General features: G+C 39.5%; 78 protein-coding genes, 9 long non-coding RNA genes and 1 pseudogene across 196 annotated transcripts; 40 read left to right on the plus strand and 48 right to left on the minus strand.

Annotated features, from left to right (window-relative positions):
- The first annotated feature begins 3,486 nt into the window (after positions 1 to 3,486).
- Positions 3,487 to 4,984, plus strand: LOC135164780 (uncharacterized). 2 transcript variants are annotated; one of them, XM_064125451.1, is made up of 4 exons: positions 3,487 to 4,166; positions 4,236 to 4,404; positions 4,515 to 4,715; positions 4,782 to 4,984. In XM_064125451.1, the coding sequence occupies exons 1-4, from the start codon at positions 3,977 to 3,979 to the stop codon at positions 4,972 to 4,974; spliced, it is 753 nt and encodes a 250-aa protein (XP_063981521.1). In that variant the 5' UTR covers positions 3,487 to 3,976; the 3' UTR covers positions 4,975 to 4,984. The 2 variants fall into 2 exon arrangements, with proteins under 2 accessions (XP_063981521.1, XP_063981520.1); XM_064125450.1 differs by having other exon boundaries at positions 3,511 to 4,166; positions 4,512 to 4,715.
- Positions 4,985 to 5,057: 73 nt separating this feature from the next.
- Positions 5,058 to 7,779, minus strand: LOC135164776 (uncharacterized). 3 transcript variants are annotated; one of them, XM_064125438.1, is made up of 2 exons: positions 7,587 to 7,779; positions 5,058 to 7,510 (listed from the first exon to the last, which is right to left on the minus strand). In XM_064125438.1, exons 1-2 carry the CDS (start codon positions 7,599 to 7,601, stop codon positions 5,492 to 5,494), a joined length of 2,034 nt encoding a protein of 677 aa, XP_063981508.1. In that variant the 5' UTR covers positions 7,602 to 7,779; the 3' UTR covers positions 5,058 to 5,491. The 3 variants fall into 3 exon arrangements, with proteins under 3 accessions (XP_063981508.1, XP_063981509.1, XP_063981510.1); XM_064125439.1 differs by having other exon boundaries at positions 5,058 to 7,495; positions 7,587 to 7,776; XM_064125440.1 differs by having other exon boundaries at positions 5,058 to 7,495; positions 7,568 to 7,776.
- A 144-nt stretch (positions 7,780 to 7,923) lies between these two features.
- Positions 7,924 to 10,091, minus strand: LOC135164779 (tRNA (cytidine(32)/guanosine(34)-2'-O)-methyltransferase-like). Its single transcript, XM_064125449.1, has 5 exons — positions 9,736 to 10,091; positions 9,481 to 9,550; positions 9,151 to 9,377; positions 8,685 to 9,079; positions 7,924 to 8,276 (listed from the first exon to the last, which is right to left on the minus strand). The coding sequence occupies exons 1-5, from the start codon at positions 9,854 to 9,856 to the stop codon at positions 8,007 to 8,009; spliced, it is 1,083 nt and encodes a 360-aa protein (XP_063981519.1). The 5' UTR covers positions 9,857 to 10,091; the 3' UTR covers positions 7,924 to 8,006.
- Positions 10,092 to 10,226: 135 nt separating this feature from the next.
- LOC135164778 (battenin) lies at positions 10,227 to 15,973 on the plus strand. 5 transcript variants are annotated; one of them, XM_064125446.1, is made up of 10 exons: positions 10,227 to 10,399; positions 10,480 to 10,743; positions 11,695 to 11,852; positions 13,783 to 13,955; positions 14,033 to 14,181; positions 14,326 to 14,484; positions 14,563 to 14,893; positions 14,964 to 15,113; positions 15,190 to 15,330; positions 15,409 to 15,973. In XM_064125446.1, exons 4-10 carry the CDS (start codon positions 13,821 to 13,823, stop codon positions 15,538 to 15,540), a joined length of 1,197 nt encoding a protein of 398 aa, XP_063981516.1. In that variant the 5' UTR covers positions 10,227 to 10,399; positions 10,480 to 10,743; positions 11,695 to 11,852; positions 13,783 to 13,820; the 3' UTR covers positions 15,541 to 15,973. The 5 variants fall into 5 exon arrangements, with proteins under 5 accessions (XP_063981516.1, XP_063981513.1, XP_063981514.1 ...); XM_064125443.1 differs by lacking the exon at positions 11,695 to 11,852; XM_064125448.1 differs by lacking the exons at positions 10,227 to 10,399; positions 10,480 to 10,743 and adding an exon at positions 10,824 to 11,606.
- LOC135164777 (actin-like protein 6B) lies at positions 15,641 to 19,000 on the minus strand. Of its 2 annotated transcripts, none has more exons than XM_064125442.1 (6): positions 18,832 to 19,000; positions 18,560 to 18,754; positions 18,045 to 18,482; positions 17,650 to 17,984; positions 17,350 to 17,445; positions 15,641 to 17,279 (listed from the first exon to the last, which is right to left on the minus strand). In XM_064125442.1, exons 1-6 carry the CDS (start codon positions 18,899 to 18,901, stop codon positions 17,115 to 17,117), a joined length of 1,299 nt encoding a protein of 432 aa, XP_063981512.1. In that variant the 5' UTR covers positions 18,902 to 19,000; the 3' UTR covers positions 15,641 to 17,114. The 2 variants fall into 2 exon arrangements, with proteins under 2 accessions (XP_063981512.1, XP_063981511.1); XM_064125441.1 differs by having other exon boundaries at positions 17,650 to 17,990.
- A 75-nt stretch (positions 19,001 to 19,075) lies between these two features.
- LOC135164775 (cell adhesion molecule Dscam2-like) lies at positions 19,076 to 78,164 on the minus strand. Of its 4 annotated transcripts, XM_064125434.1 has the most exons (24): positions 77,876 to 78,164; positions 70,190 to 70,518; positions 66,892 to 66,990; positions 44,599 to 44,919; positions 42,820 to 42,981; positions 40,801 to 40,950; positions 37,542 to 37,867; positions 36,902 to 37,148; positions 34,397 to 34,541; positions 33,989 to 34,251; positions 32,201 to 32,362; positions 28,221 to 28,556; positions 27,096 to 27,401; positions 26,585 to 26,884; positions 26,387 to 26,518; positions 26,157 to 26,296; positions 25,815 to 25,978; positions 24,978 to 25,192; positions 22,712 to 24,024; positions 21,830 to 22,265; positions 21,425 to 21,579; positions 20,694 to 20,913; positions 20,446 to 20,536; positions 19,076 to 19,984 (listed from the first exon to the last, which is right to left on the minus strand). In XM_064125434.1, the coding sequence occupies exons 3-24, from the start codon at positions 66,947 to 66,949 to the stop codon at positions 19,726 to 19,728; spliced, it is 5,901 nt and encodes a 1,966-aa protein (XP_063981504.1). In that variant the 5' UTR covers positions 66,950 to 66,990; positions 70,190 to 70,518; positions 77,876 to 78,164; the 3' UTR covers positions 19,076 to 19,725. The 4 variants fall into 4 exon arrangements, with proteins under 4 accessions (XP_063981504.1, XP_063981503.1, XP_063981505.1 ...); XM_064125433.1 differs by lacking the exon at positions 70,190 to 70,518; XM_064125435.1 differs by lacking the exons at positions 28,221 to 28,556; positions 70,190 to 70,518 and adding an exon at positions 31,091 to 31,372.
- Positions 78,165 to 93,426: 15,262 nt separating this feature from the next.
- LOC135164265 (uncharacterized) lies at positions 93,427 to 104,646 on the plus strand. Of its 4 annotated transcripts, none has more exons than XM_064124446.1 (3): positions 93,427 to 93,475; positions 93,543 to 93,761; positions 101,104 to 104,646. In XM_064124446.1, exon 3 carries the CDS (start codon positions 101,177 to 101,179, stop codon positions 104,630 to 104,632), a length of 3,456 nt encoding a protein of 1,151 aa, XP_063980516.1. In that variant the 5' UTR covers positions 93,427 to 93,475; positions 93,543 to 93,761; positions 101,104 to 101,176; the 3' UTR covers positions 104,633 to 104,646. The 4 variants fall into 4 exon arrangements, with proteins under 4 accessions (XP_063980516.1, XP_063980519.1, XP_063980517.1 ...); XM_064124447.1 differs by lacking the exons at positions 93,427 to 93,475; positions 93,543 to 93,761 and adding exons at positions 97,351 to 98,552; positions 99,168 to 99,275; XM_064124449.1 differs by lacking the exon at positions 93,543 to 93,761 and having other exon boundaries at positions 93,448 to 93,475.
- LOC135164266 (uncharacterized) lies at positions 101,713 to 104,839 on the minus strand. Its single transcript, XR_010299264.1, has 3 exons — positions 104,738 to 104,839; positions 104,415 to 104,642; positions 101,713 to 101,883 (listed from the first exon to the last, which is right to left on the minus strand). It is a non-coding gene; the product is annotated as an uncharacterized LOC135164266 (long non-coding RNA).
- An 11,676-nt stretch (positions 104,840 to 116,515) lies between these two features.
- Positions 116,516 to 124,499, plus strand: LOC135164415 (solute carrier family 41 member 1-like). Of its 3 annotated transcripts, none has more exons than XM_064124724.1 (10): positions 116,516 to 116,822; positions 119,351 to 119,470; positions 119,562 to 119,648; positions 120,478 to 120,765; positions 121,304 to 121,524; positions 121,726 to 122,050; positions 122,292 to 122,586; positions 122,669 to 122,874; positions 123,264 to 123,412; positions 123,509 to 124,499. In XM_064124724.1, exons 4-10 carry the CDS (start codon positions 120,480 to 120,482, stop codon positions 123,695 to 123,697), a joined length of 1,671 nt encoding a protein of 556 aa, XP_063980794.1. In that variant the 5' UTR covers positions 116,516 to 116,822; positions 119,351 to 119,470; positions 119,562 to 119,648; positions 120,478 to 120,479; the 3' UTR covers positions 123,698 to 124,499. The 3 variants fall into 3 exon arrangements, with proteins under 3 accessions (XP_063980794.1, XP_063980793.1, XP_063980795.1); XM_064124723.1 differs by lacking the exon at positions 116,516 to 116,822 and adding an exon at positions 117,343 to 117,666; XM_064124725.1 differs by lacking the exon at positions 116,516 to 116,822 and adding an exon at positions 119,120 to 119,138.
- Positions 124,500 to 124,806: 307 nt separating this feature from the next.
- LOC135164413 (FYVE, RhoGEF and PH domain-containing protein 4-like) lies at positions 124,807 to 128,978 on the plus strand. Of its 2 annotated transcripts, none has more exons than XM_064124719.1 (4): positions 124,807 to 125,335; positions 125,917 to 126,372; positions 126,611 to 128,344; positions 128,584 to 128,978. In XM_064124719.1, exons 2-4 carry the CDS (start codon positions 125,918 to 125,920, stop codon positions 128,696 to 128,698), a joined length of 2,304 nt encoding a protein of 767 aa, XP_063980789.1. In that variant the 5' UTR covers positions 124,807 to 125,335; position 125,917; the 3' UTR covers positions 128,699 to 128,978. The 2 variants fall into 2 exon arrangements, with proteins under 2 accessions (XP_063980789.1, XP_063980790.1); XM_064124720.1 differs by lacking the exon at positions 124,807 to 125,335 and adding an exon at positions 125,413 to 125,551.
- Positions 128,979 to 129,767: 789 nt separating this feature from the next.
- On the plus strand, positions 129,768 to 135,568 carry LOC135164411 (RNA exonuclease 1 homolog). The gene is made up of 6 exons (XM_064124708.1): positions 129,768 to 130,107; positions 130,703 to 132,691; positions 132,759 to 132,907; positions 133,252 to 134,174; positions 134,297 to 134,556; positions 134,658 to 135,568. Exons 1-6 carry the CDS (start codon positions 130,008 to 130,010, stop codon positions 134,741 to 134,743), a joined length of 3,507 nt encoding a protein of 1,168 aa, XP_063980778.1. The 5' UTR covers positions 129,768 to 130,007; the 3' UTR covers positions 134,744 to 135,568.
- On the minus strand, positions 135,410 to 146,412 carry LOC135164416 (solute carrier family 41 member 1-like). 5 transcript variants are annotated; one of them, XM_064124729.1, is made up of 7 exons: positions 145,266 to 146,412; positions 144,918 to 145,007; positions 139,090 to 139,417; positions 138,735 to 138,914; positions 137,768 to 138,207; positions 137,330 to 137,550; positions 135,410 to 137,272 (listed from the first exon to the last, which is right to left on the minus strand). In XM_064124729.1, exons 1-7 carry the CDS (start codon positions 145,268 to 145,270, stop codon positions 136,929 to 136,931), a joined length of 1,608 nt encoding a protein of 535 aa, XP_063980799.1. In that variant the 5' UTR covers positions 145,271 to 146,412; the 3' UTR covers positions 135,410 to 136,928. The 5 variants fall into 5 exon arrangements, with proteins under 5 accessions (XP_063980799.1, XP_063980801.1, XP_063980800.1 ...); XM_064124731.1 differs by having other exon boundaries at positions 145,733 to 146,263; XM_064124730.1 differs by having other exon boundaries at positions 145,082 to 146,263.
- A 606-nt stretch (positions 146,413 to 147,018) lies between these two features.
- Positions 147,019 to 151,729, minus strand: LOC135164418 (solute carrier family 41 member 1-like). Of its 5 annotated transcripts, XM_064124733.1 has the most exons (8): positions 151,305 to 151,701; positions 151,044 to 151,225; positions 149,711 to 150,134; positions 149,155 to 149,626; positions 148,944 to 149,091; positions 148,673 to 148,875; positions 148,431 to 148,579; positions 147,019 to 148,344 (listed from the first exon to the last, which is right to left on the minus strand). In XM_064124733.1, the coding sequence occupies exons 3-8, from the start codon at positions 150,095 to 150,097 to the stop codon at positions 148,159 to 148,161; spliced, it is 1,545 nt and encodes a 514-aa protein (XP_063980803.1). In that variant the 5' UTR covers positions 150,098 to 150,134; positions 151,044 to 151,225; positions 151,305 to 151,701; the 3' UTR covers positions 147,019 to 148,158. The 5 variants fall into 5 exon arrangements, with proteins under 5 accessions (XP_063980803.1, XP_063980807.1, XP_063980805.1 ...); XM_064124737.1 differs by lacking the exon at positions 151,044 to 151,225 and having other exon boundaries at positions 151,573 to 151,729; XM_064124735.1 differs by lacking the exon at positions 151,044 to 151,225 and having other exon boundaries at positions 151,305 to 151,703.
- Positions 151,730 to 151,901: 172 nt separating this feature from the next.
- Positions 151,902 to 159,945, plus strand: LOC135164419 (uncharacterized). Of its 3 annotated transcripts, none has more exons than XM_064124741.1 (3): positions 151,902 to 152,699; positions 152,978 to 159,191; positions 159,493 to 159,945. In XM_064124741.1, the coding sequence occupies exon 2, from the start codon at positions 153,042 to 153,044 to the stop codon at positions 154,503 to 154,505; it is 1,464 nt and encodes a 487-aa protein (XP_063980811.1). In that variant the 5' UTR covers positions 151,902 to 152,699; positions 152,978 to 153,041; the 3' UTR covers positions 154,506 to 159,191; positions 159,493 to 159,945. The 3 variants fall into 3 exon arrangements, with proteins under 3 accessions (XP_063980811.1, XP_063980809.1, XP_063980810.1); XM_064124739.1 differs by having other exon boundaries at positions 151,904 to 152,699; positions 153,020 to 159,191; XM_064124740.1 differs by lacking the exon at positions 151,902 to 152,699 and having other exon boundaries at positions 152,706 to 159,191.
- Positions 154,883 to 161,234, minus strand: LOC135164417 (alkaline phosphatase 4-like). Its single transcript, XM_064124732.1, has 8 exons — positions 160,959 to 161,234; positions 159,509 to 159,597; positions 159,220 to 159,440; positions 158,825 to 159,017; positions 157,881 to 158,047; positions 156,678 to 156,992; positions 155,797 to 156,223; positions 154,883 to 155,660 (listed from the first exon to the last, which is right to left on the minus strand). The coding sequence occupies exons 1-8, from the start codon at positions 160,967 to 160,969 to the stop codon at positions 155,446 to 155,448; spliced, it is 1,638 nt and encodes a 545-aa protein (XP_063980802.1). The 5' UTR covers positions 160,970 to 161,234; the 3' UTR covers positions 154,883 to 155,445.
- A 2,971-nt stretch (positions 161,235 to 164,205) lies between these two features.
- Positions 164,206 to 206,195, plus strand: Siz (schizo). 9 transcript variants are annotated; one of them, XM_064124714.1, is made up of 6 exons: positions 185,163 to 185,303; positions 192,153 to 192,578; positions 200,545 to 200,877; positions 201,000 to 201,549; positions 201,882 to 203,607; positions 204,027 to 206,195. In XM_064124714.1, exons 2-6 carry the CDS (start codon positions 192,358 to 192,360, stop codon positions 204,296 to 204,298), a joined length of 3,102 nt encoding a protein of 1,033 aa, XP_063980784.1. In that variant the 5' UTR covers positions 185,163 to 185,303; positions 192,153 to 192,357; the 3' UTR covers positions 204,299 to 206,195. The 9 variants fall into 9 exon arrangements, with proteins under 9 accessions (XP_063980780.1, XP_063980779.1, XP_063980785.1 ...); XM_064124711.1 differs by lacking the exon at positions 185,163 to 185,303 and adding an exon at positions 185,310 to 185,711; XM_064124713.1 differs by lacking the exon at positions 185,163 to 185,303 and adding an exon at positions 187,004 to 190,685.
- LOC135164422 (uncharacterized) lies at positions 180,496 to 182,742 on the minus strand. The gene is made up of 3 exons (XR_010299293.1): positions 182,648 to 182,742; positions 181,697 to 181,803; positions 180,496 to 180,829 (listed from the first exon to the last, which is right to left on the minus strand). It is a non-coding gene; the product is annotated as an uncharacterized LOC135164422 (long non-coding RNA).
- Positions 206,196 to 206,439: 244 nt separating the features above from the next.
- On the minus strand, positions 206,440 to 242,426 carry LOC135164420 (ELAV-like protein 1). Of its 18 annotated transcripts, none has more exons than XM_064124744.1 (10): positions 232,951 to 233,765; positions 231,890 to 232,162; positions 224,268 to 224,504; positions 223,307 to 223,366; positions 222,128 to 222,231; positions 221,887 to 222,040; positions 220,474 to 220,512; positions 218,899 to 219,157; positions 217,900 to 217,941; positions 206,440 to 216,786 (listed from the first exon to the last, which is right to left on the minus strand). In XM_064124744.1, exons 3-10 carry the CDS (start codon positions 224,461 to 224,463, stop codon positions 216,462 to 216,464), a joined length of 1,179 nt encoding a protein of 392 aa, XP_063980814.1. In that variant the 5' UTR covers positions 224,464 to 224,504; positions 231,890 to 232,162; positions 232,951 to 233,765; the 3' UTR covers positions 206,440 to 216,461. The 18 variants fall into 18 exon arrangements, with proteins under 18 accessions (XP_063980814.1, XP_063980813.1, XP_063980816.1 ...); XM_064124743.1 differs by having other exon boundaries at positions 231,890 to 232,330; XM_064124746.1 differs by lacking the exons at positions 231,890 to 232,162; positions 232,951 to 233,765 and adding an exon at positions 241,961 to 242,426.
- On the plus strand, positions 217,269 to 219,004 carry LOC135164424 (uncharacterized). Its single transcript, XR_010299294.1, has 3 exons — positions 217,269 to 217,546; positions 218,274 to 218,370; positions 218,876 to 219,004. It is a non-coding gene; the product is annotated as an uncharacterized LOC135164424 (long non-coding RNA).
- LOC135164414 (cytosolic carboxypeptidase 6) lies at positions 231,397 to 241,936 on the plus strand. 2 transcript variants are annotated; one of them, XM_064124722.1, is made up of 7 exons: positions 231,397 to 231,768; positions 235,082 to 236,666; positions 238,914 to 239,706; positions 239,842 to 240,045; positions 240,239 to 240,462; positions 240,547 to 240,742; positions 241,305 to 241,936. In XM_064124722.1, exons 2-7 carry the CDS (start codon positions 236,648 to 236,650, stop codon positions 241,618 to 241,620), a joined length of 1,752 nt encoding a protein of 583 aa, XP_063980792.1. In that variant the 5' UTR covers positions 231,397 to 231,768; positions 235,082 to 236,647; the 3' UTR covers positions 241,621 to 241,936. The 2 variants fall into 2 exon arrangements, with proteins under 2 accessions (XP_063980792.1, XP_063980791.1); XM_064124721.1 differs by lacking the exons at positions 231,397 to 231,768; positions 235,082 to 236,666 and adding an exon at positions 236,679 to 238,555.
- Positions 242,427 to 243,435: 1,009 nt separating the features above from the next.
- On the plus strand, positions 243,436 to 244,230 carry LOC135164269 (mitochondrial import inner membrane translocase subunit Tim10). 2 transcript variants are annotated; one of them, XM_064124454.1, is made up of 2 exons: positions 243,436 to 243,593; positions 243,746 to 244,230. In XM_064124454.1, exon 2 carries the CDS (start codon positions 243,901 to 243,903, stop codon positions 244,180 to 244,182), a length of 282 nt encoding a protein of 93 aa, XP_063980524.1. In that variant the 5' UTR covers positions 243,436 to 243,593; positions 243,746 to 243,900; the 3' UTR covers positions 244,183 to 244,230. The 2 variants fall into 2 exon arrangements, with proteins under 2 accessions (XP_063980524.1, XP_063980523.1); XM_064124453.1 differs by having other exon boundaries at positions 243,439 to 243,597.
- A 101-nt stretch (positions 244,231 to 244,331) lies between these two features.
- LOC135164268 (regulator of chromosome condensation) lies at positions 244,332 to 246,871 on the minus strand. The gene is made up of 5 exons (XM_064124452.1): positions 246,632 to 246,871; positions 246,430 to 246,513; positions 245,940 to 246,319; positions 245,022 to 245,661; positions 244,332 to 244,931 (listed from the first exon to the last, which is right to left on the minus strand). Coding segments are annotated over exons 1-5 (1,296 nt in total). The 5' UTR covers positions 246,633 to 246,871; the 3' UTR covers positions 244,332 to 244,740.
- A 542-nt stretch (positions 246,872 to 247,413) lies between these two features.
- Positions 247,414 to 299,899, minus strand: LOC135164320 (nephrin-like). Of its 2 annotated transcripts, none has more exons than XM_064124557.1 (13): positions 299,598 to 299,899; positions 266,778 to 266,905; positions 256,293 to 256,476; positions 255,687 to 255,822; positions 253,557 to 253,759; positions 251,482 to 251,748; positions 251,164 to 251,272; positions 250,893 to 251,079; positions 250,238 to 250,376; positions 249,964 to 250,151; positions 249,706 to 249,839; positions 249,373 to 249,610; positions 247,414 to 247,641 (listed from the first exon to the last, which is right to left on the minus strand). In XM_064124557.1, exons 1-13 carry the CDS (start codon positions 299,641 to 299,643, stop codon positions 247,534 to 247,536), a joined length of 2,067 nt encoding a protein of 688 aa, XP_063980627.1. In that variant the 5' UTR covers positions 299,644 to 299,899; the 3' UTR covers positions 247,414 to 247,533. The 2 variants fall into 2 exon arrangements, with proteins under 2 accessions (XP_063980627.1, XP_063980629.1); XM_064124559.1 differs by lacking the exon at positions 247,414 to 247,641 and adding an exon at positions 247,713 to 249,042.
- LOC135164476 (uncharacterized) lies at positions 293,337 to 294,358 on the plus strand. The gene is made up of 4 exons (XM_064124869.1): positions 293,337 to 293,355; positions 293,451 to 293,763; positions 293,890 to 294,040; positions 294,155 to 294,358. Exons 1-3 carry the CDS (start codon positions 293,337 to 293,339, stop codon positions 293,903 to 293,905), a joined length of 348 nt encoding a protein of 115 aa, XP_063980939.1. The 3' UTR covers positions 293,906 to 294,040; positions 294,155 to 294,358.
- A 7,210-nt stretch (positions 299,900 to 307,109) lies between the features above and the next one.
- On the minus strand, positions 307,110 to 307,817 carry LOC135164350 (cuticle protein-like). The gene is made up of 2 exons (XM_064124613.1): positions 307,806 to 307,817; positions 307,110 to 307,724 (listed from the first exon to the last, which is right to left on the minus strand). Exons 1-2 carry the CDS (start codon positions 307,815 to 307,817, stop codon positions 307,110 to 307,112), a joined length of 627 nt encoding a protein of 208 aa, XP_063980683.1.
- Positions 307,818 to 313,822: 6,005 nt separating this feature from the next.
- Positions 313,823 to 314,946, plus strand: LOC135164353 (larval cuticle protein A2B-like). The gene is made up of 2 exons (XM_064124616.1): positions 313,823 to 313,888; positions 313,969 to 314,946. The coding sequence occupies exons 1-2, from the start codon at positions 313,877 to 313,879 to the stop codon at positions 314,353 to 314,355; spliced, it is 399 nt and encodes a 132-aa protein (XP_063980686.1). The 5' UTR covers positions 313,823 to 313,876; the 3' UTR covers positions 314,356 to 314,946.
- Positions 314,947 to 316,681: 1,735 nt separating this feature from the next.
- LOC135164343 (cuticle protein 21-like) lies at positions 316,682 to 317,647 on the plus strand. Its single transcript, XM_064124604.1, has 2 exons — positions 316,682 to 316,713; positions 316,906 to 317,647. Exons 1-2 carry the CDS (start codon positions 316,702 to 316,704, stop codon positions 317,623 to 317,625), a joined length of 732 nt encoding a protein of 243 aa, XP_063980674.1. The 5' UTR covers positions 316,682 to 316,701; the 3' UTR covers positions 317,626 to 317,647.
- Positions 317,648 to 318,479: 832 nt separating this feature from the next.
- LOC135164347 (cuticle protein 19.8-like) lies at positions 318,480 to 319,514 on the minus strand. The gene is made up of 2 exons (XM_064124607.1): positions 319,461 to 319,514; positions 318,480 to 319,224 (listed from the first exon to the last, which is right to left on the minus strand). The coding sequence occupies exons 1-2, from the start codon at positions 319,470 to 319,472 to the stop codon at positions 318,604 to 318,606; spliced, it is 633 nt and encodes a 210-aa protein (XP_063980677.1). The 5' UTR covers positions 319,473 to 319,514; the 3' UTR covers positions 318,480 to 318,603.
- Positions 319,515 to 320,433: 919 nt separating this feature from the next.
- LOC135164781 (larval cuticle protein A2B-like) lies at positions 320,434 to 321,017 on the plus strand. Its single transcript, XM_064125452.1, has 2 exons — positions 320,434 to 320,445; positions 320,544 to 321,017. The coding sequence occupies exons 1-2, from the start codon at positions 320,434 to 320,436 to the stop codon at positions 321,015 to 321,017; spliced, it is 486 nt and encodes a 161-aa protein (XP_063981522.1).
- Positions 321,018 to 321,632: 615 nt separating this feature from the next.
- LOC135164782 (uncharacterized) lies at positions 321,633 to 325,672 on the minus strand. Its single transcript, XM_064125453.1, has 9 exons — positions 325,464 to 325,672; positions 324,533 to 325,216; positions 324,354 to 324,370; positions 324,227 to 324,238; positions 323,637 to 323,716; positions 323,106 to 323,314; positions 322,631 to 322,799; positions 322,510 to 322,544; positions 321,633 to 322,334 (listed from the first exon to the last, which is right to left on the minus strand). The coding sequence occupies exons 1-9, from the start codon at positions 325,473 to 325,475 to the stop codon at positions 321,633 to 321,635; spliced, it is 1,920 nt and encodes a 639-aa protein (XP_063981523.1). The 5' UTR covers positions 325,476 to 325,672.
- A 982-nt stretch (positions 325,673 to 326,654) lies between these two features.
- Positions 326,655 to 332,553, minus strand: Smc6 (Structural maintenance of chromosomes 6). The gene is made up of 3 exons (XM_064124570.1): positions 332,120 to 332,553; positions 331,838 to 332,030; positions 326,655 to 331,772 (listed from the first exon to the last, which is right to left on the minus strand). Exons 1-3 carry the CDS (start codon positions 332,231 to 332,233, stop codon positions 328,840 to 328,842), a joined length of 3,240 nt encoding a protein of 1,079 aa, XP_063980640.1. The 5' UTR covers positions 332,234 to 332,553; the 3' UTR covers positions 326,655 to 328,839.
- A 432-nt stretch (positions 332,554 to 332,985) lies between these two features.
- On the minus strand, positions 332,986 to 333,957 carry LOC135164352 (prefoldin subunit 2). The gene is made up of 3 exons (XM_064124615.1): positions 333,738 to 333,957; positions 333,502 to 333,625; positions 332,986 to 333,303 (listed from the first exon to the last, which is right to left on the minus strand). The coding sequence occupies exons 1-3, from the start codon at positions 333,884 to 333,886 to the stop codon at positions 333,118 to 333,120; spliced, it is 459 nt and encodes a 152-aa protein (XP_063980685.1). The 5' UTR covers positions 333,887 to 333,957; the 3' UTR covers positions 332,986 to 333,117.
- Positions 333,958 to 334,196: 239 nt separating this feature from the next.
- On the minus strand, positions 334,197 to 340,178 carry LOC135164329 (probable ATP-dependent RNA helicase DHX35). Of its 2 annotated transcripts, none has more exons than XM_064124576.1 (13): positions 340,008 to 340,178; positions 339,719 to 339,833; positions 339,434 to 339,648; positions 337,255 to 337,434; positions 336,868 to 337,008; positions 336,519 to 336,681; positions 336,280 to 336,441; positions 336,064 to 336,210; positions 335,804 to 335,945; positions 335,427 to 335,713; positions 334,951 to 335,256; positions 334,726 to 334,879; positions 334,197 to 334,399 (listed from the first exon to the last, which is right to left on the minus strand). In XM_064124576.1, the coding sequence occupies exons 2-13, from the start codon at positions 339,747 to 339,749 to the stop codon at positions 334,273 to 334,275; spliced, it is 2,055 nt and encodes a 684-aa protein (XP_063980646.1). In that variant the 5' UTR covers positions 339,750 to 339,833; positions 340,008 to 340,178; the 3' UTR covers positions 334,197 to 334,272. The 2 variants fall into 2 exon arrangements, with proteins under 2 accessions (XP_063980646.1, XP_063980647.1); XM_064124577.1 differs by lacking the exon at positions 340,008 to 340,178 and adding an exon at positions 339,908 to 339,954.
- On the minus strand, positions 337,521 to 339,437 carry LOC135164337 (ceramide phosphoethanolamine synthase). Its single transcript, XM_064124596.1, has one exon. It carries the CDS (start codon positions 339,178 to 339,180, stop codon positions 338,020 to 338,022), a length of 1,161 nt encoding a protein of 386 aa, XP_063980666.1. The 5' UTR covers positions 339,181 to 339,437; the 3' UTR covers positions 337,521 to 338,019.
- Positions 340,179 to 340,757: 579 nt separating the features above from the next.
- LOC135164341 (delta(3,5)-Delta(2,4)-dienoyl-CoA isomerase, mitochondrial-like) lies at positions 340,758 to 342,550 on the plus strand. Its single transcript, XM_064124601.1, has 6 exons — positions 340,758 to 341,025; positions 341,111 to 341,252; positions 341,372 to 341,588; positions 341,668 to 341,948; positions 342,056 to 342,182; positions 342,253 to 342,550. The coding sequence occupies exons 1-6, from the start codon at positions 340,977 to 340,979 to the stop codon at positions 342,349 to 342,351; spliced, it is 915 nt and encodes a 304-aa protein (XP_063980671.1). The 5' UTR covers positions 340,758 to 340,976; the 3' UTR covers positions 342,352 to 342,550.
- Positions 342,063 to 343,737, minus strand: LOC135164348 (dynein regulatory complex protein 8-like). Of its 2 annotated transcripts, none has more exons than XM_064124610.1 (5): positions 343,542 to 343,722; positions 343,287 to 343,409; positions 343,071 to 343,191; positions 342,782 to 342,992; positions 342,063 to 342,204 (listed from the first exon to the last, which is right to left on the minus strand). In XM_064124610.1, exons 1-5 carry the CDS (start codon positions 343,603 to 343,605, stop codon positions 342,196 to 342,198), a joined length of 528 nt encoding a protein of 175 aa, XP_063980680.1. In that variant the 5' UTR covers positions 343,606 to 343,722; the 3' UTR covers positions 342,063 to 342,195. The 2 variants fall into 2 exon arrangements, with proteins under 2 accessions (XP_063980680.1, XP_063980679.1); XM_064124609.1 differs by lacking the exon at positions 342,063 to 342,204 and adding an exon at positions 342,583 to 342,720 and having other exon boundaries at positions 343,542 to 343,737.
- Positions 343,738 to 343,816: 79 nt separating this feature from the next.
- LOC135164324 (cleavage and polyadenylation specificity factor subunit 1) lies at positions 343,817 to 348,635 on the minus strand. The gene is made up of 3 exons (XM_064124564.1): positions 344,448 to 348,635; positions 344,232 to 344,361; positions 343,817 to 344,079 (listed from the first exon to the last, which is right to left on the minus strand). Exons 1-3 carry the CDS (start codon positions 348,385 to 348,387, stop codon positions 343,893 to 343,895), a joined length of 4,257 nt encoding a protein of 1,418 aa, XP_063980634.1. The 5' UTR covers positions 348,388 to 348,635; the 3' UTR covers positions 343,817 to 343,892.
- A 73-nt stretch (positions 348,636 to 348,708) lies between these two features.
- Mrn (marionette) lies at positions 348,709 to 351,009 on the plus strand. The gene is made up of 7 exons (XM_064124585.1): positions 348,709 to 349,517; positions 349,704 to 349,828; positions 349,889 to 350,094; positions 350,150 to 350,323; positions 350,383 to 350,469; positions 350,561 to 350,776; positions 350,848 to 351,009. The coding sequence occupies exons 1-7, from the start codon at positions 349,001 to 349,003 to the stop codon at positions 350,927 to 350,929; spliced, it is 1,407 nt and encodes a 468-aa protein (XP_063980655.1). The 5' UTR covers positions 348,709 to 349,000; the 3' UTR covers positions 350,930 to 351,009.
- A 69-nt stretch (positions 351,010 to 351,078) lies between these two features.
- LOC135164342 (cyclin-C) lies at positions 351,079 to 352,721 on the minus strand. Its single transcript, XM_064124603.1, has 3 exons — positions 352,454 to 352,721; positions 352,264 to 352,370; positions 351,079 to 352,082 (listed from the first exon to the last, which is right to left on the minus strand). The coding sequence occupies exons 1-3, from the start codon at positions 352,483 to 352,485 to the stop codon at positions 351,421 to 351,423; spliced, it is 801 nt and encodes a 266-aa protein (XP_063980673.1). The 5' UTR covers positions 352,486 to 352,721; the 3' UTR covers positions 351,079 to 351,420.
- A 462-nt stretch (positions 352,722 to 353,183) lies between these two features.
- Spred (Sprouty-related protein with EVH-1 domain) lies at positions 353,184 to 360,066 on the plus strand. 4 transcript variants are annotated; one of them, XM_064124595.1, is made up of 5 exons: positions 353,184 to 353,572; positions 354,380 to 354,674; positions 355,145 to 355,313; positions 355,624 to 355,823; positions 355,893 to 360,066. In XM_064124595.1, exons 1-5 carry the CDS (start codon positions 353,553 to 353,555, stop codon positions 356,400 to 356,402), a joined length of 1,194 nt encoding a protein of 397 aa, XP_063980665.1. In that variant the 5' UTR covers positions 353,184 to 353,552; the 3' UTR covers positions 356,403 to 360,066. The 4 variants fall into 4 exon arrangements, with proteins under 4 accessions (XP_063980665.1, XP_063980661.1, XP_063980664.1 ...); XM_064124591.1 differs by having other exon boundaries at positions 355,624 to 360,066; XM_064124594.1 differs by having other exon boundaries at positions 355,657 to 360,066.
- Positions 360,067 to 360,504: 438 nt separating this feature from the next.
- Positions 360,505 to 361,858, minus strand: LOC135164351 (adrenodoxin-like protein 1, mitochondrial). The gene is made up of 4 exons (XM_064124614.1): positions 361,602 to 361,858; positions 361,428 to 361,479; positions 360,863 to 361,110; positions 360,505 to 360,806 (listed from the first exon to the last, which is right to left on the minus strand). Exons 1-4 carry the CDS (start codon positions 361,708 to 361,710, stop codon positions 360,703 to 360,705), a joined length of 513 nt encoding a protein of 170 aa, XP_063980684.1. The 5' UTR covers positions 361,711 to 361,858; the 3' UTR covers positions 360,505 to 360,702.
- Positions 361,859 to 362,032: 174 nt separating this feature from the next.
- LOC135164349 (methylosome subunit pICln) lies at positions 362,033 to 363,949 on the plus strand. 2 transcript variants are annotated; one of them, XM_064124612.1, is made up of 7 exons: positions 362,033 to 362,358; positions 362,410 to 362,641; positions 362,734 to 362,857; positions 362,923 to 363,071; positions 363,150 to 363,311; positions 363,443 to 363,535; positions 363,610 to 363,949. In XM_064124612.1, exons 3-7 carry the CDS (start codon positions 362,739 to 362,741, stop codon positions 363,699 to 363,701), a joined length of 615 nt encoding a protein of 204 aa, XP_063980682.1. In that variant the 5' UTR covers positions 362,033 to 362,358; positions 362,410 to 362,641; positions 362,734 to 362,738; the 3' UTR covers positions 363,702 to 363,949. The 2 variants fall into 2 exon arrangements, with proteins under 2 accessions (XP_063980682.1, XP_063980681.1); XM_064124611.1 differs by lacking the exon at positions 362,410 to 362,641 and having other exon boundaries at positions 362,036 to 362,358.
- On the minus strand, positions 363,753 to 368,965 carry LOC135164325 (regulator of nonsense transcripts 2). Of its 4 annotated transcripts, none has more exons than XM_064124566.1 (3): positions 368,808 to 368,965; positions 367,849 to 368,446; positions 363,753 to 367,639 (listed from the first exon to the last, which is right to left on the minus strand). In XM_064124566.1, the coding sequence occupies exons 2-3, from the start codon at positions 368,358 to 368,360 to the stop codon at positions 364,723 to 364,725; spliced, it is 3,429 nt and encodes a 1,142-aa protein (XP_063980636.1). In that variant the 5' UTR covers positions 368,361 to 368,446; positions 368,808 to 368,965; the 3' UTR covers positions 363,753 to 364,722. The 4 variants fall into 4 exon arrangements, with proteins under 4 accessions (XP_063980636.1, XP_063980637.1, XP_063980639.1 ...); XM_064124567.1 differs by having other exon boundaries at positions 367,849 to 368,453; XM_064124569.1 differs by lacking the exon at positions 368,808 to 368,965 and adding an exon at positions 368,659 to 368,795.
- Positions 368,966 to 369,288: 323 nt separating this feature from the next.
- On the plus strand, positions 369,289 to 372,934 carry LOC135164331 (carotenoid isomerooxygenase). Its single transcript, XM_064124582.1, has 8 exons — positions 369,289 to 370,404; positions 370,511 to 370,657; positions 370,739 to 370,889; positions 371,049 to 371,199; positions 371,363 to 371,583; positions 371,769 to 372,239; positions 372,359 to 372,457; positions 372,627 to 372,934. Exons 1-8 carry the CDS (start codon positions 370,088 to 370,090, stop codon positions 372,834 to 372,836), a joined length of 1,767 nt encoding a protein of 588 aa, XP_063980652.1. The 5' UTR covers positions 369,289 to 370,087; the 3' UTR covers positions 372,837 to 372,934.
- Positions 372,935 to 373,162: 228 nt separating this feature from the next.
- On the plus strand, positions 373,163 to 376,926 carry LOC135164335 (SHC-transforming protein 1). Of its 3 annotated transcripts, none has more exons than XM_064124588.1 (10): positions 373,163 to 373,828; positions 374,231 to 374,340; positions 374,403 to 374,473; positions 374,711 to 374,771; positions 374,837 to 375,010; positions 375,078 to 375,241; positions 375,355 to 375,584; positions 375,649 to 375,795; positions 375,917 to 376,155; positions 376,268 to 376,926. In XM_064124588.1, the coding sequence occupies exons 2-10, from the start codon at positions 374,251 to 374,253 to the stop codon at positions 376,400 to 376,402; spliced, it is 1,311 nt and encodes a 436-aa protein (XP_063980658.1). In that variant the 5' UTR covers positions 373,163 to 373,828; positions 374,231 to 374,250; the 3' UTR covers positions 376,403 to 376,926. The 3 variants fall into 3 exon arrangements, with proteins under 3 accessions (XP_063980658.1, XP_063980660.1, XP_063980659.1); XM_064124590.1 differs by having other exon boundaries at positions 373,163 to 373,786; XM_064124589.1 differs by lacking the exon at positions 373,163 to 373,828 and adding an exon at positions 373,858 to 373,876.
- A 43-nt stretch (positions 376,927 to 376,969) lies between these two features.
- Positions 376,970 to 382,262, minus strand: LOC135164327 (uncharacterized). Of its 3 annotated transcripts, none has more exons than XM_064124573.1 (17): positions 382,123 to 382,262; positions 381,589 to 381,846; positions 381,217 to 381,501; positions 380,759 to 380,879; positions 380,353 to 380,702; positions 380,085 to 380,218; positions 379,820 to 379,995; positions 379,688 to 379,757; positions 379,529 to 379,620; positions 379,327 to 379,433; positions 379,022 to 379,197; positions 378,871 to 378,947; positions 378,656 to 378,795; positions 378,451 to 378,556; positions 378,158 to 378,394; positions 377,820 to 378,038; positions 376,970 to 377,726 (listed from the first exon to the last, which is right to left on the minus strand). In XM_064124573.1, exons 2-17 carry the CDS (start codon positions 381,799 to 381,801, stop codon positions 377,509 to 377,511), a joined length of 2,721 nt encoding a protein of 906 aa, XP_063980643.1. In that variant the 5' UTR covers positions 381,802 to 381,846; positions 382,123 to 382,262; the 3' UTR covers positions 376,970 to 377,508. The 3 variants fall into 3 exon arrangements, with proteins under 3 accessions (XP_063980643.1, XP_063980642.1, XP_063980641.1); XM_064124572.1 differs by having other exon boundaries at positions 376,970 to 377,729; XM_064124571.1 differs by having other exon boundaries at positions 376,970 to 377,759.
- A 324-nt stretch (positions 382,263 to 382,586) lies between these two features.
- Positions 382,587 to 386,386, plus strand: LOC135164330 (protein fem-1 homolog B). 3 transcript variants are annotated; one of them, XM_064124578.1, is made up of 4 exons: positions 382,587 to 382,721; positions 383,281 to 383,458; positions 383,670 to 383,887; positions 384,158 to 386,386. In XM_064124578.1, the coding sequence occupies exons 1-4, from the start codon at positions 382,587 to 382,589 to the stop codon at positions 385,574 to 385,576; spliced, it is 1,950 nt and encodes a 649-aa protein (XP_063980648.1). In that variant the 3' UTR covers positions 385,577 to 386,386. The 3 variants fall into 3 exon arrangements, with proteins under 3 accessions (XP_063980648.1, XP_063980651.1, XP_063980650.1); XM_064124581.1 differs by lacking the exon at positions 382,587 to 382,721 and adding an exon at positions 383,050 to 383,190; XM_064124580.1 differs by lacking the exon at positions 382,587 to 382,721 and adding an exon at positions 383,057 to 383,190 and having other exon boundaries at positions 383,257 to 383,458.
- A 205-nt stretch (positions 386,387 to 386,591) lies between these two features.
- LOC135164338 (probable ribosome production factor 1) lies at positions 386,592 to 388,008 on the plus strand. The gene is made up of 3 exons (XM_064124597.1): positions 386,592 to 387,327; positions 387,446 to 387,710; positions 387,781 to 388,008. Exons 1-3 carry the CDS (start codon positions 386,748 to 386,750, stop codon positions 387,956 to 387,958), a joined length of 1,023 nt encoding a protein of 340 aa, XP_063980667.1. The 5' UTR covers positions 386,592 to 386,747; the 3' UTR covers positions 387,959 to 388,008.
- LOC135164334 (tRNA (guanine(6)-N2)-methyltransferase THUMP3-like) lies at positions 387,809 to 390,225 on the minus strand. 2 transcript variants are annotated; one of them, XM_064124587.1, is made up of 6 exons: positions 390,110 to 390,225; positions 389,729 to 389,984; positions 389,072 to 389,653; positions 388,626 to 388,804; positions 388,016 to 388,521; positions 387,809 to 387,948 (listed from the first exon to the last, which is right to left on the minus strand). In XM_064124587.1, the coding sequence occupies exons 2-5, from the start codon at positions 389,820 to 389,822 to the stop codon at positions 388,051 to 388,053; spliced, it is 1,326 nt and encodes a 441-aa protein (XP_063980657.1). In that variant the 5' UTR covers positions 389,823 to 389,984; positions 390,110 to 390,225; the 3' UTR covers positions 387,809 to 387,948; positions 388,016 to 388,050. The 2 variants fall into 2 exon arrangements, with proteins under 2 accessions (XP_063980657.1, XP_063980656.1); XM_064124586.1 differs by lacking the exon at positions 390,110 to 390,225 and having other exon boundaries at positions 387,812 to 387,951; positions 389,729 to 390,049.
- Positions 390,197 to 392,175, minus strand: LOC135164340 (palmitoyl-protein thioesterase 1). Its single transcript, XM_064124600.1, has 7 exons — positions 392,041 to 392,175; positions 391,435 to 391,544; positions 391,235 to 391,362; positions 391,005 to 391,163; positions 390,806 to 390,923; positions 390,578 to 390,736; positions 390,197 to 390,448 (listed from the first exon to the last, which is right to left on the minus strand). The coding sequence occupies exons 1-7, from the start codon at positions 392,156 to 392,158 to the stop codon at positions 390,290 to 390,292; spliced, it is 951 nt and encodes a 316-aa protein (XP_063980670.1). The 5' UTR covers positions 392,159 to 392,175; the 3' UTR covers positions 390,197 to 390,289.
- On the minus strand, positions 392,098 to 399,195 carry LOC135164344 (uncharacterized; annotated as a pseudogene).
- A 2,184-nt stretch (positions 399,196 to 401,379) lies between these two features.
- LOC135164356 (uncharacterized) lies at positions 401,380 to 403,950 on the plus strand. Its single transcript, XR_010299278.1, has 2 exons — positions 401,380 to 402,412; positions 402,515 to 403,950. It is a non-coding gene; the product is annotated as an uncharacterized LOC135164356 (long non-coding RNA).
- A 590-nt stretch (positions 403,951 to 404,540) lies between these two features.
- Positions 404,541 to 407,247, minus strand: LOC135164332 (probable RNA-binding protein 46). Its single transcript, XM_064124583.1, has 4 exons — positions 406,056 to 407,247; positions 405,732 to 405,906; positions 405,138 to 405,574; positions 404,541 to 405,043 (listed from the first exon to the last, which is right to left on the minus strand). The coding sequence occupies exons 1-4, from the start codon at positions 406,758 to 406,760 to the stop codon at positions 404,846 to 404,848; spliced, it is 1,515 nt and encodes a 504-aa protein (XP_063980653.1). The 5' UTR covers positions 406,761 to 407,247; the 3' UTR covers positions 404,541 to 404,845.
- A 63-nt stretch (positions 407,248 to 407,310) lies between these two features.
- On the minus strand, positions 407,311 to 408,977 carry LOC135164345 (uncharacterized). Its single transcript, XM_064124605.1, has 4 exons — positions 408,752 to 408,977; positions 408,199 to 408,368; positions 407,946 to 408,083; positions 407,311 to 407,734 (listed from the first exon to the last, which is right to left on the minus strand). The coding sequence occupies exons 1-4, from the start codon at positions 408,834 to 408,836 to the stop codon at positions 407,471 to 407,473; spliced, it is 657 nt and encodes a 218-aa protein (XP_063980675.1). The 5' UTR covers positions 408,837 to 408,977; the 3' UTR covers positions 407,311 to 407,470.
- A 217-nt stretch (positions 408,978 to 409,194) lies between these two features.
- On the minus strand, positions 409,195 to 413,551 carry LOC135164339 (uncharacterized). 2 transcript variants are annotated; one of them, XM_064124598.1, is made up of 3 exons: positions 413,236 to 413,551; positions 411,502 to 411,812; positions 409,195 to 410,486 (listed from the first exon to the last, which is right to left on the minus strand). In XM_064124598.1, exon 3 carries the CDS (start codon positions 410,440 to 410,442, stop codon positions 409,489 to 409,491), a length of 954 nt encoding a protein of 317 aa, XP_063980668.1. In that variant the 5' UTR covers positions 410,443 to 410,486; positions 411,502 to 411,812; positions 413,236 to 413,551; the 3' UTR covers positions 409,195 to 409,488. The 2 variants fall into 2 exon arrangements, with proteins under 2 accessions (XP_063980668.1, XP_063980669.1); XM_064124599.1 differs by lacking the exon at positions 413,236 to 413,551 and adding an exon at positions 411,970 to 412,195.
- Positions 412,313 to 416,869, plus strand: Mgr (merry-go-round). The gene is made up of 3 exons (XM_064124606.1): positions 412,313 to 412,332; positions 415,652 to 415,799; positions 416,285 to 416,869. The coding sequence occupies exons 1-3, from the start codon at positions 412,328 to 412,330 to the stop codon at positions 416,771 to 416,773; spliced, it is 642 nt and encodes a 213-aa protein (XP_063980676.1). The 5' UTR covers positions 412,313 to 412,327; the 3' UTR covers positions 416,774 to 416,869.
- Positions 412,344 to 413,228, plus strand: LOC135164355 (uncharacterized). The gene is made up of 2 exons (XR_010299277.1): positions 412,344 to 412,680; positions 412,760 to 413,228. It is a non-coding gene; the product is annotated as an uncharacterized LOC135164355 (long non-coding RNA).
- Positions 416,625 to 417,833, minus strand: LOC135164354 (c-Myc-binding protein-like). The gene is made up of 3 exons (XM_064124618.1): positions 417,675 to 417,833; positions 417,449 to 417,570; positions 416,625 to 417,332 (listed from the first exon to the last, which is right to left on the minus strand). The coding sequence occupies exons 1-3, from the start codon at positions 417,687 to 417,689 to the stop codon at positions 417,191 to 417,193; spliced, it is 279 nt and encodes a 92-aa protein (XP_063980688.1). The 5' UTR covers positions 417,690 to 417,833; the 3' UTR covers positions 416,625 to 417,190.
- Positions 417,834 to 417,948: 115 nt separating this feature from the next.
- Positions 417,949 to 426,562, plus strand: LOC135164328 (exonuclease 1). The gene is made up of 4 exons (XM_064124575.1): positions 417,949 to 418,586; positions 418,676 to 418,795; positions 418,888 to 423,160; positions 426,161 to 426,562. The coding sequence occupies exons 1-3, from the start codon at positions 418,423 to 418,425 to the stop codon at positions 421,175 to 421,177; spliced, it is 2,574 nt and encodes an 857-aa protein (XP_063980645.1). The 5' UTR covers positions 417,949 to 418,422; the 3' UTR covers positions 421,178 to 423,160; positions 426,161 to 426,562.
- Positions 423,449 to 424,852, minus strand: LOC135164783 (probable replication factor C subunit 1). Its single transcript, XM_064125454.1, has 2 exons — positions 424,665 to 424,852; positions 423,449 to 424,579 (listed from the first exon to the last, which is right to left on the minus strand). Exons 1-2 carry the CDS (start codon positions 424,731 to 424,733, stop codon positions 423,449 to 423,451), a joined length of 1,200 nt encoding a protein of 399 aa, XP_063981524.1. The 5' UTR covers positions 424,734 to 424,852.
- Positions 426,563 to 426,642: 80 nt separating the features above from the next.
- On the minus strand, positions 426,643 to 428,030 carry LOC135164785 (uncharacterized). Its single transcript, XM_064125455.1, has 5 exons — positions 427,895 to 428,030; positions 427,400 to 427,714; positions 426,917 to 427,092; positions 426,820 to 426,873; positions 426,643 to 426,760 (listed from the first exon to the last, which is right to left on the minus strand). The coding sequence occupies exons 1-5, from the start codon at positions 427,967 to 427,969 to the stop codon at positions 426,643 to 426,645; spliced, it is 738 nt and encodes a 245-aa protein (XP_063981525.1). The 5' UTR covers positions 427,970 to 428,030.
- An 800-nt stretch (positions 428,031 to 428,830) lies between these two features.
- Positions 428,831 to 431,748, plus strand: LOC135164857 (polyubiquitin-C). The gene is made up of 2 exons (XM_064125583.1): positions 428,831 to 428,990; positions 429,592 to 431,748. Exon 2 carries the CDS (start codon positions 429,599 to 429,601, stop codon positions 431,426 to 431,428), a length of 1,830 nt encoding a protein of 609 aa, XP_063981653.1. The 5' UTR covers positions 428,831 to 428,990; positions 429,592 to 429,598; the 3' UTR covers positions 431,429 to 431,748.
- Positions 431,481 to 438,754, minus strand: LOC135164853 (NPC intracellular cholesterol transporter 1 homolog 1b-like). The gene is made up of 21 exons (XM_064125579.1): positions 438,113 to 438,754; positions 437,745 to 437,962; positions 437,554 to 437,684; positions 437,118 to 437,256; positions 436,819 to 437,005; positions 436,651 to 436,740; positions 436,342 to 436,559; positions 436,067 to 436,165; positions 435,759 to 435,937; positions 435,045 to 435,447; positions 434,816 to 434,932; positions 434,379 to 434,687; positions 434,034 to 434,285; positions 433,576 to 433,739; positions 433,367 to 433,497; positions 432,976 to 433,121; positions 432,706 to 432,902; positions 432,297 to 432,528; positions 432,097 to 432,210; positions 431,868 to 432,030; positions 431,481 to 431,798 (listed from the first exon to the last, which is right to left on the minus strand). The coding sequence occupies exons 1-21, from the start codon at positions 438,321 to 438,323 to the stop codon at positions 431,731 to 431,733; spliced, it is 3,768 nt and encodes a 1,255-aa protein (XP_063981649.1). The 5' UTR covers positions 438,324 to 438,754; the 3' UTR covers positions 431,481 to 431,730.
- A 132-nt stretch (positions 438,755 to 438,886) lies between these two features.
- Sif (still life) lies at positions 438,887 to 473,555 on the minus strand. 13 transcript variants are annotated; one of them, XM_064125565.1, is made up of 31 exons: positions 472,671 to 473,555; positions 471,012 to 471,666; positions 467,300 to 467,939; positions 466,311 to 466,495; positions 465,605 to 465,723; positions 465,318 to 465,528; positions 462,891 to 463,144; positions 462,249 to 462,801; positions 461,608 to 461,991; positions 461,416 to 461,472; positions 460,967 to 461,150; positions 460,281 to 460,508; positions 459,809 to 459,938; positions 454,276 to 454,418; positions 453,929 to 454,196; positions 453,387 to 453,530; positions 453,099 to 453,281; positions 452,687 to 452,941; positions 450,444 to 450,614; positions 450,188 to 450,374; positions 449,428 to 449,682; positions 448,825 to 449,108; positions 448,545 to 448,739; positions 447,982 to 448,090; positions 447,707 to 447,886; positions 447,492 to 447,610; positions 447,216 to 447,392; positions 446,784 to 446,971; positions 446,306 to 446,706; positions 445,700 to 445,921; positions 438,887 to 444,126 (listed from the first exon to the last, which is right to left on the minus strand). In XM_064125565.1, exons 3-31 carry the CDS (start codon positions 467,458 to 467,460, stop codon positions 443,948 to 443,950), a joined length of 6,126 nt encoding a protein of 2,041 aa, XP_063981635.1. In that variant the 5' UTR covers positions 467,461 to 467,939; positions 471,012 to 471,666; positions 472,671 to 473,555; the 3' UTR covers positions 438,887 to 443,947. The 13 variants fall into 13 exon arrangements, with proteins under 13 accessions (XP_063981635.1, XP_063981637.1, XP_063981638.1 ...); XM_064125567.1 differs by lacking the exon at positions 472,671 to 473,555 and having other exon boundaries at positions 471,012 to 471,335; positions 471,413 to 472,601; XM_064125568.1 differs by lacking the exon at positions 471,012 to 471,666.
- A 2,648-nt stretch (positions 473,556 to 476,203) lies between these two features.
- Positions 476,204 to 479,062, plus strand: LOC135164858 (inosine-5'-monophosphate dehydrogenase). Its single transcript, XM_064125584.1, has 2 exons — positions 476,204 to 476,708; positions 477,283 to 479,062. Exons 1-2 carry the CDS (start codon positions 476,382 to 476,384, stop codon positions 478,525 to 478,527), a joined length of 1,572 nt encoding a protein of 523 aa, XP_063981654.1. The 5' UTR covers positions 476,204 to 476,381; the 3' UTR covers positions 478,528 to 479,062.
- Positions 479,063 to 479,767: 705 nt separating this feature from the next.
- Positions 479,768 to 480,967, plus strand: LOC135164867 (eukaryotic translation elongation factor 1 epsilon-1). Its single transcript, XM_064125616.1, has 4 exons — positions 479,768 to 479,976; positions 480,091 to 480,300; positions 480,467 to 480,562; positions 480,670 to 480,967. Exons 1-4 carry the CDS (start codon positions 479,890 to 479,892, stop codon positions 480,799 to 480,801), a joined length of 525 nt encoding a protein of 174 aa, XP_063981686.1. The 5' UTR covers positions 479,768 to 479,889; the 3' UTR covers positions 480,802 to 480,967.
- A 765-nt stretch (positions 480,968 to 481,732) lies between these two features.
- LOC135164856 (integrator complex subunit 13) lies at positions 481,733 to 486,327 on the plus strand. The gene is made up of 9 exons (XM_064125582.1): positions 481,733 to 481,948; positions 482,020 to 482,094; positions 482,286 to 482,563; positions 482,650 to 482,740; positions 482,886 to 483,093; positions 483,168 to 483,547; positions 484,220 to 484,381; positions 484,477 to 484,808; positions 485,883 to 486,327. Exons 1-9 carry the CDS (start codon positions 481,733 to 481,735, stop codon positions 486,157 to 486,159), a joined length of 2,019 nt encoding a protein of 672 aa, XP_063981652.1. The 3' UTR covers positions 486,160 to 486,327.
- Positions 486,328 to 490,643: 4,316 nt separating this feature from the next.
- Positions 490,644 to 500,325, minus strand: LOC135164861 (uncharacterized). Of its 4 annotated transcripts, none has more exons than XM_064125600.1 (5): positions 500,055 to 500,325; positions 497,751 to 499,238; positions 495,175 to 495,271; positions 494,758 to 495,073; positions 490,644 to 494,493 (listed from the first exon to the last, which is right to left on the minus strand). In XM_064125600.1, the coding sequence occupies exons 2-5, from the start codon at positions 497,897 to 497,899 to the stop codon at positions 494,051 to 494,053; spliced, it is 1,005 nt and encodes a 334-aa protein (XP_063981670.1). In that variant the 5' UTR covers positions 497,900 to 499,238; positions 500,055 to 500,325; the 3' UTR covers positions 490,644 to 494,050. The 4 variants fall into 4 exon arrangements, with proteins under 4 accessions (XP_063981670.1, XP_063981668.1, XP_063981669.1 ...); XM_064125598.1 differs by having other exon boundaries at positions 499,943 to 500,325; XM_064125599.1 differs by lacking the exon at positions 500,055 to 500,325 and adding an exon at positions 499,902 to 499,918.
- A 13,240-nt stretch (positions 500,326 to 513,565) lies between these two features.
- LOC135164864 (growth factor receptor-bound protein 2) lies at positions 513,566 to 520,379 on the plus strand. Of its 4 annotated transcripts, none has more exons than XM_064125607.1 (6): positions 513,576 to 514,530; positions 515,116 to 515,213; positions 515,291 to 515,410; positions 516,766 to 516,931; positions 517,236 to 517,409; positions 517,747 to 518,596. In XM_064125607.1, the coding sequence occupies exons 1-5, from the start codon at positions 514,453 to 514,455 to the stop codon at positions 517,407 to 517,409; spliced, it is 636 nt and encodes a 211-aa protein (XP_063981677.1). In that variant the 5' UTR covers positions 513,576 to 514,452; the 3' UTR covers positions 517,747 to 518,596. The 4 variants fall into 4 exon arrangements, with proteins under 4 accessions (XP_063981678.1, XP_063981677.1, XP_063981676.1 ...); XM_064125606.1 differs by lacking the exon at positions 517,747 to 518,596 and adding an exon at positions 519,769 to 520,379 and having other exon boundaries at positions 513,577 to 514,530; XM_064125605.1 differs by lacking the exon at positions 517,747 to 518,596 and adding an exon at positions 518,608 to 520,379 and having other exon boundaries at positions 513,582 to 514,530.
- A 184-nt stretch (positions 520,380 to 520,563) lies between these two features.
- Positions 520,564 to 521,898, minus strand: LOC135164865 (DNA-directed RNA polymerases I, II, and III subunit RPABC1). Its single transcript, XM_064125609.1, has 2 exons — positions 521,349 to 521,898; positions 520,564 to 521,253 (listed from the first exon to the last, which is right to left on the minus strand). The coding sequence occupies exons 1-2, from the start codon at positions 521,648 to 521,650 to the stop codon at positions 520,923 to 520,925; spliced, it is 633 nt and encodes a 210-aa protein (XP_063981679.1). The 5' UTR covers positions 521,651 to 521,898; the 3' UTR covers positions 520,564 to 520,922.
- Positions 521,899 to 522,095: 197 nt separating this feature from the next.
- LOC135164862 (RNA exonuclease 4) lies at positions 522,096 to 524,161 on the minus strand. Its single transcript, XM_064125602.1, has 3 exons — positions 523,735 to 524,161; positions 523,335 to 523,659; positions 522,096 to 523,161 (listed from the first exon to the last, which is right to left on the minus strand). Exons 2-3 carry the CDS (start codon positions 523,629 to 523,631, stop codon positions 522,610 to 522,612), a joined length of 849 nt encoding a protein of 282 aa, XP_063981672.1. The 5' UTR covers positions 523,632 to 523,659; positions 523,735 to 524,161; the 3' UTR covers positions 522,096 to 522,609.
- A 19-nt stretch (positions 524,162 to 524,180) lies between these two features.
- Ire1 (Inositol-requiring enzyme-1) lies at positions 524,181 to 529,863 on the plus strand. Its single transcript, XM_064125580.1, has 4 exons — positions 524,181 to 524,317; positions 524,396 to 525,183; positions 525,965 to 527,747; positions 527,866 to 529,863. The coding sequence occupies exons 2-4, from the start codon at positions 525,052 to 525,054 to the stop codon at positions 528,933 to 528,935; spliced, it is 2,985 nt and encodes a 994-aa protein (XP_063981650.1). The 5' UTR covers positions 524,181 to 524,317; positions 524,396 to 525,051; the 3' UTR covers positions 528,936 to 529,863.
- A 155-nt stretch (positions 529,864 to 530,018) lies between these two features.
- Positions 530,019 to 533,209, minus strand: Stl (stall). The gene is made up of 3 exons (XM_064125581.1): positions 532,795 to 533,209; positions 531,417 to 532,339; positions 530,019 to 531,173 (listed from the first exon to the last, which is right to left on the minus strand). The coding sequence occupies exons 1-3, from the start codon at positions 532,915 to 532,917 to the stop codon at positions 530,030 to 530,032; spliced, it is 2,190 nt and encodes a 729-aa protein (XP_063981651.1). The 5' UTR covers positions 532,918 to 533,209; the 3' UTR covers positions 530,019 to 530,029.
- A 135-nt stretch (positions 533,210 to 533,344) lies between these two features.
- On the minus strand, positions 533,345 to 535,981 carry LOC135164860 (dnaJ protein homolog 1-like). 4 transcript variants are annotated; one of them, XM_064125594.1, is made up of 3 exons: positions 535,720 to 535,981; positions 535,309 to 535,502; positions 533,345 to 535,219 (listed from the first exon to the last, which is right to left on the minus strand). In XM_064125594.1, the coding sequence occupies exons 2-3, from the start codon at positions 535,322 to 535,324 to the stop codon at positions 534,144 to 534,146; spliced, it is 1,092 nt and encodes a 363-aa protein (XP_063981664.1). In that variant the 5' UTR covers positions 535,325 to 535,502; positions 535,720 to 535,981; the 3' UTR covers positions 533,345 to 534,143. The 4 variants fall into 4 exon arrangements, with proteins under 4 accessions (XP_063981664.1, XP_063981663.1, XP_063981667.1 ...); XM_064125593.1 differs by having other exon boundaries at positions 535,293 to 535,502; XM_064125597.1 differs by lacking the exon at positions 535,309 to 535,502 and having other exon boundaries at positions 533,345 to 535,216.
- A 426-nt stretch (positions 535,982 to 536,407) lies between these two features.
- LOC135164863 (F-actin-capping protein subunit beta) lies at positions 536,408 to 539,085 on the plus strand. The gene is made up of 4 exons (XM_064125603.1): positions 536,408 to 536,643; positions 536,982 to 537,193; positions 537,495 to 537,867; positions 538,375 to 539,085. The coding sequence occupies exons 1-4, from the start codon at positions 536,641 to 536,643 to the stop codon at positions 538,609 to 538,611; spliced, it is 825 nt and encodes a 274-aa protein (XP_063981673.1). The 5' UTR covers positions 536,408 to 536,640; the 3' UTR covers positions 538,612 to 539,085.
- A 995-nt stretch (positions 539,086 to 540,080) lies between these two features.
- Eef5 (eukaryotic translation elongation factor 5) lies at positions 540,081 to 544,706 on the minus strand. 2 transcript variants are annotated; one of them, XM_064125617.1, is made up of 4 exons: positions 544,566 to 544,706; positions 542,343 to 542,638; positions 542,129 to 542,263; positions 540,081 to 541,830 (listed from the first exon to the last, which is right to left on the minus strand). In XM_064125617.1, the coding sequence occupies exons 2-4, from the start codon at positions 542,616 to 542,618 to the stop codon at positions 541,759 to 541,761; spliced, it is 483 nt and encodes a 160-aa protein (XP_063981687.1). In that variant the 5' UTR covers positions 542,619 to 542,638; positions 544,566 to 544,706; the 3' UTR covers positions 540,081 to 541,758. The 2 variants fall into 2 exon arrangements, with proteins under 2 accessions (XP_063981687.1, XP_063981688.1); XM_064125618.1 differs by having other exon boundaries at positions 544,428 to 544,568.
- A 196-nt stretch (positions 544,707 to 544,902) lies between these two features.
- On the plus strand, positions 544,903 to 545,829 carry LOC135164869 (uncharacterized). 2 transcript variants are annotated; one of them, XM_064125620.1, is made up of 2 exons: positions 544,903 to 545,044; positions 545,312 to 545,829. In XM_064125620.1, the coding sequence occupies exon 2, from the start codon at positions 545,323 to 545,325 to the stop codon at positions 545,716 to 545,718; it is 396 nt and encodes a 131-aa protein (XP_063981690.1). In that variant the 5' UTR covers positions 544,903 to 545,044; positions 545,312 to 545,322; the 3' UTR covers positions 545,719 to 545,829. The 2 variants fall into 2 exon arrangements, with proteins under 2 accessions (XP_063981690.1, XP_063981689.1); XM_064125619.1 differs by lacking the exon at positions 544,903 to 545,044 and adding an exon at positions 545,098 to 545,209.
- A 135-nt stretch (positions 545,830 to 545,964) lies between these two features.
- On the plus strand, positions 545,965 to 608,237 carry LOC135164851 (midasin-like). 2 transcript variants are annotated; one of them, XM_064125563.1, is made up of 8 exons: positions 545,965 to 546,402; positions 547,096 to 547,202; positions 547,306 to 553,281; positions 553,707 to 553,835; positions 596,441 to 596,588; positions 597,215 to 597,438; positions 598,106 to 598,317; positions 598,577 to 608,237. In XM_064125563.1, exons 2-8 carry the CDS (start codon positions 547,116 to 547,118, stop codon positions 607,935 to 607,937), a joined length of 16,137 nt encoding a protein of 5,378 aa, XP_063981633.1. In that variant the 5' UTR covers positions 545,965 to 546,402; positions 547,096 to 547,115; the 3' UTR covers positions 607,938 to 608,237. The 2 variants fall into 2 exon arrangements, with proteins under 2 accessions (XP_063981633.1, XP_063981632.1); XM_064125562.1 differs by lacking the exon at positions 545,965 to 546,402 and adding an exon at positions 547,013 to 547,028.
- Positions 553,891 to 631,341, minus strand: LOC135164859 (uncharacterized). 7 transcript variants are annotated; one of them, XM_064125587.1, is made up of 12 exons: positions 598,550 to 598,690; positions 598,148 to 598,299; positions 597,188 to 597,364; positions 574,152 to 574,410; positions 573,141 to 573,476; positions 561,605 to 561,806; positions 559,601 to 559,853; positions 558,497 to 558,751; positions 558,135 to 558,251; positions 557,082 to 557,264; positions 556,249 to 556,551; positions 553,891 to 556,153 (listed from the first exon to the last, which is right to left on the minus strand). In XM_064125587.1, the coding sequence occupies exons 5-12, from the start codon at positions 573,148 to 573,150 to the stop codon at positions 555,968 to 555,970; spliced, it is 1,509 nt and encodes a 502-aa protein (XP_063981657.1). In that variant the 5' UTR covers positions 573,151 to 573,476; positions 574,152 to 574,410; positions 597,188 to 597,364; positions 598,148 to 598,299; positions 598,550 to 598,690; the 3' UTR covers positions 553,891 to 555,967. The 7 variants fall into 7 exon arrangements, with proteins under 7 accessions (XP_063981657.1, XP_063981656.1, XP_063981659.1 ...); XM_064125586.1 differs by having other exon boundaries at positions 597,188 to 598,299; XM_064125589.1 differs by lacking the exons at positions 597,188 to 597,364; positions 598,148 to 598,299; positions 598,550 to 598,690 and adding an exon at positions 630,981 to 631,341.
- Positions 631,342 to 655,025: 23,684 nt separating this feature from the next.
- On the plus strand, positions 655,026 to 771,507 carry LOC135164873 (uncharacterized). Of its 2 annotated transcripts, XR_010299399.1 has the most exons (5): positions 655,026 to 657,460; positions 722,355 to 722,498; positions 732,392 to 732,608; positions 754,869 to 754,949; positions 770,574 to 771,507. It is a non-coding gene; the product is annotated as an uncharacterized LOC135164873 (long non-coding RNA). The 2 variants fall into 2 exon arrangements; XR_010299398.1 differs by lacking the exons at positions 655,026 to 657,460; positions 722,355 to 722,498; positions 732,392 to 732,608 and adding an exon at positions 736,788 to 736,899.
- On the plus strand, positions 673,357 to 696,355 carry LOC135164752 (transcription factor Sox-11-A-like). Its single transcript, XM_064125400.1, has 2 exons — positions 673,357 to 674,351; positions 689,722 to 696,355. The coding sequence occupies exons 1-2, from the start codon at positions 674,247 to 674,249 to the stop codon at positions 690,856 to 690,858; spliced, it is 1,242 nt and encodes a 413-aa protein (XP_063981470.1). The 5' UTR covers positions 673,357 to 674,246; the 3' UTR covers positions 690,859 to 696,355.
- On the minus strand, positions 736,691 to 737,440 carry LOC135164870 (histidine-rich glycoprotein-like). Its single transcript, XM_064125621.1, has 2 exons — positions 737,050 to 737,440; positions 736,691 to 736,841 (listed from the first exon to the last, which is right to left on the minus strand). Exons 1-2 carry the CDS (start codon positions 737,315 to 737,317, stop codon positions 736,798 to 736,800), a joined length of 312 nt encoding a protein of 103 aa, XP_063981691.1. The 5' UTR covers positions 737,318 to 737,440; the 3' UTR covers positions 736,691 to 736,797.
- Positions 771,508 to 813,684: 42,177 nt separating the features above from the next.
- Positions 813,685 to 814,733, minus strand: LOC135164318 (uncharacterized). Its single transcript, XM_064124553.1, has 2 exons — positions 814,522 to 814,733; positions 813,685 to 814,405 (listed from the first exon to the last, which is right to left on the minus strand). The coding sequence occupies exons 1-2, from the start codon at positions 814,536 to 814,538 to the stop codon at positions 814,054 to 814,056; spliced, it is 369 nt and encodes a 122-aa protein (XP_063980623.1). The 5' UTR covers positions 814,539 to 814,733; the 3' UTR covers positions 813,685 to 814,053.
- A 23,273-nt stretch (positions 814,734 to 838,006) lies between these two features.
- LOC135164226 (uncharacterized) lies at positions 838,007 to 842,593 on the minus strand. The gene is made up of 3 exons (XR_010299251.1): positions 839,525 to 842,593; positions 839,032 to 839,168; positions 838,007 to 838,712 (listed from the first exon to the last, which is right to left on the minus strand). It is a non-coding gene; the product is annotated as an uncharacterized LOC135164226 (long non-coding RNA).
- A 51,338-nt stretch (positions 842,594 to 893,931) lies between these two features.
- LOC135164236 (uncharacterized) lies at positions 893,932 to 915,492 on the minus strand. The gene is made up of 3 exons (XR_010299254.1): positions 914,779 to 915,492; positions 914,339 to 914,675; positions 893,932 to 896,323 (listed from the first exon to the last, which is right to left on the minus strand). It is a non-coding gene; the product is annotated as an uncharacterized LOC135164236 (long non-coding RNA).
- A 1,692-nt stretch (positions 915,493 to 917,184) lies between these two features.
- Positions 917,185 to 921,191, minus strand: LOC135164871 (uncharacterized). 3 transcript variants are annotated; one of them, XM_064125624.1, is made up of 4 exons: positions 920,925 to 921,191; positions 919,259 to 920,784; positions 918,951 to 919,148; positions 917,185 to 918,577 (listed from the first exon to the last, which is right to left on the minus strand). In XM_064125624.1, the coding sequence occupies exons 2-3, from the start codon at positions 919,402 to 919,404 to the stop codon at positions 918,989 to 918,991; spliced, it is 306 nt and encodes a 101-aa protein (XP_063981694.1). In that variant the 5' UTR covers positions 919,405 to 920,784; positions 920,925 to 921,191; the 3' UTR covers positions 917,185 to 918,577; positions 918,951 to 918,988. The 3 variants fall into 3 exon arrangements, with proteins under 3 accessions (XP_063981694.1, XP_063981695.1, XP_063981692.1); XM_064125625.1 differs by having other exon boundaries at positions 919,259 to 919,371; positions 919,825 to 921,191; XM_064125622.1 differs by having other exon boundaries at positions 919,259 to 921,191.
- Positions 921,192 to 924,179: 2,988 nt separating this feature from the next.
- LOC135164866 (uncharacterized) lies at positions 924,180 to 925,776 on the plus strand. Of its 5 annotated transcripts, none has more exons than XM_064125611.1 (6): positions 924,180 to 924,252; positions 924,338 to 924,396; positions 924,611 to 924,647; positions 924,845 to 924,906; positions 925,192 to 925,344; positions 925,405 to 925,776. In XM_064125611.1, exons 1-6 carry the CDS (start codon positions 924,195 to 924,197, stop codon positions 925,630 to 925,632), a joined length of 597 nt encoding a protein of 198 aa, XP_063981681.1. In that variant the 5' UTR covers positions 924,180 to 924,194; the 3' UTR covers positions 925,633 to 925,776. The 5 variants fall into 5 exon arrangements, with proteins under 5 accessions (XP_063981681.1, XP_063981680.1, XP_063981685.1 ...); XM_064125610.1 differs by having other exon boundaries at positions 924,180 to 924,248; positions 924,334 to 924,396; XM_064125612.1 differs by having other exon boundaries at positions 924,191 to 924,248.
- A 6,435-nt stretch (positions 925,777 to 932,211) lies between these two features.
- Positions 932,212 to 940,342, plus strand: LOC135164874 (uncharacterized). Its single transcript, XR_010299400.1, has 3 exons — positions 932,212 to 932,351; positions 939,471 to 939,582; positions 939,735 to 940,342. It is a non-coding gene; the product is annotated as an uncharacterized LOC135164874 (long non-coding RNA).
- The last annotated feature ends 13,506 nt before the right edge of the window (positions 940,343 to 953,848 follow it).

The following is a 953,848-nucleotide window of genomic DNA, read 5'->3' on the forward strand; positions in this document are numbered from 1 at the left end:
TCGCGTGGGCTGTTCTTGCAGAGATGCGTGTACAAAAGGATATACATACGTCTATGTATCGTGTCTTTGAATTTTAAGCAAACATCAAGAGACTTTCTGATATGCCTTGTCTGGAGAAATTCAATTTTATTTCAATGTCATTGCCAACGACGTGAAAAACAACCTATCAGATTGTGAATGGTAGTCTTGTTGGTGAACTACGATTATTTTATTTTCTTGACTATTTGCTGAGCTCGAGGTTCTAGATGACATACAAAAAGTACATCGACTGAATGAATCTCCTATAAGCGGGTTTTACAGCGTGTTTTCCGCTTTATTGCATCAAACTTCCATTGCAAATTACATATTTTTGGACTAAAGTGGAACAGCTGTTGAAATTTATCAAATTTTTCGCTTTCTATTCCAAAGCTTCAAAAGACCGCCAATCGGTAGTTCGAATGAAAACAAAATATTCTGTTAGATCCTCGGGAAATAGAAATATAAGAGTCATGCGAGTGAGTGAGAGAATGGAAGTGCTATCGTTGAGACGAATCGAGACTCGAGATCAGACGGATGGAGGATATAATCGATAGGCTAGAGGGAACTGATTGACCTCCGACTCGATCAGCAATTTTTACCCCCCTCTATATCTCGCCTTTTTGTTCAGTTCCTATCGCACTTCAGATTGGCTTCTCGTAGAGTTTAAACGCCAAACGTATCCGACGTGGAGTTTGATGAAGACCCGGTAAACTCTCGTGCGGGCAATCACAAAACATCCGAGGGAAATACGTCCCTCTGCATCACGCCACGCGCGAGAGCTCGCGTGACCAAAAACCTTGAGTATTTTTTATATTATTTTTATTCCTCCCTTCTCCTTTCCTACGTGAATTCGTTGGGTAATTGTAGGAAGAAGAAGATGGAGAAAAGAGGGATCTCCACGATGGGAATCCTTCATCTAGATTAAACCAAAAAGAGCTTTCAAACTCACCCCTCAATCACGCATTCTCAATCACAAATAGAAAATTCAATGGATCATAATAATTTCCCCGAATATCCAACATTATCTAAAATTTTCAATTATCTATTATTTTAATGGAATTATGATCTATGATTTGAAGTTCGAAAATGCTTCGCATATCAATTAATAATTGCCAACGGTGCAAACACCATCGGAAATTCAATTTTCAAGGACAAAATTCAGTTATCAGACATTATTTCACCTCTTGGCATAAATTTTTTCACAGCACGCCTGACTACTAGCATTACTGGGGTCATAGTTGACCCATTCGTCGATTAAATCTCACGGCTTTCTCCGACCTCTCTGATCTCCGAACACACATCCTGTACCTGAACACAGTGTGTGCCCAACGGACACGCGCCGCGCGTGAACCATTGCGCCAATGTCCCATAGACTGTTGGATCTACTCACCAGATAATAAAAAAAAAAAATAAAAACCCATTGTTACATTAAACCAGCACGATCCGTGCCCCCACACATGAGAATTTATCCAAATGCTCGCCTTTCAAATATCTCGAGTGGATTTTTCAAATGTCGCATTAATGCTTTACCGATTATGACTAGGGTGGGCGAGAAAAATGGGAAATAGTCAAGAAAATAATTGTGAGCAGGTCACGAGAGAAATGATAAATTGACCGCATGACAAATGCCAGTGAAGAAAGAGCCAATGCTGTTACCTAAATAGTCTGTTCCAACAAATTCCCCCGATTCGATCGTCAAAGCAATAAATAAGTTCAATAGTTCCAACGAAAATATTCAAACGTTCAATTAACTCATTTTTATTTTCACTTCAATATTTTAATATCCTTCCCCTTTGGATGTTTATCCTACTTCTAGTCTCGTGGACGAGGGAAAGGCGGTGAGATTTAATCTCAACGCTCTGTGCCTCTGATATCTCTACGTCTTCTTTTGTAGAGCGATTTGCATATACACTGAGCTTGTATACCTCGAAGGCGCGTGCTTAATTAACGTACGATAATCATTAATACCCGCGAGAGATCAAAGTCGCCTACACTCGGCGGTGCCCTCTGGCTGTACACGCGCCTCACGTGCAAAAACAGTGTCAAAATAAAAATTATAACGATTGATGTCAATTGTCTGGGCAATTTGTTTCGCCTCTGATCCAGTGAAGAAATATTGTGAATAAATATTAACTGAAATTTGTACATTGAATTTTAATAATCAATTAATGCATTTGAAGGATGCAATTGTGAGTCTCTCGTTTTACCGCGAGAAGAATTCGGCCATGACCCATGCTAGGGGGGGAAAGCCACGACCCCCTGACCTCGCCGGGGGACTAATTGGGATGAGAAGCATCGAAGGGATCCTGGGAGAGTCCAATCGGCTCGGAAGGACTGCGGAAAAAAAGCTGCACAAGGTAATAATGCCAGATCAATAAATAAAGCAAAAGTAAATGAGGGAGAATTGAGGGCTGCAGACCCTCTCATTTTGTACTGAGGGCCACTAGATGTGCGAATAATTTATGCGAGTTTTATCCCAAAGACTCTATTGGGGTAAATTTAATTATTTTCCCGCATCGATATGATCGATTTATATTGATCTGTTGGACATAGGACAACAAAAAAATTGGGATTCGAAACATTGAACCTTCACGAAACGGTTTTCACAGAAGTGTGAATATTTTGGATTCCCAAAATGTCAAGAAATCCCCCGAGACAATAACCCCTACAATCACTCTGCCATAATATTCGGCAGTAAATAATCTCTCGGGTATAATCCTGTTGATTTGCGAGTAAAAATGATGGTTATGGAGGGATAAAGGTGGAGCGGTCCCATTGGCTAATTAAGACGTCTTCTAACGCCGTATGGCTCAAGAAGAGCCTGACGAAATCGTCGGATAAATCATGAGCAACGTATGCCAAGATTTATGACCACCACTCGGGGGTAGAAGACGTACGTTGTACCTCTCGCGTGACGCTCTAAGCGCACATACCGTATGTATTTCTATCCCGTATGTTAAATCTTAAATATGCATATGAAGGTGTTTTGCACTTATCGAGGGGCCTCTGGGACTCTTTCTCTCACGTGCCCGAGTAATTAACTGAGTGCGTCGGGGTTACGATGCCGACACACACATACTCCAGTGGTCCATTAATCGCTTTGGACGAAATAAAGAATGAGATGGAATGTTTGGGGGATAGGGGAACGTGGGTGGCACGCCCTGGGCTCTTGTGGAGGCGCAATAATAAAGGAATAATAAAAACGAGTGTTGACGTTTACGCAAAATTAAACCGGACATGTGCGATTGGAATGAAATAGAATGGATTGAAGATTTGGAATGGAAAATGGTTTCGCATTGCGAATAAAATTAAATTTGAGCGAAATCGGTCGGCATAACTTGCCTGGACGATTTTTATGCAAATGTCTAAGAATGCGGATTTATAAAAAATGTCAATAGAAATAGAGATTATATTCAAATGAAGGGGGAATAAAAATCGTTACTCACGAGTCTCTGTGACATACAGAAATCGCTACTTACAGATGCCGTGAAGCATGAGGTGTCCACCTGTAGCACATAGAGGTATCTACCTTAGAAAGACTCTAGAGATATACGGGTTCCGTCTATCGCACAGAGCGGTCACTACTTAAATTAGATTTGTAATTATTCATTAAAAAATAAATGAGAAACGGAAAGAACATTGTAAGCTCTGTGCAAATGGGCACAAACAGGTCCATACTTAGTGCAGACGATAGAATTAATTTATTTTAGAAAGAGCAATCACTTGTTGGCTATCTCTGCATACAAATGTTTTTTTGAATTTTTATAAAATAAATTTTAAAGCCTGTGCCGCCATCTTATATATGTACAGTGAAGTTATTTGCGCGGGAATACATGTACTGGGACGAATTCATAACCTAAATTATCGAAAAGTGCTGTAAATAATTGGATTGCATATTTCTCAACTGAAATTAGTTAATTTATTGGCATAACATTCACCAAGTGGTTCTCGTGATTATATGAAAATGGATTCTTGTGAATTGCTGGAGCGAGCAACGGCATTACTTGGGAGCACAATCCGTAATTTTTCGATTGGAGCAGTGACATTGAGTGATTTCAAACCTGTTCAGGAGAAAATGAAAGATTTGAGGGAAATTATACGATGTTTGACTGCTAGGATTCAATTGCTGCGGGCGACCAATGGAGCAAGTGGGTAAAAATTTCACTGGTGCGTTGATTTATGATGAATTTACTGACGGAATTCTTATCTTTCGACAGGAGCAGCTCCTGTACTGTCATCAGCACAGCCCAAAGAATTGGAGAAGAGAATGCATGAGATTGTGTCCTCGAATTATTTAATTAAATATGATGTATTCAAAGATGCCCTTCATTCACATGCTGCTGAGAATCTTTTGTCTAATGAAAACATTTCCCCAGAGATGAAGAAGTAAACGTCAATTGTTATTAATTCATTTCTTTATTTATACTATGATTTTTTAAAATGTATTTTATCTTTCAAAATTAAATTATGTTGAATTTCCAATTATTTTACAGTAGACTGAAGGCAGTGATGGCCAAGCTCTACAGCCAGAATGATAAAATTATCGTTCTCCAGGAGGAGATGGAAGCTTTACGCACAAAGGAGAGAAAACTGCAGGCAGAAGTGGCAGCAGGAATCATTGACTTCCAAAATTTCCTCAAGGAACAAGAGAAAATTCGAAATGAGAAACTGGCAGTATCCAATCCCGATGTCGCAAGGTATGATGCACCATATTTATTTCATTTCGTAAGTCACACAAAATTGCAAAGCTATTGATATTTCAGGAAGAAGCAGAAACTGAAGAAGCTTATAACAAAGATAAATATCTCGAGGCGAATAATCACGAGCATCATAAGTGCTGTTAGTACTACAATAACTGATGAGCCAGAAATGCTGAGGATGTTGAAGGACCATCGAGATATAGTGGATGCAGAGACGATCATGGAAATGGCAAACGGTCGAGTAAATTCAACCTGAATCTTCATCATAAAATCTACACAACTAAATCTGAAAATGAAAAGCTTTGAACTATACTTTGATAGGGATGTTTTTAAAATAAATTTTATAATTATTTTCTTATGAACTTCGTTATTGTATTATCAAATTGAATTAGAAATATTTATAAGTTCTTTTAGCACAGCCAAATTAACGTTATACTTCGAGACGAAACGGAAAACCTCTGGTTTTAGACGACCACAGATGTAACCGAGTATCTGTCCCAACTTTTAATACAGCAATTTTTTCACCTAGTCATTATCTAAAAACAATTCTGTATAAAATTTCAAATCATTATATTAATCATCTCAATTTCCCGGACCAAGCACTAAAGTGAAATGTCCGAATGACAAAGAACGATCTAACAAATTTATACCGGAAATAAATATACCCACTGCAATTGCAATGAGGGCAGCAGCTGAGAGATTTAAACTACAATGTTATCCCGATAAAACAAAAATTCACAATTATTGGCACAAGAACCTTTATCATAGACTATTTAATGATCAGTCTGTGTCGATTGATGAGCCCGAGAGGGCAGAGGCAAGACAGTATCCCGGGCGGACAACGATCCCTGCCTAAAGCACTGTGTTTCATTTGAGATTCCCCTGTTCTGTAGTATCGTGTCACCCCTCATTCTAGCAATGGGTTCCCTCCCTCGTATTTGTCGGTACCAACCTCGAAGTCTCTTCTGCTCTGGACTGCGGATATCATTGCTCGTTTCATCATCATCGATTTCGGTAGCTTCAGAATCCATTGAAATCATAGCTTCACGTGATCGTTTCAAAGGCCTTGGAGGAGGCGTCTGCGCGGGAGGATCTATCTTAATCATGGGAATGGACCCATGGGTCTGTTGCTCTCCCGCAACAGGTCTAGCTGAAACCACTTCTGAGATATTTTTAAAGGCTGTTCTAACAGCGTTGGCAACCGCTGAAAACAAGCCACCACTCTCAGTCTTTTCAGTTCTTATCCTGTGGTCCGATTCTTCCGAGGGAGGTTTGCGGTGGTGTTCAATCGACACACTCTGATAAGTGTCGACTGACATCACGAGTTTCTTATGCACTCCAGAAGTCTCTTCCAGTAGAGAGGGCCCTTGCTGTCCAGACTTCATACTCGTGGTCACCGATTCTAGCGTTTTCAATCCAGAATTAATAAGAGGAGCTAGATCCACGTTACCACCGGCTCCTGTCTTCTCTACCAGCACCATCATTACGACTCTGGAACTGTCAGAGACCGTCTTATCCGTCAATTTATTCCCTTCATTCTGTTTCGTAGAAGTGGGAAAGCCATTCTCGATGTTGGTGTTCAAAATATTCTCCTTATTCCCTGGACTCTTGTTCTCCTCGTGTTTACCCGAACTGAAATCAATCAGTGGTTGAAAGGTGGAGATGGGCGTGACATCCTCCTGATCGGGGTCTTTGCTTCCCTCAGGTGGCATTTTAGGACTGGTGACAGTGAACTCTGACAGGCTCTGTCGGGCTTCGAAGAACTCCTCAGTACCACTGACGGAAGATCTACTCGAGCTTATCTCAGGTTCCTCTTTCACCTCAAATTCATCTGAGAATCTGACTCTCTTTCCAGAGTCTCTGCCTCCTGTTAATTTGACGACTTCGTCCGGAGGTGCCTTCACTTCTTGATTGAACAGATCAGGTGACAGAGGGGTTGAACCCTGGGGGTCTGTCAGGTCCATATCAGCAGTGGTTCCTTCCAGTTCCAGCATTTTGTCTCTTTGGGTCTCTAGATTCTCCACTGACGATCTGCTCATCAGGATCGACTTCAGAGAGGACTTGACCGAAGCGTTGGATCTTATCGACGGAGAAAAACTGAGGTAAATGGAGTCGGACTGCTCCAAGAGCTCCTGGAGATTACTGTCCCTCGAGGACTGCTTGTTCTGAATATGAGGGGTACCTGTGTGACTGTAAACACTTTTACTGCCTTCATTGGGTTCCTCTGTCTTGTTTACGCCCTGCGGAATGGACGTCGGGGTCTTTAGAGAGAAATTCGGGCTTCCTGGGGGTTTAAAAACAATACTTGTCGTCTTTCGGGATAGCCCAATGTGCATCGGTGTGCTAGTGTTTCTCGTGAATTCTGGAGGGGATATCAAGCTCTGGAACTTCGCGTTGTAGTCTCCCTCAATTGAATATCCTTTGACCTGGTTCACGGGGTTCAGGGGCGTTTGGGTCAGTGGGGACGGCCCGTGGGGGAACTTTGACTGCTCTTCACTGACGTTGTCTGTTCGTTTTGATGGACGGCGTGAGCAAGTCCCCAGGCTTTTTAAATCATCACTGCACTCAAATAAATTTCCACAGGTGCGACAGTGCAGAGGTAGGTGGTTGATCACGACGTGGCACATAAAGTGAGGATTATCAAAATTTCGGACAATGAGGAACTCGGAACGGCAGAGGGGACACTCGGATTCACGGCCTGGATGCTTATTTCTTATGTGATTTGTGCAGCAATCGATGCAGCAGAAGAGTTTCTTGCAGGCGTAACAACGATTCGGCTGTAATTCAGGAAGCTATTGTGAAAATTAAGCTCACTCAGATCTTAGTGGGATTTTAATAGCTACTGATACCTGTTTAATGGGTTTATACCTCGAACTCAGCCATCTTTGGTAAACACGTTTGCTCCTGCTTTATCACTGGATTTACCGAGACTCAATTCGATTTATCTATTCACTTATTTTCATTTTACCCCCACTCCTGAAATCCTTTGGCTTGAGTGTCCTCTTCTCGGGCAATTTATCTCGACGTACGAATAATAGAAAATTCATTTATATTTTTTTTGCCGTTCTCAACAGTTGTATTATCGTGGACTTCCGTAATATTTTTCTCGAAAATTCTCTCGCGGTGTACTATTTTTGTTGCCTTTCGTATTTGTTATTTGGAGGGTTAGTTTTTTTTTCATGTGACATCATGCAAATGTCAAAAGTATTTTTGATGAAATTTTTATTTTTTCCAAGCATTCCAATATAATAAAAAGTTGATTGAACCATAGAATTATTTGTAGCTTTGTTATTCTGTGACATCTAAATGGACAAGTGCATCACAACATTTACTAACATCGCTTTCACATTCATTCGGGGATGATTTTTCTCCTTTGGTTAGGGGCTTTTTAGATGACTCTTCGATATCTTCGGTGGATTGTGCTTCATCGTGGTGAATAACAACACTGGAGTCTATTTTTCGCAGGTCATTTCTAGCAGCAATTTTTATTGCTTCTTCGTACGGGGATTTCAGAGGCCCTTGGACGGGCTCGCGGTGGTGGTAGGTTTTCCCGTCAAGCTAATGAAAATCAAACAGATAGGAAATAAGTTGAAGACACTGATACGACTCGTTAAGAAAAATAATTAGATAAAGTGTATCGAGCATGCACAAGGTAAAGAGACTTAATGGGGACAGAACGTCGCGTCATGATTAACATTGGAGATTAAAGAAGTGGGTCAAATATTAAAAAGAAACGCACAATCCGTAACAGTAATTTAATGGAGGCGCTGTGTCAATCAGTCTTTAGTTTTTTGTAATGACTACTGAAGAAATAACGATTACATAGTTCTGGATTAATTTCCAGTTAGACTTCATACGGGAATTATCAATGTAAAAAATATAATGAGCGCTGTGGAGAAAGAAAGTAGTTAATTATATTTTATCGCGACTTTTACAATACAAATAAAACAAATATATTGAACTTACGTTTAGAGGATAACACGCATCGGCGTCTGGTTGTGTTAGATCACCACAGACGACGAATGGTACAACATATCCATTTACTCCCGTTAAGTGGTTGTAGGGTAATGGTTCGTGGGTCAGGAGAGGGTTGAACATGTGTGGTTCATAGCCGTACGGTGGTGAATAATTTCTGCAAACAACGAATGCTTCAATGCTTGAATTTCTCGAACTACTGGGTTTCGCACAGTATACTCGATCGAAGAATATTTTCAATTGTGCGTAGAGCATAGATGCCCCTTTAGCTCGAAATATTTTCGCCACAAACATTCCCCCTGGGCGCAAGATGTGCGTTGTTATGTTCAGTGCTGCTAACAGCAACTGGGATTGAATGTAGATGTCCATGTCATGCAATCCAGTGACTGAAAATAATCTCATTAATTAGTTTGTCCCCTCATTTTGGAGATGAGTGATCCGTAGGATGGGATTTTACCATCTGGTGCACCATCGCAGACGACCAAATCAGCTTTTGTGTTACCAAAGTGCCTGATTATTTCCTCAGCAGTGGAGGTTTTCGTTATGTCTCCCTGGATCTGTATGACTCCTTCCAAGGGAGCCATTGCTTGGAGATCCACGGCGATGATTTTCGGACGATCTATTTCGAGGGTCTCAGGCTTCTCCAAAGCATCTCGCTTTTCTAGGGCTAGTCTATAGTTTTCACTGCAATAATGTACGGTAGCATGTCATATTAATATCAATTATTGCAGTGGGTTAATTACGAATGGAATGAAAAATTATTAGTAATAATAAAATTAGTACTTACTTCAACTTTCGTGATAACACTTGGCTCCAACTGCCGGGAGCAGCACATAAATCCACGGCTTTGGTTACTCCTGAGCAAGAATGTTAAAGAATGTTAGAGAATTTTGGTGGAAATATCTTTTTTTCAGTGAAAAAATCGTCTGACGTTTCATTGGAACTATCCCTTGCTAAAATTTCACTATGAGTTTACTGACAATCTGGAGGAACCTCATTATGGTAAACTATGGAATGCAATATTACAATGTAATGTACATACCCTTAAATATTTCGAATTCAGCACCAATTTGGAGCAGCTTAAATGCACTTCTTGCTCTCCAACCCTCCTCCTTCGCTTTACGATAGTAAATATCCCTCTTATCTTTTGATGTTTTCCCCATTGTTAATCGTAACTAGTCCAGCTGTTACATTCACAACAGACTCCGAAAATCGTGACAGGTATTATTCTATCTCCTTTGAGGTTAACCTCCAAATACGGACTGAAACGATTTCCCGATGACAAAGAGCCACACGACCATCAATTTTCCTTCACTCCAGAAATTTCCTAATTCCGATTATTTTTATCTGAACAAAAGTGATTTATAAATGTATCATAAGTATCCGATAAATTGTATTTGACGTCACACTAATTAAAGCACACGTGTTGCGTAGTTGACGCTGGTGGCGCCACCTAGCAAATTTGTTTTGAAAATATGAGTAGTTTTGCGGTAATTGTTATGACAAAGTGTCAAAGAACACCCCTCGCCGATCCTCCTTTGATTATTGATTATTTTTTTTTTTAACATATAAAGTTTCTGTTCACCAGTCGTAGAAATATAACTCATGCTTCACACATTCATGGGTTCATGGGGTGAAGTGGCAAGTGTTGAATGTCCCGATAAGAAAACCAAATAAATATTTTTTCCTGTATACAGTAGAAACATGTGAGTTGCACACATGGAATGTGTTTTTCTGGTCTTTATTTTTCTGCCCATTAATCGTACAATTGCTGATTGATTAATAGAGTTGCGGAAAACCTGATGATGCCGGGGAGACTCGATGTTCATGATTTCCGAGGAAACATTCGGTGAAGAAACTTATACCGAGTGTATCGTGATAAGGACTGCCAGTGTCTCTATCGCGCCTGATACGATTGGTTGTGTTCAGTGGTTTGCTAGAGTTCTGTTAAATTTTCAAGAAACACTCGGATATTATTCAATAAATAAATTGCATCGAGAGTAATTGAAGTGAGGAATTGCAAACTGGTGCATGATGGATGTTAAGAAAGGTAGTTTTAGCGCATAATCAGCATTTTTCTTATCTCTCGTTCCTCTTTGTCCATCTGCTATGTGCGAGGAATAGAATTACGGTGTACGGGGAAAAACAAATCAGCAGAAATTATCGTACCATTCGGTAATTGTCCTGCAATCGGTGCAAATTACCGCACCGCTTAGTGAATTTGTCGACTGCTCGGTAAAAGTTACGTGATCATCCGAGAAAAATTACCCAACAACTGGTAATTTATTTCGAATGACTAGATAACTGTTACTAAGCACTTGACAAATTTTTGTCCACGGTGCAGTAATTTTTTCTGAACTGTTCTCCCATGTGGAGAAATTATTACAAACGAGTTCATTTTCGGTCTTCCTTCACGGGTCATTAGTCCGGTAATTCAGTTCATTAAAGATAGAGAACCATTATAGGACTTTGTAAATTCTTGTGACGGCCAGTGGTGACATCCGAGATATTAATGACACTCTTACCGATATTTATGACCCTTCAGGTATTCAATTCACTGTAGTTTTACTCAAACAGTCGCACGTGGTAAAACGTGAAATTAACGTTGCGAAGAAGCCCCCTGGGGATTTCAGAATCTACTCAAGGACGATACAATTTTCTTTCTTTCCCTGTCTATACTGCTCGAAATTACAGTTATTGGTCAATCAATTTGATTGTTAGGGACGCTCAATCATTTCTCGGAAAACAGTTGAGTGGAAACAGATGTTCTTTGCCTCTGTCTTCATGATTCACTGTTTAGTGCAGTCGTCATTCAATTGTATTATTTACAATCTTCGGGTTTAATTTTACGTTTTAATTTGGGACTAAAAGGGGGAAGAAATTTACCGACCATTTCAAGCAATCAGGGCCAGGGTAATATATTTATTATTATATGAGGCTTTTCGGCCCTCAAACATATATTATCTGAAGGTATTTATATAAATAATATTTGACGTTGCAGGATTTTTTCCCGTTTATATTTTGTTTTCATGAGGCACCGTGGCCTCCACCGTAGATTTCGCACGGGAAATCAATGGCACGTGAAGACGATTCGAGGATTGCGTTTTGAATAGATTCATGGGGAAGGTCAGCTCATTGGTCTCAATGACGATGTAATCGGTAAAACACACGTTCATGGTCTCGTAATTTATTTTTGTTCCCCATAGGAATACATTTCTGTTTACATTCACCTTTAAATTTATCAAATAAAATTTTTGCCTAAAGTCTAGTAATAAAAAATTATGTCAGATAAAAAATACCGGCGAATTGAACACGAAAAGTCAATATAAATGTTTGAAGCCTTGAATATAAGGTGAGAATATTGTTACTCTTCCATAGTGCCAGTGAATGTTTTGAAAGAATAATAAATTTTAAACCAAAAATGTTCTCCGAGCATAAAACTTAATTTGGGTAGATGCGCCGTATGGAAAGTTACATGAACGGGAAATATGCGGAACATTCCACGTAAAATTTTATTACCCCACCATTTTTCGTCTCTTTTTGAGGTAATGGTTGTGGCAAGAAACAAACAAATAAAATTCTCACTTTTTCTTCGCTCTTTAAAATGAACGATACTCCATCTAACCGCCGAATATTCATAGCGCGTATTTATTGCGTTATTATCCATCTTATGTATGTATCAGCACATATATATTTTTCTCGCAAGGGGTTCCTTATCAACCTGAAATATTCCGGAGATGTACTCATTCATTCACTTATTAATTCGTTCAATTGTATTCGCGATAAAAAGAGATAAGATGGGATTTCTTAATTGGATAGTAAGTCGATGAATTGACTCTGCAGGAGTGAGATAGCCGATCGATTAATGTGATGTATGGAAAGACGCCAGTTACCTCTGTCAAGGAATTATTATCTCGGGAGACCATTTGATTTTTTACCAGTGTTTTTTTCCGAGTCACGCATTATCAGATGGTGCATGTCCACACGGAGAAAATTATTTGGAATTATTTGGTGAAATATAGTGACTGGGGTGAACTAATGGTCACTCCAAACGTTGTAGAGTAAACTAATCATAATGCAATATCGCACAGAAAATGAGATGGGTGGATTCGTCCAGTGGACCTTCGTCAATTGAACCCTTCGGGGCAGATCAATCGTATCCAATTGAGAGTTTCACGTGATATCGTTTTATTCTTGTGATTGAGCAACTCTAGAGTTACAATTTTCCAAAGTGTTGTGCACCTAAAGATAGATTTTCCAGTTCAATGAATGCCAGGAAAATATGTCAGGTGAAAATATAAAGGCTACGAACGAGTGAAAATCGTACTGGCGAGGACAAGGGTATTATCATACACAAATACGAAGATCGTGTTCCCGTTGTTTTCTACTCTGTTGATACGACGCGAATGATAATAAATGAAGCCATGACACGGGATATCAGTGACCATCATCCAATAGTTATTAAATTTGATAAATCTCGTTCGAAATTCCATTGACCCTATTGCGTACGATCACGAACTTATAATGAAAGAGTGTCGAGGATTTCATGCGGAAATTACTGACTTTGGCATTCGAGAATGGCCACCGAGGACATTGGTAAACATCAGACAGTTTTCCTCATCAAATTGGTCGAGCGCTGTCTTTTCAATATGAATTAACCAGCGGATATAACTGCCTTTACGCAATGTTAGATGAAGAAATTAGAATTTATCATTCATAGAATAGGTAGATCTGGTGGGGGGGGGGGGAAGGTTGTTCAGACAAGTATCTTTGCTCAATGCAATATAGCTGAGTAGCTGACATTGAATTTAATTTGAAGGGGAAAAACTTTTGAATGCCTGCATTTTTTCGCATTATTAATACAACAAATTTTCGATTTTGCTATCAAACTATTGATGCTACGGATCCAACTGCGCTGGGTTTTTAATTCGCAATTGAAGATTATATTGACTTAAAATCTACAGTTTCTCGTGAATTTCTAGAAAAATTTAAATTGTTTAGCGGTGTGCGTCAGTAGTTCTAGTATAATGATTTTTTATAGTCGTTCATCAATATTTTGAATACGTTTAACAATTACTTCAATTATCAGCGATAACTTCACATCCAAATGATAATGAATTCAATAATATGGACTCGAGTTCAACTGGAAAGAGATGGAGAAACCTTCTTGCCTTCTGGATGCTAGGACTCTGCAATAATTATGGTTACGTGGTGGTGCTCACCGCTGCACATGATATATTGGTCTCTAAGTTTGGATCGAATGTACGTCCAACCAGAAACAGTCATTTTATTTTACAAAAAAAGTCATTATTCTGGAATGATTGGTATTGGGGTTTCAGGATCATGATAAGACCAATAGTTCGATAACGAATACAACCATTGATTCCCGCGGCTGTAATGCAGTATCAACAGGAGCTATTTTGCTAGCGGATATAGTTCCCTGTCTCCTAGTAAAATTAATGGTACCATTTCTACCATTTTTCGTGCAGTAAGTATTGAACCACATTGGCGATGATTTCTATTATCTGCAGATGTAGACAATCGGTTGCACCATGAACAAATCTTGTGGGTTCATGAGCCAAAGTTCCTCGATGTCTCATCACGGCATGGCCGTCTTATTCGACAATTACAGTATCCGGATGGCGACCTGTGTCCTGTGTTCAATTGCTGGATTTCTAGCTGTTTCTCTTGGTGAATCACAATGGATCACCGTTTTTGGGGTCATCTTGACATCCATTTCCTCGGGTCTTGGAGAGGTCTCCATTGTCAGTTATAGTCACAAGTTTGGAAAGTAATAATTTTTAACTATTCGATTTTCTAGGGAATGTATACTCCTGTGAATTTCCTCATTATTTTCTTTATTTGTTAGAGAAAGCATAGCTTCGTGGTCATCCGGTACTGGGGGAGCTGGAATCATAGGTGCTTTCTCCTACACTGGACTAACTATGATTATGTCTTCAGAAAATGCGTTACTTGCAATGCTCATTGTCCCTGTCATCCAAGCAATAGCTTTCTGGCTTCTGATGGTACATCCAGAGGAGCGACCAATCGTCAAATATGGTATTGACAGTCAAGAGGAGATTGTGAAAATGCCCAAGAAGTCGATTCCAGAGAAATTCCAGCTGCTGCCAAAGTTACTGGTTTACTTGATACCCCTGACTCTCGTGTATTTCTTCGAGTATTTCATCAATATGGGTTTGGTGAGTGGTTCAATGTACAGCGATAATCATTCGTATAGCAATATTGCAAATTTTTATCTTCTGCCCGCAGTACGAACTCATTCAATTCGATGGCATTTGGTTGAGTCACTCCGAGCAGTACCGGTGGCTGCAAGTTGACTATCAAATTGGGGTTTTCATCTCAAGATCTTCAGCTACTTTTATCACTTTCAAAAAAGTTTGGCTGATGGCAATTCTTCAGGTAATATCAGCTCCGGTATTGATCGAAATGGATATACGTTATATAGTGGTACTGATTATGTGTATGTGTTTTCAAGGGCTTGAATGTCATCTTATTCTCTACGGAGGCAATCTTCTTTTTTATTCCAAATATTTGGATAATTTTCGTCGTGACGTTTTGGGAAGGACTCCTTGGTGGGGGAGCCTATGTTAATACTTTTTACAGTATGGTTCAAACGGTAAATTTTCTTCATTCAATTGCCCGGATTTGACACAAAAAAATGATGTTGTAAGGAATAATTTATTCTTTTTTATAGATACCTGCCGAGGACCTTAAAGATTCACTAGGAATCGTTACCATGGCCGACTCACTCGGAATAACATTAGCAGGATGGACAGCCATGGAGGCTCATTCAGCAATCTGTAAGCTACCTCGACCAATTCGGTGATGTTCATCAGTACGAATTGTCGATTTCACACTTCGACTGATGAACTCAAATCCTTGAGAATGGTATTACGCTTAAAAATCTCATCCTCCAGGTGTGGAGATTTTTTTTTGAGTATTGCAAATGTTTTATTAAGGATAATTGATGTAACGTGGGCGAGAATGAACAGAATGCAAGTGCGAATGCCTTTGTGGCACAAACCGGACGTATTTTTGATAATCACGCTCAGTGGTTCCTATGGGTACCACAGGGATAATTTATTCCAGGTATAGTTATCTTTAATTTCATGTACACGGAGAATTTATTGTGACGACAACTCTATCATGGGATCAACGTCCGCTTCGGATACCATGATTCGATAAGCTTTTATTAGGATCTTTTATTATGATTATACAAAGAATAAATATGTGCGTACATGAGCACATGGTCATATTTTTTTTAGTCGTAATACACATTCTTACCTTTTATCACTCACCGAACAATGTCTGTCTATGACGTTTCAATTATTCTTTGTTTCACCAAGTGAAACTTCTCTCGCAAATATTATTACTCATCAGACTTTCCATACATAGTTGCATTAGTGTTGCGTTGCATTTTTTTGTGCATGCCAGCATTGACTTTCACGTACAAAATACATTCTTTGACATAATTGTGATGCATCACTATTGATGGACAAAAAACGGTATTCTTTATGCGAACTTACATGACCTGTTACGTCAAAATCACCTGTCAAATAATCGAATTATCCGCATTTAAGAGGAAAAATGCATTCATCAAAAATTCCAAAAGTTTCAGAAGAAATGGGGTTTTGTCATCTCATTTCGTCTGAAGCTACTTCTCTACGTAGGCGATGAATGATCGAAAATTCAAGAATATTCTGGAACATTCATCATCATCGGTCATTACTAAGGTACATCAATCTTAAAAAAGTCTCTTAAGCTTTGACAGAGATCGAGGAGCTTTAAGAAATCCATTGTATTCCCGACTCCGTTGTAATATGCTAGAAAACATTCAGAACTTGCAAAATCGGCTTTTTGAAACTGAGTAACGAAGGATTTACAAAGCCATCATCAAGAGCTTAATGTCAACATTACGACGTTTACGCACATACAAAAATCTATACATGAGATATGGAAATTGTTTTGAGCATATGTGATAATTTGAGATTGCGTAATTGCTAAATGATTGCCACGAATGTTCAGTCATACTTGAGCGATGTAGTATTTTTTTTCTTTATAAAAATAGGAAGACGACGAAAATTGATGCGGCTTACGAGTTAACTTATTTGAAATATGTAATCAAAGTATTCTTAATGAGCACCCGCGCTTATTTTGGCACTATCCATAAAAAATTACTTACTCTAATTCATAATTCATCACGATAAACTTCCGCGTAGGAAAATATCCGAAGAGCTTTATGGTAAGCTGGGACGGTCTCTAGAAGGCCAATTCTTCCCGTCTCACCAGAAAGACTTTCGGAACAATCGTTGAAAAAGATATCCCACAGATCATTTCTATGTGGACTGTATCATTAAGATTAGCATTAAAAAACAATGCAATTGTTCTTACTCTCTGAATTTAGGCGCATTTATCCAGTATTCGCTTGCCAGATTCCTCGTACTCTTGTCGCGATAGCCACATTTGTTGAAATGTGCCCAAGGAGCTGAGTATGGATCCTCCGATCCATGCACCAAACCTTCGTTCGCTCGAGCTATTGGCACTCATTATTTTCAGTCGCATACTCTGTAACAATAAAGGGGATACAGAGACTCCTCGTGTAAACACTCTCGGTATTAGACGTCTCTTTTATTACCGGTGGAGTTTTGCTGGATAAATCTCGGTTGAGACGATCACTGAAGCCTTGTAAACAAGAATTACCACCCGTGACAACTACGCTTCCATAGAGACTCTGAAAGTAGGTCGTGAAGAACATTTTTATTGCAAGTAGTAAGAAAAATGCACTGTCAGACATTTTGCGGAGCTTTAACCGTAAAACGTGAATTTCCGATGTTATTAATTTTATTTTAAATTATTGGCTCAAAAATCCAAGATGTTTTACTTAAAATATCAAGAGCTATTTTCCCATAATGAAGAAAAAAAAAATAAAACTCACAGGTCTTATGTCCATATCGCACATTCCAACGCTGGTGGTGACGAGAGGGCCAATTCCAAGAATGCTCGCTCCAACCCCCTTCACATTACTAGGATCGAAGAGAGCTTCTGGTATCATAAGCCTTACCGATCCATAATCATCATTGTACCCAGTGGGGAATTCGAAATGCTTCATTGGTAGAGCATTTGCAACGTCTTCGTCGTACGGAGAATCTGCGACTTGAAGACAATTCATCTGAAAATCCTGTAGTAATTCTCGAACCATGTAACTGAGCCAGGTGGATGTGGGTGGAGGGCCGATTTTCTTTGTCCATCGTGGATTATCCCTCTCCCTAACTATATCTATAAGCGTTAATAACTGTAAAAAAACATCTCGACGGGGGGAGAATTATGTACCTTTACTGGCTACCAAGCAGGCGGGCATCAGTTCAATATTTTTCTCCTCGAAAAATTGCCGGCACTGCATGGTAATGAAGTCACCGCCTAATGGACTTTTTACAATCCCTTGAGTAATGACATATCCATCGTGAACGGGCACTGCACTTGTGTGGGTGGCACCGCTGTCAACGACCATTGCAGTTGATCGTCCATTAGCGTAGGCAGCTAGCACAGCATTTTTGCAGATGTACATAGCAGGAACATTGAACTTCTCGAACATCAACTCCAGGAGTTTTTCCCGCTTGACTCGCGTGTTCCAGGGACACTCGGTCATTAGGATCGGGTGGTGCTCGGCAAGAGCATGGAGACGCTGCTTGTAGGTGTACTCGGCTAGACGTTCGAACATGTCCCAATCGTCTATCATTCCGTCTTTCATCATGCTGACTATCTCCATATCTGGTAGATATCGTTAATTATTTTTTTATTAGTCGAGAACACTATTCTTTATTCGCAATCGACCATCCAAAATTTACCTTTCCGGCGCACTTGTATCGCAGTAACATCGATGTTATATCGCTTTCTCGGAGTGTGTACCCCGTCCGTAGCCTCCGCCGAGTCCTCCCACACCCCCAGACTCGTCGGAATTTCGGCTTTTGGGCTGTCCTCACCTCCATAACCAACTCGTAGACTTTGATGCCCAATGTCGAATATAATGGCGCCAACCTCATCTACCCAACACGTGGATCAACCATAGATATACTTTTGTTGATGATTATTTGTGTACAAAATATTGTAGATGTCTTACCACCACCGTAGACACCACCGCTCATAGCGAGACCGACGCCGAATGAACATTGAAATGTTCGCATGCGCATTCATCCCTCTTCTTCACGAAGAGACTTGCGTGGTGAGAATAGGGTGGTGGCCCAATATTACCCTATCGAGCTCATCAAGAGTAGCTGGATTTTCCATTCAACTCTCAAATGTGATTTATGCTAATGAATGGGTCGGGGAAGGGAACATCAATTTTCATGAAATTCGTGTGGCCATTGTTCAATCAATATTGTATATTTTACAAAGTAAATATAGAATGTAAATAATCTACAGTTCACCTAAAACACAAAAGTGTTAATTGTTTTTTGTCCTCCGTGGTAAATAATTCATATATAATAATAAAGTATATATAATATATATAATATATCAACAGGAAAAACCATCAGTTGGCGTACTTTTGTTCCGAGACAAATGGAAAAATTTGTTTTACGATTAGGAAGTTAGTATTGCACATGTGTCGAGCAGAACAATATTGCTCACTTTTTTTGCATTTAACTTACAGATAAAGTTTTTTTTTTATCTTTTACATTCTAACACCGTTTTAAATTTGTTTGTTTTTTTTATTTCATTCGATTCATTCTTTCGTTAATTTTAACAGCGCTTGAGTATAACAGTAGTTACATCGACACATCGGTATGTTTGGGACACATTTTCATTTGCCATTTATTTTTATTATTACGATGATTTTTAATTCCAAGGAGGGATGGATAGAGAGGGTTTATCTTTTTTCTCAGCGTCTTTGTCTCTTTCTTTAGTCATTTGTGTGTTTAAAGTTAATATATCACGGGTGTTGTTTATCTTTATTTAATGATTGATTGGGGGGTCGGAGGGATGAGGGGGGGGGGGGTAAATTTTGCACAGTTATTTACACCGCTATAACAAAGTCACGTATATGCCGATGGCCGTGATTGCCTCGGTCAATGTCACACTCAGCTTCGCTTAACTCAAGTGCGTCGGAGAAGCCCGAGGGTGGATCCAACTTGGGGACGAACAGGTTTCCTGATCCTGCATCCCCCTGCTCTCTACTGATAATGCCCGACTGGTGCTTGGAATTGCCAGGCCTGGGGATTGTCCCGAAACTTGTACGGGTCTCCTCGCCGGTATAATGCGCCAACTGTAGGATCCTGGAAGGGATCACTTGGTGTTACATGTGCGTGAAAATGACTCCATACGTGGAGAAAAATATTTTTTTTTTCTAATTACGAAATTCCCAGTTTAAATGAGACTGACGGAGAAAATATTAGAATATTTGACCTAGTGAATCGCGAGTTGGGGAGTTCCGGATTAAATGAATGGAGAAATCGTGGGAAGGAAAATATTCATATATTTTTGAAGTGCCACCATCGCCTGGTTGCAATTGTAATGAGTTTGGGAAGAAAAAGTGACCTCGACTTCTTATTATGAACTTTTATTATCGCTTCGAGAGTATCATCTTCTTTTCAGAAAGAATAACAGTTTATCAGCGTTATGTTAGAGAGCAGGCATTTTTTTTGCTGAAATTTATCGTGGAATGTCTATTGCGCTGTTCGCCAATCGAAATTTTCAAATGATTTTCTTTCCCTCCGTTTAATCCATCTGTACTCACTTGGGTCTTCCCCTTCCAGGAAACGATTTTCTCTCAAATATCGGTGAGGGTTCCGTAGACGTGCTAGATTCTGGTCCATGGTACAGGAAGTCTGGAAAAAAAACGTGTAAAAAAATCATTCATCCCTTGCACCTGTGATAATCTCAACATTACGTGTCATGCAGTTTTCGATAAAATAGAAAAAAAAATATGAATAAAGTATTGACAAAAAAACGAGAGAATGTGAGAAAAAAAGGAGAGTGGCGCACTGTGGACACGCGCGTCGGCTGTAAATGCCGAGTGATGCGAATCGACGAGGTGATTAGAAGACTCAGTTCGGCTGCTGGTCCCGACTTCCGTGTCGCTGTCCGAGCCCAGGGTGTCGTATTCCTCCGACTCGGACTTGCCGTGATTGGTCTTGTGAGTTTTATGCAATGGCGCTGAGGTCGAACGGCCTCCGCGCACCTTAGTGTACCGGTTGCAATCCGACTGCAATCAGACGGAATTTTTTTTTGTTTTCAGCATAATTTTTTGTTTTTTTTTTCTTGTCTTGAACTAATTTAACGGAGCAAGCCACATAATCGTGGAATAAATCCGTCCTCTCTCTGTTATAATTTATGTGTTATCTTTGTGATAATAATTAATTTGATTGTTGAACGATGAATGTTTTATGCTGCGAAACGAATTAAAGGGACCAGCAGTCGTGTGAGATAATGAACTAGCCATTTGAATTTGTGTTGTTCTTGAACACATGACACAAGACGTTTTCTATCGATAATCAATGTGACAACTATACGAGATGACGATGAAATGATTGTGTTAACGCTAATGGTATTGTTTTGGGGCTCTAGGTGAAGTACACGTGCATGCGAGTTTGAAAAGTGCCAGTAGTGCAAAGTCTAGGTGATTTTATGTACCATGTGATAGATAGAGAGGAATTTATTTTACATTTTTTTAAACAGTTTCTATCGTTTATTAACTATCGGATAGATTTTTTTACCTCACGCAACTGCAGTGTATCAGCTGAGGACAGTCTTGGATCATGATATACGAAGGTTTGGAGGGGTGCGGCTGAATCACAACGGCTGTCACCTCCAGGGGGAACGCTCTCTTTCAACTGAAATGTTGCGTATGGGTAGATATCCTGGGGATACTCTGTAAGTTGTTAAAAATTGTTTCAAACAAATGTTTAAATCTACTCGAGGTGCCATGTCAAGAGAAAAAACGACTGAAGAGTGTAGCAGTACACGGGACAAGTACGATGATATTTTTCTCTCGTCTGAAATTGAAAATGAGCTGATCGAACTTTTGTGGTAATTTTTCAGCTGTGGAAGTGATTGCCGTAATACTCCGTTGTTTTTTCTCTCAGTTAAGAAATCAATTCGGTATAAAAATCGACACTCACCCGGAATTCTCTCGAGCGTTGCCATCTCGTGGATGGGTGATCTCAGGGGTTTTCTTACAGTAGCGTAATACTGTTCTCGTTGCTCCATATTTTGTTTATTGTCCAGTGCGGCGGCACTTTGAGCATCACGAAGACTACCACTATCGCCTAATAATGGACGTTTACGGAAACAGTAAAATACTGCCCCGGCTGCCGCAATTATGGCAAATGAGCAAAGTATCAGTGGAACGATGAGTTTGAGGTCAGCCAATGCGGAATTGTTCTGGGGTATATACTGATCTATCTCTATGCCACTGGGGAGAGTTGTTGTAATGTGGGGCTGAAGTGTTGTTATCTTGTACTCAGCCGTTGATGAGCCAGCGTTATTGTGAGCTCTAACACGTACATCATAGGTGGTTCCTGGTTGGAGATCACTAAGGGTGTACGACTTTTGAACCTGCAATAGCAGAGTTTATGAGGAGAATTGAAGGCAAAATGTTGGTGCATTTTCTATGGTAGCTTTTTCATATTCATTCAAATGTTCATGTCAATAAGTAAAAAAAATCGTGCAATATTTGACGTCTTCGTGCGTGTGTTTTCCGACGAATTTTATTGCATGTTCATTGAAATTCCTGCGCCAATCGATTGGGGACTATCAGTTTTTCCGATTTCAAAAGAATATTCATAGGAAAAGATCGATACGTTCAAATGTTTCCATCCTATCAATATCAAATTTATGAAGTGCATAATTAATTTATGTTTTCTGTTTTGGATGACAAAGGTCTCCGAAAGAAACCGAAAAAATTACCATTGACGTTCACTTTCCAAAAAAAATAGTTTCACAATAAAATGCTTTGCAGAACCAAAATGTGCTATTAATCGAATATTCAAGCGAGTAATTACCTCGATATTATTGGATACTAATGTCCAGTACTCTTCCGCATGTCTCTTATACTGAAGTTCAAAGCAAGTGATGGGACATCCCCCATCATTCCAAATATTCAGATGAAGAATGATCCACGAGACGTTGAGGGTGATAAATTTTTCGGCACTGCCCGGTGAATTAGCTGGCTTCGAGCCCTTGGTAGTGGCCTTAACCGTCGTACTCGATGCGCCCATTCCAATTTTATTATACGCTGTCAAATGAATGTGATATTCAGTTCCACACCACAGCTGCGAGAGAAGATATCCGTTGTTCTTCTGGGACACTTTAACTTCATCCCAGTCGCCAAAGTTTCGCTTGAAGTGCAGTATGTAGCCCCTTATGATAGCACCCCCATCATCCCCCGGCTTCCATTGAACACTTATGGAATTACTTGTGGTACCAGTGGCTAGTAAAAGCGGAGCTGCTGGTGGTACCTGAACGATTAGTTTATAAGTTATCTGATCGGAGCCATGAAGATTTTCAACATGACAAGTGTAATTTCCACTGTCTTCGCGGTGAGGCTCGGATATGTGTAGCGATCCATTAGCACCAATGGAAACTCTTCCAGATGGTTTGACAATTTGTCCCCATTGCTTCCAAAGGAGGGAAGGTTTGCCAACACTTTGACAGGGCAATGTTACGTCCTGTTTACATGGCACTGTCAAACTCTTACCAAATGAATGAATGGCAGCATGGACATGACTTGATGGTGATGCACTTACTGAATGTGTCTTGGGCCCTTCACCCACTGACGTTACAGCTGTCACGTAAAACGAGTATTGAGTACGTTTATGAAGATTCTCAGCTCGATAGTATGTTTCGTGAGCTCTTAATGTTTTTTTGTATCCCTTTTCATCACTGTCCGGACTGGTTCTGTACACATAGTACGATGTTATTATACCATTGGCTTTCAGTGGTGGTAACCACGAAACTATTATCGATTCGTTGGAACTGGCAACGGCTTTTATTCCAGCTGGTACTTCAGGCAAATCTTCCTTGGTCATGCAGTAAATCGGTGAGGATTGAACACCATCCCCTGGCTTTGTCATTGCTGCAACTTGAATCGAATAATTTGTATATTTTTCAAGACTACTGATGACGACAGTGAGAGCTGATGTTATTTTAACATCAGACTTTCCGGATTCTGTTAATGAATCCATGCTCTCCCAGCTGACTTTAAAACCCCGAAGTATTCCATTCAGACTTGTATTCGGTGGTGGCTCCCATGATACTTGCAGGGACTGGGATGAAAGCGCTGTACAGCGGATATCCTGGGGTGGGCTGCTTGGTACTGAAAAGCAGATATATCATGATAGCTATAATTGAAATTTTAATGAGTCTACGTAATTTTCCATTTTCATTCTCATTTCCAGGGAATCATTGTTTTTATTTCCGATGGAGAGAAGTGAAATATTGTGCATAAAGTATTCATGAGGAGGTTACTAGTCTGGTAAGCAAGTGTGAGAGACGTAATTTGATAATGATGGGTTTAATAATTCACGTGAGATAATGGCGATTATAATCTTTTATCACAATGTACACGCAGCATGGTACTTGAAAATATACGGGAAACATGAATGGTTGGTGAGTAGACGATTTTCGAGTACCCATTGGCGAGTGAAGAGATGCTATGTTTTACTCGCTTTTCTCGTAGGAACGTTGGTGAGGGGCTTTATGATTCTCGTTTGTGAGGATTTACGATAAGTAGAGGCGCTGTAAAAACCGTAGAAACTTGCTTCGGAAACTTTGACGAGCTAGTCCATAAAGTTGATGGTTAAGGATCGATGGAAAAAGTATATGGCTGTGACATATCTCTAACGAATAGGTATCATGTGTTTATCGTCTTCTTGGGCAAGGTATAGATGGTGGAAATGCACTCACAGGAGAAACGAGATGTTGCAAAAGGGCTGTGTGCAAGGTGTGCAGCAAGGAAAGGGGAAATATTGAAGCATGTAGTAAATTGCAAGGTGCTGAATTGAATTAGAAGATGAGAAGTGGTGGAGAGATTGGAGTGGCTGTAGACATTGGCAGAGTAGGCTAATAGAGGTGCTCAGGCAGCTACTAAAAAGAAAAAAAAAAGTTGTGTGATAGATTGAGAAGAAGGGAGAGGGATATACAGTGGTGAAGAGAGACGAGAGTGGTGAAGATTGTAGGGAAAGGTGGAGAGTAGTGGAGTTATTTATGATAGGTAGTAGTGACTTTCCTGGCAGTTAGGTGACAGAAATTTGAATTAGAATTGATTACCATCTTCTAGAGTCGTTGATATGGCTTCTGTTGTCATTGGACCTGGACCTAGGGCATTGTAGGCTTGCACCACGATACTGTAACGGGTGTATTTTCGTAGAGCTGTCAATTGACATTGGCGGCCTGGTATGGCAGTGCGAGCAAGGCCGAGGGTTGCACTGGCAGTGATTGGTCGACCTTCTACAGTCTTGTACGTATACTGTTCAGCTGACAGTCTGGGAATGGAAAATGTGGGTTACTGAGTTGTGGAGTTGGTCATCCTGTCTTTGATTGGTGATGGGAATCGATGATAACGGACATGTTCCTTTTAGATCGTTAGGTAATGGAAAATTGATGAGTTATCGACAGCATAGCTTTCTCACTAGTTGCAACGGCTTAATTTATCATCATTTCGGAAAATAAAAATACGTATCCAATATGGATAATCGCATTTCCATATTTCATTATGTTATTTAATAAACAAATTTATGCAACAACGCCAGTGGATTGATGAGAGTCGATCGGGGCATGTGCGGATTTATCATTTGGAATAATTTAGATCGACTTGGGGCGGGAGTAAATCGATTTCAAATAATTTTAATTATTCGCACAATGTTAATCGTATGAATAATTTCAATAATCCGAATATTCAATTTGCCTTGACTATAATTGTATCTGGCAGCCATTAGCGCATTGATCATTTACAGTTTCGAGGGGAACCGCTTAAATCACTTGATAAAAAAATAGGTCTGCGATTTTTACAGATCACCTTAGTCATCAATCAGTCCTAATCGTAATCAATTTTAATTAACAAATTTGACAACAGAGAAAGTATTTAGCAGTCAAGTCTGACTGTACCTGTGCTCCTTAAATCCCACATGATACCCCAAAATTTCGCCGTTCCAAAGATCGGGATCGGGTGGATCCCACGAAATTTTTAATTCTGTCGAGCTAATTGCTTCGACCTTGAGATTCCTGGGTGGTCCTCCTGGTTTCTCTCGCTCAGTCGTAACGTCCAGTATCTGAAACCAAACACATTAAAACTAATTGTACATCCGAATCGTTACAAAGGTCACGATGGTTATTTCAGCGCTATGAAAATCAATAGGAGGGCTTTAAAAGGTTATTTACGGATTACGGAGTGATGGGTGGAGGGAGGGGGAGGGGGTCGGGGAGGGGTGGCTAGATCTATATACCTACATCGCTCGCTTGACTGCGACCCAATTCGTTCTTGGCAAATACCCGAAACTGATATGTAGTTGCTGGTCGCAGACCGTTGACGTGTCCGTATGTCTGAGTCCCTAGTACCTCAGTGTGGAATGTATGATCGTGCCACATTTCTGTGGAATCGAGGGAAACAAGGCGTGAAGAAAATGACAAAGATCGTGTAACTTAAATAGCTATCGATAATGCAGCACGAAAAAAATTACCAGAATCTTTTTTATACTCGATGATGTACTTTGTTATTGGACTGTTTCCATCTTGGCTACTGGTCCAGCCCAATTTGATGTACCGACTCTCACGTTTCAGTACCTCAATATTCCTCGGAAAATCTGGTGGCTCTGAAACAATATTTTCACATCAAACAGTCCACATTGTACCAGCTGTTTATGTTACTCTATAGTTACCTTGTATATACAAATGCAGGGTCATTTCGTCGCCTCCATAGGCATTGGAAGCTGTGCAGAAATATAGTCCACTGTCTTCCCTGGTTGCACTGATGAGCTCGAGTACACTAACGGCCCCGTCTGTGGTATTCATTTCTTTGACCATGTACCGATAATCAGAGGCTGCTGGCTCTAATTGGGAACCCGCTCGACGCCACTCGATATTCAATGGATGATCACCTTTGGCATCACAACGCAGAGAAGCTCTTGAGCCCAGCGGAGCAGTTTGGTTTCTATGCTTATCTATGATTCTCGCTGGCGCTGCACAACATAAATATTTCGGGTGAAAATTACCGAGCAGCTGATGAATGTTGACACGAGGATTCAGAGAAAAAATATTTGTAGGAAGATGCTACGATTTTTTGGGGATTTATTGGTAATTGTACGCTGTGAGACTGAGTCTGACCATTGACAGACTTTATCACTGAATTATCGTCGAACAGTTATTAAAGCCTGTGAATGAGTTTCGTACCATTGACTGTCAGGTAGACGACTTTGCTGAGCCCAGCACCAATTCCATTGACAGCTTCACATAGGTAGTATCCCTCATGATCCTCTTGAACTCTTCCGAATACAAGAGAACCATTCGAGTGGATTCTCAATTCTTGTGCATGCTCATGACTCGAGATATCGTGATAGCTTCCCGGCTTTGTGCCAGTAGCTCGACGCCAGGTAACAGCAGGTGTTGGGAAACCATCTGCGTGACAGTGGAGGACCAGTTTCGAGGTACCTTCAGGCGCATGTACGTCCTTGGGCTCCATTATCCAACGTGGTGGCACTGTACATGGATAGCTCATTATTTGGGAAGTTAATTTTCACAATTTTTTAAAAGCAATCTCAAGTCTAGAGTCTGGAAATAATAATTCATAGGAAATTAACGGTTACCAGGATCTTAATTGTGTAGTCAATTTTTAATTCTTGATTAAAAAAGGTCTCAACTCTCCAGACGTGTCTTGAGATTGCCTCTGTCATTTTCCACAGACAACAGAAAATTTCGAGTTCCAATGAATCATTAAGAACCCAATATTTTCAACTGACAAAATGAAAATAAAAACTGCTTTACGTGTGTGTGCATTTACATAAACGGCAAATAATGGAAAAAATAGAAGGTGATTTAGTGCAGTAGACGGAAATGGGATAACAGAGGAAGAAAATTCAATGTAGACTTACCAAATGAGGTGCAGATAATTAAAACTTTGTTTACATTAAAGTGTGTGCAGGATAAAAGTTGAAAGAAAAAACTCATTACGTTTAGGATAAGGTGCAAGTAATTGTGCGTGATAGAAAGTGCCCAAGTGTAATTGAATGTGCGAATGTGCTTTGCAAAATGTGCGTTTTATTCGTATAAGATTAATTATTTATTTGCGTTAGATATTTGCAGTTTGCGCCAAGTAATATGTGCGATGTGCGATATTTGGCTTCATTCGTTGTGCGCTATAGCTCGCTGTCTCTAGTTGCTGCTCTTTTAAAAAAAAATATATATATAAAAATGAGAATATTTATTGTCAACACTGATAACAGTAAATAGTCAGGTGCCTCGAAATGTGCAAATGTGGTAATATTCCATCGACAGATATTGTTAGAGTTTGTCATTTACCACGAACAACTAATTGCGCTGTGGATGAAACCTCGGCAACAGAGTTACGTGCAATGCAAGTATAATTGCCAGCGTGAGCTGCATTGACACGATCAATTGAGATGGTACTAGAGTGTTGGTCCATACTGGTAACACGTAGACCGGCAACAGTCTTGTGAGAGTTTGCTGTTACAGGACTGTTAAAACCAGGTGGTGAAGAGGTTCCAATGGGTTCACCATCCTTTAACCATATTATCGTGAAGGGCGGATCTCCCTTTTCAATAACACAGGCAACCTGGGCACGAACGCCCTCCGATAATTCCTTGTTAAAGCTAAAGGGAGCTATGTTAGGTGGAACTGTAAATGCAATAAGAAATATCGACTGTGTCAACTTGAATTATTGAATTATCATGAGTCTGAATAATTTTAACAAGTTATCTAATAGTAAATGTGCCATTTCACTCGGTTGAATGGCAAATTCCTTCGAGTTTTTTTTACGATTTCTAGCTGCCGGTGAAAATAAGATGTAAATGTACATCAAAGTGTTGAGGAAATCATCCCAGAGAGCTCCATAAAATCCGCCTTATTCCCTGAATCCCCGTTTTATTGATGTTGCAGTCGGGAAACAATAAATTCTCATGAATATAACATTTATATCGACAATAGAGGATGATTTTTTTTGATGAATGAAGAAGAAAATTTTTCGTTAAATTGTCTTGTGAATATTCTTACGTGAGAAACGTGATTTCACTCTGTTAAACATCTAGACTCCTGTGGAAGACGTCAAGATGATGAGAAATAGATAGATATAGGAGAGTAACGGTTAAAGCTGAATCTCAGGAACATTCTACTGGCTGCATCTCGATTGTTCGCTCGACCGGATTGCATCCCTTAAAATTGAATTACCACAGACGTGTTCGGGGCATGATGCCCTCGGGGGCGATTCATCGAATACAGAATCGTTGGGAGTTGAGTGCACACTTAAGAGCCAAACTTTCTCGCCATTGCAATTCATTAGTTTTTTTACCCCCTGCGTGATAATTGTTTCTCTAAGTGCAGTTGCGCACATTGAGGAGAAAAATCGAGGAGACACCGTGAAAATAATTTCTTTAGCGGAGAAAATGTATTTTCCCGTATCCTAACATCAGAAACAACAAACATTTTTACAGTCCATAAATTTTCACGCGCTAATTTTACGATGCGAAGGGTAATCGAGTAGCTCCACAAAAGAAAGTTTTTATGGAGGACATCGTGCTATTAGTTCGATTTAAAAAAACGTAACTACGAATGAAAAAAATCCCGGTGGTCTGCAGTAAATTTTTCGAAACGTTAAGGGATTTTTTTATACTGATGGGTAGTACATGGGAATGTAGTCACAGAAAAAATCTGCCGTCTCTATATGACTGACTACTTCGTGAAGTAGTTTTGGGTGGCATGAACGGTGTGTTTACATTTTTCGGCACAAATTACTATCGCATTCAGTAAAATTTTTCAAGCTGGCAAAGGAAACTTCATTATTTTCTCGCAATTCCACCCCTATACAGAAATTCAGAAAACATTTCATTCTATTCAGCTCTTTTATAGTGTCTCAAAAATGTTGGCAAAACGTGTGGGAAATCCAAAAATTAATTAATCCACGTGCGTTTCGCTTCTCAATGACGTTCGGTAATTTCTCTCCATTTTTCTTTGCTTTTGGAAAATTAGCTCTGATGTTAGGTCATTAATGTTTCTCTCACTGCATTAGCTTCGGTCTAAATTATCGTTTGTATCCCCCCACGCATCCATGTTCCACGCAAATTGAACACGACAAAATGAGATATTTGTCACACGCGTGTACACATGCGGCATTAGCGTATGGAAAATGTTTTTTTTTTGTCGGGCAATTCACGTACTCCTATATCCCTATTCCACTGACATCTGGTGTCTCACGTACATATACCCCTGTGCATGTATTCAAATGATATTATGTGTGTGTATACATGTGTATATGGTGGATGTACTCGATGAATGGCTTTTCTGCATTGTTGGGGGAATATTCGCGGGTGTTCTCTCAGTCCTTGCGTGTCTCGACTCTGTTCACTCGGTCTATGTAACGGACAACAATGCGAATCATAATTATTCAAGCGTTTCCTGAGCTGACAAGGGTGCGAGATGATGCTCAACGCCATTATTATACCCCAAATTCAAATTATTTACCACACGATAGTTCTCTGAAGATTAATTCATAACAAAATATTAAATGCATTATGCTTACTAATTAATGAAAATATATGAGATTCGAATGAGAATAGAGGACCATTTGGTCTCCCATTGAAAAATATTGAGTGTGATTCCGGGTAATTTAGGTACGAATTTAACCCCCCGCTGTAGCACCTGCGGAACAAACTCAAAACAACAGGATTATGAGACGTCTATCGCTTGAATTGCATTTTTGTTTGTTGAAAAAAAAAAAAAAAAAAAACCAACTGACGGGAAATCGCCTGTGGGTCTGTTGGTCGAATGTGTAGAGGGATAAAGCAGGAACGAATAAAAAAAAGGGGTTCGCTCGTTCCGTTTGCCCTGATTTGTTCGTCTGTAGTGAGATACTGGGAGGGTAAAGGGGATGTTGAATCAGAAGCCAGACGCGTTTTTCTCCCGTGTGAGAATATGAAACCCGAAAAGAATGTGAAAACAGAGGGGACAGAGGTAGATGAAAAATTTTCATGTTAAAAATAGAGGGACAAAAAAAAAAGAGGTTCTGTATTCAGAAAGAAAAGTTGAGGTGTAAGTATTTCGTTTGACGTTGAAAATTGAAAGGATTTAATAAAAAAAAAATATATGTATGTGTCTGTTGCATGGTTTTGTTGACTGGACATGTGAACTACATTTGGTGGGGTCACATTTATTCGTACCATGGACCAATAAAGGTGCAGTACGAAAGACTTTAGCTGCATCATTGCTAGCAAGACAGGTGTAGTTTCCATTGTGCATTGGCGAAGCGCTTGCTATTCTCAGTGCCAAATCGTATTCGTCTATCTGGTGGGTTGTTGCTTCTCTGGGTTTCAGGGGATGTCCATCCTTCAGCCATACGATCTTTACCGGCCCATCACCCTCACTCACCACACAAGTCACATGTACTCGTGCACCAGCGTGAATATTGGTGGGAAAACTAAACGGATCGATTCTGGGTGGGACTGGAAATTTAATGAACGTATATGAAGAAATAAAAAAAAAACAACGGCATTTAAAAGATACATCTGAGTGCTATAAGAGGAGAAAATGGATGATTACTATCTGCAAGAGACGTAGCATGTGCTCGTTCAGTCGTAAGATAAGACAAGCAAATAGTAGTAAAATGGAAGACGACTTTGCGCTTTTCCTTTAACCTCGTGGTGAGGTTGAGGTCACAAATGAGACAACTGATGATACAATCGCTTATTTACTTCATCCCCTTCATTTTTTTGCATCTCAATTGAATGGTGTTTTTTTTTCGAAAAATACTGGTAGGGGACTCGTGAAATAAACGCAATTGAGAGAAATTAATTGAAATGTAATGATTTTGTTGAAGTTGCTAGCAGGTGAAATGAACTTCGATGAAATGGAACAACTCTTTGTGACGAGGGATTTCCCCAATGGAGAACAAGGAATATAATTTTCCTGATGAATGATGGAGCTAGTGAGACTGAGGGGAAGCCATATGTTTCGCTGTTTCAAGGGCTGCTGATAGACCTCTTTCCTACATTTCTCTCCATCTCGCTCTCTTTCATATTTTTCCTTCACCTCAGTATTATTCCTCTACTCGCTGCTATCTCGGGGCTTGGAATAAAACAACGGTAAAGAGACAAGAGAGATGAAACCTAGATTGCCTGAAATATTGATTAGTAAATAAATTATTCAGGGGAATTGTGGTTGTCTCTCCTGCAGTTACATCTCTCCAACATCACCGACAACTCACCTGTTAAATTTTTCAAGTGTTATCAACATTACAAATGATCCCACCACTTATTTATCTTAACCCTCACCTTTAACTTCTATCTGGACTGTTTGTGAGTCATGATGTCCTTGCTTATTCTTCGCTGTACACGTGTACGATCCACGATCTGTGCTACTGTCAACATTATGAAGAATCAGGGTACCATTTGGAGATACTTCCTGCCGTCTACTCGTTGGCAATACATGTCCGTCTGTTCAATGAAGGAGGGGGAAAAACAAATATTATCATAAATCATAAATTTCTCGATGCCGGAGGGAATAAATATCACTTGTGACGTTCACGAGCGGTTATAGGGAGAACTCGGTTATTCTCTCAGATGAAACTTGCAGAAAAGTTGCGTTGGGGAGTGTGAGGGAGTGGCATTGATGGCCAACGTTCAGTCCAGACTAGACTCTCACTCTTTCTTGTCAGGGTGGAAAAGTTTCGCAAAGTTCAACGTTAGAGCACAGTACATTTCCAGCAAGTTCCTCCCTCTTACTTAAAAGCTCGAACGAAACTCAAAGGAAAGAAAGCCGATAAGTCTAGCCAGCACTTTACTCTCGTCTGTTTCATCTTCGTTCAACTTCATCAACAATGACGATAAAGTCTATTTCATTTCCATTTTCAGTGATATGGATTTTTCATTTACGCAAGTACATAATTTATAAGGGAAGTTTATTTTTAATGTAGAGTAGTGATCTCTGATGAAGAGAAGTGGGTATTAAAGGTGGACGGAAATTAAAAAATAAATTAGTAATGGAAATACATATATGAGGTACAGGGTGGCATATACTCAATTGCGATTTTTAAATCCGTCTTTAATTAGCGGTATTCAATCCATGGACAAATTAAACGCTTGAATGATTAAACAATGGACGTTGCATCGCTATTTTCAATTTGTTGCGAGAAAAATTAAAATATTGTGAAACGGAAAATATGCGGAATTGATGCGTCCTTTTGGAATTAATTGTGATTATAATATCGACAGTCATCACCTCTTTTGTTAATCAATGATTTTATGATGTACAAATCGAGAAAAGCCGCGCAACTCACTGTGAGACCACTCTCGTGATAGGAATTGGTCGGGCGACGTCGCCAACGTGAGTGTGCAGGGGTCACCACTCGAGGGTTGAATAAATTAATTTTTAAACAAGAGTTTTTATTTGGAACGGTTTGCAGTAATCAATAAATTAAATTGTTAAATAAAAAAAATGTGCAATCCATTTAGCTCTTGTCATAAAATCTTCATTTTCAATTTGGTTAATATATGAATATGTCGAATGTTTTCCCTGCACTGGATATTGAATATTGCGAAATGATGACATAGTGACGTATTGTCACAATGAATGAAAATGCCGCACAAAGAGGGGAAATGAGAAAATATGGAATGATATTGAGTGACAAAATTCAGTTGAATCAATTAGCATGTCAATTAATAAATTAAATCCATTGGAAACGACAAACTACTAGTTTTCTTCGTTTTCTAAATTTTGCAATCATTATTTCAAGCAACATTTAAATAAATTTAATTGCATTTCATTGAGGTCCTCATGTAGCAAGTGAGCTTATTAAAAAAAAATCAAATGTACAGTCAGATTTCCTCTTGTAATAAATTATAGTCCATTTTCGTTAAAAATACCCATATGTCGAATGAAGCGTATTGGATACAATTGTTAAATAATAAAAAACTGCCTACGCCACTGACATAGTCCCCCAATGAATGAAAATAAAGCGCAAAAACGTGAAACGGGAAAAAATGGAATGATATAGAGTAACCGAATGGAGTTGGGTTGATTTCAGTGTCAGGTGATAAATTAAATTCATCGGTGACACATACCTTTTTCCCACGTTATACTGGCGATTGGAAAACCAGCCACAGGACACTTGATGACCGTGGTTTCTCCAGCGACCGCTGCATAGTTGCCCATGGGTCGAACATGAGGCAGACCGTAGATGTTTAGACGAGCGGAGTGATGGACTTTCGAGACACGATTCACAGCTGTACACCGGTATTCACCCCCATCCTCCACTCTCACTGTACTGATATTAACGTGGGATATTACATCCCCATGAACCGTTACGTACTGCCCAATCATGAACCTGAAGTATTAGAGGAAATTGAGTTTTCTCCTTATTTGCTCGACTCCTTTTCCCTGACTTTCTATCATTCCTTGGCACACCAAGATCGATGGAAATATCGTCGCACTTACACTTGATACTCTTGTCTCTACTACTGGTTACGTACCTCTCATTCTGTGGCAATGGAAATCCATCCAGACTCCAGGTGAAATGAGGTGTAGGATTTCCGGTTGCAATGCATTTGAGGGACACCGAAGGACCCGATTGAATTGTCTGTTCGATGAATTTATACACAAGTTGCGGTGCCGCGTCTTTAAAAAATTTGATTTTTCGTTACTTGCACCGAATGTTAGAAGTAAAACATTAGTTTTTAAAAATATTTATAAAAGTTTCACTCAATCTTCTGTGACACCTGAAATTTTCTAATCTTAAACTCGTAAATCGCATTCGGTCCCACTGCCCTGAAAAATAATAGTCAACTGTCCGTGTAATTTCAGTTTTTTTTTTCCAATTGTAAGAAATTCCCGACCCGAATGGAATACTCCGCACGTAAACCCATCTATTTTTTCATGAATATATATCCCACCAGCACAATGCATATAAGTAGGTAAATTCCGCCCCAGAAACCGAGTGATCGGATCTCCGGGGAGATGAAAGATCGTCACACTGGACACGGAAGTATCTACTGCGTGACATTTGCATGACGAGCTTCGTGGCTCAATGTCCCTTTCCTGAATGCCCTGTTCCCCGGGCTATTGATCTGTGGCTTGATGCCTCCAATTCTACCCTAGTCGACAGCATTAACGGGAAATCAGAGGAACGATAATAATAACTTAAAACGGCCTGGATGCAGAGTAGATGCAAATGACGAAAGCGAGCAGAAAACAGAGGTACAGAATTTGCTAGGGGGTGTGAGGGCCACATAGGCTGTCGGCGTATTTAACCAACTCCCTGTTACGGCGTATATTGTTGTTACCAATTGAGGCCATGCTCCCCAATCATGCATAATCCCATTTATATTTAACTGCGAATCGTTGCAGTTTGTTATTAAATCAGTTCCACTGAAGCGGCTAAAATTCTCGCGCTGCAGTCGTTCCCACGCAGCTCTACTAATTTGTTTGAATATTACAGAGAGACTTTTTTACAAAAAAAAAGCTCAACATTAGTGGAAATACCAATTAATTGTGTAGGCCGTGCTAACAACTGTAATTAATCGAAAGGTGTGAGAATTTTCAATTACTGGAAACAATTACGAGTTGAAATTCTCAACTCGAATTTCTATCGAGAATTCATTTTCACAGCTATCAAACCCCTGCCTGGAGAAATGGGGTGCAACAGGACTAAAGGACTGAGACACGTCGACACTATTCGTTTGTGTCTCCCGAGAGTTTCAGCTTTTTACGTCTTTTAACATGGGTCAAAAATGTCAAACGAATAAAAAAATGATGTATGTGATAGTCGAATCACCAGGTCCAGGTAATGAATAAGATAAATGCTGGATGTTTGTGCGTACCCGGGTTGGATAAGCATTCATCATCATTCTGATACACCAGAGAAGACATCAATTAACATCGAAAATGTTTGTCATGGGAGCACCGAAATATTTGGCTGTTGTGTGTGCACGAGTTCACACGCGATAGCATTGGTATGTTTACCCTATATCACGATGAAATTTCCGATGCTCTCACACTCGGAAAATTGAAAGTATGGTAGATCGAGTGTTTAATCGAGCAGGTCCTACCAAGTGGGCATGAAAACGTATATCCAATGAAAAAAAAACTGAGTCGCTTTACCCCCTCCAGCAGACGGAAAAATGAAGATCCAGCCAGGGGATCCGTTGCCATCGTATCAGTCGATTTCTCACGAATGGAAAATGGAGAGAGCCGGCATTGATGCTCACGTCTCTCAGTTCTTCTGCATCGATCGCTCGATTGGGTCGTTGCCCATCCAATCAGTCCACCCCTTTCACTTCCTCTACCATCTCTCTCTTGTCTAGGCAGAGCCTTTCGGTTCTCTGTCCGTGTACGTCATTACGGAATCTTGGTTCGAGATACTCGACCAATCCAACAACTGATCGCGGAATTTAGCCTAATTGCTCCCAGCAACATGTCAAAATTGTTCGGCTAACTTTAGACTATATATCGAATGTCGTTTCAGGGTAGGGAGATATTGACGTTTTCCCCAAGTTGTTTTGCCACACCTTTAGTTATCGAACTGCGGAAGTAACTGGTTTACCGTGAGAAATATTTGTTCGAAATTGTCTTTAAACTGACCTTTCGTAATCTAATCAAGACAGTAATGAGAAATGCAATTATTTTCGTATAAAAGTCGGGATATTTGGGTGCAATTTCAACTTGGATATTTGAAATTTTTCCGTAACACGTAAAAAATACCTTTGAAAATTTAATATGTCGACATATGAGTAGCGCACCATTAGCATTTCTTTTTTCTTCTCATCAACCCAGCGAGTTTTGTCTCTGCGCAGAAAATTTCTCCCTATCATCTAACAATATGTGGAATCTTCGTATGACGTGCTCGACCAATTCAAGAACTGATCTAGAAATTCCTCTTAATTGCTCCGAGCAACTTGTCAAAATTGCTCGTCCAACTTACTTCCTATATTGTACGACATTTTACCCCCATCCCAAGTAGAATGAATGAGCCAACTCACCACCAAGCCGAAGTTCGGCAGTTGCCTGAACCATCTCATAGTCATTTTTGGCAAAACACTGGAACATGCCCTTGTCGTCTCTGGTAATTGAAGATATGTGTAGAGTTGAACCGCCATTTCCGAGTATTTTTATCCTTCCTGCACCTTCTCTAATAGGAAGACCATCCTTTGCCCAGGATATCGTTGGAGTTGGTTGGCCGGTTATCACGCACTGGAATTTAGCGTCTTTGCCGATGTCGATTGTCACCTGGAGAAATGACAAGCCCTGAATTTTCTGACTATTTTGTTTAAATGATGATGTTATTCATTGCCACGAAAAAAAGTTTCTGGTTTCCAAATTTCAGTTCAGACCCTGAAATGTCCTTGAACGTCATGATTTTCGTGAAAGCTATATCATTTGGAATTAATCTGGAATTCAATCCCTTTGGTAATTGTAAGTTCAAGAACGCGTTCGTTATTATCACAAAAACATTCTTCGCCGAAACTAAATAACCAATTTTCCAAGTTTCTCTTCAGAAATTGAGTAAACACTTTTTGCCTCTCACGACAATGGAGTTCAGAACCTCAAGTATCTTAAAATCACCAACTTTATTCTGAAAACTAGAAACTTTTTCCCCCTGCATGGTTGTGATGTAGTAACCTGCTGTGGCGCCAAATGTATAGACAATCCACTTATGACGGATACTTCTAGTTCAACTCTCTCTGAACCAGCTGTGTTGTTTACATGACAAACGTATCGACCTGCATCTTCAATTCTCGCTGATTGTATGATCAGTACACCGGCTCTCGCGTGAATCCTCTCCGAATTAACGATAGCGTCGGTACCACCGACAGACTCACGAAACCAGAGATACATTGGCGGTGGATTTCCCTGGGAGATGCAGGACAATACAATAGTATCACCGGTACGAATGGGTAATGGGTTGACACGGTCGTTGATCCGTGGTGGTTCTGGATTACGGTGCTCTGTGGCAAGAAATTCATTAGCAATTTAGATGAATTTCAAATTCAAAATTTTCGAGTTTGAATGCAAGTTTGACACATTAATGTGTGGGTTGAATATCTAAATTTTCACTGGTAATGGGTAATAACATTTGTGACAATAATTATCATCATTTGTATTCCACCTGGGCATTTCGCGTCCTACGAATTACGGTTGATTAGTCAATTTACATGGCAAAATAAGGATGGAAGTATCGATTGTCGTCAGTGGTTATTATTAGTGATGAAATTTGGATTCATTATTCTATTAATTTCCATTTGCCAGGATTATAATACTGATAGTCATATTAACGAATATTACTTGATGTGGCTCCAAGGCTTTACTCTAAATTTATTCTGCATTGATAACAGCGATACGTTCATCTCATCCATTCTTGAGGGAAAATATCAGTGAAATAATAGATTAACATTAATCATATTTCACGAATAGTCAGCGGTCATGAATAATTTACGAGATTGTAAAATTATTGTCATTTTTTTCCCCAATTTAACGGGTTTATAATTACAATTACGATCCACTCGTTCAATCCCCAGATAAAATAACGATAAAAGTATCAATTATCGTCGATAGTATTTTATAACGTTGGAAGAATAACGCGCTTGGTACAGTGTCGCTAGTCGGATAATTGTAATTTGAGCCGATGATGTATTGATCGCTTGGAAACTAGCCAGAAATATATTGGGTGGTGAGGTGGCCAGAGACGAAGAGAATGGGGGAGAAAACGATGGGAAGTGTAAGTGGAGTCGACCTATGCTGTGATTGTAACATTAGTCAGGAAAAAATTGAGGGGCGGATTTTGAGCATTAACATATGCGAGGGAAAATCGTAGGAAGAGATTAAGTGCTTCCTGGCCTTCCAACATCTTCTGATTCTGCACGGGATAGCAGAGACCCCTCATTCACCTCAAAGACGTTGACATCCCTTTAATCTAAACGATTTTTTGTTTGTGGAGTTGAATAAAAAGCGAAAAGAGAATTTATTGTGAAGAGACAAGTGATAATCGATTATCGGAAAACTTTCTGTTGAACGGGTTCAATCGTCTGGCTGAGTTTTTTTCCTTCCAATTCTCTAGAAAATTGTCATCTGTTTTTGTTATAATATTCTATCGTTGAGGAGCATTTGAGGTTTCTGTTTTTTTTTTTTAAACTCTCGCTGCGAGGAGATAGAGACCACGGGAATGTGCACTGAGCTATGGTTATCCTGTAACAATGTTCGTGTAGTTAAACTGCCACCTGAGGCACTGTGTCAACAGTGGTAGTACGCGTAGCTTACATTGTCCAGTTTTCCAGTGTCCGTACTGGAGTATTAGCTAAACCGTCATAATTCAACATTTTTCGTCCAAAACTCGTGAATCCTGACGAAGCAGTGAATAATAGGATTACGCGGATTCATCGGGTTTGGCATTGTTGACACGCCAAAGTACACGGGGAGATAAAAAAGCTGGCGGATAACTAGATCATGTGTCTCGTGGAAGTGAACTATCGCTGTATCGGACTAATTTAATTGTAGATAATAGAAAATAATCATGAAAATTTCTGTCGTGGTTTTCCAGAAATAACTACCAGCCCGAAAATAATAGACGACTATTCCTGTGGAATTGTTCGGAGAACTTAGTTGTTAAATTAATTATAATAAATTAAAAAAAAATTACTAGCCTTGCATAATGCTTTCATTTTTTGTTTTATAGAAACGTTTCAAATGGTCTCGACTTAAGTATCTTTGTCGTAGAGTTCAAGTATTCCCAAGTAGAATAATCTGTTGTAGTCAGACAGATATGTTCATACATAATATACAACTTCTCGGCGGTACTGATTTTTCCGTTCAATGCAATTTTTTGCAATTGTCGGTTCTTGCTGTTAAATGCAAAAATCTACTCGTCTGTATAGCACACAATGAAATTATTCAAGTCCCTACGGTATGCGACCAGACGCTGAGGTGAGCATGAGAATCGATATCGTGATAAGTCAACGACCCTCAAATCTAAATAAGTGAGCTTCTAGTTTATTGAGCACAGCACAGTCACGCTGCGAACGCCGATCATTAAAATGTTTGCGGAAATTTTTCAAATTCCAGACGAAAAATACATGGCCGACGGGGTCTGTCTCGACGCCGTTAAAAAGTTCGTGTTGAAATTGTCCGTACGGTTGCGTGGAATTTTTATGAGAAAATAGCTACTCTCGAATTTCGATGCTTTTTCCATTAGTGCGTTTCGCCTTGACAATTAATTAATAATTTAAAATATTGTGCCAGAAAATTCGTGTTAAAAAAATGAAACAAGACTCATTATTATCCCCTTTATTAAGATTTAATTCAGTATCCCATTAATTAACAACGAATTTTCACTCTCGCCAACAGAAATCTCAATCATTAGAATAAAAATTTGCGGACAAAATCCTTTGACTTAATAAATTTGTTATTTCTTTCATCACCATAAACTCCATTCAGAAAGTAATATGCTACGTAAAACAAAAAGTAATTGTTATCACCTAGAAATTATTTTCCCCGCATATTCGTAAAAACTCACGTAGAGGGCCGAGTAAAATAGCTTAATAATAGGATTTATCGATTTGGCCGCAATATTCCGGCTTTTTCATGCCGTATTTTAATTTCGAGAATATTCGACGTTAGAATGGAACGTTTTGCCAGCGCGTCGTACTCCCACCGGAGGGATGCCGAGGCAGCACAGAACAGCTATTTTTCACATGATCAATTCCCTATGGACGTCCTTTGAAAGAAAATACAATCTTCCTGGGAAACTGGTATTCAAACATACCATGAAAAACAAGGAGAAACTTATCGATACCATGACAGTAGTTGAATTTTTCATCGACAATACACCGTAGATCTAATGATTTTATATTGTCATCTTATTCATGAGGGAGAATGCTATTCTTACCCGTAACGATGAGTCGAGCATGACTTGAACTCTCCACGGTGTCACCTGTGACATGATGTACTGTACGGCATCTATATCCATAGTTGGTGTCCGCTGGTGTTGCTGAGTATACAAGTAACTCACCCGTTGGCAGCATGTGATACTTTCCGTCTGAAAGTACACATTACAAAGTATATTATATAAGTAATATTATAAATTCATCGAATATCACGTAGAGGAAATGGATGGCCACTGTTTGCCCGATAAACCATCCACTGGGGATGAATGTGAATGGAAAACTAGAGAGAATGTGTCTTGAGGACGAAAGAAAGCAAGTAGATGAGGGTCCAGACTCTATCAATATGCAAATTTTCTTAATGGAAAAGCTCTCTGTTGTTACCGCTCTCACATACACGTAGGCAGGTAGGAATAGAGGACCAATTTAGGAGTGAAAGAATATAATAATGGCCCGGGGAGGACACGGAATGCCCTCGTAAACGTCGTCCACTGGAATAACATTAAAAATTCTGTTACTCTGTTTTTATTTTCATAGTCGTACGACCAAAAAATAATAGCTTATTTTCACATTTTGAGGATATCCTAGCATTTTTTTCCCCAGAGGAATATTTAGCAATTTTTTAAATGGACCATTAGCATTTATTCAACTTTCATTTGACTCTCGGTTTCCGGACATTGTAGACTGATTTTATTATTCACACACTTCTGAAACTCATAATTCTGAATTCAAGACGGTCCATCTCAAAATAAAGTTCATTTTATTTTTGATGTACTTTCTGTCTTTTTTCTCCGGTGAACATATAGTGATGAATCGAATTACATTGCGATGCAGAACTCGCGTATATTTCATAACATTTCTTCCGTATACTTATCTGTATATCTTTTCTTGTTACATCCTTTTTCACCACCACCTATATCACCCTCTGGAGGTTTACCGTTTGCGCTTGTTCCCGACTTCCTTCAACTTTTCCTCGCTCGTGCGACTCGAATAAACGTCAACGAATGGTACCTACATCTGGCTCCCACAACTTCTACTGTACTATCTTTTCCACTCCCCGACTTCAAGTTGCGACGTTCAACAATCCCAGGCGTTTTTATATTTTTCGGCGTTTTATTTTGATTCAGCAATGCCATTTGTCGCTGTTTTCTCGAAATGGCAATGATTTCATATCTTCTAACTCATATGTTCTACGTAACTCGACGATTTTGGGAAAATTTCATGAAGATATTTTTTTTCTTTTGTACCGAGAAAACTATTAGTCCTTTAAGAAATGAGTGTAACGGATGCTGAATACGATAACCTTATGAAATTTCTAGCGAAGTCGTAAAGCGAGATGAGTTGACCTATCTCTCACTCGAGTTTTCCACCAATATCTTCGAATTTAAGAGAGATCGCCATTTTTTTATAACGACACTTGTTACAGTACTCAATTCTCTCCATAAGCAGAGTCGCATTAAAAAATTTTCTCTCTCTCCTACATTGCGAGATATTTATCAAAAAGTGTTTACCACTTCGCTACCGAACAGAAAAACTAGTTTTTTTCCACTGAAGAAAATTTATTGATCGCTAGCAAATGAACCCACCGCTTTTAATTTATAAAACACAGGATTCTTAATTCAAGTAAAAAAATACCACACGACATTCGCAACAATCCACTATCTCCTCTGAATCCCAAAGTTTTTCATCGAAAATATTCGTATGGAGGTCGGTAATTAAAAGAGCAAAGTTTCGTGTGAATTACTGAGTCATGGTGGACCCCAGGCGAGAGACATTAAACCGCCCGAGGGTTGAATTTATGGCTGGAGTTTGTTTCACGGTGATTCGAAAATATATGAATAATTAGAAACACGCAGTTCACTTCCCTAATTCCCGGTTAATTAATTTTCAAAAGACAAGATAAGAAAAACTTTGTAATTCGTAAGTAATTATAATTTAATGATTGACGTAAAAACATGTATCAGGAGAAAAGGATGGATAATTAAAGTTTAACACTGGGGGTATGTGCTGCAAAGTAAACTCACCGCTTACAGGCGCTGGGAAAATGTTAAAAGCAGAATCTTGTACCCATGAGGTAACTACAACATATTCTTTTGTGTGCGCTGGTATGTCACATCTCAAAACGCCAGTATTACCAGCGAGTACATGAGCATCTTTAACCCCAACTTGATATTTTTGACGGACAACTGTAATCATAAAATTTTCACATTTTTCCTTCACATCAAGCGTAGAGAATTTCTCTTTTATTTTGTCCATCACTAATTGGTAAAAATCCATCTCCAATTTTTTGATTGAATGTTTGGTTTAATTCCACTTTTAATTGGTTTGTGGTTTGTCCATATTTTTCTTTACTTACTGCAATAGGTTCATGACGTCATATAGTTACGAATCTCTGTATACAGGAAAAATAATAAAATAAAATGGCCGCCAAAGGTCAAGTTCTTTGTAAAAGACGAAGAGGGAACTGAATTAAAAACATGAATTATATTTATTAAAAAAAATTCCATCATCGAATTTGGGTGAAATCGTTATATAATATGAGGTAAATCATAATGATTATTATGACTATTTTAAGTAGTGGTCATTTCCACCAACCGCTGATGCTCGATTATCAAAAATCAGCGCAATATTTTGAACCATAAAAAAGTGGCTTTCTCTCCACATTAAATCCAGTAAATTCAACCAATTAACAGCGCTTCAAATCTGCATCCGACTGATCCCCCCCCAACTGGCAAATGTTATCCACGTGGATTTCCATGGCATGTGCGTCAATCAGTTCAAAAAATATAAACCCGTGTTGATTTGAAAATTAATTGGAAATTCAGCTCTCAATTTATCAATACATGCTCGTGGTTTATCCGTATTTTATCATGCAATTGTTATATTTTTAAATTACTGCGATAGGAAATCTTCGATTATTGGGAACAAGGGATAACCAACTCGTTACAGATAGAACAAATAACATGAGAATAGTAACGCTCGGCCACGGGAAATTCCCATCTAGCTCCTGGCAGACAGTCCATATCGGTAATTAACCGCAGTAAGTGCCAAGTGGGCTTAATGGCTTTTGGCAAAGCTATGGGTACATTTATGAATTCACAATTGGAGTAGTCTGCTCTTATGCTGATAGTCAACCGCATTCGGGCGATTCTTGCAGCATCTTCCACATGGAAATTTGTTGGGATCGAGTTGTAAATTTCTACAAAAATTGCTTCTGAAATTTCAAGTAAAACATAATGCTATTTTTAACGACGCCCCGTGCAGAAAAATATTTTCCGAAGAACTAGCAAGAAATAAAGTACTCCTGGAAGACATTCTGAAGACAGATATTGTAAAGAGTAAAGTCAAATAACAACTCGGTTTCAAATAAAGAAAAACTTCAATTTAGATTAAAAATTCCGATTATTTCTCTTGAAATTTGTAAAGAGCTCAACAATTTACCCGTCAGGTACTGTTTTTCACAGATTAAAAAATTTGATTAAATCGCGCTTTAATTAACTCCGCAAAATGATTTTTCCCTCTAAAATTCAATTCTATTGAAAATTTCCTGAAAAATTGATACCATCCATAAAATTTTCAACGTCTGCTTTCAGCAGTCTGATAAAACAATCAAACTATGTAATATTAAATGGGTTTTAAAGTTTCAAGGTATTATGACAATAAAAATGACTGCACGAAGAGAAAGTTTAATAAAAATTACCTACAAAGTTCGATAACTTTGAAGTGAAGCAGCATTCAGTAAAAATACTTAACAAGAGAATTGTTTTTCAATTGAATCCTATTAGATAAATCAATGGTCTCACCAGCTTTGACGTAAACTTCCCGCCCCAGGACTCGTCCCACAGTATTCGACGCTTGACACCTGTACACAGCAAAATGCACATCGTGCCGATAACTTTCAGCTCCGAATGGAAGAAAATACATAGAGCCATTGACCAACATCTCCCTGATGTTGGGAATCGGATGCACTGGTGATCCATCACCCATGAGCCAGTCAATACGTGGCCCAGGACTCCCTGTTGCTGAACAATGCAGCATTACTCCAGTGTCATTGGAGAATTCGATGGTTGACCGCGGCTCGGAATCCAAAACTGGTCCTTGGCTGTCCAGCACGTTTCCTCGGCCTGTAATCACGTTAATGAGCCGAGTTATTCGATTGCGTCGCATAAATAACCTTAAAAAAACTATGGCAATTATTTTCAAAGCTCTGGCAATTATTTTCTTCTGCCAATACTTTTGAGAAAATATTAGAAACGTTCTATTTTTGAGAAAAAAAAACAATAAGACCTTTGTATGCACATACAATAGCAGTCAACCATATTATCGCTAAGAATTAATCGTTCACCCACGAGTCCATTAGTTTTCCAGTGTACATTATTGTCCATATTAAAATTGCAGGGGAAAAATCAATGTTTGGGACGGCGGACTAGGCGTGGAATTTTTGATTTGTGCGCAGAGGGACAAATAATTTCTACTCTGGTAAATGTGGCCCCGCGCTTAATGCAGTATCCCATGGGTCTCGACGAAAATTATTCTCGCGTTAATAAATTATGTTGGGTATGGCATCAAAGTGGTAGTGCGCCGTACGCCACAAAGCAGTATGGCCGCACACCATACTACCCCTCTTTTGCCAGTAAATATTAATTTCTCGGTGGAAAATGTCTCATTATGTGGACCAGGAGAATGCTGTTGGAACCACAAGAGCCTTCTTTTTCAAATATTCGTGGATACAAATCAATGTCATTTTAATTTTATTTTGTATTTGTCTACCACAGCATTGCATACGATGAGTGAATGCTTTTGAACTCTTATAAAATTCATAAAAATCTGGTATTTATCCAGTTTTTTCTCTCTAGTAACGTTTTCTGTTTGGTAGACGGTCTATAGTATTTTTCAAGCTGTAATGATTTCGAAAAATACGGTATCCTTTTTCATTCATGTTGGCTTTAGGTTGCCCCCGAGAATTAATTTTCGAGGTTGAAAACGTTTCATTGAGTGGACCTGGAAAAACAGGAGTTTCCAAATATTTGTTGAGACAAGTAAACGTTATTACATTTTTACTATTTGATAACGTTCATCGTAGCGTTGTCAGAGTGAAATTCAACAAAATTGTAATGAATTTCGCGAAACTGCAGGATTTATTCGTCTTCCCCGGTGCAATAACGGTTTGTTATTTCTGAACATTCTAATGTGTTTACATCTTTTCTCGAAATTTTAGAAATACATATTTCATCTGGCTGATGGTCGTCTCTTGCTACCAAATATTAATTTCTGCTTGCAAAATATGTCGAGACTTCAGTAAATGACACGATTCACTCAAAGTTCGTAAATTCTGGATTTTTTTTACTCTTTTCTCTCATAACAATATTCGGATCTGCTGCAAACATTCTCGATTGTCCTTAAAATTTCTCATAATCTCTCTCTCGCGCGAGTATTCCTAGAAATATTCTCTGAGTGATTTTGATGCTCGTTCAATAATTCGTAGTATTTGCTCCAGCTTCGTGATCCCATTTGAGGGATTCCGAGAATTTTCCGAGTTTTCCAATCATCCAGGAGAATCACAATTATCAAGATTGACAAGAATTTCACAAAAGCAAAGCGTTGTCCATCAAATTTAATATATTTTCCGTTAATTGTATCTTCAAACTTCCCCATCGTGAAATCTCCTGTTACCCTACGTCATCATCACCTACCCCCCTCACAATTTACCGGTACAGTCTCCGTAGTTTGTCACCAATTGTTCTTCCCGTGTATCCGTTAAAAACAAATAACTCCTCCACATCATTACGATCTTACATTCGTACAAAATGCAGTCATAAGCATCGGTTCTAATGATAACCATACGCGCGAGAGAGCACTAATGCAGTACTGAAATGGTTCGAGAATTCTCTGCAATTAAGGGTGGATAACCGAGGGAGAGAGGGCGAGAGAGTGAGACAAAGAGCTGGGGAAAGGGGGTAGTGCACTTGGAGGGTAGATATAAATAGAGTAAACTCACCCGGTGGAATTTACACGGTCCCATGATTCTTGGATATACCCCTGGTTTCGGTGGTGACACGGGGTTTGTACTTTTACAGCAATACTCAACTGCATACATATACGATGCAGAGCCCATACACAATGCGTGACTCTACATGACGCGTGGCTTTGACGGCAAATGGTTGGGGCGTAAACTGGGCACAGGTGTAGACAGACGGGGACCACAGAGCACTGAGAGTACCGTACATAAATGTCATTTGGCCGTGTGTGTATTAGACCAGAATCAGTATATCCCAAGTTACGAGCTTTCCGTCCATATGTGCTCTAACGTCCGTCATTACCCCCAGGATTAATAAAATATGAAATTATGTAAATGAATTTTGAAAGTTTGAAGTTGAGGGATGTTTCCGTGTGGTTAAACTCCATTTAGCTTGAAGGTGAATTCAACGAGTTAGTTCTTATGGTAATCCTCAGTGCGGTCTTCAATTGTTGACATTTTTCTTAGAGGTAGTTTCAACCTACCGCCCATGTGGGGAGAATGGAGCAGCAAAAATTGTCGTCCATGGGTGAGAGGGTGGAGGACCATTAGTAAAAGGGGTGTCAATTCATTAGGTATAGTAATTCGTACTATAGCACATCGTAAACGCGTTAGTAGTCCCTGGAATGCTTAGCATGTCCCATGGGAATGTTTACTATGTCCACACGGGAATGCCTGCCAAGTGCATCAAAAATCATTTCAAGGACATGGGATGGATCCCTGGTAATACATGATTCAAATTTGAAATGGACTCTTGGTGCGGTGTTCGTCAAAGCAGAGGTTCAAAGCTTTCCGTTCGGGGACAGACGGAGAGAAATTACCCTTCCGTTTGGTGAACTTATTACAAATATTCGGCACCAAATACTTTTCGGAATGCGAAACGGCTTGGGGTGGGTCCAGGAAGCCTGTGATTCCAGCCTGTCACGGTCCTGGAGAGATTCGATAGACTGAAAATTTTAATCCCGTGTGATGTGTGTGAATTACGACCCGGGATTTTTACCCTTGGACTTTCTGTGTCGTTCCATCGAGTCGAGATCGAATATGGGTCAACTCAAGGGTGGGGACTCTTCGCTATGGGCTACATAATCGTGGATTAGTTGTGTCAGGTGTTGGGTAGGAAAATGTACGCCTAAACCAACGATGGCTTAGGTGGCTTTGGATATACTACGAGGATTGGGGAGTAGTTGCGCTCATATATCGAGATAACTGAGATCTAAAGTCAACTTCATCTTCAATGAGGACTATATTTTTATAGCCTGCGGTGGATGATGAACGCTGATAAAAGTACGGAGAGAGTTATCCAGCCTCTTGCGAAAGTTCGTCGCGAGTTTTTTTTTTTGTTGCATTCCTGTCTCGAATGTTTATTGGAATTCACAATACCCTAGTTAACCTTTTTAATAATATTTCCAGCAGAATTATGATAACCTCGCGCGTGAATTTTCGATGAAAATGGTTGTGACCAGTTTAAGGTGAAATAGAATTTTAATTGGGCAACAATTGCTTAATAAAAAATTCCCACAATGCATGTGCATACAGTTGTAATTTTAATAGAAGTATCCATGTTCCCCGGATGGTGAGTAAATAAAGTTCCTGGGAAAGGCGTTCAGGGATTCAGCCTCATAAGTGGCTATATTTCATCGTATATACATATTCGAGAAAGCATCCCTGCTTTTATCATTGTTACTGCCACCGTAATGCCTATGGGGGAGGCATCAGTCTGGATTTTTGAAACAAAGGAGAACATTTCATTCCCATTGTCGTGCCATTGAAAACCCAAGAGATCTTGATTTTACCAGCAAAAAACGAAATCAAAACAACGTAACAAAAGAATTGTGAAGGGTGGCTTGGAAAGAGGCAAACGATTGTGTCGATACCAGCGGTTGTTAACATACTTCTGCTGTCACGTGAAAGAGTTGTGTATGGTGAAAACAAGGAGCGCATGACTGTCAAGCTATGGCAAAATCCGTCGAGATTCCTCAGGTGATGAGAGTGCCAGTGGCACTGGGGACCCAAGTACGCTAGGGCAGAGCGACCATTCACTCAACACAAAAGAGGCCTGCACGGAAGTAGAATGCATTGGTCCATGGATAGCTAGGGTATATGGAGGAAATATTTTCGTCTCGTGTTTTTCCTCCTTCTTATTCATATGAAAAGGAGAGAATTTTTAGCGATGAGGGATCTGTCATTCCAACCAACAAACTGCCCAAAAGAAATACAGTCTTAAATTGAAAATCCTTCCGTTAATTAAAATTATCGAATTAAAATGAGTAAAATGCTTGCGAGAGGGAGGGGCATTCTCCTGAACAACTACTAAGATGATTCAATTAAACTTGAGCTTAAGCACATTGTTGGAAATTTCTGGGAACTTGAGGAACAGTGACACGTGAATTTGTAGTGTCGGAAATGTCAATTTAATTGAATTCTTGAAAATTGAAGAGCAATTCTTTGTTACAATGATAGTTGGAATTTCTCAATTCATTATGGAAATTAAATAGTTGGATTTGGTGAGTCGTGAGGAAATGAGGTGCGGTTAAATGCAATTTAATCCATGGGAGTTCGATAAAAGTAAGTTTTCAAGGGACAGTAAATGAGAATTTTCGATGCAGGAAATTTAAATTCAATTTAACTCCTGAAAATTCAAGAACAATTGTTTATTCTATTGACAGCCTGAGTTTTAAACTCATTCAGAGAATTGGACCTTCGATTTTATTAGAGACTGAGCAAATCGAGAATTCAGAATAATAGCTTCTGGAATTTGGAGAATTTTTAAGCGTGTAGGCTTGAGTTTAATTACATTCGTACAAATGTTACAACTGCTCGAGTAATCTAGGAGTAACTGCAGCTGTTGTCAATGATGTGCGGTTAAATTCAATTTAATTTATGGGAGTTCAATAAGAGTAAGTTTTGCAAGGGACAGGGACGAATAAATTTTCAATCTAGAAAATTTAAATTCCATTTAACTCTCTGAAATTCAAGAACAATTGTTCATTTTATTGACAGCCTGAGTTTTCAACTCATTAACAGAACTGGACCATCGATTTTAGGGAGGTACGAGGGAATCCAGTGCTCCAAATATTCCAAAATTTTAAACGTTCAACTTCCACTTAATTAAATGGCCCCTAATTTTCTGGTATTTTTAATTCACTGAATTTAATCCGCTGCAAATCATCCCTCAATGATCCCCTGAATAACCAAGACAAAGCACATCCTCTTTTTAAATTTCCCTCTGAATTTTTCCCTCCATATTCTCGACATCAAAATTTCCACCCCCATGTGTGATTCCTTCTTGAATAATGGAGCGACTGAAACATGAATAGAAGTCTTTCTCATAAATGTGAAGAAACGCAGGAATATCGAATAATATATTCCCCGGAAGAGCGGTGAAAATGAGTGCAGGCGATTATCCCTCACTTTCAGCACGAGAGCGCGATAAAAGAGTATGAGGGTAATCGATAGAATCGAGAAATTGAAAACGAAGAATGAAACCACAGTGGGTACACGAGCATTTTCGTTGTGGGTTAATCCCCTGATGCCAGAGTAGTCTGCCTCGATAGCTGACAATTCCAGAGTTCTTGCAATATCTCACATACAACCAACAACCCTCAAAAGAAATACCACACCATCGCTATCTCGACTTTTCAACGATTTCACGTACATCATTTCGATGCGATTCATTCTATATTGTAATACACCACCATAGGATACGGAACAAATAACCCGTATGGAAATTCTACCCCTAGAATTGCCGGAATTGTCGAGTTCTCATTAAACTAAAATGGAACTGGAATTGGTATATATCATTTGTTTGCAGTGTAATACAACTTTTCACATATGTTTTCCGTCTATCGAGAAAAACTTTTCTGGAATATGCTGAACAAATTCATGTGTCTGACCATCAAAATTTATTACTGAAAGCAGAAAAGTTGTTGAGGGGGCAAGTTTTCATACCTGAATGATAGTAGAATCGGCGCGGGGGTGGGACGAAAGAAAAAAAAATATTTCCAGCAATGTCTCCATGGAGGAAGGAATACAGACAAGATGAATGTGTATTGCACACTGTTGCGGTCGCAGAGTATCACAACAGTGCGGGCAAGTTGGAGCGAATACGATTTCCCCTCGGTGTTGGTATACATATAGGTATATTCGGGAGAATGAATGTTGGCTTAACTACTTTGTTCGCTCCTGACGGATAACCCAACGCACCAATAATTTGTTCGATGTCGAGTGCATGGGCGATGCTTGAAATTCTATCGTTGAAATTTCATTATAGATTATTCTCGAGTGAAAATATGTGGATGAAACATGTCTCTGAGCCTGTTTATCAGGTGTACATGCAATATTTCGATTACCAAGTTTGTATTCATAATATTTGTCCTCCACTGGCCTATTTCCGTGCGCAATCTAATTAATATAGCTTATGCTTAACCATTTCATTAGTGTATTTTATGCTTGAACATTTTTGAAGTTTGCGATAATGTGTGTGGAGATATCGTCGATTTCTATTACTGTTGAGTTTTGGAGTTGACCAACCGTTAACATAACTCTCGACTATCTAATTATTGTTTTCAAAATTAATTATTTCGGAATTAGTGAGGCATAACTTGATCGTATAAGTGCACTTGGAAATCAATGATGATGAAATTATCGGAGACTATATTCTTATATTTTTTAATTAGTCTAGGGGTGTAACAATCTCAACAAACTAATCATTTTTTAATATTTTTGATTTTACCGTGAAGTCTCGTTGTTGAAGAATAGCTATGATAGCCGGAACGAACCTTAACTACTTTGTTCGCTCTTGACGGATTACCGCAGGCATTAATAATTACTTCAACGTCAAGTGCATGGCTAGGGCTTGAAATTATATCAATTAAATGCTATTTCTAATTATAGTGGAGGGCCAATCCCATTGAATTAAACTGAAGGTTCAATTTTGGGTCAACTCGCCTGTTTCGAAACGAGTGATTGTAAAAGGGAATTCCAAATTTTTTTATTTGAAATATTAGAAGTAATTTTCCAATAGTGAATACGAAACGTGTCTCTCAACTTGTTTACTAGGTATACATACAAATTTCGATTACGGAGTGTGTATTCAAAATATTTGTCTTCCCATGTCCTATTTCCATTCGATATCTAATTAGACGAGATTGTATTTATTGTGGTTTTCAATAACTTTCGTTTCATAATGCACCCCTTAATGGAGGTTATCAATCGATGAATTATGTAAGCATTTTATTTCTTCCATTATCCGCATTGCGTAATACCTATTGTCAATTAATGGATCACGCAAACTCAAAACCTCCCCCTCTTTCGCCATTGCTTTCAATTAATACAGATGATAACGACAAAGAGATTGAATTTATGCATAATAATGAAAAGCGATTTCTCCCTCCCCTTCACCTTCTCTGCAATATTTGGTGTTCAGTCGAATGAATGTGAAAATATCACCGATGATATAGTGTGTACTCACATCAAACAATTGTATTCCCATGAGTAGTTTTCCCTCTGTGAATAGCTACGAATATATCTTGAAAGCCAACAATATTTGAGCCCATGAATTCCAATAAAATCACGTTTCCACGAACGATTTGTTGAGTGGTCAACAACCCCCATCCCCTATATAATCTGAATACATAATTCCCATACGATTCCGCGGCCCATTTAGGTTCCATTCTGCCTGAATTTTACATGATTCTATGATCTCAAATATTGAATCTCTGGCAAAAGATTTCTCAGAGAATGGATTGATGAAAATCGGAGCATTTGTGGGCTGATTATGAATTCCATGGAATTTTCAGTAGTAATACTCCAAGAGGTTCAAAATTATCGGTGATTTCCCGATGGCTGAAGTGCAAACAAAATGAACAGGTCAAGATTCACTGGAAAAGTGCTTTACCCTGATTTTTTCCAGAAACTTGAAATTCTAGTGACTTGTTCAGTCAAATTATTTCAATTTCAAAATTCCATTTCACATCGATATGAGTCCCATCATGTTTTGGTACTTGATATCCCTGACCCTCAATGTCTGTGAATTCTGGAGATATCAGACAGGTGATTATTTCACGCCGATATGAAGATGGTTATACGATTCAGTTGTTCGAAGGCATTGGGTGGTCAAGCGGCAAATCGATTGTAATCGTTGCCATCGAGTGGCTGTGCAAGCTCGAGAATCATTAGCACAGACCGACCAATTGCAATGGCGTTTGGTGTTCTACATGAAACAACGTGATGTATGAAAGAAGGACTTTAAACACAAGTTCTGGAACAGAATGACTTTGAATCAGGATTCGAGGTCGATCAGACTGTGGCCGGTGGTTGGTTAGAACCAATAGGGGAGGCATCGAGGCTGGCATAGCTTATCTATCGCCTATTTGCCCGATAGTACCTGCTTCCGATTAATCAGTAGCACGGAATTAACATGCCACTACTACAACCACTAGTTCTCCACTACCATCTCGACAGTCCCAACGGAGAGTGTGTGGTTCTCCCTCCCTCTTCAGCATTGTGCTTCGGCGATCAAAGGCCCCAATGCTCTTGTTACGTTCTTGTTACAGTATACCTCTCCACGAAGCACTTCAATTGACATAGTTGCATTCTTTCAATATCTCTTCATTTACGCGGATCAATGGCATTTTACAATTTCCAGGGGATTTCAACCCACTCGTGATATTTAAATTTTGTAGAATAATTATCTTCGTCGAGTTTACCGACGAATTGTGAAGGTAAGACCATCAAGGAAAGTCAAAATGTGAATACGAAGACGGGAATATCTGAATAAAAAATACTGAAAGAAGTACAAACCAAAATATTTGGAAATTTGATAAAAATATTCTCTGATCAGTCCTCAAAATTCAGTTTCTGTTAAAATTGCCGGAAAATGACTTTATGGAGAGCACATATACCTGGCGAAGGTAATTTTTGTGCCGGTAGATTGGCTGAATAATTTATGCAGTGAAAACATGTGAAGTTGACCGAACCATACACTGAATGGCAGATATTTAATGTCGGTAGCGGTACAATTTATTAAATAGTTCACGAGTTTGTAAATCTCTTATTGGGTGACGTACTTCGGTGCCTCACATCGAAATTATACTGAAACACTGAAAATGTGTTGATAAAGGCAACTTTTATATTAAATACAGCCCCAGGAAGCGATTTGTTAAAGCGCATCCAATATTCCAATATGTAATCCATTTATGACATTTCCATTAATTATTCTTCATGAAATATTCATGTGATTTAAATAATATTATCATAATTTCGAAATCAATTCAAAAGCACTTGGACCAAATACTGAGATACCCACAGAAAAAAATGTTATTGAATTCAGTATAAGTTGATACTTAAATCAAATATATTAATTTACTTATTTCAAATATTTTTTTTCTTGAAAATTCTAGTGAACTGCAAATAATCGATTCAGCATTAAATGCCAACACTAAAAATAACAAACAATTCGCATTACACCCGAATCATTTTCATTAAATCAAATCAACCAGAGGTGAGAGTAACTTGATTGAAATGACTATTCACTACCCCCTAAACTGTCGGCTCTCTCCATTTTTCAGGATGAATAAACATCTCATCAAAGGCAAAGAGCTTACGAGAACTACAACGTATACATTAAATGAAGGAGCTCATGCATTTAATCATCTCTTGATTCGTGGTATTAAAATTCCCAGCGTGTTTCTCGGGGTTATAAATCACCCGAGTGAAAAGAAGATGCAAATGAAAGGCAGTGGGGGTGAGCGGTGGGGGTGAGAAAAAAAAATCAAAAGCATTGGTGACGTAGAATATTGCACCGATATCCAACTAATTTCATTCGATTAGTGAGGAAATGTGCAGAATCCGGACGAAAAAAAAAGATATTCACACGTTTGCCGTTTGTGTGCGAAGGCTTTACGGGTACATGGATGACTAACACCCAACCAATTGTATATATCCTCAATTATTGTAATATCATATAACTTCAGATCGATGGAGTGCGGTGCGCCTGTGCAAACTAAATTGTGAAATCCCACGTTATCGCATGTGGAAATCATGGACCAAACGTATGCGGATTCTCTTGCAGAGGACGGGGGCGAGAGGGATTGCGGTGGGGGGTTGGATGAGGTCGGAGGGATTGCGATGAGGGGGGAGGGGGCTGAAAGGGTACAGAGATGGTTTATCCGGGGATATCTGTAGATTCTATAGATGCGTGAACGGACCAACGTGGATGGAGTGCACACGCTATCACACCGGGAATGGACATACAGCGGTAAAGTAAGAGGGGGGGTTGGTAGGGAGGGAGGGAGGTAGGAAGGAGGGATAGTAGGTATATCTGTACAGTGGCTATACGGATTGGAATTGCGTGTGTGCGGTAGTGCAACTCTCCTCCATGGAGATGGTGCGAGTTGATATTGATTGGTGGGTGGTCTCGGCAGGGCACTGTGCCTAGCAGCTAACCCACTGGAATGTTACGCTCATCGGTTCACAATATTAATAGGACTAGCCCCGAGCGTGTCACTAAAAACCCATGTTTCATGATCAATATAATAAAGAGAGAAAAACGAGTTCAATGTTCACAGAGCGAAAGTCAACTTTTTGCTGTAAACAGAATCCTTGTGATGGTTTTTTTACGCCATATTTTATTAGATATGTTTTTTTACCCCAAATTCAAAACGTTTGTTGATATTTGTTTTACCGCTGGCAGATTATTATTGTTTATTTTGAGTAACTTGTCCAATATTCGTTGTACTGACAGTCGAGGGGAATGCATTCCCTGTGGGCAATTCAACGATCAATCACTGTAACGGTATGCACTTGCTAACCGAACACTTGGAATAGGTATACGATATGCGCCATCAAACACCATTCAATTATTTGGTGCGCACTGTGAGAAAATATTGCAGATGAAATTTATAGTTCTCTCTTTCCGCGGGGAGAAGTTTTCGATAAAAATTGTGTTTCATTTTTGCATTTATGGATTTATTTTTTTGCGATCGAATGAAGAGTCAGATATTCTGCGTAAACGGTTATTTTATTGAACTGCCGTTTGTAGAACTCTTCGCGTGCAAATATTTGCCACGATTTTCATACTTTTTATGGATACGGCGTCGCCGTGCATCTCTTTTATAATTATATTCAACAATGTAAAGTCAAGAGTGAGGCTATCTAGGGTGGGTTAAATATGATGTACGCAATATCCGGGTGCAGCAATTAGCAGATGATATTTTGCTTCCGCTTGTCATTATGATACACTGCTCAGTCACAATGGAGGTTGTGGCGTGCACCTGAAGGCTTCTTCAAATAGCCTCGTCTCATTGATATATCAGGGTTAAGATTACACGCGCATATACAGAGAAGCACTTTATCTTTTGTCCACAGAAGCGCGTCCGACATCGATGACAGCCTTCTCTCCGTTCAACGCAACCCTCTCTCGTCTTCTGGGTTGACACGGGTCTCAGCCTTTCAACTTAAAGTACGGGGTATCTGGTCCTCCTTCCCCTATCTACGTGCAACCTCCTGCCAGTGTATTCCAAACAGTTGCACTTCCACTGAGATTCCATTATGATAAGGGAACTCAACATCATGCCGAAGCCACTGAACCTAATTTTACACATCTTTGAAATAACAGGCAAAGTATAGGGGTACGGAAATTCGATATCCACCTGGTACTATGAAATTGTACGTCATCGGGTGTCAGTATCTCTGGCTCATTTGCCGTGATACCGTGAAACTTTCCTCTAATGCTGCACATCGAAGATTTCAGACTATATCTACAGATTTATAGATTTTCTCTTTATATTACCGCGTGTAAAAATTGGTACATCAAATTTTCAGGTTATTTTGTGGTACATGCAGAGGAAAATCCCGGAAAAATTACTGTCCTATCGCGGTAAAATGGGTTCATCGAAAAAAATTCACGGCTTAGCACCGGACAATTTCTATAGCCTAGAGTAGAAATACTGCAGCTGACACCAGAAACGAACTCGAAAGGTCACTTTCCGGTGAACAATTCCATAAAATTAATTTGACCTCTTTTTACTGCTGAAAAACGAAAAATTTTCGTCGAATTTCGGTGAAATAGGAATTTCACGATTTTTTATCACATATAATACCACAAGTGGTTCAAAATTATCGAATATTTCCCGATAGATTCGTTGCAAACAAATGAAGGAGTCAAGTTTTTCAGGCTAAAAAATCACGAGTGCGAAGCACGAGTGATTTTTCCTGAAAAACTTGACGACTTCATTTGTATGCAGGGAACCTAGAGGGAAATATTCTATAATTTTGAAGCTCGAGTGGTATTCAGGGGATTATTTTTCCTATCCAAATTTCGGCCAAGAGAATTGTGCCATGACATGAAAAGAGGTTTATTTGGTTATGTGTCGTTTGTTTACCAAAATATTCAAAAAATTATCGCTGATATTCGAGGTAGGCTATACAAAATATCAACAAATGGTGCAATTCTATTGGCTGAAATTTGGGTGGGAAAAATAATCACTGAAATATTGCCCTCATTTTACGATCGTCTCATTCCATCATTCGAAAATCCTCCTTTATAATGAAAATGATTACACCCGCGACCCCGCATCAAATACCCCCTTCATCATTCCAATCGACGATATTCCCATTTATTCGGTTCCCCACCCCAAATTGAGTTCATAATGTAGAACGAGGAAGAAGTGGAGGAAAAGCGAACGAGATAATTCCACTAACTTTCCCGCTCTTCCAAAGCTGGAGGAGAGAAGAAATAATTAGATCAAGGTCTATAAGCGCTAGTAATTCCTCAGGTGCATGCGATGAGGCCCCTCACTGTCAAGATTCAAAATCACCTGGAATGTCATTCGAAAAGAAATCCATCATTTATCCACTCGGATCACTTCGATAAATCTAGCGAAAATCACGAGCATTTGTCATCTCCCCCCTGTAAAATTAAAAAAAATTGATGCTGCCATCGAATCCTCAAATGGAGAACGGTTTTTGCTCGTCAAGTGGTCCAATTCATTGCAAAATAAATTCACCTCTGAGCCCATGTTGTTACTCATTCCTACGCATTGAAATTTTTCCATAAATTTTTCAATTTTCAATTACGAAATTCCAACCAGTTTTAACCAGCATTTTTCATCAGTGCACTATGATAACAATTTATCATTTTCATTCAATTCTACACTAGTATTGCTATTCTACCGTACACGAGAAGAATTATCTATTAAAAACTGCCGAATTGTTTAAATAATGCGTAAGAGGAAAACATGTTCCAGTAAAACGAATTTTTTGTGGCCTTCTATAGGAGCATTTAGCCATATTTCTTAGAATTATTTACAGAAAGGATAACCGTGTTTCCACTCAATTTACATAAACAATGACTCCATAAGGAAAAAGAATAGAGAGTCTTTTTAAGGTGTGGAATTTTCTTTTGGTCATTGAGACCAGTCATCATAAATTTTAGAGAGATCTGTGGAGTACAGATCTTTCTTCCTCCTGCCAATTATTGAATACAGCAATTACAACAATAAATCCCCTGTTTTTTATATTTAATTAAACCCATATCCAATATCTTCCGCTAAAATTTCATGATTCGTACAATTTCACTTCCAATTGCGATTTTGTATTGAATTTCATTTCCCTCGCGGATGATGTTTTGGAATTGAATTATCAAGAGATGAATCAATTGCAATGACATACTTTATTTTCAATGTAAATTTCAATATTCAATCGTGAACATTGTAGATTCGCAAAGTATCGAATAATAATCGAATAATAACACGTACGTTATATTTCCACACAACGTACGTATTAAATTTCTGAAATACCTCACCGTAAATTCCCATTTTCGTCAAATATTTCATCAAATCAAGTATTCAAGCTTCGAATTGAGGAGATATTGCACTCGTCAAGCTCTCCAATTCATTTGAAACCGTATCCACCTCCCTGACAGTCACCTGACCCGGCATTGCCACTCACTATCAGTCCCACACATTGAAATTTTCCCTTCACTTTTATTTTCGAAAACTGCCAATTAACGATTCGTCCTCCAACGTTGCAGAACCACTAACATATCGACTGTTCAAATTGCGTAGTGATATATACACATTATTGTTACCCACCCCCTTCCCCCCCACCCTTCTCCACCCTGGATGTACGCTCATCCGTATAAGAAAGACAGAAAACAAAAAAAAAAGTGGAGTGATGAACGAGCCTGTACTGTATATATTCCCGGACTGAAGAGATATGGTGAAATACTGGTAGTATGGGTGAAGCCGGAGGATTCTTTTGAGCACGCTTTTACGGTGATTACTCGATGGCTGCATCCGCGCATTTTACATCGGAAATTATTTCGCGCCCAATTAAACCATAGAAAACTGCCAGCCCTCCACGACTCGGCAACTTTCTGTTGATTCAGCCACCGCTGTTCCCCTCCCTCACCCAGCAATATTTCAACACGGTTATATTCTCAACTTCGTCTGACTGTATATTCATCCACACCCCCTACCCCCCCGACTCAACGCATTTTCTAACCTCTTCACATTGCTTGTGCGCGAGTATTTTTTTTCCCCCCATTTCTTTTTTTTTTACTCCAGCCGGAGTCAAAGCTTTTCATTCGGGGGGAATAAGGACGGAGAAGGCGAACGGAATTCGAATACTCGAGGCACGTAATCCCACCCTGGAATGCCTTACGAATTAAATTCACCGGAATAGTGCTAAATGTCTCGGGTCTGAGGTGCGACACTTGAAAATGAAATATCCACCCTCAGTGATATTCCCACTAACTCCAGGATTACCATTCAAATTATTACAATTAATCCGTCTTTGATGGTTTCACTTGTCCTCCATAACTAACTGACGATTGTAATTGTATTGCGGGTGCTCGAGCGAACGTTAACCGTAGCTGAGAAATCAATACGGATGATGAATTTCTCATCATTATTGCAAACTGAGTGTTGGAGAGTGAGATTCGAGGATGTAAAAAAAAATTGAAGTAAAGGAAAAAAAAAACATTTCAAGTGGGTAAGAAGAGTTACCGCACGCTCAGTAACTCTTGAACTTGTTAATTATCGACTGGATGAATGCGCGAGGGTGACGCTCGTTGTACAGCACTGGGGTCTGTACCTCCAACTAGAAGCCTAATCACCTTCACTCCTTTCCAACCCCCCGCATTCCTACCTCGTTGAGTCTCTCGTTCAGCTCGGGCTCGAAACAGATGGGGGGGGTGGGGTGGGTAGGGGGTGGCAAGGGGACCTTTGTATCACAGCGTGTTTTAACCCTCTATGCTGCGCTTGACTCAGCAAGTTTCACGATACCCAACCAGACATCTCCAAGAGTCTGCATTGCACACGTCAAAGTCTCTTTGTTAATGCATTGCATAACAAATTTATATGGCTTGTGTAATTTGCAATTAACGGTAGCTATCCTGAAAGTATAATACGTTCTATTATTTGGTAATTGTACTTGGAGTAAGTGCGAACTCTGGATGTTGAGTAAGCTGGGGAATATTATGTACATTGACGGTGGTGTCGTTGTGTAGGTTCAATTTGTCGCTTCATGGAAGATCAATATTAGAACGGATATTGTACTAAACCCCACCAACTTCCGATCGGCTATTGACCCATTGTTGGAAGCCTTTAGCCTCTAATTACACGTGTTCATATTATTCCTTCGCGGGATTTTCATGTTTTAGGGACGCAAGGAGTGCTATTACGCAACGCGATATTGATGAGGTGATAAAACGTTGGCTGGGGGAGGGGGTGAAAGGGATGATGGAGAGGAGCTTGTTGTATTTCATAAGTAAAGAGTGCTACAATTTTGATCCTTATCTGCGTAAAGTTTAATGGACTGCACTGGTGGAATGACTTATTTGTTCCAAATGACATTCGTTAACGGTTAACGAATTGTGGAATTAACTATGATGAAATGAATATTCGCTAATGATTCGCGGACGGTGAAAGTCAAGGCAAACAGGCTTCATCAAATGTACGTTGATTATTAACGAATGAAGGTTTGGTGAAGCCAAATACGCTCTAATTGACAACTAAAACCCGCTCCATCAGCGGCGAATGTTGTAATTTACTGTGTCAGAATAAAATTTCTCTGAACCGAAATACGGCTTAACCATCACGTAACATTGTTTATTTAATTTCGAGATAGAAATGTGGAAACGATGACTAATGATGATAGACTCTTATAGAATGTAAAGTAATTCTTGTAGAAAATACTTCGTATTTTTCACATAGACTTTGTCACTGTGACTAAAAAGAATTTTTCACTATGAGACTGAGAATGTCGAAAAAAATAAATATCTCAAATATTTTGATATGAAATCGATGAGCTTGCGAATTTCCCCATTCCAGGCATATTACAATACAAATGCACCAAAGAAAATCGAAATGTCACTGACATGAATTACTTAGCGATGTCTCGAGAGTCTCTTTCTGGTGCAACTCGAGGACAACGGAACAAAAGATAAAAAAAGTATTAAACAAAACTAAATTTGTCACGACAATTTATTCTTCCCTCCTTCCTCTCGGCTCCATCTTTGTTTGCCATTACCGCTTCGTGCAAATGCTCTTGCAGAAGAGCTCTCTTTTGATGCATCAATTCCATTGTTTATGCATAACCAAATGAGAGGATGTAAAAGGGAAGTTTAAAGTGTTTGGTTTTTTCTGTTGTTTTTTGGAATTTACATTTCAAAGAACACACGGGTATTGACCTGCGGGAACGCTCAGAGCTCAGTGATGCTGAGTCAGGGTATTCGATTATTGATCTGTTTTTCTAATTTACACATTATATCATTGCGTATTTCTCCTCTTCCCTCCCCCTCAATTTTCACCCCTTTATTTTACTTCACGGCGCTGGTGCAAAGTGAAAATTTTCACCCGCACAACAGGAGGAAAATTCGTGTAAAAATTAATTGAGGGATCTCAGGACATGGACTCTTTTATATGTATATCAAACCCGCAGTATTGATTCAGAAAAATATTCAGCCATCTGGCAAAAATGGAAGAAATATTTTTTTCTCCCAGAAAACTTTTTCTATCAGTGCGGACGAAGCATCTTCGCAAATATACGGCAGGCTATTCATGATTCAATTCACATCACATGGATTTCGAAGAAATGCATCATGTGCATGTAGAATTACATGACTCCAGCGAATCATTACATCCGGAGCCTGAACAAATAGTGGAAAAGATAATATCCTTCCCCTCGGGATCACTGGAGATTTTGTGGAGATTCACGATCCACAAGGGATCCCTGAGTTTGTTTTATTTCAAGCTGACCAAGACAGTTTCAGAGAGCTAAGCCAGGTGTTCCAAACTATGCTCTGTTCTTGAATAGCCCGCTGGGAGTGTACTCAATACTTAAGGTCTCCCTCGCCGCGTATTCAGAATACGTGATTATCGATAGTCCTTTTTGCACTAGTTGGATTCTGTATTAGCACTTGGGCGTAATTTCAGACGAATCTTTGGAGCACTTGAATCTGCGGTTGCACTTGTGGTGATTCGAGGGGGATTCAAATATCCTGATTCACACGATGAATGATTTATCCAGTTGGCGAACAGCTTGAGAATCCAAGAAAATGTGTTTAATCTCAAATCTATTATTTGATGCACTTCAAATAAAGCAGTCAATTAATGGAGTCATTACAGTGCCATTTTTTTATAATTTGTAAACTGGAAAATTAACGAAAACAAATGATTATCTTCGCACCTTGATTTTCAGCGTGAAATCCTTGATGGGGACGTGTAATTATTTTTAATACGTTCAGTAGAGGATTAGAACTTGGAGACGACTATATTTTTAGTCATTCACGGATGGAGGTAATGTCATTAACCCGAGCATCGCCCTAACACCACCACAACATGGAGTCTGCGGTAAGCTTCTGCAATTGAAATGAGTTGGCATTCGCCAGCGTTGATCCTAATCCACTACGTCAGTTAATTTTCCAGGCAAATTGATGTTCACAGGAAAATAAGGAGATGAACCGAGACGATATTCCCCCTTAACCGAGGAAGCTCTCTGGTTTTTTTTTAACCACGTGTGTTAAAGTAGGCGGAAACACGGGGGCAACAGACTTGGTGATACTCACAAGAGTATTTTGTTGGTGTACAGTGCATCAGTGAGTGGAAAGAAATTTATGGGCTTGCCAGTATACTTTGTCAGTGCACAGTATTGTTCCGAGTTGAACTCGGAAGCTCCTCCCTGTTTGTTTTTACTTTTATTGGCCAGTTAATGGAAGGTCCTTGTAGAAAGTTGAACGCCGTCGAAATTTAAAAGTTCAATGGACAAACGATAATACCGGAGGACACACGATATGAGAAGGAACGTGAACTTTTCAAAATTTTCTTGAATTTTTCGTTGCACTTTGGAATTGTTTATCGTGTTAAAACTCGACCGGAAGAGTGAGAGAAACATTTGTACTTTGAATTTGACTTTAAAATTATCCCAATGTCACTCCTGATAATCTTTGATTCGTCCTCGTTGGGGCACCCTATTAGCAAAGGGTCGCAGCGCGTTATCGTTAATGATCCGTTGATTGGAAAAATTGAAAAAAAACTTGACTTTTCCAATTAAAATGTCTAGAAAAGTGTAGTTGCTGTAGAATCATGTAACTTAAAAAATTCGTAGAGTAAAAAAATTATTTCCAAGAGGAAAATTATTTTTTCCCTCTGTAAAATTGAAGTTACTCCCTGAGTGAGCCTTCCGGGCGAATTTGGAAATGAAAGAATACAAATGACGAGTGAAAAATTCAACAGAAACGATTCACGGTATCCTCGAATAATGAGAAGATTAGCATAATCCTTCCAAACAGTTTGCCTCCCCATCTGTTTTTGTTAAACGAATGAAACACGAGACTCATAATATAACAATCCGAAAATCAATAATATGGGTTTGGCGAGATTTCCAGTGTGATGTGATGGCTATGGACAGGGAAGCTGAGTGAGACAGTAGATGTGGATAAAGGGTGAATGCGCATGTCTGGGATGGCCTAATTTGAAATGGCCACGTAGCACGTTTAACGAGGCGCGTTAACAATGCACCAAGCGAACGCAACATTTCACACGGGGGAGCGAGAATAGATGTGCGTTGATGTACGTGCAGGCGTCAGCCCTCCCAGTTACATATTCCCTCTCACTCGTTTTACGAGTGAAAACACCCGAGGGACTCACAGCCTCGTCAGCGGCTCCGAGAGTTCTCAAAGGACCAAGTTTCCTCGTCAACCATTTCAGACTTCAAGACTCAATTGTGTTGGATTTGATGGTTATTTGGATATAAGCGAACCATGTGGTATAATTGTTTTCCACATTACGCATTATCCACTGTAACAATGGGAGATACAGCATGACTCCTGTTGAGAATTTAACTTTTGGATTTATCGTTGAGTGAAGTACTACTGACCGGACACCGGGATAAACTTTGAATGAAAGTTAAACCGTTGAAAGTTGGCCTCTACGGCTGGTCCGTCAACACCAATTTCCGTATTTTTGTACTCAGTACCAGTAATGGTACTTGAAACTTATCAAAGTGCAGCTCAGGTGTACTTTATCAAAGAGAAAGAGAAATACCCAAAGATGAAGTATATTTTTCATCCCTATACCCATCCGAGCCCATAAATTCCGCAACATAATGCACCCCTTGAGCAAGTCAACTATGAATTATTACCCATAAAGTGCCTTCAGAACTTTTGATGGATAATGTTTCCAACGAATGCGAGGAAAAGAGCGTGCAACAGTGAAGGATATCACCGCCGGAAAATCCAATCAGGCTAGTCTCCAATCGGCTATCAATACCTGGTTACTGTCTACACCAAGTGGTGCAGTGGCCAGTGTACAAAGCCCCGTAAAGCAGGAAAGAACCCGAGCCAATCGTGTAATCGAGGAAGATCACAAGCTCGGCAATTCGTGTGTGAAGTTCTTAACGCATCGGGTGTACTCGCACCTTCCGATAAATAAATAATCCAGACCAACAGACTCGACCGGTCAACAGTCGTGAAATACAGTGTGTGGAGAAGTTACCTATACTGCATTCACAGAGAATTACTCTGCAAGGGCGGGGGCTGGGGGTGGAAAAAACGTCGGTTCTACAGCGGAAAAGCCCATAAAGGAGAGAATCAATTCGATTCCCAACCCAGCTTCGTCCTTCACGACTTATCCCCTGCCTCCCTCCAACTCAACCCCAGCCTTCACCAAGCTTTTCCTCACCTTTTGCGAGCTTTTTCCGCCGGCAAACTATCTACTCCCAGCCATCCTGCTTCCCCCATCTTTTTGGCATCCTCGTCGTACTCGGCTCGATTCCGGATTTGGCCTTTCAGTGCAACAAGTGCGCCTCGACTCGCATCTTTAAGAAAGCCCCACACTAAGCGAGAGCTTTCCTTCCTCCGATCCCCCCCCCCCGCTAGTTCCTCGTCTCCTCTATCTTCTATTCTGTTCACTTCCGCCCTCCCACCGTCTGGCTCCTTTCCACCTACCACCTCTCACCATCATCACTTTTCTCCTCTTCTCAGCTTTTCCAGGCACTTTTTTTTCCCCTCCATTTATTCTTTTCGTTTCTTCACTTCCTGCTTACGTTTCTCACCACGAGCATCAGCAAATCAGCTCCACGAGTACACATTTTCTTCTGTACTTTTATTTTTTTTCATCTCTCAGACTTATCGTTATGAGTCTTAACTCGGGAGCTGAGATTTTTCGCAGTAAACTGGTTGTGAAGAAAGTGTACTGTGTATTATCTGGTTTCTATTGTCGTTGGATGTTTTCAATTCACAACATTTATCTTTATCTTCTTCAACCACTGTTTCTTTGCTAGTGGAGGCTACGCTGAATGCGAGGGCTCTCAGAATGTTACTGGGTAGAATCTCCGGTGAGGAAGTGAGGAAACTTTCCAAACTCTCATTCCCACAGCACCCATCTGTTCTCCATACGACTCGCGGGAATTTCAATGTTCGAAATGCAAATTTTGACATCTCCAGGCGTTATTCTGTTCAACGTTTATGGAATTGAATGTCGAGGAGCTATTAAAATGATTAGGTCGAAGGTAATACATATGCAGCGACTATTTCTTGATGGATCAAGTGGTGACAATGTCGTTCGAAATTAAGAACAGGGGACTTTCCAAATTAGGAGGAGATGGAGAGTCGTGAGACAACAAGAAAATTTCTTGCACAAAGTGAGCATTCACAGGATCATTTCCTTTTGAAAAAAAAAATTACCTAGCGGATTTCTAATGTTTCAACGAGGAAACTCATTAAGACGAATTTTCATTCAGATTGACGGAGGCCAGGAAATATTCATCGGATTATCGAACGTCGAGTTCTAGTAGAGTGGTCAGATGCGAACGATGCTCCATACGATTTACCTTATGCTTCATTGATCAGACTGATAATGTTCACCGACATCAAGAATATCATATTTTTCGAATTCAGGGTAGATGGAGCATATTCCATTAGATGGAATTGATAGTCGTGGAATCAATGATGCGAGTAGAAAATTGTTAATACAGTTACCGCAAGCATTTTTCGCATTCTTTCCTTTAGAAAGAATAATCATAAAGGACACTCTCCCCTGTCCTACGCCAATTTGCAGCGCATGGATATTAAAAGGACATTTTTTTCGCACTCTTTAGATATCCAGATAAAAAGTAGACTTTTCAATTATCTAAAAATCTTGCTTTATTCCGATTTTATCTTTAATTCTTTCTATGGTAATCTGTTCAATGCTCCTATCATTGAATATCAAATTCCATTAGACTAGTCAGCTCCGAGGAGTAGTCTCCATGCACCACCTATTTCTCATTGGTCAAGACATTCGTAGTCGGGGCGAAACGTACATTCATAATTCAACGCTTCCAACACTCAGTAACCTTTCCTCTTTCTCCGTTTTTTTTTTTTTATTTCCCCGGACTGGATGGCGCGGCTAAAACGATTGCCAACTTTTAATAGCTGCGGGTGAGTAAAATCCGTGTAAACTTTGCTAAATGAGACGAAAAGCCGTAGATGTGGAGGTACAAATAAAATATTGAAATTCACTGGATAGTTCTTATTCTCGGTGAGTAAAATAAAATTGTTCTTATCCGTCAGACGAAGGGTAAAGTATTTGAGACTCACTGCAAACGAGGCCAAGCGTGCTGGATAGGAGTACAGCTTTCAGCAGCCAACTGGCCATCCCGTTTCAGACCAGAAACGTTACGTCGATTCAGCTTCCTCCTGAAACAATACAAGCGTATCCAATCAATCAATCTATGTAGAGAATCTTGTGTCCCGGCCAACTTCCCCTCAAATTCCTCTTACAATATGGCAGCTTGCCCTCTCCAATACACTTATCGTAGTTGCCATCCCTGGAAGGTGTATCGATCGTTTTTATCCCCCTTTGTCTACCGCGATTTTAATCTCGATTAGACTAGCTGCTGAAAAAGGCCGGCTAAGTGGTAGTGCTCCGAGAAGAATACCGGTGGAGGTTGGAAGCGAGGGAAAACTTTACTCTGGAATTAATGATACATCCGGCAAGTTATTGAAGTAAATAGCTCCAAGAAGATCATTTTGGGGGGGGGGAGTTGTTTGGAAAAATAATGAAGACAAATGTATTTTCAGCTTTGTTACGAAGAATACTGTGCATTACTCGTATAGTGTATGCTTAGAAGGGGAATTGAAGACAGGGACAGTCACAAAAAGTCAACAGTTAATGGTACATTATTAGCAAATCTTTAAAAAAACAAGAAATCGTTGTCAACAGCGGTTTTTTTTCTGGGAATAATTGTATTGTGTATTATCCTCAAACGAAGGGAATATTTTCTGCATTATGGTCGATATAATAGACAACAAAGACACGTTTAGCATAAATTGTTGAAAGAACTATAATGAAACCTTTGTCCACGCATAAACAATTTTCTATACAAGTATTGTTCTGTTTGCGCTTAGTGTCAGGGCCAGGATCTTTAGACTTTAAAATGCAAAACTCTCTGGGGTGCGCGCTACTGGAGCTCAAAATTTTAAGCCGCTTAAAAACTTGGGGAGGAGAAAAAAGCGTCACAAATGAGGGTCAGTGGGTGGCGTGGAGCGATCTCGTTACGAATATAGTAATATCCTGGGAGAAGCTAGATCCATGCCAAGTATTATGACGCACATTCTGCATTAATCCAAAGGTAAATTTATGGGCTCTTATTTGTTTACGTGTGCCCCAGCATATCTCCATGATCGTTAAAGTAAAAAATTCTTGAATTGAAATAGACGGCTTGACGAGAGGGATTTTCGGGTGTAGGTGGAGTAGAGAGGTACCGAGCAATGATCAATTATACCGCGAAAGACGGAGGAACCGCACCACAATGACAGGGTGATGTGGAAACAATGGCGACGTGGGGAGCAGACACGAGTGTTTGAAACTATGCGAAATGATTTGCATATACCGTCTCGTTCATTCCCCATTGCCCTTCACTACTACCACTTGTAATTTGTCGTTGGTATTTTGTTAAATTACTTGAAAACGGCTCGTTCCGACGGTTTCCACGGTTATATGGAGGAAGTAGACTAACCCCGCCAATAGTCAGACCATTCACGTTTTATTGTACATCGTACAGATATGCATAAGTAGAAATATAATTTAAATAATTTTAATTTGCGGATGACTTAAAAAGGACGACGATAGGCTCACAAATTAATGTGCATCAGACACTTGTGGCGCATCAAACTGCCTCCGTGAAACGGACTTTGTCAGTGGGAATTTGTCATTCTCGTTTTCATTCCACTCTTCTGATTTTTTTTCTGACTTATCTCTGAGCTCCTCAGATTTTCAAGTATTTTTTTCCTTCGGAGAAGCATCTTTTTCGGCGAATCACTCAGCTCTTTCTTGTCCTACAAAACATCTCTCTCACGCTCTCTCCGAGTTTTTGTTACAACGTACCGAGAATGCCACTTCCATTTACTGGATGTTTCCATCATCTGTCATGTTCTTTAACCGTCACTCTATGTCAGAAACATACATTTTTAAAATAATTAATTTGCTATCGGTAATTCCATTTAACGTCTCTCATAGGGATACTTTAATTAAAGGAAGTTCATCATTTATTTATGCCGCGATAGTGCATCCCTATTAGAATTAAGTGCTCGATTCGTAAGAAGCGAAATATGTTATGCGAATATTTTCTTGTTCTTTGAAGTATGGTATTGAATATCGTTGGCCCGGATATTTCCGAGAAATTACTCAATACTTTCGAACCCATAAAAACGATAAAAAATAAAATAAAGGGCGAGTGATTTGGAAGAAAGCGGTGTATAAAGTCGGCAAAATGATGAGAAATGCAATGAGCACAGCATACGGAAATGGAGGCGTATATGTATAGTGACTGCAAGTGAATTGATGCTGCAAGGGCCTGTGGTGTGGGGTTTGATCTGTGTGACGGTACATTTTCCACGATCCGCGACGTCATTTATCGAGGATTGAAATTCGAAGACCGCTCGGCTTGGCGGGAATTTCATTAAAATTATTACTGAGATATTGGAGAGATAGAGGAGCCTAGTACTTTCTCTATCTATGGGAAAAGCCGTACGTACGCTGTGGCTCGCGAATGTAGGAACGTGAACCGACTCATAGTTGGAAGTAGCTCTATACTCTGCGGGCATGACGCTTTCGAGAATTCTCGAGCGAACAAAATGCCTCTGCGAAACACCCTTCATATTTTTATAAACGATCTCCCGTGCTTCTGCTCCTATCGTTCAATGAAATTGAACCAAGTACAAATGGCGATTCATAAACAATAATTCAGTTCATAATAAAAACAAAAAATTATATTAAAATACATAATGATAAAGAATTTATAAGTTATTCATACTCACTCACACGGAGAAAAATATTCCATTAAAATTACCAGAAAAGAAATATGAAAATTACATTATTTAATTCAACAATTACATAATTTTTGCATAATATTCTTCTCCATCCATTCAAACAGAATTTGTAAAATTTTTTAGTGATACAGTAATTTATTTTTGAACCATCACAACATTTTTCGAAATTGTAAAAGGTTTCAATGGTTTATTGATCTCGGTGAAAGCAGTATTCATTTAAAAATCACTTTGAAAATATGGCTGTGATTCAGATACCATCGTTTGACATTTATTTCAAATTGAAAGCCAGTTAGCAACATTGAAAACCCAACCGTATCTGATAAAAATTAGAAAGATGAATAGTGAGTGTGTGTCAAAATCTCTCTGTAAATTGTCAGTGAAAAACCTGAAAATGTTAACAACGACTGATTCGCATGAAACCTCTATCTGCATCCCCTTTGACAGACTAATCAATCAAAGGGTCAATTCAAACGTTGTCGTTTTCATTGAACAAGTTTTAGTTAAATTGGCATTAGTCATGAACTGGAAATCTCTGCAGGGCTGGAATTATTACGTTACGACTCACCCAGTTCAGTGATATGAGTAGATCTATTGGCCGACTCCAGAGAAGTTGATTCTACTGCATATTACGCTTCTACACAGACAGGACGATTCAGTTGTTGTTAACGAGCTTCTTCATTAACTATTAACTGCACTCGTTAATAGTTAACGAAGGTCTCTATTAGTTGATAAGGCTCGTTAACAATAAACAAATCCCTGGTCTTTTATTGTTAATGTTCAGTGATGTATGACGTGTTTGACGTGCACACAGAGAGGATTTGCACAGGTCTATCGGTCGTCCCAATTTAAGTACATTGATCCAAGGTTGGGTGGTAGTTCTCTTTTATCAGTGGACTGAAATCCGAGAAAAAAAGGCCACGTCAACCATTGTCTCACTAATTACAGCACTATTTCATTAGGCTACTCTTTGACGATGCAGGTGGCTTAATGAGAGAAATAAAAGAGAATAAAAATTGTGAAAAAGTTGATTTTTACTCGGCTCAACATATTCCCTTTTCCAGGGAAACAGTAGTGAACCATCATTTCCAAGATTTTATTAATTCTACAAAGGCTCCTATTGAACGCCAATTCATTCATGAAGTGCTCTTCTATTGAGTCAGCACGATACCGGGGTTCCTTCAGAATGATGAATACCCGACGTTGTTAAGATGCGATGCATTGATTACGTGCATTATGGGAACGCAAAGTATGTATTTTAGAGACTATCCGGAAATTACGAAATCGCTGGAGACAGTGAACCATGTTGTCAGTAATAAAGTTATGTCGCACTAATGCTGGCAAATGTGAGGTATCGCGGTTGGTATGAATTTCACCTGGTGCTTGTGCTGAACGATCGATATCATTTCGGAAGATGTGCCCTAATCGAGATTGCCGTAGGGAGGGAAGATGGTAAATGCAGTCTTGAGTGGTAGCGCATTGACTTTGATACATCAAATTTTTCACGTTTGTCGCATGATTAGTTTTCATAAACTGCTTCACTGGCTTCGATACTGATTTATATCCTTTCGAAATGGAAAAAAAAAGAAAATGTATATCTGCTTTCTACAGAAACAATAGTGAACCAATAACCCTTTTCTATTGAATAATTTGGTCCTCCAAAAATTGGTTTAAAAGCTCTTCAGAAATTATGAAGTCGTTGGAGACGGGGAACGAGGTTTTCCATCCGAAAATAAATTTTAAGTAAAAATTAGACCTTTAGGGGGCGAAACGAGAGGCGAAGATCAGTTTTATCACAACAGTTACCCTCCCAAGTCGAATTTTTCGGAAGATACTTCACCTAAAAAGTGGGAGATCGACGTTTCGCCCTCGAGAGGTCTAATTTCTATCCAAAATTTCTTTCCCCACAGTAATAAAGTTATGCTGCATCAATGCTGGCAAATGTGAGGCATCGTGGTTATGCATTTCATCTGGTATTCATGCTGAACAATCGATAGCATTCTGATGTACACACATCAAGATTGCTATGGGGGAGAATGCACCAAATGCAGTCGTGAATAGTAGCGCATTGTCTTTGATGCATCCATCAAATTGTTGTGAACCTCACGTTTTACTTCGGGGTAATTTCGATGAACTGGTTGACTGCAATGTTTACATGGGTGGGTACTCCTCCATTTTCATTTGATATTGCAAAAAAGAGGAATAATATATCTTCTGGGGAAACAATAGCGTAGCATCACTCCCGTTCTATCGAATGTGAAGTCATGCGTAAAGTACTTCCTCATTGAGTGAACAGGATATCGGAGTTCCTCCCGAGTGATGCGATGAATCGGTTATAAGTATTATGGGAGGGTAAAGTTGGTTTTTAGAGGCTCTCCAGAAATTACAAAATCACTGGAGCCAGTGAACGATGTTGCCGACGATGGAGTTATGCCGCATTAATGCTGGCAAATGTGCGGTATCGTGTTGGTTATGAATTTCACCTGGTGCTCATACTGAATAATCAATATCATTCTGATGATGAACACACATCAAGATCGCCATAGGGGAGAATGTTCGAAGTACAGTCTTGAGCGGTTATGCATTGACTTTGATAGATATATCACATTCGTATGAACTGCACGTTTTTCTTGTGAATGGATTTGATAAACTGGTCGACTGAATCGCTCGCATAAATACGTGCTCGTTCATTTTCCGTGGAAATCTTTTAAAAATTGAGGTAGTCCATTTTCTTTTGTGGGAAAACAATAGTGAACCATCATCCCCCGGGATTTTACCATTTTTACAGAAAGTTCTATTGAATGTCTACCTACACGGAACTACATATTAAAGAGAAAACTGAAAAAAAAAATATCGTTGAATTAACGGCTGTGGGGTTGGAACTCCTGTAGCATAATTTCACTCTTTATCACCGTAGTTCAAACTTCACGTATCGCTCAAACAAACAAGGCAAATGAATAACTCAATAACGTTCAGATCACTTGCGATGAATGGAAAAAAAAAGATTTTTCCAGTGAAACTTAATTTTCAGCTGCTACGGAAGTGGCCGAGAGAGCTTTTCCGCTGGCACACGTGCACCTCCGGAAATTACGCGCAAAGTACCTGGGTAAAGTCGATTTTACGCCAGTCGATATACATAAACCTTCAGAGAATAAAGTGAAGTAGTAAATGCACCCGACATTTTGACGTCATTGCGACCTACCAGTTTAACACTAGAAGAAAATAAAATTCTTTTGTTCGATTTGAAGTTCTCCGAAATTCCATTTTCCTCCAGGTGCGATGAGACTCAGTTGAAAAACCGTCTTCCAAGAATTTCAAGAACTAACGTTTCTATTTGCCTTCCACATCAGTTGCGTTACAAATTATGTTCCCTCAACTCTGATACAATTTAGACAGAATTCAATAAAATTCCTTGTCGAAAGAGTCTATTTTTCAATAAAATTTTTTCGTACGTGTTAAAATTCACCTCTACATCTACAGCACGGTGGGTGAAAAAGTCACCCCGGATGAGCGAAATTCTGCGAGAAAAAAAAAGCCGATCTACGGCGAGTGTGTTGGGTATACACTCGGGTCGGTTCAATTTTCTCCAATTAAATTCTATTGGTATTCGCGCAAATGCCAATACCGTACGGAGCAACCCTCATTGTGCTGGGGATAATGAGAGAGGGCCGTGACGGAGGAAAACGAACGGTTTAACGGAGGTACAGTGCACGCAGAATAGTAAATGTGTAAGTGAGGCTACTAGTGAAGGGGGCAGCAATATATATAAATGAAACCGACTGGCCTCCACATCGCGTCCTGAATTTCCACTGTCCCCTCTCCATACATAATAGTCCCTTTCGGCGTTCAGCTCACGTACGTGTTGTTTTCGCACTCCCGAAAGAATTTCAGTCCTTCCATACCTATAATTATCCACTTCAGCTCTGAATTACGGTACCATACCCCTGACCCTTTATCCGCTTAACACCGCCATTGAAATCCAATGCGTTACCACTTGAGAATTTTTAAGTAGTATAACTCTACTCCAGTTGAACCGTAAGCTGTGGTGAGAAGAAATTCATTTTAAATGCTCATAAATATAAACAAATGTTCATCTCTGATAATTTCTCGTCAAATTACAAAAGAGAGAGATTGGAAGATCACCCCTGGTGATGATTTTCCATCGACCCTAGACCCTTATTCTCATTGGCTCTAGATTTTAATCTCCCTCCCGCCCCCAAACAGTTCCTCATCCTAAACCCCCGTCATAATCAATTATTACCAATGAGAACCTCCTTCAAATTGCCCACAAACCCACATAAAAAGCCTTTATGCATATGACTTCTCATCCAGAATTAATTTCAGCTTTAAATCATGAAAATGTTCGTTACATTTACACACCTTCAAGTACTGTTTAATATCAACGGACATGAAACGATAAACGAGAATTTTCAAAAGCATAAAACGATTCTATTGTCAGTATTACACGCATGAAAACCACGTTATTCGCGTGTGTCGTGTTTACACATGCGCTATTGCACTTCTCGTCTGTTTCGTCACACTTTTGAGCAGCTGAAGTACGGTAAAACGCAAGCGCAGACGACACCGAATGCTCCGGGCGTGTCGGTGGCACTCGTGCTAAAGCTCGCGCGCCGTTTACCAAGTACTCCTGCCGCGTACCTCACACTGCAAAGAGAAGAAAAAAAAAATACAGCACACACAGACGCATATACACATTCACACACCTTTTTGACCCTCAAGCAATGGCCTCCCCCTGCCAGCGGGCAGGGGTTTGAAAATTCAATGCACTCATAATGGGCTGTATGCATAACTGAGCGAAAACACTGAGGGCTGTCGTCTCAACCACTTTAACCCCATACAAATGGTGACTTTGGACACAAGTTTTAGCCTCGATTTTACTGATAAGTATGCCCCACCCCATTCACCCTCATTGTGTGCATCCCTCAGCTCACTTTCTCATTTGGGTTTCTATCGCCCGGACTACGTTTCCTATGATAAAACCCACACCACTCGACAGAGCCAACACCCCCTTACCAGGGGCGCTTTCTCTTCTCTTTCAAAGTTACAGAGCAGGCCAACCCCTTTCTGCCCTCGGTTCGACACTCCACCGTCTGCTTTTATACCACCCGAGCGGCCCACTAACCGTCAACGTACTCACTCGCACTAGAATAGAATTGTCCTCTGCATTATTTACTCAATATCGCACTCTCCCATCCACACTGTCTCTCTCATTTTACTCCTTATTGTGCAGGGGGTTCCTGCCGCTGCGAATCTCTTGTCAAGACATTCGCCATGAATTTCATTCAATCTTCTCCTGCCCCCCGCCTCCCTATTCCCCCACATCCACTCCATTTTTCAGTAATCGACGGTGAGACGAGTCTACGAAACTCGGAAATTCGTGTCAATTTTTAGAAGATTCGTATACCAGTGGGGGAGAAATTCTCGATAATAATTATTCTATTATTGGTTTGGTAAAAGGGGATCATGAGTCATCGATGTTTATTTTTACCTCGACATTCGGGAAAAATTAGTGTGCAATGTGTTCATTTTTATTCCAGATTGGAGAAATTTTATTTTGACGTGTGGAAAATATTTCTCAGGAAAAACGTGACATTTTATTAAAATGGGAATTTTGTTCATAGTTCCAAGAGAGAATAAATGTATTGAATTGAGAAATAAAATTTCTCGAAATACGAAAGTCTAGTACTGCTCCCCATCTCTTTTGAATACCTCCTCCAGGAATGTCATTCAACCCTTTCAGCCTCGACTTTACGAATCTCGTAGATTCATATCGATCCTTACGGTATTCTTCCTCAAATGAATAATCAAATTTATAGTCGAAGATATTGCAAGTTGGTGGATCAAATAAATTGATCTATAAATTTTCTCCGCCAATTTCCCGAGCGTCATAAACTTTTTCGGACTCAATATTCGGTAGGATAAATTCCCAAAAAGGGGGAGTCAATATCATCTGGTGATAAAGTGCAAGAGAAACAATTATTCGAGGCCCAGATAAACGGGGATAATGGAAAAAAAGTAGTTAAGTGAAGCATGGGATTACTAAGTTGGATAACATAAAAAGAATAAAAAAAAACACTGAAAACGAGACTTCGTCAGTCTTTAAATGCGTGAAAAAGATGTAAAAAAGGATGTAATGCAGCTACTCAGAGTTGAGACGAGAGGGAAAAAGCATGAAAAGGAGTGAAACTGTTTGAGTTTGTGCAAGCGGCCTCGTAAATTTTTCATTCTCAGTCGTCTAAACACCTGAAGCGGCAGCAGAAGCCACAGATTCTGAGTGAGCCCATTAAAATTTCATAACGTTAAATGCTCACGCGACCGGACGAATGAAAAATATACAACGATTTTTTAGGTGTGTTGAGTGTTAAGCCTACATACTTATGGTACAGATACCATACCTTTGGTATGGGTAAAATTTTTGGTGTGACGAGTCACGTGAATGAGAGCGGGAGGATTTTTAACGGGTCAGTGAGCTGAATTAACCGTATTCACGGGAGCACGATGACAACGTTCTCAATTCGTCTGAAAATTCGTTAGGGACGTTTTATCATTTCTACGGTTTTTTTTTTAATGGAAAATACATAGAGAGAAAAAATATTGTTTTGGCAAATTTATTTACATGACAGAATTGTTGATTTTTTTCAATATCAAGATTTTATTGGAGTCACAAAAAAATCAAACGGTTTAATGGATTTTTCCACACAAAATCAAATTCAATTCAGCAGAATCGACCTTAAGATCACGCTTTAAGTCATAATTCTCAAGTTTCTACCACAATAGTTCCAATAAAATTGATTTCTCGGCGTATTATTCCCACTGCGATTTGCCTCCAGCTGCATTTACCCCGATTCAAACATTTTTAAATAGTTCTTCAGGGAGAAGAAGGTGTGGAGAATGGTAAGAACTTTCAAATGTGGATAAATTCGTCTGGGGAGAGCTTCAGCTGGAGTAATCGAATTGAATTTAGTTGATCGGGCTCGCAATCAGCGGCAAATATCACGGGCCGTTGAGCAGATCAGAGAACTTAAAGGCACCATCCATCCTCCCACCGCCCGAGAAAAAGAGAAAATCCTGACTGCATTGATTTTTTTAAAGCTGCTAATGGAAAATATATCATCCCGCGGAAACGTTCTATCCGGTCCAATTCATTTCTGCAAAACTGCCCTTCCGAATGCCCGAGTTAAAAATAATAATAAGACAATATAAACCATATGAATCATTCGCTTCACTCCTTCATCCGGCAATTAAATTTCAGAACAGACCGATTCATTTTACCTGACAGCATTTTTTTTTTAAAGTGCTCATGAAAAATATATCATTTCGCGGAAATGCTTTATCCCCCGCGATTCTTTCCGATAAACCTACACTTTCAAACGCGGGCATTATTGAGAAAAAAATGCAAATACAATATAAATCGTATGAATCTCGAAACTCCTCCCTTCGTCCAACAATCAAATTCCAGACAAGTTTTGATTAATTTTATTGTGAGTTTAATTTTTCAGGAATTTTCTCATTGAGCCACGGCTTCTGAATCGAAAAAAAATATGGATAACACAGGCAAAACGCTCAGTAGCGTCGACTGGAGGTATTTGATAGCACGATAAAAATTCAGTGGAATCCTTTAGAGCGCGTTCAGCGGTGAGAACAGAAAAGAGAAAAAAAAAAGATTAAAAATGAAGGAGAGGAGATAAAAAAACCATGATAACATTTGAAAGATGAAAAAATAAAATAAAATAGAGGTCCCTTCCAACAAATAGATCGGGAAGAATCTATACGCCGCTGCTGGAGGTTCTTTCACCTTGGACTTCAGAGAATTCGATTCACGCCGGAAATGTCTGCAGCGGAAGACTATTTCAGCCTCTAATGAGATCGGTGGCATCCGTTCTGCCGTCTGTGATGCAATAAGGGCTGAAAAGATCACGGCAATCTAGTCACGTATAACTCAAAGATATTTGCATCCAAGGGTAAACTTGTGAATCTACAATAATCATGGTATATTTCAGTTTAGAAGTATACGAGAAATTTTGTGATGAAGAAGACGTGATAAAATTTGCATATTCCTCTGTAGTATTAAAATTGTCAGACCAACTCCGTTACGACATTCATCCTTTGAGATAAACAATTCAGCCACATCAAGGAAATAATCATAAATGTAGATATTACGACTAACGACACAAAGAAAATGACTAAATTCTGCAAACAGATGTGAATATTAATTCATAAATTCTGTACTCACATTGTAGCTGTTTGTTAATCCGTTCATGCTTGTCAGTGACTCGTGTCCAATGCTCACAATGTATTCTCCGTCTACTTGTTCGCAGTTGTTCAAAAGTTGAATAAAAAGATGTCCAATTGTTCACTGAGAACGTGAGAAATTCATCTCACTTACATCGATGGTTCAATTAATAATATTAATTTACAACGTTTTTGTGATTCAATGAGCTATCGTGGGGGAAATGAATATCGTTATGGGCACCTTTCCCCATGGAAATTGCGCGGAGAACTGGCACCTTGCGAACGCGCGATCCAGCATCCCTCTCAGCATCCAACCACTGAGTAGATCCGGGCACGCGCGAAACTCCATCCTCTCCATCGCCCCCCGTCTCGTCGCTCCCTCACTCACTCGTTTCCTCTCTCATTCACTGGTTCTACCTCAACCCCTTTGGTTCTTACCACCTCTTCACTCTGGGATACGTTCGTTTTATCCCTTTCCCCCTTATTTCACCTCTTGCCTCGTCTCTTTCGTTTTACCCTCACCAAAAATTTCATCCACCGTTAGGTCGCCCTCTCTTTTTTCGCACCCGTTGCTTATTTCTGCCGCGCGTGCCTCACACCCCGTCGTGACGCGCGGACCACCTCAACGCCGAAAAGACGGTCAGGGGTGGGGGTAATATTGAAGGAATACAGTCTTGAATAATTTTTCCTCCGGTTGAAAGGTTTGTCATTGTTTTCCTTCCATTCGCCGATTTTTTCTGGAAATGACTAGATAGATCACGAAACGTGAAGAAATTACGCTTTAAAAAAATGTCTCCATTTGTGTGATCGGAATTTTCAGTGAAATCTCAAATCTTATGATTTTTTCAACCTCTGAATCGATGACTGTATTTTCTATTTTGGCGGTGTGTTATAAAATTTTAAAAGTCCTGCAGAACTTGGTCTATCCATTCATATTGATGAGAATAACCGCCATTATTTCGCAAATACTTCTAATTGTGTGTTACGTTCCCCAGAATGAAAAAGTTTAACAAAAACTCTTCGACCCAACAAATACAGTTTTCATGTAGTTGGTCAAACTTTCCCCAGCACTACCTTTTCTCTTCTCAGATTCGCGACAAGTATGAAAGCTGCTCACGGATTAATTATTAACAATATAATACACCTCGGTGGAGCACTTGGTAAAGTTAAATTAGGGAGAGAGAGTCAGGTTACACTGTGAAAAGTTAAGTATAACGAATGATTCACCGGACTCTTGAGGCACGGCTGAGACATATCCACGGAGGTTATAGCATCTTTGGGAACTCCCAAAGATCGTTACAGTGAGTAAATTTTTCAAGTGTAGACTACTGCACTTCAAACTCAGACCATAGAAATTCGCTTAAAGGAGAGCCTGGGGTTCAGATCTTTTTACTGTGAAAAAGTGAGTGAAGAGAGGATTATCAGCATTGAGAATTATTTTCCCAGTGCAAATTTGATTGAATAAATTAACCATCAACTTTGCCCTCCTTCTGCCCAACATCTCATTATTCTGTGGAGTCAATTTATGGGATAACGAGGAAACCAATTACAGTGTATACGCATGCACGATGAATAGCCATTTGCCGCTTCCATAATGATTGATTTTTAAATTACCAGTAATTAACCGAATACTAGAGTATTCCTCCACCAAGTAGATATCTAATTGGATATATCCACTTCAGTCGTCAATTTTTTAATCATTAAAATTTATTCTCAATTGACATTTAATTTAATTTAGCCCTGTGGTTCGGTCCAAGTGAGTTTTTTAAGCAGATAAACTAGAAAGTGAAAAAAATTGTTAATAAAACGAACGCTTTCAGAAGTTGAGGAAGAAAAAGTATGGTGCCCGGTGAGGAAAGAATAGCATTTGATGTTTAAACCCCTCTGGCAGACTCTCATGCCTCTCATTTTCATTCCTTATTATTTTCATTCCCGTTATGAAATTAAATTCCATTGAAATTCGTAGTTTAAATTAATTTTCTCTCTAAAAATTTCGCAAAATCTCCGCTGAAATGGCGAACGAAAATTCAACCTGTGACGTCTGACAACTGTACTCCCCTCAATAATCGATATGACAGATCAATGATTGGTTAGATTTTTTGCTGGCAAATGAATCGATAAGTCCCCAGATGTTTAATGATGTTATAATTACCGAGCTAGCAACTGAAGAAAGTCTATCGGGCAGTTTTATTGCTCTCCCTATTCGGCATTGTCGATTGTTCTCATTCGGACTTCAGACGGAATTTTACTCAGACCGATTGTCTGGAAGAAGGGAACAAAAACAGTGGGTGTAAGGTAGAGGTTTCTACAGACGGGTGGGTAGACAGGCAGACAGGCGGAAAAGGTGGCGTACCCCTGTTGCCAGTAGCAGAGAGAGAGATCGATTCGCCAACGGAAATGGGCGGTTTGACGGAACTGGACAAAGGACAAACCAGTGAAATTCCATGGGATGAAAAGGAAACTGGAGAGATTAGAGAATCAATGATTGAACGGCGATAACGAGTCATATCGAGTATCGGAAATGTGACAGCTCGACTGGCAAATGAAAAATTGTGGTGAATAGAATTTGCGGTGGAAATCATTCGGGTGACTTTATTTTCATCATTCGCAGCTTCATAGCTCATGGACTATTATCTGGATACCACTGGCAGTACTCGAGTTTGATTACGAATAATGTCCGAATGAGTATGTACGAGCTACTGAAAGTATTACTTACCATTGGGGAAGAAAATACTTTTGTGAGAAACTAGTGGAGCCGACAACAACGATTTTTCAAGGGAATTAAGTTCCGACGAGCTCACAAAACCGGAGATTAAAGTGGCGGAAATTATGTAATTAATTTTCCAGGGCTCTACGTCTTCTGTAATGGTATTTCTACAGTTTCTACATGACTTAGGCGATGACTGTGGTAAAAATCGCTCGGCATTTACGTGAAAACGATTATTAATGGAATTATTTGTCGAAAAGTCACTCTCTAAAATAGCAGATACTCTGAATATTTGAAAAACAAATAAAAATATTTTTGGAAGGATTTTTAATTCTCACATATTTTACTCAAAAGCTGGTGGAATTTCACGCAGCAAATGAGTTGAAATTGCCTTCGTTTGATAATGCATTCTGCAATTTATGTCGTCATTAAACCCAATCGAAATTTAAAAAATTTCACAATGAGAATTAACAGTTGGAGCGTTATTTCCTCAGTGTTTATTTCAAAATAAAATCATGCAGCGTCCGAGTTTTAATACCAATATATCATAATCCCTAAATGAAAGCTTTTTGCCTGATACTTTCTGGACGGGATGCTCGTAAATTCGTGTCCAACTATCTTCCGTTGGTCCAACAAAAAAAAAGTCTGCCCCCCGGGGCTATAACTCGCCGTATAAAAGAAAACTTTTGAAAATGTATGCGTAAATAATGCATTGGGATTGCCAGAAGGCACACGTTTATTGAATTTGTAATTACCCTCAGCGAATTTAATGGAATTATGTCAGTTAGCGATGGCAACAGTCATTTCCATCACTCTAATAATGCATCAAACGTAGTAGCATTTCGTTATGCTGCAACAGTCCTTCAGAGATGGGTCAGCAATGGTGAAAATCACCATATCACAACAAGAGACATTCAATTTATTTGAAACGTAAATTATAGCATTGAAAATATAAACATATTATCTTTTAAAAAGCAAGCTTTTAACGAACCTGATATGCCAGATATTTGCACTGAAGACTAAAAGCTTTTTTCATAAAAATTGATTAGAATAAAAATTAAAATTCGACCACACATTAATTTTCGCATTTTAGTTTTCTTCATTATCGATTCGCGATGATTATTGCTGTTTCAATTCGAGGTATGGGATATTAATTTGTCAGCACGAAATTACTACTCTCATCAATCAAAGCTATGAACTATTTAGAGTCTATAATACCTGCGGAAATCTCATGTTCCCGCGCTTTCTATAACTACAAAACCAGTCCCTTTGGGCATAACCCTGAAAGCATTCACTACTCTCCAATAGGGGACCCGCAGGTTGCAATTAATTATAATTGCGGCGTTGAGGTTGGAATTGTTCGTGAATACGTCGACCGTGGAAGCTTATATAGGTCCTCAGCCGACTGGCACAAGTACTGGTAATAATACCCTGACCCACCGAGCCACCAACCCCAGATTGTTCACTTCAGACGTAAACAATGCGGGTCATAAGGGAGAGTCATTTGATTCAATTACCGTCATTTCTCTGGGTGGAAAAAAAGTGCGCGAAAAATTGTGATGAAAATGCAGAAAAAATTACTCAACGGTGCGCCATAAAAAATCGATGGAGGGGCGGGGACATCCATCGGTCTTTCGTCAACGTTATACCCAACACCTCGCATATCTCGCACTGAGAGAAAAATTTTTTTTTGAGAAAGGATTACCTGACATCATAAAATATTCACTGGTCGGTGTTAAAAATATTTTTTACCCAGTCAGTGGTATTTTGGAATGAAAAATAAAATGTCGCTGCCTAAATGTCGAAACAGGCCATCATTTATAGCTCTACCTCTGCGGGTGCAGTCGAGCTTTCTATAAAGTTTCGAGTCCGCTTGAGGTACGATTATGCAGAAAATATCTAGCAGCTACAGGTACTCGGGAATTCCTGCTCTTTTAGCAGAAACGTTGCTTGCCTCAGGGCCCTACACTGATCTTACAAGTCGTACTATATCGGATTTATATGACGGATGCAGAATGTACGAACATCTTCAACTGTCGGAATAAGGAAAACAAGGGTAAACTTTACAGGATAAGGCTTGCACATGCAGTTTAAGTCATCCGTGAATTTCGTCTCCGTCAGCCAGTGAAACGAATGAAATTTAGACAGACCGATGCACATTCTCACTGACGATAAATGAATGAAGTCTCTCGCCTACGAATGAGCCACGTGAATGACAGCACGTATGATCGATGCCAGGAGAGAGAGGAGATGGAGATAAAGAGTCCATAGCAAGAGTGTTGAGTGAATTAAGGAGAAGAAAAAAAATTGATAATGAAATAAGTCAAATCCGCACTACAGGAGACGGTTCATGTGAACATGGGTTTAAATTGTTAATTGCAAAGAAGAAGTGGTAACATGAGATACGTCCGGTTACTTCGCTTATCATTTCACAGATGAAATATTTTCATTGAAAAAAATTCTTCACGGAGATATTGTTTTAACGGATGTGCCAGTTAAAACAATATTCAATAAAAATTACGGAACAATTACGCATTTTTTCACTGAACGTTCCATATTTTTGCCTGAAAATTCACTGAAAAAGTGCATAATGGTTCCGTAATTTTTTCCGAATATTATTTTAACCGCAGATTACAGAGCAGGTACGTAATTTTTAAACAATTTTTCTCTCCGTGCGATAAAATGTTAATATTTTTAGCTGGATCGTAATCCATATATTCATTTCTCAGTGAATTCGCAAGACCTTTCCATGAAATTTCATTGAAATTTGTTCCTGACAAGAGTGACAAGTGCGCCCTCTTTCCACAATCAAGGAAAAGCGAGTGAGGGGGATGGCTATCATTCCCCAGTAGTCCACAATTTTCGTGAGACAGACGTCGATCGCATCGTTCGGGTACAACGTGTCAGTATAGCCCCATGGCCCACGATGTTCAATAACAGCCGTCTAAAACCGCAACACCACACTGCAACGGAAGACTGTCCACCGTTGGGAGTTTACGTCACGCTGACTGATTGGACCCTGGCTCCATATACCTATATATATATACCATATTTTGCCTATTCTACATGCAGAATATATTAGTTTCACCCCTGGGGTAAAACCCGTGGGATGACAAACGAGTCAAAAACTCAACATATACTGTCTTTCCGGTGGATATTGATGATATTTCAATGCATGCCAAACACGAATAAAATAATCAATTCCGTGAGGCGAATTCATTCATATTTAATTATTATTTATTGTTCCAATATTTTCTTTGCACTCCGTTGTGAATAAAGAGACGTCAGGGGGTGGGTGTGAATTAAAATCGCGGAGAAAGGTGGTTTGCCCGAGTGTTGTTATTATCAAGAGAATTAATTGGTAGTTGATCCCGCCCTCACTGCAGTACAAAATTGAAAATATTTCTGGACCTTCCGAATATTGTTGAGTGAATGAAATAAAAATGTTTGTTTGTTTGAATCTTATTTAAATAGAAATAAAAACGTTGAATGATGGGATTCAATAGCCTTTACATATTAATTCATATTTAAAACTCAGATCAATTTTCGGAATGTTCATCAAAAATTTATCTCTTAACTCCACAGTCAGGAAAATTTATTAAGCAGCAGATGATTTTTCTTTCTTGTCCCCTGCCCTACGATTTAACCAACGAAAAAAATTATTACATGTTTTTAATTATCTTGGGAATGAGGAGACAATTGAAGGTGGATGAATTAAAATAAAAATCTCAGAGAAAAGCAGCATCTGGCGCATTATTATCATCGGGAGAATCAATTGTTGGTAGATCCCCCTTTTCAGCTTTCTACAGGTCACCGTGCTCCCCCAATCCCGCCTTATTCACTTTCACCACTATTGGAAAGTCTATTGCAGTTGGAATATACCACTTCTGTTGGAATATTGGAAATAGGAAACGGAGGCAGAACAGTCTGGCTGATTATTCGATTATCCGTTTCTCCGGAACATTTGCAATTTGTATTCGGAATTTAGCATTGCATCTTCCGTTGTGGGAACATATGTCAGGGGATTTCAAGATCCGCTCATATCAATTGTTAATATCGAGTTATGTCACTTTTATGAACGTCAAATAATCGAATAAAATTCAAGGAAAGGAAAGGGTTTTCCCTTCACGATGAATTTTCCATGTACATCGGGAAAAATTCCATTTACATTTTTGTCTTGAATTCTATTCATGCAACTATTCACCTCAGCAATTGGCGAGAATGCCAAAGGGATACGAATGATTATACCCTCGTCTCGATCTCCAACCAAGGTCGATGAACCTTTCGTGGAGAGGATTGGAATGAAGGTTTCCAGTCGAACAGATAAAAAAGAGATAAACAATGGGAAAATAAAATTGCAAAGAAGAGTTGAAGAGACCCACGATAACAGAATATTCGGTTCGAGCTTTTGGTTACCATCGTATAACTGATTATTCCATTCGAAAGGACTGGCGCATATTTTTGAATATTTTTTCGTCTCGTACAGCTTCATTTTCTTCAACCAACCCCATATGCCTTCCCGGACTTTTATTCGGATTCCTTGATTCCTTCGATCTTCTGATTTATTTAAATTGTGTATCGCCATGATTTTTGGACGTAAATTTACATTTATGGGGTAAATAAATCAGAGATTACAGCTTTATGGAAAATAAATGATATAACGAGCAAAAACTCATATTCAATTTTTAGAGAGATTTTATTGTCTATTGAAAAATATAAATTACAATAATGAAATTTCCATCAATCGTAATCCATTTTTAATGGCAATTAATTTTTGACGTGGAATTATATGCTCAATAATAAATTGTAAATATATCGATCTTTTGTGAGACTCTTTAAAATAAAATTTACAAAAAATAATATCGTCCCCGGATTGTACCTTATTATTTTAAAGGTCGATTAATTGTTAATAGCTCGAGAGCATGAAAATTTTAATTTGCATATAGTGCGGTGATAGCCCAAAACCGCAGCTATTTTAAGATGAAAAAAAAATGCGGGTATGGATTTGTGCTTGACCTCATAAACACGTTTTGGCTTTTGGGAATTCGAAGCACCACAGGGCTGGTTATCGATGCCATTACCGTGCGTTACCCAATTTTACTATAGACTATAGGTGCACACAACATAGAGTGTGCTGCACCAGTCGGCCACGAAATTGGAAGATAAAACTTTACAGCATCCCCCATGTGTTTGGCCGAGTCTGGGGTGATAATCGATGCACCAGGAGAGTAGAGCGAGGATTTCAACGATGTGTTGTAGTCTCCCCCCTCTCCGCCCCATCACAACCAAGATTAAATCACTGCTAAAATACTAGGATCAATTGTTCAATCCTGCCGGCATACTTTCCTCCCTATTGACCGAGATTTTTGTCGAATATGAAAAGCCCGAGGGTGAATATCTCAAAATAGATTTTGCATATGTTTACAATAACCCCAGCGATCTTTCATCATTCATCACAGCTTATTTTCATTAAGCTGTGGGTAAAATGGCGCGTTATTCATGCTCCACATGCGTTAAAAAACACTTTTCATCGCATGTCGCGAGACGTATATTTTGATCCAATTGGAGAATGTCCTTTACTTTTGTGGAGCTTTCACAAAAATTGAAGTAATTCAATAATGAAAATATCGAAGCCGACGAACGTCACTGGCCGCAGTAAATTGTATCTCAATTATATCCCCCTCATTCACAATTGATCAAGCGATCGTACACGATGAGTTAAAAATAACCACAAGGCCATTGCACCCCTGATGCAGTATAAAATCTATACTCTTTGATACTGCAACAAGGTACTTGATAGCCAGGGGCTGTATTGAGACCTCGGGAAGAACTGTTCCTTCAGTATCAGTCAAATCCCCTCTTCACATGATACCCCCGAGGCAGTCACGTTTTCATTGAGCATCAATGACCCGACCCTCTCCCCTCATTCCCTCTTTTTTTTCTCCTTCAATATTGATCCCGCCCTTCGATGATCTCAGCAACTCCACCACAACCGAAAAATTCAATCCGCAGATCTAATTAAATGATAAATAAACGATAACACTTCGTGCAGAGTGAAAACTCGGAATGATTCGCGTCTCGAATGAAATACTTTGCTTCTGGCTAACTGACATGACAATGTTGAGAGCGCTATAACCCAGAGCCATAGATATACATATAGATACATATATTTTGCGTTATACAGATATACTGTTGGCTGTGCTCAGACACTCCAGCGTAGAAACGCTGGAGCATCGCGTCGAGCTTTTACTGCCCGAGGTGCCTGAGAGTGAATATGGCTGGCTCGTAGAAGGGGTGAAGTGAGGAATGATGCCAAGGGGCTGGAGGTGAGGTAGCAAGAGTGAATAAGAGTGAGTGTGTCGTTGGGTAGGTGGTGAAGCTTCCCCAGGCGATGAAGCACGTTGTTTCCACCAAAGAATATGGATTTTATGCATGAATAAAGAGTGAAGCGCCTTCTTCCCCCAGTCAACTCACTCTGTCCTCCACTTTCTTTTTCTCCCTTGTACATCTCACACTTGCACAGCCCTGTGTACACACCCTTCTACGACACGCAACTGTCACCCGTCCTACCCCCCCAGTATTTTCGTGTCTTTATATTTTTGCAGGGGCACAGGTGGGGGACAGGAGACGAGAAACCAAAAAAATATGAATTTTTTTCCGACAGCGGAGAGTGCCAGGAAAACTTGGGGAAGATTTAGTTTTAGTCACTAGGAAAGATAACGAACTTGAAACATTCACTGGAAGCTCTTCATGGGGAGGAATATTCAGTAGAAATTAGTCATCCATTTGGTAATTGTGTTGTGCTTTCACCGGTTGAGGACAGTTAATGGAATCGCTATTAGCGATATTTCGTTGGAAATTTAATAAGTAAATTTCATCAGTTTCTCTTAATTTAGAAATCGGGCGAAGTCAAGTTGTCAATTCACCCGGACGAGATCAGAAGAAATTATGGAAAATTACAAATGGAGTAAGCTCAGGATAATGTTTTGGAGTTAGTGTCTGCCTAAAACAGCAGTCAGAAAATTTTCACCACCGCAGCTACTCTCGTGATGCATATCAAAATCTCACTATTAATCATGAACCTCCGGCTGTACAGACGCACTGAGCTGATGAGTATTAAAGTACTGCATTATTCAAACCGTTCATTATAACCTTCCTGAATACCGGTGAAATCCAGCTCAATCGTTGGAGTTGTAATAAAAGAGCTTTTTTCCAGTAATCTCCACGGTGCAACGAGGCGCTGGGGGAAGGGAAAGGGGGGATGAGGCACTCTCGATGAAATATCAATCGTTTTGTTGGTCTGCGACATATAGATATTGAGTTTCTCCAAGTTGGTGTATACAATCCCCCTGCGTCTCTTTCAACACCATCGCCAGTCGGGGGCGTGCTTCGAGATAAAATGGAAACACCTTCTGCTGGGGCTATAGTTTCAGTAATGTACTTCGAGTATCTTCTTTCTACGTTTTTCTCGTTTTTTATTCGTCACTCCTTCCTCAATAGCCAACGTGCTCAAATATAACGTAGCGGGGGGGTGTAATAACGCTTCCTACTTCAAACGATTACCTGGACGCGTCGATCAAGTGGATTTTTTCCACTTTTTCTGAACATATTTTGTATTATAAAAAATACTCGAGTGAATGATCAGTAAGCTAGTGATTGGGTGTACTTTTGAGAGGAAAAAAATTTAATATAATTTTGTTATTTTGTATTGAACATGAATGTAATGTCATGGTGGACTCACTTGTAGTTTTAATGGTGTGATTTTGAGTGAAACTTTCCGGTTGTGTGGGTGTCAGTGTTAACGAGGCTGTTTAACTATTAATGCGATTCGTTAACTATTGACGAGTAGCGTTGATAGGTAAGGAGTCTCGTTAGTAGCAGTTGAGTCGTTCTGTCAGTGAAGAAACCGCTGAAGATGTTAGCTCTGCAGCTCACCAGCACACCTGCCGGAAATTTTCATGGCTTTGTAATTATACCCAAGTTTCAAGGAATTTCATCATTTAAAATTTTAACTTTCAAAGGAGAGAGAAGGGAAGCCGCGAATTTCATTTTTATTGTAGCATGAAAGTTCATAAAGGCACAGGGCTTTGAAAATGGATTTGCCCTTCGGATAAATATGTTACATCGAGGACGGTTACCATCGGAGTGGAAAATATGAATTCAATGTCTTCAGACTCACAAAATTATCCCCAACACTCTAAATCATGACATCTCTCATTTCTTAATTACAAGACACAAAAATTGAATTTTTAATCTAGAAAATAAAATTTAAATTCCAACTCTGATGGCAACTGCCGTCAAAACAATGATTTGTTTATAGATTGAAGGTATTATGTAAATTCCAGTTGTACCCTATTCACGTCTGGACCTGAAAAATAATTGAATATAAATTTAAAAAATCCCAGACTATTCGCCATATCATTTGCAATGGCGACTGCGCGACCCCTTACGAGGGTTAAAAGCTGAATCTTTGAGAGTGAAATTCTACTTTCTCGGCCGTCATTGAGAGAATACGATGTTATCCACTGTCGATGTTGTATTAGCTGCAGGAAAAACTCCGAATAACCGATGAGACGCTCACCTATTTCAAAACACAATAGTCCTATTAGGTGAAGAATGGGGAAATCCCCCATCGGGGATTTCTATCCCTGTAGGATCTAACTTCATAAAAACATGGAATACACAGTTGGCGAATACAAAAGCGATGGTCAGCATCGATTCCATCATTACAAAAGACTAGCCGTCTCGTTTTGAGTTACTTCATTTCGAAAAAAACCGTGAAAAATGAGCAAGGGAAGCGAAAAAAAAGAGATAGCAATCGATGGAGAATTCGGGAGGTAGGAACTGAGAGGCATTGTCCAGCTGTCCCCGATGCCTGCACACGACTGGACCCTTAGTTTGACCCATCTAATAATATGGAATTGATCCGGAACGCTCCAATGATTGTATTTCAAGTCGTCCTGACACACGGCAGGAACGTGGTCATTATATTTTATCATACACACGATGTTGAATGAATTAGAAAAAAAAGTTTTTTCACAAAAAATTGAGTTTTTCATTGGATTTTTTCGATCGCCAGCCAGCTGGATTTTTTGCTTTATTTTTTCCACAGTTTTTTATGGATGTCCACCTCTGAATGCACATCTGCTGGTCAGTTTTCAATGAGACTAATCTAGTGCACACGCCATAGAACGCGAGTTCATGTTTTAATGAAAATGATCCTGGAAATGTGGAGGTATAAAGAGATAGTTTTTGGTCAGGATTTTTGCGAGTTGCGACCCGGGGAATGAAATTAACTGGTGTTCAGAGGGAGATAAATTTTTAATAAAAACTCCGGTATTACGAGTGCTGGGAAAAATGGCAACCCTTCGGTTATGACAAAGTCTAATGCTTTCGACGTGAAATTTCCGGTCAACTTGCCGGGAATTTCCGATCATTTTTTCGGAGTTAAAGACGAAAAACCCGAATCCTCCAGAGAAAAAAACATGATGCCCTCCATTGTTTGATGGACACGTGTCCTGACATTGGATATTATCACCTAGATGGTGCAGGGTTCTTCTCACTGGCTCGTTGTATTGAATGCTAGCAATACGAGCCCGATTTGCCTCTCTCTCTCGTTCCTCCCGTGGTGGGGCCATCGGAGAAAAAAAAACTACGAATTCGTTTCCACGGGTGACATTCGTTTCCCTGTTTTCCATATAAAATTAAACACAATGCACATGTCCCAAAATGAGCCACAGAATGTATCACCGTACAAGGCATTGCTGCCAATACCATCGTACCTCACGACAGGGAATCGCGTGACAAGTGAGCTATCCGCGAAGCGGAACACCCTCTCGCACACTCATGCAAGTATCGTACTACAGTGCCAATTGTCCATATCCGCATACTACCCGATGTCCTTACTTTTTTCTTCCATAATTTATTGTCAACCTCTGGGTGCGAAAAGAGGCCCCTGTGATCAGAGGTTTCTCCACTATTTCCTTTTTTCTATTTTATCGCTTTGATCACAAGGAAAAGTTTTAAAAGTCATATTTTCGTTTTCGAACTTTGAGGAAAATTCCGAGAAGAGACGAGCCATTTTGCATTTTTCACATTTTCTGAATACGAAACTTTCAGAAACTTTTCATTTTATAAAATTTATCATCCGGATGTCACAGCAGGTGGAGAAACTTGGAATTTATTATATTAAAATTCTGCCCTTAAACTGGAACAATTTTTTTGATTTCAATCAAAATTAATTTTTGCACTTTAAATTACAATAAATGAATCGCAATCAATTAAATAAAATTCTGTCATTTTTATCCGTTTCTCGTGGATTTATCGCTGTTTCGAAAAACCAATACAGGTTTTTATTCACCGTCCACAACCCCCCGATCAGATACACCCCCATTATTACTCTTATTAACATTTAATTGACATAATTAACTGCAGGAAGTCTCCTCGCCCATTAAAATGGAGACTTTATAGTGACATCTGTGCACTGTCCACTACCGTAGAATCGTCCGCGCATTCTATCGTAAATTTTTAATATATTCTCATACATAACTATGGCTAATGGGTGAAAAGCGGAGTAATTTGTAGAGGGGTACGAGGAGGTGTAGAGTCCAGTGGGGTGACACAGGTGAAGGATCGAGCGTCGGGGTGATTTTCGAGTCACTCGAATGAGAACTACGTTCAACTCCAGTGTAACCGCCCGTCCACGGTCTACCCTCTGGCTTCACATACATATGTATATTTCAATACATACACTGTTGAATACTTCCCCCTTCATTGATGTAGGTATGCTTATGAACATACAAACTAGCGCTAACGAGGTGCGACCGGAGGTGTTTCCGTTCCACCCATGTACTAATTGCTTTACACTCTAACCTGGTGATTAGATGATTGCATGAGAATGCTTTTTAATGTCTGTATATCGTGCTGTGTATTATGATGACAATTTAAGCTTTCATTCTTACACTGAATGAAAAAAATTAAAATTTCATTGGCCGGTAAATTTTATTCTAAATTGCTATATAATATACCGTACAGATATATGTTATGAATTATTATAAGCTGAATAATAGTTAGTAATCATCATAATTATTTTGTCCGGTGAAACAGCTTTCATTTTCATAATTTGGGGAATGATAATCTCGCTGCGGTTTCGCATCTCCACGTGGCCGAAATATCTTGAAAAAATTCCAAATATCGAATGACCAACGCCTCCCGAAGACTCGGTAGTTCAGCAACTAGAAGGGAGAAAAATTGTGAACTGGGGTAAATGTCCACTCTATAGCTAGCAATCGGCCTCGTGTCCGACGCCCCCAGAGAACAAAAAAAAATGGAATTATTGAGGCTGCGGAAGGAGAACCTGTGCACGAAGTCCAGTGAGTTTTACTTTCGTTTTTCTTCAAGAACTTGCCTGTGGGTTTTTTCTTTCAGCCGGAGGAGAAGGAAAAAAAATGGTCGGAGGGTGGTGAAAGATGAAAACAGAGAAAGTGAAGGGGAGTCAGTCGCGTGCGGGTGGGACAACATGATGAGGGAGATGGAAACTCGCACGATGCGATGTCTAATGCGGAGGAAGGGATAAGAAAGACGTGTGTGCCAGTGGTGGCGAACAATCGGCGAGTCCCCTTCGCTTCGTTTTTTTTTTTGATTTTTTTGCCATCAAATGAAGGTGGACAAAAATTTTTTGAAAGTGCTCTAACGTTAGGAAATCGTTGGAAAAATTGTAAATAAAAAATTGTGGCATAATATTTCTGTTTATACCAATAATAATTGCAATGTTCGGGTCTCCTTGTAATTCAATTAAATATATTGCAATTTTGGTAATTAGCCGGAGGAACAAATTTGCTAAAATCCCAAGATGAATAAGAAACTCTGCAAATGAGTCGGTCTTAAATTGAATTCAGGCTCAACATTGAAATTTTAATGGGGCTATTACATAAATTTAAAAAAACTTCATATCAGTGGTGTTGGGGGAGAATTTTAGAATGTAGTAACCGCAATGTAAGGTGTTGTCTACCACTATTCGAGGAAAAATTGAAATCTCATGGAAAGTTAAGTGGTAATTTCAGGAGAGTGATATTGAATTTTATCTAAGTAGATAAAAGTAATTGAATTTGAAATTCCCCTGAAAATTTAATGAAATTCCAGGGGACACTGTGACTTTAATTTTCTATCAAAAGATGAATATTCAGTACCCAATTAAATTTACCTGAATGTGCGCATCTCTACTCATTTTCGTGAAATAATTGAATAATAATTCACAATTCGTAGTGAAATTGACTACAAACTGCCAATTTTCATTGACGGAATTTCTAGAATTTCAATCCGACGTCACTCATGGCTCTCAACATCAGTTATTTTTAATTACTTCATCTTCATGATAAAAATCATCCCTAGATGTCTATCTAAAAAAAACTCTGAAACTACCCGTTAACCAAAGGGGAACTTTGACAAAAAATTGCTCTCCATTTACTGTCCTCTCAAAAGTTCGTTCACCGGTGAAACAACTGAAATATATAATAATATTTCTAAATCGAAAATCCATGTTCGATGGTCAACATGAAGGACTCAATGTCATCGTAAATGTTGAGGTTGATGGGGGTGTGGAGGGGGCGTAGAGGGGAGAGTTTGAGAAACGAGCGAATAAGATGGTAAGACGTGCATGCGCGCGCGAAAAGACCTTATTCACCCCCTCAACGCGAGTCAGACCTGACTTTGGTGGCCCTCCTCAGATGTGAAGAGGGGAGGTTGGCGCGTTCAACGGGGGTGACTTAGATAGAGGGGGTGGTCGAATCAGCGCGGGAAGCAGAGGGGGAATTAGTGGACAGCCTAGCGGACAATGTGGGGATACTTTCTCATATCTAGCATGGCCGCTATCGCAGTATGATGGCTAAACCAGTTGTAAGTAGTTTCCTGTTTTTTTTTTCATTTCCATTCCCAAGTCTTCTAAAATGATTCGATCTGTCAGAAATAGGAAAACGTGGTGAATGGCATTGTGTGCTCTCCAATTATTCTCATGTGACACGAATGATGTGCTTGTGGCTCCTCAACTATCCACTGTCCCATCGAAAATGTGATTGTGTAAAATACAAGAAGATCATTATCAGGAGTTTTGCCGTCATTTTTTAGTGCGAGTAGAGTTTCGATAGTGCTACCGCGTGTAGACGAGTCGTCGTCCCTACAACAGGTATACATATATATTTTTTTTTGTTCTCGAATCGATTTAATAACGCCGGAAAGAAATATCTAAAATGGTTTAGTATCGGTGGGGCGTGAAAACCTGAATGTTTAGACTTTCCATTGGTTTCTCATCAAAAATAAATCCCATCACTCCTACTCATGCAGCTAACGAAGTGCATGCAAACACTCCAATTGCACCCGTGAACTCAGCAATAATCCTTCGACAAGGGACATGTGCAAGTGATAAAGTGACAGTGTCTAAATCGAGAACAATTCATTTGAGTTCGTCTTATCGTGATAACGTCCTTATGCTTTCCCCGGCACTTTGAATATCATCTTAATTTAGATACAACACCAGACGTATCGAGATCACCGACGATTGTCGCCCGTAAATGATTCAATGCTGTGATACCGTTTAATCGTTGCGATGAGTCGGGGGAAATTAAATATCCAGACGGGTAAAACGATCCTTCACGGATAAGCGGTGAGAAGCGACTAAAGAGCTACCGTGCGCGCCGACTGAGCTCTTTTGCATGCCAATATACAACACGTGGCTTCATCTGCGATCGAGTGTACGAGCTGCGCAGATGCTCTGTCCTTTATCATTCTTATTGCCATTCTTGGACCACTTTTCAGGGGTTATTTACACCCTATTTGACCTTATGTAAATTCAACCTATGGATCATCCCTCAGTTTATAGTAGATCCAGACGGATAGCGAGTTACGACGAAAAAATCTCGTATTTCTCGAAGGGGTAGGTAAAAATTACTGGATGGGATGGCGGGAGGGGGGGGGGTAATTATTACTGCAACTATGTTGAAGTGATTATCATGTTTTTTTTTTTGCGGACTAGTACGAATTAATTGGAGTAAATACGATTCAGAGATTGGGTTTGATTTTAAGTCTAAGTAATTACGAGTATTTACGGCAGGTGCGTATTAAAAGGGCGTGGCTAGACTTGATCAATTGAATTTTCTAATCACTCTATCGACGTTTCCAATAATACCCACAAGGCTGGACAACTTGTTGACATTAGCGGTGTAATCTAGATAAAAAAAATCGAATGATCGAGAGAACGATTGAATCGATATCAGGAATACATTGGACCGGTGACAATATTCCAATTGTAATGCGCATTTGGACGAGATACGCAAACAGATCCCGGGGAGGTACAACGATTCGGATGAAAATAGTTGGAGGGCTCGAGAGACGGGAATTACAGAGGCAAATTGAGTCAAATTATAAGGGAGGGCTACATTACACTCGACTAAAGGAGACGGATTTGCAGGACTGGAGCGATATTTGTCTTGTTTAAGGGAAGACTTATGCGCGTGTGCCGGCCGCAGAACTTAGCGTCCTCGATCAATAGGCCTGTACTGAAATCTCGCACACATACCGAGAGGGATATGAGTTTGCGAAGTGAAAAGAAGTTGTTGTCTTCAACAATGCCTTCTCCAAATTCGTTACACCTTTGAGGTTTGAGATAACTCTGCCCTTAGGATAAGTTCAGGGATCGTTGAAAATCGAAGGGAATTTTGGAACAACTCGAGGGGATGCAGAATCCCTTTTTTTTTAGTTTAAAATGCGATTTTGGTTAGTAGATGTGGAAATATTTATAGACATTTAATACTTTGTGAGAAAAGATTGACACGTTTTGTCAATGAATGGCATGATTTAGTTGTGGGAAGGAAATTCTCGAGAATTGTTGCAATCGCATAAGTTTTCACATTTTTCTCACGCAATTAGAGCATAAACGCATTAATTGCGGTGAATAAAAATGTCAGGATAGAAGGAAGAAAGGATGGGACGAAGTCCAGCCAAATGCAACAATCAATCCCCAAAATTCCACCATCGATTCGACTCTCGCGATGTTCACATGGCGATGGGAAAGGATATGTTCATTAGCGCAACGCGAGCTTATCGTTATTGCGTGTTATGTATGAGTTTGCGTGACGATAGCACGCTGTATACATCCATGGTCACACTACTCGAGGATTCAGAGACCGATAGGATCTCAGTTCAAGTGTTAACACTATCCAAATCATGACAGTCGATCTTGGGCATAATCACCGCTGACAAATCTTTTACAAATTTATTCATTAACCTTCTGACACGTACAAAAACGTTTTACGTGTCTGAATCGGAGCAATTAAGCAATTTCCGGGGGAATAATGAAGTGTCGTGTTGAGGTTTTTTTGCCCATATATTGGACGTCAATCACTGATAAGATAAGCGATATTTCCAGAAATTTTATTCTCCCGTCAGATTTTTCGTTGTTTGCTTACAATTTTTAGGGGTAAAATAAACTTTAGTTTATATGATTAATGAGGATGGCGAGCTGTCAATAAATGGGATCCCTTCTAGGATCCTTCCTCCCCTTTCCGCCCCTCTCGTAACCATTCCGCGCATTTCTTTCACTCTCCTCGTTGGTGATCGTAGCCAACCACAATAAGGATAGCACATATATCGTCAAGAAAATGTACACAAGGGCGAGACGAATCCAATGAGTTTTCACATGGATGGATTTCGTACACATACACACTTTATAGAAGTTCATCAAGCTCAAAGTTTTATAGGAGCAATATGAGGATCAATAATAAAAAGTATAGCAGGAGAGCTTTCTGACGACTATGAAAAAATGTGGCTGAAGATTTATGAAAATTTCACGTGGAATTAGTTCGGGAAAAACATTGATCCTATTTTTTTTAACTGATGAAACTGAAATGGAGTCACAATTTATAATCATGTTTACCGGGAATTCCGAGAATAATTTTTTAACAATACCTTATCGCAGAAATGCAATGAAATGTCATTCAGGTCGTGAAATGCCAATCAATTGTCTGAACTGTTTTATCAAGAATTCAATCGATAAAGTCAAGAAAGGCAGCGGATAAAAATTGTGAAAAAAACAGACACTAACATGAGAAAAATAATAAAAATGATATCGCAATTACCCACACAGGTACACGCGTGATATCTCCGCAATTCCAAAAATTGAGTACGTGAATTCATCGTTTCCGTGAAAAGTTTGAAAATTCGTGCTCTCCTCAATGTATTCACGGAGGGAAATACTACCACCATTTCTTTATTTTATATATTCGTGGAGAGAGTGCGAGGTGATAGCCTCATTCGGATAAATTATAGGGCTCCCCACTGGCTGTTAAAAGTTTTATGCATTTCCACAATTCCTTTCTTTTTTCGTGATTATGAATTTTTGATGGGATTGTGTCGAGCGAAAGCTTTCACCTACGATATCCCTGTAAAAGACATGTCTCAATCATTTAACGTTAGTATTTACCGATACTATAGAAACTTTAAGAGAAATTACCGTGTAGAAATCAGACGATGATATGAAGAGAGCATAAGTCAGGGGTGAAAAGAGGAAAAGTTTTTCTCTGCAATTATTCTCTCAATTGAAACAATTAATTGAGTAATATTTTTTGCCACACGAGATGTTCATGTATTATTCCTTCCAATAATTTTCAAAGTATGGGAAAACAATTAATAATAAATTAATGATAAAATACCATTAGCCCCACAATTTTAATGGCAGATTCATTTTAAATAGATTTTTCACTTTAGCGACATATTTTTAATTGAATTCAATTAATGAGAAAGGGTTCGCTACGACGTAACTCTACGTCTCGTAAAAATTATAGCTCAATATCGTGTCACCCTACCCCTTAAGTCTTCTCCACCCTCGTCCACTTTCACCAGCCGCCTTTTCTTTTCATTTCAAAAACGGCCACAACATGTTTTTCCCGAATCATACCCTTTCGGTAACGTCGTGATGTCACCCCACTACATTTTTCTCATAGTGTTCTCCTGATGGTGACACACCCCACCACGGGCACAACCCTCCATCCACAATTCCAACCAATCAAACAGCCAGACCGACGTACATAACCCAGCGTCAAAACCTTTATACAAACGTACATCTATTTCGAATAAAAGATCGAACCTTTTTCCAGAATTCTGAAATCGAACATACGGGCATATTTACGAGTATATTTTTTGTCTCCATAGTTTTTTTTATTGAAGATCTGTCAAACGACACACGACTACCAGTGTACACAACACGAGCTGTGTCATATGTGGTTTTTTTTTTTTCAAGTTAGAGAAAAGAGAAAGTGAGGGACATGTGTGTTTGCCACGGCACCTTCCTCAACCCCTCTTTGGATTACCCAATACTCACATAATTTTGCATTCATGGCTGTGCAAAATACCTACTCATACTTACCATTCCTGATTACTATAATTTTATGAATGATATAATGTGAAATGGACATGAATGGTGGGGTTTACTGTGCGTTCGAAGAAACCGCACAGTGAAAAGGATGAATATCTTCAATTGACAATTGAATCACTGATGATTTCACAATTAAAAATCTTCCCATTCGATCTAGAGTCTGAAAAAAATTATAAATAATTTTCTGAGCGTCTGTAATTACCGAGACCTTTATGGACGATTTCTTCGATTAATCACCTCTCATGCACAATCGGGCGGATCGACCAAATGCACTAACGAGAATAAATGAATAGTCATATGCGGTCGTAAAACGAATACGAGATGGGGACTTACACATGCATAAATTCTGAGCGGTGAAAATTCGGGAAAAATATGACAAAACGAATAATCCATGGCTCAAGGGGGTGGGGGAAATCGGCGCTGGTTCGGCGGTAGGGACGGTAAAGCGATGTGACAGATCAGCACAGGGGGGCACATGGAATTGGTTGTGGATACAGTGTGGTGGTGAATATCCAGAGAAGGACCCAAAAACCGCGTGCAACTGGGGAGGTAAAAATTCTAAAGGAGAAGAAGACAAACGGGCGAAGAAATCGGTGTACGTGTGCCACTTGTCAACTCACCCCATTTTCTTCACGACATATTGTCCTCAACACCCCATGATTACCCCTCGCCCTGTGAAATTTCCCCTGGACATTTTGACATTTCCCATTTTCATGGAAAAATAAAGAATACTCGACTTTTATTTTCTGGTAATCTTTAGCCGGTGAGGGCTATTCCTTCGGGAATTTAAGGCATTGTCCGCCAATCGGCGTTGCCGGGCACCCCAGAAATTCCACTCCCCTCACTTCTTTCCTCAGTTTCGCCGGCATCCCCTCTCTGTCAGACCTTTTTTTTTCTTTCGATCCACCAACTGACCGATCTCCCTCCCCCTTCCCCACCTACGAAATCGTGCCACGTGCCGATAACGCCCTTCTCCGGCGAGAGAGAAAAGAACCCGGCAGGAGTTTTTCGACGACGTCTTCCGCGTCAGCACCGTTACAACGGGGCGGAGGGGGCGGAGGGGACACCAAAAACTCGCGCAATGTGTGAAATCCAATTTTCCCTGTGTTTGTGATACTTTTTTTTTGGTTTTACGGAGACTCATTATGAACTTTTGGTGTTTAGGGGATGATTTTTGGTGATGTGAATACTGTGACTGGAAAATTTATTGCTGTGATGTCGTGAATTAATGCCAATGGTTAAATTGATATTTATTAACCTCAAGAGAAACAGGTGAGAATTGAGAAACGCGTGGAGGGAGTAGTAAAGAGAAAATGAAGTGCTCACAAAAATTAATTTAATCAGTTTTGGGAATATTCGAAAAAATTGCGAGAAAGAATATTTTGCAGTATTTCGCTTCGTAATGTTTCTATCGACCAAGCTCCCATGTAAACAGAGGCGGGAGGGTGCGGACGAAACGCAAAAATTACGGTTTGGCACACGATCGCCATGGAAAAGGAACCAATGAGTTGCGACCGTTCACAAATTTGTGAAGAAAACGTTCCTTTGAAAGAAATTTGAAATTTTTTAAATAGTTGTGTAGACATTATCAATAGGATAGTAACCAATTTTCATCATCTGAGTTGATTTTGGCACAATAATTGAATTGTAATTAAGAAATTGCATTGGTTTTTCTATCAAAATGTAAATTAACAGTCATGAAATTTTTCAACATTACCGGCGCGACTGTCAACCAACGAAAACTGCCCTCTCCACCCTCTTGACAGAAGAGTAATGCTTACAAAATTGTCATTAGACTTCGCGACTATATTTTATTATCATTATATGTACATATTTTTTTAAGTTTGATACATGAACAGGTGGAAATAATTTTGAATTAGGTATGAATATGACAACTCGTGACAGGCCCATTCAATATTGTCAAGTGCTTTGGTAAATGTTCCCATGGTTTTCCAGTGTGTTTTATTTGAAACAAGAAACGTGGGTAAAACGTATCATCTAATTGCGGTGACATAGCAGGGTGCTTAATGTCGTTGGGGCTATCGAGTGCTTACCCGCACATATCTCCTTTCTCACACGCCAGGAAGTGACAGTGCTATATTTTTTATTTAATTTTCTTCCGTTATGCTGTCGAATTATTACGATCTCGTTCCATGCAGTTAAAATATTCAAACGAATAATTCGAAAAAATATGATAAAAGCTCTTTAACAATTCCGGAAAATTCACCCCATCGATCACCCGATTTATAATTCATCAAACTTCCGGATCATAATCATACCGTAATGCAATCAACACCAGAACACGGGCCCCAATATTTCTAATCAATCAGTTTGAATTCAAATAAAACTCTTCTGTTGTCTTGGGCATAAATTTTCAATTGCGAAGAATTCCAGTCATCCCCATTACATTTATCATTCATTACAACTTCCAATTGCACGAACATCACAATGAGATAAAAAGTAAAAATATCCTGAAACATATCTGCGAGTGATTGATTACAATCACACAGTTCTGACATAAATATAAAGTCCCCGTTTTCCGGCGAAACATTTCCAATATATTCTGAAATAAAATCATCTGCGTTTTCAGAGTTTATCCCCAAAAACGAGGGCGTACACATGACTCATGTGCACCCCCGTTCACCCGCCTCTCTAGTCCCCGACCGCATGCCTATCCATTGGACAGAGGGTGTCTCACATTCTAGTTTTTCTCTATCCTGACAACTTTCGTTTTTCTTTTTCTTTATTTCTCTCTCCCCCCCAGTGCACGGTTTTTCCCTCTTCGTTCAAATGATGTCGGTGGCGAATACTCGTTAACCACCCCTGACAGGCGTCGATTTTTCGTTGGGCCTAAAATCATTATAACATCCCAAATTAATGCCACCATGTGCATTAGTCCTCCTTCTATTTGCTCACCCCTCACTCGTTTTTCTAATATTTCCAATAATCTATTAAATCCAGTGGGATTGATGCATCAGAAGATTCATTAATATATAATCTAATGGCCACCCCAGTACCTTCCCTCAGTCCAGTGGTTTTGAAAATTTAATATCTTCTGTAATAACTCACACCAAATAACAAAGTCAATTTTCATTTGTAGCACGTCGAGAATCAAAGTGGTGCTGGGCCACGCGTATGACGTGGAGAAAATATCACGGGTATAGGGCTTCAAAATGTCGTCAACAGCTCTCCCGGAGGCGGTATTAGCATCGAGTGAGCTGGACAGTGAGAGTTCAAGTGTTGGAGATGAGCGCGACACCCAGAAGCGTACGCGAGAGGACACCGACTCGTGTAGTCCAAAAAAACGTAGAAAACAGACGACACCTGTGCGAGTGCCAACATCCCTGTCAACTCCTACTGAAAGACCCGAATCGGAGGAAGACTTTGAGAGCGAGGGAGATATCAATGGTATAAACAGACTAGACGAGACAGCCGAGTACAAAGTTAATACACCGGATGAGCCGACCGGGCCCACAGCCGAGGAAAATCCAAGCGGCGAATTCGAGACTGAGGACATCAACAGTCCAGCCTCATCATCAGGGCCTAGCACTCCCTTTCCCAGTAATGTCCGAATAAAACTCGAGAACCCGACTCCGGAGGAGCCGGAGAATCCCATGAATCTATCTAGTCTTAGTATAAAGAATTTTGCAAACTCATGGCTGTCCGGTCATTCGCAGCTTCAACAGCAGGAGGCCACAGATTGGACTGGACAGAATGCCGTGACATCAGTTGCCAATCAGTTATCCGGTCTACCTTTTCCCGGAGCCCTCGCTCAGTACCTCCCGGTCCCGGGATTCTCACTGGATCCTGGTCAACTTCCACGACTTCCAGTTGGCCCAGCGCCCATAAGAATCTTCAATCCCGACGCCTACTGTGATCTCTGTAACAAAGAGTTCTGTAATAAATACTTCCTGAAGACGCACAAAGCCAATAAGCATGGAATCTACGTTGACACACCGCAGCAAAACTCGAGTGACAATAATGGAATGCATTATTCTAATTTACCGTTTCCCATGGGAATCGGTAAAATTGAACAAACCTTACCACCACCACCCCCACCACCTCCGTTAAAAATGGAAATGCCAGTCACGCAAATGATGTCCTGCGAAGTCTGTCAAAAGCGATTTAAAAATGATGAGTCCCTCCGTAAACACAAACAGAGGTGTCACATGGAGGGCTCGCAGAGTGATTTACAGGCAGATTCACAGGGAGTCAGAGATTATAACTCATCTCTTGGAGGTGATGACAAAGATACCTCGGGAAATAGTCCTAGTGCTATGGAGTCACTTTTCAAACAGGAGTATGGGGTAGAACAGGAGGATACGAAGTTTATGCCAGCACCGAGACATCTGTCCCCTCAATCGAGTCAGCAAGCGCGTGAATCGGGCTTCAGTATTGATAGACTTCGACGTCTGGGAGTACTAAATATCGAAGCATTCTGTGAAATATGTTGTAAAGAGTATTGCAATAAATATTTCCTAAGAACGCACAAGATGAAGAGACACGGAATTATCATTCAGGATAATGAAAAATCACCGAGTAATCCCGGTGCTGCAGCTACCTGGCATCAGATCCAAACGAGTCCCCTCAATCTCATTGTCACCGACAGCAATCCAGGGGGATCAGAATCCAATGATAAGTCCGAAGAGTACGAGTGCAAATCATGTGGAATTAAATTCCAAACTCATGGTCTTTACCGCTTACATCGAGCAAAAATGCATGAAACTAGTGATGATGAGAAGTCAACGAAGCAAGACGCAGATGAAGAACGCACTGATTCGATCTCCGAGGACCTCCAGAAGTTGCAGACAATGATTCTCCAGCTGAATGGCTTGAATTCTAGTAAAACAGCGACATGTGAAATTTGTGGAAGAGAGTGCGAGAACAAATTAGCTCTGAAAACTCACATGACCTTGGAGCATGCGGGACATCTGCAAGATGAACAGCCCTTGTCACCGGGTCAATTGATCGAAGGTTCGTCGAATAACGCAGGTGGGAGCACATGTTGTTCTGTCTGCGAGAAAGAATTTGCGAGTCACGAAGCATTGAAGCAGCACATAGCAGAGGACCACCACAATCGACAATCATCACCGATGCTGAAGAGTACACTTGGGTCCAATAACTCACAAAATCATCCTGTACTTCCAGGGACCCCGTCGTCCCTGCACCCACCAACGTCATCAGGTGCGCCAGTCCCACCGATTCCTCCACCGCCAGACAAGAAGCTCTCGTCATTAACCCCAACATCTAGCTACTGCGAAATTTGTAATAAAGAACTTTGCAACAAGTACTTCATGAAGACCCACATGCAGAGAATGCACGGCATCGAAATTGAAAATGGTTCCCAGATCGGAGGAGTTATTTGCAACATATGTAATAAAGAATTGTGCAGTAAATACTTCCTCCGAGTTCACAAACACAATACACATGGGATAATCGATGAGGGAACACCAGTGAACAGTAGTAAACAAGAGAGCTTCGAAGCACTGCCAAACATCGATGACATAGCGCTGAAGCCCGATCAATTGGGCGATCTCAGTCACCGATACTTTACGCATTTCAATGAAGTCTGTCCGATATGCAATCGACGATTCCGGAGTATCAAATGGCTCAAAGCCCATTTTTTGAGTGACCACGGCAAGGCAGGAGTTGACAAATGGCGTGAACTGGAACAGCAGTATCAGAATACATCTAGAACGAGACCAGGACCGACCGGTTCCTCCACCAAATTAACTCAACAAAATCCGAACATCAAAATTCCCAATGGCTTAGACATTACCCAGACCGCGAAAGCGGGTGACTATGGAGGACTGGGAAATCAAGTGCTCTCGACCCTATTCGGTGGCCATGAGGATCAACAGACCAAGAACTACAGATGCTCATACTGCAGCTTCACAACACCTGTTCTACCTTTCTTATTTCTTCACGAGAGATCACACATGACGAATCAGGAGGGAATAACCACTGAGAACAATCTCCAATGTCCAATTTGTTCTCAGACATTTCCGCAACCGGAAGCCCTGCACCATCATCTAGTCTCTCGTCACCAATTCTCGAATTTACTGTCGCAGTATCAGCAGCTGGTGGGTAATGATTCAAGAACTGATGGCCCAGAGCGCCAAGAGGATCAGAAGGACGCGGAGTTGAAGGAGGAACGATCCGTTGACAGTCAAGGAAGCTCACCCATCCTTCCAACAGAATCATCGAAAAACCCCAAAGAAGAGTCTGGTGTTGTCAACGTAACTGCTCAGGGTGCCTACAAATGCGCTGAATGTGGTTTTGCAACGGCAAATCTTCACAGAATAAAGGCACACGTGAAGAAGAATCACAAGGCCAGAGGCGATCCGACGGAGAGTGTCATTGCTGAACTGAGTAAGACACTTCGCGAGGTGGCTAATAAGCACAAAGTACCTGCTAGTTATGCAATGCCACAGGATATGAACTCAAATCCCGATGCGACGATAATGCAGCCATTCATCCTGGAGGAGCGAAATTTCACATTTGGCGATGAATCATCCAGCAATGACAGGAGATTTGCACCAGCACTGGTTTATCTGCCGGTACGTACACGTATCAACGGTGTCATGACTGCTTCCTTTACCCTTAGTCCTGCCTCGATCATCTCGTAGTTATTCTTCGCTGATTCAATGTGAGTATCACACCAGATGATCATCAATTAGTAAAATGAATATTTTTTTAACAGTAACGAGGGGAAAAAATGACGAAACAATTACCGGTTTATTTAAAGCGGTCAGTTGTTAGCTTTTATTGTTCTCGGGGTGCCTCAATGAACCCACTTTGAAGATAATTCAAGGGATCCTGAATGATTCTGCATTTGAAAGCTTCGTTGTTATGACTAGATTCTAATTGCGATGTTATATTGTACATATAAATTAATAGCTATCCAGTTATATAACCGAGAAAAGCAAGGATGATCAATAAAGTTCCTATGTCAAATGCGAGTCATATTGAAGATCTCTCGAGTATATAACGTGGATTGATAACAAGTTTGATAACATCGACGCGGAAGAGAATTGAGAATTGAAATTGCTCTCGTTGTGACGCACAATAGATACAGGAAGATGCTTATTTTTACCGTGTGTAAGCAATGATATATCGTAAGAAAGATACCTAAAGAACTCAGAAATAAGTATATGAAGAAATTGTGAACTTAACTCAGGGTGGACACAGTATAACCCGCAACAAAAGTACAATCGTATACACAGCCAATGCATTATAATAGAATTTAAAATACGTTAAAGATAAAATTGACATGATGAGAAATATGTCGACCAAAGATTTAAAAAAAAACCAAGTACCAAATTAAATTAATCTCAATTATTGAATATCTCTTAAAGGCAGTATTTACGATCATGGGGATTTTGTAATTAATGAGAAAAGTCTAGTCAGAAAAATATTCAGTCTATAGTTTTACGAGGATAAAGATCATCACGCCCAGCGCTCTTGTATTTATTGAGAGGCAAATTTACCAAATTCATTGTAGGTTTTCAAGTGACATTCATATACTGATAATGCACCGTGCCTTGCATCTCTGACTTTAAAAATGTAAAAACCAATAATATTTCACCCGAGCTTAACAGAATATGAGGGGATATTGTATGGGCCGAGGGCAACGAAGTGAGCAACTTCCTCCCAGTGGTGAATATAATTTTCTAAATTCATAGACATTATCAAAAATGTTCACTGCACTTTCGTGCCATTTTTTTTAACTAACAGATGAGTCCGTTTGCATGATTGCTTGGGCAAACCTTTCGTGGCAAGTTTATTGGAAAGTGGGCAGCTGTGCTCGCAATGACCACTCGCGTTCTTTCGCCGGTTATTTAGTTTGAAACGCAGCCGGCCTAGACTAACCCAACAAAACAGGGGTCCCGCACGCTCTCACGAGACATCCAAAAACCAAACGCACCGCCATGCACCGGTCAGTCTCAATGGATTAAACTAGACGAGGAGAAAATCCAATGACAGGGCGCACGCCAAGCCCGCATTTTTCACATTTAAAATTTTTTTTCGATATTAATGAAGCCTTCAGAATCTCCTAGATACGGCGACGTTGATCAATTTAAAACTGAAACTATTAACATGAAAATAGAATAAAATAAAATTTCATACGACACTAATATTTTTCATGTCATTTTTTTTCTCTCGGTTGTTAACCCATCGGTTACGCCCGGATGAATCGAGTCACGCGAGTCTTCATGTATTTTTTTTTTTTACTTTGTTTTAGTTAAAATGCCCCTCTGGCCACCACGCAATGTATTTTTTGCTATTTTCGTATTTGATATATTTTATGTGTCACTGAAAGATTAATACAAAACGCATAAAAATATTAAATTTCATACTTCATCGGGAGAAAAACCCTTGGCACGAGTCCTAGGGTGAATTGTTGCGAGCTCTATTGTCTAGATAGCCATAAAAATTTCCTTTCTCGTATCAACGGTGTACACCCCATCCGTAGACCCCCTCTCCCCCCCTCCCAACACCCTCTCTAGCCCCTCTTCAGAACAAAGTAATGGGAGACTGTGTACGCGCATGAATCATCATTTAGCTCGGGCACACGGTTTATTTCCAAAAAATTGGAAAGAATTAGTATATGCTCGTGCATACATTAACATACTGTAGGGGAGGAAGTTGTAGGGCCATTACTACTGGCAGAATACAGTGAATAGAAGTGTGCCCATAGAGTGGGAAGTTAGAAATGAGAGGGAAGAATTTTTCAACGTGATCATATATGCAGGGAATTAAAGGGAGATGGAGAAAATAGATTTTTCAGGAAGCACGTGGACCAAGGGGGTGGGGGGGCGGAGTATCGGAGAGAATCTGCATCTGGTATGATTCCTCCCTATTTTTTTTTGTCCATGGAACTAAAGTGTGAGGTCAGCCGTCGTGACCTTGAGTATACTCGCGAGGGGAATTTTTAGGGAAAAACGTGATCGTAACCCCTGGTCCATTGTCCGGAGATCTATGACTGCATATGAATCCAAAAAAAGACACAATGACATGCAAAATGGGCGCCCTGATGCAAATGGCCATAACTGTTTTTAATTGCGTCGCTCAGGCGCAACGATAAATCCATTTTCTTTTGTACAGAATTAATGGTTTTTTCTGGGCTTTTTGGCACTGCACGCCGTTGAAAGCGATTATTTTAATTGTTGAACGGATATGGGACAGTATTTGTGATAGCGCATGTGAACGTTGTTGATGGATCATCAGCCTTTTTATTATTGTCACTTCGACGATCGAGGTACACTGGTAGAATTTTTTGAAATTTCCGGGAAAACAGATTAGAACCTGGTTTCACGCAATATTTCAATATCAATTATTGAGTGTCACGTTCAATTAAATTTTAAATAGATTAGGAAGCAAGAGTTCCACCGTCGTCATTTTTTTTAATTGCAGTAACAATTCAATAGTTTGAGAAACTATGAGAAATGTGTCCTGAATTTTCAAATTTTTAATTGAAGTGAATGTTTACAAAATTAACTGATAGTCTATTAATTATTTGTTGCAAATTTCAAGAATAATTCTGAAACAGTGTAGACCATTAATCATGGGATGTGGGTGATGCATAGAAACTGTTCTGGAGAGCTCCATTAAGATGGAACAGTCCAATCCATCATGCAAAAGTATAAATATTTTAATTCAATTAAGTAGAAAGAGAAACTCACACCTGACACTAGCATTGCCTTGATAAAATTAACTCAATGAGCGCAAATCAAAATTTATCTTGGAGGAAGATGAATTAAGAATTCTTAAGTATATATGAATCATATATTATCGATTGAGTATATTTATGGGAGGTAGACGATATAGGAGGGAGTGATTTTGGAGGTAATAAGAGTGTGGACGTTGTCGCATGTGGAGAGCATTCTCATTTGTATGATATTATTGTAGTTAAGTTAAGGATGATTATGTGGATGACAGATATTACTGCGAATTTCAGCGTAAAGGAGAGGTCTATAAGAGAAGTTATGTATCTAGTCATTTTTGGAAACAATTTTACAATACTCCAAATTGAGATAATTAACCTAGTCCAACATTGTAGTCATTTTTTCATTTTTTCGAATTTATTTATTAGTCTACATTTTTAATTTATGTCTTACCATTATTTATGATTTTTTAATAAAATTCGTTTTATAATTTTAAAATGTTTTCTTTTATTTTCACTTTATTTCATGTTTTTTTTAATGAGGCCCTTGGACAAATGGTCGAAAAATGTCTGATGTCTTTTTATATCTTTATCTACTTCGTCATTAAATTCAGTAAAAAATAATCAACACACAAATTACAATTTTTCAATTAGGCGTGACATATTTACCGGCTCAGTGTACATATTTATGTATGCCAAGGGCACTCCAATACCGTACAATATACCGTTTCACCCACTTTAAACATCAATGAATTCCCCGAGCATTCCCATCTTTAAAGGGTGCTAAACTAGGGAGGGTGGCAGTGTCTTTTTTAGCGATTTTTTTCCCCGTTAAATAGACCCCTGGGATACAAGTCCCACAGACAAATGAGAGAACAAACAGTTTTAAATCGACTATCCATTTAACATGGGACGTGGTGCGTTCTTTTTACAGTCGTAAAACTTTATCCCCTCGTGTAGATTCCAAATTGGTCTTCACGCCAAATTGAAATACGAAAGACCATGTGCTATACCGTTATGATTATTTATTCATATCCACTCCTCTCTAGAATCGTTAAAATTTAGAACAGCGCGAGGTGAGAGAGCGCGAGAAAAACTTCATCGCACGTCATACAGAAATAGTCAGTCTCCACTGAAGGGTTGAAAAACCTCGCGTGAGGGTGAATTTTCTCCACGATCGATTTTACGTCATTACGGAAAATGACCGCTTCCCTCATTTTCGCTTCCACCGGAGAGGAAGAAATAAGATAAAGTACGGGTATGAACAAGGGGGGGAAAAAAAATGAAAAGAGGAAGAGATTTTCGAGAAAATGACATCCCCGTTTTACTCGTCTTTTCTCCCACTGTGTCTCTCGCCTCTGGACTCATTCCCCCTTTTCCAGAATTTTTCCCCCCTACCAATTTCTCTCACGCACACAATGAGGTACACACGCCCACGCAGAAACACCACCGTCCACCCAACATTCTGCGGGCCATGTATAGAAATCAATAATATCTTATGTTTTCCGAGAGCACGGAAAATTTTTCGAGGGTAGACCCTTATTCAGACAGTAAAAATATATTTCACTCTCATTTCGTTGATTATCTATGACAGGCACAAGGGAGAATTAATTCATCCCGTCTTTGTTAGACAGATACGGGGTTGAATAATCATTAAGATAAATTCGAATAGAAATTTTCGAAAAAGTACATTTCCCTGCAATTATTTCCACATTTATTTATCATATTAAAATCAGGAGATCTGTACAATAAATATATCTAATGGTCTCAATAATATGAGATATGCCCACAGAGTTATATATTTTTATTTGGTATTCGCGATCAGAATGACGAGTGTAATAAATCAATAGCATCTTCGACCCTTACCCGAATCGTAAATATATATTTCATTTTTATTTCGTTGATCATCTATGACAAGCAAAAAGAATAATGAATTCCCTCAGTCTCTGTTCAATAAATACGGGGTTGAATGATCATCATCAAGACTTCTCATAAAAAAATGCCAAACTCGGTATGAAAAGTGAATTCTTTTCCTTTTCGAAAATCGGGAGAAGCAATGATGAAGAGAAAAAAAATTCTCCCTCTCGCTTGAATATGTATGCGCCTAACGAACCGTCGGAAAAATTATTCTGACGCGTTAGAACAAGATATCGAGCCCAGTACCTTTTTTTTCTTCTCATTTTCTTCAAGCTCGCCCCTACGGATCCCTTTTCCTGTGTCTCATCAAACCACCCAGGCTGACTCGCGGGAATGGATTACAATTATCAAAGCGTCTCCCTCAACTTTCTTCGTCCCTATTTCCCTCGTCAATTCCCCTCCATTCCAGCTCTACACTTTTACCCTAAAAATAAGCACGACTTTTTCTTCTCAGTCTCGCACAATTTTATCGAGATCACTCGATTCTAGCCGTTTTCCCCCACTGGCGACCCCTCCCTTCGTCATCCAATGCCAACTTCCAAATTTCATCCTCACTGTAATGATCCACCCACTCGACGATTGCTCTTATTCTTTTCAATAATTTTTCTCTCTTCCTCTATCTCTCTCTGAGATGCAAAGAACGAAATAATAAATGGAAAGGAAACTACATCGAGAAACAACATCGGATAAAAAGTTATCAGAAAAATGAGATAAAAAGTAGATTCGGAAATTAGCAGGCTATTTATATGGACAGCTATCACATGTCGGGCATATGGCTATTGAATTCAATAAAATTATCATCTTTCAATAGGGAAAAATAAATAGAATAAATTGCAATCGACTTTTATATAAATCGCGACATGTTTTTCTCTCCATGTAGTTCACTCCTTTCGATGACAATCTAGCAAATTGCGTCCTTGTCCTTCTGATCAACCCTTCCCATGCGTGAAAGTTTCATCTCCACAGGGTTAATCCATTTGTCTCCACAACATCATACTCTTCACGGAGATAATTCCAATTTCAACCAATACCAAAATTTCGGAAAGGGCGAAGACATCAGTTGAATTAAACATCCACAAAAGAGCACAAATATCAAGCGTGCAAAATTTCAAAGGGTTCATTCGACCCTTTCACATTCTCACTTTTTATCCCAATTTTTTTCCCCCCATCGGAATGAAAAAAAAACGTTTTTACAACCACGCGCCAACGGCTTTTCGGAACAACAATGAGTGTCACCGGGGCTGAAATTTTCGTAAAACTGGGAAAACCAGTGGACAAAAAAAGGGGTAAAAACAGAAAAATGATCGCGAGAAATCTCAATGGAAAGCTAACCCTTTATTTATACAAGGGTGAGAGCCTCGTGCGCACGTTATTATGTGGATTTTGAGGGAGGGTCTCGGAGAAATAAGGGGTCGTAAGACTGATCTGATGTTGGGGTACCCAACGCGTTTCTCATTTCTACATGTTTCACCCCAAAATTTCAGCTGCACTAGTCACCGCACCACGTACCAATGGAATCGATTGAATTTTACAATTATTGTGCAACCCTGATTTACACAATATTTTGGAAATCCTTTATATGCTCGAACCCCTCGTGCACCGGCTTAGCGCGAGGCGATTCTATTGTTGGGGAGGCACGAGACGAACATATGGGAGATTTTTCGATCATGGGCACGAGTGCCTAAAAGATCAAATTTGTTATTTTTTGCTTTCCCGTTTTCAGAAAAAAAATTAATTGAAACTGTAAAATTGAGGGGAATTCCTTCCTGTTCAGTGACTTTTTTTTTATCAGTTCTCCCTTTCTCTTTTATTCATTTTGACGTACAAGTTGGACACGTGTCAAGTTCCTATTTATCTCCAGTAACTCAAATTCTTCATTTCAGCCATAAACTTAATATTTCGATTAACAAACATTAAAAGTCTCGGCGTGAGTAATTAATTTATTACACCGGAGGATATGATAACCGACCACGTACAATCGCTATTTCCATTTTGATTAAAAACAAATTTTTTTTTCTTGGTTTTAACGCACAAGTTGGACATGTCTAAAGTTCCTATTTATTTTCAACAACTCAGGTTCCTCGCTCGTGCGATAATCTTCGTCTATCGACACAAATAAAAAATTGTGACGTAGTTAATTAATCTGTAACATAGCAGAAGATATAATGATGGGCCAGTGCCCACATCAATTAATACATGGAACATTCTATGTTGACCCAGTCATCTCTGTACATCGGACAACTCAATTTTTTCGGTAATATTTATTTTACATTCAAGGGCCTTACGCTGTTGAATGAACAATCATATGTTATGATGAAAGATAACGATAACGTCACTATTTGTTTTTATAATGGAAGTTCACTATCGAGATGTTAAGAGTGAATGAGTTGACATTGATGTTCCCCTAGTAATTCAGGTTTGACGCCAGAATACGCTGAATAACACACACATTTCATGGATTTTATACGAGCAGACATTGCACAACCATAGATACACTATATTTTACAACAGATTAAATTAAAAAATCGAGTAAGAGTGAGATAATAGTGCGGAGGGAAAAAAATGTGACGAAAAAATGATGGATGTACAGATTTTCGAAATATTCGAGAACGATATTGAAACCCAATCAAAACATTTTTGTACAAAAAAATTTTTTTTAAACAAACCTCTACTGCCAGAGCGGAAGAGAAGATCGAAAATTTGATCGGGGAAAAATTCTGGTAGTATCAGTAACGATTTCATGGCGGATAACATGAATTTTCCTCTATATATCTGTAAAAACTTCACGGAAAACCGGAAAACTTTTATCTCGACAGTATTGGAATTTGACTAAAAAAATTCTGTCGGTACCGGTAGCCCGGGAAGTTTTTTCATTTCGATATTTCTCCGGAAATTCTCATCATACTTAACGACAATGGAATTGTTGTCAGGCCCGTTTCTCCGTCTGTTTGAAAAACAGCCGCATTTTTAATTAACGGAAAAATTCCGATTAGAGGATAAATGTTGTCTTTCGCAACGCAATTCTTCACAAATGAACCATTAAATTTCGAAAGTATTCGGAAAATTATATTTTAAAACAGATAATTTTTACTTATTAGTTTCCCTGGAATTTTTCGCCCAAATTTCTCCCTCCGTAAATAATTTTAGAGGACGAATGACGAGAGGAGTGCAGCGCGCACAATTAACCGAATGCTTATGGTTGAAAGAAGCAAAAAATCAAAATTAGATTTAAACATCGTAGATTATACAAGTGTAGTCAAGATAAATATTTATGATATAAAAAATATATATTCTTAAAAGAGTTTATGTATTCCGAGAATAGATTAAACGTGTTTTAATATTCAGGGCTATAATGAATTGAAAGACGATAGAAGGACAAATGGTAATTGCTTCGATGAGAGGAATTAAAAATTCAATAAGAATGAATTTGTAATAATTGATGCATTCACAGCGGGTAGGTGAGCATAATTAATGAATACTAGATTGACAAACGAATTGTGGATATTGTTAGGCGCACTTGTAAATACCGATGGCAAAATGACCTTCAATGACTAATGAAACAAACCAGAGTAGTTGAGTTGGAGGAATTAACGAAGAAAAAGTCGATGATTCCTTGACCCTAGTATACTTTGTAAACTCTTTGAAATTGTATATAACTGTGACATTTAATGACATTAGAAACCAAGTATTCTCATAAATTAACAGAGAGAATGGAGAAATGAATGATTGATGCGTTCGATAGATCAGCCTCATTGACTCAAAACCGTAATGACTGTGATTTTCAGTTTTTCTTTAACAATTTATTAAAATCGTCAATAAATCGGAGTGAAATTAACATCTACAACTGCATCAGCTCCAGATAATAATTCAAATTTTGTGCACTGATGAATTTATAAACGAAACAATTCACTTGACGGCAATAACTTCAGAATGTATTTACATATTTGTAGGAAGACTTGAATGATGTATAATTTAAAAACCTACTATTAAAACAAATTAGGCTAATATGAGCAAAAATCAAAAGAGAAATGATCAAAATTAGTTTTAAGTATCTAAGAACATGACAAAGTAACTTGTTAGATGATAATGTATTGATGCAATTAAATGAGGGAAAGTTCGTAAATTTTAATCATCGGTAAAAATATTCAACAATTTATGATATCGATTTTCCATCATTATACGTTGAATTATTAATGGCGAATTCTCATATTTCTGCATTATTTAATGGAGTAAAAGTTTATTATTTTCTTTCTTTACGTCATATCATCGATCGATGGTTTTGTAACATTTTCCTGAGACTTATGAATGATTATATACTATGAATAAATAAAATTAAGAACAGAAGAATGTTTTAGTGATGAAAATATTTTTCATCCGGAATTCCCTGTAATCTTTTCCAGTAATTCGTCACATGCATGGTCTACGTCACGTCTGATACTTTCCTCAATTTATTGACTGTCGTTTCCCTGGGCGAGGTAGAGGTTGATTTTTTTATTGAAATATTCTCAGCTAGATGGTTTTAACACAAAAAAGTCCGAAACATTTCTGCTCCTCATATCAAGTAATTTTTTTTATTAAAAAATACTCCATTACCCTGCGGTATAATATCATATTCTCATAATGTATTATCAACCGGTTGCGTGCTCACCTGGATCGATCCGACCTACAATTTTTGTTGAATATCTGTCTCGATTCGTCCAGTGAGCTTTATTTTCATTCCCCAATAGAATTTTAGCTTGACTTGTTCAAATGTTTGAAGGATTTTTAAAACGTCCGAGGCGTATCTCTTTTCTTCCCAGATTGGAAAAACAAAAAATCGTCAATTCAAGTCTCTACCATATTCTCGTATTTTCCAAATTATATAATATCCGGAATTCGTTAAAAAAACTAATTATTCATGAGCGACCAACATTTGTCTCACAATAAATGAAATCATCGGTTGTGCGACGTTGTCGGAAGTCCGTTGACTACACCCGATAAATGTAGAGTGAAATTGGCAACACTCAAGCTTAAATAACACAGCAACAAATCCCTGAGAAGTGATAAAACCCGTCGCATAGGAATGTTCATATTTTAATTAAAGTTTCAGGTAAGTTAAGGAATTCCCTCTTCTCCTCAGACTAAATGGACTGTCATTCTTCCATAATTTATTGCTAAACTGGTTATGAACTTTTATTTTGTTTCTGACAATACACTTGGCACTAGAATTTAAGTGAAAAAAATCTACAAGGCCTACGAGGGAATTTCTCTCCGTGCAATTAAATCCATGAACTCGTCCTTCTAGTAATCACCATAAATGTAGTAACAATCTTGGTGGCTTCCGTTAACGACTATTGTCATTACGCCATTCGCGAACAATATGAGGCAAGAATACAAAAATAATTCAACTAGAGAAACAGCATCATCGACTTCCGGTGGATCGTGAAGTGGAGTTTTGACCATGATTGATTGATTTCAAGATATTGAACTGAAAATGGGGGGAGGAACGAGATAAGAACATCAAAAGGATAGCTCTTTGTTATTTTTTCTCAATACGTCATTATCAACATGGGGGAACTCCCTTTAGGTATTCCCTCCGGGATCATCAGTAGTCAACGGATTCATCAGAAGTGCACATTGTCGATGCGTTTCAGGTAGTCGTATTGACACATAAATTCCCCATTTCGTAAAGAGAAATAAATTGACGGAATTCACTATTGCACTGCCGCTATGACTGTGATCTGAGGTACATTCAGGATTCGTAATTACTCATTTTTCTTTTTACGTCTGAGATTGGAGTGGAATCGCTGGAAATCCCCCGGTGCTTTATTGTTACCGGGTAATGAAATAATTATCTGATTGACAATTTGGCGAGTACATACAGTGAAATATGAAATCTCGATAGAATCTACCCACAATTATGTGGATTAACGATATCGCCATATGCCTTAAAGACTCTAATGATTTTACTTTCACACTTAGTGAGATAATTACGTCGATAATTACATTATTTTTCAAGAATCTATCCCAGAAATATTATAATTTTTACCTTTAGCGAAATAAAAAAATATACGCGCCTGGTGGATAATTTAGTTAGGGGTTTTTTTCATCCAATTTTCTCATTAAACATTTTTTCATATAGATAAATAAAATATTTCAAAATATAATCAAAACAAGTCAGCGAGATTTATCACTTTGTTACTGGAAAATTTGTGTACTCATATAATAAGTCCATTTAATTGAAACACAGTTCAAATAAATGATTTCCGACAGAAATTTTAGATAAAACGTTTTATTCAAATGCGTAATTACACTGAGTGCAAATTTGATGAAGGATTTGGCGCGGCGCACAATGGAAATTACTCACAATATCAGAGAAACATTTCACCAATGGAAATGAGAGTGTTTGCATCAATCAAATGATTGAGGCTCATGCCTATATAAGTTCCATCTATTTTCGGTTTATCAAGGTATTGAACAGTCCTCATTACTTATCCCCACAAAACTAATGTAAATATTGTGCCACCGGCAGAGGAATCAAAGGAACAGAATTAAAAAAAAAATGTCTTTACCCAGAAGTTGTCACAATCTACCTGAAGTCACCAGGCATAGAAATCTTGTCAATTTATCAGTGGACATATATTTGTCAGTGCTTTAGTGCAGTTAAACCTCTGAATGACTTATCTCAGTGCAGGTAATGTCAATGGAGGAATCCCCACGTCATAAAATATGACACCGTCCAGGAAAGTACAATGGAATAAATTTGTTAAAATAGTCAGAATGGGTAATTTAATGGTTGTGCAAGTTGGTGACACTCAAATAAATTCAACCACAACAATCACCCTGTCACAGTAAAATAGATTCACTTTGTATTTTCCTATTTCATAAATTGACTCATCATATAATACTATGTACAAAACACTCGAGATGCCAGAGCCCAGGGATATTTGATTGCGAATTCGTGCCGATACGAACGAATTCTCAGCCGAATCGCCAACTGATCTCTATCACATGCTGATAATTAATGAGATTGGGACTGCAGGGCATTTGGTTATATAAATTATTTCACGATATAATGATCCAAAATCGAGTGAAGCGTATCGAGTGGTGCACATGGTCGATGTGCGGCTGTAACAGATCCTCCCCATCAAAAGTGCCTAGTCAATGGTATGATACAATCATTTTACAATACAATTGCAACAATGACGGAGGTCTACGATCATCATCCCAGCGACGTTTCGTGCTGTTGGGAATATGTAAGTTCATGTAATCCTAGAACTGTAATTTTTCTGTTGTCGTATTCTCAGAAGAAAAATAATTGAGCAGAGTCCAACGAACAAAAACCAGTGAATAGTTAAGCGCATTGAAAATTAATTGGCTCAAGGGACAGATCAATGTAATTGATATTAAATCCACATTATCTCAATGGTTAATTCGCTCTTAGAAATTAATCGAAAATGCCACTATGTGATTTCTCGTATCACAATATTGATCTTAGAAAATTGTCAGATAAACCGCCATCTTATATCTTACTATCAGCTTGATAATGCTGGTATAGAAGGAGGGAAATCACATGTTTGATTCGATTGGTAATGGGATGAAATTGGGATTCTATTACATTTTGTGACAGGAAAAAAAAATGATAATTTTCCTTGTGATCTATCGGTAAAATCCTGTCCCCTCTTCATCACTCATTCCTCTCGCACTCGTTCTATCGTGCTGTCTTTATCAGTGATATCACACGTGTCTCTGCCGACACCAAGTGTCGCTTCATAGTGCATATGATTCCAGACTACAGGGGAGTTACACAGAATAGTCTGAGGCATTTTTTATCAGTCAAGTGTGGTCGCGTGCAGCTAACGCACGACTCGCCGTTCCTCCAAATCGTCTTTTTGTTTTACCGCCGGCTATTCGGAAATCATTTGCCTTAGTCCCTTTTATTTACAACCTCATTTCAGTGTAATTTGTTTCCTCGTATGTTTTTTCAATTCTGGAATTTCAAACGGTCCGCGATATCTCAAAAATTGTGATTTGGGTGATATTTTATGATCTTTTAACGATTCACTTGACAACGATCAACACACTGGCGCTACATATCTCGTAAGTATTCATTGATGAATTTCCTCAGAAGATTTAATGATTTCCACAGCATGAATTTTTCCTGTGGTTTTTTTTTAATGATTTGTTATGGAGCTTCGATTTTACGTGAGATCTTTGGTGCTCGAGTACGCGGAGAAAAAAATCCGGGAAGAATTATCCTGATAACAGGGTAAAGTAGGTTCGTTGGGACTGATTGAGGAAACTGTACGCGCCAGCACTGGAATTCTTATTGGGCGCGGCAGGAATTCTTCTTGAACTAGCGTAAAAAAATCCTACAGCATCCAGTAAAAAATTTCGGTGGTGCCACGTGGATTTGTCCAGGTCCAAGCGCCTAATTTAGGTTTAAGACACCGTAAATTTCCGGCGCTTCTACGTGAATATTTCTGCTTCTACAATTTTTCTCAATTTTTTTTTCGCGCTCTCTTCCATTAGTTCAAAGCCCCCAAATATAGCATAAGCTGAAAGAATCGGTAAAATAGCAACAGAGGTAGATGTTAATCTGGACTTTAGTAAATTTGCTGACGATGGTATCTCATAATGGACGCCCTATTAGCGAAGAAAGGAAAATAACGATACATTTGATAATCATCGCTAGGGCCGCAGTAGGAACTTGATATCGATATATTTAGTGAACGACGGCAATGTGAAAATAATGCAACAATGAAGAATTGACACGCGCTCACGTCTATTGTCATTGGAGACGGGCGAGACCGTGAGTGCGTCGAGAAATAAATTTTTCGCTGATTCTAGAAGGTATTGAATTTCTCACGTAGCAGCGGAAACAGGTCTAGCCGCATCACTGATACTAGAGTTCACGCACGAGCGTATGAAAGGGAGACGATGACGTCCATCCACCCGCCGACGAAAGAAATACTTCTCGCGCTTTCAATCGTCATGAGAATGCGATTAAAATTAGCGAATTACTACCCTAGTAAAGACGACACGTGTTTAAATTTTTTTTCTCTGTCTCAAGAAATTCATGAAAAAAAAAGTTCATGACCGCGAATGAGTCATAAATAATTTCAAGATTGTTCGTTGGAACTTGTAGGATTTTTAACACCGCCCATTCATCAATGACGGAATCATCAGTCATATCAGCAATTCGTAATGTCAATATGCTTCCGCCTGACATCTCAAGTGTCAAAGAATTAAATGCATATCGGAGCCCAAGGATATATCGGAATGAGGAGATTATTAGGGTTTAGCTCAACAAGTAGAAAACTGGTACTTGAACCCCCGCCAATCGGTTTCACAATACTGTGATAAGGCTCGGAACCAATCCACCACCTGTCAATGACATATTTCCCCGTACCAATATCGAATCGTCACAAGTGATAACAGAGACATACAATTTCTCTCCCTCTTTATTATTGTCATTTAGTTGAATTTTTTTAATCGCGCTATCAAGCCCCACGGAGGCACGACATTCCACGGGTATTAAACAAGATCAATGATTTCGCGAACCGTACAGAGTGAGTGCTTTTTCCAACTTTTCAATTATCCCCTATTGTCGATAGATTCATCACTCGATTATTATTTTTTTTTTTTTCATATCTTCTCGTATCCAATTAGCCGATCAACTTTTGACCTCCCACAGTGCTAACAACTACAATTGGGTCTCCAATTATCCACAGACATGGAGTAAATTGTAATTGACAATTGATAATGACACTCTTATTTTTAGGTTTAACAAATTAAGGCTGGCAGGGAAAAGAGAAACAGAGACGAGTTTGTCACAGGTAAAACCTGGAAGGACATGCTCGCTCATTGGTAATTTCTACAATCAGTATCAGCGCCGACCTCGGTGAGTTCAATCAAGACATTCCATCGAAAACATCATTTGTTGCGCAATTTTTTTTATCTCTTATTGGCAATTTTAAAAAAATTTTTTTCAGCTCCACCAGATTGTCCGTAGTCGGGAAAGCCGAGACCAAGTTCCCTCAAGTAGATCCTGTTTGAAACCATTTTTCAGTCAAGCTCAGGTATGATATAATTACTTGATAAAAATTGAATATATATAAGAAGCTGCGCGTGATTTAGCTGCTACTCAAACAATTAGAAATCTCAGGAATTCTTTAGTAAAAGTCAGTGAATGTTCGAGTGTAAAAAATTACAATAAAAAACCCAGGGAAATTCCGCATGATAAGACTTCTCCGAAGACGTTCTAATTGCAATTATTTGAGGTTTAAAAATATCTCTCTCTCAATTATGTTAAGTTCTCCTCATTGTTATGTAATAATCGCACTAAAGGATAAAGTTTGCATCGTTAAAGTGGTGAATTTATTAACGATATTACCAAATTCAAGTGAAAAATTTTCAAGAGTGTCGTCAAGATAACATTTGGCCTTCAAGTAAAAATTGAAGGTCACATTAGACGTATGTACCTGGTAAAGCAGAAGTCCATCCATTTGTTATTGCTACTGATATACTATAAACTACTGTCTCAACTCATTGCAAAAGATTTCTTATCCTTATCGGCGTTCCAAATAACGTTCTCCACATGCATGCATAAAATAAATGGTCATGACATTGTTGCAAATAACTTACTGAAATTTTCATTCGCCTACAACGAGTGCGGCTCTCGTTTTCCTGACAACACTACTGTAAAGTATTAAGACATTCAATCTCCGAAGAAAAATTCACTTCCATAAAATCCTGCTGTTTCGGGTTTCGTATCAGACGGTCCTTGTACATTTAATTAATTTTTCAGTGAGATTACAATTAAAATGATCGTAATAGGCATGAGGATATACAAGTACCGTAGAAACCCAATGCGCTTTGAAAATTAATTATATTCTATTGAACATTCAGACATGGTCAGATTACCGCACACGACGAATGACCCTCAGCTGGTAGATGAAGAAGAGTTGGAGAACGATCTGCAATTAAAAAGTAGTCAAGAGCATCTGGTGACAGATACCATCGATGCTCCATTGAAACATACGATTATCATTCCAAATCTAGGGATGCCATCCGAGAAAAAGAACAATCAGTGCTTCGCTCTTGCTTACAATCAGATGGATTGTAGCAGACCACAATTAAACTTAGAAAGTCCAGTGGATGATCCAAAAACCGACAAACGTAAGGAGAAAGCTGCAGGTATTTATTCGAATTTTTCTCTACATTTTTTGGTTGTGGATATTTTGCAATAATTTTATTCAGTCAAAGCTAGAAAAGATTTTTACAAGGGCGCTCCCATTGCAGTTTCATAATTAGGGTTTTAAAAGAGTTAAAAAAACCTCAGTGGCTTATTCATAAACTCATTTCCCAAAATTTCCGAAAGAAATAATTTTTCATAAATTGATTGGAATGAATTCTTAAATCTTGCGATTTTTTTATCGAAAAAATTAGTGATTGATCAGCGAAAGCTAATTAAGGTGTTGAAGTTGGAAGTCTGACGTCAAATTCGTGTTAGCTATATCACAATCGTCGGTTAGATTCATTTCATTTTGATAACGCGTGGAATATTTTATTCTCGCTCTAATTGATAACCTCGAGTTACTGCTCCAACGTTGTCACAATCTTCCTGCAGTACATCATGCGGTCATTAAATCGTACTGCGACACAAACGCATGAACGGTAGACATCACAATGTATAATAACAGCCGGAAATCGAAAATTTACACACCTCTTCTAGGTGGAGATGGTTCGCTGTCAAGTGGATGCTCAATAGTGACGATCTCATCAGCAGCCAATTCAGAGCCCGATCCAGCATCTCCAGATGGGCAAAATACCCTGGGGAGAAGTCGAAGTGTTCTCGATGAGAGATGGCAACACACTGCACTTCAAGTATCTGTACCATTCTTCATCGCCGGTGTTGGTACCATTGGAGCTGGGCTGGTGCTAGGTACCGTTGAAGTGAGTTTTTTCACCGATAAAATTTTTATATCAATACTAAATAAAGTTTATTGACCTGGTTTTATTGACAGTAACAACTTTCATTCCCTCGGGAGAGAAAAAATTACTCCGCTAAAACCTTTCGCATGTTGATACCATAAAACCGAGGAAGTACATGCTTTAAAAAGTATTCATACGTTAACTTATTACATTTGATTTCAGAAATGGGAAGTATTCACCAAAGTCTCTCAGCTATTTATCCTTGTTCCATCACTTTTGGGCCTCAAAGGCAACTTGGACATGTGTCTAGCATCACGACTTTGCACTCAAGCTAATTTAGGAAATATGAACAGTTACCGAGAGATCGCGAAAATGGTAGTTGGTAATTTGGCACTTGTACAAATACAAGCCATTGTCGCAGCAATTATAGTTTCAATATTTGCATCGGCTGCCCACGCCGCTATGAATGGGGTTTTCATCTGGGATCATGCACTACTTGTAACCGCTTCCAGTCTATGCACTGCAACCAGTTCCTGCTTCGTTCTCGGTAAGTCTTTATTAAGTAAGAAATCCTGCGAATTGCGGTGCAACTGCCATATGATCCATTTTCAGATAATGAATTTCCAAAATTCTCAACTTTTTTCCTCATAATAATATGAGTTAATTATTACAATCAGTCATCAATAATTAGTGATGGAAAACTCTTGGTATATCTTGTTTACTCTAAAATATCTGGGAAGATTCCTTCAGTGTATGTCGTACTCATAAGTGCAACGTTTATTCCCCAGACCTAGTGATGATTGCGGTGATAATGGCAGCTCACAGATGGAAAATGAATCCTGATAATTTGGCAACACCTCTGGCAGCGTCATTTGGCGACGTCGTCTCTGTGAGTGTTCTAGCCATAATCGCGTCAAATCTTTTCATTCGTATGGAAGAAGAAGTATTCATACTCTATCTGATTATCGGTGGTTATCTACTGATTTTACCCATCTGGATATGCATCGTCCTGAGAAATAAATATACCCGGAACATTCTAACGTCTGGATGGGTGCCAGTCTTATCCGCCCTGTTTATCAGTGGGTGAGTGGCACTATCACAGAACCCGTCGCACACACCATAAATTTTCATGGAGAATCGTAATTATTCATTTTTTCTGTTACAGACTGGGAGGATTGATTCTGAGTCAAGCCGTCGATGTACTCTCGGGATTCGTTATCTTCCAGCCCATAATCAACGGCATAGGTGGCAATCTCGTCTCAGTTCAAGCCTCGAGAATCTCTACAACCCTTCACCAAACTTCAATTATGGGAATAATACCACCGTATACTAAAGTACTCATTAGTCCTTTCAAAGCTCTGATAAGAGGAGGTAAATATCGCTATGATTTTTTCAATTCTACTCGTTTATCAATATTTTTACGGTCGGATATGAAAGTTGGGTGAGATATATTAAACTTGATTAACAGAACAAATGTGAAATTTTATGGATACTACTTTTACTTTTTACAAGAGGTAGTTTAGAACAAAAACCATAAAAGTTTCAATAAAAATTCAGGGGAATGAAACAATTCGATGATACTATTGAGAGGCAATTTGAAATTTTATTCAATACTTCATCAGTACTGATCAATTTTTCATGGTCTTAAAACTAATCAATGCGACAACGATACCTCAAATAAAAAAACATATGGCATGATAACAATATACGTTAAGCCATTGCAATTAAAAAATTAATAATCCATTATTTCCATTCCTCAGTTCCATTTGCAAAAACTGCAAGACTATTGATCCTGATGGGAGTGACAGGAGAAATTGTATTCATATTTGCCGCAGACTACATCGAACAACGACAATCGACGTTGCACGTTTATTTCGTATTGTCTTACGTTATCGTAGCATTTTTACAAGTGAGTAAACCCAATCAATCCAATTGCCCCATTAATGACTTACCCTTGGATGATATCATTGACTGATGTGAATCGTGAATTTTTTACCTTCCACAGATAATGCTGCTTCTGTATGTAGCTCACATAATAATTCATGCCATGTGGAGGTTCAAAATCGACCCCGACAACTCGGCGATTCCTTACTTAACGGCACTCGGTGACTTAACGGGCACAATGTTCTTAGGGGGTGCCTTCTGGTTCCTCAAGGAGATTGGCTATCCTTATGCCTTCAACGTTAAGACCTAAGGGGATGCAATGGAGGAATTTATTAGGAATCTAAGCAAAGGCTCAAGGGCATTAGGACAATGGCTTGTTGATTTGAGATTCAATTCAATATCGCAATACTCGATGATTGAGGTATTTGAAGGACAGTTATAAAGGACCATTGATTTCCAATGTAAATATTCAAGAAACGAGTACAGTGGAAGTATTAACAGAAGAAAAAGTATTTCAAACTTGTTATAATCACGTTAGAATGATATAAATGGGAGGAGTGGGAAGATGAACGAACTGAGGGGATAGATAACTCAAACTCACTCTTTCAATATCGGATATTTCTAACTCATGTTTACCAGAGCAATGAAAATGCAATAGACATAATCATGGGAGACCGATGTTAAGATGGCACTTCGTTAATTGAAGTGGAAAATGAAAACAGTGTGGTAGAAATCCTCCACGTTTACCCAATGGAATTTGTCGTTTCTGCTTTTTTCATACGGAATCGTATATTCATAAATCAGCATGCAATACTCAAAGGGGAGTAATACACTATTTGATATTTATTTTATTGTTGTAAATGTGAACGTGCGATGTACGCACGACTAAACTCAGAAAAAAATGAACATAAAAATGGATTCATCTCGAAAATGCTGAAGCCTCACAGTGAACAGGATAAAATGTAGTATAAAATACACTTTAAACTTTGTAAATCATTTGTATATAATGGTAAATGCTAACTGGAGCGATTTAAGAAGGCAATATTTGCTAAATGAGATGTGTATTTGCTTCTGATTGTTTTTATTTTCTGAATAAAGGAAATTAGCCAGAAGCCTTGCACGCATGAGTTTTTATATTTTATTTGATTTCAATCAAATTTCACGATTTGTCACCATTAATTAAAGGACAAAGTACAATTCAATCTGTCATCTTCAATAATCAGAAATGGACATTTTTTAAATTCCATGAAAATTAAAAAACGTACAAAAATACATACTGTTTAATCCCCTGACCAACTGCGTCTCATCTATTCATATCTCCTCTTCTGAACCAATAAAGTTCCCTCAGTTCCACATGTTTTTTTAATAACATACATGTATATACAAGGGCCAGGGTCTCATGCTTGTTCAACTGACTGAGTCAGTGTGCTTCCGTTCGCTGCCAGCTGAGGACATACACACAACTAGCGCCCTCGTCCGTGTGGCAGTATTGTGTACCAGCATTTCAATCCCCAAAATTTCCACCTCGAATACCGGGAATTAACGATAATGATCTTGCGTGATAAATCGTTCTAATTAATAAAGTGAAAGAGCACAAGTGAATAGCACTAACAACCATTGTCATGCGGACGAAAAAACAGGGTTGACATTAAATTTTAGGGGTCGCTGCAGTCGCCCAAACGACATTGATAATTCACTCGTTGATAATAGTACGTTCTCATCATATGTGCACGGGTAATTGGCATTTTCTATTGAAATTGACGACACTGTGACAGTGTAGTGGTGATAAATATCCTCACGAGTACCAGTAACCGTGAAATTGTAGCGGTTCTGGACGAGTAGTTGATCGTAGTTACTCGGAGAGACACGAGTGGAGTAATTATGCCAGCGATAAGGTGCCAACAAACGTCACCAATACACGGTCGTACATTGAATTACGCCGGAAAAGGTAACTCATTGGTTTTTTTTAAAGTAACGTTCAGCTTCTTTGACAAAGTGTATGAGGACGTCTTTGGGGGGGGATTGATAGTTTATGGGGGGACACACCTACTCATTACTACACTCTGTTTTGTATTTCAAGCATCGTCGATTTATTTAGAATTAAAGTGATTTGATCAGAAAATCGTGACAAGGACGATCCTTCAGTGGTCATTGGAGGGGAAAAGTAACCAGTTTTTATCGATAGTTTGATTTCACTAGCGATCAAGGGAGCGTGAATCTGTTGCATCATTGCTCACTGTTGATGATCATTTTATTTATGAGTTATTTTGGTAACTCATTGTTGAATGTTTTTTTCAATTAAATTGACAGAAGCATTAGAAGTTTAAATATTATAAAATTAAGATTTTAGTCAGAAGCAATTCAGTTTGGGAAATTCCTTACACACTACTTTGGTTGTTGAGATTTCTTTACTGAGGAATTTAGCAGTAAATGAATCTTCAAATGGTCGATGAACTTCGTGATTTCCTGTATTCCATCCTTCGATATACTTCTTCCCTTTGGTCTGATAAAATATGATTTTTCAATCAGGATGCAGCGAGGTCAGTTGAAGGACATATCGTCCTGGATGGCCCGCCTGCTCCCAGAGCCTCTGGACAATTTCGCAAAATCCGAGAGCCACAAGATGTTCGGTTCTAGAACCACCGGATCAAGCACATTCTACACAGATCTAGAGGAAACCGATAATGAAGAGACAATACTCCGAGAATTCCATAAGAATCAGGGCTCCCAGGACTCCCAGACGACGAGTGAGGATGGGAACTCTCAGGACTCTGATTCAGCTGTGTGCGTCGAGGAGCAACAAACACAGCAGCAATACACAAGTCATTCCTTCCATAGAATTGCCAGTTTTGGGGGCTTTCCAAGGTTCCAACCATTTGTCATGTCAACCTCGGCTCCTGGTGAATGCACCACTACGGAGCGAATCGAGGAGACAACTTCCATTGTCCAGATGTCACATAGTGTGCTGGAGTATCGGAGTAGCAGGTAATTATGCTCTTTAAACGGTTTAAACGATGGATGACGATTAATTCAATTAGAATGTATTAAAAACAATTGTCATGGTTGTTACATCACAACAACTGAAACATTGAGCTCAACCTTGTTATAGTTGCACTAAAAATATCGTGCACTTTAATACTCTCAGAAGGTGGGACAAGTGTTCCTTCGAATGTCCGTCATTTCCCTCTATCAGATGAAATTTTATTTTCTATCCATTTTACAGATACACAACTTCATCGAAGCAAACCACCAATCAGTATAATCTACAATCTTATGAAAACAGTGAATCAGAGAGTGATGAGGAGTCCGAAGATACCCGATCATCAGATACGGAATTACGAGTAATTCCCGACGAAGGAAACGTCCCTACTGAATTAAAGTCCTCTGCACGAATAGACAAATATGATTCCAAACGACATAAAGCACAAAAAGTTGCTGAAGAACTTCTCAACACTGAGAATAAATACGTCCACATTCTTCACCTGATCGACCAGGTATTCCAATTCCGAGTTGACCAGGAGAATCGAGCACACCCAATGTTTCCCCCCGAGACTGTTCAACACATGTTTTCCAACATTAAGTCAATTTACAAATTTCACAACGACTTCCTGCTGCCCCAGCTTGAGGAGAGAATGAAGAACTGGGATACAAATCCAAGAATCGGGGATATCATGAAGAATTTTGCACCTTTTTTAAAAATGTATACGGAGTACGTGAAGAACTTCGATTATGCCATGAACTTGATAAGTACATTACAGCAGAAGGTGCCACGATTCGCCTCTATTGTCAGTGAAATTCAGAAGCTCGAAGAGTGCGCTAAACTCTCTCTGTCTCATCACATGCTGAGCCCCATCCAGAGGCTCCCTAGGTACGAACTCCTTCTGAAGGACTATCTAAAAAATCTCAGCGACGACAGTGAGGATTACGAGAACACTAAAAAAGCCCTGGAGCTCGTCTCGACAGCAGCGAACCATACGAACGAGGCGATGAAAAAAATCGACAAATTCAAGAAACTTTTGGAAATTCAAGAAAGTATTTACGACGCCACTGACCTAGTCAGCGCGACACGTGAACTCGTCAAGGAGGGTCGCATTGTTAAGATTTCAGCGAGGAGTGGTGATCACCAGGAGAGATACTTATTCCTATTTAGTGATATTCTGTTACTCTGTTCGATAAGACTGATACCAGGGCCATTGTATCGATTGCGAGCCAAATTTTTCATCGAAAATCTTGAGGTCGTTGAGGGTGATAATTTGGAAACTGCTAATACATTTTACCTGAGGTACGGAAATAAAAGTATTGAATTGTACACTCATTCTGCTACGGAGAAGGCGACTTGGTTGGATGCACTCTTTCAAACTATGCAAGAAATCATCAAGAGAAAGGCTAGTTTAAAAACAGGTAGCAATAAAACCGCTCTCGTCAAGACTGACGATGTCCCCAGGTGTATGGTATGTGAGGCCATTTTTTCAGTTATGAAGAGGAAGCACAACTGCAGGGCTTGTGGAATAGTCGTGTGCAGCAAGTGTTCAAATCAAAAATTATTGTTCGAGGACAATAAAAATATGCGGGTGTGTCGTTTGTGTCATGCAGCATTGACTCAACCCCTGACTAAGTCTCCGTCTTCACCAGCTGGCCCGGTGCCCAGTCTTCTTCAGGTCTCTGCTACAGCACCGTCCGTATTGTCCGGCTATCTTTTATTGAAAACTCAAGCGAGTAAACCGTGGGCTCGCAGGTGGTTCTCACTGCACCCTGATTTTGTTCTATATACATTTAAATCGGAGACTGAGAGCTTGGCACTCACTGCCACCCCCATGCCGGGGTACACGCTCACTGAGGGCAATGATCTGCCTGATGAGGATCCACTCAATCCCAGGGATAGGAAGGGAACTTTTAAAATTCATCATTCTAGGAAGTATTATTATCTTCAAGCTTCCTCGCAGCAGGATATGGACAGGTAGAATTATTTGCATTTTATTCGATTAATATGAATATTCGCCAATTGGATTATCTATTCATCACTGAGATATTTTTAATTTTGTGATACATTTCCACTAAATTATTGGAAAACTGTCTTCATTCAAACCTCGATGCATTGAATTTCCAATTTTATGAATTTAAATTTGATGTAATATCAAATGGTCTCGAGCATAAAATTTTATTGAGCTGCAAATTCATGCTACATTTAATTTTTAGGTGGATGCATGCTCTCAGTCTAGCTACCAAGGCCGAGCTACCTCACCCACGACTAGAAAACGGTGCAGAATCATTAGGTCAGCCAGTGGGGAATCCAGATTCCTTGCACACATAGAAAAGTAGAGAAAGAGAATGAAGAAACATATAAAGAGAAAGCAACGCACAAAAGAGCTAACGTTTTTGTACCTTCGTATTTATAAAATTGAAGTAGCCAATTTTTACATATTTAAACACATCATCAGCATTAGCTATTTGTACATTTAAGTGAGAGTTGAATTATGTTATAGAAGGTGATTTGTTGGTGAAAATCAAGTCAATTGACTATCGCAACTGAAGCGCTTGTTGTTTTGTAATATTGTGTTATAATATATTTAAATATATATAATTACATCTAAGTGCTCGTATGCTTCGAGGAATTAAACTGCCGGGTTTCAACTGCACGAAAAAGGAGAACAACAGGAAGAAGCGCACGCGGAAGAGTTTCCCTTTGATTTTAATTCGAAATTCAAGGAACAATTGTCTAATAGCTTGAGTATTGAGTAAGATGGCTATCAAAATTCAATTCTGGTTGATTGAATGAGCCTCAGAGATCTTCAAGCTTAAAATCAAGTATTCTTCTTCTTGAAAAATACATCATTGAATCCTACTGACACGATTTGTGAAAAGTCGATGAAAATTAATAAATTCCCCTCATCTATTGGACGAAGTAAAGAATATTTTTTTATGAATCTCCCACTTTCCTGTCATTGACATTTGCCACTCAGTCCGCAATAGGAGAAGATATCAAATCAATGAGCGAGAGAGAAATATCGTTCTCCCTCTCTCTGTCTCACTCACTCTCCGTCATTCACGTCAGTAGTACTCGTGGCGCCCCGTTTCCCGTGGGGTGAAACTACGTCGGTAAAGTGGAGTGCTGGCGTCACTCAAACCCCCAGAACTGAGCCTCTACTTTAGTCGATCCTCTTTGGTTAGGAGTCTCCCCTATAAGCGTTGTCTATCGGTTTAATTTTTTATTTAACGATAAATGAGAAATTAATTATATATTTTATGTGCTGTACAAATAGCTGCAAACCTACTACAAACGAAAGAATTAATTTAGTTTGAGGTAAACAATCACCTATTGGCTGTCTGCACACTAATGCAGTAACACTCAAGTAAAGTGTAACCTCATAGTTAGCCATCTCTCCAGTAATTCCTGCAGCTATCAGTCGCCTCGATTGTTTTTCTAACGCCAATGTCTCTTAATTATCTTTGATAATTTACAAAAACGCGAGACCTTCAATTAAATATTTCCCCGAGACTGTTTCAACTGTCCCACAGTGTTCTCTTGCAAATTTCGAATCACTGGAGACTCGAATGATGACCCTGTGACGCTCTGAAATTATGAAATTGACGAAGGGAGGAATTTACGCAATGAAACAGTGATGCTTCCTTCAACAGGCTACTTCAAATCAATAAACTGTCCATTTTATGACAGTGGCTCTTGTGACAGGCCCTACTGCCACTTCAAGCACGTGCGAAAAGGTAATTGTTGCAACATTTCCATAATGTTTACCACGATTCTCATTCCTGCGAAAACAATAGATCATCATTATACCAGTAGAAGTGCTTCAATTCAAATATTATTGACGCTACTCCTGGGTCATGCCCTGGATCAAGTCCAATGCAGTTAATCCTTAAATGAATTCGGAATATTTTTTTTAATCCATAAAATATCAACGTCTAATCTCAAGTAAAACACATCGTTGCGAATGCGCATGTTTTCCAATCCCATAAATGTTGTGGTGAAATATAATAATTCAGAACCACAAACATTCCTGCAGGGTCGTGTACTCAAGGCCATTTAATAGATTGATAAACAATCAGTTCCAGAACTCTCAGGGGTCATGATACTTATTGGATAGGACACAGTTTTCGTCGAAGTTTTTTCGAGATTTGTCTTTTTTTTTACAAATTAATTTTTCTATTAAAATCCGTTCAGGCTCTTCGCAAAGACCATGAGCAATATTTTTCATTGAAAGGAAAAATATCTCATTTTATAAACAATTTAATTATTTTGTGAAACCCCGCGAATGATCGAAAACTTTGAATGAAGAATTACGTAAAGTCTGCATTCCAGATGATATCTCCAATCCAGCCCCCTCAATCCTTGGATACCACACAAATCATGAATCCCAGAAGGCCGTTGAATCAATGGAGAGGGGTGAAAGGAACAAAGCCACCTCCCTACAAAAAGCTACAAATCCTGAGATGATACAGCTATTAGTTTCTGGTGCAATCAACAAAGCTCTCGCTGATCAGGGGGGCACTGATTCAGAAACAGCCTCCAAAGGCATGGTTCCCACAGTAGTTGAAGGTCTAACGCCAGCATTGACACCAACTATTGGTAAACACAGTGGTGTTCCCCAGTCAATAACCAAACCTCCTTGTGTATATAATCCAACACCTATATCAGAGCTGAGAAAACGACACATCGCGGTGCCTGTTTACAATCCGATGAGAGAGAGCAAAGTTTCAGTGAAGAGAAAATCCACAGATGATTCGACAAAACCATGGTTCAGTGCTTTACCTGAATCCATTAAAAATGATCAAAAGAGAATTAATGAAATAACTTATAAGCCCACTGCAATAGTTCACGAGGATCGTGGCGAAGGACTGAATTATATTCCCACATCCAAGTCAGATGAGGGTAATTCGAGTGATCACTCAAAGAGGAAGGAGGTCTACTACCCGAAGTGTAAGAAACGTCGAGAGGAGTATGTTCCCAAGAAAGTTAAAGCTCCTCTTCAATCTGTACATGACGAAATGGCCCTCGACTCTTTTGATCCTGAGTTCAATCTGTTGGATGATATTTTCATTGGTAACCAGAAAAGTGAAAAGAGTTACGAGAGCAGTTCACAGGATATATACAGTATTGACGGAAAATTTTCGGACGAAGAGGGTCGCGATGCCACTGAAATAACTGAGACGATGGAAGTACCAAAAACTGAAATAACTAACACTGAAGGGACGATTGTTACCGATGATCTGGGACAAGAGACAAATAATAAATGCGATCAGAAAGCAGAGCACAATAACATTGCTTTCACCAACAAAGCTGACGATATTTCTGAAGAAACAAGTCTTGCAAATGAGCAGCGCATGAAATTCAATCATAAGGACGAGTCCAGAAGATGTTCGATTAGTTCGGAATCGTCGAGACACAGTGAGACACGAAAATCGAGGGAGCACTCAAACAAGGAAAATTCAACGGAGAAAAAGTCCACAAGCAGTCACAAGAGCAAGAGCTCCAGTAGCGATAAAGATAAAAAGAGCTCACACAGTAGGAGAGACTCCAAGGAACACGAAAGATCTCATTCACACAGATCATCATCAAGTAGGCGTACAGATAGCAAGAGTCGTAGTAAAAGTACTTCCCACAGTTCCCGAGATAAATCAAATGAATCTAGATCTCGTGAGGACAAATCATCGATTTCCAAAGAAAATAATCACCACAAATCGAGTAGACACGATAAGAAAAAATCTTCGAGTTCGTCACGTTCTAAATCCAATGAGAAATCATCCTCAAAGTCATCGGGGCGACGAAGCTCGAGCTCGAGTGGCAAGTCCAAAGAATCGAAAGGAATTTGTAAATCAGCGTCAAATAACGAGATAGATCACTCAGATCATGACTCAACCACCGAAGTCTTCGATAATTACATCGGTGAGGAGCTTTTGCAGTCATCGGATTCTGAGCACGATGTTGAGAAGGAGTGCCTCAAGATCTTCCAGGAGTACCAGGTCGCCGATACACCAAAAATTATGACTACGAAGCAGACGATAAAAGCTGATGAAGTGTTTGAGGAAGTAGGTAAAAAAAGAGTCGCTCATCCATCAGCAGAACACTCTGTGGTTCGTAGTGCCGGACCCACTCAACCCCTGAAGAAGGCGTCCAATCCACAGCAGACAATGTACGAACGTTGGCGAATGATGAGGGAAGCTGTTGCTGAGAAAGCCTCCAAGCAGATGAACCCTGTGAGAGAAATAAATGATGAAAAAATTGAGGTGAAGAGTACCACTTTTTGTGCTACGAAACCAACACCTTGTGATCCTCAGGTCAATGGTAACGGTAAGAGCACTTTGTCAAATGTTTTTATTCCAACAGAATAGTAGATAACTATTTCCATATTTTTTAGGCCGTGTGAGGATAGCACATGTACCTTACGCAATGTCCCTGGCACTGTCGAAAAAGAAAGTAGTTGATGCCACATCGAAACCAGTAGAATCAAAGACCGTTGCGCAGACGACAAAAGGCACTCCACGTATCGCCCACATCCCACAAACTGTGAGCAGTATTTCAAAATATCTCTTGAGTAACGTTCAAAATATTTATTCAGTGTGATGATCTTGAGGTTTTAATTTCCGATTATTTTTTTCGCTGACTTCTGATAAACATTAAATATTCGATTGGGTAAGCAACAATTGACCTTGTGTTCACCGAAATTGAAAATTAAAGTCCAAAACTCGTCAGGCCTAGGTCATAACAGATTTGAAAAGCCAAATGGGGGAAAAAGTTGCTATGCAGCAATAATCCGACAAAACAACGAAAAATAGACAAAAATGAATGAATATCAACAACGAAAAACAAACAATGAACACAACAACAGTAAATATTGTTATTAATTGCAGGTACCAACGCTGGTTCGGCCAGAGCCTTTGCAAGTGTCAACCCAGAAGTTCGCTATAAATGTTCGTCAGTATTACGTTAACCTGATGCACGATATCTGTGTGCAAATATACACCAATGGTGATGACGCTGCACAGCGTGCACTGCGTGAGGAGCTTGCCTGTCACGAGCGTTGTAAAGCCCTGACAGTTTACAAAAATTCGTGTATGCTGGCAGCTCACAGACTTAGAAAGGAAGTTGATCAGAATGTGCCAGATGGATCAGCGCCTTCTGCAAGTGGAATGCTATCGCACGATGCTGTACTTGCCGGAAAAACCAAGGGTTCTTGGAGTGTTGTCAAAGTGAAGAAGGCAGTAACAGATTTCAAAGGTTCAGCTCTGTACTGCATGCTCAAAAAATGGATCATGACTGAGATACAGCTGCGAGATAATGGCTTTCCCCGGGTCCATCCTGAGGGCCCCAAGGGCCGAGCCAAGTATTATTCAACAAGAACTCAGCCGTTGATTTCGAAAGTGCCTAATGAGAGGATCTGCATTCGGTGCGGGCAGACGTACATGGTCGATAGACGGGGCATTTCAGTTACGGAGCAGAACTGTATTTATCACTGGGGTCGCAAGTTCACGGTCAGGGGGGAGGGAAGATACAGCTGTTGCCAGCAATATGGCTCGGCTGGGGGCTGTGCTGATGCTAAGAATCATGTCTGGGATTATGTTGATTATGAGAATCAACGGGGATATGTTTCGACGTTACCTAAGGACTGTTCTGGCGAGCCAGAGGAACAAGGAGTCTATGCTCTCGACTGCGAAATGACCTACACTACCCAGGGGTTAGAATTAACGAGGGTTACTGTTATTAATGAGGACTGTCAGGTCGTTTATGAAACACTTGTGAAACCGGATAATCCAATTATCGATTATAATACGAGGTGAGTTATTATTTATTGTTTTCTAATGATTTTTTGAAAATTTTATTGCTTTTACACAGCATATTCCTTTGAATTCCCGAATTTTTTATTGGAAAAAAAAAATTATTCCCTTGGAATTGCAGATTTTCAGGTATAACCGAAGACAACATGACTGGAGTCACAACAAGTTTGTTGGACGTTCAGGCTACTTTATTGACAATGTTTTCGGATCACACGATATTAGTCGGTCACAGTCTGGAGAGCGATTTCAAAGCGCTTAAACTTATTCATAACACAGTTGTCGACACAAGTACGATGTTCCCCCATAAAAATGGACCACCCCATAAGCGTGCCCTGAGAAATTTGTGTTCCGAGTATCTACGTAAAATCATTCAGAATGATGGTGAGTATTATGATGTAATAAAGAGGATAGTTTAAAAGGTTTTCATATCTATATTGTCGTACTATTATCTAAATTGATGCTGTTTCACGCCTCGTTTAAAGTCGGAGGTCATGACAGTAACGAGGATGCTGTCGCTTGTATGGAACTGATACACTGGAAAGTCAAAGAGGAAGCCAAACTTCAGTGAGTGAAGGATTATCCTCGATAAATGCTGCAAAGTCATTCATCAGTTCCCTTCACTATCGATTTATATTGAAATCTTTACTATTGTACTGTCCATGACATTGCCGAGTACTTCAGCATCGACTTTTTCTCGATATAATGACCCATGGTACTCAATAAAGTCTTCATTTGTCAATATTTTCGGCGTTTTAGATTAACTTTGTCTGCGGAAGACACAACCCTCGCATTCTAATTACTTCTGATTGCTACTTAATCGAACAGTATCAATCCAATTGCACATTATTCAATTCAAAATGGAAATGTCAGCAGTAGCTATTAACCACGAATAATCGGCAAATCAATAGGAATTAGAAGAACAGTTCGGAGAATTTTGTCAAAGTTAGGTGTTCTGTTTAGTGGTTTTACAACTGGCAATATAATGTAATTAGTGTCATCTGTTCATTTTAATTGCAACGTATTTATATTCAATTTGTAGTTCCGGTAATTAGAATGTGAGAAAGAAAATTTCTCTATACGAGATCTTGCAAATCATTGTATGTTATAAGTCATTTTGTCGAGGATAAGCTGAGTACGGAAGTATGCTGACATCACTAACTCACTGTATAAATGTGTAATATACGTAATATAATAAGGGAGCGGCTGATGCGAATACAAAAATGCAGGATTACTCTTGTTTATACTTGAATACACGAACATTATCAGTTTATTTCGAAGAATATTGTCCACGAACTTCAGTATACCTACATGATTATCATTCACTCGACTACTATTTTTGTACTTCGTTGGCTATTTATATTCACACTGATTAAATGTTATTAGAACAATGAAATTCATCATTTATTATTTGCTTTTACAGATGAGAAATTAATTAACATGTTGTTATCAAAATTAGATTGTGAGACTTTGTCTTCTCTCCATGAAGCAGCATCATCAAGTAAATACTCTATCACTCGGATGACTATTTTCTGTAGTGCCGCATAAATTGATGACTCATTCATATTTATCTATTTCGATTGAAAAATATACTGAATATTTTTCCTACGACCAAGAATTTATATTTGTCGCATTTTGTATTGCACATATATCTAATCTAGGGTCCGTTCCATCGAACTCGATAGGAAGTACTTTCGACGGCACAGATTATTGACATTTTCTTCAATTTAACACTTCTGGAAATGCACAGATAGTTCCTTGGTATTCTCCAACTCGTCTTGGCAATTTATTTATCATGAAGTTTATACAAAATATGATTTAATACTGAGAGCTGTCTTTATCAAACTCAATTGTCAAATCCGTGATGTGAATGGTGTTACATTCTCTTCATTCATAAATATATACGTCCTCCAAAGAAGGACGTGACATTCAGGTGTATGTATAGTATTTACAGTGAGTTTAATCTACTACTTAATTCAAAATTTCTATACACTCTCGTGATCTACATCACCTGGAGATCTATTGTCTCTCAAAGATATAGATGAATTTTTTGATCATTGCACATTCCACTAGATTGCCTGAGTGTGATTCTATCCCTGCATTTATCATAAAAATCGCTGATCTCCATGGATCTAGACATATCCTATACATCGAGACTAGTCTCAATGAGATCTTACAAATTAATATCATACGTTTTACACGAAATTTTTCGGGCATTGCTCACTTCATTAGATACTATCATGAAAAATAGAGGGGATTTTTTTACAGATTTGGGGATGATTTCTATGGACAATTCCTCTCAAAATATCGAAGGCCATTTTACTAGACTTTTTGCTCACCCGAAGTGGTGATAAAAAGGCAACTATGACAAGATACTTCAGTTTCATTGAAACTTTTCAGCTAGTTAACGATTTTAACACAACATTCATTAACCGTAATTGCATTGAACAGCTAAGTAGGTTTTGTTTGTTCGTTGCATGCCTCAACTGTCGCTATATTGAGAGCCAAGGATTGTTAGGTTCTGCTGTCATCGTAATTATGTTTTCGTGGTCCTATGACTAGTCAACACAATGAAAAAGCGAGCTGTTAAAATTTTAATTTGTTGGAAATTATTGGCGGATATCTACAGACTTCTCTACTATCTTTTAGCTGATTCTAATCGCAAATTAGTGTTGAGTTTGATTAGTCATGTAACCATTATCCTCCATGATCCACTTCGTTTTCTTCACGTATCGAGAAAAATACTAAACTAATTTCTAAGGCTTCAAAGTTTCGTCGTCGTACTCCTGATCACCGACGAGATACAAAAATTGGAAAGCTATAGCAAGCAAACTAATACCTAGGAGATCTCCCATGGCAGTTAGATAAGGAATCGCTGAGTTATCTGGATCAATTCTCCTTTTCCACATCCAGTGGATCATGATGTAGGCAATGTACAGGAGTGCTGCAACCTGGAGCATTGCAGCACAAAGATAAACGAAGACGAAGAGTGGTGTTAGTGAAGTGTCGCCGTCCTTCATGTATTTGATCATGTATATGAAAATTATGTGACCAGGTATTACCATGGCCATCAAAACTCGTGTCGTTCGAGCGTGCAAACCTGAAAGACCAATATTTGTTATCGGGGAATATGTGGAATGCAATTGCGTGGTATCACCTTTTCCAAAGAAATTTGCGATTGGAGTGATGAAGATCACCGGGTGGGTGTGGCCTGGTGGAATCAGAAGGGTTCCCAGATCTGCCTGTTTGTGAAGGGCTGTTGATATTCTACTTGCTTGCACTGCAACCAAGTTGCCACCGACTCCGTTAATTACTGGTTGAAATACTGTGAGATTCTCGAAACGAGAGACCATGAATTCTAGGATCAATCCTCCGCAACTGAAAATAATTGAGTGAGTATAATTCAATTATTAGGGAGAAGAATATTTTTTCTAATAGATCCACATTTAGACTCAGACACGATTGGGAATCATCTGGACGTTTTAATTTATGCATTGATAATCATTTAATTGATTCTCTCATTCGAATGTGATGAATCATACGTCGTATTCCGCTTGCCACGTAATCATGTCGTCAATCAATGCAATTTACTCACCTGCTGATAAGCATGGCAACCATGACCGGTGTCCATCCCGAGTAAAGCACATCATTGGTGTATTTATTCCTTTTAGCAATCCACACCCACAGGGGAGTGATGAGAATATAACACGCGATAATGAGGGGTGCTAGCCAGTCCTGCTTGTCAATTGCCTCATAGAGAATCGTGGATATCCATGAGAGCAACGCCAGAGAAGTGATATCCCCGAGACTGGCAGCAATGGGGGTTGCCACGTTATCGGGATTTATGTGACAGTGCCTCGAGAAGACGATTACTCCAGCTGTTATTAATCCGAGAACAAACGATGCAAGAGATGCTGTTACGAGACTGCTGGCACAGAGGAGGTAAGTATGGTCCAGTGATACTGTGCCATTTCTGAAGGCCCCCATCACAATCGCTACCACCGATCCTAGGAATCCAACTACGATTGCCTGGCACTGCAATTATTAGGAGTCGTTATATTCACGAAGATTAGAACTTGAGGAAACTAGATCATGTAAAATACTAAATAGTTATTGAAAAACATGCATTCGTGCGAGGGCACACTGTTAGAAATTTCTTGAAAGTTCAATTTTCAAATGAAAGGGTCCGGACAATTTTTCATTCATGTTAATGTCTATATTTGTTTATTTTTGCATTGTTGTGTAACTCAGGGAATAGAAGAAATTTAATTTTGAGATTTCAAGAGTAATTATCTAACAGTTCATGAGAATTGTATTTATCAGGGTGGGTTTAAAAGGATTAGTGAAAAACATGGTGTCAATGTGTTTAACGCACGAGTCAGAGATGATGGCAAACATAATGAAGGTCGAGTGAACGTCACAGACCGTGAATACATAATGAAATAAAATCGTGGCGCCGATGATAAGGATGTATCAGTCCAAATGGAAACTTCTGAAATGGTAGACATTTGGATTTATACGTTTTCCAAAATAATCTTGTAACTGTGACGATAATATTTCACCTGAATCAGGACTAAATTGCCGACGATCATGTACCACTGTTGCTTAGGTGCATCCATATTACCGAGATTGGCTTGGGTGGATAGACGAGAGGCAAGAGTCATCTCCAAATTTCCTTTTAATCCTAGCAGCGCTGGTACCAGAATCATCAATTCACTGACTTTTTCGAATACTACCCAATGCTAGAATCATTAATATTGCGAGCGATTACAAATGTGCAGATTTTCGGTAAAAATTCTCAGGGATTATAAAAAATCATGACTAAAGGCTGTGGCGGGGGAAATACAATGAAATGAGTTTGCATCAATATCAGTATCGATTGAAAAACAGACGGTCCATAAATATTCGAATATTTACCTGAACAATATCTAAAACGAGACCAGCTCCGACCATTCCAAGTCCAGCAACGAGAAATGGAATAAATACTTGAATTGTAATAGCGAGATAGGACTCAACAGGTTCATTGGCACCACCGCAGAGCCTGCTCTCGGCGACGACGTCCGGCAATCTTCCACCATCTCCATTTTCATCGAGTATCGTCACCTCTTGACAATCATCACCGGTCAGCGGTGCTGCCAGTGCAGCAGTCGTATTTGTTTCGGAGACAGTGCGAGATCGGTTACCGGTTGGTGTCATTCTATACGAGTTGCGTTTACTCGGTAATAGAGGCTCCTTACATGGTCCACTGCCAACAAACAAAGAAATTAACTCGACTATTGTCACATTTAACGTACGTCAGTTGAAAAACTTTGAGGCGCTTCATGTGGATGAAAATTCATCGTACTCTTCGAATTTTACTGAATTACTAGTGTGCGGTTGCAGTTCGTCCCCAACACTATTTCGATAGTGAATATTTGAACTTTTAGGCGTCTGATTGTCCTCCAGCATCTTATGAACAGACTCTCTCCCGTCAATCTTTTAACCAGGAATATGAAACAGTTGTACTTTTACGAATAGAAATGATAAGAAATACATGAGTGTGAGTTGTATCATACAATAATGCAAACACACGAGAGTACTCGCATGAAATCGGAGGTGTTTGTGTATCTCTGCTGATTGCCGTCGTGTTGTAAATCTTTTCACCCCTTCTGTCTTTGAAAAATCAAGGAATTTTTTTTTAAGACACTTTCCAAGGATACGTCAATAATCTGTTCGGACATAATGACAATTTGTATGATATGGGGTTCCCAGTAGAACAGGTCTGATCAGTACTGATTTCTATCACTGAAATTGAGTATATGGAAATTAATAATCGAAGGTCAGTGATAAACATTAGTGATAACCGGCGAATTGTTGGTGATAAATTTGTGAAAATTCGTGACATATCCCGATGATGTATTTGTCCTTGATTCTTCAAAGCTAAAATTCGATTCTCGTGGCTATTTTTACCCCCGACGAAGTCAAGGTACAACTTGTGGTATTACTATTCGCATGAATAGTCACATCGGTGCTACTTGAATTACTGACCATGCGGAGCTTCAGCACGTGGTTGCTGCACGATATATTGCAATCATTTGATGAGAGAATTCATTAAGTGCTCATAATTGTGCAATAGGTAGTTCCGTCAGTCTAAGAATATAATTGGTTTTTTTTTCTGTGAAAATTGCAGTCTATCGAGCCAAGATATTGTTATGTATTCAAGAGCATCCGCAAAGAGCGAATTCCGAAAATAGCCATCAAATTGTGTATAATATTAGGCCACAAAATTTGAAGGGAGTAAATTTTCTGTCGGACATTTTTGCATAAAAGTTCCAAATTTTTCCATTTTCCTGGTTTTGCTCCGTAAATATGAAATAAAATTCTCACCTTACAGGAAGAAGAATCTGGCAATCGTGAGAATGAGCATGAGGAGGCGCTAATTGAGGAACTGAAGTTTCAATATTTTCGCGGAAGATATTCGCGAGAATTGTTGGTGACAGTACTCGAGTATTAAACATCGAGTGATTCTCCTCGCAGGCCACTCGAGGGGCCGTATCATGATACGGTTACATCGCGACTGACATATCAGACGAGAATAGACGAGTTGAAAGAGCACCCCCAAGTGTACCGCCAACATGACGTAGGACTCGATGTAGGCAGGCGCATACTTATCGATCACAGGATACGATTGACGCGAGTGGGGCTACAATAGTCCAGTAGCGAACGGTACTGGATTTTCCATGGATTTTCCTTCTGGATGTGGGTGGCAACATAACATGGGGACTATCCTGTCGCATCGATGCGTAGGTGCAACAATTTTCACGAGAAGCAGGGAGGTATGACATTTAGATCGCTCGTATCTCAGCACATGCGGGAGTGGGTGGGTGGAATAACGTTTGAACTTTCAAATTGTTCAGGATCGAGTCAATAGAAGAATTTAATTCTTTTTCGCTTTGATGCAGTATTGGTTCTAGTAAAGAATATGTACAGTATGATATCGCGTTTTATTGGAAAACTGGAGACATAAATTGCGCTTCAAGATTTGTTACTTGATTGAAAAAAAATAATGCACTGGATTAACCGTTTTCAAATGTAGTTTGTTATGCCGATGGGTGATTTTTTTTTAACTGGGGACGACAATGCGAAATGAATTGGTCTTTCAAAATAATCGCGGTGATGTCAAAGGGAATAATTTAATTATTTTCCGTCCGAAGCAGCAATGATTCCAATTAATTGAAATGACGGATCAAGTGATATTCCATTATATTGGAAAACATCAAACGAATAATTATTATATAATCCAGGTAATCGGAGAGGAAAATTGCGTTTCAGGATTTATGATTTCATATTGCAGAGAAACATATGCGCTAGTACACTTTTTTTCAAATGTATTTTGTCATTACTGGTCGATCAAATTTCCGAGCTTTCATGACAGAGCACGAAAAAAACGGAAATTATATTCGCGCTTCCGATTTCATCGTGACGTCAATGGGAATGACGTAATCCTCTCCAGCGTTAATGCAGCGATGATAGCGAGAAATTAAAATGTCGAACGAAATGATAATCCATATTAATGGAAAAATCAAACAAACAATTGTTTTGCAGTCTTGGCTGCGGGAGGGGAAAATTGCGCTTCGGTATTTTTTATTTTGGTTCAAGAAAGATAAGTTTTCCGTTATCAACAGATATTTTCCATCAGAATCATCTCGGGATAGAGCTTTGTGCAACAAGTGCGGCAAAGATTTTTCTGAATCCATTGGATCCGTAATAGGTACCCGCCTGTTTGATGAGTCCTCACTGGGGAGAAAAAAATTGAGGCCGTGATTACCCTCATCGATAGAGAAATTTGAGAGGAAGGAACCTAGCAATAATTCATCAACTTTATAAATTTTGTTCAACATAAAATTTTTTTTTACTTCACCCTCACCCTCGAATAAAAAATGGGAGATCGACTTTGGCTGCACTTACTTTTAGCCCCTATTACCCGGACTAAACCCTCTCATCAGTACAATTTTAACACGCGGTCCATACGTTAAATATACCCTTTTTCCTATTAAAGTATGAATTTCGCAATCACAATGAACAATCGGTGTATTTGTCACGTAAATGGCCATCTCCGGTTGTTAACTTTTGACGTCCGGTTCGACCAAAAAAAAAATTTCAGCCCAACGTTAGCATCGAACAATAAACACAGTATTTTTTTACTGACGAAGGGTTGTCTGCTAATGTAGAATCGTATGAACTAGCGTATCAGCGTTTATGTGTCGATTGTGTTAGTTGTCACAAGTTGATATTGAGCTCAGTCGGTGGCTGGTGGTTAGTAGTAGCAGGGGCAATTTGTATTCTGGTAACTTCTGGACTAGGTCACATCCATGGAGGCCCACTTTTCTGATTACCCGGTTAAACGTGTGGATTTCGTTCTAATTTTTCAACGTCAACGCGGTCGCCAGCTGATGTCTCTGTATTATCTTATGTTAGGGCCAAAATTGCGGTCTTTATTGGTGCTGGACTGGGGGATGTTATTTTTATTTCAAGTGTGAATTGACTTGTACAAAAAAAAATCAGTAGGATAACCCAGTGTATTCGCTAGAAAACTCTAATACATTTAGTTTTATCTAAATTGAATTTAGTTCAATTTAATTTTATTGCGAATTCTGTTGGTTCTTTACGATTTTATAAATCCGTTCGGGATTTTCCCATTTTCTTATGACTCGGTGAACAGTTTCCAGAATCTGTATCGTTCGACGATATTCCCTTCGGTAAAAACTCAAGGCTCTTTATGAAAATGTTAGAACAAACGTCGTAGACACACGTGGTGGGAAAATAAACCCGTTTCACTGATTATACGTTGCAGTACTGAAGAAAACGATTAGCATATGCAGTTGATGTGTTGCTAATAATCGTTATAATTTCAAAAAATGGATAAATCGGATTCGGATGTGCGCATCTGGAATTCCATTGTATAAACAGTTTATATCAAATAGTCTTCGTTTTTTCATTATCTCCGTCATCAAGGAACCGCAGTATTCTCTTTAATTGCCGATGTAAAATGCAATTGCTATTATTTTTTTTTCTCAGCCTTGAATTATCGTAGTAGTTTGCGTGACGACGTCATTTTAATCTACATTCATTGATCATGAGGTGGGGCTGACTGAGACATTGCAATCGATACGTTGGTTTTGGGAAATAAATAAGCCACTTGAAGGTCCTTTGAGCATTATGCACCGAAATAGAGTATTTGGTTGAAGGGAATCGGGGGCTGCCAGATCTTGAAAGGGATATTGTATGGAAATTGCGGGGGTTGAAAATTACTAAAGGAATGATGCAGTCATGCGATAAATAGTGTTTGGAAGAGAGGATTGACAATGACAATTGTTCTACAAATATAAATATAACTTACCTAACAAAATCGAACTCCGGCAAAATAAACTTAATAAAAACATTTGAACCGACAAGTTTAAAGCAATGTGACCTGAGACATCATGATTACATTGTAATTGTATGGTGCGTGTAAATTAAATTTCCAAGATTTAAAAATTCTTAGTTTAAATAATACAAAACCCCCTTAAGAATCGATTCCTTACTCCTTCCGTATATCGTGACCAATAATGAGGACACACAGCAAGGAAATGAACTTGTTGTCAATAGCCCCGAGCCAATTCGATTAGAAAATTGCAAAGTTGACAATAAAACAACAGCTGGATGCACTCAAATCTCAGAGATCAATTCAGTAATGGATTATGACGACTGACAGCGAATCATAAAAAATTATTATTCGTCACGCAAGGGACATAATCTTTAATCAAGAATTATAATTTATTCTTGAGACAAAAATACTCATTCTGAACTCAAGAGCGTTACGATTCTCAATTTAAAAAGCAAAACCTTAATTTCACGTTTTTTTTAGCTCTCTGCGATCGATAAATCAATAGATAGTGCCAAGAAAATGGAAATGTTTTTATCATCGATATGTAAATTTGATGGGAAAATTGAATTATTAATTAGGGAGCAATGAGTGGGGTAAATTGATTTTTTATGCATAAAAGTGAGTAGAAAAACGTATCAAAATGGTGGGGAAACTACCCAGCTCAATGATGATTAGTTAAATGCCTTTAAACTGTATAGTGGTGCGTTACTCTCCGTGACGGCGGGATAGGCTTGCGGCCACATCTAATTGACATTGTCACTGATGTTCAGGGCCGTTTACGAACCACCGTGAATCGACTTGGTTCGTTTTGTTCCTCGAGCACGTGGTGCTACCGCCCATTGTTCCCTACACTGTTGCGCTGTTACTGTTTGTTATTCCCTGAGTAAACTGTCTTCAGAGGAAAAGAGTTTTGATTTTTACGAATCTATTAGCTAATACTGGTGACATTATTGAACATTTGGGACTGATACTTCCGGTCCAATTCTTGACAAGAAAGAGTAGGAGTTTCCGACGTACAAGTGCCTAGGCATTTTATTTTATTTTTAATATGGAAATAAATTTTCCTTTTATCTAGACTTTTTTAGTGTCAGAAAATCGTCTGCGAAAATTCGAGGCATTAATGATGTTCGTGACGGAAATTAGCGATAATGTCATTAAAGATTTACTACGAAATCGCGGAAAGTCAGTTTTTACTCATTAAAATTCACACTCGGGAATCTTCACTGATTGGGGGGATGAAGTTTGGGAAAATCACTGGCAGTTTTCCAACTATTAGACCTTCTTTCTCAATCTAGATAATACAGTGTAAATGATTCAGATGGGACTAAAAGGTACTCACCTCAGAGAACGACTCCTGCCTCGATTGTTGGCATGAGCGTTGAGCATTTCCTTCTCCATTTTGAAACTCATTTTAGTGCTTTTGGAAAAACTGTATGGAATACAATAATAAATTATTTCACCTATTTAATTAAATTTTTAAAAAACGCAAGAGTGATTCCTCACCCGTTAAAATCACCCTGCGAACTGTCCCTTTTCAGCTATCATCAATTATTACGTAAATTAAATTATCCAAAAATTGCAGCTGTTTGCAACGACTTTCGTCGAAAATAAATAAATAATGTAAGAGTGATTGCCTTTTAAATGCGTTATCTTTCGCGTTCTCCCCTATCTCATGTGTATCACTCACCTCATCAGCAGACGAATCGTAAAATGTTCGAATTTTTTGTCTCAAGAACAGTTAATTGGATCTATTTAAATTTAGACCAAATGTTTGATTACTGATATGACGAGTTATGAAGCAATTCTTCAGTCTCGTAGAATTTTCTCTCTGAATCTCACGACACTAAGTAGTCCTCATCCACCCAGCAATGACCACACTCGCATCTTCACCGAAGACTGATTCTCCCGTCATTTTGGTGAATTCACAGAGAAAATCTCGCGCAGGTAGCGATCGAATTCAGCTACTGATACCGTACGGCTGAGGTAATCCCAAAAAAACACGAGACAATTCTCCTCAAATATTAGTTCTATAATTCCCAAAAATTGTGTGTAAAAGGCCTGCGTAATTGCCTTGTTATTTCGCCCACTTTTCGAAATCATTGCATAACTAAAGATGAATTATTTAAACCAAATGTGAGAATTCAGGGGACTTACGCCGATTGGTAGTCAGCTTTCGACAGCAATCGTAACTTGAAAATCGCTCATTTCGATTTTAATTTTATGTAACTGTGCAGATTCCTCACCCAAGTCTTTTCTCCCTCAAAAAAAAAAAATCAAAAACAAGAACTCAAAACACTTCGCACGATGATGAACCGCAATTCACCCAATAGCACACCTGACTAAAAAATTCCACAAGCATGAGATCGTAGACTCATTCGTCCTGTCTCCGACTGTTGATCGCATTTTACAAGTTTTTAAAAAACTCAACATTTTTCACGCTCACAAATCACAGATAATTTCAATCATTGTCATAGTTAAATGTGAAGTAACAGCTTTGAAGGGCTGATTTTTTTTGACAGGTTTGAAGATTAACGATCAGATTCTATCGTTCAAGATACTGTCTGCTACGCGATGGCAGAGTTAGTTGGCACTGACAGATCTAACTATTTCATTCACAGTTGCCAGTGCTTCGCTGTGGCACATCGCTATCGTGTTATACGCTTGGTACACGCATGAATGGGGCACGTATAAACGCATGCGATTACCCGGTGTTAAGATAAAGAGCATGTCAGAAAGACAAGGATCAACGATATTGGAGGGGGTGTAGGTGGGCCAGGGGAGCGGGGTGCGTAATATCAAAGAGTATTTACTTTTGAAGAATTATTATGTGAGAGTAAAATGGCACAACTGCTGGAGCTGCCAAGGTATCGATTCGGTCCAGCTCATTTTCAATCTCGGAGACGACTAGATATCAACGAGACAACTGATTCAAATGTTTCGACTAAAAATAGATAATAAATCATTCGCTAAAAAACACTAATTAATCAATTAATCAACGTTATCTTATCAAAAATTGCCGATAATAATATGGAAATTTTCCCAGATCTTTTTCCTTTGAATGCTTCATTATATTATTGTCGGTATTAATTTTAGCAGCTTCAGTTTCAATTGATCTATTTTTTTTCTGTCATAAATAACAATGTTGTATCGAAGGATACATGGATGTACGAATACTCGATTGTGTACGTGTATATTACGCGTGGAGGGGCTCTAGGTGTTAAAATAGCCCTTTGCCACTAACTCGATGCCAGCCTATTAAAGAGTTGAAGAGACTATTGTGTATAATAATGGTGACAGGGAAGATGTTACTATCAACGGTGCACATTTATCGTAACGAGATCGTGATTTCGTGCAATGAGGTGTTCCGCGTCAAGATGCCATCATCAGTTTTATTTAAAACGGAAGACATGCTCTTTATGCTGTCGAGTAAACAATCACCATTGAAATTTTCGTTTGCTCTTTATTATCGTCGTGAGTTATGCAAAGATAACAGATATGGCATTTTTGCATTGAACTGTAATTATAAATGTATTAAATTGAATAATTATTTACATACAAAAGGTCACACATTTATTGAAAATATCTCTGCTTCGTTGATTGTGGTGGTAATGTAATTTTTATCATTACAAACCATCCGATACTGGCCTAGTATGGACAAACGTTATGAATTCTAAAATTTTCATATAAGTCATAGATTCTTATCTTTAGTAACAATTTTCGTATAAAGTCCAATGATAAATCTAGGAATCACAGCAATTTGTTACATTAGAGCAATAGTACTAATTCTTCAAGCTCAAAATTGCGTAGTGCTTATGTATAAAATCAAATAGTCGTTGACTTCAAACTGAAATCAATATCATTTATCAACATTTCTGTTTAGCACCGTATGGATATGACAGGATGGGTGGAGCGAAATAGATATTTTCGATTTTTTAAAATGTCATTAATCTGAATATGCTCATTTTATCCCACACCCTTCTTAACTGAGAAAATAATTTTTTTACCAAGTAATTTTCTGTCGCAGCAGGGATTACTTTCAAAAGGGTGTTTTTAGAGCCAGTCATATTTACAGAACTAATAGTTAGAGTGCCACAGGTCCATCAAATGATAAGATCATCATATTACATGCTATCTAGAATGCATTCTATTATCAATTGTTATTATTCATAATCATTTCAAATGCTCTTTTGGAAAAAATAATTTCTTTCTCATTGTAACGTCTACTCATAAATTACTGCACTCATAATTATCAATACTTCACGCATTCAAATACTGCCAAGATCATTCTAAGTACATGAACGCTTCATGCCAAAATGGCATAGAAAAGTCTTAGTTTACATGTTAATTACAAATTTTAACTACAAATTGGCTAATGCGAAGAATGGGGAAAGATACCAGCGTCTCTATGTAAATTGTGAACTTCAGAGGTTTTTTCGAAAATCTGTACACAAGTATCAGGTACAAGTGATATTTGACCCTGAATTACTGTATAATTTATATCGATTACCGGAACAAATGAAAAATCATTCGAAGAAAAGCAGCAAGAGGAATAGCTGGTACCCGTGACAATCAAACTTATTTCAGTCGCCAACGTCGGAATCACCATCACCAATGGCGTCGAGAATGTGGAAGGCTATTCCGAGAAGAGCAGTGCCCAAGAGATCACCGGCAGCAGTTAGGTAAGGAATTGCTGAACTATCGGGATCCATACCGCGTCTCCACATCCAAACAACCATCAATTGGCCAATATATAAAAGAAGAACAACCTGAAAAATTAAAATGATACATAAATAAATTGATCAACTGTTTTTAATGATCGGCCTTCAAAAACTATAATCACGGGAGTACGTACCTGCAGCATTGCAGCAAAAAGATAAACAATTATGAAAGTTGCAGTAAAGGAGGTGTGACCAGCTTGAAGATAACTAATGGTGTAACTAAATATTAAGTGCCCTGGAATGACCATCATTAAAAGCACTCTGGCAGTCCTTGCGTGTCCACCTGTTAAAAAATAGAAAAGATAGGGAAACAAATATGTAATAAGCTAATCATTTTTTTATGTCATTTTGAAAATCGGTCCAAGACGAAAAATACCTGGAGCTAGAAAAACAGAAACTGGACTAGCACAGACACTAGGTAATTTGTAAGTCCCACTGCGTTGCTCTTTATGAAGAGCAGTAGATATCCTACTGGCTTGTACAGCCACCAAATTCCCACCAACTCCATTAATAACAAGTTGGAAAACTGCAATGCCCTTATAACTCGAAATTGTGTAATCGAGAATGAGTCCACCAATGCTAGAAAGACGAGTCATCATTAGAGTCGTTAATTAATATTTATCGAGACCTAAAACACCGATACAAACCTGCTTATCAGCATGGCAGATATGACTGGAGTCCATCCATAATCAAGTACTTCCCTCGTGTAAGGATTTCTCGCCGCGATGTATCCCCAGACCGGAGTTGCCAGGAGACAACAGACGATTAATGTGGGGGCAATCCACGACTGTTGACCTGTAAAATCAAAACGATGGGACGTGCAACGAATGCTATAAATCAAAGAAATGAGTGATTTACCAATAGCATTGAACAGAAGCGATGCAATCCAAGAAAGTAATGCCAATGTCGTTAAATCCCCCAGTGAAGCGGCAATTGGTGTTGCAACATTATCAGGATTGATGTTCATACTCCTGGAGAGGAGTATAACAGCAGCCATAACAAGACCAAGCAGGAAACTGGCAACTGACGCTGTGACAAGTGCACTTGCACAAAGTAACAAACCATGATGAATATCAAATTGTGCCTCTGGTATCCAACCGAGTATGACTGCTGCCAAGGACGCCAACAGTCCAACCACCATAGCTTGACACTGTATCAGGGCTAGATTACCAATTATTAACGTCCACTGTTCGTTACTCGTGTCCATGTGACCTAAATTTGCGTGGGTTGACAGACGCGATGCCAGAGTCATTTCTAAATTCCCCTTCAATCCTAACAGTGCTGGCACCAATATATACACCTCTGTAATTTTGAGGTAAACTGGCCAGTGCTGAATAAACAAAAAATCAAAGATGACTTCAATTCAATCCGAAGCATTTCATGACTCCTGTTGATGAGAGATAATTAGAAGTACCTGCACTACGTCCAGTAGGAGACTAGCAGCAACCATTCCAAAACCAGCCAAGAGAAAAGGTATGAACATCTGCACTGAAATTGTCCAGACATTCTCCTCGTCAGTTATCTCCGAGTGCTTGACACTCTTCCCACCCTTTTTACCCCCCTCGGGATAGTGTCGTGGAGCACTTGAGAGTAATCTGCTTGTGTCACCGTCATTCCCTTCATTATCACTATCCACAGTCAGCTCGGTGGATACGTCAGCAAGGGCCTTACTGAGGGATTCTCCACTACCAAAACCCACCATCTTAGATATAGTACTGATACTCTTTGATCCTGGCTTTTTTCTTTTGTGCACCTCGCGATTCTCCGGTGTATCAAGCGTGACAATCCCAGCATGGCTCATTCTTGTTCAGAAGATGGATTTGAATGGCTATGCAGCACTGCATACAAGAATTATTTAACAATTAAATATCTCATTTACTTTTTCGTTATTTTGAAAGCAAGCAGAGGAGTATGGAGATCAAAACCTGAGCAGCGTACGCTTAATTACAGTAAGCATTTCCATCGATCCTACTCTATAAGGACAGTCACATATAGTCTGTATATACCCAGTCTTAATATATGATATTCAGAGGATCTTTGCAAGCATTCCATGAATAGAAACTGAATGAATAGAATATGTTGCTAGTTAATTTCTATGAGCATTTTATATAACTTTTTTTCTACGTAGAAATTGATCCGATTGTCATGGACGAGAAGTGTATGACAGCCATGTACTGTGGACTGGCATATGTACACTGAGAGAAAAATAATATTTTCTGTAATAAATCTTCACTGAAAAAATAGATTTAGCTCTTCTCCAAAATTATTATTCTTTGTGGCAAAGGAGTGTTGTATCAATAGTATTCCATTTTGCCTTTTCAGTTATTAGAGATAAGCGATAAATTTTTAAGTGAAATAATGATAATAAAATATATATTACCAAATATTGAATTGAGGACGAAAGCCGAGCATTTATTCATGTTTGAGACTTTTAAGTTAAAAACAAGCAATATCTCATTCTCGTAATTTTTAATTTATCCGATAATTTATGCTTTTCTCTGAACGGACGATTGTTTCCTATGTGAGGAGTTAAACAACTAGACTGGGAAGTCCCTGGCGACAAATTAACTACTGAGATAAAGCAAAAATAAATGAACTGACCTGACCCGGCTCCCTATATAGAAGCCCAGTCAGTGCACAAATAATTTTTTTTTTCAACGCACATTTTGGGAATACAACAAAACACTAGCTCTGTCTAGACAGTGTGGCATGCTAGATTGAAGCTATAAAAACCTGGTACAACTCACCATTTGGCTATTAGGATTCCGCATTATCATTTTCAAGTGGCAACAGCAGAAGAGGAAAATAAAAATTGTTAGACTCAACACGAATGTTAAACTATGTTAGAATTTCTAAGAGAATCGAACAGGAACTACGAATCCTTCATCAAACGGAGGCATCAACTGATAAAAGAATGATAGTATTGTCGCTATTTGTGGAATAAGAACAACTGTTTAAATAATGGAATTAAATGTCCAATGTTAACCTCAAAAGTCACTATCACTCACCCCTGCTCCATCAATATGTTGTGTTTCGTGTTCAATCATTCACGTGATTCGTTGCAATTCGAGTAAATTCGTGATGAATAAATGCCTCGCGATAAGCGAATCATCGGGATAATACAGTGTATGACTTATTTTAATCAAGAAATTTCCCGGTATGAAAATGTTCGGTACATCATTTGAAATTTGTTGATGGGACGTTCTCAGTTTTGTACTATTCAATTAACGATCTCATTCCTCCCATAAAAATTGTACATATTCACTTCGTAATTACCAAAATTATTATCACCGGAACTGCGTTACTTTGTGAAATGTTGGAATAAAAATTTCAAAGAAAAAAATAATGCGGCAACAGCGCCCAGAGCTTGACTGTCACGTCGGTATTTAACTCGAAGGGGCGCGCATGCGCGAGAACAGCGCTCGGGGCATTTAAACGCACGTACATTGTTATCAAAGTTTATAATGGGAGAAACAAAACCGTCACTGATAGCTCCATTTGTAATAACAATCGTTTCAAGAATAAAAACAGTCGATAATTCTGGGGCTCTTTCTGTCTTTTTTTTTATTGCTAAGAAAGAGCGAACACAGGTGAATAATGTACTGGAAATTATCGTCTTCAGTTTGAAATATTACTATTCCTTGGGGCGGTTCTGTTGCATATGTATTACGATCGTTCTGTGAATATTTACAATTCACGACTTTGACTTAATCACATGGATTATGATGCAATTGTGGATTATAAATTATTGAATACAATATATTTTGAATTACATCATTGCATCATTTTTCATCATACTAATCACGTTACTGCGTTCATCTGAAGAATTTTTCAAATTCCTTCCACTCATGTGTCTAATGTGAATTAATCAATCGTCATGAATAATGCTGAATTAATACGTCGTATCAAATGATAAGAAAAACAAGAGAATAATGAATTTCCGATTACAATGTTGTTACAATGTAGACTGGAGTTTTATGGAGCAAAGGAAAAATATTTGATGTTCTTTGCAATCATTTCGTCAAGCAATATATAATTCGCATGGCAGAAAAAATCTAAACCTAAAATAACGCAGTGACAACATTTCTAAATTTTATGGTAGATATTTCGTGGCGTTGCTATCAATCATGGTCATGGATGAATACTATTGCATAATCGTTCAAGTACTCGCGGGGGTAACATGAGATTGAAACTGCCCGGGTGAAGCTGTGGGATTGGCAGCAAGGGTCCAAGTACTCCTGAAATAAATTCTCACTACGAATGGTGTTCATTCTGACTCTGCGCATGAGCGACGGCGTTTTTTTCAGACGTACTATTTTGAAAGTTTTTTTTGAAATTTACATTGTGCGCGGGGCCTCAAAGGGAATTAAACGCATATAGTTGAGTGATTTCGAGTGTTAAAGGTTAGTTAAAACCCTGAAAAAAATCAATGAAAAATTACTGTTAAAGTTCAATAGGAGAAAAGCAAAATTGCGTTTTACGGATTTTTATTCTAGATTTGGAAAAAATATACGGAAACGATAAATGTCCGTGTCGTAATCTTATTTTTACAGACGTAGAATAAAATTCGCCAGTTTTTTATGGTTCAATAAGGAAATAAATAAATTCCACGATAATGTCATTAAAATTGTTGATTTTCCTTTCCTTTTATTGATTTTTTTCTTCGTGAACGTGAGTGAAGGAGATTGTCCTCGAAATTAAATGAAATTGCGTGATTGAAAAGGATTCTAGAAATATCCAGGAGGATGGGACGTAAGAGAAAGCCAGTGACTAAAGCAAATGGTGCAGTGAATCTTTCCAATAATTCAGAAACATCGATAAATGGAAGTTATTCGAACGAGATCGATCAGTCAACTTCCCAAACATCAATACTCGATATTTCTTCACGTTTGACTCTACCATTGAAACCCTTCGGTGTTGACTTGTCAGCCGACAGTGACGATGAGGAAATATTGGAATTCCAAATAAGACCTCGTTTTTTTTACGTGTCAAGTTTGTGCTTAGTCTGCATGAATCAATATACAATACATTGCAACGATTGTGGAATGGTGTCCTATTGTTCCGAGAAGCACAGGGAAGAGAATAGACGACAGCACGCGGCATTATGCAAAGTTCTATTGGAAATTTGTGGAGGAATGGAAGGATTCTCCCTAGCGAAAACACTGCCGCCTGATTTGTACAGATCCTTCCGAATAAAAACAATTAACTTAGTCGAGAATAAAATGAAGAGACGTCTGGACTTGTGGGAGAGGGAGATTATGTTGTACCCAAAAATATGTGGATCCTGTGGAAAAGTGGATAATTTGATCTGCTGTCCCGTTTGTGGAATGGATTTTTACTGTGAACGTCATGAGCAGAATCACGGGAAACGGTGCAAAGAGTTTCGAATATTTCGGAGAGTCCTCTGGATGCAGCATAAATACGGATTCATCGAGCCCGAGGCTCCCCTTGTTCATTACAAAGATCCCCGCGTGCTACCGGAAAATTTCGACTTTCTCATTTACGACATGTATAAAAATAGTCCAAGCTATAGGAGAATTGACAGCTACACTTACGCCTGTCTGTCCCATGTCGCTACCGCACCACTGACAGCATTGTTTGCCATGCAAAGAGCTATTCCTGATTGGACGACACGAACTCAATTTCGGGTTCACATAATTGGAGCTGAATTTCAATTTGAATGCTCTTTACTACGCGTGTGGGAGAAATTTTTCATTCATTTTCTACCACGTTTGAAGACGTTGGCTATAGAATTCACTGGGCCCGAGTTGTATCTGCCACCGGCACCACCAGCACTCCTGGGAAAAATAAAAATGTGCAGATCTTGTAAATCCGCTGGCAAGAGGATTCAAATATCATTTAATCCCCAGAGACTGTATCACGACGTGGAGCATGGAACGCAAGTGGATCTGATATGTCTCTTCAATCCTGGACTTTATCGAGAAACTGGTTTCGATAATACGGATACGTGGCCTGATACGATAATGAAATTTTGTGCTGCAAAGGTCCCAGTTGTCGTCACGTCGTACACTGAATTTGAGATACCGAGGGATGTTGAACGAATAAAGTCTGTTAGAGATATCCAGGTGCTGCTGGAGCCCCAACGTAATCCTTTCGGGTCAGTCAAACCCGACAGGAATTTCGTTAGTGATGATGTCGTCCCACTGATGTACAAGAATTACTGTATCAGTATTGTGAAAGGATTGTGATTCAGAGTCGCCTATTATTTTATTTCTGCTCGTTTAATGGCACACAAAAGTGTTCCATTCCATCCTCAGGAATTGTGGTGGCGATGGCTGCATTTGTTACAGAAAATCACATGTGCTACCGGAAAATCTCGCCTTTCTCATCCACGACATGCGTAAAAATAGCCCGACTTATAGGAGAATGGATTTGGATATCTATACTTACACCTGCTTGTCGCATGTCACCACTGCACCGTTGACTGCATTGTTTATTATTCAAAAAGCTATTCACGATAGTTATTGCCGAGTTGCTATGAATGTTCCTTATTGCCATTGTAAAAGACGTTTTTCTAATATATTTCTGTATATTGGAAGGAGATGGTGATTCTCAACAGATATGATTATTCGGTTTTGACTCTTTTAATTGAGCAAAGTTATGACAAATTCAATTCTTATGCACAAACATTTTGCGACTGTATGAGTATAAATACATTGTTTAGGATAAAAACAAATTTATATAAAATATTTGATATGTATTCTGATAGAAAATGGTCCCGCATTTTCATAGACTCATGTATATTCATGATATCGACACACGCTCATTAAATAAAATCCACGGTCTGGACATTCACTCGTTCTGCGTCAACATTTTTCCCTTCATCATAATGAATGAGCACTTATAATAATACTAGGAAAATGTTTAACATGGTTATCTCCAATTCATTCATCAAACACACTCAATATAAATCTCATTGCATGAGGAATACTCTTGATATAAAATAGCACTGGATTCTGGAAGCTTGCAATTTCGTGCTTTCGTGGGGTGTCGATTACATTTACGATCTAATTAAGTTCACTATAAAAGTAGAAACTAGAGGAAGAACGTGATAGATTTACGGTAACAGGGTTGGAAATAATTTCAAATTGACTAAAACTTCCCAATGATTTTAGCACTCTCTGATTCTCAAGTCAGACGGAGCACAGCGAGCAATGCGGCGATGATGACGGTGGAAACGGGAGTGGAGAACATGCTCGGCGAGGAGTTTGCAACTTCGTAGTAAAATCGATTGTAAGCACGATCACAGTGGGATGGCCAGTCTTTCAGGCAACTGGCGTAGGCTACAGCATGGGCGATGTAGTTTTGTTCGAAAGTACCTCTGAAGAGGTGCGAATAGGGTCCTGAGGATAAAAATCATAGTCTTTAACTCATTATTTCGCTAATGGAGCTTTCATTAATCGGTCGAATATGGAATGAAAATGTGAAGGACCAACAGAGTCTAGGATTTAACTAAAAAATTCCAACTGTGGGCCATACCAATAGCATAAACTCCAACGTCTTCACCGCCATGTGTGTCATCCTTCAGGTACATTGGAGAGAAGAATCTGTAGAAAGGCTTTACCCTGTTGGGATCATCCTCAACTCTTCTGAAGGTATCAGTGGAATTGGTACTATTCAACTTATGATACATGAAGCCGGGACCATTGGCATAAGTCAGGGTTTCATAAGGTCTAATTTTTGGATCGAGTTTGTTATTTGCCAGTCCGAAAATATCGTTGCCTCGTTCTGGATAGCCGTTCATGGTGAAACTGTGAGAGTGGTCAGCGGTGACGATGATCAACGTTTCTTCGATGTTCACTTGACTTAGAGCCATCTTAACCGCTTCCTCCAGCTCCGTCACTTCGCGGAGCGCCAACCTTGCGTAATTTTGATGGTGGGCGATGTCAATTTTTCCACTCTCGACCTGGGGAGATTCATTACATTTTTAGAAAACCGGTAACGAAACTGGTTGTCGTAGATTACGTGTTTTTACAGACTATGGGATAGGATACGCTTCAATTTATAGTTTCACGGTGGAGAATACGTTTGAAAGTGACATGTGGCCTTGCTTGATATCCGGGAAGTATCGCAGATATCCGTAAATTATGAATTCACCGATTTTGCTGTCAACGAATAATTAGTGGGAAGGAAATAAGAGGAATGATATCAATAAAGGCAGAAGGAATGCAAGATTTTTCTCATGTTTTCAGATAAGGGGACGTCCTTCTCCTTATCTGAGATGAAATTTTTTTCAGATTTCCGGATTACTTTACATCCAGAAAATTACGGCTTCAAAAATCTCAATGAAAAAATATTTCATGGCATATTGGAGTAAAATATTCTTAACAAACTAATAGACAAATAACCAAATTATTTACCATGAGGAAGAATCCGTTCTTGTTTTTCCGGAGCATTCGAATCGCCTGGAGTGTCATGTTCGCTAAAGTCGGAGTATTTTCGGTTCTCACTTCATGGTAGGGCATATGACTTGACGCGAAGATCCCCAGGAGTTTCGATGATTTGGCGATATCCAACGACATAAGATCAGATGCATTTGTTACGAATTTTCCCTGAGGATTGAATTCTTTCCAAATCGCTGTTAGATCTTTTCCATCGTCTCGTACACAAGTCTCGGAGTCGAGGGGATCGTTCACGGGATGGCCCATATTCTGACCACCGCCTCCCATAATTACCTGCGTGAATAGTAATTATTGAAGACAAATCAGTTTTATAAATTTAATCCTAGAATGAGAACATGCGCCAATTTTTTGGATTCAAATCATGATGGACACTGCGCCCGCACCGGTAGGCCCATAAAACGTGAGGATTGTAGGTCTCAGTGTATTCTTCCATTGTAAAAACTGCCTCCATGCCCCAATTTACTGATTATTTTTCAACAACAAGATCCAGAAGCTCTGCTAATCCAGTCTTTTCAATTGCGAGATTGAGCTCAATGAAAAGGCCGGATATGTGGTACGATAAAAGAGTCCTCCTCTAATTGGCAGTTGGCCTTGACCTTTCTTCTCCCAGGTCATTAACATATATTCTCAAATTCACACTACGTCTGTCACGTAATCACTCACGTTAATTGTCTTCCGAACGGTAGGATCTTGACATCGTTCGTGATATATTTACTGATTGCCTCTTCAATAACGAGAACTTTTTTCCGAATGCATCGCGACCGACTCATTATTGCCTTATTTTTTATTGGAAATTCACGGTCCAATTTATTAAATTGAAATTTCAAACAATTTCAAAACTAAAACATCTATGGAAACTTTTTTTTTTATATGACAGTAAATGCGGTTGTTAAATTATTCTGCGAAAAATCCGAAGAATAAAAGTAAATATATTCTCGAATTTTTCATTTGAAACTCCGGTTAATTTGATACTAAATATTCATGTTCTTATAGACTGTTCAAGTTAGGGAAATGGCGATTTATTGTTTCTGAGAAATGTGGAATTCCATTAAATTTCTAATTAAGCCTGAAACTCCATTGTTTTTCCCTGTTAGTTAACAGTCATCGTCACCTAGAATTTTCATTTCTTCTGACTCTACATTTTGATAAATTCCAACTCACCTTGAATTTATTTCCTGGAGCATCTTCAACCAATTGGCGTGCAATATCCTTCGCGCAATTCTTGTATTCCCGCGGAATATTGCTATTACACTCCCAGTCTCGATTATTTACATGAGCGTAAAGTGCTGCCGGGGTGGCATGAGTTATCCTCGTCGTTGTCACAAAACCTGAAACCCATTGTCTCCATTATCATCTCAAAAAAGAAATGGTGAGAAACGAAAGGAATTCCGATATTGGAGTGAAAAATTCAGTCGTGATAAATATCGGCGTTTGGATCGTGACCCCGACCAGGGCGAAGGTCGCCCTGTGGCCTTTAAAATTCATTGAACATATTCCTATTATAGATAATACTAACAAGGTCCACTCAACCACACATTGTCTATTGAATACCCAGTTCGGTGGCTATGAATAACTCCTGTTTTGTTATCGTATGCGGTTATCATTTTGTCTAGATAGCGTCTGAGCATTTAGAATCGCGGATAATATCTTCAAAGGACAACAGCAACGCTATCAATCTGAGTGCGTAAATATGAATACCCGAACAAATTATCATGAGCATATCATAATTTCCTTAACAATGCATAGATCAATAAAGTGGAGTATTGGTTCCAAGAAAATGCCAACTCCATAAGAAGTACCCGACGAAGCATTTTCAAGGATTCAATCAAAATCAATTAGTTAATTGGGACTATTATTAATTTGCGCGACATCAGCATCGATGTTAAAATCTCCGAGATTGGGAAAAACGTGTCACTCATCTCCGAGATTCCTGGAGATGAGTGACACGTACCCGACAAGCACTGACGTACCCCTGAAATTAAAAACGATTTCCCTCTGCTCTCGATAAATTTTCCAATGCCGCATGATTTTTTGCACGAGCCAATATCACCAGTAAATTTAATCACCATGAAAATGTCAATGAAAATCTTAATTTCATATTTAACCTGTATCCATGCCAGTTGCTTGGGCCCAATCGGCCAAGGTCGGTAGTTTTCTCGCTTCGTTGACAGTCGTGTCACAGGAATTGTAGGAGGCCTTCGCATCTAAACCAATGACCTTGTACCGGCTCTTGACGCCGGAAAATATTGCAGTCGCTGTACCAGCCGAATCCGGCACCTGCTTGTCCACGTTGTAAGTCTAACGATAAACGACGACGATTAAAAAAAAAGATTATGTAAATCTGGTACGTGTGTATCTCTAACTAAATTTCAAAATTAATTGTTTATGTGTTACAGAATTAGGTAAAAAAATTAGTTACACGAACGGAACAGCCGGGTAATTAACGAGGAGATCCAGAGGAATGTAAATCATGTGAGTATTTCATATTTCAGTGATTTACCTTCGAGAATCCAGTGTTTGGAAATTCTTCGAATACTAATTTATATTCTTCACCGGCGAAACCTTTTCGCTGACCAGTCAATATTCTCCCTGATGTTATTGATGCCATTCCCATGCCATCGCCGATGAATATTATTATGTTTTTCGCACGTTTTTCAATATTCCTCAAGCCCAACACCCTCTGCAAATTCTTCTGGCCAGATTTCATCCAGAATGATGTGTCTGATTATCAGAATTAATATGATTAATCTTTTTCAATTATACATGCTTAAAGTTTATGAGAAAATTACCCTCGTAGTCGGTGGATCCTCGGCTGAGTGAGAACGAATGGTGGAAACTAACAGCCAGGCAGAAGAACACGAGACAACAGTCCATAGTTCTGGAAGAATAGTTTACTGCAAATCTTCTCTGGTGATGACATTTCGATTTGACGGATGAGCAGGCAAAAATTAATTGATTGCATGGAAAGTTTGTGATTGTTGAGAGCTCTTACGCAATGAAAATGTGGATTGTTTCGGAATTTTAAGCAACAGTGGAAATTAATGGGGAAAAAATAATAAAACGAAACTTCATTTTCCTCGTAATGTGCGAACAATCTGGCAAATATACTTTTCTCATGTATTATTCTGGACAAAATATTTTTCGAATGATATTTAAGACCAAAGTCTAATACCGAAATGTTAGGGAATAGTAAAACGACGGACAATAAAATGAGGAATTCGTTAAATTTTCGTTCAATGGAATTTCAGTTTTATGGAACAATAAATGAAAGCCGTAAATTTTATTTGAATTTTTGCGAAGAATTTGATAAGCATTTGTCAACATCCGATAAATATACTCAAAACAATGAGACATGCAGCGTAATTTCGCAATGAATATTCGAGTGTTTGTGGAAAATTGCAATTAAGTCATGAATTTTCCCTAAACTTCAACGATTCCCTTGAAAACCCCTTTACTATAATTTTTATAAAAACTAGTCATAAAATTGCAATTTATTTCTAGGAATGTATCCGGTAATTTATCCTTCGCCTCGTATTTTTTGCAGTTTTTGCTTTCTAATAAAAGTCGCACCGTAATTTTTCATACGATTGTTCTCTCCCCGTGCTACCTGGGAAAAAACAATCTATGAATGTCGATCATTCTTCTACTGCAATATGCGAACTGGATGTTGAAGCGCGACGTGTTTCACCAATTTACATAGCTAAACTGCACCGGACGAAACTGATCACAGGGTCCAAACTAAAAGTGTTACGCTGCAATCTTTATATTCACTCAATCCGAACACATTCCCATTTACGACCGGCCATTTACACCGAAATAAAAAATTTCCAAGTCAGTGGACCATTAATAAATCCGTTAGTGAAACCGACCTCCACAGTCATTGATTTATTTATTGAATGACAACTGAAATTGCAACTAAAACTCCAATGACAATTGAAGTTTCCCTCGCGGCGACCTAATCGAATAAATCATAAATAATAAAAATAAATCGTTACACGGCTGGAATTTCGTGCACAAGCGAATGTCAATTACCAAAAACAATATAATTCCCGATAGTGATTGGAAAAAATGGGCAATCGCCGATCTCTTTTCGACGACAAATCATATTTCCGGTGAATATCAATCAAATAAATCACGAGTGATGAAAATAAATCGAGATGATGATTGCATTTCGAGATGATGTAGAGATGGGAATTCGGATAATGAAAAACAATTAAATTGACCTGATGACCGACTTACGAGAAGAACATTATGAAGCACGATGAGTCGTACAAGGGGGGACTTAGCCGGTAGTTGAGTTAATCAGGCGTACGAATTTCCGGTGGTAATGAATCCTTTCAGTGTGTCTCCATTCCTTGACACTTGTCTCAAATGTCTGACAATGATTTATCAATTCCTGGTCCTCCTGGGTCTCCCGACTCTTGCCAAGTGATGAGAGCTTGACGATGTGCTGGCGCACGTCGACTAGTACGACAAAACGTGCAAGTTTGTCACTTTATATAGCACGGCATGCGGGGGCTCGGTTATATCGGACTAGAGCCGAGAGAGTCTGCGAGTGTCGATGGTAACGTGACGTTGGATTGTTTGGATAATCGTGTACACGGGCTGGAAACGCGCAAGGGTACCACGATGTGGATCAGCAAGCACATCGCTTCCCCGACCATTCAGAAACACGCCTCGGGGAGAGGAGGGAACAACCAACACACTCAGAGGAAAGCGCGTTGGATTGAGGAGACCATTTAGAGGGGTACAGAGGGTTCTCTTTGCCTCCAGCCCCTCTAGTCTAATCTCTCGGTGATAATTCTCCCGACGCAATTGCCAGTTCCAACTTTTCCAGCATTTTCCGAAACTCAGGGATTTTTATCCCATTAATTTTTCAATTTTTCCATCAATTTTGTGCTGTTCATCAAATCAATTAGACAAATACACTTCAGAAACATTGTGCAACGGAATTCCACTGTTTTCCGGAATTTTCCTTAATTATCTTTATATAATGAATTCGTTATTTTCTACATAAATTTAATGACGATTTTTTTACAAATGTTATTTGAAGAACTCATTCTCTCGCCGTGGAATTCCAGATTAAAAATATGAGTAAAGAAAAAAAAATGCGAGAGCCTCGGCATCAATTTGCTGCCACCAAGTGATAAGACATCACTTCTTACTGGACATCAGTGCAAGCTCCTGCTCCTGATCGCAATGAAGCTCGGCACCTCTCGTCGCATCGTTTATATACTCTGGTCATGTCGATATGTACACATGTGTCGTGATTAATTGCAATGACTCGTCAGAAATTATATGATTCTTCAATTGACACACGTGATTGCATTGATCCAGAAAACGTGCTGGATAATTTCTATCTTTTTTTCAACACGAATCAGATGCGTGAGATTTGCTGGCACTGGCGTGTACTTGATTGTGTGAATATATTTGTGACGGTGTTAATTCGGAAAATTTCATCTCCTCTCGTTCGGAGAATCAAACTTGCGGGAATGATGCAAGGGTGACATGACTTGAGTAAACGTGATGAATGATTTCTACTTGCTCATCACAATCAATTCCCGGATATTTTTGTTAATTGTCATTCTATCCTAGATATTAGGCAAAGGTATTCCTTGAAAAATTCACTCATTTTCCTTCCTCCTGTACGAAAATAAATTTATCTATTAGCTAATGAGGAAAAAATTTGTATTACTAATTAGCGAAGAGATAAGCACACGAAAAACATGATATGATTATCTCGAATTCGAGCCCTCCAGCATTGGCACATCGCTGGGTCATCATTGGTGCATGAGAGACACATCCCGAAATATGGAAGGAGTTGAGCAGTTGTTCAAAGGTCATCCTATTACGATTACTTTGGAGTGAATGTTCAGCGGGTGTACACGCTCCGACGAAATCTGTCGGACATTTGCGGCACGTGTTTCTTCGAGCGTTATGACGCTCCATGCGTTAATGCGAACGTGATCATCCCATGGTGATTTAGTTTCGGGAATCGCAGTGAGGAAAGCAAATATTCATGCTGTTAAATATAAATCCTCACGTTATCATATTCATGAACAAACAAGAAGGCCGATGAATGGCAATACCATTTTTATTTGATTAAGGGTCACTGACTTTTGATGATTTTTTTTTTTTTGAAAAAACGTGGAGATGAATTGTAGGAAAAATAGCGGAGATTGGCGCTGCATTTTCTTGGATTTTTATGCATAATTGGGTGGGGGGGGGGGGAGACTTGAAATGGAGTTCCCTTTTTTTCATGAATTAGTGCTCTAGCGGTCGATGGCTCATTAGCGGAGTGATAATTTGAAAAAGATTATCGATATGGAGTTTTATCGGGGATTAATCTAATCTTTGTGGCATTAAGAGCTTTTATTTAATCAGAGGGATAAATTAATGAAAATGGCTCGATAAAGTTAAAGTTTCACAGATAGTAGGCTGTAATTTTGAGGACAGTGACGTTGAACCCGATTTTGGGGGAATAATTAGGGAAATTTTTAATAGTCCTGAGCGTTCTAATCTGCACCGAAATATATTTGAAATATATGTGACTAAATATAAATCAGACATATATTCTTAATGTTTAAATGTTCAAATTCCCAACGTCACGCAGCAGAGTCGTCTTTAGTTATTCAAATAAAATTATCCCCACAGATAAGATGCGATTTTGCATACCAGATTGTATCGAAACAAGCCTGTTTGAGCTCATCAGGCGCTCGCAAATAATTTACCCAGCAAAAGTCTGTGTTTTAAGTCAATTCGATAATGTCTCAAGTATTCGTCGGAGCATATCTTCTCTTCTCGTATTCTAAACAGTTTAATCGCTTCATGTGACTATATCTTCTCTGCAACGGAAGGTGGGAGAGTTCCTTAAATTATAGTGTCACGCGATATTGATTTTTCGATTTTCAAATCATTCTACATAAGTGCTATTCTGCCTGTGCAAAAAAGTGCAACAATTTGTTCAGAATATTCAATAAATTTTAAAATTTTGTAACGACGAGCGTTTACCAAGTTAACAATTACTGAACTGTTTCAGTGTCGCATAAAGATTTAACGGTTTAAACCAGTCTCTCCTTATCTCTGTTATTTTCAATTCGTTATAGCAAGGCCACTTGCAGATTTCGAAGTATAATACCCACCGATCCGCATTTGCGACAAATTGTAGTAAAGAAAATTTGAAAAGCGCGCTCACCAATATTTGAACGGCCCCTCTCTCCGCGGCCGCTACTAACTCGCTTAAAAAAAAACGATTTACCATTTCACCAGGTAAATGGTATTACCGACTCCACTCATGGTAACCACATACGGTAAAAAAACCTCTTCACGCGCAGTCAGCTTATCTCTAGATGTCGCTGTCACCCATCAAAAGAATAAGCAGCGAAATGCGCTGCGAACGACCACCGCGATGTTTTGGATCACGCATGCGCAATACCATTCAATAAACTCTGTTCCGATACGCCTGACATTACACGGACCGGTGAGAGCCCAACAGGGACAGAAGAGCCAGACCCTGAACTGGTTCGACACGATCCTCGAAGCAGCCAAGATGGCGTGTGTTGTACGACTTTGGTAAGCAGCGTGGACTCACATAAAGGGGATAAATTTTTTATTGATCCTCAGTATAAAATAAATCATAAAACACGTGTTAATTGACTGTCCCACGATGCCCAGTTAAGTGTTGTAACCGTGGATTATGCGATCATTTTTATTCAACCGAATGATGAACGAAGAAATTGATTCACAAGTGGTAAAAAAAAATGTACGTTTTTCCCGCGAGAGCATGAGAGAGGGAGGTTGAAGAAATAAAACTAAAATATATATATATACACATATATATATCAGGTATAAAACGGTTTAGTTTTGGGGTCACACCCCGAGAAATTCAGTTGCCGTTGGGATTTGTTGACACAGCCGGTTGAGTGGTGAATGTTGACAGTGAAAGTGTGAAAAAAGACAGTGCAAAGGGGTAAACAAAACGAAATGAGCGCTGTGACGCCAAGCGTTGTCGAACAACCGGTGGAATCGTGTCGTGATAGTACTGAGAGTGATGTTGATGCTATTATTGAGGAGAAAAATCGGTTGATAACGCGTCAGTATGCAGAGATCGAACGTCTTCAGCGAGAGCTCACCGAGATCATCGGGGAGAGAGATGCATTGCTCTGCGAGGTATCAAAATTCAAATTCGAGCTGGAGATATCGGATCTCAAACGCCTCCACGATGACAGGTTAGTCTTATTCCATTTTTTTTTTAAACCATTTACAGTCTCTTTTATCATCGTATTGGAATTGTTTTTGGAGTCAGGGACTCCGTGAAGCAATCCCTGGAGACATTTATTTTTAGGGTATATTTATATTCCATTTCGCAACGACTCTGAAGGATGAGAATTGTGTGGTAATCGTGATGTTTATTCGCGAGAAATTTCAACGCTTTTTCTATTCTAGTCGCGCTTGTTATTATTCAGGAGAATGATCCTAGTGGATTAGTCATGATTTTCCCTTCCCAATTTGGTGGTTTTACGCAGGCGTTGTTTCGACATTTCATTTCACTCCTCGAAGTATCGATAAATCAATTCGACACATGGGCAATTAGCTTCATGGACTGGGGGGAAAAATGATGGAAATGTAGACAAACTTGGTTGTTCTTGCCAAGTGAACTCAGGCAAACAGCCAATAGCCCAATGTTAGAGATGGGTAATCGAATTAGTGTTTGACTGGGTGTGCGTCGTTGGCGCGATTTTTCATTGATGGATCAGTTCTTTTACCTCGTGTTTTTATTGGCTCCATTCACACTGCACTACGTGGAATATTATTCCTGTTCTAGGAGCGCTCGGATGCATTCAACTGCAATGCACATCTTTTGTTCAATATTCTATTGAGAATTGTTCGATCTTTTTTATTGGATTTATATTTTATTTCTACTGTGACAGAGGAAACAATTTCAGTGAAATCCACAATTTTGTTATCCGGAAATGACGTTTAGTTCCACTGCCTCAAGCGGTGGTTTTTTTAAATTAAACTTTGTCATTTATCTTTCGAAGTGAGAACTAGCTAATTCCTGTAACTGATTAAATGTTGTCTCAATAATCGCCGCTCGTTAATGGTGATTACTGATTGAGTGAATGTGGATTTCATTAATTATGAAGAACAACTAGATTTCTCCATTACAGTTTGCACCGATCCCTATTTGAATTTAATCAAACTGTAAACTGGCCATGGAATCACTTATTTATCATGATAGCTCGCGGAAATGGAGCTTCCCCCCTTAAACGTTCGTTAATATCTCCAAATAAAATTGAAAATTGAGTATCAATCGAATTCCTACAAATCTTCGTCATCACACAGACGCGACAATTGGCTCCGAATTTTTTTCCTTTCATCTCCTGAAATTTTCTAAGAATTCTGTACCAAAATTCATCAATAACCACTTGCTTCATAATAGTCGGAATGATTATTATCATATCACGAGTTCCAATTCGATTTCAACGTGCACAAACCATTATTACTATAAATATGAAAAAATCAATGTTCCTCATATTTCCTCGTCCCAATCATGCCATCATTTCCGAGCATTTGAAAGACATTTCTCCTTTCTACAAATATCCCTCTGATAGCGATATAATTTGAGCTGTCAGGAGCAGATAGATCCCCTTATTGGCATCGCCTGGGAATCGGAAATGTCAGGATTCGAGTAGAACGCCAGAGAGCAAGCGTAAATCGCTCGATAGTGTTGAAAGCCATCGGTACGTTAGCTATGATCGTTCATCGGCCTATCCCCCCAGTCATATTACGACCTATTTCCAGTGGCCAATTAACCTCCTGGGATGCACGCGCTCTTGCTTCCGAGTTACCGTGATTAGTTCTCCCTGTTTAGCCTCTTGGGTGCGGTCAGAGTGATTAATTTTCCGATTCGGTGGTGATAGAAAAATTGATTAAATCGTCAATCACAGTTTCGTCTGGCATTATCTCTCGCAGAATATACGAGGGAATCCCAGAAAATTCCCTTGTTGAAGGATTTATTCGTAAACAGACGTGTACAGCTTCGTGAGAGGGTTGAGGATATCACGTATCGTCGGAGACGGGGAGTAGAAATAAGGGTGAGAGCGAATAAAAAATCGAGCGAGACGGTCAAGTGTTCCCATGACGTCTAGTGCGTCTGATTTGAATGAATGCACAATTGTAATATCAGAATCGGCGATTTTTAATTATATATTTTAATTATTCCTTCGGGTTTGGCTGATAAAATGGTGACGGACATGTGATAACATTTGGGGGACACAAATGAGTGACTTTGTGTCCCATAAAATCAGTGTTTTTGAATTAAGGTAAAAGAGAAAATGAATGTGTAATATTTTAGTCTATATTTTAGTGTACGATTGGGTAGGATTAGGTCACCACAAGATGACACCTTAACAAGCCGAATGATAATAAATTAGAGAAAATATAGACGTGACTTTCTAGCGCCTCCAGAAATCTAAACTTAGCCAATGCTCGATAATATATTTCAGGAGTGGGTGCCAGGGGATGTGTACAGACTGTGTACAATGGTAGGTAACATAAAATTGATGTGGTCTTTGTGACCTCTATTTGCTCAAACTGACTAAAACCGACAAGGACGGCTCTATCGATCTTTCACTCAAGTCTATCCTATATTCATGCTACGGCATGTATTGACCGAAGGATGGACTGAGACGTGTCACAAGATATCGTCCTCGTATCAAATGACATTGATTACTAAACAAGTTTGTTTTAATTTCTTTCCTCTACATTTCACATGTCACTGCAGATGCTCTAGCAGTCGTGATTACTCTTCCAAGAAGTTCGGGGAATGTAAATTTCAGGGGTTTCGTGGGGAAAGTCAGACTAATGGGGGAAAAATAGAAAAAATAGGGGAGGACTTTTTAAGTATGCTGCATCGTTAGGTTTTTTCGATTTTTTGTATCTGATCATCGACAAAGAAAATAATTAAATTTGTAGGGTTAGGGGTGGGTAGAATGGAACGCCAGGGCCCCTCTCTTTCGTTTTGTCACAAATTCTGTGTCCGGTCATTGCCCCAGGGGCCTTCCGTCCACCCACGTATAGGTGTTAGAATTTTTTTTTGAATTTACTAACAAGTTATTCGGAAAAGTAATACGGGAAATGACGAATTTCGGGGAAAATTCTGGCTATTGAGGGGAGTCATGAATGTGGTTTATATTGACGACTGAATGGACTGAAACGTGCCGCAAGATATTGCCCTCGGATTAAAGGGCATTGCGTAGTAAGAAGTCGGTTATGATCTTTTTCCTCTATATTTCACATGTCATTGCAGACGCCTTTAGTCTACAATGGGGTTTACAGGGGAAACAACTTCGAAAAATGGGATTCGTGTAAAATTCAAAATAGTAAAAAACAGGGCTTTCATTCGGAAGCAAAAAGCAAAAAATTCCGGGAAAAATACCTGTAACTTGGATGTCCCTGGAGAGCCTTTAGCTATAAAAGCGAAATTACCTCGCTCTCAATCAGGGAAATGTCGGCGAGAACAATGAAACTCCCATTCCATTTCGCCCTCTGGAGAAATACAGATGAAACACCTCAATATCACAAGATAGCGCAATGCAATGTAATGTTCATCGAGCCAGGATATACCGGTCTTGAGTGGTTATTAATGGGGTACGGCTGATGCACGTTATCAAATCAAGATGAAAATGATATGAAACCTTAAAGTAGTTGAGACCCCACCAACACCAGCCCCTCGGGCTTTACCACTGTTTTACATAACTCGAATGGTCACTATCCATTTTGTCAGCTTCGATCGTTTTCGATGTTGAGTGTAATAGTGTAGAGACTTTTGTTACATCATTTCGGTAAAAATGATACCCTAGGGGTGCACCTGGATCTCTCATTTGCATGAGCATCAGCATAAGTTGTATTATTCAAATACTATTATCCGAAGAATGGTAAATTGAAACGAGACTAGGGGTTTTTCAAGTATTTCGTTGGTGGGAATTCTGGGGGTTCGATAACACTGGAAAATACACATTTTGCTGAAAGGTCAAGTGATCACTAGAGTTGAAAAATCCCAGAGACTTCTGGGAATCCGAAACACATTGTCAAGCACTGCATTTCACACATACTTTCAACATCTGGCGTTGGCATGTGAACAAAGTGCCTCGGTCTCATCTTCACTAGACCCCTCGACGGAATTGTGGATGTCCCAATTAGAAAAACAAAACTCACTTCGTCTTTGAATTAGTGGGTTTCTTATTTTTATGGTTATTATTTCAGCCATCGGGTATGAAATTATAATTATCTCTCGTTCTTTGACGTGTGGTTGTTCCATTTTCCATACACGAGGGTCAATCTTCGTTATTTGGAGTATTTTTGGGGGGTTCAACGCTTTGATGGTCATCTAGGAAGTTCACAGATAAGGAATCAACGGACATCTGTGGGAAAAGTTTTCTATTTTTAATTGAAAAAACTCCGATGTTGAATATTTGTATTTTTTCCTCGAATATCGCATTCTCGTATCGAAAAATTGATTTTAGTTAATTAACCCACTACAATGTTTAGTTATTGGATAAAGTCCCTGGAAAATTCCTGTTGTATTCTGAACCACTGGCATTAGAGTGGCAGTCGGGAATTTCATATCCCCCAGTGAAAAATTAACCGCAGTTATCCGCCTCTGTAAATTCCATTAAAACTTTTAAACCTCATTGGTTTTGGAAAGGTATCATATTAGCTCGTGTAAATGTGGTAAGCAATAGGTGTCCTTTCGAACCACCATATTCATAAGTATCTTATCTCCCACGAGTACACCATATTTCAGAATATAATCATATCACTCTTCAAACATCAAAGCCTGTACACTCACTCTCTTTTCCTCTCGATGGTCTGATGCTTCACAAAGAGCCTCGGTACCGCCATCAATTGCCGCAGGCCCTGGTAGTGTAGGTGCTCTTGATGAGTCCCAGAATTCAAATAGCTCGGGCTCTATTTTTGAGCCCTAACAGAAGCACTAGAGTAAAAGCCGTATGTTAAAAAGAGGGTGATGATGAACCTCGAATGTTCAAACACTCGAGTAAATTTCGTCGCACGCACTCAAATGCGGGGGCCACACGTGGTGTCCCTAACGGCGAGACTACGTGAGCTTTTGTTCAACACGTGTCACTTTATCCCGCTAGAGAAAACTAATATCGAAATTTATGGTTGTGGATTTTCATTTTGTGTTTTGTTTCCCGGTTTTTCTACCGGAACACCCAGCGCGATAACATGTGCGGATTTCTCAAATTTCTGGATTTTCTCCGAAATTCCATGTGGTGACAGTAAATTATGTAACGAGAAGGGCTCGCTCGACTTGTCGTGAAGGATAATAAACTTTTCAGATGAAATTTCTGAAATTTTCATTGAATATGACAATTAAATGACATGAGAAACGCTTTTCAACAATTTTAGCTCTCGTTTCGTTGGTTTTTCTCCGGAAAATCTCGAGTTTTTCTTTTTCATTGGCGCTGTGTGATGACAATACACTGAGTAACATGGAGAGCCACTCAATTTCTCACGAATGACAGTGAAAATGATGGAAGTTTGAATAGTACCATGGAAGAGCGCTTCTCAACCCTTCCATTTTCACTTTTCCTCTCTCCAGACACCAGAAGCTAGATCAGTGAAATTCTACTCATGACGTGGGACGAATGACTGTTGAAGAAAAACATAAAAGAGGCAAAAGTGGAAACAAAAAGTATGTACTGTATGTACAACCTTCATGAGTCTTCCTCCGCTACTTTGTCATCCGCTGCAAATTACTCGTATGGCCGCGAGAAGAACAATGCGACTGAGGGGTTGTCTGCTGTTGCCATCTGATATTAAAAAATGCGACATTCTGGGACATTTACTTTTTATCCTCAAGTCTTGCATGTACGATGTATAAACAACAAAATACAATCAGAATGAGAATATTATCCTCAAAGTGCGGGGATTGTTGTTCACCCTTGTTCATTATCCAGACTTTTTGTGTGGGAATTTATTAATTCAGTTGGAGTGGGGGGAATATATACGATGGGGCTCAGGCCTCCTGTGCCTCACAGGATATTAATTAATATGCCCGGACATGTGCGTCATTTTTCTGGATATCGCACTGAGAAATCTGGAGGTAATCCCTTAATAGCATGAAGGCGCAGAGTGGAGGAAAATGCCGATGGAGTACAGTAATTAAGGAAGGATGAGCTGGAGAAAAATTGATACAGAGTTCAACTGCTAGGGGGGAAAGCCTCCATTACACTATTAGAAAATCACTAGTTAAATTTTCAGTTAAAATATTCTTACAGTGACTCAATCAAAAGATTCAGTCACGTGATTTTTCAAATTTTCAATTTATAAAGTTCGCTAACTATTAACTCTCGTGCAGAATTCACATACAGTTGTCATTGGAATATAATTCTCGTTCAACTTATGGTGAATGCAGGGGGTTTAGACTTTCAATTTGATACATTTGAATAATAAGAGGCCGTGAAAAATGTTAGATAGTGAAGTAAATGTTAACATCAAAGACTCATTCGGTTGCAATTACTTGGTGTGTATAAGCAGTCGAAAGGAGTCTCTTTTGAGGGACGTTGTACGTGCGAGAGAACCTGGGATGGGGGTTTCTATTTCAAGAGGCTTGCGCACGTATAACTACGACGACGTGGGAGAGAGCGTTGTACTTAGCTCTGGGGTCTCTTTAAGAGTCACAACCCGACGGGAGTCAGAAGTCCGTGAAGAGGAGATCGGTCGTGCAAGTTCCCCTTTTTTTTTTATCCTCTTTCATGTGGGTAGAGAAGGCCAACGGAATATATTCCAATTTTATTTTTGTACACCAAGTTTTTCTTGCCTTCTATGAACTTATTTCGATGAGCAATTAATGACGTAATTAATTGATGTAGCAGCATCATTAATTCACGAAGCAATCCATATAAAGTAATGGCAGATTCTTCTAAATTTATTGATGTTATTGACTGATCAATCAAGATATTTTTCAAGAACATGAGAAACGTGAAAAATTGTGGAGCGCAATGGGAAGTAAAAATACATTTTACTAAATTGTCAATATCTGTTAACTGGACATTACCATCGGAGAGAAGAGGGGGGGGGGGGTTCAAGGGTCATTGTGAAACCTAACAAAATATTTTTAAGAAGAGAAACTTCGATGATATCTATAATTAACTTGATATTTCTTCAATCTTATTATTGACGATTTCCAATTCGGGAAATTTGACATTTAAAATCTATCAATCAGTCTATCGGTGCTCAGACGAGTAACTGAGAGTTTTATTTATACAAACACATCACTACGTACATGAAGAGATGAAAGAATTGTTTAAATTTATTAGTACCGTTTATTCATCTGCCAATTTATCTCACAGGCAAATAGCGCATGGCAAATTGAATATCAAAGAAAGTGGAGTAAAAATAGAACTTCTCAATAGAAGTGGAAAGAAAATTTCAAGCCATCAATATGTCCTGTTCCATTGATTCCATTACGATCAATCAAGTCTCCTCTTCAACCACCAACGAATGCTTTTAAAATGTATCGGAAAGTCTTGCACTTCTCAGAGTGGACCTGCGACCGAATGATTTTTTCAAATGTCACTGCCACCGAAATTAATTGGTCAAAAATAAATGAAGTTTCTTTAAAGTGTAAAAAAAAACCTGTGACATCAAAGAGAAGGATATCAACCATGAATCGGTCACGACTCTATAGGTTTTTCTGTCACCACCATTGAATGCACACAACGTAAAATCGAAAAATATGTGTGGCGGAACAAAGGGAGCATCGGCCGACGCTGCGATCGCGCAGAATCCAAAAGGGGCGAGGGACTGCCAGGGATAACGAGGGGACAGAGAATTTCAACGCGCATACAAAACCCTAACGTGTAGACTGAATGGAGACATGAGTGCGATAGAGACAGACATTGGTTGGCTCGACGTCGCGACGCTCCTCTCGTTCACCCCTCTGACGTTCCAGCGATGACGTCGAGCCCGGTCTAACGATTCCGTTAACCATCGTACCTTCAGTTGAAGTCCCGCAATTTTTGTTTTCCTGTGCCCTTTTTCTTTTTTTTTCTCTTCGTTCCGCATTCGTGCTCTCGCGCCCTTTTTACCTGCTTTACCGGCCCTTTTTTTATCGTTCAATGATCAATGAATATCTCTGGAATTGCGAATCTGGATTCTTTGGTATAACATGTGAGTTATAATTCCCTCCAGCTCTGCACAAGCGCGCATAGTCACACTGTGACTACGCACACGCGCACTTGACTCACATAAGAAAGGTTAGAGGATAGATTATATATAAAATATAAGTTTCATGTACTTGAGTTTTCCATCTTTCTCGGTGGAAAATAGTTGGTCCGTATCCACGGCAAAAGCTCGACCGCCATTCGTCCTCTCCTCGGCTTAAGCTTTTATTTTTTCTTTCATTGTTCTCACTTGAGCTTTTAGTATTTTATACATATTTTTTTTTCCTTCTGTTCTTATCCATAGACTCCACCACTCGCTTTTTTCGATAATCTTTTACTTTTTAGTTCACTCTTGCTCCCGTTTTTGTACCACTTTTTTTGGTGAATGTGCGCGTGGAACGGAGGAGTTACTTCGAAAAGAGAGAGGTACAGAAGTGCTGTGAAAGAGTCTGCATCGCGACACATCAGAGCAAGTAGAAACGGCCTTCTTTGTGCGGCTTCTGAAATTTTCCAAGTGGTTACGCGTTCGTTCAAGAAAGAGCTTTATAGTTTGAGGTGTGTGTGTGTGTCTATGTGTGTGTGTTGTATGTCTCTTTGACTTTACCGATATTTTTTTTAATGCACCGGTGAAGACTTTGAGATTATTCCTTTGAGGAGTTTTTGTGATAAGTGACAGAGAGGTGGTGACGATGTGGTGATGATTGAGCTGCTTTCCAGAGGCAGACGTCAATGTAGCAAGAACTTATCAAGGTAATGGAAATAATGCTACTGAGGAAGGTAACCTTCGCCGGGAGCAACTTCCTGTGCGTTCGGCGAAATATTTATTATGAGTACATTGGGCTTTACGATCTTCTTTGCTCGGAAAGGGATGCCAACAATTATAGGGAGCTATGTTGTTGACTATCGCTTGAGGGCATATTTCATACCTTTCTTTGGGTCTCTTAGCGAGTGGAAATTATTGTCTCAGTAAAAAGACCAGATTTTTTGTTGTGATTTCAAGGAAAACTTCATTAAATCTCAAACTTCATTCTGAATTGAAAGGAATTCAATGTTTTTTTATATTAAAAATTCCATGATGTTTTGCATTTTTCGGGCTTGTTGAGGATTAAGAGCTCTTGAGATGCCAGACATATTTTTAAAACGCAGGTCACAGTTATGAGAATTTCTTGAAAATTAGTTTTCAAGTAGCATTCAACGCACGGATAATTCTCATATTCTCGGTATCACTGCGTGTTTCGTTTTTTTTTTACTGAACTAGAGCAATTTCAACTGTGAGGCCTAGATTTTACACTCCCATAGTGCTGGATGACTAGAGTAAAGAAAAAAAAACCGGAAAACTCGACTAACTCGCGTAATTTAACACTCCACCTTTATGATTAGGGAATTCTTGTATTCCTATCAGTAAAAAATTATAATTTCACTAACGTCCGAAGTACCACAATTTCTCTGGTAAAAAAAAAATTCAATGTCACTCTCCCGAGAATTACTGGTCAACTGCCCATGAAATTACCATTTTTCTCCGACCGCGCAATAGTTATTTTTCACTCCATAAAACGTCAAAATTCCCTCACGCAATGTACTTTTCATCAATCTAAATTTCACTCACCGATTACGTATCGAGCGTTAAAATAATTTGTTCTGGGTAACGGTTGACAAGGCAGAAATTCATTGACAGTCGATCGGTGGAGTTATCTCGTGGTAGAAATGTCAAGTATAATAGTTATGCCTCGTTTTGAAAGTTACCGGGTATGTATCTAGTGCCGCGTGACTATGTAACAATACAAACAAACTGAAGTGTTCAATTATAGCGGTTACTGTTCAGTGACGGCAGCTCAACCATCCAATCAACATTACAGCCAATACATGCAAACAACTGAAACAGAATAAATAAAATATCGGGGATAACAGAGAGATAGAGACACCGAGGCCGCAGACAGGTAGACCAAAGTGAGATGCATTTGGTCGGTGTGTCCGATCTCGATGGCGTGTTAAGGCACACGATAATATTCGCGATAGGGTAATGTTCATGCTTTCGGTTTACAGTGACCCAAGGGAGTGGGCGGATTTGCACAGATATTTATCACGTGTATAGGGAACATGTGCAGTTTGATTTCTGAGAATTTGGAAAATTCACAATTGGCCGGAGTAGAGTAATTATTCTGAATCAATGGAATACCGTAATAGACTTCATCGAAAGATTAATCTGGCAGCGTTGTGTACCTTAACGGGTGGGTATTATGCATGTAGCACTCCATTGACCAGGTTGGAGGTGTGCCAGGTAATTCAGGACTGTTTAATTTACTACCGTGCCCCTGGAACGGCTGGCCTTGGTCTGGCGCTCGATCTCCCTTCTACGTATGCAATTTTTTTTTTATACTGAGAGGAAATTTGCCGGCCGTTACAGCGGATCTTTTGCCGAGTTGTGGAGGAACAATGAAATATATTTAGAAATTTTTTTTTGCTAGGAAAAGTCGGGTATTTCTAGTTTTTTTAAGTAGACGAGAACGTCAAGAGAGATTGTCAGTTTTGGGGCTGAATTATTGGATGAAAGTGAGAGAAAGGAAGAAAATTCAAATAAATATGAGCTTGAATTTTAAATTAATTGGAAGATTAAATTAGGTGTGGAATTCCTGGGTGATTTTCACTCGAAATTATGTAAATATTCTTTTCATCTTCAAGTTGTACATAAATTCGTTCATTCGGTGCTGATGTGATTATGTTCGGATGATTGTCTTCTGAGAAATATCATTGTTTTCCCAATTCTACAGCAAGTTGTATTCAATTCAGACGATGATCGTTTAAAATTGATGTTTTATTGTCTCGTTGCCAAGTTGGCGTCATGCCACTTTGTCTGTTGTATCTCACTCACTGAAACAAGAAATGCCAGATAAAAATAATGCACTAAATAGTGATAAATTTATCCATCGAAACTTTGGAAAGCTCCCCAATACATCGTGACGGTGGGTAACGTAAGAGCGAAGAGCGAAAAGCGTGCAATTACAGTCTTCGTGTACGGTAGGACGACTATTGATTGTAGCAAAGCTCCAACAGGGCAAGGGGGATGTTGTCGGATGCATTGTCGCCCCTCTTCGTCCTTTTCACCCCCACCAATGAGCAGTCTATATTGCAGTGTACACTTGGTTCTTCTTTCATTACACCGTTCGATCGCGGTCGAGACACGCAATTACACGACGGATTTTTTTGGGATTTACGCGAGTGTATGTGTGTATGTGTGTTGAATTTTTTTAGTGTCTACGATGTCATCTCGTGGGTAAAGCTCACGCTGTTTTCGTAAAACATCTTTTATCTATTCGCTTCGGTGGCTGAATAAAATCAACGATGCGGAGGCAGTGCCAATGCTCCCCCCGAATGTGAGTATTGAAAGAAAAATATTTTGAATACTATTCCACCCCCAAGTTGGGAGTAGCCCATCCAACAAAAATATCACGTGATATTTTTCCTTGGAATCTTTCGATCGGTCAGGATGATTGAATATGTCACCACAGGGGAGTTGAGCCCTCGTTCTTACCAAGATAATATGAAAGATTGTTAAAACTCCACTTGCTGGATATTGGAAACCCGTGGGGTTGGGGGTTTATCGATTTTTAATACAGCTGCGGCGGCTGATTGAGCCCGAGAGCGAAATTAAATTCAATTTGGGAGAAAAAAAATTGTGAAATTTCAAGCGTCATTCAAAAATTAAACATCATTAAATCCTTAATGATTTTTAAATTGAGGAATGTATTTGCCTGATGTTTATGGATTCCCATTAATTCATGAATGTTCAATACTACGTCAGGTGACAAAAATTACCAAAATATTTACCGACGTTTTTCTCGGAATCTTTATACCTCTCGGGATGATTCAATGTGTCATCTCCGAGGACTCGGGTTTCGTATTTTACCTAGACTAGAATAATGTGAAATATTGTTAAAACCTCCAGCTCTCGGGTGCTCGAAACCCGTGCGGTCGAGGTTTTATCGATTTTTAATACAACCACGTTTTCCCATCGGGCCGTTGAAGAACACGGAGGTTGATGGCGTTACTGTAAGAGAGAGCGAAGAGAAATGACAGAGAGAGGACATAGACCAACCCTCCTGAATCATGCAGCTCGGACTCTTCCCCTTTTTTATTGCACTCAACTTCGGTAAAAGGCATTCTCCCCTCGTACCACCACCCTCAATGCTTTTATTTTTACGTTCTAGCGTCAAACGGTGTGCGTTTTGACGTGTCTAAAGCCATTACTATTGGTTCAACGAGTGATTCACGAGGTGCGTCTGTCAGTAAAAATAAAAAAATAATTGTGAGAAGTCACACGTCTGGTGAGCACGTGGGTGAATTCACGCACCCATGATTTCCCTTTCGCATGGTAATTGGACATTGGTTTACTTCAGTGATTGTTTAATTGCATTGTTGTTTAATTGCCTCTGGATTTTTTCTTACATGAATGGATGGCTCTCGCTGGTGAAAATTCATCTGGTTTATTTTTGTCAATCAGACGACTGACTCATTGAAATTTCCAGTCATTTAATTAATTGTAGTGATCAACAGCACTCCATAATCACACAAAGCTCGATGCTTATTGAATTTTGTAATGATGCGTACGCCCAATTGAATTATGAAATCCTCATGTATCTGGGGAATTCCTCGATTTTTCTCGGTGAATGCTATTCAAAGGCAGTTTGCTGACCACCACTACCACATAATCCCCGAAATTTCAATCGATTAGCAAGCGTGTTTGTCGTATTTTCCACTTATTCAATTGCAAAATACCTCGGATAAATTAGTATTGAGGGGTTAGAAATGCAAGTGGTCTCTCACATGGATGAAATACAATCGAAATAGGAGCAATCTCCGAAATTACAGTGGCCCATTGCATGTTTCCATCGCAGCAACAATGCCAGTATCATATGAGATTATTGCATACCCCAGTATTGCGGTGTTCACATACACAGGAAACAGTCACGAGGGATTGTACTGTACACTTTCACTTTCAAATCCATTCCGAGGGGGTGACTCTCTAATGCCAGGCAAATGGGGAGAGGGCAGACAAGGACACATGGACTGCGATGAGTTGTACGGGACATCCCCTATAATCGCAAGTGAAGCCTGCTATGGTTTATATTGATCGGTCAGAACAGCCGCGGGGGGATTTACGATCTTAACGTGCGACTTCACACGAACATATGATATATTAACAAAAGTTCTAGTTGCCATTCGCTACATACACTGATTAAAAAATGTTTTTTGAGAAGTGCATGTTTTCGTGGGTCACGAAACTAATGGCTAAAACATTTATAACTTTATCATTTCATGAGCTGAGGAAACAAAATTTTTATCAACATATTTTGTGTTACTTCGAGGTGCAATGGAAACTGTTTTTTTTTCTATCAAAAAATGTTGAGTTTTAGATAAGAAAATTTGAAAATAATTTGATCGGTTGAGAATGTATTTCAGAAATTCCGTTTTTTTGTTGTGAATGAAATTGCTTCGTCTTTAGAACGAGTATAAATTTATTGAATGAAAATTTTTCGCCTTTCAATGAGAGATAGTATTTTCGGAGAAATTTCTTCTTTCGTTTCTCGACTCCAGAGAAGATGTTCTTCTCAGGAAAAATTATTTTCCATCAGTGCAGTGGACGCGGCAAATAATCATGCTTTATTCTCCATTCACGTTCTTCTGTGGGTGCAGTGCAATTTTCGAAAAATGAGAGAACAGGCATTCGGAGATAGTGGAATTATCGGTGGTAACGAGAAGTGGAGGAATAGTGGGCGTTGCTCGAGTTTCAAAGAGGGCGTCAATAAAATTCCTACTATCGGATATCGAGCCCACGTGCGGGAGCAATCGGTTTAGATGCAATGCGGTATTGATTATTCCAGGGAAGCTCATTACAATTTTATACTCCTGAGATTTATCCGCATGGTAATCTGGGGATTATGGAGGTGTGAGAAGGTAACACCTTCGGTGGGTTTTGACGTTTTTATCGTCTTCGAGAAGTTTTCTAACAGAAATCAGGATTCGTTCGTTCAAATGAACAAAACAATTTATTTACCGCTTCTGGAGGTCTTTATCCATAAAAGAAGTAAAATATTTACGAATAATTCAATAATTCTATTCCATCTCACGGTATAAATATTTTTTTTTCACAACTTTATAAGTTTTCATGGTGAGTTCACCTCAAAATACTATAAAATGTAAGTAAAACTGTCGACTGATAAAAGTTGTAACACCTATAGACCACTCTCTTTACAAATCTCTCATAAATGAAAATGTTGCACCTGTATTGAAGGCATCACTTTATGAGTACATATTTATTACATCCCCACCACTTTTTTCCTCACTTATCTCTTCTGACGTCGGCTGATAAGATAAGTCTCTTTCATTTGTATTCACCAAGACGCGTTTGTCGGTAAATATACGACCAATAGCCCCGTGCGGTAGCAATAGTGAACAATCTGTAAAAATCGTGTCTAATTATAGATGTTTTTTTTCCTTATCACAAATTTTTGAGTGAAGTGTTGGCTCGTCCAATGCAGTGTCTCGTGATCCCAGAGGAATATTTATGCTAATATGTGTATTATGAGACTGTTTTGCTCTGGGAATGCTTACAGGTATAACTGGGAATAACCAAACTTTTGGGAATTCAATCAATTAATTAAAGTTTCTCGTAATTACCATGTCCGTAAATTGTCCCGAGGGGCCTTTCCATTGACACATCGCCCTTTGATATCGCATAATTAAATTCTCAAGTAACTAATCAAATTTTTTCTTTCTCTGTTTCAGGTGAGTCGTAAATCTAGCTTCATTTCAATTTGACTTGGTAATTTGAAACGACTGACAATAAAGGTAACAATTATTACGTTTCTCAAGAAAAAATTATGAAGAATGCTCTCACACTAGGAAATCAAATTTGGGGCGAAAAAATTGGCTCCTAAAATGAGACATTTTAGGACGCGGTTTCGGGTGTTTCATTCGTAAAAAGTTGGCGAACTTGCCAAAATCAAGGGCTGACCAACCACAGGGATGAAAAATCCTCATCGCATTAGGCATGAATAATATTACGCTATTGGCCCTTCTCCAAACTCATAAACGTAAAAATCTCAACGGAAAAATATTGTCCATGATTTTTTTTTCTGCTGTCTTTGTACGTCATGTGATTGGCCAACTTCACACGAGTAAAAACCTCACTGCACTCGTCCTGAAAATAGATGGTTTCCACAGTGTTCTTGACTTTTACGAGTTTAGGGAATTCTCAGTGCCGGTCTCCGGACGATAAACAGTAAAGAGAATTACGGAAAAGTTGGGTTTTCTCCCAGTGCCTTATTTTTCCTCGCATAACACCGTATTCATTCTCTATGACTAATAGAAGAAATGTTAAATTCAGGGAAGTCTTCAAGTTCTGAAAAAAATCCCCATTGTTTCCATTATTTAACATCCTCGAATAATTATGCAATTTGTTGATCCCTGATAGACAATAATTAGGCATGTTACGCTACAATAATTACGTGGGAATTGGGAAACTAGTAGGATTTGAGACGTGTATGAAAGACTCCATTGTCCAGCACTCAATGTTGTGTATCGATTTTATTATTTTGAAATCGTTAGATTTACCTATTCATCTGTGTTTAATCGCTGATGCTATTAGCAATTATAACATTTTCTCGTGATTAGAAAAAACCGTTATTATGGCGTTATCGTTTTACTGCTGTTCAACTGGCCCGATTATTACTACCATTAGAGGCGACGTTTTCTTAAGATATTGCGAGCCTAGTGCACAGTTCTATTGGATCCAGTCGGTGAATGGTACGACTTGCAGACTAGGTCACTCTGTGCAACGTTGCACAATCATAGACAAGGTCGTTTCTACTTGTCCATGTTCACTCTATCTGTCCCGAATGCTTCAACAGGATTTTGACACTGAAAATAGATTTTAAAAATTACTAAGAAAAATTCAATGACAAGTAATGACAATTGTGGGATTAAATTTAAGTAAATTGATGGCTTTTTAGCAGAAATGAGGCTGGCATTTCACTGTGATTTATTTGTTGCTCTGCATTTGGCATAAATTTAATTTTCATTCATAGCATTAAATGATTAACTTCAGTTGTTACTGGAAAATTCAATAGTGTTGAAAATTCAAGCTAAAACTCTCAACTGTGTTGGTAAATGCGTTGTAAAATCCATTGAAATGGAAAAGTTGCTCTTTCTCAATTCCGATAACACCGCGAGTAAATTTTCCGGTGGATTTAGTATCCGTGCATCAATTACCGTACTAACTTGAGTCAACTCCATGCAAAACTAAATTAACGCGAACGTAACATCGGCAGTGCTCGGTGTTGCGAGCTTTTATTGTTATTCCTTCATATACACAACTTTCCCATCTCCGGGAGTCAACGGAACTCACTCGTTACTCATACACTACCGTCAGTTTTTCACTGACTAGATGTGCAACAGCACTACTATCGAAATAAAAACGTAGTTTCATTTCATTAGTCGCATTATCAACACTCAATGCTCTACGGGCTGTTGAACCGGAAGTTAATTCAACGAAATTTGTGAAAGTTCGTTGACACAGTTGGATTGTATCAGGTTTATTTTCACTTTGTACTCCATTCAGTTTTCGATAAGTGACAAGACAAGATAGAGTGATTACGTCAAGTGAGAGAGAAATGAGGAACCCTTCACCTTCGTGGAAAATAAAAAAAAAAATCACAACCGACGGAAGGAATATACTGTATTCGTGGGAAACCAGTGACTTTGTTGTTCAGTCGGTTGTTGACTCACCCACGCTAGTATCTAGCATTTTGTGATCGTCTGTAGGAAGTGTTTAATAAGCCAGGAACTGTTGAAATCAACGCTCTCGTCGACTTATAGCCCTCAAGCGTCAATGTCTGTTGTAAATAGAAGAATCTTGTGGTTTTATTCACTCCCTGGTAACGATCGAATTGGGATCAAGAGGAATTTTCTTTTTTTTTCTATTTTTGTCAGCCAACGGGAGAAAAATGGAGGATTCGTGTGAAAAATGATATTCTTTAGGGCTTGTGTGTAACAAAAATAATAAAAAATCGGGGATTTCAGGAGAACTTGATTGTCGAGGCTGTATTGTTATGGATTATTGTTCAGAAAAATGATATCATGATATGGGATGATGTGATGTTGATAAATGATGAAATGATGAGGATTTTATCTGGGATTAATGATTCGATTTTTCGTAACAATTACTGAGAATAAATATATGAATTTATCTATTGCCAACAACAATTTTGGTGAAATGAGTGGAAAAAGGTCAAATCAATTTCTGTGAGTGTTCTAAAAATAGAAGAGCGCTTGTCATTCTCATTTACTTCGATGAAAGATACAGAAAAAGTTGTTTAATCGGTCGTGCGTGGGCTGGACGAAAATAAATGACAAAAAGATATTATTTCTGGGTTTACATTCCAAAAAAATTTCTGTTTCACAACAGTTTAATTACTGGAGAAATTTTTTATTCGAATCAAATATGCAATCTTTGAGTTAAATGTGTGGGTTCGGTAATTATCAATTTTTTCTAAATAATTAAATCGGAATAAATGAACGATTTTTTTCAATAATTCCACAATTTTTTTGCGATTACGATGTGCGTTTATCGATGATCACCGGAAAAATATTAATTGATCCCACATAAAAATAGTTAATCCCTGATCATTGTCATTGACTTCGCTGAAGAGACAGTGGAAAAAAGTAGTTTAGTCGTACCTGGACGGTCTTGAGAAAAAAAATCCTCGTGTTGCAACTGTTCGATTACGCCTCCGTCTGTTACCGACGTATAAGGATTCTCTGTTGAGTCGTCAGATACCGTGTGCATTGCGGGGGAAGGGCTGACGAGCAAAAAAAAAAACTCCAGTCGTTCTTCGGCACCGGCTGAAAAACGGATATAGAGACGTGGGAGGGGAGAATTTCTCGGGTATTTCGATATAGCGAACAAAACGGGTTATATTCACCGTGATATGGGCTTTTCCAAGCTTCTTCACATATATTCGCACAAGTACAGTTTGCGGTCTATTCTCATACCGTTATTTTTCACCATACATTTTGCCCGCTGCTCCCTCGCTCTTTCAGCAGCAGCGATTTGCTCAACTTGTATTTTTTACCTGTTTGTTTATCTTAAAACGTGTCACGCCTCTGGGTCAGAACCATTGTTTACGAAGAAAGTATGCATTTCATCACGTTTTTATTCAACGTTGGGGACAATTCTGTTATCCGGTGATTTCTTTTTTTTTTATTATCGCGAGAAGGGAATCCTTTATTTTACAAAATAGTAATTTATGGATTGAGGAGTATTCAGGTCATATCACTGCGAAATTATCTTCAATTCGTGGTATTTTACACGTCTCCTAATCAGGGGTCAAGACCCCCAGGAGAAGAAAGTCTGCACTGCCGCTTGCTTTCTGTTTTACAGGCTGTTCTAGACGATTCTTGTTTACATATCCGCTTTTTTTTAGTAGGAAATGGGTAACCAAGGAGAATGAATTATACAGTAGTTGACTGCACGAATAGCTTTGAGGACGAAATTATTGGAAATCACGAGGAGCGAGACGTGGGGGTTAATGGGCACTCGTTTTTTGGGTTTTAGTGATCGGAGTTACGGGCAGTTACATTTAACACGAAAAAAATAATTCATGTGGCGGAAATAATTAGTTTTCTCGAGGAATTCGAAATATTATGTTGTCTTAAAAATGCCGTAACATTTTAGACAGTATTATTGGAAAAGTCAATTATTTTTTATTGCTTCGGTCAGCCCGTTAATGGCAATTAATGGGGAACGAGGTGTTGCAGCGTTGTGGAATATTTCAAGAGCAGTATTCTTTAATTGTTCTTTAATTGTTCAGGGGAGGAATTTATTTTATGGAGGAACTTAAAATTTTCCTTTCACGAAATGTTGATTCAAGGAACACATTTCGCTTCATGATTATGCATTGGATTTAACATGAAAAATTCAGACAAGGATCTGAAGTCTGGAGTCAGTAAACTGCATGAACTTGTACTAAAACAATACAATTGAAAATTATTCAAGAACATTCAATCGATGTATATGTTATATGGGGGTAGATAACTGAGGTGGATACATCCATAAACGAAATTCAATGCCTCATTGCAGATGCTATGTCATTTAACTCTGATGCCCACTCAATAATCCCTAGAATTCATTGATGAAACCCGTATAATCCGACATTTATGGAGTGAAGTCATAGACGAGGGCAGATGTTGGGAATAGAAATGTTGCTGGCGCATTTTGTGGAACGGAACTAAACGAAATTACAGATGATTGCAGGCTGTTAATCAATATTTCAATTGAACACTTTCACATCTCATGCTTCTATCATTTTTCAAATACAGAATGCATTGTGCAGATAATGACGGTACGTTATTTTTAACACCAGCGTGAGAAATTTGCTGATCTGCTTCCGCTTGTCAGCAAAATTTTTTTTCCACACTGGTGATTTTTTCGTTGTTGGATTTTTTTTTTGCCGTTCACATTGAATACTCCAATCGGCTTGAAAGGCATTGACAATATTAGCTTCGCACGAGAATACCGCATGACTGGAGTTACCACATGAGAGGCCACTTCAGTTGACAAGATTTTTTAGCCTCTCGTCGGTTGAAAATCTTTCGATGAAATTTCTCAGGATTGGAAAGTTTACCAAGTAGCAGTTTTACGGCAATTTCAAGACATTTTAGATTGGCAATACACTTTTTACCCGACAAATCACTGGAAAGTATACGTTACAGTTCGATAAGAAATTGCTCGTAAAAAAATCTGGTAAATGTTCTTGAAATTTGAATTCATGGAAAAGTTGGTGTAATTGGCTGCTAATAATCAAAAATTCAACTTTACTATTATACATCAATACATTTGAATACATCAAAAGTAACTACCCAACGGTCCCAGAACCATCATTTTTATTTCACCCAGACTTCCACCTATTTATGGAATCCTCCAATTAAGTGACTCTCGATTTGTTTTTATTTACATCATTTACACATGTGGGAGTCAGCAGCTCTCGTCATGCGACATCTATCGTAATAGTTTGGCTGGTTTAAGTGTGCGTTGGAGAGATCGTTGGGGACTGGGATGGTGAATGTAGTTGGTTGAGTACAACCATATACTTGTATATGTACTGGGTTGTACTCGTCACGGCTCCCCGCGAACGCGAGCTCTACTGCAGAGGTAGAGAGGGGTATCAGTGAGTTGTATTGGAACAAGCAACATTGCGCCGTTCCAGGGAATATCGTCGCGGCCAGTCAGCCTTAAACCGCGAAACGAAACCGCACAAGTCTACCCTGCTTGTACGTCATAAATTATTCCATGAATATACCTGACTTTTGTTAATAGACGACGATAAAGGTGGAGGTGAGGGATTTAAAAAAATATAACGATTAGTCATTCCGGGGAATTCAATGTATTAGTGATTTTATTGGTGATTACTGAAAACATCCGCGAGTTTTCATGTGATAAAGAATTGTGCGATGCTCATGCTATGCATAGCACGAATTGTGGAAAATTGTGATTTTAAATGTGACGTGAAATGGGACTTATCTATCGGATTTGGATGATTCAACCGTCCCCATCACGTCATCATTGTTTTTATTTTGATATTGGTGAAAAAGAAAATGATTTTTATCGTGGGTTTTAAAGATTAACTGGAAACAACTATCGCATAATATTATGCAGCGAGTAATGCTTAGATTGAAAGAAAAAAAAATGAACACTTCTTCGCGAGTCTGACTATGCGTGAAGGCTCTACTGCAAGACATCAGGGTCAGCTGTTTTCACTTACCTCTCAACTTGTAAACCCACGCGCATTGGTTAACTGTTCGATGGCATTAATAGCGTTGATTGGCCTGAAAGATGATGGCTCTTGACTAATGGAATCAACCTCGTGATGCATATTAATGATTCCGTTATCATTAAAGTAAAATAGAGCGGTAAATTGTGTGGAAATCTGGCGAGTTTATTGAGATTGAATCGTATCATGAGACTTATTAGGCGCAACTCGAGTGGTTAAAAAAATATATTCAGTACGAAATTTCTTTTAGCGCTCGACTATCCATTTTCACAAATCATAAAATTCAATGGAATGGAAAAATACCCAGTGAATCGAAATAAGAAGAAAGTAGGCTCTGTATCATGCTAATTTAGTTCAAGATACGAACGTATTATAAATTATTTTAATGAAGTCAATCGAGAATTTCTAAATTATTTCAGCAAATTTAGAGGAAAGTCGGAAAAGGGAATAATTTGGTTGATTCAAATGAAAATTTTTAACATATTAATAGATCCTTTATTAGTCGTCTTTGGATTAACTTTGGAATTACCATTTTTTAAATTCAATCAAAAAATAAATATCAAAGTAAAATATTATTTTGTGTCAGTGAGAATTCGGATAGAGATGGGGTTTAAATGACAATCTCCAGTTACAATTCAAGTTTATTTTCTTGGTATAATGTTTCATTCATTGTGCGACAACCAGCAATCGTCAAAAATTCACAATTCCATTATCAAGACTTTCCCTCGAATACTTTCGCTCGGTATCTGAATGCCCACATAAGCATCATTTCTACACTCTGTTTGTTGCAGTCCTCGTGGTGTGTAGTGAAGCATAACAAAAAGTAGCTTCATTTCTTGCATTAGAAACCAAAACAAAATCACGTAGCGTGCGATAATTATCAAAATGCCCCTGTTTCTCTCGAGTTATTAATAATTATTATCATCAATATGAAATCAAGAGTTTGATATTTATCACGTGATTTTAATGAAACTATTTCTCAGTATCCTCTCTGTTCATTGTAGTTCTATAATCCCAGTACAGCTGCATATAACCCACTTGTTGGAGACTGCAGGCGTGTAACTCGGGGCTAAATAGACCAGTAACGACTAGGATTCAAAGTGAGCAAGTGAGATCAAACTGTCCGGGGACTTTCTCTTCGATCCACGGACTTTTACTTTTGCCACGGGCTCATTTATCAGCATCTTCATTGGAGCGTAAGCACCTCTTGATGGCCTTGCTATTCGAGAATAGATTTGCCAATGATTACTTCTGATGCATTCACTTCTGTGAATTTTCACCTGCATATCACGATTGCACGATTGATCATTATAGGGAATCGCCAGTCGCAATCGATGAAAATTTTACATAAATATAACGTTCATTTGATAATTTAAGAGCCTTTTTATCGAATTATCAGTCCAAGAGGGCTGCAATCAGAGAGATGATGAGAAATATCGCGTTTTCGGGCTTGCATAATGTCAATGAAAATAGAATGGTCAATCACCAGGAAATAACTCTTATCCAGAAGGCAACTTACGTAATATCTCTCAATTCTGAGCAGTTCAGATGAGATGACTCATCGTCGTAATACCCTCTAGTGGAGTCCCTCTGCACGCTTTATTCATGTCATGGTTGCGGCATATTTACGATATTGATTATAAGTGTGTTAATGGGGACGATTGAACCCACTGTTAAAATATTAGTGGAATGGATGTTTTTTTAGAACAAGTTCTTTTATTTTTTTCTGAAAAGACACAAAATTTTTCGAGTTTTGTTCTTTAAAATATCTTCTAATTGTCAAAAATCAGCCAATTATTTCTTATTTTTATAGTTCGTTTCTTTTATGTCTCTTCAACTATTCTAGGAAAATTAATCTCAATAATAAAAATTCGGAGTTATGACAAGGGATATATTCACCCTCTAATTACAAATCCAAGCAGATTAGGGAAGATTCATTTTAATTCTGTTGGGGAGAAATTTCTTAAATTCAATTTTTTCGGACAGTCTAGCAATTTAGTGGCGTATGTTAGTTTTGGCTCAAAAATAAATCAAAAATACGAAATAATTCAGTTAGCAATTTTGCCATTTTTTTTTCATGTTTTGTTAATTATGTATCTATCTATCTAGGCAATCGCAGACAATACTTTAGTGCACGGTTATTATTCACCTCTCGATCTTACACTGTCACATTTAGAGACAACTTCCCTGACCATAATCGTCAAGTATAAGCGCTCGTCGAGCCGCATAATTTTTTTCCGGTGACGCGCAAGTCACTGGTGACTCACCGGGCACGTCCACTCGTTATTTTTTTTTTTTTGTTTGAAAGGAAAAATACATAAATAAGTATTTCCAAGGTATTAAGAAAATCCCCGATGAGCATGCGTATGTAAACAAATGGACAAATCCAATCCAGTTTAATGTTAGATCGCCGATTTCAGGCCTTTCGCTCATCTTATTGCGCATGTTCAATTAATTTATGCTGTGGCTATTCAATTCATGTCCTCTATTATATTAATATCAGCACTTTCGGTGACCGCAAATTGTTCTGCACACGCATAGGCACCACATACCATTCCCTTTGTAAATCATAACACGGTGCGTATGTGCATCCCATGCTGTAGGTGGGCATTCGAGCACGTAATACAGATTTCTAAATACTCCGTTACGTACATCCGTTCGCATCCTCAATGGTGGTTATCACACCCTTAATAACAATCTCGCATCTCCGGTGATCCAGTACTGTGTGTACCGTTCCAATGGCTGTTAATCTTTACAGTTTTTTTAAATGGCAACACCGCGGCGCCCAATAACATTGACGATTGCAAAATTCGTTATACTTCACGAGAACATATTTTTCTGCGAAAGATTCATTTTTTCCACTCGAGTATTGGGAATGGTACATGAATACATAGTCTAGCGGGTAAATAGCCAGGGTGGAAATCCCAGGAGTAATAATAGTAATGCCTTTGACTGCTGATCAAAATGAAAGACTAAAAAGTTCTGAATTTTTAATTTAAAACGTTAGGAATAATAAGCAAGGTATTCCCTTGTAGTCCAACAAACGCGGTACAAGGGACTGGGGTAAGAGGAACATCGTAAAACGTCCAGAGAGTACACAAAAGAAAAAATTAAATTTTTATTAAACTATTAAAATTAAATTTAACTTCTACTAAAAACATAAATTCTCTGAAATCCCACATCAATCGTAAAAACTCACCATTATTTTTGCCTTAAGTGGAATTCAATGTCGTTTCTATGAAGAATATTGTTGGGTTGTCCATGAAATTTTAATTTTTCCTGCCGGTGACGGATTTATTTGTTATCAGCAAGCCTCGATAACTATTAAAAAATTTCATGGTTGAATAGAAATAAGTGAAAATTTTATCGTCGTTGACGAATCGACCTTTGTCAACTAGTTTATTCGTTAAATGTTCCTCAAAAATATTGATTTACTGATAATAAATAAACCCGTTTAACAGTGATAGTTATTGCGCAGCGACGTGTGGTATTGGGGAATTTTTTAACGAAACTTGGATAGATAGTGCAATAACTAGTAGAAATTACGACAAGTAAAATGAACTGTCTTTATTCGTCGATATTTCGAGAACACCCGAGTGAAATTGGCCAATATTTTTTATTGTCGAGGTATTTTTGAAGACTTCAAAATAAAATGTGATTCCTACAAATTGCATCATCCCATCAGGATATTGACAATCGGGAGCAGTACCTTTCAATCCACTTTTCTCTTTCCATAAGTTTACATTTCTTAAATCTTGCTATATTATTCTACTTCGCTTTTATCCAAAATTTGCGCAATTTACAGATGAATCGTAAATGCAAATAGAAATTCTCACTTTATTCCATCGTATTAATATCAGGGCGGGCGAAAACCAGTTAGGTTTTCCTTTTAAAATTTTTTTACATATATTTCCAAAATTAATTATCGAAAGTTTGATTTGAGAAATTGTATTCATACTCGTATATCTAAACCGGATCGGGTGCACACGCATGAAAATTCACGACCTATATTTCTCGGACTACTTCTCATCGCTGAGTACTACTAGTAACGATGAAAATTTGGTTTTCAAAATCTACGCACCTGTAAAAATATTTTCTACGGAATATTTTCACACAAGAACGAACGAATAAAGTATTCTGAGTGAAGAATAAACAAGAAAGGCGGTTATCGGGTCTAGTAAAGAAAAAGTAGTGGCGGATTAATGTGATAACAATCCTTGTCATCGGTTCGGATAAAAACCCAGATAGTACTTCTATCACTTGAGAACATAATGCACGATTTTTACCCTCAGGGGATGCGCTTGTTACCCTCGAAAGGTTAAAATTACACTTTTCCCACAATTTTCAAACATTATTTTTCATCGCAAGCTATTCCCAATGTAATTTTCATCCAAACGTTCCTATCAGTCACTAGACAAATTTTGAAAATTTGAAAACCCATCGTAGTCCTAAATTTATAATCCCTCCAAAATTTATAACATCTATAAAATTCCAATAATCTTCAAATATTCGATACCAGAATTGGACTCTCATCGTAACTCCTGACTTATGATTTTTTTTAATCCCTCATTACTCACAGAGATTACAGTGATTTCAAAACAAAAAATTTCTTTTCTCAGTACAGCATTATTTAAAATTCAGAATTGAAATTGTTTATACATGAGAATCACTCTGAAGGATACACGATAAGATTGACTAGCTTTCCATGTACCTGGAAGACTGTTAATTTTCATGAAAACGAGCCGTCATCGCCATCACCAATACATTGTCAGTAACGTAGGCGAAGGTATTACGATTTAAACCTGTGGTGGGGGAGACACTTGCCCCACCTCCCACACTGTACCCAAGTGTTTGACAGTTCCATTACCGTATCACACCTAACGGCAGCGTCTAGTTCATCGCGAATAGTTTATATTCGTCCATCGACGTGTGTGGTGACCAGTAAGGTACTCTTTCCACTTGTCCATTCCATTTTTCACTAGTATTTCGACATATTTCCTATAAGGATTTCTCACGGTTGCTTGTGTTTCGTGCGAGGAAGTGTAGTAACAAGAATAAAAAATTCAGTGACGTAAAATAAATATGAAAAATGGGTTTTTTTGAGGGAAAATAAATTTTGAAATTCTTCTTTATGATAGATTCTATTCTTAAATAGATCTTTAAATGGATTCAATGAAGGAAATAGTATTTTGGAAAGCTGAAACAATTGTTTTGGAAACCGATTCAGTACTCGTTACTATTCACTGACATTAATCGGTACGTGTGACCTCGATATATCGTGGATTAAAGAAGAACAAACGGTATTGAATGTTATTCAGTCTAGAAATGCAGTGCTGACATGGAAAAATCACTTGGCATCGAATTCTACAGTTTATTATCGAGTTAAAAAATATAGATTCCGGGCAAGACATTTTTTTTTTAATTCTGCACCCTTCCTTATCATTAATATATATTTTTTTCTTCAGAGCTATATTTTAAATCCCCAAACAATCACAAGACACAGGAAGTAAACCGTATTTGTTCCTTTTTCACGTCAAGAACAATCTCCACAATTGAGCGCCAGACGTCTATACTTTTCAATCCAATAGTGTTATTTAAAATAATGATAATGATAGTTTGCGTGCTGGTTTCGTCGTTCGTCACGAGTGCAGTACCTGGTAACCGATCGTAAAAGTCCACATAACGTTGATGGCCTGATAAGAGGTGCTGTATCGAATAGGAGAGTCTTGCGAGACATCGAAAAATCTTCGAGCCATAATTCCGTCAACGAGGTCTCGACGCTAGTCGCGATATTCAATTCGGGGATAAATAGACGTCAGACTGATGTGTTGATTATGAATTCGCGCCACTTACGTATTTCCACTGACGTCTCCACTGACATTCCTACGTTGATCAGCCATACTGGTCTTGATTGCCCATCATTAGAAAGTCTTAACGCCCCATTTAATTAAGAATCGATTTGTAGAAAGTGACGGGACCAATCAGACCTTCCTGCTTCGTGGAAAAATCGTGTTAAAGGAGAGTGTTTCACTAAATTTCTCATTTTTTTTTATCGGCACGTAGGACTTTGAGTTCTATAATAGAATCAGTCGATGATTGAAGGTCTCTTTCGGAAAAGGTCATGGCGCGGGCTCTTTGCCGTATTAACCTCCTTATCGCAATTACCATCACTTCATTTGAACTATTTCTTAGAACGAAGGTCATCGAATTATCAGACACTGTGAGGAAGAAATTGGAATCTTCGTAGTTAAAAAAAAAACGTTGTTACAAAGTAAAAAATTGGAGAATTGTTCGGCTGATCGTTACGCTGTTGAACAATGCCGAGCAAATAATTCACCAAAATTAGTCATCCAATTTAAGTAGGGGCTTTTAGCCAGTGAATTAATGGGGGGAATTTTCCAAACATTCTTCAGGTCCGATGGATACAGTACTGTATCTATAAAATTCAGGATTCACGAGGAAAACCCACCGTAATCAATCAACTAAAACTCCACAATCAATCGAAAATATCGATACGGAATGAGTCGAGAAAGCGTTGGATAAAAAAATTCCAAAAAAACATTAAACAATTAGTGGTGAGTGTTGTGTGTCACGGGAGACAAATAAGAAAGTGAAATCATGTTCAGTGTGACAATGGTGGAGCCACGAGAAAGGCTAGTTGCGTGTACATCTCAAACGCACCATCAGAATAATTGTCATCGCCATCACTATCACCACGTTGTCAAGACAACTAGAATACATCAGAGCTCAAGGAGTAACAGAGTTGTAACTGTGCAGGAGAAAGTGATAAGATCACGTCTGCAGCTTGGATATTCAACACCAACAAGCTTCATTAATCGGTATATATTTTCCACATAAATTAATGACACCGTACCCATACATTAATCACACAATTAGTCAACATTATTGTCCTCGAATATTCACGAGTCATCGCTCCCACCCAAAAATACTGTTACGTCATTGTCAACATGGTAAAACACTTGTCGGTATTCTTGTGAAAAGGCGATGTTGCATGGATAATACAAATTTACTCGGTGTGGGATGTTACGCAGGTTGTTCTCCGTGATTCGGCATGTCTTCTGCACGTTTCATGCCAACGTTTAGGTATGGTAATAGACAGAATGAGAAAATACAACGGACGCCGGAGATTTACGCAATTCTTCGTAAACTTTGACTCATTTTATTACCATAAATGCATATTTTAATTGCTGCGCGGTTATTCTTGAAACTTTAAGAGAATTCTTTTTCTCAAACAAGCCTTCCTTGAACCAAAAAAATTGCAAACTACAAATTATGAAAGATCCTAGGATCGAAAGGATGTGCTGCAACACTTTACCCTGGTACTCCCAAAATTCTTAATTCTCTAATCAAGTAAGCACTGTCATTTCGACAAATACGTCTTCGTTATTCAGGCTCTTTCTCATTTTACGCAAATCATGGAATCCATAAAAGTTGATTATTAAATAACATAATGACACTGGGGACTTTCGAATTCTAATGAAACTATTTCCTTTCTGGTATTGAGTAATTTTTAATGGCAATTTTTTTGGCTCCAACAATATCAATTTAAAAACTCGCTCAGCCCTGAGATTAAACCCGTTGATATTTCAGTGGACGATAAAAATGTGTAATCTATTTCTATTGACTTTCATTGAGCAAAGTTCGCACATCTGAGCTACAATTACTCATGAGTATAAGTGACAATCCATTGCTAATGAAGAAGCCATCATCACATTTTGATTGCATAACATCTCAAAGTTTTTTCCAGTTTGTTATTTTCACTCCTTTGTCTCTGCATTTGAATTCAGATCAGTGTTTCCATTGAAAAATGGGAAAATAAAGGAGTGAAGGGGGTTTGGTGCTTCCGTGTAGGAATATTTACTGGCGTTCGTGTTTCCGGAGTTTTGAATTTTCGAATAGAGAGGGACAATGGACTCCCTGGTGAATGTAAATTATCCACTTTTGTGTACTTCTCTCATCTTTTCATATGAAGTCTCTTAATTTGTGTGGAAACCATTGAGAGGACAAGAGCAACCAGTACCAAGAATTCGTCGCATTTTTTCTAGAAACTGTTTTTTTACTGTAATCGACAGATGGTCACGACCTCACGAACTTTTACCCATCTCAGGAGAAAAAATAACCTCGGGGCTATAGTCTTGCCTTCCTCAGGGTCTGGCCATTACGTAGATGAAGCTAAGTGGTGTTTGTGGGCGTAATTAGCGGAGTCGATTGAGTATTATTCGTGTCAATTAGTGGTGAACATGGGGCCTGTTTACACCAAGATTCAATTGAGATGATTTTTTTTTTTCAAGGATAATTATAATACGGCAGTTGTGGTTTTGATGTGAATCTGTGGGGATTTATAACTTGAATACTAACGAGGAACACGAAGATATGTGTTGCAGTACTGTGATTTTTCTCATTTTTTCTCTGCCACAAAAATTGGAGACTCTGAATTCGTTGGAGTGGGCCAGCCTTTTGTTTAATAGTTTGAAGGTAGAGGTATATATAGAATATCGAGTATTTTATTGCAGACGGCTCTTCTTTTATTCAATACGTCTGGTATTCCAATTGAATGCGCCCCAGTAATTCACAAACTGAATATAAAGAGGCCGCCAGTTGGCTGCCAAGGTCTTACTCTCAGTACATTCAATTGAACTATTTCTATGTGTATAAAAAGCAACTAAACGTAGTTAATCAAAAATGAAAATTTTCAGATGTGCCCTAGAATTTAGTCTGTCCGCAACTTCCGTTTATTTCCACCGGATGCTGAATAATCTCCCACATGCGTTTGTTTGTATCGTATTACTCTCTACCAATGACAATTTTACATTTTATATCCCCGGTGAATTGATCCTTTCCTGTATCGGCATAACAAAGAGTACATATTTCGTTATTACTTTTTTTATATTCAATATTATGAATGCAGTTTATGCAATAACGGAAGCACTTTGTTCCGAGTTTAATTTCGTTTAAAAATTGTTACATTTTTTCATTGAAATAACTCTTTCAACTTCTCGTTGACCCTAGCCTCGTGCATATTCATCTGATATTGGTGACGCTGTGATAAAAGAGTCCACCAAATCACATTGAAAATTGATTCATGAACTAATGACCGGAATTCACCGTAAGCTTTTTTAGTCGGGAACTGACAACCAGGTTCATTCATCGATCCAAGTTTTCTTCAACGTCTACCACAAATATGTAATTTATTCTGATGGAATTACCTCGCTCATATGTTTCTACTTGTCAGATGTGACCTTTACATTGACTGGAAAAATCCGAATTATAAATAACTCTCAATTTTAAAAAATCTACTTCAAAGAAGATCTGCCTTAGTAGTCGATATTATCGGACCAAATGATACGATTGGGTGTGTCACATCTAATTTTGAAGCTTCAGAAAAATTTTTGCACAGAGGACAAAGAGGCAAATCAATTTTATTATGTTCTTCGCTCCAGCCGAGGAATAATGAAGTAGTTAACTCTAACCGAGCTGATGGCCTAATTGAATGACACGTCGAGTATGTCATGCAGAGTGATGAAAAAAATCTGACCCTCGAATCACACCCGTCATTTCAAACGACCCGAAACAAATGTGTCTCTGCTAATTAAGACTATTTCTCTGAGTTTTGTATTGGCCCTGGGGCTCCCGGTGATTCTCACTCTGTCTACACCCACACAAATGCCGGTGAATCGAGAGCCGCCAGACCGTTATCTCGGAGTATTGTTACATTTAATTCACCACCATTTTCGGTGTACATATGCATAATGCTGTGTACTTGGTAACGGGAAGAGTGAATTAAACTGCACTGTACGTATTGCGTGCTTCAACTGGACTGTGATCATTGAATTTTACTGGTGTCTTATAGGAGTTAGGGAATTGGAGCATTTCACACTTAATTCACAACTAGCATATGCATTGGAAGTTCATACTGCACTGTATCACGCCATGTACAGCAAATAAAATTAATTTGAGGAAGGTAATGATTGAGATTTTTCGAAGAACTAATTGAATTTGGAGTGTTGATTTATTTAGATAGAAAATGAATATTTATAGATTTATTTTATGCGTTTAAAGGAAGCTCGGATAATTACAGTAGAAGTCGCCTATCGGTGGAGGTGAGCAGGTTGTACCAATGATGAATCCAGAGTCCAGATGAATTGGCGAAATTAAGTCTTCTTTTACACATAATTATCGACAATAATACATGTTGTTCTTCCTGATATTTATCGTATTTTGATTGAAATTTATGTCTCTGGAGGTCCGCTGGTCGCACAAATGATGATTCCAGAGTCTAGATGTGCTGGGAAAATTGAGTTCTCATTTGTATGCTATGTACAATATAGTTATGTACAATATTGGATTGCCACGTTGTGGATGTACTCAGTGCAGTGAAATTGAGTCTTCGAATGAGTCGACAAGTGTTGAATGAGTTACTGGTTATAAGTGTTGCAAGTACCTAAAATTTGACGTGCGAACGCGATTTGAAGATGTGAAAGGAATTAGGGAGTGAAAATAATTGTATATTTTTTGTATTTTTGTTTCTTTTGGCGTTGTTGTATATTTATTTAAAAGCTCTGGGCTTAATACGTTAAAAAGGTACCATTTTGGATGAAAATTGAATGAAATGACGGTCAATGCCCTACGTGATTAATAAAAGTTGGAGTAATTTCCAAGGGATTTTCCCCTCGGTTTACATCTGGTGCCTCGAAATGGAGTCCATTTGTAAATGTTGTTGTCTAAATTTCTGTTGTCGTAATACCCACAAGGGGAGAAAATTCCACAAATATACATGTCAGGAACATACAAGAAAGGAAAACTTTATCAATGAGTATTCTGCATTCGTACGCTGAGAGAAAAATGTAGGAAAATGGAAGAATTATTTTTGACTCACACCCTCAGTCTTTTTCAATAATGTCAAGGGAATAATCTATTGACACGGAATACGCCCTGCTTCGATAACTCATTCTCAGAGCCTCCACTATGCACCTCATGGTTCAATTCAATAAAATATTTGGCCCTAGCGATCTCAACTCCCATATTATCAGCTAAAGGATTGTGTCTGTTACGGTTTCCACGGCGCGTGTCCAAGTGGTGAACGATATCCCTTCAACAGAGCCCATAGTGTGTCTGAGAGCTCTGGTTACTGTCTCAAACTTGATGTTTCAAGACGTCCCCCAAGTAGCATCTCTACTCAACTTTTTTCCCCCTTTCTTCATTCACTTCCACTTCCGCCTCTTTCCTTTCTCCCAAATTGCTACCAGATTTCCGCTCTCTCCCCCGTGAATTTTTCCCCACTGTGTTTGTATTCATTCTCGTTAAAGTGGTATTCCTCCGGGCTTTCATTCGAATATTTATCACGGACGAACCCAGATTGTACCTCATGCAGTATTCCACGTCCCGTGAGCATTCACTAGGAAGCAGGTGTTCTCTCATTATGGGACACGTACATTCAGAGTTGTTTTTCTCTTATGTATTCATTTTTATCATTCTAATCATACTTGCGATTGATTGTTTTCCATGATAATTTTTAGTTTTTACTTATGAAAGAATTTTAAAACTTCGACGAAACTGTCTCTCCATGAAAGTTTTCAACAAGTTTATCGGAAATAGGGAATAATATTGTGTAAAAGTCTCAAGTTTCATTCAATCTATAATACGGTTCCCTTTTACTTATTAATAACCGGCTAAAGTAGTTGAAACAGAATATCACCGATATCATAACAGGTCAAGTGGAAAACTTTGGGTGCAAACAAGTTTCTCAATTGAATCAATGATTAAATTTATTGACTAGTCTTATCAGATTCCGTTATTGCGGTTGACCAGTATCAAAGTTCTCCCGGTTTACTTTTATTAACCGCAAAACGGAAGACTTTTTTTTTGTTCCCTCACTTCCTCGTTGTTCACCTTCCGGGAGGCATGACAATTTTCTTCACTGCAAAATACCAGCATCCAACAACTGTCGCAAACAACTTTTATTGACGTATTCTGTTATAAAAAAAAACATTTGAAAAAGCCGTAAAATATGAAATATGCGGTTGAAATGAGTCGAATCATGAGGGGGGAAAATTTCATCGTTGAAAAAGTGACGGGGCGCCAGGTGCACCCCGAGGAGGGCGAGGAGCCTGCTCGGGGAGCAGCACGAGTGCGTTGTGCGGTGAGGTGTATATGTGGAGCGTGCCACGAGGCCCTCATATCTGTTAACAGCAGACGTTCCAAACGGCAGATGTTTCTTCTTGGTGTCTTCAGCATTATGGGGAAAAGATAACCAGGGGGAACGAGGAAGGAAAGAAACATCAAGTCGTTTTCTTTGCCCTCTCGTGTTCTCTATCATCTGCCTCTGCAGCTCTCTATACAATAAAAAAAACTTTCTGAGAGAATGGACTGTGGAATTGGGCAGGTGGAAGTTTCAGGGATTTTGGGGACGGGGGACTTCTAAAATCACTGGGCTGGAGATTTTTATCTTCGGGGACGGGATATTTTGGGCCCATGAGCAAGTGATGCAGCAGTTTTAACTCTAAATTCATCATTCTATGAGGTACGATAATTAACTGCAACGAATTGCATTGGAAAACATTTCAAAGAACGAATTTTCCTATCGAGAGTTGCGCATAACAATAACAATTATTCGGAAAAAAGTAGTTCGATTATTGGAGAATCGCTGGGAAAACGATTGGAACGGTACCATTACCCACATGTTTACAGTCCCACACTTGAACTAATTAAAGTTACCGTCGCTTTTAGCTTCTTTTTATTCAATTGGTGGGCCACTTGCTCATCAGATATACCTGCTGGCACGTGTATTGTACTTCTGTTGAGTTTATAACGCGCAGACGTCCGAAGACCCACAATCTTGCTGCCGGGTTTTTTTTGTGTTCGGTTGAATTCACCTCCTCTTCGCATTTCCTTCTGCCCACCTTTACGGCAATTGGACTCCTGCCACTGAGACGCAAGAGGATTCTTTTAGGAAGCAGCTGCTCCCCTGAGCCCTTCAAATTCAGTCAACCACCAGCCACGGTATCCTCCGGACGCGTTCTCTCTGGCTGTTAAGTTATTCAGCTGTCTTGAAATATTCAGCATGAAATTTTTTGAAATTTAATTGTCTTTTGTATCGATCGATTCCTATCTAGATCCAGTGGATATTTTTGTATTGAGAATTCGTGTCAAGTGGGGGAGGATTCCACAGTTGTTAATTGTTGTTTAGAGATCATTCCGAAGAGCAAAGATGATTATCTGTATCTCAGGATTTTTAACGGGGTATGTTTTATTATTACGTTTTAAGAGTGAAATTCAATTTAAAGAAGTGAGTGAAACTGAGATAGCACGAATCACCCAGTAAATTCTACAATTTGTTGCGTAAAATTGACAGAATCGTCTAAGGACACCGCCGTAGGACAACTTCCGTAATTTTTCTCCAATTATTGAGGAATTTTACAACACAATATTCCGTAATTTATTTGGGATATTTCTCTCTTCGTGTAATTTTTGTTAGAATTTAACTAAAAAATTGCGATTGTGAGGGTCTTTTCATAAAAATTAGTCTCCACATGTCCTCAGCAAAATATAAACACCTCCCTATCTGGATGATGCTGTTTGGGGTGAATTATTCTGACTCATGCAATGATTCATTGCAAGCAGTAGCCTGTGGCTACACCTATTTCGACCACCTGGCGTGGCAACATTGTGTGTAACACGAACAAGTCGACATTTAATTGCCGAGCCCTTTCGAAAACCACCCATGATGCAGAACAATATATTGTACAACAATGCAACCACTCCAAGAATTGAGAACGAATTATGAAGTGAATCGAATAATTCGACATAATTGAAAAAAAAAAAGATTTTTTTTTCAATTACCATTTAGCCCTAGGGGGATTGATGATATTCAATGCATTTCCCCAATGATAATTTTGCATTATTATTTTCATATTGATTTTTCATTCAAGCGCAGTTCAACAGATCTGCCAGACGCATATGCATTACTGCCGGCAGAGCACCCCCACCTCCTTGTCACAGCTGGGAAAAATCTCTAGGCTATATATTGATGTATACAATACAAATAGGACCTGCCAGGAAATTATGTCTGATAATCACCGAGTTCAACCAACCTCACGGTCCGGATATTGAACGCCGTGCTAAATTCGTTTTCATATCACTACCAATCTTCTCATATTATTAATTAAACCAGCGCGCAATATACATAAAATTATCCACAACGAATCAGTGAGCGGAAATATTTTTTGAGAAATATATTCATTTATGATTAAAATATACCATTGCCCACATGTTTGTTGACACCTAGGAGATACAAAAATTGATGAAATCTTAATTTCAAAATTATATCAAAATTTAATTATGAAATATAATTTTGATTTTCCCATTATGGTCCCTCCAATTCCTTGATTACCATCTAGAAGAGGGAAACGAGAAATCAATCGATGTCACTTGACGTATAACTTGATGAAAGTCATCATTTTGACATTTGTATCGCCTCCACTCGTCTGATTATTATCTACGGTTGATGGAAAAATTTAATGGTTACCCGGGGATAATCTCGGATCTTGTCATGCCCTGGATTGACTTACGACTCAGTCGTAAGCATTTTTGTTGGGAAATTTCTGTCAACTTTACTTGACATTTATTCAAGATGGAAATTAATGAGAGATCACCGGCAGTATGCTAAAAAACAATTTCAAAATAGAAGATATCATGTGTATGGGATTGAGAATGCTCGTCTCTAGATCAAATGGCATTACGAAATTTTTTCTGTTGTAAAAAATAAATAATATTATATGATTGCAGTTTCCCCCAGAAGATGGACCGTCAGAACCACAACGTCAGCTTGGGTCAGAACCATGGAGGCAGTACACACGGGGTTTACTCATCTGGAAGTCAGACTTCTCTGTCAGCCTCCTACATAACAGGCCAGTCATATATACAGGGTCAAAATTATGCAGCATATCCACCGGCGCAGACAGTGCAAATTTACCCACACGCGTATAACCAACCACAGAGTTATGGCACAATGGTACAAGCTTACGGTGGACAACCCCAATCAGGTTACCAACAGGCACATCATAAAAAAGGAACAATTAGGAATGGGGATGTCCACAAGCGTTGTAGGCTTCAAACTGCGTAAGTATCAATTACTCGTTATTGCCTGAGGACATGAGCCCTTTTCAAGTCCTTCAACCATATTTATTCCATTCTAATTCATTGATTGGCTGTTAATTGACCTCTCATTTCGTCACACGCAGCAGCTACGAGCTCTCCCAGGATCTCCTTGACAAGCAGATCGAGATGCTCGAACGGAAGTACGGAGGTGTTAAAGCAAGAAATGCAGCGCTCACTATTCAACGTGCATTCAGAAGGTACACATTACTGAAGAAATTTGCTGCAATAACAGCAATGGCCAAAGCGGAAAAACGGTTAAGTAGAACGATCCAAGAGAGTGCTGACCGGCCGGGTGACCACGACAGGATGGTGTACCACAATCAAGTTTACATTCAACAATCACCGCAGTCAGCTAATCGGCCTATGCCCATAAGAAGTATGTCACTGAGAGAGAGAAGACATGTTGAAAATTCAGGAATGCCAAGGAGCCTGAGTGGCAGATGTGAGGTGCAAGTTATGGGCCATCAAGTTAATGCTGGACATCAACATCCAGGGTATAATCTACATCAGAGTGGGAGGCATACACCATCACTAACACCGAGCCCATGCGCTAGACATCAACCACCACCTAGTCCTTGCTGGGATACTAGTTCGCAAGAGAGTGGCTCAAGCATTCACTATTACAATCCTCAGGTATGATTACTGTACTGTTCATTGAAATTATCCGGAGAATTTATGAAAACAACTCATCTTTCTCAAGACGTTTATCACTTTCGTAGAGGAGAACATAAAATGAAATGAAATTAAAGGAGATTATGCTGTTTATGGGTAGAGCGAATAGTAAATAATTTTTTACTACTGTTGCAGAGAATGAATAACTTTCAAACAATTGTAATTTTAGATTTCATTTTAATTAAGTTTCCAAAAATAATCGGCGGACAATATACGAGAATACATAGGATCATTATCATCATCCTCTGTAAATATAATGCAGTTATAATAACGTTAATTAAACTAATTTTCAGGAAACTCTATGCGGACTTCGTCAAGAAACTCCACCTCGTGATCTCCACCGCACTCCCTGCACATCCCCTTCAACCCCTCACAATCTTCAAGCCCCGTTAACACACAGTTGGGGCAACAGTTCGCAATTAGGTTCCGGTGGGCGTTCACGGGGATCCACAAAGAAGGTGCCTCCCGAAGTACCTAAGAGAACGACATCAATAACCTCGAGATCGATGGAGCAACGCCACAATGGTCTGAGTAAAAGCGTTGAAAATGGAAGTTTGAGTTCTGTACAAAGTTCTGGTAGTGATTCGACCAATTGCGAGAGTTCAGAGGGTGACGTCCAGCGTGGTTCGCCAATCTGGAAGCATAAAGGGATCTCCAGTTCACCTGAACACCAGGAATGTCACACGACAGAAAACACAAGTTTAATCAATAGTGGAAAGGATCTGAGCAATTCCCACGCTGGATCTGGCTATCAATTACCCATGATCGATCATACGGAGACTATTCCGCAGACAAGTTACAAAGTCTCTGAAACGGTGCGAAAGCGCCAGTACCGTGTTGGTCTGAATTTATTCAATAAAAAACCCGAAAGAGGAATAACGTATCTCATAAGACGTGGATTTTTGGAAAACAGCCCTCAGGGAGTTGCCAGATTTCTCATCAGCAGAAAAGGCCTCTCAAAACAAATGATTGGGGAGTATCTTGGCAATCTCCAGAATACTTTCAACATGGCAGTCTTGGAGTGCTTCTCCCACGAATTAGATCTTGCTGGAATGCAGGTGGACGTGGCTTTGAGAAAATTCCAGGCATATTTTCGAATGCCAGGGGAAGCGCAGAAAATTGAACGTCTGATGGAAGTATTCAGTCAGCGATATTGTCACTGTAATCCCGACGTTGTTGCTAGGCTCAGATCACCAGACACTGTATTCGTATTAGCATTCGCCATTATCATGCTCAATACAGATCTTCACACACCAAATCTCAAGCCCGAGAGAAGAATGAGAGTCGAGGATTTCATTAAAAATTTGCGGGGCATTGACGATTGTGGGGATATTGATCGTGATATACTCATCGGAATTTACGAGAGGGTGAAGGCTAATGAGTTCAAACCGGGCTCCGATCATGTCACACAAGTTATGAAAGTCCAGGCTACTATTGTTGGAAAGAAACCGAATATGGCACTGTCGCACAGACGACTTGTTTGCTATTGCAGACTTTATGAAATACCGGATATTCATAAGAAGGAGAGACCAGGAGTGCATCAGCGCGAGGTCTTTCTTTTTAATGATCTTCTGGTTGTTACCAAGATTCTTAGCAAGAAGAAGAGCAGTGTTACGTATACCTTCAGGCAGAGTTTTCCCCTGTGTGGAATGGTTGTCACACTCTTTGATGTTCCACATTACCCATACGGTATCAGATTGTCTCAACGCGTCGATGGCAAAGTACTAGTCACATTCAATGCTCGAAATGAACATGATCGATGCAAATTCGCTGAGGACCTGCGAGAGTCCATAAGTGAAATGGATGAGATGGAAACTCTTCGCATTGAGACGGAATTGGAGAGACAGAAAAGTAGCAGGGGTGCTCGTGGAGGATCTGAGAATAGAGATTCAGGGGTAGCTGATGTTGAAGTGTGCCCGTGCCCTGGCCCTTGCTCTGAGAGAACAGAAGTCGCTGATTTGGATCCACAGCTAAAGAGATCTGCTCTTAGTAACTCTCTGCTCGATATTCACGAACAATGTGAGTATTTTTTTTCTTCAATTTTTTTTCTTTTATCTACTTTCAGTTGAATTGCGCTATTTTTCGCGAAAAAACAAACGAAATAAACAGCATCACTTTTTTTTTATTTAGACTTTTGACTCGTTTGAATTTCAATTTTTCTATTTTGAATGATAAAATCAGTTTTTCGTTTAATTTTAATTTTGTTGAAATAACAAAACACCCACTGACACCTTCTATTCTCGGCATGCAGAGTTTTAATTGCTTTGAAACATAAACCCTGTTGTTTCGTTTTAAATTGAAACGGAAAAAAACAAATTTTTTTTTATCTCTCCGCTGCAAATATTGTAATCAATTTTCAGTTTGATCATTGTGTTCTGGAATGTTCTGGTTACCCTGTGACTGCGAAAAAATACCAATTCATGATTATTAAATTTCAGTTGCTGGGGAAAAGCCACAGAGACGAGGAAGTGTTGGCTCACTGGACAGTGGTATGTCAATTTCATTTCAATCAACTTCAGCGAGTTCGATGAGCCAGGGAGTTAAGCATTCTGGACAAATTCATCCTGTACATCCAGGTGCTACGATCCCCGGTGGTGGTAAAGGAATCGTACAGCAGCCATCTTTTCTAGGAGGCCTATTCGCTAAACGTGAACGAAAATTATCCCAAACCGAGGAGTCAACACCGTACAGTCGTACCACCGAGGTCTAGAATTCTACGTACATCACTGAGAGAAACATCACACGACGGAGGATGATAAATTTATATTACGAGATTTATTCGGTAAGCTCTAAGACAGACATCCGCTATTCGTTTTTCTCAATTATTTTATATTGATCATGCGTTAATAACAAATAGGAGTGAAGCTAATTATTGTAATTGGGCAGGATCCGATTATGTAGGAGATAAATCTGCATTCCTTTCGTCTTTCTTTTTATTATTATTCTCTTTTCGCAGGCACGGTTATAGTATTTATTGGCCTAACTGGGGTCCGGCTCTTTTATAATGTTATTTATAAAGTAAAGTGAACAGGCAAATGAAGAAATTTCTAGTTATTCTTGATTGGTTTTGTAAATATTTTCATTCAGGGAGTAACTGATTTTATTTGTATTCATTGCAACCTAGATTTTATCTTCGGTAATGATGAATTTTTAATTGTAATCAATTGTACTGATGATGTAATCTCAGAGTATGGCCCATTAGAATTGTATTAAAATGAAAAAGCATTATGTAAATATACCTGAGTATTTGTAATACGAGGTAGTTAAAGTTGACCATTAAAACACGAGAGAAATTAACGTAGTTTAATGAAAATGAATAATTTATATAAATAATCATTGAAATGACGAGAAAATTTACATTTATGGAGAATATGAAGTAAACGGTTGGGATTTATTTGAAAAATATAAGCAATTGATGGTTTTTCATCGACTCAACGTCTCAAATGTCCCTAGAATAAATTTCAACCGTCCAAAACCTTGAACTCTAGTCTATCTTGTCAATATAGCCTCACATTTTGTTTTCTGTAGAATTTAAGTTTAAGAGTATCTTCTGTAAAATATTGAGAAAAATGCATAACTAAAAATATTGAAGGCATTCACGAGACTAAATTTCGTATCGCTTGTGTAAACTTTGTCTCAAACAAACTCAGTAATTAACAGATAATGATCGCGTCAACTTGTTGGAAATATTGGGAAGTGCATGGGGGAGGTTTGAAGTAGAAATTTTCCGCGGAATAATTATTACAATGCTGTGATAACATCGTGATTGAAGACTGATCGAAACACCACGGAGAGTCTAGATAGCACATGTTCTCATAGAAACTTTATGTTTAACACATATTCAAATTGATAAAAAAGAAACCTGAGTGTCAGAAATACTAGACTTTTAGACTCAAAAACATCGAATTTATCAATTAATCAGGAAAATCGATCGTGAATAATATCAACATATTGATACAGCTCACAATAATCCATTAACAATGTATGCATGATGAGGTTAACTCATGCAAAGAGACAATTTGACGCGATCGCCTAATAAATCCATCTAATCATTGTTTCCAAAATGTGTTTTGTGTTAATTCCAATGGAAAATTCATAATGGTAAACAATAATAATATTGTCAAATGAGAATAAAACAAATGTGTGTTCCAAGAGATAAACGACTTATCATACGTAAATATACATCACGTAAACTCTCGTTAAAGTCTGATATTATGAGACCTTATTTCAATAAAGTGAAATTCTGTCATATCATTGCGAAATACAAATTAACAATAATCTGAGCATTAATGATGAGAGTGATACATACATTGATGCTTGGTCAACCTGTCGCAATATCGATTTCAGCAATGAAAACGTGACAATATAACAGTAGAAAATAATCGAAATGGGATAAAAGATAAAAAAAAATGAATCTCGTGTATTATAGTTGAAATTGTACATATTATCGAATTGGAATAAATATTAAACTATGAATAATGAATTGCGCGAATGATAGTAGGTGGTTGTAAAATTCATAATCGTGATTTATTATTCGTTATATGTACTGTGTAACTCCTATTAATTTATGGAGATGAAGAAATAAAAGATAAACCCATAATTCACAACTGTCTTGTTTTTTTTACACCCTTTTAATTGACCAGCTTCTGATGACTTGGAGGAATCATCGAATAATGAAGAGATAGCGTTAGAAATTACGAGTCATGCCTACGCAGACAATAAATTTGTTTCCAGTTATCAAATCTATAACTGATAATAATGTTGTTTATTTCATAATAATATGCAACTGGTCAGTAGGAATATTTTTTGGATCTCATTGCAGGTGAACGAATAAATAATAACTCGTCTATGTGAAAGTTTGTTAATATAATTTATTGTATATCGAGGTTTCAACATGGAAAAGTACAAATATTGCAAATAGGGCCCGTGAGCTCTCCTCGGGAGGGAGGGAGGGAGGGATATTTGCAGTACAGTTACACAAGGAAGGTGTTTTTAAACGGGGACTATATTGTTGATTTCAGTTTTTTTTGTGCTTCTCTTCTCCATATATCACGCATATCTAAAGTCTCTCTCTAATGTTTCCTTTTATTCACACATGGACGACTCGCATTTGTGTGAATCGCAAATTACCATTCCACTTTGTTGTATCTGTTGTTTCTGAGAGGAATGGGAAAGAACAAAGATTTTGAAGAAAAGATAAAACGATTTAACCAGTGATTATTGATATCACTGTTATAGCCAAGATAGCGGCGCGATAAATCATTATCAAATGAAGATAATTTTTCAACGGATCCATAGGCGCCGTTTGTGCTCGTATGTTATTCACGTTGGACGTCACATTGATAAATATATAATTCATTTCTATGCGGACGATATAAGGAAGAGGTTCCCTCCTCTCCGCGGCCCCCGCATATATTTAATACTCCTTACTTCGCCCTTTGCGCGCTCGTTCCTCGTCAATTTTCCCTTCCTTTTGTGCTCTCCGTTCATTTCAATTATCATTTATTTATCCATCATTATTCATTTCCTAAACTTTATTTTCCGTCCTAATTCCGTTTAAAAGAGACGATTAATCAAAACTAATAAAAAGGAAAGAATAGGGGAGATAAAGGAGTGTCAAAAATAATGACCACTAATGTCAATTGGAGATGAATTCGAGCGCGCTAAGGTGGCAATATTGAACTATGATTTTTTTTTTATCCAAAAGTCACAGCTCGCTGACAATCTCATGCGATCAAAGCAGTCGATTTGAAAGATTTTACGCTGTTGGATTATCGCTATTACAATTTTAACCGTTTTTTTTTCTCACCGAAGACAACATCGAGTTTCGACTGCGATGACGAGAACAACATGATGAGAATCATCAGCGGAGCACGTCCCAAGATTGGAGTACTGCATATTATTCTATCTTTCATACTGTCTGTTCCACTCAGATGATTTTTATCCCCATTTTCTTAATCTTTTGTTAATATTATCGGCTGGAGACGCGTGCAATTTTGCGCGATTACTATTTCATCAGCTAAACTCGGATTTTTGCATTTTAAATAATCTCTCTCGTATTTCTAGCGCTCTCAGAATTCTCTTCCCAGTTCATTTCTTTTGTTTTTTTACGCAACACATAATGCAACTAGGTAGTACAGGTTAATAATTAATAATTAATATCATTAGTTATACAATAATAACATATGACTAGACAATGCAAGATAATAATTATATTGTAAATAGTAATAATCATGGATCGCAATGTATGTCAACAATGTGATGATCTGTTTTAATTCAGTTTAAAAGGTTTGTTTCAGTGTCACTGTTGTTTGATGGTAATTTTTGTATGCTGTGTACGTCTTCGTTTTGTGTTTAGGAATTTATTAATTTTTCGGAAAGACGTGTGCGTTTTGTTTATTCACGGATATAGCCCAATGTGATTGAGTAGTGATTAGTCATTCCTCTTCATTCAGCATTTTTTTCTTCAAAATAAACCCTAGCACGTAATTAGGAATACATCGTGCATGCTGTACTCATAATTAACACTTTCCTATTACTTGATGAATTTGATGTCCTTGTCGCATTGCAAGGGGAAGCCTTTATTCAATCACACTTCAGTACTCTACATCGTGTTGTGCTTTATGCTCTCGTTATTACCGTCAATGACCACATTGGGTCCAAAATGTTCATGATTCTCGTGTATTTCATTCGTTAAATTATGCTCTCAATGTTATGGGCATACTCAGATCGATCTCAACACTGCGGAGGGGTTGTGACCAGGGATATTCGGGGTGCGGACCAACTCTCATTACTCATTTAATTTTATAGTTGTTTGACTCAACTCACTTTAAGGGACTGATTTATTCTCCTTTATCAGTGTTCACTGATTATAAAAATTTATTTATTTTTTCCTCTTTTGATCCAATTACTTCACTTGCATTCTTGGTGAAATGAAAGCCAATCTGTATTTATTTCGCGGGAGATTTATAAAATTATAATATCATTTGTGCACACGCATGATTCTCTAATCGCGTTATTTTTTTTATTCATTTCAATTGGAAGCCTATGCGATTGGATTCGTTGGTAAAGACGGCAGATTAAGTTTATCATAACAAGTTTATGTTCCTCTCAACGATTAACGATTTTACTATTTAATCCGCTTATTCAATTCATCAAGAACGCCGAAGATCACGCCACCGGAATAATGACGAAAGAAAAATATAAAGAAAAAGCACGCATGACGGAGTTAGTTTTTTTTTCGTCCAGCGAAGTTCAAGTTACGCCAAATTTTTATTTTTCATGTCAATATCACCCTAAAGTCTTTCATCACTTATTTAAAATTCTGGTCAGCGTAGTTCATAGTTTTTTTTTTACCACAATACGATTAATTTATCATTACACAATAATAATCTTACGTATAAACCCATTACAAAATATATTTGTTTTATATCCGCGTAATATGCCATCTGTTTTTTTTATTTTTTTTTCCGTTACTCATTTTTCTCCCGTTTCACTTTATTCCTCTTTCTTTACCCTATATTTTCACTCACCCCCAAGAGTATTACACTGATTCACCAGCTATTGTATCTATGCAAGTGGATTTATCGTCTTTCCAATAGTACCCTCACATTTCGCCTATTTTCGAGCATTTCTTCGTATTAATACTGAAATTACAATAATCTTGCTAGTGAATTTCACACCTGCATTGCATGCGGAGTCAATAAAACAAACAAAATTGTACCTATAAATCCGTACGCTTTATATACAATCGTTATTGGTATGATTATTATCAGTTATTTTAGTTTCGTTTATTCATGACGCTGTAAACTGCTGTTCTCGGTAATGGTGGGAATGTTCAGAGGAATGTTTTATTATAATCGGAATGTATCGAGTATTACAGTGGTATGATTCACCTCGTCAAATTAAATAATCATTCAACTCCCTCACGACACGGAAAATTAAATGAAGACCTTGGAGCGACAGTCGCATTAACGTATTGGGGTGATTAACCGGAAGCCTTCGAGTTTACATTCACTCTTACTTTTAATTTTTCAATATATTTTTTTTTGCTCTCGCAATTATTCACTGTAAAATCGCCCCGAAAAACCGTAGTCGCGCCCCGACGCACGTGTGTCAAACTATTAAGGATACATTGGAATTAAATATTTTTTTATACACCCATTGACAGACTAGCTACCACGTTTTTTCGTTTAAATATAGTTTTTTTTCATAGATATTCAATTAATTCATCCGTTAATTAAGTAATAGCTCATTATAAGTATGATAATAATTAATAATTGGAATAATTAAAACATGTACAGAAGGTTATAGAATATTTTTCACGTTTCTCTTCAATTAAACCTATCAATGTTCATTATTTTGAGTTTTCTTGTTGTTTTCGTCTGTTGAGTTTTGAGGAATAAGAGTTTTGCTGTCGGGTATTGTTTGTATGTTGATCGTTGTGACTCGCATCGGAGTTAATTTTCGATAATTTAAGTATATCTCCCCGCTCTTCACTTCTCCTCACCATCTCATTCAATTACAGCCATTCACGCAGTTTCGCACCCTCTTTCTGCGATTTTTTAAGTTTTTATATATTTTTATTTTTATTTTTTGCATTGCTCTTTTCAATGCAATTTTTTATCGTCCTTGTCACTCTCACACTGATAAATTTAGAGTACAATATGTATATCATTTTTTTTTCACCTTTTTTCTTCACATCTCATCATTTAATTAGGCCTACAGTGAGCTAGAGCTGTCATGCCGTGATTTCAACCTCGTATTCTCAACATTGCTTTGCATCATCACACTATAAAAAGTTATAATAAACCGTAGTCACGCACTTGACCGTTTTAATCTTGTTAACGAGATATATTCACTTGCGCGTGGTGATCTCGCTTCAATCTAACGTCCTCTTATCATCTCGTACATTTTCGTATTTTTAATTCTCTTAATTATCGTTTTCTCATTTTTCTTTACAAGTATTTGGAATTATTCTGTCTTTTCACGTCGACGTAGATTCAATGTACCAAAGGGAAAAATGAATCTGTCTACAGCACCATTTCCATTCCCCCCAAAAAAGGTAGGAAATATTCGCGATCGCATATAAAGTCAAAAATTGAATATATACCCATAGTTGTATTAATATAATTTCAATTTTCACCTCAACCCTATTTTAAAGCCTAAATTCAAAATTTCAATTTTGAAAACAACCTCCACGTACCCTCCAGCCCCTTGAAGACCACACGGGGCATCCCAATTATTATTTTTTTCGTATAATAGTATCTATTTCGTTTAATCTTTCATCATCTGAATTAATTAGTGCAAGATTTGTCACTTTCACTCAGCGCCCGGTCGACGAAAAAAAGAAGAAAAAAAAACATGGTGTGTATGTCTCCTCCACGTCTCTACTATTTTTTTTTCTCGACTTTTTTCACTCCCTCCGTAATTGTGTAGCACGAGTACTAGTAGTAGTACAATAATACAACGAGTCTAATGGTTAATATAATAATCAATAAATGTAATATCATAGCGCTTAGACAAATAAGCTAAAACCCGTGTTCACGCCTCATTTGATAACTCGTAAGTTCTTTCATCGTTACTTCCTGCAATCACGGATTTCTATTTTTTCATTTTTCCTTCAAACTGAGTTTATCGTATCATTGTTTAAAAAAATAATAAATAAATCCTCGCCCTGCACTGCGATACTGATGTTACCGTGGCATTCCCTAACGATTGTTAACACTCGGAAAGAAAAACGCGCACAACTGTCCGAAAAACTCAGTCGAATATCATCGTGAGGATTCGATTGTTTATCTCTTTTTTTTTTGTACGAATAACCGACATAATAATCGTAGCGATACAACTAACAACGATTATTGGAGACATAAATACAATACACATAATAATGTATATCTAACGTAATAATCAGATGTAATATTATAGATTAATTAAGTAGATTAGCGTGACTCTAACTTGATTTATTTCGTCTTTTATTCCATCATCACTGATTTTAAAAATTGTTTTTGCGCTTTGTTAGCTCGTTGTTGCCCTGTCTTCAATGTTTTATTTTTTTAACACATGGCTGGGAAAAATTCCATGTTGCACGTTGAAAAATCGTTCAGCTGCGAGCGCGTTGATCTTGCGAAATTCATTACTTCTGTGTGATAAGTTTATTTCTGTCAGTATAACATGTCAATGTGGTGTTGAATGTACAAATGAATTGTCATATGTGTGTGTGTGTCTATGTGTGCGTAGGGCTTTCCAAGGGTCCGGGCTCACACTCTGTCTAGTCTCCTTATCCAACGAACATCTCAAAATTAAATTCATCAAACGATAATTTGAAATAATATATCAAAAATCGTAGTCTCCCATCTCGTCCTTCAATCGTCTTTAATTATCATTTTTAAGGAAGAACGATTAGTGTCAAGTTGAAGGCTCTATCGAGACGAGAAAATACATGAGTTAATCGAAAGACGTCATTGGAAAGGAGATCAATAACTCTAAATCTTTCGTCTTGTGCGCTCACGTCTTCCTATACAAATTTCACTTGGACATTCTTTAACTATTAATCTAACGAGATCTTCAATCATAAATTTTTATCACATTCATGCTTCCATGTTCATCTTAAATGAGTTATGTTCTACATGTGCGTTATTCACCTGCTCCAGGCACGTCGAGTGTACGCATTTGCTGTGTGAGATAATAAAACAACGAGGGACGCGATGTCGAGGAAAAATTGTGGAAATGATGTTAGGGACGAGAGGGGGTGAGGTAGGAAAATTTGGGAAATTATAACTGAAGACAAATAAAATTAAAAGAAACCAACGACCATTGAACCAAACACAAATCAGTTTAATCCTCAAATAAAACATAATTTTTTTTGTTATGTTATAATAATTAAATAAATAAATAAATAATCGGTGGTGGTAGTAGTAGCGTAGTAGCAGTAAGTAGTTACGTGATGGTGAGAAAGTAATTATGGCGAGCGTAATTTTCATCATTGTTAATCATTTTAGTCAGATTATCGTTTTGTTTGGCTTTTTTTTTTGTTTTAGTGATGACTGTATATATTATGCACTGAACTCTGTTGGGACTATGCATGTATCATGTTGACTATATATTTTTTTGTTGCTTCATAATCATATTTTGTCAAATGCATTTATCGTGTAAAACTTGTTAGATGTGTGAGTAAAGCGATGCTAAGTTTAACTAATGTGTTATGAACTAAATTATAAGACGAAAGATAGACATAAAAAGTAATATAAATGATGGCGACGAATAATTATACTATAATAATCATAATAATCAGTAGGCGAAAAATGGTGAATGACACTGAATTATGTCATAGTAATAAGAGTAATTGTAATTATATAGATACTGTGCCAAAATTGACCATGAACAGTGTATTGGCTTGATTTATTTTCACAATAAAACTGCCGTTAATACACTATTTCACTCGACCATTTTTGGTGGATAAAATGAAAGGAAAAAAAAATGTAAAAGATTTGAAATAATAAACGGAGAAAAAAAAATAAAAAGGGGATAATACCCTACACGCTAGTCACGCAACAACACCGACGATAAATGGATATAATGGACGCTGCAATAAATTAAAATTCATAAGAGAAGTATTTTCGTTTTTTTTTGGATAGTTGATTAGTACGAATTATTACTTTATGGATACTCACGTTCAAGAAAGAAAACAAAAAAAAATTCTCATCTCGCTCTCTCTCTCGTTATTTTTCTTTAAGCCGAGGCGGAGCTGATCCGTTCCTCGAGGACTAGACACATAGAGGTACACATAAATAGGACACGATATACAATATCTCACGTTATAAAATACACTTAACTCTGCTTTGCTCATTTCATACTGTCAATTAATGTCGGGATGTTCGTCGACATTGACCCCCAAATATTCATTGTCCTGCAATTCTATTCTAATCATTGTATAGACTCGTGTGAGCTCATCATACTGAACGTGGACTAGAGGTAACTTTTCCAATTTTTTTTTCAACACTAATCCATACTATCCAATATTCACCATTGTTAAGTTTCATCATCAGCGTTCAACGAGGGATATAAGACATTTAGTTATTATTGTTTTGTTGAGGGAAGATTATTATGAGTTGATGATAAAATCGATCTTCACCATGTGGCGTTCTCGTTCACTCACAGTAGCCTCCCCTCAAGTCCCATTATCAGCGTTAAACGAGGGATATAAGACTTTGGTATTGCTTCTTATGGTAATGGGATCGTCACCGCGATCGAGTCAACTCAATAACTACTACTACCACCACCCATCGAATATCTTTCAAGTAATCATCATCTGAAAGGGTATGTATCGGTATGATCAAAGGGAAGTTGTTTTTATCATAGTAACCCCACTGTTAACTAGTATATAAATTGTTCCGATCGATACGATCAATTGCATAAAGTAACGTCAGATTAGGTTCATAAACTATTCTGTGTAAGAATCATTAATTGAAAAAAAGAATTTTATCAATCGGACGTTAGAGCGGTCGTCTTAAATTCATTGGTTCGAATGTACACTCTAATACATAGGTATATATTACTCGCATTAATAAACTTTTATAAATATGACAGAATCGCTAAAATAATTTACTACTAAAAAGATTTCAGCTTATCGACTGAAGCAGCAGCTCGAGTATCTCTCGCTAGTGTTTCTTTCAGTAGATTGACTCGATCGTTGTGATCGCCTAAATAGTTTAATTTTTTTTCTCTCAATCCCTGCGTTCTACATTTAAATGCACTCTAAGTAGCATCCTGCACCAAAAAAAATCGAGATTAGGAGCATGTGTGGAAAAATAGACACTTGTAACTTCATTCACATCTCGATAAGTCATGAATATTTTTGTAAAAACTCTTTTTTTAATTATCTAATTGCTTCTGAGTTATGAACATTCAAAAAAAGCTAAGCCTCCATTTTACCTCACACTTCTCCACAATGGGCCTTTCAAATCTTCCATTAGGTTTTTTTAAACACTTAATTCAAGTCTTTCAAAGACTCTTATTCCAAGACCTTCGAAATTTCAATGCATCTTTTTTTTGGGGCAAGAATGAGATACCTTTCGAAGCTAATATGACTAACACGCAGACAATGATATACACAAAGAAAGAGAATATCTCAACGTAAAATAATCGTGTGTTGCTACCGGTGCGCTTCTTCGTGTAAGTGTTGTGTCCCTCTCAGTTTTGGTATCACATTGTCGTACTATCGACGGCCATTAAACTATTTCGCGTTCATTCTGCTTCATCTCAATTGCAATACGACTTGTCTTCGAACATTATTTATCAAATAATTTCTCCGAGACCTTCGATGCACGGTACTCATTAATATCAACTACAATTAAGTACATTATTGGCCGCGTGGCTAACCATCAGATATCCTGTTTCTCTCTCAATACTTTTCACTCGGTTCTTCTCACCTAAATCATCTATGTGCGAGCCCCGACCCAAACATATCTTAACAGTATATCAAGTTATTTCATTTCGTTTGCCTCAACTTGTGTTCATTTCGCTTAATTAATAAATTCATAATGTTTTTTCTCATTTTTCATATATCGTGAGTGTAAAATACCACCCGTGAATCGTTATCAGCTATTGACTAAAAAATTTCTTTCAATCAAACAAACATTTCGTACAGTTTGGAGAAATATTTGATTGATTTTAATAATTTTTTGGTCCACGGTATGGAGTGACTCTAGTTATTACTTTTTTCCATTTTCAATTTCTAGATTTGTCTCGTCTTCCACTCAATCTTTTGCTCTCTGTATATTTTCATATTTTCCATTCTTAAAGTAATGTTAAAGTACAATATTCTAAAACTTATACATAAACGAGTATGTATAACTGGGCTATCATGTTCTGGCTGAAGGAATGTGGGAAAACCGCCGATTATCCCGTACACAATTTTTCACGTAATCAATTCAATTTCAGTTTCGATGTCATTAAAATCGTCATATTATCTAAATTTAGGTTTACAAATTTATATCAGAATGGTAGATAAACGGCGAGAAAAACCTCCCCACATGCCCTCTGCTAAACATAACACTAGTATGTTACAAGAGGAGTCACAGTATTTTATTTTTCCCTCGTGAATAATCCTCAGCCTTCTGAATTATTTTTGGTAAAATCTCTCCAACTCTATGGTTATTCGGCCCTCGATATTCCTTTATCCTTTGTTTTACCAATAGGTACATGTACATAAATCATAATGTATGTACAAAATACGCAGGCAGCAAGTAACCACAGGATTAAATAGACGCTTTGTTTCTATCTATCATTCTTTGTAATACCCCTGTCTCGCTTATCATAACACACTAACATACGTCTCATCGTTCATGATTGCCTCTCCCCCCCATCAAGATTCATTCGAACCTCAGGAAAAAAAAATGTTCTTTCCCTCGAAAATATCGAATGGCAAATTTCAAAATACCAATCAATCAGGGAGAATTTTCACTAACGACGAGCTCCTCATTCTCTCCCTCCCATTCATCCAAAACAACGTCATAATCATGCGTTCCTAATACTCATATTTTTTTTTGTTGTATCCCTTAATCAAACTACGTCTTATCCATTTTCATAATCTGCTGCTGGACTCTTTTATTGGCATTATGTGCTGCCACAACGGGTTTACTCATCAATGATCCAAATGTACGATGCTGCTGATACTGATACTGCTGGGTTGTCGGATGAAATTGCAATTGTTGAATTTGTTGGCGTTGTCTCGTAACTGGATCAGCTGTTCGTCTGTGATTTCTACCCGTTATAAGAACAGCCATTTCGTCCCAGTAGTCTTTAACAGCGGCAAGACGCCGCCACAGATCATCATCCGTGACAGCGGCTGATGTATGATGATCGTCCGTGTCCTACGCTGCCTTGCTCTTATTCGTCTTGAAGCTGACCTGAAGTACTCGTGTGCCGAGATTATAGCCATTCAAACTCTGTATTGCAACAACAGCTTCCTCGTAATTCGTCATTGTTACGAAGCCAAAGCCCTTGCACTTGTTTGTCTGGAGATCACGAATAACTTTCACCGATTGTACAGCACCGAATGGCCCGAACAACTGCCACAGCACATTCTCCTCGGTCTCTGGTGCAAGATTGTAGACGAAGATGCACCAACCACTGCCGTTCATTGCATTGCCTGGCAGCATTGAGTTTGCAAGTAAGTCTCCTGCCAAGGGACTGTACCTGTAACAATAGTCAAACATTTCACATGATGTTAACAGAAACGTTGATTATTGTGGTGCCAGGTGTGGTATTTCAGCAGGGACCGTGATGAAGAGGCTTTAATATATTTCGGTCTAAAGGACTAAACTATTCTTATTTCTTCGCATCCAACAATAGATGTACCTAAATATTTTATATTTTTATGACAGGCAATTACTGATAATTCAATTACGTTTGAAGTAAATTACTGGTATGATTGATTATTTAATGTGGATTAGAATAACAAATTATAGAGATATATCTAATTCTCAACTTCAATCCACATGTAATTGACCATTAAGGCATGAATCATATCCCTGCAATAGCCAGGGACTTCTAAAACTGATTGTAGTCTCCCTTTAATACACTGAAAATTGACACGGAACGTCAGGAATCCGGAAATACGTAGCAGGCACAAAATGCTTTGAAATTCATCTGACTGTCTTCTGCAAACTATTATTTTTAGCAGCCACCGCCCCTTGAATATCTCCTTGACGTTTATGAAAGTGCGTTTCGAAATTCACTAGAGTTGAAGCCAAAAAACTAATGTTCAAAGCTGTGGAAATTTATTACTTGTATTATGCCAATGTTACACAAGTATTTTTTTTTTCGGGGGCACTTCATTCAGTACGAATCGCAAAAGGCATGCAGATATTTGGAGAAGAGTAGAATGTAGGCATTCGAATGGTATTTTACGTACCTACTTGACGTCACAAGCCGCGTTAAAAGAGGGCACATATTGGTGAGTACTCAGTACAAATGACAAGTGTAATAGCTAATTTCAATCTTAAATCCTTTATTCTTAATTGAAGGCAAGAGATGATAGAGACTAATGGTTGTGTATGTTCGTGTTATGTAATTCATATATTTTGAATTAAAAATTTTTAAATGATACGCACTGCGCGTTTTGTGATTAGTGGCAATCTCAGAGAAGAGGGACAGAGTGAATTCATAGAGGAAGTCGAAATAAAAAATAACATGAAAATAAAAAACTGGGGAAGCAAGAGAAGCCACAGTAATCGGAAGTACAGCGATGAGAGGGCGGAGAAAGCCTATGAACGCACGTGAAAATAGTATAACAAAAAAAATACTGACCTCTGTAAGCCTTTGTTAATGGCAAGCATGGCCTTGCCAGTGCTAAAACAAAAAAGAAAAAAGAAAAACGTAAGAGAATAAATCATATGATTAAAAGCCGGGCCGAAAAGAAAAAAGATGAAGCAATATTTTTCGACTACAGTGCCTCATATATTTTCTTCATACTCGCTGGTAGCTGGGAATTATGAATAAGCGGATTAATGTTAGGAGAGAGGATTTTTGGATGGAAAGAAAAAAAAATTGCGCAGAATATTTCTTTTCTTAGTATTTGACTGTCAGTTGATTGAATTTTTAAAAATATTGAAATATGTTATGATGTGAACTGTGTTTTCAAGTGAATCAACTAGTTATTTTTCTAACGATTGTGTTTTCAGGATGATCGCTCGTACGCAAAAATATCCTGTTACGTAAAAAAAAACTTTGACTCGTCTACATCAGAGATTGCTCGAGTTATCTAGCTCGAGGCTCGAGGTAGGTAACTTGTGGTATTAGGATGGAAGCTGATATGAGATTATGGGCAATGATTTATTTCCTATTCTGTTAACAAAATTTGGTTGAAATGTCTGGTATAATTTTCGAAAATTTGTGATATCCAATAATTTCGATGAAATTTCCAGTGCAATCGATCCACGAAATTTCGATGCTCTTTAACAGAAAACAGTATCTACAAATTATGCAAAATAGAATGGGATAGAAAGTGGACAGTGCTCTCCGAGGATACGGAAGGCTCGCCAATGTATATTGTCCCTCAACTGTGTATACGAGAAGTGCAGGGATGGAAAGAGTACTTTGACCCTCAGAGAGACAATGAGTCAGTGTAAAGTGTTTGAAGTTGTCTCTGAGTAGACGAGCAAGCTTTAACAGTCTCTATAGAACCCAGGACCCAAATTATGATCCAAAATCACGAGAATTTAGTCTCCATGTAATGCATTATTATTCTCTCACAAGGAAAATAATGTTTTTTTTTCTTGGGTAGAGCGAGTAGAGGCGAGTAGGTACCTGGATAGTGGCGACAGTGGAATGTACCTGAAGCGGCCGGTTGGATGGTGGATGGGGCCGCCAAATCGACGACTCGCTTGTGGTGTCAAGTATGCTGCTATCGGTGGTATCGCCTTGTTGTTGTTGCTCGGGTTGTTGGCAAACTTGACGGTGATTGGTTCAGACGAGCCCTTCGGTATGGTTCCATTCAGCTCCTGGATGGCACGTTCAGCTTCCACACGTTGATCGAATCGAATGAATCCGACACCTTTTGACAGTCCTGCCAAGTTCATCCCGCGGAAAACAATCGAGACGGACATATTTAAGATGAGGGTGGCGGAAGCGAGATCTAATTAGTTCTGCTGATTCTTTTTCCATTTTTTTTATTCAAATTTTTAAGCCAACAAATTTTACTTGAACGTGATAAATTTTGGGAGAGGGACCGCGAAAGACAGTCAATTTGTCTTATCTTCGAGTATTGAAGGCTTTTACTTTTTAACTTTAATATGGAAAAAGTTTGATATCCGTTATTTTCTTAATTCGTCGTAGGAGTTTGTGGAAATTGGTACACTCATATGCATCGCAATGAATACAAAGAAACGTTGAATAAATAATTTTATTTTATTCAAAGGCATCATTGCTCTGAATGATGGTTCCACCATTGGAGCCATATGGAGTATGATAGCCAACCACAGATGAGACAACGGAGACATTAAAATTCTTCGGGCTTCCTGACACTTTCTAAGGTATCTTAATCTTTCCCTCATTTCCACATTCTTCTATTATATTTATCGCCGGCTGTCAGCCCTCCACGTTCACCATAAAAATCTTAAAGTAATGCACCTGAAGAGTCTACCAAATTCCACAATGTCGCAGTGAGTCCGGAAAAAACGGTGAAACATTCGACTATATCCGAGTTGTTGATTTAATGATTTCGATTATTGATGAAACAGTCACGACACGACGATAGGGGTGTCCGAGCGAGTGGCTCGGTGCGCGCAATGATTCCGATCTCATGTAGTCTGAGAGATACGGATAATTTTGGGTCTAATGAGGGCTTTCATTTATCCATTTTGGGATTTAATGACAAAGAAAAATATGCTCATGACCGATGGGGAGGAAAATAATTCATGGCTAACATAAATCTAGATTAAGAATTATCGATCGATGGGGGAATGAGGCACTAAAGGGATACAAGTGTAGCTATAGTTTGAGTTCCATTAATTACACTGTTAAAAATTTTATATTGAAATTTCGAGTACACGTATCGAATTTTTATGTTGCATTACAGCTCCTCTGGAACTTCGGAACATATCCTCTAATTTTTAACTGATGAAGAATCATCTGTGATTTGATTGCCTGAACTATTATTAAAGAATTATCCAAAAAATTTCAATTGTTCCAACAGTGTATTTAAATGAGATTGTCCGGGATTTTAGGGTAGAGAAAAGGGGGTAATCGTTCTGAATGTGCGTGTATGATCGGTTACTAGGCACGTTTTCCTTGGCGCGCCATAAAAAAAATAAAAACTAACAAACCCAAACATTGTTTTATCTAGGGTGAAAAAGAGAGGAAAAGAATCATTGATTTACGTACCGGGCAAATTGTCTCCGCCGCCAGTCACAAACTGTCGTACTAAACAGAAACGAAAAAAATCATATTCTCGTTAAAAATTATCGAAACAACGAGGATGCGTGTAGTCGTCTCTGATTCGTTGCTCTCAAAGTTTATTCTTCATTCATTTAGTCAAATTATAATGGAAATATGTAGAATCGGTGTAAAATCTGTTGCCAGCGTTAATTTTTCATTAAAAAAAATAAATAAAGTCATAAAGAGGAGAAATATGAGAAAAAAAAACGAGGAGCCGAGAATCAGAGGCGATGTTTGTCGTAATTTTGATGTTCGTATCATAAATAAATTATAACTATTGTTTGTCCTTAAACGTAAATTTATACCATGAAAAATATATTCAAATATAAAAATTTGCCAAGCAATTGCAGTAGTTGTCATCGCCAATCCAAATAATATGTTTTGTTGAGTGCACTTGAAAGAAATCGTTGATTATCAAATGGAGGCGAAGGCTGTGTTCTGCAGGGAATTACTGATGAAACAAATACAAATGGGCAAAAGTCGAGGAATAATACAGAGTCGAAATTATCCGAAGGCAAATAATATTTGAAATAGGGAAGAGTGTACGCAGTGTCTCAGCAGAGAAAAGAATAATGAATAAATAATAATTGAATAGACTCGAATTTGACGATTTTGTCACGATTATTTAGCATTCAAATCAGGGATTAATTGTGATCCATTCGATCTTTCATGAACCCGAGCAAAAAATGAGAGGCGCACCGATCCACCCCTCCCATCTTCATGTCCGTAAACGCTTTATCGTCTCACGGAGGGGAACGAGCTCTTAAGATTGAGAAGAACAAATTCTGTGTTGATTATTGCACCCTAGAGGCTCGTGCCATTTTGTCCATCTTCAAAATAAACAGGACTTTCAGGTAATTACTGTTGGAATAAGTATAACTGGACATAACTCGAGGGGTATAACAAGAGCCGAAACTATCTGTTCTTTGCTAATCGAAGAAGCGAATAAAATTGCGGAATAGTGGGCACAGTGTTTCCGTTGAAAAATACAAAAAGAACCATAAATGACTAATTACGAATTTGAATTGGAATTCCGACGCGATTATTTGAGATGGGGTATTGATCGAGACCAATTCGATCTTTTATGAACACGATTAAAAATGAGAGGCGCACCGATCCACCCCTCCCATCTTGATGTCCGTATACGCTTCATCTTCGGGATTTAGAGGTTCATCCCCTCAACAAAAGACGAATCTTTTTGTTAATTGTCTCGACCGTCATTCACCAGCCAATCATCTCATGAAAGGGAATGAGGTCTAGACATTGAGAAGAACAAATTCTTCATTGGTTATTGCACCCTAGAGCTTCGCGCCATTTTTGTCCATCTTCAAGATACAGGTAACTGGTACATAGACTTACCCGTGATGTTGTCACACAGGATTCGTGACGTAATGATCCTTCCGTATGGGCTGAAAAGATTTTCAAGGTCCTGTTGTGTCATGTTCTTTGGCAAACCACTGACGTAGAGATTGGCTCCCTTTATCGCTTCACTACTGGGTCTTGCATAGGAAACCTGGTATATTAATGAATCGTTAATGATATTTTAATGAATCGTCAAGTAGAGAACTATTGTGCGTGATAATTGACGTGTAAAGCTTGCCTTAATCGTCTTATTCTGTAGCCGAAGACCATTGAGGGTGTTGATAGCTTTCTCAGCATCCTCAGGTCGATGGTAGTTCACGAAACCGTAGCCAAGACTTTGGCCTGAAATGCCACAAGAATCTGTCACATTTTCCACCAAAAATGTTACTTATTAAAACGGGTTTCATGTAATTAAAAAGTTAACGAGACTTAATATTACATTAATTACGATTAAATTACCACAAGTGCAGTGTTAGAAATTTCATCACTGAAATGTCAAAGTTATGTTGACATTGGTAATTAAAAATTTTTCATTCCATGATAAATTTCATGGAGTTCGTTGGAAACTTGCAATTGTTCGGATCTTCAGTGATATTTGAAATTTCATAAGTTATTTTCCTCCAATCGAATTCAATCTCATCCTTCTTTAAAAAAACTATCAAACTGTCCATAATAATTCAAATCTTTTCTAACCGCCCACGACACACGATCGAACGAAGATGCCGTGGCGCCGGGTGAGCTTGACAGATTGATAATCCCGATAGAATCACGTCTGGCACACGATCTCGATGATTATTCACGTACGAGTTTAGCAATCAACTCGAAAAAACAACCGAATAATTCCAGGAATTCAAGGATCTACAGCTCATTCCTGCAATTGATCCTTATGTAGCTGAAATATTGGTCGATAAACCAAGTTTTGAAAGGAAAATGAGCCCAGTATTGAGCCACTATAGAACAACTTTGAACTAAGGAAGTCTTCGAATTCAACGCCCCCGCGTCTTTAGGACAAAAATAGAGTTGTGTTCACAAGCATAGACACAGATTCGCACCCCTACAGAGTCACACACTCACGTATGAATAAAAATCCGTGTGTAGTTGTTTTTTTCCCTTCCTTCCTCACTTATATTATAAATGGAAAACCGACGGATGTGCATGTTGTGCGGTAATTTTATGACCTAGTCTGGCTTTGCGGATATGCCGGAATTTCGTCGCAAAATGTTTAACATTATGCCAAAATTGATAAACAATAAATATATTAAATGATCGATCAACACTAATGAGCGTAATGATATCAAACATCATGATAACTCATAATTTTGAATAAATGAATAACATTTTTCAGAAATAATAATATGACTTAGTAAAAATAATTTTGATTTTCCGGTGATTTAAAAAAAAAAGTGTTTATCCTTACCAAAAGAAAATTGCCCCGGGGATAACGAATCTCCGGCAACCGACAAAGCTGTGGTGACCTCTATATTGATTGAGAAAAAAAGGAAAAACAGATATAAAAAATGTGTCAATACGCTTTTTGATGAGGTAGAGAATTAACTTAAGAACAGATATTAAAATGGAATGATGCCCTTATGTAAATTAAACTAACAGAATAAACCACCAAATAGCGAGACCGCGTGTGATATTACAATGTTATTTACCAATACAACCTGAAATTCAATGATACACAGCTTGAATAATCAAGCACTGCAAAAGGTCTCTTTGTACTTATACACTGAAACGATCGATTGAGTCTGACGTATTTGTGGAGGGTCGAGGACAAAACAGAAATATCACGCATTAACTGGAGACGAAAAAAAAATTGCACAAAAGAAGGTAGAAATTCCACAGGGAATGACGAAAAAAAATGATACATTTAAATAAGACGATTTCTTCGAACAAATGGTAAACAGAACTAGCGGAACGATGAACGGTGACGAATATTTATAAACACAGCCAAAGGACGGATTGTTAAATTCCACTGGCTGCCATCTTGAGTAGATTTCAGGGTGAGCAAAAAATATTGAAGAGATAGTGAGATATCCTGTATTGTCGCTCTTAAAAAAAATGAAATTCCTAAATTATTCCGGTCAAAAAAAAAAAAATGTCACATTACATTCAACGACACTTTGACACGAGCGAAAAGTAATTTCAAGCTTCGGTGATGGCGATGCTCCGGAGAATATAGACCGCTTGTTCGTTAGCGCTCACGTCTGCTGGTGATTGGCATTATGGCGCGCCAACTAATCTCGAGTTGAAACTAAATTCTCTTTTCCGTAATGGTGGCTCACACGTAGATAAAGGACACGAAGATAATGAACTCTTTGTAGGTAAACCGAGTGATAAATGTACATTAGAAAAATAGAAAAAAAATAACTCACCAGTTACTTTGTCACGAATGAGCTTGCAGCTCTCGACCTCTCCAATACTCGAAAATAGCGAGCGTATCTCCTCCTGGGTCATGGTTTGTGGCAGATAATTGACGATGAGATTCGTCTTTGACTCCTCCTGGGAGGTTTGGCCAATATTTGAGCCGCCATTCTGTTGCACAACCGTATCCATTCCGTTCGCCATCATTGCACTAGTTTTGACAATCTTCGTCTAACTACGTACGAAATCTGAAAGCAAACAAACAGGGAAAATCATTAATCGATGAATGAGGAGGTGAATAGACAGAGAAAGGACTCGAAAATTCCACTTCGAGGGCTCTCATCACTCAAGGTTATTCGAAAATTAAATAATGCCAAGGTAGAAAATTTGTGGTGAATCTACCACCAGTTCCTATCTCATGAAATGTACGCGGAAGTACACTATACAATCTAATTCTAATACATCTAATAATAGAGTACATTCTATTCCTGCGTAAAGCCATAGTAAGGCCTATACACAGTCTATAAATGACGGAAAAATAATAGAATCTCAAACGAGTTCACTGAATTAATTAACACCTTGTCAATCAATGAGTGTAGCATCGACGGATCGATGAGAAATTGTAATTAAACCAATCCCGTAATTGCACTGTGATCTATGTTAATGTTCATTGTATGGGACACGTCAAGTTTGAGCACAATGGGGTACCAGAATCAAATATTGGGAGATGTTCTTAACTTCTCCCTAAGCCGCTCTGACATAACCAGTTTCGTTACACCAGAGATAAAAATGAATGCCAACTACCCCCATGGATCGAAGTTACAAGGGGGCATTTTCGCATGACGTTCGCAGAAGCTATCCTCTCCCCCCTTACGCACTGGCTCAACTCCCCTATTCATTGAAAATCCAAAAGTCCTGGGTCAGTGACTGCCAACACGACCTGCCCTTCAAACTTTTGCATTTGCGTTTTTGGGGCTCGAAAATCTATACTATTTCCGGGTAATAAATTATTTAATTCAAAAAACAAAACGACAATTAACAATTTTATAATTGAATTTGAGGTCAACTCATATTAAAAGAGATAATTAAATCTATTAATATCCCGGCGATATAATTTTCGATAATTAATTGGCTTTGTTGGAGTATAGAGTGTTTTAGTTAATTGAATATGAAGAGCAGCAAATAGGGCGGAATGAAATTATTGTTTTTTTTCTGGTTTTTGTTCAACAAATAAATTTATCAAGGGAGGTCTGTTCAGGCTTATTCGAGAGGAAATAAGAACAAATTATAAATATAGAATAGAACTTACATGGAAAATATTAACATTAAAATTGTCGAGATGTACATAAAATGGATAGAATTGAGAGTCACTGAACCTCGTATGATACCGTGCGAGTTTAAAGGGGCGACGAACCCCGTCGGTAGCCATTTAAAATGGTCCTATGGGAGTGGGTTCAACCCCCCTCGCCATATACCGTGTCCAAAACTACTCATAAGCGCTATATGTACATCTATCGGCTATATACAAGGTACGAAGAAGATATAAAGGGAGGGGAGAATTCGGGGGAGTCTGGCTAGGGTGGTTTTTCGAAGGGGGGAGAAAGGAGGAAGCATAGTCCCGGGTAGGTCGCGGGAGAGCACATACACAGCTGCCACATATATATCAGCCGGCACGAGCCCTCGCCTACGTTCCAATTTCTTTTTTTCCAGTGGTTCCCTACGTTTTTTTTTTTTTACATAGTCACTCGTTCGTGTCTACGTTCTCATTCTATTGACAACGTGTATGCATCAGCTGTCCCCATATGTGCACCTTTCGACTCCAGGTTAAACCCTTATATCAGTCAGATGGTGGTTGCATGCTAGTTCATCTACTATTTTTTTATTGTAACATATTTTCAAGGAAAAATAATGGACAACTGCTCAAGGGACTAATGTCTTTTGTTCACTGACTGCTATCATTTTGGGGAAATTTATGATAGAGGGCTAGAGCACTAGAGCCATTTCATAACGGAATTTTCTTGACCACTATAAATGACCGGAATCGAGAATCGAGGTTTCTACAAAAATTTTATGGCAATTTCTACAAAGATTTCCCTCACATTCGCCGAAATTTCATTATTGTACCGCGTTGCTACTGAATCATTCGATCAATTCTCCCATTCAGTTCCCATTAAGATAATTAAATATTGCATGCAATACGTTAGTGCATAACATTAGAAGTTGCATTGACTTGAGAAGGGAAATTTCCATATATATTCAAGAAATCGACAACCCTGGTAAAAAAAAGACGAAGATCTAGAGCCGCTGTCCACAAGAATTCCCAACTACCAAATTAATTCGTTAACAAATTTTAAAAAAACCAATACAACTGTCCATAAAAAACTAACTGCCGCATCTATGGCACAGCCTTTGAAATCCACGCACAGTACAGAGCAGTGGAGCTCGAGTTGTTTATCGATCCGGGGGCTGCAGTACAGTCTACTCTACATACTATTCGCTAAATCGACAAAGCCACCCCGGTAATCCTCACCAAGCTATCCTCCCAACTCCAATTACGTCCGCTCGTCAACACCGGCTCAATACCCGAATAATCCAAGTTATTGCCTCCAAATAATTACGAGCCTCGTAATAACGTACGACAGCTCCTTCGATCAATAGGCAATCAGAGCAAGATAATTTTCACCAGCAATTCAAATTAAATTAATCCCGTTCCCTTTCCCCATGATATCAGCATCTGCAGTTTAAAGTATTTTCAGGAAGTGTGAAAGTCAGATAGGATCTTTCAACGTTGGCCAGGTGGTCATGGCGACACATCATGAAAATCGCGCGGCAGTGAACGATCAATACCCTGTGCACCCTTCCCCCTCTCTCATCCCCTCCCCCTACCGCCAACCACCACCCAACCCCCTAGTCTACTCGTCTCAATCCCTCGCGAGGCATTAACAGAAGGGAAACCCCTCTCGTACGTCCCTTTCCACGCACGACAGGAGCAGCCGCACACGCTCTCGCGTACAGAATGACGTGCACGCCGGTTTAGTCACACTCACACATACAACTACCTCAGCATCTGTAGAGAAAATTTATACGTGTGTTAGAGAAGTTGACTGCACGTGAATTGAACGCAATATTCCTGGCTAGCGGTGCTCCCTCAACAACAGCAAAAGGAGCACGTGCTCCAGAAAATGAGGTGCAAGAGGAGGGGAAAAAAAAAGGCAGGAGATACTTAATGCAACGGTCTTACCTTTTAATCACAGTTCACTCCAATTCACCGACTTAAAAAGTGAATTGAAGTTATGGCTTTGGTTCTATATTTATTACACAACTCCTCCCCCTTATTCTGCCGATGCTGCGATCAGGCGGATTGCTTTATTTCTCGGTAATCTTGGGACGATGATGATTAGTTTGAAAAAAAATCAAATTATCACCCTTGAATGTCAAAGACGTGGGCGCTAACTCGGTGAATGTATTGTGTACGCGCTCTCTCTCGTTCTCTCTCTCACCACCGCCCGAAACGAAAGGAAAAAAATCAATAGAAGTGAACTACGGTGCCAGCGGTAAATCAGCATTTACACATATACGCGCACATATATCACATTAATAGATAATTTGAATTTGTTGTTATCACTTTGTCCGTTGACTTTGTTAGCTTGATGGTGTTGATGTACCGATTAGTCAGTGAAAATCAAAACTGAAGACGCCCGTCATCTGGATCTGTACTCCATTCTGTTGTTGCATCGATGCAGTTTATCGGTTATTTATTATTACAATCGGTTGTGTGATATCAGCGACACTTTTACCCTCAATTATGGGTATGAGGGGGGGAGGGCCGACAGTGTGACACGCGCGTGACAGACGTGTTGAAATAAAGAATGGTAACTAGACTAAGGAAACAAAGAAACAACGTTACGGGCGGAGGCTGCCTAGAGACTGAACACAACGATATCGAGACTTTTCGCACAGCGTCGATCCTCATGTCTCCCCCTTTTTCTTTCCCCTCCGCGGAGTGATGCCAACCCCTCTTGAGGTTTCGTGCTACCGCTACCCAATACAACTCGGGTTATTTCGTCACTACTCGGCCCTCAACTCCCCTTCCACCATTACAATTTGTGGAGCGTAGTAGACACTTCGCCCCTACGAGCAACAGCTCCCCCGCCAAGAAAACGGTGGCTTTATTTTCACTGGCCTATGCCAAAGGTTTGTTTTATCTTTTTTTGAGATTTTCATCGTTTGCGGACCGTTCAGAATTTAAATTATCGATCGAAACGATGAATTCTTGGAGAATTCCTTTGTCTGCGGTATTATGAGTGTGGTTGAAAAAATTTAGGCGATAGGGGAAGGGACCGTAGCGTTTTTACTGGAGCAACGGAGAATCCCTTTTTTTGGGGTTCATCTTCCAATGAAGATCCAATGAAATTCCGATTTTTTTCAAGAAAGAGAGAGAGAGAGAGAGCGGAATGCGGAAATTCTATTTAGATACAAAACAGGAATAATTCTGCAGATTTTTATTGTTTTCCGTGGAATCGTTAAACTTTACTTGAGTTTATTCAGGTTTACCACAAAATGTTCACTTTTTCCAACAGCTCTTACCCGTTCCCGATATTATTAGGAGCTAAGACAATCTTTTGGAAACGTAAAATTTCCAATTTTAAATAAAATCAATCTGGACTATTCAATATTCAATAAGCCATTGGTTATCGATCCCCCGCGGGAAAATTGGAGCGTTAAATGCTCGGGAATTCATTTCGGAGTGGTTGCTACTACAAAGGTCACCGGGAAGACTGATCGATCGGCCGTGAAGGAAGTCTATATCTCGTGCCACGTAACCTTCTCACCTGCCATAATACGCGAATCGTTCGAAAAATCCTCTGTTTACATTTCTTCGATGCTAAAGCCGTCAGGTTGGTAAATTTTCAGGAAGACATTCTCAACCCTGACCTTATCAACGACCCTGTCCAATGAAAAAAAAAAAAGTAATAGAATGAAATACCTGTGTTCAACGCGAATACGATGACAACTCAGAATTATGCGCGCCTGGCGAAATGAACCGAGTAAGAGTTGGCTCCGAAGCCAATACAGCGTAGCCAAGCAACACATTTCAACAGTATCACTTCCTAGAATTAAAACTCCGTCCTACCCCACCTTGCGATCGCAAAGAAACAATAATGAGCCTCAAAACATGGAGAAAGTCTCAACGTCTGGGGATGAGATTGAGAAGATTATTTCCGGGTTGAAGAAATAAACACGAGCTGGAGCTTCACGTCGTGCGAACCAACGGATTCCTTGATACTGGTGCACCACTGATTTTAGAACTTCACTGATGAGTTGACAAAGACTCAGGGATTTTGGTTTCTTTGGACATGTGTTTGAGTGAGCGCAAACTGTCCACGACAAAATTATAAATACATACTCGTATAAACACTATAAATATACGAGTTTTGTGGTCAGGAGGAGTATGAGGTGGGTTCTACTGGGTTCATACCTCGTTTATGATGTATGCAGTTGAAAATTTTCACAGAGATAAATTTTTAAAAATTAATGTTTTAGCTTCACAGACGTGTCACATTGGTGCTCTGCTCCTGAATGTTATTTATTCATGAGAGCACAAGGCCCCACGTTTATGGTTCCAACACATCAATTTTTGGTGGTTTTTTTTGCTGTGAAACATAAAAAATCGCAATTTGTAACGACACATTGTTTTTGGAAAAATAGTGGAGATGTGGTTACTGAAAATATAGTCTATAGAAAATATAGCCATTCACTGGTGTGTTCAAGACTCAAAGAATCTTTAACGATGAAAGAATTCTTTCTTCATTTATTGGTAGATTTTTATAAATTTGAGGAACAGCTGCTTGTGAATTTCCATTGGTTTGGTTTCGAGTTCAATTTAGAATCAGGTCATCGACGAAAGTTTGGATTAATTTCGTACCGGCAGTAGCATTACGAGAGACGATATTCTTGTTGGCACAAGCACCCTTAATTAATGCGTTAATGAACCAGCATGTCTCCAATTTGTATCGACCGATCGATCCACATTACCGGCCACTCAATGTTCACTAATCACCAAATGGCTGAAAACCTCCGAGACTAATAGATGGCTATCGTCCTAATTTGAAAATTTCTGATGATAAAAAGGGAAAATAAAAAATAAAGCCCCAGAGTTGAGAGTAAGAAGCGTATTCCCCTACGGTGGGTGTTTAGCGTCATGTGCTATTTCGTACCGCCCACGGTATTCTACACAAAACAAATGTACGGTAGAAATTACCTAACCATTTGGTAAACCCATTGTTTGTTAACCGTTCCGTTTCAAACTTTTAATATGAGGAATTGAATAAGGAACAGTATCCACAAAAAAAAAATCAATGCCAGTAAAATTCAGCCAAAAAAATTGGATTTATAAAAAAATCACGGGCTAAATATTCTTCTTAATTTTTATCCTCCAAATCGAATTGGAAATGCTACGCTCACATCGTAATTTTTAATCCTATGTTCTGTCCGTATGTACACCCGGATCTGCACCCCTCACAGAGCCCTAACACTCCCAACTTGTTATGAAATTCCGGAAAGATGCCAGAGCCGAATATTCGATATAATGCCATTCGATATGATATATTTTTTAATTTTCTCAGATTTTTACAGGACCGACACCAATTTAGCCCGAACAGCGATTTATTTTCTGACAGACTGCAAAAGTTTCTGCCCCCAAATGAACTTCCCCTTACATAAAATCAAATTTCAAAGTTGCTCTGCTCACAAAGTATTTTTCAACCCTAAATTCTCGCCCCGTATCCACGAAGGACTGTAGGTCCCACGAGGATGCACAGGCTAGTCGCTATAAAATTCTGACGCAGTGCCGAAGGCACACGATTCAATATTTTCAGAAGTAGTCTCACCAAATTGCCAGAAATTATGGGTATAAAGGTTAATTGATGCAGGACATGTTTGAACTACATGAATAGCCATCGACCGCGGCATCATATCAGCCATGCATCGCCGGATTTCCCGTTGAAGTACACACGAGAGCGACAGAGTACACCCAAGTAGGGGATACATACACACGAAGATGTGTACACGTTCAACGGGGGCTCCATTGATTGCCACCCCTCGAAATAGGGGTGTACGAGGTTGGAAATACCGTCGGCATTGCAAGCCAGGGGTATATGAACCCCAAGCCCTCAGTCTCCTTCTTCCCCATTCTACCCCCCTTTCCTGCTTTTAATTTCACTCCCCACCGGCGGCTCGCCCTCGCAGGTTCACCCCCAACGCTGCACGCACGCGCGACACATGGACCCAGAAAACGATCAATACGCAGCACAACCGAGTCTCTCTCGCGATCGACTATGTTTTCCCTCTTAACAATTCCACCATCAGTTCTCCCTCTATCACTTTATTCACCACCCTCTCCACGCCCGTTCAAAACCCACCCTGTGCAAAACAATGCAACCTTCATCAAGAGTGAGGATTAATTATTCAACTGGGCGAAAATATTTTTCTGTCGTGTAATTAGCGTTCAAGGTACAGAAAATAAAAAATCTGTAATCATTGATTTTACCTCAATTGTCGCATGCAAATAAAAAGAAAAGTTGAAAAGTGAGCCACACAAAACATAAGGCAGGTTATGCGATGTACTACTTACGTCAGTATTTTTGTTTCCTTTTTTTCATTTTTCTTTCAACTTTTTTTTTTACATTTTTCTCTCGATCCCTCGCACCCCGGCATACCCACCATTGCCATTGAGACAATACTTTGGGGATATTTAGGATAGGATAACGGGGAGAGGAGATTATGCCGACTCCGATGAACCGTCGTACAACGGCTTTTCATCTTTGGTGGGATTATTTTTTTAGTCATGTACATTATCGTCAAATTTTTGATGAGTGCTGGAGTATCTTCGGAGTTTCTACGGGCTCTGGGTGATAAATAATTGGGAATTATATTTTTTTCAAGTTCCATTATTTTTTAGGATTGAACGGGCTTTGTTGGTTGAGATGGGGGTGGCAGCGACGGGGTCGCGCTGGGGTCCTCCGTCAACATCGGAGTCGGCGTCGTCGCTGTGCGTTCAACGAAATGCCACACCCTGGCAAATGACAGATAATGATTTTCCGGAGAATATCGTGAATTATTATATTCATGAGTTAAAATGTGTCGTGTCAGGCACAGAAAAAAAAGCTTCACTTCGGGTGAAGGGATTTATAATTTTGAAGAACAGAATCAGAATTTGCAGGGATCTCCTTTTTTCGGGGGACAGAGACAAAATGTTTTTAAATAAAAATTATGTCGCTAGGGGATAGCAAAAAATTCCCAGAATGTCTTTAGAAATTGAGATAAACTAGAACTTTTTTCTCTCCACGAATAATATCAAATTTTTGCCAGGGCGTTTGGTTTTATTGATTGAGCAGCCAGACAGTACTTCATTCAAAAATTGAATGCCTATCTTCGCTGAACACATGAGCGGCGCTCGGTTAAGCCATTAAAGAAGGGTCAACAGAACCAAAATAGATAATGCGTGGATGAATTCCCAAAAAATTCATTGGGATCATCGATAATCAACTCAATCAACTCAACTCGTACGTAATCATATAATAATAAAACATATCATTTCAATGAATCAATAAATGTAATAATAATAATTAATCAATAAATATAAAATTCATCAGGCAGATACAGAACACAAAGTAAAGAAAAAAATGAACATACCGGTTAACGATGAAAATCAGTGGTTGGAGGATGCTGAACTAGCGTAGAACGGAACGCAGTGATGGGTATTTACTATTTTAAAAACGGTGTCTCTCAATTAACGAAACAATAATCTAATGACAACTTCGTCTCACGCCGTAAACGATTGTTAAAGTTAAACTCATCAGAAATACTGATAAAATTAATATCAATTAATCATGTTAATATTATTGACAAGACACCACAAAATCTTCCAGTTGACGTATGCTCTGACGAGCCAATGGTTTTGTTAATTCATAAAGCTATTTGATAGCCAGCACCATAATAACATTTGGCTCAGGTTTGTTCTTTCCTCTTTGTTCCCGTGGACAAGTACAAGGAGAAGAAATTTATTTTTTTGTTAATATACAGACCCGCGAGCGGCGTGATACGGCTCTCAATGTATAATTATACTTTTTGCGTGTTTTCGCTTCAGGGAGGGGAGAGATAACGGGGTGATAATGATTTTTTTTTGCTGTTTTGGTATTTAATTGAAAGGAAAATTCTAGAGGAATGGAGGGACCAAGGAGAACGTAATTTTCCAATAAAACTCGCGACAAAAACTAAGCAAAGAACGACGGGAACGTTGCTTGCATCTCTGGTTATTCTAATCCCGGTTGCAATGTATACATATATATATGGAGATATGTGTATACATGTGTTGATAAGTATGGAGGAGTAGGTTCAACAAACGACAGAACGGATTGATTGATTAATTAATTAATAAAGGTAATAATATTGCGGGTAACTGTGTCTACAACGCAATGCCTTATGTGGTGCGGTAACTAAACTGGCGATAGCAGAGGAAAACCGGGCGGCTGCACCTAGTTGGAGCTATTGCGCCGGTTCATGGAGTCAACGCGAAACCTCCCTTTGGCTGGGTGAGGGGAGACGGAGACGGAAAAATGGGGATTTTCAGGGGTTATCGCGCCACTGAGGAGGACAGAGAGGCTGGATGATGGAGTTTTTACACCCTCTGATATGCGCAAACTCGGGAATACGTGGAGATGCGCGAAACGCGAAGGGGGTTGGGGGAGGGTAAAAAAAAAATGTTGGAGGATCGGAGCTGATGGACGCAAGCGCGGGATCCGTGAGGGTTACGGGGCTTCGAGGGTGACCAGCGTAGGCGCTAGAGGGGGTGCTCGATGCAACCAACGCCATTATGACCGTGTGAAAATTCATACCATCGTTCTCACAGAATTCTTCCCTGAGTTTTTCTGGGAGCTTAGGAATTTCGAGGACGCGGAGTGGAGGAATTTATGGGAAATATGTTCGTAGCTGTGCTGAATTTTTGACGGAAATTTGCGGGAAATCGGTGGAAATTTTTCGGTCATTATGGTTTCATTAAAATTTTCAGGAATTTCGTCATTCTAAAATCATGAAAGCATAGTCTTCATTTTAGGACAATTGATTGTTAAAAAATGTCTCGATAGAAATTCCATCACGAAGAGTTCATGAAAATTCAGGTACCCTCCCACCGAATTCTCAGATTTAATCTTAAAACCCTTAAATTTGAAATTAGGGAGTTTTTTACAAGATTTTCGCGCTCGTTATTCAATTCGAGGTCCGCTAATCTCTTCCATCCATTTTCATATTTCTCAGCACCCCGTACTGCTACTGTCCAACCATAAACGTAAAAAATGAGAGAGCGATCTTGTGGTACGATAATTTTTTTAGTTTTATTTCTCATGAGGGTGCGACCACCCGGTGTAAATCGTACGTTCATCGAAGATGTATGTGAGACGATAAAGAACGGAAAACCCGCATAGAAAGCTTTTCATTAACATTACCCCCCGGTTCAACTGTTTAGTACAAGGTAAAGGTGTAAAAAAAAAGGTTGACGTATGGACGGGGAAAATATTTTCCACATCCCCATCCAACCTTTCTCATTTCTCTCCGAGGGAACTGAGTAAGGTCAGGTCTTCCATTTCATCCGAAGATAACCGACGCTATTCCGGTCCCCCGATTCCTTCCATCCCTTCACAATAGCTCACACTGTAACTGATGGATCACAGGACCCTCCCTTTTCCCTATCGCCAGCTATTGCTATAAAACTGTCGTCATCGTCCCAGACTTACCCATGTGAAATACATAAATTAATTTATAATTTCAGGTTGACGACTTGTACACGCCCAACGGAAATAACGAATTCCTGTGCTGTTGTTCAAACAACTAATTACCATACGCGCCGAATAAATTCTTCACTTGAATTATTTTTACATGGATAAGCGGTTATGAAGAGTGTATTCGATTATCGATCGTTGGCGCGTGCTCGGTCATTCATTTTGTCATACGCCTCTGTTGGCTTGCCAAGCTTACCAACTACATCCCCGGCGTCAACGACCACCCACTATCTCGTACTTCACATACACCCTTTGCCAAAGGCACAAGAGCCACTGAGAGCGCATGATTTGTACTGATATATATATAGCAACCAAAGGGTGCTCCCCGTAAACATAATTTATAGTTTTTAACTCTTTAATAAACGATTTCTTCGCATGTAAAGTTATCTTCAGCTCACAGCCTCTGTACGTTAATTTGTATTGAACTTCTCTCTTCGTGTAGAAGGGAGGTAATGACTATTCATGATATACTTTTATAGAACGCTAGGGTAATGTTCATGAAAAATTTCTCTGTGTGTACAGACGCGCTATTTTTGCTTTGTCGATTGATAGCGTTGACGGAGTTGAAGGGCCTACTGTGAAGAGAATAGTTCAACTTCGTATTGAATAATATTGAAGTGAACAACAAGAGCATTTTGACAAAATCCCATTTCCATAACATTGCTGTTAAAATGACAATAAAGTGGGCGCAGAGATTCAAAAAGTTTGAAGCTAGTCAGAAAAATTCAACCGAGAAGCTCTAAAATCCCTCTTTTATACTGACAAGACAAGAAAAATCAAGTTCCTTGATATTCTAATTTCGTATCCCATTCTTCCCCTCGCCACCATAAAAATTCCCTATTATCATAGAAGAGGCTATTCTTTCTCCTCCATCCCTCGCAAAAGAAGAAGAGATCAAAAGGCTCTCAGTCTTTCAGCCTGAATCTACCCTGACCTTTTATCTCCACTATTTTCCATCCCCCGATCTCTTGTCGGTCTTTTGCAAATTACTAATAATCTGTCAAGAAAATTGGATTTTCTTCCCTCAGTACAGGACAAAAGATGGATTTTTCTCGTTTATTTCGAAGAGATAATCTCCCCGTGAACAGAAACCCCTGCATTTAAAAATATTCCCACCAAAATATTATTAAAATGGCATAAATAATCGCGAGTACCCATTAAATCCCTCTTTTACTCTCTACCGATTGGAAAATTCAATTTCTCTTTATCACAAATCCTTATCACTACAGAAACCGCTATTCTTTCTCCCCTGTCTCATGCAAAGGAAGAAACGATATCAAAAGACTCTCAGTCTCTCACCCCGAATCAGCCACGAACCCTTTTTTTTCACTTTTTGCAACTCCTCCGGCCTCCCTTGTGTCCTCCCCGAATGTTTGTTTCTCCTATTCGTATAATTTGCGGTGGGACCGGCCCGGTTCTACTACAAACCTACATATATTGATTCAACAAACCCCGGGAAACGGACACCAAGTTGAGGGTGAGGTGAAAGAGTACAACCAAAGTGTCGCCAAGTTGAACGTACTGCGAGTAACGTTGGTTCATCTGGTTTATTCGATATGTCGGACGCTGATTCTGGTACGTAGTATTCAATCATAAAACCACTTCACTATTTTTCAACGGTAAAGTACCTATTCAGCGATAAATTCTCGTGAGTTTCACATGTACACGACATATTTCAAATTTTACCTTCGTTCAGGCGATACGGGCATGAGGTGCCAATGTGTGGTATAGGGAAAACGTTATTTTCGCCCCTGCGACGACACGAAAATCCAACATTCGAAAATGGTTTATCTTCGCAGTCACGAAATGCAAGTTGCATTATTGTTTTGCTTCACTCCTGCTGCACAATTCTCTTACTTGGACTCTTCTAATCTGTTATGCTGTATAAATCCTTGGTAATGTTCATATTAACACTGGAAATATCACGAAACGTGCGTTACAACGATTTTATCTGTTGAGGGAATGAAACGTTTACCCGGAATTCGAATTTTGCGAATGTGCATGGGGAATCACGCGAGATATTTCGGGAATTTTCACGATAATGGTGTTTAACCGGAGCATCAATAATATCGTGATTTCTCACTGTAAAAATAACATTCTGGCCGCTCCTTTTTCACCGTGAACCGAGTGGAAAACGTTATCAGACACAAGTATCCAAGTTTTAATAGCTATTTCGGATGTGCCCACACACGCGATTTCGCTTCCTCTTTTTATTGATGAATTTCGGATACTTGGCGAAGCAAATGTTAATTCATTTCTTTTAATTGATATCTGGTCCTGCAATTCTTGATTAACAAAAACGTCGAGATAATTGAGTGTTTAATAATCATGTTCCGACAAAAATTTCAACTTCGTCACACCCCCCACCGTAGCTTTTTCATGAATTTTTTTTCAGTAATTATTTACTGTCTTGTTGCTTCCTATTTCCACCAGGTACTTCGTTTTACCCCCTTCTTAGAAGTCCCTTCGCGACAAAGAAGAATCTTCCATCACCCTCATTCACCCGTACCCAATACCCAATACAATTCCCACTTCTTGACACAGCAATACCACGCGAGAATTTGGATTCTCGAGTGGTATAGACACGAAAAAATAAGTGCCTGAAGATTGCTCGAGTAACGCGATCGTGCAGGCTTCGCATGGCATCACGAAATCACTTTTCAATTGCACTTTGGGCCAATTTATCGAGGGAGCGATATTCATCAATGAGGTCATTAGGATTTATCGTTAGTGGGCCAATGAATTATATTGTACATTCACTCAGTATGATCTTTCACTCGAGAGTTGACAAGAAGGAGTGGAAATTCACATTCTACCTGTTGTGCTCATTGTATCCATTAGCTTCAGAAATTATATATTCGCATTAATTAACCCAGTGTAATTAAAAGACTCATTACCTCATTGCACTTAATTGTTTCAACCTGCACATCGAGTGTACTCTTTCTTACCGAAATATTTTTTTGGCAAATCACTTGGAGTGTAGAAGGCGTTTGATTTAAATAATTACGAATAATTTTAAAAAATTAAATGAAGATTTTTTAGAATTATATCGGCTATGGAAATTCATTCAGATTCGATTGAAACTCGATTGATGTGGAAGCTCGTGAGAGAACGTCGGCGTGAAGTCATGTCACTTCATGCCATGACCAAGAAATGTTGACAGCTCATACGGCTGAAATTTCTATACAACCGTCGGGCACAGACACGAACTGCACCACGAATTGGTCTGAAAGATTGACCGAAACGCGATCCCTGACACCGAGGTGTTATAACGTTGGTGCATAACGTGCGGGTTTTCTACGGAGTTTAAACGGGTTTCGAAAGGTCGACTGTTCGCAGCTGCTATCAGTCTTGTTTGGCGTCTTTTCCGAGTCAGTCAGTTAGTGGCAGTGATCACTTAACCATCATCAGGATGATGGAGGGCCGCGATCCTCTCGAGCACACTAGTCTCTATCAGCGAGCTGGTAGATGCATTATCCTATATCGATTATAATAACGACATCGGGAGTCAGTTTTCCCTGGTTTTCTCCAGGATTTTCATAGCGAGTGGAAAATCTGGTGGAAATTATGCCTTAATTATAATATCTCTTGGTCTGTCGAGACGTTTAAAGAAGACTTTCTTCTCAAAAATGAGATGTCTAATGACTCAGGGCAAAATAGAAGCACAAATGTCTTCCTGAGAAACTCAAATTCAATTGAGAATCAGCGAAAAATTGGGTTGCGACGAAGGACAATCCATCCCTTGCCTCAAATTGCTCCCTCATTACGAAAATTTTCAATCCAATTTTTCGTCGTGCATAAAAAAATTAATTATACTTCCAGACAGTGATGATAGCGACGCAGAAGGAGGTCTTGGTAACGTAAGTAGATTGATAATCCGCCCTCCGGGACACAGTGGTAAAGCTAAGAAGGGTCACCTGTGCTTTGACGCGGCTTTTGAAACTGGGAACCTCGGTCGTGTGGATTTAGTATCCGAATATGAGTACGATCTCTTCATCCGGCCGGACACCTGCAGTCCTCGTCTCCGTCTGTGGTTTAATTTTACAGTGGACAACGTTAGAGCTGATCAAAGAGTCATCTTCAACATTGTCAACGTATCTAAAAGCAAAAATTTATTCCGAGAGGGCATGACACCACTTGTCAAGAGCACTAGTAAACCCAAGTGGCAAAGAATACCCCGAAAGCACGTGTTCTACTACCGATCAGCGCAGCATCAGAACCATCACGTTCTCACATTTGCCTTTAACTTCGATCGGGAAGACGATGTTTATCAATTCGCCCTGACTTATCCCTACTCCTACACGCGTTATCAGGGGCATTTGGATAATTTATGCGCCAAGTGCTCGTCAGTAAAGCGCGAAACACTGGCATCATCAGTTCAGAAGAGGAAAGTGGAACTGGTGACAATCGGATCTAATATCGAAGAACGCCCCCGAAGAGTTGTTGCTGTTCTCAGCAGAGTCCATCCCGGGGAATCACCCTCGTCATTCGTCTGCCAAGGACTCATGGACTTTCTCGTCAGTGGACATCCGATAGCTCAGGTCCTCAGGGATTATGTTGTTTTCAAAATTATCCCCATGCTCAATCCGGACGGTGTTTTCCTGGGGAACTACAGGTGATCTATTTCCTTATATTCTCTGTAATTTCATTTTACAGTTTGATACGTCCTCACCACCAATTCCCTTGCTTTTCCACTCTGTTGGGAATTGTGCCTGGGCGAAGTTTGATTGAATTTATTGATCTCCTTCAGATCCACTTTGATGGGAGTCGACTTGAATCGTGCATGGAATAGGATCTCTGATTGGATTCATCCGACGTTATCTGCTGCTAAAACCCTCCTCGAGACGTTGGATAAAAATACGAATATTCCGTTGGACTGTGTCTTGGATCTTCATGCTCACACCAATGCTACGGGATTATTTGTTTATGGAAATACTTATGATGATGTCTACAGGTAAAATGAATGCACCGGTGAAAAATTAAGTCTTCGTAGATAATATTGAGAGAATTTTTGAGGGAAACAGTGATTGGAAACTTCAAGTGAATTTAGAGAGCTACGTAAATAGGAGCGAAAAATTTTTCAAGTGTATGAGACCTCTGAAAATCCAAATTTGTCAATTGTTAACTCACAGTTGTCAGCTTTTCAGGTACGAAAGACACATAGTACTTCCGAAACTATTGGCACAACACGCTGAAGACTACGATTCAGGGAACACGATGTACAATCAGGATCCTCATAAAATGGGCACTGCCAGACGTTATTTATGTTCAATATTGAGTGAACACGTCAATTGTTACACTATTCAGGTGTCGATGTACGGATATTGTCGGACAGGAACTCCTGAGCTCCTACCATACACCGAGGAGAGCTGTATCCTTCTACCCTGATAATTTAATGCTTATGATCTTTATCGGAGTTATTTTTAATTAACGACTTTTTCCTGACTGAGTGAAGATTATCGAGTGGGGCGTAACCTAGCCCGAGTTCTCATGGAATACTACAAACTTACGGGATTAATACCTTCGGGATTACCAGATCAACCGTCAAACAAACGCGGGCGTCAGTCAAGGCAGAGGCATCGCCAACCCCGGGATCCACGACCCCGGACGGCCAGGACGCCTGCGCCCCTGCACCTCGCCAGCATTCACGAGTAAATTCATTAAATCTTTTTAACGGGATATGGAGAAGAGAGATCAGGGTGAAATTATTTTTGAATTTTAATTATTGAATGGGGTCTTAACGTATTGACTTTTAGGGTATCGGTTTTATAGAATTTTCATTGAAATTTACGAGTAAATTTAGTCCGAAAAATCTAGTTGTGAAGTTACCTCCAAATTTAGGTTGAAAATATCTGAATTTTTATTAAAGTGAGAATCATTAATGAAAGTTTCTTTAGAAGAACTTGAACTTCAGAAGAATCTAGGTATGATTCAATATCTATCATAATGTCGGAATTTTTATAATTATCAACTATTTTCACTGCCAAGGGGAGTTGGAAGTTGAAATAATTATGAATAAATTCTTATCGACGAGATTCTCTTCTCGTCAAATTTCCCAGCAGAAAAATAGACCCTCCGCATAATCGTAAAAATGGGCACAAGTCAAAGTGGAAAAAATGTACCTTCCTTTCAAAGAAAAATAATCCCTTTGACTAAACAACTCGCCCAGTAATTTTACCCCAACTTTCTCTCACACCGGATCTTTTCACTCAGATATTTCACGGAGGATGTCCTGGAATTGCCGAACGTTTCCCGTCACCGTTCAATAAGTGGTACTCGAACAAACGTAGGTCCAGGAACAGCCAGTGTCTTCGGCACCGGAAGTGAAAAATACCCAAGCTATAGGTATCGAAGTCCCGGTGCCCCAACGAAACCGGCAACAATGATAACAACAGATCAAGAACCTCGTCTAGCTATTATTGATTTTAATCAGCTGACACGTGGTGGTCTCGACCTGGCCACAGGAAAAAATAGGGCGAAACTTCCTCGCCGGTCACCAGATCGCTACACCATCAAATTCCGGATATAATTCAATCGTCTTTTCAATAACTTCCACCGTTCAATCAATACTCTAATACTCAAAGAAAATGAAATTAATTAATCTCGAAAACCTAAACATTTTCCCCTCCATATCGTCACGAGAACTATTTCATTGTTATTGTATTGCCCAGCCACGCCTTGAAGCCCAATGTTACCCCCAAGGTCCAACTCGGCCCGGACCCCACCCCTTTAACCTATTGTGCACCAGTTATGCATATTCCTGTTTTCACTTGAAATATATTTATACCTAACAATTAATCAAAAAAGTTGAATAAATTATTGAATTATTTTACAAATGAATTTAACCAATAAATCATCATAAAACATACCTGAGGACGAACAAATTGGTCTCACAGTGCTCTGTAAATTGGCTAAATAATTTACACCGCTATCGCCTCAATCTCCAGGAGTCCAACCACCTCGTACAATCAGCAGTGATCTTGCGAGATGATTGACAATGGCGATGATACCTCCTACGTTTCGATATATCTTATCAACAATTTTTTCAATGCATGTACTCTAAGAGTACACACCAACAACGTTAATCAATACCGTCAATCGTTAATATTAGTTGAGCACAATTACAAAAATAAAATAAAAGGGACACCGACCAACGAACCGGTACTTCTACAATATCCGGTTAACCGCACGTTTTAAAAATCACGCTATTATCGATTCTCCGGTTGAATTATTTACAATAATCAACTCGAATGATAAGAACGCAATTTTAATGGAATCAAAAATGGAAATAAAACGTAAATAAATGAAACTAGCGAAAGAAGGGAGCAGACAAGCAACCAGTAGCTTCTACCCCTGGGCTCGACAGAACTGGATGGCCTGGGCTCGGGGCTGCTGCTTCTCACCCCCTCGATATAACCGAGAGAGGGTGGTTTCACTTGTCCTCTCTCGCTCACCCCTCTGATTCCTCCTTCTGCCGGCGTTCATTGCTTCGCTGAATTTTTTTGCCATTTTTTACGTCCACCATTTGCGAAAATCATGTGGCTCCCTCTGCACGATCCCGGAGATGCACACACGCTCTACTTCACCCCTTCTTCGCTCCTCGGGGAGCATCGTGTTGGGGTTGGACAAGACCAGGGCGGTGGTCGTTGAACCGATCTATATAGCTAATGTATCTGCGTGGTTTCGTTGCGCATTGGGGAGGGCTCTTTAACTTTTCGGTGGCCTTGTTGGAGGTGAGGTGCATCTGTCTTGTTAGTCATTCATTTTGTTTTGTCGCACATATTAGAAACGATTGGGTTCGAGAATGGGAGATTTTTCGTCAGTAGGGACGGATAGGCAATTTCTACTCTTTGGTCTGGAATAATTAACATTAATATCGGTTTATGAATTTTTAATTGTTGAATTTTAGAGATTATTTCAAGTTTTTAACGTTGAATTATGATATTTTGTCAACCCAGACCGGTGGTTACTCCTCTTCATTAATTATAATGCACTTCGTTTATGTATATGAACAAATCAGAGATTGTTGTTACCTGGAAATTCTTGTTTAATTAAAAAATAATCTCTCAGGAGATATGAACGTCGAATATTTGCCTGCAATCAGTGAATTTATTCATAATATTCTTCATCATGAATTCGTTTTACTTCCCCCAGACCAATGAATTCTATTTTGATGGCGGAAATGGCATTAATTATTAATTCATCTTAAGACTGACTATCTCATTAATTTATTTATGTCTAGATGAATGAATTTTAGCGAGATTATGATAGATGGTGAGCTAATATGTTATGTGCAGCGAAATTTTTTTTCCAATCTCCGCGCTTTTTACCGATGCCAACAGCGCCCTCACGTCCATTATTACGAACCTCACCACACATGGGTTAATGTGCTGGGTTCTTCACATGTTACGTGCGTGTTTGAAAAATACTGATAATTATTAAAATCTGAGATATTGGAGGAGATATGTTTGAGTCGAAAGCATCGAAGATATTAACTTGTTGGTAGGTACGTACTAATGTTGTCATCTGTTATATTTCTTACAATAGCATTACCAAATGTGATATTCTAACCTGTACTATAAATGGTACGCACTTCTGATCCTTATCATCATCTGATTTTCTCCAAACATTGCTAATGACATAATTATTTGCAGGCTAATCACTAGTACAGTGGGTTTGTCCCTATTCATCGTATCAAAAAATTCAATCAACGAGAAGCGTCGTGAGGAGATGATAAAGAGGAGACTTGCGAATCAGGAGTCAACGAATTAGATAAACAAAAAAGTGGGAAAAAAAATATTATTTGAGAATGGCAGGTCTACCACAATTGGACGAGGCCAAGTTGAAATTGGTCCAGGATTTGGAAATTGAAATGATGTCTGACATGTACAACAGAATGACGTCGGCGTGTCACAGGAAATGTATATTACCAAAATATTCTGAACCAGAATTAGGAAAGGGAGAATCGGTGTGTTTAGATCGCTGTGTTGCCAAGTACCTTGACATACATGAGAGAATTGGGAAGAAACTCACCCAGATATCCATGAACGAGCAGCAGAAGACTAGTGATAATGCGATAGCATCGTCTTAATTTTATTACAATGTAATAATTATCTAAGATTAAATGCATTTAAACTTATCTTACCGTTTGGTGAATTATCACTTCTCCTTGTTGATACTTTTATATACCATTGAATAATATATCAAATTCACACACTAGGTTGATCAATACGCCAAATATCATTTGAAAAATATCTCAATTGTTATTCAGTTGATTTCAATAATAATGAAAAACAAATGCTGTTACAAATAGTCAAAGATCAACACAAAATGAAAGAATTACCTTTTACCGAGTACCTTACAATTAGGTATAATTACGTCATTCCTACTGATAATTAAGTAGAAAATTTATTAACTCAAAATTGTTTCTTTCAATATCGTGTCACAGTAATCCAACCAATGATTTCATAACAAGATGAGAATTAACGTGTGTACATAACTCCACTCACAAAAAAACTACAAAATCAATCTTTCTTAAACAAGAGCACTCGTTGCAATTGAAATCCATTAGTTCCTACGAACGATGAAACGTTCAGTACAAACGTTCATGGGGGCACTTCTTGATTTTATTTAAAGGGTGGTGGAAGTGTTAACCAGCGGTTTTATCCTTCACTGGGCGACTATTTGCGAGGACGAGGGTGTGCTGTCCACCTCCAGCGACTCTCACTACCGTCTTTCCCTCCAGTTGTTTACTCTTTATTAAAACTGGAGTGTCAACATCGTCTTCTTCCCCTGTGCCTAACTGTGAATTACTTCCCATTCCCCATGCGTAGAGTTGGCCTGAAAAAATGTATTTTAAAATTAGAATTTCATTCGGAGATAGAGCGATCAGGATGTAGTCAAATATTTTCGTTTGCTGTATGCACGCACCTGAATTGGTAATAGCAAAAGATTGTGCACTGCCGGCTGCAACGTCAATAATCTTCTCAGTTTGAAATTTATCAATTTTAGTCAGGACATCGACGTCAGTTGCATCAGGTCCAAGTCCAAGTCTCCCATACTCTTTACGTCCAAGTACAAACACTTCCCCATTATCATCAAGAGCAATTGTGTGATGCATTCCAGAACTGATGAGCTGCCACTTATTTCCAAGGAAGGCTTTTGATAGTTTTGGGTGGAAGTAGGGAATAGTGTCCTCCAAGCCAATCTGATGATAGTTATTCAACCCAAACACGTAGATATCTCCCCTCTTGTGCTCCTTGGCGAATGTACAGTACGATCCTGCCCAGATATCCTCAAATTCCAGTTTCTTTGACACTTTGAATTCAACTAAATCTGGTTTTAAGAGGTGCTCAACCCCATGACGATTGTGCCTATCTGCAGTTCGTGATGCAACACGGCCCAGTTGTCCTTGTTCACCACAACCACATGTATATACACGACCATTCTGAGTTAACATGACTAAGTGATCAGCACCTGATGCTATTTTTGCTATTTTTATTGATGGTAATAATTCTACTGGGAGGCGTTCGTTACCACGAATTGTCAAACCCATTGCTCCATGTGCGTCCTACAATGGGAAATAGAAATTCATAAATCTAAAAATATTTACATCACATTTTTAATTGTTCAAATGTCAGGTATACACGATAATTTAAGGGCCATCATCAAATATCAATTCAAAGACGAAAAAGAATACCACAGTAATCATTATCACATTATGAATCATAAAAAAAATAAATCGACAATTCGTTGAACGACTGATTAAACTCGACAACTCTCTTATCATCATTCATGGAAACGCCGACCACGTTAAATTAAAAGAAATTTGAATCTGTAAAATCTTACCCGGAACGACCCCCAGGCGAAGACTCGTCCATCATCGAGCAGGGCAGCGCTGTGAGAATCCCCAGCCGTTACCTGCACAACCTTTCCATCCAAATCAACAGGTCCTGGCTCACACTCAGATCCTTCCACCGACGTATCTCTACCCAAGGCCCCCTCATCATTGCATCCAAATGTCAGAATTTTTCCTGCCTTCGTCAAACAAACATTGTGCATACCCCCAGCAGCAATAGCTATGATTTCATTGCAATGTGGAATGACTGCTGGACGTGTCTTCTCCGGAATATCTTCCCCTAACCCCAACTGTCCCACGTCGTTCTGACCTACAGCCAGGACGACTCCGGCAGTGGTCACATGTCGTAAGTCTGGTTTTACAATCAGCTCTGGGAATGAGAATAAAATGATACTATAGATCGAATCATTGAAGGATTTTTCGTGTTATCCTGACTGAAATTATGAGTTTCGTCTATTTATACTCTGATATATGACGTACCTTCTTTCTTTCTGGGGTTCTTTGAGGGCTTTCCATCGCTTGATGCTGATGAGGCAGTCCGTTTGAGACCCTTCTTTGGCGGCACTGAAACAGTTTTGAGGTTATGCTTGCGATTTCGCCAATCGGACGGTGTTTTTATTCTAAATCTTAAGATTTTTCAGAGTGCGAGTCACTCGATATTTCGATTCCACTAACTACTCACTTTTTTCTTAATTTCCAACTCAATAACGATATTTTTCGGTGGAAAAGTCGGTTGGCGCCAAAAATCTGGTTGTTAGCACTCCGGACGGTTGAAAAGTATTTCGGGCAGTTGGTCTCAACGAACTGAGCGCACTAAGAACATATGTTTCCGGTTGTTCGAATCTACTAGTAGTGTAGTGGAGTAATTCATGGGTAAACTAGAATGAATCTAAATTCTTTGATTTTTCTAGGGCCACAAAAATTTTAAGAATTTTAATCGCTAGTTATTTATAATTAACAAGAAGATTATGTTGCTGTAGATATGGAATTCATAAGTAGATAGCCGACAGGTGATTTTCTTTCGCAGAATGAACTGATTCTATCGTTTGTACTAAATTTGTCCCCATTTGTACTAATTTTCATACGTTTCGTTAGTTTGCATTTATTTTTAAATAAATCATACCAGTAGTGACCTTTGTGTACTACAGGCGGAAGCCTCATGCCTACAGTGCATGTTTGACCGACGGTGTGTACAGTAATGCAGGTCAACCATGCACATGAGTTTGGCCTTCTATACCATTTAGTTGATGGTCGACACGTCTTTGTGTAGGGGACGCCACCGTCGAGTCTGGCAGCGGGAGCAACGAGAAGATTCGAATCTAGATATCCGACAAGTGCTTTCTTTTCGAAAAATGAACTCATTCCATCGTTTGTTTAGTTTTGTATTCATTTGTACTGAGCTTATAATGTTCTCATTTTTTGTATTTTTAAGGCATGACCGAGTCATGGGGGTATGACTAAACTTACAAACCCAAGTAAGCCATAAATAATTTGTAAATCATAATTAATTATTCATAAATATAATTTGATTGAATGCCATTTATTTCTCCTACGCATATCGATATAAAATAGATAACAAAATCTTCAATGTGTCATAGTGGGTTTGAACGTTGTATATTGCGGTGTTTTCTCCTTTTTGTTCTGGGGCTTCAACGTGGCAAGACGCTCTGGTTTCAGAAACAGCTGCTCCGCCTGCACAGTTATTCATCAACCGCTATCTTACAGAGATTTTTCGCTTTTTTTCTATTTATTCAACAATGGACTATACTATGGGTTCTACTGAGGCCTTATTTAACAGGGTTTCTTTGTGGTACTATTGCGGCTGCGGGGTATCTAAGGAAATAGCAATGGATACAATGCGCATTCAGGATGGTGATAATTTTAATATCATAAGGTACAATCAATTTTTTTACGAGCAATAAATAATAGAATATTTTCAAAAATCATCAGGGAGTGACCCACACGGTTACTCTCCATTTTTACTCAATAATTTGTTGTTCCTGTTATAGAAATGAGATGAAGGAGGTTTCGAAATGAATATAATCATGACCATGTGTGAGAAGAGGAAAGTAAATATGTGACTAGAAATATATGTCGCTTTTATTGGTTTAATTGATCAGAATATTTAGTCACGTTTAGGCCCAAACCTCCGATAATCCATAATCTGTGATACAACTAATTGATTTATCATCTACACGGTTAGAAATGTTGAGGAAAAATAATCGTAATTGTGAAACTAAACGTAAATAATAAGAGAAACGGATTTTTCATTCTCAATTTTTATTTCTGAGTGTTAAGAAATGAATATCAATTCACAGAGGAAAGTTGTGCCTTTTAAAATAATAAATATGAGAATTCACTGCAGTAAATGCATCCCCTACGGAAATTTTCGATGGCATTCCGCATAAGTTTTTATTACAGAACAGATTACAAATTCAGACAGTGAATTTTCAGGATTAAGCAGAGAAGATTCATCATCCCATCTCAAGTATTTCCCCTGGCAAAAAGTAAGAAATATCCAGAACAAAAATTCGCCCCCAAAAATAATTAGTTGATATCTTCCGCAATTTCCCTCCGCGCATAAGTCTGTAGTGGCAAACAGATCCCATTTGAACACAATAATTCGGCTGTTGGCAAGCCCCAGAATAATCTTAAAATACGGCAGTGAATAAAAGTTCGATGATTCGAGTAGAAAAATGATCTCGAATTGAATAATACACATTGTCACAAAAATTTTTACAGTCAGCAGTTCACCATCGAAATGCATTTATATAATACAAATGAATGAAATCTCTCTGGAAGTTGACGCTTGGGCAGTCTGAACGTGTCACCGTTAATAAATTATCCTCTCTTCATTTTCACTTTTGCATAATATTATCATTAACAATAATAATGTCATTTTGATTTAGTTACACATTTGGAAGAGCGTCACTGGCTCGGTTGAGCGATTCCATTAATAATACTATGTTGCTTCAGTACCACCGACTGAAGTTGTTGAACAGTTTAAAGGTCTTAGGTCCTGTAACGAGGTCGCGAAACGTTGCGGATTGAATTTGTTTCATTGAGTCTTTCTGTCTTGAGGCCAGTTCCACGCTGTAACCAAAACAAATACTTCCTTCCAGGCATAACGACACAACCGTGAATTCTCTTCAACCCTTAATGATGCAATGTTGGTGGAGGAGTTGGAGATTATTTGGATGTACTAACGTGCTTACAAGCTATCTAATCATACCAAGATCTTATCGTCTGTGCAAAGTCAATAGAATCGACGAGTATATAAACAATAAACAGGATGATGAAACGAAGAGGTGGAGTACCCATTGGTGAAATAAAGAAACTAATTCTACATGGACAAGACAAATTTGTTGCGAGGTCAAAACGCTCCACTGATTTGCCTCATTAACTCGGTAATTATTATCTGACCTGGAGAGTGTACTGGGGTCCATGAAGACCCTGACTGTGATGAATATGCCTCTGGTAGTGTGATTCGTGCGATGGTTCGTGTCTGCTTAGCTGATAGCAGTCTTGTTGGTACTGTTGAGTTGGGACGGGTTTCAATACGTGATTCTGGCGCTTCTCCGAGGCGAACTGTTGCGACGTACGGTCCATTGGGTCCACTGTTAGTCTTGGATCCTCTATCATAGCATTAGATGCTTTTGTACTGTGACCAAAAGTGTCAGTGGTTAGGAGAGACTCGGGAATATAAGTTGCAAATTCAATTTAGAAAATGTATCATGAATAAGTATGTTCACTCACCAATGGACTTGCTGAAGTGCTGGACCTGTGTTTCTGGGCACGCAGCATCTGTCTGATCGCATAAAACAGACGAAGCCCATTACCAAGACGGCGAGAACAGTGAAACCAGCTACGGCGCCGATGACTAGGGGAATCTGAAATGAGAATTGAGACAAAGTGGATAAAATCGAGAAAGGAAAAACAATCTTAATTATTGGATGAGGGAGAGGGGTTCAGTGGTGCAGAAGTAAGGGCCATTGATTCAGAGGGATTAATTACCTGACCCGGCTCATTTACGCGCAACATCAGAGCTCGTCTGTCGCTTCCACGCTCATTTTCCACGATGACGTAATATACCCGTTGGTCCTCTCTCTTGGTTGTTGTAAATTCCAGAATTGCTAAGTAGCAGTCTTCCATTGGTAAGGGATGTAGATCCAGTGCTCGGTATCGCGATTCTAGAACTTCACCTTGAATGATACAAGAGAGGATGAGAATGGAGGGTTGGAAATAGTGAAGGGTTTCGCATTGATGAATAGATTAAGGGTAGTCTAACCAGCGTGAAGCCGCGTACTGCCCCATTCCCATGCAACAAGACGGGGTTTTGGATTAGAGCACAATCTGATTTCCAATCGCGCGGCACTGCCTTCTGTCGTAGATACGATGTATTTCTCGTTGCTCAGCGGCTTCACCACCTGTAACGAGTACAACGTATTTACCGAGGGGGAAAAACGAGGGAATTATGGGAGCAGAGACATCCAGGAGAAATTGATAGGGAAATCATTTAACATTTCTGAAAATTCGTCAAACACCCCGCGGACAGGGTGAAGTGAATTCCGCAACGCTGACGCTTGAATAATACAACGACGAATCCCCGATGAGGTGATTAGGAGTCGCAGGGTCATGTTAATAACCAGACAGGGATTCAGGAGGAATTCCTTGGGACTTTCGTAAAATATTCACGGCCATTTATCGCTGGCCGTTCTTTCGTGTCTTTTGTTCCCGTTATTTCTGGAAACTCTGGAGAATTTCTCTCCATATGCAGATTCGTGGAGGTGAATAAAAATTACAACTTAGAGAGGTGAACTGACCTTTCGATAACTAAACATCAAAGGGATTTTTTTTTTGTTTTACTTAGTCACACGGCGAGTAATGTTACCACAATTTTTTTCTCTCAGTACACGAGAAAATGATAGAACGGAAAAATTTACCCTCGGGGCACCAACGACTTCCAGAGATACTGGTGAGCTTTTGACTTCCCGGAGCTTTCCGTTTATCGTGTTAGATGCGAGGCATATGTATTGACCCTGTTGCTCGTACGTTACGTTTGTGAGGATAAGACGCGGACCCCGACCGCATTCAGCTGGTGGACGGCCGTCAGTGAATACTTGCTCCCATCTGAAGCGAATAGTCACATTGTCAATCCGGGTTGTAGTAGGCAGATTTTCTATTGAGGGTGGTCTGGGTTCGGGGGTAATTTACCTGTACTCGGCGGGGGGCATCGCGTCCGCGTGACATTCGAATGATGCACCAGAGTAGAGGAGAGCTGTTGACAATCTATCTGGACCGACTGAATCAATCTTCGGTGGATCTGTAAAGGGAAAGGTAGAGGTGATTTTTGGGGTTTCGCTGATGTTAATGGGTTCTGATGTGAGTTTATTATTTACCTGAAAAATTTAATTTCTTATTTAATATTAAAGAACAGCAATTTTGTGGTTTTTGGAACCTCGGCTGTCCGGGTTTTTGGAGCATTTCGGACTGGGAATATGTGGGTTCCTGGTTATCTCGGTGAATACTCACAATTGACTGATATTTGGATGGATAGCGGACTGCTTTCACCCTCACTATTTGACGCCTCACAGACATAGGTCGCGGCTTGATTTCTATGAATCGGAGAATACATCAGTGTTTCCCCGTTGCTTACGGCCTCCATGTCGGCTCCTTGAGCACGTTTCCAGACAATAGAAGCGGTTGGATTGGCATTAGCTATACATCGAATTTCCAGTTTATCACGACCCTCTTCCAATTGTCCAGGTGGAACTCCGACCAATCGTGTCTCTGGTGCATCTGAATTTTTAACCACGCACCCGGTGAATTTATCATATCCATTGAAATATTTCAATCCATGGTAAACAATAAGGAAGGGAGAGAGCAATTGAGAGTTTTATTGAGTTGAAATTGAAAAGTAAGCCAAAGATATAACTCAGTCGTATGGCATGGCAATTAATTTTTTGTTGGCTATGGAAATGTGAGAAGTGAGGAGATGGGGCTAGAGTTTCCTACCAAAAAGTCGAACTGGGATAGCTTGCGCAGCTGTCCATTTCACGTAACAATGATTTCAAAATACGCGCGAATGAACACCCACTGACCCATTCACAATTTCATCCTTTCTTCTCTATTACACGCAGTCCAAATTTCGCAAGCAGTGCAAAGTTCAGCGCATCAGTGCAAGGCGAGACTCTTTTTTTCTTTCAACAAATGCTATTTATTCTTCTCTGCTAATTTTTAATTTCTTGATAGGATTTTTTTATGCAGATACGAGTCGAATCATTTAGGGGTGAAGTTTTATGAAAATTTTATTAAAAATGTTCCTCGCTTTTCGCCCCAATTCTATTGAAATCCACAAATCCACGAATCCACGAATGTTGTTTTTTCGCTGGCGATTTGTTTACCAGAATTCCTGTGCACGCATTTCCATAGTATTTTTATTGAATTTCGATATGAGAAATGAAAAAGCGTAAAAGAGAGAAACTGGAGACACTTTAGCGCTCACCTATACGGAGAAAATTACCTTCTGAAAAGTTTATCGAAAATATTGTGAATTTAGGAAGCTTATATAGAGAACACAGTTCTGAAAGAACCGCGATAAGTTTCATGATAACTCTATTGATATTCCTCGAACAATAGATAATGAAAAATTGAAATAAAATGATGTTTCAATCTAAATTGTGAGGACACGCCGTTTTTTATCGTGACCATTCCAGGATTCTCCCCTAAAACAAAGTATTCTATTATTTCCGAATTCGACTAGAGTAGGGTTCCAAGTCTCCAATGGAAATTTGAAATCACTATTCTCCCTTGCTCGGAATTAATTCAGGGGATAGTTTATTCAGTGGCTTTTTCGGAGGAATCGAGCAATGGAATCCCAGTCAGCGGTCACGTAGCAAAACCTCAAGATCGATGGCGATTAGAGGTGAGTAGACAGAGGTACCTATATATATTTATATCCGTGTAGATATAGAGGATAGTGTCACCGTTGATTCCAAATGTATTTCACCCCAGTGTGGAGAATGTTGCGTGTATGTGTGTGTATATAGATGAGCAGGGTTGGGAATGGGGAAGGAGGAGAACGGTGAGTGCAAACATGATTCTGGGAGAGTGCTTTCTGTCTGGTCCGGTGTCCACTATATCAAATAACAGTCACAAAAATAATACAACTTGACAGATAAAGACAAATGTTTCGACCAATTTTTTCCTCCGATGGAAGGGTAGCGCGAAGTTTTTCCCCTTGTTTTCTTCGTATGAAAGTTCCATTTTGAGGGTGTTTGGGGATGAAAGGATGTTTTTCATAATTCATCTGTTGATTTATTGATTTATTATGGATTTATATCTCTTCTGCGTTCAAAATTTATTGGGGAATAAATAACAATAAAATAATTTGGGTAAAATTATTGTTGAATGAAAAATTGATCGTCTTTTCGTCACAAAATGCGACGAATGGTAATGTAATTCGATCAGTTTTATTGTAATTGATTTGATTAAAGGAAATCAATAGCATAGTAAATCAATGTCGATTAACTGGTGCGCCGAAAATGTAGGAAAATATTTTCATGGTAATGACAGCTGTCAAAAATTGAAAATTCGATTATACTCACATTTAACATCAAATCGAACGTCGGTGTTCGAAGACATCATGGGGTAGGCCGGATGAATGGCTTCGCAACGCACCATCTGCCCATATCTGGATCTATCAGCCGCAATATTGCAGATACTCTTTGTCGACCACGTACGTGGATTATCAGTCTCCGTTGTATTCATCTGGGATCCCTGCGGTCTCAGCTCCGTATGACTCAAATACCTGCTGGCACATTCACCAATTTGCATCTTCCACAATGTAAAATCCCGCATTTTCCTTTTCCCCCTTTATCCTTGAAACATCAGGTAAATGTAAAAGCCACCTGAGTACCGCATGGAAAATCGTACACTTTGTCCATTACTTTTCATTAACAAGAAGCCGTTGCGAAAAATAGGGGATTCTTTTTCCGTCTTTTTGTCCCGTTCTTTTACGATTTACCGAGATCTTGAATTTTCTTCTACTCATTTCCTCCTGTCTCAGCTCGCCGGGAGGTCGATTATAACGCACGATTGGGCAGAAAAGAAGGACGATTAATTGCAATGAATTATCCGTAGAAACTCAGTCGGTTGAGGATTACTGCTGAGACATTTAGCCCTTAAAAGATATCCGGGAGATATTCCTAAATGCTCAGTGATGGAATACCCGTATGATTTTTTTTTTCCCAACGAAAAATTCTTCTTTCCAAAATTTTCAGATAAATCATTGAAAAATATTAAAAACAAAATATTCATAACAATTGTGTTGCTTTTGGATGTAGTTATGGGTCTCATCGCATTGCAGTCGAAAAATTACGGTGCATTTTTCATCCCCTGAAAGACATTTCGAGAGATGAATCAGACGAACATCCCTAAATGCTCGATGATTGAATATTCAAGAATGAGACTTGTACGTGAGTGCATGTATGAATGCCTGCGTGAATTTTTTTTTTGTGGTGATGGAAGGCCTCGAGAAGAGATTTCGGAAATAAACGAATGGGATTTTTATACGAAAACGTGGAGAGTCGATTTCACAGGATAGACGAGGCTCGATTGTGGGATCTCTTTTATTCTCAGTAGAAAGAATTCACTGGTATATGTGTATGCGAGTAAGCTGAAAGTATTGAGGCCGCCTACCGCTCAATGTGTGTATGAGTTGAATGTGTGTATTTTTTTTTTTCATTTTTTTCCACCCGAAACGTGAATTTAAAAGCACGACTGGTGGCGCACACCGGTATGCCAATGGCACATAGTCTGCCAGGAAATTTCGTATTCCACGTGTAGCATTGAACGAAAAATGCAACGAGCAACAAAACAACTGCGTGAAGTTGAAAAGAAAAATTGCAGCTGGTAACTATGCCCCGAGCCAACGAAAACAGTCCGTATATGTGGTGAAAAAAAAAAAGTAAACAAAACCATTAAATTAAAACCATAAACAAAAAATCGATGATGGAAATGCATTAACAACGTGAATTATACATCACAATGGGATTCCACATGCACCTGAGGTTTTTAGAGTAGAATTATTTATGTATTGATAATTCCGAGAGTGATAGCCATTTGATTTTGCACATCGACCTTTTGTACTATTTTTCCAGATACCGAGGGATGCCGTGGAGAGCGGTTCGTGGAGATTTTTCTTACGGAGTGCACGTCTGGAGCTCACCAATGCTTTAATAGAACATGAAGAGCAGGGCTATGACTATTCATGGGGTGTGAAGTGGAGGCACAGGGGCTGTGTCGTGTGGCTACATTTATAAGATATTCCCTGAAAATCTTTGAGGGTGTGAAAAAGTCTCATCAAAATCTGGGTAAATTTCAGGTACACAGAAATTGCGTTGTTATATTTACTAAAATTTTTTTGAGCGATTTTTCTTGAGGCAAAATATCTGATATATTTCGGAGAAAACTTATCGAATGGCAATTGATGTTGAACCTGCTCGAAAATTTCAAATCCAAAATTCTATTGTGCACCCGAGGAGATAACATATTTTACACTTCCATTCATAAAATTATGAATTATTTATCCATCCCCCCATTGATAACGCCACGAACCTGATTCGTGAATTTCCAAGAAAAATATAACCGGAAAGTTTACCAATAACCGATTTTTCCATCAGTTCCGAACTTATGAGTTAAACATTAGAGAAGCGTAAGGTTTATCAATTACGAACCATTTAATCAGAGGCGGAGGATTGCCATATCGGGCCGTACAAGTGAGCGTTGCAGTCTCACCTGCTCGGGCTGTGACATTTCCACCGGGTAGAATTACTGCACCGGCGTACTCTATCTGCGGACGATGAGGGCTCACTGGAATGAGACAATTAGCGATGATTAATTCGTAATTCACGTTGCCCTTCCGCACTCGGTGCTCTATCCTTTCAATTCGTCAGTGCGTGGTATAGCTATCCATACTTTTGTGGTGATGCACTGGTGCCTACGTCCAATCGTAACCTCATCAACCTTTATTCAACGGATCTTGGTGTCCTCTGCAGGTCCCAGGTCCATGCACCAAGAGTAAAAGAGAAAGACGATGTGCTACCCACCTCCCGCCCCCTCTCCCTTCTATATTATGAATAATTAATGATTTATTGACAACGCCGAGGGTCGTGTACGTCGCACTCTCGATCCTGGCCATCGATCAATGTCGGCCAACGGTTTACGACCCTGGAAACCCTCGAGACGCATAATCGATGAGCTTGAAATTTTTATTTTTCTCATGCTGCGGCGTAAACACTGCAAACGAGGATTTATATGGCTTAGGAGGATTTATTTCATACCTCGTACAACGAGTCTCGCTGGTTCTGAGGTTAATGCATCCTGCGATGTGAAATCACTCGGTGTTACTTGACACTGCCAAAGACCATCGTCAAATTCAAGGGTCGCCGCTCTCACCCAGAGGGAACAGTCACCAACGTCCGGAGAACCCACCCATTCGTATTTCTGGAGGTGCATTCCAATCGGCTGAAACATTATTTTAATGCATCGGGGAGCGGTTATTGCTGGCTCTCTTTATTTCCTTTGTTCCATCCAAAAATGAAATTTTCTAAATTTTTTTTAACAAATAAATCTTGTCGGTCGAGAAAAAAAATCGGAATGCCAGAGAAATGTATATTGACGCGTGTGTCTGTTATTAAGGCGTCGATATGATGCGAGTAATGCTGTCGAAATGAAAACAAAGCCCAGTTACTTCTACGTGATATATGAATTTCAATATTTTTATTCCTTCTCTGATGCTCTCCAGCAAATATTGATGGAGTGAGATCAAGTGGATGAAATAGACTGCACGAATGCATAATGCGTTCAAACGAGATTGGATCACGTTTTGGAATACCCATCGAAAAACGTCATTCACCCAATGCATCCGTCATTCTCGTATGGCATACACGTGTATACATTGGTGTACGGCGATTGGATCCGACAAGGATTCACTGCCACAATTCACGTGTACACTCTTGTCATTTTCGCATGTAGTCTGATGAAAAGTGGATTTGTATAGCAAGACACATTCTGTTTTGTGGCATTAGGGTGAATATGTTCGATCCATTGTTTTTACAGTGTTGCCAATGTTACGGGTGTCGTACATTCCCATAAAGGGGGGGTGGGAAATTCCATTTCTGATCCATCTAAAACCGAATGAGTTTTCTCTTTCGGAGAAATGTTTATTATTCGTAATAATTCGTATTACAATAAAGATGCGCTCTACAGCACTCATTAAATTCAAAGTTCTCAGATCCACTTATGGATTTTCCAAGGAGAATTTTTTAAAGACAGAAAAGTTTTTATTGTTGTATAATAAAGTATCCTCCATCTTATCTGAGTCTATATGCCCAGCATGCCGTAAATTTCTCAACAATTCACCCACCTGAAGGTCAAGTAATAAAAGCTGAGATACGGTTTTCGATTAAATGCACGAATTTCGAAAATAAAATAGAAAATTCCGAAGAATTCCACTAATGTGAGTAAATGACTGGTATTACTTCAACCTAAGAGATAATAAAAAACTCCAAGAAAAGCAGAGCAAGTCTTACCACAATCGTATTTCTACCACTTGACGCTGCTGGATGCCCGCACGTTTGCCTACACCACTCTCTTCCCGACCGTTCGCCACCTCAAGGATGAAGCTACATCTCCGTGTAGCACATAACCACAAGTCACGGAGTAACAAATGCCCGTAGTTTCCAGAAAAGTTGGGGAAATCAATAATTACTCGAACCGCACGTACTTCCCTTTTTTTTTGTTACACTTCCCTCCGATCGAGGTAATGAACTAATATTGAAGTCACGTGCGAAACTCTTTTACTTAATCACTCGCGATGACAACTGCCATCCGGAAACGGTTGAATATCCCCTGATATTACGGTCTGACTCCCCCAACAAAAAATCACAGTCCAATATCTGAATAAAATTTTTTTTCATTCCAAAAAAAAACGTTTTCATTCCAAAAATTTAAACTTCATAATTTCCGTCAAAAGTGACGATGATGGACGAGTCTAAAATTGTAAATACATTGTTGCAGACATCAATGTATTGCAGATATCAAAAATAATAATTCGGATACACGTGCGATCGGATATTCTAACTCGCGCGATTGTCAGCCCTGGGCTTCGCCTCGGGCCGCCGACTCTGCCCTGATTGCAACTTCGGCACAGTTTCATGGAAATTCTCATTCTATAAATCAAAACCCAGCTTTAGGGATTGCACCCATCTCATATGAACATGTGTACCACCGAAAAGACCAAATAAAATCCAAATGCTAGCGCTTTGTTCTTTCATCTCCATTAAAAAATCCCCCTGTGATTTTGAAAATTCTCCGCGGTCCCCTCTTGAATCAAAGAAAATCTTCGAGATAATTTATTCTCGAAAAAGCTAAATACTTATCCCGCATACACGTTTCATTTATAAAGATATAAAAGCAGCGCTACTCATTTAAGGGATTAAAATCCGTGCAAAAGAGTGTGTACTCACTCAGTGTGAAGAGACGAAAAAAAGAATTTCAAAAGAGAGTAGTTTGCGTCTCCGCGCAAGCCCACAGTGGAAGGGGGTGGATGGGTGAGGGTGAAGAGGGAAAACTCTTATTTCCTTTCTCCTCAGCCGTTGAGATAGAAAAAGAGTGAAGGTGGGGGTCATTCGGGTGCTCATCGGCACGCCGATGCACCTCCACACCAATGTGAAATGCTCCTGCTAGCTGTGTTCTCCAGAGGCTGTGAGCAGCAATCAGCGTAATGCACCCGCAGACACTCCCCCTCAACCCGGTAGCCCTCACCTCGTCCTGCGCCCTTTTCGTTCAACTCTACGCGCTGAAAACAGTCATAGAGAGGGCGGCAAGAGGGGCTCTAAAGTACATAGCCGATAGCGGCTACCGAAGGGGTTAGTGGGAAGAAGGAGGGGGGCAGGGGCCCCGATAATGTTCTCTGCAACTGCGTATTCGGAGGCCAGGCAACGTGCACACGGCAATCACATTGAGAGCCCCAACCAAATAGATCGCCTCCACGACTCCAGGAATAAAGTGAAAGAAAGAAAAAGAGGTAAAATCTATCGGTCGAAGCCTCAGCAATACCATTCGCTTTAATCCCCAAAGAGATTTCCTTTTTATGTTGCATTCGGTATACACTGAACCTAGAATGGAGCGAAAGAGTGACGGAGATTCTGTCATTTCCACGTGTAAATTATTGATGCTTTAATGGATTTCCCTTGTCACCACATTTTGCATTAGATTTAAAAAAAAAAAAAGTGATTGCATTGAATCGCTTCAACGTCAATTTCATTCCGTTAATGTATTATACTTATAACATTAATTTTTTTCTTTCTGTGTCGTAGATTTTCTCGTATCCGCTTCATGTGGAATATTGCACACATTACTGCAGCATTATTGTTATGCATAGCGCAGTCAGTGGTGTGGGGGATATTTAAAATGAAATCAAAAGCCGCAAGGTATTCCCATGATGTGCGCTCCAAATCAGAGACAACGACGTCATATTCTCGGGAGAATTTTCTCTCGCTACGTGGATACAGGGATGGTATCTATATGTGGTTAAAGGAGAAGGAGCAAGAATGCCCTGAGGGTGCGCCACCCCTAGTCAGCCCGATCCCTCCGGTTATTTACATCTTTCATAAATATTCAGCAGCAAAAACGCAAGCACATACTGGAAAAAGAGGAGAAAAAATATTGGAGGTTTTTTCATCGCCTAGATGTGATAAAAAATCATTGTACTTGCTTATTGATTTTGGTGAATGTCAGCAACATGAAGACGTCGAGGAGTTTGATGGCCTACTGATAATTTATCAGTGCAGTTATGTTGGTATGATTTTCTCATTGAAAGCAATAGTTATTTCAAATGAATAATTACTTCGCCGACGAGAGCAATCGATTCTCGAAAATAAATTAATATTTTTTTTATGCAAGTGGAGATTTTACTAGTTGGAGATTATACCCAAGTCTGTTATTTTCCATTAACAATGTCGTTGAAATAAATCATAATGAAAATAAAACCTCAACTACAGAGGTTTTATTTCATTGAAATGTGTAATTCCTCTGAGTGCAGAGTAGAAAAACCAGGAACGCAATAATCCTCTGTCAATATTCCCCTCAATTTTTTTTCTCCCCATGCATGTAATGATTATTTTAATCCGCGATGTATCCCGTACCGGAATATATATATACATATATTTTTTCAAATTCCCCATGTCCTTCAAACAGATTACTCCAACGAATTAATATGGAAATTAATGCATACTCTATTCATACAAGACTGGGCGGAGATGAGAGTCTCTATTGCCTCCCTCATCTCCTCTTGAAATATATTTTGCCACAGGTACCCTGGAGGGAGTCGTTCACGTATCCTTTGCCCTATCTCTGTTCCACTCTGGGGAGACCACAATAGTTTTACAAAGAGGGGGACGAGGGGGGGGGGGGGTTGAGGGGAAATTTTCGGGGGCATCGCATTCGTCGAGTGCATACTCACCCACATTGTCGCAGTCAACATCGAAACTTACTGTACATACTCGGAATATCTTGTGTGTTGGTGCACTGGTGGTGCTGGCATATGTGTCGGGACGGTCCGCTCGGCTAATCCAGAGCGTCGTGTTGAGTGCATGGGAATGGGTAGGGGATAAGTGCACCATCCCCCGTCCTCCCTCTTTTCCACCATCGTCTCTAACCCCCCCAAGTCAAGTTTGTATATTTCGTGCAAATATTTGGTTCACCCAGCAAACGGCATAATCGCTGAGTTTATCAACATCCGCCTCTCCTTGTTTCCCCGCTATTCTCGTTCGCTAATACTCGGGCTCATTGTTATCAAAAAAGCTATGATCCTGCAGAATTTATATTCTCTCGTTCTTTCCATTTTTCATCATCGTTTTTTTAATTCATTTTTTCGTTGAATGCGTATGAAAACTATGGCGGGGAATTACACGCATTGCAATTAAAATTATTTCATATAAGTCTGTCTTAAATTGGAAAAAAGGTGAGTGTGTATGTGTCTGGTTCGTCGTAGAGCGGAATTTTATGTCTGATAATAAATTGCAATGGTAATGATATATTTTTGTATGTTAACAGCTAAATTTTATCTCGATGTGGATTTTCCGGAGTTTCGGGATAGAAATGGAAAAACGAGATTTTATAATTACTTTTATGGAACGGTAGGAGAAATTTTATAACAAATTTCTCTACGTCCATATGATACCGTAGAAATAATATTTCCTCGTTCCTTTCATTTACCATCATTGTTATTTTTATTTAATTCTTGTTGAATGCGTTACGGTTTTTGACTGTAGTAAAGAATGACATAATTCTCAATTTAATTAATGGAAAAAAATGAATAATGTCCTTTGTTGTTATATTGGGCGTTGCCTAGTTTTTTTCTTCATTTCGTTTTTTATTTTCACTGTGCATTACGAAATTGAGTGTGTTGCGCGAATACCTGGTCCATCAAGGCAACAGAATATTCGCGTAGTTTATCTGCCCTCTTTCGACTCAGTGCCATTATTCCCAAAAACACTATGTGATGCCGCGAAATTTATATTCTCTCATTTTTTCCATTTTCCCTCATCTTTTTTTTTCATTATTTGTTGTTGAACATTGACGGCACACAATATTCAGTTACACGAATGCGGAAAATATTATCGAATCGAAAACGAAAATTCAAAACTACGGTTCGTGCAACTTTTTAAAGAGATGAAAATAGAAACAATACCTTTGGTACGTTGAATATATTTTTTTATATTGTTGTATAATGCGTTACGTAACCTTTTCATTCCTCTTTTTCATTGTTTATCACAAGTTTGTATGCGTCGCGGAAATATTCGCTTCACTCAGACAAAGAAATAATCGCCTAGTTTCGAAATAATCCCTTTCCCTTTTTCAATTCAGCCTCATTGTTACCGAAAACACTGTATGGCCCTGCAGATTTTAGAATCTCTCGTTTGTTCCATTTTCCATCATTTTTTATTACTGTTATTTCCAATTAGCCGAATGTCGAACGTATTTTTATTTATCGAATATTCAAGTAAGTGGAAAATAGGATTAATTTTTTCAACTGAATCGTTTGTTGTCATGACAACTTGGAAAATAATCGACATAGAGACTTGAAACTTTGTATAGTTCTAGGCCTCGTGATAACAAACTTTCGTATTTTGAATGGACGAAATTAGACCAGCAGTCGTGGAGATATCCAACTTTGAATGTGAAACTTTATTCTTCAATATTTCAAAAGCATCTCGGTCAAATTCATTTTTTTTTTAATATTTGTTACAAAGGTGCCTATCCCATGTCCTCTTTTTATGGGATCAGTTCATTTTGCTACTACTCAACAATTGGGGTTTGAATGTTTCACTCATTTTCATTTACCATTAACCACGAGTTTGTGTGCTGCAAATATTTAATTAACCTGGGGAAGAAAATAACTTATTTTATCCGCCGCTCCTTCCCCCCAGTCTGATTGTTATCGAAAAACAGTGGTGCAACCAGAGGTTAAACGCGCCAGCTTTTTTATTCTCCATCACGGTAAATCATTTTTTTTTCGTTAAATTTGTTGTCATATAGTTCAGCGGGGATTGTATCCAATTAATCGAACGTACAGAATACGCCTTTGAAACGAAAATCCATTTTTTAAGAATTAATTTTGTTTTTACGTGAGAGCACAATGGAAACAGTGCATTTGTTAACATGAATAATTTCTTTCTAATTATGCTCAAGCATTTGTTGCCCGAAGGTTTCAATCCATTTCCTCCGCTGTTTATTGGACGTTGTTTGGTTTTGTGCACATATTTGGTCCATCCGGGGAGCGGTTTATTCGTTTAGTTCGTCAACATCAGCCCCTCTCTTCATCCCCATTCATTGTGAGTGAAAAAAAAAAGTCTTCATCATGGGTTTTCAATTTTTTGTGCATCACAGCATTATATCCCAGGGAACTCCCCAATTTTTAACGCGACAAATATTAAAAGTACACTTTTGCACTGAATGTTGAAAAAATTATTTGATTCTTCCCTTCCAGCAACTAAAAAAAAAATGTCTGTTTCGTGTATCCAATTTTTCACTGTCAATAATCTCTCTTCTTAATTACATTAATGTGCTCGTTTTCAGGGCACCATGAAATAATTTTCAATTAAACAGAAGTAAAAAAAATATTTTTCCTTGATTATGAAATATGTTTACAAGGTGTTTTATGTTTTATAAAATCTCTCTGGAAGCGTCGTTAAAGAAAACATGGAAATAATATAATCAACAGTTTCGCGCGCAGTGAAAAGAAATCTTTGTGGGGATTCAGTGTCTTTTTCTCTCTCATGTGGACACGCTACCAAGCGTTATACTAGTCTTTCGGTTCTGGTACTTGAATTCTGTACACAGGCTTGTACATCTTTACGAGTATATGTAATGGGGGTGGCAAGGTGTTCACTCAGACTCTCTCTGCACCGTTACATCTCTCTGTGGGACGTAAACATATTTCATTCACACAGCTTGCGGATTAATTTCTGTAGGAACTTATTTGCATGACATGGGAAAAAATAGTAGCTCGGAAATAACGACCTCACCATGGAGTGCCACTGGTTCCCACTATTTTCCATTTCAATATTTGTTTGTGTTTTTTTTATTCCTTGAGATAGCAAACGGTGTTATATCGCTCGAAACTTGACTATTCACTGTCAAATAATTAATTCACACTATTAATTTTGAAGTCCTGTCATTGACATGTCTTTCTCGCTTTAATTTTCGAATGATTATTTAACTCTGGAGTTTCTCCAGTGAAGTATTTGAAATGTCACCGATTATTTTACAGTTCCACGATTTATCGAACAATTTTAAGGCCCATAAGAAGATTGACGAGGTGTTATAGAGTTTTTGTCAACGAGTGGAAGAGTAATAGTTGGAGTTGCTCGTGCAGATCCACAAAAGCGATTCAATCTGTGAAGAGAGGGCAGTAGTGGCCGAGTTGTAAGAGAGGGAACTATCGTCTCACATCTTGAAAAGCACCGCTGATTGAAATTTATGTACAACGACTCTTGCAGAGGTTTTACCCCAACCGGGGACTTTCAATACGCATCTACTCGTTTTGTACTCGTATACTGCAGCTAATCGATTTTGCTCTTCATTCAGCGACGAGGGGAATGGATGTTGTAACATTGCAACGCCCATTGATGCTGAACTTTTGTTATTTATTGAAAACTTCAATCTCATCATTCGTGTGTGGTACACTGTGTCACAACGATTTTGTTAGATTGAATTTTTTAATCACTTCCGTTGAAAAATTGCAACTTCCGGGGGCTTTTAGAGTGTTGCATTCATTGTACCGTACGGGGTCTGAACGGAGGGAAAAGTTTGATAGAAATTTCAGTACTGTTTTATCATAGTATCGCCACAATCGCAATTGAGTGAATATTCAATGCGGAGGGATTTATAATACCACGAAATTGGAATTTATTCTGATTTGGAAAGCGAAGGTTGGAAACGGTGAAGGTAGCGGGGGGAAATAGTTATTATATGGATAAATGGGAATTTTACGGACCGTTTAGGAGACATTTTGAGATGGGTCATATTCCATCCGATTAGTGAGACAAAGATTTTTTGGACGTCCTTGAACAATAGTAATTAATTTTTTTACACAAATTTGTCGTAGAACTTTATGTAATTCTCTCCGATATTACTAGACGACAGTCCACGTAATTTCAATCTCTTGTCACCAGTGTGACCCACAACTGGAATTGCCGGAACAAGTAGAAATCGACTTGAATTTCACCGCATCTCCACCTTTTCCCACCCAGACTTTCCGCTAATGGTCTTTTCTACCCTGAATACATATTCCACGATGTTATTCATTCAGGACGGAGACGCTAACTTTGGTTCGTCCTTGCATCCATATCAATTGATGCATCTCTGATATAGTTTGTCCATGGCCAAACAGTTTCCATTCAATCATGGTTCCATTCATCCTCACCGAACGTGTCGAATTGCAGCATAAATAAATAAATGAGTAAATCAAATGTCGAAATGAAATGGCTGATTTCCGTTGGTGAGCAATATTTTCAAATGGAGAGATCGGTGAAATTTCCTAACCGATAATTTGGCTGGTGACCTCAAAACGAGGATAATTGATAGGTGCGGGTCATGGACCGAGCCAACTTCAATGCTCAACTCCAAACTACCTCCTGGTTCATGCACAAACTGCTGGGGCAAAAGAAGTGCTAGCATCGATGCCAAAAACCCAAGTAGCATAAAATCTTTCTCACCATATCGGTAAGTTCGCCCGCTTCTCACAGCGAGGACCCCCTCTACACGTGAAATTGCCAATCGTCTACTGAGCGAACGTTCATCAGTTTATATTCCAGAATTATAGCCGCCATTATTTGATGGGGTCTTCAGATTTTATATTTTATGATTCATTTTTTTTTTCTCACCCGGAAAAAATTCTTTATTGCCGCTTCTAGTTTTCGAGATATTCACGTTTTTATATCCGCAACTCCCATTTAAATTGAACGGCCTCGCCTGCACCCCACCCTCTCCCATTTTGCGGTTGTGTATGTGCAAGGGAATGGGATTTTTCTTATGGCGCACTAACACATTGACAGGCTCCCTACTCCCCTTACACCGGGACATTTCGCGAGTTACGCCCTTCAGTAGGTTAAAATAATATTAATTTATCTTTTGAAAGCTTTTTCCACCTACTTTGGTCTTAAATCGTCTGAAATACTAATTTTATACTGGAAAAGTTGATCGATTTTGTGTTTGCGAATTTTTACACTAAAGCTACTGCAATTGATGTTTGAGGAAAAATCAGGTCACATTTTGATATCAAATTAATTTATTTCTCGCAGAATAATGAAGTCCGGTGTAAAATTGACTGCATATGACAGCGAAACGTTTGCAGGGAAATTATTGTTTGAATATCACAGCCAATATTTGACATGGAAATCTGTAGAGTTAGTCGGATAATACGTATTTATGTACTGGACTAACATCATGACAATGAACAAAGTGTATCTCGAAATTTTAAGGGAATATATTTTCGGTAAAAACTTGGGAACATATTTCTCATTTTCGAGTGCCAAACTCCAACTGGGGCGAGACTTTTCGAATGTTGAAAATGAGCCAGCAAGCCACATCGATTTTACCGAGAAAGCTGGACATTGATGAATAAATGAACTTCACGCGGATGAAAAGACGATTATGAAAAATGGAGCACTGTCTGACTGGAGCTTCGAAGTGGTAGTGGTACGTCATGCGAGAAATACGAGAATTACGATGTGCAGGAAACGTTAGTGACGTAAAAAATCCAGGCAAAATATACCGTTAGGGCAAAAACTTTCTACATAATTTACTTTATCTGTTGAAATGCTTAATCAAAATGAATGTACGGTACCGAATGGTTGGGGGGGTGGGGGTAGGACGGTAGAAGGATCTTTTTGAAGTATTTAATTGGACAATCGCATTTAAAATGAGTCTGGAGTATAATTTTTCAGCTGAAGATGTTTCCATCAAAGCCCGAATCGAACGAAAGCCAAATAGCCCGGAGCTCCTGTTCCTCTGAGATCAAGAAATATGAGAAATGAGAAACCAATCTATATAAATGTGAATCCTCCGTCTACTGTTGAATGGCTCGCTCAGACGGACAAAACCAGACTCAAGGCATTCGAGTCGAGTGTACGTGATAAGCATTTTATGAAACAATTCCTCGGAATAACTCGTCCTCACATTACAGAGAAATCACTATAACAATTTTCTCGAGATACTCTGGCTCGTAATAGGCGAACTAAATTATTGAGGGAACGAACCTTTTGATCCTTCTGCCATATGCATGTGCCACGTTTCCCAATAACTCGACAGATGAGTTTAGCATCTTGTCCGGGATTTACCTCTGTGTATTGTGGTGTTTCGTCAAAACTCTGGATTGCATTGCACACTGTAACAGTAATTAACAATCCAATTAAATTATCTACCATTAATTGCTGTGTGATACGAGCCCACAAAATTATTCAACCAAAAAATACGAGAGGAAATGGGCTGGAAAATTTAGTTTTTGATTCGTTACGATTTATTGTGAAAAGAGAACTTTCCATCTGAATTTTTCGCTTTATTTCAATAATATATTTGATTGGAAATTCCTGAGCAAATGACCAATATACCTGTCAATGAATATATTCCATATTTTTTTAATTATCCGAGAAATCGTTTTTTTATTCTGTTCTATTAAACTGATTTTTTCCAATGAATTGAAATACATTAACGGCTCATAATAGGCTGATATAGCGAAAAATCCCCAACTCAAATTTGAGTTGGAAATCTTCCACTCGGAAGTACAAGTTTATTTGTTTAAAAAATTAATCATAAACAATTATATTAGCGATTTTTATGAATAGCACATTGTGAGACTATAAAAATCACATGAATTTAATGACTAGATCCATTGACACCTCACATAACTCCCAAATTACAGACTGATAGTCCTATAACAGTCCGAATAACGACAAATTAACTGACTCCGTCATTCTTTATTACGAAATTTTGGAACGTTGAAACTGGAATTTTGGAGCAAGTTATTCCAGAGGTAAACGAGTGATTGCATTCGAAAATTGAAAGGACCGAGCAGTATTGGGTCGTATAGTTTTTTGAGTATGGACACGTGCTATAGTGGAATGACTGAGGAGTCAGGGGGAACATATACGACCGCTCAAATTCCATGAATTCCAGAATCCCGTGGGAACGGGAACGTTCATTTGGTTGAGTCTAGCTGTACGTGGCTTTCCCGGATTTTCCTGTACTTTTCATCGCAGAAAACCCTCTCCACTCACATCCTCCGTAGTCTCTCTCACATTTGCAACAAAGTATATACGAGCATCACAGACCAGCTCGCCAATTGCAAAGTTAAAAATTCAATTTTTCACTGGACCTAGAATTATTAATAAAGCGCTTTTTCACGTACAGGAGGTACATAGAGTGTGACTTGTATACCCAGCGGTCTATGCGGAATAATAAGTGAACAAAAAGCGAGCTAAATGTTTTTTTTAATCAAGAAAAAAAAACTGTGTGACTGCGGTTTACGTTTATACATATACTGTGCAATAACATTCAACCGTCGTCGTCAGACTGTGAACGATATAACCAAATCCAATGGCCAGGCTTTCCCAAATGATATATACAGTCCGACATATAGGTCACGAATTTTAATCGAAATGTTTTCACATGCACATATTGGTCGATCTGTCGAGATTATAAACAGAGATATAGGAATATTCATTTTTATATTCAGATTTTTGTCGCTCGTACTTTACACTACTCCAATCACTATCAGTTTTTATCCGCTTGAGGCCTTCTACTTTTTTTTTTAAATAAACTCCCTGGCACTCATGAATACGTAAGGTGGAGGAAGTGTTTGTTTTATCGTGTGGATTTTATTCGTCGAAGCCGGGGGAGTACGGAGAGAAATATTCAGGGAAAATTACGAAACAATTCAGTAGCGAAGTACTCAATCGGTTTAAGTCGTTTTTTCTGCAATAAGTTCTTTACGTGGATGTACGATAAGAGGTATGACGCATCTACTGCCGAGAGGATTTGAGCACACAAGAAGATTTGGGATTTTTTTAGCAATAAACGACAGTTTATGATGAAAATTAATCATCGTAAATTGAATACCTTCAAGTTGTATAGTTTTATTGAATGGTAGGGTAATTTTGATCGAAAATTTCCCTGCATGTCGTTTAACTCGACATAGCTCGAAAGGTTTTTTACAATCGACGAGATAAGTCTCGTCTTATCTCTTTAACTGTGAAAAACATTTTGAGTTGAGTCACTGAAAGTGGAGGAAAAATTGTCTGCAATCAGCTAAACTTGTGACATTAAGAATTATCTCTTCCGAAAAAATCATTTTCTTGGACCGCAACTGTCTGATCACTTCGCGACTGAATTCACTTCATCTACGACGAAGAATCATCAATTTGGCTTGAGCTTTTTACGTTCTCATTAAAAAATAAAGTTGCAGACATTTATGAGTACATGAAACAAAGTTGTTTTACTGTTTGGAGTTGGTTCATCTCGATGTGTTTATCAACACCAAATGCCGGCTGACTTTTGATCCTTCGGCAGAGAAAGGGGGACTTCTGAGTGTAGTTTTCATTGCACTCGAATGTCCTTCTCCGAGTACTTGAGGAGTCTTATAAAATGTGACGCTGTGACGCGTCTCGCACTTGCCCGTTATGAAGCTCAGCCACGAGGACTGTATATCACTCTTGAAATGATGCAGGGGATGAAATTCGAAGAGTCTTGAACTGCACACAGTAGTTATTCTGCGGATCTTCTGCTAGACACGTGCGAGTGACTACTGAGAGTCCTTGGGTTCAAGAGCCTCGAAAATCCTTCAATGGATTTGACGCCACGTAGTTTTGTGTTTCTTTATTATTTATGAGATTGGCAATACTCGAGGAATATCGGAGTGCAGTTGAATCAGAGAAATGGGTCATTCCAATTAATCAAACTATTTTAATTTCCGCTGCTGTTCGAATTATAGCAAATAAAATTTCAGGTACAGATTTTTACATGAAATTGATATTTTAAACGAGTTGATATTAATCATCAAATTTTACTCAATAATTCCCACAGCTGCTTTTTCATGAATCCATAAATTATTCATGAGCTACTGTAACAATGGATTGAATAATTTTTCCAACAATGGAATCCTAATACTTCTTTCCCTATGGATTTTTTTAAAATGCGGGGGAGGTCATTGGCACGACAATAACTCTGCAATCATCACAATACTTCATAATCTAGACTCGATCTGGATTACTCGGAGGTACTCTACTCGACATTTCTGCACTTCATTTCCTCTCATATATGCTCATAACACCGGTCTCCTCTTTCACTTCTACCCCGTATATTGTCGGCTACTCGCTGAGGCTCATAAAATATGAACTCAGCTCATTTCGAAGCCCATTCAGTCAAACCGCACCGTTACGGACATTTATCAAATGCGGGACAATTAGCTGGGCGAACAATTCATTGGAGTCTCGCAACCCTTTGCTATTCGTACTCGCTCTAATGTCATTATCGTAATGAATGAGAGGACAAAATATTGTGGATATGTACGGGTGGTTCCAACAAAATATGTTTAATACGATTCAATCAATAGGCACTATCAATGGAATAAATTCAAATCGAGTGGTTGGAATTATTATTATTTTTGTTAAATTCATTTGTTTATTTGGTTAGGAATTTATTCTTTATTTGTTATAAAATATAAATCTAGTCACATAAAATCTAGTCACATCCCCGTGTCCGACGGCCTAAATTATGCCCTCTGAAGGCATTCGTTCGCTTGCTCATAATGATAAAAATAACATCAGATAGATATGCACTTTTTCCTCCACTAGAACGTGAAATTTTACCTGACATTCTTAAAAATTCACTACAACAGAGAGCAATCCCCATTACATTGCATTACATTTCCATTCCGCCTCACAATTACATTCTACCGCTGGGACAATTTTTATTATTTATTTTGTTCAATGTGCAAAATCTTCAACCAAACGGAATTCGATGCACCAAAGGCGGAAGCTTTTTAAAAAACCGATTGATCGCATGTGCGCTGTTGAGAGGGAAGCGAAAAAGTGGAATGAAAAAATGGAGTAATAATTCAGTGGCCACCTATAGTGGAACACCGGGGTTCACGGGGAAATGGAGTCAACGGTAGGGGGCTAAATAGGTTTGTATCCCCGATGAAGAGTAAATTAGATTACCGCGGAACAACCCACGCGACCTCTCTGCGTTGTGTATGCGACAACAACTAGTCTATGCCATGAACATTTCTCTATATCTGTAGTGCGGTACACTTTATACATTCATCTGCGCCGAAATAACACATATGTGTATGCATTCAGCATTACAAGAGCCACATGCAACCGCATAAAACATAGAGTGAAGCTGACGGGTCATAGGCGCACACAAATGCATTTGAGGGTGACATCTAGATTGTTGAAAATACCATGTTTTTTTTTCCATTGAAAGATAATTCAAATGGAATTTGGAATGCGGGAGAATATGGCTGGGTATTTTATTCTATTTATGCATCCACTCCGGCAGTTTCGGAGACCAAACAACCCGGGGGTAATGATAGGACAAGAGGAGATATCAGGATTGATAAAGTCGAAGTGATGGTATTTTTCGCAAATATCGATAGATTGAAAATAAAAATCGATAAGGTTTTAGTTTGAGGGTTTCAAGGGATGTAAGGTAGATTATAGATGTACGAAAAGTCGTTTAAGGGTAAAATCTAGATTACCGGAGATAGCATTCATTTTTTTGATTGAAAAATAATTTGAAAGGGGTAGTTCATGTGGTAGGGGAATTTAGCTGTGTATTGTGTTTTATTTATGCATCTATTCCGGTGGCTGGGAAGGCCCAATAACCGGGGGCTAATGGAAGGGTCAGCGCAGTGGTCGCTGGATTCTCTCTCGAAAATACTGAGGAAATAACTGAAATTTCAGACGCAGTTGAGTGGCAATTATGACGAGACCCATCGCAATTTCTCATTAATAACAGGATCACAATTTTCTGACTTGCCTGACTTTGAAAACAAACATGAATATGTAATATTAAATCAAGTCAGCTGTTCCATAAATTCGAGAATATATTTCATCGAATTTCCATGATATTCATTACCTTTCATGGAATAATTAAGCGGATATTTAGAGGTTCCATCGGGTTTGTTATTCAATTTGAAATTATGGATGGAAAAATTCTATAAAACATTTATTTGATAGTCAATTTTGCAGATGTTATTGTCAATTCTTTGATATTCACAATTTTGAAATTCAATTGTGGTACCCTTCCACCTGGAAACCCCATTATCAGAGAATACTTCCCATGTGGATACACCATTTGCCAGACCGCTATTTTCACGAACCAGAGTAGTGCCTCACAAGACCAATATAACCTTATTAACCAAGCAACCCACTTCGTGATACCTCATCACAACACTCCAACCCCCTGGATTTCGCGTCAAGCCTCTTAGTGCGAGACTTTGATACTCAATATCAATTATGAATGTATGTAGGTAGGGGCCAATAACATGAAGAAATATTTTTGGGGGCGCAGGGTGTACTCTGAAATTAGTAAAAAAGTCACGGCCAATTGATGCTGATGAATTAGCCGAGTTCCATAATTATGAAATCCTGATAATTGACTATAAATTACCAAAAACCAGTGATATGTCCTCGAAAATGAACAATTTGTCCCTCTGCAAAGGTGGAAAATCATTACCAAAAACAACTACATCTCTCATAAGCCGTGGTCTGTGTGGATGATATTCGTACCCAATTTGTCAGCATTGCAAACGTAGACAGGTACCATCAGTCGCAGTGAACATTGGGATAAACAAACAGATTAATCTGCGTTATGCACCGAACGCACGAATGTCCGAGTCACCTGAATGGCGGAGAGTAGCCAGTGCTCTACTACTTGAATCTCTGTGTACATGGCCGTTTAGCATCCACATACATCAATTAGGTCGGGAAGCCCTCGAGTACTCGAAATCCCCCGGAATTATTAAAGGACAACGAGGTAATTAATAGATCAGTCAATTTTCGCTAATGGACGTCTGCACTCAAAAATGAGAAATAATGAATCTAACGGTCAAGTTATCGAGCAATTTTGGCAAGTAATGTCTGCTTTTTTTTCTATCAATATTCATTAAATTATAAAGCCGCTGTTTACATTCAATTAAAGCTCCTCATCAAAGTATGAATTGTAAATAGTTAAATTCTAGGCGAATTTCAGTGGAAAATATCAAACACTGGGCCGGCGATGTGGGTTTAGGAATATGAAAAACATATTCATGTTTTCATCCAAAATTTGAGGCAGCACATTCAGAGATTTTAACGGATCGAAAAAATGAAAATGCCATGGGATTATCCGACAAATGTGACATTTCAATTTTTCGCACAGTGAAGTCAATCTGCCACTCCCTGCGATTCCCGGTTATTGGGAATAGTCGAGTAATTTGGTCAAGTGGTGAATCGGAAAAACGATGGGAAGTACAAACTCGTTATCCATCGCTGATGGGAAAATGTGGGGTATTAGTGTGTCAAGGAATACTCTAAACGAATAAGGCCTGGATCATTCAATTCTTGTGAACCCATTACTCCCCCATTACTTTTATTCCTCACTTTTCTCTTCGATTTCGCTGTCTCACCCCAGCTGAGGCGTAATCTTCCACTTGAAATGGGGCACCAGAGACGTAATGATTTTTGGCGTGAAAATATAAAAGCCCCGGTTTTCATATTCTTGCCGCGTATTTTATTCCCACTGTCGTTGTTCCGTTCGCAATCCCCTCTCAAGATTTTTTTTTGCCCACTCCTTGCGTGGTATCTCGAGAGAACATAAAAAAAAAATATATACGTCCCTGTGTTGATGTGGACAAAAATTCTCCGCTCGCCAGTTCAGGGGTGTTAACTGTTAACGTTGGCAGAATTATTCCATCTCGTCTGTGTATTCAACGCCAACCAAGGGAGGAACTAAGGCACAGAAGTGTGGGGATATTAAAGCTCGCTGATGGAATAAAAATCCTTGTTGCACTGCGGGAAAAAGTATGAAAGATACACACTAAAGAAAAAATGACAAAAAAAATGGGGAAAAAGAAAATAGTGAAGTACACTGGGTTTTCACGAAGAGATTACAACTCGATATTTCCTCTTGTTTGTCTTTGCTGCTATTCTCGATGCCAAATAGTATTAAAACTGTGATAGTATCTGCATTTGTCCCTCCGGAAATTAATATCAATGATAAGAATAATAGGACTTTTTTACTCGCGAGTTAACGGAATTTTCTTTGAATATTTTGTTAATACAAAATTAATAAGTTTCACGAGAGTTCTATTAATCATTTAATTCTCCAACCCACAGTCTATTCTTTAAATATTCACAGATCGGTGGGAATAATAATAACAGCCCAGATGAATAATAAATTGAGCTTTAATTCGTAACATTAAATATCGAGACGGTTTTGTGTTTAAAATGAACAAAATTAACAGTGTGCTGTACGAAAAAAAATTAGGGTACATAAAAAGTCAATATTTCAAGAATAACTCACCTGTAGTTAATAATTTAATCCATTCATTCAATGGAAAATAATCAAAATCAGGCAAATTGAACGTATTCGAAATTTCATCGCAATTTCATTGGAATCTGAATATTTATTATTTTTGTCCGGTCAAAATGAATTTCATGTCATTCACCTGAAGATTACTCGTCCATGAAATTTCATTTTCATTTTAATTTGATTTTTTTTCCTGACAATTTGCTATTGTGCGATTTTTTGAATGCGTGAATACCCCAATAATGAAAAAATGTGCAATTACTTTGCGCCGAGTGAAGCCGAGAGAAGTTCCGCAGTGCTCCCTAGAACAATGTGAGGGGTGCATAAGCAAGTGAAATCAACTAGTCAATATTCGCTCGAACGAGTACTGAACAAGAGCAATTCCCAATTCTCACCCTTCCGATTAATTCGGAGCAATTTCTTAATGAAGAAAATCCGGCCAAAGCACCGCTTAATCGCGGAATATACACACACGCCTAGTAGTATACCCCCACAGAGTCCCAAAAGTCAACATTTAAAATGGCCGCGCACATTGAGGGCAGTTTGATGCTTCAATCTCAATAACCGGGCCAGATATATCTGTGAAAAGCTAAAATATTTGAACTTCTGTGTGCGCTCTGAAGGACACAAACCGCCAGCGTTTTACATACTCCGCATATGTTGGATAGTTGAGGACAAATATCGCGGTAATTACCACTTTGAACTGCATAATAGCTAATTATGGTCATTTAATTATCGCATAGTAGTGGACGAGAAGTATGAAATGCAATGGCCCCGATATGCTCTAAGATTTTTTTTGTCTCTGTCTTTTGTCAATCGACGTATCAAAAAGCTCACACTGTTGTTGAAATTATGTTTCAAAAGTCATCGGTCAGAAGTTAGAGAGTTGTGTACGTGTATATAATTTTCTCTTTTAATAAAATAAATAATTTGTCGGGTTTCCACAAAAATATTGTGGTAAATGAGTGCGTCATTCATTACATATGATAAATAGAGGGCAATTATCATTTAGCAGATGCAATCATGCAACGATTTTAGTTCCTGGGCTTCCGCTGTCTTGATTAATTGTAATATCATTGGCACCCAGGTGGATATCGCATTTCACTTCAATATCAACATGTCATAATCCCTGTTACCAATAATTTATCAACGTTTTGCGGTTTCCAATAAAGACAAAATAATAATTGCCATTCAAATCGATGGGGCATAAAATTTGTATGGACTCGGACGAGCGAGTACCGCTCGTATAAACAACAATTGGAAAAAAATTACCAAACAAAACGGGTAATTGTGATTTTTAATATAAAAAAAGTGCGCGATGCGTTTTGACTCCCCTGGGCCCGGAAAATTAACTTAATGTGCGGGTGACTTTTACCGAAACTACAAAAATTTACTCACTACACTCAGCTACCACTTGGTACGCATTTTCCCCGGATAATGTTTTACCAATTAATTGCGAATCATTTAGTGTGGGTATGTGGAGCAAATGCACGTATACGTACAATTCATACTGGAGAGCGAAATCTATTTGGCGGTACTATCCACTGGTCAGGCGTAATACCAATTTCGACTCCGGTTATCCAAATTAGCTGGCTGCTACTCGAAAGCGTGAAGGAAGACAATAAACCATATTGTGTCATTGTGTACACGTGCCAGTGAGGAGTATAATTTGCGATTGACTCGAGCATTGATATCTAAGGGCTATGTCAACCGTATATCGATGCATAAGCTCCATAAATTGCTTCAATTTTCCATTGAACGTGAAAGGGGGGAGGAGGGATTTTAAAAAATATCTAACAATGAAAAATACTTAATGGATAGTTAGTAAGCAATTCCCGGAGAGTGACCAGGAAGAATCCCTTTATTCTAGGGCATAGTCTCTTTTTAAAATCATCTATAAAAAAAATCCCAGCATAGAACGGCGTCCAAAAACAATAAAATTTTAATGACTTCCCTCGAAACTCCACATAATTTTCTAGCCAATTTGCCTGGACATTCAATTAACCAGTTTCACATGCAAAAACTTAACTATCAATAGATGCCATTTAAAATTTATTTCCCATTGACTCAGCAATCAATATACGAGAGCAATTTGAAACGTCTCATTTCCTCTCAAATTCCCATATTTTTTTATGTCTTCGTTAACGGTAAAACGGAGACAATATTCCCAGGATCCACAGAGGTCATTTTATGTCCCCATTAGCGTTCCCAGTAGGGAATATACGGTCACCGCTTTCGTTTTCCCGCTGTTCGCAAGATCCGGGTGGTTTCCACGTTAGAACAACCGCAACAGTGGATATCACCGGGTGTCTAACGGTCGACCCATACCGAGCTCACCCACTTGCCCCTCAAATTTAGTTCACAACTTTGCCATGTTTATGGCCCGAAAAGTGGTTTTGCCTGTGGTATGAAAGAATAAAAAAAAACAGATTAATACGTTGCGGCATAAAATGATAAATTTTTCAAACATTTATTACACAGTGCATAAATCCACCTTAGTATAATGGGTCGTTTTTTGCCTCCCTTCGTCCTCTGTCTCTACACTATCGACCTGTACTCATCGCTATTTTCCACGATGCTTTAATCCCCCGAGGGAAAAGTAGATACAAGGGACGTATTTCTGTGTTGTTATTTCAACGTTTTACCATTTTTTTTTCTTCGTTTTCACCTGCTTGAAATGGAAGCATCCTGATGCATATCTGCTGTAGGGGATTTACGTGCCCGCACGTCCCGATAAATACGGACGAAGAATTATTCCACAGATGACGATGCAAATATGGGAGAAAAAAGAAATTAAAATTTTTGATTTTTTCGACTTTTCGTATTGGAATTTATCGGAATGTCCTGACCACTAATTCCCAATGTGGATTGCTACGTTTTTAGACGTACAGAGTATTTTTTGATTCCCAATTTATCCTTTTTTCAGCTTTATCACAATTTTATTCGGTGGAGTTTATGTTCAAACAAAATTCGGTATTTTAATGAGGTAAACACATTTATTGGAAATTTTGTCATTCATCCCTGCCATATTCCTGCTATTGTTGCAAATTAATGAACCCATACAGTGCTTCCGATGAAAAACTTTTGTATGAAATTAAAATTGCAGTCGAGCGAAGCAAATGAACCGTTGGACAGACGAGATTAGTGAGTGCTAATGGACTTTGGTGATTTGTTATCTCGATAATTATTTAATTTTTAATTACTAAATATCTTTTAGTTAATGAATTTTTAGTCGATGTAAAATTTGATTGCCATTCAAAAAATGAAAAATCAGTAGACCGTATGAACAATGTTGTCTATCGCACTGTCGATGAGCTTTAACGCGAGATGAAAAGACGATAAGAAAACCGTCGAACCCGACAGAACGGAGGAAGGAGACGAGTCCAGTCTAGAGGTGGCTTAATTGCCCGGTAATTGCCGCTGTCTGTGCCACCCCAGCTTCGCTTCACTTCCCTCTCTCATTGCCATAACAATAGAACAAGAAGATTGGAGCTGTGGAAAATAATATGACTTGGTGTAAAGTTGCAAATAAACTTTTAACACTAATAATTTTATTTTAATTATTAATGTTTTCGGGAATGGGGCGGCACTCGTAGTAGGGGAGGGGTTAGGGGGGGCAGTAGTTTAATGTGTATACGTGGGCGGTGGTTAAAAGGTGATCAGGTTAGTTCTCAAGGGTTTTGCTAATAAATTGTGAAGCTCTCGTTTGATCCTCGAATGCTCAAATCTCAAAGTTATGCGTGTTGAATTACCGTTCGCTCCAGTGAGCCGGTAAAAATAATTAGATTCAGAGGGCAGGTAGAGGGCGACAAGGAGGGAACAAATGGAAGGGGGAGGCATGGTTGGTGCAACTGCATAGAGAGGCGAATGAGGGGAGGTGAAGTTGGCTTTAAATTAATTTTATCGCTTTAATGAGCTCGCTTTTCCGAGGTCCCGAGCCACCGGCAGCTGCCCTCCCGCAGTCGGCGTGAGCGAGTTTTTTTCCCAATTAATGAACGGTAGGAAACCTCGGCCAAGTAACTAGTTTTCCACATCGCTCGTATTATAGATGTCTAAGAATTATTAACCGCTTGCCGAGGACTATGCTCCAGCGATGGAATAACTCTGCGGTTGAGACTCCACCTCTGGAGTTTGGTAAATTTTGTTGAAAATCATATAGTCGGCAATTTGCTACTGACATGTCAATGATTTTCTACCCCTCATGATTATTTTTCCACAGCCCGATGAGGCTCATTGAAATGAAAATTCTCCCCATTCCAATTTTTCATACCTTCCAACAACATTTTTTTCTCATTCAACCAACTTATTTAATTATACGAAATAAATATATTCCTTCTCTCCACCGCATAATTCATTATTCTTCATCCACCTAATGACTTCTTGTAAATCTCAGAAAGCGCCCTAGTGCTCGTTAAATTGTTAACCAAAAAAAAATAGCCTGAATACTACAAAGAGGGCGAAAAAAATCCGTTTCGCTCTCTGCCAGCCGCCTAATTTATCCCCCACCAACCCCCTACCCAACCTGAGAAATTTCGGGGCAGTGATAACCTCCCATCGTCGATCAGTCCCCCCTCTAACCAATATACAACCAACATCTGCAATCTTGTTATTTAGGTATTCAGGTCTCGGGGATTCAAATTAACATCTTAACCCAACCGAAACACGATTTAATTCCACGTCGTTGAATAAACCCTCACTTAATATGTATATACATAGAACACGAAATATCCGCACTACCTCTTTCCCGCATTACGTGAATGTTTACTCCATTACATCTTCCTAATTGGTGGGGTTAGTTAATACTCGGTAACATTCCACATTGAACTCTTATTGGTTATGCATATGAACTCACTCCAGTCAACTAGAACTCTTCTCATTTCATTCCAGTGGTACCGCGTTGACACACGACTTCTTTTTTTTTTTCCCTCCCCCTCCTCTCTCTCTATTCCGTACATTTTCATCTCCCTCTTTTTTACCCTTTCTGGCCCTTTAGTTTTCATTTCTCCTCCGTTCACATCGCTGGGGAAAAGCGAGACAGGGCTTGAGTAACGTAATTATTATTCTTCCACGGTTGAATGAATGGTGAAACGCCTTGAGAGCTACCGCTGTATATATGTATATCAGCGGCTTTCTTCGAGTCCAAGAGACTCGTGTAGTATTATATATATATAGAACATCAGAGGGCCTCGGTGTATAAAAGGATATTCACCCTCTCTCTGCTTCCATTTATCCTTTCTTCTGTCATTCTTACCCACTTTATCATAACTAATTTCTTATAAATGGTGTGACCCGAGAGCCGAGCAGTTTTCAGCAATTAAGACATCTTTTGTTACTGATTGTGGAGGAGTTTTTAATTCTTCTCATCCACTGAGAGAAATTCACGGTAATCGTTACCGTTCCATACGGTAAATGTGTATTTAGGAATAATTTTTATAGATAAAATCAAATGTTCAATTGCCAGGGGGTGGATTTATGAAGAGAGAGGCAATTTTTATCCATAATTTCTCTTCACGTACATTACAACAGTTGTGGGTGGAAAATAATAGCTATGTGGGAGTATCTTGCAGAGAGCAATTCGGATTTTGTTTTATTCTCGCATTTTTCGTTACATATGCGCTCGAAGGGCAAAAAAAATGATGTATATAGCGATCCGTCAAGCCACAGGGGAATCTCGTGTTTCACGGAGGACATAGGGATGGGAAGGACAAGGGGGATTATAACGTAGAGCGATACATCACGAAACTATCCAATTTTCGCGGGAAGGTGAGAGAGACGAAGGGGGTGAGGGGGTGGCAGGACGAAAGGCCAAAATGAAATTCAGGAGGAAAAACGGTGACAGGGTGCCACTTGTTCTCGGATGAATTGTACCTTTTTTTGGGACATTTTACTGGTTTCTATTTAATGAGTACTTTTTCGATGAAGAATATGACGGCGTCTTTTACTCCAGATTTTTATCTATTTAATTAATTGTCGGGTATAAAGAGAATGGGGAAAACGGTTGAGTAAACATAATTTTTAGTTACTGACATTACCTAGTTATGGGAAAATCGAGGGATGAGATTTTTTTGTGTATTAGGACCTTCATTAATAAGTAGTGAATATACTCTTCATTGGTATTTGCCTAGAAATTAATGGACCCAATGGATTCGTAATAAGTCAGAATAAAAAACCGTAGGGTGATGTTTATTAAAAAATGTCTCCTCTCCGCGTCGACTAACCCCGAAGTTGTATTTTTTTACGTAAAAACAATTTAAGTTTCCATTCAGCTACTGCAGTAATATTACCTCATAAAAAATAGCCATTGAATGCAATAAAAGTCCGTGATTTTTCTCATTATAAACGATATTGTATTTGAAACGAGAAAAAATAATGATGTAAAATGAAGAAAGGTCGTGATAAAAAAGAAAAAGGGGGACGAAGGGAAGAGGTTAGTCGGAAATAAAGTTTCTGTCCCAGCGAGTAACTTTCCAAGCGTTACAGGGTAGAAACATAGGTTAAAGAAAACAAAAATACTTGAGAAAGAAAAATATTGCGCTTGCCCATGCATTCCCTCTGAACCTTCTTTCTTCTTCCGCAAATACAAAATCTCCTTTGCATATCCCGAGTTTGGACAGTCTTTCAGACTGAATGGACAGGGAGAAAAATGCCGAGGGTTGGAAAAAGCCTTCCTGACAGACGAATACTCGAATTGTCGTATTAGCGGATGGCTGACAGTTACTAGACTGAAACTACTGTCGCAGGGGTTTTGAATGCCCATTGTGCAGACCAACTCCTGACTATTATACGTATGCAAAAGACTGGCGTCGAATGTTTCATTCATATATCACAATTTATTTATTATTTTATTGTCAACAATTACGTTTGGTACATGCGATGAGGTCTTCACCTATTCTCCCCCACCACAAATTTAATGAGCTTAACCGAACAAAATTCCTGGTAATTATTTCATTTATTCAATCGCAGTGACAAGAATAAATCAAAGCCTGTTTTAAAAAGATTAACTGCGGACATATAAAGCAGAATGGAACGAGACAATTGGAATATTGAAGTGTCATTAGCAGAATCGAATGCGTCGATTGTATGAATCCATAAGGTTCGCGCATCGTCCACACGATAATGCAACCGTCCGTTGTGACCCACAATTCCGCAATTCCATATCGTTCGCTTTATCGCTTCAATAATACGACTATACAATTGCCACTATACAGATATATGTTAACGGTGTGAATTTTCCGGTATGTAAAAACCTATATTGTAGGTTAAATATCAGTCACGGCGACCAAATAATCGGTTTTATTCTTCTTAAATAATGACTGCAACGAAGGCACTTCTTTTCCCGTTATTATTTTTTTTTATTTTCATTCGTCGCATCGGTGAATCATTTGATGGTTTTTTTTAACGGATCATTTCCCGGTAAATCATTAAAAAAACGCTCATGAAATCAGGGAATTCGTTATTACAAATTACCACACACATGAGTCGCAATTCAATATAACGCATACACTCGCTCCATCGATATCAGCCTATTTACGCATCCCCCTCGCCTCTCAGTTTATTCCCACCCGGTTCAATCGGAAGCACTGCGTTAACTCCTGATAGGAAACCTTTTAAATACTGGTCAATATTGCGTGCATATATGTATATGTATATATATGTGCATCGCTAAAGGACCAAAATTGCTGTAAAACCCAATATTATTGCTCTGTCAATATCAAATATCAGTGCCTCTCTGTTCTATTATCTACGATCGGTTCTATCATTAATGATACGTCATTAAGGTACATAGATAACAGCGGCACGTGAGATACCTTCAAATGTTATTTCCACGTATGAGTTCATGAACAGTAGAAAGATTTGGCAGAATTTGGGGGGATTATTACCACTAATTTTTACCCTGCGAAAAAAATTATTTTTGCCAATATCCATTTACTTCAGGGAAATATTTCTTTTTTCATTTCCTTTTTTCCGAAGTCGAGTAACTACCTGACAATCGTAATTACGTTTAAATTGCGTTAATTATATTATTCTAGAACATGATCACGTGATTTACATCTTTGAGTAAACTCCCGCAATAATTATGAGCATTAAATAATTAATTAAAATTCTTCTCTCAAGAAAATCCGAAATTTAGAAAAACTGAATAATTATCACTAGAGTTAATTCTCAGTCAGGTAGAAAAGACATCTAGACTAATATGATTATCGTCAGTGACTAGACTGGAGAAATACAATTTTGGAAAAATAAATATTTCTCTGAAGTAAATAGATATTTAGCAAAAATAATTTTTTTCCTCTGTGTATCAATAATCCATTGTGTACCAATATATTGTCCCCCACCCTAGAAATTTTCCATGCAGGTTTGTTTAACAGCCAATCGCTTCAATGATCCAACATTTAATTTTTTAAAACATCAATGAAATCGATGAATACCTGCCTGCCGATGCATACACAACTGCAAAGTGTCTCGTTAAGTGGTAAATCTTGTCCCCAGTAGAGAAGTCGGGGGTAGTGGGTGGGAGAGGGATACCTTGAGGTTCTCGGTAAAGCGGTGACTAAAGTTGATAGTGGTTGCGGGACCCAGAGAGTTCGCAACTTTGCCTGGCTACATCTCGATCGAATTCTCAGGGAGACTGGGCACATTCAGTAGTAGTAGTACGGTATAAAGCGGCGAGCATGTAGTGCGTCTGGTCGATTCCTCCTATATGCCTCTGGCACATATAAATAGAGTAGGGTAACGAAGAGGAGAACAAGGATGCGCTGCGCGAAAGGGACCAACGGGTAACGCGGGTAGATACATAATGCAAACAGTTTGGGCCGAGCCCCGGTCACAAGTTTAACTTAGTTTGCTACATAGGTCGGGGTAATTGCATTTACTCTGACGTCTGTGGCGTTCATTCGCTCAACGCTAGACGATGGTGTGTGACGAGGAGTTGGGGGGGGGGTGAAAGAGGGAGACAAGGGAAAGACAGGGAACACCCCTCGGTGCGCCTCGAAAGGACTCGTCAAACGAAGATTTCCAAAACTGCCCTTACGCTTTCTCAGACCGAGTTTCTAACCTGCTAGACATCAATAACAAGTACGAGTGTCTCTCCAACTACTAATTGAACTTGTCCCGAGTCTTGCCATGTCCTTATCTCATTCGGTCTTTCGTACATGATAACACCAAATACGTTCGTCAATACTCATTCATGAATATTGGCTTATCGGCTCCCACCTCGGGATAATTTTTTTTTTTTGCTGGGGAATTTGAAAAATCATCGGCTCCGCATATCGAATTACTCAAAACGATTTCTCCAATTTTCCCGGATGTATGAGCCCTCACTGCTCGATCGTGAAATGAGACTTTTATTAATTTCTCACCCTCCCCGTTCGCCTACATATCCTTCCCCCAACAAGTTTCGGAGTTGCCTATCCCAGAAGTGTGATATATTTTACCACCAAATATGTTGAGTAATAAGATGTAACCATTCGCTGCGAAACTATTACGAAGGGTGTATTCCCATGTGCAGCAATACGTTCCACTTTTCTCCCACCCGTTATCTATTTCTATAAAACTCTGGCGAATGAAAATCTCCTCGCTCTTCGGAGAAAAAATAAAATTTAAACGACAAATATTGAATTTAATTCAACCCAAGTAAAAATATCACGTAAACAGAATCAATAAACAATTGTGGGGATTTCAAAGGATTTTTTGAGTTTCATATCTTCGATTTGGTTTCGGATAATTTTGTCGAGCCTTCGGTAGATTAGAAAAATATTGGAGGAATTTCACCTCAAGTCCAATGCAATATCGTTCTCATAAAAATTCCGGGATTAAAATTATAATAAAAATTGAACAATGCATCGTGTATTCCCATGTGCCGCAACACGTTTCCCTTTTATCTCTTTTATCTATCTTTATGAAGGCCTTCCAACTGAAAATTTTCGTCTCATCCTTTCTCCTCAGGGCGTAGACTCTTCGGATAAGCAAACACACAGTCTTTTCGTTTAACAAATACTGAATGTGGAGGAGAGTAAATAATGCGGTAATGAAGAAGTATGGAGACACGTAGATTGAGGAGGGCAAGGAGAAAGACTTTTTCCGGTTTACTTGAGACTCGGACATGAAAATCTCATTAGTGGTATGAAACTGTTGCGAAATATTCACCGCTGAGACGAGAGGAAGAATAAACACTCGGAGAAAATGAGGGGGTAGACGCATCCACTCGAGCGTTCACAAGCTTTCTATAAGTACTTATATATTCGTCAATGGCTCTTCTAGAGGGTCTGTGAATGCCCAAGCTCACTGGGTGCTAGTTGAAGCTGGCAACTGTAAGTGTACTTTCTCGAGTTTTGACGAAACAAAAAGACCGGATGAAAAGAGAAGAATTAACATAATTGCAAATGTCATTTTGGAGGATTATGTAATAGTTTTGATATCAGCCTTTGGGATCATTAGATATTAATTTAAACTCGAGTAGAAATCGTGGTAATTCGAGAGTTGAGTTTCCCAATTATTTTGGAATTCACCATAATTGAATTTTTCGAGCTCACCGAAGGGAATATCACAGGAAATTGAATATTGCATAGACACAGTTGGAAATATAAAATTAATATTCCATTTTATTTTTATAGTTCGATGAATGATGGTAGACTTTTTTAACATTTACATTTTTTTTCTCAACGATATATTAATTTGGCAAAAATGTAACATGATATTTTCATGATATGAATGTAATGCGATAGTTCGTGAGCTCCACTGGCCTCATTCACAGCATTTTGAGATATATTTATCAAGCCACAGGCTCCTGATTTTCATCATCGAATGAGCAACGAATAACAAGGCATTGTTGTTGCTACTGTCACCATACATTTATCCCCGAAGTCAAAATGCAAACGAGTGTTTGTGAATGACAATAGATATATCTACAGTGGTCTCTAGGACAGGACTTTTTCAGTCGGCGGTCGAGTGCAGTACTCGGGCGGGAGTATAGCGTTAGAAAGGGTGGGATTGGGCGAAACAATGCCAAGAGACGGGGCGACAGCCGGTTTAATTAAACGCATCGTCAGCTCTGTATGGCAACAGTCTATGGTCTACGACAATGTGTGGAAATACGTCGAGTGCAACAACGCACAATGTGATGTCACACGAGAGCGCATTTTATTATACTCAATGTGTACATATGACTGTAGCGCAATAAGAGTAGATGAAAAATAATGTGAACGAATGCAAGTCCGGAACAAAGGGGAACACATAAATGAAATGTCAAGAGCTCTTCATGAATCCCCCGATGCTTCATTAAAGATGTATATTAGGGAGTTTCATAACGGAAAAGGGGTGGTATGAAGTGATCGGTCTATCTTTTACTTCCGAAAAAAATACTGATTCAAGTCGACGTCGGTTTGAGTCGACCTGCGCCGAAACGATTTTTCGACTTGATTCGAGCCGATTTGGGGCTGTCGGGCTCCGTCAACGGGAAGAAACTTTTATGTAGGGGATCTTGATGTTCGGGGGGAGAAGCTTTACTAGATTATTGATGTACACCCTCCCCCCTACCTCTGATATATAAGGCTTCGGAAAGGGATCTCATCGACAATGTACACCGAGCATTTGGCAGCAAATCAACCTGAACCGAAACGAAGTTACTCTGAATCAAGTAAATGTTGACCAGAATCAGAACCAACAATTAGACATTCAGAAATGTCACAATATTCCAGCCTTTTCGACTTGATATTGATATCTCGACTTCAGACAAAGAATTATTCCTAGGAACCCTGGAAAATTCGGGACAACCCTTAACGATAAAGTACGACCCCGTTTCCAGAACATCAGCTCAAAATTACCACCAAAAATACATCACCACCCCACCTACCCTCCACCAAGTCAAATGAGTAAACGCATTAGACTTGTCCCTCAATTTATCCGGCGAAAAACCAACAAAACTTTAAAAAAACAAACACCCCAGTGGAACAACACAAAACAAAATAAATATGAAAATAGCATTCACCGTGGAAAGAAAACACGGAAAGGGTTAGTCCACTCAGGCCACTGAAAATGGAAAGCTCCCCCGAAAAGCCCATTCCGCAGTGAAAATATTTCAGAAAGAATGAGGGCAAAAGAAAGAAGCCAAAAATAAAATAAGTTGTTCATCTTTTCCCCCTCCCTTTCACCTTTTTTTTGCCATTCGGTATTTTGAAGCGGGTGTACAAAGTCCCACCTTTTACAGTGCCCCTCCTCCGGCTGTTGGACTTGGTGAAATTTATTCGTCTGCACAGCCCCTTAAATCACAGTGTTCACCCCCCTTTTTTCCCCAACTCCCCCTACCCCTCAACAGCCACTACTCTTCACCTCGACCACCTTGGACCCACCGAACTCTCTAGCGCGGGAACAGCAGTGCATATTTTATTTTCGAAGCCGGCCGCATTGACAATTTGCAGCGGCGTTATGGAAATGCGACGTCACGTAGGTTCCTCTAGTGGTGGAATACGAAGCTGCTAGTGTGGTGGAGATGGGAGAGAAAAAAAAAAAAAGATGAGAGAGCAAGAGAGGAGGGTAGTTGGAACTGCCAGACTACGAGGGATAAAGTTTTGTCCTGGAAAATAGTCCCGCAATGGACGCCATTGTCGTCTGCACTCGCATGTATATATGATTTGACGAACAGTGACTTTTTTTATTCACCATCCACGCGATCGTGTCGGTGAGGGGATGGTGGGAGCGGGAGGGAGGGAGGGGAGCGACACATCCGGCTTCAGGCTTTGATGAGTTGTGTAGATTTACGGGGCGAGTTTTTTTTATGCACTATTTACAGCTACGAAAACTCTTGGTGAAGAAATCAATTTTCCGGTGTATGACTTTATTCACCTCCCCCGCCCTCCCCCTTCTACCCCCCAACCCTTTTGTACTCACAAAATAACTCATGAATAACGGGGACTGTAAATCGCGAGTGTCTCTCGGGGTTAAATTGTCGCGAAAGTTTGAAGAAAATTGTTGAAACTTAAATAGCTAAAACAAAGGGAAAAGAAAACGGAAAAATGGAGGTGCTGGGGGTTTATGTTCGAAAAGGTGACTCTCTTGAGATTGTCTACAACCGTTGTGACGGAATGTTATAAAATTAATGGAGGCTTTGTAGTTTTTAAGGGTTGTGAGAATATTCAACAGTGGGAGGGTGATTTTTAATGAATTAAATCCTTTACATCCGCGGGGGAATAACTAGATTGAGGGGATAGTGTTGATTGATAGTAGTCGATGAAGAGAAATATGAGTTAATGAGATTTGACTGATTAAGCTGATGTGGTGAAATTTTTTGGGAATTCTGGGATTTTAGGAGAGACCTTCTGACGAATATTTTCCACAATGGATATAATTACGGGAGAAGGTACGACAGGAATAACAAGATTAGTGTAGAAAAGCAACAACTAGAGCATCAAACACACCAATCCCCTTAGTGCAACTTTTGTCCGCTCCCTATGGTACTGAAACTACTTACCGCTGAATGAAAGGATCATCCGATACCCACAGGTACCGCTCATTGGTATCGAAAAAAATTGTTGATTAAATGTGAACAGTAAACAAATTTAACTTGAGATAAAATGTTGAACACTAGGCATTGGAATGAACCCATAGATTTTATTTCAATGCACGTTCATTTAATCCGAATGAACCATTTCTCTGCATACAACATGTCTGGGTGGAAATCAGAGTCGTAAAATATCTCTCGGGAAATGGAACATATGAAATACCGAATTTTGATGGAATAAAATTTTAAGCCAATACACGAAAGACTATACAGCAAATGGGAGAAATTTTTATGACCTTTTTTCCTTCATTTCCCGAGAAACAGGCTGGATATAGGTGTGAGGAATAAAAAAGGGAAAAGGCAAAAGCTTTCAAGCGAGGTCATAAATCGAAGAGCGGAAGAACGTAGAGCTCCCGACCAGTAACGGCAGAGACTTGTGGTTTAAGCTTTCTTTCCTCTGTCTCTCTCTCCATCCATTTTAAAAGAATGTTTTTTACCCCTGGAATTGCGTCGCGAAATTGCAGTAATGTTTTGTTTGCGAATCAACAAACTCACACCAAAGCACCTGGCGCACCTCAGAATATCGTAATTAATAGATCACGTCTATCACGAAAATGATGAAAATTCAAAATTCATGTCATTATTTTTTACGGCCATTTGGCTTTCAATGGATTTATTGTAATTAAAAATTCATAAATCCCTACCATATTATTTTGCCGCTGAAAATTCGGATTTGTATAGGATTATCAGTAGAATTACCCACTCCATCATTTTACCCGTTCAATTGAATTCAATGTCTCGATCCATTTTGACCCATCGCTCCCACTCACCGTACCCCACTGATCGTCGTATCGTGGTGAGGTGCGTGCGTTGCAAGCTCCCTTACGATGCATTAATCCCCGGACAGATCCCCACGTCACCCACCCCCGAACAATTGCGAAAGTTCGTGCGGCAAACAGTTAAGAAAATTTTTTTTTTTCCAAAACTGCGTCGCTAAATTACAGTCATGTTTTATTCGTGAGTCAACAAACCTTCAGCAAAACACTCAAGGCACTTGGCCCAGTTTTTCTAAATAGTCGACTTTTTGGTGCACAATTTTGCAAATAGTACGCTATAATGTATGACATCTATATTGCCGGTAATGAAAATTCAAGATCTCCGTTATTATTTTTAATTTTATAGAGTGACGTTTAGATGTTTCATCACGACGCAAATACGCTGGAAGTGTTGCCGTAAACATCAAGTACCGCGGCGGGAAGTTTTATATATGGCATAAAACCGGAATATGGAAATATAGTAAGAGGAGAGAAGGTATAAAGGGCGCAGGGTATTCGCTCCGTCGCGCCTCATTATTTGCAACGCAGACAAGCTTTCCATAAAAATATGCTGGCCAAGCGTGCGCTCCGTTGGTTAGAATGCTGTTATAATTTTATGTATCGCGCAGACGAATTCATAACTTTTCGTAATTATTTGTAATTCTACGGCTGGGTCATTCGGTTCAAAGAAGTACAGATGAAAGCCGGTATTTTCCGTCGCAATCGTGACCCTTTGAGATGTTCCCAGTATTTAAGAACATTGTGAAAGCTCTTTAAAGAAAATTATTTTGTCGGCCGTTTACCAGTAAGACCTACACACGGAGAAAAAAATTATTTAAAAATTACTCGCCTGTTCGGTAATCTGCCAGTCACAACAGTAATCATTAAAAATAACGGAATAGTTACTAATTTTTTCGATGAACAGTAATTTCGCTGTTCAGTAATTTTTACCGAATATTATTTTGACTGACAGATTACGGAACTCGTCGAAATCGAGATGTCAAATGACGATCACATTCACTTCGTTTTCTCCGCCAAAAATTTAAAAATCTGTGACATAGGAAACAATAAGTGAAGAGGTCGATCTACGCGATGGCATTTTATCGCAATGTATTTCCATAAACCGCTTCTCTCCTTCCCCGATTCCCGTATAAACTTCACGTACCCGGAGACACATATTACCGCAGATTCCAACATAACTCCAACTGTGTATATACATTGACCAAACGTCCAGAGTACTTTACAGAGCGCTTATGCAGACTTGGCTTCTCATATATAAATTCAAACGTTTATTTCCATTACCACGAATTCTCCTGCTACAGTTTGTCTCTCAGCTCCCCCGAGAATACAGTGAATTCTTTTGCGGGACGAGGGCGCACCACTTTAGGTGTCTATGGAGAAAACGAATCAGCGCAGCCCCAGGGGACACCTTTCTCTCATCTCCGCCTTATCTTTTACGCTCATCCGGTAGCGTCAAAGGAGCCGATGGAAATCGCCACAGCGGATCGATTATAACACCTTTCACAGTCGGGGTAAAAATAAAATTCCCGAGAAACAAGCAATCGTATTTACAATAGAATAGCGAAAAAAAAACCTGGAAAATGGCGGCCACTAGTGCCAATATTAAGCAAACAAAATTCAGAATCGAATGGAAGGTGAATGAATCTCGATACTAAAACTCCATTAACCCCGTTTCCATTTTCTCCAACCACGAGCTATATCCGACGTCGAAAATGGCACCTCGCAAATTCTCCATTTCATTTTCGATCTAAACGTGTTCACATATCCGCACGTACTCTATTTATGATCGTATTTTTCTGCTACACCACGAAAGTCATATTCTCAATGTCTCTTTTTTCTACGGGTGAATGAACGAAAAAAGAGTTTTAAAAAATGGTTGAAAAAATGAACGGAAAAATACGATGAAAATTCACCCGTTAGAGACGTTGTATTGATACTAGAGTAAGGTCGGGGTAAAAAAATACCACCGTCAGGAGAAATATCCGAATTTTCATCTTCATTTATCAAATACTTCGGAAATTTTTATCAAGGGATATTTATGTTAAAATGGCAGAGTTTCACTAGTGGAAATTCAAATTTTACTGGTTATGAAATCAATGGAAAATTAATTTAATTTCAATGATTTTAATCAGTGGGGAAATTCGGGTTCTCTCATTTCATTTTCAATGTAAAAGTCTCGTATAGTCTAACATTTACACGTATCCTGACCTCTCAACATCATTAAAAATTTATCCCTATGTTGAAAATAAAGTCAAGGAACACAGTGACTTTCAATGCAATTTCCAGCGAATAAATTGTTCGCGTTTTAATTTAAAGTTCCAGCGAATGGGAAACATTCCCGTCTTTCTATTTAATTTTCAATCTAAATCTGTTCACATAACCGTGCGTCCTTTATTTACCATCGTTTTTCTCTGTTCACCACGAAAGTCATATTCTAAATGTCTCGTTTTGCCACAGCCGAATGAACAAAAAAGGGGTTAAAACGAATGTTTAAAAAAAATGAACTGAAAAATACGATGAAAACATACCCGTTGGAGAGGTTGTATTGACACTAGTGTGTAAGCTCTGGAAAAAAAAGCAACAAAGAGCAAGAAAAATATCGGCACTTTGTTTTTACGGGAGAACGTACGGGAAAAAGTTTGGGGTGAGCGGTTGTGTCATCTGTCTTTCTTCCTTATACCTTTCATCTCGTCTCGTTTGTATTCGCCTAGCAACTCTTCTTTATGTATACATTAAAACGAATCCATACATTCCCATTCTTTTAAAACATTCACACTCACGCTTTCATTCACATGTGCAAAAATCATATAACGTATACGGGTGAATTTGAAATAATGCACACGCAGGGTCTCATCTCACAGACATCGCATAAATATGCAACCGTACATATATGTACTTGTAAATCTTCGTGATTTCAGCCGGCACACGTTACGTAAACGGAAAATATTTTCTCTTATTCCCGATATTTCTGATATGATTTTTTTTCATCTCTGATATTGTTGTTTTTACGATTCAGAAAATAACTGTGTGAACGCGAATAGTTCAATTTTACGGTATTCATAAGATTCTGCGAGTATCACTCGTCGCATGGAGAATGTGTACACTGGTAGAAAAAAAAAATAAATTTTATGGGCAGTTTAGTTGCAATTTTTAAACCACACTGGGAAAGATCTAGAGGGGAAAAATGATAAAGTTCGAGATGCGGTGGAATTGTAAAGTTTAATAGCGAGAAGAGGAGAATTCCTTGACTCAGGCGCAGCGTTACTGAAAATAAATATATTCACCGTCTAATTTTTTTATTAATTGGTCTGCAATTTGGCGAATTGTATGCAAGGAAATACCGTGATATTTCGATGACATAAAAAATCAGTTGAACATGACGTTTGATGGACTGTTGGGATTAGTGAGTATGTTGTATGGAGGGAAGTGCGCACAGGGGGATAGAGGGAAATTTCATGGACAGTTTAGCAGCAATTTTTGATAGATATATGGAGAGAGGAAAAAATTCTATTTGAATGTTGAGCATCGAAATGGTGGATTTTTTAGAGGATTTTTGACGATATTAAACATTTAATTTAACCTGTCTTTAAATTTTTTTTATTCATCTTTTATTCCTACTACCTTCCCACGTAGGAGATGAGCACTGGGCCAGTATCGGCCAGTATTGGCCGATACTGGCCCAGTGTCGGCCAATACTGGCCGAGCCTCGGCCCACTGTTGGCCGTTCGTCATCTCCTACCAGGGTTTGTGGCTTTATAGGCGCCCCATTTCGTGAGTTATGTCGCTCCTCCTCGTCACTCCATTGTTTTCCCCTTCTAAGTTTAATTAATTTTTATTAACTCCTGTTAACCTGAAATCCATAGTCTTCTCTGATTTTAGCATCAGTTTCGCATTTTTAATGACGAAATTTTAAGCAGTTTTAGGTGAACTATCACTACCGCGGAATTTGTTCACATAATGATAAACAAAATAGTCGATCAATAACTAAGAAAAAACCTGTATAAACACACCCTTTATTATCAATATTTTCCATCAGATTTTTTCATCGGTCGTATTGTTATTCTCGTTATGGACAAAGAATAATTTCAACACAGCGTTTGTCAGATTCACATGATTCTGTGAGTATACATCTCCCCAGCGTAAGGGGTTAAAAAAAAATATAAGGGGGAAGGGCCTTTGGTAGTCTTCATGGTCTCGTGGGTTCTCCCCTGCTTCTCCGGTCGTGTATACAGTATCAAACGTCCGCTTTTGCCTCGGTTTCAAGCGATTCCCTATACATATCCCCATTTCATATCATCCCCTAAACGATATTCACCTGGATTCAGAGCGATACATAGCACTCGCGACCGACTTTTATGTTACATTCGTTATAGATGAGTGTACACAGCATTTTTTCACGAGTTTTTCAGTTCGAATTGAGTTGCTCCACAATTGTAATGACTCTTTTGTTCTTTGTGAACGTGTCAATACATGGTATCGGGTGTGTCGACAAGTTCATTGAAATTATATTTGCCTCAACGAAAATAATTAGAATTTTGTATGGAATGTTTTGTTCATTCATGTCGACATGGGAAACAAAACATACAAAGTCATCTTCATTTTGTGATTAAATAATTCTAAATTAATTTGGTCATTTGTTTATGAGCAGCAATTTTAACGAATATTTTTTTCCATCATATTTACAAGTCTCAAAAATCAAAATAAATCTCGAGAAATTTTACCTGACTCCCAGGCATGTGCTAAGACATAATTGTATCAAGTTTATTGGCAACTCATTGAAATTGTTTCCTTCAAGAAAAAGGATCAGAAGTTTCGGGGAAAGGTTTTATGCGGTCGTGGGGATTATGAAAGGGGGTTAACTGATACAACTGATATTCACCAACAATTGTAGGTTTTCATCAATTTCGTAGTGAGATATGCGGATAGGATATGTTGGTGTGTATATAGGTGAACATATTATGAGTCCATAAATTTGTTACGGCCGGTCGTCACTCGACCCACACATTGAATTATGAGTATCCGTATACCAGCACTATATATGCATGAATGTGGCAGCGTACGAGTTAGTACCCCAGAAATTCGAGGAATATACTGTCGATCGCACCGATTTTCACGTCCGGTGACATCAACTATTGATAAGCAACCGGAGGATCAACTCCGCGGGCTTTTTTTATTTCTCGGTTTCGCAATATGCTCTTGTATTGCGTCGAGAATGATGACATTTCTGCACTCCACCATGTACCTTCTACTCCCGTATTGTGGTGACTTAGGGGCAGATCATTGTTGGATTGCACTCTCGAGAAGAATTCGAAATTTCGAGATTTCATTTTCAGAAGAGGAAAGGTGATTGCGACTCGTCAATGCACCATTAAATATTAAAAATATTCAAAGCTTTAGAATGAATTTTCCTGGAAGCCTCAGTAACCGCATTACAATTTACGCGTCTCATGAAATTCTGGGGATTTTCAGACGAAACGTCGCTTAGAGTAAATCTCCACGTAAAAGAAATTGGACCAGTATTACTCCTCAAACACATGCAGTTCAACACGACTCATCTTTTCTCTCACCTAATCCAATTCTGATGCCCTCAATTTGTCCAGAAATTTCCATCCAAATTTTGGTACACAATGTATATTCACACTATTTGAATTTCAATGTCTGTTAATCCCATTAAGCTCATCAACACAAAACTGAATCTCATAACTATTTAAACTTTTTTACTCATCGTTTTCAGGGAACATTCCACGTACCGCTATAGTTGAAAGTTATTCACTGATGGTGACAACGAGCTATCTATTTATTGGAGGATAAAGTTCTACGGCAGCTTGCGATTCATCAACTTCGCCGTGTTTGGTATTCATTAGAATGTGTCCGAGAGCAAAGTTTTAATCATTGAGTTGTGTATTGTGTGGTCAGACAAAAATAAATATCATATGGTTTTCATTTGAAAAGTTATATTTCTGCTGAAATGTTCTCTATCTCATGTATTTGCGATGGCCCGAGATTTTTTCCGCACGCGTTAAAGGACCAAATGTTTGATCTTTTCCAATAAAATTTCAGAAGCCTGAAATTTCCAAATCGAACATTCCCTAATTTATAGTCAAAGTGAACTGAGAATTTCAATTAAATTATTAAAAACTTTAGTAATTAGTTCCTCGAAGTGTTAATCAGTGTATTCTTAATGCGATAATGAGTCCCTTTCATTTATTTCATATCTACATTCATATCGTAGTCGAAATTTCTGGAACCATTTTTGAAGATTTACAATTGAATGAAGTCATCACTGAGTACGGTAAATTTCGCTTGATTTTAAATATTCATTTCTCGTTCGCTGATTCAACGATAAAGTGATGGAGAGGTAAAGGATCAACTTTGGAATGAATTCACGTGAAAAAATGTGATCGCAATTTTGGCCCTTCGTACAGAGCACATACATATATATATAATCCCACCAAACGGCAGCTTTTGTACCTCACTCTCCCTTCATACCCTTTCTGCACCTTCTTTCATCCACTTTTTATGATTCTTTCTACCCTCTGACTGTGCGTAGCGTCAGCACGAGAATTTAACCACGCTCGTACTCATCTTTTTTCCTTTTAATTTTCTTCTCTGCATGTAAGCCATTCTCATTCAATTTTTTATTCCTTCCTCTATTTTAATGCCCCATTGTCCACACTTCTGTTCTCTCAGTTTAATTGTATTATATCGGTGGATTAATCATGGAGGTTGAAAATGGAGCGATACAGAAATCATTGTCTCACCAATCACTGCTGATAAATACGCTGCATTATGAAATTTCAATGAAAAATGAGAGAGAAATAACGCGAGAAATGCGTGTCAGTCACCGCAAAATGCATAATAAACCATAATGCTTTAGACTGCCATATTGGTATCGGCTTATCGAGGGAGAACACGGTGAAGTCTTCACGATAACATTATTTTACAAATACAGCCAAAAAATATGAAACAAAATGGACGCTGTCACGAAAAAGTTGAAATTTTGTTGACAGTCGACGATGCATTTTGAAGAGAGACTGACGTTGAATGAATTTCAAGATAGAAAAATCATCAAATGTTCAATTTCAATTCCTCTTAATTGAACAGTGATGATATTAACTGAGACAAAAATTGCGACAAAAATTTCTAACCGTTCAACAGCTCATAGATCTCCTCATCCAGCACTTCACGAGCTTTTCTCCCTCCTCTCTCTTGTTTCCCCATTCTTTTTCTCAATTTATTATCTGCGTACGGTTCTCCTCCTTGAGAACTCGTTTCGTTATGTTAATTAACTCCGTTCTCGCCCAGCAACTTTCCTGAAGCTCGGTGTTTGTTACTGTAGCCTTATTTATTTCCCTTTAAATTCTCAAGTGGCAAGTCAGCATTATTATTCCATCGCCGCGAGAGACCTCTTGAGCTTGAATCCAGCGCATAAAAATAAATTTCATTTGAGAACAGAAAGAAGAGTGAGTTGTATAATCATAGAATTCACTGTGCAATTTTTTTAACGCTCTGGAAAGGAGAAGGAATGTCATTCTTTTCATGCGATCGTGATTTTTCATGTTCCTTTCTGAGTAATAGACGTATTAGGCGGCAGTAACTATTCCTCTACTCAGTCACGAGTGAATCTATATATTCGTTGCACCACACGCCAGACAACGTCACCATGAATGGTGTCACGTTCAGATAAATTCAAATGGATTTTTCGTAAAATACGATTTTACGTGGTAGATTTCTGTGGTACCGTCAATGTCTCTCGTATGCGCGGGCTTCGCTAGTTTGTCGGGTATTTCATATGACATATTGATGGATCATGCGAAGACGAATGTTGCGCAGGGGAAAAAAATCAGAAATTCTAAAAAATACATTCACTAGTGAACACCTCAATGTTTCATTTTCCACGATAATTGGAAAATTATTGTTGAGGGGCAGCACCGCCAAGGGGGCTCCAAATAATTCAGAATCTAAATAAAACCTTAATCGAAGGGAAACAACATGAAGCTACAATTTTCCACTTCCCTGAAATTTTCAATCAATCAGGAATGTGAAAAGGTGGTTAATTATTGAAAATGTAATTTAATTACATGGGCTAAAAATTAACAATTGAATTTCATAAGCAGAAGTATGAAATTTAATTGTGAAACACCAGTTTTTCTTTTTAGCAATGAAAATCCAAAAATTTCTCACTGCACTTGAATTTAAATCAACGACAAAAGCAAAAATCCACTGACCTGAATATATCTGATTTATATTTATGTTAACGGAATAATTGAACTGAAATTTACAATTCCTCGGATCTGCCCTCCCCTGGGCCCGGCAGAGTTGAGTATTCAATAACATAAAATACATTCCAAATAAACCAACTGCGGTTATTTGTCTCTAGCTATTGATAATTTCCCTTTAGCTCTGCATTTGTTTCTCTAACCAAATAACTGTCAAATATTATCCTGTAGAGTAACTACATCAACCACCGCACTTTGCTTGACCAGATCCGATTACCGAAAATAATCCGTCGAATGCCGCTCGGCCTCGAAAATTAGCCAACTAGTTTCCTCATGTTTTCCAGTGCATCAACGAACGCGATAATTATTCCGCAAAAATCCCTCGCGATGGGCGCTTGGGATTTGAATCTCCCAAACTTCTCCCTCTCGTTGCTACGCAACAAAATAATCGGGAAATATTCGATAATTTTGGAGGCACCGTGTTATCAGTGAACATCTCAGTAAAAAAAAAATCCAAAAGCTTTACAATGGACTGTCAACAGTGTGCGAATGAGTGGTCATTGGAGGAGAAAGGCAGGGGGTGGCTCATAGGGTTTCCGCTCATTGAGTAAATAACCAATAATTATCGGCGTGCGTTGAGGCAAAAAAACCCTCGGCCTATTGATTATGCCACTCAACTTCCCAAAAGACTTCTGGATGTAAACAAAAAATGTTGACGAAAACAGACAGATTGATCTCACCGTAGCCGACACAAAAGGTAAATTGGTGTTGTGTTGAAAAATATTTTATAATTTTTTTTTCCAGTTAATACTCCTCGCGGATCGCCAATAATTTCATATTGATGAGTAGCAATTGATTAAAAAATATCCTGTTAATTTTTCTTATCAAAAAAATTCTGCGTTATTGCACTGGCTCTTTCCTATACTTTCGGCGATGACTTATACCTAAATGTACACCGATTTACTTCGTCCGACGATACGCTTTACCAACTAATACTGTAAGCTTTCCGAAACAAGAAAAAACTTTACTCTCCTCAGGTTACCATACCTACGGTCCGTCCCAGCATCTTTTCCAACTCGCGCTCTTTATTATGTTCAAACTTGTGAAATTCTCATTCTATACCTCATTCTCTCTTTTCTCAGCGAAATACGTTAGTTTGTGTCTCCATTGAAATTTCAAAATTTAGTAGTTTGCCGAGTTTAGGACACTGCTGTGCACGGCTGTGTTTTCTAGAGGTGGGTCGCATGCTCTGAGAATATTTTAATCAAACTTTTAAAGGACGAAAGGACTTGCCAACCAGCGTTGCTTAAAGAATAGTTTTTTTTTTTTCAAATGGAATAGTCAAATTAATGAGTTGGCAGACACAATATGCGGAGACTTTGTGTCTTTTGTCAGTCATTGCTGGAGGCCATTGCTTTCGATGATTGTTCGAAATATTTCGGGAATACCGAAATCGTCGATAGACGAAAATTGTGAATGACAATGGGAGTTATTGAGGTTTTAGACAACTCCTCAGATTCAATAAATTCAAGTTCAGCCATGAATTTTAAAATTTTAATCAAACTTCTGAAGAAGGAGAAGACTTTCTGAGCAGACCTGGTTATACCTTATTACTGAGTCACGAGACATAATAGGAGTGGATTATTCTACTTTTGCCAATCAATACAAGACAATTTCTAAATTAATTTTTTTGCTTCGAGCTGATGGGTGACGTTCTAAAGTGCTCGATGGTACTTGATAATTTTTCATTATTAAATACTATTTTAATATTTATATGAGACTGAAACTTAAAAATTTGAGCAACGGTTTTTTACGCAATTGAATCGGATGTTCAATAAGTTCGAGGTCACCAGAGAATTGAAAATTCACCGTTTGGCATGAAATACTTGATTTTGTGAAATTTCCAAGATGAATAACCGATTCCATGAATGATTTGATCCTCCATTGAATGCAAATTCACCCCATTGGGAATGCAAATATCGCTATTATTTACACGAAGAGAAATATTGAATAAAAACTACGTGTCATCGAGGTAATTCCGGACCGAAATGTGGTTAAGGAAAATTTCATGATAAATCGGGAATATGCCATGGGTATGCGGATTGAAATCTCCGATCTTTGCCGAGGAGTTGATCCACGACTGGAATGTAGTTTTCTCCACATAATTCCTGGATATACCCAGAATAATGAATTGAAAGATGGAATTGAAGTGGATTTGCCCTCTTCCCCACCGAAAAATACATAAATAATATGACAGTGGCATTCAATCTTGAATATTGTCCCTTGCTTGTATCGTTATTCAAAGTTTTCGGAGCACGAATGGAAGCCCGAGAGTAATTTGGCAGGTTGGGGAGTACATTGTTACCGGTCCAGCACTGGAAGCGCGAATAGACGAAAAAAAAGTAATAGAGAGTGAGAAGGGACGATACAGAGAGGAATCACGAACGAAAAGTGATTGGAATTATTCGGACGAGAGTGGAGTTTTGGGGGTACGAAGCTAATTCGAACGGCCGAGAAAACACGTGTCTCGGTATAACCAGGGTAGATAGAACGGCTAACTCGCAATCAGTGAACCAACCCCCCATCACCCGTCTCTTTTCAACGAACCGGAGAGACGGTATTCCGTACTTTCAACTGTATGGTATAGTTTTATATCCCCTAACTATACTCTGTTCTACCTCACTCTCAGTGCTTTTCCACGCTTGACGCTTGCAATCAACCATCGGAAAATTTAACTTTTCACATGTGCATCACATGAAACAGACATTAAAAGTAATATCATGTCCTCACCAAATTTTAGTATCATTTCAGTTGGAAAACTCGCTCATCGGGTTTTACGCTTCATTTCACGGCGATTGTCAAATTTTTTTTTTCCATCGTAGTGCATGCAATAATTGACATAAATATTGATGTTGAATCATTGGAGTGGAGAGTGATTGTTCAAGTGTTCATACTGACCTGCAGTCATTAAGACAATTTTGATGAATACTGCGAGCCCCCGCATTGTTGCTTTTCAATTGGCATCAAGCGAAGGAGAAAAACAAATGCAGAAATTTTTTTAATGTCTTATTACGATAATTTATAGTCACTGATTACTTAATTTTTTTGCTCATTTGATTCTCAAATTTGATTGTTGAGGTAACTTTGGGAATGAGTGGAATGAAAACACCGATCTTGGAGTTCAACTGTGCCGATGAAGTTGAATTTCAAAGGGTGGAAGCTGCGCGGGCGAAGTCTCGCCACCAACTGGCTTGCGCGCCCTCGCGTTTCCACCGCCACTGGATAAAGCACACCCTCTCTCTCTGGCCGCGCTCACTCACTGAGTGAACGAATAACATTCAACCCCCATTTTAACACCGCAGATTCACCCTCTCTGGTGTATCTATTTACAAACAAATGTGGCATTTATTCGAAATTAAGGGGGCAGGGGGTAGGTATCGATGATTTTGTCGTTAGAAATTTTGTGGATTTTTCAATTTATCAGCTTTCTTCAAGAAAATGGGGAGATCAAGAGGAAATGCGGTATCAAAGACAACATGTGTATTCATGAATGAGCGCCTCGTTGACTTGGCACAACCAATAGCGGAAAACCATTGCAACGGTTTACCTTATCGTGCGGTACGCGCTGGGAATGATTTGAATGTTTTATTTTTCAAAATGTCAGTCTTCGAAAAAGTAAATGTTTTTAATGGAAATTCTGGAGAGTCAGTCTTCACAAAAATACTCGATTGGTTACTGTAATTAATAGAATACGTTATTGAAGTCTCGTTCCAACAATTTATAGAAAGCAATTTGGGAATAAATGTTTTTCCACAAACTCACATATCCCAGTTTATCTATTCCCAACAGATTTAATGAGAAAATCCTGGGAAACTCCAAAGGTCAGCTCACTGAACGTGAGTCAACCACATGATAGAGAAATCCAGGGAAAATATGAAGCGAACATTCATGCTGGATTTTTTTTCATTTATATGAGTAGTCAAAGCATTGGGTATTAAAAACCCTTTAAAATTTCAGACCTTAACTCCTGCAATTTTTATTGAAATGTTTTTTAAATTAAATAATTAAATTAAATTAAATTAAAATAATTAAATAAATGTTCTTCACATCAAATTTCAATTAATCGACGAAGACATTACGGGATTCCTTTTTTATTTCTATTTAATGGCATTGGAAACTACCGCCACGTGAATGATGGACACGTACAGAAATTTTTTCATTTATCTCCAAAATTTCCTCTGTAATTTTCCAACACTAAGTATAGATGAAGAATAACTGGGAATATCTGTCTCTCACACTTTCTTTTATCGAATATTATAATTTTTCTCCTTAAGCAACTCCATTTCTCCTCTCGTAGTTCCCGGAAAACTCGTTATCCCCGGCGAAAAGTTTTCCGCCTGGATTTTCATTCTCTCTCGTTTCGACTCGCATCGAGCATTGGACGATGCTGAAAGTCAATTTCTCAACAAACATCCAATGATGTTTTTCTGGTTCAAAAGCAATCATTATTCCGGATTAAACAAACTCTACGATAGAAGGGGAGAGTCTGTTGTTGCCTCGTTCACCGAGATAATTCAGCAGAAGAGACTGGGAGGAGGAGGAGGAGGACGAGGAGAGGTATATCGAGGCTTCCTAGAGGAGTCCCTGGTCGGCTCAAGTCGGAAACTTTCTTGGCAACGTCGGATTGTTAGAGCTACCGCACGTATCCTAAAGTTCTGGCTTTCTTTGACCTTAGCAACATGTAAAGCTCCTCGAAGGAAGAGTCCTCCTCGATAATTGATAGACGGGATGTTGCTGTGATCTCTCCCATTCTATTCCTCGGGGAACAGAAAAAAAATTCCCAAAATCGCTAACAAAGTGAATTCAATATCACCTTTGAAATTATAAAATCAATGATAAATCATTCATTATAAATTATTTCATCTGCTGTGGGGATACAAGAGAGGTCGTCAACCACAAATTACATGGCATATAATTAAAATTACGACGTGAAAAGCGAAGAACTGCAAAAATAAAACTTTGACAGATAATTTAACTTTAACAGATTAAAAGATAATAACATTCTGAAAATACAATTAAACTTAACTATTATCTAAATTGTGCTGTAATTTTATTTCACTATGAAATAAAAATTTAGTCATTCGCTTGGGAGTAAAATGCAGTTCTCATATAAATTAAACGTGAAAATTGAATTATCTTTTATAGGAGTCTCACTTTATTTGGAAAGCGGAAGCAGCTTCATGAAATACACTTTCAAAGTTTGTTCGTTGTATCTCCCCCGAGCGGCGCACAACATTTACTCCTCACCTCTCACGAGCGCGCCAAGTTGAGTGGCATGATTAGATACAAACTACCTTGCTATCGCTCAACATTCACGTAACCACATTAGTGTTGATATTCCGTTGCACCGTTGATATGAAATTAATTTCAAATACATTAACACGATTGTTCGGAAGACTTGATGTGTACATATCCACATCACAAATCTCGTTTGACTGGTGGATCGCTGGGGGGAAGAAAGTACAGGGGTAGCGCAGGGTAGGATCTCAGATTGGGAGATGATTTGATGATTTTTTTTTATTCTGGGGGAAGAAAACGAAATTTGTGGTGGAGGGATGCGATGCACCGTGCGGTAATACCTCCACCGATAATTTACCGGTGGACAGCTGGAGGGAGACGAGCGTTTTGGGGACAGGTTACTGGCAGTAGAAAGGGTCACTGCTAGTAAGACCCCGGGTATTATTGAAAGGCGCCGGTAGGTGATCCAGCAGAAATCAGATTTTTTAAATTTCCAAAGAAACGATTTGCTGAGGAACTATTTTACCATTTTTTTGGCTGACATTAGGTATTACCTGGAGTTTAGTCTGAATTTAACAAGAAGAAAAATGACTTTCCACTTATGGGAATGTTTTATCAATTTTTAGTGATTGTGAGCATTAAAAGGAATAAAATCATCAGTGTTTTCCGCGGAGAAAAATTCTAAGACAAATTTTACCGCAAATATTAAAAAATAATCCACTGGCTGTGAAAATTTTTAGTCTTCTCAGTGTGATACCATTCTTTAGCGAGAGATTTTCTGTAAGTTTTCTTTTTCGAATTATATCCGGGTAGCGCCGGCGATGGGCTTCAAAGTTTCCAATTGGATTCCCACGCAAAGTTCGTTCGGAAATAGATACTCTAAAGAAACAGGGTTTACAAAATAATTCGAGGAGAGAACGTTTCTCCTGAAAATAATACAAATGAAAATGTGTACCTCATGTTAAAACGGACAATCCTCACCCAATTGCAACAATTCCTTAATTCTTAAAAACAATTCATATCATTTTATTATTCACCATTACAGCGTCGAAGAGAGCTACAAAAAACGATGACTCCACGGATGTGATTGTTACCATTGATTTCAATTCTGGCAACTTGAAATTGTCCACGTGCGATGCGTACTAACAAACATGTCGCGGAATACTTTCACTACGATCGCCTAAATACAAAACTGGGCCACATTACGGCAATAGTGGTGTACATTGTAATCGCATGTGCATGGAAGAAGCAATTTAAAGTATCCAATTCAGACAGCATTACAGGGGGGCGGGGGGGGGGCGACTCCTTCAGGAAATATCGAATGTATTATTATAAAATTTATTCAATGAAATTGAGACCTCAAAACGAATGACCTTGAGAGATACTTTCGACCACCGCTGTAGTTCGTTCTGTAATAAGATCGACTTTCCATGCTGCATTAATAAATCATGATAGCAACCTGCACTCCGGGGTATTAATTCATCATCTTCTGCATTATTTGATGGTGGGCGATGAAGAATATCTTCATCTCCACCATCTCCCTTCATTTCAACAGGAGAATGATGCAGTGAAAAATCCGCTTATGCGAATGGTGGACTTGTTACGAAATTATTTTATGAAGAGTTTGTTAACCGTGAAATGAATAGAATGTAATCAGAAAGTTTTCATAATTGGCAGAGAAAAATTTCCACTTGTTTCTGTAGTGGTTCTTTGCGCTATGAGGATCTAACAGATACTAGTGGACATACCAGTTTGAAAAATTAAAATTTTCCATTCCCCAAGAGTTCAAATGTCACCTGACGTTTTTCAATATTTACGACAACAATTCCCATTACATTGGGCGGACGTTCAGTTTCATTCGGTAATTTCTACTCACATCTCCAAAGCAATTTCCATTACACATTTTTCGCCCCATTGACAGTCCTCACCTGCAAATGAAATAAACCACAGATGACCGTGGTCGTCGGATAAGAAACCCGATGAAAAAATTAAAATGGACTCGGACATATTTTCATGATATTGTTGGCACCTCTTCTCTTTTGAATGATCCGGAACCATTAGGCTGCATTGTAATTCCATATCGAGTTGCGGCAATTTCACGATAAATAAACCCCTGACTGGAAAGTGGCAATGTAATGAGCTCGTTCCCGCCGAGACACCGGTACACTCTGGCCATGTTCAAGGGCAACCGGTTAACTCGCCGGTCTCTCGAACAATAAGACACCGCCCTGGCCCCTGGCTACAATGAACATTCTCCACTAAAATTGACAGAAAAAAATTAATTGTTCGATTCAATTAATACATTTATACGATCACGATAAAAATAGTAAAACGCCCGGAGAGTAAAATTGGGCAATGGCCAATGAGAATAACGATACTCATAGTGTGTCCCAGGTGGGCACATGATAAATTGATAATCGTCAGTGCCCCTGATATTTCGTAAACCCAAAATACTTTGCCCTGAAAAGAGAGCCCTCAACCAACGCATATCACTGATCTCGGAATTAATCTGTTACAAATGACATACATTTGCCTATTGACACTAACAAAATTTCAGTTAAAAATATTTTTAAATGTCCCCCTGGGGCATACGTATGGTACAGCTGTACGTGACGCAACAGGCGATCCATACACCACGCCCCAGATTTTTGGGTGGAGCCATTTGGATCAGACACCTGATCCACTTTTCTTTTTTTCATACAACTTTTGGTAACGTAACATCTCGCCCAGCATAACTCGTTTTGCTCATTGCTTACATCACAGCTAATTATTTGGCCTCTCATTAAAATGTTATTATCTCTGTTTGCACTATTGAATATGAAAATTTACCTGACATTATCGAAGGGCACAGGCCAATCATTCGAGAAACTAACATCCTTGAATGGCTTCACTGCTGATGAGGCCTTGTGTACAATGTACTACGCGCAATCGAAGAACTAAAATGCCAACGGTGATACATCACAATTTTGGATTGTGCTTAGTTGTTTATTAATTCGTATTATGGAAGCATAATGCCTTGTTTTAGTGTTATATCATCTATGACTGCCCAGGGCTGAAAGTAGATTGTCTTTTGGTGAGAGGTATAAATTTTCGATGCCAGACCAATCATATATAAACTCATTCAAAAATTGACTAGACATCAGTTTTGGTCCAGCAAGCAGTCCAAGAATAACTACAATGGCATTCAAGGTATTTACCATCATACATTATATATTTTTCTATCACACCATACTTAACAATTACTCTCAAATTAAGCATAAAGTACCGAATAAAATTTGGAATTATCCTTCGCAGCTCATCGTCCTCGCGGCCGTCCTCGCCGTTGGCAGCGCCGGAATCCTTCCAGCCTACCACGTGGAGCACGCAGCTCCCCTTGTCTACGCCCAAGCACCCGTAGTCAAGGTGGATGCTGAGTACGATGCCCACCCTGAGTACAAATTCTCGTACGGTGTCCACGACTCGTTGACCGGTGATGCCAAGAGCCAGGAGGAATCCCGCAACGGTGACAAGGTTGAGGGTAGCTACAGTGTCGTTGAAGCCGACGGCAGCAAGAGGGTTGTTCACTACACCGCCGATGACCACAATGGATTCAATGCTGTAGTTGAGAAACAGCCAGCTGTTCACTCCGCTCACGTTGTGCAAGCTGCCCCGGTTGTTGCTGCTGCACCCGTTGTCATTAAATCTGCCCCAGTGTACCATGCTGAACCTGCATACAAAATTGCAGCCCCTGTTGTTCACTCCTATAGCGCTCCAGTAGCTCACGCTTACAGTGCTCCAGTTGCTCAGGTCTACAGTGCTCCAGTAGCTCACGCTTACAGTGCTCCAGTAGCTCATGCCTACAGTGCTCCAGTAGCTCATGCCTACGCTCCAGCAGTCTACCACCACTAAAATATGTATTACGTTCCTTCAGCTTTAATTTTCATGTACCACCACAATTTGAATGTACATAAATGACAATAGCTCCTGAATTATCTCTTTTGTTATTGAATGTGTTTACCCTGGCGTTCATTTTGTCATAGAAAACTTTGTGAATGTTCTTTGAATAAATACAAAAATGAGATTTTAAAAAATATTCAATTATTATTCAATTATAAATATGGGGGTTTACGTCAAGAGGACTGACTGTAGCAGTATTCATGTTGAATTCGCTCTGATATTGGGAGTAACTCCACGTTTTTGAACATTAAATCGATCATTGAAGAATGACTTTGCAAAAGGAAACTCAAAACATGATTGATTCGTTCGATATTGGCTTCAATGCTAGCTGACGAAAGGAGAAAGCCTATAGATCGAATAACACAGCCATAGGATTCTTCATACATGAATATCTACGCTGATAGACAACCATTCATTAAATTTCAAGGGAAAAATCTTGAAAGCTTTAGTAACTAGAAGGTCACATAATATTTGTGTTGAATTTCTTATTAATTAATAGACGGAGAGATTCTCGAATCATGTGAATAGGATCCACCAAACGAAAGCCCTATCGTTCACTATTATACATATGTATATGTACATATGTAAGTCTATTCACCTGACAGATAATTATGAGTCTACTTATTTCGTAGTTATTCCGTTTTCCATATCAATGAGAACTTGATTAATTTAATTTCTTGACGAACTACTTATAGGGGATTTGTAATGTGATATGCAAAAGTATTCTCCCCTTATCACACTCGTCACAAAATCTTTACCCCACCTGTGGTGTATGCCTTTCTGTCAAATTCAATCATAAGTTCATCAGAAATATACTTTTCAATGTTTATAATCAATTCCGAATTCGTTTACGTTTCGCACTTTTCAACACGGGTTGAACATGACAGCAGTGACAAAATAGTAATACATATTATGGGAGCGATACATGTTTGGGTCTCGATAATCTTATCTGATTGGGAGAATGACAATCAAATTTTTTAACTGATCCGTTATTAGGATCGGAACTGCGATTTAACCGAGCGAAGTGATATAACAACCGCAATTCATCGGTCATTTTTTTAATTCAATTTTCATATCGAGTTATGAAAAATCGAGAAGCTCATTCCAATCTAATTAAAAGACAGGATACAATTATCAAGACAATACAAAGAGTGATTGAGTAGCTATTGTGATTTATTTACATAAAAAAATTTGGAGTACAGGAAGATTGAAATCGATAGAGAAGAACAAATGTTTTTAGTGGTGGTAGACTGCTGGAGCGTAGGCGTGAGCAACTGGAGCGCTGTAGGCGTGAGCAACTGGAGCACTGTAGACCTGAGCAACTGGAGCGCTGTAGGCATGAGCAACTGGAGCGCTGTAGGCATGGGCAACTGGAGCACTGTAGGAGTGAACAACAGGGGCTGCAATTTTGTATGCAGGTTCAGCATGGTACACCGGGGCAGATTTCACGACAACGGGGGCTGGTTTAATAACAACGGGTGCAGCAGCAACAACAGGGGCAGCTTGCACAACGTGAGCAGAGTGAACAGCTGGCTGTTTCTCAACCACAGCATTGAATCCATTGTGGTCATCGGCGGTGTAGTGAACAACCCTCTTGCTGCCGTCGGCTTCAACAACACTGTAGCTACCCTCAACCTTGTCACCGTCACGGGATTCCTCTTGAGACTTAACATCGCCAGTCAATGAGTCGTGAACACCGTACGAGAATTGGTACTCGGGGTGGGCGTCGTACTCAGCATCAACCTTGACTACGGGTGCTTGGGCGTAGACAAGTGGAGCTGAGTGCTCCACGTGGTAGGCTGGAAGGACTCCAGCGCTTCCAACGGCGAGGAAAGCCGCGAGGACGATGAACTAAAATAGGAAGATCGAATTTAATCGGTAATTGGGACGTCTGATATGACAGCAGAGAATGCAATTGATAAGAGTAAATACCTTGAATGCCATTTTAGTTATTCTTGGACTGCTTGCTGGACCAAAAGTGATGTCTAGTCAAATTTTCAATCCCTTTATATATGATTGGCCTCACACCACAAAATCAAACCTCTCACCTGAAGACAATCTACTCTTGGCCCTGAGCAGTCATAGGTGATATAACACTAGATCATGAGCGATTAATTCTTCCATAATACGAATTAATAAGCAAGTAAGCAAAAAATCTAATATGGAAATCCAATCTTCGTACGTTCCATCATTATATTCAGCGGAAAAATGCTGGGCCATAATGGTATTTAAATTGGTGGGAGAGATTGCTAATTATCAGACGATAAAAATTGTATACCGGAAATGTTCGAAGTATTACCTAAAAAATGACATCGGGAAAATGACTAGTTCGACATTCGTAAATTAGGACTACTGAGAATTTAATTTGAAAACCCATTTAGACACTTTCCATTGCCAAGAACATAATTTTCGAGTTGCCCCTGATGATGTTCATGATATCATATCTTTGGGGATGGAGTCGAAATAGCGAAGTATATGGAAATCGGGACACCTTCATACGTGGCACATTTCATTTGAAATTATGCATTGGGACCATTCTCTCGATTAGGTAATTCGAAATTTGGGTGGAGTCTATTTCTCTCAATCCGGATTAATACTAAGACTATTCGATCGCAGGTATATAAGTCGATTTCGATTAAACGTCAGTATCAGTCAAACGATCCCACTCGATCACTGAAAATGGCTTTCCGGGTACATAATTTAATATATCTCAGTTATTCATGGAATAGTAGATCATTGTAACAAGTGTGAATGGTATCTAATAATAAATTTTCTATTGCAGTTTGTCGCTCTTACAACTCTTCTGGCTGTGGCCAATGCTGGCCTTCTGCCGGCAACTTCATATGCGCACTTGAGTCAGACACACTCGAGCTATGAACACGCTGCACCAGTTCACTATGCACCATCAACCGAGGCAGCTCCGGCTAAAGCTGTTGAGGCAGACTATTACGATCCACACCCAAAGTACAGCTTCTCCTACGAGGTCCATGATTCTCATACTGGCGATGTGAAAGCTCAGGAAGAGTCCCGCGACGGTGATGTTGTCAAAGGCTACTACAGCTTCATCGAGGCCGACGGAAGCCGACGTGTTGTTCATTACACTGCCGATCATCACAATGGATTCAACGCCGTTGTCGATAAGGAACCTGCTCACGATGCACCAGCAGCCTATGCTCAACCTGCCTACCACCCACAGTCTAACTACAAACATGCGGATGATTCTCACTACTATTACTAAAATTTTCTGCTCAAAGTGGTGTATGAATGAATTGAAATGTTTTCAAATGTAACTGTTGATTCGTGCGATGAATAAAGATGTATTTTTCTATCAACTTTTGGACTATATTAATCAATGTTCCTTATCATATGTCTATATGCGACCAATACTAATCCACTAGACGTTCTTTTACTTCCAAAAAAGAAAAAGATTTGAAGCTCCATTTTGGACATTTGTGCTTGTCTTTAACTCGTTTAATTTTCAAGTCGTTAAAAAAGAAATGGAAATTTTTGATACAGAGAAGTATTATTCAATTAAAAAATTCCCAATTTGAATTTTTCCTAGAATTGAAACAGAAATTAATTGAAAAACTGTTCATATAATAGTCTTGTGAACTTGTAAAAAAATTATTTCACGTATAGCACTATTCCTGACACTAGTTTCAAATAAAATTTTGAAGCAATTAATTGCTCTTGTCTCCTTCATTCTCCTCGTCGGCGTTTACCCCAGAGAAAAACGGCGGTCTGATCGAGGGAGGTAGCAGAATATTTCTAACTTAGGGAAATAAACTGAAGGATCGTCAGCCCCAAATGCAATTTCCGACGGAGCCGAAGGGGTGCTCATATATCAACCTAAACGCCAACTATTTGCAACACTAACAAAAACTATTTGTAGAAGACTAGAAAGGATATTTACCTCCCATTGCCCGGAAGCAAATCACCGATTTAATTGAGATGCAGGAAATTAATGTCAAGGACGAGGGATTTCAGATGAATATTTTCCAAAATTATTCAATTTAATCTGAACTTATTTTTCCTCGTTTTTGCAATTCGAAAATTACTCCCAACCCAAGCTGAAACCATTTCCAAATTTTGGAAGTGGGTCGGAAAAATGTTTTTATGTCGCAATACGATTGATAGATTAATAAATCTCCACAAAAGTTGATGTAAAAAAATATATTTTTATTCGTCACATATCAACAATTACATTTCAAACCATTTTCACATATTCACACATCACTATGAGCAGAAAATTTTAGTGATAGTAGTAAGAATCATCCGCATGTTTGTAGTTAGACTGTGGGTGGTAGGCAGGTTGAGCATAGGCTGCTGGTGCATCGTGTGCAGGTTCCTTATCGACAACGGCGTTGAATCCATTGTGATGATCGGCAATGTAATGAACAACACGTCGGCTTCCGTCGGCCTCGATGAAGCTGTAGTAGCCTTTGACAACATCGCCGTCGCGGGACTCTTCCTGAGCTTTCACATCGCCAGTATGAGAATCATGGACCTCGTAGGAGAAGCTGTACTTTGGGTGTGGATCGTAATAGTCTGCCTCAACAGCTTTAGCCGGAGCTGCCTCGGTTGATGGTGCATAGTGAACTGGTGCAGCGTGTTCATAGCTCGAGTGTGTCTGACTCAAGTGCGCATATGAAGTTGCCGGCAGAAGGCCAGCATTGGCCACAGCCAGAAGAGTTGTAAGAGCGACAAACTGCAATAGAAAATTTATAATTAGATACCATTCACACTTGTTACAATCATCTACTATTCCATGAATAACAGAGATATATTAAATTTCGTACCCGGAAAGCCATTTTTTAGTGATCGAGTGTGATCGTTTGACTGATGCCGATCTCTAATCCAGACCGGCTTATATACCTGCGATTGGAAATTTACAGTTCTAATGTCACCTAATAAGATGCATACTCTCCACCCAAATTTCGAATTACCTAACTAAGAGAATGGTTGGCATGACCCAAAAAAAAAATTAGGTGATACAGAAAAAGTGGGGACAATATACAGATATCATTCGCCCTCGGGCTCTCCACGAGTTTGAAAAAGTGGCCAGCGTAAAAAGGCACTTAAATCTCTTTTCTATTATCGCAAGTGACAATGATATTGAGGCGAAAATTTTCATGTATTGAGTACGCAGAGTATATAATATATATCAGAGATTACTATAGAAGAAAGGACCCAGACTGTTGATATAATAAGGCCCAGATGACGGCCAGACAACCCATGAGTTACGTAATAGCGTTGCGTGTACGTGCCCCGCTGTTTCGGACTGCGAATTTTCGAACCTCTCGTCCCCATTAGTTGAATGGACCATCAGGAGATTAAAAAAAGTGGAGGGGTGATGAACAGGGGTATAAAGAACGCAGGATGCATGGGTAGTGCATTCAGTTTGGTGCTCTGTTTCAATTCCCAACGAGTCGTCTACAGAAACAATAATGACACTGAAGGTATGATCTCCATCTCAACGTTTCTCATTTATCAATAATCACAACAAACAAAAATTCGATCTCTAATTGTCCCTTTACAATCAAAACCTGTTGAACAATCGTAGCAAATATTTAATTGGCTAAATTAAATTCTAATAAAAATTCTAATTAATAATATATAATTCCTCTTCAGTTGGTCGTCCTCTCCGCAACCCTGGCGTTAGTGAACGCTGGTGACCTTCTCACCGGTCACTATTATCACGCACCTCAGCCTCTGGCACCGGCTGCACCGCTGGCTTACGCGGCTCCAATAGCCAAGGTCCTGTCCCCAGTGGCATACGCCACCCCAGCTGTCGCTAAAGTCGCAACTCCCATCATCACAAAGCACATCGACGAGGAATACGACCCGAACCCACAGTACAGCTACGCCTACGACGTCCAGGACTCCATAACCGGTGACAACAAACAGCAGCACGAGAGCAGACACGGTGACGTTGTCGAGGGTAGCTACAGCTTCATTGAAGCCGACGGCAGTCGCCGAATCGTTGAATACACCGCTGATCCTCACAATGGATTCAACGCTGTTGTCCATAAAGAACCAGCTGTTGCTAAAGTAGCACCAATTGTTGCACACACTCCAGTTGCCTACGCCGCACCAGCCCTTGCCAAACCTTTGGCCTACGCTGCACCAGCTCCATATGCCCATTTAATTCACTAAGACTAATCGACTGAGCATGACTGATTTTTCATGGATCTGATGAAGTTACGTGTAATTGAGTACTCGACATGAATGATAGTTATTTATGGAACTGCACAGACTGTTTTAGCGAGCTTTTGATGAAATAATTCAATAAATAATTGTAAATAATCGTGAGAGACCATTTTTTTCAATCGAACGCCACTTTTTCCTTTTATAATTCTTCTTGTTTCTCTTATTTCTTTTAATTTTCTAAATTTAGAACAACGAACCATTTGATTTTCATTCGTGTCTTTAGTCACATCACAAGAATCATCTTGTTGTTATTGCAAATAATTTTTTCATTCAGATGACAGGTTCATTAGATGAATTTTAGCATTAGCAACGCCAGCATTGACTCTGTGAGACATTTTTGTCTATACACATTCCATGAATGAAATCAGTGAAAGTATTTTGAGTGCCCTATTATGACAACGACTCCTCGTCACGAAAGTAACCTGAATTATTTATCCCCCACCCCTCAGTTCTATTTGTGCACCTGCCATCGGCTGTCAGATACCCATTAAACCCGTTTCAATTATTCAAAAAGGAGATTAAAATGATGTGAGATAAGCACCTGATTTATCAGGATTTTCGGCAGCTGCAAATTGTAAGAACCATTTCGTAAGTAGAAGAAGCCCGCTATAGGTGAACGACCGAGTAATTGAAGATGCCTGAGGTGATGCGAGTTCCTTCACCAGCGAGGATGAATCGACGACCTCGTGCGGGTGTTCGCGGTCTTATGTAACACGCTGATTCTTTTCCGGAAGATCGTGAATAAAGATGCTCAACGTATTTTATCTTGAGCGCGACGACCCGCGCACTTGCTCATCTGAAGATCAAGGTTACTACGCTCGTCTTCATGACTCATTTGGAATCGTCTTTTTATCGAGGAATCCTGTAACACCGGATGTGAAAGTCGGCTCCATATCTCTTTAATCGTGGCATTGACATCGCTGTGTCTATACATCGCCGATAACGTCCTCATAAATGTTAAAACATTTGGACATTTTCATCGCGCCTGAGTTTCACCGAATATTCGGAAAATTCTTAAAATTCTCCTAATTAAACTGTGAAAATTTTAATTCCAATATTCAATATTTTTTTATTGAAGATATGACCGAGTGACGGATTTCTTTTCGTACAAATTATCGACCCACATTACATGCCTCATTAACATAAACCGCAATCGGCGAGCGAATTATTAACCGCGAATTTATTTAACTCGTAACAATTTAATACATCGATCTCTAATAACAGTAATCACTCATGTTCAGTATTCCCAAACAGTTGTGAAGTACCACGCGTGACGGAAGTGTTATACTTCGATGTTGACTCGAACGTTCTTCCTTGCGTAATTGGAGAAAGCACGTGACGGTTTGAAAAATTATTGACCATTTTTGAGGATTATCTCCAACTTTAATATGCAACACCTCTCGAATTTCGTATTTTAATAAATGCATGAATCTGACAGCTTGATGGACGATATCAATCATTTCTCGTTGAAACTCGCTGTGATTCCATCGGCGAGAAAAAAATTTTCGGTCGAGGGAGAGAAAAAAAAAGCGAAAGCATTGGTCACGTAAATTGGAGCGAGCGAAACTTTTCCTGACAGCCCATCACAGCCATCACGTACGACTCGGTCAAACTGTTTGCAATGCATGTAGGATGAATCCAAACCCATACGGTATTGCACAGTCAGTGGCTCCTCCTCTGAACCCATTGTTGGTTCCTATAAATACTAAGGTGATGCTTCATCGAACCATCAGTTTGGTTTTTGAGTCAGTTGACTAACTCGTCCACTTTTCCCTGTAATTATTGTAGTCAATATGATAGCCGAGGTGAGGCCCTGGGTTTAGAATAATTTTCTTTCCAATTTCCGTAATTAAAAATCATCTCCGGATATTTTCCGTGTTCACAGGTCGTCGTTGTCATCGCCCTGTCCGCCGCTGTCTCCGGAAGTGTAATCCCCGCTGCGCCTGTAGCCCTGGGACCAGCGGTACCAGTGGCCCCCGTATTGAAACCCGTCCACGAATACGATCCCCATCCGCAATACACATACGCCTACGACGTTCAGGACGCACTAACCGGCGATTCCAAATCCCAACACGAAACTAGGAACGGAGATGTCGTGAGCGGAAGTTACAGCCTCATTGAAGCCGACGGAACCCGACGAATCGTGGAGTACACAGCCGACCCCATCAACGGATTCAACGCCGTCGTCCATCGGGAGCCAGCGGTCGTTAAGGCCGTAGTACCGGCGGTCGCGCCCATCGCACCCGCTTCGGCTCTCGGCTTCAGATTTTGAATGACAACTTCATAATAAAAAATTCGGTGCCGAGTTCCTACGCAGTAGAAAAAACTGGCCGTTAATAACTCCGTAAGGGGTTAATCCCCCCATGATCAGACCGACACCTCATAGCAGTTCAATTCATATTCGATGAGAGCGACACAAAAAGCCAGATATGGGCGATCCATTTTAGGCTTGATCACCATTTTTTGGCCCTCATATACATTTTCCTGGGTACGTGGTAATTATCATGTCCTTGTTGACACCCCGACGGTGTCAATTTTCACCTCATTCATTACTCCTTTCCGAAATCAACGTACACCTTGCGTTCACGCCAAAAACGGTGACTTGTTCTCACTCCTTTTGGTGTGGACGCAGAGACGAAATTCACTCAGAATTTTTTACCGTGTGGTACACTGATTGGAGTACAATTACCACCAGATTTCACATGGCGTCGTAAGGCGTAATTTCGCCGCCGGAACTCTACACCATATTTTTACAATGTATTAGACCATTCATTTGACTAGTCCTAGTTACATATATTGACATTTGTACATATTAGAAAAAATAAAAGTGCATATTTTTACGTTAATAGTGGACAATAATGCTTGGCTGATATAATACACAAATGTTGGGTAAATAACAATGACAATATTGTAATAATGTTTGTGTGTTATCAATAAATAAATGTCTTTTTGAGTAAATAAATTTAAGAGTAATTTTATGGCATCAGTGACTCCGTTCTTGAGACCTAGAAGCCGTATAAATTAAAGTCAATAAATGACTTCTGTCTCTACATAAACAAATTCAACTTCATAAAATTTATACCTCAGTAGAAATGTGCTGATTCCCAATTCGCAGCGTCTCTGTGATACGTAACATCAATTAAATATTAGCGTACATTTTGGTTACATTTTAACTTACGAATTAATTTTAAACGAATCAATTCAAAGGTCTGCCAAGTCTTACAACACGTCACGTATGCCTCCTGGTGACGTGCAATGAATTCCAACGATTTTTTGGAAAAAATCGAACTTGGGCAATAATTGAAGAGTCGCATTCAAAATAGTCAGTCTCACTGCAAATAGGCCGTTGGCATTGAACGTGGTACATGAATCTAGTCAAATATATCATATCGAACTGTTTATCGTGAATAAATAAACCCGTTACAGGCTGTTATCCAGTCCCTCATTTCCATGTGAATTCATGAAGGAGATTGATCGACATATGAGTTCAGCTGGAAACCCCCTGTCAATATTTCTCCATGAACATTGCGAAATGACCACTACGAGGCTGATTATGCAAATTTGGGAGTATTTGCTGGTATATTGGGGAGATTGTTGTAATGGCAAAATTGATAGAAACTTCGAACAATTGCCTCAAGGTCTTTGTTTTACCTCAATATCCAGGGGGAGGGGGGGGGGGCACGCGACGGGCCGCGCAGCATAAGTGATCATCCACTATTCATGACGTAATTTTCACTCGTATGATGCAACCGAACGATAAATTTTCAATTTGCCGGGTCATGCCCACCATAAAAGCGTTATTCCCCAAACAAAGTCGTTAAAAATTGCCAAATTCGTATAAATATTTCAATGTATTGGACTGTAAAAGAGGTCATTTCATCCCAGTGTGAAGAGTTGATTCCTTTTTATGATTTTGTTGTGATGCGGGAGAAAAATAATTCTTTAACTCATTTTTATTTTTCGTTTTGGATCGCCCAGTTGACCCTCAGTTCCCCGGCACTCCTGGGGAGGTAGTCAACTTCCTTTCCAATAATCGAGTGACGTTTTATCATAATCGAACTGATTAAAACTGGGACTTAAGTTGAAAATATTTTTGACACCGACTCGAACGATCGACCCGTTGCAAACCTCCCAGGGAATAACGAAGAACACTCAGGTTGTTTATGACGTAAACAGCCCAACACGTGGACTAATTAATAATTTGCAATGTTAAGGGTCTAAGGGCTTAAAAATTCCCTGAAATAATATTTTAATGAGTGTCACCGAGGGTCAGTGCCTCTATTCCTCGATGGGTGACCTTCTGCCAAATTCACTAGACAAAATGAAGAACGCAGGGATGTCTGATTGTTTATGGCGAAATCGGCTTAACTGTTAGTCCGATGTGCACACGATGCGACGCATGTTCGCGAGCCCCGGGACACACGTTAATACAAAAGAGTTGATATGAAGAAATTTAGTTATGAGGAGGTCACACGTTCAATTGAGGATTAGGGTGGGGGGGAGTGCTACAATGCACGAAATAGTTACTCCCTGGGTTGGTAGCATCCTGATGTATATAAGCACGACTAATTTTACCCTGGGGCATCAGTGCTTCTGGTGATCCTAAAGCGAACAAAACATGGCTTACAAGGTATGAAGCACGAGTCTTAGAAGAGAATATCTTCTCATCCTGACAGTTGTACAATTTACATTTTCACATGCACATGAATTTCACTGTTAATCAAGTACCCTATTTTAGTAGTAATTTTCGTCACACCTATATTGAGGCCCTTTCGGAAGGAAAATCGACCGATAATGACCGATGATACATTTCCTCTTACAGTTTATCGTGATCCTGGCGGTAGTCGGGCTGGTGCGAAGTGCCCTGGTGCCTGTGGCTCCTGCTGTCGCCCCAGCAATCGCTGTGTCCGCTAAATTAGAAGACTTTGATGCTGCGCCCCAGTACAGCTTCGCTTATGACGTCCAGGACGCCTTGACGGGAGACTCCAAGGCCCAGTACGAGACCAGGAACGGTGACGTCGTCCAGGGAAGCTACAGTCTGATTGAGGCGGACGGTACCCGCAGGATAGTCGACTACACAGCGGACCCCATCAACGGATTCAATGCAGTTGTCAGCAGAGAGCCAGCGTTGGCAGCCATCGCTGCGCCCGCGGTACCAGTTGCCGGTGTCGGCGTGTCTTCGATTGTCCCAGCGGCCGGAGCTACTCCAGGCGGCATTCCTCGGCCTCAGATCCCAGCGAGCGGTCCCGACTCCGATGTGGAGGTCATCGAGGCCCGCTCCGGGCCCATCAGGCAGTCGCCCCAGAAACTCACCCAGCAGTCGGTTAAACAGAACCAGAGGATAACGGAGGGAGTTGCGGAACGATCAGCGGATTCTCCGGTCAGAGCTGTCGCTTCGAACCTCGTCGATACTCCTGTCAGGGCTCCCATTGTGTCCGCACCTCTTCAATATCCAGGATATGCTGCGTACACCGCGTACTCTTCGCCAATCGCTTTCACCGGTCCATTCGCCGGACTCACCTACCCCCAAACTTATGTATAAAATCCCTGATCTGTTGTGACACGTCAATATTCTGTCATCCGTGGTATTATTCAATAAACGTTTGTAAGCCCATTCTGAATTGTTAATTTTAAATCCTGCGGTGGTGGATGTGTTCGGCTGATGATTCACCCAATCAGTGGGTAGAGAAGGGTATAGATACGAAGTATATATTAATTATATGTACATATAATCCGGCGAAAGCTGGAATATGTCAGATGTGTGGAGAATACATGGGAGCATATATCTATGTACATAGACGTGAAATATATTCACGGCAAAGGAATTAGTCACATATATGTCGTATATACTTGTTAAGATATACAATATTTTTCTATGTGGGAATCCGTTGGAATGAAATAGAGATTGGTTGGAGTTAAACATAAATTTTATTAATCAAATGAAATACATTTTTCGACGGAATTAGAAGAGCACAACCAATTAATTCATGAAGTACAGAAAAATATATCTTTATCAGATTTTCATTAACTTGAGAGAAGTATTCGGTGTTGGAAAAATTATATTTCTTCGATTGATCTTGAAAATTATTATGTGCACATGGTGAGGAAGAAACCCCATTGATGATTATTCATTTTTTATAAATTTCTGAGGTTCTACAAGGAATACTTCCCGTAACTTTTTTAACGTTCATAATTATTGAAGGACTTCACTAAAAATTATAACTAACTTGATCATATCCTAAGGTAGCATAACTTCCATAATTTAATTCTAATAACGATTGCCTGTTAACAACTCGGCCGAAGAAGTTCGGTATTGAAATCAATGGATCAATATTTAGTAACAATTTCGTTGTATAGTAGAAGAAATCAATTCAGAAAAAACAGATTAAATATGTTTGACAACTAGATTTTATTCATAAAAACAATATATTTTCGCTGTCGATAACAATCGACGCAACTGTAAAGATAACAATCAATAGAAAACAAGAGGAATCCTCGATTTTTCCCATCATGTAAAATTCTACAGGATCGTCGTAGCATGCACAGGGTAATTCAACGCAGCGGAGTAAATCGGAGCGGAGAATCTGCTCGCCACGGCGCGAGGTAGCGTGTACCCAAGATTTTGCACAACGACTGGAGCTGCACCAGGTGCAACAACTGGGCCAGCTACAATGGGTGCTGAAGCAGCAACGGGTACACTAGGGAAAACAGTCCTCGCTACCGCTGGAGCCGCAACCACTGGACTCCCTGGAACGACACTCTTCGCGACGACTGCTGGACTGCTGACGACAGGGGCTGCGGGTAGGACGGCTGTGGCCGCGCTGGCAACGGCAACAGCTGGCTCTCGATTGACAACAGCATTGAATCCATTGACAGGATCAGCAGTGTAATCGACGATTCTTCTGGTGCCATCCGCCTCGATGAGGCTGTAACTACCTTGCACTATGTCACCATTTCGGGTCTCATATTGAGCCTTGGAGTCCCCGGTCAGGGCGTCTTGAACGTCGTATGCGAAGCTGTATTGTGGAGCTGCGTCGAAGTCCTCGAGCCTGGCGAGCACCGCTGGTTGGGCTGGAACTGGCACCACTGCCCCATTTGCGACGCCCAGGGCGAGCGCTGTCGTCAAGACGATGAGACTAGTCTGAAGTGTTTAAATGTACGTTGAAGGACATTGATGAGAAATTAGGGGAGAAACGAAAATTATACGAGTAAAATATTCAGTAAAAAATTAATAAAGAAGTTCTGTGATCTTCAGTGAAAAAGCCATGGAAATGGAACCTGATATGTAATATGTTTTTAAATAATTATGTTTATGGGGATTGGACCTGAAAAAAAATACTGACGAGGTACTGAGGTATCCGTTGAGCAGGGACTTACCGAAGAAACCATTGTGAAGCAATTGAAGTCACCAATCACTAACGACTTGATAGAACTGACGATGAGCCTTCAATTTCGCATACTCTTATATCCGTGAAGATGTCACAACTGAAGTGACATCCCCACTTGGAAGATCCTGAGAGTAATGGTAGTGGCAATTGCGTAGTATCGCAGTTACTACGTGAATCCTAGGGTAGTTGACCGAGGCCATATCGGCCACACCAGGACTACTTAGAAAGTTAGTGTGGCTGAGTGGATAATTGTTCAATTTCACCCGAAGTCAGTCAGTAAGGTCCGAATGGGTCAGTCCAAAATATATTATTTAATAATTATTTCTGGAAAGATCCCGTTCGAGCACTCGATTTGTTACGTAAAGAATGATTCAAATTCGGACTCGTTTACGAAAGAACAATAAATGTGTCAATGCGTAACGGACTCGACCTTCGGTCACGTCTGCTGCATGTCAATTGTTGACGGCTCAATGCGAGTACCAAATTGTTTGGAGAATGTCCAATATGTAGTGATTTCTACTTTTAGTGATTTAGATATCATATTGATCACATGCAGAGACAAATATTCGATAAAAATCACTCCTCCCTTACAATATGGATTCAAATACTTTTAACGCAACGTAAAAGGGGACAATGGGCTCAATAGAAAAGTCAATAGCTGTGGAATCCTTCAACTCCTCAATTCGACTTTGCCGAATGTGCCCACATAGTCATTCACTCCTTAAAAAAACATGCCAATCAATTTTACCTGTTGAATAAGAAAGCAAACATTCTCCTAGGATTGGTGAATGGTTCAGCAAAAAAAAAACACGAAGGATCAAGTTTTCGGGGATCGCAGGAGGCGGCTCTCAATGTTCTGAGCCCATTACGACATGTGAGGGGTATATAAATCGAATGGAACAGTAGCCAGCATCAGTCCGTCATCCCGAGCTACCCCAGGGAAAGCAAAAACAGAGATAAATATGTTTCTAAAAGTGAGTTAAATAATAACAATGAAAATCGGAATATTCAAATTGAATTTCGTTAGAGTAAATTAACAATTTAATATGGAAACTCATGATCTTGTTTTTAGGTGGTAATTGTCAGTGCCCTGGTGGCAGTGGCCAGTGCTGGATTTCTTCCAGTGGCTCCCACGACGGTGGCATATCAACAAGCTCACGCTCCCGTGATTTATCATTCAGCACATCAACCTGTCGCTTATCACGCACCTCCAGTGGCCGTAACTTACGGACATCCCTCTGCAGTGTCCGTTCAAAAGATTCTCAATCCAGAAGATGATCCACATCCTCAGTACAGTTATACGTACGATGTTCAGGATGCTACCACCGGGGATTTCAAGAATCAGCAAGAGACTCGGGATGGTGACACAGTGCGAGGTAGCTATTCCCTCCTCGAGGCCGACGGAACCCGGAGGATTGTCGAGTACACTGCAGATGCTATCAATGGATTCAACGCAGTTGTTCATAAAGAACCTGCCCAAGTTGCTGTGAAGACTGTCCATGCAGCTCCTGTTCTGCATGCAGCGCCTGCCTATATTCATCATTAGAAAAAATGTCTAAAAATTGATATCTCATTACCCTGTTGTATTTGGATTATCAATAAAGAATGTTAATTGTGCAAAATGAATGGATTTTTTTGATTATATATAATTACCTAAAAAATAGCCTGCGACAATTTTTAAATTCGAATGAATTGTTTTCACGTTGAAATTCAGAGGAATATCCTCTTTGCAAATTCGGTAGAATTTTCAATTAAATATTATGTGAAAAATGTGTATGGGAACCGTTACATTGGAATAAAATTGTGGTAGAATTGAAAAGCCGAAAATATCACACACAGTCGTGAATAAAACTGCTGTACAAAGTTCCAATTAATAGAAAGATGAAACTCAAAGTTTAAATTTTGATGGGAGTAGGATAGAATAAAAAAAAATTGTGTCGCCGACAGGATCACGAATGACAACCAAATAGTGTTAGAAATGTAAAAATCATATATATTTTACATATTGGTAAATAAAACCGCAGTACAAAAAATAATCATGGCCAGTCATAAGCTTCTTCTGTTATAAATTAAAAGAATAAAAATTACAGAATCTATAGCACATCTCGGAAATGGCACAACGGTTACATTCAATTCCACGATAGAAATTGAATTTTCAATTCTAATGTGAGTAAGAGAATAGAGGTGTCGTATAGGTAACATGAGCAATGTAGGGATGAGGAGTGTATTTGGCCACTGCAGGGGTTGCGTATCCAACAGGGGTGCTGTACACCCTCGCAGGAAGGGCTGCAGCGGAGTAAGTCGTGGCTTCATGGGTAGCGATGGGTGTTGCCAATTTAGCGACAGCGGGAGGTCCATAAGTCAGCGCCGGTGACACCGCGATGTTGCTGTGAACCGCGGCGGAGAGTTGGGGGAGAGCCGGGGCATAAGTAGCTGCGGGTATCGGCACTGGATACTTTGCTACTGTTGGCGGACCGTAGGCCACTGCTGGCTGCACTATTGAACTGGCCAAGGGAGTTACCAACTTCTCGCCGATTGGCTCTTTATGAACTACAGCGTTGAAACCATTCTGGGAATCGGCCGTGTAATCCACCGTTCTGCGTGTTCCATCCGACTCAAGGAGGGAGTAACTCCCCTGGACGACGTCACCGTCGCGAGTCTCGTGCTGACTCTTGAAATCCCCGGTGATCGAGTCCTGGACGTCGTAGGAGTAGCTGTACTGGGGATGCGGATCGTAGTCGGCGTCGAGGGTTTTGGTCAGAATCGCTGATGGGGCGATTATTTTTGCTGGGGCCTGATATGCCACTGGGGCCCCGAGGTATCCGGCACGAGTCAACGCCAGGAGACTCAGGGAAATAATCAACTGAAATGGAAAATATTTGATTTGAGTTTTCAAATTTTGGGAATTTGTGAATAATATTCCCTCGTAGAAATTGAAATGGAAATTTTTTTAATTATGCCACTGCGCTGGGTTTTTTTTAATTAAAAGAATTATTTTGTTTATTAATGATGTTGGGAATATTCCCAGCAAAAATCACGCTAAAAATTGAATGCTTAAAGATCAAGTAATTCGCTAATAATTAATGAATCGAGGTAATAGTGGAGAAGCCACGTTTGGGGCAACTAAACTGCTCTATCAGTGCAAATAACTTTTCTCACCTCGCGGAATGCCATAATTACAACAATTGGTGTGTGATGCAGTTGACAATTCCACCGATACTGAGATGATGATGGTTTTTTTACCCGTATTTATAGGTGGTTGAAAAGCAAAGTACGGGATATGCAACGCCTCCGATCGAATCGAACCAGGGCAGTGGTGGTAGACAATCTGTGATGTAACAACTGCACAACCGTTGCACAAAAGTGCGCCGTTTCAAAATTTGCAGCATCCACGACGAGAAAAAAGAGCGAATAAACAAAAATGGGAACCATGGGGCGAATCCAGTGCAGGGAGTGACCGCCGTACGCATGAATACTTTCACTGCATAAACAGGGGGTCTTGGGGCCGGATTTTCGGACGCGGGAGATAACCGCACCCAATGCCAAATCGGTAAATATAATGGTATTGAATATCGTTTAATGAGTAGGACCCTCGATCAATTCGATAATAAGTAGTTTTGGGAAATTTAATTACAATGATCAATGGAGATGCCTGTCGACGGCTCGTCAAGTAAATGGGAATCGTAATTGAGACACTACTTAATTGATGGTGTATCGACCGAATGCGAAAGAATTTTTTAAACCGTGGACATTTCGGGAATACCCAAATAATCAAGTGCCTTTCTCCGAATTGCGATTGTGCGTTTTGCGAATGTTCATGATGTCGTGCCTCACACCCAATGTCTCCGATCATTTTTATTTGAGAAATTTAGTGAAAATTACCCCACGTTTAGGAGTCACCCAGCAGTGACCGCACGTTATTTTCTCCCGTTTATCCTACGAAAATGTTGGAATTTTCATTACCAGGCGGAGGTTGTTACTAAACTTTCAGGCGTTTTTGACACTTTGAGCAACTGATGTCAGTTTTTAATGAATATCAGAGTGCTGATCAATACTTTGATTATTTTCTATCGCTGATTGTTGTATGACTCATCTGCATGCACTAATGAAATTACAACTTCCTGTCTCTCCTATTTTCCTCCTCGAAAAGAAATCATATTATCACCCCATGATCGCGGGCACGTCGTCTCGCTTTCATTTGTCAATTGACTTGTACATGAATCACCCTCGATCGATTCCCGTGATCTTATCGTAATCCATCAAACATCCGCGTGTTTTCCACACGCGGAAAACTTAATCTGCGCAGGGAGAAATTTTTAACGAAAATTGCTGGACTACAGGGGTAACATTCATTATGCAAAAGAATAAAATTTCTCCAGACTCGTATAAAACCTTTTTATCATGTGTAAATCTTTACAAAATTTCAATATACGACTGACGTAACGATGAAGAAAATTGTTTTTTTATTTAAAAATGAATGTGCTATTTCTCTTGACGTATGTCTAAGGTTCCCATCGAAATAAATACTCCACAGAATTATACAAAATCCTAATATACCGGTCGAATAATTTTTTTGTCCTGAATAACTCCATTTTCTCGAAATATTTTTAAATACAATCATTCCCCCATTTACTGCAAAATGACATCAATTTCCCCAAAAGTTTGGCTGGTAAAAGGAGACCAAGGCGTGGTCTCCTCGATTGCCGCAACACCGAAAAAAAAAATAAAAAACGAAAATGAATGTGTGATTGTTACTTTTGCAAGCAACTGTGTATTATTATAATAGTTACACAACATGAATTTCATGAAGAAATGTGATTGTCCAAGAGTGTTTAGTTAACAAAAACATCAATCAACGATGAGTTATAAATCTAATAGTCACCTGAGAAAAGCATTTCCCTTCCCTCCCATCAAATTTATGTAAAGTCTAAGATTAAAGGATGAATAACAAGAATGTGAATATTTTTTGAAAAATCATTTATTCATTTGCTGTGAAAAATTTTAGGGAATAAATATTAATAATGGCAATCGCAGAGGTAGCTAGAATCAGTGGAGGTAAGCTGGAGCGGCGGCGTATGCAGCGTGAACAGGTGCAGCAGCGTATGCAGCGTGCACAGGTGCAGCAGCGTATGCAGCAGGCGCCGAATACGCGATGTGTCCAGGTGCATATCCAAGGGGTGCGGCAACCTTGGCATAGGCAGCGGGTGCAGCGTATGCCGCTGGTGCAGCGTATGCGGCCGGTGCAGCGTATGCCGCTGGTGCAGCATAAGCCAGGGGTGCAGCGTATTTGGCGACTGGTGTGGCAACGGCAATAGGTGCATGAGCTATTTTGGCATATGCTGGCTGGGCAAGAGCGATTGGCGCAGCAGCTTTGACAGCCAGAGGAGCCACTGCCTTGACGGCAACGGCAGCGGGTTCTTTGCGAACAACAGCGTTGAATCCGTTGATGGGATCGGCAGTGTAGTCGACAGTGCGACGAGTTCCATCGGCCTCGAGGAGGGAGTAGCTACCCTGGACAAGATCACCGTCGCGAGTCTCGTGCTGATTCTTGAAATCACCGGTCAACGAGTCCTGGACATCGTAGGCGTAGCTGTATTGAGGATGAGGATCGTAGTCGGCGTCGACGGTTTTCGTGAGAACTGGTGCAGCGGCAACTTTAGCTAATGGAGCTGCTGCGTAGGCCAGTGGTGCCGCTGGGATGAATCCAGCATTAGCTACTGCCATTACGGCGAAGAGGGTGACGAACTGCAAATGTAATAATTAAATTAGTGATAATAATCGCAGAGAGAAAAAGTTAAAATCCGGAATTAATTTAAATAATAAGAGACGGGAATGCGAATTTTGCAGCACGTGATTGATATCGAGAGGGCTCGTCTAATTAATATTTAATGCGATTTGAGAATACGTAGATTGAATTTGACAATTTTTAGACTGATTTTAAGTCGATGAAATCGATCAGGTGAAAATGAAAAATATTCGACTGCAGACATACCTTGAATGCCATTGTTGAATAGATTTTGTTGGATTCAGTTTGAATCAACTTGGTTTTGTGATGTCTTCTGGTGATTTCGCACTGCCTTTTATACTCAAACCATACTGTTACTGACCACCAGACAACCAACCCCCTCCACTGTTCACCCTCCAGACGTCTCGTAAAGACTTTCCCACAACCGAAAAACGATAGGCGGAAACCGCACTTGAACTTGGCCGGATGCACTGTGGAGGCGACGCTTTTTAACCAGTCACCAGCCAATCTCCAATCTACAATCTCCAACACGGGGTAAAGGTATCCCTCGAAGGTCGTTTGGGGGATACCTTTTATCGTCGTGACGTTCCAGGGACTTTCATTACACGCCACACATCGAAATTTAGTGCCCGCCCAACATCGGGACAATGCATCCAGCCAGGAGACGATCATACCAACACTTGGGGAATATCATTTCAAAGGGGGAAGATACTAGAAACGAAAATTTTAGTGCTTCTGAATTTGTCCAGCATTATTTTATTGAAGGATCCATCATTTTCGGAGCAACATAAAGGCATTCAAAAGCAAAAAGCGAAGACAATAAATAACAATTGTTTTTGCACTTTAAACAGAAATAATAGTTTATGATAAAAGTAAAATATTAGCATTTAATTAAGTATCCAAATTTATTTATTTCCACCGGGAATTTGTTGGTGAAAATGGAAAAAATTTCGAATGGGGACTTGCCTCTGATTCAGAAGTCCCATTTCACCAGGTGCGCCTTTATAGGATCATTACACATTCTTGCCAACTATCCACGTTAATCGGAGGAGGCATCAGTGCAGGGTAAAAACCCCGACGATTGATATCAATTAATGTCTAGTCGTTCACAGGATATATCTTCGACTTCATTTATCTCATTTGGAGAATGCCAATTAGCATTACCGCGTATGAATCGTGAGGGCAGCCTTGTTGTCCAGAATTCCTGATGGCCATGAAGGTGTACATGGGCCATTGCGATGCCGGATCCTTACCAGCTAAGGAAAGGGGAGCCAACTTTTTGTCTCACATTATTTTTATTTTTCGTCACACGGGGAAAATAAAGTATCAGCGAGAGGAGACTGGGCGTATCGACAGATTTTAAGGGAAAGGATACGAAAATAAAGGATAATAAAAATTGATCGAATAATAAGAACATATTTTATTTGCGGCTTGAAGAGTAATATTACTTTTACTAAATGCAGGAATTAAAATAATTAATATCTAAACACTCAACACTCAATAACTACGATATTACTGGTATTGGCAGATGACAGCGCGTGTCTAGCCCTTCGCAGGGAATTATGTCAAATATAGTCATAACATGAAATACTAAATAAAGGGATCTGAATTAACTGAGCGCCACTAAATGGCTGGACCTAATTCAATCAACAGAATTTTCGATTCGACGTGGCAAAGTTGAAGTGCAAGTTGGGCAATTGACAGCAAGGACGCGGCCTAGTCCGGTCATGCTGTTACACTTTATCAAAGCACGTGACACGCATGTGGTCCTGGTGTCGCTTCGGAAGCGAATAACACGTTCTCCAAGGGGATTGGGCGTAAGTCTCCCCATTGTCCTTAAAACTCAATGATTACGTCAGACTTACCCTCCCGGAGTGGACTGCATTCGCCATGATATTAAGGTTCTCCAGGTTCGGGTATTCATCGCGCGTATATAAAGTGAAAATTCATGCGACAATCAACATCACTTGCTTGATCTCATCGCAAGTGAATAATGTTAAATTCATTATAGCGCAGTCAGAGCCACCGCTTTGATCAGACGTACGTGAATTATCTCTTCTTGTCCTAGCAGATGCATGAAAATTTAACTTTCTCCTCTACAATTACATGAAATCCAAAATTGAACCGGATTTTGTGGAAAACCGAGGGAATAACGAAAACTTTGGGTTCAATTGCAGAGATTGAGCTCTATAATTTTTATTTTCGTCAGTCGTGAATGAACATAATTGAGGATTAGGGTCCGAAATAATGATAGTAATTCAGTCAAAAAATGTCTAGACATACAATCACTCGAATATTTTCTCAAGGATTGTAAGTTTTTGGCACTAGTGGCCTTCAAGATTTCGCTCAACATTCCAGAGCACTTTCTCCCAATGTCTCGAACAGTTACCTAATTACAACCACGCCTCGCCACGCACCATATAAAATATCAGGGTGCATGTACATAACATCTGAAGCGTGTTACGTCTTTCATATCGCCAAGTCCAGGACCTTGATCCACTTATGACGCTTCCTTCGACAAATGTGGAGAATGGGATACCATTTGCGGTGCAATAATGACAACAATTTCACGTGAATAGGTTTTATTACTTGAATTTTGGTAATTCTCTTAGAAAAATAACTTGACTATTTTATTTATTCAAAGGCGTATTTATCACGTTGTGAGCCAGTGTCACTTTTTCCAAATTATGATACATGTGGTTAATATAATCTATCCATCACACTTCCAGTGCTTTATCAACATCTAATTCAGTATTTTTAACAATAGATGAAGTAGCATTGAGATGGCTAGTGAAAATACGCCAACATCGAACAAACTTAAACTTTGCATAAACACACAATAATAGTAACTACTATGATGCATTATTATCAAGTAAATAGTTTTAAATACTGTTTGCATAAGGTCTTTTGGAACGAGCGAGAAAACAACGTCTGGATACCCTCAGAACTAGACGACTGTCCTACCAAACTAATGGTATTCTAGGAGCTTAAATTTGTTGAACAAACAAAGGACACGATAAACGATAAACGTTGACAAAGAAGGACATGAAAGAAGCGTGAGAGACCTGACATGTTTAATGTGATACGCTCGTCAGAGCTTTAGGTTCATTAATGATAAAACAATCACTGGATTCGAAAGCATCAATTACCACGTCCTTCCAAATACTTAAAATTCAGTGGGTTCAACTGTAATTTCACATACATATGTATGGCCTCTACTACTTGAATTTTGGTAATGCTCTTATAAAAATAAATGTTGATTATGTTTTATCTTTATGCGTACTTATCGACATAAGATTTTCCGTTATTTAAAAAAATGATAAACTATATAAAATGCTTCGCACGACCGTTTAATATTTAATGTAATCACCAAACTTCACGAATCTTTGTAAACTTCATAATTTGTACTGTTTGAGAAGAATCTACCCTCAGAATTTGTCTTGACCACAACCGCATTGCGGTTGATTGGGGAACATCTAGCACCAGGATCCAAAAATATTAAATATTATTACATACTCAAAACATTGGAGAGTGGATTTTTTACACAGAAAAGTACGAAACATGAGCGACAAAAAATCAATGACAGAAAAAAAGTGATTAATTGCAGGAACTGGAATTCCCTTCACTGGGCCCTCTGTGTGAATCCACGTTCTGGTGCCTCAAGCTGATGAATGGTCAAGAAATCACTGGCTTCGACAATGGATGCATCCAACGGTGTGAAGAAACCAAACTGGCTATTCGGATGATTGCGAGTGTGCTCCAGCAGGAAGGCCATGATGATGCGACGATTGACTTTATCCATGAATACATCGAACTCGTCAAGAAAGTAGAACGGAAGAGCGGTGCACTCCCAGAGAGCAAGAACGAAGGAGACAGTGGCATAAGAGCGCTCCCCGCCCGACAGTGTCATGGTATCATTTTGCTGTCGTCCAGTAGTATTCTGAGGTATGACCTCGAGCTGGAGAGTCTTACTACCATAATCAATCGTCAAGGATCCCTTGTAGCCCCTCACTGTGAGAGCTTCACTGAAGGCATCACCAACTTTACCTCCTATTTCAGTTCTCATGTTTTTGTACTCCCTCCTCCTGCTCTCGACTCTCTGGAGATGTTCCTCATTGGTCGCCACCAGTCCAGTGAGAACCTCCTGGACCTCCATATATTTGGTCTTCTTACTATCCAATTGCTCATAAAGTTCATCCCTGGAACCATATTTCTTCTCCACCGATGCAATTCTCAGTCTCATCCCCTTTAGTTTCTCATTGATGGATTCTTCAGAGCGCTTGGTCTCGATTCTCGTCGAGTGCTCTTCAGCCGCTTCAAGATAAATTTGAAGAGTTCTTGCCTGAAGTTCTTCCTCCGCAATGGCCCTCTGAAGATCGTGCCGAGCAGCGAGTATTCTCTTATCAGTCTCCTTCATCTGTATCTGACACTGCCTCTTCTGCTCCTCCAGCTTTCGTATCTCAGTCTTCAGGGGATTTATCAACTCGTCAACTCCATTGACTTTTTCACGACAGCGCCTCAGTTCAGCCTCGATCTCGTTGGACTGCTGTTGTAATTCCTTCACCTCATCACTGACACGTTGATCCACGTGTTTCAGTTGCTCGAGTTCCTTCTTCTTATCAGCCCGAAGAGTGAGAAAATAGGGACGATTATCTACAGCCAGATCCTCCTTATCCTTTAATTTGTCCCTGAGTTCATCGGCTGTGTCCCTCAATTTATTCTCCATCGTACGGAGCTGCGATATTTTTTTCGTCAAATGCTTACACGTAGTCACACTTCGAGAGACAGCTTGAAGAGCGGCATTCATATGCTGTCTCGAATCCACCAACTCAGTTTCAATCTCTCTAATGTCCGTCTTAAGACCTTGAATAAGTTGGGTTACCGACGCCTCAAGATATTTCACAGTTGGAACTGAGCCTCCATAAGTCCTGAAATTGGGATCAGGATAGAATGTGTCACCACTTCTTGTGAAGGCCATTCTGCACCTCTGAGGAACATTCTCACTGTACTGCAACAGTGCAATGGCTTCTTCACTCGTGGGAATCAGGAGAATCGACTCCGGACCCCGCTGATCAATCAGACAATTTGCAATAACTGGATCTGACACCTCTATAACATCGAACATGTTGGGATACTTCTCAGTTCCCGTAGAATTCCTACGAACATCGTGAATCTGATCGAGGAATTTACTGCATATTATTTCAGGTCCCCTCTGACCCCCGTAAATCTCCTGAATAATTTTTCCAAGCAGCTGAGCATCTTTATTATTATCAACACAAAATCCACTGATAGCACTGCCAATGTGTCTCTCAACAATTGGAGTCCAACTATTGTCCTTCATTTTAATATATGCACCGATGGGTCCACGTGGTCTATGTCTGAAACGTCTACGCTTGTCTTCCTCGTCAATTCGTCTCACAAGCCTCTCTATATATTTATCATATCGACTCAATAAATCATTTGAAGCTGAGGAGAGTCGTTGAAGTTTTCCCATCGATTGTTTTAGTTTGTCTTCTCTGCGTTTTACCTCTCCGGAGTACTCCTTCGCCTCTTTTTCCAATCGCAATTTGTCGGTATCATTGTGCATTTGCTCGACCTGTGCGGTGCGAATCCTTTGCTGCACCTCACGCAACTCTTCCTCAATGGTATTTAGACGTTGCTCCAGTTGGGCTTTCTCGTCGTGTGCTTGAGTGCTCACTGAATCCAACCTTGTTATTTCTTGATTGACTTCGTCAAGTTCCCCCAGCGTCTTCTTGATTGCTCTCCTCGTCTCCTTCAGTTCCCTCTGCTTCCCCAACAACTCGTCCTTCTTCTCCTGGGATTTATTTCTGATTGCATTGCGTGCTGCCTCACACTCCAGAGCCTCCTTCTCGGACACCTTTATACGTTCTGAAATCTCTGCAATAGAGGCATCGATCTCCTCAGTTTTTCCACTATAATTATGATCAGCACCAGCTACCAGCTTCTGAACAGTTTTTTCTCCTCTTTGAACAGCTGCTACAGCTGTATTGTGAGATACTTCCTGAGCTATAACACGTGCCCAACGAGCCTCGCACTCGAGCTCATGGCATTTATCCTTCTCAGACTCCAGATTATCTATCGCCTTGATCTTTGTTTCGATTTCATCGATCTCTTTTTTGTCCCTCTGAAGATCTCTCTGGGTTTCTCGCATCTTCGTTTGCGTTTCCTTACTGATCTGCAATGCCTCTTTGTAGTTCTCCCCAATCGTCTCCAGTTGTGTTGCCTTCATAAAGAGCTCATAGAGCTTCGATGGCTTTGGCTGAATCAGAAACTCTTTTGCATTTTTCTGAGTCAGTATTGATATGGGATTGTCCACTTGAATGTTGAAGGCAGCAGTTATCTTATTTAGATCTGATTTTTTTCTTGACACAATGTGATCACGAGAATTCTTCGTGATAACTGTTGAAGAACTCTGGGTTACTGTGCGTGAAACCTTTATTACATTACCGTATATCTCTGGCTCATACGCTTTGGGGCCTTCGTTTGTCAGCGTCACCTCGACGGTGAATGAGGACTTTCCGTTCTTTATGAAGGCTGAAAATAATCGTGGACGTTGTAAAAATCATTGATTGAAAGTCTGACTAAACATGCAGACTCACATTTGAAGGAATCACCGCGTTGAGTTGTGGATGCTCGTCCCCCTAATCCGACTGTGATAGCGCTTAATATTGCACTCTTTCCACTGCCGTTGCGTCCGACAATGAAGTTAACATTTTTGTTGAAGTCCATGATCAGATGATCGTGACACAGGAAATTACGCAAAACCATCTTTTTGATCCTTCCAGCAGTCTCCTGCGAATAGGATCAAGAGAAATCGCTTGATGGCTTGTCAACAAAATTATCTGAAGTCAAATCATTACTTAATCCTGATCGATACTGACCTGCGAGGACCCAGATGAATTTTCTATATCCTTGGGGCGTTTGGCATTTCCAGCCTCCTCGTCAAGAGGATTCGGATTCTTACGTTTCTTCTTCTGCTGCGAACGACTCCCCATGATGAATTATATCATCAACGCGCACTCAAACTTAGTAATACTTCACCTGAAGGATTAAAGGATTTGTTTGGAAACGCACTGAGGTTATGTCATAACCGTTTCCTGACACTTCTCTTTGTCTAATTTCCGATTTACCAATTTCGACAGTCGATTAAAGCTGATGGATTACATTACCGAGAGGCTGTTGTTTGCACGTTTGACGAACAAATTAACCGGAAAAACACAAGATCTTCTCATCTAAATGAGCTCCCGCCAGATCCTCGTTTGTTTTCGAGGACAGGTTTCGACTCGTTGAAGTCCTGACGGCCGTTATAAACACGGAGATGCGCAGGCGCGATACTTAAACCCTCGAATTACTTGGTTGGCTCGCCAATAAACCGCTTTACCCCGGGAGTATATGAAATTGATCAAAGGTTTCGCAGAGAAAAGACAAATAAATTTTCGCCTCCAGACTTTGGAAAAGTGTTCAAATCGATGGTAACCTTTTTTTGCTGCGGGGAGGAAGGGGCAGGTCGAGGGTACAGGGTCTCCTTTGACCGCCGACGAACCGGCTCAAGTAGGGGAAGGTCATTCATAATAAAAACGATAGACTGAATAGTGTAAAAAAGGTAAATCCTCTTTATATTCCTGAGGGGAACCTGAGGATAATCCCTGATCCTTAAAAATTCCCCGAGGTTGGAGTACAACAATTTATTATGTCGAAATTGTTTGAAATGAATTGGAAGGGAGAAGGAGAATAAATAACTAAAGAATTAGTAAATGCATTCTTTAATATCTGACGACGCGCAATAAAATGTAACTTCGAGAGACAGTGAAAAATGTGCTGAATAGTTGTATCTGATTTTAATGAAAATATGGTCGATAGGAGAGTATCATTTATCGAATCAAGCCTCCAGAGGGTTCACCACGAGTGCATTTCTCTTTGAATCATTGGTCTCCTTCGCCTCCTCCTCTGTTTGCTGTAGTTCATCAATCCCTCGTATCCTTATGTTGTGTTTTTCCTTGAATTCATTTATTTCAGTGCCTTTCTTGGTTAACTGATCCTGAAGTGATGCTATTACTTTTGTCAACTAGATAGAATAACAGAACATAAAATTGATTTGTACTGCTTTCTGACTTTGTGCTCAATTTTTTATAGAATTTATTATAGATGGACTATGGCGGAGGGAAGAGGTTATATTCAGGAAATTGTCAGAAAAGAAATAGTTTTGGGGCCCGGGCATATGCACAATAATTTGTCTAAATATTTATCAATAAGAAAAAGTTACCTGCTCCTTATTGGCTGTGAGATTGGGGAGAACCTCGCCAACGACTTGCTCACACAAAATTCCCCCGATCATTCTGTAGCATTTCCTCTTGGGATCCACAGTCTTCAATGTATCGATGACAATTCTACACCATATTGTCCAGTTAATTAACAATTAATGTGAAAAGCATTGATGGATACTCGAAAGAGATAATATAAATCACACGAAAAGTAAGGTTATGTGAATGTTTTCATTACTTGTGCTCGTTCAACTCCATTTCCATCTCTGACAACTTGCTGGCCATCAATCTCTGGTCATTTCGCAGCGCCTGGAAAGCAGCGAGAATTTCTTCGTTCGATTTTCCACCCTTAGTTTGTGATTTTCCGGTTTTTTTATCGCTTGCCATATTTGGAGTTGATTTCTTGTCAGTGACACATATAACCTCTGCACACAATACTCCACTCGTGGCGTGCCGAGAAGAATTGGGACAGGAAGGGGAACCATGCGCCAGAACGACAACGCATTTCTCAAATTACTACGGAAAAAAATGTATTGAAGCGCTAAGATTCTCCAAAAGTATTAACAAGACAAAAAAACTGGCAATATTTTTTTTCCAATTAAATAATGTAATAAAAAATTTTCCACATTCTTCTCACTCATTCTCCATCTAAATTGTAAATAGGGAGAAAGGATTTCATAAATAATCAGAGACGTGGTATCAAAAAATTTTTATTCACACAATTTCAATCTTCAGCATCAGTTTTTTTAATTAACACAATAGCTGACTACTTCTTATACACTATTGAGATTCGTCCGTTGATAAAAGTGAGGAGCCAACTCTAACAGCCACTCCGATTTGATGACCGTCAGCTCACGCATGTAAATTTTGTTCGTCTGCAGAATTTCGCAGAATAGTAACCTGTGAACAAAAGTAGTTAGTCTTCTCTATTGTTATTGGAAATGCTGCTAAATATAAATGCTATCCTAGTGAATATAAATAAAAGTTTTCCTGCACAATTTACGCTGTGCCAAAGCTCACTGTTTATGCTAATATTCCCTAGGAAATTCTTTAAAATAATCGATTATCGAAAAACAAAAAATAAACCAATGATCTATTTGTTGATCCGAACTTGGACAAGGCCCAACAAATATCTTGACAAAAATAAATGTGAATAAAAATCCGTAGTGACTAATGCAATGACTTAAGAACCACGTGCACCCGGGTGATTCGCACTTCCCACGTACCACTGCGGTTGTTGAAGAGTGTATAAACAGCTATTGGGATGAATATACAAGTCCTGATTGCCCCTTAATGTTTTGTAGACTCCACTGTAATGCAGATACGCAGCATTGGGAAACAGCCCTGTCGTTATGCATTTCAACAATCGAGTGATGTCGCCTAAGAAAAATTATTTTCGTTCAAATTTCACTGGTTGAAAAATTCAAGTTAATTAGATTTACAGAACTCACCTTCACAAGAATGTAACGGAATGTTCAGTGTTTTTATCAGACGTCGCATTTGCGTTCGGATCTCTGAAGCACGTTTCAGCGCTTTGGAATTTAAGAAATGTTTCTGACACCAACTTGACGATTTGTTCTTCTCATATGCTGTGTAAATATTCAACAGAGTTAACAAATCCCCCTCTTCAACTTCAAATTTACGATGAGCTATTCGTGCTCTTATCGACGCTTGCCCTCCACCCGGCCGAATTAATACGTTCTCGACTTGTAGCATAGCTAGAATTGTTGTTATTTCATCGGAACAATTCATTTCTCCTGGAAAGCAAACATTGAATAATACTACTTCCTGGGAGAACATTCCACTACGTATTAATAATCGAAATTTTCTACTGATTATTAATTAAAGTAAAGTCTGAAATCATGAACTAAATTGTTGGCTGGTAAAACACTACAGAATGACAACAATTTTAGATTTCTTAGATTACCTGCAGCAATCAAACACTTAGCGAATACCGGTTCCAGAGGCATCTCAGCCATAGTGATGCCCACAGGGTTCGTCAATAATCCATTATCATCAATAGCTCCCAGAGCGAATAGCAGTTCAAAACCGGCTAGTAGATTTTTACTGGGTGGGACAGAAGGAAAATTAAATCGAAGAACATTGTCGATGCCCAACGCTTTCAATTGAAGGATCGCCGGGGCAAGATCGGATCTCTGCATTTGCGAGGGTGTTACATCTATCAAGTCGTCATACGCTTTTTCCGTGTAAAGTCTGTAGAATGTTATCAGAAAATAGAAACGAAGAATTGGATGATCACTCGGGGAAATCTATTTTACAATAGAAATGAAAAATTTTTGTTACCTATAGGCTTTCCCCGACTGAACTCGCCCGGCTCTGCCGGCTCTTTGATTCGCTGATGCTTTTGAAACCGGGGCCACAATGAGACTGTCTGTTTGGGTGTCAACGTCGAACCAGGGGATTTTTGCGAAGCCGCAGTCAATTACTAAAAAAATGGGAGCGAGACTGAGAATTCAGAGCTGTAAATTTGTTTGCGAAATGTAGAATAAACAAAATTTAAATGAAAAATCGATTTCTGATTTTCCCGGAGAATGGCAACTCACCATAAACAATATTGGAGATGGTAATTGAAGTTTCTGCAATATTTGTAGCTACAATAATTTTTCTGGTATCTTTGGGGGCTCTCCAAAACACTTTCAGTTGCTCGGCATTCGGTAAAGAACCGTACATAGCCAATGGCATAATTTTTTCTGAAATAAAATCCCTCATCAACGGCTCATACCCAGAATTTTTTCATCTCAGTCTTCCCCTGAACTCACGTTTTCCTTCTTTAACGAGTTTTCCGTGTTCCTGCAATAGTGATACCGCGCGATCCACTTCGTCCATGCCAGTTAAAAATGCCAGAATATCCCCCGGCTCCTCGTTCTCATGGATCTTCAAAGCCGTATCAACTACTCCTTTCACATAATCGGGAACTGGTTCTGAAAGGAAAAAATCATTTCGTTTTTATCGAGTCATGAACGACGAGATGAGGAAAGTCGAAGAAAACCGTTATTACCCGCCACGTAGAATATATCTACCGGATACAAGCGGCCCTCGACACTCAGAATACAGGCAGTATCTCTTCCAGCATCCTTGCTAGTATTTCCATTGAAAAAATCTCGAAGTTCTTCAGCATCTACCGTAGCCGACGAAACGATGATCCTCAAGCTTTTGCGTTTCTATAAATATGAATTTTTTCTAAGATCATTCTAATTCTTCCCCTTTTTCTTCCTACTCCAATATAACACTGAAGCCATAAAAGGGCTCAAGGTGAGGCCACCCTGAGCTATTTTCAAGGAATATCACGGAATTTAGAGAGCCTCAGTGAAAACTACTAATCTATTTCGCTTTACAACTATTCCCACCTTTAGAATTTTCTTCAAGAGCCCCATGATTATATCAGTCAGCAAAGTTCTCTCATGAACCTCATCCAGGATAATGACGGAGTATTTAGTTAACAAGGGATCACCCATCATTTCTCGTAGGAGAATCCCTTCAGTCATGTACTGATCAAACAAAAACCATCATTTTATTAGCAACAGTGACCGAGCAGGGGAAGCAGGAAAAGATGGAGCAAAATGGACACTTCAGACATGGTTTTCGGTACATTAAACTCACGAAAAAATTGAATGGTCATCTAGAGAAAGATTTGAATAAATCATTCCACTCCATCAATGAATTAATGAGGCTTTAACATTCGAAAAAAAGTCTAATGTCTTTTTTGCTCGCTGCGGCGGAACGAGAAGGGACACCTTGATTTTTGTAGTGTTGTCAGTGGAGTCATCGAAACGTATCGAGTACCCGACGTCTGTTCCCAATATGCAGCCTCGTTCATCCGCCACTCGACTAGCCAGAGATGTTGCAGCTACTCTTCTCGGCTCTGTTATTCCAATGATTTTCCCATCTGTACACCACCCTGCCTCCAGTAAATACTATGCGAGGATAAAATATGGAATTGCATAAAAGTGAAAAAAAAATCTCGATGACACGTATTGAAATTTAATGAGAAGCCTAATACTTTCTTAGAATGAATTTTTATTGCGTTACTGTTGGAATTCTATTGGCATTCTATGAATCATTTATCATCTTTGGGCCATGCGTTTTCCCTACATTTTTTTTCCTTAAAAAACTCAATTACTGCATGTTTCTGTTTCACAAGCAGTAGATGTTTCGATTAAATGTTTTAATCCATAAAATTTAATCTCTTCGGAATAATTACATGAGTATTATGCTATTATTAATTCATACAGTAAAATCAAAATCTGTTTCCTGATTTCCGCAAGATAATAGAACTACGTGAAGAGCAGAAAACATGTTTTCGATATAACTCTAGAATAAAAAAAATAATTTCATACGTGTATAAAAGCATTGTACGAACAAACAAAAATCATTGTATGGAAAAATTAATTATATATTCAAAAACGGAGATTATATACGTACAAAAACATGTTTCTTATTACAGTTAATAATATATAATTTTTACATGTATATTCTGTACAATGGAAAAATTAATAGTATTAAGACACAGTACTATTAGCATTAATTTCTGAAACAACAGGAGTTCCCATCTCCATAATGAACCTACTACTCTGCATGTATTGAAACTCCGTATAATAAACTACGACGAATATAAAAATATACCCAATCCACCGGATGGAATGCATGTAAGACCACAAACGATCGACAAATACCGCAGCCAACAAATAATCTGTCAATGCATGAGGATTAATAAGTCGCCAAAGTGTAGTGGTAATCAACAACGAGTTCTGTCGTAACACTTGAGTTTGTTTGGTGAACAACTCTTGTTGAGTTATGGAAACACTAAGATTATCTGATTCAAGAAGATTTTGATAAAGATCAATGTAACGATTCCACAAAGCGCTGGATATTATCAATTCCCCGGTAACAAGTAGAATAGTTGGTATAACTCTGATATGACGTATTTTTTTCTTCTGAACAACGCACGAACCTACTTGGCTACCAGCAACAGGCAATATAGGCTCTAATTTCATATAACCCGAGTACTTTGGCATATTGTTCTTGAGATAAATAAATATACCAATCAATAATGCAGCTGTACCAAGTGTATCACAGATTGCATCAACAAAATATCCTGTACTACCAACATCGGAATGTTCACCATAAATATGATGTATCTGTCTAGCCACAAAACCATCCAGATCATCGAGCCATGATCTAACTTGAAATGCCACAACTCCGAGTCGGCGATGCATCAGTGATTTTCTACTGATCAATTGTCCAGCTACAATAGCAACAAGCACGTGAGTTACACTTATCAGATTGGGCGATACCCACGTGCTCTGGCTCAATCTCATTAGTTTCTCGGTTAGTCCAGCCAATGGGCCAAGTATATAGAAGTTTATGTAATCTAATGTAAGTCCTTTTATGGTAACAACACACAGTGGATCCAAATCACATGGGATAATGTTCGATACATAAATGGCTTCACTGGCATTGTTCATCACTCGTACACTGTAATTTTGCATTCGATAATGCAATCTAAGATCCATAATAACACAAAATAGGATATACATTATCACTGCGGTTAGCCACTGACGTTTTTCCGAGTGTGCGAAGCCCATTTTTGTACGATATTTGGAAGAATAACTTTCCTTAGTAACTTCGTTACACTTTTTTAAATTAATCACCTTGTCCATTTCATTTCTTTTACTCTTTCTCTCACGCACTCGATATTTGTTATCTTATCTCTTTGAAAAATATTGTCAACTGCTCTTGACTAAAGAATTTACTCATTTATCTCGTCTCTCTATACATAGAAGAGTGGGTTTAAATTCTTGATTGATCGTGGGTGAATGGTCTTGCGTATTCATGTCAATTGGATACTCATAGCAGCAAACCCTTTTCTGCATGATCTTCTTTTATTTATTGATTCTTTTAGGGAGTAATTACCTGAGGCACCTGAGTGCTCTTTCCACATCCTGTTTCACCGATTAGAACGAGAGATTGATATTTCTCTAAAAGATAAATGATGGCGTTACGGCTTTTATAAATTGGTAGACGCTGACGTTGAAGATCTAGGGCTAGTGATTGATGTGCATTGTAAACAAATTGCGTTGATGAGTGGGCATCGATATCCGGTTTGTCTTCACGCCATGAATTCTCCCCTTCGAATTAATAAATCATCAAAAGTCACACATTTTATGAGTCATAACCTAAAAACAGTGCTCAACTCACCTGGGGCGATGAATTTCACTTTAGAAAACATTGAGTGGTGGATAGATTGCAGGAGTCACTTCTGGAGGCATCTACCTGACGTATGTCGATTAAATAATCAGGTCGATCTGACACACTGCAAATTCAAATGATGGGAACTTTGTTATTTTTTATTCGTAGTGTTGTGATGTTTGCAGGGTGAACACCGACAGGGTTATAGCACCGCTCGTCGACATTGAAACCAGTGCACGAGTGGGTGGATTACTACAGAATGACTGGGGAGAAATTTTACCCCAGAGAAATACTCAACCTCGATTCCCCCACCAGTCTTCTTGCTGAGGTGGCCTATACAGTAGGCAAGTTGAAAAGAGCCTTCTTTGATCGTCGATATCTTGTAAACAAATACTCGAATTTGCATTATCCATTGCGAAGTCTCATTTTGAAGTCACAAGAAAGGGGTTTGAAGGGAAAAAAAAATTTTTTTGAACATCACTCTAGGGATCTCGAACGATTGATGTATGAACCTGAATGAGGAAAGAGTGACGTTGACTTTCAGATACGGGAGACATTTATATGAATGAGGGATTGATGGAATAGGAGCATCACATCAGTGTGTGGCAAAGTGGTTTGGAAACAACCATTTTTATTGTTCCACATGTAAGATTTCAACGACTAATTATTAATGATGGTAATGCTGCGATCTTTGGAGGAACGGAGCGCCTTTAATTAGCACATTATTATTTCACCGAGGTGGAATCGATGGCAGTAGAGAGCCCTCGCAGCTCCGGCAATTCGCAAATCCAGTGAACGATGAAGGTTAACATTGTCTGATCGATTGGCAGACAAACTTCTCTTTCCAGTGGCCACCAGAGATTAAAGGGGAGATTGCTGGTGCGTATGGGGCGGCTTTAATTTCGCGAAATTTCGTAGCGGTGGCGCATGAACTACGATGGTGAACGTGCCCGTCGGTAAGATATTACGAAGAATAGGTAGCATTCCCTCTTCATAAACGTCAATAATCTTCTCCTCGATAATCTCGGTGACCCGTCACTTTGTCCAAACCCCACGAACTCCCACCTCTGAAGACGTTGCAACGGACTCGTCAGTCTACGTGTAAAAGAAATATACCCTCCTGACATTATCGGATCCTCCATTGGCTGAAAATTCCCCCTTCTGCCCATAGATCACGATTTAATTTAAATTGAATAAAAAGAAACAAATTGTTGCATAAGCACTTCAGGTAACGTAAGTATCAACAAGTTGTAGAAACGAGGATAAAATGTATACATCCGTTGGAGTTGGCAGATCTGTCTTAAAAGCCATTAAACGTAAGAGAAGGTTGCTCGTCAGGGACTTAAATAGTCGCCGTTAAATTTACAGTACTGATGGAGGTTTGCATTGTTTCAATTTCAGCACTGCAAAATTTAAGAAATTCTTCCGCTATGTCATCTTTTAATTTTGAGACTATCTCGGTATCGAGTCCTAAAGAGTTTGTGTACAAAGTTCAACTAAACAGACCAGATAAAATGAATGCAATGAGTCATGCAATGTGGCTGTAAGTATATTTGTAATTCCCAAAAATCATTTTTTTGACCATTTCAGATTCTTTTTGACACGTTATAAGTACCTCAACCAATTAAAAAAAAATGTCATTCTAATTCCCCTGTTTCATAGAGAAATCGACAAATGTTTCAAAATGCTCGATGATTCCGACGATTGTCGAGTGGTCATGATCACAGGAGCGGGCAAGGCATTTTGCGCTGGATTAGATTTGCAAGAGGCTATGAACATGGGACAAGATATCGCACAGCACGAAGATGTTGCACGCAAGGCTAGAGCACTCGAAAAACGAATAAAGATATATCAGGACGCATTATCTTCACTCGAAAAAGTATATTGAGATGTGCAACTAATCATTTCCCATTCCTTTTGAAATTTAGATAATTATGAATAGAGAAAGTAATTTGTAGTGTCGCAAACCCGTGATTGCTGCCATACATGGTCTTTGCATAGGAGCTGGCTTCAACCTCATCTGCGGTGCTGACATTCGATATTGCTCGACCAACGCTTGGTACGCCCTGAAAGAAGTCGATTTGGGACTGGCTGCCGATGTCGGTGCGCTGCAACGGTTCCCCAGGAATATTGGCTCCTCCAGCTTAGTCCGGGAGATTGCCTTCACTGGACGGAAATTATCCGCTGACGAGGCTTTACAATGTGGCTTTGTCAATAGACTGTTCCAGGATGATGAGAGGTACTCTAATCTTTCCTAATGAATAATTGTGTGATTGAATCACCGGGAGAATAGGTCAATTTCTACATTTTTTTTTTAATGTCAAATCATCGAATTTTCCCCCCTAGTTTATGGACAGAAACACTAAAACTTGCGGAAGAGATCTCCAAGAAAAGTCCAGTTGCAGTGCAGAACGCCAAGCTAACACTCGTTTATTCAAGTGATCACACTGTTCAAGAGGGTCTCGATTATATTGTGAGCATCACAATTAGTCCACCTAAAATTGAACACAAATTCGATAAATTAATGTTGCATTTATTTTCAGAGAAATTTGAATCAAGCGATGTTACAGAGTGAGGACTTCGTCAAGGGTGCAGTCGCATCGGCCACCAAAGGGGAACGTCCTACATTTTCCAAATTGTAAATAGCAACGGAGGAATGGGGTATATTTTCTCACGAACTGAAATGGACAGGAATTGGCCAATGTTTAAAATGTTATGTATTTTATAATTTTTTTATACATTTATGAAGCAATTTAAGAGAAATCGGAGTAAAATCGGAGGGCTTCCTTTATAAAAATTGGTTCAATAGAATTTTATAATAAATTTTTATACGTTAAATAATACCTTGTATTTTGATATACTGTTCCGAAACCATCGATTAAACTTTGAAAGTATTTTATTAATCATATCAAGTCTTTGAAAAATATATTTCGTTTTGGGGCAGCGTCCATTTTCGCAGCCTCTATGGCCTCACAAATCGAATAAACATCGGCCTCTTTGGGAATTTTGGGCTGGAAAACTCGGACAAGTAGGAAAGGTAAAAGGAATACAGAACTGGATTTCTGTACTTACGATCAGCAAATTTATGTAATGCTCGTAGTTAATTTTATTAGTTGTTGGATCGCACGCCACCGACATCATCTCGTCTATCTCTTCCTTGGTAAAAGGCTCCCCAATTTCCATCATCGCTTTTTCCATGTCAGCCCGCATTATATATCCATTATTCTCCGGGTCTAAAAACTGAAAGGCCCGCAAGAGATCTTCTGGGTCCGCTGGTTTGAATCTATGATATCATAAAATCAAATAGCAATTGCAATAATCGCAAGTGTGTCAATTATTTTTTCACTCGCTATGATCTTACTTTCGTTCGCAAATGGCTTTCGACATGTATTCGACGAATCTCTCCTGCGTCACACAGTTATTCTCAACGTCCTCTACCTGCACCTGAATCTCCTGCAGTTCAGCCTCACTCATAACACATCCTATGCACAAGAATAAGAATTTTTATTTAATATGAAAGTATTAAATAAAAATTCTTCCTCTGCTATACTTCATATAATTGATTGAATCCACTCACCGAGGGATCTGATAATTGTACCCAACTCTCTCACATCTACCTCGTGGCTTCTCGCATTGTCAAATACATCGAAGGCGTCGGATATTCTTTTTTCGAGGAGTGAGGGCTCCAGTGATCCTGACACTAAATGAAAAAGTATAAAATGTTAATGAGAAATCGATTATTATGAACTTATGAACAAGTTCTTTACAAACTTTTGAATCACCGGTTTATATTCTACTGAGTAAATTATCATATGTTAAATCAATACTTTACCACGCGACGTACGGATCCTTGACTTCCTGGTGATACGAGGTATTTCCGAAGTGCTTATGCTCATTCTGTCGGGCTAGTTCCCACTAAGCGTTTACAACATTTCACTCGACAAGAATGGAAAATCATTAAAATAAATAAATAAATCCAAAATTATAAATCAATGCAATAAATAGTGTCAATAGTACACAATTGGAATTAGCCAGAGGAAATTGAACGTCCTCCCGAGAGAGAAACAATTGGAGAATAAAATTGAAGGATAAAAAACAATAGAATGATTTATCAAAGTGTATCGATCAATTTTACTGTCATTCAAATATATACATCACTAGATAAAATAATTTATTGAGAGAACTAAAAATGGGCGGTTTGGCGATCAATCTCAACGATATCCTCAATGATTTCTTGCACTCGAGTACCAATTTTCTTAGCTACATCGACTTTTTCGTTATTTGGCAAATGTAGATACTTCCAAACTAAGTCACCATCAATTATTCCACGAGCTGGGTTACCCTGCATTCGAACGTGGCTCTTGTAAGTTCTGAAATAGTAAATACTATTGGTAAGAACTTTATTTTAAAAAGATACAAATTAAGGACTTCTTTAGATCTTTACTACTGGATGTGAAAATATTTTATTTAGTATGAACTAGTCCATTCGACAATTTCCTAGACTAATGAAAAATCCACTGACCTGTAGGCTTTTGGATTTAATCCAGCCATATGAGAAATATGCGTAACAAGGACATTCTGCAGCATGAGAAGTCTTCTGTACGTTTTTTCAGGTACTGGAAGAATATAACCAAGGCTTCCATCCAAGGTAGCTAAAACAGATCATGAAAATGGAAGTGAAACATCAGATCGTGCGATAAAATTTTCGGGAAGATTTTTTTTCTATTCAACTACTCACCATACATCGTAACATGTCTCTTATCAGCTCCCAAGAGGCACCTCTTCCCATTTCCAGGATCACTGATCTTAGCTTTGATCCTAAAGAAGGTATTAACCTTCTGACCGAGATGAAAATCAGCTTTCCTGATCAGTTTCTGTCCCCCCGAGCTCTCCCTAGACTCAGGCTGATACATAAAAAGCACTAGATTGCTCTCTCCATCAGCCACAAGGAACCCCAGATTAGAGTTATCAATCAAATACTCTATCGTATAAACCTCAGCTGGACGAAAATCTCTACTGACAAGTGACAAAGTCCTGTACTCCTCTTGAAACCGCAGAAGACTAATCGATTTATATACATCAGCAACAAGAATGAGACTCTTGATGCTGAGCATTTGATGAATATATATCTGCGTATCAATGAAAGCAACTCCCACAAGATCATTATCCTTGAGTTGCCAGATATAAATTTTCTGACCGACAGCAGAAACCAAAAATCCTGATACCTGAGTGATAGCTGTAATCGGCCCTTTCTGTTCCTTCGCATAAATCTGCTTGAATCTGTTCTTGGTGAGGGGTTGTCCAGGCTCAGGCACAACCTCAATGATATCAAAAATCATAATCCGTCCTCTACTAGTAATATCCTCCCCATAATTGTAATTAGTCCCAAGTACAATGTACCCCTTGAGGCCCGATCTAGTACCTTCATACGCCAACGATACGTTCTTCAGACAGGTCACATGCTCCCACTGATCCAAATCAATCCTAGTATTCGGAATGGTCTCCCACGAAACAGGTGAAAATAGAACAATACTGAATTGCTCCTGGGTGGGATACAGGAACCTCTCGGGTCTCTCTTCCTCAGTAAACTCTTTGTCCTCCCCATTGAATCTATAATAACTCTTCAACGGTTCCGAGGTACTCATAATCACGCAATACGTTTTACTTTCTACATGATAAGTAACGAAATGTGGTGTGCACCGCAGAGGAACCTTCCTCACAGGCCAAGGGGCATCGTACGACAGATGCGTAGGTAAAACACAGATCCTGAGTTCTTCCTTTTGATTGAAATACAGAAATCCTTGAGGACAATTGACATTATTAAACGGTGTGAACGAGCCGATGGGTCCGTCTATCCCCATAGGATGTGTTCTGAGCTCCCCACGACTGGTTAAGAAGATCCAATGGGGATAGTCTCCGCAGATGAAGACTCCATTGTAGCCAGCGATATTGCTGAAGTACCTCATCATGGATACACGTGTCTGATTCATATTAAGACCTTCCTCATCTTTTGACTGTGCCTTCGTCTGTCCATAAACAATTCCGTGCTCTAGCTTCTTGAGCCTTAATTTGAGATTTCCCTTTGGATACCTATAGGCCTGGTAGATTTGCAATTCATTGTCGAGACGCACCAGGAGAATTGGCCTGCTCCCATGGTGACCGAGTGCCACCATCAGGATCTCCCGAACTTGCATCTCTGGATTTGGTAATTCAGTGGTCGAGGAAGGTTGGAGAGTGGTTGATTCCATGCTGTCGTGGAGGACATGCTGGCCGAAGCCGAAATTACGAATTAAATACGATAACTTGAGATCGGGAAGAGAATAGATCTCCAATGTTCCATTGTCACGATAAACCAACAGCCAATAAGTCGGCTTTATGTCTTGAAGATGCTTTTGCCACCAGGAGTGCTTCTTGGGGGCTTCTTCTGGAGCCTTTGGCTGAGGCTCGATAGGAATCGCTGGCATCTGGAAGGCCGTACCCTCTCCATACAAAAGATCGTCCTCGTTGTCGATGTTATTAACCATCGATGGCTCATCGAGGTTCTTGTCATCTTCTACAGGCTCGTCGTCGGTTTCCTCTGGAATATTACTGACAAAAAGTCCACTGAGATCACGATAAGCGCAGAGAGTCTCAATCTGCGGCCGGAAGAGGAGATTTGCTTGCTGAGCGTGCAGTCGAAGGGTGCCCCGTGTCTCCTTAAGTGTCAGCAGCACCACTTGTCCATCCTCAGCGAGTATAACCACGTATGGGTCTGCACAACTGGCGTAGACAATTGGGCAGCCTAGATCCATTGAAATATTCTGAATTTGTTCAGAGCCTTGAAGAAGTCTCACATTTATTTGAGTTATTTGAACGATAAATCGATTGGCCCCGAGGTTTCCAGCGAATATCGTTCTACCTTGGGTACCAAAGCCACTGCTCTCGACTTCATTGATCTCCTGCCCCGTCTGTAAAATCATAGTCGAGTCTTCGTGACTGAGAATCAAAAAAGCATGATTTGCTTCGTCTCTTCCCTGGGGATCCATCCCAGGTGCACCAATCACAGTCCACATATCTTCGCATCCAGGAAGCTCAAAAGTCGTGACAATTTGGGGACGAATGGAGCGTTGCAGAACGCACAGAGCTCCATTCTTCCCATAGCCAGACGTCGTCACGAGCTCGACATCAGGATCAGTATTGTGCGAGAACTCCTCCGATAAAAACGCTGGCTCTCCCATTGAGATGTTTCCACAGGGCCCAATGTTCAGTAAACTGTCACAAACTTCGAAGATGTACGAAGTTATTTGCATTGAGGTCTGGGTTTCACTGCCATAAACCTCCAATTCCTCGGAGTCCTTGATCTCGAGGACGTCAGAAGCCATCCAGTCCCCGAGATAATCCTGCTTTACCTTCTTAGCCGGTGTTTCTCCCGTGTCATTCGCCGGATCCTCCGGAATAATCTGAACTTCAGATGATAATTGTCCCTCGTCTGGCTCCTTCTCGGTGAACCGCAGTAGCAAAGAATTACCTAATCTAGACCCTAGGAAGAGATAATTCTCATCACAAAGGCACATGCAGGAGGTGAGAACACTGGCTGCTGCTTTGTCAAAGTGAAATCCCCTCACCGACCTCATGCTGTCAGCGAATAGAGACAGCACATACAGCTCACCAGTTTTCAATGAAATAACGAGACGATCTGGAGATATGAACGACACCTGGCAGCCCTCGAGGCTCATCTTCACGCCTTCTTGGGCCTTCAGGGGAAAATTTGTGCTTAACTCGGCGAGGCTGTTCAGGGACACTCCGTAAGGAGGTATACTTTGGTTCAGGTAAATGAGCGAGTTCACAGCCATTATTAGAGTTCCGCCCAGTGGCTTCTTAACAGGAACTGCTTGGTAACAATCAAATGGTAAATTTGATACCGACCAGATTATCGGGTGGACTTTCTGCTGAATATTTAAGGATATTGCCACCATCGCACAAGTATCTTGTCTAACAGCTATACGACCAGCGAACGTCTTCACTGGTTCATAGAGAATCAACAGAGTGGGCTCGTAGTAGCCGTACAAAAATTGAAGGTCAATTATGTTGTCGATCTTCTCCTCGAGACTTTTTAGAACAATCATGTAGGAGGACAAAATGGGAGTCTTGTTCGACTGCGATTTTGTGATGTCCATCAGATCGCTATCATCAATCGTGGGATCTTTTCTGAATGGCAGGACAACGAGTTTTCTTCCATAAATTAACATAATAGCACATCTACCTTCTGGATCTACCCGGACTATGGGAATATGGTGGTGGTGGGTCCAACCGTCCCTCATATCCTCCTCCTCGAAATAGTGCAGTGAGACTGTTCTCAAGTCGTGATTCTCCAGGTCGTACTCTACCACTGACAGTTTTGCATCTCGGAAGCTGAGGAGCAGAGAATCCCGTTGGGATCCTACGAGACTTACTGCCTGCATCGACATTATGTTACCGTGCACTGTGTATTGACTCAGACATTCCAGCTTCATTTTTGGGGGCCGAAGATCTGTGAATTTTTCTTTCTTGGAAGTATCGACATCGGGAATCAAACGAAATACGCGGATCACGTTTGCACCGGCCACTACCAGACATTTTTCACGACGATTGAAGAAGTAACACGTTATCGCGTGCTCCACACCCGTACCTGGGTGGGTATTCTTGCAAATTGAATACATTTTTCGGGGTTTTATTAAGGAACAACACTTTTGGAGGGTAGATACATGGGGTTAGCACATATTTGGGAGGTTAGGTTTTCAATTGTTGAGACAATACTGGAATTAGTACGTACACAATTATTTCTAGGGGAGATGTTTGGATAGTGACGGGGGTTTAAAGGATGCAGTTGGTTAAAAACTTTATTGTTGTCACATTCACTTGACTTTATTCATGTAAACAATGTATACACCATACATCTGACACCGGATGCAACCATGCTTTTGTTTGAAACAAGTGGTGCCATGGCGGAGAAAAGTTGTGTTTCTGGTTCCGCTTGTGGTACACAGAGGTTACTTCTTTGGATTGTTAATTATTTATTTAATAATAAGTGAGTAAAAATAAACTATCGAACCATTTTGAGCTCAGTGCAAACGAGTACAAACCTACTATAAACGATCAAATTAATTAATTTTGCGAAAACCAATCATCTGTCGACTATTTACATCCGCATCATTACGAGACGACATGCGTTCGGCTGCTGTCAACCAGAGTGATTACTCCAGATATAAACATTAATATTAAGTGTAGCTTCTGTGTAGAAACATAGTAAACAAAATCAGTGAATTCATAACAATGACAACACCAGCACTAAGTGGTCAGAATCTCCTACGTCCCACGAGATTACAATGCAAGGATCTCCATGAGTATTTGAAATCCGTATCACCAGAAGTCCTGGAGAAGCTGTATCACAATCCTCCGATATGCCTGGCTGTCTTTCGCGAACTTCCTGTTATCGCCAGGCACTATGTCATGCGTCTGATCTTTGTGGAACAGCCAGTGCCTCAGGCAGTCATCGCCTCCTGGTGCTCCAAACTTCATTCTGAAGAGCATCAACGAATTGTGCAGGTTCTTAATGAGTTGAATATTTGGAAAGCGGTGTCCATATCTGGGGGATTACCAGGATGGATCTTCAATGCCACATTCAAGAAAAATCTTAAAATCGTTCTGCTTGGTGGTGGGAAACCTTGGACAATGTCTAATCAGTTGGAGACTGATAGTAAACCTAGGGATATTGCTTTTCTGGATTCTTATGCCTTGGAGAGATGGGAGTGTGTGCTGCACTATATGGTGGGTTCTCAGCAGCAGGAAGGTGAGTCAATTTTCCAAGAGGAGTCATGTTCTCATGAACATGTAGATCAGAGTTTGGCAGAGTTCTGAGTCTGGTGGGCAGAGGGGAAAATCATAAATAAAAGTTCTCTCTATGGATTTTTTTGTATCTATGAGAATACATCATAATTTTGGTAATTAATTGGCCGGGTTATGTTTTTGGTTATAGGCATCTCGGCCGATGCTGTCAGGATACTGCTTCATGCAGGCCTCATGAAACGAGACGAGGAAGATGGTAGTCCTGTTATCACACAAGCAGGATTTCAATTTCTTCTTCTAGACACAGCATCACAAGTAATTAAAAAAATGAAAAATTAGATTTTTTTTTACTAAAGTTCATTTTATATTCAACAGGTATGGTACTTCATTCTTCAATATCTAGATACCATTCAAGCCAGAAGTCTAGATCTCGTTGAGTGTCTAACGTTCCTGTTTCAACTAAACTTCTCCACACTCGGTAAAGATTATAGCACAGAGGGAATGTCAGAGGGATTATTAACATTTCTGCAGCATCTTAGGGAATTTGGACTCGTGTACCAACGAAAACGAAAGGCTGGGAGGTACAAAAAATCTGAAATATGGTCTAATGCCATTCCTAACTCCATATATTTACAGGTTTTATCCTACGAGATTAGCGTTGAATATAGCAACAGGCAAAAATAAGCCACTCGTCAGGGATATTGACAAAGAGGGCTACATAGTTGTAGAAACAAATTACAGAGTATATGCATACACAAATTCAAATCTTCAAGTTGCGTTACTTGGTCTTTTCTGCGAAATGCTTTACAGGTAATAAAAATATTTATAAACATTAATTTTTCCCCATAACAAAAGATTTTTTACTCTAGATTTCCAAACTTGGTTGTGTCTATATTGACCAGAGATTCAGTACGACAAGCCCTGAAGAGCGGAATAACTGCAGCGCAAATAGTCGGGTAATTTTTTAAAGTCTCAGTTTCAATGGTCACTTTGTCACTTAAATGATCATAAACAAATTAACCAATAATCCTAAATTGTCACACGTAGCTATCTGCAACAACATGCTCACAGTAAGATGATGGATGCTGGCCCTCCAACACTGCCACCAACAATAGTTGATCAAATTAAACTCTGGGAAAACGAGAGAAATCGTTTCTCATTCAGCGAAGGCGTTTTATATAGTCAGTTTCTGTCTCAAAACGATTTTGTCGTCCTTCGAGATTATGCATTGTCTATAGGGGTTCTTATTTGGCAGAGTGACAGGTAAAATTATCTCAACATAATCGTAATTTATCAACAAGAGACATTACAAAACTAAAAAAAAAATTTCACAGAAAACGAACTATGGTGGTTACCAAAGTGGGTCACGACGATGTCAAGAAATTCTGGAAACACCACTCGAAGGGCTCAAACTGACGGAAATAATGATAAATACGGTATTTTCAAATGTACAGAATAAAAATTTAATCAATAAATTATTTTTTAATGGCTTAAAATTGATTCGTCATCGCTAAATTCATTCTCATGTCGTTATTGTAAGGCAACATTCTGTTTATTCTGAAACATTTCATTGAAAAGAATCATACGTCAAAGTTTATTAAACAAACAGATTCTATTGAATTTATATGACAATGGTACGCAATAAAAGTAAATCATAAGAGTGAATAGTCGTGTAATTAAATTTTTATCATAATTCTATAATTTTATAGAAAAATGTCAATATCTCTGAAGGGTTTACTAAAGGAACGATCTTAACTATATTAGTAGAACTTGAATACAAATTCTTAAAATATTAGCAAAAAGGCCCGAGATTGAAATAATGTCTTATTAAAAAAATATATAGAAAAAGAGCTTATGCAATAAATTATTTTTCACATCGATTCGTAATGGCTAAATTCACCCTCGTGTCAGCGTTGCGGGGCAGCCTTCGGTTTTGGCATCTTTGCAAGTAAACTCTGAATCTCCTTCTTCTCGTCATATGTTTTCCACAGTTCGTAGAGATTTATTATATGTCGTGCTATCTCCTGAATTTTCTCCATATCTGCATTAAGTTCAGCAAACCATGACTTCAGATCTTTTTGAAGTATTACACAAGCGATTTGCAAACATCCTATGGCAATTTGATATGGTGGATAAAGAAGGCAGACATCGGTCCTCAAACTATCATTGATAATTCTCCAGGCAAGAGTTAGCAACTGATCATCAGGCCCCACATCCTGGATCAGAGTCAAGAGGGGTCTGTATGGCTGATAAACTATTAAACAGCAATCTAGATGCTCCAGCAGATAAAATTCACACTCTAAAATATGATTCGTTCTGTACGGAAACTCCTGGGCATAGGCATAATTGAATTTGTTTTTAACTACAGTTTGACAGGTGGTGATCAGACGGGTATTGGAGATGACTCCAAACTCTTCGACCTTTGATGCCAGAAATACCGATGTGGGTGCCAGGAGAAGAGGGTCGATGCATTTTAAACTATTGCGAGCGTAAAATCGTTTGAAATAAACAGTTGCTGTTGCTATGACCTGTTGTCTCAGTTTTAACTGCTCACCCAATACTTGTATTACTGTAAAATAATAATATAAGTCACTTAATTAAATAGGACCACTTCAATAGCCCCTCTTTGATGCGTTTGAAAATTAAAAACACTTATGAAGGAATACTCTTTTCAAGTGTATTCCTCCATAATCTGTATTGCTTATGTTGTGAGATCCGTTCGAATACTAGATAATTGAAAAGGTACTCACAATTAGCAAAAAAGATGAAGAGCTTCTGATACTCCTCTTCGGTGAGTATCGAGATATCATGTTGGCGTTCTCGAACTAAATCTTGCTTGTCAAGGAGCCACTGCTGACTGTTGAATCATAATTACTAAGTACTGACTTGACAAATTTTTATAAATGGAAAAATTAGGTAGTGAAACTGAATAATTCTTACTGGTGTGAGCTCTGCCAGAAATTTCCAGCCATTCTTCAAAGTCCGAAATCGACTCACAGGTTAACCTAACCTGCACGAGGTCTACAAACCCTTCACAACATGTTTTACTATCTACAAGAAAATCATAGAAATTTTGATGCCATGCTGATTGCCCTCATAGGAGATATAAATTTTTAATTATAAATGGAGTGTGTGATCTGTCCGATTTTAATCCATTTGTTTTCGGACGATCAAAAGCCGGTTCTCATAAAACTACTATCACAACCCAGGAATGCCTAGTTTATAGGTGGACTAAATCGAGGAGATTCTCGATACTCGGTTGTGACTAGTGACCTCTGTGTGCCACGAAAAGCAGCTTTCTGCCCACAAAAAAAACGCGAAAAATCCGTGTGAAATTTTGATAGTTTCATATAAAACAATATTTGTGTAAAATTGCAAATAGATCTATTCTATGTCATCAATAATAAGAGAATAACTGCTGGAATATCATGGACTAACGCTAACATCCTCTGGTCAATGTCTTCACGTTGCCACTAATACGCAATCAATAAACTATCAACAATAATTATAAAAACCGCGACGCGCCATCGCTAATTGGAGACGTAAAAGGACAATATTTCTGCGGATGGCGGCAGCTATATGCATCGAGTTGCACTGAGCACGCGTAGAATGCCTCAGACGTACAGACGATTCCAATTGGTATGTGCTGTTTGAGTCGCAGACTGGTTGTGTTGGTGGCACGGTGGAGAGGGGAGACCGAGAGAAAAAGCTACATCCAGGGTAGAGACAGCTACTACGAGAGTGTAGTGATGTCTGTGCACCCGATAAAGATAAAAGACTTGAAAAGGACAGAGTGAACGCGGCGGAAGATTGAGTTTGGAGTTACACGGAGGCTAAAGCAGCGTGAGCGCCTAGAGGGAGGAGCAGCAGCCAAAGTGCTGTGCTTCCTGTCGTTGGCGTTAGCCTAAAAAACTAAGAATTTAGTTAGTTCCCAAAATTAAACGGTTGTCATCAGCGACCGAATGTCTCCTCAATGCGACGAAAATGGTGAAGTGTGGGGTAAAGTGGGTATTGAGTAAGGCCTTGGACATCTCGAATCATGACAGAGGCCTCGGAAGAGTAAGTCCAATTCACTGTAATTAAACAATCACTTGTTTCCATGTTTATTTAGTTTATTTCCGTTCGCTGGACGGATGCGGTTAATGGGGGTGTTAATTGTCAAAACGCTCCGAAAGCGTCAGGGAATGTCACTTGTTTTTTATTCCTATTGATGGTCGCGACATTTATTTATCTGGTACCCAAAAGGAGCAGTTGAATGTGTCAAATGATGTTCTCACTGTTTGATTTTTTTTCTCACATCTCAGCCTTGAACATCATCAAATGGCCAACGGGGGTAACATTACCGATCGTTCTCTCCACGGGTACACCCACACAAAAACACGTATATACACACAACTATCGGCCATTGCAGACCCCTCTACATGAAAATGTGTCACACACGCTCTCCGGGCATTCATGAAGAGAAGTCATGCGCGTGTGTTAGTGCGTGTATGCACGTTGTCTGTTCATTCATCGAATCGATGTCAATGCGTACGCCTATTTCCATTGTATTTCCGTCAATAATTGTTATGTCAAATGTTTTGGAATTATTTCAATGGCCGGTGGATGATTAAGAATGAGGGGAATTAGAGGGGGAATGTATCATTAATACGATGCATCAATGTGTCGAACCGCGAGAATTCTTTGTGCTGTACGCCAACTGACCTGAGTGATCTAATGGAGTGTGCGAGTCCAGGGTATGGGCGTATGAGTCTTCATTATTATTGAATTTTATCATTATTATGAATATGCCTGGCGTATTGAACGGGCAATGGTAAAAGACTGGTGGTTGGATTATTGATTTGTTGTTTGCGGTGATTTTAACAGTGGTAATTATCTGGTGAGGGTACGGGCCCAGGTAATGACGAGAGATGACAGCTCTGGGGGATGGGTACCACTCAGTGGTGGAGGACTGGCTAATGTTTCGGTCAGGCGTAGAGCACCATCAGCTGGATCTGGTTGCAGCACTGCTATTGGTACCAGTTGTGGTGCAGCCAGTGCTAATGCAGCTCCTGGCTCGTCACCCGGTAATAATTCAGCTCCGTTGAGCACTTCACCTCCCAGTGCAGCTAAGAGAAGACACGAGTACCTTATTTATGGAAAACGCATCACTGATCAATCGGTATGGAATTTTTTCAGATTTTTATTCATAATGAGTAGAATTTATTTGACAAGTTTAGTTTGCGAAGTAAATCCAGGAGTCTTTTGTGTGAAGTCAATCGAAAATCATAAAAACGTCTGACAGAGGAAAGCTGATAGATGTTGCTTTATCAATATTGTAAAATTGTTGGTAGAAGTTTCATTCGTTTCTCATAATGAAATCCATGAAGAATGAAATTTTGTTTATACTTGAGAAGTCCTGTAAGAAGAGTTTCAATACGATAAGATTCATCGAGATATTATTTCCATTTTTCCCTCTAGAAAAAAATATCTACTGCGCAGAATAAACATTTCTTTTATAGAATTTTATTCATAGACGTTCATTGAGAATTTAATAAAGCTCAGGAAAACACGCAGTCTTTTCAATAAATCATTTTACATGTGAATTGTTCGATACACAATTAATAAGCACGAATGACTTTTCTCTGGTAGGTGGTTCTCAGCTGTACAATTAAGAAGGACTTTCAATACAACAAAGTGATGCCAACATTTCATCATTGGCGTACTGGAGAGAAAAAATTTGGATTAACGTTTCAAACTGCTGCTGATGCCAGGGCATTTGACAAAGGCGTACGAACAGCAGTAGAAGAGCTTTTAGAAGGTGATATTCCATGAATATTGAATAATTTTCATAAAAAGCATTCAATAATCCCAGTGTTCAAATAACTATTTTTCTTTTTTACAACTCCCAATTTGGATGAATAATTTCGGTGAGACTCACGATGAATATCATTCTGAAAACATTACACGTACGAAAAACTCATTAAATAAGTGTTGAATTACGAATTGTCCAAGAAAATTTCACTGGATTTTCCCCCGAATATTATTTTTCGTACGTGTATCAACAAAATTTAAAGATAAAAATCCAAATGGAATAAATTCAATGTGACCTTGGATTTTCAACTTCTCAGGATTGACGAATACAACATTAAATGGGCATCCAGACGTCGGTGATGAGAGTGTATTCATGGCGGTTAATTTACCAGCAGAGCCACCGGATTCTCGTCAATCGTCAGGATTGGTTCGTGTACCGAATTATCATTCCCAGTGTGGCGATATACCAGATGGCCACAAATCAATTCATTATATTAGTAGTGATCCATCAGCCAAGGTTGTACCATCACACCATCCACTGGAGTCTAGTGGTGATGTGGGCGTTGACAATTGTCCTTATGTGCAGTTGACGACACTCAATCACGATTATCTGTATCCAGTGATCGATGATCACAAAGGAGCCAATACAACAGAGCGTCGTGCATCGAGTGGTTCACTCAAGAAGCCTGATATAATAGTATCACAACCGGGTAAAAATACAGCTAAAAGTCGAGGTAATAATAGATTGAGATGTAAACACTGTCAACAGACTTACGGTGAGCATGATAATCCGAGGGGTGCGTGTGAGTATGCACCTGATTTTATTAGTCGTGGTATAGCAACTGTTTCGTGTCTTCTGTGCGCCAAATGTATGCTGTACCACTGCATGAGCGATGCTGAGGGTGAAAATTCTCACAATCTGGAGCACAATCCGTGCACATGCAGTACAGAAGATGGTTGTGGTAGGCGATGGTTTGGTCTTGCATTGTTGTCCCTCATTGTTCCATGTCTATGGTTGTATCCACCACTACGGGCTATTCACTGGTGTGGTATGGCCTGTGGTATATGTGGTGGAAGACATCATCCAATGGAATAACTGGAGGAACCCTTTGATATCTCTGGCCCGTTCACCATTGAGCCACACTATATGGCAGCAATGCCCAGTGGGGCTGTGGCTAATGTTTATGAATGCCACGATCTAAGTATGGGACGGTGTCAGAGATACCAAAGGGGTAGACAGTTACCGGTACATGCGCTTATTCATCAACGTCACCTGTGATCAAATATTGCTCCAGGGTGTATCAACTTCAGGGGTTCGCTGAACTTTATTCGCTTCTTTCAGTCATTTTTTGGTATTTTATTTTCAATTTTTTTGGAGCTCTGGGGAACAAAATGTTCTGGAAAGTTTTTGATGTATTTAGATATGTTCAGGCAGTACGAAATCTAGTATTTATTTGTTGTGAAAATCTGGAAAAATTGAAGGGAAAAACCTAGTGATTTCTCTGAGAAATTTCAATGAATATCAAAGGGAATTGAAGCAAGAGAATAATAATTTATTAAGGAAATTACAAGATTTCTCTATGAAGTCCCCTCAAACAAAATATTTTCAATCAATTCTATAGAAAAATTCCAGATTTTCCGACAATTTCTGGTTTAAAAGTCGGTTTCACCATGACAAAAATATTTTATCACCGTAAGGTGGGCCATGACGCACACTAGTATTCAATTATTTTTAATAAATTCCTTAAAAAGTTGGAATTTCTACGGGAACCACACAAATTCCACTCAACCAAGGGAATATAGATGGGATTTAAGACAATTAGCGACAACAACGATATGCTCTATGTTGAAGTTTGTGCCTTTCCCATTTGGCTGGGAGGCGAACAAGGAACACGTGGGAGAGTTCGAGTCGAATGAGGCAAGGCCAATTCAATGTTAGGTAATTAAATGGTCCACGTCGAGTATCAGGTGTGGCTTCTTGACACTGACACAGACCTCGAGTAGCTTTTGCCAAATTCAAGGTAGTTAGGATATTGCGATGACCAGCTGATGAATGTCCACGTGGAGAAGCTAGATAGATTTTGAGGGATACTTGTATGCATTATAATGTTCACTTATCAATTGTTATGCATTTGACAAAAAGAAAATCGCGGGAAAAGCTTACGCTTTCTTCGGGAAATTCTCTCTCTTGTATTTCTATTTGTTTCTCATAATGAAGAAAAAAGAGACTTTTAGCCAAGAATTTAACAGAAAAAAAATCAACAAAGAATTAAAACCTTTAGACTTTCGTCCGCCAGCACTGGCGGAGAAGAAGATAATTTCTTGAAGAAAGCAATGACATTTTGTTATTAAATATTCTCATACTTGTATTTATTTTCCTTGTTATTGATTGTTGATAATCATCCTCATGGCATTCTGCGCATCATCTTTTTTCTTCAGATTATTTATCGTCTTATAAATGGATATAAACGTGTATATCAGTTCTGAATGTTTCCAAATTTATGTATAGATTAACAAAACAAAAAAATTCCGAGTAACTGTTTCCCCATTACAACTTAGAGCATTGTCAGATGTGTGGAAGAATATGTATTTCCCTTTGATTATTGAAAAACAACCAGAAGCAGCAGTTCCGTTACCCGCTCTGTGTTTCTAGGATTCTACATAATTCCCTCAAGCTTTCAGTGTATAATTCACGTGCATAACGAAAGAGAAATATGAAAAATTTGAGAGTTATCGTAATAGTTCAAGTTAAAAACTTAATCTATTCGTGCGTTTCTCTTTTATTGCTTTGGCGCACATAAGACATGAAAAAAAAGAGTTAAGCACATGACAAACAGAACAAGTGCGAAGCAACAAAAAATTATTTTTTACATTTCTTCCATTAATTTGTTTCCCCTTTATGATGGCTGTGGGAACACGATTGAGCTTTAATATCGCCCAACTTCGAAATTTAAAAAAAAAGTATAGAAAATCCAGTAACAAGATACAGAGACGATATTATGGGGTGAGGGGGAGGGAGGAGAGGAGAGAGAGGAACATGATCGTTAATTCTAAAAGCGTTTAGCTGAGATATTTTTACTTTTATTGATTTAATTATTAGGTGAGAATAAATAAAAAGCGATGGAAAAATTCCAGGGTAATTGTCGTAGATGAAAATATAAAACATGCATTAAGGGAAAAATTAACGATGAACCACATTTGATCGAAATTGACTAAAATAAAAGAGATACATATTTATTTTATTGGTTGAACGAAGGAGCAACTTATATTTACATTCATCCTAGCACTAACGTATACAAAGAGAGTACAGAGAAATTAACAATTGCGAATGTAAGTGCGAAGGCTTTTTTAGATTAAAATGGAAATAATAATAATTAAAAGAAAAACAAAGAACGTTAGTGTATTCGATTTTATATTGACTTTTTTACAGTTTTGTATATTCAAAAGGTGCCAGTGTATTCCTGATGGCTCAGAGGGAGTACACTTTGATACTTTTTGCTTTAGGATAGCACGTGTAGTGGTAAAAAGAAAAAAAAAGTTACTTTGTACACTCGTATGCGCACTCCCATGCACAACCGATATACAAATTTAGTTGATTAGTCGGTGAATAAATATGTGTAAATTCAATGATTCTCTCGAGAAGAATGGGGGCTTTAGGGAAAGGGATTGGCAATAAATAAATTATCCAAGAGCGAGCGATGGTAACACGAGATTTTGGAATTTAATTGTAAGTGAAAGTATGTGGAAGAGTTGAATCATGATGCCAGCGGGATGTAGTGCTTCGAGCATTATTATGTTTCGATCATAATCATTAATTCAGAAAAGTGCATGCAGTTGTGTTATTTTCATCAATCCCAATCATGTTTTTTTATTTTTTTTATTTCATTATGTAATTTCGTAAGTGTTGATGCTTTATTTACTCCACGCTGAGGCGAGGTGATGAAAATTGGTAGAACATGAATAAATTTCTGATTGTCAGTATCAACCGAATGAAACGCTTGATTAAGAGGTGAAAAGTCTTCGAGATGACAGATAAATCACTTAAGAGATTCAATTTTTCTCAATCGATGTAAATATGATGTATTGTTTACTGCCATAACTAACTATTGTTTTAATCCTGTAGAAATACCACGTTTTACCATCCCGAGTTTCACATTTGTGCTAATTTTGAGTATTAAATTGTGAAATATATTCGTACGTTGACGATTATTTTCACAATCATAAGGGATTGAAGACGAATACAAATGGTAATGAGCGATAAGAATAAAAACACTCATCTTTTAATTTATGAATAATAAGTACAAAAGCTATTTTCCCAATAAGTCCATTTGTGATGACTACCAAATGTGGATACCTGTTTAATCGTCTCGAGTATTCCTAGTGGATTTTAATGTGCGAAATCCCAAGATAAAGATTTAAAAAACGAGAAAAATAATAAAATACAAGAATGAATAGTTAAATATACACATAAATAAGTTTATGAAATGGCTAAATATAATGATAATGAGTGAATGGGGAGCACCCGATGGTTACGAAATGTGATTTGAACGAATGAATTTCCTTCCTACTAATTTAAATTGCTTCCTGTCAAGTGTATGAATGGTGAAAATAATAAAACGTGTTTTATGATAAACACAGGAATGTGTCTATGATTAGCGTAACTATTCACGTAATATATATTCAATATTACGGATTGAATGATTGTGAATAACGATTGACGATAAAAACAAATGCTGCTATTATTGATGCAGAAATGTTAATGTAAAAATTTTAAATGGAACAAAGAGATAATGCAGATATAGTATTCATTGGTGAATACTTGTTAATTATAAAAATTATCGTCGAGTTACAAATCTGCCACTGACGATTAATGAAAAATGATAAAAGTTGATGATTAATATTATTGATTGAATGAATTTAATTACAAATATAACTTTTAAATGTGACAGTGCTGCAGTGTCATGAATTTTCTTGGTGGACCCAAGCTTTCAGGTTATTCTATCCTTAAACGTTAATTGCTGCAAGCCCATTGAATGAAATTTTAATTAAATAAAGAAGAAGGGAGATGAAAAAATACAAATTCATTATATCATAAATGTTTAAATCTTGTATTATTGTAATTAAAGGAGAAAAGAAATGCGAAAAATATGTACCATAATCCCAATGTACGAAAAATAAATATATTGTATCATGAAGGATTCAACGGTAATTATCATTTTTATTCTTAATTTATTATTAATAAGTAGGAATTACGGTAGTCTGTACAGGGTTTTGATTCAGCCAGAAACCAAAATTTGATGGAAAAATCTTGGCAACTCCATTGGTCTCTGTTCTTCTCCGGTAAAAGCTCTAGATTTCCTCATTAATATTTATAGTACATGACATAATCTCATATTTCAATGAGGTGTCGGTTTGTGCCCGTCGACGTAAAAGTTTCTCGTGGCTTTTGGTAATTCCAATTCAATCCCATCCAACTCTTTCGTTAGAATTATTTGGCAACCTGTTAAAAATAGCAGAATAGATTTCACGTTGACGTGAGAATTACGGAAGTGATACCTAATCTAGAATTCTCCTTGAGAAAAGGTGCCAGATCCAACAGATCTTCTTCCTGATCAGTTGCCATTGGAAGTTTGTCGGTATAATCGTGGTGAACGTAGACGTGACATGTTGTACACGCTAGGGATGCCTCGCACGCACCTTCCATGGGAATTCCGTACCTATGAGCTAGATATAAGGCGTTATCGCCAACTTTTCCACGTACGCTTATTCTTTTTTCGTCTTTGTCGATGAATGTTACGTTGACTCTAGAGAAACGATATTTAATTCACGTCTTCAGAGAATTACCTCCAACTAATGTAAATGAGAATTGACAGAAAGATTTCAGTTGGAAAATTCTGTTGGATATTTCTCTGTAAATATTTTACCAAAAAAATTCCAGAGAAATTTGTAAGAAAATTCTAAATATCCTACATCAGTCGTATTAAATATCTTTGTGATAATAATACAACAACAAATTTGTGAAAATATTTTTCAAAGATCAGAAAATCGTAACAACGCTAGGCGTACAACCCAATAAAATTTTTTATCAGATCACTTGAGTACTATTATGAATGATACTTACATTTCTTCCTCTGATTTTGGATCCTGGAATTCATATTCTCCATGAAGAACCCCTTAAAAAAGGAATACAAATTTGTCTCAGTTTAAAAAATATTCCCGCCTTTGAAATGCTACGCAACCGACCCTCGCAACTCTACGAAAACCAAATTGACTGCAGTATTTCAGTTCCACTTACATTTCGTTGTTTGCAATTGACGAACTGTCTCACTCCTCAAATGTCTCGTTCCAACAGACTCTGCTCTCCTGGCACTTCTCATTATTAAATATCGCAGAATAAACGTCATTATTGTCGTAAATTTATGATTTCAAACGGATAAAGGTTAGCACTCGCTCATTTGCGAACTCTATCTCTCTCTCTCCTACATGTAGCAGCCGTTCAGAGAAATATTATCTACAGCCCAGGAATAAATATTCGTTAGATGAAATAAATCATCCCGCCGATGTCATTAAGACTGAGCACTCGGCGCGGATGAGGTTGCCCTTCTATATACTTTATTCTATAATCGACCTTGAAGCTAACTAGTGACCTCTGTGTGCCACACTTTCGACTAACCAATAAATGCAAAATAGACACCAACAACGCGCGGCTGTTTGCGGCCGCGGTGGCGCTAATGAATAAAAAATTCGTGAGTGCTGATTACTTATCCCAGTCAATGTGATTGAGTGTCAACAAACGAGCAATTATCATCTTTCACCTGCTATTGTCCATCCAATTCCAAATCCCTCAAACTCCACTGAGAGTTGAGAAAAAAAAACCTGTTGATAATAGTGTTGGTTGCACCAGTGCATCAGGAGCATTCACTGCGTATTTTGCAAACTTCATTTACTTGGATTTTCGTGTTCAGAAATACAAGAGAAACAAAACCGAGAAATCTCTTGAAGTACGAGGGCCGGAGCCTGTGATATCTGTCAAATTTCAAGCACTACAGAAGGTAAATACCACATGCGCAATTATTTTCACGATTGAGATTACGAGTTCACAGCCAGGACATCCAGTACATTACCGTCATCAGAGCTACACTGGTTAGGGGGTCGTTTCCAGTGATGAACCCTCACAAACGTATTGACGTTAAAATTGACGGAGATTTTCCAGCCATTTTTTCATGTGTTTTTGTTCACATTAACTTGATGTTGTGGAGGGTGGGGAACAATGTCAACTTTTTCTAATGTTCATAACTGAGGAATAAATGTGACCAGAATTCGACCAGAGTTTAAGTAATTTTTCGTGTGAAATACTCCGCGTTATCGTGTAATAATTCAACGAACCTCCGCTGAAGAATCTCATTTGAAATGCTCTTTTTCTTCAGGAAAAATGGTTATATTGAGCAGTTTCTTCGCCCCTCAGGAAGGAATTAGGCACGAGGAACAAAATACGACGCTCTATGTGGGTGAGAACGAAATTGGAAAGGGCACACTGTACATAACTGAAAGGTGAATTGAGTTGCAATTTCATTAAATTCACTGGTTGATTTATTCTACTAAAATTGTTTCATCAGTGCCCTAGTATGGCTGAACAGCACAACGCAGCTAGGTTTTGGTCTGGAGTATCCAAACATCTCACTGCATGCCACCTCTCGGGATCAAATGGCCCATCCACGCCAGTGTCTATACATCATGGTCACTAATAATAACCTTGAACTATCAGGTACTGGGAGTTTATTGGACATCACACTCTACTGCTATCCTGTCTTTTCACATTAATCTTTTTGGAATGTTGAACTAGACGAAAATGACGAAAATGACTCCGGGGATGATGAGGATTCCGAAACATCCATCACCGAAATGCGATTCGCTCCTGACAATGTTAATAATCTCGATGCAATGTTTCAAGCAATGAATGAATGCCAAGCTCTTCATCCGGATCCTCAAGATAGCTTTTCTGATGGTACATTATAATATATAAAAATACAACTGTTGGAATTTGATTCTTCTTATTCCTCCCAGGAAAATGACGGATCAAATTTCAGCATTGTCTGAAAACATCTTGACATATAGCATTTTTGATTGTCATTCTAGCTGAAGAGGATATCTACGAAGATGCTGAAGAAGAAGACGATTTCGAGTACTACGAAGTTGGAGGTGGCGATGCATCTTATAGTTTACCGACAGGTAAACCGATCACAAATCCATTTCTTCCTGACCTCAATGGATAGTGAATAAATAACCCATGTACGTTTTTTTAGAAGAAACAATAGGAAATCATAATGGTAATGATGCTGACGAAGCGATGGATGTCGAAGCAGGCCAGTTCGAAGATGCCGAGGAAGACCCGTAAAATGCGACGACAAATCAACTGAGATCAAGGGCTATAATTACTATGCATTAGGTTCTATTGTTATTGTATTATTTTCTACATTGCTGGTTAAGAAGAAAAAAACAATCACAATGTATCGTTATTAGCTAACGTCGATGGTGTGTACTAATATACACCCGCCATTCTCGAAGCACTAAAACTTTATTTATATTCATTTTGTACATGGCAATACAATGATTTCATAGAAATAAACATTAATCATAAAACAATGGAATTGTTTGTACCTGATTCCCATATATTTCAACTGATTTAATTCTCTGTATTTGTTTGTAAAATATATTTAAAGGCGAAAATAATTGAATATAGTTATTTCTAGTGGATTCATTCTACAAGCAGTAATCACAGATATATTACTAATTACTTTCAGTGACTGAAGGAGAGCTATGGAGATGTGTAATCCTATTTAATTTCAGAAAATTGAATTCCCGGAAAAAAAACCTTTCAGATAATAAGTACGTACAGGAATAATTTTTTATAATTTTGTTGAGAGCTTTGATGAGATTGTTATCAAATTAGTGAGAAATATAATGAGTGTAGTTAATGAAAAACTTCTGCGCAGAGTAATTAAGGGATATGAATCTATGGAAGCTTGCGAACAATGAAGAAAAGCCTATGTCTACGTATAGGAAGAAATTTTACAGAGAAATTTAAAGTATTTTTATCTTTCTATACAACTTATTCTGAAATTATTCAAACACTATCGCTCCATGTACATTTTTACAACTATGAAGTACAAAAATGTTTTATAGACTTATTTTTTCTAACTGTGAAAAGTAAATCGAATAGTGAGAGAAAAAACGCATGAAATTTATGCTCAAAATTTAATAAGATAACGTAATGTTTTAGGGCAAAGTATGCAATAGAATTTTCAAATAATTCCAATAGAAATCCACCGGAATTATTCAGAAAAACCGTTAGATTCTGCTACGGACTATATCCACCTGTCATATAGGGGGGTGGAATAAAAAAATTCGCCGATTCCTCATCGAATTTTCTTGGGTCCAAATATGAGATCAGCATCAGGTGCTCCTTTGGGATGATTATATTTCTGTCGTCTCTCGCGGTTGAGATTAACCGTAACTGGTCTTGTTCCCTGATTAATCGTCTCCTGGTAGTCCTCCTCCTCCTGTCTCTCAGTGATATTCAGCGTCAGCCTCTTAACCCGTTCCTTCTCCTCCTTCTGCTCCTGTTCCCTATTTCGCAGATTCATAGCAAGTTCCGAAGAGACTGGAACTGCCAGATTTTTGTACTGTTGTTTGTTCCCTTTCCTCAGCATGAGAACAAAATCCACCGTGGAGTTGTCTGATGGCCCCTCCTGGAGTTGTTCATAAGTTTTCTTGGTACTCTTCACATGAATGGGAACTGAAATATCAACTTGTTGAGCCTTGACATTGTCCCGCATTCTATCCTGAATATTATCAGAGACAATTTTGTCGAGAGCCGAAAGAAAATCGTCGTCCTCGGGACAACTGACTCGTTTGGGCCCGGCTGGTAGTGCAGCATCCAATTCAGACGCATCCAGAATCACTCCTCCTTCGTTGATCCCCTGGGACAAGCTCTGATCCCCTTGTGTATTATCACCAGTCTCGTGATTCTCATCCCTTTCAGGATCCATAATCCAGTCTTCGTCAGAGTGTGCCTCTGAAATATCCTCAGACTCATCGAAATGAAGATCACCAATAACCGGAGTTTGTTCTTCATCAGCTTCCAAAATAGTACCCATATCACAATCAGACTCTCCTCGTTCGCCATCCCCTCGGTTAACATCCAACATTGGATAAAGAGTGTTTTTCAACTCTTCAATAGCAGTTTGAGTCTCTTTATAACTCTGGAAGAGTTGGATTTTAGGCCTTAGCATGACCAGTGTGTCCCTATACATATAATCAATTCCAATTGGAAAAGGATTATCCACTGTCCAAATAGAATCAGTGTATTTGAACCAGTAGTAATTCTGAAAAAAGATGAGGAAGTAGTCCAGCTTCTTTTTACTGGAACCACCGCTAAAATACTGACCGCAGGTCTCCAGCAGCGTACACACGAGTCTTATTCGAAACAGATGATCCGGAGGGTCGAGAACACTCGGTGCTCCGTGATCCATACTCACCCCAAAGGTTATCAAGAGGAAGAGAGTCCTGAATATGTCGCCACTCTCCACCATTCTGTAGTTATAAAGTTCTCCTAGATATTTCACCATAGCAATGCGACGTTGATTGTACTTCGGAAGATTTATTTCCATGCACAAACGTATGTCCTCGAGGACACCGTCAACTACATTCGGACCTATGGCCTCATAGTGAGCAACCAGTCCAGCTAGAAGACTTCCCACACATCTTATATTCAAGTATTTCACGTTATAGGCAGCTGTCAAACACTTTATCGCATACATCGAGATATTTTCATTCTCCCAGTCCAGCTTTCTCATCCACTTGAGAACTTTATCTGTATTCGTCTTCGATAGATCTTGATATAACAGTTTCCTTATGAATTCGTGCATCGGGGGACGCTCCTTTCTTGTGACACCCCCGGTAGACTCTGGTGGATTCACGAAATAATAAGCATTCTCGATTATAGTGACATAGCGAGAGTCCAGAGCAGTCACAGCCTTTTTCCGCATCATCTGTTCCAAGTAGACTTTCGTCCTCTGGTGGGAATCCGTCGAGCAGAACAGAAACCTACCACACGTCTCCAATAAATTACAAGTCATCTCAATATGATGATGGGTGAAATCGTGGAGTAAAACCTTGAGGCAGTAGAGAGCTTCAATCTTGGAGTAAAGTTTAAACTTTACCAATTCTCCGATGTACCTGACGACTTTAACTTTGGACTCAATATTAATTTGATCTTTTTTTCTCACGTGGTACTTGAAGTCTTGTTTGAGCATTGTACACAGTTCATTCCCCACGTCCGGCATGACTGGGTAGAGAATGGCAGCTATTCGAGAATAAAATGGCAAAAGATCCAAGCGAATTCGCGAAACACCGAAAAGAGCTTTTATCAGTTTCTTTTTGTTGTGCTTGGTATTTAAATTTATGAGGAAATCAACAGCAGCATTGTCAATCATCTCTCGATTTACACAATTGGGTAGATGAGTTAAGAAAGCATCGAGGAGAATTTTATTACTAATATTTGCCACCTGGGGCTCCTCGATCTCAGCCTCTGGCTCCTCCACCTTCTCAATTTCTTCGAGTTCATCAAACGTTATTTCCTCATCGAGTGCTTCTTCCGTAATCGGAGTTTCTGCTTTAGATACTTCTTTGAGATAAGAGCCGGGTAGGAAAACAGTGAGATCAGGTAGAACTTCATAAAATCGCCTGGTCTCCTCGTCCCCCCACATATCCTCCATTGTGCTGTTCTCCTCTCCCTCGCTGATCATCTTCAAGGACTCATCTGTCTCAGCTTTGATCTCACTATCGACTGGCAATTCTGGAATGTTCTCGTCCAGAGTCTCAGAGAAATTCTGAACACACGTCATGAGGCGTTCATAGGAAAGCTGGAGGGCTTCGAACTTCTCTTTCCTCTCTGCACTCAACTCACCCCTTGTCTGGAGAATTTTTCTGTTCTGCTTTTCAAACGCCTGCATGTCCTTGTGTTCCTTCAACAGGTGCTTGCAGAGGGAGTTGTAGTAGTCTCGCAGCAAAGTTCGAACATTCTGCTGCTTGTCTGATGATAGAAGTTTGCTCTTGGGAATTGATATGTTAAGTTTCTCTGACTGCTGACGCACACGACTTGGTACTAGACCAGCGTAATCCTCGCCACAGTGGCGACAAAAGCTCAAGATTATGCTGGCGTTGTTGTGTTCCTCCTTGTCCATGTTTATCAGCACTGTGAGCACTGACCCCAAAAGGGAGAGACCCTGCTTGTAGGTGAAAATGCCTGCATTCACCAACTCAGCATAGAATCTGTAATGATATTCCATTCGCACCCGCCATGTTTTAAACTTATATAAAGAATATAAACAATAAACCAGGAAATAGTGACATGAGGAAGTTTAGAAACAAATAATAATAATTGAGAAATTTTGAAGAAGACGTCAAAGGGCCAAATTGGCCAAGGGATGGTACTACTTAGACAAAAACACTTCTATTGGTTAATTAAAATCTAATAATACCTGAGATCCACACGAAGTTTACTGGGATTGGCGATTTTGTCGCCGACTTTGATGGACAGTACTCTCTGCCAATTCTCGAAAAACTGACTAGAGAATTCTGCGTACGTCTGGTGGAGGAATGAGCATGCTTTTACCGCTGGCTGAACGTCGGTCATCTTGAGTTTGGCATCTACTAAGGCAGTGGCTATTTCACTTATGTATTTTGTCAGATTCAAATTACTTATGTCTTTCAAGAGCTGATCCAGCTGGGTTGCACTGAAAGTCTTAAGTTTCTTCACGAGGGTTGTGTTTTTCTTGAGATTTGAGTCGAGTTTGCTGAAGAACGAATCTGGCGGTCTCGTTGGATTAAGATTGGCCAACCGAATTTCTTCCTTGGAGGCCAGTCTCTGCTCGAGTTCTTTGATGTAGTCCATGAGGAATTGTCTGTCCTCCTCGATTGTGACATCAGGGAGTTTGTCAGGCTCTGGAGATTCTTCATCGGTGTCTTTTATGTTTTTATCTTTCTCAGTCATCTTTACTTCTGACTTTTGGGGCTCAGGGATTAACAGTGAGGTTAGGAACAGCTTTCAACATATTGAGTCAATCATCACTGTCATTTCTGCAATCTATGATTATAAATTCGTGTCACACCGAAAGAAAGGCGTATAATATTGGGGGAAAAAATTGATGATAATGGAAATGAGAAGAAGAATGCAATTATTCAAAAGAATCTAGCACGAAAGATTGGATTAGCATACTGTTAACCTTCACGAAAAAATGAAAGCAGAATTCAACTGCTTGACTACTTTTCTTGAATAATTAACCGCTAACCTAATTTTTTCACTTTAATTCATTATTTTTGGATGAACCAGGAATCCAACTGTTCAACCTCTTGCTCCACATAACCAAATAGACATTCGTCTTGCGATGATAAAAATGCAGTGATACAGTAACAACTACAATAATAATAAGAAAATAACCTGGAAAACACGACCGCACCATTCAAGTGGAAAATTGTTATTTATTTGCAAGTATAGGCAAATTGACGAGTCCGTTTTCTCGATATCAGAGGTGGGAGACGTGAATATGAATGGAGATTAGGTAGAGTGGGGAAGACAGGGCTACTCAGCCTAAATGTGTGTTACTTTGTTTTCCTATTGGCTATTTGGGTGCATGCACATTGTGACCTCTGTGTGGCATACGTAGAACCCTCAAATTAAGCTTAACTTCAAGATCGACCAGCGAAAAAGTGAAATATATGAAAATAAATGGAAGGGCAAACTCATGCGATGATTGGCCTGCTCTGCTGCACCCACCCTAGGTCAAACGTGCAGTAGGAATTAGGATCGATGGAAACCAGAGATTATAGGGTAAATGGCCGACGTTTATGGGGCGGCTTGTCTGCATTATTTGTTGACATATCCACGAAAAACGGGGTGATCGCAAAGTCGGGCCCTCTTCGCCCTAGGCGGCCGAGGAGCCGAGGAAAACGTGAAACCCCCACGACGTAGGAACCGACTTTATAAAATTGCAGGAGCTCTAGAAAAATCGTAAATCGTCTCACGAGTCCAATGCCGTTGGTTAAATTCCGATATCTATATTATTTCCTGAAATATCGGCGAAAAAAGGGGTGACCCCAAAGTATCGGGCCCTTTTCGCTCTAGGAGGCCAAGGAGCCGAGACAAACAGGAACAACGTAAAAATGGGTATGCGAATTCCTCAGTGCTATGTCCACATTTCCTATGGAACGTGGAAACCTCGATTTTTCTGTCATCCCGATACTCCCAAGAAGAAACCATGTTACCACGAAGAGAATAATAAATCAGTTCAGCAATAGCTCCATCAGGGACATCAGACACCACGTGATGATTCAATCAATATGAACCTTTCATCACGAGTTCGATTCCTGCGCAGGGATAAACACGTGTTTTTTAATGCCTGTGACATTGCTTTATCCGGCTTCTGAAGTCAATGTAACTAAAGTGATTAAGTCAACGTTTTTAAAGGCCAGAGTATCCGATCCCATGACGTTATTCATTGCCCTCACCGCGAATAGTTACAATACCCCTACGAGTCCCTCCGACTTGTGGTAAAAATCATCTTCAAGGTAAACAAAGTTGGTATGGATTTCACCCACAAGCGAATCCACCAAATTTTGTCAGCAATATTAAAACCGCTTATCAACTCGGTGATTGATGATAATAATCGGCTACCGGCGAACGAAGAGGACAGTGAATAAATTGTAATAATAAATAGGAAAATGACACGAGAAATTTTCCGAGAAGTCGACGACTTCTGTCGCAAGGAGAAGTCATCGCATCACTGGGCTGATAATAATAATAGGGAGGGAACTTTTGATAGTGATTGTGATGATGAGGTGGATTACTACCCGAACTGTGACCCCTCGGTTTGGATGAGGTCCTGCGACGAGGAAGTCATTACTCCGATGTCTGGTGAACTGCGCGGGGTCATCCCCGAGTGGTTGTGTGGTACACTTTTAAGAAATGGACCGGGAAGTCTAAAAGTTGGAGATTATCAGTTCGACCATTTGTTCGACAGTTCAGCTCTTCTGCATAGGTAAGAATCAGCGAGACAATTGCATTATGATTATATAATTATGAGTAATTGATGTTCCGAGTCGTCTCTACTTCTAAACTTCTAAGTAAAGAAATTCTCTTGGGAGGTTTCACATTTCCGGTGGACGAGTGACATATCAACGGAGATTCGTCCAAACGGATGTCTTCAAGAGGAACCACCAAGCGAAGAGAATAGTCCTGACTGAATTTGGAACGAAATCGGTGCCCGATCCCTGTCAAACGATATTCCAACGGTAGAACATCCATCTTTTCACCTTGAAAATAATGAAACTCTTCCTCGATTTTTAATTTCACTTCGGTAAACATTTACTCAGAATTGCGGCAGTCTTCAATCCTGATCCTGGATGGGGGTTATCCGATAACTCCATGATATCGGTGTATCCATTTGGAGATCAGTACTACACCTTCGCCGAGGCTCCATTCATCCATCGGATTGATGCTGAGACATTGGAGACTAAGGATCGAGTACGAAAATTTTCAATACAAAACGTCCAAAATATTGATTAGAACCTTCGCATTCTGTTGAGGTTATCAATTTCAAAATTATTCTCTCAATACTATTGAAGGTTTTGCAATCAGAAATGTCCCTAAATTATGTATTCATGATTCCCTCGATTTCTTAAGATCTGCGTTTCGGATTACATTGGTGTGGTTAACCACACTTCACATCCCCATGTGACGGATGATGGGACAGTGTACAATGTTGGATTGAGCATAACTGCAATGGGACCTGCTTACAGTGTTGTATGTTTTCCATCAGTTCCCTGTGATACTGGTTAGTAAATCAATGTTCTAAGCCGACCGTCAAGGTTCCCACCTCAATTGAGAACTCATGACATAATTTTTTTCACTCTCTGGCCTTCCAAAATAATGTTACTTTAGAAAATTGTCATGCAGGAGTTTTCACAGAGATAGATTGAAGCAAAATGATGTTGCAGGGAGTTCCAATGACAAATCCATGTTCGACAGAGCATCGATAGTGGCCAGTCTTCCAGCGAGATGGAAATTAAACCCCTCGTACATGCACACCTTCGGCATTACCGAGAACTATTTCATCATCATCGAACAGCCCCTGGCAGTGTCGATGGTGACAATGATGACATCTAAATTAAAAAATGAACCACTTAACTCGGCTCTCAAGTGGCACGACAACGATAATGTAATTTGATACTTTGAACATCTGATTATCTCAACATTTTTCTGAGAGTACCAGGAAACCACTTAACAGAAATAACTTCGCGAAACAGCTAGACAATTCTACGGAATTTTTATGAAATTCTGTCAAATTCTTTGGCTCAAATTTTCCAAAAATAATTTCGTACGTATATACATTGATTTTCACAGACATTAATTCACGTAATATCTCGTGAAACCGGTGCCCTGGAAAGGACGTTCATCGCTGCCGCTTTATTCTACCTCCACATAATCAATCAGTATGAAACAGACAAAGGGGATTCAATCGTCATTGATATATGTTGTTATCGAAATGCCAAAATGTTGGACTGTATGTACGTCGATGCTATGAGAAACATGCACAAGAATCCCGATTATTCGAAATTATTTCGAGCAAGACCACTGCGATTTGTCCTACCCATGACGGATAAATTTACCGATATCAAGCCAGACGCGAAAGCAAATATTTTCGAGAGGATAGCCTGTGCTCGTAGACGAGGGGACGGAGCCCTTTTGGTAAATCCGGAATTAATCTGCAACTTGGGGTGCGAAACTCCCCGTCATAATCCGAAGTACCTGGGGAAAAAGTACCGATATTTCTACGCTATTTCCAGCGATGTCGATATAAAAAATCCTGGAACGGTAAATTAACAATGATGATGATATTTTTTTCGGGTCACATATTGTGATGAAAAATTCCAGACAAGAATAGCACAATTTATTCTTAACATTGAATGATTGATTAGAACTATTATTTTCAGATAATTAAAGTAGATACAGTTAAGAGATCGTCATTGACGTGGAGTGAGGATGGGCTTTACCCGAGTGAACCGATTTTCGTGGCTCATCCAAAAGCACAGGTATGTTGAGACTAAGTTCGAGGGGAAGAAATGATCGAACCTGAAGAGTAAAACCGATAAAACGAAGTGTAATACTTCAAAAAAATGTATGATATTTTCCCCTTTAAGAGATAACAAAATTCACGGCTTCCTTTTATTCTGCTAATCAATTCTTTCTCTATAACTCAAGAATGAAGATGATGGAATTATTCTGAGCGCTGCAATATACGGGAAAGGAAGAGAATGCGACATATGTCTCTTGATTCTCGAGGCTAAATCGATGATTGAGATAGGAAGAGTAACATTTCACACTCCAGGAGCAGTTCCCAAGTGTCTACACGGCTGGTTCACCCTCGAAGCCTCCCAAAAAAATAAAAATGATGATAACAACAATATTTAAATCTACAACATCAAGGGAAATCCGAGCGAATCTGGAACATTAAGTAAACTAAATGGTGCAAATAATTCTCAGCTTTAAAAAAAATATTTTCAACAAAATTAACGATTACGAGTAAAATTTATTCCCTCACAACCTTTCCCAAAATCTGATGGAACTACTCATTCATCTTCACGCTCATCCTAACGAATGAACCCATTAAATAGAAGAAATTATTTATGTTGAGCTTCCACTTCAAATATCCCGCGCTCACCGAGCAGAGTCAGCACTCTCCACGGGCCAATCACCCACTCGCTTCCAATAAAAATATCCAGACTGAAAGTCTCCACACAATACCACAGCTTAGATATTTACGACAAATACGACATTCCAAATAGGTGTGCTGTGTCTAGTAGGAGTTCTCTATACACATAGAATCTGAACCCACGCAACATAAAGTCCGGTGGAAACCTAAAACATTGAGTTCCGTCCATGCGCAGAGGTTCCCCTGGAATGTGTCATTCGTTCCTGTATCAGCTGTCAAACCCCATTGACGCCTATCCTGGTGCTACGGATGTGTATTTAAGTTTTTTCTTGACCGCAGAGGAATACAGCACGTAATATCACTGTGTACATGAATACACAACTGTTTATTAAGTGTATTAGTATCGATGACTCGGTTGTTTTCCAATGTAACGGGGTGCATCGTCAATAATTCAGACTGAGTGAATATAAACATTGTTGCTCCGATTTTTGCAGCACTGGTCAGTGTAGTAAATAATGTTTATGTTGCTCATGTCGACACGCTTAGAGTGAATATTATTCAGTACTGAGTTTATCGCGGATGTAACGATGATTGAAGGTTAAATTTTTTAACGATAATTGTGCATGGGCGTCTGGAAATCATCATTGGATGTCACAACGTATGGAAAAATAGTACCTTTCACCCGGGACATTGGATGCAGATTTTCATAGTGAGTTTCGAGGGAACTTCGGTGAATTCAACTGAGTGCCATGTAAGCTATGTTTGAATCACTAGTAATTGGCAATTAGTCAGACGTATGGTAAGTCATTAGTCATTTTCCATGGCTTATGAGACGCCCTCGAGTGAAAGCTTTCAGAGAACGAGCTGGGAAATTCTCGTAGTTTTTTTTACTGATTTTATTGAAAATACATTTTCCAATTTTCTTGTGACGTATTTCAACTAAAATATTCAAATGGAATTCGATATCTTCTGGTAGAAAGGAAAGGGGGAAAGGCGGAAAAAGTCTCACAAAATTGCCTGTAGAAGTCCAAGACATATTTAGGGGAAGATAAATGTACATTAACATTTACTAGATAAATATTTTTATTGATTGACTCATTGACTGATTGATCGTGGTGATGGTAGAAGGGTTGAATGACAAATTTTTATTCAGTTTCAGAGTGGAATGCAGCAATGGCCAGTGGAAGCTTCATAAGCAAGCCGGCTAGAGGATGGCTCCATGCAGATCATCTGGTCGAGGAGGGAATCACTTACGCTGTGCGGGTAAGAATCAAGCGCATGGGGGTAATAATGAACCATTGTGATTTATCAATTTCATGTTCCAGTACATTGGGTGTCTGGAGGTCTACACGTCTATGAAGAGTCTGGATTTTGAAACGAGATCATGCGTAGCAAAGTATGACAAAAACGTTTACATCACAGTCTTCAAGAATGACTCATGATTTTCTTCGTAAAATATTGTGGCTGACAGTGTTGTAGGAAAAACGAATAGAATTTTCGATACTGTAGTCTTTCCAGCAAAAAATTTCTCTTTATAAAATACTAGATAATTAATTATTTATTTTATCCGATCTGAGTCATTGTTGATTTTCGAGAATAGCGGGGAAATGAAGAGATGATATTGTTTTTTCAGAAAATGTATCAACCGAGTCTGTGATGCAGCGGGGTTAAATTCTGCAGTCAAAAGAAGACGGGTAATTTCGTATTTTTCACTGAGAAAATTATTTATTCGTGAAATTAATCAAGAATACTTTCTCAGGTTAACAGAACAGTTCTACAAGCAATCGCTAATACACCGTTCATGGAGCATGCGGGCTCCAATATAAATCTGACAATCAGCAGCACTAGTCTGACACTTACGTCCCTTGAGACCGGTCATGTCATAGCTAAACACGAAATGCCGAGGATTTCATTTGCTTCTGGGGGTGATACGGTTAGTAATATGGATAAAGAGCAAGAGAAAGAAAATTAAACGCTAATTGTGTTATTTGGCATCCTAGGAAATACTGGACTTTGTCGCGTATGTAGCAAAAGATGTGCAAGACTGGCGAGCGTGTTTCGTATTGGAGTGTGGTGGTGGTCTGGCCCAAGAAGTCATATCAACGATTGGTCAGGCATTCGAATTGAGATTTAAAGAATTCCTTACAACACCTTCTTCATTGCAGTGAGTACTTTAGTAGCAATGAAAATTATAAATCACATAACTATTGCTATGGATTTAATTTCGAATACCTATATAATGGTATTTTGTTGGAATTAACTGGATTTTCTCACCAGTCCGGCGTTGAATGGAATTCGAGAACCAGACCGGGATTACTACAACGATTTACCCGGAAAAGTCCCCCCCGACATCGGACCACCACCGGTGCCACCACTTCCTGCCACGACTTCAACTCTACCCAATCTTAAACATCACCATTCTTCACAGAATCATGCGCTGTCGAATCATATTCAATGCACATTTGTCAATGGTCGGAGACGGCAAGCCCCTGGACAACCGTGGACAGGTATAACAATCGAGCCTATCTCCGCTTTAAATGCGGTTGATGCTATGTCTGCATTTTTTTTTAGAAACTGGTAACTTAATTGATCTGAGTTCGGACGGTGCTGCATCTGCTCAACCAGAACATAATTATGTTAATGACACCGTCGTTGCAACCAGCCATGAAAATAGACCTTCGCCGCAACCCTCATCGCTATTTGATGCATTCGACATGCGTAAGCACTCATGCAATTTTTAAACGAACGAAATAAACAAAAAATATCAGATCCATAACAATCCACCGATTTCCATTTTCTCATCCAGAAATTAATTCATTTTCATTGAATTTAATTTCAGAGCCATTCAGCACAGCAATATCAGAGATGAACAAATTGAGTCCGCGTTTTCAACAGAATCAACTGAAAACAGAAGCTTGGTACCACGGCAGTGTCAGTCGTCCGGAAGCAGAATCAATGCTGACTAAAGACGGTGACTTTTTGGTTCGTGAGTCCCAGGGCTCACCGGGACAATACGTCCTTACAGGGATGAATAATGGAACCCCAAAGCATTTACTTTTAATTGACCCCGAGGGAGTTGTAAGTTAATATTTTGTAAACTACGTTAACCAGAAGAGAAAAGTCTCCATATTGCCTCTTGTTTGCGATTCCTTATTCATTAGATGTAACATATTTTTTACCTCTTATGTAGGTTCGCACCAAGGACCGTATTTTTGACAGTGTCAGCCATCTGGTGAATCACCATTGTGACAACGCGCTTCCAATTATATCAGCAGACAGTGCGCTTGTACTTCGATATCCAGTCCCACGAAGAAGCGATTATTGATGGAATCGTCTCTGATCTTCCTGAAAAAAGAGAAAGTGTGAAATATTGCTATCGAGTCGTAATGTTAGCGAATGGGTAATACAAAGCCAATAGGATAGAAGAGAAAGTAAAAATAATTTAAGAATGATTTTTACCAGTGCCACCAATTCCCAGCCCTCAAGTAGTAGAATGATTTATTTCCCTGCTGATATTTTTTAAAAATAATTTTTAGGCTCATTTCTTCCATACCCCGTTTGACTTTTGCCGTTGGCTCGTGGCATGCTGTGCTTATGGATGACAAAGTTTAATTAACAAGTCTAGCACTTTCTCCTTGAAATTCTATTGGAGTTCAGTGGAAATTTTCTAAAATAATTTTATTAATTTATTGCAACAGTTAAATTCCACAGTATGAAAATTTCATATGACCTTTTTGACCAAAAATTTTATAGATATAAATCCATAGATTTTAATTTCCTATAGACATTTGTTGGCATAAATTTCTGATGCTCTTATCTTTGTACTGAATAAATAACTGCACTGAGACAGCCCCATGCTTCGTATTTTCCCTTGCTGGTAAATCGAGGAGCATGTGTGTCTAATATTTTGCATTCAGTTTTCCACCCAACAATTTAAAAAAGTCAATGCACAACTCCAAGTTCCTTTATGTCTCGAAGTCTCAATACCCAACATTTTAAACAGGGCTATACTTCGGTTACTTGGATGATAATTTTATTTTTGTATTGTATTTCAGCGGTGATAGCACGTATGAAAGACTAATTATGGGTATTTAAATTTTACAGTAAAAGATAGAATAGAACAAATCAGGTTTCATCTTATTACTTGCCGATGAACAAATATGATCGCGGTGATGAACTCTTCACAACACTTTTTTTATAATATATATTTTAGTACATATATATTGGTAATAGAATACTGAGTCCCGCAATTCGTAATGGCTTTTTCTTTATAAAATCGAAAGATACTTGATACAATGTATATTAACGTTTATTGAAAATTTTTAACTTGAATAGAGATGAATGAAGTCCACCTGAATCGTTGGATTGTAATCATGAGTTCATTGGATCGTGTCATGAATAAAATATTTTACCTCACAATCTATAGAATATTCACTGATCAGTCTCAATCTCATCGCCGAAACCTTTTGACGCGGATGACCGCACGGTCAAGTATATTTCTGAGGGATAGGTGTATTTAATTCTCTGTCTGTGTAACTGGTCATCTGTTCTCGGTAAGTCATCCCCTTTTAAATCTACGGTATCAGCGACTCTGATGACTAGGGAATTTGGAAGGAAACCATCAAGGTTCAGACTGCGCTTGCAAACATCTGCTGGTAATTTCGATTCATCAGAAAACTCTCCTAAATAAAATGATCATAAAATTCCAAAGAAGCGACGTTCATTAAAGCTGTTGACATTACCAATCATGTGGGGCTGCTCCGATTTATTCAACACTTTCTTAATTTTTTCATACTCTTTCACATAGTTCCAGATATCATGTGAATTAATTCCATTTTCAATTCTCGAAGAGGGCCTGATCATTTCGGCAATGTGCCTTTCCCAGTCATCGCGATCCATCACAGCTCTTACTTTCACTATTTTCTGGGCCCGTAATATATTTTCTTTGATTCCTACAATATCTGGAGACAAATAATTTCAAGATTGTTTTTACAATCATGTGAAGGAAAATATTTCGAATAGCGAATTTGTTGGATTTTTCACAAGAGCTAGAAAACTACTAGGGTTTTTAATTACTCGCCTTCATCTCTGTACTCCAATTGTACGCACATCTGCTCCTTGAGAATTAGCTCAAGACCCGGAGTATCTGTTTCTGGATCCAGCGAACCAAGAGGCACGCTGCTGACCGGATGCAGCAGTTTATCATCAATTAAAAAGGATGTATCGATTGATATAGATTCTGAATCATGCATTTTTTTCTCTTCTACTTTCTCTATCCCATCACGTAAAATTTGCAAACGATATTTCGGCGATAAATCTGCAAAGGAATTGCGGGAATAACAATATTCAACAGGTACGAGATTAGCACAGTACAATTTTCGTAAGGAATCCGGTAGAGGTGTTTTCCAGCGTTGAATACAATATCCCCGAGGAGTGAGGAAAATGTTATATGTGATGTGCAAATATTTATTTCTAGTATCTGAAAATATGGGGTTTAGTAATGGATTCAGTATTCATATTATCTCGGGTTTATTCGATTTGATTTCGCGAACTCTAAGTCCTTGAATTTTAAATAAACCTTGACTAGATCATTTTGATGATCCCATATACGTAGTGAACCATCCATCGATGATGTAGCACATAGTTGAAGAGATTCTGATGTGGCCAGTGCCACAATTTGCTTTATGTGATCTTTTGACGGGTGGTGTTCCAATTGTCCTGGGCACGAAGAGGGAAATTATGCGCAGCATATTTGCAAATTACGATTAGTTCGGGAGAAAACATCACTCTTACTTCTCTCGACTGCATTGTACATAAATAACTGATGACATTGGGAAGATTCGGTGCTACTGACGACACAAATGGTGGACCTGTTTTAATTTTTAATACGATTTTTATTACCTAAATGTGGTTCGAGAGAATGTAGAGGAGAGGAGAATCTCACCCGAGAGATCCGATGCAGGTGATTGGAGTGGTGTAATAAATGCAATGCAGTAGCACCAGGGGATTCAACGTATCGGAAAAAATCCTCCAAATTTTCAGAGATTTGTCCACACTGCTGGAGATAACTTGACGAGAGACTATCGAAGAATGCAGGTCAGTTATTTCCGCACTATGGGCCTGTAGGAGAACACATCTAATTAGCCAGAAAAATTTGTTATACTTGCAATTATAAATTTGAGGAAGAAGGTCCATCGAACATGAACAAGTGACGTTATTGTATTTTTTCTACTAAAAATTTCCACTGACTGAGATGGAACTTTCGTGCTTTCCGCTTGTGTCTTCAATGGATATCAATTCCCCTTTTGCAGTTCCAATAAGTATTCGTGTACAAATGGGGTTGACGAATTTTGAGTCTAGACAAAAATCCAACGGATTCATAGAAAATAAAATACAATTTGACGATAAGTTATCGAGAAACGTACGGAAATTTGTACTGCCCTTGGCTTACCTTCTGCTTCACTATGGGATGCACGAATGGCTTCGTAATGATCGTAGACCACGAGACAGGTGATCATTTGCTCTCCACTGTCCCACTCGTCTCTATAAGAGAAGATCGAGATAAAAAAAGTCTAAACAATAAGTTAAATCCAAAAGAATGATTAAATACTCGATCTTCATAGGATTGATTTTCGTGTTCACTACCAGAATCCCATTAGTACCCAGGATGTACATGCGACCTGGATTCGAGACAACATATTACCAAATTGGATCGCAATACCGTCCAGATTAACAAGATCACCTGTGATGTCACTATGTGCTACTGTCATAATTGTAGAATAAGTTGGAAGGATGTGAATATTGAGCTGTTTCCCTGACGTGGATGACAACATTCTGACAATGTTATCAGCACTGCAGACAATGACCCGGGTAGTGTCAATGGGACTGGTCGTCGCAAATAATTTCGTCGGGTGAGCTCTAGATAAAAAAATGGACGGACTAATACCGTGACTGGACTATTATATCTTAATATGCAATAATGGTGCTCATGTGTTTTCGATGCGTACGTCAATGGTGAGTAGAAGGTATAAATCTGATGCATCTGGAAACAACTTAGTTTAGTGCCCACTGTCGCTACTGATGAAGCAGATTCATTCACTGCCATGTGAGAGACTTCCCCAAGCTCACTGAATACCTCGATCTAGAATTTCCTGGAGTTGAAAAAACTGAGAACGATGGCTTAAAATATTGTCCAAAATTGAGTGATCGACTATCTTTGTCAGATGCGAGTGGAAAACGGAATGAAAGTACTCAAAAAATTGAACTTTAGAGCACCTTTTGTCTGAGATTACAGCTCCAGACTTGAACTATATCATCTTCTCCACAAGATATAAACCCACATATAGATGGATGCCCCATAATGATTTTCACAGGGCCTCGATGACCACTGGGACAGTCGATCATGCATTCCAAATCTAAATTCCATGCACTAACGCTTCCTCGCTGGTCACCGGTGATTATCCATCGGCTTGTTGAATGAAAATACAGAACAGTAATCGCGGTTTCCATTGCGTTAACTTTTCTTGCTAGAAATTTAACGGGAACGCTGTTATCCTGGTCTTTATCAGCAGCCAGGGGAATGACGTAAAGTGTTGTCAGGTAAGATCCGGCCAGTCTCAAGAGGACTGAAATTAATTTCGTAGGGTTTATCTTCGTGACGACAGATTTATTCAAAACTTACGTGGGTCGTGTTGGATCAAATAAGAGTATTCTAGTACCCAGGTGGGACCAAATGAGCTATCTGATATATTCACTGTTTTCCAGGAATTGAGGGTCTGTTCTTTGTGATCCAGAGGGAATCTCTGATGGGGATTAATTGCTTTATGGTTTCATCAATGTATTCTAGTAGTGAAACTTAGTGATAAAACTTGAGGTAGACAATATCGGTCTCGTAACGTAGACATTGATGCCTTTGAAGGGGTTCATGGAGCGAAATATTCAACAAAAATTACGGAATTGAAGGTCTTTAACCGATTATGGAAGTGACTAGGGAAACCGAAGTAGAAATATAGTATTTTTCTACAGGAAAATCAGATAAAAATTATGGAATACTCCCGTAAAAGTTCCAAAATATTTTGTAAAAATTACGCTAAAGCAACAACTATTGAGGAATATAATTCAACAAATTGAGAAATTTACCGTCACTTTTGTGGACCCGATGACAAGCATTTCATTAGTGTAGGGTATATAGAAAACATTTTCAACCCTAAATTCATTCCTCACGATTTGTATCAGTTTACACGTAGGTTCCAATAACCAGATTAAATCGTCGTGAGGGATAAAGCCGACGAAAACCTTTGATTCTTGAAACCACAGAAATTTTGTAAACGCCATAGTGGAACTTAGATTGAAGGGGGGCTGCACTGGTTTACCCTGAATGGAGAATCTGTGGATCACAAATGCCGTGTCCAGCAGAAGATACTCCTGAGGAAGAATGATTTATTTCCATTCACTATGGTGCCTTATTAATTAATATGCCATTATATTAGTCAAGAATCGCAACTTGATTACTTTGCTGTCATGGCAGTAGCATATATGCAAGAAATTTCCCATAATCGGTGCTGAGGAGATCAATTTCAACCCGTGGTATAATTTCATCTCTCGAATTCCCCCCGAAGATGCGTCTTCACATCGCAATCTCAAACGTTCCTTCATGCATTTTATGCTTGTCATCCATAAGTGTTTTTGCTCAGCAATTTTTGAAGAGTCAGAACTACCTTCCATGTTTTTTCGCCAAAAACCTGAATGTTCAAAAGGTTCCAGCTACTCCTGAAGTAGGAAATTTATACCAATTAATCTCATACAGCTGATTCGTCAATAATGCAAGAAGGAGGGTAGAATTATCAACATCCCATTTAATCTCGTGCCTAAGTGACCACATGGAAAATTAGAATTTTAAATCATCAGTATCATAACTTTTTGTTACTCTCCCTGACGACATCGGAACTGCCATAAACTTCTTTACTTCAAAGTCTCACTATTAGAAGTGTCAAGTCGTAATGATAAAATGCACAGACCATGATTCATTTCGATACATTTACGTACCTGTACGTTTCCATACACACAAACAGGGAATGATGTTTCCAAATATTAAAAAACATTCATAAATTCATGGGGTGATTTAACAATTTCTAGACAGACGCGCTTACACTCGAGATGGTGTTGGTATCGGATTGAAAAACAAAAACATCAAAAAAAGATGAAAATTCCTCCGAAGAGTGACGTTCTCTAACCCAACAAGTCACTACCTATCTATTTTTGCAACCAACCACTATCGATACATTTTTGCCGTTTAAATTAACTCGAAATAGAAGGCTATAACATCTCGTCATGTATTTATATCGTAAATAGAACGATGGAAGTGGCTTTTGAGGTTAGAGTTTCAGTGAGCAAGCACCAAAGCAACTTGTGTTCTTGAGGTGTCCTTTTATCAACTCTACTTCCACTATTTTATAAACTCAGTGCAATTAACTACGGAGAGGAGTTGATATTTTTATAATTTATCGGCGATGGCAGAGAAGTCGGAAATTCATCAGGATAAACTCCAGAGGGTGTATTGTATGGCTAGAGATGGCCTGTCAATGACTCTTTGTGCTCATTTGGCTGAGAAACCTCGAAAATTGGCGAATAGACTGATAAACGAGGTAATCACTGATAAATATTGAACAACGTTGTGTCGTGAAAACTTTTTATTCATAACAGTTAGATTTTAACAATTTTTTTCACACATGAAACATTTTTTCAATGCGAGCTGACATTTTATGTTTTGACAAATCGATGGGGAAGTCGAGTTTATCTTCATGGTCACTATATATTGTGTGGAATTTTCCAGTGAATTCACCAGTGTTTCCTATCCGATTTTCTCGCACATGTCACAATAATACAACGGCAATTTGTTTTTTGTAGCACAATTCCCACCTCTGCTACAATATAAATTCTATTTCATGCTGCAAGTGATTAAAATATGACGTTGAATATGATTTTTTTTCCGTGGCAATGATATAAATTTAATCGACACGTGATGCCCATATTCTGGGCTCATCGCCCTTGGCGCTATTCCAACGGTTTTTACGTATGACACTGTTGAGAGACAAAGGAATACACGGAAGCGATGTACGTCTTTGTCAAGCAGCCACGGAAAATTTTCACGTTGCATTAGTCTAATTGGTTGTATCACAGATACAATGTTTATATAATTTACAGAAATTCATAGATGAAGATGGACAAAGGAGCACTCCCTTCATTGCAGCAGCTCGCTATGGCCATGATAAAGTTATAAAAATGCTATTGGATAAGTTTGAACCTGCTCTTGAGCAAGGGGGAACTGTTAAGTTTGATGGAGATATCATCGAAGGAGCTAGTGCTTTGTGGTGTGCTGCAGGTATGACACGTGTCTTGGATGAATCAGGTCTTTATTTATAAAAAAAAAAAACAAATTATTGAACAAAGAAGTTAAACTCGTCAAGAGCAGTAGGATTTCCCATCGAATGAATCAGGTTCTCCATTAACTGTATTTATTCGCTAAAAGTTGAAGAACAGACCTTCACAAAAAAAATAAGAATCCCTTGTTGAAAAAAGTATAATTCATGCAGGAGCTGGGCATTTGAACGTTATTAAAACACTCGTCAATGCTGGTGCCGATGTCAACCACGCAACGCATACAAATTCCACTCCTCTCAGAGCAGCGTGTTACGATGGCAGATTCGATATAGTAAATTATCTTGTCAATCACGGGGCTGATTTACACATAGCCAATAAATATAACAATACCTGTCTAATGATCGCCGCGTACAAGGGACACGTGGATATCGTAAGTCGAATTCATTGATGTTATCCCCCTTCCCCCTCCCCCAGGAATGGTCACTTCACAAATAATAAATTTCATTTGCATCAAATGACTGTGTTCACTCACAAATTTCCTTTTATTTCTTAAATTTGAATCATTTCCATGGAAATTAACAACAGAGTCATCAATTCCCACTAAAATACTGTTCAATTAACTAGAAAATTGGGAAATAAATCTTTCACCTGGATGTAGGATAGAGCAGAACGAATAATGCATGAATATTTACAAATTTAGCTGACATTTTTATTGGAGCAAGGTGCCAATCCCAACGAGAAGGCACTCTGTGGTGCGACAGCTCTTCACTTCGCAGCTGAATACGGTCATTGCAACATTGTATCCGAGTTGTTGAAATACGGTACGACAATAACGAAAAATGTCAGTGGAATGACCCCACTGATCGCAGCAGCTGAACGAACTCGAGCCAATGTAGTTGAATATTTGATATCCGAAAATGTCGCAACGAAGGAGGAGGTGATTGAGGCCTACGAACTCCTCGGTGCATCATTTGCAAACGACAAGGACAATTACTGCTTGTCAACAGCGTACACTTACCTCCATAAAGCCATGGAGATGAGATACAGTGACTCAGCAAACATAATCCGCAAACAAGTGGCAGAGCCTGTGCCTGCATACGAGAATTGGAGAGAGAGTGAGACTTTAGAAAGACTAGAGAGCTTAAAAAATGATGCAAATGCGCTTCATATGGAGTCATTGGCCATCAGGGAAAGAATACTAGGAAAGTACAATCCAGAAGTGCCACTTCGAATTGTCTACAGAGGAGCTGTTCTCGCTGATAATGCCAGATTCGATAGGTGTATTGACTTATGGCTGCATGCACTTCACCTACGACAGAGCAATAGCATGTCTTCTGGAAAAGATCTGCTAAGATTTGCCCAAGTCTTCTCTCAGATGGTTCACTTGGGTATCGATCTTCAGTTTAACCAACTTCTGGATGTGCTTGAGGCCAGTGTCGTTGAGCTGGGGAGAAATAAGGCGAGAATGCTAACATCTGATGCTAAAGAGGACACAGAACAGTATCTCGAGGAAACAGAGCCCAATATCATGACGACATTGTACATTTTGACTATTCTTGTGAAACTCATGGCACTCAATGAGAAAGCGTACGATGAAGACAGTGTTAAAAAAGCTAGGTTTCTTGTCCACAAATTGTGTGCACTCAAGATGACTTTGAGAGATGGACAGACTCTTCTTCATCTCGCTGTTAATTCTAAAACCCCAGTTGATGATTTTCATACCAATGATGTCTGCAAATTTCCTTGCTCAGCCACTGCACAGTTGTTGATTAACTGTGGTGCTGATGTAAATGCTATGGATAATGAGCGGAACACGCCTCTTCATGTTATCGTTACTTATCAGAAACCAATTAGTGATTTTATGACCCTGCACAGCATCGTACTGGAGCTGGTTGATGCTGGCGCGCATATGGATATTGTCAATAGTCAGGGAAAAACACCATACGATGCTGCCACAACTGGAGTCGCTGAGATCCTACTCAGGACTCAAACAAAATTGTCACTTCAGTGCATGGCTGCAAAAGCAGTCAAGACGTACAATCTTTCTTATTCGGGCAATGTACCGAGATCATTGGAGAGTTTTATCGAACTTCATGGGCCAGGTCTACATCAGGGCTAACCATTACCTCGACGATTCGACGTCGATGAAGATATATTCTTCGATATACTTTTTTAATGAGCCAAAACCGTGGCTGTTTGGTATGTGGAGTTCAGTATGCAATGTATATTGTAATAATCTTCTAATTAATTTATTTTCATATTTATTTGTTAATGCTTGCACTATCGCTGACTGTTCATAGTGCAGACTTTTGTAAAATTTATACGTTACGACTTCTGGGTACCACTGGACATTGTTCCAGGCAGCTAAGCATATGCCTTGGTACCATTTTAAATTTCATTAAATCTTTTACCTTCAGGGAAATGCTTTTCTACTTTTGTAATTGAATTTGAACTCTCACAACTTAATCTCAATGCTCACATTTAAATTTCCTGTAAATAATTGATAAATAATTTCTTCTGATTTTCCTTCTACCGGAAATTAATTTCTTGCTGAACTGTAAGTTCAATGCCCCTGAATACTCGTGACTTGTTTTAAATCTTTTCTCACGCAATTTACTTGACAACTTTGATGATTGAAAAATCGCGAATCTATAGAGTTGCCGAAATATCTTTAATCTAACAAATAACTCATTTTGTTGTATAATATGGGAAATAATTCAAATAGCTTCAAATACATGAGTGATTCCCTCCTTCTACAATTAGAATAATAATTTGGTAAAGGTCCTTGTCCTATACTGAAATGGATATTTGTACAGAGAACATTTTTTACCGTAAAAAAAATTTCTTTAGTTAAACAAATAAGATGATGAACCGATGATGGTAAACTCATGCTGTAAATGTATAAATATATACCATTAGCATAACTAAATGTGTAGAAATATTCAGTTGAAGCCCTAGAAATCCTTAATTCCTCGCCGTCTTACTTTAAAAATACATAACCACTCAAATATTTTGAACCGTATGATAATTTAAAACCCTCAAATATATGCGACTTTCTCTCAAGTTAATATTTTAAACATCAATAATGAGTCAAAATAAATCTCTATTTAAATCTGCCGCTCAAACTAGGGAGTATGGCGGCCTGTCTAGGGACCCTAATTGTAACCAGGGTTAAACAAAATCAAAACAAAATTCCGGCCAGTTACTCGTGATTGATCAAGTCTTAAGCACATGGTATACTAAAAACATTTCACGTTCATTATTCATTTACATCATCCAGTTCCCCAAAAATGAAGCTGAAAAACCTTCGGAAGAATCCCTTCAGTGCTGCGAAACCAAAAGACGATGTGGTGGAAGTTAAAGAGGAAAGTACAGAGGAACAGGCACCAGAAGAGGTTAGTTTCCCACAGGATACAAATTTCAATCACATAAAATGCAAAGCTGTGAGGCAAATGAAAGTTCAAAAAATGATGAAAGCCAAGACAAAGGCCAAAAAAGAAGCGAAGAAAGCTAGAATTCAGTCTGGTGCCCCAAAACAAGTGCCCCACACAATTGAGAGTCTTCGTGAAAAAGACGAGACCACGATTGATGGGGATCTTGATGCCGAGGAGAATGCAGAACTAAAAACGGAATTGATGAATGATGAATTCGCTGCCTATTACAGAAAAGATTATGAGCCTAAAGTGCTGATTACGTATTGTGATAATCCAACGAGAAAAACACGAATTTTTGGGCGAGAACTCACTCGTATTATTCCTAATTCGCTATCTCTGTATCGAAATCGTTCAGGGGTTAAGAAAATGGTGAAATCGGCGACTGCAAGAGGATTTACTGATATCATAGTTATCAATGAGAATCAGTGCCAGCCCAGTATCCTTTTACATCATTAAAAATATTATCTGTTTTTTAAATATTTGAATAATATAGAAAATTTTTTGATCTTGCCCTCGCACAATCGAAGATTTTTCCTCAATTCAATCTTGTTCAGATGGTATGTTAGTTGTCCACTTACCGGATGGCCCAACAGCGCAATTCAAGTTGAGTAACGTTAAGATAACTCCAGAGTTGAAGAGAAGCCACAAAGAAATTAGTGAACACAGGCCTGAAGTTATACTGAATAATTTCACAACACGATTGGGTTTCACTATTGGGCGTATGCTTGGAGCTCTCTTCCATTACCAACCAGAATTCAAGGGACGTAGGGCAGTTACCTTCCACAATCAACGTGATTATATCTTCTTCAGGCACCACAGGTATTAAAGCGATGTTCAGTATGGAGTCCAATTTCTGAATAAATACTAAAAAGCCCTTTTGAAATTGCAGATACGAATTCAATTTGAAAACTGGGAAACCCCGTTTGAGAGAATTGGGACCTCGATTTACATTGCGCCTTAGATCCCTCCAGCATGGAACATTTGACAGCAAATATGGAGAATACGAATGGATAATTCAGGGCAAACGTCATGCGATGGAAACCAGCAGGAGGAAATTCTTCTTGTAAAATAAAAAAATGTCTCATTTTTTGAATAAAGAATTTCTCTGAGAAAAAAATGCCTACTTTATTCAACTGTTGCTTCTGGCACATCCCCATTGTCAAGAAGACTTGGTAACATTGTTGGCAGATAGTTGGAACTGTTCGTACGTCAGTTTAGTTCGTTTTAAAAGGTAAACAGCAGCGTTGAGTCCACCCATGCTGACTCCAAGCATTTTCTTCACTTTGAGCAGGTTCTTTGCCACCTGCAGAGCTCCAACCATACTTCGACGATCATAAGTGAGTAGAACTAACCTGCCATGTTGCACTCTGACCGTTCGAGCTAATTCGAGAAGATATTTCTTGTAGAGAACCCTATTGTCGAACATCGATCCCATTCTCTTGCCAAATGGCATGTCTGTGACAAAAGCATCGACATAGGAGTTCTTGAATGGCAGTTGCATAACATCCCACCTGATTAAATCAGATTTGAAGGATCCTTCCAGGGCTTCGAAGTTCAGTCTAGACCTCGCAACTGCTTTTTCGTGATTATCGCCACCGATTATAAAAGAGTGACGTAATTCTAGAGCTCCCTAAAATTGGAAAAATTTTGACTAGTATTTATTTTGTTAACAGTGGGTTGCTCACAGTTTCCTAAACCGTATACTGTTTTTTAAATGGCATTTTGAAATCTCACCTCAATGGGAATAGATCCTCCACCGCACATGGGGTCAACAATTATATCCCCTGGTTTCGGGTCGGCTAAGCTCAATAAATTATACGCTATAGTAGCCCTAAGTGTTGTCGGCCCAAAGTATTTGATATTCCTTCGATGGAGAGACTCTGGTGTGACTCTTAGCCCCATTATCACTTGCCCTAAACATTTATACGAACTCGTAATCTATTTTAATAGCCAATAAATATTAAAATTATCTAAGTTTCTCTGTGTAGCTCTAAACATAAAAAATCATGAAAATTAATTGAGATAAGGTGGATGAATTTGGACACCTAGCAGGTCAGAATAATAGACTTCATCCAGTTCAATTAATTATTTAAAACTGCTGTCCACATTCCCCCACCTTTCCTCTCAATCCCTGACATTTTTCGCTACAAGAAAAACAAACGCATAATGATAAAACCCACCATGAGTAATTTTATACAGAACTTCGAGCTGGTAACTCGTTAGATCCACGATCCAGTGGTAAAGATCTTGCATTTGACCTCCAACAGCACAAGCAACTTGACTCGACTCGAAATTATGAGTCCCTGTTCTCTCACATGAAACCCTGAATGATAATACATCATTTTCCTCGCCCAACTTCGGATCGCAGCCTCTTTTCTTGCTACCAGGAACTTTGTCGTCATTTTTATTCTGTTCTTTTTTCGCTTTATAAATCTCAACAACATTTTGGTAATCCTCTAACGTGGGATATAATTTACCGGGGAATCGTGTGATTTCCTTCCAAGCATTCAAACACTTCTTCAATTGTGAACATGTCTTCACAGATTCTTTGAATAATGTCAGATTGGTATCTGCATTTTCGGTGTTGTAAGTCAAGTATTGAATGCTGGCGACAACATAAATATTATCGACTGATCTTAATTTTCGGACTTTAGAAAAATCTTTGGAATTCACATTGAAAAATATCTTTCCTCTATCCTTTACCACTCGTAGATGTGGGGATATCTTCTCTTTGCATTCGTCCACCGCTTGCCATTCAAAACCTGGGAATGGTCCATGCATTTATATTGTTGAATTGAGGTTATGTTTGGAATTATTCAGATGGTCACTTTAATTACCTGTATCCACAGTCGTTTGCACTGTTAACAAGTCACTATCGTTTGTGGATATATCGAAGAGCCTTTCTAAATCACATTTGAATTCCTCCGACATTGTCACGGCAAGGGATTTTTCATCGCCCGGAAGAACTTTTACAGATTCACTCAACTGTTGCGTTCTGTCATGTGGCGCATGAGTCTCAAGGTACGAATTAAATTTCAAAAAGAGCGAGTGCCCCTTCGGTGGAAGACATGTGTTTCAGTCAACTTATCAATTCTGCAGGAAAGTGGTAAAACATGATTGTTCTCTTGCAGAACTTATTTTGTTCTACACACAAAAGTTATAAAAAATTGTGTCAAAAATATTTAGCACAAACGAAAATTGAAGATAAATTGACTTACGTCGTTGTACTACTTCACTCCAGAATTATAAATTTCCCTTTGGCAATTGTCTCAATTTTCCTTAATTTAGAATTATACGAAAAAACGTTGGGGACGAAGAAATTCATTCAAATTAAAATTGACGTAGGATTACAAAAAATGTTATAAAAAAATAGACATATAAAGTATTGAAGAAAACATTCAGAGTATTTCCATTGAATATTTTAGATTGCTCGGCATTAAATATTTGTGGATGATTTCTTCCTTCAGCCAGTGGTCAGTGAACTGGAGGTGATTAGTGTCAATCGACAAGAAATCAATCTGTCCGTTGTTGTCCATTTCCTGCAGTCCCAAACGATCCTACAATTGTTACTTATCAGAATCACTCCTTTCTCTCAACACGTTAAAAATTAAACTGTATTCAGTGATATGACAATTGCCTAATAAAATCACAGCACTATTCTAATTTCGTCAATTCTCCAATCTTACCTCAATATAAAGCGCAGATTCCTGGAGGGTCTCGAGTTCCGTTGCTTGTCCCGGCTTATAAAATCCGAACCACTCAGTCTCCCGGGGTTGAACCATCGTGTCATTAGCAAATTTAACAAGAACCAATTTTTCAAGAGCCTTCAAGTTATTTCTGTAGCTCTGAAAATTTCGGGATTCAGTGGAAGACATAGGAAAAGCTAGCGAATTAACATACGGAAATATCTATACCTCGTTAACTATCAATTCATTATTGATATCTGCCAGGAAGACACTTCCGCGTTTGTACACTTCCTCCTTCAGCGGGTCGTGCCAGTATTCAGCCTGAACGAATCTATTTTGAATAATTCTGAAGCAAAAAAAACAGTGTGTCACTTAATATAACGCTTTAAACTTTCCACGTGACTTTTACCCCACTACCCAATATTACTTGTAATAAGCTGCATAATTAAGAACTCTCCGAAGATAATCGCAGAATCGATGCTTCATAGACCCACAATCGGGCAACCCATAAACTCCCTGATGCTGCCCTCCCAACGAAATCAATGTCTTCATCTGGGGCACTGGACACCTTTGAGCTACTGCACGTCTGCATAAAAAATAGAGGACTTATTCCAGAGTAATGTTAGACATATGCGACGGAAAATGTTTATTATTTACAAGAATTGTGCTCCTTGGGAGAATCCAATGGCATTGTATCCATTCTGCAACTTGTCATCGTTGGCCAGGTCCTCGCAGACCTCCCGAACTTGCTCGTTAACATTCCTGAAGTAACTGTTCTTCACGTCCTTTCAATATTGTTCTTAATTAATGGGATGTAAATTGAGGGGGGAATCATTCGACTGAATTTTGTTGAGTACCTCGACAACATCGTTTCCAATTCGTACGGACTTAACGTAGACCCCAGGTATTGTCTCTTCTATGATTCTTTTGATTTGGCCCAGGCTGAAGGAAAAGCAACAACTGTCCCCTGATGCCCGAGAATTTTGCAATAATGAAACAATCCTTGATATTTGTTAATGGAAAAATTCAGATAACAATGGGCGAATATTCATTTTTATTTTCGCCTATCGATACCTTTTTGTTCCTTTTATTTCCAATAACTTTCATCTCAATTCTGCAAAAAAATTCTCTCTATTCTCATCTATAAAATTTGAAAATGGTATTACTCCACCTTTGTGACTGTAATTAAAAATCAATTTTTCCTTTGTGACATTCTACAATCACTTGTAGGGAAATCCCTCTCAATTGTATTATAGAAAATCAAATCCTCAGCTCACGCATGCTCTCCTCCACCGACGGATTTCCACCAATGAGAGTTCAATACCACGGCCATGACAGTGAACACACGTCCCTGGGTATGATCTCTTTCACCTCACCTCACCCAGGAATAACCTTCGTTGACTCCAGTACAGCTGTCTCTCTCTTTTTCCCTCACCCCCCGAAAAACTGAAGAATAAACTTACCCATGCCATGCCACAGGACAATCGGCACCGGCGCCTCAGGGAATCCAACACCTCTCGTATACTGATAAGCATTTATTAGAAAAAATAAAAATACAATTTTCAAGTTGAAAGTATACATGATGGAAGTATTGAGTATTTCTGTTTTAAGTCCAATTAACAGCACAATCGATACTAAATCATTGAAATACTTCTGTGTTGAGGGTTCCCGTATAACTGATGATATTATAATAATTCCTGAAAAGCTTACTACTTGCTGAGGTCACAGTTGCGCCACTGGACGGACTCTCAGGAAACCTCACGTATTAATCCGTCGCATGTGCTCCTCAGATAAGTTGAATGGGTAAAAATAAAATTGACAATTAAATATTATTGAATGGGGAGAGAGGGGCAAATGAATCTCTCCAAGTGTGTAATTTCTCCAGATCTCAAGCTAAACTTCAATTAGTTAAAAAGATCCATTTTACCCCTTCCTTTCCCGGTGACTATTAGTAAACTCTTTTCTTCAGTCTCTGGTCAGATCAACTGTCTGCAATCACATGGCACGCTACACACATAATAATGTCACAGACAGATAAAGAGATTTCGATAGAAAATTCTGTTTAATCATTCATTTCTACTAAATTTCTATAGGAGAATTTTGGAACTTGGAGTTTCGTAGAAAAAAATAATTATATTTTCTTTTTCAGTAGTACCAATGAAAGTATTAATGAGCCGCGATTTCTTTAATTGAATGAATCAAAAATTCATAGAACGCTGAATTTCACCAATCCTTCAGAATTGTCTATCGAATTTTTTCAATTTTCCTATGAAATATCTTCTCACATGTCACCTTTATCAAATAACAAATTTCTTATTCCATTTATAAAATAAATTCTCTGTCAATATATTCCGATCGTAAATTCTCTCCGAAAATTCTATTGCATTTTTTACAACTTTGCTATTCTACTGAAAAATTTATATTGAAACATTCTCTGTAAGGATTTCCCAACATAAATTTTCTCACTCTATCGGCTCCATGTTCCTTTCCCTTTCATAAAAGCAAGAAAGATAAAGAAACATGAAATTATGAGCTTTATTACGAATTTTTACAAAAAAGTCAATATAATTTTGAGGCATATCTGTTAGGCGATTGAAGGCATTTTTTTCACACATTTAAAAAATATATTTTCTATCAATAAATTCTCGATACTGAATTCTCTCTTCGATTACATTCTCAAGTGTCTTGATATTTACTCGCAATTTTCTTAGCACGATCCCTAACATTGAAACTTATCACAAATGGAGAGAAATCATTAACAGTAATACTCTTTAATCGACACATAAATCTTTCATATTTACAATCACCCAATGAATAATCTGAGAATTCCCTCCTTCTCAAGGCAACACTAGTCTATCCAAGTAAAAATCGCCACCAATGAATGAACAGTGAATGAATAAAGAGAAATCAAATATCAAAAATATCTAGCACAACCATCAATTATCGCCAATTTTTCATTCCCCATTCTCCACTGACATTAGACTAGTATTAATTTAAAGCTAAAACGATTAACAGAAACTCGAGACTGATGATTTTCAGTCTTAAGTGCGACGTGTTAATATTACGATTCACGATAAATAACCCCGTAATCTGTGGATCCATCTTTCTTGTGCATTGATTCTGCTCTCGCTTCAATTGCATGACAAGTACTTAAACGATCATACGTTCCCCTCAGATTTTCTCAGATCGTCGGTGTTATGTCGACTTGTATACGTGAGTGGGCTCGACATGCCAGCTCAATCAATTCACGGTTCAAACCATTGAATCGTTTTTCGAGCCTCAGGTGATTAAGAAATTTATCTTTCTTCGATCTACTGAAGTGACCACGTCCAACTGTCATCCTGAACGCTGCTTCCTCAGCCGCAGACATCGTATATTCTTCTGAACCCTCTGTAGGTCTCGACACCGGACCCTTGCGCACATCAATTGGCCTAAGTTCGAATCTCACGTCTGAATCTGAGTCTAAAAGTATTAGAAATACAGAGGAAATGAATAAAACATTACACTAGCCGAGAAATGTAGGTGACTTTATCACAAGCTAATACTAATCATTTGCGCAATATGTAATATTACCATTATTTATGAGATGAAATACATTCAAATACATTCATGTCTTGACACAGAAATTTTTACCTATTAAAATAAATGGCGTTCATACAAGCATTTTAAAAAATGTCAACAAAAATTTTGTAACGCTGAATGCTGGAGAAATTGCTGGAGAAATTTTTCATTAATTCCAGTGTTTTGTTTACCTTCGGTTGACGAAGTGGTGGAAGCTGACGAGGCCTCCCAAGCAGGTGCTTGTTGTCTTGTTAAAGTACTTGGTGTTGAGGAGACAACCCTCGTCGCGGTGGTACCAGTTTTATTGACGTTTGTCACGATAAGTGAGGCATCGAAACTCGAAGGTCGTTTCCGTCTGTATCTTCGCTGCGCAGCCCTTCGGTTCCTATTCTCTTGATGAGTTGAAATGCCCTCCTCAGTCTTCACTACTGACTTACTCAGATCCTCCATCGTGGGATCCATCGGCTGCATGTTGTCTGGCGAAGGAGGCGCAGGAACTGTTTTCGGCTCGATATTTCTGCTGATGAATAAATAATATGAAGTTTATAGGCAGAAAAGAAATTCTAGCCCGATAATATGAAATAGATAATATAGATTTACTTTTGAAAAAACAAATTCTACTCTCAACATATCCTGAAGCTTCTTAAAATATAGCCACTGACCCCGGTAGGAAATACGAAGAAAATGAAGGTCATTGATGAAATCGACGGAAATCCGTCGCGACAAAAATTGCCAGGAAAACTATGTAAGGCTAATCACGATTGAGATCGACTTCCGAGTGCTATGTGACGTGCTCTCCCCTGTCGGTGAATAGCCCCTCTCAATTGGCAAATCACGAGTCTCCCAAAGTTCATGTCCCTCAATCAGAATAAATTCAAGTGATTCACGCACGAGTACTTCGACCCGAGCTGGCCCTAATCGCTCCCATTGATATCGTATCCAGACGTCTGGAGGAGGTGCCTCTTTAAATGAGTTTTCGATTGCTGAATAACAACCGGATTGACTCGGGAGTTAGGTTGAACCGAGGGACGTTGGAAATGCTGGTGTTGAAGGGTGACGTGCAGTGGAGGTCAGTTCTGTAATTGACTTACAGGAGAGCAAAATAAAACTCACATCGTGCATTAGTCGGTTCCTCCAATCATGTTCGTATCCATTTATGTTTTGTTATTTTTATATCAGCTTTAAAAACAATCTCTCGAGAGTTTCTACGACAACCACTCATTCTTCAGACAAATGTTGCATTAACGCAAAGAGGAACATTAATTTATGGGACAGTAATTTAATTAATGGATTGTCGCAAGGATTATCTTCTTCATTTTTTACAGTTCTCTGATTATGACACAATGACAAAACACAGCTTCTGGTATTTTCTCCTGGAAACACTGGTAAGCGCTGTGAATGCAGAATTAATGATAATTATACTATCAACGGAGGGTATTTTTTTTAATGAAGAGACCGGTATAAACCTGACAAATAATCCGATGATGAAGGTCCTGGCCTCGAGCACTCTCTCAAGTTTTTGCACAACTACGTGATGCTGATTCTGAAATAGCGTCACACCTCCCCTCCTCCCCCCCCCCTCCCACATGGGATATTCTAAATAAAATATTCCGCATCATGAGACGTATTTGTTCCATCCACCACCCGGAGGGATTCGCACATTTGTATCAAACTTTAACCCATACACCTCCTACTCGGTTTTCATCCGTTGCGCAGAAGTGCTCATTGAAATTCGTGATGAATTTCATATTCATGGTCTATGACGCGGTTGATAAGATTTTGCTGTTGTTCCAGGTGCATTCGATCGTCCGCAGACATTTGAAAACATGACGATATCTTCGAAAATGAATTGATTACGAAAATTATGATGATTCATTAATAACAACACCCGAATATCTTTCAAAAAATTTTGAAATGATCGATCTTGTTGCATTTTTGTTAAATGCTATTCAAAACGTGTTCCATACAACAAATTATTTGAGCTTTAGGTCGTGGAAGAGTGTCAGCTGACAATTTTTCTTATTAAATCCTTCATCGAATTTCAACTTTCTATTTCCACTGATAGCAATTATTTAGGTCACGAAGACAGAAATTTATAATCGAATAATGAGATAGTTTCCAGTGATGGAAAAATTATCATAAATTAACAAATCTAGATATTTTTTCAAAACCTCTCGATATTTTTTCTGCGTGGTAACATTTGGCTTTTACTCCAATTTTAAGAGAAAGTTCTGAGCTCCGGTCAGGAAAAAACTTGAGAAAAAAACGCAGTCTCGCGTGACATCATGTCGTATAAAGTGCCAAGGTCACCCACTATCACCCATAATCACAGCGACAATACCGTTCATGTCGAATCATTGGGTTTGGTTGAAGGCGTGGATTCTGAACGATAACGAGTCCCCTTTCGCTGTCTCATATAACCCGTCACTTGAGAAGATTAATGTTACCCAACACGTTCGCACAAAACTCTAGCTAATCAATTTTCCTCGTTATTCCTCAAACAAAAACCTTTGTATTGCTATGCCTAAAGCTTTGCTGATTACACCATGCAGGAGATTCCCTTAAGATGGATTTACAGGAGCTCAGGTAGACGAACATAATGCTAATATGTCCATTGATAATTTCCGAATTAATCCTGCAATACTTTCTTGTTGTTTCCTCGGCTCAACTATTTCTTAACAATTGTCTCTGCTCAACTGAGCATAAAATGAAATTCCTCATTTATATTGACGCGCGTTCCTTATCTCAGCTGAATGTAACTAGTGCTAGCAACATTATTCCTCAGATATAGTGCACTGAGTCATACTTGAAGGAGTGATCTGAACGACTTAAGCGTTAAGGAACGGAAATGTTCCGAGCGTAGATTGCAGCCGTCCTCGTTTCTAACGAGGAAATGAGTTTCAAGGATTGTTTATCGATGAGGGGAGAGCCGTGAACTTGAATATGCCACTTCCCATTTTACGGATCCAGAGCATACGATATTTCTTAAATAATTGATTCTGTCAGATGTTAATTTTTCATTTACTTTCTAGACTTTTTCTGAGAGGGTCGGAATCGAACTGAGCTGGCACTGCCAGCGAGAAAATGGATTAATATTTTTCTTTTATTTTCTTCGAGGATTGGCATAACTCTTATGAAGAAAACTTGCAATCATCATACCTGAGTTATCTTAATCCTGAAAAAACAAAAAATATGTTAATCCTCCTTTCTCACTGGTTGTGCCAGCTTCAGTGGATTTTAGCAACAAGAGTTCAAGTATGTTACACTGACTGCGACAACTTCAAATACATGGGGAGACCTAGGACTCATCGATTTTACTTAGCAGATAAAGTGGAGGAAGTGATAAGAGGTCATATTATCATTGCCAAACTCCAAGATTTCTTCAGGGATTCCCAGTAGGTTGGCGATGAGAGGATTATGGAAATATTCGGATAATTGAATTTGTTTTTGGTCCTTCAAAAAATTTTTCGCGATCGATCTATTGATCGCGAAGATATTCAAAGTAATGTGATAATACAAAGTAATAATACTTTATAATAGGATGAAAAATCATTATACTATACTACGTCTCCCAAAACTTTGATGAATTCATGTGGTAGGAATTTTTTATCTTCTAGGTTTCCTCGACAAACCACAAGGAAACTTGTAGTTATCTCGAGAAGTTTATTTTTCCCAAATTTTATTCACAATGGAGTTACCCAAATTACTATTGCAGAACGATGCTTCATATACTTATTTTCGATTTCGCAAATTTTGAACATTCCAATTTTTTAGGAACATTGAATATATTTTAAGACCTTCTACGAATAGCAGTGGAAATGACTCCATAGCTTTTGCAGTACAATCTATTTGCAATGAATATTTCAAAATTAGCCAAAGTCACAAGTAGTCTTCTACAAGTAAAACACTTTTTTATTGGATCATAAGAGCTGTAACGCTCTTAGTTCAATTTTTACATGTATTATTCACGGTATGGAATGCGAATAGATCGATACACAGGTTGTAGAAGTATGAACTGTTTTTAACCTGAAATAACTCGAGGTAAATGGCAGGAAGTTAATCAAATGGCGATTATTTTCAAGATCTTTCTTTTATTGAAAAATTATGAGATTTGTCGAGATTCTCCGGTAAATATTGCTCTCGAATTCCCACAGTGAAGAAAATTCATGCAGTCGAAAACGTTTTCATCACGACAATTGCCCAACGAACCCACAAAAAAATCAGCTCTCACCCCAGGAAGTTAAATTTTCCCAACTTTACATATTCACGCCAAGCACGAATAGTGTTATTACATGCCAACAACTAGACACGAAATATAAATATTATGAATGCTCGCTCGATAAATCGTTCTATTAAATGGCGATACACGTTGAAAAACGACCTTGACTGGTCATAAACCCTTTGTCACCAAAAAGTGGGTAAAATATCCCTGAAAATGTTTATGGCAAACTTTGTAACTTAAAATTTTGCAAATCATTCTATTTCAACCGGATGACACGAATGGCGTAGGACTATCTCAACCAAATCTCCCCAAAAGGATACGACGATTCGCCAGAAAAAAAAATCTACAAACCTGTATCGTGGATCCAGAAATCTCTGGAAGTTCCAGGCGAATTGAATGGCGAGTGAAAGGAATGTAGACGATACAATCCCCATAATCCTCTTCTTATTTTCGTCGCACCACCCTCGGCTTTCCCGCTAAATCCACAATTTATGGCTTTCACCTTTCTCCTCTCACACTGTACCACAGTAATTTAATTTTTCCTCCTTCACGATACTTTCTTTTCATTAATTAAATTGTTGATGAACTTTGGATGTTTGAATTTACCGGAGATAGTCACTTGTCACTGAAAACTCCAGGCGTCGCTCTCACATATCGATACGAAACAATAAATCGCGAACACAAACGAAGGGGCTGAACAAAAATACAGGAAAGTGGAGAAGAAATTGAAGTTGGGTGAGAGCCGTCGGTACGGACTCGTATGTGCACGTGCAGGGAGTGGCTTTTTTGTGTGACGCTCGACTCGTTTCATACGAGCGACTGATGGAAAACAGGAGGGAGAAGTGTAGTTGCCCCCCACTACCAACCGATTTTATGCCCTCTGATATTATAGCCCAACATAACGTCAACGTTCAACCACGTGCTTGTGTTTGTGGCAGGATATCTCCGGTGAATATCAATCACCGGGCAATTGGTGCAGTTGAAAATTTCCATTATCGCTGTAAATTGTTGATGATCAACATAATGTTTCATTTAATTTAAAGGTCGAAATATATCGAGAAATTCCATTGCACTCTCGATTGCTTCTCGTCTCTCCTATTTGCTAACTGTTCCACTTTTTAATTAAAATATGTTAATTGTTAATCTACGCTCCAGGCGTGTGAATATTGTCATGATGCGTAAATACTTGTTTAATATGAATTATATAAAAGCTTAAAATGAAAAATTATTAGGAAACTAAGTCCTACCTGGAAAATTATTATCCAAATGTTTTAATATGCGAGATCATATGTACAATATTATATTAATATTTTTTTATCTGTGAAATAATTTGCATAATTAGTATTTGATACATTAAATTTAAATTTAATGTTTTAGTATATTCTAATGATAATCTACGTCTATCGCAGGCGAAATAGAATGGCGACGACAGAAGTTATTGCTTTTTTTAACAGGGGATTATATTAATTGCTAGTTTTGCTAAGTATAGTGTTCAATACTTAATGTCAACATTGACTGACGTGTTTGTGGTAGACGTTCATCAGTGCATTTTCATTGTGGAAATTGGCGCATTAGAAAAATTGCATTACGGATAAAAAGGTTGGAGTTGTTAATAATTAACTGAACTAGCAGTTTTTTACGACGGGGCGTAGTAACGTACTTGTGTTTAGTTACTTTCAACGAGTGTCATTGCAATCTCACTTTGTAACATCGCTCCACACATTCTGCTAATGGATTTTGTATTTTTGATAAAATTGCCTGAATTAATTTGCCTGATTAGCCTGTTTCAACCATTAATTGATGTAATTTCCTAAGCTTCAAATTGATAATAGCTCCGTAATCGTGTTATCATCACGCAACGTCGACGGTATCTGATTGTGTTTAATATCTTCACTGAATTTCATACAATATAGAATTAAAAGTTGAATCTACAATTAAGAGACATTAAAAACTCACATTACTATCGAGAGCCGGAGGTCTTGAACAGTTGATGTAATATTTTTATCTTCGAGAACTGAATACCAGGAATGTTAATCAATTTCGACGGATGCAATTACGATCTTCATTCTTGTAATCCACTTCCTCGTTCAATGCAATCACGTTAATTAATTTATCTCATTAGGCGCATTAGGCGATTCAATTATTTAGAGAATTTCTTATTTATAGTAGGACATCAATTCAAATGAATTTTCCTTTCAGTTGTATACCCTTTCCCATTTTTACGACTTGTTCCCAACCCCAGGGCTGTACTGCACCTGCCATGGGATAAGGGAAAACCTCATTCTCAGGAGAAAACCTTAGACCAGGTAAGGTAGTCATTTACGAAACATTTGTTCAATAATGAAACCGAGAAATTACAGGCGGCAAAAAAATGGGGTAGCGCATAAATTACTACACAATGTTTCAAGTGAATTCTTTATTTTTCCGGGAAACATCAATTTATTGGCGATCAACAGAAATTAATACAATGAATTACTGATGTTGTTCCGATAATTAACATTAATGCGACGTCTACGTACAGGATTGAAAAGATGATTCATTCGATAGAATGGTTTAATCCAGAATAGAAATGTGTTTATCGAGTTATCAGGAACTCGCGACAAGCCCGGAGAATCTAGATTCGGTGGAGCTATGAGTTACGGATACAATAGCAAACTTCTGAATAAATAACAGCTGTTGTCAGTCGGTGGAATAATCCAGGAAGATATATGTAGAGCTGCTTGACATTTCAATTGACAGCGCGTCAATTGGATATTAATAATACGAGATGATGTTGCTAAATAGTGAGAAATACACGTGGTATTTCAGTTCTCCCTCATTGTATCGTTTCTAATCAACATCTCGGAAGCCTTGAACTGTAATTTTGCAACTGGCATATGGTTATAGAACGTCAGTGAATATTCATCACCATCTGGGTAATCAGTGGGCAATAAAAAAATATCAAGTCACAATAAGAATCAACTCATTCATTTATAAACAATGCGGACATTCTACTGTTTAAATGGACTATCGTTTTGGAGGATGAAATTACGTGAGTAAAGTGTTAAAGAATCAGAACTAATTGATAAAATATTGAAGCGAAACAGCAGGTGATCGATCTCATTGTTTAATTCAGTACTGAAGGTCTTTGTGGTAAAAATGAAGAGAGAAAAAAAACTGCTGATGACGAGACATTTAGCACTGAGTGCTGCTGCACTCAGAGCTAGAGGATCGTCGGTGGCCTTCGATAAATTCACTCTACATCGTAGTGCTCCCGTCAATGACTCATGCACGCACACCGGTGATTCATTCATACACAGGTCACAATTTTTTTCGCGAAGGCTGATAACTGGAGTATAAATATTACCTTTGTTTAATTGAATAAATGAACAAGTGGGTGAAATTGGAATTAATGAGAATTGACGCCTGAACGGAAGTTTGGGTGATCGAAACTTTCCTATCGAAGTTTATTTTCGTATCGGAATGAACAAATCGGACAGCTGCCAACTCTATTTTTCGGTGTGAGATATGCAGACAATTTTTTCTTGCAACACAAATGATAACAAACATGAAGGAAAAACATTCAAATTGTCACTGTATTATTAGGGAAATTATGTAAATAAGTAAAGTTCCTGATGATTATTCTCGAAAAAATTGAAATGGAAATTCATAAAAAATATGTGCTCGGCGGTCCGTTGTCATTTGAGTTATAATGAATATTATTTCTGCAGGCGATGAAGGAATAAATCAATATTTGGAAACAGTCAGGCGGATGACTCGCTAGCGTGGGCGACCGGAGTGCGATTTCCCATGCATTTGAGCTTATTCTGAATCAGTTAATTGCAGTTACGGTGATCTATGAATTAAATCACGAAATTAACGTTTAATTAAGATACAAAAATTTGACCATTTTCGGGGATAAGATAAGACATATCATTCCTAATTATTGATTGAGAAGGCACGTTAATTTGTAGGAGGTGATGATGAGGATCAATGTGTTGGGACTTCAAAAATATTAATAAGTCTGCCTTCTGTTGCTCCTTAAGACCCTTTTTGGCTAGAATTTTTCAACCGTAAGTGAGACTAATCGATTGGCCCTGAATCCCCGAACAAATTAAACCGTATCAATTTCAATCCGAGATGATTAATCGTTGTTTTCGCTCAATGTTAACCAGGAAATACCCGGCACTGTGATGTAACAAAAGATTTACAACGTAGTACTCGAATAATTGTAACCGAACTTGTAATGAATCAAAGTCCACTTTGTCGTTGGCCGATATTTCGAGATGATGCTTCAAGACTCGCGTGCTAATCTGCTCTTTACGTCGGAAAATCTACTTGAAAGGAAGTTATTCATACCAGCTTATTGAGAGGTATCAATAGACACTCATTTTCATTTTTACTCCTTCCAAAACCTCATGAATATTCATACTGAGTCTTCAAGTCTCTGTCAGCTTTCGATGAGACAAAAGAGCCGTTGTGATGTTGTGAATGCCACACCCTGGTATAATTCAACGCGTGGAAGCACCTACACCCACTTGTTGTGCATGAGTACACGTGCACTTGGTTATGGCTCGCTTGGCGTGCAGCAGAATCATAAATTCCTGAATTAGATATTGGGACGAATTCAATTAAGTCCTCTGGTATAATGGTAGACGTACGAAAATCCTTAGGAGAGTGCGCAAATTATGTTATTAATTTGATAAAATCGTCCTGAATGTCGGCATAATTGGTGTTAATGGGGGCATGGGAATTTCAAGCGAAAATAAATCAATGAGAAAATTGAACATAATTGCCCACTCTATTTTTCAGTGTGAGAAATACTCGACATTTTTTGATGGATAGTGCTGGAATTTTCCAAAATTCTTTACATTTTGATTCTTGAGTGAAAATAAACTACGAAAGACACTTGAGAGTAAGCATAAGTTGTCAGACTTTCAATGAATATTTGTGTGAAATTCATAAAAAAAGGACAAAAGTATTCCTACGATTTCGCGATACTTCAGTAAAATTTTGTGAATTTTGGTTGGCATACATCCAGTATCATGAATTCTTGAATTAGATTTTGGGACGAATTCAATTTGCTGCACTAGTTTGCGATAAAATGGTGCCATTAATTGATCAACATTGCTCGGAATAATGGAATAATCAGTGCTAACGTGGGAATTAGAACTTTCAAGCACAAAAATTAATGAATGAATGGAAATTCACTGATAAAGCAGTTCCATTTGGCATAGCACATTTGCAAGTGCACAATAACTAGATCGACTGTCCCACTTCTTTCGTTTAATTCATTAAAGTACAAATGTATGCTGTACTGGTTTCAATTAGTTATGTTAGGGGTCAAACGATTTTTGTACAAGTCCCAGCAGCTAAGGGATTGCACACGACTGAAATAGAATATTCGAGAGGTTTTATCTCACACAACTAACGAATGCCAAGAAAAAATCAGAGTGCTAGTGTGGTCCTTGTATACTTTGGATTGATTTACTATTGCCATTGTTATAAATAGTGGATGTGTTTATTGCCGACAACATCAGTGCTGAGTGGAACCAATGGAAATTTTTTTTAAGAAAAAATTGTAATTTCTCCTACGCGGAATGTTAGTGATTATTTTTCCCACCCAAATTTCAGCCAATAGAATTGCACCATTTGTTGATATTTTGTATAGCCTACCTCGAATATCAGCGATAATTTTTTGAATATTTTGGTAAACAAACGACACTTAACCAAATAAACCTCTTTTCATGTCATGGCACAATTCCCTTGGCCGAAATTTGGATAGGAAAAATAATCCCCTGAATACCACTCGAGCTTCAAAATTATAGAATATTTCCCTCTAGGTTCCCTGCATACAAATGAAGTCGTCAAGTTTTTCAGGAAAAATCACTCGTGCTTCGCACTCGTGATTTTTTAGCCTGAAAAACTTGACTCCTTCATTTGTTTGCAACGAATCTATCGGGAAATATTCGATAATTTTGAACCACTTGTGGTATTATATGTGATAAAATATTAAGTATTTTCGAATTAATAAAGCAGCATTTTCAGACTCATTCAAGAAGGTCAATGATTAGACAAATAATTATAATGATTGTCATTAACTAGAAATCAGTCTGAGATTATCACTGGCGAAATCGCATAAATAGAGTTATCGAAGGCGTGGACAGGTGGCTAGATATTTTAGTTCGAGAACTTAGCAAATAACTGGTCCGCAAAATTATAATAAATATTGATAATTCACATTCTTTCAACCTATTTCCTTCAAAAATATTTGCAGACGAAGCCCTTAAATTTTTGGGACTTCAGCCCCTGTCCTTCCCACCTCAACATTCACGAAATCAAATCATTTCTCTCTGCAGAGGGATGATATCCCTCCCACTAAAATTATCAGAATGAATATACCTTTCTCATCGTGAAAACGTTATAAAAAACGAATTATAAAAGAGTAGAAAATATTAAACTAAAAATTATAAAAACCTCGGCATTATGAATACGAAAAAATCAGATTAGTGGCAAGGCTGGGCCCTATTTGGGTGACAGGCTGCTGGTGAATAAACTGGTACTGGATACGCTGGTAACTCTCCAAAATCACTGCTGAGTCGATAGTAGGCATTTCGAGCTGTTAAATCCATCGCCAGGGCTTGGGTGATCATGACATCACCTTGAAATTCGTACAGAATGTGCTCCTCATGGACGATTGAAACCTGGAATTGAAATCAAATTTGCCAAAAATTGTCAAATTTTTCCATTTTTCAAATGTTCTCTGACTTCACACAATTAAGAAAATCGGATATTTACCGTGCAGATATATCCTGGGGGTGTGTACACCTGCGTACAACGAAACTGGCAGTGCGCCCCCAAGTTTCTCATTACAAAGTGCTCGAGAAGCTTCTTGAAATCCAGTAAATCAGGATTTTGCATTGGTACGCCCAGCGAGAGTAGTCCAGGACCAGATCGTGGACTTTCAGAGGAGACAGTTCTGTCGACTTCTTGAAAAGCGTGTCTGATCTCGCAGGGGATCTCTCGGGGTGCCTCCACCTGTTGCTTGCTGGTCTTCTTTTTATTGCGTTTGCTGTTGCCCTTTGGTGGGACATAGACTGGAGGCTTGAGATTCTGATTGAGGGAGGCTTGGACTGCCTCGTGGATGGAACGCTGTCTCTCGAGGATTTTTGATGAACTAATCGGCTTTGCCCAGCGAATTTCCCACTCGTTTTGTGCAGCAATCCCTCCAGGTTCTGTCGAATCAAAGGAAATAGCTGTATAAAGTTATGGGAGAGGAAAATTCGACAAATAAATGATTTTGCATGGGATTGTAATCGATTTGAGTATAAATGAAGAATTTTTAATAATCTGACAAATTCATTGTTATTCCAAAGAAATAAAATTACTTACGACTCATAATCTCAAGAACCTTCTGAGCCAATTCACGAGTTTCATAGTGAATAAATGCAAAGTGATTGATCTTCTTGAATTTCAAGATTGGAATTCCAGTTGTTTTCTGGAAAATGTCTCGAATCTTGTGATGAGCAGTCTCAATTGGTAGATTACGAACGAAAAGAGCAGTTACCTGAACAATCAGATTCATAAACAAATAATTAGGAATTAAATTGTTTTATTCAATTCAGTTTTCATAAAATATTGAAACTCAATTGTCCCTTCTCTTCCTTCATCACAATATTTAAGGAACCATTTTTTCCTTAAATTTTCGTTACTCACCGTCTCCATTACATCCTCATCAACCGGATCCCCAGGCTCTGGATCAGCCCAATCGACAGCAACCTCGTGATCCCATAGAGTGATTCGCCCAGGCATGAGCTGGCGCCTGGCCATAGCAGCAGACCGATGATCCTTGAACTCCACGAAGATGAATCCTCGATTTTGCGTGCGATCCTGTGCATTCGGGTACAGATAAACATCCAAGATACCGTCGAGAAACTTCCCCAGGTCCTCCGCGAATTCCGCCTTGGTCTTGTCCTTGGGGACACCCCCGAAGAAGAGTCGACAGTTGTCGATGGACTTGACGACGCCGATCCTGTGCCCCGGACGAATCTCGTAGCCATCTAGCAATTCACAGGCCCTGCGAGCCACTCTAGAGCTCTCGAAGAGGGCGAATGCGTACCCTCTCGTTGTCCCAGAGAAGTCGAGCATCAGACGAAGCTCCAAGAGTCTTCCGGCGCGATCCAGCACTGGCATTATTTCGTCCTCGTAACAGTCCCTCGGCAGGCGACCAACGAACACTTCAGCACCTTTCATGCTGCTCCTCAGGTCTGATGTTAACTCCGGGGCGGTGAGACGACGCTGGCCGTTCTCTTGGATGAGCTCGTAGTGCGTCTGCTTCATCAGGTCAAGGAGACGGGCCGTGATTCGATAGTCATCTACAGGCTTTTCTGGAACGTCCTGGTTCATTTTCAAAATTTCCATAACTTCACTTCGGCGTAATTTTTTCCTTTGAAATTTATCACAACCAAATTATGGCGATCCAATGTTGATGATTATTTATTAATTAAGTTAAAAATCGTCTTCTGGTGATTTGAAACTATTGAAGGACCATCAAAAGTGTAGAAGAATACCCGAACACTGTGATGTTATGCTTCTCGGGATGAGGACCCTACTGAAGTTGAAATGAAGTTGATACCCAAGCTTTACTTCGATTTCGAATCCCAAGAATCCCCCCATCGTGTTACCATCCAGCTCGTCCAACGGGAGCTCTCCTTGTCCCCACGATTTCTCGGAACATAATACAAGCAAACACTTTTGCTACATTGTAACCAAAAAGTAAACATCAAGGAGAAATAATTAGAACATGTTCGTTGGCGATTTCTGGGTAATTGTCCACGCAAATTGGCACAAAAAAATACTTGAAAGCTTTATAGTTTTATCACTTGGAGTGGGGCAAAATACTATTTTAGTTACTTTACTTTCGTCGAACCTGAAAAACATTCAGTTTTGAAGACAAATCGAAATGGATCAATTTTAATTTCTGAGAAACGTGCCACAGAATTTTATTGAAAAGGCAATTGAAAATCTTCTACATTAGTTTTTGACTTTATAAAGACGTTAATAATATGATAGATTTAGTTATGTACAAATTTACAATTGTTTTTTTAAGGCTTTTTTGCTGTAGATTCAGTCTATGGAAGGAGATCGATGTCGAGGTCCTGGAGGGGTTCGTGGTACTCTCGTCTCAGGTAAATTCCAGGTGGGTCCTGCACACTCCTAAGCTGTCGCACTAGGTCTTGGTAATTCTCAATGAGTTTTATTATGGTTCTACTGGTGTCTGGCACCTGAGAAGCATCTTCGATGATTTTGCACAGCTTATTAACGTCTTCTAATTTGTTTTCAAGATCAGTGGCTACTTCTAGCTCGTCTTTGAGGGTCGTATTAAATGTTACAGCCTGCAGAAAAATTATTCATTAATTTTAATGCTTCAATTTCATCTTGACATCATCTCTTGGGGAAAAACCTGATATAATTTTTAATTTAATTTTTTTTTTCGAATTATCTTTGAATCAAAAATTAAATAATTCGACAATTATGGATCCTACATTTGCAATGAATAAATTTAAATAACGAATTTTTCCAGCATTTGTTAATGTTGAACTTCACCTTTTTCAATCTTTTGTGTAAGTTTTCCAGCCTTTCATGCTTCTCTCTGAATTCTGTATCACTGTATTGTACAGCCTGTACCTTATCCTCATCCAGCAGCACATGCGAAGGGACACAAATAATCCTATTCACGCAATTCTGTACAAAAATCATTCAGACATGTGAATTTAACCCGTGATTATTGTATCGATGGGACGTTATGTAAGAAAATGAGAGTGAAAAATGTCAATAAGTTGGGTCAAAAGTTAGTAACCTCGAGCGCTGGCAAATGAGTTCTAGTTGCACGATAATAACACTTTGTCAATTTTTTTCCATCCCTCAGTAGTATCTTCAGGCCCTCCTCATCAGGCTTATATTTGTCTTTGATTGTTTCTGTGAGTTGTTGGCATTTTGATTTGATCTCGTCTTCAATCAGGGACAGTACTGTAAATTGAGAGGTTCCAGATGAGCAGGCATTGTAAAAGCATCCGGAAGTTAAGGAAAAAATGTACTCATTTCATTGGAATATTTTTGGGAATTAGAGCAGGAGTGGAAAAGGATAATTTATTAAATAATGTAATAAAAATCATATAAAATTAATAAACAAGTGGAGAAAATAATTCCAATCATTGGACGAGTGTGACTCTAGTCATGATTCTAATTACACATGACACTAGAGCTCACGCGTCCAACAATCAAAACAAAAACTTAAAAAACCATAATCTGAAAATAAAAAGATCCAGGGGATGGAATAAATCTGGAAGGGTAAAAAAGATCAAGGGAAAATATGGGTGAAATAAAATCAGATAAGTTTCTCGGCGTCTTACGAGTATCATAAACTATTCTCGAGTGAAAGCCGAACAATTGCATCTCATATTCCTCCCGATTTCTCTTTTTCAATTCTGCCGACATTTTTACTTTATTCCATTAAACTGTACAAATCGCTCGTTAATAATCACTTTAGTTTTTTTTTTCAATTGAAAATCGTTCGCAATGTCACATTTGCAGCCCGATGCGTTGTAGAGTCCGTTGACAAATGAACATGGCGTCGCTTGCTTGCGTACGTTCAGGCGTCCTTTGTCCCGTTGCGTTCTAAAATTCATCAAAAAAAAATTTCCTAGAGAGAATCTCATTTGGCCACTCTCGACCAATGGGGTGAGATGGTGGCTGGAAATTCTGGAGGTCAGCTGCAGGTGGCGGATCGATAGCTGACTCATACTAAAGAAAAAGATGCCAGCTTCATCTGGGGGCCGTACATTGAATCACCTTTTATTCATATTGCAGAACTCGCTTGTCGCTCGGTTACCAACTCTTATACTCATCAGAAAATTTTTACCGCACTTGTTGCGGAATATATTATTACCTATCTTGAATAATCGTAACACAAATCAATTGAAGTCACTGATTTTTATTTCTCTATTCTTCTCCATACAATTCATCGCTTTATTTTCCTGGAAAATAATGTACCTCGATAAACGATCCAGTTTGAGATTATTAACAGTAATTAAAATATTAACTGATCATCCGGAATAAATCGTTCAATAATAATATTACAATTGTCCACTCAATTCATTATGTTCTGCTCCAAAGTCTCATCCTGTATCGTAGAGTGCTGGGCAGATGTGTCTTCTCTACTAGAATCAATATCCGGCATAAAAATATGCAGTTGTGGTTTGTCCAGAGGTGTCCACCCCGATTGCGATGACTTCCTAGACTGAAAATCATTAGACGTTCCTTCGGAGACATCAATCTTCAATTCTTCAATCAAGTTTTCATTGTTCTCACTCTCAACTTCGGTTATAGAATCTTCAGATTTTTTTCCAGACAATTTGTAATGCTGAGCAGTTACTACATCACGAAAAACAGCAGAATTTTGCCTTCGAAATGAACAGACTTTAGCTTGAACAACAGATTTACAATTTTTCTTATCATTTTTATTGTGAATTTGTTTTTTCTCACTATGAGTTTTCGCACATCCTGATAAGTCCATCCACTGCAGCACTCGTTCAGATAACGGATTAGAATGTTCATTACTATCATGAATATGCTCCAACACATTTGAAATCATCACACAATTTCTGTCCAAATCATTGCTCATGTAATTATAATTTAAATCCTCAATTTTTTCCATATATCGCACTGGACTGCTCCTATCAGAATCCGTCTTTTTATTACCCCCCATGTGTAGAATGCCATTCAGCTCCAAATTCAATGATTTTGACGTTTCGATGCGGCGTATTGGTGCTGATTGTCGTCGAATCACATGCTTCCTCTCGACCTTAACGTCTTTTTTGTGCACAACCACGTGGAAGTTGACGAAACAGCGGTCCGAGCTCTTTGGTTTTCCAACGTATTTAATTGGGTAGGAATTCGATTTTGTAGACGGCATTGACGGTTGAGACGATCGTTGACGGGTTAAGATTGGATCGTCATGATTTAATATCGCATGTCGCACTCCATCCACCCAAATGGTCCGCACTGATATGGGAGATTCCGAAGATGACCATATCGGTGACATTGTCAATCTGGGAGCTTCCACAAGCTACTCCAACTGCTAATCATCTGATCCACCGCAGTTCAATAGTTGAGTATCATAACAGATAAAATTCGTCTTTCACTGTCGTATAATTTACCGAAATGTTTTGGGCTTTCAACGACTTGTGAATAATTAATTAGGGGTTTTTATTTGCATTGTTTCCATTACTGTTTTCCATTTCTTTCCTTTCAATTCATCAGTTCATGAGGAAAGACTATTTAAAAAATTTTCAAGTCATGTAGACTTCTGGAATGATGGAATCCGTTTATAATGTTGGAAATAAAAAAATTTTGATTCGCTGAACACAACTAAAAATTTTTACTGAAGTAAAGAAATTCTCGGTTGAGTGTACGATGAAAAATGAAAAATATATACTGATGCCCGTCGCGGCAAGCGGACGCGAGGTATCTACTGGTTTTGTGACATGCGATCTACAACTGTACAATCCCTGTGACCGTCGCGCATGCCACCACATCAGTTTATACCCTCTCCCCCGCATCGCAGTACATGAACTAGGAAAGGGATGTTCGTGTGAACTCTTTTCTTAATGACATAAAACATAAATTTAGTTTTATGAATAAAACTCAAGCCATTTTGGCTCTCGCAGTATCACTATTGTTGTTCATTATAACTATTGAAGAATTCAAAGGGGGGAAGAAGTATTACAGCTGAGAAATTCAGGAGGAAAGTATGTGAGATGACTTATTCCCAAGTTTTCCAGGCCTAGACGTAAATCGCGTGATAATGTCAATGAACGGAAACTATATTTTTGCGGACGCAGGTGTCGCAGTAATCGATGTAATGCGGTAAATAAAAAATTAGCAGAATAACCATTAAGTTGGTCACAAGTTTTACGATGAAAAAATCCAGTTTCAACTAATGGAAATTCTTTGGTTGAAAGTTTTGAGAATATTCGCAGTCGTTATCATGTGACAAATTTTAAATGTCACCGGGTCTAATAATTGTTCCGCAAATATATTTCTTTCAACAGTACTAACTTCGCAAAACGTTGGAAATTGGTGTCATCGTTAAAATGTCTACCTTAATCCTAGATTGGTCCACCTCTGCAGGGAACTGCTATCCATGTTATTCTGACCGAATCATTGTCGAAATTACTCTACTTCCCGCAACGTCGAATCTCAGGTAATTTTAGGCATTATCTGGTCCTGTACCTACTGTAGCCGTCTAGATACTTCAATTGGAAAAGTATTTTTTTTTAATTCCTCTGATGATCGAACTCGTCGTCATTAATAAAAAACATGTTCACGGAGCGTTGGAACCTGAGTTCTATCTCTTCAAAATTCTCCTGCTCACAAGGTAATCCCCAGGCATCCAATTGGTGTTGAGTGTATCTAAGGGAAAAAACATAAATAAATTATTGACAACAATTTTTAAGGATTCTGCTCTCTCTTTCCTCCAAGTAAAAAAATGCTAACATCAGGCACCACCCGACGGCCTCAGAATATCTAATTGTTTTTGAAATTACAATTATACATATGCGAAAATCACCTGATTCCTCGCGGATTACCTATCCATCACGACCACATCTGAAATTTAGATCGACTCATGTCGTACAGCATATGGAGGAATCATTGCAGGAATTCTACACAATTAGTTGGTCTATCGTCTGTTACATGACACTTAGCGATAGATTTCTCTAGCCGCCTCTAGTTTTATTCAAGAATTGAAAACTTTCATGCTACGGAAATGGATCGGAATCCTGCCCCTCTCTCAACGCCCGTTCGATTAAACCAAAATTGATTCGTGCCGGTGTCTACCAAGGGGTGAAAGTATTGAAACCGAATTTATTGGGTTCGACAAGAACTCGAGTGCAAATGGATGCAGAGCGTCCGTTACAGGCTTACTGATGGGGTAAGGATTATAGCGTGTCAGAACCATTTGAATATTGCCATTTCCTTCAGTCTAAAATCGCGTGTGGCTTAAGGCAAATGAGTCTGTGCTTTTGGTATTACTTTAACGTCTGTTGGGCGCGCATTTTCCTGTACGGCTTGCTAAAGGGAATAGAGGATTGTAAATGATAATGTGACCTAACTTGGCTTTTACCATTTGTTAATATTATTTGTGCTTTGAATAGTTATAATTATTGTGGTTTTTAATTCGTTAACGCATATCGAAGCTGTTTTGTTTCATGTCGAAATGTCAAATAAACGCAAAGGACGTCCAGTGCATGATTTATTAATGTTTCAACTTTGGCCCATGGTTTGTTAGACTTTATATGAAATCTTGCTAAAACACCATCTAAATTCAATATGGATCAAGTACTTTCTGAAATTGATAGCGTGGAGTGTGGCGCAAATTCCAACTTTAGGAGAATGGAAATCAACTAACTGCAATCTCGAGGATTTCGTGCCACCTAGTACTTAGTCATTGTAATGAGCATAGCCTACTTTAAATGGATAATACATTTTGCGCTCTTAATCACTCCGACGAAAGTTCGACGGAACAAAGCAGGGCAATAACAGCAGACAGTCTGTACTTGAGAAACTGATTAATTTCAAGTTAGATGTAATTTTTATCACTCACGGTACTTTTTTAGGATCAGATGGAAAATCGGGAAAAATTGGTAGGGAATGCGAATAGCCTAATGCTGTCATAGTTATTTTTAAGGTATGCAGCGATTTCTATATTTTACTTGTTCAAAATAAAATTAAAAGTTGGCTGAATTGGCCTTCGGGTGATGATCAATTGTAAATTGAAAACAAAGAAATAAATGAGATAAAAAAATACTTGGAAGAGAAAAACTGGAAGACTTACTTTTTACTCCCAGTACTTGCGTCCATTTATCCTCCAGGAACTCCAATGTCTTCTCCGGGATCTCTGGAATCCCGTTGTTGTTGTCCAGTCGATTGGTTTCCTCATCTTCACCTTTGGGAGATTCCAGCCCCGTTTTTATTTATTATGTTCGAACTGTGGAGTCTTTTTCGTACTTTTATATTCACCAGGGTACCAGTGCTTTTGTTTTCAACAGTGGTCAATTTTTTTTTCACCCGGGTACTCATGATTGTCAATCGATTGTTTACGTTGCGCGACAGGAGCACTTCCGCATCCATGAGAGTGACATAACCTCACTTTTTGCGAAGAACAAGGGGAGCACTTTGTCACGTGATCTCTAAACAAACATCCTCATGCGTTTGTCATGAATTATCCTCAGGCGGGAAAACATGACTTTCCGCCCTCGAGGCAGAATATACTCTTTTCACGCGGTGCGATAAAAAATTATAAACATTTAGTCTGAAAGGATTGAGTAGAATAGGAATCGAATGAAACGATGGATAATTAGTCAGCTAATCATTTTGTATTCTCACAACGATATAACAATCATACTGACATGGCAATAAATTTTTAATTAAATTAATCACTGAAATTTATCGGAGAATTCATTGGGTGCCGGGTGTGACCTTCGTGGGCTGCTGGGTCGAAGATTCTGGAGCCTTATCACTACGAACGAAATTCAAGCTCTCATCATTACTATCCTCTTGTGCGGTATTGTTCTTCTTTGACATAAGGATCTTCAAGAGTACTCGGATGGGCAGCTTGGAAAGTATCATGTTAGTCTTCACTATTTGTCCTCCAGCATCGACCACGGCCTTTGCAGCATCGACACCGGTATCAACTTTGGTTTCATAACTCACGGCATATTGATCCATGTTATCGAAGGCAAGTTGTGTGATTTGGTCGATTATCTTCTCAGGATTGCCCCCCAGTAACTGGAATAAATAATTTCTTCATTAAAGACGGATATAATTATTAATTATATAATCGTTGTGCAATTTAAAAAATATTAGTGGAAAATTGGCATAATTTTGTGGTCCTCAAGTGTCAGAAGTCTTAATTTTGCTACTTTAATACTTATTTGCCACTTTTTAGGGAAAATATGTTTTTGGAAATATTAAAATTTGTTTTCTTACGCTGTGTTTCGGTGCTGCATGCACCAAAGTGCAGGCGATGAGGGTGAGACACAATAATTTAATAGCCATCTTCTTCTGCTACGTAAAATCTGTTTAGTGAATAACCGTTGACTGATAGAACAATCCTGAACCGATTCATATTTATATGAAAATTCAAGATGTGGGTCAAATATGAACAAACATTGGGCAAACACACTGGTAATGAAATCAAGAACATTCTTCGATGATAGTTTTAACGTAACATGTAGTCTGTAGCGTAATATTTTTGAGTTTACATGCCCTCCAAAATTTGGGCTTTGTCAATACGATAATTCGGTCCCCCAGATACGAAAAGTTGAATTACATTCACGTGCTCTAGATCCATTTCGTATTTCGTCATTTTTGTTACTGTCCACTAATTAATATTCCCTGAAACATCATCAGGATGGGATACTGCAGGATAATTTAAATGTAATTTTTTAAATATTATTTATATTTTTTTTACTACATTTCAGTGTGGCCTGAATTTCCTTCGACTGCGGCTTGCGCATCTTAACGCATAGTAACGATATCATTATTTGCTCTTGAATTAATGTCATCAGAACTTTACCTTGAATCAGGCCCTTATTTAGACGAACTGACCTATATTGGGAGCTCATCGTTTTAGTATTGGAATAACTAAATATAGTTTGTAAATTCCTAGCCATGAATTCTAGACCGGGGATTATGTACATGTGATATATATGTATCTAGGTGATTGACTTGTCAAGAGTTTATCGATAATCAAACGACCGCGTGTTATTGACATTTCCCCAAATTTGATTTTTCAATGATACTTCAATAAGTGAGTGATGAAATCTTTCTACTCGTGTCCTAAAAAAATCATTCGAAGAACTTTGATAGTTGTCATTTTATCAATATCCAATGGAAGTTGTTGCAGACAATTTTTTTAGCTCGTTCTGCATTTTCAGAATACAGCAGTTTAAATCTCCGAATGCGCAGCACTAATACGCGCCGCGCATCCGATCTCACACCCACACTATATTTTCCACAGCGAGCTGTTTTATCGGTCGCTTGAGACAACTCCGACATGTACATTTTGTGTTGTTGATTGAACCCCAATGTGTTTGGACTACGAGGGGTTGAAAATGGGAAAACTAAGTAATGTACATAATTGTACATCGTTCGTAGATCATTGTACATGTATTGACTCTGTTTGTAGCCCTGTTCATAATTAATAATCATCATTTTAACTTTGCCAATGATTTCTATTCTCCACCTAGTCTGCACGTGTCCTCATACTCACCGGGTGATTTTGTAACAACGAAGTTGAAGAAGCGTTTCAAGATGGAGGAAGGCGACAATAAAATAGAATCCGAGCTGAATGACCAGAAAAAGTCATACAGTGGCATCCCGGAGGCACAATTTGTGGTACAGTATTTTCATGGTCATGTCTAACATCATTGAGCCATCTCCAGGTCATGTGTCAAAAGTTTGTGGTTACAATTGTGTTGTGCGCCAAATATGGGCATGAATATCAGACTCATGTCATCGATGTGATCAGTGATAAGAATTTTTATTTTATTGTCATCCATAGAATCCATTAATTTATTTTTACTGATGCCCTTTAAACGCATTCCCATTTATTGATACTACAACGATAATCTTTCTTTCGAGCTCTAGTTCATCCGAAATCTCTGAACCTTCTAACTTTATTTTATTATATGAGTTTTAAAGGTCTGAATGTGAATCTCGACGTTGAACCACTAAACATTTTTTTTTTGTGTAAAATGTAATTTGAATGACACGAAATATTCATCATTTGATTCCACCGAATCAAATTGAGACAATTTCTCCCTGTATGAATGCTTCCTTATCAAAACCAGAAACTCTCATTCGATCTCACTTCCTTGCAGGAAGATGTTGATGCATTTATGGCTCAGCCCGACAATACGGAAGTCGATAAAGTCTTAAAAAAACTTGATGAGAATCACAGCAAGTACAAATTCATGGAGTATAACCTGGCGAACAAGAGACGTAGACTAAAGTCCCAAATTCCCGAATTGGAAAGATCTTTGGAGATGATTAAAAAACTGCAAGCCGAGAAGGACAGTAGTCATGCCATGGAGACGCAATTCCTACTGTCTGATCAGGTGTTTGCAAAAGCTATAGTACCACCCACGGAAAAGGTGTGCCTTTGGTTAGGGGCTAACGTTATGCTGGAGTACACCCTGGACGACGCCCAAGATCTGATGGTAAAGAACATCGACTCTGCTAAAAAAAATCTCAATCATGTTGACCACGATTTGGACTTTGTGAGAGATCAGTTCACAACAACTGAAGTTAATATGGCGCGTGTTTATAATTGGGACGTTAAGAGAAGACAAGCAGCAAAGGCGACATAAAATTTATGATAAATATTCAACTGTCTAAATTCTCATGCACTGTATTATGGAATAATTTGAATGAAATTCAAAAACTTTACACTCTTAATATGAAAATTTATTTATATGTCATTTTATAATAATTTCATAATAATTGGCCAGTTCATATATATTTATCAACGTTAATAAACTTCAACACTTTGTACTTTCTCTCGTCTGAGGACACCTAATTTCCCAATGAGAAGCTAGTAATTTGAGCAAATCGATTGCTTAATGTGTGTACGAATTTTACTTATCATAAATTTTGGAATCTCATGGGGAAATTTCTAAATAAGTGGACTTTAATACTATTAAGGCACAAAGTTCGATGGACCATTCGAGTTTAAAAATAAGACTAGGCGGAATGGTTGAGTTGTCGCATTTAGATTTTTAGTCAGTCTATTCGTCACCATTGAGGTCCAGTTTAGCTAGTTTTGCTTTAAGTTCTCTGTTCTCAGCCTCGACGTCCTCTAATTTCTTCTGGAGCCCCTCCACCTCGACAGTCGCCTCAGTTATTCCTCCGAGGTATTTACGAATGAATCTGAGTTTTTCAATAAGTTCAATACATCAAAATCCTTCTATTTTGGGATGGAAAGTAGTGGAATGGCTGTTAGAAAAATAATTTGATTCTTGGAAATATTGAATGATAAAGGATACTCTAAAGCATCGTCAGGCTTCTCAGGTTCTTCGTACAGCATTACGAGGACCTTCGTGAAAGCATCGAGCACGCCAGCACGCTCTAAATATCTCCTGAATTCCTCCCTCTTGGATTCATTTGGCTGAGGACAATGAAATATCGGTATATCGAATGTCTCTCAGTAATCTGCCTCAGGTTAATTCTAAAATTTTTATTTGTCTACATTGATTATCAAAAGTAGTTTACCTTGTAGTTTGACATTCTTCTGCCTTTTTTGCTGCCCCTTTCAGACTAAATTTGCTGGTATTTTTATTGGACGCTAATGTCAATTTATTCGATGACGCGAAAAAAAAGAATTCCGAAATAATAGAGCTATTCTATCAGAGATTATAGGGGCGATTGCTGACGCTTATGGAGCGGCTTCAACCGCAAAATTTCGTAGCGGTGGCGGGTGAACTACGATGGAGAACGTGCCTGTCGGTAAAGCATGGAGAACATGGTGAACCTGGCTAGCCTGGAATTTTTGCTCTAGGAAAATCACCTCACGAATTACATGGAACGTACTCCGTGGGAATGCCTTACCGACAAGCACGTCCTAGTTCATGCACCATCGCTACGAAATTTTGCGAAATGAATTTCCAGTCGCCAGAAATTTTGCGAAGGAGAAATGAACTTCCAGTCGCAAGACCGGTGTATTGTAAATTCGCCCTGTTGCTCCCTCTTGGCTTCATCACGTCACACGTTGTCTTTACGCGCCTAAATGTTTATTCACGTACACAACTGACAGAATATACAAAAGAGACAAATATTTTTATAAGAGTTGGTTTCGCAAAGCGTTCTAAATAAAAAAAACGAAACGTGTCGTCTCGAGTAGTGGAAGTAGCAGTGGTGTGGAACAAACTTCCAGTTAAATGAATAATTAGGGTTCAGAGAATGTATCAACAATAAAGCAAGAGTCTTTGTCAAGTGTGCACGAAAGTCAGAGACTTGCAATATGGGTATCACTGGCTTACTCCCATTTTTGGAAAAGAAAACTGCAAAAAAAGTGTCCCTCCAGGATTTCTCTGGGGGGACAGCTGCTGTTGATACTTATTGTTGGTTGCACAAGGGTGTTTATACTTGTGCTGATAAATTGGCAATGGGAGTGAAGACTGATGGGTAAGAAACGAGAGGAAACTCCGATATTATTGACAGAAACTACTCGGCTATTCAAAATCGTTTATTAATTCTGTACTCTGTTGATTCAGATATGTCACTTACTGTATGAATTACGTTACCCTGTTATTAAAATTCAAAATAAAACCTATTTTGGTATTTGATGGCCGCCACTTGCCCGCTAAAGCTGAAACTGAGCTTAAACGAAGAGAGTAAGTATAAGAATATTAAATTTTTATTCCTCATGGTTTTTGCTTTCCCTGAATTTCATTACTATTCCATTTTATTCTCATTCTCCCTACAGACAGAGAGATGCAAACCGCAAGCGAGCTACAGAGCTGATGAAGATGGGTGAAGTTGAGCAAGGAAAAACCCTATTGAAACGAGCAATTGACGTGAGCCATGAAATGGCTTTAAATGTAATCAAGAAATGTCAGGAATTGAACATCGACTGCATCGTAGCCCCTTACGAAGCTGATGCACAATTGGCGTACCTGAATATCTCTGGAATAGCTGATTTTGTCATAACAGAGGATAGTGATCTCACCCTCTTCGGTTGCAAGAAAATTCTCTTCAAAATGGATAAATTTGGGTGCGGCACACTAGTGGAGCAAGACCGCCTGTACCTCTCGATGGGCCTTCGTCAGGATGACTTCAGCATTGATAAATTTCGTCACATGTGCATTCTGTCAGGTTGTGACTATCTCTCATCTCTTCCAGGCGTTGGTCTTGCGAAAGCTCTGAAATTCGCCCAACGAAACAACGACGAAGACATCTACAATGCCCTGGGTCGTCTAAGTACATATATCAATAAAAACGTTGTCATCACCAAAGAATATCGTGAGGCATTCGTAAGAGCATTGGTGACTTTCAAACATCAGTTGGTTTACTGTCCCTTGCGCAGAAAACAAGTGCGACTGAGTGCAGTACCTCCAGAGGTGACTCCAGAACAACTTATTCATGCTGGAGAGCCCGTGGACGAGGATTTGGCTTATCAACTAGCTCTCGGCAACTGCAATCCCTTTGGATTCAAGAAAGTCAATGATTTCGATCCTGATCATCGATTGCCTCCAAAAAAGAAGACAAATGGCTGGCTTGAGACCCCTTCTGCGAAGCATTCGAGCATCTGGTCCAAGAATTTCAAGGTAAGAACTCCTGTAATAGAACCTGCGCCTTCTGAAGCCACCAACTGGCCAGATACAGTTGGCAAGAGTGTCATGATGGACACCAAGAGTGTTAGGAGAAAGATCAGCCCTTCTAAGCAGCGAATAAATTCGAAAAGTTCATGCTCTAGTCCTGTAAAACGATCCTCTGAGCATTTGGATAGAGAATTAAGCAAGGAAGATTTATTCAAACTGTATGGAAACACCAAAATGATGAAGAGTAGTGAGAAAGAACCGGACCAGGAGGAAGAGAAGAGTGAGAACGATGACAACTTCTCAACACCCACAGCTTCACCGAGAAAATTCAATCCGTTTTTAAAGAAGTCAGCAGGCACGGAAACCTCCCCATCGTTAGTTCCACGAGGTCGAAGACGTCCTAAACACACTATTATTGCTCTTCACCCCACAATTGTGGATGAAACAGTTGTCACTGCGAGTAAATTTTTTTCTGGACCGGGCATCAGTGGGGAACATAAAGAAGATGTGATAATCCCAGAGACTCAGGAGGAATTAATATCTCCGGTTTTACGGCTGAATGTTGAGAGGAAATATATCAGGAGAAGTATCATCATTCCAGAGACTCAGGAGGAGATCATTTCTCGCAATTCAGAGGCTGAAAGATTTCAGAATCATGTGATAATACCAGAGACTATCTACACTGAAATTAATGACGAGATGGTGTCTTCGCAAGTCCTGGAAGTCACAGAAAAGATAAAGGAAAATGTGATAATTGCAGAGATGAGGGGCGAGAATGAACCGTTGAAGAATAATTTAGGCCGCGAAGAGGTGAGAAGAAGAGGCGATGATTACCGAACCCCTAGGAATAGTATCGATGGAGCGAAAGTCAATGTGATAATCCCAGAGAGCCCTGAGGACGAAGAAGAGCTACCTTGCAGTCAAGGTTCTTGCAAGGAGAATGATGATAATGTAAATGTTTTGGTGAAGGAGATAGTCCAGCCTTCGGAGAAAAATTCTATATCGAGGACAGACTCCGGTGTTGACATGAAGGAGGATACGACTGAAAAGAACATCAGCCCGGACTGTTCTTCCTCAGAGTTCGCTGCTAATTTTGCAATAGCTGAGACGAGAACGTCAGGATTGAACATTATGATCAAGAAATACGGTTTGAAGAGTCCCGCTGAAAAAAATAACCGGGCTCCAAGTCCTGATGACTTCGAGCTCTTCAGGACTACTGAGCCGGTCAATAATCTGAGGAGCAATTTTTTCAATGGATCGAATACCAAAAGCCGGGATAGTACGACGCATTTTTTGAATCGTAGAGTCAACTCGCAGAGTAAAATGAACTCACAGAGTAGTAAATCGAAAGGCGCGAGGCGTTTACAAGCGTCAAAGAAACTACCTTCGGTTGACTCTCAGCAGAGTTTACTGAATATGTATGGATTTCGAAAGAAAGATACTGTTACACGCTGATCTGGTCAGAATTTTACGAGAGATAGCTGGTTCTGTCTTCAGACAATTGAAAGAAACAGAATCGTGGAAGGTACAAATGGAATGAGAAGGTTATTGCAAAGTATTTTTTTTACAATTATTGTTTATTCGGAAAATACCTTTTTCTGTGATAACATTACATCGACGGCATCACATTTATGTTGAAGCCAATTATTACTCAAGGGAATGGCTATCCATTCCATTATTACATTTTCTTCCGATAATTGTAGAAACTTTTGGTATTGAATTATTCCACGTGAATTATTATTTTGGGGATTATTAATATTGATACTCTATTTCAAGACTGGTGCAGTCCATGACTCAAGGAATACGCGAACAAACGAAAAAAAACTGCCAATTGCATTTTTTAGTGGAAGAGTGTAGTTCCTCTGTATAAGCAGAATTTAATGATTTCTCATGATCGAACTTCATAAATTTTATGTACAAATTCATTATTTAATTTTCACATTCCAATTTATTTGTTTTCATCGATCGATGGGCAGTTCATTATGTATCTACGATTTTGATAAGAGTTTTTTCATAAAGATATTGTTACAAATTATGCTGACTGGTTGTTTTATTCATGCAGTTGGTGTCCGTCGTATGTAAAGACCCTTGATTATACCATGAACTCGACCCAGATACTCAACTGTTCCTAATAAAACAAAGACAAAGATCTTTTGATTCTTTGAAAATTTCATTTGTCATCACTTATGGGTAAAAGGAATTTCTGCCACGTTCTGGCTAAGGCCAGATAGCTGGTGTGAATGTACTAAAGAATTACCATGTGCCACATATAGAATTGACAGTGCAAGTATTAGTTGAATATCATGTAAAAATACAGAATATGAGTGATACTCACCTAACACAGAGGAAGCTTCCAACCAGGAGGACACCCTTGTCCATTCATAGGTACAGGTGTTCCCTGGGCTAAGGAAATACATCCGATGCCAATAGCAATCACGAAGAAGGATATTTTCAGGAAAGACATATCGCAGCTGCAGAAATAAAATTGCACGAATAAAAGGAAATATTTCCACTGTTGAAGTTGTTATGATTTCTCCTGGCTCGTACTCGAGCTTATATAGATCCGAATGAGAGACTATTAGCGCTGTCAATTTTAAACATACGATGACATGAGTTCCCGATAACTTATTAATACATGAAAATACTATATCAACATGACAGTGACTATGAAAAAAAATGTTAGAGGTGCCACGACACTACTTGTCAGGGAGAATAAAGGCTCCATTAATAAGACCATTAGACTCATAACGAGGACACTTGCCTAATTCCCATAATGAAACATTCCAGCTTCATAATTGAGTTGAAAAAATGGTTCTACGTTTTGTACAATTTTCCAATCGTTGAAGAAAAATTGCCGAACGACTTAATGTTTTGACATCAGTGATTTATCCGATGGACAGTTTCACACTCTCAGCTGGGCAATTAAAAAGATATGACTCACCCATGCCCCCCGCCCCCTTCCGTCATAGAGAAACGTATTATTTTTTCATATCCAAATGAATTGAACATTTAATTTTTTTGATACAGTTGCTTCATTATGAAAAGCGCTTACATTTCTGGCCAGTATTACAATTAATTATTCGAATCAGGCGTTACTCTTGACGCGGGCATTTCGCAAAAAATTTTATTAATAAATTCATCAATTGTCCAACTAGGGTTGATGACTGAACTATTGCTATAACTTTGGCGCGTTTGTTATTGACGCGTTTGTTCTTGACAAATTACCGACACGTGTTATCGTATGTTTAGCGATACATATTTAGCGATGACTCCGAGCAATTGGGTCAATATAAATCGAAGTGCGACTCCGGGAAAAATATTTCGAACTTCAGCGTTGGAAGTATAACATCAAAGATGTACAATTTTGTTTGTAACGCTGAGTTTGGCTCTCCGAAAGAGCATGGGTGTCGACCACCCTGGAAGTTTCCTTTGTGTTGAGTGAGTATCAGTCATATTCTTCATTTTTCCCTGATTAGCCCCTGAATCCACCCCAAATTTTTCAATCTTCTTTCATCTTACCTTCTCCGTGTTCGATAATAAAGCAACGCCATAAAAAAATTAAAATGTTTTATTCGTCTGGATATAAAAAATAATACTTACATAGCAACAAGAACATTTGCAATTCTGATATGACCACCCCAAATGCCTTGAGAGCAACCGAGGAAAATATTAGCCATATATCAATCATTTTTTATCAGTATCACAATAAATTATTCCAATCAGTCGCTATTCTTGACGCGTGAATTTGGATAAAAGTAAATACAATAAATCCGCATCAGATTCGTCAATTAAGAATTTTTCATCAATCAGTTCGTCGATTGTCCAACTGGAATTGGTGACTGGAACATCGTTGGGAGGTTTCTCTGGTACCTTGGCTGGAGTCTTATTCATTGATTCCTCCAATGTCTCCGTTAGAAGCTCCTCTCCCAGTTTCGTAGACTCGTTCACTGGCTTCTCTGAGTGCATAATGAGTGATTCCTCGGTAGGTACTTCTGTCTGATTAACTGGCACCACCTTTTCGAGCTGCTCCAATGTGGTCTTTGTGGCTGTTTCTGGCAGCGAGGACGGAATCTCGGTCGTTTCCTGCTGGAATGGCTGTTTCGTTGAAACTTCATTTAAATTAGGCGTCTTCGTCTGGTTGGCCAACACCTTGTTTTTAAACTTCTCCCTCTGCTTCGTCGGCATCTTCCCATTGAACTTTTTTCGATGTTTGGCAGGAATTTCATTGTTGGGTTTCTTTGACTGTTCAACCAGACGATTACCTACTGGATCCTCTAGCTGTTTAATTGGAGCCTCAGTTATTGACTTTTCTGCTTTTCTGGCTGGCGTGGAGTTGGTAAAATTTTCGGACTGGTTCGTTCGGGTTTGGTTTGTTGTCTGCTCCAGCTGTTCGGACGAAATCCCAGTTGTTGTCGTCTCCAGCTGCACGGGCGGAAGCTCGGTTATGGACTCATGTATAAACTTCTCTGGCTTTCTGCTCGGGATTTCTTTTCTAGGCTTCACGGCACGCTTAATGGACACTTTTTTTGTGAGCTTTTCTGGCTTGTCCATGGGGGTGCCATTTGTAGACTGCTCTGGTTGCATTGTCGTGACGTCATTTTGAGGCTCGTCTGGCTTTTTGGTCGTGGTTTCTACTGATTTTTTGGGGCCTTTTCGAAACAATTTTAATGCAAATCGGAAAGGTAATTTCGCAAGTGTTAATGTGGAGTTTAATGATTGTCTAGTAGCGTTGAAAATGACTTTCCCCGTCACAACCATCGAGTTGAATGTATCCTTAGCATGCTTTTCTTTCTCCTGGAAAACCTTGACAGCAGCTTCCCCAATTTTTTGGAATAATCCACCTTGAACTGTTAGCTTCTGAAATTAGAACAAAAACGAATTCTCATTTGCAATACGGAACGGAAAAATAAATATGAGGTTTTTAGAAATCAAATTTTCTTACGTGAGGTATCGGTAGGACCTGATCAATAGCGCAAGCAAAAAGTATAATGAATAGTCCTTTATACATCATTTTATTTTGCGTGAAATCTTCCGGGTAGAGAGTAACTGTCAACTGATAGATCAGGTCGTCGCAGCCCTATTTATATTTTCTTCAAAATCGGGTTTCATGTAGGCCACATATGGACAAATATTGCGCAAGCATTGTGTGCGAAGAAAAAATTCCAAAATGAAAATTCCAAAATTTGTATGTGCCAGCACCGAAATTTTAACTGTTCGTGAATTAACGTCTTCGACACAATTTTGTCATCTCAGCTTTTTACACAGATAAAACGGCTTCTTAGGTTCGAAAATCCTCACCTTGTCCCATAGTATTCCCCTTGAGCCACAAAATTTTGGTTTTTCTAGGAAAAAGTGCTTTTCCTCTGTATTTTTGTAAAAGTTGTACACAAACTCCTGGAAATTCCCCTTTAAACAATAGGAATTTCACTTTTACACCTCATAACTTTTGATTTTTTCGACTACTCGTGGAAGAGCATTTCTACAAAAATTTGTCTTCCGATAATAAAATAGTTGGGAACATTCTTTTTTCGGAATTTCTTGCCTACTATAAAGATGACAATTGAATTTAAGACCCCCTAATCTCTATGAGGCCATATATTAATTTGGTTGTGATTTTAATGGAGTGAAATGATGCAATAGCAGGTGAGTTATAAGAAAGCAATGGAAATTTAAACCATGAAATACTTTCTGGTGCGCTAGTATAAACACTATAAACATAAAAATACAAAAAATAACGTTAATGACAGAGGAGTGCCATACGCGACTTTTTATTCGACTGATAATGAACGAGCGTTGCTATCCAAATATAATAAAACTGGTAGAATTCATCTCCCCCACTTGACCCGTTTGAATTGATCTAGTTTAATGCAATCCAAGAGAAATGCGTTTGTTCTAATTATCTAAGCAATATTAGGGTAATATTTGCCCACACGTACTGTACTCTACATCACGTAAACATCCTCAAATTTTGATATAAATAGACAATATGAATGTTCTTTTCGTTAGTGAACACTTATACGTCAAAGACAAGATTTCAAATAACAGTAGAAGATGGTTTTCAAAATTTTGTGCATTACCCTTTTGGCCTGCGTTGTGGTTCACGCAGCACCGAAATTTGATGTAAGAAAATTTAAAAAATACTATTATTCCTGGCGATTAGATTTTTATTAAATAAGATTTAATTCTTATCCTTATGTATCCACTTTGAATATTTTATAAATTATTAGTTTAACATTCCCTTAATTATAAATCTCTATTGGACATTATTTTTTATGATTATTGTGATTATAAAGGTATTTCGTTGCCCAATGTTCAGACTCCTCAAGAAATCATAGTGAGGGTGCTTAGGGCACCCTAAAGAGGGCTTTCCATAATCAATTATCATGTGTGAGCGATATTCTGATGAATCTGTCGACTAAGAATCGCTTTTTTCCACAGTTTAAAAAAGATGCCAACGAGATGTTCAAAAAAATCGGGGATCTTGCCAATGAGACGATGAAGGGAAAGCAGAAGGCCTTGAAGGACAAGATTGATGCTGCACTGGACTTTAAAAAGGCCGCGTTGAAGAGTGTCGTACAAACGGTGGATACAAAGAAAGCTATCATTAAAGAAGGTTTCAAATTTAAAAAAGGAATGATCGGCGTATTTGTCGACAAGGATGGCAAGGAGGACATGCGTCTGCCTGACGATGATGCCGAACCTGTGCCCGCTATCAGCGAACTTAAAGAATCTGATGAATTATATTACCAATAAATTACTCGTCAGTTGCACCGACATGGACTCTGTCATAGAAATACGTTTGATTGATTTACTGTGATAATAAAAGAAAATTGAACGATATGAGCCTTGATTCTTCATCTTTGTCTTTCCTCAGTATATAATTTAAAGCAGTTGATATGTATCAACTACATCAATGATTTTCACGTTGTCATTAAAATGTAATTCTTCAATGGTCTATAACCAGTCATGATTGTAATTAATTTGTTAATTGGTTGACTCTGCTTTTCATGTTTTCTCATCCGGAGATTGGCAGTGGGCCTTCCTCGAATTAAAAAAAATGAAAATCATTATGGAAAAATATAATTCATCACTATTGCCATAGGGAATGGTGCCCCCTGGCCTTGTGGTCCTTGCCTTTGGTTGGGACGAAGCTAAACGACCAAGAATCCCTACAGAACTCGTTCTTAAATATACTAGTGTGCACTAAGTGCGTAAAACAAGGACTTTGCGCACGCTAAATCGTTTCGAATGTGCCACAAAAAATCTATTCTCAAAAGTTCATCCCTATGAGCGATTTCTGCTGAATGGACTCGTATTTCGGCATTTTGAGTGGATTTTTTGGATAATGGGGGCGGGGAGAGGTGGTTCTGCTACTCAAAAATGGGAAGAAATTTTTTTTTAAGGAAATTAAGTCGATTAGTATTTGAGTAAAATACTTAGTCATGAAAATCTCCCGACGTGTCATAAACAAGGAGGTGGGTGAGACGGAGCCTTTCGCTTTATACTTTTCAGCAGTAGTTTCTTGACTGGCCAGGATGAGTCGTTTTTAGGGTGTGGCAATTGAATATGTAATTCAGTTTTTTGTTCATGGACATAATTTATTTACGTACATTATTATTACTGAAGACATTTTTAAAGAAACAACTCGGTTGTTTACATGAATTTCTAAGGACTCACTGGGGGAACGGCAGCGGTAACAGATTCAACATCACTGTCCTTCTCGGGCTCAGGAGGGGAATCTATCTCGGGTTGGCCATCTGACTTATCCTGGTTGATGATTATGTCGAATACCCCTTTTGCGAAACCCATTGGCTTCTTTATCTTATCTTTTTTAGTTTCTGCAGATTGTCGCACATGGCCGCTAAAGGCCTTCACCGCGTTTGCCGCGGCCTGTAGCCCGTCTTTTTTCGCCTCCTTTCCCTCGTTGTGGGCCTCTTTCAGGGCGATTCCAACATTTTCCACTAACTCATGGAAATTTGGTAATTTTTTGAACTGCACAGAAATAAATTTTGATGAATAATTACAGAGTTCATTGATAGGGGTTGTAATACTTCGTACGGAGGAGAACCAGTGAATTTTAAATAGAGACAGAGATGTCTTAAAAATGACAGTTGGGTGTTAGTGATAATGTGGCTCATTTTTAGGTGGATAGTTGCTTATTGTTCTACTTACCACATGTTCGAATTTGGGTGCAGCTTGCACAGCAATACAAACTAGGAGGATAATGCAGAATACTTTGTAAGCCATCGTTGTGTGTTGCTTAGAATCTTTTGTTCGATGAAGAACTATGAACTGTTAATGAGTGAGATGATCGCGCTGTCTATTTATACTAAAATTGATAGAATTCTACCTGATGTAGGGCATATCTGGGCAAATATTGCACCAACCTTACAAACAATTTCATTTGTTTCTGCGTAATCCAAGTAGGTCACCCTAATCGGGTCAAGTTAATGGGATAAAGTGACTTGTACCCAGGTTTCGTTTTATTTAGATAATTGTGACGAAATCATAATGTGGATTTATGATAAGCCAAAATTCCATCTAACCCTATGGGAATAATTCAGTTCAATTAACGTGTGGTATATTCTTGGACTAGAGACAATTAATGTAAGTGCATGAATTATTTATTTAAATCAACTATTGAACAAAATTCATTGTTTCGACATTTTAAGAAATTCATAATAAGTTCTTTCATAGTTCGAATTGTATAGAGAGACTTTTGAAAATGTCTATTATAAATGGCAGTGATAAAAGTTGTCATCTTTTTTTATTCAGAAAAAACCCGCAATAAAAATTACCCAAAAAATTCTCCTCTGTATGTTTTTCAGAATTTTGGAACTTTACTATTATTTCAAATATTGTATGTAATTCACATTTAGTATAATTTATATTAAACAATTGTTTTATTAAATCGAACAATTGCTTACGCTTCATTACTTCATATACGCATGCATTCTTTTCTGGGTAATGAGAAAGGGGAACAGGATTATCGTGGAAATTAAATTATAAGGAACATGAAAATATTTCAAACGTTTAAAAAAACTTTCAATGAGTGGTGCCGCCATCTAGATTCATAAGAACGCGCCCGTATAAATTTTTCATCCGTGGATTGGTAACGACGGGATACCCTCGATAAAACCCACTGCGTAGTATAAGTCGTTCCTATTAACTGGTGGGCCAGTGACTTGACATCAACTATTCCTTCTCGATTGAGCGAAAAAACTGATTATATTTTCGATTGAATTTTCGTGCATTAAACCTGGTATTGGTAAGTTTTATTCATTTATTTCTGATCAACTAATAAGCTTGATCGTATTTTTATGGATTTTGAGAGAGTTTTTGTTCGCGTACAGCTCCACTTTCCTTTGTTCATTCGTCAGCCATTTTATGTTGCGTCAGTTCACTTTCGAGAAAATCAATAGTGTAGAAAATTCGCTGTTATATTTTCGGTTTACTAAATTATTATCCTGGTTATTTTCCAAGAGAATCCGATAGTTTCCACGTAATTCTAGAATTTTCGACCCAATTAATCATCAAGAAAAATATTGCAACGTTTAGTTTTATTGGGTGAGTCATAAAAACCGTCATTTGGGGCAGTATGGCGTCATGCTGACTGTAGATGCTATAAATATTTCTTATCGAATTCCGCTGAATAATTCGAAGAGAATATTTATATTTCCAAACTGAAAATTTGTAATTTCTTTCGTACATGTATGTCGTGACCTTTCTGAAGGTTAATTCTACCAGCCGATTTGACTATTTACTGACGCACTAATGGCATTACCTCATTAATCTTGTTTAACATTTATTATTATTATCACCTGCAAGCCTTACACCATTCTGATTTTCAATTGATCTTTTTTTTTCAGTTTCAATATGCAGATCTTTGTGAAAACATTGACTGGGAAGACCATTACGTTGGAGGTTGAAGCTTCTGATACCATTGAAAATGTCAAAGCTAAGATCCAGGACAAGGAGGGCATCCCTCCAGACCAACAACGTTTGATCTTCGCTGGCAAGCAGCTCGAGGATGGCAGAACCCTTTCTGATTACAATATTCAGAAAGAATCTACCCTACATCTTGTTCTACGTCTTCGAGGTGGCATGCAGATCTTCGTAAAGACTTTGACTGGCAAAACCATCACTCTGGAGGTTGAGGCTTCAGACACAATCGAAAACGTTAAAGCCAAGATTCAGGACAAAGAGGGAATTCCCCCAGACCAGCAACGTTTGATCTTCGCTGGTAAACAGCTTGAGGATGGCAGAACTCTCTCTGATTATAATATTCAGAAAGAATCTACCCTTCATCTTGTACTGCGTCTGCGTGGTGGAATGCAAATTTTCGTGAAGACCCTGACTGGAAAAACCATCACACTGGAAGTAGAAGCCTCCGACACAATTGAAAACGTCAAAGCCAAGATCCAGGACAAAGAGGGAATTCCCCCAGACCAGCAACGTTTGATCTTCGCTGGTAAACAGCTTGAGGATGGCAGAACTCTTTCTGATTATAATATTCAGAAAGAATCTACTCTTCATCTTGTACTGCGTCTGCGTGGTGGAATGCAAATTTTTGTTAAGACCTTGACTGGAAAAACCATCACCTTGGAAGTCGAAGCATCTGACACTATTGAGAATGTCAAAGCCAAAATTCAGGACAAAGAAGGAATCCCCCCAGATCAGCAGCGTTTGATCTTCGCTGGTAAACAGCTTGAGGACGGCAGAACCCTCTCTGATTACAATATTCAGAAAGAATCTACCCTTCATCTTGTCCTGCGTCTGCGTGGTGGAATGCAAATTTTTGTGAAGACCTTGACTGGAAAAACCATCACACTGGAAGTAGAAGCCTCCGACACAATTGAAAACGTCAAAGCCAAGATCCAGGACAAAGAGGGAATTCCCCCAGACCAGCAACGTTTGATCTTCGCTGGTAAACAGCTTGAGGATGGCAGAACTCTCTCTGATTATAATATTCAGAAAGAATCTACTCTTCATCTTGTACTGCGTCTGCGTGGTGGAATGCAAATTTTCGTGAAGACCTTGACTGGAAAAACCATCACACTGGAAGTAGAAGCCTCCGACACAATTGAAAACGTCAAAGCCAAGATCCAGGACAAAGAGGGAATTCCCCCAGACCAGCAACGTTTGATCTTCGCTGGTAAACAGCTTGAGGATGGCAGAACTCTCTCTGATTATAACATTCAGAAAGAATCTACCCTTCATCTTGTACTGCGTCTGCGTGGTGGAATGCAAATTTTCGTTAAGACCTTGACTGGAAAAACTATCACCTTGGAAGTCGAAGCATCTGACACTATTGAGAACGTTAAAGCTAAAATTCAAGATAAGGAAGGTATCCCACCAGATCAACAGCGTCTTATCTTCGCTGGTAAACAATTGGAAGACGGAAGAACTCTTTCAGACTACAACATACAGAAAGAGTCCACACTCCATTTGGTACTTCGCCTTCGCGGAGGAATGCAAATATTCGTGAAAACTCTCACGGGAAAGACGATCACCCTAGAAGTTGAAGCCTCTGACACCATTGAAAATGTCAAGGCCAAGATCCAGGACAAGGAGGGTATTCCTCCAGACCAGCAGCGTTTGATCTTTGCTGGTAAGCAGTTGGAAGATGGCAGAACTCTGTCAGATTACAACATACAGAAAGAGTCCACACTCCACTTGGTCCTTCGTCTCAGAGGTGGCTTCTAAAACTACCATTATATAATGGGTGATATTACGAAAGGAAATTAATAGTACTGATAGACGTAATGCTTTATTATTTTCATTCCAAGTTTTTGTTCGGCAAATAATGTTTTTCTAATGATTTTACAAATAGTAGGTTATTTAGATGAGCCTTTGGGCTGCGGGTACGATTCAGTAAATGTTCCATGTACTCAAATTCTTTCATATCATTTCTTCAAACTTGTGAAAAAAATTAGTATCTGCTCTTTTAAAAAAACTTGTTTATTCATTGAAAACTATTTACACGATAAATTCAGTCAATAAAATATTCAATATTGCGTCTCCAATTTGCTCGATCTTCCATTTTCCTGACCCGAATTCTCTGTTCCCCTCGGTCCTGAAAGGAGAGGTAATGCTTTTATAAAATAGAACTAGTCAGGCCTGGTTTACGAAATTGTGCTCTCACCGAAAAATCTCATCGCAACCGGTAAGAATATGAGACCGTGAGTTGCACCAATGATTAAAATACCAAAGTACATTCTGAAGTAAAATATTTGAAATATTTTTGTCTTTGCAAATGCCAGTATGATAATGCCCACCAGCTTCGTCAAAGTAATACCTGAAAACACCTGAAACGAGGAAGAAACATCAAAATTTCAAACATAAATACAAAACTTAAAAGTATGACAACTCACAGAGCTTCCCATCGCCGATAATGCCATCGATGCCCTATCAAGACTCGATTTTTTCTTTGAACTTAAATAAGAGTGTAGAAGGTGACTACAAAACTCCACTGAAATTCCGACAGCCTAGAATATCAACAGAAAATATCATTCCCATAAAAATTTATCATTTCTAAGAAAAAGAAAGACGTAAGAAGTTTAAATTATATTACCATGACTAAATTGACAAGGGAGACAGCATTGAGACTGATACTCCACCAGTACATCAGTCCAAGCATGTTGATGATTATCATAGCCACAGTGATAAATACCATTCCAGCAGAAAAAAGGGAAAATCCAGTTAAAATGTAAGTAGCAATGAAGACAACGCCAAGAGACAGAGCCAGTGATATCATTGTTTCCTTCCAAATCGTCAAATACTGCTCGTAAAAGACGTAAAAAATACTGAAAATAAATAATGCCACAGGATTCACATCAACACTTCAATTCAATACTAGGATAGGGCTTAAACTATTTAAATTGACTGCTTATTAGTGGCCCCTCAAGTCACAGATTCATAAAGAAGAGACTCAATCCGTTTTTCTATTCTTCATACGTCGGCTCAATTCTTTACTTTATTACCTGTATGGGAAAACACTGATATGAGTATCAGTGAAGTTATGGCTGTTAATCGTAGCAGTTATATTGTCAGCAACCACGCGAGCTGAGGAAAGGGCTCGGTACCAGTCCGATTGTTTTTTCAGAGGTGTGTGATAGCTCATGAAGTAGGAATCTCCAACGTCAATCATTCCATATCGATCATATGTATACATCATTGCCTGTATATAATAATTGGAGTGAGATTATTACCATTTTTCGGCTGTTTTCGCTTTCCACAAGGATTTAACTTACATCAAAGTAAGCTGCTCTACCTCCCTTTGCACATGTCTCATCAGGCACATCAGATAAAAAATAAGTTAGATATTTGCGAAAGTCGGACACTTCTGGTCTCAACCCGAATTCGTTCTTCTTTATAGGGCATCTCTCGCAAGACAACTCTGGAACAGCAATTTCACTCCAAATTTGATTCTGATTAGCGGTTCGTACTATTCGAACGTGCGGCGCGCATGCGCACCATACCGTAGCAACGACGGTGGATTCACGCCTAACTTCATAGTGACGCGAGACGCGAGTGCAAACGCGGGTTGAACATTTGATCGTATTGTCGTTTACCATCTCAATAAGTGACCTTAAAAGTGACCTAAAGTGATCTCATATACGTTAAAAAGTGTTCTGAGTGTACCTTCATCATCTACCCAATGATTGTGAGGACAAAACGACGAGTTGTTCGGGAAATACTTGCAGCAGCCATCAATTACAGCCCAGTCGAAGTAGTCATCAATCCAGGAGGATGCCGGCTTCGCTAGGTAAGTACTGTAAACACAATTTCATAACATCTATAGTAGGCAACAGACCGTGAGTCGAACCCATTGGAATGTGTTTGGTCATTACATTGAGGGTTGTTTTGATGCCGAGAATATCTGGGCGTACAGGGAGTCAGAGTTGCATGTTTGTGCTCCGCATATTGCATTCTGAACCTCAGGTTTACTGTAGTTGAGGCCACCTTTGAGAACGAAGTACACGGGGGGTCCCATTGACAGCAGTTCCTCCATGAACTTATTGAAAACGAATCGCAGAATTATTAAATCAATTCATGTATTTTGGCAATTGAATATTAATTTCGAAGTCAAGTAGTTTAACGCAACAAGTTCAACGGTGACTTCTTGATGGAAATTCGTCACGTGATAGTCCTAACGTTGATCAAAAATTTATATTGGCTTTCTATTGAAAGCCAATCTCAATAATTCAATCAATTGTCTCAATTGTCTATCAACTATTCGCTTGTATCATTTTTTTTTCAACCAGAATATTCGATAGAAAATATTTTATTCACAATCACACATTCGTACCTCAAAGTATTTGAGAACATAGGAATCCTCAGGCATCGAGTATTTTTGATCCAAACCGATTTCGATTTGCGGTCCTGCAACAGCATTCGTTACCACTGCTGCCACAAAAAAAAATAGTATTGCGATTCCAACGGATTTATTCATTAGCAAGGGTGTGTAGTACTTGGCGAAAAAATTGTGAATCATCCCTGGGCCTGATTTCACAGCCGTAATATTAAGTTTCAGGCAGCATAAAAGATCCACACGTCGATCCTACAGGAGAAATAAAATACATGCATATGCAATACATGAATAAATACCGAAAAGTGCTAATTCTAAAAAATAATATTGGAACAGAGATTATACCTCATATCTTCTGGTATCCAGGGCTAGAAGACTGACAAATCCAGTTATTTGTAGAAAAAAATTGAAGGCTATAGCAACTGATGCGAATAGTGCGAATGTTTTGACAGCCGGCATTGATGAGATAGTTCCAATTGAGAAACAGAGGGACTCAGAGACACTTGTAAGGAACATGGACGGTCCCACCAAGCTCAATATTCTCCCCATGTGGTGTGGAATACTCTCTCCAGGTCGTGGGGGATTTCTTTGGTGTGTTTGGACGAGAATGAAAATGTTGTCAACCCCGACAGCGAGAACCAGGAAAGGAATAACCTGGGGAAAATTATGGGGAATTAAAATTAATGAGTTTAATTATGGCTTTGATGAATATACTAGTCATCTGAGCTGGAAACGGAAAATTCCAAGTTTCTGCAAACTTTAACGCACTTGATTAATATTACCTCGAGTGTTAGAAGAGTCGTAGACGTCTGGGTGTACCCGAAGACCCCGAAGGTACAGGCGACCGATGCTAAAACGGTTATTATGCCACTTATGCTCAGCATTGCTTTACTGACAATCTATTAACATTAAAAACACTTCACTATCATTTCCGCGCAATATAAATATTCGAGGAGACCTTCGGGTTTCCATTTATTCGTGAAAAAACATTTTTTAGAAAGAAATACGTACGAATGTCTCTGCAGATGCCTTGAATGTCCCCAGCGAGAAAACGATGTACACAAACATCACAATGTAGCTGATGATAATAGTTTTCGATTCGGCAATTGAAGTGCGCTCCAATTCATCTTCAATCGATCTTTCTGATGAGTATGCGATATCCATGAAATCCGGTTTCTCGTGCTCTTCCCAATGCCTCATAAAATTCAGGTATTGGGTCTCCCATTTTCGCATAGGTTTCAATTCATCTTTATCAGCTTTATTCTTCACCATGAATGATAGGATCACCGCTGTTGCTTTTATGTAGTCTGAGGCCTCGTAATTGTTTTTACCCTCCACCAAGTATCCACCGATTGCTATGTCCGGTATAATTGGGCCTTTGTAAGGAGCTAGACATTCTGGAAGGAATGCATTTCTATGGAGAAATAGACCAGATTAATCCCTCATGCATTAGGACAATGGAATTAATTGAGTAACGTTCGTGAAATTTGAGAGACTTCTCTAGGTCTTAGGAGTCCTTGAAGGGTTGATGATTGATCGCAGGCACTTGTACTAAATATTTTATAAAACTAAAATTGCATCAGATTTTTCGATGAGGTACAATTGATCGCGTTCATTGTTATTCTTATGTGGCGCCATGTGTCATAAACTTATTAATAAACTAAGCCCCAGGGTAGACTGTCAAATTTCTTAGATATTCTTCAGTTATTATTGCTCTTCACGTACTGCAAACACATGTACAAGTGATCCAGGTAGTTAGTTTTATTGAATTTTTCCAAATCATTTTGAAAATATCCCCAGACACTCTGCACTGTGCAACGATCCACTGTTATTGGTCCCATGAATTCATTTTGCACGGGGGCATAACAAATTTTCTCCAGTCCTTCGTCTGTATCTCTGCCAATCTAGTAATTCCACAATCCATTAAACAATTAGTTCAATTAAAAGATTTGTATTTAAGAAGTGATTGAGAAACTTCTAACGCATGCAGAGCAAATTCGATTCAGGATTCTTTCGTGCCTTTTATGTCTTACCTGCTGAATCTTCTGTTGCAAATCGTACACGGCCAACATGAACTGTCTTTGGAATATTGGACCAAATTCCAAAACTCCATCTGACATTTCCTTCGTTATCTATAAGAATTTGTGCTATTGAAGGGGCTACTATGAGTTTAAATATTACTGGTGATTCAAATGCAAATGCCATAGATGAAAAATTAGCAACAAATAGATCGATCGCTGAGGGAGTAGCAATAATAGGGCTCAGTTATCAAATTAATTGATAAATTCTATAGGTCAAGTTTCATTACCTTTTTGAGGTTGACAGCTTTGATGTAAATCTGCTCAGTCCTGTAGAAAGGGGTGAAATGGCTATCAAAATATTCTTTTTCGATACGCGATCTGCTTTGAGGGGAAGCCCATATCTCGATAGGATCCACCGTAATCTTCAGATTAGTTCCACCCCAGCTAACTCCAATAATTACGTAAGAGAGCAGCGATAATGTTAAGATGGGGTGTTTTGCGAAATCTAGAAATGCGACGTTAAATACAATGCGAATTATTGCAATCAATGACACTCGAATATGACATATTTTAATACTTTCGTCAGAGCATATTACCATGTCCAAGTCTATAGAATATTTTCTCGAAAATATTGTGATAGTGTTGACGCAACTGATCACTCCAAGTTAACACCTTGCACGATTTCTCTGGAAAATAATTATCGTAGGTGTTAATTATTCCATAGAAGTGGTTAAATAAAACTGATGATACTTTAAAATGTTTACTCGAGGCACATCGATCCCTTCCCCAGGTCCAACCAATCGCAAAACCAATGCTGATTCCCAAGATAACAGCACCTAATAGTACTCCAGATCCATTGATACCGAAGAATGTGAAAACTCTGTGATTTATTGTCCATTCAAGTAGAGGACAAGCTGTTGGGCAGTCAACGCAGCTGCAAGCCGATGCATTCTAACAAAAAAAAATTACTGAAATAATTATACTGACGAAAAACTTGCCAATTGCTTGTCAGAGCCTTTGGAAAAAGGAATTCAAAAGAATAATGTTGAGATAGGATATTAACAGCAAAAGATTGATTGCACGGTTTAAAAGGAGGATTCAATGGATCCACAAGTCCACGATCTTCATCTGGCTTCCAGACGTAATCGATTTGAAATGGCACCAGGTTATTCGTTTCTGCGTCCCCCATGTATTGGTACCACCTGAAGTGAAATAAAAAAATTTGGAGATTATTAGGAGAGATTATGAATAACATAGCTAGGGTAATTTGGCCAGTGCCATTCGATTCGTGAGACGATTTCCGATTTTTCTAGGGCTCCAGGAATATTCTAAAATCGAAGTAGATTTCATAGTTCATCCCGGCTTTATACTCGATTCAACCCTTTTCACTCATTACATTTTCTAGCTAAATTACGTTCGAATAATGGAGTAGAGGCCAATAGAATCTTCGATAGAATTCGTAGATATTTTTTCATAGAAACCAATGAAAAAATTCTCACCGTTTCGGGGTACATTTACTCGCTCCATATTGCCCACAACCGAGATCCATTGCTAATTTACCACTAGCTGGATGGACTACGTTACGACAGGAATTGAAAACACCATTTGCAAATTCTTCACCAATGTATATCTAAAAAAAATATCTCCAATTTTTTATCTGTCACATTTGAAAATCATAGTTTAGTATTACCTCAATACTATTGATGTATTTACTACCATCGACTTCCCATGTCCCAATGTCGGTTGGAACCATGAATCGACTCTGATCAGGTGCACATGTGAAATCACAGATTGAACGAAATAAATTACGTAAACACGATGTGCAACGTCCGTAAACACCTTCAGCCTGTTGCATATTTGTGTCCATTGTCTGTATTATGGCGCTGTCGCAACAAGTCAGGGGATGATCTAGAAAGGGGAATGTCAGTAATCGTAATTAGAAGCAATGAATGCGCCTCAATTTTAGCCTTATGCATTTTTGAGAAAAGGCAACTTTTTTTGCGTTTATTCGATTATTTTGCATCTACGCGATGAAATATAATATTGCTGAATGAATACCATTTTCTTCGAAGAAGTGCGGGCACCTCCGACGCAATTTCTGCTCGGCATATGCATCATTGATCGGTTGAGCTGAATCATTTGATGGACAATTGTGCCGATGGGGTGCTGTTGGCCCACACTCACCATACCAGATACAAGTATAATCTTTCGTTAGTACTATCGAATGCAATCCAGTGAAAACCAGAAAAAATATTGCATATTTATTCATTCTATGAACGAGGTGGAATTATTATTTACTTTGGGTGGAACGATTGCCAGAAATATTTTTAAACGTTTGTAGTAAATCTGTCACTAGTGGATTCTGAGTATTTTACATAAAGTGGAAGTCGACTCAGTTATCTTCGAAATTGTATTTTGATGAAATTGAGAGGTAACTTCACTTATGCAATGGGTTTCCATTCAAACCGCACTCATTCAGACTGGGATGATTTTGAGTTCACTGAAGTGAGAGTGTCCAATTCGTTATCATGTTCGAAAGATACGACGATTTATCATGTACGTGAACGGAACGGACGGATTTAACGATCATAAGAAACCTTTTCTCTGGACACCTGTGGTGTATTTCCTTCATGAAATGCCAGGTGTTTATCAGATGACAGATCTTATGACAGATAGGGGAACAAAAATCATGTAATAACACGAGGTATTGAGTGTTAGTCATTGAGAATCAATCTCAGAATTTATTTCTGAAGTAAGACGTGTTCCGTATCACAAGGTGCAGAAAATTAATTGGAAAATTTCAAAGGAATTTTGGGATAAATGAATAAACACTTTGATAATTTTTTCATAATGAGTAATCATATTTTAATGTCACGCAATGATTGTACAAATGGAATTTCTCGTAAACGTTTCTCCCATGTAAACCGAGGAACGGTAACAATAAGTACAATAAATGTAATCAATAATTGCAATGATACCTCACAATAAATATCATTTTTTTTGTGTGTGTATGTGTTTTTGTTCATCACTACTAAGTTTCGAACTCAAAAACAACACTTTTTTTTCTTCATTTTCATTTTCATTACTATAATACATGCCTTTGGTTCACCAGTTATACTCATGAAAACAAAAGAAAGATTTTTCATTTTATTGAAGTTTTGTGGATTGATTTTTTTTTTTTTCATTTTCTTTTTTTTCCCCCTCTGGAAAGACTCGTTACTCTTTATAATTTAATTCTTACCTAGTATTTTTTCGTTTATTTTTTTTTTCACATCCATTAGGATGTTACCCTTGTTCTAAACGAACTAAATACTACATTAGTCGATCCATTGAACGTCACGAGTATCGAGCGCAAAAAACACATTACCACACGATTTCATGATATTTGTTCTCATTAATGTGGATACAGACATATCAATAATATTTCCAATCGTCGATTCACTTATGTGTCAATTAAATTGTGGACATTAGGAATCAAAGGTTGTAATATCTTGTGTATCGCACGTATTTACATTAACGTACGTTATTGCATGACTGCATTCACATTATCATCAGTTTCTTAATTTCTCGCAACGTGTCATAGATCATTCACTTTGGTTTCATTAATTTTCATTTTCAGTTAATTACTTCATTAAATTTACCCGTCCTCGTGTTCAAATACATCGTCAACGGTAGCGATAAAGTTTTATATCAATAAAATTTCTCGAAGTATATCAATAATAGACGATAATTCAATAATCCAATGGCAATCCGGGTACTGTGGGGTGAGGGGAATGAAAGGAGGGCGGCAAAAACATGATACTCCGGTACTAGGCCAACTATTGGGACGCCTCTAATCGAGAGGGTTTCGTTACTCGTCTTTCATTATTATTTATCCTTTCGTCAACTTGAGTTTTATCTCGTCTTTATCCCTGGTTTATTTTATTTCTCAGTTCTGACGAGATTTTTACCTCTCATGGAGCCAATTAGTGCGTTCCTATTTCATATTAAAATTTATCATCTCTCTGCTTCGCTAGTTAATTATATCTGTTAAAACTTTCGATCGATATTTTTTAAAGTTTTTTTTTTTTTCTCATCAAAGTCAATCCCAATGTGCACAGGAAGATAGACAACGACGTAATTTTTTTTCTCTTTTATTATTACTTTTTTCTTTATCAATTATAAATATTTCAATGTCGTCTCTTTAGTGATTTTATTTCTCTAATGGTTGGCTCATACAAAAGGAAGTGAGTGGTTTTAAATAATGACAAAGTGAGTGAAATTAGTTACTTTAAACAATTGCCTATTAGGTAAAAAAATTCTCCTTGGTTGAAATATTCTGTTAATCGTGTTACTTCACTCTTAGGTTTGGTTGGTTTATCGAAGCAAATGTTGCAGAGATGATTATCAACTTTCGTACAATATACTGGATTTACTTAAAAATATGTGAATGAGACGAGAAATAGTGATAAATTTATCATTTATCATTTTTAGTTTGTATTCACCTGGAATAAAAGAGCGAACACTCTCGATCGGAGGACGCGCCTCGACAGAATTTATTACATAAAATTTATATATTCAGATAATGCAATAATTCGAGCAACAGAAGGTCCATTCTTTGTCATTTAGTTTTATTTTTCCTTCATTATTAGTACGATTAATTCTTTTTTTTTTTCGCCCTCTTCGTCGTTAATACTTTTATGTGCGCCAACCGCCTATAATAATTATTTAATAGGTATTTTCTTATTTTTTTCATTTTATTTAAGTTTTTTTTTTGCATTTTTCTTCGCTGTCAGATCTTAAACGATATCTTAATTATCTTAATTAGATATACTTTGACTTAATATTGAATATTTTACTAGTGTTTTTCCTGCACCGAGCGACCCAGTGTATACTAGTAAGGTTTATTAGACCTTAAATTACAGACTAGAGGGCAACCATTGTTTTTTCCTCATTTTCCTGGTCTTTTATACCGATAGCCGTTATTCAGCATTGTTTTTATCCATTTTTTTCCTTAAATCTTACATCTTCTGACATTGAGGTCACATAGTCTGGCTTCACATTAACGACGATCGACAGTTATTTATTTGGTATTTCTTTGTTCTTGGTGTCAACAAATGCAAAATTTATTCAGCAAAAATTCAATATTGACCGATGCAGTTAAAAATTCACAATGAAGAGTGTGAAAGTAAAATCAGAAGATTCATTTTATTATTCAATCGTAGTTTAATATCAAACTTAGTGGAATCATTCAGTTACTTTGGCTTGATTTACTCAATTAAAATTGATGTGAATCATTTCAATAACAAAAAAAAAATTCCACGTTAATATGATTTAAAATTTTTTTTAGACTCGAAACATTTAACATCAGTGATGTTGGCCATACAAGAGCACGAATAATCGATTATTATTCGCTGATAATTTTCACCAGTTCTCCATCTCGTTGTATTCAAATCTAATTTTAAATATTTCCATTGACGAGAGTTTTGAGTTAATTTATCGAGTGATTGCAAATTGAATAATTTCTCTTGTAATTAACGAACATCACCGATTTTCACTGTATTTCGTCATACGCGGCATCCCTACCTTCGATAACACTCAATATCCAAATATTCATTCGAATAATTTCAAAAATCGCACTCTACTCTTCAAATTTCAGGCAAATTCAAATATTAAAATTAATATAATAACACTAAATAGTCTCTCAGCATAGAATTTAACAATTAATAGTTCAATTAATCATTACAAAACATAATTTACGGTAAAAAATATCGTATAAAATTAAACTCACAGTAAACTGTCGATGATGGTTCGAGTTCCTGGAAGAGTGTGAGATTAATATCCTGAAAATTCAACTTCGAGGAATTAAATTATTAATATATCAGAAATTTCTACAAATGTTTTACCAACGACCGATAGTTTTCTATGACATATCCTCGTTGAGAGATAATCGGCGCTTATGAGTGAAGTAAAATTTATCCATAAGGAATTTTAGTAATTATCGGGTTGAAAAAAGCCCCAGTCATTATCAGCTTTTTTTTTTTTCATTTCCCCTTTCGTTTTCTCTCTTTCTCGTTTTTACATCGAACCGGTCGAGATCGCCGCGCGTAACGCACGTAATCAACATCACTTCGTTTACCTTGAGTATACGTATATCATAACTTTATATTCATATATATATTTCTCGTTTAAGTTTTATGATTTTTTTTTTATTCATTTGTGGATAATTTCATCTATGGATACTTTCTGTTGTCTAATTCACACGAATTAATGCTCCTTTGATATCAATCTTTCAATCTTAATATCAACAATTTCATTGTTATATATGTTCCGATGACATTCAATGAAATTTATCAACGAAATTAGTTAATATCAATTATTCCTCATCGTTAATTTTTTCCATCCTCTAATCGTACTCTTTCATCGATAATTCCCAAAATCTTCAAGGCAACTCAATGCCAGTCGAGTTCGGATTATTCTTTAAGTAATGTTAAAAATAAATGAGCTATGTAACTCGCAAGGCATTGAGATACACTGAAATTTGTTGAAAAAGTGTTCTGGGTGTCTTAAAATCTTTCTACATAAGATATAACAATGGATCTATACGTCAACACCGTCTCAGTGTCCACATATATATTCATGAATATATCAGTCTCATGAATATAATCTTCAATCCATAATTCCTCTATATTGCAATGTATTACATTCTCAGCATTTTCATTTTTCAATCCTTTCAATTGAGTTTTGTTATTACATTATATACAGAGTTAATTATCTTTATTTTTATGTTTATCTTTTTAATATAATTGCTGTCCACACTGCAGCATCACTCGATCTTACGTATTTCCACTTTTCTATTTAAAATTTAATCATTCGTACAAATTAATGAATTAATTGGAGACTGATATCACCTGGATATCATTGACTAGAATCGGTTAAAGCTCTTACTTTCCATGAATTGAAGAATGAATGGTTTATTGAAATAAATTTGACGTAAAATATGGGGTAAAAATCGATCTCGTTAATTGTGCATTTGTGTGAAAGAGTGGCAACCTTAAAAACGTTTGAAAATCATCACTTTGCATTATACATTATCTCGTAAATCTTCAAACTTCATTTTCACATAAAATTCAAAACCCTGTAAGTTATTATTTTTTTTTCCTTTTTTAAATTTATTTTTATCGTTTCTTGGGCTTCCTATTTTCTATTTAATTATAAATATTCTCATAAGAGCTATAATATCTAACAATGAATTCATTTACTCGTAAAATCTTGCAAAGTCTCTGTGCAACAAAGTCTCATCTTTCAATATTATAAAGTATAATGCATTAAAAAATCTGCATCGGATTGTTGAGATCAGTCGGCATGTATATATTTTTTTATTTCTTTTATATTAGGAGGAGTCTTGTTCTTTCACTGAAAACGTGTTTAAATAATTTTTTTTTGTTTAATCCCCTGTCTAATTACGTATATATTTCTTCATCAGTGTACAACAATACAGCTACTATTTCACACATAGTTTTTAACCATTTTTCAAGAGTCGATTCTGGTATTTATCATACCAAATTATGGAAATAATACGTAATATTGATACAATAAGAATTGGAAAGGAGAGGAATGAATATTTTTTGGAAAAACGGAAGAGAGAAATTTAGTTATAGTTTGCAGCAGAGGACAGCAAAAATAAGAAAAAAGGAAACACTGACTAGATTCAAGTTACACGATATCGAGTTATAGCGTTACCTCAGTATTTTTTTTCTTTTTTCTGAAATCTACTTAATCCATTAATATTAATTCAATAATTATCATAGTTTCTGTTATCCCTTCTTTTCTCCTGGTAATAGGTATTTCACTGTTCTCTGGATTCTTATTTTGTTGGATTTTCCTCCTAATTTCCTCTGGTTTTTAATTAACTTAAACGTGATTATTAAAGTTAGATTGTTGAGCACAATTATTGATTTCAATGAGTGACTTTCGGGAGGCGCTGTGAGCCGAGTTCATATCATTGAATTCACCGGCGGACTTACCCTTCCGCGGCAACGTCGTGGCCTCCCCGAGTGATGGTAGCTCCCGCGGCTTCCAAATTGGCGAACCTGATTGACAAGAATTTATCTGTCGTTTTTCTTTCTTCTATTTTAACATTGACATTTTTTAGCATTCCATTTCCTCATGTAAATTATTATTATTGAAGTCTCTTCTATTGGCCAATTGAACAGTTAAATTAATCTAATATTTCATTGACGAGGATTCAGGGGAGGATTTTCTACGCGTTTCGTGATCAATTTGCATTCTATGGGACAGCTTATTGCGTATATCTGTGATGGGGGAGGCGAAATGATGAAAATAAAATAGAGATAAATGATAAAATTGATGAATAACTGAAGAAAATTGTGAAACGAAATAATTTACACTCATTTATCTTCATTCATAGGCGCCGACTTATCTAATTTGCATTGTCATTCTTATTTATAGTGTTCAATGATTATTTATAACAATTGAATTATCACTACGACGAATCTGTTTCAATGATTTATCAAGCTTATCACTCGCACCCTTCGGGGAAAACGAATCATCAGGCAAATTTATAACAATCTGCAAAGCACACAATTTTCACCTCCACTTATCTTATTATTATTTATTAATTTTCGTTTCATCTCTAAGATACCATAATTAATCTTCAAAATTTTAGGCATAACCATGGGTGCTTCATATGCCCACCGAACTTTTTTTTTTCTCATTACTCTAATAGATAACAACAGATGCACAAATAAATACATGAACAACTTCACTAGAGTACAATTCGAGAACACATGTGGGGCTAAAATGTCTAGAATATTTTCATCTCTCCAAGGTAGTACCATTTATCAATACTTTTAAAAAGTCAAAGTATCAGACTTTTAAATTTGGAGAGAGAATGAGGCAAATGGATAGTCTTGAATTTTTTTTTTCTATATCAATAGTTCATTGAATTTTCTAATGACATGGGGTTGTGCTCTGCAATGAGTCTAGGCCGGGTTCAGTTAATTAAGAATCCATTTTGCTCTCTTCTCCTTTGACGAACCCCCATTCAAGCAATCAAAGTGCTTTCAATTCCAAGATGATTAATAAGGCGTTAAAGTGTTCAGAATTCAACAATAAATTGTTCATATATTTTCTAGAACCATTTTTTTGGGGGGGGGGGGCGGGGGGTCGGGCAGGAGTAAATAATATATACGGCGTGCGCGAGCAAGCGTGCAACAAATTTTAGACATATGTAGAAAAAAGGCTTACATATGTTTAGAATTTAATCCCGAGGGGAACCCGAGAAGTCGACGCCTATGACTCAGAATAAAACATGCAAATTATATTGTTCTCTCAATTCATTATTTCATTATATTTTATCTTCTCACTGAAAATTCTGCATGTAGTAGTACGAGACAGATGGTTGTATGCAGACTCTACATTAGCTAATTTACTTGTACATAACCTACGCTCTACTTCATAATTAAAATCACTATGCAAAAGTAAATGAATCAGGTAAAATGAAAATAATTGATGAGTAAATGAGGATAAATGGTTTTAAAAAAAAGAGGGAAAAAAATGTTGTGCGTTAAAACTAAACCGCCAACTCATTAAACTTATCTAACTGTTATCCAACTTTTTTGGGTAATTTTGGGCGCCTCTTACCGAGCTCCTTAACCATGGGTGGCTGATAAGTCTCGGGTTGATGAGAGGATTGAATAAGTTTTGCTTGACTCCCAGTACTCCCCGCTGATATTGTTGATGTTGTACTCAGCGTGAGATGATTTGGTGTTCTGCCCAGACTAGTCTTCTTCTCGCATAAAAATCCATGTGAGTCCTCCTCACCTTCCGATTTCGTTCCTGAATCCATATCAACTTTTACTTCACCTAAAATAATTCATTAGAGAACACCAAACATACCAAAAATACGTATTTCCGTTTTTTCTTTAGTGAAGAGGTGAAAAAAATGAAAATACAATGACGTCAAAGTGATCCGATCAATCTAGAAGAGTAAATCGGTACGCCAATGTGTATCTGATCTTGAAAATGATTTTAGATAGTCATTACATATTATTTACTTGAATCTCATTAATATCTCTAACATCCCGAGGTAAATGAAGTTACTGTTCTTGTTGTTTGAATCACCTTGAGTTTTCGTCTAGTTCGGTGCAGAAATGATTGATCGATGCCATGAATTGATGAATTGCTCATGAAAAATCAATGATATCTATCTGATTATGAAATAACTAAATGAAAATGACATGTAAGCACCTGTTGTATCACTGATGGTTTTGCTCCGTGTACGAAATGATGTATGATGATGATGATGATGATGAAGTGGTGGATCCTCACCCTCTCTGTCCTCCGAGCTCTCATGCTCTACTGACGCCTTTGATTGACTATGTTTTCTCCTCGAGTTCAATGTATTCGATAACATTTGCTGTTTCACAGCCTTCTTTGACAATGTACCAGTATTACCATTACCATTTTGACTCTGACCCTGTAATTGTGACTTATCGAATTTCTCCACCTGTCCCGTTGACATTCTTGGCGCCATTGACATTGGTGGTTGATTCACATTCTGCTTAGTCGATGGTATACTCATGTTTCTCACGGATTCACGAATAATCTGGCGAATTGTCTTCAGGAACGCATTTCTAAATTCCGTTAAGCTATTGCATGAATTATACGAGCATAATATCACAATTTTATTTAAATTATAATCAACGTCACAACGAATGACAATTACCTGTTTGATAAAACATACACCTTCTCGGAGCGCCTCTGTAATTGACTCCTCAGATGAATCAATTCCCATAGAAAATGTTTTTCCATGTCTTTGGCAGAGCTGGCACGAACCTGCACTTCGGTCACTGGTATCAGTACTTGATAACGAATTATTTCAACTTCACTGGAATTTGTTTTTGTTGAAACCCCCTGAAATTCAATTCCCTCAGATATTCGATGAAATTCGATTAAATTCAACTGGTGAAGTAAACAAATTCTGTAGCAAAATGGTAAACTAGGACAAGTGCATTTATTTCGATTTTTTTTTTCCTCGAATGGAGTGCGCTCTCGAACATGATCAAGCTTTTGAGTTTCCATGAAAACGGTTCATTTTTTTATTTATCCCAGTTTACTATTTCGCTACAGAATACTGGAAATTATTTTGTATTTTTACCATCAGCTTCTTCTTCTGCCTCAATCGCTCTTTACACAAGAATACCACCGCCGATTTGAATACAAAACACATAGCATGTAATTCCAGACCTTTTTTAATCTTCCCAAGAAAATCAGAAATATTTAACCATTCGACACCACCGTAGGAAAGCAGATCCCCCGGGCTCAAATCGATTGGCTGAAAATTGTGTGAAGTGGAGAAATAATTGTATTTAGTAATTTGTTTAAACGCCCATTCCTCAATAGTAGACGAGGATTTATTTTCGAATGTCATTACCTGCTTGCAAGATTTCTGATGCTGCCTGAATAGGTGATCGAAAATTGCTCCGTACTCCTCATGAATTCTCTGCATATCATTTATATGCTCAGCAACTTTTTCCATACCCTTCAATGCCTCTGTAATAATTCAGAGCGTACGAGAATAGATAGTGGAGTGAGCTGTATCGATTCATCAAATTTAATGATGCATATTCAAGGTAACGGAAAACATACCAATCAAATGTTGATGCTCATCGCTACGTTCGTCTGTAAGATTCTTCAATTGTTGAAGAAGAAGTGGATATTTGAGTATCCTTTGAATGGGCTTTATCAGATAAGACTCTAGAGTTGATGAGTGCTGTTGTCGAGGGTTCCTCGCTTGTAGAAATTCTTGCAATGCTTGATTTCCCTCATCTTATTTTATACAAAGAATAAAAATATGAATTTCCAATTATTTACAAATAAAAAATGAATCACTTGATTCATCTAAACATGGAAATGATACTGACTTGGATGTAATACTTTTTGGGCCTTTGAGTGACTGGCGCAGAACGAGCTGTACAACTTGAAGTGATTCACGTAATGTAAGAAGGCACTTCCAATGGAGAACAGGACACCCTGGATAATAATTAATAATTGCAATAAAAATACGTTTCTAATTTTTCTTGAGGATTTTGGGTACTCTGTGTTACCAGCATGAAAAGTTCAAGGTTGTGGGTAAATAAACGCGGATGAGGTGCACTGTAAAATCAACTTTTCAATGATCTGCTTAAAATTACATTCAATATTTGCGTAATTCCAAATAATTGAACGAATGCAGAGGGAAACAGAAACGCAAATAAAACGCCGGGATTTTATCGATTTTTTGCATAGGCCAGAGCATAATTATTTCATGCGAATTTTTATTTTTCATCGTACTCTCCGCAATAAAAATATATAATTTTATCGATGAGATTTAGGGCTTTCAAAATGCCCAAATGAGCTGCAGCGTTGACAAAATCGTATTATTGGGCCAGTGTTATTACATTCCAAAAGTCCATTATACCTCTCTATTTTATTCTGTCAAAATTACCTTAAATTGACTTGAATGCTCAAAGTTGTTAAAATCAGCCTCTACTTCAATGGCATGATCGAGATTCTGTAAAAACTGCCTCTGAAATGTTACAATTTCCTGAATATTGCCGAATAGCGCAGTGATCTCGGCATTCGACAAAAATGTCTCTCGTTTCAACGGCTCCAAATAATTCTCCAGTAGATTATTTAAATTCTGAAAATTTCACATACCACGTGAATATTGACGAGCCAAAAATCCCTAACAATTAATTAAAACACAGGCGTCTATATCAACTGACCTTTACGTATGTCCGCTCTGTTTCAATGAGTTCACATATGACTTTTTTAAGCTTTTCAGCATCAGTGAGCTGCTTGCTCGGTGTCAATACTTGTGAGTGTGAGCTCACTACACTCCCAGTTGGACTGGATTTTCTAGTATCACCGGGAGAACGACAAATACCAGTTACTTGTTCAGCAGTCTTGAGAAGATTTTCAATCTCAAATGAATTGGTGCGCGATGTTTGCTTTCCATTATCAAGGTGTGAACCTGGGATTATACACTCTTGCATTATACCTTCTTTGCCTATAGTTTGAAAGAACATCAATGGATCACCTTTAAACATTTTTCCATCGTATTTTATTTTTTCTTTAATTCTCATTGTTTTCTTTTGACAATGAAATACTTGGGAGGATGGAGCTGCAAGGACTATTTGTTGCCCACTCCTCATTATCATTAACTCAAAAAAAAAGGAACTGAATGAAGTTCAGGTGACTAATGAGATCGTTACAAAGTCCAAAGAAAATAAAAAAATAAAACTTTCAAGGAGACAGGATGGAGGAGGAAAAATGAGCGATGGAATGGGAATGAAAATGGTGTGAAATTTTGTTGATAAAGTACTCACTACGCCCCGGTGCTGGCACAATGAGTCCGGATATCATTTCTTCGCTTATTACTGGTGGATCTGTTGGCGGTGGTGGGCATACCAGGCTATCAATATCATCCATTACTCTCATTAAATCCGGTGGTTCTGTTCTTGATGAGCGCATCATCATGCATAAAGCAAGTTCTTCCTGAAGGACACTCTCCAGATACATCATATCGAGATCACTAACTATAGCACCGTTAATTACCATGATCTCGTCACCTTTTATGATACCTAATACGATAACAATCACATTATTGGGAAAACGGTAGATATTAATCGGGTAATTTACATTTCCATTCCTCACCCATGACTGGGTATGGAACGTAAATGTCTATGGGGTGAGAACTAAGCGTGCGTTAAAGTGTTTTACTACTTCATTATAACCATAAGTACGACCCTGGGGTGCATGAGAGATATTTTTTTTTATTATCAATAGACCATCGGAGCGCGCATAGGGCAACCTTTGCTTGACCATCGATGAGTAAACGACAAGAAATCAATAGATTCTAAAATACCGTTTTCTTCATCATTTTCTATTTAGAATACGCGCTTCGTCCTTGTAAATTTACGACTCGGACATTTTTTTTTTCTCGTTTTACTCTTCATGAATTAGCTATATTTTTATAACGCAAGTGTCAGTCTTCTTCCGGTGTTGTAGTCACGATTGATAGAGAAAAATCAGTGGAAATATTATTTTTCCCAATTCTTCTATTGCTTGGGCCTTTTAAATAATTACCATTGTGCATCGCGACACTTTTATCTTCAACCCGGCTGACGTAACAGCACAATTCATCCTGTCGATCGGAGTTCTCAATCAATTCTGCCTCAACGGAGAAGCCCCACATCTGGTCAAGGGTATTACGCTGCAGTTCCACTTGATAAAGTATTTTAGCGCATACCTCCACCATCTCGTGAGTATGCAACTGAAATTATTTCGATGATATTTTGGTTTTGACAATCTGTCAGTGGCAAATTTTCTCGCATTTACTTACATAAGTCTCTATTCCATCATTTCTATGAGGCACAAAATAATTATGATCCTCCATATCTCGACGTTTCTTCACTCGGACAAAATGCTCCATTGGATTGAGGCCCTTTCTACTACATGCACTTGCTAAGAATTCTTCTACTGTCATACTTTCACGTAAATACACAGAAACAAGCTGAAAAGGAGAGAATTAATATTTATTTTATTGCGTCGTGATGCTATTGTTGAATTATTTTTTCTCTTCTCTATTTGTAAATAATTGTCATTCTTATTTTGGGATTCTATTGCATTCACGTTATCCTTGTGAACTTGGGGATATCCTGAGAGTTTGTGAGTTTAATTAAATACTTCACTATTCGGAGACGATAATTGAAATTGTGAAGGGATACCGTTTATCATAAATTCTTAAATAATCCTTGTCTTCAGAAGGTGAGATAAAGGATTGAGGATGATCCTATCCATCTACTTAAGTACCTTCCTGTGCAGGAGGACGACTTGTAACGACGGAATTTATATTGCGTAACTAAACCCAGAAAAAGGGACGAAATCGCCCTTCATAGCACCCACATAAATTGAAATATATGAGAACGATATTTTCGCATCACGATTTAGTCAATAAAATCATAAATTTAAAGTGACTAATAATTGATGAGACGTCGTGGCTCACGGTCATAGAAGCACTTCAACATTTAATTCATTTTATTTATCTGATCAAGTAGAAAATTAATGACTAGCAGTGTTGATTTACAGTTACGAAGGGCTTTCATACGCTAATATTTCCATGATAAATAAATCACGATTCGTAATTAACATGATAATTGAACCGAAGCCTAATTAAACCTACAATGCACCTAATGTGTGTGATACGGGCTGAAGGAAGCAATGTTACCCAAGCAGCTTTGGTATCGATTACTCTGGTGTTATCAGTGACGTTTGTATTGCAGTCTAGTTCACAAAGCACAGACGAAATTCGTCAGATCCTCGTTCCATAAATACGGTGCATCGCTATCACCCCTGTGATTTTTTTTTCTCTGTGTCGTATCATGCGATCATGCATTTTTCATGATTTAGCCTTTTTCTAGTAATCCTTCTATAAAATTTTTAATCAATCCTCAGTTTTATCCTTCATCAAACGCTGTTTGATGCAAACAATTCTCTGAACATTTTTTATAATAAAATTCGACGTTATTTCTCAATATGTGCGCCCTCTATTTTCAAATAACCCGATAATTCATCTCATATGAGTCAACTTCATCGAATCTCTCTCCATCCGCTTCCAACCAATTAAATACAAGAAATAGCTAATAATGAACCGCCAGTTAATTACCAGACAGTTCATTATTAAATATTTATGGCGTATTTTTTGCATCATTAGAAAGATTAATCTCTCGATTTTTGAAATGCCCTTTCACGTAAACATTCATTGCCTCTTGATTTTTACTATTGAGTCAATAAGTAGCTTCAATTGCTTCTGTCTAATTAAAAGAGGGGGTGAGTCGATCAAGCCATTAATCATACGAGGCAATTTGACGCCAATATTAGCAGTCTCATTACATTCTATTTTTCTGACTTCTGTAATGGAGCTATTCCAAGAACGTGAACATGATCGTCATATTTTCTTTATATAATCGAAATAGTACGACTGAATGCGTTAATTTATTCCGGAGTGAAATATAGCGAGTGGGGAGAAACTCGACACTGATGTGGTGTCAAAATCAACATATGAACCAGGGCAGCTGGGTATGAAAAATTAAAAAACTCATAAAATCAAATAAATTGACTCTGTGCCAAAAATCGGACTCCAGGCGAGGGAGTTCATTCTGACAATGATTTTGACCCTGTATAATTGGCCATGTGATGACAATTTTGTTACACGCAATTATAATGTTATTTAACGATGGAATATGATCGTCATAAAGCAATGCCGTCATAATTTTATCACATGGTAAATAAAACTCATAACTGGGATCTGTCCCATGATAATCATGCGTCCTATCAGTGACTTCTCATCACATTTAAACATATTTCTAGGGCGCACACGCCATACGATTGACTCACTTCACATGTCGAACTGTCCTTGACATTTGTACAACTGTGTAAATTATGTAATCATCAAACGGTGGTATTTTGTCGGGAATCATTATTCGTTGGATCTCTAGAAATTTTACTGTTGAAGTACGATGGTCACTGAGCTCTTTTAATGACTTCTCTTTGATTAAAAGTAATAGATGAGTTGATCAAACTTACTTGATTCTCCGGTACGGAAACTTTGACACTCTTCTCGTCGTCCCTTGAGGATATCTGTAGTGATCTACGACTAGAGCCACTGTTGGATCTTGACAAGAGTGGTGGCCTTCTCTTTGTGGCACCACGACCCGCCAGCAAATTGTTGAGCAAGGATGGGCTACGTGCACAGATGAATGCGTGAAAAGATGATACGGTGAATACACCGAGTTTGTTTAAGGTCTGCTTCGTAGCACGAGACACGTGGGTCAACAGACTCTGTGGAAAAGCATTCACCAGATTCATGATCCGAGGGATTTTCGGGATGATATACAGACAGGGATTTTAAACTTTCCAAACAGAAAGAAAAATCAATATTCAGGGGTAAAATTTTCATTTGAATTCAACTTTTTGATTAATTTTAATTTCATTGTACCTTGGGATTTGGCAATTCACCACTCTGCAAACTCGCCATATAACAACGTAGCCGGAATTGTTCGCAGTGCAGACGCTCAAGATTTTCCTCCCACTGAACAATCTGATTATTAATTTCCTGCTTTGTTTCGACATCGGAAACAACGGACTGCTGGAGATCAGCCATGTGTTTCAATTTGTAATCCTGAAAGGATTTTTTTTTTTTTGAAGAGTCAACAAAACTGGAGATAAAACTTCAACATCTCTCGTGAAAATTCATTTGGATTCTACAAAGGAATTATTGACTAACCGATTCAATAGCCTTTTCCAAACGGAATATTTCCTCCTGGAGAAGATGGAGGGTACCAGTTTTACCACGGTGTCTAGCAAATGCAGCGGCACACGCCGAGTGAATACTATTCACCCAATTCTCAAGTTCAACTTGACATGGCGCCTGGGAAGAGTGAAAAAAAAAAGGGGAATGAAAACACAATGGTCCTTATAAGCAACGCAGATTCGATGGTTCATTGTCCCCACCCTACCATCGTCAATAAGCTCTCAGTGAGAGAGTCTGTTGAGATGGAATGGCGAGTGGGAGAGAAGAAAGACTACCTAGAGTGGTAATGCTTTTCATAGTTCACTTAGAAATAAAGGGAAAGACCACGGAAAAAAAGCTGCAGAAAAAAGAAAATGAAAAATTGTAGTTCAGAGAAGGGACGGTCTATTTTCTTTGAACTATGGAAAGTGGTCTCTGTAAAGTATTTAAAAAAATGCGCGATAGCTTCGCTCTCTCTGTGGAAATAAATGACCATGGAGAAGACTCAGTTATTTTAAAATTTACTATTCACTTACTTGGAAGAGATACGCATCCCCAAAAGCTGTACTCAGACAGAATACGTGATCCTTCTTTGGATGTTCAGGAATTGGTTGCATGATAGCACCATCGACAATAATGAGGTGCTTCGGTGCTGTCTCAATTGCTCGGCTCTGGTGTGCATCACAGGGATAGAAAAGAAGTGTCGTACCCTTCAGACACACCCAGTAGGCCTTCCAGCCCCGTTTTCGGGCCAATTCAATTTGATGCTTTTTACGTAGCAGCCATTTTTTCACACTCAGACACCTGAGCCCCGGAAAATTGTGTGATAATTACTTATGCCATGGAAAATACTGTTTGAAATGGTCTCTTTCATTCAACTTACCCAGCCTTTCGCACTGCTCCAGTGCAATTGAACGAAGCAGCAGTACCAGTCTGCTTAGCCCTGTACGGTGAATTCATGACACTCTCACCATCATCATCGTCGCTCACTGCTGTCGTCAATGACATCCTATCGTCATCCGACATCTGTCAAAACACAAGATAGAGAAAAACAAGTAGGGAATTATTGTGGTATTGGATATGGTACGATTATTTTTGATAATAAGCAATTTCTTGCGAATGGTCATCTTGGAAAGTTTCCTTCTATCATTTATTATCATCATTTTCCTTATTGTATTTTTCCCGAGGGCTATTTCTTTGCTTAATCGTTCGTAGAAATGATAATAGAGTGGTTATAAATTTGTGGATAAGATCGCTGGAGTTCTGATTTTCAACAAATACAGTTTTTTTGGAAATTTAAGAATAAATTGAAACAACGATGATTACTATTGCGTTTATTTTCCAACTTGATAGAAGAATATCCAGATAAATTTTCTTTAGCTATCGCAGGTCAACCGATTAAATAAATAAAAAAAATGAATAAATCAACAATAGTTTCATTAATATGCATGAATAGAGGTCAACAATACATACATTTATGGAAAATAAATCATGAAATGCCATGGATTCATTAGCGAGGAATTGAACGGAAAATTTTGCTCGCTCATATGTATATGTAGATATACATATGCATGTCGGGATAGATACAGACACGGTCAAAAAATTGTTTTTTTCTCATTTTTTGGACAGTTAAATTTGAAAAATTACAAAACTTCTATTCGGAAATAGAACATATAGACAAATTTCAACTGTTAGAATGAAGTAGTTCACTTATAATGTACCTTCTTTGGACCCGTAAGCCCATTAGTGACCCTAATCTCAGGATCGAAACAAATGACCTTTTTCAAAAATTCAGCATTGCAATCATCCGCCGTCAAGTGCGGATGATAATGACAATAACAGCTCTCCTTGAGTAGCTTCATATTCTTCTTCGACGATCCATTCATCTTGAACATTATTCCTTTTTTCGCCTGACTGAGACCATCAATATACCGATGTGCCCATGCACTCAATGCACCATTTATTATTTTCAATATCTTACTGTAATATCCTTCACTATCAGTCTGATTGACTTTCTCCTCCACACTCTTACAATTGAACCAGTAAAATTTTTTCGTATCATTGATATTTATGACACTTATTGTATGACGTTTGCATAGACAAAAGTAATTTTTGCACTGTCGTTTGTGAAGTGTTTTAAGATCCGTATATCCCTCGGAAAGACTACTGCCACTTGCACTGAGCAGATCTGGAAAGCTAGACGCACCACCCAATCGCCATCCCTGATCTACCATACTTTGCCAAGACGAGACGTTTTATGAAAAAAAAAAACAGACTCCCCAATTGGAGATCTGGGTGAGGAGAGTGGGGGGAAAAAATCGCCACTCAAGTTAAAAACCAGGTGGACTCTGTGGACGAGCCATTATCACCAATGTATACATTCGTGTCGTTATATTGTCGACTTTTATCTCAGTCGTTGCTCCAAATTTTAGCAATTGTCTTCGATGACACTGGATGGATTCTTCGTCTCGCTGGGCTTTCATTATTGTCCTCGAGTCACTTGGCAACTTGTGTGTATGTACGTGTGGATGTCGGTTGATTATCGAAGGGAAAACGAACAACTCTCATATAGAAATTTTTTCTGATGTAGATATAATCTCTATGTACATTTATAGATTGAATTGGGATGAAAATAGGCGCTGAATTGTACCCTGTAATCGCATAAAGAGTCGACTCAAGATTGTCCTCATTGAGGATTAAATCGGCCCCTCTTTTCCAATTTAATTCACCCTCTCTCGGTTTTGATAGACGTGTCCCTTCCTTCCTCTGATCACTCGAGAATTATGGACACAATCCCTCGGGGGACAACTTCCCTTCTTCAATGTCTCTGTGATGCTATGGACGAATTAGCAGTGGGGATATTTTTTTCTGTTTTAATTACTTTCTTTCATGCTTCACTCTCCATTGTTTATGGTGGCGTGGTTTTGAAATTGTGAAACTGTTGGAATCAATTTCCACTGTACATTTCAAGTGCCTCTCGCATGATCACACTCACAAGCGGTGAGAACTCTTTGATGGCAAATTTCAAGCCACAAATGACAAGTGTGTACGTTACATAAAGAGCAAATATTTTATAAGCTCTACGCATCTTACAGTTTTTCCCCCAAATTATTTCGATGACGTTATGCACTTTGATTACTCTCTAATATTCTCTCATAATTAATTCATAATTTACTTATATCTCCAACGTTAAAATTTTTCTATTATTTTGATCAATCCGTAAAGCTTCTGTATCTGTAGTTGTATATAGAATATTTCTCTTGAATATCGAAACAGACTGTCCATATAAAAATAATGACCTTTTTTCGTTTAAATTTTCTATTCCCTCTAGTACTCTGCCTTAGTTTGTTATTTGTATTAATTACATCCCTCTCAACATCATCGCTTCTAGTGAATAATACAATATTGCATATTAAGTGGATACAACAACTAGCCGCTGATGAGTGTCAGTTTAACAAACTCCACAAGTGTTGAATCATGTCGATGTGCCAGATGAGGGGAAAATGGCATGTTATAGTATGATAGGAAGTTGTTGGCTAATGGGTGAAACGAGCCAATCGTTCACCAGCCGGATGTCAGGGCGTTAAGTTCGAACAATCAACACATCCAATTTCTAATTTATCAATTATGAAGTGTGATCTGTTCTCCTTGAGAATGGGATTTTTTCACGAGTGTCCCATCGATATCCAGGTACTAGGGCAATTTCGTTACTTGCACTGTTATTAAAAATGACAATGTTAATGTTGCAACGTGCCTCGTCTCTCCATTATCATTGAATTAAACATTTATCTTTATATTTTGATTGAAATATGCTCCAATAATGATGTCAACATATGGATGAAATTGAATCACTCCACATTCATCATAATCAGCTATAATCCTCGGTAAATTTAAAATTCTCTCATCTAAATTTGTAAATATTTTTTTATCATCATTATTCACGATAATCTATTTAATCAATCACACTGGTCATACATCACAGTAAAAGTTTAAAATTTTTTAATCTCTGTATCATCGAATGTGCGCACAAATAATCTCAAGTGGGTGCATAGAGAGCGGTGTGACGATTGGTTAACATGAACCATGTAAATTCTCCAACAAAGTATTCCAATGTGTCGTAGTTGTTCGTCAACAAGGAACATGAGTGTTGCAGTGGATCACTCACGAGAGCCAAACGGCGACTCACTGAGCCGCTCATTGGCTTGCATACTTGATAAATTAATTCATTTATCCAGTCTCCTTGCTGACACTGAAGCAAGTATTTCTTCTTCTTTCAACTTGTCCCTCTACCTCGACAACTTCTCCGATTAAATCACCGTGTCTGACTAAATTCAATCCTCTACTACTTCAATAGTACTGTCAAGGTGAAAAACTATTGGTACTTGACTTTCTCAGTACTCCCCGGGGGGCACTACGCACGTCAGATGATAATATTGGAAGAAATGACAATGAACACCAGGTGCAATGAGTCCTGTGCACATATAACAAACCGCGCCTGTCCGTAAAATAGTTTGTATTCCCTCTTTACAACCGGTAAAAGCGGGTTATAACGAACAGGGGAAAAGCTCGATTTGTTTTCCCTTTGCAGCAGACCTCCAGACTGCGCTGATGGGAACTGGTGGAAATTGTGGAACTAGGTAGGCGAGCGGAATGGTGGGGTGAAGGGTGCCCAGGGGGTTGGTGGAGGACGAGGAGGAGGAGGAGAAGAAGGGGGAGGGGGTGTGGAAACAACACAGCGGGTTCCAAGTTCCTCCTCTGTGTACCACCACCTCTTGCGCCCAATCCTCCTTCTCCCTTCACTAAATCTCTCTCACTCGCTCCTCTGTACTTTCATCCCACCATGAGAATCAATACTGGAGCCTGATGAGAGCTATGTCGACGTCCGCGAGGGCGCGCAAGCGAGAAGTACACAGAACATTACATGAGACGATGTGGTTTATTTTTCATTTTTATTTTTCCCCTCTTTTTGATGCAACGTACATCGCATGTGCATCGGGCATATTGGAAGGCTCCCCCTCATGACATTCCCGTATAGACATTTTGCGAGAGGGGTTGAGAGTCAATGCAAAAGAAACACTCGAAGAATGGGGATACAGGGGTGTCTAGTTATCTATGCGGTAACAAGCAAGGACGTTATGCTCTGCATACTCCATCGGCAACGCTATACTCCTTTTTTCCCACCTATTTGCAGTGCATCACGGGCGTCTGCTATACCTTTGGATGGTGCATTTTTCACTGCATCACTCTTTTTTTTTTTAATTTTTTTTTTTTTCGTTCTGTTTTTTACTCTTCTTTTAGGCTTGGGAAATGTGCAATTGCTGGGGACGACCTCGACTATTAGCCGAGATATGCGTTTGCGCATGTACCTGTTGGCAGCCCAAGTTTTGCACCCTCTTTTTATGCGCCACTCAACTCGGAACAATCTTTTGTGTTCGTAAAGCATAACAGAGCAAAACGGGTCATATTATTTTATGTTTTTTTTTTACTATTCGGCCTCTGTTTGATTTCCTCTTCCTAATTTTAGGGGTTTTTTTGTATTCGAGGTTTTTGTGTTTTTGTTTACGTGCGTTAGAGTCCCTTGGGATTTGTTTGCTTGGGGCTAATAGATGAGGAGTAAAGCTTAAATGGCAGGAAAAAAGTACTGGGGGGTAAATAAAAGTGGATTGGCATACAGGAGGATGCAAAGGGTGAGTGAGAAGCGTGAGGGCTTTTAGGTACGAGTTTCTTAGTCACTCTGATATAAAACCTGGTGCAGGGTCAGTAGGTTATCGATATTTGTCCTTGCCTCAGTTGTAAAAATAGAGTCACGGGGCCGGGACAACTGCCTCCGGTGGATTACGGTTGCTTAGAATTTTTTTATAGTATATATTCACGGCTCAAAAGCTCAAAACGCCGGTGAAATTTAAGCTATTAAGTCCTTGGAAATTCGATAGATGAAAAATCAATAGCAATTTCATATGAGTCCTTCGCATCTATCATTCCTCCATTGCTGGTAAATTTAACGTTACGTAATGCTACCTCGAGTTGAAATAAAGTATTTCAAAGACTGCGAGTGAAAAACTCACCAAAGAGACTTGAGTGTAATGCACTTCTTTTAAAACATATTCCCGACCCTTTTTCCTCACTTTTTATTTTCGAATGTGCTGAAGCGCCAAATGTGTCCCCCGAGAAATAAAATCTCAAGGATGAACATTAGTTGCGAAAATAAGATTGAAAATTATTGAAATGCGAATGGGGGATACTGAAATATTCATCTCGGCGATGTCAGGAGAATCATTGGGGCAGGAGGGATTCAATCATCGTCGAGTTATGCTGCATGAGGATCGAATCAAAATGGAAAGGGATCTCTAACTAGATACTGTATACCGTGTCTTACTGTTGATAAGGTCAATGGCCCACTCGATATGCTAACTCACCTCTGACGAAGTCAAGTAGCACAGCCTTGAGTCAGTACTCTCTAGTGATGCTTGTTGCACTATACCATATCTGCCTTCTCTATCAGACATGTAATCCGACCGCACACTGTCCTGTCTATCAAATGTTCCCCTGGAATGTAGAAAATGAAAAGAAAAATTGTTTGTTGGTTAAAGTAATTTTGCATCCAATTACTCAAAGTGCATGCTCAACTCTCCTTTCAGAATTGGGGTTTTTTTTTCTTTATTCACAACTCAACTTTCCTTGAGACTTCGACATGAAACTAATTAATAAAACTAGTTTGAAGATTTCAAGTCAGTGAAAAAGTTTAGACCCTCTTTGCTCCAATTCTGCTCTCTATGCTCATAAGCTCCCCTTATTGACAGATGTCCAATATATTTTTATGAGTTTAAGAAACTTCGAAGTGAGTTTCTTTCTTACTCGTTTCAAAGCCCAAAAAGACACTCAACTCACCGATGCTCTAGGGAGTCTGTTCTATTGGACTTGTATCCACTGTCGTTGAGACTTCCCTCGTGACGAAGTGATGGTAGAGAATCCCAGGCGGAGTCTCGCCTATGTCCACCATAACCAGGGTTTATGGAATTGGATTGGGCTGAGCCCAGTGTTGAGCTGCCTGATTGCCAACCGTCCGAATGGCGAAACCATTGGGCCCTGGCAGAACTTCCAATGCAGCTTGCACAACTGCAGGACAATATTTTTTTCTTTATTGACTTGACTGTTTAAAAATATATTTTGCATATTCTAGTCAATCGTGGAAAATGGACAATGTCATGCTGTGAAGGCTAGTGAACATTTAAAAAAAGAAGTTTATATCGGTGGAAAATTGTGGGAAAGGGTGTTCAAGTTCCAAGGCGCCCCCCCCCCCCTTATGAATTAATGAGTTCAGTTGGAAAAGACATTTTTTCTGAGCGATTATCTCCCGACATAAATCATATCTCGCGAAAAGAAGACTAAATTTCTCATAATATTTATAATTTCTATATTTTCTCTGTGAAGTTTCTGCTAAAAAATGCCACGGGAAAGTAATAATTTTTTCAAATCAAATGTTCTCCGTTAGATTTCTCAAATAGAATTTCAAAGAAAATTCTTACAATTTAATGTTCGGTTAATAAAATTATCATAAAATGTGCATTACTTACTTAGCATCATACTTGGAGTTATAGTCACTGAGATATCCACGCTCCCTCTCTGCCTCACGGTCTCTCTTCTCCCTTATAATTTCATTTCTGTCGCTATAATAACCATCCCGATCCTTGCTGTTCTGTCTCTCATTGCAATAACGATAAGACAATGGTAATGTCGATGATTTATTAGAATTTGAGCCTATATTGCACACAAAATTTCCATCATCATTAGTATTAATAACTTGTATCTCTTCATCTTCATTTTTAAAATCAAACAATACAGTTTTTTCAAAACGTCCAACAAGTTTCCAAGCGTCACGCGATGGAGACTCGAATGACAAGTACCAAGAGGCGATACTTTGTCGACGACGAAAGCTCATTATCGGTGGTTTAACTAATTACCACCTCGTCTATGATAAATATTGTACAGGATTGGAAGAATAATGGTTCTTTAATATACTCACGCCTGCGCGATGCATGCGGTGTGCGTTGTACGTTAAGTGGGATATTCTCGGCAAATTCTGCAAGTAATTAATCGATCGAGTTTATTATTAAGTGAAGGTTTTCTCCATTAGTACGAAAATTATAAAGGTTTAAAAGTAGTGGCTCAACGTCACAAGCCCTTTAAGAAATCACATGTGTTAACGGATAATCACCTAAGTTCTCCATACTCTGGGTGAGAAGTGCCTCAAAAGTATGAAGACTGTAGCTCTCAGCATCCATTCCCTTGGCCAATGTATTCCTGAGATGCATCTCATACTCCAGTAGCAAACGACTGGATGGACTACCAGGTGTTGAGGCCGACTGCATATTCTGCTGGTGATGATGCTGGGGTTGCTGATGATGATGATGATATGGCTGGCCCGTATTGTAACGACGGCTGTTGCAGTGATTTGGCTGCTCCATATCTGAATTACCATTCGATGAACTTGGCGTTGTAGCATAGCACTGATTGTCGAAGATAACGTTGTCTGATGGTGGGGAAATATCACCTGCGCACCGATTACGTTCCAAATCTAAGTACATCCTCCCTCTGCCGCCTAAGACAGAGCAGATGATTGCTACGTGCAAATACATGAAGAGAGAATTGGTGCAAAGGATTGTCTCGATGAATGAAGAGATCCAACACTTGATTCTAATGATCACGTGAATTATGAATTATTTGTGATTAATGATGAAACTAGTTTTTGCGATGGTTACTGGACTATGCATTCATGCTAATGAATGATCAAACTTCTAAAGCAATTAGGCAAGCAAGATAATTGAATAAATAGGGTGAAAATCACAGGTATTGTACCGGTATAGTGACGTCCCATATCGTGAACACTCCTTGACCCTTGGAACTTGTTGTTGTAGGGACTTCTGTATGGATGAGCATAATTCTCATTCTCCGCTTCAGAATGTGTGTACTTCTGATTATTGTTATTGGGGTGGTAATGATAGGGATGATGACTGTGACGTTTTCTCGTCATCTCAGGTGATGTTGCTGGACTATCAATACTTGACATTGGTTTGAGCATACGTTTCAGTGTATTTGGATCAAGACTTATACCACCATTCTGAGCATTCTCGATTCTCATGTCATCTGTACTCTTACTCTTAGATTTTCTACTGTGATTGTTATTGACAATGTTGAAGATATTACCATTTTGCATTTCTAGTTCGGTATAATCGGCTGATTTAGTGTGATGAAGTTGTTCTTTACGATGAGACTTACTGCTGTGGAGGGTACCACCTGCCTGGGTACCCTCGGATTTTAGGCTTTCACCACCATTCTGGGTTGCACTGTCCTGACGTTTTATTCCCTTCTGGGGGGAAATCGAGGTGCCTTTGTCGTCTGGGCTGTCGATCTGTGGATCAATTATGCATTTAGTAGGTTCAATCATTAATGGACAGTCGTGTTAATCATGGTGATTGGTTACAACCGATAATAATGTACCTGAGAACCCACCGTTGCTGTGCCAATACCGATGTTGGCGGTTTTTGGTGTTGTTTGACAAGTTTCATTCTGCTTGTCTTTGGCAATGTGTTTGCATGAGTCACCAGATTTCGATGTTTTGCCCGGTGTATCACCGGTATTATTGACATTATCGTAAAGCGATGCACTCGATGTTGCTGGTGCTATCTTGTCACGTCCAGGCGTCATCTCCATTTCTGAGGTGCGGTTCATGGTTCTAGGTAGTGTTGATGCGCCTGCGCATAATTTATCATTAATTAATTGTCAATAAATAAACGACCCAAAAAATTATTGAATGAATATATCGTGGAGGCGGGGTTATTGTTGGAATTTTTTTTTTTAAGGGAGATTGAGTTTGCACTCATTTACATTGCTTTGTGCTGGTGTTTTCCGAGTGCTGGGTCATAAATTTTATTTATTTATTTTAAACTCCATTCATTGTGATTGAATTGTACGGCAGGAGCATCACTGCTGGGGAAAGTTTTTCCGTTATTCAAGAACTTTTGATTGATATTTTCATTGATTCAGATTTATTGGTAAAAATTCAGACTTTCGGCTCCTGCGAATTGCCGAATTGATAATAAAATAGAATTTCAGTTTTACGGGGCAGCGAATTTGTTATCCATTGAAGCTATAGATAAATGGAAATCAGCGTGTGAGGGATAAATGTCAGAAAATGACAATTATTGGGGGATGTCTATGCTCAGGGATTAATGAAAAAGTTTCTAGGATTTTTAAGAACAATTGAGACGCCTTTACGATGCCAGAAAAAAATGAAACTTGAATAACTGGAGAGCTTCTGAATAATTCGTGAGTTTCACAGAAGATTCTGCCTGGTTCTATGACTTGTCAGAACATTCCATGATTTTTCCGGATAAACCCACCTCTTAAATTATATGGAGTACATTTACTGACAATTCTATGAAAAGAGAACATATATTCTGGGAAAAAGTACAATTTTTTCCAAGTCAGATATTCATTTGTTAGATTTTTAAAATAGAATTCTTGAGGAAATGGATCGCGATGTGGTCTTGGATTTAATCGCACGCTTGATTAAACGACAAGCGGATATCTGGAATTGCATCCAGTACAATTACTCGCAATTCAACGAGAATCTGACAAAAACCTTGGTGAATTGGGAAATTTAAAAAGAAAATTATTAATGGTATTGGATATTGCTTCGTACACGAAAGAACAACTCTGATGCATATCAGTGCATCTGGGTGAAAATGAATTTGAAATCCCTTGAGCTTTTCATCGGACAAAGAACACTACTGATAGAAACTTTGAGAGATGTTTGAAATTCATGTAAAAACACGGAAATAACGCTTGAATTCTGCAAATCCCACATTTTCGTATGAACGTGGATAGTGGATAGTTTCCAGGGAGAGTATTGGCAAAATGAGATGGTACATTGAATGCGATCATGAAAAGGGTACAGTAGAAATTATGACTGCTGGCGGAAAAATGGAGCTCTGGATTTTATTTGAGACTTAGCGAATGTAGATCACTCTCGTAACACCATTTTTGAGAAATCAATGTGGATTTCGTTGAAGGCATACATTACACATTGAAACTTGATTTAACGGGCACAAACACAATGGATGAGAATTGCTTCATCACAATGGATAATTACTTTTTCAAGATTGGCTGTCAAAAGTGAAGTTTTTCCGCGGAATATTTTGAATGAAACCCTATCCATATCCTACTCATTGCATATGACATGATCGATTAACAATGAAACAGTATTTCAATTAATCTGAATCAAGAGGAACCGATCTCGCAATGTCAATCTTGTTCATCATTCTTTTATATTGGATTCATAGGCTAATTCTTCCAACCTCGCCTCAGGAGTATTTTTATTACAATCTTGCTATAAAAGTTTCCAGCACTGGACTCATGAAACTTAATCCTATGACTTATATTTTTTTAACTTTCGGTGAACCTTAGATTGTCCCTGACCGTCTATCGATTGGCCCACTTACCCTATTGAAAATTTTTCATCAAAATTTATTGTTTTTTAATGGAAAATATTCGATACTTATTCTACAAAACGACACAACCAATATTGCCATCGTCTTTATCTTCAAAGCCAATCAAAAGGTCTTCCAAATATTTTCCTCAAGTCATTAAATTTTTTGTGCAATAATTTTTGGAACAGATTTGGAACAAATGTTTCAACGATATTTACAGTAAATAGGTGTAGATTGACGTACCTAAAAATTGATTCCCCAGATTTTTAGCATCAAGTTAAGTTTATCAAACACGAAAAAATCTAAAACTTGTAATTTAACGATGAGTGAACTTTCTCTTGGGAGAAAAAAAAATCCACTACCTGACTTATCTCCATTCACCACTGCACCACTCACTTATGAAATAGAATATGAATGAATGCAAAGGATATCCTACCATGGGATATAAATCTTGGATCTCGAGTGCGAAGCCTAGCAAATTGCTCCGGTGGCATACAAGTGCACTGTGGTGCTTTGGATCTACTCGGTGATGCTGGTGTTGACAGTGGCTTTATACGTGGTTTGACCTTTTGCTTATTGGGTGGTTCGCTCGGTAGCTTGAGGGAGTAAGATGAGGTCGCTTTCCTCGGTGTCTTGGTTGAGGGTGACTGGTGAACAGAATGCCAAAGATAAAATGCCAATCATTGAACCTTTATTGAATGTCAATGAATATACGTCACTTACACAGCAGTCTTTGAACTGTTTAGCATCAATGGGTGATGTAAAGTTGAGACCCCAGGTGTCATTGGTCATCGTGTCCTTCCAGTAGATGAAGCACTCCGATGCCTGGCCAATTCTTGTACCTTAAAAATTATTCAAGTAGCTTTTACAGCTTTGCATAGATCAATTTCAAGAAATCGCCATTTTTATTCGTTAATCTTCCTCCTGAAGTAAAGTTAATATTTATTCTAGTATCCAAAAATTTATCATGTCCTTTACGAGTTGTACTTGAAATTCATTATGCCGTTAATTAATCCGATTAATTAGTATGCAGTCAAAGTTTTAGGGAAGGTTAATGAACGGTCCAGAGTTGACAAACAGAAATTTACTGAAATACCATGAATAATGTAAATTAAAATCCACTATATATTATAAATCATGGAATCTAAATTGAAATACATTATTCATCTGACTTAGCTTCTAAGTTAATTCTCCGGATAATGAGAATGTATATCCAAAACTAGTGAAATATTCCACTGAAGATAAAAAACATAAATCCATCACGTTCTATTTCTTTCAAACTAAAAATCCAAGAAATGAAATTTTCTATTCCAGGTGAATGCTTCATTACATTCCATTCAACGAAATATTCTTTTCTTCCCCTTTCACTCAAACGTATGATTCTTCCGGATGCATAGAATCGTTGGTGATTAAAATGAAATTCATTTACCTGGCTGCACAAGTCGTACGTCCAGAATTTTATCAACCTGGCTATTGTAGGCGGTGATATGGAAGACCAATTCAGGTGAATCCTGGAGACAACGTATGTTGACAGGGACAAGATCCTCGGAGACTTGTTGCCATTTGACAGTACCAGTACCACTGGCACTTACGTGAAAAACTTCAGCCCATAGTCTAAAAATGCTCATTATTATGTCATCATTGTTATCAACAGTTATTGAACAAAATTTATACAAACGATTGCATTGCGTGAATGTGCAATGAGAAATGGAGAATGGTGAATGCCATGCCGAAAGCATGAGCATTTTGTTGATTCTATAAATAACTAATGCTACCAACTATTCGGCCAAAAGCGGTGAGTGTAGGGCTGCAAAGAAAAGCACGAGTAAGCGTGTGAAAACATCTGTACTCTCAGAATCTTCCTCTCTCTCATTTCCCTGTTTGAGAATAATTTTTTTTCCGAGTGAACGAGCACATGCGTTAAACAATGGGGCAAGCAAAACCGGGAAAAATGATAAAGAATACATAGGCGCATGAGAGCAAATGGCAGTGAGTGTTATTTTTTTTTTTTTTTATTTTTCTCTTCGTTTAAAAAATGCAAGATCTATCTTTGATATCAAAGGAGTACTCCAAAAATCTTTCAGCATCCAGTTGAAAATTCTCGTCAACTCAATGGTTTCAGGTGAAAAAAACAACAGATGTAGAGTACATGGAAATCCATAGTCGGATACATACGTATACTTTATCTCAATTGGTGTACAACAAAGTCATAGAGAGCATGTGGAGGTGGATAAAAATGAAAAATAAGACACAGATACACGTGGACACGTGGGAGACAGAGATATTGAAATCAGTTGATGGGTTTACAAAATTATTTTATAAATTTGACAATAGAAGTTAGAGGTGGGCAAAGGGATAAAGGGCAAATCTAGAGTGTATGATAAAATGAAGTGGCTGAATGGCAATGGTTTTGCGCACCTCTTCTTCTCTATTCCGCACCTGAGCAAAGGGCCCGAGTCACTCCTGTGACTACCACCACCCCCACCACCCCTTCCGCCAGTCTGCCATGGTGAATCCTCGTCCCGATAGCCCCGTTTCGATAGTGGTGCACAACTGCAGGCTGAGAGCTTATTGCCCATGTTTTTTTTCCCTCTTCACTCCTTATTTAAATTATAATTTTTTTGGCTGTTGAACGTACAATTGAGGTTTCGTTGATTCTTCAACGTTATTTTGTTGACTTATTTCGTCCTCTACATCAGTCTACTTTCATCTCTGCAATATTTTCCTTCTCCCCGAAATCTCTTTATCTTTTTATCTCTCTCCCACTCTCTTTGACACTATTTTTTGGCCCAGTTATTTCTTTGGTCTGTTATTTCTTGGCTTTTTTTACTTTGGCACTGACTTGAGAAGTGTACTTCAATTTTTTTTTTATTTATTTTGGTGATTTCATTCCTTTTTTTGCAGTTTAAAATTCTTTTTTGTGATAAGGAAGCACTGGAGTAGCATAGAGGAGAATCCGATTATGATTCTCCGATCATAGAATATAGAAGGGAGGTATCCATTATTGTCACATCATTGCTGGCGACTGGTGGTTATCAGCTCCTCCATGGTATCATCACTGTGGACACACCATATTCGGAAAATCAGGTCAAATAATGCCAAAAGTTCATTAACGCTTAGCCATTAATCAATTGCATTGTCATCTGGTGAACTGACTCAATTCATCACTCCGTACTCTGAATTTAATATGATATTTATCAGAATTTCTATGAATCCTGATAGATATAATTCTCTTCCGAAATTATTGGAAAATTAAATTAGTCCATTATCTGGGAGGAGGCGAATGATTGATTGTGAATGTAAGGAGGAGGGAATTTTTTGAGGGGGATCGAGTGAAGGAGGAAGTCGAGTGGACAGCCGTGTTATTTTTTTCCAGGTCTGCCAGAGGCTACGGTCAATGAAGGTCCGTAGTAGTAACGCCCAGTAGTGTACAGCCCACCTACTCACCTCTCTCGGTGAAGTTGGCATTAAAAAAAATCGACTTCCCACAGAAAACGATATCTCGAATTTAAAAAAAAATGCCTGAATTATATTTTTGCATTTTTATCCCTCGGACAGAAATAGATGATAATTACTGGCAAATTTGCAGCTGCCAATCATTGTTACTGTGCAGTAAAAAACCGTATCAAGTTAAATCTTTGAATTTCGAATTATTTTATTATTCATTAATTGAGAGAACGGACAAATGTCGAGTGGACGAGGTTGCAATCAATCTAGATCACTTTAATATTGGAGAATGGAATTTTGATGGCCATTCCTACCCGCGCACCTTTGATTTTCATGCGAGAAATGGTAGTGGAAAATTCATCGATAGTTCCGACTCCAAACTCAAACTATTCCAATAAATCTTTTGAAATATATTGAGAATGGAAATAAGAGAATGAGTGGAAGAAGAGGACAGATTAAAGGTCAGAGAAATAAGAGAATCCGAGACAATGAGGAAATTGATAGAGGATGAGAAAAAAATCATTGGGATAAAAAACATCATGAAATGACAATGGCCATGGATGTGATGGTAATAAGACTTTGAACGGAAACGAATCAGTCGATGTCAGACATTCAGATATATTTACAATGGATACTTCCATCAAGGAATACCATTTCCGAAGCCCCCTCGGTCTGATCGAGTGAAATTGCATCCCGAGCTGTAGATTCGACCAATACCGCCATTGCTATCGTGTATGTGAATCCTTACAAACTCAACATCGCCACGTTACCTTGAACTGAACGTGACATTCTAATGAAGAAAAAAATCCGAATTAGTGTCATTGAAGTAAATAAAAAGTTGCTCAATTTCCCATTTTCACCCTTAAATTATCTATTGTCGCACTCGATACAGAATATCAAATGAAGATTTTTATTTGATTCTCATTTGACTGTCAAATAGTTTCCTGAATTTAGCATTCAGTTACCGAGTATAAGCAAACAGAAAGAGCCTTCTGATGTTGAAAATTTACATGTCATTATCTCCTCATATTTCTCAGATAAAAGCGATGGATTTAATTGGATGGATGTTATTTCAGTCGGAATATAGGGGCTCCCGGAATTCCCCTATCCCTGAAAATAACATGTTTCATGAATCACCGGCATTGTGTTACCTGAATTGAATAGAAAATGCCGCCACAGTATAAAATATATATTCTATAAATCTTCCATCTCCATCGAAAAATAATTCCCAATAAATATTCATTGACCACTATTGGCCGGTAGATTTTGCACCAATCTGCACCCTTAATCGAATAACAACCCCTCAATTTTGCTGGAAAAAAATATCTACAACATTTCAGGGGGCTTTTGTCAGTACATCCCATTGATAAAAAAAAATTAACTAAAACAAACAAGTTTCAAGCTAAGATACAGTAAGGGCTGTCGCACACGTACGTTATACACAATCTATACAAATGCGGTTGAGGGAGTGCAAGTGGGGTGGGGCACCTCTCTCGTGTATATACGGGGTTTATGTACGTCTAGTTGTGCGGTGGTGTTATATCCCCTTTTTCCCACCCGGGTGGTGTGGGGCGAGGCTGTATATATCCTTCCCTCGGTAGAGGGCATGAGCCCGAAAGCTTCCCACCACACACACACACATGTACACACAGTGTCAGAAGAAAAAAAATCATTTGGGTGGAATTCAGGTCGAAGTTACAAGTCAAGACGCAAAAATTGCCCCATTTTTCGCCCCTTCTCCCATCACATATGGAGGGATTAACCCTCGAGTACTGTATTCCCAGCGGATAACACACGCAGAATGGCGAGCAAGTGGAGTGAATTTAATTCTCAAAATCCCCGGAGATGCACAAACAGATGGATGTTGACTCCAAATTGACTGGCTCCTGGGTAATACGCGTGGGTTAAACAAAACCCTATACTAAACGCTATATCGATCCCCCACCGATGCGTTCACCTGTCGCCCTTGTCCCTGTGAATATTTCATACCGCCCTATTGCAATTAATTCCCCTTTCCTTATCCCAAATCGCAGCCACCCTATATCACTCATCTTCTTCCCCACTCGTGATCTATGATATTTCGTTACCTGTCACGCCATCCCCAACTACTTCAACACATTTACCCCCCTCACAGCATCACGGAGCAATGGTTCGTTGACTCTGGTAATAATGCACTCACCTAAACCCCCGTGATACATCAACCAACTGAATGAAATTATTTTTTCACCCCTACCCTCCCCCAACACATAGCAAAACAACTAGACATATACACTGGCGAGTGAACGATGACGCCCGAAGGTAAAAAAAAAATCAACCCCTAAAATTCCAGATGAACCTCCAAAGCCACTGCGTAACACAAAATCTCCACCGAAATGTCAAACTTCACTGTGCAGCAACATCACAAAAAGCCTCGTCGATAAATGGATTTTCATTCCTGGTCCACCGCAGTATTGGACACGATGTCAATGTCTCGCGACCCCTTTTGGTGCCACAAAAGATACACGACAAGAAATTATGATATAGAACACCAAGAAATATTGCCAACTGACGCAGTGATCCTAAACTATCACTGAATTTACATCTCCATTATATACGTTACAAAATGTAGTGAATTTATTCAGTACGTTATGATTTAAGAGACAGTGGAATTTATGTTGATAAAATGAAAAGTTTAACGACTTACGGTCGACGACATCCTCGGAAGCGCGTCGAGAGAGACCTCACCCGCAACACACCGCCATATCAGGGATGATGCACAATAACATAGATATAGGGGGGTCCGTAGAAAAGCCGTGAGAGGGAGAGGGGAATCAGTGGAGAAGGGATGAGGGTGAGAGGTAGTATTGGGTGGAGCGAATGGGCAAAGTTGGGGGAGGACAAAACCCTTCGAAATCCAGTTGCGAGGGCACACGAAAATCACAACCTGTCACTGTGCACCCTTTTAAATTAGGCACTCAAACCCTCTCTCAACGCTTTTCACACGTTGTTATCATCCCCACCGGCTTCCCTAAAAAAAAAATCTCCAATTTTTTTCTTGCTACTGCAGAATCGTTGGATTTTGTAGAAATTATTTGAAATATTCACTGAGTCATTGTTTCACAGTATCGCGCGCTGTTTTGGCGCGATTTTATCGAGAGCGTAGCCATGGATACTGCGGCAGGAGAATCAGGGAAGGCCCTGGACTCTGTGAGCACCCCTAGCCCGAAAATGTCAATATTCACCGCGCTACGATCACGCCCGTAGTGTGCGCCGCCTTTTTTCGTACTCCTCCTTCATTCCCTCTTATTTATTTACCTCATCCACTCTCATCCCTTTTCTCCCCCGCCCCTTGCTGTCGCCTCAGTAACACAAATTATATTCACTGGAATATCACAACTGAGATTTTTCAAACTTAAAATTACTCTCGCTCACTTGGCGATTCAATTGACTCGGATGAATTTCAGCTCCAGTTGAAAATATGAACAAGAACACTTGATTATTATGATCATAAGGCTTATTTCAATTCAATGGTTGATAAATTAATAACAATTGAAGCCGGAGGCCTATGGAAATGAAGACAGGTAGAATGAAAAATCGGTGAAAGGTTATAAAACTTGGGGGGTATGATAAAACGGCACGACGTTGATGGTCCAGACCGATGGTAAGTGTGGTTCTCTCGAACGCGGGCTTGGGGCTTTTTCGGTGGACGAATTTTCGTCCGTACCGGACTTAACCGTTGAGAGATGAAAGAGAGAGGGAGAGAGACAGCTGGAAAAAAGATGGTGTAGGAGTGAGATGTACAGAAGGTTGGGTACCAAGGGGTGGTGGTGGTTTGTGATAGAGGTGGGTGATATCAAAGTGGATGGGGGAGAGAGTAAGAGGAGATGTACGGTGGGACTGCAAGCACTGTACACCAACGGTGAAGAGGAGGACTGGCGTAACCATGGCGATAGACGATCGATCGGCGACTTGCGCGCTTCCGCGTTACATCGCGAGCAATGGCAGAGGGTGACGAACAGAGAGGAGAGAGGAGAAAAAAAAACATTTTTTTTTTGAGCGAAGGTAACTGGAAGATGTGAGGATGGGGTGGTAGGAGTATGGAGGGATGAATTCTTCACTCTCTGTTCCTGTGTCATCTTCGCTCACTTCCCTTATTCTTCTACGTGGTTAATTTTATTTAATCGTCTTGTATCGCAAAGTTTTGCGTGATGTGCGGAAGATCAACGGAGGAAGTTGCATAAAAATTCAATGGTAAATGGATGGAGGAGAATGAGGGGTTTTGGGGGATCAAGGGTGAGGTGAGGGACGGGATAATGAAAGCCTGACAGGGTGAGGACCGTATCCAGGCGCGGCACCCTTATACCTTTGAATCTCGCTGTTCTCCGCCTGCGTCGCTGCACACCGCTGTGTGGATATATACGGTTAAGGCGTCGGCCCAATGCCCCTCCCGACTACTGGTCTCGACAACGGAGGTCATCGTCATTTCACCCCTTTCTCTATTTTTTTTTTTTTCTTACTCAATATTTTTTTGCTCTACAGTGGTAATACCCAACCTGAACTGAATTGGATCTATCGCGCGGGTCAGAAGGGTAAACTGAGGGGGAAGTACTAGGAGAGACTTGTCAACAGAAGGCAAAAGGGTTCCCTCGTGGGACTCAAGTTGCAATGGGGGCAAGTGCACTACCACTTCACTTTTACACGTAATGTACAGGGTAAGAATACCGCCACATGGGTTTTATGGATTGTAAAAAGATATTGATTTGGTTTTATCCATAAAATAGGGCTTTTTCAATGCATCGAATGGAGAATACGGCAGTTTGAGTAAATTTATGGGCCTGAGAATTGTTGTCAATTTTCACTGCCAAGTAGATATTTTATTGGTATTCACAGGCTATTTCGACATTAACGATCGGGGAGGAAATTTTAATTAACTGTAGGTAATTGAAAGTTGAAGGGGAACTCGATCCATTACTCGAAATCTGAAAGGATTACAATGGATGATAAACTCGTCTTTTTCAGTGAAAATATCATTCTCGTTTTCGTTTTCGAGATGACATTGGTCTGTAGCACAGAGCAGGGAAGTTGATGATAATCATCAATTTATTTGTCTTTTAACCTTAAAACACCAGTGCAAACTCTGAGCTTTTATTTACAGTATCGGGTGAGACAGTTGCACAACCACTGTTGGTATCTTTTTGGCAAGTACAAAAGTTAGTGACAGTCATAGTAACTTATTATCTTGTTACAATGGATTTATTTATTTTATTATCCATTGTCACTAGAAATTTTTAACCCCAAAGGTTTAATAAACTGTTTTTTTTTAATCAGCAAGTGGTGACATCTCATGCAGGCGGACTATACCAAGGTTTGCAATGACTGATGAAGCATAAGGCCAAATGATGTTTTCATTCATTAAATTTATGTGCAGATTCTTCAAGTAGGTAACTCATTCTTAAGAGCGTTATGGACGACTTCCTTAGCTCCATATGCCCTAATTCAGTGCCTTGAATTTTTGTCTGCGAATATTGATAACGTTTTTTTGATACGGCTGAACGTCAACAATTACTTTGAAAAAAATCAGAGCTGATTCGGTGGAAAATAAAATTTAAAATTTTCTTGTTTTCTTGGGAATCCGCATCCTCTCGTAGGTGACTGATAGAGGAATAAAAAAGTTATGATCAGAGGATCATGGGAATCACGTAACAGTTACGTTTGCAACAGTAAAGTTCTGGAACTTGCAAAACATCATTTCTCGCTCCACACTTTTTGCGTTGTTACGTAAAAATATGCAAACTAGCATTTTTCCGGAAATCTTTATTACATATTTTTCTTTGAACAATCCTTCTGTTTTAACTTCTGAAAACCAGAATTGAGATATCTCGTAAATAGTTCTCATCGACCATTTAAATTTTCATCCCTTCTGTTGTTTGTGTTTGGCCCGCACTAACAAATATTTAGGCCAATACGGGAAAATATTCAGCAAAAATGCTGTTTCGGAAAATTTCTCATGCGTTGAGCAAATATTTCGGAATTTTTTGTCACCACAGCGGTGAGCCATCAGACGGGTGCTTAAATTTTACGGAACAGAAAATAGAATTTACGTCGCCACATATAATTTTTATTGATTTTTATTTCCCTTGCGAGTTACCTTTTGAGACATAATTTTCACTGTTTTTTTTTCTCGTGATTTTTATTGCATTTTTGTCTCCGTACACCATAAATTCTTGAGAACATTTTTTAAAGTCCTGTACCACAATGAAGGCAGATGAATACTGATTCATTACCTCTTAGTCGTAAAAAATATAAAAAGCGACAGAGTCTTGAAAATTCCTCTGGGATAATTTGATTTTATGGAAAATTCCAGGATAATACTGGAGCATGAGTTTACTGAACGAGTAAACTACTAGTAACACTAATCCATCAAGTCATCGTATTGAATAAGTGTGGATAAAAAGCGTTAAATGGTGATATCACGCAAATATCCCGAATGAGAACGGAAATTTTCGGATAACACACGATTCCATTTAGTCACTGTGAAAGTGGATAAAAAGCGTTAAGTGTTGACCTCACGCGATGTATGCTATCGAAAGGGAGCTTCGCTCATAATTGACCCTTTGCGTGATATCAACCCTCAACGCTTAGGTAATTTAAAAATATAGTGAACATGTACATGACAGCCCCCCGACGAAAATGCTGAAATATCGCACCCTGAGAACTGCTAGGAATTGACTCAAAAAATTATAACAATCGTATCACGATTTTTTACCTGTAATTCCGATAAAAATTACGAAGAAATTTGAAAACAATCCAGAGTCAAACAATTCCCCAACATTCCAGCAAATTCTGTGCTTTCCTGAATTTTTTAGAAATCATCCCCAAGATGAATCCCCTAGAAACCATAAAACTGCAGAACATTTTCATTTTCATTTATTATTTTATCTTATTGTTTAATCAAGTATGTTACATTCCGTGTTTGACTAACAGATATTCTATCGAAATAATGAATGTCATTTGGATCGAATGTTCACTGAATCGTACATATGGAAATTACACATTATGAATTGGACAACTTGAAATTGCACAACGGGGATTTCCATTATACCCACCACAAATAGATTGGTACATTCCAATACCTGGATCCTCGAATACACTCGACTCTCCCCAACTCTCCACTTCTCCAGCTGTCCGAATTTCACCCAACGAGGTGAATATTGCCCTCAATAGAATATGTGAGGTCACACAGGTGATACATCTTAAAGGAGAGGAAGGTTTTGGGACATGAGGGCAGCTGTAGCCCATTTTATGGCAATGTTTATTCAAAAATTCACTTTTCGAAACCATCTAATGTTCGTAAAGTACCTGTTTTACCCGTCACGGGGATATTTAACTTTAAATATGAACTCGTTTTCCCACACCCACACTGATGCACTCATTACCAATGTCCTCATTATAGTGATGTGCTCATTATCTTAAGATAACAATTACAGAGTAAACTGATGTCACTGACTTGAACTAAAATTATCATATTTAAGTTCACCTCAAGTCAACATCACAAATTATTTGAATTAGATGTGAAAGAAAAATTTAGAAACTTTTTATCGTAGAACTAAAGGGACACATAAAACGGGGTAATTACTATTATAACGATTGCACCATTAAATAAAATAGAAAACCTGTAAAAAATCATTGAAAATTAATCTGGTTAAATTTAATGAGATGTATAAGAATTTTTTAATTTTGCCTCCTCTTATCGACACTCATCTCTATCATACCGATGAGTCTGCGAACTTCACGAGTAGTTCGCGGGAATTAAAACAACCGCCACAATCGCTAGTCCCCGATGTCCCACGGTATTGCCGCTCTAGAATTTTCTACTCCTCCTATATAGTCGTCCCGCGCACGTTGTATGCGGTCATTTTTCTGTCTGCCTCGAGTGTGCGCGACCGGAGCCTGATTAACTCAAGCCACGTGTTGACGCTCTAACTAAATTAAGCCTAAATAAAATTAAATAAAATACTCGAGTCGCGTTCAATTGTCAGTTTGACTGAGAAAAAAAACACGAATTTGAGAGATAATGGCTGACTACGTCATAGGGGATTTAAAACCAGCTGATTTACCAGTGCCAGAGGATGGTCTATCAGCAGCGCAAATGTTCAATGCTGGTGAGGGTCTGACCTACAATGATTTTATCATCTTACCTGGGTACATAGACTTCACTGCTGAGGAAGTCGAACTTGTGTCACCTTTGACGAGACAAATTACCCTGAAGGCACCTTTGGTCTCGTCACCAATGGACACGGTTACCGAGTCCGACATGGCTATCGCCATGGCGTTGTCAGGTGGCATTGGAATCATTCATCATAATTGTACACCGGAGTATCAGGCCTCTGAAGTCCACAAGGTAAATCAATTTGTTGACATTTAAATTTGTTGAGATGGAAAGTGTTCGTTGCCCCTTTGTCATTTCAGAAGGATTGAATGATGTTTAAGGTACTTCCTTTGTCACTAGTTCATTTTGGGAATCGTGCAATGTACGAAATTTCGATCAAATGTTGTTGAGGTCCTTTAAAGTCAATTCCTAAAATTACTATGGCCATTTTGGGAATAGAATGGATCGATCAATTATACGATACACCAAAGAGAAACTCCTGAATGGAAAATATTATGGCGAAGCGATGAATAATTAAACTAAGCGGTCCCTTTGATTTATTAAAGATCGTATGTCAAGTATTACAGTATTTTTCCCTGATAGAGGAAACAGATTAATTCCTGAAGAGTCAAGGTGACATGGAACCCCTGAGAAAAACAATTTATTGGGTGAAACGTCTATACTCATATCATCCAAGCAACGCTGGGTTCAAAATATTTCAAGGCCAAATAATTCACTTGCAGATAACAACACTTTCTTCGAGAAATTTCGTACACCCATGGGTTATTCGCTAAATATAATCTCACGAATACCCAATTTTTTTCAGGTTAAAAAATACAAACATGGTTTCATCAGAGACCCAGTGGTCCTCTCCCCGCACCACACAGTACGAGATGTCATCAACGTGAAGAATGAGCATGGGTTTTCGGGAGTGCCCATAACAGAAAATGGAAAGATTGGTGGCAAGCTAGTGGGAATAGTCACCTCCAGAGACATTGATTTCCTGGAGGACACCCCCAACCAGGCTAACCTCAAGCTGAGTACGATAATGACACAAACCGAGAATCTTGTGACAGCAAAATCTCGTGTAACCCTGCAGGAAGCAAATTCCATTTTAGAAAAATCTAAAAAAGGCAAGCTTCCCATTGTCAATGACAAGGGTGAGCTAGTGTCTCTTATGGCGCGAACTGATTTAAAGAAAAACAGAAGCTATCCCAGTGCCAGTAAAGACGAGAACAAGCAGCTATTGGTGGGAGCTGCAATTGGTACAAGAATGGCAGATAGAGAGAGATTGAAACTCTTAGCATCGGCAGGTGTTGACGTTGTTGTTTTGGACTCATCTCAGGGCAATTCTAGCTACCAGATAGAGATGATTAAATTCATCAAGTCTGCATTTCCAGAGCTGCAGGTGATTGCTGGAAATGTTGTCACTACAATGCAGGCAAAGAACTTGATTGAGGCTGGAGCCGATGGTTTGAGAGTGGGGATGGGCTCAGGCTCAATCTGCATCACTCAAGAGGTAATGGCTGTTGGAAGGCCACAGGCAACAGCTGTCTACAAAGTGGCTGAGTATGCCAGAAGATTTGGAATTCCAGTTATTGCTGATGGGGGCATTCAATCCATAGGACATATCATTAAAGCCCTGAGTCTTGGTGCAAGCACTGTTATGATGGGATCGTTGCTTGCTGGCACATCTGAAGCACCAGGTGAGTATTTCTTCAGCGATGGAGTTCGTTTGAAGAAGTACAGGGGAATGGGATCACTCGAGGCCATGGACAGAAAGGATGCCAAGGGATCAGCTATGGACCGTTACTTTCACAATGAAATGGACAAGATGAAGGTTGCTCAGGGTGTCAGTGGATCAATTGTTGACAAGGGAAGTGTACTCAAATTCTTACCCTATTTGCAATGCGGTATTAAGCATGGATGCCAGGATATTGGGGCTCGATCAGTCTCATCGCTTAAAGCATTAACTTACAGTGGTGAACTGAGGTTCGAGAGACGATCCACATCTGCCCAACAAGAGGGCAATGTTCACAGTCTCTTCTCATACGAGAAGAGGCTCTACTAAACATCGGCATTAGTTTCTACAATTTTTGTCTCCGTGTATTATATTTTTTTAATTCCAACTTTCACCGTACCTGCATTTCTACCAAATCGCCGGATTGGTGGATTTGGCGAGCTGATTCAATAGGAACTTTCTGTTCAATTGGAACCCAGCATTGGAATTTTTCCCGCATAATAGAAAGTATTGCATCTTGTCCTGGAAAATCAGCAAATCTATGGGATCATCAACTTTAAAAACTATCTGTTTTTTTATACAATTTACCAGAATCAATTCAACTGTCGTCCAGATTATGACTCTTTTTCGACGAATTTATTGTGTCAAACTCGAGGTAACCCCAAGACATTTTTTTTTTTGTGATATGAATTTGTTGAAACATTTTGGACCCAATTGTCCATATCATTGACGCTTTTTTTAGTACGTATGAATATTATAATTCACAAGGAAAACATCAAAATTTATAAATGTCTAGTGGATATATTTTAAAATAAAATATTATATGAAATAGAAATTTCCATGAATAAATTAGACTTATCCATTATCCGTTCAGTATTCTCAAGCATTGATAATTTATTTTCTTGTCCTTCGTATGAGCTTCTCCTTGCCACAGAAATTTTTTATAGATGAATAATGTATTCCAGGGTTGCGGTTTATACTAACTCTTGGCATCCGAAGATATAAAAATGTTTTGCGTGAATTTTTTAACGATTGATTTTATTGCTGAGGTTGATTAAATTTTTTTTTCATCACCTACAATTGTCAAATAAATTTAAATATGTGTTTTTCAAATTTTCAAAGTGCTCTTAAAATGCAGCTCTAGTCGGTAAACTGTCGGTTTTCTCTCTGTCAGTTCCATGGCCCCATCACTATCATGTCACTGTCATTCAAATGCCGCGCCTGTGCGTGAAGACGCAATTGCTACATAATTCCAATTTTTCGAATAATTTGTTCAAGTATCTTCCTCAAAAATTCCGCAGAAAAATATATAATTTATATGTATTCTTAGGATGAAGTGTGTCAACGACTAATTTTTCCTTAATATTTCTCTTTTTGCGATCGTACAAAATTTCCCTAATTGAGAACAAAGTCAATCCGGAGATTACAGTTGGAGGGAAAAAACTTTCATTATTTTTCATGTTCAGACTGAGGCTCAAAAAAATAGGAAGGACTTCTCAATGATGAAGTATATTCATAAATTTCTCCCAAAAATTTTTCCTCTGTTTCATAGTCTAAATTTATCATAAGAAATACAACTGTGCTGCCATCATTGACGCTCCAGCCACTCCAAAGCAACGCCGGTGCTTCGTGACTGGAGCATACCATCAAAAATTTAGATAATAATTGTCATTGCTCTGTAAATTTAAAAAAATGGTGCTGTGTAGTATTGAATGTGTTCAACGAATCTCTGAATATTTGGAAATCCCACCGGGTAAACTCCAAATAACACAGAACAACGTACGTATGCAAGAGATTCGAGGTTATTTAACCTTAAATATTCAAGAAAAATATTCCCAAATACCAATATTAATATCGTTCTCAATTAACCGTGTTGATTGTCCATGTTAATAGACAATTGCTGCTGATAATCTAGTCAAAAATACCTCGATCGAAGGATTCAGCACCATAATTCAAGCATATGCAAATCTCTCGAAACAACAAGACCTGCATCTTGGAAATAGTGACAGGATTACACAAACATTAGTAAGGCAATGGTTGGAGTATGCAGTTATGTGCATAAATTATGCTGACATGCCTGCGAATGCTAAAAGAGTGCTCAAGGTACAGTATTCAAAAGACAATGATCCACTCGATATTGAAGCGTTGGAAAACATTACGAAGCTTAAAAATTTCGTTTGGGAGGAAAATCCATGAAATAATTTACATATTATAATTTTGAATATTACGTGGACTGCCCCCATTGAATATCAGAAAATTCTTATTTCAGGAACTGAATACTGTTTTAAGAGACAATACTTATGTCACTGGAACAAGCAAGACGATAGCGGACGTGGCCCTGTATTACGCCCTACATTCAATTATGGTAATGTCTTGTAATATCGTGGAGATTAGAAAATATACTCGATGAATCCACACCAGTGAACTTCAATCGATGTAATCTCTGAGAATATTTATATCTTTTTTTTTCAGAGTGCGCTCACGTGTCAGGAGCAGGCTGAGCACGTCCATGTCTCTAGGTGGTTTGATAATGTGCAGCAAGAAGCCAAATTGAGACAAAAATTGAAAGTGATTCAGTTTGATCTCATGCATTTATACATCTGAGGGGAAAGCCCTGCAGTAAAAAGTCTACGGCGTTTCTGATAATTTACAATTTAAAACGACCATCTTATCATGTTTATTTCTGAATTTTTACTGTATCAATGAAATGTTTTAGATTATTTTTGAGGCTCAGCACTGGATCATTAAAGATCGATCCTAATGGAAGAAACTGTATTGTTTAGAATTGTTGTTAAGTTTTACAGGTGAGAAGTCTTGAACTTCTGGCATCCTTAGACATTCATTGAGTTTACTCAATTTTAATCAATAAGCATTCGTATCCAAAAGGCTGACCGGTGATTGCTTTTTGCAAAGTTAACTGATTCTATCGTTTGTAGCTCTTTGTACGGAGCTCAAAATATTTCGTTAGCTTCCCCATTTCTTTTTACATGATTAGAAAATTCGTAAGGGTGGTGCATGAACTACAATGGTGAACGTACCTGTCGGTAAGGTATTACCACGAAGTACGTGGCATTTAATTCGTGAGGACATTTGTGATTTTTCTAAGGCTCCATAAATTCTCTGAAGTCCGTTCGAAATTTTGCTGTTGAAGCCGCTCCATAAGCGTCAACAATCCCCCCTATAATCTCTGTAGAGGATATGTTGACTGTATGCGTATTGTTGGTAACCTCCGGCGATCCTAAAACAACGTCCTACATTGTCGATCCCCTTGCACTGTGTTCTTTCTTATCAGTGACGCACCAAACAATGTGCAACTAGTGATGTTCCAAAACTTCAATCATTAATTAATAGTATTTGTCTAGTGACAATTTCGTGGTAACCTGTGATCTCCTTTCACAATACTTCCTGCACTGTAGTATCACCTTGTGCGTTACTATTATTATTACAACGTACAACTATTTCAGTCACACATAACCTCAAAATATACTAAACATTGAGTGTTAGCTCGAGTGAATACTGAAAAATGCTATGAAAAATGTATCCAGCAAACCATAAAACTGTTTTTGTATTGGATCACACTCCGTACTTTGGAATCTCCACAGAAAGCCCGTTAGAGTTTGAGTGTTTGAAAGGTAGAGGCCAAAATCAGATTCCCTTGGCACCAATTTGTAAATCATTATGGACGACGAGTGTGGAATCATCGATGGAATACTGTCGAATTGTCTGGGATTTATTTCCATCGGGAAAATTAGTAAGTATTGATTTGTTCTATGATTTGCAGGACTTCAGTTGTATTTCTAATTCTTTTTTTTCACGTTTCAGGTGAGGTTTGTTGTCAGCGACCATGCAGCCCACATTTTGAACACTTGGAGTCCGCTCCAGCAGAATTTATCCCATGTAAGTTATTATTGTAGTGTAAATCACAACCTAATGTATCCATTTCTTGACACAAACCCATACTAAGCTCAATGGAATTTTTCAGTTTTTGTGGCTAATTTTACTAAACGAGGAGAAAATGTATAATCCAAATGCTCAGAAATCAGTCATTTTAACTGCTAAAATACCCAGTGTATGTTGATCTCTTACAGATAATGAATGGCATGGCGATTATTGGAGTTCCACCGCGAGGTCACCAGCCGGGAGTTGACTTTTCGGTGATCCATGGTCTCAGAGTTGCCATCGAAGCCCTAACAGAATGCTCTGACATCCAAAACAATAAAAAGACAGAAAATGCCTCGAAACTATTGAATAGAGGTCGAGTTATTTGTATTACTAGTGCTCGGGATAATATCAATATGAAGAGTTTGGAGAATATTTTTCTCAACCAATTAACGCAGCAGAATAAGGTTGCTTCTGGCTCCGATACGTAAGTGCAAAGATAATGTAATTTCAATTGTTGAAATATTCACTAGTCATGGATTATTTATTCATATTCTTTTTTATATCCCTCAGATCCATACCAATTCATCACTGTCACCTTGTCATCTTGAACATTTTCCCAGTCAACATAGAATCTCAAGTTACGAGCCAAAATCCAAGAGAAGTAAGTCATTGAAATTTCGCTGGTTAATTTTTCATTCAAGCTTTACACCACGTGTCTACTTACCTCCAGAATTTTCTAATGATATTTGACGTGATAGACGGTGTTGAGTTCAAACAATTAAGCCCCTCATAATTAATAATTACAGGTGTCTCCATTATTGACAATGGAAGTCCATTCCATGAAAGCAACAGCCCTCCACTCCAAATTATCCCATCTAATATTATCTCACTATGACTTAGCGAGTACTACAGTCACAGGTATACCGATGAAAGAGGAACAGAATGCAAGTTCATCAGCTAATTATGACGTTGAAATATTTCATTCTCTCAGTGCTCACACATCCATTTTAAACGGTACGTGATAGCGTGATGAACCACTTTTTCCAATAATTCATTTGCTTTTTTAATCAATCACTTTTATTATTCAGGCAATCCCCAAGACTCGGCTCTCATAAAAACATTTAGGAGATTCGAGGAGGGCTCGGAATACGAAACTGTGACATTGAAATGGTGCACACCGAGGGGTTGCAGTGCTTCGGAGATGCAAAATTGCACAGCCATGCACAGGATAACTCCGGTAGACGTAAATAGTCGGCCATCCTCGTGTCTCATCAATTTTCTACTCAACGGACGTTCTGTTATGCTTGAGATGGCACGAAAAAGTGGTGGAAAAACGATATCACATTTACTAGCTGCTCACGGGGGTGAAATATTCATTCATACGTTATCAACAGCAAGAAGTGTCTTGGAAGATCCACCATCAATCAGTGAGGGATGCGGAGGAAGGGTGACTGATTACAGAATAACTGTGAGTAATACTTCATTAATTCTAGTTATTAATGTCTAAAATGGTAATTACTCATGCCAAAGAGAAATCTATGTATTCTGGTAAAAACGCGTTATTCATAGAAAATTTGAAAGAAATTCTCCTCATTTTTGAAAATATGGCGGTCAATTTTTCGAAAATACAAGAATAAGTCGGGTATGTATAATGAAGACGCTTATATTTACGCTTGAGGAGATCTCTTTACATAGTATTTCAATATTAGATTGAGTTTATGCCGACTGTGATTGACTGCCTTGAAAAGATAAACTGACGCGACTGACCGTTTCATTTGGCAGTCTGCGCAATGGATACCTTCTGTTATGAAAGGTTCCAGAAAGGTATAGAAATATCGTGAGTGACAAAGAGGGAATAATATTTGCCTCAAATACGACAACAGAGAATATTAGTGACACATCTATTGAAATTCGGAGATAATAGTTGCTTGTGGCTAACAATTGTAATTTTATGTAAGATATGTATTAAAAGGGGCTAGAGGAAAGGGAAACGAAAGGTAAAAACCCGAGAGGGTATACTTATGGGCAATAAAATAATTGCTTGTGGCTCGAACCGAAAAAAACAGAAAATACTAAATCTTAGTAAAATTGATGGCATTCCCGTAAGTGATAAAAACTGTTTATTGTTTATTCATTGTAGGACTTTGGTGGTCTAATGAAAAGCAACATTTTGGTGCCACTCAAACGCTCCTCTAATGAAGAAGGAGATGGTACGTCAGCACCCATGCGATCGAGACTGGAGAAACACACGAGATATTGGCCAATGACAATTTCCAGTACATTGATATTTAATTTGAAACAGGTAATCACTTGTCTCCCACGATAATAGCCTTCTTATATCAATAACGCTAACTAGAGAATTAATTATTGATGAATACTTCCCACAAATCCTTTCAGATAATTGACCCATTACCAGAACTAATGGTGAAAGACGAGCTATCTAAAGACGAGCTGGTTAAATGCAAACAATTGTTGTTCAGTCTCCTTCAGCTCGAGTCAAAACACGAGACTCTGTCACTACCAAATCTAGGGGGTGGCAGAGGCGGTAAAAGTGGGGTTCGCAGAGAAGAGCATTATCGTTTATTGTGGGAGGAATTAGAGAGGCTTTTGAAGGCTCATGCCGGAACTTCACCAATGCACGCGGAAGTGTTGAATTGTCTCCTGGAGGTGCGAAATAAGGACGATAAGGACAAGGTCGAATTGGATCAAGCACTGAGAGAATTGGACAGGTAAACGAAAATTACTACTCATCTTAACTCCGCTTTCCAATAATCGTTTATTGCTAATGAAATATAGATGCACAGTTTCTACTACCTGGGGTAGGATTTTCCTCTAAAGTAGGATTTTTTCCCGTGAAATTCGATCAAATTTTTTAGCTAAAATTCTTTACTCTGACCTGCACAGAATAGCGTTGCGGTGTCGATAAAGCGAAGTTGAAATTTCTGGCCACATCCAGAGGAATCACGTCAAATCTCACATTTTCCTTCTTGGTACGGGTTATTATGTTCCTCCATTTAATACCACTTTATTAGGCTTCTCCAGCTTTGAAAGTTATTATTACATGCAATTCAATCGGTTACCGATACTCCATCATGATTCACCGAATTCTACATTGGATTGAATTTCCAACAGGTACTCGTACGGTACTAACTGTTTAATGATTCATACAAATTTTATCAGGACTTAATTTGGTCATATTCCACTCTTTAAGATAACTTAATCGTTTATTGTAAGTTACGTCGAAATTGATTTTTCCATCTTATACGGAAACAGTTCTTTTCTCGTCGTGAAATCTGAAAACCTCCATTTTCCGATGCCATGACATGAAAAATAATGTTCACGCCTCGCCATGGAAACATATCACCCTCCCCATGCCCAAGATTGCTCTCAGAGCCGAAGGCGAGGATGGCAAGCACGTGGGGAAGGTAATCTGCTTTCCAAGGCTTGGATATGAAATATTCTATACTGGCGTCTAAGACGACAATTCCATGGTAGTTTGATGAATTCTAAATACACTCAATTTCTTTAGCAAGTGATAATACATAATTTTTAAAGAATTGGATCACTCCACGTTCTGACGTGCATTATATTAGCGAAACGAAACATTAAAAATGAGGAAAAGTGAAATCGATCATGAGGCAAATCGTCTTCTAACTGAAGTCTCGTGTAGGTCTCATGAATCTCATAAATTGAATCATTGAAATTTTTTTTGATATTCATAATTGCTTTGAAATATGTGTATGTAATAATATCTGTCTATGAGACCCAATGAATACAATTGAATATCTTTCTTTATTCATCAGCATTGGCAAAGAAGAGCCAACGCGTGCCAGTGTGATTCGCGCAACGACAGACTCGCCAATGTCTCCACCTTCGATAACACCAACTCCTCTTGCAAAACAACTTCAAAAAAGTGGAGCCCCGAAAAGCTTCCTTGACATTTGGCTCCAACGCAGTGCTCCCAAAGAGAGACGGCCTGAGTTTCACGGTCGTCTTAACAGTGACGGACCAAAAGCCAAACTTTATCCCAATCTCAAAGATGCCAACTGGGAGCACCGCGAGGCCATGCTCGAGGCATAAATCTCATCAACTTCTTACCCCGAAGAAACATGGTATGTAAATATGTCACGTAAAAAATTGGATAATCCATTATGAATTATGTACATAAATTATACAAGCATAAGGTAACACAAATCAACCATACCGAACAAGAATAATAAATAAATTATTTCTACCAGCAACAACAAACGTTTTTATCAAATTGTCAGAATTATCAGAATCAGTTAAAAAGTGGTACCTCGAGCTTAAGAACCACATGAATCCTCTCATACACTGATCAAAAATAAGACCCATTGAGTGGGTATTAATGAGGCTTCCTCAATCTTCCATTTGTGGAAATAGCTATCGAGTGCCTTTCAACATATTACGTGGTAGTTAAAAAACTAAGACATTTTTTATACCCAACGCATTCTACCTCCTGCGTCAGGGGAAACATAGTTTTTCGCTCTTTAAACTTTCAAATGTACCTGACACAATTTTTATTACATTCAAAGTTATTGTCTTCAAAGGGTTCATTACGCTAATATTCAACTGGATCATAAGAACATTATTCATTTACAATTATTAATTCAATTACTCATTCTTTCTTGTTGCCGCGCTGTTACCCACAAAACGTTAAAAGAAGTAACCGTGAGCACAAAATTGCATTAAAAATTATACAGAAACCGTAATTTTCTGTTACTCCTTACCGAATCATAGCAACAACCAAGAAATCTCGTCAACAGTTAAATTCCTCTATCAGTGTAGAAACATTCCTCAACCTAAACAATCCCCCCCGCCTCCCCCTGGCTCGTCATCGGCCTACAAATCAATCGTAAAACAAAACGTCATAAATACAGTGCAACGAACCATAATGTCCTTCTAGCTACACACATCCATCGTTCATGTCTAGACGATGTCTCGTTCAACGATACATTGACCCCCAATTGAAAACTATATGGACAGTTATTCCCCAGTGTATCACACGTAAAACTGTTTAGCGGAGAGGGGGAGTCGGACGAGGAAGAAAAAAAAAGAAGTGGCAATACAAATACACAAATTACACACGATACTCTTTACGACAGAGCAACGAGAAGTGACGTCGTGTTACGTTTCTACTATATATAAACCGATCGGTTGTACCGTAGTAAAAAGAGGGGGTGGTGGGAGGTGGAATTGGGCGAGTGGATGACGGAGGTGGAGGAAAAGGACGAAGTGGAAAACGATAGAGCCGAGAGGAGGAGGAGGAGGAGGTGGTGGAGGAATGAGGGACACACGGAGAGTGCAAGTGCGTGACGTAACGGTTCATTCATCCCGGGACAGACGATATCCCGGTCAATGGTAGGTATGTATTCACTTTGTACCCGTAGTTTCCCCCACACACACATTTATTTTGCTTCGCCTCTTCCCTCCCCCCCCATCCCCCTTTGGTTCAATCCACCCCTTTCCCTCCTTTCCGTTGCTATCCTTCGAAACCACAATGCGTGTATATGTGTATCAACACTTTGACTTTGGGTAACACCGTCTCACCGCCTTTGTGCAAATGTATTGGTGGGATACTGATCCGTTTATATCAGCGAACACGTGACACGCCGAGACAAGGATGTATATGTATATTTTTTTAATCGAACACCAGTGCATATCTTTGTTCGTTCGTTTTTTTTTAATGTATTCGCACTCTCGTGTCGTCTCACCCCTTTTGGGGCCATCAGCCCAGCCGCCTGTCACTTTTGATAGCTGTCAGTAGCACGTGTATACGATGAACAATTTACAACTGTGACGATGGGTTCTACGTCACGGTGAGACATATGCGGGTATTTTCCACTTTCCTGGAGTGGAGTTGGTTTCGTGGTATCTCACAGTGTTTGTAGTCAGGGGAAATAGAATGTCTACATGAACTTTTGGAGCTTATACAATTGCTGTTATACAAGGTTTTGTTATTACGTATGTTTATCATGCTTTTTCGTTACTCAAGAAATTCTAACTGCATTATTTAGTAGGGGGGATATTAAATAATGAAATACATGGTTCTACCACGCGACGCATAGGCCGAACAAAAATTAAACCTTCCCCGGAACTCGATATTTTTAATTTATGAGAAAATGTTGCTTACGTAGTAAAAGCGAATGTTGAAATTTTGAACATTGTCTGTAGGTATTTTCCAGATGCTTTAGAGTGGTAAAGTTCCGCATTCTGGTACTAGCCGATGGAAAATAGTTTTTCAGGTAGACATGACGTGGGTACAACTTTTTGCTCAACTCAGAGAAGGGAATTGCATTAACGGGCAGGTGTATGGACATTGAAATTGTTGGATGAGTCCGAGGCATTACTATTTCTGATGCACCTGTTCTATAACATGCAATAGCCCCAGCTGCCTGCAGTCCCATCGACCGAAGCTCTATTACCAATTCCCAAGTGGACCTATAGTCCGTGAATTATCAGGCCCTAGTCTGAGATCTATACCTGAGATATAAAACGCAATGAGGATGAATATGGTAAAATAAACAGCAAAATGTGAAACAGACGATGGACAGGAGAGGCGTGCAGGTCCGCTGGGCATCGATAATGCATGTTGCTATTGATCGGCCACCGGGAGTTGTGCCGCGGGAAAATAACGATCCAACTGGCGAGGCTCGCCCTCCAACTCGCCTCTATAATTTACCAGAAAAAAAAAATAATTTTTTTTTCTCTTCATCCAAGTTACGCTCTCCATCGACTACATTAAGAGAATTGTAATCACCGGTGAGCCACCAATTTTTTTTTTCTCCTCTTTTCGTTGAAACATTTGAACAAAGTTGAGAGAGAATTGAAACAAAATGTAGGAGACGGAGTTCAGGCAGAATAAAAATAATCTCCCAGCAGGGAGTTGGCGTGCAGGTCAGTTGGAAAAGCACGGAATGAACGCCACTGGCATCGGCGATGAACCCAGGCTACCCTCGTCACAACGTCAGGGGGCTATATACCGAGGGGTTTCATCCTGTATATACAGAATAGAAGGCCAGCCAACAGAGGACGTTATAACTATGGTAGGCAGCTGCTGCCTTGGTAACACGAGTGGAGAAGCTGTCCCTCGGTGTATAGCCCCGTAGGGTCTTTTCCTGCTTGTATACTTAGAAACAATGACAGAGGAATACAAACCGTTCCCCTGACCCTTCAAAAGCCCAAATCTTCTGATCATCATCAGAGGACACGAAGGCCTTCCTCCCGATCCTTTTTGCTACAGTAAAATCCTAAATCCTGAGTACAACAACCGTAAGCTCACAAACCATATTCCAGGGACCGAAGAGCCCAGAATTTACAGTAAAATCCCTATCCCCTCTGAGTCACTCTCATAATGGAAACACTAATAATGGAAATTTCCATGGAAAGTCCCATTAAACATAAACACATTGGGGGAAAAAAATGGTGAATTGAATCCGGGAGTGGAAGACTGACTGAAGGAATGTGGATGCGCGTAGACATATACTGGGACACGCATGTACTTTAGTAGGTCAGACACGGAAAGAGAGATGAAGGGCACTGGGGTGTCGACGCCCCCGCCCAGTTCGTGGTGAAGTCGCACGTGCTACGTCACTCAGTGTGTTTACAGATACGAAAGCCTACACAGATACAACATCACACATACAAGACAAGCCTTACTCGTGACCTTGTGTTTTGTATATATCATCCGGCGCCTCTGTTCGTCCCTCCCTGGCACCCTCTTTCACCCCCTTCACTTCCAAGCCTCGATGCCTCCCTTTGCAGCCCATCCAAAGCTACAGTTGACTGTGCGCGCGCTCCATCTTTGTCTCTGCTCTCTCGTCCACCGATTCCATATTCCCCTCCACCCCCGCAATCTCCGGAATTCCCCTCTGAGAGCACCCCAACAACCCCCCCGCCCCCCCCCCCACATCACCTCTTCATCGTTGGCAACCAGTTGTTCTGTCTGTGACGTAACTCGTGGTATCACACAACCTGTCGGCAAAATCTCCGTCTTTCTCCTTCTCTCTCTTCTTCACTCTTTTCTTCATCTACGCTTTTCACTCTCCTTTCAGCCATCGAAGCCGCACTCGTTGCAGTACATCGATTCCCCTCTCACTCCCTCACTCCTTCACATCCAATTCTCCGTCTTGTTTCTTCTCATCATCATTTCCCTTTTAATCCCTCCGCAGTGCGCATTCACTGCTTAGTTTCTCCATCTCTGTTGGCACTGGACTTGTTCGTATTTTGCAACACTGTCCTTCAATGATTTTCTCCTTGTCTAGCAGCACCTCATCTCTCTCATTTGTCTGGATGGAATGCCGGGGAATCCCATGCGTCCGAGACCTTTACCTATACATACCCAATTTGAACGCCTAGACGACGACTGGGAAACACTCACGTTTCATTCTATCTCACTCGTTACAACCACCCGTCTCCCCTTCCCCTTTCCTCACTCCAACTGGCTGCTCCAGATATTATTGGGTCATTGCACCGCTGCTTTGTTTACATTTCACGATCTCATTGAGGTAGGTTTGCTCTGGTGTTATTAATAGATATGCGCAATACTTGAGATTCACCGTGTAGTTTTTATTTTTTAAATAATCCTTCGCTACAATTATTACGTCACTCCAGTAATTACAATCAGTATTATTTTCTAGTCATTTTTTTTTTGTTCATTATAACGCCAAATGGACAACCGCCGTGACACCCCATGCTTTAGTTGTTCTAACGCAAAGTGCGTGGGTTCTATTCGATTCGATTGGCTTATTTCTGCTGTTTTTATTCGTTCAACAGTGTAATAACGTCGTTATCCTTGCATTCTTTTATTATGCAGTATATATATATATTTTTTTGTGTATATCGTATATATTCATAGGTATATCACGCCCGCAATCAGCGCACTAAACGACACTACGAGCGGATGCTATTACGGAGATGTTTCTTCATCGATTCACACGAATCCCATGCATTCATTCAACTTTCTCACACCCATTATCAATTTTTCTCATCGTTACGCTCTTTACAATTAATATCTTTTTGTTTTTTTTATTACTTACGTTCGAACAACCAGTAATGAATACTCGTTAAATAACTAATGAAAAAAAGATAACACAAACTAGTGTTTTTAATGAATCGGTAGTTCTTGCATCTTGCTTATTTTCCGTTTTCCTCGTAACTGCATTTTAAGGCCATAAGTGAAATATCTAAATTTATAGTATCCAGCGCTAGGATAATGTTTTGTATTTTTTTTAATCATTCATTTTATATATATATAAATTGTTCCAGGATCCTAATACGAGGTACAATATGAGAAGTCTTTTTCTTTATTCATTTATATATAATATATTTATTCATTTTTTTTGTTTTATACTCATTCATTCTATTCCATCAGTTGAAAAATCGATAGAACGATTTTATCTTAACATCTAAACATTTGTCATTTCCTTCATCAGTATTTTTGTTTCTCTGCATTTAACCGCAAGCACATGAATTTAGTTGTGTATATATCACGTATCACGTTCATTTATGCATATATCCAACCCAGGGGGATGTCGTCAGGCAAGTCGTTCCGTGGCAGTGCTCCGCACATTTTTATGTTTTTTTTTTTAAATATTACTCTATATTTAATTATTCACTTAATCGCTACATTAACGTTCGTAAAAACGTTCACGCCCTGAAACGATCGCACAGTCACCCTCGGTTTTTCATTATTTTTCCTCGTACTTCGTGCATATGAAATATTCATATTCATTAATGATAATAATGATATAATGCCATTTCGGTAATTGTCGAGATGTCTTTTTGTTAATTACCATGATGAAAGAGTGAAGCTGTTGCAAATTGCGTGTCTTTGTAATCAGTGCTCTGGTAATCGTGAAACAGGAGTGGGAGGAGGAATTTGAAAGATGACAGGGGTTGAGGGGGAGGAGAAGAAGAGTACGAGACTCGCCTCTCGACGTTTCCGCGCCAATCAATACCGGAAATAAACGACGTTTCCCATCCACCTTCATAACTTCCGTCTGAGTGAAGTTATGACGATAAGAGCAAAAGAAATGGAGTAATAATTGTTCAAGCCCTCGTGGATCGATGCTATCGACTCTCAGAGGCGTGCGTACACCCCTGCAAGGCGGGGTGGGGAAGGGCTGCGTGTATCCAATGCCCGTTTGGCTATTTCTCTCAATTGAAATGTTAATCATTGTGGAATGTTGAGTTCATCGTGAGTTAATAATAAAATTCCTCTCGATTCGAGGAATTCAATTGATTTGAAAAATTTTGTATGAAATAAAACTGTAGACTTGCGCTTCACACCATTTCCGTAGTGAATAGCATAATAAAATGAAGTGAGAATAATTGCTCGTGGATATTGAAACAACGGGACTTGTCTCAATTATTGCAAAATTATGGATTTCTTTTTTTTTCCAGTTTTATTTTACGTCATTAGACAGTGCGCAGCGGAAAATAGCTTCCGTAATTCGAAATAGTCTGCCCTTACAAATGGATTTCTCTTCATCTAAATCGCAATCTATGTAGTTTATGTTTAGATGTTCTCATCTTTATGATAACCAAAAGAAACGACTGTCGTATGATCGTTAATGGCCAAGCCTTAATTATTTAATTTTAGTTTATTCAAGGGAGAGAAAGGAATAATAATTGTTCAGTCACTCGTCATGTGCGCGAACAAAAAATAAATTATTCATGCGTCACTTGTAGATTCGGTTGAAACACATTCCTGCAATTCTTACTCCCGTTTTTTTTTTGTTGTTTTTCTCTAGTGAGTTATGTTTATTTTTCTTTTTCATTTTTATACCTCTCGTATTTTTTACGTTTTCTCATTCAATTATTATGCAAAAATACTAGTTAAATCCCTGTACAGAAAAATCTCGACATCGTCTGTAATGGTTATGTGTATTATGTATGTGTGGATGTGCGGATTTGTTTTTTTCATTTCACATCAAATTGTTGATGGACATTTTTGCTAATTTGTTTACTCCCCTGGAATTAATTTTTTTTTTCGTTCATTTTCTAATGATTTACTTACAAGGTATTTGGTTTAACTCCATGCATCACGACATGTAGTTTCAGTTTTTTTTCTTTCATTTATTGGTTTTTTACTTCATCGTGTAAGGTATATAAATTATGGTAATGATTTCGGTATTACAATTATAATTATTATTAATCATTAATATTATTATTTTATCATCATAATCAGCTTAACGCCGTCGTGCCTGGTCACGGGTTGGTGCATTATTATTATTATTATTTCCATTCATCATCTAGTAAATTTCATCATAATTTTTTTCATTTTCGATTATTTTTTGTCACTACAATCTCTTCCTCACTCGATCATCATCTTTTACATTCAAATGTAGAATTAATAGAAATAATGAATTCAACGGTCTTGACAATTATCAAATTAATCAGTTTCCCTCAGGAGACTGCATCAAATAGCTCAATAACTCTCTAATAACTTTATACTCAAAATCTCAATACGATCAGAGTCAAATTTAGAGACGTCCTTTAAATGCGTGAAAATGAAATTCAATATACAAAATCACCTACATAATTACATAGTTCCACCAAACACCTGATGAACATAAAAAGCCATAGTGAAATAAATTCTCGAGCTAAGGACGCATAAAAAGAAAATCCATGTTATTTTTGTCACCAGAAAATCCAAAGTGTCGATTCTGTTGACACGAAAAAAGTGTAAACGAGTATAATTAAATACTACCAGAGTCCTATATTAATAGGTAATTTCCACAACTCTGAGGGATATCGGTGATGATAAAGAGCAGGAGTTAAGTGGATAATTATCGAAATAATTTCAAATTACTCAGTTGGTTTAATTTTCTGTTGCTTCGAGTGAATTTTGACAAAACACAGATTAGAAGCGTCTTGCCGTGATGGGTGTCATATTAGCGGCCGACACGAGGCTATGGACAGGATGTTTAATAGTATTATGGCCCTGGGGTCACTTCTTAGTTTTCTTTGCTGGTGGCTCCTGTGCGTCCTGCGAATCCTCCGTATCCTCACTGTCAGTCGGTCTTGGTGTATTGCTGCAGTCCTCATTCTCATTAGTTGCAATCGAATCATTAGTATCTTCACTTGGTACAGCGGCTGTTATGGGTGTTGGTGGTTTGTCAAGTGAATCCTCAGTGAATGATGTTGTAGTGCTGTTCTCATCGATAGCGGCCGGATTTATTGTTGATGGCTCCTTACCATTGACAACAGCTACCTCTGAATTACTGTCGTCCGATGGTTCTGTTGCTTCACCATTGCTCGATGCATGAGTATTACCATTTTCTGTTGTACCTGGAATACCTTCCAACAATTCTGGCTTCAGTTCTGAGGCAACGTAGTGAGTCCACAAAGCCAGCTCGACTCTGTGAGGACTCCAGGATTTTCCATTTGTCGCTGAAAACATAAAATAAAAAGAAATGGATAAATTTATAATCAGTCAGCAAAACACGAGACAAATTGATTGCATTTTACAAACGAAAAAAAGTTTTCTTGGCCCTTAGTTCTCACATTCCCTAAAAGTTATCCTCCTTTTTTTAGTGGAAAAGTGACTCAGTTAACGAAGACTGACTCGATAGGCCCTGTACTTATTCCCCATTCGATTCAACAATCGCCAGAAAAGAGGAGAACATTGGGAATTAAGTAAAAAAAACTACTCACTCTGTTTGTTGAGCCTCTCGACTGTATTCTGAATGTGTTGAACAAAATTGAGGTACTCCTTGGTCGTATAGTCAATTCCTTCGATCTCGGGTATCGCCATAAGACATTCATCAGCCATGAATGGTGCATTCTCGGGTGATGCTGCAGCCAACAATGCCGATGCCATTGTTGTACCTACACCTTTGAGATTTGACAGTGCTGTTATAGCTTGTTCCAAATTTGGTAATTTTTTGAATGCCTTTTTAGTTTCAGCCATCACTGCACGCGGTGTATTTACTTTAACCAAGTAATTCAACTGTGGATAGAACTTTCCACGCTGAAACAGGGAAAATTCAATTCAATCGTGAATACGACAGTGCCATTTTCAGTGGACAGATGTCCTGTTCGATGAATTAATTCTGATAATGTCATACTCACTGTCTGTTTCCATTTCATCGTCTGCACAAGCTCCTCGTGAATGAGATGGGCGTCCTTTCCACGTGACTTGATCGTCTTAGGCAGTTCATTTTGATACCTGTTGGAGAATTGAAAAATCCTATTAAATAAATGTCTTCAATCAAGGCCATGGGGATCAAGGACAAAAAACGAAAAAGCGTGACGTACTGGGGATCACGCATTTGAACTCACAATTGCGAGCGTCCGTCTATATCTCCCACTATGACGCAAGCATTTGAATGAGGGAATTTTAAATCATTTCCTTATGATTATTTTTCTCCCAAAAGTCACTGCAAACGGCATTCAATGCTCGGTGAAAAAAAATGCAAGCCTCGATAAAGTGAAAAGTTTAATTGACCGCAAAGCAGAGCAATGCAACCGGGGTCAAAGATATCAAATCATTCATGAAACAAAACGAGAGATAAAAAAGTGAAATAGAAAAAAATGTGTCTGACAAATTTAATTCGTGTATATGTAATTGGAAAATCCTGGTGATAATAAAATACATTGAATATTCTGTGCTGTGGAGAAATACAGTTTGAGCACGGCTGACGCGGCAGCGCTCGCGTCCATTTTGAGAGGCGCTCTCGGCACGCAACCGCGCTCCAACAAAAACAGCCTTGACACAATCGCGCGCGGAGCGCTTTTATAAAATCTGCTTGGCAGTGACGATTCTCACTGTGGGAAAATAACCCGAGGCGGGAGGGAAAAATATACCGAGCAAACACCCACAAAATACCGCTACGAATTCTCTCCCTTCGCAATAAACATGAGCAAATAATTGGACAAGGGATCCGTAAGATAGAAAAATATTTATTCGAAAAAAATTTAAAATGAAATAGGTAGAAAGGGAAAAGTGGCACACAGGTGCGCAATAAGTTGTCGGTTTATATGATTTCGAAAAATCCCTCATGGCATTAGTTGGCTCAGCCCAAAGGAGTTTGTGGATGAGGAAAAAGTGGTGGCTCTAGTCGTTGTCTGCAACAGAACAGACAGTACGAGTTTGCTCTCTGGCACTGTACCACACGACGAAGCGTTTCATAAATGTCAGGGCGTTACGGACGCGAGACAAGCGCCAGTTCTCCTCTACCTCAGTCAATATCTATTCCCATCCTACACTTACCAACCATCAGGTTGCCGATCAATACAATTTTTATGCTCATCAGGCTCCACGATAGGACAAATTACCCAGGATCGTTAATCGTTTTGAGTGGCAAACAACGAGACACACGATAATGAAAATTAACGAATTTTCAATGGTTTAAATGGTTTCCACTGAATACTGATGAAAGTTGGCAAAGTGATTACGTGTTATTCAAAGCGAGAGGGAATTCAAAAAGACTGAGCAATAAATTAAACATAAATACAATGAGTCATCATATGCGGTTGGCGCTCTCAGGGTATTCCCTCATTTATCATTCATGGAATCGACCATGTACGAACTGTAATGCGGATAATTAACGAGGGTTATTAAACGACGAATGAATTTTCAAGCCCCATCGACATAGGTTACCACACCGACAATTCAATTCACCCTGTTTGTTGAAAAATTTGCGATTATTCCATTGCCTCCTCTCATAATTTTCATGCAATTATCTATTTTTCAGTGAAATTATTCGAGACTGAAATTAATGACATTCAAGTTCAATTGGCAATGCACGATGTGAAAGAATTTTCTCACTCCGTATTAGTAAATCTCATTTGGAAATATAACGAGATGAGTGAGACCAAACTCATGAGCACCTCTGTTAATTGAGAAAAATGAATTTGATCAAGATGAATATTCCGCCCCGGCTCTCGACTGAATTTGCATTGATCCACCCTAACGAGATATAAAATCACGTCATAAAAGTAAAAGATTTAAATGCCTCTGCAGCAATTTACCATAAAAATGCTTGAAACATAATTCTCAATTTCATTGACAGGTTGGCCAGTCATTAAATACCAAGGTTAGGAGAATGTTGCCCTCAAGATTTGTTCAAAAAATTGAAGAAAAAAAAGAAAATGAAATTCCTTTCGAAATCTCGAATTCACAATCTAGAATTTACCCAGTAGAGTTGAAAAGAAGCCGATTGCCACGTGCCCACGGGCCGTCGCATAGCCACCCAAGTGTTGTATCTCCCGTTCACCCACCTCTTTCACACATGCGTAAAATGCCTCATCACAAAGATCCATCGACAATCGGAAGTAACGTGCTAATAGAGACCAAACAAAACGAAAAAAAGCCGGGAGAAGGGGAAAAATAAACGTCGACGAGGGGGCAAACTAAGGAGATCGGAGCGTATGCGCTCAAATATACGTTCACAGTATGCTACGTGCTGGCAAACAGTCGAGGCACACACACTTGAGGGGGGTTCATTGTACCCAGTTGCCGACGTGTTGGAAGGCCCCTTCACGAGTAAAACCGGGAGAGCTAAATCGTGTTCGTTACTTGGAGTTTTGTCGTGAATATACCCGTGGCTACCGGACGTTACGATATACCAGTATATTGAGAACAATAAGACAAAAAAAAAAACCAGAGAAAAACGTTGAAATATCATAAAATAGCTGTGACTCACCAATCGTCCAATTTGACGAGCTCCTCGGGTTTTTTCTTTTTCCTATCCGCTTGTAATCTGAGGGCCTGTGGATACAATTTTAATACGTGTTCGAATTGACTTGTCGTACCCTCAGTGAAGAAAGTCGCCGTGTCTTTCACGGAAGCCATTGTGATAAACTATGTTGCTTAATATGTCCGTGAGATGGCGTATTGAGAAGAAAAAACGTCGTTTTATATCTCACTGGTTTTTTTTCTTCCAGCCTCTGTCCCTCTTTTTCTTCTTCCTTCAGCCCTCGAAAGTATCCACTGCTGTGAGTTATCACAGCGATTGAACCTATATTTCTCCTTCTTCAATGCAAATATGTGTTTCTCACTCAGTGAGTTGTTTCTTTTTTAGCAACTCCTCCTTCACTCCGCACGCGCGTCTCACACTGCCCGGCGCGAGATATTCTATTTCACCCTCTGTCTGGTTTGAATCCCCTTCGTTTAGCCGGCGGCGGCACAACGAGCGCGGACATACGAGGATTATCCACGGAAAGACAGCTCTGTGGTTTGTGCGCGGCGCGCTTCTGGATATTTTTTTAATCCTTCAAAATTTCAAACAACAACTACTGAACTATTTGGAAATACCTGTCCAAATATTTCACTTTAGATTTTTGTACTGTTCAAAGCACACAAAATAGTGAATCCACTACTGCTTCCTTTATCCCACCTCAATTGACGTGAGACTGTTTCCTCGGCAACTGGTTTTTCACTCTCTCAACTCGATTTATCCCGCAAATTTTCGTCAAAACGAATGACGAGAAAGACAGTTCAGACCGTTGAATACCGTGTCCAATGTGATTTCAAATATTTCCTTTGAAATTACGGTTTTTCCCTCGGTTTTTATTGTTATGTTGGCTTCAAACTGTGCACCACGAGCGATATCACGATGTGACTCGTGGGGCGCAATACACTCCGTCAGTAGTGCTTGCGAAATTTTCATAGGTTTCAAACGTCCTGTGGTGGGGAATCGCGCGATCGAGCTCTAACACGGCACACTCTCTTGGAAACCCCGTTCTCCTCTGGGGCTCTACGTACTCCTCGATGACTGTGTTTCTCCCGTCTCTCTCTCGCTCCCTCCAACACGATCTCGTCCTCCCTCTCCCCTTGGTTGGCCAGTGGTGGGGGTTAACACAAGGTTTGAGCCAATAGGGGGCAGCACTGCACGGGGCCTTTATACCCGCCTCTTCGCAATGCTACGGTGCCTCTCTCGTTCTCTCCCTTCCTCTTCCTCTTTATCCCCACTGCTCGTATCCAGCAGTGACTCTACACATGCACCCTCAGCACATATATGGGTATATAGATAGATATATATATATATATAAATATATACGGCGTGGAAACCAACTAAAGCACCTCGTATATTATATACGAAAATTTCGACCGTGTCACTCGCCGCGACTGCCACCGGTCTCGGCTGAACGATCGCTCCTCGCACGTTGCTTTCCTGGATATTTTTTACTCCCTGTTGAATTAAAAAAAAAAATGTAACTTGCAAAATTTAATGTTGAAAAGCCTCGGTAAAATATTTTTTTTTCCACCATTCAGAAATAAAATGTCTAACACGAAACTCCTTTCTCCACGTAGTCGTTGAGATTTATGTTTGCTATTATATCAGTCTCTTATTTTTGTCGGTAAAAACTACAACTCTTCAATTTTATTACCCTACCAGAATTCTCAATTTCTCAAAATATGTGAAGAAACTCCGCACTGACACTTTTTCATTTCCAGTTACTTTACGATCAAGTTTGATTCTGATGGACAACTGTTATAATCGAGGTATATGTATATTCATTCAAACTTGTCCTTGTTTTTCGATGTCACTCGTTTCATTTATCCAAAATAGTATACATCACTCAAATACGTTGATGTTAAAAAGAAAAAAATCTACCGCTGTTAACTAAAATGATAAATTTACACGACGGCACGGTATACACACCTGGACCGAGCATTGGACAACGATACATGGTAGTTATATAGAATCAAAACGTTTGCAAATAAAAAATAAGCCGTGTTTTTTTGCTCCCTCTCGCTCGTGTTCTCTCTCACTCACTCTTTCTCTCATACGTATTATTATCTTTCTCTCTCTCTCTCTCTCTCTGAAATATATTCTCCCTCTCTTTCTCACCGAATCCTATTCAAAATGCCCCCGGCTTTGCGATTGCTCACCAACTTCACAAATTGTGATAGAGCAGCAGCAGTACAGTCTCCTCTGGAGCCCTCACCTCCTGCGCCTCACCTTCAAACTACGGGGTATATCGGCAATCACACTCACACTCACTTAGTTATTTGGTTCGGGGCCTCTCTCTTGTTCGGTTTGGCTTGTGGAATATACGCCTTGACGAAAACGGGAACACAGAGTGTGTGTATCTCTCGCGCAGAGTCGATTTGTCCGTGCGTTTAGCTGTGGAGGTAGTAAAACGGGCGACCGTCTGAGGGCAGGCCATTCGCTCACTTCTCTGTTATCCCCCACTCCAATGCCGATATCTGTCTCTGTCTCTATATCTACGTTTTTAGCTTGAAAAACCATTCCCAAGCGGCTCACGCTTCTGTGCTCGCGCAACCGTCCTTCCTCGCCACCAGCCCCTCCTTCCTTCCCCCAACCCATCCATCCATCCATCCATACCCGTCCTCGCGCCCCTGCCCCACCACTCGCTCAAAGCCCATTCGTCCATCTCTCTCACCTCCTGTCCACTACTATTTTGCTCATGAGAGAGGTAAACTGCAGTGGATTTTGCACCCTTATTCAGGGGCCCCGTTGGAAACATTCCCCTTGCCCGCACCCTCCTTCTCCCCCTTGGGTCCTTGAATAGTCCGCTGAAAATACAAGCCGACTCTCCCTCTCTCTCTCCCTCGCTCGACTGTCTTCAAAAGAATTCAGCCGGAAGAAAGAAAATATTTAAAAGCACCAACGGCCCCCTCAGCCTCTGCAGTTGGCACAGGGAGCTGTGTGAGTGTATATACATGTCTGGCCCTGACAAACGTGTACAGCCGGCTCTCTGGGTGCCTGGATAGCATAGGCGGACTGGAAATCGATGCTAAGCCTGGGAGGCATGCCAGTGCCGTACCCAACCGACGGCCTGGCACTCAGCCTCTCTCTTGTCCCGTTCCGACAATTCAGCCCTCCCCGTCGGGCTCCCATTTTCTATCTGCCTTCATCATCGGCTTGAGAATAGGGAAGGTTCTCTTGCTGAGTGGATATGTACATAGAATGTGTGTGCGCAGGCGCCCAGTACATTAGACACAACCATTGTACAAGGACTTCGGCTTCTTTCTCCACAAATACACGCACACACCTACACATAAATCCCTCCATGTATGCTGTGCACAGAGTACACGTGAAGTGGATTTCAGGCTTGTACAACCTCATTCGCACACAAGCCAGAACGGGGGAGAATTGGCAAGAGAGAGATCTGTAAATAGGTTGGAATAGCGCACAACGGGAGGGTTGGGATACATATTGCCTGGGAATCGTATTCGCATCCGAGCCCGAATGCTTCGCTAAACTAAACGTATTGGCCCGTTGATATCGTTGTATTTGTGCCAAATGCACCCATACACTGGTGAGAATATGCATAAACCCCCTTATGGGATTGGGTACATTTGGATGAAACAGTACATGGGACCCAAACGTATTACCCTTTGTATGTGCACGAGGGTGTCGTCTGTTAGCGACGGGGCGTCTCGACGCCACGCAGCACCCACTGGCTTTTTGCAGACACGTGTGTTATATACTGAATGTGAGAAGCGAAATATACATGTACATGAGGGACATGTCAAATGAGAGATACAGTAATGACGCGTGTGCGCGCGCATACATTTCGTTATATATAGGTTTTAACGAGTGTGCGAGTAGTCGCCAGTTGTCCGTGGAACGTTCGTGGTGGTTGGTTACGTGCCTGCCCTCGCTATATCTCTCCTTCGACGCCAGTCGCCTTTATCCCCACTCCACGGGTACCTCCTCTCTCCACCCCCCCCCCGCCCATACACCCCTCGGCACATCGTTGACGCGCTTCCTCTCTCTCACTCGTCACTCCTCCACCCCTCCCTCTTCCTCTCTCGCATTAAGCATGTTTCCTCCATACCACCGTACTTGCCAGCATCGAACCCACTCTGTCTCTCTTCCACTGACGCTCGTTTACCTTCTCCCCCTATCTCTTTGTACCTATCTATTTCTGTCTGTCTCAGTTCCACCAACGTGATATCTATCTCTGTCGTACACACACCGGTAACAGTGCCCCTGGCACATACTAACAACACTCCCGGGCTCTCTCCATCTCGCTCTCTCTCTTGCTGCGCCTCCATTGCTGACGGTGACTCTCTCGTGGTTGAGGCCAGGCATACTGATGGAAAGTACCGAGCGACTCATGCACTACCGCTGGCATTGTAAAGTTTTCAACTTTGAAGCGTTTGACGTTCCTGCGAATGAAAAAATTCTCCTCATGATTTTACATTTTCAAGAATTTTATATTTTTTTCTCCCCTTTTCCCACACATTTGCTCGAGCATTTTTTTTTTATTGTTACACCGTTTTTTTAAGCCCATTGACATGGATGGAACGAATTCTCGTACGATCAATAAAATAGCACGTATTCGTTCTATGTATTGGGTATCTATGGGTTTTATAATAAATACAGGTATTCCAAAAATTTCAGGTATATTCGTTCCCCGAAGACTCATAAAGCTGTCCCTTTTCCACCCCGCGGCCGTTGTAGGTAGAAAGTTCAGATTATCATTGTTTGAATAATGTATGGACTGATCCCCGGAAATGTGCGCAAATTGAATATTTATAATTGAAATATTGATTCTATAGATGATTCCGCGGGGGAATAATTTTCATTAGCCCTCGTTATTGTCTCTGTATCCACGGTCTACTGGATATTGACTGAAAAAAAAAAATAATATTCAACCGACGTTGAGAGAATTATATTCGAGCTTGGGGTTTTTTGAAGTACCAGGCCTGGTGGAACTCGAACTCGAGGCCGAGGAAGGGGCCGTCGGGTTTTCCACTCTGTTTGCCCGCCTACCAGGCGGCCATAAGCCCGCAGCATGGCCGTCGACGCACCGTTATATTCCATGGCACATCAGCGGTGAGAGAAGCCCTCGTAGAAGGCCCCCCTTATACAAAGCAACCAACTGAGCCCCCTCGTTCCCGCAAGCGTTTGAAATTCAACCCCGCACACTTGGCCTCATCCACTTTCTACACAGGGTTGCCAGACGTACTTCGACAATGATTTTTTTTTTCCAGTCAGGGGGGCCTTTGGATTTTTACCTCACAAAATGTGGGGAGTAAATTTGAAAATAGGTTTTTGTACGTGAATATGTCTATCGTCCTTTCGTGCTGAGAACAGCCGTTTCAATTCAGCTGAGTGAGAACCTCTCTTTGTTGAGCTAACCTCAATTTCCGAGTGCAAACACGCTCTCTCTCCTCGAATTGCACTTTCAGTATATTTATTGTTCAATTGAATTCGAACAAAGAGTATACAAGAAAGTTCAATCGCACTCAATTATTTATTTTTGCTATTCATTTTTCTCTCCTCTTAATTATCGAATTTTACTTCGAATGTCAGTGGTATTTTTCTTGTTTTATACCTCAGTTCTCGTATCTTCACTCAGCCATACCACGATAACGTGCGCCCAGTGGCTCTCAACTCGAGGCATAGTCGATAATCTGTACATTTGGCTTGGTGTTTCACTCTGTATTGAACTGTTGACGGGATTTTATTCCACGAACTTTTATGACTGTTTGTGTTGTACAAAAAAATATTTGTCTTTTTTTTACAGAAATCCCAGTGGCTCCAAAATAAATTGATTCGGCCATCGAGGCTGAAAGAGAAATACAAGATGGGAGGGGGAAGAGCAGTTGTTTTTCAATTTTCATCGCAATTGGAGAAGCACTTGAAAAACTTGCTCAAGTATATCTATGTGTTGAATCTAGCTGTGCAATTGAATCACTGTATAACCACTCTCCTTTCTCACCCCACATACACCACCCCCGTTCTTCGATGCCATGTGCTTTCATACCCCACTTGAGAGTGTGACCCTATCGGTTACTAATTGCCTGCTGTCAGCAACAGGTCAATTTCAAATTCTCAACTTCAGCATAATCAACCCTCTCCCTCGTCACCTTCTTCTCCTCCTCCTACCCCCTCGCCCCTCCCCCTTACCACCCGGAAATGAGCATTTCCCCATTTTTTCTTCTCACCTATAATTACGAATGAGTTATTTTCATCAGTGAAAGGAGAGGAGAATTTCCAACGTCGTTATGATAAAAGAAAAAGCCCAATCAAGTCGTAAGAAAATCCCCCAGAGGATGTTACTTTTTTCTCCATTTGCTTTCCCCACGTTACTCCCAGCTGAGTAACTATACACCCAATGGAAAAATGAAAGAAGACGTTCTACTCTTATTTCTCTACTTCTTTACTAGTAAAACGTCACTCTCAATACGACCACGTGTTTCTTTCACTTATAACGAACAAGCTGGCAGTTCAGCGAATAGGAAGGAGGGTGGGTGGGGGTAAGGAGGTGAAAATTCGCAATTTCTCAGTCTCGCGTGTCGCGCTGACTTTGCGATTCTCGTGCTCAGAGCGGCCTTCGGATTTATCGTTGGTCAATCCTGGACTTGTGCTATGGCCTTGACGTACCACACGGTGAAAAAAAAAACTATAGGGATTAAAACGCGACAACCCTCCGGTGGAAGAATTCAATGGACATCACATGTCTCATTGATGATGGAAAAATACTTTACATTTCTGAAGTCTTATTAATGATATTGTTTTTTCTTATTTATTTTTGTCTTATCATCGACGTAAGGGCGTCGTATCTGCATCGCGACATCGTCCCAGTAATTTGATATTTAACCGATGGAATGGGCAAAGTCTTATTAGATTCTCTCCCTCGTGATGTAAGACTCCCCCAAGTCAGCCGGTATAACTCGTGTTCCCTCAGGAAGAAATTCTCATAGCCGTCCTGGCAAGTTAAAGTCACAGTAGCATAACCGAGGAAAATGTTTTTATCGTTTTCTCTTATCCCGGCCTGTCACGTTGAGGCAGCCGTTCCACGTGGGAACAGTATCCAAGTGTAGGGGGGATATTTTTCCGATGAAGATCGATATCATACGCTCGTCCCTGGTCTACAACGCTTTTCAATGATGGAAAAATGATTTTTATAAGTAAATAATGAGACTGAAAGAAAAGGAAAAATACTTCTTCGTTGTGCAATGAATAACAAATGTAAATTAAACGTCACATTAACTTATTCACATTCAGTGCACAGATGAAGAAATATAAATACAAAAACCAGGAAAAAAGAGTTACGTGATGCACGTATGATTTCAGGGTCAGTCGAGTCGAGTGGGAGGGGAGATCGAAGGATAGAGAATGAAAAAAATAAATGAAGACAAAAATATATAAAAACAGTGGAATCCCCCGGTAACGGCGGTCGTTCCCTTCGACTCCGATTGTCATTCATGCGTTGTGAATCGGCAGCTTATTTTTAGAATGACTGAATGAAAGTCGAGTACCTACGGATAGTGGAGTAATGCCCGTGACAGTGGTAGATAAGAGGGGAGAGGGGGTGATGCTGTTTGTTGAGAGTGAGACGAAAAGATCACCGGAAAAAGAGAACGATGATCTGCTTCACTGCTTCTTATTCTCATTTATTCTCATCTCTCTCAACTCTAAAAACCTGCGGATTCTCGAAATACAGATGTGAGGGGGGGAGACGGCTCCATTGATCACTCTCTATGAAACTCATATACCCTCACAGTATGAAAGTCAGAGTGAATTACGACTCTAAGTTCATATAAAAAGGGTGAAAATAAGTCCACACCGTTTTCAATGTGATCGTTGGGAGTATATTAAGTCTGAAGTTGAGTAATCAATGGAAGGAAAATTAACACCACAATGGAATCAATATTAACGTAATAATCGATACTAGTTAATGATGAAAATTATAAAAATTCACTCGGTACCATAAATTGACTCAGAACTCCAGGAGACGTGAACTGTAAAAAAAAGTTGACTTTAATACCGGAATCGTTAATCCCTCATACTGAAGACATTACCACTGTCTTTTTTTACTGGTTGGCAATCGTACCGACAAATTGGCAATGTGGAAATGACGGTCATATTTTTTTGCCATATAACAAATTTATGACGATCTTGTTAGATCCCACTTTTTCCCCGTAATTTGAGTGCCATGACGTTATTTCCGGTATTTAGATAGGAGATGATGGTCGTATAAAATCAGCGTAAAAATGTCACAAACGTGAGAAGTCATTACGAAGTGTCGAATTGTGACATTTAAGGGTATTCGAACGCAATATGATTATTATGGAAGGTACTAAAACGACCATAATTGAGCAATGTGAGAAGAATTTTGCCTGATTTTTACTGATCCCTAGAATATAAAATTTTGGCTCATCTCCGAGATGAATGAGCGTCTGGGAGGAACATCTGATGAGTAATTTGTCAGATCGAGATGACGATTCTCATTCATATCGAATGTCTGCGAACCGACAAAGACACCCTGCTATTTGTAGCACTTGTTTATTCGCGTGTCCGCAGACTCCATCCAAAAATACACATCTTCAGTCTCCCCACTGAAACGATGGTTAGATTTCTTCGGATATACATTGTGTCTATTGATCGATAAATAGTGAGAATAGTAGATCAAAGTGTAACCAATGTATACAGTTGTATTACGACTGACAGTTCTTTTATTACCCAAGGGCCCACCAACACATGTCGTCTCTTCCCCTCCAATGAAAATCCGAGATTACCAAAAGTTGTGTGTAAAACTGACCTTGACCCAGGTCAGTAACACCACTTGGGTCTTTCAATGTAAACATCGCTCTGAGAGAGCCACGTGACGTTGCCTGGGATCACTCATACCACCTCAAGTCACCATCATGCATGCACATACGTATGACCATATAGCATGTGCTTTTGTTTTCTCGAAAACAATGACTCGACCATTTGGCTCTTCCGTCTTTTCCTCTTTTTTCCCTATTGTTTATTTGTCACTCAACGTGTTATAACTTTAAATAGCAATGCACTTCACTCCCCCCCCTCACTCTCTCTCCCTCTCGCCGTCCTGCGCCTTTTTTTTTCTCTTAGATAAGGAAATGCTTTATGAATGAACGGTCGTGGGCTACACTGGTGAATGAAATTGTGAAAACGTAAAATTAATTGCCAACGTCCTTCAGAATGAATCGGCGCAAGAGGGAGGGAATCTCGATTTGTTCTTGGCGTAACACTGCCAGTATGCAGGGGATCCATGTGGCTCTCTGTCGCGATATGTGTATATTCCCTTCTCATGTTTGTGTGGCTGTATGTGTGAATGTTTTGTTGCACTCTGTGTTAGTTCGCATCATGGCACGTGGTGCCTACCTCTGTTTATATGGGTCGTGTCCACGACAAACGACGTTTCTCATCCCCTCCCAATTCTCAGGAAATAGCGGTATCTGCGAAAGAGTAAACGGTGCTTGTTCACCCATATAATGCCAGTGGGATGTTACAGGCTCATCTGACTTCACGGCTGATCCGTGGCTCACGTTTAGCCATTTAATTTACATTTTTTTTTCATCATCACTCGGGATTTGAGGGCCCAGGGATAACATTGTTGAGTGAATTTCAACGACCAGTTGTCGAGTCTCAATAACGGGTTTTTTTTAATGCAATTAGTTTTTCAAATTAGCTTGTCAGTTCGGCAAGTTCATCGGCGGATGGTTGGGAAAATTGACAACCGAGCGGTTTGTTTATTTTATCAATGAGTTGGTAAAAGTCAAAACCCGTCGTTGATAATGACAAAATAATTTTCTTCGTGTTCTCCACATACCGTCGGAAAATTCGAACAATTTGTGGATAGGTTCAATCTTATCTTGCGGCTTGAGGGTATGCGTGTGTTTTGAGTGTAGAGGAGGCGATAAGATAGTATCCAAAATCACAAGATTTCTCTTCGTCAACGATAGGAATTTGTTAATTTCTACGTTTGGCGGTATTGGAATAGTTCATATATCACGTGGTTTATTGCGATCTTCTGATGCAGTAAATTCGAGTCCAATTCGCGGCTATTAATTATCGAATTTCATATTTGAGTGAACAAAAGTCGAGAGCCCTCGTTAAACCCGATTATCATGATTATTCTTCATTGAAAAAATTCAATAACCGCTAAATTTCCAAATTGACATTTTGATTGAATGACTTTAAAACTTGATGAAATTGGTGAATAAAATCGTTGATTAAGGCGTCCCTCGGTTCATGTGACTCGTTTCGTCGGTCAGTGTTGCTGAGAGCGAATCGATGCATCAAATAAACTGGATGATTAGAGATTGAACCCGATTAGCCGGCTAATTGCCGGTCCCTCTTCAACTGTCGATTGTACTCGTTCAATCAATCTCCGATTCACTTATGAGACACTTGTCTCTAGCAAGAAGGAAATAATTCACAACGTATAATTGAATGTACGTCGAGTGGAGAAGAAATTGAATTATACTGATAAAACTGGGGAATTTCCTTGTGAATTGCGCGGTCGGCAAGCTGCGATTTATAATGATAAAAACGTCATCACTATTTGCCAAAAATATCTGTTTTCCATTCATTTCGTATGAGCTTAATCTACAAATTGAATCAAAAACAGACAGCAATTAATATTATTCTCCTTCGATATTGAATTAAGGTTTAACTATAGCAGCTCTATTCATAACATTGGATAACAATGAAAATCTTTTCTCTCATATGATAATTAAATAGTTCATAATGTGCATCTGCAAAATGTCCACCGAGGCAATCATTCTAATTTCCTAAAATGGAATCGCGACCGTTCAAATATGTGTATGAGCCAATTGTTCTTTGATTAATCGCTAATGAGCTAATGAAATTGCTTTATTTCCACGTGGCAGTATTGTGTCCGCTGACCTTTAATTAATTTGTAATTCGTTCATTAATGTATTGTATTAATTTTTAATTTTTTCCGTTAATTGGTTTCTCCCGATAATTATAGAAATTTTTTGAATTGGTTAAAGGACGGCTGCGGGAACTTGTTCAGATTCCCTTTCGGGCCAGGAGAAGGCGATCGCAATTATGTTTATTTCAATTTGTTTGAAAATTTTCAACAATTCGGTATTTCTACAAATCAGAATTCTAGTAACATCGTTGAATATCAGGCTTCAAGCACTTTCTGTCATTGCTTATAATACCTGCCTAATGCTATTAAGTCCAAGTTAAAAGATGATTACGATAGCGATATTGGTTGATTTGATTTTTATGACGATTGTTGAAAATCCGAAATTTCTCGAGAAAATCTCTATAAGAGAACTTCGATGGTTTCTTCAAATGTGACGTTTTAAATTCATTCGAGAATGTCTAACCGGAAATTTGATATCCAAAATTTCATGGAAAGGTTAATAAGTGGATTTAAATTGCGTTGGTGTAATCAGAGTAATTATCTCACATTATGAAGTGAAATACCAATTGGAAGTTAACTATGATTGTCCTGATGCACATATGAGCAAATATTTCGACAAAAAAATGTTAACAAATTATTGGGGGCTTCCGTTAATCATGAGAAAATTTGTGACTCACATGACCGCCACAAGACTATTCCACTGGGGCATACGATACGATCTCAAAAACGACGATGATGTTGGATTTTGAACGATTTGCCTCCGTCCAACAACAAAGGAAATTAGAACTCCATGATATCCCTGATTCGGGTTAAAAGACAGAGACCATGAATTGTGGCTTTGAGGATCGGTGGTTCTTGAGGGTTGCACAGGAAATTCCATGCTTCGCGGTTCGCGTTAATGAACCGAGAGGAAACTATTCATCCACGGTTTTATGTATCTCGAATGTCAATTTCTTCGTTAAACTGTAATTTAATGAATTCCAAATCGTTGGAAACATCAAAGTCCCTTCCGATAAAATTTATCTAACTATGATCCAATAATATGGAAATAACTAAGAGCATAATCACGCTAATGGCCAGTTTGGTGAGTATCTGAGAGTGCAATTTTATTGTCGTTATGTCAGACCTCTTCGTGCCACCTGTGAAGCCCCTCCTCCGGACGTGAGAAAAACACCTGTTACAACGCTTCCAAGTTCTGATATCTGCATTTATTTCCGAGTATATGCGATACTCTCAGATATTTAAATATACTTGACCATTCTTTTTCCGAAGATCTCGTCTTTACCGACTGCGTTTCAACTGCCAGAGGGCAGCACCTCTCGTGCGAGCGCTTGTGAGATATCTCATTGATGAAAAATGCAATATCGCTACTTAATTCATCGTTACTCACCGACTATTCCGATGAACATGTATTTATGGATGTGCTGGATTGATTGTGGAATTTGATTTTCCAATCTCCGGATGAATTCGTGCATATCAAATGGCACTTTTTGCGTAACATATGGCGACAAAATTGGAAAACATTTATTCCAATGAAATACGCCATTTTTTTCAATTAAACATCCAAAAGATCGGGGTAAAATTGAAGATGAGCGGGTGCACTAGTCAACACCTAGAAATAGCGAAAATGCATGTGTCAAATTGCTGACATTTCGGGCGCCGAGGCGGGACAGACAGGCGCGGGCTAGAGTATAGATTCCGTATTGGGTGACTTGGGTGTTGCTCGTTGGATAACACACGAGCTACATATAAAACTCATTGCTCACTAGTATTTCTCTGCGTCATAGGATGACGTCAAGCGTACTCTGGATGGGATTTATTCTGTATCAGCATCATTTGGAATTCAACACGAAACAATTACCGTTGATGGGGTTTCTGTATAACACCTGTCTTTATATAAACATTTGGTGGATATTTTTAAATCGACCTGATTGCACTAATGGAATTGCGAACGAGTTGGAGCACGAGGGAGGCGCTCAAAAAATTTGGCAATTTAAATTTAAAAGCACCCACCAATTCTGGATGCTCCAGTTTACCAACGAGTTGAAATGGCATTCCTATCTTTTTTATGATGAAAGAGTATTGCGTGAGAATTTTTTTTGATAAAACTAAAAAGAAGATGAAAAACTATGGCATCATATTGCACTGTTCCCCCAGTTTTTGTTGAGTATTATCCTTTTACGTTCATCGATTCAGTTTTTATGGACCATGGGAACAAGTTGAATATTATGCAATGTCCAATGACTCGTATTTCGACGGTCGTACGATGACTGGTGAAATGTTTTTTTCTTTTTCGCAATTCGAAAACACCGAATTATTGGGCAATAAAATATGTGGGGGCTGGAAGACCCCACGAATTCTTGTTACAACGGAGAAAATGGGATGTAAAAATTTCAAATAGATAAGATTAACGCCCACAGGGGAGAGAACGAGCAGAAGTGCCTGATCACACGTGGAAGAAACTAAACGAGTGAGTATAATACGTATCGGCATTCACCTCTTTGGTTCCTCTCGTAGTCGTGTCCGCCTCCTCGGTACGAGCAACTCTCTACGTGACATTGGGCAAGGAAATACGGCTGACTCACAGCTGTAGTAGAATGTTCTTGAACAGCTCATATCACGGGTAATTCGGCGTAAGAATTCGCTGGGAGATTCCCTTGCCATTTCATGGGGAAAAACTGACCTGTAAAAAATAAATAAATTTTTCCGCCAGCGTGAACATCGGTGTTTTCAAAAAGATGAGTGAACATTCACAATGGTAAAGAATTTGCAGAAATTTCATAAATTTCTCTAATAGGGAGTGCATGTCTGTCAGTAATGGGGAATGGTGGTAATGCTGAGTGGATCAACCACTTTAAAGGCCGAACATTGATGGAAATTTATAGCATATTTGATTGTCCAGTGATAAATGCACGAAATGATCTGAGGGAATACGAGAAAATGAAATGTTCATTATTAACATTCTAAATATCAACAAGAATAGTTTCGTCGGTGGGAATGAAGAACCACGATAAATTCCTGGTTGCCAAGAGGTTCATATGAGAGCCACCATGTAGAATCAGGCGAGGTCGAAATTGCACATTTTTTTCTCTTTACTTTCCTCATCTTCCCCTTTTTCCTTTGCCCGAAGGCCAGACGAAGCTTTCTCGCTCATGAAACTCACGTCGCAAGCCTGAGAAAAGTCGGCTGTATGCGTGTACCGGCCTCCCGATGGGGGGCCTATACGATCTCTATTCACGTTGGATACACGTGCGCCAAGTTTTTTTTTATACGTGTAAAAAGAATGATTTTTCGTTGAATGCTTGTAGCAGGACAAAAGTACAAACAAACGAATGTGTACAGTTGCGGAAGTTCTGTGTTCTCGTAATTGCAATGACGATTGTTGCCGGTAATGAGGGTACCAAGGGTACGCCTCGTTTGTTTAAAATTCTAGAGCTCAGTGGCTGCAGTTTTCTGCACTTCAAATTGTCATCGTTGTTTGCGTTTCTTTTATTTATCCTCGTAATAAATAATGTGTCAGGCACATGTGCATTCCGAGGGTTTTTAGAATCTATTACGATTGATATGAAATTGGAATTATTATATAGTTGATAGGAAATGTGTTAAAAAAGGCGTGTTAAAAAATACACTATAAAAGGCTGGAGCTTCCAAATATTTTTTACTGTTGTTTTACCGTCAAATAGAATATACACGACTTAATTATTCAGATATAATCTGTACTCACTCATGATAGGGACATGTGCCAAATGGGCATCGGGATAGCTGAGGGAGCGTGGGCGCGATGGGATGTGGAACTTATCACATTTACGGAGATTGTTAAACAAAAACTGTCGATCAATTTTCCTTCCAAAGTACACAATCTTATTCGTCTTCAGATTTGTAAAAGGTTTCCTACCGTTTCAAGATCGAGCTTTAAATTCTAACCTGTTAAATTTAAGCAATGGAATAATCACAAAATGTTCCCCGGAGTCAGGAATCACTTATGGTATTTCATGTACAATTGGCGCATAAATAATCAAATCCACGCATTTCATAGTCATCTCAATCGAATCGTATATGAACGATACACTGGATTTTCATTGAGCGTGGGTAGTCGACTGTGGCATAGGGCACATAGGAAACGGGAAGTTGTCCGAGCAATTATTCATGAATCTGCTGAGGAACGGTAGCCAGGGAACACTACCTAAAAAAAAATTTACAAATGTATTTGTTGCTTTTCCTCTCCCCCCTCGTCCCTTAATCACCCTATGCCATGTAAATTTGATCACTTGCAACCAATAAAAATTTACAAATTGCCGAGAGATGCACATGAAACAAAAAAGTTATCCAATTTCCGTGCTTCCGACTCTGGTATTGGGGCTCCCCAGTCTATACTTTTAATTCCCTGGTAAAAACACAACGCTCGTACATTCAAACAAGAAAGTTTTCGAACGCTAGCGAACATTCCTAGTTGGCAAATAGCGCCAACCGAATAACCTACATAAACAATAAAAATTTTGTTTATGGAAAACGAATTACACGAGTGCCCGTATATTTCACGAGACATTAGATTAATTTCCCCCTTATTTTTGTGCATTCATAAAAACCACAATGAAGCTATGAAAAAGCTGAAGAGCCAGATCATAAAAAAAATATGTGAGAATACCTCCGTTATCTGAACAGCTGTGTGGGCCTTACAATACTCCTGAGGGACAAAAATGTCCTAAAAATAGATGAAGCAACTAAAAATAAATGAATCATTGTCTCGAGTTATTAAACCATAAATACATCATGGGAATAATCGTGACATGGATACCATCTCGTACAGAAGAGGAAGATGGCGATATATATACAGAAAAGAATCGCTTGAGTGCGCAGGCGCAGTGGGTGGACAGTCGGGAAAGCAGTGCCCTCCCTTTATTTGCCTGGCTCGCGACAATTTCATTGCGATATTAAAAGAACAAAAATGCATCATAAAGTGGACACAGCCATCGTAACAGCCTCATTTCCCCATTAACTCAAATTCTGATAAACCAATGACGCAATTACAATCGATCAATTGATTAGACGATGCACAGTACGAGGCGATTAATCGAGATTGGCCAAGTACGTCACTGCTGTACATGAGAGCATAAACGAAAAAAACAACCAAGAGAGAAGGTACGGGCTCGGCGCAGTGGTCGCTGCGCAGGAGTGGTTTTGTACGTATATTTGGGTTTTGGTGGTGGTTGAGTGAGTGAGGCATCCCATCCACTAGTAAAATACCCTAGTGAGTGTAATGTCTGATAAGACGTACGATGGATATCCGTGAGTGTTGAAAACAGACATTTGTGAATAATCATTTTAGTTTTTCATTTGACAGTTTTCAAAGTACATAAATTTCATCAATCAGTTGATCATTTATATTTTAATATTCACTGATAATACTGGTGTGCGAGTTGGCGGTTGTGTATCGAGAGACAAATTTCTTTTTCTCGATTCGTTCTTTTTTTTTTTGCGTGGCTAAAAGTACGATGCCCACGGAGACATAGGCAGTGTCGAGAGTGTTCGAGGCGACAGACGACACACACACGCACAATCGTGAACGTTTTTAGTTAAATTGATTTTCATTCAGTAAAGAGTTTGGTTAATTATTATTGTGCAAGTGAATTCAGCTCTTTCTCCGTCTGTGGGAGGATAAAGGTTTTTTTTTCGTGGAGGAGAGGAGGCTTACAGGGGGATATACTTGACTGTGATACAAGGGTCTTTCTGTCCTTGGCGTTTCGGAGAGAATTGAAAAATAATACATTAATAATGGAGGCTGTTGCTAAACACGATTTTACGGCCACAGCCGACGATGAACTCAGTTTTCGTAGGAATCAAGTACTCAAGGTTTGTTAATTTATTTTAATTCTCTGCAACAAATCATTCAGGAGTCTCCTGAGCCATAAATTGAACGTTAAATGATTTGCTTGTCAGTCGGTGAAAATTATTTGTCAATTTCATCAATCATATGACTGAAAAAGGCCCAACGAACCACGAGAGAGTTCATGGTATGAGTCAGGTGGTAACAAGTGGATTTGCTTCACCATCGGTCTCCTTATTTAGCCTTATTGTTCTTTTCCATCAATTTAAATTCGCTCGTCGATTGAAAGCACTGTTGAATGCGTCGAGCGTTCATTGACGCATTACACGCATTCCAATAATATTTTCCGAATCACATTACCCTGATATACTGATTTGACTAGCAAAAAGCCAACTCTTTGTTTGATCGTTTCTTAATTCTTTATTTTCACTGATGGAATTCAATCCGACACATGAGTTCAGTTCAATCAATTCACCTTTTATGGATGGCTCGGTGGAAGTTGGTGTCAGGGTGGCATAAAGTTCACTGACATGACGTAGTGGTGTGTCTATACAATGTGGAATGTCTCGATTGTTGATGGATTAACAGCTCAATTCAATATTCCTTGGCAGATTCTTAATATGGAGGATGATATGAACTGGTACAGAGCGGAATTGGACTCTCGGGAGGGCTTGATACCGAGTAATTACATAGAAATGAAGAACCATGAGTAAGCTATTGTATTTGCATTGAGTGTGATTATTTCAACGTCAAGATAGTATCACATAATTGTTTACTCCCTTTCAGCTGGTACTACGGACGTATCACGAGAGCAGACGCTGAGAGACTCTTGTCGAACAAACACGAGGGTGCCTTCCTGATCAGAGTCAGTGAGAGCTCACCCGGTGATTTCTCTCTATCTGTCAAGTAAGAATTATTGCCAATGCACTATCGACGAATTAGTCCAGATAATCGGGTCTGCGGTGGTGTTAGTTTTTACTGAATTATTCATTATTTTTCCTAGTATGAGAAAGGGAAAATTGATTTAGTTGGCAGTTCAATTTTCGAGCAATATGACGTCAATGGGATTATCGAAAAATTGGTGTCTTTGTAAACGAAGATGTTAGAACTTGTAGGGTCTGTCGAATTGTCTATTTTGCCTCATTCTCCTTCATAACAACAGTGTTGTGAAGAATTTTCATATCTCTTTTGCCAATCTTGTGAGTGATATTTCTTAGAAACTCGACTAGGAATTCTGTTGGATAATTAATTTTTACGATTGCACTCCTAACTCGGCCAGTGTTGGACGGGATTTTTTTTCAAATGAAGTCGCCGTTGGCTGTCGTCCAAAAGTCTTCAGAGCGGTATATATTAATCACGAAATCAATATTTCTTTTAATGGAAATCTTATACTAAAAGAAATAACATCTCTGCATTCAATTGAATTTTTCTGGAGAACGATTCAACAATTCTTGTTTTTCATCACAGGTGGATAGAATGTAATGAAGCATTCCCCATTGGCTTTAATTTTAATAGCTGCTCTGAACTTTAAATTGCAATATCAATAAGTGAAGTGCTCCTCGATACCCTAGAAAAGTATTTTCAGACATTTTACTGTCTCTTTTATGAAGAGTAATATTTCTCCAAAACTCAGCTAAGCATTCCGTCAAGTAATTACCTTTTACGATCGCACTACTGACTCAGTTTATGTTGGACGCGTTTTTTCTCGCAAACGGGTTTTCAATTGGCTGTTACCCAAAACTTCAGCAGAGTACTACGTATCACTGGCAAAAAAAATTCTCACCCCGATGCAAAAAAAAAACATTTTTATTGAGATGCCTTTCTCTTATGACAAGTATTATATAGACCTGAATCACTTTCAAATAAAATCGTCCTCTGAAAATCGATTATTTCCTTTTCGAAGACATTTACTTGGATCCAATAAAAGAGTTTTTGGTCTCATACCGCATGTGCTTATCACACGAATAGAAAAGTTCTACTTCCTCTTTGACGATTGTCGAGTAATTAAAAACGAGAAACTGTTGATATTGAGCTCAGCCTGTTAGAGATATTTTTTGTATTAATCTCTCACTGTCAAACGCTGACAAAGGTCTAGGTTATACTTTCATTATCCCAAAACGAGACATCGTCTCCACCCAAACAGAAACAATGAAAGAAATGAAATAAATTTTTCCTCGAGACAAAGGATGTGCTAATTTCACCGAAAAAAGTGCATTGTGTTGACTTATTATTAACTTAGTTTTTCTCTCATCATCTTCCAGGTGTTCTGACGGTGTCCAGCACTTCAAAGTGTTACGAGACGCCCAAGGAAAATTTTTCCTTTGGGTCGTTAAATTCAGTAGTCTCAACGAATTAGTTGAGTATCACCGTACAGCCTCTGTTTCCCGTTCTCAGGATGTTAAACTGCGTGATATGGTGCCAGAAGAAGTAAGAATTATCAGAATCGCAATTCCCAGTGAACCCGGAAACTCTTAACACTGCTTACGACCTTGCAATGCGATTGTATAATTGTAATTTATTATTTTCCACTGAATGTATTCCCTCAGTTGTGTACAGACGTTACGTGATTCACAGAAATCATGTGTAAAGTTTTTCATGTGCTGATACCAACTGTTACATGCGCAATTAATTGCGTAAATTGTCCTGGTTATTTTGAGGGAAAAAATGCACCAGTTTATATGCATTATTAACTCTAACTGTAATGCGTTGCGTGTTGTTATGATTGTTTCAGTGTTTAGTACAGGCATTGTATGATTTCACACCGCAAGAGCCAGGTGAATTGGAGTTCAGGAGAGGTGACGTTATCACTGTGACAGATCGCACCGATCAGCACTGGTGGCATGGAGAAATTGGTAACAGACGAGGATTATTCCCATCCACCTATGTTACGCCTTATCACTCATAGGTGAGAGAATTCATTCATTTTATATCTAAATTGAATTCGCATAAATTTTAAATCACTGCCCTTTCTGGAAACACTCCTTCGGAAGAAATATTTTAATACTCAGCCTTCTCAGAAGTGTTACTGGAAATTATATGCAAATAGGCGTTTATGAGAAAAAAACGAATGAAATTGAGATCATGAACGAAGGTATCTCAACGTCCCATGAATTATCATTTTGAATTGAATGGATTCATAGGTTTGCAACTTGTGCCAACGCATTATCAGTGGGAATTGTTTTAGAAGTGTTTTATCCCGGGTGGACGGCGCCTTATAACAAGAAATATTTTTTGTGTCACAGCCATGATGTTTCTAATTCCTGTGATTGCAGCCCGAGCTGTACATGAGTCATATTCGCCGAAGGATTTTTTTTCTATCTTATGAATCATAAAAAACCAAACTCTCGTCTTTTTCCGGGGACAGTTCAAATTTTAGGATTGATTTTCGGAGCGATGGTTAAAAATTGATCTGATAACTGGACATTTAATGCACAATTATTTGAACAAAAATTGCTTTTCGATCATAAGACCCGCATTATTTCAACGCCATTTCAGAGCTATCTGGTTCCCCAACACGAAGTGACCTCAAAAATCAGAGTTGACATAAGAAATTCATAACGCCATCCTCATTCAATATCGAGGAACGAAATTGATTAAAATCGATTGACCATTCAATGCCATCATCTCTCCGCCTTAAATGGAAAAGGGGATATGATCTTTATCGGAGAAGAACGTTTGATTGACTCCCCCTTTCTTTCCTGATAAGTCATAAGCATCGGAGATAAAAATTTTATTAGAGTTTTTGCTTTCAAGTACCCATACATTTGAAACCCATTTTAAGGTATCCTATATAATTGATTCTCCATTTTCATCGTTATGATTGTTTTTAACCAAATAATACTCGATCCTGAAAGTCAACTACCAATTTCACAATTAGTAGTATTACTTCATGGGAAAAATGACCGTAGATGAATATTTTTTTTTGTTTTTGTGAATTATTTTCCTTCATTACACGCAATGACTCAACTAGAGTTTACTTATAATAGTGCAAGTGGTGGAGTTGAGATACGTTCTTGAGGAATTTCATTTTGAGATAGGCGTTTCTCTTTGGGATGCTTCACTGCACGGAAGAATGAAATACATGTCTTTCATCTTTTTTCCAGACCCCTTTTTACAAGTTCAACGGACCACGCCATTACACTCCCCCTCAATCATCACATGTACAGGATCAGAATTGAAAATCGAAGGAAGAAATATTCAGCATTATCATTTAGCAACAATTCTCATGCTGTGGGCTATGGAAAATACATTTGTATCATCAATTCTCGTAATTCAGTAGCCATTCAGTTGCCATGTTGTATTTAATCTCCACTGAATCACATTGTTGATAAACAACGATTTGTAATTAATCATGTCTGCAGTAATTATGAATTACTTGGATCAAATTTTTCTTCGATTTTCCGAGGAGTTAGTGCAAAAATATAAATTTTTGTAGTCCCACCACCCTCTTCAATTGCAAGAAAACAATTTTTATTTCTGGTGATGAATTTTTGACATGCATTTTTGTACTTTTTTAGCAAAAGGGTATAAACCAGAAAATTAAATGTTCTAATTTTAAGAGAATTCGTCAGGTTTTCAGTAATAATGCTATCCAAACAGCCTGACAGTGTCAGAAAAAAAAAACTATTGAGGTAGACAACGATTTGACAACCCTCGTAGCCCACTCTGAGTCATAAAAATAATAATTTCACTCCTTAGGCCATATTATATAAAACAAGTACATGATGCTTTCTTCAAACGTGCTATTCTAAACCGAAAATATTATTTTGGACAACTGCAAAGGCCTATTCATCTCGTTCAATGTTTTAAATCAGAACGAAACTATGTATAAAATGCAATTACATGTTTTTACGTTTGCAAATCAGCGTTAAACAAGAAGCTTATATTATTTTAAGAGTCGCAATGTTTGCATCCATAAATGGTTAGATTAAAAATTAAGTTATATCAAGATTGCAATGATAATTTCAACATCAGCAAGTTTTTATTGGTTTTTCTTTTCGATGGAGGAGAACAAATCGACTTTCGCCTGAAGGGTTTTTTTATTTTTAAGTGAGAGCAACTATGAATGTGTGTGGAAGAGAAAATGAAAAGAATATAACCAGAAAGATAGACAGGGTGTGTTGAAAAATGATAAATTAATATTGAAAAACCGTAACTAATTTGGATATTTTTAATATGAGTCAAATGCAAGTTCACGATTCCAATTTTTAGCTGCTCCAAATTCGTGAATAATTGACGATTGTTTATTTGTTATGATTTGACAGCCCTTTTCACGAGTCCAAGGAGTAATCGCTGTGTTCGACTGATTAATGCACAGAATCGATCTAAGACTTTCATTGTGATTTTTTGCAGCCAAAATTCATGTTACGTCGAACGACTCGAAATACTGGCGGGTGTCATCAACTATGTGGTTTATATTGATTTATCTTTTTGTGTAGAAAAAAAAGTGATTGTGTGCCGTGCGCAGATGCAAACAGTGTGTATATGAAGGAGGAGAATCCGTGTTTTTCTTTTGAAGAAAGAACAAGCTTCCCCACATTTTGTTTTATTATCGTTGTACACAAATTAAAATGAAATCTCAACTCTTTATCGTGTAATTATATTATTATTACGTTATGTTTCAATTTTATCAATGACAATATATTATATTAACCGAATGCACAAGTTATCCCTCGGTACGAAAACGAACTATACCTTAGGCCTCGTCTTTATACTCCGAATTTGCTTCAACTTACGATAACAAGGTATATTCGAAACTTCAATAGTTTTTTTTATGATTAAGATAAATTTTATTTGTATAATATATCATTTACAATAAGAGAAAAATGTTTTATTTTAATTTTCGCTGGAAATAAACAATAGAAAGTAAAGGAAATATCTTGGTTATTTTTATCATTTAATTACCCGAATGTTTATCCGTGTTATTAACTGCACTTGGTAGATTGAAGTTTTTATTAATCTGTAGGAGATACTCGTCTTTCAATTAAACACACAACAATATATTTTTTAGGGGCTTGAAATTTGGCAAATGCATTCTCAGAAATTAATACAGCTAATGATTTCCTTAAAGTATACTTTATTTGTACAGTTCTCTAGAGAATAGTAATTTAATGGATGAATGATGAATTTTTCGGTCTAAAAATTTCACAAGAATTAAAGTACTTCTTCAATCATTTATTCCCAATGAAAACCCTGCAACGTACTAAAGACGGCTAAAGTGAATTACATGCTGTTGAGCTCACTCAGATGCCTTCAACATCGTTAAAAAATCTATTTTTGTTTTTCTAATGTCTGACAATTTATTTAACATGTAATCCTAAGATTGTGTCTTGAGTACGTTTCGAAATTTCTACCAGATGATTCATTTTCTATTTGATAAAACAAATTCTGTGCGATAAGTAAAAAGTAGAAATCTTAATTAGCAAACGAGCCTGTAAGAGATGTATCTCCCAGCAGTTTCTGACGGTCTTATAATCTTGACAACCTGTCCGCGTTTCAGTCCGAAGTACCTAGCCACGGGGTCCCCAGCTTGAATTCTCATGAGCTGATTCTCTTTCAATTTGTATCTCATCAAAAGTTCTTCCTTCTCGTCCGGCGTTAGAACAATATGCTCAGGTACTAATTCATGCTCTGTGATATTAATCAGCAGTTCTGATTCCAAGAACTGTTCCAGAATATATTTTGGTGCCATGTCAACTAGCGACTGTTTGGCTGAGGGTGTCATACCTTGTTGGACAACAATGATGGCTCTGAAATAAATTGAACAGATGATAATTTGCTGGGAGATTTTGCTACAGAAAATATCAAGATATTCCCAAAGAAGTTTTATTCTGTAGAGACTAACCTGTGGATTTTTTCTTCCTGCATACGTTGACAATATGTCTTGATAGTTTTAATCCCAATTTTCGGCTCATCCGGAAAGAATACAAACAATTGATCTGTGGGGTCATCATTGTGAGCAACCAGAACAATTAAGTCACTTCTAGCCGGCCTCTTTTCACTCGGTTTGTCTCCAAATTGCTCCTTAAAGTGCTCCAAAGTCTGATCCAATTCTTCCTGTGTCACCAGGTAACCTCTGTCGTGGCATAACTGCATAACTGTTTTCCTGATTCTCCACAACTTGTACGTCTCCGCTTCGTCATCCATTTTAACTTAATAAATTCTTTGATTACGAAGAAATGTTGATAAATTTCAGAATAAATCTTCAATTCTTCCAATCACAAATATCACGTTATATAGATCCTCAATGAACCCAACAATGAAATTCCAAATAGAATTCTAACCTATAAATGCACCACGCGCGACACTATCGGCACGGATTATATGAGAGATTGCTAACACTTATGGAGCGGCTTCAACCGCAAAATTTCGTTGCGGTGGCGCATGAACTACGATGGTGAATGTGCCTGTCGGTGGCGCCTTACCCCGGAGTACGTCCCAGATATCTTAGAGGAAAACATTGATAATTGAATATATCTACCCGAAATTAGAGGATCATTTTATCTACTTATTATTGTCTTCATTAAAAGATGAGGTTTTAGATGTTAGAGTAAAATTATATGTGTGGTATTAAATCATTGAGTAGTAATAATTTTAATGTGTAACTAATTATTTTTATTCTTCCATTTAATGAAAATAAATCTTTAACACTTTGGGCAATATTCAAATTTACGTATTTATTGTTATGTTCAACTTATGTGGTACGGTTCCCTGATGTTTCCATCAGGGTGGACGCTAGCATCCGCTTTTGTAAATCCTCTGCCTACTGTAAATCGGACAGAGAGTTTGAAGGCAACACTGTTGATGCAATTTGGCCAATAATAATTATTTTAAGTTATTCACAGGAAATTGTGACAAAATTTTCCAAGTAACAAAAATTCTATAAAATCTACAAAAAATTGAGTGGAAATCTTTGCAAATGGAACGAAAATCTTACATGCATTTAAAGACTGTCAAACGAATTCAGAAAATGAATTTTTGGAAATGAAAAACTTTTTGTACATACGGCTATATGAAAAAATCACATCCATTGTCCAAAAATTTCATTTCCCTGAAGGGGAAAAATACTTTGTTCTGGGAATTTATCTCTGTGCACACTGTCAAGATCATCTAGAACGGATGTCAGTTTCCCAACGTTTCTTATACAACACATAAAGCTGCATTGCAGTTCTAGCATCCTCCACAGAATTATGCTCACCAGTCTGAATGTCAATGCCTAACAACTCCGCAGCGAGTTTCTTCAAACTTGGAGTATTGCCTTTTGAGATGTTCCTAAACAGAGTGTACCTTGAGGTGTCTCGGAGATGCCTCTTTTGGTGTGACAGAAAAAGGACAGAGAGGTCATTTTTCAGTGCATGACCAACCAGAATCCTTCCTCGAAGGATATTAGCTACTTCTTCCTGAACTACGTGGAATTCTTCACCACTTTGGAGATGGTGGGGTCGGATTCCACTCACTGGGGTGCGATAGTCTTGAACAGTCTCTCTGGGTTTGACATATTTGTCGTAAATACAGGCTCCATGACGATTGACTAACGACACTCTTGCTAACATACTCTCAGTACCGTCCCCAATACCAACCATTTCACAGTCCATTGCTACTTGATTGGTTAACTCCACGTTGTCCAGATCCATTTTTGCCATTACATTGGTTACCGCCTGGAGTAAAAAGTAATTTAGATGATATTCAAGTGCAGAAGTTGCTGGCGATAGTTTTATGCTACTTTCGAGGTATATTTTTAAAAAATGGTACTATTATTGGGGAGAAGAGAAATTAAAGGAATGTAGACACTACTTTAACGTTTACCATACTTATCGATAATTTAACTTACAGATTTAACCAAATATGTGATTTTTTTCCCTTTGGCCACTCTCTTGCGCTTGTGAGGTACTTCAGAATTTGTTGAATGGCGTTTAGAAGGTGATTTCTGTGTTGCAGGTGTATTGACAACGTTTTTATACTGGTCCCAATTAGAATTTGTAGTTCTGGATGGAGGTTTGACGTTCGTCGAGTTTTTCTGTGGTTCTCTATTATTCTCCTTTGATTCAACCGCTGCACGTTTCATATTATTCTTAACAGAATCGGCATAGCATTTCGCCATCTCAGGTGCCATCATTTTAGACAACATTCGGCGTAATTATTTTTGGTTAATGTTCCTTTAAATTCCAGTTTGTTATTATTGTATTCACTAAAACTTTTTAGACAGAAAGATTGAGCTTGGAAAAACGTACGTCTATGCAGCCATTCGCTTCCACGTGCTTCTGTTACGTTTTTTCTATCTACAGTTGACCATATGCTGTTGTGAAATGCCTTGTGTTCTTGTTTTCATATTTTTAAGTCATAGGTAACATATTCTTCATTTCCTCCCTATATTGTTAACTTTCGCGTGGAATTGTTTTCGAGTTTGCTGAGCGTTCCAATGTAATTTTCCTTCTAAATCCTCAAATCAGCCGCAACAGTTGTTTGTAATGGAGTGTGAGGTTAGACTGCACATTTGATTATTATTATTATGTGTACTAATTAGTCCCGTTTTCATGAAGCGGCTTAATTTGTCACCGCGAATCTGTTGTATGTCGATGGTCGGCAGGTATTTCTTGTCACAAAGTGAACTAATATCGTTTCTACTGAGCTTAAAATATTTTGTTAGTTTTCCATTTATTTTTAAATAAATAATAAAACATGGGATCAAAATAGTGACCTCTGTGTGCTATGGACGGAAGCTACGTACATAGTATAGTATAGTATAGATAAACTATATGGATAAGTTTGGCCTCCTACATCATTTTTTCTACGGTCGGCCTAGAAGCTACTAGTGTAATTTGTTGTTCATTGTCAGTATTTATTCCCATAACATAAAAACAAATAGTCCAATGATGAATATTTTTTCAACAGCCTTGAGTTTTCGAACCTAACTATTGCGACGGATTTGCCAGCAGTTGGAGAACTATTCCAAGGACATTATCCATTTTTCACCTAATAAAACGTCACGGTTGCCTATTGGTCGAGTAACTGATTCACAATGATAATACACCCATTAAAAATAAAAATATTACCATACACACTGTGTCTTGTGGAAATATAGTTGGGAAACATATTTTAGTGTGCCGTAATCGCAGAAATGTGGGAATTATGTATTACTGGATTGGTGGACAGTATTGTGAGTTGTACAACTGCATAACCAATTTCAATTGTGGTTAGTGGTTAATTCGTGTTATGTCAAATCGTGCTCATGCTCAACCTAGAGTGACTTGAGCTCAATGTCCACGCGAAATTCAAGGTGTCGAGATGATATTACTGGTGATGCAGGGAGCCTCGATAACCAAGGTTATCCAACCATTCGGAGGTTGTCATTTCTCGGTGCAACATTGAGTGATAAACATTCTTTCATAAGGCGATAAATAATGCAGTGAAGAAGTGACGCAATATGTCAGATTTTTGGGTGTCTAGAGAAGAACGAGTTGTGTGCCGAGATCCCAAGTTTATTGTCATCAGCTGAGCATAATGAGCAACAATTGCTGTTGTCAGCACACTTTTAGAGTACCTGAAGAATGTTCCACCTCAGTATGATCACAAGAGGAGTACAGAAATTGTCGGTATCGAGACTCTTGACAAATATGCCTCGTCTCTTTCTATTTTTTATAATCCTAAGAGCCTGTGCGGTGAATCCTCAGGGGAATGAAGTAAGTCGAAGAGGTCAACGTGCATGTGCATTAGGGTCTTCTCATTTACCTCTTTTTTCTTTCTAACGTTTTCTCGATTCATATTTAAAGTTTCTATTTCATTATGTTGACTGTCCGGGATTTATCAATGCGCCACGAATTCCGTTGTTAAGGACATGATAAAAACTCTTTTAATGTGGAAAAAATCGAATTCGAAGTGACCAACAGCTGTTGTCATGAATAATTTCCTGAACAATAATGTGGACTAGAACCCCACATTTTCATTATTCATTAACTCCTAAGTTGTCTAGAGTAGTTAGTCAACTTTCCTTTCGACAGCCAAGAAATGTTATCAAAATGATCCAAGAAAATAAATGAACCTTACATTTGCATATGTTATTGAGCATATCTAGAAACGGTGTCCAAAATTTCAAGTATTTTTCAACACTATAAATTGATGACAGACTTCCTTATAGTTGAGAATAGCTTGAAACTTTATCTCTCAATACCAATAACTCTCAGCAAATACTTCAGGCATTTACTGCCACTTTAGGGAAGCTGTAAAAATTTCAATGCTTCGAATAGCTCTGATTTCTACGCTTACAACTAAAGAAAAATCACTTAATCTCTCGGTGCAGATTGCGTGTAATTAATCGTAGAAAACGTGCCATTTTTGTCCACTGCTCTTTTTTGTCAAAACTATTGAGTTTAGGAAGAAACCTCTCCAAAATTTTTCTTGTAAATAATTTGATAAAAAAATGGTAACGGAAATATATTAGAATGTAATATTTACTTTTTTCAGGATCCAAATACTGGACTCATTCCCGAGGGGGATGACCCCCTGCTCCTGATTTCGACCCTCAGTGGTTGGTTTATGGGGATTGGGCAGAGAACAGGGGAGATTCGTTGGCGTCAGGACAACGAACCAGTGGTGAAAGTCCCGTACGATGTATCGGAGCGACTATCTCCAATGTTCCTCCCCGATCCTAAAGACGGATCACTCTACCTTTATGGGGCTGAATTTGATGTCTTGAAAAAACTTCCCTTCACAATTCCCCAACTGGTAGCGAACAGTCCCTGTCGGAGTAGCGATGGAATTCTCTACACAGGTCGTAAAATCGACACTTGGTTTAGCATAGACCCAGTGACCGGTAAACGCGAGCAACTCTTAGGTTTCGAGGAGGCCGACAACACCTGTCCCCTAGACATTCAAGACGCCATTTCCATCGGACGTACAGAGTACAATATTATTATGATAGACAGCAAGCAGAAGGAGCGAAAATGGAACATAACGTTCTACGATTATTCAGCATTGAAAATCGATGATGCAATGGATGATTACGACCTCGTCCACTTCACAACGAGTTCCACTGGTCGAGTTGTCACCCTGGATCGAAGGCTGGGAATGGTTCTGTGGGAGTTGGACCTCAGCAGTCCAGTTATTGGCATGTACACTATGAGTAAGGATGGCTTAGTAACTGTTCCCTTCACCAGCGTGGCCGAAGAGACCCTTGACAATTTACTCCAGCGGTTTAGCTCCAAGCCCAGTGACATTCAACTATTTCCAACCTTATACATTGGAGAACACATCCATGGATTGTATGCTCTACCATCACTAGTTGATTCGTCGACAGCTACAATCTCCAGCAACAGCGGACACCTGCTGCTCGAGGGCCCAGTTGTCGTTCCTCAGATTGGAAAAAATGATAATGAAGTTTCCCATGAAGAGACTGCAACTGTTGGAAATGAACCGTCCGGGGATCAGTCAATGGAGGACGTTAATCAAGAGAAGAATATCATTGTTCTTGGTCACTATAAAGTACCTTCAGAGTATAAACATCAGAATCAACCCCTGCAAATAACTGGACGCTCTGATCCAGTTATTCGATCATCGCAAGCGCGAGCTAATGATTCCAATAAAATTACTATCGTTGTCCAGAGCCCTGATGAGCTGGACAATAGCACAGATCATAGAGGATGGAAGAAGGCATTTGGTGGAGTATACAACGGGGCAAAGAAGTGGCTGAACCAGCAGGAGAATAAAGGGTTGAAGCTAGCGCTGATCATTCTGGTTGGATGCGTCATTACGATGTTCTGGTATTTGAATGCTCAGTTTAAAGAGTTTCAGCAATTATCTCAGGGCTCCAGGGAAAACAGCAGAACCAGCAGTACTGGGGGGAGAAGTGGAATAGTGACAGCACCTGAGGAGATTGGCGAGGGGACAGTTAAAATTGGAAAGATTATCTTTCACATTGATAAAGTGTTAGGAAAGGGATGTGAAGGAACTTTTGTTTACAAAGGGGAGTTTGATGGGCGATCTGTCGCTGTGAAACGACTCCTGCCTGATTGCTTTACGTTTGCTGATAGGGAGGTCGCATTGTTGAGGGAATCCGATGCTCATGCGAATGTTGTGAGGTATTTCTGTACTGAGCAAGATCGAATGTTCAGGTATATTGCACTGGAACTGGCTGAGGCGACTCTGCAGGATTACGTCGTTGGGAATTATGACAGGCAGACTATTGCTGTTAAGAATATTCTGGCTCAAGCGACTTCTGGATTAGCTCATTTACATTCTCTGGATATTGGTGAGTTGATCATTGATTATTATCCATATTTATCATGTCAATTGGAAAAATTCCGTCTGTCCCCTTTCCTATGCGTCAATTCAACATTGACTCATGTACCACATCTTCGTTTTTCCAGTTCACAGAGACATAAAACCGCACAATGTGTTGCTGTCATCACCAGGACCGCGGGGTGAGGTGCGCGCCATGATTTCCGACTTTGGTCTCTGCAAGAAATTACAATTGGGACGGATGTCATTCTCTCGGCGATCAGGCGTAACTGGGACCGACGGCTGGATAGCCCCGGAAATGCTAAACGGTGAGCGTACGACCTGCGCCGTCGATATTTTCTCACTCGGCTGTGTCTTCTACTACGTTCTATCAAATGGAAGGCATCCATTTGGTGACACCCTCCGCAGGCAAGCGAATATTCTGTGCGGAGAAAGTGATCTTTCATCTCTTCAGGATGTGGAGGACTACGGAAAAGAACTGGCTCTTGTTCTAATTCGAGCAATGATTGACAGTGATCCTACCAGCCGACCTCCAGCTGCCGCTGTCGAGCGCTTTCCATTTTTCTGGAACTCCGCGCGGATCCTCAACTTTTTCCAAGATGTCAGTGACAGAGTGGAAAAGGACGAACCGGACAGTCTAGCTTTGATGTCCTTGGAGACTGGAGGAAGTCAAGTAGTCCAATCTGACTGGAGACTCTGCATTGATCTCGAGGTAGCCAACGACTTGAGAAAGTACAGGAGTTACAGAGGAGAGAGTGTCAGAGATCTCCTCCGAGCTCTGAGAAATAAAAAACATCACTACAGAGAATTAACAGCAGAGGCACAAGCAAGCCTCGGAGAGATTCCTAAAAAATTTACAGAGTACTGGTTGTCCAGGTTCCCCTGCCTTCTTTCCCACAGCTGGTGTGCAATGCAGAGGTTCAGGCGAGAAGCAACATTTCAGGATTATTACGATTCTGAATACGAATTTACGACGTATTTTGCTTACGAACAAGTGTGTGACGTGTTTAATAGAGTGAGCAAGGAGGAAGTGCCTTCAGTGAATGTTCCACCATCCCCACGGAACCCCAATTGGAGGTTCCAAAATGGGGTCGATTGGAGTCCCAATCGTACGCGATTCAGAACGTATAGGAAAAAGAATCAGGAGAGAAGAAAAAATGAGGGCGCAGTTGTATGGACATTACCGCCCGCTAGTTGAGTTCTTTGTTCCTTCCACTCGTCGTTTGTTATCGAGGTATGTGTGTAATAATAAATTGTGATATTTCTTATCGTGAAGGATGTGATCTATTCATTATTATGTACAATATAAACATAAGTGTGGATACCTGTATTTATCCAGCAAACCGTTTTTTGTTTGTTCTAGTAAGATAATGAAATATGTACATGGTTTGTTCCTGATGTAATGGCATTATTTTTAATTTTTATATGATATATATTTACCAGAGTTCAACAGAAAAATATTAGTTGTGAGAGAAAACAGTGGGCACACACAGATTTATTATTACAAATGAAAAAATTTCATTGAATGTACATAATGTCAATTGTAAATACTATATTTCTGTATATTTTACATATTAATTGTATTTCACTGAATATTCGCTGAATATATTGTAACTTTGAATATCAGAAGGTAAAGGATATCTAGGATAAGCTGATCAATAGACAGACGGTTATGGGAAATTCGAGGTTTATCGAGAAAAGAAAAATAGAGTAATCATTTAATTGCGTTAACAATGGACTCAGGTTTGCCACAATATAGATGTCAAAATCACACACTCGTAAATTTGATGAGGGAAAAATAATTTTTGAGAACATTATTTCTAAGATTTATTTTATTGTTCAGTTATCATTGGTGCAGAGATGGTGAATTATGGATATAAAATTATTATAATTGTTCTGTGTTCGAGTGATTTTGCCAGAGCCCATTCGGGCATTACTCCACGGTTTTTTAATTACTTGGATTAATTTATTTGTTATCGACAATTGTAGTAACTTTAGCCACTAGAATTGCTCGATTGGACATCACTTGATAAGGCCAGCCAAAAAAGTTTATCAAAATTGTATCAATGTGCCATACGAAGTTTTTTCAAAAACGTTTAAAAAATACACAGAGGAATTAACAAAAATATTTTTCAATTTATCAGTCCTTTTTCCTCTCAGGATTAATTATTAATTCTGTAGTCAAATGTTACAACCGAATCACAGATTTTAAGAGCATTTTCTAGCATACCCTTTGTTAATCAATGGTCCTCAATCAATCCTATCTCTGGATTATTTCAGTCCTCTCATCGTTCACAAAAAAGCAGGAAGTTCGACATAATCATGATCCACCCACTCATCCCCGTCCTCTGTCTCTGAAACCCCTTCAGGAAGAATTTTCAACAGTGGACTTCCATCACCACCCAGGCTTAAATATTTCCGCATCTCCTCCGAGACCTCATTCCCCCCTGGTCGCGCATTCTGTGGTCCCAGATCAAGGTCACGATGATTGTTCTGCAACAATGAATTCTTCGCGAATTGAAAATCGCTGGGTAAACAGTGATGCTGCAAGCAGAAATAGTCCTGATCGTTGTTATTATGGCACCATGTGCCATCGGGAAAGTAGGGATCAAGCCCCAGATCATTGAGTTCAACCCTGGGGGTGTAGTAGGAGGCGATGTGTCTTTGTTTGCAGAAAATGGCGCAGCCCATCCAGGGCCTATCGGCCTCGTGAGGTGCTTGAAGACCGCGAGCCTCTGCATCGAGCTCTGGGATTCGAGCACTGAATTCCCTGCACTTTAATGTGGCAAAATCCTCGGATGTTATGCGTTTCTCGCAGAGCTTTGAGTCGTCGCAGAGGTCAACCGCGAAGGAGAGACCTTTACACTCACTTGCACTGTCGTTTCTGCAGGTTCTTCGCTTTGCCCTAGCGCCCCTGGATTTTTTAATGCACCCACTCCTGCATTTTCCTTCGTTCCATTTACTCCAGCCAGTTTCGTTGAGTCTGGGCTTGGTCATCAGGAGCTTATCCGAGGGAAAATGCAGAGCAGGAACGCACTCACCTCCTCGACACTCCATCCCATTCGCACAAAACGTTCCCTCTAGGGCTGGTCCTGAATAGTAGTAACCACTTCGGTGCGGACTACTGCACTGCAGAGACTGGCAGGCGTTGGCGAACGTGACAACCGATGCGTCTCTGTCTCTCAGCAGTAATTCGCATTGTCTCTTGGCTGTCCACTCGCGACCGGGGAGGGTATAAAAGCGCTCGTGATCGAGCAATTTGTCGGATCTAAGGGTGGTTCGGTCGAGGAGACACGGTTTCTTCTGGGGGAGATCGAGGACCACCTGACGGCTGCAGACTGACCAAATTGTTTCGCCGGTTGTTCCTCTACTTGGAGACATTATGTAGCCGTCTCGTGGGCAGGGGTTGCCGGTTGAGTCGTGGTGCATTCCTAAACTGGAAAATGGAGGCTTTCATGATAACCAAATCTCTAATTAATATACTCAAATATTTTGTGACGAAATATAGATATTAGCAGAGCTATCACTCAGTTGAAAAATGTAAAAAAATGTAACTGAAAAAGACTTTTGCTAATCGATTCAAGGCTTAGTAAGAGTATTGAAGATTCTTCAGGTGAATTGTCCTATTACGATTTTTGATAACGGATCACTCATTGAAAAATGCGGAGTAATTTCTTACTTATGTCCAATTTCATGAGCAGCAATGTAAACCGATGTGAATCCAGCGGATGGATATGGTTTCCCCAACCGATTAGTCACACCCAGTTCAGCAATGACACAGGAATACTGATGATAACATGAGCCGGATACGGTGGCAAGGCCCATCGTAACGCCATTCCTCTTTCCGTTCTCGTCTGCGTAAAAATCTAGTCCCGACACGTATAAGCCGATGTCCCAGTGATTGGGATGCTCGTCGTCTCTGGGATTGTTGATAGTCGTATAATTGCAGAATGAGTCTAGAAGTTTCTCCCGTTGGCCATCGTGGTGGGGTAGAGTCAGGGGTTGTTTCTTCATCAAATCCAGGCGTACAAGTGCAATGTTGACCCTTGAGCCGAGGCTAGGGTGATAGTAGAGGGCTTGAATAGCGTTTACGTAAGCGAGCAGCATATCTCGCATTTTTCTCTCATCGTTGTTGAAAAATGGGGAGAAAAGCTTGTAGGCTGGTTCATCAAAGAAAACAGCCAACTCTATTGTTAATTCGGGTGAGGCACCTCTTCTAGACCTAGGAATCGCATCCAATGGAAGCTCCACGTAATTTCTACTAGTCTGAAAGTACTCTGGAGGCGAAATATACGATCGCTTGACCAAGTGAGGAACTCCCTCTCCGGATATTGGGATTTCTTCCAACGGCGAGATTTCAAGTGTTGCATTGGAGTGCAATATCACACCGTGGAGTCCATCCTCGCAGATGCTTAAAGCCGCTGTACTGAAGTTATCTTGATGAAGATAATGACAGGGACGAGGTTTACTCAGCTCTGGAATTTCTTGAACGGTGTTAGAGCCCTCGTGACGCCAGACTTGGAAATATGGGGCCAATAGTTTGTCGTTGCGCCTGAGTCTGAGGTTGAACTTTTGATTGAATGCGGTGAACTCTAGAGGAATCTTTAATACAATCGGTTTTTGAGAATAGTTGGAAACTGTTAGAACATTAGATAGACGTTGGAATAATTTTGATAGAATTAACTGAGAAGAGAAATTATTTGAATGAAGACTGGTTATGACAATTATATTCTTTTAAAACATAATTATTTTAGATATGTTTATTTATCATTATGTTTTATTGAGTTTTTAGTTTGCTTACTATTGTCTTCTGTATCTAAAAAAAATTAAAAACAAAGATGGCAGCTCAAAACTTGGTTGCACTGAGCTATTATTTATTTTAAGAGGCTGGTGGGTCAACGAACTGTTAAACTATTGATCGAACCAGTAAAGTATTCATTTTATTTGCAGTTATTTTAATGCAATTCATGAATCGATTTCAACTCTTTTCAGAAAAACGTCTCTCATTTAGCTGTTTGGAAAATATATATTATCTTATTGTAATGAATAAATGATACCTCAGCAGTTCTCGAACTTCGTCTCGTAATAAAAACCACATCAACATCGTCTTGACAATTACCAACGACAACAGAAAAACAAACGAGTAAAATCAGTGGAATAATTCTCAAAACATCATCCATAATGATAAATGGAAGAACTACAGAAAAATGCTAGTGAGTCCGCAAAATCGCTGCATTTTATAAACTCCAGGAAGCCCTTCAATGTTTTGTTTCGTTAATTGTCATAGAAACAACTGAATAGCCACCTAAATAAGAATTATGCTGGTGCCTCCAGGGTTATTAACCACTGTTGTGCATGGAGACTGCTCTTTGTTGCACACGAGGCCAATTGCCCTCGGCGTATCATGAATTTAATTTTTATATGCATCAGTATCACTGTCTGGTCACACGATTCCCGAATCGTGGCACCCACGTTGCCTGACTATTTTAGGAGCGCGCCGAACGACCAATGAACAGAAGGGGACACGAGGAGAGAGTGGATCCAGGAAAATGGTATAAATGATTTAAAATCTCAAACAAAAGTAAAAAAAACAAAACACTGATCAAGTAACTTAAAGTATCTTCATTATATTATTAATGTGTACAAATGATTTTCACTTAATCATCTTCTCGAATAATTGATTACATTTCATAAATTTTCCCCAATTATGACGCATTCATCGAACACTATCACACAACTAATTCTCCCATTGATGAAAAAAAAATTTATCACGACAGTGAGACCCCCCATAATTATTGTACCAATATCGTTGAATATTCTACAACTCTCGCTTCTGAATTTCACCTTCGTCCTTCACAATTCGTAACTCACGTGGCAATTAAATAAACTGATCCTCCCTCATAATTGTAATAGTCTACCTAAAGTCATAATAATTGTGACTCACGCGACATTCACCTTGGTATGCCGAAAAATAGAAAGGGAAATTAAGATGAAATTCGAGCATCATTACTACGATTCCTCCATCCGCACTAACACTTAAAAAAAAGACGAAAACCAATCATCTCTTGACACAACACGACACACTCTTTTCTTCTCCCTCTTTGCAAATAAAAACCGGTTAAGAGACCTTCGATTAAAGGGGGATGGCCAGTGTTTAATGCCAGAAACGTTAATCAGTCGATTAGCATTTATTGGCTCAAATCCCGTGTATATATTTCATTGTTTTTATATCATTATTTACGCGTTTTTCTTTCAACGTAACAATGTACTACAACGTACACCCTTCACGATTATATATCTAACTGCCATACGTGTCAATTGATCGTCCCTATTCATATTTATATTTTTCTCGTTGAATTATTTTCAATAATTTTTATTATAAAATAAAAGCAAAACAAGGGACTTTTCAATGCGGTAATGTATCGTACAAAATGTCTTTAGCACTTTGTGCCAATGTATCCGGAAATTTGATGTCAAACGATACTAGCAAATCACCTCTGCGCGATGGCTCTTTAGGGAATGGCAAACCCTGTCCCTGAATTCTCTTAACCATATTTGGTTTAACAACGTCCCTCGTCAGATTGAGTGATATTTTTTCGCCACTTAACGTTGGCACATCAACGACAGTGCCACATAATGCTTGTTTCAAGCTCAATTTGCACGTATATCTGATGTCCTGACCTTCGCGCCTATATAATGGATGTGGTTTGTCCCTGATGATGAATACAATGTCAGCTGGCACCTTACCACGTCCCTGATCGCCCTCCTTTTGGAAAGTTATCTTGGTTCCTGCTTTCCATCCTGGTTTTACATTAATCGTCAGTACTTTGTCCTCTTTCTTGGTTGTACCATCTGGCTGAACAACTCTCCTAGATATCTTCATTTTCTTCAGGCAACCCTTGGCAATGTCCTCGAGAGTGACGTAAAGATCGTGTTCAATAGGTGGATCCTGTCCCTGATCCTTTTGCCCTGGCATACGACCACCACCAGGTGCAAAGTTGAACGAGTGTGAACGGAATGCACCACTACCACCACCGGGCCTCTGTCCGGCCATCCTCAGCTCGAATGGATCCTCCATGTCCATGTCATCACCAAAGGTGAATCCACGGCTGTTACTACCAGGTCCAAACTCGAAGAATGTGGCGAATGGTGATGCTGAACCAAAGAATTGGGCAAATGTTGCTCGAGGATCACCATGGAATGAGTAGTGTGGACCACCACTGCCTCCGTTATTACCCGATGGTACGCCAGCCTTCAGGCCTTCTTCACCGTATTTGTCGTACACTTCGCGTTTTTTCGCGTCAGACAGTACTTCGTAAGCTTCAGCAATTTCCTTGAATTTCTCCTCAGCTCCGGGACTTTTGTTCTTGTCTGGATGATATTTAAGAGCTAACTTACGGTACGCCTTCTTTATCTCGTCGTCACTCGCACCCTTGGCTATTGACAGAGTTTTATAGTAGTCTGTACCCATCTTGGAAGCTTCTAGAACAGAAAACAACGGGTGGCTCTAGTAATTGCAGTGTCTAATTAACTATATGTCAAATCAAAGCTCAACTTGAAAAACTTTTTACTGCTGATTTCTTCCATCTGTGTGTTAACTTCATTATCTTATTTTTAATGTGCCGATCTTTTCTCAGTCCCTCGACAAACCACCTACACACGAATATGTATCGTCTATTTCGGGGAATGATCGCGGGTTGTCTCTCTTTCTGAGAGCGTGGAGAGACACGACAGGTACTTGTAACTGATGGACTCAGCTTTCTAACTGAATTATTGAAGGGAAAATATTAAAAATAAATCCAATGGTTAAGCCATCGACTCATCGCTCCGAAATTAAACCATATTTCTGTTTTATTTGAGCAACAGAAGCAGAAAAACACGTCCGAAAATTTCTGCTGACACCCATTACGAACCTGATGAGATAGCCCTACACGTCAATATGTTCCAACACTTTTTTCACTTATTTATTTAATCATATTTACCTTTTTCCTATCAATGAGACGAATAATAAGACGTAGGATGTATAACACTATTCACACACAATAATAATCCAAAAATCTTACGATTTTGTCGTAAGAAAAGAAACTCGGAATAACGTGTATAAAATCAGGTTGAACTCTCAGTATGAACTGAAAAGTGGACCAAGCTGCGCAGCCTCATATATATAATTTTGCTTCTATTACATTCTGGAACCTTCGAGAACGAGCGAGAACGACGTTACCATCGACTTCCGTGGTGTCTCTCTGCGCCTGTCGTTCTTGGGGCTTTAACCCGCTACTGACGTCAGTCTAGAGACCCTAGGCAAACGTTGATGTTTTTGCAAATAGACGGGGCAAGGGAGATAGAAGCCTCGGAATCGATGATTCGACAGAGATGAGATGAAAACCAATTTTGCAGTGAAATTTGTCAATCAAAGTTTTCGGAACGCGCGACACGAGCCAAGCGCCATCTCCAGGTGATTCTCACAGCCGCGGCAAATTTAAAATCGTAAATTTGTTCTTACGGAAAGTTTATGCAATCGCCGAAAAATCCCAGGGGATTTTCTTCTAATTTTTTTACAATCTTTGGCTCCTTTGGAGATCGATTGGGATTTGTGGAAAAGAGAAGATCGAGGAGGTAACCGTTGAAGCGGATAAAAGTGGAAAAATCGCGATATTAAGAATGTGCATTTAGGAACACTGACGTTCTCACCAATTGCTGGTCACATCGACACACCCTCAAGGCAGTTCCTTTTTTTTTTATTTCGAATGCAACCGATACAGTCAACAATTAAACAATATTTATCGTATTGTAATATTACGTTTAAATTTTATATTAATAACCAATTGCATTATTGGAGGGCGAGTGAATTAACGTAAAATTGTAGTGATAATTTGTAACAAAGTGAAAGTTTACTGGACACAATGGTGAGTCATATCTTGTGAATTATTATTTTAGTCGGTTTATATTTGTAAATTAAAAAATGACAAAAGTGCTGTTGAGCTCTGGAGCATAAAAATGGAGGAGATCTCTCAGTGTTTGTCCTTGATGATTGATGATAATAATTTTATTGACGTTGAAAACAATGTAATACGATACCTAACCCAAAAGGAAACAAAATGTCAAGATGGTGCATCGAGTTTACTCAGGCATTATCTCCAGAATCAGCTTAATCGTGGCTGCCATCATAATTGCATGAAGATATTAAAAATATTATTAATTGATCATTCGAGGCAATATTTATATTTATTTTATTATTCATCAGAGTGAACAGCAGATGGACTGTGCACTTGATTTGATGAGGCGTTTGCCACCTCAGCAGATTGAGAAAAATCTGAGTGACCTAATTGATCTTGTACCATCACTGTGTGAAGATCTACTGTCATCAGTAGATCAACCGCTCAAAATAGCCAAGGACAAGGAGTCTGGAAAGGACTATTTGCTCTGTGATTACAACAGGGATGGTGACTCGTACAGGTACTCCAACTGATATGACAAAATGAAATCAATAGCAAAAGGGTAAAGCGGTTAATCGATTTTGACTATTGGCCAGTTTTCAATGAATGTTTCAAAATTGAAGGGAGACGTAAATATTGTTGTCACTGCCTTTATTGTAGTTCTTGATTCTATCCAGAAAATAGGTCATCCCCAAAAATTTCATTATGTTGCTTAGACTTGAAGACATGTTTCGAAAGCATCGATACAGGTTACATTTACTTTTATTGGCTTTACTGGATAATGAACAAGTATTTTCTGGTTTGTTCCGTTTGTGATGAAGATCCCCGTGGAGCAACACGTACGACCCGCCCCTGGAGGACGGCTCAATGCCCTCAGAGAGATTGAGGAAAATTGAGATAGACGCAAATCACGCATTCGATCAGTATAGGGAACTCTACTTTGAGGGTGGTGTGTCGTCGGTTTATCTATGGGACTTGGATCATGGATTTGCCGGTGTTATTTTAATTAAAAAAGCTGGCGATGGCTCGAAGAAAATTAAGGGCTGTTGGGACTCTATACACGTTGTTGAAGTACAAGAGAAAACAACTGGTAGGCATGCTCATTATAAGTTAACGTCCACCGCTATGTTGTGGCTACAGACGAATAAACATGGCTCGGGGACTATGAATCTTGGTGGTAGTCTTACTCGACAGGTAAATTCAATATATATACCCTCTCTTATGCTTAATTTACTTATTTAGCTCTTGAAATTATTTACTTGTGAAGTTGAGGAGTTAAGACAATGGTATGCACACCATTAAAAGCGAAAACGCTTTTATGAGGGGTTCCTTTCGTGAAGAATGTGGACATCGATTTTTATAAGGTCTTCATTATCACCTTTGCATTGTAAGGTACTTGAAAAAATCTATTGATAAGGCGAATTTAATATAACACTTTGTGGTACCTCTACTGTGCCCCCATGATTTGATTTATCTAGCCCTCGAGGTAATTTAACCGTCAAGTTGAATAACAAGATAAGGCGATGGAGTTTAGAAATAGCCGATTTTGCAAAAAATTTTCGTACTAACGAATGAGTTAGTCTTGACAAAAAACCCTTTCACAATTTTTTTCGACAATTGATCTCAATTTTTAACTGATTAACCATCTAGTCCCCTGGATTTTTCCAATTTTAATATCTTTATTTATTCCATCTGTTCTAGGTCGAACAAGACTTGTCAATAACTGATGTCTCATCTCCACACATTGCAAATATTGGCCGCATGGTTGAAGACATGGAGAATAAAATTCGTAATACACTGAATGAAATATATTTTGGTAAAACGAAAGATATTGTCAATGGCCTGAGGTCTGTGCAATCATTGGCAGATCAGAGACAGCAAACAGCACTAAGACAAGACCTTGCTGCTGCTTTACAGAGGCGAAATGCTAACAATTGATCTCACGATAATCATGAGAGCTTTCAATACCATTGTGATTAGAAAATGAGGAAAATAAAAAAAAATGCAAAAACTAATATGAAGTGATGAAAGGAGGAGCATAAAACATTGAGGATACTGGCATAAAAAAATACAGACATAAAGGACAGATGAAAATATCACACGTTGCATTCAATTAATACAAAACACACAGACAGTTGAAAACATCATGTGGACTCGATTACAATTGATACCCAGTTCAGTTGCGACACTTTGTTATTATTCTCTAGATTTAAAATAATGCGGGGAATTTATTATGGGGTTACTTAAAGAGGACACTTATCTTATTTGTTTGTTTAAAAGTATTTGAAGAATTAATTAAACGAGAAAGAACAATCGTAATTGCATAATTGGTATTTAAGTGAGTAACGTTGAGGGGAGCCAACGATGAAGATGTATTTGTATAAATAAATTTCATTTTGTTATAAAGTCCTACGCTTGACTACAAGTTTTCATTATTTTTTCTTCTGTTAATTCTAGGATTTTTCGTTTTGTCGCTGAATAATAATGAAATACTGACTATTATTTAAAATCAATAGCATTTGATAAAAAACTTCTAATCAAAACATCCTCTTAAGGAACTCCTTAAAAGGTGCCTTGGGTTTTTCCATGTCGTTTCTTGCTGTTAATTAATTATTAGAACTTTCAGTATTTTTGTGTTCGATGCATCTACGAGATAAATGACACTGTGATTTGGCATAATCGATTCAAAACCATAGGCGCTGGAGACTGATATTTTGCATTATCAATTATCATTTTTCCCTCACTGAACAATTTAAATATACATAATATTCAATTGAGAAGAAAAAAACTATCACTTGTTAAAAATTTTTATCTTACAATAATTAAGAGTCAAATGTGTTTTCACTTACCATGTAAAAAACATAATGTAGATAAAGATTTATAAAGTAATCTAATGTCAATCGAATGTCGCTGCTATTTTTCTTTCATCTTTATAGATGTAATGACTCCTGAATTATCCATTTACTTGGACGAGGAATATTTCTATTATTTGTTCAAATGAATGTATGGAATTCTCAATGGTGGGCTGCCTGGTAATTAGTGCTGAATAATTAATGTTTTTCTTCATGAAGCGAAGGGAGTTTATGAATTTTTTATTGTCATACATCAAAGGACCGGAGTTTTACTTATCCTTATTCGGAGACCGCTCATATTTTAATTCAATGCTCTAGATTATTCACCTCCAGCTTCGATCACTGATCAAGTGAATTTAAGTTTACTTCACAGCATTGTCCTGATAACGCTGGATGATAAAAGGAAGAGATGATTTTTGGAATGTCTTCTCTGTTGCTTTTGCTATAATATAGATCCGAAAATTGCCTCCGAGATGATTCGGACAATTCTTCAGTTCGAAAGATGAATGAAAGTAATTAACAATGTGGGATTCTATCGAATTGAATTCATGGAGATTAGTATTCTTAGAAAGCGTTTTATTTCATTTTTTTCTTCGTATTTTTCAAAATTTTCGTAGTACCTTTCTGTGACAGGTCTAATTATATCCACGCATACATATATATTTCGTATTTTTATTCCATTTTTTTCGTATTTTTCTTGTATTTATCTATATAATTTTTTTCAATATTTCAGGCTGTGTGACTTTGAACTCTGAATATGATTGACAAATTAAACTGAGGATATCGATCGGGAAAAATGAAAAGAAATAATTCTAATGATTCGCAATGTACGCTGCAGGTATTCATGTTGTTTTCTTTTATTGTTCATTTGAATTTTAATTTTTCACTTGGTCCTCTCTCCAAGTTCATCTACATTTCCACTTGCAATTATTGAGAAATAGAAAAAGAAAAGGAACGTGAGGTAACACGAAGAATTCTGTATTAAAAGTATTTTGAAAATTTGAATTTTCCATTTCCAATTTTTGGAGAGAAACTTGTGCCAGCCTTTAACACCCAGTCTTATGTCCCCTTCTACCCGATATGGGTTCAGGTATCTCTATATTGTTTTATTCAAAAACCGTTCATTCGTTTCACTTGATACGAGAGAGAAGGCAATGTGACACGTTTGTAAATGTTCATTGATTTTCATCGTATTCATAATTAATCAAGTGGATGTCAAATAATCAGTAAAGAGAGATGTTTCTCATCAAATTCCTAACAGCCTAGTTTTATTCGGCCCCGAATAAGCTTTATTCATCAAAATTCAAGAGTCACTAAATGTAATTATAGGCCAAGAGGCTGAGAAATACTCAACGGAAAAGTGAGTTAATTAAAAAATAGTAAAAAGTATAAAGATGAAAGTTTCTTTTTGGATAAAATAGGTACTTAACATTCCCAACTAAAGATAAAATCAAAAATTATAACTATCAATTATCCAGATAATATTCATTTGTTTCTTTTACTCTAGTCAGCGTTCAGATGGAATTCATGTATATGATCTAGCAGAATGGCATGTTCCCTGAAAAAATGCTCTTTTCCTCATCGCGAAAAAAAACATTTGCAGGAGCAATTCTGTGATCTTCGCCTCTATTGATTTCCGTCATAAATCATTGTGCAGCTATTGTGGGTACAATATACTGCTCTCAGTTAAGATGAAATGAAGCAAAACCAATGGAAAACAAAAATGTAAAAAAAAGAGATTTTTTTTGAAGGCTTGTCCAAGTTTTATTTTCAATCAACCCTTTTTTTGATGAAAAAATTGTTTCTGTCGCCCTAGTCTCTTATATAACAAACAACATGTGTGTAAATGTGTATTTGTTTTGCGCTTCGCATTCTCCTAGCTCAGACTGTCCATCGTAAATGTCGATCCAGCCAACTTATTACTTACACTGCTTAGAAACTTTGTTAAGCACATGTTCATTCGGATATTAATTATTACCCAATTAGCGTATGTTGTTGTTTTTTTGGTAAATGATTCAGGTGTTGTTTTATACTTTAATTAAAAGTTGTTTTATTCTCCCTTTTAACCACTGCTGAGATTTGATGTTGGTTGGAACTATTGGTTCGTTATTCAAAGTTGTTTTCTTTATTTTTTTTTTTTCGTTATTATTTCTTCTTTTTTTTCAGTTTACCAATGATTGAGGTGTCGATTGGCTAAGCGGGTGAGGTTGTGTACGGCTTTAACTGAACACAATTATTTGTCGAGGGCAGTGTTGGTTTTGATGGCAATTACCACTTCTTCGTTACAGGCTTTTAGAACAGTGCACTGAAAATAAAAGATAATGAATTATAGACATGATGTAGAGGTCTGTTATACTGTAAAAGTTAAATTGGTAAGAGAAGTTTGCAAAGTTTTTTTAAAAGTCTTGATAGAAAAATGCTTAGACCGTTTCAGCAGAATATTCTATTTTACAAGTGGTATTTTGAATTACCGAATGACGTCAGCATTTACAAGAGGCTAAGTATGAATTATTTGCTGCTGAGGCATATTGTCTGCACAAATTGTAACCTCAAGTTTCTCATTACCCTTTGCTTTACAGATTTAGAAATAATAAAGTATTTACGAGTATGTCTTTTCCAGCTTCATAGTCGGCACGGAGCTGAGCACCTAATTCACCATCAGGGACCTTGAGATCCTCACGGAGGTCACCGTTGTCGGCCATCAGGCACAAGTAACCATCGTCAGATATGTCTGTCAGCTGGGAAGAACAAAAAAATTAAAATGTAACTTTAAACTCTTAAATGACGAATTTTGCAACGGATAAAAAAATAATCTACCTGATAGTCTTCTCGCTTAACGAAGGGTACATCCATGTTGTGTGTGGAGGGACAGATATCTTCGTATTTCTTCGATGTAAAGATATCAATACCAACGAGATGTACCTTGGCATGGCCGTGTTTACCAGTTTTTGATGTTGACATCTCAACAATTTTACATGGTCGTGATTTCAACATGACAAATCCATTTTTACGCAGTGCTGAACACTGCATGGGATAGGTCACTGATGCACCGGAATCACCGGTCTCGAAGTGAGTATCCTCAATATCTGCCATTGTTGGGTTTTACTGATTTTCTGTAATTTATTAAAAGTACTTTTCATTTATCACAATCGGTATTCAATTATTAGATTAAAATATACAAGAGGATGTTAAGATTAATTTTGCAGCCGAGGGTAATCGTTATGAAGAAGGTATAAATAAGAAAATCCATTTACACTTCACGTCTTTATGGAACTTATCGTTTTCATCATTTTTTTCAAAAGAACGAATAAGAAATTGAAATTAATTTTTAATTGTGAGATAATAATAAATAAATATAAATAAATGATAGAAATTAAAAACCCTATTTTCTTTTGGTATTGTGCGGTTGTCATTCCTAATACTGATAATTGTGTAGAAGATATAAATTAAAAAACTCATTTGCATTTAATACCATCGATTGAGAGTTCAATACTCTCCTCAGGGCGATTTAATTCCACACATATGTATATATAAATATTTCTTATCTATAAAATTAAGGGCACAACATTCCAAGAATCACAGAAATCAGATTGTATTGATTTTTCATTTATATCTTTTGAATATTTACTAGTAACTTATTAAATGAACCTGGGCGGATGTAGCAATTGAGCACGGTTTTCTAGACTATTAATCAGGTTGATTAATAATCACACCGATTGAAAATCAAAATGGCAATATTATTTCTTACTGATATTCTTTGCCCGATTAATTCAATGCGACTCCGGAAATTTCCCCAAAGTCATCAGACCCCACTTCTGATCAGAAATCCTTTCTTGTACATTATCTGATACAAAATATATCAATTATCAGATTTCTGATTCATTAACGCGACAGATGAAGTATTCAAGATTTTGTGTGCTCTCCCAACCCATTCACCAACAATAAAAATATTAGATTTTCTTCAATCGACTTATCTCAATAATATAATTATAAACATTTTAATTATGAGATAACTTCATGACGTTTAGGGACTGCAAAATCTAAAATTACACGCCTCCTCAGATAAACCCGTTGACTCTTCCACCCATTCCCCGTCAATTGCCTCAAATTTCTGGAACTAATTTCGAAAATCCCAGAGTTCATCATGCAAATCTCTCAAATAATTTAGCTCCGACATAAATTCATCTCAAACGTCAATAATTCTCAAGACCAAGGTAAGAAAATGGTAGTGCCTCGTGGCAAGATAAATGCTTCCAATTGCCAAAATAAGACACGAAAAAACAGTCAAGCACCGAGAAAATCTACAAAAAAAATAAGACAAAACTGACAAACAAAAATAATAAAAAAGACATTTCGCCAACTGTGGTATACGTAAAATGTAGCGAAAAGCTGCGGATGACTGTGACGATGGCTCCGGGGATACCGAAGCCATGTGGCATATTCCAGCAATAATCCCGACAAAATTCTGTCTCACTAACCAATAATTTTCCCGTATAAGGTCCTAAAAAATTCAACGAATTCCAACGAGGTTTGAGTCAATGGCCGGGTCCAAAGGCTGGCCTTAAAGGGATTGGATAATGAAAAATAAGGAGGAAATAAAAGAAAAAGGCCATAATGCTGGTGCGGCTCGAGACACGGGAGCACACAGACGAACTAACCAAGAATGGGTAGCGATGGGAGTATTCGAGACTCCAGTGCAAGAAAAATCATGGATAATGAGCAAAACATTGTTTGAATATGAGAAATAACATCAGGGCCACAATCTAATAATTTATTTAAACAATTGAATGCCGTATTTGATGCAAAAATGTGGAAAGATGGCGCGAAACGAGGCGCCAGCCACATTGCCATCAGGTACCGTTTGTCATCGTCACAGTCGCCTTTTAATTATACTGCTAATACCTCGGTAAATCAAGCACTTTTTAGCCAATTAATACGACCGTATGTGTACACTGTTAATTTTAGGAATGTATCCGGTGTTAATAGTATATTATCACAGTATAATATTCACAAAAATCAGCAACAGCTCAAGATACTCACATGTGATCAAAATGGATACTCTAACCAGAAGAGCTGATGGCGCTTGCGCAGTGCACTGAACGAAAGAGGGGTCCTCTACACTGGAATCACGGATTTTCTGAACCGTCTGTCCCAACCTTTCTACCTTTGCCGCTTCAGAGTAATATCTCTGTCTCTTTCTACTTTCGTTTTTTTCACTACTGTGGCATGAGATTTTTTAATTTCGGACTGATCGCTGGTTTAAATTATATTTCGAGTTGATTCGGTGACGATCAAAGGTCAAAGAGGGTGCCTTGTCGGCTGCTGTGAATAATTGTTTAGGGAGCTGGGCACGATGACATCAGTTTGTTGATGTCATTGTCAAGGATTTGACTAGAATTTTTTCAAGGTGGGAGGAGTGGATAGAGACATCTGTTGAACGTGCGTGTTCTTTTTGTGTGTTGATATTTCCAGCCAATTTTCCTGAAAAGAGGTTAATCATTGATGTAATTATATCAAAGGTATTCATTTTTTGATGCTAGTGATTTGTTATCAATTTATGTGCTATTTTAGAGTGAAGAAAATTGAGGGGGGAATCGAATTCATTTGATTTTTATTTCCGCTATCCCATACAACGTAAAACTCAATCTACAGTCCATTTGTTATTAAAGTATAAAGAAATATGAGTTCGTATTTTTTATGATATGCAATCATTCGAATGATTGAGTGTTCACCCCCTTGGACAGTTTCAACTAAACAGTTGATTTGTTTTGTTTCTTTGGTTGCAGATAACTATTCAATGAAAATGTCATCACCTGACAAGGACGATGTTGACGTTGAACTTCTGGAGTCAAGTTTCACATTTCACGACTATACTGAGATAGTTGAACAGTTTGCTTACACATGCCAAATCATGAAGATGGAGGACAGCTTCTATGTTTACATTGGACAGTCTGAGAACGAGCGTATGGATGGGCTTATCTATGCGTTCCTCTCGGCATACGACAACCTTCCAGTGGCTGTCAGACTTACCGGGCTTGCGGAGCAGGAATGGTCACTATCTCTTGCTTCTAGACTTACGGCGTTGTCTGGAAAACATGTTTATATTAGTTGTAACTTGGAGGTTCCTTGCTATTTGAAGGTTGCCATTGGGAAACGTGTTACTGCGGAGTTCAAAAAACATATGATTTCGTAAATATTATTGGGGGAATGAGTATTGAGGAGTCTAGTTACCAAAACAAAAAAACATTTTAAATGAATGGGGAGAATAAAAATGATGAGAATAAATGTACTTTTTGAAATTTTCGATGAATATTTTTCACTTTTAATGCCAGTGAGAGTTTTTGGTGAGAGCGAGGAGTGATTGTGAGACTAATTGCTACTTGTAGCTGGAAAATTTGTGATGCCTTTAATTTAAGCTTTGGATTTCCACTTGGATCGGTTTTTATCTCAACTTGAGGCCCATTTTTGAAATGATTACTAAGGTTGACATAAACAATTCAGCATTTCCAAGTAATATTATTATTTAACCACTCACAGAATTTTATTGCCACAGAACAATGGTTTTTACATTTGCACCACACTTCAAAAATCCATCAAACGTTATCAGAAATGTACAAAAATTGTCTACAATTCTGAAACTCCATGAATTATCGAATAACGATAAAACTAAAAGCGATATTTTTTTACATTAATCTGATCAATTCCCATAAAATCGGAAAAACATTGAAAGCCGAGAAATATATCAATAATACCTTCTTAAACATTTTAAAGTACTTGAACGTACCAATACAGATGGCGGTGCTGTTATTGGTTTCAATATGGCCGCTATGGAGGTACCGTTGATGGCGTTTTTTTTGCAAGAAACATATTTCATGAGGTAAACAATGTTTCTAATTCACCAAATCTCAATTATCCTGATAGGAGATAAAAACTGGTGCCACATTGGCCGGAGCCTGCCCAATGTTGGCCAAATCGGGGCCAATTTGAGGCTCCATGAGTTTTTTATCATCTATCAGGGTTGACAATTTAGCAATAAAAACGTTTTCTTTGAGAGATATTTGTATGTTATCTGAATAGACGTTGCATTCGCGAAATACCATTTTGCGATAGAGTAATACTAAATTTGGAGGATTTGTTATAGAGTTGTGTTGGAGTGTCTGAAAAAAAACATCAATTTGCTTTTGCGCCTTTTTCTGAAACAAATTTCGAGAAGATTCATTTTTCTCATTCCAATCTATTATCTATACAAAGTTAAAAAATCATTATCAATGTTGAACGATAGCCAACAAATCGGCAATCACACGTAAATAGGAGTAGACAAATCTGACAAATGCACACGAATGAGAGTAGTTCATGTAGCACTCATGAGGGGGCCATTGTTTTTAGTCACTGGGGGGCGCTCGCAGACCGCCTTTACACAGCCGGTCCTTATCTAAACACGTTCCACAACACAACGCACGTGTATCGGCTTGCCATAACCTTTTAATCGTTTCCGGCTATAAAGTGTGGATAAATCTTTGCCTCACCTACAGTTAAACAATATAAACCTAAATAAATGAATTTTTCGCAGTGCTATACGAATTTTCAAAGATGTTACGTGACAATTTCGCCAAATATATCGAGAACAATTCCCACCTGAAAACATGCGAGCAATTTAGAAATTTCATCGACAAGGCGGTGAGTATTTTTCTGCATTCGAATATCGTCCCTTCGAGCTTCTATTTGTGGAAAACAATTCCAATATCCACAAATAATTAATTCCTTTACTGGACATTTTCAGGAATTCACCGAAAATGATCGTCAACAACTACTTGAGCTCTTATCTGATCGTCTCATCAACGAGGCTAGTTCGACCATTGTCGTCAATTTTCCCCAGTTTTTTCCCATCATGCTTTCGATGACAATACCCCTCGAGCCCTCAGAATTGTCCACAAGACAAAGATCAACATTGCCCCATGAGAAAAAATGTATCCTTTTGAGTGAATGGTTAAACCACCACCCAGATGTCTTGGGCTATACCCTCCGGTACTTCGAGACTCACCCAGCGCCCTTTGAATCCGTCACGGAGAACCCAAAGTTTGTCAACAAGCGTCCGAAAATACAGAGAAAAGCATGCACTCCCGTTAACAAACCCAAAGAGCCTTCCGACCACGACATTGTTAAGGCAACTTACAAAATCCTTCTGGCATCTCCTCCTCACTTTAAACGCAAATGGAATTGGTCAAACTTTTACCGGTATTTGGATCACAAAAATGACGAAGTTCGTTTTATCGTCATCAAATGCTTGGGTATAGTCCTGGAGATGTCAGAGATGAGGACAATGTCCTGGATTAAATCATCGATCCCACATTATGCAAACAGCATGCCTAAATTTGCCCTTGGGAGTCGCGTCAACTCACCTGTATTATTGACAGAGGATTACGACCTGAAAGAAGTTGAGGAGTGCCTCGATGATACTAATTTAGTATCAATTGCCGGAGTTTTGTTACCCGCCTTGAAGAAAAATGATCCAACGTCCCTGAGTCTCATCACAGTTCCCTCGATGGAGTCAAATCTACGAAATCTGGCACTGGCAGTTGCATCAAGACAGGCTGTATGCCTTCAGGGCCCAGTTGGCTGTGGAAAGTCAGCTCTCGTAGAGTACCTGGCTCAAATAACTGGCAGGGGACAATCAGACATCATCAAGGTCCAACTGGGGGATCAGACAGACTCGAAAATGCTCCTTGGGATGTACAGGTGCACTGACATACCTGGGGAATTCGTCTGGCAGCCCGGTGTACTGACGCAGGCTGTTTTATCTGGGAAGTGGCTGCTGCTGGAGGACATTGATAGTGCAGCTTTGGACGTTGCCAGTGTTCTCAACAGTCTGATGGAGACTGGAAGCCTCTCCGTACCTGGATATCGTGATACAGTCTACGTTAAGAGTGGATTTCAACTGTTTGTCACTCAGCGACTCATCACAACGATGACTGGGGCCTTCAAGCAATCCTCAGGTGCATCTGGCTTGATGGAGAACCATTGGTTGTGCGTCCATATGGAGCCCCTTTCAAAGGAGGAATTAATCACAGTGGTGCAGACACTTTTTCCAGTTCTTTCGACCATCGCTACGAAGATTGTTAATGTTTTCCTCCTATTCTCGAGTGGTAATCACGAGGCTGGAAGCGAAAATCTTTCCAGAGCTGCCGGAAGGCTGATATCTACGAGGGATTTAATCAAGTGGTGTACTAGAGCTATCGTCGACTTCAAGGTTTCCTCACCAGAGTCAGCTCTGAAAGTTCTTCAAGATGCTATTGATATTTTTTGCTGTTCAGTACCAGATGTAGCTCTGAGACTTGAACTAGCTGTGTCTATCGGTAATACTCTGGGGATCATCAGCACAAAAGCAGAGTATTTTGTTAATTCCCATAAACCATCTATTTCTATCCAACCTGAGACATTCGGAGCAGGGAGAGCTAAAATCAATCGTAAAAGTGCGCGTTCAGTGCAATTGGATGATACTAAAGTGAAATTCTCATTTACGAGGCCCTCGGCCTCACTTCTTGAGCGTATCACTAGTTGTGTAGCTCATAAGGAGCCTGTGCTACTCGTTGGTGAGACAGGAACTGGTAAAACTAGCTCGGTTCAATTTCTGGCTCGTAAAACAGGCCACAAACTCATCGTCATCAACATGAATCAGCAGAGTGAGAGTGCTGACCTCCTTGGAGGATACAAACCAGTTGATATAAGATTATTGGTAACGCCTATAAGAGAAGAATTCGAAATTTTATTCAGATCCTTCTTCGCTATTGAGCCTAATAGAAAATTCTTGGATCACGTGGCTATTTGCTACAGGGATGGCAAATGGAAGACTTTGGTGAGTTTGATGAGCCACAGCACAAGAGCGGGTATTGAAAGACTACTCAACGGCAAACATTCATCGTCATCTTCCTCGAGGAAGCGAATTCAAGAGGGTTCGAAGACAATTTCCCAACAAGATGCAGAATTGCTTATCAAATGGGAAAAACTGCTGACTAAACTGCAGAAACTGAAGTCACAGGTGAAGGCAGAGCTCTCTCTGGCATTTGCGTTTATCGAAGGGAGCTTAGTGAAAGCCCTGCAGGACGGACACTGGGTTCTGCTTGATGAAATCAATCTAGCATCATCAGAAACCCTGGAGTGTCTCTCGGGATTGTTGGAGGGGTCTTCAGGGTCCATCTCTCTCTTGGAACGTGGGGATAATGAATCAGTCAAGAGACACCCAGATTTCACAATGTTTGCCTGCATGAATCCAGCTACAGACGTAGGCAAGAAGGAGCTGCCAGTGGGGTTGAGGAACAGATTCACTGAGTTTTATGTCGATGAATTGACGGAACGATCAGATCTTCAGTTACTTGTGAGCTCTTATCTCGATGATTTGAATATACCTTCAGTCAAAGTCGAAGCAATTGTCAAATTGTACTTAACTGTGCGAAATGAAGCTATGCAATCGTTGAATGATGGGACTGGGCACAAGCCACATTTTAGCTTGAGAACATTGTGTCGAGCCCTGAGTGTAGCTGCTAAGAACCCTTGTGGAAATGTTTTAAGGTCCCTCTATGAGGCCTTCTGCTTAAGCTTCTTGACTCAGTTGGACCAGAATTCATATCCAGTGGTCCACAGACTGATTACCCAAACCATCTTGGATCAAAAAACCATGAAAGGCACGTTGGGAGCTCCAATACCAAAGCCAAAATGTGGAAGGGACGAAGACTACATCAACTTCGAGGGTTACTGGGTGGTGAAAGGAAGCTTGGAGCCAGAGATTCCTGAGAACTACATTTTAACGAGTTCCGTACGTCGAAACCTCAAGGATCTTGTGAGAGTTGTATCCATCGGAAAGATGCCAGTTCTTCTTCAAGGTGATACATCAGTGGGTAAAACTAGCTTGATCACTTACCTGGCGAAGGCGTCTGGTCATGTCTGTGTTCGTATTAACAATCACGAGCACACAGATCTCCAAGAGTACGTTGGGAGTTACGTCGCGAGTGAGACTGGTAAGCTGGTCTTCAAGGAAGGGGTATTGGTCGAAGCCATGAGGAAGGGCTACTGGATAATCCTGGATGAGTTGAATCTCGCTCCAAGCGATGTACTAGAGGCCCTCAATAGAGTTCTCGACGACAACAGGGAACTCTTCATTCCAGAAACACAACAAATAGTCAAGGCCCACAGCAATTTTATGCTTTTTGCTACTCAGAATCCTCCAGGTATTTATGGAGGAAGGAAAGTGCTATCCAGGGCTTTCAGGAACAGATTCGTTGAGCTTCATTTCGATGAGATACCACCAGCTGAACTACAAGTTATTCTTCATGAACGTTGTCAAATGCCTGAGTCATACTGCAAGCAAATCATCGACGTTATGACTGATCTACAAATGAGGAGAAAGAGTACAGCAGCTTTCTCCGGTAAACATGGATTTATAACTCTGCGGGACTTGTTCAGGTGGGGTGAGAGATTCAGACTGGCTGAAAATAATGAAAAAGGATTCTATGACTGGAGCCAGCATATGGCTGATGAGGGGTATCTGGTGCTGGCTGCCAAAATCAGAAAGCCTGAGGAAGCGGAAGAGATCAGACAAGTTATTAGGAACCGCCTCAAGAGAGATGTCGACCCAGGGAATCTTTTTTCACTTAGTGACAAAACTTCGACAGTGACCAAACCAATCCTCGAAGCTATTCTAAATAAAACAATTCCTGGATTTGAACATATCGTGTGGACGTATCACATGAGGAGAATGGCAGTGCTGGTGATCAAATCCTGTCAGTTTAAAGAACCAGTCCTGCTGGTGGGAGAGACTGGTGGAGGGAAGACCACGGTTTGTCAGTTAGCTGCTGCTATGAAGAATAAACATTTGTGGAGTGTCAATTGTCACATGCACACTGAGTCCTCGGACTTCCTGGGAAATCTGCGACCGGTAAGGGATCACAGCGATGATAATCAGAAATTATTTGAGTGGGTAGATGGTCCACTGATAACTGCCATGAGAGCTGGAGATATTTTCTTAGCTGATGAGATTTCTCTCGCTGATGACAGTGTACTGGAGAGGATGAACTCATTGCTGGAGCCTGAACGCAGTCTTCTACTTGCTGAAAAAAGTACAGACTCCAATACTACGTCAAATGAACTGGACAGCGTCATTACTGCTCATGAGGACTTCTGCTTCGTTGGAACCATGAATCCAGGGGGAGACTATGGAAAGAAAGAGCTGTCTCCAGCACTCAGGAATAGATTTACGGAAATCTGGTGTGAGGGCTGCACCGACAACTCTGATCTTCAACTTATTGTCGAGCATAATTTACGTTCACGTCCTCATGTAGACAATCAGACAATTGCAACAGCTATGATGATCTTCTTGGATTGGTTAAAGTCCTCTGAAGTCGGCAAACGTTTCTCTGTGAGCATCAGGGATGTTCTGACTTGGGTTGATTTTATGAATTCTTCCTCTACACTATCCACCAGTGAGGCCTATTATCATGGAGCTTGTCTAACGTACATTGATAGCCTGGGCTCTGGTGTCACTGGGACCGAGAGTTACGAAAAACTAGAGTCATTCAGAATAACGGCCATTAACTTTCTACGGCATCAGACGCGAGAAAACTTTGAGACACAAGAAGAAAACATGATGGCAACAGATCCTGAGCTGAAATCTGATGAACTCTTTGGTGTGGCACCTTTCTACATTCCAGTGGGCCCAAGTGGCAAATTGGACGACATTGGTTTTACATTCACAGCTCCAACCACAGGAGGAAACGCTCTGAAGGTATTACGCGCCCTTCAATTGAAAAAACCCCTGTTGTTGGAAGGAAGTCCGGGAGTTGGAAAGACCAGTTTAATATCAGCAATAGCGAAAGCCTCGGGACACTCGTTGTTGAGGATTAATTTGAGCGATCAGACTGATGTGTCAGACCTATTTGGAGCTGATTTGCCTCTAGAAGGGGGCAAGGGAGGTCAATTTGCGTGGAAAGATGGCCCTTTTTTGAGAGCTCTGCGAGCTGGAGACTGGATACTTCTTGATGAACTGAATCTGGCGTCACAGTCTGTTCTGGAGGGCCTCAACGCTTGTCTTGATCATCGGGGCGAGGTCTACATTCCAGAGCTGGGGAAGACCTTCACTGTTAAACGTGGAACTAAGTTATTTGGCTGTCAGAATCCACTGAGACAAGGGGGAGCCCGACGAGGACTTCCAAAGTCTTTTCTGAACAGATTCACTCAAGTTTTCGTCGATGCTTTGTCTGACGATGATCTGAATATAATCACACAATGCCAGTTCCCAGAGTTGGGAGAGGACCTTGTTCGCAAAATTGTGGAGCTTAATTCGAAGGTTTCCTCACAAGCTGGACACACCTGGGGGCATTATGGTGCTCCTTGGGAGCTGAATCTAAGAGATATCACGAGACTGTGTGAATTAATTAACTCTTACAAGACGAATTCTTCGTTGGATAAATGCTTGTTTGAAGGTGTCGCTCTCATTTATTGTAGTCGATTGAGAAGCCCACATGACAAGGATGAAGTTTCAAAAATTTGTGAAAAGGTCTTTGGAAGAGATGAGTACCAGATATTACGGCAGCCCAAAATGCCAATTCTGAACGTCACTGATGAGCACCTTTACTTTGATAATGTGATTGTTGAGAGGACTGATAAAGCTCACTTCGAAGATCGTAATTTGCTGATCTTGAGGAGTCACATGTCTGTGCTGAAGGGACTGGCTTACTGTGTCAACATGAATTGGATGCCTATTCTTGTAAGTATTAGAAATAACTTGATTTATTTGACTTCCTTAATGCATTGATCAAGTATTCATTGAACGGAGTTGAATCGATTCAGAAGGAACAGATTTATGTGATTTGGTTGATTCTGAGAATTGACGTCACTGAAAGGGAGAGGTGTAGGGCAATCTCTCTGGGGCCTAGGGAATCTTCTAACTTGAATTTCATTGTTCCCAGTATCTCTCGAGCTTTGCCTCAATATTGTCTCACCCTCATGGAATTAATTAATCAAATTAATCGAACGGAAATTATTTTGCATTTCTAAAATCATAGTCCTGCCTTTTTATAGTTTATTCGCACTGATGTAACTTGTTAAGTTTTACCGTCCATAAAATTTCTTTCATTCTCAATCAACAGTTTTGCATTTTTTAAATTTAATTTCCTTCAATTTTGGAAACAGGTGGGACCATCTGGAGTTGGGAAAAGCTGTGTAGTTCGAGTGCTATCACAACTATGTGGACAAAAACTCCGCTCGATTGTCGTAAATTCAGCCATGGATACTACAGAGATTCTCGGCGGCTTCGAACAGGTGAGTCACAAAAATAAATATTTCTAAATAATTATTAGGGCGTACAGCGTTCTCCCAGTTTTACATTGAATATTTTTATTGAATAATCGAGTCATTTACACATGGATTAATGACGATCCACGTTCATGACAATAATCGACTGCTCGGTAGTTCTATATTCCATTCTCGTAGGCACATTTTTCAGTACTCGCAAAAAAAACGTTAATTCCGCAATTTCAAATGCTCAATTATCCACTAAGTAGCCCCAGAATCTACGACATTCCTCTAAATTACATGATATTTATTCCAATTTAACTATTTTTACATCAATTGAAAAAAATAACTATATTAGGGACGGGCGGGGCAAAATGGACACTTTAACTTTTTCCCAATAGAAATGAGTCTAGACATATTGTAAAATGAAGAATTATTTTTTTCACGGTTGAAAAAAATCCATTTAATAGAAAAGTTAATGATTAGTTAATTTCAAAATAAGTTCCAAGGGTGCATTTTGCCTCACTTTGCCTCTAATTGAAAATACTGAGATAGTATTTTTATACAAAGTGGACCCAAGAGGTGTCAGTAAAGTGCACTTCTATATCGAATTCAGGTGCAATGAAAATTAACAACATGTAAAAAAAAAATTGAATTTCTATTCTCGCGAAATAAATTTGAAAAATTTATCTATCGTTACATTGAATGGGGATGATTAAACATTGGCATCTCCATAATGATCTATCAACATGAATTTACAGTAATCTACATCGCTAATTGACAATTCGTTTATCTGTTTAAACACTCCGTTGGGCGGAATACATTTAATGAGCAATTTCTCCTTAATGATTAACCTTTGAAAATAATATCCTTCACTTGGCGCGTTAAAACAGCATTAAATTCCTTCATCATTTACGCTAATTAATGGTACAGCCTTTTTAAACCTAACGCGAAGAAAGAAGACAAATTAACTTTGCTAATTTATTTACAATATTTGACTTTCTCTTTATTCAGATAATTTTAGATTTTGTGCTTTACCTTTTATTTAATGCGCATTGGAAAATGCATATTCACATTATCATGAATATTTTGCGAATAGTGGGTATTCGGAAGTTTAGGGTTTATTGCAGGAACTGCGAGGGTAGTTACACATAATTTTGTTGTTACAGTTGAGTTATAAAAATCATTCTAGACACTGGCGAATAGACAATAAGCCATGAATATACGTACCACATCAGAATTTACATTCATAAATGATTTTTTTCCATGTGATTTGACGTTTAGTCAGCCACAAGACACGTATAATTTATTTAGAAAGGACACCAGTAATTAGTAAATTGTCTCCAGTTACATTTCACATAGTTTTCTATAGTTAGTACGAAATTTGGCTAGATCTAATGATAATAAATTCGTTGGTGCAGTCATAGAAATAGGGATGGAAAGAGGGATAGGGACTAAACAGATACAAGATAGAAAAATAATAGATAAACGTAATATTACATCATAGACTCAGCAATTACGCGTCAACGATTTGTCTCGAAGATTGAAAAATCAGTCTGTGAAGATATCAATATTTGCCTATACGAGTGCTCATTGAAATATGGAAGATATAGATATTTTTTCTCCATTTGCAACTTGAAATGCTTTGTAAAAAAATAATTCTGCGATGCTGTTGGCTACGTTTTATTTTTGAGTTTTTGATAACCGAATTTCTAAGAAATGCCGTTTATTTTACTATACATATACTCCATCAGAAGTTGGGGGGTATATTGGAGTGGAATGGGAAAGTTCATACAATTTTGCGATGCAGTCAATGGTATTACACTATCAGGTGAAAAGACTCACGTTTTTGTAAAAATGAAATTTATAGTAAAACTATTTTGAATATCTTGGGAAGTAAGAGGTTTACGGAAATTCTCTGGAATTTCCTGGGAAAAATGGTGTGAACGCCAAAAAACTGAAATTGCCTTCGATATCTATACGATCAGGGATATTTGCAAATTTATTTCATTCCACTCTCTTGGTATACGATTTTATTTCGTCTCAATGGCCATCAGAATACGACGTGGATCTTTCCACCAGTGTGTTCTTCTATAAAATACATTTATGAGAAGTAAAAAATTCATAAATTCCACTCGAATATTTAATAAACCGAAAAATTATTCACTAAGCATATCACTACTCGTTGGGCTGACAGCAGTATTTGCGTCACTCATGCTTGGTGGAGCTGGAAGCATTAAGCTCGGCCGTCTTGATAATTTCTCCTCGTACAAGCTTGAGACACTCTTAGGCCGTGGTATAACGATACTCCAGGGGTCCGGTGTAATACTGATAGGTTCATCTTGCTGTACATAAAATTTAATGAATTATTCAGTGTCTCATCCTGTCTTTTAATTGGTTGAAAATTGATATTTCATTGAATTCATGGGAATTGCCTTACCGGGAGATATTTAGCTGCTGGCGGTAAGGGAGGTTTTAACTGTGCAATGTCACTGAGATCACAGGCTGATACTGCTGTGGGTAGGGGTGGGGCTGGTGGTGAGGGAACATTCAGTGGTGGCTCGTATCTGGGGGGCTGTACCGATTGTAGAGGACTGTTTGCTGTTGATCCAAGGATCCATCGGGCTATGCTCTCGCAACAGCCACAGCAAACGTCTGAAATCCCTTGGCGGAGACCTCGATGAAGGGTTAAAAAGAGAGCCGGATTTACGAATGCATGGATGTAGGCGATGTGCAGGGTCACCTGTAAACAGATTACAAATGAGATCGTAAGGGAGGAAACATTTCCTGTTCAGTTTCAACGATGTTTTTTTTTCGAAAATCATATTTTTCAATTTCCGAGAGAAATTCTCCAACTTTTTCAACTGATGGAAAAACAAATACTATTCAAACGGTTGGAACAGTTTTGTATTTGTCCGAAATCAACGTTTTTGAACGGGGGTGAAAAATTGATTGGAGTAGCCTCGATGAAATGAATACATTTGTTTTCATATGCATATGAAAATATTTGGCGGATCCATAACTATCTTTCCAACTATAATGGAAAAAAAAGAATGATTTTACCGAGTCAATCAGTAGATAAGTTTCTCAACTGAATATGTCACAGGAGTAAATTTTAGTTATGGTTTTCTTTTATCCGTCGTAGTTATAGGAATATTATATTTTTTTTTCGCTAGAATGTTAGGGAGAGTAAATGTTTCTGAGAGTGTAAGGGCGATAAGAGTGCAGCGTCGATAAATTAATGTCTTTTTTATATTGATTGAACTTGATTACCTCGTAGCCGGTGGTATTTCCAATCACCGGATGATGTACCAAAGTCACGAAAAAAAGTGGCCCCCAGAAAATAACATAGGCAGCAGTAATGACCAGGAACATCTTCACCCTCTGCACACCCTCGCGCTCCATCCTCCTCAAGTAATTTCTCATTTTCCGGTGCTCCTCGAGCGCACCACTCCGCTAGAATTTACGAGATCGATGATTCAATTAAGAGTGTTTCTGTTGCCCCTCGGCGTTGAGAAAACTTGGGGATTTTACTAACAACTATGTTTAAGCTTAATTGAACGATACTGCGGGCGTATTTGTGTTGTTGAAAGTCGCGATGTTCTTTGGAATGGGAAATTTGTGTGCTTATTCAGTCTCTTCATCAACGGATATTCCATTGATTGAATTAATTAGCAATAAAATCATAATAAATTTCAATACTTCTAATCAGCAAAACTAAATAACTCAGTGAATTAACGAATTTGCCCCTACTATCTTCGACTTCTGAATAGAAATTCTTAAAATTCTAAGCACTTGAACTCGTGCAGAATTATAATAAATTTTACGGTTGACAAAATGTCCAGTCTTCCTTGTTGCATAAATTGATTGAATTAAAATTCACTCTATCACTATTCAAAAGCCCCATTCACCTGAATTTTCACAATTAATTAAATTTGATGAGCAATACGCTCTTCAATCCAATGGACAGCAACAACCTTCGAAATTGCCATGTTGGTGGCAATAAAATGTCGATAAATGCTTTCAGTCAATACACAATAGAATGGACATTAAAGATGCCATATTGTCTCATAACTATCATCATCCTCTACACCCTGTCGAATATATTCCCTTTCAAAACTCCTAGTCAATCTGCAAAAATATTTTTTATCACTCCGACCACAATATTCTGTCAGTGTTCAAACGACTCTGTTCCTCGGTAGTAAAACGTGAAAAAGCATTCCCTTTCGTGGATGAACTCCCGACATCGTTACTGAAACCCGTAAAACGCTATTTCCACCATAAAAGGATGCTTCGTACGCAGGAAATGTCAATGACGAATTTTACCTTGGGCGTTGTGCCATTCCTTTGGTCTGTCGTTCCACCATCTGCGGCTGGATTTGCACTGCTGTGGCCACCGCCCGTCACGTTGACAAGCGTTGTGACAAGTCCTGCTACACGAACCTGGATAGAAAATCACCATTATTGTCACACGTGGAGAAATTTAACGCTAAAACAAACAAACAAACATGGAGTGTATCTTCCGCTGAAATGCTCAATGGACTTTATCTGAGGTACTGGTGAAGTGCACTTCACCAGATGCCTTTGAATAAGGCAACATAGTGCCTCTTCAGCTGAATGTGGCAAATGAATTATTTCAAGTTGATGTGCTAGTGTAAAAGCCATTCACTATTCGGTTATTTACTCACAGCTTCGACATTGGCTTTGGTTAAATCCCGATGTAATTTTCTCAGATGAAATAACGTCAGTGAGACGCATATCACGTTAATAACAATCCAGAGGACATTAAGTATATAATGTCTGAATGGTCCATGAACAAGAGGGCAACTAGGTGCATTGTGACCAGACTCGGTATTTGCTGCGAGTGCACCACTGAGGAATGTTGGCCCGAGGTTTATCGTGATACTGGCGAACCATATCATGAAAGTGCCGAATAGAACGCACTGAAAAGGTGAATAGAACAGGAGTTACGATGACATAAATTTGAGAGTTTGAATTTACTTTTTATGTCTGCATGGGGGTGAACTTCTCCACCAGCCGACTCGGACCTGTACAATTGTTTATTATTATTCTTGATTAATGCAACTGGTTAATGTGCATTGATGTGCCGGTGGAAATTATTCAGGTGAATGAAAAATTATTCATTTTTCACGATATGTCAATTCTACATTGATACTGAAAATATGCAACTTTTTAAATCATTATTGATGTTGGAAAAAATTGTAGTGTCATGTATTAATGACATTGACGACATTGATTGATGTCCTGAATGATGTTCAAGAAGAGGACGTGGAAAGGGACTTGGGGAAAAACTTATGAGCGTTTAAATTTCATCGAACATGCGGTGAAATGCCAAATTTGTCACTAGAAGAGCAAATTTTCTGTTCTTCCGTCTTTTATGGATGAATTTTGAAATTTTTTTATGGAACTCAAATGTGATAGTGATATCGTAGGCCTCCTTTCATCCTAATAATTCCAATCAGCTAGATTTACCATTGTGGTCTGTATCACCATAGTTTGACCGTAAAGTGTATATCAGTACCTAAACCGCAATCAGTCACACCAAATCTTCGATCTCTACTATGTATCGTGCAAATTACTCCCCAAGGTGAAATTTGAATTCGCTGGTTGACATGTAATCATTGCCACTAATGCAATGAGGTGATTAAAAACAGCCGATCCCAATCTCTCCCGGGACTTTAAATTGACATTCGCGTAAATTGAATTCCCACAGATTTTCCAGGTTCAATCAATCAATCAACGAATTAATCAATTACCCGGTGGAAAATTACCTGAGGTGAATCCATCAACAACGGTGCTGTCAGATCAGCTTCTTCGTCACTCTCCGGAAATACTGGACTATCATTGAGCACTGTCGTCAACATATTGACAGTCGACACTGTCACCAGTAGTAGAAAAGCTGTTTCAACGAGTGAACACTTGTGCACTGGTTGACAGTTGAGTATACTAGAGCCCAGTGGTAATAATATAGCAGCTCGAGCACAGTCTACCATTGCCTGATGAAACAATAGTCCCTGCGACCACCTGAAATCCAGACAATAGGAGAAACTGTTATATCCACAAGTTTCCACGACCACCAGCGTGTTTGGGGGCGTTTATTTCATTCTGCTGGAGACAAGCTCGAGGGAGCACCTCGATTAGTCCCACCATCTTCTTTTTTTGTTAGCCTATCTCGGTTCAGCCGACGGACAGGCTGTTTGGCCATTGGAGATGATAATGTCAGAGGCAATCGTCCTCTGGCTTCCTCGATATTTTAAAATCTCTTTTTTTTTCAAGTTTTGTCGGGAGTTTTCTTCTTTTTATTCCTCTTAATTGTTTCTGCTCACACAATTGTGGCTATTATTCTGTTGAAACTCTGTTCTGAAGATACTTTTCGGGAGAGGACAGGATTGTTAGGATTCTTCATGATTGTTGCTGTATCAATTTACACAAACGGCAATTGCATTCTGTATTTTATTTCCACTTCCGCTATTTTCCTGTTCCTTTTATTGTCTCAGTCTTTTAATAGAAGAATTATCGATCAGGGAATGGTATTTTGCAATTCTAAAAAGTTGTATATTTATTCTGATGTTAACATCTGATTCCAAGCCGTGACCTGTTAGAATTGTGTGAAAAGTTGAGTGGAACTCGTTTCTTTAGGTAAAAAGGTGGATGAGATAGGCACCACTCTAGAAATAGTTGATGATGTACCTAATCAAATGCGGGGGAAACTGTGAAGTTGGCGCAGTTGCTCGGGCGTGGGTGATGGAGATCTCTTTCTTTCGGGCATTTGTAGTAGGAAGGCCAGAGAAAAAGGGGAAAAACCACATTCACTGCATCGTCTGCAGAGTCAAGCTACTGTGCAATGCCACGTAATCACACGATATGCAATGAATTTCTTGCATGTGAAAGGGATGAGAAGGTTCTGGGCGAGGCTTAATCTTCAGAGGGGATGAGGGTGGATGGATCTGTGGCATCAAGTGGCTTTGGCTCGTGCACCATGGCACTCCAGATCCTCCACATCGCGACAGACAGCCTGTCACACACCTGTCTACTGCTGTTAATGGTTGGTGGTACGTGTGCGGCACCAGAGGGATGAATATATTATGTGATGCAACGTTGAAAGCGCAATTCCAGATTTTTCGGGGGAGCGGCGGGGGGGGGGGGGATTATTGATCATTATGGATGACGGCGGTTGACTTTTGAAAGGCAGAAGCCATAGAAAGATTGGAAGGGAGAGTGACACATAATTCAATTATAATAAAAACATATTTCGAAAGCTGTGGATGTGCAAAATACTTCTAGACTGAGAAAAAAAAATTCAAATTGTATAGGAAGTCGATAATTGATGAAAATCGTTCATTGAGTTAAATAGTCGCAAAAAATTCAATTAGAAAATGATCCAGTTTCAATGTATTCGAGGGAGAAATAAATTAGTGCAGTATCGAATTTTTTTTCACATCATGGATAATTCAGAATGTCAGTGTCTGGTTTGATTAGTGTCGTTATTTTCCGTAACCGAATCCGTTTGATTCAAAACAGAATCCATGGGAGCAATAGAATATTCATTCGTCACATGAAGAATATATCGTTTCATATCGATTAGTGAGAGACACTGGTGGGAAAAAATTCTATTCCACGTCAAACGAGATTCTTTATTGCCTGAGTTAATCTTTATTAGATTTCCGGTTTAATTGAATTGTCTTGAATTACGTATCGGTAAATGTAGAACAGAGTTATCACGATTTTTAGTGGGTTATTGGTGACTTTGAAGAATGTAGATATTAATTGCTCACCTTCTGAGATGTCGCTTTGTTAAAATGAGAATCATTAGGATTATATTGGCACCCATTCCAAGGGCGCCTAGACTGAATATCACTGTTGCTTCCGTTACTCCACCAGGATGACACTGAAATACTTTTGTGGAATTGGATGTCACATTACCAGATGCTCCGATGCCAAATCGTAGATTGGCACCAATCATAGCCACAGCGGATCCTAAAAACAAGATGATCATTTTTAAGACGACCATGAAAGTTTGGGGAGAGGGAAAATTTTGGAGCAAGTGCCACTAGGAATTCGGAATTCCATTAATTTGTTTGGTATTTTTTGGAAATTATTGTAGATCTTCTCATGTAGTTTCCGTGTAGTCTCCTGCACTCCGTGCAGGAGGCATTCGATACGTAAATATTTATTTATTAAATTCGAAGGACGCTCCACGTAAATTAAAATTAATTTGCAAATCAAATTTAATGAAAGTTAATATAGCCGATAATTCATTAAAATACCATGAAATATTGAAACAATTGTTTCACATGCTTCACTGGATTATTACATCATGCATATATGATTTTCGCGTATCATAGTTTTTCCGGTAAATCCGCGAGAACACCGTCCGTTATTTTCGAATCAATCGAGCGTTCATTCATTGAACTAAGGGGGGAGGGAGAGGTAGAAAACGCTCAATTGGTCGCTCATTCGATCGTGTGCACAGGTGAGAAAGATATCCACTGTCAGCACACACCAGTCGGGTAGTTTACTAATGCGACGAATGAAGAGGAAGCCCTTCTTCGGCTCTCCCTTTTATTATTAATTTTTCATTGTCACATCGGATTTTTCTGATGTCAATATTGATCGTTTTTAGCGTTCACTCTTTACTGAAATATTGTACCTCTCAATTTAATATTTTCCCCTCAGTCTTTACGGCATTAGGGAGTCCTCATCCTGACGATAAATTTACCTGCCAAATTATGAATCTGGTTAATTGCTAATGGGTCTCACCTAATTAGCATTATACAGGAGATTGCCTCTCTATATCGAAGTCCTGCGTACCTTCTGTAATTCATAGAGGAGGGTGGAGAGGGTGGGAATGGTAAATAATAATTAAGAATAGTGGAGTCAGGGTAGAAAGAGTATAACCGAAGAAGTACAAATGGAAAAACTTCATCAGACTCCGTAGCCGTAACTCCGTTACTCCAAGATTGAAAGAATTTGTTTTTCAAATTTATACAACCCCGAAATATCGTTATGCATTTCCGAGATTGTAAACAGAATATTTATCCCTGCATTCGTAATATAGTTTCCATAGTGTGAAGTGGAATAATTAAATTCGTTACCAATGTTCCACATTAAAATTGAATCATCATATACATGAATATGCATTACGAGATATCTCGACGTGGCGTTACCCGGGGCTTTCTATTCGTTTGCTGGTGGCAGGAGTACGACCCAGATGAGATTTCTCATTAAAAGATCTTAATGACTCGTTGGAGAGTTTCTCAAAGTTTGATAACAGTACATTCGTTTCTTTCACCGCAAGAGTGATTTTCCTCATCATAACAATGATTTTTCACTCATCGGCATTTATCGTTGTGCAAAAAATCTTTTGCTCATTTTTGCACTTAATACATCTGTGGGGGGAGGAGGTATTTTTCATCATGTAGATGGGTCTCGGTGGATGAGGAGTATACTGATTGGATCCAATTCGAGATCCAATTATGCAGACGCAACTAAACTCGTTAAAACAGAGGGCACTCTCGTGGTCTCATCCCCTTTCTTCTTTATTCTTCACTTCTTTTATTTTCTCCTCGCTGTCATTCCTCCCTGTCTTCATTTTTCCACCGGAATATTTTACGACTCATTCGAATGTTCTTGGACGTGGGCTTGAGAGTTTTCTGACGGCTTGAAAGTTTAATATCCAGGCGAATTAAAGATTAAAATGTCGGTTTTATTATGTAGGTCTTAATTTCATACTTTTAAGTTTTGCAAATTGTGGCTTTTACTGGGGGTGCATTTGTCATGTCCATGACAGGAAGAATTACTTTTGTGATGGGTTTTTAAAAAGTTTCCATTTATGTGCAAATAATTCAGATATTTAGACAATTAATTTCAGTTCTTCGTAAATTGCATTTGTATTATTTCGTGAATTTTATGGTTTTCCCCATAATAGCGAAACAGAACAAAGAAAAGTTTTGTATTACTGTAGTGCAGAGGAGAAAATGGGCCGGTCACTGCGAATAAAAAATTCCTCTGCTCATTATAATTCAAGCTGTAGTCATTACATTCTATTTTTCTCGGAATTTTCTTTATGAAGTCTGCAGAATTAAATTGAAATTACTATGGTTTATATTTTTTTTATCCATGATGATTTTTTAAATTATTTTTACACCGTTAAAATGCCTTTTATACTGCTGAAAGTCGTAACCAAGCCCATTGTCGTGTGGCTTTAACATGAAAGAAATCGTGGTGAAATGCTTGAGACATCAAAAGAGGATTCACCGCTTCGGGGGTGCATGCCTCGGAAACCGACAAATTACTGTTGCGAATTCTGAAAGACGACTCCTTAACGGGTAACTCACTGACAAAACAAAAGTACTTGACCTGTCCACATAGTTTAGCCGCGATAGTGTAAATTATAGGACTGGAAAACTCTTACTTTAATTGCTCAATTTAGGGTTTTAATGGGGCGATCAAGATGATTGATGATGATGAGTTATCGATTGGAGGGGAGAGAGAGATGATTAAATGTGTAGAACAGTCAAATGATAATTGATAACTGGGATATGAGAAAAGCACAAATAATTCATTTCTGTCCACCGAATTTCGTCGCTAATTTATCGATCAATGAATTCATTTCTTTTAGGATTCCAAATTACTCAGGTCCTTTGAATTGATTTCCTACTATTTTTCGTACTGAAATCTTTATGATACAGTTACGCGGGTCTTTGGGTCACCGACTTTTCTCAACTTCACACCAGTCAAGCGTGGGAGTTCGAATTCTATCCAAATATTCAATAACCATTCTGTTGACATGGATGGTTGTTGACGGTGTAAGTCGGTCGAGATTAAAAGGGCCGAATGGATATTAAAATTCGATTTCAGGCTAGGGAGGTGGTGGGAATAAACGGCGGATCTGATTGAAAAATATCTGAGTTTCTTCATTTATTTTGGTAGAAAGTTTCTCTGGTCGACAAAATGTTACCTCAATTCATTTCACTCCTATGTCCGAATTTTCGCTGCATCCATGTTCGAAAACCCTATAATTTAGACAGCCATGTGGAAACAAAAAAAAGTGGGAAATAAAATCTCAATCGATAGGAGAAAAGCCCCGATGGAAAATCCACCCAACTCATTGAACTGTGTACACTTCTTTCTCCGTGTCCGCAAATTCTTGAAATCTCTCTCCATCGTCCCTCTGTCTCGATAGAGAGCTTCACCTATTTCAATCGTTGAAATACATCAAGCGTTATTGCAGCTTTTAACAAGTGGTTCTTCATCGGTGTGTGATACAAAGAGAAGCTTTTTCTCATTTTCCCAAAAATACGAGTGAATAAGAAAATAAAACTTAAAAACAACGTGAAATAGGGAAAAGATTTTTCATTACGTGAAAAGTTAACGGGAGAAATGAAAAATTGTGTGAAGAAAGTAGTGTGGGGGAGAGGTTGGAAGTTGGTGGGTGAAGTGAGCCGAAGTGAATTTGAAATTGGTATGAAATTGCAATGTATAAATGGACTTGAATTTATACTGGATGGTAAATGTAATTCAAACGTGTGTGTTGACATGTACGATTTTCATTTGGATGGGCAAAGAGGTGACTGCATTTACCAAACTTGCTAGCTTACGTTGGTAGAATGGTATTTCCATTACAAAGCTCACATCACTCGGCTTAGCCCGACAGACAGCCGTTAACATGCTGGTGATCTCCAGTTTCCACTGTTATATCGTACCCTTCATCCATGAACTATTCGAAAAGGAACAAAATTTTGCCATTTGAATATCCAGCGTGCCATTATTTCACTGTACATTTGACAAAGGACACTCTCAATTTGCGTTGTAATGTCGATACTTCCACTCACCGATGGGGACAAGCTCGTATCGATCTACTTCAATTTATACGTGCTAATGCCCTACACACCTGACCGAGCGTGATGGAGACCTTGTAGGATGGGTACCTCTCAAGTGACATTTGAAGCACGTAATGATGCATCGTGCATCTTGAGTTTAATATTATGCATCAGATTCTCCATAGACTGTGGAGATACGTTGTGAAGTTATCAAATTACTTGAGCCAATTTTATCCGAATTTTAGTGTCTTTGAAATTATCTGGGAATTGGGGAGATGGAAATTTTTTTCCCTTCTTCTATAAAAAGAAAATTAAACGCGATGTTGAGCTGTTACTTTTTATAGCTCTATTAGTGAAATGTTTAGATGTCGTTTTTTAGTTTCTTGCCGGAACAGTGACAGCTGCTTGGGAATTCAATTTACGATAAATTCAGTCATAAAATTCTGCATTCTTCGCGAAAATTCCGGAAAATTGAATTTTTTATCGTGAGATTTCTACCCTGCGAGCAAAAAAAAACTCTGACAATTAAATATTCTTCCGGTACGACTTTAAAGTGAGTTTGCGACTGGACAATTTGCTTCCCCGAAACAAATATAATTGGGAAAATTAACTGTTTTTTCATCGTTACATTTGATTGGATATCGATCGTATGAGAAATGCGAGAAAATCAATGCTAGAATGTGCTTAATTTCCATTTTCATGCGAATCTCAAATGCATATTTTTGATTGACGAATGTCATTCAAACCTTTGCTTCGGCTGGACTTGTAAATATCACACTCGCCAAAACTGCAATTTACTAATTCGTCAGATAAATAGCATTACCAACCATCGCGGGTACAAATTGCCAATTTACAGGCTGGCGTAGACCAATACTCATGCACCAACGCTCAATCATCAATTTAGAAATAATTACAACATTTAAAAAGCTTCGAATAATCCTGAAACTTTGAAGTATTAATATTCGAAAAGTGTTGATAATAAAGAACATTCCATGAGGAGAATGTCTAGGTTTTACAGGAATGACACGAGTCATCTGTTCATTAATCATTGATGGAATGAATTTCCCACGGTTCCTCCTCTTTTTCTTGATAATATACTTTTCGCATATTCGACAGACGTTGAAGCGATAAAATCCGTGCAAGTAAATGGATACGTTTTCGATACCCACGTCTGTAGCTGGGGCTCCGTAAATCCTTGGCTTTATAAAGCGTAAACCGCGGATAAAAAAAAAAATCTAGAATAAAGAAGAGCTTCGACGAAGGCACACAGCCAAGAGGCGAAGAATCATTTTCTTCCTGCGACGGGATTTATCCAGTTCTCTGTTGGAATGTATTCCGCTTGATTTTTTTCTATAGAATTTTTCATTAAAATTCAATTTATAGTTGACCACTTCAGTTCCCTCTCATCGTTTTTCAATATTGTTCATAGTTCTGCAAATAATAGGGTTGAAGGGAGCCCTTGAGCTGTCAGTTATACTCCCTTTTTATTGTTTGAACTTTATGATTTAATGAACTTTCACTCGTTACAGAGAATAATTGATTTGTCTAGTATTTTTATTTGCTATTGTACATCAGTGATTTGCCTTTTATATTCTCCCCAGTTTGAATCACTTGTGCATGAACTGGAAAATAATTGTAGATCTGTTTTTCGCTGAACCCATCATCTGGCACAGTTGGGTATCTAATTATATCGACAGCCACTTCTTTTCCCATTTTCCGATAAAAATAAATGTACTCGAAATGTATTGCCCTGTACGAATAACCCAGCAAAATATCCCGCAGTGATTGAATTTTCAATCTCCACGTGGATTAGTTGTACAGGATGGCTTCCCTGTATTTACTAATGGAGAGCAAATCCTCTCATTTATTTGATTAGGTCAAAAGTGTCGACGATCGTCCAATCCCCTACATTTGCAATGCTCTCTGTGAGGGACTGATTACCGTTAAGTAGACAAAAAAAAATTTAATCAACTTTTTCATGTCCCCTTTTTGAATCCTTTCATCCGTGTTACATAAGTTTTAGGGTTGTAAGCTGAGAATGCCTAACATCCTACAGACATTGTAACTGTTTCCTCTTTCATTTTCTCCTCAATGTTTCGGGGGAAAACTTTGCCGAGTACCGACTGTTCCCCTTGTTAAAATGTGCATAAATTTATCTTCCCCATTTTTCCTTCATTATAGTTACTTTCTTTCGTCTCTTTTACCACTAGTCTCCTGACGGCCAAAAAAAAAATTCACGGTAGAAATGAAATTCTCGGGTGGAGAAAGTTTGCTTAAAATTATAAAGGAACTCTGAAAAGTCTGGTACCCTGTGATTGGATTCATTGGTCCCTTTTCTATGCAAGATTAATCGTTGTCATTTTTATCTTTCTTTTGTGTTCCTCAATCTTCCTCTGACTGTCAACAGCTTTTCTAAGCTGAGGTGGCAGCTTACAGTGGTGAGAAAATTGAGCTTTTGCGTAAACTTTTATTATTGTTGAATGGAAAATACCACTGGATACGTGTTTTTTTATGTTTGATAAATAATGAAGAGTTGATGGAGGTAATTGACAATCATCTGATTTTTATAACTTGAATGGATCAACTGCTTTCGTGTACTTGACGTTCTTTACGAAAATCCTTTAATCAAGGAGCCAAAAAATTCTGTCAACCCCTGGGCAATTCTAGAAGAGCTCTCTGCCCTCTGCCCTCTGCATCATCAACATGACCATTCATATGTAAATCTAATTGCGGTCTCTTTGCGAGATCACGGTGCTCTCTGGCCTGACTGGATGGTGTTGAAACCTGTTAAACTGTAGAGTGCATAACGTTCACACTATTACCTCCATTGTTGGGCTTCCCTCGGTAGAAACAGCCTCATCATTAAGCAGACTCAATTATTCATATGAAATCAATGACTGTGACCTCCAGACTTCTTCCAATCCATTCGTTTGATCGAGGAAAAATAATTTTCCAACTTCGGAGGGATGTGAGTGGTCCTTCAGCGAATCGATTTTCAAGCGTCAGTGGATTCAACCCTCTCGCTGGATAAAACGAAAAATCGAGATAGAGGAGATAGTTGAAATGACTCCTCGAGAGTTGTAATTCGCAAGATTCTATCTTCGGGAATCTTGGCCCACATTCCACTGGCCACAGCAGTACTGAGGTCTACGTAGACAGGGGTTTCAGTTAAATATGTTGGGCATGAGAGCTCTGGTGGTAAACAGAGGCCGACGGTGTACTAGAGTTACCTTTACAGTTGCTATCCAGCTAACGTCAGAAGGGTCAAGTGGATAATGTAAGTGTGAGGAGATGCTGTTCAAGTTTGCCTATTCTCCAAGTTAGGTACAAGGCTCGGTATAATTTCGTTATTGCTGTAACGCTAGCTCTATTTATCGAGAAATATAATTTGCTGTTCGTAGTTAATTGTGAGATATAGTGGTTGAGGGTGGTAATAGAGAGCATTGAATTCTGAACAAGGAGAATATTTAGTTGGCGGGTTAATGAGTAAATTAGCAGGTTTATGAGCAGCTCGGTAATTTTTTTTAGTGACTTCTGGGGGAGTAATTATTTCGTGGGTGGTTCATTGTTTCCAAATAATATGACAGATATTTTCCATCGCTTGGAGACATGCGTCACATGACCTTAAACACAGCCCTCTTTAGAATTCATGGGGTGTTTCCCTGAAGTTTTCCTGCATATCAACGATGGAGATAAGTGATGCGATGAAACCCCTGGTGCTGCGCGTTAGGGATGTTAATCTGAAAAACTGATTACTCGCATCGCTATACAGCAAAACTTTCGAGAAATATCTGATAAATTTGAAGATCTTGGGGGTTTTATAGCTGATAATTTACCGTTATTGCCATAGAGTGGCAGGAGAATCTTGTTTCGACTTCTTATTTTAAAAATAGGTTGTTTCTGTCAGTGTAGCGAAAATTTGACATTTGCCGTTGTTATTTTAGCGACTCATTGACATGCATTATCGATTGCTCCAATTGCTGGTAATGGATTGTAATTAGTTTAATGATAATTCGATGATTTGGTTGGGTCATTCCTATTTCGATGTGTCTGGGTTAAACTCAATCTGTTAAAACTTTGTCATTCCATCCACCGAGGGCTTTATTTTTCCTTTGATAATTTGAAGAGGAGGGTACAAAGAATAATGGCTTTAAAAATTTCCTGGAGTACCCACTCGAGACGATATCAGCCCCATATTTTTTTAAATTGAGTTTTCAACTCTGTGTCTCGCATTTAGCTTTCAAGTCTGGGACAATTAATCAGCGTGAGAACGGAGGGCTCATGGTGATGGGTGAATTTCAGTGTTGGGGGAATTGTCAATACTTGAAGAGTGAAATTCACGCTGATAATGGGTTTACTTTTCTGATTATGCGATAGTATTTTGTAAGCAAGTACTAGAGAGGTAGAACGAGCTTTTCGGGAAAATCAATGATAAAAGTCGATGGAGGAGGCGGCAAATCATGGGCAAATGGGAAAGTGGTCTGTGGTATTGCAATGTAAATCCAGCAGCGAAAATTTCTGTTGGATTTGTGCCATAATGACATTTTGTAGGAAGTTGAAGATAGGGACTGAGGGAAGGACCGAAACGTCTATCGCAGACAGACAAACTGAAGTGACAGAGGAGGATCCTATTGAATGGTGAAAATGAACGATAAGAAAGTGACGACGTCAGATTCAGGTGATCGTTAAGTCTGAACAAGCTGGAGCTTCACAAAACGACACCCAGAGAAAAAATGAGTTGGACCAAAAAGTATAGGTTACTTTTGCGAGATGATGGTAGTAGTTATTCTCGAGAGATAATTTCACGTGGAACAGGTGTGGGTCTGTCAAAATTTTGCAAAAATCAGCATTAGTAAATTTGAAAATTGGTTGGAGACTTATCGACGAATGTCAAGGGAGATCAACATTGTCGTGGAACTTAGTAATTAGTGGGAGACTTGTGGTATTGACCGCCTTCACTGCTCAGTTGATACAGTACAGTGGACTGGATAAAGTTTTTAACACTTGTTAGAGTCTTTGAAGTTTTGTTTTGAGCACGCAACTCTCGAACATCACTTCAAGTCAACCAATACCAGGCGAGTGTGTGCAATGGCCCTCGAATAAAAGTGTTGGGATCAGTTGCAGAGGTCATCATCGATACTTCAGTATCAACACTAAAACTAGTTGAAGAAACATGTCAAGAATTTACAATTCGCTCATGTAATTCTACTGCAATCTGTAATTTAATGACTCCTATTGTTTCCCGGAAATTGCAGTGTATATTTACCTTTTTAAGTAAACCTGCACTCTCTTTGACAGCCATTCATGAGAATGATTCTTCGTGAGTCAGGTGAAGGTTCAAGTGGTATGTAGACAAGAGCCAGCTTGTTGTCGAAGTCATGCACTCGAGACACTGTGCAAAAACTTTACGTCTTATTTATTTTTTATTTACAAGTACCACTGAATATTCATCGCGTTCCTTCAGGCGTGTCTCTAAGTTTTTTTTGCTTTTATTTCCCGGTGAATTCAAGTCATGTTCACCAAAATCCTCACCGAATTTTGTCCCATCGCTTGTGTTTACTTCTGCTTCTTTTCTATTTTTCCCCCCTCCGGGTTTCATAGATCTTGTAGTCCTTGGAGGATGCCGTTACGCTCCACTCACTCACTCACTCAGTTTTGATGAGGATGATTTTGCATTCAAGTACTATAATGTGGGAAAAAAAGCCATCTCATTCGCGAAGATTCACTCGCTGGTACAGTATCGATCGATTCCTTCTTTCATTTTTTTTATTCACTTCCATCGATTTAGACGGACCAATCGCTTTTCGCCCCAGTGTACTCGTCTCTCTTGCTATCCCCATCTCGATGGATAGATGTATTCTGAATTTTTCATTCCATCTCGCTACCCCCGAGGAGCCCATATTGACCAGGGGCTGTTATAGGGCCTTTGCTCTTTACAAAATTTCTTTCGGTTATGTCACGTTTTTAATCCCGACTTTCCGTATTCCCCAGGGCTATCCAGGGGAAAAAATGATTTTATGGAATTTCAAAGATTTTGAACCAAGTGATACGCTGTATAATCATGATGCTTCTGGTGGTGATGAATCACGAATACACAATGGAAGACATCATGGATATTCCCCATTTAATGTCCACTGTCATCACAATAACATATTTTGGATCGGGAAGTTGCAAAATTGATTCACACAATCCTATTATTCGCAATTTCCGAAAATAATCAAACTATAATGTAACTTCCCTTGTACCTGAATATCGACCCTGTATGGACTATGCCTTCAGCCAACAGGACCAAAGTTTATTGGTGCCAGTCCGAGATAGAACATTAATCTCTGCCCTTACACCGGCTGTAACATGTGTTTAGATCAAAATTACATGGCTACCGTAACGAAGCTGTATAACCATGTATTTATCGTACCCGCGGGATATTAGGATTATAGCCCTACCCAGTTACCCTTATCCAGCCGCAAATAAAGGTTAATAATAATGAATCGCTTCAGCGTAATAAAGTTGAAAAATTCATTTTTGAGGAGAGAAAAAACGTTAAATTAGCCTCCTGTTTCCTTACGACACCATTCGTGGCCACTACATGGGGATGAATCCCACTAGGTGCTTGGTATATATATTTTTTTTAACATAAAAAAAGTACAGAAAGAGAGAAAAGCATGTAGCGTTGGGGGAGGGGTGGAACAGTGACGGCTACAGAGGTAGTTCAACGACGCGCCATAATGAGGCACGCTTTGATGACCGGATGAAAGGGAAAATGTAGAGTGGAAGGAAAATTGAAAAAATAAAAAAATGAGAGAATAGAATCAAAACCATTCTAGTCTATGGAATGTCAAAGGAACAAGAGGTATGGGCCCTTATTGGTTGCGCTTTTCAAATTTATCATTATTTGGGTTTGAAATATCTTCTCGAGTTCTTTCAACTCTAGCTACTTTGTCGTAGAACAGTTTGCACGAATGTATTTTGGATTGAGGAGGAAATCGAGAGAAAGGATTATTGTGTTCTCAGGGACATTTTTATTGTTGAAAGTCCGATACGGAAAAAGATGAAGGATGAGGACTCATGCTTCTTATCAATTCCCTATCCACTGCGATATCTCCGGGAGATTAGATCGAATTAAATATTTGCTACATGATGTAATTTATTCTTCCGGTGAATGGAAAATTTATTGAAAATTGGGCGGATTATAAATTATCCTAGTATGTGTACTAGATTATTTTGATAAAATTTCTATTCGTGCGGTGATAATGTGGAATTATCACATCATAATTGGTAATCCCGGTTGTTACTTGGGATCCTCTATGGAGAAACTAATATTCTATAATCCCAAAAGATTACTTCCACTTATCTGAGATTCTTCCCTTCTCCTCAAGTTTGTAATCGCAACAATGGAATTACAGATTTTCCTAGGAACTCTTTGCATACTCTCCAGCCCTCATAGGATTAAGTCAGTGAATTTGTAACTGTGTAAACGAAAGCCACTTACCGGCAGCCATTTCGTTATCCGTCAGCTCTAGTGTTCACCGTCACTTCCAGGTCACCTTTTTCCCCTCTTCCTTTTTAGGCGGATGTGGTCCTTTGTCCTCTGATGCCTTTGGCGCCCTTTCCCACCCTCGCACCACACGCTCGGTCTAATTGGCCTGGCGGCGTCTCGACGCTCGTAACGCATAAACGGTAACTCTCTGATCGATCCTAGAGCGATCTACTTGCATCAACGCCCCGTGTCGTGATGGTCACCTTATTCTTATCAACATCTTATCTCTAGTGGTTTTCGGGGAAGCAGGATGCGAGAATTAGTCCTGGTTGATCCACTCTAGAAGATCTAGAAGTGACAAATTATCGTGATGATGGTAACGATTAAATTATTCGTCAGTGTTAAAAAAATACTCTTAAAATTCAAATGAAAAATTTGACGTTTTTAACTACCGGTCATTCACAGGTCATTTGCAGGTCCAAATGATCCTGGAAATTATTCAACAATTGAAAAATTGAAATAATGATTGCCCATTCAATTCAAACTTTAGATTTCATTGAAATATTTGTGGTAATTTGACATGCAAAAGCTCCATTATTCTGAAAATTAAAAAATTAATCCACGGATGAGTCTATTCCATCAACGATCTGGTCTTAAATTGAAAATCGAAGGGCAACTTTTAGTTAAATTTCAATGGCTAAACTTTCTCAGCTATCCCACGTAATTAGGAAGCTATTTTCCAAGGCGAAGCATTTCATATTAGTGGTTAAATTCAGTGGTTGGAGTTAATGCTATCAGCGCAAGTGACGATGAATTTCAACAGCTATTCATCGCCCTCAATTTCTGTCAAGTAATTCCTGATAATTCTTAACTAGGAAGCGTTTAACGATAATGAAAACGGCATTTCGAATGAATCTCCAATTTACGCAAACAACGTAAGTTCTTGACAAAACTTTCCTGCTTATTCCACTTAATTACAGAATATGATTGCAAGTTCAAGTATTTAGGTGTTATTACACTCACTCAACTCTTGGGAGTTCGTGTATTCATGCGAAACAGCTCTTCCCAGCGGTGTGCTCACTAGCATTATTCGTGATTTCTTTCATGACCCCGCAATGAGCCATCGGGGAAAATTTCATCTCAATTCAACCAATTTTTTTTTTCGTCTATTCTTTCTTTATCTGGACTTGTTGGTCGATTATGTGTCTGGTATCTTGGATTATGTGCTATCTCTTCCACTCGAGTGGTCGTAACTTTCTTCATCTGTTACAAGTCAGTTCCCCTGGAAGGAAAGCAAATGCAGTGATGAAAAGTCATTGGAAATTATGTGAGGGACTATATCCTGTGGAAATCAATGTTACAGGTGCTTCGAGGATATCGCTCATATCTTGTGATCGAAATGGCGTCCGGGAAGTTGAATTTTTGAGAGCCACTTCACCACAAAAAATTATGCCGCATTTACTATCAGTTTATGGCGCCTGCAGTTTGAGAAAAAAAAATCCTCTCGAATATTCGAAATTAATTGATCTGAGTTTGGAAATTCATGTAGAATTATCTTGAATCACGAAATGTCTATGGAAGTGGAAGATTCACGTATTTGTTTTTGCGGTGTCGGTTTTGCCGAGGGCCATCAACTTCCCACTCGTGAAAATTCCTTCCCTTATCGAAGTACACAATCTTTGCACAAATGAATGAAAGTAGTCTCTTCACACGTAAATACAGCAGACGATAAGGGATGGTAAGAGGGTATTTGGACCTACATTCGGAGCTCATGAGATCCCTCCCTTTTTGCCGGGGTTTCGTGTCCCGTAGTATATTGAATAAATAAATGTGAATAACAGCCAGATCAAAGAAGCTTTACTCTGATTATATATAGTCCGAGCGATACATATATAACCTCAGAGAAATTTCGTTACTATAGTTTCTATCACGAAACGGTTGATTCACAATTGGAACCATGGAAACGGAATGATCCCAGGAGCTAAAGAGATTTCATTCTATTCCAATATAATTGAGCTCACACATTTGGTTCGTTGGAACATTCTTTATTGAATTGCTGTACGGCTCTCTCTTTTCATTTTTGGATTTCATTATCAGCATCGTTGTTTAACATGACGATACTACGTTCGTTTAGAATTTATTTCACATTTAAATCTTCAAAAGTTGTGTTGCGTATGGGCTGTGCCCATATTCTTAACTTATGACTGAAGTGATATAAAGTACGATCGGTCGAAAAACAAGTTTGGTGATACCCAAGGGGTCGGTTTACAGCTTGTACCTATCCCAGGTTGCCCCGGGCTTCTGACAAATGGTCATAACGACCATTGAGGGACAATTGATCGAATTCGCAGTCGACACATTCTCCCTCGTTTTGCCACACTGGTTTTCATTATTTGCAGTCCATCAAAATCGGGGGTTCGCGTGTAGACCGGATAATACAGCATCAAAATTGTTGCCCTACATATATGAAACCAAATTTCAATCGAGCGATTGAATTTGTGGTTATGGGAAATTATACAGGTGCTAAATTGCTCGTCTCTTGATTTATTTTTTTTCATTATTTTAGTCGACCAGGAATTGAGTTTGTGATTTACCGGGGATTCAGAAGGATTTTCTTTTTAATTGAAATCGGGGGAGTTATATTGTTAGTATAAATCAATTAATTTGATTTGCTATTTGTTTATTCATTGAGTTGAAAAAATGAATAGATGAAATATTCAATATTTGCTTGGTACAAGTTTAACTGAATGTCAATTAGGTTATTAATATTTTAAAATACATGTACTGTATGATTGTGGAAATTCATACAACATTTACAGTCACTGGAATTAGTTCAATTTGATTTTATGTGGCATATCCTGTTTGCTTAAGTTGAAACCACTTCAAATTAATTATGCACGTAGAATTAATTTCATGGACACACATGACATTACATTTGTGCATTGATTGTGATAATTAATTACAGTCATCACTTTAATAAAGTCATCACTCGAAATTGTAAGAACTATGTCATTCTGTTGAATCGATTCAGTGGTAGACACCAAATGAATTTCCACCTAAATTTCCGTCGCTATTTTGCTGTAAAATTGATGTTTTCTGAGTAAATACGTTGGCTCTAGACAAAATCATATACAAGTCTGACTCTATCAAGCGATTATCACTGTATGACGAGGGTATGTCTTTGTTCGGTGAACAGCTATACTATTCAAGTAAAATACAAGTTCCAAAGCCTCGTCAGAATACTTTGCTGCGGTGCTACGATTAAATAATTTTCACTGGAATCGGTTTGATCTCATGAAAATATCAATATGAATCTTTTTTAATCAAATAATTCATCAAAATGACGAACATTCAATTACCCCCTTAACCCTGATGGTTATCGAATTACAGGCATTCCTGTTACATCAATATTCCCTATTTCATTCATGTAAATTAATGAGAATCCGCGCGATAATTCTTAGTCCGTGAACATGGGAAATATCCGAGGTACAAACACGGCTTAACAACCGCTGCTGCAACGAGAGTGACGAAGATACTCTCGCGAGTAGAATAAATCGATTATCGTCAGCCCAACAGTTATCCAGTGGTATCTCTACTGAGCTATCCTCACGATTGTTTGTCATTTTACAAACGAATAATTAATCCATTAGGGCATAATACCAGTACTTCAAATGATGATAAAATATTTGATAAGGTCAGACTGGTAAAGGAAATATTAATCTCAATTTAATTGAATGGCTGCACGTATACCAGAACAGATATTCACACGGTGTAACGGCAGTGGTAAAGGGCGAACATATATTCATCCACATGTGGAATAACCCTGGGTCGGTGGTGGGCATTAGCTCACAATAATTCCCTATATGAATTTCACTAATCACTCTGGAAGCAGTGTAGAAGGTACATGTGTGTATTGTACTCCCTCTGAGCTTCTCGGTTAATGCTACATGAGCTTGTAACTGCTATTATCACAGCTCCTATTGTGGTGCTTCAAAGTACCTGATTACGTCAAAATGAAGTTTTTATCAAGTGGGAGATTGTTCAAATGCATGAGGAGGTCTGAATATATATTTTTTATCTTTTTGATGATCCTGTCTCGACCACATGCTGGTAGAATTTTTTTTAACATTCAGGGGAATGTTCTTTTGGTATTTTTTATATTTATGCGCTTGGAAAAATTTAATTTTCTCGAACAAAAAAAAAAGGGATCACTGATTGCCCTGACCTTTTATTCTCCAAGAGAATCAGACTCTTTGTTCTTTTTCCAAACATATTTCCTTATTTTCAATTAGTTTTTGCTACTGGATATTTTTCTTCTCAACCGAACAAGGGAGCGGAAAACTTATAGCATCGCCAGGTGAATAGACCACCTCTAGCGTAAAAAAGGAAGAGAGTTGAATTGTAAGCAAAAGAATACCTTATGCCGCATGAAAATCCCCCTCTGCTATTGGATCCGGTAATTCTTTGAGGCCATAAATCTTTGATTATTTTTGCAGAGTAGGAAAATGGTCGAAGCAATTATTTTTCACTATTTTCGATCATTGTTGTCATCGGTGCGAATATTCTTTTATCGTGCACACGTTCAGTCTCATTCATGTTCAAGGAGAAATTCTCTTCATTCTCTTTGAATTCTCAGCTATCTCTTACTGCATTCGATTTTTTTTGTGTTCTGTGAGCATTAAGATTACACGTTATGTAGGCATATCATGCAATCTCGGTATTTTTATGATCCCCTGCGAATTCTACCAGCTGATGTATTCTCTATACAACGATGGTATATCCTATCTAGTCAGACTCGAGGGTATATTCATCGTAAAATGTCACTGCGCGACTGTGACTCACGGCTGGGTATAGAATCCCCTGTCTTATTACCAATACGCTAGCACAGATTTTTTCTTTCAATTCCTGGGAGATAATACTTGGAGCAGGAAATTCTGTTTGAGCTGAAAATTCGACTAGGGCTGGGAACGCGAAAAAACGAGTGCAGTCAGAAAATTGTTTCTGTTATTTCAAGTAAAAATTTTTGAGAAAAATCACAATTATTGATTCACTCAGGCTTTCGGTATTTTGAGAAGTTGTTGTTGTTGCTGTCTGGGGAATTCTGGAATTCGCGAGGGCATTACAATTTTTACGGAATATTCATCAGCGTCGAGTGGGGGAGTTTTTGAGATTTTGCTTTGGGTCGGAAAATTTTGCGCTCCAGTCGCGGTTGAAATTTCGAAGGCGCATAATATTTTCTTTGTTGAGTTTTTATGCTAGAGGAGCTCTGGGAGGGTCTCTCGCCAACTGCGTTCTCTGAGTACATTGAAGCGAAAAATCCTTTGTCACCGCGGATGCATTCGTCGTCAGTTCATTGATACAAGAAATTCCGGTGCAAATTCTCCTCGTTCGCTTGTCGTTTCTGAGGGACTAAAAACAGTTTCTATTGTTATATGAAGTGGCTTTTTTAAAATAGTTTATTTCATCACTCGACTTGAAAGGAACATCGGATTTTCACGTCAGGAATTGTATTGGAAATTCATTCATTCATTCGAGGATGTAATGATTGAATCGATGAAGCAATTTCATAACTAAAAATTGTTAAGTGTTGAATAAAATTGAAGCGCAGGAGAAATAAGACAACTCGTTCGCGATTTTTTCAATTCTCTTTGAAAGTACAGACAGAGCATTAATTCTCCTCCTCTTCTCTGTGAAGTGGATTCCGATTTCTTTTATTACGATATCTATCTCAGTGATTATAAACGCGGGGAAAAAATAGCGCACCCGGTTTCGAGGAGAAGATGTTTTTCAGTAGAAGTTTAATACGTTTTTTGATTATTTCTATTTTTTTTACCAATTCATAGCCCCAATAATCTAAAGTACGGAATTGTGTACATGCCGGTGGGTGCTCAAAATGCGAGGGTCTTCCTCAGCGTTGCACGGGTGTTACATTCCCACGCTCCATGTGGAAGTTTATTTGAGTGATGTTCCTTGGAAATGTAACATCAGAGAAAATTTCTCGCTGAGTCGAAAATAATGATGTCGAATGTTTTAGTTACACTGACCCATTTTAGAGCATCTCGGAGATTATCTCTCCATGTGAGAATTCCTTATAATTAAACGAGCCTTTTATTGTCACAGTGTTGGAAAATTTTTGACGTAATTTGCTGCAGACTTAGTCTTTAAAAATTTCATTTCATTTATTTTTCATGGTAAATCAGAATTAATATCTCTTCTGAAAATGACCAGTCCACGAATTGTTCACGAAATTCATTTTTTCAATGATTTTAAAAAATATTTTTTCAATTTCCGTCAATGGTCTTTCTGCCTCTCGATGTTGATCGTTATCATCGTAAATTTTTGGTATTAGTTTTATGATAAGAAAAGAATGAAGAGGGTGAATAGGTACTGTGTCGTGCAATTCATACCGATGATCCGTGGAAAATTCGATAATGGGGGTTTATGGGAATGGGGTAGGGTGGGCGTGAGGTGGAGCCCCACAACGAAAACCACATGACATAGCTTGACACGTATGAATGAACTTGGAAGATTGGATAGTGCGGGTGAACGACAAGGATTTTGCTGTCGACGGTTGAAAATTCAATTTGGCTGTTTCAATGACAGACACCTAGGAATAACTAACGACGCTGTTGAATGAATTTTTCTTGTGTACCAGGGTGATGTTGAGCACGAGATAAATCGTTGTGGATTGAAGACAATATTGAATCGATTTTTTCATCCCTGGAATATTCAGGGCAATCTTTTATCTTATCTGAAGAGTCCATTCAACTTTCTGATGAGTCATTCAAAAAAATAGAGGTGATGTGGTAAAATGTAATGGATTGACTCATTGTTAAGATGAGTTTCTCGGGGATAAGGGGTTTGTTAAAACTACGTACGATGAGCACATGTTTATGAAGCATTCTCTACAGGTTTACTGAATTTGAATTAAAAAATGAAAGATGCTCTTTAAAAAAGTTTCACAGCTTTCTCCACATTTCCAGATATTAAAAAATGAGTTGATGTTCGAGTCAAATAAATCACTTCAGCCAGTCACTTCAGTCATAAATTGAAAAAGTTAAGAGACATATCAACCTTTACTCAAACTTTGCAATTCAAATTAACGTAGTGTCAATACTCAGTGAATTTTCGGGTGAAGTCTAGTTCATAATATCGTGAAAATGTCCGGGACAATGTAAAAAGTGAATTTGAATTTTACATTTCCGCAGTAAACTCGGAGTGAAAAATGTAATAGTACACCATGGAATGGGTTGAATACCGCTGAGTTTCGCTGTTGTTCATGTTAATTAGTTCATGTACATAAATAATTTTTATTGAATTTTCGTGTTATACATTAATGAAAAAATGTTTCTCCTGTGGATATAAATATAAATTTCTCAACTTCCCGAAATGAATATTGAACAATATATGATTAATTAACAGTAAATTGATTCTCTCGAGACATATACCCAGTCCTCCAACTCCCCCAGTGGTCATCGGGTATGGAGGATACGGAGATAAAAAAAAATATTCGTTTAATCAATTCCCCGTAGTTTGAGAGGAAAAATTTAAAAAACAGTGCTTCAGCAGAATGCGCTGTTAGGGGAATTCGCATAGGGAGAGAAAGAGCTTCGACGTGTTAGATTCAACACATTAAAAAAATCGCTTGTGTACGTAGTGCATCCAGTGTAACAAAGAGTTTTTAAATTTCGTTCGATATAGCTTATAATAGAAGCCCCTGGGTTTTCCCAGGGTAAATTTTTCGAGCGCAAAATTTTTTTTATTTATTTAGTTGAGCTCCAATTGAACTAGAGTATTTTTCCATATTGTTTTTACATCATTCAATACATTGCGGAATAGGACGGGGATAAATGGGGGAAATAAATGTTTTATGTGACAGCAAAAAATTTCTTCTGCACCTGAGCATATTTTTCTCCGTTTCTTCGCATGTCCATTTCATAAAAATATCAGATATGTCTAGCCGAGGAGTTCACACTCGGGGTGCTCGCGGAATAAAGAATATTGTTTTCCACTTCTCTGAATCTTGATTCCCCATGCAAATAGTAGAATGAAAGATAGATACTGAGAGAAATTACTTGTTGAAATTTTACAAGTAGTTGCGGATTCATTCGTTTCTGACACGGACTGTTGAATTCTAACATTTACTCAGGGGAAAGAAAGTTTCCTCAAGGTGGATAAATTTATTTCTGTTTGAAATTGAATGTCACAAGTGGTGAGTCGAAGAAGAGATAATTTCTTATCCTTCAGTTATTTCCAAGATATTGGAAAGTTAATTCCGTCAGTGACGGCTTTCTTAGTGATATATCCGAAAAACAACGGAAGTAGAATAAGTCATTCTTTTTTGGATCTCAAGTGCGAAGTCCTTTCCCATGGAAAATTTTTCAATTTTAAGAGAATATTTCGGAGAGCTGCGAATGTCACGGATTATGGAAATGAGAATTTCCACATTTTCCGTACATTCAAATGCAAAAGTTGATCATTCGTGTGCACGGTGAGGTAAATTCAGTAAAAATTATGGAACTATTCACGTTATCCGTTATGGGACATCATTTTCCGGAAATTTTTATTGGAATGAAAGAAACGAAATCTGAAAAGTTGAACAAATTCCTGGATTCATCACCGAACAAAGCACGAAATAGTCTCGTAATTTCAGGAAATTTTCATTTGAATAAATTATTGATAAAAGTTTCAAGTAGTTTAGTTGACTTTTCCGGAGTAATTTTCTGACAGTGAATTGATTCAAGGAACTAAAAGACTTCTCCAGCATAGCATGTAATGTTTCGGCAGAACAAATTCTTTTCTCTCGTGGGGATAAAGGAAAACCATAGGAATTCGCACTCCATTAACCCGTGATATTTAACACTTAGGGTGGGATATTTATTTCACCACTGGCTCCAATTGAATGAATTTATTCGTGTGGAACCGAAATAACAACAGACGCCTCACTAAAATATGAATATTTCCTCACGCCTAAAAATTGAATTTTAGTAATTATAACTTGGGGGAGTAATCGAATGAATGCCCGAGTTGCTAACCGAGTTTCAACCCATTGCACTCCCGGTAGTCGAGCTTTTTTGAGAAAAACAAAGTAGTTTATCAGTCCAGCATCGGGGGAAAAAAAGCGGAAACTTTAGATCACAGGAGTCCATTTAGATTACTCAATCAGAGTATCACTGTATTCACAGCTAATGGCTCATGAGATTTACTCATGAGTTCAGTAATCAATCGTGAAATTAGTAATGCTAAATTGGCAGTTGCACCTGCAGCGTTGGGCGAATTACATTTGTAATGTGTACGGTGGAATTCCTCGGCAAGTTCGGGAGGAAGGGTTGAAGTTTATTATGGGTCTTTGGGGTTGGTCAGTGCGGTGGGAAAGTTGTGATTAGGTCGTCAAACCTGGGAACAGTTTGTCAACGTATCACGAAGTTATCAATTCTAATGACTCTTCGGTGTTGCTAACATTGTAGAATGTCAGTCATACCCGAAGTAGTTTTAATTGCCACATTAATATCTCCTTCGAAGCATGCACAAAGATATAAAGTTTCGAAATTACTTGAAGTGGAATAGGAGAAATACGAACAAATCGTTTCCTTTAACGAATTGCGAAGAGCAAATTACTTGAGCTATTCACGACGAAAATACGTTACATCAGCAATTATTAGCGATCCTTGGTGACGTAATGATTGGTTTTCAACAGTTTTCATTGCATTTATGTGGACATCAATATATTTTATGGGAATACCTTGAGATAAATTTTATGTGAGGGGAGAAAATTATTTTCAATGGCGTAAATCTCATAATGTTTGCGCCGCACGGAACGCGAATAAATTCTCATTCATCACTATCGTGTCGTGTTCCATGGAGAGAAATCCTTCAAAAAAATTCTAGTGCCGTTGAGATAAAGATTATCGAGATTACTAGTAAAAAGAATGGATTTTTTATCTCGAAAAAGCCCTTTATCCTTTCAAATTCCTACGAATTTTGAAACATTGAACTTTTCATAAACTCTTGACTTATAATTCAAATTTTCAACACGATGAAGATTGTTATCATCCCAATTGTTATATTAAATCGTAAATTCTGAGAGAATATTCACAACTATCGAGGGTTATTCAAAGCTATCGATTCATTCCTTGTCCAAGTTGATCCTGCATTTTTCACTGAAATTGATTCTGTCATGACTCTAATTAAGTTATTTTCGGAATTCCAACACTTCCTCTATCCCCTCAATACCGAAACTATTCGCTCTCACCCTCTTTAATTACTATAAATGGCAATGAGTTCCACAGCGAACTCAGCACAAACAGGGCGTGACGATATTGCAAGCAGAGGAGAAAGGAGGGGATTCGCACTTTTTGCAATTCGAGTCAGTTCCTCTTCCTCATTCTTCACCGCCCTCAAATCTCCCACATTCCTATGCGTTGCCCTCGACGTCAAACTCGACGATCCACCTTCACCGTCATTCTCAGTGACACCCCAAAATTCTGCCATTTCGCCCCGTCTCGTGAATGTATTCTTCAAGACTTGTTGACACGATCATTGTGTATAAATCATTTTTTTTCTTGAACCTGCACACGCTGATGGATGATAACTGTGGTGGTTTTGAATGTAAATCACGTCAAACGGGAGTGTCCACTTGGCATTGGTAGATGGCTCCTCTGAGTCCAATGCTTCTTGGCAGGCTAACACTGAGATTTATGTTGATAGAAACCATATTTACGACTATTACTGGGTTTATTTACCCTTTATCATTCGAAAATATCGGTAGTAATGGCAATCATCTGATACTGATAACTATTGAGACAATAATATCCGTTATTTATGACCAAAATCATAAGCAAAAACCCAAAAATCACTCTTGAGAATGATTTTCTTGGGAGAAGAATTTAATTTTGGAAGTCTTTTTCCTCGTGACAATTACTCTCAGGTGGTTCAAGTCAATTTTAAGATAATAAAATCATGTTGAATAATTCAACATAATCGCGACCACTTGGAAATTGCAGGCCAAGTAAAAACTGTTGAAAGAATTGATTTTTCTCTCCAGAAAATGATTCCACGGCAAAAATAAGTTTTTTTTTCTCGGTGTAATCATAAATCCCGTCCTCATAACGTTTACTACATTTAAAGCTCACTTGTACTCGAGATTACAGTCGTTAGATAATATATATTGGAGGTTTAAGTCAACCCCTTCGGGTTAAACAGCTTCGTCTTGGCTCCTATCTGGGTTAAGTGTTGCAAAAGTTGCGCTCTGAGCAATTTTTTTCATTGCTAAATCTTCTCCACTGAATTTTTTCTATCCCAGATGGATCTTTTTTTTTTTGTTTCATTATTTGACAGCCCTCTCGACAAATGGGTAGGAGGGATTGTGAGTGTGCATTTAACATTTGGAGGAGTTCACTTTGCATCCAACGCACGTGAGCCACCCCCTATTTACTTACCATGATAAATTTCATTAGCGGTTTTATATTTTCCGAGTTGATGAGAGGAAACAAAATGAGTCGACAGGAAAAATGAAAAAAAGAAATAGCATTTACGGAAAAAAAATGTTAGTTTGTAAATGGATTATAATTTAATTGAATTCGTGCACACGTCATGTGGGAATTAATTTATCACTTTAGGAAATACTCTCGACCCATTATTCCCGACTTTCCCCCGATAAACCGATCTTGTGGCTTGCAACACTCGGGGATTCTATTGACTGTCAGGTACATATCGTGACAGTGGTATACGAAGAAAAAAAAAAATCGAACTTTCCCGAGTGGATGAAGAGGTGAGAAAAAAGGGGAGGACAAATAAAGAATGAAGAATGGAATGAGATTTCACAATATAGATACTTGAGAGGACCAATTTTCGTTCTTCGCGTTTATCATCAATTTGCTGCCTTCCTACTCTAGTAAATCCAATAATAGATAACCTTTTGTCCATTATAACACGGTACGTCGCTTTCAAATGTATGCCCTTTTCACATCAATCTGCCGCGGACTCGATTCTCACTCAACTTCTCAAAATATTGGATACTATTTTTGAAATAAAGTTCATTTCCGGGTTGCATTTACTTCTCCTTCTTATCCGGTCTTCTGTGTTTTATAGTTGTACCAATTTCACGGTGAGATTCACTTCCCTGGGATTCAACAGTGGAATTAGTTTCGCAGTTTCTAATTGATTAGACTTTCATAATTTCGGTGAAAAATAAGTAACTTCAAATGTTGTGAAAATGAAAATGTCAATTTTCAGGTTGAATGAAAGCTCGACATTCATTCTTCAATTTAAAATTGAGTTGACATCAATTTTCCCCGGTTTGCATTAATCTCCATGAAATTATTAACGTAAAATCTACAGTTTTACGAATTTTTCAATCAAACTGTGGATTCAACAACAAAGTTTCTTGAAATATCAACGGAACTGTCGTCCGATAAAAGTTTTCAAGAAGTGCACTGAAATTCTCAGCCAAAAATTTTTAATCGTGTTACTAGGTTAGACGGCTCCTGATAAATTCCAGTGAAATTTCAAGAAAACTTCTTGTCGGGTTTCCACTATCCGATTACCAAAAATTTTTCACCCCCTACACTACGCACCCCCACGATTTTCCCCTCACTGATCATATTAAGCTGTCCAGTAACCCCAGGTTCCAATCGACTCAAGGCGCATCTCATTGAAGAACAAATAATTAATAAAAAATAGTGCTTCTATATATTTTTATGTCTCAGTTATGGTATAATGGAATTCGAACGTTTACATTCATAAAAATAAATAAAAAATGGTAATCAACATTGACCGATGGATTTAACCTCCGGCGTTGGATCAACATAGACGTGATAAATTGTCAAGAGCATGCCCCATATGCAAAATCCTCATTTGTGTTTCTTTGGATAAAAGGGGCGTGTGCAGGTGGCCGCATAATCGCTGCACTAACCAGAAAGACAAACCCAGTGCATCGAGGTACTGTGCATGAGTGAGAGCCGGACGGCGAGTGTGTTGTACAAACAATATAACCGAGAGGTGGTGAGAGGAGAAGGGGGTGAAAAGGGCAAGCCTTGGATAACCAAACTAACACGACACATATACACTCAGGCTACTTATGCCTCGTTGACTCCCGGCTTTACCTCGTCGGCATCATGTGGATGAAAATATCCCCTTTCTCACCGCCAAGAGATCGAAAGCCACTTTGGTACGTGATATTGTATCGGCTCATCAAGTATGAAACAAGATCACGAGTAACAAGAGGTTTCATCTCATGATTTAATTAACTAGTCGTCGACATCTATCCCTTTCACCTTTTATCATCTATCAGAAATTATGAATAATCAAATTTGCCGTTCGTTTCTTACTTTTTCAAACAAAGGGCGTGTCATCATCTTGAGAGGAGTCAAATTGAAAAATTTAAATTTCTTCTGAACCAGTGAAAATCCGAGAATATGACTTGATTCAAAAATCATCTGCTCAATTTGCTGATTTTTGACTTATCAGGCTTTTTGGTTTACAATTTTTAATTTTTAATTCACATGATTTGATGAACGATTACGAGTGTTCGCGCGCGAAATTTTCACCCCCGAACAATTTGTCGGTGTGTCCCGTTGACTCGGGTCGCGAGGTAGGACTGCGTACTTCACTGAAAGCAAGCCCCGTTTCGAACCTCCACCCATCTACCCCCAACGTTACCACCACCACTACTACTTTCCCTCACCATTTGCTCTCTCCTTTCTCTCAAAATCTGTCTTTGTTACACTCGCGTGTGCGCTTTCGTTCTGTCCTACAAGTCGTCTATCCAACCATCCTCCTTCACCCCCTTTACCACCCCATACCACAATTTCCCTCAGCACATATCCCACCGGCATGTGTCCGCTGGTTGCTCCTTGCGTTCAACTAACGTCATCATGAACCTTAGTACGGTAATGCATCTCGCCAGCCTGAGGTTCTCTTCATTTTTGTTCAGTTATTCAAATTTCTACGACGAAGGGAGAGGCTGTGTGTGGATGTGTGCTGGAGAGCTCCCACATTTTCAGGAACGAATGGAGAGTGAGAGAGAGGAGACGCCCTGATTGCCCGGGATGTGCGGTGACACCTCTCGCTGTAGTTTATTTTTTTTTCTAGTTTCGACGCCTCTGGTATTTCTCTATTATTCCGCTCTCTGTCACTTTCACGTGGGGCAAATTTAAATACTAGATTTTTAGTCTTTAATTGGAATGTGGGAGGAAGAAACGGTGAATTTACTGAGGGCTTCTGGTGAGGAGGGAAATATTTAAGGGCATTAGTAATGTTATGGTGAAATATTAAAGAACTTTCCCGAGTGCGGACCTTTTTCTCTTTAACAACTGGCTCTTGATGGTTCATTCACGAGGTTCCAATGTTCTTCGTTAGCTTTGATTATTTAATTGCGTATGAAAAAATTATGTAATACATTATTTGATCTTTGGTACATTATTTACTGAGCATATTTTTGCATATTCAAACATGGATTTCGTAAAATGTCCTGCATTCTTCAGTCGTCTTCATATTTCACTGCGAATATTACCTGAGAAACGTTCAAGGCTTTTACTCAAAATTTAAGTGAAAAATTTTCCAACTGCACAGTGTATTCCACCTTTCCAATAACGGCGTTGTCGGAAATTGAAGGGGAAACTTTGGAATACTCCCATTACACCAGTTCCCATTTTTTCGAAGCTCTCAAACTCATAAATAGAACCCAAATTGCCTGTCGTTTCTTGTCCACGGTCTATCACAAAAAAAATGCTGTGTTAAGAGTGATCTTTTATTCGTTGAAAATACCGAGCCAAAACAATCCTGATACATCCATTCATTCTCGACAACCTCTACCTTCTCCCTTTATTTCTTTCGAGTGAGAAATAAACATGCAGAACACCATGGAGAATGCCTCTTTCGAGTGCTGGAGGATTCATTGTTTTCCAATAGTGCGAGAATGTACCACCTGGGGCATCATTGATTGGGATGCTCAACATTTTACTGGTTTCCCTCCAGTGGGAATCTCAACGGTCGGACATTGAGGTCTCTCATAAGGTGAAGTTTATTTATCTGGCAATGAGAATTTCCCGATTAATTGGAATAATTGAGGGGGTGGGTGAATTAAATATCGGTGGAATGAATATTTGGACATTGGTATTAATTAAAATTCTCGGAAATATCGTCTACGTAATGAATAATTATCTACTGAGGTATTTTATCACACGGCTGACAAGGCCATTTTTGAATATTTCCATTTTCCATTATTTCTTCACCTACGCCCATTGAATTTTACGGGGGTGCGCATTGAATAATTCCAACGCACGGAGGAACCACTAATCAAAATGGAAATAATTTTCGAACCCTCCAATATATCAGACCTTGACACGTATGTAAAAACACCGAAATCGTATTCCCCCTTTTTCGAGGTGAATTCTATCCCTCGTGTTACCTATTTTTATCTAACGGAGAAAAGTTGCAGGTGAAGGAGTGATATTTATTGAAATATAAAAGTCCCATTAATTCTCAAACTCAGTCGATTGTCACCAGACACCAATTACGCTCTCTTATCACGTTCGCAACCATCTGTTTGAGTGGTAAAAACGTATTAACTTTATGTGCCATAAAAAACAAACTTGCGAGGACCAATCGCCGTTCAACAAGACTTGCAAAAAAATTCAGATTTTTAGGACAGTGGTTGGTTATTTGCAGATCTCATTTTTTCCATTTGTTTTCCATTTTTCCTGCAAATTTAAACAGCCAATGTAAGCTGATTCGGTTCACTTTTAATTAATAATTAGTCGGGCATTTGAGAGTTAATTGAAGTATTATAAATTTCAAAATTGTTATCGCCGTTACCCAAACGATTTAATCCTCAGGTTTTTTACTTCTCGTATTTTCCTCCATTTTCTTCCCATTTTTCAGGATTTCTTCTTATTGCCCCAAAGCTCACGGCCTTATCGATGGGTCGACGGAGATTCTGTTTATCAGTATCATTTGTTCAAGTCTACCGTCCTCTCGGTAATGTGTCCCTCAGTCATGACCTTTTAGTGTAGTTGCCCCTAATTCTTGAGGATAACCTAGACCTCTTAGGGCTTCGCACTAGCGATATCGTATATTCGGAGATTTTCGTGCATTTATAAAATAAATCGGTTGAGGTAGATTTGATAGGTACATGGATCAGTGGCAACGGGATCCCATTAATGATGTACCTCGTTGAATTTCCCCATGAAGCGCTGACTTTGCAACTGCTTCATAATTGAAGAACAACCCAATATCCAAATACACAAAAATTAATAATAATAAAATATATATAATGTTGACTTGGAATAATTGGCAAACTAAAATTTTACAGCTATACAAATTTGAAAAATTTTATTTGGGGAAAATGACACACAATTCAATTTATTTATAAGCACGACTATAAAAAACTCACAATCCCCAAAATTGCTGATTGCCCATTCCTCCCTCAAACTTCTCCAAACTAGAGACGTGTCTGCCCTATCAAATAAACCGTTTATCCCACTGGATCCCGTAATCGTCGGTGAAATTTCTCGTGAACATTTTCGGGAAAATATGATAAAAGGCGTAGGTAGAATTTCCAAGGCAAGAAGCGCTTTCACTCGGCAGTGTATAGGCATCCATTTGGGGGCTGCCATGAATCCATTTGTGGTAACCATGCAGCTGCGAGTAGAATACGTAATCTGAATTTTACAACCGCTGACTGGGAAAGCATCTAGACACAATTACCCCGAGGTATCATTGGGAAATCTGCGAATGTCTTGAAACTGTGTCAACAAGAATTACCAATGAAATAGGAAGAATGCGAGGGGTGAATATTTCGCTCTTTAATTTCGGCTGGATTCAGGATTTATATCGTGTTTTATTTGACTTGGGGGGGAAAATTCCAGGGAAAACTGGCGGAAAATAATCATATATTTTCTCCTCTCGTGTTCAGCTCAACTGTCAACCGTTGTTACCAACGAAAATATATGAATACATGTGGGAAATGCGGATTGGAGATGGTTTTAAGGAAAAATGAGAGGAGTGAAGGGGAAAATTCAACGAGCTGGTTCCATGTCTTCAGTAATTCAAATGTAATCAGTAGTTATCGCTTGTTGAGGCTTCATCTCACACGGATAGATTTTAATACAAAGAATTGCCTGGACTTTCTTGACTTCTTTTTACTTGTAAAATCCATTTGTTAACGGTAACTAATCCTTCCTATCAACGTAGGCCGGCTTCGCCACTCTGTAGTGATGTTTTAGCCTCCGGTTTTAACACGTATGCACTTTTTTGTTGAAAACTTGCGCGTATCGGTGGGCAAAGCTGTGGAAGACTTTTTTTCGCGTAAACTTTTTCCCTGAGAAAGTGCTGAAAAACGAGCAGTGGAATGCGACGTGCAGCAACTATATTCGGCACTAGAGAGATTTTTCACCTTTTCCGGTTGGTGCTTACACCGTAGTTTGAAGTAACACGGTTTAACATGTACATGTCACAAATCATTTAACCTCCGAGAAAAATACCTACAGGTTCCCTAACCCCTGGCATACGCTGGAGAAAGATAAAATATATATATGAAAGACGTGGAATAATTTCTACCGTCAAATACCATCAGGAGTTCATTACGCTGATGGAGACGTTGTACTTGGCCGGAATGGGTGAAAAATTGGGTAGGATTTGTTTGGGGATTTTACCAAGTTTTATCTTGAAATATTTGTGGATAAAATACACGTCATGTACAGGATTATATTCCCTTGGGAATTGAATTCTCGAAGTCACCTCGGTTTTTATGCGAAAATATCAGTTCAAATTTTGTGAAAACTCTCTCATGAATTCAATTCAACGCTCGCCACGTACATATATTCAACACAATATTGACGCTTCACCCCCGTCTCCCCAAATTTTCTAGAACTATGCAAAGGGTTGAAAAAGTTTTAACACAGACTTCAATAACGTGACCTCAAATTTATGATCTATTCTGGGTAACATGTAGCGTGGAATAAAAGTGGAATATTTTTTCGTTGCCGTTTTCGGACAATCTGATAGGACAAATGTCATGGTCTCCTAGGAATACCAGACGATTTGTTTTCTCGATTCAGGAATAAGATATGAGGGTGGTAAATTGTGGTATTTAAGACGGGTTTAACCTCGGAAAATTCGAGAAAAATTTACCTGATAGATTGAACAGCTGAATCCACCTGAGTGATCATTCGAAGGTTGATATCTTCAAAAAAAAATCTTCATTTTTTCAATGTGCTCAAAGCACTCTTGGAAGTCGAGGAATAAAGAATCCCAGAAAAATAGACACTTAAATTCCATTATGGTTTGATTCCTCCAGTGAAACGGAGAAATAAATAAAAATCAGGGAGAAACTTTATACTGCTTTGTTCGCCGCATGGGAGAGCTTGCACTGTTTCCTGAGAGTTGTCCAGGATACCTATAACTTTACGTGACTCTTTGGAGCATTGAAAAATGCTCCTCTAGCTGTGTCTTTCTTACCACTACTATCCACAAACAGTACAAACCAGGCAATCCTTACTCCGATACCATTGAAATCTCTCGTTCAAAATGAAAGAAATCCTTGGGTCTTCCCTCCACCCACTCTGGGTGCGATACCATCGGGAATTCTAGGCTTGTGACAATACCACAGCTGCTTTGCTTTCAATTCTCCTTACTTTCTAGTATTTTTTTTCATTAAGTTATTTATCTTGTGTTTGGCAACTTTTTACTTATTTCTTTGCATTGGTTTTAACACCTTGGGGATAGTCTTCGCCGCTATCACTCTCGATATTTCAATGAAAATCTGTACAACTCTATATGTGACATAGATTCCTACCTAACAAATGAATAGGGTATTTGGTTTCGCTATTTTCAAGGAAGAATCATCAATAATATAAATTCTCGTACTGGAGAAGTACAGAGGGCGAAGTAAATATTCAACGAACAGATATCGACAGACAAAAATATTAATAATTACAGTCGCAACCCCTGTCTTAGTGTACTCCCATCGAGAACTATTCTAATCGTTGTTATTCTCAACCTATGATACAATAGTGTAAGGATAGGTCTCCTAAATTTTTTTATTTACTCATTTATCTAGCTTTGTGGGTTGTCTCACATCCCACATCATGATCTTGCAAATACACAAGTTGGGACGTGCTGGGTAGGAATGGTCCAGACGTCAATTGAGTTGAATGTATGGTTTCCCATCGAAGTTCCGTCTGCTCCCAAGGGATGCCACCCCCATTCCCTCGAGATTAATGGTTTTGTGGATAGACCCATTTTTGGGAAAATTGAAACCTTCAAACAGAAAATTTGTGAACTTCTATTTTTCTTTAAGCGGAACAAGACAACTCAACTGAAAATTGAGTGACGATTGGGACGAAAAAAAGCCAGAGTGCTTCAATATTTTTATTCTTATCAGAATTTTCCTTGAGTAAAGAGGAATCGTGTTCCCTTTAAAGCTTCCAGTATGAAATATTAGATATATTTACTTTGAGAACAGTGTTGCAATTTTGATTCCACAAGTTTATTATCTAATGAAATAACCGTTATGGTGCTGTTGGAAGAAGAAATGAGTGCAATGCCACTGGTCAAATCATAATATCATAAACCCATCACACTCATGATTCACCGTGTGGCGCGTGCTGGCACGATAAAACCATAACGATGGATAGAGAAGGAGACCGCAGAGGATGGCCCATTCAGTTGTCTTGCGCAGGACATCCTCTGTGAATCCACACCCGTTCTCCAATGTGCAACTATCGTTGAGACTATTAGGTGCATACACATGTCAGGAGCAAACAGTGTAAAGAAACTTCAGGGTACAAACTACCTGTCTTACCCTGAAACAATATGGGAACACATTGTTCACGAGTGCATCCCTGTTTTTGGGGCGGGATTTCCTCGTGGGAGTTGAGTTATCCATCATAAACTGTGGGAAACAATTAAGGGAGATGAAACTTTTAGAAAAAACCTATTGCTTACTGGACCATCTAGTGATGAATACTCCAATCAAATGAATTGAAAAATATTTTGAAAATTTTAAGCAGCTTTAATATTTGTATTTTTTCCAAATATCGATGATATTTTCATTCAAGAGAAATCAATTCATTATCGTGTTTATAATTTCGGTGCAGGATGTGGTATAATGAGTGAAATACATCGTTTTTAATTGATTATCTCGTCGCACCACTTCACTGCGAAATTCTCCATTGTCGTGCAGAGTCAATAGTATTTTATAGGATCGTGTTAATTAAACATTAAATTCCAGTAATCATGTGAACGTGATTAATTCCCTCGGGTCCATGGAATTAATAAAAATCCACATAAAGCATTTCTGCTATGCGATGGCGTTCCTGAGTTGAGTAAAAACGTTCTGCGTTGAAGAATGACTTTAGTTCCACACACTGTCCTCCCCAGAGACCTGCGATTAATCTTCCAATTCGCGTCTCTTCCCTCTTCATCTTTCTGATGACTCCAGTGAATTGAAAAACGCGGGATGCAATTGTGGAGAGCGAAAAACTGGAAAATTCTGGAAAACCCTTGTATTTCATACGCTTGAAATAAAAACGCTCGTGCTCGTTTTCCCAGCCAACAGAAGCATATTGGTCCACATCATCACTGTCAATTGAACCCCACAAATATCACTGATTGAACCACCCTGCAACAAGTGAATTTACCGAGAGAAAGGAAACCACTCGCAAAGGGGAGTAAAAGTTACAACTGAAACCAGTAAAGTCAAATAGTTCGATTCAAAATGATCAGTAAAATTGCATGAATGGCTGCAACCTCTGCGATTTTTGTCAGAATCATAACGAGTAAATGGTACTTAATTAGCGCAATAGAAAAAGTAACGTTAGTATCTACGAATTGGAGCGAAATCTTAATCTTCACTGGAAGGTCCCCTAGAAATTGTCTAAAAATCCAATCACCAGGGAAAATATTTTCCCAACTGTGATATTTGCCGCTTGGCCCGTCCATCGAAAGAGAATAGGGTCAATGGATTTCATCCCTCGAACCCCTCAATTATTTTCCCCAGGCTACGTAGATTCCTTATCTGGCAGCCAGAATAGTTCCAACCATTAATAATTCCTTCCAGGTCGATGTACTACTGAATTGGTCCACGAATACTTCACATTATTTTACGAAATGGTAATTCAATATTGTGTTATTGGTATCATCAAATTTACTAATACACAGTACATTTGCAATTCTCCATGGACATTTTCTCCATGGATATTTCTCCTGAACGTTCTGGACTTTGTCCTGAAAGGTCACTGAAAAAGTGCATTGACTGAGTATTCAGTGAAAATTACGGTACAGTCATGCAGCCGGCTGGCATTTCAGGGCCCAAATGTCTTTACCTAGAACACCGTTTAGGTGCTCACACTAGGTATCACCTTCGAACCCAATGCCAGCAGGTTTATACGTAGACAGCTTGGTCCAAGCGGATCACCTTCCCAAGTACGAACGCATTGAATTCTACTTAGTTTGGACGGCCACCGGAGCTGCACACTCCTCGTATGACCACTACTGGCGTTCTCTGACTAGATTTATTTTCAATCGATTTATTTCAAACATTGTGACCACCCGTAACTTGATGAATCACAACTCTCGTTGACAAACGGCAAAGTGTCTCACTGCACAATTCGCTATATCTGTTGGAGTGGTGTTGAGAGAATGAGATTCTATCGCACTGTCGATTGTCAGAAACAAGTTTGGGTGGTAATTCCAACAATTCCGTAGCACTCGAGCTCTCGTTTCACCATGGCCTCCTCACTCCAATGAATTGCTGACAGCACCAGGGGGATAACAATGAATTTTATCCAATTGTAAATATGATACCGTTGACACAACATTGCGTTACAGATTCCGAATTTCATTGGAGACATTCTTGGGTAAAACAATGCTGAACACTATCCAACAGTATTCTAAAAGCGTCCAGGAGCATCCAAAAAGTTCATCAGGATTAATGAAGTTCCCTGGAATTTCCGAGGATTTCTCTGGTGACGTTTTCTCGCACACTTGAAGTGACGTAGTTTTTTGCGGGGTCCAGGGGAGCACACCCACCCAAACTTTTTCACGTTGGGTTATCGATTTCCTTAGTAGAGAACGCTCGAAACTTTACTCGAGTTTTTTTTTTATTTCTCGTCTTATCGTGTTGCTCTTTTCATCATTTCTTTTTTTGACCTCTTTGTGGCATTCTCTTTTTGGTTGTGATGTATGGTGCACCGCAGGCAGCCGTTCAGATGCCTTAGTTTATTGAAAATATGCTGGTTACTCGGAACTTTCATTTACCGGTGGTAATTGAAAAGTTTCCATGCATTTTTCCCACTCATCGAATATACACCGTGATTATTTGGTAGATCTTGCGTAATATAATATGGTCATTCCAGTCATACGGAGACTGACGATCATTCTCGAGAAAACCAATTTTCCCAGGTTTCATAACGACATTACACCTCATGTAACAGCTGGACATGTTGCAGATAGAGTATTCTGCTGTAAAAAACTGCTTTAAATCTCTCACTCAGGTGAACCACAAGGCAACTGAATAAAATACCACATTCTTCTCACGTTCGCACCTCTTGAAAATTAATTTCTAATGAATACATCAGCAAAACATGATGTACTGGCCATCAACTTTCAAGAACAAGAACACCTTCTAGAAGTTGTAAGATTAAATCTGCGAAGCGTGTGTCACTGCAGGTGTTACTTCCATAAAGGATAAGGAATAAAATGAAATAAAAGTGGTGCCTCTAGCCATTGAAAAGTCATTAGACTCGTGGAGTGTCCTCGAAAATTGTCAAGAACTTTTCATCCCCTTTCCCCAATCGTCCTACATTCGTTCTCTCATCGCAAATACAATGATTCGCGAATTCTCTTGGGATGTACCACTGAGTTCCTAAAAGTGACGTATCGGTGTTATCGACCCTTGGTATATTTGAACGTATGGAATGTCATATACTGATCCAAAAAGCTAACGAAATCGGATATGCTGTGATGGGCGCTAGTGAGCATGGGAACCAAAGCTGAGGGAGGGAAAAACTGTTGGTAAAGGGAAAAAAGAAAATCAACGTAAATCCACAGGCGAGAGGAGTGAATTGAGGAGGTACTCGAGAGACCCGTATCAATCATTTTGATTCATGCGGGATAGGGCCTGCCGCGAGGCTGGGGGATTATCCTGCCGGATATCCGGAGGAAATGATGCCCATCCCACTCACCCATTGGCCCAGAGAAATGTTCTCCTTTTCTTTTGGCATAACTCGCAAAGCGAAAAACTAATTCTGGGGCTCCCTCTCTCATTTACTTTTCTTGTATTGATTTCTTTCCTCTTATTTTTGTTGCAGACTGACTACAATCGACACTTGGAACAGCTTATTGCGGTAACTGAGGATCTAGTCATAAGATCGATAACGGAAAATCTGGAGAGTAATCGCAAGGAAGTATTTGCCGATCTTCATGGTCAATTGGAGCTTGTTAAGGGATTATCCACTGGTAAGGGGATTGAGTTGAGGATTGTCAGGTTTATTGATTCATCGGGTTTATTGATAAATACGCTAGCAGTTTGAATGCATTATGGCTTCGCTCACTCTACGGGAACGAATGATAAACGATGTGGTTTCTGAGTTTGCATTAAATTTCGAAGACTTGAGAGGTTTTTTTTCTCCTCCAATCTCCTTTGAGTGAATTATGATTGAGTTCTAATACTGGCGGAATTTTCAATTCTCTGAGTGCTGGGGGATCGGATGAAAATGACATTTCAGACGGTCGGAATCTATAAAAAATGATGGAAATTCTAGGACAAGAATTGGATGATAATTTTTCAATGCTGATTTGCTTTCGCTCCCAGGATCTACCCGAGGTTCCAGGGTAATTCTAAAATAGCGGGGATGAAGTTCGAAATTCTCGTCTTGTGTCTACCATAAAACATGTTATACAGAAGTGGAAAACTTTTTTTTTATGAGAAAGAAGCGCTCAGTCGAATAGATTAAGCCGGTGGGGTTTTATGTTTCTTTGATGTTTCATAAGGAAATAAAATACATCTACAGTTTCCGCGAGTACTCGTATGGCCATAAAACAAATAATTTACTTACCGGTTTATTTGTTTGTAAAACTTTCAGGTGATGATCTGCCCAGGACAATGGCCGACGAGATCGAACTCTTTTTGCAACGTATTGAAAAACTTTTGAAGCTGACTTCAACGATCAGAGGGCTCAGGTCGACAGAAAACAGTGGTCTGACTGAACTCGAGACTAAACTGGAAAATCTCGCTGCAGTTGTGAAGGAAGAAAAATGTTTGAATGCGGGCGGTAAATTCGAATGGATCGACAGTGTATTGGTGAAGGTAAAATTAAAACTACAATCAATGAAAATCTGAGGTGCTGATTCTATTAGAATGAACATCAACACCTTTCGCAGCTGTCAGATTAATCACGAACAAAATGACTCGTCCATTCGAGCATTTTCAGGTCAATTGACCCGATAAAATAGTAGTTTGTTATTGTAGGGGTGAAACAGAATGAATGAACTCCAATATGCGCGGAGAGATATCTCGGATTCTAAGGGAGGAAGATCCCCACTAAAAACCTTTATCACAGTCCCTTCTGCAAAGGCGATCTCATGAACATTACCCCATCTTTCTTTTGTCTCAAGACGTTCTCCAAAAATCGTCTCAATGTAAAATTTACGTGTCTCGTTTTCTTTCGCAACTGAATTATTCAACATATTCCAGTTCCTCTAAAACATACACCTCCGAGATATCTTTTTTCCATAACCATGAGACGTCATAAATTGTTTTCGCAAATGACTGATTTTAAATTAATTATTCCAAAACATCTAGTCAACATTTTTCCATAATTTTTGCTGCTCAGTAATGATAAATATACGAATCGGAAAATTAGAAAAAAAATTGAGTAAATTTCTTATTGTTCAAGTACTGTCGGATCTGTATAACATAAAAATGAAAGAAAATGGAATTGCTCTCATGAAATATTGATATATGATGTTTCTAGTGTTTGCGTGATGGCACGTGGCTCCTCGTGGACCAAGTAAACCTGTGCAGTCCAGCAGTTCTCGACAGACTGAATGGCCTCCTCGAGCCGAATGGCGTTCTCACGATCGGTGAACGAGGTACTGACTCATCTGGCAACGTCCACACCATAAAACCACATCCGAATTTCCGTCTTTTCCTCACCATGGACCCCAACTACGGCGAGATATCAAGGTAACCTTTCATGCTCAAATGCATGACTATTTATTCTTTGTAACGTACTTTCACAATGCAAGTACGAAAAAGTGTTGGTCCAGTTACAGAAAAATATAAAAATATAATGCTATGAACGAGATCTCTCCATAGGATAATTCTATAATTATTGACCAACAAAAAATTTTACTTTCAACTATTTGATTCCTGAAATATAGTATTATTCGTACATAAAATTGACAAGATTACTCACTGGTAACAATAACTTTTATATCCTCAGAGCCATGAGGAATCGAGGCGTAGAGATTTACCTCTCACCACGAAGGGATGATCCTGAATCCAATACTCTGGACATCAAGTCCCAACTATACGCGCTGGGGCTCGTACGTGTCAATCATCAGAACGCATTGATCGATATCAACCGGAAAATATCGAGTGAGAACTTGGGTGGAAAACCAATTGTCGGAGATAATGAACTTCTTCAAGCGGCATTTCTCATCGCGCAGCAGGTAAATCGAGGTTTTCCTGTCAATAATGCCTTCAAAATGTCGTGCATAGATGTTTACATAAAATCCAGGAGCATTCATGATTCCATCATCAAACAGACCTTGATTCAGTTGATCGATAGTTCAATTGCTTTTCACAAACTTATTGAAGCCGGGCCATCGTGTCTCGAGTATTCAGAAATCACCCCCAATATTCAAGACTTCTTGGCCGATGCCAGAACATGTCTGTTGAAACAGCAAAGCACGAATCTCCAGGCGATATCCAATAAATATAATGACTGGTGCAAGACATCGCACACTGACAAACTTCTAATCGATTTCCTCGATGAAAACTACTTCTCTACTATCTTGAGCCCTATCCAAATTGATTATCCAGTTGCCGAACAAGTGTTCCTACATTTTTTGGTAAATTTCTTGGAGCGAAGTAGTGTGGAGGATTTCCAGTGGAGGATCGATTTCCTCGAGAACAGATTATCCAGATCAATTTTCGACAGATACAAACATCTCTCGGACAAATGCAAGCAGTTAAAGTCGATTGTCGATGATGCAAGCAACGGATTCCCCAGTCGTTCCCTTCCCTGGCATCCGCTGTCGTCCGTTTGTGAATTCACCCCTGATCAATACCAGTTGGCCCTCAAAATCTCTCTGATCAACTACATCAAGATACATCTGGTGGAAGCAGACACTCCCAGTGGCGGCAACCGTGCCTACACTAAAGTGACAGTCCAAGAATTCTCCCAAATACCAGCGAACACCCTTGTTCCTCATGGTGCCCACCTTGCATTGATAAACATGTTCTCTCCAGTTGCTGAAACCATAAGCAAATGGATGCAGACTTATATCCTCGAAGCTATCGGTGATTTCAACTACAACAGCTGGTTGAATTTCAGAAGGAATCTGATAGGTCTGAAGCGATTCTATGATCAGGGGAAACAGATCGTTTTTGACAAAGATGATAATTCGAATGATACGACTGACAGAATCGATTTTATCACCAGAAATCTTCATGTCCATTACGAGTGGGTATTGAAATTTGTGGAGGAATCCCTCGAGAAATCAAAAAATGTTACGAACAAAAACGTAGAAAGGATGAGCAAGATAATGTACGATCTTACGACTGAATTAGGTCCATTTCTCCCTAGAGACAACGATTGCTATAGAAAGTTCGCAAAGGATCTCCGAGAGCATATGAAATTTCCACCTCCATATAAGTCAGTTGAGATAATCGCAATGCACAATCAATACCAACGAATTATCACCGAATTGTCACCATTGGGTGACACTGTCTCACCCTCTTCATTCGCTTGGAAGCTGAGATTAATGATTATCGAAATGAAAGAATGTATAGCATTAAGGGAGAGTCTTATTAGAACCTGGCAGAATATATGGATCGGTCAAAATCCCGAGGAGACGACTGATGTTATATCTGCAGTGGAAAATGTCACTGATCATAAATTGTCGCTCAATACTCACGAGAAAATGTCCCAGACCCTGGACTACGTTTTGTCGAACAGAACAGCGAAGGAATTGAACGAGTCTGTCATGAAAATTCAGCTATTACCCATTCATGAATACCTGTTCATCTTGCTGGCCAACAAATTACACCAAATCGCTTGCGATAAAATGATCAATTTGCCGACTCAACCGGTGCATCGTGATAGATTTCTACAGTTCACCAGAATTCCTAGCCTACCAATCAATTTGATCGCAGTACTTGATGCAGTTCACATGACCGAGAACAAAACGGATAATTCACTCGTGTATGAATTATTCTATCAGCTCAATAATTTCAAGAACACTTCACTAGCTTTCCGAACCCCAGGAGCTGTCCTCAACTTCCCTGGAGTGAGCCGGAGCGATGCTGATATGATTGAAACACCCGATGGAGACGGTGAAAATGATTTATATTCCTTGCAGCAACCCACCCTGATTCTCCTTTTATCCAATCTAATCGGCAGTAAAGCTGACACTAACAGAGACACTTCAATAATGAAAACAGTAAGTCTGGGTTCCTGCACAGAGAAAACTAGACAGCTGAAGTTGCTGAATGATACTGTTTGGCATAACAGTCTTGCACTGAGCTCCAAGGAATATGAGTTTCTTAGCATGGATTTGAAGGTATTGAAGGCTCATTTGGCTCATTACGTCGAAGTCGTCGAAAAAATTGGGACTGAACTAACTATAACAGAAAATACGTCTCCATCAAGAGTAGACAGATACACGTTTCAAATGAGAAACAGGGTGGGGTTCTATGACCCTCTGTTGAAATTTAAGAGGTATATTACGTGCCCATCTACATTTGCACCGGAGAATTTCAGCATCGCCGAGCTAGGAATAACGTGGGCTCAACTAGGCTTTCACCAGTTGTTCCTATTCCTTCATATTGACATAATCGACCCAATGAAGAGATTGGATATTAAGATTCAGTTCATAACAGACTGCATTGTAGACCTGGAAAATATGATCTATTCGCTTGACATGGATGCCGTGGTTTTGGGTGATGACACAGTAAAAATTCGCGATCCACGGGTTCTGGAAGCTCGCAAAGCTCTAGACAAATTGCACATCGAGAAGGGTGAGTTGCTTCAAAGGAGGGGATTCAGGGCTCCAACCGCCAATTACCTCTCTCTCAGACAAAAACTTCAGACTGTCCAGGACCTCTTGAATTCACCACATGCATATTTTCAATCAATTCAAGACTTGCACAGTATGTTATTAGCTGGATCACCGTTAGAAGACAGATCAATGGCCATATGGCAATCCTCGATAGATGCAGTTAAGGAGAAATATATATTTTTGCGCGATTTCTCATCTAAACTGCGAGATGAATTCCTCGCCAATTTCCGAGATATCATTCAGCCTATTTTGATATCAGTGGCCCACTTGCAGCATGGAATGAAGATTCTGATTGATGAGAGTACAAGATGGGTGGCAGAAAACCGATCGAAGTTTAATTGGTCAATGACTGCTGAAAGCTTTCTGCACAACATCGTCAGATTCCCAACTGTTGGACGTGAACAGGAGAATTTACTTCATCTGATTGACTTACATAGTGGCATCGGCACTACAAAATTTGTTAATAGTAAAATAGATGAACTGAAACTAGGAGCAGAATTGGCAACGATTGAGGTTTTCAGACGTCTGAAGAATTCTCTGTCTGAACTTTATAATTACACAAGTCTTAATGGGAGGGTGACACCACAGATATGGCAAGTACTTAACCAACTTTCATTGCAAATTGATTTATTCCGGAGGAAGGAGGAAGTTTTCAAAAAGCAAATCAAGGAGGAGAAGGAAGGTTACTATAGATTTACTGGACAAGCTACGCGGGAAGTGTCAACAGAAGAAGAAGAGATCAACCTAGAACTGCGTAGATTATTCCCAATGCATCGTGATGATGACTTCAGAGAGATTGATGACAGCCAACCTACATTAGAAGCCAGAGTTTCCACAGATGAAGACCCAGAAGACTGCAACCATGTATCGGTCTGCGATGGTACTATGATCGTGGAAAATGTGATAATTGATGAAGATATATATGAAGTTTACGAGATTTATTCCAAGCTGGTCCAGCACTTTGTGAAAGCTCGATGGCTAGAAACACGTGGTGATACCCCCCAACGGGATTACATTGAGCCATTGTTGGAGAGATTTAGAATATTTAACACGATTCTCCCAAGTGCTCAGACATGTCTATCCTCTGGCTTAACTTCGAAATTGTACATGAGCTTTAATATTCTGACGTCAGTGGCTGCGTGTGACAGCCGAGGCGAGGTATTCTTCAAGGAATCTTCATTTCACAAGAAACCCTACAATTTCTACAAGTCCAAGAATATCGCAGAGGTTCAAACTTGTCTTCCCATTCTTGATACCATTTTGCATAGAGTTAATGATCTCCTGAAGCAGTGGCCAGAGCATCCAACTCTCTCCTCTATCCACATTATCATCACCCGAATTCACAGTTTCCCCGTTCACTCACCCATCTCACGATTCCTAACTGGTCTTGAGCTTCTTCTCGTGAAGATGAGAGAATGGGAGGAGAATGCTCACAGTGGGGTAAGTCTCATTGAGCAGTCGACATCCCTCACTCAACAGATTATTGAGTGGAGGAAATTGGAGCTCAACTGCTGGAAAACCCTTCTTGAATCTGTCTTTGAGAGATTGAAAACTAAAGCAGCAAAATGGTGGTTGTTGCTGTTTAATGTCGTCCAATCGTACTTGAATAAATCATCTGAAACCCCTAGCCCTCCAGAAGAGAGCGCTGAAACTGAAAACGAGGAAATTCTCACAGCGAAAATTTTGATCGAGCAACTAGAAAATTTCATGAATCAATCTCCCTTGGTGGAGTTCCAAGCTAGACTGGAGCTACTCTACACTTTCCATTGCTACATTTGCTGCGCCGAACCAAGTTCAGAGAAAGACGAACTACTTGCCATCTTCTGGAATATCCACCATTACTACGGTCAGTTTAGCAAGGAAGTAGAAGCTAAAATAAATTCTCTGAAGTCTCCCATCGAGAAAAAGCTCAAGGAATTTGTCAAAATTGCCAGATGGAATGATATTAACTACTGGTCTGTCAAGGAGACTGTTGAGAAGACCCACAGGACTCTCTTCAAATTTGTTAAGGAATATGAGAATGGGTTGATGCAAAACGTTGGGGCCTGCCTCGTTGTTAAACCATCGAACTATGATTTGGAGGCAAATCGTGGTGAGTGGGATCGGTCCAGAGATCGTGACTACACTATCGATCCAATGGATTACATCATTCCTTCGCTTCCCAAAGTATCGATTACTCTTCAGGTACCGAATGATCTCATAAACAGAAGTGCGAGTCTCTTGATGAAGAGCAGAGAACTTTGTAAGCAGACCATAACAAAGTCTATGTATCCTCCATTGAGATTAGAATTGGAACAGTTCATTGAAGACTCTATGACTCATGCGATTAGTTTGAAAAACATGGAAGTCGACAGGACATTACCACTCAGTAAACAAAAGTCACATGCCAAGAGTATTCTCCAGCAGAAGAAGATGGCACTGGCTGACTACTTCAAGTCGTTAAATAGCTTCGGAATGTCATATAGGAAAGGATTACTGGCACTGAAGAATCGACCTGAGGACATAAACAACTTCACTGTTCCCCCAGTGGAAGTATCTTCAGCCCTCAAGAAGTTCGATACTCTCAAGAGAATTGATCAGCAGATGTTGGCCCAGTGGGCTGACTGTCAATCCTATTATTATAAATCTCTGATCAAGTTGAATGCTCTGAACAGTGCTTTCATGAAGGTTCAGACTGACCTGGGGGTCTCCAACATGGAGAGATGCAGTGGATATTCCAATCATTTAATGCTCCTGATTCACAATGAAAAGAAGATCCTGGCAGAGAACTTCGATACGTTTATCATTTTCAAAGAACGTATTGCACAGCTGATGAGAATCGATACTGAAGATATTGCTCTTCCAGTCTACCAAGACATGAGCACCTGTTCCAATCAACTGAAGGATCTGTTGTTATTCCTCCAAATAAATTTCGAACAGCTGGTGATCTATCTCCATTCGTGCCCCAGTAATGATGGTATAGAAGGCGATTCAGAGGTTTTGCTGGTTGAGTCTAGCAACATTCCTATAGTCAATTCCAAGAAAGATGATGATGTTTGGAGTTCGGCAATCAGCATGCTGACGAGCTGTTCAGATATTGTTTCGGAGGAATTAAAAAAGCACGTTAAAATGTTCGGGCAATCTTCACATTCTGTTATCAGAACAGCCATTCACTATAATTCCTTGGGCATCAGTCAACAGAGTCTCCAGAAGATCAGAGACACCATCTCTCATTTCCTAAAGCTGTTCTCGGAGGATCACCCCATCATGGAGACGATCCAATACATTGAAACAAAGATCGAGGCATGGAGTGTAAGCTTTACAGAACTTGAACTGATTCCCAACACCGAAGTCAGTCCCTCGAATTTTAGAATAACAGAGTTCAGTGATGCTGCTGAAGCTCTGATAAAGACCGTCCTTTTCATCATCCAGGAGAAGTATAAAGAAACATCTAGCAGTGAAACCGATGGAGCACCTGATGGAGACGTCGCAGTGCAGAAAACAAAAGACGTGGAAGAGGTATCGGACTCCCAACTATTGGAGAATGGATTACGAGAGAAATTAATAGAGTCTTTAGAGAAAGATATTACGACCTTGAGGCTAAATGAACTCAATGACAAACTTGAAAAGCTCATTGAACTCAGTCAGACAGTAACACCATCATTCTCGTCACAATCGAACTTGATTTGGCGAAGATGTCTTCCAATTCTGAATCAATATCTCCAATTATCACAATTTTATCTTCATGAACAAGTTGCCTTGTTCCGAACGAGCTGTAAATTCTTGTACATTCAACTGAATGTCTTCTTGGATCTGGCGACCAATGGTTTCTGTGTCCCAAAAGATCTCGATCTTGGGGATGCTGAAGCTGATGAGAATGGTGAGCAACGAGACTCTGACAAAGGAGGAATGGGTCTTGCTGATGGAGAAGGGAAGAAGGATGTTTCCGACAGGCTCGAGTCTGAGGATCAGCTGGACGAAGCAAGACCAGCTGGTGAGGAAAAAGACTCTAAAGAGGATAAAGATTGCAAGGAGGAGGAGAATGGTATCGACATGAGCGAGAATTTTGATTCCAAGCTGCAAGACTTGGATAAAGAAGACAATGAAGAAGATGATGATAACGAGAAGGACGAGGACGATGAGGATCTTGATAAAGAGATGGGTGACACGGAAAACGGAACTGATCAATTGGATAAGGAGATCTGGGGTGATGAAGAGGAGGAACAGGAGACCGAGACGAACGATACGGATGAGCAGGGAGCAGGTGAACAACTTGGAGACAAGGAAATGACTGCTAAAGACGAGAAGACGAAGAATTCTAATGAGGAAGACCAAAACCAGAGGGAGAATCGTGAAGGAGACGATGAAGAGAAAGAAGAGATTAATGAGATGAATGAACCAGATGTCAATGACGATCAGATCAACCCCTATCATGGTAACCAAGAGCCCCAACCGGAGCCTGAGGCTTTAGATCTACCAGAAGACCTGAATCTCGATGATGGTGAAGGTAAGGAAGACAATGCCGAGGGGGAGGAAAACCCTTTTGATATTGACGAGATGAAGGAATCTATGCCACCACCAGAGGTGAAAGAACCAGAAGCACCTCAAGAGGAAGAGAAGAAAGATAATGCTCAGGATAATGACTCCAGTGACGAAGACGAAAATGGGCCTTCGACATCAGATCCAGAAGTCAAAGATTTGGATGAGAATGAGCAGAATCCTGAGGAGGGCTCCAATCAAGCCCCAGAACAGAGTTCCAAGGACGAGGAGCCAACACCTGAAGAAACGGAGAAATCTTCTGAGGAACAAGTTGCTCCAAGTATGGATGATGCCAGTGAAGAGACGGATGCTGCTCAGGAATCGAAAACAAAGGACGGCTCTCACGATAAAGTCCCGGATAAGGAGAATAAGAACGAAGAACAAGAGTCTTCAGCAGCTGAGAATAATCAAGATAATGGAGAGGATCAGGGGACAGGGCAGGCAGAGACTGAAGAGCCTGAGCATGGTCATGTTGGCACTTCGTCTCAGAAGAATACACCTGTACAGCGCCAACAGATGGAACGAACGCCACAAGAGAAACGAAAGAATCCTGGTGAGAGCGACGAGAATCATGCCTTAATGGATAACATCCAGCGTGATAAGAAGAAGCAGAAGATGATTTCCTCGAGAGAGGAATCCTCAGCCGACAAGGAAGACGATGAGGGAGCAGAGGGGGACAAGGATGAGGATGTTGACATGTGTGAACACGTAAAGGAATCGGAGAAGTACGACAGTTATGCGACTGATGCTGCAACTGAAGAGCAAGCGAAAAATCAAGCAACTGCGGAGACAGAGGAAAATTCCGAGGAGAAGGATGAAGAGGATGAAATGAATGTGGATATGCATGAGGATAAACCTGTCGAGGCAGACGAATTGCAGAAAATGACACAAAATCCGGAAGAAACTCCCGAATCAGATGATAAGAAGGATAAGAAGTCGAAGACGAGTTCAAAGGGCCAAGTCCTGGAAGAATCGTCAATGGAGACTCAAGTGGAGGTTGAGGGGGAGAATGTCGACACTTTTGGAGTTCAGAGAGCTGCAGAGTCGGCATTTTACACAAATTTAATCGAGGACTCTTCGATGATGACAATTGAGGATAGAAGACAGGAAATCGAGAGTATGCTGAGCCAATGGCGCTCTACACCGACAACAGAACAAGCTATGGCAGCCTGGAACAGCCTCTGTGCAGTGACAGAGGGTTCTGCGAGAGATTTATCGGAGAAATTGCGACTGGTGCTGGAGCCGACACAAGCTACTAGACTAAGGGGAGATTACAGAACTGGAAAACGAATTAACATGAGAAAAATCATTCCTTACATTGCTAGTCAATTCAGGAAGGATAAAATCTGGATGAGGAGGACTAAACCATCGAAGAGAGATTATCAGATTGTGCTGGCGCTGGATGACAGCAGTAGTATGTCTGATAATCACTCGAAGGAACTGGCCTTCGAGTCCTTATCACTGATTTCCAAGGCAATGGGATATCTGGAAGTCGGAGAACTTGGTGTTCTCAGTTTTGGAGAAACACCCAAGGTTCTCCATCCATTGGGGGCTCCATTCACCGAGGAAAGTGGATCCAGACTCATTCAGGATATGAAATTCGATCAGAAGAACACGAAGATAGCGGAGTTGGTTCACTTCACGGTGGATATGTTCGAGGAACATAGGACAGCAACTGATAATGCCAAACTTCTTCTCATTTTGAGTGATGGAAGGGGACTCTCCTCTGATGGACTTAACAAGGTCATTCGTGCTGTCAGGAGGGCCAAACTGAAGGACATTTTTATCGTTTTTATCATTGTGGAGAACCCGAACAGCAGAGACTCGATTTTGGATATTCGTAACGCAGTTTTTGAAGGTGGCAAAGTGGTTTTTTATCCCTATTTAGACAGCTTTCCGTTCCCATTCTACATGATTTTGAAGGATATTAATGCACTTCCTGGAGTTCTCAGTGACGCTCTTAGGCAGTGGTTCGAGGTCGTAGGAAAGATTGATTCTTAATTGATGATCCAATAAAATGTATTGGATGTATTCATTCTTCTAACTTTTGGACTATTTTTCCACCATATGAATTTTATTTTGTAATTATTTTGTAAAAATTTGGAAGTTGACCTTCCTTTCTCATGCTCAATTCCTTCATAACTTGAGTCCTACTGACAAATAAACTATTTTATGTACTCATTAATGTATGAATTCTAAATGTTGATTCTATTCGAATGACATGAAATTATTACGTTCCATTTGAGTAATATGTATTGAAAAGTGTAAATATTTATTGAAATATAAAACTATTTGTATAGATTTCGATTGTTATGAAAAAATTATGTCTAGCGTAATAAAAATCCCCGAATTTTCCTTTCCTGTACCTTTTTGTAGTCATCCTACTTGAGAACATTCAAGAACCGGCCACAGACCCATTACTCTTGATTTATAATTTTTCGTTAATTGAAAATTGAAGAGTGTTATAAATTATAAATATTTCAACTGTCGGTACGCTTTCAGATGTAATGACTGCAGGCCTAAAGAATTGCCATCGGTAATATCCATCGGTAACGACCGTCGGTACCCTCACCCTATCGAAAATTTGAGTCCGCTCATACGACCCTCGCCGAACCGAATTCGAAATTACCATCAACGTGTCGGTAACGGAAAGTCCAAGCAAAATGAAGAAATCTACAGTAAGATGTATCAACATGCGGTGAGTTCTTGGCTATTTCCAATTTCCCGCACGGTAACGATGTAGCACCTCCACCTGTAGTTTGACAAATACTTGCCCAGATGTCGCGACAATGTCAATTTATACAAATCAATTCAAAAGTAATTACCCGTCTTCATGGCCCCTCCCCCTAACATTATGAATGATAAAACTCTCCCTATAAATTCGAAATCACCCAATTACCGCGTTGCCCTCTCTGAAACTCCCAATTATCTGTAAAAGAACTCATAAAGACCCACGTGTGCATACCGCTAAAGAATTCCATTCCGCAATAATTGAAAAATCCCCCGAAAATTGTATAATGCAAGTCGCGCTCCGCTTCCGCGCCAAAATCCCGTTATGCGGATATTGCAACCATCCGAAAACTGAAGGAACAGCATAATCATAAAAAAAAACAACTCTCTCCCCTCGTCGCCTGGCATAGTGGGCGGATATGCATTGGGACCCCCCGAATTTATGAATTATGGCGTACGAGGAAGTCTCCGAAGCGTTCTTATTCTTATAAAAATCGCGGGAACAGACGCGGGAAGCCGCATAAATATTCATATTTCCTGGTCTCGTCTTTGATAATACCCCGCGAAAATTAGCTTTTGTACGACCGTGGGTTTTTGGACTCACCCATCTCCCTTCCTCCCACCTCCAACTACCTCTCTTTTTTTTTTATTTTTTTGTTTGCGCGTCACCTAACAACAAGAGTACAGGAGGACCTTCTCCGGAAGTGCATTGCGCATTTACGGCGAAACGGTACACTTAACCCAACTCCGTTCGGGGTAGACAATTTTTACGGGGTCACGGTAGCGCATCGAGATATTTTTTTCTGATTGACGCTGATACCGTCTGCCGCGTGTATCGTATAACCACCAACTTCGTTCCTCCTCCCGCACTGCATCCCACCACATTTCCCCACCTCTCTGTCCCTCACTTTTCTCTTTTCATGTACATACGAACGACCGATCGTAATCGAATGGAAAAAATCTCGTTGCAGTGCACATGCAACGCCCATAAATTAACTGTAATTATTTTCAGTATGCAATAGGGAACTTGTGAGTGTATGAGTTGACTTATCTGCAATGTTAATTTTTGGGAGAGAACGCGGATGTCTGAAATCTCATCTCGTCAAAATCGATCACAGGGTGTGGCTCGTGAGGTTATTAGGATAAACCGTTACGGATTAGTTAACTACAATCGGCTTTAATTTTTTTTTTATGGGATATAATCGGGGTGGATTTACATCGGTAATTGATATGAGTTATCGGTACCATCATTCTTTTGGAGTTTTGACGTAAACTGTGACGCTCATCGAAACAGTGACGGCAGTGGAGTTTTTGTGGTTTATGATGTTGGATGGGAATTTTAAGGTCATTGTTTTATCATACCATTTGTAACGAATGGTGATTTTATGTCGGTGTTTCCAGTTGATGGAAATTCAATTCAGTTCGGAAGTAGTTGGACGGTGTGAGTCGATGAATAACCTCTCTGCAATTATCGAATTATCCGGTTGATGAGGGTTACGTCGAAATTGTTCGGCACTCGGAAATGCTTTGCGATATCATTTTTTTAAATCACGATGGCCGCACGATTAGGAGATAATCAGCCAACAATATATAATGAAGTGGTTATAAAATATTTAGTTGGGGCAGGAGCGATTTATATTTTTCCCATCACACCGTGCGGTAAACTGTAATTACGCACGCTCACGGATGTGCTATTTGCTTTTTGCGTATGTTGCAGTGGAAAATTCTGTACGTGATAATGAAACTCGCCTATTGCTCGTTCTTGAATCGCATACACATCAGAGAAGCTTTACCTCACTTGTTGCGTAAAGTAGTATTACCCGAAATAATGTTCCGAGGGATATAAATTTACCGAGGGGATTTTGGGGGTGTGAAGAGTCGAAATATCTCTTGCATTCCGGTCGTGTCTGAATCCCCCTGTGTTTTCAACATTTTTTTAGTCGCAAAGGGGTAAATCGTCCCTCGTGTCTAGGGCTTGTTTTGTGTTCGGCTAGACCGCGCGTGCTTTCACCGTTCGAAATGTTTTGAGTTTTAAGTAACAGCTGTGCGTGTATTTTCAATGTTGTGAGGTTGAATTCCATTTGAAAGTAGTGCTCGACCCGCACGACTCAAGTCATTGAGGATTTTTCACAAAAAGAGAAAAATCAAAAAACTACCGTGTCTGTGCTTCAATTATTCAAATTAATTAGAGATCATGATCGTGGGAATGATCTCATTCTTGAATTATTTTCTTGACTAGATGGATAAACAGTTTTTTAGTAGTCAGCTTTGAAGAAATTCGTGGCAACACTGTATGATCATGTGAGAGGTGGGAGACGACCACTCAGTGCAGCAGTCGAGTTTGAAGCAATAAACTCAGCTTATTGCACAGGGTGATATAAAACAAGTAGAAAATTGTTTTCGTCACAACGGAGTCAATATATTTTGCTAATAAATTAGAAATTTTAAATTGAATTCAATGGGTATCAAATTTAATGTTCTCTCAACGTAATTTTTTTTTACTTTTCCCTGCCCATTGGTTTCAAAATATTTTTTTAAACAACACATTATGTAATAACTTCATGATCAAACTCGATCAAGATGACATTGGAGAGCATATTTTACATCAGAGGTGAAGTCATTCAAACAATTATTTTTTTAGCTAAACTGTTGATTGATTGATTACAAACGATGTGGAAATTTTTAACAATCATTCGTTCACGTGACCGTTTCATGGATTTTTTTATTCGAATTCGAGCATCCACGATCAATTTAATTTAAAATTGCACTAAACTTTGGGCGATAGATTTTCATGCGTATCAATATGAAAAATATTGCAAATGTGTTAATTTAGTTCCCCACCGTCTATAATTTGTAATATACAGAATTTTTCGTTATTCCCTTTACGTGAACCTTCGGAGTATTTCCCACTTTTCAAATTCCACTGATGAAGAGAAAACATTTCAAACAAACGGTTTTCGTCGAGGGAAATCACATCCTTGATGACCAACCGGATGTAACTAAAAGTTACATTGAGTTTCATGTAAAAACTCATTTTCCCAAACAAATAGTAACTTTTCATTTTATGGAAATTCCAATTCAAACTAGACTCAACCTGCCACTGTTGAACAGCTTTTGATTATCCAATTATTCAACAATCCAGGAAACTTGAGACCAATTCCCACCGCGTGCCACTTCACCAATTCCCGACAAAAATCTAATCTCACATCTTCCCCTCTCTCTCCCTCTAATGTTCAAAATGCTCCAAATTCGTACAACAAAATGAATACTTTTCTTTCCGTGACCATGTGAGTGTATTTGGGGGATACGGTGCTGTATGCAAGCAGGAGTGGTATAATTGAAGTAGTATAATTGAAGGTCCCTCCTCAACGACTTCCGCAGGTAATTCAAGGGTCTCCCGAGTTTCGTGGAAGGGCCCACTCGGTTCCCAGTAATAATGCAATCCCAGTTACACAGCGTACCAGTGAATTTTCGGTCTCACTGTGTATATTTTGGTGGGGACCCCCACTATGACAATATCACGGATGTGAAAAATTCACGAAATTCGTTTAGACATGTGTATACACACGTGGAGACGACTAAAAAGTTGTCACGGTTGCTGGCGATACGGTACGCCAGTAATTTCGCATTTATTTTCACGCATTCGTCTCGTCTCGGCTCTTTTTACTCGTCCTCCTTTTTTTTTTATTCTCCCAATTTGTTTTTTTTTTGTTTTTGGTTGAGGGGCTCTCCCGGTGGTTCTTGTCTCGTCTCGTTTGTTCAGAGGGGGTCAAGCATCGCGTGTGCGAAAACAGACGCATCAGGCCCTGGGCTACGTAAATGTCTTACGTTTCCGTTTCTCCTTTTAACTCGTGCCTTTTTCCTAATTTCGATACTTTTCGTCTCATTACAATGCCTTCTGCAGTGGAGGCCCCAGTGTATAACACCGTTGGGACTTACGGGCAATTTTACTTGCAGCGCTGTCTGCCTTTTCGACATTATGAGGCTAACTTCAATTTCAAGTGCAACAGTTCAGAACATTTTTTTATTTGTCTTCGAAGTAAAAAAAATTAGTTTGACTAATGAGGAAATTAATTCGTTGAAAATAGTTTGTTTACATTGTTTGGTTTCTCTAGTGTCATTCACCCGCGTATCAGTCGTTTCTTTTCGGTGGAAATTCGGGGATTTCTTGAAGGTGAAAAAAGGGTGGAGATTAGAATCTACCGATAATGAGGTATAGCGGGTACCGATGAATTAACGAAACAAATCGCTCTAGGGAGTCCTCGGATTTCGTTGTGGATGATGAATTCATCTACTTGATGAATGGGAAAAAATTTCAAAGAGGAGATGCAGGGAGATAAGTGTAGTCACACATCGGTAGTGAAGTGCTTGAACAAGATTCATCGGCTCCGATCGATGATCAATTCTCGGTATATTTGTTGAAATCGTAGGGCCATGGCGGAGTCTTTGTTGAGAGCTTTTGTGTTGAGTAAAGTAGGGTCCGTGGATAAGATCTTTACCAACATTTTGCTACATTCAGAGAAATTAAAAAAGAAGACATTTATTGTTGATTATTTCATCGTTAATGGTGCTTTTCGCGTCCGCTCCAAGTTCATATCGCTCTCAAAACAATATAACATTTTTATACTGACTTTTCTGGAATAGATGGCTTGAAATTTATTATTTCTCTTAAATTTTCAATCAAATTGTAAAAGTCGAATGGTGAAATTCCTTGAAAATTCAGTGGAACTATAAGTTATAAAAATTTCCAAGAACAGCAGAGAGAATTTCACCTAAAAATTGTTAACAACGTGAATCTAGCTTAGACTGAGGAATTTTTATCGTAAAGTCACCGTTAAGTTCCACTGATCCATTCTGTTTTAGCTCTTTACTACTCACGTCGCAGTACTGAGGCTGCATCAAGTAATTTTTGGGGTTCTTACCCGCAAGGTAAAACCGCTTTGCGGTTCAATTTTCCCCTTCAATGTTCTCATTCATCCAGTAGTTCACATCATGTTTACTGTATCTCTATGAGACTCAAGTTGAAATTTCATGAAGTATTTGCAGTAGCTGTAAGTATGGGAACAGGATGAATGATGAAAAAATTTTTAGTATTGCGAACCATAATGAGGTATTCCCAAGTATTGAGCTATCTCCTTTAAATTCAGATGTATTTGTGAGAATCCCATGTTGCAGTAGGGTCTTATTCTTATTCTGTTTTCCCACTTCGCTACTAAAGTTTTAACATGCGGCCTGCATCAAGCAATTTCGGCAGTTCTTACGCGAAACATAATTCCCCCTGGGACTAAAATTTCTAATAATGTATTTTTCCATTTATCCTTTAACTTGTGCGCTGTTGACCGTACCGTAACACCTCTGAATTATTCATTTACTCCATCCCCGAACTAATGTGATTTAGAATTTTCGTCAAGTATTTCAAGCGCTTGCGATAAAGAGTACAAAAAAAATGATAATAAGCAAATTCTTATTCCCATATCAGCAATAAACTCCTATCAATTTACCCACATCTAACGCGCACATGTTAATTCTCATTCTTACGAAAAAAAAAATACTTCCCTGTATAAATAATGACATAACGGTTCGGGCATTTAATCACACCCGTCGTCAGCAATCATTTTTCTGATCATATCAATTTTCCCCATTAGGAATCAAATTTCAATTGTAACTATTATCGTGAGTCACATTGAATATTCCAGCTGATACCGCACGGAAAGAGAGCCTCAATATCGCTGCTATGACCTATTTTAATTTTTTATAGTATCGCATGTGCGATGACTCATCATTAGGAATTTACACGCTGGTTTGACGGAAGGAGAGCTCGCGGTAATAAAGAAAAAACGAGACCGAAACATACGGAGGAGGGAAAGAAGTGGAATAATAAATACACAGAAATATTGGAGAAGGCCATTAAAATGAGAACCCGAGTCAACTCGAGCGCAATCCAACAAGCGTGGAACGACGAAAAACAGAAGCGAAAAAAAAAAAAAGAAAAAGAATGTTATATGGAAACAAGATGGTAGCATAGGAAGACGATGGGCATGAGAGTGGGATAGTCGATATTGAGGGTAGGTAGAGGTATAACACGGTGCTTTCACGCTGGGAACACGCTTCGCTGGCCATCCTCGACAAAATCGTATGTAAAGGACGAAGATGGGTCGTACCGATACATACGTAAACTCGAATCATTATTTCCCTGCATCTAGAATCGGCTGGCGTTCGCTCAACCTTTGTCGAGTACTTTGCAAAGTGGATCGTACCTGTCTGTTTAAAAAAAGAAGAAAGGAAAAAATGGGGAGTTAAAATAGCAAGTTGGAAACATTCTGGAAGTTGGAAAAATTCACGTGACATTCTGTTGTTGTTATTTTTTTTTTCAAAAACTTTGAAAGATGGGAAAAATTTTCGAGATTGACTACTCCAGGCGCCGTTGCGATTGGTCGCCTCGCGTCATTTAGGCTCCAGCATTGTCAATTTCACTCCTCAAGGGTCGAATGCATCCCATTGCATTCATGGCAACGTCGCGCGTCTTAAAATTACGCGATCCTCCAGGGAGGAATTAACCATTATATTTTAATAGAAATTTTCAGTTCATTACAACGGTTGTTGGATAGTTCCACGAAAATTTCATTGACAAATTCTCCCACGAATTCCTCAACTTCTTGAGAAATGTAATCATAAATCTCATACAAATGATGAGATCAATAAAAGCGACACCTCAGTGCTCTGCTATGCAAGGCCTCGAGGACCAGATGTAGAGGGAGAGACGACGAGGTGAAGCTCTCAGTCGCTTCTGTGCCTTACTCATCGTCAAGGTATTCATATTAGAATGCGCTCGGCAAATTTGTACACAACATTCCGCGCCTCCAACAAAATCATCATGATTAATGTCTAAAAGGCACATCGAGATACATAATAATCAGTGTAATTGTATCAATAACAATAATCACGTCAGCCGAATGAAGGATAACCGAGATCTGTTAAAATGAGAGACAGTCACCTCGATGCCATTGACAGATGTGTTTTTTTTTTATTCATCCTCTCAGTGAGAAATATTTGCCGGTGCATTGACGTATTCAGACGCTTTTTAAAAAGGTTGAAATGTAAACCGTTCGTGTTTGTCGCGGCATTTTGCCTCAGTGCACTGGCATCGAGAGTGGAAAAAAAATGAGGATAAAAAAAAAAGGGGGAAGGAAAAGAATAAGAAACGTAGGAGCGAAGGCCATTCACCGTTGATGCTTCGTGAGGAGAGGGTTACTCCGTTTTCAGTCCTGAATACAGTGGTGTGTGCCAAGTGAAAAATGATCTTTGAGAATTGTCTGTATGGGCCGGGGTGAAAAATGGTCGACAACTACGGCGAGACGCCCTGTTTGAGAATTAAACGGGGAAAAAAAGGACAGAGATATGGAGAAAATCTTGAATATCGTGGCACAGCTTTAACCATCTATTACTTCTATTCTCGTTGAATTCCTCGGGATGAAATAAGCCCGCGAACATAGGGAGTATGAAATTCACGAATGAGCAAAATTGTTCTGGGAATCGGGATCATTGTTCTGTACATTCAGAAATTATTTTACAGTGACAAATGTTCCGAATGAAATTGATCAAAATTACAATCCGTTTTAGCCTCAGTAATTTTCGAGATGGAGATGAAAAAGTTGGCGGTTTATGATATAAATTTTTCGCCCCGGCGGACGTGAAACGGGTGGAAAGATAAAAGACTGTTATCCACATGGCTATCACCCTCGCCTTCACCATCAGTTGTTGTTAACTGAATGAGGTTGTTTTGAAATGAAAAAAAAAAAAGAGTACTTTTCATAAATTAACGATAAATACCTGCAAGGGCTACTCTGTCACTGTCTTTGATCTCCACGAAAGTATTTCCTCTCCATAAATTGCGTAAATATTGAAGGCAGTGAATCCTCCACTGGCCATCACTAAATAAATATTGAAAAAAAAATCATGCAGGATGAAAATAAATAAGCGTAGAACACCCAGGGACAGGCGGCGGTGTCCGATGACCCACGCGCGAGCTACACCTTTTGCATTCGATATCGATGAACCTACTGGGAAGAGAGAGAACCCAACGAATTGGAAGTGAGAGGAACGATTGATAAGTGAACAAAAAACACATTTGGCTTTGTCGATGCTTCTCGGTGGTGTGAGAGAGATAGTGAGATATTCATTAGTATGTTGGGCCCACAAGTCGTGTCTACGTGGAGTGCGAGGCCCACGCGACCTCACTCACTCCCAGTATTTTTCATTCGTTCCTTATCGCAATACTGTACTCTGCCAATCTTCATATTTTTCCTAATAATACCCATGTCCCCCAGAATCCAAAGTAGAGAATGTTTCACGTGAATAAATGACGTCAAAAAGGAGCAAAAAGAGATATTGAGATGTACCTACTCGGGAATTGATCCAAGGTCATTGAGGATTACTGTCCTTGGCTTTTCTTGACTTTTCTGTAGACGAGGATATGTACTTCGATACCGCAATTGTACGCTCAACGGATTCCTCAGATTCTTAATCCCCCGGATTTACCTCGAAACGTTTTTCGGTGCGAGATAGTTTGTGTGAGTGGATATGGGAGTGTGTGGGTGCTTTTCAGAGAATTTTCATTCTCCAGCGCGCCTCGAATCCTCAAACCCCCTCTGAGGATGATTGTGAGATGTGGGCAAAATCGTAGAGAGATTTTCAAGCGGTACGTGTGCAGCCAACGGGGGAAAATACTGAAAGAAATTGTGAGGAGTCTTGCCACTGGACGTAATTTCATTAGAGGAAGCTATTCAGGCGAAAAGTTCAGGGATCAATGCCACTGGGGAGTATCCTCGCACTCTCTTTTTTAATACCACCAATTTCATTTTATTTACGTGTGAACATGTTGATGTTCTTCATATGATTGGCAACTCTTGACCTGAGGTTTCCGGATCCATTCATAATTTATCGATTTTTGTACGCAGTTCAGTTGACAAATTTGACGATTGAAACTGGCTGAATCGTAAACTCCGAATTCATTTCCGATTTTAAAGTTGAAAATAACATTTGATCGCCCAATTAATGACATCCGTTTATACTTTTATGTCTAGAATTTCACTCGCTAAAGATAAAAGAATGTGCTCCATTAATTTTATCCTCTTTACGTCAACACTACATCATTTAAAGTACCACATTAAATTATTGGAGTCATATTTTTCTTGTTTCTCCCCGAGAAATCCTAAATTCATCGGAATTGCAGCCACATCAAACGAACAGAGAGGACGGAAAAAGCATATCACAGATTGTGCATTCCACTGATGAATTTCGGAGAGGATGTGGTTATTCCCCCTTGAACAGTCTGGGGAAATTAAATTTACGTAGGAGCGTGTAGTGAGATACGGTTAGAAAATTCCTGATGAGTTTTGTTCGTACAGCAATGTAGAGTCTGGAGGACTTTTTTTGTATTCTTGATATGAATAATAATGGGGCGAGGGATATCTCGTTGGGTGTTGGAGGTATCCGAGAGGTACAAAACACCGAATGAAATGAAACAACCAGTGAAAAAGGATGGAGACAATCAGGGGTATAGCAGTATCTTTGGAGGGGGGGGGGGGCAAGGAGTACAAGGGGAAGAAGGAGCCGGGAGGGCGGTGATAGGGAATAGTATGGAATAAGTTTGCTCTGGAAGTTTGGCGGCATTACGCGGAGGAACGGCATGCATTATGTATGCGATTTGTTTACATACTAATCTGACATGTTTATGGTGTCGTGGATGGGGAACTATAGATCGCGTGTTTAGAATTTTGTCGAATCTGTGCGTATGTGTGTTATGGATATTAAGATTTAGCCATTTGATTTGCAGGCGGTTAAAATCAAAGGGGCTTTTGTAAAGGGATAATTCACCGATTTATTATCAATGTGGTTATTAAACGTGGGCCGGGTTGTTTAGATTGTTTTCATTGTATCAGTGTTGTGACCGGATGGATTTTGTCGGAATGAGGAGTGTATGAAAAACCACAGGCATACGCGGTGCGCTTCTCAAGGCGGTGTGGCTGTTTGTGTGAGTGAGTCATTTAAAATAGTGAGTCATAGTGAGTACTGAGGCGAGGAGAGATGACTAATCTTCGAGCGATATCGTCGGTGATACAGGAAAGGTTTTCCAACTTGTTGAAAAGGAGTTCAATGAATTGCGGTGGAAATGGAAAGGGGAGGGAGGCACGCTCATTGGTGGTGAATGATTGGAATTCCCGAAAGTGAGGAAGTCCGAGGAATGTTCTTGTTGTAATAAAAATTCATGGTAGATAACGTCAAGGAGAATCTGGGACATGTGTGGCTAGGGAGCGGGCGTTGGAAATTATGTCGATTCTAATCGCGTTACATATGCGAACGAAGATTTATTGCTGGGATAATAATTTGATTTCACTTGCGACCCATAATTATGGGGAAAGGTTTCTTTTTTCGGATTCCTCTTCCTCCGCAAGTGATGATTTGGAGTATTAAAATAACTCCGCCTATGTTCAACATATTAATTTATCGATCTGGAGACGGCGGGTCTGATCGGACATGGGTCAGTTAACACTTGATGGGTCTCTTGCCCTCCGGCGGCCGCGCCGAGCCGTCAGTCGCTTTTATCATCGTTCATTAAATATTATAAATGCCCAAATGCCCGAAATTTTTATTGAACGTTTAATTGGCAGAATTGTGTTACGTGTTACGGTAATCGATGGAAAGTGGTGTTGAAGGGGCAACGTTATCGGTGATATTGGAAATTTTTGCCATTTTTTCTCACATAAATGGAATTTAGTGTCTACTGTGATGAGAATTGCTGGTCAACTATCCACAGAGTTCCATTTTTTAAACAATGTAAGGTGTTCAAGAAAATTATATCTTTTTCGAGGAGGGAAAAAAGAAGGAAATCATTAATCAAGTTGGTGAAGATTTCCCTTTACAAACCGGTCGAAATCGTGGAGTAGAGCGGAGAAATAATTTCTTTTCGGTCTTTTCCACCTGGAATTTCACATAATATTTACCACAATTTCTTCTCCGTGTACCATGAAATTGAGTATTTAGCGGGTTGAAGGAAAAATTCCTCAGCAACTTTCAAATCTGTGCCATCTCGCTACTGCATAAATCTTCTGAAATTTACTTTTACATCATCTAATTGAAAAATTGGATAATTGAATGCAACGCCAACTGGCCATCCCATACCAGGGTAAAGCAAGCCAGGTTTTCCCACTTGTTGCAAAGGAGTGCAACGTGTTGAAACAGGTTTATGCGTCAAAGAACGTGGAAGGTGATTAGTGATAATCAATTCAAATTCCTTAAACTTGAGAAGTGCATTTTCAAATTTCAATCCCTCGAAAAATAAAGTTGATTACTAGTCCCTTATCCCCAATGACTCCGATGCTCTCACAATTCCAAGGCATTTGAAAAAAAAAATTGAGTTCAACTGTTTTATTTATCTCCACCACTTGTTCTTATACAGAAAGCCATAAAAATTTTAATACTCGAGAAATGCCGGTCTGGATTTCTCGTATCAACCAGTCTCAATGCATTTGCAAAAAAGCGATACACTCGAAAAAAGTGAGGAATATCGGATAATCTCGGAACGAATGCATAATAAAGCTATAAAATTCTAATAAAAAGTTCTCTTTTTCCCAAGGCTAAATGGGAGTAACTCAGTCTAAAGTTTTTGGGAAAAAGTTGTCTGATGGAAATAAAATGAAGAAAAAAAAAACTTGGGACACCTTACCAGCCCGCAGAGAGGCGGTTGGCAAATAAAATTCACGGGTACACCCGGCGTTTATTCTACAAAAACCCATAGAAAACGTAGAACAAGGAGAAGGTGAAAGAACTAAAAAAAATATAGGAGTTCGATCGGGGCGCCCGCAGTAGGGTATCAGCTTGCGCGTACCTGACCGATCTTTGGCTGCGTCTTATACTCTCAACATCGTAATGCAAGATGAGATACGGGTGAATCTCAAGTGGTTTTCTCCACAAATCTCAACTAAACTTCTCCCCGTACATAAAAAAATAATTAAAAAACAACCTGAATTAATTACCGGTGATTTCAATGAATTCGAAATTCTGATAACATCATCAGGAGGATTCCGAGAATGACGAAGGTTAAATGGAGGCATCACCTGTGCCCAAGGTGTTCTAAACCCTAGAATCATTTCGAGAAAGAAGAGAGAGGAAAAAAAAATAATGTCACAGCGGCACCTTGCGAAATAGGCCCAGGTGGTGGAGCAAAAGGGGCCCTCTAATAATAATTCGATAATAAATTCAGAGTGAAAATAAAAGGCAGATAATATTCAAGTGGAAGTGGACCATTAGCAGTCGACGGTATTTTAATCATCAATGATAGAGTACGGGCATTGCGCACGCGCAGGATGTGACGTCACGGTGTGTGTGGTCGCCAAGGGAAGATGTTGGAGAGATAGTGAAGAGGTTAAACCTTGTCTTGTTTCACCATGTCAGAAGACGCCAGAAGCTATGTGGAGGATGCTCTTCGTGCCGCCTCAGGCATCAGTGGCCCCTCTCCCTCCCCCCTCCTTTATTTTGAATCATTAATTACCGTCGTATTCCGGGCCATCCCATTTACGTCGTCTCAACACGTGTAATTTACATTATTGAGCCAAACGAAAGATGATGATGATGATGGTGGTGATCAGAAGAAAAACTGGTCTGACTATTCATTGGTGTTGTTCAACTTTTGGGACATCTTGGGACTGTCAACCGTTTCCACTTGTTCTCAGGGGATAATCCATTAAGGTCAGACACCAGTATCTGTTTCGTTGATAATTTTTGGTCGAATGCAGGGCAGTTGTACTTCAATTAAACTCCACTTTTACCCACTTCATGGGAATATGGGACTCAATGAAGGATATCGGGGCTCCTAAAATATATAAGGACATCTCCTTTTTGAACCCGCGATTTTTTCTCTTGCAAAGATAATCTACTCATGTTGCAAGCACCTTTTGAAATATCTTTGAAATTTATAACTGTGGCATAATATAATTCATGATGCCTGCGGAATAAAAATTGCATCACCTGATACCTCAACTCACTTCTTGGATAATTAATCTTTTGTTGAATCTGAATTTTACGCCTTTCGAAGACTCTCTCAGCAATTTTTCTGTTCACTATTGGAAAATACATTAATGCTACAGATAATATAACTAGAATTTTTCGAGGAGTGATATTTAATTAGATTGTGGGGGGAGAGGGGGTGGAGGCTATCAGTAAATGTAGAGAGAGAGAATCTGGGGTGTTTCACTGCTTATAATTGACGTGCGGAATTTTTTTTTTCATTTTTTAATATTTTGGTTATTTCTCCAAAAAGCCATGGAGATTTATGCGGTTGCATGAGGCACAGAAATGTCAAGGGGCCACTTGAGGCGTCTCCCATACACCCGGAGCATTTTCCGGATCGTTTCGAAGTGCCTCGACGCCCGTAAACTGTATCAGGATCGACTGAGCTCGTCGTTCAGAGTCATATAAAACGATAAGGGCAGAAAGAACTTGGTGGCTCACTGACATTTACGAGCAAAACCAAAATATCTATATTCACGACTTGACAAAGCACTATTTATAACCAAATAATCACGTTCAATAAAACTGGATTATATATATTTTTATAGCGCGACATAATTAGTGACAATAAAATTGTCAATTTGGAGGCAGTAAGGGTGTAATAAAAAAAGTAATCTTTTGGGGACAATTGTCCTTCGTTCGTTTGCACATTTATTGTCTCCACGTCAATCCCATGTTTTATCGTTAGGACATAATAATGGTGTGCTGTTACACCGTCCTCAGGAGGATAATACAAAGGGCCTATCTCTATTCACCCCACCATGCCATACCTACGCTTGTGGACAACTTAATTACCGTGAGGTCAAACGCGAATCTAGGATTACATAATTAACAGTTTCCGCATTATGCATTTGCATTGCATTCAACGAGGAGATACTCGTCGATATTGTCGGATATGACTACAATTGACATAAGTTATTTTCAAACGTGAAATTGAAAAGACTGATTAATCTTAAAAGTACTTTTCTGAGAATGTCGGAGTTTGAGGGAATTAAGAGGAGATTCCGAATGGAACATAAATCTCGATGGGGTTTATCTCTCGATCCAAATTATAATGCAATGGAAAAAGATTGAACATTGTAATAAAACCTCCAATGATTTATTCGACTATTATCTCAGAAAGCATTGAATTGAATAATAAATCAATATTTTTTATTGATAATCACCATTATTACCATCTTCATGGCACTGATTTCACGTTGTTCATGATTTTCATAACCTCGGGGAGTTATAATGACGAGAAGATTGAATTTAACATCGAGCTGTGAAATCTCACTTCTCCTGAATTAAAAACTCATCACGATTAGGATAGAAACAATTGTCACTAATGTTCTAAGAACAGCTAGCCGTTTGCTCTCTCACTGAAAAATCCCAAAAAAACAATTTTTTATCAAAGTGACGGTAATACTGTTACGGTGAAGATCGCGATGGGGAAGGTTAATGTAATCACAGGAAATATTAGTTGATAATTGATGCTTCTTTCCAAGGTTATTCAGTGTCAATAGACAATTTTTGGTATCTTTAATTACATTATGATTGCTTCAATCGTAATACATGAATTAATTGAATTTTTCACTGCATACGTCGGTGGTTGAGTAGAAACGATGCGCCCCTTTAAATGCAGATGATTTAATTGAGAATTTCATATCATTTGACACCAACTATTCATAGTAAATTGAATATTTAAATAGGTTAAAGAACTCTCCTCCTCATACCGTGAAAAAAATGTGGAAATTTAGTGATTTTTTTAGAAATCGTGAAGCATGAAATTTTTTTTTCCAACACTGTAAAGTATATGTTATTGAAAGATAAATGCGGTCAGCCGGCGAAGACAAAGAGCATTTCAACTATTGGCCAGATGAATTTTCCGATGTATTAAAAAAACCGACTGCTTCCAAATTCTCTACCGCAACCAACCACCCCAACTCCGAGCAACATCAAAGGAAAGAAAACCACTCAAAAATAGCACAATTGCGTAATCCAACACAGATTTAATATTTCTATGCAAGAGGCAACAGTGGAAAATTAGTTAAATACACAGTGAACAGGGATAAAGGTTAGCCTCAGCCAGTAGCACGTGATAATACGACTCTCTGTTGCACCTGTCGGTCTGTACCATGAAACACCTGTCCATGTTTCATGGGTGTTACTTTCTCTCTCACTCTCTGTCTCTCTCTCTCTCTCTCTCTGCCGGGTGGAAACAGCCCAGAATGACCGGACGCCCACTCCCGCGTTCGTCTGCTAAATACTTACCGCAAACTCAACAAACTAAGCTTCACTGGGGAGAAAATCGCAATGGGGCGTCGGCAGTCCGTTAAATTCCCCCATCTCCAACCCCCTCAACCCTCACTATCCTCATCGGAAACTCCTGACCAACGTTACGTAATTCATTTAGTCTAAAATTATTAGCAACACATGCGCTAAGTGGTGGAGCAAGGCACCTCTTGTTTCAACAAAACTGCCGGACGGAATAAAAGAAATGATTGTTTGATGAAAGGCTTTAAAAAGTTTTTCCCAGACGTACATTATCAACACCAGGGGCTCACACCCACTCGCAAAAGGATCCAGTAATACTCAAGCAGATGATGTGCACGCATGTGCCCCAAGGTAGATCGACATTTCGCGTTGTCGAGTTCATGCACGTAAACCCAAGTGAAAAATGTCGAGATATTATTTCATGCCTTTAAGTACGGCATGATAATAGGGAAATGGATGAGATTTTGAAGGAATAGTTGGGCCAGTATTTGTCTTGGTACTGAGGTAGAGGAGATCTCATTCGGTGAATGAATATTCCCCAATACCAGTTTCAATAGGCATTAAGGAAGTTCAATCATCTACTCCGGTCCGCTTATTTTTTTTTTGTCCTTTCATTTTTCTTTTATTCCACTGCATTATGAAAATAGAATTTCTCCGTCATTTATCCATCAAACAATGAAGAAAGGAGATGAGAAAAATAGAAACGCGGCATTGTTGGAGTCCTGGTACACTCCGTGGAGTACCTTCTCCTTCAACATTTGATTCTCGTTAGATACTCGTGCGCACCCCCGCGGGTGACAGCCATTCAATTACGATGGAGATAAAGCTTCCCTCCTTCGTTATTATTAAAAGGAGCATCCGACTACGATGAATATGAAAATACGGAGATGGAAAAAATTGTCGAGGAGTTTGAGAGATAGAGAATCTTTTCAGTTCAGTTCTTTCTATTGTAAAGGTAGTCGAGGGTTGTTTTTCAGGAGAGAAAAGGGGACCAGAGTTTTCTAATTTTTCTGTCGGTTGATGGAAAATTGTTTTTTAAATTTTGAGTCAAAGTTACTCTTTTGATTTCACATGGAAGTCTTGTGGTCGTGTACGTAGATTCAAGTTTTATTGTTATTTCTGAAGTTTTATTTGATCTGAGTTCACATTTCGTCGCGATGAATAACAGTTTGAAAACAAAATTTTCTTTATGTGTTCCTCCATTAACGTTACTATTGTCGTATTTACTGTTATGGTCTACGAGGACAAAAGCAGTCTCTTACTCGTTTTAACCTACAACTAAATTATGTGAAATTTTACTAGATTTTGATCTTGAATTTCATTCAAAGTCACAACCTTGGTAAGTGAGCTGTAGCTGTCAATTTAATGTGTAGGAATTTCCAAACAGTGTAGACCAAAACAACATGATAAAAGGGAATGGAGACAAGGACAGGGACGCGAGTGAAGTTCACATTAAGAGAGAATTATTTCTGTTGCACTGCTATAATTTTGGAAGGAGTTGCTGTCTGTTGCTGGCGGTGACGATACTCTATTATTATAATATCGATTTATGAAGTGATCGCCCTCCTATCTGGATGTATCCAGATGTCTATCTAGGTGTTTTACGGGTTAACATAAATATGAATTTCAATAAATTATCTAAAACTTTAGAATTCCGACAAAATTCGCCCCAAATATCAAATTTTCATTACTCATTTTGAATAGAGCTATTGCTCCGTGTACCATTACCCAATTGAAGGGCTCTTGAAAGCCGATGAAAGATAAGAGCTCAACCGGATATGTATCATGAGTATATTAACATGATTTAATACACCTCACAGAGGCCGAAAAAAAATAGAGTTACCTGGTTGAGATTCATCGACTATTTTTCGAAAAGTCACGATTTAGCTTCACCCACAACATTTCCATTAGAAAGCAAACAGCGATGAGAATTGAGCATTAATCACAGGGCAACTTTCCATCCTAAAAAGAGACCTTTGAAAATTAGATGTCATTCATCACTCTATATCGTTCACGCAACGAGACATTTCAACTATACCAGCGAAACTCCCTATTGTTGATGAGACTATTTAGGTACCTGCGCAGTTGGTTACCGAACAGTGAGAGATGGAGAAACTGAGGAGGTATATTTTTCGAGGTTTACAGGGGATTGCCAGTGCCACCCGCAATACAACCAACGGCCCGAAGGGGATTACCGGTTGGTGCCTGCTCGATATTCCAAAAGCCCGCTCTAAACACCATGGGAAGTGAGCTAATTCTAACCGCACCATGGCTAGTCACATGCTATTGACGAAGGCCCCGGACGTATTCACTGGCATTTGTGTGCTCACCTACAATCCAATGTAAACGTAGGGGTCCTCCCAAGGCCAGAAGCACCATCAACTAAATTCAATGTCCATTGGTATCATAATCCAATGCGAAGAAAAAAAGAAAAAGAAAAAGTTTCGTTTTACAATGTTCAAAGGCAGGTGTATATCCATGAACTTGTTGCCCAGTTGGATATCCTGTTTATTAGCACTTGGGGCTAAAATATACTGGACTCGCTCCAGCAATCGTCTTGGATTCAATCCTGTTTCTTCAAACCAATACCTGTTTATTTATAACACCAAGTTGGTGAACTTGTACCTTCGGGCATTGTGATACACACGCCCCTGTCTTATGAAACCATTACTTTATACATTTCTCGGGGGTTAGATTTATTCTGATATTGACTCACCACCAATCGGAAAAATAAAATATAACGGCTGGTTTGTGGATGGGGGTGGGTGGAGTTAAATGAGGACCTTTGGCTTCACGGTTCGTGTCAATAATTCAACGGATTCTCGATGAAAGTGGGTAATAGTTTAGACTGAGGAAAACAGACTTTAGTCTTTATTATGGATCGAGACTGATAGATTTGGCTTTGAGCTATGAATATTCAAGACCGGTTGAAATTATCCTTTTCAGTATGCGCTGGCTTTATGATAGACGATTTGATTAATGATTTATGATTGAATTCTGTCGAACCTTCTTTTTCGGCCCGTCTCTCAATACCATCAATTTGTCAATTACTAATGTGAAGTCCATTTGCGTCAAACGTATCATGTTTTCCATTAACAAGTAGTGCATCAGTGGGAATTTTTCGTTGAAGGAAAATTGATAATCCGACCGACAATCGTCAACTGAATTATCGGCTGACTAATCAAATGTGTCGTTTGTCAGTGGATAACAAGCTTCGTAAACCATTAAGTATCCCCTCATATTTTCATTAAAAATGTAATACGTAGAGTAATTTTATGGAAGTTCCATTTAAGGAAATACGTCCGTGAAATTGAAAAGTTTTCACTGGGCCTTGGGACTCAGCAAGACTGCCGCGTACCTTCTGGAATAAATTTCTTAATGAATCCTGCACAATAGGAATTCCACTTACAACGCAATAAATTCATCAGAATAAAATCGAAACATCGATTTTTCCCTCACATTTTTTTCTTATTCCACATTAAAGATTTCCCAAAAATAATTTTCACATCTGCCAATCGCGACGCTGTGGTTTTTATTATCTTTTCTCTCCGTCCATTTAATGTCCGTCAAAGTGTTGATAATAAAACTTGATCATAAATTAAAAAACCTTGGAATTTCCGTCTAGATGAAATCGTCCGCTTTTCACCTTTTTTTTGCGATTCTCTCCCTCATGATCTTAAAACAGGTAGGGTAAGGTCGTGTTACATTTTTACTTCTTTTTTTTTTCAACTTTCGTGAACTTCTTTTTCTTATCCTCTTGGTAGATGAATTCAACACGCTTTGATGCCTCGTCACGAATCTACCGACACATATATAACGTTACACGAGACACAGAGGGCCCCAAGGTTGGATGTTTAACTGTAAACTTTTTGGATGGTACGGTGGAGGCGAGGGGATGTGTGGTTTCATCTTGTGAACCTTTCTTTCACCTCTCGTGAGACTCCCTTTCTCATTTATTAAAATGAAACCACTCTCTTATCGCTGTTAGGTTTTTTATACGTTTTTTTTTCCTGTTATCGTTGGGGTTTAATTTTTTTTTTCCCCACCTCGCAGCTCCTCGTTCTTTTCAGGTAGTCAGGGTCCAGGTAAACGGGGGAAGTTTGTGATTATGAGCATGGTGGGATGCTCCAACTTCTTTTATTCCACGGATAAGGTACGATTTTTGCGCCAGATTAGGGAGACGAAAATTTTGGTTCAATGTGTGAGATGGAAAAAAAAAATTGATGTGAATATCGACGGAAATGATGATTCGATTGAATAGTACATCATCCAGTAGGATTGGTCTTGCTGCAGGCCAAGGATAATCCAGCCAGGTATATTGGAGACTGAATTTTTTCGAGCGTCTGCCACCTCCTCGTCTTACCTATCCAACGTAAAACGGAGGAGGAAAAAAAGAAGTCGAAGAAGATGAAGGAGAAGACTTGAGGAGAGGCCGGTCGACCAGCTGTCGTGGTAAATCTCGGTGTACATGTACAGACACACACGAATTTTTCCACCAATGTTGGGGAAAAAATATGCTCTCTATACGGGGTTTCTCGGGCTTCTTTTTTTTTCGTTTAATCTGACGTCCCTTTGGAATACAATGCAACAAAGAGAATGGGAGGGAGGGAGGCGGGAGTCTTTTAATCCGGGACGAGTTCATATACTCGAGGCAGAACACCCCGACGATAGCTCTATCAATCGTCAAATGTTGTTTGCAGAGATCACAATCCGAGGTCTCTATTTCATAGACCCGAGGCACTAGGACAGGGGGGGAATAGTCGATTGTTTAGTTTCAATCAATTTGTTCACGCTAAAATCATAGATGTAGCGCTATTGTCAGAAAAAAGACTGAACTATAGATTGTGAAAAAAAATATAATTTAGCCATTCATATATTTGTTTCGGCTCACAGAGTTCCCGAAACTCCCGGTGGAAGAATTATATTATTTATCTGTGCATTGATTCCAAGAATGAATTCACCTCAGAGAAAGGATGGGGTGGGGGGGTGTAACGATTTTAGGAAAAATCATTCCACTGAAATAATAAGATGAGCGTATGATCCATTAATCAGGATAGTGTATCGGTGATGGGTCGAGTTTTTTCTTGGAATTAATTTCTTTCCCAGCTGCAAGTAGTAGAAAAGCCATGTGTGACGTCAAATCGAGTAAAAAACTAACCGGCATTGAGATAATTTCCGTTGGGAAATGGTTGGAACGGTATAAATGAAAAAATCATATCCGCCTAATTATGGAATTATTGCGGTAATGAATATTGTGGTAGGCGTGATAGGGAGCTTTGAAAAATGGTCTCTTGGTGTTTTTGTATCAAAATGACTCGTTTCCGGGATGAATCCATGAATATTTGAATGAACAATGATTCCAAATTCAATATGAACCGTTCGACCGCATCAGTCCGATTCACATCTACTACCGAAATGTCCGGCAACTGTGTATACCAGTATTTTCCTGAATTTTCAATTGGTGATTTTTCTAGGATAAAATTAGTGGGGCTTCTCCACATTGGAAAAAGAAGCCTTAATTCAATATTTCGTTTTATAATTGGGTTCAATCTTCAGAAGAGCAACGAAAAATCCGAGAATGTTCTTTCTCACGTGAACGAATTTTGTTGGTTTCTTGATTTTTCGCGAGCCATATGCCAGGGACGAAAGGAGAAGAACCTGGCTCTCCTCTCGAGCACAATTTTTTATTTCTTATTATGGCACCCGTTCTTCGTTGGGACAGTATAGAGGCGAAACCCGTCTCCAGACCCATCTCACTCAACTATAACCTCGCCCGAGTAAAAAGGAGGAGATACCCAACGTCACACAATTTCGTGTTCCATCCATCCCGCGAGTCATGACCTTCTTTAGTCGCTCTCCCTCACATATCCTACGGAATATAACCTTTTTCCATTCGTCGCTGAGACTTGAGATGGATCATCGGACAGGGGGCTGTGGGGGTTATAGATAGTTCTCAGTTGAAGGAGGGAATCTCTTTTCATCCAATGTCAAAAAAACCTTTCACTGTCATGTTATATGTATTGTCAACCAATGACAAAGGTTTCACGGATTATTTTCCATTGTAAATGGAGCGAGAATTCGAAAAATTTTGTGGTTATATCGAGACGATTTAATTTCGCTGGAGTCATAAATTATGAATTCTTCTTCACTCGAAATACCTTTCCATTAATTATTCAATTTGGATTGAAATGATAAAATGGCCTGACTAATTTATTTCCCATCGGCTTCCCAATACTTTGACCGAAATGTCTCCAGAAACATTCAAACATTCTCGCCGGTATTCTAATGATGAGTTCTAATTGGTTTCTCATGTTTCCCTGCGTAGCAGCCATATTACTACTGCTCACATTACAAAGTCATCCACCCACGCAGCCCAACAAAATTATTCCCGAATATTTTTGGCAGGAGAAGATAATTAAATTTCCCATCTGACTTATTAAAAAGATTTCCATTCAATTTTCTCCTGGAATATTTGCACAGCTATCGGATTTATTCACAACACTATACACTATACTCTTCCATTTATATCACACAGATCACTCCAGAAGTGTTGGCCCTCCACAGGTCAAGCCCCGAATGTCCCTTCATCTCTGACCCCCCTTTCCACTTCTTCTTTTCCCCGTTGCACCTCCAGAAAGTGTCAACACTTCGCCAAACTCCCCAGCACCTCAGGAAATATTTTAATTATCTCTGGCCCTAATTTCACTTGAAAAAATATGCCACTTGATATTTTTTATCTCCAATCAACATTGTCTCTGTAGACACAATTATTACTCCCCGTCATATCGTATTAACTCCCCTCTGAATATTTAACAAAAAATTGAAGGTGAAATTGTCAAGCAGCGGCACAGGTAAGGGGACAAGGAGGGGGGGTGGGGGAGGCGGAGGGGAATAGAAAATCGACCGGAGATATACAAGTCCCTAGATGTAGACACAACCACTACAGAGTAACGCTATCAATCTTCTACCACAAACGACGAGATATCTCACCAGCGTTTATCATGCATATAGTGCATCGACAAACATGGATGCAATGTCAAATAACCACGCCATATAATACACACAAACTTCTCCTGCACCCCATGACCATTGCCATGTACGTGTCCACTGCCGGGATATAAACTAATATGTTTGTACAACTGTACCTACGCCGGCATTAAGAGCGATCGATCGCCGCCTGAGAGTCCTCAGTTATTCAATACCCACACTGTGCTCTCCGTTATATATAAACACACCATCGTTTACCACTCGTCACTATTTCATTGGTTGTTTGAATTTAGAATATCACGTTTTCACCTCCTTTTTATCATTGAGTCGCAATATTCACATAAGTCTATATCCATTTCACGTGTTCATCGAGTTTATTTTCTTTACTTTGTTTTTTGTTTACTTGCTCAATGTTGAGTTTGCTCTACATACTTCAATAGAGATGCTTCGAACGATGATAAGTGACTCGACTGAATAAAAACCTTCTGAGCCTCAGGTTTTGTATGTTAATAAGTCGTTGAAACACGTTGTCAGTACAAATGAACCGATTCAGGGCTTTTCTCATCGATTCAGCTTTCTGGAACTCAGAACTGATAGTTTAGAAACTTATTTTCCCAGTGGTTTGTTTTTTTATTTGCATAAAACAACGGACAAACGAGGAAATCAAGCTGCTGGGGCAATTCTATGGTTCTACTGCGCAAAATGAGAGGATTTTTTTTCTTCTAACAGAAATTGGGCTGTTCACATTATGTTTTCAAAATAAATCGAAATATAAAATTAATAAAATAACGAAATATACTGTAGTCCAGGTTCAGCCTCACCCTCAAAGCAAATGTTTATTCTGAAAAAATCCAATCGATAGATCGCATTCATGCATTGGAAATGCGCCCACTGAACAAGGCTAACAAAATAATTGGCCATTGAATCTTGAGGCTATCAAACAACATTGAAAATTCACGATGAACTGATCAATCGATTATTTTTTTTATCCACTGGCGCAATACCTCGGCTAATCTGGCGCTCTACATATACGAAAAATAGAACGGGAGGAGCGTCACTGCATTAAAACGTGTCCCTCAATAACGTGCACACATCCCAAATGCTTTTGAATGAATAATCGTGAATGCTCTCACCCATACACACACACACACACCTAACCACTGGCATTCAATTTCATCACTCTTCTATAATCCACCGATGCTCCTTCAGCCGTACCTGCATTATTGCGCACACACTGCGGTATTCGTATGAATTTTCCGTACCGTTTATTTCCTGAAAATTCACTCCACCAATTTTTCCTTTTCCCAGCTACCAACATATCTTCCCCTCTCCCCTGTCGCCCTCCCATCAGCGCAGTTTTTCTTTTTCCAATTACCAGACTGTTGCCTCATTCGAGCACAATTTCAAAAAAAAAAAGCGAGTAATACTCTTTTCATTCGGCATTGCGTGAGGTCTACTGTATAGATCCTCGTGTATACGGGGCATGGGAAGCGGGGAATCATGATTCAATTGCATTCTCCCTTTTGTATTCATCCCAAATGATAATATTTTGAAATGGTCCTGTGCATTGCACTGCACGGCTCCCCCCGCTCCTCTCCCACAGCTTTTTCAATTTTTATGTTTCCCCTCTCACTTCCCATTTTTTGTTCCGCCGATGTTTTTGAATCACAACTGAAACGGAAATTAGTTTCTCTTGTTGTTTCAACCATCTTTTGTCCTATTTTTTACCGGAGGGCAATGCAACAACAGAAAAAAAGAGATTAAAACATAGAATTCAATGGGAAAAAAGGGATGGATTGTCCATCATGGAAAGTGAAGTTGGAGAATTCAGGTGATATTAGAGAACGATAACATAAATAGCGTTTGGTTGAACATTACGAATCATTGCAAGCGGTATATTTTGAACAGAAAATCACGGAATAAGCTCAAACAGCTTAATTGAACTGCTAAAAGCGTATTCTTGCTGACGGTTCCACATCCAATCAGTAGAGTCATTGAGATTTTCTTCCGGAGATCAGCAGAGACTTGCTTTTGGGGGCTATTGTCCTGGGACATACCTTAAGCCTAATTTGGTCACTTGACGCGAACTTGTGACGTCGTCACCTCCGAGGGATTCGTCGCTGTATAATGTAAGGTCTAGTGTTGCCGAATTCCCTTTACACTGGCCAAGTGCATTTTGCGAATTTCCGGCAACGTCGCGCAAAGGGAAATTTTACTTAACTAGTGAGACCACGAGAGACTTCACGACGAATTAGGAGAGGAATAAACGGAGGGAAGTTATCTCAATTCATTTTTCCGGGTTTCCTGGGACGGCCATTTGGTGATGGAGAAGAATAAAATGTGCCCTACCATTGCTGGCGTAGATAGACTCATCTAGGGTTGACCACTTCGGCCAACGTCACCGAAATGGTCACTTACCCCTCAATAAATCAGTTCCAAAAATATTCTCCACGTGCAGTAATTGTCGGACAAAAGTAATTTTTTTCTCCGGGCGACGCAGGACCGATTCCCCACTACAAATCAAACTCTGATCATTCAGAGGCTTTGAAAAGTGTTAAGAAGGGAAAAAAACTGGTGTCCACTCTCTTGGCTTCATAAATCAGTCACCATTGGGTTCTCGTGGTGTGTAATAGGATGCACACGCTCCAAGGATTAATCGTTAAAATTCAACTGACGAGGTGGGAGAAGGGATGTGAAAATTCCTGAATCTACCGGTAGGTCCGGAGCGTTGTCACGCGACCACGAGATAATTTGAAAACAGGTAAAGGTCGTGGAGGGTCATGCGATATGGCGGTTGAAGTATTGTGCAGTCTCTCTCGATCAATAGATCAAAATCTTCAAATAAGCACTAACCCCCAAAATGCATTAAAGTGGCCAAGTGTTAGACTACAGGAAGTGTGTGTTACCACCTAATTAAGGCTCATGTACACTTCCTTCCGTTTGAAATTACCAAGTGGAGTGATCCGCGTGGTCTTTGCGTATAGATTTATACGGGGTTCGAGGGGGTGATAGATCGTTATCGAGTTTTTATGGAGAATGGAGAGGGTATCAAACAAATTGTACGAATTAATCTAGAATCTAAAACTGGGGTATAATGGGTGACTAACAGTGAGCCCGGAGGCCTATCAGTAATCACCATCAGGGGGTTTTTGTTGATGGACAACGTCACGCGAAGGTTTACCTCTTTTGCACTCCTCCATTGATAGTGCGAGAGAAAAATTAAGGGAGGGAAATTTTTGTGAATTGATTCGGTGGAATAATTCATGTGGAATGATTGAGTTGAATCCATTCACTTCCGTTCCATAGAAAAAATGAAAAAAATTTCGTCAAAAAAATTGTTGGTAAAATGGACAATTATCCCAAAACCAGAAAAAAAAAATTAAAGTAGGGGGCAATGCGAAGTGATGCACTGAATGTGATGACAATCTCATGATAAATGAGATATATTTTCCCATGGGGAAGTGCACCGCCATTACATTTCCATTATGTATTTCCTCGATATTTAATTCTACTTTCTCGGTTGAAATTTTGACATCAGTGATTTATGTAACATTGTCCACTCCCTTAAAAAAACGATTTCCACCTTTTCAACAACCAGGTCGATACGACATCCTCCAGTGATGCATCACTTTTCATTTTTTCGCCATTAAATAGCAATGAGGTGGCTGAATAACTGAAGCCAATAAATTCAATTGCACTAGCATAAAAAAAATGAATATCACATAAAGACAATTGTTGACGAAAGATCCCCTTAAATTATAAAAAAATAATTTGTTTTCCTGTGCAATGAAGCTTTCATCCTGAGGGTGAGATTGTATTGATTTGGAGGGGAACTCCTCTCAACGCAAATAATTATTTCCACCAGTGTATTTGACTTTACTAATGAAAAATGAAGTGGTGGAGACCGACTCCTTATCAACTTGGTTCACAATTCATATTATTAGTTATCTCGAAGTACATGCCGAGATAAATAAACTCTCTGTGAAGGTACCAGAGTACTTCGAATCCACTTAGCCTCGTAGAACAGAAGACAAGAGAGGAAAAAGAGAAAAGACGAATTCTCTTATTTCCGTAGACTAATAGCACTTGATAAGAGCAATAATACAACACTGCAATGTGTTTTATCCTGTGCCTCGTAGCAAAGAAATGACAGAGAGATCAACAAATCCTCTCAATTCTTCTGTCTCATGCACCGCCCCTTGCTCATGGAAATTCTCCCTGTACCAACGTCTACACCAATAAAATAGTGAAACAGTGAAATACTGCAGACACGCTCTTGTTTTTTTTTCCTCACTGTAAACCTTTCAAGTGGTCGTATTTTCGAGGCGAATGAAATGCCCGTATTTGAGCCATCCTTTGTCCCTTCACCTTTTTCTCTTTCACTTTTTTTTTTTGCTCCAAAAAAAGAGAGGACCGTCATGCCTCAATAGCCTCATTGACACAGGGATTTTCCGGAAGAGTCGGGTTTCCCCGCGCTCACAATGGCCTTTTCCGAGAGATTTTTTTTTTCTCTCCTATCTGGGCCACTTTTTTTTTGTCCTCAAGTTTAACGACTGAAGTCGACGGATTTTTACTACCCTCCATGTGTTCTTAATATTGCATCTTGGGTCGGTTGAATTCAGCATTGTCAATTTTTTTTCATGCGTCAACCATGCAACGGCAGAAAAAAACAGTCACACGATCCTCAATCGCATGACAAAAGTTTCAATAAACTTCTTCATACTGTTTGAAATTGGCCAGAAAGGAAACAAGAGTGGAAGCTGAATTATCCTGTTTCCAAATGACTTTGGAGATAATGAAATTCGTTAATTTTCACGAATGCGCGAAGGAAAATAAGAGGGGTTGGGGGGGTTAGTCTTTGCCGCTGTAGGGGGTGATACTGTATATAGGGGATCGTAAAAATTAGCATTTAGTTTGGATGGTCAAAGTTTCTTCCAGATATGCCAGAATGAAATTAGAGAGTAGGAAAACTGGGAAAACTGGAAAATAAAACATGAAAATGTGGATGGAATAGGGAATTAGCGTTGTATATTTTTTCACAGTGGGAATATTTTATTCATTTTAAAGTTCAGAAAGTTGGAAACTCTGTGGTGAATATATTTGCGTGGGGCTTTTCTTCTAGCTTTCACCTCACCTACCCACTCTCATCTCCATCGCCATAATTCACCTTCTATAATGGGAAACCATTCGACATCTAATTAGACTTAATTTTGACTCGTTCTTCACCCTCGACGGTTTCCTGAATTTCAAAATTCGGTTTGTACAGAAAATTAGTGGGTAAAACTTGTCAATTTTCCGGTTTATGTAATGCAGCATTAACTTGAGCAAACATTGGCGCAAATTTTTCGCTTATTAGTGAACTATTCAATTTCGCGATCCGTAAGAGCCAATACTAATTAAACTTTTTTTTCTTGGGAGAAAGGGGAGGGGACAGAGGGCTTCTACTTTCACCGCTGTGCTATTTCATCGTATTTACTTGTCGAAATAGCTGACCATTGGGAGTTTTAACCTGTGCACCTAGACACGAAGTAAATTGTGCAGCGTAAAAAGAAAACGTTTCGTTGCCCGGGTAAACTACCAGTTTTTATGGTTTTTCGATACTCTTCTAGGTAGGGAGCATGCATTGTTTAAATGAATGGCCAGTTTGTTGGGAGTCCGACAGCGAGTTTTATTCCCTTTTTTTTTCTTTTCGGGGTTTTGTTTTGTGATTCGAGGCAGTGGTTTTGCGAGGTTTTTATCGAGAGGAAATGTGATTCGATGATAATGTAGCAGTTTTTATTCCTTTCAATTTTTTTATTCCAGCCAGTTTATGAAATTTGGGGAAATTAAAGTTCATGAGTGTCAGTAATGAAGAGTCAATACCGTAATCCAGTTTCCGCCTCGTAAATTTTATTCTGTTAATTTTTTATTCGAAATTCATCCGGTGTTTCAACCGTTGATGAATAGAATTGAGTAAAACAATAATTCATATGCACTGTCAATATTTGTAGAGCTTTAGTACTACTTTTGTTAAGTGAAAAAAATTGCAATCGTGAAAAATTGTGAGGCACTCAAACTCTACTCAGTTCTGCTGGAAATTCAGCAGCTGTTTTATCTGGTTCGATTGATCTCTTGTATCAGTTGATCTATAATTACAATTCACAACTCAATAATTTACATACATTCACTCAATTTTCCAACTAAATTCATACAATTTCAGGACAATTGCGGCCCGTACCGATCGTAATAAAATGAAAATTGAAAATCCAGAGGTCAAGAGTTCACAGTTAACCCTGCAATTTACCATGGGAATGAGGCATTCGGCCAATCATAAATTTGTTCGGCGACGCGCTGGTCCTTCGGCCCAACCAACGAAACCCCAAAAAAAAAAGAAGCACCGAAACATGACACGTGGGTCACCACTGAGCACGTAGAGTTCGATTATTATTACTTTCGTGACGGTGAACGTATATAAACTCCGGGTTGTTATACGTTTCATGCGTCCGTTACGTCCGTTAGATGTACGCGTGGGTCACTGCTCGCCACGCGACGACACCATAATCTATAACCGGTAAAACGAAGAAAACAATTCGTCACGATGTGAATCCGAAATTGACCCTGGGTCCCTTGCGCGAGAATCGAATGAATAGAAACGAGCCGTTTGGAATTAGTAATGAATAATGATGACATCATGTCCCATTTTAATCCGACATCTCAAATTTTATGAACTGTGAATGATATTCCATCCACCAAATTGTCTAATTCTGTATTTAAATCATTCCGTTTTATCGTCAATCATTAAAACCTCAACTTTCCATCACTAATGGGAATGAATATAGGCACATAATTAGCGAGAGTTGATGGGAGTTTTGCATGAAATTTTCTCGTTGCTGAATATGGACATGAAAAATACTGGACACGTTCGCTGAAGGCCCTCGGGCGAGGGCCCATTACAAGCTGTTGCATGAATCTGCGGGGAATTTCGCTGGAAATAAAATAACGTATTAGATATGCATTTTTACATCTTGATAAATAACGAAAAAAATATTTACTTTAAGTTTTTCAATTCTGAAAATCCACAGAAATTCCAAGCAATAAATACTCAATATAATATGACAGTGGCTATCAATAGAAAATTAACAAACTGGTTTGATTGAGTCTGAGAAGTCTATAATAATAATTTGATACCTTTTCCGTAATTTTTACCGAAAATTTCTCCGGGATAATATGGGATAATTGAACATAAATTTGATTCTCATTTTTTGTGGATGAGCCGTCAATTGCTCCGAACTTTAATACAAAAATCTCACACCGAATAGACCATGAATGTCCATAAACGTAGGCCGATTTATTCATTCAATTAACGCACGTGATGTTCGATGTCAGCTCTCCCAGTGGGATATCATCAGACCAATCAAGACAAAAAATGCACACCTTCATTTCGGGATGAGGCGAGAAGATAAATCGACCATTTGATCCCGTTATAATACGCACTTTATCCCCGATACAAAGATGAAACTCAAAATTTCCTAACAATTTTGACGGAATTCGATTGGCTCCAGGGGACGTTTCCCTTTCTCCAATAGAAAATACTCCATAAATTAGAGTATAATCCGACCGATTCATCTCACAACTCATGATCCCCGTCATCCTCATTGCAACGTAAAATGTCATTACAACTCGAGAGCACGACAGTCCCTCATAAACCAAGTGAATTTATCTCCTCCTCATAAAGTTTCTCGCTCAATTTGAATAAAACTTCTCCATCGTATTTTCCGCATTGCATTATCATCCCGCAAGCATCGAAAATTAAATCATGAGGGTAAACAAAAAGAAAAAAAATAAAAGAAACCGATGAAAAACAGCCCCATCATGAAATTCAAATTTCCGGATGATAAATGACCGATGGATTTGCATCGCTGTCCATTTACCCTCCAACCCCATAAAAGGTAGCAAAAATTTATGGACAACTAAATGTTGGACATTGATGAGGAGGACGGTGTACATACCGTATGTGTACAAGAAGTGGTACACGCGCCATCACAAAACTTCGCGGCTTTTCGAAGCAGGTGAAGCCCACAGCTGCAGGACAGCTGGACCGATATGGGCTCGGGGCCACATTGCCAACGTTCTGATGATAACACTAAGACTTGCGTAAACATGGAAATCATCAGTATCAAAATTCCCTGCGCCCAGAGCAATGACGTCCCTTATCAAGTAAAACCCTTTTCTTCAAATCTATGCATATGAACAATATTTTTTACGTCCATAACTTCCCATATATTTTATATTTTTACGACATAGAATAAAAAATTAACCGCAAGTGAAGACCCATCAAATATCGATAAATTTTTATCGCAATCATTTAGCCGATGTCATTAATCACTATGAAGACCTTATCCGCACAAAATCGAATCTGATGCGAATGAAAATTATTCAATTTAACGTAGTACTTCCTCAGGGTGTCGAGTTCGATAGATGAAGACGTTAAGGGACGACTATTTGTCGTGATAGCAGACAAAAATTACTCGACAGTTCCCGAAAATTTCTTACCACCACATTTCCCTCCGGAACCCCAGAAAAGGCACGTAATTTCAATCGAATATTTCTCTCCACGTGACACAGAGGAAATAAACTCACACGCCTTGACTTTTCTGTAGCTCCAAACTACCCAAAATGAAGATGTAGATAAACACTGTATGCAGTGTGTCGAAATAACCTTAAGTACTTCCTAACTGATTTCCCACAGTGTGTATGTTGTTGGAGCACTTGCATAACGACACCGTCACCTGCCCTCACCAGTATCTTCTTGACCACATCCTTCCTCTCACACCGCTACATGAATGTTAAAAGAGGAAAAAAAAACAAGAAGAATGTTTTATTTAAGACACACGCGAAATGAGCCACTGGCTGAAACCTCCAATCTTGGGGATCACCTTTCATACGGTTCTCACAGGTCCCTGAAAGTCCTACGGGCTGACGACCTTCCAATGCTTGTCCCTTTAAAAGGCCACACTCCAGTATTTCCTGTTGATCTCATCCACTGCTGGAAGTATGTGGTTTATTGTTCCCCTATATTCTTATTTCCATTGAAATATCTCCAACAGAGTAATCAAATTGTAGACAGCTCGTTATATCGGATGTGTCTCACACTGCCAGCACTGTATATATTTCGTTATCGCATTAGACTTCTTGGGAATGATTGCGAGGTTTATTTACACTTTTTCCAGTTAAACGCGTTCTAGTACTGGGCCAAGCAGAATGGCGATAATGAAACGTCAAAGTGATATTGTAATATCGATCTTCCGCAAAATCGAGCGTATTAATTAAACATTGATAAAGATGGGAGAATTGAGAAGGGGTGAGCGGGCAATGCTGCATCCTCTTATCGATAATACGTACACGTGATCAGTTTCAATGGAATACGTGACGGTGAAAATTCAGCAGTTGTGACACTGCACACCCGCATCCAGAGAATTGCTCATTTGGGTTTAAATCCGAATGGAGCGCCTATTCAGGCGTGATTTCTCATTATTTTTATCGCCAACAAGTGTGTAATTATTTCAATACTGATACACTGTATTAGAAGTCTGTTGTCAATATTCGTGGTTCCCTTCTTAGAATTTTTTATCACGTTATAATTCTCGAGAAACGATTCATTTGGAAATTCCATGACGCAGGGATTGTTGACTTCATTTGATGGCACCGAATGTTTTGGTGATTTTACCATTTCCAGGAATTTGAAGTCATTTCAGCTGTTTAACGCCAGATCCCCAGAATTACTGGGGTTTGACTGATTGGGAAAATTTTAAAAATTATGGTTTCGATTAAAGTGTCTTTGCTAACTCAGTGCAGCGTCCTGTGGACATTGAATAAATGTAAGGATGAAAATATGTAGGGAAAGCCATTTCAGTTAAATAATGTTTATTTTACCGCGTGGCAAGGCAACCAATTTATTGGAATAATAAGCGGAATTATTTCTCTCATTAAAACGAAACCTGCCATTCAGAGATGATCAATATTATTGATGGAATGAACCAATTCATGACTTTAATTCATATCGGGCTGCACAATGAGACTATTTATACGGTTCGACCGAGATTAATTTGACTGCCCGAGGATTATTAAAATCCTTTCATAAATTTCAATATAATATTAGCTTTCCCTCGTTAGTAATGAATTGTATGGAACTTTTTAGAATTATCGATGGGATTCGTCATTTATTCGGTTATGAGTGACGTAAATAATCCAGAATGTAACGAATATTCATCGTGGTGCGAGTAAATATGGAATTTAATCAACTGCAATTCACTTTAGTCCAAATATCTCACATTTCCCAATCAGCAACTTCGATGGGGATAAAGTATAAATAGGGATGCGTCTCGAGGAAAACGGAATCTGATATTCCATAAAATTCCACCGAACATAGTTGAGTTTCCTGTTGAGGAGGCGGGCAACTTCACCCAAGGATAAAAAAAAAACGCAAAACCCGAGGAGGCACTCGTGGATCTCGGATTTCACTGCATTTTTTCCAAAGGAAGTGGGCTGCCTCGTTTCTAAAGGAGATCCCATAGATCCTTGGTATACAGTTGGAAAAAAAATGAAATTTCATGGTCAGTCAACTAGTAATTTTTCACTGAACGACAGGCAATGCGATTTGGGGGGAAAAAATTAGATATTCCAGATTTTAAAGCAAATTTTAATGTACTATAGTTGTAAGTCGCATTAAGACGAAAATTTCTTAACTTCTTTGGGTTTTTTATTTCATTTCTTTGTGGCGTGACGTAGCAAGACCCCAGATCCTCCACTTTTCCGTGAAATACTGTACTTGCAGTGCATAAAATTCTTGAAATTACCGCGAAACTAAAATGTTGTAAAAATATTTGAAAAAATAACAGGGAATTTTAGTGAAAAGTTTTAACCAGTCTACACGATTGAGCGAGAGCACGCGCACCGATACAGTGTTTTTTTTTGTACATGTAACGAGCAAATCCTCGTATCTCAATACCGAACAATTGCCTCGGGTAAGAAAATTCGTGGAAACGATTGCTCGTGAGTATTGCATCGCTGAATCATTATCTGCAGTCTTGAACTTTCATAGAAATTCAGAAGTACCGTGTTGTGGTGGAGTGAACTGGTTTACAATAAAGTTATAAGAAGATAAAAGGAAAATCGGGGGGGGAGAGGGAAAGAGAATGGGGAAATGAGGAGAAACAGAGGAGATAAAAATGAGAGGAGATGATAGTTGTTGGATGAAACTGGACCACATGATGCGATACTGTCGATCATTCCGGATTTTGCAGCTGCGATTCTCAACGCTGGAGAGGTTTTATATCGCGATAACAAATAATAGTACAGTATTTTCTCTCGCTTGGGGATTTTCGAGGATTGTTAGTCTTAGGGTCCCGAGAGAATGATTCACTGAATCTCTCAAATTCCAGTTGAGTGATTTGGGAATTGATACGAGGATGAATATAATTCACAATCCATTTTTACGATTAAATTCGAGAAGAGAATGTTTTTCCGCTCTTTAAAAATTGTTTTTGAATGTCTCGATGGTGGAGGGAAGGTACGGTAATAGCTTTGTTTTCAAATAATTTGATTTTTCGAGACTTTTCATGCGGAAGAATGTTTCGACTTTTTCCTAACGTTGCGCAAGGCTGTTATCATGAAATTTTTATATAAAAATTTGTCATCGGGAATGGGAAGTCTTTAAAGTTGGGATGGCTGATAGAAATGTACGTCAATAGTATTGTTCGGAAAATCTTCTTTGAAGAAGAACGCATCGGTGTACGTCCACTGCCAGGATTAAAAAAGTTGCCATGTCTCCATAGTTCCCATTGTCTTTGACGCGGAAAACCCTAGATGACAGTCGTGACACGGGAATTTTGGAGTGCATCCAAGTGGCGAAGACAATAGACGACTACGTTGCAATTTACTAATATTAGAATGTTAAAGACGACACTGGGGATGGAGGCGTTTATGTGATTGAGACAAATTTTGCTTGACTCGGTTGGATTCTTTTACAAGAGATGTAGTATTTCTATGATAAATAAGACATCAATCAGTGCTCTTTCCTCGTGTTCCTGCAATTTTTCTCATTTCGAAAATAGATTTTTGATTTGAAGAGTTTGGGAATGTATGAAGAATTTTGATGATGTTGTTCTGCTTGCGTTTAGTGGCAATTTAGTTGATTTGTGGAGAATTGTTGCATACGCTGTTGAAATTGGAAGATGAGCTCTCCGAATGAGTATTTATTTGCTCAAGGACTTTTGTTTTGTATATTTGTGAGGCAGACAATTTTGGTTGGGAAAATTTTTGTCAAGTTGAATTGATTTCTCATATTTGTATTCGTACGTTATCACAGCAGTAATTAATTTTTTAGAAAATTGATCTTATGAAAAATATTCAACCCAGGTTTCGGTGACTAGATATGTCAGAGAAGATGCTAAAAGTGGTAGCGGAATAAATTACCTGGTCACGTTAATCTGCTGTCCGTTGTTAAGGAGACGAGCACAATTTTACCGCTTTACACAAGAATTTTTTCTGTATTTTCCACGAAAATCACTGGCGCAGCACTTTTTCCTATTCTTTGTGGTACATTTCGCCTGGCGAGACCATCTGCACCCACTTTAGTGTATGAGCACGGAAATTTTTTTTCACACTCTCCTCTTCACGTGGTATAAATTATTTACAATTATTCAAGAATATTTTACGCCGGAGGAGATTAACCCAAAAAAAGAAAACTAATGAAGGTTCTTAATTCAAGGTCACACATAGCATAATTATCGCATCATTCACATAATTGTAATGTATGGAAATGGTCTGGACCACCTGGCAGTAACTGACCCGGAGAAATACGCTTCTAAAAAAATTCTCCCTCCATAAAACTGATTTCTCAACAAAAGTAATTTTTTCGTCTTCACTGGTTACTGAAAATAAACCATCCCCCTATATAAACTTAATAATATTCCCTTCAATTGAACACGACCTTATGAAAAATATTTTTATAGACGAATATAACATGTCATGTCAACCAAAATGCAGTCAGAAGGGGGAACATCCGGCATTGCCTCGTGCAATTGCATTTCGTTCGTCAAAATTACACGTCAGGTGTCGCATACTCTTGCAGCATCGGAGTTGCAAACGCCCATACCCACGTACGCTTGCCTCACAACCAACAAAAAGGGCCCCCTCCCCTCCTCTCATCGCTCCAAAAAAAAAAAAAAAGAAAAGTAAAATGACCGTACAGAAATGTCGCGATGCGTGTGACACGTGAGGAAACGACGCGACTGCATGTCTTTTTCGTATGAATGAAAACCACCTCAATCTCCTCTTTGAAAATTCTCTCTCCTTTTTTTTCTCCATATTCTTCCAGCGCCCTTTTTCCACCGGTCCCTGGGATCCATACGAAAAGCAGGACACGTCACTCCTTGGGACATTTCACGATCTCGAATATTCTGTTCTGCGTCCTCTCATCTCCCCCCTTTCCATGTGCCATTTGCTCACTTGGGAATAACCGTGATCGGATTCAGCTGTGACACTCGCCGGACTTACAATCGTATATATGGGAATGATTTCCCCAAGCGTGCTTGGAATTTCGCGAATATCTATCGAGTCATCCACTTTTCCATTTCTCATGCCCCTTTTTTTGTTCAGTTTTGTCAAAACCATAGAACTGCGGTGGTCTGTTCAGGATTTATTGAGGAAGACGTATTAGCGGCCGGTATCGGGGATTACTTGTGGAGATGAGTCTTTGTAATTTTGGAGCGTGGAGATTGATTGAGAAATTATGATACCACAGACCCCACTTGACTGACAGATGGACTTGGGAATTTTCTTTACGATGGGAGCCACAGTCATTTTTGAATTTTTCTCATTATTTTAGGTGCATCGTGATATATCGATGTATGTGAACGACCATTTTGAATAACCGAAGACTTTCAAGCTTCCCCTTACTTCCCTCTTAATGATTGTCCCCTCCAATTGTGGGAACCGCTTAAAGTAATTTCATCTCGCGAAGCTCTCAACTATCTTCCGATTGGAATATTCCATTTTTGCACTCCATTCTGATGAAGTAAAATACTGATTGGCGAACAAATCAATGATTTACGAAGGAATTCTTATCTCAACTGTCAGCTAACACTCTTCCCAAAGCTGAGATGAAATCGAATGAGAACGAAATGGCGCGAGCATCAGTCGAATGACAAGAACAGATCCAAATCGATATTGAATGTGAGTTGAATTTTTATGAAGTGTTTTGGGCGAGGCGAATTCATGTTTTGTTGATACATTCGGTGGGACGAAGTGATATCCACCTGGACAGTGTGAAATTGAGAGAAAATTTCGTTGAAGGTCATCGTCAAACATCCCCATCAGCCCGAGTTTGACGGAAAAATCCCTGAGCAAGGGAAAAAATGGTAAAAGAAACTGGAGAAAGGTGGAAGGATGGAGTGGGGTGGGTTAGGAAGGTTCGTTTAACTATGGGCGCACCTATTCGAGCTCTACGTTCCGCACCGGCACGCTTTTCAATTTCTTGACGTTCTCGAGGAAAGCCGAGAGGGCGACCAACAAATGAGAGATGAGGGCACATAAATGCACCTTCGAGGTGCATATAGCTCAGCTGGCGCTCGCTCGGGTAAAGAGCCCAAATGGATAATCGAGTTGACATCCGTTCAAATTGCTCATGGTCGTAAAAAGAAGGAAAAAAATGTGCAGGCATGCAGTTTCATACGGCGGTTTTAATACCATAAAGTTCAACTCCATGGGGAAAGATCGATCGTTAACATTCCATCAAAAGTGGCGGAAGTAAATTGACAATAATTTCCGAATATTCCATATTTACTGTTGCACAGGGGAGTTGGGAAAAATGTTTAGTCAACCATAAATTCATGGGCCCATAAATTCACCTCTAAATTCGAAAAATCCTCGGATTTATTCTGATTTTCTTACCTGAGAGAGATTTTCCGTAATTTTCCGATTGCAAATAGCAACAGTTCTATTCCCCTGAGAATGATCATTGCATAATGATTATTTTATTAGGTGTGCTTCCAAATGAAGGTGTTATACTCGTTGAATTGGAAATTCCCACTTTTCCATTCCGCTCGGTTTTTCGCAATTTTCCTTTTTTTACGCCGGGATAATTAACTTTGGCTGTCGTTGAAATATGTTATTTGTCGATCGTTTTTAGACAACTGAGGAAATAATTGTTTCACAGAACCCTATTGCAATTTCAAGTATCATTCTCAATACGATCTTTGCTGAGTTTAATCCCATACTGGAAGAACCTTCGATGGTGATTCAAATGACGTAGGAATTGTCAATGAAATTATATTTACAGGACAGTACAATTATATTTACGGTCAATATAATTGCGCTGTAAAGATAATTATAATGTTAGTAGATTAAACTAGATTCACTATGTCAATGGTGTTCTCCTCATGGTGATGCAACGCTCCCTTCAATGGAATATTCAAATCTGCAATTTTTATATCACAATATTTGTAAAAAATTCCCTTGTAATTTAAATTACTTTTGAAATTTCTCTCTGTGCGAGGTTGGCTACACCATCCATTATTAAAATTTTGTTTTCAAACCAATATTAGCAGGAAACCAGTGAAATTTAATGTGGGGACGGTATTGAATTCCGTCAGTCATTGAGTTTAATATTAAATATTATGCATCGACAAGTTGTTAATTTATTAGCAAAGCATGTTCTACAATTAAAAGCATCGACCTCAGGGTTTTTCCACTTAATTTCAATGGCTCTACTTTCACATTATTTACTCGCCATCATTTTCATTTCCCCATTTCAACATTTACCACTCAGTCAAACAGTACGAATGTAATGTCGATATTTTCTGAAAAGTTATTTCGCCCGTGAGAATTTATTTTTCCAATGAATTTTCATCTGCCTGGAAGCGGCCATGTTGTTCGACTTTTTAAATTAAAAAATTCTTGAAATTTCGTCCAACTCCTCAATTACCACCGCCTCCCAGCAATTTCGTTTAATTTCAATAGTCCCATTCCCCCCAATGTTTACCAGCCAGTATTTTCATTCCACCTTTACTCACTTGATTCACATTCATAGTAAAACAATTTTTCTATTTGCCAAAATGTTTTATCATGTAAAATCCCACCACTTTTTAACCTCCAGCGCATGTACATAAAAACGAATGAAACTGCACAGTACACTCAGTCGCGTGTTTGTTGCCCTTTGAGAGTAAAAAAGTCAAGTTTTTGTCGAGGCTACCGTTTCTCGTACGGTGTTTGCGTTTGGTAAACGTGCATTGGATGCAGGAAAAACTCCCTCCCTCCCCCTCACCAAGGAAAATAAAACTGGAAGCGTCATATGACCGAAGGGACAAAATACACAGTAGTCGTTTTCATGTCCAACGAATTTGTTGCACACATAAACCAAGCCAGAGAAAAGGAAGAAATAGAGGAAAAAAAAAAAAAGTCCCAATGGAAGAGACAAAAAAGTTCAATAAAACAGGCGATTTTTTCTCAGTCTCTTGATTTTGGGGAAAAACGGAAAAACGGTCGAATCTTTTGACTGCATTTCATCGTGGTGTCTTTCCACCCCATTGATCCCTCTCTCTCTATCACCCTCTCCTCTTTTTGCCATTCACTCAGGTCTTGTATTACTACGTCTGTTTTGTAATAACCTCTTTTTTTCCCCCAACAAGTTTTTATCACCTCCATAAATTCAAGATTTATCGACAATTCATGGCCAACGGATTGGCATTAATAGCTGGAAATTCACCGCGAGTGCATGTGTGCGAGCTCTTCCAAATGCTCCCTTCCCTCCCCTAACCCCTCCCCTCTCCCCAATTTTTTTCTTATTCACCCATGACGAGCGTTTACTGTTATTCATTATCGGATTTAGTCGTGATATCTGTGTCAATACGGTTTTTGATATATCGTTGTTGTATTATACCCACGCAAAAGGTGTGACAGTTTGGATTATGACAATGGTGGGTACTATTCAATACAGAGATTTTTCGTTTGTTCATCAATGGATTATTGACATTTTTCGAAGAGCGAGGGGGAAATGAGCAAATAATTCAACAAATTTTCTTTATTACTGTGATGCCAGGATCTCTCAAAAGTAATCCCATCGTCATATGGACGTGTGTATGGTTGATTACTGGCAACGTTAGATAAAATTTTATTGCCCTTCATTCAATGAACGTTAGAAAATGGAAAAACGGAAATTTCTCGTTTCTCCCCCATCGGACAATTCAATTGTTCCACTCATTTGTTTGCATTCTTCCTGGATTGTTGTGGTCAATGGAAAAGTTATATTCGATAAGGGGTGAAAATTATGTCGACAGCATAGGTGGGGTAGTATTGGTGAGAAAGGTCGGCTATTATCAGGAGGAAGTGCGTATTTAATTCCTAATTTTCGTCACATGTTCTAAAAAGATCCACCACAAGAGGGGCCCAATTTTCTTCAGTCTTTTGAGACCATTCGCGTCAGTATTTTTTCCCTCTAGTAATTACTTTCTTCCGAATGTTTTTATGAAATTTTATTGTACCTCACAGGTCCGTTTTAGCGCGTAAAAATTATCGTGATATCTCAGGTAATTTTATTCTCGATGTACGAATTTATTTGCGTCCCCCAGTACCTGTTAGACTAGATGAAAGATTTTTTATGGACCATTGAAAGGAAATTAGAAACCAAAAAAATTAAAAAAATTCTGGGCATTAAGTTTATTCCACTCCCCTTTCTTACCCCATAAAAATGAACAGTTATTTTGGTGTTGTGTTTCATTGGCAATTAACATTGAAAATGAATTAAAGGAGAAAGAGGAGAAAAGGCGATGTTGCCGGGCCAGGTTTGCAGGTCGCACAGCTGATGTTTTGGCGTATACTTTGAACAGATGCCCTGGCCCACCAACACCCTCATGCCAATGTAGTCCTTTAAAGCGTATCTCACAACGGTCTCGAGCATGGACATCAGCATACCGCGAGGGAGAGAAGGAAAGATAGTGCAGACGGAATGTGCTGGTGTGCATGGAGGGCCTGAACAGCTGCTTTCCAGGGTTTCTTCTTATACTGGCGCCCGTCTCGGCCCCAGGGGATCGGAAGTCCTCTCAAACGATGCTATTGAGCGATGAGGAAGTCGAAGAATTACTGATCTAAACCGCAGAAAATTGGAAATCGAACGAAACGGGAACATTTAAAAAGTGAAAGAAAAAACTGCAAATTGGATAATTCACCGAAGAGGAATATTCAGTGAAAATTAGGCAAATATTGCCCCTAATTCGCGATAAGAAGAGCCGCTCTTTGATTGAATCAATGATATTTTTTGCCACTCACTTGACACTCAACATTCTTCATTTAATATCGAGAAACAGGAACTATGGAATTTCACTAGAGTCATGTTCAATTTCCACTGCATGAAAGGAGATAATTGTTGCCCCCGTCAGAGTCACTTTTTCATATGATCAAACGTAACATTTCCTTCCTGTAATGGATATTTCATTGAAATAAATATCGCTCTGAGTTTACGTTTGGGATAATGAAAATTTGCCGTGATTTCTAGATAATTTTTCCACTTTGATTATTCCACTTTCGGACATTTAACCTCCTCTCGGAACACGCCAACACGAGGGTTTTGTATTTCATTTTCCGTATTAGTTTGCAATTCACGTCCGGTGATCATCAATTTCCACAAAAATACTGTTTATTCTCAGTGCAAATCGCCATGAACTTCATCAGTACGATCGCATCAAGATTTACAATTTAGTTATGCGATTGTACCGTACCAGAGACATTAAAGCTTCAGAAATATCGTTCATAAATATGTATTTACATCCTCACAAATGCCGACACGTCTATGTGAGTATTTTTTCACGTCCTAGTGAGCTACTTGACTAGTTAAAATATGCAAAAACATGTCGACATTTGTTAATATGTCTCTGCAAATTTCAACTCGTTAAGTAATTCACCAAGACCTGAAAAAAAAAATTAATGACCACGATTTAGTTATTGAGAGTGAGGTAGTTTAGGCAGACAGTTTACCAACAGTTTTCATTAAAATCTGCGGAAGCAGAATGAACAGATTACATCATCGGGCGATGAACGATTTCGACGAATGTGAATTGTAATTATAATAAACCGACTTGTTGGCGAATCGTTTTACAGTCGGGTGATGATCGGAATCTCATATCGCACAGCATTTTAATTGAGTGCAGTGTGGGGAAGAATACGATTTACATGAAAAAATAGTAATTATGCTGTTAAATGTTATTCGCATAATAATTCGAATGGATTCAGGGATAATGAGTGTTACTGGAATTATAACTTACCAAAAATTTATTCCATTCACAACACGCACTCCTTGTCAATGTAAAGACTAGGGAAAAATCTGAATAACCAGAATTTTATAATTAATCGAAATCGTTCATCGACTTCAATTGAGACGAAAGCAATTGGTACCATTCTTTTTCTCTCCCCATCAAGTCAGAATGTTAGTCCCCGACTTAATTAGTGTTGCTGTTCCCGGCAACAGGATATCTGATTGATGTAGAGCCGAGCGGACAGGAGTAATCGAACATTCAGTGGTCTTATGAAAAATTTAGTGCTTTATATCGATCGACGTCAGATATTCAGGGCCAAAATCTATTTGACTTTTGCACTTCCCCGGTGTGGACTTCGCTTGAAGAGCAACAAATACACGCACACGATAGACTTCCATGTAACTCCCGGGGATGTGTTGTACTCGGAGGTTGTATAAGAGGGCAACCCAGCAGGATTGGCATATGGCGCACCAGTGAAACAGGACCGCAGCCCTCTCTGGCATTGGACTCTGCCACCAATGTGTGTTTATACACATTCATAAACGTAACACACATTGCACCAGCCATTTCGAAACACAACTGGGAAGCGTGTAATTACGGGTTTTAAAAGAATGAGGGAGTAAAGTATCCCGCTGGAACATTTACAGCGATACCTCGACGGGATAAAATGCAATATCGGAGAAAAAAAAAAATAGGCCAGTTTTAGATAAAAATAGTGTTTTTCACATTGTGGTTTTTTTGTCACTGCAACATTCACTCACACGTTATGGACGATAAATTTCTCAATCCGTATTTCATCCGCTTTCTTTCGAGACAAAATTTTATTTATTGATATTTCAAAACCCGACATTTATTATCGCTCGGCTATTATTTCGTGATCTAGCTTTTGTCACCGGTATTGTGAATCACAGTTGATGTAATAATCGATTGTGCTTGAGCACGATCTCAAGGATCGCTTTCTAATGGACGTCAATGATCTCTTTATAGTTAATCGTGGGGCCTAGAGGGTGAGTTTACAACTTACGATTGGGTTTGTAGATACAATTTTCTGTTGGAAAATTTATAGCAACAGTGTGTATAAATCTTTTGATCATTTTCATTATTGTTGTCATTGTGTGAGAAGATATGTGTGGACGCTTCCATTGGAAACGGTCTCTCGATTCAATTGAGAATGAGAGTCATTTTGGTGGTAGAAGAACGCGCTTTACGATTATGTGAATAATGCCGAGTGACTTGAGACTTTTCAGCCCCTCGACGCTCTATATTGGTTATGTAGCCCGTGGAAATGGTTACCAGCGTCGATTATATGAGGACCCTCAGGTGAGTTTTTCGGTAACTCATGGGGTGTGTAAAGGGAACAGCACCGCGGGATATTTTACCTATTTTCATCATTTTCAACGTCTGGCTTCTACCGTTTTAAGATCGGGAAAAATCCCTATTTGTAACGGTAGACAGGACACATCAGCGTGCGACACCGTTCATTATTGAAAAGGGCCCACCCATTATCGTAGTGCAGAAGGAGGAAAAAATGATGATCACCCTTGCGGGAAGGCTTTTAAGAATCGTTAAATTTTTATTTTCAAATCCCTGCAACCGAATATTTTCACTACATAAACTCCATTCAAGTGGGCTGTCTCTTTTTTTTTGGAAAAATCTTGTGGAGTTGGCGGTATACGTGAGAATTGGGCCAATGGAATTTTCCGATGAATTCCAGCCCCCTGAGTCACCCGTAAACCTGTGTTTATTTTTTTTGCGCCCTTTTCGACATGCACTCCAAGTGAAATTGTTTCCTTTTCTCGTGTTACTTATCAATTTCGAGGGGGGGAGGGATGGGGGGTGAGAGAGTGTGGAGGGCCTCAGGTAGAATTCTTTCATATTCGTGTTATCCTTGGATTAATGTCCAAGCATCGACAAATACAGATTTGTGGAAAAATGAAAATAGAAAAAACTTAATCCCTTTGGATTACCTTTTTTTCTCATTATTCCTGTTTTCGTTTTGACGGCCAGCTGTGTTGTTGGATCCATCGATGAGGGGAAATATTGTTTTGTCTCCCTCATCAGGGAGACCTACAGCAATAATCTCGGGTGTTCTGTTGTATTTGGATTTGTCTCGAATCACTGCAATGCAAATATTTCTGAAACGAGCTTCGGTATTCGTGGATATAGGTCCAATGGGTTTTCTGTCAATCGAAGGTCGCAGAAAGAACGATGAGAGGGAAAAAAAAATGATGGAAACAAATATATCCGTCTATCTTGACACGGAATTATTGATTTACGACTGGGATGAGTATGATTGATTGTGCTGCTTTTTTCTCTCCTTATTTGCTCAACTTTTTAACGTGAAAAATCGTAGACAAGAAAAATTATAAATTGTTGCGTGGATTTGAGGGGTCGAGGACCTTTTCAATGATAAGAGTATCGACGTGATAAGCCGGGTCGACCAAATAGTGCATACACTCAGCTGCAATTTGAATTTACCACTTGCGTGATTCAAGTCTTTGGAATTCTTCGTATTTATTTTTTCTTTTTCCTCGGAATTTGAAATCAAGTGATGATCTCAGTGCTTGTCATAATTGCGTAATTTCTGGTTTAATCTTTAGTTATGTAAATTATGGTGATAACGATCGTAACAACAATTATTACGACAACTAATGGATTTCTGTGCTGCGGTTTGTAGTTTTCGAATAAATGGAATAGAAAAATATGAAAAAAATTGGAGGATAAAGTTGGTGGTAGAGCTCTTTCTCTTGGGAATCAAGGTTTTTCGACGGAGATTACACTGTTGACACAAGTTAAATTCTATCATACTTCAGTGAGTAAACTTTGAGTGTGTACACACGTTATTTTCCTATCTTAGCGTATACAATTGCGTATTTATACATTTACTCTAGAATGATAATAGTGGTCATATGCGATAGTTTGAGTGTAATGATAATGCTAACAAACTCACTGAATTGCGCAGTATTACTTTTCACGCATCCAACATTTATTTTGGAGGTTTGGTGATGTTTTGCAGAAAGACAAAATCCCCTGGGTTTTTTTCATTTGTTTGTAAATGGGAAAATTCCATTTTGATAGAGAAACAGAATTCATTCGGCAAAGTGCGAGATAAGGGATTAATTTTCGATTGCATTACATAAATATATGTTTAAGTGAATGATATAACTTCCGCAGGAGACCATTAAAATTTGTGGATTTTTGATTAAGATGTGCAATAAGGAAAAAAATTACTTGTGGCAAGTCTACATACTTGGCGAAAGCAATTTCTTGCATCAGTGTGAGAAAAATGTGAATAAACTCTGCCGTGTAGTCAACGAATTTCTGCGGTAGGTAACGCTCCTTTCATTCTTCTCTCCATCCATTAATTTTTTAATAAAAAACAAAATATCTCCCCCACCATGTTTTAATTTTCTCTAAAACATCACCTTCCACTCTAAAACGCTAATGGGATGGAAACTTTTTGATTCTCTCTGCATCGCGAATGAAAAAAAAAAACGGAACTGAAAATACTGATTACGAGCGTCACGAACAACCGGTGCACCCGCATTTCCCACATATTCGCGTCTCTCGCATCGACATGGGGGCTGATATGTTCAAGGCCGAGGACGCGTGGAATTACGTGCGACAAATACTCAGGTGTACCACTGATATCGACAATGATTTCTTTCCATTCTCTCAGCAAAAGTGTATATCTCATAGAGAAAAAAATGTTATTTTTCAAAGTACACCTATTCCTCACGTATTCGTCAATAATTTACATGTGAATTTACTAAACAACATGACATTACGTTGTTTCACGGCCGTTACCCAGTGGCGTTATCATTTAACGAGGCTATTTATTTTTTTCATCGCACCTTCAACAATTAACTCATAAATTTCCATCTTGAGAATAACTCGCTTGAAAAATATGAATCACGAACATTTGGAGGAAGTCGTTTTTGATGCTGTTGAAACGAAACATTTTCTAATCCCCATCATCGAGTCGAGTGCATGCACGCGTGCGATCCAATCCAACTAACCCGCAGTTGAGTTAAGAGGATTGGCCCGTTGACCCAATAAATCGACTAATAAAAAGGCCAGAATTATTGCTCCTCCGAGATGGATGAATAATATCCAGGATATACGGCGGATAAGTTATAAAAAAAATCGAAAAATCATTGTAGAAGAATATCGAGTTAAGTGCTTGAGTTGCTACTGGAAAAAAACAACATCAGTGGTTAGAGTTTTATGTACACAGTCATAGATAAACGTGTATCGGTTACTAGTGCAAGAGACTGGCGTCGCCTTGTCTAGCACTACCAGGCGAGTGTGACGCAATTCACAGAGCTGCTTGTAGCCTAGGCAAACACACACAGAGGCGCTCAAACACTGCAAATAAATTGCACACTCCTAAGAAAACTTGTACTAGCGATGAAAGCAAACTGGTGGACGTGCGCTTGGAAATTCTTCATTTTTTCCAATTTTTTTTTATCCCTCGATCAAGCGGCGGCATTCGATTTTGAGATATCGGGATTTACCATTTTTTTTCTACATTGATTTATTCATGAGGATGATGCAGTTCGTTGACGGTAATTGTTGCATTAATTCCGGAGAATTAAAAGGAATTGCAATTTTTCAAATGACGACGAATGGTGTAATTTTTTTTTTTTTTCAAATCGGAAAAAAAATTCATGGGCATCATCCTGTTCACGTGTCTCTCATCCGGGTTTCTTCGGGTACTTTTGTTCCAAGTGTGGTGTGTTTTAATCTATCACTACTTTCGCAGAAGCCCATTCGTCTAATCGTTTTGCTAGAACTACCGGGTAGTCGCGTGTCCACTCGTGCGGGTATAGTTATGATACGGAAATTTTTACAACAAATGAGGAAGTTTTATTGACAATGTCAATTGCATTGACAACAACTCGGGAAGTAAAACATATCACCAGCTGTCGAGTGTGACATGCCGCGATTTTTAATGCTGAAATCCCAATTACGAGATTTTTTCTTTTTACTCGATTTTTTCTGGCTTCGGTGCACGATTCAATCGTGTTTTTCCGCACATAATTGCTTGCATCAGACTCATCGATTATCATTACGTCAGGCTAAATAAGTAGGTTCGAGGATAGTTCAGTTGAAGTATGGGGATTGGATGGGCCAGAGTGGGGTGACAGCGCGATACGGTAAAAACGTCGCATCGAATTGTTTCTTTGAAATACGACAGGGGCACAGAGTCGTCAGTGTATGCGTGTTGTATTAATTGTTTCCAAGTTTTTTTCCCTCAAGGACAAGGTGTGTGGGTCCGAGAACCGGTGGATTAATCGCTAAATTACGTCTAAGGTATTTCCGGGCTAAAAACGGGGAATTTTAGACAGTGACGAAATGGATACCGTGAAGAAGACGGAGGTGGCATTGGGATGAGCCCAAAATTTCATGCGACTCAGTAAATTTAACTACAAGGAGTCATTCATTAGATCACTTGCGAAGAAAACTTCCTCAGGAAGAGGACAATCCGTGTGTGGTTTACAAATGTGAGATATTCCTGAAATTGGAAATATCTACGAATATCTGTATTTTAGAATTATTTTCATAATTTTTGGGAATTATAATTTCGTTGACACAATTCCCTTGAAATTCAACGTTAGGAAATTCGTATTATTTTATACTAAATTACGTGGAGTTTGCTGAATGTTAAGTAAAGTCAGAAATTCCACCATTTTTTCCCATAGTGAGAATTAAATGTCAATTCTTGACAATTCTGGAAATTGCGGAGAAAATTTCATTCCATATTATTCTAAAGAATTTCTCTCAAGTTCGAGATGAAAAAGAAATATGTGATTTTTCCATTTCATCATCTTTTCAAGATCATGTGTCACAATTATAATTACACTAACAGAATCACTTGTTTTGAGAGTTTTTCCGTCGTTTCCTAGAATCAGAATTAAGAATATTTCCCTCGTTGCAAGGTAACCTTTCATCTGTAGATAGGACCAGCCCGTTCGCGTCAAATTAGCAACTTCCGCGATTGGCTTTTCCTCTAGATTTGACTGGCATCATCTTTCCCTTGAGTCATGCAAAAAATAAATATCAAGCACGAGCCCGATCCCCCCTATTTCTGAACATCATCATCAACATATTTAAAAAACCGAAAGTTCCCTATTCAAGAAAATTTCCGTCTCCCCCCAATAGCTGAAGGAAGTGCCAGTCGAGGGAACAAGTCATCGATTTCAAATGAAATAATTTTTTCCATTACATTAGGCAATAAGAACTCCTGAGCTCATTCAGTATCCCTCCGTCATCAATAAGTATTTACCTCGGGTGCTGGTAAACTCATATATTAACAATGATTTTTCGTCCAGCATCATTAATCAGCGAAAGCCGATTAGATTAATGGTTAATCGATGGGACATCTCGACATTTACCCCGGGATCATAGCCCATAGCCTGTGTTTCTTTCTCCCCCTTCATCGCACCCATAACGCGTTTATCCATGTACACATACACATGCATATGGTGGCTAACCTCAAGAGAACAAAATGACAAGACGATTTGCTTGGGATGACTAATGGTCGCCGGCCAGACTCCATCTCATCCAGTGATTGAAGAAAAAAAAAAATACACCTAAGAAAACCGGTACGACGAAAAGACACCCACGACCTTTTCCACTTCTCTCTCTTGGCGCGTCGTTACAGAAATAATGTATCCCGACCTACTTGTGTACTTTACACAGCATTGTCCAATGATTTCCATCGGTGCAACACATTACCAATTTCAAAGTTGACCTATTTTTTGTATTCTACAAGCCATCAGCATCACTAGAAACAGTTTCCCAGTCTCAAGTGAAGCAAAATGAGTGAAGCGAGGAGAAAAAAAAAATTTACGAGTGAAAACAGAAAACGAGAGGATCGTAAAATAACAAGACAATGAGTTGGAAAAACTGAGGAAGTGGAGTGGGTGAGGTGGAGGGTCAGAAGAGAAGTAAAAAAGTGACTGGTATCTCTCAGTTGATTTTGTGTATGTTCTTTCAATAATAAACGCCTGCAGACAGCTTGTCGCTGTGCGCGATCCGAGCTTCATGAATTGTGCAATTATTTCGCCTCCACTCTCCTCTCGTTCCCCCGCTAGAGGAGGGGAAGGGGTGAGGGGGAGGAGTGACATCGATAGATATCTCGAGTGGTACAATGTGATCAGAGACACGTATCCACAAGATTGAATAAATTTGGTAAATTATTTTTATTATTTAATTATATTAAATTGACAATGGTATTATTTTGGCTCTGTGTGCGGTAGATTGGTAGCACAAATAAGCGATGTTGGTGTGCCACAGATATCGTTGCTAGCCTTATATTTATTATCAGTGACTGAGTCAGCCCCACAGGCTGGTCAGCTCTGCACGTTTGCCATTTCGCAATTTTCCCCTTTGTCTTATTTCGTTCATTTTTACACGCCGAGTGGCAACCGGAGTGATTCGAATCTGATGAAATATGCTTGCAACAGCACATAATAGTATACTCCAAGTACTCGACACTGGAGAAGCCAAGTGATTCACCGTTTTTTCAATAATAAAGGAGAAAATAGATGTAAACGAGGTGGATTAAGACGTCTTTATCAGATTTCTTCTTCACATCGAGCATAAAAAAAAACTAGTATGTGTGTGTTTTATTTGCACTGTTCGTTTGAACAGCTGGATCGATAGATGGTATATAGAACGATGAAATCATGATTTTTTTCCCGATGACTCTTGCGTGACCGTGCGTAAGGTCATGTCCACACGCTCATCGTCACGTTTTCCGGCGTAGTAAGTGCATTAGATTACTTGGAAACGGAAAAATGTAGAAAGGGAAAAATACTACTAGCGAAACGCGGGGGCTCGCCACTATTTTCTCGGTAAGGAAAACGTGGACTAATTGGTTAAGTATATTGTTTAAACGCCTTGGATACGAGAAAGGGGCAATCGCATGTTGTAATAACATTATAAAAGTTGAAATTTCTTGAATTATGAAAATAGTATTATTAATTCGACTGCTGAATATTTTATGCTCGACATGGAACGATCAACTACCGCCCGTGTATTTTGATATGCAGGAAAAGTAAATTTCTCATCAGATAAAACCGTTTTCCATTGGTATCTCAAACTCGGCTGAGTCAGACAAAATCGTTTTTTTCTCTGACGTGGAAAAAAATTTCCAATTTCTTGATGACATTACGCATAACCTTTGGCCTTTTCACACCGTTAAACATGGAATCTTGTTATGTTTTTGTACCAAAATATTTATATTAAAAAAAAAACATTTGCGGAGAATTAATTTTTTTCGTTCAGACGTTAAAATGAATCATTCCAGAAGTCCAAAATATTTTAACATATTTTCCAATAAGATTCGTCGAGAAACTTCGATAACGCAATGACTTTAGAGTACACGCATTGACACAAGTATTGACCCGAGTATGATGTAACCAAGAGGGGTTGAATATGTGCCCCAACTTCTAACAAAAGAAATGAAAAAAATACCGTTTGGCGCCTAGCGAATGTAATTGTTCAACATCGAAATCGAATAATCTCGACGAGCTATCAAGGTTCATCCATCCGATAATTCCACTTTATTATAAATTGTTCGGGGTGTTACGTGATCAATGACATGTGCTCTAACTCTAACCATTGCAAATGTGTATAAATGAACTTTTTAATCACCGGAAAAACATCAATGGTTTCCTCGTACATATCGATTCCACATGTTGCCCAGGGGGAATATGACAAACAAAAAAATATTCTGGAAGAGTGTTCGGTGGCTCAAGAGGGAGGAAAAAAGCCATGTGGATGTCACTGACAATGTAGCAGAGTCAACTGCAAAGCCGGTTTGGCTGATTGCCGTTGCTACTCAGTATTTATGACATATTTATTGCAGTACGTGAACATATCCTCGTAAGTTGCATTTATCCTAACGTTCGAGCGATAAAGAAAATTGCAAAAAAATTATTTTATGTGAGGAAAAAAAGTAATTTAAAACTCATGAATTCATACGGAAAAATTAAACGGGATTGTTCCAAGGTCGCGTGATGACATCTATTCAGTTTTAATGATCAAGTAATTATACAATTCTTTTTTTTTTTCGTCAGAAAATTTCTTTCCTAAATTCATCTCTGCGTGATGATGGTATTCTCTTTTTTTTGAAAAAGACGGGTGGGTGGGGAGGGGCAGTGGGAGAAAAAGGGGGTCGTGGCATTAGTATAGCGTGGGCCAAACCCCGTAATTACCTTTATCAAAAACGACTCAACGTGAGTAGGTGGAATTCACGGAAAGCAATTACATGTAAATGTTGGAGCGTCTCGCATGGCAACCCATCTCATTCCCTCACCGCTAGTCCAGTTGTCGTATCGACCATTGTGTATAAGTAATTCTGCTAATATATGGGTTTTTCGCAGTTTCTACTTTGCTTAGTCACTCGTTAATAGCCTTCAATGTTGTTTTTCGTAGTTAAAATAATTTTATGAGCTTCATTATTTTAATCTTCAGTTCTACTGTATTTTTTGTGTTAAGGTAACTGAATGTATTCTAATAGGATAAGATTTTAATAATCTGTGTTGATTGGTCGTTATAACGATTCAACTCTTCCTAAAAATTAAAAAAAAGATTCGATAAATTTCAATCCTATAAGTTTTTCTTTTAAATTCAACATATTTGCAATATATATGAAAAATAATGATTTAAAAAATAGTCTCTTTTTGTTCCAATTCAACCGGCGGGAGTCGCCTTAATTCTCGACGAGTTTTTACGGTTTTTAAACTCTTCCCCCACCGCCTATCCTTCATCAGGCAAATTAATATTAATTCGCTGGTAGTGGGACTGTACTGCATAATTGCTGTATCTTGTTTAAACATTTAATTCTGCTTGACGATGAAAATGTATTCAACTGCCATTAGAAGCCTCAGACAATATCAAAGTTTTCATGAAAAACATTTGTACAGTAATTTCTATAATTATTTTCACTCCGCCTCGTCAATTACGAGATTGAAGCGTATCACAATTTTTTTCACGTCTCATTTTCAGTCCTCTATCTGAGATATTTTCATACACTCCACGACCTCGCAACTCAGCGCTGGTCAGCGTCAAGAGTGATGGGCACATTACCGTTATCTCTGACTCCCGCTTTCCTGGAAGCCACCTCACAACCTATCCAAGAGGGCTATTTTGTTTCGTCTTATTGAGACACTTATATTTTATTCTCCATAGTCGGAGTGACGTCTTATTCCCAACCGAGTGGAACGATGATTTTTTGTTATCAATCTGTAGAAAAGGAAGTAAGTGGATTGAGCGAAAAAGGACAATTATCACTCGTTGTTTTCCTCCAATCAATTTGTTACAGTGTATAATGTACTATATAACGTGACATAGTTGATACCGAGCAATAAATTTCACTGTCGTTCGTGGTTTTTTTTATTTAATTCTCCTTCAATTAAATATAAAAATGCGAGCTGTTATCAGTGCTCGCTTGGCTCGATAGGTTCGAGCATGCACGAGGCATTATTCGAAATGAATGTTCGATTTAATAAACAAACTAATCGGGAAAAATTCAGAAAATAATTGGATTTTACTTCGCAAAAAACTCCTGAAATTGAAAAATAAAGGTCACACGCCCGGAATCGATTGAAAAAAATTGCAAATTAATGAAAACCGAACATTTTTGATTTGTTAACAATGTGCAGCATAAAGAGAAATATGTACTCGTTCAATTATATTGGTTCTACCGAGGAAATTAACACTTCGAAAAAATAATAACTTTTTCGCTGCATCGAGGTCTGTTGATTTTCTTTCGTTCTTGATTTTTTTTCGTAATTTTTGTATCTGAAAAAAATGAACTATATGAAAAAACAAAATCCCGTATCCACATACCCGAACCCGGAGTGTTAACATACACAGTCTCATTGTATGCGAAAAAAAACACGCAACTGCGTCATCGTAAACGAACGACATGACTGTGTTCGACAACAAAGTCGTCATTTCTCCGGGCGATGAGATAAAACATACACATCTTTACTGTCGTTATAAAAACCGCATGAGTTGGATTTTCATCTCCATATGAGATGGACGTTGATGCAACAAAAGTATTGTATGAATTCGAGAGTGAGACACTATTTCTTCGCTTGAATTTCCATAAAACGTTTTACATTGTAATTTCTTCACGAAATTTGCGTGTGTCGGATATTGATTAATATCATTAAGGTACAAAGCGGGATTTTCATACAATAATTATCATGTTTTCAATATATAATGTTTATAACATTCGCTAGCTATGAAAAAAATTCTAAGTAGCTGTACTGCACAGTTTAGGAGATAATAAATAATGAAATGCGGGGTTTTAGCACGCGAGGTTTGAACGAAACGAGGGTTATGGATCGTTTGAACCCGTTTTTTTCATCCGATGAGAAAACCGTTCTTGCGTGTTGTCAAAAAATGAATCTCCAATACATTGACAGAAGCCATTTATTGTTTGTCTTACACCTTTCAAAACAATTAAAACAAACCCCTGAAACTTTAGATGTACCATAAATCGAGAAATATCTCGAGTCCATTTGGCTGAGAGAATCAATCTCATCTATCTGTAGCAATAGTAAATAATAACGATAATCAAAGCTTCGTCCGCTCAATTAATTCAATCCTCCGTTAAAAATAAACATTATCATAGGCATGAAAAAATTACCAGCCATCAAATGAATAAAATCAAGCATCATGAACTGCAGTGCACATGGGTGCACCCATCGATGCAGAATTCACCGAAGAAGAATATTTCGAATTTATTCAGTTCCGCACAAGTTGATTTAACGAATATTCCATTAATTGATCATTGTGCCAAAGTGGGCAATGATAAATGCCCGTTTGTTTTCAAACTCTCTTCCTCCCACTGGTTTTCGCCAATTAGACAATATTTGCGATTGAATTAGCACACACTGAGTACCAAGCAGTATAAATACGCGTTTCCTCCTCCCCCAAGCCGAGAGCTCATACCTACCAGCAACCACTAGACTAGGCTCGTTCGTTAATCCAGCGCGTGTGTCATTCCGCCGAACACACCCACCTCGTTAATCCCGATCACTCTCGCGTATTACCAGTCACCAATCAATCTACCATGATCATGATCCGGTCGATTTTTCGTCCATTCAAAACAAAGTTCCTCGACACTCGGATTTTTCAATGTTTATTTTTGTTTCTCAGTCGCTTTTGTAACGATTGATATTATCTTTCGATTTTTTTTTTCATGATCATTTGAGAACTTTGTTTACGATGTGGAGGTAAAACCAGAGAGGAATATTGTTGGGTAGGATTTGTGAATAGAACGTCGGGTATTGTAGTAGGAGAGCTATTTACATGTTGGTTTCATTTCGTTGTAGAAGAAAATTTTGTGTTTAGTTCTTGATGTTTATTAAAACCGGACTGAGTTTTTTATTTCTGTTTTGAATTTCTATACGAATTAAATAGTTATTCACTTGCCCGTTCTAAAAGTCATTACATTGTAATTACGATTAAAATTTTGTTGAACCAACAAAGTCGCAACATCATGAAATTATTCATTGTGATATGAAAATTTTGATTCAGATAATGAGTATGAAGTATTAATTGAAAGAAACGGTAGCAAATCGGACAGGAAAAAGTGCATCAACACGTGGCGCCAGTGTAATATATTCATCATGTAACGTGAAACGATAGTGATAAATGAGAATTTATTCCTGTTCCGTGAATCGTGAGTATTTAAACATTTAAACCATTGAAAATATCTTATTCTTCTCAAGTGTGGTCAATGTATTAGAAAAATTCATAGGGAATTTTCTCACCGCGAGTATGATAAATATTTCATTTGAGAAAAATTTGCTTTTCTCGAGAACAGGGAATCAAATATTTTTGAAACTGCTGATAAAAGCATAATACAAGGGACCACTTCTCTCGTTGATAGGCCCAATTTTCACGTTATTTTTCACGACAGAAGCTTCAATCGGACATTGATTTTGGATTAAGGCTTTCAATTATGCATTTAATTATTTCCGCTGTTCAAACTCTCCACACCATAAAATTTAGTGAATTAATTTCATAACATGCAGCCGGGATTACTCAATGGCGTAACACGAAGCCCACTGATCCTACACGTGCTCAGCACTCCAATAAACTTTTCAAATTTTCATCTACTTTATTTTTCCACCCAATGCAAACTCACCGTTGCCACTGAATCCCCGTATTTTTTTAATAAAACAGAAAAATCTCTGAAAAACTGAACAGCGGAGTGACAATAAAAGCGGAAAAAATATGGACGGAAGGCCGGACAGGTTTCATATATCTCTGAGTTTAGCACGAGTTGGGGCAGGGGAGGAGGGTTAGTGTACACATTGTGACGGCGAATGACGGCCTGACAATTAAAACATTCACGTCCGGATGAGTGTGTGTCGACTGCAATTCGTGATGCGTGCGGGTCATTCCCAGAAGTCTGTCTGTGAACCCGCGTGGATATCACTAGTACAGCACACACTGGTGGCCCGAGAGATACCAAATGAAACGGATGATGATGGCCATGCACTATAAGCAACGTGGTTCATTCAACCGACTGTTTCATAACATTATTTTTCCAATAATAACGATAAAACTTGACTCTAAAAATTATTCTCTTTTTTTCCCCTCTCGTAGCTGCCATCGACAAATGCATTTTTATAGCTCATAAATCGATTGCAAAATTTATATAATTTTTCCCTCAATTGATACCAAACCAGTGGCAATTTATATTATCAGTGCAATTTTCTTCACAATTTTTTATTCGCCTCGGTGTTTTCATATATTCTTTTCCTTTTTTTTTTTCAATCTGGCAATAATTTTATGACGCCCTCGAGCCTTTCCCCGGCTCACGTATATCCTTGCGCTACTGCAATACCCAGGCAATAACCCAAACGCTACATTTTGCTGCGGACGTACAACGCTTGCGGCGCGCGAAAGCCTTGAAATTTTCTATAATTGCCAAGTGATTTCATAATTGAGTACTCGAACGGTCACAGTCGAGGCTCCACAGTTCGTGAGCGCAAGATTTCACTCACTGTCTCACTCACTCACTCTTCGATCTCCTCCTGCCCCTCAACGGTGTATATACCCAAACGAAGCGTTCGCACGCCGCTGCAGAAATGCTTCAATCCACGGACTTGTACACCAATTGTGTCGTAAAGATTTTGCAATTGTATCTCTTTGGCTTTATTTCATATATATATATATATATATTTTTTTTTTTTCGTGCTTATCCTTCTCTCTCACTTTCTGATTGTAACCGAATGGACGAGTCCCTTCTTTCTCAAATGGAGGCACGCAATTGTGTTCTGGATCATCCTGTTGGAGGTTGCGGTTGCAAAACTCGATCGACCGATGACTGAGGAAAAACGTGGGAATCCATTTCTTCACTCTACTCGTAAAAACGGGTTGCGATGAGGGGAGAAGGGGGGTGGGAGTGAAACGAGAAAAAACATGTAATGCCTCCAAAAAACGATGTTTTCTCTGGTTTCTATGGCGCCTCATTCTCCTCTCTCGTAGAGGCGTGGTAAAAAAATTAAGGAATTGAGGCGTGAAAAAGTGGGAGATTGTAATGAGAGAAGCCTAAATAGTATCTCTGATTCTCGGTATTCGCGTCTACATTCGCATTCTCGATACGACGCGTATCGTGGGCAGGAAGTGGCATGTTCGAACGTGACCATTGACCGAGCAAATGATACAAACAAAATGCCGGAGGGGATCAAGATTATTCTCTAGGTTTTACATGACACCTTGGATAACATGATTATTAAAGGAGAAATTGGTGGAGACGGAGGTGAGGGTGTGGTGGAATTGGCGATTGAGTCCTGGGGGCGAACAGTTCTCCCAGATTTCGCGGATTTTGGAGAGTCAGTTTGGAGGGCAAATATCGTTGAAATTTGGTTGACTTGTCAAATGGAAGAGAATGATTGTAGACCTCTTCGAGTATTAGATCTCAGCAATCGTTTGGACAAATTAGATCATTACTTTTTGTCGAGAGGGAAATGTCTTCTTGAATGGAGAACACATGTTAATCAGAAATTCATGTTGTTATATCCGCGAACCCCTCAGAATAAAAATATCAATCATCGTGAAACAACTGGCTCAAAATAGGTCATCTTTCTTTAATCTAGAATGAAATCTCCATCTCAATGATGATACCGCCCACAACAGGCAGTCTGGTAAAAAAAACCAAGCCATAAAAATCGATTATTCATTTGAAAATATTTATTTCCTCGGTGTAAGTAATCTCCGAGGGATCTTTCCATTCTCCAGGAAGCAAATAAAATTAATACCAATGATGCAGCAAAAAATCACTTCAGTTTCAACCATTTGATTGTGTGAAATAATTCAGATAGAATGCATGGGTTCAGAGAGGGGAGGGCCATGATTCACTGATATAACGAGTGTGACAGCTGATGGGAAAGTCGTGGTGTCAGGCAGTAACGAGATGACAGCACCAGGGGGGCTGGAGCACCCTTCGCCCCCAAATGTACATTGGACAGTTCACTAACTATTTTTTTCCACAATATTTCCCGGTGGACTGTGGGGACACGTGACCAGAGTGGATCACATCCGGAAAAATGCTTTATTCAAACCGAGTGAACATTCATTTGATTTCGAGTAATTCGTTCATTTCGTCTCGATAAATTTTTTATTCAGGCGACATTGCCAATTTGCTATACTGATGGAAAATTCTACTTGATGTTGATTTTCGTGGATGGAAATTGTTTTTAAAAATTCATCTCGAGACAGCTCGGTATATTTCAATGCTCGCAGTGATTGATATGCGGTGTTGATGGATTTTATGCCTGGAAATTCAGACGATTATTAAAGAATTTAACGAGAGTTTCCAGTTCAGTTGGCAGGACAGGAGAGAATCCCAGGATATTTTTAAAGTTCAAGGGATTATTTTCGTTCTATTTTCTTCGGGATTGAATTCAATGCAGTGTTCAATTGCCTGAAAGGTAATCTCTATTGAAGTCCACATATTTATCCAATATTCCGCGGATGATGTGATCATCCACCCAATTCACTTATCAAATGCCACAGGCAATTGTGTAATGATTTGATTTTACATTTCACAAATAATAAATCATAAACATTGAATCAAATCAATTGATAACAGTATCGAACAGATTGCAGTCATTTTTTTTCAGAAGTATTCGGACTATCTTAGTTAGTCGGTGTTGCCAGTTTCGATTTTTTTAAATTTTCCGAACATCAAATTTCTCCTCCACTTGTCATTTCCCTGCAAACCCTGATGTCTCCAGCCTCTGCAATATTGTTTAAACTCCATATTTGAGATTTTAGTCTCCTTCCTGGCATTTTCATTTCCTGTGGATCTCTCGGGACACAGGCACCCCTCCATCCGGTTCGAGAACCCCTGAGGTGCCCTCCGACATGAATCTGTAAACCTCCACACAGGCGCACCAGGCCGCAAGACCAGTGTGATGTTTCAGGAGTGCGTTTAAAGGCCGAGCGTGTGCGCCGACATCGTCGTCTTGAGGACATTTAAAGTTTAAAGGGACTGTCGCTGGTTCGGACGTCTGTCGAAGGGAACAAAAACTGAGCCCGTGAATGGGTCCTTTTCTAGATTTTTTTTCGGGTAAACGAGTGTGAATTCTACGAAGGTTTTACCAAATTCAAAGACGGGTTTATTAACAATGCTTGCCAGGTAACACAGATGGCTTACTGCATTTCGAATTCTTCCCCTTTTCGAAAATCATTGATCCTCGGGAAAACACGTTGATCGTGTAAAAAAATACATTATTGGATTTACCGAGGAATGCTAGATTTTTAATTGACAATTTTCAGATTTTTTTTGCAGTATTTTATTCGAAATCCTCTTTGCAATTGAAAGGAACTAAAAATTCCTGTTGTCCGGCTTATTTTTATTAGGGTTAAAATTATTAACCGGAACAGAATGGGAAGCGAATGGAAGAAAATTCTGGAATCCCCTTTTTTTTTCATATGGGGAAAAATGGGTTTTTGTACGGACATGTGGTCTGCACTCTGCGGGCGAAGGAGTTAGCAGCCTTCCGACTTTCTCTCATTCGTAAAATTTATGGCTCGGTCGTCATAAAAGTAATTTTCTTTTAATATTCTTTTGAAAAAGGGTTCTCTCCTGAGAAACCAAAAACATGTGAACTGATAAATATCGCACGGACCGACAGCCCTTGCACTTAGATAAATAACTCCCATGTCTACATGAATTTTATAATTGTGCTTAGACTTGCTATGGTAATTTTTTATTTATGGAACTACTTCATTGACTTGACACTGTGATTATCGAGTCGATACAGTAGTTTCATAAATAAAAATGAATAATTGCAGGAGAAAACAATTTTAGTCGTAGTCTTGTCATCAATAAATTACCCCTCACCTGTTCCACAATTCTAAAATCTCTCGCGAAACATTTCTTTTCCCACTGCGACCAATCCCGTTTCATTCTCCCTGATTACTCGCAAAAACCGAAAAAATCGTTGACATCTACACTTCCACGAGACTGCCATTACAATTTTCTTCCTCATCCATCAGGATGCCAAACATTTCCACCAATTACACCCCATTACCCTCAAACGATATGTAATGGGACCACAACACTAACCATTACATAAAAAAATTAAATAAAATAACGATGTGAAACCATTACACCTTAACCATTTGCGTTCTCTCAATTCTCAATGTCAATTCTATTAAATATTGTGCATACAGTGATTACGATTGTGGATAAGAGAGTGTAACGAGAGACAAGGAAGATTGAGAAATAAGAGGCACTAAATAAAGGAATATGCTTGTGGTATTATACAGAATGCATTATTAGCTGAATCACTAGTGGGTGAGTGAGGCACCTGGGGACCCTCGATAACGGGCAACTGGTGTACAGTGTCTAGAAAACAAAAAGGGCCGGGAGGCTAGGGCTGAAGAGGGGGCTTACCAGAGAAGAGGGAAGAACGGGTGAGTGGAGAGATCTACATAGAATGGTTGTAATCGCTTTGACAGTACGACAATACTGGGCCTCTCATTAGCAGCATGCACTTTACTCGAATTGGATCGCGTGTGGACGATTAATCATACTGATTCGCTGTGCATATACACACGGACAACGACTGGAGTCGGCAATTACGATTCAGTAGGGAATCAATGTCCCCAGGGAGAATTTCCCCGCCCCCCCCCTCGCTGCTTTTCTTCCGTCACTGTCAAATGAATTTTCACGACGAAAATTAACCTTTTAATTATGTATCCAGGGTCATATGAATTTTTCATAGCAATTCACTTCGTAAAATTTGCTGCTTGTCAAAGCACCAAAGGAACAAAAGGGGAGAGGATGGAAAGCTGGACTTTTTAGTATCCTGGACTACGCCATAATAGGAATACTCAGGTAGAGGGAAATGCGTCTTCTATATTCCTTCAATATTCCAGTTCCAATGGGGTAAAAATGTTCATTGAATTCAAGGAACATGAGCTTATTCCTTTCGCGTCTATTTTCTCATCGCGAAGGTTTATTACTGCCCCGGAGTTGGGTTATTTGATTTCAAGTTTTTTTTTTTCGTTAGCATCGAGTGAATGAGACGGTGGAAGTGATGTTCGATTGCGCAGTTACGATGCTGAGAGAATCTGTAATGTTAGTGCGATGTGAAGATTTTTTTTTGTAAAGTATATAGCACTGGAGGTATTTGGATGCGTTAGGATAATGTTCTATTTAAGTGAGATTGCTTTTCTTGGATGAAATAAAATCAATTTCCGATTGTGTTTTTAATGGCGAGGTCTTGGATATTTTTTGAGGAGTACATATTTAGTTGTATCAGGAAACTAAGGATTCCAACATTGAAGAGTATATGGAATCTTGTAGACAAGTATGGTAAAGTAGAGTTATTGTTTTCAAATTTCCGATACTTGTTTTTATCATGGGATATCTCCTTGATGGTAGTTTTCGAGTCATGAGTTTCCGGGTACACTTGGAGAGGTACTTATCAGAAGTATTTTTTCTTCAGGATGTATGTAACTTTGGAATGCCCGAGATAAACTCCGTTTATTGAAATACGGAATCGTCAAATGTCTAGTGAATTCTGGTTTATGAAACGTGAAATATATTTCACGTTATAGAGACATTCAAATTCAATAAATCCAGGGCAATATTGACGCAATATCATTTCGAAACGGTGGCAATTTCAAGTTATTGGATAGTCGTTCCTACAGTTGTGAGTGGAATTGTGTATACAAATTGATGATAAAAATATGACAATTACATTAACGTCAAAGCTTTGGGATCATTCGATGTATTTTATGTTGTCTGAGTGTGTCTGGTGATGCGTGACCTCTACTGTATAGTACTCGTCTTCGTGCTTGTGAGCACGCAACACTGCATTCCGATAACTCGTCAGTTATACATTGAGACATGTAATTATCCATGCGATGGATTAATTTTCACTTGATTGTGACGTGGAGGAGGCAATGTAGTAGCAAGTATCGTACTGTAACACGGTAGAGGAGGGAAGACTGCGCTACGTGAGATTTTGCTGACTAATCAATTTGTATTGTATCTTGGGGTTAATTTATTTGTGAGTTGGATTTAATTGTCCGTTGAATCTTGTCACGTTAATGATGTTGAGGATCATTGAGTCGTCTGACGATACCATTACTGATTTTCTTCATTCTCTTCATTCACTGGTTTTTACTTCTCAGTTTGATGAATTCAGTTTCAGGAATTATGACGGCAGTCTCTGATTAATGGTGTTGGATTAATTCTAGTCTTGATCTTTATTTTTTTATCTCGAGATCTTATCGACACATCGGATGATCAATTTGAAATTTGCTCTTATCTAGCGGTGACTTTTTATCGTGGAATAAATGCACAAGTGGATTGCGAAATATTCTTATAGAGCTATTTGCATTTAACATGCAATTACATTGAAATATAATATGCAATTAAGGAAATGGATTGTTCGGACATGATTTGTGGTAGAACGAGACTTTTCAATTGAAATTTGTATTATATGGAGGAATCGAGAAATCAATAACGTCTGTTTACTCCGATGATGCACCGAGATATTGATAAGAATTGGGCTGGCATGATTGCTTCCTATCAGCCACTCTGTGATTCGGATATATTTCACAGGGGCCATAGACCGATTAGGGAATTTCGCGTGCAATAACTCGTCAGACAGAAGATAAAGTCGATATTTCTGGCCTTTTGATTACTCTTTAATCTCTATCGATTCATGCTACGATGAAGAGGATTCTTCTTCCTTCACATCAATCAGGCCTTCCAACTACGCATTTTGCATATCTTCTACACATGTTGACACAACTAGAGATAGTGTCGTCGACTTGTTATTCTTCATGAAGCTTGAATATTCAAATTCATTTTACAAATTCTTCCCCCTTTCAAACTGTAGACATTTTTCTCTGACCACATTGACCGACACTTTTTCATCCTGGAATTATTCTGCTGGATATATTACACATTTGCAAGGACGTTAATTAAGAAACCCAACCAATTAAAATGAAGAGAAAAAAATGAGTTTGAAGAAATAATTCGTTGAGGTCACATTGTGCCATCAACTGCTCCACATTAGACAGTTTCACGTATTAAAAAAAAAAGAACCGCTTTTCACTATGAAGAAATAAATTGCGAGAAACATTGTAGCGGCCAACGAGGCTTCATAGTATGTAGAATTTACGCGAAGGTTAAATCCAATGATGGCAGTTAGAGTATATTTTCAAGTAAACACATCAGCACAAGGTATTTAGTATTCTTAGGTTGCATTTGACATCCGGCAAACCGCTCCCATCGAGCGTCTCTGTGCGCAGACGGCATTTTCCTCTTATTCTATTTAGTGTGTGTATGGCTCGATTAACCATTGTACGCATTTACAATTGTCGGGGGTCCCAAACTCGAGAGCACAACGAGCCGAAAGAACCGTTGCAACATGCCTCGACTTTTTTCTTTCAATCATTTCCGCTTTTTTATTGAATCAAAGGGAAAACATGGAAGCACACAGCTCTGATACTGAAAATAAACCCGTTAATAAATTTATTACGGGCTGGTAAAGGGGGCCGGGGGAGGGGGGGAGAGGCTTTATAATTTTGTCACTCACACAGGGTTTATCGCTGTCATAAACAAAATACCTGATTCCATGCACCAATGGCAAATAATATCACCTATAATTGTGATGCGATACATCACGATTTTTTTATTTATTTCAAAAAACAATATTTATTACAATTAGTAACATTATTTCACGTTTCGAAGCCAGACTAACAAGATAGGCGTAATAATCTTTTGGAGTTGGGCATGGTAAATGTATGCGTTGGAATGAATAAACATGGGAGCGTGCTTCATTCGACTGAACGGTGTTCATTTTGTGATGAAATATGAAACAATTTTAATATTTTTTATGCAGAAACTTTTCCATTCTTATTCTGCAATTTTATTATACCTCGGTGAAAGCATCGGAAAATAGATCAATCCTATGCTTTGACGGCACCGTAAATTTTCCTATAATGACATTATTTTGCACTAATTATCATGTCTGAGATATTTATTATGAAAATTTAATAAGTGAGGCATTCGTTCCAATAACCCGTGGCTTTTAAAACATATAATAGTCGCCCCTTAATTAATGAACTTCTCTTTCTTCTTCACTCTGATTCTCATTCGGTTAAATTGTCACCGGTCTCCGGTTTCCCACAGTGAAAAAGATGACCGAGAGAGATCTCGAATACGAGAGAGCCGCACGTTTATATTTTTGGATGAATTCGTGGAAAACTAACGAACAGATAAACACACTACAGTTGACTTATAATATCGAGAATCTCTATAGTCACCCCTTCCCTCAACCTCTTGTTTCGTCTTCAAGTCCAACTTCTCTGTACTCCAAAAAAGATGGATTATTTTTTGGCACGAATAACCACTTCCCTTCACGTGTACTACCATACGCACGTGTAATCATGAGCAAAGATATCTTTCACAGGTACGTGCCAAACGTCGATTGAAATATACATTCGAGAATGAGCGATAGTCAAGTGACGGAGAGATGAAATGAGAAAAAAAATTGAATGAGAACGTGCCCCAGTCGCCAATGGAATGAAAAAATAAATAATAAAAAAAGCTAAAGAAGGGCTTTCTCATTTATCGCAATTTGGTGATGGTGAGAACGACATCTATCGTGGTGGGTTTGCAATAAAGTTCACCTCGCGTGCACACAGCCGTTCTTTTACGACGGGGTTCGCTGACTTTTATTATCTGACACTTGTAAAATTAAAGAAAAATATGTACAAAAAAAATGGGTAAAAAAATGGAGTGAAGTTCGGCTGGAGGAGATGAAAAAAAAAATCGGAGATTCGTTGTTTTTACAGGGCTATTTTGAAGATTTACGCTGAACATTTTAACTAAGAGGAGAAACTGAATCATTCGGGATCGTTAAAAAAAAATTGCATACCCCATAATACGATCGTGGAGTTTTTTTTTAACGTGTACCACTGCTGAAGTGATAATTGATCATGCGAGGGCGAATGTGAAAGACACGAGGGGCATCTTGATTACGATATTTCCCCCAGGATGACCATTAACTAATGTCGTTAAACCCGCGCCCCTCCACCGGGCGAAACTATTTTAAAAAATAGTAAAAATAATTGCGGAAGACACGTGGAAAAATGCTGTAGAACTACACACGTTTGCTATCGGGGGCGTTTGGAACGTCAACGTTCTCCCAAGGTTTCTGTACCGGACCACCCCCCGAGTTTGCACATGAAACACCAAGTGCGACTCTCGTACGCATATATTGCACGTAAAGGTGCAACAAAACGTCGAGGGTTGGCAGACTTGCGACGAAAGCGCGGGGACTGTGCTTGAATTTTCATCGGATCTTTTTTTGTTTTATTCTTCTCGTTCATTTCTTCTCGTACGTGTGCGCGCGAGAGAGATCACGAGCTTTTTCAAGGATGAAAAGAGACGAGCTATATGTATAGGTTTTATCGTTGGCTGCCATTGGTCGTGCGCGACCGTGCTTGCGGAGCGCGCGTGGGGCCAAATAGTGGTGGGGATGAGGTGGCCGCACAGCTGATGCAGCCCAGAGCACCACCAGTATAGACGGCAGTCACTTTGGTACGCGAGTCAGTAGCCCATGAGCGCTCGTTCAGCGAGCATCGTTAGTCGCACGCAAGCGGGATTTATAAAATGTCACCCCGTGAACGAATATCGAGCGTGAGAGAATTCCACTCAATCTAATAATCAAAATTTTCATTTCAATCTACCGATATTAAATTAAACGTGTTGTGTGAATTGTTTGACTCTTCGTACGCTGATTCGAAATTCATTTTTTTAAATTTCGGACAAAATTTTGTCTTGCGTACGCTGAAGAACTTCTTTTCGTTTTGATGATAAATTTCGTTCACTCCCGTGTGAGAATTACTTGTTCAAACGTGCACGAAGAGTGCCGAGAGTCCGTCATTGTCGTTGTTTTTTTTTTGAGAGGGGAAGAGAGAGAAAATTTGAAATCAATTGTCAAATTTAGTTGAGTAAATCCAGTGACTGGATTTATAAGGACTCCCGACACTGTCGTTGAGGGAACGAGGAGAGTAAATTTCTATGCGAGAGGGAGTGACCAGCGAGCAGAGGAGAAAAAAAAATCCCCGCGGCAACGACACACGAGAGAGCGAACGAGTGTCTTTTCGTCAGTCACGCGCGAGCTTCGAGCCGGCAAGGAGCTCTCAAAAACATTGACATTGTGTTATTGAGAGGCACATTACAACAGGGGCCGCAGGCGAGCTCCCCACGCATAATCGAGAAGAGATCGTTCTTACAAACATTGATATCTCATTCGTTAAATTGAACTGGTGAACTCTCGTTGAAGAAATAATAAATAAACAGTGAGAATATTTCCCTGGGGGAAGGGGGAAATTGAATAATTCAAGTGTGGAAATTTATTCCTTGTGATTTGATCGACGTTAGTGAAGTGACTTAGGCCCCGAAATGGTGCCACAACAGCAGGACAATCCCACAAACTCCGGGATGCCCCTGTTTGGATCTCTCCTCGTGGATAAAAATTCATCAACACCGTATTCAGATGCAACTCAGGTAATTTTTTTCATTTTCTCATCATTACGTTTAAATATCTAACATCAAACACATTTATTTCTTCACAATTCTCGTCTTTAACTTCCTTGTGTCAAACACCGGGTGTTCGAACGGGCAAAGTGCCGAGTTTTCGTGCGTCCGAGAGTCTCCGTTGATTTTATAATGAACATGCGAAAAAGTTGTGCCAAGTTTCCACGAAAATCTTGTTGATGAATGAATGGAGAGATAGTCCCTGTTTCCGGTGGTAAATAACATTATTCAAAATTATCCCGATGAAATAAATAAATGAAAGCCCGTGAATAAATTCCCAGGAGGTGTGGGAGACTAATCTATTTTCAAGTTCAGTGGAAATCTAACCTCAATGATATTGAAATAATTCCCCTCGAGCAATCACCTCGTGTACTGCATTACAAGGTAGCAAAAAAAAAATGCCACATGCAAATGAATTTCACATTACGTCAGATTATTTCCAGATACTGAAATTATCTTTTTATATTCTCATTCCGTCCTATTATGAACTTGCACATCTCAAAGTCAGTTTCTCCGTAATCGAGACGCTGAAGCGCGTGACAAAAAATTATGGCGAGGAGGGGGGAGAAGAGAAAAAGAAAATAAACACTCTGCAACATTCGTTGACAGGCAGTTAGCTCTGAAGCCCCCTGGCAAGTTCGATGCTTATCGCCTCCTCTGAATAGCGACGACACCAGTGAACGTTTCTTCTTTTTCCTTTTCTCTCTCCTTCTCATTCTGCCTACTTCTCTCCCCCCCTTTTTTTTTGCAATCTGCCTCGCCGAGCGTTTGTTTTGGCTCCAGTAGAAAAAATCGTTCGAGGTCACGTCGGATGAATATCGAGAATTTTCTTGGAGTATTGTTGATAAAATGAAGGACAGGATTCACTTCCGCAGCAATCAACCGAATTTTTATTGCTGTGTATGCCAGTTTGTAATCTCTGATGAGCATTGTGCAATTCACTTATTTTCTGACATTTTCACCTAAAATTCTCAGCATCTATGTAATTATTCAAATAATTCGTTCTTTTTTCACTGGAAATAGTTATAATTATTGTCTGCCTGGTGATTTATTTTTCTGGTTGATTTGCCAGTCGCGAGTGCAAAGAAGATACCGACTTGAGAAACCTCAGGGCCAATTATCCCTTCTGGATTTTAATGGCTGTGCCTCTAATTCTAGAGTTTTACCAATGGCCCTCAGGTATACAGTCTCGGGTCACGTATTTTTTTTTATCGCTCTAGACTAGAGAAACCGAGCCCCGAATCGAATTGACTCGTTCGTCCTTTTTTTTTTCTTACTCCACCTTCTTCTTCATGGAAATCGATCAGACAGCATATTTCACCAGAATTAACCAAAAGACAGCATAACAATCTGATGAAATACCTCGGATGAGGTATTGATTTATATCCACTCACTCTGTCCGACATTCATCATTTCCGCCGAAAAAAATCACCGATGTCCAATATTTTATGAATCTCAATGATTAATGAATAATTCAGTTACAAGGTCGAATGATGAAAGAAAATAAAATGTGTAATATTATATTCATGTTATCCCGAATATCTGTTTTCCGGCTCCTTATTTTTTTTTTTAAACAAATGGTCCGCTTTTGAAATGCCTGAAATACTGGATAATTAGTACCCTTGAACGAGTTCAGAGACCTCATGGGACGTGTAATATGTCGTTCGAGCGGGTGTGATAGACCGGCAATTATCCGGGGTCGTTGAAACGTTCGAAGCAGGAAAACGAGCAAAAAAATACAGAAGAAAAAGTAAGAAAAAAAAACACGCGAAAACCGTGAATGACGTTTGACACATGTGAAAAATTCACACGTGATGACGTGTGACAGTGAACAATCCCTCGGTTTCGAGTCTGTGTGTCTGGCCAGGGATGAGGAAATAAGACAAAAAAATTTAATAAGCTGTTGGATAGAGTGAGAAAAAAAATGGTTGAAAAAGTGAGAAAGAGAGACACGGTAGCGTGGAAGCGTGCAGAAAACAATTCTCTTGGACGACCGTGGAAGTTCGCTCGGTCGCACGAGAGTCGAACATCGTAGTCGAGGGAGATTAGTACCAATGGAACGTGTATTTGTAACGTCCGCGTGTGCCGACGGCCACAGCCAAGTAGAGATCCCTAATTTTCGTCTCAGTTCCAATTTCTTTTTCTCACCGAGCGAAATTAGTGCCCTCAGATATTTTTCTGCTGTTTCCATCTTGTTTTTTTTTCCCTTCCTTGCTGTGGCCTCGTTTCAATCTCACGATTTTTTTTTACTGCTAATGTTTTCTGAAGGGTAACGATGGGCCCGTAAAAATTACTCTCAAAACATGAACGTATTTTTTTTTTTTATGATTCATTCGATTTATTTTAATTTTTATTTTCAACCACAGAATAATTAAGTTCGTAAAGTGTGACGCCTCAATTGTGTGTCATCACGAGTTATACGGGATTTACGAATCATTAACCAAATGTGACACTCGCCTGTTGATTTTTTTTTTCTCGTACGAACAGTACAACATTATCGCTGCACTTCCGATTATTCAACTTCACATTTTTTTTTTACCCCGTTCGCATTGTTATTCCAATTTATTTCAGTGTAAGAACAAAAATTATTCACCCTGAATTTCCATAAATCGACAGTATTATGGATCTGCACGAGTGCAAAACACACCGTGAAACATCGGGTGCACTTTGGAGGTTGCAAAACACACGTGGAAAACTCGTGGATAATTGTTGCAGGCACGAGTGAACCGTAGTGCCGCAATAATTCATCAACGATAGAAAATACAATGCCGCAACCATATGCGTCGGTGTGTCGTTCGTTGATAAACAAACTGGGTGTGCTCATGACCGCGGATAATTTTCGTTGAAATGAATCGCTCGAAATTTTAGATAATTCGATCAAGTACCTAGAAGTGAAACGTTGAGAGAGAGATAGAAGAATTCAATGTTATTGAGTCATTAATCAAATAAAAAACTGGAAAAAAATGGGCATCAATGACTCGGAATTATTCACCGCTTCGATTTATAGCCCCGATTCGTTTCCAATGTTTATCAGTTTTTTCATATCTCATTTCTTTTTATTTACAATTCAAACGTATACATAATCAAGTTTCGAGAATGATGTAAAAATAAATCAACACTTTATCACTGTTGAATCATCGGTTCTCTTTCATTCGCTTTTTCTTGATTTTTTTTTTTAAACTTAATTTCAAACATTTTTTATTCCAAATACTTTTTTCCCCACTGTACCCCACACGTTTTGTCGATGTGCACTTGAAAAAGACCAGTGCCCTCGTATATGTGCTCTCAAGATATGGCAATGTCACTGAGATAAGATCCTCACGGATAAAATGGAATACAAGAGGCGTACTGCACACACTCGAGGACACAACTTTATTTTTATTTTTTTTTTCTCCTCAATATTTTTCCGTTTTTTTAAAACCTTTTTCATTCTCCTTTAACTTGCACTTTGGGACTTTTGTTATCGGGTATGCATAATCTTTTGGTTCTGTAATGTTATGTGTACCTCTTTTTCTCTGCCTCATCGAGATACTTCCGACCGTCTGCCGATTGTAAATAACATTTGTTACGCGATAAAACAAATTTAATTCCATTTAAACAACGATTTTTTTCACAATTCATTAAATCTTTTTTTTTTCTTCCTATTCGGGAATTAAATGGCGCGATAAACTATGCAATTTCTTGAATTTAATGTATTTAGAAAGCTATAATCCATAAAAACATTTCCGGCTCAACACGTGGTATCCAACACGTGTCTGCAATGCATCTAATGCCTTCTGGCATTTTACCGCTGAATATGAAATATTTCTCACCAGTTTTTGACACTGTAGAATGAAAAAAAAGACACATCTATAACCCCATGGAATCATAACTACCAAGTTGAATACTAATACTATTACAAGTCGAGGGAAAATGTGTGGCTGCAGTGAAACGCGTGTGCGCTCAGCCGCCATTTCACTGTCACTTTTGTAATACCGTTGGCCGTTACAAACCGCGTTACAGCATGATTCTTATACACTCAAGTACTAATCCCCCATCGTGTATAAGCTTGTACTTTCATAATCGTGGAACAGAGATGATCGTTTTTAATCCCTAGCCACAAAGATTTTATTTTCATCATACGTTGCATCGTTAAATTACACTCCACCTCTGCTAATGTTTATCCATCTTTCAGTTTCTTTTATTTGTAGAAAAGAAAATGAGAAAAAATAACAAAATAATGAAAGGCAATTCGTGCTCCTCAGGGAGTTTTGTTGAAAGCGTTTCCTTCCGCTCGTGCAAAACGATAATTTTCTTTTCATCTTGGAATCCCTCAACGTAGCACAACTGTTTATAATATAATTGTGCATAAAACTATGCACCTAACGCAATTTCCTCTCTCCTGTATTCATTATCCACGAATTTTTCTCATAATTAATTGCCCCTCCTGCTATTTTTCATAGTTTAAAACTCAATGGTTTTTAGTATTTAACAGAAAAGAATATTTATATAGTCACTTTCGCGGTGGATAAAGAGGTGCCGGATGTGAACGCGTTCTGATATCTCCTGGTTCTCTATAATCATCGCTGTATGATTTTTTATTTCACTGCATCGGATTGCATCGCCCTAGTTTGAGTTATCGCAATCGGTCAGGATGTCGCTGGTCAGCTGACCAGCTCCTTGGGATCAACGAACCTGTAATTAAAATGCCCATAAGTCCCCGACAACGGAAGAATGGTGAATATCAATTCATGTGTTCATGCACACGGGAAAATTGAAAGTAAAAATAAAAATATTTATGAATTTCTCACTCGTAATGTTTTCATGTGAATAGAAATGAACGGTTACCGAGGCATTTTCCCCCAGTGTGAATTAAGGGAAATATTTCTTCCGAACAAGTGAATGCTCACCCTCTTTCCAATATTTCATTTACCCAAAACCTTCCACTTTAGTCGTTCTACATTCGGCTTGACCTTTACACCCTATTTATTTTTATTTTTATTACCCACCTGGTTATTAGGGAGGGCATATAAAAATAAAAACATTGAAAGCAGGAGAGTCGTCCGGGTTTGCCACGGCTTTAACGTAGCTAATAGCGTGGAACGAGGACGAGCGTGGTGCGGGCATCCAACAACCCACCGACCAAGAAAACCTCTGGTCTTTTTAATTCTCTCTACCCATTTTGTACCGATAATTCCGGGACATCCTGAGGCAGTGAGCCATTTGGATAGAGCGAATGGGTTTTGTATGTGGAGGTGGAAAGCCAATCGTCCGAGAGCGGGATGCGCCTACCTAGTCGTGTATAAGCTCAGGTTTTATCCTCTAACAGAATCGATTCCTCGAACTTATCGACTACCGTTATGTACCTTCCGTTCGATGGATTCATTTCCATGGTAATTCATCATACAGTACATCAATAATTTTGTGAATTATCTTCTGCCCATTCGCTTCTTAGATATTCTTTTGCGATGGATAATAGGCAAGTTGTTGGAGACTTTCTACATGATTATTTTTTTTGTCGATAGCACTTACTCGCCTACGAAAATATCCCTTTGAAGTAATTTTCAAGAATCGTTGGAAAGATCTTGTGAGAATTATTTTGAGGAGCTTTTCGGCAATGCCGAGGTGATCTTCAAAATACAAATTCTTTCAAAGGGGCTTTATTTTTTGTCTACGGAGTTGGTACAGCTTAAAATTACTGGAAAGTTCCGGTAATGGCTTGGGTCGGTGAAGGGGGTGAGGGAGTAAATGAGATCCATGGTGAATGCACGATATTGGGTATTATAGTGCGTTTGAGTGTGCGGTCTGCTTTAAAGCGATGCGGTTTTTTTTATATTTCGTAATCTTCCCCTCTACTCGGAGGATGCGGATGTGACGTGTCATACATGTACACGCGATAGTTTCTCTCTTTTTGTTTCATGGGCTACTGCCACGCATTGTTTTACATACTATGCACGATATCAATTTGATTGCAATGATTTCATTAGAGCTGCTTAATGATTTTTCAACATTTAATTTTCTCATTTACCTCGGCTAGACGTGGTAATTACAAATGCAAAATGTTTGATTTTAATTTGAATGTATTATTGATTTGAATGAGCTTATCGGCGATCATGTGTGAAGTGGATGTATTGCCTTTTCTTTTTTACACCAATGACAGATGCAGTTATTTCTCAAAATGCAAAATTATCGAACTGATGACGCTATTATGCAATTATCGAAACGGGGAGCGGGACAAGGGCATCGCAATTCCGATCTATCGTGACGGATTTGTGTTGGTTATTAGACGCCGGCGTATGCTAATAGGTGGCTTTTAACAACAGGGCATTATACTTTCAGATACAACAACACCGGTCGTCGTACCGAGTGAGATCGTGCACCGATGTAGGTTAAGAAGGAGAAGGGCGAGCATCTACATACACTGTTTACCTTTTTCCCATGTCTACAATCAAGTTGAGAAGTTGAGAGGGCATGAAAAAATAAGATTGAAATTATGAAAAATTATTTTGAATTGCTCATGCAATAGCGGTGGAAAACCCCACCCCGGGACGATGAAACTCGGGGAGAGAGAGAGAGCTTATCATTCAATAAAAATCAATTAAGCCAGTGATTCATGAAAAAAGTCCCGATGTGATTCAATTATCAATGGTGCAGTGGGTTACTTTCAAATACATGCATTGATCGACTGAGTGACTCAAGCTGTACAAACAATTGAAGAAATTCTCAGTAAATGAACTGGCATTTTTTGTTTTGAAATCTGTCGATCTGTCCAGGGTTGACGAGTTGCTCAATGTTTTGACGCGTTTGGCTGTTATTTACGTGAGGAAGTGAATATACCTATCGCTCTAATTTTTTGTTTATGGTTTTTTTTTTCATCTGGAGTGAGTACTTGGAAATGACGAAGGGGAAAAATTGACATACAATATTTCAGCATCGTCTTTCACGGTGATACTGGCCTTGGTTTAAATTCCCCCCGGGGTACTCGTTGGGTGCTGTCGGAAAACTACTACGGTAAATCCGAACTGATGTGATAGGTGATGAGGGGGTAAGGGCTTTTCAGTGTGCAAAAGACGTTAAAAAGGAAGACTGTGTGGAGGGAAAATAAAAATGTAAATAATAGCCCAACGTTACTTACCAGGGGTGTGTTTGTGTGTAGTCAGGCGAGGCTTGAGCGAGTTAAGTTGAGTATCGTTAAGGGGCCATAGATTATCTCGATCGATGCAAAAATCTACGGCACTTAGATCACATCTGATAGGTACTCCATGCGCGCACGCCGCCAGATCGTGGGAAAATCACGACTTCTCTCTTTTTCTCTCTCTTTTGATTTTTATTTCACTTCACGTTTCTGTCTCTCTTTCGCGAGACTTTTAATTCTCGCGTCTCGTCTCGACAGGATATTTCTAGTATATTTGCTGGGTCTGTGAGTTGTATAACGTTATAATAGTTCAACCCGAGGAGAATCCCGTTTTATTAACATTAATCGATGTTAAATGGGGAAAAAAAAATGATTGAAACATGACAGTTCAGGGGTTTTGAGATCTGCAATCTGAATTTCCCCATTTTTTTCCCCTGACTTTGCACAATGTCGCAGCCGTTGAACAAATCACTAGGGCTTGAGGGATATTTCACGTGAATAATTATTGAATTCTTAATTGCTCGCAACAGTGACTTGCAAGTGTTTACATTACGCGCAGTATCATTTTTCAAGCGTTGAATGATTTTTTTTATTACTATGTTTCAACTTTTTTTTTCTCTCTATCGAGGATTGAAGAGTGATGGGGCGTGGGTGTTGTGATGAAAAGTTGAAACGATTTAATGTCCGATAATACGACGATAAATTCCAATTTCAATTCACCGAGAGGTTGAGTATAACGCAACATTTTCCAAGTGAGAAAAATAAATTTTTTTTTTTCTAATTTTCTTGAATGACCCACATGCAGAGATTTTACGATAATACCGGTAATAATGATGAAAAAGTATGGGGACTAATGAACGCGCAGGGAGACGCTAAGTAGCCGTGGAAAATATAACCTGGGGGCCACTGCTCTCTACAAGCCCTCGGGTGTGAGATTGGGCAGCAGGTGAAGGGGGTTGGGGGACAAGTTATCGCTCTGTCTGCCACTAAATATCGTATATTGCATAGTATCACGCTCAGAGCGCGTCGCAAATGTGAATTGCACGCACTGCAATATTCAAACTGTTAATACCGAGGACGTTGAGTTTCTCGAGCCACGGGTTTCGTGCTGTTGTTTGTAATTGTATGTGTTGTATATGTGTGTGCGTGTGTGGGCGGTGGTGCGAGAGCGCGCGAAAGACGCGTGCGGTTTATATCGCTTTCTCATTTTTATCTCTCCTCTCTTTTGCACCAGAGGAGCGTCATTTATTTCACATTTTTTTCCCTTCCTTCATTCTTCTGCAGCATATATATATTTTTTAAATCTCTCTTTATTCTTTTTTTCTTCATGCTCGTGTCTGCGCACCCTCGTTGGGTGTTAATTATTGCCCGTCCGCCTATTAATTTCGATTAAAATCTGCACGTGTTTGCTGAATATTCAGTATCCAATTTTGTGGGAAAATTGAATGGACATTTAATTGATATTAACGTGATTAACTATCTGTTATTAAGTTTGTGATTTTTTTTTTAACCGCCGGGCAATGTAAGTGGGTTAATTATAGAATCAATGAGTACATTTATTGTGTCAAGATTTAAATGAGTTTTAAATAACTCTGTTTTTCTTTTATGACTATGGGCTCAGGGGGAAGATAATTGTGGCTGTACTGGGTTTCAAAGCTGGAAAAAAAAAATGACATTTACTTCAGGGTGAAAAATAAAAACCAGCAAATAACATATTTCTGCGCCAATTTTTACTAATGTTTTTGACCCACTTGCAGTAAATTTTACAGTCAATACCCATTCTAAGACCGGCAAATTTGTATTGCACGAGTGAGTGACTCGTGTGGTTAATGGTAATCATGAAATCGCCATATGTCGGGTAGAAGTCGTGGATTTCTTCTCTCGAGGGCATCAGCATACAAAACTACACCGTAACTCGTCTCAAGTATATATCCGCCGGGACTTCTTTTCAGAAATGAAAAAAAAAATTGAATAAAAATAAATAGCGAGTGAGACAAAATGAAAGAAAAAGAGTGGCGAGGGGGAGAAGATAAAAAAAAAAATACCTTCGCGTTTTTACCTCGGTCACGCTCGGTTCGGCGCACGGGTATATATTGGGTATACGATCCTCCATGGGGTATTGCGAGTTGTGGGTATAACATGAAACTACGGATGAAAGTCATTCGCTAGTCGGTCAAGGAAAATACCGATGGGGGGAACAGGGAGAGTGAGAGAGAGAAGAACGGGAATGGTAACCGACCCGCCCACCCCTTGCTGTTGGGTTAGAAGTTAACGATAAGAGAGAAACGTAGAAAATCGATCCTCTCACAACGATGAGAGAGAGAATCCCCAGAGAGTGTACATCTCACGATGTTGGATGCCTTTTTGCTGCGTCGTTGCACGACCTCGTTCATCGAATTTTTTTACTCCCTTAAATCCCTCAATTTCTCTTGAGCTGTTTGATTCCAATGGGGGTATCGATGTACGGGGTTAATAATCACGAGAGCATCTTCACAACATCAATTTTCTCTCCATAATTTTTCACTATTTATTTTTAATATAAATGGATGATTGTGAAGGTGAGAAAAATTGCAATCACGAACGAATGAAAAAAAAATACACATGTAGAGAGAGAAAAAAGAAAAGATAGAAAGCCGACACTGTACTCCGAGTGCACTACAACGTTGCAGGTTATAATTCAGAGATTCAGTTGAGTTTGCCGAGGTGTACATGTGAAAAAATCAACGATTAAAGATTCAAGGCCTCGACCGAGAGAGAAGGAGATAGCGATTAGCCGGTAATACACAGCCCCCCCAGTGGTGTTGCTCTGTGATCCGTGTTTGATTTCAATAAGTCGAATCGTGACACCATTCACACACTAAACAGTAACGTGTGTATGACTATACCGAGAACCTAACGTTTTCAGTAATTTGTTTTTTCTCTTCCTTCTCTCTGACAGTTTTTTTTTTTTAAACATAATTTGTTTTTATAATTAGTGTCGACTTGATTGAGGTGGGAATTTCAGGGCAATTTAACGGCGATGAATGGTGAATCGCATTGACACTAGAGTGAACATTGGAAACTCGCTGGAGATGGTGGGAGGTAGGGGGGAAATGAGAAATACGAGAATTCAGGTATTAAACTCTAAAACGATTAATGACTCGACGTTTGCAATCTTATACATAATATAATGCACCGTTGATCTTGCGCGTGAATATGGTAATTTGCGTGAGGTACGGAGGCGAGTTTTATGTGTTTACATCGTTGGTAAAAGAATAATAGGATTGCCTCTTTTCTCACATGCATGCACACAATTATTGAAAACAGACAAAACAGTAGAGTACAATCAAGTGGAGCTTTTTTTTTAAATCCTCACCCATTTTTTTTTTTTCATATCATTGTCTATGAAGTTTATAGATCGATTCAGCGTGATTGAACTTATCAGAATGTCTCGAGGAAAATACAAATCATTAATTCAAGGCTCCATTGTAGCGAGATTCGTTAATTTCTCGATATAACTGCCAACTAAACTAACTCCCTGTCACTCCTTCTCTCCCTCCGATACTCACCAGTCGCCACTGGTTTAATGCGAATTCATGATGATAATATTTTTTGTTCCCTCCAACTCGAGATACGAAAAATGAGAGGAAGGAAACAAAAGAAGCGACCGGTGACCAATCGATCCGCTCGTGTGACTTCAAGGTCCTCATTCCGTTGGCATAAGTAGATTCTTCGGAGATTCGATCTGCTAGTGATAAATGATTTCATAATATTTCTTTACACTACCAGAGAGACAAACAGCTCTGGCTACCAGTACTGATTAGTCCCCAAGTAGATCGCAACACTGAGATAACGAACCTCACTAATTTTAAATTACCTCGTTTAGTCTCTTTGCATTTTTATCCTACTTTTGTCGCCTGTAGTTGAATGATTTTGTTTTCTCGTTTTTTGGTGGTGAAGAAAAATTAACAGAATGACATTCAAGGTTGATGATTCTCTGGGAGAAGGGGAGTGTTGTGAAGAACTAGAGAAAAAAAATATAATCGTTGAATTATGTAGATCCTTTTCCTCCTCATTTTTCTCACCTCACCCATACTTCTGTCTTCATAAAACAATTTCAGACAAACCGATAAATCATTCCATTATACCCCACCAGTAAGCAGTTATACGACTTCCGTTTAAGACTCTGTCGCCTCTGTAATTTCCCCTGTAATCGTGATAGGCTCGTTTTACCATTTCCGGTGTAACCTACCGCAACAATAGTCACGGGAGCGCATTTACCCATTTACCTTTTTCCTTCGCATGCATTCGATAGGGCTCCCACTCAGCACTTTATGCCGGTATTCCATACTCAGGTAGTACATCGAAATTAAGTTCAGCGGTGAAGTAGAAAAACCTACAGACATTTGAAGTGTAACAAAAACAACATGGATAATGCATGGAATGAGAAAAAAAAAATTCAATTGCTCAGCTTTCTCACGTTTCAGTCAGTACAAAATGACAAGACCATGTTTTCAGGGGCGTGTGTTTTAGTCAACTAGGAAGCGGCCTAGGAGAGCTCCAAGAGCACTTTACCATTGCTTTGCGTGTGCAAACGTCACGATCCTTGAGCTTGGACCCAATGGGTTAACTCTGTATGTACCCCAGTGACACCTTCCGGCTGTCATTCCGTTCCACCAAGTTTGAACCGCAAATTTCATCTGGAATGAGCAAAAAAAATCCATCACTTCGATAATGACTAATTTCCTCGAACTTTTTCCATTCAGTGGTGAACTATGCGGAATTCCATTGCGGGAAAAAAAAAGAAATAGGAACAAAAATGGTCAGCGCATTTGATGAGTGTAGTGGTCATCCGATTAGGATATATAATTTTTCATGCCACCATTGCTGTCGAAAAGGCCCGGGACATGGGTAATGAGACAAAAATTTCCGGGGATAATGTGAGAAAAAAAAGGCGAAACGAGTATGATTATATATTATTCACCATTAGCCCGCAGCTGACGGAAGTGAGGAGACTAAGGTCGCATAGAGAGACAGGCCTGCATCTCAAACACGGTATCATGGCCTTCGGGGGCCCAGTGTAAAACGCCGTGAGATTGTAATGTGTGGTGACCGTGCCAACGGGCAAAAGGATCAATTGTGCGTACGTGAACGCGTACGTTCGGGCATAATTTAACTTGGTTATAACCTTCGTTAAAGTTTTTTCATTCCGCCTTCCGTAGATGGAATGAATTAAATATCTAACTAAAAGTATATGCTACATTTCCTTATCACTTTTGTTCAGTGACTCATTCCTCAACATTTTACCTCTTGATGTATAGTTTCCAGTGGATCAATGATTCAGGCAATTGCTGTAATTACTGTCCACTATTGAATACACGTGAAAATGAGAATAACCGAAAATGAGAACAGTACGAACGTCAGTGGTATTATGCAACGTGTGCATATGAAATATTCAAACTCCCTCTTCACCCCCTTTCTGTCGAGTGAGTAGGTAGTTTTAATGGATGAAAAAAGTTCTTTGTTGCAGTTGTTGAAAGACTCAACAATCATACACCGAACTTATTACTACTTGGCCTCATCTAATATGATAATTTTATGCTATCGAGTTCGATAATGTGAAAACGAGAGACCCAGAAACGGAACATTTCTGGAAGATAGTTATTATAAGTTTTGTAACAGTTGATGTTCTTTTATCATAAAAAAATCATAGAAACCATGTGTAATAAATAGCACCGTAAACTGGGACAAAGTGTTATTATGTGGATTTAGAGAACTGCACCTCCTTCATTGTAAATAAAACGAAATGTCTAACAATAGGTTGGAATGGATGACGGAATGAATTCGATGAATATGCTGTGCACTATTGGGGTAGGGATGAGGGAGGGAGAAGAAATAAAACAAAGGTATGTTGAGCTATGCACTGGGTGGGAATGATTATTAATGTGGGAGACCTTGCTGGCGCGTCGGATTCTGATCATTTCTAAATCACTACGCATTGTCATCTAATGCAGAGGCATATGTATTATTGACATATGCTGAGTGAGCCAGGTGGGTCCATCATGAAAGATTCACCATGTACTCGCCTTGGCACACTTATCTCTCGTTTCCTTCCTTCATCATTAATTTTTCATCTCACTGTTTTTCCAAGTGCAATCATCACTATGGGCTTCTGATTTGTTCTCTTTTACTGAACTTCTAACGCACAATGATTACAAGTACCGGACATTTATCTTTATCTAATTTTTCTTTTCATCCATTGAATTGAAGCGTGACCCAGCAATAGACTCCGGCCATGGCCATTGTATATGCGTACGAGGGGTGAGAAATCGAATGAAGACCTAGAGTTTCACACCTCTGAGTGTACACTTTTGTTGTCATAGGTGCACCACTCGTTTGAGAGCCCAGGAAAAAAAATGTGTTTAGAGAGAGGAACGGTGGAAGAAAAAAAAATGATTTAATGCAGCAATACCCCCTTTTACGAGCGAGAATAGACAGAGGGCTGATGTGTATCAAAGCCGTAGTGGACGAGAAAAGTTGGCGCAGGTGTCAGGCCAACAACAAAGTTTCATGGGTGTGAAAAACTCAACTCCAGACATACATCTATAGATAACGAAAAAAAAAAAGTAGTAAAAAGTGTCTACTGTGTATGGCTGCACACCGAGGCAACTGTTGCACACGGATTATCCGGGGGTGACAATGTAGAAGAGGAAAACCCTTCTTTTTTTTTTTTTTCATGGAAGCCCAACGGGTGCGGAATATAAAACGTGATATCAAATTGATTTAGGAAATCCCATAAACTTATTCAGCGCCACCTTTTCATCATTAACGACTTTTACTCGTCTTTTATGAGCGGAAGAAAAAAATAGTAGGGCTTGACAATAGCAGTGAAAATTTAGTGACTTGTATTTAGCTGACTTCTATAGACAATAAAGAAAAAAAAACGGATGAAAATAAATGGGTACAGAGGAGATTGAATAAAGGGCCTTCATTCTCCTTTTTTTGTATCATTCGGAAATTGAATAAAGCAATTCGGGGGGGGGGGGCGACCTTGGCCTCAACGTACGTGCCATTCATGGTGAGACAAAATGGCGAAGGGGGGAGGGAGGAGGGGTCGCTGTTGAAGGGAGGATGAGAAGTGAAGAACGAGTTGCATCGTAATGCATTGATGGATCGAAAGTCTTCGGTTTGATGATACAAAAGCTTGACTCTGACTCTTTATATCTCTTCGCCCACTTGTGTAACCGGTGCGCGTTTCTCCATTACTGTGGTTTGCACCGTTGTGTATCTTTCCGCCAGTTAGTTTATATCTTTTCTCATTCTATCTTTTATCCCATTGGTTAGCTCGGTAGTACGAATGAACGACCCGAAGAATGGTCAGAAGAAGAGGCATTATATTTACACCGTCGGTTGCATGACGAGTTTTCCACGAGGTGACAAAAGTTGTCGTGAGAACGTTGCCCGGTTCCTTCTGTAGTACGGAGAATTAGTGGTGAAAGAAAGCCCTAAAGACAATGACCTTTTATTGTGCAATTTGTATGACTTCCTGGATATAACATAATGAACTGAGTTTTTCTTCATGAGTGTGGAAAAAAAAAAACTGAGACACCCTTGTTGTCGAATTTGTGGCATTCCGATGGCACATGAGATAGTACAGAATACTGAAGCGTCTTCTTTACTGGAGGATGAGTACATCAAAAGCACTTTTCACACTAAACTAGTCAGTGAAGTCGCGACGGACAGTCGCCAGTTGCATACGGTCAGATCAAGTTGATCAGCTGACTGGCGCCCCGACGCTGGCGCCATCCTCACTCGCCTCCTCCTTCATCCACTATTCGGGTATCCGTTGATAGTTTTTATTTACCCTTTTGCTTCTTGGAAATCTTACGTTGCGGGTCGTTGCTCCTGCAGCAGGTGTGCGTTGGTGGGAGAAAATACTCAGGGGGGCTAATTAATTTAGAAACGCGGGGAGGAGGGGGGGGGGGTGGATTGAGAGGGTGTGTATGTGGGTGTGTGGTGTATTGATTGAGCTTTATGAAAGTCAAATTACCATTCAGGTGATCCCTTGACCCACATTCTCATCCGGAAATACCACAAGCACTGGTTCACCATTTGTGAGAGCTAACGAACCACTTAGATTAATTGGCAATTAGTTAAATATTTAGCGATAGATTTGATGATCAGGCAAATTGAATGTTCAATATTGAGAATCTTTAATAATGAGAGAATATTTTTTTTGTGTTACAGACGAAAAAAAATAATCCCAATCACATCAAAAGACCGATGAATGCATTCATGGTATGGTCTCAGTATCAACGTAGAAAGATCTGTGAGGTTGAACCCGATATGCACAATGCTGAAATAAGCAAACGTCTTGGACGTCGTTGGAAGACCCTGAGTGAGGTAGAGAGAAGGCCTTTCATTGAGGAGGCGGAGAGATTGAGGAGATTGCACATGATTGAGTATCCCGACTATAAGTATCGTCCAAGAAAAAAGGCAACCAAACCAGCAACGCCAAAAATCAAAGAAGTCAAAAAAACAAAGAAATCACCAACCTCAGCCACAACTGGTCCAACAGTACCAGCAACAACCACGGTATCACCTAAATCGAGAAATGACTCGAACAATAATAGACAGTCACCTGTTAAAAGGCTCCAGGCACAGACCACAACAAATTCTGTATCAAGGCTCAAGATAAGATTAGCACTTGACAAGAGGCCGTCACAAGTCGATTATACACCAGTGCCACCAATCATTACTGCCAAAGTACCCAGCAGTCCATCTTGCGATACACCTGACTCACCAGAATCAGCGAGCTTTTATGAAGACAATTTCCAGGACTGTGTCACAACGAGTATCGTGACAACGACCAGTGTACCTGGTGCTTCACCAGGTCTGATAACTGGACAAAAGATAAAACAGGAGTCATCTGATCTGGATTATCATGAATTTACGATGAGTGACAGGCTGTTGTCCTCGGTGCGTGGCCACTCGGATATGGATACCTTGACGAGGGACTTCCAGTGTTCGTCCAATAATAATTGTCATCTTGATAATTTTATGATTGTCAAGGAGGAGCCCATGGATAGCCCGAGTCAGTCCGCAAATGTCATGTTACCGACTTTACATTCTTGCAACAACCACGCTGATAAAATGGAGGAGCACAGAACTTCCACAGGATCAGCAGACGGCAGCCTAGACGACCTTGATCGTCTAACGGATCTGTTTCACATGACGTCCGGCCTGGACATCGATATGTCGAGTCTTGATACATTTGAAACGGCAAGCTCAAGCAGCGGTTCGCCGTTTGAATTCACATCGGCACCAGATGTGACTGATATACTCTCAGACATTGGTCTTAACAATGCGTGGGGCAGCTTTTGAGACGACGACGAGGGTGTGGGTGAAGAGAAGCGGTAACGATTCCAGTTGTCCTCGAGTACTTTGCTGTTCGATGATAAATCACGACTAATGAACTTCCGTGGGTCTCATTCGGGATACTTCCGATTTTATGGTGATGAGGAAAGAGACGAGAGATGAGAGAGAGAGAGAAAGAGAGAATAGAGTGTTCCAAGTCCATTCACTGCCCTCCCCGTCGTACTCTCCCATCGAGTTTCTCTTCCGAATTCTCGATAACAGAGAAATAGTTGAAAGAAAAAGAAATATAAAGTTGAAAAATAAATCTAGTGATTATCTCGAGATATAATATGGACTCGTATTGATTTTCCTTCTTCGCTCGTGAGAGTTTTGTCATCCTTGTACAATAGTTATACCCTATTTACTTCGATTTCAGAGTATAAATAAAACGTTTTTGTATATGTATTGTAGTATACTAGTTTCATAAGGATACCATTTTTGTACGAAAGAAAAAGTGGGCAAAAGTGTTGGTGATGAGCAGCGGCAGCCGAGGACGAGGCGAGTATTGAAGTATTTTGTTGATAACAAAATAGTTGAAACTAATGTGAAGTTTGATTGATAAATGCGCCTTGTCTTCGGGTCGCGTGCTATTTACCATTCACGTATCTCCCTCTATTGTGTATATCGGTAGAAGCATATTCAGTAATATATAACACTCCTTAGAAAGCAATCCTATGTTTTAAGTACTGAAAAGATGTTGTTGCCGTTACGGGCGGTGAGTTTTTTGTGCTGTGCAACTTGTGTTGTACTTCATTTTTAAGTCATATTAATGATTGAAGCTGATTGACGAAACAATAGTTGTTTCCAGTCATTGGTAATTGAGGGAAAATTGAATTTTCTGCGCAAAACGTGTAATCCTTACAATGGTAATAATTCAGTGAACTAAATGGATTGAAGAGACTAATGGTTATTAATTTATACGTGAGACAATTCGTTTTCTTTTCTTGTTTTCAAAAGTGAATAAAATTAGCAGAAATTTAAAGAATTATGATTTTGAGTTGTAACTTTTCAGTATCAGAGCAATGATTACAACTGGCTTAACTTACTTTCAATATTCCATTTGATTGCTGAATTTTGATGATTATGATAAGGATGATAAGCGTTTAATGAATAATCGTTATGATAGGGAAATTATTCGATGAAACAGTCGACAATTTGTTTTCATTTATCACTGTCGAGAGATTACCCTCTCTTGTTTCTAGCGAGCGAACTTCGGATTTTTTGAAAGGTTTTTAGAATTGTTTTCAAACGTCGGAATTATAATTTTGATTTTCTTTAATTCTTTAATTCAAGAGAGCGTGGAGTGAAGTATCTGGCTGACGAAACTATATTATCAAACTTTGATCTCATGTTCTTTACATTTACTTAAATAATTAATTAATTAATGAACACTTTATTCGTTATTACTTATCACACTAACACCGGCCTCCCGCTACCATTTCCTTATTATCTAAGTGTAATAATTATTATCATCTATTGACTTTTTATTTTTTTTTACCATTCGTTTCAATTCCTGCGCGTTTTGTTGATTTTTTTTTTTAGTTCTCATTTGCAGTTAGATGTCGCACATCACACGGAAATTTGTTTCTCTTATCGGAACTATTGGACTCGGGAGAACATCGATGATTACATAATAGGGAAAACAAACGAGAGAATAAGAGAGTGGAGGTTTCAACAAAGTGGAGGCAACCCTTAAGAACAATTTGTGGGGGAGGGGGAAGGGAGGCATTCGGTAACTTGATTCAGGGATGTTTGGGGCAGGGGAAAAATTACTAAGCGGAGTGAGATTTACTGAAAAAAATGGAGAAATTTATGAAACAAAAATAGTGCCTATCACTCTCGTTTTGACGAAGAAACTTTTGTACAAAATTGAATACAGGGCCAAAAGAAGAATAACAGATTAATATTAGACTCTATTTACAAATTGAGATGAAAAGTAAAAAAATGAATTGAGATGAAAAAAATTAACAGAACAATACACTATTACACGAAGCAATCACATTTAATATCGAAAAATTAATATTCACGGCGGGAGGGGGGCCGGGAGGGAGACGGGTTTGTTGTTGGAAATTATTTCGAGTCAGTTGAAATGCGATACTCCGTGGCAAGACAGCACTAAAGATATTACACATGTAGCGATGTGTAGCTGAATAGGGAAAATGGAAAGAAAAACCTCTACAAAAACAGGCTGTGAATACTTTTGGAACAAAGCACGAAAAAAAAAATTATTGAATCAGATCATGACAAGCAGATGACTAGTTGGTGACAAGTTACATGAAGTAAAACGTCCCAATCATTCATTAATTAACAAGGAACAACAATAAAAGCTTAGGATGTCGATACTGCCATTTGAAAAGAGGAAATTATTAACGAACACAAAATAGTCGAGATGTGAAATTTCTTTTGGGCGCGCGTAAAACATATCAATTTGATTGCAAGCTGAACCACAAGCGTATCCTCCCAAGTTTTATCATTTTAATAGTTGATTTTGTACTTTTATTTGTCCTTTTTTAAATCTTTCGTTCATTTTTATTTTTGCCCGACTCGAGATTCGAAGAAAAACCTATTGCGCTGAGGGAATTTTAATCTCGGATATGCCAAATATGAGTGAGGGAAATGGCCAGTAGATCTACCGTTCACGAGTTGATAATTCATAAATGTTTAATGAAGTAAATTTTAAAGGAGGGAGAAAACGGAGAAGAGTAAATTCACGAGTCGTTGTTTTATGTTACGCTTTTACGTGATTTTAACGAAGCGTTGACGGTGAGGCGCAATTTCTGGTGTTTTTTCTCATTATGGACATTTGTGGGATTGGGGAGGGGAGAAGTTTTGAGATTGGAGGATGGCAACGAATGGTGGTTTTTTCATTAACTATTGATTGTCGTATTTTTAGGATTTTTGGGTGCCAAAAAAGTTTGAAAAAAAAAAACAAAATTGTATGAGCGACTTAAGTCCGCTGATTTAAGGGTGGGTTTTGAACTGTAAATTGAGTGTTGATACTTTTTTCAAATTAAAATTTAAAAGAAACATACGATATCGAGAGAATGTTTGTCACTAAATATTAAAAATTACATAAGGAAAAACAATGAAAAAAAAATTAAAAAAAAAAACAAAAAAATCATCTTTCTGTGGCTTACTTGTCCTTGTGAAACTACTTATTTGCGCAAATTGTGATTAGAGAACATAATTATTCATAGTCTATATGGTATTCGTAATAAAACATAAATGAACAAGAATTAAAGGAGCGAGAAGTGGATGAAAAATTCATAAAAATTACGAACACCTGATTATCGTCAGAGGCGCAAGCAACAGAACTTATTAAGTGTGATGTTTTCTGAAGGGGCGGAAAAATTCTTTGATCAAACAATTGAATCGATGTTGACAAGTACATAGACAAAAAAAAAACTATTGATGAGTTGACGATGCTGACTTGATCGAGGAATGAAAAAGTTTCGATTCTGACAATTAAATCGTCACTGGTGCTTCCGAATATCAATTTACGAATTGATGAGTGCCTTTTCATTCCTCGCACCAACTTCACATCATCTATTATTAATGAGTATCATCCTAAGAAGTGTTCACTAAAGAACGCATTTAAACTCAGATAAATAAACTCGATTGGATTCACTTGACGAGTTACAAATCTATGCTCAAATACGTTAAGATGTATCTACTTTTTCCCCTCTACCCTCCACAACCCTTGCCTCCACCCCCACCCCCCTCGCCACTCCACGTTTCCACCTGTTAACAATTAACGTCATTTTGAACACTTCTAACTAATGATACTCACATCGTGTTACAATTAGGGTTTTCAATTTTTAAAAGTCATATGATTGATAAACGGATAGATGTGTAGTAGTTTTTAACAAATTCTTAGTATGTATATATGTCCAATTTAAAGGCGATGGGGGAGGAGTCAGTATAAAACTTAATTATCAACTATTTCTTTCTTTTCGTGTAGCATAAAGAACCGTTGGCTTACTCATAGAATTGAAAAAACAACGCGAATTTAAAAAAAAATGATGAACAATTTTTCATTCCTCCTGATTCATTTATTTTAGATAAACTTCTCGTAATTCTGAATGCCATCACTTATAGAATCCGCCATCACAGAAAAATCAAATCAAATTTACCATCGATGAGATATTTTGGATACAATAAATTGTAGAGCAGAATTGAAATTTTACGCTCACAGGAGCTCTCTCTCTCGTTTGCAGAATGTGCTATGTGGTGTAATAATTTGATTGAAAAAAAAAATTATGTCATTAACTAGTCCTTGCTATATCAACGAACTCATTCCATATTTCGATCTACGACACCTGCACATGGAACGCTGATTTGAACTGAATGATGACGAGTCATACTCAATTTTTGTCCGTTGAGGGCACAGTTGCAATATAGTCGAGTTCCATTCGATTTCGAATTGTGGAATGTGATTCACCAAGTGGAAACAAAAAAAAATATTGTACAGGATTGTTTTCACAGGGGAGAGATATAGCTACAATGTGGAAAATACACCAAAGTGCAATATTATTTCTGCGAGATTGAGGGGTGACTGTCCTGAGCGAAAATTTCTACGTGAAAAACAAAAAGAAGCATACATTAAAATGAAAATAATGAACAGATGATTGGCGTATGTTTATCTATTTTTTTGCAAACAGAGTTACGATATTTAATGGAAAAAAAAGGATGGATGAATATAAAACAATAAACAGAGTCATTTTAAAAAGAAATCATAATGAAAGAGAAAAGTGACTAAAGAAAAACGTCTGACAGAACGTAGCAATATTTTTACACAATGTAAAATTCGCAATGCCTATATGACTGTCGTTGGGTTCACCTTATCGTTAATAGAGAAAAAATAATATTGAGGGATTATATTGTTTTGTTCGCCTTTTTCTTTTACGCTTTTATGTGATTTTCCTTTAATTATTATTATTTGAGTCAACCTCACGATTGTTTTTTTTTATCCCCTCTTCTGTTCTACCGAGTCTCTCTTATCTCTCTCATTTCTTTTGTTTATTATTTCCACCGTAACAAATCCCCTCGTTATATATATATTTTTGTTTTCACGAAAGAAAATGGATGATTCGATTAATTCATTAATCCAGATTCGTTTTTATTATTTTTCAATGTAAACCAGTGGACGCGTGCTACACTGGATTATACACAGATTTTATCAGTAAAAATGTAATGAAAGATGAAAAAAACCTATTCATTATATACAAAAATCACAAAAAAATGATGTCTCTAAGTTATGGATTCTAGTTTATTAAGTTACAAACTATAAATAACAAGAAGAAAAGAAGTTGTGCTAACGACTAACTTTAATGATGAGAAGAAAAAAATCCATTGTACATTTGTATTTAGTCCCCTTGTTTATAATACTTATTATCTTGTTATTAAGTACCCGATTTATATCATTTTTTATCAAAAATTATTAAAAAATAATTTAAAAATATAATCGAGTGTGTTTATTGGTCTGAAAATTCTATCCCAAAAATTCATTCACATCCTTATCGCCATCACCATTCATGCGAACATTTAGTGGCTCATTGAACTTTGTCAAAAAGTTCGGAAATACGAAGGAGAAAAAAAGGAAACAAGTTGTTTGGAGTGAAAGCACCTCGACTGGCATTATCACTTCATCCCTACCACTAATGACTGCACAATTCGATGGACGCCATTACGCATTTCGATATGCATATCGCTAGGAGGCATCGTCCTCGCATTATCGTGGAAAAATGTTGAGAATTAGTATTATCGACCTCACTGGCCACCTTTATCACCATTATTTGTTTTTTTTTCCTTTCTTTATCGTTCTCTCTTTCTTGCACTTCAAATAAATCTCCATTTCTTTATCATTATTTAGTTCTCTTTTTTTTTTCAACACGATCGTGGGCGAAACAAAATATGACAGTACAAGTGGCAATTAAGTCGCCGCTGTATACGAAATAAATGCATATCGCCACTTGATTCATGAAGATTAGTGACTCCTGACTTCTCGCACGGCCACGCATGAACGATAATGCGCAGTAGCTATTAATAACGAGACGGTTTCCAGTGCAATATGCAATGAGGGAAAATACGTATGCTTCATGTGTATTTCGACGTTTATCCATCGTCACATATTGCCTTAACTGTGGGAATGCCGAAAATCGTAAAACATTTTTCTCCCGATGTTTTCACTTTTTTTCCCCTTTCAAAATAACTCATCTCTCTCTGGGGAGATTTTTTGTTAATGCACAGACATGACAGTCGGATTCTCGTGAATGTTTTTCTCACGACTTTATCAATGCGATGCGTTCAAAACTATTTAGAATGCTCGTCGTCTGTAACACAATTTTATTTTATATTTTTCAACGTATGAGAAGCCGGATTTTCACACCTCCAACGTCGAATTACGGCCTTGATGAAAGTTTTTTTACGAGTTGAGAAATTTGTTTTTCCAAACGGATCTTCCATCTAAAATTAGATTTTTTGTTAATGCATGCACGTGATACGGAACTTCTCACGCATAGTTTTTTTAACTATTGTTGATAGAATGAGTGCAGAGTCGTTTGAAATATTTTTTTGTTATTGAAAATATTCAAGAGTTTAAAGGGTGCTTTAATTTTTTGTTGAGGTCATCTAATTAGCCCGAAAATTTTACCTTCCAGAACAGGACGCTGTGGAATATTTTATATGGAAAGAATATTCATAGAATAATATAAAATTGTTACATCAGACTTATTGAATTTCACCACTTCACTGTAGAATTAAATAACGGATATTATGCTGATAAAATAGAATCTCATTCTTTTCCACTCTTCCCATGAATATTTTACCGATCGAAATAGAATGCACCGGAAGCCCTATTTGCATCGTCTGACACCGAGTATCCCCAAATCGAGATAAAAAAACGTACGTTTCACATGATTACCCAGGGGAGGGAGTATCTCATACACAGGGAGGCCAGCTGACTCCATGTACTTCTCCAATTCCGGTACAAATGGAAAGTCAATAAATTCGGAATTGACTAACCCCGATTGACACCGCCAGTGTCGATTGATGCTCCTCGGAGTCTTAACTATTTTCCATCGTTTAATGAATTACACATCGAGAATGCTGTAAAATGGTTCATTGAAACGAGTGGACTACGCTCCAGTGGAGTGGTGTTGAAGCAACGGACATTGTCATTGACTTAATGCGAGTTGATTCATCGTCAATTAAATCCTCGACTTGGCCCCGACATTCATCGATGCTTTCAGCTTTTTTCTTCTCTGCTTATTTCAATACGCATTGTTACATTGAAATATCTTCAATACGCTGTGGAAAACAAGAGAAGAGATGAAAGGAAAATATTTATTTTAATCGTGGAAATTGGGTCCTACTGGAATGTTTTTTTAATTGAAGAAATAATTTTGCCCTTTCACCGAGAATGGGCTTTAAATATTTCATTAGTTTATTCCGTTGTTGTTTTCTTAATTTTTGTCTGTTTCACAATTTTCACCGTAAATTATCCATTTATTGTTTTTCACCTCAGAAAAGGGGGAATGTATCGAGGGGTTGAGTATATATGATCAGACTCCATCGTACGAGGGATATCGTACGACGTGAGAATGCATTACATACCTATTACAAACGTGCATTGCAAAATAATGCATTATTTATTATTCCAACAGTAGACAACGTACAGACAGTTTGATTATTAGCGGACATTCCGTGCACATGAGGTTTTTCTTTTTCACGATATTTCCTCTACTCATCAAATATTTGCAAACGGCTGAATAACAATCATCACCTCATTAGCTTAAATTTATCTTCTATATTTGTCTGTTGATTATTGATGATAAAAAGTAAAACGCAAATGTATGAATACAAATGAAATTATCTTCACGACAAGTAAAAGAGGAGAAAAAAAATTATTTATTTTTTCATCGTATGCACAAAACCAACTCGTGCGCCTTTAAATATTCATGGCTCTCACAATTGAGCGACGACGCAAGGTCGTCGTGCTCGATAACTCGATCACCGGGGCCTCTTATCATTGTACGATGGTGGGTATGTGTGATATAGATTTTTTTTTTCGGTAGGGGGGCCCGTCACATTCACACCCGTCTCTGACGTCATTTCATTTTAATTCCGCTAAAACACCCGACCTTCCACAATGTTTTTTCGCAAAGTATTCAAGGAGAGAATGTCAGGGATATCTGAGTTCGTTCATTGCAGATATATTTTATTGCTCATTTAATATTTTCCTCACTATAATAATTAATATTTATGCTCGCTGACAAATGAAATGGAAATGTATTTGAAATAATATCCGGTAAATTGTTTATCAGCGTATCGAGGGTATTCGCAGCTCCTGCTTATCGTCTAATTATCACTCTCCCAGAAAAATCAAAGGACCACAATGTGAAAATGCCAATGGCGACTGCGTGCGTTGAATTTCAAGTGAGAGGAAACTCAAAAAATCCTGAGCGTTTATCTTGAAAACATTTCTTAAACTACAAGCATTAGAGAAAAATGCCAGAGGATCTTTTTTATGGGCCATAAAATGTCCTACAAAAAAGGGTCGCCCAACGTTCTCTCCAAACGTCCTCTTTCAAAAGATATTTTCAAAATAATCAGAAAATCGTTTCAACCTGCACTTAAATAGCAATCACACTAAAAATTCATCGTCTCTTCCATTTCATTGCTTCATAATTCATTCATCATTGACATAATCTAGCGTGTCCCTTGAAAAATTAAAAAAAAAAAATTGAAAAAATTTCTCCAAAACCATTTGTCGTGCTCTCGAGTTGATTTATCCAACACCGGAAAGTTCAATAATTCCTTTAATCTCAACCCAAACATGAACCACATTTTGTATACAGAGTTCAATACTTTCGACGAGCTCCAGCCCCCTCCCCCCTCCGCCATCCCCCTTATTCACCTGGACCTACACTCAGCGCAAAGTGGGATGAACTCTCAACAGAGGTTGTTCACTTGTGCGATCGCGTATCGGTCGGAGCACTTTGCCGGTGGAATAACTGACGGTTTGCTAGAGTGGCAACGACCAACAGCCGCACGATGGGACTCGATCGACCGAGACAGCGGGTAAACGAGGCACAGGAAAAGAATGAATAACCTGAAAAACACTGGAAAAATAAAAATAGACAGAATGAAGAAGCAGGAAAAAAAATAAAACGAGAGGAGATAACTATTCCAATAGACACGCCGCACGCACAATTTTCAAATGGAAAACCACCACACAATTGTCCACCATGCACTTGTGCAAATAAGTAACGCCAGTTGGTTAACATCCGCGAGGAGGGAATTTTTCGCGGTCTCACACATTCGCAGAAATTGAACCAAATGCGCCGAGTCCAAGACCATTTTCAAACGTCTATTTCATGTGAAATTACATCGTACATAGATACGTGTGTTTTATGCGCGCGAAAAAAAAAAACGAGGCGAAAAACATTGCAAATTCTCCACTTACCTCCAACGCGGAAGAGCTGAGTTTTCAATGCTTGATTTCGATTTAAGCTAGACAATGGAATAACTAGGTCCACGGTTGGGGCGTGGATACGTAATTCACACATATCGCGAAATAGCGGATGAAAATTTTTTGCGCAATAGCTTATTACGTTTTGTTTTCAAAAATACTGCAAAACATCGTCATTTACCAGATGGCTTATCCATACACGTCGGTGATGTGTAATAAAATACGCTGTAGCAATATGCAAAAACATCATTTGGTAATGTACACACAACATGAATCCTCCTCTTTTCCCCTCCGCCAACATCTTCCCAATATTCGCGTAAAAATTCTCGTGTGTACATACGCATCAAATTTTGCGCGCACGAGTGGCGGTGAAATTTGCCAAAATCTCTGCCAAAAAATCCTCCCCCTCTCACCTATAAATAACTCATAAATTCGTGCCTTATCTTTCACGATGAGTCTGCACATATAAAATGCCTATTTCAATGGGAAAAATATATGGAAAGGAAAGGGAAACGAAACGAAAGGGCTGAAGAGCGGGGGAGGGGAGAGGAGGAGCAGAAAAATTGCGAGGGAAATCTTTATCTCGCGGCCAAGGGCGATTCGAAAATACATCTGAGTTGAGGAGAAGGTGAGTGTATATTTTGTGGGTAAGTTTAAAAGCCGCGTGTGCGAAAGAGCCAGGGGAGAGGTATTTTGCAGTAAAATAATCGCTCAAGGTCCGTCGTGGCGTTGCACCCAGCCTGCCCAGGGCTGCCAACAACCGCATGCTGCATATTGAACCGCTGGAGATGAGGATATATCTTCTTCAAACTTGTACAATGTTTCTTGAATAGAGATGTTAATGGCTGTATGAATTATCCCGAGTTTTTTACTCGCCCGCTTGTCAGGTATTATTTCTACAGCTCTAAATTACGAGAAAATGATTTTTGCTTCCGAATGGAAGCCCTGTAATCGTTCGTATTTGTAGTTTCGCATTTTTTGTCGTCTATCACGTCATTATGATTTAAAATGTCTACAGATGTACATAGGTGACTATGTACTGTCGTGTTCAAAGATTTATATTTCATGAATAATTGCCCTGGAATAAAAACAAATCCAATTTTTCTCTGACAGCCATCACGTTCTGGGTGTCGCTGACCCCAACAATAATTGGCCCTCTTTATTTTTCATCCTCAATTTCCTATTTCCCTTTCTAATAAAGTGACCAGACAATTATTGGTATTGATGTTCTGTTTATCCGGAATCGAGATTAATGTACATAAGGATTTAAACGCGTTAAAACTTGTTTGCGCGGGCGGCACACGAACAAGGAGTGTGTAATAGAAACATACGGTAGTTATCTACTGGCACGAGAGATACGTCCACCCTCCTTGTCTGCTCTCCTCCGCACCGTAACCACTCAAAAAGAAATCTCTCTCATTCTCTCCTCCCTTTTGTGTTTGTCTCTCCCTTTTTCCCCCCCTCCTCACGTACTCACCTCGTACCACCGTTGTACACCGGACGGTATTTATAGTAATTAAGCGTTCAGGGATAACGTATGCAAGTGGTCTGATTAAGGATACGCTGGGTTATATATACAGGCCAGTGTTCGATATATATCAGACTCAACGATCGAGGAGGCTATTCTGTACAGTATATAAAGCGATTAAATGTATTCCATTGCGTGTTACACAGTATGTGTATATTTGATTATCTAAAGTGTTTTCGTCGTCTTTTTTACTTCAATAATTGCACCGATAATTGTGATTTTCGTGGCAGATGGGGTAAATTATTGGTCGGACATTCATGAAATAAGGTATCAAAAATTCAAGCAATACGTTGACTTTTAATTGACAGTTATTTACCCTTCCCCACCCCCTCTCTCTGTCAGTGAGAGAGAAAAAAACAAATTATTGCAATTGGTTGATAATCTTCACCTAACGAGGCCTGACCTCACGCTAAATTAAATTTTAGTATCCTTTTATGCGTACCCTAATTACACATTATCCCAAGTTGTAATTAAGCATTAATGATAATATAATGCAGGTACGTCGATTAAGAATATATGCAGCCGCCCATCTGTGTATTACACTCTTGTTTATTTGCGATCAAAGTGCTGTATCTGATGTGCTCACGGAAAACGAGAACGAGAGGGGCGCCAACGCAGGTACTTCAATTCCGTGTGTCCCTGATTTATTAATTTTTTAATTTCTTTATCTCTGGGCCTCGGTGAATCACAGGTGTGATTCATGTATACACTTTTGTTTAATAAAATTCAGGTATTTGTCATGCAAAATACTTGCACAGCAGTGTAACCATTAAAAGCATCAGTGTGGAAAAGCCACCCGTACGATATTTTTAGTGGTAACTGGCCTTCGGTTTCATCGGTCGGGTTCAAGGCTCTTTATAAAGTCAGCATCATTCCACTCACTGGCCCTGAAAAACATTGGACTTTTCATTCGGTTAGGAATGAAAAGCGTCTGGGAATTATCCTTCGGAGTCACATGAATTTTCCACAGTTGTCACTTGTACATTTTCAGATTTGTACCTAAAAATAAGTATTTTATACTGGGAAATATTTTATTTCGTGAATAAATATTTTGGGATTTCTTGGATTCTTATAAATTCAGTTGCTGGGGGTTTACGAGACATTTATAAATAATGGAAGGGGGATTGCAGTTGGGGGAATTGGAGGGATTGATATATTTTAGCGGCTCTGGTTTGACATTTGTCGATTTAGTGTCACTGGACTCGTTATTTAAATTTTTCACCGAAGGGGAGAGTTAATTAATTATCGATTCTGTGAAATATTATCTGGTTTATTCTCGATGAATGGTTTGAGGATGAAATGGTGGGTTTTTCAGTGATAAATGTTTCATTGATATTCATCGATTTGGCATGAAGATAAAAACATTAAGCTATCAGATAAATTTCAAGCAATCACAAATACACAAGTTCCTCATTCTCATATTTATTCCCCTTCTCTTTTAACAGCATTACGTACGTAGAGTTTTACTTCGGCAGGAGAACGTGTGGAGTTTACGATGTACGGACTATCGAGGACCCGCAGACACAGGGAAAAGAACGCCTACGTACTTTGTGCGATTTCGCGAAAAACAAATTAACCGTGTGTGGAATCCGGCAAAAAGCCGGACCTCAAGGCCCATCTGATACGCACACAGCGACACTCTTTCTCTGTAGATTCAGGCGGATGTATTGAAGTGTTTTAAATGAATTGCAAGTGTGATGGAAAGGGGGAGGAAGAGTGAATTGTGAATGCGTTCAGGACTGAAGCCAGTCGTTTTCTACCCAGGGAAATTATGTGCAACTTGGGTGTATGTACTTTCTTGCTCGACAAATGTGAAATCCACGATTTTATATGACTCTCTCATTTTATTCACTGGCAATCGAGGTAGGGGAACGATGAAGGTGTTCATGACTGTTGCTAAAATAATCCTGAGTCTAATGAAATGTTTGAATTAATAAAAATGACAGGGGTTTCAAAATTTTGAATGTTATCCTTGGGAAGAGGATTTTATGAGCGAGGTTCTTCAACTTTTACACTTCTAAAAAAAAATCTTGGACTGAAATAAATTGGTTTTTTATGTTGGCCGAAATTTTTACGTCCCTCGGATGATCACTTGATGCTGCCACAATTGCAATAAAAATATTCTTAAACCGAGAATTTTGCAATTCAGAAAGAAATATTTTCAATTTAAGAATAGAATGTTATTGAAATCAGAGTATCTATTCTGGAATTCAAAATATCAAACGTTAAATAGAGGGAGAATCGTACTTTCATTCAAATTATAGTACAGGGTACAGAGAACAATTGAGGTATTTTATTTGTGGAAAATTGTGAAACTTTTGATTTCGACGTCGAAAATTAGAAAAAAAAATTTTTTCTTATCCAATTCATTAGTGTGGCACTCCGACTATTACCATCAATCGTTCAAATAACGATGAACAATTAATTGACAGAAAAAACAATGAATAATCGATCGCCTATAAATACCATTCTGCTTCCAGTCCATTTCCACTTACAATTCCCAATACGCAAAGTAAAAGAATAAAAAAAATCAAGGCCATAAAATTTGTCATGCGCATCGTCATTTCGGGCTTGGATTAAATTGGACATTGCGTCTCTGTGGGTGTACGATAAAATTCAAAACTGCTGTTCACCCGCGTTTCCTCCCCGCTCCGTTACCCCTCGGGCAAAGTGTATATTAACGTGTCGGCGTGGCAATGGTTGTGAGCACATCATGGAGCACAAATATGTTATTCACACGCACTGCTGGATAAAAGAGTGGAAACGTAAGAGTGTCGTCGACGCCATCCGGGAATACGAAAAGACAAGAGCCTCGTTGGTTGAATTGAGAGAGGTCAGGCATACGACGAGGGCTTTTTATAATATGCGAATGCCTGTTATGAGTTACAAAAATCATATTTTCAACCGCAATCGTCAACATTATCCCTAAACATATATGCACATCTCATTATACTACAATTTTTCTGGGATTTTAATGGTTAAACTGGGTCAAATTGATGCAGAACCGTTCGATGCATTAAATTTAGCAATTCAACGGAAAAGAAACGAGTAAAATTGTGAAATTGCAAAGGGGACAACCAGCCACGACTCGTCTTCGCTTCCGACATGTTGCGCGGGTCAGTTGCCCGTACACCCACGCTCCATCGTTTCTCTTCGCTCCTCTCGTGGCCTCTACTTGTGTGCACAAAGTTGCTGTTTTCCCTATCCCCAACGTCGCTTTTTACGGCCACAACAGTTTTCAACCTTTCAAATATATATTTTTATAGACTAACCAGTCGGCAAACGAGCAGCGAGGAAATAACTCTGAGAAGGAATTTGCCCGTTTCCCTAAAATGAGGAGAACAAAAAATATCAGAGATGTGAAAGAAAAAAAAAGGAAGTGAAAAATTGCCGAGTAGCGAGACACAACAGCCAGCATTTTTTTTCTCTCCCGTGGCAATGTACCGCTAGCCTTTGCGCCGAACAAATGTGAGGGATCATCGCGTTTGAATTCCATTGGAAAAAAGCTTTCTGTATTTTATGATTGACAACGAATATTACCCTCGCTAGAAAGTGAGGATGAAAAACACATGCGTCTCAACTTCGCTGAATATTTATGGCCTCGATTTGGTGTCGCAAAAGACAGAAATAAAGATCCGAAGCAAATATGTCATCCAAAGGATAATTGATGTTTTTCCTAAGGAAACATACACTCAGGGAAAAATATCTTTCTCGATAACATGAAAAAGAATGTTTTGTCAAGATATTAATGAGTTTCAGGTACAGTGAAAAACACTGGGATGAAGAAAACATTGGAGTTCAGTGGCTTTAGATTTTTCCAGTGTCATCTACGACGCCATTCAACATTCATAAGTTAACGTGGAGTGAGCGTGTGAAATACATTTGTGAAACGTTTATCATTCTGACAATGAGTGACAAAAAGGAGTATTATGGGATATTTTCGGCTGAAATCCACCCTTCGACGTTTCAAAACGAAAATCAACAATTGTATTGAATTGAAAAAAATCAAACTAATGGGAAAGTTATATACTGGTTCAGCTCTAATGAGTTATCTACCAATGACTGTAATTCATTCTGATTTTTATTGCAAAATTTTTTCCTACAGACGACGAAACGAGCCGTCACAGTCAGTCACATTATATCCTCAAGTGCGTATCGACCAGGATTGAAAGGTCTTCGGCGCATCATTGACAAGCGTGGCGTCAATGCATTCATTCAATAATCTCTCGCCGGTTCTCACGTAGTTGACACCAATAGAAAATGTCACACGTCAACCCCCGTCGCCCAATATTTTTCCAGGATTTTGATTTTTCTACGGAGTCGAGCATCGCACCATGAAGATGGAAATGAGTTTCGGAGATTGTTTTTCACTTGAGTATAACCTCGCGAGAGTAATCCCGCGTCTCATGGCGTTATGGTCCGGTGAATGATCCTTGTGTAAACGGGTCGCAAACAGACAACCACTCACTTCATGCTGAATACACACATGCATTGAGTTTTATTCAAAAACGTTGCAGTATAGCAAACGTCATTGCCAGGCTCGTCTCCCACGGTGGAAAGCCTCGGAAAACATGTTTCATTTTCACACACATTATTATTACAAAATGTATTATTAAAATTTATTATTTACCTGATTTTTCTTTATGCCCGGCAAATTGACACTCGTTCACGCTCGAATGAAATTCCATGCTGGAGCTCCATCATCGCACTAGATAAACCGATATTATAACGTTGAATATATCGTATTACACAGTTTTATTATCTAATGTGTTAATATGCATGAATCCAATGTTATGCAATGTAATTAAAGGTGATAAATACGTTGGTAGCGTGAAACCGTGCCATGGGATTATTTCTGTGATCGTTATTTTCACCTTTTTATTTCGTATTTCGCGAATTTTTTTTTTCAGGAGATAAAATTACCATTCATTTGTCCAAACACTCGAATACATATTTATTATATACTCGCTGTAAATGGATCGTTCGCAACCTAGTACTGCTCGTAACTTCAATTTCTCTCCTTTCATATTTTGTGATTTTTTTTAATGAGGTAAAATGACTGTTGCTGGTCACAAACACTCAAATACAAATTCTGATTTGTTTATTACAAATGGATCGTTAGCCCGTTTATGGAGTTCGTTACTATGTCTTTTATCATTTGGGACTGTGTAATTTTTTTAATTAAATGAAATTACTTTGCATTTTCCAATGAGATTGTGTGGCTGCCCATTTTTCCAAACGTTCGACTACACGTGTTTTATGAATCAGTTAAGAGGATCAACAGTACTGAACAAGTAATCACCAATTTATATTTCATGTGTCATTCAATATATCATATTCACTTTCCCTGAACGTACGTTTATCTCATTTTTTTTCGATATTTTTTTCAAGGCGGAATATCAGTTCTCGAACTCCCGCTTCATTAAAGCGACAATTAAAATTACAACCTCAACAAATTTGACTTGACCCCCGTTTCACAATCGCCCACAGCATGCGGCCTCAAACTGATAAATCCAAAATGAAAAAAGCACCAAAAAAATCAGAGAGATGGAAAAACACGAGCACAACAATCTCAACGATACAATTACATTCGTATACTAATGGGTGTTACACCTCAATTGCTTTTTACAGTTGAAGTAATTAAGCTTTTTTCGGCAGGGGTGAAAAACACGGAGGGAAAGGGCCTCTGGATTGCCCAGACAAACTTAAATTCAACCTCTCGTGTATCTCATACTTGCGGTCAAGTTTACACGAACATTGAGAGTGAAAAGCCCAACCCCCCAAAGTGGTTTTAAACATTGTATATAGTTGTATAGTTTTCGTGCCTGTTTCACTTGAGCCTCATGATGTAGAAGTGGGTATCTCACGTGATACCCTTTTCATACACCCAACCACTCAAGGAGTTGTAAGAGCGACTCGATTACGCCTGAGGGCAACAGGTGTCGAACAGTGAATTATGTCCGCCTTACGAGCACTCAACTCGATCATTCATTTTACGGATGATAAAATCGTACATTACATTTTTATATTATAATCATTTTTTTTACGATCCCCCCCTCCTCCCTCCCCCGTGCCGGCAGGTATTTTCTTCCCAAATAATCCAACACTTGCTCCCCATCCTCCTCTACTCCACCCACATCCGTCCTACTCTCGCTGAAATTAAAAAAAAAATCATGCAGCATTGATTCATCGAAGGTGTGAATTAGGAGCGAATTAATTACCGGACGGCACATCAAACTTTCATTTAATCTGATATCCCGTGTACGGAGGCTCCGGATATCTTATGCGAGGTCAGGAATCGATGTTTACACTGCGAGTCAAAATGAAAAATCCCCGGAGAGGTGCCGGTGAAAAAAGAAATAAATGATGGTACACTTGAACTTGAGTGAATGCCAAAAGAAATAGCTATTCCCTCCGCCTACATCAATATAGGACGCAACTGCAGTATTTATGTACATGCTTTCGTGATATTTTAAATATCGACCGGGAGATTTTTCTTGTCGTGACCTTGCTAATGTGACGCCAGACTGTATAACAAGTTCGTGGAATTTACTCTATTGTTAAAAATAGACGGGTGGAATTCTTGTCGGAGCGATTGATGAGGGCGATTTTTCAAATTGAATAATTCTGGGCTTTCTTAAAAATTGTGCTCACGTAAGGAGGCTGAGCTTCCATAAAAAATCCTCTGACGTGGTCCATTGAGGACCATTCGATGACTATAGTCCTTGTTACTTTGTTCATTTGGCATTAGTCGAATTATTTCCAATATTGAGAGAAAAGAACATGCAATATCCGCTACAAAAAAATCGCCCTGATCATGATATGACGCAAACTCCATTGTGATAGGTCGGGATCCGTCGAGGATCATCAAACTAATTTTTTGCCCATCTCTAGAGGTGCACAGGTCCTGGGAAACTTGCATACTATTGAACTTCTCGTTGAACTTTTTAATCAATTTGCTATATTTTATTCTTATTTCTTTCTCCACTGCATTACCCTCAACAATTTAATTGAATGAGACACAGCAGTTCAGTTTGAGATAAGAAAGAAGAAAAAAAAGTTGCTCCTCTCGACTTTCTTCTCAACCTGCCAGTTGTCCAGGTCCACCTGGCCATTCAAGGATTAATCCCCGATCATATTGAGACGTTTGGTGACAATATCGTGTAAAAAAAGGGAATTATTTTCATCTGGGACGGGTTGAGAGGCGAGAAATATCCCAAACAAGTTGTGTATCTGGATAATCCACCACATGCAAACTCCTCTCCCCCCTGGGACAACTGGTAAAATAATCGTCCAACGACTTTGTGTTTTGGATTGAAAGTAGAATCGATCTCAGCGAGAGTCCTCGACTCGGTAGATTTTCATCGTTTGGCGGCATTTAGCATGGGCTGTAAGCGGGGGGGAATCCCAGTGCAGCTGTATAGGTGAAGTCGAGTGTAAAAGAAGAGTCGTCGAATTGACTCGTGGACGGTGGAGTGGCGAAGGGGGGCGATGGAGGGAGAGAGGAGGAGGGGTACCAATGTCGGCAGGTAGGGTCAATAGTTGTTCAACTGCACCGAGGAGGCATCTGAAGACCCGGCGGGGCTTGCGCCGCGGCTCTCAGCGCGGATATATAGCCATCGAGGGCAATGGTTAGTCCAAGGTCTTGGGTTCAAATCCCCGCTCGCGCGATTCGCGCTACGGCGCTTCCTCCCGCAAACAAAAACCGTCCGTTCCTAGAATAGTCACTTTGCACTCACTTTTAATCTCTCTTTTTTCGTCTTGTCACTGTCGGCTTTGACACTTTTCCAACGGTTTTTTTTATGAGCGAAAATTTTTGGTGAACGGTTTTCGAGAATGTACGCAGTAATAACGAACTCCTGATTTTTTTCTGTATTCTCTGATGAATGATTCGTTGAGATTTAATGGACTGAATATTCTTTTTGCTGAAAAAATAGTTGATTAGATTTTGATGGACACTATTCATGAAAGGCGGTGTGTGGGTTCATTAAAGTTCAGGAACCAGTCATCCAGACACAATAAATTATCTTTTCCCATCGGAAAAAGATAACCACGAGGAGAAAAAAAATTGGCAACCCCACGGCGGTTAAAAATTCTCAGTCAAAAGATTTTTTTTAAATACAACATTAGAACATTCATGTCGCCAGAAGACTCCACAAACTGCTCCAACCAAAATCATAATTTCGCGGTGAAAATTCACAAATTTTCTCTCCATAAATTATCCTAATATATCCTACATTTGCCACGAGCTTAAAAGTACATTCGAGATGATAAAAAGAAAAAGTGGTCGAGGTGAAAAAGGAAAAAAAGGGGGAGAATTTCAGCATCAGCTTCGCAGACGTAGCACCGGTGGGCGTCCTCGGAGGGTTAACGACTCGGAAAAGCGACTATTGGTCTCTGGGTCCTTCGCCTTTTCGTTCCTCCATTCCCCTTTTCTTCCTGTGTGTGATGTTGCTCCCTCTCCCTCACTCTCGCATCCCCCCATGAGCACTGTACAGCGCAAAAGGCACCATGGCCAAGGTATCCGTCTCCCCGCGCTCTTTCCTGACCTTTCTTTTTTTTCACTCCATCTTTTTTGCCCCCACGAATTATAAGTCCAGAAGGCAACGACGTGGGCGGAAGGGGGTTAACGCCTCCGGTGGAAAAGTTCAAGAATCTTCGGACATTAAATCCGTTAAATCACTCCTTAAGCCCGAACAATAATTTAATTAATTTAACCCACCCCAAGACTGACCTATTTCCAATATTTTCACGATTATCATCTTGATGTATTTGTGTTACTCCAAAACATAAGGATTTCCGTCTCCTTGATCTCAGACACCCCCTCAGCTTCCTCTTCTTCTCCACCTGCCCTCCCTCACCCTCCTCGCCACGCCCTTTCCGCGTCTCTCATTGCACAATTTTTTTTCCATCCTTTTATCAAAATGTTTCTCTCCACTCTCTTTCATCCGGCCCTGTCACACTCTGGTAGACCAAAGAAACTCCGAGAGGCCACGTCGTGCAAACACTCGTGAAAAAGTAATTTCTCACTCTCACCGGTAAAAAGACACGACGTCCGAAAAATATTCAAAAAAACGGATACGCATTCTTCAACCTATGATTTATCGTAGTCTAATTTCAAATTCAAAAGTATTATACCAAAGGCGCCACGATGATACGCCATTCATCCGTAAATCCAGACGATTTGTACTCAGCATAAAAAAAAAATTGATAAAAATGAATTTGCTATTCATATTCAGTAGTCACCATTCTTTAATATTTATATCTCTCTTACCGGTGGCTTTTCTTAACGATCATCGGGTAACGGACAACTTTTTGACACGTCAGAGACTGTTTTTATTGCTCACCCTATTTTTTGCTGTGGTCATTAAGCGATGCCGTTGGAGAGTGTAAAAAAAAAGGTGAACCGGATTTTCTATATACCTACATCTTTCCACGCCCACTCGGTGCCTCTAACGTCGATCTGCATCAATTCATCAGCCACCCGGAGTCTCCAATCACACTCCATTACAATTTCAAGCAGCTTAAGGTAATTTAATAAAGTTTTTTTTCTATTCATTTTCACTCCTCACTCTCTTCATCATCTATTCGATTACCCAGTCGAGACTGAAATCATCTCATCAGACTCGGGAGGAATGGAAACGAGTCAAACTGGATTTGCGAAATAATAAAAATTATTCAATTTTCGTAATTTGAAACGAACGTATAAAGTCGTACCTATGATTTTTATCATTTTCACGACGTTAAAACCGATGTATAGGTATTGATAGCCCGGTGTTCATGCAAACATCATAATCCCCACAATAAAATCATCACTGATTTATCTACCAATAAAAGCCCTATTGGAAACATATGTTTTGTACGCTGTGTTGCCAAAACCGGTTGCACAGTTTGTGTTTGTGATGTTGCACTAAAGCAGATACAGTGGTGTGCGGAGGAGACAAGTTGGATGGTAGTTGTATCAACAGTGTGGGCAAGTGAGAGTGGGAGGGGGTGGGAGGAGCACCATCGGATTATCCGCTCGAGTTTCAAATTGGTACATTGTGAATTTCATAACGACTTTCTGGGGAAAGGAAATGTGGAAAAGGTTGATTGGTCAGAGAAAGGAAAAAGTTTTCATTTTCAAGGACATCCCCCGTAGAACAAAATCAACCCAATTAAATTAACATTAGATTTTTTCACAATCGGTTCATGGGAAATTTTCCTCTGCCGATTTTTTCGCTGGAGAAACACTCAACGGCCGATAAAATGCGAAAATTGGTACAAAAATCCTGTCGTAGGTTCTACCGTTTGTAAATTGCACTAATATGTTGCATAACAATTTCCCAAAACCCGGTGGAAGGGAGAGAAATGCAGAATGAATAAATACCCAGGCAGCCAGTCATCATAAAATTCAGAAACATTATTGTCGAATAAATAGAAACAATTTAAGTATTTTCTTCTCGGAAACTGGACGAGGCAGTTTCAATGACTTACACAAACGAGTTTTTGCCCTGGCGCCCCTCATAATTTTCAATTATGTTTATAATTACGGTGAATGCTCCAATGGTGGGGGTAGACGACTCGTTAGTCGAGTTAGTGAAAATTTGCGAGTAACATTGGGGCTACAGGCTCTTTTTAAAACGCGAGTCAGACGTACGGTTAAATTATGATGGACAGAGTATGAAGGGGCAAAAAGAGAGAGGACTGGAGCAAAAATGAGAGAGTGTTCTGTTTAAAACGCTTTTCGAGAGCATTTCAATCAGCTGAGCGCGGCGTTTACCGGCGATTTATCACTACTTCCGGTTTATTAAAGTGTTGCATGAAACGATGTTTTCGGATTCAGATAGAACAAATGATTCAATCTCCACGAGTCATGACGACAGATCAAATAATTCTACAATGAGCATTTGGATCTTGGGGTTAAGCAATACACAATGGCGCGACTATTATTTACTCAATTATTAGATTCCTTAATTATTACTAAATATTCACTCACCCGAGGATCAACTAAAAATTGAATTAATTAGCGACCGAAGTTTCTCAATTCCCTCCAACAAAAACATTTCTTACCATAATTATCCATTTTTCTTCATCGCACTGCGATTAAATTTAAATAATTACATTTATTTGTTCGACATGAAACCTTCGAGTGTATTCAAAATGTTAAAACCATGTTGCATTATACAGCAATGACCGAAATATTCGCATCACCGTGAAAATTAAATTGCCCTGGGTGTTCTGCCATTATCGTGTGTGGATTATCGCCCCAACCGATTGTTGAGCTGTCATCTCATCATCGATACTCCATCCGGTTGTAACTTAAAATCGTAATGACGCCCATAATCCCTGTCTCAGCACTGCCGGGGGTGAATTCCCGAAATGCGTAGACACCGGATAGCGCCGAAACAAGTGCAAAACAAAGAAAACCAGATAAGAGGGAAAAAAAAGAATGAGTGAGTGGAAATTGTATCATTCAAGGTCGCGTTAGTGTGCCGATGAGGAGTCCACGGCCGGACACACGGTGTTGGAAGCACTGCGGGTGTCCTTGGCGGGGGGCAGCGATCTCAGCTGCATGGACCCACACGGGCGTCCGCCCACCAGACAGGTCGACGTGTGTGTAGAGCCCACCTTTACTCAGTTTGCACACCCAGACCCGTCCTCCTCCATCTCACTCACTCATTTTCTGGGATTTTGTGGTGCTCCGTTGTCCCTTTTTTTTTCTTCATCCATGCTTATTTCCCTTCCACCCTACATCTTTTCAACCTTGCAATATACACAGACTCCGTTATTATACCTGGGGCACAAGATAACCCCTTTGGGTCATATCCCATTCTGCATCCTATTTCAATTTCGTGATTCTCCCTGACTTCGCGCAATAATTTTCGCATTCTGTGCATCAGACGGAAAACGCGTTATGCATGGGAAGGGAAAATTAATACAGGGGTGAATATTTGTAGTCTACAGCAATGGAGGATTTAATAATAACTGGCCACAACCCCATAGAAAATCATGAAAAACTCCAAGGGCCTCATCCAGACGAGGGTTTTCCAGGCCCATGCGACGAGCTGACTAGATGAGCTAACGACGTCTTCACCCTCCGCATCTGGTGGCAGTAGTGGCCGACGAATAGATCAGACGAAGTGGACACACTCCTGTCCTGTTTCGGTGGTTTTGTAATTTGTGACCATTCGCGACGGAGGGGCGAGGGGGCTCACACTGGGGGGTCGAACCCTAATTAAGGAGGATAATTTGGCAATACAAAAGTTAATGTAAATCTGAGGATTCTATTTTTTAAAGAAGAGTTCTTAAAAATAGTGGGAAATCGAGGCTAAGAAATCATTGGATGATATTTGGTAGGGGAAAGCATTGTTTTCATAATCTTGTCTTCAGTAGAAGTCCCAAATTTCTCAGCGAACTTTGTTTTTTGAAATATTTGCAGCTCCGAGTTCCTCGATGCTTGTAAAGCCATACTTCTCAAAAAACTTTATTCTTCTCAGAATAATTTCCAAGGAATCCAGTACTTTTTGTCTGGGGATCTCAATACCACGGAGTACTAAAATCCGGAGAGGGCTCCTGGAAGTCAGAAACATTTCATCTTTCTGGCCATAACCCATTCTTTGCCTCAGTCATTGAAAATTTCTTCTCGGAATTTTTCGTGGAAGTCTCTTCATCACAGCTTTCGGCCTGACTTTTCTCACCGATAACTTCACCGCTGCTTTCCCATGGAAGTAATGAAGTTGTTAGCTCAGACTATTTTCATCACCGATTGTTGAAAAAAAAAAAAACATTAAATTTAGATTAACCCAATTTATAATCGCAGAGTGAGTATTTTATCACATTGAATTTTCCATCTCCCTCTCTCTTTCTCTCTGTATCTGCGAGTCTCTGCGAGAGTCACCACGAGACCAGGTGGACGACACGTTGGTGAGATAACGACGTGCCGGGAGGTGCACGCGCTGTGCCTCAGATTAACTATATTGCCAGATTAATTCGATCCAATTGAAACTATACACACATCCCTATGCGTTACACTCAATATGCAAAGTTAAAGGCGTGTGCTTGGTCGTCAGGTGGCTATCTCATCTCTATCCCTTTTTTTCTTTTCCACTTTATTTGTTTTCCACCGCAAAACGATGGTGAAACGAGTGTCAAGCACGCGCTCGAGTAAATTTATCCTCTTGGAGAGGGCGAAGAAAATAGAGAATATAAAATACAGCATACTGACGTGAAAAAAAAAAAGAAACGGGCGGGGAAAAATGTGAAGAGCGTTCGATAAGTCTTGAGCGATTCAGAAGGGGCAAACACGCGATACTCAGAAACGAGAAATGTTTTCTGCAGACGTGAAGGTGTTCAACTCAGTATATTTTTCCTTATCTCGGAGATTTGCTACGACGCGTCCAGCAGTCTACCTGAAGCGTAACCCGGGCACCCAGTGTTATAAACATCACTAAAATTGACTCACAATTATCGCTGTATATACTCAGTTAAGTTGACGCGCGTGGAGTCACGATTAGATAAAGCACAATGTATTTTATCATCATGTCTAACAGTGCCACACATTGTTGTCAATCTTTGAATCATTGTCACATGTCTGTACTATATCTCGACGTTGAGCAATTGGCCGACATTCAATTGGAATTTCAATAAAATTACACTTTGTACACTGAAAAATTGAAGTTTGTCGAGAAGCTTCTACAATTCAATCGATAAACTCATCGCTTTGGAATTTTCAAGAGGAAGTACCAGATCGACAAAAAAAAACACTCTTGAAGTTGATCTAGATACGAGGACAAGAAAGTGATTACTCAAAGCGAGTCTAGATGAATCAATTTATTCAATCGTTTTTCAATCGCACCATGATTTCTTGTGAAAACCACTTGAAGTGATTTGGAAGTGATCACAAAAACCAAATGCCTCAACGAATGTTATTTCTCCCGTTATAAATATATATTTGTTGCTCTTAAAAATTTTGAAGCTGCAGTTTTGCGATTGAAGTTGAAGAGGACTTACTTCTTGCAACGTATCACTTCTGGGTATCTCGATAGTGGAACCGCGCTTATCGAACTTTGAATTCTGATTTCCTATCATCAATATCTGCTGGATCAGATGATGAAACAGTTTCGGTTGAGTTGAGAGACAATAATAAGGCGGTTAAAAAAAGTCATAATGGGAGGGATTATGAGTTCACTGCTTGTATTATAAAATTACTAAGTTAGATAATGAATATATAGTCATGGTGGAGCTGAAATATTTTAGGACCGTTTGTTTTAGTCGCATTGGTCACGCAAAATACAGAAAATTTCAATTATAAATTTTTAACAGCAAATTTCCCCGTTTCAATCCGAATTTTCTACCTCACTGCGTGGGCGGGGATAAGAAGAGTGAGGAAAATAACACGATTTAAAGTTGAATGTATCGGTGTAACTAGCGTGCATGTAGTTGTAGTATCCCTAAGCCTACTCTTACAGAGTCAAGCACCCCAGGCCATACCCTGTGTACTACGGGAGACTCTCCCGCATACGCAATGTCGCAATTACACTCCCATTACGACCTCAGCGTCATGAACGATTTATCGATCCTGCTTATTATCCCTCTTGGTTTCGCAGTGTGATTACCCTCACCTCCTGTCCTCTCTGTCTCTCCATTCTAGGCTTCATCATTCTGACCTGTGTGTGATTGACCTGGGTAATGTACCGCTTTAAAAGCAATCAAATTCAATGTCGGCGATGGAATAAATGTATTTTTTCGGGTTTAAGTCGTCGTATGTGATCGATAACGAACGAACGCGGAGAGAAATTGTCTATAAAAAGTCTATTACGATTACTGGAAAAATTTACAATCCCTGCACAGTTTATATTTTCAGCACATGAGGCAATTTATTGATGAAAAATTAAAAATACGTCCTCACCTCACTCCAATAACACCACTACGACAATTAAGGTTTAACTCGAAGCGCTGAATCATTTATTTCAACGTCACATAGAGTTAACACAGGCAACAGGCGGACCTCTCTCGTCCACGGACAATTTATCAAAGAAACATCAACCTTTTACCAGTTTGGCGACTATAACGTGGGGTAAATAGCTCCCCTTACCCCATGAGTATTTTTAAAAGAAATACGTATTTGCACACACTTTTCTCAAAACTAGGGGGGGGGGGGAGGGGGAGACCACTTGGGTCGTACACGCGTCCATGTGTATCTCTGTGTGTGAGATGTGTGTTTGAGAGGAACGAAGAAAGAAAAAAGAATATTTTGTCGTTGGGCCAAAAAGCCACAAGTGAATGTCCTGAGTCTTAGAGTTTTACCTAAAAATAATTCTCATTCGCAATCTTCGTTATTTTATTTTAGCCCCACTACATCTCCTTTTTTTTCCACCTCGATTTTTTTTGCTAGTTGGGTTGTCGGTTAATATTGATGATGATTTTTCAAATTTTTAATGAGTCTGTTCTTCAAATCGTTAATTTTAATTCACGCTTTTTTCAAAATTTCAGTTGAACTTGTCAAAAATAAGTAGCGAGCGACAAAATTGTGTTATTTCATTGTATGAAATTCATCGTACTTCCAGGGTAATCTCTACTGAAGCAAAAATATTTGTAAAGAGATATCATAAAAGTCACGTAAAGCAGGATAAATAGAACGGTATTTTCGGTTTCTAATATCTAGACCGTATTTACTTCGGAGAAGTAAATTATTTTCAATGGCTTTAATCTCAGTTTATTTGCGTTCCACAGTAGTCGACTAAATTGTGATTTATCACCATCGTTCCATGTTACATCATGAATATATTACATATCGAGAGATTTACTTCATCTACGACAAAACCCTATTTGAGTATAACAACATTTTGAAGCACCTGATTTTCCGGAAATATTTCTGGAAGAGTTGTCTATTAAATAGAAGAACTTTATTTCAAATATTTAATACTCCCTACGTTCAAGTCAGTAATTATTTAATAGAGCGCTATTTTTCAAAGTGCACTGTTGTGTTCTAATTGCTATCTTCTTCCGCATAAAAAGCACCAGATTAATTGTACACTTTACAATAACTGACTTACAACCCCATTTAATCATTTCCATTAGTTTTAATTACTCGAAATAATGGAAATCAATTCGCAGATCAAATTAATCTACAAGAAGTCACATCTCTCTGAATAAAAAATTGATACCAGTGACAATTACAAACTACTCCATTCTACATTGTGACTAGAGCCATAATAGCTCTAGCTATTAATTACTTTGCGCAATAGGTCATATCGTGCCGGGTTATCTCGAGTCAAATAAAAGACAGAGAAAGAGAGAGGGAGAGAAGAGATGTTGAGTGAGATGATGTACAGTACACCGTGAGGTGAAAATCTCGTATATACATTTATTGCCCGCACATTCACTGGACTACCGGCCATTGGCCATACACATATAGCCGGACGTTGCGACATACCCTTGGATCGTTAAACGAGTAATTAACCGATAAGAGAAGAGAAAAACCATCGCTATACATATGCGTACAGCCCTGCGGCTGATGAACGAATACTGGAAATATAAAGAACAGCCAAGGTGAGATCATCAGCTGCACCGGAAGTGTATATCGATACCGATCGATACTATCACCGCCGGAAGTTGCGTTAAATTTTCATGGCCGTTTGTATTTTCTTCGAAATTTCACGCTTACTCGATGCTTTCACCTCATTTGTAACACCTGAAGACAGTTGGAGCAGGATAAATTGATTGACGTTAATTGAAATTTCCAGTTTCCCATAAACTTTACATAATTTTTCCACTCGTTTAAGTATCTTCGGATATAAATAGGATGAAAAAAAAAATTACTCGAGGAAAAATTTTATTGCTCTGTATGGAAATGCTAATTAGCCTCGTTGAATTAAAATCAATTTCATTATTTTGTAATAAAAGTTTAACGACTAACTGCATTATCCTCAAATGTCAACGTTCAACTTGTTGCTGTTGGAAAAAAACTGGCAATGAGGTTTAATTGATTCAAATGATTTGAATTAACCTTATATGAGGTTTGTTAAGTTGGCAGTTGTTCTTTCATTCATACACTCCGGACTTACAGAGGAACCAGTCAGTTCCCCGACAATTTATTAACATTTTGTAGTTTAACACAGCACGTGATCTTATTATAATTATTGATAAATTACGGGCCTGTTCTGTGATACTATTTTGATTGGCAGATTACAGAACAGGCACATAATTTTTAAAGAATTTTATTCACCGTACGCAGGAGAAGAAAAGTTGAATAAATGTTAACGAGAATATCGGGACAATTTTCACAAGTTTGAACATTTAGCATCATTAAAATCATATTTCCATCAGACGGCGCCAATTTATATTAAATGATTCAAGAATATATTCATGATAATTTTAGGTTCTCACCAATCTTCAGGGGGTAATTAAACTGATATTTCCATTCTTCAAAATTTCAGTAAAATTCAAATGCGATGAAAATTCTCGAAAAGTGTGTCGCACGTTCACGCGAAAATTTTTCGACAGTGATGATTAATTGACACAGAAGGGAGTCAATACCACTGAACGGATCTTCATTTCCCCCTCTTTTTCATCCTCATTTCCAGAGAACAGTTCAAAAGGTCGTGGATGAGTCTGAGAAAACGATTCCCCCCATTCGTCCCACGGATTTCCCAAATATCCCGCTGTTACCAACGTCCCGATTATAAACTGCAATTGATCAAAATTTAATGAAGCGTATCGAGCGCTCAGCGGTGCCGCTGGTGCTGTATTTCGATGGTCAATATATAAATGGCAATATAGTAATCGCCGAAGATCACCATTACCGATATGAGCGATTTGCGCACTCAACGCAAGACAATTCGACACACAATATGATACCCAATGCATTTATTAAGTAAACTTGGCCGAGTGAAACGTTAATCTCCCAGTTGTATCTGATTGTGGCACGTGGCATAATGACATTGAATTAGGAGGAATTTTTAATCTCAAAATGCTAATGAGTGCAAAAAAAAAATCCTCTCACTATCGCATTTGTAAACAAGTTTCATCTTGGTAATTGGAAATTTGTTATTCACTAGTGAGTGAACCTCTGCGTCTCATTGGTATCTAATCGGAGTGTGGGTGGTGTGTTGCAATAATCTTGCCTCTATAACTTAACACAGGTCTTGCCATAGACCCACAACTAGTTTTCAAATGAAAAATCTATGGTCTTAGTCAGCTTATGGAGTCGCTCTTGCGACACTCGTCGTGTATGAGGCCCGCGTGTGTCCCAGTCGGTCCGCACGACTCTTTTATAGTTGTCCTGCATGAGCGAACCCGAGTCCGGACTGCATTGTAGCATTGGACAAATGACCCAGATATTTCGATCATCTGATCAATTTTCTTGAGTGGTGAGATGATAGCCTGGGCCATTCAGTGGCAAATTAAAATGTCATTACGTTTCGGTTGATGAAGTTTCTCATAAGCTAGAAGTTTTTTTAATTTCTTATTTTTTTACCATCTACCTGCAGCTGAAAATGTGCAGTTTCATAATTTTCTTCCTCACCTTGAACTGGAATTCACTCTTTTGAAAATATCCACTGGTTGTTTAGAAAAATCCAAATTTTTCTCGACAGTTCATCTCAAAATATTCGTGAATCACCCAAACGATCTGGGAAGCCGAAAAACGCAGAACGATGCAAATGATAAAGAAATTTCCCGAATTAATGCGTAATTAATTAATCTCAACCGATGTTGAAATAATGAGAGAGATTAATATGTTTTATACGCGTGGCTCGCGTCGCAGTATCACATGATATTTCGTTATAAAACACAAGTTCATTGTTCCGATCGTTTCGCTCATTAAATCGCAGAAGAGAGAAAAGAGTTTTTGATAGACTGAGAGTGGCATTTAGTCATCGCATCCCTCTTCCTCATAAACCATAAACACGCACTTTACGGAGTGCGGTGACTATCAAACGGTTTTTCCCCCCTTTTTTTTCGCATTATCGTTGCCTCTTTTTTTTATTCTCCTGCCGATTAGTAATCGTAAAACATGAAATTAATGTGAACACAAATCGATAACGATAATTTATTGTAAAAGCCGATGTCAGTCAGTACATTATTGAGTTGTGGGTAAATCACGAAATTTATTTGATGCTAAAATTAATGAAAATTAACGAGTAAGTGAATGAGAATGATATTCATAGGGTTTTTTGTTCAAGGTCCAGTGGGGGATTTTGCATTCAAAGGCGGGGGAATATACAGATAGCGAGAGCGTGCGAAGAGTTGGTTAAATTGGTACTTACATATCTCTCGTTCGCGTTGGCACATTTTTGGCACGTTACCGCACTTCTGCACATCGCCTGCATCTCCACACATCTGCCTACATGCCTCGTTCTTTCTCAAACTCCAGTGAAAACGCTTGCTTATCTCGTTTTTCGAAGACGTATTTAGTCGGCTACTATTCCCCCTTTTCATTCGGTTAGAGAAGATCTTATTTGAATCAAAACAGCCCGAGTTATTTAACATTCTATTTTTATTCAATTTTAGATGAATAAATGTTTTCGGGGGTAACACTGGTGTTGAGTGTATTTCATGCATACGTGTCCATTTTTTCATTGAATTCAGACTGAGAAATATATTTTCTTGTCATTGTAAACTTTACAGTGGATTTATCAGAGTGATATTTTGAGGAGTTTCGTAAATTTAAGAAGAATGATGTTTACATTGATGCTGAGCGATGAGTTTTATTTTTATGAATGAGGAAGTGAAGAATTACGTTCTCTCATCAATAAAATTGACAAAATTAGTATTTTGGTCAGAATTTACTCTAGCCTTCTATCCTCACTGGACATATTCAAGTGGTTATAAAACTGTTCTTAATTAAAAACCGGCCCAGATGGTCGGTCTCGGACGCCGATTGCGACGCATAGGTCCTCAACCATCTGTGTGTGAATTGGATTAAAAACTCACCAAATTTTTCCACCCGGGTTATGATCCTCATACATTTAACTCCGTTTTTTCGGTTAGAGGCTATTGGAGAAATAATTACATTGATTATAGTGCCATTATGCGATGTTTCGATAAATTCTTTTACCTTCATCAGACTTTACAGAACAAAATTGCAAACGCCAGTGTGGTCACACGATATCGCCTTTAAAATCAATGTCCCATCGGCTGTAATTAAAAGATTAAATTTAAATGAAGAGGAATATTTTACCTTCACGACAATTCGCTGGAGGTGAATTTTTCGATGAACATTATGACATGCTATTACTTGATTGCTATAGAGGATGTTCAAAATATTTTTTAAAAATTCCAACTCCGGTTATAATGATGTGCTTCCATGCAAATAGCATCATAAATTCGTAATGATTTGAGTTGTCTGCAACGACGTAGAAAATACTTGGGATTATTTAAATGTTCCTTTTGCCAGAAATATTCATCCTTTTATGACCACGAAAACGCAGATGATGACAGGATATAGTAGTTATGCAGTTGATGTATTTGTGTACACAGTTGGGGCCTTCGTTGCGCTGGGCAAAAGTTCACTAGCTGCGACGTTGTACACCTCTGTCGGTGGCCAGAGTGGTCTGAAGAGGTAGTGACACATGGGAAATACTAACGAGGACTATAACTGCATTGCAACGAGGAATGGTCGAGGTAGGTTTTTTTAAAGCTTTATACAATCGATGAAATTTATTCAACTCCTCACTAACGTAATGTGCGGGTGACAATCTACCGAAAGGAATCGTCTCGAAAAAAATTAAATTTGGGAAAATGTAGTCATGAAATCCTTAAAACGCGATTAAAATTTCAACTCAGCTCTTGACTCTGTCCCAAAAATTCCAAAAGATTTTTTTCTATTTTTAAAATGAGCACTGAAATGTAAATTACTCTGACTAAAGAGAGAAATTGAATTGAATTAAGCCGCATTCACTATTCATTGCAAGAAGAGAGACAATGAACATGGATACCCATTATCGATCATTCCCACCGCAGACGTGCAATTCTCTCCCGCAAAAAAAATAATTCGCCCTCGAGGTCGTTCACAAATGCACAAGTATTCACATACTGCGCCACCCGAGCCCTGGAAACCCCCAGCGAAGCGTCACGTTAATTCCCCACGAGTGTACAAAATTGTTCCCTTTATCCAGCTCATTAAAACATTCATAACCCCATGAGTCAAACGGGCGAATCAGTTGATCATCAAAATGCCTCCTCAATGGCTCCTTTAATTGACAGATAATTCAATTCACCGTTTTTTTTTTTTAATCCCCCGAAAAGATGGCCCTTCGGTTTTCTCACGAGTCAGAGACAAGAAAGTCTCTCAAGAAAAAAAAATCCAATAAATAATCCATAACTTATGGGACAAGGACAGTCGGAGATTCACATATTCGGTGGGAATCAGAGTGTGTTATTTTTCGGTCGCAGTTGGGTGGTAGCGCGAGAGTTTAAAAACCTCAAAGAAAACCGCTCCACCTCGCGACGGGTTCCAGGTAGGTATATATTGTGGCTTGGCCTCTGCACGTCCGTCTAGATTCCAATCAGCCGTGTGTTTTTGCGTGATCCCTCGCATATACACCACCATGCATCTCTCCCCGTTGGGGCTCCCACAATGTATTAAAGTTCAACTGCTAATGCATCAATTTTTAATTCACCAGAAATCCCCTCCTCTCCCGCCTCCCACCCCTCCCTATTTTACCAGACGAAAAAAAAATTCACTCAATAAACAAATTGCAGGCGGGCAAAACCTCAAAGTACCGAGTGAAAAGAACGGGAAAAGAATCATCATGAGAATGAGAAGAAAAACTTTTCAATAAAAAAAACCGCACATACGCAGCGACCGCTCTATCCCGAGACTATCGATCAGTGATAATACAGGTGCATTACGTTTGAAGGGGGTGGGCAGTAGTCGGCATCGGGATCTTCAATAATTCCAAGTTGATAGCCACATGGAATCACGCAAGCCCCACGGGGCAGGTGTTACTTCGCCACGTCGTATATATACCGAGAAAATGCAAAAGAGGGAGAGAGAGAGAGTGAGTGAGTGAGAGGGAGGGAGAAGAGGGACATTCAGTTATAATGCAGCCACAACTTTGTGCACTTTTTTTCACCAGGTCTTATCGTGAGTTTTTGCCAAGAAATAGTTGGTATAATTTTCGTAGAAATCGAGTGGGAGTTGAAAAAAAAATGAGAGCCAGCCGGAGAGACTATTTATAAATCCGTCAATCTACCTCACGGAAAAAAACTGCTCTAGAATTTTATCAGAGTGGACTGGATCTGATGAGTTTTTTTTTCTTCATGAGGAGAAAATATGTCTACAGCTTTGAAAAGTATGTTTTGAAAATTCCATAAATTTCATAAATTCTCGTGAAGTTTGAACGCGGAATATTTCGTTAAAAAAAAAATTTCCCGAATGGAGGGTAAGTTGTGGAACGTGAGCACATATTCGAGAAATAATATGGCCCGCTGAAGTACTTCAATCTTCATAACTGTTGGCTGCATTTCCTAATTATTAATAATAATATTTTGTAACGTGAAAACAGGGGGAACGAGAGATGCCGCTATCATCGATAATGTCGAGAAGGGAAGGCATCGATAAACGAGACGATAAATGATATTTTATCGTATCGTTAGAGCGATACTATATGATATAAAGTTTACGATAACACCACCAGTTGAGATTCTTGTCAGAATTTTCTTTCATTTTGTCGAACATTATTTTCACTCCACTATCCGTCATTCACCCTAAGCGGGCCCTTACACCACCAATACACCAATACTGATACCAATGTCTGAAGTTTTCACACCTTTGCCGATACATTTCGTGATTTCAAGTTAAATTTTTTTGTCCCAAGCATCAAGAGCTTTTCTTCTTAATAAATACGCACCACGAAACGGTAACATCATATCAGATTGATATTGCGCTGCGATACCATCCGATAATTTGCAACATCAATACGAAATTTAAAAAACAACTGTTAGATTATCTCTGCAGATACTTTCGATCAATATTTTCAAATCTTCTGAAAGCAATCTGAATGAATTTTCATTCTCATGAACCAAAAAAAAAAATCGCCGCAATTTCTAAAACGCTGAAATATCCCCGTGCTCTGCACTTCGAAAAGTATATTTCAAAAATTCCATTAATCCATAAATCCTCGTGAAATTTGAGCTTGGGATTTCATGGCATAAAAAACCACCTGAATCTGCAGGATAACTCGAAAGTCGTGCGCACATAAACGAGGGAAAATATGTTTTATCGAAGTACCTCGATCCGCACTTTAGCCACCATAACTTTTGATTCCATTGGTGATCTCAGATGTTCAGATGCTCTCCAAGCCACCCCCTCCCCCCTGGGCCCCTACAGACCGTCTCATATTCACGCGAAGTGACTCTTGCCTAAGCGCATAGCATTCGGGCTTTTACACCCACGCGAATCCTCGAGGCATTTTGGACAAGGGGGATTGGGTGGTTATAACGTTTAGTTTCTGGAGTAGCCTTCGTGCATACATTGCCGCTGGGCTTACGTAAGTATATCTCCTCGGGTAATGGTTTCATTACGTACCTTGTGATAAGCCGACATTAGAGCGTTTAGAATGCTTTTCTCAGGGAAGTGGTTTTGGCGAGTGAGAGATCGTTATTTTGTAATTATAAATACGTCGCTTTTTAAATAGGCTGTGGTTAAAACAGTCTCGAGGAGCATATAAAACCCTTCAGAGATGCCGATTCACTCTGAACACAGTGAGACAGACTATGATTTAAATGAAGAAATAATTGGAGATGAAAATTTATTTTTATTCGTCACGAGTTATGTAATTCTCAGATATTAACGTCTCCTTTAATCAATTTAATATGACTCGTAATTCGTTTCAACGTGTGAGGAGTCAGGTAAAAATTATAATTCAGAGATGTAATTAATTATTTCAACAAGAGGTTTATTGAAATTAAAATTGGAAATCGAATAAATCAGCATATTTGAATTTTACCAATGTCTCTGTAGCAGGTATATATTCTGCAGACACCGAAATACCATTCGAAGACGGGGCCACGATAAATGTCTCTCGTGGCACGCAATCATGTATTCATCTGCCTGAGATTCCAAATGAAGATTATTTTTCAATTTTTCGCCAGTTTCGTGATACGAGTTGCCGGTGTGCTTTCATATTAGCTGAGGCGCCCCACCGGTAGCAGCACACGGCGCCAGACCGTCGCGCGCCCGTATACACAGGAATGAACAGGTTCTTTTTTTTTCACGGTATAATGATAAAAATAATATGGAGGATCCATATGTATGTATCGAAAAATGTATGATACGCTCGATTTACCATGATTTTCACGTTTTTCCCTCGCCTCCCCGTCCGTCGACCCAAATATTCCACCGAAAGGATCTACGAAAATCCCTGAAAGTGGATGAGTCATTTCGGAGTTTGCACGAGGAAAATTTTCCCTGACAAAAAATCGACGGAGTTTCACACGAGCTACTACGTGGTATAGGTATAACCGGAGTGATGGGAGGGTGCTGAGGAGTATATGGGATCAGTGGAGATGGTGCTGATGCCAGTTTATGGGTATTGAATCAGAGGCGCTTTTGCGACGATAAACTCTGCATCAAACTCGGGGCTGTGTGTGCTACGTCAAGATAAAGGTCCTGGGGTACTGGGAAAACAATGCCCTGTCGAAAGTAACCACTCCAACCGTAACTAATGCTAGGTAAATCGTAGAGTTGTTGCAGCTGCAGGGATTCACTCGCCATTTTTTTAGGTGAATTTGGTGCCGAGTGGGTTTACATTTGCGTTTAGGAGATTTCGGGGTCTAGGGAGTTTTTATTAATTGGTTCGGGAGGATTTCGAGGGAAACATTTTAGCATTCACAGGGAGAGGAGGGAAAATATTTGAGATAATTTTTGTTTTACAAAGAATAGTTTTTCTTTGTCATTTATCGGTTTATTAAAGTGAAGGATTAGCGTGAATTGCTTTGAAGAATTCTTGTATAATTATTAATTGGGTATTGGCGAGTTTCGAGACAGATCCTTATTGATCAGAGGATATCCCTCCAATAGACAACATAGAGGAAATATAGATCTCATAAGGGAACTCATGAAAACATGACGAAGTTAGCTAACCGTGTACGTTTGCCATCGCATTGAGCCCGAGGATAATCGACATTAGAATTTTTTATTATAAATTCAGTGTCCCTACACAATACTGAGATCGACAATCTCGGATAACACCGGTTGTTGGACGGTAGGTAAGCGGTTACAAGACCATCTAACCAGAGCTATATACATGGTCCTCACAAGAGCTGGAATACGATAGAATCTTGGGGCGCCAGAGGAATCCGCCCACCGTCAGTGCAGGTCCTGAATCTCCGCTCATTCGATCCGCCGATAAAACTGCGATTTAACTCGCAGAACTCGTCCGATAAAGGACGAAAAATATTTAATTTCTTAATGTTTGCATTAACAACCCCAGTTTAATGACATAAAAGTGTATACCAAAGTAATGATCTGCGTTACAAGGATGGAATCTGGTGCATCATGTGTGTGTTGAATTTTTTTTACAGTTCGTTTAAAATTATCATAACTCTCGTCTCAAAATTGAATGTCAAAAAAAAATTCAGCATCAATAAATTTAATGTTAAAAAAAGCCCTCATGGTCAATAGCTCTGTGCAGAGTAACTCGGCACAAATACAAAAATTTGTAAAAAATTTTACGTTTAGTCGATCGGAGCCGAACGAAACGCGGCTGTCTGATTGGTCAGAGGGCGTTACAGCGCCGTAAAACACTATTTCAGGAACAAAAAACGATCCGTGAAATGACGGTTTTCAGCAGAATGTGATAAAAATTCCAGTGTATATTGTCTCCGACGTCCTCAGCAGCTTCTACATCAGGTAAAAGTGAAAGGAGCAGGTAAAGTGGAATGGGTGAAGCCCCCATTATCACCGGGAACAGCTCATTACATAAAGAACCGTAACTGTTGCACTCCGAATTAAATAAACACTCCATTTGATGAAGAAGTTGATGGAATATCGGTCAAAAAAAAAATACCGGATATTAATGGATTTTCAATGTGTAAGAAGAGGGGAGGAACGACGACGGAGTATAATTCAAACGGGTAGGCGCACGCAAAATGGCATTTGCATATACGCGCTGTGTGTTTTCAGTGGCGAGTGTTTTGCGATAGACCAAATGCGGCTCTCGCTTTGAATCGTAATTAGTGCCGCACGATTACCATAGGCGTGCTACCACCTCAGGATTGTAGGGGGGAAAATACGCGTATTTATGCATTATGCCTCTCCGCAGTAGCATTCAGGTATACACTCACAAGCTCCCATTTCCAGTCTCGTCATTATATTCAATATTTATTTATGCTCAGTGTATATACCGGGATATTGAAAATAACATGAGATAATTATAAAATGGCTCGAGTTCGACTTTCCCCCGGGGTTTATGAGAGTTCACGTTCAAGTATTCGTAATGGCTGAAGGGCGAGGGAGTGAAGGGGGCCGAGGAGGCTGAAAAAATTGGGTTATGTGGTTCAAATGGAAGATATGTAATTGCGAGATGTGATATTTGTCGGCGAAGAAGTGTCTTAATTTTTCCGTTAATCTTTTTCAATTTTTACTGACCTTCAAGCGAGGAGAAATGCAAATTCAAACTAGGTAACGTGAAAATTATTCTGGAACAGGTGTTTACGCGAATGAAAGAAATCGACTACTTTACGATGTTCAAATGATATCACGGAAGAGTAGAAGGAAATAATTGATATTTTAATGATTTACGTGAAGTCCAGAGATTAAATTTAAACCATTAAAAAATTATGACTCATCGGAGAAATGTTAATTTCACGCAGCCACTCCCCGGCAATAATTGACGATACTCCCTGTATCAGAAATTTGATAAACGATACATCGTTAAACCGAACGAAAGTAAAATCCGTGCATAATGCATTGGCTGGACGATAATGAATTAGCCCCCGATGAACTCCATCTCTCATCGGGGAAAATTCGATGCCATTTCCACATATATCCACTAATACCTGAGCCATCAACGAACATGCATTAATTGTCAGAGCAGTAGACCCGTCTGTCGCTTTGTCACAATGTGTAAGTGAAAACTGCATTTCAGTGATATGGAGTATCGGCGATATACACCAAAGCATTGGATCAAAATAACGCGACTGTGATAATGGCGATGCGAGTTAATGTGAAACGTTGGAAAAAAAAAGTGATATTAAATGTCAGCGCCGGAGTCAGGGCCAGTGCTGGCGTTGTCAAAGTGACAGATAAAAGATAAATTTTTTTCAATGTGGAAAATCATGAAAATTATCGATGGATTATAAAATGCTCCTGGGGGTCATTTATTGGCACATCTTGTTTATGAAAATAATCAATTAACTCGAGCTGATAAATACATTGAAAATTTTGCAATAAGCGTCGTATGTTTTTCATCCGCTGTGCTCTGCTATTATCTTCACTTGAATGACGTGAAATACTTAACCTTGGAGCCCCTTATTCTCGGTAGAATGCAACCGAGGATGAACCAGGTCAATGTGAGAAAAAAAAAAAGTCCAAGTAAAATTGAAATTATAAAGGAAAGGGGGGAGTAAGTGCGGGGAAAATATTCCCAGACACGATTTGTCGGTGAGATTGAATTTGTAACGTAAACCAGAGCAGAAATTTCATTGTGAGGTTGGATGCACTCGCACTGCAAGGACAGAGAAGTGTCACTCCCCGAGCCAATCCATGTGTAACCGTTTCACGCATCACAAGCGGTAATGTACGTACCGAATACACACTGGGCATTCCATTTAGGTGGGACTTCACCACTCTCCCTCACTACCAAACATGGGACAAATGTCACGGCTAAAAGCCATTAGCCGTTGAGACTTATCTGTTGGACCTACGTTTGCGTCACGTACGCAGAGAGAGAGGCCAGGTAACCCGAACGGGGCTCCAACGATAATGACAAATGTTTGGACAATACCCCTCTTCCATCCGCCAGCACAAAATATAAACGCTCCGAATGGATTTCGAGGGCAATAATAACCACTACACCACTGACCCATTGACCTATAAATATACGGGCTTGAGATCTTCGAGTGCCACGAAAAAATGTTTCAATTAATTTCGAGGAGAGTTTGCACTTCATTCGGGAAAATTTTCACTTGTTGAAAACAATTAATAACAGTGGAATTATCTCCTTAAAATTCTGCGGTAATAGTTTAACTCCACGCACTGTAATACCTCTTCATTTCGGATCTCGAAATCCTCGAACCATCACAGATCGCGGAATCAAATTTTATTCAATGAAATATTCTCCAATTCGATACTGTCAATAGAATTTCCATCGATTTGTCATTATAATCTGTATTCCCACTGTACTGACTGACTCCCCAGTGCACAAAAAACTGCCTTAATCCGTTTTTCACCGATCAACATGAACTATACGTAAAACCTCTGCCATTGCCTCGCCGTTTCCCTCCCTCTCCCTCTCTCTCTCTCACCCTCACAGGCGGACGGAGATTACGCGAAACGTCATTAAAGGGCGTACGGCGAATTTACACACCTCGTACGTGTGTACCCTGTGCCTGTGTGAAATGAAGTGATATCGATTGAGCACGCGCGCTATGTCGACACTAAAATTTCACAAGGTACCGAAATTTATTAGTCCCCATATATACCATTTATGTCATCAATGAAATACACTGTTCCATGTTCACCTTTTTTTTCCCTCTTTCGTTCGTTATCCCTCTCTCTCTCTCACTAACTTCATCTCCCTGTTTTTCTCTCCCTAGGCCCTCGAACTATCAGTCATCAAAAAAATTCACGATTACGTATCAACGAGGATCACAATGTCCTCGTAAAAAAAAAGAATTTAATGACTCTGACACCCTCGGGAATAAATTGAAATCACGTTGAGTTTTTTGTTGTTGTCCCTTCCCTGGGTGTTGGAAAAAAAAAATATACAAGATACATTACGCGCTTTCCCTCGTTATTTTTTATTAACGATCCGCTATCGTCATTCACCAGGGGCCGTTAAAAAGTTTAGTCAACCGCCAGAGTGGCTGAATAGACAGGAGCCGATATTTTGGGAACACAACTATGTGCTTTCTCGTCGAAAGAGGAATCATGGACTATCTCGGAAAAACGATCTCTGCCGGTAATGGCCGGTACGTGACGAACAATCCTGCAACTCCCCACTGTCGTTTTGCATAATATACGCATTGGATGGTTTTTGGGTGTAGCTGGTGTTCAAGACAACCGAGGGAGGAGAGAATGAAAAAAAAGAAAAGAAAAATACTATTTAACGAATAATGAAAGTGTGCGTCACCCTCAGAAAACTGAGAACTCGAGAGAAAGAATAAGATTGAAAAGGCAAAACCAAGTTGCTTTTTTATTGCACTTATTTTGTCCCTTTTGTCCCCATTACATTCGTCATGCGGCGGCGGGGTATAGCCGACTTATAACCCACCACCATTATCCCTCGTGTAAACGAAAACCACTGCAATAGATCTGGGGATAAACGGCGCCAGATCCGCGTTCCCGAGTAAGTGCGAAAGTTCGTATACGTAATTGTAGCGCGCACTCTCGTGTAACGGACTTGTCCAAGGAGGTTATTTTTCACACGGAGTATTTTTATTCACCCAATTTTTTTTTTATCCACCAACACTTCATTTTATCCATTTTTAATCCTCCCGAAGCGATTTTTCACAAAAATTCCATCTCACACACGATATTTTGCATTGAAAGAATCAAACAAAGTACTTTGTTTTGATTTGCCATTCGAAATACGTTGACACGGATTTTAAAACGTCACCCGTAATTTATGTAGTTTTTTTTTCGCCGTGAGTTTTCATTGTTATGTTAAAGGAATGATATAAAAGACGGCAAGATTTTAGATGGCACAAAAAAAGACGTTTTTTATTGTTCATTGAAGATAAAACATGAACCGTTTTTCTTTTTTCCTTTCAGTCCCATTTATAAATTTATCCGTTGCAGCGTACATTTTTATAACGTTCTATTTGTCTGGGGTGCAATGACCTCAGAAAAAAATGCATTACACGAGGGGGTTTTCATGAAGGAGAATGGCATTTAGGTCACGAGTGCATTCTAAAGGAGCAGAAAGGGGATGATTTTCTTTCTTTCCTCAACCCCCGTACCGATTTTTCACTCACCTGTTTACCTGCCGGCTGTAACCGGAATTATTCGGATACGATGAATGGCGCGAGACGGGAGGCGAATTGTGGAGGGGGAGAAACAACAACCCCTGGCTTGTATCGGCCATTGACGCCAAGAGAATGCCATCGTCTATCATTTGAAAGTGTCCGTGACGCAGTGGATCTCTTGGCTTTGTGAAGCTCCGTACAGACGCCCTGGACACATTATTTTTGGGGAGTTTTGCGAAAAAAAATCACAAATCGAGGGCCATGGAGAATGAAGAGATATTTCCACTCATTCACCACTCAATACAAACCCCCAAAACCACTCTCCCTGTCTCTCTTTCGCTGCTTTGTTTTCCTCCATCCCCATTTCTTTTTTTCTCCTCTAGACTGAGGACTGGAAGGGAGCAGACAACGTCACAACAATACATCTCTTTAGCGACGACACAATAAATCAAAATAAACCCGAGCAGTGTAGGGGAGAAAACAGGTTGGGCTGCACCGCGGGAGTCTGCAACGACACGGGACTTTGGGCTCTATCGTTTGTTATTGTATGTGTACGTGTGTGAGTGCGCACAAGTCGAGGTTCTTGGGACATGTCAACAGGTGAGCTTTGCTTTAGTTCCAAGGTCTTAAAATAAAATTTTTACATTCACGCATGTCTGCACAATTAACATTCAAATTGCATAAACACTAATTGAGAATTCTTGTGTTTGATGCGATGGGAGTAATTTTTTAAGACTCACGTCTGTGTTGTACGAAGTCGAGGGCGATTGACTCGTCGCACCACCCAATTATCCTTATCTTATCTTCGCCTATCCCTTACCTCAGCCACCTGTCGAACGGTCATCGATTTACCACAAAATATTGCTCGAGTTTTTGTCTGATGGATTAGGGATGATCGGTTCAAGTCTTGGAAATTGCACACCACAGGTAAATACTCCGGGAATTGAGTATAATCCGTAGCAAAAAATTGCATATCCAAGCGAAAAAAACAACCAAGCCATCACATTTTGCCACTCAAGTTCATTCTCCTGATTTTATTAATTCTCTCTCCAGCAAATATTTTGAATGACAGATTTCACGGGTGCGCTGTAGGTCCTCCAGGGTAAATACAGTTTTCCGAAATGATAGGAGAAAATAGATGAGTCACTCCTGTCACACTTTCAACCGTATCCATTGAGAAAGTAAATAAAGGAGAGTGATGACGCTGATGTTCTCATAGTATTATTCTACAGATGTGGAGGAATATCTTTTTCATTTTTCCCAGTCCTTTTTTTGCGTTATTACACTTACTGCATCATTTTCCATTGTCCCTTATTTTTTCAATTTTTTTTCAATCGTTCTCTAAATAAAGGGTCGAACTGTAAGGCCGTAACAACCCGTGCGTGAGGCGTATTGTTGTTGATCCAATCCTCGGTTCGTTATTCCTAACGTATCTGATACCCGCGAACCGAAGGCTGAATTTTTTGTTGTTTATGTATCTCATCGTAATTTCGACCAATAAAATTGGGGCGTGGAAAATAAATCGGAATCGAAGATCGGAACATTACTGATTTGAAAGCCACAACGAATGGTTAAAAAATTAAAAATAAAACCGCCACATCCTGTATTCTCACCAAAAAGTGTTTAAGCCGAGGAGAACCTGTGGAGAGAAAAATTGCTGGTCGGATATAAGACTACTCTATCGTGTTTGCGGAAACGCGGTAGCCCCTGAGTGCCCAGAATACGTAATGCCTTTCAACTAATCCACTTGTCAACTTTCTGGGTTGCTACATGTATTCAAGTGCCCATCGCGTCGAGCATTATGTTTTTCTTTCCCGCTCTCCCCAAATGGAGGTTTTGTATTTTTCCCATCTCCTTTTTTTTCCCACTTGAAAAAAAAAACGTAAACCACGAGGAAACCATATGTACGTTTAATTATTCCAAAACCCCTCTTCTTCGTTTTTCCTTTCCCTTTCCCTCGATTTTTCATTCCACCGCGCTTTGCATATTCCAACAACATCTGGGAAACACGAAAAGAGGAGGATAAAATGTCGACGCCCTCTCGTTGCTCTTCATACTTTGGGTCTTGTATATGTGCTCCTGACATTGTGACTTTCTTTATCGTTGAAAACCACGTACCGCGATATATTAATAGAATTCCCTGAAAGCATGGGAAAGCGAGAGAGATTGTTCGTCGAGCAAAAGCACCACTCCTCAAATTGTACCACGCGAATCTCTCCCTCCTCCTCTCCCCAAAAAAAAATTTCAATCAATTTCAATTGCCTCCAATTATATTATTCTCCAAATTACCTACATACATTTAGGCTCGCGAATGGTGTTAGTCGGGGTTCGGCGATCGGGGAGTTGAACTCGAGTGAACCATGCCTTCGGGCACAAGAAGAGGAAAAGAAGACGGTAAACATGGGCGCGTGTGGGTGAGCGAGCCGAGCAGAATCGAGTCGAGGCGAATCGACTCGAGAGAGCTTGTCGGGTCGCCGTCGGGTCAATGTCGCCACAGTAATTACCTCGCGTTCCTGTCTCACTCCAGCCTCCAGCAATCCTCCTTCCACCACTGGCTCCATCGTCTCAGCCATTCGCCTTGTTATTTTTCTGATTTCGATGTTTTTCCTTCTCTCCCCCGGTTTTTTAAGTTTCAATAGTTGATCATTCTCTTGCTCTCCTTCGCCTCAAAATGATTCGTGTGGCATCACCACCGCAAAACGTTAAACGATCGTAAAACCGTCCTCTCGCGGTTATACCGTGGCATCAGTTGTAAAAAGATCAGGGGAAAGAAGGAGGAAAAGAGAGCATTGGAGAATTAGTTGACTGTCTCTCTCTCCCTCCCTCTGGTCGAAGAAATAGCCTACGGTTAAAAGGTATACGGGAAACCCGGAGATCCGTGGCTACACGAGAGAGTAGAAAAAGAGATGGCGGAGGAGGATCGTAGAGGAATATCGTTGATGCTTGAGAAACGAGGTGCACGTAGCCATGGCTGGCCGTGATTAGGATCACGGACGGGGCATTGACTATTTCTTTCTCCCCTCGTTCTCCTTTATCTTTAAACTCTGTACCATCTTCTATCCTCAAATTCTCCATCCTCCCAAACTAGTCAGTGACTTATAAATGTACCGAGACAACCATTTCATTGATGTAATCCAGGACTCTGGATGTGAAGTCCTGATAGTTTGAGTTAAATTTTCAGTGGATCAGGCAAGACTTTGAGGTGAGAATATTAATGCCATGACGCTACAATGTGAGTGCCTTGAAGCATTTGAGTATAATTTAGTATGGGAAGTTTTGGGCTGTAAGTAACCCTGGGGGTGTGTGTAAACTGGTGGGCTGTTGGTTCAAGTTACCCAGTGGGAGGTTGCGAGAGATGAGAGAAGTGAATTGGGGCTACGTAAAATGTATTATAGGGTTACCTTGGATCTACTTCGTGCTGCAACAGTACTGCTACACAAAAACATGGCTTCCAGGGACATGAATGGGGTATGTTTAAGTTTAATAAGACATTATCATTAGTTTGTACTTCTTCATGGGCTTGTTTTGTGATTTTTTTTTGATGGTATTAAACGTAAGTTAATACTACTGAAGTGGAATTGTTTTGCTAATCATTTTAATCACAGTCATCATTATTATACCTCGTACACTTCATCATAGTCACTAGGTGACTATGGAATAGTCAAAGAGGTAATCAATTTGATGGCAGAGTCGATTGGTGGGAAAAAAACTTGGCAACTGAGTACTCCAATTGCCTCCCCTCCGGTGTAGGTCTTCATCCATAAAAGTAATTCAAGCTAATGTTGTGATTGACATAATCAAACGTCAGAAACGTCGGAATGACAGTAATCTTCAATCTTCATTCGTTGAGACCTTCACTCGTTGTTGGCAGTGCAACTTCAGAGAATCCTACGGAACAAGAAGTACTCTACTCATCTTTGCCTTGACTCGTTACTTTTTTTTTTTCAAGGTACAACTCTTACACACAAAGATGGCTTGGTAAAGGTACTTGGCAATTGTAGGCGCACAACCTTCGAAGTGAGAATCATCATTGCGGACGGAGGTGGTTGTGTTGGGAGTGAGAAGACTTAGGCCATCAGAGTGAGTGCATATGGATACACGTATATTGCCCATAAGGAAGAGAAAAGATTCTCTATTACGCAGGTGGTGTGTGTTAAATTATGATGGTCGAGTCCATCAACGCTCCTACGCCTTATAACTCATTACGACACCCAGATATGCCGTTGCAATCAAATTACCCGGAATCGTTTTTCTCATCATGAGTTTAGTTATTTATCATTGAGATTCGAATCATTTGAAATCACCAAATCCATTTGACTCGGATGGAGACTACATCCAATTATTCTTAAAATATTTTTCCATGAGACACGTACATGTTATGTAGTTGTTATTCAGTGTGATTCACCTGAAGATGTATTGAAGATTTACTGCTCGCTAAACACCCGGCTTAATCATTAGCGAAATGATTCTTTTTCTTCAATTAACTTTACAACTCTGGCTGAGCAACCCTGGAGTTGATGCTGTTTTTGTAGTGCACGTACGTCATCAACTCTTTAGGATGATGGTGAATCAAACTCTTGTAATTTGATAGTTACGTGGAGTGATATATTAGCACATGAAGGACATTGTGCGAATGGGTTATCATGATTTTATCTATTTGGAGGTGATAAGATAAACAGTGGTTAGCGTGGTTATGACTTTATTTGGATTGACGAGAAATCAGTGAAATCATCAAGTCAAGTGCTTTTCATCATAGTTATCTGCGATTTTGAGAGGTGCCATTATAGTGTCAAGTTCTGTGATGTGGAGGAGGTCCGTAATGATGTCTGGGTCCTGAAAGAAAACATGGGCTCATGCAATTGGATGAAGTTGTGAATCACTTGACAGAGAGGTATGTGACTTTAACCATTTCTATATCATATGATTGAGTAATTTGAACGGGTTACTGTGCCCCCCAGATAAGTAATTGTAAATATGGAATGATACTCTTAGTTGAATGCTATGAAGGTATTGCCAGTCATTAGGATTTTCCATATTTTACCTGTTGGAGGGGGTGGATAGTGTGGTGGGCCGTACGGCGGTGGACCAAAGTGAGGTCCATGAGGGGGTGGCCCATGGTGAGGAGGCCCATGATGTGGTGGTCCATGGTGAGGAGGCCCATGATGATGTGGTCCATGATGATGAGAGCCATGATGATGTGGTCCATGATGATGTGGTCCGTGATGATGCGATCCATGACCCGGTGGTCCATGATGATGAGGTCCATGATGATATACATGACCCGGATTATTATTACCCGGAGGTGACATCCCCGGAGAATTTACGTCAACAGATATTCACAAGCGGTCACCACTATTCAAACAAATGAATTCAGATACGAGTTAAATTGGCGTAAACCAGAACAATCGTACAGCTGAGAATTGCAATTTCACGACACAAATGGATATTATATACTCCAGAGGACAGGCGTATCTTATCATCATCCGTATCAGGCATATCTCAAGGGTACACCCGTAGCTGTCGTATGCAGCGGGATAACCGTTCTACGGTTGACGATTAAACTCCACTCGAAATATTTCCCTGTTCCTCTCCTCACCAGGTGTTCCACATTACTTCCTCCCATAAGGGAGAAACCCGGAGGACAGGACAAGTTCGAACGTGCACTGTTGGGCGATATTCCAACCGAGAGATTTCGATCGCTGTGTTATCTCGGGTCCGGTCAGAGTGCATCCACAGAATTGTGGTACGTGTGTCACGTTTCGACAACGGAATACCACCAAACTGCTCAGTTATGTTACACTGAGTTATTCACGTATATAGTATCAAAACTCGTCATGCATGGGCCACGAATTATAAAATCTTTTATTCCCCAATCTCTTCATCGCATAAAGCGAAATCATGAAATTACTTCCTCGTAATACCACAAATGAGAGCATGAAATGAGAGGGACAAGGACGAGAAGATGAATGCACCAAGATAATATTTATACTATTACCTCAAATGAGGGTCGCCGACGTGAATGCCAAATGGAGGATATCATTTCACCGAGTCAACATATCATTTTTTCAAATACCTCGGAATATTTCTGATATTCCGTCGAACATTGGACCAACTTCAGTTCCTGATTTCATTTCTCCCCGCGTTAAACGTGACACCAATGACCACATTGTAAACATGAAAACAAATAATCACGTACAAGTAGTACGTCACTGTACACTCGGAAATTCTATCAAAATACAACTGTCTCTCACGTCAATATGAATCACCCCATGATTCACCCAACTGTCGCATTAACATTGTCACGTTTTTCCAACTCCTTATACGCATAAAAAGACCTTTGAAATAACAAATTATGCTTACGACAGTATTTTCCGAAGGATAAAAACCGAACTGATATCAACTTCCTGTATGACAGTTCACCTGTTGCTAATCACCCGTTTGCTCATTATCGCTTAACTCCTCTCCATTTCACATGGGATGAATAACGCTGACGTTATCATTCGCCTTATGCATTCAGATTAGGTAGAACTCTGATAAAATTCAGTGAGGTGAGTAAATTAGCGATGAAACAACAGCGTACCATGTTTACTTCTGTATTTTCCAATAATACTTGATGCACAGCTTGACCCTCAACTCGTTGTAATATTCAACTCTATCACATGAGGTAACATGGCTATCTGCATTATACATTCGTGTGAGATAAGGTGAAAAGGTAGAGATGAGGAAGGTTGGCCCTTGAGGCAAATCTCCAGAGGATGAAGTTTCGTATCCATCGGTCTGGACGGTTCTCTACAGTTGGTTTGAGTTATCCAGCTGTACTACCATAAGCGTTACCGATGGGGGTCCCGCGGGGGTGGGTGGAGAGGGGGCTTGATGGGATATTACCAAACTGCTGAATCAATTTGCATCGCCTTCGCACCGCCGTGCGCACGGGGTTCTTGCGGTATATCGATTGTTGGAAACAACGTTAACAATTCAGAAACAAAATTACCATTTGCCCGGAGACTAATTTTACTTTGAAGGAGGGTCATGAAGGGGCCTTATGTTCATGCACCGTAATACGTCTGTGCATCCAGGTGCAACGTGATGGTTTGAATAACTTGACGTGTTTTCTTTTTTTTTTATTTTTCAGCTCTTTTAATACCACGTTGTGGATGAGCGAATGGGAGGGAGAAGGGAGTGGGTTTTAATGATGGACTTGAGACAGTTGACAGCCGTGTTCTCGACTGATCGATAACTTTTTTTTTATGGTCATTGAAGTTTTCATTCGTCGCGCTTGTAGAACTCAACTTTATTGCTATTAGGACAGCAGCTCACTTGTCATGACCAGAATTGGTCTTGTGCTGGGGAAAAGAAGTTTGCGGGTATAAGTAATGTTGGTTATCTACGAGTTAAGACGTCGGTGGTGACAGAACTGTTTAGCATAGGATAAAATGCGGGCAGGAAGAATAAAGAATAAAGGTTGTGGAGGAATAGCGAGCATTTCTTTTTTAATATGAAGACCTTTTGCGATCTTCAGGAAGCGAAGGGTTTAATTCTTACTACAAGGAAGGTTCATCTGAGGTGGACAACGAACACCTGTTGTTAGTTATCACAGTAGTGGCATTAGATGGATACATCATCATTACTTAAGCTGCTGAACATTGCTAGAGTCCACCATCATAGATAATGATTACTGCGCTGAAATAACCTTCAATTGAATAGGCATGAAATCCACGTTTATGGAGCGATCAATCTCCCGGTGTGCAATATTTGTATTAAAAGAAAATGAATGAAAGACGTTGAATGAGTGGATACCATTGAAATGAGCTCGCGGCAAGCACTTTTATCTTTTGTATCGCTGTGGAACGAGGAAATGCTGAGATATCAATTGGTGATTATTGCCAGTTGTTGGCACTTGCTACTGCCATCTATCATGTCTCACTTGGTCAATACAGAGGGCGAGAGGGAAGAAGGACCTGATATCAGGACACACGTGCTAGAACCCCCCGCAGTGTGCTCCATCTTAGTCAAGATATCATCGCAGACTATCATATCTCACTTTTTATTTCCATGTTTGATTTTCTGATCATCTTTGTTTCGTATTAATAAAAAAAAAGAAAATTGAGGAGGCTTATATGTTACACGTGTTGCGTTCTGCAATTGTAATTTATGTAGGGGATGCACACGTCGAGTTAAGCTGGAGTATCGAACGCCGGGGCTATTGCCAGGTGCTTATTATGCGATATGCTACGGATCGATGATGACATCACGGATGGGATCAGTCGGTGATACGAATGTGAAGAGATTTCATTTGCGTACGCGATGGGGCACGACAGTGCAGTATTTGATTGCGATATTTAAGTATTACTTGTGACTTCTCCGCGGAAAATGCTTGAAATTTTTGGGGACTTGTCCCTTCCGGAAAATTTTGATGTATTTTATTATTGAAAGGCAGGGCTTTTTTTTGAATATTCAATGGGCTAGGAATTTTATAGTCCTAAAACACCACAGTGCTTGAAATGAATAAATCAAAGCCTGAATAGTGGACGATTGAATGCGGAAGCTGAAGTATTGAAAATCCTCGCTCATCTTAAAGCGGATCAGAACAGCTCGGGCCTCCTCAAGCCAGCTGGAGATCATCAAATCCGCATGACATATCCATTGCATAACCCCTGTATCAACGCATCAATAATCACTGCCCTAATAGCCTTTCGTGCCAGACACGCACTACCCCACTGGACTGAATAAAACAAGTGGGAAATGGGTTTTGTCTTGAGGCAGGATTACTATTTCTAGGAATAACTTCGCAGTATCAATTCAAACAAAAAATGATAAAATCATCAGACAAAAGGCTTCCTACCATTTCTACCCAAAATGATGCGCAATAGTCACTGGATTAGAGGAAAATCATCACTAGCAAATAGAGTGACCTTATTCAATATTTTTCACAGATGAACGTAATTCATATTTTTCATAAAATGTCGTCATTAGGATGACTCGAACAAAGACACTGCGCAGTTGACGAAGCGTAGGAGTTGACTAAGTGAATTCAGATTGGACGGACGATGACTTGAGAGGGGGCAAAGAAGGAGGAGAATAGACAAGATATGGGAAAAGAATTGGAAAAAAAAAAATGAAAAATCGGGTGAGACTCACATTGTGCCCCAACGACACATTTACCATTGACCACAAAATGGCGCATTGAAATAATTCAATCGCTTCTGCTGATCTTGCACGTGCTAACTTTGTTGTAAAACGGAACAGTGGGTGCAAAGTGCGAGTCGCAATTACGGTGAGTATAATCATAACGTGTGATTCACTTCAGGCAATCATTTGTTGTTTCTTTTTCACTTGCAATTGTATCACTAGTATTTTAGGCGCGTCTACATTCCTGCATCACCCGATTTAACCATAAACACATAACTGACAGATGAGGCTGATGAAATTAGGGCTTCACTGTCAATGAATCATTAATTCCAACTCAGTCAATGATGTGGTGTATACTATCTGTTAGTAATCATTAAATGTGTCCAGCTATCAGTTAATTGCCACGAAGCTATCAAACTGAGAAAAGACAGACGATACGTCCAGTCGAGAATTGAAGACGTACGTGTGGCTCGCAATAATGTCGTTTTCCAACCTTGTAAACTTGATAGGAGTTTGAAAGAATAATAAAAGGATTAAAAGAGTTGGGTTGAACATACCTACATGACAGCCATTAATATTTTGATAGCTTTCGTTTGCCCTTCGACATTTTTGTTGGCCAATGAAAAAGTGGTTGGAGAAAAAGTAAAAACTCGAAGATTAAATAAATAAATATAATAAATGCCAGGCGTATAAGGCACAGGGGCGATATTGAGAAAATCGCTCGGGTCCCCATTTACGATCGTCGTTATTTACGATCTACGTTACCCGGCAGGTGGGATAAGACTGTGGTCATACAGATAGCAGCATCTTCCTGTGGTCAGTTAGGCGCATGCACACACATGCCTGTCATTCGAATGTCCTATTTGTGAGAGATGAAAAATTTGTGATAGTTTTTATTGGATCAAAAATATATATTGCAATGATCATAACTTGGCCATGCCACGTGGCCTCTCAAACTGTACATGACACAGACACAGAATTTCTGTACAATCGAAATGCAGTAATTTTTAGTTATTTCGAATGAATTGTGAATAGTAGTTGATCCCATAATCAATATTTCAGTCGATGTTGTAACACCCTCCATGTGATTCTTTTTATTGCAACGAGATTGGACAAGCGTTGCATTGTTCGATCTATCCAGCGACTCTTCAAGAATTATCGTAAACTGTCAAAAGCCCCAACGAGTTTTATCAAAGTGTCTACTATCTTCTGTGAATGCGCCTAACGACAGATAATGGGTTTTCGAAAATAACGCACAGCAATATCAGAAGACTCTTTTTTTTCCCCCAATGCAGCCCCAATGAAACGTGCTGGCAATTTGTCTACGACAAACTCACTATCAGTCTTTCGCATAATATACGGGTCACTCCGTCCACTCCTGAATGCAACAAAAATTAAACCCAACGTACTACCAATAATCACAGCGCATAAATAACAGAAGAGAAAATTCATTTACGTGGGAATAAATCTGAGAAATTGTTTCACGATTTATATAAAAACACCTCGGGCCCATTTTCCAGACGATTTTATCCTCGCGCCTACTAACGAGCCTTCGAAATAAATTGGTCGGATCCTAGCGGATACCTTTTTGGTTGAGGCAGAGGTAGTACGTGACGAAACTCTGAAATAGCAAGTTCAACAAAAAAAAGCCGCCCGGCCAGATTCAGGGAAATACGATGCCGCACCTGGTTTTCCTGGTCTTTTTATTTTCAGAAAAACTCTTTTTTTTTATCCCCCTCATCCCTTTCTCTCGTGTCTGCATCTCGTTAACCCGCTGCATGGGCCCGATCGCGTATATTCCAGGTATAGAAGATCCAGCCGATGAAATCATAGTCTAACTGTTTCCGTCCAACCAGACTGATCCTCCACATTCAAGAAAATTCATGATCCAGACACTGGAATAGACGTTACTCCAACTTGTACATACGAAGAAGCTCAACAAGTTTTAATCGCATGGTATCACAAGTTCCTCCCTTCCACCCCCTCATTCTCCCCCTCAGCCATCGTCTTTGCAAAACTGTTCTAAAATTTAACGTGCAATTACGTTAAATGGAGCAGTTGATGCTGCCATTTTTTTTATTTCCTCCATCTCCTAAAAGTTGAATCGTGAAACACTTAACCTGGATGCTCACTTCCCAAAGTGCAAATCACAGTGGTGGGATTCCTTATACCCAAGGCAGATTAGTATCACGAGGGGAGGTATTTTTCCCCGTGGTTAATTTCCTATTTCCCTAATTGTTTATTTCTACATTCAACTAATTAGAATGCAAGTAAGTTGGACACGTGCGGTTACTTACTGCCACGAGGCAAAAGCCAGTGTCTATTAATGCGCCCCGCAATGAAAAGTATAGTTAATCTCTATCCTTCTCTCTCAGTTAGTCCGGGGACCAAGGCCAAAGCGGGTGTACTCGGGGATACGTGTATATGTGTGACTCAGTCGCGGCAACGGGGAACAGCTGTTTGTTGTAAAAGAGAGGCCTGCACGGCAGATATCCCTGTAGTTGCGACTTGTGCCACAGATAGCGGCTTCCTGGTGACCTCGAGTGCATTAGCTCCCGCCATCTCTCTCACTCATTCGTACACTTACATTTCGCTAAACTCCTCTGTATGTGTACTTGCCCCTTCTGGCATTCGTCGGTTTTCTCGGCAAATATACTTTTATTTGTCATGCAGTTGTGTTTCGTATTTCCGTTTTTTTCAGTTCCTATTTCTTCCTCGAGCCACCCCTCCACCACCCACCACTTTTTAACTTCTCCATATTCCAGTTTAACGCGGCAAACCTTCACTCGCCATAAATCGAAACTCCCTGTGCACGTGTCCGAGACCGTAAAACACACCACATCGTCTACACGTGAATTTTCATTTGGTACATTGTTCACAATTTCCGGCATTGCACATTTGTTTAACCTTCGTAAATGGACTTTTGGCACTCATCAGATACCAAACAACGATGACTGATGGCCTAGTCACTCAACTCGCTACATTACCCCAATTTCATCGTGTAATTCACAATTTGAGGATGAAAATTATTTGGAATTGCTCGTGTTTATGATGCACCAGCGATTAATCACTCAACCATTCTCGTTTTTCTTGTTAAACGTCGTGGGAAAATACCCTGAAACCACGTGAACCACGTTTCGCTAAAAATAATTGTTAAAGAATATTAAATGACTGGAAACGTCTGATATCATTCTCTTCCTTCCGCAAACTATAGGAATAATTGTTATGAAGAAAATGTCAGGGTATTTTTAAAATAATTGAAATGAAAAGTTTATTCCCAACGTGTGTTACTCGTCATGAAGACGAAACTTGGATTGCTGCCTACGCAGGATAGTGGGCATTTCTTTCACTTCCTATGTGCATAACAAAAGTGAACGAGTTAACGGGCTATTACCCCGGGTCGTGGTGCAATGTCGAGCATGTTCTTCGATCGTTTTGAGGCAACACTCGCAGGCAGACTGAACGAGCAAGCCTATACTTTGCAGCAGTCGTGCTCTCCACCTTTTTCCTTTTTCTCCATTTTTTTTTAAATGTACATTGTACGATTCAAAAACTTTGGAAACAATTTTCAATCGCGTGGGATTAACACTTTGTGGGGGGTTCATACCACTTGTATTGGTAACATAAGTGTGCCACAATAACACGAGGCCACATGCCAGGCATTTCGGTATCTGCACTTTACGACTATCAGATCGATTTGAAATTCCCTTTTTTTCTTTCATGTTCGCAATTTCCTTTTTTTCCAGTCTCTCGCACATCCAGATGTTTGTGAATACTCTGGCCTCGTTCTCTACTGCATCTGATGGTACATGTGCTTATGTTGTCTGTTGTTCATATCCATCCGGCATCATTAAAGATGACTACATGATTATTGAAATTGATTGTGAAAAAAATTGTGAAATTATTGTCGCTCATGTTTCTGACACGAGCCCATGAATAAACGCTTGTGATTCGAGCCGTTCGTATCGTTTAGCTAATAGCATATCTGCGGTTTCAACGCCTCATCCATGTTACGATGAGGCCTGGATAACGTGTACATCTTATAACTGATATGCGATACATTAATGCTATCGTTGATGCAGTACAGTTGTGTAGACTTAAGCTGCTAAAGGTTTTTCATGTACACATGGTGGAAATCTTAGAGCAATCTATTTCATGATCCCTGGGATTTAAACGGATTTATCTGATATGAACTTGTAGACATCGTTGGGGAAATAAAATTTCATCGTTAATTTTCGGTATTTCGAGGCTGGGGTTATCGGGGATACATTAACACTGGATTTTTTACGATTAAGGGGCTAGTTCGTTCAGGCTTATCTCGTGATGCAAATTAGTAATTTATGCAGTAATTTAGCGAGTTGATTTTCACGATTTTTCAAGTTGATTGAACTCGTGTTTTCGAGTCGTGCCGATTGAATCAGAATTCACTCGCGGGATTGAATTCTTTGGAGAGAGACAAATGATGCCTCAGTTGTCTTTTGCAAGCAGATATGAGCTTTGGGAGAGGAAAATGTTTCTCTCAATCAGGCTCCCGATACGTAATTTTTGATTACTAATTTATTCAACTTCCGGATGATCATAAATCCTGAAATTATTTCAACCGCAACATTTGTGAGATCTTTCGAATAACAATGGTCTTCAATAATTCAGTGACTGTGTGGTTATTCAGCTGAATGTCCTCTTGATGCTGAAGTCATTAAAATAAAAAGCAGAATAAACGAAACTTGATTTTTTATTCATTCACTTCTGATGGGAATTCCAGCATTGAATATACAAAAATCTTAGAATCATAAATTTTTCAACGGAATTCCGCTTGGGAGCATATATGAACTCTAGGGAATAAACTCCTTTTTTCAATTTCGGTTTCCTATAGACGACCTTTGATTACTAATTTATTCGGCTTTCAGATATCCATAAATTCTGAAAATATTCTGACTGAAATATTTGGAAGGGCATCTACTCTCCTCACTGTGGGAATATTCCTCCCATTCTCGTATCTTTCCGCAGCTTCTCTATAATCAACGATGACGGAAAATTACGCGATTCCCCAGAAGTCACTCAATTATTCGCCTCAGTGCCATTTTTATTTCAGGACCAGGAGGATAAAAACTGTAATAAACGAAGGGATTTTTACTCAGGCATTTTGGTAATAAATTTTTCAACTTTGTCTTCACCAGGGATCCTCTATCATTTTTACAACACGGATGTGGATTCGAAAAAATATTGAAAAAAAAAATCGAGAAAACATCATTTAGACCACGAACTAGATCCAACTGGCTTCGCTCTCAGTTTTTCTTTACCTGGAATAAAATATAAGAGCCACTGGGGCACACCCTTGACTCCCGTTACGTTCCACAGTACAACTGAGACAAATTCGTTACGACGTTGCGGATTTTGAGTTTCTTTCTTTGATTTTGTTCATTCAAACCCGTGAAAATCTGATGGAGTGTCCTCGAGAGATAAAACCACTCGCCCCATAAATTACAAACGAACAAATGAATATCGTCCTTGCAGCAATTATCGTCATGGGAGATCCTTCTTTCTGGTTTTGAGCTCACCGAGCGGCAATAGTCGTCACAGGAGAATTCCATAACGTCCTTTTAATGTACCATGATGAGACCAGTGCTCCCCTCGTGAACGACTGCGCTCGTATTTTTTCCACGTCGCATTTTCACCTTTTTCTCCTCTCATCCACCAGTTTTCTCTCAATGACTACAATCGACGTTGCCAGTGGGCAGAGGAAGAGTAGAAAACCGTGGCGAAATACACTGAGTGATGACCAGATAAACTAATAGTCCCACGGTTTAGTGACATTAAATCGTGCACGCGCTGATTTTCTACCTCATGTTTGGAAAATATATTTTCTTTCTTCACGAATAAATTTAGTGGCCAGGGGCTTGTAACCGATTTCCGGGAATTTCTCCCCGACTTCCCGGAATATGTCCTGGACCTTCACGAACTTGTCCCCAAATTTTCGGAATTTATTCTCACATGCCAGTGATAATAATCTCTTATGATCAGCCTCCTCCTAATCAGCGCAACAAGTTACCAAAATTCCCTGTCGCGAATTCGCTCGAAGGTATTATCGAATGAATAGTTGATTGGCATAATTATATATTTTGTATGAGTGTAGTACACTTAGACAGAGGCGGGATAATCACTTGGTGGTGTGATCAGTGAAACGGGAGGACTTGTGTCAGACAATTTTGCAACATTTCTGCATAAAACATCGTCACGCTGCATCCATATTTAATAGATCGCATTAATCCTCTCTAAAAGCATTTCCGCCTATACTTAGTAGTATTATCAGCGATAATATCGTCCTTGATTCTCGCAGAGCGTTAAAAAAATGGTCTGGCACTATGAGCGGCTAATCTCCCCTACGCATCCACAACAGAAGTCAATCGTTTGTGATTAAATTGACAGCATACTATTTAGATCCTCAATCCCTCAATTCCTCTCGAGACATTTCAGTAGATTTGAGGATGATCGATGTGACAGCGCTATGATTATTTTCATCTACGACAGGTCTCAGTCATCCTCCCAAACCGAATCACCTCGGAGGACATTTTCCTGTTCACGTCCGATCGTTGAATTCCATTAATGAATTGTCTAGTAAACCCCGACAATTAATTTGAAAAAGATTGCAGATATTGCATTAAATATTTTATTTCATTTCTTTTCTCGTTTTTTCGTGTTTTTTTTTCATTATATATGTGTCGTCGCTCGCAATTCCAGGGACGGATGTTAGTCGGCGTGATCGAAGGACTCGTCGGTAACGTTTCAACGATTAAAGGGAACCCGCGCGTCCACAAGGACGAAGAGGGAGAGAGGAGCGATTTGTGAGGAGTGCTGGAGAGTTTATATACCAAGAATTGTGCGGGGCCAACAGTGTGTGAGTAAGCCGCGCAAGGCCTGCAAACGATAAGACCAACACTCCGGGACTGCATGACTCCTCGTTCGGATCATTACCTTTACTCCCATCAGTGTCCTTCGAATGCCTACCGGGCAATCCTCTGAGTCGTTACCACTTCGTTTGTCTTATTTTTCATTTCCTCTACCATCATTTTTTCCACTCCCGCCACTCGACCGGTATTTTTTCTTCAATTTTCCATATAGCATCGGTCAGGAGAAATTGGTATAAGAGCTACAGCTGATATCAGCTGGCTACACCTGCAATTGCAGGTGAATGCTGTTTACGGTAAACATCATGAGGTATTTTTTTATTTCATTCCAATGAGGTCTCGATGGATATCGATGACTACCTGTTCTATAATTAATTCCCAACGTCATCCCACCGGGTTGAAATCCCATTGCAAAATATCGGTGATCCGTGGACAATAAAAATTCGAAAATCACTACAAAGTTGGGGAATTTTTTATCGCATTCGTTTCTATGATTTCAAACGTCTTATCGAGCGCTGTTAACGGTGGTATGAAAACTCCTCACAATCTCACATTGTACGCAGTGACCAATGAATTATCAAGTTACGCGTAGTACATCTGAAGTAGTATCATTATTTCTTATCAAATATTTCGCAATGTTTCAATAAATCCATCGATATGTTAATTGAATATTCAATGTTGTGAGTGACAGCCACTGTTCTCAATAAAAATAAACACGTGGTACATTTTAACCTCAAGTGTCACAACAGATCATCGCTCGGCGCCTTGACCCTGGCCGGAGATTTCAAATCAATTTGCGACTAGAATCTTTAATCGCTTCATTCGTCGATTTAAAATCATCAACGACAAGTGGTCATATACAGAGGCCGGATAATAGTGAACGAGAAAACAGACCGACTACTCAAGGTGTTTCTTAGCACCTAACCAGTGGTATATATGGTGAAGCTTATACAAGCGGCCACCACTTAAACTCCATATACGCTCGATCGGGGAGAACGAGACACCGGTACCATACCAGCTAAACCCGGAGGGCTTTAAAAGACTCCGCCAAGAAGAAGTTGGTTATTTTCTTTCATGGTGGCGCTTCGCCATTCGCTCAGTACATCTTCTGTCCTTTTTATTCTCTCCCTCATCCTCTCATTCCACTGTACCATCGAGCTGTATCACATTTCTCGCATCGATACGTGCCGGACTCGGGGAATAAACTCTCCTCATTTGTGGCCACCGGATTTGTATGTCGCGATCATGCGACTCTGATTTCCAAAACCGCACGATATTTCCTTTGGAAATCCGATGAAGAGGAAGAAGGGTCGAGCGGCAGGGAGGTGCTGGTAGGAAGGGATATTCTCAAAGAGACCATACCATGGGGGGAGAAAAAATACTGAGGGTTATGGTGTGCGATGCGTGCGCAACAAAGCGTGCGCCGCAAAACGCAAGAGTCCAGGAGCCGACGTATATACCAACAGTAATCTCTTTAATCTGTTGAGCAAAAATATACGATAGTGCGAGCCGAACAAATTTAATTGTCAGTCGTAACGGATACCAGGTATATCGTGATACTCCGAGTCTCCCTAAATGATTTCCGCATTTCGTTTTATGGATTTTTATTATTTTTTTTTTTCCCACCGCGCCTGACATTGATTATGATAAAATTGAATAACTTACGTCGAGAGCTAGTCCAGGTTTTGACTCCTTTTTTTATAGTTTTGAATTGCGTTTCTCGGTTTTTATGGGTCCTCCATGCATGATTACGCATGAATAAATTTACACTGCGATCGATTCAAGCGGTGACAGGGCTCAAACAGCTAAATTTTTCAGTGGAGAGCTCCAGACGTCTATGGCTAAATCTTTTAGTGATGTATATTTCATCCTTGGGATGGAAGCTGAACCCGTAATTTTGTTAACCACAAATAAAACCCACAGGTCCCATGCACTCCTGGCTGGTGCACAGTGTGGTACAGGGATCGGATGTCTCTATGTAAGTATGTCCTTCTCACGTTTTCAAGCCCGTTCGCGGCCTCTTCATCGCTCTGTTTTTCTCTCTCTCTCTCCCTCTCTCTGTTGGTCTTGAGATTTCTGTTCCACCGGCATTATAACCCCACCTCACCGGCTTTGGTCAGCCTTACCTCTCGGTCCGATCTCCTTCGGCATATTTAGCATCGATTATGAGACGACAATAGACCTACCGGATTGTGGCTGGGGCTCTGGACGCTCGAGAATGAGAAATAAAAGGCCAATTCTTTTGGGTCCGCTCTGCTCACCTCCTCCTCTCACTCCTCACTTCTTCGTTTCGCTCCACACGTGGTTTCAAGTTACTCGCATGGTGGGCCAACTCATGGCTGTGACTACAGTCCGGACCTGCCAAAATCTCTCAGGTATAAGTCTCCTGGGTGCCTTTACCCGAACACTCAAAATAAAACCAATGAGTTGGAGATTTCGACGCGCCTGCAACATTCTCAGGTAGGTAGTTGTGGCTCATTGCAATTGCTCGATTGACTTGTCTATCCCTTCAGGCATGAGATTGTTACTAATGGTAATTACTTTGTAATTAAATGGAAATTGAATGGCAGAGAGGTAATAGGACACTGCACAATAAGTGCGGCAAAGATTTTTTAATGAGTGCGGGGGCGGGAAAACGAGACGCTGGCGGGTTTTCTAATCAGTCGCATCGAGAAAAATATTCGATAAAAGTCATTAGAGGAAAAGTGTGAAAATTAGTGAGAATTCATTGAACATTTCAGATTTTTCCTGTCGAGTCACACCCAAGAGAGCGAATAAAAATTCGAGGAATACAATGTCGACGAAGTGAAGATCGATATTAATGAAAATGGGACTCCTCCTCTAATACTGTAAATTCTATAAAAACTGGTAATTTCCCAGTTGGATGTACTGTTATGATACACTCAATGATCATCGCGTTATTTATCTTTTGAGGATGTCCCTAATTTAGTTTGAATTTTCCTCGTTGTTTCCAAAAGTCTCTCTAATGTCTTTTTCCTTGGTCAATGCTTCCGTAAATAACAGTTGTTTCGGGTCTATATTGGATTTACATTCAATATTATCCCCATTTAATGATTACAATAATTTTAAAAAATATATTCTGGGGATATACCTTAAGCTTCTCAAAATTCTCCTTTAAAAAATTATAAGTTACTTGACAATTGAAAAAAAAATACACGACATCCCAGCATTGTAAAGAACGTCGGTGAAAAAAAAAATGACCAAAGTTCCTCGAAATTCTTAACGATTTCAATTCTCGGTACAGCTGCAATAATCTGCAATCCCGTTCACAATTTTACCTCCGCGTTTCATTATCCAAATTTATATTGAAATTTTTCTTCCATCCCAGCTGTATTTTCTTCTCATCAGTGTGTGACTGAGGTTTTTGCTGTTTGTGGGAATGTCTCCGATGATTACATCCCCGTATTATTTCACAATCTCCTTTTTTATGCCCTCACTGTGCAAGGATTTCAGGTTTAATTCAAACTGAAGAGGGATAAAAAAAGAGGGAAAGAAAAAAGAATCCCAAGAGGTCATATGGTATTCCATCTCGTCGCCACCGATACGTACGTCTCGGGCACACACAAATCCCTCCACTCCGGGCTTATCAATGTACCCCCCCAACATCAAAGTAGGGACTGCATAGTAGCACTAATGCCTCACCGAGTGCACTTCCCATACAGCAGCAGCGCTTTTCTTTGAATTGTTAACCATGCATTATGTCATCGCTGAGGGGATCGAGATTACATGTACTTTCTTGGTCTGAGCCCCTCACTCAGATCCTGAATATCTACTATTCGTGTGTATAGCCGCTGAGAATGGAAAAGAATTGCAGAGTGGAAAAATACTCGAGGGCCATTTGGTAACCAACATTTCCCAGTTACATTATAGTCTCAATGGCACATTCAGTGAGATCTCGAGATCAACATTCCGAGAAGGAAAGGAGTCGAGTGAATTTTTGAATTCTGGAAAAGGTTAAATTGAAAATTGGAGAAAATCTCGGGATCAGGGTAAATGCGACTGAAATGGTTGGCATTCTCATTTATAAAAAATTGTTCACCATTTTTTTCTCTCTATTATTCATCGAGAATGAGATTTTCAGACGAAAACAAGTGAAATACCATTAGGATTTCTCTCTGTGGCTGAAGAACTTTATGAATAACTCTATGGGCTTTTATTTTTTTTCTCTCCAATTATTCCATTCGTTATAAAAAAAAATACATATCCTGTGAAGCTCCCGCATGATCCTCCTTTCTTCACCATTGCACTCAAAAATTCCTGGCTGAATCCTCAGGAAAACACACTATTCGCCGAGTTTGTCGGAGCGTGTCCTGAGCTGCACAGAATGACCTCTTGATTATTCCGAGCTGCTGGACTAAAACGGCTTTTGGCTTTGGTGTACACCAGGGGTGTCCAAACTACAGCGATTTCATTTTCCATTTTGTACGGATCTACGTACCGTAATTCCATAATCTACAGCATCTGGCTCCCTGACGTTCATTAAAAAAAAAGAGGAGAACGAATGGTTTTCCAGGTAAATTTTTGTTCGCGAAAAACAGTGAAACTGGGCGGCCGTATGAACTTTTATCTGGACAGTGGAGAGTGAATAATTGGTGGAGCATAAATTTTCCGGTTTTCCGAACGTAATTCCCACCACACTGCATAAACCAATCATGACAGGACCAAAAAATAAAGGATTTCTAAAAACATGGATAGTCGGATTGAACGGGATTGAGGGGCTGAAATTTCGGATGTTTCCTCTGAGGAAGCACCAACTACGGGTGGTCATGGGAGTGTGGTACCCATATATTTAATAAACTGCCAATTTAAAGACACCCAATATGAGTCAAATGAATAAATTTGTACCATTGACCGGGTCGGGATCCTTTAATCTCCCCGTACAGTCGCCCCGTCGCCGACAAAGATTAAACTAGTGACAAATACAAGACTCATACATGAATGTAATTAAGTCGAAACATCAATTCCGGGAAAGGTCCCGTGGCTATCTACTGGAACGTGTGTGTTCCTTGAACTGGCGTTGGCTCTACAGCGGCTTTAAAAAAAGAAACAGAGTTGTCGGATGTAAAACTTAAAAGACAAGTTTTTTTTTTTCGAAAAATCCCCGCGACTTATTGCTATCGAGGGCCAAAGGAATTGCCTCAAATAGGGAGCAATAAAATCAAGCATATTGAAAGTTCTTGGCACTCTGTACACACAGATTGGATTGAGAGCCATTTGATTATTTGGTAATATGGCTCCTCACTGTGCATTTGGCTGACTCGTCCAGGCCAGCCTTCGCCACTATAACTCACCAAACGTCGTCGGCTCTGGGAAATTTTTCAATTATAAATTCAACCACATTACGTATCTATTCCCATTTGGCAGCATGTATATGGAGGAGGGTACCCACACTGCACATAGATCAGTCTCGATGGTATAGGGAGAGGCCTTATCTCGCCGTTGAATCGCAAGATTTCTACCGAGAATGATGAATAGCTCTCAATGTTTATTCTCACAAACGCTTTGCCGACTGAACTTTTTGAAAATTCACTGAAAATTCTTTTCACCATGTCGGCATAAATAACAATGCATATAAATAAATTATTTAGATAAATAGAGGTGATAAAAGATTAACCAAACACTCGTAATACTTACAAATGTACACAAAGTGCTGTGATAATTTTCGATTCGCTGACTGTCAGCAGAAACTCTCTGCCAGTGTTTCTGACTTTGAAATTCGTTCGTGCATAGGTTTACGAGCTTGTGCACGGTTTCCTTATACCACCCGAAGTGCTGTGTAGATTTAACGACGGATGGAATAAGCAGATCCACGCTGCAACCCATGGACGAGTTACGGTTTATCGTTGCGGAAGTTCTTATCTCCTTTTGCGAAAGCGAAGGAGGCGAAGAGAGAAGAGCCCGTGGAAACTAAAAATACTGAAAACAGAGAAAAGTAGATAGAAAAAAAAACAGCGACTCTCGCAACGGATCAGTGCTTGGGGTATTGACTATGACCTCACCAGGTGTAGCAACTTCCTAGGTGGATCGTAAAAGGGCCCATTTAAATCCGGTAATACTGATGCCTTTGATGAGTTTCCTGACTTTGCATTTATAACTGAGGTAGCAGCCCTTCCTCAAATGTCTCGAAGTTTACGAGGATATTGTCTCACTCGATGTATCATCCCAATACACCAGATCGATGGTGCATTGGGGTTTATCCTGATATTTCGCGCCCGCAGAATTTTCAATCATTTTTATTTTTATGAAGAGGTGAGTACAGCACCGGGGAGCCTCCCCGAGGAGAAAAGATAACTAGTGAATAATCCTTCAGTGAGTGGCAGATGTTGATAATGTTTTGAGAGTTTAAAATGTGACTTTGAAAAGTTTCAATTTGACTCTGTCAAAGTGCTGCTTTTTTTGGCTATAAGAGAAGATTTGTTGAAAGACCTGCCCTGAAAATGCAAACTCGACTCCTCTCAGCGTATGAACTAGCCATAAAATGTCTACAACATCGCTGAATACCCGGAACTATTAAAACCGATAATAGAGAGACAGGCGGCGTGGGTCATTCGTACCGAGACGAAGATCGAGCGTGACTCTTAGCGGAAGTAATGAGCTGCATAAGCACTCAAAACATTTATTAACTAAACCAACTCTTTTCACGGTGCATTCGTGCGCCACACAGAATCTAGTCAGCTTTTGCCCAGGTTGAGTGCACCAATTACGCACTACCGCGCACGCTAGCGAAATCCAAATGAAGATGATGCTGGTGTGGGTCATTGCCTATAACGAGGAAAACTAGTCCTGAAGTTTTCTGTAATTACAGGTATCATCCCCCTTCTAAACGCTGAGGCTATACTGAGCTAAGGTTGAGGATGCTCCTATATCCTTATTCTGCACATCTTTGGTAAGTCTGCACCAGCTAATTATATGAATTTACAAAATGATAAAATCAGCAATGCATCGACTGTTTCATTGCTTGGGTTTAAAAGTTTTATGGCAATTGCTTGTGGATTATCAGTTACAAGGTACAGATTTATGGTCATGAAATTGTCGGAGAGTTTAAGGAGATTTAGTGCTATTCAGTTGACGGTTTTTTTTTATTCACTTCATGTACAACAAATTGTGACTATCAACTGATCATCAGATCAAATACCGATTAAAACAGAAATTAGAAAGTCGAGGAATTGATGTTCAGTTAGTGCATAAATACACGATTAATTCCATAATGACTACCTCAATGAAACATTAAATATTCATAACTCGACGTTTCAATTGACATGTAAGCTATTCTGAATAACTCTGAATTTATGTTACTTATTAAGATCGACAGGAAAACGTGTTAATTCTGACCCTGCCATCACCTCAAGTATTTCTTACCTGTCAAGCGTACCCCTAAAATATGAATTGTCACGCACATATTTAACCCATAAAAATGACATTTTTATACCGCTTGAACTTCATGAACTCGCCGAACAAAAGCCAGTAAAGCTAGGAGTCGCAGTAGTGTCTCTGGTCGAGTGACAACGCCGAAGAGCTTTATAAAAAGTTCTTTGAAAATTTCAATCAGTAAAATTCCTACCAGAACATGCGATATTTATGAAAAACCGTTGCAATACTCGAAGACAAAAATAATTGTCTTTCCACCATTCGCTTCATATCCTCGGATTCCCTCGAATCATTGAATTTCCAGATAAATAACTACAATTGACCCTCGATTAAACATTCGACTCACGCGTCTGCGAATAGTACGATAAGAGTGAGGCACGAACACGACCGATCTGACATCCAATTCCGCCAGAAGTTTCAATCTATGATCTTCAGTTCTCTCCAACATTGACTGCCCCTCCCTTACCCTTACCCACCATACTTCCAATCCTCTCTCAGCTCCTCTTGAATTCCCAGTGGATTGCACCATCTTACCCCGGAACAAAAGGGCGCAAGTACTCACATATTCCACCAGCACTTGCGCCCCTTTGTTTTCAGCGCAATGACATGGAAAATGAAAGCCTGAAGGGCCCTAGGTTGGCCCTAGCTTCAAATCACGTGAAAGACTAAACCCAATGTTACGCCTGAATGCTCAGTACGAACCTCCTCAAAACCAAAGAAGCCATAAGAAACAAACAGCGAGCAGTGGAAAGAGTATTAACATCATTCGCTTTGGAGGTAAAATTCAATGGAATACTTGGTGAGATCTTGAGGGGAAATTTTCAGCAAAACAACAGGGGTACAGAGACCCTGCCCTCGGTATATACTTGTAACAATAAGAGAGAGACAGGGCCCTTGAGCAATAGCTGAGATAGAAATTCCGTAGAATTTATGAATCTTTTTAACGATTGTCTAAAACTTAATTCACTGTAATAAAAACATCACTAGTTATTTTGTCTGTTGTTGAATCGTAATTCACTGTTACTCAGTCATTCCATCCATGTGTTGTACACGTGTCTCTAGATTGCATCCGTGGACAAGGGGATTATGTATTATAAAAAAGAGAGATCCCTGTGTCAACAGAGATTTCTGTTCTGCCTGGAAGAGAAGACATGAATTTAAAAAGTTTACGGTGTTTACCCTGTCAACCTTCTATCATTCCTTTTTTTTTCATCTCTCTTCTGCATCATGGGGAACTAGGAAAAAGGGGTTATGGTGACTGATTGGAGGCATTCGAGAACTAATCTAATAATAAACCGGCTTAAGAGTCTTTGAAATGCACAGACGCCCTCCTAGGCTATAAATTTGGAAAATTTTCAGTAAAACATTGAGCTGGGAAATGACTCGTCTTTCTTTTAGGGAAGAGGGCTTTATTTTTATTTAACAATTTTTTTTTCTTCTCCATTCCCTTCTATCGTTGATCACGATATTCATTGAGGCGTCCTCTCGTGTTCTCATGCTGGAGGCACTGGAATAATTGGAAAGCCCGAGCGTGGCAACGACCGAGGAAGTAAATCACTCCTCCAACAATGTCGAACGAGAGGGACTGGAAGGAGAGGACGAGAAAAAAAGAACAAATGAAGGGGGAGAGGGTTGGTGGGAGGGGGAGAGAAAAAGAAGATGTATAAAGAGTAGCAGAAAACGATCGCACCCACCTGCTCCCTCAGATTACTATTTCTTCTTTTTTTCCGTACAGTCGTGGCTTGTTTCGCTGACACCTGGGCGCCATCTTTGAAAATGAGGAGAGGGATATATATTTTCCCCAACTTGTGAAGGCGTTTGGATGAGAATTCGTGTCACGAGCGTACATGTCACCCCGCGTCAAATATCCAGCGTTGAAGGATTTTTTTACTCGTGTGTCTAGCAACCTTTGGCGAACCCATTTCAAGGAGTCAATTTGATTTTCTGATGCCTGTCTTCTGGGACACTCTACGTCTGTCCTTTTTTCATCCCTATATCATTTCCAATCTGCATAGTCGATATTATTCTCCAGCAACAATACGACTGCACCAATAGTATTTTGTACCAAAAAAAATCTTTTGTAGTTACAATTCCATCGTCAAGTCTTTTTATCCATCCTTCGTATTGTAAAATTGGCTATTATTTAGTCGAATCTATCCCTGAAGTCTCATTACTATGCTGACCAATCTCCTGATCCTGCCAGGGTTGGAAAATTCCAGAATTGACAAAAAATCTTGAGAACTTGTTGCCAGACGTACTCTTCATTTCCCCCAACAATCCAATAATTTTCTCCTACGTGATACCGCACTGTAGCAAGTATTTACCGTGTACATTCGATATCCAGATTAGAACAACCCCGGGAATATGGGGTCCTTTCGCAACAATACTGAAGATTAGCTTGATGCATGGCCGTTGAGATTACACCACAGTCTCCATCACCATTCCTAACCGTCCACCATAGCCCACTCAGCTTCCACTTTATCAGTTCTTCACCAGTACACCCATTACGAAAGACCATCCCCTTCTCCACATCATCAGTGAAACTCGATAATAATCCAGAAAGCCAATTTCCTCTCTCTCCCCCCTCCCCTTTCACCCCCAATAATTTCCCTCATTAAATCGCCAAGCACAAACACCCCCTCCCCTCCAAAACCACAGAATCCACATGTACTACAATTTATAAACACACAACGTAAAATGTGACCCAGAATGTTCGATCGCATTTGAGCACAAATCACCATTTTGAAAATTGGAACAACGCAGAAGGTAAATTCACCCCAGTAGTTGTGTCCTCTGATACCAAAACCACAGGAACGTGCCTCCGTATTTCAATTAAATATCACGTTGAGCGTATATCTGCATTCCAGTAATGGAGGGGTTTGGTGGCTAGTCCATATACAACATCAAACCACCCCAAAGCTCCCCCACCCACCCTCCTTTACCTACGCGTATATACGCCATTACCATTAATTAAACATCCCGCGTGTACTTGAATCGTCACTGAGTTCGACCCTCGCCCTTTCCATCCTCACCACCTTCTCATCCTTTCCACCTTTTTCCATCTGAGTTGAACCCTCGAGGATCCAATACCCCCAGGTCTCTTCGTCACGTACTCCCACTTCCACATTTTGTACAGCCGAAGGCTACCAAAACAGCCTCCACAGGGAGCCCTCCACCGTCTCATTTGCATGGACGACTCCACTTCGATCCTCAACGTCACATGCAACATAACACCCATCAGCAAAGGGCCACCGGTTGCCTCCAGGAGCTCAGAGACATGTACCAATAGGCCTAGAAGGCAAATGTACCGTTACACGCGGCGCGTACGCCACCCAGTTCTATATGAATGTGTCTAGTTGGTTGTGTCTGGCTTTGCTTCACCTCCTCATTCATCGCCTCCTTCACAACGGTGATTAACGTCCACCACCTGACGCCCTTGGCTCCCTCTGCTATTCGGGCTGGTGGATTACCTAGTTTAGTGAAGAGTCTGGGATAACTCTCGGTATAATCTCTTTCCGAGTGATTGTCATTTGCGAGAGTTATATATGACCATGAATCGTTATGCCAGGGGTTATTTATGATTTAACTCCCTTGGGGTGTAAACCGTGGGAGTTTATGGGGCAATTCGGTTTTTATTCGGCGGTGATGATAATCACTTAAATGTCTGACACACATGTAGAATAATCGCTTGGATAACGGAGGCGATACGTTAGATGCGTTGTTAAATATTTTTACCGGAGTTTGTTCTAAAGTCCTCCGGTGGACTTTGCTTTCAGTTATCATAGGTGAACGTCTGTAACACGGTCTTGCCGACGTGGAGACAACGAGCACTTACACACTCACAGAAACTACTTTTCATGAGTATAAAAGGAATGATCAATCGACTTTAAACAATGGGATACATCAGCGCTGGAATTTTCCCTTAAAATTTTCAACGACAGCGATTTTCCAATCAAAACTTTTGGCCCTCTCCCCCGTTACAAATTGATAGGGTTAACGTTATGAATTTCGTCGAGTTTACCAACTCATTAGTAACTTTCCCTGATTTTTTAATCGTTTAATCCATTTACCCCCGCTCACATTGTACATGGGGCAATGTCACCCGTGAAATATCCGGCTATTTGGTATATGTATACGTACTGGCTAGGGGTCGCAGTAATTTACCCAGCGCCGCCCAGGTAACTTCGTTACTTAGGTAACTTATAGGAGGTTTGGTATGGCCTCGGACGATGCACTAGACTACCAGGTAACTTATTAGGAGCAGCTCGCATATCAATGCGCTACAGGCGTCCATGAATCTGAGAATAACTGCTTCCGTACAGTCGATCCCGCGCGGTGCACGACGTGCCCAACATTTTTATCACCCCGTGTATCCGCATCCAATAAGAGATGAGAGGTTAACGGGGATTGAGAGTGCCTGAAGACGGTAGTGCGACGAGGAGAGCGCAGGCACTGGGGCCGAAGGGGACAAGAGGGGGTGGAAAAATGGGGATTCTGATACGTGCGGAACGTGCAATATTTTAGCACGGGGTGCAAAGCTACACTCGATAATGATATCAAAGTGAAACGGGGGGGTTGAGAAAGGGGAGGGGTAGGTAGTGGGGGAATTTTTATCACCGGGAAAATCCGTGTTTCACGGATAGTGATGATTCTTTTTATTTGCTCAGCTTGATTGCAATTCTTCACATTCTCAACGTTCCTAGAATAACGATTATAGGTATTCCATTTTATTAAATTTCGAATATTGGAAATTCGAGGGGCATACAGGAACCCGAATAATGCTGTACGCAAATTGTTTCAGTGGGAATATCAAGATGGGTTATTGATTTCGGAGGGATTCGAGAGAATTTCGAATTTTATCGCACACTGGGAATATTGAATTTTAGTTAGTTTAATTAGGGTGGTGAATGGTGTATTAGTGGGCTTTATTAAATTTCAATTTTGTCCGTGGAATTAATTGCTCAAAGTGTACACGTTGTGGCCGCATTTGTTCGGAAATTTTCACACCTTCAAAAGGATTTTAACGGGAGGGAGCTCTCATCATGGGTTATTTGTCACTCCGTGGGGCTTTAAACTAGATCCTGAGCAACACCTCGTTTTCACTGTGCACGAGAGCCACAGACCGAGTGCTACACCTTTAGATTACCCAAGATCGTAGTAGATTTGTTAGGAGGGAAGACAGCCCAGTGATGATTACGCTCGCATTTCCCAAGGTGGTGGTTTCAGCCCTCCCAACGCCTCATTCCCTCGACTCTTACGTCTGCCTCGTTCGTACTCTTTCCGTAAGGGAAAGGGGCAAAAATGTTGTGGAGCCCAAAGGGTCTCATACGCGAAAAATGGCCGAGTTATATCACTGAGAATGTTAGGGGGATTGAGATAAATTAGTATTGAGCTTTGGAGCTTATCAGGTCGGAGAATGGAAATTGACAGTTCTCTCTGATTTTGCCACGAAAATCTGAATTTTGACGGCTAAAATGACCTGAAATTTCCGCAAAACTTTCGCAATTCTCCTGGGAAAATTCACACAAAATTTTTCGACGGTGAATGTACCCAGTCTGTTCATCCCCTTTAACTAATATATTTCGGGGCCGGGAGGTCCGCCATTGTAATACCCACCGAATACACAATATTCTCCACTTTCTCCCTCCAGTCTTTCCTCCCTTCACTCTCACTGTCCTCTCACCTACCCATTTTCCCTTTCCCTCTCTTATAACCCCCTCGTTAGGCCTGGCGTCTCTTTGCACCCTTACTCCGTTCGCTTCTACCCTACCCTCGTTGCCTTTTCAAAAGGCACCAAGTCAGTTTTTAATCACAGAGTAAATGTGTCTCTCTCTCTTTCTCTCAACTCGGCCCTATAGTCTCCTCCCCTCCCATCGCCCGCGAAAAATGCGTTGTACATCGTACACTGATGGCTTTCCCCCAAGTTTCGCTCCCCCGAAAAATGGATCATGCTGAAAGTTGACCCGTGCTCTCGTCCGTAACGAAAATCTCACAAATTTCCCGTTAGTTTCCCTATTTTTCTTTTTACTACCCGGCCGCTGCTTTTCTCCACTACTCGGCCACCGATTGGGTTTATGGGCTTTCGGAATTCCGCGTTTACGCATATTCAAAACCAACCGTTTAGTTCTTTTTGTGTCTATATACACTTTTCTCCTGGACGCATGACCCCATAGTGGTATTTACGAGCCCCTTGACGTGAGTACGATTCGGTCCGGTGATTCTCCATGTTCCTTTTTTCCATTTTATATATTTTCCTTTCTTTTTTTTTGTGCCAGCGGGAGGGGAGGGGGATGAAAGCAGAGGGAAAAGGAGAAAATATACGGGACAAAGCGTCGATTTACGTTAATGTGTTATGGGGCTCGCGTGCCACGAATCTCAAACGTCTCCATTCTCGCCTCTCTCCTTGGAAAATTCGCTGACACATGTTTCTCTATATTTTTTGAGGTTTTTTATCCTCGCTGGGTGGATGCTGGGATGGGGAGGGGTACAGAGGGATGAAGCTGGTCAAGAGTTTTCAACTCACCGACTATCGGAGTTTTTTGACACATCAGCAAGTTTCAACTTTTCGACTCTCCTCGTACTTTTTTCCCGAGTTCATGATTGTTTAGGCAACTGCAGAGGGACAGAAAGTTTTGTCGTGTTTTGGTGAACTATAATCGCTCGATTTACCTATCAACAGTATTAGGGTGTGGGTTAAGAGGTTCATGGGTAGTGGGAAAACACGGAATTACTCCCTGAAGAGCGATGTGCAGGTCTCTCCCTCTCGTTTTACTTGTTTTCGGTCTTTCCCAACCTTCCAGATGAATCATAGTTACGAAGCCAGTTGACCACCATCGTTGAGGTGAAACTGGGAATCTAGCAAAGTTGTCTCGTAAAAGTGTAATGAATGGGCGATGGGAATGGGTGGGAAGTGACCAGAAATTTTAGCGATCTCTAAAAACCCCATTTCTCTCAGGTACTCTGAAAAACTCCCTATTTCATCCACACGGGAAAAAATAATAATTTTATAAAAAAAACAACATCGAAAGACTCCAATTACAATAAATAACCCAGAAAAAAAACTTGCCTCCATAAACTCAGAGTAAAAACGTAAATCACAGAGTATTAAACGTTTGGAAATCAATCGACGTCGAGGTACAACCGCTAAAATCCACACAATCCACCTCCAAAGTCACTCAAAGTGGAAGCGAAAACCCGTTCGGTGTATCGCACAGAGAAGGGTATACCGTGACACGCATAAATTACGATGTAATTACAGTCCCTGTGGATCACGATCATGGAATGAGGAGGAGACGGGGTAGCGGATGAGGGAGGAGGGGGGAATTTCTCCCTCTTTTCCACCGTAGACGAAACGGACAGATCGGATCTCTCCTCTCTGTGGCTTCCATTCGAGTTTATACCTTTGCAAAACCCGTAGGGACTCTTGCAGCAGTACTGCATCGGGCGCCTCACGTTTATTCCTACGTCGTAATGCCGATGTAACTGCCCCCCCTCCTCCCAGCCACCTTCTTCAATCCGAGATAAGCCTTTCGCGTTCAATGCCAGGCGAGTTAAAGCTCAGATGAGAGAGACGGTGAATCCAGAGAACTGAAATCAATGCTCATACTGACATTGTCAAGTGTTGGTGATCTAAACCTCGTGAGACACTCGACGAAGGCGCAAAATGTCAATTTTCGCTGTCGGCCGTGGGTTTGGCCAATTTCAGCCCTCCCACATGTCTATTTTATTCATCATTAAGGAATAATATTTTTATTTGCCCTTCTCCGTTTAACCTGACCAACGATATACCCACCTAGATCCCACTCTTATCCCCGCGGACACGACTCTAAAACCTCCAGTGCAGTTGTTTCTTCGTTCTCGATTCACTCGAGATAGCGTGACTTCCTTTGAACCGTGGTATAAAGCCAAGTTCAAGGCGGTAGAGGTCACCATTAGAGAAGATTCGTTCAACGGTAAATACACAAGATGATGTGATTTTTAGCCTCAATGCCTTTTTTTTTTATATTTTCTTTTCGAAAGCCGAGTTTACGAGTTGGGCAGTTGGAGGTATTACATTACTTTCACGATATTCAGATGTGCATCTGAGCGTTTTTTAATGCGTTCATGAGACAAACATGCTGAGGATAATGATGATGATGTTAATGAGAAGAGGAAGAAAAATAAAAGTCAGGGGAGGTTGAATTTCTCCCTCTCTTCTTGCCCCTCCCCCACTCAGCTGTCCCACCGACAGCATTGACTTCATTTCACCTTCTCAACTTCATCTACCATCAGCCACAATTCTGGCTCTACCACTGAACAAACTCAGCAGAGCAAATCTCCGGCAGAAACCTGACTGACTCCGGGCAAAATCCACCCACCCGTGCGGCTGACCTGTCCTCTCATTGCTGGCTTACCTGAGCACTGAATTTTCTAGATCGACCGTACCATAACTCCGGGTTGTATTATGTTCCTGTGTAGTTGTGTGTTGCACTGTTGTTTTTCCCGCCCATAGCGAGAGAGGTGAATATCGAGCGGATACCGGTGCCACCGGATGTCACGTCAAGGAGGCCCTGCTAATCATGCGTCCGCTCTAACAATCGATTTAGGGTACAGTGTTTTTTTTTCTAATGCTCTTCTGTACTTTCACGTCGCTTTTTATTTCATGGATATCGATCATAAAGGCTAATTGGAGGGAGATTTTGGTGGGTTGAGCGCACCTATGGAAATTTGATACAGCAGGATGCACGATTTTAGTTCGATGAATTGATTGGGAAATGGGATTGAAATCCAGGGCGGGAATTTCTATTGCATTAGCGATAGATGCCTTCAGAACTACAACGAGGGTCTGATTTTGGGATGAATAGGTTCCTAAATATTTTCATTAATTTTTCATATGTAAATGAATTTCTATGTAAGCAAAGGCACTTCACATTTCGTGTCTCCTACATTTTGACGTTTCTTCACTCCACCGGTATCGATCATAGAGTCGATAGTTCATGTGCTATTTCGTTCGATTGAATTTTGAAATGGAAATTTGATACAACAGGATGCAGGATTTCCCTTCATTGAATTGATTAGGAGTGAATGCTCATATCAAGGGCTTCGATTTGCACTGCATTACTGATGGCTGAATAGTCCCCGGTTTATTCAATAGTTCGGGAGCAATTAAATAATGCGAAGGGAACGATGAATAAATTAAATGAAGACTCTGTGAATGAGTGTGAATGTAAATTACCCACTTTCGATATTGGAAAATGTATGATTGCAGTGTCATTCTTTCACCGTTCGAAAATCGAAATTCGATACAGCAGGATGCAGGATTTCCCTTCGATGAATTGCCCATAGGTATATCGTGCCAAGGGCGTGGATTTCCCCCTCGTGTGCTATTATTGTCCTCGATATTCCATTCTCTTCCCCACAGGTAGAAATCAACTGCGGCGACAGTTTCCAATCGTTTTACGAGTGCACTCGAATTTTTCGTCGGCTGAAAGCCAGTAATTTTTGCAGATGGATTTCCCTCCTCCACGTCTTCGTGTCTCCTCCTTCTCATTTCGATTTTTTTTTTCGATTCTCTTTTTTTTTAAACCGAACTGGATACAATGAACTCGCTCGAACGTCCCTCATCGTCAGAAGCTCGAGGAGGCGAGGATTTTCGGATGGGGGATGTGCACGATGGGTTGAGAATGGAGAGAGAGAGAGTGAGACGACGAAACTCGACTCTCGCGTGAAATCCGAGAGGATGGAATTAGATCGTAATATCGTTTGTTCAAGTTGGCAAGGCGCGCATTGCTCAAAAGTTCCTTTTTCGTACTATATCTCCTCTGTTCTTTCGTGTTTCAAAAGCTCCACCCTCCGGTTTTCTATCTGTCCTTTTCTTACTCCTGTGTCTCTTCACCCAAGATATTCATCAGTTCGTGTCAAGGGGTTGCTGCTTGGCGTGCTACCCTCGTACCAAACGGTTCACCGCCCTGGAGTCTCTCTTGTGACGTTCTCGAGTATATACATTCTCCTCTCCTCTCAACTGTTTGTTTCGTCCTTTTTTTTTGTTGCCTTGAGAATCACCGAAAAACCCTGGCTGGAGTGACTAGCAGTAAAAGATAAATTTTAATAAGACGCGAGAGCCTCCTCACTCGGGATTAAAGAATGTACTTGCTTATCTCAATTCAAGGTGGGTCGTTTTTTTTTTTTGCTAGGAAGTCACAGACACTCACTCTGGTACATCGCGCATTAATTTTCTCGCGCCGTTGGTGGTAAGTTTGATTAATTAGGGCGTGCGCACGGTGACGTCGTTGATTAAAAAATTTATAAAGACTTTCTTCCTTCAACTCAATTATTAAAAAACCATTATATTCAGCGAAATGGAATTTTTTGTCAAATTCGTAAAATGTTTACATTCGACGGGAAGTTTTGCACAAATGGGAAATCTAATAACTTATGAGATTGATCATCATTTGGCAAATGTTTTCTCGGCTTACGCGACAATAGAATAGTGAAAAGTATCAGGACCATCGGAGAGAATATTAGATTCTAATTACAATCGTCAATATTAATTGGTCAATAGGGGTTTCAGTGTTTGTCCAGTCGCATGACTGTTTTCCAACGGGAAATTTATCCAATAACAGAGCAAACGGATACCCATATTAACTTGCGCGTGGTTCTTCTCTCATGCGGTACAATGCGTATACGTGTCTTCAAATGTGTGTGTGTCGCTGTATACTGCGTGAAATCAATACCCCCCTCCCTCAGCACTGGTATCTCGTGGTCGTTTTACCGCTTAGTATATATACGGGCGTCGAATGTTCAAATACGAATTGATTGTGGTTGAATTACAATATTGGAAAACTGACCGCGGGATAGAATGAATTCTATTTATTATCTTATTTGTGTAATTCTCACGGTGTTGGAGAGGTTATCGGTGGAGGTGGTGAGCATCATTTCGTGGATTGTTGCCGTGATGAATCAATCGGTAAAATCATGAAATATGCACTCAGAGGAAAAGGGAGCCTCGCCAATCAGGATATATTTATCTATATGAATAGAAACAATTCTGAGTTTTAGGAGATATTTTACGATTTTTTTCGTAAATAAATTATCCGTGAATCGAATCGGAAAAAACGAAATATTCTTATAACATTCGTTCACTCCAAACCCATAAAAATATTTCTTCCAATTCAAAGGGAGGCCGGGAGGATAATGCGGACTGGGAGGAATGCCGAAATGGGGATGAGACAGTGGTCTTATCATCGGAAATTGGCCAGAACGCGCGCGAAATATCACCTCGGTACGATCTCGGGGTGCCGTTCCAGAGCTATAGCTATCTACAAACGGATGTGACGTTATGCATCTCCTTGGTTAATGCCGTATACCATCCTTCCCTCTCCTCCTCCTGTGTGTCCTACGTTGCCTCCGTCATTTCGGCAAACCATTGCCAGGGCCCCGTAGTATATTCCCTCCTACGCTGTGCGAAATTCCCCCTGCGAACGCACACGGCCAGATGTCGAATTTACACGAGCAATTTCTGATTATGACGGCAATAACCGATATCGAGCGTTGAGTCGTCTGCGCAGTGTCTGCGTGTGGAAAATATATTATTCTATTTTTAGTGAGTTTGCAGAATGAATTTCACATGTGAAAATTGAATTGATGAATGAAATGAGTATTTCATACATTGAAATTTCAATACCCCCGGGGAGAATGGAGTTAATAAAGTTGACAAAGAAAATTTTGTCAAAAATTTAATAGTCGATTTATTCAGAAGTACATGTGCTGTCAAGTCAGTGGAGGATGGCAGAAAGGGTCAAGGTTTAGAGTAGAAAATGGAAGAGGGTGTATTCATATGTTGCTCAATTGTCTGCACTGAGAAACATGTATAATTGACTGGATCAATTATCAATGAGATTAGCAAAATTATATTTTTTTTCTAATTATACAAATAGAGAAAAATAAATTAAGCAATAATTATGGGTTATTTTCGAAGAGATTGGATCGATCTCTAGAAAAAAAGATAACTGATATCAGTAACGGACCGTTGAAATTACCATTCAAATCTTCAATTTATTTCGAGGAGAAATTTTTTTGTCCTGAGAAGATCGTCCAAATGTAGTTCATGAGGATTAGACGAATATGGGTGAGTCGAGCGTCATTACTATTCATCGGAGGCTTCCATGGGTTTAATAAATATAATTATCCTCAGAGAAGAAAGGAACCTCGTATTAGCGAGGAAATCGCGCTCTCATCGTTGTCTATCCCCATTTAATCTCAAACTCCCTTGGCACACTCGTAGGTATACACAGGTCATTAAGTCCCCCTCCCAGCGTACCGTCCTTTTTTTTTTGTTCCAGTAATGAATGCGCATCGCGTTGGAAATGACCGCGAAAGACTCGTTTCGGGATATATATCGTAAGTAACGTACAACTATAATCCAACTGACTGGTGCGGGAACGCGAACTGTTTGGAAAATGCCGTCAGAGGGGATAGGTTCAGACCTTTTAATCGTTTGAATTCTTTGACCCGCGGGAAAATGGGAATGCCAGTGGAATTTTCGTTGGTGGATTTTCGGGCACCCTGGGAGGTGGAGAAATTTAATTACCAACGAAAGTGAGTCGTTAAAAGTTTCGGCGTATTTCAGGATTTTTCTTCTCGCAGCCCTTTCACTCATTCATTAGTCGAGCGGCCTCAATTTTACCGGGGTTTTTATTAGGCTCAATTCATCCGGCTTCCAGTTAGTCAGGTATATTGCTGAAAACATTGCTATCGGGATCACTAATTTACGGAAAATATAAGGTAACTTCGGCAACTTGTTCACAACATTTAAATTAATATAGAATGAGAGATGAGGAAGTTGATGGTATAAAAATTATTAAATTCTGATAGGTTACTTTCATGTGGTGAACATTAGAATTTTCTTATTCATCGACCCACGCGGCATAAATGTTTAGTAAAAATTACGGCACTGATAGTTCACTCACTGGTTACACAATCGACTCGGAAAATTTAAGTGTCGGTATCGTAATTCTTTATTGACGATTCAGATTAAAATTCCGAAGTGCTTTGCGAAAATTGCGTAACAGATCCGGAAAATGTCCTACAACGATGTTTCGCTTCAGAACTAGGAAACCAATACGTCACTTTTATTGAATATTTTTATCGGTGCACTGATATCGCGATTGACTTTCGTCATGATTGGAAACAGTGACGCAGCTGTCGATGAGACTTGATAGGATAGTTAATATTGCTTCTCATGTTGATAAAATTATCGATTCATTGCTGCAATTTAATGAACATTTCTCAAACTACTGCACGTAATGGTACTCCAATTATCCTGCATAATGTCGCTAAAATAATCGCAGTAAATCGGGTCATGATTGACAGAATATTGCGATGCTGTTGCTAGGTGAATAATTATAGAAAAATTCAAACACTTTCCATTAAAAAATCTACAATAGCAATGTCATATTCCCCCCCAATTTAAAAGTTACGTCCCTATGTCACACGGTATTTTGCTCCCTGGAATTTCCTTCGAGATGTTACTCGCACCAACTTTTTCTCATTTGTCACGGCAAAATCAGATAAATTTTCAATCCAGCTAATGTGCACTTTGAAATATTCAGCCATGTTCCTGGAACAATATAAAAGGGTAAACTCTTAACAATGAATTCATCCCATATAATTTATAAACGATGTCTTTAAAATAAAGTAAATTCTGAAAGTTCATATATTGCAGCTCTCACGGTAGTCAACGAGGTGTCGTGTAACTCATGGAACAGTGAAGCTAGTACATCGGATCGACGCCCTGGGCATACACATACAGCTTATATACCCTATTGCCTAACCGATCGTGAAGTGTGATATTATCCAGCCTATGCTCCTGGCTGGATAACTTTAGTCCCATCGTTACCCCCACAATCTCAGGGCGTCGAGCGTCACAAATGACTCAAGATTTGCCTGATAAAAGTAAAAAATTTCGTCAAACATGAAAGACACATTTGATAACCCAAAATCATAACACGTGAATAATGGTACACTAATGATTTACACCTAAATGTTGTGTTACGGTAGGTCAATTGCTTGTATGTCGAGGTCTGGTTGTCGGGCACCAGGCACGAAGCTGAACTACGCTCCACTGGGCCATACCAGACTCTGAAACGCCGCCGGAAAATGCACTACTCTGAAAAATCCTGTCCTAACTGCCGGCCAATAATCCTCAAAGCAATATTTTTGTACGCTACGAGAAAAAACGAACAATTTACCGTTCTCGCACTCTAAACTGGGTTCAAATGCCTCCGCAGGGTGAAATTTACGGAGTGGCGTAGGACATATTACGGTTACTTGAGATTTTTTTCTCGTAAACGGAATCAATACTCTGTGACACCCTGGTAACAGACGGGAAGCCCTTATTTTTTATGAATATCATGGAATATTAATAATAGGATATAAACTAGTTTTCATCTACGAAATTATTCGAATATAACATTTGTGTGTACACAGGCAAAATTAGCATATTCTTGACATCAATGATGTCAAACAATTGATGCTCTTTGCAGGAAAATACTAGTTTGTAATCAGCAAATATTGCCATCAATCATTGGAATGAGGTGAATGCCCGCATTGTAATCAAAATCCGCCTCATTGTTGTGCTTGCACCACTGGCCATCACGACCAGTTGAATATTAATTATTCCAATCGACTTCACGGTCAGTATGCAGTATTTCAGCCATAAATAAACAATCAGTGAATTCCGTCTACAGCAGTGCCATTATGGAGATGACAAGCGTTGAAGCGGCAATAGAAACAAAAACAAATTATTTCCAACAGCCGGCGAAGGTATCCCACAAGCCACGTTTTGTTGATTTTCTCAACTTCATAACTTCATAAAGAAACGAGATGATTGTTGCAAAAAAATTAACAATATTTCGTCATCTCATCCTTCGGAGATAAGTTGTTTTTCTCTGACACCACAATAATTCCGGAAATTAAAAAGAAGCAGTACCAGATCAACCTATTATTTAAGAACCCAACGTTGTTACATTTTTTTGGCAGAACGCGCCGGATAACTCGATATTAAAGTAATCGAGTCGTGGAATTGAAAAATAAAACGTTTGATTTTGTGTTGCTTGCAAAACACTTCTAGAACCGCTCCACTGATCGTTCCCTTTTTTTGCAGGAGTGCGACTGAAGGCAGAAACCAATTGGAAAATTGTTCAAAGGGAAATTACAAGAAATTAGAAGCCGAAGGTGAAGGACACCCTCGCGAGGAAAAAGTTCGTGGAGAATTGCGACTGTGAGTGAGGCATTTAATCAGAGAAAATTTCTCATGTGAACATGAGATAAAATTTCTCTTTCCCAATGTGAAATAAAAATAAATCTCCCGAAAATTTCGTATGGAAATGAAGGAACCGCCCTTCGACTAGATTCCGTATATTGAACATTCATCGAACCCCTCCATCTCACCATATCTCCTGTACTCCCCTTTGCCTCTTCTCCTCAAACTGAAAAAAAAAACTATTTCAAGAGAATTTGAAATGTCAAAGACCCCGATGATGAAGCACGTTCACGAAATTACAAGGCGTAAACAAAGTCAACTCAGGGGTTGTTTTCCACTATCCGAACAGGACAAACCAGGATGAAAAGCACATTTTCCCGCTTATTACATTCAAACACCAACGACTCGCGTAGTTGAGCATTGAAGGAGAGAGATGAGGATGAGACAGCAATGAGAGGGGAGAGAGAGAGTAGGGATGATGTCCTCCATGTTCGCGTTGAGGTCGAAAGGCCACACTCGAGAAATATATATCACGAGATCGCGTTGATAAAACAGACTGAGAGCCCCCACGTATAACTGCTGATCTTCGCCAGAGACAATATTTATTTCCCTCCGACTCCCACAACCCCCTCCGCCCTCGACGATTTTACTCGAGACTTATATCGAGCCATATAGTTTGACAGAACTTCTTCCATTTATTTATTTTTGTTTATCTCCCTTGCTTTTATTGTTTTTTTCGCATTTATATCGCTGGAAACGGTGAAACCGTGTCGATTGAATGATATTTGCCGGGCCAAGCGCTTGGAAATGGCGAGAAGCTTCAAGGGTGTATCCAACGATCGACCATACGATAGACACGCGATGCTCCAATAACCACTGAACTGTTATCACCTTTGGGTTTGTGACGAAAAACATAATAATAAAATTTTGTTGAAATAAAAGCAGTTCATAATGTGATTTTTATCGCATCCTGCTGAAAATTATCAGTTCACGGACCGTTTTTTATTCGTAAAATAGTGGTTTACGACGTGATAACGGCTCCGTCAATAGGGGTGCGATACTTCACATCGCTATTCACATACCACGAAGAACATTCAAAAATTTTATGCAAAAATTAGAGCAAAAACTGCCGTGTCTTCGATTATGTTCATTTTTTTCTTGAAAATCATGAGTTTGGTCTAAAACTTCTCTCTAAATTATATAGGAAATCCACCCCCGTAGAGCACTCAGTCAAACGAGTGATAATACTAATATTTATTCAACTCGAAATGAATATGCAAATGCATAGTGAGTATTGATAGTGCATAATATAACTGACAATACCGCGAATCACACTGTTTACTGGACAAACGCTGGAGATTCCAGGGTAACGACAAAATCCTTGATGAAATTGTAATGCAGTGATGGTGTACGACGATACTACCCTGTCGTGAATATCCTTTCGTAAATATAAAAACCCGTATATTGATTCGGTAAATTGCATGATGAAGGGAGCGGTTGAATTGATTTTTTTCCAGCCCTTTAATTATTCCCCGTTCCATCACTACTTTGTGCAGCTGCACGATGCAAAAAAAGCATATCAATAACAGGGGAAAAAGTACCTGGAGGTAATTTTTCAATGATTGCACTGGTGGATAGCCACGCAATACTACAATCATACGCGTCTTATCGCTCCATGAATGGTGAAAATACGAAATCCCTTCTCTCATTTTTCTTGTTCTTCTTTGTTTATTATTACCATCAACGGAGAATTTTACTTCAGAGGTGAATGCCCTGGGTTGAATTAAATGTCTCTTTTCGACTGCTCCCTCATCCCCCCTCGCCCCTCTATCGCCTTTTAAAAACTTTTCTCCCTTCCTTCCCTTGAATCTCGTCGTCTGTGAATCAAGAGAAAAAGGTACGCTCTGAATCGATTCACAGTCGCTAAAAGTGTGTTTTCAGCCTCAATTATATACACCAGGTGTCCTCGACAATTCTTCATCCTCCACTGGGGTTCTATAAAAAAATCAAGATGGAGAGGAGTGTTTTCTTCTCCTTTTATGGAAAATTCAACGACATTGGCATTGGACACGCGAATGACAGTTTTTCAGTAGATCAATTGTGTCGACGTTTCACCTCTTTTTTTCACTGTCATATATGTTCTTCCCACATACACGTAAACCCCAACATTATCGTTCATCTTTTTACAGAGACCAAAAACTCTAGTGTGGGTCTGAGATGGAGTCGTTCTTTCCGTTTCGTCAGGTAAAAGGGGCCGGTGGGAGTTCTTCAGCTCCCAGTTGGTATAAAAATTGTATAACCCGGGTATATTGGTACATCATTCTTGGAAATAAGCGGCAGAGATATATGCCAAAGCTCGAAGGTATGTGTCTCTTCCTTCGTGGATAATAAAAACTTTATCAGGGAAACTAAAAGGAAAACATGGCTCTTGGAAAACTGTGTCACATTGGATAGAATCTATTCCTGACATGTTTAGTTTTCAGACAAATCAGTGCGATATTTTTACCGTAAATCTGATGAGTATTGTTGTTGTATATTGTGGGAAAGGAAGAGCTACTGTTCAGTAAGTAGTTAAAAAAAAAATTGAATCCTCCTACCCACTTGAAACTCTGTATATTGGTCAGGGTATTGACTTTTTCATACTGAAATCTCACCAAAAAATCTCCAAATATCAATCAATCATTCTCCATCTCCTGACGACAAAAAAATCCGTGAAACCACAGAGAACCTAAATTCCATTAAACGGATGATTCAGTGAGGGATATGCCCCAAATGAATGGAGAATAAACGCTGACACACTGGACTACAAGTGTCCAAATCAGTGGACAGGTCCTATAAATGATTTTTCCGGGGGAATATAAAAATCCTCAACTCATGCTCACCCGTCCAAACGCTAAAAGGACCTGCCCTTTACCAATCAAATTATTTCTTCATCTTCTGAAAAGCCTCGTCTCCGCCTCCCTCTGTATCTCGAGAACCACCACCAACGGTATGAATAGACTAATATCACCAAAAAGCATTTGTGGCCTCTGGATTTCGCGCAATTCGTGACAAGGAATTAAGGGCGAAACTCCGCTTCTTGCGCGCATTGTCGTAAATACCGAGGGCTGAGATACGTACAATGAGACGTATACAGAGTACAGTTGTGGGCGGGATGGGTGAGGGGGTGGCGGTGGTTTAACACGAGACAACTTTTAGTCACTCAACGAATTAAGGCAAATTGACGTCGTTGGAGGACGCTTAACGTGCCCGTAATACTTAATACTCCGAGAATGCTCATTTGCTCTTTCTTTCGGCATTTCATCCCATTCACCCATCTGCCCCCTCGGTGTGGTGCCCCAACTCTTATCTCTTCTCATGTTAAATGATGATGAGTCGAGATATTTTCGCTGGTTCACGTGGTGATATCAAATGAGTTTCATCGGGTATGAATAATAATTGATGAGGGCTGATGTTATTAACGCTGAAAGTCGGGTAATGGATGGGGAATCATGCGAGAAGACATTTATACTTCACTATCTTGAATTCTTGAGGGTTGCCAGGATGCAGTGAGTCGGCGGTGGAGGGGAAGGGGGGAATGGTGAATATACTCATAGCAACTTCAAATGCTGCATTACAGACATTCTTGATAAATCAATCTTGATCGCTGGCGTAAGAAGATTTGGAATTTTTTACCTTTCGTGACCGGGTTCATAGCATATATCGACTCGTTAATGTCAAAGGCTCAGTTCAATGATGATCGGTTCTCAAGGGCCTGTACATTACTTGCTATTATGTTGCTATTGTTGGGCGGAATTTGATATTTTTCCGGCGGTACAAAATTTTTCTCGTATCTAAAATAAAAAATGCTGATGCGGACACGTGAATTGTTTGTCAAACTGAGCCAATGTTTGTTTCTCCGTGTGCATCACGCTGGGGAGCGAGAGGGTCATGTCCATGAGGAGTTAACAAAAACTAATTTACATGGAATTTCCATACATCGACGTAGTACTCCTCTTACGATTGTATTTACAATGAGAGAAATATTCAGTTATTAGAATTGCGGTCTTGTTTAGAATATTTTGAGACATGTAAAATACAATCTGTGTGTGTAGTGGTTGTTTTCCGCAGTATGTGTGCACACGTTGATGTTTAGACATTTGATAAAATGCCAATGTATCCCGTGACGAACTACATCCTCATTAAATTTTAATAAATTCACATGTAGATGTTCAGAGGGAATGAGTCAAATTCATAAAAAATACAGAAATTCATTTCCAGAAGTTCCAAAACGATCCCTTCCTTAAGCACCCTTAACGTCCACCCCGATATTCCGCAGTTTTGGTATCAACAGAAGTTCCGCAGTATTGAAGGAAAAATGCTGCGTCATTGAAATAAATTGGACGAAACTTTCTGGCACCGAGAATTGAACATAGTTTCCTGAAAACTTACCATTTTTACATTCGAACAAGTGTATCCCGCTGAGCTTCTCTCAAATTCTCATGAATTCTCCTCCCCTATTCTTCTGTCGCATTAGCCCTTATACTCCATTGAACAAAGTAAAACGCTACATGCCACATTTTCACAAAATTCTCTTCCCCTCTCTCGACTCTCGTAACGATTGGGTGAGAGAATAACCTTTGCTGTTTGAGTTGATTTATGTTTAGTTTTAATTCCATCATGGGGTCTATTCAAATCGAAATACTAAATTCCAGTGAAATGGGGTCAGTTGTTTATTCACTCATGAGCTTCCTCCATTGAACTGATTTATCGAGACGATTCATCCCCCGTTCGCGATATTAATACCCGTAGGAGTGCGATTGTGGAAGCCAGAAGGGACTAATGACCCCCTTTTTTATCTTACTGGGCCCTCCTCCCTCGGGGGTGGCACTCGGAATATACCCCGGGTTTTGGCGATTAGGGGGATGCGCACAGACATTCAATAAATGAATTTACATCCCCCGTAGAACCTGTCGTTTGTGTCTATCCTCTTTGACCTCATTTAGAATATTTTCGTTTATTTTATTCGTCAGAAGCTTTATATTTTTTTTCTCCCCGCAGAACAGCAATTAAATTAAAATCCCCAACATTGAGGATTCAAGTGCAACTATTTTTCATGTTTAAAAAAAATGAGAGCTTGCAAGAATCCATTTCATTACCGATGCAGTAAAGGAGCACGATTAATATCCTCCTCCTTGCCCTTCACTCTTCATCCCTCTTTTTTCCATCCAAACTTTTTTTTTATACCTCACGGTGAAGGTTTACATGTGCGCTGCCCCGTTGATTCACCGATCGACGTGTAAATCCGATTTCAGGGGAACGAAGAAAGAAGGGGCAGAGGATGGCTGCTGGGGTGTGCACCACATTGGAGCGATTAATTCAAGAGGAGGCGGTTAAATAGAACGAATGAGAACTCCACTGGACCTAGTATACCTGTACCTAGTGCTATTCACTTCTACATCGGGTAAAAGTAGGTGCTTTTTTTCCTTCGCCTCTTCGCCCAGCAGTTGAGAGTGATATTTGCTCTGACACTAAAAGCGTTATATCATCTGAATTAAACATTAAGGTCTTTGTGGTATACAGCCCTCTCGAATAATTATTCCGTTGTAGGGGTATCTTTTTTCCGTTTTTTTTTTCAGCGGGGAGTAGAGGGGGGGATGGGGATTTTCTTGAACATACAGAGGAACCCAGAACCCCTCGGATTGTGGTGTCAATGATTCCATATTCCTTTGTGATTTCATTTTCAATAGTGACAGAAGGGAAATTATTGCGGTTAGGGAAATTCTTTTTTTCCTTTTTATGGGAAAATAGAATATTTATTTGCTTCTATTGTTCACTGCAATTTTTGTGCCAATAATTCAATGAATTTGTCACAGTTGAGTGAATTATTTTTTCGCGTGGAAATGTCTTTTCCTTTTAATTTCTTTTTGAATGGACGTAAGTCATTTCTTTGTCTGTTAGGTCTCAGAAATTTTTCGAATTAGGGGGAACGATGGCCTGGTAATACCACAGGGGAAATGATTTGTCGAGGTGCGATGGTTCCTGTCAAAATTCCAGCCACCGAAACGAGTTTATGTGTGCTCTCTGCCTTCTGAAACACTCGCCTGTATCCTGATGTGAGTCGAAAGGTTTTCAAATTACTTTCCCTTCTTACATTATTTTTTTCTCTCTCTCGCATTCCCCTCCCTTCTGACATATTCGCAATAATTGCGACTGCGTTGCCCAGGGGAACACCGCATTCTATGGGATACTAATCAGTACACAAAAAAAAAATGTGGCGAATGAAAGAAGGAAAATGGAGTGTACGGGTGGGGGGGCTTTTGTACAGCCAGTGGTTGGAATTTTTTTCTCCACTCGTTTATTTATGGTATCATCATACGTTCTTTTCTCTATTTTCTCAGGAAATTATGTAATTCTCTGCGGTCTCATAAATTGAATTTCCGTGTGAAAATGGGGAAAGGGAAAAACATTGATAAAGGATTTTCCACTGGGGGTTGAAAATATTTTCTTTTCCGCCTTTCTGTGTAATTGTTTATCCTTTGACTATCGATAATTACGGATCAATCTACACGAAAAGAGTTACTAAAGTAAAGCGAGAGGTTCAATTTCCGTCATTAAAAAAAAAAGTGTCATTTCCTAAAACTTGCCACACTCACTAAATAAATCTATCAAGTTAATAAATAAAAACTTCCTGTACACCTTCATTCAAAAATTTTTCTATTTTAATTTTTCATTTTAGAGAAATATCGGCAGATGCACATACTCGTTTCCATTATGATTACCATAGTTTCTGACTGTCGAGGAAAAAATCCGAGAGGCCGGGGGAGTAAATCGGTTTTTCTCAATCCCGTACATATCTCCTTCCCTTTCCAATGCATTATTGTTTGCGATACCGCGCAAAAGCTTGGAATAGGATGGAAGAATAAAAAAAAAAACAAGTGGGGTAGCATGCATCGGTGGTTTTGTTTGCTGCCAGTCTGAACGAAACGCTCCCGGGTGGGACTGTTGCTCTATAAGGATAATAGTAAAAGGGTTTCTCGTCCGAATCGCCGACGGGCAAGGGGTGACTGTGTGCGCATCCCGGAAAAACTCTTTTTCCCTTGCCCCTTCTTGCCGCTCCCCTTTCTCTAGGCATTGTTGAAAAAAAATTTTCCATGCTGGAGCTTTCTATGTTTATCGTTTGAAATCCCTGAATGAAAAAAAAAGGGGTGGAGGCAACTGTCGGCGTATGAGAAACGCGATGCTATGTTTCAATAGCTTCCGATATGCATTTCCATTCGATTCCTCGGCCCACGGCAAATTGATTTATAAACATTGAACACGAAAAAGGGATAAATCCGTTAAGTGATGGGGTACAATAGTGAGGTTGATTTTGACGTGCACGAGTGAGCATGATGTAAATCACTGTTGCACTAGTGACCGGGATTTTATGAAGGGGGATGGAGTACGAAATGATTGACAAGGTTACATGGAATTCTTTCCCCTATGGTACAGTGGTACAATGGGGTGAATTATCATAAAATTTAATTTCCATTCGAAGAAGATTAAATATTGATTGATCAGTGAAACGTATTCCATATAATTTATTATTTTTTTAAATTCATACCATTATATCGTTTGTATGGAAGACATATTCCAAAGCTATTCCATCTTGGATAGAGAGTTGGATGGTCACAGGACTGAACTCATTCACCAAAATTAATGACATGAAAACCTGAGACATAATTCATCTCCCAGAATCTACGGAACCCCGTTATTCCATGATTAAAAGAAAACTTCCCTCACTATCCCAACAATTTCCCTAACTTTGATTGTTGATATTTCCCAACAAACTTTTCTTCACCCTCTAAGCTGTTACATGACCCCGGAGGACGTATAATATGGTACAAGGGACCAGTCGGGTCCCTGATGAAGGGCAAAAGCGATGTCGAGAAATGTGGAAGGAACTTTAGGGGTGTTTTGATTGCAATCCAGGAATTAATTAACGACCATGAGGATCTAGTCACCGGGTAATCTGACTTGACTACTCTTCGAGCCTCGGGCACAGTGCCCTACCTGCATCTCCCTGTGTTTTCCAGTAAACAGAATGAGCATGAGCATTGGGAAAGGGATCTTTGGTAACACTCTGATAATTAATAATAGGCTTTTGTCTTCGAGAGAGTACGACAACAGGGTGGAGCGATATTCCTCCGGGGAAGGGCAGTCCTTACGAATGCTCCATGCGTAGTCAGCCTAATGCGAATATAATCCCACCTCTCATAAGGAAAAATTCGAAACGATGTGTCGGTGATGGCCGAAGTTTTCGTATCAGTCTCATCCGAAATTTGTCCAAAATAATCGCAATAAATTTATCACAATGGAGTGGCTTCGAATTCTGAATTCCACTCTCGTCTCTTTGTTCGGTGTATACATATGGACAAATCAAATTACAGTATTTTCGTCCTTTATTCAGCTTTCATCCCCCCGTTTTCCGAGCCGTGTGTACGTGGCCTTTGCGATTGGAGATGAGCGCTTTCCGATTTTCCGTTATTTTTTTTTTGCTTTCCCCGACGTCCCTTGAGCGAGACCACTGGGCTAACACTCGCGGACGTTCACCGATGAATTGCCAATGGCCTGTCGACTAAGGGCTTTTTTTTGGTTTGAGTCTTTCTTTTAAGAGGTACTTCACACCTGCGTTGCTGCATCTACTCGATTTTCTCGGCTGTTTTGTATATTCGAGGTTTCAAGTGTCTAGTGTGTCGTTCACTTTTTCATTCAGTGAATTCAGTACGAGTGGGTATCACTCTTTGTTAACGATTTCTATAGGTTTTTCATTTTAACGAGGAAATTATATTTTTGCTTGAATATTCGGTAGGAAAATAATGGGAAAATCCCTCTAGTGAAGGATTCCTTGTTTCGTGAATAGTCCATGAATTGGAAGACGATATTGATTGTACTAATAGTGGGTTTGCAGAGGTAAAACCACAAATGGGACGATGTTAGCTGGTGTACGTTATGATGGACTGAAAATGACAGTGTGCACATGATACGTACAATCTAGAGTCCCGACGCCAGTGACAGGGGAAGTATCAATTTACCAAGACACGGGTTTCTATGAATGCTTGTGCTACAGGAGACAATGGACTTGGCGGGAGAATTCGCGATTTCCAGGTGTATTTGACAGGTGAAATTGTCCACGTGTCGTGCTGCTACCGGTGGGACGGGGTTATGGCCTTCTTAGTGAGGGAAAGTGATATTCGGTTACGAAGGAATTACAGAAACTCTCACAAGGTTTGTGTTAGACGCTCACGGAAGAACTCTAGTCTCGATTCGAGTGGTATAAATTGCCGAAAAATTGTTCGCCATTTAATAAGTGAATAATTGGTTTCTCTTATGATAAATTCATGAGAAGTCTGTGGGGGCTAATCTTCAACCACCGAGAATAAATCAACTGAAGATGTCATCCTCTCCTTCTTCTTTCGGATTTCTTGATGGAAACCCTTCGAGTTTTCGGCCATTTGATGTGCCTCATGACCTATCGCATAATTAATATTCAGAAGCGGAGTTTAAACCCCGCGAAGCCGTCTCTCCTGTAAAGTAGCCAAGGGGATGAATTTGGAGTTGAAGCTAATGATCACGGGTGTAATTAATCACCAGTCGCTTTCAGGTACTTGCACCGGTTTTGTGTATGTCTGAGGGCCACAGCGGTATTTTTGCCACTGATACATGGGGAGGGAGACACGTGAATCCCAGACTGACAGTGACAGTTTGATTCCTCACTCGATTCGTGTACGAGCTCCTCACGGAGAAAAATATTGGGTAAAAATTACGCATCTTCTCCGTAACTCGAGAGGGGAAAATTATCAATTAGCGATCCGCCAATGAGTAAAAGAAATAAATTTTCATGAACACCGGCCGCAGTACTGTACCCGTAAACACGATAAATCCAAAATTGAAAAAAAACTTGAAAAAAAGTGGAATGTTGTTAACCGTGAGCACGCCTCTGTGTATTTCGCAATTGACTTTTGGTGTTCACAATGCGCCCGTTGTCTGCACAAAACACTCCATCGGGCCTGAATATAATGCTATAAGTCGGCAGTGAGTATATAACAAGGAGTACGAGTGCGGCCAAGTCTGGCGCTGAGGTCAAAGGCACGAGCCAATATTTGTGAGTTTACACGCAGATATAACCAGGAGGGAGCCCTCGTACGCGCTATTCAAAGGCACTGGAGAACAGTGGACGCCTCTGTATTTGATCCCCATGCACTTATGAAATTGGACCATCGGTCTAGGGAGGGAGAGGGGCAATATGGGTCGTCCAAAATTGAGTGGCTCGACGGTGTTCAGAAGGAACTTTCTTTCAATTTCTCTCGGGTTCACTTGAGAATTGAATGGTCGGTGTAATTTTCACGTTGGCGGAGTCCCCTCTCATTTTGGTACTGACTTCTGAATACAACTGGAATTGAGGACGATGATACAGAAAGCGTTGAGGTCGTGGCACTGCTAGCGCAGAGGCCAAAGTCATGAAAAAGAGGACGAACTCAGCGGGTTGAGAAGGAGAGGTTTATTAAAAAGCCACTGGCCATACCCGCGTTATACTTGCTTGGGGTCTCCACGAAATGGCCACTTAAATCGTCGTAACCCCGAGGAGTTCCTAGAAGGTGAGTCTTTTCTCTTCTACACCCGTTCCCCAGTGCGCTTGTGCATGTGATGAATTCGTTTATTTTCTCACCCGTTCTTTTTTCAGATTTTTTCGTGTTTTTTTTTTCCACCGTTTCCATCCAACCTCTCTCATGTGCCCTAGGGGAAAGCGATTTATAAATAATTTTGTTACTCGTGTATTTCTCCCGCGGGGAGTTCTACTGGTTTTTATTGTGTTGTTTTCGTTGGTGTGATTTTATTAATTTTTAACACGGAGATGATGTCAAAGGAAGAATTCAAATTAATGGCATTTGCATATCACAAAGTAAGAATGTCAACGGACTTATACAACGTGTATGACAACTGCCACAGTTCTCGGAAGTTCCATTGAAAACAGTCCATTTCGTGGAGTAATGGATGGAGCAGTTTAACGCTAATTAGCTTTGCCGTAACGAGATTCCTCAACTGGTAAGTAGCTATTCACTGAATTGAAATATTCGAATTCACTGCTCAATTCAATAAAGATTCAGTGATCAGAACAATTGTGACGATGTAATCCTCTTGGGAAGTGGAATCTCAGACCCTCAGGTAGAGAATTCGTCACAGGGTATTGAAGCGATAGAGCGGATAAGAGAGAAAATTTGAATAAACACACCAGGTAAAAAGAATTTCGTTAATTTTTATTCAAGTATTTGTCCTTCTCGAGGGTATATTGTTGTGAGAAGTCCTGAGCCTATGCAAACAGGATACACATGCGCCTTTTATTGACACATCTATTCGAGTAACGATACTAGAAATCTACACATTGAGTCGAGGCAGAGGCAGAGGCCTCTGCATTCGAGCGCATCGTTGACCTGAAAAAATATGAAAATCAACGAATGTTATTCAAAAGACTTGAGTTTTTTGCATTTCAACATTTTCATTCGATAACAGATGCATTTGATGCATCTCTTCACTCACTAGGAAGAATAAATGATACACGACATTGACCCGTGAACGCACTTCACATTAATTTCAATCTCGAGTGTGTCCACCGTAGTAGGAATACACCAGATCTTTGAAGAGCATGACGAATCACTGGGGCAGTGGGAGGGTCGATATGGCATCGGTGAGATTGTCACCCATTTGTCCCTATCTTTCTCATCGTCTTGTCCTCCACACGCCAAGGCCATTATTGCACCTATCATTCACATTTTTCATTTGAAAAAAAAAAGCAAATGAAGCGAATGTTCATGTCCCTGTGAAACCTCCGACACTTCTCCCTCCCGCCTCCCAGTAACTGGAGTCATCCTGGTAATTACATTCCACGCAGGATACAAAATGCTCCTGATTCAGCGATAAAGTCGTCACCACATTGTTCTACAACTCCACGAGGCATTAAAAATGATCTCCGTTTTTAAAAGAGACCAGAAGTGAGGGGGAAAAAAAACAACGCACGACAACAGAGTGAATATGGTTACGGTGTGGTGAACCTGAGAGTCAGAGTCACGTTAAAATTGCAGAAATCCATTCGTGATAAAGACATGTTGAAGGGAATAAAATGTACCATTAAATGTGAATAAGGAGTTTAATGAAGGAAAAATTGTTCAACTCTCATCGGGGTGTAGATTATGATTGCCATTACCCCACAGGCGATTTTGTGACCTGTATAACTGTCTCACTTGCTCTCGTGGTAGAAGGATTTTCCAAATGATCACTGGGGATGAGAGGGACAAGCCAACGGCGAAACTCAACGACGTTCGCACGACCTCAACGTTGCTTCAGTGTTTGCCCACTAATCGACAAGAACTGGTCGCTGCAGGTTTTTCTGGGCGGGTAACGAAGTAACTGCAGTAGGTCGGATACTCACGAGTCGGTGAAGATAATGGAGAAGGACAGGAGAGGGAGGATGAGGAACGGAAACGAGATGGTAAAGACGTTTACCGCACCAGTGGTGGCCTTGTCTCTCTCAAATACAAGGCCAGGGTTCACCAGTTTTGTGGGTATTCTGTTGTTTATCACAGTATGCCATTGGACACTTAGATGATTGTTGAAACTAGAATTTGTTATGTTCTCCATTTTCTTTCGATTACCTGGTTAATGATGCGCGGAGATGAATGGACGGCGATTCATCGGAGTGGAGGAACAAACAAAACAATTTCGCGTAGGTTCCGGGTAACAGCACGAATTTTCGTGTCCTAATGTTGATATCCCCCTCTAATTAATAAGACGACATTGATTTGAAGGATCAATAAATGATCGGGTCAATAACCATTAAAAGTGACCGGAAATTTCAGTCAGACATTTTATTTTTTTCCTGCAATGGAGTTATCCATTTTAAAACGTTTTAGCTCAAGGGGAACCAATGAATTCGTTGATGCAATTATCACAGAATAAAATCTACATAACTCATAGTAATGAATTTTAACAACTCAAAAATATAATTCCCCTCAACACCTCAAAACCATTTAAATCTTCATCACCAAATGTTTTCGCGCAATGTGTTGAATTCCTCCCTCTCGAATTTATTCAAAATTCACCGTGAATGCGTAACAAATGATGTGCTACGTCATGGCGACTCCGGAGCGTAGCGTGAAATTGTCCACGGTCTTGTGATTACGGGTGCGACGTGTCTCAGTAGCCATTATCGTGCCCCTGGAACATAGAGGTAGTTTTAGAGTTCCACGTGTGTACGTTGCAGTGAAGGTGGCGCCATTGGGGTTGGGGAGGATTTTTAAGCTTTGCATAGTCATGGTGTTGGTGAATGATAAGAACGTGAGAGTTGACGACCCGAGATGAGCCTGTTGTGGGTGACTGAAAGGGTTTCGGGTTAAAACTCCCTTCATTTTTTCACCTTTCGGCTTCATTCCCTCAGTAACCCGTTTTCCCAGCTCCTTTTCCCGGTTTTATCATCCTCTTCAGGTCGTATCATGTCTCAGTGGTGTTGGAGATATCTTTTCACATTCCGAAGGAAGTGAGAAATCATCGAAATTTATTTGCTAAGAGTTCGATGGCCTCGCCATCAGTCACGCGTGTTCAACGAGCAGTAATCAAAACCCGGAAATTTTTCCTCTCATTTTTTGCCCGTCATTTGGTGCTTGAGAAACCCGTTTCGATTAATCACGAAAACATGTCATTTTCACTGAGAGCAAAACAATTCTTCTGTGGTCTTCTCTACTGTGTCAAGATCCTGTTGGGATTTGCGTACAGTGGGAGGTGAACGCTCTGCCAACGAACAACAAATGTATCCAAACACGTAAAAAGTAATTACAATTGATATTGTTGGATGTGTGCCTCGAAACGTGGGGCTGTTTGTCTCACGAAAATTAGCTTCGTTAGAAGCTTTGCCAGGGAGAACCCTTTAATGCCAAGCGCCACAGCGTTCATGGTGCTTGTTGTGACTGTCTGCGAAGCTGGAAAACGGTTAATAGCCCACGGAATGATAATTGGAGTGGTTCTGTTGAAGGAAAAAATATATATAAAATAAGATGGGGCGTGGGCATCACACCGGAAAACCCATGACTGTCTGTACGCCATGAGGCTCGTCTTGATGGCCCGTTATCCCCAATTTTCAACTCCCCTTCAGGAAATTGACTGAATCGAAGGTGGAATGACTGACAATCGAAGATGGAATTTTCGCATTTCTTCATATTTCATGATCATCCTAATTGGTTTCCAGAAATACCTATCAACATGGAAAGATTAATTTTTTCGTCTATCTGTGGGAACGACGGTGTCATGCACCGACGGTTTCAATTTTAAGTGTCGAAGGGGGCGGAGTAGGCGGGGGTGGGGAGAATTTTGATGATCCGCTTCTCCAGCTCCAAAGTCATCGTTGTTATCATCGATAATTCCATTGATCATTGCTGAAGAAAGTATGTCACTAGAGAACTTCAAAATATTTCATCCCATCGCATTCATGAAGAGTTGCTAGATCTCCAAGTCATGGTAGAAGGTAATAAAATTCTCCACCCCGATACCATATGGATTATTCGTTTCATTCCTTCCAAGAAATCGTGCATTCATCGAAAATGCATCAGCGTCATTCTCGATGTGCCGTCACGTCTCTTTGAACAATTGATCATTCATCAGTCCTGAGGAACAGAAGAAGTCCCCCCTTTACAAAAATTAATCATCGAATAGCTTTCCAACGGATATTATTCAAAAAACGAAATCACTCAGGCTTCATCAACACACTCCGTTATTAATTAATTCAAAAATATTGGGGAAAAGATCATCTGTCAGTGAGTTAAATCTTTGAATAGTCATTCGATGAACAAGATTATCCTTTGATTAATTATGCGGTACACTGGGGTTGACGAGAATTTTTACGACGTCATCTTTCAATTTTCACCCCTCTTAATAGCTGAAACGCATTTGCATGAGTTTCGAGGTCGACGTTTAATTATCATTAACTTGTGAATTCCTGCTATCCATATTAATAACAAACTTCCCTACCTGATAAAACAACCCCAGATATCATAGCTTTCCCTGTTTACAGGCATCCATTCTGCTAATGGTAAATTGATGGGAACGCCATCGATGATTGATGTAGACTGATAGAAAAGGTGGAATGATTAAGTGACTGTTGATGAGGCTTATCAATTATAACCACAATTCAGTAAGTATTAACGGATCAAATGAGCCGGGAAACCTCGTACCAGCAACTCAATGCTTTTATCATTGTAATAAGTCCTGTCATGCGCCTGTCAGGATTATTGCAATTATTAGATATTATCCAGCGGCTGCAATACAATAATTTCAGTATTAATGTCGATGATGGTTGTATTTCGTTCTGATAACAACGAATTCTACCATAATGTGGCAGATATGAGGCTGGGAAATTCTGGGAAGTGCATTAATTACATTTATTTGATATGAAAAGTCGCTTTTTGTCATCACTAAATTTACCTCACCTTTCGGACGAGTTCAAAATTTATCGGAAAAGTTATTTTTTCGCCGAGCAAGATATTTCGCTCTAGAAAATTTTCAAGTCACAAGTTTCTTGATATAACTAGAGATGTACTTCGTAAAAAAACTGCCTTTCTCGATGTGCACTTAAAATTTTTCCGCTGATGGTTCCGTTAAGGGTCTTGAAAAATTTTAGTTACTTAGAATTTCTTGAAGATCGTCGTTTTACAATTTAGAACCAAGCAATTATTTACCTATGCAAGCCATAATTATTGTTTTATCAACTGAACTATATCCCAAGTAATGAAAAGCCCCAACAACGTTTCATAAAAAAAATCCCTTCAACCTATTTCATGTCTCGAAGGAAAATACTATTGGCAGTATCAACATTCGTTGTCTCTGGTACATAACACGACGAGAATGATGCACTCGTGGGGTTATCGACACAGGCAAAAGTCATTCCCTCCCAGAGATCCATTATTTTTATTTTATTTATTCTGGATCAACCGTGTTATGCATCGTACACCGCTTGTTTCCATTTCGCTCACCATAATTTTTCCTCCCCCTCCAGATCCCCTCATCACCCCCTCAATTCTCTTCATTCCTCGAAAGTTTACCACTCACCGCACACATCGTCCGCCCATTATGTCTTGCCATTTTTATTTACACAAATGATCGCTGCAAACTTATAAATATAACCGGAAAATTAACACCTTGCATGTGGTCAAACACATAACCATATGCACCAAATGCCGTGTACATTACATTGAATACACTGTGAAACAAACGACAAGGAAGAAAAACGTAGCTGGTTAATACAGCAACGAGGCCGACGTGGTCTGTTGCAGTTAGCGGCTCTGCGGTCTGGACAAACATCGAATGGTGGCACTGACACTGACTCATTCCTTTCTGCTGTCTCCTCCACCTCAGGATGCAGAACACGATGAAAAAAATGCATTCAGTACAATTAACAAATAAATTCCCAATTGCAAAACAAAAACAACCCCACCACTACACAACTCCACGGCCTTAATTCATCCCAATTAATTGATAAAAATAATGCGTGGAAAGAAAACCATCTGCTTATTCGTAGCCTCCATTACTTTCCTCTCCTTCCTAGAGAGCAAGAAAAAAAAAACCCACACAACAAATCATCAGATGTTATCAACTGCAGTAATGAATTTACTCCACCGCGAAAAAACCTCCCCGCGCGGGTTTTTTTTTTTCGTTATAAAGTCCATTTTATCCTCCTCTTTATCCAATATCTCGTGTATCTCCTCAGCTAAAAAAAAACCACCTGCGTACATAAACCACACAATTTATGCCTGTTGGTACATGAATACATTCGTCACGCGCATTTTGCTTGTATTTATACATACATTTTCACGTGGAGGCCACCACCCGCGCTCCGCTCAGGTCGATTAACTCAGCGGTTGTACTATCTCTCTCCATTCGCAAAACGTGTCCACTGCCGAGGGCCCGGAGTAACGACGGGCGTAACGCGGGCTTCAGCTTGTCCGGTGCTTTGCCCGATAATGGGGCGAGGGGGTAAAATAAATGTTTATAAGACTGGACTATTTCGTCCAGCGTCGAAAAAAAAAACAGTCCAGGTATAAAGTTGAAAACGAGTTTTTGTTGTAAAAAGAGAAAGAAAAAAAAAGGAAAATTATATATAAAAGAGCGTAGCGTGCCATCAGCGCATCGTGTGGCGCTCTAGCGACGGCCCCGGGTGGGTGAGTCAGCCCTAGTCGGAGTTCTACGACCTACAGGCGAGGCTCTCACACACGACTTTCCCCGATAAATATTAAAAAGGCTTGCGCTTATATTTGCATCGCACGATATTTCTATATTACCACTTCGATGCGACGGTTATAACATACTGTCGAGAGAGGTCATATCAAGCACAGCATTAATATAAATCCAAGAGATGTATATTACTGTTTTGTGCATAAATACACACATAAACGAGTATAATATCGTGATTGGAGGAGAGAGATACGTTATGCGGTTTACTGTTTATCTTTGGTTGGATTCAGTGAATTGACGCATGAAAAAATATCGCGTCGCTCATTTTACGGCAAACATTCCGTGATTTGGGATGAATTACAGCGGAAATAATGGTGACACAGGCTCGGAAATTGATTTGAACTTGTAATGAGGAGCGTTCAAAAGTCTATATGAAAAATGTTTGCAATAAAAATTCCGTTAAAAAAAATTATCTCGATAATACGTTCCGTTGAATTCTCATTTCACCTACATTTGATGGATCGATCGACCGTTATTCATTATCACGTCTCTGCCCACGTACAGATTGTAAATAATTTCATAGTTTAATTTTGTTAGGTGACCCGAACGATGATTAATGATCTCAGTATATGGATGAGAGCTGAAGATAAACTATCGTTAATACCGAGTGTTTGGCGTTCGTGTTAATAGTCTGGTTAAGCCAACTGCAATGAATAATTATTCATGACCCCCTTGTGTCCGTGTACATTCATTCCCCGATAGTGTATTTAATGTAACATGCATGTGAAAAATGGTTATTGATTTTTTTCTAGGATTGTTAGCGGTATAGACACCTGAAGGATCAAACTTGAAGAGAAATATGACGGATTGCGGTTGTTCTCACGAACAACTGAAAGATGGTGTGCCTGAGTGGCTTAAATGTCATTCGAACAATCGAATCTGAAGAGGAAACGACTAGTCGAATCTCATTATTATTTCAAAAAATTAATCGCTTCGTTTATTTGTACCAACCGTTTGGCAAATCAAAGGATAAATTTTTCGTGGAATAATGTTGTAGCCTTCAATCGCAACGGAAATCGCCGCTGGATTATTTGCACATCCTCCGCAAACAGCAATGAATCCCTCCATTCGTCAATATTTACTCGGAAAAAATTCGTTTCATAAACCGAATTCGGAATATGTTGCTGGATAAAAAGGTCTTGCTGCACGTCATGGACACAGCTGAATTTAAAGTTAATTAATTTCAGTGTATGGAACACGTTTCTGGGATCGAATAATTTCTATCACAGATTTCCCTCCGCGAATTAAACTAAAAATCGCAATAAGCCCTCCATTCGTTTGTACACCGCCCTATCGTACACGAAGAGAAAAATTCCCTAATTATTACTAAAAACAGTTTTAACTGGCAGATTAGGGAACAGGCACATAATTAGTAAAATTGAATTGCGAATAGCATCTCCCTATTATTGACAGAAATTTAATTATTCCAATGAAACCCAGCACGCCAGAGCTATGTACCTCAAACACGTGAGGCATCACGAATAACCGCAAAGCCAAATAAATTTCCACAAAATTAATTGCGTCGTTTATTTGGTTTGAATCTCCTCATAAAGAGAAATCAAAACATGAAGAGATTATGCTCTACCCTTAAATCATAACAAACATTGCTGGACTATTTGCACATCCTCCACAAACAGCAATCAATCCCTGCATTTGCACATATTCTCTCTGAAAAAAAAAACTCATTTCATAAGCTGAAAGCCGAGAGAAGAGAGATGGGTAATGAAGTTTAATATCAGTCCAAACCCCATTCTCCTTCAAAAACAAATTCTCTTAAAAATCCCACCGCTGCTTGTTTGTTGAAACCAACGGCGGGCCATTTTGTGTAATTAACTTTCCTTTGTATCGCAGAAGTCTCCTCGCGCATATTCGCGTTAATATTCGCCTCGTCTACCGCTGTGTCCGCAAGCATACACACGAGCATATGACATATGTTTATATCTGGACATCCTTTTATCCGCAGTATGATAATAACCATTGCACTTTGTCGAGGTGATACACGCAATCGTCGAGGGTGGGAGAGGTTGAGGAACTTTTTGCATTAACGGAGGATTAATGAAAGTGTACATTAGCTGTAAATCATTTGCATTACTCATTGCTTCATTTACAAAGCGCAATGATACCAGTGACCGCAGAAATTAATAAATACTCTGAGACTCAAGAGACACATTGATTCAGAGCTTAACTCGGAAAATTCTCTCCATTTCTGGTTTTCTATTTGATCAGTGATGCAATCATTTGATTGCACATTGAACAAAGGGTGACATTTAATCACCCCGAGTTGAATTCTCGGCGCAAATTATGAGTCTTTGTTCAAACTTACGCAGTTTTGAGACAAAAGAAAAAATACCCTGTCACATTTTATCATCATTTTTTTGTTTTTCATTTAGTATTTCCTCTTTCAAGCCAACTTTGCGCCATTGCCTTTGTCCGACGAGGACTATTAATTACTCCATACAATTGCAATTCACGTAACTGGAACGATTAACCATTGCGTTAACTGAAAATTGTGCATTATTACGATTTTCACTCGGCATTTTAACTTCTCATTCTCTCCGGGAATTATCAAGGCCAAAGGGTTATAATTATTCCGACAAGTATTTAACAACTCAAATTAACCCTATTCAGGGGCGTAAAAATTCACAGACTTGTCACACCAACTTTAGGAACAGTACAATAACGAGTGTATTATACTTCATTCGTGTACTTTCCACTTTGCTAGGAAACTTCTTCTCGGCTCCTTTTATTTTCTTCCTCTTTATTTTCATTTTACACTGGGTGGCGAGTATTTATGGCTCCTTTTACCTCAAGAATTACGGTTTTGGCTTGTTTCTGTCATCGTCTCAGTTCTCAGTATTTTTTTCCCACCTTTCGTATGGCTCGGAAAGTTTAAAACATCAGGGTTGATTTTTCTTTTTAGGAAAATGACAATCTGTAAAAGTTTTTCGTCCACCAGTTGATCGGCGCAAAACCTCATTCGGATATAAATAGTGGCATCAGCTGAAGGATAAAGGCCAGGGGTTTGTACTTTTTATGAGAACTAATCTGGGCGCGAGGTTATGAGGATAAATATCAATGTGGAGGGAGACGGATGGGAATACACGTAAAGGGCAAAATCAGCGCAAACGTGTGAAATAAATATATCACAACTGAATCTAAAATATTCATCGCACTATCAATTTCCAATGGTACAGGGGAGGAACAATAGCATGAGAGGTGATCAGCATGAAAATCAAATTATTCTCACTCATGAGAGAAATAAATAAAGTGAAATGGCGTGAGTGAGGTCGTCCAAGGTGTGTACAACAGCCATCAGTCGCCGTTTGGTCTCGCATCGGGAGAATCGTTAAAGCGTGCATTACGCCCAACATTACTCTCTCATTATCATTTCGTTCATTCCACAAAAATACAAGGGCAAATTTCCAAGTTAGTAATATATAATTGTAAAAATTTCACTCGATTACCTTGAGACGTTGTGAAATACCCTACGACGTTGCGACGTTGGGTGGGACAAAAATGAGAGAATTATTGGGGGGAAAAAGGCGAGAATATGAAAATATCAACGATCCGTAATGTCCATTGCATGAGCACGACTATAACCCTCTTTGAACGCCTAACTCCGATGATTATCGTGGCGAAAAATTCACTCTCCCCCTCCACACCACGGCTCTAAGCATTTGGTTTGCACCACATCACCTAACAAATTACATTGGCCTCACACTGGCTCACTCTTTGCATATTTCGTGCTGAAGTTTGAGTTTGCAAATATGCTTACCCTGGCATCAAGATATGAATTGTTTTTTCCTCGGTTATGAAATTAAGTAGATTACAGTGAAATTGTTTGAAATCAGAGAAATCCCTCCCTCTCTAACGTCAATTTTATTACTGTTAACGACGGTAAATTACTTTTGAATTTCCTTGAATACCACGCCCACTCGCCCTGAGCTGATGTACTATCGTCTGGGACGAAGTGTTTTCGTGATTTCAATTGTTTTCAATTTGTTCTGACGGGAAAATACCTGCAGAATGACCTCTGATCGCTGCAGGTTGCATTTTATGCTCTATTACAAGTGAGGGAAAACTGGTGGTAAAACAGTTACAGAAATTTTTTTTATGTGAGGGTGATTAAATATAATGCAAACGTCTGCATATTCGATTTTTAGATATTGTCTGTATGTTTTTTTTCTTCATCTTTACCGAAATTTTTGTAAAAGAGGTCCATTTAAGTTCTCCATTTCTTTAAATTCTCATACAAATTCAAAAGAATCCACTGGCAATGGAAAATTGCACTTCCGTTTCAGTAAAATTTCCGGAGATTTCCAATCAATAGAAGAAAAAATTATATGCTTTCCAACACTATCTCCAGCGCCAGCCCTGGAATTTTTTTCTAGTCATCACTTAGCGCCTTTTTTCCGGTGCTATCATCACTAAAATATTTCTAAAGAATTTTTCTCCGCGCTCTCGGGAATATTATTGCCCAAGTTGAACGGTTTGCACGTAAGAGGCCAGTAATGCTTCACGTTTATGACCCTCCTGTTATTGCTCTCCTGATTACAATTATCATACCCGATAATAGTCGGAATAACCCTGGGACATACACGTACCCCGTTCGCCCTCATAACGAGGGCGATCGGTCTGGGCTTTACGGCGCACCTCTAGAGGCATTTTGGGATGGATTTTTTTAGGGAGTGGGGCACAATGATGAGGTTTTGCTAATTGATCGTTCTGAACTTTTCAGAGTAACCTAAAGTATATGCATGAATATTACCTCTGGACATGAACTTCCCTTGAAGTATAGCCACAATAAATAACTCTGACCCATCGATGCCCAAAATAATTTCACCTCCAAAATTGTTCCCCAAATTGTGCAATGGTTGCGACAATTGCACTCAATTATTCGCTATTTGTCAAGTGATTGAGAGAAAAAAAAACTTATGTATTCATAGCACGTACCACACAAGCGTTGTAATTACAAACAATTAACCTCCAGGTGTCGTTGACGAATCCGTGGAGGATGTTGAATTTTGCAGGAAGCGTACTGTGTATATAACCCACACATGCAATAATGCTGCCAGTCAGTCCCCCTCGGGAACTAATTAACCCAAACACCGGGGCCCGTCCAGGGACCGCTGATTGCCCGGTGTATATTTAATTATCTTTATAGCGCCCCGAGAGCTCTGATTACCCGTAATAACTAAGCATGTAATCTGTTTTCTTTCGTTCATCCTCTCTCCCCCTCCCTGTTGCCCCCCTCTCATTCGCCCCTCTTTGACGTTTCGCCCTTTTTTTCGCTATTTCTCATTTCTTATTTCACTTCTCAACTGCCTCGTACACCTCGCACTACTAATGCCAGTTGTAACAAGCTGCAGAAAAGGGCGGAAGACATCAGCCGAGTGTGCTGCCGCTACCATCGACCTCTCGAATAATAAATAAATGAAATAAAAACAAGCAGCTGTAGAAATATTTTTCCTAAACAATATTCTCACCTCCGTACCTCGGCAATGACTCGCTTTCTACAATTGACAATAAAAACTTGTCCATATCCGCAGGCGAATGGGGAATAAAATAAATAGTTCACCAGGAACTTCACGACTCTGTGCGCATATTGTAATTGTTTCTTTTCCCATTTCAGTTTTAATATTTATAAAATTAAACGAGCACGTGCACCACATGAGTTTTTAAATGTTTCTCGGAATAACACAGTCCAATACTTTTTATTTTTCAAGCTGAGAGTGCAACACTTCACTCTTCCGCAGGTAAAATAATCCGATAAAAGAGTGAGGTGAGAGAGCCATTGCATAAAGATAGTTTCCTACACATATTTCGTGAGAATTGTAATAAACCATTTTTCTCTATATACTGCACACCTCGGTGATTTTTCGAGCGGCTTTGATCACAATTTCATTACAATTGCCGACGTACTACGCCGGATAATTCAGTTAACGATACGAAACAGTGGATAATTAAAGAATTAAGTGAAAAATTCACGAGGGATAAGGAGGTTGTAATGGTGGAAAAATTATGGAAAATAAGTGATGAAATTGCAATAGCGCTGTGCAGTCACTCGTTGTACGTACGTATGGCTGTGGAAAAAGTTGAAAATTACCTTGAGGGAAGTAAAACAAAACTCCCAGACGTCATAAGTCTCCATCAAGGCGGTGGTGTAGTCTCTTTAAAAGTGCAATGCTCAAGAGTGCAAATGAACTGCACGCCCTGAGTCATCCTGTTGTCTCTCTGTTCTTCCCGCACACATGTCCATAGTGGTGGAGGGGAAGGAATGAGTTTAGACGAGAAAATGCATTAGCGGCGTGTGTCATGACAGGTATATAATTGAAATGAGTGTACGGAAGAGTGTTGAAACATCATTGCTGGAAATTACAATTTCCAAAAAAAAAATCATCGAGGCATTGAATTGAATTTGTTGACTTTCTCATCACTCAGCCGAAAAATGATTTCACCCGGAGACCACGTGTTGATGACAGGGTTACCTTCGTTGGTGGGATCTCAAGGAGAAATACGTGAAAATGGTGATGTGGAAAAAGGAGGAGATACGATTGAAGGAGGGAGGGGGAGAGGAAATAAAAGTACAAAAAACATGGAGAATCTTGAGATGAGACTGGAAGAACGTGCCCGGAGGGCGAAAGGACCCTCAGTCGGCTTTTTCTAGCTGACCCTCACCGGTATTTTTTTTCCCCCTCCGTAGGCTACTCTGGACATCGTTGCCGCCGGTTTGATGCTCAAGGTAACCTATATGTATAAACGGGTTATCGTCGACGAAACTACACGGGTCTATGATCTGGCTAAATTTATCGTCTCGGAGGAATCGTGAAGAACGCCGAGAGATAAATCACAGGGATACCTGATACGCCGCTATCAATCATCTTTGCACGAGTTCATTTCTGGAAAACCGATGAGTGGCAGTCTTAATCAGTTCGGTTGAATAGCAATCGTTCGCTTGTGATGGAATTATTTTTTTATTAATGTGTAATCGAAATTGGCAGATACATCGAGAGTCCTATTTTCAAGGCTTGACGACGAAGAAAAATTTCTGCACGGAGAAAAAGGTTTACGAAAATAGTTGAAAAAATTGTTGTTGGACGGAGCGAGTGAGTTTTTAGAATGATATTTTATATAATGAAATATATATATATTCACACCCCAATCCATGCTAGCCCTGAGTTCCTCAAACTGAATAATTGATTCTGGAAACTGGTAAATTTTTTTCTGAGATAAGAAACGACCGGAAAATGTAATTAAATACCAAAAAAACCAGTTTCAGAAAATCCAGAATCATCAAATGGAAAGTTTTTCATGCGTGTCTTGAAAACAACAGAGCTAAAATGAGTCATCTGTTTTTTTTAAATTTCGAATCAAAATTTCAAGTTTTTTCAATGATACCACGTGCGTCCCATGAGCTCATCAAATTCTCAAACGAGACCTCAAATCGAGAAATAATAGTCTTAATTTGAAATTCGTCGTGGAGAAGAATGGCTCATCACCCCGAGTGATTTTTTTCACTCAACAGTGCCATTACAAGAGACATTTGAGTCATGAAGACATCAAATGCTTCTGTTAATTCAAACTGTTCAGAAATTCTGACCGAGTCCCATGAATTTTTTTCGGTCCACGTGTCTCTTACACACTCCACCTCCTCTCAATGCGTGATCACTTTAGGTATTAAACCCGGTCATCCTGTTCTTCCTTTTATAGTTGAAAGCCCCACTATAGCCAGGTATAGACACGTACAATTGCATGAATCAACCTGGATTCGATTTGTCAGCAAAAAATGCTGTAAAAAAAAACACGAACTTATTTAACAATTATTATTTCACCAATTTTTCAAACCCTCGAATGACGCGCGACAATCTGTGTGTCACCGGAGCCCACAAACGCAATTAAAAACAACAAATCCTCCCTAAAAATATCTGCAAACACGCGTGTTACGTGTCAAAGGTTAATTTTATTTATCGTCCAGTGTAATGCTTCCGCTCTTTTACTCACTGCACCTCTTTACCCTCTATTATCCCATGAATTATCGTCGTCCCTCTTATTGTAATTGCTTCTACACAGTGAGGTACGTTATCGAGTACAATCTCATATGCTGATGCTGCATGAATCCCAACACTTTTGAGGATAATGTAATTGCTGCTTGGCGTAACGGTAATCGCGGGATGCTTGAGAATGTGTCGTGATAATTCTATCAGCCTTCAATATCCCTATTTTATCACTCTATTCCAATAACGATGAAAAATCCAGTAAAAAGCTCTCATTTTTTTTTCTCCAACGTCGTAAAATAAATTTACACCGATAAATACGGAAAATGCAGATCTTCATTATCAATTTCACAATTACAAAATGTTCATAATACTCCTTCCATTATCTCAATGGGCACTTTCCTGAAATTGAAAAAGGGGTTGAGGCTGCAAAATAAAAATAAAATTGTTAAAAAATTGATAGACGCCATTATATTGATGAGAATATTACACGGAGTGGAAGAAGGGGGACATGGTGGTGGGATGTGATCCGAGATTACACCCGGGTACCGTAATTACTTGGACACAGGGGTGACTAATAGTATCAGCCATCCACGGTGTATACCATCCGACCGTTAGACCCCAGCGAATGACGAAATTAAACTGCAATAACTAGTAATAACTACAATAAACTTTGTGTAATTGGCAATACGCGTGTCGCAATGCACCAACAATCGATTTGAAGAGGTAAAAAATATATGTACTTGGTTGAAGAAGCCCGTAAAACTGTGACTGTTAAATTGTAATTCCCCGATGGTTAAAAAAATGAAAAAAAAAATAATAAGCACTCGCTCATTACCATGAAAACTAGAGATGGAATAATTTCAGCAATTTACTTTTTACTACGGGAATTACAGAGAATTAACTGAAAGAAAAATGAGAAAAATAAAATGACGATGATGAACGTTCTCGCCGAGGAATGAATAGAATAAAAATAGAAACAGCAATTGATCGCTATCGCTCCTGATCGAATCAATCTCGTGAATCAATTATTTCAACCGGAAGTTTTTAACAGATGAGGTCAACTCCCTTGATCTCGGTTTTTCGTGGGGCATTGGGGACCATTATAAATTCGCAAAATCCTCCGTAAAAAAGTAGAGACTCAAACAGCTACAGAATCCGCACTTCCAAGTATGTGATTGGTTGTACGTTATCATGTCCTCTCAACTATGCACCCATATCCGGTGCAATGAATATTTCACCGAGGCCGATAATTCTCCCCCTTCCGCCCCTCTGATAGCTGTGGGAAAATTCACCAGTGGATAAGTTAAAAGCTATCCTGCCAGTGTTGTACAGATGTGAAGAAAACAGAGGCGCGTGGTGGTGGGTTTGAAGATGGTGGATGAAGATGGAGCGAGTTTAGCTGGTGGGCAATCAACAGAGAAACAGGGACAGACTGCACGAGTGGGCCTGTAGGAGTGAGGAGGGCATAGATGCGATGTACCGCGATCCGGTTCAGGGGGCAGTCTCGGTGTGCCTGCGCCTTCAAAACAAGCTCTATCTTTCTCACTCCCCCCTCATAATTTCCACTGATTTCTCTCACTTCTGCCAACAGTCGTACACCGCCTGCAGGCACACAGCCACTCACGGCTATATTTTAGAATTCACATATATTTTTCGATGAGCATACAAACTTTACACGAAAAACGTAAACTGCATTGGGCATTTGAAAAGAGGAAAAAAAAATGTATCCACGCTGGAGCTGATTGAAACCACAAGCAAACTCATAATTTCAATGCACCGTCTTTACACATCTTGAGGAGGTTTTTTTTTCTCTTCCCTGTCTCATTTTTCAATTGTGATACCGGTGCAATAATTTTATGTGTACTTCATCATCTCCATTTGGTGGATTATTTTCTTGCATACACACAAATTACAATTCGTGAATACGTATTTACAGGTCATTCTACGGCGTAACGGTGGAGTTATAAGAAAAACGAGGCGAACGAACTCGCGTCCTTCCTCTCTTCGGGCTGACCGCGCGCGCCCGCAGTCAACTCAGGCTCGCTGAGGGAGTCAGGGGGAGTCAGGGGGCGAGGATGATAAGGGAGAGGGGCACGAGAGGAACGGTGCGATTGGGATGATGATGGTGGCGGTGGACGAAGAGGGAAAAACGGGAATACGTTGCCAGAGAGACAGAGAGAGAGAGGGCACTTCCAGGTTTTCTTCGGCGATACGGACAACTCCTCTCTCGGGGTCGAACGAAATTAATGGCTGTAAGCGCGTTATACAGCCACTCGGCTGTTTCATGCCAAACTCGAGGGCGCTGAGATTTGGATGGCAATTCTGCTGGGAGTGGAATGGCCGCAGTGAAACTAGAAAATACAGGTCAGACACGTTCGGCGAACATCGATAGCAAATTACTCCGGAAATTTCCTGTGAAAAATAGGGGAATTTTCAATCACTAACTTTCATGGAAGTTCTGGTTTACTGTAGTGTAGAGTCTGGATGATTTCTGTTTTTCACGGTAGGTTGAATGGAAAATAATAGATTGAATGTATAGATTGATGAATGAGAATTGACAATATTGAATATTTAAATGCAATTATTCCGTGAATTTTCCATTGATGAATGAAAAAATGGAAAATCTGATGGACAGTTTAGTTGCAATTTCCTGGAAAGCCACATTGAAGTCGATTTGGGGGAGAAGTGCTACTAAAATTTTAAACTTCACTGGAAGTTTAATTGAATTCCGAATTTGTTAGCGGTAGGAAGTTCAGTAATTCATTGGAATTTTCAATAAAATCACGAATATTCACGACTAATTTACACTGAATTATGTAGTACATGAGAATCGGGGAATAAATATTCCCCAAAATGTTCTAAAGTTGAATCCTTTTTAGAAAGGAGTTGACGGAAAATTTAACGTCTTCAGTGGTGCAAGAAAGCTGAAGCATATATTTAGCGAAAGAGTTGATCCCCAGTTTTTACTGCGTGTAAAGTAATACCTCTGTAGAAAATTAAAAATCTTCATTTTCCCTGGACGTTCACCACCACCGACATTGTTGTAATACTGTCGATAAGCTGAGTCATATGTCTGGGTAGGTGGAGGATAACAGTGCGGGAAGACGGGTTAAACAGTGTCAACTCCAGTATTTAACAACATGTGTGGCGAATGTGCGAGTCTTGGGCTCGTGTCAAGGGCCGCTTGGTCTCATCAGTGGTAATGAGTTTATGAGCGGTGTCAGTCAACCGAATGGTATTCGGTCATGTGTTGCGGGTAGATAGTTCACAACACATGGGACTCTGCGTCGGCGGAAAGAGTAAAAAAGGAAGTTGAGAATAATTAAAAATTACGATACAACCTGATGTGAGTCTTCGAGATTAGTCACGTGTAATTATACCGGTTGAGTAAATATAAAGGATGCTTTTGTTGCTGATATTTTTGTCCTGGAATCGGGATTTATGATTTTTCGTGCTCAGCTAAACGGAAAAGAAAAATATTTCGAATTAATAACCGGCAATGGCGAGTGATTTTTCGTTTCTATTTGCATTGGAAGTCATGATTCATGATGTCACGAGTGTATCTGCTGTTTTATGGGTATATATCGGTTGAAGTCGATCGTTGCAAATCCACAGCTGGCACCTGAGGACACTGTGAGTAGGTAATTGAGCACGTGGGAACCGGATGAGAGCGATCGAAACGATCTAAGCAGGAGAGGCAAATCAGAATAGTGTAGGGAGTTGAGGCTGTTGTATGGAAGATTTGTTGGATAGTTAGATCATGATGGATAGTAAAATAGTTGGCTCGCTGTGTAATTTCAAGTGGTCAAGGTACTTGAGATGAGTTTACCCTTGAACTGCAAAATTTCTTCGATCCTTTTTTTTTTTCCAGCATTCTTAGTCATCCGTGGATTGAATTTCCATCTGATGTTGAATGAAGGCATTAACTGGACTAGATGATTCGTATGGGGGTCTATTCTACGATATCATGCACCGTATGTCCTCGTGGTATTGTTCGAAAGGAGCGACCGGGGTCGGTACACATGGCCTACCAACCAGATCACGGGTCTGTGACCTTACCAACTCTGCAATCGATCCTACGATCTTTTTTCCCTCTTTATTCACATTCTCTATTCTCTTATTCTATTCTGCTCGGTTCTCCTGCACCTCGCACCCTCATTCCTCCCTCTCGCCTCCCCCATGCCCGACCATCCTAGTGGTCTCTCTTTCGTGTACGCCGTGCACCTCGATAACACTCTATCGTTGATCTTTGCTAATTGCAAGCCCGACGCGGATGCTTTTCCACTCGAAAACCTAAGCATCTAGTTTAATGGAGAAGTTGAGGGTAAACTCTGTTTGATCATGACCAAACGTGCTATTCAACCGTTGCGCTACATATCTTATCGTCGGCTTCATGCACGATATCATATTTATGGTTTATACCGATGATTTATGGAGTTTATCAGTGATTTTTTGGATTTCTTTACGGAGAAATTTCCAGTACCATCTGCTAGGAGGATTCATAGCTATATTTTCTACCATTTTGTGTTATTATTATGTATTTAATAATAGGCAGCCTATTTCGAATTTTTGGTGGTAAACATCAGCGACATATCTCGGAAAATCAAAATTTATTTTTCACCCTATGCCTTCCCCTTTACACACCATTGATCGAATCGCCTGACTCGAATTTCTTCTCGTCCTCGCTCTCTTCATTTCCACCCGGAGATTATTCAGATAATTGAATTTGCCAGTGGGCAAACGCGTGATGCCTTCGAATGCTCAAGATATTTACTGGAAATACAAAAAAGTGGTGGAACCATTATTGAAAATATTCGGAGACGTCCCGAATCCACAAACTTTTATCACCATTAAGAAAGTAAATAGCCCTCACTTCAATTCCATAATTTTCGTGAGAATGTATTTAACCAACGTCGTTGATCAAACTCAAATTAACTGACTCAATAACCCTTCCACTTTTCTTCGAAGACGTGCCGAGGTATACTTGGCGTGCAGTAAACTTACTTTCTCAACCCACACACACATTCATTCACTCGTACATGAGCCCAACCATTTATACTGGCAAAAATCAGTCGCAGTAATTGTAGCAATCATTCAATTCATCTTTGGAATAGTCGTGTGGACCGACGGCTCATTAAATTCGTTTGAAAAAACAACCTCCGAGGCATTGTATTCTCGTGAGAGGCTACTTCAATGTCGTCAAATGTTGATGAATACGAATCTTTTAAGGAACCAGTTTTACAATCGACTAATAATTCTGCGCTAAACCGGAGTGAGAGAGAGAGAAGGGGGGGTGAGAGGCTAAGAAATCACTCATGTTCGTTTACGTTGTGACACTGACTGTGATTTAACGAAAAAGCGATTGTGAAATTTCAAATTTTAATTTGAATCCAAGTGAATTTGTAAGTGGAAACACGGGACTTTCATAACTTGAATTTTCGATTGAACATGAATATTCTGGGGCTTTGCGGTATTACGCAAGTAAATGTTTGGACACTATTGACCCTTCCTCCGCCCTGTGTCAGCATATTCCCTATATTGATGACACTATATTGATGACTTTTCCCTTCGAAGTTTACATAACACTTGAGTGGCGTCGGTAATCGTCTGATATTTCAATTTTCACCTGAATGTTCCTTAAATTTATAGCTGTGTTTGCTTTTTCGTCCGCTGATGTGGATTTATGTGGGATACATGATAGCCCAATGATAAGATTACCAAAATCATGGGTGGAAATGCTGTCAAAAATTAGACATATATTTTATCCTCTAGAGTATCATAAATACTGGCTATTATTGTCTGTCCATTTTTTCGAAATTTCTTTGAAATGACAGAAGCTTTCACCGTATTTCGTTAGATCATAAAATCACAATTTAATGACATAATTAATACGAGATTTAAATTGCCGTTCAATTTATTTTCTGGAACTTCCATTCACTGGAAACTGAATATTAATTTTTCGAGTACCTTCAATCCCCAGAATCTTCAAAATGTCGTCCAAAACCCCCCACCATAAAAATTCTCAAGATTCCACATTTAAAATTCCCGAAAAAATGCCTCACAGCATGCAAAGCCGGAGCAACTTCACGACTCTCCAGTGAAGATGCAAATTCCCATGCACATAGAATAGCATCAAGGCCAATGATTCCGCTAAAAAGATCCTTGATACGATGTTAATTCCCCTCAGTACGAGACCAATGTCAAATACTCCCCCCACCTGATGCGTCAAAAAATGCCACATACCCGGCAGAACCTCAAGGCTGATGTTGTTGAACGCATGTCCCTGCGGTGTTTGCACTGCAGGGTAGCTGGCTCCGTAAACCCACCCATCTTCATCCATTTATCCACCCTCTTTCCATTTTTCCGCAGTGATTGCCCACCAAAAGGAGCCTCCGATTGTTTTCAGAAGCCTTTTCCGGATACCGGTAGGCCTGTAACCCTGAAGCCACCCACAGGTACGAGGTCAATTTCCTATACGGCTATACGTGAAGGGCAGAATACAATGGCGATGATAATGCGTTTCGCTGAATTGAGAGAAGTGCGTCAACGATGGGGCAATAAAAAAAATGTACATACACCGTAGCAAATACACTTCCTTTACGAAGAATTAAATGAGCCACAGCCAAGTATTCTAATTGTTTTTTCACGGAGTTGTACACTCGTTACCTCCGGGATCGTGGGTAATGCGGTATTAAACGTCATGGTACCAGGGAAGGTATATGGGCGCCACTTGGGAGATTGTATATGGGCTCAAGGGGCTAATGCTACATGCTCGATCAGGGCCTCTCTCCCTCCCTCAGTCGCGTCACAGAGGGTGCTTCGATTAAACGGACTTTGGTTGTACATAGCCGTGATGGTTATGGTAGAACATGAGAACATTCGTGCAACCATGTGGGCCCAGCCCATCCTGGCGTCACGTTTAAAATAAATGGGAATAAACAAAATGTACCGCGGCTATTTAACAGCAATCAACTGGACTGTGAGTAATTCACAAGACGGTTATTACGTGTCGGCGTACGATGCTACGGGGACGACACAATTGAACGATAACTAGGAGCGCCAGAACGACTCATACGATGAAGCTATTTCGCATGTCACTCTCTCGTGGCTTTCGTATTTCGTGCAAAGTCCCACCCCTTTTTCCACTGCATTTGGAAGTTTTAGGGGGTGGTGCACGCAAAATTAATGCATTCCAATTAAACAAAAGTTTTTATCTGATTGTTTTTCTCACTCAGATTTCAGATAACTGGAGCGCAGCTTTGGAGACTGCCGGACGGTGTTACTCCCGAAACTTTTGAAAATTATCGTTTGAAATTCCCCAGCAGTTTCTCATGGGTTTTTCAGTTTTCAATCCATTTCCCATTCAATATCGATTACGTTAGTTAGACGAGAGAGTCGTTAAGGGTAAGTCCGGGGGATATTTCGAAGAAAAATCACGGGAGTTTATTCCTGTCGTATTTCCAGAAATTTGACACTATCGGAAGTCTGAAAATATTATGGTCAGCACCACGTGAATAATTCAATCCATGTGGAGGTACCTTCAGCATTCTCTCCGGTATATGTACATCATGAGATTTTTGCACGGCGGTAATAGTGGTAGGGATTGAAACCGTAGGCCTGTCAAACTTTTTGACAAGTGCGTCTACCCTTCGTCTTTTCACTGTCAGCCGACTGGAGTTCGTGACGCCTCCGATACTTCCAGCGTCAACGTCCAAACTGAAATTCGGGGTAAGGTGATACTCGCAATCTGGAGTATTGTGTTTAATCATGAATATTCATGGACAAGCGGAGGGATGATCTTCATTTATTTGGAACATAAGTTTGAGGTAACGATGTAACGATGTTGAGGGGGTGGCAGAGGTTTTCGAGATGAATGTCACATTACGTCTTAGTACGTTTCGCGATGAGTGTCTGTTGGGAGGGTGAGGGAGGGATTGAGGAAGAGGGTAGGGAGAGTTAATGTATGTGAGAAGTGAATGGTAAAAGGAATATAGGCAATTTCATTTTGAGTTTATCGGTGATATTCAGGCAAGTCGGGTTCATGCATTCATGAACACTTCAGGCAACAATCCACAGCCAATAAACTTGGTTCAAAGGTCTCTAAATCATATTTTATGCAACGTTTGCCGCTCGATACCTTTCCAATAGTCGTAAATGTAACTCTTCATCCATCGTGTATATGTAACAGTTGAATCTCACGTACATATGTGTGGAATATGGTGGAGTCGTACTGGTGCATGGAAGGGTTTTATTCTATTCTCAAGGAGCAGTTTCAATGCTCATACGCCGTGTTAGATGGTGTCCATGGTATCCAATGATCCTTGAACACAGTGTCACCCCCAATTCTCGTTTCTCATGCGCTTCTTCGTTCAATGAACGTGGGGAGTATTTTTCCAATACGATGTGACATTTCCGCGCGTCAAGTTTTACGTCCGATGACATCTTGTCTCACCGGAGGCCACCGTCAATACTTTTACAAACAACACACTCCCCCAAATTTCCTCGACTTACCTCCTTCACGTCACTCGGAGAAAAATATTTGGACGAGTCCAAGGAAAGGTTTGCAGTCATTTCGTATTTTTTTTTACCTGTGATACAGACGTCAGTCTTGTCTATTGCTCGCAGGGAATTTTAGGTGAGAAGTTATTCTCGGGTTTTGAATGGATTTCACAGAACGGTAGCGTTGGATTTTACGAAAAAATTTCTCCGTGTGGTTTACGATCTACAATTTTAGCTGTCATTCAAATATGAATGATTGTTTGAAATAAAAAATATAGTTTACATGACTAATCAATATTACATGCATGAAGTAATTTGTGATTGCATAATTCTTAGCTTTGGGTCACGTTATAAAAGGATATTCCTCAGGAAATACTTCATGGGCTGGAAAGTGAATGGAATTTCTATTGTTGAGTTTAAGAACAAAATGTTATTTAATTGAATTGCTAAGATGTGGCTTTAACCACACATATAAATTTATTTCAGTCCAATAAACACAAAATTAATTCTCTTGCGATTAGTAAAGTCCTCATTTTTTTGCCATTTGTCGTTCTTCCATTCCAGTCGAGAGGAACTTCCTCTACATTTTCGGTGCAACCCTTCGTGACCTAGATTTAAAGTAGAGTCTTGACAGACCCAGACGGATTTCGTCTCTTTACATTATCGATGTAAATCAGAGAAAGAGAAATTCAACAGAGTTACGAGATAATTGACAAGCAATAGCTTTTACTTATAATAGATTATTGCCGTTTGCAAAGTCAACTTTACACGGTTATGAAATTATTAGTCGTAAGAGGCTTGTAGGCGAATTGATAATGCACATACGTAGGTGTTATTCGCACGGTGTATATCAACCGTTGAAATTTATCATACGTCATATATCACGAGATTTTCATGAGAAACTGAGTGAAACCAGGAAAAGCGAAACTCTCGCCGTCCTAATTAAATTGATGTCGAGTTCCCCACACACACACATACGAACATGCTACTCCCTCTTGGAAAATTGAATGGATTCGGAGGCTTTTCATTCACTGAATCTCGGCATTTCAATTTAGACATATTCGCAATATTGTTGAGTGTCGCATTTTAATGAATAATTAAATTTTGGTTTCCCACGAATTCCATGGGTGACGGTGAACGTGGCGAATGAGGCGCCTCGTTGGTTCAACATTGCGACAGAAAATAATTGCGATGGGGTGAGCTAAACATAGCGACTGAGCTTGAAAATGTGTAAGTTAGGAGTGGAAAACACATTCCATTGACAATTATAGGTGGTAAATGTGGAGATTAGATGGGAGACGGAAAATTTTGAGCACAATTCCTTCAAAAATGAACTGTTATCAATGTAAAAAAATTTCAACTCCAAAAATTCCTCACATTTTAACGCCAGCAGGCTTCAAAACAACGAAAATTGTCCTTGAATTAACAGAAAACCCTCAATTTGCTCTTTGTCGCTCCAGTCAACCATTTCAACATCTCCTTCGACTTTTCTGTAACACATTCTTTACGTAATCTTTGCACACGCGGTGCTACACCATTCCCCCTTCCGCAGAAGAAACAGAGCAAGGAGAAATAGACGAGTGTTACCCGGCGCTATCGTCGTACGTGAACAGAGTTCGTAGTGAGGGCTTATCGCCCGTATTTGTGCGTGCGAGATTATTGAATTTATGGGACGTAGGAAAGATTTCACTGTGTCCCATCAACTCGTTTGCGCCTCTATCTGTCCTCCGACACCCCTCCATACGCGTTATTTTCTTTCCCTCCCTTTTTTTTTCGCTCTTTTGTTCCAACCCGCACACTAGATTTCAGAGATATCAGCGGAATAGTCCGACAGCGGATACTTAATACCGAGCTTTACACTGTGAAAATGATTATGCCTGTGCGAACAGAAGAAAGATACTCACTTCACTGAAGTATCCCATACCCTCGCGTTTACACTGGGATTGACCGGGGCCGCGTATAAACATCCCAATCACACTCACATAACCCAATGAATTTAACATCAGTATTATTATCACTACCAACATTTATGTATTTATTACACTGCGATAAAAGATCAGCCGCAATGCAAATATCAAATTCGCTGTGATAAATTTATCGAAATATTTTTTCTGGTTCAGTAAATTTTGGTTGCATCGACATTGGCAATTACCCCGCGGAGAAATATCGACAATTTTTTTGAAACCATTACACCCGCTATTCATCCCGGCTAATAAATTCTCTCTTCCGCACATGCATTCATCAATGTTATTACGTAAATAGACGAATATTCCAACGCTCCGAGCTACTGCTCCTTCCATCTAAAAGCAATTTACCTCTCTTCGTGCATTCATACAAAATACTCCACCAATTGAAAAATTCATCGCAAAATACTATTCAATCGTGCAGTGAACGGATAAAATAAACTGACAGAATATCGATATTTTTTATATTCATTTTGACAAGCCTCATGTAGTCGAAAATTATCCCCGGGAATCTATGGAAAATTCTCCCTGCTGTATGGACTTCCACGAGGCTCTTAAAATTCTCAGAGAGCTTACGATAATAAACTTGTTTTCATTCCGTATCCGTCCTTATTTCCCCTCTCTCCCTTACCCATCGTTCTCTCCTCCACCCTTTGCGGAAAGTTGCTCAGAGAAATGCGACTTATGCGGACGCCGCACGAGGCCGGAGGAGGAAATGACGAGTTGTAGAGGGCGGACATATATATATAAGAAGGGCTCCCCTCCCCCCTCCCATGTCAACCCATCTACTCCTTACTCCATCACTGTTCCATATTCGGGTGTCCTGAATGTGGCCTTACTTGAAGCGTGGCCTCATAAAAATTCCTACGGATTCGTAAATACCCCAGCGCCAGTATTTTCTTCCCCCTCCTCGAAAACCTTATACACGTCCATTTCACCATGCGTAACGCATCCGATATATTTCCTGCGTGCCACGGATGGCGTAACGCCATCAGAGAAGAGAAAAAAAAACATTGACAAGCATAGATTTAGGTAGGGAGTGAATGACAAAGAAAAAAAATGAGGGTAATCATGAAAAAAGATATGTCCTGAGGGTAAAAAGGAGAAATATAAGATGACTGAGAGTGGACTGGTCATGAGAAATTGTCAGAGTGGTATAGTGGGTAATAACTGAAACGATTCCAATCGTCCATCCATGGAATTCTCCGAATTGAGGGCCCTCCATGCCATCTACACAGAGAGTACATCCTGAAAAAAGTATATCAGATATAAACCAGAAATTCCATATTGATTGTTATATGATTTCGCTGGCTTTCGGTGAAATACCCCTCATTCCAGGGCTGTTGTGCATGTGGGTGTGTGTGCCAAGAGGGAGAGGAGGCAAGCACTGGCTCCCAAATACTGAAATAATGCCATCGACCCACCATCGATGGTTATTGCCAACAATTTGTTTCATTTCGAAAAGGGAGGGAGAATCGAGGTTCAGGGAAAACCTCACACCAAGGTCTATGACTCTGTTACTGGCTGGCAATGTGGATCAACAAATTTGGTAGGTGAAATAATTATAGACTTTTCAACCATAAATCTTTTATCAATTTCAATGAATGCCTCGTATTTTGGCGTCCAATGTGGTTCAACTACGGTTAAAGTTTTCGTACAGTCAATTGGCAGTGGCATTTAGTGTTACAACATAGCGATAACAACAGATGTCGACAATGGTTGGGAAATATTCATGAATTTCAAAAGGGAGGAGGAGGGGGGGTCAGAATGGGGGAAACATACGTGTCGTAGATAAACGGTGCCCTGGTGCTTGGGAAAATGAGAAATAAATATTGAGAGTGGGGGAATTTCGGTTGCTCTTTGATCGATTGAGGTTCACCGTGCGATTAATATTGTGGACGAAGAGAAAATTTGGATAAAATTGGGACAAATTTAACTCTGGCAAACGAAATTGTCCCCGCAGGCGAAAATTTTTACTGGAAATTTAGTTTGCTCGCCAATGATTTGTTTTGGTCCATGATGTTGTCATTTCTGAATATCAACGGAGAAATTCTCTTGTGGCTGTGATGATCGCACGATAAAGAGACATATCGGAATTTCTATAGATTGGATTTTCAAAGACTTTATCAACTCCACTTTGCACTAAAAGCCAGAGAGCATTATTGGTTCATTCGATATTTTATGCACAACTACGAGAGTTTAGAAAATGCATACACGAAAAGCGAGACTACCACTCTTCGATGAGAGGTGAGTACAAAACGTTTTGCTGTACATGCACTTTGTTATCATTTAATTCACCACTTCCCTCGGCCATTCACCAAGGCGCTTTACCCCAGCAAAACAAGAGGAATTCTCAGCACCGCCGTACCCTATCCCTCCCCCAGCTAAAGGGCTCATTGCGAGGTACCCCATTCTCGTGTTATACTGAAAGCGATCTCAATCCCATTATCCCACGGCGAACCGGCTTAGATAACTTTGGCCAAGTCAGATTTTCATGAAAATACCAGTGAGTGTGGGTGTGAGAGGGTTGAAATTTCAAAGTAGAGCCGTCTGCTCTGGATTATCAATGGATTATTTCGCCTGACGATGCGACTGACTACCCATAACTACGGCCAAAAGAGAAACTATTTCGGCGAGTTAAAAAAAATCACCTCAAACTCAGACGAAAAAACTTTTTACATTAGGGCAACAGAACGAGAGCCACAGTGAGTAGCAGTTTGAGACGGTTGATGCTGCTTTAAAATTCAAATATCCACCAAGTTCAGCACTCTCCAAGTTATACATCTCCGGAGTATAACGTGTTATGTACATCATATACTCGGAAAACTGTCGTAAGAATATCATTCCACGCCAACAACTCGACGAGTGCGCACAATTGTGATGAATGGGTGTTTTCATTTTCGTTACATTACGTCAATATTGTCAAAAATAACAAGATCCAGTCGATACAACAGGAAAAGTATGAAAATTACGTCAACAAATGAAACAGGTATTTCACGTTTTTTAGCTGTTGCCATAAATTTGATCATTTTTTCCTGGTAATCTGGAATATTTATTCGATTCTACATCCAAATCAACACTAATTCACCAACACTCACAGCCTATAATCGAGTAAACCCTACAAATTGTATTTATGAACGTAGTATTTATCAATTGAGCATAGAATAACAGGAAAATATTTGAGCAACGTGTGTCTACGTGTTGCATAGCTGGTGGAATACCAATAATAAACTTGCCATGACGATGAAACAGTGGACTTTGAGTGATAGAGGTGAAAAAGGGTGGCAGAAGGGGGAGAAATATACAGAGAGGTTGTTCCTCAATAATTGCTTCTTCGAGATCGACTCACGTTCGCAAGTGTTTTCGTAGACGGAACCCCTTCCGGCTCGACGATCCAATTAACGAATTGCATTAGTGCATTAGGGTTGAGGGTGGGATAGCTGTATGGGTGTGTGTATGCTCGAGGGATACGAGTACAAGATGGGGATACACAGAGTGAGTGAGTTGTGTGCGGAGGACGAGGAAAGGCTCGCCATACCCTGAGCAAGAGCAAACATCATATTACGGGGTAGCGCGTGCGTCGAGGATGTTAAGACGAGCTGGTGGTACATACTTGTGAGAAGGAGTGGGTATATGACGCCCCGAGGCAGAGTGTGAGACTGCTGGGGATGGTGGAGGAGACGCTGTCGAGGTACATTCGCGGGCTCTTCCTTTTATCCCATTGTGTGTGTATGTGGAGCAGGCCTATTTGTTTAGGTCGACAATCCGCTCATTGTTATCCCTTGGATTTTTTTCCTCCGGGCGATTCGGCAATCCTCCTGTTTCCAATGTCCGGGAAAAACTGATTTTACCCTCTCAAGGGCTGTTTTCGGGGTGAAATAATGGAAACTTATGGCGGTGGCTGTTGTATGAGTGGGAATAATCATTTCATTAGTTGCTACTTAGTTTTTTTTTTACAGAGAAAAAAGGTTTGACTCTCGAGAACGTGAATGTACCCTGAATTCTTGATAATTTGCTACTGTAAATTCCCAAGACGAAATTTATGCTTCGAGTATGATAAATACTATGAGGATAGAAAAATTTCTCTACTCACTCTAAATTAAGAAGGCATTCTCTCCCTCCTCAGCAGTGTCATCTCACCAGTCTTCAATTTCCTCAAGTTCTCATCGCTCTAAAATTGATGATTCTCCCAGTGTACGCTTTGAGATTCATCATTCATCGTTCAATTTCTGTCACTTTTCCCAAAAAAAAAACTTCATCATTTTTTACGAGTTTGGATTATTACTTCGTCAGGGCTCAATGTACTGTATTCAACCCCCCGCATAGAGGACACACGATACAAGGTCATGTACATGAAGTGAACGCCGATGAATACTGATGGCGATAACGTTGAAAGCGGCGAAAGCCCGAAATCGAGGGTTAATCGATCGAGATGATAAACGACTCTGTACCTACAGCCCCTCGATGCTTTTTTGTTCCCTCCTGGTTTTTGTTCATCACGCCTCTGCTTCAATTTCACCGGGTATCCCCATTCATAATCTCGTTTCGTCGTACAATCGAGTTATTTTTGACGTCGACATAACAATCTGATAAAAAAAAGTAAATGAATTTGACCATTGATACGGGGGTGGGAGTAAAAGAGAGACAAAGAGAGAGAGAGTGGGAGGAATAGGGCTGTTCTGGTGAATCCATATAACCCCTATAGGGTCAGTAAGATCGCCTCATGCATCAGTGCAAATGAATACCAAAGTTCGCTCGATATTCTCTCCCCCATCCGTTAACCCCTCGCGAAATGAGAATTTCCACGCATTGCGGAAACGTTTTGCGCGTTTCCCGGCTTTCATAACCGTTTTTTATAATAATTTTTCGAACAGACGAGAACTCGCTGTGGGATATACGCGCATCGATATATACCACTTACTCTCTATGGATTTTGGAGAGGCTCAGCATCCCCACATAGACCTCTATTCATCCATAAGTCATCCGCAAAGCAATCGCCCAGTGTCACGAATTGAAATATACGCGATATACCTTTCCAAGCGTTTGATATGAAATTCTTCTCGAGGATTGGAAAATCTCAAAATTATATTAAAAATCGCAGCATTAAAATAACAAAAGCCACCGTCCATTCTCTTCTCAACCAATAAAATACCTCAAATTTACGGAGACAACAATTTCCGATGAATTTATTTCCGTGCTATCTACCACACCACGATTTTAAACATTCCTCGACTCTCGTGAGCCGTCTGCTTCACAAAACTTCCACCGAGATCCATCTGTTCGTCATCACCACTGCCACATTTCGTATATTCAACTCCTAATCTTCCATTACTTTTCTTTACAACCGCTCGCCAACTCACTCCCCATTTGGTATTCAATAAATACAACTCCCCTTAAAAAAGAATTGATAAACAACGAGACCGCTCCGTATGCACGAGACCGAAACCAATTAATGGAACGAAAAAAAAAAAACCAGAGAATTTATCGTCTACACAATAAGCTTGAACAATTTTCATGGTTTGGGGGACATAACGCCTGGTTGCGTCTTCGACGAGATCACCCAAAAATTGATGGACGTAAGAGGAGGTCACTTCCACTTCTCTGGGCTTTTGCCCTCAGAGCGCTCATAAACTCAGAAACGCGTGGAATGGACCTTTTGGATAGGCAAGAAGGGAGTTGAGTTGAGGTAGCAGAAGGGTCTGAAGTTTTTTTTTCTCCTCTTTTTTTTCTCTTTCACGATGGCACGTCTAACGGGGATGAGCCACAGTGAGAGGTAGGGTGGAGGTGGGATGAAGGGGGGTTCTGGCCACTTATGAGCGATATTCCCAGTTTTTACGACGATACTTTCTCTAGAAAATATTTGGTCTGAAAATATTTTATGGTCTGTTTGCGGAGGCCACCGTTGGGGATGTATGCCAACGAGTGAAAATACGAGGCACGAGGGGGTGAGAGGAGGAGGCACCCCAGGTAGGAAAAAACGAATGGGCCAACCTTGGTACAAGCACGGCCGCCGAGCTGCCGTAGCTCGGCACCCGGGCTCCAGCCAAACTCGCGCCGAACTTGGCTAGACCCTGGGATGATAACACGGGGCCAGGCCTGGGACCGAACTTTGGCCAGACTTCGGTCGCCGTACTTTGGCCGCACTCTGGGCTTACCATTCGGCCCGAAATTGGCCCAGGCCTGTTGCCGAACTTTGGCCGCACTCTGGGCTTACCATTCGGCCCGAAATTGGCCCAGACCTATTGCCGAACTTTGGCCGCATTCTGGGCTGACCATTCGGCCCGAAATTGGCCCAGATTTACGACCAGAGCTGTGGCCAGGCTCCAACCGTTGCCTGTATTGGGTTCAGAATCACCAATAAATATATGAACGGTATATCTGATAAGCAGACATGTATTTATTACCTTCAACATTATACAGAAAACAGTTTTATTATGTGACAAAACTTATATTTAAATTTATTAAATCTATTGACAAAAAAACTCAGCCAATCAAAAACTTTTTTCCTCCTATCGACATAGTACATGTTTTCATCCGATTTTGGTTGAACAGTTAAAGATATGCAGTGTTTGTATCTCCAATTTTCATGAAAGATAATCACAACTATGAGATTTTTCCGCGAACAGAATATGAAAACTCAAAAAAATGATTGCAGGTATAAATTGTAGAAAAATCTTTTGTGGATTATTTTCATCCGCTTTTAAAATAAATAATCTACGTAGATCATTTGAATCCGAAATTTAATACGACATACCATATTAAGTCTTAATAAACTCTCTCTTACAATCTAATAATATTAGCAGTCAGTCTTCAGAATTCGAAGATTGTATTAACAAAATATCCAACAAAATAACGCACCAATGTTATTTTTTAAATTAGTAGTTTAGAATTGATAAATTATCGTGCTTCAATTCAAGCATGAAAACAGTCATTATAATAGCAATATTATGGATAATTTATTCCGCTATGGATGATAAGAATTAATTCTTATATCCATAGACAATTGCTGATACGAATTATCCTGATAAGAATTATTTTTTCATCTCGGAAAGACGTCCTTTTTTTACAATAATGTCTTCTCCATCTGCAACTCCGGAACACAGAATGATATTTAGTTGCATTGATTGTGTGCTAGTTCTATATAATATTGCTTATTATATTCACTCTTTCAAACAAACTTAGAAATATAAAAAAGTCTTGGATAGGATTACATATAACTAATTAATTTCAACCCTTAAATTTGAAATCTTTGGGGAATATGGACGCAGTCCGATTGTGAAACTTCAACCTTATAAATATTATTTGACTTGAATCACCAAATACTGAAAACAGCTCTCAATGGCTGAAATTACTTTCATTAGAATTTTTCTTAAAAATTAAAAATCCACTTATTATTTTTCCCTTTAAACTTTTGGACATAATATTTAATCCCTGAACCAACAACGGATATTTATTCCCGTGATCTAACTTATGAGGAAATGACATAGAAAATACTTTATTATGCTAAGATACATCACATTTTCCAATTGTTATTTCCATCTTCTGGATTTCCGACCTCGCCAGGAGAAATATAATAAATATAATTAATACTTCAATGACAGCCGAATACTAAACAATATTCATATATTAATATATATTCTGCCCAATGAAACGCGTTGATGTGTAACCTTCACTTCTTAAAATGGCTAACAATTCATCGATTGCTTCTGCTGTTGTAGCTCTTCTGAATTTCACTGCCCATTGATTAATTTTTTGCTCCATTCCCCGCGGTTCCAATTTGTCCAGAGTTTGTGTATTCTTGTCTCCAATGCTGTCAGTGAATACTTTGTTGAAATCATTGTCAATGTCATCTGAATCACCATCACAACCTGAGCCCCCAAGAATTGGTTCATCCCTGTCTCCAACGCTGCTATTGGATTCACTGATGCAATCATTAAGATGCTTATACGAGCCACAATCACCATCACCACCCGACCAACTATCACCACAAGCACTAGCATTATCATCGAGATGTCGAACATCGACATCTCCACTAATTTGATCCACAATAGATCCACTACGGATAGTTATTTCATTGGCTGTTGGCAAACTAACCTCTTCCTCATCGGCATTATTGCGTTCACTGTAATCCGGAGTTTTTTCTTTAGCGCCTTCTACGTTTACAGATTCTTTTTTCTTCAGTTGATGAAAATGTCTGTATTTTTTAACCCGTGAATATGAACTCTGAGACATATTACAATAGTAAAAGAGTAATATTAAAATAATAAATTGCCGCACACGACACTCATGTCTACTGCCACAATCAGACTACTCAACACGCCATCTTACGGGCTGTTGTCATAGAATGTGTGGTATACGGTGATATCCACGCATATTTTCCCCTGAAATAGTATGTTCAGAAGAAATAATGGTACCTTCGGAAGAAGGAGAATCAAAGGACGAAAAATTTAGTGAAGGAACATTCCCCATGAGAATTCAATTTTTGGAATGCTGTTCCATATGGGACCCAAGCCTGGCAAACCATGCCCCTTGTCTGCCTGGCCATGTCTCGGGGCAAGCTTGGTGACCCAAGCCTGGCAAGCCATGCTCTTTACCAGTCTGGCCATACCTCGGGTCAAGCGTGGTTGCCCAAGCCCGGCAAACCGTGCTCTTTGCCAGTCTGGCCATACCACGGGCCAAGCTTAGTGACCCAAGCCTGGCAAGCCATGCTCTTTGCCGGTCTGGCCATGCCTCGGGCCAAGCTTGGTGGCCCAGATCTGGCAAGCCAGTCTCGTGCCAGACCTGGCCCGTTTCGTGGACATTGGCATTTCCTACCTGGGACTGGAAGAAAGGCCTGTGAGTAACTGGAGGGCGGAGGAGAGAGAAGAAACACACGCGGTGGAGCACCCCGAGGATTATTAATATGTGTTTTCTCAATGTTGGTTATTACGTATGTGCTCATATGTATATTTCGCACCAACACGAGATGTGGAGTGATTTATCGATGTGCAAAATGTACATTGAATGTGTACAACTGTACGCAAGCATATTACACATAAAACGTAAATGCGTACGAAGCTTACACTCAATATTGGCAGAAGGGTTGTTGTCGATCGATACCGACCCCCTCTTGCACGTTCAAGGACAGTGAAAAGGAGGGGTTGCTTTGTAAATGTGTATGTGGGAGACTCAGAGGCACCTCGTCTACTCTTTAGACACACAGCGGTAATTCAGCCGCGTGTGCAGTCGTGCGGGAGCACTGGCGGGAGCGAACGTTAATTTAAAGTAGACCTCTCGATATGAAAAGCGAGTGGGGCCAGGCATTCGAATGTAAAGAGATGATGGAGGTTAAGAAATTACGATGTTGGAGGGGGTTAAATTGTAAAGATGATTACAAGTGGTGCTGCATTTACCGAAAATGCGCGGAGCAAATCAATTGCCAGGGCCTTGAAATGGAAAATGAAATCAGTGGTTGTAAGGATTGAGAAATGAGGAGTAAAAGAACACATAATAGATAGAGTAAGGAGAATTATTAAACAAAAGGAAGATGTACGGAGGTGCAACCAGCTGTTATGAAGGCAGCTGCGTGCCAAGGAAATACAGGCGGAACAACGAAATTACTTGGACGAATCCCACCATTCATCGAACAAGGAGCGTTATCTTAAATACTCAAAGTGGTCTCTCACGCGATTCGTGCTTCAATGGCTGAATTAACTTTGGGTGAGGAAGGGAGATAGTGTGACTTGATGCTCGCTCGAGCATGTCAGCGAAGATTATGCAACATTCGTATTTTAAATGCCGGATATTTGGTCTTAACACCGAATACGGAACCCTGGAAACACCTGAGTATCAGTAATTTTATTCCTGAATAATTCAGCCCAATGAGATAGTTGGAAATAGACTTCAGTCACAGGATGTACTGAAGCCAACGGACAAGTTGTTGAGTCCAGTGGTACATTCCCTTGAACTTGAAAAACCAATGAAACTGTCTGGAGTGACTGCTGGGTTACAGAAGTCCTGGGGTGCAACTTTTTAAAAGTCATGACAGAACAAGCTCTTGAATCCTCCCGGAAAGAGCGGCTTCAATGTTTTCACTCTTTAAATCTATCCTTATTCACGTTACATTTCCTCATCCTTCATCAGCATCACCAACTTGCCTCTCACCATGGACCCCAGCAGCCCCTACCTCTCACCCTCCGGATTGATTGATTTCAGACTTCTATCACGTTATCAAGACAGGAATGTTTCAACGTTGAATAATGGATGAGTCTCGTACACCTTAAATATACTTTAAAATCTGTAAAACACGTACAACTATGTGTCACGATGCTGATAATCCAGCGAGTGAAGTTACATGATTGAGTGGAAATGCAGCTTATGCTGTGTACAGCCACTGTCTACCGACAGTGACATCCTGTGCTGACGTTGAAACAAAAGAAAAACTCAATGTCACACATATGATCCTAATATTATCCAAAGCACGAGACACCAAAGGTCACAACAAGTGCGACAGGGACACGACCGCCCTGGAAAATGTACAAATATAGCTGATTTCTTAGACCCAGATCTGCACACATGTTTGCGTTTATTTCTGGTAACATCCGGCTGACGTTGTGAATCCTCACTGAGAATCGTCAAGGTGCAGCTTGAAAGGGGGATGCACCAAGAGTTGTACAAGATGCGTACGACCAATGCAATATACACAAACACACCGAAGGCAACTTCGTTCTTCTCATATTTAGTATCCTCTTTATATGTACGACTGACTCTGTCTGATCTCGGCTCTGACTCTCGCACGTGCTCCCTGTAGTCTCTCTGCTGTCCCTACCGACCCTCTTCCCTTCATCCTTCGGTACTTCGGTAGCAATTCCCTGGGGCAATCGTTCGTATATGGGCCACGGTGGCTATTACCAACTATATGTGAGCGACTGACTGGCAACATCGGACGAATCGACTATATATTCGCCTCTCGGTGGATGTCCCCCCTTTTTTCGCCTAATTGCGAAAAAGTGACCCGGGGAAATACACCCTGCACCTCCTCCCGTACATCAGAGCAAAGAGCGAGTGAGAGTGGGGGGGGGGGGAGGAAGGGATGTTGGGATGTGGACACGCGGCTCATTTGATCTCTCCTGGGGATTCTGGGATTTCGCATTATGGTGGAGGTACACGCTTTCATTATTTCTACGTTATTATCCAGTTTCACTGCAAATGTTACGATGAAGCTAGTAGATGTATTATGTTACAATCTATTCTACTTTTTTTTTTTTTTTCATCTCGCTCAGTCCTCTTTTCTTGTTACCTTTTTAGTGGTGGCAGTGAAACCGACAGGGAGTTATACGAGACAGGGTCACGGTTGGGAGTATTTTGGACAGAATGACGAAGCAGTAAAAGGGTACTTGAATGCTTGGGTACTGGGGAGATACAGAACGTGAATTATAATAAAAGTGATTCGTCTCGTCTCATTCTATGCGCTTGAAATACCGAGTTTTATCGACACTTGTCTTCGGCTTGATAATGATCGCACGGTTGGAAAACTACGTGATTCGTTGCACGTTTTTCATTCGTTTTTTTTTTCGACAATCTTCTCTCGTTTTTGAGAGATTGATGGGTCAGTGGCGGAAAATCCGTTGGATGAAATTTCCCCCCGAGACTTTTTTTTTTTTACTGTTGACAGGGAGCCGCTGGGAATCAATGTTACTTGTCATTTTTACATGAAATTACGGAGTTTTATTGTTGGGTGAAGGTAATACCAGCGAGAAGAATGGGACAGAGGCAGATGGACGATCGTAAAACTCAAAGTTGGAAGAATTGATCTTCATAGTTGGTGACTTTTACGAGGCAAAGTTGTCTGGATGTCGGAATTCTCAGCAAGTTTATCCCTCAGGTTTGCTACAGCACTGGGAAAATAATTGAATATCCCCTATCTGGCGTTCGGAGATTAAATACTAGGGAATGAAATTAGTCGGTTATTTGGTGTAAATCAATTGGCCAAAGTTTGGGAGAAAAAAAAAACAGTGTAATATACAGCCGATTTCATTCCATTCATCCTTTTCAGTGCGATGTGACGTTGTTGTTTTTTCAACATTTTTCCTCGGTATGCTTAGCTTTTTCTTTGAGAGGCTGCTGCTCAGCTATAATTCATCGCCACCAAGAAAGCCGGTCGTATATATTCGGTACGTCGCGTGTGCACGTCGTAACATACGCGAGCGAAGGAAAAAAAAACGTTATGCTGATCGCCATTAAATCCAGGGGTTTTGCGGTATAAAATTTTGATTACGTCGAATTTATCGAAGGCAGGGATTGGAGTTCTATCTTCGTCAGTTTATGTAATATTTCAGGAATGATAGATTGCCAATTAAATGAATCGAGGGATGTTTTTTCCGGTAAATCATTCATCGAAATCAATTAAGTCGGTTTATTTGTTTCATTGGGACTGAATAATGCAGTTGATCTTTCTTGAGGTAATTCTAGTTTTGTTGAGTGAAAACTGTATACAGAATCAATTGGAATTCGATCATGTTTTGATTTCTTCTATTGAAATGGAAAAGTCCATTTCATATGATTTTTCTCCATAATTCGTCTATTGATATATGGAAGCCATAGGTGAATTCAATATCAGTCCAATTTTGTGTTGAAGTATTCACGAAAATATAAAATGTCATTCGATTCGGAAACCATCGATGTCACCCGTGGTATGGCAACAATTTATCCATATTATATTCATTTTTTACTTTATAGCTGGTCAATAATAAGTTGACTATTGTTTTCTTTTATCGCTGGAAAATACAATAGGATTAAAGTCCGAGAAAATGACCTCGACTCTAGTCGCATCAAACCCCACATCGTCAAATTTTTTTATTACACATATGAATAAAATAATGAATGTATCAGAGCACAGAGTTAATGTGAAAAATAATAATGGGGTAAGATGGGAGCTGGAAATATTTTAAAAATAATAATTCACTTTTATGTCCTGATGGTTTAACAATGGAGCACCCTCTGCTATGAAAAAAATACATCATAATTCCAGACGAAGAGAAATTGTTTAGAAAAATTCCAGTGCTGGTACCAGAAAAAATCCCGATCTGGCGGCTATGAAAAATTATAGCGCCATTAACATAAAATTGCTAGGGCATGTCCAGGTGCTTGCACTAAAACTTTTCCAGAGAATTTCTCCCGGGCAATTTACCCGGAATATAAAACTCAAAAGCAAACATAATCGCTAACAATGCTTCAACAAGGTCTAGCATATTGCTCCAGTCGATCAGTCTTATAAACTGATTAAACCCGAGCACTCAAGGCAATTCTGTGTTTTATGTCAAAAATTATACTCAACGAATAATACTCAATTTACAGATTGACATTAAAAATATTAGCCGCCCCTTCTAAAACGTATACTCACCCAGAAGTCGCTGATGCCATCAATTACGAGTGAATAAAATGATGGATAGAAACTGTATACAAATTCAATATGAATTTAAGTTTACTTCAAAGTCTCCACGAAGTATCGAACCATTCACTCCCTGTAGTCCATCAGTCCCGGAAGATGAATGGAGCCGCTACGTTCGAAGGAAAACGGAGCAGGATCACATGAGCGTGACGGATTATTCATAAGTTTTTCTAGTCTTCGCAAAAAGGGTTTACAGTAAATTTGTTCCTTCCTGTTGTACCAATAGCTTTGCGTCCAACTCTTCCTGCATCCATCAGTATCGCCGATGGGTATTCTCGCTGCTGCTCATCGTCAGACATAAGGGTTTGGGTGCGGAGTATCGCACTGACGGTATCGGGCTGCTCTCGCATGACAGCACACCCGCCTAACCGTTTGGAAAATTTTTAAAATATCACCTCGGACCAGCAACTCGTTCTAACTCTGCGCCTCAAATGCTTCGATTTTCATCCTCATGCCTTATATACCCCACGTCTGGAAGTTCAACCTGTGATGAGACAAATGATTTATGAGCTTCGATGATGTGTCATATTCTTGATTATTTTTTCCAAACGAACTTTTACCAGTCAGAGCTCGGCGAGGTGAAAATGGCAAATAAGTAAAAACATAATGTACCATTGACTACAGTATTAATTAACTGTTAATTGTCAAAAAAAATTACCGTATCTGAGAACATTCATTACGTTAATCTTCATTCATAATGGTGATGAGAAGAATGGAAAAATTGATAAAGGGAATAATTGAAAACCTAATTTTTACTCGGCGTCAGAAAAAAAGTGGATAAAACAAGCGGGGGTGAGTAGATAGGAAATTTGCGGAAGATGTTTCAACCCGGAAAGGGAAAAAAAATTGTAAAAAAAAGCGTCGACTCCAAAGGCCAGTTGGGAAGGAAAAAGGTTTAAAGGTAATCCTTATAGGAAACTACCGGGGATGCGAAGATAATGGGTAATCCCTCCGCCTGGGATTACCTATTAACCTTCGTTTCTTCCTCCACCACCTTTCTCCACCTCTCTCCGTGTCTTCCACTCCTATCCACTGTATAGTCACAGCATTCACGGTCTTGCCCCCTCAGTCGTGGATGGAATTCGAGGCACGTTTCGGCGTCAGGAGAGGAGAAAAAAGGACGGGAAAAAACGATAGGTGAAAGGTACGCCTTAACGAGTTTCGGATAGCACTTAGTGACACTTAAGCGCCTCCTGGATGAAGGGACATTTTAATCGGTTTGATAACAAGTCGAAGGTCACAATGACGAGGTCAGGTAAATGAACTTCCTTTTGGGGATGGGAGGGAGGATACTTACATGGAGGGAATTACCTCTGCTGAGGAGTTAAACACCGGCTAATTGAGACGAAGAAAAAAGTCTAGTGAACTCAGTCGTTTAGCCAACGATCCATAAGACAATTGATTGAGCTTGAAATTCCCTAGCAATGGGGGAGATTATTAAGATTTACTATTGCGTATCAGATAGTGGACGAAAACCTGACGTCCTTAACGTGCTGATTAGGCTTTTTTTTGATAATAATATTTTTTTTGCCACTTTGGTTCGTCCGAAATTGTGGAATTTCCAAAAACCTTCGTCAATGAGAGCTGACGCCAGTAAGGGAAGAGGGTAGGTACAACTCACGTGCCGTGGAACTGGGCTTTTTCTTCCTAAATAGGATTTTGCTACAAACGTAAAGATTGAATCAACTATATTGAATTTATGAATAATAATCCAATAGTCTCCTCAGAAAATAGAATCAACACTTCCTGAGAACATCAAAGAGGGAGAAAAGGGGTCGGTTACAGATGTGGGGTCACCCCAGTGATGTTTTTGTGACATGTCACATGTCAGAGGTCTCCATCCAAATGAGTTCTTTAACATACCGTAACAGAAATTCCGAGACCGAATGACATTCAACTAATTGGGAATCTATTTTTACTACAAACAGGGGAAAAGAAAATTATCAAGAATTTTACGTGATTAGGGGACGATGCCTCGAAATCGCTCAACCGGCAATACCACTCATCCGCATTTGTTCATAATTATAAACTTTCAATTTTTTATCACAGTCGATATCCCTAGTCCAACTTTATGATTCCCTTTGGATGAATAATTATGGAATAATTATGAGGTGCACATTTTTCTGTATGATAACGTATTGAGTAGTCCCTGAAGGCTTCAAAATCATTTTTCAATTTTGGATACAGATTCAGACGTCAAACTGACGTGTTCCCTTCGGTGCACTGTTAAAAGTTTTCCCCTTCAATTTCCGGTAGGGGCGGTGGAGCTCTCTGACAAGCGACATATTCACTGAAATTTCAAGAAATGTTGTCCTCCACAATTCATAGTTTTACGGAAGCCCCCTGGGAACTGCAATATCGGCTTAATTCAAGATGTCGATAGTTATCGCTCTTAAGTATATCTTCCTAGAACAGGAAATCGAGATGAAATTTTCGATCAGAAATTTTAACAAATATTATTTTTGCAGAACCCCTCATGCACCCTCCCCAACCATTAATTTTCAATTTATTCTTGAAAAACATCGGTTCTCTACCTGCAGTCCGAAGAGTATAATTTACAGAGTTGATTATAATTACCCCGAAGAGTAATGATAATCCTTGATTCATCGGCCGAATGCGATAGAATAGATTGAGGCGTTACCTATATTTAATGATGCAGCCGGTGCGCGCAATTCATGACACTGTGACTGAGAACCGAGTGAAGCCGTATGGCAAAAGCTTCGAAGGTTACACGAATAATTTCATTGCGCACGCGATCGGAAATCAGCGACGAATACGAATTCTCCATAAAAATGAGAAGAAAAAAAACGCCAGAGGAGAGAGAGGAAATGCAGAAGGCTCATATATAAACCGAGACGTGAATCAGAGGGGTGTAACGGGAAGGAGAGCGCGGAGGGGTTGAGGGCTTGCATTTAAACACTCTTTGGTGATCGTGATGAACGATTATTGGCGCGGGCGCCGTGATTAAACTGATTAAAAGGTACGACCGACTCTCCGCTCGTCCAGCGATCTCTGGGGAAAGATAGTGAAAAAATATCGGTAACGAGGAAATTACTGGCATTAAACTTGAACTAACTGAAAGAATGAAGAATCAACAAAAATAAGAGGTGAAAAAAAAAGCTGGGAAATCATAGTACAACACTAATTTAGATTCACCGGTGGAAATTTCGTTAGTTGGTTTGGAATTAACTGGAGTCGGATACTAATTTTTCATCAGAACATCCGTAAGAGATTTTCCAGACAATAATGAATGACTCGTTAATTATTATGATAACAGTAAAAATCATTAATCGTTGATTATCAAAGGTGAATTTCTCGTGGGTTTTCAGTTCATCAGTGATTCCTGAAGATTAACGACCCCACTGTATCCTTGTTTCTCGTTTCCGGGGAATAGCCATCTACTTTGTGAACGTTTGAGTGAATTATTAACACAGAGGAATGGTAACAGAGTTACTCTGGCACACGAGGCCTGAAAATACCCGGAGTTAACGAGAAAAATCTGGGGCTTCTTCCTTCGTTGTACAACGACTCAGGTCAAGGACACTGGTAAGGTTAAAGCTTGAAACGAGCCAGGACTATCTGCTACTCTGTAAACTCTGATGAATCTGTCTCTCTCTACCTTTTTTCATTCGTTAATAATTTATACTGCACCACTGTGGAGGCAAGGCAAGTGCCTGGCACCCAGTGTGGCTTCCGCGCGACATAATCAGGTAAATAATTTATCCAACAAATCCCGTGGGACTTTGCCATTCCCTCCCCTTCCTTTTCACGGTGAAGCGTGGGAGTCTCAGCATTTGGTGGATTGTGGTTCTTAAACCCTCAAATATCGACTGGCTGAGAGCGTGATGGATATGAACCCCAAGCGTCCAATGACCTTGGACGAAAATTCGTGCTGGGAGGGAGAAATATATAAAAATTCACGGATTAAAATTTCCGGAAAAATATTTCAAGCGCCGTCACCTTTTAATATTTCACTGATATCCCCTAATGGACATTAATAAACCATTGAACCTTGTCGGCATATATTGTTATCAGTGTGGTGGGCAACCACACTTGCAATCAACCCCTTACCACATTCTTCATTTATATACGAGCAGAAAAAAAAAAGTTTCATCTTTCCTTCGACAAAAATTCATCCCACAACACCAAGTCGAAAAACTTTCCAACTATATCTATCAACTCCAGTTCACCAACGTGACGTTATATATCCACCCCCTCCACCATGACCATATAACTTAGTATCATCAAAGAATTGACTGCTGAGAAAATTGAAGTAATAACCCTCCCTGACAATTTGCCAGCAGCCAGCGTTGTTTCTCACTGATGTTTATTCTTGGCTCACCGCTTTATATATCACCTTTCACTAAATTTCGCGATGGAAGACACACAAAATGGGCATCAGCACCGCCCTCATTTACCCTCGGGGTGGCGCTAGTAATTTTCAAAAATCTTTACACACAAGTGGATGAATGTACAGTCTCGGGAGATTGTCCGTGCGTGCAATTCATTGTACCGATGATTTAAACTCGGCAACCATTGGTCTATCATTTCCGGTGGTTTTCATGGGAGCGCCTGACGTGCGCCTGGATAATCCCCAGTAATATGCCGACTCAGGTACCCAAGGTGTTGTCCACACTGTACGTGTCCCCGACGAGGAAAAGAGCACGAGCAGTTAGTTGAGAAATTGAGCAATCATCGCGTACTCCAATCTCAGTACAATTCTCTTCCTCTCCCTGACTCTCTCTCTCTCTCCCTCTCTCCCTTTCATATGACTTACCGATAGTCGTCGTAACTCATTGGAGGTGGGCGCCTGGTGGATCTGCAGGAAGCGTTCGTGACTTCCGGTTGGCATTGAGCGTGACGCCCGTTGCGTTTGGCTCCTCTCAATTCACCAGAAAAATATGCAATATATTTATATCCAGTGATCGTACACTCGCTGTACATATCTCACTCTCCTGAATCCAGAGTCAATATATAAATATGTACCTCGTTATCGCCAATGTGAAAGCCAATTTCGTGTGTTTCACGATATATTCAAACGTTAATTAAAACTGACTTGCGAGACCTAGTGATGGCTTTCTTAATTGATTGAAAAATTGTGAATGTGAATTTAGTGCATCGAGGTGAGTCAATTGATTGCATTCTATTAGCATATCCACGATCTATTTAAGGCCATTAGTGGTTATGCATGAACCAGGGCATACGAAAAATTAACGTTCACACGATGATGGCTAGTGTAGTCAGGTATGTAGATGGTCATTATAAAATTCAATGCCCACTTGGATATCCACTCTGGAATTAAACGAATGAGCTGATTCAGGTGATTATAATTTCATGACATTTAACAAGCACTTTATTCGCAGCAGTTATTCCCACCCATCCAACCCCCTCTCCATCACCCCTTCCACTATGTTTGTACACTCACCCTGACCTTTCTAACGCAATTTCAAGCCGCCAAAATAACTAGTCAGACGGGAAGAAATAATAACCATTTCTACTTGTCTGCACGTCTTCACTCACTTGACCTTCCCATCGTGAAAATTTTTTTTTTACTGCATTGTTTGACATCCAAGAAAAATACCATTTTAATTGTTTTTAACACTTGTTCAATGTCATGTTTCCTCTTTGGCGTGACTGCTGTATAAAGCACATCGAGCTTTTCTTTTTTTCTTCTTATTTCATTGTCAAAGATGAGAGGGGAATGATGGAAATAATACAGCCAGTGAATAAACGTCAATGTATTCTGCTATGTGCACACTGACCTTGGACTAACTTCTCGTGAATGTGTGCGACATGAGATTAACTTAATAGTCCCGGTAAAAATATTTCCATCTCAGCTGTCACGCTTGAGTGACAGGCGTTTCTCGTTTCTACTCCATGCGTAGCTTTTTTTTTTTTTCATTCTACCTTTTTGCAAGCTGGTATACCTGTCTCTATTTCACAGACGTGTATTTTTGTTTACTTGCTTTTTTTAGTTCTCAACTGGTATCAAAAGAGTGGATGACGAACCTGAGAGCAAGGATCTATAATATCCCGGGTTTTTTTTTTGCGGGCGACTGCGACCGTCGAGTTTTCGCCTACGTGCCGAGGTTGGCAAAGTGAATGGATTGGATATATTATTCTTGGAGCATGGAGATTAGGCTAATCGACGGAGAGGTACATGGAGGCTTGCAATATCTGATATGGTAAGATTCAATCATTTCTGAAAATACCTTTTTTTGCATGTTTTGATCGGCCAGTGGATTTAAGTAGTCATAGTTAATTTTAGGGAAACAATTTCGGAATTTTTTATGGTTATACTTTGGGCCAGATGTCAGACATCTGATGATGTGTCAGAGTGAGGAATAATTTAGCAGTTCAATTGAATTTTTAATGGGACATGAATAGTCAGATATAAACTCACATAAATTTTTCTTTTTTTGTTGAGTTTTTACGGAATGATTGACCTGGAAAATAAATTATTTTAGTGATTGTGAGACCTGTGTCACAGGCAACGAATGGAATATATAATTTTTGAATGACGAGATGTACTCAAATTTAAGTGAAAATTAGATATTTTGAAGAATCGAACTGTCTGAGTTATTTCAACAGAACTACTGATTATTGATAGAACTTAATCTATTGAGGAAACAGAACTTCACGTGCTGTGTTATATTTCCTAACTTTACTACTGGCGAAGTCTTCGTCGATTCCGCCAAATCCATCTGAGTGAGCGCATTAAGCTGATAAAATTAGAGATGATGGATTTTCGAAAACCTACGGCTGTTTGATGATTCCACCTTGACGCATAAATTTATCGTAAATTTTCAAAACCCATTAAAGAATAGTTTAAAAACTAACAGTGTGTTTTTCACATAGATGTAGCCTATTTCAGTAGCTGAGTGATGATCATAATAATAATGGGACAGCAGTAATGGGAAAGATTCGACATCTTTGTTATCTGTTAATTTATCGTCGGAGTAATTGAATTTGAATGAAATATTGTTGTAGCACTCGTAACCCGATATATTCTTAATCTCTCACACTTCACTGACAATTTGTTGTGCCGCAAAATTCACTAAAATTATTTCGACAGAGCAGCTGAATTTCTTGCGATTATAGAGTAAAAAAATTCCATAAAAATGAAGGATCCGAGAGCTTCTCGGATGGAAAAAAAATTTAATATCTTGTATACCTGCGGTGCAGGAACGTGTTTACAGTGTGTGGTCTGATAAATCTCGACAGATACTCCCATCACCAAAAAATCCAGATGTGCCGTAAAATAGTTTAATACCTGCGTTTTTAAAAATATAATATAATTTTTTGCCTTTCATTTATTTTCGAAAATGTAAGTGCAGTTATATCCTCGATCTTCGTCTGTGTTGCCTCCGAAAACTGTCTGTATCGGTTACATGTTGAAATTCTAACATCAAAATAAAATAACCAACTTCCTGAATCACTAATCAAGATCACGAATGCTGTGAATATTTGCACTCTATAAAATGGCCCGGCCAGTCTATTCTATACACCTCCACCTTGACCGACACTTTCATCGTCAAAATCTCAAAGCCACAGCTAAATAGTTTGATGCTAAATTACCAAGTTAACAAGTTTCCACCAACGCGCATTCCCAATGCATCAAAACTGCAATACATCATCCAAATAAATGAAGTTTGGCAATTGTTACAAGACCGTTAGAAAGATATGATGGGTAACACGCGAAATACACTGCAGTTACTGAAAGATATTCATCAAGTGGGCGAAAATGTGCTAGGTTACTTAGTCTAGCCATAAATTTATGTCTGACTCGAGTGCTACCTCTACGATTACGTCGTCTCTCTGTCTGGCATTATCTGACTCTTGATGTGTCCCAAGTGAAGGACTTTATCTCAGATGAGCATTCGTGCTGAAGGAGAACTCGAGTCATCGTGAAACCATCGATCAGGTACACTGAAAACGATCGACTGGTTTTGATTAAATGTCCCAACACTTTTCGTATTTTTCAGCTGAAAGAGAGGCTATCAATTCGCTTGTGAGTAGTAGTGAGTGGTTGAAAGTAATGAAGCAATTTGTCTCCTCAAATGTCATGAAATTCACGATCACATTCGCTTTATTCTTTTCGATTTAGTTCCTTACGTACGTGAATTTTTGTTTGTAACTGACAAACAGATGAAAGTCCATCGATACTTCGCGTTATTCGTTTAATTGAAGCAATTGAAGGTCCAAGTTACTCCACTGAAAGTTTACGGCATCCTTCAACGTCTCCCCAAGATGAAACGGAGAACGAGACTGAACATCTTTCTCTCCCTCAGTCTCGGCTTCTTCATTGGATACTCGTGTAACTCCGGGGAAGTAGATGAGTCTTTCATGACATTTCCCTCGTAAAGTTGGGAGGGCGAAAAATCACGATGCGTTACGGTCATTGGCATGATAAAAGGAACGATGGCCCCCTCAACTGGGTGGTTTTCCATGCGATCCTCACACTTTAAACTCTCGTGCCTCGGTGCTTTTTTCTCTTCTGGTTGTGCCTCGAGCCATGAGCTTTTCTCTGAGAAATCGTGGCCAGTGTATGCTGGCGCACTGCCAGCCAAGTTTAGCGGGCATTAAAACATTTTTGTTTGTCTCTCTGTGAACGCGAGGCACGCTCGGTCGAGTGCCTCATTGAAATTAATAGGATTCTACCAAAAAGGGGGTGTGAGAATCCCAATACAAATCTTCTCCCTGTGTATTTCCTTTCGCCCAACTTCTTCATCTTTCCTTTTCCGAAGTTTTTCAACCCCTCGCATTGAAATTGATGATCAATTTCTTCGTTTTTTCATCCAGCGAATGCTACTTTTTTTTATCATTAAAACACTTGGCCAGTAATTCAATAAAGTTTCTCATGAAAATTCCTGGAGATATGGGAGAGAGGAGGGGAATCGCTCTGCAGACACTTTGGATAAATGGTTAATCGATAATGCGGGGAGAAAAGTGCAGGAAGAGAGGACAGACTTAACAAGTCCATGGTGCATGAGGGATCAATTTTCCATTCTTCCTTTTAGCTATTTCATTCGTTTCTCGTGTTTTCTTCTTCTCCCCATCGTCCATTTTTTTTTACATTTCACAACGGTGTTTGGACGTTCTATTTATTGGTCCCCGGTGATGAGTCCCGCGAGTCAAATACGGATAACAGCACAGGAGTATATTTACGTCGATGGGCGTTGGATTATTCTACTGCTTGTCGTATTATGCGAAAAATATCCTTTATTATTTGCGATCTCGGGTTTACTGAGGTGAGATGTCATTTCAAACTATGGATAGATGTTCGCGAAATACTTGGAAGTCGAAAATTACTCAGTAAAAATTTTAAGTGATATTCTCTAATTTTATTGATTCAATCGAATGCAGGTGAACTGGAAGTTTTGAATGAAAAAATATTATTTTCTGCTGGATGTTTTCCAGCTCAATCATCTTGCAAAAATAAATAAGACCCTCCGATTATTCAAGAGTAAACCTCACTACGTATATCTCAACCCATTAAATCACTTACCTGAAAATTTTCCTCCTCCATATTTGGACGAATTCTTATCCTTCCCATCATCACAATTTTTACCGTGAGAAATTTCAAGAGCAGTTGACCTTGGACGTGAATGCTATGGCCTTCGATAGTTTGAGTCAGGTCAGTTATCTCGAATACTTTACCACCAGTTCCTTCAGCATGTATCTCCAGCATTCAAAAATTTCGTTGCGCTAAAAATAAAAGCATTCGCAGCAACCCAACACCGGGTGGATATACCTAAGTTGAAAGCGGGGATGTATAATTACGGGGCAGTTTTGTTTCGTACTGGAAGTTATGAGACGAGCGGAGGGAGGAAGAAGGCCGTGGGTCATATTCAGAGGAAGCTTACACATGAGTGTAAAACCTGTCTTGGCTGCTCGCATGATATGGGAGGCCGGTTTATGCCAACTGGCTCATATCCACTTGCGTCAATTTTTTTTTCTCCCTACTCTCCATCCTCCTCCCCGCTCTTCCAATTCTCTCATCATTCCAAGAATAAAAATTACGTACCCGAGGAGTTTCTGTACCTGCGGTTTGTGCAAAAGTAACGTAAATGAGGGGAAAAGAAGAAAAGAATCTCAAAGGAGAGGGAGAAAAAAAAAATCCGAGTACATTGCACTTTGATTCACAATGTTTCTTTGAAGAGTCATAAAAGTGATTCCGGGCTGCAGGACAATTCGTTTGCCATCTCCTCTTCCTCCCCCAGCCACCCCCTTCTTTGTATCCACCAGGACAATCCGCCAACGCGCTCCTACCACACCGCACTTCGTCGTTTGATCTTGCCTATTCAAATCTTCGTAAAAGGTACACACGGACGAGTTGTATATATTCACCTACACCTGTAAAGACACGCCTTCCTCAGGCCCATAAAAATGCATCTCGTACCGAGCCCAAGAGTAGTCGCGAAAAAAAAAAGGAAAAAAGAATGAGACAATAGAGTCACTGGATCGCCCTCTTCTTTTATTTCTCTCATTTCCCATATATACTTTCCCTCCAGGCGCACACGGGACAACACACGAGATTGTAACAAATGGCTCTCATCCTTGGCAATGAAATTTTTCGTACAAACATGGTGAAAAATGGTTTAACGAAGTGAGGGTGGTAGAGAGAGAAAAAAAATAAAAAACAGGGAGTCCCGGTAATTTTCGTTGAGCTTAGCTATCCTAAGAGCCTTGACTGATGGCTAACGAAAATGTATCGAATACGCCTTTTATATTTTAACGCTCATTCCCCCTATGGACCCATTATATTCCACAGCACCGAACCCGCCACACATCTCTTCGACATGTACAGCCGCCGGGACATGGATTTACGAGCACCGAGTTAGTAACGTAGCGTTTTCGCATACATAACAACCGTGAAAAAGCTACCTATCCCACTTGCACATGTAACTCTTTTTTTTTTTCACCGAGCTCAATTTCTTTAAAGCCTCTCGTCCTGTGGATCAACGTAGCCACAACCAAACACAGGTTCAATGTTATATCTCTCACAGCTGCTGCTGCTGCTGTTGCTGCACCGAGTCGTCGTGCAAATGCTCTCTTCTGGCAATACTACCATTTGAATTATGATATTGGTACGAGCCAAGTGGCACCAAACTACATTATTCGCATTTCCACTTGACGTCTGAATTGGATGGAAACGTCAATACTTCAGGTTGGAGACATTCAGATGTAAACCGAGGAGTAATAAAAGGAAATGCCTATCGATTGTTTTCCCTCTACCAAAATTTGCCGATACACCGCAAGGACGAATGTTTACATCTTACACATTTTGTAAATGCACAGCGACATCATCCTCATAATTGTAATGTACTCAGAATAGGATGGAAATTACTCAACTGGAAAAATGGGGAATGGAACAAAATTCTCTCAGGTAAATCGATATTTGGTAATTTTTTCTCCTCAATGTAGTGGTGTGGAGACATACACTGAAGAAGTTTACAATACTAGTGTCACTACTGGCTGAAAAAAAAAATCCCCCGGAGAGTAATATAATTTTTATAGGGCACTGAGTACTTGATTCCGCACGACAAGGCCTTTAAGAGAAAACCTCTCGTTTAAGCCGACTGAAATGGGGAAAAAATAACCTTCATTCCCGGGCGCACGTTCTTTTATTTGCACATGGGAGCACACACGCATGTTCGGGAATCATTTTCTCTCCTCCGCAAATAAACTCCGTTAAAAATATCTCAGAAGTCTCATTAACATTTTTTTTTATCCAATTTCTTTTCCTTCTCATTTGGCCTTTACATGCTCATTGGTAGTCATTTCAAAATTAGCACGTATCATGATAAATTCAATAACACATTTTTTGGGAGCATGGAAAATTGGTCAGGCGCTAATATAGGTGTGAAATGAAAGGGCCTTCCTACCTGTCTTTTTCACGTGGAACAGAAAAAAGTAAATGAAACACGCCTACGTTCACCTTCGAGAGTGGTTTTGAGCGACGTTGACGTTGCTTTTTTTTTTAATCTCACAAAAAGAATGAATCATTCGTGCACGCGAGAGCGTGCTCGCAACGGGCAAAGTACCCGGTAGCCGCGCCAAGACACCATCATATTATTTTTACGGCCCCGAAACGTCTGCCAGCATTACCATAATCTCCCGCGGGCCGAGGAAGCAAAACCCGGGGTTTCAACTTCGTATTTTCTCTCTCCATCCAACTGACACCCTCTTTTCTCTCTCATTGCATTGACTCACTCGTGTGCATGTATACGCGCACGTCGAGAAACGTCAACGCCCTGCAAAACTCGGATACGTTCATCTTGTATTGCCAGATACCTTGTGCTGAGTTGTAACTTTAACGCCACTAACCCTCCAGTGTCTTGTGTCGATGGCAGAAAGTGTGCGAGCTATAGAGACAGGAAAACAAACGAGGAATCAAGAGATAGAGTGCAACTTCTCAAGGAGTTTACCCGATTTTACCTCTCCACTTGCGAAATTACTTCCGAAAAGTTTTGTTGAGGATTTCTCATTTCCCGTATTCTATTTTTTTCTCTCTCTCTCTCTCTGGGTAGTGCCTCCCCAAGCCCTCCAGGCGATGCCCTCATCCACGAGCTTCACCTCGTGATCCTGGAAGAAGGAGGAAATGTCAAAGAGACTGAGAAAGAGGGAGCGAGCGAAGGGAAGAGAACACAAGTCCAATCAGACGTATATTAGGGAAATTGATTTCTCAAACGACTGCGGTGATATGTACATGTGCCACTGTATTAGATAGAGAAAGAATTTAAACGATTTGTTTTGAATAACGTCATAGACGAGTGGTCCACTAGTTTCCATTCAATCCAACAGACTTCGGTCATTAGGATTTATCCACCGCGTCCCCCGAACTCGACAGAACACCCATTACGTAGCTGAATCTCTCGGCGACCAGTTCCATTTGAGGGCATAACATCTGAACAGTATTAACGACTTCCTGGAAATTATACGATGGCCCACAGAGGCACGTGTTACTCCCGACTGCCACTCCAATAACTATCAAATGAGTGGTAAAATTTCACATTTTAAAAGCTAAAGAACTCACCCAGAGTCCAGAGCGCTCGCCGGTGCTCGTAAATGATTGTTGGACATTTCTTTATATGCATCGGTGATAACCGAAAATTCCTGAGGGCAACTTTTTGGGACAACACGACATGAGTGCATGGGAGACAGTGTGGAACACCGCAGAGTTCTCGGTACAGGGAGTGTCGCAGATTTCTTTTGACACGTACCAAATGCGTTATATTGTCCAAACCAAAGAAAATCATAATAAAACTTCTTATGCGTTTCGACATCAGAAGAATGCTGAAAACCACAGAGACACAGTTTGGGACAATCGTAAAAATATTATTTACGCCCGACGATGTTTCGGGACTCTATGTACTTTTATGTTACCCATTGGAGGAGTCGTCTGGGTGTCACTCTTATGAGCGTCATTAGAATGCCAGGGGAAAAAAAATACGAGATAACTGGAGAATGGGCTAATGCTGTGCAGATGCGTATTTGGAACATGTCCCCCTTTTTTCCTCACCACCCAATTTCTTTTATCTTCTCTTCTTCTCCATAATTTTCAGCTCTGTCATTCTCACTTTTTTTAAAAATTTTATTTCTCCTCTTCCTTCGCTTTACACATTTACCAATGCGGCATGTTTGACTCGTCGTAATGCAATGCCCCGTAATTTCATTTGGCGTTTTATGGGCGCGCGGATATATTGGGCGACGTCTTGAACGCCATGTGAAGACATCCTTCTTCCAATGGCCTCTTCTCTTGTATTATCTTCGCCGTGCGATGCCAGTGAAAATGCTCTAGGGGGGCAGGAGGGTAGGTATTGACGACATTTTTCATGGGAAAAATTGTAAAAATTTCACTTGATATTTTAACAGCGTTCGCTCCAGCGTTGCAAATGTCATGGGGATGTGGAGGACGCTGGAGGCTGAGAGGAGTATCGATCTCCCTCGGTTTTACGATCCAACAAGCTGACTGAGAACGTGAAAATTTGGCTGATGGCGAGAGGGAGGGGAGGAGGTTATACAATAATACGGGAGTTGTGTCATTCATTTCGTCACCAGGTGGCTCGACACTTTGTGTGTGACTTCTTCATTTGATTCCGAGTGGTAAAGTAGCCCGGATTTTGGGTACTAGTGACGTTTATATATCTTGAGATTTTCGGGGATTTATTTCTCGGGGCTGACAGGGACCCGGGATATTCATCATTCTCGGGTGAGTTTCTGGGCACCACGCGCCAGCACTTGAGTATTCGATTATTGTCCAAGTGCCTATAGATTATTTATTTTTCGCCTGTTTTCGACACCCCGGAAGCACCTGATGATTCATTGTTTGCATAATTCCGCTGGAAGTCGGAATGTCGGCATAAAAAATGTAAAATGTTTGAATATTCGCGTGATTGTAAGTTATTGTAACGATTATTACGATCTCGGACGTAGTATTTATCGTGATGTGCATCATATTTTTCACTTAACGGTGATATTACTCCATATGGTTTGCTGTAATATTCACTTGTATGTTCACTAATAACGAGGGCTGTCTGGATGAACCCATAAAACTCGGCTTCTCTCTGCAGTCACTTCCTCGGTGATTTGCCAGATTATCTAATGCTCAAACTCCTTAAAGAATAAGAATTCCGAAGGGATGCAGACCAACGCTAACGAGCGTCCGACGATGCATCTCCAATCTGCAATTACCAGGTCTATCGCTCCACAGATGCATCTCGCTGAAATTCGTTATATTCTACTCAGTGCAGATCAGATGAAATGAAAAAAAATTCCATGTAATCATCATGAAAGCAGTATAAAATGTTAAAATGATATAAAATCAGTTCGGCAACAAATTAGCGAAATTTTATGTGCCTCAGTATACCGCATACGATTCACTGAGAAGAGAAGATAATTTTGCCAATCAAATTTTCTTTTGAGAGACAACTTTAGATACAAAAGGGAAATAAATACGAAATAAAATTCTATTGGTTACCCCAGCCCCTCCCCCGTCTGCTGATGACAATGTAATAATTCCTCAGATTTTTTCCATTCCCCTGAAGTAAATTTCAGTTTCTGCGCATATATACTCTTTAAAAAATAACGCAGTCGAGACATTTGACAGAAGGCGTACCTCAGCATTAGCTCAATTGATTTATGCGCTATAAAAAACCGGAGTAATAATGGCTGCAGATTAGAGCGGTTCGTGTCGTCGGCAGTTAAAAAATACATCATCGTTGTGAACAAGGCGCAGTCGTACATTGTGTATCACACGTACAAAGCCAAGAAGAATGTTCTAGATATACGAATTTGGCTACTTATTTTTTTCCCTTCCCTCTCATTTCCTAACGTATTCCGCCCGTGACACCCATACACCTATATTCCTCACCCCGACAATAAAATGCAGATAAAGGGCGGCTTGTATTTAGGGAGCAATGGTTCGCACGTTATATACCCTCCCTACCCCCCTAACCCTCAATCTAAAATACGCACCAAGGGCAACCCACTTCGTGAGAGAGAAAGCAACGGGGGTTGCTTTATGTATGCGATAAAGCAGCCGTCACCCTTCAGGATTTTAAAAAGGAAAACCATAACAGCGCATCCATTTGGAACATTTTAATTTTGTAGGATCCTTTTGCCGAGCGAAAGTAGCAGTGCTTCTGATAATTAAAGTATGAAATTAAATATTGAGAGTTCTCTTGATTGAGTGATCTACTGTTGAAATTACGAGGGAATATCTCATCTACATTAATTATCGAAGTCTCGGAACTTTGTGATGCATTCAGGAGCACTCAATCAATAGTACCAACATTTCAATGGCTTCCACAGACACGATGCTCAACAATATTTGAGTTGTTAATTAGAAATTTACCGCGACCCATTGACCCGTTAGATTGATTTTCCAAGGGACACCCAAGTTGTTGGAAAGTCCACAAGAAGTTCTTTCGGTGATAATTGAAATAACGAATGAAAAGTAGGAAACATTCTTCGTCATGATGCAATGCAACAGTTGAGTATTGAACGCAGTTATTATGCTCCATTCAAATACATAAACACTGGCCATTCTCTAAAAACGATAAACCATGGTTTCTCCCCCGCGGGGGAGGGGGGGCGTATAAATGATGTTGATGCGCCCATAAAGCCAGCGTATGTTACGACCACTCAATAGGTCGCCGCAAGTACAAAAAAAAAGGGCATCCATTTCTCGATATACCTCATATTGAGTCTATTTCAATGACTTAGCTATTACATCAGACCCAAGGGAAGCGGAAGCAACTCGATATCCCTTTGAACTTTTATCACCGAGCGTTGGAAACGTGTGCGTACATTTTACGTTTTTATTCGTGATACACGTGTCTACCAAATACTTTTTTATTTTTCTTCTTGAGCGTGTCCCTTATAACCTCCGGTGTATGTGCCTGTGTATTTGTGGGCCAGAGGAGGAGAAAATGTACAACCGATCCGCTGATATATCATTTTTTTTCCTCTTTATTTTTGGTTTGAGCGAGAGAAGAGGGACGTGGCAAATGTTTTTATTGCCGTCGAAACCCGCTCGTTAAAATAAGTTATATTTCAGCTTGAACTGACTTTATAAAACATGTCTTCAGTGGGAGTTTCCTCTCAAGTGACTTCTTTTGAGGAGTAAATGTTCAGTAAGCTGAGAGTTGTACTGCAGGCGAAACAATAAACAAGTTCCACGATGCTGAACAATTTCAGAATTCATTTTGACTGATATTGGACAAGAGATAAGGCCTTGAATTATTGAGAAGTGATCAGAGAGGGCTACAGATAATTTACAGGTATATCATTGCCTTTGCGATGTTACGAGTCGATGAAACCTTTCTCTCCTCGATCACGTTAGTCTCAATCATAATTCTCCGACCGGTTTTATTGAATTTCCTTGCACTGATATACTAGCCCTGCACGTGTGCGTTCATCATACAATATTACACATTTATCTCGTGGGGTAAAAAAAAGTTCAATAAAGGTGAAATTGATTCTGACTTGCACCACTGGATGAATGTAAATTTCGACTGCGATGATGGAGACGGGAAGAAAGGGGTTTTCGGAAAATTATTATTTTCAGACCAACTGAACTAAACCGCGCTGTTAATTCGGGGTAACCTGGAGAGCGTGACGGGTATGCATTCTTTTCATTGGTGGATTAGAATATTCCCAGAAGCCAGACGACTTTCGAAGGATTCAATGGGGCAGCAGCTTGTGCTTAAAGCGAAAGAACGATTCGCGTATTTTTGCCAGAGCTGATATCCTCCCGAAATCTCCGGGAAAAATTGCGGTTGACATTGCATTTGTGCTAGGCAAAGGTCAGATATAAATCACTCACCACGCGATTAAATTGCTTTTTTTGTAAGCGGTGAGAACAGCCTCTTTCGATTCACGAAAGAAAACGCCGGGAGAATCACTGCGGTAGCCAGAATTTTGGATCATCATAAAACTCGAGTGATTCATGACCGCGTGGTAAAATTTGTCGCGGAGGACATTGATATCTGAATAATTAGAAAAAAGGGTTCTGCAGATGGGAAATTATTTGCTTATTGAGTCATCAATCAAAAGTAAGGTCGGCTAAGGCATTGACCTCGACTCCAGAGGTGAATTAACTTTCACTTTATCCGTGAAAAGCGTGACAATCAATTCTCGTGGGAGGAGAATAAAAGAAAAAAAAATCCGACTCATTGGCCGATGCTATTGTGGATTCTACCCCGAAATTCTAACACCCCTCCTACTGTTTCCACATTATTAACAGTGATCCTCGTAAAAGTGAAAAAGTCTGACAACTTGTGAAATTCATTTTCTGTCTTGTATTTTCTTAGTTTAAATCAACTTATAACAACATAAAAAATCGTCGTGTTCTGAAATAAAATTTCCAGTGCCAGCACTACAATGTGTCCCTGACCGTCACTTTGCCTGTGTTTTCTCGGGACGGAATTGGAATTTTTCCAAAAAAAACGTCTCGCGCACAGCCAATTAAAATAGATTGACAGAATTAAAGCACGAATATTACGTAAATCCGGACGATTTTTGCTTGAATGAACTTTACTTGATGATCATTCATGATCATTACATCTACAGAGATGATTTTACCTAGCACATGATTTAATTCTGTAAAGCTCTTGGGACTGGACTTATCCAAGAAATAAATTCCATTTTGAGAGAAATTCGATTAATCTGGCTGCAACATTACAAACTTCTGACCAGTCCTTTTATCCTCTCTAAAACCACTAGGCCAGGATGTACAGTTGACGGGATAAACTGTGCGACCAATTGGCTTTACCTGAAATTTTGCAGACTGCATTTCCAACGAATGAAAATGTTTTCCTCGAAAATCTGTACAAAAGTTGAGAATTTCACGGGAGTTTTTGAGGCGACAGTTGCGGGTCATTGTTCGTTAATGTATGTATGTAATGAAGAGACATAGTGAGAGTAATGTATATCAACTGCGAGTCTGTATATCACACCCACGAAAATTTGAAGATGAAATGGCCGATTGTAAATGTCAGACGAAGCTACCACTTCCACTCAGCCTTTATTTTGATACTTTATAACATGTAAAAGTTGGCAGAGAAATTACTGAGGTGACAGTTGATGTGGATTTGAAGAATCTCGCATTATTACAACACATGGGATTGCCTTCATCGCATCGTGGGGGCATCGCCGAGTGGATGGATAATATGCATATAATAGCGCCTACCGTGCACCGCATATAAACATCACTTTAATAGTCCTCTGCTCATCTACCCAACAAATACACGTATACTTAGGAGTTTCGTTTACTTTGTCATGGGAAGTGTAGACGTCAAGTTTGTCGGCCGTGTGAAGATCTTGCAAACGCCAGATTCTACAAATTCCACTGAAAAAAATATATAACTTTATCAATTATATTTATTTCATACAACCAAATACCCAACGATTTAACGCAGTCATTCTTGACTAATTTTAGCGTCCGATATCTTACAATCAGGCTCCAATAAATAGTTTAGAGAGTACTGTTCCATATTTATTCCTAGGGAAAAGTCTTGCTAAATTTGAACAAGTAGTTGTCTAATTTCAGGAAAGTGCGGTGGAATTGCCCGTGTAATGGTTCATATTTCAGTTAGAGTGAGTACCGTTTACTCACCTGATGTACAAACTTAATGAATATTAATGCCCATTTTTCGTGATTTACGAACCGGTGGTCAGCTATTTTTCAATCATTTCGTAAGCAATTTCTCATTTGTAGTACTGCCTCATCTCTCTGATTGCATTTGAACGTTCACAAACGCCTGACGCATCTCCCATAGCATCGGTGCAGGTGGATATCTCGGATCTATAAACAGTTTTATATTTATTATATTTTTAAGGAATATCGTATAAGCTGGAAATTGGTTATAAAAAATTTATGTTAATGTGGGAAACCGAGTGATTATATATGTGCGAAGTGCACTTGGAAATTATATGGATGGTGTAAATTATTTTTATGATTTTTTTTTGTTTGATGTAGGATAATCAATTGGCTTTCATACTGCAGTGTCGGGGAGCACTCATTTGAAATTCAGATTAAGGTTATTGATTCCTTCTTCTGCTATCTTTTAACAGTTACACTGGGATTTCTTGAATAAATATTATGACGGTAACATTCTCGTGGTTCAAGGTATTGTCACATTTTAAGTTCCATTCATATACCTTTTCCCGTAGCAGCGGCACAATCCAGGTCCCTCGCTGTATTTTTACCCAGCGAATAAATTTGATTAGCACAGGGTCTTCACTGTTTCCATGAAGGTTTTGTTAACTTGATTACTCTCTCACTGATTAAATCTTTGATTAGTTCTCCATTGATCCCAAGGAAAATATTGAAATGTTTAATTAGAGAAGTAAAGGGATTGCCGATTGTCATTGTTATGTGCTAGAGAGGGCGGAGTTGGTTGGACAAAGGTCAACAGTGGGGTGGATGACGAGGCTGAATCCCCTTGTGGGCGTTGTGATTGAAACTCTGGTTGAGACCGTAGTGCTCTTAGGAGGGTGTGAGAAAGGACACGGTGTGCTACTAAGACGCTGGGATATACTGAGGGATCGAGTGGAATTGCAATGCCTCGTATATCACTCGGCTCCTTGGTTTGCAGCGGCCAGTGATGAACGCGTTTCCTGAAATTGCCAATTCTAGTTAAAGGGGAGTTGGCGAATAAGTGTGACCACCGTATGTGTGTGCAGTCAACTTTTCCACTGAGCTAATAAAAATCGAAAATTTGTTCTATTTTCTTTTACTTCATATGGGTCAGAAGCACTGGACCTGTTTTCCTCGGTGTGTCGTAAAGATGCAGAGGCTCTCGGTGCGGTTGTACTTTTCTAAAGTCTCTCACATGGAAGACTCAGACCACGGTTTCGCCGTAAATCTAATCGCCCCACGGTCATTCGCGTGCAACAATTTTGCCCGGTGAGTTGAACGGTTGTTCATAAAATTTTGTTGAGGGTTATCTATTATTTTTTACTCCCCGTATCTTTCCACCGAGAAAGTATAAAAGAAATTCGTGCTGTACAAGTTGAGTAGTTTGCTCACTGGGAAGATAAGCCAAGTTGCGATAATAAATCGACAAATAACACACGTCGACGATCACGAGAGAAAATTCAATGATCACCAAACATCCACCACCAAGTTCATTACTCGAAAGCACTCAAATTTCGACTAAAAGGGAGAGGCTATTATTCAAGCAAAGTATTACTCTCATTGACTTACAGAGAAGACAGGTTGCAAGTGGAGAAGTGCTGTAGTAAAGTTCAACTGCTAAATCATCCTGGACACATTGAGCAAGGCAACTTGAGCGTACGCCGACCGTATCCGTTTGTCCTTCAGCCCTTTGCTCTTGGCCGCCCCCTACAACCGCAAGCGTTCACCGCACACCAGCGTCGACATAAATCGCAAGCATCATCCCTGCGCATTGCCCACCGAGGGCTCAGGAATATAAACGTGCGCGCACAGGGGTAATATACCTCCCCGGCAATGATGGCGGCAGACCCAAAGTGAAACTGTCCACCGACCACCCGTGACGTAACGCCACCGAAGGAAGGATCCTTTCAATTCCCTTTCATCCCTTCACATCCTCTCCTTGTCCCTCTCACTCTCTCGCCATGCCTCAATGCTATTACTACGGTATGTGAAAACAAATTAAACCTTTCGCAGTCCCTAATTCCCTTATAATTCGAAGCATGTGTTGGCGTCTCTTTTGGCGCTGCGCCTGAGCGGAAATATATCGTCTATGTCCTTTGTAACTTTGTGTGCATACATCTGCCAAAAAAACACACACCGCAATTTTTGTTAATTCAGCTCTCATTAAACTGTATGTAGAGCACTCTCTTTTTTTTTTTTTTTCATTCTCTCCTTCTGGGGTTGGTTCGGGGCTTTGAAAGCCCCTCTCGCATTCCCATTCAAATTTGCCAACTGCTCGACAGTGTTTTCTGCAATTACACAATTTTTAGTAGCCGCAGTTTTTCCCAAAGCACTTAGCAACAGACGTCAATGCACACATCGAGAGATACACAAGTACGGGCCCCTCCAACCTTCAATAAGGGAATGTGTAACTTTGAAAAGAGGGAATGATTAATTACTCGTTTGATGAATCATAAAAAAAAGATCCACAACAGCGGGGAAAAAGCCACGGGATCAAACAGATTCGTGGCTTTTTCAGCGAAATACTGGAGAATGAGGTTGAATGGAGACAGTAAAATTCACTGGAGTGAGAGAGTGGACGCGCGTGGGCATTAGATTTTAACGAGGCGATTCATCATTCAGTCGTGAAAGTTCTCCATCGAGATCACAAAACTCTATGTCTTGTCTCCAATGTAATCAATTAATTAATGAAATCCACGAATTGATGGCTCCTCCGCGGGCCAGTAGGTGGCTTGGAGATGGCAAAATGCTGATAATCAAACTCCCTGATTCGGGTGGAAATGAGCTTGGCATCTAGTGGTGAATAGAACCAGATACAATTTATTCTCCAAGGTTGATGTTATTTCATTACATACTAATTTTCGGGCACTGAGATAAATTTGGAGATGTGTATTTTCAGGAGTTGGAGAGTGAGAAATGACAACGAGAGATTGATACCATTAGATCAACGTGGTTTATCGTAAATCATACTTCAACTATCATCTATTTTCACCCATGCCAAAAGCTCAAATACGCTCGATGTCAGAAGCCATTCGTGTGTATGTATATGTATGTGTGTGTGTTCTCGGAAGTTTCAAGAGAGCTCAAGGTTTTGCTGTTTTAACCACAAATCTGTCGTACAACTTCCCGCAGCATCATAGCAGTTACCAACTGAATATTTCTCTATTTTTAGTTTTTTGTTATTCTTTTTTTCATCATGAATTCTCCTTTTACCAGTTTAAAGAGTTAAAAGTGAGCGTATAAATCACGATCCCATGCCGAACAATCTTCCTCCCCCCCCCCCTCTCCGCCCCACTCCCCTCGATCGCATCTTGATTTACGTATTTTCGTCACTCCTCCTGTTCTATTATCATAACTAGGCACTTTCGATGATAAACATGTTAACCTCAAAGTTTATGCCCCAATCAACATTGCAAATCCACCAGACGCATCACTGAAAATAGAATAGCGATTGATATCGCGAGTTGAATAATAATAATTTATCTCCACTGATCTGTGGAACAATAGGTGTTCGATAATGTGTGAATTTTATTACTTCTAATGTCGAATGGAGGAGGCTGTGCTTGTGGTCTAAACACTTAATACCATGAATCCCTTGCGAAATAATGTGTAGGCAGGCTGGCATAATTCCCTTCCCCTCCCCCCCTTCCCCTCCACCAGCAAATGCATGCAAACAAACTCGATTCCACGAGAGAGTTTAGAATGAATAAAAATGTGACTCTCTCGACAGGCATGATCAGAAAGGTTGACGGCATCAAACACTGTCTAACCATTACTCGATTGAATTCTAATGGTGTCTGCAACACCGATTCCTCTTATATTTAAACTTGTTTTTTTTTTTCATCCTTCACGATGAAAATTACAACACACGTGTTCACCAATTTTGATGAGAAAGAGAAAGATTATTTCAAAAATATGTACATACGGGTGTATTGCATCACACGGGAGGACTCATTACACTGGCAATCGTCGTTCCGTGTTCATCTGAGTTACGAGATTAGTACGTTCGGTCATCCTGCTCCCACATTTCGAGTCGTAATGAGGAATTTTCGCTTGATATGAGGACGTGATGAGGAGACGGTTTGAGTGAGGGCGGATGAGAGAACACTATTCCCGATGACAAGGGGACTTCATTTAGTTCTTATTGCTCTCATGTACAATATTAATTCAACTCGAGTGAATTCAGAAATGATTCACCTCGGTATCCAATGAAGTTTATCGCGATTCATCTGGCTTCTCGGGTCTTGGAAGACATGAGACAGTTTGATTTATAAGATGTAGACGAACGAGTCCTGGAAACAATCAATGAGAAAGTAGAGGAGAACAATCATCCGATGAATTAGGCCGCGAGTAAAGGCCCGATTTGCGTGGATCGTCGAGGCCACCGAGTTGAGTCTCAAAGTGCTGAGCAAGTTAGCGAGCCTTTTACGGTTAAAGTATCACCACAACGAATCACTAATCACTGGGTTTTACTGGTGATACCTTCAGCCCCCCCCCCGCCCTTCACTCCAATCCGTTCAAGTCAATAAGATTCCGCTTCTGCTTTACCTCCGAAGAGACTTTCGTTTTATAGATTACCCCGGGGTGCATTATTGGTGCTGAAACGATTTTACGATCGCGATGTGCCCGGAACGGGTGAATCCAAGTATCCACCGCCATATTGGCAAATGTATAAATCCCAATGAATTCCTGCACGCCTCTTTTACCCACTACTGATCAATGTGTGGTACATTCACGTATTCACATTTACCACTGGCCTTCGCTCATCAAAGCAATTCGATGTGTCAATTAGTGAACGATTTTCCGGTATCCCAGATTCTCATCACACACATCTATCTCGCTCTTTCGCAATGCTAATTTTTCCAATGAGTTACGATGGTGTGTAGTGCTCGACCATTCATTCATTTTCATCTCTGTTCTGCTTGTGTGTTCGCTTCATTTTGGCTCTTCATTGCAGCCCTCAATTTCCAATTTCATGTTCAGTTAATACCCTCCACTGTGTTCGCTGGTGGAATGCTGTGTCAATTCTGCGTCAGTCCAGATTATGGAATATCGTTGGTGAAATATTGGGCTTTTGCAATTTTTTTTTTCAACGTGTATTTGCACAGTTCATTTTCCCAGTGTTGTTTGTTTCCTGTTTTACCTTTTTTTAGGAAATAATGGGGAGGGATTCACATGTTTTTTTTTTTCGCCGGGGAAAACTATGTCGAAACGCTATCGCAGATTTATCATTTACGTACCTCGCACAGGTTTGAATATGTTTACGGTCGAGAGGTGATCGATGATCTGGTGGTTCGTTATCGGGGATTGAACGCGCTGTCACTATTACAAAATTAATGCTATTAACGCCATGACGCAGCGTGCGAACATTTTCAAGTTTGTTTGACGATCAATACTGGTGGATAACGTCCGGGGTCTTTCGTTCGCAGATAGAAACACGTCGGAAAAATTCACGACGTTGCGTATTGGAGGTTTGAAGAAAGCCTATTGTAGCTGAGATATAATTTTTCCGTAATTCCCCGGGGCAACTGCGGCTGATGAAAATTTTGTGGTTTCGTAGCTCTCACGAAAATTGAGAGAAATTATCCAACAAATGTCCAATGCTGCGACTCAATTAGCCGGAGCTTGGATCTCACAAATAGCCGTTAGAAATATTTCTCCGTGTATTCACCACGTTGGAAAGTAGAATTTTATTTTCCATGGAGTAACACATTTAATTCAGAGATTTAACCTTCTTCATACGTGCTATTTGGATGCTCCCTAGGCACCTTGGAACAGTTATGGGAATCAGGTCGCGGTTGTATTTGTTACACAAGCACTGATGGGCGAGGCAGCGGTGCACACCACTCGTTTTACCTGGCTTTACAAGCCTTCCCTCCAGTGAAAGTGCAAGACTCTCAACTTGAGGTGGAGGAGTGCGAGACTGGCGGGGCGTGATGTGATATATCGTTTGCAACAATCGTTGATTAGTCCCGGTCTCTGGGTATTCGACAATTTCATAAATATGCCATGGCAGCCTCTTTAGCACCTACGATGATTGCAAAAGATTGCGTAGAATCATGACAGCCAATGCTTTAATTTCCTCAACAATGGACAACAGAATGAGGGAGAAATAAAGGACAACGGCAAAAACAACAACGAGGAATTTTCAATTTAACCTCAACCCCCTTTTCACACCACGAAAGTAAAACGTAAATGGGGTTTTAACAAGACGATGGGGCTTTTGGTACCCAAGCAGGATGCTGAAAATCTAACACGGAGGCAGTTAACTTCTTGTGTGAGGTCAACAACGGGGTCATCATTGCATGAGCATTCTGCACGCTCTTCACGTATGAACGCATCCACCGTTGCCGTACCCACTTTCACGCGGACCGTTGTTTATGATTTTGTCGTGTTGAAGATTCAGTGGTGATGTCCTTTTCGGATAAGATCACATCGGTAGGGAGGAATTAGTTCGTAACACTGTTGAGGGAACTCAATTTTCGTGGACACTAATAAGGAGTTACGAAATCTAGATGTTTCAATCTTGATTTCAACGCTAGATCGCATTATCCCAAACTGTCAGGTGACGCAAGAATTATGGACGACAGAGGGGGAGAATAAAAGATTTATAACTTTCTTCAGAGTTGAGTGATTTCAATTGAAATTACTCGAGATCAATATTTTCACTTTCTTTCACTTGTTTGTACCGTTTTATCTCAACATTAATAGATTGAGGATTAAATACTATTTGTACGGTGGTAATTTATCGAGTTATTATTGTGCAACAGGCGTTATAATCAATCGGTTTCACACGGTATTTTGTGAATTTTCAATGGTTTAATACCGAGAAAACTCATTGGGCACTGTTGAGGTAATCTCAGAGACTCTCTCACTCCTGTACTCACGAAACAGTCCGGCAATTCGTCCTGCCGGTAATTCACGTTACTCTGCGAGACATAACCTTCAAACTCTGTTGCAACCGATATTCGTCATCTCACGATTTCCAGTTGCATTCAATTCACCGACGTTATAATACCGAATGTCTGATATTGCACGCTAGTGGGCAGACAAACCGTATATCACTATTGCATCCGCCGGCTTTCAGCTGAATTTTTTTTTTCATCCCTTTTTTTTTTGGTTCACTTCTCTTTTCTGTTAGAATCCTTTTATTTCGTTTCTGCATTTTTTTTTGTTGTATGCATATTGCTCCTACAGTGGTTGACCAATATGATGGTAGCGAGAAAACGTGATTACGGCTGGCTGTCCAATTATGTGACCATGTGCGCCAGTAAACGATATTTCACGAGTGCTCCATCGCTTTCATTTCTCTCCGTCATGATTCCTCTTTTTTTTTTTGTTCTCCAACCAAAGGACATTAATTTCGTAATCAAAAATCGCCCCGGGATAGTGCAAAAAGCTCGGCTCCTCCACCCTTTAGCATTCTCAACATGAAATAAATTAAATACATGATAAATAATTCCAATGCAATTAATTGCACTACCTATCATCATCATCACACAGTATTTTTTTTTTCTTGCACAGCATTAAGCCACATTCTCCCTAATATTTATGGAACAAGAACACGTTTCGTTACTCGACGTGACAAACTCCCCAGGCATTCACCAAAGTCCAGTCAATCCATATTCATATTTCCAAATCCCAGGGACACTCGGGGAAACCGAGGGGAGTGTTCATCCAGTAGTTACCATCTACACATTCATATCCTGAGGCTCACTGGGGGAGCAATCCAAAGTGACCACCACTTCGCTTACATACACAACCACACCCATACACCCGCATTTCAACTGCCGTGGAAAAAGGGTTGATGTTGTATACAGTACGCCCGTAGGCCGTCGTTAAGATTAGCATCACAACCCCTCGTAGGTGCGAGATTTCTAGTCATTCAAGCGATAACAGTGAAAACGCACTTCAAACCTAGTCTTCCAGACCACCCTAACGCCCTATCCCGCGTTCAGAATTCCCTGGTCACTCTCTCAATGATCCCTCGCTGTGTAATAATTAGACAATCAACTGGTATCGGAGATGGCTCTACTCCCTCCAAACTGCTGGTCATGCTCGAATGAATCGAAGATATTGGTATTAAAATCCAGGAATTAAATTTGAGCACCCGGGGCGAACGTGTGCCTCTACTGCCCTAGGGATGAGTCGCTCGTTCGATCCCTCACTCTCTCTCTCTCTCCCCTCCGCACAGCTCCAAAATGACACCGAGGGTATTGAGGCTATCCCAAGACCCTTACCCTCCCCCCCCCCAACCCCCCGAAATCCCAAATACACTTGATACCACTCCAACGCGTGTTTAACCCGAGGCAATATCCAGAATGTCCCCGGCCTTCATAAGAGCCCGTCCGGTTGGGATAGTCTATCCATTTGTACCGTGACGTTTCGGTCATGTAACATTTACCGACAATCGTGGCACTGAGGATCAATCCAACTGATAGATTGAATGCGTACGTCCCAACCGAAATTTGCCTCTTTAACCGGAAGAGCCGATAAATGTAGGGGATTTGCAGTCTGATTTACTTATACGGGATTCGATTGAAAAACTGCGGCCTCTTCGAGAGCCAAAAACCGATCATCCGTTCGATGAATATATTACTAAATATTCATTTACTTGAGGAATAAAAATTCCAATGCATTCGCGGTTTTTAGATTAAAGTGAGACTTGAAAGATAGAGTGAAGGTGTTTGATTTTTGTGAGAACTTTCACGATTGCAAATGAAAAGTCACTCCATTCGTTAACAGGGGACGCCACCGGTCGAGCCTCTTGTTTGTGTAGCCTAGCTCATCTACCGCTGGGTACGCGGGTCTTGGGACTATCCCCAAAAGGTCAACCCACTCGTATCAAGGAATTATTTCCCATCTCCCAATGCCCACTTTGCAATTTTTCCGCAATTTTGGGGGGAACGGTCCCATTTTCCGGATTTTCAAATCTTTTCCCTCACTTTCAGCCTCGGACTCGCTCACGTACCCGTGAAAAATAGTAAAAGAAGGCACCGAGAGACTGTAAGTCCACTGACGATCATGACAAGCGGCGAGAAGACAGTTCCAAAAATTTCCATATTTATTCAGACTCTTGTCCTGCGTGTCACAGGCAGGCCTCCCTAAATAGCCCCTTCAATGTTTAACCCGAGGTAATAGAATGCCCCCAGTCCGGGTAAGAGCCTGCCCAGATAGTCGTATTCCCTTCGAGTGTTGACCTCTCGGTCATGTAACATTTACCTCACAATGGTAGCATTGAGGATCCATCGAACTTATCGATTGAATGTGTACGTCCCAGTGAAATTTCGCCTCTTTTGGTGGAATAGTTACTAGTCCCCCGATACACTCAGTTCGTAACCTCCCTCTGGGCTTGAATTCGAGAAGGCAATTTATTCTCGGGGGCAATATTTTCAACGTAAACCTCCAAGCAGGAGCTAGCAATATCCGGTGCTCTTCTCTCCGAGACCGGCTCTTGCCGTGGGAAAGAGCGTAAAATCAGTGTTGCATCTCACTTCTTATTTCTTTATTTTGAAATACGGTGTACCAAGGTGTGTATATATATACATATATATATGCAGAAGCTCAGGCACATCAAGCCCGATATCTCCAATACACGCCCGACGGAAGTTTGCCTCGAAGATAAATCGGATTATGCTGTGTTATTGAGAGCTCGTAATTTTTCCATGTAAACATGCAGTGGCGATCGCAACGAGAGAATGACGATCCACAGCGCATGAGGGCTTTAAGAGCGTTATACTCAGGCCAGATATAGGCCGGGACCAATTGGTTTACGAGGCAATTTCGACAGGAGCGTCAAGCGCTGTATGAGGTCATGCGCGGGAAAAGCAGAGCACCCGAACGATTAGATATCGAGCTTGAGGGTAGATGCGGTTGGGGAATAAAAAAATAAATTCATCGTTTAAAAAATCAAGAAGTGCCCGTGAAACACGTCCAAGGGGGACGTGATTACAGGTTATAGTGAGCTTGCTATCCTCTAGCACCTGAGAATACCCTGATGAATAAATGGTTTCAATAAAAAATTCAACCCGACCCAGAACACGATGGGTGTATGAGGTGGGTAGAAATAGAGATGGGCAGGAGAATGAAGGGAAAAAGGAAGATTTTAAATCAGCGCAATGATCCTCTGACGAGACTGATGGGCCGAGAGATGAAAAAGGGGTGGCAAAGGGAGGAGGGAAGAGGTCGTTTATCCTTCGGGGCACATCGTTTCTGGATGAGCTCGTGACTCTAATTACGAGATGAATTTAAATTGGTTTAACATATGAAAAAATATGTTGAATTTCAGTTGAGTCTCAGGGAATAACTGTAATTTAACATTTCGTCGCTATGGAAAATCATCTGGGACTCGTAACTTCAATTTCGAATTTTCATTCATGAATTCAACTTCATCGCAATCAATGTTGAGTGATGGACTTCGTAACTTCAATTGGTGAACCAACGTCATGTTTAATTCAGGAGTAATTTCCGTAATAATTACGGGACAATCTGGGATGAGAGTTCAGGGCTTATTGGATGAACAAGTGATTTTGAATAAACTCAAGTGTCGAGACAGCAACTGTTCGTGTTCTCTGAGAGTTTGTAGATTTTCCATCAAACAGAATTAAAAAGTCCCCTTCCTCTTGCTCCCTCTTGCTCTGTCTGACTGCTCTCATTTCATGAAATTTCAAAAGACACGGTCGCAATTACCCGCAGGGACATACTCAGAATAAACTTGAGAATGAATCTGAAGCATATAAACACGCCTGAGGGGGGGGGGAGGGGAGTGAAAAAAAAAATTCACGCGAGACACGCGGTTCTCTCAACTCGAATGACGTAGATGACTCCAAGGTAAAATGCTGTACAGCGTTTTCAGTCGGTTGGGCGTCATCCGGAATGGTACTTGCACCCGTGTTGTGTGTGGACTCAAGTCTGGACATGAAATGGGAAGGGGAGGAAGGGAACCATCGCATTATACAAGTTTGCCACACGAGGCAAGATAAAAAGGGGCAACGGTAGAGGGAAAAGAGATGCACACGGGGCACGATCGTAAATCTCTACCCTGGTGGAACTGGTTATACAAAATAGGCGCTCTCTCGCTTCTGCCCCGCTCGTTCCTCCTCAAGAGGTTATATACTTGTGGGTACAAACACTGGTGGATGCTAACGCTCCTAGCCAAATGCGAAAGCCTGATATTCCAACTGATTTTGTCCGTAGTCGTTGCTTGCATTCATCTTCATTCTTTAAAAAACTTAATTAGAAAAATTTTCTTATAGGGTACTTACTCTTGATATCGTGCCGCAGATGTCCGAAATACAGGTGAATTATGCCCATAAAGATCCACCGTGAATTATCATTCCCTGATTTTTCATTTTCCAGACTGCAATTTACTGTAATTGTGAGATTTTTTTTAACGAAGCATAATATTAGAAGCAGTTGGGTAATTTAAAAGTGCATTGGCCATTTTTTTCTCAGACAATTCCATACATTCACTGCACGGGTTCCCTGGTAGAAAATTACTCCGAAATTTAATGATAACAATTCACGAAGTGATAACAAAACCAAAAATACTTACCATCTATTCGCCAAAAATTGGCAAATAATATTTATTTTTCTCAGTCTGGTTTCAAAATCAAATTTCCAATATTCGAAGCGTAATCCACCATAAGTTCATTGCATCAATTTCAAGAGTACAAGAGCCTCGACCTTAGGACAATTATATCTTCTCGTAGTATCCCGCATAGAGGACCTGGAAAAACTGGGTGCAGTCAATTACCCACTGTCTCGCCGCTCGTTGTCTTGGCCGATCGTAGTTGACTGTATATCCACCGTCTTCTCTCTCCGGCCAGTATATTACGGCTTTCCGGCTATGGTAAGAGCGGAGGCGTAATAAATTACACGCAGAGACCTCTTCGCGTTGTTTGATGATCGTCAATAAAGCGTGGCGTGTAATGTATCAATTAGTTGATTTTTTTTCTCCCCATCTCTACTCTATTTATCCCTCTACCTTTATTCTCGATTTGCCGATAGATGAACCACCACCACTGGGGCGCCGTCATTCTCGCCCCGAGGCCAGTGAGAATGCACAGCCATTCAAGATCACCATTAATAGGCTAGTCCCGGTGTATGTTTAAGTTTTGTTGGGGATATTCACTGTGCATCAGGGTGAATTAGAGAAGGAAAATTGCCGATGTAAATGATGGAGAGATAGAGATAAATGGCATTAGGATAGTGAAGGCATCATTACAAGATTATTACGGGTTTTTGACTCCTGTATGTACATCCAATCCACGTACTGTAGCCGATTATGTGTATGTGAGCGCAAGTTGAATCGCTCAGTGTTGGCGGAAAGTTGGTCTTTGAGTTAGATTCATCGGCTGGAATTATGTACCGTTACCAAAATCTACGCATCGCGGCCCTAGTCACACGATGCTAATAGATCTTTGACGAGAGTTTAAACGAATGAGCCGGGAATTATACATTTGATAAAGTAACAAGTGCCACTTTTTTTATTTCTCATCAGCAAATGCTCTGGGAATACCAGGAAACTCATCTCCAGGCATCCCTTGACCCAATTCGTCGTGCACGTGTTCCGCTGGGTCTCCACCACGTTAAATTGTTTTCGAAGGGACAACCCTCCGCTAGCATTTGCGGAATATTGTGTGGAGTGATTGCCCTCGGGGTAATTACTGCGGTGGGGAGATCGTGCGAATATTAACATCCGCTGGTCGATCGACAATATTGGGCGAGGGTTCTGGCTGCGTCTTGAGACATTTTGGTTACATTAGAGATATTCCTGCAGATGATAATATCGAATTATTCCGACCACTCAATATTGAATCCTCGGTGGGTTTGAGGAGGGACGGAGGAGGAGGATTTTATGGGTTTTGGTGGATGGCAGAGGATGTGGTGCGTTAAGCGAAGCGTTGAACCTTGGCGCAGAGCAAGTGGATCACCTCCAATGCAATGGAAGGGAAAAAAGAATAGGAGTTTGCAAAAAAAAAAGAGAACTCACTAGTGAAACCATCACGGATGGTTTCACTTGGTCTACATGATGCACCGGAGGTGAAGCGTGTACAATGTATCTGACACACGCACCAGTTGGACTAGTGATGTTGTACCGGTTTTGATCACAGGGATAGTGCGAGTTATTAAACTCAGCTTAAGTAAGATGTCGATTCGGATAATACCGGGTCCAATGTGCTGGTACACAGATGCGTTACGATTGGACGATTTTGCGTGCATATTAAATCTCAGCGTACAATGAATAATGGTTAGGATGAAATAAAGGAGTATAAAAATTGCTTATCTCGAGGTGTGTGGGGGTGGTGGATATGGATATGTAGACAGTGGGATATCGCGATCTATATCGCTCATTTCGATACAACGAGAAGGGAGAAATGGATGACTCGTAGTGGAGGCGCATGTAATTTCAACATGAGAGAGTGAAGGCGAAAGGAAGTGTGGGGGAGGAGGATGTAATAAGGCAAGTCGCGAAGTATTTAGCATGTGCAGGCGGGCTAATATTATTTTTAATTTCTCGAATTATAGCGGGTAGTTGTTGTCAATGGTCTCGAAGATCTACATTCTCGGGGTTACTCTATTCTGATATTCCCTTAAGGTCGTACAATTTGACGTGTCATCATAATGATAAGGATTTTAATTGAAAAATTAATCACGACTCCATTCTACCATGAAGAAGAATAATTGAAGAAGTGGAATATGCAAAAAAACTCGACATTATTGTGAGAAGTTATTGGTTCATGTTTAGTAGCTCTACTCAACACCTCCAGCCTTCTCAATAAGACATTGGTATATGATATATAAGCATCGATTATTCATGAATCACGTACCGCTTATGATTCATACTAAATTAACACGCAAACGAGTTTAACCAGCGTCGCTGTGGTACAAGGAGTGCTGGCACGCGCCACACGTGGCGAAAGTGGAAGGAAACAACTTGAAATATCTTACCTCGTTCTTCCGGCTCGTACTAGGGCGCTGCAACAATTGTTCTCACAGAGGTACAACTAGTTTGGCTTTCAACATTTACGCACAACAGGGCTATTACAGTAATAGGGACAAATGTGATCCAATATCGATCAGCTTCATTCATGCGATAGTATCGTCACGCTGATCACAGCCCCCACACCGAAAATGCTAAACTGCACATGCTACAAATGAAAGGGCGTGCATTACATCGTGTGTTATACTTGTACCTTCTCAATGGTGAAACACACGGGCGCTGAGGAATAAAAAAAAGAAAATGCCGAGAATAAAAAGATTAAATCGTGAGATACGATGGTAAGGTATTCGCGTGAACCGGTCTTTACTTAACGGTGAAACCTTTTCTAGGATCAATCATCATTATTTCGTATCCAACTCAACACCTACGCTCACCTCAACTCTATTCAGTCCCGCTCTTTTTACCTCCTTCAGTTACATGCTCAGTTCAGCACAATTGCTCGGTTGAAGTTTATCTCTCGTGTTGTCTTCGTGGAGTCTCATCGTGGATTATTCCCGCTGGTTTTGCACAGTGATGGTATGGGCTTTTGTATTTGAAATAATATTTGCGGGATTATTCGTAAGACAACGTGGTTTCCAGCTACAGTTGGTTAGGTACAGCTCTTAGGAAAAACAATGCAGCGGGTGTAATCGAAATGTATCTGGGCATTTGGTGCCTTTGGAATTGTGTTCAGTGCACCGGTGCAACAGTGGACTATCGTGTTCCATGATTTTATCCGATAACTTTGACGATGTCTATGTTAGGATCATGCCTACATGGCCCTGAGAAACTGACTGGGGTTGGTGGGAGGGGTTGGCCTGTCATTGATGAATGATGATCGTAATTGAGCGACTAACGCAGAACAATCGATGCCAAGCTCGATCGTATAACCGCAATAACCTGGATTAAGTTCTCTTCCTCACAAGGGATTCTCTTGTAACTGTCACGGGTGGATCATTGTCACGGAATCCTTGAGATTCTTCACGGTGTACCTGCAGAGGCCCCATGATTTCAATGATCAGGGATATTAATGCAATAGTCATGCCTTCTCTTCCAGATTTTTTTACAGGGAAAACAAGTCTCGGGGGCCTGACATGAAAAGTTTGAAGATTATAAATTTGGGAGTATTAGAGGTTTGGAAAAATTTCTCCATGAGTTCAGGAGAAAATCATTGAACTCGAAGGTTATTCAACAATAGAATCAAAATTAATCAAACGGTGACTCTTGACTAATGCGAATAGTTCATCAAATTTCGATAACCTGGTCCACGCTATCGTAACAATTTGCATAATAATGTGTATAATGATTTCTAAATGGAGATTAATATCACCGAACACTGACATTTCGTTGGATCCGCTTCGCATGTCAAGCGGTTTCTCCTTGTGAATAGAAATCATCAAACTCGTTTTGGATTTCATAATTTTACAGGTCCCGATGTCATCTCCACTTATATCTATCCCCTCGGATTACCAATTCATTGATTAACTTTTTTATAAATCGTATATACGAAGACAATTTTCCAACTCCCAACAATTAAGTCTTAACACGGCAACGAGCCAATTTGCATGAAACCATAAGATTTTTTTCCGCTTCCCGCCTGGATATTTCCACTTTTTTTCATCGCTCTGCAAGACCTTCCTCAATTTTAATCAAATTAAGAACTATCCAATTATCGCTGACAACTGTAGAGTCGAGTTTTAATTAAGCCACTTAAAAAAATGTTTATTAATGAATCTTCATTGATGTTAACATCAATGTATTTCTTTTCCATGTAATCCACGTATAAATAGAAATGTTGCAAACTTTTTACGAGACATTGAGACGCTTCAGAATGACAATTAATTCAAAATATAATTCCACGAGATGAATTTACGACCGAGAAAACAGGTTCATAAAAACCCAACAGCATTCAAAAACTGGCGTCACTCAAGAGACATATAATAAAATCCCATCCTCGGCATTATTACTCGGGTGGTATTCAATGATTTATTGTATTTTGACGTAAAGAATATGAGAAGAGAGGGTGAAGAAAAAAGCCAAGTAGAAGGGGTTATAGAAGAATAAAATGCACAACCATCCACTGGCTCACATACACTGCGACATACACACACTTCGAGTCTCGTGCGAACTCGCTGAATTATCGATTCTCGGAAGTAATGGAATTCGGGAATGTATCTTCTTGGAAACTCCGACTCTCTCCGCATTCGGAGATTCGTGCTTGACATCAACGAATTTTTATATTTATGAACTCGAACTTGATCCCATCGAGTCTCTCTTGAAAACTCCACATCTCCCCCTCCCCCCCCCCCTCTCACCCTCTCTGCTATCCAAAATAAATGGTCCCAGGGAATCGTAAGCCTGCTAATAACGTTCGATCCGTCACACAGTAGGAGCACCCGGAGAGCAATACCATTGGTGGAAAAAAAAAAATTGATAACAAACAATAAACAAAAAGGAAGAAATATCGGATGTTATAAATGATTTGTGTGCCCTGAAATTCAATAGTGTGATCGGATGCCCCATTATTTCGCTACCAAATCAATGGATACCCCCATACACGTTAGATTTTTTTTTTCTCGACTTATACCTTGAGCTAACGATGTTTATTTTCATGCAACTTTAATGATCCATTCGTGCCGAAACCGTCTCGAATCTTGGGGTCTACCCATGCCCCGTAACAAAGCTGCACACGGTAGATGAGAGTGAGTATTGAAAAAATTCTGGAAAAAAAAAAAGATGAGAGAATGAATTACAAGGGGATGTTGGATGGCACGTATATATCCCCTCTCATGTAATAACCGTTGACTTTTGACGATCATTAGTCACCGTCGGAAGGTGCTGTCACTGTTCTCCCGTGCGTTGAGGCTCACCCCTCCCCGAGATGCTTTTTCCAAAATCACTCAACGATTTGGAAGGAATTTTGGGAATGATTCGTGCCCGCGCGACCCCCCCTCGAGGGTCTCACGTGGTATTTTCTCTGGTAGCACGAGAATTGTGCATTACAAATGTATTTATCATTTCCCTACTTTCCACTTTTAACTTTTTCACATTTATCCGGCTCTGCTTGGAATGAAAATTGCAGTGGAAAAGCTCACGCTCGATGCAAAATCATTTGGCGCGGGCTGGCAGGGGGCGGGGGGAGGGAACCCCGTCACCTTCCGGCCTCGCAACAATTTATCTTAGTGACATCTACAACGTTTCAATCGCAGTCCGTCGGATTTACTTAGCTCTGTGACTCCTTCACCCCATGAGTGTACACACACTTTCCAGAGACGTCCTTTATTCCGCGTATGCGATGACAGATGGAATAATGAATTGAGATATAGTAGCTGATTGATTGAGACTTGCAGAAATGATTTTTTATTCACGCACGATTATCCCCGTCACGGGGTATGGACAGGGGGGAGGGGGGAGAAGATATTTTAATTCACCTCTTGCTGGATTATTGGAAATTCAATTGGAGAAGACGAAATTATCGTTAAAATGGATTGGAATATCGAGAAGTGATTCGACAACGGTTTTCATGATTATTATATTCAAAAGGTTCAGGCTTTTGCAGGTCTGAAATTCCCATAAATGCGCATTCCATTCAGACCCTCTCTAGTGCTTCAAACTCGCTCGCAAAAGCTGACGTGGCCCCTGTGAGTCCACGTCACCGAGTAGAGTAAAGCTTTATTGATCGGCCATTAACTAGCGTGACCGTTCAATCGATGTATTGAATAAAAATCGAGGCTCGAGTATGTTATCATTTCTATTTTCAAAACTGTTGAAAATTTTCAAACATCAAATATCTGAGGTGGATGTGCTTGAGTGAGTGATGCTACTCGGCCCATTCGCGCATCATAAATGTTATTCCACAATTTTTACGACAGTAACAAAACAAATTTGATATTACGGATCCCCAAGCACGTAGCAATCGCAGAAAGAGTTATTCATGGATTTCTTGCTGGCACCCGGGATATCATATTTTCCAGAAAATCACCGGCACTCAGATGTAGTAAACCTGGAAAAAGTGGGATAAAGAAAAGCCATGTTACCCCAGCGTGTATTTGTCGACTACATTTTTTATTCAGTGCGCGATGTGAAAAAGTCAAAAGTACGGTGGAATGATGATGCCTTCTTGGAAAATGCATCGAAAGATGTTCGTCAGTGTATGGTATCATTGGGGATATGTTTGCCTCACCCTCTTTCAGTTCAACCGCCAATGGTATCAGTGGCTTTGCATGAGATTTCACCGAGAATCCCCACTTGGTGGAATCGATCCATTCCATTTTTCCGTATCACTTTCAAACCAGTACTGATACCAGCCCAAGATATTCTGTTTCTGCATTCACTGATAAATCGATGAAAAACAAAAGCGGAGACTTTTTTTCGTCTATCGCATGGAAAATTGGAATTCATACGAGTGAGATGGAGTTTATATTTTCATGATGCAATTTCTGGATTATCGAGATATTGTGAGTGGAAAAATGTAAAGTATTCTCATTGGATTGAAGTGAGGATCGTTGGCTGTATCGACACTGGTCAACGGTTTGCAGCCGCTGTGGAAAATTGTTGAGGGTGGAGGAAGAGGCCAGTCGGCAAACCAAGTGGAACGAATGCAGTGTGTATGGCATGCCGAGTCTACTTCCCCAGGAGCGGATCCTAGCCCCAAGTCTTTCCTAATTGAATATTCCTCGGGGGTAGCGTTTACTTTGAAAACCGTGCTAAACCTCGTAAATGTACGAAATACGCAGGGGGTGAGCCGCTACTGCTTCGAAAACGAGCGGCTGTAAACTTCATTGGACCTGATAACGCACCATGCCGATGGCCCTTCCACTCTTCTTCGCGCATTCACGAGCAATTTCCAACGGCCATTTCCTCCCGTCGCGAGTGCCTTCGGTAAACACTGGATTGCGTTCACCACCGATCGATTGCCATGTTCTTTTAAAAATAAACATAAAACGCCTTTTATTTATTCAAGGCTTCCTTCGGTTACAATTTTTATAGGGCGCCATTTGACAGCTTTTGCATAATTTGAAAGCGTAATTGAAGTAATTTATTATTGCTAAATCCATGCATTCATTCGATAAATGAGAAAGCGTTTTTTTAGTATTCGGTGATTCTCGCATTTATTTAGAACGAATGCCGCTGCCATCGGTTGAATTACGAGAAAATGATAACAATTTCCTTTTGATATTGAAACCTTTTTTCATTTTATCAGTGGGCTGTTCAGATCTGTGCAAATATTGGAATCCATGGCGTTCACTACTAAATTTCAATTGTCACGGTTGAAAGGGAAAACCGGCCAGATTGTAATGAAAAAGAGTCGAATGTTGAATGGAATTCTCTACTAGAAAAATTCGAGCATTGTCGTTTATAACTGGTGCAAATACTGTTCGCCAAATTCAAGGCATTATTCAAAAAAAGGTAAACAACATTCAAACAATGCCAAGTCTCGAATATCAAACCCAGAACGTTGATGGGTTCATCTGACACCGAACGCACTCTCCTCTTCTTGCAATAAAATATTCTATTCCAGTTCGAAACAATACTTCGAATTCCGTGCTAATGAAATTTGATTTTTGAATTATTGGAAAATTTTATCGCCGTGTAGTTGATGTATGTGCGCACTGCTTAACCAATAAAATTTTTTAAATAATTTCCAGTACAAAAAAATTCTAGTGGTTTATACTGAAGCTCTATTTCTGGTGGAGAAATAAAGCCTGAAATGTGCTACCAACCAGCTTTGCTGTTGAAAATGTTTTTTAACATCGCCATCCATTTGTACCAGACCAATGAAAAATGTTGGGTTGGGTTAAACATTGAAATTTTTTTCGATCCCACCAATACGATTTTGCAATGGATCACATATTTCGGTGGATAAAAAATACCTCTAGGTGAGTTTAATTTTCACTTACAAAAGCGAAAACATGAATGCTGAAAATATTTGCAAATATCCACGGCTGCAATACTAGTGATACTCAACACACCATTCAAAAGGGATACGATACAATTCGCAATGACTTTTCCAATGCTTTCAGCTATAAAAATTCTCTCCACAATTTTTTATACAATCGAAACCGAATTGACACCCTCCCTAGTAAATTCTATAATAATTTCTTAATTCAACACAAATTATTTAATTGATAGTTCGATTAAAAATGTTAATGATTCTACCATTGACAGTAATTCTGCGACCTCCGTCAAAGTAAAAGTTCACTAGCTGCGCTGAATATGAGTTTATCCACAATAATGGAAAATGTTCTCTCTCCCCCTCCCCCTCCCCCTCCAAACCTCAACATCCGAGCAAAAAATCCTCGAATTCTCCTCATCCAATATTAAATCCTCACTTTCGAAAATATGTCCATCATCGCTGGTGATAACGGCTCGATGGTTGGACGTAACCCAGCGCTCGATTACTCAGAAGAGCAAACAAAGACAAACAATAATGGTCCTCAAATCAACGAGGAAGAAACCCACTGTTGTATCCTTATCTCCCTGTCAGCATGAATGTCAACGGACTCTCTGTTCGTTTACTTCTGTTTTTTTTTTCCGATGACAACGTGCCGTTCTTTTGTCTCCTCTCTTTCTTCTTCGCCACGTTGTTTCCTCTTGCGAAGTCAATCCGCCCGTGGCGCAGAGGGGCCAAGGCTCGGAGGGGGTATAAAGCACCAGGGTGCAGAAGACAGTAAGGGAGGGCGGAGGAGGGTGACAGGGGTGGCTTTCCATAGGCGCACGACTCGATGCCCGAGTGATTGATGAGTCTGTGCTAGTCGGTCGTGTGCTGAGGCCACCAAAAGCTACCTACTAATTTGTTTGTTCAGTGAGCGTTTGTTAAGGGTTTTCATATACATGAATCCCACTTCCCCTCCCTGGGAGAGATGTGGCCCTCATCAACCGGATCTTGGTAAACTGGTAACCGATGATGGAAAGCCCAACGTGTCGTGTAAATATAGCGACTCAGGGAAGAATACCGCTAGAGCAACTAGAACGGGGATGCTTATAACTTTGTTTGTTCTTAGGGTTCATTTCTCTTCTACCTAGGGGAGGATGTGCTTCACTCAACCCAGAGGAAATATCAATTTTGAATTTGAAGCCTTTAGTATGAATATGAAACATCACTCGGAAGTCCGCTTTGATAAGTCAATTAATATACTCCTGAGTCTCGAGGCCGAACATTTTTCAGAACCGACAAAGCATCGCGGGAAACGGGTAAAAATCAAAGCTGGTAATTATTAAGAAAACCGGGTGAATGATATCGGCTGCACCAACGGCGCTGGCCTGAAAATACAGCATATAAAGAAAGGAGAGAGGGGTGCACTCGAAATAGAGAGAAATCGACGGAGGAAACCGACTGTCTACCGCATGGTGTGTGACGCGTTCTCTGGAAAACACCTTGCCTCCTTTTTTACGAGCAATCCCATTGATTTATTAGTGCATTGCCCTGCCCTCGCCCAGGCAACATCCGACACTCCGGCACCACCATGGATCATCCGCGTTTTCCAATGGGAATTCCCGATGTGTTATTTTTTTGCCTTAATTTATATCAATTTGTCTCCGTGCATCATACTTCAAATGTGTCTCACTATTTAATAATAAGAGCGGTAAAAGGTCGAACAAACAAAGAGATTGGGAAAAATCGAGGGAAAAACTGTTGGGGTTGTTGTGCATGAAGAAAAGGCACGAGATTTTTTTTCACAGATATTTCAGTATTGGACAGTGCTCAATATCAAAATTGTTCCTCCCAACTAAGATAAAAATTTCCGACAGTGCACAATAATTTTTCCATCATTTTCCTCCCATCTGTTAAACCAAAAATGAACCCATAAATACTGATCTGTTATGTGCAGCCGCGTTTGGTGGCCTCTGTCCTATTTCCGTAAACATCAAGATTGAGAAAAGTGTTGAACTGGGCTGTTTGACACACTGTGGTGACAGGCTGCGATGATAGCACCGATATATTTTTGTTCCTCGGAGGTTATTCATCAACGAAGAGGCATAAAACACAATCATCCAACGAAAATACAAATAGGAATTACGGTCTTCCGCGTGAAAAAAAAAACATAAAAAATATCGAGAAAGTTATTTCGGCCCTGTACCTTCACAGCAACTGAAACCAAAAAATTTGTTTCGGATATAAATGAAGGGGATGTAATTTTGTATCGGGGTAAAAAAATTACATGATCCAATCCCGGGATAATAAAACATGGAGTAAAAGAGACCGAGTGAGAGAAAGAGAACTCAACGTCAAAAGACTGACGAAACAAAAATATTCACAACGAATATGCTATGTGTACATGTAACCTATCCACGAATAAAGAGTGCCAGGACCCACGGGATACGCAACATCTCCCCTTCGTAATTCTCTCGCTCTCTCCTATTTTTCATTCCACCATTCTCGCTCACTCTGTCGCTGCTCTTTATTTTTTATTTTTCAAGAGCTACCCCGACGTAGGCGCATGTAATTTCTGGGTTATTATGCCTCCCCCACCGGTAGGAAATATAGGAATTTACTCGACGTGCTTGCCATAGAAAGCATACGTATACCACTGACTCTTCACGTTCTGTACAATATTGTAGATGATACAAAAATACGGGAGAATAGGAGAAATGTTTGACAGGGGGAAAAGGGAGGCTAATATATTCGCACATCACCCCCGCCTCCTTTCATTTTATATTTTCGTTTCGAGTGAATGACATTATTAGGGCATATTTTTATGCCTCCACTCCCTCCCTCCATAAATAATCCAGTGCATTTAATTTTTCATGATCAATTTATTTCTTTAAAAAAAATTTATCCCCCCTCGGGTGAAGGAGAAGAGCGAGGATAAGGAACATAGACAGGAACAGTTTATCACGAGATACGTTTGTGTATTTTTTTCCCGAATACGGGGACCTCCCCCGAATACATAAAAGACGACTTTAATTTCTCAAGACATGCACAATTTCCACTCGTGAAAATTTTCTTCATCTCTTCTTCTTTCACTTGCCTTCTCTCTGCTAATTATAATGTGCCAACATTCTCCCTACCTTTATCTCCCCCAGCAGTGTCACATCCCTATATCATACAAACTTCTCAGTTCCTCTCCCATCCACGTGCCTCTTTTGTACTTATTTTCTTTTATTTTCCTCCAGCATTTTCTCCACTTTCTCATTGCCCCCCGCGGTAGGCGGATATTTATGTCACCCCGTTAAGGGTGAAACACAGTGAAAAATATCAAGCGCAGTACATTTCGGCGGATTATAAGTGCAGTATGAAATCTCATGGAACTAACCCACAGCGGAGTTATACGATATTCTGTAACGTTACTATACTATTTTCGTCTATATTTAAATGACGAAGAATCCACGCGTATTTATCTTACAGTCACTGGTACCACTTTTTTCTCCCCCTTGCCCTACCCCTGTAACCCCCATCGTTTCATGAATTCTATCTCACTTTAGACTTCCTAACAAGTGGGCGCCAGTAACGCCCTTTGGTGTCATAACGAAACTCCTCGGGAGCGTACGAAAACTAGAATAACTTTTCCAGTGAAAATAACTCCGTTTATAACGATGTGTTTACGTTTGAAATATTTACAGTCTCATATGTCACTGAGGTGAAACCATATTTTTCAACTATTTTATTTTTACCGTTTCCCTTTTTTTAAATTCTCCTTTTTCCCTCAGTATTTCAACGAAAATTAAGCTGTTATAAACAGACTTTGATGTTGGACTCGGCGGTAAATATTGAATTGTTTGAGTCAATATTTGTAGTGCCGTCCACCTGCTGAATTTTCACATAATTCTAATATCGTTCCGTTATTTGTTCTTCGAAAAAATTTAATTTCCATTGGACGATTCCTTTAGAAGTCTATGAAGAGTCGAAGCATCCCCGTGCTCCCTCCCCTCGCATTTCCCACAAAATTACCTTCCGTAGAATAATTACATTCGATATTTTTTTGAAAACATGGCGGCCCCTGAGCTTCGAGTTTTCCACCGCAAATGGGGAGTGTCACAAACACCACTGGAGTCCACTACATCAAAATTCCTAGATAAACCAAACCTCGATAGTCAGGCGTGAAAAGTGTGGTTTCCATTATGGAATTACAATTATTTAACCAGCGATCGGCCGAATCCGTCGGTGGTCTCTGACCCACTCGCAAATGTCCCAGTATATCCCCCAAGTCCACCCCCTTTTTTATCATGTCCCCTTTTTCCTATCCGGCTCATAGGAGAAGACAAAAAAGCCAAGACAAAACTCAATGGAGGGATAAAGCCTGGAGCCACTTCGAATTTCTTACGCTGAGGGTAATAAATCTTTTAGTGGCAAAGAAGAAAGGGGGGAACTATAATCGCACTCGGAGAGTGCGGGCTTCTCTCGCTGCTGTATACGGCATCGTTCATGGGAAAGAAAAAACACAACATTACCGATTATTATTTTCCTTGGCGCCGTGGCCATAAATTCGTACAAATCCACCCTGCTTTATATCTTTACCGCCTGTGCTCCCTCATGCTAACCGACAAAAGCAACACCACCAGCTCAAAATGCTGTATAATGCATATTGCTTTTGCCAAAACCGTGTGTCTCGTTCTTGAAAATTAAACGCCACTTACGAAGGTAAGATGTACGTATTTTTCGACTGAGAATGACAAATACATAGCCTTCATATATATTTAGAATGTAAAGCAGTAGGCAATAACCGCCATTACGGGGTGTAAGAAGACCACCTGTGTTTCAGACGAGAGTTATCACTCTAATCGAGCTGAGGTCTTATCTACGAATCCAATGAGAGTAACAACGGGATTACCAAAATTAAACCGGTTTGTCTCGCTTACCCGTTTCTCCCCCCTCACTGCTTCCACCACACAGATGGACACTCCCAGGCGAGGAGCCACGAGCGAGGGTTACAGAGGGAGAGAGAGAGAGAGAGAGAGAGAGAGAAGTAGAAGATATTTTCAACCCCCTCTTCGTGTAATCCCTCGGAGTGCGTCTTGGAGCTGCTTGCCAGTAGAGAAAGCAAGTTAATGCCCTTTGCCACGGTAACCAGATGTGCCGACGAACTAGTACAGACAGATATCTCTCACTCTCCCTATATAGCATCTACAATGCTCAACGGGTTGCACTGTAAACCACCTCCACAATCTCCACACAAACGTGATCCGTTAGGATTCGAGAAATGACATCCGGTGTAATTCAATCGACCGGATTCACCTCCAGTTGTATCATTTTAATCCCTGATTTTAACGATCTCCCTCTTTTTCTCCAACGGCGCACACATTCAATAAGCCGTCCCGGATATACCGGGGAATTGGGTGATATTTCAGGTGGAATGATCATGAAAATGCAAAAAAATAGGGGAACAGTGGAGGGATTTTTGTTAAAGCTGTCGTTGAATTTGCCTTCCTATCGCGTCTATTAAAAAAGTTTTTCGTCGTTAACGGTGGCTCATAAAACGCACGCAGCTAATCCCCCGGTAATTTAAAGGTTACCCGGAGGGAGGGATAAATTCTTTTTTTAGGGCACTGTCAGGAAGATATCGAAGGGGTGGAGGAGGCCAGTTGGCTGGTAGATATGGATGAACTACTGGAGGGGAACACCTACGCTAATTCACCACGTCATTATACATAGAAAGGGTTAGACATGTATTTTTTTTATAATCCCTGTACAACCCCACCATCCGAGCCATTTTCTCGCCCATTCTCCCATTCATCCCCTTTCTCCTCCATTTGACCTTCCATCCGGATATTCTGCGCCGTCTCCCTTCAATGAAGTATTAATTTTTTCAACTCCCTGAGTTCATGATTTTCGGAGACTGACGGCTGCCGACGACAGGGGCTGTAAGACCTGTAAGAGCCTTAACCCCCTCTCCCCTCTCCCGCCGCCCACATCAAAGGAGCTCACCGAGCCAACAATGACGTTGCTGATTGCAAGGATACTTCCCTCATCTGACTCGTCTGTCCCTTTTCTACATGGCAAACACTTGACTTACTATGCACCAATGAACAGCCAACTTCTCATATCTCTTGTGTCACGCTCCTGCGCGACGATGTGAAGCGTCACCGGTGAGCTCTTCATACAGTTATTTGATACGAGGGGAGAAATGTGCACGGGGTGTGGAGGGACTTGACTCCTCCGTACTTCCACGTTACTGCATTAGAAGTGTTCATGTATTTGTGTGAGAGGGGGTGGGAGGGCTCTCCAAACTTCCGAAGTGAAATTACGGAGATACCGCAGATGCAAGCTGATTCAGATGCACTTTACTTTGTTGCAGTGAGCGTAATCCTCGGGATTGTGAGAGCGATTCGCTGGGAATTGTTCGAAGGAGGTTCGAGTGTTTCGGAATTATTGATGCATGTATTTGTGAGGGGGTTAATTAATAGGGGGGTCGAACTGTACTTCCACTTGGTTATGTTGTTTTCATCATTTATGCGCAGGGTAGCACTGGATTGAATTGAAATCGCTGGTGATTATTATGGGTTGCGCAGAGCGAGGGCTGGTTAGAGAGTAGTGCAACCGGAAAAATGATGAGGGATGAGGGAGGAAGGGGAGTTGTACTTGAGGAATTTGTACTTCGATAACGGAGGCATTAGAACGATATTTTATTTGTTTTGGTTGAGTATTGGTGATACTGAGGACTGTATCGTGCACTGATACTGCAATTAGCGAATCTACTTTTCCATATATCACACGTGAATTCGCATCGGTGTTGAACCCTCCAAACTCCTGACTGGAAATTGGAATGCCGCAAAGCTCATGATAGATGCAAATACCAATCCACTGCATATCGGGTTAATTCCACTGAGCAGTCTCGGTGTGATATTCTGGATAATTAGAGATCCCATACGATGCATAGACACCGAATGAAACAGACACACCACGTGATCCCTCTAATTGCAATATTTCTCCAAGTACTAATGTACAGAAGCTTAAAGTCTGATTAGTCTACTTCTCCGTAGAGTTTCCCAGTGAAATTTACAAACGGAATAAATTGAGAGTGAGTATACCTTGAATAGGAACTACAAATTGAATTAAGTCATGTGCATTTAAGGTTCCCTAATCTATTGTAGGGTTTCAATTAGAAGTATTAGGGGAATACGACAAAACCGAATAAACTTCATTTGTTTTGTATTATTTGCCTTCATTTTCGATGCCACTGTCTGGGCAAGTGGTGCACTATGAGAAAAAATTCCGTTACATAGGAAATGGATTCAGTTGATTTTTTTTTACTCTGGTAGCTAATTTCTTACAAAATTTCTCAGACATTTCTCTTCATGCAGTTCAAATTGACCGTTCCGGGTCACTGGCTTCACGGAGAGACATTTCCAAGAAACAGTAGCTTAAAAAAAATTCTACTATCAGTCTGAAGTTCCAGAAAACCAGAGGAATGAGGAATGATCACCAGTGTGCGAATAATTTTACGCTTCAATTTCAGAAGACAAATTTACGCGAAAGAATTGATCCGAAAAAACTTCATGGCAGTGTTGACCTCAAGTCAATCCGCTCCGAAACGTTGTCTTCATTCAAAAAAAAAATTGAAAATGTACTGGTTACTGTGGTGAATTTTAGCCCAACGCAGAATGAAGAAGCGTAAGGAAATGAAAAAAGTTAAGTGATATTAATGAAGAATAGTTAATTAAAAGTGCCAACTGCGGTCGAGGACTTGCAAAGCCCTCTTAGCTGATAGGAATGTATTTTTGTAATTGTCAAGTGAAGGTTGAGCGGTAATTAATGGTTGAATGGAATGATCCATTCTTTCCACCTTCATTTTCTCCTCCCCCTTCAGCCGTAATTTTTCCATCTCTTTTCGTCTGTCCGGCTCCTCCACCTCCCGTGTCTCGAGAGTTTTCGTTACTTAATTATTGAGTCCACTTATTATTTCACCAAGGCGCTGGGACAACCGAACAAGTTGGCGTGCGATTTAGCTGTACAATTTATTCAAAACTTCACTCAGAACCACGCGATTTGTACACCGTAACCCCTTACTCCATCTCTCTGAATATTGTAACACGAAAATTCTAGAATTGTTCAATTCTAAAATTCAAATTCACTCCGCTCGTCTACTTGACTCCATTCAACTTTTAATTGGCAATTTATTTCACTAGCAACAACATCATTTTATTTGGCCAATTCATCATAAACCACCTCAGCGCACTTATTATTCATAATTACTCTATTTCCCTTCAGAAAAACATTCCAACCTTCCTGATATAACAAGTGACGGAGAGTTGATGGATACTCAAAACCGTGACAAAACCAGAAACAGAAAAAAAAAACGGAGAGACCACATTTCCCTCGAGATTCTCGTGCCTCTTATTCCACCCTAAATGAGACAACGTGTTTTATCATCAATCTACGGCAAACGCAGTCTAAATTTACTGGGAGAGTTCAACGTGTATGTAGTCATCAATGTAAAAACTCGGGAATTTTCGGGTCACGGACACCCAGTGGCAAGAGAGAATATTAATTACTACCGAACGACTGATGGGGCATTTGAGTTTCCACTGTAATAGAAAAACGCTCCTCATTTATTTCCAAAAAAAACTCCAAAAGTGTCAGAACGTTAATTTCATTCTGATGACTACTCAACACAATTGAAGGGTGATAGAGAGGGAACGGCCATTACAAAATAATGATTATTTACAGGAAATTGAAGTAATTTTCGGATGAGTTGAGGGGAGGGAACTATGAATTTATCAGCTCGGGTAAAAGTCATTGGCTGAAACGTACGGTACATTTCTCGGATTTTTTTTCTATCAATTTCGGTTCAATTAGATATTCCCTAATTTCTAAACTCACTGTAGTCTTCCCTCAAGAAATCCGGGCCTCATTTGTAATATCTCACGGCCAATTACCCACTACACTTCGGTCTTCACCAAATTGTATTCGTTCCTCGACAGGCAGATGATGTACTTGAGAAAGTGGCAAGAACTATGGTACGTGTATCGTTCGTTGTAAAAGGGAAATATCGGACCTCTCACGGCTGAGGTCCACGAGGGCAGAGCGTAATGCAGCACGTAACATGCTATCTATATTTTAATCAGTCATAATTAAATGAATATTTCATCCGGTGCTCCAGTGCGCGCCAGGCATCTCCATGGGGGTCTTCTACCCCATAACAGCAGCGCCAGAAGGGATTGGGGTAAAGGGTTTTCATGCAAATCTACGCCAGATTGGGACACGCCTGACGCTTCCTCGAGTGTAACAGAGAGCGCGGGACACTCTCCCTGGATACTCTAGTGGAATGGAAAGAGAGAGAACTTGAGAGTTGTAAAGGGGGCGAGTGCAAAAGTTGGAGGAGAGAGAGAGCTAAAAAAGGGGGCGAAAAGATAGGGAGAAACGAAAGTATGACGTAGCAGGAATAAAGCGGAACGACCTGACTTGATATTCGAATGAAGCCCGTGATTTGTTTATAAAATTGGAGATTTATGGGTGAGTTGGAGATAGGGTCGGATGAAAATATAATGATTTGGTTGACTTATTGATTCCGAGAAATTGAATCTCAAATAGCTCATCAATTTATTTCCCAATTTGATGGGGGGAAGGGGGATTAACGTGAATAAATTGTCTCTTTAAAGTAATTAAACCGACTTTTCCACTGTCCATTCAAAAAATATCAACTTTTCCTGATAACGTACGAACGGATGCATCACAATTCCGGTTGAGTTATTACCTGAATTATCGCACGAGTTGGAAATGCAAGAAATCCACTTCCGGCAATTTATGTTGCAATATGAAATATTGAACGCGAGAGGTGAAAGTCTGACCCTCCTGTTAAGTGATGGCACTGTGATATTGAACGATGAATACAATAATAAATGGAATGACGAAGAATTAGAAAAATCTCTGTCAAAATCTCAATTAATGTAACGTAAAGTTCACAGGGGTCAGTTACTGTCATGCGCGTACTTTATTAATTTACATCATAAATCCACTTGCATAATGCTCTTGTTTGCAGATGAGCATAATTTACATCTGCTCATATTATTCTTTCATACGCGTATGCTCACTCATTTAACCCAACGCTTCCTTCATCCACCACGTGGAATTCAGAATATGGTGAAATTGCGCTACTGTACCGCAGCGTATAAACCTTCGGTTTTGCACATATTCCGCACTTCCAAAAATAAACTGGAAATACGACTAGTGTGTAACGTCCTAAGGTCGCAAGTTCGATCCCCTCGGGAGGGAAAACACATTCAGCTATTTCTAGAATTGCAAGAGGCTTTCCCTACTCATTTTCCTTCTTTTTACTTGTGTCGTTTTCATGCACTGGGAACGAAGTTGCTAACCAATAAGCTTGAAGTATTTATTTCCCATGTTGTAGAGTCCGTTCAACTTGGCCACGCCGCACCTTTCTATCTCAATTTATACATTTTCGTTATTTCATCTGATTTTACAGCGCCGGGGAGCTGATCAAAAATTCATAGCACGTGGTTTTTTCCTTCCGAATGGCGCCTTTACAACTTTAAAATTTAAATGTTGATTTTTTGTGGCATATCTTCGAAGTATATCCGTACATATCTCACAAGAAGATGAATATGCAGGAGAAACTACTGAGCAATTAACGGATGAAAGTGCCAGAAGATTTTTCAGAAAATATGAGAAATCTAACTTTATGTAAAAGAAAAAATTATTTGATTGGATGCAATCATGGTCTTGATTAATTTGAACCCACAATGAAACTAATAGCATAAAAATATAGAGAGAATTGACTCCCCTCCTCACTCTCTCATAATCAACAAGAATTTTGTTGATAGTAGAAGAAGTAATGCGAGACAGATCGTCTCTGCAGAAGACAAGTATACTATATACAACATATTCTATAAGCAGCATGAAACGAGGGGCGGGTTCCGAGTGCGGCTCAACGTTTTTCACGCTGCTTTCTGCAGGTTTCCTTGCGCCATACACACTCCTTCGTACGCACATTAATTAAATTAATTAAGTCCAATTAGCAGGCAACTGCGCTGCCCCTTCAGCCAGCACATCCACTTCAATTCCAATGGCTATGCCGATGTTTCGATGTTGCTTGACACTCGCCACTCCCGTCATTCCCCTGAAAATGCTTCTTTATTAATGATTTAGACATTAATACGGAGGGAAAAGCCCGAGCGCTACATGTTCACAAGATAATTTGCAAGATAATTGCAGAAAATTGCGGTTTATCTTGCTTATCAATTTACGACACCACCGAGAATGAGGCTTTCATGATTCTAATTAAAGACATGTGAATGAGAAAAGTACAGGGAAACGACAGAAATTCTTTGGATCGTACTTTTACACGTGTTTTTCACGAATAAGAAAATTAAAATTTTCAACCGTGTAATATATCCATCCGGTTATTGCGACGAAACGTTGCAATGCAAAACACAGAAATGTGAGAGTTTTCGTTTGATGTCGTGAAATGCAAAACCACGAAGCCTATAACCCTCTTCAGTCACATCCACTCCACCAGCAATTCCTCTCTACGTCCTCCCGCTACATTTTTAACGTTTTGCATTTGTTTGTTGCACTATTTCTCTTTTTTAATTTCATGAAGCTTTGAATGAGAAGAGGTGGAGAGCTCCAGCCAGTGCGATGAAGGCAGAGAAGAGGAGCGGAAAAAAGAGACTCGTTATTCGACGATATCTTTGCTGTTTATTAACAGAACCGAGGAGGGAGACAAAATGTTCGAGTGCCTCGCAACCAAAAGACACACGGTAAAATGTTTTGGCAAAGGCGGGTGAATGTTTTTTCGCCAGAAATATTCGAGTGTATCTCTCGTGATATGTAGCATCCTTTTTGCATGGCTTCCCTTGGGAGAGAGAGATTGTTGGTACAGGGAGACGAAGGGCATGTGATTCCCGTACAATTTTTCGTATTTACCTTTTAGCTCTGTAAAGCTGGAAAAAATGCATGTTTATGATACATACTCTGTGTTTGTCTGCATCAGAAAATTGAAGATCAAACAAATAACATTATGAGTAGAGAAAAATTGAGGATAAATGATTTGGAGATGCAATGGTGGAGCAGAATGTAATTTGCCGAGAGAAGATTTGAGATTTTTCCGAGTGAAATAATCGCTTTTGCGAGGGCAAATAATATCTCCTTCGCTGGGATGAATTTTGGTCTATTGTAATGGCTTTCTATATTAATCCCATATTATATAATTTACCCTCGATTGACTATGATTTTTATTAATATTACTAGAATTTTTATAGACAATCCCCGCTCTCTTCGCGCACCTTATCGCAGTAAGTCGGCGTCTGTAAGTCTGAAATCGGGACACTAACGATCCCCCCCTCCCAGGAATCCAGAATAAGGGTTGGTTCCCCAATTCTGAACTAGGCAAGGGTGGATTACGAGGAATAGGCACCAAGCAGCATTATAGATGACGTCAGAAGGCCTCAAGTAGCGACGAAAGAGGGTACGGGATTGGCCCTAAGGAGAATAGTCCTCTAATTCCTCGATTCTCTCATGCATGTTTAACTGGATTACCACGATAATTTTCTCGAGGAGCGTAAAGAGGTGAGGCTCTGCGGTAAAACCGAGTGTAGATGTGATAGCATAAGCGAGAACCACGGAAAATACAATGCTATTAGGCTTGAACGACAAAGATGAGAATGAAGAAGAACCGACTTGCTCCTGGTGAATCCCAATGATCGTTGTGTGCTCGTTGAGAAATTCATTAGAATTTAACGTTGAGCTAATAACACGTGCTCACCGGGAAAGCTATGATAAGGGCTCTGAGTGAGTGGAATGAATGGGAAAACTGGAGGTACGTAAAGTGACAATGGCCCTGGCATAACAAGAAGCCCAACGGGATGAGAAACTTTGCTGATCCCATACCATCATCCTCTCGACTGTACAAACTTGACAATGTAGCAACAAATATATCCCCAGTCGTTGCTGAATGAACTTCTTGGTAATTTCTGTTCTTTCGACAGAGCTATTGAACTTCTCACAGCGTTGGACGATTTTTATTGTCCTCTCTCCTTAAGATGTTTATTTCCCTCGTATTCTCGTTAGCTCACTAATGTTGTGAAGTTGAAGAATAAAGGATAAAAAGAGAAAAAAGAAATCTCTACCTATTCCCTGGAGAACTAATTCCATGACAATATACTCTCCCTGGGTACTTCCATCCATGATTCCCCAGCAACAAGCGCCCGCGCTCGGGATTCTAGCATCCTTTACAACCTCTTCCTGCACACTCTCTCATCCACCCATTCGCGCTTTTCTCCTCCATCATATACCGGGTTGCTTCTCTGGTAGTTTCACCATTGTTTGAGAATCGTGGTCCTCAGCTTCTCCTCGTTTTCGCCGAAGAACGAAGAAAATGAGGCCTTATTTTCTAAAGTGCAGGGAGAAGGGAAAAAGTTGGAAAAAGAGGAGTAAAAAATACAGGAGAGAGGAAAAAAAGAAGGGAAGTTGGTTCAACGAAGGCGTTCCAAAACTTTTTCCTACCCATTCAGTGCCCGCAGCCGCATAAGACAACGCGTTTCATTTTATCCCTTCTCTCTCTTATCCACTCCTCCCCCCCCCTCTGCCCTCCTGAGGAGAATTAATCCATCAAGGAAAACGTCGAGAGCGTGTCAAGGACAGGGGGCTGAAAAATTTTTGCGCGAGTGAATTGGTAGTGATTCGTGGAAAAAGAAAGAGACATTAAATGCAAAATGTTTCGATCAATTTTATTCCGTTGGACAGCCGTGAAGGCTTATAACTCAAATCCCAGTTGAAACTTCCAATGAGACGAGGGTGGAAAATATATGTAGGTATGATACGAGGTGAAAATAAAAGGGAGAGTGAGCATTTAAAAGCCGCTCGTTGATTGGCACGGAGATCGTTCTGTGCTTTTAGTTCACGAGGGCAACTCAATTTTATGTATCTGGGTATCTGGGTATTTCGAATATCGCGTACACCCGTATATTATCCGTATTGGGACTCCGCCTTAGAGTTAAGTTACAAGACCGTAAAACACTACCCCATTGTGAAGGGGGTGTGGTGCACGCGTCGACGCTTAAAAGCATCTCTATTCTAGTGGCCATTGGAAAACTCAAGGATTCGTGAAAGACCTAAAATTTTCTCTTGCTCTATCTCACTCACCTCTCCTCCCTTTCACTGTTATTGCTTTTATGTCTCTGCACGTATAGAGTCAGCCATTTCGTACCCAACAACGTGTATATGGATTAAAGAATCCTCTACAAGTATTGATTTTCCCAGGGAGTGCGGTGGAAGAGACGATGGGAGGATTTAATTGCTCTTAACGAGGGTTCTTACCTATTCATGGCAGTTGTTGACTATTAACGGATTGTGGTGATAGGTAAGAAGGCACTTCATCTTGAGAGAACAATGTTCAATAAAAAAATACGTGAGCACAACAAAATCGACAAATTATGTCTCCAAATGCAATCAGTCGGGGAAGGGAATTTAATGAAACGTTAGAACGGAGTATTACAATTTCCTATCAAAAGCTCAGACAGATTTCTCTAATCACTGCAGAAATTCAAACCCTTCAGTGCAGTAATTCAACACCAAATTTAACTCATCGTATCGTGTTATGCAAACTGCGAACTCCAAGTATTCTTCTAGAGAAACCTCTGACCTACCCATCTTTTGTATTTCCCCCCCACCTCCCCGCCGTTAGTGAAACCATTGAACTAGGAGTCGGTATGTTATCCTGAAAATTAATCCACCCAGCCGTGGATATACCCGGTTCTCGTTTCCGCATATTTACTTTGTATATTCAACCCCCTCGCATGGTCGAGGATTTCCAAGTTATGCGCACCCGAGGAAATATTGTAAATTACAAACCACAGTAGTAGCCATGGGAGTATATATACAGACTATATTCCACCGAGTGAAATAACCGACAAGGGCGGCTGAAAGGGCGGAGGGGTGGAAAGGCGGAAAACCGTCGGGATAGTTTCCATAGTCCTCGCTCTTGCTTAATGTTTCCATATGTATCAGGGAACATGTCGTCGTATCGTGGTTAAACTGACCAGAAAATACTCTATTTTACACTGAGAAAAGTTGCGTAAAATTCCCTGGAAAAACTGGAAAACTCTTGCCATTCGCATGATAATTATCGAGCGAACTGAAATTCCGTAAAAAAATGCGGATTTTGTTAGTTTGAAATTCTGTCTTGGAATAATATCTCTTCGAATATCGTTCCCTACCATTCTTTGAAAAATTACCATCACATTCAGCATAAAACTCCCAGTATTTCTTACCAACTTCTTGTCACAATTTTTTTCTCCTCAATTTCCTCGCATACCACTGATATCCTATTCGCATAATCCCAATTAACCCACAGCGTTTATCATCACGAGTTTAACGAGCCTCAGCATACATAACAGAAGAGAGATCCAGAAACGAACGAGCTCCATCAGCTACTCCGGAGATCCCGTAAAATCTTAGCTTCACACATGAGCTCAAGCCTCTCAACTGAATTACTGATCTTCAAAAATTCATTAATTCCCTTTAACTCAATTTTACTGCACTCTGCATAGCCTATAATAACGATGAAAGTCAGCTTGTGTGGCTCATAATTGCATCCACAACCTCTTAAAATATCCCCCTCTCACCCCCGTGGCCCACAGTTGAATCACCCTGAAACAAAAATCAGGTTCTAGGCTATGTATTTCAATTTTTATGGACGAAACTATGACCCCGTTCGTAATTATGACTTACAACCTTGTGCCACATGTTAATAATCCCCCTGGCGTTGATGGTAAATGACTTTTCAAATGTCCCTAGTAACCCAAGAATAATAACCCATTGGTTATTTATTGCATTACGCCAGAGGCACTGGCAAATTAACTCAAATTACGGCTAAATGAATATGAACATCGGCGTAATTACATGGACAGTAAAATAACTGATTTTCACGGTTGTAATTGTCATAGCATTTCCTCTCATTGGAAATGCATACATGCCTGATGGTTTGTAGTGATACACAGGAGCTAACCCCGCACAAATGTCACTCAGTGGTGAAGCTGAAGTGGGGAGTTAATTGGCGCATTAATCCGCCACCTGAATACATCCATTCATCTTATTCATATCGGATTCTGCCGTGAAGTACGCGAATTTTGGTGGGATGGGCGGGTGATGCCGTACTATCTGGCATTAAACATAGTCTCCACTCTATAGCTCGAGCCACTTTTGGTGTTTCAACATGCGACACTGAATCGCGAGTGAAATGCTTTGAAAACTGGAATTCAATTGAATCCACAGCAAGGCGCACTTTGATACCACAAACCCCCGAGTATTACCGACAACCTTTTAATACTGCGGTTTGGGCTCCGGGCTAGTTGGGTTGGCAACTATTGAGAATTCATGCAACCATACAACCTGTGCACCATTTGATACTCATTGAATGTGGTATATCCAGTGACAATGTTGGATGAAAAACGGTAATACCGCTGGTATGGGATGAATTACATTTTCCCCGCCCCCTGTCATAAAAGCATGTGGTTTCTCATGGAGTAATCAGGGGAAGTTTATGCTGAGGAAAAAATATTTTTATCGAATTTATCGATTTTTTGAAAGTTGGGTTTTTTCTTAGTTCTAATAATGATGTTTATCAAAAAGATATGGTGGTTTTTATTTAGTTGCAAAATTCGTAAAAACCTGGTGTTTATCGGAGAATATTTTTTTCTCAATGTGGCAGCCAAGAGGAGGGGAGGATTATATTTTTTTGGGAGAATGAAATATATAAATGACTTCATCAATTTGTCTCACCCCTGGTGGACTCGCTGATCCACACCCGGCGGAACAGTTTCCAGCTTGACGCCGTACATTATCTCTCAGCGTTAAATTGAAGGTCTGAACACGGCGCCTTGTACAGACCACGTTCGGGGTTATGTATCCAGTCTGGTCGAGTTGATACACATACGTTGTAATTAAAGAGGATGGTACATCATCGTCGGGAGCGGTATCATCAAAAGGAAAGGGTGCATCGTCCGTTGGTTTTGGTTTTCCCCTGAAACTTGAATATTTTCATTGCTGTTTCAGAGCCCTTTCCATTTCGCGTAATCGATAAATAGTCTCGAATTTATTGGCAATCGTGGGGGTTTATTCGTGTAACATGACATACACCACCTTTTGCACTATTACGAGGTCAGAATATAATGGAATACGTGAATGATGAGGCACGTACTGAAAGGGAATGGCACAGTGAATTTTCCCCCGATTTGCTCAGCCGCCATTTCTCTGAAAACCCTCGTTTCGAAATGGCTGTACACAACCCCTCGCCAACTTATATCATATCCCTCGCGAAAATGTAGGGAGGGCATTAAAATCCTTGAAAATTTCGAGGTAATGGCTTCAGGGCTTTGTTTCTCATCTCGTCGGGTTTCGGATGAATCTCCAGCCAGCCGCCGTATATTGTTTCATTTTCATTTTTCGCATGTCATGAATGTTAAAAGCTTTTACAGAATGTCATAATGAATCATCAGGAAAATTTAAAACCGATAATGACAGGGAAGATCACAGTTTGAATTACGCAGTTGGGGGAAAGTTATTCATTAAAAGTCCTGATTTTTCCGGGACAATAATTTAAATTAAAAGTGATGAAAAATATTTAAAGTGCTCTTGTTGTCCTTGAGAACGAAAATCAATGGAACGAAAATTCTTACTAACCTGAACCATTAGGTGGAAGAGCAAGCCGCCGGTTTTTTTGAGAGGCCTCCTGATGAGACAATCGATTTGCGGCACTGCATTCACTGAGAGTGGAGTGCCTTGTCAGAAGCACAGTCCTAAAGAGTCAAATGTAATAGCCCGAAAGTTTTTCCCAACGCAAGTACTCGGAATCGATGAAGAACTTTTAAAATTTCCTAGACTGAAATGAAAGAGACGTTCCAGGAGGAAAGGTCACTGTGACTATTAAAAGATTACTTCCATTAAATTTTCCACTTTTCATTGAATTCAACGTTTAATTGATTTTTCACGAGAAAGTTTGGAAAGTTTCTCGAATCCCTGAATTATTCACTTCAAAGTTCGATTCCGGTGGGCCATTGGTAGAACTACTCACCCTCCCATTCACTCTTTTCTTTCTACATCGGGGAGATAAGAATGAATTGAGAGGGAGCACAAAAAAGGGACGGTGGGTAAAAAACTGATGGAAAACAACTCGTCCTCGCCACGTACCAAGGCAAAAGGAATATTGATAGCCACTCGAGCATCGTGAGAAATTCCATCTCTTCGACAACCCAAAGACCTCCGAATAGCGTAATACAGTGGAAGGCCCATCACAAGGTGAAAGTGATGATATCATAAATTCCAGTTAACCTCATATTACAGTGTGATGCCTGATCGATTAACGTCGAGAAGTGCAACCACGAGACATTCCATTTTTTGGGACGGGAGATTTATAGTGAAGCGGTGGGACGGAGCCATCAGAAAATGATATGCGAAAAATGATTAAGTGGAACATTATTTGGAGTGAAAAACAGTAGATGTAAACATGAAAAAGGATTTGCTAATAGCATCGATTTGGTCTTCGCGGTCCAAGTCCCAGAGGCGAAGCAATCAGAAATTGCGGGACCTCAACGAGCTCCGGATTAATCCACCGGGAGTTCTTGGTCCTTTTTCCTCTTTTTTCCCTCCACTTCATCCCCACCTTCCACTGTAAACCCCTTCTGGGTGGCTTTGGGCTTGTCTTCCTTCGATTTTCCATCAAGAAACTGTAACTCCAAGTGAGTCGAAAACTTTTCGACGCTGCCAAGGAAGATGCTATCACACATCAACCCTTGGGCTACTCTCAGATTTCCTGATCAACCTTCTCTTATATCTTCGTTAACCATCATAATTTCCACTCCCCCTTTGGAGTATAAACGACTCTTAACGATCTCTCATCCAACTATGAAAGTTCTCCTGTGTCATGCTCAGCTTTTAGACATCTTTGACGATGTCTACAGGAGAGATGGTCGATATAATTAACGGAATTATGATGTGAGATAATCTAATTATTGACAAACAGGCTCTTGAATCGTTCCTGGTGAAATGGTCGGGAATAAACCTGAATGTCCACAGTGGACCAGAATTGTACTTTGGTGTTTACCTGCGCCCCAGTTTGGCAATAAACCCAGTACCAGATTACGCTGCGTCTTCAATGAATTGGAGAATGGGAATTATTTTGGCCGAAATTTTCACCCCTTCCCCTACTCCTCCTGGAATAATGCGACCAAATTGTTGACGAAATCGTCAATTTCCGACGACAAACTGCGATATCCGAGAAGTGCAGTTCCACGCAGAATCCTCCTCAGTAGTTTATAAGCCATGAACTGTTCAACGGAGTTCATCTGCCATTGATGTGCCCTATGAAGGGAATAATCTCAAAATACACATAAATCTCTACCAACTTGGTACATGCAACAACATAATAAAACAACCATCTTCCTGAAATTCTCTCATTGTCTTTCTAGGTCACAGTTTACGACTTTCAGATATGTCTCTAATAAAAACCTTCTGATGTTCCTTCATCTCCCCGCATATGTACTCCTCATGTCTCATGAGAGTAGTACTCTAATCGTTGAATCGATCTGGCTCGTAAAGTGTCACGTAAAAACTAACGACAATTCTCCCGCTGCGTCTTCTCCCAAAAATGGTGAATTTACTCGTGCGGGAACCATTAATGTCTGCGATTCCCCATCTGTTCCGGCGTCACGAGAGTAATTGTTTTTGGTTGAAAGCTCTATTGTGAAAGCCCGGAACTGTTACATTTTCCACATTCGTTTCTTCCAAAAAATATGATTTACATGACAATAAATATCGCCTCGAAGTGATTAATTCACGATCAATCAGCCGTGAGAATTTACAAAATCATTGGATATCAGTCCTGCAGTTCGTACCTCAATTGACGGAAGGGGGTACTATAAAAAGAGTTGAGGGGTGAGCCATATGGTGCTGCTACCAATAGGTTTTAACACATTAAACTTAGTCAATACAGCGGCACATGTGTGCTTCACCTCCGGTTCAACTTGTGCTCACTCAATACTCGAAATTATCTCAAATCCGAGTGCAAACGGAAGGAACGCAAACCGGGGCAATTCATTTGGAGGAAGTGAAGAAGCTTGTTTCAAGCTTAAAGAGGAAAGAATTTCATTTGCCCAGCGAAATAATTCAACAGATTCCAATAGTTTACTCGTTCAAGTGTTGATGCCCTTTGTCAATGCGTGGGTCTATGCAAATACCATTGGGGGCCCTTTATGTGGGTGAGCCATGTTAGCTACTGTGCAATACGCGTGTCAATGTGTATGTGCGATCGATCCAACTCCCATACTCCATCACATATAAAATCTCACCCTTGTTTATGGGGTGTTTGCCGCTAGCACGCAGCCTGTTTCTCTCCCCTCTGGTACTTACTACTACTCTCTCACATTTTTTTTTTACCACGTGGCCCTCCTGTCTTCCTCTCTCCGCACACTGCCTGCCCAGCAATATTGAATCGAAGGGTGTAATTGAATTTGCTCTCGTTTCCATGCGCAGATCGAAGGCCCTGCTGCTAAAAGGACACACGTTTTTAAACACATGAGTGATTTCATGTTCTACGTATTTTCATTTCACTTCTTTAATCTTCCGAATTTATTTCCCAGTACTTCTATTATTTATCCTTTCCCAGAAGCCATTTCATAATTGGTTATTCTGATCCACATGCAACATTCGCTCCAAATGATTTATTTTTCTGTTTTCAAATTTTACTGCCAAGTGATCGAAACTCTTAGATCATTTCTGTCGAACTTTACTTCTCCATTTCTACTTGAGTGATTCTAGATTAAAATGTTGACCAAAAATAATTACACTGCTGACAATACAAGAATGTGGAAAAAAAGCCAATTCATTAGAGGGCATTCTCAGTTTACCCCTCTGGTTTCCAGCCATTCTCCTCACCTTTTCTTCACAAATGTGAAAGAACAAAAAAAAAACAAGCCACAATCGTACACACGTGCTTCTCCATTGGGAATGTACAGCCCATTGTCCCAGCGAATGGTCGCTAATCCGGATGAAATGAGTGCTAAATTTGGAGGCACTCGGACAAAACGTCTACAAGATACTCATTCGTGGGAGGCATCGTGATTCGCCTCAAAATACCATTTGTGACTTAACTCAGCTCCAGCTATTTCTCATTGTATAACCAGAGAGCTTGAGTGAGGATTGAGTCTCTGGCACTTTTATTCGGTTGGACTCGCACGAGCACGCTCAACAAATGCCTCTGGCACGCCCTGGCCATTACCGGAGCGAGTCCAAAAATTACGCTCCTCTTGTACAATACAACGGGGACAATAATTTTCTTATTCTGGCACATTGCATTTTTCGTTTTTTCTCACTCACACTTATTTCATTGTTCCCCTCTGTCATTCGATTCACCCTGGGTCCATTGAATGCAGGCGTGAGGATTCTCATTTAATCCGCGAATGATAAAACACTGCGCAAAAATGCGAAGCAGTGAGCAACAGATCAATAGACCTGTTGGTGGTTGGGTTTACGGGAGAAATAAAATTCTTCTTGACAGCAAAAACGAGCTTTTGAATTTTACACTCCCTTTTAGGCAATTTTCAACGTCTAAGAAACCTCCACAAATATTTAAATTACTTTTAATTTCGCTGATAAGTTTATTTAATTTGTGATAAATGTTGTACCGATAATTATTGCCTTTCTCACAGCGTAAGCCCCTCGGTTCTATCGCAAATAGAAGTGTCAAAAGACTCAATCGATAACATAAATCTGCTAAATTCCCTCCTTTATGAGTATTAACTCGGATCTAATCGCCACTGGCAACTGCAGAAAGGGTGAAAAGGGGTTCAAATAGCTGCATTATCCTCCTAAATTTCCATCGGGATCGGGGTGAAACGAATTGGGAATCACGGTGTCATAACAATTTCACGCACTGCAAAATCGAGTGCTCTCGCATTTGCCGTAGAATACCCATAACACATGTTCAAAACTCAATTCATCCTCTCCACGCGATTACTCTTTCTCTCCCTTCACCACGTTTACGTAGTTTTTTTTTCTCTCATTCGTATTTCACATTTTCTCCTGTCTCTCCCCCGTGCCCATTGGAAACTATCGTCAACTCGATCGGAAGCACCATCTGGACTATAAACTGCTTTCAATTCAGACAAAATGCCCACCAAACGAACTTGTTAACACATAATAGCTCCAGCAATACTCGTTCGATCTACACGTAGCGACAATTCTCTGGTGGCTTGTACATTTTTTTTTCCTTTTTTTTCTCTCTCGAATAGGGAGTGATATTTCATTTCATATTGATAATTTCATCGTAGTTGAGCATTCATCATGAATAATGACACTGCTGGCAGTATTTGGGGGTCAACGGGAGCTGGAGAAAGATCATTTTCAATCACAGGGTATCGAGGATCAAGGAGGACCGAGGGGTGGAGAGGGGGGACTTTATTCGTATTACTCAGTAACCGGCGAAACTCGATAGTGGATGAGCGGTCAAAATGTTGGACAATTCGAGATAACGAATCCACATTCGTAACATGAGTTTTTCGGGCTTTGGATCGGATTACAATCGACATTGTATACAATGTTGAATGACGGTACAAATAAAAAAAAAAAAAATTCATGGTCAGTTGTAGAATCGAATGGTTTCTATATTTTTTTACTCGTGGAAGATGGCAAGCATATTGATGTCCTCGAGACAGATGGTTTTTGACCCGACCAATGCAGACACAACGGGGCCAAACAGCCGCCAGATGATCGTCCATGGTTGATCAGGCTCTATAAAAATCTCGTAAATAATGATGTTCAATGTCTGGCACTGTAGGAGTAAAAATAAGGGAGGTACAATGAAAATAAAATATACAGACGAATGCCGATGAGAGGTTGATACGAATCGATAACTGCGACTTGGTGAATTGTGTAGTGAGGTATCGAGATGAAATGGAGTCTCTTGGTTACGACGGTCTCCCTCGATTTTCCCCTGGGATAACCGTTCGAATATCGAGGCAGCTTCTGGACTCGGTGGATGGAAATGGAAGGGAGAGGAAGGGCCAACGGTTTAATTAACAGAGTGCAAAGTTTACCCGGGTACCAAGCGACCGTGAACCCATAAAGACGCTCCGCCGTAATTAGTCCAGAAGTCTGTGTCTAACCTACTACTACTGTTCTGTTCAATGCGAATACGTTAATCGTTCTACCATGTTAATTTGCTGTATTTACTGCTAATTTATCCCCCTGTTATTTTTCCTAATGAATTGACGAGACGAAAGTTCAGGTCGATGGGAATCTGAGGCGCAAGTCTGACGTTCAATGGGAGAGATGGAGCGAATGGTCAATTTGTTTTTCAATGGTATGCCATTTCTGTAAAAAATTTCACAATATTATTTCAGTGAAAATTATACTTTCATTGGGGATATTTTTCGAGAGGCGAGAAAAAACTTTTACTGCCGTACATTTTTTCATTCCCACGTATAAACAAGCCCGGAAATACATTTCACCACACGTTTACTATATGTATCAGAGTAATTTTTACATCATCCCTCCACGCGAGGGATCAGTGGATTTGTTTGGTTATGAATAAATCCCTCCTCTTGAAAATGGAGGGATAAATCATGGTAACCGTTTGGATGCTGTCGAGTGACAAAATTTTGGGTCTATATTCACTCGGGGCCAAGGATTTTTGGCGCCCCCACCCTATTCACACTTCCCCGCCTTCTCCCATTCACACCTATCCAGCCACCCAAACAAATACAAAAGCAATTCAGGGGAGCTTGCTGAGGGTTTGTCAACTGGTGAATTAATAAACTTGATTTAGTATATTATTTGTACTCTGGAATTTATGCGACCAGTTGCTATATTACATTCTTTCCTATGATCTTCGTCTTATTCTTTTCATTGTCCCGTGCTTCTTCCCATTTTTACCAGATTATCTTTATTTGGATTCACTTGAGTGTTACGGGCTACCTCGTGTCAAATACAAAGGGATATCTTGCTATGAATGGGAATGGCTGGACAATTGTGTGGGACGTTATTCGATGGTAATTGCTCGTGAAGTGAGATGCGCGTGTTCTTCATCGCTATTTTACCATTATTTTGAAATTTATAATGTACACAGTGGGTCAGAAAATATTTGATATAATTCATTTCGAGTCGCTGAACATGAAAAGAATGTTTATACTTTTTTGCTCATTCTCTTCCCATTTCTTGCGAATATGTGGCTCACCAAAATGGATAGGGGGAAAGTGGAATAATGCCAAGTCTTATCGCTATCATCAACAGTTTTTTTCCAAATTCCCACTGACTATATATCAATGTGTATCGCCGAGCTGATTTGAATGAAACCCTCCCTCGTGGCGAGGCCACACTCTAACTACGAGTACCTTCGTATGAATCGTTGTGAGCGTGGAACATTGGACGAATAAAGAGGGTTGAGATTGACTCGCTACCGAATATCGTCATTTTTCTATTCTTCTCCATCCCGTTATCGTCCCAAAGTTGGCCAAAAAGTTCGGAGGACTTCACTCGTCACAAAGTGCGTGGGGACATTTCCTCCTCGGTTTCCTAAAAAAAGGGGGGAATACAGGCGAGATAATCTGAAATATATTTTACGGCGGAGAATATCAGAAGTTATTTTGCGCCGACGGGGGATGATCTTAAGTGATATCAGGATTGCGGTGAATTTCAATTTTGAGTTTCCGAGGGTGAGATTATATTTGTGATATATTGCTGCAATACATGAAAATTGAGTTCCCTTCGCGATTAAACTTGACTCGCTTGATAGTTTCCCCTTCTATTATTCACCAATAATTCTTCCATAAACATAAATGAACATTCAATTGAAAAAAAAACACAATGTAATTAAGCAACGAAATTCAATGGAATTTTCTACAACTATGTAAAAGTCTGGGTTAACTGAAAATGAGAGTGAAATTGTATTCGAATTACAGTTACCTCAACGTGCCCGGAATTGGCACTGTATGGTTGAACAGCCACCGATACAAAGGTGAAACTTCACTGAACCATTTCGTAGAAGACCGGAAGGAATTCCGTATAAAGAGAGAAATAATACTCCGAACAATCTCCTCCCTCTTTCACCCACTCTGCCTCACGCCACTCTGCGTGCAAACTTTCTCATTCAGTCCAGACTGAGCAGTCTCTCCCCGCAAAACTCAAATGAACAAAGTTTTGCATACTACCTGCTTTGGAGCCTCTGCCATTGCCTGAGCTAAATCTTGTTGAAAATTTCATTATGAATATTTAATACACCCATCCGTATACACTCCCAGCCCCCTCCCCTTCTCACCCGAAAAGTCGCTGATCTCAATTTTTTTTCTCTCCATCATTCACCTCAATTTGTCACTAAAGCCCTGGGCGCTCTAATTAAAACGGAAAATTATTAATAGATTCAAATTACCCCATTCCACCTTCCCCCAATTTTTCATACCTCACCACCATTAGTATCAATTTTTATCTTAATACCAACACCACAAATCATCCTTAACCTCCCTCCGACTTTCGCATGATAAAAGTGAAACTTCCAGAAGAATAATTATCATCTCCGAATTTGCCTGATATTTTCATGACAATCATTTCTATCATTCCCAAAAATAATCTCCCGCGAAGTTGCGACCATGTCCGAAATAAATCGTGAGCCACCCTGTGGCGACAGATGCGCACGATTCAGCCTCTCACTGGGTAATACCCAACCATTCCACCTCCTCCCTTCTCCCTCAACTTCTATATCGATGTGCAGAAAGGATGGAGACAGAATAAGAGCGCGATATTCTCCCCCAGTTGGAGGTTCCATTGTGATAATTATCAAAAACTTTTCTTCAATTTGTTTTTTTCCTCGGGACGAAGTGCTACCGCTGATTTTCCACGAGTCGCCGGGTGGCGAAAAAAGAGGAGAAATAAACGGGAGAAAGAGGATCCCTCTGCCCTTGGCAATGGGCGTAGAAGAATTCGTAGCGTGTGCCTCTGACGTATTCACAAGAATATTTCCTCTTCTCCTCGCCTCACCACCACTTCGGTATATCACGGTGGTATATTCTGCTGGCGACAAAAGTAAAGAATTTCTCGCATTTCGTTGCATCCACACACTAACCCAATGGACGACTCGGCCCTGTCGCCAGCAGATGATCCATTGAAAGGGAGAGCCACACGATGTACCATTGGATGACTAACAATCCAAGGATCGTAAAACGATGTACGTGCATTGTTAAAACTAATGTTTTGTGGCTCACCCAACTGCTGCTGCTGCTGTTGCACGACTCTCAATAATACGTATCCAATTATACTAATTTGTCCAGCTCATAGCTGTGTGTGATGCTGCGTTAATAGTGGTTATTTGTCCACCTAATGATCGTATAATCTCGATATAATCTTGATAAAGAGGACACGAGGGGAAGGACAATCCTCTCATAAATCCACCATCTTCAGTTCCACGATTTTTCCTCTAAAAGTGTCACATGTATTTTCAGACATTTCATACCAGTCGTTATCAATTATTTCACTCATTAGTCGTACAATTCTCATTCCACTCCCTATTCCTCAAGTCCCTCAAGTCATTTCCACTCAGAATGAGGTTTTGACGCCCAGTATAGCTATCCAATCAGCCCACATCTTTCGTCCAAGCGTGATTGAGATACTCTTCTTTTATTTATGATCCAGTGTATAAATATAGAAACAAGGAAGATCACTGGTCATCACTCTTCTCCATTTGTTCTAGAGGACGGGGAAAAAAATACTCCTGGGGCTGAGGGTAGGGGAAAAAAGTACGGGTAACAAATGAAAGTTCAGGAAGTTTCTTCATGCTACGTTTCTTATACTCATCCTTCGGACACCCCCGAAAAACAACATGTTCCAGTCTCTGATTTTCTCATTCATTTTTTGAAGATCAATAGTTAATGCCCACTTCTCCATTTTCATGGGCTAATCCTTGAGGGAACAAGTGGCCTAACTGTCATTTATTCTCTCGATGTGATTCTCTCCTTTTTCTTGTTCTTTGAAATGTACGAAGGGGGGGTGGGAGAATGGTGAGGGGGAAATTTGCCCGCTCGATGGAGTGATTCGTTCCGGAAACTGATGGCAAGCCAGAAAAGAGTGAAGCCTGTCAGCCCGACACCGAGACGAATCTATCATTCGGCTGTCATTCTGACCTTATGCACACAATACCTAGTGGATAATACATTTCACTCAGCAATTCGATGCATCAATTGACGTATTAATCACAATTCAGTGGTGATGAAGGAAAGACTGTATTTTGATGGGTGTAATGTAATAAATAGTGAGTGGAATCAAGTTGATCCATTAATCAAACACCAACCAGAGGCAATATGGTTGTGAGTAGCAGTGATATTGATCTCGTTGAATCCATCCCCCCAATTTTTTTTGAGACTGGGTATTCTGTCTTTAACAACTGGGTGTTATTTCACTGGCGGATGTTCATTCGTTGGGGCTATTGGAGGAGTAAGAATTTGCATCACAAATGCTCTAATGTTGGTTGCTTCTGCCGTGCCTGGATTCGCAAAGACGCGGGGACAAGATTAATGAAAAGTCCGGGGAATGGAAGAAATACGGGTCGATGGGAGGATAAGGGTAAAAAGAAGTAAGAAATGGTGGAGTTGTAAAGTGAGGACACGAACTTTTTTGGTGGGTTTTTGGTGGACGAGGGGGAATTCAGGGATGAGAGCACTGAGGTACGACGGGAGGGAGGGAGGGATAACCAAGGAGATCGGAATGCTGTCCCGGTTTTTAACGGACGATTGAAAAAATTCAAATGAAATGCAAACGAGAACGAAGAATTAAATATCTTGGTTGAGAATGGGTCTTGCCAAGATGAGCTTAAATGTAAGAGTGGGGCGGAGTAGTTGTTGGATGGCCTTTATGTTTGGTGGGTGTACATAAAGGGAATTTAGATAGGGAAACGTCTTTATCTTTTACACTTCATGTAGTCGGAGGAGTATACAGTTTGCGGGTGGCATAAGGTGGCGCGTCTGTCACACTGGGGAATTAGTTTGGGATTAACTGGCGAGGCTTCCTCGGGTGATTATTGGAGCTTTGCCAGTTGGAAGGCGATAAGACCCTGTTAATCAGGCAGCCACCTTATTCCTCCACAACACAATACACTTCCAGACCCTTGTACAAAATGTCAAGCAATGTTCGGGGTAATACCGTAACAACAATTTTCCGGGACACTTGATTGCGAGCTGAGCCTTCGTTATTCGTCGGATTTTTTTTTCACTTCTTGGGACGAGAGGGGCGAATTGGTGGTTTATTATCCAATGAGATGCATCACGAACGCGAGGTGAGGAATCGGAATGAGGAGAATTTTATTAGTGAAGACACGATATCTTCTCTTAATAGACCTGCTAATTTTCATCTCAATTGTGCTTTCTTAAATTTCACTGGAATTTACTTATATTATTTCTCAAAACTTTATGAAGCCACCTGAGGGAAAAGAAAATTTAATTTCCACCTAAAGCTAATTCAACATTTCCTCATTCGAATTACTGTCAGGGTTTAAATGAAATTCTGGAAGACTTCTAGCAATGTAATGAATGAAGAATCTCATAAACAAAGAAGAATTTCGTGAGACCGTAGGGGTGCGTAAGCGATATTAATCAATTGCTGGTAAGACGGATAAATTGAATACCCTGGGATCGTCCCGAATGAGGAGTGGGCTTTTTCTCTCGGCTTGGATGCTGGTGCGTCTGGAATTCCGGGTGAAACACTGCCAATAAGAGTCAGCCTCTACTGCGCGGACTTTTTCGTAGAATTGGGTAGAACGGATGAACAGCCGAATGAAGGATTGCTTTGTGAGAGAGGTACCCTCTGCCGAATGTACCACATCCTCAGCGAATACACCACCGTGAGATGGAAACCAATATAAGGAGGTCAGCTTTCGGTGCGTAACTGTGCGGAGGGTGAAATGGATAAAACAGTCAAAAGGGGGAAATTGAGAGAGAAGGGATAACTGGGGGGACAATGGGGGGGTTGTATCATTGCTTGCTTAGTATTCTTGGCAAGCCATAAAAATTGCCACCAGGGGCTTTTCAGTCTTATCTCCTACAAATTTAGAAATCTCCAAAGTCACCACTGGTCGGTTGAGTGGGCGGACCATCAGATGCACCTACGATAAGGCTGAGTTTTTCAGTAAATCCTACTCTGTCCGATCATTCACCCCACTATCGTGGACGTTGAATCCCCAGAATTCACAATTTGTCCGGCTTTGAAAAGCCTATTCCAACCACTGATCGAATCAATGCAAAATAGCGCTTTGTCAGGGGTCTGATAAAGCCTGGACTACGGCAAACATTCATTCTGTTGTAGTGTGTAATCGGAGACTTTTCTTAAGATGAATTTGCTGTTCAAGTTTCCGTTGTGTTTCAACATAAAAAGCCGCATTGGTAAATACACCAGCGTTATCGATAATCAATAATTCACCGAGAGAAATACAAATTGCAATAATTTTTCCAACCTTACGCTCACCCCTATTTACTTTTACTTATACTTGCTCTGCTATGAAAGTGAAGCTCATGAAAAACTTTAGTACGGCGGAAGTTGAATTGAAACAGGAAAATGACAGGTTATAGGAACTAAAATGTGTACCACAACGTGAAAAAATTACTCGCGTGTTTGAGCGAGGGAGTACAATTTCCCGGCATAAAAGTTCAAACAATAATGGAAAATGTAATTGCAATATTTCATCGAATATGAGCTTTTTAACGGCACTTTTATTTTCTCCTTTTGGATTCACCACGGGCATTCGTAAATCAATCATCATAGAGTAAGAAAAGACCGAATCACACGTTCCTTTCATTTTATTTATTTTTATTTTCCACGTCATCTGTTGCAAACAGACAAACAACTGGCCAGCGCCCAAAGGCCCTCAGTCGGCCTACGGGCTTTTGGATTTTACAAAAGACCGTTCAATAGGAGTTACGGGTGTGTAAATTTCAGTAACAATATTTGTAATAAAAGTATAAAGGAAGAAGAATAAAAATCTCCATCAAAGAATATCAGTTGGAATGGGGATTTTTCATACTTTATGATCCCTCAAAACTTCTGAGAAGCCAATATCACATGCTTTGCAACTGAACTAATGTAGTGGGCTATCTACACCGATCCACTGGTAGTGGTGGTTATCTATTGATTGCCCGGTGCTAAAACTGTCACCAGTAGCCTGCAGTAGTTCACCCAGACTGCGTAAAATATATATAGGGTAGTCTTCCCTTGCACAAAGTGAGAGTGAAGGGAAGACAAAGAGGGTCGAACAAATGAGGAGGGGAAACTCTGAATTTCCCTGTTCTTCCGCGAAATTAAGGAAGGCTATTCCAGTATGTCTTCGAAATGCCTGTTTATAGCACTGGCCCGTATAGGGTCAAGGCGTGGATGACAATTTCCACGGTAAGAGGAGGGAGGCTGGCACTATACGTATCGTTTGTTATCTTGGACCCAGCCGTTGAGCTTCCTTGTTTCCATTCAGAAGCATACGTGGACACCCACTGCTCCCTGGAGATTGACGCGCACTTCAGACTACCCAGACAGCTGTTCATGGACGAAATGACCGTAATAAAATGTCTGTGTTGTATTCAAGCTACATTAGGAGAAAGATACGAATTAAAAAACCATTCTTCCTTCTCACATCACAGCACAGCCCTAGTTTTGGCTAGTTACAGTTTATTAACTTACAAATGATCATTTGTGCGTTCAACTTCGAGGTGAAAATGCTCAACGAGGGAGATCTAAGATATAAGATGGAATATCTACATGAGATAAGAAATATTTTCGTTGGACATTATTCAAAACGAAAATTCACTTATTCCATGAACTTTAACCAGTTCATCCAAAGAAAACAGTCAAACCAAATAAAAGTATTAATTTTGCGATTATCTACTATCCCACCGTATGCATCATATGTAAGGTTCCGGTCTTAGTACTACCGCTAGCTCTGAATTTTTCATGTGCTCATTCTCATTCTTGCAAATTTCTTTTTATTTTCAAGGAAAAACCAGTCGCTAATTTAGTAAGTGGACAGAATTATAGGTCTTGCCCCGATAGCGTTTCATTCTATGGATCTAGACACACCACGTAACAGATGCAGTTGGAAGGGAGGTTTTTATCAATTTTTCAACAAAAATAAGCATGAACTGCCCTTAAAAATTGTAGAAATACTCCTGTTGTCGGCATGACCGACATGGGTTATTTTCCAAACACAGTATTCATGTAGAACCTACTGTGTAATCTCGGTGCATTGTCACAGATAGGCACCCGGTTATTAATGTATAGATTCGAAATATCGTATTATCGATCATGGTGGTTTAGAAGCGGCTAAAGTGTACTACATTCTGGCGAATGGAAAATAACATGCGCCTCTGCCAACTGTAATTGGTGGTTTGAATGTCATCTAGCACCAGTGCTGTTCCACTTTGCCGTCATTGCTTTATATGTAAGACAATCAAATGGCAGGGTGTACCCACGAATCCTTAGGCGAAATGCTCCTAAGATAAATTACCAAAAAGTTTGTATCGCATTTCGATTATTGTCGATAGATTAAGCCTAATCCTACGTTTTTTGTTGTACATTATTTTGCCCCGTGAAATGGAAAAATAACGAATTCCAAGAAAAGGGGAACATTGATTCATTCGCCCAAAACACGTGATATTGGGTTGAACAAAACTGGTTTGAGAACGCCCTGTGATCAATAGAAGAGCCAAAAATAATCTAGCAATCCTTTTATTTCACGCAATCGTGATTGAGCCCATCTATCTCCAGTTTGAAATACAGACAGGCAAGAAACGCGTGTAAAAATCAAACATTACGTCCTGATGCACACAGATGAGTGACTTTAATTTCAACAAATTTCTAACATCACTGTTATCATCCCCGATTTTATTCTCCTAATCCCCTCCCCTCTGCCACATATTGCGCAGTTTGTTCTACTTTGTCGGGGAGAAAAAAAAGATCATATCAATTGAAGCATTCGATTCCATTACAATAGAAACAATCGAAAACAAACGCGGAGCATCGCCTACATATGTGCGTACTAACCATCCAGACAGGATTAACGATTCCACATTCTGAGCCGTCGCTTCAACTCCCTTGGTGATCGTATTCAAGAGGACACGAGGAGATGCTGAAAGAAGGGCGGCTGAAGAAACAGTGGGGAACGAAGGTAAAATAACCTCGAGCTCCATCTCCACAGCCGAGTCATCACACAGGGGGTGAATTTTCCACTCTCATATACATCACCCCCGTCTGTGCGGCTCTATGAAATATTTAAACCACTGAAATCGGTCATTTGCAATAACGACGTCGTATCGTTAAAGTCACCGTTGAATTGTATCAAAGGTCACTGGTATATATTCCACAAGGAAATATGAGAATCCGGAAGAATCATGGAGCTAATAAATCGTTCAACTTCCCCTATTCTTACGGTTTGTTGTAATCCAACGACAACATAAGAAATCTCGTTAACAATGTATGGAAAAATGAATAGACTATCGATATCATGTGCGCTCTATGGTATATATTTTTTTTTATTATTTCACTGTTATTTTATGTCTTATTTTCGGGATTATGAGAGGCAAATATGGAGATTGGCAAAAAGCACTGCGGCGATGCTCGAAATTGTGAGGAAGGGGAGTGGGGACTCAACAACATGCAAAAAACGAGACGTTAAATTGGCTCTTGCCAGGTTCAACCCTCCCATGAACTCTCTCTCTCTCTCTCTTCACTTTCACCCCTCAGTCTGTCGGCTTCACTCTTCGTTCTATCGGAAAGCACATAATCCGGGAGGCCTAATAACATATTCCTCTTGGGAAAAAGGGATGAGATGGAGCGGTGAGAGGTGAGGGATGGAGTGAGGAGCAACTCGAGGATGCATGAAGAGAGGAGAGAAACGTTCTGTGTCGCACGTGGGTACCGACCAACATCGGAAGTGTCTGTCTTCGATCCAATTTCATCCGTTTCAGAGGGATAAGATGGAAAGGAAGTTTAAGAAACAGGGGAAAAAAACCGGGGCTGAAGTGGAAGGAGGAGGCAAAAAAACGTGGAGGAGGAGGAGGAGGGAGGACTGTATACATTTATCAGGAGGGGTGAGTGCCTATCGAAGGTCACGCGAAATTGGGTGGTTCACGGGCTATTAGTCCGCTCGATCGTAGCGAACGATAAATAAACCTCGTTATTTGAACGACTAACACCAATATACCCTTGGACACCTGGGTCAAGGGGTGGGGATGAGGTGGGTGAGAGGGGCCGCGATGGGGTGAAGGAGGAATTCGAGGGTGGTAAGTGCGGATGGCTTCCCTTCCCCCCTCTTACCCCTCATTGGTTTTACGGCCGAGCCCAGGGTACAAATGAAAATAAAAAATTCCGTAATTCAGCTCGCCCACTCAAACACAAACTCCGAGAGCTCTCCTGACGTTTTCATGATACCGTCGTGAATTAGATCACAGCAATACCATTATGCCGAGGGAAAAGCTTTTTTTCGCTTCTTTAGGTAGAAAAATCGATTGGCTTTTTATGGTTATTGATGTAACCTTTTTACTCAATCTACAAAGTGATTCCTTCGTACAGTTAACTTGATTTATGACTTTTTTTTATGAATATTTAATGAGGATTGATTTTTTATGGATTTCGAGGTAGGTATTTGGAAGGTATTTGGGGTGGCGTTGTTGGAGCAAATGGCAACGTTCCAGTGAACATTTTCTCTGGAATTATGTGGCTGAGAGTAGGCACTTTGGGAATATCACAAAAGATATTACTTTCCTCTTGTATAACGAAACTCAGGAGTTTGCTAATCGTCGCACCACTTAGGGGAACGATACTGTCATAACCCTACTTGGACTCTCCCTCGCCCTTCAAACTAAACTGGTGCCACGTTACTTTGAGAATGTTACACCCTCAAAGTCGAAATGAGGCTTATTAAAATGAAAATGACGCGATGGAACATTTAGAAGTCCGCAGTGCTCCATAACAGTTAATTGCTCGTTCTCGGATTACAGCAACTTTTTTTATTTTTTATTGGTATTTTGGTTTCGTTTTTCGACCATTCTGTACAGGGTAGTATTCTGCAGTCGAAAAGATATTGGTTGAACAAATATCGATCAGTTGGGCATTAAATTTTTTACTTAAATGGCATTACTGAAAAATAAAACTTTATTTTTTTCTGTTCCGGAACTCTACACTCACCGGAATATCCTTCTGAAAAGTTTCCCTCCCAAGACTAATTGTTCCAACGTTGCGTTTCCGCTTCCTATGGTCGGTTGAAGGTTCACTGTTCAGAAGTGGTTGGAGAAAGTGGCGAAGTTGAGGCGCAAACTGCACAAGGCAATGTCAATATGCTTCCTGACTTGCTAACCACTATTTCCCTCCAATATTTCATATTGCCAAGAATTTTCATTCATAAATAATTACCGCATAATTCCCGTGGAATTTCGCAATATTCTGAATAAAGCGATTGAACTATCAAACGCACTCCGAGCTGTTTTATAGTGAAAACCAGTCTATCTAGGAAAAGTTTATTACATTGTTCAGTGGAACAAGATAGGTACTCCACTGAATCTGGATACCAGATAATTGTGTTAGTCAGCTTTGCGAAATATTATCGTTACTCCCACCAACTCACACAACGCAATTTCAGCCCCATGTGTGACATTACAGTTTTAATGTAGTTTGTACTTCAATATCCGAATTTTCATATAAATTCATCTACGAGTTTAATGATAACTGGTTGTGCACGCTCGTATCAAAATCATGTCATGCATAACAATTTTAACCTAATACCCATGAGCCAACAAAATTGTATAGAAAATGAGATTATTTCATATCTACTACATTTGCTAAATTGGAAATTGCCGTTTGCCAGAGAACACAACTTCTAATTGCACATTAACCTGGAGAATTCATTTCTGGTGTGGGGGCCATACTCTTCAGGTTTATATGGGCAAGTGGCATAGGACTGCCCATGAGATTTCATACTGAAGAGATCATCTTACCCTAAAGCAGCGCCGAAATTTTTGGAACTCAAATTTACGTATTATTATTAATTATTATTTTAGGAAGAAGAGCCTCAAGATAATGTAGCACGAATGGTACACAATGACAGGAGTCAGCTGAAACCGTTACCAAACAATTTCAGTTAATTATAAAAATCCTCCTCTCGATATCAAATATTTGAGTTAATACTCTCTTACCTCAAGTTCTATAAGTGCCAGAAAACTTTGGTACTAAGGTGAATATCTTAGCACTTTACTTCAGAGCTAAAACAGATTCATCTATCGATTCTGTAATGATTCCCTGAATAATTTCAACTCTCCAACTATGTTTGAAACTCGTCGGATACGATGATTTTCAAATGGAGCCAGAGTCTTGCAGTATGCTCAGTTGCCATTAAAAATGGAACTTCCAAGGAGTTCCAGCGGATTTTCCAGGGTATTCTGGTGCAAGGGAGCTGAAGAGTTATCAATGAATCATTGAAATATCGACCCTTACGTCCATCATGTGGTGCATAATTCCATTGTAACTCGCTAAAACGAGTGGACACACATTATTCATAAGAAAACGTGGAATCGTGTGGATCTTTTTCTTCAACAGGAAATATCAATTATTCTGTGTAGACAACAATATTCCAAACATGATACTGAGAAAGCTTTCCTTACGAATGATTATATTATTCAGGGAAACACCTGGACCGTCGAAGGGGTAAAATCCGGTATTTTTCGGGACCTCGTGTACCGAATGAACCGCCCCCATTACAGTATTCTGATTTAAAATATCTCTCCAATAATGTGCGTCCATCAGAATTGAAGGAATGTCGGAAATGCCTATCCCAACTGGCGTTTATCTCAAATGGAATTCACAGCAAACTTCCAACAATTCCCGTTATTGTTTTGCCCAACTTAAACCCGAAGAACATTGACATTCACTAAAGTATTAAACATTCTCTTTCAACTTGCAATCCAAATAATCAAGTCTTTTCCCCAAACACGAGGCTCTCCAAATACACGGATTAAATATTTAATTGCACCTTCAGAAAGGATCCCAGCAGTCTGAAAGCTTAAGGTCCACGATTCTCTCTTTTCCTTCAACTCCACCGGATGTGCCCGGGAGACTTTCCTCCCTCAGTCCTATTCTGTTGGCTCCCCAGAGTCTTCCCATCTTTTTTCTCCGTCTGTCGCTTACACACTCATCGTTGTCAATTCCCTTTGCGCGCCACTTACATTAGATAATCGGCTCTGAAACTCATAAAAACCTGAAGAATCCCTCCGTCATTATTCCCGCTGCCGTGCGCTCCACTGCAATTCACCAACTGGAGGGAAAAAAAATATAAAAAGAAAATCCCAATAGCACGCGACCCGGGTCGTTCGGAAGTTCGTGGAAAATTTGTGGGAAACAGGCTGGATCGGTGGTCCATAGAAGGCGTCAAGTACACAATGCAGCTAACACCAGGTGTCGGCAAATCGTAAAATTCATTCGATAGCCTAGTCCCTCTTTGGTGATTCTCTGCACATTCTGTGCTACCCGTTGTCGGTGTAGAGAAGAAAAAAAAAATACATTTTGGGCTACCGTTCGGTTTTCCCCAATCGTATATCCCACTTTCAGGCGCGGGCGCGGAAAGACGCGCCTCGTAAATCTCGTTATACGACCTTGCGAGACCGCGACAACGCCTCGTAAATTGTGAGTCGGGCAACATAGCTGTATGTCCCCATGTGGTGCTGGATGATGGTGGTTGTACGACAGTGGTCAATAGCTCACTGCAGACAGTCAGTTTTTTTAGACTGACTCATTGCAGGTAATTCCAACATTCTCCCATTTTTTAACGAAATTACGTGTTGACTCATGAAAATCAAAACTTCTTTCTCACTCGGCTGGTCCTTTCACTTTCGTAATCACATATCCAAATTGCTAATTGAACTTGTCTCATGTATGATGCATCCTCGCGACAAACTTCACAATCCCGATCAACTTCCCTTTACAACTTTAAGATCTTATGAACGAGAAAGGGATGAAAGTATCAACGCTAATTAAGGGATTAGATTCATGTGCGTTTGAGATTTGTAGACATTCAAAGTTCCAAGTGCCTCAGTGGTTTAAGTTGAAAAGTTTTCCCTTACCTCCATACCCAATCTTCCCTCTAACACTTTTAAAAAGTTCACAGCGTCTTTTGCCCTTGATGCAATTATAATCGCACTGGCCACAGTACCAGAAGCCCTCCTTCCTCCACTGAATTTAAATTGGAACTTCTTGCTCCAACAATTGGAATGAATGGTGTTCACCCGTTGTCGTGGTCCAATGCTTTACGCCTCCCTTGGGATACATTGTTTGCATTCATTCCGCCAGTACTGCTACTGCCAAAAAAGAGAAACTTTTGCCATTGCCACCAGATATTCTCTTATAAATGGCATCTTGATTGATTCACTTTGCGACCTGAAAAAAATCATGACTGGAGATATCGATCAGCATCAAGTTTTCCTCGCTATTCTCACGCATTACCATCGCTTGCACAAATTTTATTTCAACGTTTTTCCAACGTCCAATCTCCCCCCCCCCCTCTCCTGGCCCAAGTTTTCGAGGAGTTTATGATTCGATAGGAGGGAAAAACGCGAGCATCTGAAGGAAAGTGAAATACGATTCTCAGGGTCTCTTAAGGCGGAGAAAATTTTATCAAACTTATTTTCCCTCTCGTCGGGGTCTCGTGTGATGCTCCTATAAGGGATAGAAATGGGCTCCGAAAAACGATTGAAATTATCCCGAATTGAAGTATTCGCCAGACTCTTTTTTCTCGATTGAGCTTTCCCCAAGTTGTGGAGTTATGGATAGTGTTTCTTGCTTGTAATTCGAATCATAACTCAACGCGAAAAATTCACCAAGCAAACCTGACGGATTAATTTCCTAGAAAACACATAGCTTGTTTCTTCTGTGCCAACGACACAGCTATAAATTCCAGTGTCTCCAACCCCTTCTTTTCTTATTTTACATCCTATAACTGAATAATCATGCTCAGTCATGTGTGTGAACATAAATTGGATGCATTTGGATATTACAAAACAACTTTTCACACTCTGCATTACTCCAAGAACCATTTAATCATTTCAATCGCATAAATTGAAGCGATTTTTAAGTGGAAAAATTCCAACAAAGTAAATTCACCCGAGATAATTACACAGAACTTTTACCATCAGCCGAGCATCGCCACCGAAAAAAAACCTCATTTCCTCACTTCAATCACTTTTTTAAAATTCAAGTTATTAAAACTTTAGCTCCAGCCATACCTCTAACAATAATTCCACCATTTTCTTTCTATCAAACTCGAGATTACAATAGTCTGATAACGATGCTGGTGATCACACATGTGATGTCACTGTGATGATAAATTCCAACTAATTATGAATAAAGTCCTTGCGTTATTAATTCCGCGATACTCCAAAAAGTTGTGGGGAAGCATTAGTGCGAAGGTGCTATCTTACACAACATAAATCGGCTCGCATATAGAACTTTAGTTTCCACGCAATTTAATAACACTCAGAGTGGATACACAACTTTATACATCCCACCCCCGCCTCCTGAAAATTCCCTCGACTTCCGCTTCCTCCTCTCTGTGGCGCTCCGTTACCAAAGACTAATCTTTATCGGTGCGTACACTCCTACGAAATAGAGTTATTTATATCATGTGATTAAATCGTAAAGCACGCTCTAAAATCGTTAAAAGTTTAGGGGATCTGACGCAACTTTCACGTCTTCCAATAATTATTTTTCTTCATTCCTCTAATTCCAGCCTTTTATTGACAGAATTCCGGGGGTGGGTTTATTAGGTGAGTGTGTACGATACCGACCCTTGGATGAAGCGGAAATCGGGGCTTTCTAAAAAATGAACGCTCGTAAACCCAAGGCCACGTATTAGTCTTCCTACGGATGAACAACAAGACTATGAAAATTATAAATAAATCGTTCACTTCCTCCATCGTCATCTGTACAGCGATAATTGGTTGAATCGAATTGAATTGGCGGCTGGAAAGAATTGAGATATCTAGATGAATTTCCGGTCAACTTTTTTTATTACAATATTTTTTCCTTTCTAAAAATCAGGGAAACAAATGGCTCCTCTTGTACTAATCCCTCAATCGTACTTTTCCTTTTTCCTTCCTGCACCTAATTTTATTTCCTCGTGTTAGGAATTTAAAAGCGCGTTCATTGAACTGACCACTTTTCCTGTAATGAGGAAGAAATTCAAAGGCCAATGAATCCCTTAAAATATTCAAAATTATCCCGCATATACAACATGCTATTCACGATAATGTCAGACCGATACGATCAATCGTGTGTGAACACGCAATGCGAGGCCACTTGAAACCCAGTCAAAACTCAAGCGAAAAAATAAAAAAACTGAACATGAAAAAAATTAATGATCAAAGTGACAGTCTAACGTGTCACCATAATCCACTTTGTTTTTTTTTTTTCACTGCCTTCAGTAGCCTCTTCAAATACTCGAAACAGCTGTCATCTAGTGTGAACGTTTACCATCAAACTCACCCTGAATACATCCCACTCCATCAACCGGTGGATGAATTTTATTTTTAGAGCTTCACACGGACATTAGAGAAAAAGTGGGTCACTAATGGTGGGAAAAGCACTCGATAATTTTCGAAATATTTTTAATGCATTTCAGTCAATATTTGAACGTATGAACAGGTGAAGTCAATTACTACTGTCACCTCGGGTGTAGAAGTGGGAATAAACATTTGAGGTACTGACATAACCGTCAATGATATTGAAACTAATTACCCCCAAATTAATCTTCTGTTTCACCATCACGAATCCCGCGGTCTAAATCGACAGTTAATTTTACACATTAAGGGCGCTGTATCCATAGAAAATATTAATGAATCACTGAGTCTCCCATGATGAATTTTTAAGGCAGTGAACAACGACATGCGTCACATCACCCCTGCAGTGTCATCTTAATTCATAAATTCCAATAAAAAATCCTTACATACATTCACATCCAAAGCCATCGAATACACCAAAAATAATTCCCCTCTTCTTCTTTGTTTCCTTCAACCAAATGTGCAATTAACCTTATGTGCGTATTATTTACGGCATCAGCGCGCGCCGGATATTGCCCTAAGCCCGCCGAATGCCGGGAATGCGTATCGATAGTGTACCAGTGGAGCGCACCACCGCGAATTGAACGACGGGGAGGGGAAGGGGGGAGGGGGATAGGGAGACATGTTACCGAGGGAAAAATGGGGAAAAATCGCAGACAAAGGACCCAACTCAGTTCCAAACGCCAACATAAATCGACAGTGTCCTACCAGAGCCTCATCAACCGCCGTGTGATCCACGTGCGCATGGTGTCCCGTGGATTTTCCTGTCTGTTGTCCTCTCATTTTCTCTCTGTTTAATCCCCCTACATTCTACCCCCTCCCCTGCCCCTCTTCAACTCAACCCCCTGACCCGCTGCCAACCCCATAGTGGATCAGAGGTAGCTCCCCACCCAGTGGATTTCTCTTTAACGCTCGGTGTACCCCGCGGCGTTGGTTCCGACAGAGGCTGAGAATTATTAGCGGTTATTACGCGTGGAAAGCAATGAAAAACTTTGGTGAATAAAAGAGACGATGGGTACATAACGGTGACACTCGCAGGAAATTCTACTCCCATGTTCAATGAGACTCATGCATGGGGGAAAGCAACAGGGAGAATGCACTGGGGTCGGATGGAGGATGATGAGTAGGGTGAGAGGGGGTAGTTTAATGGGCGCCGGGTCAATATTAAGAATGCACTGGTGGTTGATTTTAATGAGCACTTGGGCAGTTAATTCGTCGGATCTCATGAGCCGAATGAAACAATTTCCCGCATGAATTGGGGCTTTTTCGGAAAAAAATATTCAGAGGGATTCGTTCAGTGTATATTCGGGTGATGCTAATGGAAGAGTATTCAAGGTGAATATCAATGGTAATGGAAAACGATTGCTGAATATGTGTTAAAAATTGTGTGCATAGGGGGATAAAAATGTACGAGATTGTAAAAGATGCTTGAAAATTCGTAATTATTTGATGGTAGTAATTATGATTGTAGTAATCGGTACGAAAAGAGCTGATACGACGTGTTATATTAATTGGCATTGGGGGGATGAATATTATAGGATTCAATCGTTGAAACTTCGCTTCAAACTACTGGCTAAATGTCAATAAATGTCGGATTTGAATCGGTTTTCCCTCAGTTCAATCCAAAATTGATTTGTGCAGATCTGCGACAGCTCGACCCCAATTCCGTTTGCAGTTAATTTATTTACTCAGTCATTATTCTTCAAATTGGAGAAGTTACATCTCCCTGAAATAGACATTTCCCTTCCAACGGATACGTCATGTATTTCGATGGGTTCGAACAGTCTCTGTTCACCCTATTGAATCTGTTATTATAATTACGATTTTCCCCACCGAGTGAAACGGAGACGAATAACAAAAAGGAGTGATTAGCAGCTGAATTAAGGGAAACACATGAATCATATGGGTTAAATGTGTATAAATGAGCGAATGAACAGCGAACTGAAGTGGGCAAAGCCAATGATATGTCAACGCGCGAACAGCTGTTGCTGCTGCTGCTGGTGTTTAAAAATTTGCGCCACTGGAGGCCAACGAGAGGGGGCAGGGGTATACACTCACCAGCATCAGCTTATTCTTATCCATGGGTTATATTTGTCTAATTCTAATACAAGCACTCGATGTGTATACACTCGTATCTTTGCATGGGACGAAGTCAACGGAAATCTGTAACCCTCTCGCCGTGGTTTCCCGGTGTGTCACGCAGTATTATCTTCTTTTACTACTACTATTCGGAGCTTCTGCTGCGCAGTTAGCCACACGTGACCCCGCAAGCACAACCACCTAATATAACTACAACCAAGTCACTTGTTTCTTCAAGACTTTTCCTGTGAAAAATTCTAGGAAAAAATGGGGAGCGCGAAAAATTTTTGGTTTTCAGTAATCGTGTTTCGAAGGTGAGAAATACACAGTAGAAATTTTGTAACAATTCACACGGCGATATTCAGACGGAATTCACGATTCCTGATGTCGTTTTTCACAGAACACGCTTTTTATGCGATATTTTCCCCAAAAAGTGCTCTTTACTGAAGGAAATATTCGCTCCCTGGTAATGTTTGTCAAGTTCTTTTTATGTGAAATTCACAAGTTGAAAATTTAATGGAGTCAAATTTACTCCAGATTTTGGCATTTACGAGTGGCAACAAATTTTCCCGTAATCCTCTTTCATTATCATCCCAAGAAATGAGAGTGATAAAAGACAAAGAGAGATCTGAGAAAACCGAAGAAGAAAACATGAAATAAGCTTTGGCACAACAACTACATTGTCTCCAGCGACTGATTCAGGGTGCAATAATTCAGTTCCCTTCCTCCATCTTTTTGGATAATATTTTTTCCCACAAGTGTGGTGAAACAAGACTGAGAGTTAACGTGTAATTTTTTTATCCAACTGACTTTTATTACTCCCTGAAGCTCTATTTACGATATAATGCCTACTAATTTTTCGGCCCCAAGTTCGGAGAAACATCTTGAGTGATATCTTCTCCTCCTCTAAAACATATCTCGTTATAAATTTCATCAGCAGTGGGAAATGTCTGTCTAACTCTGTTCATGAAGCGTCGAATGCGTATGAGAAAGGAGAGGGGAAAATGAAATGCAGAAGAATGAGTGGGCTGCGGATTAAAAACGTTTTACGATTCTACATGAGCGTGCTTGTTGTAAGACATATATGAACCCCACGACGACGCCTCGGGTAGATATTTCTTTTTTTTTTCCCTGGCTGATATAGCAGACCACGTCGTAAAAGTGAAAAAGTGAAATTGCGGCGCCAACAATTTTTCCCACCACATTTTGCCTCGCTTCATTCCCTGTTTTATAAATGTATATAAAAAGCAGGGAAATTAACACATGCAGGAATAATGCACAACACTGAAAAATCTATGCCATGTGAATTTATGGGGCGCGTGCAACGCAACCATAATAAATTTTCATCTTTATTTATGCCCTTGGTTTTCAATACGATAGTCATTAAGGGGTTGATTACATGACTTTACCCCCCGTCTCACTCGCTGAAACCGATGATTGTTGTGTACCTCACACCCTCAATGAGTGGAGAGGGGGCTAAATTGCGCGTGTATGCTTTCACTTTTGAATCCTGAATACTGCAATCGTCATTCCCTCAGCACCGCACCCTCGGTTATACCAAATCAATCGCCAAATTCATGCCTCGTCATCGAACAAGTGGTTTTCACACACCAGAGTAACCCCAGTGTCTTCAATAAACAGTGTACAAACATACGAATTGTGTAGCGAAATCAGCGATAAATTTTTCATTCGCGTGACGGTGAAATGTGAGAATGATTCAACAACAATGGAGAGATGAATTTATAACTCCTTTGGGGGGGGGGGCAGAGGGAGAGGGGATGAGTCATCGGATTGACCTAGATTCCAGTCTCGGATTTTGCTGGGTCACGTATCTATGACTCATGTGACCTCAAAACTCAACGAAACCTGTCATTAAACGAAACCGACATATTTCTATTCGGTGATTGAAAAGCCGTAGTAATTCAACGGAATAATTCAACCCTCGGAATAAATGATTTTCATGAACTTGAGAGTCGTTTTCTTTCATTCAACTCCCCCATCTCCCTTCCACCACACGCACATCTCTCACCAACGGTGCATAAACGAATGCGCACGACGCCATGAATTTTTACCGCATCAGTTCGTGATCCCATAATGATGATCAGGAAAAACGATGAGGCATTCCATTCACGCGTGTGCATCGGCCGACAAAAAAAAAAAGAACGAACACACCAGGTTCTCCAATTGTCATCCAACAATGGAATCATTCTCAAGGGGATCCTTCAGGATTCAAATCAGCGCGCCAACCGATTATCTCACACATCCCTCGTTTTCTCTCCTCTCCCGATTGCATTTTTTTTTTCCTCCCATTTTTCATCACTTTTCGCTCCCAATCTTTTTATCTATTCAACGGGCATTTCGTTCCGGACTGGTAGTGCCGTCGCAGGAGGGTTGGAGGGCGAGCAGGGGGGATTGCATGTGATTTCACGCGCACACGGGATTTGTGATTCGTGACGACATTCTGGGATGACCCCACGGGGTCATCCCATCGGCTTCTTTACGCATATGCTGATTTTCTCCTGCTCTCGTTCGATCAGCCGGAACGAGAGACCAGTACAATCAACTGACAGCCACTTGGCTTCTGGGCCTATCGTTGCATGCCTAAAATATAGCTTCTTCACCCCTCTGGCCAGTGGTCTGATACTGCAGACACAATTCCAAATGATCCCCATTGGGGATATAAGGGGTGGAGGGGAAAACAGATGAGTGAAATTATTTTTTTTATGATAATTATCGGTACCGAAGCCTTGAGGGCTAAATTCATAATAATTTTCAAGACTTTTTATACTAAATGCACGGTATCTAAATCAACTATAATTCAGAGGGCTTTGTATGACAATAAATCAAGTCCACTTTAAATATTCCACGAGCATAAATTGAATTCTCTAATTGGCAGCTTGTTGCATCCTTTTGACAGTTGATTAAATGAATATTCCATGAAATTTCGAATACCATATTTTACTCCCTCTGAAAAGTTTCATAATAGCTGTCATGCTGTTGGGTTCCTGAAAATTAATCAATTAATTTTCTTTTCAATTTGCAATACCGTGTTTTATCCTCACTAAATGCCGCTCTCATTACTGAAATATTACTCATAAATTATCCGTAAAATTTCCATTTCATTTTAATAGTGTTGGCTGCAAGCAACAAATGTCACTCACTCGTGAAACATCAATTTTTTACCCCCTTTCCACCCCCCATTATCTAGCCACTGACGTTACACTGGCGTTTGTCACGAGGCACGCTTTTCGTTGATTGTTGGAGGTGAAATATGATAATCATTGGGTTCGAGATAATTGAGATGTACGAACGAATTTCAGTACTGATGGGGCTATTTCCAAATGATTTATACGATTAAAGTAATTATATGGAGTACGATGATCACTCCATGGGGAATATTATAGTTTCTTTTTTATTGCTGGCAGGTGTTGAATGCGAACCCCTTTTATTACATTTTTGGGATGTAAAAATGAGGTCACTGTCATTCCAAGAAATTACGTTAATAAATAACCGCTGGGGTGAAGGCTGCTGTACAATCTTGCTCGGTTGTGTGATGATTACCGAATTTTTATGTGTGGTTTTTTTTATTGATATTGGAAATGCGTAATTGACGACCCGAGTATTGTTAGCGGTGGACGAAGTGAATAGGATTTGTAGAGCGGAATTAAAGTAACGAGGATAACTGCGGTGAATTGAATGAATCCTCGGGGATATAATGGACTTGTCATTATGATTAAAATAAAACGATCGATGTCTCCCTCGTTTCTCTCCACTCATCATTCTTTTGAAATGAACTCTTCAGCCATTCCTCATTGGCGATTAGTACTCAGCTGATAGACCATTAAATTCATAACTCCAGAGTGCCAGAGTACTCTCATTCAGTCCAGGGAGAATTGCAGACCGATTGACCCGCCTGTCAGTTCATTAGTCTTCCGAGCCGAAAGACAGTGAGGCAGCCATTCACCATAATTACTTCTAATTAAGGAGTTTGGCAAGTAATATAATGAACTCAATGGGTTTCATTTCGTGATTCAACTATCAGGGTGAATAATACCGTTTTTTGCTGCTCAGAGAAAAATCAAAGTTGCTAATTTTGGGAATAATGGTGCCCTTTTAAAAATCATTATGTTAAATTTATAGTGATTTTATCACTCCATTGTATCACTATCGAATGCCCCTGATGACCTGGTCAGTTCTGTAAAAAATGTCGACCATTTTTATACATAAATAGGTACGGAAAACATTCGCTAGTTGAGTGGAGGAAAAAGGTAATCCCGAGGGACCGCTTAGGAAAACCGAGAGACCGACGAGTGACAAACGCTCGTATTTGAGATTAAGTGCCGGATTACACACACACATTTTTCTTTTCACTTTTTCCCTTCACACCTCTTCTATTCCTTTAGCCACCCGGCTCGAGAATATTCCAGGGACAATGTCTAATCCCCGAGATGATCACGATTTTGTCGATTGAATAGGAAGTAATCACTTTCATTCACGCTATAAAATATTCCAAAGCTAATGCAGGAAATGGCCTAGAAGCTTCTTCCCAACCTTTACTGCTAATTAAACATCATTCCCCATTTGCCGATAAAAAAGGAAGATGAAGTAAATTAATAGCCGTCAATTTATCTCATTCCCGGAATAGACATCTTCAGAGGGACTGAAGCTGATGCGCAATACATTTCGTGCATCTCAACAAAAAGAACTGAATAAAGGGAGGGTGAAAAAAAATATGAACGAAGGACCTCCTGCGCTTTCACGGGAATGACCACCTGATAGTCGTTACGAGATCGCTGTTAGTGACCATTTGAGTATGAGAAACACAACCGGCTTTGCACCGTCGACAGCAACTGCTCGTCATAATAGTGGAGCTATTAAGTGTAGCATCACGAGAAACGTTTTCGTTCCATTGAAAATAGAAGGAAAAAAAAAACAAAGAAAGGGGGGATGGAATAATTTTTCCTGGTGATTAATTGAGCTCAGTCCAGAGACATGAAATTTTTGTATTCACCCTTTGAGTTCATGTACAACTTTGCGTTGTAAATCATTCTATTTGATTTAATATTCCACTTCCATCGTATTTTTTATCGAAAGCACGTGGAAATAGTTACGAACTTATTTTTCATACGAGCGTGCGTAAAGTCCCTCAGGAATTTCTTATTCCAGCAATTTCCTTTGGTTTTTACCCCCCGCCCATCCTCTCCATATTCTTTATCGTATAAGTGTCGCAATTTGTCTGGAGTACACCATGTTCCCATAAGCCAACCATAAATCATGATAAAAATGGAAAAGTGCCTCTCGTTCCTGGACAACATTTAATGCATTATCTTTCTCATTTCACTGAAAATCACCCGTCTCGCGTCCGAAGCGCTGAAATTCAATGGAATACATGACAAGTATAACTGGCTAATTGAGTTAAAAAGATGAGGTTACATCGCCTGGATTAATCTGTCATTGCATCACACGAAATTTGACTGGCGGACGGGTTTTGAATTACTGCCGAGCAACAGAGTCACGTTCAATGGTAGTTCTTTGACCTGGAACGTGATAGTTGTCTACGAGTTGAATCTGAAACTCTTTCACTCCTCATATCAATGAATTTCAAATTTTTGAGACATTAGAAACAACAATATTCCGTTGGCCGTTTGAAATCTCACGAGAAATCAACTCTAAACAGTCAGTCCAGTGTTTTATTTAGAGATCCCCGGGGGTTATTGAACTCTTGACGAAAAACGTGCTGTTTGGAGCCGCCAAACTTTTTTTTTATGGTCTCATATTTGGGTCGAGGGTTATCAACAGGGTCTTGAGAGAACGGGCAATAATAAACAATTCATTGAAGGCTCAAACCTTCAGATCATTTTTTATGGTTCAAGGGAGTATAAAGCTTCGAGTCAGAGAAAAATAATTAACCATAAATCATCTCATAAATGATTCAATGAATTTTCACAATATTCATGAGAATATCAAGATAGCGTTCTAATTTGAGGGCAGCAAAATAAACGTCAGGGCCTGATAATGCGAACCATCAAAGGAACAAATGGAATTCCAGAAAAACGCAATTAGGGAGAAGGAGGACAGCCACGTGGCTGTTCACACAGACATATTTCTGCATTACACGGACACAAACGATGGGAGAAATGGAGAAGAAAGAAAAAAAAAATCCCCGAAAAAACAAAACACGAAATGTGAAATGTGAACTAAGAGAAATACACACGCTGTCATCTGGCCAGCAAGTGGTCGAGTGTCTGCATGGAAGCTCGGACGATTTATGTCAAAAATACAAGAGCAAGAAGCATACACCGCATATAATAGCCCCAAGATAGGGACCCTCTGAGAGGCCCGAACGCCTCATCGCTACACCGAGAGAAATAACTGGCATATCCCACACTAGTTCCTCCGGTGTATTACTCCCCTCTGTCTTTTCGGTCTTTAAACCTTTCGTGAGTGGTTCAATGCATACGGGAGTAACTGAAAATAATGACTGTGCGTTCGGTTAGCTTCTGGTGTAACACAGAAGGAGAGGGGAAAGGAGAGGGATCATGCGTGGAATTCTTAAAATAAACCGAAGACGAAAATCCTCACGTTTCAACTGCTTGATGGAAAGTAAATTGACGGTCTTGAATGTTTGAAGGCTTTTGAGGATGGAAATAGGAATTTTATGGCTCTAAATAAATGCCGAGTGATTGGCCTCTTCGGTAATTGAGGAAATTTCATTGCTGAATATGTTTAATATTGCTTCGAGGGGGATGCCAATTGTTATGTGCAAATAAGTGAAGGAAATTGAGATTTTAGTTCAAAGTAAATTACGGTAGTGTAAAAAAAATCAAAACAAAACATTAGTTTCAAGTGGATGTGCAGGGAAAACCGTTGGTGTTGTTCAACCCTTCCTTTGTATACTGAATCCCCTTCTTTCGGATATTGAACCTCGTTCAGGGTGTAATCCAGTTTCAGGGTTGATTTACACCAAAAAAGAGAAATAATCCCCAGGTGGAAATAAAGTACTCTCTTTTCGGAATAATCGGCATCGAATGAAAGAGATCAGTCGGACGTAATCAATCTCTATTCAGGTTCGTTTATTCCGAAAATTGAATGTGTTGGAAATGTCGAATGCAGGGGACAAGAAGACAAAAACGATGGTATTAACCACTGGATCAATGAAAACAAAGAAATTTATGGATTAATCTCTCAGAGATATCCTCACGGGACAGCGCACTCCACATATCAAAATACAAACGTGCTGCGATCTACATTCAACTGTCATGACCCAAATGATTTTTCCGTGCGGCTAATGAGCCCTCAAAAACCTATCTCCATCATCTCCTCCAATTTCCCCTCGAAAAAAAAAATTATTTGCATGAGTATGAGGGTACAAGAGTCACCACTCAAATTCCTCCTGCAATTACAAACTATCCAAACATAAGCCATCAACATGGGAGAGGGAATATAATACACCGGGCTTTCCCGATATTTATTCACTTACAGTGAGCCCATGCGGGTCACGCACGTCCACGTGCACCAGAGTGCCTGAAAATTGTGTTCAAACATCAAGGCCCCGAACTCGCCCTAATTTCCTGAATTCTGTGTTTGGTACTAAACACTGAGACATCTGGCCTCCAGGCGGAAACTTTATGAACTCAACAATTCACCTCGTATATCTCCACTACAGGGACGAGCTGAGTTGAGCAGTTTGTGTGTATGGGGAGGTATAAAAGCCCCAAATGAATTGCACTAGGGGGTTTGCATCAAATCTGTTCACTCTCCTCCCACTTTTTTTCCGCCCATAAATATTGAATTTCGGGATTTCTCTTGGCTTCTAATCATGAATATTAAATCCAACGTTGGATAAATGCAAATGGTACAAGTGGGGCCACAAAAACATTCGTCCCACCCCAATTTTCGAGGGGTCAATCCTAGGAAAAAAAATTTGGTGAAATAGAAAGCAAAAAAGTAGGTAAAAAAATGACAAAAAAACCTGGCAGCGCGTTAGGTAGCCCCAATAACAATAAAAGCCTCTAATCTTCATAAAGCAAGTCTCCCCCACAGTTTCCCTTCCATCTAGCTTTTCCTATTTTCTCCTATATTTTCCCCGGTCCCCCTCCTCCGCCCGCTTTTCCGTCTCTTCCTGAAGGCACTTGTACTCTGCAAATCCGGTGGGGTCCAGTGCCGGACACTCCTTCGTCTTTCAGGGAACAACGGGGACAAGGAAAAGCTCCGATGCTTTGAGTACCACAGGCGAGCAGATATTACTCAGCTATTCACCGAAAATCGGGGGGATGAACCGATAGCGCGGGGAGAGGGAGAGAGAGAAATGCGGAAGGGGAAGAGAGAGAGACAAGAATTCAGGGAGTTTAGCGGGGGTGGCAGCTTCATAATTGCTTTTACCGAACGTAGTATGTGCCAGTGTCAGCTGTTCCCTTATTACGATCATACACTAGCGATTACAAACACGTTTTCGCATGTGTATTGAGGTTTTAGGATTTTCCGTTGGCGATATATTGCCGCTGGGACGGGCTGCACAAAGGGGTTGAAACTCATCCCTGGCACGTGGAAATTGTTGATCAGAGTGATAAAGTAATGGGACTTGACGGAATTAGATGAGACGAGATGTGAAAATGTTGATCATACTATTTTTGTTTTTATAGACTGCGTTATTTGTGGTACATAATTGTTAAAACGAAATGATTAAAAACTCTTGATTGGAGAATTCACTGCGATTCATTTTGATGGGGATTTTCTTTCCCTTCAAAACGCAGAACAAAGATTGAATTCCGGATTTTTTTCCCTGAGACCTCTTCATTTTTTCCTCATTCATCAGCAGGAATTTAATTAAGGAGATCAATAATCCTTCTGAGTAAGTTATAACGTCGGAGAGAGAATAGGATCAGTGGGGGAAACGTGATGAGGGTGTGGAATACTGAGTCCATATTTTGAACTTAATAAAAATACCATTATCATTATTCAATCACACGATTCGTTGGATAATTAATTACGTTTCAGATGTCTGCTTTCGACAATTATTGTCTTCTTCTGTCAGAAACGGTCAGCCCCCTCATCATTATTTATTTAACTCAACAAAGATAATTTCAAGGTTAATCCAAGTGTAACTGAAATCTCTAATTGTGGAAATGGATTGTCATTAAATTCGTGTAAATATTTTTTTTCTTCATATATTCATTTTTTTCCGGTTTCATAGAAGATCATACGTATCATATCACACAGGATAATTCGTAGAAGTCGACATTTTCTCCAAAACTTTTCTCATGAAGATGGTATTAATTTTGGTGTCTTCTAAATGACTTGATAATAACAGTCCATCACAGGACATTTGTTTTCATTTGTATATCTCATTATTAACTGAATAGTCTCATTAAAAATAGGTAATTGTATATTTAAAAAAATAAGAAAATAGAAATCAATGAGTAAAGAGTAACCGACCATTGTCGAAGGAATTACAATGTTCCAATGAGTTCTACAGTGGTTATAAGGATTAGGATCGGGTGGTACATCGTACATACCGCGTTTAGGTTCCCAGGAATTGAGAGGTGTGACCAAGATGACACGTGTTACACCGGCGTCCTGGCACACGCGGCCTCTTACACCCGGGATTGTTAGCACGTGACTACGTCATTGTCGGTCATGAGAGTAAAAGTGAGAGGCGATTTTTTTGTCCTTCAGCTTTCTCTCCAGCCCCTGGGGGGTGAGCACACTCACCCTGAAAAAATTCTAGCTGGTTATTTACCCCACGGATCACCGTTTTTTCCCCCAAAAATTGGTGGCTGTTTTATTTATGTACCACCTACTGATTCACCGAGGCATGACCGATGTCTCTTTTTTAAACCGCAATTTTACCACGTCCAAAATAAAAGAACGATTCGTCTCACAGAAATTATTTTTCCTGGGATTTTTTCCCATCCACATTGCCATCAACACAATAAGGAGCTCGTATAAAATATTCGTAGATTATTTCTCTGATGGAAAATTGATTGCTCATGAATTATTATCCGAAAATACTCGTCATTTACACAAATTACAATCGGTCATTTCATTAATGTGATGTGAAAAAAAATTGATATACTCGTAGAATCCCAAATAATTCAACAAACCGCTCACCGCCACTCCCGTTCGAATTTAGAATATTTTTTAAAGAAAATCACTAGTGCATTTAAACCAGGATTTGAAACGTGTCAAGAGGTTCTCAATCAATCAGGATAAACGACAAGGGACTGCATAATATTTCTCTATCAGTTTTGCATCTTCCCCAAGGGGATCTACACACGAGCATGTAAATTATTTTCAACACCGTGACGTGATTTTTCCGTTGTCCTTGGCAACTTTTAACAATGCCGAGAGAAAGAAAGAACCACCAGGAGTGAGATATGCCAGGGCGATACAACAGTAGTGGGTGCGTGATAAGGAAAATAATATAAAATCTAGATAAACGACGCGTGAAGTGTGAATATGTGCGACACTAGAGTGAAAATACGTGATCGATGGGAATCTAATGGGCGCAGGCTGTATTGAATTTTTTTTTCGGCACAAATGTAGTGGAGAATTTGAGGGAATAGATGCAAACCATTACACCATGAGAATCTAAATTCTCCGATGGGGTAGATAACATCCACGTTTCATTTCATTATTGAACGTCAATATCCTCCAATTCAATCAATTTCCAAGCTTACGTACTTCATCGATTGTTACGATATTTATACTCCACCGACTTGACTTCCCTCTTATCCCTTTCATTTTTCCTCATTGTGAGGAGCAAAACGGCAATGATATAATGAATCGAGCAGAAAAAGTTGCAATGCACCTATACATTACGTGAATGAAAATCGAGAAATAAATGCGCATTTATTGAGGATTTATATCGCTTACCGGGCAATCGAGGAGATATGATTTACAAGGGAGATAACTGGCCGCTATTATCCGGAACGTCCTGAACGGTTCGCTGTCTGTCTCCCTTCCACTTATTGCAGTATGTGATCTTAATGATACGTGTGATATAAATTAAATTGCCCAGCTACTGTTGCTACATGGATGCCAATACCATTATCACATTGGCATTAAATTATTTATTTTATAAACGTTCAATTATTTTATTATTTAGTGCATGAGTTTATGATGATTTATCATGAGAAAAGCCATTTTTATTCGGATTAATTCAGCACGATACAAATAATTTTCCCTTCATTATCCTATTGAATAGCTTTTTGGGGGCTCTCTCCGTCGTTGATTATTAATATAAATCACATAAAATCCGCCTGCGGTATTTCTCACGGAGGCTTTCCCCAGTAATAACCCCCTCTGTATCTCAACGACACTCTCCACCCCCCTTATTTTCCGCGCCGACATATCTTCGAAGAATGAATCCGAAAATGTTCACTGATCTAGCGTTATATCAGACTAACTCATAATTCAAGGAAAGATCAAATAAACGTTCGATTTGTTGGAGCTTCAGTCGTGTACAAAAGAAAGTTGGGGCGGGTGAAAGAGAGAGAGAGAGAGAGGGCTCATACTCATAATCTTACTGGACATTTGGCTCATTCCGGCTGAGTGCTCATCCTGCGAAACGAATCGACTCTATATCGCTTTATTTCATAACTTATCCAATGTCCTTCCTTCTACTCCTACCCCCTCATGATCGTAAGATTATTTAACGATATGAGAGCAATAGTGTGGACCCATTCCATCCACTACTGAATCAGTCGAAACAGCATTTCCATTTCTCTCCCTCCTGAAACCCCCAAAACTGGCTACATTAATTTCCAATAATTCCTAATAATTTACTATGATTGAGAGTAATCACCGGACTTACCAACTCCGAATCAATTTTCAAAGTCGTGAAAGACAAAGTTTGAAAGGGGAAAAGTTTATTCCTCCTCTTTTGAGTGCGCCCTCCCCCCTGGTTTTTTATTCTTCATCTTCCTACTATAAAGATCGATTTAACATCAGCCGAAGATTAAAGCGCCGTAGTAGCAACGGTAGGTAAGTCAGTTGTAGGTTATACGTACATCGAGAGCTGTAGAAATGATTACGAGCCGTGAGATAGCGATCACAACGAGAGACGCGCACTTGATATATCTCCAGTCTCTCTGTACACTCGCGCGTGACCGATTCTCACGCATATCAATTACTCGCTTGAATTGTGATTACTTCCAACTTCAACAGGTCACTACCGTAACCAATGATCTATCATCGTTACTCTCCCTCCATCAACCCCGTAGCACAATATTGAGTGAACGAAAAAAAAATTATTCAATTGACCTCTCCGCGCCAATCCCTTTACACCGATCCACCGTATCATTTCTGGTATTTTAATGCACGCAACTTTCCCCAATAATCCTCTTAATAAATCCCAACAGTCCGTTCACGAACTGGCGCCAAATGTCAGACTGATATATAATCCCTCTATCTGATTAAAAAAAGCAACGGAATAAAATGAGTTTGTGATCAATCGTGCATGTTGAATGATTCAATTGTACCGCTGGCACAGCCCACACGTACCAATCCAATTTCTAATCAACTCTTGCTGGAAAAACACATCATCCACTAATATTTCTAAAGTGGCATATAACCTCGTGATGAGTTTTTTTTTATTCTCGATTACGTTTATATAATACCGTTTGCGCAATATATTTATTATTACACCGGGAGAGAAATGAAATTTTTTTTTAAATGTACAATCAGATTGAATATCGTACTTTCACTCTTGAAGTAATACTATCCCTTACACCATTGGATACTTTATCATCATACCGTATGAAATGGTTTGATGATGGGATCAGCCCATTGTCAGTGATAAAAATAGCCCTGGCATCAATTCGTAATCCTGAATTATCAACGATAGCATATCAAATGTTTTAAAACCCATGAAAATACCCAGTGACGCATCCACCACCGCATCCGTCACAACCCTCATCACCCCTGGAATCCACGAGAGCTATCTCCCAAAATCCAACATGAGCATGAGCAAGAATACATTAAGCAAAAGTCCAACAATCTTGCCGGTCTAATGTCCAAGCCTAGATCTACCGCTCTTCCGCAATCATGTTACAACACATAGTCTCATCCAAAAGTGATTCCCCATTCCTTTGTCATCCTTCAAAACTCTAGCCTCTTCCATGTTGCACTTGAGACAAACCACAAGAGGGAAAATCCCCTCGTGTGTCCATGACACGTACCCACTGTCCATCTCACCCGGCAAAAGTGGACAGAGAGATGAAGAGGGCCCTTTCACTAAGGGTTGAGCTGAGATGGACACGATGAGCCGTGAGGACAGAGGGGGATTTTTAAGGGATTTAGCACGGGGGGGAGTGTGTAGAAAAAAACAGGGGTGACGACGGAAAAATGACAATTTTCGGACACTAAGTCGAGTGCCAGTTGGCCGATTCTGACCATTATCCTACTTGCAGACTGTTCCACACATTCACAATGTAAACATGTACATGTTGAATAAACGAATGGGTTTACAATGGCTTTGGAATGGTCCATTTGAAGGAAGGGTAGGCCTGACAATGGGTAACCGGGTCATCGATCTTCGGGATCAACTAGTTACCCCAATAGTCACCCTGCGCCCGCCTCCCTCTCCCCCCCAGCAATTCCAATGTTGAGGAGAAAAAAAAATACTGAGGGGAGGGTGCAAGGTGGAATATCGCCAAATTCACAGTTGAACACTGCTATTGGGATCAGGATGGATCAACTGAGGTGTGCAAAGACCTCAAAACTCACTGGAAGATACTAGATTTCGTCTTACACGTACCTTGGAGGATTTTCACCGCATTTGGAAGTCAAAGGAAGGGATTCACACTCACTGAGAGCAGTAAATCAGTAACCAGCCCCCCCGCAATAACATCCCCAACACTTGTGGTTGCTCTTGTGTATGGTTTCGTTATAAGCTCCATATTGTTCCTGGTTGGTGGAGAGTTTCGTGCCGCTGAGCCGTCGATTTTTATGGCGCGTTGTACATACTGTTTTTCACTGCTATTATTCAGTGATACGATATTCGATTCGTTGGTATATTCTCTCTGACTATTGTGTCCAGTACTTTTATGCTGTTCCGGAAATCCCGGCCTTTTTCCATCTTCGTTGATCCACATCTGAAATTTAAACAGTAGCACATTCATTGGTGATATCTCCCTGTAGTAATCAACTATTTCCATTTATCCGAATAAATGTTTAATGCAGTGGATTAAAACTGACCTTTTATTCTTTAAAATCGCACCAGGGAGAAACGTCCGTTCTCCATGGATCCCGCCAGGAGACTGAAAGCTCATCAGAAAATCACTACCGCACTTGTTGCATAATGTACTATTTACGGTAGAAGTAGAGTAACTGTTCCGGTAGTTTTTCCGGGTAAAAGTAAGAAAATTCCAGCGAGAATTGCCGACACTGTGCCCTGGGTTATAATAGGAAACCCGGAGGGCATTCCCTCCCTTTCTTCGCGTGAAATTCAACCATTAATTTAAACTAATTCAATTCTCAAGGTCATTCTCACACGGCAACGGTGCACGTGAGGGCGCCATCAGCCTCATAAATAAACATCCCAAGCCGAATGAGTAGATGCGTGAAATCGAAGCTCAGTGACGGATGAGCACGAATAAGGTTTCAAAGGTGGTGTATACATATCCACATATCCAACACCAAGATGTCCCCAGGGGGAGACACTTTTCGGTGAGATTGATGCGTTATGGGATGTGATCACAACAAGCCATGCATCGTCAATGACGCCAACAAAAGTTAGCGTTACTCTGTCACTCACTCGTTTACCTCCAACATCAGGCGCTACATCGCATAAACAGACGAGTCTAAACAGCAGCACATTGGCATCCTCAAAAACTTTATGAAATTTAAACCGTGAAATGAGATATGCACCAGCCACATACACATTTACCCCATGAAAATCCCTTCATTTTCTACCACTCCCAACTCCCCTCTTATTTTTCACAATGTGCGTGTCAAAGTGTAATGCATACGTGTATGTACTCCTCAGTGTGCTCAAGAGCTTTGGAGGGACGTGCACATAGCCGACCGGAGGGGTGGAAAAGTGGTGAAAGCGCCCCTAGCGCGACTGGTTATCACCTTGGTAACGGCGAGTCGACCTTTCGCCAGCAATTTCACAATCTCAAAGACCTCTTCAGTTTTAACTGCAATACGATCGAATGGCCGTCCAGTTCAATGCGGAATGAATTTCCACATCATTGAGCACCACCGACAACCCTGCTACCCCCAATGACTCGAGTAAAACAATGCAACGCGTGCAACGATCCAAGTTTCACTGAGATTTTTGAAGAAAATAAAATCAGATATCTGGCTTTTCATCCGTCTGACTTGATCCGCATACGGTGTACTCAGTTTATCAAATACGAAGGAAATGAATCGTGATCTCTTTGATTTCAAATGACGGGTGGATGTTTACGTCGGCAAACTTGAAATAGTATACAAACATGACAAATGATGAGGGAAAAAAAGGCATTACAACGCACCCACCAAACGTTTTTCACCGGTTATTTTTGTAACTGAGATGGCAAACACACGCCTTGTGTCGCATTAGGATTCCTCCACAGGGTTTAAACGTTAATTAACCGCACACCAAGAGCTACAACCAACTTTTTCATACGGTCTGCGATGATTTTTTACATTGAATATGGTGAAGACTTGGCAGCGATGAGGGTTGAGAATTTTTCAGAGAAATGTCGGATCCAATTTTTCACGAAAAACCCACGGGGGCAGAGGGAGGGAGGAACAGCGTGTTTTTACGCTTCATGGCGGTTGATTACCAATAAATACCGAAGTACCTATTATACTGTTAATGTTGGAGTGAAAAAAAAAATACAAGCCCGCGGCAGTAGGCAAAGAGGGAGCTCAAGCTATTGACGTGACATGACATGACATCTGGCCTATAGAAGGGCGTTGGGTGAGCCAACCCTCCCCCACCATTTGCCCCCGTTTACGCTTCAGTCAGTGCACGAAGAGATAGAAAGAGGAAATACGAAACTGTGGTACAGTGCCGATAAGTTTTACGACCATCGGAGCATCGATGCAAGGAAAAGCCATCGTGTCTTTTTCACTTCACACGAGACAAAAAAAATGTCATCGACAGCGATGCGAGGAATAGAGAGAGGGAAAGGTGGTTGGCGACATGTGGGTGTATGGGGATAAGTGTGAGTGCTTGTACGGGTGGAAATAAAAGGACAGATTCATTGTTAGTAGTTGGAAGTTGGTTTCAATGGGCCGTTGATTGCTATCGGGGCCGGTTTAGACAGCCAGTTTGCCAGTTGGGATTAGTTCATTGGAGTTTGAAGGGGAGGTAGAGGGGTTGTTGCACGTTCTATCGCTCTCGGTTCACCATCAAATTCAATTGAAATCACTGTGTCTCTCTTGCACGGTGAAAAATCTATGGTGGTGGAGGGATCATTCGTGTGTCGGGGCTGTATAGGTTTTATGAGCAAAGCACTTAGCACATTGCGCTGATTCCTCGCCCCTGGCTGCTTCCGCGCATTGCCAGGGCTTCGTATCACTTCAACATCACATTTGTATTATGGGAAAAGTTCTTCACGAGTACGGCAAATATTGTTATTATGTAGTCTGAGGGGGAGTAGGTGACTGTCGTGGTTGAATTACGCTGTTTGAATTTTTTTTGAAAGCCAGGGAATAGTTGCTGATGGTTTTACGATGGGGTGAATTTTACGACATTCGATTAATTCAATTTTTATTAAAACTCAGCATTGTGAATACTCCAGATGTCAACGGATTTTTCAAAGCCCCGAGGGATAAAATTTCCTGTAGATGAATGCTTGTTAAAAATTTCAAGCTCTGTAACTTGAAATTCCAGGAGTAATTTTCTAACACTGTACATTATTTTTTATAATGCCTCCTTTTCTCGACAGAGTCTTTATGTTAAAGGTTTAAAAGTGTTTGAAAGAGTTTTCTGTCGGCCATCTTTCCGTGGAACTGGAAAAATGGCTAACGAGCTACAAGCGTTCAAATTCATCTCCCTTTACTCTTGCTGGCGTGGTTTCGTTTTTCCACGTTGAAGATTCAACAGAGGTACTTCAGCAGTTTCATCAAAGAGTTCACGGTTTCCACCGTTTTCTTCGAAGTCTTTCGTCTCTGATTACAGTACGATGGAGTTCAGTAATTAAAAATTCTTAGATCTTCGATTAATTGCACCAAGATTTTGTATCGCATGACTTTTATCTGGATTATAGGGTGGATACTTCAAAGTTTTTCTTTCAAGGTTCAAGTCTTCTATTGGAGGAATCGTGATTCACTCGCTGAGAGGCCTTGGTGTGAAACATGATGATGTCGTTGAAGGGGAAAGAGGATAGTTAACGAGCTAGCTGATAAGGATAGCTAGACTATGACGGATATTGCACAGCGAAGTTCACCTTGTCGACGGAAGTATCTGGGGCGGGAGCTGCTCGGTGTAGTTGACAATAATGAGGTTTTGGATTCTACGATATTATAGAGTTTCTTTCATCTTTGACGTTGGCTCTTGCATTGACATTCGCTGTGATCGATGTCGACTGAAGAGAAGGACGAATTCGATTGATTAAGGAGAGATTATTTTTCAATTCGATAAATTAAAAATAATTCCTTTAGGTTTCTTCTGGAGTGGATGCCGTAGGAACATTCATTCCTGATACCATCAATCGCAAGTATCTCTCTCTGATCCACGTTTCGCAGAATAAATCTTCCAATTAATAATTTCTCGATATTCATATCATCACCGGCTGCAGTAAAGTCTCGATAATCTCCCCACTGGTATCTCCCTTGGCCATTACATATTTGTGTCAAGTTGCCTCCCGCTGTCATGAAGGTTTGATACTACCATGTAAAGTGAAGTACCGAGTAGCATGCGAGTAAGACACAGGAGCAAAAGCGGAACATGATCAGACGCTCCTCTGCGAGCGCACCGCCGCCGTGACACGGCTCCCTCTCTCTCCCTCTTTCCCTTCGTCAGCGTTAAAGTAATTTAATACCCCTGCATGTATAGATTCTGAAACAGAAAAAGAGGGAAAGAAGGATTCAAGTGAAAAAATTCAGTGGGGATATATCGCCCGGGATTGAAAACCGTTACAACTTCTCGTTGAAGAAACACATATAACGATCGATAAATTTCATGTTGAATAACCCAACACACGGGACAACATAATAACGCGATACTAAGGATATACATAACTGCTCGCGTCACCAAGTGCACCATTTATCTGAGTTCTTTAAAACGGTATTAATTTATCCGTATGTGTGTGCTCTGATGTATTCATGCTGGATGATAAAAATTCCCATATATCTGGCATTATCCGACGTTATAAATGTAATTCAAGTTTACAAATGATGGAATTAAATGAACTCGAGGCATGTAAATTCACCGTTTATCTCAAGGCTGATGGATTGACGGATAAATACGTTACTCGCTGAAGTCACTGGATAATGGTATCAACTGCTGTAAAATTATTCCACCCAAGTGGACACTCTGAGCGATCGTTAACCTTATCACAGCCTTCTCATGATCTAGGTGTATACAGCAACAATTTCCGAGTACAACAGCTTCCACCGCTTCCTGAAATCTTCATTTAAATTCCCCTCTCTCAGCTCTAATAAATCCACACTGTTTCACTGCTCGATGACTCTGTGGCTATATTTATTCCATCAATGTTATCGCAACAACTCAACTCACATTAGTCCAAGATATTTAGGTCCATTGGTATTTGACTTCCAGTGTTGATTGTCTATTTCCAGAATTAGAGGAGATCCTGGAGGCTCTTTAATCTCGCCAATCTCCTGGATTTTCTGATGAACACAACCGGGGGAGTACTGTTTCATGGGGATATCTCATGATCAGGGTCACGTACATTTCAAACTGTATATATACATCAACTAAAACCTAAAACTCCCTTTTGGTCAATCTCCATCTCTCCTGTCCACGCTGTATCGCAAGATTTACAAGAGCCCACGCTTTCGGTGGATTATACTTATATGGTAATTACAATGTCGTGTGATCGCCGGGTAATCACAAAAGGTATGACTTAATCGTAATGCGATATCCTACATTTACCTATGAAGAATACACCGTGTTACCAACTGCTATCACTTCGTACGCCATCAAACAGATAAACCCCGAGCCATGAACATTCGCTAATACTAAAATACGACAGTGGAAACGATAAAAAGGAGTGAAAATGGCAAGTGGTGTAGCCCACCATCTAATCTGACGCCTTTAGCGCTGACCCTCTGAACACGTACCATCCAAAGTAACGGCCCACTGGGGAAGGACCAGGAGGAGGGTTATTTTTCCCCCTCTCGTCAGTATGTGTGCGCTTTTCTGAATTAAAAGTTGGCGAATTAATTTCCCACACCATAGTATGAAAAGACTGTTAAAGCGACTGTGTCGCGATGCTATCTGAAACGCGATGTGAATTTTGAATAAGCTCTAGCTTATTCCACTGGAAGGTTACTCGCAATAGTGGGTAAAATACACTCGTGCAGACTGATCTATATTTTAGTCTGCCATTATCGTACATTTTGAGCATTACAGTTTTTGCACCTCTCCTTTATTTTTCCCTTTCATCGAGAAAAATGTGTTCATTACTCGCGAAAGAAAAATGTTTATCTTGCCAGCTTTTGTCCAATTAAAAATTATGATTATGCTGGGATAAATTAGGGGGAGAATTGGACAATTTTATGATTTTCGACCGACTTTTCTTTGATATGGGGTCCGTCCATAAAACATAAATTTCAGGATTTTACCTTCCTTCTGCCCATCACCGAAACCAAATTGAAATCTCAGCATCACGTAGAGAATTAAACGACTCCCACGAGGGATTAGCCTATGGTGAAGCATTTCTGCCTATTTTCCCCCCCATCTTCCCCGCAGTGGTGTGCGTGACGCGTGTACACAGGGTGGATCAGTTTCGATTTTCAGTGGAGTTATCCTTTGTCCGCAATTCACCCACTGACATATTTATAAACAGAGCTGAGTGGTGTCCACTTTGATATTTAACAATGAGAGATGATACTCAGCCTAATTTCCCGGGTAAATTCACGTACAGCGGTGGGTTTTGCACTGATTGTCAGTGGCTGAGTGTTAAATGTCAGTGATGATATCGCATTTCCCAAAGGAATACACTGGGAGCTCTCGCGGTTTAGGCCTTTGCGGCAAATGATTCTCGGTATTGGATTCAATCATTTGGTAATTTGAATGATCTGTGGACGGTATCAATTCACAGAGTGGAAATGGGAAACATGAGAATTGAGGGGAGGATAATTAAAATACTCCTCGTCTTTTGATTAATTTCCATTTAAATTTAGTCTAAAGTCTCTACGTTCGTAACATTACTACTCACATCACGCTCACTGGCAAAACTATCATCGAAATAATCTTGTGGAAAGGCTGTCCTCCAGTTAATGACTAATAAAATACGCCGACAAAGCACTGGTTGACTGATGGCTTTTAATCTTACGAAAAATTTACGTTTCCAGGAAGTATACATGGTTTACCGTTAACACCATTTACGTACATATAAATGAGAGGCGAAAACAATAGAAAAAGTACTGGTGGAATTAGAGGAGTTGTAATATAAGATGTGATAGGGTGATAAAAACAATGAAATTATTCACATATAATACCACAAGTGGTTCAAAATTATCGAATATTTCCCGATAGATTCGTTGCAAACAAATGAAGGAGTCAAGTTTTTCAGGCTAAAAAATCACGAGTGCGAAGCACGAGTGATTTTTCCTGAAAAACTTGACGACTTCATTTGTATGCAGGGAACCTAGAGGGAAATATTCTATAATTTTGAAGCTCGAGTGGTATTCAGGGGATTATTTTTCCTATCCAAATTTCGGCCAAGAGAATTGTGCCATGACATGAAAAGAGGTTTATTTGGTTAAGTGTCGTTTGTTTACCAAAATATTCAAAAAATTATCGCATGTAATACCACAAGAGCTCCGAAATTATCGGATATTTCCCGATAGGTTCGTTGCAAACAAATGAACGTGTCAAGTTTTCCAGTTTAAAAATCACGAGCGCGAAGCGCGAGTGATTTTTCTGGAAAACTTGACGAGCTTATTTGTTTGCAGGGAACCTTGAGGGAAATATCAGATAATTTCGAAGTTCGAGTGGTATTCGGGGGATTATTTTTTGCATCCAAATCTTGGCCGATAGAATTGCACCATGAGACATAATTTTCAACGAATTGCCATTTAATCTGTCAGATACAATTGAGGGTTACTTCAACATTTGTTTTTTTTTATATATATCAACATGCAAAATTTCCAGTGTAATTTTCAAGAATATCCGCTGAAATACCGTGTTGACTATACAAAATAACGTCGAATGGTGCAATCCTATTGGCCAAGATTTGGATGGGAAAAATAATCGCTGATATTCGAGGTAGGCTATACAAAATATCAACAAATGGTGCAATTCTATTGGCTGAAATTTGGGTGGGAAAAATAATCAATATAATTCGTTGTTTCCTCGGAATTTAGTTGTTCCCAAAGTATCGACTTCACTTCCTCACCAGTGTTTGGAAGTGATTTCGATCTGGATGGCAGAAAATATATGAGGCTGCAACTCCCGTGGGTAAATAGACGAGAGAGAAAACTTGACTCGTCTGGCTTGAAACGAGAGAACGTTGACGGTGGTCGTAAAGTACTCTGTGCGGTTTTTAGTGCCCACAGTGGCACTGCACGAAAATGCCCCGAGAGTATCTTGCAGACTCAGTACGATTTCTCACTGCCACAAACACGGTAGAAAAATTCTGTGATAACGAGAACCATCGATAAAGTTGTAAAGTCTAGTGTATCGTTGAAGGATTTTTGAAGAATTACAGGAGCTCAAAATAAAACGAATTGATGGCCGTATTATGGTAATGATGAGACCGGAGCGACAGTAAAATTAAATTGTTTGAAAAAATGAGATAAATTCTTATGAAATTGAGAACAATTTTTATGCTTTGCATCATTTAAATGGGTTTTAGTCTCGTGAAGCCGTTTTATTTTTCTCTTCCAGATGTCATAAGAGGCGGAAGTAATGGAAGTCCCCTTATTCTGCTATCAGACTTCAACGACTTCGAAGGGATTTTTAACTGCAGGCGCTTTGTCTGAATGAATGAAAATTTGGATAAAAATTCATATATTTTTTTCTCGAGAATTTTACTGTGCGAATGTTAATCGCGGGAGTTGTGAAGTTGTCAATTAATAAAATTAAATTTTATTGACTGACATTTCAGGACATTTATTCCCGAAATGTCCCGAAATTTTACTCTCCATAAATATACCAAAATGTTTAGCACAGTATTATCAGACAAATCTGTTATCATCTATTTCCACCCAACTCCAATAAATTACTAAGTCAATTTCATAATGTTGGGGGCGAATATCAAAGGCCCAATACAATTTCCAACAATAGATCGGATACTTTAAGCTATTGAAACTCTCTCTCACCCCAATTCGTTACATTTCACCAGTTCGTTCCTTCACACCTTTCAAGCTCTATCACTGGCAATGTCTCCATATTTCTTGGAAAGTAAAAAAAAGGAGACAAACGAGACCTGTCCACAACTGTAGGGCTCGCTGAGAGGGTGTGCGAGATATTCACGAGAGTCATTTGCACAACTGGCAGGCGTCATTACCGGCTTTTACTTTTCCGCGTGAAAATCGACAAATTTCAAAAGGGAGTGAGAGAGAGACGGTTGTTCGAGAGCCCCGACAGTCTGTGTTTAGGCCATGCAAGTGCCAATGCGAGTGAGAGACGCAGAGGGAAAGGAAAAATGTACGCAGGGAGTTGAAAGATGGGGACGAGTGGAGTATGTTGAGGGCGAAGGCGGCCCCCTTTGGTGATTCAATTCGATACAATCAGAGAGTAGATTTCCACGCTTCCGAAATATATTGCTCTCATACCAATGAGAGGGAGATGGAGGATACACAGAAAATTCAACGATGCTGGATGAAAATTTATCGTTTAATTCGTGAATGACATTTTCCCGAATTCCAGTAGACGTCGTTCAACGCTGCTGTTTCATTATCGTAGATGTGAGCTTTAGTGGCGAATTTATATTAGCAGCATTCCTGTAACCATCATGGGTTATCTCTGTGACAGCTATTTTGACCATCTGGTGGCACTTTTGGGGACGATCTATTGTCCACGAATACCACTATTTCCATCACAATGTCCGTTAATTCACCGATTGTTTGCACTTCAAGTCTCCTTTGGACGTTCCCTGCGGTCGTCCGACTGGAGAGCCACTGAAGAATGTCATTTCAGGGGAACATGATAAGAGGCGTGAAGTTCTTTTCAATGGGTCACCGAGTGATCGAGAATGATGGAGGCACTGAATCGATTGGGGTAAAAATTTGTCGAACATTGAGAAACAGTTGCACTTATCTTGACTGGATTTGATAGGTCGGTTCTCTCTTCAGCAATTATTTCCGTCAAAAATTTCAAAAATATATTTGCAGTCTAATTATAATTCGGTCATTACCTGAAATAGTACTTACTCGTACTGCGCAATGAGAATAACTACGATCACGCACAAAACGAGTTTTTCTTATCAAAAGTGATAAGACAAACAAACAACGGGAGTTTGACTGCATGCCCTGGAAGTTTCATGACAAACTTAATATTGATACTGTCCACAACTAGTAACCCTCAATTTTTTCTCGTGAGTATGTCTAAGAATTTAAAAGACACTCGCATATAATCCACATTTCTTTTCATTTCTAATTGAGTATAAATTTTGGCGTTAGCTAGACATCATGAAACCTACCACTTGCTGCATCGTCTTGCTCTTATTCTTCACGGAGTCTTTGGTATGATTTTGTGCACTGGAACAACAATATTTCCGCCAAGTATTCATTGTTCAACAAAAATATTTATTTCAATTCCCCCGGCTATTAAGGTTTCAATAATGGCAATCACAATGCTATAGACAACAACCATGTAGGACATAAACTTGGCTGAACTCCTTCCGTGATTAGTCATTCGTTTTTATCGCCCATTTATCATCGTTTTCTTTATTATTAGGTGACTGCATGCCGTCTAACAATCGACGATTTCAAGGGTATGTACGTCTGATGAGATTAATTAAATATAATATTATCGCATATTATAATTGAAATCGCAAGTTATAACTGAATTGAATACTTCAGAGGGTACAGTGGTGTCACGTTCTACTGACTTCCAAATTATAAATTGTTAGATTTCGATTTTCAATGGCAATAATAAACTAACTCATTCATTAGACTTTCTATGCAAAAGGCCAGTTCGACAAAGATGATGTAGATCAGGTTACTCTCACAGCACCGGTGAATGGTCCGTGGGTGAGTGTAATTGGGTTGTGACTGTTATCACGTCGTTCACTTTGGATGCATCGAGAGAAAATTCGAAGAATTTCTGTAGGAAAATTTTGGGAAAAAATCCAGCCCTTTGCTAGAATGACGATCTAATGTCTCAAAAGATATGTTAGATCTCACGGTTTAAAGGACTTGATCAGCAATTTTCTCTGGGAATTACTCTCTGTGTATAATGTCTACAAATCCTTGTACTACCTCATGTGGTTGGGACCCCAAATTCATGAAATAATCAATATGTTGAAATCTTTACAGGTAACAGTAACATTGCAAAATGGAACTATAGTAGAGCCGGAACAAGTAGGTAGACTCTGCCACGACGGTAAAGGCGATACAAGTAAATTCGCAATAATGGCTGAGCTGCTCCGGAGAGCAGCGGGTATCGATGATTGTGACCAGTTGGAAGCGGTATGACATCACAGTCATGTGGGTATTTTACAAATTGCAATCATAATCGTCATTTTCCAGGGCAAACCTTACAGGCGCAGTGAAGACTTTGAAACGGATTGTGGTGAACTCGAGAAGTATGTTCCTGAGGATTCATTTAATATAGTTGTCCTTAGAGGTGTAATTCGAGATCCTCCGGCGGGATACGTCATAGATTCAAAGGAGGAATGGGTGCAGCTGAGCAATGAAGTTGAATACGACGCTGCGCATTATCTCATCTATATCACACTATCTTTGGAGTCCTCATAAAAAGGGGATTTCCTTTTGGCAACATAACAGTCACATTGGAAATTTAGCAAGATAGTGTCAATAATGTAATAGCGGGCTCAGAAAGTTGGTGGAAATCATCCAATTTGTTATATATTATACAAATAAATTGAGCTATAAACAAAAGGACTCTGGATTATTGGGTGAAAGTCCATACGGAAAAACCGAGATGAGATAAACGAGACTTTTTTCTACCCCTTTTGCCCTGCAAGACCCTTCAAATTCGCTTCACTATACCACTCTTGACCAACGAGTGTACAATTTGAAAAAGATATCCCAAAATTCCAGTAATTGAACCCTCAACTTTCAGCGCGATCCTCGTTAGTGTCATAAATATCTGAAAACGAAGGACATGTCCTCAAACACTGGACCTTCATTCCTCTTTTCCTGCAAGCGACGGAAATAGAATTTTCTGATTTTCATGACGCTCATGTCACCTGGAAACTTCAAAGTAAATTGCAGTCAAAGGCAGGCGGACATTGCTAAACAGGAAATTAATAGAATGAAAAATATACTGGCCTCTGTGTAAAGAGGTACGACAGAGGATTCACTTTGCAAAAAGTATGTCAAGACATCTCCACGGCTTCGGTGTAATTCACAAAGTACTTTGTGAAAATAGTCAAAGACACTTCAATTAAAAAGCACTTCATCGGAGAGCCCCAGCACTTCTTTTCACCCTCATACGAAAAACTTTCAATTCCCGGGCTGATTTCAACCGTAGCGAACAAATTTAGATAAAAGTCTCGAGCCCGAGGGGTTGGTTCTTCGAATAATCCGGAATGACCCTCCGCAAAAAAAAAGTGGAATTCTATGCAGCGACGCTATTTTCGTCATGTACCCCTAGGATATCACCTCTGTCCATTTCGACTTAATCAGCTGAGTGGATGGCTCGGAATTCCCTCGTTCCTCTCATTCACATTCACCAATGTCCATGAGAGGGCTAGTATCTCACACATTGAACGAGAAAAGAGGCCAAATGGAAAGGAGAAGAAACGTGTCGACCATGTCCGAATTGAATATCATTTGCAGACGTTGCAGTATCACAACCTACCCCTCTCTGCGCTCCCTTGTGTGGCGCCAGCTGGCCATTTTTACTTTTATATTTTCTTTATTACCGCAAGGTACATCCGATTCGCAGGATGGAAAAACATAGTGTACAGCTGGAAAACAACAGACCCCAGCATTTACGCGGTAAAATGCTGTATGACAGCAATAACTACCATCCAGTGTCGGTAATGCAACGACGTTCCACGAAATATTCTCCCGAGCTAATGCACAATTCAGGAGTCACTACTGTTACAATATTGACCTCAAGCTGTGTGTCATAGTGTTCTGAAAAAAAAAATACTATTCCCCTTTATATCATGGGCCATGTCTGGAACTAAAGTATTGCGGTGTGCCTCGATGGTATTCGATTATACGCGCATAATTGGTCACAGGGGATGTGGTACAACTGAGATGTTTATGGCCCAATGCCGTGACCTCAATTTCCACTGGGCTATTTGCTGGAGGTGTATTATTGCTCATTTGTAGAAGTCGTCAAAGTTTTATATTTCTCGGTGATGGGTAACTCTGGCAGCTCGAGGCATCGGGAGGTGCTGTTCATATATGCACTACGTGCATGATGATGTCGAGTAATATAGAAAAATATCGGGCTTAAATTTCCCGCCTCCTTGGTGGGTGATATTTATCGAATGAAGAACGTGCATCAATTTTTTTCATCTTTCGAATCCCACATTAGGAGCCAAGAATTTTTTCATCCTAATTAATTTTATCCTGAGTAATTATTATCGAATACTGTTCTCCACGTGGAGAGGAGCATTGAAAAGTCCTCGATATGTTTAACAAAGTAATGTGAATGTTTGAGTACTTGAATACATGAACAATTATAATTTTATTGCAAATTCCTCATTCTCCAAAGTGCTCAAACATTTTTCACTAACGAACATGAACATATATGAAGAGTATATTTGCACTTTAGGGGAGGATTCAGGCGCCGCGGCAAAGGGGGTAGCTCTCCATCGATCGTTTCATGGATGGAGAATCCGTTAGTATATGCAGAGCAGTGGTGTGCGAGCTTATTTACCCCGGGAATTAAAAATCCCTTCGCGGTGGAGTGAACACGAAAGGATCCATCGGCCCGTGAACTCTCGTTGAGGAACATGCCCCCACCCTCTCGATGCGTATACAGTGTATGGATGTGTGTGTAGAGTGACGATAGGCTCGTTCTCGTACACTCATCATTCGTTGTCACTCGTTGCGTCCTTCTTGCGCCCTCCGAAGTGCCACTTCGCCCCCACCCCCCGCTGCCAAATCGCGATTAGTTCCACTCTCAGATTCTTTCGTACACGCTTCGCCTGTTTCACCTGCTCCCTGGGGATGTACCACCCATCGAAAAAATAGTGAGGGAGGGAAAATGAGAATCGAAGGAACGTGGAGAAGAATATGAATAAGGCTTTGAAGGGCTTGAAGTGATTGGTAATTGAGGGTGAGAATGAGTCATTGAGGACAGTTCCAATCTATCGAATTCAGTCTATTGTTCATTGAATGTAACATCGTTGAAAAAAAAATATCATTCAACACCTGTGATTTTTCAGCCCATGTTATTGCCCCTCACGGTCGCCTGGGGCTACCAACACAACCGATTGCACTTGTGTAAAAAAAAATACGATCTCTTTTTTTTATAATTTCAAAATACCTCTATTTGATGTGATTTGATTGTGCACATGGCTCACGTTCAATCGATAAAAATAAATAAATTCGATAACAAGTTTTATTGAATCGTTTTTTTGTCTCGATTGACAGTGGAAAACATAAATCGAAAAATGGCTGATAAACTGTTCCAAAAAATACAGGGGTTTGCACGCGGAATAAATAACAGCGTCCTGCAGGACAGAAATGGAAATGAAGGGGGTGCAAGTAGAAATGGTACGCGAGAAGAAAGGCCAACTAAACACTGACCGATGAGAGAGTTGCGGTAAAACGTGGGTTATGAATTACAACTTCGAAGGGACGTCGTGGAAAGGGATACAGTTGTGCACAAATACAGAGAAGACCACCAACGGCGCCGGGTTTTTCACCGAAAAAAATTCACCCCTCAAATTTAGGGTAGAGTTGCGAAAAATTCAGTTCAACGGGGGAAACTTGCTCCGGAAATTTACTTTTCCTTCTTTCCTTTATGGCCTTCCTCAGCCGCACACTTTTCCATACATAAAATCCCCAGTCGAGTTCTCGAGTTTCACTCTACGACAAACATGACAGAAAAAAAACAAGGCAGTAAATGGTGTTGGTACATCTCTTGAAAATAGTAGCAATACACGACAGCGATGGTTTTTCAAAGATAAAACCCGAGTACCCCAGCAGTATTTTCCAATAAAGAGTTACCAAAGATACCAGACCACACATAGTTCAATAAAATTCGATGGAAATGAAAGAGCTAAATGATTTACCGAAGCGTAACCATTGGATCCTTCTATCCCATTCCCCATTAAAATCATTATCTTGTGGAAGAAAACGGTCGGATGATATTCTGTCTCCGGGAAAAAAATCATTTTCCTCGTTTTTATCTCTCGAGAAAAATGATAATATCTGGGTCGACTTGGCCGCAGTACCGTTCAAATGAGGGTTTTGCTTTCATGAAATAACACACACCCAAGACGCACCCTAATTTACTGTTTCGCCACACTCACAACGGGATGCGCGCTGCGGGATCTTATCTGATGATGGCTCAGGTAAACCACCTACACTGTGGGAGCTACAATTATTGGCACAGTAGATCATTTCCTTGTCTCACTCCCCTCGATACACTTCATCCGTACGCATCCGTAAGTATCAGACAGTGAGAGCGGTAAGTCAGCGACTGCCGAAAAATTTCAGCCTCAATATGTGTGATCAGCCGGAAATGCTGACGTGGTCGGGACAAAACCACCCTAACCGAGAAACTCGGTCTCCTCTCCCGGGATCGAAGGTATCCATCTTATGGCCGCAGGGATATCCCAATCCCGGAAGGACCTCCTATCGTCATTCCGCGCCGTTCAACTTTCCGCTCTTCTTTCCCAACCCCCTTTCCACCCCTCATTCGTTGAGGAAGTCACCCTCGACTAAACCCCTGGCGCCTTGGCTTTCAAGGAATATAAATCATACCTGATGTATCGCTTCCCGTGAACTTTAATCGTCCATTGAGTATCACATTTTTTTTTGTTTACTTTTTCAATGAAAATAAATGGAAAACAGTTAGGTGAATCTGGAATAACGAATGTTATATTGCTCAACCCTCGTAAATCACGAGGGAACTAGTAAATCAACGGTTTTTTACTACTGCGAAAAAATGAAACCAAATGGATGTGGAGAACATTTTCTGAGAAATTATCACTTCGTCTGCTCTCTAGAAAAATTTCCTCCAAATATGTGATAAAATATTGAACACACGAATTCAATACTCCATTTCAAATAAACATATAGCAGAATGAAAACCCAAAATAATTTTCCACCGAAATTTGTTTTGCCTTCTCCAACACTATCACTAAACACATCAGTTCATCCTACCCAACTCGAAAGACTGTGACCTCCTCCGTCACGAATTCAATGTTTTCATATTACAGACCTCTCACTGAAATGTATTCACGATTTCCCATCAGTCAACAGTAGCCCACGCCCATGGTGACTTGCATAGTAATTTTTGTGATGAAATAGTCATCCATGTCGACAAAGTGGTAGAGCCACCGTGCAATAGGAAAGTGAGCAGCGCCAGCAGCACCAGTAGCTGTTGACTCTGACAGCATCCGAAGTATTAGTACGTTGTAACTGGGCGAAGGGCACTACAAATCATTTGAGGAGAACTGTCAGCCGTGTCTATGTTCACGGGGGCAAGAATCGGGTGAAAGTAAGCGAGAAGGAGAGATAGAGAGGGAGACAAGACATCCAGCAATCATACCCTCGACAACCATCAGGCGTGGGTCGCGTATGTGTCTCATGCGTTCATTCGGGATTCAAGCGCGGTTAGGATCAAAGGGATCCAGCATATCTCTAGCAGTTAATGATATGCGATCTTCTTTGAGGCCCTCTGATGCGCCTGAGGAATCTCCAGATACGAATATTCAAGTTTAAAATACACACTCTCGTGTGTTGAATGTCACCAGACACCCTGGATGAAATTCCGTCGGAATCATCACTCCTAAATCTCTCCATGCACCGTCACATTAAACACAAATGTAAGGAACTTAACCTCATGAGCTCCTTCCTCGCTGGTGAATTCACCTCTCCGAAAGTCCTGTAAGAAGGAATGAAAATTCTCATTACATTATTCTCGCTCCGTTATACGCAGCGATGGTTTCTTGGTTCTTTCGATCGTTTGGAGGCAAACGTCTGCGAAAAATTGTTGGACGACTGAGATACCAAGGGAGAGAAACCCTTTCATTTTATATTGAACGTCAATAGAAAAGAGAACAGCATTATGGTACCGTAAGGATGTTGAGTCAGATTTTCGTTAGGTCATGTCACTGAATGTTCAATAATTATTGTTTGGAAGAATGGCGAGTGATGAAACCTAACGTTGCGGATGAAACTCAGTCAGCGAGATATCCCTTAAGGTATATCCCGAGACAATATCCCCGCGGAAGTTGATCGTCAGGGATTTTCGCGAAAAAATCCTGAATGACTTTATTTATTGAATTCTCATCAGTTATTCTGTTTCTATATATTTTTATTTGTTGATGAAGGCAACAGTAACCGATTGAATTAAGTGAAATGTCAGCACAGCCCTTCTCCAATGGTCAGACTGATCTTCAACTGCACGAAGAGTCACTACAGATTTTTTTCTATTGTTTATGCCACATATTTATCCATTTCCCTCATAAATTTTATAATTTTGCTCCTATATTTCCCTAGCTTTGATGAAAATTGACTGCTACAACATCTGAAAATTTCCATTGTGCTACCAGTAGCTCACGGAGGCATAGATATGATATGTTTGGCTTCTCTGCTGTATTGTTCATTAAATAACCAAGAGCTCCTTGCGGATGCCTCGAGCGAAATTATCGAAGAATCCTCAAGGTGAATACACTCCTCAACTCCAAATTATTATGATAATCATACAAAGGAGAGCGATGCGCACAGGGATTCTTATAGAATAACCTGCCTCGTATGTAATACTAATTTCCAAAGTGGAAGCACTCGGTTTTGAAAACGACGTATCTCACACCGATTCCTTTCAAACTGTCAGTAGATGAGCATTACATTTCCTGCATAATAATAATCAATTCTCAACCCAGAAATTCGTTTAAAAAAGCTAGCGTAAATTTTGAGAGCATTTTCACTATCAATTTACCCTCATGATGACGTTAATAGGGCTCCAATCGATCACTCTCAATAAAAAATAACAATCGGACTATTAAATAATTCAAATGAAAACATTTGCACAGAAAAACTAAAACCAAAACTCTCCTCTGCAATTACAAATTCACTCCATAATTTGAACTGCCATTGATTACCTCTCATTCACCAACTTACCTACCACTTAATTGTCTCGATGCAATTAACGCCTGCCTCGTAAAATTACAGACACGGTGGAAAATGAACGGCTCCCGTTGGAATTACAACCAATTGCAGAGTAAATTGAACGCGATTCATGGTGACTCAGTCGATGAGGTAAAGGAGTGAGAGCTCTCTGCATGGAAAACACCGTTCCCGAAGGGAAATATCAGGTTATAAGCGATTTCGTAGGAATAATGAAAAAAATCAATCAACAGAAATGAATACTTGACCTCTCATTCTCTCCAGAAGGTACCGATAACTTTTCATAAAATTCTCCAAATCATTGCTCGAGTGATTGTGAAATTCTTTCCCAGTATTCCCTCCCTGAAGGTACAAGATGTCGGAAGAGGTCGGACAGTATATGCGAAACCCTCCGAGTATTCTAAATCAGATCACCCACTAGGAATTTCACCTCAATATTGCACACACTCACGCAACACGAGATAGGACCCTTACAGGGAATAGTCAGCGGTGAAGAGAGGAGCAATTCGCCCTTCCCAGAGGCAATCGAATATTAATCGCAGTGTAAATTATTAACAAACTTTACGCCGAGTTTTGCGACGTCCAATGCCTTTCGGGTTTGCCCGAGAGAAACCCCACATACCAACTCACCATCTCCTCTGTTTAACCTCATGAATTTACCGTTACCCGTGATATATAACTGTACGCCACTGGTTTTGTTATATTACCGCGTGAGATATTACAGTAGCGGATGGGGTTCAACTACCAGTGTTCCTCATGTTGGAATTCTTCCCCTGTTTTTTTTTACAAAACCGAAAAAATCCCTTGCAGATCTCGGGCCGTTTAAAATTCCCCTCACTCATTTTTTTTAATGATGGAATAATCATCTTCACTGACTTCATTCACAAATGCCGTTCACTCTCACCCCTTCTGATGAATTACCCCATTTTACCCCCAATGTTGTAAGTGAGAAGCTCTCGCTGTCGTCATTCAACCGAGAATATTCAAGGAAATTTTCTTTGTTACTTTCATTTTTCCTCAGCATAAAGCTGAGATCCAACTAAGAAGCTCTTTTGGTATAACGACGAAATTTATGTATAACTCCTTCTTCATAGTACACCCCAGCATACGCCATAACTAAACCTCAAATAAAACATTACGGTATAATAGTACAACGGAACCCCCGCTAATGAACGTAATTCCCCTCCCCCCGTTCGTCGAGCTGAAGCAAAATACAAAATCGCAGAGGGGCGGGAAGGGGGTGGTGAGGGAGAAACGAAGTGACTCCTAACAATCCAAATGGTACACAAGGAATGAATGCACTGTCTCGGTGAGTTTAATGAGAAATCCTGATGAAGAAGACTTAATCAACGTGATAAAATGTTTTTAGGGTGAGTTTTCTTGCGTTTGCATAACGTTGAAGAGCGGTCTCCTTCTCCAGGCGGTTGGTGAAGTGAGGCTTTTTCCTACCGTTACCTTCGTCAGCGCTTGAAAAACAAAAGGAACTTTTGATACTTAAGTTTCAGCGACCGGAGGCTCATTGTCGGGGCATATTCCGTCATGGCTCATTGCGAATATCCTTCACAATGTCTAGGATGCCAGCCCTTTCTTGTTCGCCTATTGCTCACTTTATCAATGACTGAGTCTATCCAGTAGCTGTAACATACCGTGACTTCTCATGACAAACGACGTTTTACCGAAAATTTTCCCTCAAAAGGCCCTAACCAGGGGCCCCAGTCGAACGCAACACGCCAGATGATCCATCTTGGGATGGTTTTAATTAAATATGCCATTTGGATGAATTCATAAATCCTGAGATACACCCCTAATGTAGCCACCTTGCCGGAGGGGTATCAACCCTATTAGCTCATCATGAAATGAAAGAGTCTTTATAGAATGCGATGATAAACAAAGGAATGAGGAAAACTTGAGGCATTATTCTGGTATAACTTCAACTCCCTTTATTTCTTGTGATGGTATCATTTTTGGCAGGTATGCTGCGTGCACGCAATCCTCCCTCTGTAACGTTACATCACTCCTTGTTCTCGGGTGTACACGGCTCGTCATGCAAACTTTGTAATTGACAGTGATTAATCGCACTCGGTTGTGTGGGGATGAATTGAATAACTGGTGGCATAATTCTGATATTTTTTTTAATAGGGCCGCTCGTTAATGATGGACTGAGAGCGGAAGAGGGAGATGTAGAGGAGTAACTGTGATGCTCGATAAATGGGTTATGAAAAACTATACTGAATCGTATGGGAGAACGCGGGATAGAACAGGTGGTCGGGCTTAATGGGATAGTAAAATACCATTAATTTTTTATCTGTTCATGAAAAAGAAAACGCGGTAAAATCGATGCTCTGCAGATATATGTTTTTTTCATTTTTTAATTATTCAATTCAATTAGCGCTCGGATCATCTACCGTTGTGCGATTTAATCAGTAAAGCATTGATTTTATCATACGCTGGTGAGTTTTTCAACAATTTGATTCTCTTTGTTTTTTCAACTAGGGATGCGATGATAAAAAAAATTGCCTGAATTTTCCAGTAAAAAGGCTCGAATTTGATTGGGAGGGAAATGGTTCATTCAATTTCAAACTCCTCGGAGAATTCAAATAAATACGAAAATTCTATTTATATGGATTTTCAAATAAAATGTGCCAGTGGTTTTTATAATTCATTTATAAGTATATAGAATTCAATGCACTCGAATTTTGATTGAATGAAAGGGAGCTTCTCACAAGTTAATGAACTGAAAGATGAGCGGACGCCCTCTATTTTAAAAAGTAAGAATATCGTTCTCAATGTGAAAGAAAACGTACATCTCCATTCACTGCTTACCAGAAACAGCTCAAGATAGCTAATTTATGTTGATTCTCATTCCCCACGCACAGGCTCTTCATTCATCAAAAGCGATGGAACTAAATGCACAACAGCTTCATTTTCGCAGGCTCAAGATTCGTCAAAGCTGACGGCGCAATGATTCTTGAATTACACGCCCTCCCCTTTGACTGACAAATGTTCCGAATGATCACTCAACCGAACAATTTTGGGTGACATATTCAAAGTAGCCCAATGTCTCCATCTGCATTAAACGAACTTCTTTACAACCCCAACTACAGTCTTCCGTTATTTCCCTATTGTTATTTCTAGTTTCATCGCCGGAAAATTCGGAAGGCTTTTTACAACATCTGCGTCTGCATCATCGCAGCCCATAAACCCAACTTTTTTATACCTCTCACCCTCTGGTGCTTTTTTTTTTCGTTCAACGTATAATAACACTAAACTACAATCCAATATCCAAGATTTCAGACAATCCCGTAACATTTCACCCATCATCAATGCCAACGTTGTGCACAGTTATTCGCTCTTTGTTTTCATACACCCTCTACATACATAGCCAGTGTCACAAAGCTCTCTCGTTCACCGATTGTTTATTTTATCGTTCGCACCACGTCCCACCCTCGATCCACCACTCACTCAATCCAATTCACAATCTGCAAACGTCGTCGTTTCACGTTATGCCCGATGAAAAAAAAAATGCATTCACACGCAGGTGAAATCTCCATCTGACGATTGGGAACACCCGCTTGCAAACATCGAGATATTTTTTATTGCTGAGTCACACATCAGCAGGTTATAATTTTTACCGGGGAGTATGTGTGTGATTCATGAGAGGTGTATTTTATATCAGATAATTCACGAGACAAAGTTTTCACTGGTAAAGAACTATTTATAATTTTTCGGAACTCTTGACTTGACTTTGAAATTCAATATTCGTCACTGAAGAGAAAAACTTTTGATGGAATTTCCACGGCCGTACAACAAAGCATGGTGTATGTTAAAGTTTCTCTGCATGCATTGCTATTGATTCGGAAAAATTACCTCACAATCGATAAAATTTTCAACACTGAAGAGAAAACAATTCATGCCTGACTGTCACGATTTGTCGCATGATTTTTCCCAAAATCATTTCTCCATGTAAAACAAAAATTGCAGCGAGTAATTGAAATTCTGACAAAGCAACAAAACTACGTGAAACGGTGGTTGTATAGACGGGAAATGTGTGTAACAAAGGCTCGAATTTTTTCGATATGAAGTCCTTTGACGTGCGCAAATTAAAAGTCGCACACAGATGATAAACTCTCCACCAGTTGTCATCAGTGAAAACGTGCCCCGAGTTTTTTCCATAAAATTCATCCGTACACAAGTACGTCGGGATTTAATGAAGATTTTATGGGGGTAGTAATTGAGCACTTGTAAAAATTTGTATTAGAGTAACTAATATGACCAACCGGTGCACGCGTTATATAATGCTTTAATTGCTTGTTTTTTTCCCCTCATTCTTTTTCCCATTGCAATATACGTATTCATCCTGATGAGTTGAATAGCAGCCGGTGACCTTTATGCACACATATAAAAAATAACCACCCGGCAAAAGTGTCCACGTTGAAATTGCATTTGAGAGACACCTGGTGGTAGTTTCATTAAAACGCACGCATTAAAAAAGAGAAGTGGGAAAACTTCACCGGGGAAAGTTGAAAAAAAAAGTTATGAAAATAAAAACATTCGATACATATCACAATATTGAATTTCGCCTTCTGGCATTTGGCCTCACCCCCCGTGTGAGCTCACACCCCTAGCAAAGCGTCTCTTTTCAGTCACCGTGACATATAATAACCGTAACACGTGACGCGCGAGCGTTTGAAAATGACGAGAGGAGAAATTTGTGAATATAAAGTAGAACGTACCTCCATGAGGGGTGGCTTGGGGTGGCAGTGGTGCGCTGGAGAACATCGCTTTATTTCAGTCAAAAGTGCAAAATCCTAATCTCGAGTGATGTTGATATATGATTCTCCCGTAAGAGAGAGTGCACGCGTGCGCGACCAATGAGAAGGCAGAAGGGATTTGACTAAAATTTTTTTTTCCCCAACATAGTAAATTGCACAAACGATTATCGACTGAAGGGATTAGCTACAGACGACTGCCGATTTTCTCTCGTCTCGGCGCGTTAACTAATGAGATTCCGAAGAATTCTTATCCCCCTGTACGACAGACGACTAATGATCCCGCGTCTGATTCAACCCTGGGAATATTTCCAAAGTGGTAAAAAATTGGAAGTGAAAATTTACCTACAAAATCCATCAATTTTTCGGGGAATTTTGTTTTTCCCTAGGCAGGTCACTACCAATGACCCGGTGGAACTTTTCCTACCGCAATCATCACGATTCGTTGAGAAAGAAAAACATGGAAAATCAATAAGGTGAACTTTACTCTTACTCACCCCAGGCTAACTGTTTCCCTTTTTGCCTCCCCGTAAAATCCGTAAAAAGAAAAGTGAATGCGGTGAATGTCACCCGGTGAAAATCCGTCGTCCGTGAGAAATTGGATGCCAAAGACTTATCGCGCTTTCTGATCCCCTCCTTGCGTATATAAATGAAAAAGATGAATTCGCTCGGGACGGCGTATCCAGCCAAGCTCCACTGAAACAGAAAAATGAATAAAGTAAGAGAGAGGGAGAAAGTTCGTCTGAGAATCGTTGGAAAATACAGGATTTCTTTCATTCTTGAGTAGGGAAAGAGAGGGCTTGAGAGTAAATTTTACGGCCTTAATAGATTCCACTTGTGATCCGCCGGAATTTATCAATGATTATGGATTCGTCGAGACAAATGTGCAGAGACAAATGAAGATGAAGTGATAAAAATTCTCGTCCTTAATTTTTCTTTCCCTCAACCTCGCACTCCCGTCATTTAATTCACAATGGATTATCCCTCAAACCATCATTATTCGGCTCTATGCGGCTTTCACACTTCTCATGTCAAACTATAATACACGTAAATACATTGTTGTCATCCAACGTGACACGGATAATTTCTCAGCTATACCTCATTTCCCTATATTCAACTTCATTTGCATTTCTAGTAGTCTGAATCAATTTGAGGGTAACTTAATTGATGTCACAAGGGATTTCAGTCTAGTAGACTACCGTCAGTATCCATTCGTGACTATTCAATTGTGATGGAATGCTTCACAATTTAAACTGATCACATTAAATTAATAAAACCTTATACATGAGTTGAAAGGTATTCTCCGATTGCAACTAATTCAATTCAACTTACAAATGTAATCCAAATAGAAAAAGTAATGCATAAGTATCTTTCAGGACATACCACTTATAATTAATCAATTCCCTTATCAGGATTTCTAATGGACTGCACTACTCTCTCAACCTAACTCTTGTCTAATGTCAAAAATCGAAATTACCCTCTCAATGAGAGCTTTTCGACATTATTCCCTCGCCATTCTCGAGCATTAATAAACGACCCACGCTATGATTCTCTAATTATCTCCACCAAATTTAGCCCATAGAAAACACAAATAATTTCCCACCCCTCCACCCTCCCCACTACCTAAATAACAATAAAAATCCCCACAGCACTGGGCTCGAATGAAACAGTACAATCTCAAATAACCTCAGAACAATAAAGCCATGAAATGGTATACTCAAGTGCCTTTTGCTCCTCCATCGTTGTGCTGAGTGTATTTACCGAAAAATGAGGGAGAACGATAACAGTCCAGACCCAATAGAACAATAATGAAGAGGGGCGGTAGGGGGAGAATGAGTGCGAGAACGGATCATTGAAGTTTCGTCAAGTGAATTGCATGTGTTTGATGAAGTAGTCAATGATCCGGTTGATACAGAAACTGAGTAGGAGAAACAGGGAAAATTGGAGGGGGTTTGAAAGGTTTTCAGTCTCTCCGTATCCAAAAGAGAAATGACCGAGGCGGAAGGATGTAGAGGGTACGATGGCAATGGCGATCGCGCTTAGGCGGGAAACGCAATTAGAGCTGAACTGGTCAGCGTGAATGGGGCATGGGGCTGGCTAGGGCAGGGGGTGAGAGAGTTATAGGAGCTTGTGGAAGCCAAGGAGGAAGAAAAAGAGTCGTCCAACGGGGGAAAACCAATGCTCGATCGTCTAGAAATCAATGAGATTTCTTTCAACGACATCCTTCTCGGTTTATTCCCAGTCTCTCCATCACACAGCCACACACAACCATAGAGGATAGCGTACTATACTTTGGCTGCGGTTGAGCTTTTGGTCTTTATCAAACACACTCTCTCAGCAGAGAGAAATGCGCCTTAGTGACGGCGGCGTCAGCACTTGTAAAATTACGTGGACTTCCTCCACCCTCCCATCCCACCCGCCCCCCTCTAATCTTCTCCCGGTGGCAATGCTTTAATACTATTTCACCAGGTGTCAGCCATTTTATTAATTGACGAAGAAAATGGCGCCAGACGTTTTACCTTCTTTCTTCATTTGCAGATTTCTCCTTTAGGATTTCATCTTTCGGGGAAAATTCTCTCATGACTTTGAAGGACTGCTCAAAGGTCAACTTTGGGGGGAGGAAGGAGGTACATCGTTTTGAGGATTTCAGGTAAAATGTACGGAGAATGCGTCATGAGGGAATTCAATAGATAAGAATATCACTCGAGGCGAAATTCGTGTGACTGTAAAATAAACATGGAAATATTTCGAGTACTTTTACTATTCCAATTTGTTTCTCACTTTCATTTCCGTTTTTTTTAGTTCCTTTCATCCTGCACTCGTCGGAATATCCTCTCTGGAATGTACACGAGATTTCCCCCGTCTATACACAGACGGGGAGCAACATTCTAGTCGTCTGTGCAACGATCTGGAAGGTTTCTCAAAATATAGGAAAATGTATATCTGCCATCGTATTTCGTTTCGCCCTCACCAACGACGACGAGAGGGCGAAGAGGTTCACGGTGCCTTCCACGCTTTCATATAACACACAAATATAGCGGGTAAAAGTACCAGCAAATACGATAAAACCTTGTATTTGCGTTTGGTCTCTCGCCAATCCAATTTCGTTGGATATCGGATAAGTGTCATTTGTGCTTTAAATCGCATCGATAACATTTGCACAGCGGTGTATCAGTCTCTCACCATTTCTTTTCATATTTCCACCTACTGGTAGACCATATATGTGCTCTGGATGTATCGAAATCTCGCGCCTTCGTTATTTTTTTTTCTCCAAACGAAATCGAATGTCGATCTAACTTGAAAGTTATGAGCTTTCATAATTCCAATTTGAATTTTGGCAATTTAGGGAAGGTGTTAATTTAAAAAATTATGAATCAAAATTCAGCATGAAATCCCCTCTGCAAGGGAAGAGAGAGAGACCGAATTTTCCTATCGGATGAATAAATTGGTAAATCGATACGACCTTGATATTATTATTTTTTCCCATTTCATTGTGTCTCCAACTCAAACACCAGTGTCGAATTACACAGCCGTTTTTCCCAGCAGTCTGCATAACCGCTCCAGGGCTTCGCGACGGGAAAAACGAGGTGACTGAGGGGCTAGAAGAGGTCGACACCGACATGAAAGGAGCCATGAAATTGGACGGCACCAACTACGCTAAATTAGATGGCTGGGTTGTTTGTTACAATCACAAAAGCTCATATTTTCAGCCTCAGTCTTGAAATGAATTCATGAAATCATATACATGGTATTGTACTGAAGGTACCTCCATTTATTCCGCTTTAAAATATCATGACATTATCGCGCATGAAGTCCTCATAACAATTACTCCACCATAATTATCAAGCACGAAACGGGAGACACCTGACGTCGATAATTATTTCGTAGTGTCATCCACAAGTCATTTAGAATTCGCTGCAATAATTCACAGAGACTAACTTTCGAGTGTTATTGCTTTGGAATATCCCATGACAAATCTCCGGAAGGTAGAACCGAGTTCAACAATATTTGACCATGTGCATCAGACAGAATACGTCACAACCACTCCTACCAAAACTGACAATACGAGATCATCGGGATTAACGTCAGGCTAAAGTGTATAGTTCGTTCCCTTTGTATAAATATTAAGCATATAAGTACCGGCTGCATTTGTGGCTCAACAGAGGGTGGAAGAAATAAAGCCAGAAAAATTGAAACTCCGATACTAATCGTATCAGGGCACTGAGTATTAAGCGTCTTTGGTCAAAACATAATGGTCCTTTTCACCGAGAATTACGGAACTATTCGAGGGATAGACCTCTCTATGCCGTCCAAGGAGAAAAACAGCGAAAGAAACCTAGCAAACCATTGACAATACCTCCCAGGGCAGCCTTCCACTCAAGTGACTTCAACAAATAAACTTTGCCATTCATAAATTTCAACAGAGGTGAAAGCAAGTTTGATCAAATGACGATTTTCCCTCGGCTTTACTTCCCATGACTCGGCTCATGTGCTGTGACTTGAAAAAAAATAGAAAAAAAAAATAGCTACCAGTGGCCATCGCCGATGAGATTGTTTATATACGAGGGCACATAAAATTTAAAGCGCGAAGAAGAGCCATGTGCATACGTAGGCATGAATATTCCCCTGTTGGGCAAACGGGAAAATTTTTCAACGATTTTTCATGCAACTACTTCAGAGATTATTCATCTTCCCAGGACATTTTAGTATTAAAATCCCGGCTGAAACTACCCCCATGAATTAAAAAATAAATAGACAGACAATAAATTGCCGTAAGCGTAAAAAAAAGCCTCATATTAAATAAACAGACCGGTTAGTAACGGAGGGACACAGGTAATGCAACTTTTACCGGTAGCATGAAATACACCGATAGAGAATCCCTTATAGACATAATAATGTACCTTCCAACTGCTCGAGAGCATCGACTTCGCCGATGGCCTCTAAAATCTCCGCAAAGGAGCTACCGAGCTTTACGGAAAAAAAAAAGAACGGTTGACTTTATAGTCGAAGGCCATAAAGCCGAAGCGCAATAAAGCCCTATATCCAAGGAGTGGAGGAGCCGTGTGCCACCGGGGAATACAGGACCCAGGCCAATTTTCTGATATCTTTCATCTTCCGCCGTTTCGCAAGACTGAATTTCCAGGTATTTTCCAAAACGAAATCACAAACCTTTGCTTCCCTTTCAGTATTTTCATGCCTCTTTTTTTCCAACATTTTTTTTTCTTCTCCTCTCTTCTCTCCACTTCATACTTTTCCCGGTGGCTCTTAATCCTGAAAATACGCTCGATGGATTTATCATGAAAGCAGCAGTCGTGCTACCTTCACTTCCATTTGCCTGTACGCATCCATAATATTTGCTCTTCATACATCAACTATAATGAAAACCAACGAGGTAGAGCAATGTGCACAGCTCTATGGTGAATGTGTAAATAATTTGTAACGTATTTTCCTACAACCTCGTGTTATCAATCATTATTGACATTACCTTGTAATGGATAGGTGAAAAATAGAAGGGTACGTCCTCCATTCATACACCCCGGGGATCGATTTTTCTCAACGGGTGGATGAAAATCAGGGCTGAGAGAATGTCACTCTGTTGGAGCGATCACCAAGACGTCGATTTCCAATGAGCAATTGGCCTCGAATATATCAAAAACATATATTTTCCATTATAACGTGGCCCTGACACGTTATAATGGACTCCCCTGTGCATTACTCCGGACAATTTCAAATTGATCCAGTGAAACCCTTTTTTCCCCAGATCGGCCATGAACAATGTACGGTACAAGGAGAAAAGTATAACGTCAATGACGAATTCATTGATTTCCAGTTAGAAATGTGTCTAGAAACACTGGGAACTTGTATTTCTTATTCGTCACGCAACCCCTCTTCATTCATCTCCATCACCCTCAAACTTTTTTCCCGGTTCTCTTTCCTCACTTGACTCCTTTCTTCGGGATATAATGCCGGGACCATCAAATTCAGTAGAACAGTAGTTCACAGGGGCACACACACACACAGGGTAGGAAAGTTTGGCTTTTCTCGTTGGGGTACAGTGTCTCTGTTGTTTGATATTGCGCGCTCTGGCTTTGATGGATGGCTGGATAATTGTGATTATTGCTCGGGTCACGCTTCGTATCGTGGTGGAACAAAAGACAGGACTTCACCTCCTCCTGGTGAATTTGCCAGTGCGTAACTTTTTGTATTGTGTGATTATGGTGGAATCTCTGAGTGTGGGGACATGTGATACGTAAATTGATGATTGAGACCATGGATTCTTATTTTTGGAGGATTCTTTGTTCTCGTGAAAAATGAATGCTGGCAAGTGGTGAGAATAATGGGAATTTTCACTTTGTACAATTGTACGTTCATTGACGGAGACATTTAGGTCTTTTGAAAGTCCACTGACAATTGGGAATACAAAGCTTTCCCAGAGGACGATCATCGCATACATGAAGAAAGCAAATTGCTGCTTGACGATTGTCAAGAACAAATGGGATGGAATATTTAATTTACTTCTCTTATGAATTATCGTTTACCTGACAATGTTTCCGATGCCTTAAAAAATGCCCTATCACTGGTGGAGCATCACCTGGGTGAATATAAACAATCGAATCTTGCCCTCGAATGGAAAAAATATGAGTTTCATTAAGCGGGAAATCTGGTTCATCTCTGTCATTCGCGTTAAACCCACTGTGCCTACATCATTATCATACCGCCATCCCCTCCCCCAGATGAAGTAAAATCCTCTTTATGGATCAATACCGAGAGCTCAACCGTATCTTAAGCCGTAAACCTCTAATCACGCGATATACGAAAAACCCGAGCAGCATCAGGAAATTTTCTCGTCCACGCAAACGAAAATTAGAGTACCGAATGTTGGAGGGGTGCGTTGATGGTGCCTTTTATAGGCTATCAGCTGATTGACACACCCCAGTGACTTTGCACACCGCATTGACAGAATGAACAAAAGGGACGAGCTCACGTTGTAGCCTTCTCTAATGTAGGTTAAAGTCCTACTTTCACCGACGCACCATTATCCTGTCAACAAATTGAACGATTTACGTGTAATTATCGTAGTTCGTTGAATCACAGCTCATTAGATTGGAGTCTATGGCAAGGGGAAATGTTATTCACCAACCCCGTTGGATTCTGTACATTTGTGGAGTTGAATAGTTCGGCCTATTAGTTTCAGGGAATTAAGCGCATTTAAGTGTTCTTACGAAGTTGCGTTCTAAAATGGGAGAAAAACACAGGGGGTGGTAGTCACTGTAGGTCGAGCACTAAAAATAGATTGCACCTGCATTCTTATACTACAGCATTACTTTGGTGCAAATTGCAAAGTAACAGGGTCATTAACAAAGTTCGATAATAAGAAATAATTGAGAAATAAAATGGTAATGAAAGTATGAGTTTTTCATTCATGAAGTTCTTTTTAAAGTTGAATTTAGTGAGGGAGAGTTTGAGTTGTTGTTTAAGTGGGAATGGACTGTCTGCAGTTTTGTATTGCTTCTGGAATAGCGTGGAGGAAAATCGAGGTGCGGTGGTGAATTCAGTTGAAACATTGGTGAAAGAAAGCAATCAATTTCCAGAAAGCGTGTGAATAAACCTGATGCATCAGTGGCAGAGCAAAGCGACTCGATACTCGAAATACCTCGCCTGGCAATTCGTTAATGGCCTTTGCGTCCCACCCGTTGCATCCCAAATACCTCCTGTATTTCGCCTTTCTCTCCCTATCTCTCTCTCTTGCTCGGTTCCCTCACTTTTCTGTGGATTTCAACTCAACTACCGGGACCCGGGTAATTCTCCCGCACTCGTAATTACACTAATCGATCAAACGTCCGGCAAATAAATTCCTAGTTGAGGGAAACACTTGAGGTTCTTGGGTTCAGTTGGCAAGCTTTCCCGAAATTCAATGAACTGAAGGGTTTCTACAGAAATTGAAATGAGAAGTTTGAGAGGGAATTGATGAAATTGATTTTACATGGGTAAAAGAAATTTCGAAAAATGTATGTTTTAGGGTACAATATTTCGTTACTTTTCATTATTTTAACACAAAAATATTCAAGTGGTTATAGCTTCAACCATTCTTAACCTTTCCACTCAGAATATATATTCCCGAAAGGCTTTTTTATCTTATTTTAACCCCCCAATCTCACGAGAAAGTATTTACATTCAGAGTATTCAACTCCATCGAGTCAACTACCCTGAAGATGGACTCAGGTAGAAGAGCAATGTCTGGGGATAACCCGCAGACGCCTTGAGGAACAGGGATACTTGGTTCATTCGTTCCGCACGGAGCGTCTCGACGTTCGAGTAGAAGCCCACACTGGAGTATGGTTTTCGTGTCTATCCCTTGGTCGGGTGGGGTGTCTGTGCGTTGAACCTGGCCCCTGTACTTTCTCCGTTCCTCGACCTCTATCGTTCCTGATACACCCCCGCATATACATTGCCCTTTTTTCCTTATTTTCCGTCTACCCGTTTACTCCCTCGTTCACCGATGATAAACACTAGACTATTTTTAGTCGAATATCATTGCCATTAACTTCATAAATAATCCCTAAAATTTTATCCGCACAAAACAATATCCAACAACAATTCAAAGTGAATTTCTTCCTAACGAAGGCAAATTCATTTAAGGATTAAAGTTAGCATCCATTTTGCATTGACTTATTATTTATTTTATTGTCACTTTATTGAGTATGAAATTAATTTCCAACGAATCCAACCGAATGATTTTTGTTCCAAAAAATTGATGGTTTATTTCTCTTTAATTCAAATAGATGGCGTTTTCCCAATTAAGAGCGGTGCCATATTGAAAGGAACCGCCGGAGATAACATCATTAGTTTATAAATTGCCCGCCAAAATCGCTAATTGTTCGGCAATTGCCCGATGGCAATGTCATGATATTCGTGTTCCGCTGCTCCCGCCCCTCACAGATACTGGGAACCGTCTTTCCACCGGTCGCGGGGTCATTCCGATAGAATGAATCACGAGATAATGAGTGAATAGAGAACTAGCGGAGAAACGATATACCACAAGAACAGTCACCCGAGGCGATTTTTGTCTGCATGTCGCGGTGCTCGCTCCGCTTTAATATTGATTTCGCGGTCTGAGGAAGCGGCGAGTGAGAGACAGCCCTTTGCACCCACGGCTAACACCGTTCGAGTGTATTTGACTGGAAATTGACCCTTAGGAACTTTTAATGGGGTATTCCAATCCCTCTGCCACTTCAACTCCGCTGGGCAAAGTCTGTCTTCTTAGGGAGTAAAGAGAGAAAAAAAAACATGAGAAGGAAAGAGTGACAAGAAATTCGAGCATTGAATGCACACACCGGGGTGGCCATTGAATCTCTATTCACTTGACTTTGAATGAGCTAATTTTTAATACAAAATAAATATCGCCGGTAAAATACTGGCGACTGATAGTACCGCGGCCTCATTCCGATTTCACTCTATTATTAAGTGGTAAAAGTTGACGCGCCCATTTGTTGACGAAATCATTTTGATATTACTAAATTACTTTCCGAGGTATTTAAATGTCTGCTATAAAGACGTTAGTACCATTGATTCCAGAGAGGAAACGATAATGTTCAGTTGATCCACGAATTTTCTCTACAATGTGTCTTCTATCTAAACTTTCACTCTTAAATTCAGAACGATAAGCATTCAAGATTCGTCATGAAAGCTGCCCCATCCATAAAAACCCCGGAATTCCATCATCATAAAAGAACACTTGGGCAAAATTTCAGCGATTAACATGATCCAACAATCGATTTTCCTTTCACATCATTAAATTCCCTTATTTCCCCGACAATATTCACCAAGACTCGTTAAATTTCTACCTCTAGGATTAGTCTTTAAAGTCACGATGCAACTTTGTTTGCAGTTTGAAATGCGCTTAAATTAATTTCACCAGGGTAGCGAAATAATTGATTAAATTCTGTGGTTGTAAGTTCGAGGGGATGGCCACGAGGTGGATTGAACGTTGAGTCCAGAGTTCACTCTGAATTCACCACCATCGCGTCATACCTAGGTGATTTTTTAACGTGAGAATCTCTCAGATTACTAGCACATGTGCAAACCCATCAGATGAAAAATAAGAGTAGTTTGAGTAATTTAATGAGACCAACAGGAAAAAATTTAATGAATAATTTTCGACGAAGTACTGGGGGACAGTTCAATTCATGCTGTTTCAGTCATGAAAAAAAAAATGACCAGGGGACGATTTTTTTTTCCCCGGGGATGAGGCAAAACACCAGATACTGCTGTACTAAATAAAAATAGGAGCCACATACTGGACCATAAATATTCCTCGAATCGTCGCAAGGGGTTCGACCCCTCGCACCGTATAGCCAGCCTATCTGCACTTCCACGTGCTTTCAATGAAAAAAAAAGAGGAGAATAAAATAAAAGGTACATCCCAGAGTGACGGCCAAATTCCCTTTCTGGTCACTTACTCTTCAAATTTATCTGGAGCATCCAATTTTTACGGGGCGCGTAATAAATTGGATCACGTTAATTTATTGGGGATTCGAGGGATCTCCGTCAATTTTTTTTTATCCCAGTAGAGCACTCGTATCAATTATGCACTGTTAATTTTTTTCTCCTTTTTCTCACCCGTCATGCTCGTCTTCGTAATTCCTGGGAAAATGCGAGGAATATCAAGGATAATGGAGATAAAAGTCTGCCCCGCGGTTTAATGGAATTTTAATTCCTAGAAATCTGATTAATTCAAAATAAATGTCTGCATGAAAATATAAGAGTGATGAAAATTACATGAACCCCTCTGGCCCCCCAATTTAAGTGCACGGTAAACGAGGATTATTATTGCAATCACCAATCAACCCATTCATTTCAACGGATTAATTCTAAAAGTTCAGTGATCATTTTTATTCTGAAAATTTTCCATTCACCGATGCATTTCCGATCGAAGATACTCCATCAGGATCATCCCAGAATATTTCAACGTCATTAAATTTGAATAACGTGTCACCAAAGCGCGAAGATCCCCGAGAAGGAAAAAATAAAGCTCTATTAATGCGGTCAGGTATCCCCCAGATTCCCCAGATTTTTTCATGCGAATGATATTCAAACATCTATAAATCCATGGCAGCCCGGGTCAATCGCATTTACGCAAATGCAACGAAGGGGAGACGCGGCTACAACTACATATGTATGTTTTTGAAATAATGTATTCCATGATTCCGCTGGACAATGAAATTTCCAAAAAAAAAAACCATCTTCGGCTCTTCATGTGCTCTATTTTATCCCCCTAATTTTTCACGAAGGGGTTGGAGAGATCACCCTTGCCTGCTGCATCTAAATCAGGCGCCAGAACCGTCCCAGACAAGTCCATGTGATGTATATCCAGCTATTTTTCTATGATACGGTCAGACAAGCCCTCGCCATTCACCAAAAAATATCAATGCTCGTTACAATATTAATGCGGTTATTATGCAATGTCGTGTGGGCAACGGTCCACCACGATGAGGATTCGCCCCTTTCTCCACCCTTCCCTGTCATAACCCCCGGCCCATTTTTTTCCCATTTCTTTTGCTCTTCCCTCCTGTTATTTACGCTTTTCTCCAGATCCTTTGTCGACGAGCCGGATTCAAAGGATACCTAGGCCATCACACATAATACCAAGTCGAAAATTTCGAGCCGATAACCATGAAGATACTGGCGAGGGGGAGAGAAGCTGAGCTTTCTAGCTGATTTCGACGACGCCTTTGAACTTTACCCGAGCGAACGACTAAAGTCTGATCCACGACAGACATTGGTTTCGCCAGCCAAGGTGTACTAGAAACTGCCAAAACTGAGCTTTTCGTCTTACGCAAGGTGGGCTTTTCGCAATGTTTGAAGTCGGGATCAACTTCGGTAGTAGTCAAAAGTCTACCATTTACCCAGCCCCTCTTTATTTACCCTCTTTTATCCATTCCAGAGATCACCAGAACTACATAAAGAGAAATTCCTACTAAAAACGGTACCTCATTTCCGTCCATTCATTCGGGAAAAATTAGCATACGATGATTAATTTTTTTTCGCACATGATGACAGTTTACAGGTCCAACTGATTCTGGGGTGTCAATTTTTAATTTCCTCTATCGCACCCTGAAAGTGTAATAAAGTGTCAGTGTTACAGTGGCGCGGAGGGAACGTGTGACCTGAATTGATAATCGAGGTGTCGAGGACTTTACAATAGATTCAATTCCCCGGAGGTTTGCATCCAGTGTCCCATCACTGACCATGTTCTGTTTAATTCGGAATAGTTTGTCGGTCGGACCCGGTTTGCTATTCTTGGGGTCCTTCTCGGGTCACTCAGTGTAATTCTGAATTTAATAGATTTTACGGTTGCACGAACCATTGCCGCACAGTCGAAGTTGCACGGTTTAAAGTTTATTGCAATTAAAATGTATCGAACTAAATTGTCACATGCAGTAGATCTTTGTGGTCGTCTTCTAAATGAAATCCATTAAACGTCCGTCGGCCCTTTTTCAATCCCAAATTATTTTTCTTACGGGAAAAAAGAAGTTACACACAAACTTCCAATTTTTCCATTGCCTATGGATTTTGAAATAATTATTAAAAGCCGAGGCTGGGGATTATTAGTTGCCTCGTTTCATCACTCCAGTAGAGAAATCATGGCGAGCCCCGTCGTGCCGTCATATTTGAAAATGGTGATGTTGTAACAATTTTGACGATATCTGTTGCGGCGATTATAAAGGCATTTTGCGCTATTGTCGGAGTGACATTATGTGCCATAGTTTGAGAAATATTCATTGCAGCAATTCAACTGATGAGTTTATCAACATGAAGGGCGATAAAAGGATCACATAAAGTCCCATTGACAGCTGCGTCACCGCTTCCAATCATGATGGCAGTCAATCATAACGTAATTGCCTGGAGGATTGAAAAATTCTAACGTTCACCATTTGAAAGTCTACTATCAGAATTTAATCATTTTTATTGGCATTGAATTTCTGATTTTCTATTCTATATCCGCACTATATTAGCACCAAGGTGTTGACGTCATTCTGAATAACAATTGCCAACTAAAATATAGTTCTCCCCTGTCTATTTTATTTTATCTTCCCCATTACTTAATAAACTTGGATTTTACCAAAACCACAGCTTTGTCAAGGCACTTTCACAAAATGGTAGGATTATTTTTATCATAAATTTCGTTTACCGTATACCATGACCCCCACAATTCGCTCAAACTCTAACGAAGACTTTCACAATTGCCTGGGCACCACTCTTAACGAGCTCATATGAAATACTTTGCATCCGTTTCAACAAGACTTGCGACAAGTTTTGTTCAGTCGTTCTCGTTCCATGTCATGTCAAACTCCACGTCTACAACACACTAGTACAATCCACTATAAAAGGGCTGCAATGATGTCCGTTTATAGCCCATCAAATCCTCCGTTTTCCCATTTCACTCAGGTTTTTTTTTTATACAATGTTAAAGCTCCCCCAGCACGTCGATCGTCCAATGGTGTGGTGCAATTGGAGTAGTTTATAGTGCAGTCTGCAACAGAACTACTACAAACACGTGAATTCAGTGCACCCCGGTACACTGTACATGAGTATTAGAGATCTCTGGAGGTAACTGTATTTCCCAAGGTCCAACACTTGGCCAAGGGACAGCCCTGTGTATAAGTCCACCTGGTGGAAACGTTAATACGACAATTAAACGATCGTTAACGTCTATCCTGTGGGCCCTCAGCGCTAACGATCCTTTACGATCGTAATATTCTCATCGGAGTCGAGCCACGACGGAAATTGTAACGCACAACTCCGTGAAATGTAACGTGCAAGTTTTTATTCCTGTTAATTCTTTAAATTGAAAAATGAATTGCAGATAGCTGAGTTTTGCTGGGTGAGGAGGGGAGGCAATGGTTTCGCTCGTTTATTTTAGCAATTAAAACGCCCTGTGCGGCCCCGCTGGTGAGAGCAGTCACGTTAAACGTACGTAAGTGGAAAATTGAGAATGAGAGGTTTTGGAAAAATTTAATTACACGAGACGAAGTGCGGAAGTTGTAACTAGTGATTGTAGCATTAAAAAATAATGAAAATTTCTTTCAATCCCCGCCTGTTTTCCTTCTCGAAGGAGGTTATCTTCATTTTTTTTTTTCATCCGTTAGCCTGGAAAATTCTTGCGAATACAAATTTTCAAGTAATTAGTCTTCATTATTTGCTGAATTTTTCATTAACATAATTAGCGTAGCAGAATTTTATGAGTCGAAAGGAGGTAGATGAGAAAATAGATCTCGAGAGTGCAGTGATCTGGGGGACTGTTTCAAGTGGTTTCAAGGCTTCCCGGGGTGACGGGGAGTGACCCAGTGCCCTTCGGGCAATGTTGCACACACTGGTGAGTCCGGAATTGAAAATTGAAACTCCATGTGTGGAAAAAGGCAAATGCAAGGACATTCGTTCATTATGCATCTCCGGCTGGATGTTAATGTCTGATTATACACTTCTGTTTCTACGCTGTATTCTCAATTTTTTTTTCGCTGATGAACCGGCTCCCATTGCCATCCACCCAACGAGTCATCGACTCCCAGGGAAATTTACATCAGCCGACGAGTGATTTGCAATTAGGCCAAGTCACGAAGTAATTAGGAGTAAATGATTTGTCTATGAATTGTCTCAATTGTTAGTGTTCGGAAAAATTATTATTTTATGGACAATTGACGGGTTTTTTTTGAGAAACAGATCTTCTCGGCGAAACATAATTTTTTTGGGGAAAAAATTATTTCTCTCAGTGCTGCACGCTAGGCTGAAAATGCAGACGTCATAATACAATAACAATTGCGTTGAAGCAACAGCTATGAGGCTGCTTTTTCTCGTGCATTTACGATTTGTTGTAAATTACTCACAAGTTTTTTCGTCCCCTTGCAAACGGTGGCCGCGTGACCGGCGCGGATATACTTTCTTGGGGCTCCAGCCACACGCCCTCGGAGAAGAGCGCCACTTTAAACTGTCGAATCTTGGAGTTTATTACACTGAAAAATGGGTCGAATGGTTGGGGTAAGAATAAAAAGGTTTATAAATCATGAAGCCTTATTGCGAGTAGTTTTTTTTAATATTTCAACAAGTGCTCAAGCTATTCTCACATTCGTTATTATTCGAATCATAAATATTTTTTTCGCCACTCGGGAAACGGCATTTAACGAACACTTCGTGTCCGTCAAACTTGTTTACTGACAGTGCCAAAAAACGTTTGCTTTATTTGAATATGTTTTTTTGACCAGCGTAATAATTTCGAAATTCAGATGATAATCAGCTGACTTGTGTTGTGTTGGGTAATCTTATAGTGGTAGAATTGAAGTTGAAGTTAATGAATTCTTGACGATGGCTCAACGTTTCGCTTTCCAGAGAAGTTCTCGTGAGGCTCTCTGTTATTGTTTCGAACTTCTAAGTAAGTATATACTAAATAATAAATTTTTACACTTGAGAGATTATAAAATTCATCTGCTTCTCATTTTTCAACCCTCACACTCTTCAGAAAATCTTTTAAATTTTATCCAATTGTGCGATAAAAATAATTCGTTTTCCTTTGCATCTCAGTCTCAATTGTCCATTTCGAAAAATTGGGGATTAGGAGCTGTTTCGATTCTGCTAATCGAAATTTTCTCCGACTGAAAACTGACAAAGTGTCGCTATCTGTGAGTTCCGCTCTGAAGCGTTTCCCGGTGAATTTAAAAAATCCAGTCAACCTTTATGATTTATCCTCAGGGATACCATCGAAAACTTTGATTATGTTTATCAAGTTGACAACAAGGTAAACAAATTTCCATTTTTTTTTTCTTCTAATTGCATTTATATACTTAATTCACACGTAAAATTGACGGCAACAGGGCAATCAAATTACCCGTCGAATCCACTACATTACACGGTAATAAGAAAGAAAAAAATCGAAATCGAAGAAAACGGAATTCGGCAGTTTGCTGAAATGCAGCCGCAGTTTGTTGTTACATTCATCTAGATAATCCGGAAATTATCACCTGCAATTACCCACGCAGTGCGAAAGAGTCCTTGGAACTCGACGCACAGGGCCCCACTCGCTCGCACAATTTTTCTTCACCAATATCATTTCTCATTTATTTATTTTTATTTTTTTTTCGGCACGTCCAGAGGCGAGTGATAATTCCCAGGAACATTAAAATGGTTAATTAGCACTCCCTCAGGTGGCCGCCAGAATGAGCGGGCGCATTAGCGCATCGATTAGGGACACCTTCCAGGCTAATCTGATTTCGTACCCTACGGGATTCCCGGTGGTGCATTCATTTTACAGCTCATCGCTTTCCAAATCATTGTCACCGGGGGGTCAACTGATCTACGTTACGTCAATGATCAATTGAAAAAATGAAGGTACAGAAATTATCGGTGATTAAAAAAAAAATCTCATCGACATTCGTGACTAGGATGTTCTTGAGATGCAGTTGATACACCTCGAGTATTTGCCAATTCAACTTCGTGAAGAATGTGAAGGCAAGATAATAGGTCGAGTGGCCATGAACATCGAAAGACCTTCACTGTCCATTGGCCTGCCTCGCTCGTTCTTTACTTGCTGCTCATGTACAGCAGTGAGGCTTTGAAAGATAATCGATGGAAGTGGTAAAAATCAGTACAACATGAGCATTGATTGACGAATTAATTGAACGATTGCTGGGAACTATTCCAATAACAATGATTTCATTCATTTTCATTAATTCGATATGCAGCCTCGATGCGCTAGAACTTTCGAGATACTGTCCTATCTCTGCACTATTTTTCAAGAGCTATCTGTACAATGACGTCATTAATAGCTATGATTTTTTCGTTTTCAACGTATCAAAAGCAAAATAAATGCATCTAATATTTATTTGTAATTCTTGAATGACATAAATCAGGGCTGAAATGAAGAA

The sequence above is a fragment of the Diachasmimorpha longicaudata genome, chromosome 7 (genome assembly GCF_034640455.1).
Source record: "Diachasmimorpha longicaudata isolate KC_UGA_2023 chromosome 7, iyDiaLong2, whole genome shotgun sequence".
In the NCBI taxonomy this organism is placed as follows: Eukaryota; Metazoa; Arthropoda; class Insecta; order Hymenoptera; family Braconidae; genus Diachasmimorpha; species Diachasmimorpha longicaudata.

Coding starts and splice junctions, on each gene's coding strand:
- LOC135164780 (XM_064125450.1), top strand. CDS start 3,977: ATGAAAATGGATTCTTGTGAATTGCTGGAGCGAGCAACGGCATTACTT. Junction 4,167..4,235: donor GCGGGCGACCAATGGAGCAA/GTGGGTAAAAAT, acceptor ATCTTTCGACAG/GAGCAGCTCCTGTACTGTCA. Junction 4,405..4,511: donor ATTTCCCCAGAGATGAAGAA/GTAAACGTCAAT, acceptor ATTATTTTACAG/TAGACTGAAGGCAGTGATGG.
- LOC135164779 (XM_064125449.1), bottom strand. CDS start 9,856: ATGGGGAAAACATCAAAAGATAAGAGGGATATTTACTATCGTAAAGCG. Junction 9,551..9,735: donor TGAATTCGAAATATTTAAGG/GTATGTACATTA, acceptor ATTCTTGCTCAG/GAGTAACCAAAGCCGTGGAT. Junction 9,378..9,480: donor GTGTTATCACGAAAGTTGAA/GTAAGTACTAAT, acceptor ACATTATTGCAG/TGAAAACTATAGACTAGCCC.
- LOC135164778 (XM_064125443.1), top strand. Junction 14,182..14,325: donor TTTCTACCATTTTTCGTGCA/GTAAGTATTGAA, acceptor CGACAATTACAG/TATCCGGATGGCGACCTGTG. Junction 15,331..15,408: donor TTTACAGTATGGTTCAAACG/GTAAATTTTCTT, acceptor TCTTTTTTATAG/ATACCTGCCGAGGACCTTAA.
- LOC135164777 (XM_064125441.1), bottom strand. CDS start 18,901: ATGCGCATGCGAACATTTCAATGTTCATTCGGCGTCGGTCTCGCTATG. Junction 18,755..18,831: donor CGGTGGTGTCTACGGTGGTG/GTAAGACATCTA, acceptor CGTGTTGGGTAG/ATGAGGTTGGCGCCATTATA. Junction 18,483..18,559: donor GATACAAGTGCGCCGGAAAG/GTAAATTTTGGA, acceptor GATATCTACCAG/ATATGGAGATAGTCAGCATG.
- LOC135164775 (XM_064125433.1), bottom strand. CDS start 66,949: ATGGCCAGTTGGCTGCTGAAAGCTGTACTCCTATCCAGCACGCTTGGC. Junction 44,920..66,891: donor CACGCTTGGCCTCGTTTGCA/GTGAGTCTCAAA, acceptor ACGTGATTACAG/GCCGAGGAAACGTGCTGGAC. Junction 20,914..21,424: donor ATACACTGCAGTTGCGTGAG/GTAAAAAAATCT, acceptor GTCTGATTGCAG/TCGGATTGCAACCGGTACAC.
- LOC135164265 (XM_064124446.1), top strand. CDS start 101,177: ATGTCGTCAACAGCTCTCCCGGAGGCGGTATTAGCATCGAGTGAGCTG.
- LOC135164415 (XM_064124724.1), top strand. CDS start 120,480: ATGGTCAGATTACCGCACACGACGAATGACCCTCAGCTGGTAGATGAA. Junction 122,587..122,668: donor TCCGCCCTGTTTATCAGTGG/GTGAGTGGCACT, acceptor TTTCTGTTACAG/ACTGGGAGGATTGATTCTGA. Junction 122,875..123,263: donor CAAAGCTCTGATAAGAGGAG/GTAAATATCGCT, acceptor TCCATTCCTCAG/TTCCATTTGCAAAAACTGCA.
- LOC135164413 (XM_064124719.1), top strand. CDS start 125,918: ATGCAGCGAGGTCAGTTGAAGGACATATCGTCCTGGATGGCCCGCCTG. Junction 126,373..126,610: donor CTGGAGTATCGGAGTAGCAG/GTAATTATGCTC, acceptor TCCATTTTACAG/ATACACAACTTCATCGAAGC. Junction 128,345..128,583: donor TCGCAGCAGGATATGGACAG/GTAGAATTATTT, acceptor TTTAATTTTTAG/GTGGATGCATGCTCTCAGTC.
- LOC135164411 (XM_064124708.1), top strand. CDS start 130,008: ATGCTTCCTTCAACAGGCTACTTCAAATCAATAAACTGTCCATTTTAT. Junction 132,692..132,758: donor TCCTCAGGTCAATGGTAACG/GTAAGAGCACTT, acceptor CATATTTTTTAG/GCCGTGTGAGGATAGCACAT. Junction 134,175..134,296: donor ATTATCGATTATAATACGAG/GTGAGTTATTAT, acceptor TTGGAATTGCAG/ATTTTCAGGTATAACCGAAG.
- LOC135164416 (XM_064124727.1), bottom strand. CDS start 140,669: ATGTTTAATACTCGAGTACTGTCACCAACAATTCTCGCGAATATCTTC. Junction 139,418..140,538: donor CAGATTCTTCTTCCTGTAAG/GTGAGAATTTTA, acceptor GTTTGTTGGCAG/TGGACCATGTAAGGAGCCTC. Junction 137,273..137,329: donor CGCAAATTTCTTTGGAAAAG/GTGATACCACGC, acceptor TTGGTCTTTCAG/GTTTGCACGCTCGAACGACA.
- LOC135164418 (XM_064124737.1), bottom strand. CDS start 150,097: ATGAGCCATGCTGGGATTGTCACGCTTGATACACCGGAGAATCGCGAG. Junction 149,627..149,710: donor TCCTACTGGACGTAGTGCAG/GTACTTCTAATT, acceptor TTGTTTATTCAG/CACTGGCCAGTTTACCTCAA. Junction 148,345..148,430: donor TTTTTGCTGCAATGCTGCAG/GTACGTACTCCC, acceptor TTAATTTTTCAG/GTTGTTCTTCTTTTATATAT.
- LOC135164419 (XM_064124741.1), top strand. CDS start 153,042: ATGGGACGTAAGAGAAAGCCAGTGACTAAAGCAAATGGTGCAGTGAAT.
- LOC135164417 (XM_064124732.1), bottom strand. Junction 158,048..158,824: donor AGCAACTGGCATGGATACAG/GTTAAATATGAA, acceptor AATGGGTTTCAG/GTTTTGTGACAACGACGAGG. Junction 156,993..157,880: donor CTCCAGGAAATAAATTCAAG/GTGAGTTGGAAT, acceptor CTATTCACGCAG/GTAATTATGGGAGGCGGTGG.
- Siz (XM_064124709.1), top strand. CDS start 164,703: ATGAGCGCTGTGACGCCAAGCGTTGTCGAACAACCGGTGGAATCGTGT. Junction 200,878..200,999: donor CGTTGTAGGCTTCAAACTGC/GTAAGTATCAAT, acceptor CGTCACACGCAG/CAGCTACGAGCTCTCCCAGG. Junction 203,608..204,026: donor GCTCGATATTCACGAACAAT/GTGAGTATTTTT, acceptor ATTAAATTTCAG/TTGCTGGGGAAAAGCCACAG.
- LOC135164420 (XM_064124746.1), bottom strand. CDS start 224,463: ATGATGGCGAACGGAATGGATACGGTTGTGCAACAGAATGGCGGCTCA. Junction 223,367..224,267: donor CATTCGTGACAAAGTAACTG/GTGAGTTATTTT, acceptor CAATCAATATAG/AGGTCACCACAGCTTTGTCG. Junction 222,041..222,127: donor TACAGAATAAGACGATTAAG/GCAAGCTTTACA, acceptor TTAATATACCAG/GTTTCCTATGCAAGACCCAG.
- LOC135164414 (XM_064124721.1), top strand. CDS start 238,504: ATGATGGAGGGCCGCGATCCTCTCGAGCACACTAGTCTCTATCAGCGA. Junction 239,707..239,841: donor GTTTTCCTGGGGAACTACAG/GTGATCTATTTC, acceptor GATCTCCTTCAG/ATCCACTTTGATGGGAGTCG. Junction 240,463..240,546: donor ACCATACACCGAGGAGAGCT/GTATCCTTCTAC, acceptor GACTGAGTGAAG/ATTATCGAGTGGGGCGTAAC.
- LOC135164269 (XM_064124454.1), top strand. CDS start 243,901: ATGGCAGGTCTACCACAATTGGACGAGGCCAAGTTGAAATTGGTCCAG.
- LOC135164268 (XM_064124452.1), bottom strand. Junction 246,320..246,429: donor GAACCCCAGAAAGAAAGAAG/GTACGTCATATA, acceptor TCTCATTCCCAG/AGCTGATTGTAAAACCAGAC. Junction 245,662..245,939: donor TCGCCTGGGGGTCGTTCCGG/GTAAGATTTTAC, acceptor TTCCCATTGTAG/GACGCACATGGAGCAATGGG.
- LOC135164320 (XM_064124557.1), bottom strand. CDS start 299,643: ATGCGGGGGCTCGCAGTATTCATCAAAATTGTCTTAATGACTGCAG. Junction 251,273..251,481: donor CATCCAAATATCAGTCAATT/GTGAGTATTCAC, acceptor TTCCCTTTACAG/ATCCACCGAAGATTGATTCA. Junction 250,377..250,892: donor AAGTCGTTGGTGCCCCGAGG/GTAAATTTTTCC, acceptor TACTCGTTACAG/GTGGTGAAGCCGCTGAGCAA.
- LOC135164782 (XM_064125453.1), bottom strand. Junction 322,545..322,630: donor TAATTATGGCATTCCGCGAG/GTGAGAAAAGTT, acceptor ATTAATTATTAG/CGAATTACTTGATCTTTAAG. Junction 322,335..322,509: donor TTAAGCATTCAATTTTTAGC/GTGATTTTTGCT, acceptor TTTCCATTTCAG/TTGATTATTTCCCTGAGTCT.
- Smc6 (XM_064124570.1), bottom strand. CDS start 332,233: ATGGGGAGTCGTTCGCAGCAGAAGAAGAAACGTAAGAATCCGAATCCT. Junction 332,031..332,119: donor ATTCATCTGGGTCCTCGCAG/GTCAGTATCGAT, acceptor TCCTATTCGCAG/GAGACTGCTGGAAGGATCAA. Junction 331,773..331,837: donor ACGCGGTGATTCCTTCAAAT/GTGAGTCTGCAT, acceptor GATTATTTTCAG/CCTTCATAAAGAACGGAAAG.
- LOC135164352 (XM_064124615.1), bottom strand. CDS start 333,886: ATGGCAAGCGATAAAAAAACCGGAAAATCACAAACTAAGGGTGGAAAA. Junction 333,626..333,737: donor ATGGAGTTGAACGAGCACAA/GTAATGAAAACA, acceptor AATATGGTGTAG/AATTGTCATCGATACATTGA. Junction 333,304..333,501: donor TCACAGCCAATAAGGAGCAG/GTAACTTTTTCT, acceptor TATTCTATCTAG/TTGACAAAAGTAATAGCATC.
- LOC135164337 (XM_064124596.1), bottom strand. CDS start 339,180: ATGGACAAGGTGATTAATTTAAAAAAGTGTAACGAAGTTACTAAGGAA.
- LOC135164329 (XM_064124576.1), bottom strand. CDS start 339,749: ATGTTTTCTAAAGTGAAATTCATCGCCCCAG. Junction 336,211..336,279: donor ACTCGTTAAAGAAGGAAAAC/GTGAGTTCAGGG, acceptor ATTTTATTTCAG/AAAAAATTATGCCATTGGCT. Junction 334,400..334,725: donor ACTCTTCAACAACCGCAGTG/GTACGTGGGAAG, acceptor TTTTGTTCACAG/GTTACTATTCTGCGAAATTC.
- LOC135164341 (XM_064124601.1), top strand. CDS start 340,977: ATGTATACATCCGTTGGAGTTGGCAGATCTGTCTTAAAAGCCATTAAA. Junction 341,949..342,055: donor CTGTTCCAGGATGATGAGAG/GTACTCTAATCT, acceptor TTTCCCCCCTAG/TTTATGGACAGAAACACTAA. Junction 342,183..342,252: donor AAGAGGGTCTCGATTATATT/GTGAGCATCACA, acceptor ATTTATTTTCAG/AGAAATTTGAATCAAGCGAT.
- LOC135164348 (XM_064124609.1), bottom strand. CDS start 343,605: ATGAGCATAAGCACTTCGGAAATACCTCGTATCACCAGGAAGTCAAGG. Junction 343,410..343,541: donor AAGGATCCGTACGTCGCGTG/GTAAAGTATTGA, acceptor TTTTTCATTTAG/TGTCAGGATCACTGGAGCCC. Junction 342,993..343,070: donor AAAGCCATTTGCGAACGAAA/GTAAGATCATAG, acceptor ATGATATCATAG/ATTCAAACCAGCGGACCCAG.
- LOC135164324 (XM_064124564.1), bottom strand. CDS start 348,387: ATGTATTCAATTTGCAAGAATACCCACCCAGGTACGGGTGTGGAGCAC. Junction 344,362..344,447: donor GAGACATGTTACGATGTATG/GTGAGTAGTTGA, acceptor GATCTGTTTTAG/CTACCTTGGATGGAAGCCTT. Junction 344,080..344,231: donor TTAAATCCAAAAGCCTACAG/GTCAGTGGATTT, acceptor TTACTATTTCAG/AACTTACAAGAGCCACGTTC.
- Mrn (XM_064124585.1), top strand. CDS start 349,001: ATGACAACACCAGCACTAAGTGGTCAGAATCTCCTACGTCCCACGAGA. Junction 349,518..349,703: donor GGGTTCTCAGCAGCAGGAAG/GTGAGTCAATTT, acceptor TTTTGGTTATAG/GCATCTCGGCCGATGCTGTC. Junction 350,470..350,560: donor ACTGCAGCGCAAATAGTCGG/GTAATTTTTTAA, acceptor TGTCACACGTAG/CTATCTGCAACAACATGCTC.
- LOC135164342 (XM_064124603.1), bottom strand. CDS start 352,485: ATGGCTGGAAATTTCTGGCAGAGCTCACACCA. Junction 352,371..352,453: donor TTCTGGCAGAGCTCACACCA/GTAAGAATTATT, acceptor ATGATTCAACAG/TCAGCAGTGGCTCCTTGACA. Junction 352,083..352,263: donor CTTCATCTTTTTTGCTAATT/GTGAGTACCTTT, acceptor ATTATTTTACAG/TAATACAAGTATTGGGTGAG.
- Spred (XM_064124591.1), top strand. CDS start 353,553: ATGACAGAGGCCTCGGAAGA. Junction 353,573..354,379: donor ATGACAGAGGCCTCGGAAGA/GTAAGTCCAATT, acceptor TGATTTTAACAG/TGGTAATTATCTGGTGAGGG. Junction 355,314..355,623: donor AGTAGAAGAGCTTTTAGAAG/GTGATATTCCAT, acceptor TCAACTTCTCAG/GATTGACGAATACAACATTA.
- LOC135164351 (XM_064124614.1), bottom strand. CDS start 361,710: ATGACGTTTATTCTGCGATATTTAATAATGAGAAGTGCCAGGAGAGCA. Junction 361,480..361,601: donor TCAATTGCAAACAACGAAAT/GTAAGTGGAACT, acceptor TCCTTTTTTAAG/GGGTTCTTCATGGAGAATAT. Junction 361,111..361,427: donor CCAAAATCAGAGGAAGAAAT/GTAAGTATCATT, acceptor TCGTTTCTCTAG/AGTCAACGTAACATTCATCG.
- LOC135164349 (XM_064124612.1), top strand. CDS start 362,739: ATGGTTATATTGAGCAGTTTCTTCGCCCCTCAGGAAGGAATTAGGCAC. Junction 362,858..362,922: donor ACACTGTACATAACTGAAAG/GTGAATTGAGTT, acceptor TTGTTTCATCAG/TGCCCTAGTATGGCTGAACA. Junction 363,312..363,442: donor TCAAGATAGCTTTTCTGATG/GTACATTATAAT, acceptor TTGTCATTCTAG/CTGAAGAGGATATCTACGAA.
- LOC135164325 (XM_064124566.1), bottom strand. CDS start 368,360: ATGACTGAGAAAGATAAAAACATAAAAGACACCGATGAAGAATCTCCA. Junction 367,640..367,848: donor AAACTTCGTGTGGATCTCAG/GTATTATTAGAT, acceptor ATATCATTACAG/ATTCTATGCTGAGTTGGTGA.
- LOC135164331 (XM_064124582.1), top strand. CDS start 370,088: ATGACACGAGAAATTTTCCGAGAAGTCGACGACTTCTGTCGCAAGGAG. Junction 370,890..371,048: donor CATTGGAGACTAAGGATCGA/GTACGAAAATTT, acceptor CGATTTCTTAAG/ATCTGCGTTTCGGATTACAT. Junction 372,458..372,626: donor TGGCTCATCCAAAAGCACAG/GTATGTTGAGAC, acceptor CTATAACTCAAG/AATGAAGATGATGGAATTAT.
- LOC135164335 (XM_064124588.1), top strand. CDS start 374,251: ATGGCCAGTGGAAGCTTCATAAGCAAGCCGGCTAGAGGATGGCTCCAT. Junction 375,011..375,077: donor TTGCTTCTGGGGGTGATACG/GTTAGTAATATG, acceptor TTGGCATCCTAG/GAAATACTGGACTTTGTCGC. Junction 375,796..375,916: donor ATTTGATGCATTCGACATGC/GTAAGCACTCAT, acceptor ATTTAATTTCAG/AGCCATTCAGCACAGCAATA.
- LOC135164327 (XM_064124571.1), bottom strand. CDS start 381,801: ATGGAAGGTAGTTCTGACTCTTCAAAAATTGCTGAGCAAAAACACTTA. Junction 379,198..379,326: donor AGCACGAAAGTTCCATCTCA/GTCAGTGGAAAT, acceptor GTTCTCCTACAG/GCCCATAGTGCGGAAATAAC. Junction 377,760..377,819: donor GGAGCAGCCCCACATGATTG/GTAATGTCAACA, acceptor CATTTTATTTAG/GAGAGTTTTCTGATGAATCG.
- LOC135164330 (XM_064124578.1), top strand. CDS start 382,587: ATGGCAGAGAAGTCGGAAATTCATCAGGATAAACTCCAGAGGGTGTAT. Junction 382,722..383,280: donor CGAATAGACTGATAAACGAG/GTAATCACTGAT, acceptor TATAATTTACAG/AAATTCATAGATGAAGATGG. Junction 383,888..384,157: donor ACAAGGGACACGTGGATATC/GTAAGTCGAATT, acceptor TTACAAATTTAG/CTGACATTTTTATTGGAGCA.
- LOC135164338 (XM_064124597.1), top strand. CDS start 386,748: ATGAAGCTGAAAAACCTTCGGAAGAATCCCTTCAGTGCTGCGAAACCA. Junction 387,328..387,445: donor TGAGAATCAGTGCCAGCCCA/GTATCCTTTTAC, acceptor AATCTTGTTCAG/ATGGTATGTTAGTTGTCCAC. Junction 387,711..387,780: donor ATCTTCTTCAGGCACCACAG/GTATTAAAGCGA, acceptor TTGAAATTGCAG/ATACGAATTCAATTTGAAAA.
- LOC135164334 (XM_064124587.1), bottom strand. CDS start 389,822: ATGTCGGAGGAATTCAAATGTGATTTAGAAAGGCTCTTCGATATATCC. Junction 389,654..389,728: donor GCAAACGACTGTGGATACAG/GTAATTAAAGTG, acceptor GACCATTCCCAG/GTTTTGAATGGCAAGCGGTG. Junction 388,805..389,071: donor TCTGTATAAAATTACTCATG/GTGGGTTTTATC, acceptor ATAAATGTTTAG/GGCAAGTGATAATGGGGCTA.
- LOC135164340 (XM_064124600.1), bottom strand. CDS start 392,158: ATGTATACTTTCAACTTGAAAATTGTATTTTTATTTTTTCTAATAAAT. Junction 391,363..391,434: donor TTGGAAACGATGTTGTCGAG/GTACTCAACAAA, acceptor CAATATTGAAAG/GACGTGAAGAACAGTTACTT. Junction 391,164..391,234: donor TCCCAAGGAGCACAATTCTT/GTAAATAATAAA, acceptor TTTTTTATGCAG/ACGTGCAGTAGCTCAAAGGT.
- LOC135164332 (XM_064124583.1), bottom strand. CDS start 406,760: ATGGAAATTTTGAAAATGAACCAGGACGTTCCAGAAAAGCCTGTAGAT. Junction 405,575..405,731: donor GGTTCTTGAGATTATGAGTC/GTAAGTAATTTT, acceptor TTGATTCGACAG/AACCTGGAGGGATTGCTGCA. Junction 405,044..405,137: donor CCCCAGGATATATCTGCACG/GTAAATATCCGA, acceptor TTTCAATTCCAG/GTTTCAATCGTCCATGAGGA.
- LOC135164345 (XM_064124605.1), bottom strand. CDS start 408,836: ATGTCGGCAGAATTGAAAAAGAGAAATCGGGAGGAATATGAGATGCAA. Junction 408,369..408,751: donor GAGAATAGTTTATGATACTC/GTAAGACGCCGA, acceptor CTCAATTTACAG/TACTGTCCCTGATTGAAGAC. Junction 407,735..407,945: donor TACACAAAAGATTGAAAAAG/GTGAAGTTCAAC, acceptor ATTTTTCTGCAG/GCTGTAACATTTAATACGAC.
- LOC135164339 (XM_064124598.1), bottom strand. CDS start 410,442: ATGTCACCGATATGGTCATCTTCGGAATCTCCCATATCAGTGCGGACC.
- Mgr (XM_064124606.1), top strand. Junction 415,800..416,284: donor TCCCGGAGGCACAATTTGTG/GTACAGTATTTT, acceptor ACTTCCTTGCAG/GAAGATGTTGATGCATTTAT.
- LOC135164354 (XM_064124618.1), bottom strand. Junction 417,333..417,448: donor AAGCCTGACGATGCTTTAGA/GTATCCTTTATC, acceptor TGAAAAACTCAG/ATTCATTCGTAAATACCTCG.
- LOC135164328 (XM_064124575.1), top strand. CDS start 418,423: ATGGGTATCACTGGCTTACTCCCATTTTTGGAAAAGAAAACTGCAAAA. Junction 418,587..418,675: donor ATGGGAGTGAAGACTGATGG/GTAAGAAACGAG, acceptor CTGTTGATTCAG/ATATGTCACTTACTGTATGA. Junction 418,796..418,887: donor ACTGAGCTTAAACGAAGAGA/GTAAGTATAAGA, acceptor TTCTCCCTACAG/ACAGAGAGATGCAAACCGCA.
- LOC135164783 (XM_064125454.1), bottom strand. CDS start 424,733: ATGATGTATAAAGGACTATTCATTATACTTTTTGCTTGCGCTATTGAT. Junction 424,580..424,664: donor AGGTCCTACCGATACCTCAC/GTAAGAAAATTT, acceptor TTCTAATTTCAG/AAGCTAACAGTTCAAGGTGG.
- LOC135164785 (XM_064125455.1), bottom strand. CDS start 427,969: ATGGCTTACAAAGTATTCTGCATTATCCTCCTAGTTTGTATTGCTGTG. Junction 426,874..426,916: donor TACGCACTTAGTGCACACTA/GTATATTTAAGA, acceptor TTGGTCGTTTAG/CTTCGTCCCAACCAAAGGCA. Junction 426,761..426,819: donor AGGGGGCACCATTCCCTATG/GCAATAGTGATG, acceptor AATTCGAGGAAG/GCCCACTGCCAATCTCCGGA.
- LOC135164857 (XM_064125583.1), top strand. CDS start 429,599: ATGCAGATCTTTGTGAAAACATTGACTGGGAAGACCATTACGTTGGAG.
- LOC135164853 (XM_064125579.1), bottom strand. CDS start 438,323: ATGAATAAATATGCAATATTTTTTCTGGTTTTCACTGGATTGCATTCG. Junction 434,286..434,378: donor TGGATACCAGAAGATATGAG/GTATAATCTCTG, acceptor TTTCTCCTGTAG/GATCGACGTGTGGATCTTTT. Junction 432,529..432,705: donor ATCAGTGTTTTCCCATACAG/GTAATAAAGTAA, acceptor ATTTATTTTCAG/TATTTTTTACGTCTTTTACG.
- Sif (XM_064125568.1), bottom strand. CDS start 467,460: ATGGGCAATAAGCTCTCAGCCTGCAGTTGTGCACCACTATCGAAACGG. Junction 465,529..465,604: donor AACAGTTCAAAGACTGCTGT/GTAAGTGACGTA, acceptor TCTGTTCACCAG/TCACCCTCAACCAAGACACC. Junction 462,802..462,890: donor CAGCAACGGTGGGTTCTCAG/GTACATTATTAT, acceptor ATTGATCCACAG/ATCGACAGCCCAGACGACAA.
- LOC135164858 (XM_064125584.1), top strand. CDS start 476,382: ATGGCTGACTACGTCATAGGGGATTTAAAACCAGCTGATTTACCAGTG. Junction 476,709..477,282: donor AGGCCTCTGAAGTCCACAAG/GTAAATCAATTT, acceptor AATTTTTTTCAG/GTTAAAAAATACAAACATGG.
- LOC135164867 (XM_064125616.1), top strand. CDS start 479,890: ATGGTGCTGTGTAGTATTGAATGTGTTCAACGAATCTCTGAATATTTG. Junction 479,977..480,090: donor TCCAAATAACACAGAACAAC/GTACGTATGCAA, acceptor CCATGTTAATAG/ACAATTGCTGCTGATAATCT. Junction 480,563..480,669: donor ACGCCCTACATTCAATTATG/GTAATGTCTTGT, acceptor TTTTTTTTTCAG/AGTGCGCTCACGTGTCAGGA.
- LOC135164856 (XM_064125582.1), top strand. CDS start 481,733: ATGTATCCAGCAAACCATAAAACTGTTTTTGTATTGGATCACACTCCG. Junction 481,949..482,019: donor TATTTCCATCGGGAAAATTA/GTAAGTATTGAT, acceptor TTCACGTTTCAG/GTGAGGTTTGTTGTCAGCGA. Junction 484,382..484,476: donor TGATATTTAATTTGAAACAG/GTAATCACTTGT, acceptor AAATCCTTTCAG/ATAATTGACCCATTACCAGA.
- LOC135164861 (XM_064125600.1), bottom strand. CDS start 497,899: ATGGCTTCCGTGAAAGACACGGCGACTTTCTTCACTGAGGGTACGACA. Junction 495,272..497,750: donor CTCGTCAAATTGGACGATTG/GTGAGTCACAGC, acceptor ATTCTCCAACAG/GTATCAAAATGAACTGCCTA. Junction 495,074..495,174: donor CGATGAAATGGAAACAGACA/GTGAGTATGACA, acceptor TCCCTGTTTCAG/CGTGGAAAGTTCTATCCACA.
- LOC135164864 (XM_064125607.1), top strand. CDS start 514,453: ATGGAGGCTGTTGCTAAACACGATTTTACGGCCACAGCCGACGATGAA. Junction 514,531..515,115: donor GTAGGAATCAAGTACTCAAG/GTTTGTTAATTT, acceptor ATTCCTTGGCAG/ATTCTTAATATGGAGGATGA. Junction 516,932..517,235: donor GTGATATGGTGCCAGAAGAA/GTAAGAATTATC, acceptor TGATTGTTTCAG/TGTTTAGTACAGGCATTGTA.
- LOC135164865 (XM_064125609.1), bottom strand. CDS start 521,650: ATGGATGACGAAGCGGAGACGTACAAGTTGTGGAGAATCAGGAAAACA. Junction 521,254..521,348: donor CAGGAAGAAAAAATCCACAG/GTTAGTCTCTAC, acceptor AATTTATTTCAG/AGCCATCATTGTTGTCCAAC.
- LOC135164862 (XM_064125602.1), bottom strand. CDS start 523,631: ATGTTGTCTAAAATGATGGCACCTGAGATGGCGAAATGCTATGCCGAT. Junction 523,162..523,334: donor TCACATATTTGGTTAAATCT/GTAAGTTAAATT, acceptor TTTTTACTCCAG/GCGGTAACCAATGTAATGGC.
- Ire1 (XM_064125580.1), top strand. CDS start 525,052: ATGTTCCACCTCAGTATGATCACAAGAGGAGTACAGAAATTGTCGGTA. Junction 525,184..525,964: donor TGAATCCTCAGGGGAATGAA/GTAAGTCGAAGA, acceptor TACTTTTTTCAG/GATCCAAATACTGGACTCAT. Junction 527,748..527,865: donor TTTACATTCTCTGGATATTG/GTGAGTTGATCA, acceptor TCGTTTTTCCAG/TTCACAGAGACATAAAACCG.
- Stl (XM_064125581.1), bottom strand. CDS start 532,917: ATGGATGATGTTTTGAGAATTATTCCACTGATTTTACTCGTTTGTTTT. Junction 532,340..532,794: donor GAAGTTCGAGAACTGCTGAG/GTATCATTTATT, acceptor ATTGTATTAAAG/ATTCCTCTAGAGTTCACCGC. Junction 531,174..531,416: donor GCTCATGAAATTGGACATAA/GTAAGAAATTAC, acceptor TCCATTTTCCAG/TTTAGGAATGCACCACGACT.
- LOC135164860 (XM_064125593.1), bottom strand. CDS start 535,341: ATGAAGTTAACACACAGATGGAAGAAATCAGCAGTAAAAAGTTTTTCA. Junction 535,220..535,292: donor AGCAGTAAAAAGTTTTTCAA/GTTGAGCTTTGA, acceptor TTTCTGTTCTAG/AAGCTTCCAAGATGGGTACA.
- LOC135164863 (XM_064125603.1), top strand. Junction 537,194..537,494: donor AGGGATGGTGACTCGTACAG/GTACTCCAACTG, acceptor TTTGTGATGAAG/ATCCCCGTGGAGCAACACGT. Junction 537,868..538,374: donor GTGGTAGTCTTACTCGACAG/GTAAATTCAATA, acceptor CATCTGTTCTAG/GTCGAACAAGACTTGTCAAT.
- Eef5 (XM_064125617.1), bottom strand. CDS start 542,618: ATGGCAGATATTGAGGATACTCACTTCGAGACCGGTGATTCCGGTGCA. Junction 542,264..542,342: donor TTAAGCGAGAAGACTATCAG/GTAGATTATTTT, acceptor TGTTCTTCCCAG/CTGACAGACATATCTGACGA. Junction 541,831..542,128: donor AAGCTGGAAAAGACATACTC/GTAAATACTTTA, acceptor TTTTATTTTCAG/TGCACTGTTCTAAAAGCCTG.
- LOC135164851 (XM_064125562.1), top strand. Junction 553,282..553,706: donor TGAATTGGATGCCTATTCTT/GTAAGTATTAGA, acceptor TTTTGGAAACAG/GTGGGACCATCTGGAGTTGG. Junction 597,439..598,105: donor TCGACAGTGTATTGGTGAAG/GTAAAATTAAAA, acceptor TGATGTTTCTAG/TGTTTGCGTGATGGCACGTG.
- LOC135164859 (XM_064125589.1), bottom strand. Junction 559,854..561,604: donor ACAAAGCGACATCTCAGAAG/GTGAGCAATTAA, acceptor TCTGGATTTCAG/GTGGTCGCAGGGACTATTGT. Junction 557,265..558,134: donor GGAATGGCACAACGCCCAAG/GTAAAATTCGTC, acceptor CGTAAATTCTAG/CGGAGTGGTGCGCTCGAGGA.
- LOC135164752 (XM_064125400.1), top strand. CDS start 674,247: ATGGTGCCACAACAGCAGGACAATCCCACAAACTCCGGGATGCCCCTG. Junction 674,352..689,721: donor CGTATTCAGATGCAACTCAG/GTAATTTTTTTC, acceptor TTTGTGTTACAG/ACGAAAAAAAATAATCCCAA.
- LOC135164870 (XM_064125621.1), bottom strand. CDS start 737,317: ATGTCACCTCCGGGTAATAATAATCCGGGTCATGTATATCATCATGGA. Junction 736,842..737,049: donor CTATCCACCCCCTCCAACAG/GTAAAATATGGA, acceptor GTTTTCTTTCAG/GACCCAGACATCATTACGGA.
- LOC135164871 (XM_064125624.1), bottom strand. CDS start 919,404: ATGAAACAGTACTCCCCCGGTTGTGTTCATCAGAAAATCCAGGAGATT. Junction 919,149..919,258: donor CCTAAATATCTTGGACTAAT/GTGAGTTGAGTT, acceptor ATTTAAATGAAG/ATTTCAGGAAGCGGTGGAAG.
- LOC135164866 (XM_064125611.1), top strand. CDS start 924,195: ATGACAAACTTAATATTGATACTGTCCACAACTAGTAACCCTCAATTT. Junction 924,253..924,337: donor CCCTCAATTTTTTCTCGTGA/GTATGTCTAAGA, acceptor GGCGTTAGCTAG/ACATCATGAAACCTACCACT. Junction 924,397..924,610: donor TATTCTTCACGGAGTCTTTG/GTATGATTTTGT, acceptor CTTTATTATTAG/GTGACTGCATGCCGTCTAAC.